This window comes from Hyperoodon ampullatus (assembly GCF_949752795.1).
Source record: "Hyperoodon ampullatus genome assembly, chromosome: 4".
In the NCBI taxonomy this organism is placed as follows: domain Eukaryota; kingdom Metazoa; phylum Chordata; class Mammalia; order Artiodactyla; family Ziphiidae; genus Hyperoodon; species Hyperoodon ampullatus.
Window position 1 is genome coordinate 102,761,092 of NC_136917.1, and position 1,153,433 is coordinate 103,914,524.

The 1,153,433-nt window shown below is 37.5% G+C and overlaps 6 protein-coding genes and 1 pseudogene across 9 annotated transcripts; 5 read left to right on the plus strand and 2 right to left on the minus strand.

Moving 5' to 3' along the window:
- Window positions 1-43,749: 43,749 nt before the first annotated feature.
- ARRDC3 (arrestin domain containing 3) lies at window positions 43,750-54,971 on the plus strand (the record flags this gene model as incomplete). The annotated part of the gene is made up of 8 exons (XM_079702420.1): window positions 43,750-44,029; window positions 47,963-48,044; window positions 49,981-50,128; window positions 51,173-51,275; window positions 51,628-51,884; window positions 52,211-52,373; window positions 52,644-52,798; window positions 54,915-54,971. The coding sequence occupies 8 exons, from the start codon at window positions 43,750-43,752 to the stop codon at window positions 54,969-54,971; spliced, it is 1,245 nt and encodes a 414-aa protein (XP_079558546.1).
- A 171,149-nt stretch (window positions 54,972-226,120) lies between these two features.
- Window positions 226,121-752,345, minus strand: ADGRV1 (adhesion G protein-coupled receptor V1; the record flags this gene model as incomplete). Its single annotated transcript, XM_079702360.1, has 90 exons — window positions 226,121-226,239; window positions 235,915-236,092; window positions 238,262-238,453; window positions 286,969-287,090; window positions 313,659-313,816; window positions 388,249-388,427; window positions 399,195-399,311; window positions 513,798-513,898; window positions 521,249-521,409; window positions 522,939-523,078; window positions 523,842-524,091; window positions 529,675-529,859; window positions 549,947-550,354; window positions 554,314-554,556; window positions 559,634-559,805; window positions 560,661-560,778; window positions 564,587-565,647; window positions 566,880-567,015; window positions 567,709-567,883; window positions 570,358-570,501; window positions 573,469-573,942; window positions 582,544-582,693; window positions 584,118-584,357; window positions 586,403-586,622; window positions 587,144-587,345; window positions 588,944-589,092; window positions 591,255-591,487; window positions 591,760-591,945; window positions 592,118-592,256; window positions 599,927-600,050; window positions 601,907-602,024; window positions 605,039-605,203; window positions 608,336-608,515; window positions 610,625-610,807; window positions 611,177-611,353; window positions 612,830-613,032; window positions 614,737-614,992; window positions 617,459-617,605; window positions 622,331-622,535; window positions 622,868-623,090; window positions 628,800-628,922; window positions 629,669-629,933; window positions 633,003-633,110; window positions 633,441-633,587; window positions 633,678-633,835; window positions 636,501-636,625; window positions 637,432-637,607; window positions 639,490-639,752; window positions 640,777-640,918; window positions 641,566-641,704; window positions 641,809-641,887; window positions 644,998-645,091; window positions 648,387-648,550; window positions 649,195-649,374; window positions 650,015-650,114; window positions 651,189-651,319; window positions 659,455-659,664; window positions 661,936-662,747; window positions 663,571-663,752; window positions 664,992-665,236; window positions 665,944-666,159; window positions 667,601-667,816; window positions 671,368-671,977; window positions 675,667-675,806; window positions 677,218-677,298; window positions 679,938-680,067; window positions 687,373-687,575; window positions 688,564-688,744; window positions 692,307-692,483; window positions 705,105-705,478; window positions 707,703-708,446; window positions 708,965-709,182; window positions 709,839-709,965; window positions 720,345-720,611; window positions 721,642-721,765; window positions 723,073-723,236; window positions 723,955-724,135; window positions 724,896-725,081; window positions 726,374-726,500; window positions 728,273-728,305; window positions 731,200-731,423; window positions 733,822-733,998; window positions 740,213-740,542; window positions 740,911-741,181; window positions 741,553-742,118; window positions 744,474-744,587; window positions 745,985-746,089; window positions 748,620-748,715; window positions 749,794-749,943; window positions 752,163-752,345. The coding sequence occupies 90 exons, from the start codon at window positions 752,343-752,345 to the stop codon at window positions 226,121-226,123; spliced, it is 18,891 nt and encodes a 6,296-aa protein (XP_079558486.1).
- A 53,882-nt stretch (window positions 752,346-806,227) lies between these two features.
- POLR3G (RNA polymerase III subunit G) lies at window positions 806,228-864,908 on the minus strand (the record flags this gene model as incomplete). Of its 3 annotated transcripts, none has more annotated exons than XM_079702771.1 (7): window positions 806,228-806,308; window positions 837,518-837,664; window positions 841,737-841,819; window positions 847,439-847,489; window positions 849,657-849,713; window positions 862,198-862,327; window positions 864,792-864,908. In XM_079702771.1, 7 exons carry the CDS (start codon window positions 864,906-864,908, stop codon window positions 806,300-806,302), a joined length of 594 nt encoding a protein of 197 aa, XP_079558897.1. In that variant the 3' UTR covers window positions 806,228-806,299. The 3 variants fall into 3 exon arrangements, with proteins under 3 accessions (XP_079558897.1, XP_079558896.1, XP_079558895.1); XM_079702770.1 differs by lacking the exon at window positions 806,228-806,308 and adding an exon at window positions 833,669-833,790 and having other exon boundaries at window positions 841,737-841,816; XM_079702769.1 differs by lacking the exon at window positions 806,228-806,308 and adding an exon at window positions 833,669-833,790.
- LYSMD3 (LysM domain containing 3) lies at window positions 817,622-826,995 on the plus strand (the record flags this gene model as incomplete). The annotated part of the gene is made up of 3 exons (XM_079703149.1): window positions 817,622-817,693; window positions 821,615-821,880; window positions 826,330-826,995. The coding sequence occupies exons 2-3, from the start codon at window positions 821,626-821,628 to the stop codon at window positions 826,993-826,995; spliced, it is 921 nt and encodes a 306-aa protein (XP_079559275.1). The 5' UTR covers window positions 817,622-817,693; window positions 821,615-821,625.
- Window positions 864,909-873,500: 8,592 nt separating the features above from the next.
- Window positions 873,501-883,522, plus strand: MBLAC2 (metallo-beta-lactamase domain containing 2; the record flags this gene model as incomplete). Its single annotated transcript, XM_079703871.1, has 2 exons — window positions 873,501-873,954; window positions 883,137-883,522. 2 exons carry the CDS (start codon window positions 873,501-873,503, stop codon window positions 883,520-883,522), a joined length of 840 nt encoding a protein of 279 aa, XP_079559997.1.
- An 8,697-nt stretch (window positions 883,523-892,219) lies between these two features.
- LOC307051278 (phosphatidylinositide phosphatase SAC2-like) lies at window positions 892,220-894,188 on the plus strand (annotated as a pseudogene). The gene is made up of 2 exons: window positions 892,220-892,277; window positions 892,664-894,188. The product of its transcript is annotated as a phosphatidylinositide phosphatase SAC2-like (transcript).
- A 40,206-nt stretch (window positions 894,189-934,394) lies between these two features.
- CETN3 (centrin 3) lies at window positions 934,395-950,627 on the plus strand. The gene is made up of 5 exons (XM_079702492.1): window positions 934,395-934,504; window positions 936,326-936,461; window positions 938,056-938,170; window positions 944,526-944,717; window positions 950,283-950,627. The coding sequence occupies exons 1-5, from the start codon at window positions 934,488-934,490 to the stop codon at window positions 950,324-950,326; spliced, it is 504 nt and encodes a 167-aa protein (XP_079558618.1). The 5' UTR covers window positions 934,395-934,487; the 3' UTR covers window positions 950,327-950,627.
- Window positions 950,628-1,153,433: the final 202,806 nt, after the last annotated feature.

Genomic DNA, 1,153,433 nt, shown 5'->3' on the forward strand with positions numbered 1-1,153,433 from the left:
GCTTCTCTTGTTGCAGAGCACGGGTTCTAGGTGTGTGGGCTTCAGTAGTTGTGGTATGCAGGCTCAGTAGTTGTGGCTCGTGGGCTCTAGAGCACAGGCTCAGTAGTTGTGGCGCACGGGCTTAGCTGCTCCGCGTCATGTAGGATCTTCCCCAACCAGGGCTTGAACCCTGTTCTTAACCACTGTGCCACCAGGAAAGTCCCAGAGTTTTTTCATTAAATCTCTTAAACATGTGTTCTATTCCTTGAAACAGTTTAGGAGCATCAAATATTATGTTCATTAAGCAAATGAAAAAAAAAAAACAGGCAATGTAACTTAAGTGGTAAAATTAAAGTTTTATTCAAGCAATAGACACCTACAGAATCTTTTTTTTTTTTTTTTTTTTTTTTGCGGTATGCGGGCCTCACGGAGCACAGGCTCCAGACGTGCAGGCTCAGCGGCCATGGCTCACGGACCCAGCAGCTCCGCGGCATGTGGGATCTTCCTGGACCGGGGCACGAACCTGTGTCCCCTGCATCGGCAGGCGGACTCTCAACCACTGCGCCACCAGGGAAGCCCACCTACAGAATCTTAAAGGATAAATGGCAGGGGTTTAGGTCTGACACTATTTAATTAATTTTAACTAACCACTAGTGAAAAAAATATGAGGAGTATACAAAGAACAAAATATGGACATTTTCATAGAGTTATGAAATATTTCTTTTTAAACATTCTGAACCTATAGCTAATTATCATATGGAAAAAAATTATCTTGGCCACCTCTTATACTGAGTTTGCTTCCATCTATTATTGATGCAAAATAAAATTTGGGCTGAAGTTTTCTGAAGAGGAAGCAGAAAAGTTTTATTAGTATAAAAGGAGAAAATATAAATTTTACAAAAGAGAAAAGGAAGATTTTGTAATATGAAAGATTAATTCAATACTTCAAGAATCACTCTGCTGGAACAGGCATTATGTTCAAAAATATGAGAAAATTAGCAAACTGCATCTTTCAGGATAAATTTGGCTGATAAATGTCATACAGAATAAAACTATCAACTAATAAAACCTGCATTTCCTTTAGTAGTAAGAAAAAAAAAATGGCCCAAATGTTTGGTTAGAAATTTTTCATCATGCCTGACTAGCTTACATATCAAAGTGACACCCTAAATAATATATATACATGAATAATTCACATTTGTCTTAGTTTGGGTTCCCCCCAGAAGCACACTCTACAACAAGGATTCTAGTACGACTAGTTGACCTGGAAGGAAAACACAGGGAACAGTGTAGTGGAGTAGAAGTCAGTGAAGGGTGTTTTATTGAGGCAGTTAACACTGTGGGCAACCAAAGAGGACTCTGACAGTCAGTATTCAACATGCCCAGTCGAAGGACAAGGGAGCCTGGGTATCTATCCATTAATAGTCACTGATGCAAAGCTACTCCCCAAAGGTGTTGATTTGTGGCTGTTTCCAACCTGCTGAGAACCCAGGCAAGGGGGCTCAGGCCCAGAGAAAGCCCTCAGACGGTGACAAGGACTTTGTACTACAGGGGTGGGTGGGACCTGATGGGATTTGGACAGTCTCTGCTATATTTCAGACCAGGGGTAGGCAAAGGTTTTCTGTAAATGTCCAAAGAGTAAACATTCTAGGCTTTGTGGGCCATTACAATCCCTGTTGCAGCTGCCCAACTGGGCAGTTGTAGCACAAAAGTAGCCACAGACAATACATAGACAAATGAGCATGGCTGAGTCTCAATAAAACTTTAGGGACACTGAAATGTGAATTTCATGTAATTTTCATGTGTTAAAAAATGTCATTCTTCTTTCAATTTTTTTCAACCACTTAAAAATGCAAAAACTGGGCTTCCCTGGTGGTGCAGTGGTTGACAGTCCACCTGCCAATGCAGGGGACACGGGTTTGTGCCCTGGTCCGGGAAGATCCCACATGCCGCGGAGCGGCTAGGCCCGTGAGCCATGGCTGCTGAACCTGCGCATCCGGAGCCTGTGCTCTGCAACGGGAGAGGCCACAACAGAGGCCACAAAAAATGCAAAAACTATTCTTAGTGTGCAACCATACGAAAACAGGAGGTAGGTTGTATTTGGCCCAGTGGCCACAGTTTGCCAACCCGTTTCAGACTATGAAGTTATGTAACAAACATTTATAAAATCCCATGGGAGATAACATTCAATTTGCAAGAATTTCATGTGATAGTATTTAATAACCAATCTAACACAAAAACTGCCCTAGTGTTTTGAAAAACAGTCTATTTCCATTTTAGTCTACTGATCTATGCTGGAGTTACTAATGAGTTATTAAATGTAGTGAACATGTACATGAAAATCCAATGTGATACAAATTGATCTCAGATTTGTCATTTACCTGTTCTTTTGTCAGAGTAATCTCCTGTCTGATGACTACCAAAAAGATACATGAATTAGTAAATCACAGACAGTTTTTCATCAGTCATAAGTGCATTGTGCTAATCTGCATATTTAAATCAGCTATGAAGTCTATGTAATGCAATCTAAATAAGCAAGTATGGAATGTCATTTTTATAGAAGGGACTTAGGTGAACTGGTTGGAAGGTGGGGCTAGTCTTGGCCTATGTTTGCAAGATAACCATGTTATTTTTCTTTACACTGTACATTTATGTGGGATTGATAAATAGGGAAGAAAGGCTGTAGATTACAGAAGGGTGTAAAGTCTTCTCCTCAAAGTGCCTCTTTATGCCAACACTACAGCAGGCAAAAGCATCAGAGAACCTAAGCTCAATCTTCCACAGAGAGGCATGTCACTTTGGGGAACCCATCTGACCTCTCTGATCATCATTCATTTTGAAAAAAAGACATTAAACACCAACTGAAACTATGCAAAAAGCACCTTGCTAGATGCTGGAGATGGTCAGACACTGTCTTTTAAAACTCCAAACTTTAATGGACAGATCACAACAATTCAACATGATAAGTGCTCAATTAAATGTGTGCACAATGCAGTACAGGATATCAGAAGGGAAATTCAGTAAGGAGCTTCACACAGATAATATGTGAGCTAATTCTTAAAGGGTAAGCATGGCATGGCACACTATGGGAAGACGTTTAGAATTTATCCTGCAGACGATAAAGAGATAAAAGGTCTCTGAGATGGAGTGTGACATGTGCTAAAGCACAGGCAGCAAAGGTGAAATAAGCAATCAGACTGAGAGACATATCTGAGCTAAAGTGGGCTGGACTTCCTTGATCAGATGTGGGATGAAGTAGAGCAGTAGTCCAGAGGACTCACATTGCTAGCTTGGTGGATTGGGTGAATTGTGTGGACTCTGATCTTGGTATACAGAAAGAACAAAGTTTGGGGAGAAAATAACAGTTTGGCTTTGAAAAAAGTATGTTTAAGTTACCTGTATTGTATTCAGAAGACTCACAGTAATAGCAGCCTAAAATTAAAAGAAATGTCTGGGATAATGGGTTAGGTTTAGGAGACTCTAATCCATGGAGAGCTGTGGGAGAAAATAGAAGAGGCTGAAGACAAAATCCTGGTAGACACAAAAGTGTTCCTATTCATAAAATGGATATCATTATGGGTCTTAGAGAAGCATTCTGAATGCACAGACAGGATTCAAGAAGTTCTACCAAAAATTATTTATTTGTTGACTAAGCGAATATTCATCAAATACCTACTAGGTACCAAGTCCAGTGCTAGCTCACAGGTTTGCAGCAAAGAACCAGATTTAATGTATCAAAGAGTTTACAGTCTATTGTGGAGACACATTTAACAAGTAAACAAAGTAAAATAATTCTACACCATTCCAGGTACTAGGAAGAAAATGAGTAGAGTGCTATGATAGCATAACCAAGGATCTAGTTAGAAATTTTTTTTTTTAATTATGGTTTGTCAGGACCAAATTTCTCTGAGGAGGTTTCATTTAAGCTGAGACCTGAGAGAAAAGATGAAGGAAGCATTCCAGGACGATGATAGCAAGTGCAAAAACCTTTTGTAAGGAAGAGCTTGGGACTTCCCTGGTGGTGCAGTGGTTAAGAATCCGCCCACCAATTCAGCGGACATGGGTTCGATCCCTGGTCTGGGAGGATCCACACACTGCGGAGCAACTAAGCCTGTGCGCCACAATGACTGAGCCCGCATGCCACAACTACTGAAGCCCGTGCGCCTAGAGCCCGTGCTCTGCAACAAGAGAAGCCGCCGCAATGAGAAGCCCGTGCACCACAACGAAGAGTAGCCCCTGCTCGACGCAACTAGAGAAAGCCCATGCACAGCAACAAAGACCTAACAGCCAAAAAATAAAAAAATAAAATAAAATATTTTTAAATGTAATAAAAAAAAAAAATGAAAGAGCTTGATTTGTTCTCAAAACTTCCAGAATGCCCACATGACTAGCAGATAAGAAGCAGGAGAGAAATGAAGGTAGAGATGGGGGTAGTGGACAGGCCTTATAAAGTCTTGTAAAACATGAGATTAAGATTTGAGAGTTTTTAAAAAAGAAAAGAGTTAAGGATGACTCCCAGTTTTCTGATTTTATTAACTATATCGATAGTTGTATAATCTGCAGAGGAAATGGAGACCCAGGAAAAGACAAATTGGGGGCTAAAATCTAAAATTTGATTTTACATATTAGGTGAAAGTATGTACAGATGGCAGAGTAAGGCATGTCAAAAAGGCATTTGGGTATATGAAGAAATACTTTGGGAGTATTTATCTTACATGTGATATTGTAAGGTATGAGAAGAAATAAGATTATCTGACAAGAGTGATATACCATTCAGTAAATGTTTGCTAAATGAATAGGTAAACAGCCCATTAAAAAATATGTCTATAAGTCAGACAGATATAGATTTACATCTTGACTGTGCCACTTGCGAGCTGTGTGACCTTGGGTAAATTACTTAACCACACTAAGTACAATTTTCTCATTTGTAAAAATGGAAATAATAATAAATAGCTCACTTGGTTGGTTTTAGGACTAATGAAATTATGGGTATAATGTGCTTAACAGTGCATGTCATATAGCAAATTCCAATAAGTGTTAACCTTCCACCACCCCAAGTCCACAACACCCCAATGCCATGGGTGAAACTTCTTACTGTATCTTTTTTAATTTTTTTTTTTACTGAAGCCTTTTACATGCCAAGTAGAGGATTATCTCCTCTCCCTTCCTGCCTTCCCTTTTTTTCCTTTCTCTTTCTCTCTTTCTATTGATATATATATATCAATATATAATATTGATATCAATATATAAAATAATAATAATATTATATATATTTCTCCCATTCTTTTTCTCTTTCTGTTGAAATAGAAATTGAATGCCTACTTTACACTTAATGCTGCTACTTCCTTTAGATACTGGAGACAGTTGTGAACAAAAGTGTAATAGGGAAGAACACAAACAACCCTGTGCCTTTCATTATCCTAAAAATAGAATTAAATCAAATACCTACCTAATCTAATTAACAATGACAAAAATCACTCCCTACAAAAGAAAAAAGACAAAAAAAAATCTGTCAATTCAGCTTTTCTGGCACAGCTTAATAAATGAGCAATTGCAATCATTCTATTAAAATAAAGTTGCTTTCTCCCAAAATATTAGCATTTATGTCCTTAACCTTTTAGACTTACTTCTTGAGCAATAAAACTGAGGCAACACTGCCTAACCTGAGGGGTAAGGCTGGGAAGTAAATGAGACCATCTCCTGAAAGCATCTAGCACAAGGCTGAATACAATGCAGACAATTAACAGTTATTTGCAGCCCCTGCCCCTTCTCTTTCTTGTATTTTAAAAATAATTTCTGAAATAAAACACACACACAAACACACACACACACACACACACCCCATCCCTAGCTCAAGCTTTTACAGAAATGTCATAAAATAAATTTAAATCTTATCGAACATAGACAAATCTGAATTCTTTTTGGAAAAGAGTCTTATTTATATTAAGAAAAAGGTGGCAGTTTTCTCTGTGTAAGGTTCTCAAAAATAAATCAAGTACAAATATTAAAAAACTCACTCATGATTGAAACTCTGTCATATAAATATAGGTAGCTTATATTACATAGAAATGTGTCTTTTTTTATGTGCATAAGTTCTTGAAATTTATATTTGAAAGACTTTTACTTATTTACTTAATGGTACTTACTAGAAAGTATAATCACAGTAGTTCTTGAAAAGTCACAAAAGGAAATCCAAAAAGTTGGTATTTGACCAGAAGATGGCGCCAAGCTCCCAAAAATCTTTGTAGCAGGCAAACAAAACAGCATTCAAAAGTTAATTTAGGTCTAGAAGGTGAGCCATTTGCTTACTGACTTTTGTGGTTACATACACCACCACCTTGAAGAGTCATGGGAAATTATTTCCTAAGGGTCAAATCTCCTTTATGCGATCTTACCAGATTCTCGCTTTGCTGTTAATATTTTAATCTACAGATGAATCTTCTTCCTCATATGTATCTTAGTTTTCAACTTGACACTTTCAATGTTCCATTGTATATTTTAAAATCCGTTCTACATGTTTCTGGATGATACTATAAGATTTTGAGACTTTGGTATTGATCTCATTAACATGATTCAGGTTTCAATATTCTCTTCTTTATTTTTAAATACAAGAAATAGAATATATTGAAACTGTAGATATTTAACATTATAAATGAATTTTAAAATTATCAGTAAAGAAAACTAGAAATTTTATCTTTTTTTTTTAACTAAAGTTTCTATCGGTATTGATAGCTTAAGTTGTGCTGCTATTATCTACAACCTCCAAAATCTCAGTGGATTAAGAAACAAAGGTTTATTTCTTGCTCACACGACAAGTCCACTGCAGGCTGTTTGGGGCTCTCTTTCGCATCAAACTCGTTCTAGGACCCAAGCTAGGGATCAACTGCCAATTGGAATATTCCTACAGTTGCTCAAAAGCTTCCATCTAGAAGTAACACTCTACTTTCATTCACATCTCATTGGCCAAAACCAGTCACATGGATACAACTAACACCAGGAGACCTATAAAGCAGAAAGCTGGAAATACATGGTGAAGAGACACTATATGCAAATCATAACTATTATATCACTCTACCATATATAACAGATTTAGGACTACTATAATATAAAACATCTTATATGAATTTTTATGGCCTTATCAAATCTTCCTAGTGTTAAAGAAACGCAAAAGGTCTTTCTTTCACAGGCATTAAAACTGGTTGGATAGAAAAGACATATTTGAAAAACAAAATTCTTATGATAACCAATACCCATGCCAATAAATAAAGTGATAAAATAAAACTGTCACAAAGTGATAAAGAAAACTAGCTGAAGGAGAGGAGATTTGATCTGAGCATTACAGGAAGTGTAGAATTTGTATTGAAGTATCAGGAGGACATCTGAGACAATGGGAATGACCATGAGAAAGGACAGAGAAGTGGGAATAAACAACTGCTGAGTATGAATTATGTAAAACGACTAAGATCATTGTTTCCCTGACTTGCAAAAAAAAAAAAAATTTAACAGAATAAGTATGTTGTGTGTGTGTGTGTGAGTGAGAATGAGAGAGAGAGAGTGTGTGTGTGTATCTGTGTTGTGTTTTTATGGTGGGGAGAAGTAGAGGAGCAGGGAGGTGGGAAGAAGGCAACCATCAAAGTTGCCAACTTGTACTTTTCCCAAGGAAGATGTTTTTTAAAATTCTGCCATCAACTACCAGCATTTTATGAAGAATGAACATTTTATCACAAAAAGCAGGACAAATAATCTCAGATTTTTTAATTTGAGTATACTACTCTAACCACATTTTCCGTATTTTTATCATTTTACTATGGGCCAGTGAAAACTTTGTCACAAGCCAGCTTTTGTGAGTAACTGACCTGAATACAGAGAGTCCAAATTGAGATGAATGAGAAAGTGAGCACATCTTCAAAACAAAGCTGAGTAATTTCACCTGGTTGGCAACCAGTAACTACTGTACATCTTTCAGTAGAGGGCCAACTAGAATTGGGGTGTGGAGGTAGAAGGGGGAGCCTAGAAGAAAGAACATCCAGAATGACCTGCAGTAACTCAGAAAGATACGGGGGACTGGATTAGGATGCAGACAGAGGAAAAGGAGAGGAATGGTGGAAAGAAACCAAAAAAAGACCTTAAAAATAAATCTCTACTGTTGGGCTTCACTGGTGGCGCAGTGGTTAAGAACCCGCCTGCTAATGCAGGGGACACAGGTTTGAGGCCTGGTCCGGGAAGATCCATGCTGCAGAGCAACTAAGCCCGGGTGCCACAACTACGGAGCCTGTGCTCTAGAGCCCGTGAGCCACAAATACTGAGCCCACGTGCCACAACTACTGAAGCCCACGCACCTAGAGCCTGTGCTCTGCAACAAGAGAAGCCAGTGCAATAAGAAACCCACGTACCGCACGAAGAGTAGCCTCCGCTCCATGCAACTAGAGAAAGCCCGTGTGCAGCAACAAAGACCCAACACAGCCAAAAATAAATTAATAAATTCATTTGTTTAAATAAATAAATAAATAAATAAATAAATAAATAAAATACACCTCTACTGTATAGCACAGGGAACTTTACTCAATGCTCTGAGGTGATCTAAATGGGAAGGAAATCCAAAAAAGAGGGGATATATGTATATGTATAGCTGATTCACTTTGCTGTACAGTAGAAACTAACACAACATTGTAAAGCAACTATACTCCAATAAAAAATATTTTTTAAATTTAAAATAAATAAATAAACCTATTCTCCCCCCGCCCCACTACCTCCCACCTCCCTATCCAGGAAGGTTTTCTTCTAATGGTTTGTAAAATAAACAGAGTTCTTAAATGTCTGACACATCAAAATGTTCCATAGATCTTGAAAAAAATGCTATATAAACAAAGCTATAACTAGGCAATGAGAAAGTATTTCAACATCCTCCACTGTTCTGGGTCTATCACTTAAACCTTCATCTAGTAGACTTGGCCCCAGGGGAATGCAGCAAACTAATCATGTTTACATAATGCTAATCTCACTTGTGTTTTTACTTTCATTGTGACCCATTCAACCACAAAGTCTATGAAAACAATACTACTTAAGCATTAAATGTTTAGTTATTTATACGTGTGTAACTCTGGAGAAAGAAGGCATTACTTAGATTAGACTACAAGTATTTATCTGGAGTTATTGAAACCATGAGTATATTTTTTATCTTCAAGTAGTTTTAACCTAACTCTAAATCACAGTGTTTTCCTTTGAGGTAAAATAATGCTTTATTTTTCTAAAAAAGTAAAAGCTTTGTTGCATTAACTTTTAAAATCATATTTCTTTATACAGGGCATTCTTCTCCACTGCAAATAAATTGACAGATGCCTTAATTTTTAAAAGATGAATAAAAATCCAACATCCAATCAAGTTCATTATAATGTTATGCATCATTTTGGAAAATGCCTGCTGCCATACGTTTTTTAAAAAATACCAAGAGTGTATCTTCCCTCATTTTAAACGTAAAAATTGTCAGGCCTATCAAAAGATACAGACAGTAACAGCAGAAATAGCTAAGCACCCCCACCCCGAGTTTAAAACATGAAACAGAAAATTAAATTTCCTGTGTACCTCCACACACACCCTAATCCCATCCCAGAGATAAACTCTATCTTAATTTGATATTTATCATTATGATCCTGCATGTTGCTATATCTTTACTACTTATATAAGCACCTACGAACAATGTACAATATTATTTGGCATATTTTTAAACTTTATACACATAGTAGTCTATTGTACAGATGCTTCCCCATTTTGCTTTTCCATCCAATATAATGTTGGGATTTAGCTACAAATTGACACATATGACACTATAGGTCATTCAGATTTTCTACCACATATTATTTACTTACCCACTCTTCTATTGTTGGAATTAGATATTTTTCCATATTTTATGAACAATGCTGTAATCAGCCTTCTTGCCCCAGTCTTCTCGTACACATATGCAAGACTTTGTCTGAATTCCACATTTCAAGGTACATGGCTGACCTGACATAGCCTCTCATTAGCAGTGTGAATTCTTTCTGCTTCTCCTCTTCACCAAAACTTTTTTTAAATGAAATTTTCTAATTTTATGCCAGTTTGATGAGAGTGAAATAGTGTTGCAATGAGGTTTGAATTTCCTTTTTCATGATTACAAGTGAGGTTAAGCATCTTTTCTTGTATTAATGGCCATTCAGTTTTTCTCTTCTGTGAAATGCCTCTTCATATCTTCACCTATTTCTCTATCAAGTTGCTGATGTCTTTATTATTGATTTTGTAGGATTCTTTGTACATTTGGAATATCATTCCTCTGAAAGTCAGTAATAAGCACTGCAAATATCTTTCCATCTGTGGCTCATTTTTTTCCTTTTTAATGCTTTTTTAATGCACATAAAGTAATATGAGGAGGAATACCTACCAGGCAGCTTCATCTCTTTGTTTTATGGTTTGTACTTTTTATATCTTGTGTCTTGTTTAAAATAATAATCACTATTCTGAGGGCATAAAGATACTTCTTTATATTTTATTCTAAAATTTTTTAAGTTTTTCATTCACATTGAAGACTTTAATGGACCAAAAATATATTTTTGAGTATGATGTTAGATAAAAATCTAATTTTTTTCCATATGGGCCAAGAATTGTTGTGGCATCATTTATGAAACAGTGCATCCTTTTCTCCTTGATTTTTATAATATCTCTGTCATTTATCAATTTTCTATATGAGTGAGGATCTGATTCTGAGCTTGTATTCTTTCCCGGCATTAGGGAATTTTCAAAGAACAAAGCCTTATCAAACTTTTATCACTAATTATCTGAATTTTTTTTCTATAGGTGAAGTGTAAATTACAAGAACATTTACAACTACATCTTCAAAAAGACTGAGAAATGAACTTAATAAAATAGGTGTATACTTTATCACTTAGCAGCATAAATTTTAACACAAAACTCTGATACCCTGAGAAATACGTCACATTCTTATGATCATTTCAAGTCAGAACAATCAATTCCAAGTTTTCCCTTTTTCCCTTCCACCTGGGGTGGCAGTGAGATGAACCAATGCCCACAAAGGTAGAATTTGCTGAGAAAGAGAAAGAGAGAGAAGCCGTGGTTGGGGGGAGAAGTGCAGGTGTACGCACATAGATACACACACACACACACACACCATGGTTCATTGCTTATTTTGTTTCTTTTCTCTTCTAGTTCATCGGCTGTTTGCTTAGACTCTTTCCCATTCATCTTCCTTAAATTTGATATCCCATTTGAGACCCAACTTGTGATGAAAAAGCAAGGTGCCTCTGGAGCCAGACTGCTTTTGTTGAGTCCTGCCGGTCACTTTCTAGCTGTAAGACCTTGGTCCTATTACTTAACCTCTCTGTGCCCCAGTTTCCTCACTGGTGAAATGTAGATTAAAATGATACCTACCTCACAGGTTGTTGTGAAGAATAAGTGAATTAGCATAATTAATATTTCTAAGGCATTTAAGAAGTACAAGTGCCAATAGATGCTATTCCACTGTCTTTTGGCTTCCAGTGTGGTAAGAGAGAACTCTGTTATCAGTCTGAGATTTTCCTCCTTGTAGAACCTGCTCTTTCTGCCTGAAGTCATGTACCATTTTCTATTAATGATTGGAGTTCAGAGATTTTATCATGATATACTAAGTGTTTTCCCTCATGGCTCCAGCCTAGAACCTGGTGAGATATTGTAATCTGCAAACTCATTTCTTTCATTTTATGGAAACTGACTTTGTTTAATTACTGTCTAACTTCCTTTTTCCTCTTCTGGAACTACCATTATTCACTTGTTAGACCTTTTGGACACATTTTCTAGGTATCTAATTGCTTTTCTCAGATTCCCAGCTCTTTGTTTACTCTGCACTTGGAGAAATGTCTTGGTGCTGATTTTCAGACAATTTCAGATTTCAACAATGAGCACCCTCTCCCCAAGTTCCTCTAATAAATTATTTATTTGGTTGGTTTGGTTGTTTTGTTTTGTTTTTGGCTTCAGAAAGCCTCTTTTGTGCTGCAAGTTTATTTCCTTGGGTGCTCTTCTGATTTTTGAATTCAGGATTTCCTTTTTCTCCATCCAAAAGCTCTATTTCACTGAATATTCTGCCTGATTTTCCCTCTGGCTTCTGAGCCCCAACTCCTTCTTGACTTTAGAAACCAAGGAGACTGGGTTTACTCATGCTAAGCCTGGACTGACCCTGTCCCCCAGGGTCCGAAGTCTCCCCTGAAACCACTGCTTTCTGGCTCTCCTCTGCCCACTCAGCCACTGGCCTCACACCCTACCTGCACTCAGCTTTCTCAGTTCCATCCAGGAGAAGCACATAGAGTGGAATTGGGAGTGAAAATGAAGCAAAAAATTTTCCATATACTACCTTCCCCGCAACTTCTTATGCAATCTATAAAAACTAAGAGGAAAAAGGCTGGAAGAAAATACACTCACAGAAGTAGGTGTACCAGATAGAAATTTTATGGGTGGGGGCATGTTTGTTATTTCTACAATTTCCAAATATTCTAAAATGAATACACGTGATTTTAATAAACAAGAAAGTTACATGTTGTTATTCATTTTAAAGCCAACTGTTGGCTGCTCGTATGCCATTTTAAAAGTCTATGCTTATTATTGGCTGAAATGTGTCACAGGCTTTCTAGATGATAAATAAGTTACTATTATGATTTAGTTTCAGTTAATTAGAATACACTTCTAATCCAAATTACTGAATTAAAGATGAGGATTAAAATGAGATCCAACAAATATTTCACCATAATATACCATAAATTGTTATAGATCATGATTGACTACAGATAATTTTGTATAGATTTCAGTATTCAATCATACCTATTGGAATTCCTAAGGATCATTCTGTTAGCAGTAGCTCACTTTTGTAATTTACCAATGAAAATTTTCTATTTCAATAGGTGAAACAATATTTTGGAAAAATGTCTGCCCTGAGTGAATATTTACCTCTATATATTCTTAACTTTGAACTTTTTCTTTGCAATTAAAAAGTACACATGCATGATTTAAAATTTCAAACAGTACAAAAAGGTACATAGTGAAAATGAGGCTTATGGACCACTCATTCTGCCCCTCGCCAAGTACTAACAGTTTCTTGAATATCACTCCAAAAAATGTACATATCTCACCAGGTTCTAGGCTGGAGCGATGAGGGGAAACACTTAGTATATCATGATAAAATCTCTGAATTCCAATCATTAGTAGAAAATGGTACATGACTTCAGGCAGAAAGAGCAGGTTCTACAAGGAGGAAAATCTCAGACTGATAACAGAGTTCTCTCTTACCACACTGGAAGCCAAAGTATACAAGTGTACATGTGCTTGAATATCCTTTTTAAAAATGCAAGCATACAGTAATACTGTCCTGAACCTTGCTTTTTTCCAAGCGGCAACATATCTTGGAGAGCATTCCCTTTTTTCAATGGCTGTGTAGTGTTTCATTTCTATGAAATCATTCAGTGGGTTTCCCTGATCACCCACAAGGGTAATTATTATCTCCACTTTACTGATAAGGAACTGGGGTTCAAGGTTTCACAGACAGGAGAGTCAGAATTCAGAAAAGATTCAAAATATTGCAATATCCTATCTTAATTTTCAGTTTTATGCTTAAGAAATGTACTTAATTTAATCATTATGCTTCTGTGTTGAAAAGATACTGCCAAGTGATTCTTTTCATTTCACCAACTGCTACTATTCCTGGCGTGATTTTGTTTTCCTAAGCAGAATTCCTTTCCACTTCCACATGCCTCTCTTGCGGGGCTGTAACTGGTGCACTGTACTCTGGCCTGTAGAGGGCACAGCTGTTGAAGACCCTAGCAATACTTCCATCTCTCAGGCCATTTCCTCACACAGTCTTGGTTTCCTTTTCCCCAGCACCGGAGGCTCCTCCAGCTCTTTCCCTTTAACAGGATGAGTATACTGACAAACTCTTCTCATAGGGTGGTGGGTGCTAGACTAAGCTATTTGACTATAAGTTAAAGTAAATTTGGGTGGCCAGCATTTCTAGGTCTCGTGCTTATTTTCATTGTGTTCTGCAGTTACCATGAGGAAAGAGCTGCAGAGTTAGCTCCAGAAAGGGGCTTGGCGGTGGCTTCAGGGCCTGTGTAGCCCCAGGCAAAAGGAAAGCTCCTTATTCACCTTCCCAAGGTAGACATCACTATTCAATCCCTGCACTCTATGCTGCTGAGACCTGATTAGGATTCACAGTCTCTCAATACAGCATTCTAGGCAGGCACTCCCAAGTGATTGCCGATGACCAGGAAGATTACACTCTCCCAGGTTTCACCTAAAGCACAGATGAGGCAAATTTCATTCTTCCACAGTGACATGTCTTTCTCATTATACACAAAGTGATTCAAATATTTTGCTCTTATTACCTCTCCTGGTGTTGTTTTTTTTAACTTGATTTTTGATGGGTATAATATTATTATTTTATTCAGTCCCCAATTATGAACAATTTGTTTTTTTTAATTACCTGACGCTTTCAAGTGTAATATTAACCACCACTACAGTTTAATTACTGAGTTCTCATATCTAATCCAAATAAATCTATTTAAGTAACTGATCTGTGATCAGGGCTTTGCTGAGTTGATTGGTTGAATTTATCTGTGATCTCATTGGTGCAATACAGTTCAGAGATGCACATTTACAAGAGTATCAGATGGGGTAGCTGCACTTGCTGTGAAATAATATTATGTATTTTTATATCTTACAAGGATGTATGCTTTTAGTTTATTGCAAGTATATAACGAACCATCTAATATACCCTGGATTCTGGACACTAGAGGATAATGTTTCAGCCTAAAAAGGTGAATAAAAATTTGTTCACATTCTACTGTAACTGAAATGGAAACAGATCTACATGACAGGAGAATGTTAATTAAGTTTTAGCAAGAGGCCCATAGTCTAGAGAATCCTGGCTCCTTTAAGGCCCTAGTTTACCTTCTAGTGGAGCTGCCTCTGCAAGGCACTTCCCTAAAAGAACAGGAAAGGGTATGACCCTTGTCAACAGTTGAAAGAACTGGGCTTTGGAATTAATCACTGCTCAGTGTCTTACCAGCTGTATGATACTGAGCAAGTTATTAATCTTTAAAAGTCTCAGTTTCCTCATCTGTAAGAAGGAAGTAATATCTTCTAACTTGCAAGGATGATGTCCTAAAGATTAGAAATAGGTTTAAAAAGTTTTTAAGACAAAGTTTTTTTGGTTTCTTATGAAGTTGCTGTTTCTGATGTTTTTGTTAGAATTAAAGCTGAGCAGGCAGTGGTGCACAGGCCTGGGTCTGGGAAATGACTCCAGGGTTAATTAGCAAGAGGTCCACAGACTACTGAGTAGTTTTCCTCCTATGTGGTTTGGATCTCTGACCCAGGCTCTGAAACCCAGAAATTGGCTTATTCTTTCCAGGTAGACGTGATTCACCAGATGCTGATCCTTGGGGATGTATGCACAAAACATTTCTTTCCATTCTGTCACTGGGTACCCATTGAGGCTTCCCTGCTGCTCTGGCACCTGCAACTGTAAATGCTGTCACTATGCTTTATTCTCTCTGTAGATTTTTTACTACTTGAAATTGCATTCTAAGCTGATAGGTTAACTTGTTCATTATTTGACTCCACCATTAAAAATATAAATTCTATGAGGGAAGGCAATTTGTCTCTCTTTGTTACCATTTGATCCTTAGTGTCTAGAAGAGTGGCTGGAATATACAGTGATTTCAACAGATAATTTGTTAAATGAATAAATGATTTAAATAATTGTACTTACTCTGTGCAGCTGAACATAAAACTCAGCTCTGATTCAAGAACTACTAAATAATTCACTCATACAAAAATACTATTGGGCAACGCTGATTTTACTGAACATTCTGTATGGGAAATGAAGATAGGGTTTATATTGGTACTCTTCATTAAAAATTGCTCAACCTCACTCACAACAAAAAGAATATAAATTAAAACTGCACCAAGGGGCTTCCCTGGTGGCGCAGTGGTTGAGGGTCCGCCTGCCGATGCAGGGGATATGGGTTCGTGCCCCGGTCCGGGAAGATCCTACGTGCCGTGGAGCGGCTGGGCCCGTGAGCCATGGCCGCTGAGCCTGTGCGTCCGGAGCCTGTGCTCCGCAGCGGGAGAGGCCGCGGCAGTGAGAGGCCCGTGTACCAAAAAAAAAAAAAAAAAAAACTGCACCAAGGGACTTCCCTGGTGGCACAGTGGTTAAGAATCCGCCTGCCAATGCAGGGGACATGGGTTCGAGCCCTGATCCAGGAAGATCCCACATGCCACGGAGCAACTAAGCTCGTGCGCCACAACTACTAAGCCTGCATTCTAGAGCCTGCAAGTCAAAACTACTGAGCCCATGCGCCACAACTACTAAAGCCCGCACACCTAGAGCCCATGCTCCGCAACAAGAGAAGCCACCACAATGAGAAGCCTGCACCCTGCAACGAAGCGTAGCCCCCGCTCGCCACAACTAGAGAAAGCCCACATGCAGCAATGAAGACCCAACGCAGCCAAAAATATATAAATAAATAAATTTATAGCACAAAAAAACAAAAACTACACCAAGAAGCTTGAGGAGCCAATGAGGAATGAAGAGAACTTCCTCGGGAGACAGGGGGAGGGAATATGGAAGGGGAAACAAAAAGCCCGCGTGGAGTGTGGGAAGTCTTTATGTGAGAGAGAGGCAGTGATGTGAGATATGTTACACACAAGGGAATGATCAAGTAAATAAATATGTAAGGATACCGTGAGCTAGCTTTCTCACTGTCAGAGAAGGGAATTAAAAATGTGGAAAGGGAGAAAACTAAAATCAATCATGTGGTATCAGATAAGAAGTGAAGGTATGGTATAGACTCATAATTTTTAATATAGAAGTAAATAAACAAATACAGATGTAAATATGTGTCTGTTTATTAAGAGGGCCTGGGAACAGAGACACCCCAATAGGAAGGAGCACACCTAACTCCAGATCTTGACTTCCAAACACCATTCTCACTAAAAGCTTCCCTGAAGAAATTAATAATTCCAAGTCCAGGTCAGAAAAAGTACAAGATGACCCTGGGACATCTCTGTGAATCAGAAAATAAGGAAATGCTCACAGAATGATGGAAATAAGTCAAAAGGACAGAGGAGCCAGCTTGAAGGAGCTCCCACTGACCAAATCTAGGATAATTTGACCAACAAAATAAATAATGATAATCATTGAACATAATAGAAACTAATAAGTCCATAGTGATATAACTAAAAGAAACAAATTAATAAATCAAAATTTTAATACTGAAAGAGATAGTTACACAATTTCAAAGTACCCTACCACAAAACATTACCTATTACAAAAGGAAAAGGCTAAATTTACAGTGGAGAATCCTGGCAGCCATGACTTCAATCAGATGGCCAGAATGAACATCATCATTAATGCAGGAATTCAAAATTATGCACCATCTGGGCTTCCCTGGTGGTGCAGTGGTTGAGAATCTGCCTGCTACTGCAGGGGACATGGGTTCGAGCCCTGGTCTGGGAAGATCCCACATGCCACGGAGCAACTAGGCCCGTGAGCCACAACTACTGAGCCTGCACGTCTGGAGCCTGTGCTCAGCAACAAGAGAGGCCGTGATAGTGAGAGGCCCGCGCACCACGATGAAGAGTGGCCCCCGCTTGCCACAACTAGAGAAAGCCCTCACACAGAAATGAAGACCCAACACAGCCAAAAATAAATAAACTAATTAAGTAATTAAAAAAAATTATGCACCATCTGATAGGTTACAATGAGAACACAGCGTCACTTCTGTGATATCCCTGCCAAAGATGTATAATCTGAATTGAGTCAAAAGGAAACGTCAGGCAAACCCAAATTAAGAGAAATTTTACAAAATATCTACTCTCTAATCTTGAGTATCACGGTAAAGAAAACAGAAGGAACCATTTCAGATTGAAAGAGGTTAAAGAGTCCGAGCATCTAAGCATAACACATGATTCTCACTGGATATTTTTGCCATAAAGAACATATTACGGATAATGAGCAAAACATAAATGGAGTCTGAGGGTTAGATGGTAGTAATGTATCAAAGCTAATGCCCTGAGATTGATGGCTTTATTTTGGTTACAAAAAGAATGTATTTGTTTGTAAAATATATACCCTAAAGTTTTCCAGAGTGCAGGGATATCATGTTGGCAACTTACTCTTAAAGAGAGGAAAAAAAGTTTTTTGTACTTGCAACTTTTCTATAAGTTTGATATAGCTTGAAATTTTTGAAAAATTGAACTTGAGAATTGAACCTAGACACCAAGATGCCAGATTTGTGGAAATGTAAAAGTCTGACAATACATTGTGCTGGCGAAGCTTTGGGAAAACAGGAACTTTCATTTATTTCTGTTGGGAGTATAAATTGGTACAACTCCTTAAGAGGGAAATGTAGCAATGTCAATCAAAATTCCAACTGCATATATCATATATGTTGTCCAACAATACCAACACTGGGAATTTATTCTGTGGGTATGCATGTGCTAATGCAAAATAAGCTCTATATAAGTGTACTCAATATTGTAAATTCAAACCATTGGAAATAACCCAATGTCCACAAATAGGTTCAATTAATTATGATATATCAATAAAATGGAATACAGTGAGACAATAAAAAGAACTAGAAAGCTCTCTATGTGGTGATAGGAAAGATGTCCAAAATATACTGTATAATGAAAAAAAATTAAGGTACAGAACAATGTATGTAATAAGCTAAATTCGGTGTTTAAAAAAAGCACAGGGCTTCCCTGGTGGCGCAGTGGTTGAGAGTCTGCCTGCCGATGCAGGGGACACGGGTTCGTGCCCCAGTCCGGGAAGATCCCACATGCCATGGAGCGGCTGGGCCCGTGAGCCATGGCCGCTGGGCCTGCGCGTCTGGAGCCTGTGCTCCACAACGGGAGGGGCCACAACAGTGAGAGGCCCGCGTACTGCAAAAAAAAAAAAGCACAGAAGAAAAATAAAAATCAATATTCATATTTGCTTTCATGTGTGTAAAGAAATTTGAAAGCTTACATAAAAAAAACAATAACAGTGGTTAGCTAGTGGAGAGAGGGGTAAGCACTGAGGGACCAGGATATTAAGGAAACTTTATGGTCCGTGTTTCTATACTTTTGTTGAAACATGTGTTTCTATCTTCTATTCAAAAAGTTAATTTTAAAAATCCCTCATTAAACATTTTTGTTTTTCAAAGTCTTTCTTTTAACCTAGTGGCTACTTCCTTTTACTCCTTCTCTAAAGGGTCTGGTAAGCTGGCTCTTCACTCCTCCCAGTATTCCTCAGAAACTCATATTCCATTCTCCTCAAATATACCCCAAAACTCAGCCTTCTCCTAAATTCTACCTCCAAACCTACTTACCAACTCTTTAGGGAAGTGACCAAAACAAAGGGCCCTATGTGGAAGGCAATGATGCTCCCTTAATGGTAGGGGGAGGAAGGCGGGTTCTGACAACTACTCCCAAGTAGTTTATCAAAGCATTTTTTTTTTCTAAATACATACATTCTTTGCCCAAGAGAAACTCCAGCGAATGGGATTTCCTCCACTTCATGAAGTACTCATTTACCCACTATTGGTGACCCTCTGTCTACACACACAGCATGATTCGCCCCTGCTCTTCATTTTGGTGGGTCCTGATATGCATGGGCCACCATCCCTCTTATCTAACATGACCTAAGTTTCATCTACATCTAAGTAGGCCAAAGGCTCTGCCCAAATTGGGAGAAACATTTAAGAACTAGTCAAAACTTAGGATTTGGGGCTCAAACTCAAGATGAGAAGGATAAACAAATCCTCTCCAAACGGAATCTAGCTCTGATATATTTTCCTGCTTTCTAATTAAAGCCAAATGTTTCAATATATCCCAAACTACCTCTGATGAAATTCACTGCAAATTTTGCCTTTTAAAAGCAGATGAACTTATATGTACATTGTTAATAGATTTATTTCAATGCATGCTAGTTTTCAGTGTGTTTGTCACGGGGTGCCATGGATCTCTACCACAGATGGCCCAAGCTCTAGTCTTTGATGGACTGACACATTTGCTCCCCGGACCACACACGTACCAAAGAATTGTGGGAGCCACAAGTGGTCAGAATACCCTCTCACACAACATTTTACCATGATTTTTCTCCCTGCCAATGATACAGGGGATCCAGTGAAAAAGACTTCATGATATCAGGGGTCAGTTAACACCAACACTGGAAAAAGTAAAGTCCTCTGACTTGATCACATTTCAAAATAATCTCGAGCATTTCAGCAGGGCATTAAGAATCTACTGTAGGTGTTATCCCATTTGATTTCCACAAGCCGAGGTGGCTATAATTATCGCTATTCTCTGAGTCAAGAAATAAAGACTCAGAGATGATCACTGAATTTCCCCAGATCACACATCTAGGAAGGAACAAGGCTGTGAGGTGCATGAACTAGACTTACCTTCAGTGATCTCAGAGTAAAGCTCTGATTATCAAGTGTAATAACTCTATCAGTAATGGGTATTTCTAAATTCAAATGAGTTTAAAATTTTATGAGACTAATGCCTCAAGAAGAGAGTCTGCAGAGGCTGGGAATTCCACAAAATAGGAGCTAAAAAGGTTAATTTATTCTGACAGAAGGATGATTAATATAAGGTAAGATTACCTATCTCTAATTAACCTAGTCATTATTGAATCCTTAACAAGAACGATATGGATAACAGAAATGTCACTCAGAAAGAATTCAGCTGAGACAGTCTGAAGACAGTACCACTCTGGGAATGATAACCATTATATTTGTTGGCCACTGGGAACACTAAAAATCATCTTCATATTTAAGCCAGAACCTAAAATACTTCTTTATTCAAACCTCTCTTAAGGGGACTACGAGGTGTAAGATTAACAAGTACATTTTAACATCTACTTAAATAAAAAAGTGTCTTTCAAAGGTCTAAGCGAAGATCTTTTTTTTTTTTAACTGACACCAATTCTACTTATTATATTCAAAGCCCTTCTAATAAAAATAGTTAAACATTGTTACTGATCTATATTCTTAACTGACCAATGATTAATAATAGGCCTAACATCTCTCCCTCACTGACCCCTCTTATACCTGCCATATTCCAATAGGAAGTCAGACAAAACAACTATAATATTATTCATTAATAATATTTCTGATGACTGTGGAAAATCAATGGCACTTTAAACATGCCTAACTAAAAATCTTAGGCACTGAAAAGGTCTGCTTCTCCATATCCTATGGGCTAGACTTTGTGTTTTTTTTTCTTTTCATTGTAAACTGCAGTATCAAATAAGAATAAAGGTTATCATTTACTTTAGTTTTATAATAATAGAATGTTGAATGGGACTTTTTCTGTTGTCTTGAAATTAGTTATTCTGGCTGAAAAATGATGACAAAAAGGCACAAGGATTTCATGCGTTTAAAGGTCTCTCCAGACTCCCTCTTGTGAGAACGCCGGAATCACAACTAACTGCTGAACAATCATTGGCAGGAAGACACTGGAACTCACCAGAAAGGATACCCCACATCCAAAGACAAAGGAGAAGCCACAATGAGATGGTAGGAGGGGCACAATCACAATAAAATCAAATCCCAAAGCCTCTGGGTGGGTGACTCACAAACTGGAGAACAATTATACCACAGAAGTCCACCCACTGGAGTGAAGGTTCTGAGCCCCATGTCAGGCTTCCCAACCTGGGGGTCCGGCAACAGGAGGAGGAATTCCCAAAGAATCAGACTTTGAAGGCTTAGTGGGATTTGACTGCAGGACTTCGACAGGACTGGGGGAAACAGAGACTCCACTCTTGGAGGGCACATACAAAGTAGCATGCACATCAGGACCCAAGGGGAAGGAGCAGTGACCCCACAGATTGAACCAGACCTACCTGCTAGTGTTGGAGGGTCTCCTGCAGAGGCAGTGGTTGGCTGTGGCTCACCTTAGGGACAAGGACACTGGCAGCAGAAGTACTGGGAAATACTCCTTGGTGTGATCCTCCCAGAGTCCACGATTAGCCCCACCAAAGAGCCTGTAGGCTCCAGTAATGGGTCACCTCAGGCCAAACAACCAACAGGGAGGGAACTCAGCTCCACCCATCAGCAGACAAGTGGATTAAAGCTTTACTGAGCTCTGCCCACCAGAGCAACACCCAGCTCTACCCCCACCAGTACCTCCCATCAGGAAGCTTGCACAAGTCTCTCAGATAGCCTTATCCACCAGAGGGTAGACAGCAGAAGCAAGAAGAACTACAATTCTGCAGCCTGTAGAACAAAAACCACATTCACAGATAGATAGACAAAATGAAAAGGCAGAGGACTATGTACCAGATGAAGGAACAAGATAAAACCCCAGAAAAACAACCAAATGAAGTGGAGATAGGCAACCTTCAGAAAAAGAATTCAGAATAATGATAGTGAAGATGATCCAGGACCTCGGAAAAAGAATGGAGGCAAAGACTGAGAAGATGCAAGAAATGTTTAACAAAGACCTAGAAGAATTAAAGAACAAACAAACAGAGATGAACAGTACAATAACTGAAATGAAAAATACACTAGAAGGAATCAATAGCAGAATAACTGAGGCAGAAGAACGGATAAGTGACCTGATGACAGAATGGTGGAATTCACTGCCACAGAAGAGAATAAAGAAAAAAGAATGAAAGGAAAAGAAGACAGCCTAACAGACCTCCGGATCAACATTAAATGCACCAACATTCGCATTATAGGGGTCCCAGAAGGAGAAGAGAGAGAGAAAGGACCCAAGAAAATATTTGAAGAGATTATAGTCGAAAAATTCCCTAACGTGGGAAAGGAAATAGCCAGCCAAGTCCAAGAAGCACAGAGAGTCCCAGGCAGGATAAATCCAAGGAGAAACACACCAAGGCACATAGTAATCAAATTGACAAAAATTAAAGACAAAGAAAAATTATTAAAAACAACAAGGGAAAAACGACAAATAACATACAAGGGAACGCCCATAAGGTTAACAGCTGATTTCTCAACAGAAACTCTACAAGCCAGAGGTGAGTGGCACAATACATGTAAAGTGATGAAAGGAAGAACCTACAACCAAGATTACTCTACCCAGCAAGGATCTCATTCAGATTCGATGGAGAAATCAAAAGTTTTACAGACAAGCAAAAGCTAAGATAATTCAGCACCACCAAACCGGCTCTACAACAAATGCTAAAGGAACATCTCTAAGTGGGAAACACAAGACAAAAAAAGGACCTACAAAAACAAACCCAAAACAATTCAGAAAATGGTAATAGGAACATACATATCTATAATTACCTTAAATGTGAATGGATTAAATGCTCCAAGCAAAAGACACAGGCTTGCTGAATGGACACAAAAACAAGACCCATATATATGCTGTCTACAAGAGACCCACTTCAGACCTAGGGACACATACAGACTGAAAGTGAGGGGATGGAAAAAGATATTCCATGCAAATGGAATCAAAAGTAGCAATACTCATATCAGATAAAATAGACATTAAAATAAAGAATGTTACAGGAGACAAGGAAGAACACTACAGAATGATCAAGAGATCAATCCAAGAAGAAGATATAACAATTATAAATATATATGCACCAAACACAGGAGCACCTCAATACATAAGGCAAATGCTAACAGCTATAAAAGAGGAAATCAACAGTAACACAATAATAGTGGGGGACTTTAACACCTCACTTACACCAATGGACAGATTATCCAGACAGAAAATTAATAAGGGATAACAGCTTTAAATGACACAATAGACCAGACAGATTTAACTGATATTTATAGGACATCTCATCCAAAAACAGCAGATTACACTTTCTTCTCAAGTGCACATGGAACATTCTCCAGGATAGATCACATCTTGGGTCACAAATCAAGCCTTGGTAAATTTAAGAAAATCGGAGCTTCCCTGGTGGCGCAGAGGTTGAGAGTCCGCCTGCCGATGCAGGGGACACGGGTTCATGCCCCGGTCCAGGAAGATCACACATGCCGCGGAGCGGCTGGGCCCATGAGCCATGGCCGCTGAGCCTGCGCATCTGGAGCCTGTTCTCCACAACGGGAGAGGCCACAACAGTGAGAGGCCCGCGTACCACACACACACACACAAAAAAAAATTAATAAAATTGAAATCATATCAAGCATCTTTTCTGATCACAATGCTATGAGATTAGAAATAAATTACAGGGGAAAAAAAAGAAAAAACACAAACACATGGAGCCTAAATAATACGTTACTAAATAACCAAGAGATCACTGAAGAATTCAAAGAGAAAATCAAAACATACTTAGAGACAAATGACAACAAAAACACGACGATCCAAAACCTATGAGATGCAGCAGAAGCAGTTCTAAGAGGGAAGTTTATAGCAATACAATCCTACTTCACGAACCAAGAAAAATCTCAAATAAACAATCTAAACTTACACCTAAAGGAACTAGAGAAAGAAGAACAAACAAAACCCAAAGTTAGTAGACAGAAAGAAATCATAAAGATCAGTGCAGAAATAAAGGAAATAGAAACAAAGAAAACAATAGCAAAAATCAATAAAACTAAAAGCTGGTTCTTTGAGAAGATAAAATTGATAAACCTTTAGCCAGACTCATCAAGAAAAAGAGGGAGAGGACTCAAATCAATAAAATTAGAAATGAAAAAGGAGAAGTTACAACAGACAATGCAGAAATACAAAGCATCATAAGAGACTACTACAAGCAACTCTATGTCAATAAAATGGACAACCTGGAAGAAATGCACCAATTCTTAGAAAAGTATAACCTTCCAAGACTGAACCAGGAAGAAATAGAAAGTATGAACAGACCAACCAGAAGTAATGAACTTGAAACTGTGATTAAAAACCTTCCAACAAACAAAAGTCCAGGACCAGACGGTTTCACAGGTGAATTCTATCAAACACTTAGAGAAGAGCTAACACCCATCCTTCTCAAACTCTTCCAAAAAATTGCAGAGGAAGAAACACTCCCAAACTCATTCTATGAGGCCACCATCACCCTGATACCAAAACCAGACAAAGATACTACAAAAAAAGAAAATTACAGATGAATATCACTGATGAATATAGGTGCAAAAATCCTCAACAATATACTAACAAACAGAATCCAACAACACATTAAAAGGATCATATACCGTGATCAAGTGGGATTTATCCCAGGGATGCAAGGATTCATCAGTATACACAAATAAATCAATGTGATACACCATATTAACAAATTGAAGAATAAAACCCATATGATCATCTCAATAGATGCAGAAAAAGCTTTTGACAAAATTCAACACCCATTTATGATAAAAACTCCAGAAAGTGGGCATAGAGGGAACCTACCTCAACATAATAAAGGCCATATACGGCAAACCCACAGCAAACATCATTCTCAATGGTGAAAAATGGAAAGCATTTCCTCTAAGATCAGGAACAAGACAAGGAAGTCCACTTTTGCCACTATAATTCAACATAGTTTTGGAAGTCCTAGCCATGACAATCAGAGAAGAAAAAAAAGGAAAAGAATACAAATTGGATAAGAAGAAGTAAAACTGTCACTTTTTGCAGGTGACATGATACACTACATAGAAAATCCTAAAGATGCCACCAGAAAACTACTAGAGCTGATCAATGAATCTGGTAAATTTTCAGGATGCAAAACTAATGCACAGATATATCTTGCATTCCTATACACTAACAATGAAAGATCAGAAAGCGAAATTAAGGAAACAATCCCATTCACCACTGCAACAAAAAGAATAAAATACCTAGGAATAAACCTACCTAAGAAGGTAAAAGACCTGTACTCAGAAAACTATAAGATACAGATGAAAGAAGTCAAAAATGACACAAACAGATGGAGAGATATACCATGTTCTTGGATTGGAAGACTCAAGATTGTGAAAATGACTATACTACCCAAAGCAATCTACAGATTCAATGCAATCCCTATCAAATTACCAATGGCATTTTTTACAGAACTAGAACAAAACATCTTAAAATTTGTATGGAGACACAAAATACCCCACATAGCCAAAGTAATCTTGAGGGGAAAAAAAAAAAAAAAGACTTCAGACTATACCAGAAAGCTACAGTAATCAAGACAGTATGGTGCTGGCACAAAAACAGACATATAGATCAATGGAACAGGATAGAAAGCCGAGACAAACCCATGCAGCTATGGATGACTAATCTATGACAAAGGAGGCAAAGATATACAATGGAGAAAAGACAGTCTCTTCAATAAGTGGTGCTGGGAAAACTGGACAGTTACATGTAAAAGAGTGAAATTAGAACACTCCCTAAGACCATGCAGAAAAATAAACTCAAAATGGATAAAGACCTAAATGTAAGACCAGACGCTATAAAACTCTTAGAGGAAAACACAGGAAGAACACTCTTTAACATAAATCACAGCAAGATCTTTTTTGACCCATCTCCCAAAGTAATGGAAATAAAAACAAAAATAAACAAATGGGACCTAAAGAAACTTAAAAGCTTTTGCACAGCAAAGCAAACTATAAACAAGATGAAAAGACAACCCTCAGAATGGGAGAAAATATTTGAAAACGAATCAATGGGCAAAGGATTAATCTCCAAAATATATAAACAGCTCGTGCGGCTCGATATTCAAAAAACAAACAACCCAATCCAAAAATGGGCAGAAGACCTAAATAGACACCTCTCCAAAGAAGACCTACAGATGGCCAAGAGGCACATGAAAAGCTCCTCAACATCACTAATTGTTAGAGAAATGCAAATCAAAACTACAATGAGGTAATCACCTCACACCAGTTAGAATAGATATCATCAGAAAATCTACAAACAACAATTGCTGGAGAGGATGTGGAGAAAAGGGAACCCTCTTGCACTGTTGGTGGGAATGTAAATTGATACAGCCACTATGGAGAACAGTATGGAGGGTCCTTCAAAATCTAAAAATATAATTACATGACCCAGCAATCCCACTATATACCCAGAGAAACCCATAATTCAAAAAAACACATGCACCGCAATGTTCACTGCAGCACTATTTACAATAGATATGTCATGGAAGCAACATAAATGCCCATCGACAGATGAATGGATAAAGAAGATGTGGTACATATATACAATGGAATATTACTCAGCCATAAAAAGGAACAAAATTGGGTCATTTGTGGAGATGTGGATTGACCTAGAGACTGTGATACAGAGTGAAGTAAGTCAGAAAGCGACAAACACATACTGTTTATTAACACATATATGTGGAATCTGGAAAAATGGTATAGATGAACCGGTTTGCAAGGCAGAAATAGAGACACAGATGTAGAGAACAAATGTATGGACACCGAGTGGGGAAAGCAGGGGGGAGTGGGGCGGTGGGATGAATTGGGATTGACATATATCATATAATTGACACTAATATATATAAAATAGATAACTAATAAGAATGTGCTGTAGAAATAAATAAATAAATAAAATTCGAAAGTAAAAAAAAAAAGGCTTCTCCAACCACTGGGGCCAAAAGCCTCCTGAAGGACTTACTCAGAACCACCTCTGCTCCTCCCAACCAACATCTCAGTCCTAGGTCAGCAGAAAAGTATTTCCCATCAACCCTCCAGAAGCCAAGGGAGCGTGGAGTTTCAATGGAAGACAAAAAGTGGGTACTTACAAAGAGGGAAGGTTGACAGCCTGCTACCTGGCTGAAGACTTGCAGAGTCAGGTACCTAGAGACCAACCTGATGCCTGCCTTCAAAGTGCAGTGAGCCCCGTGAGAGAGTCTGGGGGAGAATTTGACTTGTGTCCTTTGGAATTTGGGAACATATGTGAACACCAAGAATTGTGCCTGCTTCTTTTCTGGAGATTTTGAAGGAAGAGGATTTACTGTCTGAGCCCAGGAAAGTGGAACAAAAAGGGACCATGTTATAGGGAACTTAAGAAGAAGGTGAGAAAACCTCCAACCCATTCCAGGTCTCCTCGTCTTTCAGAGGGTGCAGATGAGAACTACCATGTTTGACACCATCTGAAGGAATATAAAGAAGAGAGGAGAAATGGTTGGGATGTGGACCAAAGGCAAGACTACAGGAAGACATGGGTGCTCCCTCTGCAGGTGTCCTCAGTAATGTGGTGACCCAAGGTGAAGCTAAACAACTCTAAAAATTGCACAAAGTTATGAGGAGACCACCACATCCTCAGAGAATACCAGCAGCAACAGAATCATGTAGTCTTGTGGGGAGGGGTACTCCTCATCTCCAGTAAGCAACCCCTGCCATCTCTCATATTCCTCCTCCCCAACAAAGGAGTTAGATGCTAGTAGAGGGAATTGAGAGGATTACATTTGAATTAGATTTGAGATTGGATTTTTACACTGGAGTGAAATTAGTCTGGTTTTGCTTTGTTTTTTTAATAACTGAAAGTGATGAGAAAGTTATGGAATGTACCCAAGAAATTGTCTTGGAAGATTCTATATAGCACTATTGGGAATTGTGATTGGAGAAAAATAAAAACATTACTGTGTTAATATGCACAACGTAGAGTCTACTCAATAAACTGCACGAAAATGTTGACTTTTGAAAGCAAGCTGGGAGGGGTTGTTTTAGGGGGGGAAGGAGGTTACGCATTGTCTCAAAAATAATGAACAATAAAAAGAACAAAGATAACAAAAACCAAGTCAATTCTTAAATGTAGGGTTTATGGAAGGAGATTTTAAAAGAATAAAAAATCATATAAATTTTATTATATAAGTTGAAGACACATACTTACTTATGTTTTTTCCAAAAGGAGACATTTTTAGTAAAGCCAACTTTGGATTTGTATTGACTTTAAAGTTTTCAATGCACTGCTTTGTACTTTAACTTATGAGCAAGAGACCAAACTCTCATTATGCACTTTCCTATCCACAGTGCACCTGACAGACCTGAACCACAGAAAATGTTCAAGCCATGACTTTCAAATCGATCTACCACCTTCTACCCAGTTCTCCCCTTTGCTGTCATATCTTGGGTCATTGTTACACAGTCACAAAAGATTTGGGGAAAAGGAGATAGCTTTAATTATTTTTACTATGTACATTTATTATTTTTGTGATTAAGAAAAATAAAAGTAAAAAAACAAGGATTAGTATTTTATTCATCATCTTCCTTCTGTATCAAATCATGCTTTATCTTGTGTAAATTCAATACCACACATGCAATCTACTAGTGCTGAACATCTTTTGTTTTTGCCGGCATAGCATCCATTCTCCTCCTTCTCTTAACAGCACCTTTGTTTTCTTTTGAGGAACTACCCCTATCCCATTTCAGGCAGTCTTGGTAGAACCCTCAACCACCTAGCTGACCCAAGCAAAGCCATGAAACTTTAACCTTTCCCTCAGTATTTGAATCCTGAGCAGTAACATAAGAATAAATGATGGTAGAGCAGATTCATCCCCACAGTGATCATCTGAAGAGGCTTCCTAAAACCTCCAACACCAAAGCTGCATGCTTCCTGTATTTTTGAGGCATGATTGTTCAGCCTGATTTTAAATTCTGTGAGTTACTCAATATACATATAATAAATCCTTTCCCTTCCCACCTCTAAACACATACCTTTAAGTGAGACAGAGTTGGTTTCTTACTGTTTGGGACCAAATCACACAAGGACCTTGGGATAGGCATGACCCATCTACTGTCCCTATTCCAGAACCCTCCTTTCTTTCCTTGCTTTTCTAACAGTTTAAAGAACTATTCATTTCAGGATAAAGAAGATGTGGTATATATATACAATGGACTATTACTCAGCCATAAAAAAGAATGAAATAATGACATTTGCAGCAACATGGATGGGCCTAGAGATTATCATACCAAGTGAAGTAAGTCAAACAGAGAAAGACAAATATCATATGATATCACTTCTATGTGGAATCTAAAACGATGATACAAATGAACTTATTTACAAAACAGAAATAGACTCCCAGACACAGAAAACACACTTATGGTTACCAAAGGGAAAAGAGGGGGAGGGATAAATTAAAAGAGTTTTGGATTAAAATATACACACTACTGTATATAAAATAGATAACCAACAAGGACATACTTGTTGCACAGGGAACTATACTCAGTATCTTGTAATAACATATAATGGAAAAGAATCTAAATATACAAAATAATATATATATAATTGAATCACTTTGCTGTACACCTGAAACTAACACAGCATTGTAAATCAACTACACTTCAGTAAATTTTTCTTTACAAAAGAACTATTCAACATTCAATATTCATTTCCTTCATGTCAACCTCTCTCTAGCCAATATCCTTAACTTACTTGCACCATGTCTTTCTATTTAACTGTTTGCCTGATAAAAACTGCCTTCTCCACTCCTAGTGCTGGGACTGCTGGAGAAAATACTGCAACCATTCGGGTTAGTGTCTTCACTCATTTTCAGTTTCTATTTTCAGTTAGATTTTCCATGCCACGCAGAAATCTTCCTGTGTTTTTGCTCATTTCACTTCTCATTTTCCACAGTGATTTTAGAACCTTCTCCACTCTCCTCAAATCTCCAACTAAATCACTCCTTCTCAACAACGTCCATACAGAGAAAGTAAAAGCCATAGGATGGAAATTTACTCCTCTTCCAGGCGGGAAACTCTCAAACAAACCTGTATTAAACCCATTCTTCCCTCCTGGTCTCTGCTGGAGTGGGAACATGGTCTTTTCTCATATTTAAAACTAATCCTTAGGATTATGCTCTTAGATCCCATTCTCTTCTACCTTCTGAGAGAAGCAGCTTTATCAATTATCTCTGTCTCTTCTATTGATATATCTTTAACCTTACCCTCCAGATGGGCATCTTATAAAAAAACAATTCTTTCCTGAATGAGTCACCTTTTAGCTACTGCCCTTTCTCTTCTCATTCACAACTAAATTAAAGTAGTTGTATATCTGCCCTGCTTGTGGAAGGAAGGGCCCAGGAGGAAGAAACAATGGCAGCATGTGAGTCAGAGCCCACCTGGTACAGGGTGAAGACGGCATCACAGAAAGGTCAGTCCAGTGTGGAGAGGCCCAGTCTGAGTAGGGTGAGGATACATCCATGTAGAGGGGCAGTTCGATGTGGATAACAGAGCCCACACAGGAGAAGAGTACATCTATATGGGAGAAGGGATAGCAGTGGAAAGGAGAGATTGATTACAGACAGGGAGATTGGCTAAACAAGTAAATCTAATAAGGCCAAAGGGAGCCAGGTTTCTCAGCATCAAAAAAGGGGGTAACATATATGTAAAGGAAGAAAATTAGAAGAAACTCTGAGGTACTAGATTAGAACTGATGGTATCAGTGTACATTCATGGCCAGATAGATAGATATAACGCAAAGGTGTGTACATACATTCATATATACATGCATATATGTCCTAGCTCTCTTCACTGAGATAGCCTTCAAGCACAACACTCCAAAAGCAAAGAGCATAGATAGTGCCCAGATCCTGTCTTCTAAATATTATTCGCTGCTAAAAAGACTCAGGTCTAAAATGGCTGATTCCAGGGCTAGGGTAGGGAAAGTACAAGATAAATTTGTTAATATCTTGTACCAGAAAGGAAGAAAGTAGTAAAAAAGTGATGGAAACATGTCAAGAGACACACAAGCTACCTGGAAGGGGTTTCCTCTAGCTAAATTGGGCACAATTTGAACATCAAGATAAATAATGATAGTAATGAATTAAGGCTCAATAGTACTATAAATAAATAAATGAGTATATTGAAAGTTTGATTAGGAATGATATACTTGCAGTCTCAAAGAATTTCCCTGCAAAATACTTACTAGTTACCAAAATAAAAAAAAAACTTCATTGTTGAGAATCTTGACAGTCACATCCTTAATCAAGTGACCATTAGTAATGGGACAAATCAAAATTGTATGTCATCTAAAGGGATTCAATGAGAAGAAAACATCATCACTTTCGAGGTATTCCTGTCAAAATCTAATAATTTAGCTTTCTTCAGCTGAGCCAGAGAATACAGTGACTATTTCCTCAACTCTCTCAAGAATGCTTCATAACTAATACTGTTTTAGGTGTACTGAGAGAAGTTAATTTTTTCATACAATAGATGATTTAGAATGTTAGGGTTTAATTCCCTTCCAGAACCCAGGCTGGAAAAGGCCCAGAGGTATAGTCCATAAAACAACCGATCTGTAATCTTCAAAATGTCAAGGTCATTAAAAACCAGGAAAGATTGTTTTGCTGCTCCCAACTGAAGGAGACTAAGGAGGCATGATAACTATATGCAGCAGGTGATTCTGAACTGTATCCTTTTGCTCTAAAGGATAGTATTAAGACAACAAACTTGATTGGGATTTGTGGAGTAGATGGTAGTCATTATAATGTCAATGACCTGATTTCCACGGTTGTGTTATGTTTATGTAGGCAAATGTCCTTATTTATAGGAAATACACAGTAAAGTATTCAGGGCTAGTGGAGCAGCACACTGGCAAATTACTTCCAAATGGTTCAGGAAAAAAAGTCTTTGTACTTTTTTATGCCTGGAAGTTTTCTATTTTTAATTGTTTACATTAAAACAAATTTAACAATTAAAACAATTTTTAATTGTTTCAGAAGTGTAAAAATCAAAAATTTTTTAAATGAACAAATATGAAACTGAACAAATACAAATTCACTATCATCTTCACTCCTTCTCATGTTCCTCATCTCAGTGAATTCCTGGTTTGCCCGAACAGGTTTTGTTCATTTCTGTTGTACCAACACAGACATTATTGGCCTCCTTTTCACTCTCAAGTGTCCCAACCAGGACAATCAATAACATAAATGTTCTCACTGTAAGGTTCTGAAAATCTGGCCTCTGTTTACTTCTCTAGATTGATCATTAAGCACTCCTCCAATTTCCCTCTCCTCGCTAGTGAATCTCAACTCTTTTGGGAAAGCTCTACCTGAACACTGGATCAGGCTTCACTATACTTGCTAGATGCTCCCTAACGCTATAATAATCCTACTAGTAACTCTGTCTATTGCATACATATCTCTATTGTAACTATTTGTTTATATTCCCTCTTAAACTGCATTTCTGTACAGATAACTCTGCCACTCAGGGTGTGACCTTGAACAAGTTACTCAACCTTTCTAAGCCTCAATTTCCTCATCTGTAAAACAAGGATAACTGTATTGTTGTTAAGATCAAATGATATAAAGCGCGTGAAGAGCTTAGCCCACCACCTTCATCATTTTATGTTTTAAGAATTATGTAAATAGTCAAAAGTATTTTTTCTCTCTAGAGCTCCTTAGCTGTCTTCTTTTCATACCTAATCTTTTTATGTACCCTATTTATCAAGCAAGTGGAGTTAAAGATTGTTTCTTCTAAACACAAATATCACAAGTCTCTATGATAGAGTTCTTTTTTTTTAAATAAATAAATTTATTTATTTATTTATTTTTAATTTTGGCTGCGTTGGGTCTTCGTTGCTGCGTGCAGGCTAGAGTTCTTTTTAATTTTATTTACTTTTTTAAAGAAAACACATGTTCTTACAGAAAGTTATCTTCTGGGAAATGAGATAACACCACAAACTATTAGCTCTGCTCAGGCAATGGGATATTTCTATTCTCCGTGTTCTAGTGAGTAAACACATGTAAGTCCCCACAGCAAATTCTACATATATATAGTATAGCAAATATAGTGTGTGTGTGTGTGTGTGTGTGTGTGTGTATATATATATATATATATATATATATATATATATATATATATATAAGAAAATACACTTTTAACATATTACAAAACAATGAGTGCCAAATGTATAAATTTGTGGAAAACAATGTTTTCAATCATTTAAAGAGTTGTTTATTAATAACTAAACATTGTTTTGGGAAAGTAAGCCCTCTTGTAAAAAAGAATAACAATTCAACAGTAACAATTAATGAGTCCTGCATTGACAGACTGGACATTGAATATAATATATTTAAAGCTCTTTGGAGTTTCATAATTGTGAAGAAAAATATGTGGGTATTTTGAAGCTCTCTACCTTATATTGTGTTTCGTCTTCCAGAAGTGAAAATTCAGAATTACATGATTGTATATTTCTACTCACTGACTACACTTTCTCTAAATTTAACTATGATTGTTTTGTCTTTGTTAATTATATAATTTAATCATAGATCCCCTTTGTTTAGTAAAGCATATAAGATAATACACTAACCACATCCCTAAAGCTTTTCTTTTCATTATTAAAGGAAAAGTAATCCATATTTTCAGAGTTAAATTTATACAAAAAAATTTAATCCACAGTACTAACCATTGCTCATGCTTTGTGATATCTTGCAAGTATCTAGAATGTTACATCTCAAGTCATAAATGCATAAAAATCTGCTTCTCCACAGCAAATATTGCATTATTTTCCACCTAATTATTTCATTATTTTTAAAAATAAAAACATACTTAAAAATATAGGTGACCCTTGAGCAACATGGGTTTGAACTGCATGGATATGTGGATTTTTTTCCCACTAAATACATACTACAGTACTAGGCTATCCAAGGTTGCCTAGGGTTGGTTGAATCAGAGGCTGCAGGACATTGGGTTCAGAGGAACCTGGGAAACGGAGGGCTGACTATAAAGTTATACATGGATTATATGCACAGGGGACGGGGGAGGTTGGTGCCTATAACCCTCAAGTTGTTCAATAGTCAACAATATATGTAATCATTTTAAAATAATATATATTTTTAATGACCAGGGTTTCACATACCAGACTGTTGAATTTACCAAACCTATGAATGAAGAAATGTTTGTCTTCAGAAATGTTTTTAGTGATTTTAATTTCTAAGAGAGACATCACCTATACATAATCTAAATATATGTAGCAAATAAAATATTACATAATTGAAATCTTTGAAACAAACCTATTACCTACTTGCAAATCTGTTCAGAATACTTTATTAAATGTCAGCTGTGAAACACTGTTAAAATACAGATAAACAATATTACAAGTTTCATTTAACTTCCCAAATTCTTAGTCTTGTATTTTGCTCTCTGCTGTGGCACACAACTGGATTTTTCCTAAGCAATCAAAAGCAGGCTGGAAGACTCTTTGTTCATCAGTTGTAAACAATGTACCAAATGTAATATAAGTAGAAAATGCCCAAAGAGGATATATGAATTTTAATATGATTATTACTTTATAACCATAAAACTTTAGCAAATAGTAATCCTTATTTGCTTTAACTAGTATTGGATAATACATCACGATGGTGACCTTGTGGCAATCGGCATACTTTTATAAAATGATGGTTTGAAACTTAAATCTTATTTTTAATTCTTCAGTCTCATGTGATCCTCTGGGAATACTTCCCATAAGATTCTACAATCTTACAGGGGCTTCCCTGGTGGCGCAGTGGTTGAGAGTCCGCCTGCCAATGCAGGGGACATGGGTTTGAGCCCTGGTCTGGGAAGATCCCACATGCCGTGGAGCAAATAAGCCCGTGAGCCACAACTACTAAGCCTGAGTGCCATGACTGTTGAGGCCTGCGCACTTAGAGCCTGTGCTCCACAACGGGAGAAGCCACGGCAATTAGAGGCCCGCGTACCTCAACGAGGAGTGGCCCCCGCTCACCACAACTGGAGAAAAGCCCGTGCGCAGCGGCGAAGACCCAACAGAGCCAAAAATAAATAAATATAATAAATAAATTTAAATAAATAAGTAAAAATCAAGCTGTAAATTTAAGATTTGTGCACTTTAATATGTGTATGTTAAAAAAAAGATTCTACAATCTTACAATGGAAAATTGCTTAAAGATAACACTCCATTATCAATATATCACATATCAATAAATACTTATTGAGCGAGTATTATTTGCCAGGCACTATGCTAATGCTGGAGATATAAAAATGATTAACACTTGAGCACTAGATAAGACATGGAGACTGCCCTTAAGAGGCTTGGAGTATTATGCAAGAGGCAATTAATGTACAAACTATATAAAAGATTATTAAGGAACAGGGTCTTAAAAGGTGCTGTGTACAAAGAAGAGAAATATAGGGCTTCCCTGGTGGCGCAGTGGTTGAGAGTCCGCCTGCCGATGCAGGGGACACGGGTTCGTGCTCCCGTCCGGGAAGATCCCACATGCCGCGGAGCGGCTGGGCCCGTGAGCCATGGCCGCTGAGCCTGCGCGTCTGGAGCCTATGCTCCACAACGGGAGAGGCCACAACAGTGAGAGGCCCGCGTACCACCGAAAAAAAAAAAAAAAAAAAAAAGAAGAGAAATATATAATCCAAACTAGGGGAGGAAAGGATGGTTACAGGAGCCCTCTTGGAGGAGTTATTAACAAATAAGCCTACTGACTTGCTTGCAGTATGGCCTAATGATTTAAGAGCACAGGTTCAAATCCTAGCACCATCTTTTACCAACTGTATATGTTTGGACAACTTACTTCATCATCCCAAGCTTGTTTCCTTGTTTACAAAATGGATATAATAGTATTCACCTCATTGGGCTGTTAAGAGGACCAAATAAGATAAGAGTAGAAGCACCAAATAAGAGTAGAAAGCACAATGGCTGCTGTAAGATATGCTAGTATTCTGGTTGTTATAATGATGATCTCTTTCTCTCACACATACACACCCCACTCAGTGTACAACCTGGTAGTTTCTGGACTTCTCGGCCAATGTATGCATATGCCACACAGCTATAAAAGAAAAAACTGCTCCATCCTCACCCCCATCTTCTGTTATCATCCAGGCTTCCCAGTCCCCTGAAAAGTCTGCTTGACTTGCTGTCATTACCAGACATGCCTGCGCCATGCCCATTCGTTGAACGTGAGTCTGACCACCGAGGCATCTCTGGACTACCTGTCCACCACAACTCTCCTCTCATCCTTCACTGTCCCCCATATCCACCAGGAGACAGATCTCTTGGCTTTCAGCCCCACACTAGTCTCTGATGGGTCTTTCTTACCAGTGTTTTGGTGATTTTTATGCATTTCACTTAATCAGCTTTGCCCTCTAACTATTGGCCACCACTGTCTCCAAGCCAATGGCCAACATTTCATTCATTTGGAGTTACCATCATTGCAGAGACAGAAAAAAAATATATATATATATGATTAGAACAAAATCATCAAGCTTTGTGAGGTTGAGAAAAGCTAGTGCTAGAAAAAGAATAACATTTGGGTCTTTTGTTCTTTCCTACTTTATCCTCTTCAGGATCATGACTATTTTACAATCCAGTCTTTCCCTGCAATAATCTCCCACCGGCCAGTTTTCTATCAAGTGACCCTTTCTGAAAGGTTTTCTCCTTCCTATTCATTTGCAGAAAGACCTACGGGAGGGGCAGGGCTCAACTCAATTTCTTCTTACACATTCACCTTTCTGAGGGCTTTTACCAAGTTTCACTAAAACAGATTCAAATGATAGCAATAAATAATAATAATAATAAGTGACAAATTAAAGTTAAAAGATGTTTCCCTATTCAAGTGGCTCACTGGTAGAACTAAGTGTTCCTTATTTCTAAGAGTGCAAAAGATATGATTTGGACATTATAAGTATTGGGTAAAAGGGCATCCACTCTAGCTTCCAAATTTTGTTTTTAACACATACCTTACAAAATTGTTTTGGCTTTATCTAAGCACTACTCCCACTTTCTAAAAACCAAGACACATTGTATTATTTTAATTTGTAAATTATTCATGATTTAATTCTGTTCCTCACTTTGGATACTTTGCTTTATACATCTTCACAACAGCATTTGTACCTCTGTGCCAACAAAATCCTTCATATATGTTTCAAAGTCCAAAATATTAAAGCATTAAATTTCTTTCAATCAGATTCTCTGCAGCAAAATAATTTGAAATTCTTACATGACCACAAAAATGTTATAGCAAGTTGAGGCAGAAAATTTTAGTTGCCTCATGTTTCCACTGAAATGTATTAAGAAGTTTATACAAGAACTACAAAGATGTTTGTGTTACAAAAACGACAAATATAAAGCTAATTGCTGATGATCCACATATGAATTTACTATGTCATAGACGGAAACTGTGATTTTAAGGTTTAGCTAGCACCTAACCTGTTCCCTAATCCTGAAACAAAAGGTCATTTGAAATTTGTAAAATTCTGGAGACAGTGAGTCCTCAGCAAACTTCTAAACTTAAATTGCCCCTCCTCCTTAGAGCGTTTCACACGAAACACTTCCTTCATCATAGCTACTTCTTCAATGTGGTAGCAAGTAAAATTCCCCAACAACAGAAACGAAAGTAACATGAAAACTGAGCTGATTACAGATGGGTGAGGAGCAAGAATTCTCTCTTACAATTTTTAAATTACGATATTAATAATAATTAACCACAGTAAATAAAACTAACCTTAGATGGCAGACCTTTGTAAAATGCTTCCATTAAACAGTATAGAGAAGGTAGTGGCAGTGAATAACAAGTTTTGGGTTTTTTAAATCATTCATAATGATTCTCAACATCAAAAGAAAAAATGTAGATGACTGGAAGGGCAAAATTCTCCAAGTAAGATATTGAACATGAAATTCCAGTTAGCCAAATATGAGTTTGATGTAAAAAACTGAGAACTCGTTCCTTTCAATTATACTTTGCCACTAAAACTCAATATCCATCAGAAAATATTAGTTATTATAATTAGAATTCTTTTACCCTCATTACATAATGCTGTGCCTGGTCAAAAATCATAAAATAGTTCAGAAAAGAAATTCAGCATTTCTGATCCTTCTTGTAGGCCTGATGCCACTTTGAGCCTGGATGAAAAAAGTTTTTCAACTCATCTAACTTAGCAGGCCCTAAGTGTTACAAATTAATTAAAGAGACTATACCCTTGGAGCCACTAATCAAATCTGTTGTCCAAATAGCCTACTGGACTCAACAACAAGAAAACAAACAACCCGATTAGAAAATGGGCAGAGGGTCTGAATAGACATTTTTCCGAAGAAGACATACAGATGGCCAACAGGCAGATAATTTCCTAATTATCAGGAAACACAAACAAAAACCACAATGAGATCTCACCTCATGCCTGTCAGCGTGGCTACTATCAAAGAGACAAGAAATGACAAATGTTGGAGAGAATGCAGAGAAAAAGGAACCCTCATACACTGTTGGTGGAACTGTAAATTGGTGCAGCCACAGTGGAAACCAGTAGGGAGATTCCTCAAAAAATTAAGAACCACCATATGACCCAGCTATTCCACGTCTGTGTATTTACTCGAAGCACACAGAACCACTAATTTGAAAAGATACATGCACCCTCATATTCACTGCAGAATTGTTTATAATCGCCAAAATATGGATACAACTTAAGTGTCCATAGATGGATGAATGGATAAAGGTGCGTTATATATACAAAACAGATTATTACTCGGTCATAAAAAGAGAAGGAAATCCTGCTATCTGCAACGACATGAATGGACCTGGACAGCATTATGCTAAGTGAAATAAGTCAAATGGAGAAAGACAAATACCTTATGATTTCACTCATATGTGGAATCTAAAAAGACAAAACAAGTGAACAAACAAAATAAAACAAAAATAAACTCATAGATACAGAGATCAGCTTAGTGGTTACCAGAGGGAAAGGGGGTTTGGAGGGTGGGTGAAAACGGGGAAGGGGATGGTGGTGAATGGTAATTAGACTTGTGGTAGTGATCACTTTATCGTGTGTACAGGTGTCAAATTATAATGCTGTACACCTAAAACTTATGTAATTTTTTTAAAGTTTAAAAAGTGTACTTGATAAGAAGCACTGTCATTGCTTAACTGGTAATGCTTTTCTTTCTTAGTTGTACATCTAGATGGAAATGTATTGCTTAACTGGTAATGCTTTTCTTTCTTAGTTGTACATCTAGATGGAAATGTACCAAAATGTTAACAGTGGCATCCCCAGGTGAATAGTAGAATTACGAATATTTTATATTAAATCAAAAATAAGAAGATTAAATGGCATTCACATAAAACATACCACACTATTTAACGATGGAAAACAGAAACCATATTTGGTACTGAATTTTATCACAAAATCCACAAGACATTAAAACACTTATTAAGTACAAAGAATGTAACAAACATATATATAATTAATATAAAAAACAAATCTTACTCATTTTTCTAATATTATGTATAGCAAATCTTACCTCTAATCTCCACATCAAAGTCAAATTTGCTGCATCTTGAAGATGTTAAAGAGTTAAGCCAGAGTTGCAAAATCTTGAAAGGCAGAGTCAAGACTTAAAAAACAAACAAACAAAACCTCCCTTAGTTCTACAGCACTCAAGCCTGTCGGGTGTTAGTTAAAATAAGGAGTAAGCATGGATTTCTTATTTTTCCTTAAGAAATAGGTTCCGATTGCTGATATGGTTTTTCTTACAACCACACAGTGAAACTTTCAGTTGAGATGGATTGTTGGGTTTTTTTTAATGATACTGAGCATTTTGATATAATGTGAAAAACTCCAGACTTGGCAGTAATTTTGACATGCTGCCTCAGTATTATATACCATGATAGCAATTATCATTTGTCTGTTTTTGACAGAGTTCTTGAGATTGAGTTTAAACCTTTATACAGTAAGGTGGAACAGCCACGGAGCTTAAAATCCAAGAAACAAATACCGTAAGAAGAGCTTCCCATGTAAGTTCTGAAGCAGCTATAAAAAGGGGAGGGGAACTGGTTGCTCTGCCTAGTCAGAGTTTTATTCAGTTGTGCCAGAAGGAGGGAGACAACACAGCCGTGGGATACTGTTCTGGGCACGGAAAGCAGCCTGAACTGCATGTTGGCAAGGGGGAGACAGGCTAACAAAGGGCACAGAAGATGTGCTTGACAGTAGAGAGGGTTAGCATATGAGTAGGAGGAGATGGCATATGAGACGTAGGCTGGGGTGTGGTAGGAAAGAGCCTTGGTGGTAAAGATGAACAGCTTCAATTTCACGCAAAATACAATAAAGGCCCAGTAAAGCAAGTCCAGAAGCCGCAAATAATGGCTACAGTACAGCATTTCAAGCTGTCTACAGGGTAGATATTTAGATAAGGAGTCTTGAAAAGGGGAGGTTATAAAAGTCATGAGAGAAAACATTCAAAACTTAGTCCAAGTGTTTTCATAGAAATGAAAACACAAGCAGGGATTTAGAGGTGCCAGAGTTGGTTGTTTGTTTCTGATGTTTTCATAGTTTGAATAAATAGGAGGAGGAAAACAAAATGAAGCAAGTAAACTCAAGTTTAGGTGTTTAAGAAATAGTCACATGACTCAATCCAAAGAGAAGAAAGGTGATAATGAGGGTAAGTGAGGAGGATCTTAAGTAAAAATGATAGGGGATAAGAATTTCTTGGCAACTTGTCAGTTACTAAAGTGTTTAGGAAGACATTGTAAAAAGAAAGTAAAGAGAAGTAGAAAAATAAATAATGATAATGATTTATAATATCCTAAAGGGTTCAAACAGAAGGAATAATGTAATAGAGTGACAGGGTTGAATCATTTAATGTGCTTAAACAATTTTCCAAACTATGAGTAAATCTCTTAATAGTTCTTTTTGGTTAAATGGAATTCTAGTTTGATTTAAACAGCTGATTCTTATTTTTTCACAAATAAGATATATTCCGACTGGAGAGATTTTACTAAAAATTGTGAAGAATTCAGCAATTGTTCACTAGCCCTTAATAATTTAAAACAACTTTGGTAATAAAGGCATCATTGTGAACCGCGCTTTTAAATCCACGCCCAAAGTTATTTGAATGGTTAGTATATTTGACCTTAACGCTAACACTTTAACAAATTTACCACTAGGTGGCGAAAAAACCCAAATAGTATCTGTTAACAAAGCTAGTACAAGATCCCAAGGATTTGAACAACTAAAATAGCCACCAGGTGTCATCCAAGAGAGGGGAAAAAAAAAAAAAAGACTATTCTCCCCACTCAAATACAAAAATTCATAGTTTTAAGCACAACCATCTAAGCTCTATCAGAGGTAAATGCCCTGTCCATTAACTGTCTAAATAGTTTGCATATTTATACTCTATATAATTTATACAATGCTCTTGACTCCAAGATACTGCCTTTCAACTAAAACCCAACTAAGTAAAATTTAATTTCATTAAAAAAACAAAAAAACCCCAGCAAGACCAATGAATGAGCTCAATGTATTGTGACTCAGTTTCAACCTATCCAAATACACTGCACAAAAGAATTTAAAACGGCTTAGACACAGACAGCCAAGAATCTTCCAAAGTGTATTTCGTTATGTATATATACTTCCAGATTCATATTCTTTTTCCCTATATTTCTCTCCTATAAGCAATTTCACTGATTGCAAAAAAATCTAGATAAGTATGCTGTTATGCCTTGAATCCCAGTGTGATTTTACGAAAGCACTGCAATTTGTTACCAAAACGTTCACAGTAGAGACAAATGTACCTGTCCTTAAGATGTATAATGAGAATTATGTTGAACAGTCCAAAGCTGAAAATTAAAATTAAAGTTTTACAGAATTAAGCCCTATTTATATAACAAACCATGCTTTTTAAAAAAACATCTTCTGCACTTCACTAACTTCTAACAAAGATTTTTCAACGCTGTTGTAAACATTATGTCAGCTAAAACATTATGTCATGCTGCCTTTTATAAGGTGATACTTTTTTAGGCCGAATCCTATTCTTAATCCTCTGGACACAGGAGTTGTAATCATGTCATACCCTGCAAATCTAGCGGTAGGTGGTGTCTCAAAAAAGGACGTTTTCTTCCTTCTAGGAAGTGGTCAAACCTTGTTTTTCCCTCTTGTCATCAGGCAAAAACTTGATTGTTTTTCGTTGCTATCGAATTGAGAGATGGAAGAGAAAGTAGCTCAGGAGAAAGCAAAATATACTGATTAAACTATACTTGCTTCTCTTCCCTACTCCTTATAGTATTCTCTTTTAAGGTCTCGACTTGACCTCGACTGGGCTCATTTCCACCCTGCCTACAAAGCACTGGTTTTAAAAAGAAAAAAATCCAAGCCAAGAATGCTCTTGTCTATGAACGTTATCTCTTCTCTGGTTTTTATTACATTTTCTTTTGAAATTCGTTAGATTATGTTCAACAACCAGCCCTTGCCCAACCGGTTTCTACCCTTCCCCCATCTCTCTACACACATCACTTTTTCCTCCTCCCATCAGGGCAGTGGGCAAAACACTGCAGTGCCGGGAACGCACGCTTCGGGCCGGTCACTCAGCAGTTTATCCTCACTTGGCTTTGCAAACAGCTCCCCACCCAACCTTGTCCCCCAGTTCCCTCCCTCGGCCATTATCTTTCTACCAGACTGTGCTCAGTAAGGGACTCCAGCTAGCACGTCGAGGGTTTACGGTAGCCTGCCTACCAATAGGAGCCTACAATGAAGAGAAGTCAGGTTCAGCCTCCCGGCAGCCCCAGTGTCTTCTTCCCCTGGCTGTACACCTACTGTACCCGCGAGCGAGCCGGGCGCGGGAGGGTGCGCGCAGGGAGGGCGGACAGCAGCCGCGGCGTGCGCATGCGCACTGGGGTTGTTTTTCACAAAGCTGCTCTTAAAGTGAGCTGGCAGCTTCCAGCCGCCCGTCTTTGTAAGGAGACCACTGAGACTAGCAGGATCGCGGAGCAGCAGTCTCTGTGCTGCCCTGACTTTTTAAGAAATCTCAATGAACTATTTGTAAGGAATCACTGATCCTGCCTGCAAGCTCTTTGCACGGCAAAGACATCGATCAGTGTTAAGTGAAGATCCCATTTTATATGTGATCTTGACTTTTTTGTCTTACATTATATTTTTTATAGATTTTGTTATAAACATGGTGCTGGGAAAGGTAAAGAGTTTGACAATAAGCTTTGACTGTCTTAATGACAGCAATGTCCCTGTGTATTCTAGTGGGGATACAGTCTCAGGAAGGGTGAATTTAGAAGTTACTGGGGAAATCAGAGTAAAATCTCTTAAAATTCATGCAAGAGGACATGCGAAAGTACGCTGGACCGAATCGAGAAACGCCGGCTCCAATACTGCCTATACACAGAATTACACTGAAGAAGTAGAATATTTCAACCATAAAGACATCTTAATTGGACACGAAAGAGGTAAGTTTTTTACATTATTCAGAAATTATTATACCTGTTTTCTTTGGCAAAGTACCTTTTCAATTTTTCTGAATTAATGTAATCCTACTCCTACCATAACGTATAGCTGTTTGATAAAGGTTGGAAAGGTGGAAGATTTGAATTCTCCTTGACATTCATCGTGTGTTAAGCCGTAATGCATGCAGGCATCTGCAAAGTGACTGCAAACTGCACTTATTCCACTACCTCTATACCCGGCTTGGTCTGTGCCATACACACTTGCAATCCATTTCCACCTTACGTATAAATTCTGCTTATATGCGATTCAGTAATTTTACTAATATGTTTTCAAATGAATTGCTAAAAGCTGCAGTCCAATATTAGGTTTTTCCCTTGTACTCTGCAACCTTAGATCTTAAAAACTAAGCTTCAGTGAAGAAATGGAGTAACATTTTTAAGTGGGTTAATAGGTGTATTTCATTTTTAATATTGACACGCAAAAGACTTAAGAGAATTGATCGTTGTTCTTTGATAATGGGTTTCTGTGGTTTATTTTGACATATGGTATCAACACCCCACGTGTTTTTTCCCTATTCTTTCCAGTTCCTTTAGAAATTTACATCAAGCATTCTCTATTTTAAAGGACAGCACCTATCATTATGATATGTTTAAAGTCAGTTTTAGAAGCCATTTAGGGTGAGAAATTTTCTTTTCCAAGCATCATGCCTAACTTTGGAACGTGCATTCAATGAAACCCGTGCCAGTCAAATGGATTTGAAAAGTATTAGGCTCATTGGATTTGATTTTTGGTTAGAAACTGGAGATAAAGGGTTGTCAAAGGGAGAAGGGGTCCTGAGATTTCAAATCTATTGTTTAAATGGTTACATTGTGGAAATATAGCAGACTCTAAGCTTGTTTTTCTAAGTTTCCACCCTTTGTTAGAAGCGGTTCAATCCTGTTTCGGACCAGTTCTGGGGGGTGGTGAGGAGGGGCGCTTGTTCTGCTCTCAGCAGATTGGTTACACGCGTCAGGTGGTGGCGATGACTTAATTCCTAGCCCAAGAAGAATATAGTGTTAAAACTGGTTATGTAATTTTGTCCTTCTCCTTTTTAATGCAGTATTTAACTCGAATGTTGATGATTTTTCAGAGTAGAGCACATTTTTACCTCCATTTTTAATTAAAAAAATACACATCCACGAGGAAGTGCTAATTGAACTAAGGCAAGTGTAGAAACGTAGGGTACTTTGAGTTACATCATGAATGCATTATGTTTAAAATATTAAGATGAAATAAATCTTTAGTTGGATTTTCAGTTACACATAGGTAATTTGCATCCTGAAATAATTTTTAGTTAACCTCTCCAAGCAGTGACAGTGATAAGAATGCAACTGCCTAATGACAGTCCTGGTATTTGTTGAACAGGACACACAAGAGTTTGTATTTGATCCTTCCTGGACTGGCAGCTTTTTATAAGATGAGTGAGAAGAAACAAAGGTTTTTAAGGAGTTGAGGTTTGCAGTGGGGTAAAAGTAGAATAACGACTTATGGGGACAATTTCATTAATTGCGCCACGATTTCATAGTAAAGAACACTATGTGCCCCGCACCCCCACGAGACACCCCTCAACCCCTGCAAGCTTGAACGAGCTTCGCTTGGAATAGTTTCAATGACTTCAAACTGGGACCTCTCAAACTAGCCTGGTAACTGAGACCCCGCCCCGGGCGGCCGGCGATAGGCGGAGCCGGGTTTGTTAGCCTGTTGCTAAGGCGATGCCAGGCTCTGATTGGATTGGGCGCGAGAGGGTGGGGAGAGTGGGCTCGCCGGCTGGGGTGAGGCTTGGAACCGGCGTGCGCCGGTAAAGGTCCCTCCTGAGCTACGGCCCCCGCCCCTACACGCATCCCTGCCCGGGCTTCTGGAGGCGCGCGGGGCTCATGTCACATACCGTTCTGTTGCCCGTCACCTGGGCCCGCTTGCAGCCCCGAAAGGAACTACAGGTTTCAACAGAGTGGAGAGGAGAAGCTTCCGCCGGCCTTACAGGTGCCGGATGGCCCTGGGCGCAACTTTTTAGCTGACAATCCCATTCACGGCAAATTGGGTGGGCAGGGTTAGCAGGACCACATTTTCGGGTGGAAGTTGTCAGGCAGCTTCTGTGAACGCTTGTCTTCCTCTTAGCTGAAACAGCGTGTTTCCCTTTCTATGCAGTCACAGACTGGCTACCTTGATGTGACCCGAGTGGGGAGAGAGCGCCAAGACTGCCCGGGACGGGGAAGGAAAAGTGACACTAACATTGAAAGCGGGGTGGGGTGGGGGCTTCGGCGAGTATTCCTTGCCCCCTTGTCATTGTTTCTTTGGGGCTTTTGCACCCCGCGCCCCCTTCCCCGCCGCCGTCGCCGCAACTGTAAAGGTGTCAGGGTGGCCCGAGCCAGATCGAACCGGTCACCGGCCGGGGCGTGTAAAGCGGAAGCGCCGCAGCGTGCTCGCCCCGCCCCACGTCAGCAGGCTAGGCTGCGCGGCCGCGAGCGCGAGCGCCGTGCGACATATGCCGTATGTATAGCGGGGCGCGCGGGCGGCGGCGGCGGCGCGCGGGCGGGCCGGCTGGGATCTGCTCGCGCCGGTTTAGGCCGGTCCTCTCCTGCTCCGGTCTAGTTCTTGATTGACAGCCCGGCACTTGTTTACCACGGCGCGGCCGCCGCCGCTCGCCTCGATGAGACTGCTGAGCTGGCACAAAAAAGGGAGTGAGACGGGAAGAAAGGGAGAGGGAGACAAACTTTGGGCGCCGTCGTGGGGAGCGATTTTAAATGGCCCCCAGCTCATCAGCGGGATTTCGGTGCTGAAATCCCGTAGAGAGGATTTGCACGGGGGGAGAAGAAAATATTACTGAGATAGAAGGGAGTCTTGGTGATTTTTTTTGAATAAAAGTTTCCACATATAGGCGCTTTTTTCCTTTTCTCCTGTGGTGGAAGGGAAGCATCACGGTTTTTGTGTGAATTCATTACTTTGGTGAGGGAAAGTTAAATGATAATACCCGTTTCTCTTAGTCTCCTGGTTAATGATAAAGGTTTCTACACCGAGAAAACTGCGCTAGTAGACGTTTATGTAATTAAATTACCCGGTCAGAACGCTTTAGAAAATCATTTTAAGAATCCAGAACACCCTCCCACATTTCGTTATATTTGTTTTGGAGACGTTTTGGAGATAACCTATTTGAGCAAAAGAAATTGGTTGTAAAATAAAGTCATCCCGTTTTTTCTAGCAATGGGAAACAAACCTAGTCTTCATTTTTCAAGGATGTGTGACAGTTGTTTCCATTAAGCAGGCACCTTTTAAATCTAAGGTATAGTTTATATATACGAATTTTTAGCTGTTGCTAGGACAGACTGAGGTTGTCATAATTTTAGATTCAATAAGAATTTTTATTTTTAGCTATGAAACTGACATTAAAATCACTGTTCCTTTTTTTTTTAACTCCAACATCTATTTGACAGAGTTTTCTAATGGTTTTAGAGCTTTAACATTCACATCTTCTGCATCAAAACTGACATATTTTAAAAGGCTTACATGAACAGTTTTCATTTTATATATAGTCTTAATAGGATAAATTTAAATAAGTGGATGAAGAGAAAGGTAACATCTTAGTATGAGATTTGAAATCTGAATCTTTTGTTGAGCCTGTATTGTCACACAGATGCTTTACAGTTTAGGTTGTTTTCCATTGAAAAACCAGCTATGGGGTATAAGTATTAATTATCCCCATTCTACAGATGAAGCAACTGAAGACAGGACTTTTATTTTACCCAGAGGAAGTGATGAAGTTGGAATTAGAACTCAGATCTCTCACACTCTAAAGTTTGTGGCCTTAATTACTATGTGAGCATCTTTAAAGTTCTGCCACCAGGAAGAGAGTGTAAAGCTTTATTTAAAAGTTTTTTGTTTTCTTTTTCTGTTTGTTTTAGATGATGATAATTCCGAAGAAGGCTTCAACACTATTCATTCAGGAAGGCATGAATATGCATTCAGCTTCGAGCTTCCACAGACGTAAGTATTTTGTAACAGGCATTTTTCATAAACATCCATTCTTTTAAAATGAAACATTCTAAATTTAAATATTTTTAGTTTAAAAAAAAAAACCCTTTTCATTACTGAAACTTGCTACAGGAAAACATATACTCAGAAAAGAAGCTATTTTTTTAATCTAGAGTGGCAATATTATAGAAAGCAAAGCTCAATTCTTAGTATTCTGTCTCAAGTTTTATATGGTTTTTAAAACTTGAATAGTATTTCACTTAAAGTGAGTGAATTGGAAGGTGCCAGTGAAATAGTAAGCCCTTATACTTAGTTTATCATCAGCACTAGCAGAAAAGGTAGAACATAACAAGTCTCTCATTTAGTAGTTTATAAAAATTCAGTGATCATTTTTTCTACTGATGCTACCCAACAGCAGTAAGCTAAGAAAGTCAAAATAATTAAGAATATTCTCACTTTAGAAGTGATGTGTTTTTTCTGATATGAATTCATTAGCTTCTGTGCAAAGAGCTGTTGAGAAGGTCTCTCGAGATATTATGACCTGGACTTAAAAGGAAACATCCATCAGAGATACCTTAATATAAGGCTTGGAATCTAGTATGAAAGGAAGAAGGAAAGTAGTATATTCTTAATGTAATAATAAATCATTTGAGGAAATTATGCAAAGAGTAATTTTTGAAAAAAATGCCTTAACAGATATTAAAACATGCAAAGTGGCACTTGTACTGTTTGCTCTGAAAGGTAAACTTGCATTACATAAGAACTTCAAGTGCCAAAGGTACATAATTCTGTATTTTTTTAAGTTCTAGTACTTGTTATATATGGATAGAGTTCATAAAGGGTATTTTTCAGAGTATCCTGTGTATCATATTGCTTAAGAACATGATTTTTAATATAATGCCCTAATTACTTTCTGAGAGAAATATTTTAAGTCTGAATACAATAGGACTAATACATTTGGGCCTGAATATTTTCAAAGGATGGAAGTAATTTAATGTATTTTTTTTTAATTCTATCTATAAACCAAAGTCATTTAAAGTAAACTCTAGAAGACTAGCATAGATCCTGCGTTTTATTTCTCTGCTATACAAGTTAATGCAGAAGTCTAAAATACAAAACAAAAAGTAAAATACCACTACACCTCGTAAAAAGCTAGCACTCTACCTTGTAAATAAATGAACCTTGTGCATTTTTCTAATGAAATTATGAAAAAGAGACTAAATTCACTAAAATATAATCTTTCACAAGTAATAAAATCTGGGAGAGTTGAAAAAGAATTCTGATTCTCTTGATACAGGTCAACAGAAGAGATTCTTTTTCTTTTTAAGTCTATAGTAAGAAAGCATGGCCAAAAAGTGTTAGAACATAAGTAAACTGGGAAACGTAAAAGCATTTTTTTAGAGCTTCAGTGGATTTAATGAAATGTGAAAAACTTTTGAAACTATAACGACTATTCCAGGCCTTTTCTAAATCTTAATTAGTTACTATAATAAGAGATAATAATAATTCTTAGTTAATGCAAAATGGAGTGCCATAGGGAGTCATTTGGTCTGAGTGTTTAACCAGTGTCCAGAATATCTCAATAGAAATAGTTAAACCATTCTTAACTTTATTTTTAAACTAAAGTCTTGACCTTTTCAAGAATTGTTCATTTCCAGACTTTCGTAATTTTGCCACCAGCATTAAAAGTAGCCTCTTCTTAGTTTAAAGAGATTGTATTCTTCTGGCTTTTTTAACCAAATTTCTGTAATATTTAACAACTATGTGTTATTATTTGGAAACAGAAGGTTTTTTCCCCAGTGACTTATCCCTTTGGAAATATAAATTATGCCTTTGATAACTCATTGATGTATAAACTTACAATATATTAACACTTCTGTGCTGAGCTACTGTATAAATATTAAAAAGAGGTGTAAGATTAATATATTGACCTTTATATTCTGCACAGACCACTTGCTACCTCATTCGAAGGCCGACATGGCAGTGTGCGCTATTGGGTGAAAGCCGAATTGCACAGGCCTTGGCTTCTACCAGTAAAATTAAAGAAGGAATTTACAGTCTTTGAGCATATAGATATCAACACTCCTTCATTACTGGTAAGAATTAACTGAATTCTTCATCTTTTGTTTTTGGCATATAAATATTAAAGAATAATCACCTAAACTACATATACATTCTTTATAATTTTTAAATAGTAACTTCATTTTTGAATTACATAAATACCATTTTCAAAAAAATAGTTAAGAGCACACAAATTAATGCAGAATATGCTCACATTTTCTGATACTATAATAACTTTAAGTAAAATTTTAAAGTAAGACCAGTATTTGGTATGAAATATCTTCCTCAGAAGGTAACAGCAATAACAAAAGAATAGATCTGTTCCCTAAATAATTTTAGTGGAAAAGGAACAGTAGTATCAATTGTTATTATAACAATATCACTTAACTTGAAAATATCATAATCTAAAATTTGTATTATTTATTGCATTATTCCAATATAGGGATAGTTGTCAAATGATGGGGAGATTATTATTTTCATGAAAAAACTTAAATTCTGTTTTAAAGGAAATCTTTTTTAATTGTATTTTTTCACAAGATTCAAATTTGATTTCAAAAACTTTACTCGGTTTAAACAAATAATAACATCTTTAAGCAAGTAGAACTAACCTTAAAAATGAGTTTTCTTTTTTTACGTATGGAGTTTTACAATCTCAGAGAAAGATGTTATCATTTGGGATTATAACCAAGTTGCTTTCCAAACTGCCTCTTTTTTTTTTTTTTAAAGGCAGTTTAAATGGAATGTGGAAAGGGTTTTTTTTTTTTTCTGTTTGTTTTTTTTGGTTGTTTTTTAATTACTGTGTATGTAAATAGCCTGGGCTAAAACTATGTTTATGAAATATGATGTTAAACCCTGTACCCTTTTTTCTTTAATTGAATGGAAACTTGTATAAAGACAAAAATACTAATATAAATCAGAAGCCATTGGTTAGTGGAAAAGTATATTTGGATACTGAAGAAGAAAAAAAAAACACTACTTTTAATGTTAAATTCTTCAAGAATTTAAGATTGTATTTTAAAACATTCTATTACTGTCTCAATTCATACATTGATCTTTTTCTATAAATTTATTTCTTACAGTCACCCCAAGCAGGCACAAAAGAAAAGACTCTCTGTTGCTGGTTCTGTACCTCAGGCCCAATATCCTTAAGTGCCAAAATTGAAAGGAAGGGCTATACGCCAGGTATGTATGAGGTGGATTCCCACAAAAAATTATCTTTCTTCACTTAGCTCTTGTGTATAAATTTACATTATTTCTACTAAATGCAGACATGATACAGTATTCTTTGGTAAAATATCACAAATTGTGCTTATCCACTTTCCTTTTATAAATTGGAATGTAGTCTTTTTTAAATTGCTACTGTAAATGTGTAGTTTATTTTTGTAACTATAAGTTACTTTCCACTCTTAGGATAGCTTTTTATCCATGTAGTTCATTGAACTTTCAGACTTTAGCCTGAGAGTCTACATTTGTTTTGGGGTTGGTTGGTTGGTTGGTTGGTTTTTAACAGTAGATATATTTTTCTTTCCTGTAGGTGAATCAATTCAGATATTTGCTGAGATTGAGAACTGCTCCTCCCGAATGGTGGTGCCAAAGGCAGCCATTTACCAAACACAGGCCTTCTATGCCAAAGGGAAAATGAAGGAAGTCAAACAGCTCGTGGCTAACTTGCGTGGGGAATCCTTATCATCTGGAAAGACAGAGACGTGGAATGGCAAGTTGCTGAAAATTCCACCAGTTTCTCCCTCTATCCTCGACTGTAGTATAATCCGTGTGGAATATTCACTAATGGTATGTATAGATTTAAGGGGTTGGGGTGGGTTTTTTTAGGTTTTAAAGTCGTAAGAGTATCATTTTGTCTTATCCAGGATTTGATTTTTTTTATTCCATGTGTGATATACATAATTATATGTAATTCTTTATATAGTTTGGAATATAATTACTAATTTTACCTGAGGTAAATGTACACAATGGAGAAACTTTTCAAGTATATCATATGTATATAAGTTTAAAAATGAAGTAAATGAGAGCCTCAAATAACATTAGATTGGGTTATTCATTTTTTTAAAGGAAATGCTACTTGGCTTCTAAACCTAACATCTCCTTTCATTGTTTAGGTATACGTGGATATTCCTGGAGCTATGGATTTATTTCTTAATTTGCCACTTGTCATTGGTACCATTCCTCTACATCCATTTGGTAGCAGAACCTCAAGTGTAAGCAGTCAGTGTAGCATGAATATGAACTGGCTTGGTTTATCCCTACCTGAAAGACCTGAAGGTAATAATTTGATAATGCATATCTAAGCTTAATCTGTTACTTTCAAGAACATAATTTTGCTTCTGATATTTTATGATTAAAGTTTGTGTATACTTGAAGAGAGTAGATGTGCCCCTAATGTTAGGTTTAAAACGTATATCCCCCTAGTTTTGATCACAAGACAAATTATTATTATGTTACCTTGACATTCCTTTTTAATACCTTCTATTCTGTGTATTTTGACATGCATAAGAACGTGCTGTTCGAATTGCGTGTATCTTTTTCCTTCAGCACCACCCAGCTATGCAGAAGTGGTAACAGAGGAACAAAGGCGGAATAATCTTGCACCAGTGAGTGCTTGTGATGACTTTGAGAGAGCGCTTCAGGGACCACTGTTTGCATATATTCAGGAGTTTCGTTTCTTGCCTCCACCTCTTTATTCAGAGGTAAGCACCAAACCCTCAAGTACAAAATGGGCTGTGACTCTCTTAGTAAACAGTATTGCAGACTTTTTAAAAACAGTTAGGTTTTGATTACCATGATAAGAGAAAAATAGTTTTGAACAACAGATTAAAAGTTAGATCATAAGGTTGTCACTATTTACTAAGTTTGACCCAAAGGTAGGACTGGTCTCTTATATTATTGGGGAAATAAAGATAATATCTAACCTCATACTTCCAAAATGCCAGTTAAAGGAATAATTCATCTTTCAAAGCATCTATAGAACTGGCACTTTACAGTCATTGATTAAATAGCTAGAAGTTATCTTATTCATCATCCTTTTCCAATTTAATTTACATATTTTAACATTCTCAGTCATAAGGGAAAATAACATATGTAATAACATCTTAAACAGCATTCCTGTACTCTTAGATTATTTTTATTCATCTCAAGTAACTAAGCACTTACATGAATAAAACATGGCCCTTGGGAGAAGCGTACAGACTGGTGAGAAAAACAAACTTAGAAGCAAAATATGACCTAACAATGTAATAGTAATGCACAGTTCATTTGAGGAGCAGCTTGCAGGGTCTTGAGAATCAGGAAGGGCTTCCCTAAGAAGGTGATTGTTAGACTGATTCTTGAAGAGTAAGTATTCTCAAAATGTAGAATGTTCCAGGCAGGAAGAAAAATATGTGCAAAGGAAAGGAGGTAGGGAGCAATCCAGCAATGTCGGGATGCTTCAGAATATATATATACATAATAACACATTGTAGGGACTTTAGAGTTGGCCTTAATACCAATTTAATACCAAATGATTTTGTAAATCACTAGCATCAGCTTTTTCTTTTTGGTTGCTGTAGTTTAGACAGCTATTTTACAGTGAAATATTACTCCCAAGAAAGACATAAAAGGATTGTTTCACTCTTCAACGAATTGCTTTTATTTTTTTATTTTTTTTTCCCCTTAATACCATGACTAGAAGAGTCAGTTTTCCTTTGGATGTGATTAATATGAAATCCACTTTATTCATTGATTATAGGATGTTCAGAATCTGTTCTGTTCTCTGCAGATTCTTGATTGGACATAATTTTTCTATCCCACTAATTTCAATTCATAAAATTATTAGATGCTAAAAATGTCCTCCCACTTTTTAGAAACATTGTCACTACATTTTTATTCTGACATTTCTGTCTTGCTTATTAAGTCCCTCATTTGTGATTTGATCTGACAGGCATTTTAAAAGAATGGCAATCTAAGTATCCACTTTTAAGCAATTTGCCATAAAATCTACCTCCTCTTTTAAAATGAACTAAAGATAATTAAGAGAATTCAAAACTTTTAAAATCCTAAATTGGTTCAGGGTGTGATTTAATTATTTAACATCTAGCCACATAGAGGGAGGAAAGTATTGTAAATGGGTCTTGTCCAAAAGATCTTTCAGTAAAAGAAATGTATTAAACCCAACAATTTGCCTTCCTGTGCCCATTCTCTTTGTACCTGAGAAGCAACTGAAATATGTTCACTTTTATTAAGTGTATGTGCATATGAAAGTCACTACAGAAAGAGGCAAGGTGGGAAGCCTCTAGAGCATTTTGGGTTCACCATTCCTATTTCCTGATATACACTGTATTCCTAGGCCCTCCCTAGGGCTTTACACCCATGAGTTATTACCTCACGTAAGCACCAAGAACTTTGTTTACACAACTACATTCTTCCCAAAGCTCGGGAAAAGATGAGTTGACTTTTTTGTAACAGGAAGAAATGGATACTTTACAGAAGAAAATCACTGCTGTGAAAATGTTGGCCAATTGTGTATTTGAGTCTTAAGTATGACTAAGTGCTGAGTAAAACTCCATTCTCTGATAGAACATTACCTTTAGCTTTTGTCAAATAAAACTATTCCGGCATACCTTTCTAAATTTAATTGTTAATCTAGTAATTGAATAGCAAGTACTTTATAGATGATACTAATACCCTTTTTTCCCCATACAAACTCTGTATGTTCTTTCTGATTACATTTCTCAACCAGTACTCAAAATATTAGCCTATTTGCTGCATTCTTACTAAACCTTATCAATTAACTTTGGTTTTGGGTTTTTTTTTCTCTTTTCTTTCTAGATTGATCCAAATCCTGATCAGTCAGCAGATGATAGACCATCCTGCCCGTCTCGTTGAAGGAATACTTGATTAAATCAAGTTGATGTGGGTTCCGAACTGTATCTCTTCCCTTCCCGGCTGAGGACAGAGAAGTATCTTGGAGACACGTTTTCAGAGGAAGTGGAATTGCTTTTGCCCAGAAAAATGGCGAATACATGAAACAACCAGTGATCATGCTTTAGAAGCCTACAGCAACATTCTGGGACTGCTCCAACATGCTTGAAGATCTAAGCTTTTTCCTTTAAAACTGGCACATACTAAGAGCAGTCTTCTTAGCCTATGGTCATACGTGTCAAGGCACCACGTTGTAAAGAGGGATGATTTCCTTCTTTTGATTTGAAAATTTGCACATGCTCAATGCTTACATTGTGCGGTTCCATGTCACTACAGCTTTTTTTTTTCCATTTATGCCAGACTCTTGATACTCTTTTAAAACTTGTTTGCAGTGAGCACAACAAGGAACAAAAGAAAGCTTTGAAAAAAACTTTAACATGAAAAAAACGCACTGACATTTTTTTTTTTTATTTAATATAGCCTGGACTTTACCTGCGTATGCACATGCTCAGAATTGTCCTACTAGGCTGACCATGTATCACCTCTTCAGCTTGGATCCTATTGTGGATTTATTTACAAACATCAAATGCCTTCAAGCCAATCCTTCTTGCTGTATGTTTTGCAGCCTACTGTAGTAGATACGCAACAGATATGTGGGAAAAGAGATAAGAAGAGGAAGCTAATAAGAGACTGTCAAGATTGTATACCTTCTTGGTTTCTTTTAAGAATTTGTTGCCTTTCTACTATTACAGCAAAGCAGCATTTTGTTACTGACTGCCTAAAATCACTTAATCTCAGGTGAACGCATCACTTGCCAAACTGTTGGAATGCTATTTGTGTTTTGTTGCACTGTTGAGTTTTTTTGTTTGTTTGTTTGGTTGGCTTTTTGGAGAGGGAAATTTGGAAAAGGGACATACACAAAAGTGATAACCCACCCGCATTGCCTTTTTATCATTACATATGAGAAGAAACTAGCAGAGCTAAGAATGGAGTAAAGAGAGGCAGTATGGCAGGCACCAGCAAAGAGTTAAGGGCTGTTGCTCTTAAAAATTATTGTTACTTTTTATTATTATTTTAAAAGTATGGAAGTTTTCCAGTCACTGGAAAGGAGGAGAAAGTGCATTTATTTTTATACAGAGTTACTTAATTATCTCCAAAACACATATGTTGGAAATCGTTTTTGCTGGTGCAGAGTATTTTCATGAGCAGGAATATATATGTTCAGATTATGATAGAGAGCTCAATTTAAACATTTCCTATCCTGCTCAAGCTTGACAGAGCTTGAAAACCCAAGTTTATTCTAAAAGTGTATAACTTCAAAGTTACAAATACTAGAATATGTGCTGGAATAATAACTTTTATATTTTTGTGGTTCTTTTAATGAAAGTATTTTCTTCCATTACCTAAAGATTTTGCTAAGCATGAGAAATCATTCACTTTGAGTATATATAGTTATGAAGAACGATCACATCAGTAAATTATAGCTTATATTAAAGATAATTTACAGTTGGCTCATAAATATACCAGCATTCATGAAGACACTTATAACTGCATTTTCCAAGGTACCAAGTTTTACTGATTGTCTTATTTTAGAAGGAATTCAGCTCTGATGTACCTTAATGAAAATCAGCATCTCTGGTGTTGCAACATATGCGTGAAATGGGTCTTACATCTATCCTGCCATTTAATCCCACAGTTAATAAAGTGGCTGAAAATAATAGTAACTCTGGCTTGGTGCTTGACCTGGTTAAATACTGTCTTAAAGCTTCATACAAAACAAATAGGCTTTTCCATAAGTGGCCTTTAAGAAAACATGGAAGACAATTCATGTTTGAAAAATGCTGACAGGGTGAAGAAAGCCCATGTAAAAATGAATCGCGTTTTAAGTGATTCGGTTAAAGGGTGTGGGCTCCCATAGCAAACTAATACTAGATAATAAGGAAATGGGGGTGAAATATTTTTTTATTGTTGTTAAATCATTTTGTGAATGTCCCCCTCAAAAGAAGCTAATGGAATATTTGGCATAAAGGGCATTTGGTGGTTTTATTTTTGTTGGGGTGGGGGGTGGGGGGATTGTCAGAAAATCCCTTTTCTCTTCTTACGTCTAACTGACTAGGGAACAATTATTGATATGCATAGCATTGGAATACTTATCACCATATACTCTTAAATAACACATGAGGAAAGAATGACCAATATTCTGATAATTGGCACTGGGTTACAAAATGTGATAAAATTTCAAATATATAAAACTTTATCAAAGTTTTATTTTCCCCATTAAAGTATTCCTTTACTTTCCTACTTAGAGGCATTACTCCTTTCTAAATATTGGTCAATTCTTGATATAAGATGTGAGGTTCACAGGTGTATTCCAGTATTCAAGATAGATTCCTGATTTTTCAATTAGGAAAAGTAAAATCTAAAATGTTAGCAAAACGAAGTGCAATATTAAATGTTTGCTTTATAGATTATATTCTGTGGCTGTTTGTAATTTCTCTCTTTTTTTCTTTTTTATTTGGTGCTGAATATGTCCTTGTAGGCTGTTTTAAGAAAACAATATGTGGGAAATGATTTAATTTTTCCTATTGCTCTTCCTTGTGGAAAATAAAAGTGTTTTCGGTTTTTTTCCTTTTTGTAAACTTGTTTGGAGATTTATTTGAATCTTGATCATATCAGTAACTCATCATACATGCAAACACAATTAAGACTACAATTAGGGAGTTCCCTGGTAGTCTAGTGGTAAGGATTCAGTGCTTTCACTGCCATGGCCTGGGTTCAATTCCTGGTCAGGGAACTGAGATCCCGCAAGCCACACAGCATGACCAAAAATTTTTAAAAAATAAAATGAAGACTACAATTAAACTCTTAAGCCATTCTGGGTAAGAATTGTTTCTAGCTCTCTGCTAAAGAAAATTACTGAAGGCTTAAAGGAATTTTTAGTACAAATTATCGTTTTACTTAATGATTCACTAAGCTATGGATTTTTAAAATAAAATTTAAAAGTTAGAAAAAAAGATATATAAATTTCCATCTTACACATGAACCAAACTTAACCAGGTATATTTTCAGGTACTAATTCCTTTTCTCTGTGATGTGTCCAAGTTTCTAGTATTTTAAGAGCCCATAAATTTAAAAGTTGTATTAATCTAATCGTAAAACAATTTTTCTAAATTTTAAAACGTCCTTTTTCTCAAAGAATGTCTGAATTTTATAGTGATTTGTAACAAGAAGTACGTTTGGAATCACATTTAGAAGTTATCTTCTTTCAGTGTTTATACATTCACGGATGAACTATCAAGTTGTATATGTGCCTTAGTATATGATTCTCCACTCTTTTCAAATGTATACACACATGGAAAAAAGTGTGTTACAAAGAGACATTTAGAGACAGACATATTGTATTTTATAGAAATACTATACTATCATCCTTGTTAACAGCAATCTACATAATATCTTAATACGATAAGAAAATAAAAATGACTAGAAAAAGAGGAATCATAGCATGAGAAGGGGAGACCTAGGTTCTGGGTTCTATGGCTTTAGATGTAGCCTTGAACAAGATATGTGAATTTTGATTTCTTCATTAGACAGTTCAGTACATGTCTCAAATTATATAAAAGACAGTTATCTGGGTCTAATTTTTGCCTTACATCACCTATACTCATCAAACTCCCTTTGTCATTAATTATAATTTATTGAATGGCCAACATTGGTATATTTATCAGGACTTTTGATTGTAACAGAGGGAGAAACTCGGACTAGCTTAAGTAAAATATTAAATAGTAATTCCAGGGATGAACTATATTAAGCACATTTGGATCCAGAAATCCAAATAATCGTCTGGGGACACACTCATCTCTCATCTCCATTCACTTACCCTTTTTCATATTAGCATTATTTTTTCCTATCAGCCTATTCTTTCATGTTAGACGGGTCAGAAAAGACGACCTCAGCGTTTATAGCTCACAGAAGAAATACTATCTCAAGTCCCCAAATCACTTGTTAGGGAATGGCCAATACCTGGGTCATGTTTCATGCTACCTAGAATGGATCCCAATAGAAAGAGTTGTGTTTCCAGAAGAAGGGAGAAAAGAGATCACTATATTCTTACTATTCAAGTGCTGTCCAAACCAGCAGCAATGGCATCACCTGAGAGCTCATTAGAAGAGGAAAATATCAAGATCTATCACAGAATATTGACCCAAAATACCTGTTTACATGATTCCCAGGTGATTTGTACAATAAGTACAGCAAAGTTTGAGAAACTGCAGCACACCAAACAAACGTATGAGACGAAAACAATAGGCAACTTTGTTTTCATGAATCCCAAGGTGTAACAGAGCTGAGGATTTGGGCCACTTAATACGTGAAAAATAACCAAGCCATTTTAAATCCCAAGGCATATTTACGGCTTGATATTTTTGAGATAGAACTTTGTAACTACTGAGATGGTGGCAATTTTTTTCTTTATTTTTTAAAATTTATTTATTTTTGGCTGCATTGGGTCTTCGTTGCTGTGCGCGGGCTTTCTCTAGTTGCAGCGAGCGGGGGGCTACTCTTCGTTGTGGTGTGCGGGCTTCTCATCGCGGGGGATTCTCTTTGTTGCGGAGCACGGGCTCTAAGCACACAGGCTTCAACAGTTGTGGCTGCAGGCTTCAGTAGTTGTGGCACACAGGCTCAGTAGTTGTGGCTCGCGGGCTCTAGTCCGCAGGCTCAGTAGTTGTGGCTCACGGGCTTAGTTGCTCCGCGACATGTGGTATCTTCCTGGACCAGGGATCGAACCCATGTCCCCTGCATTGGCAGGCGTATTCTCAACCGCTGCACCACTAGGGAAGTCCCTGGTGGCAATTATTATACCTTTGGAACTCCCATGTCAACAATCGGCATTTCTCAAAACTTCCATGACTGAATAACGAAATTTGCCTTTTCATTTCTTGATATCAAATCAAGACAGAGGGGAAATACATTTTTTAATTCATGAGAAAAGAATTATTGATATAAGAAAATTTATTTTGACTTTTTTTTTTTTTGACTTTTGAGGAACGTAAGTCTGCAATATTCTGAAGAAAAAAATTTTAGGGAAATAACCCAGAGATGTGGTAAACACATGAATATGGAAAGGTCACCTCAAATCCAAGACAACTAGTAGTTTAAAAATCCAAAAGCACATGCCCAACTGGAAATGGAACCAGTATCACTGTCTTTGACTGCTGAACAGCACAAAGGTAAACATAAAAGGAGAGGAATTTTTTTTTCAAATTAGCTTCACAAATACCAACTTAGACAAATAATGTCAAGGTAATATATAGAGCCAAAAAGCAATAAAGATGCTTTAGAATAGTTTATAGCATTTATATGTTAAAAGTGTATAGTCTAGGGACTTCCCTGGTGGTCCAGTGGGTAAGACTCCGTGCTCCCAATGCAGGGTGCTGGTGTTCAATCCCTGGTCGGGGAACTAGATCCCACGTGCATGCCACAGCTAAGAGTCCACATGCCGCGACTAAGGGTCCACATGCCACAACTAAGAAATCCGCATGCCGTCACTAAGAAGTCCACATACTGCAACAAAGATACTGCATGCCACAACTAACACCCGACACAGCCAAAATGAATATTAATAAATATTTATTAATAAATAAAAAAATATAAATAAATTTATATTTTTAATGTTTTAAAAAATCATCCCTTTTGGGCCTCCCTGGTGGCGCAGTGGTTGAGAGTCCGCCTGCCAATGCAGGGGATACGGGTTCGTGCCCCGGTCCGGGAGGATCCCATATGCCGCGGGGCGGCTGGGCCCGTGGGCCGTGGCCGCTGAGCCTGCGCATCCGGAGCCTGCGCGTCCGGAGCCTGTGCTCCGCAACGGGAGAGGCCACAGCAGTGAGAGGCCCGCGTACCGGAAAAAAAAAAAAAAAAAAAAAAAAAAAATCATCCCTTTTAAAAAAAGTATATAGTCTAATGTGATTTAAGAAAACAAATATGTATGACACCTATATTAAGAACTTCTGATACATCATAGCTAATTCTAACTGGAAATGGATTTTTGCTAGTTCTAAATTCAAGACTTACATACGCTTTCAACATTAATTTCCAATCTAAACAAAATAATTATTACCTCTGGCACTGGTAAGTCTCTGGGAACATTAATAAAGTTAAAACAATGAGTTAGAACATCACTTTGTATAATTTAGAGGTCTGTTTACCAGGTACACAGAACAGTCTTAACAGTGAACAGAAGGTTGCGAAAAATTAAAATATACTGCCCTAATTTTTAACCTTATAAGATGATGTTACTTTTGCCAACTTCTAGGTCTAACAGTGATGCTACAACTAGTGAAAGTCAAAGTATTACACTGTTATTACTTTAGATGATAAGAATTTTCATCTAAAGCAAAAGCTATCTGATTCTTACTGAGTATAGGAATTTGGATTTATTAGGTCAATTTTGTCATATGAATTAGTAGCTTAAACAATGATAGAAATGCAAAAAAATGTTAGAATAAGCAGTCCGTTTCTGCCTTTTTTTTTTTTTTAAAGAAAATCAGTATTTCCATCTTCTAGTACAAGGCCCACTTTGATAATCTAGACATCTTGACAGGTCTGAATCCCAAAAAGTAGTACTCAAGATGTTTAGAATATTAGGAAAATAATCGGAAACTCAAATACAGCACATGGATCTTGCAAACAAAACAGTATGCCGGCAGCCTATAAAAACATACCCAGAACCTACAACAAAATCACACAGGCATTCTTCTCCAAATTGTCAATTCCAAAATTACAAAAGCAGCGTTGGTGGTATAGTGGTGAGCATAGCTGCCTTCCAAAATTACAAAAGCAGAGGAGAAAATGTTCCTTCCCCTTCACTATTCCTCCTCCCATTTGGAAAGCCAATTCTACAAAACCCTTGTGAGGAAATAGCCATAGGAGTACATGCTGTGAAGGGAAGCAGTAGACAAATGCCTCAGGCTGGTGAGCTTTTATGAGTGCCTTGAGCAGACTGATCTGAAAAAGCCAAATAAATTGCCTCGTTACATTGCCCTGTGTATTCGTTTCCTGCAGCTGCTTTAACAAAGTACCACAAACCAGGAGACTTAACCGAAATTTATTCGCTCACAGTTCTGGAGGCTAGAAGTACAAAATCACAGCAGGGCCAAATTCCATCTGAAGCCTGGAGAGGAAAATCTTTCCTTGCCTGGTAGCGGGTGGCAGTCTTTGGCCTTCCTTGGCTTGTAGATGCAGCACTGGAATCTCTGCCACTGTAATCTAATGGCCATCTTCTCTCTGTGTATCTCCGTCTCGTCATATGGCATTCTCTCTGACTCTCCCTTCTCATTAGGACACAGTCATATTGGATTAAGGACCCACCCTACTCCAGTATGACCTTATTATACTAACTATTACACCTACAAGAACGCTTTTTCAAATAAGATCACATTATGAGATGCTGGGGATCAGAGCTTCAACATATCTTTTTGGGAGATGCAATTCAACTCATACCATCTTCCTTCCATTGAAAAATGAAACCATAATAACAATGCAGTATTTATAAGGAAAAGCTACCACTTTTTTTTTTTTTTTTTCCTCCTGATTAGATACTGTGGTAGGCAAGCACTCATCTGGGAGATAAAAACCTAAGTTCTGGTCCACAGACACAAAGTAGCTGAATGAACTTGAACAAGTCATTTGAGTTTTCTGGGGCCCCCATTTCCTGTTTCCTCATTTAAGAAACAGAAGTCTTTTGGGGCCCTTCCAACAATACCTTTCTACTTGGGTTACCTGATATAATGGAGTGAAAATACCTAGCCTTGCTTTCAGGCTCTGCTGTTCAAGATTTTATAATTATTACAAAATTTATAATTTCCATATATTTAAACCAATACTGTAGCTTAAAACTTATACAATTGAATTTTACTCTCAAAAATAATTTGTAGGGCTTCCCTGGTGGCGCAGTGGTTGAGAGTCCCCCTGCCAATGCAGGGGACATGGGTTCGTGCCCCGGTCCAGGAAGATCTCACTTGCCACGGAGTGGCTGGGCCCATGAGCCATGGCCACTGAGCCTGCGTGTCCGGAGCCTGTGCTCCGAAACAGGAGAGGCCACAACAGTGAGAGGCTCACATACCGCAAAAATAATAATAATAATTTGTAGTAGTATGTAGGCCACTACTTTATTTCAAACAATAAAACTCACCATTTTCTTTTAAAGCTAGCCAGGATATCATCGAATAGCCACTGTGTTTTAGAAAGCACACTGTGTCAGGAATTGAGAATCCTAGATCCTAGTCCTCTAGCTAGCTGACCACAGTGCACACATCAGTAAACTCTCTGGACTTCAGTTTCTTCATTCTCCAACAGTAAAAGTGAAACTTTTCCATGACTTCTGCAATTTCTTCTAGACATACCTCTTCCTTATTCAGTGGGTACGAAGCGCGGGTGAGACCCTGCTTTCAGAGTACCACATAATCAAACTGTGTGATTTGGGATGGGTTCGATTATTAAGTCATAAGTTTCTTTCTTACTTAAGGTAACTAGAATCTTCCCAATTCCAGCACAACGATGTGTATTTTTATCTAGCATTGAGCAATTTTAATACGTATTCCTAATGCTAAGATAGGGATATATTTTTTTAAATTTTGGGATATGACTATTAAATAAGAAATATATTTGGTTTTATAAGATTTCTGACAGCAAACATTAATTCATAGAAAGAGCTGTTGAGTCTTCGTTGGTATAAGAGTCAGAAGAGAGTAAATCTTCCCAAGAAGATTTGGCTAGTGCTCAGGAGCAGCTTCAAGGCCACCTGCCTGCTTATTTATGGTGAAGACACTGGTGACCCTGGCTTCCCTAAAAGGAGGGAGGAAGATGATAAGTCGAAACATTCCTTCTAAGGGAAATTGAATATTTCTCTGTTCACCTTAATGTAGATTACTTCAAAGATAATCTCCAATTTAGTGTTAACACGAGGTTCTTTCAAGAGGAAAAAGTTAACCTGGGACATTTCCATTTAGGACAATGTTACTATGGTACAAAGTAGAAAAACCTGGAAAAATGCAGTATAAAGTTTGAGCTACAATCCCCCCTTATTACACAGCGAAATTTCCTTCCAAAATACCCTTGGCTCGGTGTTAATGGAATACAGCATAATAGAGTTTTGTTACCTTAGGGCATTATCTACACCATTCTATGTCTCTTTGACAGTTAGCTTTCTTGATTCAATAAAGGAGAAGAAAATTGCTCCAATTCAAGGAAAATCTATTAACTCGTTTCATTCTCTAAGGTACTATTCTTCTGTATGCCGAAGCACTAGCTTACAAAAGAACATCATAGAAATCGAAAATCTCTGACCAGGTAGAACCCGGAGTACATATTCCTAAATTAGGGGAATGATTGTATGTCTGTCTGCCTTAATCTTCTTTTTCCTAAGCCTGTGTAGAATGATTTGTGAAGTGTAGAAACGGCACATGTGTATTTTTCTTTGGCCTGTCTTGTAAATACCATCCTACAAACCTCCTACAATGTGTCAGGTACTGTTCAAGGTCTCTTTATGTATATTTTCTTAATCATCCTTCCAGCCACTTTCAAAGATAATTATTACATGTAGTATTTTTTAATTGGGGAAACAATTTTAAAGAAAGTTTGAGCACCTGTCTCAATCCACACACCTGTCACATTAAAGACCACTGATTCACATCCAGGACTATCTGGATTTAAAGCCCTGGCATTTTGCTATAACACTACGTATATTATTAATTAACCCCTTATCTGAACCAAGGCTTTGTCTTCAGAAAGTTCCCAGTTAGCATTTATCCTCACCAGGAGCCCTGAAGAACTAGACACTAGAAGGGTGAATGTTGCATGTAGGAAGGCAGAAGTGGTTGGAGGATCTAAAAGCTGGGTGCAGGTGTAGGCAGCCCTGAGCTCCTAGGGGAGGAATAGGAAGCTTAAGGGCAGACTACTACACACTGTCTTCATGGAGGGAACCAGAGCCTGACTGTCGGCAGCAGCTACTAGTACAGGAGAAAGGTCAGTGAGAGCGGAACTGCCAGGGGGAGAGGCCACAGTAGGCCCAGGGGACAGGACCTGATTCCAAGGGGAAAACTAGGTCACGGTGCAGTGCCGCACTGTCCCAGGCTCCCTGCCCGCTGGGAGTGCCTCAGTGAACGTACCTGGACTAGTCTGACAGTCAGATGACTCCTTTGAAAACCGAGCTAATTAATCCCTTCATGTGATGGCAGAACTCATCATTTCTTCAGCTAATTTCGAAAATGAATTTCATTTCATTCAGCTAATCATTTCTTCAGTGCAGGAGTAATAAATAATAAATAGTGCTCAGAACACTCAGTTCAATGGAGGTGGGAAAGCTGCTTGACTTCAAAACATCCCTGATGCCCACTAGGCATTTTGGATTTTAAACCTCTAACATTCACCCATTCAATCATCAAGCCAACCAATAAATATTCATTTTCACTAAGTGCTGTGTAGGTCCTGAGAAAAATCAGAACTAAGTCCATTAAATTTTCTATAGTTTTAAACCACTACACCATTTGCTATTGCTAGATCTTTCAGGGTAATGATGATGGCTAATAGCTCTTTGCTTTCCATACATCTCTCTACATATTTTCTCAAAGAAACCTTTCATTTCCCTAGCTTCAATTACCAACTCTATGATAATGATTCAAATAACCATTATCTGTGGTCTCTATTATTTCTCATCTCTTTGCTCTTAATCTCAAAGACATTACAGATATTTTACTTAGTAAATTCTTCAGTTCCTAAAAACTGATATTTCTCACTGATGTGTATAAAACTGATGACTAATAAGAACCTGCTGTATAAAAAAATAAATAAAATGAAAAAATTAAAAAGAAAACAAACAAAAAACCCCTGATATTTCTAAAATGAAGTCATCTTTCCCCAGGTAGCTAACCACCACCACTCCCCTACCGTCCCTTTTTCTGGAATTTCTGATCTCTCTTAAAAGAACTACTCTCCTCACTCATTTACTCCATGCTTCAGTTACTGAGGTTTTCTGCAGGCCAGTAAGTTATGAAGTTTTCTCGCTCTTCTCGGTAAGACCAAGAAGGTCTTCATGGTAAGACGTCGGAAAGGTCACTGTCCCTGTCCCTCCACTCACATTGCTACCCTCCTGGTCTAGGTTTTCATCCTGTCACACATTTCTTTCTTCCTTCTACCCATTTTAAAATCCCAGCTTAAGCTTCAACTCCTTCATAAAGTTTTCTGGACTGTTCCAAACACTCATTGATCTCTGCTGCTCTGGAGTTCCCTCAGCATTTATTCTAGTTTGTGATTTACTGCTCTTACCTCCCCAATGAATATTTCACCCCACCCCACTCCCAACTTTCTCAATGCCTGTTCCAGCCTGGTCCAGGACAGATGCTCAAAAAATACAAGGCAATGGTTAATGTCTGGGCACTGCTATGGACTGAATGTGCCCCGCCCTCTCCAATTCATATGTTGAAGCCCTAACACCCAATGTCATTATCTGAAGATAGGGTCTTCAGAAGGGAATTAAGGATAGATGAAGTCCTAAGGGTCAGGCTCTGTTCTGATGGGTCTCTGGCCTTATAAGGATGAGAGATCTCTTCCTGTGTCTCTCCCTTTCTCTCTCTCCTTCTCTCTCTCTCTCTCTCTCTTTCCCTCTTGCCCCCTTTCTCTCTCTCCCTGTATGATGTGAGGACACAGCAAAAAGGCAGTCTTCTGCAAACCCAGAAGAAAGCTCTCACCAAAACCCAGCCATGCTGGCACCCTGATCTTAGACTTCCCAACATCCAGAACTGTGAGAAAATAAATTTCTGTTGTTTAAGTCACCCAGTCTATCTTATTTTGCTACCCAACACCTTTTAGCCACAAGGTACGAATAAACTAATAAAGAGTAAGCCTTGGTTAGCTTAGTCTTGTTACACTGACCACAGTGAATCCTTCAAGGATGAGTAAATGATCCAATACCAACCAGAGGGATATAAGAAGAATTTTGTGAGAATTTTTGGGAAAATTCCTTGCTCTCAAAAAAGAATTGTCAGAACAGCTATTCTTTCTTCACATTAAGTTGTTGTGTGTGGAATTACTTTGACTGTTCATTTACTGTGTGGGAAGGTAGGCTAAAAATGAAGCAGACCCAGAGAGAGGGGCAGAGCTGAGAGAGAGAAGAGAAGTAGAGCTGGAGCCTTGCTCAGATGACACCTGAATCCTGACCTCCCCCTGTACTTTTTGGTTCTGTGAGCTAATAAATTTCCTTCATTGTCAGTGTGAGCCTGGCCTTCAAATACTTGCAACCAGAAATATCTTTCTTATAGAAAGGAGAGCTAAACCCATTACAATTAGGAAATTATTATTCACAGGAGAAAATTCAGACCTTACTTTGTATCTCAATCTGACCCAATTCATCCCCCAAATGCTTTGTAAGGACATTTGTCCTAACCCTCCAATACTGTATCTCTGTGAGTGCTGGCCCATCCCAGAGCCTGAGGCACTTTACTGAGTCCACTTACACTAGATAGAAATTACATAAATTTGTCCTCTCAGAACAAACTAAAGTCTCTGATAAAATAAAGAGAACAACAGAATGAACAATTGAAGAAGCAAAGCAGGGGCATATATTAGAAGAACCGAAACTCCATGGAGAAGAATTGAGAAATATTGTAAAACCACTGAGAAAAGCCTGGGTCCCGCTTTCTTAGCAGCAGAATGGGAGTCAGCAGTGTAGACTGGAAGCCAATTGCAAACACAAGAGGTCCAGAGCCATATATTTTTGTCATGGTTGCAATAATACACTCTAACTAAACTCTGTTGCTGATTCATGGGTCAGAAGCCTAATTTTTAAAAAATAATTTTTTTAAATAGTAATAATAATTTAAAAAAATGAAGTCCAAAGAGGATCTAACGACTGCAGGTTAAGATCTACGAAGGAAAGTTTAAAACCGGAATAATGTAGCTCAGAAATCACAAAAATCAAATGCCACCAGTGACTAGGCAGGTATTGCACCTGAGTGAATTGTGAGCAGCGGGGAGAGCAGAGGGCTGAGGATTAGTGCTCTGTTCAAAGTGCACAGGGGGGCTTCCCTGGTGGCGCAGTGGTTGAGAGTCCGCCTGCTGAGGTAGGGGACACGGGTTCGTGCCCCGGTCCAGGAAGGGCCCACATGTGGCGGAGCGGGTGGGCCCATGAGCCATGGCCGCTGAGCCTGCGCATCCGGAGCCTGTGCTCTGCAACGGGAGAGGCCACAACAGTGAGAGGCCTGCGTAACATGAAAAAAAAAAAAAAAAAGTGCACAGGGGCTACTTAGCTCTAGAACTTTGTTGCCCTATATAAATGTTACCCTTGTGTTGTTGGATTTTCCATTTTTTTCAAGAGAAGCTAAAAATGTGTGTATATGGAGTGCGTGCGTGTGTGTCTGTAAAAGTAACTTATCAGAAAAAGAAAATCAGTGTTCATTCCAAAGAAAGGAAAGAGAAGGGAAAAAAGAAAGTCAGTGAGCCATTTTTTTAAGTTAGCCTTTAGAGAGGTCATCTTCAAGGAGCCTGAGGGGAGATCATCTGAGCATCATTTTCAAACTATTCTCACATCTCCTCTCCCCCACACCTGAGAGTAGCCCTCTAGGTGTCATTAGGCAGAAAATGGCCAGCCCCAGAACAGGGCTTCTTGACCTCCAAAGTGCAAATGAGAGCCACCTGGGGATCCTGTTAAAATGTAGATTCTGACTTGAGCCTGATCTAGAGCGGAGACTGAGAGTCACATTTCTAGGGAGTTCCCAGATGTTGCAAAGCTGCTGGTTCACACTTTGAGTAGCAAGATTTTAGAGTAGGTTTTTCCAACTTTTTTGACCACAGTCTAAAATAAGAAATAAATTTTACTTGGCAACCTAGAACATATACAAAATAGACATATAATTGAAACAGAGACAAAAGTTATTTTATGGAGTGTACTTTTATATTTTTATCCGATTCCACTGTTTTATTCTACCCTATTGTATTTTTTTAATATTGATCATTACTCATTAAAGAGTTTTTTTGACCCACTAATAAGTGATGACACAAAGCTTGAAAAACACTTCCAATAAATTTGTATTCAAACCCCTTATATTACATTTTTTTTAATGTATCTTTCCATCTCTTCAAAGAACAAAACAAGAAGACCAAAAAAACCCATAAATGTTGCTGGAGGAATGTAGATGAGCAGAGATGATAGTAATAGCTAACAGGGGTTGAGCATTTCTATTTTTTAGGATTATGGTTAAGCACATGTGCTGTTGGACAAGACTGCAGGATTCTAATCCCAGCAAAGCCACTTAAAAGCTGTGAAACTTGGGCAAGTTACTTAACTTCTCTGTTTCCACATCTGTAAAACAGAGATAACAGTAATACAAATGCCTCATGGGGCTCTTGTGAGGATTGCTGTATACATAAATCTGAATATGTGTAGGACAACGTATTGCACACAGCACGTGTCATAGAAGTGTTTGTCATTGTCATTATCATTACTAAGTACTTCATAGGAGTCGTGTCACTTAGCTTTCTAATAATCCCATGGGATAGTACAGCAGAACTGTTAGGTGGTCCAGTTTACACCTGTTCCCATCTACTTCTTTGTTGACAGAATTCTAATCTACTCAGGGCATCCATTCCTTACAAGTGATTCAGGAGTGAGTTCTGGTTGGTAAGGTGATCACAATAAACCCTCCTCCCTTGCCAGTGATGGGTTAAAGAAGAGCATATGATTCATCTCTGACCAGTGAACCAAGAGGCATCTGGGAAGTGTTTCCTCTCCCTTAAAGTAAAACGGAAGAAAGAAACATCGTATCTTGTTGCACTGTGTGTCGTTATGTCTAGATGTGATGCCAGAAACTGCAGCATTCATTTGGCAACCACGAGGGAAGCCAAAGAGAACAAAGTGAAAGGCATGCACGTGGACGCAGGTAGGTATGGTTACCATCTCCACTGTGAAAGGGGAAGGTGTGGGATCAAGCAAGTAAAGGAAATTTCCAAAAGTCACACTAAGGAAGCCACCTATTCTTCATCCACTATGCTACCATAGCCTCATCTTTAAAAAATACATAATAATTTTCTTTAAACACCCTGAAGTTATGAATTGATACATTTGGAAAACATTTCCAGAATCAGTTGTCCATCTCAAGACCATAAAAGTGGGTTAAGATGATCATTTGTTGGGGGTAGGTAGGTTGTGATCCTGTTAATACGCACAGCATGTACATATTTACTTTGTGCCACACTCTGCCACTTGGTACATGTTTATTACTTTGCAATTATTCATTCTCTTCTTATTACATGTTTATGGATTAGTTTTTCTCTAACTGGGCTGTCGATTTCATAATTATTCTGATAAACAACCTTAATCCAAGGTGTTATTGACTAATAATAGATTAACATATCCCTGTTTTCAGACTGTTTATGTTCTTAACATGCATCTTCCCTAAAAGAATTTAAATACTCTGGAATTTCAGAGACTCTATCAGGGAATATAAGAGATACTTAGCGGGCAAGGTGACCACTTTGATCCCTAAATATAGCACCCCTCAAGGAGCTGCCTTGGACTCTGAGTGTGACATTTCTCTTCCAAAACCTAGCAGGCATAATATTCTTCATGGCAAACTCTTTTATTATTTCAGTGAACACAGGAATACCTAAATAAAAAAGCATTACAGAGACAGGATGTTTAAAATTTACTAAGTCATTTTAGAGACTCACAACTTCATTTAGGTTTTTAAATCAATTTTTTGATTTTAAGAAACACACTGTTGGGCTCCCGTGGTGGCGCAGTGGTTGAGAATCTGCCTGCCAATTCAGGGGACGCGGGTTCGTGCCCCGGTCCGGGAAGATCCCACATGCCACGGAGCAACTAAGCCCGTGTGCCACAACTACTGAGCCTGCGCTCTAGAGCCCGCGAGCCACAACTACTGAGCCCATGTGCCACAACTACTGAAGCCCGCGAGCTCTAGGGCCTGTGCTCCACAACAAGAGAAGCCACCACAATGAGGAGCCCGCGCACCGCAGCGAAGAGTAGCCCCCGTTCGCCACAACTAGATAAAGCCCGTGCAACAATGAAGACCCAATGCAGCCAGAAACAATAAATAAATAAAATAATAAAATAAATAAATTTATTTTTAAAAAATTAGGGGCTTCCCTGGTGGTGCAGTGGTTGAGAGTCCGCCTGCCGATGCAGGGAACGAGGGTTCGTGCCCCGGTCCGGGAAGATCCCACATGCCGCAGAGTGGCTAGACCCGTGAGCCATGGCCATTGAGCCTGCACGTCCGGAGCCTGTGCTCCGCAACAGGAGAGGCCACAACAGTGAGAGGCCCGCGTACCGCAAAAAAAAATTTTTTTAAAAAAGGAAACACACTTTTATTTCACATTTTAGAGTCTTTGAAATTGGATAGTATCTTGCAATTTTTGTTGGCCAAGCAGGAACTGTGATGCAGTTGCCATTGACTGTGCACAGACTTTTAGTTATTTCTGATAGCAAGACTGGAAAAGTTCTAAACTCATGACATTTTAGGCCCACTTGAGTTGTGCTTATTGTCTAAAAACTTTCTGTTGATGTCTTCTGGTAAGATGAAAAAAGCTACAGCATAAAAACTTGTAAACAGGTGTCAGAAGCTTGGGGGAAAAATGTATAATGACAACAGTAAAGCAGTCTTTTTGAAAATGCTACATCAACATCCACAGGCATTGATAAATCTGATTCAAAAGTTAATCTGAAGGGACTGCCCTGGTGGCGCAGTGGCTAAGAATCTGCCTGCCAATGCTGGGACAAAGGTTTGAGCCCTGGTCCGGGAAGATCCAACATGCCACGGAGCAAATAAGCCCATGCACTGCAACTTCTGAGCCTGCGCTCTAGAGCCCGTAAGCCACAAATACTGAGCCCGCTTGCTACAACTACTGAAGCTCATGTGCCTAGAGCCCATGATCCACAATAAGAGAAGCCACCGCAATAAGAAGCCCGCGCACCGCAATAAAGAGTAGCCCCCGCTCGCCACAACTAGAGAAAGCCCATGCACAGCAACAAAGACCCAATGCAGCCAAAAATAAACAAATTTTTTTAAAAAAATGAATCTGAAAGGCTGACTCCAAAAAATTTTAGGAATACCTTAATTATCTGGCTTCTATTTTCCTTTTTCTGTTTACAAGAGTAAAATATGACAAAAATCTATATCTAAGTCTGAAAGAACTCTTTAAACTACAAAAATAATAATTCTAAGTGATAAAAAGATTTGTCAGTTTAATTGGCATCATTTTTTTCCCTTTCTTAATGATACCTAAAATTATGATGCATCTTCACATCAATGACATCTTGAAGTCTTTGAATGTGATATTATTCATAGAAGAACAAACAGAATCAGAAAAGCTAAATGATTTACACACACATACATACATGCACACAGTTTCCACAGGACTAGAAGACGGGTCTTTCCTCTGCACTGCAATATTTTGCCTCTCCTTTGGTGCGACTCTGAGCATGAACCAGATTCCTTAAGGTTTCCTCTAATCCAAGGATTCAGTTTGGAGACAGTATTTGCCACGTGTGGAATGTTATGTGTATTTTTTCTCTAAGACCCAGTGCCGGTGAAATGTAAAATGACATAGCAAGGATCATGCTTTCTTTTAACGTACATCACTGTGAAGGAAGAACTTGATTGTCCAGATTGTAGGCAGGGACTGCAGTCATGTGAGACACAGACTATATGTTAAGGGGAAAGCCACATTGTACACACATGCTCTGCTGCTATCACATGTATGTTACCCCAGCAAGAGCATGTCAGCCCCTGGAGAAAATGACAAGCTTTTGCTAGGCTAACATGCAAAACACATAGCGCAAAATGTTTTGAGGATCTCTAGACTATGTTTCAGAGTTTAGCTTCAGGGATCAAGGATGTGAAGGAGTGATCAAAATCTTTCCAAATTTTAAAATCTGAAAGTGCCTAAAGGGAATTCTAGTTTGGTCCCACAGTGTTTGTAAGCTCAGATTCTTATAAGCCCCTGCTGGACCACAAGTAAACATTTCTTTGAAAGAAAAATACACCCTGGGAGAGAAGCTGGAAACCATATAGGAGCTCCTGGACCGCGTGATGGTGCCTAAGTGCTTGGGGTTTAAGAAAGAGGTCTATCAAGGATTATACTTTGTAATCTACATTCAGAATGCAGTGCTTTAAATTGAAAACAATAAATCTTTCTAAACTCCAGTTATCTGCCAGTAATGATTTGGAAACTGAAGCACAGATCATTCCGTTGAGCAGATCTGTGGAAGGGAAAGGACAAAATCCAAGAGAATTTTTCCTGCCGTGAGGCCTGTGAGAGCTGTCTGCCAAGTGGACAGTTTTTTGGCTGTGCTACTTCGGGAGAGGGTGAGGTAGGAGGCAGGGAGAAAGGAAAACCTTATGTACCATAAAAATCCTAACAGGTCCACTCTGAGTCAGACCAAAGATATTAAAATCCTTACACTGATCGAATGTTACCATTGTTAAAGCAAGTTATGAACTATTTAAAAAACTATTTTGGGGCTAGATGTTTTCTCTCAATGCAATCTCAACAGCTAGTCAAATGTAGAGATTTCAGATAGTAAGTAATCTATTCAACACAATTTTTTGCCAGTCCTCAATTAGAAAGTGTTAGGTGGAATCTCCAGTGCCCTTCAGCCTGAATTATTTTTAGTGTGAATCTAAAACATCCAGGCCCTGTGTTCAAGAAGGGGAAATAATCATCAGCAGCAAAAATTCTTCTAAGTTACTGTCTGTATCTGTGTTTACAAAGTGCCCGCTTCCTCTTAAGGAAATGTTACATAAATAATCAGGAGCATGTCTCAGTCATTCTTGGACATTATGTCGGAGGTGAAAGAAGAAAACCCTGAGCACCAAATTCTTATAAAACTTAGGCAAAAAAAGTTTTTTGGTAATTTTTCTCCTACAGTAATAGAAGGCATATAGAAAATTTAGTTTGAAAAACCAAACATAAAATATGATAATAGGGCTTCCCTGATGGCGCAGTGGTTGAGAGTCCACCTGCCGACGCAGGGGACACAGGTTCGTGCCCCGGTCTGGGAATATCCCACATGCCGCGGAGTGGCTAGGCCCGTGAGCCATGGTCGCTGAGCCTGCGCGTCCGGAGCCTGTGCTCCGCAACGGGAGAGGCCACAACAGTGAGAGGCCCGCGTACCGCAAAAAAAAAACTGGGGGGAGAGGAGGAGCTGCTACTGGCATCTAGTAGGCAGAGGTCAGAGAAGCTGCTAAACATCCTACAATCCACAGCACAGCCCCTTTACAGAATTAGCCCACCCCAAATGTAGAGAGTAGTGAAGTTGACTAACCTTGACATGACACATCTTTGTTTCTCTTTATTTGAACTATGTGATGTGCCACAGGGCCCATGGGACAGAATTTAGTGCACAAGGAGCGAAAACAATTTAACACACACCGTTTCCGCCATGTGCACTGCCTGTACCTTAGACCATTCCAGCATACCTTCTTGCATGGACTACTCCCGTAGCCTTCCCACTGGCCTCCCTGTTTCTACTTCTGCTCCTCCCTATTCCAGTCTTCCCCAGAGCAGCCAGAATGGCTTAAATGATGGGGGGTTCCCTTGCTGTAGACCCTACTGAGGTCAATGTCCTATGAGACTCTGTGGGAGCTCCCTCCTGCCCCCTCTCTCCTCAACACACACGGACCTGCTAGTTGCTCCCATAACCTTGATCCCTTGCACCTCAGAGCCTTCCAGTTTTGCACACACCCCTCTTTATTCCTTCTTACCTTTCAGATCTAATCTCAAGTCAAGGAAGCCTTCCTTAATCCATCTTCACTAGATAAAGTCAATCTGCTATAAACTCTCATAGCCCCCTGTACATTTTCCTTAATACTCTACATAACTGCATTATACACTCGTGTAGACCAGCTCTGCTAGTTGACCGTAATTCTGTGAGTGCAGAGTCACTTTGCCCATGGTTTCCTCTTCAAGGTCCAGCATGGTACCTGATATAGTAGCTCAGTTATACAACTGAATGAACGAATCCCAGGTTTTGTCTTCTAAGAGTTAATGTAACTGATGGTGATTGGAATAAATGTCTTTATCAGCATACTACTATGCATCTGCTTGCAGTTATAGTTTAGATGGGAAGAAAGTGTTAAACTGCTTTGTATGATGAAATAAGAATTAGAAGATTTGGAGGTGGGGGAGGTGACTTGAGAGAGGAGAGACCTGTGGGCACAAAAGTATGTTCAGGAGACATTGAAATTCTCTATGACAGGGACTAACTGCCAGATTTTTGGAGAGTTCTAGTAATGATTTTGAAGTTGTTTCCTATACTGTACAGCTCTGTAACATTTAATTATTAACATGAATTCCAGTAAAAACTTTGCTTTCTCAACCTTGTATTAGTGGTGCCCTGTGAAATGGGAGTATAATCCAGGCTGTGTCCAATGTTGGGAACAGGATGTAAAAAAGACATCAGAGAGGGGAGTAGCCTGAGATCTCAGTAGATTACAGAAAATTGGAGTAGAGTGATGAGAAAGGTACGCCCCTCGAGGACTACTGAAGATATTGAGATAGATGCTGGGTTTTCCCCATATTTATATAAAGGGCTTGAGTCAATCTTACTTTAATATTAGAGGTCTCGTTGCTCCCAAGCAGGTGACACCTGGGCACTGGCATCTGTGCTACATAACAATGTGGAATGAATAAAGGAAGGGTGAAGCTAGATGATATCTAAGGTCTCTTTTTCAAACATTTCCCCCCTTTATTCTTTCTAACATTAAAGGCTGAGGCATGAATCTGAGAATAATTGCTTTTGATTTTAACATTTGAATGTGTATACATTTTCTCTGGCATGTCCAAGTATTATTTCTTTTGTTCCTTGAATTCTCATCTCACAAATTGGCAGATGGAAATCATACTTACCCTTTATTCTGAAGTTCCCAGAAAGGTTTACAACTTCCTAACTAAAAGTCACCAAGTGACTCATTATGGAAAGAAATGGGAAAAACCAACTCTAATGAAGTGTGGGAATAAGAGATGCAACTTCTTCACAGCTAGTATTCAAATTGTTCTGTCTTTAAGTGCTTTCATATATCAATTCATTGAATTGCATCAATTCTGTGAGGTAGGTATTGTCATTATCCCCATTTCACAGAAAAAATATTTGAGGCACAGAAATGTTAAGTAACTTGCTCCAGGTCACATAGCTAGTAAGTGGTGAGCCAAGATTAGAACCTAGGCAGTCAGCCTCCAGAGGTTACACACTTAACCAATGTAGGCTTTTGAATACGGTACATTGCTAGGTAAAACACAGGATGACATCTCAGTTAATGCCACCTCTGTCCTTCTTTTGCTTAATCCAGAGAAACATCCTTGAATTCTGTCTTTCTCTTATATCCCACTTCAATTTGTCAGAAAACTTCAAAATATACCCAGATTCCAACTGCTTCTCACCATCTTCACTACCACCATCCTGGTCTAAATCACTGCCTTCTCCCCACTGGATTACTGCTCTAACCTCCCAAATATTTTCTCGGCTTGCCCTCTAACAGGCTGTTTTCAACACGGTAGTCAAGAGTGATCCTTTAAAACCAAAAGTCAGATCAAGTCACTTCTCGGCTCATAACCATTCGGTGGCCTCCTATTCCATTCAGAGTGAAAGCCAAGCTTGTTACAATGGCCTACAAGGCCACATACGCTCTGCTCCTCCTCCCTGGAGGGACCTCATCCCCTCCCACGTACACAGCCACCCAGCCACACCAGACTACTTGTTCCCCCTGTCCTCGAATATCCCACACAGGCTCTCTGTCTTAGGGCTTTAGCACTGGCCAGTCCCTCTACCCTAAATTCTGCATGGTCATTTTTCTCACTTCCTACAAGTCTTTATTCAAATGATAGGCCTACACTGAAAACCCTAATTAAAATTATAAACTACTACTGTCCCTGGACCTGCTGAACCCCAACTCTCTCTTTCACTCTCTGTTTTCCCATGGCTCTTACCACTTTCTAATATAATATCTAATTTACTACTTACTTATTGTTTGTGTTTGCTACTAGAATTTAAGCTTGTCAACATTAATGTATCTTAAATGCCATACAGATTTGTTGAATGAATGAAGGAAACAGTAAGTGGTCATAGTCAGTGACCCTAAAGAATGAGTACAGCTGGTTTTTAAAGTCAATAATTTGTCTATGGAAGTATGTGAAATATATTACTATTGAGTGCATCAGTTTTTGGCATGCAGACATAAGTGTTTGGAATTTTAGGACCTAAATTTTTTCCCCATGAACCAGCAACATTAAAATATAAATTTAGAAGCAATGAATGTTACAGCTTTAATCATGAAATTCCACATTCCAGCAAAAAATCCAAATACCCTCTTCCCATTCACCTTATGGGCCCCCAAAAGGAATGGGAACAGTTATAAAAAAAACTATACATAAGCACTGTTTTTCAGAAAACTTCATCCTCTCAGTCTGTTCAGCATATCCTTGTAAGTTTTCCTCTCCCAGAGAATCACTCCATTTGTGCGTTATATCCTCGAAATAATGCATAGGAACATATTCAGGTGAGTGGTGAGGGCTCTATCAGCAGGCGTCACAGCTCCTCCGAGCTGGATGCCCATCCCATCAGCACCCAGTGTGGTCCAGGACAATCTCATCAGGGTTCCTGGTGCTCCAACTACTCCTACTAATTTAGAATCCCAAGAGGTGGGGCTGGGCATTTGTGTTTTAGTCTGATCTAGTGTGATACTTAAATCCCACTGATGTTTAAGAACCACTGTCTTGGCCTAGACTTTTCCTGACCTTTCTCCCAGGTACAAATTTGCCCTTCTCTCTTCTCACTTCCTTGTGCCCAATTCTCTGTCAAGACTAATCTTCTGAGAGATGTTGAGGCAATAATTATGGATAATGTTTTAGTATGTTAGTTCTCAAGATTTCCTTTCCATAATTGCATTCAATACTTTGATGCAAACTAGTAACCAATGCCACGACTGTGTATACTCGCAGGCTCAGAAGGGGAGAGAATTTATGACAACATCTCTCTTATTCAAGGCATTTCTTTCTCTCTAATGTTCTGCCCTGGTGCGGGTAGGACTGAGGGGAAGGATGCTTCTCTCTGTAAGAAATAATCTTTCTTCTTTCCAAAATGTCTTTTCATTTAAGTCATATATTTGGAAATAAAAACTATTTTCTTGTACACCATGTTTATGCTTTATTTTTCCAGCTACCAGGTTGACAAGATAAAACCAGGGGAACCCCAGTTAGAGTGAAATAAATTAAATTTGGCCTTGATCCTTAATATTTGCTGGGTTATATCAAATATTGATATAGGTAGGTACTTCTGGTATTTATAAGAATAAATTTATTCTGAGAGTTCCAGTAGTCTTGTTTGTGTAGAAGTCCACTAAATAGCAGGTGCTTTTTAAAGCCAGACTCCAATAGAAATATAGTTGATTCTCATTATTCTTGGTAGTTACGTTCTATAAAGTCACCAAAAACACTGAATTAGTGAACATTGAAACACTGCTCTTAGGGAAACACTGCTCTTAGGGGAGACACAGGGTTAGGTTCCTACAAGACTTTGGTCACAATATTTTTGTCAATTGATCAATACATAACTATGTTTACATGTTTTCCTGCTTATATACAACTTAATAATAATGTCATGGTCATCAGCACTATAATTCATGCCTGATTGAAGCTTATCTAACACAAGTATTTTGTCTGTAAGATACATCACAGCCTTCTTGCTCTTAGGAATAGCACTACTGCACAATGCTTGGTGGCCAGCATAAACACTGATACCGTCAACAAAAAGCACAAAAATGGGAAAAACATGGCTAAAGAGATCACAAAAAGGACATTTGTTTATACTGTGAGAGCTGAAACAAGAAGACATAAGGTCACCTTGTTTGACTTCAGCTGGGAACATGAATTTCAGGTAACAATTTTTTCACTGCTCTCTCCATGCACATATCTGCAAATAACCATAGATACCACAAGTATTGATTTTAGGGTTACAAATAAATTGTAGCACGTAGGCAAATTCGTAAATATAGAATCCAAGAATAATAAGGATTGAGCATATTTTCAAAATAAAACACTAATAATGACAATATAGTTACCACTTATTGAGGGCTTGCATTGTACCAAGCACAGTCATTAAATCACTTAATTCTTAACCCAAGTATATAGCTGAAGAATTTGGGCTTTAGCAAGATTATTAATTTTCTCAAGATCATAGCACTCTAAATATCAAAGCGGGATTCAAGAACTCAAAATTTATTTCAGACAACTTAAATATTCTTTCAAAACATACAAGGGGTTTATTTGATTTTTTTCTTTTTTTTTTACATTTAAAACCTTAATTCAAACATCATTAGTTTGAAGTTAATAGACTTTAATAGACATTAGTTTATATCAATGGGAAAAACAAAGCACAAAGACATTAAATTACTAACCAGTCTCACAAATTCAATTTTTAAGAACAGGAGTTTCAACATCCAATGGCACAGCCCAGGCATAATGACAATCATACTCTGTGGATACAAACAGGATAGCAGTTCTACTAAAATAAGTGGCATGCCATTTAAAACTACATTTGCCAAACTATTCCTATTCCTAACATCTTATTAAATGAGACTGGGTAATGGTTTTCCTTCAGAGGATATCTGAAGGATCATTGTAATCACAGCAGAACATAAGCTTCACAAGGTAGCACTTTTACTATATAAAAATACTGGATAAGAGAGTATTGGTTTTTGTTCGTTTGTTTTATACAGCAGGTTTTTATTAGTCATCAATTTTATACATATGAGTATACACATGTCAATCCCAATTGCCCAATTCATCACACCACCACCACCACCACCCTGAAGCTATCCACCCTTGGTGTCCATACGTTTGTTCTCTACATCTGTGTCTCAATTTCTGTCCTGCAACCCGGTTCATCTCTACCATTTTTCTATATTCCACATATATGCATTAATATATGATATTTGTTTTTCTCTTTCTGACTTACTTCACTCTGTATGACAGTCTCTAGATCCATCCATGTCTCAATAAATGACCAAGTTTCGTTTTTATGGCTAAGTAATATTCCATTGTATATATGTACCACATCTTCTTTATCCATTCATCTGTCAATGGGCATTTAGGTTGTTTCCATGACCTGGATATTGTAAATAGTGCTGCAGTGACCATTGGGGTGCATGTGTCCTTTTGCATTATGGTTTTCTCTGGGTATATGCCCAGTAGTAGGATTGCTGGATCATAATGTAATTCTATTTTTAGTTTTTTAAGGAACCTCCATACTGTTCTCCGTAGTGGCTATATCAATTTACATTCCCACCAACAGTGCAAGAGGGTTCCCTTTTCTCCACACCCTCTCCGGTATTTGTTGTTTTTAGATTTTCTGATGATGCCCATTCTAACTGGTGTGAGGTGATACCTCATTGTAGTTTTGATTTGCATTTCTCTAATAATTACTGATGTTGAGCAGCTTCTCATGTGCTTCTTGGCCATCTGTATGTCTTCTTTGGAGAAATGTCTGTTTAGGTCTTCTGCGCATTTTTGGATTGGGTTGTTTGTTTTTTTAATATTGAGCTGCATGAGCTGTTTATATATTTTGGAGATTAATCCTTCGTCCGTTGATTCGTTCGCAAATATTTTCTCCCATTCTGAGGGTTGTCTTTTCATCTTATTTATGGTTTCCTTTGTTGTGCAAAAGCTTTGAAGTTTCATTAGTCCCATTTGTTTATTTTTGTTTTAATTTCCATTACTCTTGGAGGTGGATTAAAAAAGATCTTGCTGTGATTTATGTCAAAGAGTGTTCTTCCTATGTTTTCCTCTAAGAGTTTTATAGTGTCCAGTCTTACATTTAGGTCTCTAATCCATTTTGAGTTTATTTTTGTGTATGGTGTTAGGGAGTGTTCTAATTTCATTCTTTTACATGTAGCTGTCCAGTTTTCACAGCACCACTTATTGAAGAGACTGGCTTTTCTCTGTTGTGTACCCTTGCCTCCTTTGTCATAGATTAGTTGACCACAGGTGCATGGGTTTATCTCTGGGCTTTCCATCCTGTTCCACTGATCTATGTTTCTGTTTTTGTGCCAGTACCATATTGTCTTGATTACTGTAGCTTTGTAGTATAGTCTGAAGTCAGGGAGTCTGATTCCTCCAGCTCCATTTTTTTCCCTCAAAACTGCTTTGGCTATTCAGGGTCTTTTGTGTCTCCATACAAATTTTAAGATTTTTCGTTCTAGTTCCATAAAAAATGCCACTGGTAATTTGATAGGGATTGCATTGAATCTGTAGATTCCTTTGGGTAGTATAGTCATTTTCACAATATTGATTCTTCCAATCCAAGAACATGGTATATCTCTCCATCTGTTGGTATCATCTTTAATTTCTTTCATCAGTGTCTTATAGTTTTCTGCATACATGTCTTTTGTCTCCCTAGGTAGGTTTATTCCTAGGTATTTTATTCTTTTTGTTGCAGTGGTAAATGGGAGTGTTTCCATAATTTCTCTTTCAGATTCTTCATCGTTAGTGTATAGGAATGCAAGAAATTTCTGTGTATTAATTTTGTATCCTGCAACTTTACCAAATTCATTGATTAGCTCTAGTAGTTTTCTGGTGGCATCTTTAGGATTCTCTATGTATAGTATCATGCCATCTGCAAACAGTGACAGTTTTACTTCTTCTTTTCCAATTTGTATTATTTTTATTTCTTTTTCTTCTCTGATTGCCATGGCTAGGACTTCCAAAACTCTGTTGAATAATAGTGGTGAGAGTGGACCTCCTTGTCTTGTTCCTGATCTTAGAGGAAATGCTTTCAGTTTTTCACCATTGAGAATGATGTTTGCTGTGGGTTTGTCGTATATGGCCTTTATTATGTTGAGGTAGGTTCCCTCCATGCCCACTTTCTGAAGAGTTTTTATCATAAGTGGGTGTTGAATTTTGTCAAAAGCTTTTTCTGCATCTATTGAGATGATCATATGGTTTTTCTTCTTCAATTTGTTAATGTGGTGTATCATATTGATTGATTTGCGTATATTGAAGAATCCTTGCATCCCTGAGATAAATCCCACTTGATCACGGTGCATGATCCTTTTAATGTGTTGTTGGGTTATGTTTGCTAGTACACTGTTGAGGATTTTTGCATCTATATTCATCAGTGATATTGGTCTGTAATTTTCTTTTTTTGTAGTATCTTTGTCTGGTTTTGGTATCAGGGTGATGGTGGCCTCATAGAATGAGTTTGGGAGTGTTCCTTCCTCTGCAATTTTTTGGAAGAGTTTGAGAAGGATGGGTGATAGATGTTCTCTAAATGTTTGATACAATTCACCTGTGAAGCCATCTGGTCCTGGATTTTTGTTTGTTGGAAGAGTTTTAATCACAGTTTTAATTTCATCAATTGTGATTGGTCTGTTCATATTTTCTATTTCTTCTGGGTTCAGTCTTGGAAGGTTATACCTAAGAATTTGTCTATTTCTTCCAGGTTGTCCATTTTATTGGCATAGAGTTGCTTGTAGTAGTCTCTTAGGATGCTTTGTATTTCTGTGGTGTCTGTTGTAACTTCTCCTTTTTCATTTCTAATTTTATTGATTTGAGTCCTCTCCCTCTTTTTCTTGATGAGTCTGGCTAATGGTTTATCAATTTTGTTTATCTTCTCAAAGAACCAGCTTTTAGTTTTATTGATCTTTGCTATTGTTTCCTTTGTTTCTATTTCATTTATTTCTGCACTGATCTTTATGATTTCTTTCCTTCTGCTAACTTTGGATTTTGTTTGTTCTTCTTTCTCTAGTTCCTTTAGGTGTAAGGTTAGATTATTTATTTGAGATGTTTGTTGTTTCTTGAGGTAGGCTTGTATAGCTATAGACTTCACTCTTAGAACTGCTTTAGCTGCATCCCATAGGTTTCAGATCGTCGTGTTTTTGTTGTCATTTGTCTCTAGGTATTTTGTTTCCTCTTTGATTTCTTCAGTGATATCTTGGTTATCTAGTAACGTATTGTTCAGCCTACATGTGTTTGTGTTTTTTATGGTTTTTTTCCCTGTAATTCACTTCTAATCTCATAGCATTGTGGTCAGAAAAGATGCTTGATATGATTTCAATTTTCTTAAATTTACCGAGGCTTGATTTGTGACCCAAGATGTGATCTATCCTGAAGAATGTTCCGTGCGCATTTGAGAAGAAAGTGTAATCTTCTGTTTTTGGATGAAATGTCCTATAAATATCAATTAAATCTATCTGGTCTATTGTGTCATTTAAAGTTTCTGTTTCCTTATTTATTTTCATTTTGGATGATCTGTCCATTGGTGTAAGTGAGGTGTAAAGTCCCCCACTATTATTGTGTTACTGTCGATTTCCTCTTTTAGAGCTGTTAGCAGTTGCCTTATGTATTGAGGTGCTCCTATGTTGGGTGCATATATATCTATAATTGTTATATCTTCTTTTTGGATTGATCCCTTGATCACTAGGTAGTGTCTTTCCTTGTCTCTTGTAACATTCTTTATTTTAAAGTCTATTTTATCTGATATGAGTATTGCAACTCCAGCTTTCTTTTGATTTCCATTTGCATGGAATATCTTTTTCCATCCCCTCACCTTCAGTCTGTATGTGTCCCTAGGTCTGAAGTGGGTCTCTTGTAGACAGCATATATATGGGTCTTATTTTTGTACCCATTCAGTGAGCCTGTGTCTTTTGGTTGGAGCATTTAATCCATTCACATTTAAGGTAATTATCAATATGTATGTTCCTATGACCATTTTCTGAATTTTGGGGGGTTTGTATTTGTAGGTCCTTTTCTTCTTTTGTGTTTCCCACTTAGAGAAGTTCCTTTAGCATTTGTTGTAGAGGTGATTTGGTGGCGCTGAATTCTCTTAGCTTTTGCTTGTCTGTAAAGCTTTTGATTTGTCCATCGAATCTGAATGAGATCCTTGCAGGGTAGAGTAATCTTGGTTGTAGGTTCTTCACTTTCATCACTTTAAGTATATCATGCCACTCCCTTCTGACTTGTAGAGTTTCTGTTGAGAAATCAGCTGTTAACCTTATGGGAGTTCCCTTGTATATTATTTGTCATTTTTCCCTTGCTGCTTTCAATAATTTTTCTTTGTCTTTAATTTTTGCCAATTTGATTACTATGTGTCTCCGCATGTTTCTCCTTGGTTTTATCCTGTATGGGACTCTCTGCACTTCCTGGACCTGGGTGGCTATTTCCTTTCCCAAGTTAGGGAATTTTTCAACTATAATCTCTTCAAATATTTTCTCGGGTCCTTTCTCTCTCTCTTCTCCTTCTGGGACCCCTATAATGCAAATGTTGTTGCATTTAATGTTGTCCCAGAGGTCTCTTAGGCTGTCTTCATTTCTTTTCATTGTTTGTTCTTTATTCTGTTGCGCAGCAGTGAATTCCACCATTCTGTCTTCCAGGTCACTTATCTGTTCTTCTGCCTCAGTTATTCTGCTATTGATTCCTTCTAGTGTAATTTTCATTTCAGTTATTGTATTGTTCTTCTCTGTTTGTTAGTTCTTTAATTCTTCTAGGTCTTTGTTAAACATTTCTTGCATCTTCTCGATCTTTGCCTCCATTCTTTTTCCTAGGTCCTGGATCATCCTCACTATCATTATTCTGAATTCTTTTTCTGGAATGTTGCCTATCTCCACTTCATTTATTTGGTTTTTTGGGGGTTTTATCTTGTTCCTTCATCTGGTACATAGTCCTCTGCCTTTTCATCTTGTCTATCTTTCTGTGAATGTGGTTTTTGTTTCACAGGCTGCAGGATTGTAGTTCTTCTTGCTTCTGCTGTCTGCCCTCTGGTGGATTAGGCTATCTAAAAGGCTTGTGCAAGTTTCCTGATGGGTAGGACTGGTGGTGGGTAGAGCTGGCTGTTGCTCTGGTGGGCAGAGCTCAGTAAAATTTTAATCCGCTAGACTCCAGATTATTGTTAATGAAATCTTTCATTAACTGTTTCAGAACTAATAGACATGAGGAATCTCCATGTCACTCCCACAGCACTTTGCACTGATCTCAATTTTACCACATACTACATGGAATCATAATTATATGCTCACATATCTGACTGTCTTATTACAATATGAGCTCCTCAATGGCTAGGACCCAATTTTCCTCACTTTTGCGTTTTCTAGAACAGTGCTTAACTCATAGTAATGCTCAGTGAAAGTCACTGAGTGAGTTCCAGAATGGAAGGATGGATGAATGGATTAATGACTGACCATGAGGTTTGCATATCACCATATTTGAGGTCTTGAAGAGTGAGACTGGGTAGAATGTTTTTTGTTTTCATTTTGTTCACACATTTAACACGTTTCTTGAGCACTGCTATGTGCTGGCCACTGTACTAGGCATAGGTGTAACTCAGTACAAAAGATTTAAAAGGTTCCTGTCTTAATAAAACTTAATATTTTAATATTTTTCGTGGAAGGGAGGAGACTAAATGACTTCATTTACATAAACATGCAAATTACTTCAAATAGGAAATAATGTAATGGAGATAGAAAAATTAAAAACAAAAACAAAAAAATGGGATCTTGTGGGTGGAGTGACTGCACTGGATGTGAGGGGACTCCCTGAGTGGGTGACATTTGAATCAAGACCAGAATGATAATGGGGAATTGTACAAATCAGAGAGCCCTTGGCCTCAGCCCAGAAGCAACACATCTTCCTTCTGCTCATATTTCACTGGGCTAGCACTGTTCACATGGCCTCAACTGACTACAAGTGAGCTGGGAAGTAGAGTCTCCTATGAGCCCAAGAAGGAGGGGAATATAGATCATGGTGAACCAGCAGTATCTACCCAGTGGCTCAAAGAAAAGGGAATGGCTAAATGATAACTTGCCTGTTTGCAAATGTAATCAGTGTTTAGTACTTAGTGTGGCTTAAAAAAAACAGAAGGACAATTGTTCCAGGCAAAGGGAGCAGCAAGTTGTTGGCATAGTAAAGGAACAGGGAAGAGGCCAGGGAATGGCAGGGACATGGTGAATAAGAAGCAACATGATAGGACATGAGGAGTTAGAGGATGTAGCACAGGAAGGCCATGCAAGGGGTATGGATTTTTACTTTAAGTGCAATGGGACGCCTTCGGTTTTAAGAAGAGTCAAGTAATCTGACTTAAATTTGTAAAATATCTCTTTGGCTATTGGATGCTGAATAGATTAAGGTTGGGGGTTGGGGGAGAGTATAAAGGTGGGAAGAGAGTCAGGAGGCTCTGCACTAGTCCAGGTGACAGAGGATGGTAACTAGGCCTGTGGGAAAGGAACAAAGGAGATGAAAGGTAGATCTTTATGTAGAATAGAAAGGACTTTGTGGTAGATTGGACGTGAGGAAGTGGAAAATAGAGAAATCCTTCCCCAGTAAATAGTGCTGGATACTCGTTTTTCTTCCCATCCTTAATTTCATCCATAAACGTGAAGATGCCAGGATATATGCTGTACTATGTTCTTCACTGCACAATTTTGTGAACTGTATGAAATAACGCAGATGAGACCAATTTTTTTAAGGACTTATTATTATTATTATTGAAAGATGAGACCAATTTTTAACTTGAAAACAAAATAGACTTACTAGTCCTGGTCAAGCCAATAGTCATCTTTTAAAAAATAGAGACTATTTTTGAGTTTGGATTTTAGAATATATCTTATAATTCAAGGTGCACAACCGCAGAATGTGAACTTGTATTGAACGTTTTCTAGAAGTTAGTTTATGACTGCCTGATGTGGTCCAAGTATTAGTACAACAGTTGAATTTTATAAACCTCTGCATTTGTTGTCAATGCCAATCACACGCTACAAATGCAGATTCTTAACTCACAATAATCATTGGTGGCTTTGAAATTACACTGCAACAGCAACGTGCCTAACCTTTTTATAGAAATGCTAACTCCAGCATTCTATCCTTTTACTTTCTCTACAGAAACACAGAAGTTATTTTTATAACATTTTAAAATACATTCACATCTTAATGAATGGAGATTTAGGGAAAAATGAAATTTAAGCATTAGCTCTTCAGATATATTGAGGTTTACATTTGTGTTATGTTCCAGACAAGGTTGAGGTACAACAAAATGGGTTGTTTGCTGTGTAAGCCACCAATATACGAGACTAGATTGCAGTAGAGATATGGAACTACCTGTTAATTTTGTTGTGTAACATGACCAGATGTGTTTAAAATACAACAGAAGCTGAGTCACATCTTCCATGAGGCTGAGCACCAGTGAGAAGCAGCTGCATGCTGTAGTCAGAAGACAAGGCTCACAATAAGAGGCTGCTTGCAATATTTTAGATCTTTTTCCATATTTTAAAAAGGGATTCTCAGTGCCAGTTCTATCTACATACATTTTCCTGAAGCACATTATACACAACTTTCTTAGGTGCGGAAACGGTCCCAGGAAGCTTGAGCGGGCCCCAATCTGATCCAGAGACCTGTGAACCTGTCTTGCCCTTTGCTTGTGACAGGCTGGTTCTGGGAGTGAGCAGGACTCATTCGGCTGGAGTGACAATCAACTCCCGGGGTTGCCTAGCCTGTTCGGAGGAGACTACACTGCTTTCAATAACACTGCCCATGGGAGAAAAGAAATTTTTTTTTTTTTTTTTTTTTCGGTACGCGGGCCTCTCACTGTTGTGGCCTCTCACTGTTGTGGCCTCTCCCGTTGCGGAGCACAGGCTCCGGACGCACAGGCTCAGCAGCCATGGCTCACGGGCCCAGCCGCTCCGTGGCATGTGGGATCTTCCCAGACCGGGGCACGAACCCGCATCCCCTGCATCGGCAGGCGGACTCTCAACCACTGCGCCACAGGGAAGCCCAGAATTTTTTTTTTTAATTTAAAATAGTGAGGATGTAAGGGGATTTACCAAGATGAAAGATACAGTGGAGGGAGAAATGGAGCGCCAACATCGATGAGGAGAGGAACATTAGGGAAAGGGGACATTCCAGGTTTTGAGGGGTTTGTTTTGTTTTGTTTTGGTTTGGTTTTTTTGAGAAATGATTTTGTAACTTTTGGCATCGGGGGGGCGGATTTTATATCTTCCTCTTTTTTAGATTTGGAATGTGTCTTTCCATGAGGTAAGGAGGAGTTACTGTAAATACATATGTCTATTTCTCCTCTTTCTGCTAAGAAAATTGCCGTTAAACACGCTGCTGCTACTCCCTTATTTTGCACCAAGTAAATGTTTAAATATTTAAAATAAACATGTTTCAGCTGACTGCTGGGTGAGATTCATTACAGCCAGAAGGAACTCAGTGGAACTGTTCAAGGAGATCTGGTTAATATCACCATGATTTATGCCTGTGGTGGAAATTGCACTAATATTTACACGAAGAGCATGGTTTGGGGGCAATGGTAAGGCCCGACTGAAGTGGGAATTTGCACAGTCAATGCCTACTAATGAAAATAGTTACAGTTCAGTGCTCTTTCCAAAAGCATAATTAGGCCCTTCAAATGACATGTTATTTTCACATTTTTACTCTTAAGCTGCAAACTTTTTCTTGCCATCCTCTGCCTGCATTTAGATTATTCCTTTGCAAAAACAATTAAGCAAAATAATACTAGGCTACAGGATAACTTCTAAAAAATGTATTTTGGCTTTTTTTTTTTTTTTCCTCTCCCGTTGCGGAGCACAGGCTCCAGACGCGCAGGCTCAGAGGCCATGGCTCACGGGCCCAGTCGCTCTGCGGCATGTGGGATCTTCCCGGACCGGGGCACGAACCCGTGTCCCCTGCATCGGCAGGCAGACTGTCAACCACTGCTCCACCAGGGAAGCCCGGCTTTCAATTTATTTATTTTGGCTACATCAGGTCTTTGTTGTGGTGCGCGGGCTCTCCATCGCATGCAGGCTTCTCTCTAGTTGTGGCGCAAGGGGTTAGTTGCCCCGCGGCATGTGGGATCTTAGTTCCCCAACCAGGGATGAAACCCACATCCCCTGCATTGGAAGGCGGATTCTTAACCACTGGACCACCAGGGAAGTCCCAATTTTGGCTATTCTTTGATAAGCTTTACCAATGGAAAAAAGTCATGATTTTCTTGATTAGTTATATATATTTTTAAATGATCTATGAGTTATCTTTATCGTGTCTGAGTAGCATTGTAAAACTGCATTTCTTGGCAGTGTGAACACTTAAATGAGTTCCACGTGGGTGGAGAAGAAATTTCAGACCAAAAATTACACTGAAAATACAGTTCTGCTAAAGTCCTGTGGGTTTCCTCATTTAAGTGATGAGTGAGCCAGTGGGAAATCTCTGACACTGAGTTTGCCAGGTTTTCACTTTTTCTTTATTCTTTCTTTCCAAGTTCAACGGTTTTCTAATTTGTTTCAAAAGCAGAACACCCTGGAAGTCAAGGTGCTCTTCGTGTCACGTGATGAAATACAGATATATTTATTCTGATTTAGCACAAAAAGACTGAACTATGTATCTCTCTCTAGAGACAGATCTCTATAGAGATATATAAAAAGTTATGCATTTATTTTACTTGTTTTTCAAGATTATTCAATGTTGGTGTTGTAAATAGCATTCTCTTGATCTTATATTTATAAATATAACAAGGCTACTTCTTGGTTTCCAATTAGGGCTGCTTCCATCTTTTCCTGTTAGTTCTTGTTTGTTACTTGTTCACTCACTTCTGTACCCAGCAAATAAGATGGAATAGCTGATGTTTTAAGAAAAATTTATGAGAGAAAAATCTAAAATTTCTAAGATTCTATCTATTTTGAGATTTTTCTGAGTTGGGAAAATTCCATTTTTTGATTTTAGCACTGAAGACATTAGTCCAGCAATAATAGATTTTAGCATAGCTTGAGAACTGTTCCTCAATTTTAAATTGAGACTGCATTACATCTAATTGCTGCTCAGAAGGTAGAGACAAGGTATTAATATAGGCCAAGGTTAACTAGAAGGCATCTATGGGCAGCTTCCTTTTTTTTTGTTTAATCTTTATTGAGTGCTTAACTATGTACCAGGCACTGATTTAAACCCTTTATGTGTATGAATATTAGAAGCATACAATATCATCCCTTCATTTATTAATACACATATACTAAGTGCCTGGCACTATTTTTTGCCCTGGGGGTAGAACATGAACAAAACAAAGTCCCTGCTCTGCTACAGTTTATAATTCTCATCAGGGGTACAACTCTGTGTTTAAATCTCTGCTTCACCTCTTACAAGCTCTGTGACCTTGAGCAGATTACATAATCTCTCTGTGCCTAAACTGCTTTATCTGTAAAGTGCAGAGGATAACAGTTCCTACCTTAGAAGGCTGATATGAAGTGATATGGTATGATATTAATGAGTCAGTAGTTATAAAACTGGGTATGGAAAATAGAGAAAGACTAGAAACAGATATGGGGGGGTGGTTTATGTTATACAGGTGGTTGGTTGAGAAAAGCCTCACTGTGACGAGGACGTTTGAACAGATACCTGACAGAAGTGAGAGTCCAGATCACGTGGCCATCTAGTGGAGGAAGGGTCTGGGTGGAGGGAACAGCAAAGGACAGAGGAGGAGGTGTGCGCTATATGTTCGGAGAACAGAAAGGAAGCCAACACAACCAAGAAAGGGAGTATGGTGGGAGATGAGGACAGAAGAAAGCAAGGACCGTGATCAGGAAGAGACTTGTAGGCTATGATGAGTTCTTTTTTTTTTTTTTTTTTTTTGCAGTACGCGCAGGCCCAGCCTCTCCGTGGCATGTGGGATCCTCCCGGACCGGGGCACGAACCCGTGTCCCCTGCATCGGCAAGCGGACTCCCAACCACTGCGCCACCAGGGAAGCCCTGAGAATTTTCTATTTTAATTAGAACTTTATTCTGAATAAAGCGAAAGGCCTCAGAAGAGATCCCCAGTAAGCTGCCTCCCCCTTCCCCACCCCGGTTTTAAATAATTGGTGAAATAAAGCAAGGGATTTTTATCTGATTCTCTTTTTTTCCCCCTCTCTAATGTATCACAAGCAGCAGAACAGTATCTGGCATAGAGTAGGATCTCAACAAATATTTGATGAATGAATGAAAGAAGAAATTCTGTTTTAAAGTAAAGATGGAAACCAACACGTCAGCTTTATTACTGATAGAGGTGCAGCTGCTTTGGGTTAGTTAGCCAAGTGGACTTACTAATATTGAATCCCAGTATTAGGCAGAAAGAACCAATGATCAGTGCATCAACTGAAAGGGGCAGGAGTGAAACCATGCCACTCAGATTGGGACTTGAACCCATGGGTCAGGATTCGAACCCAGCCAAAACCCAGATTGGGACTTGAACCCACAGTCTTTTAACTGAGATCACACACCTGATCTCAGGACTCAATGAAGCTCAGGTTCTTGATGTCTCCTCACAGAAAGAATTCAGTGAGAGACAAAGTGATAGGTAAGAAGTGGATTTATTTAGAGAGAAACACACTCCACAGACAGAGTGTGGGCCATCTCAGAAGGTGAGAGCGACACCAGGGTACGGGGCTGTCAGTTTTTATAGCAGTGGGTAATTTCATAGGCTAATGAGTGGGAGTAGTATTCCAGCTATTTTGGGAAAGGGGTGGGGATTTCCAGAAATCGGGCCACCACCCACTTTTTGACCTTTATGGTTGGCCTTGGAACTGTCATGGTGCCTGTGGGTATGTCATTTAGCTTGCTGATGTGTTACAATGAGTGTATACTGAGGCTTAAGGGCTAGTGGAAGTGGACTTGTCCTCCTTCTTGGACCTATTAGGTTCTAATCAGTTTATGTTGTATCCTCGGGCTGTCTTTCTTTTAAAGAATGTGCCCTGCCCCCTTCCCTCCTGTTTCAGAAGCAGCCTGAGGAAGAGTTATGTGATGGCAGAGCAGAGGAGAGAGTCCAAAGGGATGAAGTACCATGCCTGGTTTATCAGCCCGGACTTAGATAAGTCAGTCCGTCTTCCCAGGAGTAGAGTGTCTAGAGACAGAAGCCAGGAATGTGCTTAGTAATACTTCCTCCTTATGGAAACCAGGAGAGGGGAAAAAGTAGATCCTCTAATGACTGAGATAGACACACATTCGAGGATCTGGAACAGGGAAGGACATTTTCTGATTTACATTTTTGAGGATTCCTTCTATTTGCCCCTCCAGATCCACTCTTCACTCTCCTCCTCTGGCTGCGTGGTCCAGGGTGAATGGGATTGGACTGTAAGGGGGGCATCAAAGAGCTCAGGCTGGGTGAGGTCTGAGTACTCCCCTTTCTGGATTCTGGTAACCACTTCCTGTGCTCTGAGATACCACATCATTCCTTTCTGATTTCCCTCAAACCTGTCCTTACCTTTGTAAATTGTTCCTTTATTAAACCTTTCAAATTAGTTTGTGTGTGTCATCTGTTTCCTACTAAGACCCTGATATCATCGAGATATAGTTGCCCTGGCTGTTTTGTAGGGAAAAGATTACTTGGCTGGGGGTGAGGGGTGCTGGAGGAGGCTATAAAAACAGATCAGTTAGAAGTCGATGGCGACAATCCAGGTGAGAGAGGATGGTGCTGGGCACCACAGTAGTAACAATAGATGTAGTGGGAAATGGTCAGAGTCCGGAATTCATTGAATGTAAACAGAACCAACAGGACTTACTGATGCATTAATTATGGGCACTAAGAAAAAAGTGTCAGAAAAGACTCCTCATTTTAAAAATCTGTGGAACAAAATGGTGCTATTTAGAGGCCTGACAGAAAGGAATTGACTGTGGTTTTTTTCAGAGGTGGGAAGATATCCTCCAAGAATTTTCAAGATTGCTTTAGCAAGTGTTTTCCTATTGGTAGTGTTCATCTCAAAAGTGGAATTCCTAGAATCTGTCCTAGGGCCTTCTGCAGTTTCTCCAATCATCTCTAGACTGTTGCAGATATTTCCACCCAAGGGAATGAATTTTAACCCATTTTAATTAAAAAAGCAAACCTGCACACATGTCACACAGCCTTTTTAGGAAAAAGGAGGAAAAGGAATATTTTAAGCCAAATTACCAAGGGATGTTGCAATTGCAAAACCTAAATTTCTGAGCACTGAATCTTCTCACTTAGAAACACTGGCCATACAGTCTTCTGACTACTACTGCCTACATATGCTGAGCAAATATGCATAGTATATTCAGTAATACCTCAATAATATACAGCTGCGTGCATGTCTATGACGAAGCAAAAATTGAAAAGATAAGAACCAAATTGCTAAGATTATGGGTAATTTTTAATTTTCTGCTTATACTTGTCCACATTCAAAGATTTCTGAGTTAATCAGGTATTAGTTTTAGAAACAGTTTCTATTTTGATATCGCACTCTTAGACTGGGCTTACTCGGCCATCTATCTAAAATAGTGATCCCTCCCTCCTGCCCTACTTTCACACGAATGCCTACGCGGAACACTTTACTCTTCTTCACAGCATATATCACAGCCTGAACTTATATTATTTGCTTATTGTTCAATCCCATCAATAAAATTTAAGCTCTCTGAGACAAGTCCTTGCCTGACTTGTTTATTCTTCCGGTGCCTAGAACCGAAGCTGGCCATGAGGAAGAGGCTCAATAAATTCTATTAATTCACATACAGACACACACACACACACACACACACACACACTTTTATTCCAAAGGTATTTGACGGCAGAGATTGTCATGGTGATTTTTAAAAATCTACACCATGTGTAGAAATAGAAATTGACTCAAATTTTCTAAGGAGAAATTTTACCATATATTAAAAAATAAACTTAAGAAAAATCATGACTTTTGATTCAGAAACTCCACTTGTTGGGCTTAATAGAAGATTCACATATTTATTTACAAAAGTGTCTTTGCAGCATCTCTGTAATAGCATGGAAAATAAGGAGGCTTGCATAGCACAGGGAGATCAGCTCGGTGCTTTGTGACCACCTAAAGGGGTGGGATAGGGAGGGTGGGAGGGAGACTCAAGAGGGAGGAGATATGGGGATATATGTATATGTATAGTTGATTCACTTTGTTATAAAGCAGAAGCTAACACACATTGTAAAGCAATTATACTCCAATAAAGATGTTAAAAAATAATGATAATAAAATAAAATAAAATACCGTATATTTGATTAAAAAAAAATAAGGAGACTTGGTTAGATATCTTATGAAGAAACCATAAAATATTAAATCATTATAGCAATTAAATTGCTGTAGAAAGAGGTATATTATATATTATTAAATTTTAAAAGTAGGTAACAAAGTAGCATGTTCAGCCTAATTCCTTATACATGGAAAAACTTTGGGAACTCCAGAATATTAATTGTGGTTATTTCTGGGTTGTGAGAGTATAGACATTTCAGAGTTTCTTTTGTGTGCTTATCTATACATTTTTAAATGTCTACAATAAACTATTGAAACAAAGTGTTGCTTCATTTTATTTCATTTTTCAATAGTGTTAAAAATTATTATAAGCAATCCAGAACGGATTTCCTAAGGACTCGTAACTACAGCATATCTTAAAGTGGAAAAATGAAATTTTCAAGTGAGTTAGAATCACAAAAATGTCTGAATATTTTCTCTCTCTATTTCTGTTATCCAATATTTATCTCAAGTGGAACACATTTCTCTCTGGTCTCCAAAAGGGATTTGTAGAATTACCACCATCTGCCAACAGAAATTATTATTGCAAACAATAATTAGGCTGACATTGAAAACCCTGGGGGGTAAACACAAAACCCACAATTCACCATTATCCTTGAGTGGAATCTGCGGAGGTTAGTGGAGACATCCTCTGTCAAATTCAAATCAAATAAATGGTAGTAAGCACCCTGCCTATGCTGGACCCACAGAACTAAGCCCTAAGAAACACAGAACATGTGTTGCAAAGTGCTTGCTGACCAGTGACTATCCTGGTGCAGCCGAGAGCCTTCTCATCAGGAAGGCTGTTTTGAGTATGTGGGAAGGATGGTGCTAGAGATGAAGAGTGGAGTTGTGGATGGTGTGTGTTACTTCCTTAATCTGAGCCAGGGGTTGCCAAAAATGTGATTTGAAAGTTGACTCAGTCCTGCAGGTATTTCAAACACTTAGAGTGCTTAAAAATAAAGGTTTGAAATCTTATTTAGTTCTTTTCAGGCATAGCAATTTGCGGCTAGTCCAATTCTAAAGTTTAATTTATGCGCTCCTATAGGTATAGTTTCTTTCTTTCTTTTTTTTTTTTTAGGTATAGTTTTTGATCCTTGTATCTGAGCTATTCTTGGATCCCTACTTGGAAAGTGACTAGCATCTGTCAAACAAAAAATCCAGAGAACACTGCTCTCTCTGACCAATATGAATAATGCTAACTTCCACAATTCTCAGGAAATAACTACTAGGTAGGATTTCCTCCCAGGCCTCTTTCTTAAAGCTTTGTCTTGCTCCTGTTTATCTGCCAGCGACAAAAACAAAGAAACAAAAAGTAGCAAGCCCGTGTTAAAGGAAAACAACAAACCAAACACACGGTGAGGGTCTATGGTGCTGGGAAGCAGGGGCAGATGAGTTTCTGCAGGGTTTCAATTGCCAGGAGATGGGATTTTGTCTTTACCCTGAAGATAATCAGAGGTCCTTGATAAGGAGATAGAAGAAAAAAAATTTCAGAAATGGAATCCGTTGATAAGAGTTCATTTGAAATAGGGATACACTTGGTGCATGAGATCAGGCCTGTCAAACACTTTCTGTCAGTCTCCAGATTAGTAATGGGTGACTTGGCATCCAGGCGGATGGGTTGGTGAGAAAGGAGCTATATCAGAGACCGCCACAGACACCCGGGGCAGCGTGATTTGTCAATTACAGGAGGAGGAAGCCTGAGAGTGTCCCATCGCGCTGCTGAGTCATCCTACTCTAGTAGCTATTTAAACAGAAGCCTCCAGCAGACATCCAATCAACACTCCACTCAGACAATGCCCAGACCTCCAGAAACTGTGTCCACCCTGGATTGCCCACGACAGAGGACAATTTCCAAAAACAGTTTCCAACCTCTCTTCCCAGTATTGTCACGCTACGGGGTTCTGACTTCTGGCTCCTTTCCTCAAAATGAGCCTATCCAGCCGATCCTCCAATGGGACCTTGGCCCCAGAGGCCACCAATTCCTGTTTCAAGTTTTCTCACAGTCTTTCTAATATTTCTGTCAAGTCAGCAGACATTGGCTGAGCACTTGTTATGGGCTGGGCACTGACCTACAGGTAAGGGTTGGTCAAAGGATAAACGAACGAGACACATTCCTTGCCTTTAGAGGCTAAAGTGCAAGAGACAGGTAACCAGGCAACAACAATTTATGCAGTGATGGCTCCAAGATAGGTAAGTACAAGATGATATTTTGGGGAAAGAGGAAGGTACCACGACTCTTCTCTAAAAGCTATCACCCTCTGTGTGTGGCTCTCTGGGAGGACTGAAGGGATGTGGGAGACATCAAAGCGATGTGGGAGGATGGACATTTTAGAAGGGCTTTTCAAATTTGAGTGTATTTGCATTTCCACCTGTCTGCCAGCCATCACCGTGTTTGACCTGGGCCCTCACGGCTGCTCTGTCTGGCTGCGAGTACTGTTGATGATTCTTTTCCCTGCCCATCCTCTAGGTGCTCCCTTTTGTGTGTCAGATGAGGACTCTCTTCACATTTGGCTCTCATCTATCAGCCACGACTGTCCAGACCAGAAGCGCTGGCTTTGGCTTTCAAGCCTGATTCCTGGCTGGGCTTCTCCACCACTCCATTAAGGGTACCATTTGATATCACATGGGCTGCAGGTGCAGTTGATGAAAGTGCTAAAGTTGCTGGATATGACTGACGCCTTTGGGAAGGACGAGACTGCGTGCCCACGCAGTTGTTGTGTCCAAATACTGTCCTTACCTCCCAACGGAAAGGTACTGTAAATAAAAGGAAAGGGCACTACCTTATTTTAAACACCAAATATGAACTAGGAGCTGTCCTAGGCACTATGTAAAAGGTTTATTTAGTTCTCACAGCAATAGTGTCTGTATATCAGAATCCCATTTTATAGATTGAGGAAACTGTGGCTCAGAGAGGTCAAGAGGCTTATCCAAGGTCACACAGTTTTACAGTTTTTTGTTGAGCTTCAATCTGAACACAGGACTATGTGACTTTGACTCCTGTATTCTTTAAACTACTGGAAGAGTTCACAGAAAGAGCTGTGGAATATTAATATGGCAATAAAATTTCTGATTCCAGTCTGATTATCAGTCTTCTCAGAGTGATATAAATACAGGATGTATAGCACAAGTTTCTGAATCTTTGCTCTGAAACATGAAACCAATTGGAATAAATTGGAGTAGAAGGAAGCAAAGAACATAGAGTAAAATCTACTTCATCAGATGAAAATATGGATAAATATGTTTATGTTCGCAGAACTCTTAATACCGAAGAATGAAAGACCCACTGGGGAAAAGATGAGGGGAAAATATGTCTGTTTTTATGACTTGTTGATATCTATGGGGTTTTTCCTTAAGCCTCAAAACAATTTACAACATTGCCAACAGCATTCAGTACATTCAGAACAGGATCATTTCACCCACAGCTGAACTAGGGCCATGCTTGGGACAGCACTGAGAACAGCCTTCCAGCAGACATGCCAGGGAGTAATCCAGGGTCAGTGAGTGAAGTGGAGAGCAGGGCCATTTAAAGCAACACGGTTTATGTAAGTGTGATCTAATTGCTTCCACTGGAAATGGGTCATATTTGAGTCAAGAGAACCAGGAGCCTTAATGACCCCAGTGAAATCAGATTATGGCTTTTCTTTCCATCTCCTCAGAGAATATGGGCCTCTGATGAAATAATAATGCTTCGATTCATTATAATCTGTGAGGTTTCCCACTCCCTTCCTGCTTCCTTGTAGTTGACTTTTTTTTGTTGTTGTTTTTGGTTTTTTCTTTTCAGTTAAACACATTAAACTAAACGGGATATATCATATGACAGACTGTGATAAATTGACTACTGGGAATAGGGAAAAAATATGGGATAAAGAAATAGGTCTTTCTTGCCTCTCACAGCTGTGATTCAGTTCTGACTCAAAAGGAAGTGTGCCACCTACTGAATCACGGAAACCACTTCCTGTAGCTGTTTGGTTTATTCTGGAGGGGCATCAGGCCAAGTACTGCCCTGCCCTGACCCTGACTGGCTCTTCAGAGCCAAGGCGTTTACAGCTCGAGGTGGTTTGGCCTCAGACTCTGAGAACACTACATATTAAATTACAAGTGTTTCATTTCCTAGCAAGGAGTCTTCAGCAACATAAAAACGAACATGTGTTATTTGCAAACCAAGTGTGTCATTACTCAATCTGCATATCCTTACCATTTCATAGGGTATGTATTCTGGATGACCACTCTCAAGATCTGAATGTAGACTAGTTCTGTTTTTCCTGAGGGCAACTTGAACAGTCTGTAGGGTGTCTTTACCCAGATGAAGTGGCAAGATTACCTTTTTATCAGTGAAGCAACACTAGACTTGTATTCATTCAATGTATTTTTGAGCATGTGCTCATTGCCATGTATTGTCCTGGGTAGCTGTAGAGGATACAGTGGCAAACAGTCCAGCTCCTGACCTCATGGTGCTGATATTCTATGCTCTATGGAATTTATACTCTCCCCTCTAGAGGCAGGGGCTGTGCTTTGTATACCATTAAAAGGAACATCAACTAAAGGAAAACTGTTGTTTCCTCTCTACCCCCAGAACATTTCTGACAGCAAGATGTGTGGGTTTTTCCACACCAAGAAATTCTCCAATTCTTGGCAAATACTGAGTATCCTACTTTTTTTTTTTTTTTTTTTTTTTTTTGCGGTACGCGGGCCTCTTACTGTTGTGGCCTCTCCCGTTGCGGAGCACAGGCTCCGGACGTGCAGGCTCAGCGGCCATGGCTCACGGGCCCAGCCACTCCACGGCATGTGGCATCCTCCCGGACTGGGGCACGAACCCGTGTCCCCTGCATCAGCAGGCGGACTCTCAACCACTGCTCCACCAGGGAAGCCCATGAGTATCCTACTATTTAACTCAATTCTGACCTAAATGCCTGGAGTTAGCACAGACCCTTCAGGTGAAGGGCTCAGTCCCATAAGGCTAGCCTCAACTTCAAACAGCAAGTCCCATTTATCACCTGTACTTATGACTAAGTGGCTCTATCAAGCATTCCCACGATCCCCTCCTCAGGTTTGATAAGTTGCCAGAATGGCTCACAGAACTCAGAAAAAAACACTTATGTTCACCAGTTTATTATAAAGGATACAACTCGGGAGCAGCCAGATGGGAGAGTTACATGGGGCAAGGTTAGAGCGGGGTGGAGGGGTGAGCAGTGGAGCTTCCATGTCCTCTCTGGACACATCACCGTTAGTACCCTGACTTGTTCACCAACCTAGTACTTCTCCAAACGCCTAGTTTAGGATATTTATGGAGACTCCATTATGTAGGCATGATTGATTAAATCCATCTCCAGCCCTCTCCCTGCCCTGGAGGTCAGGGGGTGGGGCTGAAAGTTCCAACCCTCTAATCACATGCTTGGATCCACTGGCAGCCAGCCCCCATTTTCCAAGAGTTACCTTATTATCATAAAATTAAGTATGGTTGAAAGGAGCTTACCATGAATAGCAAAAGATGTTCCTATCACCACTATCACTCAGGAAATTCCAAGAGTTTTAGGAGCTCTGTGCCAGAAACCAGGGATGAAGACCAAAATACATATTTCTTGTTATATCACAATCATGCAGTCTCAGCATCTAGCACTGGGCCTTACATGAAGGAGCCCCTTCAATACTTGTTTGTGGAATAAATATATGAAAGAAGAAAGAAAGAAGAAAAGAAATAAGGAAGGAAGAGAGGGAGGAGGGGAAAAAATCATCTCACTATTATTTTTTGCTGTATTTAGAAGTAAAGATGAAAGCATCCAGTTAATTTTTTTTTTCTTCTGTAATGAGAATTTCAAATAGACTACAGGTTTCTGCTCTTAGGTGGATCTGGAGATTCTATAGTGCCTCAGGACACTCACAGCCTCTTAACCAGGGACATTCTGGAATCGAGGAGGCCCATTCTGAAATGAGGTCAACACTTAAAGTCCTGAGAATCCCCTGTGAGAGTAAAAGGCGCTTTGTTCTTCTCCTCAGAATGGGTCAGAATCCCTAATGGTAGAAAATCTATCATTTCTCTGGTGGTCCATGCCCAACAGATGTGTCAAAGAATGGCTGCAAATCTGTGTAACATTAAGAAATAATTTACCCGCCTCATAAAAGAGTTGTGAGAATTCAATGAAACAATGTTTAGAATGGTGCCTGGCACACAGTAGGCTCCTTGTACATAGAAGCCATCACAAGTGCAACTCCTCTTATTATCATTATGATCACTATTTCTACTACTATTACTTAGGTTGGCCGTATAAAGCCAGCAACTTTTCTAGGGTATGACCAGTGGCCTTATGTTTAATGATAGAATTCTATGGTTCAGTGTGTCTCATCCTTTCTTTCTTTTTTTTTTTTGGCTTCACCGCACCAGGGATCGAACCCGTGCCCACTGCCGTGAAATCACGGAGTCCTAATCACTGGGTGGCCAGGGAATTACCTGTCTCATCCTTTCTAAATCCATATTCTTCTTTAAACAATCATAAAAACTCAAAATTGACCTCCAGTTGAAAATCCCAGTCAAGAAGATATTGTCTGGGTTACTTACAATGTTCAATTTATGAGAGCAATATTTTTTCTCAAACATAAAATTATAATATTGAATTTTTCTAAATTACATGTAACTCAAATATAGTAGTGTTAAAAGATAAACAGAGGCATATTAAAAAGATTTAAAGAATTTATTTGAGTGAAGATTGAACTAGATGGGGCAGTGCCAAACCAGAAGTGGTTAGGAGCTCTCCACCAGCAGGAGCCAGGGGAAAGAGTTTTATAGAAAAGAGGTGGAAGAAAGCAAGAAAATTATTGGCTATAGATTAAGTGGTTGCTTTATTTGGAAAAGCCTGGTTGGCTGTTTGTGATTGGGTGTCCTTAGGTTTTGATTTCTTAACCTTGAGGCATTTACAGGCTTATGTTTTGGTTTGTTTACTAGGCTGCTAAGGCATTAGAACCACCTCAGACTAATGACCTCCTGATTTAATTAAGGTAGTTTGTTTTGCCCCTGCCCTAAGGTCTATTCTCTGCACATTTGACCTAAAAGAAGAGGAAGGGGGAAAAAAAAGAAGCAAAAGAAAAAGAAGAGGAGGAGAAGTACGAAAAGATACAAAGGGGGAAAAAAAAACATCCCCAGCAAAAATACTGAAGAGAAAGGGAGGTTTTATTGGAGTTTTCTTAAGTACTGCTGAGGCATTTGTATTGTACCTCACACCACAAAGATAATGAATACTTTGTTGAAACCTTGAACAGCTTTTCTCAGAATTTCTCTTTCTATTGAAATCCCTTGAGGACATGGGGAGGGAGAAGGGTAAGCTGGAATGAAGTGAGAGAGTGGCATGGACATATATACACTACCAAATGTAAAACAGAAAGCTAGCGGGAAGCAGCCACATAGCACAGGGAGATCAGCTCAGTGCTTTGTGACCACCTGGAGGGGTGCGATATGGAGGGTGGGAGAGAGATGCAAGAGGGAGGGGATATGGGGATATATGTATATGTATAGCTGATTCACTTTGTTATACAGCAGAAACTAACACACCATTGTAAAGCAATTATACTACAATAAAGATGTTAAAAAAAGAAATCCCCACATCTCCCTTCATATAGGTTCTTCCTTACCTGGATGACAATTTTCTTCCCGTTTCCTCCAAATTATCCCAGTTTGCCCCTCTGTTTTCACAAAGATCAGTTTAACCTCCTCTCAGCCTCCCTGTCATGTCATTTGGCTCACAAAGGACAGGAAGTTAGATCCCAAGTGAAGTTTTCCCAAAATCGAGACATTATAGTAGACAATCAGAGCAAGCAAATAAATTAGTTCACAAAAGAGTCTCAGAAGCCCAACAATAATTTAAACCCTAATTCCCACGTACAGTTTTGCTACTGGTTTTGTTCTGTTCACAGGTGTATCCCAAGTGCCTATAAGAACACCTGGCATAAATACGTATTGAATAAATAAATTAGTTTGAGAGTTAACATTTGAAGTAAAACAAAATATCATTAGTTCATCTTTTTTATTTTTTTTCTCTTAAACAATGTGTGTGAGACAAGTTGTCACACATGCATCCATAGGAAAGCATACGATCTTCTGTCATTAATTTTTTATTATGTCACTTTAGGTCAAATGTTACAGAAAATTATACTGAACTCTTGACCAATCTATCTATTGTTTCCATTGGAATATTGGCCCAGCTAAGAAATAACATCAAGGAAAAATTATTTTTTGGCAGAAAAATGTCCTCTCTAAACTCCTGTGTATTTTGTTTTGGTTTTTCCTTAGTGACTGGAGGTCAGTTTCAATCCACTAAAGCAGAGATTCCAAATTTTCAATCTGGTTTTCTTGAGTACAGACCGAGGGCCAAGAATGAGGCAATGATACAACATCACTACCAAGGCAGACACAGACACAGAGTCCAGGGCATGTTCTGGTGACTTGCAAGCTTCTCCCCTCTGAAATTTACTCTCAAAATCATACACTTTCATTTCAAATGGATCTATTCTCTCTCTCTCTAGCCCATTCTTATGAAATTTTTTGTCTAATACCCTGGTCAGGGTATTCCAGACCCTAAAAGATATCATAATGGAATCATCTATTGACTAAAGATAGTGTGTCCTCTATGTATCCTTTCTTGCTTCCTTTCAAAACTTGGATGTTAACATGCTTGGGAGTGAATCAATGAATATAAATGTAATTATTGAAGAAACAATTTTGTTTTAGCCCAATAAAAAAGGAACTAAAATTTTTTAGCAGCCCCAAAAGAATCACATGTTATTAAACATGAGATGTAGAGGAGGGGCAGGGCCCTAAAGGAAAGAGCGGCATGCCCGACAGCCAAAGGAACAGACGTCCACTATAAGTAATATGAGTGCCGGGTTTGGATGAGAACCATCTCTGCTATGAGACTGGGGACAATTCACTTAATATGAGCCTCAGTTTCTTCAAGTATATCAAGTATTGATATACTTGATTCATTTCATAACTCTCCTTACTAAAGTTAACTGTGTCTGTTGTTTCATGAGTCATCAATTCTCAGAATAATCTTTTCTTGTTACAGCCACATTCTCTATCATTGACAGAGATATTCACCTGGTTATTTTGGCTTCTCAAATCCTGCTGGTGAGAACACCTCCAAGGGAGCTTTTGGTCAGGAGTTGACCATGGCATTTAAGGTCACTTGTGCTCTTGGCAGAGAAAGAGGATTTGAAAGGAAACCAGGGTCAAACCACCAATAATATACACTTTTTAAAATTTGGACCTAGTAACTTCCCTGATAATGATATTTAGCTCATATTTGTTATATCCTTATTAAGGCCAAGCTTTTTTTTTTTTTTTAATGCATCACCTCATTTAATTCTTATAGTAATCCTTTGAGATAGGGTATCAGGGTGTTTGACTATAAGTGACAGGAAAAAAAAAAAAACAACCTCCAACTGACTTAAACAGTAAGGGCATTTGTTGGCTCACATAGTCTAAAGAGAGGGCAGCTTTGGGAATGGTTTATGGATCCAGTGGCTTCACATTGTCCCCAGCTCCCCAGGTTCTATCTCTGTCCTGACATCCAGTGTTGGATTCCTCCTAGCACCAATTCCCCTCAATGGCCATCAACAGGAAACCTGGGGACTTCCCTGGTGGTCCAGTGATTAAGACTCTATGCTTCTAATGCAGGGGGCACTGGTTCGATCCCTGGTCAGGGAACTAAGATCCCACATGCTGGGAGGTGTGGAAAACAAACAAAACAAAACAAAACAGGAAATCTGCTTCCTTATTTATATCTAGCAAACATGAGGTAGTGCCCGCACAAATAATGAAAAAATTGCTTCCTCCTCCTCACAATCTGCCTAACTTTAGTCAGCTGCTTAACTCTGAAACAGTAGCTATTGTGGATGGAAGTCAGGGGAAGGAGGAATATTATTGTATAATTAACTCATCTTCTTGAATCCAATTATCCTGATTGATTTGGATGATTTAGAATTTATTCCTGGAGGTGGGGAGATTCTCTGAACCACATTGCCTAGTACACAATGGAAGAGGAATAGAGCAAAATTGGGGAAGCCAACTACAATGTGCATTACAAGTAAATACTGTTAATTCCCAATTTACAGATGAGAAAATTGAGGCATAGAGGAGGAAGGTTAAGTAATTTGCCCAAGATCATAATTGAATCTTAAAAGTCTATCTCCATTCTAACAATTAAATTATCTGCCGTGTGCATTTCTTGAAAGCTTATGATGTACAGGAAGAATTAAGGGAAAGACCACAGCACTAGGCATCAAGAGATGAGATTACAATCTTGCCCTCCTCCCCCCACCCCATTACTAGCTGTATAACTTCTTTGAAAATGAGGATTATAAAACCTACTTACTGAAGTAGTAGCAAATATTCAAATAGAAACAATGCAGAAGAGTGGCATTACTTGGGAACTTGTTTGAAATGCAAATTCTCTGCCCTACCCCAGACCCACTTAATCAGAAGATCTGGGGGTAGAGTCCAGCAAAAAAAAATTAACAAGCTCTGCAGGTGATTCTGATGGTTGCTAAAATTTGAGAACTGCTGGTCTAACACATTGCCTGGTGCCTAAGCTTTTGTTTCTCGTTATTGTTCTAAAGACAATGAGTATATTGACTTCTATCTGCAAGAGTTCACAATCAAGGGAAAGACAGAGTTCTTTATTAAGTTCTTTAATCAGGACCATACTGTTTGACAAATGCTCTAATACAGGTTTAATTTGCTTTGAAAGCTCTTAAGGGGTTGAATTTATTTCTAACAAGATGAATCTCAGAAGGCTTTATAGAATAGATAAGAAATGGAAAAGGGGAAAATAGCTGTGAACTAAAAGCAGCAGAGTTAAACTTCTAGTAGTTACAGCAAAGTTCTATCTAGACAGTTAATTTAAAATACAGTTGACCCCTGAACAATGCAAGAGTGAGGGGTGCTGACCCTCTGTGCAAAGATCCAGGTATAACTTACATCTGGCCCTCTAGAAACTTAACCCCGCATCCCCAGATTCAACCAACTCAGGACTGTGTAATACTGTAGTGTTTATTATTGAAAAAATCCACGCATAAGTGATCCCTCACAGTTCAAATCTGTGTTGTTCAAGGGTCAACTGTATAACGATGCAAACTATCAATCATAGTAGGGGAATAACAACCCATCAGAAGTCAGAAGATGAGGATTTTAGTCCTGATGTTACACTTAGCAGCTGGTCCTTAATGTGCTATTTCATAAAGAAGGAAAGAGGTTGGATCCTTGGTTCTTACCCAGGAGAAAATAAGGTGGGGACAGGGCATGTGTAGACTTAAAGATTCCACAGGGGAGTGTGGACACAGCCTGGTTAAGAAGCACTAGACTCAATGGTCTCTAATCTGTGGCTGTGTATTAAAGAATTATTGAATATAAAGTTAATACGTTAAGGTAGAAGCATGTAAATACCATTAAAAATCTGTAAGCCAGACTCTGCTTTTTGTTGTTGTTGTTCCTGTTGTTTGCTTAACATCTCTGAAAGTGCTTTAGTACCTGAACACCCAATTAATCAAAGGGAAACATCTGTATTAGGTACCAACTAAAATGTCACCTTCCCTGCGTGGATCGCAAAGTCCTTGGCAATCACTTCCATACCAGACTAGTGAGTATTGTTGTTCTCATTTTCCAGATGGATAAACAGAGGATAAAGGCCTTGTTATGTGTCACACATTTCAGTCACCAAATGAAACACAATGGATATCAGTCTTCTCATCCCTTCAACAATAAAGAACTGTTAAGCTCTTGCAGTCAACAAGAACTTCTGGAAAGATTATACTGGCTGAAAAGGCATATATATGGATGACATCCACAAATAGGAGGAAAATCAAGCTAAAGCTGAGTGTCTAATCTCACTGACTCAGCAGAAGAGACAGAAGAAATGTAAAGTTTTAGCAAAGAAAGGTCTGAAAGAAAATAAATATAGCTGATTATTAAGTGCTATTTTTACACAGTAAAACAAGGGCAAAATTACTCTTTAAGTAGTCATTCTTATCTCTTGATTAATTGAGTCATTCATTTATTCATTCAACAAATACTTATTGATTGCCTTTTACATGCCAAGTACTAATCTCTGTATTGGAAATGTAACAATGATCAAAAGCAGATGATAATAATAATAATAACAGCTAATGAGCAAGTACTAATAATATATCAATAAATAATAATAATAGTTTGCCGAATAAAATGTCAAAACTCAGTATGAACTAACATTCTTTTGGGAGCTGCATCCATTGACTATAAGACAGCTAATCTACTTTGAAATTCTCCAGGTTTAGGGCCCTCTATCAGAAGCAGCTGTTGTTGGGCCTGCCTCTTGTTGGTGATGCATCTACCAATGAGAACGGACTTATGCTCACTGTCCTTGGAGAGGCAACTGGAACTGAATGTTGTGACTTTTTTTATTGTGATTTTTTAAAATTACTAGAACCAGCTCTTCTAACTTTACTTCTTTGTTTCCTACTTACTCAAATACTGGAAGAGATATATAAAATAAAAGCCATCTTAACATTGTTTTAGCACAAAACAACAGTGTCCTTTCAACTGTGATTGAGATGGAATAAAACACGTTCATATTTGAGATTAACTTTTTAAAAAATTAATTAATTAATTAATTAGTTTTCTGCTGCACTGGGTCTTCATTGCTGCGCACGGGCTTTCTCTAGTTGCAGCGAGAGGGGCTACTCTTCATTGCGGTGAGCGGGCTTCTCATTGCAGTGGCTTCTCTTGTTGCGGAGCATGGGCTCTAGGCCCATGGGCTTCAGTAGTTGTGGCTCGCAGGCTCTAGAGCTCAGGCTCAGTAGTTGCCGTGCACGGGCTTTGTTGCCTGCGGCATGTGGGATCTTCCCGGACCAAGGCTCGAACCTGTGTCCCCTGCATTGGCAGGCAGATTCCTAACCACTGCGCCACCAGGGAAGTCCTTTGAGATTAACTTTCAATGGTAAATTCATTCTATATATGGTTTTAAAGAGTAAATGCTTTGGGGGCTTTAAAAATCTCTTCATCTTTTTAAATGTCAGTTTACTCACACTGATGATGCTTTCAGATGTTAGGAAATCTTTTGATACAGAAAGTGGGGATAGAATGATGCAATATTTCTAAGTGTCATGTAATTTCACAATTTGTTTTTCCATCTGTTTGGACTTCCAAAAAGGAAGATTCTCATACGTCAACAAGCTCGTGAATTGAAGCTTAAAATACTATAAACAAAGCCCCAGAGTTTTAAATATATGAATATATATAATCATGTTCTTTGATGGGATGCTGGCTGGCATTAATGTTCAATCTCCTGAGAAACATTAATTTTTCTCTGACAAATTTACTAGCTTGCTTCATCTGAACACATGAACCATAAACAATGCCTAACAAAAAAACTTTCTGTCTTCTCCAAGGTCAAAGTTGGAACAAGTAGAGGGAATTCAGTTTTCCTTACTTGACATTCTTCATCATTCTTATAGTCATTATTCTCATAAAGAATGCAAACCTCTTATAGTTAGTACAAAGATACAGCAAATTTCCAGAGCTAAAATATAAACTGATGAAATTGGAAATATGTAAAAAATGGTTATTAACTTCTTCCATTCCCATATTTAAAGTTTGAACTCTCTGTTCTCATCGTTGTGACAAAGCCAATGTAACTGTAAACAAGCAAACACATTTTTGTTTTCTCATATTTTACTACACCAAGCACCTATGAGAATTTTTGCTGGTACTTAAGCTGTTAACCTACTCATGCTTTCCAAGTTTCTATGTGTTTTTCCAACCTCTGTTGAGCATTTCTTGTACAGTAGAGATGGCTCAGTGATAACAGGTAAGTGAGGAGGAAAGAAAAAAAATTAAAGTTTCGAAATGGCATTAAGAATAGCAGCAATAGGGCTTCCCTGGTGGCGCAGTAGTTGAGAGTCCGCCTGCTGATGCAGGGGACACGGGTTCGTGCCCCAATCCGGGAAGATCCTACATGCCTCAGAGCAGCTGGGCCTGTGAGCCATGGCCGCTGAGCCTGTGCGTCCAGAGCCTGTGCTCCACAACGGGAGAGACCACAACAATGAGAGACCCGCGTACCGCAAAAGAAAAAAAAAAAAAAAAAAAAAGAATAGCAGCAATAAAACATAATTGCCTGGAAATCAGAGCCTTGGAGGCAGGTTGGTCAAATAAAATGCATCATATTTGTTTTGGAGTCAGGAGGGGGTTGGAATTTGTCTCTATTGAGCATTTATTTGGTAAACTTTAGTCAAAGTTTCGTGACTCGATTTTCAAAATAAAGCAAAAAGAACATGAAGATATGAATTAATTTTTAAAAGTAAAGCTGCCAATTAAAGTGGCACGAATAGATTATATGTAAATAAAATGCAAATTAAGTGTATTATTGCCAGAACCAGAAACAAGGCTTTGAGAAATCTTCATTATTATAATTGCAGAATCCTTCACTGCATATTCTTTCAATATTCTTAGATTTTTCTCATCTTTACTATACCACATTGTATTAATGGGTACCATAACCATGTTTATTTAGTTTATTTGAGGCACAGTCAACTTTTCCGAAGAGATTAAGAATTATCCTCCCATACAGCTGTGGCCTGATCACAGCATTTTAAGTCCCATGCATTTAACACTTCCATGTAAAAAAACAAAAACAAAAACACCACTACACTAGAATTGCAATGATGACATGATGAATCACATCAGTAGCAACTTATATGAAGTTTTAAACTTGTTAGAGCAGATATGGTAGTAAAAATAAAATTCCACCTCCCCTAAAACTCTTCTAGTCCCTAAGGCCATCATTTTAAAATAAATGCCGTATGAATTTCTTCCACATCTTGCTAGTGTAAGAGTATTAATACATTTTACAAAGTGCATAACTCATTAGCAGGTAGTAACTCAAGCAAAGGAAGCAATCTGGCTGGATCAGTGATTTGTCAGCAAGACCTGAATCAAAGGAGGTTGGTCTCTAGTGTATCCTCTTGGTCCAGAAAGTGGGAGGCGGTGGTCCAATGAGCCAGGAATTGCCTGGCAGCATCAACATCCTGGCTGTTGCTCAGGGTAGGTTGCATGTTTTGGCTCTCGTTCCAGAACTGGAAAGTTCAAGTGTGAAAACCAGGACTGAAGCTTCTTCTCTGCTGGAGCCAGGACACCCCCAGTTCAGCCAGAAGTTAGTTTGAGGGTGGAGTGGCCCAACATTCCAGGAGTGGCACATGTCAGCAGGAGGTGTGCCAGGGCTGTGTCCCAACTGCAGAGCTGGGCATGCCACACATCCTTCACTTCATTAATACACTGAATTTCTGGGTGACTGGGCAGAGATGCTGTTGAGACAGAGTCAAGATGTGACTTATGTGCTGAGTCTATTATCTCAGCCTTGGGAGGCATGTTTTGGAGAAGAGTCAGGCTGTAGCCTGTAGATTTCAGCCCACCTGTCTACATCATGTACCTGAAAGTTTCTCCTGGACCCTTTTGTTTCATCATTCTTAAGAGTAAAGCGTTCATGTTTCTCCCTTGCTCCTTTTGTATAACCAAATGCTTCTACAACAGCAGTTCCCAGAGCTGACTCTGCATTTGAAGGAAGGAAACATCTTCTAACCTCCCCTTCTGGCATGACCTCTTCCCTTATAATGCTGGCACTGATGTTCTCTTTCGTAAAATATACATATTAAACAATTACTAGGGGACTTCCCTGGTGGTGCAGTGGTTAAGAATCTGCCTGCCATTGCAGGGACACAGGTTTGATCCCTGGTCTGGGAAGATCCCACATGCCATGGAGCAACTAAGCCCGTGAGCCACAACTACTGAGCCTGCGCTCTAGAGCCTACAAGCCACAACTACTGAGCCCACGTGCCACAACTACTGAAGCCTGCATGCCTAGAGCCCATGCTCCATAACAAGAGAAGCCACCGCAATGAGAAGCCCGTGCACCGCAACAAAGAGTAGTCCCCTCTCGCCGCAACTAGAGAAAGCCCGCACGCAACAACAAAGACCTAATGCAGCCAATAATAATAATAATAATAATTAATTAATTAATTTTTAAAAAGACAATTATTGAATTGCATTAACGGGTATAGTGGTGTTCATTGCATTATAAAAAAAGATTACTAGACTGTACTTACGGGGAAAAAAATCAGAATAGCCCAGAGTATATAAATTGAAGGTAGAAGTCCACCTTTCTGCCCTTCTGTACCCCCAGTGTCTTGGTGTTTTCCTAGACTTTTCTCTAAATACGTGCAAATATATACATATGTGTGTGTGTATATGTATATATATATATATATGTAGGTGATTCTATGAGTTTGTGATTTTGGGGGCTTATTTTTACAAAAATGGGCTCTCAATGTTCACTTTATTTGCTAAAATGTGTGTGGACAGCAGGTGGAAGAGACTCAGGTGCAATTTGTCTTCCTCCCCTCCCTCTCAGGCTTGCCCCGTGAGCTGGTTCTGGGTGACCTCATGACAGAGGAGAGCTCTCTGGTGTAGCATCCAGGATCTGGCCGTGCAGCAGAGGTATGGCCAATGGCACAAAGAACATCTGGTTTTCAAATACAAGTCATGCAGCCAAGAGTCAGGTACTTGTGTTTCAGGGCCCAACACAGGCCAGCATCAGGCCAACTTTAACCAGCCAGGAGGGAACATGCGAATGAATCCGTGATATGTGATTCAGCTGAAAATGTCAATGATTTGAATGCAGTGAAATTGGAATGAAACTTCCCAGTGGCTAAAATTTTATGGCTCACTTTTGCATGGCTCTTAGCACAAAAGGCAATTACAATGTATGTGCAAAATGGTAGCCTGATTAGTTGTTCTCACACACACACACACACACACACACACACACACACACAATATAGTGCTTTTCACACATCTTAACTGCTTTCCTGCTAAGGAAAGTGAAACTGCAGATCATAAAAGTGTGGCATCCTTCATTTAATTAACAGGTAACATAGCCTGAATACTGTTGAAAATGACTAAAAGACACAAGATTATGGGGAAAGTTGAGGTTAAGACACTGATGCCATAGAAGACAATTATAAAGTATTACTGGGCTTCCCTGGTGGCGCAGTGGTTGAGAGTCCACCTGCTGATGCAGGGGACGCGGGTTCGTGCCCCGGTCCGGGAAGATCCCACGTGCCGCGGAGCGGCTGGGCCCGTGAGCCATGGCCGCTGAGCCTGCGTGTCCAGAGCCTGTGCTCCGCAATGGGAGAGGCCACAACAGTGAGAGGCCCACGTACCGCAAAAATAAATAAATAAATAAATAAATAAAGTGTTACTGTTCACACTCACAATATACATATCTCTGTACAGAAATTTTATGAGTTACTATTTAGAGATAATATTTAAGGTTTTTATTTTTTGCATTTCTCTTGTTTGCCCACATCGACCTGTAAGTTAGGGGAAAATATTGCCTCAGAAAGCAGGAAGATAAAGAATAGAGTAAAAAAGTAAATTAAAGTACTCAGTAGCTTTTATGAATTTTCAGATAGATAGAATTATCTTGAAAGCCAACATTTACAAAAGAATAAAGGGTGTTTTAAGTTCCATAAGGCTTAGAGCCTGAAGGAGCCAGAGCCCCACGGAGTTTCTATGTAAGACATAAAGTGAGTAAAATGGCTAGCGTCCTTACCATTAAGATAGGAGATACATGTTCCTCCAGCTTGAAGGGGTGAGAAATTCAAAGGGAGACCTGGTTAGTGCCTAGGTCCCTGAGAGGGGGCAGTAGAAGCCACATAAAGACTTAGGAAGACTGGAGGTGGAGAATGTGGGAAATCTTGCCTCTATTTGTAGAGTATGCCCAGAGGAGACTCCAGACATTTCAGAGAACTGTCACATCCAGCAAGGCAACAGAGCACAGTGGATGAGGGGGGGTCTGGGTGGTCAGAACTGAGGGGAGTCTCACCCTACATGGGGCAGGAAAGGACCCACCAGATCCCCCAGTTCTCAAGAGCACTGGGGTGGCTGAGAATATCCAGGGGACCCAAAGGAGCCTGGGGTGGGATGAGGAGGATACAGAATGCTGGACATGACATCTGCAGTATATGGACTGTAAGCATCAGCAGCAGAGGCCAGTGGGGCCAAGCAGATTGGGCTCTACATCAACCAAGGCCAGCAGGAACAGAGAATGATGGAAGACCAAGGGCCCCATTCCCGTCAGATGTCAGGATGATGTATATGCTTTACTCTCCTCTCTTCAATATCTCATCCCCAGAAAAGGGGATAGGAAAGATAGAGAAAGAGTAATCTTGAGTTCAGTGAGAATTACTCAATAGAAAATGAGTTTTGAATTAGCAAAATGCAGTTTTCCACTGGCAGTGGAAGTAGGGCTAGGCTAAGATTAATGATAGAGAAATAAAACTACATGCTGTTACCATGGCTGTTAAGCTTCAGCTCCTACCCTCCCTCTTCCTCCAGGGAAAAATGTAGGCTGTGAAGAAGCATTATCCTTGTCTTACAAGAAACCACCAGAAATGAAAAACAAGAGTCCACCAGAACTGGTTGAACCAAGTAGGTCCAAGGTGGCAGAAGACCTGACCTCCAGTTGACCTTGACCTCATAATAGACTCACTGTAATATATTAGCATGCCAGACAACACACCCACCAGTGCCATGACAGTTAATTGCCATGGCAACAGCCAGAAGAGCCCTACAAGGACTGATAAGTCATGAATATTTCTCTCTCTTTACTCAGTTTCCTCCCTATTACCTGGACCCTCCTATGTATATGGTGTCTCAGCCCAAGTGGGGTTGAGAAGTTGATTTGCAAACTAAGTTCTCCTTCTCCATTCTCTGGCCATTGAATAAAGCTTGTATTGTTTCAGTCTCAGCAACGGTTTCCTTAGGGGCTGTGTGAATCTGAACAGAGAAAGAACCTTCCCAGGTGAGGCAGGGGGCTTCTGTCGGGCTAGGGCCCATGGGTGGCGTCTATATGACCAATTCAGTAACAATGCTATACCTGAGTCTGTGTTTGGAATTTCATGCCCAGTGAAATATATATGTCCAGTCATAATATCATAGACCCTAGTGGCAAACAAATAGCTGGATAACACTGGGCAAATTTTTTGACCCAAGATTCTGCTTCTGTAAAACTAGGAATAATAATGTCTTCTAGGCTTATTGTGAGGATTAAATGAGATATAGACGTTATCCTAAGATCTGGCATATGGTAAGCCCAGAGTAAATGTTATTTATCGTGATCGTGACAATAATTATCATTGTACATTTGCTCATTTTGACTGAGTATGAACTTTTGATTGGTAGGATTTAATTACCTGTTGTACACATAGCATTGCACATCCAGCTACCAAGATTGTAAATGCTTAGAGGTGAAGGGACGTTCATGCATGTGTCTTTAGTGACAGTATTTAATGTGCACGCCCTTTTACATGTTTGTTTAATTCCGTGAGTTTGCTCTGAAGGAGGGATATGTGCCTCTAGATTTGGGGAAATTTGAGGTAAAATTCCTTGTGAGCCAAGATAAAAAATCTAAATTTTAAACAAGGAAAGTCTGTTTCCAGCTCCACCCCCTCCCCATCCACCCCCCATCACTTAGGTGGAAGTACGGTGGGTGGCCCAAAGGTTCACATTTGGTTTCCTCTTTGCCAAACTCATCAGAGGCACAGTGCCCTTGAATTTCACCCCAGCACACACTTAAGAGCACTGCTTTGTTCTTGGCATCCTGAAGGCTCCTTTAGGAGATTCAGTCATGTTGTGGTTTTATTAATGTATTGCTCTTATACAGTAACCAGGTATTTACTATACTTCAACATTTTAGATGTGGCAGCAATATCCATGCCTCCGGGCTTCCTTCCGATTTTAGAAACTTCATGGGACAAAGCATTCAAGTTGCCTCACCAGACCTCTGGCCTAAACACCCTACACCTCTTATTCAAGAGTGGGTGGGCAATCCTAGTTCCACCCCCTAAGGCTATCAAAGTACAAAGCCTGCAGGAATTGCCATGTCCTCAGGTAATAAAACAACAGCCTGCAGGGGCCAGTAGTCTGTATTTGGCTTTGCTTGATCTCTGGGTGGCCTCAAAGCTTCCAATCTCTTGACTTAGTTAATTTATCTACAAAGGGAGGATAATGATATCATGCCAGTTTGCCTCAAAAGGGCATTATGTAAAACTAAAGATTGCACTGGCGAAGGACAAAGCACTATGCAAATGCTGTGATTATCATTAACCAGCACTGGTTAATGGTGAATCCATTTGTTTACTGTTTACTACAGCCATTCCCTATATTAATGTGAAGTGTGGATAATAGCATTTTCAATGTGGGTCTCTAGATTTTATTCAAGATAGACATAGAATTCATTTGGGCCTCTGAGTCTTTCTCCTAGATTCTGAAACAAAACAAAACCAACCTTTTCCATTAGAAAGGAGGTTCTGTCCCACAAAGTTTGAAGTTTAGAGGCAAAGGCTTGGCCATATGAAAGCGGACAGATGCAAGTGGCCAGATGTCAGCTGAATTAGGGCCTGCCCTCATGCACAGATCTTTCATTTCATCTGATTATATTGTTGAAAAGAAAATATGTATATAGATTAACATTTGGGAAGTGCTTTAATAAGCAGAATTGTGCTTTCTGACAATTATTAATAAGAATAAACGTTCTTTGCCATATACATATGTTATTCAAGCTACCCAGAAGTTCGTCTTTAGAACTCATCTGGAAATGTTGGTGAATCATTCTCCAGTCATACTTATAAATACACGTTATGTACACTTGTAGAAAAAACACACACAAGGTTGTAAATGATCATTTTTAACTCTAAGGGCAACTCTCTGACGTTTGAAGCTATGGGAGAGTCTGTTTTTTCACTATTACTTAAGTTTCCTCAGGGTCTGTCAAATTGCTGAGGAGACTCAAAACAAGCCCTGGTCTACTGGGATGAATGCCAGCTTTATGCTCTGGTCTGGCTGTGGAAAATCCCAGGGTAGCTCTAGGAATAACTTGGTTGGGACATGATTAGATCATCACCATCATCATCCTTCTAGTGTTGACCCCTCCCTTCAAAATTGTTTCTTTCTCACAGAGGGCTCTCCAGAAGGTCTTTGTCACCTTAATGCTGCCCTCATTGACTTCAGACCTGAGAAACCAGAAGGCCTGAGATGCTGAGTGGGGCCCTGCTTGGCTTCACAGAGCACCCAGCAAGGTCATTTCAGGGGACTTATTCAAAGGACAGAACATGATCAAGGATAGACCTGTTAGGCCCTAGAATTCCTCTCTTACTTTGTTTCCTAAAGTAGATTACAAATTCCTGCAGGTGTGGGGGGGTCCATGCTATTCTTTTATGTATTTCATGGGCTACACCCTGAGAGATTCTCCTTCCCTGAGGAAAAGTGGGTTCTGGGGTGATCCACATCATAGTTTGAACTCAGGGCAGGGAACCACGTTTATTCTTCCTTGGAGATAGAGATGACATAAACTAGGTCATTCCTTGTCGATGTGATTAAGAGGGAATATAATTTATACTCTACTCTTCTCAACAAACTGCCCACAGAGGCTGTCTCCTATACTATAGTGATGACTGCCACCCCTCACACTCCAGGGTGTTCCCACAATTACTTACTGGAATCTATCAGTTACTTGCCTTTTCATTGACTTTGACTTAGAACTGGTGAAGCATAGAGGTATTTTGTAAACTAGAAGATAAACTCATTTATTTACTCAACAAACACAATCGACTATGTTCATTGTTGAATTATATTCAATACCAGTATACTCATTGAAATAGGTTAAAACAACCCCCGTTCTGAATACTCATTGATAAAATTGATACCTGAAGCATGTTATAAAGGAAAGAGAGCTGGTGTTGGAATCCAGGCCTACCTCTACCAGTTCTTAGATGTGAAGTTCTGAGTAAAATATCTAACTTTTCTCAGTCTATAAAAATGAAGAGTGTAGAAATGAGGCAGCATAGCATTATGATGAAGCTCTCAGCCTTTGCAATTGGACAGGCCAGGATTCCAATTCAATTATATTCTGCTGCTTATTACCTGAGTACTCTTAGGCAACTTACTTAAACTTCCTATTTCTTAGTTTCCTAGTCTGTGAAAATGAGAATAGTACTGTCTCACCTCACAAAGTTGCTTTTACAAGAATTAAGTAAAAGCATGTCTAAAGTGCTTACTTCAGTATCTGGCTCATAACAATAGACAGTAAACTATGGTTTTAAAAAAAGAAATCCTGAAAGAACTTTTGGGGTCACAAGGTGTAAACTCTTTCTTGTTTAAAATGAGAAATGGAGGCCCAGAAGTAAAGGATCCCACTTAAGGGGACTGAGCCCACATGTTTGTGATGTATATTCCCAAACATTCTATGAGTTCTATGATCTGGACAGAGTATTATCTCTTTGTGACCTAATCTATTTACCAAATATATGGACTATTAGACTGGGTGATCACCAAATTTCCATCCATGTAAAAATGCCAGTGACTGCATTGCTTTTGAGCCCCTCCTATGTTCAAAACACGCTGCTGATACTGTGGGTGCTATAATGGGTGTATGAGAATCTGTCTCTGGTCTTAAGAGGGTTTAAAGTTCAGTTGGAGAGACATTTATATCGACATTTATGAGACATGTAAACCTTTGGTATAGCCACATGACAAGGCCAAAGTTCAAGTGTCAAGCGGATTGGACATGGACAGTGAGATCCATTTGACTTGGGTGTTAGTGATGGCTTCATAGAGAAAATAGGACTTTACCTGTGCATGAATATTGAGCTGGATTTGAATACACAAATTCAAAGAGGAGAGGAGAGGAGAGGGGAAGGTATTATGTGCCTTGCCACTTTATGTGCGTGGACAAAAGTACAGAGGTAGAGACAAACACCATTAAGTGTGGGGCATTCACTTAAGCATTCACTCGGTCATTCCTTATGTGGGACTTAGTTCTCTAGTGGCAGTGGGAGTTTTCACAAGTGTGTATGTGTGTATATGTATGAGCACACATTTCAGAACTCTCAACTTTAAATATTGGCAGGGAAACAACACCAAGAACTTGGTGACTCGCCAAGTGCTCAGTACCCAGAGAAGCAGAGGTCATCTTTGATTCCTCATGCTCCTGGCTCTCACTCTAATCTATCAGCTCATTTTGGCTCTCCTCCCTCCAGCATATATCTCAGATTCCTCCACTTCTCTCTATTTCCACTGCCCCAATATCAGCCTTCACTATCCATTGTTGTACCAATGCTAAAGGAACCCCCATTCCATTCCTGATCCCTGCGATGCATTTTCCACGGGGCAGTCTTCTGACAAGGTAAATCACGTCACGGAGCCCTCTGTTAAAACCTTTCAACGGCTGCCAATTTTACTGAGCATATAATCCAGAATGTTTACTATGGCCTTCAAGGCTCTGCAGAATCTGGCCTCTCAAACCTAAAGTCATGTTACTCATCCCCTCACTTGCTGTTCTTTGAACAAAGTGCTTTCAGACTCAAGGTCTTTGTCTTTGTGATCCCTGTGCTCTCTGCCTGAGCTGTTATTCCCCCTGCTTTATGCAACCCTTCTTACCCTTCAAGCTTCAGCTTAAATGTCACCTCCTCTGAGAGTTGTTCTTTGATCTAACTATATAAATAATTTCCTTCTGGGATTCTAGATGGCAGCCTATGAATTTTCCTTTTTAGCACTTATCAATTTTTTGAGAATTTTTGATACTTACTGAATTTGTTAGTTTCTTAACTTTTAAAATGTTTGTTCTCCCTACCAGAACATAACCTCAATGATTAGGTCTTGTCTGTCTTGTTCATTTTTCAGTCTCCAGGATCTATACTGAAGATTGCAGAGAATACTCAATGGATTAGCAAAAGGAAATAAATGGAAAACTATTATAGAGAGTAACTATCATAAAATGCAGTTGCTTTCGTGACCATGTTCACCTCTTGATTCAGTAAATGCGAGACTACAATCACGTACAAAACAGTTGCTTTATTTGGGAGGGAGGTAATTATAAAAGAAATATTTATTTTATTATTTCAAGAGCATGACTATTACGTCTTATGGGTGGGGGGCTCAGAGCTGCTTGAAGATTGGTCGCTAACCTCCATTAATAGCTAAGCTCATTACGTATACTTGGAAAGAACTAAATTTCTGTCTCTGCAAAATAATGAATAATTGCATGTCAAGGGAGTTGATCTATAATTTAAAGGGCAAATGTTATATTCTCTTTGCCTAGTGACTGCCATTCTACTCTGCCAACTTGTTCTCTCTGAGGACAGAAGAAAAGTGCTCTTGCTTGGCTATTTTGCATCACCTTTCTGGTCAACTGATGACTGTAGGCATTCTCTTTCAGCTCTCCTTTCATAATCAAAGGACATCAAACACTCACCCAGCTGTTTTACAAATCTTACCCAAATATCTTGCCTAAGGTCAGTTTGTGATGTATATTCCCAAAGCCTTTATTAGTTCTGTGATCTGGACAAAATACTACTTCTGTGTGACCTAATCTATAGTTTAACCAAGTTCAATAACAATGACAGCAGGATGCAAGCATTCATTTACTGAAGGAATTTGTTTGTTTTTAATGTGCCTAGCATTGTGCTAAACCTTTTACGGGCATCATCTCTTTTAATCCTGTCTAACAAGCCCATGAAATAGTGATTTTAATCTCCATTTCACAGAGAAGGAAAAGGGTTTAGTGAAGCCAAGTAAGTAGCCCAAGTTCACACTGTTATAACGTGAACTTGGGTTTCAAACTGAAGTTTGTATGACTCCATAAGTGCCAAGATAGTATCAATATTGATAAGGTAGTAAGAAAGAATCAGAACCATGCACAGTTTTTTAAATAAATGATGCACAGAGGATCCCCTACCTACAATGGTTCAAATTATGATTTTTTGACTTTACAATGGTGAGAAAGTGATACACATTCAGTAGAAATGGTACTTGGAATTTTTATCTTTTCCCGAGCTCATGAGCTATGAGGTGTAGACTCCCCATGACAATGGCAGAGGCAGTGAGCAGTAACCCCCAGTGAGCCACACGATCACGAGGGTGAACAACCAATACACTTACGACGATTCTGTTCTTTGCCTTCAGTATTCAATACATTACGTGAGATATTCACCACTTTATTATAAAATAGATTTTGCCCAACTGTAGGCTAATGTAAGTGTTCTGAGCATGTTTAAGGTAGGCTGGGCTGAACTATGATGTTCAGTAGATTAGGTATAGTAAATGCATTTTTGATTTATGTTATTTTCAACTTACAATGGGTTTTTTGGGATGTAAGTACATTGTAAGTTGAGGAAGATCTGTATATGCTTAGTTAAAATTTTAGATATTTTATACGAGAATAACATGCTTTTTTAAAAGCCTTGCACACAAGTATATCTCTGGTTATGAACAGTTCAAGTATATTAGGTTCTACTTCTGGTTGAAACTACTCATTTTGCTTTTCTGGGCTATCATATCTTCATGTTTCCTTATTTCTTTTTCAGTTTGGTGGCTTTTCCCTCCTTTTAAAAAATTGGATAGTCATGGTTCTCTGGAACCTTGGTGAGTCAGTTCAACCTCTAATTACTTCAGTCTCCTTCCCTGCAGGAAAGGCTGTCAAAATACAAAAACACTCCAATGTTTTGCATCATCTCGCACGCACACAGGGATAAAGAGGGATATAATTCTCCCAAAGAAGCAAAACAACTGGCAACAGCTGGTACAACAACTTCTAAAGATCCAATCTGACTCTGTCTTGAAAATCAGCCTCAAACTGCCCTTAAATAATAATTACCCCATCTGCATCAGGACTATCTCATTGACTAGCCACTCAATGACATAATACCTGCTATGAACTTTCAGCACAAATGCAATCATTGCCATATTTTGTAAGACCAACAAAGTATCATCTGTACCTCAGGACAGTGGGATATTATAGGATACACAAAGACATGGCTCCCCATTTTTTGGTAACCTCACATCAAATCGCTACCAAACACGTCTCCAGTCTTCAAAATAATTTAGTTATTAGAAAGGTGATTGGACAAACCAGCAGATTTTTTTTCACTAACAAAAAGCAAATCAGAACAGAGTTAGTCTTTTTCTCCAGTTACCCAGCATTCAAAGCTCTAACTGTAGTCACATTGTAATAATTTTAGACCCCAAAGCAGTGTGACCATTTGATGCATAATTTTCAACACATGTTTTATTAATCCATTCTTCCTGAGCTTCATTTAAAATACTGGAAACTATAAAAAGATCAGTGTGTTACTCCCCTGCCAGGAAAAAATAAAAAAAAAATAAAAAAAATCTAACAAACACGAAAAAAGCCAGAGCAACTGGAATCTCGGTCTTGAGGAAACACATGGGATTGAAGCATCCGCCGGAGCTCTGTCACCGACTGTCATCTGTGACTCTTCAGTGCTGAAGTCTAGATGTCACCAGGCTGGGACGAGAAGGCGTGCGTGCAGGCCAGTGAGTGTGTGACCGCGGGGGTCCGGGATGGGGATCTGGGGGCAAACGGCTCGGGGAGGGTTTTCCAGGAAGCCCGGAGCTCGGCTGCGCGAGCGGCTGCGCGTCGGGCTGGGGCGCCTTGGCCGGCACGTAGCTCCCGGCGTGACTCAGCGCTGACTCACCGCACCCGTTGCCGGTGGATTTCCCGGTCCGCGCGCTCAGCCGCTTCTCGAAGACGCCTGCTCCCCCGTCCTTTCCTGCACGCGGACCAGTCCTGGCGCTTTCAACAGTGCGGGACAGATTTTTATAGCTTTTGAATCCCGATCAAGCAAGGAATTAACTGGCTTTGTTGTCTTTGACTTTAAGAGCTCCATAGTCCACTGATCAAATTCTTTCAAAGGCTTGTTGGAACAAATCCGTAACATTGTCCTTCCACAGTGACTTAGAGATGACCTCCACTCAGATTTTTGCTACAGGCGCACCGAGCTCGCGTCTTATTTTGTCCCATATTTGGGGAGGTTATCTTTTCAATATGTCTGATAACTAGCCTTGGCTCAAACCCACAACTGTGGTGACGCAAATCAGGTTGGAACTTGGCATTATGTGTGGGCTTTGAGTGGCTTACTGTAAAAACCAGGGAACACTTCATAAAGACGTCCTTATCTGCCATCTCGCTTGCTGATTAGATGTCATGCTCATTTTCAGTCTGTCACTGCCCTTTGCAAGGTCCTGGGATAGATTTAGATTGTTAATAGCCAGATTCTTGAGCAGTCATGTTCATTTCTTCCTCTGCAGGGTTCAGCACAGAGGGCAATACCAAGGCAGTATTTCTCCAGCTGTAGCCCACCGGCCACCTGTATGGAGAGTGCCAGCGGTACGTAGCCAAAAGGCAGGTTCTTAGACCCCACTTCAAACTGCCGACTCAGAATGTCCTGGGCTGGGGCCTGGAAATCAGCCCATGTGGAATTCCAATGTACACTTAGGTTTGTAAACTACTAGGCAGAGGACGAGGGTATGAGATATTATTCTGTGAAGACTAGGAGAAATCTTTATAATCAAGAACACTCTGTTCTAAAATTGATATTGAAGTTCTGATGCCAGGTAATCATATTTCTAAAATTAGTTTTATATATAATACTGTGTTTAACTGTGTATTAATATAGGCAGATTTTTTTCTTTTTAATTAGAAATTCAGGTATAGAATAAAATGAAGTACCTATTGAGTAAATTTTCTTATTTCGGACCAGTATTTCCCAAACCTGACTTTGCAAGAGAATTACCCACAGAGCCTTAAAACATTCTAATCCCTGGGCCAGACTCTAGGCCTAAAGAACCACTATCTGAAGGTGAAGTCCAAGAACAGGCAGTTTGAAAAGCTCTGAAAGTTAGTCTCTGTTCCTTTGCAAAAGGCGACTATTCCCAAATACAATAGAAATGTCATTAACTGCAGGATGGTTGGCCTGTGTTGTTCCATGGTGTTCACTCATCTCTCAGTCTGCACTGTTTGATTTTTTTTAAATTATTATTTATTTATTTGGTTGCACTGGGTCTTAGTTGCGGCAGGCGGGCTCCTTAGTTGCGGCAGGCAGGCTCCTTAGTTGTGGCACGTGGGCTCCTCGGTTGTGGCAGGTGGGCTCCTCAGTTGTGGCAGGCAGCCTCCTTAGTTGTGGCATGCGAACTCTTAGTTGCAGCATGCATGTGGGATCTAGTTCCCTGACCAGGGATCAAACCTAGGCCCCCTGCATAGGGAGTGTGGAGTCTTATCTCCTGTGCCACCAGGGAAGTCCCCTGCACTGTTTGCTTTTGAAATCACCATTTAAAAAATAAAGTTAAAAGTGATCACATAAAATATCAACTTACTTTTTTTTTATTAATTTAATTTATTTTTGGCTGTGTTGGGTCTCCGTTTCTGTGCGAGGGCTTTCTCTAGTTGCGGCAAGCGGGAGCCACTCTTCATCGCGGTGCGTGGGCCTCTCACTATCGCGGCCTCTTGTTGTGGACCACAGGCTCCAGACGCGCAGGCTCAGTAGTTGTGGTGCATGGGCTTAGTTGCTCTGCAGCATGTGGGATCTTCCCAGACCAGGGCTCGAACCCGTGTCCCCTACATTGGCAGGCAGATTCTCAACCACTGCGCCACCAGGGAAGCCCCTCAACTTACTTTTATATTGGTAAATTCACTTCTTCAGAAAGCAAGTTTGAAATATTTGTATTCTAAATCTTTGGAGGGGAGGGGGTGGGGAGAATGGTGGATGATTGGAGAATAATCTGGGAGTTGATTTTGAAATTTTTCTTATTCTTTTTCTTTGGATATTCTATTTACTCATTTTCTTTTTGTCTCACTGGATAGGTTTTTCACTTCATCATTGTTGCATTGTGTCAAAAAGCTTAGATCTGACACACACCTGACAGAGGAATCTCCATGCTGACTTTCTTATATAGCCTTGCTTCTCCAAGTGAGGTTTCTGGACCAGCAGCATGTACATTACCTGGGAACTTATAAGAAATGCAGACTCTCAGGTCCCACCTAGAACTACTGACTTAGAATCAACACTTTAGTAAGATTCCCAAGCAATTTGTATGTATATTAAAATTTGGGAGGTGCTGTCTTACAGTAATGGTAAGAGTTATAATCTGGGGCTGGTGGAAGAAAAGAGGAGAGACAGAAGTGGGTTATATTTGTTTCCTAGGGCTGCTGTAACAAAGTACCATAAACTAAGTGGTTTATAACAATAGATATTTATTCTTCCACAGTTCTGGAGGCCAAAAGTCAAAATCAAGGTATCATCAGGGCCATGCTTTCCCTGAGACTGAGTAGAATCCTTCTTAGCTTCTAGTGATAGTCATGGTGGATCCTTGGTATTCCTTGGCTTATAGCTGCATCATTCCTATCTTTGCCCCTGTCATAACATGGCATTCTTCCTGTGTGTCTCTCTCTGTCTTTACATTTCTTCTTATAAGGATATCAGTCATATTGGATGATGGCCCACCCTAATGAACTCATGCTAAATTGATTACATCTCCAAAGACTCTATTTCCAAATAAGGTCATACACAGGTATCAGGGGTTAGGGCTTCACCATGTCTCTTTGGGGGACACAATTCAACCCACGACAGGAAGATGTGGAAATTCCATTTTCAATAAGTAGAAATGCATTATGTGAAAAATAACATTAAAAATAATTATTGTTTTAAAATAACCTGATCACATTTTATAAAATAATTATAAACTATTCTCTCCCATTGGCTGTTATTTCACACTTTTATCTCGTATTCTCTCAGCTGGATAATGAACTCTTTCCAAAACCAACTTTCTTTGCCACCCTTTCTACATGATGCTGAGTTCATAGTAAGAACTTAGTAGTTATTAATTATGATAATCAAGCTATGAAATACTATTGGACAAATATACAAAATCTCGTATGTTTTAATCTATTATTGGTACAGGGTAAGAGAAAATTCTACCACAAAGATTAGTTTGACCATAAAAATTAAGCCCTAAAATAAAGGAAAAAAATACTTACAGCTAAAACTATAACCTCATTGATGGACAAACTGAAAATACCTTAGGACCAGGGCAAGAAATTGAAGGGAATCCTTATAACCGCAGGAAAGGGTAAGAATAGGACCAGAGAGGCAGCTCCAAGAGAGTAACGTCTTTTTAAGAGCCCTTGACAGTTTGTAGTGGGCACCTGATTTTTTTGCTCATCATGCATTTTCCCTCTTTCCTTTGAGAAAGCTCTCGTCATCCACTCCAACATTTTTGTGCCGGACTGTCAACCACAGGGTTTCCCTTCCCCCTTCCTCCCAAGGCCAAAACACATGACTGTTTACTTTCTGTCCTGCACATCTGAATCTGGGTGAGTCTCAAAAATGTAGAAGTGGTTGAAGCTGAGTCATTTCAGTGGTAGTGCTCAAAGACACCAACCAGGTCTTTTTGTTAGTTTGTTCGTTTCAGCACGGAGAATACCAGAGTAACCCTAGTTACAGTCTTCCCAAGTCCCAATTGTTTAACTCTTCCTTTTACTCTGAGAGCTACTCAGTATCTTTCCAAATATTAATTTATTTTAAAATGTAAAATTTCGGGCTTCCCTGGTGGTGCAGTGGTTGAGAGTCTGCCTGCTGATGCACGGGACACGGGTTCGTGCCCCAGTCTGGGAAGATCCCACATGCCGCGGAGTGGCTGGGCCCGTGAGCCATGGCCGCTGAGCCTGCGCGTCCGGAGCCTGTGCTCCGCCACGGGAGAGGCCACAACAGTGAGAGGCCCGCGTACCGCAAAAAAAATTTAAAAATAAATTAAATAAATAAAAAAATAAAAATGTTTATTTTTAACTTACTCTTTTTAGTTCATTATTTTATTATAATTTATTACTATTTTTTAATGGGGCCAAGAGTTAGCTCCAGTTGGTTTCTATTGCTTACAACCAAAGGAACATAACTACCATGAATATATTGATGGGGAGAACACATATTGCCTACAGCCGCCATACTAAGACAACCTGAAATAGTCATCTGCATTCATGATGAACAAAATATGTACTCTTGAAATGTAATGAAGCTCTTTTCAGCTTATTTCAGTTGATTTTTTCAGCTATCATTATTGTCCTGTGTTTCAAGCTGAATCATTCTTCCTTTCTGGACCATCCAAATTGCCAATGGGTGCAAAAGGGAGAATCACTCTTGTTATGCTACTTGTGGACACCAATAATCTTCTTTATGTTGCCTCCAGCTCCTCACTGTGGTTTTCATGATATTTGCAGTATTAAGGAGATTAAAGAAGAGTATTCCAAAGTTTCTAATTAGAGCTCTTTACTGGGGGCTAACTGGCAAAATAGAAACAGAGTCCCTGTTATGCCAGATTAAATGTGATCTTTTCTTTGCAAGCTCCATATTGGCCAACACTAAATAAATGTGTGTCTTTTGAGTTCTACAGATGAAATTTAATTTCATCAAGGTACATCAGCTTCTCAGAATCCTTAAGTCTTTAGTCTTACTAATCTCTTTCCCATCACATGCTTGTATCAATAGTTGCATGGTGGATATGGTTTCATTTGGCTGGAGTAGGGAGTTTATAGGGAGAATAAGCCACCAAGGTAGCTGTTTTGAAATTATAGTGAATCATGAATATCATGGAGAGGTACGTAAACATAATTATTTAATGGTTTTTGATAAGATAGTGACATTTATTAAGTACATATTATATGCCTGGAACTACATTATCCATCGATTTCCTGCTTATGATAGGTGGATTTAGCTCTCTTACACCACCTATGACTTTATGTAAAATATTTAAGACTCAAAAAAATTTTTTTATCAATGACAGACAATATGAATATTTACTTTGTTAGAAGAGGGTATATGCTCCCCATTCTTTCTCTTTACCTTTCTCTTCTTTCTGTTAAATTCTGTCATCTGTATATTTCCTTGTATCTTATTGAAATTGATAACATTTATATACTTGTTCTGAGGTTTGTCTATAGATTTGACACAACTAAAAAAAATTCTTAAACAGCATTTGCATTATATTAAGACTATATGACTAGTCACAGCAGAGAAAATAGTGTAGTATGATTACATATCCTTTTCTACAGTCTCTTGTTTTTCCTAAAGTTTCTTATTGTCTTGCCCTTTTATTTTTTTCTTCCATTATCTCCCATAATTTTTTTTAAAAATTGTCAAACATACTACCTGGTCTGTGGAAACCTCTTTTTCTAGGACATGTCCAGCCTCCGGTCCCCCTTCAGCCTCTGAACTGATTGCTCTCTAGGCCTGGTGCACAGCTATCCCTCTGAGGCTCCTGTGCATTGCAGCACTAGGTTACAGCCACTGTTTGCTGGATCTCATATCTTTGTTCCTTAACTTACTCCCTTCACTCTCAAATATCTTTTAAAGAGAGAATGCTTGGGAGATACATGTACTAATTCTTGCATATTTGAAAATGTTTCTATTCTGCCTTTATATCTAATTGATATTTAAGCTGGCTATAGAATTCTTGGTTGAAGATAACTTTTCTTCAAAAAGCTTAAGAGCACTACTTTATTTTCTTTTAATAATATTGCAGATGAGAAATCATATGAAAGCCAGAATCTCAATCCTTTTTTTCTCTTCTCCAACCTTTGAATCTCTTTTTATCTTTAACTTTCTGTAAGTTCATGGTGTTTGTAGGCATTTTCTCATTTATTCTATTTATCATTTAGTAAAAACTTTTAGTCTGAGGACTCATGGCTCCCTTCAGTTCTTTAAATACTTCCTGTTTCTATTTTCTCTGATGTTTCTTTATGGAACTGTTATTATTTAGATCTTGAATCTGGAGGAACTCTCTATTTTTGTTATAACTTTCTTCTATCTTATGTTTTCTTGATTTTTTTCTATTTTGATGCATTTACTTAAGTTTATCTTTTAATCCTTCCAATTATGTTTTCACTTTGGCAAATATACTTTTAGTTTCTGAGAACTTTTACTTAATGTCTGATTGTTCTTTTATTATAACATCCTATCTGCTCGAATTTCTCTGATAAACTTATTAGAGTTTTCTTTTTTTTTTTTAAGAATTCTTTGTTCCCTGAATTATTTATGTTTCCTTATGCTGGGTTTTCTATTGATGCATTTCTTTCATTTTGCAGGTTTTCTTCAAATGTCTAGGAATTGTTGATTGTGTTTTTGTATTATGAAAAGCACCAGAAATACATCAATTTAGGATACATAAGCCCCTAGGTCCTCAAATTCCAAAATGATCTTATTTTAGGGCATCGAGAATCCAGTTTGCTACTAGCTGTCATAGTTCTCCCAGGCAATGTTTGTTTTCAATGCCCCTAGATGAAAATCTTCAGTTTTTGCTTTTTGTTTTGGATTAGCACAAATGCCTGATGGTTACATGTTTTGAGCTAGATGGCTGGAAGTAGGGAAATGGGGAACATTGTTCATTCACTGTGGTTCACTGTTCTCCACAGGACTTTCACTTCATCTCGATGTTTTTGTCCCACTTTTCACTGTTATCCTTTCTTACATCTCTCAGTCTCTGAGAAGAGAGACTGTTTGGGTGGTACGAATAGGCAGCCTTCTGCATTTTCCTAGAAACTCTCAAAAAGTACAGATTCCTGGGCTCTACCTAGGGATCCTGATTCAGCACATCTGGGATGGGCCTAGATATCTGTATTTTTTTAATACCTTCCCTGGCTCATGCATACATTCAATTTCGGGCACTACCAAGAAGTTACTAGTTTCCTGAGGAAGAGGTAACTATATAAGATAAAGCAGATGTAGGACGCTCATGACTGGGCAAATGACTGGGTACAGAAAGAACAAAGAAGAAGGAATCAAAACTGTCTCCTAGGTTTTAAGCCTGAGTTGACTCCCAGAGCGATAGTTCCATTAGCATAAAAACAAAAGTGATCAGGAGGGGTAGGTTTTACTTTCTTCCTGATTTTTACTTCCAGATATTGTACTAGGTGCCACTCCCACAAAATATTACTGAAGTGCTCTTTTTATAGAAAGATTACTAATAAGAATGATGTTAGATACAATAGAATGATGAATAAATAGATGTGTAAATACATTTTCAGGCTGGAGAACTAGTACTTATATGCACAAACAAAACAATCTATTCACTTTAAACAACTTACAAAGGTAATTAAAAAGCATATATAGAGCATTCTAAAACTAAATGTGAGTAATCTACTGGTGGAAAGTTCCTGCTTTCCTTTCAATCAAGTGTCTTAATTTTGCAAATGTAAAAGAGCAAAATTCAAATATACAATAACTCTTATACTTACTACATTTGAACACAAATGCAAAGAAAAAAAATCAACCAAAACCCACAACAGTATCTACAGCTATTTATGTCTTATATCCTTACAAAAAAAATATCGCTATTCACACATTTCAATTTCTATTAATAGAACAGCCTGATGACTCATTTTGTACACTGACAGTCTAATGAGGATGTTTAGATATGTAATACCTATGATGACCATTAATAGCTGCTTCGCATTAAAACACATTTTTTGGGGAAATAGTTCTAGGAAAATACTGATGTTTTTTCTTTTTAAAAATTCAGGTATAATTTACATGCAGTAATTTTTAGCCTTTTTAGTGCACTGTTCTGTGAGATTTGACGAATGCATACAGACACACAGCCACCATCACAGTCAAAATACAGAACAATTTCATTATTCCTCAAAGTCTCCTCAAACTCATTGAAAGTCAAGTCCTACCTTCCCCCAGCCTTCAGCAATGAGTGATCTGTTTTCTCTACATATAGTTCAGGATTGGTGCCAGTGGAAAAAAGTAATCTGAAATACAGATCTCAGGCCTGACATGATGAAAATCTAACGCCACAGCTATTGTCTCTCACAACTGTCACTCATCATGTTTTAATTTCACAGTTTTGATTTAATCTTTTCTAAATACGGCACTAGATAAGTACAGAACAAGATAACAAGAATTCCCAGCAAAGGAGCCAGGTTGGTATTAGCACTATCCCCCTTTCACCACCTCCTCAACCTTTTGGGTTTTATTCTTTGTGACGTTGCATCTCCAGGACACTGCTTTGTATGTTCACAAGGACCAGAGCTTCTATACTAGCTCAGAAGCTTAACAGGAATCACAGCTTTGATTTCAGGGTGACTTCTTCACTTTTCTTATCATGCCAACCAGGATGCTTTTACCAGCCATCTTAAGTTGTAATGAACAGTGAAATTGTATTTGAAAAAAAGAATACAAATTTTCAATGATGTACCCTCAGATCCCCCCCCCCTTTTCTAAGATATATAGTTAAAAATACTGTTTTCAGCCATGGATTATATTCTTTTTCTTCTCATGAAGCCTCCTTTAAAAAATAAACCCTATATTGAGTTAGAGTTTACATACAATAAAATGCACCCATACTGCGTGTACCATCTTGACAAATGTATGTACTTGAGTAAACCATCACTACAAGATAAGAGCATCTCCCCCCTCAAAGCCTTCCTAATACACTTTTCAGTCAATCCTACCTCCACTCCCAATCTCAGGCAATTGATCTGCATTCTAACATGATAGAGTAGTTTTACTTTTTCCAGAATTTCCTACCAACGGCATGTATTCTTTTGGGTCTGGCTTATTTACTTAGCATAAATCTATGGAGATTCGTCAGCGTTGTTGCACGTATCTGTAACTTGTTCTTTCTTTTCCCCTCTGAGAAGTATTCCATTTTATGGATATAACATTTGTTTATCCATTTGCTTGTTGGGGGACATTTGGGTTGTATCCATTTGGGGGCTGTTATGAGTAGAGCCACTATGGACCTTTGTGTGTAATTCTCTGTGTAATATTCCTTTTTCCTGGGCAAAGTTCTAAGAGCAAATGGCTGAGTTGTATGATTAGTACCCATTTAAGCTTTTAAGAAACTACAACCTGTTTTCTAGAGTGATTGCATCATTTCACATTCCCACAAGTAATATATGAGAATTCAAGTAGCTTCGTATCCTCAACGCCACTTGGCTTTGTCAACTTTTTAAAATTTTAGCCATTCTAGTGGGTTTATAGAGCTGTCTCATTGTGATTTTAATTTGCAGTTTTCTGAAGACCAAGGACATCAAACAATTTTTTCATGTGCTTATTGGCCCCTTGGATAGCTTCTTTAATAAAATGTCTGTTCAAATCTTTTGCCAATATTGTTTTGGATTGTTATTTTCTTACTGAGTTGTAAAAGTTCTTCATATATTTGGAAAACCAGTCCTTTATCAAATATATGTATTACAGATATTTTTCCTACCTTTTGGCTTGTCATTTCATTTTTTTAATGGTGTCTTTCAAGGAGCAAAAGTTTTTAATTTTGAGAAAGTCCAATTTATCAATTTCATTCTTTTATGACTTGTATGCTTTATACCCTAAGAAAGCATTGCCTATCCCAAGTTTGCCATGAACATTTATGCTTTACTCAAGAAGCTTTATGATTTTAGCTCTTATATTTAAGTCTCTGATCAATATCCAGTTATATTTTTGTTTATGGTTAAAGTAAGTGTTGAGGTTCATTTCAAGTAGTATTTGATTAAAAGATAAACTTTGTTTAAAATCAATTAACAATATTGTTTGAGCCAATTTTTAAAAATTTACTGTTGATTATATTGAAATATATGTGTATGGAATGGAATCATGGAATCATGTATACTGATTCCAGTAACAGACTGCCTGAACTACTCTAGCTTTATAGTAAATGTTGAGATCAGTCAATAGAAGTCTTGAAATTTTATACTTCTTTAACAAAAGTGTTTTCTAGGTTGTTTGCAACCTCATGTAAACTTAAAAATTGACTTTAAATTTCTACAAAAAGCCTGCTGAGCTATTGATTAAGATTGCATTAATTAATTTGAGGAGAATTTCCATCTTAACAATACTGAGTCTACTAACCTATGAATCCAGTATATCTTTCTATTTATTTAAGCCTTTTAAAACTTCTTTCATTAGCATCTTGAAATTTTTAATGTACAGGTATTACACATATTTTGTTAATTTTATCCCTAAGTATTTCGTGTTTTTCTGTGCTGCTGTGAATATAATTTTTCTTTAATTTCACTTCCAGAGGATCATAACTAGCATGTAGAAATGCAATTGCTTTTTTATATTGACCTTGTATTCTGTAACTTTGCTAAATTCACTTGTCACAGTAGTTTATTTGTGGATTCCTTTTAATTTTCTATTTCTATAATCATGTTATTTGTGAGTAAGTACAGCGTTACTTCTTCCTTCCCAATCTTGTCTTTTACTTCTTTTCCTTGCCTTATTGCAAAGGCTAGGCCCTCTAGTCAAGGTTGAATATATGTGGTGAAAGCAGACATCCTTGCATTTTTCCTAGTCTTTGTGGGGAAATACTCAGTATTTCAATATGAAGTATGATGTTACCTGTAGGTTTTTTATAGTTGCCCTTCATTAGACTGAGGATACTCCTTTCTTTTCTATTTGCTGAGAGTTTTACTATAAGTGGATATTGAATTTTGTCAAATGCCTTTTCGGCATCTACTGAAGTTATCACATGGTCCTCGGCCTTATGGAACTTACATTCTAATGGAGAAAATCAGATTATAAACTAATAAATAAATATATAATATATTCATTGAGAATAAGTGCTATGGAGAGATGTTAAAAAGGCCTAGATGATACATTTTTATTTGCAGAAGATGGTCAAAAAATGCTTTCTAGACATTTGAGTGAAGACCTGGAGGAAGTGAAGGAGAATACCATGAAAATATCTCGGGGAACAGCATTCAGATGGCAAAGAAAACAGCATGTACAAAAGAGCTTGGTGTGTTTGAGGAATATCAGGGAGGCCAAGGGGGCTGCAGTGGAGTGAGAGAGGAGAATAGGAAATGAGGTCAGAAAGGTAGGAAGCACAGCTCATGAAGGGCTTTTAGGTGAATGAACTTTGGAATGAATGAAATAGGAAGTCATTTTAGGATTTTGAACATTAAAAAGATACAATGTGTCTTGTATTTTAGAAGGATCACTCTGATATGGGAAATAAACTATAGGAGGCAAGGGTTGATGTAGGTAGACCAGTTAGGAAGTTATTACAATTGCCCAGATGAAAGATTGGACCAGTATGGTAACAGTGAAGCTGAAGAGAAGTAGTGGGGTTCTGTACATATTCTGAAGGCAGAGCTGACAATATACCCAATGGATTGAAAGTATTCTGTAAAGAGGAGCCAAACTCAGATCAATTTAATTCCAAACCTATACTTTCTCTAAGTATAGGAAAAAATCTGTTTAAAGAAGAAAAAGGGAGAAAAAACCACACAGTTTGTATGCTTAAAAACTGTAAGAAACTAAGTTGAAACTGATGGTCACTGGCGAATCCAAACCATTTTAATCACCCCAAATATTTTCAATCTAAATGGCTCATGGTGTCTGCCTAAAGTAAATTCAATGTTATGAAAAAATGTAATATACAGGTTGTATGTCGATTTGTGAATGCTTTAGAGTTCTGAGCATATAAAAATACTTAAAGTTTGGAAAATAACTAATAATAGAGTAAAATGAGAATCATAGCAATCCTACAAAATATGAGATGAACAACTATTAGTCCTACTATTCTATAGGTTATAAATTTAAAATCGAGATAAATATATGGCCAAATCTAATGAGTAAGAGACTAGGATCAGAGTCTACTGATTCGAATTCTAGCCCAGTTATACTCTTTGATCAATTGCTGACTCCTGCTCAGGGATGCCTATCTTTTCTGCCAATTTTAATGAAGGATATCAAATATCAATGTCTTTAATACCCATGACATATGTCCTGAAACCTCAATAGATGACTATGAGAAGATTCTACATGATGTTAGCTCATTTAGTAGGATACACAAAATGACAGCTCAGTGAAGTACAAAGAACTTGGACAAACCAATTTCTAGGAAAACTATGATCTGTATCAGTAACCCTAAGTATTTTAAAACATCTAATGCTACTATAATTGTGTAGATTTATTTTGCAATGGCAAAATATGTCCAAATATGTGTGTGTTGCAGGTAGTCGAGTGAGGGGGATGTTTAGAAATCCACACAGAAAGAACATTTGCAAACACATTTAAACAAAGCAGGGTTGAGAACTGTAATTTTTACTTCTTTGATGCTGAGCATGCATTTCCCCTAAAATAAAAAATAAAAATGGAAAAAGAGAGGGCTGTAGAATTTATCTGTACCAAGGCAATTGGGATGTGTGGATTCTTTTATTCCACTGTAAATATTTTGCATATGTTTAGAGCAAGCACCAGTAATTAGGCCATAATGGTAACTTGTCACTCTTAAACACAAGAGCTGTGTATATTTGGAAAGATTAAGGATAACTAGGTTAAGTAATTCTCGGAGCCTTGTTTATCAAAGCGAAGATGGCTAGCAAGACTCTTATTATTTACTTGATATGATATAAACATATTTTATTAAATAGTAAAGACTACATAGTTTAAAATTTTATAAAGAAAGCTTTTTACCTAATTTTGGGGAATATTAAAGGAGAACATTTCTTTCCAAGGCTGAATTTTTTTTTTTCTTGGCCACGCCACACAGCATGCGGGATCTTAGTTCCCCAAGCAGGGACTGAAACCGCACGTCCTGCAGTGGGAGCGCAGTCTTAACCAATGGACCGCCAGGGAAGTTCCTAAGGCTGAAATTTTAACCTTCTTTATATTACCTAATAATGTGCCACATACAATTTGATACTTGATCATTTTTTTCTGTAATCAATCATGACTCATTACATCAATACACACACATATATTTTAGTATTAAAGTGGATTTTCTTGGTTATCCCTTGAAACTATTCAGGAGGTAGTATTTCTATTTTACAGACAGTGGTATAATTATTTAAATGCGGTACAACAAGCTAAAAATCACACAAACAGTAGAATAAGTACCAGAACATGATTCACTAATTTTAGATTTACAGATCAGTGAGCCCCAAATATCTCTGTTTCTGGGCTGTTCTTTTGGCAAAGATGTTTGCTGAATCTGCTGATGGAGAGATTACAAATGCACATTTTATACTGGTGTATATTGAGAGTGGAATAAATTGTTAGTGGGAAGGATCTCCTTTTCCAAATAAAATGCAGGCTTCTAAGGACAAGCAAAATTGGGATTCATGTAATTCTGGAATATCAGAATAGTCAGAATAAATAAAATAATAAATAAAATAATAAGCAAAGTTTCTTAGTGACTTTTCTAACCTTTGCGCTGATTTAACACCAAATTCATTTTGCTAAACAACTTTGGAAAACTTACTAACCAGTAGAAATGTGAATTATAGCTCTTCCTCAATGAAGTAACAAATTAACATTGCCCAGGTAGTAAATTTCAATAAAATCCATTTAAAATTGAAAACATAAGCTCTTTTGGAAACTGCTTATTCAGCCAACAAGGGCATTGAACATCTATTTTATGTCCATCAGTGGTTTAGAGTGATGAAGAAATATGAGAGATAAAATGAAATTGTTTTTGCCCTCAAAGGATTTATAATCTAGTTAGTTCTTAGTGACGATTTTGCTTCAGATTGGTAGATAAAAGCTTTAGGTGCTTCTTGATACCCTTCTTTAGAGAACCAAATTTTGTCAGAATCACAGGACTCCTTCGGACAATACCATGGAATAAATAAACAATATTGAAAACATTTGCTTCAAACAAGGTTCTTATTTTATCCAGTGAGTAAAGATTCCACATACCTGTTTGAAATATCTCAGTGTGGAAGAAGCCTTGACCAGCCAGGTGGCTTATGTGAACGTCTTCACCCTTAGAAAGAAAAAAACATTGAGTAATATTGGTTCTGCTACCTGGTGCTGGCCAGGAACACATGAGACAATGTGCAATTGTACACCAAGGACTCCAATGTCATTAACAAAGAGATTCCCAAAACATCAAAGAGGCAAGCTTTTAAGTTTTAGGAAAACAGCTTAAAAATAAAATTTGACTAACTATACAATCTTATTGGACATTCTGCCCAATCATCTCTCCTAATCCCTACGGAGTCCAAAATGCTTCCTATTGTTCTTTAGAAGGAAAAAAAATAATCATTTTTTGGTGCCAAACTTTTGGTAAAAATTACCTAGAGACTGGTAAAGGTTTAATCTGTTAGATTTCTTATATGTAATCCTGACTCATGATCATTATGCTGGATATCAATTGCACTTCAGTAATCATTTATTGTCCAAGTTCGAGGTACAATTCACTGTGCTAGACATGGAAAGAAACACAAACATTAACCTATATTTGATGTCCAGATGCTTATCATCTAGCAGAGATAATCCCATAAATTCTATAAAGTTGAATTTATACTAAGATGTACCTGAAAACTGCACTTTTGAATACGTTATTGTCAAACTAAATAGACTAATATTACTTTTATCATTAAAAATTGAATGAGGACTGAAGGGAAAACAGTTTTTAGAGCTTGCTCATTGTTTATATGCCATAAAAAGTTTATATATATGTATAAGTATATATATATATATATATATATACACACACACACAGATATTTTGGTGAACAGATTTGAAAATATTCTCTTATGTTAGTGAAACAATCTCCTATTGAATTCAAAATATGGAGGAAATTATGTATAGAATAAATCAGTTTTAGGGATTCCCTGGTGGCGCAGTGGTTGAGAATCTGCCTGCCAATGCAGGGGACACGGGTTCGAGCCCTGGTCTGGGAAGATCCCACATGCTGCGGAGCAACTGGGCCCATGAGTCACAATTACTGAGCCTGCGCGTCTGGAGCCTGTGCTCCGCAACAAGAGAGGCCGCGATACTGAGAGGTCCGTGCATCGCGATGAAGAGTGGCCACCGCTTGCCACAACTAGAGAAAGCCCTCGCACAGAAACGAAGACCCAACAAGCCATAAAATAAATAAATAAATTAATTTAAAAAAAGAATAAATCAGTTTTAGGACCTAGAAAATGAGAGGGGAACTTTTTCTGAGTCAATTTAAGAAATTCATAAACTGCTATAAAAGCTAATAATACTCAATAAAATTTTGGCGGCCAAATAGGAGTTTCCATGATTCGCCTAAATCTGTTCAATCTAAACCATTTAAACGATATCTATCTTCAGATATTTTATATAAACCTAATATCTATAGTTTTAGAGTGCTTGCTATAAGAGCTAAAATGATGAAAAATTGAGATTAGACTTGTAGATAATGGACCAAATATATGTACTTGTGTTTACTTCCTTTCTATAATATCATCAAAATGATAGTGATTTTAAAAGAACAAACCCATAAAGACAAAGAGGATGGAAGAGGAGTCAATACAAGAAAATTCTAGAAACTGAGAAGCAGACTCAGAAGTGGTAACTGCCTATTAAAACTTTAGAAAGCAACTGTGGGGAAACTCAAGAAGCAAATTAATTTACAATTCAGATTTTCTGAGGGCTCAAAATTATTGGCACTAGGTGATTTTGAACTGTGTTAAATGTGAGGCTATAAACAGGAGAATGAATTGAATGTCAGTGGAATGCAGTTGGATACTTTCCCCCCACAGAGCTCTCTCCCTATCTGTAAAATGGACCACTTGAGCACTCCTAGTTAGTACAGAAGATCATAGGTTTATTCTAAAGAGGAGTTTTGAAAAGAAGGACACTAGGCAAAATCGAAGTTACTGGTACCTTGCTAAAAAGTAGAATTAAGTGAACTTTAACATATGGAATTCTAAGAACAACCGTCTTGTCTTCTCACACTTGGTTCCTAGAATGCTCGCTTCCACCCACTACTTCCTAGGCCTAGGAATGGAAAAGTCACCTCTGGTGAATCTGATCAGCCCTAGGATCCTGACATCAGGGTTCCTTCAATGACATGAGCCACCCAAATCACCCACCAAAAGCAAAGCCCCCCTCAACATACTGCACCCAGAGGTGCTCAGAGCTTGCTATCAGCTTTCTGGTCCCCCCACTCTTAGAAAACCAGAGGTCACTCAATATTTGAGGGGAGCCTCTGTGTGAAAGACAAAGATGGAAACAATCAGATAAAAGCAGCATTGAAGAGATGAACATAGGCAAGGGAAGAAAACGAAAATACTGTCTTTCGTATCCCAGATCGACAAGAGGTAGTACGGTAGCCATAAATTAGAACAGGGTGACTGACTATCTATCATCTATCTATCTATCTATCTATCTATCTTTCTATCTATCTATCATCTATCATCTCTCTCATCTCTAAGGAGAACAAATAAAGAGCTCCTAAAAATACAAATTATGAGAGTAGAAATTTAAAACAAAAATAATAAGAGGGTTGAAATATAAGGAGATAAGTTGAGGACATCTCTCTGAAAGTGGAGGAAAAGACAATGAGAGGATAAGAAGAAAAGATTTTGAAATCAGAGGACTACAGACCATCCAGGAGGTCCAACATCTGAGTAACAGAAGTTTAAGAAACAGAAGTAAGAGAAAATGGCTAGAAGAAAATAATCAAATAAGTAAATCAAGAACATTTTGCAGAAATGAAAGATTTGAATTCCCCCATTAAAAGGTATTACCAAGTACGCACAACAAAGATTACTAAATCTTCCAGTGATTTTTTTTGGGGGGGATGGGGGGTAATTTTTTGCCATATTCCAGTATAATGTGCTTATATTGCTGCTTCTTGATTCTGCAGCTTTAGGTATTATCTATTGACTCCCTAACATGATAGATGTAGATTTCGTGTTGTTTCACCGTTACCCACTCCATCTGTCTCTCTCTTCTCATCCTCAAATCCACCTAATATAATTATATTGCAATTTTGGTTAAATCAATATTCAATATTTACATTATTATGACTATGTACAAGCTATTCACAGCTGATCCCTGTAGCACTTTATAATTTCTTTTCTTCTTTCCTGCATAATTTTTTGTTTTCCTTAGAGTCGGTCTTTGTCTTGTTTCTTCATTTGTGAAATTGGGAAGTTTGTGGTTTGACCTACTTCAGATACAGAGATTCAGACATTGTCATTAAGAAACGATGTCACTCCTTTGATCTGCTCTGTTTTCTTCTGAGTTACCTTCGTTCTCAGGCAGGCAATCCCAGCAAACATACTCTAAGTAGCTCCAGACTTATATACTAATGGTTTAGAAACCTCAGCAGATAAAGGGAGGTTTTTTCTCAGTAGCTCCAGTGAGGGAAGCAATCTCTTGCCCAAGAGGATGTGCTATTCTTTTTGTTTTCTTGAGTCACCACTTTAGCCAGCAGTGATGTCAGTTTTATCTGAGCCTCATGGATTGAGAATGAGCAGAGTCTGGGCAGACAAAAAAAAGATAATAGGCTCGGAAAAATTTTAATGCATTTTGTATTTGCATCTATAACTATAGTATAACTCAAACTCAAAAAAGTCTTAGGATTGCACAGGCCAGAAAGGACAAGAGTTCATTTAATATTTTCCTCTGATGTAATCAGGATCATAACCAAACTACTCCATATTTACCACCAAAATTCACTAATGTTAAGCTCTATAATTGATGCCTTCAGGTTAGGGAAGTACTATATAAGTTTTCGAGTTTAAACAGCATTATAATTTTAGTTTATTCAGGAATATTGTACTAATAGTCAAAGGGCAGAAATTACTACATAATTTAAAATGAAGACAATATGAATTTATGACAAATTTTAGTACTACCAACATGTTTATATGCAGTTTACTTGATCTTTTAAATGTTGTATTTAATATTATTTTTGATGAGTATTGTGACCTACTCAACCTGTTATGAGGCAACCGTTGGCTATAGGAAATTTAGTATTTAGGCTACCCTACTGCTCTGTAAGACTTCAGCCAAACAATTCCTGTTTGGTAGAAATAATTATAATTTTGGTTTCCAAGGAGGTAAGGCCATCTTCATTTATTCCCTCTTTTTTGGTAACATTTTTTTAGCAAACCAAAAGTCCTTAGCTGTCCTTCAACTACCTTGCACTGTAAGAAGTAAAGAGTATTGACTGGGGGAAAAAAAAAAATTTCATGCTAAAAAAATTATTCCAAAAGTAATGAACAGCGCCCTAGTTCAGAGACCCTTTTAGTACTGATGTATACCAATCTTTAGGGTTGTCATATTTATATTTGTCTTAGTATTATTTTATTGTCTGTCTCTCTGCAATACGACTATGTTTACATCTAACCTTACAAGTCAAAATGCTCATTATGCATTTATTTAACAACGTTAGAGAACTATGACGACCACTTTCACTTTATGACAATACAACTCTGTCATTTGCAAATAGTGATAATAACAATAGCTAACATTAATCCTCACAAAACCCCTACAAGTCAGACACTGTTATTATTCCCAGTATACTGATGAGGATACTGAAAAAGAGGATAGAAACTTACTAAGAAATTTACGACTAAGTGGTTAGAGCCCAGCTAATCTACACAAGGTAAAAACTGTACAAACATAATGACAGCATTGCATGGGTCATGACAGCCTGCCTATTTCTAGTGTAGAATACGGGAAGAAGAAAGACTCCAACATGCATTTTGAATGGCATATGCAAAAAGCCAAGAGTCTATAAGTTGATAGAAGAGGTCATGTTGTGGTTTGTAAGTGGAATAGACTACTCATTGAGTCCAACTGCTTAGGATTACACCTATAAAAATGGTAAAGATAAGGTAGTAAGGACCAGAGCCCACCATGAAGAAGAGTCTTTTTATAATTCGGGACAGAGAGAACATTCTTTTGGTGTGCTGTCACTCATTCTCTCACTCTTTCTCCACACCATCTCCCCTCCAAAACTTTATTCTTTGAAAACAAAATTTTTAATATTTTATCATAATATCTATTAAGTATACAAAAAGTACAGAGAATACCATAACACATATACACATACCCATCATTCAACTTCATCAAGTTCTAACATTTTGCCTAACATTTTGTTTTAACATTAACATTACTTGTTAATTTTTAAAAATTATTCTTTTAAACTATGTGCTAGATTAGACAGTTTAAATAGTATATTTAAACTGACTTAAAGGGTAATAAAATGACTACTCATGTACTCTCCAGCAAGTCTAAAAGATAAAACATTACTCCTATCTTAGAAACCCCTGTGTTTCCCTCTCCAATGCTGATAGTTTGACAGAGTATAGAATTCTAGGTTGGAAAGAATTTTACCTCAGGATTTTGAAGGCACTGTTCCATTGCCTTCTGGCTTCCAGTGTTGCTCTTCAGACACCTGATGCCATTCTGATTCTTTATCCTTTGTATGTAACCTGCTTTTTGCCCTCTGTGGAAGCTCTTTGTCTGCAGTGTTTTGAAATTTCACAACAATGTCTCAGTGTGGGTTTATTTTTATCATGTGCTGAGCACTCTGTGAACCCTTTCACTCTGGAAATTCATGAACTTCTGCTCCATGAAATGTTATTAGATTACTTTTTTGATGATTACCTATGTTCCCTGCTCTTAATTTAAATTTTGGATGTGATGGGCTGGTGTCCTAACTTTTTAAACATTTTCTCTCATTTTTTTTTTTTAATCTCTTTGCCTTTTTGCTGTACTTTCTGGGACATTTTCTTAATTCTATCTTTAAGCCCTTCTAATTTCTTTCTATCATGTTTATAATTTCCAATGGCTCCTATGAGATAATAGAAAAATATATGTATTGGTCTCTGCCCCTGGTTCCTGGCACAGAGCTCCTAAAACCCTTGTAATTTCCTATGTGATAAGAGCACTAGGAGCATCTCTTGAGGTGACTCTAGGAAAGACAAAGCCATGATTAGAAGCTTTAGAGTTTTCAGCCCTGTCCCCCACTTCCCTAGAGAGGGCAAAGAGGCTGAAAATAGAGTTAATAATTGATCACGCCTACGTAAAGAAGCCTCCATAAAAATCCCAGTAGTAAGGGGTTCAGAGAACTTCTAGGTTGGTGAACACATCCACACCAGGAGGGTAATGTACCCCAAATTCCATGGGAACAGAAAAGCTCCTGCTCTCGGACGCTCCCAGACCTCACCCTGTGTATCTCTTCATATGGCTGTTCATCTGTATCCTTTATCATATCCTTTCATAAACTGGTAAACATAAGTTAGTGTTCCTCTGAGTTCAGTGAGCTGCTCTAGTGAAATGATCAAGCCTGAAGAGGGGGTCATGGTAACCTTCAATTTGTAGACAAACTGGACGGAAGTTGTGGGTAACCTGGGAACCTACTACTTGTGATTGGCATCTGAAGTGGGGTGGGAGCAGTCTTGTGGGACTGAACCTTTAACATGTGGCATCTGACACTATCTCCAGGTAGAATTAATTTAAAAAGTAGGACACCCAGTTGAAGTCATAGAGAATTGCTTGATGTGGGGAAAAACCTCCATGCATTTGGTGACCAGAATGTCAGGAGTAAAGTGTTCTATGTGAGTAGTAACGGAGAGACATAGAAGGGAAAAATGGGGTGATTTTTCTTATACAGTGCCTTTTCCTCATCTGTTCTTTCACTAAAGTCTCAGATGCTTTTATGGCTACACTATCTTATTTATTTCTCTGAATATATAAATAACTTGAAAAATATTTTTCTCCTCTTTGTGTGGTCTCTATTTTCTTGGAAATGCTTTTTTCTGTTTCTTTGTTTTGGTGGCTCTTTCTCAAATTCTTCAGTATCTTATAGTGATCTTTGTCCTGTCACTATTTAAGAATGGGGCATTAAAAATGTGTTCAGAGTTCCATATTCATGTCTTGGACTTATTGACTGTGAGCTTATTTTAAGATGTTTTGGCTAAACAATTTTATTGGGGAATCTCTGACATCTTGCCTATCAGTGTTTTTATGAGAGCTGGAAGATTCCCCAGAAGAGATTCTTCCTTTCTCCTCCCTTGCCTGTAAAACCTGACTGCTAATGTTTCAGAGTCAGGAGGATGGTGGGGAATGGTGGTATCTCAATAGCCAGTTTGTAAACATTTCATTTAATCCCTCTGTTTTCAGGGTGGTAGCCAGTTCTGTCCTCAGCTGTGCCCTGAGCCCTCCAGTCCAGAAACACTCTGTTCTATCCTCTCCAGGGGATAAACCTCCAGTGTTCTGCTGGGGTAGGAAAACAACAACCCCCTGGCTACATAGAGCTGCAAGGCTCTGGGTAGCGAGGTCCTCCTTTTTTAGGCCTAACTTTACTCCCACTTCCAAAATGATCAGATACTAGCAATGCTGAGATATTAGTGAGTTTGGGGTATATAATGGGTTGCTCTTCTTACTTTCTCTACTGTCATTTTAGAGTAGGAAGCTTCTTGAGTTCTGCTAAATTCATCTAGTTTTCTGAGTCCTATTTAGACTCCCCCCCCCCTTTTTTTTTGTTCTTGGTGTTCTGCAATTTAAATACAAGTTTCGGTGTGGATTTCATTTGTCTTGCTTGGGGTTCCTTATGTTCCTGAATGTGAAGATTTGTATCTTTTCTCAATCCAACAATATTCTCATTTACATCTTTAAAAGTTATCTTCTACTAACAGTTTTTTTTTTTTTTTTTTTTTTTTTTTTTTTTTTTTTTGCGGTATGCGGGCCTCTCACTGTTGTGGCCTCTCCCGTTGCGGAGCACAGGCTCCAGACGCGCAGGCTCAGTGGCCATGGCTCACGGGCCTAGCCTCTCCGCGGCATGTGGGATTTTCCCGGACCGGGGCACGAACCCATGTCCCCTGCATCGGCAGGCGGACTCTCAACCACTGCGCCACCAGGGAAGCCCCTACTAACAGTTTTAATGTACACAAAGCTGTGCACAATTCTGGGCAATTTCTTTAAAGTAACAAGCTAGCCCACTAATTCACCCTTCGGCTGTGTCTATAAACTGCTTTAAACTGAATGTGGAGTTTCTATTTTAATTATTATATAATTTCTAGAATCTATTTAGTTCTTCTAAAAATAATTAATTTAAATACATTAAACATGCTTATTATCTTATATTCTATAGCCTATAATATCAGCATCTTCAGCCTTTGCAGTTTTGATTCTGCTGTGGTGATGCCATTTTGTTTTCTTCTTCTTGTTTCTCCTGTTCAGAGTGGCCTCTTGTGTTATATGTTTTGAGATTTTTCATTTTGTACTCCTGTTCCTTGGAAATGTATCTGTAAGAACTCTTTGAGACCTGTATTTGAAACCCCTACATTTTCTTCTATCAGTGCTACCTGGGAACATTGTCAGCCTAGGACCACTTTGATGTAAATTTTTAGGTTGGGCATTTTGAGTGACACTGAGTATAAAGTTTGACCTAAACTCAGGTTGAGGGCTAGCTTGAGGTTAAATATTGTCAAGAAAGAATTCCCACCCTCATCCAGAGTTAAGATCAAGAGAGTCAAGTTTCTTTCTTTCTTTTTTTTCCTTGTGGAGTGTTTTAATAATGACTTTTTACTTAGGTAATAGTAATGAGTGCTAATTATAGAAATTTGGACAGCCTAGAAAAACTAGAATAAAAAATTTACCCATAGACTTACCACATAAAGATAACATTGCTATCTTTCATTTGTCCCATTAATATTTATTTTTGTAATAAGTGTGCTTTAAAATTTTTTAAATTTAATTTAATTTATTTTATTTATTTATTTATTTATTTATTTTACACAGTAGGTTAAGAGAGGCAAGTTTCTTTATTATTTTCTTTCTTCTTAGTTGTCTTATTGAGGGGAACAAATTTTAATTGTCATTGGAGGAGTGTCTCATAAAAGAATTTCTATATTGAATGGATCCTATCTCTTGTACTAAACCATTAAATCTGAAGTTCTAGACTCTTTAGAATTAGTACATCACAGTCTGCCATGCACTGCCCCGCCCCACCCAAGAGCTGAGGAAATTAACAAACTTCCTGGTCTGTATCACAGCCCTGTTCCATGGTTCATATTACTGTGAATCAGATCACATGAATTATAAGGGAAGAAAGATGATCTCTAACCTTAACCAGCTTTATCTCAAAAAGAGATAAAAAACACATCTAAATGCATACACAAATATACAAAGAACATATTTAAATTTAAGTATACGAGTATTATTAAGCATAAAGGAGGGAAAGACGGAGGTGACTGGTGGGGGAAGGAAATGTATGACGTGAGCTGAACATGCAGAGGCAACTGTGACAGTGTACCCAGCCTGGCTGTCTTCATTTACCCCTCAGCTGCATGCTGACAAAATATTCACTCCCTCTGTTTGGCAGTTGGAACATTTTTAGCAGTCTTGGAGTCCAGACATGCACACGTTTAGATCCTCAATTCTGTTCCTGATTGACAGTCCCTAAAATGAAAATCTCTGGAAATTTGGTCATTTATGAGTCTAAAGTCTTATCAGAAAGAATTAAAAAGCAAAGCATATTGGTCCTTTTTTCCAGCCGATGTTATTCAACTGCATTCTTCTACCACACACTCTTGAGATTTTTATGGTGCTAAGCATGGACTTTTCCATTAACTCTAATGTTAATCTCTTTCTCAATGACCTCAAATGGTGGGGAAGAGCATCACAATCTTTGGAGGCATAGTGGTGGAGTTAGCTACTTGTAGGGAAACAATTTTATCTATAGAGGAGTTGGATTATTAGAGGGAATAAAGGGCATTTATTTTTTGTTTTTCTTCCTTTTGCCTGACACAAGTTAGCAGAGTAGCCCAAGTTTGTAGGTGTGGATCTCTCGACCACTGTATTTTACATGCCCGGCAAAACCTCCCAATCTCTCTTCCCATTCTCCTTCCCCAGTACACTTTTCCACCTCCCATTCCAATTCTAGTGTGTGCATATTCCTTAATAAGCTGAGTCTGTAATTTCCATGAAAATACAAAAGGCCAAGTGTAACTAAGAGACATATGGCAAACAACGTAAGAAGAATTCTACTCAACATCACACAAGAAAAAATATAATGTAAGAAGGGGGAACCCTCAAAACATCAACATTTAAGAAGGTAAAAAGAGAAAAGCATTAAAAGGAGATTTCATAATATACCCATAAAATCTGGGGGAAGGCTCTAGTAATAGGTTCTAAAATAAATGCTGTTTCCAACAAGTGTTATAAAATACTTTGAATTTGTAGTTAAAAACAATCTGCACTTCAGTTCTAACTCATCACACATCACGAGTGTGTACGTGTGTAAATGGGAGTAAAAATTCTAGAATCACTGGAGCAAACATTTCTAAAGTGAAAAGTATTAGTATTAAGCTCAGTCTCCTTTGAGGTAAGACCAATAAGAGTTTTAAGCTAGTGATTTTGACAGGAAATTTTAGCTAGTTTGTGAGAAAAACACTTAAATTTTGGAGGGGTGATAGGCCAATAAAATTAAATGAAAAAAATTTTCCATTTTCAGATAATTTTGTAGGACATATATAGATGGAAATTATCAAATGAATTAATGTCTGTCTAAAAATGTAATGGAAAACAAAGATACTGTGTTTTGGTCTACTTCCAATTCATAGTTCAAGTAATTAGTAGTTGACATAAAAATATCTCCTATATTTCTAATAAGTGTGATACTGACTAACACATATTTTCTGAACAGTTTCTTCACTTCCAGCTCAGCACAAGCAACATTCTGCATGTATGTGTTGCTTGTGTTTGCATGTTACTATCAGTGATACTTGTGCAAAGGCCGCTGTCAACTATCTACTCTCTCCCAGGCATGTAGAAAGACTGCAAATGGAAGGTCATGCATATCTGTGCAGTGACAAAAAATTGTGTGTTTGTGTGATTCCATGTGTAATTTATAAGCATGAGGTAGAACTTAATGTATTGTGTAATATTTCGAAAGTTTAAAGTGTTGCTATTTCTAAATTCAGTTTGCTGGAATTGTCAAAATACTTGTTATTGGAGACTGTATAAAATTTCAAAATAGCTCATTTTGAGTTATCTTCAAGAAAAACACACTTTTCTCCTTCAACAATGAAAGTAACCCAACATTATAATTAAATATTGCTATGTTTATAATACTTTTTATGTTAATCATGAGCTGGCCAGCTGATGGTGAACTGGCTAGTATTTCTGTGTGAGGATGCCAAGAACAATATTTCATAAGGCCTTTACCTCTCAATGAAAAATAATAGCTCTTTTTTTTTATCAAGAATGTATTTGGGGGTATTTGAAGATCAGGAATTTGTAATTCAAATAAATCTTTAGTTCTTTCTTTTGGGATGTAAAATTATCATTAATAATCATTATTATTGATACTAAAAAAGACTGTACCTTGGGCAGTTGTCTGGTTTATAAACTAGATTCCAGATCCGAATATCTTATGCCCAGCCTTCTCAACTACAACCCCCAAAGCTGCCTGAAACAGTTAAACAAAAATTTTCACAGGTCAAATTCTGTGTACCTTCCAGTGCGATATAAAGACGTTATGTTATGTCCATGTTATGTCCATGGTGTGTTAGAGCTGGTGCAAACTGACTCTTGAGAACCAATGTGGGTGTTTTCTAACCCCACATTCAGTGACATCATACTTATAGTTCGAAATCAGCCCTGGCAAGAGGAGTTATATCACAGAAATGGGAAAACACTATAAATCCGGTCTTCTTACCCTGGAGTATCAGCTGTTAAACACTGACCTGCATATCACTATTTAGGGGGGAAAAAAGAAAAGAAAACATGGATGTGGTTTTAGTTGTAGGAAGGCAATGGAATTTGGAACTGGAGTTTAGAATGACCAGTCAGATTCAGAATTGGAGTATATTCAAAATGTCATGTACTTGAAGAATATTTTCAGCATCATGAGATCAATTAGTTTTGGAAAATTTGGAAGCAGCTACTCAGAATTTTAAGTTATGGGAAGTTCTGAGGAATCTAGTATATTTGTAAAAGGGATGTGCAATGTAATTAAATGAGTATCTTATCAAGCACCTTGGTTCTGGTCTGCTGCAAGTTATCCTGATTTGAAACAAGAATAGTCTTCCCTAGAACCTCAGCCAAACCTGATGTGGAGGACCAGAAGTCCTTCAAATGTAGGGTGTAGGTTGGTGTACACTGGAAAGTAAATGCATACTCATTGGCAGGGGCCAGGTAATTATTATTCTTCACTTTGTAGAGCCAACAGAAGTCAGCTTTCACTTCAGAGCAATGAAAACAGACAAAGTTCTACGATGTTATAATTTGACCCCGGTTGAGTTTCACAGTGGAAATTCACAAAGAAAAACTCATTGTTATCATAGCTCAATTTCAATATGTAATTTGATTGATTATATATAAAATACAGAACCAGTTATTTTGAATATAATATGAACCCATAGGACATCCTAGCTATCAAAAATATTTGTAAGTCGGGGCTTCCCTGGTGGCACAGTGGTTGAGAGTCTGCCTGCCAATGCGGGGGACATGGGTTCGTGCCCCGGTCCGGGAAGATCCCACATGACACGGAGCGGCTGGGCCCGTGAGCCATGGCCACTGAGCCTGCGCATCCGGAGCCTGTGCTCCGCAATGGAAGAGGCCACAACAGTGAGAGGCCCGCATACTGAAAAAAAAAAAAAAAATTATAAGTAATAAACATTATATTCAAGTATGTAAAGCCACCGTGATTTCCAGATAATTAGGTCTATTCTTGTAATTATTGTTCTATTATTAATCAACATGCTGTATCTCTTTTCCTGGATTATTTTTTCCCCATGCACTTATCACACTACATAGTTTTCTGACTATTCTTATACTATGTATTTCCATTCACTAGAATGTGCAGGCTTATGCAGGCAAGGGCCTTTTCTGTTTGCTCATTACTTTATTGCCACTGCTATGTTCTTTTACCAACTGGCACATGATAGATAATGAATATTTGCTGAATAAGTAGATGAAATAACACAAAGATTGATGAAGAAATTTCAATGATTGAAAATTTTCAGGATTCTACTCTATCTGAGATTCCACAGCAACCATTAAAATCAGAAATAGAGAAGATACACAAAGAAACCCAGTATAAAAATGTTGCTCACTTGCACCTAGCTTACTAAACACTGAAAGTATGTTTCAGATGTCACATCTCACCTTAGTACAAATAACTAAGAAAATATCTTGCAAGCATTTTAGTTGATAAAAAAAGATAATTTTCCAGAGAGCCAGATGAAGTTACCATTAACTAACCTGATTTTTTTTTTTTTTTTTTTTTTTTGGCTGCACTGGGTCTTTGTTGCTGCATGTCGGGTTTTCTCTAGCTGCGGCGAACAGGGGCTACTCTTCGTTGCAGTGCATGGGCTTCTCATTGCGGTGGCTTCTCTTGTTGCAGAACACGGGCTCTAGGCCTGCGGGCTTCAGTAGTTGTGGCACACGGGCTCAGTAGTTGCAGCTTGTGGACTCTAGGACCAGGGATAGAACCCGTGTCCCCTGCATTGGCAGGCGGATTTTTAACCACTGGACCACCAGGGAAGTCCTAATTAACCTGACTTTAAAGAACAAACTCAGTAATCCCTAAAAGTCCCAGAGATCAGACACTTTTCAACAATGAAATGAAATAAGATGATTTTCCTTCCTTATGTTGGAGATCCATATTCTCATTGAGAGTTTTTTAAAAAAATATTTAAAGGTGGTCTTAGGGAAATTTATTCCCATGTAGATATGCTGTCATTTTCAACAACTTTCCCTATTTACTTATTCTTACCATTATTATATTATAAAGGAAATGTGAAAAATCATTTTAGATCCACTGTAGAAACAGATTAAAATTGATAACTAACTAGCAGACATGGGTTGGAGAGTGGGAAGATAGCCAACCCAGATGAATTCAGATTATCCAGATTTACAAGATATGTAAATCCATTAGAAAATAGCCTATTTTTTTCACTTGGCTTTGATTACATAAAGCTAGTAGAAAAAAAAAGCCATACTTCTATCTCTTTCTTATATGATACTTAAAAAATTGAGTTACCTGTGTGTTTGTAGGGCTTAAATTGCTGAACGGTTAACAAAAAGTCTCCATCTGATAGTCTGTGAGTTCCTTGGAGGGCAATGGCTTTGTCATCCTTAACACCTAGCATGGATCTGAGACCATAATCAGTTCTCAATAAATATTTATGGAATGAACATTGCATAACTGATTTAATAATGAAGTATCTTTGCAACTAGGCCTATAACTTTGAATTCAGAGCTGGACCCGGTACTTTGGTCCCTACAACCCATTTTCTTCATGCATCTCACTTTATGCTTTGCTTGCCCTATGAGAGAAATGTAGAATCTGGAGCCAAAAAGGAAACAGAAATGTACAAAATAGCATTTTTAATACAGGAGTCCATGTGACCTTTAAGAAGAGTCCAAGCCCTATTGGCTGAAAAGTTTTCTGTGGGCAAAGCATTTTCCCGAGGTCAGGAGAGTTCAAAGAACATAGCAAACTTTGAGGAACATGCCAATGAATTTTGTAAAAGTTGTTTTTTGGTGTGTGTGAAGACACAGGGCTTGGCTGGTCATTCTGATCTCCAGATGGTCACAGGATGCAGCCAGTAATGACCATGGAACATCCTGAAACATTATTAGTTTAATCAAGCAACATAGTCTCATTTGTTTGCTTGTAAGAGAGAATTTGTCAGAAATCTTGACTCTGTTCTTTATCATTCCTACCACCATGCCAGGCTAAGTGACCATTGTTTTTCAGCTGGATTACTGTAATGACTTACTAACTGGTTGCCTCTTTAATAATCTTGCTTCCCTGAAATCTGTTCACACTTTAGTCTTAGAGATCATTTTAAAACCTAATTTGGATCTTGTCACTAGACAAGAGATGTTGAAAGGTTTTGCCTCCCACTGCAGTTAAGATAGAGTGCAAAAATTTTGCCATAACCTATAAGACCCTCTTGATTAGGACCCTACCTTCTTCAATTGTTTCTCCAGCCACTGTCCCTTTGACTCCAGGCACTTGGAGCTCCTGTGATTCTTCCTTATCTTAAGGCTTTCCCCTGTGCGCTTCCCTCTCCCTGGAATATGCTTCTCATTCACAATTTAGTGCTGCATGTACTATTCTAGACATCTCTTTAAGGGTCAGGAGGCAGTGGTTAGTTTTACTGGGCCAGGCTGGTAAGGCTTCATGACAGAGTGATTCTCAAACTTGAAGATGAATAAGCTTTCCTAGTCAGACATGTGGGACAAAAGTGTAATTTCAGCAAAGGGAACAGAATAGATAAAATACAGATGGCAAGAAACCTTTTGACATAGAAATATCACTGACATTTGTTAAAATAAGAAAAATAGACTGAGGATTAAGTTTTGAGAGATAGAATGATCTCTGCTTTGGACATGCTAAGTTTGATTTATCTGAGACTGCAGGATAGAGATTGATAGAGACTAGGCAACTGGGTATGTGGGGAAGATTATGGGATGGATACATAAAAGGCAGGGAAGGATGTAGAGATCTAGGAGTTATCAGCACATACAATTTCCTAGTAAAATTTGTAGAGTAATAAAAAAGAAATGCCAACATTTAAATAGCAGGCACCAGTAAAGAAGATAAAGAAGTGGTCAGAGAAATTGTCTCTGGAGACAAGGGAGATGAGGGTTTCAAGAAGGAAGTGGTCCACTTCCTACTGCAGAAACATAAAAGATAATTTAATTAAGGTGAGGACTAAAAGGACCCAGGGATTTGGAAATAGTAAAGTCTTTGATGAGTTTTACCAGGAAAATATGAGAAACTAAGCCACACGGAAAGTAGCTGGAGATTGAGGAGGAATTGGGATATACAGAAGTGGAGCCAAAACAGAAACAGACTCAGACGTAGAAAACAATTTATGGTTACAAGAGAGGAAAGGGGTGGATGGAGGGATAAATTAGGAGTTTGGGGTTAACAGATATACACTACTATATATAAAATAAATAAACAACAAAGATCTACTGTATAGCACTGGGAGCTACTATATTCCATATCTTGTAAAAACCTATAGTGGAAAAAAATCTGAAAAAGAATATATCTATATCTATCTATATCTATCTATCTATATCTATATCTATCTATATCTATCTATCTATATCTATATCTATATATATCTGAGTCAATTTGCTATACACCTGAAACTAACACAGTATTATAAATCAACTATACTTCAATTAAAAAAAAAAAGAAATGTAGACAGAGATTGAAGACCATTCTTTTGTGGAGCTGGGCTGTGAAGGGTAGAGGAACAGGGCAGCCAGCTGTGAAGTGGGTGCAAAGTTGAGGAAGAGTGTTTTAATTATATTTTTTATAGTAGTGAGACTAAATCTGTTTTACAGGGGAAAGAAGTGTGATACTAAAATACAGTTTTTGAGGAAATAATTTATGAAACAAAATATTGCAAGAGAGAGTAGGGGATCTACTTTTGAATCAAGAAGAATTACCTTTTAGTGCAGGAACAAACTCTTGAGATGGGAAAAAAGGTGAAATGAGTCATGGGCTCCTTACACATCTGTTTGCTGCAATTCTCCTCAGTGGGGTAGGAGATATGGTCACTGCTAAGAGGCCAGAGGATGTGAAAGTAGCAACTTGATCTCAGTAACTTTAAGGATATATCTCATGGTGCTAAACCATAATGGTTTTATATATTCATGGTTATGAGGACTTGACCCACACATAAAAGAAAATATTCAAGGCTGTGACATTGCTGCAGATATGTCTCTCTTGGACCAGAAATAGGGATGCAAGGCCAGAGGAGGAGGTTCCAAGATTAAGGATGTGAAAGTAGCTGGTACAGAAGGTGAGATCCCCTCTGAATGTGAACATCAGACTGTCATAGAGACTGATTCTTTTTTGGAGTAGGCCTTGACACCACCTTCTTTTTGCCATTAGAGTGCATTTAGGAATCACTACAGTTTGAGGCATTGTCTGATAATGCTTGACTTTACTCAAATTTGAACTTTTAAATGTTTTTAAACAACTGTTTAATTTTGAGAGGAATGAGAAGTTTGGGGGGAGGGGTGATGTACGGAATTTTATATCATCAAAATAAATAGCTAGGCAGTTCCTATTGTTCTCAGTAGAAATAACAATCAAAACACTTAAATATATATATATATATATATATATTTCTCCAATGTTTTTAGCATATGTTTGATAGGTATGTTTGGTTTAAATCAATAGATTATAGCCGTGGATGATTCTTTACTTCATGTATTTGTGAATATAATTATCTCCTACTTTTTAGTGGTACTAAAATTTTCTTCAGTGAAATATGATTTTCTATTCTCAGTTTTTGTTCTTTTTTTTTTTTTTTTTTTTTGCAGTATGCGGGCCTCTCACTGTTGTGGCCTCTCCCGTTGCGGAGCACAGGCTCCGGACGCGCAGGCTCAGCGTCCATGGCTCACGGGCCTAGCCACTCCGCGGCATGTGGGATCTTCCCGGACCGGGGCACGAACCCATATCCGCTGCATCGGCAGGCGGACTCTCAACCACTGCGCCACCAGGGAAGCCCAGTTTTTGTTCTTTTGACTTTTTGTTTTCTTGCTTCTAACTTTTTGCCTTGCCTGTGTTATCCTGCTGAGTTAATAACCTCTGGACACCAAGTAAGCACTGGATAAATACCTGCTGATTCACTGACCCAAGTCCTGTGAGGATGCTTCAGTCATAGGGTCAAAGCAGGAAAATGATGTTGCCAATTTAAACCTGTCTTCCTGGTTGCTTCAAGCCACCCATTCTTGGCTAAGCAGGGTGTGTGAGCAAACTATCTTGCAGCATTGCTCATAGTGGCAGTGCTACTGCTGTTAGGAGCGTAGGAAGGAGAATTTACTAAAGTACAGAAATCTCTAGCTGGGGTTTTTTGGTTTTTTTTTGTCTCCAGCTGCTAATCTTAATTACACTCTCAACCTAAAAGTATCACAGATACATGCTATTTGGGTTTTTTCCTTTTTTTTTTTTTTTTTAACTATAGCTTCATTATCAAAAACAAAAATTCTTGGGATGAGATGAGTGGGTTAAAGCTATAACCACAGGTTAAGAAATTGTTCAAGGCAACTATATTTGAACACCTATTTTTCTTTTTTTAAATTTGTTTTATTGAAGTATAGTTGATTTACAATGTGTTAATTTCTGCTGTACAGCAAAGTGATTCAGTTATATACACACACACACATATATATATACATATATATATTCTTTCCCATTATGGTTTATTACAGGATATTGAATATAGTTCCCCATGCTCTACAGTAGGACCTTGTTGTTTATCCATTCTATATATAATAGTTTGCATCTGCTAACCTCAAACTCCCAATTCACCCCTCCTCTACCTCCCCTCCCCTTTAGCAACCACAGGTCTGTTCTCTATGTCTGTCTGTTTCGTAGGTAAGTTCATTCATTTAACACCTATTTTTAATAGTCCCTTAAAAATAATTTTTTAGGTGTTTCTCTCATAAATAGTACACTAAGGGCTTTTCCTTTCTATGGATTTCTGATGAAGTCATGCTATACATTACTCTACAGTGTTACATTTTTAGCACAATGCTTGACTTAAAATGTTATTGATTTTTCCTAGAAAGTTTTCATTACTCTGTTTAACATGTAATTTTTAAAACTTTGCCTGTTGTTTCATGTGCAAAAGTTTTTTTTTTTGAACTATGCATGGCTTTTTAAAACCAATATCTGGAAGGCTAGAATTTTCAATAGGAATATGTACATTCCTATAATACAGTAGTATACAAGACAGGCTAGATTCTTGCCCTGATGGAGTTTATCTTCCAGTGGGGAAGATACTTTAGGAAAACAAGTAAAATGATAAATAAACAATTTTAGGTGGGGATTAACATTACAAAGAAGAATAGAACAGAGTTAGAGGATAAAGTAATGGAGCATGAGTGAAAATGGGAGTTGCTGTTTTAGATGAGGTGGTCAGAGATCTTTGTGAAGAGAAGATTTTACACGGAGACCAAGTGAGGAACTGAGACATTAGAGGGCCTGAGGAAGTTGACTCAAGCAGCGGGGAAGCAAGTGCACAGCCCGTGAGATGGGACTGAACTGGGCATGGTGCGTTTAAAGAACGTCGAGAGGGCCAGTGTGCCTGGTGCTAAGTGAATGCAGGAGAAGCTGGTCACAGACAAGTTAGGATAATGTTGGCCTCCTTTAGTAACACTGAGAATTCTGCATTTTGTTCTTCATGTAAAAGTGGGGAGTCGTATTAGTGAGCTGGGGCTGCCATAACAACATACTACAAACTGGATGGCTTAAACAACACAGATTTAGTTTCTGACAGATCTGGAAGCTGGAAGTTTGAGTTCAGGGTGCCAGCATGGTAGCTTTCTGGTGAGGACTCTCTTCCTGGCTTGCAGACAGCCACCTTCTCACTGTGTCCTCACATGGCCTTTCCTCCAGATGTGCTTGCATGGGGGAGGGAGATCAAGCAAGCAAGTGAGAGTCGGCATGTGAGTGAGCTCTGGTATCTCTTTTTTATTTTTCCAGCTTTATTGAGATATAATTGACGTATAACATTTTGTGGGTTTAAGGTATACAACATGATGATTTGATGCACTTATATATTGCAAAATGATACCACAATTGGGTTAGTTAACACCTCCATCACATCACATAATTACCATTTCTTTGTGGTGAGAACATTTAAGATCTCTCTTAGCAATTTTCAAGTGTATAATACAGTATTGTTAATTAGAGTCATTGTGTTATACATTAGATTCCTAGAATTTATTCATTTTCTAATGGGAAGTTAGTAACATTTGACTAACATCACCCCATTTTCCCCACCCCCCCAGCCCCTGGCAACCACCATTCTACTCTCTGTTTAGGTGAGTTTGGTTTTTTCAGATTCCAGATATAAGTGCGATCATCTAGTATTTGTCTTTCTTTGTCTGGCTTATTTCACTTAGCATAATGCCTTCAAGTTCCATCCATGTTGTTGAACATGGCAGGACTTCCTTCTTTATCATGGCTGAATAATATTTCATTGTGCGTGTGTGTGTGTGTGTGTGTATATATATATATATATATATATAATCTTCTTTGTCCATCTGTTGATGAACATATAAGTCGTTTCCAGACCTTGGCTATTGTGAATAATGTTGCAATGAACATAGGGGTGCAGATGTCTCTTCGAGATCATATTTTCATTTCTTTTGGATAAATAGCCAGAAGTGGAATTGCTGGATCATTGCTGATAGTTCTATTCTCAATTTTCTGAGGAACCTCCATACTGTTTTCTGTAGTGTCTGTACAAATTTACATTCCCACCAACAGTGCACAAGTGTTCCCTTTTCTTTACATCCTCACCAATACTTGTGATTTCTTGTCTTTTTGATAATAGCCATTCTAATAGATGTGAGGTGATATCTCATTGGGGTTTTGATTTGCATTTCTCCGATGATTTGTGACATTCAGCACCTCTTCATGTACCTATTGGCCATTTGTGTACCTTCTTTGGAAAAATATCTATTCAGATCTTTTGCCCATTTTTTAATTGGATTGTTTGTTTTTTTGTTACTACATTATATGAGTTCCATATATATTTTGGATACTAACCCCTTATCAAATAGATAATTTGCAAATATTTTCTCCCATTCTGTAGGTTGCTTTTTCATTCTGTTGATTATTTCTTTTGCTGTACAGAGCTTTTGGTCTGATGTAGATCCATTTGTTTATTTTTGCTTTTGTTGCCTGTGATTTTGGTGGCATATCCAAAAAATCATTGCCAAGATGAATGTAAAGGAGCTTTCTTTTCCCATTTTCTTCTTCAGGTTTTACAATTTCAGGACTTACATATAAGTCTTTAATCCATTTTGAGTTAATATTTGTGAGTGGAGTAAAATGGAGTCCAATTTTATTCTTTTGCATTTGATTATCCAGTTTTCCCAACACCATTTGTTGAAAAGACTATCTTTTGCCCAGTAAGTATTCTTGGCACTCTTGTCAAATGTTAGTTGACGGTACATGCATGGGTTTATTTCTGTGCTCTTGATTCTATTCTGTTGATCTCTGTGTCTATTTTTATGCCAGTACCACACTGTTTTGATTTCTATAGCATTGCTATAGTTTGGGATCAGGAAGTGTGATGCCTCCAGCTTTGTTCTTTCTTAGGATGGCTTTGGCTATTTGGGATCTTTTGTGGTTCTATATAGGTTTTAGGATTTTTTTCCTATTTCTGTGAAAAATGTCATTGGAATTTTGACAGGGATTGCATTGAATTGGATTGCATTCAGGGTGAAAGAAGTAAGAAAATGGACTAGTGCTTACGGTATTACTGGCTTTACCATGTATTCCCATTATCCAGTAGCAGCTGACCTTACAGAATTTTGGAACAGCACATGAAATACTCAGTTCTTATGTTAGCTTGGAAGTTGGGGTGCTAGTATATATGGTATACTATATACCATAGTATACGTATGGTATGTGCTCTGAACCAGTAAACATTTATGGCACTGATGCTTCCACAGCCAGAATACATGAATCAGGTAAGCAAGGGGCAAAAGTGGAAGTGACACCTCCCACAAATTCACCTAATGGCTCATTCACAAAAGTTTTGCATCCTATTCCAGTCCCCTTAGGCTCTATGGGTTTAGGGGTCTTAGTAGGCTAGGGGAGGCTGCTGCCATGAATCAAGTAAAGACTGGTTTAGTTGAATTGGAAGCTGAGATTGCCACTTTTCTATTTCTGATTCCGAAAGCACAGGATGAGTAGTCAAAAAGAGGATTATGGTATGACAGGAATGATTGATCCTAGCTATAATGGGGAAACAGTGCTGCTATTACACAATGGGATCAAAAAGGTGTTAATGGAAACCCAGTGATCTTCTGAGGTGCCTTTTAATACTGCCATTTCCAGTGTTAAAAGTTAAAGGGGAGGGGGAAGGGTAAGCTGGGACAAAGTGAGAGAGTGGCATGGACATAGAGACACTACCAAATGTAAAATAGATAGCTAGTGGGAAGCAGCCACATAGCACAGAGAGATCAGCTCAGGGCTTTGTGTCCACCTAGAGGGGTGGGAGAGGGAGGGTGGGAGGGAAACACAAGAGGGAGGGGATATGGGGATATATGTATACATATGGCTGATTCACTTTGTTATAAAGCAGAAACTAACACACCATTGTACAGCAATTATACTCCAATAAAGGTGTAAAAAAAAAAAAAGTTAAAGGAAATCCACAACAACCCAATAGGGGAAAGACGGTCAAGGGGCCCCTTTTCTCAGGGATTAAGGTATAGGTAAACTCTTGGGTAAGGGCAAAAGAAACATGAAATTGAGGATAGAGGAGGCAAGTCAACAACATAAATACAGCACCAACGATGAGTTGCAGAAATAAGGATTGCATCTACGCATATATTCTTTCAGGTGTGTATTTATATATTTTATCAGGTTTCCCTACATTTTCCCTCCATTTCTCCTGAGATTTATGTAGTGTATTTTACTGGTGGTTAGCTTAAATATTAGTAGATAATTTATAGAATATTGAGACAAGACCATGGCACAACTCCAGGAGAATTGGACATCTTCCAGAAAGCCTGGATTTCAATTTGGATAAGACTTTAGCTCATTCCCTTTATATGGGGAAAAGTAGTTACTTTAGGCTAAGTGCAAGAGAAGGTGTAAACTGATGTTGGGCTGCAAAAGGTTTGACTGATAGAGGACATCTGTGATTCATTTGGCTATATAGCAACCAAGCCCCTTTCTATATTTGGGGAATTCTCCATTTAGGAGTATTAGAGTGGGGCAAAGAGTCTATTGCTATAGAAGCTGAGAATGTTAGATACTTAGCAATTTCCCTTAAAGAAAGAACACTCTTGTGAGACTTAAATTCATAGCTGGACTTTGACCAAGTAGTTAGTAATGCAAGAAACCAAGAACAGGAGGCTTTTTTCTGTGTGTTTGTGACCGTGGCAATGACAGCAATAATTTCCTTACGAAAAACAAGACTGAGACTTAGTTTGGAGATTTTCCTTTGGATTCTTAGCCTGAAATTGGGCTCTCTAGCCCTCCCAGTGTGTCTGTAAACTAGTCAATGTCTTTTTAATAAATTCTTTTTCTACTTAACTCTAGCTGGAATTGTTAGAAATCAAGAGTCCCAACTAATATAGCATCTGTTGAGGTACTTTCCAACATTTTGTCAACCTTATGAATCACTTTTTAAAAATACCTTCAAAACAATCTCTTTTTAAAAAAATCTGTTTTAAAAAGTCAGTCACAGACCTCATATTTTAAAGTATTTTAATATTACGCAAAATGCATTTATTAAGTCTGTGCAACTTTAGCTCAGATGAAATTACACCATTCATCAGTCTAAAAATCCTAAAAATAAGATATATGCCTTCATCACTACTTTTAGATTGAGGATCACCAGGTTGAGATAATGTACACACTATGCAATAAAACCTCGTTAGTTCAAATTAAAAAGGAGGAAGGACTTTCCATGTCAATGTAAAAATACCAATTTTTAAAGTAATGAACTTTTATAATTTCCAAGTATTTACAATAAGTAACAACATCTAAATACCAACAAAGCATTACTAGAGATGATAGAAATCTACTAGAAATTACTAGAAATCTGCCAAGCTAGATTTATAGAATACATAACCATACAATCAAGTTTTGTTGAGCGGGACCTGTATTTTTCAGGATTCTTTCTGTTTCAAATAATAGAAACTCAATTCAACTAGCTTAAATTCAAAAAGGGAACGTGTTTGGCATACAGAACTGAAAAATCCAGTTAGTCTGGCTTCAGGCAGCACTGGATGTAGGGGCTAAAAATCACTAGGACTCAGTCTACTCTCCCCATTGTTGGGCTATACTTTCCTCTGTATTGGTTTTATTCCTGGGCAAGCCCTCCCCTACTGCTCGCAAGTTGGCTGCCAGAAGTTCTGGGCCTACATTTTTTTCTTTCAGCAATCTTGTAAAAAAAAATTTTTTCCCCCAATAGTTTCTTAAAAAGTCCTAGGTCTGACACAGATTTACCCAGCATGATCCATGTGCCATTTTTGGCCAAGAATATGGAGGACACTGAATGCCTATATTGGGATCACATTCCCATTGCTAGAACCCTAGGATGACTTCAGCTCTATCAAACCTCAAACCTCGTAGAAGTGGAGAAGTTGTTCAACAAATAATATTGGGATGCTACTACCAGAAGAAGAAGGAATGGGATGCTGGCCAGGCAGAAATAACAGCCATTTCACTAGAGGACCTTGGATTCTAAGAGCCACCTGGAGCATCAGGCTCCTCTCTAACACCACTGACTGTTACTCAGCTTCCACTTGTACACTCCTTGTGTTGATACATTTTTTTTCTCATTTGGCAATCCATTCTGTTGCCAATAAGTGATAAAGTTCTTCCTTATAATGAATTAAAATGTGCTTCCTTGGATTTTAAAACCATCAATCTGTCTACGCTCTGCTCTCTGGAGTATAGCATTTGCCCCTTCCTACCTTAAAATGATGTTCTTGGGCTTCCCTGGTGGCGCAGTGGTTGAGAATCCACCTGCTAATGCAGGGGACACGGGTTTGAACCCTGGTCTGGGAAGATCCCACATGCCGTGGAGCAACTAGGCCCGTGAGCCACAACTACTGAGCCTGCGCGTCTGGAGCCTGTACTCCGCAACGAGAGACCGCGATAGTGAGAGGCCCGCGCACTGCGATGAAGAGTGGCCACCACTCGCCGCAACTAGAGAAAGCCCTCGCACAGAAACGAAGACGTAACACAGCAAAAATAAATAAATTAATTAATAAACTCCTACCCCCAACATCTTAAAAAAAAAAAAATGTTCTTTAAAGTGTAAGAGGTCAGATATGATGCAAATCATGCTTCCCACCCAGTATTGTTTCCTCAGCCATTTCTCAAATGACACATTTTCTACGACCTTCATTGTCTTGGACACTTTTCCTCAAGACATTTTCTTATTTCTCTATGTTCCTTTTACTAGGGTATAAAAAATATGCTTCTATAAAAGAATACTTTGGGAAAGGATAAATGAAACAAGAAAACAAGATTACACCATGAAATACAGACTATCATTTTGTTAACTGGGGCCCATCTTTCTACAAGCAGTCCAGTTGGGTTAGGATACCAATCCTTGGATTTAGACATAAAGTGGATGCAATAGGCCACTTTATATTTTGTCTTGACTAGAGTGACCATAGTCTGCATTGCCTAGGACAGCCCCAATTATGCCTTCTGGGCTAGTGTAATTATGATTGGTGCCCTTTTCACTTTCAGAATCTCATGCTGGTCACCCTAGTCTTGAACCACTATCTATTACTGGTGTGACAGGTTATTCCACAGGCACAGGTGCACTAGGCTGTGAGCTACTTGAGGGACTATGTTATATTTGACCTTGTATTCCTAGAGCTTAGCTCAGTTCCAGGATATAGTAGATATTTAAATACATGCTTATTGAATAAGGGGGTGGATAAATCTAATCATATTGCTTTTAGCTTAATCACAAAACTTTGCACTTGTCCTTAAAAATACACATATAACTAGCAGATGCATGTTTTAAAACAAGTGATATGTTTTGATATGTTTAAGTGCTTAAAAATAGTTTACTACATATTTTTCAAAATAGTCTAAATATTTCATAGATAATGCCATAGACAGTGAACAATGGCCAAATAAATGAAATTTAATTAGTAAAAACTTAACTAGTAAAGTATCCATGTGCCCAGGACAGAGTTTCACAGATAGTAAATATTAAATAAATATTGCTGGAATCAAGACTAACTTCAAAAATATTTAACTATCACATGTATAGATTATGATGGTGAAGACTGAAAAAGTGAATTCAATAGATTTGGTCTTAGATATCTATGAGCTTAGTTTAAAACAGTGCAGAAGTACAGAACTGGCAAAACATTGGTTAAAATAAAATGCTTAGAGAAAGTAGCAATGTAGACTGTCAGACCTGTCACTCAAAGAATGATAGAGACCACCTAGTTTAATCTACTCTCTTTGCAAAGGAGAAAACTTGATCACAAAGAATAGACTTCTTGTTCAAGGCCACATGGTTAGTTTCTAGCAGAAACAGATAAAGAACGCAGGTTTTAAGCTGGAAAAGTACAGGGTTTGTACTTTCATTTAATGGGATCTTCTGTGTTAATGGAGTTAAACAGGAAAATATTTTAGAAATCTCTATTATTTTGTTTTTAAAGAAGGAATATTGATCAGCTGATTGATATTTCAATGATCTTACTTTCATGTATAGCTAGAGGAGCATTCTAAATATAAAGGGACCACACTCCAATCGTGAGGTTTCCCTATAGTACTTGTAGAGGGAATGCAGATTGAGTGAGTTATATGTAGGGTGACCAGATAATTTATCACCCAAATGGAAACATTTTTGAGAATGAGAGAGGGTGCTATCAATAATTATGCTTGAACAATAGGCATAAACCAGGACTGCCCTGGGTAAACCAGGATGTATTGTCACCATAGACAAATGTGTACTTGTTTCATAGTTAATTGCTTTTTATTAGGGAGCTGTGGACAAGAATTCTGAAAATGGAAGTTGGGAGTAGGGGCTTTGTTGTATTTGCTATATTAAGAATATACCTTAGGGCTTCCCTGGTGGCACAGTGGTTAAGAATCCGCCTGCCAATGCAGAGGACACGGGTTTGAGCCCTGGTCCGGGAAGATCCCACATGTCGCAGAGCAACTAAGCCCGTGCACCACAACTACTGAGCTTGCGCTCTAGAGCCCACGAGCCACAACTACTGAGCCCGTGTGCCACAACTACTGAAGCCCGTGTGCTGCAACTACTGAAGCCCGTGCACCTAGAGCCCGTGCTCTGCAACAAGAGAAGCCACAGCAATGAGAAGCCCGCGCACCACAACAAAGAGCAGCCCCCACTCACTGCAACTAGAGAAAGCCCACGCACAGCAACAAAGACCCAGTGCAGCCAAAAGTAAATAATAAATTAATTAATTTTTTAAAAAAAGAATATACCTTAAATAATAAATGAGTTTCTGGATTTGGATTTAGTCCAAGCAAATTACACATCTAGAGTTACATATCCAGAAATTATACATTTGCTATATCATTTGGGAGCATCAAAGTTAGTAAATAACATGAATCAGCTCTCAAATAGGTTGGGAAAATTACAAGTTCTTTTGAGACACCTCAACCCCTCTCCAATATCATTACTAATCACGAAAGTGATGCAAATGTTTTCATTTTGTTCTTAACTTGGGTCACATTCCATTGTGGGATAATGTAAGAGTTTTAACCAAGCATAGAATAGTAATGAGAAATTTGGCAGATCCAGTTCTAAAACCTTGCCTTTGGTCACACAACTAGCACTTAGAATCTAAAAACATGGAACCTTTTGATTTGCAAGGTTAATTGTACACCTGTTTACTTTTGGCATATTTTCTAAGAGGTTAAACTGTAAAAGCAAAGAGTAAGTTATGGTCCACTTGTCCAAGAAAAAAAATAAGCCTATGAGTCTTGTAGTATTTTTCCTAGCTCATTGAATTATACAAGCTTGGCCCTCATATCTCTCCTCTACAAGCAGCTGAGGGCTCTTGACTTTTGCTTGTAGCTGGTGGTTTCCAGCTTGGCTACACATTAGAATTGCCTGGAGGGCTTCTTAGAAATCCTGAGGCACAGGCCACACCTCAGGTCAATGAAATGATCAGCTCTGGTAGCAGAACCCAGGCACCAGTATTTTTAACACTACAGATAATTCCAGTGTGCAGGCAAAGTTGAGAAACACTACTGCAGACCCAGCTCCATCCTTAGCTCTGGAATCATTTAAGGGGTGATTTGAGGAGTGCTAGCACAGTGCTCTGAGGAGTCTGGAGAAGACAAACTCAAGTTACAAAGCTAGTATGACTTACTAGTTCCAGTTACTGATTTCCTAGATTTGCAAGTGGAAGTAAGAAAAAGAGTGATAATTTGCTTTAGACTGTAGTAGGCTTTATTTTTAAACCTGGGATCAGAGACTTAAATTAGCTGTAAGGCTTTGGACATGTTACTTATTCTCACTGAGCCTCAGCTTCCCCATCTGTAAAATGGACCAATAACACCTGTTGCTGATCTGCTACAATTGCTTGTCTTGTTAATGAAACCAAACCTCTTCTCCTGTTTAACCTAGCTTTGGAAGCTTCTATTCCTAAAATATCTAGAGTCCTGTCTTGATCATCTGATATTCTAGGATTTAGCCTCTGCCTTCTTTGTATGGATGCTTTCTCAATGACTATCTCTCCTTGACACCAGCTTGATGTTCGGATTTTGCTACCTGCTGACAGATTATCCTGATCTTATTTTTCCATGCACATATACATTTGTGTGCTGCCCCTTCTAGATTTCTTGTTTCTGGGCTCGTGCCACTCGACCACTGGCACATTCCAGAGCTACTTTCTGGATATCACTGATACCTGTTGTCTCTAAGTACACATATTTGGCAACAAGTTCCACCACCCAACTAGACTTCTTCTTAGTACCTCTGATTGGGCGATCACCACAAATACTGCCTCAATCTTAGGGAATGTATTGGATTTATTCATTAATCAGTATTTGTGGAGCATTTACCAAATCAATTCACTTTGGCTCTGCACTCACAATTTACAGAATCGTGGGGGAAGATGGACACAGAAGGTGTAATAAGTACAGGGACAGGGACAGTTGTAGGCATTGATCATCCCTATATCCTCTTTTCTCATCATAGCTTAACACTTTCACATTTGTTTATGTCACAAAATAGGATTTTTGTGGGGGGAGAATGGCAAGGAAAATGGTTATTGGCTATATTAAGTTATGTTGGATTCTCATGTTTTGCTCTACACGATTGGGATGATTTAGATTAAATTTTTTTTTTTTTTTTTTTGTCCACACCATGCAGCATGCAGAACTTCCATGACCAGGGATCGAACCTGCGCCCCCTGCAGTGCGAGCACACCGTCTTAATCACTGGTCCACCAGGGGGAAGTCCAAGGATTAATTTTGTTTTGATAAATTTTCAAAGTTCATTTCCTACTCCTTGACATAGTGCAAGCACACACTCAATTCTATTCTGGGATCATCTTCGTGAATGTAAAGCAAACTCCATACTTTTCCTTAGAAATAATTTAGTATGCCGTGTGGATGAGGTATCCTTTGGCTCTCTAAAAACCAATCTGGCTTTATTTGTCAGTTTCTATAAAGACCTTACAGGTATGTATGCAAACAGGTCTAAAAGAGAAAAGGAATTTGATGGCCTTTCCAGCAATAGACATTATGGAGCAATCAGCGAGAATGTTATCTAAGCTGCCCTTTGACTATTTTCCCTTGACTGTGCTTATCAGTCCTGACTCCCCTCTGTGCCTTCTTAATTATCTTTATGTTTTCTGTGGCTGCCAGCAACTTTATATCACATACCAGAGGAATGAAAATGACTGATTTTACCAGAGGCAATTGAGAAGTCATATATGGCTCACAGGAGTGATGGTGATGATGATGATGATGACTGTTATTATCTTAGCATTTTACAGAATTCAGAAGTGATTGGCTGCCTCCTGACCACTCTACTCATGACCATTTAACCTTGAAGTTGTCCAGTTTGCTTTGTGGTGATCAGGGCTGGCTTAGCAAAAATTACAAAGGAGAAAAAGGTTAGGTTTAGTAAATCTGTCTCCACTACTATATATCTAGTCTCCTTGTGTTGGTTTCCTAGGGTGCCCTCTGCTGGGCTCCAACCAGGAGTTCTAATTCTGGGCAACAACCCATGAAACCCATGGCTCAACACTCATTAAAAACTTACCATTTTATGTCGTATGTCATCGGAATCTTAGTATTTGTTTTCCAAGCTGACAATTAATCCAGGTAAATTAACCCATGTCAATGACTAATGTATTTTATTGTATAAATGGGAAAAAAAACAACACCCCTCCCAGATCACTTAAGTATATGTTTCCACAGTGACCTCATGGAGATAACACTTCTACTTAGAGTCTAATTTATTGGTGATTAATGGTGGGACTAGAGGCCAGGCATATGAAGAAGGCTGTGTTCTGAGAAATCAAATTAAACTGTGCGGGCAGCTGTGCACTCCAGCTATCTATATGGCCAACCCTCACAGAGGTAATTTTTAATCTGCTAAGCAGGAAAAGATTGAACAACTTTGTTTACTTTTAGTTTTTATGAAGAATATTTTGAGCTCTTTTAGAGGGTATTGTCTAAATACTAATAATAGGTAAGTATGTGGCATTGTTTGGTGGACTAGTTTGTCCATAAAGATGTGTATAGGGTGTACATTCACTGGCATGACCTCTGTTGCCCTATGTACTTTCTTGTCTACTGAAATCAGTTGGGCAATCCCTGTCTGCAAGCACATTTCCCAAGAACCGGTTAGAGCCAGTCTTCATAAGAGGAACCTATTATGAAACCAGCTCCAGAGGATATTTACTTCGTTGAAGATCTACTGAAAGATACACTTGCTTGAAAATGAAATTGCTTTCTTTTGGCTTCCACCCAGCCCCTTGAAAACCAGAGAACCTTGGGGCTCAATTAGAATTAGATAGAGAGGGGAGACGACAGCCGGACTTGATGTGCTTTTTAAAACTTTCTCATTGTTTAAGCTGGTATTTTCATAACTGTTGAATGCATGTGTTTCATGAAGATCAGCTAAATCCATAACACATTATCAAATTAATAATGTGCCTGAGATTGGGAACCTGGAAAACATAGCTCAAATTTTTTGAAGGCTTACCTTTTTTTAAAAAGTTTAATGTGAAAGTTGTAACTTTCTCTTTAACCTATCTGTGTTTAAGACAAAAATAACATGTAGGTTGCTTTCAGATAAGTTACTAAATCTTCAGTTAAATAAATGTTCCAGTAAGAAACATCACTATTAACTTGTGGCTCCTATGATCTAAAATTGTGTATCCCCAGGGTTATATGTATTCAAATTTGAGAAACACAAACTTAGAAGAATAGTGAGGGAGAGGATCTAGTCAGGGAAGAATGGGTATTAATGATTAATCTGTTGGTAAGGAGGATTAGCCGGAGTTCTGCTGTGGATGACATTCACAGGGGAACAGTGGCTTTTGATGATAAGATCTAGTACATAGTTGTACGGAGACAGGGATGTTAAGAGTATCTAGATAGCACTGGAGTTGAAGAGACAATAAAGTCAAAATACAGAGTCATAAAGATGGATGGGGAAGAGGCAGAAATGTGATTAAACCAGTGCACATTTCCTAGATTCCTTATAGACCTACGGCAATTGTATGAAGTAAATGGCATGGCAAATAAAGGAGAAAATCCTGCATGTTAACTTTTGCATGATAGCATCTGAAATATTAAAGTACATATCTTTTTAATCTTCAAAGTGCTATATAGTTTTTGTCACTAGTGTTTTATATTTATTATCTGGAATATATTTGTTCCAGAAGTTAATTTGTCTATAGGTTATTTGAAACTCAGAGCATGTTTTCCAATAGAAAAAATCTTATTAACAGTGAGTTTTTCATGCCAGTCCCCAAAGTATTCAGCACATAGGATATCTGGAATAGATAAGGGGTAAGGGCCTGAGTATCTGTATTTTTTTTTTTTTTTTTTCTAAACACACTTTGATGCAAGTGATCTGAACAATACTGTGAGAAACACTATTATAAAAGGTTGAAGACCCTTGTGATAAGAGCAGGAGACTGAGGACACTGGCTGAGAGCTCAAGACAGGGTTACCAGGGGGTGCAGAAATATATTAAGTCGACTGCCTTCCCTACTACGATATCCAACAAGAGTAGTTACTTTGGCAATTAGGCAAAAACTGATGGAACCATGGGTGGACACATGACCTAAGGTAAGTCAACCAGATACTTTAACTTAAGAGTTTGCAAGTGGGGACAGATACACCAGTTAACCCCTGCTCATCTGAAATGAAGAGATTTCCAGGGGCTACAAGGGAGCCAGGCATTTAAAAGGAATGGACCAGCAGGGGGCCAGCATCCATGGAAAAAGAATGAGAGACACGGAGAGAGAGAAGAGATGAGGAACCACTCGTTGTGGGTGGGGAAGGAGAGGGAGAAAAAGTAGACAAGGGAGAGAGAAAGAGCAAAAACAAACAAACAAATAAAAAAAATAGAGGGAGAGAGTTTTCCTTGAAACCTGTCAATTTGTTGCTATAGATACCAGTCCCTCCTGTGGTCTGGGTTTTCTATGAAATATCTTTTGTGTCCTTCCAATTAATTCCTCTTTTTCACTTAAGCTAATTTAAATGTGCTCCTGATGACAGGACAACAAGGTTTTGGGAGAAGAGAAGACAAAATTGTATCTTATTCTCTCTGCTGCCTCCTCCATCTCACTTTTCTTTCTCCCTTTCCTCTTTCTCCAGCTCCTTGATCCTTTTGATGCTCTTCCTTGTCTACTATTAACATTCTTCTGTTCTCCCTTTCAAAGAGCAAGAGGACCTTCTTTCCTTTTCCCACCTCTGTTCTTCTCCAAGTATTGACTCTTTCTGCCCTAAATAGAAATAAATGGCCAGGATGGAGAGGAAAAGAGCAGAGGGACATTCCTAGGACCACTTGGGCACAAATGAGAAAGTGACTGCTTATACTAAAATAGAATACGTGGAGTATATTTATCTAAAATAGTCCATTTGTTAAGTACACTGAATTTAAGAAGCAGCTTCAGGCTGGCTTGACAGTCTTTATATGTAGCAACTGAAAATGCTTATTACTATCTTTGAAATTTAACCTTTTGTAATGTTTGACTTGATGAAACACTCCTCTGGCTCAATCAGCTTCAGTGGCACTAACCGGTCTTTAAAAATTAGATGCTCTTCATTGAACTGAGAGAAAAAGAATTGCAGATGAGGAATAAAGGTCTATATTTGTTATTAACTTGAAATATAATAGGTCATCTATAAGATTTATGACTTTACATCATGAAAATCCTCACTATGCTGTGAGGGAGGGGTGAGCTAAAAATGCTCCAGTCACAAGTCCCCTCGGTCTCAATTTTCTCATTTTATTTATTTATTTATTTATTTATTTATTTATTTTTTTTTGCGTTATGTGGGCCTCTCACTGTTGTGGCCTCTCCCGTTGCGGAGCACAGGCTCCGGACGCACAGGCCCAGCAGCCATGGCTCACGGGCCCAGCCGCTCCGCGGCATGTGGGATCTTCCCAGACCGGGGCACGAACCCGTGTCCCCTGCATCGGCAGGCGGACTCTCAACCACTGCGCCACCAGGGAAGCCCTCAATTTTCTCATTTTATAAAGTGTGAAACCCTTTCTTCAAACAAAGCCACAAATAGGTACTTTGTGGATATGATGAAGATAGACTGCCCCGGGTCCAGTCGGGGTGGGGTTGGGCTGACAAGGCCAGGACCCTCTTCCCCTGGCTCCCTTCCCAATGCCCCACTACTCTACCCATGCCCCACCCCCCATCTACCTCCAGTCCTTGGGACTCCCATGGACTCTGATGGTTCCGCTGTGCACACCTGGAAATTCCCCAGACCAGAAAATCTCCACAATTGCTTCAAGCTCATTAATTCTACAATTCTATGAGGTCTTTAATGAAAACCCTACAGAAGAAGAGAAAATATGTCTTTTGTTCCACTTAGTGTTTGTCAAGGCTCTCTGATGACTGTGATATTTATGATTTAAAGGACCAGATGATGTGGGAAATCAGATTTTTATTGAAGCTGTTATTTTAATTGCTAGATATCACTTAGTATATGTGTCTGTTGAAAAGGAAGATTCCTCATATATTTTCATTTAGATGGAACTTCAGGGGAATAAAAAGTACTCATAAAGAACAGTTGACATTGACTTTCCAGTCAAAGCAAAGTACTCTACCTTGGCTTCCAAATATGTCTTTTCTAAGAGCTCAGTATCAGTTGTTGGGAAGGTAGTTTTTTTTTTTTTTTTGGTCATAGAATTATTTTATTTATAGTTTTAAGATCCATAAGCATTAAAATAATACAAATTTTCTCTGATAATTCAAAATTATAAAATTTGAATAAGGGTTAAACTCACATTTTCTTGTACTGACTAGCCCTTTCCTTCTTAAATGCTTGAATTAATCCAAGCTACTGATCCATCATCAGAAATGATTCATTGTACTACATAAAAAAAAAGAGTGCTTTATATCAGGTCTTCAGTATGTTTTATGCCTCTCTGACCAATTTGAAATTTGTATCAAACTTACAATGGGCATTTAGAGGTTTAATTAGTTCTGTTTCAAAGGAAGAAAGCAATCTGGGAAGGTTAATTCTTAGTATTGTTGTTGCAAGTGGGTCTTGTGCACTTGGTGTCAGGGTTGCCTTCCATCTCATCATCCCTCTTCAGCTAGTAAGGTCCTTTGGAATCACAGTTTGCTCTTTAACAGAAAAGAGTCTAATCCAGATGGGGAGATTCTTTTTAAGTGTTATGTCGAGGTAAGGATAAATTGGGAGGCTAACACATCTGAACTTCACAAATATTACTGTTATCAGTTGAACTATGTCCTTCAAAAATTCATAGGATGAAGTCCTAAGCCCCAGTATCTCAGAGTGTGAACTTATTTGGAGATAGGGTCATTGGTTGCAGATGTAATTAGTTAAGATGAGGTTATATTGGAGTAGGCTGGGTCCTGATCCAATATGACTGGTGTCCCTATTAAAAGGGGAAATCTGGACAAAGGCACGCAGGGAGAATGGCATGCTAAGATGAAGGCAGAGATCAGGGTGATATAGCAGAGGCCAAAGAATGCCAGCAAATCACCAGAGCTAGAGAAGAGGCATGGAACAGATTCTCCCTCACAGCCCTCAGAAGGAAGTGTTACCAAGGCTGTAGCCCCAGAATCATACTCCTGCCCCTCCCTCGAATAGAAACCAATCACTCTTATCTAAGTTTCAGAAGGAGGCTGCAAAGAGAAAAAAACAAGGACTGGGGGCTTCCCTGGTGGCGCAGTGGTTGAGAGTATGCCTGCCGATGCAGGGGAAACAGGTTCATGCCCCGGTCCGGGAAGATCCCACATGCCGCGGAGCGGCTGGGCTCATGAGCCATGGCCGCTGAGACTGCGCGTCCGGAGCCTGTGCTCTGCAACGGGAGAGGCCACAACAGTGAGAGGCCCGCATACCGCAAAAACAAAACAAAACAAAACAAAAACAAGGACCAGTTAGAACCAGCTAGGCCCAAGATGGAGGAAGATTTGACTTCCAGTAGACCTTGAGCCTCATTGTATGTTCATTGTAATACATTAGCATGCTGAATGACACACCCACCAGCACCATGACAATTGACTGTTGCCATGACAACAATCAGAAAAGCCCATACAAGGACTGAAAAGGAGAGTTGCCATCAGTTCCAGGTCCAAACCACACCCCTGTTCTCACGAATATTCCTCCCACTCTTTCCAATTCTCTCTCTTTTACCTGGTCCCTCCTATGTATTTGGTGTCTCTACCTGAATTGGGTTGGGAAGTTGATTTGCAGCGAACAAGGTTCCACTTCTTCATTCTTTAGCCATTGAATAAAGCTCATGTTGTTCTAGTCTCAGCATCAGTTTTGTTACTGGCTGTGTGAATCCGACTGGTAAAAGAACCTACTTGGCCTATAAAGGGGGTCTTGGCCCAGGCTAGGACCCCCGCATGGGTCCGGTTGACCAATTTGGTAACAGAACCAATACTGCCAACATCTTAATCTCACACTTCTAACCTCCAGAACTGTGAAACAATTTTTTGTTTGCTTTTTTTAAGCCACTCACTTTGTTATGGCAGTGCCAGCAAATGAATACAACTACCATCACTGTTAATTTTCTAGAGGGGATTTCTTTTTTTTTCTTTTTTTTTAAATTTTATTTATTTGTTTATTTATTTTTGGCTGTGTTGGGTCTTGGTTGCTGCACGCGGGCTTTCTCTAGCTGCAGTGAGCGGGGGCCACTCTTCGTTGCGGTGCACGGGCTTCTCTCATTGTGGAGCATGGGCTCTAGGCGTGCGGGCTTCAGTAGTTGTGGCACGTGGGCTCAGTAGTTGTGGCTCACGGGCTCTAGAGCACAGGCTCAGTAGTTGTGGCACACGAGCTTCGTTGCTCCACAGCATGTGGGATCTTCCCAGGCCAGGGATCGAACCCCTGTCCCCTGCATTGGCAGGTGGTTTCTCAACCACTGCACCACCAGGGAAGCCCCAGAGGGGATTTCTTAAATGTCATTTGAGTAACATTTTCATGACTTTTGCTATAGTAGTACACATCACTGGTATTGTTTATTTTACATTTTCCTTAAAAAACATGTTTTGTTTTGGTTTTCTTTTTTAGGTAATTGGATAGAAGACTTTTAAGTGGACTTGTGGTCTAAGTGTTCTTAAAAAACCATTAGAGGTACTGAGTTAAAATATAATAAATATCCTTTAAAATGCATAATTGACTTCTTAGGGAAATAAGAGAAATTTCCAGGATTCAAAAAGAACTTGTGAATCCATTCACTGTTTTCTATTTCCCCTGCATGCCTCATTTAAGCTACCACCATCTTTCACTCTGGACCACTGTAAAAGGTCCTATCTCCCCCAATGACTCTTGCTTCCTCCAAACCATTCTCCTAGTTGCAGCCAGAATGAGGTAAATTTTTAAAATTTAATTTTCAAAATACAAACACAATGAATTAACTTCCTTGTTTAAATCCTTTCTATGATCTGCCACAGCTATTAGGATAGACAAAAATCTTCTCATGTCCCCTGCCAACCCCTTTAGCATAGCCAGATTCTAGTTATACTGGTTATCTCTGCGTCGTCTCCGAGCAAAGAGGTTCCTCTGCTTGAAACATACCCCACTTTGCTCTCTCCTGCCCCACCTTTCTTAATTCCAGCTCATCCTTCAGAGCTCTGCTCAATGGCACTTCATTTAAAGCCTTTCTCTGATCCTCTCAAACCAAGAGCGTCTCCGTGATTATATTCTATCAATTTTCTGTACTTCTTCCTAGCATGTCACAATTCCAATTAAACAAATAATTAAGGATTTCATTGTTTCATATATGTCTCTCCTTCTAAAATTTAAGCTCCATGAAGGGAGGGACTGTTTCTATCTTGTTCTGTATAATAGTAACCTGTACCAAGCATGGTATCTTCCATAGGTGATTAAAAGTATGTTGAGTGAATGACCTATATGTACCCAAGTGTAGAATTGATATTAATTTCTCCCCACCTCACTCCTTATATTCCACCCACTAAACATTTTAAGAGTAACATTAGCTTGTTACAGGTTTTCTTTTAGCCTTTCTTATAATGCCTACATAAAGAAGTTTTACTCCACACACCCTGACAAAATTTCATCACTCTTCTGCAATTTGAAAGAAATATCCAGGGCGATATACTTCACATACTCCTAATTGTGGCCAGGGACCTATTACTTTAAGCTCTTATTACGAGTGAATATCAGTTGAAATATAGAAGTAAATTTAATTATTTAGGTTTTTCTCTGGCTAGTGGTTGTGGTTGATATAACTGATTTTACCTTTACCTGAAGCAAGTGTGGTTGTAACTGAAATATTAATTTTTGCATTATAAGCAGATTGTGTGTGTGTGTGTGTGTGTGTGTGTGACCAGCTTCCCAATCTAGCAAAGCCTAATTTACTAAGGATTTCCTTTGCCTATAGTCCTCTTATTTTATCAATTCAGATATAAGATTTGAGATCTTTAAAACTGGAGATAATGGAAAAAAGAATCCTATAGAAACTGAAGCTGAATGCCTGTAAAATTAGCTCTGGAATTAAATGAGCCATTCTTGTGGTTAACAATTACAATTAATGAAAAAGACATTCTTCAGCATTTAAATAACCCATTTTCTCAATGTTATGGTTTTTTCTTTGTGAAAGTGAGAATCAAGTAACCTCTGTCTTGTGAGGTTGTTTACAATTCAGCATTCTTGGGACTTTAAAAAAAAAATTTATTTGGTTGCACCGGGTCTTAGTTGAGGCTCATGGGCTGCTTAGTTGTGGCATGTGAACTCTTGGTTGCGGCATGCATGTGGGATCTAGTTCCCTGACCCGGGATTGAACCCGGGCCCCCTGCACTGGGAGTGCAGAGTCTTAACCACTGGACCACCAGGTAAGTCCTCTTGGACACTCTTTCATGCTAAATTATTTACCCACAAATTAGCATCAGCAGCCAGATAAGTGCAGAATTGTTTTTAATACATATGATCTTAAGTGTATAAGATAGTCAACAAAGGGCTAGGCCCTGAATTTAAAGCTTTATATCCATCATCTCATCTTACTCTCACACAAACTGTTTGCAAGGCAGTGGGTCATTTTATTATACCCTCATTATCCTCATTTCCTGAAGCTTGGAGAGATTAAGTAACTTTCCCAATGTCACACATTTAGTATATGTTAGGGTCAGGAAGTAAACTCAGTTTATTTGATTCCAAAGCCCCATCTTTAACCACTACGCTTTAGTGCTTTTACATGAAAAGCTCTATATTGCCTAGTATTCAGATACATAGGACTTATAACCATGACACTTTTAGATGAATTCAATTTTATACTTATTAGGATTACATTGTTTATGTCAGAACTGGGAGAAGAACTCAGGTGTCCTGATTTCCATACCAATTATTTTTCCCATTAGATTACGCTTCTTCCAATTATAGAGCTTATTCATATACATTTTAGTTGATACATAAACTAGAGCAATATTACTGGGCTCTATGCTTAAAGAGGTTATATATACCAAAAATAATTCCTGAGTTAAAGTTTGATGTCTTTGTCTTATATATTTAATTGTCATTCACATGGTTAACAGGAGGCTGATTTTTAAAAGTGCTCCTGTCTAAAACCCTGACCGTGATCTTGAAAAAAGTCATCTTCTGGGACTAAGATCTCAACCTCAGAACTTTAGACCAACTAAAGTATCAGCACTCTCTTCATTTTTTCCTCCTCTCTCTCATGCCAGAGACAAAACTGCTAGTGAGAAGAAAATCACACAGAAATTCTACCCTAGTTCATTATGCCTTTTTTGCTCTTATTGCACACGGTAGAAGCAAGCAGAAAAAAGAATCATTATATAGCACCAACAGAGTGAATTCCTATTCCAGATTTTATTTATTTATTTATTTTTTGCGGTACGCGGGCCTCTCGCTGTTGCGGCCTCTCCCGTTGCGGAGCACAGGCTCCGGACGCGCAGGCTCAGCCGCCATGGCTCACGGGCCCAGCCACTCCGCGGCATGTGGGATCTTCCCGGGCCGGGGCACGAACCCTTGTCCCCTGCATCGGCAGGCGGACTCTCAACCACTGTGCCACCAGGGAAGCCCCAGATTTTATTTTTTAATCTGAAAACTTACTTCTTTTTCTACAATTAAAAAAAAGATAAGTATGTCCCTACCTGGCATTTCCAAATATCCACAGATCAGATGTTACTTGAGATTTATATATCATGACCTTCTTTCAGCAAATCTTATATAACCTGCACATTTTAAAAATTACCAAAGGTATTATCTTTGGTTAGAAATCCTAGTTATATCCCCCAAACTCTTCAACAACCAAGAAACAAAGCTTGGTGGTGGAATGATTAAGTATAATATTTGAAGTACTTTTATTAGACTTTGATAACTTTTAGGAACACAATGAATTTTTTTCTCGGGCTATTTTATTCCATGAATAACAATCCAGAACTTTTCATTGTTCCACAGATACCTATTTTCCAATTGCTGAGTAATCTCTTCTTGTTCTTGTCTGAATCTTTCCAGATTCTCCACGGACTTCTATTTATGGATTATTGTACTTGTTTGCTCAGGGCTGAGAACTGGAAGCTCTATTACCTTCCAATCACTCACCCATTCAACTTCTACTGTCAGGCCTATGACAAGCACTGGTGATAGAGATAAAAAGCAGTGTCTAACTCCAGCAGAGACTGGATGACTGTTACTCAAGTCATTTGCTCTTCTTCCTGGGTGCACAGCTAGACCACTTTTCCCAGCCCCTCTAATTAGGTGTGGTTGTGCGCCCAAGCCCAGTGGCTTGTGGGCACTAGTCAAGTGTGACGCTAGCAGGCCTGATCCGTAGCACTTCCTTCCCCTTTCTCAAAGTAAATATATATTGAAACTGGATGAGCCACAAGATAGAACTTAAGACCCTGACTCCTGCTTGGAGAAGAGCCACCTGACAATTAGCAACATCTGTTTTGGACTTCTCATGGGCAAGAAATAAATGTCTATTGCATTAAACTTCTTAGATATAAGAGTTTATCTCCTACAATACCTAGCCGTGCCCTAATTAATACACTGCACCCAAAACCAAACAGGATGATAGATTTTAAAAATCCCACTATATAGTACAGTGCTCTGCTAGTGGTAAAACATGCTCTGATCCAAGAACAGAGGCTGGCCTGGGGAGTCAGGGGTAGAGGAGGTAACATCTGAACTGAATTTTGAAGGCTAAGTAAATGTCAGGCAAGCTACGTATAGAAAGAGTGTTCAAGACAGACTTGTATGTACAAAGTCCCCCAGGCAAGAAAGAGTAATGTCAAAGGACTAAAAGACATTTGGGATGGGTTAAATGCTGACTTACTTTAAGGAGAATGGTGAGACAGGAGCCTAGAAGGGTAAAGTGGAGCTGGTTAATGAAGGAGGAATAGACATCTGACAGGCAAAGAACAGGTGGGAAGACAACATTCTGGGCAGAAAAAACAGAAAGTACAAAGCCCAGAGTTATTAAAGAGCATAGTGATCTCTAGAGATTTAAACACAAATTAGCAGAGATGGAGTGAGGTAGGAGTGAGAAATAAGGCCGGTAAGAAATTGAGACGGGAGTGGAAGATAAGACCATCTAAGGAGTTTTCAGCAGGGAAGTAATGGAACTTATGTTTACCTTACAAATATTCCTCTGGCAGGGAGTCACGTGGAAAACATTGGTGTTCAGGATGTCTTTCAATATGGCGGGGTTTTTTTTTCCTATCAAAAATGTTATTGAGATGAGCTTTCCCATTGAATTTTACCTTATCATTTGATAAGAAATAGTAGTTTCAGTGCTCATGGACCACCATCGGGATCATCATGCACTGGATTAGGAAAGATTGGAAGTGAGGGGACAATTTAGGAGGCTACCAGGATTGTTCAGAACACTGGTGGTGAGAGTCTGAGCTCAGGTGGGTCAAAGGAAAGAGAGAAGAGGAGAAGAACTTGAAATACAGATTAAACCACTTAAGGAGGGACCTTAGGTGGAAGCAAGTATCAAAGATGACTTAAGTTCTCGATTTTGAATGAACAGGGAGATGGCAATGTTATTCACTGAAGAAGGGCCCAAGACATAGGAAAAGAAAAATTGGGGGGGACAGAACATTTGATTTTTGGAAAACTGATCCTGAGGTGACCAAGGCACATCCAAGGGGAAATGTTGAGCTTTTATTTGGAAAGAAATACAGGCTCAGGCTCGCAAAGATCAGGGAAGGGGGGGGGGATAAATTGCAGAGGGTCATCAGTATATAGAAGTCCCCGTGGAAGCCTGCATGAAAGCAAGAGAGATTGTCCAGGTGAGCAGAAAGAAAGGAGGGCCAAATATGGAGGCTTAGGAGCCACTTACATTTCAGCACCCAACTAAATAAAAGGAGAGACTAAAGGAGAAGGAGGAAAGCAGCTGTGAAGCAAGCCTTCAAGTTCAGAGCAAGGCTGTCATGGCAAGCCATCAAGCACTTGAAATGCCACAACAGGAAGGACCAGAGGCTTCCATGCTAATACAAAGCCCTTGGAGACCTTTTAGGGAAAAATTTAATAGAATGGAGGAAAACCAGATTATGGTGACTGAGAGGGAAGTATAGATGTGGAAGCATCAGATGTCACTATTCTTTCTAGAAATTTTGCAAAATGGCTGGAGATTGAAAGAAATCTATGATAAAGATGAAAAAGCCTGGGGATAAGGGGCAAACTCTTAAATGAGCCATGAGGTACATGTGAGGTCTCTTTCCATTACTCAGAATCATTTTGGCAGCTTCCAGTACTTAGGCTCTGAAATGAAACCATTTCTCGTGAAGGTTCTACAGAGAAATTCCCTTCTGTACTAACCATTCTGTGCTCTTCAGAGCCAGTGGGACCTCTGGCATAAAACTGAAAGAGGGGAGACGTCACCATAGACAGAGCTGTGAACTCAACATATGCATTAAATGTTGATTTATTGGATATACCTGACTCATCTGAAAAGAAGCATAATATCAAAAGTTTGCAGTTAAATTAGCTTAGTGAGGCAATATTAATGTTGAAAGGATTGTTTTAGAGGCTATAGCACAGTGTTTTTTTGTTGTTGCTGTTTTGTTGTTTTGGTTTTCTTTAATTCTCTAAAATCCCAAAAGACGTGTATCTAAAGTACAAACCAAGTACATTTTATTTGCTTTTTTATCTTGTGAATTAATGGCGGAGAATAGAAGCCATTTCTCATGGGAAAAACAATCCTTTTTTAGACTATCTGTGGATCCATGTTGCTTCATTCCTACTTTTCAACTGTTTCTCTAAGAATTTTTTTATTATAATTCATAATTTAAAGAAAGTAAAATATTTTGTATTTCAATGCCACTAATTTTGTGTCATTTCAGTCAAGTCAATTAAAAAAACCCTTTTCTCTTTTGTTTCTACTTCTCTAACGCTTATAATAAGTTACTGCTACTTACCTGCTGTGCTAGACAGTTAATAAGATAATTTTATTCTAGTTTTGAATGCTACATAGAACAGAGGTGACAAATCTAGAGTCAGAGAAGTCAAGTTTGAGTCCCAGCTCTACCTTACACTAAATGTGCATAGCTTCCCTATCTGTACCATAGGAAGAATAAATACATGTCCTTTTTGGATGATTGTGAGACATGTGTGAAAAAGGTCAATACAAATATAGACTTCTAAGAAACTAGTGGGATAATATCCTTATTAAACAGGAAATAACATCATTTCTACAGATAATATCTATTTCATTAGGTAAACAGCAAAAATCACCCAGCAAAGAGAAGTGAGCTTTAAGAAAATGTCCTTTGAAGTTTGCCACAGGGATTGCTGCTATCTGGGCAAATGTAAGGAAAGTAAGATTTGGACAAATAGTCTCTATCCTTCAGTGAAATATTGACGCCGTTGAGAATTTAAAGCCCAAAGATAGAAAATGGACACCCTGATCCAAAATTAAGTGTCTTTGTGGTTTGGCATTTTATATCTTTATGTGGATATATTTTACATAAACAAAAATTTAACTTTCAGTTTGCCTTTATTTCTTCTTCTTTTCATATAAATTTAACACTTGACTCGATTACACCAGCTGCCCTAGAGCTCATTTAGACTTTGATCTTTAAACAGTGTACATGCTTCCTCTCACCTATTTTTTATCTACTTATTATCTGTTTCTTCTTTTGCTGCCTGGAATATTGTGTTTTCATTTTCTCAGAAGGCAAGGCAACATCTGTGCTGTAAGCAATCCGATATATATTATAGAGTCTTAATGAACACTTTTTGATTGGTTTTATTTGCTCTGTTAGAAATGTTCACATTTGACTCAGTTAAATAATGATCCTGATTATTATAATAAAAATTCAGAATAGTACATAGGGCATCTCTCCAGGTTTATATGTTTAGGGGCAATCTTTTCTTGAACTAAAATGAGCTCATACTCACACACACTCTCAATATTGGGCTTTCCTGAACTTGTTTTGTTTTTTGTTTTATTTGGGACTGTACCTTAGACAATACCTGAAGATTCCTCAGATAAGTCCAACCCACATTGGCCTTCCCATACTTTGAATTTTTTCCTAAGAACCATTGTTATCTGTTTTATCTGTTAATTGTTTTATCCTTGCCTCTCACACAATCTCACTGAATATAGCTTTTCCTTTTTTCTTTTTTTTGGGTGTTTCCCACAACTTTCAGCTCACTGCTTAGTACATACAGTCAGCAATACATAGTGTGCTTAACCATAAGCATTTAACTGTTTTCCTGCCCACTAGTGCAAGCCTTAAGATTACTACTACTTGATCAGAATGGTCAAACTACAAGGTACGGAGCCCAGATACTAATTCAATGAGGCAGCCAGAAGACTATTTCAGTCAGGATTACCAATGCTGGCAGGTTTAACATAGACTCCTAAAATCTCAGTGGTTTAATACAACAAAGATATTTCTCCCTCACTTTCTGGTCTGATACAGATCTGGTGGCTTCCACCATTGTAGTTTCACAATTGTACCAGTGCCTCCAAAGGGGAAGGCAGGGAAGAGCTGGAGCCAGGCCTGGAAGTGACTGTGTTCCTCTGCCATTATCCTATGTGTAGAGCTAGCCACATGGCCCAGATCTACTGTCAGGGAGCCTGGGAAATGTGGAAAGCACATGGATATTTGTTTAGTACTATAGTCTCTACGCCAAACTGTGATTTTCTTTTTTTTTTTTTTTTAACTGAAACTGAGAAAAACCTTGGCAACTTTGCCACTGCAGCTCCTTAAAGACTGAGGAGCATTAGGAAAGGTCACATTCTGTGACCTGGAAAACAGAATGGTGGAATTCACTGCTGCGCAACAGAATAAAGAGCAAACAGTGAAAAGAAATGAAGACAGCCAAAGAGACCTCTGGGACAAAATTCAACACAACAACATTCGCATTATAGGGGTCCCAGAAGGACAAGAGAGAGAGAAAGGACCCAAGAAAATATTTGAAGAGATTACAGTCGAAAACTTCCCTAACATGGGAAAGGAAATAGCCACCCAAGTCCAGGAAGCACAGGGAGTCCCATACAGGATAAACCCGAGGAGAAATATGCCGAGACACATGGTAATCAAATTGGCAAAAATTAAAGACAAAGAAAAATTATTGAAAGCAGCAAGGGAAAAATGACAACATACAAGGGAACTCCCATAAGGTTAACAGCTGATTTCTCAACAGAAACTCTACAAGCCAGAAGGGAGTGGCATGACATATTTAAAGTGATGAAAGGGAAGAACTTACAACCAAGATTACTCTACCCTGCAAGGATCTCATTCACATTCGACGGAGAAATCAAAAGCTTTACAGACAAGCAAAAGCTAAAAGAATTCAGCACCACCACATCAGCTCTACAACAAATGCTAAAGATACTTCTCTAAGTGGGAAACACAAGAGAAGAAAAGGACCTACAAAAACAAACCCAAAACAATTAAGAAAATGGTAATAGGAACATACATATCAATAATTACCTTAAACGTGAATATACTAAATGCTCCAACCCAATGACACAGGCTCACTGAGTGGGTAAAAAAATAAGACCAATATATATGCTGTCTACAAGAGACCCACTTCAGACCCAGGGACACATACAGACAGAAGGTGAGGGGATGGAAAAAGATATTCCATGCAAATGGAAATCAAAAGAAAGCTGGAGTAGTAATATTATATCAGATAAAATAGACTTTAAAATAAAGAATGAGGGCTTCCCTGGTGGCGCAGTGGTTGGGAGTCCGCCTGCCGATGCAGGGGACATGGGTTCGTGCCCCGGTCCGGGAGGATCCCGCATGCCGTGGAGCGGCTGGGCCCGTGGGCCGTGGCCGCTGGGCCTGCACGTCTGGAGCCTGTGCTCCGCGGCGGGAGAGGCCACAACAGTGAGAGGCCCGCGTACCGCAAAACTAAATAAATAAATAAATAAATAATGTTACAAGACACAAGGAAGGACACTACATAATGATCAAGGGATCAATCCAAGAAGAAGATATAACAATTATAAATATATATGCACCCAACATAGGAGCACCTCAATACATAAGGCAATTGCTAACAGCTCTAAAAGAGTAAATTGACAGTCACACAATAATAGTGAGGGGCTTTAACACCTCACTTACACCAATGGACAGATCATCCAAATAGAAAATTAATAAGGAAACACAATCTTTAAATGACACAATAGACTAGATAGATTTGATATTTATAGGACATTCCATCCAAAAAGAGCAGATTACACTTTCTTCTCAAGTGCACACAGAACATTCTCCAGGGTAGATCACATCTTGGGTGACAAATCAAGCCTCAGTAAATTTAGGAAAATTGAAATCATATCAAGCATCTTTTCTGACCACAATGCTATGAGATTAGAAATGAATTATAGGGGAAAAAAACATAAAAAACACAAACACATGGAGGCTAAACAATACGTTACTAAATAACCAAGAGATCACTGAAGAAATCAAAGAGGAAATCAAAAAATACCTAGAGACAGGGCTTCCCTGGTGGTGCGGTGGTTAAGAATCTGCCTGCCAATGCAGGGGACAGAGGTTCGAGCCCTGGTCCAGTAAGATGCCACATGTCGCGGAGCAACTAAGCCCGTGCACCATGACTACTGAGCCTGCGCTCTAGAGCCCATGAGCCACAGCTACTGAAGCCCGCACGCCTAGGGGCCGTGTTCCGCAACAAGAGAAGCCACTGCAGTAAGAAGCCCGTGAACCACAACCAGACAAAGCTGACATACAGCAACGAAGACCCAACGCAGCCCCCCAAAAAATAATTAATTAATTTAAAAAAATATCTAGAGACAAATGAAAATGAAAACACGACAATCCAAAACCTATGGGATGCAGCAAAAGCAGTGCTAAGAGGGAAGTTTATAGCAATACAATCCTACCTCAAGAAACAACAAACATCTCAAATAAACAACCTAACCTTACACCTAAAGGAACTAGAGGAAGAAGAACAAACAAAACCTAAAGTTAGCAGAAGGAAAGAAATCATAAAAATCAGAGCAGAAATAAATGAAATAGAAACAAAGAAGACAATGGCAAAGATCAATAAAACGAAAAGCTGGTTATTTGAGAAGATAAACAAAATTGATAAACCATTAGCCAGACTCATCAAGAAAAAGAGGGAGGGGATTCAAATCAATAAAATTAGAAATGAAAAAGAAGTTACAACAGACACCACAGAAATACAAAGCATCCTAAGAGACTACTACAAGCAACTCTATGCCAATAAAATGGACAACCTGGAAGAAATGGACAAATTCTTAGAAAGGTAAAACTTTCCAAGACTGAACCAGGGAGAAATAGAAAATATGAACAGACAAATCACAAGTAATGGAATTGAAGCTGTGATTAAAATTCTTCCAACAAACAAAAGTCCAGGACCAGATGGCTTCATAGGTGAATTCTAACAAACATTTAGAGAAGAGCTAACACCCATCCTTCTCAAACTGTTCCAAAAAATTGCAGAGGAAGGAACACTACCAAACTCATTCTATGAGGCCACCATCATCCTGATACCAAAACCAGACAAGGATACTATAAAAAAAGAAAAATACAGACCAATATCACTGATGAATATAGATACAAAAAACCTCAACAAAATACTAGCAAACAGAATCCAACAACACATTAAAAGGATCATACTCCATGATCAAGTGGGATTTATCCCAGGGATGCAAGGATTCTTCAATATATGCAAATCAATCAATGTGATACACCATATTAACAAACTGAAGAAGAAAAACCATATGATCATCTCAATAGATGCAGAAAAAGCTTTTGACAAAATACAACACCCATTTTTGACAAAAACTCTCTAGAAAGTGGGCACGGAGGGAACCTACCTCAACATAATAAAGGCCATATACGACAAACCCACAGCAAACATCATTCTCAATGGTGAAAAACTGAAAGCATTTCCTCTAAGATCAGGAACAAGACAAGGATGTCCACTCTCAGCACTATTATGCAACATAGTTTTGGAAGGCCTAGCCACGGCAATCAGAGAAGAAAAAGAAATAAAAGGAATACAAATTGGAAAAGAAGAAGTAAAACTGTCACTGTTTGCAGATGACATGATAGAGAATCCTAAAGATGCCACCAGACAGCTACTAGAGCTAATCAATGAATTTGGTAAAGTTGCAGGATACAAAATTAATGCACAGAAATTTCTTGCATTTCTATACACTAATGATGAAAAATCTGAAAGAGAAATTAAGGAAACACTCCCATTTACCATTGCAACAAAAAGAATAAAATACCTAGGAATAAACCTACCTAGGGAGATAAAAGACATGTATGCAGAAAACTATAAGACACTGATGAAAGAAATTAAAGATGATACCAACAGATGGAGAGATATACCATGTTCTTTGATTGGAAGAATCAATATTGTGAAAAATGACTATACTACCTAAAGCAATCTACAGATTCAATGCAATCACTATCAAATTGCCAATGGTATTTTTTACAGAACTACAACCAAAAATCTTAAAATTTGTATGGAGACATAAAAGACCCCATATAGCCAAGCAGTCTTGAGGGAAAAAAATGAAACTGGAGGAATCAGACTCCTTGACTTCAGACTATACTACAAAGCTACAGTAATCAAGACAATATTGTACTGGCACAAAAACAGAAACATAGATCAATGGAACAGCATAGAACGCCCAGAGATAAACCCACGCACCTATCGTCAACTAACCTATGACAAAGGAGGCAAGGGACTTCCCTGGTGGCACAGTGGGGGCTTCCCTGGTGGCGCACTGGTTGAGAGTCCACCTGCCGATACAGGGGACGCGGGTTCATGCCCCAGTCCAGGGGGATCCCCCATGCCGTGGAGCGGCTGGGCCCGTGAGCCATGGCCGCTGAGTCTGTGCATCCAGAGCCTGTGCTCCACAAAGGGAGAGGCCACAGCAGTGAGAGGTCCGCGTACTGCAAAAAAAAAAAAAAAAAAAGGAGGCAAGGATACACAATGGAGAAAAGACAGTCTCTTCAATAAGTGGTGCTGGACCCAAAACACACCACCAGACGTGGACCTGCCCACCAGAAAGACAAGATCGAGCCTCAACCACCAGAACACAGGCATTAGTCCCCCCCACCAGGAAGCCTACACAACCTACTGAAACAACCTTAGCCACTGGGGACAGACACCAAAAACAACGGGAACTACGAATCTGCAGCCTGCAAAAAGGAGACCCCAAACACAGTAACATAAGCAAAATGAGAAGACAGAAAAACACACAGCAGGTGAAGGAGCAAGATAAAAACCTACCAGACCTAACAAATGAAGAGGTAATAGGCAGTCTACCTGAAAAAGAATTCAGAATAATGATAGTAAAGCTGATCCAAGATTCTATTTCCCAGATCCATAATCTTGGAAATAAAATAGACAAAATGCAAGAAACAGTTAACAAGGACCTAGAAGAACTAAAGATGAATCAAGCATCGATTAAAAACACAATAAATGAAATGAAAAATACTCTAGATGGGATCAATAGCAAAATAACTGAGGCAGAAGAACGGATAAGTGAGGTGGAAGATAAAATAGTGGAAATAACTGATGCAGAGCAAAATAAAGAAAAAAGAATGAAAAGAACAGAGGACAGTCTCAGAGACCTCTGGGACAACATTAAACGCACCAACATTCGAATTATAGGGGTTCCAGAAGAAGAGGAGAAAAAGAAAGGGACTGAGAAAATATTTGAAGAAATTATAGTTGAAAACTTCCCTAATATGGGAAAGGAAATAGTTAATCAAGCCCAGGAGGCACAGAGAGTCCCATACAGCATAAATCCAAGGAGAAATACGCCAAGACACATATTAATCAAACTGTCAAAAATTAAACACAAAGAAATCATATTAAAAGCAGCAAGGGGGCCTCCCTGGTGGCGCAGTGGTTGAGAGTCCGCCTGCCGATGCAGGGAATACGGGTTCGTGCCCCGGTCTGGGAGGATCCCATATGCCGCGGAGCGGCTGGGCCCGTGAGCCATGGCCGCTGGGCCTGCGCGTCCGGAGCCTGTGCTCCGCAACGGGAGAGACCACAACAGTGAGAGGCCCGCGTACGGCAAAAAAAAAAAAAAAAAAAAAAAAAAAGCAGCAAGGGAAAAACAACAAATAACACACAAAGGAATCCCCATCAGGTTAACAGCTGATCTCTCAGCAGAAACTCTACAAGACAGAAGGGAGTGGCTGGACATAATTAAAGTGATGAAGGAGAGAAACCTGCAACCAAGATTACTCTACCCAGCAAGGATCTCACTCAGATTTGATGGAGAAATTAAAACCTTTACAGACAAGCAAAAGCTGAGAGAGTTCAGCACCACCACACCAGCTTTACAACAAATGCTAAAGGAACTTCTCTAGGCAAGAAACACAACAGAAGGAATATACCTACAATAACGAACCCAAAGCAATTAAGGAAATGGGAATAGGAACATACATATCAATAATTACCTTAAATGTAAATGGACTAAATGCTCCCACCAAAAGACACAGAGTGGCTGAATGGATACAAAAACAAGACCCATATATATGCTGTCTACAAGAGACCCACTTCAGACCTAGAGACACATACAGATTGAAAGTAAGGGGATGGAAAAAGATATTCCATGCAAATGGAAATCAAAAGAAAGCTGGAGTAGCAATTCTTATATCAGACAAAATAGACTTTAAAATAAAAACTATTAGAAGAGACAAAGAAGGACACTACATAATGATAAAGGGATCGATCCAAGAAGAAGATATAACAATTGTAAATATTTATGCACCCAACATAGGAGCACCTCAATACATAAGGCAAATACTAACAGCCATAAAAGGGGAAATCGACAGTAACACAATCATAGTAGGGGACTTTAACACCCCACTTTCACCAGTGGACAGATCATCCAAAATGAAAATAAATAAGGAAACACAAGCTTTAAATGATACATTAAACAAGATGGACTTAGTTGATATTTATAGGACATTCCATCCAAAAACAACAGAATACACATTTTTCTCAAGTGCTCATGGAACATTCTCCAGGATAGATCATATCTTGGGTCACAAATCAAGCCTTGGTAAATTTAAGAAAATTGAAATTGTATCAAGTATCTTTTCCGACCACAATGCTATGAGACTAGACATCAATTACAGGAAAAGATCTGTAAAAAATACAAACACATGGAGGCTAAACAATACACTACTCAATAACGAAGTGATCACTGAAGAAATCAAAGAGGAAATTAAAAAATACCTAGAAACAAATGACAATGGAGACACGACAACCCAAAACCTATGGGACGCAGCAAAAGCAGTTCTAAGGGGGAAGTTTATAGCAATACAATCCCACCTTAAGAAACAGGAAACATTTCGAGTAAACAACCTGACCCTGCACCTAAAGCAATTAGAGAAAGAAGAACAAAAAACCCCCAAAGTTAGTAGAAGGAAAGAAATCATAAAGATCAGATCAGAAATAAATGAAAAAGAAATGAAGGAAACGATAGCAAAGATCAACCAAACTAAAAGCTGGTTCTTTGAGAAGATAAACAAAATTGACAAACCATTAGCCAGACTCATCAAGAAAAGAAGGGAGAAGACTCAAATCAATAGAATTAGAAATGAAAAAGGAGAAGTAACAACTGACACTGAGAAATACAAAAGATCATGAGAGATTACTATAAGCAACTCTATGCCAATAAAATGGACAACCTGGAAGAAATGGACAAATACTTAGAAATGCACAAGCTGCCAAGACTGACTCAGGAAGAAATAGAAAATATGAATAGACCAATCACAAGCACTGAAATTGAAACTGTGATTAAAAATCTTCCATCAAACAAAAGCCCAGGACCAGATGGCTTCACAGGCAAATTCTATCAAACATTTAGAGAAGAGCTAACACCCATCCTTCTCAAACTCTTCCAAACAATATCAGAGGAAGGAACACTCCCAAACTCATTCTACGAGGCCACCATCACCTTGATACCAAAACCAGGCAAGGATGTCACAAAGAAAGAAAACTACAGGCCAATATCACTGATGAACATACATGCAAAAATCCTCAACAAAATACCAGCAAACAGAATCCAACAGCACATTAAAAGGATCATACACCATGATCAAGTGGGGTTTATTCCAGGAATGCAAGGATTCTTCAATATACGCAAATCAATCAATGTGATACACCATATTAACAAGTTGAAGGAGAAAAACCATATGATCATCTCAATAGATGCAGAGAAAGCTTTCGACAAAATTCAACACCCATTTATGATAAAAACCCTGCAGAAAGTAGGCATAGAGGGAACTTTCCTCAACATAATAAAGGCCATATATGACAAACCCACAGCCAACATTGTCCTCAATGGTGAAAAACTGAAACCATTTCCACTAAGATCAGGAACAAGATAAGGCTGCCCACTCTCACCACTCTTATTCAACATAGTTTTGGAAGTTTTAGCCACAGCAATCAGAGAAGAAAAGGAAATAAAAGGAATCCAAATCGGAAAAGAAGAAGTAAAGCTGTCACTGTTTGCAGATGACATGATACTATACATAGAGAATCCTAAAGATGCTACCGAAAAACTACTAGAGCTAATCAATGAATTTGGTAAAGTAGCAGGATACAAAATTTATGTACAGAAATCTCTGGCATTCCTGTACACTAATGATGAAAAATCTGAAAATGAAATCAAGAAAACACTCCCATTTACCATTGCAACAAAAAGAATAAAATATCTAGGAATAAACCTACCTAAGGAGACAAAAGACCTGTATGCAGAAAATTATAAGACACTGATGAAAGAAATTAAAGATGATACAAATAGATGGAGAGATATACCATGCTCCTGGATTGGAAGAATCAATATTGTGAAAATGACTCTACTACCCAAAGCAATCTACACATTCAATGCAATCCCTATCAAACTACCACTGGCATTTTTCACAGAACTAGAACAAAAAATTTCAAAATTTGTTTGGAGAAACAAAAGACCCCGAATAGCCAAAGCAATCTTGAGAACGAAAAATGGAGCTGGAGGAATCAGGCTCCCTGACTTCAGACTATACTACAAAGCTACAGTAATTAAGACAGTGTGGTACTGGCATAAAAACAGAAAGATAGATCAGTGGATCAGGATAGAAAGCCCAGAGATAAACCCACGCACATATGGCCAACTTATATTTGATAAAGGAGGCAGGAATGTACAGTGGAGAAAGGACAGCCTCTTCAATAAGTGGTGCTGGGAAAACTGGACAGGGACATGTAAAAGTTTGAGATTAGATCATTCCCTAACACCATACACAAAAATAAGCTCAAAATGGATTAAAGACCTAAATGTAAGGCCAGAAACTATCAAACTCTTAGAGGAAAACATAGGTAGAACACTCTATGACATAAATCACAGCAAGATCCTTTTGGACCCACCTCCTAGAGAAATGGAACTAAAAACAAAGATAAACAAATGGGACCTAATGAAACTTCAAAGCTTTTGCACAGCAAAGGAAACCATAAACAAGACTAAAAGACAACCCTCAGAATGGGAGAAAATATTTGCAAATGAAGCAACTGACAAAGGATTAATCTCCAAAATTTATAAACAGCTCATGCAGCTCAATAGCAAAAAAACAAACAACCCAATCCAAAAATGGGCAGAAGACTTAAATAGGCATTTCTCCAAAGAAGATATACAGACTGCCAACAAACACATGAAAGAATGCTCAACATCATTAATCATTAGAGAAATGCAAATCAAAACTACAATGAGATATCATCTCACACCAGTCAGAATGGCCATCATCAAGAAATCTAGAAACAATAAATGCTGGAGAGGGTGTGGAGAAAAGGGAACACTCTTGCACTGCTGGTGGGAATATGAATTGGTACAGCCACTATGGAGAACAGTATGGAGGTTCCTTAAAAAACTAAAAATAGAACTACCATATGACCCAGCAATCCCACTACTAGGCATATACCCTGAGAAAACCATAATTCAAAAAGAGACATGTACCAAAATGTTCATTGCAGCTCTATTCACAATAGCCCGGAGCTGGAAACAACCTAAGTGTCCATCATCGGATGAATGGATAAAGAAGATGTGGCACATATATACAATGGAATATTACTCAGCCATAAAAAGAAACGAAACTGAGCTATTTGTGATGAGGTGGATAGACCTAGAGTCTGTCATACAGAGTGAAGTAAGTCAGAAAGAGAAAGACAAATACCGTATGCTAACACATATATATGGAATTAAAAAAAAAATGTCATGAAGAACCTAGGGGTAAAACGGGAATAAAGACACAGACCTACTTGAGAATGGACTTGAGGATATGGGGAGGGGGAAGGGTAAGCTGTGACAAAGCGAAAGATAGGCATGGACATATATACACTACCAAACGTAAGGTAGATAGATAGTGGGAAGCAGCCGCAGAGCACAGGGAGATCAGCTCGGTGCTTTGTGACCGCCTGGAGGGGTGGGATGGGGAGGCTGGGAGGGAGGGAGATGCATGAGGGAAGGGATGTGGGAGCAGATGTATATGTATGACTGATTCACTTTGTTATAAAGCAGAAACAAACAAACAAAAAAAAATAAGTGGTGCTGGGAAAACTGGACAGCTACATGTAAAAGAATGAAATTAGAACACTCCCTAACACCATACACAAAAATAAACGCAAAGTGGATTAGAGACCTAAATGTAAGACCGGACACTATAAAACTCTTAGAGGAAAACATAGGAAGAACACTCTTTGACATAGATCACAGCAAGATCTTTTTTGATACATCTCCTAGAGTAATGGAAATAAAAACAAAAATAAACAAATGGGACCTAATGAAACTTCAAAGCTTTTGCACAGCAAAGGAAACCACAAACAAGAGGAAAAGACAACCCTCAGAATGGGAGAAAATATTTGCAAATGAATCAACGGACAAAGGATTAATCTCCAAAATATATAAACAGCTCATGCAGCTCAATATTAAAAAAACAAACAACCCAATCAAAAAATGGGCAGAGGGCTTCCCTGGTGGTGCAGTGGTTGAGAGTCCGCCTGACGACGCAGGGGACACAGGTTCATGCCCCGGTCCGGGAAGATCCCACATGCTGCGGAGTGGCTGGGCCCGTGAGCCATGGCCGTTGAGCCTACGTGGCTGGAGCCTGTGCTCCGCAACGGGAGAGGCCACAACAGTGAGAGGCCTGCGGACCGCAAAAAAAAAAAAAAAAAAAAAAAAAGGCAGAAGACCTAAAGAGACATTTCTCTAAAGAAGACCTACAGATGGCCAAGAAGCACATGAACTGCTGCTCAACATCACTAATTATTAGAAAAATGCAAATCAAAACTACAATGAGGGGCCTCCCTGGTGGCGCAGTGGTTGAGAGTCCGCCTGCCGATGCAGGGAATACGGGTTCGTGCCCCGGTCTGGGAGGATCCCATATGCCGCGGAGCGGCTGGGCCCGTGAGCCATGGCTGCTGAGCCTGTGCATCCAGAGCCTGTGCTCCGCAACGGGAGAGGCCACAACAGTGAGAGGCCCGCGTACCACAAAAAAAAAAAAAAAAAAAAACTACAATGAGGTATCACCTCACACTAGTTAGAATGGACATCATCAGAAAATCTACAAACAACAAATACTGGAGAGAGTGTAGAGAGAAGGGAACCCTCTTGTACTGTTGATGGGAATGTAAATTGATACAGTCACTATGGAGAACAGTATGGAAGTTCCTTAAAAAACTAAAAATAGAATTACCATATGACCCAGCAATCCCACTACTGGGCATATATCCAGAGAAAACCATAATTCAAAAAGACACATGCACCCCATTGTTCATTGCAGCACTATTTACAATAGTCAGGTCATGGAAGCAACCTAAATGCCCATCAACAGAGGAATGGATAAAGAAGATGTGGTATATATATACATTGGAATATTACTCAGCCATAAAAAGGGATGAACTTGAGTCATTTGTAGAGACGTGGATAGATCTAGAGACTGTCATACAGAGTGAAATATGTCAGAAAGAGAAAAACAAATATCATATATTAACGCATATATGTGGAACCTAGAAAAATGGTACAGATGAACCGGTTTGCAGGGCAGAAATTGAGACAGATGTAGAGAACAAACGTATGTACACCAAGGGGGGAAAGTGGCGGGGGGCGATGAATTGGGAGATTGGGATTGACATATATACAGTAATATGTATAAAATGGATAACTAATAAGAACCTGCTGTATAAAAAAACAAATAAAATTCAAAAAAAAAGGAAAGGTCACTTTCCATCTCCATAGGTTTCCTGAGCAAAAGCTATGGGAGATTGCTTCCATGTCTTGGCTATTGTAAGTAGTGCTGCAATGAACATTGGGGTGCATGTGTCTTTTTGAATTATGGTTTTCTCCAGATATATGCCCAGGAGTGGGATCGCTGGATCATATGTTAGCTCTATTTTTAAGGAACCTCCATACTGTTCTGCATAGTGGCTGTACCAATTTACATTCCCATCAACAGTGTAGGCAACCTAAATGTCCATCAACAAATGAATGTTTAAAGAAGATGTGGCATATATATACACACAATAGAATATTACTCAACCGTGAAAAAGAATGAAATAATGCCACTTGTAGCAACATGGATGGACTTAGAGATTATCATGCTAAGTGAAGTAAGCCAGACAAAGACAAATATCATATGATACTGCTTATATGTGGAATCTAAAAAAAAACATTAAAAAAAAGATAAAAATGAACTTATTTACAAAACAGAAATAGACCCACAGACATAGAAAACAAACTTATGGTTACCAAAGGGGAAAGGGAGGGGAGAGATAAATTAGAAGTTTGGGATTGACATTTACATACTACTATGTATAAAATAACCAACAAGGAACTGTATAGCACAGAGAACTATACTCAGTATTTTGTAATAACCTGTAAGGGAAAAGAATCTGAAAAAGAATATATGTATCTATATACATCTATATATAGATATATGTGAAGCATTGTTGCTATACACCTGAAACTAACACAACATTGTAAATCAACTATACTTCAATTAAAAAAAACACTCAAATTAAAAAAAAAAAGCTGCAGGAGATAACAGAGACACAGTGGGGTGGGGATACATTCATGGGTGATGACTATGTAGATCGCATCTAGGGCTCTGTGTTTTAGGGCTCCTTCAGGCTTTTCAGAGATTGCACTAGGAGAGCAAAGGCCAGGGTAGAATCCTAGGTTTGGGGCTACTTGTCGGCTTCTCAGCTATCCCAGATCTATGATCAGTTAGCCCATGAATCTAGGCTGCAGGTTTGAAAATCTCTCATTCTTGAGGTCAAAGGGTCGCTTTGATGCAGCCCTGGGAAACTGATTAGAAATCAGTTGTCATTCACTTAATATTGCAAGGGTAGGATGCTTTTCTTTGTTAATCTGAACTGAGAAATAAGACTGGACAGATTCAAACATCTGACAAAAAATGAGATTTTTTTTTTTTTTGCATGCCTCTGTGCTCCTCAGAAGGAAAAATAGATACTGAAGGAACTGTGAAACTGGTATCCTAGAAATAGTCTAGAATTAGTAATATTAGGAATAGTGTAGAATAGTAATATAGTAATAGATATATAATAGTAATATATCTGTGCATCACTACAGCCTCATTACAGCCTGTTCCCCAAAGTATGGCCACAAAATTGGACAGGATAAGTCAGCCTATCTGCAATTTTGCTTCGTTGGGAAATTTAAATAATTTAAAGTTAACTAATTTTTCAGTTGGATTTAAACCCACTGTTACATAGTCCAGCACAGGGACAGGCAGCTGGCACAGGGCTGTGCAATCGCTCTCCAGGCAGAAATAATCATCACAATATTACCTCTCACTCATAGCAGGTGTCTCCAAGGAGCTCCAGCACCAGAATTCTGTTTAGGAGGTAGAAATACAGCCCTTTAATGTGCTCAGTGCATTGAGAAACAACTGAAACATAACCATGATGATGGTAATCGTTTTATGACATGGCTATTACATTATCTCCATTGTTGTAATGGGGTATCATTGGCTACCATTCATTGGTAGATTCATGTGGTTCACAGTGATCTAATAAATTGCAGCAGATGATGTTTTGAGTCTCCTCGGAGAATTGACTAATCCTACAACCTGTGGAACTGCTCTCTTTACATTATGTCTTGGTCTTTCTCAGAGACCGAAAATGAATATGACAGGGAAACTGACAGAAGGAAAACTAGCTGCCAGAGTGTAGAAGCTGTTCTTTTTTTTTTTTTTTCTTCTGTGGTACGCGGGCCTCTCACTGCTGTGGCCTCTCCCATTGCGAAGCACAGGCTCTGGATGCACAGGCTCATGGCTCACGGGCCCAGCCGCTCCGCGGCATGTGGGATCCTCCCGGACAGGGGCACGAACCCATGTCCCCTGCATCGGCAGGCAGACTCTCAACCACTGCGCCACCAGGGAAGCCCTGTTGTTAACTTTTTAAGTGCTGGCAAGAGACAACATTCAGTTTAGATTTTTGTTTTGTTTTGTTCTGTTTCAGGTGGAGAGAGAAGATGTGAGTGAAGATACTGGATTTAGAAGCAGGCATTGATAGAAATTCGATCAAGTAACAAAAGAACTAGATACGACTATTAGAAGCCGTCTTTTTTCCTTCATAGCTCCCTTCCAAGACAAATAATATACGAACGATAAGAAAACAAACAAAAACCAGATCTAATTTAAAATGACCACATATGAACCTCTCTGGAGAAGTTTACACAACTTCCCTTGGATGTTTTTGCTCTCAGTCCCACTGGTGGCAGTGTGCAATTCCCAGGGCAGTGGTTCTCAAAGTATTGGTGCCAGAAGAATCCACTTCACCTGGGAACTTGATAGAAATGCACCATTTTGGGCGTCTTCCTAGACCTGCTGAATCTGAAGCTCTGGGGCCCAGGTCCAGCCCTCCAGGTGATTGCAGGCATGCTAAAATTTGAGGACCTCTGTTCCAGGGAACAACTGAATTCACACCAGCTATAACTTAAACTGGTCTCAAACACAGGTTGAACTTTTTGGAAAGCAGCAACTTGCTAACGCAAACTGCTTTTGGAAAAAAGTTGAATTTGTGAAAGACGATTCTTATTCTAAGCATAGACAGGTTAAGATCAACTTTTTATGGTCACCAAAGCACTTTTCCAATAAGAGCTCAAAAAGTTGTATAAACATTGCCAAACCTTGTTAACCTTCAGAGTCACCTCGTGGGTTGGTCATCTTTTGTTGAAGATTATGTACTCGATGGACATGAATCTGTCAGAAGGAAGAGAACAAGCTGCTCTCACTTTGCAGTTGAATTTTAACTCCAGTCAATCAACTAGGTAAATTAATATCTATTTGGAAAGGATTAAAATACCTCCAAACAAGGAGGAGTTCACCAGTCAAGATTTAGTTAGCAGAAAGAAACCTGTTCCCACAACTAGTGCTTTAGAAGCCAAAAGATAAGAGAACCTGCATACAAAGACACAGGCAGTGTCCAAGATATGTTCGTCCAGTGAACCATAAAATATGGCCTAGCATGAATTTCTGAACAAAGTGAAGACAGAAAGTTGCTGCCCAGTCCTTTGGGACAGCAGTATTTCCTAAAGGAGACCAAGCACAACATCGATATAGGCTCTAAGTAGAAATATCTTCAGGTTACACTCTGTGTATGAAGGGTTGCTAAACAACAACAAAGGGATAAGAGGCAAATGATTTTCCATTTAGAAAGATTTAAGAAACCAAGGTTAAATTTTGAGTAATGTTTAAAAAAAAAAAAATACAACCTACAGGGTTTAGTGGAAAAGCAGGAAAAGTAAATTCCAAGTGGTGAGAATTTCTTTCTTCCTGTAATTTACATACCATGCATTCATTCATCAGTCTGTCATTTGTTCATTCCTTCCCTTGTCCTCTTCACACTTTGAGCTCTCCTTGCCTAAGGGATTGAAAATCATCATTGGTGGTAAGTATTCTGACTTATTATTGATAACCAAAGAAACATAAAAGGTTTGGTTATTTACAAGTTTGTGGGATATTGAACAAGTTATTTAAGTTCTCAAGAGCCTGTTATTTCTGCAACAAAATTATCATACTTCTTTTGTATGGTTCTTGTTAGACATCCCATAAGTCCTACCAACAGGATTTCCTCATAATGAAGTAAAATATTGTAGGGAAGTCCAGCAAACGTTCATTTGAGTATTTAGTTTTGCTTTGCGAACAATATCAACATATCAAATATCTTTGTTTATTCTAGATATCCTTTGAATTCAAAACATCCAAAGAGGAGTTATTCCCCCACCCAGCAAAACCTCTACTCTTCAGTAAGACCCTAAATGGTTTAGTAACTAAAATTTGATGTGGGAAATACATTTATCATTTCTGTCTTTTTCTCTCTCTCGAAAAAAAAAGCAGCCTGTAAAACAGTATGAAAATGGTGCAGTCATTTTGGAAAATAGTTTGGAGATATCTCAAAATTTTAAACATAGACTTATTATATGACCAAGCATTTCTGCCCCTAGGTATATATCCAAGGGAATTGAAGACATATTCACAAAAAACTGGTACACGTATTCACAACAGCATTATTCCCAATAGCCAAAAGGTAGAAACAATCCAAATGTGTAATAACTACTGAATGGGTAAGTAAAAAGTGGTATATCCATACAACGGAATTTTATTCAGCCAAAAAAGGAATGAAGTGCTGATACATGCTACTCATGGATAAACCTTGAAAACATTATGCTGAGTGAAAAAGTCAGTCACAAAAGTCCACATATTGTATGATTCCATTTATATGAAATGTCCAGAATAAGCAAAGAGACACAAAGTAGATTAGTGGCTTCCAAGGTCTGGGGGAGTGACTGCTAATAGGTACAAGAGTTTCTTTTTGGAGTGATGAAAATGTTTTAAAATTGATTACGATCATAGCTGAACAACTCTGTGAATATACTAAAAACCACTAAATTGTACATTTTAAAGGGTAAATGTTATGTTATGAATTTTATGCTAAGTTAAATTATATCTTTTAAAAAAGGCTAAGAAATAAAACATTGTATATGATATGACTCAAAATTTGAAAAAAAAAAAGTATATGCATGGAATAAAGATTGAAAGGAAATTTACCAGCAAAACAAACAAAAAATCTCTACTCTTTTATCAATGTTTACCAGTTTATCAGTGTCGATTAATTACTATTAATCAAGCTAATCATATCTAGTGCCCTCTTTACAACCTGACAAATCCATGGAACATCACAATCCTACTATTTCTCCCTTTGTAACATTTTCCTTACTGCCAACCCCTTCAATTTGCCTCATCCTCTTGTGTCTGGACTATTGCAATAGTCAGTTACATCATTTTCCTGCTTTCAGTATCTTTTTCTAGTCAATCTAGTCTTGATAGTATAGTGGATGATCAAACAACCTTCAGCACTACTTGCAGAGGTTTGACTCACCTCCACCTTTTTATAGTTACATGAACTTGGACAAGTTATTTCAATACAAATAGATGCTATTTTTTCACCTGGAAAATGGATATTATAAAAGTATCTACTTTATATATATTGCTTTGAAAATTCAGTGATATAATCAATATAAGATACTTATTGTGCTCAGTTCAGAGCAAGCACTATGTAAATGTTATTTTATTCACTGCCCTATCTTTCTAAAGCATATTTTATCATGTCATTGCTTGCTCAAAAAAATCCAGAATAGGGCTTCCCTGGTGGTGCAGTGGTTGGGAGTCCGCCTGCCGATGCAGGGGACACAGGTTCGTGCCCCGGTCCGGGAAGATCCCACATGCCGTGGAGCGGCTGGGCCCGTGAGCCATGGCCATTGAGCATGCGCGTCCGGGGCCTGTGCTCCACAACGGGAGAGACCACAACAGTGAGAGGCCCGCGTATCGCACACACACACACACACAAATCCAGAATAGCTTCCCAATACCAACAAGTTAGATTCTAGAATGTTCATAAATAACTGATAATTTTATTGGAAAACAGGTATTCCAGAAATCCCTTAGAGTAGTGCCCTTACCTTAAGCAACTATGTCAACTAATGCAAAAACGGAAACTAATATTTGGATGCTAATACAGGGGAGAAAAATAGGTAAATTAAAAACACCTCATAATGCAACCTGGAGGACCCATGTGCTAGGAATCCTCTCCATTTCTTGCAGGTACCATGTCATTTTTGCCCCTAACTAGCTATTGCTTAAACCTCTGAATTTACCAGTTCTAAGCCCCCCTGCTTTCACACCCTCTGTCACAACCCTGTGATTGTTTTTTTGTACTCTACCTAGTTCCAAAGAATTTGAGAAAGCTTACAAAAATGTGTACAGCAGGAGAAAAAATACATAGCACACTGTTAAATAAAATTAAATTGGAAATGTAGCCAAATGAGCTCTCTTAAAATCTAGGATGTTCAAACTGATTTTCCCTGTGTGTTTGTCTGACCTAGGCCCAATAGAATGTATGTATCTGTCTACCAATTTACCTGCGTATCTGTCTCTATATTTCTACATCTACATCTATATATAAACTAGGCAGGCAAGTGACCCATGGGGCGGGGGCTGGAGAATTAGTTTATAACATTTGATGACCAGTAAATTGCTGATATACTCAGGTACTCAAAGTTCCTCCCAAAGGTGAGTCCATTGCTCTACTAAATATTGAAGCATTTTAGGGAAAAACTGACACTTCACTTCCAAAATAAACTTTGAATTTGTTCAAAATAAAACTAAAAGTCTTTGAATAAATGTTGAAATCAGGGGAAGGACTGCAGGTATTTTAAAATAATCTTCTGAAGGGTTCACAGAAACTTATGTATGTTGGAAACCTACAGCTCAGTTTCACAAAAGTAAATTATACGATGAACAGATTAGCTGAGACTTAGAATGTAGGATTATTTTTCAAGAAATTAGAACAAATCCACTTCTCAGTATAAAAAAGAAAGTGAAGATCCTTGCCACACTCTACTGTAATAAAAATATTATGAGAAACAGAGAAAAACTGTTTTAAATATTCACTGATGGGTGGGTTGACCACATGTCCTGTTTTGCCTGGGACAGTCCAGGTTTATATCTGTTGTCCTGGTATGATTGTTATTAGTGGTCCCTCTTGATCTTAAGTGTCTTGCCTTAAATGATAAATTTTATAATCACTCTATAAGAGTAAATATGTTTTATATATATTACTTTTATTATTATACATTTTATATGTTGACTGATTAAAATGCTTATTTGCCCTATTAGCAGAGCTCTAACTGAAACTACCTGCTTGGGTTGGAAACAAATCAGTTTACCTTTCTAAATGGGTGTCGCTTCTAGGAGCTGTGAGGGCTTCCCACGTTTGTATTATATATAATGATAAAAATTCTGTGTGCATCTGGAAATTCCAGAGCCTGGTAGGAATTACCATTTGGTTCTTTCCATTGATAAAGCACCTCTAAAAGACCTCTGGGAAGGGCTGGGACTGCTGGCAGGAGTGCAGGGCTGCTGAGAACAGGTAGCTAAACAAAAGTCCCCTTGAGGTAGGGATTAAGGGGAGTGTATTAATCTCATGCCAGTGCCCTTCACAGATCCTGGAGACATCAATATATTGAAAGGTCACAAGCTGACTGTGAAGATTAATTAAACCCTTAGGTTCATTCTCTAAATCCAGTTTCTCAATTTTCCATAAAAATAAGTCTTTCCAAGTCTTCATAACTTTAAGATCTCTCCTGTTTATGAGCTATGTACAAAATCAGCGGAGGGGCTTCCCTCGTGACGCAATGGTTAAGAATCCACCTGCCAGTGCAGGGTACACGGATTTGAGCCCTGGTCCGGGAAGATCCCACATGCTGTGGAGCTACTAAGCCCACATGCCACAACTACTGAGCCTGTGCACCACAACTACTGAAGCCCACAAGCCTAGAGCCCGTGCTCCGCAACGAGAAGCCACCACAGTGAGAAGCCCGTGCACCGCAACAAAGAGCAGTCTCCACTCGCCACAACTAGAGAAAACCCATGTGCAGCGACGAAGACCCAACGCAGCCAAAAATGAAATAAATAAATTTATATTAAAAAAAATCAGTGGAGACTTCTGGGAGGCTGTAGGGAGAGGTCTTACACACAGCCAGTGTATTGAATATTTCAGTGGAATACTGCTGACTTGCATATATGCAGGAATTACCCATAGCTCTTTACACAGATGTCTCCAGAGATAGTTCTCGTTTGTGCCACTAAGTCCTTTCTGTGTTTCATGAAACTGCATCAAAAAACTATTAAAATGGATAATAAAGACAGGATTTTTTTAAAAAATCAAAGTCTCAAGCTATTTTAGGGGAATAACATCCTCACCTTAATCTCAAACTTCACATACACTTTCATGAACAACATATGTAAGTGGGGCTTCCCTGGTGGTGCAGTGGTTGAGAATCCGCCTGCTGATGCAGGGGACGCGGGTTCGTGCCCCAGTCCGGGAGGGTCCCACATGCCGCAGAGCGGCTGGGCCCGTGAGCCATGGCCGCTGAGCCTGTGCGTGCGGAGCCTGTGCTCCACAACGGGAGAGGTTACAACAGTGAGAGGCCCGCGTACCGCAAAAAAAAAAAAAAAAAAAAAAAAAAGGAAAGGATAAATGTATTAATAAATGCATAAGTAATCAATATATTTGATTAAATAACACACATGTAAATTAAACACTTTTCTAGAAAGTTGAAACAAGAGCAGGTATGTTGAGCTGTGATCTTGGTTTACTCCTTTTGGTGTTCTGAGCACCCAGTTTACAATGGACGTGAGGGGTTGCCCCATACCACCACCAGTTCCCTGGGGATATGAGCTTGGTGTCCTACAAATCAATTCAATTTTGACACTTTATCTACCAGGAGAGAGTATCAGACTCCAGAGGTTAAGGGTTCAGTCCCACAAGACTGTTTCCACACCCCAACCCCTGGACTCCATTTCAGATGCCATAGCAAAGCCAGGTTGTCACCTGTAGTTCAGACCAACCGGCTACAGACTGGAGGTTCCAATGACCCCCTCCTTCTTGGGTAAAATTAATCTGCTGGAGTGGCTCATAGAACTCAGAGAAATATTTTACTTACTGGATCACAGGTTTGCTGTAGAAGGATATAACTCAGGAACAGCCAGATGGAGAGACTCATAGGGCAAAGTATGGGAAAGGGAGCAGAGCTTCCATACTCTTTCCAGGAGCACAATTCTCCCTGAATCTCCCTGCGCTCGCCAACCCAGAAGCTCTTCCAATCGTCTCCTTTTGGGTTTTTAAAGGAGGCTTAATTACAAGGCAAGGCTAAGTTATTGGCAATTAGTGATTGATTCAACCTGCGGGCCCTCTTCCTTCCCTGTTCTCATCCTTAGGATAAGGGGGTAGTTGTCACCTCATCAACATAACATCGCTCTCATCACTAAAGGAACTCTGTGCCAGAAATGGGATGAAGACAAAATACATATTTCTTATTATAAATCACAATATCACTGTCTTCTACCTCACTTCGGTGAACTGTACAATGCAATCAATCAAAAAAATAAAAATTGAGTACTGGCTCAAAGGTAAACTCTGAAGATCTCATTAGAAAATCAATGGCAGCTTTAAAAACATGTCCACAAATTCTTTGATAGTCCTTCCTTTATGAGGTGGAGCCTAATTTCCCTCCCCTTGAGGATGGATTTAATAACTTGCTTCTAACCAACAAGAATAAAGCAGAAGTTGTGGTGTGTGACTTTGGAGACTTTAGTCATAAAAAGGCCCGGTGGTGCTCTGCCTCTCTCCCTCTCATGAGTGCACATCACTGGCTCTAGGAAGAACAGCTGAAATTCGTCAGGACACTCAGGCAGCCCTGCGAAGCCCATGTCTTGATGAACAGAGGCTTCTGCCAACAGTAATCTGAGCGAGCCATTTTGGAAGTGGATCCTCTAGTTCTGGTCAACCCATCAGATGACTTCCACGAGGTTGCAGCTCTGGCTGACAGCTTGGCTGCAACCTCTTGAGATCTCTTGAGCCGGAAGCTCCTAGCTAAGCTGCTCCCAGATTCCTGAGAGTCAGAAATTCGGTGAGATAATAAATATGCGTTGTTTCAAGATGGTAAGTTTTTGTGTAATTTGTTATGCTTCAATACATAACTAATACAGTAATGCATGACCCCTGGCCTCCATAAGTTTGCAATGCAGTTGGAGAAGTAGGTTACAGCACAAAAAACATAACAAAATATGAAAGCCTTTAAATGTTCTGTCATATGAAGAGGACTGCTGTACAGTAGAACCAGAAGATGATATACACATCACAGTCTTTGTGCATTGAGTGCCCTAAAGCTAAACAATTCAGAGCCTGTGTGGCAACACCAAATAGTGGATCAGATAGAGACAGAGACAGAAGACAGAGACAGATAGATGGATAGGTAGATGGATGAGCCATTCCTTGGGAATCTTCCTCGTGGTTTTGAGTTGTCTGAAGAGGCCAGTGATGCAACTAGTACATTAACCTGGCTCTTTAAGCAGCTCATTGAGATTGTGTGTAATATGCTAATAAAGCTGACAGCTAATCAGCCAGATTAATAAATAATTTTAGTTAAGGTGGTTGATTCATCATTGTGCAAGCTTACTTTTCCAGGCTTTAATGCTAACATTGTTCTTGCCCTTGTTTATTACTGTATATTGTGTTTTTCTTGAACTGTACAAGCAGTGCACCTTTAACCCCCATTTGTATGAAATGACCCAGCTGCTACCAAAGTTGATTGAATCAGAGGTTGAAACCCTGATTCAAACTGCAACAACCTGAGATTCATTTGCAGGAATTAAGAATTGGGACTTGATTGAGGTACTTTTTTTTTTTTTTTTTAGTTTCTTTATTATTTATTTTTGGCTGTGTTGGGTCTTCGTTTCTGTGCAAGGGCTTTCTCTAGTTGCGGCAAGCGGGGGCCACTCTTCATCGCAATGCGCGGGCCTCTCACCGTCGCGGCCTCTCTTGTTGTGGAGCACAGGCTCCAGACGCACAGGCTCAGTAGTTGTGGCTCACGGGCCTAGCTGCTCTGCGGCATGTGGGATCCTCCCAGACCAGGGCTCGAACCCGTGTCCCCTGCATTGGCAGGTGGATTCTTAACCACTGCGCCACCAGGGAAGCCCGAGGTACTTTCTTAAACGGAGGATAGGTTGGTATATTTTGTCAGCCACATTTTCTCTCATAGCTACCCAGGAAGCACAGAAATCTAGTCTGAAGGGAGAGAGACAGAGAGGTAGAGAAAAGAGTTCCATACCATGACCAGTAATTTTATAATAACTTGTCAGTTTCCTCTTATCACAGAAGCTGGTTATAGGTGGATCTTTCTGCAACCAAAAGAATCTATCACACTATTCATGATTTTACAGTTTAGGCTTATTAACAATAAAAATGACTCGAACTTTGTCTCTGGCATATTATAATAAAGTCCCAAGAGCAAAGCATCTATTCTCTTGCACTTTAAATGATTTTCTTTTTCCTAAATTGAATAACTTCCCAGAGAAATGGCACAAATGAAAGAATTTATAAACATCTGCCTAGCTCATGTTATTGGTTATTTGTGTAAAAATTTGTCTTATTACTCACACAAGACTGTTTTTTTACCCTTTGGAAAAGAATAATCTATGATTTCCTGTACGTAAAAGAGCCAGGGAAAATCTTTTATTCTGATCTAAGTTGTTTCTTCACTTTTAATTATAATACCTACTATTGCCCCAATCAGCCAAGAAAAATCTGATCTGGTGTAAAGCTTTAGAATAATTTTGATTAAAAAAAAGTTTTAGTAGCAACAAGTCAATCTAAATCAGAAGTACTGTTATACTCCCTTAAGTTATTCAAGACATAAAGACAAAGAAGTTAATAAGATAAACCTAAACAAAGTTTGAAAAACTATAAAATGCCTTATAAAGAAAAGTCAAATTTGACTTATTATAAAGTCAAATAGGAACATTTTAATTTTATTGTATATGATTAATTTAATGGATATAAGCAAAGACTAGGAAGTCCCTCAGTACCTCCCTCTATTTATTTTTCCAGCAGTGTTTGTATGATTTTGAATTCCAGAAGAGCTGTGAGGTCTTTTCATCATGTTTTTTTCTTTTGTTTCCGGGGAAGAAAAATATCTGGTTTAGTAGTGACGTCTGGTGTAAGAGATTGTATTTCAGAATATTTCAACTCATCTTTGGGTCATTGACCTCAGGTCTGAAAATTGCAAGATGTTTCCTCATGTAGCTTGTTCTTTGGAGCACTTCTCTTTCATAACTCTAGTTTCTACCCCCAGGCATTCTATTCTGACACTGAGGATTTACCTTTTCATCTCAGGGAATTTTGAAGGATTGTAGACCTGAATCAGAGTATCAAGTAATATTGTGTTAATCTTTTATGAAAAACTCTAAGTTCTTATTTCAGCTTCTCTCTTCTCTAGAATCTTCATCATAGCCATTTTTATTGTTTCTTATTCTTAGTATTAATAGTTTCCTATGGTGGCTGGTGATGATTCTATTGGCTTATTTCTCCATCATTTTTTGTTCTTTACAAACACTGAAAGGATAAACACAAACTGAGGCAAGGATATTAGCTTTGGAAGTGTTTGAATCTTACCTGGAAATTGAAGTACAGTGGTGAGGGTTGGCCTGAAGTAATTTACTGGGATTGTGGGAAGAATAGCTCTGGGTGAGTTAAAATGATAGTGCCAGAGAGGTAAGACAGAGAAGGCAACAGGGTGGCTAGGATGGTAAGAGGAGGGTGTGCATAAAACATGCCCCAGATAAGGGTTGGTCACCTGAGATGGTGTGATTATGGAGAGAATTGAGTGGTATAGGCTCTTGGTGTTTACCTAGATACATTCCTTCATAGTGCACAGTTCAACATATTTCCTGGCCCCTCTTGTACTCAGTCACGTGACTGAGCTCTGGCCAATGAACTTGTAGTTCTGATCACAACGTATCCCATGAAGATTTCCACTCTCTCTTTCCCAGGCCACTCTGCTAAAAATGAAGGATTCTGAGGGTCTGAAAGATGATGCTACCACAAGATAGAAGGAGCTGGGTTTCCTAAGTCATTGTTTGGAGGGGAGGAATATTGAATTGTGGAAAACAAGAAATAAACTTAAGCCACTGAAAGTTGCTATTTGTTTCTTACAATAGCTAACATTAATTATCCTGATTAACATAATATCTCTTTGGTTATATTGTCTTTGATATTGTCACAGTAAGAGAATAAAAGAAAGAATAAAGAAGCCAAAAAATATTACTCAGAGAGAGAATATTCAAGGGGAGGGGGGTGGGTTGAAGAGCAGGAGAAAACAGATGGCATTGGGCATGGAGGGCTTCCATAGATAGAAAACACTTTGTGGATGTACTGATCTAATTTTAGAACTGAGCAGGACACCTCTCAATGGACCTCAATTTGTATAAAAGTAGACTGACTTATTTTTGACAACTATAATTAAAAGAATATCTATTTCATACAACTGTAAATGAAGCACAATCTATTAAGTTTATTTAAAAATATAAAATAGGAAAAAAATCAAAGAACTATAAAGTTCTTAAATATAAAAAAAGATTTTTTTAAAACAATGCTGAGTTATGCTACATGTATTTCAAAATAGGAGAGGCTGGGAGCTCTGAGCTTGCTGAGTAGAGGGTGATGTGAGGATGGGAACCATATGAGGAGAAGGTTTGGATTGCATGCAATTAGATATGAAGCATGCTGGGCCTGGGAGTCCAGAGAAAGTGGCAGGAGAGGACCCGTTTTTCCCTTTGCTTTTTAGTACTTAAATACAGTGACTTAAAAGTCAGTTTCTGTGCAACAAAAGAAATATTTAGTGATCAGATTTGGAACAGTTATTTGAAATTTCCAAACATCTGAAGGGTAAAAAATTAGAGCTAACAGTTTCTTTGAAATATAGCACAGTTTTGTTTTTTTTTTCCTGAAACATGTAAGAAATCCAAACATCTGAACTAATACCCCAAATGTTCACTCTTCGGTGAATAACCACCAAATATATGTCATTATCTTTAAAGTATGCTAACATTGTGGCACCCACTGATTGGGATAAAAGCACTCCTTTGTTCCGTCTATAAACTGCCAGTGACAAACCTTTCCTGTGGGTTAGGGCTTCCCTTTTCTTTTCCCCCTTGCTTTCCACACACAAATTCAAGATTTCCTTAGGCTGAGAGGGAAGTCTAAGAGCTTATGAGTAGAGCTCCCCAAGGCTCTAGCGCCCATGGCTCCAGTGGTCCCGAGGCTCATGGTGGTCACTGTGAGTCAATCATTGTGGTCTCCTAATATCATCTACGAAGCAGATTATAAAAGCAGGTAATTTCCTCCAGGAACAGGGTGTTCAAGGTCCTCACCTCAGACTCTAAAAATCTCACCAGCCAGGGGTAGGGGTGGGTGGCGGAGAGAGAAATAGGTAGAGCACAGAAGATTTTTAAGGCAGTGAAAATACTGTGTATGAGTTAATAATGATGGATTACATCATTAAACCCAGAGAATTACAACATCAAGAGTGAACTGTAAGGTAAACTTTGGATATTGGATGGTTATGATGTGTCAGCGTAGGTTCCTCAGTCCTAACAAAGTACCATTCTGGGGGTGGTGTTGATAATAGGGGAGACTATGCAATTATCAGGGCAGGAGGTATATGGGAAATCTCTGTCCCTTCCTCTCAATTTTATTGTAAACCTAAAACTGCTTTTAAAAATTGTCTTTGGGCTTCCCTGGTGGCACAGTGGTTGAGAGTCCGCCTGCCGATGCAGGAGACACGGGTTCGTGCCCCGGTCTGGGAAGATCCCACATGCCACAGAGCGGCTGGGCCCATGAGCCATGGACGCTGAGCCTGTGCGTCTGGAGCCTGTGCTCCACAACGGGAGAAGCCACAACAGTGAGAGGCCCACTTACCACCAAAAAAAAAAAAAAAATTGTCTTTAAAAAATCTCACTAGTTATAATTGTTTCACTAGAAATTGAGCCAAAAAAAAAAAAAGAGGTGTCTTAAATACCACCTGTGCTAACTTCAGGGCTAAAATAATTTCGAAAAAGCTATATACTTTCTCTGATTTCAAAGATAATACGCGTTCTTTGTAGAAAACTTGAAAAATACACAAAAACCAAAGAAAAAGTGGAAAATCTCTGAACACTATTAACTTGTTATATACGTATATGTGTGCATGTGTGTGTCTGTGAAGATGTGTGTAAATATATACTTACATTGTAAATGTAATATATAAATGTATATGTTATATATTTATATACAAATATGGAAATATATTTATATATTTGCATATATGTAAATATGTAGAATTTTACTGTATATAACTTTGTTAGCTATAAACTTTAGTTTGTATTATAAAAGTTGTCTTATTCATTCATATTTTTTAAAATAAATAAATAAATTTATTTATTTATTTTGGCTGTGTTGGGTCTTTGTCGCTGCGTGGTGGGCTTTCTCTAGTTGCGGTGAGTGGGGGCTACTCTTCATTGCGGTGCACGGGCTTCTCATTGCAGTGGCTTTTCTTGTGGCAGAGCAAGGGCTCTAGGCGCATGGGCTTCAGTAGTTGTGGCACATGGGCTCCACAGTTGTGGCTCATGGGCTCTAGAACGCAGGGTCAGCAGTTGTGGCGCACGGGCCTAGTTGCTCTGCGGCATGAGGGATCTTCCCGGACTAGGGATCGAACCCGTGTCCCCTGCATTGGCAGGCAGATTCTTAACCACTGTGCCACCAGGGAAGTCCTATTCATTCATATTTTTAAGACACTCTAAAAATATTCTCTCTCAAGTGACTTCACAAGAGCTTTCTTCCTACATTTATTTCACTGTCCATAAAATTTGTACCGTAGAAGGGCACGTATCGTGTGTAAATTTCTAATCTTACCCCTGTTACATTTTTCTTTAAAACAAATGATGGTCTCTTCTTTGAAATGAAGCTTTAGAGTTATAAGAGAAAACTGAACTAGAGCTCATCAATGTCATCAAAAGGAAGCTTATAAAATCTTTTATTATGTGTACTTCTTCGCATGCCATGAACAAACGTACTGCCAAGGTGGTCATTGTAGATGCCATATTTTAAAAAGCCTACCTATTTGGGAATGAATTTAATAGTTTGCACCATTGTCTATGATTCTTTTACAGTCCCTGAAGGGTCAATTATTGCCTGAGGGGAATCAGGGTTCTCCCTGTTTTTCCCATAATAAAAATGATAAACGATAAACCATTTTAATGGTTTCCTATTTTACTGGAAACCTTGGCACTGTCAAAATCTATTTATAAATAATGCTCAGAGAAGTCACTTGTAAGTATGTGATGACATGCTGAGCTTAATTTTTACTTTGCCTTGAAGCAGGCAGAGTGTGAGCAATTCCCCACTCTGCTTCACATTACACAGTTTAGTCCTAAAACAGTAATCAACTACTGTGTATTCCAAAAGCCATACAGGGCCTTGGTTTCTACACATTGTACCATATGACAACTGGAATCAAGTTGATGAAATGCATGAAATTTATTATATATCCGATTGGCATTTTTCCACTCTGAAGGTCTAAGTCTTCAGCAACTATGCTTTGGAGAAGGTGTGGATGCAAAGAGAAGTACAAATCACTGAAGTTAAAAGGCTTGTCATCTTTAGAGAGTTTCTAGCTTGTGGTCTCAGTGTTATTTATTGCGATCTAAGTCCTGCAAAGAATGGCTGTTCTCCAAGGACAGCAAAACAAATAGCTTAAATGCTGGAAAGTGAAGGAATCTTTTAATTCCAAATGGACAACCCTGTGTTCTAGAGATAACATTTGAGCAAAATACAAAACCCACTGAACTTTGCTATAAACTTCTATTGATTGGATGAGATAGGACTATATAATCTCAAGTACGGTACCATGAAACCAAGAAAAGTAAGCAGTTGTATGTGTTTTAATAGAAAATATAAGCTACTCTCTTGTAGAAATGAAGCAGCAGGCTAAATCCAACAGAATTTTAGAAAATTTTGGGCATTTTCAAAGAGAGCTTTTAATAAGCTTTATTATTATTAATAAGCTTTCTTATTCTTTAATAAGAATAATTCTGTTTCTAAGCTCACCTTTAAGTAAAATAGGCAGACATTAATCTAGAGTTGTACCATTTTCCAACACAAATCTTTTGTGTTCCAAATTTGTCAAATATTTTATAGTGTTTTTGTCTTTCACTCCTTGACTTAAATAATTGTATTGCAAAATAAATCCAATTTACCTTGTCTTTAGAAGACGCGGAGATCACCTTCCTCCCCACAGATACACCAGAAATACATCTACACATGGAACAACTCCTACAGAACACCTACTGAACGCTGGCAGAAGACCTCAAACCTCCCAAAAGGCAAGAAATTCCCCCACGTACCTGGGTAGGGCAAAAGAAAAAAGAATAAACAGAGACAAAAGGATAGGGACGGGACCTGCACCAGTGGGAGGGAGCCGTGAAGGAGGAAAGGTTTCCACACACTAGGAAGCCCCTTCGCGGGCGGAGACTGCGGGTGGCGGAGCGGGGAAGCTTCGGAGTGGCGGATGAGAGCACAGCAACAGGGGTGCGGAGGGCAAAGCGGAGAGATTCCCACACAGAGGATCAGTGCTGACCAGCACTCATCAGCCCGAGAGGCTTGTCTGCTCACCTGCCGGGGCGGACGGGGGCTGGGAGCTGAGGCTCAGGCTTTGGTCGGAGCGCAGGGAGAGGACTGGGGTTGGCGACGTGAACACAGCCTGAAGGGGCTAGTGCGCCACAGCTAGCCGGGAGGGAGTCCGGGAAAAGGTCTGGAGCTGCCGAAGAGGCAAGAGACATTTTCTCCCCTCTTTGTTTCCTGGTGCGCGAGGAGAGGGGATTAAGAGAGCTGCTTAAAGGAGCTTCAGAGACGGGCGGGAGCCGCGGCTAAAAGCGCGGACGCCAGAGACGGGAATGAGACTAAGGCTGCTGCTGCCGCCACGAAGAAGCCTGTATGCGAGCGCAGGTCACTGTCCACACCCCACTTCCGGAGAGCCTGTGGAGCCCGCCACTGCCGGGTTCTCGCGATCCAGGGATGGCTTCCCCGGGAGAGCGCACGGCGCGCCTCAGGCTGGTGCCACGTCACGCCGGCGCAACGTCAAGCTGGCCTCTCTGCCGCACGCTCGCCCCGCCTCCGTGCCCCTCCCTCCCCCGCGGCCTGAGTGAGCCAGGGCCCCCGAATCAGCGGCTCCTTTAACCCCGTCCTGTCTGAGCGAAGAACAGACGTCCTCCGGCGACCTACACGCAGAGGCGGGGCAAAATCCAAAGCTGAGCCCCGGGAGCTGTGCGAACAAAGAAGAGAAAGGGAAATCTCTCCCAGCAGCCTCAGGAGCAGCGGATTAAAGCTCCACAATCAACTTGATGTACCCTCCATCTGTGGAATACATGAATAGACAACGAATCATCCCAAATTGAGGACGTGGACTTTAAGAGCAAGATTTATGATTTTTTCGCTTTTTCTCTTTCTGTGTGTATGTGTATGCTTCTGTGTGAGATTTTCTCTGTATAGCTTTGCTTCCACCATTTGTCCCAGGGTTCTATCCGTCCGTTTTTGTGGTTGGTTTTTCTTAATAATTATTTTTTATTTTAATAACTTTATTATATTTTATCATACTTTATTTTATTTTACTTTATCTTTTCTTTCTTTTTTTCCTTCCTTCCCTCCTTCCTCCCTCCCTCCTTTCTTTCTTTCTACTTCTACTAATTCTTTCTTTCTACTTTTTCTCCTTTTTATTCTGAGCCGTGTGGATGAAAGGCTCTTGGTGCTGCAGCCAGGAGTCAGTGCTGTGCCTCTGAGGTGGGAGAGCCAACTTCAGGACATTGGTCCACAAGAGACCTCCCAGCTCCACATAATATCAAACGGCGAAAATCTTCCAGAGATCTCCATCTCAACACCAGCACCCAGCTTCAGTCAACGACCAGCAAGCTACAGTGCTGGACACCCTATGCCAAACAACTAGCAAGACAGGAACACAACCCCACCCATTAGCAGAGAGGCTGCCTAAAATCATAATAAGTCCACAGACACCCCAAAACACACCACCAGACGTGGACCTGCCCACCAGAAAGACAAGATCCAGCCTCATCCACCAGAACACAGGCACTAGGCCCCTCCACCAGGAAGCCTACACAACCCACTGAACCAACCTTAGCCACTGGGGACAGACACCAAAAACAACGGGAACTACGAACCTGCAGCCTGCAAAAAGGAGACCCCAAACACAGTAACATAAGCAAAATGAGAAGACAGAAAAACACACAGCAGGTGAAGGAGCAAGATAAAAACCCACCAGACCTAACAAATGAAGAGGAAATAGGCAGTGTACCTGAAAAAGAATTCAGAATAATGATAGTAAAGATGATCCAAAATCTTGGAAATAGAATACACAAAATGCAAGAAACATTTAGCAAGGACCTAGAAGAACTAAAGATGGAACAAGCAATGATGAACAACACAATAAATGAAATTAAAAATACTCTAGATGGGATCAATAGCAGAATAACTGAGGCAGAAGAACGGATAAGTGGGGTGGAAGGTAAAATAGTGGAAATAACTACTGCAGAGCAGAATAATGAAAAGAACTGAGGAGAGTCTCAGAGACCTCTGGGACAACATTAAACGCACCAACATTCGAATTATAGGGGTTCCAGAAGAAGAAGAGAAAAAGAAAGGGACTGAGAAAATATTTGAAGAGATTATAGTTGAAAACTTTCCTAATGTGGGAAAGGAAATAGTTAATCAAGTCCAGGAGGCACAGAGAGTCCCATACAGAATAAATCCAAGGAGAAATACGCCAAGACACATACTAATCAAACTGTAAAAAATTAAATACAAAGAAAACATATTAAAAACAGCAAGGGAAAAACAACAAATAACACACAAGGGAATCCCCATAAGGTTAACAGCTGATCTTTCAGCAGAAACTCTGCAAGCCAGAAGGGACTGGCAGGAAATAATTAAAGTGATGAAGGAGAACAACGTGCAACCAAGATTACTCTACCCAGCAAGGATCTCATTCAGATTTGATGGAGAAATTAAAACGTTTACAGACAAGCAAAAGCTGAGAGAGTTCAGCACCACCACACCAGCTTTACAACAAATGCTAAAGGAACTTCTCTAGGCAAGAAACACAAGAGAAGGAAAAGACCTACAATAACGAACCCAAAACAATTAAGAAAATGGGAATAGGAACATACATATCGATAACTACCTTAAATGTAAATGGACTAAATGCTCCCACCAAAAGACACAGATTGGCTGAAGGGATACAAAAACAAGACCCATATATATGCTGTCTACAAGAGACCCACTTCAGACCTAGGGACACATACAGACTGAAAGTAAGGGGATGGAAGAAGATATTCCATGCAAATGGAAACCAAAAGAAAGCTGGAGTAGCAATCCTCATATCAGACAAAATAGACTTTAAAATAAAGACTATTAGAAGAGACAAAGAAGGACACTACATAATGATCAAGGGATCGATCCAAGAAGAAGATATAACAATTGTAAATATTTATGCACCCAACATAGGAGCACCTCAATACATAAGGCAAATACTAACAGCCATATAAGGGGAAATCGACAGTAACACATTCATAGTAGGGGACTTTAACACCCCACTTTCACCAATGGACAGATCATCCAAAATGAAAATAAATAAGGAAACACAAGCTTTAAATGATACATTAAAGAAGATGGACTTAATTGATATTTATAGGACATTCCATCCAAAAACAACAGAATACACATTTTTCTCAAGTGCTCATGGGAGATTCTCCAGGATAGATCATATCTTGGGTAACAAATCAAGCCTTGGTAAATTTAAGAAAATTGAAATTGTATCAAGTATCTTTTCCGACCACAATGCTATGAGACTAGATATCAATTACAGGAAAAGATCTGTAAAAAATACAAACACATGGAGGCTAAACAATACACTACTTAATAATGAAGTGATCACTGAAGAAATCAAAGAGGAAATAAAAAAATACCTAGAAACAAATGACAATGGAGACATGAAGACACAAAGCCTATGGAATGCAGCAAAAGCAGTTCTAAGAGGGAAGTTTATAGCAATACAATCCCACCTTAAGAAACAGGAAACATCTTAAATAAACAACCTGACCTTGCACCTAATGCAATTACAGAAAGAAGAAAAAAAAAACCCAAAGTTAGCAGAAGGAAAGAAATCATAAAAATCAGATCAGAAATAAATGAAAAAGAAATGAAGGAAATGATAGCAAAGATCAATAAAACTAAAAGCTGGTTCTTTGAGAAGATAAACAAAATTGATAACCCATTAGCTAGACTCATCAAGAAAAAAAGGGAGAACACTCAAATCAATAGAATTAGAAATGAAAAAGAAGAAGTAACAACTGACACTGCAGAAATACAAAAGATCATGAGAGATTACTACAAGCAACTCTATGCCAATAAAATGGACAACCTGGAAGAAATGGACAAATTCTTAGAAATGCACAAGCTGCAAAGACTGAATCAGGAAGAAATAGAAAATATGAACTGACCCATCACAAGCACTAAAATTGAAACTGTGATTAAAAATCTTCCAACAAACAAAAGCCCAGGACCAGATGGCTTCACAGGTGAATTCTATCAAACATTTAGAGAAGAGCTAACACCCATCCTTCTCAAACTCTTCCAAAATATAGCAGAGGGAGGAACACTCCCAAACTCATTCTACGAGGCCACCATCACCTTGATACCAAAACCAGACAAGGATGTCACAAAGAAAGAAAACTACAGGCCAATATCACTGATGAACATAGATGCAAAAATCCACAACAAAATACTAGCAAACAGAATCCAACAGCACATTAAAAGGATCATACACCATGATCAAGTGGGGTTTATTCCAGGAATGCAAGGATTCTTCAATATACGCAAATCAATCAATGTGATACACCATATTAACAAATTGAAGGAGAAAAACCATATGATAATCTCAATAGATGCAGAGAAAGCTTTCGACAAAATTCAACACCCATTTATGATAAAAACCCTGCAGAAAGTAGGCATAGAGGGAACTTTCCTCAACATAATAAAGGCCATATATGACAAACCCATAGCCAACATGATACTATACATAGAGAATCCTAAAGATGCTACCGAAAAACTACTAGAGCTACTCAATGAATTTGGTAAAGTAGCAGGATACAAAATTTATGTACAGAAATCTCTGGCATTCCTGTACACTAATGATGAAAAATCTGAAAATGAAATCAAGAAAACACACCCATTTACCATTGCAACAAAAAGAATAAAATATCTAGGAATAAACCTACCTAAGGAGACAAAAGACCTGTATGCAGAAAATTATAAGACACTGATGAAAGAAATTAAAGATGATACAAATAGATGGAGAGATATACCATGCTCCTGGATTGGAAGAATCAATATTGTGAAAATGACTCTACTACCCAAAGCAATCTACAGATTCAATGCAATCCCTATCAAACTACCACTGGCATTTTTCACAGAACTAGAACAAAAAATTTCACAATTTGTATGGAAACACAAAAGACCCCAAATAGCCAAAGCAATCTTGAGAACGAAAAGCGGAGCTGGAGGAATCAGGCTCCCTGACTTCAGACTATACTACAAAGCTACAGTAATCAAGACAGTGTGGTACTGGCACCAAAACAGAAAGATAGATCAATGGAACAGGATTGAAAGCCCAGAGATAAACCCACGCACATATGGTCAACTTATCTTTGATAAAGGAGGCAGGAATGTACAGTGGAGAAAGGACAGCCTCTTCAATAAGTGGTGCTGGGAAAACTGGACAGGGACATGTAAAAGTATGAGATTAGATCATTCCCTAACACCATACACAAAAATAAGCTCAAAATGGATTAAAGACCTAAATGTAAGGCCAGAAACTATCAAACTCTTAGAGGAAAACATAGGTAGAACACTCTATGACATAAATCACAGCAAGATCCTTTTGGACCCACCTTCTAGAGAAATGGAACTAAAAACAAAGATAAACAAATGGGACCTAATGAAACTTCAAAGCTTTTGCACAGCAAAGGAAACCATAAAGAAGACCAAAAGACAACCCTCAGAATGGGAGAAAATATTTGCAAATGAAGCAACTGACAAAAGATTAATCTCCAAAATTTATAAACAGCTCATGCAGCTCAATAGCAAAAAAACAAACAACCCAATCCAAAAATGGGCAGAAGACTTAAATAAGCATTTCTCCAAAGAAGATATACAGACTGCCAACAAACACATGAAAGAATGCTCAACATCATTAATCATTAGAGAAATGCAAATCAAAACTACAATGAGATATCATCTCACACCAGTCAGAACGGCCATCATCAAGAAATCTAGAAACAATAAATGCTGGAGAGGGTGTGGAGAAAAGGGAACACTCTTGCACTGCTGGTGGGAATGTGAATTGGTACAGCCACTATGGAGAACAGTATGGATGTTCCTTAAAAAACTACAAATAGAACTACCATATGATCCAGCAATCTCACTACTAGGCATATACCCTGAGAAAACCATAATTCAAAAAGAGACATGTACCAAAATGTTCATTGCAGCTCTATTCACAATAGCCCAGAGCTGGAAACAACCTAAGTGTCCATCATCGGATGAATGGATAAAGAAGATGTGGCACATATATACAATGGAATATTACTCAGCCATAAAAAGAAACGAAACTGAGCTATTTGTGATGAGGTGGATAGACCTAGAGTCTGTCATACAGAGTGAAGTAAGTCAGAAAGAGAAAGACAAATACCGTATGCTAACACATATACATGGAATTAAAAAAAAAAATGTCATAAAGAACCTAGGGGTAAAACGGGAATAAAGACACAGACCTACTTGAGAATGGACCTGAGGATATGGGGAGGGGGAAGGGTAAGCTGTGACAAAGAGAAAGAGAGGCATGGACATATATACACTACCAAACGTAAGGTAGATAGATAGTGGGAAGCAGCCGCAGAGCACAGGGAGATCAGCTCGGTGCTTTGTGACCTCCTGGAGGGGAGGGATGTGGAGGGTGGGAGGGAGGGATGTGGGAACAGATGTATATGTATGACTGATTCACTTTGTTATAAAGCAGAAACTAATAAAAAATAAATAAATAAATAAATTGGGGGAAAAAAAAGGAAAACACTCCCATTTACCACTGCAACAAAAAGAATAAAATATCTAGGAATAAACCTACCTAAGGAGACAAAAGACCTGTATGCAGAAAATTATAAGACACTGATGAAAGAAATTAAAGATGATACAAATAGATGGAGAGATATGCCATGTTCTTGGATTGGAAGAATCAACATTGTGAAAATGACTCTACTACCCAAAGCAATCTAGTTTCAATGCAATCCCTATCAAACTACCACTGGCATTTTTCACAGAACTAGAACAAAATATTTCACAATTTGTATGGAAACACAAAAGACCCCAAATAGCCAAAGCAATCTTGAGAACAAACAACGGAGCTGGAAGAATCAGGCTCCCTGACTTTGGACTATACTACAAAGGTACAGTAATCAAGACAGCATGGTGCTGGCACAAAAAAAGAAAGATAGATCAATGGAACAGGATAGAAAGCCCAGAGATAAACCCACGCACATATGGTAACCTTATCTTTGATAAAGGAGGCAGGAATGTACAGTGGAGAAAGGACAGCCTCTTCAATAAGTGGTGCTGGGAAAACTGGACAGGAACATGTAAAAGTATGAGATTAGATCACTCCCTAACACCATACACAAAAATAAGCTCAAAATGGATTAAAGACCTAAATGTAAGGCCAGAAAGTATCCAACTCTTAGAGGAAAACACAGGCAGAACATTCTATGACATAAATCACAGCAAGATCCTTTTTGACCCACCTCCTAGAGAAATGGAAATAAAAACAAAAATAAGCACATGGGACCTAATGAAACTTCAAAGCTTTTGCACAGCAAAGGAAACCATAAAGAAGACCAAAAGACAACCCTCAGAATGGGAGAAAATATTTGCAAATGAAGCAACTGACAAAGGATTAATCTCCAAAATTTATACGCAGCTCATGCAGCTCAATAACAAAAAAACAAACAACCCAATCCAAAAATGGGCAGAAGACTTAAATAAGCATTTCTCCAAAGAAGATATACAGACTGCCAACAAACACATGAAAGAATGCTCAACATCATTAATCATTAGAGAAATGCAAATCAAAACTACAATGAGATATCATCTCACACCAGTCAGAATGCCCATCATCAAAAAATCTAGAAACAATAAATGCTGGAGAGGGTGTGGAGAAAAGGGAACATTCTTGCACTGCTGGTGGGAATATGAATTGGTACAGCCACTATGGAGAACACTATGGAGGTTCCTTAAAAAACTAAAAATAGAACTACCATATGACCCAGCAATCCCACTACTGGGCATATACCCTGAGAAAACCATAATTCAAAAAGAGTCATGTACCAAAATGTTCACTGCAGCTCTATTCACAATAGCTCAGAGATGGAAACAACCTAAGTGTCCATCATCGGATGAATGGATAAAGAAGATGTGGCACATATATACAATGGAATATTATTCAGCCATAAAAAGAAACGAAATTGAGCTATTTCTAATGAGGTGGATAGACCTAGAGTCTGTCATACAGAGTGAAGTAAGTCAGAAAGAGAAAGACAAATACCGTATGCTAACACATATATATGGAATTTAAGAAAAAAAATGTCATGAAGAACCTAGGGGTAAAACAGGAATAAAGACACAGACCTACTTGAGAATGGACTTGAGGATATGGGGAGGGGGAAGGGTAAGCTGTGACAAAGAGAAAGAGAGGCATGGATATATATACACTACCAAACGTAAGGTAGATAGCTAGTGGGAAGCAGCCGCATAGCACAGGGAGATCAGATTGGTGCATGCCTGGAGGGGTGGCATGGCGGGGGGGAGGGAGGGAGACGCAAGAGGGAAGGGATATGGGAATGATGTATATGTATAACTGATTCACTTTGTTGTAAAGCAGAAACTAACACACACACAAAAGACGATGTTGGGGGTAGGAGTTTATTAGTTAATATATTTATTTTTGCTGTGTTGGGTCTTCATTTCTGTGCGAGGGCTTTCTCTAGTTGTGGCAAGCGGGGGCCACTCTTCATCGCGGTGCGCTGGCCTCTCACTATCGCGGCCTGTCTTGTTGCGGAGCACAGGCTCCAGAGGCGCAGGCTCAGTAGTTGTGGCTCACGGGCCTAGTTACTCCACGGCATGTGGGATCCTCCCAGAACAGGGCTTGAACCTGTGTCCCCTGCATTAGCAGGCAGATTCTCAACCACTGCACCACCAGGGAAGCCCTACTTTGTCTTTAAAGCATTTTCAATTCCTACTTTATTTCTAATAACTGCGTCTACTTGTGACCCTTCAAAAAATAAATTTCTCCACCTGATGGGATTCATTCCTTTTATTGTTTGCTCTATTATTAAAATCCAGTATATGTTCTATACATTTTTCTTTAGTTGTAGGGTATACAATCGGTCATATTTATTTGTATAAGTTCCTTTCAAGTCCAGGAAAGTAATTTCCTTATAGGGTTTCCTAGCTATTAACAAGCAGAGTCTACTAGTCTGAATGTCATAAGGAAACTGATCACTGTTTAAATAGAATAAATCATTCTTAAAATTACTATGAATAATTGTTTGGACTTGCTAATTTGTTAACCCCTAACAACTACTTCAGAGCACCTAAAGGGAGGAGGAGGAAGAAAGGAGGGGAGGAGAGGGGAGGGGAAGGGAGGAGATTATCACAAAACCGCCTGAGCTGAGGAGAGCAAAGAGGTTCATCCTATCTCGCCTCTTGTCTCTATCTTGTATCAAAATAATTCACCCCCATACAGAAAAATCTTGCCTGTCTTTGTCAAAAACACACATTGCATTGAGAACACTTACAGTTAAGTGTCTTTCTGCCTCATCTATGCTGAAAACATATTTAGTTTGTTGGTGAAAATCCTAGAAGGTAGAAAATACCAACTGCTTTTCACTTCCCTAAAGGCAGTAATGGAGTGGGGGTATTTATTAAATGAGCTTCTCAAAATCCAGTGTGGATTACATAACCCATATTTCAACAGTGGGGAGGATATAGGTGGGAACTGTGAAAGGAAAAATATTACCTGGTATTTCCAGCTACAAAGTGGAAGTGATGTGAGGTGAGAAGAACATGCTGACCGTTTTGGTCCTTTACTTGTTCTGACCACGATCAGCACACAAAAGTGGGCCTTTCTGGCTCTCATATATCCCCAAGCACCTGAGGCACAAATGCAGGTGCCTTCATCGGGGCAGCTGAGGTTGGGAGGGGAGAGATTCTCATTCTGGGCTGCAGATCTCCAACCTCAATCTGTTCTCTGGGGACAGAAGACCTTCCTTGCTGTGAAGAAGTTAGTGTGACTGAATACTGTAACAGTGTCTCTAATGCAGTGGCTAATCCAATCTAAGGGTCAACATCTCTGTGTTAAGGAGTAACTACAACATTTTAGAGCTGCTATCAGCCTTAAGCAAACCCTGACGATAAGATAAAAACACAAAGAGAAACATTTTCTATTGCTCCGCTCTCCCTGTCTGGCTGTCTAGCCTCTAATGCATGCTTTTGTACTTGAGCCTACAGCTCAACTCCAGCAGCTGAATCATGATAAGGTGGTGACTTAGGCTCTCAGAAGAACTGGCTGAACATCACACATCTCCATTTTTTGTTTTTTCTCTTTTCCTTTTGATGAACAAGCAGGTGCACTTCATCTTAATATAAGCTAAACTTTTATCAGAATCCTTATTTTTTTTGCTTTTAAAAATTGAAGTCTAGTTGATTTCCAATGCTGTGCCAATCTCTGCTGTACAGCAAAGTGACTCAGTTATACACGTAGAGACTTTCTTTTTTCATATTCTTTTCCATTGACTATAGTTCCCTTGCTATACATTAGGACCTTGTTGTTTATCCATCAGAATCCTTATTTATAATCAAACTTTCTCACATGGAGTGAAAAATGTGATATACTTTATTTAAATACATGATTTTATTCATTTATTTATTTTAATGTTTGGGGTTTTTAAAATAAATTTATTTATTTTTGCCTGTGTTGGGTCTTTGTTGCGGTGTGTGGGCTTCTCATTGTGGTGGCTTCTCTTGTTGCAGAGCACGGGCTCTAGGTGCGCAGGCTTCAGTAGTTGTGGCGCACAGGCTTAGTTGCTCCATGGCATGTGGGATCTTCCCAGACCAGGGCTCAAACCCATGTCCGCTGCATTGGCAGGCGGATTCTTAACCACTGCGCCACCAGGTAAGTCCAAAATACATGATTTTAATATAAATTTTAAGAAATTGTTTCTCGTATAAAATAAGTGTGCCAGTATGAGGAAAAGGGGAAACGGTAAATAGGAAGACAAAGGGTAAAGATCCAGAACCTTCTTTACTATGTGAGCAGTATTACAAGCTAAGACAAAAAGGGAGATTTTGTAGAATTAAACAAATGTTTTTTCTCTCTTTCAAAATATTTTATACAGTTCTAATTTACAGAGTTTTAAAATACTTCGACCAAAGATAAATTCAAATAAAATCTGTTCCATCTTTCTGTTCATCCTTCCAATCTGGCAATTCTGTTATATAGTCTACAGCATCTACACAGGCAAATTGTGATCTTTGAGCAATTTATCAACTATTTTTGGCTGACTTTAAAATGTTCATTTAAAAAATTAGTTGCTTTCTTCAAACATATTTTTGTCCTTTGCCAGAAAGAAAGTCTACTTTCCACAGATCAGTCTTTATCTTGGATAATGACAAGAAACAATGACTTTTGACTCATAATCTTTTGGGTTGTCTTGAGAAATCACCAAGTGGTTGAATATGGGAAGGTCTTGACTCTTATCCATAATTAGTTCCTAACAGCATGGGGTAAAGGCATGCTCAGTTATGAAGATGATAGTGTGTTCTTCTGAACCTTGGACACTAACAATTAATCTGGTAGACATTGACTTCTTAGCTTCAGAGTACAATTAGTCTTATTCCCTTGGCTCACTAAGATTAGAAATTATATGTTATCTAGGTTTGAGTGTTACAGTGCAGACCGTTATTTCAAATATATTTAGTACGGGCATAATGAATCAACCATGAAATGACACATATATATTTCTTTGACTTCCTACTGTGGAACCAATTAAGTATGAGAAAGATTGTAGATTATAACCCTTTGGTTACAAAATATTCATGCATATGTAATTTCCCACACAAAGCCCTTATGACTAACAGGTCATGGAATAACAATGAGATATGAAGAGTAAACATCACCTCTTGTTGTCTATTTACTTTTGGTTTGGCCTCCTCTTTGCCTAGTAAGCCTTAAAAAAACTATCCTAGTTTGAAACTTGTTATATAGACTACTGCCAAAATGAAAATGACAAGTTTTTCATAGTCTTCAGTGGTTTTCAAGACTCCTTGGATGACTAGGAAGCAGAATGAATTACATATATATAATTCAACAAATTATAGCTTTGGAAATGAAAGCTGTTGGTAACGCGAAGATGATATGGCATCTGATTTGTGCAATAACTGCCATTCATTTGGATTCTTAAAGGCAAAACATCTGTAACTAAAACTATAAAAGATCAAGAAAAATTATTCTCTAATTAGCTATCCAAATAGGATAATTATTTTTCAGTTGAACAAGTATTTATTGGTCAGCAATTTTGTTCCAGGCATTGTGCTAGGTGTTCAGGATACCAAAACAAGTAAGACGTAGTTCCTGCTCTTTAGGAGCTTACAGGCAAATGTGGGGTTCTCTTTTGGGGTTCTGCAGATGTCATTAGGGGTTCTGTGAGGTTAACTAGGAGTTCCAGAAGAGACTGGAAAACATTTAAAAAATTGTTTGAACTTCCTTCTCCATGCAATGCTAGCACTTGCAGTGAAGAATAGTGATCAAGCAGTCCTGCTAACAATTTTAAAAATTGTTTATTTTATTGTGGTAAGAACACTGAACATGAGGTCTACCCTTCTTAAAACTTTAAATGTACAATACAGTGTTGTTGCCTATAGGTACAATATTGAAGAACAGATCTCTAGAGCTTATTCATCTTGCCTAACTGAAGCTTTACGTCTGTTGACTAGTAACTCCCCATGTCTCCCTGCCCTCAGCCCCAGGCAACAACCATTCCACACTTTGATTCTGTGAATTTGACTATTTTAGATACCTTATAAGTGGAATCATGCAGTATTTGTTTTTCTGTCACTGTCTTGTTTCACCCATCAAGAAAGTGAAAAGGCAACCAGTGGAATGGGAGAAAATATTTACAAACCACATATCTGATAAGAAATTAATCTTTAAAATATAAGGAACTTCTACAACTCAATAGCAAAAAAACTAATAACCTAATTTAAAAATGGGCTAAGGATGTAAAAAGATGTTTCTCCAAAGAAGATATACAAATGGCCAACAGGTATGTGCAAAAATGCTCAATGTCACTAGTCACAAGGAAAATGCAAATCAAGACCACAATGAAAAATTACCTCACACCTGTCAGGATGGCTAATACCAAAAAAACAAAAAAACAAGTATTGGTGAGGATATGGAGTGCACTGTTAATGGGAATGCAAAATAACATAGCTGCTGTGGAAAACAGTATGGAGGTTCCTCAAAAAAATGAAAAATGATCCAACAATCTCACATCTGGGTATTTATGAAAAAGGACTGAAATCAGTATCTTGAAGACACTGCACTCCCATCTTCACTGCAGCATTATCCACAATAGCCAAGACATGGAAACAACCCAAATGTCCAACAGATGAACAGATAAAGAACATGCGGTGTACACATTCAATGAAACACCATTCAGCCTTAAAAGAAGAAGGAAATTCTGCAATGATTTTGATGAATGTACAGACTAAGGATATGTACTGTGTGGAGCAGGATGACGGAGTGTCACACACTTCATGAATCAGCTTTTCAAAATATCTTTTTATCGTGTACTGTAAACTGTAATGGAAATTATTATCTTGATTTTCCTTGCTTTTCTTGCTTTGAATTCCCAGAATTCTTTTATTCTTTTTTCAATCTTTTTTTTTTTTTTTGCGGTACGCGGGCCCCTCATCGCTGCGGAGCACAGGCTCCGCGGCCATGGCACACGGGCCCCCCTGCTCCATGGCATGTGGAATCTTCCTAGACCGGGGCACGAACCCGTGTCGCCTGCATTGGCAGGCGGACTCCCAACCGCTGCGCCACCAGGGAAGCCCTCAATCTCTCTTTCTTTTCCTCCTTTCCCTCCCTCCCTTCCTTCTTTTCTTTCTCTCTGTTTCTCTCTCTCACAAGCATACACCCTTACCTTTGAAATAAATATAGTCAAATAAGTGATGTTGAAATGATTTGCATTTCCTCTTCCCTTCATTCTTGTTATAAAACAAATGGCATTAATACATTCTTAAATTTTTTTTAAATATCAAATTTGTGATTTTGCTCAGACTTCTAAAGGCTAATCACAGGGAAGAACATAGTTTACCCTGCTTAAGTTGGAATCCTTTTATCTGTTAGAAAACAGTGAGTACTTATCTTTTCTCACAGGACTAACATACCATTTCATGCCCTGCAAATGCTAACAATTTCCTTGAGCTGAGTCTTTCCAGGGACTTCAGTGCTAACCTTGGAGCTCACAGCACTGTCTAAGCTATTGGGCCCCATTGCTGACTCCCTGTCAGGGGCAGGCTGGGAACTGAACTGAAGCATCCCATAGTGCTCCCAAGGACCATGGCAACGATGTTTGATAACTGCATCCCATTGTCATAGATGATGGGAAACAAAGTTATTTTCCATTTGCTTCTTCTCCTGAAACCATGTAAGTTACTTAAGTAAAAGATGTTTATTAACCATAATTGTTAAACTCTTTTATCTCCAGTGTAGTAATTTTTAATTAAGAGGGTTGCCAAACTTGTCAGGGTGATTTGAATGGTTACAGACCACAACAGAAGTAAAGTTTCTTCCCCCTCAGGGTTATCATTTCTTAAAAATACTGTGCACATATTCATTGTATGTGCTAGCTAGTATGTGTTATAGTTTAATAAAGCATCTGGGGCTTTCTAAATTTTTGCAAAGGTCAGTTTGGTTTTCTATTATGATGTTGAAATTATTTTTATGAGTAAAAAGTTTAGGTAGGTGAGATGTATTGAATAACAACATCAATGTACCAACTAAATCTTACCAATAAGAATATCACTCACCTTTATTTCACTAGTTAGTCAATTAGACTAAAAGAGATTCAAGATAATGGAAGAGTTCCAAGCCTCAGTCACTTGGTCCATTCTTTAAATATGTTACTTATAGGCAATGTGGTCCTGTGACTTACATCCTGCTAGAGCAGTACTGGGGAACTGGGTCCATGCCATTAACAATTAAAAACCACATGAAACAGAATTTCCCATGTTGCTTTCTCTGTTCTTATCAAGGTCAGGCTGTCTAGAGGAGATCCACTCTGCCACCCAGATGCTTTGAAAACTCAACATTACCTACCGATCTGATTGAGACCTACCCTCAAACAGATCTACCCAGAGTACTTAAGGCTAAACTCAAGGCGGATCATAAGTGCTGGTAAACACAAGGCTAAGTTGTTTGGGAGCTATATTCCTGAATGGCATTGTCTTTTTCCAGCCATACCCCCATTGCGTATTTAAACTTCTCTGGTCAGATTTAGGAACCATGGAAAGTATTAATTAAACCCTAAAACACCTCAAGAGGTTGAAAGCCAACACAAAGATACAGTTCCAGAGTGAAATTCGTTCTGTGTTTTGCTTACTAAGATTTTCATTTGCCTAGGCTCCCATCTTGGTTGGAATTCTGTGGGCTCTACTGCTGCTCCATACCTCGACTGCATACCTGGTCTGCACTTGCATCCAAATTAGGAAAATCCTTCTTTTTTGCCTTAACATTCTAAAAAAAAAAAAAAAAAGTTGAGAAAAAAACTAAAGCAACAAGAAAAACAAATTTTAAATAGTTACAAAAATGCAGAAGCAGAGACATTTCCCAAAGAAATGTTAGGTGTCTACTGACAAAGGGAAGGAAATGTCAAAGAGATGGGATGAATACACAGTTTCTGTCTGAGGGTGATAAAAATGTTTTGGAAATAGAGGTAATGATTATACAACATTGTGAGTATAATTAATATCACTGAATTTGAAAACTACATTTAAAGATGGCCAAAATGGCAAATTTGGTGTTACACATATTTTACAATAATTAAAAAAAAACCCAATATGAGAACCTACTGTATAGCACAGGGAACTCTACTTAATGCTCTGTGGTGACCTAAATGGGAAGGAAATTTTTAAAAAGAGGGGATATATGTATACATATAACTCATTCACTTTGCTGTCCAGCAGAAACTAACACAACATTGTAAAGCAACTATACTCCAATGAAAATTAATTGTAAAAACCCCCAATAATGAAATATAATCAAATACTACTGAACTGCACATTTTAAATGGGTGAGTTGTATTGAATGAGAATTCTATCTTAATAAAGCTATTTTTAAAATGTCATGGAGAGGGGCTTCCCTGGTGGCGCAGTGGTTGAGAGTCCGCTTGCCGATGCAGGGGACACGGGTTCGTGCCCCGGTCCAGGAAGATCCCACATGCCGCAGAGCAGCTGGGCCCGTGAGCCATGGCCGCTGAGCCTGCGCTCCGCAATGGGAGAGGCCACAACAGTGAGAGGCCCGTGTACTGCAAAAAAAAAAAAAAAAAAAAAAAAAGTCATGGAGAAAGGGAGCATAAAACCTCCTGAAAAAGAAAGATCACAAAGTGTTATAGTTCTAGTCTTCGAGTTTTCATTTTTAAGACTTTGATTTGATCTGCTTCCTCCTACCTGGTACTATCCTTCCCTGGCTGATGTCCAATCTCACTCTACGTTGAGAGGAAACCGGATGGCAAAATATTGCTGCTGTTGGAATATGAAGCTTATTTGTTTTAGCACTGCGGCTTCTAGAAATCTTGCTCTTTCCTTCTAATGTTTAAAGAATCATGCTGATCAGCGGCAGGAGTTTCTTTTGATTCTTTATCAAGATGGCGTTTTGGATAACAACAGAAATTCAGTAAGCTGAAGTAAGAAAGGTGTCTGTGATTGGTCATGTTTTTGGCCAGATTTTCCCAAATTCTGACGACAAGTAGAAATGAAAACAGCTATTGACAATTGTCTTTGTTAGAGAATTCATTATGGTGTAGTTATAATCCATTTAGGAACTTTAAAAATGCTGATAATAACTTTACCTTAAATGATAAATAGGAATCGAGTTATCTGCAAAAAAAATGTTATAGTAATTATGACTCATGGATTCCACACCATGAAATTTCACATTTCTGTAATCATCATCTAAGCCTCAAATTCATTAAAACCTATCAACAATTTTAAAATACTTATTACCAATTTCAAAATTTTCATGTTAAATTTTTATTTTATAACCAATTCCATCAATTGCTTCTTATTTTGGAAGAGACTACAGTACAATGCTGTAGGTTGAGAGAGACACTAACTTATTTGTCATGTAACGTAAATTCAATCTTATTAGCACCATTTCTAAACTTCCTAAAAAGGATTGTAACTCTGCCAATGATGCTGCCTTTGTTTTTAGGCTGTTTGATTTTGTTGTGCAGCTTTTGTTTCCTACCTAAAAAGTCACTGATCAAAACTCAATATAGGAGGAGATGGAAATAGGGGAGGACCAACAGGGAGAAGAAAGGAGAGTCATTTTATAATTCAACAAGATCAGTAATGCCACCTCAGGTTTTATAAAAAATAAAGTCATGCTTCACAGTGATGATAGAACACTTGGGTGTTTTAATTATGGTTTTAAGTGAAATGATTAACAGAACAAAATTTTCCCTTAGGCAGATTTTTTTCCAATTTTTAAAGTTTTTCTTGAAATGACTACTGATTTTCCCCCAAATACTTAAGAACTCAAAAATAAAAGGTCAAAAAGGTTTTCTTAGAACAAACTTGTTCTGTTCTTAATGATTCCTCTGGAACCATAGTCAATGAAATCATCTTGAACATAATAGGGTTTGTTTTAGGACAGACTTGCTGATTTCTCATTCCAAGACAAAGACTGAAAAATCCAAACCAAGAAATATTTCTCCCAAACAAACTCTGCACTGTTTGGATGATCCTCTTAGCTGTACTAAAATGCTTGATGGAGTTATTTTTAACTGGGAACAGAACATTCATTCTGGAAAATGTTCAGATCCCTAATTTTATAATGAGCAGAAATACATACTTTTGATGAAAGACTATGCAAACTACAGTACTCCGTCGACAATCAGGTGCAAAATCAACAGACAATACATTTTACGTTTTTTAGGAATGAAGGTGAAGTTTTAAATCTGGATCACCTGTATCAATGCGGGAAGAAATGGGGTGCTGGACATCATCTAGATAGAGTTTGTTTCTTTGCTCAGGCACAATATTTCCTCATAAATAATGAGCCTGGGTCATGCCAAATGGATTCTATGGTTTTTATTGATTGTTATTACTTTTATTAAACAATGTTAGCCATGTAGCATCATTAAAAAACAACTAATAGTCTTGGAATATGTACATTCTATTAACTGATATGTCAATCCTATTAACTGATACAGATCAATCCAGTCTTTCATTATAGCAGTTAATTTTCAGGTTGCACAAAGATAAGTAATTTATATTCCAAACACAACAATCACCTCTGGGTTAGTCATCCAGTACAATTCACAGAGTCCTATTATACGGCTGCATGTACTTAGAAAGTTTTAGCACAGAGCCAACACAAACAGGGAAGTACCCTCATTCTAATGGTTACTGAGGTGCTAGAGGTGGGTGTCGGCGATGGGGATCCTTCTGAGTTCTACGATCTGGGAGTCAGTCAAGGTGCCTCCCTCCTGGCTGCCTTGACCAGATTCACTATCACTGACACTGAGACCAGCACCTGCAATAGAAAAAGAATAAACACAAAACTCCCAACAATTAGTCCAGCAAATTAATGGTCAAGTTACAGTAAGTCAACACACGTTTATTTCTATTAATTAGTAAAAAGTGAGCTATACATTTAGAATAAATATTATTAATACCTAGCAATTATAAAACTGTATTTTAAATTCCTTTTGGTAGTTTTTATAAGTACAAATTAATTACTAAAGACACGAATTTGGCTTCTCAATCTTTTTTTCTGTTTCTACATGGTTGACAGGTATAACTTACTCCAAAGAACAGCATTTCTTAATTGGGGGCTTACTAAAATAAAAAAGATCAGGCAGGTTATTAGAATTTTTCAGCAGGGGGTAGGATTTGCTCTTAGAAAACGTATAACCTCCAACCCTACATGTACCAAACCTAGTAGGTCCTTCAGCTGAGACTCAGTGTGGCAGGGATCCGAGAAGAAAACTGTGCATTGACAACACCTGGTATCATATCAGTGCCCAGAAGACACTGGCTCTCAAATGACTCAGATCTGCTCCCAAGATAAAAATAATTATGTAACACAGTGCCACAAAAGATCCACACAAGAATCCCACAAAGCTAGCTGTTAACTGGAGATAGTGCCTGGAATCTCTGTTTTGAGGACGCTCCACTGTTTACTACTTTTTTCACAACTCAGAATAATTCAGAAAACTTGACACTATGTTAGACTAACACCTTGTTGTTTTCTTCTGTAATGTGCAGAGGAACACATAAACACACACACTCTCTCTCTCACGCACACACACACACACACACACACACACACACACACACACACAGACTAGGGATGTGGTCACAGGGTGTGCTGTTGGCTTAATTACCAGAGATTACAGTTCCCAGCCCCACCCCCTCTGCTGGGCACAAGACTGCAAACAAGAACGGAAGTGAAAAACCAGTTGCCTGGGCAGCTGAGACTTCCCTATCTGTCTGAGATGTAGGAAAGGCAATTCTGCAGTTAGTAGCTATGGGAAGATAGTGGATTAGCTTCTTCTTAACCTATTCGGAGATGGAAGCAGGAGCCCACTAATGACCTCTTTCAAGCCAAACCCTCCCTCTTTTGGGTCTCTGTCCTTCCCACCCTCTCTCTGTTAAAGGCTGCTGTTGAAACCCCACTTCCTGGCTTTGTTTCTCTGACACTGCACTGGTCCATCTCATCCACTCATCCACCGACCTGTTGACTCTTTCTTTCCTTTTTTCAATAAATTTATTTATCTATTTTTGGTTGTGTTGGGTCTTCGTTGCTGCGCACAGGCTTCCTCTAGTTGCGGCGAGCGCGGGCTACTCTTCCTTGCGGTGCCTGGGCTTTGCATTGCAGTGGCTTCTCTTGTTGTGGAGCACAGGCTCTAGGCACGTGGGCTTCAGTAGTTGTGGCACGTGGGCCCAGTAGTTGTGGCTCCCGGGCTCAGTAGTTGTGGCTCACAGGCTCTAGAGCGCAGGCTCAGTAGTTGTGGCACACGGGTTTAGCTGCTCCGTGGCATGTGGGATCTTCGCAGACCAGGGCTCGAACCCGTGTCCCCTACATGGGCAGGTGGATTCTTTTTTTTTTTTTTTTTTTTTTTTTTTTTTTTTTTTTTTTTTTTTTGTGGTATGTGGGCCTCTCACTGTTGTGGCCTTTCCCGTTGCGGAGCACAGGCTCCGGACGCGCAGGCTCAGCGGCCATAGCTCACGGGCCCAGCCGCTCCGCGGCACGTGGGATCCTCCCAGACCGGGGCACGAACCCGCGTCCCCTGCATCGGCAGGCGGACTCTCAACCTCTGCGCCACCAGGGAAGCCCGGCAGGTGGATTCTTAACCACTGCGCCACAAGGGAAGTCCCCTGTTGACCCTTTCCAAAGCTATTCTGCTTTCTTTTGCGTCTCCTCCTGCTGTCTGACCTCTGGAGGGCTTGTCTTCAGCCCAGCTTCAAGGCACGATCCACCTGATTCTTGCCTGCTCTCTAGCCTAATGTCTCACTAGAGCTGCTGCTCACTCTCTTTCCCCACCGTGTTATCATTCAAGCATTTCTGCCTAGGATGCTCTTTCCCTGCCCCCTCAACGCTTTAGCTTGGCTGCTTCCACTCTTCCTATAAATATCAACTCAGGTAGTATCCCCTCTGCTACCCATGGAAACATGATGATTCTCTTTTAAAATTTCAGATTCTCCCATTGGATTATGTCTCTTAGCTAATAGGACAGTGCCCAGCACACTGTGAGTGTTCAGTAAATGTTTGCTCAATGTATTAATAAATTATGCTCTTCATCTTAGTTCTTGAAAATTCCTCTTCCATTTTTACTGCCTGTTCTGTTCCTCTGATCCATTCTGCATTTCACTGCCTTCTCAAGAACAAACATTAATTCCTATTGTCAACTGCGTCAGCCTGGAACCCTCTGCCTTGCCTTTCAAGATACTCCTAACTCGGCTGGACCTCACCAGATAGACATATTCCAACTTTTGCCCATTGGAGAGCTTTCTCAAAGTGATTTCTCTTGACTGGTCCTGCAGTGCCATGTAAATCCAGCCTGAGCGTCTTCCTACCTATCCGTCAAGGCCCACGTCCACATCCTTTCACAAATACTTCTTTCACTATTCCTTCAAGCAGGGAGCTGGAGGATGCAATATTTGAAAAGAAAAGTCCTAGTTTATACCTGAAAAAATTATTAATCACATCCATTTTACTCTCTTGAATTGTCCTGCTATGGATGATAAACTGTAGGGTAACTCTCTATATAATGTACATGTAAGTCATGAAGCAAAACGTGACAAACACCCGTGAACTCTTTCCTCAAGTTAAGAACTAGCATATTACCAATGACAATGTATATTCAAAAATTTAGTTAGTTGCCATGATTTAAAAATGAATACATTTAACATAAAAAATCAGATTTGGGGTTTCGCTTTAAAAAGCAGAAGACAAGGCAACACTGGGCCTGTATTTCTGGATTATATAAAACAACAACAACCAAAACATGGACCAGGTACTACCTTCTGGTATGCCGTTGTTTTTATCAGCCCTCTTGAATCAGTTATGGTGTTTGGCCCTACATGTGAGTAACTTCTGAGTTTGCCACACTGCCTTTGAAGGACAAAGGGCCCATGTTTCTCTGCCAGGGAAGCAGAGGAACTGTCTGACTTAGAAGAACCTCCAAGTGGATCAGTGACACATTGCCATTTTATAAAGAGAAGGTGACTGAGGCCCTGAGGCCTATGGCAGCTTGATCTCGGTGAGTAACAGAGTTGCCCAACATGGGGTCAACTACAGAGAAACAGAGAGGACCCCAGCATTAGCACCATGGAAGAGTGGGGCTTAATGAACAAACGAGCACCAACTCCCTCTGATTTCAAGGTTGGCCTGCTCTAAATGCCACTAGGAATGCATAAGCATCTGCCCAGCATGGGGACAAAGCACACTAGAAGTTCTGAACTAAGAGCCTGCTGAGCAGACTGTGAGGGACGAAGCACACTGGGCTGGAAGGTTCAACATGGGGTGCAGCTTTACAAGCGACTGGGTGTCACCAGCTTGTTCAGTAGCCCAGAGCCCTGGAAAATGTCAGCAAGCTCTGGATACAGCCTCCCCTGAGTCACCACATCTGTATGATCCACCTCATCCTCCTTTTCAATTTCCTCCCAGTTGACATAAATGCACAATACCCAAATCCTAACCCCTTGCTGAGACTCAGAAAGGACACATTCTACATACAAGTATAACACGGCAGAACTGGGAACACAGCCCAGGTTTCTTGTCTCTTTGTAATTCATTCAATGGTCTAGGAAGGTATTTGGCAGTAAGTATCCTGATTTTCTGAAAGGTATTTTCATGCTTAAATTTTAAGCCAAAAATTCACGAAAAATCCAGCAACCGTGATAACAGTTAACTCTCCCCCTTGGTAGACTGAACGGGCAATGTCAAAGGAACTACAAGTAATAATTCACATTCATCTAGAGTCTCTCCTTTCCTCAACATTTCAAACATGCTTTAGTTAGGAAAGCATGATTTTTAGTCCTGTTTTACAGACATAGGGACTGAATGGGGATCAGAGGTGTTCACTGAGTTGCCCACGTCACACAGCAGGGAAGTCACAGAATGAAGATATCCAACTGGACTTTTCTTTTTTAATTAAAAAAATTTTTTTTTTCTTTATTTGTTTGGCTGCGTCGGGTCCTAGTTGAGGCATGTGGGGTCTTCGCTGAGGCATGCGGGATCTTTTGTTGTGGTGCGGGCTCTTCCTTATGGTGCGCAGGCTCCTCTGTAGTTGTGGCGTGCGGGTTTTCTCTCTGTAGTTGTGCGTGGGCTCCAGGGCGCGTGGGTTCTGTAGTCTGTGGCATGTGGGCTCTAGCTGAGGCGCGAGCTCAGTAGCTGTGGCACGTGGGCTTAATTGCCCCGCGGCATGTGGGATCTTAGTTCCCTGACCAGGGATCGAACCCGTGTCCCCTGCATTGGAAGGCAGATTCTTTACCACTGGACCACCAGGGAAGTCCCCCAACTGGACTTCTGACCCAGACGTAGGGTGTTGTCTTTTACATCCTACAGCCTCTTAAGGGGGCAGCTCTATTTGTGTGACTTCTTTGTCTCACAGGTTTCACATGTTCATATTTGTCTATAGAATAAATTTCAAACTCCTTGGCACACATTCAAGCACGAACCTCCCTCACTCAATAGTTATGGTGCAGTGAACACCCAGGTGTTACAGAACACATTTTGAATATTTAAAACTGTTTTTAAACATAACAACAAATCGAACCCAACAAATAATTTATACTACATACTGAATTTAAATTCTGCCAGACACTGTGGTAGATTCTTCACACAGACAATCTCCAAACTTCATGAAAATTTACAATAAGAACACTTATTTGATGGGCTTCCCTGGTGGCACAGTGGTTAGGAATCCACCTACCAATGCAGGGGACACGGGTTTGAGCCCTGGTCCGGGAAGATCCCACATGCTGCAGAGCAACTAAGCCCATGCACCACAACTACTGAGCCCGCGTGCCACAACTACTGAAGCCCGTGCTCCTCGAGCCTGTGCTCCGCAACAAGAGAAGCAACTGCAATGAGAAGCCCACATGCTGCAAGGAACAGTAGCCCCCGCTTGCCGCAACTAGAGAAAGCCCGCGTGTAGCAACAAAGACCCAATGCAGCCAAAAATAAATAAATTAAATAAATAAAAATTTAAAAAAAACATTTATTTGATCAAATGAGGAAACTGAAAGGTTGAGTTCCTTACTGAAAGTCACAGAGATAGTAGACTGCAGAGCTAGGATTCTAACACAGAGCTCTCTGAACCCTCTCTGAGTCCATTCTTATTTTCTATGGCCTTTTAAAATGCGGCAGTGATACAAAGGTCATACTCCTTCAATCTTCTTCTGAGGAAAAAAAAAATCAAAATCTTTCCAAATTTGGGCTTCCCTGGTGGCACAGTGGTTAGGAATCCGCCTGCCAATGCAGGGGACACAGGTTTGAGCGCTGGTCCAGGAGGATCCCACATGCCACAGAGCAACTAAGCCCGTGCACCACAGCTACTGAGCCTGCGCTCTAGAGCCCACGAGCTACAACTACTGAGCCCACGTGCCACAACAAGAGAAGCCACTGCAGTGAGAAGCCTGCATACTGCAATGAAGAGTAGTCCCCGCTCGCCACAATACAGAAAGCCCGTGCACAGCAACGAAGACCCAACACAGCCAAAAATTAAAAAAACAAAACAAACAAACAAAACATTTCCAGTAGGGAAACGTTTACCATGACATTAGTGTCATTGGTCTGAGGTAAAATCAGGAAGTTAAGGGACTAAGGATGATGGAGAATCAGATTAGTCCCTCTGGGAGAAGCCCCCGTGGAAAAACACCCTGCTTCTAAGCCCGACAGGCTCCCAGTTTGACATTTTCTAGAATCTTGTCAGCTTTGGATCAACATAAAAATGCCAGTACTCAAAACACTTCTTGTTAGGGATGTAAATAGAGTACATGTCCCTCCAACCTGGACTCACACTCTATGTAGGCTGAATCTGTTCTAGTTAGCTCTCTACCTTCTCCTCTTCCCTAAATGGAGGCTGTCCCAGGGTGACTGTTCTCATTCTCCCAAAGTCCTGGTTGGGGACACTGATGATACATTGGAAAGTTCTATTAAAATAACTAATAATAACCATGGCATCACTAGTCTAGAACTGAGTGTCTCATTTGCCTGTGGAGAGGCTGATGCATTTCAAGAACAACTAATTGAAAGATATGACGTCCTCTTTTTAGAGTGAAATGTGAATTTCTCATAGAAAGATAATTTATTTTAAAAATGAAAAAGGTCAGTAGTGTTTTCCTTTGTGTCCTTTTTTTTTTTTTTTTTTGCTTTAAGGAATTCAATATGGCTAAAATTCAAATGGAAAAACAAGTCCATGACTGGCTTTGGGACAAGGGCTTCTATTTTATACCAATTAAATGAATTTCAAACATAAAATATATTACATTAGGATAAAATTCTGTGTCGGGAGTAGAATGGTAATACAAGTTCAAAGAGAAAAGAGAATAGTGTAAAATCCCCAAATGTAAAAGAAAAGCTTTCTTGTACATATTTAAAATAAAACGAATAGCAGTGGGTATCAAATTGCTCTGGTACTTAGGCCCTTAAACCCTAAAATTTATAATACAATAGAAATGACATTGTTTGATTCTATTTAAACTTATGAAAACCTTTGGATGTTTATTTAGATATATGCAAAGGGTAACATAACTTTTCAAAGTTGTTTAGGGGTTCAAATGAAAAAGACTTGGAAGTCCCACTGTTCCTAGTAGTTGACTTGGAGTGGCCCGCAGTTAAGGTGGACCTGAGATAGGTCAAGGTTTGCAAACTCAAACATCACAGGTGCCAAGGAGGCTCCCATAAATCACTGACAAAGGTCTGGTGGGCACTGGACAAACTGAAGAGTTCATGTCCTGTCTAAAGGGGCAGCCATTACTCAGCTCCAATCAAGCAGTGTTGTGTTAGATTTTAAGCACTCTATTGGTAGATTTTTGTTTTAAAGAAATTCTGGATTTTTACAGGCTATCTCTAAATTTTAAAAGTTTGCCACAAAAAATTGTTAAAGTGCAATGAAGGTCAAATAAAACTCCCTGTTGGTCCACATCTGGCCAATGTATCAATTGTGAATTCCACTGTGGATGGAGTGGCAGGTGAACTGCTCCTTTGATTTGACCATATTGTATGATGGAAAGCATCTAGGGGGTGGTACTTGATTATTATCGTACCTTTTCTAAAAATAGAGGGGGCCAGTGTTAGAGACTGCTATTGTGGTCTTTTAAAGTATTTACTTCCTAAAGAGTTTAGTGAACTCTAAGGAATGCTAAACTCAGTCTATAAGTAAGTCAGTCATTCCATACATTCCGGAATGGAATGCATTTAGTACTTGTTATATATATACAGGACCCAGATCTAATTTAATTACGTTGCAAGAATTCATTTTATGCTTCCAGTGCTGTAACATCAACTGACTGCATTGCAGTGCTGGGGACATAATCTACCCTGGGAACTATTTGTAATCTGAAAGCCCCCTTTCAGTCCTAGCTCGAATGAGCATTTTATACAGTTGTTCCTTCCTCCTTCATGAAACTCTTCTCTCGTTTTCATGCTGACCATGCTACAGTGTCCTCTGTGGGACCCTCTTCTATTTACGCTTAAACATAGGTATTATCTTAGATGTTCTTGTTCCTTTTCCCTTCTCGTGTTTTCCCTTCTTCCCTCTCCCTCCCTCACTTCTTTTCTTCTCATCTCTTAGCTTCCACTCTTCCAGACTAAACTTATTCATCCCCATAGCTTCAAATGTAATCTCTGCAATGATGCCTTTCAGACCATTACTTCCAACCCCGATCCCTCGCCAAAGATCCCAGTTTGACTAATTAAGAGCCACCAAGCAGAATGATCAAATTATCCAAGTCTGAACTCATCAGTTTCCCCTTGAAAACAAATAAACAAGCAAATGCTCTATGTATGATCCCTCAGTCACCTAGGTGAGAGGCATGAGCCTTTGCTGACTGTCCTCTCAGTGTTTCCTCAGCATTCTTCTTGTCGTTTTTCTTTCCACTCACCAGATTTGAGGCCTAAACCTTATTCCCTGGGACCATGGTAAACACCTCTCAGTCTTTCTGATTTTGCTTCTAAATTTATTCTTCAGACTTCCCTAAGAGTTATTTTGCCTCAAAACCAGTGGGAACATGTTGTGCCTCTCCTCAAAAACCTCGATGGCTCACTGAGTTCTATAAAAATCCCATCCCTTAGCATGGCATCTGAAGAGCATTTTAATATTATGCAGGGTATCAGGAAGTCTTCTGCCCCCCCAAATGAATCTATCACTAAATGTATTCTGGAAGCCCCAAGTTAAATTAAGTGAAGTGGGTTTCTTTACTCTAGGACTTTTTAGAGCGGCTAAAATGCTCAAGTGAATTGTGAATCTCTGCAGTTTCCCAAATATACTTGGTCAGGGGATCCTTTCACCAAGGATGTCTAGGAATATCCCGAGGAGGGTGCTTGCTGAAACCCAGTTGAGGAACTACAGTAACTTATTAACAATGTAGGTAAACTACTTTCTGGGCTTTTCTCCTGCTGCCTGGCTTTACTCACCCTCCATCCCAGCCACACTGCATGCTTCTTCTCCACAAGCAGGTCATGCACCTGCAGCCCTGGGCTTTGGCTAATTCTATTCCCTCAGTCTGCAATGCTTTTCTTCCACTCTTTACTTACTTAAGCTCTATATATCTTCAAGAATCAACTGAGCAGGTTTTAAAAAAAATTTCCTTGAATTCTCAATAATTAATAAATCTTTCCACTAGCTATTTTGCTCTTCTTTATGTCATGTTTATCTAATGTCTATTCCTCCAAGGAAACTCTAAGTTTCATTTTTCTTTCACTCATTCATGAAATGAGTTCATTCATTCATTCTCCAACAACATCTACAAAAGGTTTACCAACTGCCAAGCACTGATCTGACATGGGAATATACATATAGTAGCATGCACTTTTAAATAACTATTTCAATAGGTTCATCTGTGCACAGACACAACTTCTTGCATGTTTGTACATCTAGAAATGAAAAAGTTCACTGAACTTTTTCTAACAGTGACAGTTCAACATTTTTCTGAGGGAAAAAAGAAAAGAAAAAAGTTGCATATTTGATTTGAAAACAACTCTCCATCGGGGTCACAGGTTGAGTGGAGTTGAACAAATAGGAAGAGCCAATGAAATACCATATATATGATGGCACTTTGAAAACTGTAGAACTATATGAGGCCCATTATGTTGCCTTTGAAAGTTTCTGCTCCAAAGATACTCCATAAGAAATTCTCTTTGGTATGTCAGAGGCAAAACTCTCTCAGGGAGATCACTACCAGACTCTTATGACTCAGCAGTATCTTGGTGTTCTAGCAAGATTCCAGTGCAGAGAGATTTACATCTGGTTAGAGTATGCCTTTTTCTTAAAAGCAAATTGTCAATTATTTTTAGGTTGTCTCATATTTGGTGCCAAGAACAAAATATCCTAGAATTCGGCTGGGATTAGGAATGGGTCATGAGAATTGGGATGTGGTACGGGTGACTGATTGTACTTTTGCAACTTCATGGGAAGAAGATATAAATTGTAGCATAGCAAGAGTGCCTACTTCCAATGGGGTCTGTGGGTTCACATACCAGTTTTTAATGCAAATATCAAGTCATCAAACTCCTGCGACTCCTCATCGGCTATTAGTGACCCCTGGCCATATCCTCCAGAGGAAGGGAACGTGGCGCCATTCTGTGAGCTTGGCTTTAAGTCAGGGCTGGCCTGGCTGGCTTGTCGGAAGGATGCTCTCTCCCAGTCAGGTGGCACCTTTTTGGGTTGGCATTGGGAGAAAAGGAAACCATAATATGAGTACATACATACTTATCCTGAAATCTATATGAGCTATTTATCTCTGCATCTCATTACAAAGACTATGTGAAAGGGCTGTTGAACTGTTTAGAATTGACCTTTAATTTTACCTTTGTTCCTTAGAAAAGTATGTCTCTCCATGAGACAGTCTAATCTGGCGATGCTAAACAATTTCTCTACGAGGATTACTTGTAGATTTCTAAGCTGTCATGCGTGGAAGAAGAGAATTATTTTTTAACGCAATCAATACGTTAAATTTTTTCATAGAATATGTGCAAAGAAAGCTGTTAAAAATATAAGAACTGGAGAACCCTCATAAATCTTTAAGATACAACATATAATTTTAAGTATAGTAGCTATCTATGAGGATATACTGAATTGAAAATAAAAGCTCTTTGATAGAATGCTAAAGTCCTCCTTTTTAAAAATTAAATGATTAAAAAGGTAGTTCTATCTTGAAATGAGTTAATGTATTTGCTTCCCTTGTGGTTACTGGTAAATACCCCTTAATCCTTCCTTTCCTAATGCCTTCCCTTCTCTGTGTGGCTTTCTGGAATGTCTCTGCCAGTCCCTCATTGACAGCTGGATCAAGGCCAATTCTAAGCCTCTGAGGAATGCAGAGCACACTTTAGGGTATGCCACTGCGCTCCACCCCCAGTGAACATTCAAGTAGTGGCTCAGGCCAGGAACTGAACTGTCACAGCTGCTGCCTCCCAATATAAGGTTCTGTGAGACACTGCGGGGATGCCTCGCACTGAGAAAAGTGATTTGAGCGCTGGAGAAATAAATTTGAGAGAACGTGAAACCTTAAAAGATTTCACGAAGAAGCGGAACATCTGGACTAGCACTGTTCAACACAGTGATGGTTCAATACAGTTCAGTATAGCACTGTGATGCCACAAATGTTTTAGATATTTGTGCTCCATTATGGTAGCTACCAGATACACGTGGCTATGGAACACCAGAACGTGGCCAGGGTGACTGATGAAGTGAATTTTTATCGTTACTTAATTGTGGCTAGTTTAAATTTAAACAGACACACATGGCTAATGGCTAATGTATAGTCTCGATCTAGACAAATGCTAAACTGGGTAGCCAAGTAAAGAGACAAAAACCATTTTTTTTAAAGATTTACTCCCACACTGCTGATCTTAACAATATCCGTTTCTATTGTTATCACCTGGGATGTGAAAATAATTCAGTTTTAAGAGCTTATGGGATATAGAAATGGTACTAGATTGCTGAACACATTAGGGTACTAAACACATATCAAGATTTTTAAATATGGTACTTTATTTGTGATCACTTACCTTAATTTTCACCTGACATGAATAAAACTACTTTCTAAATTAACATGGAAGACAAAAAAATATCACTGAGCAGGTAGATTATCTATTTACCTACTTAACTATCTATAAACTGTTTTCTTTTCAGACATATGCACTTTGATTTCCTGCCATTTTTCAGGATCCAAACACAAATACTGTTCCCCTTGGCTCTTTAATACAGAGACACTAACATGGGCTGTGTAAGGAACGGTAGGCAAGCCCATCTCAGGCACTGCAGAAATTGTCAGGGATCTGTTTACCACCTCTTCCTGGACAAATGTCTTCAGGTATGTTTCAAAATACAAGCAGTGGTACCAATGCTATGGGTGGCACTACTGAGAGGTTGGTGGCAATGTGATTTAGACACAAGAACCCAAAATGACATGGAGGGAGAACACTGGGAGGTTTATTTGTTTGTTGGGGTTGAAGTAGTGGATTGGCATGAGTAAAGGAAGAGAGCTGTGATAATATTTCCAGGAAGAAACAGTATTTGAAAAACCATTTCTGAAGCAGATTCAGTCACTGCTGTAACCAATTAGGAAGCTTTTGAAGAAAGAGCTCTGATTTCCCAGTATAAACTGCTGGTTAATAGAGCTCACAAAGCAAGGAGGACAAAGAATTAGATAACAGACATGATACCATGGTAAGCACAGCAAATACCAGAGATCAGAGAATGTCAGTAGGAAAAGGATTTAAAAGTTACATGGCACCATTTAACTTGTACTCCATAACATGGAAAGGTTGTATATCAAAAAGTGAGAAAGAGAGACAGAGAAGGAGAAAGGGCAAGGGCAGGCACCTCCTCCATAGCACTGATCAGATTCTGGGTAGACTTGCTGATCTCCCCTCCAGCAGGAGGCATTCCACTCCCGGGTGTGAAGAAGGCTGTGCTGGGTCCTGGGTGCCCATTCATTTCCACTGTGTAACTGGCCTTCATAGGGCAACACGTCTGGTTGTGCAGAATGAAATAAACCACAAAAACGTACAGTCCCTGCAAAAGAAGAGAACACTAGCATATTAAAGGAAGTCCTGCTATCCTAGCTAAAGAATAAACATGATTGTAAGTATAGCTGATTTTCTACAAGTGTTCTCCAAATGCTACCCAAAGCTGGGAATGACAGAACATGTTCGAAGTCTACCAACAGGCCACTGTAAATTTCTGAATGTCACAAAAGTTCTTCAGTGTCATTTGAGAAAACTGCTCTCTCACTTAGAAGTCTTTTTTTTTTTTCTTGGTTAGAATATCAGTAACTCTGAATCTAGCTCTACAAATACATGAAAACAGAATTGCAGAAGTATATCTGATTAGCTGTGTACATTTTGTTTTAGAGGGCAAACCTCTTGCCTTCTGAAAAATTACTGTCTTTTCCCACCTATCTCACTTAATCTCATTTTTTTTTTCTTAGCAAAATGGGGAGTAATGCTCCAGCCACCTTGGAGACTCAAGGAAGGACAGCACTAATTAAGCCTTCTAATTCTGTTTAAATATCTCACCTACTTATCTCAGTTGGAAATAAAATCGCTGGGTAGGGACTCAGTATGGACTGCTTAATATTTAGCATGCCTTGTTTCTCAGTAAACGTTACATGAGAATGACAAAGCTATCTTGTGCATTCTTAAACATCTGCAGGCCCTTTAAATTCTTTTGCAACCTAGTCAAACTCTTGACAATTGCTCTGTTTCCCGTCACAGAGAGCAACTCACATTTTACAATTGTGTTCCAGACACTGCCTACACTGGCTTTCCTTCATGATTTCTACAAGGGATCTACTGTATACTTCTAATGGTGCTTCTACAAAGCTTGGTAATTTTGACCTTTACACTCAGCCAATAAAATATGTTAAATTGTGACTTTTGTGTCTGTTAATCCTGGTGTTTAAGTTTTGGAAGCAAATAAGAATCTCCTTAATTACTAAACTTCTTAAATTAATCCACAAAAATGAAAGCAAGACACTCAGCTTGTTATAGAAAAAAAGGAGTTAATGTCAAGATCTTCATAAAACACAAATAAGTATGGTCATTTTTTTTTAAGTTTGCATTCTCCCATAGCTCCTAATATTTCTGGCAGTGTAGAAGCAGTAAAGCAAACAATATGGTGGGCTTAAAACTTGTATCTGCTGGTATAAATAGTAAAAAGTCTATTAGAAAATCCTTAAGGCACAAGAATTACAACTAACTTTTAATGTAAAATGAAATTAGAGGACAGTCTGCAAGGTAGGAATGCTAGCATTTGATCTCTGTTGCCATTTCTGGAATATTGTTATAAATTAGGCCTTTCTCCTCTTTTTACTGGAATGACCCCTTCCTGAGTTGGCATCCAGTCTATGTAATTAACAAATATGTTTTAAAATCAGTGGTTTACCTGCTAAAAATATTTTAAAATGTAATTACTCTAACCGTGATATAAAATTAGTAACAGAAACGTTCATTTCCTTTTGAATTGGGCTCGTTTTGGTTTTTTGGAAACAACATTAATATTCTAAATTACGTAGGGTAAGTGAATTAGTTTCACATGCAAATGATGTCATGTACATTAGCAGAAACAAATCTTCCTGAAAACATACACATCCAAAATTTTTCTTGTACAAGTAATTTTTCACATGGGTATGACCTAATTATATTGGCCACAGACAAAACAGGAAAAAAATTAAACTATCAGCCTTAAAAACTGTGAGAACGTCACCGATTTATTTCAGGATTTCTCTTAGCGTTACTAAGTAATAGGGTAAAAGCTGGATCAGGAAAAAAAAAAAAAAAAAAAAGAAGTCCTAAAAATCCATCTCCAAGGATCCATTTGTTAAAACAGCACTTCTCTCTTGTTTGTTTTTATATCTAGTCTTTTGTGTTTCAGTTAAGGAACTGTCTGCTGAAAATAACTTGCATGTGAAAACTGCATGTTTTTTTTTCCTTAAAAGCATATTTACATATACAGTAAATATTCTGAATCTTTTAGATGTGTGCCAGGAAACATAAACACTGTTAAAATGGAAAGAAAAGAATGCTTAAATGCAGATTGTATGACATTTGCCTGTGCCCAGCCCAGGCTGGGCGAATATAGAAAAAGGACCTTCATTATCCAAAGTACTCAGCTGTGGAGGTTTCTGACCTCAGAGTAAAAACAAGTCCCTATTCCAAACGCTGTATGTTAAATCTCAGGCTCTCCTTTGTATGATGTTCCGTAAAAGAATTTTAAGAGAGAATTTAGAATCTCAATTATTCAATCCAATCTGCAGACCACCCCTATGTGCACTGCCAGATAATGAGATGCAAGGATAGAACACTGGCTGCTACTCCCAAGTTGCTCACAAAGACAACAATATCCTAAAAAATAATAGGTTAACTCTTCCAGAAGCAGGACATATATAATTCATCTCTTTCCTTTTCCTTATTTAGTGAAAGCTTACAGAGAAGGAAATTCTTTCTGTGCATTGTTGTTTTGATTATTTTGTTGGGTCTCCTACTACAATGATGAAAAATGCTTTCAAAAGTCTTTAGTTAGATTGTATCTGGATTGGCCAACCTTGGATTCCTTTTGATTCAGGAATTTAAACTTATTAGCAAACGTTCAGTGAGACACAAACGAGACCAAAATGATCTAAAGGAGTTAATAAATACTCTAAACATCTGAAGGAGCAAATAAGTACAGAAGATTTTGGCTGCTTATCTCAAAAATTTATGTTGGTTCCATATGAGGTGGGAAAGAATCAACATTGCCATTTGCCAAATTTACCCAAGAAGTGATGGCAGAGAAGTGGGTAAAATGGGAAGCTGATTAAGCTGCCTATCTCTGAAGGAAGTGAAGTCTCAGGGCTTCATACTGATTTGGAGATCTCATCTGAGTATCCCCTCTGAGGACTAAGATACAGCTCTTAACTAAGAACAGTTAAGCTTCGCAGGACTTGTAAAAAGATCTCAGAGGAGGGTAAAACCAGGTATCAAACTGTAACTAAAGGCACAGTCTTAGGCAGCAGTCTCTTTTGTCTCTGCCTCTCCCATCCCATAATTTCTTCAGGTTACAGAAAAGTGGTTAAACTATCAATGCATTAAATGAACCCATTTAACAGCTGCCCAGGCTCATTCCTTTAATTTTATCTGTCTCTAAATAAAGTGAAATATTAGTTCATTATTTTGTCTGCATTCTGAATGCTGGCCTGCATGCACAGCCAGTTGGAGCTAGTGTGACAGAACAGTGAGCACAGACACACCCACACAGCAAGAGCTCGCAGCAATCCTGACCTGATGTGTTCAGCAACCTGACATATTGACTCCACATGGCCTCTATTTCTAATATTTACTTTAGATTCTGGCAAAGAGTTATTATATGTGATAAAAATATGCTGGTGATAGTGTCTCACTAGCCATTAAAACACAAAGAATTGAATCAGTCTAGATATTAAAATATAAATGTGATAGTGGTATTAGCACTTAAATATTTGAGGAATAAGAAGCTAGAGACCTACAAGCAATGAGGGATTGGTCTTACAGACACTGTATATCTCACGGATGCCTTGACAGTTGATGAACAACTGTGCTGTCAGTAGCTGGAACTGATTATGGATAAGGCATATCATGACTCAGAAAATTTGAAAATAAAGGAAGAGATTTTGCTAATATAAAATTCCAATGAATTAAGATTTAAAAAAAAACAGAGAGATTAAAGGAATTAAAGAAGCTACTCCGTATGAAAAATACTCAAGAATTGGTAATTGCTCTCCTTGAAACAGGGAATCCAATGAATGTAACTGAAGACGAATAAAAATATATAATACTAACACAAGAAAAGTTTCCTGGAGAAAAAACAAAACAAAACAAAAACTTAATCTGAAGATTGAAGGTATAATACCACGTACTCTGGAAATTTTGATACAGATTCTTTAATACCACATCATAGCCTTATTAGGTTTTAAACTTTAAGAGATTCCAGTGGGGAAAAAACCAATCTCTTAATAAGTGGTAAATTTTATGCTGCCTTCAGACTTCTTTACATCAACTTTTAGTGTTAAAAGACAATGGAGGGACTTCCCTGGTGGTCCAGTGGTTGGGACTTTGCCTTCCAATGCAGGGGGTGCTGGTTCGGTCCCTGGTCGGGGAGCTAAGATCCCATGTGCCTTGGGGCCAAAAAATCAAAACATAAAAAACAGAAGCTATATTGTAACAAACTCAATAAAGTCTTAAAAAAAAATGGTCCATATCAAAAAAAAAATCTTAAAAAAAAAAGACAATGGAGCAATATCTACTTAGTTCTGCAGGAGAAAGTGGTCCAAGAATATTATACCCAGCCAATATAGCATTTGAAATTATCAAACATAAAAATAATGTTGGGAATGCAGCATTAATAAATTTTCTTGGGGAAAAAAACTTATAACCCAAACTACATGATAATAAAATATAACTAACAAAGAGATGAATTGTCCATACCAAGGAAAAAACAGAATTCAGTAATGACGATGGTAAAAGGATCATGTAAATGGACCTGCATCTGTGCATTTAGATACAGGACCAATCTTAAAAAAATTATCAGAATTACAGTTATAGATTCAAATGTAAATGTTAAGTCTAGACAATGTAAAAAGTATAATATTAACCAAAAAAATACTTAAGATTGGGATGAGTGAAAATGGGAGGAGCTCTGAGTATTGATGATTTTATCATCTTTTATAGTATGTAGTCAATTGACACTATAAAATTGAAATACCTAGCTTATAAAAAACAGTGATTCCAATCCTTTACTATATTTATAATTTCTTTTCTTAAGAGAGACCTTTATTTTTCTTGTGATGATTAGTATATCTTTTGTGGTATAGAAGCATTTTTTGATATTCAACAATTATTTCTCTTCCATTTTAGTTTTTCTTGTGACAAATTCAAATAAATTGAAATTAAAATTTTTATTGGGTGGACCCAAAGGTTCATTTGTTTTTTTCCATAAGATGGCTCTTAGCACTTAGTTGTCTTTAACTTCATTCGAGACAGTTTTGTTAGACTGTATGTGACAGCTGTCATATCAGCATGCATTTAAAAAAAGACAACAATATTGGTGAATTTTTGTGTAGCCACTTAAATATTGAAGATGGAAGAAAAAAATGCAACATTTTTGGCATATTATGCTTTATTATTTCAAGAAAGGTAAAAAAAGATATGCAAAAGGATTCGTGCAATGTATGGAGAAGGTGCTAAAAGTGTCAAAAGTGGTTTGCAAAGTTCGTGCTGGAGATTTCTTGCTGGACGATGCTCCATGTTTGGGTAGACCAGTTGAAGTTGATAGCGATCAAATCGAAACAATAATTGAGAACAATCAATGTTATATCACACGGGAGATAGCCGACATAATCAAAATATCCAAATCAAGCACTGAAAACTATTTGCACCAGCTTGGTTATGTGAATCTCTTTGATGTTTGGATTCCACACAAGTTAAACGAAAAAAACCTTCTTGACCATATTTCCACATGCGATTCTGTACTGAAACGTAATGAAAACATTTCATTTTTAAAACAAATTGTGATGGGCGATGAAAAGTGGATACTGTACAGCAATGTGGAATGGAAGAGACTGTAGGGCAAGCGAAGGGAACCACCACCAACCACACCAAAGGCTGTTCTTCATCCAAAGAAGGTGATGTTATGTATATGGTGGGATTGGAAGGGAGTCCTCTATTACGAGCTCCTTCCGGAAAACCAAATGATTAATTCCAAAAAGTACCACTCCCAATTAGACCAACTGAAAGCGGCACCTGACGAAAAGCATCCAGAATTAGTTAACAGAAAATGCACAATCTTCCAACAGGATAACGCAAGACCGCATGTTTCTTTGATGACCAGGCAAAAACTGTTACAGCTTGGCTGGGAAGTTCTGATTCATCTGCGTATTCACCAGACATTGCACCTTCGGATTTCCATTTATTTCGGTCTTTACAAAATTCTCTTAATGGAAAAAATTTCCAATCCCTGGAAGACTGTAAAAGGCACCTGGAATAGTTCTTTGCTCAAAAAGATAAAAAGTTTTGGGAGGATGGAATTATGAAGTTGCCTGAAAAATGGCAGACAGTAGTGGAACAAAAGAGTACATACATTGTTCAATAAAGTTCTTGGTGAAAATGAAAAATGTCTTTTATTTTTACTTAAAAAACTGAAGGCACTTTTTGGCCCACCCAAAGTATTATAGCAACTATAATATGGTCACATTATTTAAATTTTATTTATAATTAGGCATACAATCATATTTAGTATGTCTAGAAAGATGCCTGAAATGATGTTCACTTAATGTTGTTATTTTTACTTTAAAATAGTCAATAGTCTTTGAGACAAAATGACATACATATGTATAAAGTAGGAATGATTTGTTAAATGATCCTTTATATTTAATGACCTACTCTTTCTGGTGTTCTCCACTAATTTCCATATAATTGGACTTCTCTTATATCATTTCCCTTTCCCTTCAACCTGCATAAGTTCTCTTTAGGATTTCTTAAAGCTCAGATTTTTTGAAAATAATTCTTTCAGCTTTTGCCTGAAAATGTCTTTACTGCACCTTCCTGTTAGAGGGATATTTTCACCGGATATAGATTTCTAGGTTAACAGGTTTTGTTTTCTCATTTGTTACAGGACTTTAAAGATGTCATTCCATTGTCTTCTGGTTTCCAGAGTTTCTGATGAGAATGGTATTAATTTTTATCATTATTTTCTTGAATACAATGTTCCCTTCACATCCCCAAGCTGCCCTCATGATTTTCTACTCAGATTTTCAAGAGTTTGACTATGATATTCCTAGGCATATTTTTCTTTGCTTGGGATTCTCTAAGCTGTTTGGATCTGTGGTTTCTACTAACAAATTTGGAAAATTCCTGGCCATCATTATAGTCACCTAATAGTTATGAGGATTACTTATGGATGAAGTTTGAAGTGACTTTAAAAGTTTTTAATCTTTATATATATATATTTTTCGGTACGCGGGCCTCTCACCGTTGTGGCCTCTCCCGTTGCGGAGCACAGGCTCTGGATGCGCAGGCTCAGCCGCCATGGCTCACGGACCCAGCTGCACTGCGGCATGTGGGATCTTCCCGGACCAGGGCACGAACCTGTGTCCCCTGCATCAGCAGGCGGACTCTCAACCACTGCACCACCAGGGAAGCTCAATCTTTATATTTTTATTATTTGTTTCAATTCTTTATAATAAATATTTATCATCTTTCCAAAAATAATAATGATTTTTAAAAAGTCTAAGCAAATTTGTCAGTATATTAGTAATAAAGGGAACATGGACACAGGGACCGTTTATTAATGCTGTTTTTCTTTTCTATGTTTTTAAAACTTTGAAGCACAAAGATATTAAAAATAATAGGAATATTGTTTTTGGAGACCCAGGGAAAATGTGCAATTTCAAAATCTCCAGGTATATGTTAATTCTGTTATGAAAAATAGTTAAGAAATAGGCAGTGTAATCCTACAAATGGCCTAATCAAAACCACCTATCTTTTGGATAGCCTAAGAAAGAGCACAAAACAATGTAGGATAAAGGACTTAGAGGAATGAAATCTTCATTAAAATTAGGCTTTTTTTTTTTCCAACTCAAAAATTACAAATTTGGGATTACAAAAAGAATATCTTTCATTAAATTGTAACCTCCTAGAAAGCAAGAGATTATGTCCAGTTAGCTCATAGTTGTATTTTTTAGTTTATAGCATGGTCCCTGGCGCACAGGAGGAGCTTAAGAAATATTTGTTAAATAAGAAATTCTGGTGTTTAAGTTTCATCAATGGGAGAGAGTACGATGGAGTGGGGACAGGCAAGTGTTCGTTTTAGTCCTCTAATTTTCTCACTATAGTTAGGTAATTTGGTATTTGCTCAATAAAATTTTGTTTTGGCTCAGTCTTTGTGGTGTTTTTTGTTTTGGTTTTTGTTTTTGTTTTTGCGGTACGCGGGCCTCTCACTGTTGCGGCCCCTCCCTTTGCGGAGCACAGGCTCCGGACGCGCAGGCTCAGCGGCCATGGCTCACGGGCCCAGCCGCTCCGCGGCATGTGGGATCTTCCTGGACCGGGGCAGGAACCCGTGTCCCCTGCATCGGCAGGTGGACTTGCAACCACTGTGCCACCAGGGAAGCCCAGTCTTTGTGTTTTATACATTACACGTGCCAAGACTCTCTTATGGGAGAGTGAAGCATCCACTCTTGGCTGGGTCTCTGCTCTTCTGGGTCAGTGCCCCTCTGGTGGTAGGCTTGTTTGGTGCTGAATCCCCAGGTGACTTCCTGGCTGTCTCTGCCTTCTCTGCTGGGACTGCGTTTGCATACTGCTGCTGCTTTTTCTTGTGACTACTTCTCCTTACAGGGCTTCACAGCTTCTGCTTTTGTTCTCCCCTTGGTAGACACCCCTGTGAAGTCTCTGTGATTTCTTGTTTTTGGCTTCACATAGCTCTTGGGCTGCTGACCTACTGCTGTTTTGCATCACCAGTGACTCAGCAGCAAAGACAATGGATGTTATGCCCATGACAGAATTGAAAAGACAAATGCAGTATATGCATTTGTACATTTTTTTCAGGTGTGAGAAAAGTAGGAATTTCATTTTTCATTGCTTCATATTTTTTGAACTGCTCTTATTTTTCACAGTTTAAGTTGCTTTTGTTAATGTTCTTATTTACAGTAAGAATCTTCAATCTAACATGTGCATTAAATATACAGAGAAAGGAAACAAGTGAGTCATCTTGATGGCCATTGGTTATCAGTGCAATTGTAATATTTAGAACTTTTTGGGAACAATTATCACCCAACTGCTCTTAAAAATATTTGGATGGGATCGGTAATTACCTAGTGTTCACCATGGGTTATGTCAAGTTCGTCTAAAATTTCTTATTAACTTAAGGGACACGAGTTATTCAGAACAAGGAGAGTCAACAGAAGTTCAGTTAACTTAGTCTGCTGGCTTCAGACATGTCTGTGACTGAAATATCTGGGTAGCAGGGCTTCACTTTCAAGGTTGGGGCTTCAAAAGACGTCTATTCTAAATATTGTAAGTCCTAGGAGCAACAGTTCTATGTGTTTTTTTTTATCATAAATATCCGGAGCATAGACAAGATATTTTTTCTTTTATACAACTAAAGTTTCTCTCTGCAATTTAAGAACATATTTCTCTGTGTGTCACTTATGGACAGGAGAAACATTTGCTCAGTCTTTTTTGAGATTAATACTCATGAATCAAAAGACAATTATTAGGTTATGCCTCAGCAATTTCATCTCCAGAAGGTATGGTCCCTTTTCCTTCCAGCTTTTCTTCTTGAAACTTGCTCTACAGGACTTCATCACAGAGACTCTCAATGTTCTTTACGCTTCTGTTAAGTTTCAAAGCATGGAGTGCTAATCAGTCATGATACTACTTATCAGGAGACAGACTATTTTTCACAAGATAGAAGGAACTGAAAATTAAGTTTTTTGTTTTTTTTAAGTTACAACAACACAAACCCCTGATTCCACCAACACCCTGCTTTGAGAGTTGCTAGATAAGAAAATTTTCAGAAGTACAAATTGAGTTGGTGGTAGGATTGAGGGGCAGAGAAGGCTGGAAGTGGTCATGACAGTACTGGGATGGAACTAAATAATGCAGAAGAGGTTTGGAATATGAGGATAATTTTTTTAAAGGTTTTAATAAAAAGTGGAGAAGAGATTCAAGTTGGATTAAGCTTTGAATGTGAAAAATGTTTTTAACTGAAATTACAAAAATGCCAAATTGTACCATGACTATTTATTTAAATATTGTTATATTTATAAGTACTTAAAAAAATAATTTGAACCATTTTTGGTTTACTCTGAGAAATCTCTGCCACAGGCACTGGAAATACCTAGAGTCTGCAGAATAATATTATTATTAATAATAACAATGACAATAATAAAATAAAGTAAGTTGTTTCCTTGTCCTCTGGGGTGGTTTTCCTATGCAGAAGATATTATTCAGAAGTTTACTATTAGTTTTGTCTAACAGCAAAAAGTCTGCAGCGTGTCCAACAAACTATGGTGAGGGGTCAAATCGGCCCACTGCCAATTTGTACACTTATAGCAAATCACCAAGATGTACACTTTAAATATCTTACAATTTCATTTGTCAATTATACCTCAATAAAGCTGAAAAAAAACCCCATAATAATAAAAAGGACAAACTACTGATACACATAACAACATGAATGAATCTCAAAATCAGTATGCTGGGTAAAAAAAAGCCAGACATAAAGGAGTACCCACTGTATGATTCTATTTATACAAAGTTCTAGAAACTACAAATTAATATACAGTGACAGAAAGCAAATCAGTAGTTGCCTGGCTATGGAAGCAAAGGGAGGGATGTTCTGCAAGGGGGCCTGGGGAATCTTTTGGGGGTGATGGAAATGTCCTGTATCTTGACTGTGGTTTCATGAGTGTGTAACCACCTGTTTTTTTTTTTTTAAAGCTGAAGAACAAACTAGAGTTTTGAATTTGTTGTTTTAATAAAGTGAACACTAATCTTTTAAACCAAGGGTCAGCAAACTTTTTTCTTGAAGGGAGTCACATAGTAATATTTTAGACTTAGCAGGGCATATGGTCTCTGTCGAAACTACACTGAAATTTGAATTTCATACAATTTTCACATGTCACAAAATATCATTCTCCTTTCTATTTTTTCCAGCATTTATAAATGAAAAAACCATTCTTAACCCTATAAGAACTTTTTAACATAGTTTTGGTCAGCATCCTTTAAATTGCCTTTTCTAAAGGCCTTAAAAATTTAGCATTCAGATACCTGTTAACAACTCTATGGATTAATCTTAATTGTTTGTGCAGTGATAGGAGATCAAAGAATAATGTTGATGATGACGAAAAGGGAAAATTAAATGACCCAGTGCCAATAAAAATAAGAGAGGAGAAGGGATCATTTTGCTGTGGAAACTAAATTACATACCATCCATGCTGAAGTGAAAATAAGATTATTGTAAGTACAAGACAGGAGATCAGGAGAAAAGGCAAGGTTAGAGACATAAGTGTGCAAATAGCTGTGCAGTGGTAAAAGCTGAAGCCATATGGTATATGATTTTTTTAAGGAAGACACTATGTAGAGGAAAACGCTGAGTGCTCAGGATTTGGCACAGCTGGAGAACACGAACAGGAAGAGGAACAAGTGAAATAAACAAGGAACGACCGACTGGTCAGGCAGGTCAGATGACAGAACAGCCGCAGCTCACTATATCAGGGACCCCAAGAGAAGACTGTTCCAGGAGAGAGAGGTGGTCCACATCAGCACAAACAGACATTAAGAAGAAGTGAAAGGAGGCATTCCTTCACTGCAGATGTAACTGATATCTTTGGGAAAAACACAACCAGATCATTCCCTAACCCAAGGGTAGCTTTTCCTTGATAGCACTATATATTATATACTGCAGTCTATCGTCACCCCCAACCAGAGAGCAATGAGAAGAGACTGAAATACATAATACACAGAGTTGTCAAGAAAAAGGTACCCTTAGGTTATGGAATGATCTGACACACGACATGAGATCAGCCAGTTTGATAACTACATGCTGACACTGGATGGGGGGGTTTTCCTCCTTCCACCTCATCTACTTCATTCATTATTATTCTTAGAGCAAAAGACTATATAGCACAGAGTTTAATTCCTTTAAACTACAAACTTCACTTCAGGCATTCCATCTGAAGATACTCAATGAAAATTGAATATTTCACATTTTCTACAACGGGTGTGCCTGCCTGCCAATATTAAGTCAACTCTGATAACAAAGGTCCCTTTGGGAGATGCCAAATTTTTGTACTTTTGACTTATTCCTGTCCCACAGGTTGCTGAAGGCGGACAGTCAGCCAATGACACGTAACTACTGGGCTTCTACATCTTTTGTATTCCTTTTGAAAGGAAAAAAAAATCTAGTAAGCTTTTAAGAAATTATTCATTTCATTATAACATGGTTAATCAAATATCAAAGGTGATCTAACTGGCCTTGTTTTAGAAACATTCTTGGATGAGTCAAATCCAAAATAAGGATACAGTCTATATAGACTTTTATAGAAATGTGGAACTCAACATCCTATGATTTGCTGTACTGAAACTCACAGGTTATAAATCATGCACTGAAGAGAAAGAGATTTCTTATTATAACTGGCAAAACTGGCAAATTCTGAGACATCTCACCAGCAGATAGAAACTCTGAGTTACCACACTTCTGGGAATCTTTTCATTTATAGATTTGAGATAATATAGCACGTAAACGGAAATCAATAATAATTCTAGATATTAAGAACCAGATTACACATTATCAAAATATTATTTGGGGCTTCCCTGGTGGCGCAGTGGTTGGGAGTCCGCCTGCCGATGCAGGGGACACGGGTTCGTGCCCCGGTCTGGGAGGATCCCACGTGCCGCGGAGCGGCTGGGCGCGTGGGCCATGGCCTCTGAGCCTGCGCGTCCGGAGCCTGTGCTCCTCAACGGGAGAGGCCACAGCAGTGAGAGGCCCGCGTACCGCAAAAAAAAAAAAAAAAAAAATATATATATATATATATATTATTTGTTATTATTTTCAAATACTCTTTTCTGATGATTAACGAGCTGCTTAATAGGGATAAATCAGTTAGTATCTTTTTATTGCAATTTTCTAGTCAGTGAAACAAGGACACTAAGATATCTCTAGGAATGCTCTATGGAATAATTAATTTACTAACAAAACTCTAAAAATGTATGGATATTTTAATTTTAAAGAGCAAAATTTAAAGCAGCCCAAGTTCAATTGTTAACATTTATTGCAGAAGGGGGAAGAAGAAAGAAAAGAAAATACAGAGAAGCCAACGCCCTTGCACCCCAAATTTATACCAGATCTTAACACTCAGAAATAACCACTCTATCTTGTCTACGAACTTTCTTAAAACTACAATTTCTAGAGAGGGTTTATTTTCCCCAACCTGTTAATTATGTAAGGACATGTTTTTATATGTAAGCATTTTTTTGGGGAAAAAGAGCTGAAGGTTGGATTTACAATTGGGCGATAGCTGAAGAAACCTCAGATCTTGGTTTGCCTGGGATAGTCCCGGTTTGCTTGGGATTCCTGGTTTAGCCTGCTGTCTCAGCATTTATATTAACATCACCCCCTTTCACTCAAGTGTCAATGACAATGAATTATATGGCAATTTAGTAGGGCTAGATAGGGCTCAAGAAGGATCCTGCATTGTGGAAGAACTCCTATTTGAAACAACAGAGCTATTGAGTATACCCTAATAAAAATCCAGATTCTAACCAGCCCTCTTTATGTAAGGATGGTCTGCAATTTAAATTCTCTCCTAACAATCTTCAATTCATTCATTAATACATAATAGCTGAGTGTTCACCAAGAAGTGCACTTAGGTTCCACACAGGCAGTGGACAGACAGGCTCAGTGCTTTCTTGAGTATTTCATGCCCAGTCTCATGGTTCAATGCTTGGAGCTCCACCAGGAGTTCCTCTGCTTCCTAAATCTCAGATCGCTGCCTGAGGGGGAAATAGGTGAAGTGGAAGATGGGTCCAGTGACTGGCCTTACCTAAATTTGGGGATACTCTTCCAAATATTTTATCTTTCTTACTCAAAATAATGTTGTATACTATTCTTTGAAAAGTTTTTGTGGGTCTAGTATAGGAAAATTCTGTGATTCATAAAATAATATAAAAGATGTGGTATCTGTTTCAAAGAATTTACACTAGAGTTAAAAAATATGAGGCATATAAATTAATTAAGTCCTGTGGCCTAAAATGACTCCTATGATGCAGGTCCACACTCCCAAACTTCTTTCACAACAGAATTTTTCAACTTTGTGATAGTCGGTAAGTTTCATATGTGGGCATGTATTATCTCTTGTGATGAAAGTCAAAGGGAAAAAAAGATTTAGTTTCATGTATTGATTCCATAGCCAATATTTCAGAACACAATTTATATATATGTTATACTGGTAGTAAAAGATAAATTTTTAGTTAGTGCCTCTTTTAATGACCATGACCTTAAGTCAATCAATTAACTTTTCTTTTTTTTTTTTAAAAAAGAACACTTTAAACAGAGCATTTCTCTTCCTTAGACCAAAACAAGTATACCAATCAGCAAAGTGGGTATTATATTGTTTTATATTTGGAGTCCAAGAACACTATGTATTATCTTCTACTCTTTTAGGAAGTGGAGTGTTTAATTCTTACGATTGATAATTTAACAAAAACTCAAAATAAGGACTTTATTCTAGCCCTAAACTTAATTTTCTTGACTGGTTATAATCATTCTCTTGTGGAGAATGGGATTTAAAGTCATATATCTTAGAATTTAATGTGTAATAGGTAGTATTAGTAAATAAGTATAATTATATACTAATTAGTATAATTAGTATACATTGCTTTGCTATTTGCTAAATACTGTTATATTGAGTTATATTTTATTGAACCTCAGTTTCTTCATCTATAAAATGGGAATCAATAACTTTTACTTCAATTGATTATTATAAGGCTCAGATAAAAGAAATGCAAGGTATATTTGTAAGCTGTAAATCTGCTTTATAAACATAAGGTGATATTGTTTTTATGCTAAAAGGATTTGCACAGTTAGTCTCATCCTTAACCTGGTTGGTTTCTTTCTTTGTATAGCACATTTCTACCAGTTGAGGTGGCCCGCCACAAGGTTGTGTTCCGAGAAATAACGTAACACTATAAAGCCAAGCAGGCTCTTGGTGGTTGAATATTTTACATGGCTAAGAACCACTTCTTTCCCAGAACTGGTAGAGAATACAAACCATGGTGCTGTTCTGCCTTAGTGTGATTACAAATACAAGTCTTGACCATCTTTCTTAAGGCATGGGCATCAGTTTCTTCACTGATATGGTTTACTCATTATTGAGTCATTTCACAAAAATGTGAAGGTAGTGGGGAGGTGTTAATGCTCCAGTGGTTCCCAGTACCTTCAGAGTATACAATTTGTAACTTGGCTAATAAAGCCTTCTGTGGTTTGGTCCTGTCTGTCACCATTCCCTGCCTCAGACTCCACACTCCGGGCAAAATGAACCACCAGGAACTTTCAATTCCTCCAAATGTGCTGCACTTTTTCTCCGCTTTGCCCTGTGGACTTGCTGTTCTCTCTGCTCCCTCCTCCTCCCCTAGCCTGGCGAAGGCTTTAAGTAAGTATCAGCTTCCTCCAGGACACTGAGATGCTTCTTTGGCCACCCCACCACTCCATTCTGGGTTAGGTAACCCAACACTCTGTCCCACACCCTGGGCATCACTGCCATAAGCACAGCACAGCACAGCACCCTGTGAAGACCAAGTTCTTCATAAATCTTTGTTGAGTGGGTGAGTGAATATATGAAGTCCCCCGCCAAATCTGTATTATCTGGGTCCTTGAAAAATAAGGGCAAGAAAAACCAGGATCCCACTACAAACAGCATTGATGCCTTAAGGGCTTACTCTTAACTAAGAAATGAGTATAGTTGTACCATCTATGCCATTTCTTTACTACACCTTCCCAGAAATTCTAGAAGATAAATTGGGGTGCTCTCTTTGGCAGCTGCTCCCATGACTCAGATCCCAAGTAAGTAGAGGTATGAGGGTATGTAATCACAAATTTTTATAGGCTATTAAGTTGGAACAAAAACCACCTATAGTGGGAGGGGATGAAAGGCATGTTATGGGAAAGGCAATAAAAGCTGAACCGTGTGTGTGTGTGTGTGTGTGTGTGTGTGTGTGTGTGTGTTTAAAGCCCTTGGGAGTATATGTGAAAGCATGATACATTTTACTATTTTATTGGTTTAAAAATACTTTTAATTTAAGTATATGAAGCAATAGCTATATCTAAAATGAAACTTTGCTAAAATTAAGGAACTAAACACCAAATTTTGTACTTTATGTACTTCTGCAAATCTTTCAATGCAGAAAGTGGTTTGTACCTTGACTTTAAATTTTACCACCCTTACAAGAGAATGCATATTTTACAACATTATCCTAACCTAGGTTGTAATTTTTAGAACAAATGAAAATGTAGGGAATTCCCTTGCAATCCAGTGGTTAGGACTCAGAGATTTCACTGCTGTGAAACCAGGGTTCAATCCCTGGTTGGGGAACTAAGATCCCGCAAGCCGTGTGGCGTGGCCAAAAGAAAAAAAATCTTATAAACAAATGAAAATGTGGGACTTACAAGGCAAAGAAATGAAATCCCATATTCTCTGAAAAAATAATCTAAAAATTATAAGAAAGCATTCTAAGTTTGTATAAGGAAATGTTTGTACAGTCAATAAAAACAATCTAAAAATATTTATTTACATGTTATTGGTGAAAAATAGTGAATCTATGTATTCTACCACATGGCAAAAGGATGACTGAGGTCCTTTATATTATTTGTCAATAATAACAAAATCTGGACACAGAGAAGCATCAGGCCATTCCTTGATAATACGTTACATGGGGTAAAACAGATTGCTTTAGGCTTGCCTATTTTTCTTTCCCTCGGGAATTTTGGACACGTATCTCTGCAGGTTACATATTGTTTCCTCGTTCCTATATATTTTATGCATAGATTTGAAGTTAACAGGCTTGAGATATTGGTAGTTGGGTCTTTTCCATTTTATTCAATCTTTAATATAGAAAGCTGAAGTCAGTGGCATCCTGAACATTTACCTTTTGTTTTTTAAAAAAATTGTAGCTACATTTTAAAGAAAGGAGCAAGCACCCTCTTGGTGCTATAAACAGAGTTACTGCCTGTGATATTGTGTTTTATAATAAGAAATATATGTTTGGTCTTCACCCTCATTTCTGGCACAGAGTTCTTAAAACCCTTGGACACTCTTGCAGCGAGAAGAGTGATAAAGGTGTCTTTGGTTAGGTTAACGAAGTGACTTTTGGAAAGCACCTAAGATGGGGGCTGGATGCCAATGGTGCCATTTCAGTCCCACCCCCTGACCTCCAAGGAAGGGAGAGGAGTTGGTGGTTGAATCAGTTGCTAACGCCCAGTGATTTAAACAATCATGCCTATGTCATGAAGTCTCCATAAAACCCCCAAAGGACCTGGTTGGGAGAGTTTCTGGGTTGGCAAACACACTGAGATTCAGGGAGAATGGTGCACCTGGAGAAGGAACGGAAGCTACTGACCCTTTCCCTATACCGTGCCCTTGTATCTCTTCCATCTGGCTGTCGCCGAGTTACATCCTTTTATAATAAACCCATAATCTAGTAAGTAAATGTTTCTTTGAGTTTTGCTCTAGCAAATTAATTGAACCTGAGGAGGGGGCCTTGGGAATCTGGTTTATAGGCAGTCAGAAGTTCAGGTAAAAACCTGGGCTTGCAACTACATCTGAAGTTGGGGGGAGGTGCCGAGATGGGCAGTCTTATAATATTGAATCCTTAACCTGTGGAATCTCATGCTATCTCCAGGTAGATAGTGTCAGAATTGAGTTGAATGGTAGGACATCCAACTGGTGTTCTGAGAATTGCTAGTTGGTGGTGTGGGGAAAACACTCTCCCAAACACATTGGAATCTGGCCTCAGAACACCTATTACTGCCTAATTGATAGCAAGTATGTATCTTTAATTAGCTGTGTGGTGGAGCTGACCTCTGTACAAGACCCTGATAAAAGAAGTGCTGTATTAAAAACATACTTGTTGGGGGCTTCCCTGGTGGCGCAGTGGTTGGGAGTCCGCCTGTCGATGTGGGGGACGCGGGTTCGTACCCCGGTCCGGGAGGATCCCACGGGCCACGGAGCGTCTGGGCCCGTGAGCCATGGCCGCTGGGCCTGCGCATCCGGAGCCTGTGCTCCGCAACGGGAGAGGCCACAACAGTGAGAGGCCCGCGTACCGCAAAAAACAAACAAACAAACAAACAAACAAACAAAACATACTTGTTTACTGTAGTAGCAAATCAGACAAGGTTAGTGGGGATTCTCAGAAGTATAAGATACAAGAATCAGCACAAAAACGAGGAAACGTAATTTCTATCTTATTGCATTCTGTGTGTGCCACGCAGTGTATTAGGGGCTTTGCGAACATTGTCATTCAAACCTTTTAACAATGTTATGAAGCCTTCCTTCAGAGGGATTCAGTAACTTCCTCAAGTACACAGTTCTCCTTAGCAGGCTTGGAAACCGAGGTGTGAAGTGGCTGGAAGCACAGGAGTTTGTGCTTCCCTTATATTGGAGCAGTGAAGTAATTTGAGGTGATGGCAAAGTCCCGGTGGCACTAGGTTGCATGAGTGGGGCTGCAGAGCACCAAGAGCTGTGTAGGGTGGATCATCTACACATACTGAGGTCCCCAGGAGGGCCTGGGACACCTGGGATGACACTTTCTCTCACCTCCTCCCCACTCCCAATCCAATTCATCATCAAGTCCAGTCAATTTTACCTCCAAAACATCTTTGAACCTTGGACTTCTTTCCAAATTTACTGCTCATATGCTGGTCAAAGTAACCACAATCTCACACCTTCCTCATGGCAAGAATCTCTGTATCAACCTGCCCCTACTCGCTTCCCCTCCTCTCCTACAATAATTAATTCTCCATAATAGAAAATGTCACTTAACTCCTTATAACCCTTTAAGGCTTACCACTATTTTTAAGACAAAGGCCCCAAACCTACCATGCTTTATAAGCCTCTGCATGACCTGGATTCTATCCACTTTTCCAAGCTCATCGTCACCACCCAGCCTGCATTCGTCACGTCCAGCTACACTAGTCTGATTTCAAGTGCCCCACCTCAGGGCCTTTGCATAGTCCTTTTTTCAATCATTCCATGAATGTGTATTACACAGGTAGAATGGCCAGGCACAGCTCTAAGTGCTGCTTCCTCACACTGCTGTTCCCTCTGGAAAACTCTTCTAAAACACATAATCCCTCCTGGGCCTGGCACCACTTTACTCAAACCTCTGACCTCACTTCCTTAGGAATCCCCCAGATAAGATGACTTTCTTCTGTTTTCTCGTTCTTTCTGTTTACACTTTCTTTAATAGCACCCTGCACTGTTCTCTTGTAGAACTTATCACGATTTTTAACAATGTCTGTGTGATTATCTTATCAAAATATGCCTCCTACAGGAGAAGCAGCCTCTGTGGTTTTATGCATTCTTTTTAAGACCATTTCTGTTTGCCCTCAGAACCAGATGTAGTGGCCAACTTAATAAATACCTTTGAATGAATAAATGGATGAGGGAAGCTGCCTGTTGAACTCTTTTCAGTTACAACCTAAAATATGATTTGGAAATGTGTTACTGATGAAGGTAATAAAACTCAAATTTATCAGAAACTCCAGAGGACCTTATAATTAAAGACACGTTAATCGAAAGTGTAGACAGTTAAAATAAGTTTAACAGTTTGTTCTATAAAGACAAAACTTTTAGGAAATCAATGACAGGTGATCACTTAGGTAGCCAGTGAGAGGCGAGAATCTGTCAGAGATTCTCCATCACTAACCAGTGACCCAGACCCTTTATTTCTTGATGTCCTCTTCCATTTTTAAATTTAGAAATTTACCAGTCCCCCCAACCCAAAGTGGAGACAAGGTGCTTTAGCAGATGACTTTAGCTTAATGGAAATATTATTTTTGAGTTTTTTTCCTGCTTAATTTTATAGTCACTAAAGAATTTCAACCATGTCTTGGTCCAACTTCTGACTACTCATTTCACTCTAAAATCAAGGAGACAGCAGGGGCTGTGAAAAGTACATAGATCTCTAACCAGGATTCTCATCTCAGCTCTGTCAATAAATAGTGCTGAAAACCTAGGGTCCCAGTTTCTTATATGCAAAACCAAGGTGTGCTGTAGACCGGATTTTATATGAATCTTTCTAGAATTAAAAGTTTGATTTTTTTTCTATCGTTGTAGAACATAACATAGTTGCAGATATTCTGTCTTCTCTTAGGGCTTATCACAAAGAAGGTTTAAATCTATGAAATTTACTTTCTGTAGACAACTGGTCTATTTCCCAGCCATACACAAATCTCACTGTAAATTAATACATCATGAATACTTGAGTAGTGAATCAGCTTTCTGGAGCCTTGTTAAGTGTGAGTTTTTGAGCCTGCAAAGTTAAGGATCAAACTCTGATCTATGGTGCCCTGAAAGATAAAGGCAGCTTCTACAATATATTGATACTTGAGAAAAAACAAGTAATTCCTCATCCTACATATCATAAAAATACTAGTGAATCTAATCACAGCAAGTGATGATAGAATTCATAGGAAGGGAAGAAGTCTACCTTCTTTCCAGAGTGCTTTCTCATTTAGCCTGGCTCATGGCCTGCATGACTGAGAGTGGTAATAGGGGAAGATTAAGAACTAGATCTTTTTTTTTTTTTTTAAGAAGATGTTGGGGGTAGGAGTTTATTAATTAATTTATGTATTTTTGCTGTGTTGCGTCTTCGTTTCTGGGCGAGGGCTTTCTCTAGTTGTGGCAAGCGGGGGCCACTCTTCATCGCGGTGCGCGGGCCTCTCACTATGGCGGCCTCTTATGTTGTGGAGCACAGGCTGCAGATGCGCAGGCTCAGTAGTTGTGGCTCACGGGCCTAGTTGCTCCGCGGCATGTGGGATCCTCCCAGACCAGGGCTCGAACCCGTGTCCCCTGCATTAGCAGGCAGACTCTCAACCACTGCGCCACCAGGGAAGCCCAGAACTAGATCTTTAACAGTGATTTTTGTCCTTCTTGTTACGTAGATCCACATTTTATGTGTCAGAGAAGAAAGAGCATCTTTAGTAAATGTCAACCATATTTGTTTATAACGAAAGGAAATGAATTTCAGAGTTAGTTCTAACCCATAAATAAAATAGCAAAACATTCTACATATATCTGTCTAAATAATTTTGATCTTAAAACACCGACGGTAGTCCACATCAATTTCTTAGTCCAGAGAAAATTAAACACTTTAAACTCAGGCTTTTCCTATTTCAGGCTGATTACTGTTTTTCTTCATCTATACTATAACTTTTGGTTTTCATTACAGAAGTCTTGCTTTATTTTTTTAACATTAAAGAATCCTTGCCTCATTGTTTTTATAATAATCCTCTAGGAACTTAAACAGAAGTTTTATTTCCCAGTAAATCCTCTCAGATTTGCCTAGGACTGACCAATGTTGATGATTTGAGTACTAAGTACTGGGAATACAGGATAGACCATTCTGGAATCAGTGTGGTCCTTATCAGTTCACTGCAAGAACAGCAGAATGGGCCTTCCTGTCTTCACTAGTTTTTCCCCAGTGTGTGTGTGTGTGTGTGTGTGTGTCTGGATGGGGGGTTGGGGGGTGGTAGAGAGCCATTTAAATTTAGGACACACCAGTATAAGTCAACATGTTGGAAAGGTACAGTAAACCTTTCATTATTCTTAGAATTCATTCAAGTATTCATTCATTCATGGATCCATTCATTCATTTAATATTTACTGGGCATAGGCATTGTTAGAGTTTGGAACCAAGAGATAAAACACATAACACTTGTCTTCAAGTGGCCAGCAGGTGAGTGAGAGAAAAACACAAGTAATGATATTATAGCATATGAATCAGGAAAAATAATCATATTGTAGGAACTCAGAGGAAATACAACAAAAAGTGGTTGGGGGCAAGCAGAGAAGACCCCTTGTAAGACTTGACTCCTAAGTGAGTTTTTTAAAAAAACAATTAGGAAGCCAGGCAGCAGGCAGGAGGAAGGAGCAAAGGGCAGTAGAAGAAGGTACCCAAGAGGACCAGACAACATGTTCATGCTCAAGCAAGCAGTGGAGAAGAGCAGTGAAGCTTCAGATATCAGACTGAACCAAATCTTCATGTAGCATATTACTTTCAGTGTACAACTAAAGGGGAATCACAGATGGTTACTAAATGGGCATTATTGTTCCAGTGAGTACACTGCAAACCCCAAATGAATCCTGTTGATTGTTCAACATTACAGTACCAAGAAGTTTGATTAGATTTTAAACTATATTGTGGAGTGTTGCTTTGAGGGGGGCCTGAGGAATTCTGAAGACTTGTAAAGCTACTACTCTTCCAGTGAGTGCAAGAATCAGAGTGACTTTAGGAAAGGCTTAACAAAGTTGTTTATCTGGTGAATCAACAGCAAGACAATCTGCTGATTTTGAAAACAACCCAAATTTGTATTATGAAAATAGAAAAAACTTGAAATGGTTCAGGCCAAGTGCTGGTGTCACCTATGAAGTTAGCTACCTAATTTCTTACCCAGGATTCAATCTGTCAGAAAGTCTTGCTTTGGCTTTGTCTACTGTGTGACTACATGGACTATTTATCCAGCTGAGGAGAGATTTTTCTGAGACGTAAACTGTTTAGTGGTCCCTTTTGTAATAAATCAAATCTCTAATAAGATTATTATTAGTTAACAAGCAAAGTCTCAATGCTTTATAGGATGCCTGCAGAGTAAGTTCAAGGGATAATAACAGCCCTGACTGGGGATGGGCTTCCCTACTGTGATGGCTGGCTCACCTCTGGCCTGAGGCAGTTTATAAAAACCGTCAAACCATAATAGCTACAGCAGAGTGCAAAAGTGTACTCTGTCCAGGTTATTGGGAAGTCCAATGAGATGACCCCATGTATAATCTGGTTACTGTAATTCTGGAAATAAGTGACAATAATCCACAAGATGGACACATGACTCTTCTGTAAGGTTGCATGCCTGCCTTCAGATGTTGGAAAATCAAAAACTTGGTTTTACGAAAAAAAGAAAAAAAAAAACTTGGTAATATGGGTATATTGCTTATTGCCTCTGTGAGAGAGACAACTGTTCAAACATCAGGCATTTCTCCTGTTGCTTCCACACACCTTCCCTGCAGAAGTGGCCCATAAACGACAGAGCCAAGTCACATAACAAATCCTGTTTCCAGTTGAATGCTGCAAACACAGAGTAAGTCACATCTTGGAATTCTTCCACCGTGAAAACGTACAATAAGCAAAGCAACTTTTCAAAGCATAGCAAAATCAACATTTGCTCCATGACTTAATGAATTTGGCACGTGGAAAATATGCACTTCCAGTAAACTTAGTGAGTTAGCTGAGGCACCGACTTCACCTTCCTGGTTGGTTAAGTTCACCTGACTGCCCTGGGAGGCTACTCTTACTCCTAACCCCACCACTAAGTCTATGATTTGAGGCAAAGCATGTAACCTTTAGCAATTAAAATAGCTCTTAACTGGAACAATGCTGCTGGCTATCACACAGCTCTTAGGGCCAATGTTTGATAATTAAATATGTTAGTTTAATATAAATATTTTGGTGGTACATGTTGGAAAACTATGAAGCATGTAAATAATTTGAAAAGGTCAGCTTGGGATGAGGTGCTAAAACTTGTGAGTCATTTCAAGAGACTTCCCTGAATTGAGGAGATTGGTGGGAGGGAAGTGGAGACACTGGAAGTTTCAAATAAGAGATTTAGTTCGACAAGAATTTACTGAGGACCTTCTGCCAGCCCTCTAATTAGGCATTCTGGGCAGTACAAAAGAAGTGGGAGAGTGGGTCTTCAGGGAACTGGTTGGGGAACACCTCCAGGTGGTGTAGGATGTACCAAGTGAGTGAAAATACAGAATACGATGTGGGGTGATCAGAAGATTACGGTAAACTAGGGAGGAACAGAAGATTTCAGGGAAGTGGACATTTAAAGCTGGATCCTTAAGAAAGGTAAGATTTGGGAAAAAAATTTAAAGGGGAACACAATTACACATGAACATAACAGCGTGGTCGAAGGCAAGGAGATGGGAATGAAATAAAACCCCTCTGTATCATAAATGACCATAATTGCTGTATTTGCTCATTCCAGCCAGTATGCCCTAGCAATAGTGCTTTTCATGCTTCGGTGACCTGGTTACCATGAAAAGTTCTAGCACAAAATGTATTTACTCAAAATAAATCTGGAGAATTATTTAAGGCCGTGCAACTCTTCTCTTCCTCTCTTCTTTTTTCCTTTTTTTTTTTTCCCCCAATAGTAAAACTACCTTTACTGAGTGTTTACTTATGTGCCAAGTGCTGGGCTAAGCACTTTATGTGTATTATTTCATTTACTGGGACTTAGGGATGGCACTGTACCTGGAATTCAAACTTGGGTCTGATTCCAAATCTCTAACTCTTTGTTGTAATTTATCAAGGCTAGTGTTGCCTGGATTCTCTCTGGACCTTAGGGATTTTCAATGCATTCAGGTTTTTCACCCTACTAATGCTGTGCTGTGATGCTCCAGATTACAGCTCTCACTGTATCTTCTAACTACACTCCTGATCCATGCAGAGAAGCAAAGGAAAGCCTACTTTTGGGGCAAATGGTATTACATAACATGACTCACCCAGAGTGAAAGATATGTACTTTTTTTTTTTTTTTTTTTTTTTTTTTGCGGTACGCGGGCCTCTCACTGTTGTGGCCTCTCCCATTGCGGAGCACAGGCTCCGGACGCACAGGCTCAGCGGCCGTGGCTCACGGGCCCAGCTGCTCTGCGGCATGCGGGATCCTCCCGGACCGGGGCACGAACCCGTGTTCCCTGCATCGGCAGGCGGACTCTCAACCACTGCGCCACCAGGGAAGCCCAAAGATATGTACTTTTAAAGACCAGTGTTTACGTATCACGTCAGCAGCCCATAGTTTAAAATGCCTGGGAAGCAACACACTCAGGGAGCGGCAACGGTCGCTCTTCTCTCCCCGCATAGATTCAGGGAAAGCAGGTCTTGAGAGCTGACAATACCTCAACAGGAAGTAGAGAGAAAAGCAGTGCGTGACTCCCCTTCTTCTACTCTGTTGGTTTTATCTTGTTCACTCTGAGGTCTGCACTGCCCACAGCAAAACTGCTGAAACCCTGTCTCTGAGGGACCACCTCAGTTCCAGAGACTTTTCAACTTCACACTTGAAGTGAAACTTAATTTTAATATTAAATAATTAAAATATTTCTTTTGATGTTCATTATAAAAACTCATACAAATTCAAATATAAGAGAGTATTATGGAAAACTTTAGAGTCATATAGTTTTATGTAATTTCCCTGAACTAAACCAGTCAATCTAAAATTTTTCTTCCTGTTTTTCGGGAATGCCGAAGCCTGTTATGAAGAGATATTTTTGAGGAAAACTCCATTTTACAGAAAGTTTGCTTTTGTCCCACCTGTTACCTTTTCTGTCCTTCATTAAGTTAACTTCAGGTGTCTGTACTAGAGAGAGAAAGTTTTCTCCACAACTGTGGTAAAGTCACCACTGGCACTCTTCAATCTCCAGATCTAGTATTTTAGTCCTACTCTGGCTCACATTGCACCTATCTTGATAAGTGATGTGAAGCAAATAAGTTTTCACTTCCTTTTGATGCAGCAATACTAGACTGGCCTAAGGTGAAATTGAAACTTTACATAATGAACCTAACATTAACCCTACTTACTTGGGAGAGAAAAACAAGGCAAACATTTTTAAAAATTTTGTGGTGCCTTTGGATGGATAAACTCAAAATATACCAGAATTAATGCAATGGGAAATTTTAGGATAAAGGCCCCAAAAAAACAGATCAAAAGAGCTAGTCTAAGAGGCAGTCACTTTGTGATACTAATAATGTAATGGAACTCACTAATGGCTACTCAGAAATAATACAAACAGGGACTTCCCTGGTGGCGCAGTGGTTAAGAATCTGCCTGCCAACACAGGGGGCATGGGTTCGAGCCCTGGTCTGGGAAGATCCCACATGCCGCGGAGCAGCTAAGCCTGTGTGCCGCAACTACTGAGCCTGCGCTCTAGAACCCGCGAGCCACAACTACTGAAGCCCGCATGCCTAGAGTCCGTGCTCCGCGACAAGAGAAGCCACCGCAATGAGAAGCCTGCGCACCGCAACGAAGAGTAGCCCCCACTCGCTGCAACTAGAAAAAGCCCACGCACAGCAACGAAGACCCAACTCAGCCCCAAAATAAATAAATAAATAAATAAATAAATTAGAAATAATACAAAAACTTCTAGTCAGGAAAAAATTTAAAAAATAAATAGACAAGGAAGTAAAAGCAACTGAAGCTAGATTATGAGATTTTCCCTTGTTTCCTTTTAGATGTGGTCATCACTTGCCTTCTCAATGAGCATCCCCGACCACTAATTTAAAACTGCAGCCCACTTGCCTGACCCTCACTCTCCTGAACTTGGCATTTATCACCTTCTAACATGCTACCTAATTTCCTTATTAAGTTTATTTGTATTATGTATCCACACACACCCCACTCCCCACCCCCAAGTGCAAGTTTTTCAAGGGCAGGCATTTTTGTCTGTTTTGTTAACTGATTTATCCTAAGTACATATAACAGTTCTTGAAACAGAGTAAATTAATTAATTAATCAATCAATTAATTAAAATTAACCATCTTCTAGTGCTAACTACAGAAAATTCATAGTCCAGGAACAGAGAAGCAATTATTACAAGTCAATTCAGCAAATGAGATTTGTAAAACAGGAGGTAACATTGAGGATAACAGAAAAAACAAAAAAGATGAACATTTATTGAATGCTTACTAGGTACTACCACTCTGAAATGCTTTACATATATTGCCTCATGTAATCCTCACAGCAGCACTGTGAGATCGGTACCATTTATCATGCTTACTCTACAGATGAGGAGACCAAGGCACAGGGATGTTAAGTAACTCGTCTTAAATCACAGAACTAGCAAATGGTGAGCTGGGATTTGAACCCAGGAAGTGTGGTGGAGAGCTTGTGCCTGCTATCTGCACACGCTGGAAGGTGGAAAACTGAGGCACATGGGTTTTAGGAGGTTCACTTTCTCTCTGGGAATAGGAGAAATGGGAGGAGGTCTCGGCGGGGGGTCCCTTTCTAAGATGCCAATATTCTGGCAAGAGGCACACCTGAGACTGGCACCTTGAGACTGTCATGGGGGGTTAAGTAACACTGAACCACACTCAACAAAAAAGCACAATTAGGAGGTAGGGGGTAGACGGGGCAGGAGAAGGAAAACGACATGGGAAGCTGAGGGGGGAGCTACTAAAGATAAACTTTTGCATACTCTATCTTGAAAATATTACTAGTATGTGTTCTGTCACTGATAGCAATGATAGTTTCCTGACCTGTATTTTGCCAGACTACTTTCAGCCATTGTTACAGGATCAGAAGAGGCAATTCAATAGAAATTTATGGCTTCTCACTGTTAAATAATGCTATTTTATTATTTTCACTTTTTTTTCCCCAAAAAAGAGGTTATGAGGTGGCAGTGCACCATGACCAGATCAAACAGTGCTAATAAATAAAAATGGTTATTTGGAAATAACCTAGAACAAATAGTGTTTTCTCTTTTTCTAGCCCTGCGTGTGTGTGTGTGTGTGTGTGTGTGTGTGTGTGCTCGGTTGTTCACCATCATCAATTATAAACAGGAGACGACCTCTCTGCTTGAAAAGCAAGTCCCTGGTTAGCATTTGGTAACTGCCTATGCAATATATTCAGTGAAAGACTTTATTTCTGTAACTATATTCTGTTCAAGAACAACAAAGGGTAGAAAAGCATAAGGGAAAAATTATGACAAAACCCACCCACATCACATGATAATATATATTCCACATATATGTACACACAGAGTAATCATAAACAACTTTTCCTGTCAAACTAGTTTTCTCCCTGCTTTTTCAGTGAAAGGCCCAGAAAGAAGAGGAAAGTAATACAAAGTCATTAACTTTATTGCAATCTAGTTCCTCTTGTTTCAGAGCCAGGAAAACATTTTTAGATTTAATTTTACTGGTAAATAAAACACTTCTGAAGTTCAATAACAAGTGAAGGTCCAAGTTTCATTTTTTCCCCTCTCTTTAAGTCATACTGACCTTTATAGAAGCACAAGAACAACATCTGACATTTTGTGGAAAATAAAGAAACATAATTTAGCAATTTTTAGCCAATAGCCACATGCTACGGCTTTAGAGTTGCTCAACTCTTTCCAGACACAAACGTCTCACAAACATGCTTCATATTCTTTTTAAAATCACAAGTAAACAAACAAAATTTTAATTAGATAAGCTTGCTTCGCATATTTGACTGATGTCAGCCTCGCCTCTCTGGGAAAAAAAAAATCAATTAAAAAGAAACAAAGGAACAAATACAAGATACGGATGACACTGTCTCAAATGCTGAGCTGCATTTTTGAAGTGCAGCTGGATAAAGCCAAAACTGCAGGTCCTGACTCACTTAATTAGACTCTGGCCCAACTCTCACACACCATAAAGAAGCGTAAAGAAGAAATACACCCATGCGCCCAGGGGCTGACATTTCTTTTGCCTTGTCCCACGACCCATCTGCTCACATGCCCCAGTCCTCCACGTGGAACAAAAATCGTCTGTTGTCTCCATCCCAGCCACTAGACCACTGGCACTGCTTCTATTTTTGGTGAAAATTTCCAATAGCCTGGTGGATGGAGGGGCACATTCAAGGAACATGTAAGGAAGCAGCACAGACCATGGTTACTGAGCTCCTGTACTTTTGATTTTCATGGCCTGTTTTTAGCTCCAGTTGAGGAATAGGAATGAGTACCATTCCCTGACACTCCCCATTCCATTGCTCCTTTATCTCCTCCATCTCCGGCAGCATCTCATTCCCGTCTGCTTGGACATACTGCAGGTTGCCAAGCACAGCTGAGGAGGTCCTGGCCTGACTTGCCGGGCGTGTGCTTTTCCCCATCTATCAAAGATAACTGGATTTGCGCCTGCTCTCGGGCTACAGATCTGAGCAAGGTTGAACCCCGTGTCTCGTAATCATCCAGAACATCCAGAAGGGCCAGCCTCTTCCTCTTCCCCTTCCCCTCTTGGATCAGCCATGGACTGGAGGTCACTTGAGGGGATGGATCATCCTGTGGCCACCCTGGGAGTTGGGGTTCGTTCCAGACTATGTTCAGAAAAGGGGTCCAAGAATTCTTAAAACAACTCTGATTTTTAAAAAAATGTTCGGTATAAAAAAAAATGTGTAAATGACAGCAAAGCCGGGAAAGAGTTTCTTGTCCCTGATCCACATGGACTATGAAGGAAGAAGCCCTTCAGTGAGTGCCTCCTAGGTAAAGCCAGAGGCCCCACCCTGGCAGCTGAGCATCACCTGCTAACACGCTGTGATTGGCCTGTACACTATTTCAAGGTTGCCTTTAAATAGTTGCCAACATTAACAAATTAGGAGCTTGCACATCAAAATCTGCTTTCTGGCTTCTCTAGAAAAATCATAACGATTGGGCTGACACCAGCTCTGCTTCCTGTCTAGTAAACGCTTAGCTGGAGCCAAGTAGCTGCTGCCCCTTTAGACAATGCACGCTGCCTCTTGACCGCAGGCCCGGCCTGTCTGCTCTCAGGCCTTGGAGCGTGGGAGTGTGTGCAGCTGCTCGTGAAAGCAGCCGAAGTTCCTAAGAGAGAACCTGGTGGAAGCACTAGGCTGTTGTCAGCAGATATTTGGCAATTTGCCTGGTACTTTCTCTAACCTCTTCCTTCCCCTTTCTACCTGCCTCTGAGCTGCTCTGAAGCTGCATGCGGGCACTTACTAGTAAGAACCATCTTCCTTTGCCAAAGGGTCAGAAGTTCAAAGGCCCAAATGCCACCCTTCTCTGATGGCCTTGTGTCTGTGAATCGAATTGCTTTGGCAGGAAAAGACTTATTAGTAAGGAAGATAGATAACTCATATAACTGAGCCAACTATTTGTCAATAAAAAGACGTAACGTCATGCTAAGGGAGAGAGTGCTAAGGGCTAAAGGAGAAATGTGTGTGTGTGTGTGTGTGTGTGTGTGTGTGTGTGTGTGTGATTTTATTTTATTTCTTAATGTGGGCCCCAAATTGGAATGCAAAGTTGATAAATTTAAGGCCTGATGTCTGAAGTCAAGATAAGGGCACTCAAATATTTTCTTTGCTTCAACCTGAAACTATGGAGATTACATTTAGACTCCGTATTCAGGACAGCTGCCAGTTCTCTCCTTAGAAAACAGCAGAGGCTAGCTTCTGGTGAAACGCAGCGTGAAACCTGCTGCAGGACTAGGTGATAAGTTGGTAACACAGAAGCAAAAGACAATTGGGGTGATTTTCAAAGTGCTTCAGGGCCTGCAGCTGTAAGACGCCCGTTGACTGCACAGCAGTGAGGCAGCTACATTTCTTTCTTTCACACAGCTCTGAAAACATAAGCAATCAACTCTGGGATGACTTGGGGAATCCAGTTGCCTGCCTATGATTCCTCACAGCACCAGCCATTATTAACTGCTACTAGGAATGTGCATTGGCTTTCTGAAATCGCACAAATCTGGATGTTTTATTCTGTCTTTTCACCCTTTCTGAACTGGGAAATTCAGCATGTCTCCTAAAACAAACAAACAAACAATGCCTTGCAGAACACTATTAGGTGGATTTCTTGGCTTTGTGTTTTCAGTGCAGAGATGGGTCCCTGTGTGCGGAAGCCTTGCTGTCTCAGACGATAACATACATAGTCATCTTGAGGATTACTGACGGAACCCCGAATGTGTGAGAATGATCAAGACAGATTAAAAAACAAGGAGAACAGATGCAATCAAAAACAGATGTTGAAAGGGAAAGAAAAATGATAACGAAGTCCAGCTGATGGAATAGAGATTGAGATAGGAAGAGAAAAAAGGGAACGGCCAGTGGTTTTAGATGGATATAAACAGTGCGAAGTTCAGGTGCCATTCTCTGTGCCTTAAGGTTGGGATGAGGTTCTTTCACAGCAGTGCCCCTTGGTGCAGTGTCCAAAACTGTTAAGTGCTTTCTGGATTCAATTCAGCAGGTTCTCAGCACTATTGGAAGGGCTGGGATTGTGAGATGCATGGAAGATTTATAAATCATGGCCCCTGATCTCAAGATTACACTCTGGATCACAATTTTATTTTATGAATTTATGTTTTATTTATTTATAACACATTTCTTTCATGCTGCTCGGAGCTCATGCTGAGGCAGTGACAGTGGGAGGAGCAAGGGCATCCGTGGTTATGATTCTGTGTTCCAGCAAAATAAACACCCTGGTGGCTGTCTTTGAACTTGTCTTCATAGATGGAATGCAAAAGAACTGAATTAAATATTTACAGTGGTCAAGGTATTTACAAAAGAATGATTTTTTAAAGAAGTTTTAAAAGAAGTTCTTGAAACTGTTCTAATAGATCTCATAACAATGTGGCGAAAAGACTTTGCTCATGCCACCTCCCCACTCCCACTCCAGGGCCTTTTCAATGCTATTTCTTTTTATTCTCCTATATAAGCGTCATTCCAGTTAGATGAAGATGACCATGTGCTTTCCCATCTTGTGCCTTTGACTGATCCATTTCTTCTATTTGAAGACCCTGAAGAGACTTTCTTCTCCTCCAAACTCATCCAAATTTGGAATCCTTTGCAGCCCAGCTCTAGGACCACATCTTTCATGAAGTCATCTCTGCCTTTTCTAGACCTTTCAGCGAACTTCTCTAATTATTATTATTGTTGCTAAGAATAATTACGAATAAGACTATATCGCAACCATCACAGTAAGAGTAACTAATATTTCTGAGCAGTCTTTCAACTCCACAAACTTGACCATGGTTCACATATATTATGTTTGTCATATTATTCAATCTTCAGGTAGGTACTATTATCATCCCCATTTTTCAGACAGAGAGAAACTGAGGCTTAGAGAAGTGAAGTACATTTCCCAGTGATACCTAGTAAGTGATAGAGTATTCTTGTCAGTATCATCAATTTAGCATTTAACTATAAATATTTGTGTCTCTTGAGTTGCTATTTGTTACTGTCATTAAACTATTTTATTTATGTTTTTAAATAAAGTTATTTATTTATTTAATTTTTGGCCACGTTGGGTCTTCGTTGCTATGCGTGGGCTTTCTCTAGTTGCGGTGAGCAGGGGCTACTCTTCGTTGTGGTGTGCGGGCTTCTCATTGCGGTGGCTTCTCTTCTTGTGGAGCATGGGCTCTAGACACGCGGGCTTCAGTAGTTGTGGCATACAGGCTTAGTTGCTCCGCGGCATGTGGGATCTTCCCAGACCAGGGCTCGAATCCATGTTCCCTGCATTGGCAGACAGATTCTTAACCACTGCGCCACCAGGGAAGCCCCATTAAACTATTTTAAATGCACTGTTTGGGCAAGGGGTTTTAGTATGAAACAAAACTGGGGTTTCAAATACAAAAGGTACTCTTGTGTTAATCCTGTGATTGCTTTTCAGGGTTCTGGGAGACTTATGAGATATCTGAGATTGAGCAAAGAGAAGCGTGGAGAGCACCTATGAGTGAAGAAAGGGGCAGTGACAGCACAGAAGAACACTGGGATGTCATCTGGGACCAGTGGTGGTTTGCTGGAAATCCGGGTTCAGTTCCCAGACCAACCCCTCATTGGTCAGTTACCCTAGAGCTCATCTTACTCTCTGAGGTCTCGGTTTTCCAATTGAAACAAAAGAAGAACAGAGGGCTTCCCTGGTGGCGCAGTGGTTGAGAGTCCGCCTGCCGATGCAGGGGACATGGGTTTGTGCCCCGGTCTGGGAGGATCCCACATGCTGCGGAGCGGCTGGGCCCGTGAGCCATGGCTGCTGAGCCTGCGCGTCCGGAGCCTGTGCTCCGCGACGGGAGAGGCCACGGCAGTGAGAGGCCCGCGTACCGCCAAAAAAAAAAAAAAAAACAGAAAATGTGTACTTGCACAAGTTATAAAAAGAACGAATGGCAAAAGCAATGTCTCCAAAACTTTTCTGATTCCTCACACAGAGCATTAGTCATTTTTATAAAGTTTTGGAAAAGAATCATTAAGTTCCAGAGCTAGGCAAGATATTATTTGATTCTATTTGTTTCACAGATGAAGAAATTCTGGCCTCATGACTTGGTCAGTGTCACACAATTAGCTAGGGACATATCTGTGCTTCCTAATTCTTAGTTCAAAGCTTTCTTCATGGGTCATCACAACCCATAAGTACAACCTATTGTATATGCAAGTCTATACATGTCTTTTTGTACTTGGGCGATATAGTAATACATTTGTAATTGATTTCTTTTTATGATGGTGTTCTTCAAGGACTATTTTGGCCCCAAATGAAAATAAAGAGGAAAAGTAGAAATTTTAGAAAGAAAACTTAAGTGACTTAGCAAGTCAACCTCTCCAGCCTTGGCTTCTTCATCCATAAGGTAAAGTAGCTGATGCAAGATAACTAAATCAGGGGACTTCCCTGGTGGCACAGTGGTTAAGAATCCGCCTGCCAATGAAGGGGGCACAGGTTCGAGCCCTGGTCCGGGAATATCCCACATGCCACAGAGCAACTAAGCCCGTGTGCCACAACTGCTGAGCCTGTGCTCTAGGGCCTGCGAGCCACAACTACTGAGCCCACGTGCCAAAACTACTGAATCCCGCGTGCCTAGAGCCTGTGCTCTGCAACAAGAGAAGTCACTGCAATGAGAAGCCCGCACGCCGCAACGAAGAGTAGCCCCTGCTCACCGCAACTAGAGAAAGCCCGCACACAGCAATGAAGATCCAACGCAGCCTAAAATAAATAAATTAATAAAAATAAATTTAAAAAAAAGATAACTAAGTCAGTGAGAATCTGATAGAATGATAAAACTACTTTTGGTGCCCAAGAATTACCCAAGTTGTCATAGTGAAAGGAGCAAAAAATGCAATATATGTGATAGGAGATAATAATCCAGAGGAGTAGAAAACAAAGAAGGTTAGGCAGGGGCAGGTGACTGTTTTAAGTAGAAGAAGGGAATTATAAACAGTATGGATACCAATAGAGAAAAGTGCAGAATCTCTCAAAATTATGGTTGTATACAATGAGAGGGAGAGGTCTACAGAAGAAGAGTAATGTGTAAAAGAAAGAACAAGCTGGAATGAATCCTACAGGTGTGTGGGGTAATAGTGGCAACCAGACAGGATTCTCAGAAAATTCACAGTGACAGGCAGAGGGGGAGCACAGCTATAATTATAGCACGACAGAACAAGTCTCCTTCCCTCAGGTCAGTAAAGGGAGGCAGGAGAAAGGAACAGAGTAGTGAGCATCAAGGCCAGGGGTGTATAGGATTTTGTTAATTCACACCAATTAATGAACCCATTTGGTGATCCAAACAAAGCCAGATTTCAAACAGATTTTATATATGGTTTCAATTCACTTTTGCATTAAAAATGTGCATTCCATGCTTGAGAGAGAAGAGCACATGATGAAATTAAGTATCAAGGACTAGCGAAATGTGGTTTTGTTTTGGTAGAGATGACCTTTCTGTTTCAACGACTCTACTTTTCCGAATAAAATGTTTGATTTATATGGTTTAGAGGCATAGAAAAACACTGTGGACTCTGTCCAAAGACGAAAGTACTAAATTATAGTGTACTAAGAGAAATCTACCAGTTACAAAACACTGTGGATTTTATCATTTATACGTAAGTAACATACTAGAGCATGGATGAAGAGGACGAAAAAAGAATTTTACAAGCACATCTTAATAAAACCTACAAAAATTGGGGTGATAAACACAGCAAGTCCACAAAATTTGCAGCAATGATTTGAAGGCAGCCATTCTTCAAGATAACTCTTGCACTGGCAGTACACATCTATATTATACTAGGTTAATGTTTTTCAGGTAATTTAATTTTGAAGTGGAGCTCATGAGTGAAGAACAGAGCAGAGGTTCTCGTATAGAACCTGTATTCAACTAGTGTAGTCAACAGGAACTTGTCACTCTCTGTTTACCTGTAGTATATTATTTCATTGTACTGAAGACTGTACACACATAAAGTCACACTAGCACTGATGAGAGACATCCAAACACTTTAAAAAGTATTCGAGGGTTTTCTGATTAAAAAAAAATCATGGATAAATTTATTCAATTTTAATTTGCCTATCACTCTTCATTGAAAAAAGAAAAAATTCCTTTGAAAAACTTCCTTTTAGCAAATGATCAGGTCATTAATACAGCTCTAGTAATCAGGTTATACAGTTCTAGTAATCTTTTTTCCTGCACTCTTTCACTTAAGATTCTCCAACTCTTGCTAGTGCTGGGGATGGAGGTGGGCACTCAGTGATGAAACAAGAAATCTTCAGTGCAAAGTGCTGCTACCACATCAGCAGACAAGAGACTGCCTAAACCCTCAAAAAGGAGAGAAAGCAGAGAAGCAAAAGGGAGACAATGGCTTCTCAAGCATCAATTCCCTGACTTCATTTTAAGAGACCCAAGCACATCTGGGACAATTGCTCCTTGGATTGAATACAGCCAATGAATCCAAAGTTTCCATTCCTTTTTTTGCAATTCCATCATTTCAGATGGCTTGTCTAGCCCTAGTTAGTGCTAAGTTTACTATGTCTTTGTCTTCACTGTAAATATCAAGTAAGTGGAGAAAAATAAAGCCAGAGACTTATGTTTTCCTAGAAGAATGTTAACTGTACTGTGCTTTTGCTGCCATGTTTAAACTTAGTTGATATTCATTGAAAAGTAATGTGTTAGGGATTTCAGAAAACAGTGGAGTTCATGGATAAGAGTGTTACCAGAGGTTTGGGAAAGCCACTCCATCTGGCCTGTTTAGCTCAAGGCATATGGTTTTTGGATCTCCTTTAACGATCATCCTCCTAGATGCTTGGAGCCTGGGCCATGTAATCCAACGCTTGATTTCTTCTAGCCCTGTCTGAGTCTCTAATTGTGTCCCATATGTAAGTTTTTTCCTACCCAGTAAGGTCTATATGATATTTAAAAAGACAGACTAGGCAATTGGTCCAGGTGGAAGGCAGTTCAGTTGCAGCAGCAGTTAGGAGCTTGGGCTTTAGAGAGTGGCAGAGACAATGAGAGATGGGAAGAGAAAGCAAGGGATCTGTAAGGGAGCCATAAACATACCACCAACTTCACATGTTTTTTTTAGAACTTTTCCTGCCTCTGAAGGTAGGGATCTTTTTTTTTTTTTTAATGTCTGTTTCAGCTTTCTCAGTGTTTACAAGTGTCCTAAGCAAGCCACAGGAACCTGACTTGCTAACTTGACCTGATGCTCAAGGTCACTTCTATTAAGACTGCCTAAATTACAGAACTAGGGAAATGAAGGATGGCAGATAACTTGTGGGTAGCATATTCACTGTGGAACCTCCATCTAATCTGGAGTCTGCTGTATGATACTGCTGCCCCACAGATCCCTCAATGAAGATCTTCAACTAAGCCAAAAAGAGACTGTTCTTTGGGAGAATGTGACTTTATAGTGAACATCAATGTTAAAATAGACAAACATTTGTTGAAATGCATTAATTTTTATAAGTGAAAGATAACAAAACAATAATTCATATGTTAACTATGCTTATTGATTCATTTTAATTCATCTTGTCTCTTTATGCATTTTAATTTGGCAAAATTTTTAATTCAACAAGCATTTATTGAATAGCTACTATAAGCGCAGCCTTCTGCTAAGGTACTGTGGAATAAGGAAATAATAGGAGCTTCTACAGTCTTGCAGCATTGCAGAGCCTAGTGGGGGAACTGATCATAGTTTATAGAATGCCAGCTCATAAGTAACTGGGTGTGTGACCTAGCCTAAATTACTTAACTTCTCTAAGACTCTGTTTCTCTGTATTTAAAATGGCAAATATAATAGTCTCTACCTTGCAGGGTTGTTGTAAGGATTAAATGAAATAAATACAATTCCACATAATAAGCACTTAATAAATATTAGTTACTATTGTTGTGATTTTTATTATAAATATATATTGAGCAGAGAGGCATGGAGATGTGTGGTCTAACATGTACATATAAAAACACATTCTAGATTAATGTTTTTGAATGGATGAATATAAAATTTCCAGTGTTATGATACTGGCTCAAACAATAAGGTAAAATACATGTAATCTACCATATTACCACTTTATAGTGAGAGTTTCCAAGGCTGACAGAGAGTCTGAAGTGTTTATAGTTATACTCATAACTAACATTTTGGAACAAAGGACACCCTATAACTAACAGATGTCATATTTACATCACATTTATATAGTATCTATACACTGGGGTCTTGTAGCTAAATAAGATCATTGAGATGATAGCTTAGTGAATGTGGCCTGTGACATCAGCAGGGTTCTGAAAAGACCGAATAATCAGCAATTAGAGAAACACTGCTAACTGATTTCAGTGGTATGCTCTGAAGATCTGAAGCTCAGAGGTTTCATTTGTGTGGAAATAATCTTAAATGCATATACAATTATGGTGTCTCATGAGGGAAAGAAGAAAGGCAGTTAATGTTACTATACACCTATTATATGCTAGAAGTTTAAAAATATTTTTTGCTTGATGTCCACAGATGCCTTACAAAGTAAATCGTAGTATTCCCATTCTGGAAAAATTAAATAATTTGCCTAAGATCACAAAGCTGAAAATCTGTAGGATAGTATTTGTATTACAAAATACTTTTACCTCATTATTTCATGGTATTTCTCAAGCTAACGAGAATGTTATTTAAATATTTGCAGAGGAAAACAGTAATATGGAACTGATTTATTCTGAAGGATGAAGATAGAACGTCCTGGATCCATCTATCTAAAATGATTTTTTTTTAAATTTCAGTTTATATTTGAATTCATGCCATTAAAACTTTTTTCAGTAGGATTTTAGTTGGCATTTTTTAAAATCCATATTCTGAGAAGGCCGACCTGTTTCCTAGAGCAGTAACCTTTCAAAATATGCGCCTTTAGCTGCTCCTCTGTATTGACTGTCTGTTTGTCTTATTGGTGTATTTTAGTTTTGTGAAATAGGTATGAGGTTATTCTATAGCCAGAAAATACTTTCTGAATCTCAGTCTTCAATTGATGGATTATAAATTCTAAGACCTTACTCATTTTTTATTTTTCAAAATACTATATATATATATACACATAATATATATATATTATATATATATTATATATATGTTTTGGTGATTTAGAAGACATAAAGTACACCTCATCAGTTGACCTTAAGAAGTTGCATGTATAGGCTTCCTCATCAGTGTTCCCAGGAGCACCAGCCCAGTGCATATGTTTTAAGAGGTATCCACTGGATATCTGATGAATTGCAGTGACTCTAAATATCTTCATTTATTAATGTGCATTCTGTTTATATTAAACATTTATTAGATATTTGTTGAAATAAATTTGAGACTTTTGTTTCTGGCTCTGATAGAGTTTATATCAGATTAACTCTAATTGATTACAATTCTACAAGCTGGAGAATATACTTTCAGACACACATACACAATAACAAAACAACAAATACAGTAACAAAACAGCAGAGGGAAGGCATACAAACAGCTAGTATCTGAGGGACCAAGATCCTAGAGAGAAGCAAAACCCATTGAGTGGGGAGCCCTATATTCACTGCTTTTTTTTTTTTTTTTCTTCTTCAGGGAGTTTTCCAATTCAAAGTGAGATGCTCAGAGGCTGAACAGAAAGTTGTAGCTGGGACTTGCAACAATCTGACTAGGTTGGGGAGACAAAAAATAGAGTTCAAATCTACTAAAGCAACCAGGACTTGAGGGGCCAAGGCTCCAAAGAGAAAGGGAACGGTAAAGGCATTTGCCACTTCTGAAGCTGCATGGGGCTGAAAGGCTAAGAAACTAAGCAGAAAGCAGCTGCTCAGAGGCTCAAAAGCTAAGCGGAGAATTCAGCCAGTTCACAGTACCAGGGAATGAAACAATGGAGTCCAGAGACTGCGAAGAAGAGGAGTTCCAGGAAACACGATAGGCTTTCAGCTGAGTCACCTGGGTCCCCTGAACAAACTTTTAGTTTGCCTCAAGAGAGGGGGCAAACCATAACTAGAGTAACCATCGCAATGCCTGAAACCCAGTTTCTGCTGGACCAAAGAGGTGATCAGCCCGTATTCTCTTTTGGCTTCCAAAAGAAAATTAAATCCTCTTCAGAGAAAGAAATTTGAACTTCTCTTTATATGGGAGTTGCACACTGACTGCCACCTATGAGAATTTACCTGCCAAAGCTTTTGTTTGGCCCACACAATGTTTGCTTTTCTCATCTGCATGCTTTGGGGAGGAGGCTCTACTGTCTGGTTCTTCTACAGTCCCGACCAATCCCTGCAGTCTCACAATAAACCTATTTTGCCCCCATAAGTTACTTACCTGAAACTGAAGGCATGTGCTACACATTTAAAAGCAGATGAGTGATGACAACAACTTATGTTGTAAGCCAAGCACTGTGAGTGTAATCTCAAGGGACTGCATGAGGGGAATACCTAAGAGGGGATGAGACCATTCAGGGGGAGAACCAGTGGCCGAAGAGAGGATTTAAAGACTGAGCTCCGACAGACACAGAGAACAGGCTTGTGGCTGTCAAGGGGGAAGGGGACTGGGGGAGGGATGGAGTGGGAGTTTGGGGTTAGCGGATGCAAACTAGTATATATTGAATGGATAAACAACAAGGTCCTATGGTGTAGCACAGGGGACTATATTCAATATCCTATGATAAACCACAATGGAAAAGAATATTTTTAAAAAAAGAATGTATGTATGTATAACCGAATCACTTTGCTATACAGCAGAAATTAACACAATACTGTAAATCAACTATGCTTCAGTAAAAAAAAAGACTGAGCTTACAAACTTCCTCTCTTTGGCCTCTCATTTGCCTTCATGTAGCTTCTGACAAACATTTCTTCTGTCCATTTATTCATTTATAGAACTTTGTATTTGTAAAACATTATGTAGTTTACCAATTATATTTTATACATATATTTTTATATAATACTTAGGACAAAACTGAGAGCAAGAATTAGCATCTCTCTCTGGAAAGTAGATAACTAAAGCTCAGAGATGTCAAGTCATTTGGTAGAATAGAGGTTGCATGACACTTAATTGTATGCTTCTTCTACTATACCTAACAGCTCAATATTAAAGAATGCTATCATAAAATATACATATAAATGTATTTACAAAAAAATGTATTCTCCCCATCCCAATGTCTGAGTAATACATGAGATAAAAACAAAATTTTAGACCCTGGAAAAATTATAAATTAACACCAAGGCAAAGAATCTGAATGACTGAGTAAAAACTGGCTCAAACGTTAACTGTTTTATTCTCCCAAAACTGTTTTAACAAGGGGAGGTATGTGTCTCGCTTACTCTAATTCTTGTAGGTTTGATAATTCAGAATCAGAGCGTGCTAAATCCTTTCACGGGTAAAGTAAAGGCTCACAAAGCCCAAGAAGCCGTGTTACACGGTTAAAATGCAAAAAATGCAGTCATAGAGGGCACAGGAAAAAACTTTGAAATGGAAAAACCACCGAATAAGAAACTAACATAGGATTAGGGCAGGAGAAATGGGGTACCTGTTTTGCAAGGATGCAGCCAGGTGTCAAAAGATAGTCTATTCAATCCCATCATTTCTAAACCTGTATTTGTAGAAGACATTCACTGGCAGATCAGATCCTGACATTTGTATTTAGAGAACCCAGCACAAACAAAAGTAAAAATCCTGCAGTCTGTCTTAAGAACCCTGCTCACCAGTCAACAGGTTAATGAGAAGGTAATGCGATCATTCATCGTCAAATGGAGTAAGAAGTTTATTACGTGAAAACTCAAAGATATTTCACCAGCCCAGATGCTACTGAACACTGAACAGAGTTGCATGACCTAATCAAGACAATTTAAATACATCTACTTGTCTTAGCTTCTGTATATTTATTTGTAAAGTTACAGAAATGTTCTGGGACGTTCTGAAGAGCTAGCTTCTGTGTATTTATTTGTAAAGTTACAGAAATGTTCTGGGACATTCTGAAGAGCACAGGAGTTATTCATTAGTTTCTGAATTTCACTCTACAAAACAAGTGTAGTAATTTTTTTCCACTGAACTTGACATGGTTCTGGGACAAATCAATGATAGAATCCCAACCTCCTCTGGCTTCTACATGTTTATTCCAGGGTTTTCTGGGAGCATTGCTTTTCCACTCTTCATGAATAGTTCATGTGCTAGTCTCCAATGGAAACAAAGCGACATTTCTTATTACTGCTGGCTGTTGGAAAGCAATGGCAAAGGGAGTGCCTTGAAACAATTAGTCCTCTGTAACTGATTATTTAACAATGTGTATTTCCCAAGAGCTGTTTATCCTCAAAAGGAAGCAGCCAAGACTAAATAGGTACTGTATCTATGTAGACACCTGCACTGAAGCCCTCTGGATGCTAAACGGGGATTCTCACAGAAGAAAATTAATGGAGGATTCTTTTCTTTTCTATTCCATTTGCAATGAACCCTGTACCTTTTCGTGAGCAAGGAAACATATTCCATTTCTCATGATACCTCAAGGACTATTTTTATTGGGAAAATCTCTTCATGAAAGATGGATTTTGTTTTAAAGCTGAAATTCAACATAGAACAACAAGAGATACATGGAAAAGCAAGGAAGGAAGAGAGGAAAGAAGGTAGAAAGAGAGGGAAGGAAGGAAGAAGGGAGAGAAAGAAAGAAGGAGGATAAAGAAAAGAAACACTATTTTTTAGTAGAAGAAAAATGTTTTATGTGTTCAAGGCACTCTAGTGGCCACTAAAAAACAATAATTTTTTAAAATGTAGGAGAAACTGTTCCCACCTTTAAGTCACTTATTTCCCTAGCGATTTAGCTGTTAAAGATGCGGGGCTAGGAATGAAAATGATTTTAACTAGCTGACCTTAAATTTGAATACAGGCTATATATTTTTAGCTACAAATTCCATGTTGTAACTCCCTTCTCTGAAATAGGGAATGATTCAAAAACTGCCAGGGAACATCTCGAGACCAGATGCTCACATAAACGAACAAGTACAAGTCAGTTACAGGGAGACAGTCAAATAAGATTCTGAAGAACGTGGTCTCATAACTCACATACTGAGAAATGTCATATCCCCATACTATGTAAAGTTCCGCTCCCTTGCCAACTTATGCATTCCAAGAAGAATGCATTTCAGCTTTTGGAAAGGTTCTTCTCTGTATATGAATCTTCTCCAGAACTTATTTTTCAGCATCTCCAAGAAGTTCATGCCTTTTTTTTTTTTTTTTTTGCGGTAAGCGGGGCTCTCGCTGTTGTGGCCTCTCCCGTTGTGGAGCACAGGCTCCGGACGCGCAGGCTCAGCGGCCATGGCTCACCCCAGCTGCTCCGCGGCATGTGGGATCTTCCCGGACCGGGGCACGAACCCGTGTCCCCTGAATCGGCAGGCGGACTCCCAACCACTGCGCCACCAGGGAAGCCCCAGCTCATGCCTCTTTACTGCCGGCTACCCTCATTATCTTACCTGGGATTCCCTACATGTATGAAGATTGTCAGTCAGTGAAATTTTGACGTAGTCAATGTGAGAGCCCTAGAGAAACCTGAAATAAATGCTGTATGTAAGTCTGAAGCTGAGTGGTTAGGTTAAAAATAGAAATGTATTTTAGAACATAGTTAAGCTAGGAGCGATGCACAAAACGTTTAGAGTGTGGCATAGGCACTGACCCATCAGACTGCAGGTCTAGTGCTGGAGCAGGGTCCTGGCGCTCCCTGTCTAGCCAAGCATTAGCCTTTTAGCTGCTAGAGGTCTGTGGTGCTTCTAGCTTAAATAGGTAGAAGTCTGGGACACTTGCAGCGGGTTTAGACAGTAGCTATTTCAATATTATGATGACTGATAGGGTTCTACTAGTGACTACCAGCTGAGTATCAAACTTAGTGATTATTTTCTGTAATTGTTACACAAATGTGGATATACCTTGGACTAAACATTTTAAGAAAGTTGTCATCTGTAAGTTTTAGCATAAATATACTTAGAAATGACAAACTCAACTTTTTTTTAAAAAATTGAGGTTATTGAATTAATGGATGAGAAAATTAAGAAAAATAATGTAGTCCCTTATGACTTTCCTGTGGACAATATAGAGACATTTGGTTATATAATGGATCTCAAGGATATTCATAATAAACCTATGTCACATTGATTAAGTTTCCTAGTAGTTTGACAATAACTGTCCTTGGCCTTGTCCAAACATATCAATGAACAAGAAAATTTAGAAAATATATATAATGGACATCTGTTACTTTGGTCTGCCTAGCACTGTTACCATTCTATTGGTAAGAGATTATTTTCTTCTGGTGGGAATTCCATTCCATGTGGTTTTTGTGAGATCAACTCATCTTTCCACTGTTAGCGTCTGCTCATGACCCAGGCCTGGCTAGAGTACCTGCCACCCTGTGACTGGTTTCTGGATAGTCAGTGATTCATTCAAAGTGAGGGTAATTTAAGTCCTTCACAGGATTTTCCCTGCTGGGGCTGGAAAGCTGGTAGGAATTAAGACTGGTGGTAGCTACCATGCTCAGCACACTCAGAAAGCCCATTTAGCAAAAAACAAGATAGAGCCCCGAGGCCTTTGGGATTTGGGATTGCTAAGCAAGTATGTACAGAGCTACTTTTTTCTTTTTGGAAATTTTAGAGTCCCTCTTTTGATACAAAAGAAAGTGCAATGGAAATCAGGATTTGTTCACCTCACATCCACATATCAAGTGCATCATGGGGAAGTAAAAAAAAAGCAGATACCATAAACATGCTGACATGCTAGCAAGCAACTCCTAGAATTAAAAAACCCAGGAAATAGACTCAGAGGACATTTCCCCCTTTATTCTTGTTCTGCTTACTCTTGATACTCAACAGTTTAAATTTTTTTAAACAATCAAGAAGATGTAAATAACATGCCTAAATCAATAAAAATTTGAATTAAAGTTCAGTTCTTGGGGAAAAAATGTCTTAGAGTTCAAGGAAGAAGCAATAAAAATAACAGTAGACATATTTAGAATAATAAGTTTTTTTACATCACATTTGCATCCATCATGCTTTAGAAAGTATTTCATATACATTTTCTTAAAATGCTCAAACATATTAAAAGTTTGGTAGCTCAACCCTGAATCTTCAGAAAGTGATCAAGAAATTTCTGATAATATTTCAAATGATCAAGATTTTCTTTTTTAAATTGTACCCAATAATAAATATCAAATATCAGAATATTATAAAAATATAACTTTCATCTGTCTGTTTCAGAGCACCTATGGCATAATAATAATCTGGATTAAAAAGTGAGGCAGTAATCACCTCTGAGCAAAATACAAAAGCCAAGCATAAGATATATAGTACACTTTTCCGGTCACAGGTGTTGACAAAAGCCAATAAGAAAATACAAAAATCAGGGACTCCCCTGGTGGTCCAGTGGGTAAGACTCCGTGTTCCCAATGCAGGGGGCCTGGGTTCAATCCCTGGTTGGGGAACTAGACCCTGCATGCATGCAGCAACTATGAGTCTTCATGCCACAACTAAGAGACCTCATGCCACAACTAAAAGATCCCGCATGCTGCAACTAAAGATCCTGCATGCCACAACTAAGACCCAAAGCAGCCTAAATAAATAAATAAATTAATTTTAAAATAGCACGGAATCATGGAAATGCCCAAGTTGAAGACGTGAAGTAGTTTATAAATTAAATGAACTTTAATAAACCCTAGAGAAACCATATTTTCCAAGTGTTTCTTAACAGGCATTCCTTTTAGGACTGACTCACTGAGCACTGGTGCTAGGAACGTGCCAGTGCACCAGATACCAGGCAACAGTGATACAAACAGTCATTGCTTCAATGGTGCCTCATAGATGGAACTAAGCTCATTAAACATGAGTTTGAAATATTTTTAGTTTTTACTTATACTTAGCTTGTTTTCAGTTCCTCAAAGGAAGAGATCATAACAATTCCTTTTATATCTTCCTGTGAAATATAGTTTAATCCTCAACAATCCTCCTTTACTACCAAACCTCTAACCTCCATAAGAGCTCAATAAACCTTTCTCTTGTGTGTGGTCTGATAGGTTACAATGGCTACCATTTCAATCGTAAGGCTTAATTTATTTAATTACTGCTGAATTACAATTACAGATTTCAGGTGTCCAACCCGAATCCCACCAATTTCTCTCTAAGCAGTCATTTCTTTACCATCTTCCAACCCACCGTAATTTATTATTTACTTTCTGCCTAGAAACTGCTCCTTACCTTTTACTATTTTTACCACAAGCTTTTAATCCATTCCTCTCAACAAATGTCCTTGCTTTTTGCCTTTCAGAGATAAGAGACAGCATTACATACAAATCCCAACTTTCCAGACTTTCAGCTCCAGAACAGTTTTTCGTGTACTCCTATCCTTCCTTCTTTCCTGAGCCTCAGTGAAAGAAACATGTCTAACTCCTCCTTCAGACAGGCCATCTGTCTCTTCTGTTTTCCCGCCCTGTCCATGATCTTGCCAAGGCAATGAGCCTTTCCTCCAGTTGTCAGTTTCTTCTTCTCTGTTGGTTCTTTTCACAGGGAAAGAAAACCAAACCCCCAAATTTCCTTTGAACCAACCAACCTTCCTTCCTAAGCTATTGCTTTCTCCATTAAACTTCTTGAATAAAACAAAGAAAAAAAACTGCTCTTTAAGTGTGAGTTACTGTACAATTGTTTTATGTTCATTATGCCATTTAACTAAGTCACACTGTAATCCTAAATGGTATTTATTCCCGTTTCACAGATGAAGAAAGTAGAACTGGGTAAACATCTGTGACTCAGCTGAAGTCAACCAGATAGTAGGCTGGTGGTTACGATCACACTTACTTTAACCAGTGGTTCTCAAGCTGTGGTCTCTAGAGCAGCTGCATCAGCGTCTCCTGGAACTTGTTAGAAATGCAAATTCTCAGGTCCCACCCTGATCTACTGTATCAGAAGCCCTGGGTGTGGGACCTACTATCTGTGTTTCAGCAAGCCCTTCACGAGATTCTGATGACACTACAGTTCGGGGACCAGTGCACTAGACCACAATGCCCTTCTGTTCTCATTCTATTTAACTTCTCTGCTACACTTGACAGAGGTAGGTGTTTTCTTTTGAAGCCTTCTTTTCTACCAGAAACTCCAAACTACTATATCTTCTCTTTCACTAACAATCTCTTTCACTAGCCTTCTTGCTAAAACATTGGTTAGCTTTACCAATGTCTCCTGAATCTCACCAACTCACCAACTTTGCTGCATGTTCCCTAGGACCCTCTCTTGATGTAATCTCCATGTTGACCAAAGGAGTCAGTGCCCAGTCATTCACTGCAGCCAGCATCTCTAGGTGATGTTGCCCTCTTGCCCCCTACATTCCTACATTTAATTGGCTAACCAAATTTCATCAATATTTATCTCTAGAATATTCTCAAACCTGTCACCTATCTCTATTCCCAGGTGCACTCCCAAACATTATAGGCTGGAATATGATAACAGCCTTCCTGCCCGGAGCTGCTCTTCTTTTCAATACCTTCCTAAACATTTCCAGTTATCCTTCTAAAAAGCAGGTATAAGCATGTCATTCCCATTCAAAATATAAAAATTAAAAAAAAAAACCTAACAAAATTTAAAAAACTAATCAGAATAAAACAAACAAAATACCCAACTTTTATGGCTTCCCTTTACCTAAAAGCTGACGTTTAACATCCCATTCTGAGCATGGTAACATGGCGATTAAGCCAACCTAGGCTTCTGTCTCCTCTCCCACCACTAACTGCAAAACCTTTCTTCCTCCCCCTAACCTTTGGTAAATGTAGGCAAGATTAATCACGTTTCCTTTTTGCAGCCTAGGCTAACACTGTATTCTCTGCCTGAAGTACCCATCTCTAACTATCTACTCATCACTTATTTAATAAACATTAAATATGACACAAACTCAGGGGCAGGTAAAATAAACAAATAGAATATATCGAGTATAATGAGGTAACGTGCCCCATCTAAAGAGGGCAGCATCTATTCAAGACTTGAAAATTGCTGCCATGCAAATACTGCCATTAGAGAAAAGCCAGACATTCAGGTTTTCATGTGAAATTTCTCAATTTAAAAATTGAGCAAATATTTATTTATTTATTTTTCACATCTTTATTGGAATATAAATGCTTTACAATAGTGTGTTAGTTTCTGCTGTATAACAAAGTGAATCAGCTATACATATACATATATCCCCGTATCTCCTCTCCCTTGAGCATCCCTCCCACCCTCCCTATCCCACCCCTCTAGGTGGTCACAAAGCACCGAGCTGATCTCCCTGTGCTATGCAGCAGCTTCTTACTAGCCATCCATTTTACATTTGGTAGTGTATATATGTCAGTGCTACTCTCTCACTTCCCCCCATCCCCGGTGCCCTCATGTCTGTTCTCTACACGTCTGTGTCTTTATTCCTGCCCTGCCACTAGGTTCATCAGTACCGCTTTTTAAAATTCCATATATATGCATTAGCATACGGTATTTGTTTTTCTCTTTCTGACTTACTTCACTCTGTATATTAAAAAAATCTAAAACCCTGTTCTGTGTACCATTGTGTGTCCACCAAATAAAACACATCTATAGGCTGTCAATGTGGACTTTGGTGTTAGTTCCGCTAGGCCTAGGTATTCAAAGGTGACCAAGACAGGGCCTCTGACCTGAGTGGCTCACCTTTGGTGTTCAGCTCAAACACTAGCACAGGCAGGAGTAAACAAGTCCTCTACTCTGCTCTCATAACACTGTGTTTACATGGCACCTGCCAGAGTATACCCTTACAGCTAATTGTTTGCTTACTCCCTGAATCATCAGATCCTAGAGAAGCAGCGCTGTCATCTTCATCCTAGTAATGGTAGCACTGGCACACTGTGCTAGTAGCTGGTACTCAATTATAACTCTATTGGGAGATGTCTATATATCAACTTGTATCAACTTGATTCCAAATGTTTAAGCCACTTTGTATTTTTCCCTCCCTAAATCGATATTATGTTTTGATTAGGCACCATGCTGTTAGATATGATCTCACTAATGAATCTGTCTCCTAAAAAGCAAACCTAAATATGTTTTGAGTCATGTTTCAGTTTTATGTTATAATCCTACTATTTTTCCTACAGAGGTTTCTTGTAAGATGGTGGTCCAAACAAGGGCTGTTTACAGATATCCTTGGCAAATTCAATAAATTGTTTTAGTCTAGGACATATCTTTTCACTTTGAAAAATAAGAAAAAATGTGTTCATTTGTTCAATTTGCTAATTTCAGGGTACAACTTTTTTTCCATTTAACAAAAGCACTAAAATAGTCAGCTTTAACTTTTGTTACAGTTATATAATTCCTGGTTATGCTATCCAAACATTCTCACAAAGCTAATTTAAGCTAGGCATTGCCAGACTTGGAGGATGTCAATCATTTTTCAGTGAACCAAAACACCAAGCACCAGACTCCAGAGGGAATTGCTTGACCATCATTGTTATTTTACTCTCAGTTGATCTAATTTCTAGACACAGACCCACTCCAAATATGTGCATATGCCCTAGATGGCTGCCATCTGTGAAGTATATAAACATCAATCCTATTGAAAAAGAAACATGTTTTTGTAGTTACTTAGGTGTTGTCAAAATGAAGGAGGGTAAATATTTTATGTCTTCCCTATTTGTATAACCAGCAGTTAGAGGTCCAGCCATATTTCAGGTGTTAAAAAATTTTAACATAATCTTTGCCATTTTATTCTAAAACTGTGCGTGATGTTTTTGTGCATACGGATTCACCTACATGTGGACACTTCATTTCGTTACGTTGAAACTCCCTGCCTTGTGTTCATGTGTGCTATAACCAAACTGTAAGTCTTACCTGCAGACTGTTGAAAATGACAAAGAGGACCAGCATCCACAAGTGTCTGTAAGCCATGTGCAGGCCTCCCCAAAGCCACGTCATTGAAATCAGGGCAAAGAGATATAAAACCAGTGGAATTTCTAGACACCATAAAATAAAAAGAAAAGAAAAAGAATTTTTGAACTTCAGAATACTGCATAATCATACATATACACAAAATTATTTTTAGCTATTTTCTGGAGATACTCTCTATGTCCAAGCACTCATTTTGAAAGAACAACCTTGGAAATAACAGTCTTACGACAGAGAAGAGAAGGCAACAGTAACGTTGTTGAGTCCACCTTCCTTCTGTTTTGCTGGTAGGCAGGGGACTGAAGAAGGATGAGAACTGTTCCTCTCCTAGACTACCACCTGCTGGACTGTTCAGGAAGTGCCACCAACAACTGGGCAGATGCAATCACATTTCAATCCCAGGGAAGACCGGGTATATAAATCTCCTTAAAAGAGCTCTGTACCAGAAAATGGTAGGCAGCAGTGTGCTCTCAAAATTACTGTAGTCCAGTCTGACATTTTAAAACTTAAGTGATATAACTTGTTTGTATGTAATGGAAAAATACATATTTTTCTCTTTTTCTGACTGAGTGGACACCAAACGTCACAGCTGTGGTTAACAGCAAAGATGAAGTGAAGGATTCACTACTGACAACACTAAGCTTATTCTACCCATCATTTTATTGTGCAATTTGTTTTAATAGTTTCCAGAACAGATTTCTTCAGGGCCAAAGGACTTCATTACCCTTTCTACTTATTTTTGATATTTGGGATTTAGAATAATAATCTTAAAGAAGGGTTATTAATATTTAAATGGAAAGCTATAGAATATTTGGAAACTGAATCAGATCTTAGCAGCTGCACATAAACACATTTTCAAGCCACCGAAAGACATCAGGAAGGACCACACATCACTGACAACTCTCATGACAGACCTCAAAGTCCATATATACTCAACATCATCAATTAATGCCTAAAATCTACATACATTGCGGAAATCTGAACAGTTATTTACAATTTTAGCAAATTAAAATTTTTATTTTATTTTGAAACAATCTCAAACTTACAGAAGGGTTGCAAGTACAGTATGACAAGAAAGTTTTGTTTTTCCCTGAACCATTTGAAAGTTGCCAACCTGATCCCCCATCACCCTCTGAACATTGTAATGTATATTTTCTACAAAGACATTCTCCTACATTAACACAATACAACCATCAAATGAGAAAATTAACACTGATATGTTACAACTATCCTCAGATCCCACTCAAGATCTGTCAATTATTCCAGTAATTTCCTTTGTAGCAGAAGAATCCAGTTGACATTTCTGTAGTCTTCTTTCATCTGAAATGGCTTCTTTAACAGTATGGAGGTTCCTTAAAAAACTAAAAATAGAACTACCATACGACCCAGCAATCCCACTACTGGGCATATACCCTGAGAAAACCACAATTCAGAAAGAGTTATGTACCACAATGTTCATTGAAGCTCTATTTACAATAGCCAGGACTTGGAAGCAACCTAAGTGTCCATCGACAGATGAATGGATAAAGAAGATGTGGCACATATATACAATGGAATATTACTCAGCCATAAAAAGAAATGAAATTGAGTTATTTGTAGTGAGGTGGATGGACCTAGAGTCTGTCATACAGAGTGAAGTAAGTCAGAAAGAGAGAAAAACAAATACCGTATGCTAACACATATATATGGAATGTAAAAAAAAAAAAAAAAAAGGTCATGAAGAACCTAGGGGCAACTAGGGGCAAGACAGGAATAAAGATTCAGACCTACTAGAGAATGTCCTCAAGGACACAGGGAGTGGGAAGGGTAAGCTGGGACAAAGTGAGAGAGTGGTAGTGTATATATGGACATATATACACTACCAAATGTAAAATAGATAGGTAGTGGGAAGCAGTCCCATAGCACAGGGAGATCAGCTCGGTGCTTTGTGACTGAAGGGCAGGATAGGGAGGGAGGGAGGGAGACACAAGAGGGAAGAGATATGGGGATATATGTACATGTATAACTGATTCACTTTGTTATAAAGCAGAAACTAACACACCATTGTAAAGCAATTATACTCCAATAAAAATGTTTAAAAAATAAAATGGCTCCTTTGAGTGTTGTTGGCTTTTGTGACTCTGGCATTTTTGAAGATTACCACCCAGTTTGTCTTGTAGAGTGCCCTTAAATTTGAGTTTGATATTTTCCTATGATTTAGATTATAAGCTTTGCCAGAAATCACAGAAGTGATCCTGGGTTCTTTTCATAACATTCTATTGGTTAGCACAAGATTTCAATTTGTCCCATTATCTAGGATGCTCATTTTGGTCATTTGATTAAGGTAGTGGCTGTATGAATTCTCCACCATAAAGTTAGTCTTTTTCCCTTTGTAATTAGTATGTATCTTGCATGGCATTACTTTGAAACTAGGTAAATGTCCTTTCACTTAGCAAATATCTGATTTATTCATTTATTTATTTTTATAATATGGACTCAATATATTCTCAATGTAATGGGTTATCATCTATTACTACCATTTATTTTGATGCTCAAATTGTCCTAAGTCTGATTAGTGGGAACCCCTTCAAGATGGTTTCTGTGACTTGTTATGTCCTCATCATTCTGTTTTGTCCCAACAAGATGTTTCGAGCTCATCTTGTACTTTCCCTGCCCCAGTCCTGGTTTCCTTTAGGGTAGAATGGCGTTCAGAAACCAAGATCTGGGGCTGGGTATGGTCATTGCTATTGGGGTGCTGCTGCTCCTACGTCCTCTCTGTAGACAGAGCTGGGGAATACCTGTCTGCAAACATCTGCACACACACTCATTTCCATCTAGATTTCTATAGCTATCTCTGTACAATGAAAATCATTAGTGTATACCAATATTTCCAATTACAATCCAATGCCACAAGGTTAATTGTAATTGTCTCTTTTTCTGTATTTGTAACTTCTTTCTCTGTTGGCAAGAAATGTATTTCTCATTATTCTTAAAATATTTACCTATTTGATCAACTCTATTTGATTGTAACCAATCTCCCATTGCTGTTGTCCCTGCCTTGCACAGATGGCCTCCCAAATACACTCAGGTTCTTAGGAGCCTCGTGAGTACACTCCACCCTTCACACGGATGTCCCCTCACAATGATTGGCTTGTGACACTCCATGCTTGACACCTTCCACTGGATGCATACCTGGCTCTGTCAAACTAATGGCTTTAAGATGGAATTGTTCTGGAAGGGAAAAGAAAGAAAGGAAGAGGGAACCTGAACATTTTTTTTTTTTTGAGAAGAAAAAAGGCGTTCGAAGGACACCATACTGATATCTTGTCAGATATCCCCTTTTTAGAAAAATGTCAATTGTCTAAGTTATTACAACTGCACAGAGAAAATAAGAATAATATAAGACACAGTTTATGCAGATGAATAGTTCCTGTGTCATCGATGCCTTACCACAGGACAGGAGCGAATATATTAAGATTTATTTAATTTTTTTTTAAAAACATCATTTTTGTTTAATGAAATCATACAATTTGATAAAGGGCCAGAAGGCTCTTTTTTACTTCTGACAAGATACCTTAATATTTAGGAAATTGCCTAAGCTATGCTCATGAAAGTTTTCAGAGATTAGGTATTAGTCTGGCAATCACATTTTGTGCTCTCACCGTGCAAGTACAAAATTCTATTTATGGCTCTGTGTACAGTATAAAAGGACATGCATATTTTGCATGAACAGCTAGGAACCAAATTTTCAAAATTTGGCCTGCATGTTCCTGTGAGTGCCTAGAGCCAGACAAGTGCTGTGTGCTGACAAAGCTCCATGAGGAAGCCAAAAGAGCATACCGGGGCTGACTAGGAACACCCAGGGCTCATGTTTTTCTGTAACTCTGCAGAAAAGTGTGGTAGTTTGGCAACCCAGATCAGAAACTGCAAGGAAAGAAAGCCAGTCATAAATAACTCAGTATACTGCACAACAGACCCCAGGTTGGTTTTCCAGCAGTGCAACAATAGCTAAGACATGATTTCAGATGGAAGAAACATATCCAGAGGTACATCCAGATTTTGTGGGACTGAACTTTTATAAAACTTGGAAAGGCTTCTTTAAAAAATAAAAATTTCAAAAGCATAATTAGGTAGAAGATCTTGGAAGAGGCCCATGCAAGTAACAGGCCCTAAAACGTATGCCTCATCAGCTTTATGGTTAACCTAAAGGAGGTACCTTTCACCTCTGGGGCCTAGAGTAACAATGACCAAAGGGAGAAGGGGTGTGAGAGTGGGTGATGTTGATGAAAGTGGGGAGGAGCATGTTGTTGTTTAAAAGCTACTATGAATTCCACTTGGCAAATTGAAAATTAATGTTCTTTTAATGAAAATCATTTAGTTACATATTTCCTAAGCTGATACTTCACATTTGGTGAAATACTAGTAACTTTTCTGTTGGCTATATAAGTCACTGCTTACTGAAGCAGGCATTTATAATAGGTAATGTTAGAAATATATGTTTAGGAGTGAATTAGTTAATAGAAAACAGAATCATTTTGATGTTCCCGATAAAAGGGAACCCTAAAAACACAGTATTGGACCCATGGAATAAGGGTATCTATATAAAGACTGTGCTATCCAGAATATACAAGGAACCCCTCGAAGTCAACAAAAAACAAACAACCCAATTCAAAACTGGGCAATGGACTTGAACAGACATTTCTCTCCTAAGAAGATATACAAATGGCCATAGAGCATAGGCAAAGATGACCAACATCACTAGTCACTAGGGAAATGCAAATCAAACCCACAATGAGATACTATCTGTACCCACTAGGATAGCTATTGTCAAAAAATGAGAAAGTTACAAATGTTGGCAAAGATGTGGAGAAACTGGAACCCTTGTGCCTTGCTGGTAAGAATGTAAAATGGTGCGGCTCCTGTGGAAAACGGTTTGGTGGTACCTCAAAAAGTTAAACATAGAATTACCACATAATCTAGAAATTTCACTTCTAGGTGTATGCTCAAAATAATTAAAACCAGGGACTCAGAGACTTGTACATCAATGTTCGTGGCAGCATCATTCACAGTATCCCAAAGGTGGAAACAACCCAAATGTCCCTCAGCAGATGAAAGGAAAAACAAAATACAATGTACACATACAATGGAATATTGCTCAGCCTTAAAAGGAATGAAATTCTGTCATATGTTACAACGTGGATAAACCTTGAAAACATTATGTTAAGTAAAATAAGCCAGACACAAAAGGACAAATATTGTATTATTCCACTTATACGAGGTGCCTAGAATGGCAAATTCAGAGGCAGAAAGTAGAATAGAGGTTACTAGGAGCTGGGAGGGGGAAAAGAGGGAGTTATTGCTTAATGGGTACAGAGTTTATGTTTGGGATGATGAAAAAGTTCTGAAAATAGATGGTGGCGATGGTTGCACAACACTGTGAATGCATTTATTGCCACTGAATTGTACACTTAAAAATAGTTAAAATGGTAAATTTTATGTTATGTATATTTTACTACATGCTAAAAAAGACAGGCTTGTGTCAAGATGAAGTTCCACAATGAGGGAGAAAACAATCAATCCTCAAAGTACTTAAAATACTTACAACAGCAAGAGTCACTCATGTGATAAACAAAGTAATCTGAAAAGGTTTTAGTGAAAGAAATTACTTGTGGAAAGTATCAAAAAAAAAAAAAAAACCCCGACAAGTGGATTTGTTATTTAGTACTACTATCATTAGTAAAGTCTACTTATGGGAGTTAGTAGATTCCATTGAGAATACATAAAATCTCTTTACTTGTTAGGGGAAAATATGATTTCAGTGCATTGCCATTTTTAAAGGAAGTATGGTTCTATATTATGTCTTTTCTTTGTAATTGCAGTCTTGGCTTTATTGCTATGCACCAGTGACAACAATAATGGCTTTATTATGGAAATCACACCTCATTTACATGAAGCTGAAATTTATTCTGTGTTTACAATCTTCTAAAGTACTTGTTTTAATTTTACCTCACTGACCTTCTGATTCTAACAATTTGGATGTGCTACTAAAACAAACTCATCAATGTAAAACAAGGAACACAACTGTGAAATAATGTGGATCTAAGATATTTATGGGTCTATTTCCAACAATAAGCATGCATTATTTTTAAATTAGAAAAAAAAGGTAATTAAAAAAAGGCATCAAAAGGTCTTATTTCTAAAATATGGGCCTTTATTCTGAAATGAGCAGATACTTGAAGGTCAAGAAGTTTCATTGATCTGATCCATTTCCTGGTGAGAAAATATTAAATGTGTTCTTCAGCTTTCTTAACAAGGGTTAATACACAATGTATAGTCACCCACCAGTATTCTCAGCAAATAAACCTAATGTTGTAGAAGAGAACAAGGTACATATTTCACAGAACTGCCAAATCAGCATTAGGATACTGTGGCTGGAACAGATAACAACAAACTTATGGACTGGATTTGTAAATTGTTCAAAGAAACACTCCATACTTCATCTGGGTAGTTGGCATTCCTAACCTTTGGTCACTAGTCCTATACTTGGTTCTAGTTTTAGAGTTTCCTTCTTGCCTCAGTACTTCAACACATTCCCAAAAGAGCTCTTGACAACCATCTGGACAACAGGGAACCCACTCTGAGTCCTGTGGCTCTGGTGTCCAGACACAGTTGCAAACGTTTGTTGCAGCAGGCTGGACTCTGTGTATGTCACCTGGATGATGTGCCAGGCTCTTCACTTTATTTAGCCATCCTTATCAAACTCATAATCTCTAGTGTCACCTTCTTTCAATGAGCATTTTAGGCCAACAATATCCAAATATGCATCTCCATCTCTCCTGAGTTCTAGACCTCCAGGTCTGGAGATCCTCAAAGCATCTCAAATTCAGTTCATTCAAAGCTAAATTTGCTATCCTTCCTCTCAAACTCTCTCTTCCTTCTGAGTACAGGTACCACCATCCAAATGGATTTACCCCATGACTCATTTTTCCTCATACACTGTACCAAATGGGGGGAGGGAGAGAGAACCACGCACAGAAAGCAGTCAGCACAGAGCCTGGCACAAAGCACGTGCTCAAAAAGCCTTACCTCCTATCATCTTCACCCTCATCCCATCGTCCTCACCCTCATCACCATCATGACTTTAGTCAAGTTAGAGAAACAGCATATGGCTATAGATAGCCCTCTCTTGCATCTTTAAAAGGCCAAAAAATCATGTTATGTTTAACTTTTTTGTACCTGGATTTTCCAAACTTATTTGGTGTTAGAACCCTTCTGTTTATCGTGATGTAATATGATGATCACACAGAGAGGAAGGTTGCTTTCAATGTGCAGACTCTAAGTTCCATCACATCCAAACTGTCACTGAAAACTTCCTGACCAACCTATTTAACATGGACCTCTCCGTATCCTCTATTCCCCTCTGTCTCTCTATTCTATTCTATTCTATTCTATTCTATTCCATTCTACTCTACTCCTATTCTATTCTATTCTATTCTATTCTATTCTACTTTATTCTCTCCAATCCCCTCCCATCCCCTCCCATCCCGTTTCATCCCACTCCACTTTAAAATGCTGGCAATGAGACTCACCAATGTATTGTGACCCACAATGTGTAAACCTCTGCTCTAAAAGGTAATTTAAGTAGCTAGTAGGATATCTCAGACACAAGGTAGATAGAGTAAATGTAACTATCATGGGAGGCCTACAGCCACCATGTCCTGACATGGATTTACCCTGACCCTTCCTGCTATACGAAGGAGGCAAGCCTAATTTGGAGGAATCTGTACAGGTGACACATTAGATCTGCAGGCAGAGCAGAGAGCCAATACTGGCCTAGAGTATATTTTCCAGGGGTAAAGAGGAGGAATGTGAGCAAATTCTCAGAGGAGTCTCAAGACTGCTGGGACCCTAAATAGCAGTACTTTGTCAATGGCTGACTTGAGGCTCTCCTGGATGCTAAAGACAGTTGAGTGTCAGGCCTACTTTGAGGGTGATTTATTGGGATTGAAACAAAATGGCAAAAGCCTAGAATTATGGTCTCGCCTTGCAAAAACTATGTATAATTTTCAATTTGCAGGCTATAATTTTGAATCCAAGGAGAATAATCAACTTAGATGAGACCTACCCACACGGACCTTGCATGCACTGTTATTAGAGTAATACCATTTGAACCGTGTACTTCAAAGTTGCCAGAGAATATCCTACTGACGGGGATCAGATAGGTCTGTGATTCTTAAGGAGAAGGTTAAATGATCAGTTTTCTTCTTGTGAGGAAAAATGTCTTGAAACTATGGGAAGGAGAATTACCATTTGGCTTCATAGCCAACATAGTAATTTTCTACACACTTCAGAAATGTTTCATAAAATCACATTATGACAAACGTTTTTAGAAGATCAGAGTTCTAAAACAACCATGAAGTCAGCCAACCAACAATCGAAGACTGGCTTAACTTAGCTTCCTAACTACATTCCCCAGTTAATTAGCCATTAAGGAGTTCAGAACAGTCATCTCCAGGCATGCTCAGGCACCTAACAGCAATTCCCAACACACTCTGCTTTGGTAACACAATGAAGACACACAATGCATCTTTCAACCTGCTATATCTATATTTTAAGTCTTACTAGATGGTCTCATAATTTGGGAAATCAGGTTGCTATGTATTTGGCCATGACTAGCCAGTTATGTTTAAAGATAGTTTGATAGTACATCACAGAGCAGTCATTACCATTTAATAGGCTCAAATTCAACACTGAAGTCTTGAATCAATTCTGACACAATGTCTCAGAAAAATTAACACTAAAAATAACTCTATATGTTCAAGAAGATATTTTTACAGTATGTTAAATATGTCAGTTCCCAGAACTGTTTCCTGGTAGAGACCCTCAATCTGGATAAATGCCAGCTGACCTCAATGCGTATTTCCTTTCTTTAATTTGGTTCTCTAGGCCTCACATTACAAAACTGTTAACACCAATTTAAAATTTTATTTTATTTTAATTTCCTTTGCCATGTCACTATTCTAAAAAGTCTAATTGAATGAAATCTTTTGGTTCCTCTCTGTCAATGTGATTAATTGCATCTCTTCTCCCAAAAGATATTCTGGTATCAGATTATCAGGGCATTGTCTTGTCTTAAAAATAATGTTATGTATTTCTCAAAAGCTTTGGGGATATTACTTACCCTCTGTTGTTAAATAACTACATCTGCAAATACAGAAAACTAGTACCAAACCCACACAGAGAGCTGTTTTCGGGAATATACAAGAACAGACCATAAAGTGGTATAATACCTGTGTTATATAAAAGCTTATCGTTAACCATTAAATAATGGCACAGTAACAGTTGTGCCAGGAAGGTCTATGCATATGGGAATGAACTAATGTTTTATTGCTCATTCTTACTAACAACCTTGGATCAAGCCCTTACAGAGAAAAGAAAGAGAAACCATTGTGTTAAGAAAGAAAGGTAATCCCCAGATTGAATGGCATGTGTATGATCTAGGGAGAAGGAGGCTGTCCAAAAAAACATCTACATTGACAATACTTCTATATTAGTGATCAAAGTAATTTTATCAAAGTGATTTGGACCCAATGATAAACCTGAAAATTTTCTTTCTGTATTTGTCAATGTCATGGGTAGACCTTAAAATATGTAAGATTTTAATTCCAACTTTTTCTCCTCTTTCATGTGGAATTAAAATTGTTAATGGTTACACTGTTTCACAAGTGTCAGATGTTAGTAGCAAATATAAGGTATATATTAGAGCTTATTTTTGCCTCAGGCTCAAAACTATGTTTCCACTCCTTCCTTCCTCCCCCCTCCTTCCCTCCCCATAATCAAATTAGCCCATGTTTCCACTCCTTCCTTCCTTCCTCCCTCCCTTCTTCCCTCCTTCCTTCCTCCTTTCCTTCCCCTCTTCCTCCCTCCCTCCCTTCCTTGCTTCCCAAGCCCCCAACATAGAGCTACTTTTACTATTCAATTCCATCTTTAATAGGTTAGACAGATCCTGCTATATTTTTCATTTGTTTGTTTCTGTCCTGTTTTTTTTTTAAACCAGGTGAAGTTTATTCTGTTACAAAGTTTGTGAGCCACATTTGTAAAAAACAATTTTTTTTTCATGGTGGCAAAGCAGCTTTACTATAACCATAGATTAAGTGTTTATTTGCAAAGACTCTGGCATTAGAGGGAAAATGATGGAGAGAGGGAAATCACCACACTTCTTGGAAACCTTAAAATTAAATGAGTATAAGTATCAACTATTGTTCATTTCAATTACTTGTTAATTTACAACCACATGGATTTATACTGTCTTTATAAAACTGTACAATAGAGCTTCAAATTGCTCTTCAATACTTTTAATGTTTCCTACGACCCAATTTCTACTTCTTCCTTGAAGTTGATGTATCCTAATTATAAATCACATCATTTGCTTTCCTGAAGGTTATTTATACTAAGTTTTCTAATTTCCTTCTGTTAAATTCAATTAAAAGAAAAAGATCTGTTTTGAATATGAGCAGTCAGTCAAATAAACTTTTTTAAAAAGCATGCACTGGGACTTCACTGGTGGCCCAGTGGTTAAGAATCTGCCTGCCAATGCAGGGGACACGGGTCCCAGCCCTGGTCTCGGAAGATCCCACATGCCGCAGAGGAACTAAGCCCATGTGCCACAACTACTGAAGTCCGTGCGCCTAGGGCCCCTGCTCTGCAACAAAGAGAAGCCACCTCAATGAGAAGCCCGCATACCGCAGCGAAGAGTAGCCCCCGCTCGCTGCAACTAGAAAGCCTGCGTGCAGCAACAAGGACCCAACGTGGACAAAAATAAATAAATAAATATAAATAAATAAATAAATGAAAAATAAAAAGCATGCGCTGAGGTTGACTGAGTGGGATTTATTCATCAAAAGGCAGAATACTAGAGTGGTTATGAGCATGGACTCTGGAGCCAGATTACTTGAGGGCCATTTACTAGCTGTGTGACCTTGGTGAGTTACTTGACTGCTCTGATGCACAATTTCCTCATCTGTATAATGAGAATAACACTAGTACCTCCTAAATACAGAATACTGAATTCAGTTAGGATTTAATGGTTAAAATGCAGAATACTTAGAACAGTTTTATATAAACTTTGGCTATTGCTTATTATTCAAGAAATATATATTTATTGAAGATTCAAAAATGTATTTGATAAAATGTGACAGGTAAAAGGATGAATTACATATGAGTCTTCTTTTAAATATTATATATATATAAAATATATATATCCACTATAATAAAAGGTAGAAGATCAATATTAGAAAAGAGGGATAAAGTAATACAAAAATTCAGGGAAAGCAGCAGTTACTTACCATTGATGGTATCAGAGAGGCCACTGGCATTTCAACTGGGACTTAAAGACGAGCCATATTTGAACATGTGGACTTTGAAGTCAAGGTAGTGGAAAGAGGGGCAAAAAGGCAAATGCATAAATTAGTGTAAAATATCCCTTTTGATTGGCGTGAAAGGTCCATGAAGGTAAATAGTGAGAAGAATATTTGCAGCATGAGGTCATGAAGGGCTCTTGAGGACCAGGTTGAGCAGTACAGAATTATTTTACAGGAAATGGAGAGACATTTAAAATTTCTGAGAAGATGTGTGGCCCAATCAAAACAGGAATTTCCTTAATCTCACAGGAAAGTAAACAGATTGGTGGAGAGAGTGCTGGTGGCAGGGATTCCAGTTAGGTAACTGTTGCAGTGCTCAACGTGAGACATACTGAAGGCCTGGAGCAGTGGCGGAGGAGGGACTCCCACAGTGGAAAGAAGGGGATGGACACAAAAATATTACAGAGAATCTAAAGGTGAAGTACCCCCAAATCAGAAAACAGTGAGAAACTTTAAAAATTATACAGATATTGGGACTTCATCTCTGGAGGTTCCAATTCACTGAGCCTCTAGAGAGACTCATCAAACAATCATTTGTGAAAGTGTGATTTTGATGATCAGTTTTGACAACTACTGACCTAAAAGTCTAGGAGTGTGGAGTAAAAGAAATTACATGGCATCAAAATTAGGAAAATGAGAAAAGGATTAAGAGGAAGAAGAGAAGGAAGAGGGAGAAAGAGTAACACAGAGATCAGAGCAATTGGGGCAGGCAAGTTATTGACAAGTTTTGTACTTCCTGAGGACAAGATATTGTTCCCAGGGAGAGGACAGAAAAGAAGACGGGAAAGACAAGTTGAGCTCAAGTTGACAGATTTGAAAATTACTACTGTGATGTGAAAAAGGCAAAGGCAATCCCTGGAAAACACATACACTCCAGAGTTATGAGTCACGAAAAGAATGAGTCATGGCCTGGGATTTAACAGGAAAATAAACAAGAAGACAGCATCATGAAAACCAAGGGAGGTAGACTATTCAAGGAAGGGAAGTTATCGATTTACGCAGACGAGTTTAGGGATAAGGACATGAGAAAAGTGGTCAGTAGATTTGGTGTCCAAGGTTATAGGTGATGAATGGAAGAGAATAAGCAAGGTACTCTCAAGGCTTAGCAGTGCACATAAGGTGATGAGTATAGATAGCTCATAATGACTACTCTACAAGGTTTGTTGGTGAAGGAGACAGGCAAGGAGGTAACTTGATAAAGCAACAGCATTATGAGTAAGTTCTTTCAGGCACTGAAAAGTGATGTATGTTTTTAGATGGAGAGGAAAGGCCCAGAATAGAGAGATGTTTAAGATGTAAGGCAATTGTGGAAAATTTAATGAAACAAGTTCCAAAAAAGGAAAAAGAGATGAAGGGCACAATTGGGAGGGTTGGCTTTGGTGAGAATGAGTTATTTACTCCCTTCCTAAAATGGAAGGAAAAATGGCAAAGAAGGGAGAAAAGAGAATTGATCAGATAATATAGGAAAATTGAGTGAGAGAACATCAGGTTGTTTTCACATCTTATATAGAGAGTGAGAATAGAAGGTATTAAGCATAAGATTTAACGGGCAATCTGTTTCCAAGATTACCAAAGAATCAATTAAAAGTAATCCAAAGGATTACTGAGAAGCAGAGATGGCTCAGTTAAGATTACTTAGACTAAATTTGTATCTATTACAGAGTAGCATTAATTGGCTGGTAAAAAGAAGAGAAGGACGTGACATAGACTGGAATGGTGATTGGCAAAATTGCTTAAGGAGAGAGCCAAGTTGGTGAGGAAATCAAGGGAGCTAGTGAAAATATCCTTGGATGTTCAATCACAAGGTCAAAGAGAGGGAGGTCGCAGTGAAGATAAAGACCAGTAGGAGTGAGGAACTGGGAGAGGAGGGCAGGGAGAGATATGAAGAGGGAAATGGTGACCCAGGAAGGGAGGATATCATGAGAAATGGTAATCACGGTAATATGAATAGGAAAAGGGTGGTGTAAGCAAAATGCAAAAATTTTAAAATAGGAAAAGTTATTAAGCAGGGACATAATGACCTTGAAGTAAGTGCAAGATGGAACAAAAATATTTTGATATACTGTTAGTTGGAAGGAGTAGCCTCTTACAACTGGTTGTAAGGAAAGTGATTGGTTTACAAGGCCACCATTTTGGTTATGATAAGGCAACTGAGTCATTTTATAAAAGGATCAGATCAAGTTTGTTACTGCTTTCTGGCCCAACGAAATTCAAACTTCACCTTATATGGATGTCCTTTTCTTCCAAAAGGAAACAACTTATTATAAAAATGTCCTTTTTCACTATTCAACTTTCTGAGTTTTATAATGCATAAACTATTAAGTATACCACTGTGATCACAGACGTGCCAACTATACATTTTTAAAGAAATTTATGATGCAATTGCTAATTCCCCAGATTACTTGTCCCCACTGCCTATTTCCCCAGACCTATCAACACTATTTTCCTTTATTTCTGGATCTTCTCTTTAATTCTGTACCAGTTGGTTTATTAAAGTGTGATCAAACAAACTATTATTTTGTGGCTATGTATTCTTTAAAGAATTGTATAGGCACTGAATAATTGAAAGTATCTCAAAATAATAAGAATGGTAATAAATAATACATGAAAAAAGTTGCAAATCACAAATGGAATTTATACCTTAGAACTTGGGATTTGCCTGATTACAGAGAACCATGGAATATCACAAGATCACAATGTTGACACCAACTGAGGTGGCTCACAGACCAGGTTGAGTGGGAATATAGTGTTTTCAATGCCATAAATATTCCAAGATAAAACAGGCTTGAAAAACTCATTTTTCTACTTTTCAGTAGAGTTTTATATACATTCTTTGGCAATGGTCTAAATACAAATTTGAGAGAGACATGTTAAAAAAACCCAGAAATTGTATTTTCATTAGCTAAGAGTTGAATGAAAGACTTCAGTCACCGGTTAAAAAACTGAATGTGCTCTTAGATCAAAGCAATAAATATGAATAACTGTTTCATGTAATTTTCAAAAGAGTAGAAAGTAATGTCTCACTGTAATTTTTCCAAGATAACTAAAAAAAGGATTTAAGGGGGAAAAAGTCCTTTGAAAGAGTGGAGTATGCCAGGAAAGTTAAAATGTAAACTTTTAATTAACTTGGGAAAAACTGCCAAGGAAATATTTGGAAACTCGGCCTATGCATAAAAATTATAAACAATGGGGAAAGTTTCACTGACCCTCTGGGTCAAGCTGAGGCATGGCAATGGTATTGGCATGGCAATGGTAAGCCTATGTCAATAAGAGAGGAAGGGCAAAGAGTCTGCAGTGAATCCAAGCAGCAATGCCACTGTGATGCTCTTAGACACTGGCTTTAAATGTATATCATACTGACCACATCTTCCACTGACATTCTACTGAAGCCTATTCATGATGGGTATCAAGAAATTAATTTCAATTCCATTCCTTCTCCTCCCCAAGCACCATAAATGATGAACTCAGCACGTGAGAGTGAATTCAGTTATGTTGTTTAAGTCCAGACTTATCAGACATCATGTCACTTTTAGGCAACAGCACTAGTTCAGTATGGCTGTGCATATGGAGAGTTTATGCAGGGAAGTATTGGAATTTTCCTTTTATCCTACAGTTTAAGGATTGCTATTGTTTTTTGTTTGTTTGTTTTTCTGCCACGCCTCACAGCATGTGGGATCCTCATTCCCAGACCGACCAGAGATTGAACATGTGTCCCTTGCACTGGAAGCACAGAGTTCTAACCACTGGATGGCCAGAGAAGTCCCTAAGGATTGGTACTGGATGAATTAATGATGTGACCAATTTCACCTTTTAGATGTTCAATGTGGAATGGGGACAGACAAGAATCAAGGAATATCAGTTTAAGAGAGCTGTGAGATGATGGAGGATATAACCCAGGTGCTATGAACTGAACTGAGGCCCCCCCCCAAATTCATATGTTGAAGCCCCACCCCTCAATGTGATGGTATTTGGAAATAGGGACCTAAGGAGTTAAGTAAGTCATGAGGGTAGAGCCCTCATGATGGGATTAGTGTCCTTGTAAGGAGAGACATGAGACATTTCTCTTTCTCCCTTTCTCTCTCTCCCTCATTCTCTCTCTCTCCCTCTCTCCCCCATGTAAGAACATAGCAAGAAGATGATCGTCTGCAAGCTAGGAAGAGGGCTCTCATCGGGAACCGAATTGGCCAGCACCCAGATTATGGGACTTCTCAGCCTCCAGAACTGTGAGGTATAAATTTTAATTGTTTAAACCACCCAGTCTACGGCATTTTGTTATGGCAGCTCGAGCTGATTAATACATCAGGCATAATCATGAAGAAAGGAAGAGAGAGGCATACTTGAGAGACATTTAGTAAGTATACAGGACAAAGTCTGAGTATATTCTGCACCAATTACATATTGAAAGAGTTGTTATGCTAACAAAAATACCAATGCCTACTGAGTGCTTACTATGTTTCAGAGAATGTGCTAAAGACTTTATATGAATTGACATTTAATCCTTTAATCCTTCAAACAGTGCTATAAAGTTATATATTATTATTATAACTGTACTACATATGAGAATAGTGAGGAAAACTAGGCATGTTTCAGTACCATAAAGAGAGGGGGCAGTCTTTCTTGGAAATAAGAAGATGAAGAAATAATTTGCTAGCCTGGATCACTTCACATTCTTTCTCGGGAATAAAATTTAACAATTCCTTTTATGGAATTAGAGATCTCTAGGTTTAATTTAATGTTTACATGTTATTTTTCTCAATGACAGTTTCGATAACAAAATGGTAAACTGTGAAGCATTGCTGTTGGCCAGAGTCACCTGTGGTTCTAATCCCAACTGCACAATTTAACGGCTTTGCAAATCTGGACTTTCCTAAGCCTCTCTTTTCCTTCATTTTCTTGTCTCACTATAGGAATAGAAATACCTGTTTCACAAGATTCTTGTAAAAATTGAGATAATATATACGAAATGCTTAGCCCAGTGTCTGGCATACGGTGATTGGTAGTGGTGATGAGGATAATGATGATCACCACCAGGGCCCACATCCTTTCACAGCTGCCACTTACATGCCTTTTACTCTCTCTCCCAAACCTACCACATCCATGCTCTATGCCCGCTGCCCACCTAGAAAACAAATGTAAGTTGAATTTAACAGTTTAGTACTGAAATAGCCTGAATAGAGAACTATCCTTGTCTCATCAGTTTTAACAGACTAGGTAAAAGGCAGTCACTGAGGTATAGACATTCAGGAAACTTGAGTTTTAGAAAGACCCAGCTCTGCCACAAATTACTAGTCCCTTTTCTTCATTGGTTACATGCGTAAATCAGGAGTTCAAACAGAAATTCAAGCTTTCTCTCAACTCTCTGATTTTATTTTTTACTTTTTATCTTGACGTTTTAAGCCTTAGGAAACTAATTCCTGATGCTATTGTTCTAGGAGTTTTTAATGAGCAATATCAAATCCCCAAATTTTTCAAAAACAATAATAAAAAAACCCAACACACATTGAATGACTACACATCATCTTTCAGGCTCAAAGATTTCTGATTTGAATCTTTGAAGACTGAGGTCATAGATATAATTCTAAGCAGAGGATGAGCATCCATAATGTTTTTTTTAAATATTCTGGATTTTCCCCAGCACTATTGACAAAATGTGGGAAGACTAAACTGTGCTCACAAAGATTTTTTTAAGCTCAAGTGGAAGAGATTGTTCATTGTGTAGTGAGGAGCTCTGGGGTTTTCCTTAGGTCCCTAGGCATTGTTTTTTATTTTCTTTTCAGCAATGGAACTGGGAGTAGACTGCAAACAAGCAGCTTACTGCCAAGGACATGTGAAACCTGTTATATTGGTCATTCTGGGTCTGATTCAAGTACATACTGTTGCTAGGTAAGATTACTTTTACTTTGCTTTAGTGGAAGCCTCAATTTTGGTTTAGGGAAAAAAAAATCATATTGTGTTTTTCCATTTATATTTATAAACCATGTAAAATTTAAAACGATAATGACACACTTAGAATTCTGTAATATGTATTTGAAATGACAAGCAATAAAAACTAAAATAAAACAGCACAATAAAATAAGAATGAAAATAAAATTTAAAATGACAATAACATACTTAGAATTTTGATGTGAGAATAATAAGGATCCTAGAACCAGAGTGTTTCAGCTATTGATTGCTACATAATAAACCACCACAAAACTTGGTGGCTTAAAATAATTTACAATCTGGGCTGGGCAGTTTTCTGCTCTGTGTGGTGTCTACTCGGGCTGGAACTTACAGGAAGGTTTTTTACTCCCATGTCTGGAATCAGACGCCTGAAACAACTGGAGGCTGGTCAAATATGCCTATTCACATGGCCACTCCATATGACTAGCTTGGAGTTTCTAACATCATGGTGGTCTCAGAGTAACTGGACTTCTTACACTGTGACTGGTTTCCAAGAGAAAGGAAGCTGAAACTGCTAGTCTTCTTAAAGGTTAGACGCATTATGGGGCAGTATCACTTCCATCAGATTACCTTGGTCTAAGCAAGTCCAAAGAGTTAAAGGGAGGGGAAATAGACTCCACTGCTGTATGTGAGGAGAAGCACACATGTAAAGGGAGGGAAATAATTGATGGTGGCCATCTTTGGAGAACACAATACAGAGTGTACTGCATTTACTAGGAGCTATTTCCTATTTCTTCTTTTTCCTTTGGCTTATATTGAGTTTCTCTGAACTCTTTTTGAAATTTCTAAGATGTCAGGAGAAAAAAAGTTACTCAACCTTAGGATGAAAGGGATGATACTTCATAATATTCATTAGAGCAAGTTTCCAATGATTTTCATAATAGCAATAGAATCTTGATTTACGTTAGTATTGTTCTGTAAATATGAAGACATGGAGACTCAGAAGAAATGGAAGCATTCATCCTCAAATATATTACCAAGCAGAGAAGTGGCCATTATTGTACCAGTAGATTCCAAATACCTCAGATTCATGTTATACATGGCTGGCTGGATCAAGCCACCTCTACATTTTAATATATCATATTGAAACATATGCATGGGATTTTTATAAGAAAGGGATTTGTAATCTGCTTCCTCTTTTTATTCAAATTAATTTTCCTTCCCTGATCCATGAATCATTCCTCACATAAGAACTGGCTGATGAATCAGAAAAGAGTCAGTAAATTCTAATGAGCCTAAAAGGAGAGACAAGCTTATCATTGCCAGAGATCAAAACCAAACCCTAAAATTACAGGCTTTGTTTAAAATGCTGTTTGAGACACTGAAATTTAGTTCAGGGAACATACCTTTATCCTGACTCATTCTCACTGCACACTCACTTCACTGAAGGAGGAGGAGGCCAGTGAATTTCACTAGGAGCCACCGACCTTCGAAAATGTGGTTCACAGCAGTGGAGCAGCAAAAAGGGCACAGAAGGAAGCAAAGCTGACATCACTGTCCCAGCCATGCTCAGAAAGGGAGGGACTGACAGTGGCTGTCTTTGGAGACTACAGCACAGAGTGTATTTGATTTACTAGCAGCTCTTCCTCTGTTCCCCCTTTCCTTTGGATTTCAGTGGAAATTTGAGATCTGAAATTAAGGGATGTCAGGAGTGAAGAAGTCACTCAAAATATAGAGTATAAAGGGGTTGATACAGAGCAGACATAACCAACACACAAGTGTTGATGTAAAATTGCTCCTGTTGTCAGGCACATCTAATCTGCACCAGAGTGAATAGTTTGGAGAACAGTTCTATAGAAATATGGAAGATTCCAGCCCAAACAAAATGACTGATATAAGCTCTTCAGTTATTCAAACAGGGCTGATGCTGGTGTTAACTAATCACATCTGTTTACCAAACCTAAAACTCTAAGGTAAATAAATAATCATAATCATTCTAGCTACTAAAAGCAAAAAACAGCTTGGCTATAAGGAAACTATAAATTGACCTTTCCTTCTCATAATGCATCTTACTCATTGTTAAAGGTAATTTAGAAATAAATAAAAAACTCTTGACAAGGTTTGACCAAAAATACTCAAAATTTAACATAATTTGGAAAACTAGGAAACTGTGCTTCTGTAATAAAAGGGAATTTACCTTCAACTCTTGATTTATTATTTGAGAATATATTTCTCATGCTACTATCTAATACAGTTAAGCCTTGAACAACGCAAAGGTTAGGGGTGCCAAACCCCCTCACAATCAAAAATCCACATATAACTTTACAGTTATATATATAATAATATATATATTTTCTGCATCTGAGGATTCAACCAACGGTGGATGGTATAGTACTGTAGTACGTATCTATTGAAAAAATCTGCATATAAGTGCATAGTTCAAATCAGTGCTGTTCAAGGGTCAACTGTAATATCTGAAAATACTCATCCAATTAAAAAAATGCAGGGGACTTCCCTGGTGGCACAGTGGTTATGAATCTGCCTGACAATGCAGGGGACATGGGTTCGATCCCTGGTCTGGGAAGATCCCACATGCCGCGGAGCAACTAAGCCCATCTGCCATAACTACTGAGACTGTGCTCTAGAGCCCGAGAACCACAACTAATGAGCCCGCATGCCACAACTACTGAAGCCCACGTGCCTAGATCCTGTGCTCCACAACAAAAGAAACCACCACAATGAGAAGGCTGTGCACCGCAACGAAGAGTAGCCCCTGCTCACCGCAACTAGAGAAAGCCTGCGTGCAACAACGAAGACCCAACACAGCCAAAAATAAATAAATTAATTAATTTAAAAAAATTAAAATTTAAAAAATGCAAGGCAAAATAAAACTAAACTATAAACCATCTCAGCTGCCTTAGGAAAAAGGGCTATTTTGCATGCTTGGAATTGTAGAGAACTAAGCCAGATCTGCTTGAGACTACAGTCTTCCCTCTGTATCCATTGGGGATTAGTTCCAGGACCCTGCAGGATACCAAAATCCAAGGATGCTCAAAGTCCCTTATATAAAATGGCATACTGTTTGCATATAACCTATGCACATCCCCTGGAATACTTAAAATAATACCTAATACAATGTAAATAGTTGTAAACACAATGTAAATGCTATGTAAATAGTTGCTGGTGTGTGGCAAATTCAAGATCTGCTTTTTGGAACTTTCTGGAATTTTTTTTTCCCAAATATTTTCCGACCCATGGCTGGTTGAATTTGCAAATGCAGAACCTGGTGATACAGAGGGCCGACTGTAACTGGAACTGCCCTCCTTCTCAGATATAACGTAAACATGGAGTATAAAAAGTACAGGAATCTCAGAGGAAAGAAGAGAAGAGGCTTGGTACCAGTCTGTGTTGCATTTGAAGCTTTGGCTTTTAGAGAAAGTAGTGGCAACTGCTTGCACTGTGGACTCAAACTCCTGAGTGGGGTTTGTGCCAATTATTCTAACAATAAAGAATATTAGAAGCAAAGAAAGGGTACTTACTATCCAGTTTTCAAAAATACAGATGTGGGAACTTTACTAATATAGTAGACTTTTCAGCATTCCCCTACCCCTCTCCCCCAATTTTTAAACAAGGTAGATATTTATGGGTAGTTATGTTAATTTCTTTAATTCTAGAAAATTCTCAACATTACCTCTTCAAATATTGATTACTCTCCATTCCCTCTATTCTTTTCTCCTGGCAATGTATTCTCATACTTCTTAGCTCTGTTTTCATATTTTCTCTTTTTTTGTATCTTTCACATGAATTCCTTAATCCTAGCTTCGGATTCTAATTAATTAATTCTCTCTTCTCTGTGTCTCATCTATATTTTATCTCAAATATCAAGATATTTAAAATTTTCAACTAGTGTCATTTTTCATTGCCAAGATTATTGAAATCTTTTCATTTTCATATTGGTCTGTTTTAATTTTATTTGCTTATATCTATTTTTTTTTTTTATGTTTAAGTGCTTTGAATGGATACATCTTCCATTTCGTCAGGGGTCAATGGTCAACCATTTTCTGTACATGGCCAGATATTAAATGTTAGGTTTTTCAGGACACATGGTTTTTGTTGCAACTACATATACTCAACTCTGTATTGTGAAAGCAGCCATAGAATATATGTAAACAAATGGGTGTGGCTGGGTGTCAAGAAAAACCTTTGCTTACAAAAACAGGTCACTGCAGCTACTTTGGAAAACAGTTTGGCAGTTCCTTAAAATGTTAAACAGCGAGCTACTGTATGACCCAGAAATTCCAATTCTAGGCATATACCCGAGAGAAATGAAAACACATGTTAATACAAAAACTTATATATAAATGACCATAGGAATGTTCTTCATAATAGCCAAAAGGTGCAAACAACCCAAATGTCCATCAACTGATGAATAGGAAAGCAAAATGTAGTATGTTCACACAATGCAATATTATTTGGCAATAAAAAGAACTATGTACTGATAAATTATATAAAATATGAACTCTGAAACCACTATGTTAAGTGAAAGAAGCCAGACTTAATAAAAGACCACTTATTCTATAATCCCATTATATGAAATGTCCAGAATAGACAAATCTATAGAGACAGAAAGTTGACTAGTAGTTACCTAGGCTTCAGGGAAGTGGAGAATGGGGAGTGACTGCTAACAGGTATGGGGTTTCTTTTTTGGGATGATGCAAATATTATAAAATTAGATTATGGTGATAGTTACACAACTATATAAGACCAATGAACTGTACAATTTAAACAGATGAACTTTATGGCATGTAAACTATATCTCAATGAAGCTGTTAAAAAAATAAATAGATAAAATGAGGAAACAGGTAAGTGGCTGGCAGGGCCATAGTTTGATGATTCCTACTTTATATTTTTGAGGAGCCTAAATAACTTGACAAAGTTATTTATAGTTTATTCTATTTTTATATCTTTTTCTAAGTTAAATTCATCTCTTTGCTGATTTTAAGGGCTATCTTTGTTAGTTTTCCTCCAATATTTGGGACTTTTATATTGCAGCTAATCTTGAGTAGAAAGCATTTGCTTCCTTGCTTGTTTTCTCTCTCCCTCTCTCTCTTTCTCTCTGGCTACCTTTTTCTATCTAATGGTTTTGTGGTGGCCTCCACTTAACCCTTCTGTCCAAAAAGGACTAGTTTGGTGTCATGGGTCTTCTGTCCCCATAATGACATATACATATGAATATGGCAGATAAACTCTGTGAACTCTAGAGATTTTGGCCCAGGAACTTGGTGAGATGCTTCCTCTGCTTTCTCTTTGGGCTCCCGGATCCCTAAGCCAAAGCCCAAGCTACTATGGCAGCTCTTTTTCAGGTTCCTTTCCTACAGGAGCTACTGCTCCAGTCTACCGGCCTTGGGTGAGACCTTTAATTCCCAACTTACCACCACAGCAGTTGAGATACTCCTGCATTCACAGGCTTGTGGACCCAGAAAACATCAGGTCCTTGACAGTAGCCCAGGTTATACTTTGTGTTTCTGCTCTTTCTGATCCACAATTCATCTTCTTTTTAATTTTCTCTTGTTATATCTTGTCATTAACTGCTATGTATATGGAGCAGGGAAATGGGCAAAACATGAATTTACAGTCCTTCTTGACTGGATATTTTTCAGGTCAATGCAATGGAATTTTAGCAGATAGATTCAAAGAGAGTATCAAATGCTCCTTGGTAGAGTAGATTGACATTTTCTTTCTTGAAAATTTGAATTTGAGGTAAGTGGAACATGTTCAAACAGAAGAGAGTTAAAGGAGGTTTCAAATAAAATGTAAGATATCAGCTTAGAGGTCAAAGCTGAACACATAGTTTTGGGAATCACAGAAGTCAAGGAAAAAATGATAGTCTTAATAATAACTTTTAAAGGGATACCTACAAACAGATCAATGAGATAAATTCTATAATTTCTACTTCTGATGATAAGACAGATTCCTTTTCTTCTTAAAGCTATATTTAGCTTGGGGATCCATTCCTATAATCATAAGATTTTATGGTGCATTGATTATTAATTTATTCATTTTGTCAACAAATATTATTTATGCTCCTGCTATCTACTGAGCACTCTACCAGGCTCTGGTGATATAGAGATGAATAATAAATGGTCCTTACCCTCAAGGAATTCATAATTTATTAAGGAAATCAGCCACACACACCAAAACAAGTCACCATTTCATTCTGAAATAAGTGCTAAGTGCTGTAATGACCGTAGGAACAAAGTGCTTTAAAAGCATAGAAGAAGGAATGAGTAATGCTTATTTGGTGTGGCTCTGTAAAGAGGGAATTCCAAAGGCATCACAGAAGAGGTAGCATGTTGGGAGTTTCCAAGATTTCTATAGAAGAGTGAGCAGTATCTTGCTGGAAGGGCTTCCTAGAGATTAACTTGTATTTGTTCAGCACACCACTTTTATTAGGACAGCTTTGGGGAGATAATGAAGGTTATGGAAGGGTAATAAGCACCTTCCACCTCTCTTTCATCCACATTTTCTCACATTATTTACGAAACACATGAGTTTTATCAACTGATGATGAGGAGTTCATAGAGGGCGCCTTACATGAGCAAAGATGACAGTATCAGGTAATTTTAAGGATGAGTAAGAGTAGGGGCTTCCCAGGTGGCACAGTGGTTGAGAACCCACCTGACAGTGCAGGAGACATGGGTTCGAGCCCTGGTCTGGGAAGATCCCACATGCCGTGGAGCAACTAAGCCCATGCGCCACAACTACTGAGCCTGCGCTCTAGAGCCCACAAGCCACAACTACTGAGCCCGCGTGCTGCAACTACTGAAGCCCGCGTGCCTAGAGCCCATGCTCCGCAACAAGAGAAGCCCGTGCACTGCAACGAAGAGTAGCATCCGCTTGTCGCAACTAGAGAAAGCCTGTACACAGTAACGAAGACCCAACACAGCCATCAATCAATCAATCAATCAATCAATAAATAAAATTTATTTTAAAAAAAAGAACAAGTAAGAGGAGTAAATTGATGGCATGGTCAAAATGCAGGCTGAATGGTAACTAACTTGGGGATGAAAAGATGGCCCAGGGGTGGACTTATAGAGACTCTTGTGTTATAAAAAGACTGGACTTTCTGGGCTTCCCTGGGGGTGCAGTGGTTGGGAGTCCGCCTGCCTATGCAGGGGACACGGGTTCGTGCCCCGGTCCAGGAGGATCCTGCATGCCGCGGAGCGGCTAGGCCCGTGAGCCATGGCCGCTGAGCCTGTGCTCCGCAGCGGGAGAGGCCACAACAGTGAGAGGCCCGCGTACTGCAAAAAAAAAAAAAAAAAAGAAAAAAAAGACTGGACTTTCTTCTGGGCAATGAGAGAGACTTTGAATGACTGTAAAGCTAGAGAGTGAGGGGAGCCACTTTGTTGAAGTATAGACATCTGAGAAAATGATACTGGAGAAGAACTAGAACTAGTGACCTATCAGGAAAACACTGTAAGAGTCCAAGTGAGATAATGACTATTAGATTGAGTGGGAATAGGGGAATCAGAACTGCCATAATTTTTTTTTATTTGAAAAGCTACAATAAAAGCAATGCTTCTCTTAATATTTCATTGCAAGAGAGGTTTCGCTAGTTGAGAAAGAAGTGTGCTAGGGCTTTTAGCATTATGTTCAATGCTTGAGGGCTGTTTTTCAGATAATCAGAGCATTGTTTATCTACTGTATTCATGATGGATCATATCCAAAAAGGCACAGGGGTGATTCAGGCATGAAAGGACTAACTTGTTAGGTTAGGCCCTTATGATGTTATCATTATTGAAAACATGCAAACATTGGCACTTTTACATAATATACAGAACAAAATAAATATGGTTATTTGGGGAAAGAAACAAACTTTTCCTTCAAAAGAGAATATGCATTTTAATAAAATGAATCTCAAGTTGAATAAAAGCATAGCTTCTAGATAAATTCTATATCCCGTGAAAAAAGTGGATTTCTACATTGAATATTGCTTTTTTAACTGAAGAATCTAAGATTAATCATAACCTTAAATAATATTTCTGCCCACATAATAACTGCATGCTAAATGAGAGAGAAGAGGGAAGAGTTGGCTAGATACAACTATCTACAAACTACCCCACAGACTAATATAAAAGAGTCCCTTCTTTTTACACAACAAGGAAAATCTTTTTGCATCTTCCCTGACACAGTTTAGGAACTAGAGGCTTTTCTTATATTAGAATGAATCCTTTTATTAGCCTATAAATGACAATATCTATAGAGTCTCTAATAATGTATTAGACATTATTATATTATGTATTCTAGGGACTTCATATATGGTATCTTGCTTAAACTCTGAAAAGCACTTAAAAAGTGAAGAACTTCTCCATTCATTTGGCTTTAGATTTGTAAAAGCTTAGAAAAGACTAGTCTTACTCTTGGCCCAAGCCGGATTCCCCCACCCCCAGCTCATTAGATTCTCCCTAATATCACTCAAACCATTTTAGAGTGAGTTTTCTGTATGTAGGTGTTTGGTTATTGTTCCTTAAAACAATTCCTAAGAGATGCTAATCTAAACAGAAAAAGAAACACATCATAAAAACCTGTGTTAAGTATGATTCAAAGGGAAAAAATGAGCTGTAGTGAGAGCCAATTTGAGCTGGAAAGACTGTACTCTTAAGTAACCAGACATGTGTAGCCACTTATGAAGCTGTCTGGTCACATATGTTTTTAAACATTTGTCAGCACAGTCAGAACTCCACATGCAAAATACAGCACTCCCAAGCATTATGGAGGTTTGTGAAGAAGTCTCAGAATCTGAACGAAATGAACAGATTTCACAGGTTGAACACAGGTTGTTACTGCTTGAGTTGAAGAACACTTGGGGAAGCAGCTCCCAAAGGCTGTGAGTCATTTACTTGAATATTAATATCTTAGGGACAAAACTGGCATCGGAATAAAACCTGCAGAGCCCTGAAGAAAGAGAGATGTCAGGAAGTCTCAAGGAGCGGGAGAAATTGGAGAACTATAATTTAACTTATGGCTTCAGAGCTGAAAGCTGAGTCGAACCTCACTCCTTTTTTTTTTTTTTTTTTTTTTTTTGCGGTACGCAAGCCTCTCACTGTTGTGGCCTCTCCCGTTGCGGAGCCGCGCAGGCTCAGTGGCCATGGTTCACGGGCCCAACTGCTCCGCGGCATGTGGGATCTTCCCAGACCGGGGCACGAACCCGTGTCCCCTGCATCGACAGGCGGACTCTCAACCACTGCGCCACCAGGGAAGCCCTCACTCCTTTTCTTGATAAAGAATATTCAGTGACCTTTTCCCTCCATTAAAAGTCCCCATCTTAAAATACAAATACAGTTTCTTTCAAACCTGCAGCATTTGTTCTTCCTCTGAAGACATCATCATATGCTTTCCACTGTGGCTTCACCTGGTAGGCATGGATGAACACCACAAATACTACCACGAGGCACATTAACGGAACAAGAGCTGCACTGAACAGAGCTGCATAGATGTTTGGGATGAAACACCTGGAAGAGACAAGAGAAGAGATAACTCAGCTTCAACACAAACATTTCTAAATGCACCATGCATTACATCACTGCTTTGTACTAGCTCTTTGTATCTAAATGTTGGCAAAAGCAACTTTCTGGCTTGCCAAATTGGAGCTCTGTTTGAGTAGAGGCTACATGACTAAATCTAACCCACTGCTTCACAAAGTAGGTTCCATGGAACATGCATATCCTGAGGTGCTCAGAAAACTTCAAAAAAGGTTACGGCCAAACAAATTTCAGAAACGCCTACTTGCTTTTCCAGCTCTGTCTTCTTCGTCTAATGAGACCACGGTTTCACTAGGGACCACATGAGGGAAGGTATTGTTTTCTTTTATCTTTTTTAACTTTTTTATTGAAGTATAGTTGTTGTACAATATTATGTAAGTTACAGGTGTACGATACAGTGATTCACAATTTTTAAAGATTATACTCCATTTATAGTTGTTATAAAATATTGGCTATATTCCCTGTGTTGTACAATATTCTCTTGTAGCTTACGTTATACCGAAGAGTATAACCTCTTAGTTCCTACCTCTTTTATACCTAATAGTTCTACCCCTATATTTCCTTTCCCTTTTCCCTCTCCCCACTGGTAACCACTAGTTTGAAGAAGGTATTGTTTAAAGGCTAATTTGAGGGTTCCCAGGGCTCAACTCTGTAATTTCCACAATTTTGTTCTCTGCTTGAATGACAGTTTTGTCATTCCTAAGCTGTACATTTCCCTAGAGCCATTCATTCTCTTGAAAATGATGACAATTTTCCATTTAGAAGCTATACTGCATAACTGTATCTATTATTACTGGAGTTTATTTAGATCAATGAGGTTTAATGTAAACTTAATATTATTTATATATTTCGGTAATACTGAAATTCCACGGAAAATGGTCTTAGAGATGTAATTGGAAGATTTTACTCACGGGTTATAAAAATCATCTTGTTCATATAAAATCTTTCACAAAAAAATCTCAAAATGGAGGACTGTTAAATAGGTTCTCAGTATCTAAAATTGTGCTTCTGAGGTATTCTTATAGAGGACATACCTCCTACAACTTAAAATGGCAATAATACTTTATAAGAAATCTTAATAGTAGAGAATGTCTCTTGTGAAATATTTTCCCCAACTTCTCCATTTTTTTTTTTTTTTTTTTGCAGTACGCGGGCCTCTTACGGCTGTGGCCTCTCCTGCCGTGGAGCACAGGCTCCGGATGCGCAGGCTCAGCGGCCATGGCTCACGGGCCCAGCCACTCCGTGGCACGTGGGATCTTCCCGGACCGGGGCACGAACCCGTGTCCCCCGCATCGGCAGGCGGACTCTCAACCACTGCGCCACCAGGGAAGCCCCTCCATTTTTTAATACATAATATCTGCAAACCTAGACTGCAGTATAGCCAAAAATAATGGATGCTGATAACTCAAGGAAAAAAATATAACTTATTAAGAAGAAAACCTCAAAGTCCAAACTATAGGTAATCAGGGGAAACACCCATTCTTGCAACTTGGGAAATCAGTCCCTTTGATTTTATGTTTAAAAAGAGATACGTTATTAAAGACTTTACTCAGATATTATTTCTAATTAATATGATCTGCTAAATGTATTCCTCAAATAAACAAGACACATTTCAAGAGATATTTCAACACACATTCTGCATCTGCAAAGAGATGTCAGGATGATGAATTTTCTGGCTTTTAGAATTTAATTTGGACAGCATAAAGCCTGAATCCTTCCCTGTACACTCATTTGTATGCCATAAGACCCCCATCTTCCAGGTAAAAGGCATGTGATTAAATAAAACAGGCAAACGTTAATGGCTTTGATCTTGAATATATTTCTGCACTAAAAATAGGGGTCATGTTGGCTACTTGTTTTTATGTACATTGGCTTTAAATGATTTCTTACTGTTTTCACCTGAATTATGGATTCACTGCCACAGGCTGGCTTAAAGCAGCTTAGATAAACACAGACACTGACAAAGGAAGTCACATGGGCTTCAGTGTTTTATTTTTTATCTTGAAAAATGTCATCACAAGTCCATGTCAGGCTGTAAAATGGGGAAAATTACCGAATCTACTGTGAGCTGTTTTAGGATAATAAACATTTTGTACACAGTGTTATGGCGTATAGGTTTGGCTCTCCACCATCTACACTTGCCGGTGGCTGGCCATGTTTGGTTCTCACCTCTCTATCTGAAGTGCTTTCCTGAAAACTTTCCTTTATTTTAGAGGAAAACATTTGCAAGGAGGACTTCAATGAATGCTGTGCAATCCTGGTCAAAAAATCAATTGGGCAAAGTGGACCTCTGGGAGGTTAGAAATAACCAGTCACGTGTGCAGTGGCTTTGGGAAGAGGGGGAGAATTCCCAAAGTGTCACAGCTCTTCACAATCTCATTTGCAATTCTCCCTGTTTGTACAGTGACTTGGCCATGTTGGGCCATTCTTCCAGAGAAAGGGGCAGGAAAATTATCGAATCCTGAAGCAACCCTTTTCCCCTCTGTTTCTTCAGAGCCCTACAAATCATGGCCTCTCATTAGCATCGGGCTGGTGAGAGTGCCCTAAGTTTGTCCTCCACCTGGTCAGCATGGGGCCAGATCATGAATGAGGAGGGCTTGGGCCCCCAGCGCGCCTGCCCTGTTTGCAGCCCCTCCTGCCTTCCTCTCCTGCTCAGGTACTACAGTCCGGCAGGGGCTTCCCTCGCCCACTCCTGTCCAGCTGTGACTCCATCCCAGTCTCCCTCCAACAAACTCTCTGCCTTGTGTACTATCTCTCTTAGGGATTAGGGGGTCAGACAACTCTCCTGCAACAAACACTAACAATTGCAAATGAGACAGGGCTGAAAGGGTAACCCACAAGCGCAGGCCGCAGTCAGGGTCCCTACTCATGTGACTTGGGCCACGGAATGCTGGTGGAGCTGGCTATGTCATTCTACATTCTATCTTATATACTAACACTTCCTTGTTTTAAATACTCATTGAACTTTTCCTTTAAAGCTAATACGTATTCTAAGTTTCTGATCAATCTTTTCTGAATGGAATTTCTACTGATGTAGAATAAAACTTGCGACATACATTTAAAAGTTCCCAAGATAAATGAACTATACCCTACCCTTAAAGAAAAAAAAAAGCCTCACTAACCAGAATTTTCTTTAGTCCAACTGACTAAGATGTACAGTACATCCAGGTAGTCTGAAGATTAGATCACATGAAAGTGATGTGGGGAGTTAGGAAACTGAATATCATGTTCAAAACAGTTTCTGAAGTAAGGCTGGGAACAAATTCTTGGAAAAACAATGTAATGTAAGAAACAAGCAGACTGAATACTATGCATACACAGGGCTGTGGAAGCAGCTGATTAACCTGCTGGCAACTATTGCTTCAAGGACAGCTGTGGCAGTTACCAGAAAATGAGACAAAGGCCATGTGGATTTGCTTTCTTAAAAAGGGCGAGGAAAGTTGTTCCTTGTAATTACTAGCTCAACCAGCTTCAAAGCATTCTGGTGACCCTTCTCTCTTTTGGTGTTAAATATTCTTTTGGGTTCTTGTAATCACATGACTAACTTTTGCTGTTCCCTTTTAAAGTTTCATGGGTAAATTTTCTTTCTTATTATAACCCTCAGACACTCCTACTTTATTTCAAAATCTTGCCAGGACTTCATCTTTTTCTCTATTTTAAGCCAGATGAAATGAGTAGATGTTGTTTCACTATCTTCAGTTTTTCCTCTTCAAGTCTACCCTGGAGCATTCACAATGCCTTATGTCACTTTCTCATTTATTTTATTTTTTTAAAAAAATATTTATTTATTTATTTATTTATTTTGGCTGCATTGAGTCTTCATTGCTGTGCCTATGCTTTCTCTAGTTGTGGCAAGCAGGGGCTACTCTTTGCTGCGGTGTGAGGGCTTCTCATGGCGGTGGCTTCTCTTGTAGCGGAGCATGGGCTCTAGGCATGCAGGCTTCAGTAGTTGTGGTGCACAGGCTCAGTAGTTGTGGCTTGCGGGCTCTAGAGTGCAGGCTCAGTAGCTGTGGTGCATGGTCTTAGTTGCCCCATGGCATGTGGGATCTTCCTGGACCAGGGCTCAAACCCGTGTCCCTTGCATTGGCAGGCAGATTCTTAACCACTGTGCCACCAGGGAAGCCCCTCACTTTCTCATTTAGTAAGATTATTATTACCCCCTCACCCCACCCCGCCCAGGTAGCTCTTTATATTTATTGAAGTGTTTCTACTTGTATTACCCAACTTGATTAAAAAAAATTATGTGGGTGGTATAAGGTATTTCAATTTTTTTTATTCTTGTATGAAATCAGCATAAGGAGGGGCTCAGAAGCAAAGAGTCCAGGAGAGACAAAAGCTTCACTTACAACTGCTAAAAATATTGGAAGAGATGCTGGGAACTCCCTGTACGTGAAACTGTAATTTGAGTCCATTTAAATTATATTTTAGAGAACAAGTTGACCCTGGCGCACTGGAGGACATGAAGCAATCCAGGCAGCTGACATGTGCATTACATCTGGGTTACATAGGTAATGAAAAAGGAACTAGAATAATAGATGTTTGTTTCTAAGGTCTTTATAAGTACTTCTCCTCAACAAGACAATGATAATAGTTATGACTCATAGGCTCATGTGCCAACCTCCCCCAGGACGGGAGATTTCTTTAATGATGGAACCTATGTCACAGTTACATTTGCCGCTCCAACCAGCTTTTTCTTTTCCACATGGAAACTCATGGTGATGCCCTACTTTATATGGGAAAAAAAGAGATGGTCTGTCAGTTTTATTCCAGAAATTTTAAAATGTATGATGAATCAAGAATTGTCCACTTATTGCAAACTGAGTTCTACTTTGTGTAGAAAGTACAATACATCAATGTACTGGCCCTATTAGTTGAAGAATACAGATGTTATTCATTATGTGGATGCTTATAAATAATATCTAAGCCAATACTTAAGAGTTCAATATTCCTTTCCTTGCCCACTCAATTTACTTTCTTTCCAAAGATGATGTTATTATCTAACACACACTTTTAGTTCACCTGTGAATTTATGTATGTTTGTATGTATGTATGCATGTATTTCTGTGTATATGTGTGCATTTCCTGTCACATCCAAAATAACTGGAGAGGTTTAGAGAGAGCCCTTTAAGCACATTCATTTTTTTCTCAGGAATAAATTTATGAAGACATTGGAGTGAAGAGAAAATAACTGCTTAACGAGCTGCAAGTTAGGAAAATAAACTCTTCTAGAAGTCCTTCTGTTGTACTGCATACAACTGAATTCTAAAATTCATTTTCCTTTAAACTCTAAACAAGAACAATATTAAGACTAAATTGCAGAGAAGCCCTACAAAGTGAAATTTCATATTAGGATAATGTATGGACTTAGAGAAGGAGAGGAAGAGCAAAGTATTTTCTTAAACTGAATTAGCTAGTAATGAAAACAATCTTAAATATTACTACTACTGTTTCTACTTCTTCTACCACTACTAACAGTATTAGCAGTGATCATTTACTATGTGCCAGGCATGAAACTCAATCCTTACATGTATAATCACACATAAATATCACAACAGTCCCCTTAGCCTCATTGTACGTATGGAAAAATGACACAAAGTATATGAGGTCAAATGCTATAGCATAAATAGGCTCATTCTGCTACCCCTACAATTCTAAAATTATTTCACAATTCTAGCAAAGACATATTAGAGTTAGTAGGACAGTGTTTCCTTGAGGACTTGGACTGTAATTTTTAAAATATTTCTCCTAGTCCTTTGCATAATCAGACCCTTAAGAAATGTTTATTTATTTCACTGATTTTTAGCAGTCTTTGAAACCACTCACTTCTTAAAAAAGTAGGCATAGAAAATCCTGTATTTCCTGTGTGCTTAGTTTAATCAAAACCCAAGCAACATTTGTATCAGGTATGGTGCTGGACACTGAAGGGCAGATGAAGATGCCTAAGGCACAGTCCTTCCCATCAAGGAGATCATAGTTACAATAAGTCAATCTAATCTTCTATTCAAAGCATTGTTAATTCATCAGCATCATCAACACTACCTGGGAGTTTGCTATAAATGCAGAATCTCACACTCCATGACAGAGCTCCTGATACTACATTTTAACAAGATCCCCTCGTGTTTCATGTGCACATTGAAAAGTTGGAGAAGCACTCTTCTAGCGCACTCCTGAGGCATAAAGTAGCTTAAAGTAATTAACAAAATTAGCTAATCTTTACATCTATTTGGCAGTGAAGCCAAGTATCACCCCAAAAGGAGAATCAGGCCCAGAGATTTTGCAGCACATGGTGGTCACAGCAGCCTGAAGAACCAGAGAGAGAAAAGCAGCAGGAAGCAAAAGGGATAGAGAAGCAGAGATCCATCATATTTAGAAGCCTGGCAATTAGCTTCTGTCACATTTAGAAGCCTGGGATTAGCAACCTGAACATTCTGGTTACAGAAAAGGAGAGAGAGAGAGAGCGAATAAAGTGAGAGAGGACACAAGCGATCTGCAGACCGGTGGAACAAAACAAGAAGGGGAGTGCTGGGCTGTGACAGGTGTGGATGGGAGGTAAATAATCCGCTGCATCTAAACAACCCTTGAAGGAATAAGGGTTCTGTTAGTTGTGGGCACAATAGACATGTTCCATAACTGCTGACACTGCTCAAGGGTTCTGGAAGAGCCTGTGTTCCATATACCTCTGTCCTCACACCCCACCCACAGATCACCCAAATACAGGTGACTAGCTCTGAGATGGATACCTGACCCAAAGACAGCCATTCTTCTGGCTTGCCCCTGATTTATAACTTGGTGACTCTGCTCTAAACGTTGAGCTGAGCCAATCAGTTTTTTGCTCTTGAGAATTTCACATGGATAATTGCCAATTAGTGGTGGGCACTAGAACCATTCGAAGTTCAGGGCAAACAGCCATTTTGGAGTAAACACACAATGAATATAGAGTATAAATGGATAGAAAAATGGCAGGGGGAGGCGAGGGTTGGGAGGGGCACTGAGATGTTCACCACGACAAGAAGTGAGACTCTGTGGTCCCTGAGAGATGAAGAGTGTGGTCTGGTCTTCAGCATTTTAATTCCAGGTCCTCTGAGGTCCAACTACACCTCATTTCCTGCCGATATCACTGCCATGCCTACCAGTTTTAGAGCTCAAATCTACTCCATGGTTAGCATTGCTATCTACTTCTATGCATTGACAAGTGATTAAAGAATCAGTCTCACCTTTTAGTATTTAAAATGTATCGACATGCTTATATTACTTGAAAAGATTGAGCTAAGAAAAATGTGGACATATCCAAGCAATATTGTTTCATCTACTTCAAAAGGAGCAGATATTCTGATTCACTGAATATTAAACTGCCTAAAATTTTGAAGTAGTCAGATATACTACATACACTAAAATGCAGCCTTGTACTGTACATAATTAGCTCATTAAAAACTTAAAGTATTAACAGCATAGAAAGAATTGATAAAAAAGAGTCTTAAAACTCATGGTACCCCCCAATGACCTTTTCTTTTTGTTCTTTTTCCAAGAAACTCAAGTCTGAGCAGTCTGTCCCCTTAACAACTTGATAATACTGTTGAAATCGGTCCAGTGGACAGTGCTTGTCGACTGCGCTCCAGGTAGGTTCCAGTGAATCAAGCCCCTTCAGAATTTAATCAGAATAAGGTCTGACTCGTTACTTTTTGCATGTACTAATGCTCTATGTCCTCATAAAACAAAACTGATAGGTACTGGAAAATGTCATTGCCCTAGAGCATTCAAAGGTGTCCTCCTTAACCTCTTGCTTACCAAGCCTCTGAATGGATGGCTAAAAAGTTTTTTTCTGACTAATCCTATCCCATTCTTGTATCTGAAAAGGTGATAGAGGTGACCATGGGAATACAAGATTAAAGTCCAAGAAATATTTATCTTTTTGCACCCCCTATCTTCATTCACAATTGCAATTACGGACAACGATACTCAGAAAATACTCATTAACTGTAGTATCATAGACCAGCTCTAATAACCACCCAGTATGAACATATTAAGGGTGTGTAGATACCTTAAAACACATCTTTGATGTGCTAACCCATTACTCTGAAGACCAACATCCTTAAATATTTGTTCAGTAAAAAATTCAGCACATCAGATTGAACTGGACAGTGAGGAAAGCAGATTCAGGTGAGATAATCCCTCATCCCACAGGCAGGATGAAGTACCCATACTTTCTGATCTTAGATTGACGTTGGAGATACAATTTTTTATTGTTTGTGCTTTGAATCTGTGATTTCAATAAACTCAAAACATTTAGGGATAGTTTAGAAGAAGTTAGGGGCTATGTTTCATGAGAGCATAAATATCCTCTTCTTTTCCTGATTAAGACTCTATAGACTTTGGAGTACTTCTCCCTCCACAGTCTTAGAACACACTTGTAGTGTTTCATTTAGAGCCCATGGAAATTATGAGAAAGGTAGAAGTGCATGTCTATGCTTACAAAAGTGTCACTGTGGCCACTGTATTAATGATATAGGTGTTTCAAGTGGCAAAAAATCCTGAGAGCAATGGTACTCATTTTTCAAAAGGGCAGAATCACTTGGTAGAAGGATAATCTAACTTTTAATCGACTATATACTACTGAACAGTAGCCACATTACACTGTCCGGAAGATTAGGCCCACATATTTCTCTGGCTTTATGTGAAAGTTGCAGATACTCCAAGAAAAAGTGCCTAGAGCATTCCCTGTAGGAGTGAATGCTCAGTCATACCCACATCTTGTATCATTTATACTCACATTAACATTTATAACACATTGCAATAAGTAATGTTCCTAAATATTGACTTAAAATCACTAAGAAATTGTTAATTGAAGTTAGTCATACCCTGTTTAAAATACACTATACACTTCCTTGTGCTTTCTGTAAAATTTTAATCCTGGAAACAACAGTGTTAACTTTTAACTATTGAGAGAACAGGATAATGTTAAGTAGATGAGGTGATAATGTCAATTATTTCAAGGTCATTATGTCAAGTTGTAGAAAACATAGTTATGTCTCAACTCCAATACTCACTCTGTTGCTGAGTTCAATTCAATCTGATGTGCTGAATTTTTTATTGAACAAATATTTAAGGATGTTGGTCTTCTGAGTAATGGGTTAGCACATCAAAGATGTGTTTTAAGATATCTAAACACCCTTAATATGTTCATACTGGGTGGTTGTTACAGCTGGTCTATGATACTACAATTAATGGATATTTATTGAGTATTTTTATACCTCCTGCACTGTCACAGTTACAGCTGGAAACTTAGCAAATGTAAAAGGCATAACTTCTTCCCTGAAGGGTCTTGGAGCAAGAGAAGTACAATGTAAAAATGAGAGAACATTATAAAATCCCATAATACACTGCCAACATGTGAGGGATATCTAACAAATGTTTAAATGGTTAAGAAATACAGGCCAAAATATCTGGGGGAAAGGAGATAGAATTTATGGATTAATTTCAGAAAAGGAAAGTAAAACGGAAGCAAATGGAGGCCAAAATGCTGTCCACTCTAAGGGGAATCCCCAGCTTTGATGGGAAATGACACATTTCACTTTCCTTGAAGTTTTGAAATCTTAAGGATTAGATCATACAGATGTAGAAGCAACGTTTGAAAGTCCGAAGTTGGAAAGTCTTACACTAGATACCAGATACATAGATATAAAATGATTTCCTTTATGATTTATGTAGAGAATTTTCTCAAAAGAAAATGATGTTGCTATTGACAATTTATGTGCAGGAAGAAGGACAGAGGAGGAAAAAGTCTCTTACTGGATCAGGATAATACTGCCTACAAAAAAAAGAGTGTACCGTTAAGAATGAAGACTCTGGAAGCAGACTGTCTGGAGTCAATCCTAGGTATACCTTTTACTGACTCTGTGATCTGGGCCAGTATTGAGCTTCTCTATACCTCAGTTTCCTAAAAAATAAAATGGAGTGAACAACAGCATCTGCCTCATAAGAGCGGAGTGAGAACTGAATGTAAAGCTCTTGGATGGGAGCCTGGAACACTGTAGGTGCTCAATAAAGATATTTATGATGATTATATATATATATATATCATCTATTACTAAGCCCCAAATCCTCTTATGTCTATACAAGACTTAACCTGTATTTGAATAAAAATAATTTGTACTGTTCTTTTTTTAGTACAGAGGGAAGTGTGAACATCTAGCACCTTTTTTATCTGTTAGAGAAAAGTGCTGAATAGTGCGAGTTTAACGATAGAAAAGTCTTTAAACTGGGGTAGTCAGGGAAGACTTCATGGAAGAGGTGGGATTTGATAATCAGCTTTTTCCCTCTGGAATTCCTTGCCAATCAGCAGATACTTAGTGTGATTTAGTCATGCAAATAAGATGATCTGCCTTTGTCCACAGAGGCTCTGCAAGAGGGGAAAGAGGAAAACTTTCCCCTTGCAGCTTTTCCACATGACTCATCTGTGTTTCTGCAAAACCAGTTGTTAAAACTTGGTTTCAACTTGAAAAGTCAAGAATTATGGGTCGGTCATTCAAAAAGAGGTAGGTAACCCTCAAGGAAGTCCAACATAACATTATTGCACTGCCACAGGCTGACAAACAGGCCTGGTCCAGAAATGTCAGCAGCAGGAGACAGAGCTGGGTTCAGGGGCTTCTCTAGGCATTTGAACAGATGGTTTCTTACCTGCTGTCCTCTAAGGAGAAGGCAAACAGTTCTGGAGGGAAAAGGCCAATTAGCTGATGGTTTTCTAGAAGAGGGAGAGTTTCAAGCCACTGGGAAGCCCACAGTCTGGATGGGGTGACTGCTGAAGGACTCCCAATGTTGACTATAGGAAAGCAAGGCATTGTGAATGTCCCATCAACCTGACCCGTCCACCAGAAAGATAACTGTACCTCCTCCTTTCACGAAGGCATTTTTTCTTCATAGAATCTTAAAACTAGAAGAAATAATAAAGGTCATTCCACCCTCCCTCTAGCTGTATGGGTGAAGAACCCAAGAACCAAGGACTTCTGAGGCCTGCCCAGAACCTGACTATCTAAACTCCTAAGTCGGTGTTCCAAATGAGGGTCCAAAGCATAAGTCAGACTCAAGAAAAATAACCCCAATGTTTTCAGGGGCCATATTCTGCAAATAATCTAAAAATTCCTTTTTTAGGAAGTGTCCCCAGTGTTTTATTTTACCTTGCATATGAATTCCCAGGGGCTAGGGGACTACTAAATAAATCATAGAATGAAACAATAAACATGCATATTTCTGAATATAATACTCAATAGTAGTGACCCAAGCAGCTTAGACCTTACTTATCCCTCTCATGGAAGTTTTTAATGACACCACATATTAAGTTTTTGCAACATATAAATATTCATACAAAAGAATAAATATCATTTAGAGATATAGCAAAGATAGGAAAAAAGGCCAGTGAATCCAAAGATATGAAGAAAGGGCAGTGAATGGCACTCTGTCATTCATAAGCTCCTCTCCCACTGAGGAACTTCCCACCCTCCAAAAAACATTGGCTTCAGTTGAATTAATACTTTATCCTAAGGAATTTATTTTTGACAACAGGATGTTCCTGTTATTTTCAAGTCCTGTAATTTCAACAACAGGATTTCAGGGCAGTGAAATGAAATGGGAACAGCAGAGTAATATTAACTTCTGAGCATAATCATGAATGTATGAGAAAAACCCAAATAGCCCAAAACCTGTCTTAAAAAAATTAAGGCTATCTCCTTCATGAATTTTCTGAATTTCTTTTAATTAGAAAATATCATGATCTAACATGCAGTAAAGATTTTTTTTTTGGCTAAAATTCTTAACTTTTTCATTGTAGCCAGACTTCTTAAATGTAGATCTGGGCCAGCTAAAGTCTTGAAAAACTTCCCTTTATGATGGTATACTAGTGTATTCTCTTCTTTATTTCTTATTCTCTCTTTCTTCAAATGAAAGTTCCATGTGCCACAAAATGGAAATAATTTTTAAAACATGCTGAAAATGCAAGAGTGTGATATACATGCTGTCTGGGAGGGTATCATGTACTTTTATGATAAAATCTTACCAAATGTCAAGACTGTTCTTGACCAAATGTCACGGCCTATTACTCAGGTGTGTGGCGAGAGGAGTCAGGAGATATTATCTCCTCTAAATCAAACACTTGCTTGAAGATTCTGCTGCCTGTTATCACTAAAAACAGAGACTAATCTAACCGGCTTTGATTATGGGTGAAAATGCATCAAAACCCACTACTGTCTGGGACATTCTAAATGGAAGACAGGAAGAATATGATAATTTCACAAAACAGGGAGTGAGAAAGTGAAGTGCTTACAGATGTGGACTCTGAATCAGATGGGCCTGGCTTTGAACCTCGGCTGCTACTTAATAGCTGTGTGACTATGGGCAAGTGAAGTTACCTCTCTGAGCTTCAGTATCCTTGTTTATAAAATATGAATAAAATCTATTTTTTTCATAAATGTGTTATAAGAATTAAATTAGATTAACTTGCTTAAAGTGCTTAGCACAATGCCTAGCATGTGGTAAAGACTCAATAAAGGACAGCCGTTACCATTCACTTTAGCACGTGAATTGGTTAAATTACTTTGCTGAAACACTGTAATGTGAACTTGTGAATAGAAATTATATGTGGCCTTTAACTGTATTCAGATTGTTTCATGTATTTGGTTAATATCACTGACTTTTTTTGTCATAGCAAGCTTATCCACAAAGTCATCATCACCTATAGCCCAAGGTCCAACACCATTTCTCAGAAGAGCAAGCATTTCCTTTAACACCCATAGCAGTGACTTGAATCAAAAAATTAAAAATAGTACTACCATATAACCCAGCAAGAATTCCACTTCTGGGTATTTATCCCAAGAAAATGAAAACAGTAATTCAAAAAGATATATGCAACCCAAAGTTCATTGAAGCATTATTTACAATAGCTAAGATATGGAAGCAACCTAAGTATCCATCGACAGATGAATGGATAAAGAAGATGTGGTGTATATACACACACACACATACACATACAATGGAATATTACTCAACTATAAAGAAGAAATCTTGCCATTTATGACAACATGAATGGACCCAGAGGGTATTATGTTAAGAAATAAGTCAGACAGAGAAAGACAAATACCATATGATTTCACTTATATAGGGAATCTAAAAAACAAAACAAATGAACAAACATAATAAAACAGAAACAGACTCATAGAGACAAAGAACAGCTGGTAGTTGCCAGGCACAGGGAGTGGCTGGGTGAAGTAGGGGAAGGGGATTAAATGGGGCAAACTTTGGTTATAAAATATCAATAAATAAGTCACAAGGATGCAATGTACAGCATAGGAAATATAGGCAATAGTATTGTAATAACTTTGTATGGTAGCAGATGGTTATTAGATTTATTGTGATCATTTTGTAATGTATAAAAATATTGAGTTACTACGCAGTATTCCTGAAACTAATATATAGTGTAAGTTAATTATAAAAAAATTAAACAAAAAAATGTTAAGGGGGCTTCCCTGGTGGCGCAGTGGTTGAGAATCCGCCTGCTGATGCAGGGGACACGGGTTCATGCCCCGGCCCGGGAAGATCCCACATGCCGTGGAGCGGCTGGGCCCGTGAGCCATGGCCGCTGAGCCTGCGCGTCCGGAGCCTGTGCTCCGCAATGCGAGAGGCCACAACAGTGAGAGGCCCGCGTACCACACACACCAAAAAAAAAAAAAAAAAAAAAAGTTAAGGCTCTGGGTCAATATTTAGTCATTTGAAAGCTAAGACAGACATGCAATCTTTAAAAAATATATGTTTAAATCTTCAATTGGTACTGCTGAGGTAACCCAAAATTGTTTGCACTAAATCCTAGGTTTAAAACCACAGAAAGGTCAGGTGTGATGAAGTCTTCATGTTGGGATGTAGATTGCCTAACTGCTTAGGGATGTGTTTCCCTATGGTTGCTGTTTTGAAGGGTAAAGGAACACATGCCATCACAGTGGTCTCCTTTGTTATGACTAAGCTGTTATTTTCACAGCTATGTTACTGTCCTTGGAAGACATTTTCTTTGGCAGCTGAGGCAGCTTTGTAAATAAGCTGCCTATCATGTTATTTCAATACCTGGGTAATAGTAAATAGCATTCTCAGGGTGTTTTTTTCCCCTACTTTCCTCCTCAGCAAAGAGGTACTGGACCCTCTTTATGCTTCTTTATTATTCCTATAAAATACGAAAGTTTAACTAATGTCCCTAAAAGTGTTTTAAGTAGTTTATAAAGACATATAATCTACATAATATAAAATAAAAATGAGAGAAACGAGGCAAATAAAAAATAAACTAAGACTGCATCAGGAGTGGGGTATCAAAGTACTATTTGCTAAAAATGAGCTATACATTCATTCCAGTGTGCTTTTTCCAGCAGATGTTTCAGAGGCATGCACACATGCGTGCGCGTGCATGCACACACACACACACACACAGTAGTTCAAGAGAAGTACAACTCTTTCCAATATGAGAGCAACATGGTTACTGTGTCATACAATGGTCAATGTTCTTGCTACATGTTACAATGTTCATGTTACATGACTACTATTCATTCATTCAACATACACCTACTAAGCAAAAACTATGTGCATTCTATTTGCCATGCTATTCATCAGTGATGAATAATACATGCCTCTTGACCTGGAGAAGATCAGAGTCTATCGTGGAGGAAGGCTCGTGCCAAATTTTATTGCAACGTGTTAAATATGATAGCACAGCCACCTGGAGGGTGGCGGGAGCTCAAAGGAAGGCGTGAGCTATTGTGTGCAAGGGGAGTTGAATGGTGAAATCATATTTGCCAAGAAAGAAAAGAGACGAGAATTGAGAAGAACATTTGTTACTTAAGTCACCTGATAGGAAAATGATTTGGACAGTCTTGGGAGAGCCATACTCCCTTTCCCGGACAATGGCAAAGAAAAGGCAATGCTCAAAAACTTCTCAGCTTTGTTTCCTGTTGCTTCAGGAATCATCTGTGCTCTTAAAAAGGAAGCATGGTCTGAGATTTTCAGGAAGATAACATAATTATGATTAATCTTTGTTCCTCTGGGGCTATAAAACTTTCAAGGCCAAGGATTTGTGTATAGACCCTGATTTGGGCATATGCAGTGACCAAAATTAATAACTATATAGAATTAAAACAGAGGCTTGATTGGTCCAAAGATACAAGAACTGTGTATTTTACTAATTTTAGAAAAAAGGCCCAGAGTAAAAGAGAGACATGTCATTTCACAACCCCTCCAATACAGTTTGTGTGAAGGATAATTATGGAAGAAAGTTCAAGAGAACTGCCATATAAGAATTTCAAAAGAAGCCCAGACAATCCAGAAATCACAGCAGCCTCAGGAAGGAAGCAGTTACTGAACCAATGCTCTCTTCTTAGGACCTTTCAACCCAATGGACATGACAAGATGTGATCCATAAGATCAAAGCTGAGTGGAGGGGGCTTGGGAAGTGGAGTAGGGGTATAATTCACCACCCCTTGAAAAATTCCACTTGTGTTAGCTGAAAACTAATCCAAACTTAACAACTGAAGAATGTACTAATATTGGATAAAAAGTAGCAAACTGAAGAACATGGAAGAAGCAATATTTCTGGAGGGAGAAGAGGCCTTTGATACTGCTTTCCCCCCCTCCATATCTTTTCAAGGTAAATTTGTCCTTGATTGCTAAATAAAAATTTTTCCTAAACTATAACTGGAATCTGACATAGACATCTTTAACAAGTCACAAGATATTTAAAATGCTAGGTCTAAAAGCTAGACTCTCCTGATAGCCTAAAAGAAGTGTCACCATCAGCATGTAAAGCATCTATCTTGTAAAGAAATATGGCAGAGCTTCTCCTGTATGTCAATGCTTTTAACAAAAACAGAGTATAAAATACTACAGTCCATCTAATAAATGCAATTACTATGCAATTTTGAAAAGTTAGATTCTAAGATGCATCTTTTTGAGGAGAAAGGATCAAGAAAATAAAGAGGCTATCAGCCTATCACACATGCAAATATCAGATGTCTTATGCTTTGTAACTCTTTTTTTTTTTTTTGCGGTACACGGGCCTCTCACTGTTGTGGCCTCTCCCGTTGCGGAGCACAGGCTCCGGACGCGCAGGCTCGGCAGCCATGGCTCACAGGCCCAGCCGCTCCGCGGCATGTGGGATCTTCCCAGACCGGGGCACTCCCCTGCATTGGCAGGTGGACTCTTAACCACTGCCCCACCAGGGAAGCCCTAACTCCCTTTCTTTAATCCTTGTAAAATCTCACTGCAGAGGTCCTGGTGTTAATATTTGCATTTGCTTAGAGTTCTAAGTGGAGCACTATCTCTAGCCTTCTTTGATATTAATTAAAAAAAAAAGAAAAGCAAAGCCAACAAGTTGGTTCAGTAGTTTAAGTGTCATCTTTATCAAATGAACAGTGCCAAGACACCAGTCAAATAAAGATCATGAGTAGTTCTGTCTATGGTTTGGTAAAATGTTTAGGATATTATTTCATCTTTTATAAGAAAGAAGCTTGTATAAGCCAAACATAAAGCAAATTGCTAATGAAAATCATAATGAGCTTCTCATCATTATAAAAAATTCATTCACTATAAAAATGAGGATGCTGAATATAATTTTCAGAAGTCAAATTTATTTAAAACACGCATTTAATCAGTATCAATATTTAAGGGTTGACGTTCATACACTTAAAAGTCAGGTTTGGCATTTCTGGGTGTGATATGAGTCCTTTCAGGGTTTTTGGATTCCATCTCCTCCTGTATTAGGTACTTTTGCACACAACCTTTAGTTTAATCCTCATGACAAATCCATAAGACTAGCAGTGTTTTCTCCATTCTTTTCATTTAGTGAGTACTTACTGAGCACCTATTAAATTCCAGAGACTGTTCAAGGCTCCAGGACTAGAGCAGTGAATAACCACAACAAAAAGTCCTTGCCCTTCTGGAGCTTACTTTCTAGTGGATACTGCTTTTTCTTAATTCTTTGTAATCAACCTTGTCCTGAGCTAAGTTATTAGAAAGAAATTAAAAAGTAAAAACTTCCTCTTAGACCACAACTGGAATCTGACATGGATACCTGAGAGAAAGAAAATATGAAAAAAACTCATTCAAATAAATAAATAGATACTACATCTGATGGTGATAATGCCATGATGGAAAATAAAATAGGATAAGGTCACTAGGAAGTTCTGGGAATTACTAATACTACATGAAAGAGTCAGAGAGATATATCTCAACTGAGATATGAGATTTTTCTATAAACAAATCAGTGAACTGAATGTCTCTTTCAAACAACAGGAAAAGATAGTAATATTCCAGTATTATTACCAACATGTTGTTGTCCTGAACAAATTAATGCTAAGTCTTGAAATGGCAGAATATCACCCAATGAACACCTTACTCTACTGGAAAAAAATCCTATCAATCACTTTATTTCTAAAACATAAAGATCCTCATTGTCACCATATGTACCCAAATGGGTATGGTTAATTATTTTTCTAATTCTTTATCAGGAGGATCTGGAGGAGGACATCTGGAATTCTCCCTGACAGGCCAGCACGTGACCCATGTCAGTAAAATAGTTGCACTGACTATCTGATAAGTCTACAGATTTATATGAGGCATTTCAAGATCTCATACACTGTATTGTTTTTCTCACTTACAGTCAGTTTATATCTTTTGCCTAAAGCATTCTCCCTTCAAAAATAATCAAAAGACACAGGTGATTCGAACCTTAAATTTGCCTGAGGGTGACATTTTTTCTATCTTATTAGAATCCAATTCATTTGATTATAGTCATCCCTTAAGTCTCAGTATTTGCCTAAGCACAAGCTATCCAGTAAATACTTTGAATAATAGTATTTGTTACAAGTCTGCATTAATACATAGGGCAACAAGTGTCCATGTGGCCATTTGATGTACTATGCATGTATTTACCTAGTTATTTAATTTAGTTCATTTTGGAGTAACTGTGATTATTTTGTGCTTTAGAGAATTCTGATAGAAAGATCCATATATCTATAGAAATGTACTCTAATGTAAATATCCTTTTAACACAAAATCTTCATTTATTGTGTCATCAAATATTTGTTGAGCACCTACTATACATATATATATATATATATACACCAGACACCATTCTAGACTCAAGGGATATATAACATTATACAAAAATCCTTACTGAAATTACATTCTTTTTGAAGAAACAAAGAGTTAGAAAGATGAGATAAATATAATATATAATATTGGGTGGTGATCAAAGCTATAATAAAATAAAGTAGCGAATAGAGATAGAGTGAAAAAGATGGTCAGGAAAGGCTTCCCTGAGGCTTGATAGTTGAAGTGAAAGAGCATGCCATAGGAGGCTTCCCTGGTGGTGCAGTGGTTAAAAATCTGCCTATCAATGCAGGGGACATGGGTTCGACCCCTGCTCTGGGAAGATCCCACATGCTGTGGAGCAAGGAAGCCCATGCACCACTACTACTGAGCCTGCGCTCTAGAGCCCGTGAGACACAACTACTGAAGCCCGCGCTCCTAGAGCCCATGCACTGCAATAAGAGAAGCCACCACAATGAGAAGCCCACGCACGGCAACGAAGAGTAGCCCCCGCTCGCTGCAACTAGAGAAAGCCCACGTGCGGCAACGAAAACCCAATGCAGCCAAAAATAAATAATACATTAAAAAAATGTTAAAAAAAAAAGAGCATGCCATGGGAGTATCTGAACGAAGAACATTCCAGACAGAAGGAAAATCAAGTGCAAAGGTTTTGAGACAGGAATAGCTGTAAAAATATGTAACGCCTAAGTGTTATTTACTAAATGCTAGGCACTCTTCTCAGTAGTAGAAGGGTAGAATGAGTGGAATAACATTTAATCCTTAAGAGGTAGTACTAGTATTATCATCTCCATTCTACAAATGGGGGAATCAAGAAGGCACAGAGAGGTTAAATAACTTGTTCCAGGTTAACTCTAAGAGGAGGCAGAATCAGAGTCTGAACCCAAGCAGTTGGTCTACCTCCAGAGTCCCTTCTCTAACCACTGCACCACATTCCTTCTCTCAACAAGGGGGCTCTGGGGGTTGGGCACTGAGTGAAGTCTCCTTAAAAAGTTGTAGCAAGAACTTCCAGAGCTTCAAAGAGTATTGCTATCAAGATGTAAGATACTGGCTTTAATTAAAAAATTAAGATTTATCAGCTTGAACCAACATAATACTTAATATAACTATATCTGGAATAGAAATTCCTCTAAAAGAATAATGAACACAGATGGAATTCTGTCCAGGTTAGGGACAACTCTACTGTATTAGAGTCAAAAACACTCCATAGACTTACTTCTTTGATTACATCTGAAATAATGAAGCAGAGATGAAACTTCGGTGCTTCCTCTCAAAAGAGTTACATCTGCTTTTCCCAGATGGTGAACAGGAAATTGCAGATAAACATTGGACTGTGGATAAAGCAACCATAGAAAGCTCAGCCTGTTGCTGAGCACACATTAATAAAAATGCTTGGGGGTTACTATTGGCTCAAACTATAGCTTGTTTGTTCTCTTGGGAAGGAAAAAAAAAAAGCCAGAAATCAAGTTTTAAGGATCTCAATAAAGAGTTGGAACGAAACAGTGAATGCTTTCAGCACTAGGAATCCCATGTAAAAAAAAAAAAATCAGGCTGCCTTCTAGGGTGCCTCCCATTTATGGATGTACAAGCAAAAGTTTATTAAAGCCCCGACATACATAACTTTAGAAATGCATAAAGGAAACAGGAAAGAGATTGTTTGCTAATGTGTAGGGTATTATTTTTTAAAGTCTGCTGTATTTTCTAATGCTGACATTTTATTCAGATTAAATTATCCTGATTTAATAGATAGCTTTTTGCAGTATGATTGGCTAAAAACCAAAATGCATCATGCTGAAAAAGCGTTACATTTGCTTTAATGTCCAAGGTGGTAGACGTGTCTTGTTAAGTCCAAATGGACAGCTCTGGCCCAGCTGTGAATGAAATAAAACAGTTTTCTTTGTGGCTGTAAGAAAGGTGTTATTTTTTAATATACCAACTGTACTGTGATGCTTAATATAACCCATTATCACTTACGGTGGCTCCCAACAGCATGATTATTGGATACTTTATTATTCAAAATAAAAGCGATTGTCTGTAGCAAAGCACAATCTTTTCATAATGCATTAACTACTCAACTGATTTCAGAAAAGTTTAGGTAGAGCTTGGGGAGATCTTTGAACTGAATGAGCATGTCTTCCTGGGCCAGTGGTGTAGATTAATCAGATTGAAGGTAAATCGGTAAAACTGACTAAGAACCTCAAGTTTAAATGCAGTTAAATAACTTCCTCATTTCTTTATCCTTAAAACTACCTTCTAATGGAGACCTAATTTTAAATACACAATTCTCAGGACTTCCTTGGTGGTCCAGTGGTTAAGACTCTGTACTTCTACTGCAAGAGGCGTGGGTTCAATCCCTGGCCCGGGAACTAAGATCCCACATGCTGCTTGGTGTGCGCCCCCCACCCCCAGAAAAAAAAAGAACCACAATTCTCAAATCTAAGATGTTCCTTATGTATAAAGAGAAAGGAAAACATATTAAGCCTGTATTTATTTGCACGTGTGGAATTTGTTTTCAGAGCATCGCGAAAAAGAAAATTACAAATCAATCTCATGATGGTATTAAGGTAGGGATTATATTAACCAATTGGAATGAATCTTTCAATTAAGAAAGAGCCTGTGAAAACTTTCCTCTGACTTCAGGAAATTTTCGTATTTTAAGCAGGTTCTAGTCCAGGTTCTGCCGTAAAGAGGTTATTTCACATTGGGCAATCATTTAACATAGTTAGGCCTCAATCTCATCACTTAAATAATGAGATGATTATAGGAGAGGTTAGGTAGAAGATGGGCCTTCAGTTTCTTTCCGTAACCCAAATTCTATCACTCAATTCCATTTTAACCTGAATTCAATATTAAATCTATTTATAAAGGTGCTATGAACATGTGCTTTTTATTTAGTATAATTTATGATATTAATAAGTGCCATCTTTCATAATTATTGTTAAAATGAACTCTTAGTTGATGACAATAATAGAGGGAGACTATGGACCAGAGGATCCAAAATTGCAAATAATTAGAAATTATATCGTTTCACATTGTCATTAATCTTTTACTTGGATTAACAGCATATCCTGCTTCTATTCACTGAAAACACAGTAGCTAGAAAATTGGCAGTCTAGGCATCTGTTGTGCATGATGACAACACCAGCATAAATATAATATTTATTTGGCAGATGCACAAAACAGATTCCATACACAGATAATTAAGAATTGAGTGTATTATACAAATTAGCATCAACACACATTTACTCAGCAAATATTTTAGGGTCTGTTATGCTCCAGCCCCTGAGATGCAAATTTGCAAAACACATGATTCCTGCCCTCATGAAGCCTATATTCATCTAACTCTTCACTCTGACTCTGAACAGCACAGGGTCCTCACCAGTCAAACATATAAGAAGGAATGCTATTTTAAAAGATTTCAGAAAGGCTTCTGATTCATTCCAATGCTTTATTAACTCTTAGCTTTCTCTATCTCAAATCCAAATGTTTCATGCTTCTTTTTTTTTTTTTCGGTACGCGGGCCTCTCACTGTTGTGGTCTCTCCCGTTGCGGAGCACAGGCTCCGGATGCGCAGGCTCAGCGGCCATGGCTCACGGGCCCAGCCGCGGAGCACGAACCCGTATCCCCTGCATCAGCAGGCGGACCCTCAACCACTGCGCCACCAGGGAGGCCCTTTTTTTTTTTTTTTTTTTTAAAGAAGATGTTGGGGGTAGGAGTTAATTAATTAATTAATTAATTATTGCTGTGTTGGGTCTTCGTTTCTGCGCAAGGGCTTTCTCTAGTTGTGGCAAGCGGGGGCCACTCTTCATCGCGGTGCGCGGGCCTCTCACTATCACGGCCTCTCCTGCTGTGGAGCACAGGCTCCGGATGCGCAGGCTCAGCAGTTGTGGCTCACGGGCTCAGCCGCTCCGCGGCATGTGGGATCCTCCCAGACCAGGGCTTGAACCCGTGTCCCATGCATTAGCAGGCAGACTCTAAACCACTGCGCCACTAGGGAAGCCCCATGCTTCTTCTCAAACTTCTTGTATTTTTTTTTTTATCTTGAGTACAGATGCATTTTTTTCTGAATTAAAACTATATATATATAAAAGTATTCAACTTCTCTTTTACTGCTGCAATACTTTTACATATTTTATCTATCTCAAAAGGCTTTGTTTTGCATAGACAAAGCACTACATTCATATTATTGATTTTTAAATTTCATTTTCTACCCACCACACATCTTTGTAAAACTCTTCTGAATCTTTTCCAATTTGTTTTCAGTCAATTTTTTTAGTTGAAGAGTACCAGTTTAGATACAAGCATCTCAGTTAAGGGTAGTAAAATAGTAAAACTAAATAATCATTCCCATATTCTATACACAGTTTGTCTTTTTTTAAAAATAAATTTATTTATTTATTTTTGGCTGCGTTGGGTCTTCGTTGCTGCGCGCAGGCTTTCTCTTGTTGCGGAGCACAGGCTCTAGGTGTCTGGGCTTCAGTAGTTGTGGGTTGTGGGCTCTGGAGCACAGACTCAGTAGTTGTGGCACTTGGGCTTAGTTGCTCCGCGACATGTGGGATTGATCCTGGACCATGGATCGAACCCATGTCCCCTGCATTGGCAGGTGGATTCTTAACCACTGCACCATCAGGGAAGTCCTATACATAGTTTTTATTCATCCTTGTACTTTCTTGACTTTAAAACTTTGGCACCTACTGATTCACAAGCAACACAATATAGTCTTTTCATCTTTTTATTTATATTATCGCATAATTACCTCCTCTTCATCTTACATTTATATACTTGGTTTTAACCTTTCAGGTGTGTAACTCTGCTTTTGCCCTTATTGAAATCATTCAGTGATGCTTCAGCACGTTTTCCTATTTTCCTACCTGAAATGACATCTATTGTTCGTTAGTTTGCATGCCCATCCATCACCTCTTCCCCATGTTCTGGGATCACATCCCCCATTCTGTGGAGAGGAGATTACATATAACACTGGTTAAGCTGATCAAGGCAAACAGGTGACTTCAGTTGGACAGTAAGTGCTTCATCCTTTGGCCACACTGATTGGTTCAGAGATGGGTATATGACTCAAATGGTCTTCCCTGTTTTCATGGTGGGTAAACAATACAGTTTTCCATTGGGAAACCAGAAGGACCACATAGGCTAGGAGCTGCCAGTGGCCTCTCTTCCTGCCTCATGGAGAAAGCCTGCCAATAATGAAAGTAACAAAGGAATCTAGAGGTGAGTCATGGAGTGAAACAGAACCCTGATGACTTCTTCTGTATTCATAGCTGCTGAATCCTACTCTGCTCTGAAGGATTTTACATACATGTGCTATATGTTTTCTTATGCTACTTTGAGTTGGATTTTTGTCAATTACGTTTTAAATACTCCAAGAATATGCTTCTAGGAGTTCCTAAATGCTAAGAAATAATTTACACATTGTGAACATCAGGCTCAATACATATTTGATATAGTTGCATATCTACTATATATTCAGTATGTCTGAGCAGTAAGACAATATGAGAAAAGGACATAAGCCTCAGAATTAACATGCTGGGAATTTAGGGAGTATTAATGATGGCATTATACCCTAATTTTTTTTTTTTTTCTTTTTTTACAGCACACGGGCCTCTCACCGCTGTGGCCTCTCCCATTGCGGAGCACAGGCCCCGGACGCGCAGGCTCAGCGGCCATGGCTCACGGGCCCAGCCGCTCCGCGGCATGTGGGATCCTCCCGGACCGGGGCACGAACCCGTGTCCCCTGCATCGGCAGGCGGACTCCCAACCACTGCGCCACCAGGGAAGCCCCTTAATTTTAATTGTAGGAGTTTGGAAGGGATCATACTGGTGGGAAAATTTGAGGCATTATTTTTTACTAACTGATAGCATAAGGGTCTTATTTCTTCAATGAACTTAAGCAAAAAAGCAATATGTTTTGAGGTTAAGAGGTATATGCAACATGTCAATTCCCTACAGCTCATCTTTCACCTGCACCAAAGTTAGTTCTTAGAGCCCTGGAGAGAATCAGGTTCCTTATGTGTATATCTAAACTGCTTGCTGTCACTGAAATAGAAATGAATTTATGAGATAAATCCTCAAGAGGCTAGTTAATTCTTTCTAGGCACTCTGCCTGTGCAGTTGCCCATGCCAGAAATCTGAGAATCATCCATGACTTTATTTTTCTCTCTCTAAATCAAATCAATCACCCAGGCCTGACAACTATACTGTACTTTATGAATATTTCTTGAATCCATTCATTTCTTTTCATCTACATTGCCACTGTCTATAGACCAGATCACTATCACCTCCTGCCTGGCTTATGGAAATAAACTTTCAACTCCACTGTCTGCATTCACTATTCCCCTACAACCTGTTTCTTATACAACAATGGTTGTGAGAGGGAAGCTTTTAAAAATGCAAACATAATAATGGCATTCTCTCTCTTAACCCTTCAGTGTCTTTGCATTGTCATCTGGATCAAGTCTAAAATCCAATATAGCCCCTGTTTATTTTATTCTGATCTAATAATCCTGGCCTTCTTGTAGTTCCTCAAATAACCTAGGCTTCCTTCATCCAACAGGAGTAGGATCTTCCTTCTACCTAGAACACTGTACGCTCTACTCTTAACCTGATGATTCCTACTACTCTGTTAGGCCTTGTTTTCAACTGTTACTTCCTCAGTGACACCTTCTTTGACATCATGAACTAGATCAAGTCCCCCCAATATATAATTTCATAATTTAATTTTAATTTTCCCTGGTGGAATTTATCCCAATTGCAATTAATCATTTTAAGGCCTATCTGTTTAAAACCTGTAAGCTTCCTGAAGGCAAACACTATGTGTATCTTGTTCCTTTCATATTCCTCCTATTATAATGAAGAGATCATTGTTTATCTATCCATATAACTAACTTTATTCCCCCTCCCCCAAAGAACATATGACAATACCTTTCTACCCTGACTTGATGGGATAAATATTGGGGGATAAATATTGGGAGACAGTTCTCCATGGGTCTCTCTCTTTCTGGATGGCTTGCAAACAGAGGCACTGACAGCTTTTGTTCTGGACTATCTTTTGAAGAATGTATGGACAGCTTTGGAAGGTAGAGATAGTGCTTCCTTGTGGAGCAGAGGTGGATTTAGTTACTGTCTGGTGTAATAAATATTTGTCCTTCCTGTGCAAAGATCAGATAGGTTTGCTTGCAGCCCATTATAAAAGACTGGGGTTTCCTAAACTTGAGGGTCTTCAGCTGGGATGCAAATCCACTCTGTGCATAGCACCCACCTAGGTTGCCCTGCATTGCCCCTGTGCATCTTGGTGCAGGGAGCAGTGAGCAGGGCAAGGGGAATTGCTATAAGGAGCTGAACTGCTGGCTGTGTCAGGAGTATTAAAGTTGCTTTGTCTCTGACCCAGAATTCTCATATCTGCCAGTATCCATGAGCTGTGGCAGGCTAGGAAGGAAGGTAAACATTTAGATCCTGAGTTTCTGACAACAGGAGATCATCTATTTTTTGTAATCCTTAACATTAAAAACAATGCTAAAACTTCTTTTGGCATCTGATTTCCTACTAGAAACTCTTATTTATTTATTTTTTATATCTTTTTTGGAGTATAATTGCTTTACAATGTTGTGTTAGCTTCTGCTGTACAACAAAGTGAATCAGCTATACGTATACATATATCCCCACTACTAGAAACTCTTAAGCCATGAATTTTTTTTTATTGAAGTATAGTAGATTTACAATATCATGTTGGTTTTAGGTGTACAGCATAGTGATTCACTATTTTTTCAGATTATACTCCATTATAGGTTATTACAAGATAATGGGTATAATTCCCTGTGCTATACACTATACCCTATCCTTTTTGCTTTTCTATTTTATGTATAGTAGTTTGTTAAGCCCATACCCCTAATTTGTCCCTCCCCCCTTCCCTCTGTAACCACAAGTTTGTTTTCTATACCCGTGAGTCTGTTTCTGTTTTGCATATAGATTCATCTGTATTATTTTTTAGATTCCACATATAAGTGATATCATGTAGTATTTATCTTTCTCTGACTTATTTCATTGAGCATAATATTTTCTAGGTCCATCCATGTTGCTGCAAACGGCAGTATTTCATTCTTCTTTATGCCTGAGTAACATTCCATTGTAAATGTGTATCACATCTTCTAAATCCAATCGTCAGTTGATAGTCACTTGGGCTGCTTCCATGTCTTGGCTATTGTAAACAGGGCTGCTGTGAACATTGGGGTGCATGTATCTTTTCGAATTAGTGCTTTTGTTTTTTCCAGATATATACCCAGCAGTGGAAATGCTGGATCATATGGTAGTTCTATTTTTAGTTTTTTAAGGTGCTGCCATACTGTTTTCCATAGTGGCTGCACCAATTTACATTTTCACCAACAGTGTATAAGCGTTCCCTTTTCTCCACATCCTCTCCAACGTTTGCTATTTGTAGACTTTTTGATGACAGCCATTCTGACAGGTGTGATACCTCACTGTGGTTTTGACTTGCATTTCTCTAATAATTAGCAATATTGAACATCTTTTCATGCCATTCTGACGGGTGTGAGGTGACACCTCACTGTGGTTTTTGATTTGCATTTCTCTAATAATTAGCAATATTGAACATCTTTTCATGTGCTTGTTAGCCATCTGTATGTCTTCTTTGGAGAAATGTCTATTTAGATCTTCTGCCCATTTTTTGATTGGATTGTCTCTTTTATTGTTGTTGAGTTGTATGAGCTGTTTGTGTATTTTGGATATTAAGCCCTTGTCAGTTGCAAATATTTTCTTCCATTTCATAGGTTGTCTTTTCATTTTGTCGACTGTTTCCTTTGCTGTACAAAAGCTTTTAAGTTTAATTAGATTCCATTTGTTTATTTTTGCTTTTATTTCTTTTGCCTTAGGAGACTGATCTAAGAAAATATTTAAGCCATGAATACTTAAGCTGAGGTACCAGGATGGGCTTCATGGGAATAAAGAATCCAATATATAAGCACTATTGTTTTAACAGAGTTCTTGAAAAGAGTAAACTGCTTTTTATTATATTTTCCAAAAGGCCAGAAAAAACGTTAAGAACAATTTAAGGGTGTATGCCTTATCTCCTTATGAATATTTTATATTTATTTATGATATACTAGAATAGGTTGAAAACCAGCAATTTTTTCATTAAGTATGTTTTAAATGTCAGATATCTGTGATACTTAATCTAAAAATCCCAATTGGTCAAACTTCTTTATATCATATTTTTGTTCTTAAGTACTTGAAACAATGTGTGTGGTGTGAATATGTGAATCTTAGCTTATATGGTGCCTGGCATTGTTCTAAGAGCTTTACGTGTATTAACTCATTTATTACGTACAGCATCCATATAAGGTAGGTACTATTATTATTGTTATTATTATTATTGGATGTTACAGATGAGAAAACTGAAGAGCAAAGAGGTTAAATCACTTGTCCAAAGTCACACAGCTAGCAACTGATGGAAGACTTGAAACTAGACAGGGAGATATATGAATTTATATATGACCTTCACACATAAGCTATATTAGCTTTTCAATTTGATTAAAAATTCAAGATCTTTTGGATTCCTTTTGCTGTTACATATTGGCCTATGTGTGCTACTTGATTTGATTTAACTAAGTTGGGCTAGTTAATAATATAACTACGAAATAATAGCTAACCAATCACATTCTTGAAAATTACATTCTTATAATTTTTATTATTTGACAAAATCAAAGTTGGCTGAAGCATTTCAGAAAATTGAGATTAAGCAAAAATGATTCTAAAACATATGTTGAGGAAGAAAAAAATCTGATTTCAAAATGTGATAAACAGAATTCTTCTTATGGATCTAATTTAGTTAGCAACACTTCTTAATAGGCCATTGGGAGGTAAATGCATGGGCCTCAAGAGAAAGAAAAGGTGGGACCAAGGGAAGATTGATTTGCTCTTCAAAGAAGGTGAGAAAAAATTTGTTCCTTTCCAGGGGCAGCCAAGCGGGAGGTAGTGAAAGCTTAGGACATAAAAGAGGGTGGAGGATAGAGAAGATATGAAAGCTGGATGATAGAAGAAGGACCGGGCTGGAAGATAGAGCCACAGAGAAAGTCTCTATGTCACAGAAGACAGGAGAATAATTAAAAATAGGGATGTCAAGCAAGATGTCCATTATACTGTTTTGTCTCCTCTTTACCCTGACTTATGCTTGTAGAATTTGGCAGGGCACAAAAAAGTAAAAGAAGTCTATGTTTTCTGTCTTTATTGATAAGAGAAAGAAGAAAGTTCATGAAAGAAGCTAGATGCAGAGTGGAGAGGGGGAATACAAGGAAGGCAGGAATCCAAGCACAAGTGTTCATGGAGATACAGGTGAGGACACTGCACTCCTCACCTCTCCTGTGATGGAGAATCAGGTCAAGTTCTCAAAACCATTAAATGGAAGGGTGACCCCTGGAGGATGGAGTACTTGATAAGTAAAAGTTCTAAAAGGATCCTTTTTCTAAAACAAAACAGATTAATTGATGTTAATAATGTCACCCTTCTTGAATCTCTCTTCAGATGTTCAGTAAACCTTGCTTCAGTGCAGTAATCTATGAATTTTTGTGTTAATTCTTCTATGAGTTTCATGGTGGTCAGATTTTAACCTGCTTAAAGTTTGCATCCAGGGCTTCCCTGGTGGCGCAGTGGTTGAGAGTCCGCCTGCCGATGCAGGGGACACGGGTTCATGCCCTGGTCCGGGAAGATCCCACATGCTGTGGGGCAGCTGATCCCACATGCTGTGGGGCAGCTGGGCCCGTGGGCCATGGCCACTGGGCCTGCGCGTCTGGAGCCTGTGCTCCGCAACGGGAGAGGCCACGGCAGTGAGAGGCCCATGTACCGCAAAAAAAAAAAAAAGTTTGCATCCAGGTCTTATTGGATTGAAATGTTATGTGTTTGTATTTAGACTGGCCTTGACTAGTTTTTACAAGTCTCAGAAAAATGTGTGGGTAACCTCCTAGCCTACCCTGGCCTCGGTCTTCCAGCTGCAGTTTGGAAGATTTAGAGAAAGCAATCACTGTTCCCATGTTCTTAGAAGCACTCAACCAAACGTTAAAAGTTTAAAAACTTTTAAATTTTGGTATTCATATATAAAAACAAGTTATCACAAACCAGCAGCTGGTTGAGAATTTCTATATACTGAATTTTATTTCCCTTATATAAAGGAATTAAAATATTTGGTGACCCAAAAGAAGAAAAAAAAACTTTAAATGAACAATGTATTAGAAATATGAAACAATATCACTAATATTCTGAATATCAATTTAAAGTAAAAATGTGGAGGTGGACTTTAAATCAATATGGTTGACTATACTGAATTCTCCTCTACTCCAAATAAATTACTTTAAAAATAAACAAGAAAAAATAAGTAAATAACAAGAATACTAAAAATGTAAACATATAGCCTAACTGAACATATAACACAACAAATCCTTACATGCCAAAATTAAAGCCACACATTGGTCAATGGGGGCTGCAAGTCCTGTGACACAGAGCAATCAGAACCAGGGAGGTCTGGGTTTAATGCCTGTGCGGAGGTGGCAGGGCTTTGCCTGCAAGCTGTAGAACTGAGTTACATGCAGAAATCTAGGACCCGTGAATGGCTGCCAAGATCATGAAAGGGGAACCAGAAAAAATCTTTGCACACTGCCCTGAAGAAGTGGAAAACAGTTACCAGCCAGAAATTTGAACTCCAACCCCTACCCTATGTATTTAGATGTGGCATCCAAATTCACATACTCATATAATCAGGAATATCAAGCTGAGAAATTAAGATAAAATTGGTTTGGAACACGTTAATTGTATAGGACCCATTAAAGTGCACAGAAAATTCCTGTAGAAAACAACCCTTGTCTAGCTAAACTTAAAGTAAAAAAAATCATACACCACACAAGGAAATAAAGGTCCTTGTATCATTCAAGAAAATGTTAAAGACACTATTAACTTTAAAAATTTTGCTAAGTATATATATTCAAAAACTACACAAACCTGTAATTGCTTAATTAAACCAATGAAAGAACAGCAAAAAGAAAAGCTAACAGAAAGCTCAGATTCACAAAAAATACAAAATGAGTTAGTAGAAATAACTCAAGGTTTACCAACAATCACAGTAAATGTAAATGTATTAAACCCACTAGCTAATAAAGCTTAGATTTGATTTAAGCAAATCCAGATACATGCCACATAAGATTTACCTAAAAATCATACCCATAAAGTTTAAAGTAAAAGGTCAGGAAATGCCACAGTAAAATAGAAAACTGGGATAGTAATACTAATACAAAACCAAATAGAGGAGAAAGCTTATAAGCATTGATAGAGATAAAAAGATATATTATTTAATGATAAAAAGAACAATTCCTCCCTGGAAGATATAACAATTTGAAACCTATATGCACCTAACAAGATAGTCTTGAAATACATAATGCAAACACTGATATAAGGTAAAATCAACAAATCTACAATCTAATTGGGAAATTTCATTCTTTTCAGAAACTGATAGATCAAGTTGACAAAACAAAAAAGTTAGAAAAACAATGAAAGAATAAACTATATAATTAGGGATTTGGCTAAATACAATGTTTAATTATAATTAGTAGAACAAAATAGTTAAGAAAGGGTGGTTAATTATTCAACTAAAGAAAGTAGAAGGAAGACAGTAATAAAGATATCAGCCAACACTGCTAAAATAGAAATGAATAAACAAAAACAGCAGAGAGAGATGATTTCAAGTTCACCTCTGCAGTCCCACTGCTACCACCTTGGGCTAAGTGGTCATTATCTCTTGTCTCTATTATTGCAATAGCCTCTTAACTTCACCCTGCTTCCTTTACATTTGAAATCAGATCCTGTCATTCCCACCAGAGCAGTCTCAGTGTAGACCCAGAGTGATTACACTTACCTATTTCCCTAACTTCTCCTTTCCTCTTTCTCTCAGTCACTCTACTTGGGCCACACTGGTCTCTTTTCAATCTCCAGTCATACCAAGAATGCTCCTGCCTTAGGGCCTTTGCACTGGCTGTTCCCTCTACCAGGAATTTCTTCCTAGATACACACATGGCTAACTTCCCCACCCCCTTTAAATCTGTTCAATTCTTATCTTCTCAGTGACACCTCCCCTATCCACCTTCTTTAAAATTGCAACCCACATGCCCCCTCATATCCTATAGCACTTCTGATCCTGCTTACCCTGCTCCACTTTTTTCCATAGCTTTTCTTAAGATATCTCATATAATTAATTATATTTTACATTTGTTTTTCATCTCTGCCTCATAAACTCCACAGGAGCAGGGATGTAGGATCTGTTTATTTTTCACTGCTCTCTTTTTATCCCCATCCTAATCACTTAGAACAGAGTCTGGCATACAGTAGTTATTCAGTGGAGTTTACTAGTCACCTTAATGAAGCGTAATTGTTTAAAAAGCTACTTCTTTGAAAAGACATGAAAAGACATGAACAATCATTGGCATTTCTGGTCATTAAAAAGAAAGAAAGCCAAAAAACATGTTAAAAATGAAAAGGGGGATATAACTTTAGGTATTAGAAAATAATATCAAGTACTTTATGCCAAAAAATTTGAATACTTAGGTGAAATAAACTGTTTTCTAGAAAAAAAGTTCTAAAGTGACTCAATAAAAATAGAAAACATGAACAGACTAAAAATTATTAAAGAAATTAGAGTCAAAACTCACCCCATATTTTCAGGTCATTAAGGTTTTACAGGTGAGTGTTAAATAAACTTTTATGAAATTGATAACTCCATCTTATACAAATAATATTACAAAATAGAAAGTTCTCCACCTCATTTTTTGATGTTACCATAACTTGGGTATCAAAGGGCCAGAAATATATGAGAAGGATCATAATAAACCAATCTTGCTTATGAAGATGCATGCAAAAAATCTAAATTAAATATTAGTAATTTGAATCCAAGAGTGGACCAAAACAAAGTAGGGTTTATCCAAGGATTTCAAAGATAGCTTAACATAAGGATATCTATAAATATAATCTTATCATGCACAGATTATAAGAGAAATATCATGCAGCAATTAAAAGAGTATGATCTTGGTACAGGGATAAGCAAAAGGAACAGAAGAAAGAGTCTACCCACATGCGAAGGGGAATTTTAGTATAAGACAACTAATGGGGCAAGAATAAATTACTCAATAAATGGTATTGAGACAATTGGTGGCTATTTTTAAAAAAATAAATCCCTACTTGACACCACTCACAAAAATACATTCCAGATAAGTAAAATATCTAAATGTAAAAAGTAAGACTTCAAATATCTTAGAAGACAATATAAAATATTATTAATGGTATCAGGTTAGATTTTTTTCTTAAGCAAAGTACATGTTAAAGGAAAATATTGTTTAATATGACTACATCAACTTGAATATTCACTAGATACACAGAATTAAAAAGACAAGGGACAGACTGGAAGCAGATATTTAAGACAAATTATTATCATGAAAAAAAGTTATTCAAACTCCTAAAAATCAATTAGAAAGGATAAACTATCTATTGGAAAAATGGGCAATTATTTGAAAGGACCAGTTACCAAGCGTCGTCAGAGCTATGGGGATATGCTCATATATGTCTGGTGGGGTATAAATGGCTGCAACCATCTTCAAGAGCAATTTGTCAATTTCCACTAATGTTTGAGATGTGCCTCCATTCATGTCTAGTTTTAAGTCTCTGAGAAATTTTTGTTTATTTTCTGCATATGCACATTTTGCATATGCAAATGTGTTCACTGACCCATTATTTATAACAACAAAAAATTAGGGAAAATCTACATGTCTATCTATTTATAGTTAACAAACTGAAGAAATAAATCATATTCTATTTATACCTTCGCATATAGGAGAATGGTTTAAATAGGTGAACTAAAGGTATATGTACCATGTTGGAATAACCTCTAAAACATTACATTGATTAAACAACCAAATGGCAGAAGGATAGGTACATTTAAATAAATCAATATTCTATGTAGTTCATGAAGAGTATAAAAACATGGGTAGGGCTTCCCTGGTCGCGCAGTGGTTAAGAATCCGCCTGTCAACGCAGGGGACACGGGTTCGAGTCCTGGTCTGGGAAGATCCCACATGCCGCAGAGCAACTTAAGTCCGTGCGCCACAACTACTGAGCCTGCGCTCTAGAACCTGCGTGCCACAACTACTGAAGCCCGTGCACCTAGAGCCCGTGCTCCACAACAAGAGAAGCCACCGCAATGAGAAGCCTGTGCACCGCCACAAAGAGTAGCCCCTGCTCACTGCAACTAGAGAAAGCCCGCGTGCAGCAATGAGGACCCAACACAGCCAAAAATAAAAAAGCAAAACAAAACAAAACATGGGTGGAGGACTTCCCTGGTGGCGCAGTGGTTAAGAATCCGCCTGCCAATGGAGGGCACAAGGGTTTCAGCCCCGGTCCAGGAAGATCCCACATTCCACGGAGCAACTAAGCCCATGCGCTGCAACTACTGAAGCCTGCGTGCCTAGACCCGTGCTCCGCAACAAGAGAAGCCACCGCAATGAGAAGCCCGCACACCGCAACGAAGAGTAGCCCCTGCTCGCTGCAACTAGAGGAAGCCTGCACGCAGCAACAAAGACCCAACGCAGGCAAAAAATAAATAAATTTATTAAAAAAACAAGCTGTGACAAAGCGAAAGAGAGGCATGGACATATATACACTACCAAACGTAAGGTAGATAGATAGTGGGAAGCAGCCGCAGAGCACAGGGAGATCAGCTCGGTGCTTTGTGACCGCCTGGAGGGGTGGGATGGGGAGGGTGGGAGGGAGGGAGATGCATGAGGGAAGGGATGTGGGAACAGATGTATATGTATGACTGATTCACTTTGTTATAAAGCAGAAACTAATTAAAAAAACCCCACAAAAACAAACACTGGTAGAAAAGATATACAGTAACCTTCATAATATAGAGGATAGAAAGGGAAGTTGAACTGTATCTACGTAGTATGCCTTTAAAAAAGAAAACTAAGAAAAAAAGTCTAATGTTTTCACTTGTTGGACTTTGGTTCAGTCATGTTCAATGAGTCTGGTAAGTCTGGGACAGGCTGTATTTAAAGAGTCTTGTCCTGGATGGTAGAGATGTCTTAACACTGGGGCAGGGCAAGGCATCACCAGATGATTAGGATGTTTCTGTGTGTTATATTCCAGCCATGTTTAAATGGGCCTTATTGCTGGGAGAATCAGCTTAGGAGCAGGATGTGAGTTGGGTCAGACAAACAAAGCGCAAAATAAAAGGATACCAAAACCAACCTTAAGAATATCAAAGACAGCTTAAATTCTTTTGAAAATACAGCCACAAGTAAATAAGCAAGCAGTCAAGATGGAATGGTGAAGCAGACCTCGGTAAATGTAATTTTCTGGCACAAACCCGGCCTGTAACCCAGGCCAGCCATGGCTCTGTTTGAAACTCTAGGTTCTATGGGGTCAGGCCCTCTATCTAGGTTTATGTAGATAACTGGGTATGAGGGTGAAGAGGAATTTTGGTAGGAATGGATTTTGGTAGGAATCCTTCCCTACACCATGATCCAGACAGCCTCAGAACAGATTCAAGAGCAGGGATGTATAACTCTTCTTTACTCATAAATCTGTCTTTCTACTCTTTTTACAAGAAACAAAAACAGAGAAAAGCTGAAATTCAGCCATTCATTGGTTTAAAGAATTCAAAACAAAACAAACCACTGGACCTGAATAGCAAGTGGTCTCTAGTGTCTTCTAGTACACAAAGCCCGTTATTTAAGAAATCCCGATTTAGAAAACAAATTCCATTAACAACAAAAGAAAGTCTACTGGCCTGGTAAAGCGTAGAAACCAGCAGCCTCTTAAAAAAAGTTCATTGTAAGATTCAGTATTTACACCACCAAAAATATTGTCAATAAATTAGACTTACTATCGTACAACGCAGGAAAAGAGCAATGTTCCTTGTTTATCTTTGGCTGCTGTTTACTTTTCGCTCTGCTGTGGGAAAGAGAACTCGAACAATGCTAAGCTTTTCCTTAATGAGATCCCGATTAGACAGTCTGGATGAAGGTATAAAGCACAGTACACCAAAGCAGTAGAGCAAAATTAAAATCTTTGTCACCCCCTCCCCTGCAAGCACAACCGTCAAGTCACTCCAGTTTATCCTCGGCACAGAGCTGAGCCTTCTCATTTCAATGATCTCCCTCTTGTCACTGACTGCCTGTCCCAACTAACCCAATAACCTTCTGATGCCCTTTCTCATGCTGTTCCTATATCTTTCCATATTCTGGGGTGGCCTTGCCTTGTTCCCAAACAAGGAAACACACCCACTGTATCTCAACTTCTCAGCATTACACCAAAGTAGGCATTGTAAAGAATGTGAGAGATTTAACCTATATGTTTTTAACCTAGGTTCTATGATGAGGTTTAGGAGCCCAAGAACACCACTGAATTTATGCCTGCACGTTTCTCAAGAGAGAGAGTTCTGAGCTTTCATTAGATTATCAGAGAGGTTAGCAACCATTACTTAGTTCCTTAATTATTTTATGGATTGGAAAATGAATAACTGAGAGATTGTTCCTTTCCTCCAGTCAGGCAGCTTGTTAATGGCAGGGAGGACTGATTTCTAGTCCTGTGGACTTTTGGTCCTATCCTCATCACACTATAAGAGCTGAGGTTAACTTGTCTTCATGAAAACATTCATTCTTACTGATAGACGAGGTATTTGACTAAGGCTTTCAGTGTTCCCATCTCCCACCTGCCAGGTCTCTTTGGCATGCCTCTAAAATCCAGTCGCAGCACAGATGGCTGTGTCACCTATGAGTTCAGGAATGTTCATGTTCAAAGTGCTATTAAACCTCCCTAAGAGCTTCAACATTGTATACATTCCTTCTATTAACTGAAATCCAAGTAGGCACCAATCCAAAGTCATCCCTAGTTAATAGCATATACTTATTTTCCTACTACTTCTCAATATCGAGCTCAGAGATTTAATCTTGACATTTTCCATTTTTCAAGACTTGTGTTCCAACATAGGGAAAGGGAATTGCACCAAGATAGAAAAATATATATTATGTAATAATTAAATTGCAGGCTTTTAAAATAGTAGTTTGGTCAATGTTTCCAAAGCAACACAGTGGTCAAATACTCTTTGACTGCTTTATTTTTAATTATTTTAATTTTAATTTAATTAAGTTTAAATTAATGCACAAAAATCTCTTGCATTCCTATACACTAACAACAAAAGATCAGAAAGAGAAATTAAGGAAACAGTCCCATTTACCACTGCGACAAAAAGAATAAAATATCTAGGAATAAACCTACCTAAGGAGACAAAAGACCTGTACTCAGAAAACTATAAAACACTGATGAAAGAAATCAAAGATGACATAAATAGGTGGAGAAATATACCATGTTCTTGGATTGGAAGAATCAATATTGTGAAAATGACTATACTACCCAAAGCAATCTACAGGTTCGATGCAGTCCCTATCAAACTACCAATGGCTTTCTTCACAGAATTAGAACAAAAAAGTTTACAATTTGTATGGAAACACAAAAGACCCTGAATAGCCAAAGCAATCTTGAGAAAGAAAAATGGAGCTGGAGGAATCAGGCTCCCTGACTTCAAACTATACTACAAAGCTACAGTAATCAAGACAGTATGGTACTGGCACAAAAACAGAAATATAGATCAATGGTACAGGATGGAAAGCCCAGAGATAAACCCACACACATATGGTCACCTAATTTATGACAAAGGAGGCAAGAACATAAAATGGAGAAAAGACAGCCTCTTCAATAAGTGGTGGTGGGAAAACTGGACAGCTAGCTACATGTAAAAGAATGAAATTAGAACACTCTCTAACACCATACACAAAAATAAACTCAAAATGGATTCAAGACCTAAATGCAAGACCGGACACTATAAAACTCTTAGAGGAAAACAAAGGAAAAACACTCTTTGACATAAACCACAGCAAGATCTTTTTTGACCCACCTCCTAGAGTAATGAAAATAAAAACAAGAATAAACAAATGGGACCTAGTTAAACTTAAAAGCTTTTGCACAGCAAAGGAAACCATAAACAAGATGAAAAGACAACCCTTAGAATGGGAGAAAATATTTGCAAACTAAGCAACAGACAAAGGATTAATCTCCAAAATACACAAACAGCTCAGGGAACTCAATATCAAAAAAAACAGAGTCCAATTAAAAAAATGGGTGGAAAACCTAAATAGACATTTCACCAAAGAAGACATACAGATGGCCAAGAGGCACATGAAAAGATGCTCAACATCACTAATTATTAGAGAAATGCAAATCAAAACTACAATGAGGTACGACCTTACACTGGTCAGAATGGCAATCATCAAAAAATCTACTAACAATAAATGCTGGAGAGGGTGTGGAGAAAAGGGAACCCTCTTGCACTGTTGGTGGGAATGTAAACTGATACAGCCACTGTGGAGAACAATATGAAGGTTCCTTAAAAAACTAAATACAGAACTACCATATGACCCAGCAATCCCACTACTGGGCATATACCCAGATAAAACCGTAATTCAAAAGGACACATGTACCCCAATGTTTACTGCAGCACTATTTACAATAGCCAGGACATGGAAACAACCTAAATGTCCAATGACATTTGGACATTTAAATGGATAAAGAAGATGTGGTACATATATACAGTGGAATATTACTCAGCCATAGAAAGGAACAAAATTGGGTCATTTGTAGAGATGTGAATGGACCTAGAGTCTGTCATACAGAGTGAAGTAAGCCAGAAAGAGAAAAACAAATGTTGTATATTAACGCATATATGTGGAATCTAGAAAAATGGTACAGATGAACCTATTTGCAGGGCAGGAATACAGACGTGGACATGGGGACACAGAGGCGGAAGGGGAGGGTGGGACGAATTGGGAGATCAGGATAGACATACATACACTACCATGTGTAAAACAGATAGCTAGTGGGAACATGCTATAAAGCACAGAAGCTCAGCTAGGTGCTCTGTGATGACCTAGATGGGTGGGATGGGGGTGGTGGGTGGGAGGGACGTCCAAGAGGGAGGGGATAGAGGTACACATATAGCTGATTCCCTTCATTGTAAAGTAGAAACTAACACAACATTATAAAGCAATTATACTCCCATAAAAGAAAGTAAAAGGCATTGTTTTATGCCCTGCTCCAATGAGATACTTTACACTTCATTTGTTGGCATCATACTGATTCTGCTTTAAAGCATTTGCAAATATTTAATCTTGTCTGTAAGTCACAGAAGTTTCCTAAAAGTTAGCAGAACGATAGGCTAGGGGTTTAAAGCACTGACCTGGGAGCAGGTTCACATCCCAGCTAAGCTACTTGTTAGCTGGGTGACTTGTACAAGTTTTACTTCATTACTTTGTGCCTCAGTATCTCACTTCTAAAATGGATATGATAATAATAGTATGTACTTCATAGCAGCACTTTGTAGTAAGCATTCAATAGGTATTTATTATTATTATTATTGTTAGATGGCATTTTTTGGGTTATCATCTCATCAATATAATGTGCCCAATTCTTCAAATTTGTCACCTCTGCCTTATTGAGAATTGAGGTGCTTTCATGTGTTGAAGCTCAACTGCTGAGCTTTTCTATGTACTATGCCTTATTTTTTACCAGTATATCCAGAGTTCCTGGGCCAACCACAGTGGAATAAGAGCACTAAAACAGTGTTCTTTCCATTCTCTGTTTGGGCTATCAGTGGAGGTGCTGGCGTAAATGCAGCGGCCGTTCATGGAAACAAAAATTAAGAGTTTGTGTGGTGTCTTTTCACTGCTGCAGAGTGGTGATGGCTGTGGTTTATAGGCTGAATGTTGTGGCAGAAGGGAAGGGAAGAGTACACCACTGGCTCTGTCTTTTGCTTGTGGCAGTCCATTGAGACATCGGCAGAAATGAACCTTATTTATCTTAGAGCTTGCCTTTCCTCAAGGTCTCTCACAACCTAAAAGATCTTACATTTTCTAAAGTAATTATATCCATTGTTCCAACTGTGCCCACAAAGGTCAATCATTTTATCCTAAATCAATCCCAAGTTCTTTTAAAGGTATGTGTGCATCCATTTTGATAATTGGTATTAAAATGCTTAATCATCAGGCTTAGGTAAGACATGGCCTCAAAATCTTCCTTCTGCCCTTGGGCAACTTTATTGTTTTACAATAACGCTAGCTCCTGATTTTGTCCCTGACGAATTGTGGGATTTTTATGTAAGTTAGCTAAATTCTGCATGGGGGAGGAGGTGGGGGACTGTGAATGGGAGAAAGAGTAAATGGAAAAACAGAACAGAGAACCAAGGGGATGCTAGAGAGAAGGGAGGGAGAATTATGCAGAATAGCGATATGTTACTCAGTGTGTAGTAGGTCTCCTACTTGCATGGATCGGGAATGTTCTCGAGGTTGCTGGGGTTGGTCAGAGAACGTTGTTATAGGCATTCAACTTTCCTAGTCTAATGAGAGCTCAAAAAGCTGCAGTTTATAACTCAGAAGTAGCAATGGAAACCTTAAAGCCTTTTATCTTGGCACAATTCCCAGGGAAGTCGATGTGGAGACCCACTGGCTACCAACACCATTCTGTGCAATTTGACGCTTTTCATTTGGTAGAATTTTGTTGCCAAGGTTATTGCATCAAGTTACTGAAATCTCAGTGGATGTAAACTGTCTCATCTGTCATTTAGCCTGGCATGAAATTTAAAGGGCATGCTTTCTCCTTCAATGAAAGATTTAACCTCTTTAGCCCATTATGCAATAAGCAGCATTCTAAACCCTACAGAAATGCTCATGCTTTAGTTTGTGTCTATGAGAACTGATTTTTTTTTTAACCAAAAAGTAAAAGTTTTAGTGGAAACTAGTTGCCCTCATTATGAAATATGCACATATTCAGAGGCATATTCTAGGGATTAGGAATTTAATTTTACATCTTTTAATCATTTTGTATAGTTGTTCAGTTTGTTAATATGTGTGTGTAACTGAGCACTGCTCTTAGTTAAATCCCAGGAGAGAAACAAATCGCTACTGATTTATAGAGGATGTAAACAAAGATTTAATGTTTTCAAACCCTAAATGTTGGCAGAGTAAAAAGAGCACTTAATAGAGCATTACCTTTGGGTTTATTAATCTACAAAAATAATTCAGGCAATAGAGAGAGTGCTTCCCTTTCTAAAACAGGATATTACTAACATGAATTTCCTTTCTTCATCTAGAGTGAAAGTGCTCAAACCTTCAATTTCATTGCCATTCTTCTCTGTCTCAAAATCATCACACAGTAAATAAGGCTAGTAATACCATGGAGGAAATGGCTAAGATCACCAAGAGAACAAACAGCCGAGACAAAGCGATGCTACGTGGTTGGGCATCCAGAGATGAGGAACTCAACTCTGGCTGCACATTTAAATCAGCAGGGGAGTTTTTAGAACCTACTCACATCTGGGCACTAGGCCTTAGGTGCAGAAACTGGCTTAGTACTAGTTTCAAAAAGTGATTCTAATGTATAGTCAAGGTTGAAAACCACTGGTCTATAGGATGAAAACCATGAAGGGATAAACTTTAATGTGTGAAGTTCTAGTATGGGTAGTTACTAGTTGCTATATATTAATTATTGCATTTACGTTCTAAAAATAAACAAAAATAATATTTTAAAAGCATTTAAGTAACACTCTGTGGTTTTCATCGCATCTCTGTCAGTATAAACACTTGCATTTTCAAAAAAGGAAATGTAGCTCTAACAGCCTTGCTCAGGGCTCCAGGGGGAAGCTTTGCTAGGACTCTGGGTTTCCTGTCCCCTAAGCTACCCCTGCATCTTGGGGGTGGCCTAGGATCCTTTTGAGATTATGAGATAGAAAACATAGGTGTGGATATGATTTATTTTTGAACTTGATACCAGAAAGCATTTCCAAATATCTTTCACCCACTATTCTTGGGCAACTAAACCTGCAACAGTTCAGGAAAATTAACAATTCTCTAACTCAAAAACCAAACAAAAGAAAGGGAGAGGAAACATGCACCTTTTAATTTGAATATATAGCAACAATTGTTATTTCTGGTGTCAGGTCCTTGTTTTCCATTCCATTCCCACTGCATCTCTAAGTAAGGTCTTTATCACCTCACCTTTACCACTTCTTTAGACTATCACACTTTTTCCCTGGGCTCTGATATCCCACCCTTAATTCAGCCTGTGAACATCTGCAGATTAATCTTAATGCTCTGAGTATGTAGTGCTTGTACTAAAGTCATAGTTTAACTACATGTTACAGTGTTTTAGTCATAAGACTGTTTTTAACATTTAAACACTGGCCTTATTAACTGTAAAACTGTAACATGTAAGTTTGCTTATAAGTAATGGTTTCTGTATAAGCATCGATCCCCTTTTAAAACCATTAGATCTTAAATTCACCTGCAGGATCTTCAATAGGGAAAAAGAAATCACTTCTAATTTAACTCTCTCAGAAAGGAAGTAGGACCTGAGACAACAGGGAGCTTAAAAATGACAGGAATAATCATAGGATCTCAAATTTCCTTTCAAAGGTCCCAGGATTCCACACCTAAATTTAGGTATTGTTAGCTCTTTTGTCTTCTTTAAATGTAACATCTTAAAACAGCAATACAGAAAGCTGTAGGCTAAAAGTGTAACTTGTAAACCTACTGGAACAAATTTAGTCCTCACATTAAGGGAAACTAACTTGCTGTATTCATCTCCCCCAAACTGTATCTCTACCAGTAATCAAGCTTATCTGTGACCCAATTCTAGCTGCTCATAAATGGGGGTGGGGTTCCGCAAACCCCACAGTTGGAGACACTTGAAGGATTTATGAGCCTATAAATGAATGTTAGCCATTTCAAGAAAACGGAGGCCAAGCTAAACTCTTAGCTGTCTTTATTTAGCCTCGATTACAGGCATTACACAAATAAGAACCCAAATGTATTAAGGACTCAGAAAATTGCTTAGAGGCTTTCCTTTCCATAAATCTTAAAGTACAGGGGGTACTCTATGTTGAGCATCTGAATCAAATCTTTCAGTCAGATTTTTTTTCCTGCTACCTATTTTCATGGCAGGGAAAAAAAAAAAGAAATTCTTAGAAGTCATAGTAAATTTTTATAGCTCAACTATTCAACTCTCTCTGATGGTAATCTTAGTGGTTCTTCACGCCTTTGTTCCATGGACATTCTATAAGCAGTTGGATGTATCTAAGCTTAAGTCTAGCTTTAGCAGAAATATGTTTACTTGGCTATAAATTCTACTCATAAAGATCTGTTATCACAGAACTGAGACTGCATTGATACACACATGGATGGTTGAATCGGACACATAAGGCTACAAGACAGACAATGATTATGCTATTTTAACTAGTTCAAAGTGGAATTGTTTTGAAGGTGGTGATTACTCTATGACCGTTCCACCATTTTTTTTTTTAATTTCAAAGTGTTTTGCATTACGTGCTATACAACTGCTTGCACAATTTTACAATCTGTCACTGTATTCCCATCCTCAATTGCCATCGTGCTGACTGAAGAGGACACTAATAACCATGCTGTCCTATTCTCACGGGTAGGCAATCATTTAAAAAATGATCTTCACTGGCTCCCTCCCTGGATGTACGATACCCTGGCTCATATGAAGCATCTAAATCTGAATTCCAAGTGTTGCAGTTGTTCCAGGTGCAGATACTATTATGCTCTCTACCTAGACACTACCCTTCCTTTAAAATAAAATTCAGAACTGCTGCAGTATTTTCTGAAAAACCAGGGCAAGGGTCACCATGGGCCTGTGCCACACAGATGTAATGATTTGGTGGTACAACCACACTATATCTACCTGCTGCCAGCCTTTGTCAAGAACCAGTGTGATTTACACTTACCTTGGTTTTGCACTTCCTTGGTAGAGATTCACATAAAAGCTGATGAGATGGCACAGGATTATTTCATACAGGAAATGTGAAAGATAAGCAGTCTCTAACCTGGTTCTCTGTGTGGGCTTAATTAGGTCTCTGATTCTTTCATGGGCACAGAAATTATCAGTCTCAGCTTTGATTTCTCCACCTAATATAAATAAAGCTGAGTTTATTAAACCATTTGATCTACTTCCAGCCACTCAAATTGGATTTTATGTACTTAACTGTGTAAATACAACGTTGTGAGGAAATCGAGAGAAAAATAATACCACCAAGGGAAAAACAGTAGCCCTTGGTTAGAAATCAAGTCATATCTTACTTACTGATGAATGAAACTGACAACCTTATGCCATTCTGCATTATAGCCCCCAAAAATCAGTTGTGACAGTGGTAATTGACATTCTTGAAACAAGCTAAAAATGAGGTTAGATAAAATAAAATATTTTCTTTTTGCAATTCTAAGTCCCAACAATAAAGTAACTGACAGAAAATAATTGCCCTTAGGGATCCAAATAATTGATTTGTGTCTCCTTCTGATATGGAAATATATGCTCTAAATTTACATTAAAATTTGAAAATATATAAAAAGGACTTAAAAGAGAAAAAGCATGCTTTTTCTTTTTGCATACTAGCAAACGGGATAAGTTTGAAAGAATTCAAAGTTAAACATTACATATTTCAAAATACGTGACATTCAATGAAAATATTTTATTTGAATTGTGATACAAGCAGCGCAAGAACTTATACGCAGTCAGTACCTCTTAAATAATATTTCAGAAATTTAGACGGCAAGGCAATGGCACTCAGTAGGTTTAATGTCCTTTAAGATGTCTCCTACTGGTTCATTCTCTTCCCAGTGTCTTCCCAGTGTCTCAATTTCTCTCAAGCCCTTATGCTTGCCAACTAAAATTCCTCAGCCTTGCAGCCTTCCTTAAGGACATGAACAATGGCAGAGGGTCTTCCACACATGCTTTGCTTTGTCTCACGGTCTACAAATGCCAGAATGGATTCCAGGCAGCAGCATGATGGAAAGAATACACATTCAGTCCAGAGTCAAAGTCCTGACACTGTCATTTCCTACTTACATGACTTGGCACAATTTATGAAAGGTCCTCAAGCTCCAGTCTACCCAAAAACTTAGGATAACGATACCTCATCTGTTATGAGACTCAAGTGGGATAATGTACATGAAAATAGTTTCTAAAATGGAAAATCACATACAAATGGAAGCTGTCTGGAAAGTTCTTTTTTCTGTGATCCACTGATTAGGTAATGCAGGCCAGTGCCTATGTCAGCACTAAGAAAGTCACATAGTTTAGAGGGCTGAGAATGGAACTGGACACACGTTGGATTCCTAGTCTCACTCCTTAGGATCAAGACCAGCTTCCAAAAGCGTACCCATGGCAGCCCAATAAGAATGACTACTGGGACCTGTCCAGAAATAACATAAACCAGCAAATATTACAAGATAGTAGCATCATATGCAATCTATGGGGAAGAAACCACAGTCATTGTGCCATAACTATAAGCCATGAAGAAATTACATTTTAAAACATTATCGTATTTTCTTTAAATTTTTCTTAAACATGACCTTTTTTGATCACCAAGGCCTAGCTAAGCCCAACTTATTTGATGAGAATTTTAAAGTTCCAGCTGCTCAAATGATAATTATACAATGAGGAAGTATTGGAGACCTGGGAGTGGGAGAGATGCAGAGAGTAGGAAATAGCTAGACAAATGAATAAGGAAATTCTCTGAGAAAGAAGAACTGGACCTCTCTCCATATATATTTAAATAGTTATGCAAATCTAAAGAGTTAAAATGTGAAGAACTAAAAATATTCATTAAAAAAATGTGCTTGGATGATGGTATTTTCACCAACAACCATTTTATTTGGATGACATCTACCACAAAGAATCCTGGGTGTTTTATAATTAAAAATAAGTAACAAAGCAGTTTCCTAATCATCAGACTCCTATGAAAAAAGTGAAGATCTAATGGCATCATTTCCAATTTTTCCCCAGAGAATGAGAAAAAAAACTAAGTGAATTAATGACACATCAATGGTCAAGCTACCACATCTATTACCATTAGACAAGTGTACCAAAGAGCAACCTCAAATTGGTTTCATTTTACACTAAAGTGTAACATGCTTGCTTATTCAACAGTTTAAGGGAAGAAGAGATTATTAAAAGTACTATATCTAAGAATGGTCATCTATACTAGCTCAAAGTAGACCGCAATCTCATCAGAAGAGTGGGGATCAAAAAGCCCACTGCTATTTCCCTTATATTTCCTAACCCTAGGATTAATTTCCTGTAGATTTTTACATATTATTACTTATGATGTACCTATGTAATACACACAGTTGCTAGTTGCCTGCCCAGCATTTATTCCTTCTTCTTCTGGTCACAGCACTTCAGAATTTCCTTTGAGATCCATGTGATTTGGTCATGGCTTACCTCACTCTTCCTTGCTCTAAGAATGGGCCTATGACCTGGCCAATAGATGTCACCTGCTCCCCTGTTCACAGGGGTAAGCTCAGAGCTGGACACTGACTCTATGAAGCCAATGAGACTCATATATTTAGGACTTTTGTTAGAACTTTTTTAAAAAAATTAATTTATTTTATTTATTTATTTTTGGCTGGGTTGGGTCTTCATTGTTGTGTGCGGGCTTTCTCTACATGTGGCGAGCAGGGGCTACTCTGTTGCGATGAGCAGGCTTCTCATTGCTGTGGCTTCTACTTGTTGCGGAGCACAGGCTCTAGGCACGCGGGCTTCACTTAGTTGTGGCATGCAGGCTCAGTAGTTGTGGCTCGCGGGCTCTAGAGCACAGGCTCAGTAGCTGTGGTGCATGCACTTAGTTGCTCCGCGGCATGTGAGATCTTCCCGGACCAGGGCTTGAACCCATGTCCCCTGCATTGGCAGGCAGATTCTTAACTACTGTGCCACCAGGGAAGCCCTAGAACTCTTGAAAAGAAAAATCTCTTGTTTCTTCTGGTAGGATGAGAGTCTGAAGCCACCAGCTATCATGTTGCCACCATAAGGGAAGCATCTCGCAGTGATAAATGACTGAAAGACTGATCGCTATGACATGAGCTCCACCCCTGGATGGTGAAAGTCACAGTGCTATGACATCTTGAACCCCTGGATTCAGCAATGCCTGAAGCCATTCATTCACAGCACATCAATTAACATACATAATCTTTAAGGCTTATGCCCTGCCAGTTTGCACTGGGTTTCTGCCTTTTGTATTAGCATGAATTCTGAGTAATATAATCTTGCTTCATAAAATGTGGGGATTTTTATTGAATCGGTATCAATGTACTTTAGAACACTGTTTTGGAAAGGAATATCAATGGGACTACTGCATAAAAGGATTTCAGACTCACTTCTTAATTTATTTGCATGAATATACAGTACATTATTTCTATTAGCTGATTTAAAGCAAACATGAGATGCAAGACTTACAGTGTCTGTTACTTTTTAGAAGGGCAAAAGTTGCCTTTCACACCTAAGAACCCAAAACAAACACTATTTGAGGTCAAGATGTTGAGTAACATAAATCTCAACTTTTCTATCAACACCTCTCTGAAGAGACTCTGCCAAAACCTCTGTCCTACAAGCTAGTAAATCTCCCATATCAAGTTTACTTACGGCATCTCCCATGCAATCTACATCCAGGTCCTGGGACAGCAGACAGAACTGCTCGAGAAACGCAGCTGGCTGCCAGAGCTGCCTGGAGCTTCAATTAACTCCAAGTAGTTAAGGGCAGGGAGAGCTGGCAGAGTATGAAATTGCATTCCAGAAAGCCCACCTGGGACTTCCTGCAGGACACCAGCTCTTAAAACAGACACGGTCAGAAGGGGCAGGAGATGGCTCAGAGGCTTGAAGAGAAGGTTTTCCTTTCCCTTTCAGGACCAGATTCTTTATTGGGTCTCTGGATGTTGCTTTCTTTTTCTAAATAAATATGGGAAACCCAGCATGTACTTGGTAAAATCTGGGTGGGGCTGATTATGAACAGTTTCAATATGATAAATTTGTTTTACATTGTCTTTCAGTGTATGACATATATTCTCTACTTTTGAACACGTAATTATTATAATTTTATTTCTATTAACCAGTTAGTTACATTGACTGACAGGAAAAGATTCTTTTGCTTCTAGGTCCCTAGCTTTCAAACTTCAATTTGCATTAGAATCCTTCAAGGACTTGTTCAAAGTAGACTTGTTCAAGGACTTGTTCAAAGTAGACTCCCAGGGCCTACCCCAGATCTGAGGAATCTGAATCACTGTAGGCAGAGCCTAGAAATCTGAATTTTCAGGTGATGCAAATCACCTGAGAACCACACACTGAGAAACATTATCCTGGGGGGAAATTCACATCCAAGGGCACACAGTCATTTGTACTTTGCATTCATTCCTACTTTGTAAATGCAACAGCAATTTACATCGCTGGTGCCATATCTTCAACTTGATGCTTTTAGCATAAAATCTTATTTATCAAGAGCTACAGAGTTAATAATTTGAGTAGAATATTGCTCTGACTACTTATTTTGTCTGCTATCACCCCCAGTATTCATGCCATGGGAGGATAAAGTGTTCCTGACGGGCTGAAGTGGCAGCGCAATATAAACAAACAGCTTCAGTTCTCCTTCAGGTGACAAAGCAAGACATTTCATAGACTCCCATGGATCCACTGATACATTTTAATTTGAAAGGTTAACATTTTGAGGGGCGCTTATTTTTTCCTCTAATTTTTAACACAGAATTATAGGAAAGTGCCTGGTGTTTTACACTTTACATTAGAACACGTTCTGCCAATTGTGGTCTAAATGCAGTTTACATGGTTTGGTAGCTGATCAATTGCCACTGCAAGAGAGAACATCTCTCAACGAGAAAAAATATGTATGTAAAATTGAAAATTTAGCAAGAGCATATAGAACAAGGCTCTTCATGAGTTACATATATACATTTTGAAAGCCACACCTGAAGTAAGGCATGTTTGAAATATGTATTAATTCCTATAGGCTGCTAGGTACCACTGAATGCAATGGGACAATAGTTTCATAAATGGTTCTTCCATTGGAACTCCTCAAATTATAGCCTAAACATCCCTAGGTTTTACAATCATGTGACAGTCTTGAGTGACGTCAGAGTCTTCTTCTCTGCTCTCTTTTCTCTTTATCCTTCCCTTTTCATCCCTATACCCTCTCTCTCTTTACTATCACTGGGAATAATGTCAGAGACTACTTTCAATACCATACCTCCAATATCTATTAGAGTGCATGGCACATAAAAATGATTAATAAATACTCCTTGAATGAATGAACAAGTGAATGAATAAATGAATTAAATGGCTTTTTCCCCCTTTGGTCACATTATCTTTTATTCCATCTTAACTTTACTCAGTCTTTGTACTCAAGGTGAAGTGGGTGAGAGTAATCTCTCATTCTTAACCATTTGCCACAGGACACCTAAAATCCATCAACCTTGCCCTTGGCAAGCTTATGGGATTGATGTCTGCGTTCTCAATGGATGATCCCGAAGGATAGAGAGGTTTTTATGGAATACCAGCCAGCATTTCCCCTCCCTCCAAAGTCCCAAGGGTTTCTTTTCTTTAATTAGTAGTCAGCTTAAGGAAATTCGGATAGAAAAAGAGGCCAAGAAAGAGACCAGCGTCCTAAGTCTGGATCCGTGGAGGTGGGTATTTGTCTCTGCATTTGTGTGTGAAACTTGCAGGGGCTGGGAGCTGAGGCAGTGACTGGACTCCATGAGAGAAAGAACCCTCCAGGTTCTGGTAATTTCTGAAGAACTCCCCACCACACAGTGCCTGGGTCCAAACAGATAATCCGTAAATCTTTGCTGAATGAATAGAAGGCAAAGTATGGCCCAAATCAGTCAATTAAAGGTTGATTAAAAATTACAATCAGATGTATATTTGAGCATCTCAACTTTAAGCATATTTTAATCATCTGTGAATATACTTTATCACTAATCCTTTGTCAGACAGGGAGCAATTATTTCTTGTTTGCCGTGGAAAACATCCCCATCAGCACACTACTTGACACACAGTAGATGAGTAAGTTAATAAGGAGAGAAAAAGCTACAGAAATTATACAAGAAAATATGTGGTAAGTGCCATAAGAGTGTTTAAATAAATAGAAAGCTATTCACAGGAGTGACTGCCTATAATGAAAATGAAGCAACTCTTCTAGAAAGTCATGGAATTTAAACCCAAAGTATATATAAGATTTTAACAGACAAGTAAGAAAGGAAAACTGAAGGAGATTTATTAAAACAAATGGTATAAGCAAATGGGTGGAGAAAGGAAAGAGTAAGTTGTATGAAGGGGAATAAAAAAATATCCCAACTAGACTGGAATAAATGGAATGTCTAACAGTTACAGACCAAGCTGAAAAGGTGTCCAAGGATACTGAAAGTCAGGCAAAGGGAAATCAAATTTTATTTAGGCATTAGTAGGAAACCAGTCACTAGAAGAATGGCAACAGGGGAAGGTAGACCAACCCAGCCCCAATGTAAAGAGAGACTGAAGGCGACCAGCAAGCTATTGAGGTTGATTTTATTTCAATATTTCAGGTCATGGATTTAAGTGGTAGTAGTGGGAATGGAAAGAAAGGTCGAATGTGAGATGTGCTGCGAAGGAAGATCAAAAAGAAGGGGAGATTGTATTTGACGTGAAGAATGGAGGAGGGGAATGGAGTCAAGGTAAGTTCAGATACCTGGGAGAATTCTCAGAATTGAAGGAGATCATGGCTCATTTCCCAGGCAGGAAAGTGTTTTAGTTTAAATGGATAGATCAGCTAATTGCTACTATTTTCAATGGAATGCCATCTGAAGCTAATAAAGTAGCTCTATTACATGGAAAACCATGTCTTTTTAGCACCACTTTTTTTTTCTTACGTTACTAAATCTGCACAGTAAAAGCCTTTGTGAAAGGAAAGCATAAACCGTATTATTAACAGATAAATTGACAATGATACAGGGATAGTAAGAGGAAGAATAGAGAAATTTAAAGTTCATCACTTTCTAGTTTTACAGATGAGTAATGCTGTATATGTACACAACATGCTAATATACTAATACATATAAAGGGTCCATGAAAGTAAATATTTTGAATTTAATAGTGTTCTAAATGAATGAGGAAAAATGTGGAGTGAAATCTCCTAGGATACAGTGTTTTTTGCCACTTAGTAAGGCGATATGACTAAATGAGGAAACTGGAAGAAAGGGAAATGGATACAGAACTATGTAAAGAAGCTGAATCCGAGAAATCAGAAAAGAACTAGAAATGACACAATCGTAATTATAAAAATGTTCAAATTAAAATTTTCTTCCTCTGGAAACAAAAGGAATAGTAACAAAACCTTGTGAAGCCTCCAATATGAATGTAAGAGAGAGTTATTTGCCAAGTTTTCCGTTCTATGAAGCTTTAAGGTGCCATACATTTTTGGCCTTAAACATTATTATTATGAAAGTAATAGAGCAAGTTTGTGATAAACACAATCAGAAGACTCCAAGGCAGAAAGTAAAGGCCTCCTGACCCCTTTCCCCATCTCCTTCCCTAGAGAAAACAACTGTTAGTGGTTTCCTGTACACTGTTACAGATTTGTTCTATGCATACTAACATTTGTAATATAAATTGAATTCAATAAAATATGTTGCTATCTCTTTCCAGGAAATCATTCATTTATCAAATAGTAATTCTGTACTATGCTGAGAATCTAAAGTCAAAAAGTGTCTGGATTTTATTTTCAGGGAATTTACTATCAGGAAAGAGAGAGAAGTTAATTATTATAATACAGAACTTAGTAGTATGAGAATCATTACTTTGTCTAATGCATATTGAATATTTCAAAAATTTCAGAAAATTTTTAGAAATTAAAATTAACATATTTGAGTGAAAGGTGATTTCTAGGATGCAAATCTAGATTTTCAGAAAGTTTCTAATGCAAATATTACAAGAGTTAGCCAGGCATTTTCAGATAAGTCAGGCAAAGTTTCTGTATATTACAGAGTGACTGTCACTTAAGGTGTTCATTCTCCAGTGGTTTTAATTACTGAAAATATCTTTGACCTAAAAATTGTCATTTTATTTTTGCCCCACCAAAAATCCACTGAACAACTGTGAACACTGATTTCTCTATTTCCAAATATTTTAGGGCTCAGAGGAAAACAAAACTTCACTTACTATTCATAACTATGCCTGTACAAGGGCAAACAAGAGTCAGTGAAAAGTGCCTCAGAGATCATCTGATCTCTGAGAACAAGACTGGTGTTTTAACTCAGGCTTTGTGTTCAGTCAAGCATTTCCCCTTCTTTTAGAAGATAGACAGAGTATGCTCATATTTAGGTGGTTCTTTGATCCACCCTAGGAACTGCGTATGTAACTACCGTTTCTCAGAAACTCTGAATGAGATCATTATTCATTACTTAGAAAGCCCATGTGTCATGCTGCATTTAGCTTTTATACATTCCCATTCATTTTGTTCCCCTACTAACATCTACTTCCTACCCCATCCAGCTTTCAGTAACTCACATTAAAAGACTATTTTGTTTGTGACCTACCATAGACAAATTTTTGTGAATGAGATGCTAAGATGATGGCAGTATTACTAGGGTGACCCTGATCCAGTCAATGTCCCTTTGTTTCTGTAACACCTTAATGGAACTCAGAAATAAAAGCAACTTTCGGTGTTTTAGAGACACATGAAATGCATACTTATAATTCACATAACTACCCTTAAATTATTGAAACATATTTAAATATATGGCCTTAATTTTCTGATGCTTTTAGTCTCTCCTCCTCCTTGACTCCAAATACCTGAAGGGCTATGACAGAGTGTTTTCAAATCCACCCAGTTTAGTGACATAGGCATTATAGCACAACTTAATAAACACATATTATATAACTTTAGTTCATGACATGACTGATTTGCCACTCTTTTTCCATTAAAAAATGGAAAAAAACTTAAATGGAATTCTTTTTATTAAAATCATACTCAAAAGTTACAGCTTTAACAAAAGAAAATTTGTAATTATTATTTTTCATTATTTGTCTCTAATTATCTGTCACAGACAGACATTTATTATATGACAAAGCAAACATCAGAGGTATGAACATTTGGAATAAAAAAAAGCATTCTGAAATCTCCCAGGAGTATATTATTTCATGTCAAGGGAAATCAGCAGTAAGTTATTCTTGGGACTTGCCAGGACTGTATGGTTCTCCTCGTCTTGTTTCACTTCTGTCCAACAGAACCAGGAGGTACAACCTGAGGACATGTGGCCTGATTACAATGCTGGGCTAGTAAAACCTTATCAGAGGAAATACTGACAGCTCTGGATACCACATCTATTCTCTCCATCATTTCCTTGATGAAAGAACATTTTGCAGAGATCCTAAGAGTAGAAGGTCATAGTTGCTTCCTTTCACCTCATATCTACATGAGGGGGAAAGTCACACTTGGAGGAACTTTAGGAAATAGTCAATAGTCTTTTCCTTAGTCTGTGATTTGCCCCTATGGACTACACATTATGAAGACTTTTATGAATTGAAGAGATAGCAAGTCACATACAAATGCAACAGATTATGAGGCTAACATCAGTTATCAACTTGGGGGAGGTATTAGCATCCCTACTCCACTACCAACATGATTTTTTAATAGAATCCTCTGAAAATGATTGTTATGATTTATCAACATTTGCTTCTAAGGAACTACAAACAGTGTTGTGCTAAGGTTGGCTTGTACAAGCTCATGAGAAGTGATTGTTAAATTTTCAAGAATTCTGTGAACCAGTTGTTAAACAGACCCATTATTAAAAATGAAATTATACAGACTTACAGTTAATTATACTAAAAGCAAAGGTAATAAATACTCAAAACTCACCATTTTCTATTTATTTTACTTCATTTTATTATTACCCATGCATCTATTATATTTGTGTGGTGGAAATGCCATATAATGGTGTGCTATTATGCATCCCTTTCCACCTCTGTTTTAAGGATGGCACACTGATAGCTTGAACCCAGCCATAGTGGGAGCATTTACAACATGGAAACTAACTAATGCTACAATCAGTCGTGCCCTGCTCCCATGAGCCACTTGTTAAACATTTACCAGCACAATACTGGCAGGGTGGGTCCCAGGATTACAAAGAAGAATAAGACCCTGCCTTCATAGAAATTATGACCTAACTGGGAGACAGGTAAATACTTAACTATAAGATTGTCTTGTAAGTGACAAAATAAGGGTTAAAGGTGTTACAGGAAAAGAAAGATATGTAATTAATTTTGCTTGAGGTGTTCTTAGAAGGTCTCATAAACAACTTTGACTAGAGGTGTTCTTAGAAGGTCTCATAAACAACTTTGACTAGACCTTAAACGTTGAATAAAAATTCACTAGCAGAGAAGAAGGGAAATGCTCTTCCAAAAAAGAACAAAGGGTAAAGCATGAAATGCCTTGGCATGTTTTGGAAAGGGCTAATAATTGAATATATTGAGGGCAGTGTTTCTGAGACTTCCCCACTCAGAACCATTAACGGCAAAGAATGAATGGGTTATTCGGGTGATCTGAAGCTGCAGCTTGAAAAGGCTCACTACTAAGAGACATTTCTTTAATTTCATCTATTTTGCCTTTAAAATTCATCAAAATTTTCCATCATCCTTATGTATTGATATTTTCACTTGGGATAGGGTTTGCTTCATCTTTTTTTCCACCTTGACCTCTCCACTAGGAGGGAAAAGGTCTTTCAACACATCAAGTATTTAAAGGCATGAGGGAAAATCAATATTATGAAGGGAAATATTAGTATTTCTTGTATATGCTATGCTCTGAGGGTATAAGTACCCATTAATAATCTCCCAGGATGGAGAGAAAAATGGGCAAAGATGCAGTAGCAAGATGGAGCAGGGCCAATGAGATAGAAAAGGAAGTAGAGAGATCAAAGAGGGAAAGCTTCTTGGAATGATTCTAAGCACTGAAAGCTACACTGTAGAGATATGTTTTCGAACTGTCCCCTAGACTCCAAATATGTATATGATCAGGTATCAGCAGACTTTCTTTCTTATAATGAACCAGCGTTGGATGTACCAGGAAGCTAATGAAGCTTAAGCTTAAACTTCAGGACTACTCACTTGCATAAACCCTTTTCAAGGGCCTGGGAATGGCCCTAGCAGTATGTTCACCTGGTTATGTGTTTTTGTAAAATTTATGAAACTAAGATATTTTAATTGCAATCAGTTAAGACTGCTGTCTTTTCAATCCCAACTCTCCTTCTGTCACATTACCTCTTGTATTAGGTGATACTGGAATGACTGATAATTTGGGATGTGGCTAAGGGGAAGTTCAGATGGGAATAAATTTCGCTGGAATGTGTGGGATATATTCATGTGGCATAGAGTCACTTCCATTTATGAAGTTACTGTTAGACATCATCCACGGTACCACCTCGCTGGGCATCAGTGGTGAGGACATGCAGGGTCAGAGGTTATATAAATATGAAAATGTGCAAATGAGTGCAGCCTTAGAAGAGCATGGTGGAGGAACAAGGTTTAGAATGTATATACTCAGAAGTTGGCCTGCAGAAAATGCTTCCAATTATGATTACACCCCTTTTCTCTTCTGTCAGAAATATATCTAATGAGTAAAATGATAAATATTCTATATACTTTTTTGTTTTTACTAAGATTTTATTTTTTTAAAATGGTTTTAGGTTCACAGCAAAATTGAGGGGAAGGTACTGAGAGTCCCCATTTATCTCCTACCCTTACACACTCATAGCTTCATTATCAGCATTCCCCATAGTTGTGGTACATGGGTTATAACTGATGAACCTACATTGATGCGTCATAATCACCCAAAGTCGATAGTTTACATTACAGCTCACTCTTGGTGTTGTACATTCTATGGGTTTGGACAAGTGTATAATGATGTTTCCATCATTATAATATAATACAGAATAACCCCTGGCAATCATTGATCTTTTCAGTCTCTCCACAGTTTGCCTGGAATCTGGATCAGCCCCTGTAAGGCCCTGTGCCTGTATTCCCACTCAAATGTCAGAGAGCATATTATGTCTAGTATAAAAATAATATTTTAATTTATGTACCAACTAAACTATTTTATTTTTACCCTAGATATTTAAATAAAATTAAATTTCAGGAAGGTAAGCCATGTCTATTCTGAGGCTCTGTCTACGACTCTGGGGCATTCTACAAGTACTCTTAGTTTGAAAAGTATTGAATCAGGGCTTAGCATACACAAGTGGATATGAACGGCTGAAAAAAACACAGGCGTTAATGGTGCTGCTTGCTGTTTATAGGAGTTTGAATTTTTTTTTCCAGAGAGTGGCTGAAGGGTTTTAAGCAGAACTTGTTTTAGAATAACTCTGGTGATAGTACAAGGAAAGAATTAAAATGAGGAGTAAATAATAAAATAACTGACTTTGAAGCTATTGCAATAGACTTTGTTCAAGACTATGAGGACCCGAATTAGACCTGTGAAAGAGAACAGGACAGGAGGGAACAGGTTTCAAGTGTTATCAAAAGGATCAACAGCTCTGTGACTAACAGGATGTGGAAAGTAGGTGAGAGGAAGCTGCCAAAGATGACTCAATTTTCTTGCTTGAGCACCTAGAGGAATAATACGGCTGATAATAAGTTGGAGAATGCAGCATAAGCAGATTTTCACAACGTAAGTAATAATGGCAAACAAATTAGAATTGCTGCCTTAGAAAGTTTTGTACACTTTTAGAATAGATTTGTTAAAATACTGTCAAATTTCTTTTATGAGTATCTTGTGCTGTCTTCTCCCCTTAGGAGAAGTCAATTTGGGGGTTATCAGTTATATCCTAGGTGATATTTTAGCAACAAATAGAATCTTAAAGCAAATCAAGTTAACCAAAAATATTTATTGAGTATTTATTGAGCATTTACTCTAAAACCAGCACAGATAAGCTATAAAGTTTTAAATGAATTCTGAAAAAGCATACACAGAACGCTCTTTTAGTGGAGGATTAAATGTAGTATGTTACACTTAAAAGCAATTAAAAAATACAAATCAGTATTTCAGGTTTATAAAAGAGAATCATATTATAAACCATTGAGGGTAGAAGAACTTTAATGGTCATTTAATTAGCTTTCAATCAAAGCTTGACTCTCCCGGTCTCCCTTTTTGTTATGTCAGTCCTTCACACATTTGAAGAAAGCTGTATTGTGTCCCCTAAGACTTTTCCTTTATAACAAGGCCCCGCTTCTATTCATAAACCCCTACATAATGTCATTTGACATCCTCCTAACCATCACGGCCATTCTCCTCCTGACAGCCTATTGTTTTTTGCATGTCTCTCTACCTTCAGAATTCAAAACAAATTATTAAATCAATACCCATTAGATACATTTATTTAAGCAAGCATAAGATAACTCAACCATATCCAGTCCATATTTTACCATCTTATCCTTAAAAAAAAATCATAGGAAAATATGTCACAGATTACAATATTTATAGGATTCTCCTGATATATTGATATACCCTTTATAAAGGAAATTGGTCTAAGAGTATATGTTATCTTTTAGTTTATCACCACTTTTTTTTTTCTAAGTGCTCCTAAGGAATCAATTTAAGAAGATATTTTGGGAAATTTTTTCAGGACCAGGAAGATTGAGAATCCAATTTATGAAATTGGGGACAATATTTGCTTATTCTCCATTTGTTCCCTAACTGTCCTGCATTCCTCAGTGTCAGTTCAGCAAATTCTCTCATATTTGAATATTATCATTAATGCAGGAAGAGAAATGTGAAGTTATTTAGAACACTTAGGTGCTCTCATAAACAGTTCACCTCTTTGAGATTTCAAGTCTTTTACCAGCAGCCTTTTCTTTTTCTTCCCTCTAGAGGCTCTTTCTACTTGACAGAGAAAGGTAAAGCAAAATCTACCTTAATCATGTTTTCTTTTTCTAATATTAAATGCCTTCCTATAGTAGACATTTTCCTGTTTAGTGTATCTTTAATCTGAACAATAACTTTAAATGGCCCCTCCTTCCCTTCAGTTGTCATTTTATCATTTTTTTTAGCAAGCCTCACGTCATTTGAAGTTTAAGCTTCCCTCTTTCTTATATTAGCCATTCTTTTTCTATTAATGATATATTCCTACTTTCTTTCACTATGCCTGTCCTTGTTTCATTTGAGCCCACCAGAAAGAATACATACACCCTATTGATTCTGATGACTATCTTTCCTTTTTTTATCTTTAAAATTATTTCAACCATTTCATTTGAATTTAATTTTTAAACTTTCTCCTCTAGTACTGTTTCCTTTTAGAGTCTCTGGTCATGAAATATTAATATTATCTAATTTTTATCTGAGTGTTTTAAAATTGAACTTCCTAAATTTTAGTGTGAACACATATCTAATTATGTTCAAGCTTTTCCTCTGTTTATCAAGGGCTCCATTTGGCAAAGGTTGATAGCTGCTGGATCTTATTGTTTCTATTTCTCGAATTGAACAGAATTATGTCAAGTTTGCCTCACTGCTTCCTCTACCTTCTGAGAAACTGTCAGATATTCAAATAAAATATCATCAGTTACTCTGTTTTAAGCAGAATAGGATTTCCAGTGTGCATGTGAGAGAGCAGCTATGGACCTACGGATAATCAAACCCACTGGGTTTAATCCTGGCTGTGCTACCCATAATTTTTCTGACTTTCCACCTTTTTGCACCTTAATTTCTCATGAAGAAACAAGTTACCTAAAAATTCCCATGGCATTCATTTAGCTAATAACAACCAGGATCTCTATCGCTAGAAAGCTAGGCAGCTCACAGAAATTTCCTTGTGAGGTAGCCAGAGTTCTTTTCCTCCTGCCAGCAGTCTACTCATCCAATTGATACAAATGACATTCAGCCACTGTTTCCAAGCCTGCATTTCACCAAATCCATAGGAGCAGTAGGAGTAAAGGGGACTGTGTTGGGCATCGTACTCTGAGAGGTATGGTTCCTAGGAAAGATGTATTTCACAGGTACAGAGACAGGAAAAACCCTGGCAGCAATGTCTGCTGGGGGCTAACATTTTTCATGTATTTTATCGGTTTAAGGTGTCAGACAACTAGGCTATATAGGCAGATGAAAATGCCACTTCTATCCTATAGACCTGCAGCAGAGGTATGCTATACATTATTGTTAATTGGGCTATTATTATGTACATAGATATTAAATCAACCTTGATATTTAAAAAGAAGATTCTAACTAAGAACAAAGCGAGCAGAGCCAACCATCACAGCTTCATGTATTGGACAACAGAAGGCTCCATGGAAATCTCATTCTAGGATGAGTAAATAATTTTTGAAAAATCAACATGGGATACATGAGAAGAAACAGTGAAACCCCCAAAATAAAATAATAAAAAAAGATACTGGTTTTGAAAATTATTAAGGTGCCAGAAAAAAATTTTTTCTAACTGCTTAGAACTTAAATAGAATATAAGAAGGCAAAGCCTAAGGAAAAGAAGCAAAATAAGGCCCAGACAAATGTTGTCTGAAGGAACTGTCAAAGAAGCAAAAGAAATGGGAAAAAAATGTGTAACAACTGAAATCTGCATTGGAAGCAGGGATAAGCAGAATAACAATGCAGAAACTCAGCTGACTAACAGAGCAGACAAACGTGAGAAGCTGTGGCAGGATGCATGGGGAAAAGTCAAAGAGTTGAAAAAATTAAGTGTGATTATTATGATCATAGAAGACAAGGTATAGTGATAAGTACTCATAATACTTTGTTATCTATGATTCTAGAACAACAGGAAAATAGCAAAGAAAATGTATATGATTGAAAAACTCAATGAAGCAGAACACGCTATGTCTGTGGAGTTAAGAGCCCAAGTACCAGACACATTTAAAGGAAAAAATAGCTATATCTCTATACATTCAGCCCAAATTTTTACATTATAGAAATAAAATGTTAAAGATCTACAAGCATCCAAGAAGGTAAAGAATAAATTTACCTGATTGGAAAAACAGTATCAGGCTAATCTCTGTAACATGAAATGCCAGACAATAATAATATATTATTTCCTGAGTTCTGATGTGAAAAATAATATCCAGCAAAAATAACAAATTATTTAAGAGCGTAGGAAATAAAAAATACAGTATGCAACTGAATTAGCAAAAAGTAGAAAATGTTTGAGAGAAAAAAACACAAAGGGAAAAGAAATTAGGGAGAATATAATGCATATACGGGAGATACAAAGATCCAATAAATTAATTGGTATTCAGGAACTAAAGAACCTCCCTAAATGGAAGGGAATAGAAAGGCATTAAAGATGTAATTGAAGAAAAATTTTCTGAAATTAAGGAAGAAATAAATCTTCATGCTGAAAGAACACAAAACTTTTGTAAGCATACAAATAATAAGCCAAGAAAAATGCAGGAAAAGATGGATAGGTTTTACTACAATTTAAAAACGTGGATCACAAATTGTGACAAATATTTCATCAAATACTACAAAGGATAATGTCTTTAATAGGGACAAAGCTCTCGCAAATCTATAAAAAAATAGAAAAACAACATGAACAATTTTTTTTTTTTTTTTTGCTGTACGTGGGCCTCTCACTGCTGTGGCCTCTCCCGTTGCGGAGCACAGGCTCCGGATGCACAGGCTCAGCGGCCATGGCTCACGGGCCCAGCCGCTCCGTGGCATGTGGGATCTTCCCAGACCGGGGCACGAACCCGTGTCCCCTTCATCGGCAGGTGGACTCTCAACCGCTGCGCCACCAGGGAAGCCCGTAACATGCACAATTTATAAGAGAAGTACAAATGGCCGAATAAATATATGAGTGTATTCAAACTTCCTGGTCTCATTAAAGAAATAGCAATAGAAACAATAATAAATCACTGCATGTGATGGTTAATTTTATTTGTCAACCTGACTGGACCATGGGATGCTTAGATATTTGGTCAAACATTATTCTGCCTGTGTTTGTGAGGGTGTTTTTGGATGAGATTAACATTTAAATTGGTAGATAAACTGAATAAAGTAGATTGCTCTCCCTAATGGGAATTTTTCCTACTTCATGGTCTTTGAACTGGGACATTGGCTTTTATCCTGCCTTCAGACTCCAACTGAAACACTGCCTCTTCTGAGGCACCAAGCCTGCCAGCCTCTGGACTGGAATTACACGATTGGTTCTCGCAGGTCTCCAGCTTGCTGACTTTCCCTGCAGATTTTGGTAATTGCCAGCCTCTGTAATCACATGAACCAACTTCTTACAATAAATTTGTGTCTGTCTATCTATCTATCTATCTATCTATCTACCTACCTACCTACCTACCTACATCCTATTGGTTCCATTTCTCTGGACAACCCTAACACACTGCATTTACCTATCAAAACCATAAAGCTCACAATCAAGACTAGCACTGCTGTTGGGAGACCGGTACTCTCCAGAAACATCATTAAGACTAAATTTTTAACCTTTCTGGATGACAGTTTGGCAATATTTCTAAAAATTTCATATTTTTAATCCAGTAATTTCATTTCAAGAAATCTGTGAGGTAGAAATGTGACACAGCACACACACTGCAGACCTTTTAAATATTAAAAATGAGGAAAGGGAAGAACTTAAATGTCCAATGCTGGGGAATGGTAAACACACTATGATAAAGTCCATCTTGAGACAGATATGACATTGATGCCATTAAAAGACAGTGATGCCATTAAAAAATGTGGAGGTATACCCAATGGCATGGGAAATTCTAATGATATAACATTAAATGAAATAAGGAGGAGATAAAACTGTGTGACCTCAATTTTACATAATAAAAACAAAAATCTATAAATCTAGATATAAACAGAAACATATAAACAGTTAGAAGTACTAATATTTGAATGATGGGAATATATCTGACTTCTATTTTTTAAATTATATTTTCTAAGTTTTCCATAATTTCTAAAACAATGTAATTTTATAATTAAAAAAATATTATTTTAAGAAAAAAAAAAGCAAGCAGATTCCTTGCTCCTGAAAAGCCACAAAGTAGAAAATATAACCCCCAAATCAACTGTCAGAAAATCTTTTTGAGCCAGGAATGGTTTTCTTAAGTCACTAAATATCCTGTTGGACAAACTGTTTATATTTGTGGGCACTTCCTTTTTCATTAGAGACTTCAACAAAACTTCCCCTATAAATAACTGATTTATTTCCTGAACTAATACACGATTGACCATTTGTGGTTGTAAGAGCTTTCTTAGATTTCCAAATGAGAGTTTTTAATATATTGCAAAATACCTTGTAATGAAGAGCACCTGAAAATGAAAGCTGATCAATTTTTTCATTTCATCTGTAAAATTTTTAAAGAAAATAAGCAAGATGAAATGCAATTCACTGGCATCTCTCATTACAACTCCACCTCCTGCAGTTTTACAATTATCTCTTTCCTAATGCTTTATTCAGCTTGATATTTCAAATGCCTAAGTTCTTAGCACTCTGCATTAAAACATAATCATTATTCTTCCTGATTCTGCCTCTAGTTAATAAATTAGGATGAACACAGACTGAGATTCTTGTGGCAACACGTTTTCACCATTTTGACCCTGAGTAAATCACTTTAAATGTTCTCAATGTGTTAACTGTACCATTATTGTACTTGGAAAATTTAATTAGCACACAAAACATTTAAACTAATTCTCTGAAATAGTCTGATATCACACAAAAGCTTATCTCATACATTAAAATGTAAATTTTCCTTATAAATGGATAGGAGAAAGATGTGTTAACAGAGAAATAAAAATTCAAGGGAGACAAAAGCTAATAGCCCTAATATAGTGCACCTCACCTCCAAAAAAAGTGAAAAAGAAAACAAGGAAACACTACTCTTCAAATTATTGGAAAACATGAACAATCAGAAAAATTAATGGAGGAAGATGAACAAGCAAGTCATAAAATAGATAAAAATGGTAAATAAGTGTATGCAATGATATATAAATGAGACGTGTACTTAGGATGATGTCTGACACATAATAAATGATGTTATTAAAACATATATATAAAAACATATCTGTATATACATATAAAACATATGTATATATGTATATATATAAACATATATGTCTATGTGTGTATGTGTCTATCTATCTATATATCTGTCTACCTACCTACCTACCTACCTACCTCATGTTGGCAAACACTGAAAAAAAACTTACAATGCCCAGAGTTGTCAAGAACGTGGAGCAACAGGCTCTGTCATATTTTGTGATTTGAGTGTAAATAGGTGTGTCCATTTTAGAAAATGCTTTGGTAATATCTTTTAAAGTAAAAAATTATATATGTCTTCTTTGAATGAGCCATTCCACTGCTCAAAATTCATCCTATGGCAAACAATAACACAAGTACACAAAGATACCTATAAAGGGATTCATTACAATGTTATAAAGAAAAACTGGAAATAGCCCAAAAGTCTACCAATAGAAGTCTGGTGATATAAATATAATAGAACATTACAGTACAAAATGTGATTGATATATATGGATATAGAAAACTGTCCCATAAATAAAAAGTAGATTGCAAAACAGAACATATCCTGTTTTCATCGTGAGTGCGTATTTATGTAGGTATGAGCATGTGCATACATATATATTAGAATATATATAGAGAAAAGGTAGAAAAATACATACCAAATACCTTTAATATGAAGTTATAGGTGAAGTTACATATTATTATAATATTGTTATAAGTATTGAGACTTGGAAAAAGCTATTACTGATACTACTGAAGTAATGACAAATAAAAATACTGTCCGAAAATAATATTAGAATAAATCTAGTTGTTTCTGGATATGGAAGGATACAGTTCCTCATCTTTCAACATAAATGAAGCTTATGTTCTATTATTTTTTACAACTTGCGGCCTCCAAAAAGGAATACCTGGAACTAAATGGATACTTAATCTTTCACTTCAGATTGTATTTACATTTAGATAAACTATAAAAATACCAGCTATGGACTGAATGTTTGTGTTCCTCCTCTCCCCAAATTCATATGTTGAAAATCTAACCCCCAATGTTATATATTTGGAGATGGCACCTTTGGGAAATAATTACTGTTAGATTAGGAAATAGGGTGGGGCCTTGTGATGGGATTAATGCTCTGAGATAAGAGGAAACACAGGATCTCTCTCTGCATGTACCAAGGAAGGCCATGTGAGGACAAGACCAGCTAGAGGGCCCTCACCAAGCATCTGACCTTGCTGTCACTCTGATCTGGATTTCCAGCCTCCAGAACTGTGAGAAATAAATGTTTGTTGTTTAAGTCACCCAGTAGTCAATGGTATTCTGTTATATCAACCTGAACCAAATGAGACAGTATCATAGAAGATTGCAAACTTTAGAGGCATTTTGTTCTCATTTATGACAAACACAAAAGAAAGCAAAATAAACCAAACTCCTGACTTTGGTTGATAAAAGCTTCTGAGTTTCAGAAATATTAGAGAGTGTATTATTTGTAATCCTAATGTCAAAGATGCAAAAGAAAGTGATAGAAATAATTTAAATAATAGTTTCAGAATAACTGGAGGTAGTAAAAGGATAAGCTGCCCTTCAGGAATTCAATAACGTTTAGCCAGGCTTGTCTGATAGATTACATGTAATTATTACTTCACGTGTGACACACATTCACAGACCTATCACAAGGCTGTCATGAACTGACCCCACCCCCATCCCCATGCCAGGTACTGCACATGCATTTTCTCTACATGCATCATCTCACTCAATCCACATCACAATCCTATGACACACAGGTTTTATTATACCTATTGCACAGATGGGGAACAGCAAACTCTCAGAGAGTAACCGGCTCAGGGTCACAGAGCTAGAAAATAGCAGAGCCAGCAGTTGACGTCTTGTCTATCTACCTCCAAAGCCTCTGCTCTTTCCACTGTGTTCCGATCAAGAAAAATTTTACAGCCACTTCCCTACACAGAGTGAGTACAGTGAACTGGCTAAAGTACACTTTTTTTAGGTCCCTACATTTCAGTACCTGAGTGTGCCAAATATTAAGCACATTTACTTAAGAGTTGGATGCCTGTGTACTAGAAATAAGAGTCAGAGTTGCATCTGGCCATGTGTGCTTATTTATAAGTGTCAACCAGCTAGAGTGACTAAATGAATATTCTTTTTACTGATAATGCTATTTGGTGATGCTATCTCCTTTACATAGAAGGATATTACAGGTGGATTTTAAGTGAGTGTTAAAAAATGTGTAATTTTTACTCAAATATAGGACATGGTAGAATTGGGTTTTTGGTTATCCTATATAGTATTCAATGAATGCTTATGGAAAGAAGGAGTAAGGGAGGTAATCTATCTATGAATTTGTCCAGTAGTTATGACAGGTAAAATGACTCAGGTCATTTAACTTAGAATATTAAATTGATCACAGATAATTCTCATCTTTTGTCTTCTAATGGCAACTTCTCTTACTTGACTAAGAAAACTTATTTTGCTTGTGTATCTTAAGTAATACACCACATCATGGGGACACAGGTACAGAATACAAAAACCCTTGTAATTATTATTCAAATTAAACTGAATAATGGCAAAGGTATGCTAGACACATTTTAAGGCTATTATATGCCTTCTCTTCATTATCCATAGCTACAAGCAATTAATAAAGAACTCCGTCATGCTGTCTGACATTAGCCAAACTAGGTCACTATGGTGACATCATTTGTGGAGAACAGAATTTTATGTTTGTGGGTATATCATAAAGAAGTGATGAGGATTTGCAGTCCTCCATGCAGATGAATTTGAAAACCTACACACAATGGATAAAATCCTAGTTTAATACCGACTATCAAAATTGTTCCCATTTGATTTAGAAAGCTTAAACAGACCAGTTTCTACAGAGAACTAGAAAAAGTTATTGAGGGACAACTCCACAAAAAGAAACAGGTCCAGATGATTTCACAGGGGAATTCTACCAAACCTTTTGAGACCACACTGTCTCATGCACTGTTAAAAGGAAGAAAAACTTCCTAAGTCCTTTTATAAAGCAAGTAAAACACTGTTACCTAAACCAAATAAAGGCAGTCCAAAGGGGAAAAAAAACTATAAACCAACATCATTCATGAACAGTGATACAATAATACTAAGTGAAATATAAATAAAGAGAATCCAACTCCATATTAAGAAATAATACAATGACCAAGAAGGATTTCTTCTAGCAATGGTAGGTATGCTCTATCTAATAATATCATACATCACATTAATATACTGAGGTACATTAATAAAATCATATGCTTGTCTCCAAAGATGGAGAAAACTGGTGAAATTTGAAGGTTTGCCATTTAGTTAATAGTGTTTTATCATAGTTAATTTCCTGGTTTTGATCACTGTACTATGGTTATATAAGTATGTATATATATGTCCTTGAGTGAAGGATATATGTGAACTCTGACAATTTTCTCAACTTTTCTGTGTTTAAAATTCTTTCCAAAATAAAATGTAAGAGAAGAAGATGGATATAGATGGATAGATAGAACAAATTTAGAGGAGAGCTACTAAGATAGTGAAAAGATGCAAAAGCATGCTATATGTGGAAATATTTGAACAAATAAGAAATGTTTAGCCTGGAAACAAAATAACAGTGACAAACTGAAGGATTATTAAATTGAAATGTTTAGGGGTTTTTTGATGTGAATCCAGCAATTAGATTTTGAGCCAGAATCTAAAAGATTTCTACTCTATGTGGAAAGTCCTGGGAGGAAATACATAGAGGAGTTCAAATATAAAATGAATGAACATTTGTCAGGGATTGCTGTAAAGATTACCCAAGGATTGTATGGAGACTGGATCCAATGCTTTATAAAGTTCTCTTTTCACCTAGATTCCACCTTGCATGTGAAGAAGAGGATCCAGGGACTTAAGAGGAGTCATGAGGGGTGTAAGTCAAAGCACCAGTTGGAATTTTTCTCGGAGAGATACAGCAGTAGTCAGAAAAGCTGAGGCTGGTGCTAGGAGAGCTAAAGCTAACATAAGCTAAGAGAATGAGGTAAGGGTAGTAGAATGAGTTGTATAATCAGTAGCTATAAAAGGTCATATAAACTGAGTATGTTTAGAGTAAGAAGTTCAAGAAGCTAACAAGTCTCAGAACAGGGGTTTGAATCATGATATGCCTTTGAGGACATGCCTGGAAGTTTTCCAACCCCTTGATTCTATGATTCTAAGACTTTGTGGAGAAGCATACTCTCAATATTTTTTTATTTGGAGTTCTGAATAAATGGAAAATGCGAGTCGAAAGCTGCTATTTCTATTCATGTATTTGTGTGTGTGTGTGTGTGTGCGTACACACCCATGTGCAATAATACACCACCCACCTGAGAAAATCCTTGAAGAGATCCTGACATCTCTCTTCCATAGATATACTGCAATTTTCTCTAATCCTCAGATGACAGGTAAATAGGCTCCCTGTATTTATAAACATTTTTCATGATTCTCTTTTTAAGTAATTCAATGAAAATAAAGACTCTCATATGATATCATACTTCCCATACAGAGCTATATCTCCTACTTAGTTCTAATTTAGAATACACAGATTTGCCCTCTATGCTAACAACATTTCTCCTAATATAGCTAGCAAAATTAGATTGTTTTCAGACGATTGAGTTATTTATAAAACAAGTAATTCAGTTCAGGAGGAGGACAATCAGAATAGGTTATAATTAAGATTTGTTAAGAATATCTAAAATAAAACATGATGCCAAAATATTAAGAAACTAAAATACTGAAAAACTAAAAAACTGTAATCAATTTTTAAATTAAGTTATGCATTTTTTCATCATGAGCAAACAAATTCTTAGCTTAAATATAAGAGAATTCACTTAGGCCTTAGCACATAATAGTTATTCAGTAAGCAATTTGCTGATTTTTTCTTTAAGGTTGAATTCATATGACCCAGCAAGAAAGAGAAAAAAGCAAGTGTTTTGGAAGTACAAAATAACCTATCATCTTTGTTATGTCATTTTTACTGTTACTGACATTTATTAATGTGTCAGGGTCTTACAGCTCAGAGGTAGGAATATGGAGATAAGTAAGTTTTCACTCTCCTCCCCTCTGTATGACATGACTCTGCCACTCATTCTCAATCACTCTATCCTTCCACAGTCACATAATTGTGGCCCCAGATTAACAGCATATTATCTATTTAGGGACAATGTCTCAGGGCCATATTCCCTTGGCTTCTACCCTGGCTCTTGACCCTTCTGTATTCTCTTTCCTCTGCATTTGGCATGATAAAACTAGGGATTTTTCTTCAGATTGTTCCTTTTCCTAGAGCAGCTGAGAAGCCAACCCAAGAAAAATCAGTAGCTACTTCCAAAGACACTAAATATACACCACGCAATACAGACTACCTCTAGGTACTCTCAACAGAGTTACTTCTGGTAACCAATGGAAATCAATTAAGGACAGACTTCATTTACTTCAGCTTTACTTTAGTTAAACACTGTTCAATTATAAGATAAAAAAGAAAGCTAGAAGAATAGTACAATTTTCAAAAAGTGATGAAAATGTCTTTAAAATTTTTTAAAGGTATAGGAAACCTTCTTTTGTTAACTTTGAGTATAGTATAGTGTTTCATAGTTTCATAGCATTAACCGGCTCAGTGACAAAGAAGCGGTAACAAGTCTATATTGGGTGTTCTACTTCATAGACAAAAGTAAATTTAAAATTTTATAGGCTCTTTAAAACCTTTCTCTAAATCATGTTGTGTGATTTAAATCTAGATCCAAAAATCCATTACTCTTGGTAAATGAGAATTTTATCTATTATATATGTATAAGAAGACTTTTTTCTTATAAGATATGACATGCCTCATGCAGTATTTAAAATGTTGAGACATTAGTATCATTTGGTGACTTCCAGGTATTTTAGATACATTTTGCTAGCCATATTACTGTGTAAAATTTTATTAGGTATATATTATAGAGAAAGCATGAAAGTTTTCTCTAAACCCACATTTGTTTAACTTGCCTTGGTTGTTAAGGCTTTTCTTTTTTCCAGTTCAGATATTTCCATCAAGGGGTAAATTAAGCCCCACATTCTTCATAAATTTATTATTTTTACCATATATTCTATAATTAATCACTGACCTCCAGGATGAATTTCAATTTACATAGCTAACTTACTCAAGTATTCATAATATAGTATGACTGGTACAATCATAGGATTTATGACGGGTTCTGAGTCTACCAAAGTTATATATAAGAGGTAGTGTTTTAATCTGAAAATAGACACTTTAAAGAGTTGATAATTAAGTTGATGTTTAGAGGAAAAATAGGTATTTTTTTAGCAGACATAAAGAAAGAAAAGTATTTGAGACATAGAAGATATAGCTAAAGGTATATGCATAGGAGACCATGGGAAATATCAAGTGATTCAGTTACAAAGGATAACTGGAAAGGATGGGTGGGAAGGATGCTAAAAGAAGCTGGTTCAATAGTTTAGAGTCAAACCGTGGACAACCTAACAATCCATGACCTTGACGGTAATGAAAAGCACCTCCTGGGTTTTAAGCATCAGAGCGATATGGTTATTTCCATTTTTCAAAATTTAGTGAATGGACTGTAAAAGGAAGAAATTAGAGATAAGAACACAAGTTAAGAGGCAACCCAACAGACAAGACAAAGATGACACAAATGAACTGAAGAGATGGTGATGAAATAAGAGATGAAAATGAGAAAGTAGTAGGAAGACATTTAGGAGTTAGACTAGGAAACAATTTGTGATTAATAGGATGTGAAATGTAAGGGGAAAATAGAAAAACTCTCAAGTTCACAGCATGGGTACCTAGGTAGATGGTGGACTTTTCCTAGGGAATGTAGGTCAAAGCACACATTTAAGAGATTAATTTTAAACCTGTTAAATATAAGATAGCTGCATGTCATTCTGGTAAAGATGTTTACTGGACTTCTGAATAAATAATAGAAGTCCCTAAACAAACTCAACTTACAGAGATCTTCTCTGAAAAACACATTATAATAAAACTGTCAAAAATCAAAGACAAAGAAAGAATCTTAAAAGCAGTAAGAGAAAAAAACTTGTAACTTACAAGGAAACCTTCATAATGCCATCAGTGGATTTCTCAGCAGAGACCTTAGAGGTACCCCAGAAGAGAGTGGGATGATATATTCAAAGTGCTGAAAGAAAAACCTACCAACCAACAATACCCTACTTGGCAAAGCTGTCCTTAAGAAATTAAGGAGAAATAAAGACTGAAGGAATTCACTACCATTAGCCCCACCTTACAAGAAAAGCTGAAAGGAGTTCCTCAAGCTGAAATGAAAGGATACTAGTCACATGAAAACATATGAAAAGATACAATACATGTAAAGATAAGCATGTAGTCAAATTCAGAATATTCTGATACAGTAGTTAGGTAGTGTGTTCGCCAGTTAACTGTACTAAAAATGTTGAAGGACAGAAGTATTAAAAATAACTATAGCTACATTAATTTGTTAATAAATACACAATATAAAAAGAGGTAAATTGTGACCCAAAAAAGAAAAGGGGAGGAGTAAAAGAGCAGTTTTTGTACGCAAATGAAGTTAAGTTGACCAATAAAATAGACTGTTATATCAATAAGATATTTTATGTAAGCCTCATGGTAACCACAAAGCAAAAAACTTACAGTAGACACACAAAAGATAAAGAGAAGGGAATCAAAGCATATCACTATGAAAAATCACCGATTCAAAAAGGAAAATAGCAAGAGAGGAAAAAGGAAGAAAGGAACAATAAAATAGGCAAAAAAACAATTAATAAGATGTATTAGTAAGTCCTTATCAATAATTACTCTAAATGTAAATATATTAAATTCTTCAATAAAAAGGCACAGAATGGCTGGATAGATTTTTTTTAAAAAGGTCCAATATACGCTGCCTATAAGAGATTCACTTCAGCTTTATGGACACACATGGGCTCAAAGTGAAGGGATGAGAAAAGATATTCCATCAAGTGGAACTGAAAGTGAGCAGGGGTAGCTATACTTATATCGTACAAATAGACTTTAACTCAAATGGTGTAGCAAGAGATGAAGAAGGCCATTATATAATGATAAAGGGTCAACTTATCAAGAGGATATAATAATCACAAATATATATGTACCCAACACCAGAGAACCCAAATATACTACGCAAATACTAACCAATCTGAAGGGAGAAGTAGACGAGAATACAATAATAGTAGGGGACTTCAACATCCCACTTTTAACAATGGATATATCACCCAGTCAAACAGTCAATAAGAAAATGTTGGACTTGAGCTATTCTTTAGATCAAATGGACCTAAAAGACATATAGAACATGCCACCCAACAGCAACAGAATATACATTCCTCTCAAGTGCACACAGAACATTCTCTAGGATAGATCATATATTAGGCCACAAAAAAGTTTTAACAAATCTTAAAAGACTGAAATCATATCAAGTATCTTTTCCGACCACAATAGTATGAAACTAGAAATCAATTACAGGAAGAAAATTGGAAAATTCACAAATATGTAGAAATTAAACACTACACTCCTAAACAACCAACGGGTCAAAGAAGGAATCAAAAGGGAAATTTAAAAAATCTTGAAACAAACAAGAATGGAACACGATATACCAAAACTTATGGGATGCAGCAAAAGCAGTTCTGCAAAGAAGTTTGTAGTGATAAAAGCCTACATGATGAAAAAGGAAAGATCTCAAACAACCTAACTGTAAACCTCAAGGAACTAGGAAAAGAAAAAACTAAGCCCAAAGTTAGCAAAAGGAAGGAAATAATAAAGATTACATACTTTTGGTGGGGACGTAAATTGTTACAACCACTACAGAAAACAGTATGGAGGTTCCTCAAAAAGTTAAAAATAGTACCAGCATATGATCCAGCAATCCCACCTCTCGGTATATATATATAAAGGAAATGAAATCAGGATCTTGAAGAGATATTTGCACCCCCATGTTCACAGCAGCATTATTCACAATAGCCAAGATATAGAAACAACCTAAGTATCTGTCTATGAATGAATGCATAAAGATGTGAGATATATATTGTAATATATACAATACACTACAATATTATTCAGCCACAAGAAAGAAGGAAAGCCTGCCATGTGCAACAACATGGATAGACCTTGTGGGCATTATGCTAAGTGAAGTACTTTAGACAGAGAAAGACAGATATTGTATAATCTCACTTACATGAGGAATCTTAAAAAAGCTGCACTCATAGAAACAGAGATTAGAATGGTGGTTGCCATGACCTGAGGATGGGGAAAGTGGGGAGATATTGGTCAAAAAGCACAAATTTCTAGCATAAGACAAATAAGTTCTGGGGATCCAACGTACAGCATGGTGACTATAATTAACAATAATATATTACATACTTGCAAGTTGCTAAGAGAAGAAATCTTAAATGTTCTTAACCACACACACACACACACACACACACACACACACGCACAAAAGGTAATTATGTAAGGTGATGGAGGTGTTAACTAACCTTATTGTGGTAATTAGTTCACAATAGATGTGGGTATCAAAGCATCACATTGTACACCTTAAACTTACAAAATTATATATGTGAGTTATATCTCAATAAAGCTGGGGAAATTTTTTAAAATAAACAAAGTAAATACATAGTACCTGGCACATAGTAAGCAAAGCAAATAAAATAAATAAGATAAATAGAATAAAAGAAAAGTCAGATAAAATCCAAAAGTAAATCAAGAAGATGAGTCTAGAAATTGATGAAATTGAAATGAAATTTAAAATAAATGCACAACAGAGAATATCAAGAAGTCAAAAGCTGAATTTGGGAAAAAACAGTAATATTCATAAACACCCCAGCAAGACTGATGAGGAGAGGAAAAAATAGTGAAAGAAGACACTAATTGTCAATATCAAGAACGAAAAAAGATTCATTACTACAGATCTTACAAACACTAAAAAATTTGAATAGTTAGATGGAATGGAAACATTCCTAGAAAAAAAGACAATTTATCAAACTGACACAGAAAGAACTGCATATGGAAAATATGAATAGTTCTATATGTTTACAAGAAAATGAATCTGTAATTAAAAGTCTTCCTACAAAGAAAACCTGAGGCCTAGTTGGCTTCAGGTGTGACTTCTTCCAAAATAATAAAGAAGAAATAACACTAAACTTGCAAACTTTTTCAGCTAATAGGAAAAGAGCAATCACTTACCGGTTTTACGAAATTATCATAATTTTGGTTCCAAAAGTTGACTAAAACATTGTATGTATAACAACTTGAGCATATTAATACATTAAAGATCTACTTAGAGAAAATTCCTCACTAAAAATAAAGTTTTATTACTGCAAACAACCACTGCACAACAGATGTCCAGTTATTTTACAACCACAAATCCTACCATCTCCAGAGAAAAGGCATGTTTTTGAATGATGATATAAGTATACAATATTTTACAAAAATAACATAGTAATTTATTCTTAAATTGAGATTAAAGTAATATCAAACATACGGAATTTCTTAAAAAGTGGAATAAGTTCACATGAATATTCTATGTGAATGAAGAAGAAAAGTAACCTATACTACTTACAAAGGTTAGTCACTTTTGGTTGAATAAGGCTATAATTATAAGATTGGGTAAAGGTTAATATATTTTACATTGCATTTATTATAGTTGAGCTGGTAATAAAGAACTTTCTGCAAAAGCCTCAGAAGGCAAATATTTTAAGAGTCAGTTGATTTGGACATTCTTGTATAACAGTTTATTTCTCTCTTAAAAATCCTTTTAGAAGCATCAAGAGAGAGTTTCTTCTAGTTAACATCACTTTCATCACTTTCATCGGGTGATTCACACCCATCTATCCAGACTGGGTGTGTATACATGTGATGCTAAAACTGCTGCCAAATAACTCCAATCTTGACAGGGAGCTCATGAAAGAGATGGTTACTGGCCACCAGGACTTGTCTCATGGTTACTTTGTACTTGACAAAGAAAGATGCAGAACTTTCTGAAATTAATCCTGGCAGCCCAAGATTTAAATTAATGCCAGGAGTAGTAATATGTCATAATATAACTGTGAAAAGACACAACCATTCCCTTCTAGAAGATCAGGCTTTTAGAATTTTATATCAACAAAATATAATACTATATTTCAATACTATTGTTGTAATGCTATAAATTAATCAGCACGAGGGAATCTTACTGAATTGCAATAAAAAGACTAAATTATATATATGGTATCTCAATGGGTGTGTGTGTATTACATAGCTCATCTCCTTTGGTTTAATGTGGTATGGGATATTAGTCTGCGATTGCCCACGTGTGAAGTATATCTGCATACATCAATAACAAGTGTTGATTAATATATAATGGATGATCATAATTGATCAGAGGCAATAATAATATGAAAATGACTTCTGCTTATATAGTACTTTTGCTTCAAAGGATTCTTTACATCTATTAACTAATTTTTATCTTCACAATAACCTGTGAGATAATTAGGTAACACTGTCTTCATAAGATTGTGACTAGGCTATTCTTTCTTATTTAGAAATGTTACTTTTTCCTCTAAATCCTCATTACACCAAGGGAGTTGATTAAGCTTTATTACCCAAAGTTTTTTTTTTTTTAATGTGGAGTCAATAGAAGGGGCTGAGTGGTCCTCAAAGTTGTAAGATACCAGATTCAGGATTAAGGCATGCATATATATGTGTGTATAAAGATCCGTTAGATTTCAAGACTACAGTGTACTTTAATAAGAATCTACCAGAAGGACCCAGCTGACCTTGCCTCCTTCCCATGTACTTTTGAAGACACTCTCCATTCACTCTGATAGTCTTTTGGTATTTAGGGATTTTATGAATGATGGTGCCTGCCGTGCTCCCAATCCACCGCCCCCCAAATATCAGACTCCTTAGATAACATGCCACACTCCAAATTTGTCACTGATTCTATTCTTCACCAAAATTTTCATAGTTCCCTGATTTCACTAGGTATTTCTGTTTGTCCCAATCTAACAAACTAAATTATGGTAAAGTATAAATTGCTGTGAACTGTTTGATATACCAATTCACCTGAGAAAACTGCACCTATCAAAGGAACTGGAGAGGCAATAGTTTCTTATTTATAGAGATAATTAGAGGAAGTAGAGATTTAGAAGGTGTGGCAGGAAGGCAAAGGTCTTCATGGTGCTCCTTCAGTCAGACCCCTTAGTCAACTGCTCCCACCTTCTACCAGTAAAGCTGCCTGGATACAGAAAGGCTGAGGAGGCAGTGTGCTCTGCCTGGATGTACTTACAGGTCACCGTGGATGAGTCCATAGATCTGCGGCATGCTCTGATGATAGATTCCTCTCAAAATAACTATGAGGAGAACCACCACAAAAGCTGGAAGTCCCCAACTCAGAAGAAAAAACAGCAGATACCGCCTTTCTGTGTGTTCATCATTCATCACCAGCACGTACCAGAAATTCACAGACTAAGGAAAGAAGCAGAGCATAAGATGAACAGGCTCTGGTCTAGTGGTACGGGAAACACACTCACCTGGCTTAGGCATAAAGAGGGACAACAGATCAACAAAGGGCCAGGCTCTACTCAATAACTATAGTTTTGATTTGATTTTTAAAGTCAGTTCACACATTCATTTTTTTCATATACCCGAGAAATTCAGGGTATCTCAAAAGTCTGAAAACATTAGTAAATAGTTAGTTTATTTACTGTACTTTATATTTTGCTTAATTTGTTTTGATTATGACGATTTGACTCAGTCATAATCGTCTGTGATTGTTCTGTCAATGTCTGAAGAAACACACAGATACTCAAACTTACTTTCCATATGAACAGCTTCATGATGATAATGAAGTAAATAGTCCTGTGTTCCAGACTTTTAAACAATGTTTACTTATTGAGGGCTTATCATGTGGTAGAGTCAGACACTTGTTCCAGGGAATGGGGATAGAGTTGTGACAACAGCCCTAGTCTCAGTCCCAAGTGGGAGACAGACAAGTAAACAGAAAATGTTTGCACAGAGAAAAATGTACTGTGATGGGGTAGGTTTTGCGGCCATTCTCCTTTCTCAATTTACACTCTCTCTTTTTCATTCATTCACTTAATAAATGCTTATTGAGTGCTTACTACATTTCAAAGGCCCGTCCAGGCACTGGGGCTATAACAGTAACAGAGGTGGTAGAGGTATTTACCTTCTTGAATCTTACTTTCCAAACAAATGGGAAGAAATCATTAAGGAAAACATTTAAATTTATATCATACTTTATATGTTATTTCTTATCTTCTTAAGATAAAAATATAAAAGGGACACGTGTATATAAAGAGTGAGGGGGATGAAGGGATACATTAGATAAATAGAAGAAGGAATCCGAGGCCTGGAAATGTTACTACTGGCCCCAAATCACACCTAGCATGTATATAAGCCAAATCTAGAACTTACATATTCTGCCTTCTAGTGTTCTTTTCCCATGAGATCACTTATGTTTAATTATCTTTTATTACAGAAACAACATTGAAAGTCATATCATACATATTTCATACATGATGCTTATCCACTAGATAAATCCCTTCTCAATTTCATATTGTGGAGTGTGAGTACAGATTAATCATATATGTATATTTTTATACACTAGTGACAACAATCCCAGAGCAAGTGACAACAATCCCAGAGCAAGTGACAACAATCTCAGTTTCTTCATGTGTACAACAAAGCTATTATAAAGATTACGTAAGACACTACATATAAAGTGCTAAGTACATAGTCAGCACTAAAAAATGTGACCACCTCACTTAAATCTCCTATTAGGATGTCGGACAGTGTGAAAAACAAAAGATAAATAAAGACCAAAAGTAAGCAGTGATACAATGGAAACTCTTCTATGTGAGAAACAACATGCCTAATGTTCCTGGGAAGGCTTTCAGATAGTTTACTGAGGCTTCCAGGTAAGATTCTATCTGAACCAAATTAGCCTTGAAGGATTAGTATTGATTGGCCTAAACCAGGAAAGGATAAAAATGTTTGGTTACTTGAAGATTTTTGTCTCTGAATTTCTCCTGTCAGCACTCCATATCTTTATGTACATCTGCATCTATCTGTAATTAGGAAGGATGTTTTGAGTTGCTGCTTATGTAAATTTGTTCTAACTTCTTTTTAAAAATTATTAGGTCCAAGAGGCTTTTTTCCTCCTTTCTATTATTAGTGTAGGGACATGACTCAAATAGGTGGGACTGTATCAAGTGTCTGATGCTGGAGTGGTCAATACTGCCTGTTTAGAGAATGAAAATTCATGCAAAGTAAGGATGATTAACCCATTTCCAAAATAAAAGTATGGATTATTTATTTTAAATCGATGTTGTGTGTATCCTTATAACATGGTAATTCAGTGGTGCAGGCGGTGGAAGAATCAGGACGGAGCGCACAGATTGGTAAATGACTTTTAAGTTGATTCATCATGATAAAGATTGGGGCATTTCCAAAATGTCCACTTTTACACAGATGAACATTAGTTCCATCAGTTAGAATCATTGAACGTTTCAGCAACTGTCTGACCTTTACCACAGCCTCAGATAAGACTGAGACAAATGTAATTGCTTGTTAGACTTACACACACAATGCTTCTGCTCTAAAGAGCTCAAGGTACAGGGTCACTGATTCTTGAATGCTCAGTTAAGCAAATCAAGCTCCAAATGTCATAAGCCTTTGTTAATTAAAAAAAAAAATCTCTTTCCTTCTCAAAAGAATCCAATCATTGAGGTATACTCTAGGGACAGTATTTACCACTATATGACTTTTTTTTTTTTTTTTTTTTTTGCTAAAGAATGGAAACACTATGTAATGAAACAACATCTAATTATTCTGGAAATACCATATGGCCTAAACCTAAGATTTGTGTTGACTAACTCACTTCAAGTTTTACTTGAATTTTAAAATGTTTTAATATAGTATGTGTGGTAGGTATATTTTGGGATGTACGCCTAGGCCATCAGCGCTCTTCTCTGAACCCTGTCTCCCTCCTCACCTTCCCCCACCCCCTGCCAACATATGCAGGGTAGGCTCATGACCCTGTTCCTCTGCCCACAGCTGTGGATTTGGCGTCAAAGCCTGAGCCAGGCTGGACCAATCATTTCTCATTGAGTTCCCTGAAATTTTGTGATAGCTAAGCTGGTCAACTGAGAAAAGAAAACATATGAACTTTAGTGGTGGGAGTAGCCAAAAGCACAGTGAAGAGAGAAAGTGTGTTTGCAGAGAAGAAGAAGGGACAAAGCTTTCCATTCCTGCTCACAGCTCCTTGAGGTCCAACTGTACTTACAGAACTTGGGTTCAATGAGTTAGCCTATATGCTTATTATTCCTTTTATGATTTGAACATTTGCTTAGATTAACTTAGTTTTTCTTCATTGTTCTAAAAACATTGAGGCATATATTGCTCCTCTGAAGCACTTGGGTTAAAAGCTCCAGTACTGCCATTCTCCACAATAAGGTGGGAGTGGAACATTTGAGATATATTCCTTTCCCTGTAATCGTGGTTCCTCCTTTGTAATCGAAGGTTAGAGTATCAAGAGACCATTATCTTTGCATAACATTTTTATGTTGCCAGATATATAGCATATGTGCCTCAGTATCTGTGTTTATCCAATGTTAGAACTAAAAGAATTATGAAAATTCAGTGTAAGTTAAAGGTGTCACTCTCACCAACTTGCTTCATACTGACTGAGCACAGCTTACCACACTTACATATTTCTTGCTAAAGACGAAATGTGAATCGAAATTTCAGTACCTAGGTCTCCAGTTACATTTCTATCTCTAGGCTTTAAACACTTTGTTAGAACCATCTTATGGACCATCTCAAGACATTTTATTTAGAGATAAGGAAGCTGAGGCAGCAAGAGAAAAACATAGCTTTTTCATATTTGGGTTTGTTATAGAACAAAGCATCTTGTGAAGACTAAGGTTAAGATTTATTTCCATAGAAAGTCACACAAATGCTGACAATATTATTGTTTCCATGAGAGCTTATTTTTTTGTCCTCATTTTCCCGCACTCATTGTATGTGCCAGTGGAGATGTATTTTCCTGGTTCAAGTATGGAGATAACCCATTCTCTTTCCCTCTCCACTTTTTGCCAGCACTAAATGAGAACTTATAAAGGCCTTAATCAGAATAGGAATGGCTGAAACATATCTGTGAGCTACGGTAGATTAATTTTTGTATACCTTGTAGTACCTAGTAAAATGCTCTGCATACAATCTTTATTGAGAAATATCAAATAAATGAAGATGTACACAATTTCAATATTTAACAGTTTTCATTGAATTTAATAACAATTTCATAATTTGGTTTAGTTATTGAGTTTATTCATTTATATACTACCTTCTCAGAAAGAATTGTAGAATTGATTTGATTGAACTCCTAATGAAGGGGGTCAATGTTAAACTGGTAGAAACTTACAAATGTTAAATACAACAGTTTAAGAGAAGAAGAATGGAATCAGTACTTACTAATTGGTTAATAAATGTAGACCCCACATTAAGCTGTATCTCATTTAATAAAGACAACTGCTCTCCTAAGTTTTTTTTTTTTTTTTGTAAGATGTTTGGGGGTAGGAGTTTATTGATTAATTCATTTATTTTTGCTGTGTTGGGTCTTTGTTTCTGTGCGAGGGCTTTCTCTAGTTGCGGCGAGGGGGGGCCACTCTTCATCGCGGTGCGCGGGCCTCTCACTATCGCGGACTCTCTTGTTGCGGAGCACAGGCTCCAGACGCGCAGGCTCAGTAGTTGTGGCTCACGGGCCCAGCCGCTCCGCGGCATGTGGGTTCCTCCCAGACCAGGGCTCGAACCCGTGTCCCCTGCATTAGCAGGCAGATTCTCAACCACTGCGCCACCAGGGAAGCCCTCTCCTAAGTTTTATTATTATTATTATCATTAATACAGGAGGAAACTGAGGACAGGAGAAGCGTATTTCTCAGAATTGGGAATTGAGGCTGTTAGAATTTAAACTGATTCTGATTAAGATGCAAACCAACCAAATGAATTACCCAGATACAATTTAGTTCAAATATAGATAGGAATAAACTAAAAGGTGGTGTGTCTATAAGCATATTTACTTACATTCGTATACGGACATGTCTATTTATTTTTACAGTAACATTTTCAGTGATTCCTGCTACTATCTTCCAAGTGCACAGGAAAATTGAAGCTATACTGCGTTAAATGTTTGATGGTAATAAATCATAAATGCTTTCCTATGCTCCATAAACACAGATTCATTAGTTTGCTCATATAATATATGCTAATATAATACATATTATATTTATAAAATATAAAGGAGAAATGCCTTTTCTTTTTTTAAGTTAAAATAGGCTGCCTGAATCCCATACCTTTTCATGATATGTGGAATAAGATTGGAATCTAGCCTGCTGTTTAATATTTGGTTATTAATTGTGTCACCAGAAACCTTGCACTGATATATAGCATCAAGTTCAGTCAGAGATCACGGATGCTATTAATTCTGTCATTACCATACGTTCTTAGTCATTCATTTCAGAGGAGAGTCTAAGAAATGTTACCATGTGTCCTTGTTCCAGTTATCCTCCCTTTTAACAATTTTTACAAGGTTTTGGGAGGATTGGAGAATTCAGTATTTCCTGGATATATCTTTTTTTTTTTTTTTTGCGGTACGCGGGCCTCTCACTGCTGTGGCCTCTCCCATTGCGGAGCACAGGCTCCAAACGCGCAGGCTCAGCGGCCATGGCTCACGGGCCCAGCCGCTCCGTGGCATGTGGGATATTCCCAGACCGGGGCACGACCCCGTGTCCCCTGCATCGGCAGGCGGACTCTCAACCACTGCACCACCAGGGAAGCCCTGGATATATCATTTTTATCTTGATAATTACCAGTCTGTTGTCCTTAATACCTTTGATGTCCCCTCAAATTAAATCAATGGCAAAGGAAAAACACAGCTAATATTAGCATTTCCCTGCCTGTTGTTATGCTCTGGCACTAAGTAGTCTTTCTATCAAGAAATAAATATACATACATTTGCTTCTTCATAGCCAGATTTTAAGGAGAGATTAAAGCACAAGATATGAATGCTCAAGTACAACTGTGAAATGATTTCTAACTTTATTCTACCATTTAAGAAATATGTTCTTCAAGTAAGCTTTAGTTTCAAAATAAAACATTATAGTTTTGAGTAAGCTGTGTCCCTCGGCATGAAATGAACAGACTGCAAGGACAATCCAGGCTTGGATATTGATCATAACTGAAGCAGATTATTATATAATTTAACTTGGTGACAGGAAACGATCATAAAACTGGGCCAAATGAATATACAGGCAAAATTAAGTTTCTATTTACCTATATTATATACTAATATCTCAAATAATTTACTTGTGATTTATTTCCTGCATGAATTCACACATGGTCTGGCAATCCATCTGGTAGCATGTTTCACGTAGATGTTAAGAGCAAAGACATTAGTTCTAGGGATTTATTCTACGGATATTCTGTAAGTAAACAAATATTCAGAGTGTAAGGATGTTCCAAGAAACATTGTTTATAATAGCAAAAATAACTGGAAATAACCAGCATTTCATTAATAGGAATCAGAAAAAAATTATAGAATAACCATATTATAGAAGAGAAAAAAAAGTATATCAGTATGGGGTAAATTTATATGTATATTATATATATATAGTATATATATATATATACACTATATGTAAACATACATACACTATATACACACAAACACACACATGTGCTTCTTTATATATTTATAAATATTTATATGTTTGTGGAATATATCTGGAGGCATACACAGGAAACCATTAACTGTTTAACTTTGGGAGTAGGGTTGAGGGTAGAGCAGAGGGTGGAGAGCATATGAAAGAGGGAGAAATAGATGTACTTTTCATTTAATATTTCTCTATAGTGTTTGATTATGTTTTGTACAATTAGTATACGTTATTTCTAAAATGAAAGCCAATCAAAACAGAAAAAAGAAACAAAAATTAGAAAAATAACTAAGAAAATAGAGCAAAAGTACTATGAGAGCTTAAATTCTCACTGTCAATTTTTCTTAGAGTAGACACAACCCTGCTGTTTCAGTAATTTCAGAGTGATCTTACATGAAGAGCAAACAGAAGGATAACTCAATTTCCATGGGCAAAAAGGAATTTGTGAGTTGTATACTTCTAAAAAAATAAGCAAAATAATTTGTTACTCTATTCCCATCATGCACAGTGTGACTTCCCTGTCAAAGAAAGGGGAAGCCTAAAGAAACACTCAAGAAAGGGGAAGTCTAAAGAAACAGTCAAGGCCACTAGCTCTGGAGCCTGCTATGAGCCACACGTGCTCTTCAGTAAAGAGGTTAGAGGTTATCAGCTTGCTAAGGCTTTTCAGCTCATGTCTGCCTCACAATGTCAGCTCTCTCGTTCCCCTGTATCAAGCTAATTCTCTTTTGCAAAAAAAAAAAAAAAAAAAAGATGTAAATTATACTGGAAAAACAGAGTATTTCAACATGTTTCAAAATCTAAGAATTATTAGTCTACATATTTGCTTAGCCGATAATATGGGTAAATTCGTGTGGCGTGTGCAGTCTGTACCAGGAATCATTCCAAGTTCTTTCCATGTATTCATTCATTTTGTCTTTTTACAGTCCTCAAAGAGAGGCGCTGTTATTACAAATCTAATCATTCAATAAGAAAATCTAGGCTCAGAGAAGTTATGTAACATGTTTACCAACAAAATTGCTCTTTACCCACTCTAAAATAGAATCCCTTGTTACTACAATGTATTAAAAGTATGAAGTAAAAGTAAAATAACTTTTCAAGATAAATTCATTTAAATGTATTTTTTCTAAGATTGAAGATATAATGCAGATCAAAATAAATAATTCTTGCATGCTTAGCTCAATGATTAAAAGTTAGTGATTAACTTTTCATCATAAGCTATGCACACATACATATATCAATTTTTCTCCTACATTGCTAGAAATACGAAGTAGAACTACTGAAATGTTAATATTCTTTCAATTTTTTCAACTGTTTGACTAACAAGATTGGATTAACAGTAGTCTTATCTTTTACATAATGTTTTAAAAACGAATTCTCGTTAAAAAAAAAGATTTTAGCAGACAGTATTTTATAAACAGGAAAATACAGGTTAGTAAAGGTGACAACCTCTGACCACAAAGTAACTCATTAGAAGTAACCTACCTAGAATCAGAAGTTATTGAATTTTTCCCTTGTGGTCATACCACAAACCATGAAAGTGTGTGGTGTACCATCTGAAACACATTAAACTTTACTGGTACTTTAAATAGTTTTCCTAAACCATTAGCCATGCAGAAATCTAATTAGTTTACTAAATGTGCATCATCCACGATTATATTTACTCAAAACTGGAAGAAGACATACAGAATACAGCAATCTCTATTAAGTTGGATGAAATTTTATATGCCATCCCCTAAAGCAGGAAATCTGTCTACAACATATTTGAAAGTTGGTCATTTCCCCTATTTGAATATATTTCAGTGATTGGACGCTCTCTACTTTTAGACATAGCTTTTTCAACTTTGAAATCCTCACTGACTGTAAAAGTTCTTAACGTGATTCAAAATTTGCTTCCCTAATTTTTGACCCATTTGTTCTGGTTCTTCCAAATGGAGCTATATAGTCCATTCTTTCTTTCCTGTAGCAGCCCTCCGAGTATCTGTAGACAGCCATCACATCTCACTAAGTTCTTTCCAGGTTAGTTGTCTCCAGCTGCCTCCAAGTTTCTTATAGGACTGTCTTCCAACTTCTTATTGGCTGGTTAATATTCCCGCTGAAAGTGGTTACAGGGTGCCAGGGTTGTCTGACTATTGTAGATTATAATTTAAACATGGCTCCCCCAGCTGCCTCCATACTGTTATTAATGTAACCCAGGTCTGTGTTGTTTTTGTAGTTACTGTAGTTGCTATGGTTTAAGCAATCTGGTCACACATTCGATTGCTCCTGAGTTTGGGTTAAATTAAAATTTCAAGTTGTTTACATTAACCCCCATCAGATTATGTCTCTTTCACTCTCATTTTCAAGCTGTCACAGTACAGGTTTTCTATATTCGTTCTACCTGTACTCTTAACACAGGCAGCTTGCTGTTTTAGCTTGTTTCAGCTCTGTATCATTGCATACCTGATAAGACAGCTTCCTGTGTTTTCATCCAGGTCATTCATCAAAAACTGAATAGGTCAGGGACATGGACAAAGACCTTCAGCAAACCGCTATGGACCTCAGTTCAGGAAGATAAATGACAACATACACAGGGCGCACATAAAAAGTTCAACTTAGATAAACTACTAAAGAAAGTCAGAGAATCTTGCAAATGCTATTGTAATTTCAGCAAGTATTTATTTTATGTTGTATGGTTTAGATTTATTTTTTAATTGTTTGGTGGGGGACTGGAGAACACCATAAACTTTCCATAATTAGAGCTGCTCAAAGAGCTATAAAACAATAATTCTATGAGGTAGGAATTATTATCTCCATATGCAGATTTAGAAACAAAGTTTGGAGAGAGTCAATAACTTGATTAAGGTTACAAAGATAATAACAGAGCCAGAATTCAAACCCAGATGCAGCCCTCCAATTGTTCCAAGTAGTTCTATTAACTAAACAGTTCAGTTTTCTTCTCCTTCAGAGCCAACTATAATATGATACTTGGGAAAAGATCCCTTCCTTGACTCTGTATGGTATTCTCTACTAATAGTATCACCTCACCTTCCTCCAATATTGCCAGATGATAGAAATCCCACATCTTTCTTATTCAACATTAGAAAAAAGAACACGCAAGGGCCTGAATGCATCTGTTTACATAGTATACTTCACCTGCATACTCAGAAACACATATGAAACTATTTCTATCACATGAAAGATTGAACAATACCACCATGTAGAAATCACTTTCAAAGGCAGCATCTTAGTTGAGCTATTGAATTAGTGACATTAATAGTGCTTAAGTGGATCCAACTCTCACATTAGCCTCTTTATCAAGCAAATCAGCATTAGACAACAGAGAGAATTTGGGACTTTAGTCAGAAAAGGAGAGTTCAAATCTCTCCCCAACCCTTACTAGTTCCTCAGGAGAGTATGCTAGGCCTCTTTGGGTTTCACTCTGTACTCTCTCCCAAAGTGATCTCTTCCAAAGCAATGGCTCCATTTTCCAACTCTAAGTCAGTAATTGTCTAATGTATTTCTCTAGCATGGACCTCTGTTCTGGGATTTAGCTCTGCATATTCCACTTCTCCCTGAGTCTCCACTGGAGATCTCACAAGAACTTCACACTCAGCACGTCCTTAAAAAAAACTCATCAGGGCTTCCCTGGTGGCGCAGTGGTTGAGAGTCCGCCTGCCGATGCAGGGGACACAGGTTCGAGCCCTGGTCTGGGAAGATCCCACATGCCGCGGAGCAGTTAGGCCCGTGAGCCATCGTCGCTGAGTCTGCGCGTCCGGAGCCTGTGCTCCGCAACAGGAGAGGCCACAACAGTGGGAGGCCCGCGTACCGCAAAAAAAAAAAAACAAAAAAAAAAACAACTCATCATCTTCTCCCAGTCTCCGGGGATCATTATTTTAGTTCAAGGCACCACTATCTACCCATTCATTCATGCCAGAAACTTGGGTAACATCCTTGGTTCCACCTTCTGCATTCTTTATAACCAATCTCTACATCCTATAGTTCTAGTTTAAAAAAACAATTCTTAGAAGCTGTTCACTTCCCTTTGTCTCTTCTGCTCCCTCTTTGGTTCACAGCACCACGTTCTTTCCCCTGAATACAGCTAAAGCTACTTAATTGGCTCCCATGTCCACTCTTCGCTGAACTCAATTCACTACAAACAGGGAGTTCCTTCTAAAATCCAAATCTCATCACATCACTCTCTTGCTTAAAAATAATTCTATGACTTCTCATAGAAAAAAAAGTTAAAATTTCTTACTGTGTCATATAGGGCCTGCATCACAAGTCTCATCTGCTACCACTCCCTTATTTCCAACTCTACTAGATTTCTTTTCATTTCCTCAAATTCACTACACTTTCTAATGTTGTACAGCTTATAAGGTTTTTCTTGCATTGATCTCCTGGGAATGCAGTGATGGATATATGGAATTACTTCCATTTCAGTATAAAGAATATCAGATATAAAGGCCACTCCATCCAGACACATTGGAAAGCTGAAGGGGGCAGAGGGAGGAAATGAGGTACCAACCTGGATGAGCATCCAGCTAAACTGGCAAAGATATAGGTAATGTATGACAGCAGCCACGGCTGAACAGCTCTCCTCCGTGAGTTGGGGACTTGCATATGCAGATGCCAGAAATACAATCTGTAAGAAACAAATACTTTTATTTTAAAATCATGTTAAAGTCAATCAAGAATATTAAGAAAATAAACCATTTTCTTATCTGAATCGATGATTCAATGACTCAAAGGGAAAAGAATTTGATTTGTTGCCCAAAATGAGATGACTAAGTCACTCTATAAATGGCAATACATGGATTTTTATGTTTATAAGAAACAATGAATTATATGAAATTATGCTACACACTGCATCGGACTGTCAAGAGGAAATTCTCAAAGTAAACCCTGTTCTTACAGATGGACAAAAATCATATGAAATACATTTATTTTATTTAAGTACAAAAGAGAAAATAGAGTGGAAATACCATTCCTTGTGTAAGTCAAAGCTAGTAGGAGAGAAAAGAAAGAGAAGAAAAAAGCTCTGAGTCTACCATCATCTGCATCCTCTGGTCAGGAAGTACACATATAACAAAATAGACTTAAAATAAATGTAAAATTTCAAACCCTACAGTTACCCTAATTCTTGGATTTTTATTTCGACTACCCTTAAGTCTTTCTTCAAAAGTAACCTTCACAATGGGACCTTTCTTGACCACACTATTTAAAATTACACCCTCTTTTCTTCTCTCCTTCCCACATATGTGATCTCCCTACTCTATCTTTCTGTTTTTTTTAAACAGTACTTGTCACTTTCTAACATGCTCTGTCATTTGTTTATTTCTTATGTTTCTTGGTCACTGTTAGTGTCACCCACTAGAATGTAATCCCTATGAAGGCAGGATCACTGAATGTTTTACTCACTGGTGTACCCCACACTCACACAGCCCAGTGTCTGGAACACAGTAGGTACTTGCAAAGTCTCTATTGGAGGTACTCAATAAATACTTGTTGAATAAATGGATAAATAAATGCAGTGAAACATTCCTATAATTTCTATCATTTTCTCTACTATATGACTACTATGTCAAATTTTATAATGGAAAGTATAGATGGCAAGGGAAAATCTGGAGCAATAATAGTGTACTGTAACCTCTCAAGGAATAAATTCCTTTCCTCTTTCAGACAGAGACCAAGTCTTTTTAACTTAATATTTTAATAAGCTACCACTATGCCTGGAATATGTCTGAAATGTTCAATAAATAATTGTTGAAAGAAAGAATGATTGATTCCAAAACAACAGAGGGGTGCTGTAAGGAGAAAACTAGCTGACTTATGTCTCAAAATCTCTCAACTTCTAAAAAGGAAATGCAAATGTCATTCATGTTTCTTGGATTTTAAAAAATGAATAATTTGCTCAAAATCAAATCAGAATATTGTTTTTATTTTCAAATGAAATATGCCCCTCCCCAAACTTTTTATTTCAAAGGTGTGTACGTTAAATCTTCTTGAAAATTTCTGCCCAGGAGTGTTCCCAGGATGGCATCATTGTGGAGAATGCCAGGATCTGGGATAAGAACATGCATGCTCCCAGCATCTCTATTCATGGGGAAAAACTTACCTTAACCAGTCTCCTTAGTCAATTACAGAAGAACCAAAATGTTAATTAATAAATTCACAATAATACATACCTCATGCCATGCTGACTTCCCTCTTGGGAATTATTTATTGAGTACTTCCTGTACCAAGTATAGAAGAAAAAGAAACCTTTCCCCCTTTTTTTTTTCTTTTTCAAGCTATGGACTCTAAACAAGTCAGTTTACCCTTCTGGGACTAATTCCCTCATTAGTAGGAGGAGGAAATTGGAAAAAATAAACTCTAAAGTCTCTTTCTACTCCAAAATTCCAGGATTATTTTTTAAATGAGAAGTATTCCTGACTCAACTTTTTGTTTATTTTAACTCTAGTTTTGGAGTATTTGTAACACACAATTAAAAAAAAAAAGCAGACACTAGAAATGTACGTCTCGTTATATCCTAACAATCTGGTACAAATTAGCTCCCTGGAAAAAATAAAGCCAACAAATTTGCCTTTCCAGAATGTATCACAAATAGCTTTTGAATTATTAGAGCTTATTTTAAAAACATGCTTAGATTTCCCTAGATTTTAGCTTCAAACTTCTGAATTGTAATATATTATAGGTCATACACTTAAACTTCCTAAATTCCACAAATCTTCATTGAACACCTTCACCAAAACACTAACAATGAACACTAAACAACCAAAAACTATGCCTTAAAAGACCTTAGAAACACAGAACTGTGAGATTCAGCCAAATAAAAAATCCAGAAAACAAAAAGAATAATTTTAACATTTTATGCTTTTTCTTTTCACAAAGTGGCGTCTTTTCATAAAGTCTTTATAAGTGTACTTATAATAAATTTGAGCCTCTCTAATTCAGATTCTATAATATGGATTGTGCTGAATTTATTTCCTAGTTTTGTACGAATCAACCTGAATGGTTTGCTAGGTAAAACAACAGTGTAATCCAAACTGTAATTGAATGTGTTTAGTTTTAACTATGAAACTACTTATAAATGGTATGCTAATTTAAATAACTTATTCTTTTCAATATTTTTTCTTTGAAGCAAATTAGTACAAGTTATTGTTTAAAACTATATTTATTTTCAGAATACAGTTTTAACATCCAAAATTCCATTCTTAAGATATGGCTTCTTCATATTTTATTACGTTTTAATCTCTTTTTCTAAATCATAAGACCAGTTACATACCTACTTTTGTAAACTATGAACATTCTTCCAGAATGTTCTCTGAACTATGAGAAATGCTTCTCTCTGTATGGGAGAAGGTTGGTAAGCAAGACAAGGCTGAGCTCTCAATACACATTACTACAACAGGGATGAGCTAAGTATACTTGGAGAACCAGAGATTATGTGTCATGGGGCCTATCTAAAATTAAATTGAATTAAAATATAAATTAAATGGTTAAAGTAAAATAAAATAAGATCTCCTAGCATATTTAGTTCACATATTCTTAAGGTACATAACCGAGGAAGAGAGGAAGTTTTACCATTGCTTTTTTACTCAAACACACAGAGATGATCAGGAAAAAGGTTATTTTCAGTCAGTTCTCTGGATACACTAAGTTGAACACCATAACAGAAAACAAGGAATTTTTCAATGGTTCTCAGTCATTCATATGTTGATTCATTCAGTAAGCAAGTGTTGGCATACCTACTAACTACAGAGCATTATGCCACCTATGCAAGATGAAGAATGTGATGGCGGAAAACTGTGTACCATGTACCAGCAAGGTGCTACATGTTTTCTCATTTTTTTTGTTGTTGTCCATGTGTGTGTGTGCAGACGCGCCACATATTAATGATGTGAAGTCATTATTGTTTTATCCCAATTTAATTAATGATGAAAGAAGATCTGATAGGGGAAATAACTTGTTTAAGGGTCACTGAACAAGTTTTAAAGTGGGATTCAAATCCTGGTGTTCTGATTTGAGAGGCCAGCGTTCTTTCTAGAACATCACACTGCTGCCCACCAAGCTACATCCAGCGTGAGTCCTGTCTCAAAGTGCCGAAATTCTAGTTCATTGTTTCTCAATCTTTTTTAACCTATGGGCCACCACAGGTTCACAATGGCTATAGAACATAATGCCCGTGGCAAATATAATGCTACTCTTAATTCTATATTGATATAACATATGTACATCTTAACTAAAAAAAAATATATATATTTCCAGAAGAGAGTATCTGATATATTTTGTTAAGAACTTATAAAATTCTTTCTTCTTCTGGTTCCTTAGAGCTCTACTATAATAACCAAGGGAGGAAATACCTAATTTTTTTTCATTTAAAATATATAGGGGATGGAGTCAAGACGGCAGTGTGGGAAGATGCAGAGTTAGCGTCTCCCCACAACTAGGGTGCGAGCTGGCCACTGGTGGGGTACCCTGACACCCAAGGAGATGGGAGGAACCCCAAAGTGAACCAACAGGATGTGGGGGGACTGAGGTGGGGAGAAGAAGTGGAGGCTAGACAGGATCAGCATCCCTGAGGCCAGGGAGATCAGGAGAGGCAGGCACATGGAGTCATCCAGGAGAAGAGGGAGAGGAGTGGAGGGCAATCGCCCCGCCCACTTGGGCCCAGGGAGCCTGCTGAATTTCCAGGCTGGTACACCCCCTCCAAAGTCCTGTGCAGGCCATGTGGGTCTTGGGGGCATAAGAGGGAGACTGGAGAGATCAGGAGAGGCAGGCAGGAAGGGCCCTGCTGGAGGCACGGGAGAGGAGTGGAGGGCGTTTCCCCCATCCACTTGGGCCCAGGGAGCCTGCTGAGCTCCCAGGCCAGTCCCCTGCCCTCCAAGACCGCCCACTGCACCCGGCCGCATTGGTCCTGGGAGCACAGGAAGGAGGCCAAGGGGAGAACAGGAGAGGCAGGCGGAAAGGGCCCCCTAGACTGGAGGGTCAGGAATGGAGAGGAGGGCATTTGTCCCACCCACTTGAGCCCAGGAAGCCTGCTGGGCTCCCAGGTGAAGTCCCCTGCCCTCTGAGACCAGGGGTGAGGGGCAAGCCTGGGCCCCTTCTGTTCCATTGAGCCTAAGCCCCACCGCTCACAGCCCCCAGGGCCTCTTCCAGCCCTGTGGGTCCGAAGCATAGGCCCTGCCCAGGCCCAAACCTCGCCCTTGCTTAGGCGCCCCCCTCCACAGCCAGGGCCCCCCCCATCTTTTTTTCTTTTCCCTCCTCCTCTTTTTTACTATTGTGATACTGTTATACCTTCCGGTTGTTGATTCATCTATAGTTTTATTTTTATATTCTTTCTAACATACCTGTTAGTTTCCTAGTCTAATATATTTTTTTAACTTTGTTATTGTTTTTTTTTTTTGCCACCCCACGTGGCTTGCGGGATCTTGGTTCACGAGCCAGGGGTCAGGTGGGGTGGTAGCTCCAAGTCTGAACCACTAGACTAACAGAAAACCTCAGACCCCAGGAAATATTCATCGGAGGGAGGTCTCATGGAGGTCCCGGTCTCAGCCCAAAGACCCAGCTCTACCCAACAGCCTACAAACTCCAGTGTTGGAGGCCTCAGGGCAAACAACCAGTAGGACAGGAACACAATCACACTCATTAAAAAAAAAAAAAAAAAAAAAGACACGACAAAAAATTATGTTACAGATGAAGGAGCAAGTTAAAAACCTACAAGAACAAATAACTGAAGACGAAATAGGCAATCTACCTGAAAAAGAATTCAGAGTAATGGCAGTAAAGATGATCCAAAATCTCGGAAATAGATGGAGGCACGAATTGAGAAAATACAAGAAATGTTTAACAATGATCTAGAAGAACTAAAGAACAAACAAACAGAGATGAACAACACAATAACTGAAATGAAAAATACACTAGAAGGAATCAATAACAGAATAACTCAGGCAGAAGAACGAATAAGTGAGCTGGAAGACAAAATACTGGAAATAACTGCTGAGGAGCAGAATAAAGAAAAAAGAATGAAAAGAATTGAAGACAATCTCAGAGACCCCTGGGACAACACGAAATGCACCAACATTCAAATAACAGGGGTCCCAGAAGAAGAAGAGAAAAAGAAGGGGTCTGAGAAAATATCTGAAGAGATTAGAGTCAAAAATGTCCCTAACATGGGAAAGGAAATAGTCACCCAAGTCCAAGAAGCACAGAGAGTCCCATACAGGATAAACCCTAGGAAAAACACAACAAGACACATACTAATCAAACCAACAAAAATTAAATTCAAAGAAAAAATATTAAAAGCAGCAAGGGAAAAACAAAAAATAATATACCAAGGAATCCCCATAAGGTTATCAGCTGATTTTTCAGCAAAAACTCTGCAGGCCAGAAGCAAGAGGCAGGATATACTTAAAGTGATGAAAGAGAAAAACCTACAACCAAGATTACTCTACCCAGCAGGGATCTCATTCAGATTCAATGGAGAAATCTAAAGCTTTTCAGACAAGCAAAAGCTAAGAGAATTCAGCACCACCAAACAAGCTTTACAACAAATGCTAAAGAAAATTCTCTAGGCGGGAAACACAAGAGAAGAAAAAGACCCACAAAAACAAACCCCAAACAATTAAGAAAATGGTAATAGGAACATACATATTGACAATATCCTTGAATGTAAATGGATTAAATGCCCCAACCAAAAGACACAGACTGGCTGAATGGATACAAAAACAAGACCCATATATATGCTGTCTACAAGAGACCCACTTCAGACCTAGGGACATATACAGACTGAAAGTGAGGGGATGGAAAATGATATTCCATGCAAAAGGAAACAAAAAAAGCTGGAGTAGCAATACTCATATCAGATAAAATAGACTTTAAAATAAAGAATGTTACAAGAGACAAGGAAGGACACTACATAATGATCAAGGGATCAAACCAAGAAGAAGATATAACAATTATAAATGTTTAGACACCCAACATAGGAGCACCTCAATACATAAGGCAAATAAATGCTAACAACCACAAAAGGAGAAATCGACAGTAACACAGTAATAGTAGGGGACTTTAACACCCCACTTACACCAAGGATAGATCATCCAAACAGAAAATAAATAAGGAAACACAAGCTTTGACAAAATAGACCAGATAGACTTAATTGATATTTACAGGACATTCTACCCGAAAGTGGCAGAATACACTTTCTTCTCAAGTGCACATGGAACATTCTCCAGGATAGATCACATCTTGGGTCACAAATCAAGCCTTGGAAACTTTAAGAAAACTGAAATCGTATCAAGTATCTTTTTTGACCACAACACTATGAGGTTGGAAATCAACTGCAGAAAAATAACTGTAAAAACCACAAGTACATGGAGGCTAAACAGTGCACTACTAAATAACCGAGATCACTGAAGAAATCAAAGAAGAAATAAAAAAATACATAGAAACAAATGACAACAAAAACAGGACGACCCAAAACCTATGGGATGCAGCAAAAGCAGTTCTGAGGGAAGTTTACAGCAATTCAATCTCACAAGAAACAAGAAAAATCTCAAATAAACAATGCAACCTACACTTAAAACAAGTAGAGAAAGAAGAACAAAGAAAGCCCAAAGTCAGGAGAAGGAAAGAAATCAGAAAGATCAGAGCAGAAATAAATGAAATGGAAACAAAGAAAACAATAGCAAAGATCAATAAAACTAAAAGCTGGTTCTTTGAGAACATAAACAAAATTGATAAAGCTTTAGCCAGACTCATCAAGAAAAAGAGGGAGAGGGCTCAAATCAATAAAATTAGAAATTAAAATGGAGAAATCACAACTGACACCACAGAAATACAAAGGATTATAAGAGACTACTACAAACAACTCTATACCAATCAAATGGACAACCATGAAGAAATGGACAAATTCTTGGAAAGGTACAATTTCCCAAGATTGAACCAGGAAGACTTAGAAAATATTAACAGACCTATCACAAGTAATGAAATTGAAATCTTATTTAAAAATCTGCCAACAAACAAAGGTCCAGAACCAGATGGCTTTACAGGAGAATTCTATCAAACATTTACAGAAGAGCTAACATCGATCCTTCTCAAACTCTTCCAAACAACTGAAGAGGGAGAAACACTCCCAAATTCATTCTAGGAAGCCACCATCACCCTGATACCAAAACCAGAAAACGATGTCACAAAAAAAGAAAATTATAGACCAATATCACTGATGAACATAGATGTAAAAATCCTGAAAAAAACACTTGCAAACAGAATCCAACAACACATTAAAAGGATCAAACACCATGATCAAGTGGGATTTATACCAGGGATGCAAGGATTCTTCAATATACGCAAATCAATCAATGTGATACACCACATTAACAAATTAAGGGAAAAGAAACATACAATCATCTCAACAGAGGCAGGAAAAGCTTTTGACAAAATTCAACACCGTTTATGACAAAAAATCTCCAGAAAATGAGCAGAGAGGGAACCTACCTCAACATAATAAAGACCATATATGACAAATGCAGAGCAAGCATCATACTCAATGGTGAAAAACTGAAAGCATTTCCACTAAGATCAGGAACAAGACAAGGCTGTCCACTCTCACCACTCCTATTCAACATAGTTTTGGAAGTCCTAGCCACGGCAATCAGAGAAGAAAAAGAAATAAAAGGGATACAAATTGGAAAAGAAGAAGTAAAACTGTCACTGCTTGCTGATGACATGATACTATACATAGAAAATCCTAAAGATGACACCAGAAAACTATGAGAACTAATCAATGAATTTGGTAAGATTGCAGGATACAAAATTAATGCACAGAAATCTCTGGCATTCCGATACACCAACAACAAAAGCTCAGAAAGAGAAATTAAGGAAACAATCCCATTTACCATTGCAACAAGAAGAATAAAATACCTAGGAGTAAACCTGCCTAAGGAGGTGAAAGACTTGTACTCAGAAAACTATAAAACACTGATGAAAGAAATTAAGATGACATAAACAGATGGAGAAATATACCATGTTCTTGGATGGGAAGAATTAATATTGTAAAAATGATGATACTACCCAAAGCAATATACAGATTCAATGCAATCCCTGTCAAACTACCAATGGTATTCTCCACAGAATTAGAAGAAAAAATTTTAAAATTCATATCGAAACACAAAAGACCCCGAATAGCCAACAAAATCTTGAGAAAGAAAAATGGAGTTGGAGGAATCAGGCTCCCTGATGTCAAACTATACCACAAAGCTACAGTAATCAAAACAGTATGGTCTGGCACAAAAACAGAAATACAGATCAATGGTACAGGGCAGAATGCCCAGAGATAAATCCACGCACATGGTCACCTAATTTACAACAAAGGAGGCAAGGACATACAATGGAGAAAAGACAGCCTGTTCAATAAGTGGTGGTGGGAAAACTGGGCAGCTACATGTAAAAGAATGAAATTAGAACACTACCTAACACCATACACAAAAATAAATTCCAAATGGATTAAAGACCTAAGTGTAAGACCAGACACTGTAAAACTCTTAGAGGAAAACAAAGGAAAAACACTCTTTGACATAAACCACAGCAAGATCTTTTTTGACCCACCTCCTAGAGAAACAGAAATAAAAACAAAATTAAACAAATGGAACTTAATTAAACTTAAAAGCTTTTGCACAGCAAAGGAAACCATAAACAAGACAAAAAGACAAGCCTCAGAATGGGAGAAAATATTTGCAAATGAAACAACAGACAAAGGATTAATCCCCAAAATATACAAAAAGCTCATGGAGCTCAATATCAAAAAGACAAACAATCCAATTAAAAAATGGGCAGAAGACCTAAATAGACATTTCACCAAGGAAGACATACAGATGGCCAAGAGGCACATGAAAAGATGCTCAACATCACTAATTATTAGAGAAATGCAAATCAAAACTACAATGAGGTATCACCTCACGCTGGTCAGAATGGCCATTATCAAAAAAGCTAGAAACAATAAATTCTGGAAAGGGTGTGGTGAAAAGGGAACCCTCCTGCACTGCTGGTGGGAATGTCAACTGATACAGCCACAATGGAAAACAGTATGTAGGTTCCTTAAAAAACTAAAAATAGAACTACCGTATGATCCAGCAATCCCATTACTGGGCATATATCTTGAGAAAACCATAATTCAAAAAGAGACATGTAGCACAATATTCACTGCAGCACTATTTACAATAGCCAGAACATGGAACCAACCTAAATGTCCATCGGCAGATGAATGGATAAAGAAGACATGGCACATATACACAATGGAACATTACTCAGCCATAAAAAGAAACGAAATTGAGTTATTTGTAGTGAGGTGGATGGACCTAGAGTCTGTCATACAGAGTGAAGTAAGTCAGAAAGAGAAACACAAATACTGTATGCTAACGCATACATATGGAATAAAAAAAATTGTACTGATGAACCTAGTTGCAGGGCAGGAATAAAGATGCAGACATAGAGAATGGACCTGAGAACACGGGATGGGAGGGGGAAGCTGGGGTGAAGTGAGAGTAGCATCAACACATCTACACTACCGAACATAAAATAGTTAGCTAGTGGGAAGCAGTGGCAGAGCACAGGGAGATCAGCTCCGTGCTCTGGGATGACCTAGAGGGGTGGGATAGGGAGGATGGGAGGGAGCCTCAAGAGGGAGGGGATATGGGGACATATGTATGCATATGGCTGATTCACTTTGGTGTACAACAGAAGCTAACACAGTATTGTGAAGCAGTTATGCTCCAATAAAGATCTATTAAAAAATTTTTAGAAACAAGAGACAACATTATATACTATTTACTGCTGGACAAAACTGTAATAAAGATATAAAAACATTAAAAAATATATAGCACGTGTCTCTTCCTTCTTGGGTTAAATAATAACAAATAATAAAAACTGGTTTTCCTATAAACCTCAATTCTCAGTACTCCTTAATATACACTCCCCACCCCTCCCCCACACTTTACTATGGACATTCTCACTCCTCTATGAAATGCCCTTCTCTCTACTCTCCATCTTACCCAAAACCTACTCAGTTTTTACAGGAGCAGTTCAAATTCCACCTGCTTACTCTGATCATGACAGACTCCTAGACTTTCCTATTTTTTAGAGTGTTAACAGCACATGTTGTCGAGTATTTATAATGGCCAAATGTTGTCCTTTCTAATAGGAGAGCACGTATGGGTGAAGCCAGACACACACACGATGCAATAAAATGTAACAGGTGTTGTAATACAATATGGGGTAAAATATCAGGGGAATGCAAAGTCAAGACTGAGTAGTTCTGCTTGTGGAAGTCAAAGAAATATTCAAAGAAACAGAATTGCAGTGGCTTTGTCTACAAGTCCCATCTGACCCACCTTCTCTTCCTAAGCTCACCTTCCACAGGACCCTGCATACTCCAAACCTGCTACTCTAACTGCATTGACTGCCATTCCCTAAAACACGTTCCATTATCTCTCAATGCTCTGCCTTTGTTCTTTGTCTTCCGTGCTGCTAGAATTGTTTCTTATCTTTCTCTGTTGAAAGTCCATTTTTCAAGGTGTGGTTAAAATGTCAACTCTGTCATGAATATATGGCTATTGCTTTCAACCTTAAATAACCCTTCCTTCCTCTGAATTTTTAAAACAGGATTTTATTAACATAAGGATTGATTTTCCTATCCAGTTCTCCCAATTCTTATATAAAAATCAGCCTTAATCTCTTGGAAAACTGTCAACTCCTTAAAGGCAACAATTCAATCGTATTCTCTAGTATTATTATTTTGAACTACATTTTTTTTAAGAAGGAAAACATAGCAAGTATTCAGTATCCCGTACAGACCCTATCATGATTTTGAGCATAGTTAAGTGTTATTTTAAACAGCTTTATTGAAGTATGATTGACAGACAATACATAATGGCACATATCTGAAGTGTATGATTTTGACACATAGATACTCCCGTGAAACCATCCTCACAAGCAAGATAATTAACGTATACATCATCCCCAAAGCTTCATCATGACCTTTGCAGCACGCCCCCACACCACCACCACTCCTCACTTCCCCGGACAACCTGCTTTCTGTCACTACACATTAGCTTCATTTACTAGAATTGCATGCAAATGGAATCACAGGTACTTTTTTCTCTAGTTTATTTCATTTAGCATAATTATTTTGAAATTCATCCAAAATAATGTATCAATGGTTCATTCTCTTTTTATTGTTGAATAGTGTTCTAATTACATATCCTTTCACCTGTTGATGTGTATTTGGGTTGCTTCCAGTTTTGGGCTTTTACAAAGAAAGCTGCTATGAATGTACAAGCCTTTGTATGGACAGATGCTTTCATTTATCTTGAGTAAATACCTAGGAGAGGAATGGCTGGATCATATGGTAAGTGTGTATTTAATATTTTAAGAAACTGATTATTTTCCCAAAGTGGTTGTAATATTTTACATTCCCATGAGAAATGTATGTATCCAGTTATTCCACATTCTCACTAAAACTTGTAATGGTTAGCTTTTAAATTTTTAGCCTTTCTAATAGGTACACAGAAGTTCCTCAGTGTGGTTTTAATTTGCATTTTCCTAATCAGCAATGATGTTGACCATTTTTTCATGTGTTTATTCGCAATCCATATCTCTTCTTTGAAGGAATTCCCACTTAACTCTTTTGCCCACTTTTAAAGTTGGTTTGTTTTTCTGTGATTGAGTTTTATGAGTTCTTTCTATATTCATGATAAAAGTCTTTCATCAGATACTTGTTTGAAAATATTTTCTCCAAGTCTGTGACTTGTGTTCTCATTCTCTAAACACTGTCTTTTGAAAAACAACTTTTTAACATGGATGAAACCCAATTACGAATTGTCTCATACATTTTTGACCTTTTATAGATTATACTTTTGGTATCATATCTAAGGAAATTTTGCCTAATTCAAATTCACAAAGGTTTTCTCATATGTTTCCTAGAAGTTTTACAGTTTTCGGTTTTAAAATTAGGTCTTTGATTAATTTTGAGGTATTCTGAATACAACGCAAAGTATGGTCCAAAGCTTTTTGTTCTGCAGGTGGATAACCACTTTTTTCAGTGTAATTTTTTTGAAACACTACCCTTTCTCTACTGAATTATCTTTGCATATTTTCCTATATACATGGGGATCTATTTCTAAACTCTCTAATCTTTTCCGTTCATCAGTTTATGTTTACACAATACTATGTCATCTTGATTACTGTAGCTCTAATTCTTGAAAACAGGTAGTGCTAGACTCTAGTTTCTTCTTCTTTTTCAAAGTTGTTTTGGTTATTACAAGTCATTTGCATTCCATATGAATTTTAGAACCAGGTATTCAATTGCTACAAAAAAGTTCTGCTGGGGTTCTGATTGGGACTGTGTTGAATCTCAACCTGGGGAGAATTGACATGTTAAAAATATTGACTCTTGAGCCTCATGAACATTTTATCCTTCCATTTATTTAGGTCTTTTCTAATTTCTCTCAGGAGTGTTCCGTAATTTTCCATGCACACGTCCTTCATATATTTTAAAAAATATTCATCCCTAAGTATTTTATATTTTGCTGTTATTATAAATGGTATTTCATTAAGCTTTAATTTCTGATTGTTCATTGCTAGTATATTGACTATACATATTAATTAATTTTGTATATTGATTTTATATATTGTATTGATTCTAAGTATTGATTGCATATTGATTTTGTATATATATTCTGCAAACTTATAGAACACACTTAACTAGTTTGAATAGTTCTTCTGTAGAAAACATTATATTTTCTACATGAAGGATCTCTGAATAAAGGAAATTTTACTTATTTTTTAAAATCAATATGGCTTTAAGTTCTTTTTCTTCCCTTACTATACTCACTGGATATAGACAGATGAATAGATAGATAGACAGGTAGATAGATACAAATACAGATATAGTGTATATATACACACAAAGGTGGTGAAAATAAACATTCTTGTTTTACTTCTCATCTTAAGGCTAAACATTTGGTTTTTCACCATTAAGTATTTTTATGAGCTGAACTGTGTCCTCCCAAAATGCATATGTCGAAGTACCAAAGTCCAGTATCTCAGAATGTAATTATATTCAAATATGATGTCATTAAAGAGGTAATTAAGTTAAAATGAGGTCTTGAGGGTGGGACCTAACCTAATATGGTGTCCTTATAAGAAGTGAAAATTTTGGATACAGCAATCCAGACATACAGAGGAAAAATTCATATGAAGACAAAGGAGAAAGATGAACATCTAAAAAGCAAGAGGAGTCAAAATGAAATCAACCTTGCCAATACCTTGATCTCAGATTTCAGACTCCAGAACTATGAGAGAATAAATTTCTGCTATTTAAACCATCTGGTCTGTGATAATGGAAGCCCCAATAAATTAAAACAAGTATGAGGTTAGCTATGTTTTTTTTTTCTGTAGATGCCCTTATCAGGTTGAGAAAGTTTCCCCCTCTATTCCTCCTTTGTTGGGAGTTTTTATCAGAAATGGATATTGAATTTTGACAAAGCTATTTCTCTATTGAGATATTGAAAAGTATTACTCTATTTTTGTTCATTAATGATAAATTACATTGATTGAGACTTGAATATTAGACCAACCTTGCATTTCTGGGATAGTTATCACTTTACTGTGATGTATTATCCTTTTGACTTGCTAAAATTGTATTAAGAATGTCTGCATCAATATTCATGAGGAACATTGGTTGATAGTTTTCTTTTCTTGTAATATCTGTTTCATTTTGGTATCAGGATAACATTGGCTTCAGAGAGTAAGTTGGGAATCATTTCCTCCTTTTAAATTTTCTTAAAGAATTTGTGTAGAATTGGTATTTTTTTCTTCCTTAAATGTTTGAGAAAATTTACCAGTAAAACCAACTTTGGACTATAATTTTCTTAGTGGGAAGATTTTAAAATATAAATTCAACTTCTTTAATAGACATAGAGATATTCAGGTAATCTATTACTTCTTGAATGAATTTTGGTAATTTGTGTCTTTTAAAAAATTTGTCCATTTCACCACGATTGGCAAATCTATCGATGTAAAGTCATGTATGATATTTCCTTATTATCTTTTTAAGATCTTTCCTGAAATGATGTCTTTTCTCTCTTTCCTCATATTGGTAATTTGGATCTACTTTCTTTTTTCCCCCGATCATTCTGGCTAAAGGTTGATACTTTTATTGATCTTCTTAAAGAACTGGACCTTGGTTTCACTGATTTTCTGTATTGTTTTCCTTCTTTCTATTTCAGTAATTTCTGTTCTCCTCTTTATCATTTATTTATTATTTATTTTGAGTTTAAAAATTGTTTTTCTTTTTATGTAATCATATATTTTTTAATATAGGCATTTAGTTCTTTAAATTTCCTCTTAATACTGCTTTAACAGAATCCTTCAAATTTTGTTATATTGTGTTTTCATTTTCATTCAGTTCAAAATACTCTGAAATTTTCATACTGATTTCTTTTTTGACCTATGAATTATTTTAAAGTAAGCTATTTAGTTTCCAAATATTTGAGGATGTTCCATCAATCTTTCTGTTGTTGATTTCTAATTTAATTCCATTGTGGTCACAGGACATGTTCTGTATGACTTTAATCATTTTAAATTTACTAGCCTATATTCCACGTGCACTTGATAAAAATGTATATTCTACTGTTGCTGGGCGAAGTGTTCTATAAATCTCAATTAGGTCAAGTTGGATGATAACATTTTAAAGATATTCTATATTCTTACTGATTTTCTGGGTCTTTTTCTTTCAGTTATTAAAGAGAGGTCTTTAAATTACCAACTGTAATTGTGAATTTGTCATTTTTTCCTTGTAATTCTATCAGTTTTACATGGTATATTTGGAAGCTCTGTTATTAAGTATGTGAATATTTAGAATTACTATATCCTCTCAATAAACTGACCCTTTTATTATTATGGAATAAACTTCTTTCTCTCTTATATTATTCTTTGCTCTGAAATCTACTTTGATGTTAATATAGTCAATCCAATTTTTTTCCATCTTTTTACTTTTAACCTAAATATATGTGTCTTTACATTTGAAGTATGCTTCTTGCAGGCAGCATATAGCTGTGCCCTGCTTTTTATTCATTTTGAAAAATCTCCATTTAAACAGCATATTTAAGACGACTTGCATTTAATGTGATTTTGTGGGCTAAAGTTTAAATCTATCATCTTGTTATTTGATTTTTAGTTGTCACATCTGTGAAAATTATCTGGTGATAATTTTAGCTTTAGTATATGTGAAAGCATCTTTACTTTGAAAGATATTTTGGTTAACAGGTTTTTTCTCCTTCAGTACTTAAGCATGGTTTCTACTATCTCCTCACTTACATGATTTCTGACAAGAAATCTGCTGTATGGAATTATTTGTTTTTTATAATTTTTGTTGCTTTTAATATTTTCTCTTTATCACCGGTTTTAAGCAATTTGATCATGATGTGCCTTGGTATAGTTTCTTTATGTTTCTTCTGTTTGTGATTCATTGCAGTTCTTTCAACTTCTTGAATCTGTAGGTTTAACACTTTCAACAAATTTGAAAATTTGTAAATCATTATTTTTTCAAATGCTTTTCCCCAAGTCCTCTGCATATCTCCAGAGTTCTTTTTTATAGTTTTTTCTTCTCCAGTACTCTGTCCTGCAAACTCTAGCTGCCTTGGTTTCCCAAGACTCTCATCTTGTCTCCTTAACTCTGTGGGTCTGGGAGGAGTGGCCAAGATGATGGAGTAGGAAGACCCTGAGCTCACCTCCTCCCATAGGCACACCAAAATTACAACAATCTACACAGTTACTATTGATGAGAAAGGCTAGAAGACTAGCAGAAAAGATCTTCTACAACTAAAGACAGGAAGAATGAACAACATCGAGATGGGAAGGAGGGGTGGAGCTGCATACTCTCGGGTGGGCAACACACATGGAAGAGAATAATTACAATTGCAGAGGTTCTCCCCAAGGAGCAAGGGGTCTAAGCCCCACACAGGGCTCCTCAGCCCAGGGGGTCCTGCACTGGGAAGAAAGACCTCAGAATGTTTGGTTCTGAAGGCCAGCAGTGCTTAATTTTAAGAGTCCCAGAGGGCCGTAGTAAATAGAGACTTCACTACTAAAGGGTGCACACAGAATCTCACATGCTCTGAGAGACAGGGTAGAAGGAATAATTTGAAAGGATCCTGAGTCAGACACACCTGCTGATCTTGAAGAGCCTCCCAGAGAAGCAGGAGCAACTGAAATTCACCCTGGAGACATAGACAGTTGTGGCAGCTCCTTCTGGGAGTTTGTTCTACCATGTGAACACTGGTTCTGGCAAGCATCATTTTGCAAACGTCACTCCAGCTTATTAGCACAGGGACCCAGCCCCGCCAAACCAGAAACTGGCTCTGTCCACCAGAGGGCCCAGGAACCAGCCCTGCACACCAGTGGCTGATACAAACTCTGGGACCCTTCGGGCTCTGAAGCCAGAGAGCCTGGAATTCAGCTTCACCAACCAGTGAGCTGACACTAGCCCTGAGACCCCCTGGGCCACAGCCCAACCTACCAGCAACACAAAAGTAGCTCCAAGACCCCAAGGCCCTCCAGCCAGAGAACCTAGGACATGGCCCACATACCAGCAGGCCAACATCAGCTCTGGGATATCTTGGGCTCCTCAGCTAGCTGAGCTGATATGTGGCCCCACCCACAAGGAGGCAGACACCAGCTCTGGGACCTCCAGGGCTCTGTAGCCAGAGACTCTGGTACCTGGCTTTGCCCTCCAGCCAGATGGCACTAGCCCCAGGACCCCATGGGGCTCTGCAGTCTCCTCATGACCCGGCCCCACCCACCAGTGGCTGGAAGCCTCCTCACAAGGCAGGGCCTGGCAATGAAATGGACAGGGCCAGCCACACTGACCAGGCTACCCACAGTACGCAGCCCTCCATAAAAGAAGAACCCACACAGCCCAAAGAGGGGGTACCATTAATGCATACATCTCTGGTGACCAGAGGTGAATGTGTTTCTAGGACACATAGGACATCTCCTACAAAAGGCCACTTCTCTGAGATCAGGAAATGAAACAAACCTACCAAATACACAGAAATAAAAACAGCAAGTCACACAATATAGGGTGACATAGAAACATGTTCCAAATGAAGAAACAAGATAAAACTCCAGAAGAAAAACTAAGTATAATGGAGATAAGCAATCCACCCGATAATGAGTTAAAGACAATCATCATAAGGATGCTTAAAGAACTAGCAAGAAGATTGGAGGAACAGAGTGAAAAGTTATCAGTTTTTTTTAAAAGTTAGAAAACATAAATAAAATAGAACCAAACAGAGATGAAGAATTCAATAATAGGTATAAAAAATACACTAGAAGGAATCAAAAAGTTAGATGATACAGAGGAATGGGTCAGTGAGTTGGAAGACAGAGTAGTGGAAATCACTGAAGCTGAACAGAAAAAAAGAATTAAAATATAAGGACAGTTTGGGACATCAAGTGTACTAACATTAGGATTATAGGGGTCCCAGAAGGAGGAGAGAGAGAAAGAGGCAGAGAATATATTTGAGGACATAACAGTTGAAAACTTCCCTAACCTAGGAAGGACATCCACGTCCCGGAAGCACAAAGAGACTCAAACAGGATCAAGACAAAGAGCAACCCACCAAGACACCCTGTAATTAAAATGGTAAAAATTAAAGATAAAGAGAGGATTTTAGAAGCAGCAAGGGAAAAGCAACAAGTTACAAACAGGTGAACTCCCATAATGCTATAAGCTGACTCCTCAGCAGAAACTCTGAAGGCCAAAAGTGAGTGCCATGATACATTTAAAAAGGTGAAAGGGAAAAGTCTACAACCAAGAATACTGTACCTGGCAAGGCTTTCATTCAGATTTGATGGAAAGATAAGAAGTTTTACAGACAAGCAAAAGCTAAAAGAATTCAGTACCACCAAACCAGCTTTACAAGAAATGTTAAAGAAACTTCTCTATGAGGAAAAGACAAGGCCACAACTAGAAACATGGAAATAACAAAAGAGAAAGTTTCTTCATTAAAGGCATATATATAGTACAGGTAGTAAATCAACCATGTATAAAGCTAGTAGGAAGGATAAAGACAAAACTGTAAACTCACGTGTATCCATAGTAAGTAGTTAATAAATACAAAAAACAAAAAGATGATAAATAATATGTCAAAAACAGTAAAAATGGGCAGGGGGAGTAAAAATGTAGGGTTTTTAAAATGCATTTGAACTTAAGAGATCAGCAACTTAATCAAATATACATAGTATACTATATACTCACTTTTATCTAATCATAACACTAAAGTAGTCATCAAATCACAAGGGAAGAGATCAAAAGAAGAAGACAGGAACAAAAAAGAACCCCAAACAATTAATAAAATGGCAGTAAGTACCTATCAATAATTAATTTAAGTGTAAATGGACTAAATGTTCCACTCAAAAAACACAGAGTGGGTGAATAGATATGAAAATAAGACCCATCTATATGTTGTCTACAAGAGACTCACTTCAGCTCTAAAGACACCACAGACTGAAAGTGAGGAGATACAAAAAGGTATTAATGCAAATGGAAATGCAAATAAAGCCAAGGTAGCAATACTTATATCAGACAAAATAGACTTTAAAACAAAGACTGTAACAAGAGAAAAAGAAGGACATTACATAATGATCAAGGGATCAATCCAAGAAGATATAACTATTGTAAATATACATGTACCCAACATAGGATCACCTAAATACATAAAGCAAATATTAACAGACATAAAGGGAGAAATTGACAGTAACACAATAATAGTAGGGGTCTTTAACACCCCACTTACATCAACGGAAAGACCATCCAGTCAGAAAATCAATAAGGAAACACTAGCCTTAAATAACACATTAGACCAAATGAACTTAGTAGATATATACATAGAACGTTCCATCAAAAAGCAGCAGAATACACATTCTTTTCAAGTGCACATGCAACATTCTCCAGGACAGATCACATGCTAGACCACAAAGCAACAGTAAGTGAATTTAAGAATACTGAAATTATATCAAGCATCTTTTCCAACCACAATGCTTTGAGACTAGAAATCAACTACAAGAAAAAAAACCCTGCAAAACCCACAAACACATGGAGGCTACACAGTACGCTACTAAACAACCAAGTATCACTAAAGAAATAAAAAATTACCAGAGATAAATGAAAAAAAACCACAACAATCCAAAATCTAAGGATGCAGCAAAAGCAGTTCTAAGAGGGAAGTTTATGGTGATACAAGCCTATCTTAGGAAACAAGAAAAAAATCTCAAATAAACAACCTTAAACCTAAAGGAACTAGAAAAAGAAGAACAAACAAAACCCAAAGTTAGTAGAAGGAAAGAAATCATAAACATCAATGCAGAAATAAATAAAATAGAGACTACAAAAACAAAAGAAAAGATCAATGAAACTAAGAGCTCATTCTTTGAAAAGATAAACAAAATTAATAAACCTATAGCCTGACTCACCAAGAAAAACAGAGGGCCCAAATCAATAAAATCAGAAAAAAGAAGTTACAACTAACAGCACAGAAATACAAAGGAAAGCAAGAGATTACTATAAACAACTATACACTAATAAAATAGCCTACAAGAAATGGACAAATTCCTAGAAATGTTCAATCTCTCAAGAGTGAACTAGGAAGAAAATGAAAATATGAACATACCACTTACCAATAACGAAACTGAATTAGTGATAAAAATACTCCCAACAAGCAAAAGTTCAGGCACAGATGGCTTCATAGGTGAATTCTAGCAAACATTTAGAGAAGAGTTAATACCTATCTTTCTAAAACTATCCCAAAAAACTTCAGAGGAAGGAATGCTTCTGAACTTACTGGAATGCATTACTCTGATACCAAAACCAGACAAAGATATCACAAAAAAAAAGAGAGAAAATTACAGGTCAGTATCATTGATGAATATAGATGCAAATATCCTCAACAAAATACAATATATTAAAAGGATTACACAACACAATCAAGTGGGATTTATCCCAAGGATACAAGGATGAATCAATATTTGCAAATAAATCAATGTGATACACCATATTAACAAACTGAAGAACATAAAACATATGATCATCTCAAAAGATGCAGGAAAAGCTTTTGATAAAATTCAACATCTATGTATGATAAAAATCTCTCAACAAATTGGTATAGAGGGAACACACCTCAACATAATAAAGGCTATATATGACAAGCCCACAGCTAACATCATACTCAAGGGTGAAAAGCTGAAAGCATTTCCTCCAAGATCAGGAACAAGACGAGTATGCCCACTCTTACCACTTTTATTCAACACAGTATTGGATGTCCTAGACACACAGTCATACAAGAAAAAGAAATGAAAGGAATCCAAATTGGAAAGGAAGATGTAAAATTGTCACTGTTTACAGATGACATGATGCTATACATAGAAAATCCTAAAGATGCCACCAAAAAATAGAATTCAACAATGAACTCAGTAAAGTTGCAGGACACAAAATACAGAAATCTATTGCATTTCTATACATTAACAACTACCTATCAGAAAGAGAAATTAAGAAAACAGTCCCTTTTACAATTGCATCAAAAAGAATAAAATACCTAGGAACAAGTGTAAATAAGGAGGTAAAAGACCTGAAATTGAAAATGACACAAACAGATGGAAAGATATACCATGTTCATGGATTGGAAGAATTATTATTGTTAAAATGACCATACTATTCAAGGCAATCTACAGATTCAAATGCAATCCCTATCAAAATACCCATAGCATTTTTCACAAAACTAGAACAAATAATTCTAAAATTTGTATGGCAACATAAAAGACCCGAACAGCCAAAACAATCTTGACAAACAAGAACAAAGTTAGAGGCATCACATTCCTTGATTTCAAACTACACTACAAAGCTACAATCATCAAAACAGCACAGTACTAGCACAAAAACAGACACAAAAATGGATGGCTCAGAATAGAGAGCCCAGAAATGAACCCACACTTACATGGACAATGAATCTATGACAGAGGAGGCAAGAATGTACATGGGGAAAATACAGCCTCTTCAATAAATGGCGTTGGGAAAACTTGACAGCTATGTACAAAAGAATCAAACTAGACTACTCTCTCATACTATGCACAAAAATAAATTCAAAATGGATTAAAGACATAAATATAAGACCTGAAACCATAAAACTTCTAGAGAAAAACATAGGCAAGCTCTTTTTTTAAAATTTTTTAAATTTTTTGCAGTATGCGGTCCTCTCACTGCTGTGGCCTCTCCCGTTGCGGAGCACAGGCTCCGGACACGCAAGCCCAGCAGCCATGGCTCACGGGCCCAGCCACTCCGCGGCATGTGGGATCCTCCCGGACCGGGGCATGAACCCGTGTCCCCTGCATCGGCAGGCAGACTCTCAACCACTGCACCACCAGGGAAGCCCCTAGGCAAGCTCTTTGACACTGGTCTCAGTCATATATTTTTGGATGTGTCTCCTCATTTGTAAGGGAAACAAAAGCAAAAATAAACAAATGGGACTACATCAAACTAAAAAGCTTTTGCATAGTGAAGGAAACTATGAACAAAATGAAAAGGCCACCTACTAAATGGGAGAAAATATTTGCAAATGATACATCCAATAAGATGTTAATAACCAAAATATACAAAGAACTCATACAAGTCAACATCAAAAAAAACAAACAACCTGACTGAAAAATAGGTAAAGGATTTGAAAAGACATTTTTCCAAAGAAGAAATATAGATGGCCAACAGGCACACGAAAAGATGTTAAACATCATTAATCATCAGGGACATGCAAATCAAAACCACAATGAGGTATCACCTCACACCTGTCAGAATGGCTATCAGAAAGACCACAAATAACAAATGTTGGCAAGTATGTGGAGAAAAAGGAACCCCTGGGCACTGTTAGTGGGAATGCAAGTATGGAAGCTCCTCAAAAAATTAAAAATAGAATCACCAAATGACCCAGCAATTCCACTCCTGGGTATTTATCCAAAGAAAACAAAAACACTAATTTGAAAAGATATATGCAGCCCTCTGTTCACTGCAGCATTATTTACAATAGCTAAGATATGGAAGCAATCTCAGTGCCCATCAATAGATGGATGGATAAAGATGTGATATATATTGGAATATTACTCAGCCATAAGAAAGAATGAAATCTTGCCATTTGCAACAACATGACCAGACCTAGAGGATGTTAGGCTGAGTGAAATAACTCAGAGGAAGACAAATATTGTATTATTTCACTTGTGTGTGGAATGTAAAAAACAAAACAAATGAACAAACATAAAACAGAAACAGAACTATAGATACAGAGAACAAACAGGAGGTTGCCAGAGGGGAGGGGAGTAGGTGGAGGAAAGAAGTAGGTTATGGAGATTAAGAGGTTGCAAAATAAATAAGTTACATGTATGAAATATACAGTGTGGGGAATATAGTCAATAAAAATATAATATATTTTATGGTGACATCAGAACTAGATTTATCATGGTGATCATTTTTGAAATGCATAGAAATACTGAATCACTGTGTTTTGTAACAGGAATTAACATAGGGTTGTAGGTCAATTATATTTCAAAAACAAGCAAACTTATAGAAAAAGAGATCAGATTTGTATTTATCAGAAGCAGGTGGTGGGCAGATGAGGAACTGGATGAAGGCAGTCAAAAGGTACCAACTTCCAATTATAGGAAAAGTACTAGGGATGCAATGTACAACATGGTAAATATAATTAACAGTGCTTTATGTTATGTGTGAAAATTGTTAAGAGAGTAAATCTGAAGAGTGCATATCACAAAAAAAGGCAAGGGTTTACCTCATATATTACATTATACTATATCATATATCATATATCTTATATTTATCTCTTATATTGACTGAGGTGCTGGAAATATCCTTTGTGAATCTAGCTGCAGATTACACAAATGTGTGTGTATATGTACATATATACATATATGTGTGTGTGTGTATATATATATATATAAATTCATCAAACTATATGCTAAAAAAGTTCTGTGAGTCTGCTGGACTCCACCTGGGTTCCTCCTCCTTCTGCCATAGGCTGGAAACTCTCATAAGGCAGTATTTCAGGACAATTGTTAAGCTCACTTTCTTTCCCACACCTCAGTAATCACTATACTTCATTGCCTGATCTCCAGTCTCTTGAAAACTGTTACTTCATTTTTTTAACTTAAAATATTTTTTTATTTTTTATTTGTTTCAGATTTGAGGGTAAATCTGATCCCTGTCATTTCATTTTAGCTTGAAGCAGAATCCAGTAGGTATTCAAGGTATTGGATCTTGTTATTAGTACACTTTTTTTTTAATTAAAAATTTTCTGTTGTTATGGTGCTCTGTCTTAAGCTCAACTAAAAAGCACTGAAATCTAAATTATCAATATAATCTCTTTTGTGAATTTTTATAGCTCACTTTTTCTAACCTACTCAGCTTCTCTTGACCACAAAAAGTTTTACACTCTCTTCTTTCAAAGTTAGCTGGTAAGTAAGCTATTTTACACATTAGTTTCAATGACAAAAACAAGATATTTTAAGTTCAAAAAAAATCACAAAATGCTGAGCTCTGAATTATCTCGGTTACTTGTAAATCATTTATGTCTGCAAAATACCTTTTCATAGAGAATTGTGTATAACTTTAATCTGATGCTAGAGACAAAGAGATCTCTGCATGCTGCTGTTGCACTGGCCACAGTGGCAATGCCAAGTGTGTCATCACAAAATGTAATAACACTTCCACGACACTAATGCATTCTGTGGTAACAGACTCCCTTTTGTTTAACTTTTTATCAGCATTACCTGTGCAATTTTAAAAATTATTTGAAAAAACATTTAAAATTGTCTGAAGAACTTTAACACAGTATTAAACATAAAATATCAACAGAACTTAGTGATACTCCTTAATTCCTTATGCAATAGTATAGAAGTCAGAAGTGGAAAAGTAACTCTGAGGAAAGGTTATCAATTTTTTTTTCCCTGCTTGACTGTGCCCAAAAGAGATTGCCAGGATGATGTTCCTAAGAACACAGCACTTGGAATAATGCCATACTTAATTTCTTATATCTGTTCTTCATTACCTTGTGATCACACAGTATGTTTGCAACTATTTTTTTTTCTGGGCTAGCATATTTTTCACTTGTATTTCTACCCTATCCCTTAAGAGAGTGTTTAAATGTCAGGGATGTTCTGTCAATACCAAATCTTAATTTTCACTATTATTAAAACCATCTGACTTAACATTCTAATTATTTTCACCGATTTCACACAGCTATTATTTTCGTACATTGGCTAGAAGACTTTAAACATTCTTGAATAGCTTTCTTATGGTCTTCATGTCAAGGAATACAAAATCTATTATGTTCACTTTCATGACTTTCTCCCTTCCTTTCTTCCTTCCTCCCAACCTCCTCCCTCCCTCCCTCCCTCCCTCTCTTCCTTCCATCTCAAACAAATCTCAACTCCCTGTACTTTATACTTACTTTGACTATTATATAAAATGTATGGAATCAAAGACCCTTGAATGATAAACTAAATATGGCTGTGAATGCCTAGGTGTGTCAGGAAGGTGTTTTATGCAAGTTTCTGGCAACTACTGAATGTCACAAACTGGTCTCAACAGGTTTTTATAATTATTACTTTTTTTATAGCTGTCGTAGTGAAAATACAATAAAAAAATCAATCAACATATTTATAGTTTTCACGTGGCACATTCTGTACATGTTCTGTCTTCAGTGTATCCTTGTCCCTAACTGCTGTAAATAACACAGATCTCCTACTCATGTTGCATGGTACTGTCAGAACACAAGTAAATCAGTAGCTCTTAGTCAGAAGCAGATGGAGATTGGGAGTGTTCACTCAAACTGTAGACACAGTGAGATTATCTGTTTAGGTATATGACTTAAAAAAAGTTGGTCTATAAAATGTTGTTAATTATCATTAAAAAATAAAAACCTGGGCCTCCCTGGTGGCGCAGTGGTTGAGAGTCCGCCTGCCGATGCAGGGGATACGGGTTCGTGCCCCGGTCTGGGAGGATCCCATGTGCCGCGGAGCGGCTGGGCCCGTGAGCCATGGCTGCTGAGCCTGCGCGTCCGGAGCCTGTGCTCCGCAACGGGAGGGGCCACAACAGTGGGAGGCCCGCGTACCACAAAAAAAAAAAAATAAATAAATAAAAATAAAAACCTTATGGCTTGTCTATAAACATCTTAATTTTGGTCCTAGCTCATCTTTGGTAAAGTAGATTGCTTGGGACATATGCCACCAAGAGAAAAAGACATTTTAAAAGGCCATCTTGTAAAAGACACCAGAATTTCCAAAAAATCTAACACTCTCTTAGTCCCCATTTCAGATTTTTTGAGTTATTTTATTGTGTTTTTATTTCTATGTTTTTCTTTAAAGAGTAATCTCTCTGAGAAACATATCTTTAGGAGTCATTTATTAACACCAAGACTAGTCTTTTTTATCTGGCACATAGCCAAAGAAGTAATAACTTATTTTTAACGGTAATAATAACAATAATACTAATTTCCATTTAATGAATGGCTATTATGTGCCAGGTACTATGCTAAATGTCCTACAAGGTATTATTTCATCCTATTCCTAAATAATCCATGCAATTTAGAGATCATTGCTTCCATTTTATAGAGGAGAACACTGAGGCTTTATAAAAGTTTTTTAAAACTTTTTAGGATTTTACATAGTTTGTGGGTATCCAATATATTCTGTTATCATTAAAAATCAATGTCAGCTTAACACTTAGTTACCCCAATATTTGTTTAAATATATGAAGTACTTTTTGTTTACTATTGATAATTATTTGATCAATCCACTGGCATAGTTAAAATTAAATGAGCATGGCAGAAATTTAATTCACAATTAGAAAAACTAAACACATTTTTAAAGACCTTTAAAGAAAGAAGCTTTTATCTTTCATCTAGATTTTTAAGGAATAAAAAAACGAAATATGGGTTCGCCAAAAAGTTCGTTCGGGTAACATCTTACAGAAAAACCCAAACGAACTTTTTGGCCAACCAAATACATTTTCTACAACCATTACCATACTCTTTCTTTCTTTTTTTAATTGGGGTATAGTTGTTTTACAACGTTGTGTTAGTTTCTACTGTACATCAAACTGAAGTTCTTATGTTACTCTTTGCACCATTTCCCCTTTTAGAATTATGCAAGAAAATTATAACAATTATTACAAAGGAAAGGCATACATTATTTTCATGGTTAATTAGTTTCAATTCATACTTTTACTTCAAATCAAATCAAATAGCTAAACTTCTATATACAACTTTTTAAACTTTTCACTTGAATTGCTATTCTTCAAATGCAGGGCAAGTTGCATTGACCTTATCCATAATTTCACAGAGGTCATTAGATTCATTAGTAGCAAAACAGATGCATCTGCAGGGTCTAGAGCAACAACAGCATATCTGGAAAGTGACATGACTGAATCAATTCTGGTGAGGGATATGTATTATTTAGAAGAAGACAGCTCAAATAAATGAAGCCTGCTCTATGTGTAGAACATGTGGCCCTCTGGAAGAAACAGGATACCTGTGATACAGAGTGAGGGCTCCTGAGGTATTATAGCAGTTTGTAATCGCATTAGTCAGCCCACAAGAACTAAAGCATCTAATCACCTGCTCATAAGGAAACTGAGAAGTTGAGTATTATATGAACAAGCCATGTTCTTTTATCAGACAATATAAATCTATGATGAAAACAAAAACTAAGATTACACACTTTAGTCAAATCAGAAGAATAAGTGTGTATACCTAGATTTCTCCACTGTACCATTAATCCAACAAGGTTGTGCTCTGGACACTGCAAGCAACAAAGCTCATTGCCTGATGGGATGAAGGAAAGGGCCAGAATTGTAGAATTTAGGCCAGCCTATTTTACTATTTCCAGTTCATAAAAATCTTTGGAAAAAAGTGAAGCCACAAATGCAAATTTCATCTGTGTTGTCATGAGAATCTCCTAAAGACATTTAATATTTGAAATTAAAGGGCAAGTTAAAATTAATTTCAAAAAATTGAAGTTAAAGAGAGTCTCAAATTGGAAAGTTGATGAACAGCTAGCAACTAAAGACTCCAGTTATTTCCAACTAACATGTTAGTTAATAAAATCATATTTTAAAGAAATAGAGGATACTATGGTATAAATGAAGTCACATTTCCTACGAGTTTCTCAGATTTTTCTCAGTTTGAATTGTGTTTTAATTTTGCATAACTGTTCTTAAAGTAGAAACATCAGGATGTTTATAAATTGTCGAGAGTCTTCATTATTTGAGTAGGTCAGTTAATACAAAACCAAAACCAAAACCTGCACTAAAAATAAACTAGTTCCTCCAAGAAGACCCAGTATTCCTGGGTCTAGAAGTGAGTATATAAACCCCAGAACTGTCTGAAACTATTGAGTATTATGGGGACATTGGGCAATGGTTTTTTTTTAATTTTTTTAAAATTTAATTTTATTTTTGGCTGCGTTGGGTCTTCATTGCTGTGCGCGGGCTTTCTCTAGTTGCGGTGAGTGGGGCTACTCTCCGTTGCGGTGCGTGGGCTTCTCATTGTTGTGGCTTCTCTTGTTGTGGAACACGGGCTCTAGGTGTACAGGCTTCAGTAGTTGTGGTGCACGGGCTTAGCTGCTCCGTGGTATGTGGGATCTTCCCAGCCAGGGATCAAACCCATGTCCCCTGCATTGGCAGGCATACCCTTAACCACTGCACCACCAGGGAAGGCCCTGGGCAATGTTTTGACTCAAATGGGGAGGAAAGTAATCAACACTTACTGGGTTTCTCAGGTGTGGTGGGCTTTCTGTAGATAGGTTATTTCATTTTAATCTTCATAACAGTCCTATTAGGTTATTACCCCAGTGTGATAGCTAAGGAAACAGAAACTCAAAGGCTTTACAGCTAACCAATGACAGAATTTGGATTGGGCATATCTGACCACTAACTCAATGCTCTTTTTGCTATTCTCTGCTGCTTTTATGCTGTTTCATGATAACTGCTAAAATTCAGGCAAGGACTGCCATTAGTTCTTTGAATGTGGAGACAGAATTGAGATTTGCCGCATGGCTTTAAAGAATATTTCTGTTAATACCAGTGTTCTCATATACTTGGTCAAAGCTAGTGACTCTCACAAGTGCTTCAAACTGTTCTTTTCAATGAATAAATTTTATTAAACTTTTAAATTTATATTAATACTAAAATTTATATTCTTGAACTGATAAACTAGGTGACATAATTATCAACATAAAATCCAAGTGCTTCTCTTTTAAAATTTTTAAAACTGAAGAATTCCTTCTATAGACCATTCAGCAGCATAAAGGAAATAACACAGAAGAAGGCTATGTATAAGAAAACAGGGCAAGTCAACATAAACAGGTCAAGATCTACATAAAAATTTACTCCTGTATCTAAATGGTAGGCATTTGAGGGGATATTTTGGTATTATCCTCTTATTATTATCCAAACAGAGAATTCGTGTCCCAAAGAAGAAAATCTTATTCTCCTGAGAGGGTTAAAAAAATACTATTTGAAATAAGACAAGGACTTAGGGAAGATGAATTGTACTTGATCATATTATACATGTTGGGTATCTATAGATCAGCCTTATAGCAGCTTCAGGTATCCAGGATGATTCAAACTTCAAAGTTGCTCACCTTCCCACATATCCCAATCTTTCCCATGGTCCCACTCTGAGGCACAAATGAGATTTAACACAATGACCACCCTTGAACAGAAAGTTGTAAGAAAAATAAAAAGGACTCAGAGAGAATAAATGGTAGCTCATGATTGATCACAAGGAAAAGAGCATGCCAACTGCCAAATGATGTCCATAAACAGTCAGCTGTGTGGAACTAAAGTGAGGATTCTCTGGAGAAGCGGCAGAAACCAAAAGAAAACCAGAGAGAAAACACTGAGGTGGAGGGGTGGCAGCAGGACAGAGGTTAGAAGTGGAGCACTATCTTGGCAGCAAAGTCAGCACTAAAATTAGAGAGGGAGAATTTTTAAAGATTCAATGTAGACTATGGGCAACTATCACTTCTTTGTATAATGGGAGTTTTGGATGTCCATAAAAATTTTTCATTAATTTTAAGCCTGCATAGAAATTTCAACCCTTCATCTTTAGAGAAAATTTCTACTTCAATAATGACAAATAATTGAGCTTTATCTATATTGCCATTGATTGGCATGAGAGTATTACAGCAAATAATCCATTGTGTGGAAAAATTAATATAGCTTTATATACAGCATAATATATATCCTTAAAAACAGCTCAAACTCCATGTAATTGGATTTAATAAATTCTCAGCTCAGATTTAAGCACTTTGAGGGCAGGGCTCATGTCTTGTTTATTGAGGTATCCCTAATACTTAGTACATTGGCTAAGATCTAGTGAGAATTTATAAATATTTGTTGAATATTTATTATTTAAAGCAATAATTTAGAGAGTGTCATACAGAGTGAAGTCAGAAAGAGAAAAGCAAATATATAATAACACATATATGTGGAATCTAGAAAAATGGTACAGATGATCTTATTTGCAAAGCAGAAATAGAGACATAGATGTAGAGAACAAACTTATGGATACCAAGGGGGAAAGGGGAGGGAGAAATTGGGAGACTGGGATTGACACATATACATTATTGATACTATGTATAAAATAGACAACTGATGGGAACATACTGTATAGCACAGGGAACTCTACCTAATGCACTGTGGTGACCTAAATGGGAGGGAAGTCCGAAAGGGAGGGGATATCTGTATGTGTATGGCTGATTCATTTTGTTGTGCAGTGGAGGCTAACACAACATTGTAAAGCAACCTACCCTAATAAAAAATTAATTAAAAAAATAAAATTATTTATTATTTAATTTAAAAATATTTGTTGAATTTATTTCATGTAGGATATCAACTCATTTGGAAATGTTGACAAATCTGTGATTTAGAAATTAAATTTGAATTGGAGACCTATTCATTTGATTGCTTGCACCATTTAAAGTTATTTGGTTTTTTTTCCTAAATATTAACTGTGTCAATTTACTCACAGTCCTTGTTTCCAATAAAACAGAAATTGCATTAACTTAAGTAAAATGCTAATTTTTACGAGTAAGCAGTGACTAAAATAAAACAGAATTTAGTAGGCTTATGAGATAAGTAATGATAAATGGTACTAAATTTAAAACTTAAGATTCCAAGGAAATGTTTAAAACCATACAGTCTATTTTCAAGGATCCACAGTAATTGATGAAATTTTATTCATTCTTTCCTCAATAAAGTAGGAGGAACAGGCATCTTAAAAATTTTGTGTCACTTTAAAAAGAATCCATAATTCTGCCTTGTTTCTGACTCGCTGAAAAACTAGCAGTCTCATTACCTCTCTACAACCCAATCCAACTAGTTCTTACCTAGCAGGCAGAGAATAACTAGCATTGAGGTGGGCTCTATGGAAGAGATTAAAGATCAGAAGAAACGTTTCTTAGTTGGGAACAGTGGATCATCTAGAAGCTAAGATGAGCCAATCTATATCAAGGCTGGGTCACATACCAGATGCCCTCCCTCCTACTATTTTTATGTCTTAATCACAAACTTTATAAAGGGTTTATTCTTTGTTCTGCAAAGTAGGAATAAGGATATAAAAGAAGACTGAGGCTTATTTCTGTTGATGGCAGTAAAATGAAATAGTCAGCATTAATGTTTTATTCAATTAGCCTCTCATCTATAGAAAGAGATACAGATAAGAGAACATTATTTATAAAGTGATTATTTATGATTATGGAATTAATGCAAGATATATACTCAGGCATAACCTCTCCCTACAAGGGTCCACACTAAAATTTTGAACCTCTCCATCAAAAGTACTCCTACTACTCCAGTGTTCTGTGTCCTAGTCAATGGCTCCACCATTCAACCAGTTACTCAAGACCTTGACTCCTTTTATTTTTCATCCTGTGTAATTAATTCTCAAATTCTATCAGCTATACTTTTCAAGTACCTCTGGAATATGTCAATCCTTCCCCCTCCTTCTATTATTATCTTTCATCTGGACTACTTCCTCTCCACGGTGAACAGGGTGCTGTAATTACCTTAATGTACAGGAATATATACACTCTATACCTCTCTCTCTCTCTTTCTCTCCATATATATATTCAATTTGATCCAGGAGATAAAAACAGTTTAAAATGAAGCATGAAACTTTTAAATCTACTCATTACTATATTTTTGATTGAGATAACTACCATAATTATGAACTGATTGCCAGCTCTCCTATATTCAGAAACATTTGATTGTTAAGACACTGATAGGAATTATGGACCAGCCATTTGTACAAAGTCCATGTTTAACAATGCATTATTCTGGAAATGGTTAATCAAGCATGAGTGAAGTCATCCTTCCTTTGTCAAAGAAACTCCACATCAGAGCACCGTGTACTTGAGTCACTTCCAAACAGTCAATGAAACACAATCCATTTTAAAATTAAGAGGGTTGGGCTGGATGCAAGCGAACATACCTTACCACACTGCTCTAAAATACCATGATTTTTATCCTTCATTTTCTGACTTATATAAAAGCATCTCAAAATACTTGGGTCAGACTCTAAACCAAATCTAACCATCATGTGCACGGGCATCTTATTATGCAAAGAACCCCTAGAGTTTCCCTGTAACAGGGAAAGGCATGTCCCATCTCTTTTCTACACCTGTGCTCATAACCAAATCCCTCTTCTGGTAACCTATTCTGGGACTCTGCTCTCCCATTTATTACCTCTACCATCTAAGCCCAATTCATTTTTAAATTCATTAAAATAAATTCATGTACACGGTTAAGAGAAATTCAGGTACATGGTTTTAAGAGAAAAACTGTTTTAGAAGGTTCATAACAGACCAGCTGCTCTCTAAGGCCTGCTGTGCAGCTATCATCCTGAGATTTCCCTTGCATTCTGGATTCCATATTTCCCTCTGTTTCCCTCCTTCTTTTAGTGAAGCACATCTCTAGTAGCTATGTGAGAATACACAGAGATCATTTTTTGAGGTCTTGTATGACTGAAAATGTTTTACTTTTTCTGTCAATTGAATACTAATTTAGCTGGGAAAGTAGCAGCGATACAGAAACAATTTATTGTCAGAATTCTAAAGTTACTAATTTTTTGTCCTCCAGCACTGCTGTTAAGAAGTCTGACATCATTCCGATCCCCGATGTGCGACACTGGGCGTGGGGTCCTCTGGAAACTTTTACACCTTTTTTTTTTTAAATTACAGTGTTCTAAAATGTCATGATGATTATGTGCCTTGTTTGGTTTTGTTTGCTAAGCATTTGAAGGGCTTTTATGAATCACAGTCTTCAATTCTGGGAATTTTTTATTATATTATTTCTTTGATAATTTCCTCCCCTCTATTTTCTCTTTTCATACTTTCTAGATCTACTATTATCCAGATATTGGACCTTCTGGCCTGATTCCTTCTTTCTTTCTTCTTTAAAAAATATATTCTCTTTATTTACTACCTCCTCGTTCCCCATCCAGCTCATGAGGATTACCGTAAGAAAAATGTTCATTTCAAATTTTTAAAATTAAAGTCTACCTTACATACAGTAGATCTCAGGAATCTTTAATTGCAATTAGATAAAATTTTACATCTATATATACCCACAAAACCGCCACCAAGATCAAGATATAGAACACTTCTAACATCTTATAAGATTCACTTGTGACCCTTCCCTGTCAATACCCTGAAGCTTTAAGGAAATCACCATATTCACCCGTATTACCATCAGTTAGTTTTGCCTGTTCTTGAACTATAGTATGTACTATTTCATGCCTAGTTTATTTCTCTTAACGAATGTCTGTGAGATTCATCCATGTTGTTGTATGTAATACTATTTCACTCCATTTTTAATTGTTGTGTAGTATGCCACTGAGTGAATATACCAAAATATATCCATTCTACTTCCTATGGACATTTGGGTTATTTACAATTTGGGAATACTATGAATAAAGCTACAATGAATAACTTACAAACTTGTCTTCTATGGCATATTTATCTTGGGTATATATTTAAAAGTAAAATTGATGGGTTGTAGGATAGGCACGTGATTTATATGTTTAGCAGAAATCCACACTGGCAATACCTGGAACTGTATGTTTGTTTTTTCTTAATTTTAGTCATTCTGGTTGATGAACAGTTGTATATCGTTCTGGTTCACATTCATTTTCAACCTTCTTTAATCTAGGTTCCATAGTCACCAAGTAGCCACCAAAACTACTTTTCAGTCCTCATCCTACTTGATCTGTTTGATATTTCATGTTATTGGCATGCCTTCCTTTGCACTTGCTTGCTCCTAAATCTCTTCCTTATGTAACATAAAGATTTCATTCTTCTGAATCAGAGTCCTGGATTCAAATTTTAATATTACCATCAGCTAACAGTGATGTCAGGTAAGTTATTCAACTTTCTGAACTTCAGTATCTACATCTTTAAAATTATATTTATCTTGTGGGGTCGTTGTGAAGAATAAGTTATAACACATTTAGCATATCTCAAACTTTTCTATTCATGTACCTCTTTTGGAGAAGAATATGCTTGTCTGACTCTTCTTGGGAAGTCTGGGGCTGTATCCTTGACAAAGACTTCTTTTGTGTGTGTGTCATACTTAATCCTAAATACTATGTGAATTTACATGTTGCTTAATATCATCATGCTTATTTAACTTTAACTACATATTAATTTTATTATGCTGTAAAATAACATTGATAACTGATGATGTAGGAAGATAGGATAGACATATGGGTTCTCATTCACCCTGCAACACTGTCCTCCTTATCTGGGGGATAAATATACCTGTGACAAGAATAGACTACCATGACCTTCTCTATGCTGTTTCAGAACCTGCATTCTCTTCCTCCTACCTCTATTAAATATTGGTATTTTAGGCCTCCTTAGAATACTAAAGAAAAAGAAAGAAAGAAGAAAAATCTGTCTTTTGAATAGGAAGAAATTCAGTTCGTTGGCCAGGTAAGGCCTAGTACCATTTTGCTTAGGAATTTTGGAATTGCATTTTTAAAAATAAAAGGGGAGCTTGTGCTAGTTTGAATAGTGTCACCCCAAAATTCAGATCTACCTGGAGCCTCAGAAATTGACTTTATTTGGAAGCAGGGTCTTAGTTTAGATGAGGTCATACTGGCTTAGAGTGGGCCCTAAATCCAATGACTGGTATCCTGATAAGAAGGCCATATAGGGACTTCCCTGGTGGTTCACTGGGTAAGACTCCATGCTCCCAAAGCAGGGGGTCCAGGTTCGATCCCTGGTCGGGGAACTAGATCCCATATGCATGCTGCAACTAAGAGTCCGCATGCTACAACTAAGAGTCTGCATGCCACAACAAAGAAGTCCACGTGCCACAACTAAAACCTGGCGTAGCCTAAATAAATAATAAAATAATAAATAAATATTAAAAAAAGAAAGATGAAGACAAATAGACACACACAGGGAAGAAGCCCATGTGATGATACAGGCAGAAACTGGAGTAGTGCAGCTACAAGCCAAGGAATGCCAAGGATCGCTGGAAATCACCAAAAACTATGAAGAGGCAAGGAAGGATTCTTCCCTAGAGCCTTTAGAGGGGGAACGGTCCTGCTGACACTGTGATTTCAGATTTCTAGCCTCCAGAACTGTGAGAGAATTAATTTCTGTTGTTTTAAACTGCCCAAGTTGTGGTACTTCGCTACAGCAGCCCTAGGAAACGAGTACAGGCTCCACTTTAGATGGGAAGATCATGGGAGGCCTCTTTGAAGAAGTGACATTTCAGCTGTCCTCTTAGAGACAAGAGAGTGGCAGTCAGGTACAGGTAAGAGAGGTTTTGCAGGCCAAGGAAACACAGCATGTGCCATGGCCCCAGGATGGAGAAGAGTCTGTCAGGTTCAGTAAGCTGAATGATTTGTCCAAGGTCATAAAGCCAGGAAGAGAAGAACTGAGACTTGGTTCCAAGACTTCTAATTCAAAGACCAGGGCTTAAAGCTTTCCTACTACATCCCAGATCTCAGAACATCCACAGAACAACCAACCAACCAGCCAACTCACCCACCCATTAACCCCTCGCTGTTCAATTTTATTCGCAATTAAAAGTGAAGTATGGCTAGAGGCAGGCAGAGCAGATATTGCTGACAAAGGACATTTTTATGAGGGACAGAAAAAGGCTAGTATTAAAGAGGTACTCTATAATTTTCCCTCCAGGCCAAGGCACCCTCAAGAAACACACGTGAAAACTAGCTTAATCAGTCTCCAAGTCTTGGTGATTATTTGTAGGTCCTCGTTGGAGAAGGGGCAGAAAAGGCTTCCTGGAGACTAGCTCTCTCCTATTCAAAACCACCTAGAGGCAACCATTGTGAAACCTTCCTGAAATATTCATCACTTTCTCTGGCCTGACGAAAAAGCTGCAAGGCTCACCTTTTCCTACACAAATTGTAGGTGTAGTGTCATAGGCTGAAATCAGCTTCCAGGTAGGTTTTGTTTGATCTGCTTAGTGTTTTAAAAATCTGGATATTTCACACAACAGTTCAGATACTCAATTTTTCTTAAAAAGTCAGAAGTCGTTGCCACAGGGAATGATTGGTCTGAGTTGGAAAACGGCTTCCACTTAGAAAGGGCATGCAGTTACGGGTTACCACAGTCCCTAGAGACTTACTTAAATAGCTTTTCTGGTCTCTTGCAGGCATTTGGGTTTGTGAGCCTTGCTCCGTAAAGATAAACTTTACAATCTTCAACCTGACCCCACTTTATCTGTACACTTAAACTTCTCACTAGTCTCAAACTCAGAACCTACTATTAACTCTGAGAAATTCCTCAACTCTTCTGTAAATATTTCATATTCATTTCTCCTCCTCATCTCTCTTTTAGTCAAATCTACCCTCCGCCAGGGAACAACATAAGTTATGGCATCTTCTCCAAATATACCTGGCCCACTATTTTTCTAGAACTAACTCCTTATTGTGTCTGCTTCTTAGAGTTTTCTTAACTGAATGCTGACTGGCATTGCTAGTTAATTGTCAAGTACATGTATTTAAGCTAAAGATTATATAGGGTCATCATGAATGTCTTTGCTATCATCTTAGCACTTAACACTTAAAATACTCGTGGTTAGTTCCATAAACTGCTTGACGAGTGAATGGTGTTAGTGACTTGGCTAGTTAATAATTCTAATTATTCACTCTTTGGATTAGATTAGCTAGGCTTCTGGCTTCACCCTCTTACTTCTAGACAATTCCTTACTTGATGGGTATCTAACAAAGAGTGGGGAGAATAAAAAGAAGGGTCTGGTTTTCTCGTGAATGCTCTAACATAAGGCTTTATGAGGAGAAAGGTTGAAATCAATGGCTAAAATAAGATAATTAGATTACCTAGGATTTTTGTGATCACAATTACCATGGAAAAATAAAAATCAATTTCATCATCGTATTTTAGCTTCCAAAATCGTTATAACACTATGAGCTCATCCTGGATGGCTTCTACAAAATGCAATGTCAAATTAGCTATGGGTTTTATTTCATATGCACCTGAATTTAGACCACCCTTGATCTGCATGAGAGTCTGCTCTGAAGTCACATCTTTAAATTCCTAAGATATGTGCGTGGCTGAGAATAGGGGTTAGACCGTTCTCCCAGTTCCGTCTCTTGTATTTTCAGTTAGGGGACCATGCTGGCAGTGACTCCTAGAGTGGAAACCGTCTAGCAGGTTTTAAATGGTTTTGGATTGTTGCCTAGTAGTAGTAAGACCAAAATTAATGAGACAGAACTGATTTGAGAATGATGAGTTTGAAATATACCAGAAGCCCCATAGCCACACTCTTGCCCACTCAATTTAACTCACTCCTAAAGGTCATTCTCATTTTTAAAAATAGCTATGTGTATCACACATTTTTACAAGACTGATCATTTACCATCAACCAATTTCATTTCCTTAAAATCTTTTGTGACTATCCTCACAGAGGGTTATAAGTGATTTCCTGTCTGTTGATTGATGGCAAATGGGCGTCTCTGATGCACAGTCTACAACATTGCAATTAGACATCGTCTGAAGTGAAGTTTCATTTGCTTTGCATGGTGACGTCTTGCTTTTACAACATTTAAAAGAAGTGCTTTTACTTGGCACAGCCTGCTTAGGAATTCTCTAGAAGCAGGTTCTATTAATATTTTGCTTTTTTTTTTTCCTCAGGAAATGTTCAAACTAAGGATTCCCCTTTATCAGTATTCATATTCTGCTCTAAACAGGACGGGGAGAAAAGGGCAAATCCTCGGGGGGAAAATGTAGACAGCTCTGCTCTAGCGCAAACAGCTATTTCTGTGTTTCTTTCACGGAAGAATAAGAAGTTTGTGAGCACATGATGCCCGTAAACACACATTTAAATGAGAGCTTCTAAATGGCCTTCACAGCGAACCTTGAAACGAGCCCAGGCTGAATGAATGTAATTCCCCTTCTGCGCCTTCCTCCTCTCTGTGGGTCCCACCTCGGCTCTCCCTGTCATTACCAACTAGTGCCGGTTCAAACTGGCTGGCTCCAGTCTCTGCATCATCCTTCCTCTCCTTCTCTGGGCTTTTGTTTGAGTTAGAACAGAGCATGGCTTTTTGCTTCCATGTAGCCTGTGCAATTAACCGCCAAACTGAAACACCTCACTGAATAACCTATTAATGTCTTAATTATCTGAAAAGATAATATTAATCTAAAGCAAATATAACTGCATCTTTACTGTTTATTATCAGACATATTTGTATTTCCTCTATTCTCCTGATTCTGTATAAGTCATTCAGTATAATTGTTCTGTTTGCTTGCTTATAAAGTCCTACAGAAATATTTACATAAAGAATTTGTAAAGAATCCAAGGAAAGTTCATTCAAATATCCTAACTTTTTCTGTTTTTCCACTGGACAGACAGAAAGAGTAAACAGAACAGTCCTGAGTCATCCAACAAAGGGAAAATGGAAAAATGTCACTGATACAGTGGCATTATTTTAAGCAATGCACTGGTTTTAGAATCAATTATTTGAAGCACAGAATATGTGCCCAATCTGTAACAATACCTGTGGGAAGGAAACTCTGGCAAAGCAATTTCTGTTTTTGGAATAAGAATATGTCTCTCTCTTTTTTTTAACATCTTTATCGGAGTATAATCGCTTTACAATGGTGTGTTAGTTGCTGCTGTATAACAAAGTGAATCAGCTATACGTATACATATATCTCCATATACCCTCCCGCTTGCACCTCCCTCCCAGCCCCCCATCCCACCCCTCTAGGTGGTCCCAAAGTACCGAGCTGATCTCCCTGTGCTATGTGGCTGCTTCCCACTAGCTATCTATTTTACATTTGGTAGTGTATATATGTCCACACCACTCTCTCACTTCGTCCCAGCTTCCCCTTCCCCCTCCCTGTGTGTTATTATCAAAATTCAAAGGAAATAAAAGCAAGTTAAAGCATAGAAACAGTCTGTTCTGAGAGCAGAAATAAATGAAATAGAAACAAAGAAAACAACAGCAAAGATCAATAAAACTAAAAGCTGGTTCTTTGAGAACATAAACAAAATTGATAAACCATTAGCCAGACTCATCAAGAAAAAGAGGGAGAGGACTCAAATCAATAAAATTGGAAATGAAAAAGGAGAAGTTACAACAGACACCACAGAAATACACAAAGCTTCCTAAGAGACTACTACAAGCAACTCTATGACAATAAAATGGACAACTGGGAAGAAATGGACAAATTCTTAGAAAGGTGTAACCTTCCAAGACTGAACCAGGAAGAAACGGAAAATATGAACAGACCAATCACAAGTAATAAAATTGAAACTGTGATTAAAAATCTTCCAACAAACAAAAGTCCAGGACCAGATGGCTTCACAGGTGAATTCTATCAAACATTTAGAGAAGAGGTAACACCCATCCTTCTCAAACTCTTCCAAATAATTGCAGAGGAATGAACACACCCAAACTCATTCTATGAGGACATCATCACCCTGAAACCAAAACCAGACAAAGACACTACAAAAAAAGAAAATTACAGAACAATATCACTGATGAATATAGATGCAAAAATCCTCAACAAAATACTAGCAAACAGAATCCAACAACACATTAACAGGATCATACACCATGATCAAGTGGGATTTATCCCAGGGATTCAAGGACTCTTCAATATACGCAAATCAATCAATGTGATACACCATATTAACAAACTGAAGAAGAAAAACCATATGATCATCTCAATAGATGCAGAAAAAACTTTTGACAAAATTCAACACCATTTATGATAAAAAACTCTCCAGAAAGTGGGCATAGAGGGAACCTACCTCAACATAATAAAGGCCATATATGACAAACCCACAGCAAACATCATTCTCAATGGTGAAAAACTGAAAGCATTTCTTCTAAGATCAGGAAAGAGACAAGGATGTCCACCACTATTATGCAACATAGCTTTGGAAGTCCTAGCCACGGCAATCAGGGAAGAAAAAGAAATAAAAGGAATACAAATTGGAAAAGAAGAAGTAAAACTGTCACTGTTTGCAGATGACATGATACTATACATAGAGAATCCTAAAAATGTCACCAGAAAACTACTAGAGCTAATCAATGAATCTGGTAAAGTTGCAGGATACAACATTAATGCACAGAAATCTCTGGCATTCCTATACACTAATGATGAAAAATCTGAAAGAGAAATTACGGAAACACTCCCATTTACCACTGCAACAAAAAGAATAAAATATCTGGGAATAAACCTACCTCGGGAGACAAAAGACCTGTATGCAGAAAACTATAAGACACTGATGAAAGAAATTAAAGATGATACCCACAGATGGAGAGATATACCATGTTCTTGGATGAGAAGAATCAATATTGTGAAAATGACTATACTACCCAAAGCAATCTACAGATTCAGTGCAATCCCTATCAAATTACCAATGGCATTTTTTATGGAACTAGAACAAATCATCATAAAATTTGTATGGAGACACAAAAGACCCCGAATAGCCAAAGCAGTCTTGAGGGAAAAAAACGGAGCAGGAGGAATCAGACTCCCTGACTTCAGACTATACTACAAAGCCACAGTAATCAAGACAATATGGTACTGGCACAAAAACAGAAACATCGATCAATGGAACAAGATAGAAAGCCCAGAGATAAACCCACACACCTATGGTCAACTAATCTATGACAAAGGAGGCAAAGATATACAATGGAGAAAAGACAGTCTCTTCAATAAGTGGTGCTGGGAAAACTGGACAGCTACATGTAAAAGAATGAAATTAGAACACTCCCTAACACCATACACAAAAATAAACTCAAAATGGATTAGAGACCGAAATGTAAGACCAGATACTATAAAACTCTTAGAGGAAAACATAGGAAGAACACTCTTTGACATAAATCACAGCAAGATCTTTTTTGATACACCTCCTAGAGTAATGGAAATAAAAACAAAAATAAATAAATGGGACCTAATGAAACTTCAAAGCTTTTGCACAGCAAAGGAAACTACAAACAAGAGGAAAAGCCAACCCTCAGAATGGGAGAAAATATTTGCAAATGAATCAACGGACAAAGGATCAATCTCCAAAATATATAAACAGCTCATGCAGCTCAATATTAAAGAAACAAACAACCCAATCCAAAAATGGGCAGAAGACCTAAATAGATATTTCTCCAAAGAAGACATACAGATGGCCAAGAAGCACATGAAAAGCTGCTCAACATCACTATTAGAGAAATGCAAATCAAAACTACAATGGGGTATCACCTCACACCAGTTAGAATGGGCACCATCAGAAAATCTACGAACAATAAATGCTGGAGAGGGTGTGGAGAAAAGGGAACCCTCTTGCACTGTTGGTGGGAATGTAAATTGATACAGCCACTATGGAGAACAGTACGGAGGTTTCTTAAAAAACTAAAAATAGAATTACCATATGACCCAGCAATCCCACTACTGGGCATATACCCAGAGAAAACCATAATTCAAAAAGACACATGCACCCCAATGTTCATTGCAGCAATATTTACAATACCCAGGTCATGGAAGCAGCCTAAATGCCCATCAACAGACAAACGGATAAAGAAGTTGTGGTACATATATACAATGGAATATTACTCAGCCATAAAAAGGAATGAAACTGAGTCATTTGTGGAGACGTGGATGGATCTAGGACTGTCATACAGAGTGAAGTAAGTCAGAAAGAGAAAAACAAATATCGTACATTAACGCATGTATGTGGAACCTAGAGAAATGGTACAGATGAACCGGTTTGCAGGGCAGAAGTTGAGACACAGATGCAGAGAACAAACGTATGGACACCAAGGGGAGAAAACCGTGGTGGGGTGGGGATGGTGGTGTGCTGAATAGGGCGATTGGGATTGACATGTATACACTGATGTGTATAAAATTGATGACTAATAAGAACCTGCAGTATAAAAAAACAAACAAAAACAACAAATACTAAACTTTCTTTGGGTTATTTGTATGGAAATATGTTAATATAAATGTTTCAGACATTACATGAAATTTCTAAAAATCTTATGTTCTGGTATAATGTTATAAGTCATAATTCTAGTTATTACTTTAAAATGTATATCTCAGAAATAACTAAATTTCCTTGTCAATTGCATTATTATGACTTTCATCAAATCTTTAACCGTGGTCATTTTTAAATCTTTTGTCATTTACAGACAGTTCTGGGTGTACTCTGATGCTTTCACAAAAATGTTCCTATAAAACGGTTTCATCTTCAAGGAATTCATGGAAAAGACTCTGACAAGTACAGGTTTCTGGTAACTGACTATACTGCTGAACTGAATGAATAAGCATTTTCAGAACTCTAATGGAAAAGTGATGAATTCATAAAAGTGCTAACAAAAGATCAAGATAAAAAAATTAATTACATGGGACTGAGTAAACTGATGAGGATGATTATAATTTTTGTGACTTTCTGTTTGAATAAAAAAAAAAGAAATAGTCTGTTCTGATAAAATAAAAATTTGTATTATTTATAACACCAAATATCTGCCGCCCCATATTAACTGCAGTTCCCCTTCTAGTGCTGAGGATTCATACGCCAGCCTGTTGTGAGTGGAGTTCTGGCCTCAGGCTCCTGTATCTCTGGGCCTGTTGCGGCCGTGCATGGGCACTATGGGAAGATGAGGAGGCACAGAGGAACAGTAAGGGCACTGTGACAGGGTCGGTGACTCTTTCAGTCAAGGTTCCAGAGCCCCTCAGATGCTAACATACACCTGACAGATCTAATGGGATCTACCACACTAAACCAGGTGAGGGAATTGAACTTGGCCTAACAGCAGGCGTCACACGCTGGAAAGTGAACTTTTGCCTGCATGTGTGTTTTGCTTGGCCAGTACAGTGTTTTTAATAATCTGAATGTGAATGCCCCTAGGCAGCACCTGTACTCCTCGGGTCCCCACTGTCACCATTCCCCATTGCCTTATATTTGTCTTCATTCACGTGACTGGCCCCTGAAGGCCTTAAAGTTTGTGACCTCACTTCAGAAACTGAGTCCTATGACCCAGCATCTCCACTGACCACATTCTAAAGCCGGCCTCCAAGCTCCTGACACATATTTTCCTCTCTATTTTAGGAATTTCATCTCAGAAGCAAATTCACTGTGACAATAGATACAACAATTATATATAATTGTGACAATATATACATAATCCTACACTGTCTGTCCCCAGTGTACACGTTTACAATTCATCAGAGCTTTGTACTAAAACTTAGCCAGTTCACCTGTGTATCGTCCCTTTGCCAGCAATGGACAAACTTGGAATAAGAAGTAACATCATCGAAATCATGGATGACTCATAAATTCAGAGTAAATGCCAACTAAACTTGGCTTTTGGAATTACCTTGCATTCTTAGAGAAAACTAAAAAATGATACAAATAATGTATTTTCCCTTTGTGAAATTGTTTGAATGCTGAGTGTGCTTCTGTATGTCACAAAATAAGAGCGGCTCATATTTTGGATAAGACAGGATCAGATTTATATCCACGTCCTTAAAGGACAGTCAGCGGAGGGTGGTAGATTTTTAGCCTATTTACATTCCTTTTCTGAAATAACTGCAGTTCTTCTGCTGTTCTGCTAGTCTGCAATAAATGCGAGGAGCTATTTACAGGAACAGGTCTTAAGAGAACAAAGTCAACAATGGTGTTTTGAAGGCCTAAGGAAAATCAGAATATCAAGTTGCATGCTTGGGAAATATGTTATTTCTGAACTCCATGAAGAGGTGAAGTGAGGTGAGGTGAGGTAAGAATGACAGGATCTCCTGCCTGTATGGGGAAATTCTAAAATGACATCAGTGCTGAAGGATAAGATAAATGTGTCCAGTCACTCTTAAGCTCTCCAAGAAAATATTATTGTCTTTTTTTTTCATGAGGCTATACAGAAATGGTCTAATTTACAGGGCTTTTGTAAGTATCATATGAAGTTAGGATGAGAAAGTACTTAAAAATCTAGAAATCACTATTCAAAATATTAGGTATTATGATTATTAAACAAAAAAAAAAAACAGAAAGGAAAAGCTATTCTTCTAACTGTAGAGCACAGTATCTAAATTTCCACTGAAAAGTTGTTTATCAATTCCAAATATTATTCCCACGTGAACAAGAAAATTTTTCTAAATTATTATTTTTTTCCACATGTACTTTCATATTACTTTATATCCTTGTCCTTTAAAGCATTTCATTCACAGTAACATTAATCCACAATATCTCTACAAGGCAGGAAGAAATTCAAATTGTAGGGAAAGTAAACAGTGAGCCTAAACAGGAATCCACATTTCCTGACCTTCAGTTTAGTGTTCCATCTGTTAGGCCCTGGTATTTGAATAATGAACTCAAATTAACCTAATTGTTATTGTTCAAAAATTCATTAATCACAGCAGCAAATGAACAAAATGAGTAAGTCAATGAAAACTAATACCCTAAAATTGCTTTTAAGTGTCATTCCTCACACAGCTAACTAATTAATGAGAGAAACTCTAATCCACATCTTGTACCTCATTAAAAATGGGACCCTTCTTTGATTACTATGTTTTAAAACATAATACCAAGACTTAAACTGACAATACATTTTTCTTTCATCTTTTTAGTTTAACTTTGTTTTTCAAGCTAGAAGATTTCAATGTGGTTTTCTAAAAGTGGCACATTTAATTTTTAGACAAACAAAATATATTATCTATCTTTTCCTGGATTACCTTTATTTTAAGTCCATAACTTCCATAACTATAGCATTAGAATAACTGATAGCCTTCTACCACTGTAGATTTACAATAGAAAATATATGGAAAGACACAAGCATGTACAGATTTGGGTAGCTATTTCTTTTGTCAGTGTTCTAGGCACTGACAAGAAGAATCAATTGAGTTCCTCTAGATATAGCACCTGCGTAGAAAGATAATAAAAGTAAACCTAGAAGCACCGACTGCACTTCTCTTACCAATATAGTACATAATAACCAATCCCAGAATTATAACTTTCCTCAGTGTTTAGTGATTAATAAAAATGCTGCTTGATCAAAGCTATTATTAACAATAAGCTAGAATGTAAGCTCCAAGAAGTTAGAGACTTTATATGATTTGTCTGCTGTCATATGCCCATATTTTATGCATAGAACAGTACCTGGCATATAATAGGCACTCAATAAAATATTTGTTGAGTGAAAAATATTAGGGAATTAAGCAGAGGTTCTGGCTGAGGAAACAGAGTAATATTATCCAGAGTAGATCACAAAAAGTTTTAATAGAAGTGTTCAGTAGGGAAGCCTTTAGTAAAATAATATCTCTTTTGACAGTGAAACATTGCCAGTCTTGCTGTTATACTTTCCCTCCAAAAAGCATATACTCTTCAATACTTATGGTAGTGTATTAAATTTGGCAACAAATTACAAGTCAAAACCAAGCAGTTCTAAAATTAAGTCAATCTAAATAAGAAACACTTCAAGGCAATCAAAGTGAATTTTTCGAAGCAATGAGTTCTACAACTAGAATGAAAGCCAGTAAATAAAAAAGTTACTTTTGCCTTAACTGACATTAAAAATTACTGAATGACAACTCAAAATTATTTCTTTATTTCTTCCTCTTGCTCCAACAAGCTGTTCGGGACTTCCAATTCAAGATGCACAACAGCGTCACAGAGGAAAGTCCACTTTAAATACAGACCAACAATGGAATTTTTTTTTAAAAAGGGTGGGAAGAGTAAAAATTACAGCCAAGGTCAAACATAATCGAATATTTTAGTGAACTGGAAATGGAACAAAAATCAAGGGACTGGAAAGGTGCTGAAGTAGTGATCTTATTGGGCTATGGGTCTGGAAGTATGCTGAGACATCAGAAATTTCAGCTCCTGTGGGATAAAGAGAAACTAAAATGTTTCACAGGAGATGGGGGACTGCACGTGGCATGTGTTGATGCCTCTCTAGCTCAACTTCCTGAAAACAGACTGAAACAGTTTCTGTCAACTGTCGCCTGTGTTAGTGTTCTATGAAGCTGTAAGACTGGGTAAGCGAAAACACCAATACAGCCTCCTGACCAGAAACTGAGCCAAGTCATCATTTGGCTCCTAGATTAGACTGACCATATCCCCCATATTACTTTGTTATTGTAAGTCTGAGTTCCAGAATGGGGGCTCTAAGTGTTGGGTGGAAGCCACTGCAGTACTATTAGATGTGAAGAGATGATAAAGAAAACAAAAAACCTGCTACTCAAAATGAGACTGCCAACCAATATTTCAAAACACATGAATAAATCTAATGAAAAGAAAGACAATCAATAAAATCAACTATTTGAATATAAATGTGCTCCAGATGAAATTAATTTCATGAAACAATCTGACAAAGATCTTAAGAGAGTAGGTTAACAATGGCCAGAATTAGTGCAGACAAAATTATCAATAAAAATAACGAGTCCACAAAATATACACAGAAATGAAATATGAATAGGTAAATGTGAAAAAAATATAAACCTTGACATTTAAAAATACAGTTATTGAAATTAAAAGATGCAATAAATGGGATAATTTTAGCCTGGGATCAAAGAGTGAATTAATGAAAGGGCAGTAAATACTGAAAAACTCACCCAAAATGCAGCACAGAAAGACAAGGTTAAAAATTATGAAAGAATAGATAAGATACTGGAAGGTATCCTAATATATCCTCCAGAAAAAGAGAATTGAACACGAAATATGTGATAAGGCAATTGCTGAGAATTTTTCAGAATTAAGGAAAAACATGTCATTAGTTGATATGCACTTCAAGTATAAGTAGAATAAATAAGGATAAATATAGACCTAAACATATTGTAATAAAACAGCAGAACTTTAAAAACTACCAGAGGGAGTAAAATACAAATTATCTACATTAGAATGACAGATAGGCAGCAACAGATGTCAAGAAACAATGAAGCGATATTTGCAAGGTGCCAAGGAAATATAACTCTTAACCTAAAATTTCATACTGACCCAAACTGTTATTCAGGAATTGAGGGAAAAATAAATATAATTTAGACATAAAAAGACTGAAATACTTGGCACCAACATACTTACCAAAAGACTTATTAAAGTATATTCTTCTGGAACAAGAAAATTAAACCAGGTATAATATACAAGAAACAAAGATAAACACAGCAAGTGTTTTAGCCAAAGCAAATATGGGCCAAAATTTTTATCTATGTACTAAACAAATGATAATAATTCTTGTTGAAAAAATCCATAAACAAAACATTGATGACTTGTTTCAATTAGAAAGAGGACAAAAATAAAAAATATAGATACTGTTAAAATTTTCACAATTAAATATACATGTTAAAATTTATGAGGAAACATTAATACAATCCACAATTTCTAAATTATCAGAAAAAAATAAGAGGCTGAAGAAGGCATTATCAGTTCATCAGAAGATAGGGAAAGAGAAAAATTAAGAAGAAAAAAAAGATGATAAACATAAAACATAAAATAATGCAGAAGTCATCCAATGTACCAGTAATCACAATAAATGTACACAGACTAAACTCATTTATTAAGAGACAGAATACTTGAATTTATTTTAAAAAATCAAGCTGGGCTTCCCTGGTGGCACAGTGGTTGAGAGTCCACCTGCCGATGCAGGGGACACGGGTTCGTGCCCCGGTCCAGGAGGATCCCACATGCCACGGAGCGGCTGGGCCTGTGAGCCATGGCCGCTGAGCCTGCGCGTCCAGAGCCTGTGCTCCGCAACGGGAGAGGCCACAACAGTGAGAGGCCCTTGTATAGCAAAAAAAAAAAAAAAAAAAAAAAAAAAAAAAAAAAAAAAATCAAGCTATTAATTGTTTACAAGAATCTTATCTAAAACAAAAACACACAAAAGGCTGAAAATAAAATATGAAATACACTAAAAACAGGAACAAGACACTACCTTAGCAATAAGAAAATTGGACAAAATATAATTTAAAAGAAAAAAGCATTAAAAGGATAAAAGGATATTTGTAATAGAAAAAACTATCAAAATACATGAAAAATATCAATGTAATCTTAAAACATATTTGGCAAAACCTGACAGAATTCAAAGGAGATAGTGAGAAATACCCAATCAAAATAAAAGATTTAAAACACTTTTATCAGATACTGATAGATCAAGCAGATAAAAAAATAGTAAGGATAGAAAAGGTGTGAACAAACAAGAAGTTTGACAAGTTAACAGAAAATATTCATAAAAACTACTATGTACAAGATTCCCACTAAAATCTCAAAAAAAATTTTTCAAAATGATGTCATTTACACTATGCTTTTGACCCAGTATTACTAAATTAGGGCTCAGCAGGAAAATAAAAATAAAACATTTAAAACCTTTTTTAAATGTGCTCTCAAACTAATTAAAGAAGTTAAAATGAAAATCACAAAATATTTAGAACTAAATGAAGGTACCAAAATTTATTGTAAAGCTGCTACAGTGACACTGAAAGCTACATTTATAGCCTTAATTGCACATATTTACAAAACAAAACTAAAAAGAGATAATTTAATTCAAAAGCTAACTAAAGATTTAAATGTAAATAAATTAGGTAGAAAAATAAATAATAAAAAAACTTACTGGAAAAAAAGCAGAGACAGTAACCAAAACCATAACTTTGTTCTTTGAAAATATAAATAAAATAGATAAACCTAGAGAAAGGTTTATCAAGAAAAGAGGCAAAAATAAACAATACTCGGTATGAAAAGGGGAAGATGTTTATAGGTAAATTGATAGCACTTTAAAAATAATAAAGAGATACAAAAATTCATATAGTAACAAATTTGAAAGGTATAGATGTAAATACAGATTTAGATACAGATAGAATGTAAGTGTCTGTGCATGTGAGAGAGAAAGAAAACTACAATTTAAGCTGGAAATAAACAGATAATAAAATAATTAATAATCCAGTAACAATTAACCAGATTTGATCCACAATCCGTAATATCCTGGCCCAGAAGAAATCAAAAGGGTTGTTTGGAAGAACACTGTCTTCTGGCCACTGTCTTTCTCTACAACTTACAGCGATGATTCAGAAAGTTTAGGGTACAAAAGAATCACCTTGGAAATTTATTACAAATGCAAACTATCAATCTTCATCATCATGGGAGATTCTAAATCAAAAATTCTGGAACACCTGCATTTTAAACAACCATTCCTAGTCACCCTGATAGAGTCGGCCCTCCAGCCACCTTGCGAGAAACACTGCTTTAAGACATAAGACATTTGGACATCTATCTATAAAAGCTCAATATATCTTCCTAACTGTGGTGAACACATACCATAGGTGTGTGTATAGGGGTAAAGGTATAAATTCTGTGGTGCCTACAGAATTAGTAACTAAAAACAATAACAAAAGAACTATTAGAAAATCACATGCCCATGTTTTCCTGTTGAACATACAGACTATGAATTTCCAAAAGTTTCAAGAGCATAATCAATCTCTCCCCTCTATATAAGAGAACAAAACTTGCCCAGATAAGTTACAGCTACTCCCCTCAGTCCACTGCTAGCAGTTAGGGCCCAGGGATTACAGAAATTGGGAGTGAGTGTTACAAGGAGATGCAAAGTCCCAGTACTACTCACCCTTGAAGGGTGGTGCTTATAACTGCTCACTCTGAGGGAGAAGTGAAGACCTTAGTCTCCAACTCCAGAGCAGCTGAATGGCAGACATCTTGGGGATGCCAGCCAGCGTGTTATTGCCAATGGATCACCGCAGAGGACCAGACTGATGTCCCTGCCTTCCTTCCCCCGATGGCTTACAATTATAAGAGTCCCCAAGAACCTAAGTACAGCCACAGGAAAAAAGCCAAGGGAGATCAGAATTGCCAGATTAAGTTTCCACCTCCGCCCCAAGCAGGATGGGGCTCAATTCAGCTATGATCAAATAGAGTCATATTCCTTACATATCTGTGTGGGTGAACTGAGATTCACACCCTCGACATTCCAGGCAGAAGGACCCTAAATAAAACAGAAGGATTGGAGAGCCGGGCATTTACAGGAAATAGCAATCAGTTTGGCATTGCTTCAACAGTGGGTAAAGGAAACTGAATACCGAAGACTTTCAAACGTTGGATTCAAAAGTTCTGATTTTATGCTAAGTTACAGGGAACCATCACAGGTTTGGGAATTGGGAGCGTGCAGGCAAAGAAACACATTCTCAGAACTGCATTGAGAAACACAATTAATGGTAAAATGTATTTGATGGAGAAAACAGGAGACTGAGAGAACACTAAGTTGACTGACTCTTGCAATAATCAAAGATATGATTTTGATTGGGTGAAATATATATACAATATATATGTGTGTGTGCATGTGTGCATGCATATAAAACTCAAGAGATGGCCTTCTAAATGAATCAGTCCCACAACGTCTCGGCCAAATTAACCCAGTATGTTCTGTCATTTAATCCTCAAAGCAAGTTGATACATAGGTCTCGTTATCTCCCAGTAACAGGAGGAAACAGCCTCGACAAAGTTACGGAACTTCCTCACATTCACGAAGAACCATTATCTCTTGCCTAGACCATTGCAAAACGATTTCAACTAGTTTTCCTACTTTCATCCCAGCCCCATGTGGCCTAGACTCACCTCAGAAGTTAGACTCACCCTCTGAAAAGTTAGGTCAGATCAGCCCATTCTTCTGCACAAATCCCACCCGTGACATCCCGTCTCATTTGGAAGAAAATTCTACTAGGCCCTCTCACACCTCTCTGACTTCCTCTGCTACCACTCTCCTCCACACTCCAGGCCCAGGCTCTCTGACTCTTCCTAGAATAAACCACAGGACTGCTTGCTTTTCCTTTTATCCAGAATGTTATATGCATGACTTTCTTTCTCATTTCCTTCAGATCTCTTCTCAAGTAATACCTTTTCAGTGAGACCCTTCTGGCCTCTCTGTATAAAGTAGCTTAGCTTCTGCTACTCTCAACCTTTTACAAGTGCTTTACCCTTTTTTGTTGCAACCTGGAATGTACCCTTGTCACCACCACTACCAAATACAAACACAGGTAAAGGGATTTTGTCCTTATGATTGCTGCTCTAAACCAAGTCAGGAACAGGACCTGACACAGTCCACGCTCAATAAATGAATGAATACCTGGAGCCAGGCCTCTAACTCTGATATAACAAATTTGAAAAATCATGCTTTTTAAGTAAACCAACCAATTTCAATTTGAAATGCATTTTAAATGTTCAGTTACAATCTTTGATAATAGAAATCTGAAACTATCTAAAAATTCAATAACTGCATTAATTACTATCTCTAAAACGCAGAGTGTGATTTTTTTTTCGGACATCACTAATAACTCTAGTTTAATCTTATATGCATCCTTATCACAAGGGGCCTGCCTATATCAGTCTGTGACCAGCAGTAATAAGACTGACCTTCACAAGCCACTAAGAAAATGTTCTCTATGGTCTGGTCATTCTCAACCGTATTTATATATACTACACACCAATCTTACAGTCTCTGATGGTTTTTTGAACCTGAAAGCTCTTCCTAACGCAAATCAATGTTTAATTTTTGTAACATTGCATGCTATTGTGGCTTAATATCCTCAACTCTTCACAACTGAGATAAACTTAGAGATCTATATGTTTTTACCTAAGAGAAAAAAATACTGGGGAGAGAATCACTATTTTAAAGGTATTAATAGAACTTTTAGTGAACATGTGATAACAAATAGATTGTGTTTTTCTAACAAATTAAATATCTCTGTCCAAAAAATAGCACCTAGGAAAACAGGCACCAACCAAAACATTTGGCAGTTTTTGTTATTGCTGCTTTAACAACAATAAAAAGACCTGTCTCCACTAGCAAACAGAGACTGCACGCAAACATCTTTAGTTTAGAAACAGAAACAGAAAAGGTGAATAAATACCCACAAGGTTTACTGGGGAAAAGTCTTCCGGGTGCTTTGAAAAGTAGAGTTTGGAAAGAGCGCCTCCTAGCGGGTAGACTTGTTCAATGTAGAAGTGACAAGATGGAAAAGTACCTTTCACGTGAAAATAAATGGGATATTTGGGAAATCATACCAATAAAGAAAAAAAACCTCACAGCCTTGCAAACTCATTTCCTAGCAAGTCACCACTTCCTTGAATTCTCTCACCTGTGAAAATGATTACATACAGATTTATCTACGAGGAAAATAAGCTAAACTGTCCAGCAATGCTTGAGAAATCCTTTCTAGCAAGTGGAAAATTTATAACAATTTGTGTGGTGAAGGAAAATAAAACCAAGTGAGTAAAGTGAAAACCTAAAGCTAGAGTTCTTTATGGTTCTTGCTGTTCTAACTTGGTACCTCTGCTCCTATGGACCACTTATTTTATGACCACTAAATATTCAATTAAGTGTTAAGATTTCAGGTGCTCAAATTTAGATCAGCAGTAATTTGCCAGTGATTTTTCTCAATCAATATATAGCAAAGGTTTTCAAGCATATGCCTGTCTAGGAATAGTTATTTCATGTCTGCCCACCAGCTAGGAAACATACCTAATTATGAATTAATCAAAGAAGGAGTGGACAAATTATTAAAATATTTCTCTTAAGAAACTGTTGTCAATTGCATGTTGTTGAATGGTCTCTACTTTCCATATTTCAATTTAATCATTATATAAAATTTTGCTCAAAAGCACTGATAATACCAAAAAGTTATTTATTCTTAGCATTTGTGATTTTAAAAGACTTACTAATTTCTAAGTAGAACAGTATTACTCTTAGGAAATTAAACATTTTTGCCTAATGAAATTCATCAATTTAGGCAGCAATATAAGAACTGAACTAAAAAAAAAAGACACTTGTTTTATAGAAGCTCCACTAAGTTAGCTAGCTATATTCTTGGACAAATGACGAACTTTTTGGATAATTGATTCCTTTCATATCACCCCTCCACTGTAAATCTGCACTGTCTCCCCATCGATGGTAAAATACAAGCTTCTTGGATACACGAACCTTCACGACTAGCTCTCGCTTACCAGTCTAGTTTCATCTCCCACTTTGGCCTAATTTTACTTTACACTCACTCCAGTCATCTTAAACTGAACTTTGATCTTCTTCCTCCATCAACACAAGACAAATTCTGTCAGAGCTGCCTGCTTTTACCAAGGTTACTCTCTCTACTTGGACACACTGCAGCCAGTAGCTCCTCTTCCCCTCCTCCTCTGCTTCACCTATCAAAAGTCTACTAAGCTAATCTTTCAGTGATCAGCTGGGATGTCATCTATCCCAAGTCACCTTGGGATCAATGAAGTAGCCGTCTCTCTGAGCTCTCATGGCACCTGTTCATAAGTCATATTCTAGCACTGATACCCTGTAGTAAACCAATTTGTTTAGGGTTCTCCTTCTCAAAGTCAGGTTTTGTTTATCCCTAGCCCCCCTCAACATGCACTGCCCATAGTGGGTTCTCTGCAAGTGTTCATTGAGTTGAATAATCTATATTATATAGGGTCTCACATCATGAGAGAAACTTCTTCAAAACCCAGGAAAATTATTGTTATTAAACTTGAAACCACAATATATCCTCTTTTCCATTAAATGGAGTCATTTATAAAACTGCAAGACCGGACTTCCCTGGTGGCGCAGTGGTTAAGAATCCACCTGCCAATGTAGGGGACACGGGTTGGAGCCATGGTCCAGGAAGATCCCACGTGCCACGGAGCAACGAAGCCCGTGCGGCCACGACTACTGAGCCTGCACTCTAGAGCCCGCGAGCCACAACTACTGAGCCACATGCCACAACTACTGAAGCCCGTGTGCTAGAGCCCGTGCTCCGCAACAAGAGAAGCCCTCGCAATGGGAAGCCCATGCACCCCAACAAAGAGTAGACCCCAGTCGCCGCAACTTGAGAAAGCCCGCGCAGCAACAAAGACCCAACGCAGACAAAAATAAATAAATAAAAAATTTTAAAAAAGAGTGCAAGACCAAGCTGATGAGGACAATAAAAATTATCACATGAGCAAAGGAGAATTATATTACCCACTCAGAAATGTGAACTCACGTAAATCTAAAAATAATTCTCTAACATTTAAAAATTAAAAATTTGGCTAACACCAACATTTGACCACTTTTTATTTGGTAAGAAACTTAAACACACATGCACAAAACAATATTATTGCATTTAGACAAATTCATACATTAAATACTGAGTTATAAAAATCTGCATACAAAACTTCCAGACAATGAAAAGGCATTACCACTTGGTTATTATGAATTGTGTAGAAGATTGTGTATGAATGTTCCTGGAAAAATAAGCCCATAATGAAAACAATTTTTTAAGTTGGCATTCTCCTTCATTATATTTGTTTTTTCTTCAGTTTGCCAAAAGGACCTATCAAATTTTGTTAGACCAACACTGAAAGTAAATATTGGCATCAAGTGTTTCTAATGAGAAAGTTGCACCTCACGTCCTATAGCTCAGGAAGCTGTCGAATCAAGAATCACACCACTATCTGTCCTTAAACCAGTACTGTTATGAAACATGTTTTTTTTTTCCAAAGAATTTTAGGCAAATCATATTAAAGAAAACAGAAACAAACAACAAAAGAAATCTTAACAGGTCATTCCATTCAATGGAAAACCAAAACCCATGGCTGAATTTAATGCATACTGAAATATAGACTGGCCACCTTAAATTCCTCTATTTTAAAGCAGAACATGGATGAACAAATAAGCTAAAATATAAACATAAATACAAAGCTTCCTTGATTGCAGCCCACAGTCATCACCCTACTTTCCTTAACAAAATGTTTCTGTACAGAAAATGTACAGAAAAAAATACTCATATGTCTATATATTAGCCAACAACTTAAATATACTCAGAGCAGTATAATCCACATTGGACCAATTCATGACCAAAACCTATTTAGAGAAGATTTGCCTAATCATAAATAGCAACATAAAAGAAACAATACTAACAGTACCTTTCAACTTCCAAGTTGTATGTGTGTATACACACATATATATATATATACACACATATATATATTCTAGTATATATTTAAATTTTAGATTATGCTTCCCTTACTCTTTAAAAAAAGCAATTCCTTTTAAATTGAATTCAAGGGAAATCTGTAACTTGTGATGGAATTTTATAGTACATATTAAATTAGAGGTGATTATCTTTTATATATATTAAATCTTACCCTAACATTTGTGTATGAAAATATCCTTTTAGCTAATGGATCCCTTATAAGCATAGCAAACATTATGAGCATAAACTGCAATTTATTCTATCCAATTTATGTGACACATACATGTAATGCTCACAAGTTTAAAAGGACATGGTCTGGGTGGAGCAAAATATGCTTCTATTTCTCATGGAGATAAACAACTTGGTTGGTTTAGTGTTGAAAACACCCAAAGTCCAAGCATGATTTCTTATGACAGCATATTTCCAGAGAAGACAAGATGAAATACAAACCTGGTCACTCAGTATAAATGTACTGACAGCCACTATGTAACAGATGCTCTGTAGAAGTTTTTGAGAACTCCAAATTGAACAAGATACAGTTCCTGTCAATGCATCAAGAACCAAATATATATATACTATTTCTAAAGCCTGAGCACCAGCAGTATCAGATCACGTGGGTGCTAGTTACAAATGCAGATACTGTCAGTTATAGGGCCCTGGGAACAAAACCAATGGAAGAGGAGGGTCCAACCAAAGGAGATGAGTAGGGGGAGTGAATGAGCAAATAGAAAATAGTGTCACAGAAGTTTAAAAAAGCAAAAGAGAGGACAAACCTCATAAAACAATGTCAAGTGCAAAATACAAAAATAGGTGCTAAATAACACACACACACTTTGATATCATTTACATAAAGGTTAAAACATAAAAATGTGACATATGACATACTGAGGTAGGAGTACACACATACTCAGTAAAAGTATAAAAAATGTATGAGAATGGTAAATACCAAATTTTGGATAATGGTTACACTTCTGTCTGGGCAGGGAGGAAATTACCTTCAGGGAAAAACACACAGGGACTTTGAACTCTGTTGATAATATTTTATTTATCAAACTGGGAGGGGGCACATGAATGCTCACATTTTTAATAGTTTATATGCTTTATAATAAAATTTTGAAACTAATTAAAATGGTGAAAAAAAAAGTTTCACAAAGTAGGATGTAAACAGTTTCAAAGATGAGAAATGGAAAAACAATTGAGTTTGGCAGACAGCAGTTTGTTAATGACATAAGAAGAATTTTAGTAAGTACAGAAGAACTTGAGTTAGATTTTTTTTTTTTTTTTTTTTTTTTTTTGCGGTACGTGGGCCTCTCACTGTTGTGGCCTCTCCCGCAGCGGAGCACAGGCTCCGGACGCGCAGGCCCAGCAGCCATGGCTCACGGGCCTGGCCGCTCCACGGCATGTGGGATCCTCCCAGACCGGGGCACGAACCCATGTCCCCTACATTGGCAGGCGGACTCTCAACCACTGCGCCACCAGGGAAGCCCTAGATTTTTTTTTAGTTAATGGAGTAGAATTCCATGTTTAAATTTTAAACATTAGCTACACTGTTTCTGTTGAGCTTTTCAGTTTATAGGAATTATATAATTATTTTATGAGAAAAAAATAAATAAATGAATTTTGTTTCTTCAGTAGAGAAAAAAATACTAACAAGATTATAACTTCAATTCTAACAAAACATAAATTTCTTGATTAGCTTAGCTCATTATAGGAGTAAACAATAAAGTGTTAATCATTCTCCATTAGCATATTAAAAATAAATCCCATCTCTGATAAAATTATATAAATTCTAGGGGGCAGCAGAATTTAGAATAATGGAAAGTAAAACCTGACTCTGAAGGGAAAAAATATCTTTTTTATTCAAGTTTTGTTTTTTTTTGTTTTTGTTTTTTTTGTGGTACACGGGCCTCTCACCGCTGTAGTCTCTCCGGTTGCGGAGCACAGGCTCCGGACGTGCAGGCTCAGCGGCCATGGCTCACGGGCCCAGCCGCTCCGCAGGCATGTGGGATCTTCCCGGACAGGGGCACGGACCCGCATCCCCCGCATCGGCGGGCGGACTCTGAACCACTGCACCACCAGGGAAGCCCTTCAAGTTGTTTTATACAAAGAACTTTCAAGAATACTGCAAAATAATCCTCTTTCAAAACATTTTTCCTATTTATTCTAGCAGTGATGATCTCAAGCTATTGTCTGTATTTCCTCTAATGGAACTAAGCTCAAAGCTTAAACTAAATCTCACCTGAATCACAGATAAGTACATTAAGTAATTGTAGTATATTTTATCAAGGTAAAAGATTACTTTCAAGGAAGAACTTTAATTTTTCAAACTCCAGTTGTTTTTCTTCTATTTAAAATTACAATCACGGAGCCGGAGGAAGATGGCGGAAGAGTAAGACGCGGAGATCACCTTCCTCCCCACAGATACATCAGAAATTCATCTACACGTGGAATAACTCCAACAGAACACCTACTGAACGCTGACAGAAGACCTCAGACACCCCCAAAGGCAAGAAACTCCCCACATACCTGGGTAGGTCAAAAGAAAAAAAAGAATAAACAGAGACAATAGGATATGGACGGGACCTGCACCAGTGGGAGGGAGCCGTGAAGGAGGGAAGGTTTCTACACACTACAAGCCCCTTCGCGGGCGGAGACTGCAGGGGGCGGAGGGGGAAAGCTTCGGAGTAGCGGAGGAGAGCACAGCAACAGGGGTGCGGAGGGCAAAGCGGAGAGATTTTGGCACAGAGGATCGGTGCCCTCAGGCACACACCAGCCCGAGAGGCTTGTCTGCTCGGCCGCCGGGACGGGCGGGGCTGGGAGCTGAGGCTCGGGTATCGGCTTTCAGTCGGAGCGCAGGGAGAGGACTGGGGCTGGCGGCAGGAAGAGAGCCTGTAGGGGTTAGTGCTAGCCCGGAGGGAGTCCGGGGAAAGGGTCTGGAGCTACCGGAGAGGCAAGAGACTTTTTTCCCTTTTGTTGCCTGGTGCGCGAGGAGAGGGCATTCCCCTCCCTCCCCTCTGCCTGAGTGAGCCAGAGCCCCCGAATCAGCGGCTCCTTTAAACCCGTCCTGTCTGAGCGAAGAACGGACGCCCTCCGGCGACCTACGCGCAGAGGCGGGGCCAGGTCCAAGGCTGAGACCCGGGAGTTGCGAGAGCAGAGACAGGGAAATCTCTCTGTGCAGCCTCGGAGGCAGCGGATTAAAGCTCCACGGTCCATTTGATGTGCCCTGCATCTGTGGAGTGCATGAATGGACAGCGAATCATCCCAAATTGAGGAAGTGGACCTTGAGGACAAGATTTAAGACTTTCCCCCCTTTTTCCTCTTTTTACAACGAATTATCCCAAATTAAGGAGGTGGACTTAGCAAGATTTCAGACTTCTCGCCCTTTTCCTCTTTTTACAACGAATTATCCCAAATCGAGGAGGTGGACTTGGAGAGCAAGATTTTTTATTTTTCCCCCTGCTCTCTTTTTGTGAATGTGTATGTGTAATCTTCTGTGTAAGATTCTCTCTGTATAGCTTTGCTTCTACCATATGTCCCAGGGTTCTATCGGTCCGTGTTTTTTTTCAATAATTACTTTTTAATTTTAATAACGCTACTATATTTCATACTTTATTCTATTTTACTTTACCTGCTCTTTCTTTTTCTCCTACCTTCCCTTCCTCCCTCCCTCCCTCCGCTCCTCCTTTCCTTCTTTCTTTTTCTTTCCTCCCTCCCTCCCTCCCACCCTTCTTCTTTCCACTTTCTTTTTCTTTCCTTCCTCCCTCCCTCCCTCCTATCTTTCTCTCTTTCTTTCCTTCCTCCCTCCCTCCCTTCTTCCATTCACTCTTCCTTTTGCTTTCATTCCTCCCTCCCTCCCTCCTTTCTTTCCTTCTCTCTTTCCATCCTTCCTCCCTCCCTCTCTTCTTCCATTCACTCTTCCTTTTGCTTTCATTCCTCCCTCCCTCCCTCCTTTCTTTCCTTCTTTCTTTCCATCCTTCCTCCCTCCCTCCCTCCTTTCTTTCTTTCTTCCTTCCTTCCTTTCCTCCCTTCTTCCTTTCTTTCCCTCTCTCTTTCTTTCTTCTACTAATTCTTTCTTTCTACTTTTTCTCACTGTTATTCTGAGCCGGTTGGATGAAAGGCTCTTGGTGCTGCAGCCAGGAGTCAGTGCTGTGCCTCTGAAGTGGGAGAGCCAACTTCAGGACACGGGTCCACAAGAGACCTCCCAGCTCCACATAATATCAAGCAGCGAAAATCTCCCAGGGATCTCCATCTCAACACCAGCACCCAGCTTCAGTCAACGACCAGCAAGCTACAGTGCTGGTCACCCTATGCCAAGCAACTAGCAAGGCAGGAACACAACCCCACCCATTAGCAGAGAGGCTACCTAAAAACATAATAAGGCCACAGGCACCCCAAAACACACCACCAGACGTGGACCTGCCCACCAGAAAGACAAGATCAAGCCTCAACCACCAGAACACAGGCATTAGTCCCCCCCACCAGGAAGCCTACACAACCTACTGAAACAACCTTAGCCACGGGGGACAGATACCAAAAACAACGGGAACTACGAATCTGCAGCCTGCAAAAAGGAGACCCCAAACACAGTAACATAAGCAAAATGAGAAAGCAGAAAAACACACAGCAGGTGAAGGAGCAAGATAAAAACCTACCAGACCTAACAAATGAAGAGGTAATAGGCAGTCTACCTGAAAAAGAATTCAGAATAATGATAGTAAAGCTGATCCAAGATTCTATTTCCCAGATCCAAAATCTTGGAAATAGAATAGACAATATGCAAGAAACAGTTAACAAGGACCTAGAAGAACTAAAGATGAATCAAGCATCGATTAAAAACACAATAAATGAAATGAAAAATACTCTAGATGGGATCAATAGCAGAATAACTGAGGCAGAAGAACGGATAAGTGAGGTGGAAGATAAAATAGTGGAAATAACTGATGCAGAGCAAAATAAAGAAAAAAGAATGAAAAGAATAGAGGACAGTCTCAGAGACCTCTGGGACAATATTAAACGCACCAACATTCAAATTATAGGGGTTCCAGAAGAAGAAGAGAAAAAGAAAGGGACTGAGAAAATATTTGAAGAGATTATAGTTGAAAACTTCCCTAATATGGGAAAGGAAATAGTTAATCAAGTCCAGGAGGCACAGAGAGTCCCATACAGAATAAATCGAAGGAGAAATACGCCAAGACACATATTAATCAAACTGTCAAAAATTAAACACAAAGAAATCATATTAAAAGCAGCAAGGGAAAAACAACAAATAACACACAAGGGAATCCCCATCAGGTTAACAGCTGATCTCTCAGCAGAAACTCTACAAGCCAGAAGGGAGTGGCAGGACGTAATTAAAGTGATGAAGGAGAGAAACCTGCAACCAAGATTACTCTACCCAGCAAGGATCTCATTCAGATTTGATGGAGAAATTAAAACGTTTACAGACAAGCAAAAGCTGAGAGAGTTCAGCACCACCAAACCAGCTTTACAACGAATGCTAAAGGAACTTCTCTAGGCAAGAAACACAACAGAAGGAATATACCTACAATAACGAACCCAAAACAATTAAGAAAATGGGAATAGAAACATACATATCGATAATTATCTTAAATGTAAATGGACTAAATGCTCCCACCAAAAGACACAGAGTGGCTGAATGGATACAAAAACAAGACCCATATATATGCTGTCTACAAGAGACCCACTTCAGACCTAGAGACACATACAGATTGAAAGTAAGGGGATGGAAAAAGATATTCCATGTAAATGGAAATCAAAAGAAAGCTGGAGTAGCAATTCTCATATCAGACAAAATAGACTTTAAAATAAAGACTATTAGAAGAGACAAAGAAGGACACTACATAACGATAAAGGGATCGATCCAAGAAGAAGATATAACAATTGTAAATATTTATGCACCCAACATAGGAGCACCTCAATACATAAGGCAAATACTAACAGCCATAAAAGGAGAAATTGACAGTAACACAATCATAGTAGAGGACTTTAACACCCCACTTTCACCAATGGACAGATCATCCAAAATGAAAATAAATAAGGAAACACAAGCTTTAAATGATACATTAAACAAGATGGACTTAGTTGATATTTATAGGACATTCCATCCAAAAACAACAGAATACACATTTTTCTCAAGTGCTCATGGAACATTCTCCAGGATAGATCATATCTTAGGTCACAAATCAAGCCTTGGTAAATTTAAGAAAATTGAAATTGTATCAAGTATCTTTTCCGACCACAATGCTATGAGACTAGACATCAATTACAGGAAAAGATCTGTAAAAAATAAAAACACATGGAGGCTAAACAATACACTACTCAATAACGAAGTGATTACTGAAGAAATCAAAGAGGAAATTAAAAAATACCTAGAAACAAATGACAATGGAGACACGACGACCCAAAACCTATGGGACGCAGCAAAAGCAGTTCTAAGGGGGAAGTTTATAGCAATACAATCCCACCTTAAGAAACAGGAAACATTTCGAGTAAACAACCTGACCCTGCACCTAAAGCAATTAGAGAAAGAAGAACAAAAAACCCCCAAAGTTAGCAGAAGGAAAGAAATCATAAAGATCAGATCAGAAATAAATGAAAAAGAAATGAAGGAAATGATAGCAAAGATCAACCAAACTAAAAGCTGGTTCTTTGAGAAGATAAACAAAATTGACAAACCATTAGCCAGACTCATCAAGAAAAGAAGGGAGAAGACTCAAATCAATAGAATTAGAAATGAAAAAGGAGAAGTAACAACTGACACTGCAGAAATACAAAAGATCATGAGAGATTACTATAAGCAACTCTATGCCAATAAAATGGACAACCTGGAAGAAATGGACAAATTCTTAGAAATGCACAACCTACCAAGACTGACTCAGGAAGAAATAGAAAATATGAATAGACCAATCACAAGCACTGAAATTGAAACTGTGATTAAAAATCTTCCATCAAACAAAAGCCCAGGACCAGATGGCTTCACAGGTGAATTCTATCAAACATTTAGAGAAGAGCTAACACCCATCCTTCTCAAACTCTTCCAAACAATATCAGAGGAAGGAACACTCCCAAACTCATTCTACGAGGCCACCATCACCTTGATACCAAAACCAGGCAAGGATGTCACAAAGAAAGAAAACTACAGGCCAATATCACTGATGAACATTGATGCAAAAATCCTCAACAAAATACTAGCAAACAGAATCCAACAGCACATTAAAAGGATCATACACCATGATCAAGTGGGGTTTATTCCAGGAATGCAAGGATTCTTCAATATACGCAAATCAATCAATGTGATACACCATATTAACAAGTTGAAGGAGAAAAACCATATGATCATCTCAATAGATGCAGAGAAAGCTTTCGACAAAATTCAACACCCATTTATGATAAAAACCCTGCAGAAAGTAGGCAAAGAGGGAACTTTCCTCAACATAATAAAGGCCATATATGACAAACCCACAGCCAACATTGTCCTCAATGGTGAAAAACTGAAACCATTTCCACTAAGATCAGGAACAAGACAAGGCTGCCCACTCTCACCACTCTTATTCAACATAGTTTTGGAAGTTTTAGCCACAGCAATCAGAGAAGAAAAGGAAATAAAAGGAATCCAAATTGGAAAAGAAGAAGTAAAGCTGTCACTGTTTGCAGATGACATGATACTATACATAGAGAATCCTAAAGATGCTACCAAAAAACTACTAGAGCTAATCAATGAATTTGGTAAAGTAGCAGGATACAAAATTAATGCACAGAAATCTCTGGCATTCCTGTACACTAATGATGAAAAATCTGAAAATGAAATCAAGAAAACACTCCCATTTACCATTGCAACAAAAAGAATAAAATATCTAGGAATAAACCTACCTAAGGAGACAAAAGACCTGTATGCAGAAAATTATAAGACACTGATGAAAGAAATTAAAGATGATACAAATAGATGGAGAGATATGCCATGCTCCTGGATTGGAAGAATCAATATTGTGAAAATGACTCTACTACCCAAAGCAATCTACAGATTCAATGCAATCCCTATCAAACTACCACTGGCATTTTTCACAGAACTAGAACAAAAAATTTCAAAATTTGTTTGGAAAAACAAAAGACCCCGAATAGCCAAAGCAATCCTGAGAACGAAAAATGGAGCTGGAGGAATCAGGCTCCCTGACTTCAGACTATACTACAAAGCTACAGTAATTAAGACAGTGTGGTACTGGCATAAAAACAGAAAGATAGATCAGTGGATCAGGATAGAAAGCCCAGAGATAAACCCACGCACATATGGCCAACTTATCTTTGATAAAGGAGGCAGGAATGTACAGTGGAGAAAGGACAGCCTCTTCAATAAGTGGTGCTGGGTAAACTGGACAGGGACATGTAAAAGTATGAGATTAGATCATTCCCTAACACCATACACAAAAATAAGCTCAAAATGGATTAAAGACCTAAATGTAAGGCCAGAAACTATCAAACTCTTAGAGGAAAACATAGGTAGAACACTCTATGACATAAATCACAGCAAGATTCTTTTGGACCCACCTCCTAGAGAAATGGAACTAAAAACAAAGATAAACAAATGGGACCTAATGAAACTTCAAAGCTTTTGCACAGCAAAGGAAACCATAAACAAGACCAAAAGACAACCCTCAGAATGGGAGAAAATATTTGCAAATGAAGCAACTGACAAAGGATTAATCTCCAAAATTTATGAACAGCTCATGCAGCTCAATAGCAAAAAAACAAACAACCCAATCCAAAAATGGGCAGAAGACTTAAATAGGCATTTCTCCAAAGAAGATATACAGACTGCCAACAAACACATGAAAGAATGCTCAACATCATTAATCATTAGAGAAATGCAAATCAAAACTACAATGAGATATCATCTCACACCAGTCAGAATGGCCATCATCAAGAAATCTAGAAACAATAAATGCTGGAGAGGGTGTGGAGAAAAGGGAACACTCTTGCACTGCTGGTGGGAATATGAATTGGTACAGCCACTATGGAGAACAGTATGGAGGTTCCTTAAAAAACTAAAAATAGAACTACCATATGACCCAGCAATCCCACTACTAGGCATATACCCTGAGAAAACCATAATTCAAAAAGAGACATGTACCAAAATGTTCATTGCAGCTCTATTCACAATAGCCCGGAGCTGGAAACAACCTAAGTGTCCATCATCAGATGAATGGATAAAGAAGATGTGGCACATATATACAATGGAATATTACTCAGCCATAAAAAGAAACGAAACTGAGCTATTTGTAATGAGGTGGATAGACCTAGAGTCTGTCATACAGAGTGAAGTAAGTCAGAAAGAGTAAGACAAATACCGTATGCTAACACATATATATGGAATTTTAAAAAAAAATGTCATGAAGAACCTAGGGGTAAAACGGGAATAAAGACACAGACCTACTTGAGAATGGACTTGAGGATATGGGGAGGGGGAAGGGTAAGCTGTGACAAAGCGAAAGAGAGGCATGGACATATATACACTACCAAACGTAAAGTAGATAGATAGTGGGAAGCAGCCGCAGAGCACAGGGAGATCAGCTCGGTGCTTTGTGACCGCCTGGAGGGGTGGGATGGGGAGGGTGGGAGGGAGGGAGATGCATGAGGGAAGGGATGTGGGAACAGATGTATATGTGTGACTGATTCACTTTGTTATAAAGCAGAAACTAATAAAAAAAAATTACAATCACTATAAGATTCTTATAAAATAAAAGAAAGTGAACTTCTAATTTGAATCTGAAGTACAAGAATTTTATGTATACGAACTACATTTCCCAACATTACTTTCTCTTATTGACTTCTTTTTGAAATTTCTAATTCCATCTAAATACCATCCCTACAATCATTAAAATAAATTGCTGTTATGACTGGACAAGATTTTCTATTTCACTACTATTTGTGAATATAGAGACACTGTTGAGACGTATATAAGAGATGAGATAGGAACAAGGGTGTAGGCTTGGGCAAAAAGGAAATGATTGGACCAGATGAGTTCCTTGGTCCTTTATGATTCTGTCACTCTAAATATAGGTGAGAGGAAGGATGCTATTAGTAGCTGGAAAATATTAAAAACTAGAAAAAGAGGTTTTGGTTTGATATTTGGGGTAGCGGGTAGTTGACAATGCTTTATTAGTCAGAAAACCGAGGGATGATCTTTAGTAGGCAAATTAAAACAACAAAAAAAAACTTTTAGAGAAACTTAGCCCAAACTCCACGTTTGATTAATGAGCTTTCTGCCAGCTTTAAAAGATAAACATGAAATGTTATGGTCCTTGAAGGCTACTTCCTCAAAGCCCTATGCTGCTACAAAGCGCCCAAGCAAAGGTTTATGCATTATAATCGACCCAGAAATAAAAAGTTCTTATGCTTGTAAAAGTCATTGTGTAATAATGTCTGGAATCAATCAAATAAAATGCTGAAGGGGATGGAAGAGGTGCTGCAGTGACTACCTGACAAAGTCAGTCTTTAAGATTCAAGAGGAGAAGGCTGAGAGGAGATAGAATCGACTATACAGTCACAAATATGGAAAGAATAAGCACAAATAGAAACTGGGAACTAGAAGGCATCAGTAAAGCCTAAAGGATTCACTTTAAAATAAATACTACTTTTTTTTTTTTGGCCACACTGCGTGGCATGTGGGGATCTTAGTTCCCCGACCGGGGATGGAACCCGGTCCCCTGCAGTGGAAGTATGGAATCTTAACCAGTGGACCACCAGGTAAGTACCCAATACTACTTTTTTTTTTAAAGAGCAAAGATAGTAAACTTTTAGAGAAGCTTGTGTTATGGCACAAAAAAGTGGTTATAGAAAAAAACAGATCTATAGCAATTAATGGAGTACAGCAACAAGGAACAGTGACCATGTTGGGAAATGTGCCTTGTTTCCTAAGGCTGACAAAATGGGTTGGGATTAGTACTTTTAGACACAATATATATCCCTAAATCCCTATCAGAGAAAGGCACACTAGGATGGTCCAGTGTAGGACCTGGGGGCAGACTGATGAAGTCTCTGGGTGATGAGCACCGAATTCCTAAACTAAGGAAAGGCATAGTTAAAGGATTATTTGAGAAGATCCTGGTGGCTGGTATATGTATATGTTCCACTAACTAAGACGTAAAGAGAGGGAAGCCTTGGCTGTAGTGATATTAGAAGTGGAAACGTAAAAGAACAGTTTAAATAATCATTGTTGAGTGAAAAATACCGGGGATAAAGAGCCTACATGTACCAGAAACTGTATAAAAAATTTATATACAGATATCTCATTTAACACTTGTTATATACATTTTAAGGAACAAAAAACCAGGGCACAGAGACATTAAGTAACTTAGCTGTCCAAAGTTACAAAAACAGTAAATAGTGGGGCTGGATTTCAAAATCGGAAATAGCTACATTCAAAATCTAGTCTTTCCACACTAATCTTTGTACCTACCTCTTCTACTGAACTTGGTGACTCATAGACATGGGAGATGCAAGAGATAAAATCACTGAAAATAGCCTCAAGATTTAAACTTAGTGATGTAAATGTTAATAAAAGAGAACTACCGTCTGGGAAATAGAAGTTTAGATCATTTCTCTCTGGATCTGGGCCTTCATTTACTCTAGTAGATGTGGCTTGTCATAAAACCACTGCAGGATTCCTGAAAGTCAAGGAATGCTTCTGGAGGATGATTAGAGCCAGAGCTGGTCCAAAACTCTGGGACTACTTCCTATAGGAATTAGCACCTTCTATAGCCACCAGACTGGAATGATCTAGCACCCAAATCACAGCATCTGTGAGAGCCAAACAGTCTCAGAAAGTCCACTTAGATGTTTGATTGCAGGGATTAGAAGGATAGACTCTAGGATCTGAAAGGCCTCAGTCAAATTCCAGCTTCTGCTCTTACTGGTTGTATAACCTTGAACTGGGTGTTTATTCTCTCCATGCTCAGTTTCCTCATCTAAAAAAGGAAACCGTGAAATACATCTCCCTAACAGCTATGATAAAGATGAAATAAAATAAGGCAGGGAAAGTACTCGGTATAGTACTGTACAAATGCTCCTTTAACAAAAATGATGATGATGATGATGATGATGATAAAAATGATAGAGGATGAGGAGGGAGAAGAGAAGGAGTCCAATTCAAAGGTTCAGAGATATTGTCTTTACGTCTGCTTTTCTATGTATTTGTTAGCCAATAACCTTCTTTCTACTTGGAAGCATGCTTTCTATAGTCAAGGGGTAATAAACAACATAAAGATGAGACGCTCTAGGTGGTTTTTCTTTTAAGGAAAGAAGTTTGTTCTCTCAATGAAAGAGATTACTGGGTTTGAAACTTACTTCTTCAGCAGTGTGTCAGATTTAGAGCTTAATATAAACCTTAAGAATGTGAAGCCGATTTCACTTGTTCATTTTGTTTTGATTTACCACAATCGTGTTTGCTTATTTTGAGTATTCCAACTGCTAACACATGGCTAGCATAAGTCACGGTAGTTAATTTTCATCCATTCTTGGCTGCTGTAGGTAATTTGCATTTAAAAATTTTTTGGTTGGTAATGATTTAGAAAGTCACTTTTAAATTAGAATAACATACCTGTATCTATCTTTACAGACACATATTACATACATCCCCCTACTTGTAGGGAATTGCCTACAATTAGAATAACATACCTGTATCTATCTTTACAGACACATATTACGTACATCCCCCTACTTGTAGGGAATTGCCTACAATTAGAATAACATACCTGTACCTATCTTTACAGACACATATTACGTACATCCCCCTACTTGTAGGGAATTGCCCATGGCTCTATTTGTAAATGTAGCTATTTGCAGCATTTCCCCCCTCTTCTCATTTTTGGAGTCCCCAAAATAATGAAGATTTAACATGTGTTTAGTAAATGATAATTCCCAATTCCAGGAAATTTGTGGTGAAACAAACACTCACTGCTGATAGTATTGTGATTGCTACATCCCTTATGAAAGCAATGTGGCAACCATGAACAGCAAGGTTTGTTCATTCTCTTTGATTTGGTCTGGAAATAATCCAACAGAAATCAAATGATACTGCACCATTGTTTTCTACTGACTTACACATGAAGCACTTGACGTTATAAGAACGATTTTAAGAAATTATGATATATACATATATAGACATTTTAATGAAACATTTGAAGACTATGAAGAAGCATTGAAAATATTTGCTATAACATTAAGTAAAATAGCATATATATAAATAAAATATAAAATAATATGTACACTGTAGTGAAAACTATATAAAACATTGGTTCTTTACCGGGGTGCACATGAGACCACCTGCAGAGATTCCTAAATATTGAAATGCCAAGGCTCTATCACAAAAGGATCCTAATCAATTGATCTATTGATGGTGGAACTGTTGAAAATTTACATTTCTTTTAGATTTTATTTAGTGTAATGATGTTATCAATTTCAAAATACCTTCATACTTTTAAATGTTATTAAATCACATAGTTGATTTAAATGTTATTAAATCACCTTAATTGTTGCCACTTCAAATTAAATAAAAATTGTTATATTAAATCTATGTTTTTTAAAATTGCCATTGCCTTATTAAATATAATCCTTACTTTCAATTAACTCACTGGAGTGGGATTCTAGAAGCAATCCCATAAAAATATTACGAAGTGGCTACACTGAATACTTAGTGGGGAAGCCAAAAGCATCCCACATCCCAATATCCCCTCCACATCTCTCCAAGCTCTGGTGTTAGTCCACATTCAGAGAAAACCTCCTGGCAACACTGCAAGGAGGTCAAGATTCCTGGCCCACACCCATCTAAACAACAACCTGTCAACTCCAAATATTGGAGCATCAGAAACATTCAAGGGCTTGAAAGTATGAACAAATGATGCTGTTAAGTAGGGCCAGAAGCCTTATTATTAGAGTCTGAATGTTTACACGTATAAATTATGAAATGCTGAACTGTTAATTACATGTATATTTACGAGTAAAATCAACCAATCTACTCTTAGATTTTGGTAATTATTCTGCCTAAGGATGAAGCATGCCCACGTAGTAAAGCCTGTGATTACGAGGCTGGGCTCCTCCTCCCCAGAGCATCCCAGTGGGAGGGGGAGGGTCCACAGGCCAGCCAACAGCCCCTGGTGGGCAGCGCATTGATTAATAGTGGCTAATTTTAGAATTCGATGTGTATTTTTTACTTTGTTCCCACCCCTTTTCTACCAATCTCACAGCATTCATTTTTGCAGAGTGCTTTTGCATTCCTAAAAGAGTTTAGCCTTCAGACACAACGAAAAAAACAAACAAACAAGGTCATGGACTTTATCATGCTCAGTTCATGTGGCTCTTCCCCAGATTTCTGATCAAAGGTCACAGAGATTAATAAGTAATATTAAGTCAGAGAATTAAACAACCACTGAATTCTTAAGCCAAACTCCACAAGTCACTCAACACAAATTTAAAAATAATATTTTAACATCAATGTCCGTTTAAACCAGAATATTATTTAAAATTATTTATTTGTTGTTTAAAAATGATAATACCCTATAACAAATAATTTTTTACAAGTTATCCTACACTACATTTGAATACATTACATTTTCTAAGATTACTGTCTTGATAATTAGTCTTTTCTAGATAATAATTCCCACCAATTAATAACAATGAATATTAAAAAAAAGTTTATGTTTAAATTTCTCAAAGTTAAAAGAAAAACAAAGAAAGCAAAAGAAAAAATTATAAACATCACAACTTATCTGGAAGCAACCTAAGTATCCACCATCAGATGAATGGATAAAGAAGATGTGGTATATGTATACAACAGAATATTACTCAGCCATAAAAAGAATAAAATATCACCATTTGCAGCAACATGGTTGGACCTAGAGATTACCATATTAAGTGAAGTTAAGTCAGACAGAGAAAGACAAACAGATGATATCACTTATATGTGGAATCTAAAAAATAATACAAATGAACTTATGTACAAAACAGAAATAGACTCACAGACATAGAAAACAAATTTATGGTTACCAAAGAGGGGGGAGATAAATTAGGAGTATGGGATTAACAGATACACACCATTATATATAAAATAAACAATAAGAATTTACTATATAGCACAAGGACCTGTATTCAATATCGTGTAATAACCTATAATGGAAAAGAATCCAAAAAAGAATATATATATATATATATATACACACACACACATACACATATAATATGCTTTTTAAAAAAATTCCCAAGGTTTTATTTAGTTATTTTGCATTGCCACTGCAAAATGACAGCCTTTGAAGAATTTTTATGCATAATATACACTGAATGTTTTTACAGGAATAAATCACAAAACAGTAGTGGCCTATTGGGTCCAACTCATTATTGTATAGTTAGGAGAAATATCAGATCGTTTTGCATTCTTCAGGATATCAGCAACGGACATTGCCTCTACTTATTAATTATGGTTGGTGTCAGTTTTGTTAGCTAGGGCAGAGAAGTGAGGAGAGAGACAAGGACTCCAGGAGCCAGCACAGGATGGTGAGTGTGGCACACAGAAATATATACAAACATATATATATAAAATATATAACTGAAAAAGAATCACAACAGCCAGTTTTGAAGAGAGCATGCAGGCAGAGACTATAAACTCTCCTTGTCCATCAATATTTCAACAGTTACTTAGAGAATTTGTCTTTTAAGAGATCTTGAAGGTAATTAAAATATCATGATAATATGACTACTGTTAAATTAGAAAAGGTTTCTTGGAAAACAGTCTGTTTTTGTTTTTATTGTTGTTAATAAATAAACATATCTGGCAGATTTAAAGCTCTGTGTAAAGATTGTTAACCACTTGACCTATAAACTTAATGAAAAGAATCTAGCAGCTTCTGGTAAATGAAAACCAATGAGAAATGGGGGAAATATCTTTTATTAAAGGTTAATTATTAGATAAAATAATCATATTTACAAAATTTTTTCTTATATAATTTTTAGTAATACACTTGTATAATTATGCTTCACTATGTATAATATCCAAATTCTTTAGTCTGGAATTAAGGACCAAAGAGTTTATCGCCACTTAATAGTTGTGTGACCTTAAACAAGCTGAATAAACTCTCTGAGCCTCAGGTTTATCATTCTTTAAATAGGGACAATAAAAGGAGCTCATTGAAAGATCTGTTGTGATTGAATGATACGGTTTCCAGGAAAGCTTTAGCACAGTGGCTGGCACAGAGTCAAGCCTCCCTCAATAAGGTTATGTTATTATTCAGCTAAGCCTGGATCCACTACCTTAGTCCCACCCACTACTGCACATACCTAACAAAGGATTAGATTTTCACTGTCAGGGTAACTGTGCTAAGAGGGTCTTATCAAAACTTTAAAATCTGTGCCATGTGACAAAACAGTATAGCATGATAATTCACCTGCAAAGATTTATGATGCTGAAGCAGGACAAAAGTATCACACATCTATGAACAACTAATTCTAAATATTTTCAAATAAAATGAACACGACAGTGACTTTGGGTTGGCTTGGTTTTCCCTGTGGACACTCACATAGAACTCATTTTAGAATGAGGTTCTACAGAAAGGAAGCTGACCCTTTGTGATATATTTAGAAAACTACTCTGCAACGGGAAGAGATGCATGAATTGTGACAATGGGGCTTACAAGGCACACAGTTGAAAAACTCTGAATGAAGGATACCTAAGTTTCCATATCAAATTTACATTTCTTGCAATTGAGAAAAAAAACTTGACATTTCTTAAAGTTGTATTATAATCAATACTCTTCTAAAGTTATTTTACAATTCTATATCAGTCATTAAATCCAAAACTATTTTTATTTTCTTATTTTTTTAATTAATTAATTTATTTATTTATTTTGGGTTGTGTTGGGTCTTCATTGCTGTGCGTGGGCTTTCTCTAGTTGCGGCGAGCGGGGGCTACTCTTCATTGCGGTGCGTGGGCTTCTCATTTCAGTGGCTTCTCTTGTTGCAGAGCACGGGCTCTGGGAGCATGGGCTTCAGTAGTTGTGGTGCATGGGCTCAGTAGTTGTGGCTCGTGGGCTCAAGAGCACAGCCTCAGTAGTTGTGGCGCACGGGCTTAGTTGTTCTCTGGCATGTGGGATCTTCCCGGGCCAGGGCTCAAACCTCTGTCCCCTGCATTGGCAGGCAGATACTTAACCACTGGGCCACCAGGGAAGTCCCCCCAAAACTAATTTTTAAATGTTACCACTTTCAGAAGTAAAACTTCTATTAGACCTAATTAGATAACTTCTACCAAACCATAAAAATAAGAAATTTCATTAAGAAAATGGCAAACACTGATATAACAGGATAATTGCAGTAAAAAGTCTACAAATTTAGGCTTATGCTTTAGGTTAGGAGTGAAATCCACGAAAGTGCTAATTCTCTGATGGCTAGTGTAAGTGCTGCTACCGTGTGAGATAGCACTTCATTCCAAAGGTGGACCCAGACCAATGCAGAGCACTGCTTCCACCATGCCCTCAGTATTAACTCATTGAGAAGGCACTTGACCTTCATTTCTGCAGTCTATAATGCACACAGTTTGCCTGGGGTGCAAATTGCCCGGCAAAACCACCAACTCCTAGTTAAGTGCAGCACATCAATTTTACAATGAGCCTTTTAATGATCAGAAATCTATGTGTATTTTATTAACACAGAATAAGGTTAAGAGAGGTGATGGGACGCAGAGGTCTGGGCATGAGCTCTGGAGCCTAGCTGCATCCTAAGCCATTTAATGGATGTTTGATCTCAGGAAAAGTTAAATACTTTGTGCCTCAATATCTTCATCTGTAAAATGGCAGTAAGTACCTAGGATAATTGTGAGGATTAGATAAGTTGATATATATATATATATATATATATATGTATGTATGTATGTATAAAAGGACTAGAACAGTGCCTAATTAATAAAGCATTAATACGTGTTTCTAATAACACAATTGTGAATATTCCAGTTCTCTTCTTCATAGGAATGGTCATCCTTTGATTTTAGGATTTGCTTCTGAACAATTTTTCCTATTCAATTCAATCTAGAAAATAGTTTTTCAAGACCTACTATGTTTATCTAGTCTTACTTTTCATACAGTATGAAAAGGAGTGTTACAGAGAATGAAAATATGTTTCACGTTGAAACTTCAAAGTCCCCAATTTCTACTATACAGCAGTAAGCATGGACAATATAGGTTGAATAACTGGACTTAAATAGCTTTGAGCAAAAGTTGATGCCAGCAGACGGTCAAGAGAAATGTTTGGTACTGTCATTTAAAATCATAAAGGCCACTGGGGCCACAAGTCTACTCAGGTCCTCCCATTCAGCTGCTTCTCTTCTTCCTTTCCCCTCCCCCTTCCTTCATTACAAGGAGACCTGGTATCAGCCTTCTGCTTTTCATCACTGGTCTTTTTGAGAAGTTAATTATCTCCTTAAACACCCCTGTTAAACAAGGTTCTCTCCTCTCCACAATCATAATGACAATAATGACACCTTTTATTTATAGGTGTACTTACCATGTATTAGGCACCTTGTGAGAGTGTTTATAGGCTTTCTTTTTTTTTTTAATTTTTATTTTATACTCCTAACAACTCCCTGAGATTGGCCCCACTGAGTCAACTGCCCATAGCAAGCATTTCAGAATTGGCAGAGCCAAGATGTGAACCCAGGTAGTTGCACTGCAGACTCAATGTTCTAATCATTATGGGGCTGCTCCCACAGGAGACTTTGCAATTGTTCTCCTATGTATAGTGTGTCCTCAACCTGAGCTATAGGAACACTTTTTGTGGGACCTGAGACAGTTCCCATTTTAATTAACTTCCTGAGAGGACACGGGGCAAAAAGTCCATGATACCGTTTCTGATTCAAAAATTGTGTATTCTTTTGGAGATGCAGAAAGCTAAGAAGGCAGAAGGCAGAAGCCAAAATAAATACATAAATAAAGGCAGGAAATATTATATATTTAATATTTCTTATTTGAAATTCAGCTGTAATCCACTAATATAACAAATGAGAGGTTTCAAGGTCAACTTCTGTGTGATTCATTTTATGTTTTATATTAATAAAAATTACCAAAAGCTAAAATAAACTTTATTCTCCTTCTAGATAAGCCAGTATGTAAAATAATATTGTAGACCAATTTTTTAGTTTCTATGGGAATACTGAGAGAACAGATCCAAATCACACCTTTTAATAGATTTTGAATAAACAAAGGTAACTGATCAGAGATTCAGCACATGAGGTCTGGATGAGAATGTCTGGATCAAGAGACAAACTGATCCTTCCTAATGTTTACAGAATACAAAAGAGTTCAAAAGGTAAATGCCAAGTTGTCTGTCTGAAAGAGTCACATGTTGTCAATACATGAAAGAACTGACCTAAGTTAATAGAATTCTCATTATGCTGCCTACCCCCTTTTCCTGAAGAACTTCACTTAAAAATAGAGCCACACTGATTTTACAGCCATCATTACTTTCCTTGGTAAAACCATTATCAAATATGTTTAAGATGCTATAGTTCTCTATTAAGACTCCTTCACCAGGTTTCTTTGTAGAACAGACAGAAAACACATGAACTGGAACTCTATTTTTCTATATTAAATAAGATTTGGCCACTACTTAGTTAACATAAGGACCATCAGACTAGGTTAACATTATCCTTCTTTCTCTTGTGAGTTGCAAAGTTCAAATATCTGACCAAAATTTTAGTAGGAAATAGATAGAAATGCTGACAAAAGAACTTGCCATCACCACTGTCAAAAAATTAATTCCCATAAAAAATCAGATTTTTAGTCAGTAATCAGTTTATTGCTATTAAAGATTAAAGTAAAATTGTGAAATTATATACATATGTGTCTTTAAAAAGATTCCTTCCAAGAACCTGAAGATTGAAGCTACTACTCATGATCACATGTCAAAGCTGATCGATCTATCTATTATCATCATCATCTATCTATCCATCCACATATATCCTCTTCCTCAAAAATTAATTAGTTCACATTAAGCCTATACTGAGTATTCTGGAAAATGATACACAATTTAATTTTCCAAGAGAACTGAATTCTTTTGGGTTATGATTTCAAATGAGAACCTAACGATTCAATAAATGGTATATTCTCTTTTCAATCTCTTCAGAATAAACTTCAGGAAAGTCTAAATTCATCTTGTCACTCCCAGACTGAAAGCACCCCTCCCTGGGAGAACCTGTGGGTCTCCAAACATTTTCAATCAGCTGAGCACAAAATAACCCCAATCACTAAAAAAAGGGTTGGTCATATACTCAAAACATGAATATTATTTACGTATAAAATACACACATCTATTCTCAGAATTAAATACATACATTACTAAACATGGGGAAAAGTGAACATTTTAAAGGTTGAGCATAAAAATGAAGTAAACACTATTTTTATATGATAATACCACACTCACAGTGCTTACTATCTCAAAACAGAATATACACTTAGGATGAGGTTCTTCTTCAAAGATACTGGTGTGTATCTACTTTTGTAATAGTCTACTTGGTAATTATCTATTTTCGTTGGTGGGGTTTCTGTGACACCTGACTAAAATACCATTGATTTTTTGCTCTAAGTGTAGTTAAGGAAGGGTCTGTATTAGGAGTATAAGTATCAGCTTCAACATGTGACTGCATCATGAGTAGTAGCTTCAGTCTGCAGTAGTAGCTTCAATCTTTAGTAGTCAGTGCTTCTTAAATGTCTCTTCAGTCTTCAGACAAGAATCTTTTTAAGGCTCTTGATCACTTTGTGAGTGTTATTTTGGTTAAAGCTAGAAACACAATCTGTATATCTAGGCACATATAAACTGCAATACCCCCAAAAAGCTGTAAGTGAATAAACACATAAGGTCCCCACTGTCAACCCTTCTAGGTTGTTGAGTTTAGACTGCTCCCTCCAGAAAACTGTTACCACACTTGATACATGATTATCTAGTATACAGAGTAACTTGGGCCATTCTATAATTTAAATATTTGTATTTTTGATTTATTTTTAAACATTTTAATTTTGTATTTATTTTGTACTTTATAGTCATTAAAAATTTTAAAGATAAAAATGCATTGAACTAATCACTATAATAATATCTTTCCACACCCCAATGGATCATCCTGCATATTTTTCAGGTGCCAACACCCCACTTTGAAGACCACTGACATAGAAATGTAAAATTCAACCTGTCTTGAAAGTTCCTTCATAGCCCAAATTTAACCTTTTTTCTTTCAGTATTTCCACAAATATTCTTCAGTATTCCCACAAATGAATCTTTCATGGCAAGCAAGCTGGTTGTTACAATAGAAAAAGAAACTGCACAGAAAACTGAGATTACAACAGTCTCTGGTTGGAAATGTAGTCTATGCAGTAGGTCAGCAACTAGATAGACAGTAAGCTAACTATACTAACAAGCCAAGGGTCTGAGTGAGAACAGCAAGTCAGAAACCTCAGCCAGTCAGAAATTAGACCACACAGGTCAGAGGAGCTCAGATACCAAATGCAGAAAAGAAATCAAGCAGGCAGATGAGAACCCCAAGTCACAATGGCAAAGCTTCAGGAATGGTCAAAAGGTCAAGGAGTCAGGAATCAGGAGATCCACTTTAACTTGCACAGGGGCTTGTGAAAGGACAAGGAAACAGATGCAAGACCCAAGCAACAAAGCAATTTGATACTGAAGCAATTTTGTTATGGCCAGGAAGTTTCTTACACGTTTCCTACTGGATCCTTTCCCAGAACCTGGCTAGTGCGACCCTGTGCAGATGTGAGTGTCTGGAGGAAAAGATGGAATAAGGAGGAGGGATCAAGGGAATATTCTCCATAGCCTGTACCTCTGCTATGATGCTCCCATCCTCCTGGAGTATTCGCCTCTCCTATTCATCCTTAAAATCACATACAAATCTTACCTGCTCTCTTAGGCCTTCTTTAACTATCTCAACATACCACTCTATGAATTCCTACAGCAATTATTTTATCCTCTGAGCATTCTGATACTACTGTGTGAAGCCTTGCACTTTTTTCTTGTTCCATGTGTCAACATTCCCAAAGAGATTGCAAACAAGTGGTGAGCTATGAATTCACGGTACACTTTGACTTTTAGTAGTCAGTGCTTCTTAAATGTCTCTGAGTTCTTTGAATACTGTGATATCACTCTTTACTCAGATAAATGCAGAGAGGGGCATGCACACACTCTTTAGTATATAATTCTATGAGATCAGGTAATTTACCTAATTTACCTGAGGTAATTATAATAAAATTCTACCACTGAATTCAAAGTAAAAGTTATTTAGCAAATTAAAAAAAAAGGCTTCTGTACCAAAATACAATAAATACAGATTTCTTCACTTCTGTGAAATATGAAAAATTAGAATAGGAAATATCAGACACTAGTCATTAAATCATTGATTACTATCCATTCAGGGAAAGATTACCATAACATTCACTTATTAATTTATTGACAAATTCCATAAACCTCCACAATATCCCTGCTATTGAATACTTTGAAGACATTGGGATAGATGCTAGGTGAAAAGAGGGGTACAGAGATGAATAAAGCATCATCTCAGCCTTAGAAAAACCTAGACAATATGAAATATTTCAAGTCCAGCTAATCAAGCCCGGAAAGGCTGTCCAGCCATTTGATATTGGGCATGAAGAATGAGTAGTAACTCACTAGATAAAGAAAGGGGAGAAGCTGCACGTGGCAGCACAATCTACAGGGGCAAAGATATGAGACCACCAGAGTATGTGTGTGGGGCATGAGGGCTATGTGAGAAAGAGAAGGGATGGAATGTGAGACTGAAGCATAGCTTGGTGTTGAAGCATACACTGTGTTAAGGAGTTTAGGTTTCCTCTTGGAGGCCCTGATGAGCCATGGCTAATTTTAAGTAGTAAATCAGTAGATTTCATCTGAGTTGGTAAACAAAAATTAAAATTTATTGATTTAAGTGATTAATTGCAAACTGTTACTAAGATAATATGAGAATCAGAAGTGATACATAACGTTCAGGCTTATTCTTTTGTTTCCAAGTTAGCTATTTTTTTCAAAAGCCAGCTGATTTCCAAACTATGAAAATAATTCAAAACATACACACATTTAGGGTGAAAAAGAAATGTCTACAGTGACACCATTTAATGTATTAATAATGACATGCCTAATAATTTGTTAATTAATTTAATTTAGACTATTTTCTAGTTGTATTTTCTAGATGTATCTTAACTTCGACAAAAATAAGTCCTACCTGGACTATCATCTGGGAATCATGAACCACAGCAGAAGTCACTTGCTGAGAGGTCTGGTGGGCTACATGAGCATCTTCACATACGGAGATATGGATGAAGCAATTTATATACATATAAATATATATAATTGATTTACCCATTTATATATATGGAGTATTACAAACTACTATTTTATTATTTGAGTTATTCGTGTCCCAATGGATCATTAGTCTACCAATTCTGCCCTTTTTATATTAAAAAGTGGAAACCAAAAAGACCCAAAAAACAAACAAAAAAAAAACCCCTGATCTGCTTGCCTCTCAGTTTAGGGTACATTCTAATTTCTTTGTAAAGCATATGTGACAATAATCCATAGTCCATAGTATATTCCAAACAAAATATCACTATTCCAAAATAACAGTGAAAGTTACTCAAGTAAAAGAAAATACTGCTATTATTTAAACTTATGTAAAAAGTTTAAGAAAAAAAGTTTAAAAGAAATTAAAATTAGTTTAAAAGAAAGCTAACATAATTGTCCCATTTCAAAGAGATAAACATTACTCAATATTTTTAAAAAATAAACTTTGGTGTGTATTATAAAATAAACTTTATGTTTATAAAATAAACATAAGGAATTTATCTCCACCTGAAATCATGCATGATATTATAATTTCATGGAAATATTTTGCGGTAATGACTTTCAAATGAATACAGGAAGAATGTTATTAAAAAGAACAAAGATTAGGAAATATACTCTCGCGCATAACCCTGCAGTGGGGAAGGGAACAGTCTCTTATGATCTAATAGGATTTTTCCATTCTTAACTTGGTTAATCTTAGACACAAAGCAAATAAATCATTCTTGGTTTCTAAAAGTCCATGGTGAGTCTCAAAGGAAATTAATTCCCTTTGCTAACCATGGTTCATAAAAACATATTATTAAAGTGAACTCAATAAAAAAATCTAGATTTATTACTAAAATGAGGTGTCATCCTTTTCTTAATAAAACAAGAGATTTTTCCATCCCTTTCCAAACAGTTTCTAACACAAAAGTGGCTTTCCAGTATTGGGAAATATAGGGTGAATGTGTAGATTAGCAAAGGCTGGCATAATGGAGAGTATGGTAAACTCAGTGTGGTGAAGAAATCAGCCCTTGAAACCTGAAAGCACAGAGCTGCCTTCTGAAAAACCCACGTGTATCATCACTTTAATATGTTGGGAGGGAAAGAACCTGACTACTGGCAAAGGTGTGATTAAAATTCTTACCAAACACTGTCACTACCGTGGAATCAAAATATTATCATCACTTAAAACACATTTATTTAAAACCAAATTACACAAGTATAAGGCAGGAAGTGCCCTCTACGTATTAAAAACCAAAGACAGACACTTACACAAATGCACATATACTGAAACACGGAATTAAACCTGCAGAGCAAGTATATGAACGGAAAATGAGGCATTAGTATTTTCTCCATTACAGGTAGTGTGCACTGCAGCAAGGAGGCAACATATGTAACTGGGTCGAGGACAGAAAAGCTACGGAAATTCTTCCTCCCAACTGAATAAACTATGTGGAAATAGTCTGGTCTCTGGTCAATCAGAAGAGCTTGATGAAAGAGCAAGGATTTCAAAATCTGTTAGAAAGTTCACAGAACAGGTACAATCAGTAAGCTTCCAGAGGTGGGTGGTGACAGAAGTGATGACAAGCAACTGAGTAATGGAGTATGGCTCAAAGTTGATTTCTCATAGGAAGGAGGAGCTTGGATAACTGGTGTGATGAAGAAAAGGAATCAATTAGATTAAATGACTCAAACCAGGGGTTTTCCTGGACTCCTCGTTTCCCCTTACCCACAACATCTACCTCATCCAGTCAATTTACTATTTACCAATAGTAAATCCTATTGGTTTTACCTTCAAAGTATAGTGCAAACCCGAAACCTCTTCTCCCTACTATGGATCCCCTAGCTCAAGCCATCACTATCCTTCACCCGGACTCTTGCAAAGGCCTAACTGTTCTCTTTGTTTTCACTGTTCCCCACCATCCACTATTCACCACAGTCTATACCCCACCCGGCAGCCAAAACTTTAGAGTGACTTTGCATCACACTGTTTATCATAAGCGACTGGACTTTACATTATCTGGACCCTAGTTCTCCCTTTAAATTCACCCTCTTCCATTCTCTGCCCTGCTTTCACCAGCCAAGGCATGCTGGACTTCCTGCTGGTACTCAATTAAAAATCCCAGTTAACTGCTGTTTCATGCAACACTAAAACCTGACCATGTACAGAACTGTTTAATCATGTGTCCTCTCCTAGCTAGGAGAATTTGCTATTGAATTGAATTGTACAAATTTACATCTGGAAATAACAGCAGTGGTGACTTACCTGATTACAGAACAAATAAAGCGGTACAATACAGGCATTTTCAAATTTATCTTTAAGATAAGAACAATAAGCAGAAAGACACACAGAAATGGCCTATGGGTGAATATGTTCCTTTGAAGCATGAGATATGTTCACCAACACTGCATGCATGGGAGCAAACAGGAGAGAAATAGTAAAAAAAGAGAGACAGGAAGAGAGGTGTACCATAGGTGCCAAAATGTGCCGTACATACCATGTGGAGCTGGGATAAGAGGAGGAGATAGGGCTCTAGTCTTAATCCCTAAGATCCCAGAGTCAGCAGGCAGTGACTGTCACATACACTTTTCCACCATGCCTAGGGGTTGTGGCCGAGTAAGAAAGTATCCCAGCATCTTTGCATCCTTTTCTAACATGCTTAGTACAGAATGCACTTTTCCATAGAAACCATGCTATGAGATGGCGAGGCTTCCCAAACAGACCACAGAATCCTATTAAATCCATTATACTGCTGGGACAGTGCATATTTTTAATAAGGAAGACACTGACCTCAACTGAACACCAATTAAATACTAAAGTGTTGAGCTCTACACTTTAACTCATTGAAAAATTGATTTTATAACCTTAATATATATGTATTTATACATCACAGCCATATTATGGTTTTAAATTATCTGTTTGGGGGCAAGCAAAGGAGTCTAAATACGAATTTTAAAAAATTAGTTGCATCCTGAACACCTACGTATAAGTAAGGTAAATTGCTAAAATGCACAGCAACTATTCAATACAAATCAGAGATTGATAACTGTATATGTAGTCTGAACAAAAGTCAAATGGGTTCACATTCATTCCCAAGGGGAGGGCTTGCAAAGGTTTGCAAAGGTTTGAAGGCAATGGAGGTAGGGCTGAGGGTATCATACCACACAAGAAAGGCAGCTGACTCTCCCAGTTTTGGTCCAGATGAATACTGGATTGTATTCATTTCTTCCATTGGCCCAAAGCTGGCCAGAATCTTTGAAAAACACACCTAAACAAGTGAAGTCAGGACTAAGATGAATCCAACTGCCTTGAAATATTCCACATTTATGAGTACTCACCAATTAACCTGTTAAAAGGACTCAGGGCTATGCTGTTCACCATGAAACCAAGTGACAACCACATTTCCTACTTGCGCCTAGTGGCCAGAGAGAATCCTGACTGGGAACCATTCGAGTTGCTGATTTGGAGAATGTCTAATGCCCTAGTTACAAAGTGAATGGACTTTGCAAACCTGAGATTACTGAATCTCCTGAGGAAAAAGGTAGTAAGATCTTTAAGAACTGTGGGGGACCTTGTTGAGGGAGAAATTAAGCCCTGTACAGCATAATAAAATTCTACAGGATAAAAAATGGTGCTGGAGGGCTTCCCTGGTGGCGCAGTGGTTGAGAGTCCGCCTGCCGATGCAGGGGACACGGGTTCGTGCCCCGGTCTGGGAAGATCCCACGTGCCGCGGAGCGGCTGGGCCCGTGAGCCATGGCCACTGAGCCTGTGCTCCGGAGCCTGTGCTCCACAAGGGGAGAGGCCACAACAGTGAGAGGCCCGCCTACCGCAAAAAAAAAAAAAAAAAAATGGTGCTGGACAAAAGGGGAAAAAAAAAAAAACCTTGAATGTAAATTTCTCAGAACTTAACAGTAACTTATTCTGGGTGGTGGCAATACAAAAGACATTTTATTCTTTGTAATTTTTTTGTACATTTTAATTCTTCAAAAAACAAAGTGCTGCCCGGTGGAAATCTATGCCTTTAACTCTTTGGCTCCAATGCTTCTTTTCCTTTTAAGACAAGGATCACGAACTCAAATGCCTATAAGGCTCAGCAGCTAATATAAGGGAGTGAGGCCTGCAAGATGGGAATTGTGTCAAACCAGTGAGCATAGTCCCATGTCAAGAGGCAGCTGTTCCTCAGTGCCAGGACACAGCTGCTGCAGAGAAATGCAGGTAGTAGTGTTGCCAGATTAAAAATTTTGTTGACACTGGAAATCTGGATTTTTGTTGAAATTTCCTGGTTTTTAAAACTTGGCAAATGATTTAAATTATAAAAAACAAGACACATAACCCTCTTAGGGGCCAAAAAACTTAAGTGATTTTCGAGGGTGATTTTGCCCATAAAGTACGAGATACATATTTGTTTACTTGTTTTGTATACAAATCCATATTCACATCAAAGTCTGAGAAGCACAGCTCTAAATCAAAGGAAAGAATAACAGTAGTCTATATGCAGACTAAAAGAACTATTAAATCCCTATCTAAATGGAGACATCCCTATCTAATAGTAGACATTTCTAAAGTATTACTTTCTGCTAGTAAAATTGATTTCATTATGCTTATCATTAAGTTTCTATCACATGTTAACAGACTGAACAAGATTAGTGGAGTGATCTAAAATGAGGGCCAGGTGGTAAAATTTACTAAAATAGTGAATGAAAGAAGTACGTATGTTTCTTATATTGTGCATGCAACATGAAATTTGGGGTGAGAAAAAGTGCAAGGACAAGGTAAGTCAAAGAAAGGAAACCAGAGGGATCAATCAGGCCAAATCCACAGTAGGAACTCCCTCTCCTAAAGAACCAGTGGCAAGGGGTGTCACCCCTGGTGGACAGAAGACAAATTGGCGAGGTCCATTAGATGGTGGGGGAACGTTAGCTGCCCAAAATTCTATCAGACTGAGATGCAAGAAGCTCACACTTGATTCCAGACTGTTCAGGTGAGGTGGAATAGATGGGGAAACAGTGGGGGAGGAGTGGGAAGAATGAAGAGTGAGACTCTAGAAGATGTAGTAGACAGGCATACCAGGCCTGGGGAAACCTGAAAGTCCATTCAAAGACAGAAGAAAAACCAAAGGTATATGGAGTGTAAAGATTTGTGGCAGGGTACAAAGAAAGAGGGTGAAATGAGGCAGAGAGAGGAAGGTCCAAATTCATATACTAGATGGGTGCTGAGGTCAAGGACAGCGAGGAAGCACAGTGGCCTGAAGTTGGACCCTGGGAAACAGGAAGAGGCAGACTAATAACAGGTTTCCGATTCAGCCAAGTTTTTCCAACATTGTTGCTTTTGGCCAGGTAAGGGATGTTTACCTATGAAGGGTCAAGATGAATAGAGAACACAACCACAGAGAGGTATGTGGGGTGATCTGTTCCCCAAGTAGACTGGAGGCCAGAAATACTGTCCCACAGGTCTGGACAGAGCGGAGACCCAGGACAGAGCAGTGCATCTTCCTTCACCGTGGGTGAACGAGGCCAGTGAGATATTTCTGCTAAAACCCAAGAGCCAGCTAGTTCAACTGTTTCATTGACTTTGCAAACAGGATATGATCAGGAAACTATTTAAAGAAAGAGTTAAAAAAAAAGTTTTGCAGAAGCTAGTAATTTTTTTTTGATATCATGTGATCCTTGGACTTTATGTTTGCATAAGAGAGAAAGGCAGCAGCAGAGTCCATTCTAATCTTTAACCGTAACTGACTTCCAAGAATCAGTAACACCAACCCCAGTTCCTTTGATTAAGTTACTCTCAACCAGTTACCAGCATTTAAATTTATTCAAGCATGCTTGAAAGTGAGACACATTGAAAACGCTAACCTACATTTTTATTCAGAAGGAAAGTACTTCAGTATAACAAACCCTAATGACGACATTTTGCTATGAAAGTGAGAATACACTAATGACTCAAGACTGACTAAGCAAAACAAACCTTGGAACTTGTGTGTTTATGAGGCTTTAAAAAAACTAATTTCTATGACCAGTTTGAAATGCAGAGCTAAATTAAAATGTATCAACCATTTAAGGCAATGAAATGACCACTGAAGGCCCAAAAAACGTGACTGAATTGCTGGGTCCCTAATTCTTGGCCCAAGCATACTGATTAAAGTCATAAGAGACCCTTGTGTTCTGGTTGTGAACAGAAAGTGTTATCCATTATTTTGTCTTTGTCTGCAAAGGAGCTTCAGCACCTAGGCACTTCACCATCTACGCCCTATGTTGGTTCGCTCACCAAGATCACACCATAATGAAAGCTACATGTAGACCTGGCAGTTCCCTCTTCTGAATTTAATTATGCTTTGTGCTGGTGCAGTAAAAAGGAGTTCATGACAAGGTTATTTTTTAATAGTTTTCTTCCTTGAGAAATCATAGTGCTTATGTTTTCATTCACATGGGATATATATTTTATAATATTAGTTTCACTTCTAATACATGTATATTGAAACCATAAGAATACAACATAGCAGTCAGGGACCAAACACACTGAATAGGTATCAACTGCCGGATATATTAGCTGCAACAATACAAATTGTTTTCTACTGAGTTCTTAATAAACCCCGATGCTTATATAAATGAGTAACAAATAATTTCACTGTAACATCCGATTTGTTTTCAAATTTAATCACCTCAGGCTAAACTCACAAGCTCAAGAAACAAAGAGATAAATTTCTTTCCATAGACTTTGAAGTATCTCAGAAAGAAACTGCAGATCTACTGCATTTAAACTAATTTATGATAGTTTTAAAAAAGTATATGGTCCAACAATTTATATTTTCAACTGCAGTAAAGTCTGCTTAGCTTGACCATTTGATAGTCAGCTGTGTCAGAGGCTGGGGTTCAAGGAGTTATTTGTCACTCCACAGGCACTCCTGAGCCTAGACAGATCAGAGCACATCTCATTCTAATGAGTCACAGATCTATAGATGAAACAACTTTCTGCACAAAATTAATAGAAAAATGCATGTTCAATTAAAGCAAAGTGTGGATACTACCTTCTTCTTTTTGATATGTCCCTCCTGACTGCTTGCTTACAAGTGTCTGGGATGATCTTGGCTATACGCTCACTCCATGTTATAGTACATCTCCCAAGCTGGAGATATCGGCAAAATAAAAATTATTTCAACCCTAAATAGCCAAAATAATGACATTATTATCAGCTAGCCCTCTAACCTAAAATTTGCTGAAAAAGAGGCAGATAACCTATGCATTTACTGAACTGAGAAAAAAGAAAAGAAATGTTAAGCTTTAAAGATATGTCCTATCAAGGCCCCGCCCACCTCCTGACCACATTTTCTAAGACTTCCCATCTTGTTCACTAAGCAAGTGCTACACTGCCATTTCTACTGCTCAAGTATGCCAACCTTGTTCTAGTTTCTAGGCCTTTCTTTGCATTTGCTGTTTTCTCTGCCAAGAATGTTCTTGCCCCAGTCTCTGCACTTCCTCTCAGTTCATGTGTCACCTCTACAGTGATGATGTCTTCTTTGACCCCACCTCCCTCCAACTGATTTTCACCCTAATACTTACCAGTATGTAAAGTGTATTTATTTACCTCTTCACGTCTGTCTCAAATGTTATGATACTTACAGACAAAAAGTAGAGACCTTGCCCTTTTTTGTTCACCACAGTGAACAAACTAAGAACCACTCAGTTCTTAAGAATAAACCCCGATGCTTATATAATGAGTAACAAATAATTCACTGTAATATCAGATTTGTTTTTAAATTTAATCACTTCAGGCTAAACTCACAAGTTCAGGAAACAAAGAGATAAATTTCTTTCCAATGACTGAAATATCTCAGAAAGAAACTGCAGATCTACTGCATTTAAACTAATTTATGATAGTTTTTAAAAAGTAAATTATATTATTAGAAACTAATATTATAAAATATATATCCCATGTGAATGAAAAATTAACCACTATGAACCTTACCTGGACCTTATTAGAAACTCGATAAGTAATGAGTGATTAAAATTGATCTAATAAAAGCATTTTAAGGACCAAATTTTGGAAATAAGACACTGTTCCTTAATACTGACATTTAATCAAAATCTACCTTGAAGAAATTCAAGGTAGAGAATGAATCAGGTTCCACATTCATTCTTGGAAATGATACTCAGTGCCCTATGCTCTGCCGTGTGCTGGGCTTGGTGCATCTATGCCAACACTCAGGGAACCTGCTGGAGTCTGAGAAACCAGCCTGCCTTGCAGAGTCTGTGACCGCTGCGCTCCAAACAAAGTCATAAAATGTCAGTGAAATAAAGAATTGTCCTGGGAATAGAATAGTCAAGACGTATTAGTCTACTCAGTTTTGTCAGTTAGTCAACAAATTCAGTCTCCCTCCTACCCTTACCACCCAACAAGTGAGTCTTCAAGTTACTAAGCAAAATGGGCTTCCCTGGTGGCACAGTGGTTGAGAGTCCGCCTGCCGATGCAGGGGACACGGGTTCGTGCCCCGGTCCAGAAGGATCCCACGTGCCGCGGAGTGGCTGGGCCCATGAGCCATGGCCGCTGAGCCTGCAGGTCCAGAGCCTGTGCTCCGCAGCGGGAGAGGCCACAACAGTGAGAGGCCCACGTACCGCAAAAAAAAAAAAAAAGTTACCAAGCAAAGGCAAGCTATTTTACCTACTCATTTTAGATGCCGCTTTGCTTTAGGGTGCAGTTAAATTACATCAAGTTGTGCAGGTATTCCTGATGTTTATAAAGTGGTCAATAGGAGCGGAGGATGAGGAAATGGAACAGGGGTATGAAAAGAATGGTGAAATTGAATACAGACCTAGAAGTTTGAAGGAGGTCTGAGAATGATGAAAACCTTTGCCAAAACTTAAGCCTTAGAACTCGCTGCTTCTTTCTTGGGAACAGCATGAGCTATAGGGTGGGGCAAAATGATTTTACTGCCAGATTTTTTGATGCTGTGCTCCATTTAGTTTCATTGTTTGCATTTGGGGGCCTATTTTGAGTCACATACTCTATTACTGTTAATATGTGAGAACATCTATTAATATTTTGAGTCTTTATTAGAGTTTAACTATAAGCTATAATTTAACTGTAGATGATCTTTTAAAAGTATGCTGAATTTCTAAGTGGGGCTTATTTTTACACTCAAATCCTCCTCTTTATTTCTCCCCATACCAGTTCTCAAAGCAACGTTAAGAAGGAATTTTAAATGTATCTACACCTAAAATATAGGAAATACATTGAAAAGTGTGAACAACACAATAACAGAGCTCAAAATGAACAACTTTTTGCTACAGTAGTGTTTGGGAAAAATAAATATTGAATTAGCTAATCTTTCTAATTTAATATTAATCCTTCTGAGTAAAACTACAAATAATAGAATCAGATTCTTTCATAACATGCTGCAGGTTTAACCAACACAAAGGGACAAAATATGCCAGATTTAACAAAAAGTTCTTGAAATAGAGAGGATATTTAAAGGAAATGCAACATTGTTATTTTCAATGGCTATCAGTAAACTGTTAAATAAATATGTGCTTTTAAAAATTATTATTCAAGACATTGTAAGACTGTTATGCAATCAGCCAATAAATATTAGGCAAATGGACCCTGCTAAAGTGGATTTTGTGTGCTGAATACACAAGAGCCTTGAAACATGCTAAATAGACAAGCTATGAGAGCAAGTGGGTTTATGTGATTTGTTTCCTTACATCGGCAATAACATTTAACCTATTTTAATGATGTTATCTAAAACAGAATTCATTCTAAAACAAAGAAGAATAGTACTTTTATAAGATATCCAAGTATAATAACTGATAGTTAATTTTGGTAATTTATATTCAATAAAACATTTAAAATAGAATATTCTATAGGATATTTTATTATTTAATCACACCATAATCATCCTGTATTGTCAAGAAGCTGAAGATTTTCCTTTTTCTGATCCTATTACTTTCCAAATATATTTTCCATATTTTTCAATAAAGTGAATGTTATCATTTTAATTTTACTGTTTATACTTTTATAATTAAGATTTTACTGTAAGTAACTGGTTATCTTGTAGTAACATGTACATACTAAATGTTCTTAATCAGTGATATTTAGAATATTGCTATCACTTAATTATTGGTTATCTACGGGAAGGTGATTTCGTATAAAGGCTATTTTAAGACAGTATCTTTCAGTTTGTGTTACATGACAGTGCATGACTACCTCTGTACACACACCTACTGCTAACTACTCTTGAGATACTAAGAAAACCAATGCCTTCCACCCAAAAGTGAGAAAAGTACAAAAGTATGTCCAGTCAAAAAGAGGGTCTGAATCTCAAACACATCATGACCTGGCTTGACAATAAAACCTAACTGATTTCTCTTTTAAAAATTATAAAATATTGAAAATGACAAATAATGTAAACTATAACCAGCTACTCATCACCCAGATATAACTTAAAAATTTTCCAAATTTTCTTGAAATTTTTGTTGTTTAAAATGTTCAGATACATTTAAGTCTTATTCTTTCATTCCATTCCTGCTCCTTCCTCCTAGAGGTAAAAAGTGAGCTTCCTTACATTTTAATTTCATCTGCTTGTATCCAGCATTATACATGTTGTTTTGAACAAAGAACGAACAAAGAATATTAATTGGCAACTCCCAGAAAGGCCAATGAGAAAAGATTTTCAACTTCACTCTTCATCAAGAAATGTAAATTAAAATAACAGAGAAATACCCTGTCACCTATCAGACTGAAAGTGTTGGTGAAGATGAGGAAAAACAGGAACTTACATACTGAAAGCAGAAGTGTAAGTTGGTACAATGTCTTTAGAGAACAACTTAATAATTTTCAAGCAAAACTGAAAATATTACTATGCTATGGCCCAGAAATTACCCTTCTAGGCATTTACTCATGAGAAAGTGTCACCTTAGACCTCAGAAGGCATGTAAAACAACCACGTTAATAAATGTTATAGCTAAGACTTGTACAGAGTCTTTTATGGGCCAGGCACTATTCTAAGTCCTTCCTATGTTTTCACTCTATTACCCTCATAACATGCCTTCCTCAGAGGAAATATACCACATTTTACCGATGAGTACACTGAGGCACAGAGGTTTATGACTTGCCAAAGTCGCATAACTAGTAGTGGTGGGACCACAAACCCAAGCAATCTAGTTCTGGAGTCTGTTAATCACTATGTATGGGTCACTGAAGTACCACATGGAAGAGTGAAAGGGTTGAAATCATACAAGAGCCCATCAGAGAGGAAGGAACAAACAACTGGCAGTACATTCACATGGGGCAGAAGAGACCAGCCAGTAAGATGCAAAAGCCAGACTGCACACAGCAGCTTGCATACATTCCAACAGCCTGGCATGGAGGGAAAAGGCAAGGTGAAAAATGATTTGTACTGCATGACACCATGTTTATGATTTATTACCAATAGCTAAAGAAGCTAAAGCACTCTTAGGCTATACATATTAATAAAAATACAGAATCAAGGGGGCTTCCCTGGTGGCACAGTGGTTGAGAGTCCGCCTGCCGATGCAGGGGACATGGGTTTGTGCCCCGGTCCGGGAGGATCCCACGTGCCGTGGAGCGGCTGGGCCCGTGAGCCATGGCCGCTGGGCCTGCGCATCCGGAGCCTGTGCTCTGCAACGGGAGAGGCCACAACGGGAGAGGCCCGCATACCACAAAAAAAAAAAAAAAAAAAAAACAGAATCAAGAGCAAATAAAGGGCTCCTTTTCTTGCCCTTGGGTTAAGGACTGATAACACCTCAAAATAATGTGTAGTTCCGGGAACCGCAAGATTGACTAACTAGATTGGGTTCTGGAGTGAGCAGCTGGCATGGTGAAGGATTTTGTAGCTGTTTGGAGCAGGCATGTGAAGTCTTTCAAGTAATTAAAGAAATCTGCTTATGTGCAAGAAAGGAAAATGTTCTCTGTCATCTCTCCATAGGCTTCTCATCAAATGTGTGGGCACATAATTATCATAAGGCTTATATTCTTGATTTATGACAATTATCTTCATACAAAACTCAAAAAGTATAACAACTTCACTAAGCTTTAACACACAGTAGACATGGTTTTCACAAATACATGGAAATGTTTTTACATACCAAATTGCATACAAAAAATGTTCATAGAAAACCATATAATAAAAAAGAAATCTGGTTACTTTTACATGACCAAAATAGATGAAGAAATGATGAAAAAATAAAATGTAATAGTTTTCATATTGTATAGTCTCAGAAGATAGGCCTACCAAGGAATTTCCCTCCTACTGAAATAGACTCTTAACAAAAAAGTATTTGCTTTAAGAATATATACTTAAGGGAGATTCTAGCTCTGAAAACAATGATCTGTACAAGGTCATAGCATTGAGCTCTTCTTCCTCACTCCCCAAATGAGACTTCTCTGCATAATGAACAAGGAAGGCCTGTCAAGAGATCACAATGTTGATGTCAGTTCATCTAGACCATCAGCCTCCACAGAGTAGTTCCATACTCTCTATGGAACAGCAGTAGTATTAAAAAAAAAAAAAGGTTTCTACAGAGAAAAGACCAATCTAATAAAGACAAACCTTTGAAAGATCAAGAAGTTAAAGTAAGCAGTGACACACATGGCTAAAATGTTAGTTTTCATGGAAACTTAATGGACAAATAAGTGGGGCTATATTTAATGTTAATTATTCTTAATCTTAGCTGTTGAAAAAATGTTTTAGGTTTAGGTGTGGCAACTTCTTTTGAAAAACTTGTTGGCACTCCAGTGTAGACCTTGCTATGATTTCTTTCCAACATTGGACACACCTTGTTCAAAAGACAAATGACTCATAAGAGGCCATAACCCAAGATGTGATATTCAGCATTCAACTAACTAATGACACCCCAGATGTAGCCACAACTTCTATTGTGAGAAAAAGAGTAGATGGGATTAGAAACTATGGTTTCTCTGTTTCACCTGAATCAGTTGTAAAAGAACAGTAAAAATACAGCTTAAGAGTGTCAGATAAGGTAATAAGGAGAAAGGCCACAGTGGGGGGCGGTTGTGAAAGTGTGCCAACATCAATAAATGTTACTCAATATTTGTACCACTTAACAAAAATAAGCCAAGCGTAGAAGGTGAAAATGGCTAGATAAGAAAGAAGAAAACTAATGTAAGAGTTGACTAAGCTAATCTGTACTACTATGATTAAAAACACCAAGTAACTGACACATGATATCCAATATCAAATACTTTATTATCTACGAAAAAAGGCCAAGTAGAGTCATTTCTTCCTCCAAAGTCCATAAGCATATTTGTGCATGTTTTAATATATCATTCCAATTGTTCTCAAGTTTTTTGTGTATATAATTTGAACAGCTACAAGAAGTTGCTAATATATACAGGTATACCTCAGAGATATTGCGAGTTCAGTTCCAGACTACTGCAATAAAGTAGATAAATAAAGACATGACTTTTTTTTGGTTTTCCAGCACATATCAAAGTTATCTTTACACTACACTATAGTCTATTAAGTGTGCAATAACATTATGTCTAAAACAACTGAACCTTCAGTAAGTCATAAAACTGAACCTTCAGTAAGTCATAATCTTTTTGCAAGAGGAACATCAAAGATGACTGGTCACAGATCACAATAACAAACATAATCATGAAAATGTTTGAAATATTGCAAGAATTACCAAAATGTGACACAGAGACATGAAGTGAGCAAATGCTATTTGAAAAAAACTGCCAATAGCCTTGCTCAATGCAGGGTTGCCACAACCTTCAATTTTTAAAAAAATGAAGTATCTGCAAAGAAAAATAAAGTGAAGCACAGTAAAATGAGATATGTCTAAAAAGATACTGCACTGTTCTTTTTTTACAAATTGAAGGTTTGTGGCAAACCTGCATTGTCAGATGGTGGTTAGCATTTTTAGCAATAAAGTATTTCTGATTAATCTATGTACATTGGTTGTTTAGACATAATGCTATTACATACTTCACAGACCACAGTGTAGTGTAAACATAGCTTTTATATGCACTGAGAAACCAAAAAATTTGTGTGACTCGCTTTATTGTGATATTCACTTTTATTTGGGTGTTCTGGAACCAAACCTGCAATATCTCTGAGGTATGCCTATATGTGGAGATCAGTTTTCTCCTAAAGTTCATTATTCCTTCTATAGGAAAAAAAAATGATTTTAATGCTATCCAGTTCCACTAGTCAAAATAAAAGTGATGCAACAGATCTCATGTATACTGAACTTGGATAGTGTAATAATCCCTCATGTATATATAATTTTTAACAGAACCCCAGGGACAAGATAATATTCAAAATGGTAAAATTTCAGGCACAAAAATCAAGAGTAAAAGAATACTTTTTAGTTATTTTTGCTTTTATAACCTCCCTGAAGTTGGAGTATGCAGGCAGATGGCCATTTTCTACCTGTATTTAAGGTCAAGCCTGTATTTGTTCTTTTTCCACATAAATGAAAAAAATGAGTTACTGTGTCTGGAATGTTATATGTGAAAAAAAAGTAGCACAAGAATCTTACTGTGAATTATACAAATAAAGGAAGTAAGTGTTGGCTAGTTAATGTTGTTAAATATTTACACCTAAACTACATAAAAGCATGATAGATGACAGATAACAACAGAGTTGAATTATTACAACTCCACATTAGGTTTTAGTCTGTAGGTATCCACTTTCAATATGAAATCAATAATTTTTTAAAATCTCACCCAAATTCTATTCCCCAGCTAATATCTCTTGGGCCTACATTAAATACAAACAAATAAAACCTAAACCTTAATTAATTAATTTAATAAATATGCACTGAATGTTTATTATTAGCCAGGCACTGTTCCAGGTACCGAATGTACAGTAGTGATGAACACAGCCATAGTTCTTGTCCTCATGGAGTATACAGTCTCATGAGAGAAAGAGCAATGAATAAATAACCACAACTTGCTTAGTATTATAGAGGGAAGGAAAAATGAACTGAGAGAATATCGTGTGCTGAGGATGAGGGAGAATTAAACAGAGTGAAGCAGAGTGATGAGAAAGGCCTCCTTAAAAAGGTAACATTCAACCTGATCCCTGAAGTGAGTGAAGGAATCTGCAATGTGAAGAGCCAGGGATCAAGAAAAAGAGCATTTCAGGAAGAGGCCACCGTACCCACAGAGGTTCCAAGACAGGGGACCTTCAGGGAACCAAGAAAAGGCCAGTGTGGCTGGAGCCCAGTGAGCAAGGGGCAGAGTGATGGAGGTGGCGGCTGACTGATGAGGCAGACTGAGCTGGCTGTGTACTATCTTACCAGCCACAGTAAGATGTCTGAGTTGAATCTGAAGAGCAGCAGGGAGTCATTAAAGAGTTTCAGTAGAGGATATACATGACATTTTTAAAAGATGACACTGGCTCCTCAAGAGACAACAAATTGGAAGGGAGCTAGAGGTGAAGTAGGCAGACGAATTAGAAGCCAATTTCAGTAGTCACATAAGTTTGGGTGGTGGGTTGCACAAAAGGTACTGGATAGATCTGTAAAAAAGTAGATAAAGTCATGGCATAATTTGGAGACAGAATCAATGGAACTTGCTGACAGATCAGATGCTGTGGGTGATGCAGAAGAAGGAATGAATAATGCTCTTGAGAAACTCAAGAGACCCCAGGTGCCTGAGATCCGGCCCTCCCCACCAGAGAACCCAGGACCCAGTCCCACTGGCCAGTGGGCCAACATTAGCCCTGGGAACTCCTGGGCCCTGCAGCCTGCTGAGCAGGGACCTGGCCTGCCCACCAGCAGGCCAATAGCAGCACAGGACCCCCAGCCCCACAGCTATCCTGTGACCCAGCCATGCCCACCAGCAGGCTGGAACTAGGACTGGGACTCCCCAGGCCAAGCAGCTAACTGTGCCAGGTCCCAGCCCCACCCTGCAGGAGCTGGCAGTCTCCCCACCAGGTAGGGCCTGGCTATCAACTGGACTGGGGACCAGTCACACCTACCAGCATGCCCAAAGTAGTCAGCCCCACCACAGCAGAAGGGCCCATGCAGCTCACAAAGAGGGCACCCCTAGAGCACATAGCTCTGGTGACCAGAGCAGAGTGTGCTTCTGGACCCCACAGAACATCTCCTACATAAAGCCACTTCTCCAAGATCAGGAAATGTAACTACCTACCTAATACATAGAAATAAGAACAGGGAATTAGGCAAAATGAGCTGACAGAGGAATGTGTTCCAAACAAAGAAACAAGATAAAGCCATAGAAAAAGAACTAAGTGAAGTGGTGATAAGGAATCTACCTGATAAAGAGTTCAGGGTAATGATCATGAAGATGCTCAAATAACTTGGGAGAAGAATGGATGAACCACAGTGAGAAGTTTAACAAAGAGTTAGAAAATATGAAGAAGAACCAAATAGAGATTAAGAATACAACTGAAATGAAAAATGAACTAGAAGAAATAGTAGATTAGATGGTACAGAGGATCAAATTAGCCAACTGGGAGACAGAGTAGTAGAAATCAGTCAAGCTGAACTGATAAAAATTAAAATAAATTTTAAAAAATGAGGACCATTTAAGCAGCCTCTGAGACAACATCAAGCATACTCATATCCTTATTATATGTCAAAATAACAGTCATAATTTCCGGCAACACTAGTTATGGGTGCTCTGGTCTTAACTATTTTTTATTTTCTCTCCTTAACTTGATTAAGCCAGAAATAATGAGCAAATGTGAACCCTTCCTGGAATGCATCGTTTAATTTCTTTTTAAAAATTGCACAGGTGGAATCCAGCAGTTTCTTGGCAATGGACTGAGGTAGGATCCAAGAAATACAAAATATTCCATCAATTATCAACTAGGGATGAAATGTACAACAAAATTCTTCACATTGGTATTCACCCTCAGAGTCCGATTTGGCTAAAAAGCAGCTCCAAACATCATCCAGCTATGAAGAAAAAAAAAGGATGCATCACCAAGCAGATAGAGTTTAAGTTTCCCCAAAGAGTGATAGTAGGGGATGTCAGAACTCTAAGTGGCCAAGTAGAGCCATGGGGTTTATAGAGCAGTCATTGATCAGAAAAGGTCCTTGCTAAACTCTGTCTACTGCTCAGTGCAAGCTCACTTACAAGGGTAAGAGACTACAAAGCAATGGGAAATTTGAGATTACTACCATATCGTAACACAGCAACAACAGTCTCCAGAAAACTGACATATTGGGAAGGTGGCTGCCGCTGCTGAGAGCTAAGAAACTGTTGGTGTGAAGTCAGTAACTCCATATGCTGAAAGAAGCTGAGCTGAGAGGCAGCTCCGGGACCTTCTGACCATGTCAGTTCTCTGACCAACACCTTCCAATGTCTGGAAAATCGAGCTTTCAAGGTCTCCCATAAGCTAATCTGGATCTGCCTTTCCAAGCTTTTCCCTCAACACCCTCATTCAAAGACCCAAGGTGTCATTGATGCTGCTTTCTTTACTCAAAATGCTTTCTTCCCACTGAAAGTCACCTTCTAACTCTGACTATTCCAATTTCATCTATCTGGCTAAAGCCTTCAGTAGTTTCCAAGAAAAGGGAAAAGTACTGCTCTATATGACACACATTCATGTAACTTGTGACATATATGTGCATATACACGTTTTTGGGTAGTTTAGTGGATAAAAGAGAATCAGACACACATGGGTTAAAATCTTAGTCCTGCTTCATAGTTGTGGTATCTTGGGCAAATTTAATTGTATTTTGTGAGCCTTAAACTAAGTCTTGGCTATAAAGTGAAGATGATAATGCCTACTGAGAGTACTATTTTGAGAACAGAATGAAGTAGTCATACTTAAAAGTTTCTGGATTATACCAGGAGCTCAAAAAGAATATTATTAACAGGGGCTTCCCTGGTGGCGCAGTGGTTGAGAGTCCGCCTGCCGATGCAGGGGACACAGGTTTGTGCCCCGGTCCGGGAAGATCCCACATGCCGCGGAGCGGCTGGGCCCATGAGCCATGGCCACTGAGCCTGCACGTCCGGAGCCTGTGCTCCACAACGGGAGAGGCCACAACAGTGAGAGGCCCGCGTACCGCAAAAAAAAAAAAAAAAAAAAAAAAAGAATATTATTAACAATGCCATTACCTCTCTAAAAGTTATATAAATAAAATGGAAAAAATCCTAAACACAGACTCTTAAAAGAATTTATTTTAACTGAATTAAAATTTAAAATTAAATATGTCACTTATCATTTAGGAAGATGAAGGGAAAAAAGCAAACAAATCAAAGCAGCACAATGAAAAATAAAATTGAAACTTCAAGAAACAAGGCTAAACCTTGAAAGGAATTGGGGAAAAGGCCACACTTCCTTTGATGAGGGGAATCAGATCTTCCACAATCAAAAGATCCATGTATCACATATTTTAAAAGTTCAAAAAAAATTTTTTTAGCCTAAACTAACAAAGTATGTTAATTGTTTTACTCCCACAATGTCATACCTTATTTATTTATCTGAATGAAAACTGTTCTTTTCTTTTCAAATCTCCTTTCAAATTTATATCTCATCTTGTTCAGTGATAGTTGTCTTGTTTTCAAAATGTGCACATGTATCGCCCTTCAGATGCATATGTGAAGTGGGCTTACTTGTGAGTGTAAGGCCCATCTTTCCTGTTGCTCTCAAAATGATTTCTGGAAAGATAGTGGGGGCAGGAATCTTGGGTTCCACTCCTGCGTTGTGAACTATGGAAGTGAATTTGGAGTCCTCACCCTGCCTTTGCTGGTGGGTGCTCCCTTCCCTTCCTCCTGCTTGCAGACTGGGAGCACAGCAGCAAAAGCCTCCTTTCAAACAAGTCAGAATCTGTGACCTTATTTCTACAACACCTTCCCCAAGCCATTCTCCCCTTGAAAGCTGAAGTAGGCTTATTCCAGGGAAAGAATTACTCACATGCAACTGGTCAATGGTTTCTTTTCCCATTTGTTCCAGCCTGTCCACCGAAAGAGGTGTAACAAACAAACGTGGTTAGAGTCCTTACCCTCAAGTAAATTATCATCTCTAAGTAAGAAAAAGTATAAATGTGCAGCAACAAAGAATGTGTGACAGCTACACCACATTCATGTAGCTGATTTCATGCTCTCCTTATTTTCTCTTACTCCAGATCTGTATAAGTGGGTCCAGTACTTCTTAGATTACAATCTTCTTGAGGACACGACTGTGACTACTTTGGTGTTTGTTAGTCAGTTTGATTATTTGTTTAATCTCATGCAGAATTTATAAATGACTATAAAGATAAGAGGTGTTTATTAAAAGTATGTCTTTGACTTTTTGTAGTTACCCCCGAAGAAGTAGTAAGAAGGTGCCCTTCAGAATGAGATCCTAATTATCGTTTAGGACTGGATGCTAAGTACATCTTTTAGATTTATACAAAGCAGTATTCCAAGGGTGCTCTAAATCACTTCCTTCTAAATTTCATGTTACACCGAAGTGGTAAACAATCTTTTCTTCAAGTTGTTTCCTCTCTCATGGCCACCACTGACGCAGACATCAGCTGGAAGAGAGGCCGCCCAGGATTAGGCAGAATGCGTTATATGTAACTTGTCAGCTACTTGTAAACCCCGAAGAGAGTAAGTCAAATGTCAGGGACTGATTGTGAAGCTGAATTGCTTCCTCTTTTCTAGTTTCTCACAAAACTATTTGAATTCAGCTTCCCCTCTCCCTAACAGCAGCCACTTCTGACGGAAGTCTATTCTCTCAGACTAGCTGCCACTTAGGAAAAAATTGCTTATTTTGTTGTTCTCAAGCCTGTGGATAACTTTACACATGCTGAATTTTAAACAACAACACAAATACTTTCCTGTGGTATTTTCACTGCATTTCTCTATGCTCTGAATTCTATCTTTACCTCAAGAATATGAATTCAATAGTAAATTCACAAAGGGTAGTATCACAGAAAATATACACAGGATATATTTCCTACTGTTATACAGTTGGAGTTATCACAATTTCACTGTAGCTTTTTTCTGGAATTTTGTCCCTAGGACTTACTTAAAGGGCATATAAAATGTAGTGTTGTATTAATATTTTTAAATAAGTTTATTGCAATATATGACTATATTGATTTAGGCCTTTATGGGTCTTTAACATATGATTGCAGATTATATTTGAAATAACATTGAAAAATACTTTATAGCTGATCAAGTTTTTCCTATTTCTTCACCAAAGCTAACAACAAAGAGTTTATTAGAATTGTTCTGAGGAATTATTCTTTAAAATATGAAATAGCTTTTTATCTCCATGCATTATGAATGCTTCTATTTCTAAAACATATTACCTCATGCATTAATAAACAACCAAAAAAAAAACCATCTGAACTTCTACTGACACTTTACAGAATAGAGACTTCTGATTTTTTTATGAGCTGTGGTATAGAATTGGATATGTCAGCCTTTTCAGGTTAGACCAGTTAACACACTTCTAAGAAAAATGCACATGAGACACAAAAATATATCTGTGGCCTCCAAATTTTTATCCTAGAAAAACCTATAAGAAATTCTCATTTCCTGTTTCTTCCCCAAATATCAGTTCTGCTCAGGTCTGGAGACTACTCTCCATCTCTTCCAGGTCTGCAGCAGAAGTAATTCTCCTTCAGTCACCATCAACCCTTAACCAGCGGAAACATCCCAAAAGCCTTGCGAAACAAACAGAATATAATCCAATGTAGAGCAATCCTGCCAGACACCGCCCATTCCTCTGTCTTTTACTAAAGTCTGTATTTTAATTATATGTAGAGTCTACCTGGTAAAGACTTCTCATATTTCAAGACAGCTTTAGCACTCTCACCGCTATAAAGATTTTCCTGACGCCACCCCTCATCCTGGATAGAATTAAAAACTCCCCTATTTTTGGTTCCCACTGTATGCTGTACAGACGGCCTATCATACTCTATTGCATTCATTTATTTACATGTTTATCCCCTTTGCAGTAGACTATAAATGCACCAGGGTCTAGACTATGTTTTATTTGTCTTTATGTCTGCAGTTCTTACCAAACAGCTTGATATATTATATATGACAATAATATTTGCAGAATGGGAACAATGAATGGTGGTTGCATATACAAGGAGATAAATTTAAATTGGGTTTCCACACAAACTTCAGAAAAGGTCTTTTTGTTACCTACAGAATAAATATATTTTTCTGCTGCTCTGATTTAGACTCAAACACAAGGTAGTAGACAGACCTCCCTGTCCTCATTTGACTTGTCTACATTCACACAAGAGCCTTCAATAATTACCCTGACAAACATTTTCAAAGAGCAATCCCTAATCCTTAGAGTTGAAAGTTGCTCAAGTAAGGACTGTTTGTACAATATAAGACCATTTTTTTTTTTTTTTTTTTTTTTTTTGCGGTATGCGGGCCTCTCACTGCTGCGGCCTCTCCCATTGCGGAGCACAGGCTCCGGACGCGCAGGCCCAGCGGCCATGGCTCACGGGCCCAGCCGCTCCGCGGCATGTGGGATCCTCCCGGACCGGGGCACGAACCCGCATCCCCTGCATCGGCAGGCGGACTCCCAACCACTGCGCCACCAGGGAAGCCCAAGACCATTTTTTATGGAGTCTCACAAGCACCTAGTGAGTTAACAACAGTAATGACCATGACCTGAGCTAACTCCAGCACTTCAGCTACTCTGTCTTCCTGGGGTTAAATCTCTTAAACTCCTCTGGCCTTTGTACCTCTGTGGAGTGAATAAACTGTGTAAGCAATACCTACACGCCTCTATTTATATAATTTAACATGCTTATATTGCCCTTCTAAAACAAATATTTATTGAACACTTTTCTAGACAGATTCAAAGAGGCAAAGAAACTTAACCAATACTTTTACTTTTTTAATTAAAGATTTCCAAGGTACAAAACTGCACTCCTTAAAGGCAAAATCTCTAATTTTTTACAATATTTTTTGGGGGGAAGGAATGGGGTTTTGTGACTGTTATGTCTCATTAACTCACTTGTAATACCAGGCATTGTAATGAATGCTTTACTCATAAGTTCAAAGGCTTTGGGGATGTTGTATTAGATATATACAATAAGCTCAGAAACTAACATTGGTTTCATCATGACTCTAAACAAGGCAGGACTGTTCATTATGTGTAGACATATTACAGTATGTTGGGGTATTTCATCCCAGCCCTAATTCCAACACACTACCAATACGACAACCTTGTTACTTATATCCTTACTTATATCCTTATTTTTAACGGCCCATTTTAATTACTTTGGCACTACAGACATTTACTAGTTAACTATTTATCAGAAGTAGCTATTATAATTAGCTGTTATCTATCTTGAGTGTCTACACTCAATCTTAACACAAAATGTTATTTCTATGGGATATAGAAATTTTACTGTGGGATATTGAAAAACGTTTTTCTGTGTACTCCAGTGGTGGGTCTCTCATCTCTAATGTTGCTTCTCAATAAGAAGTTAATGAAGCTACTTTATGAGCCAATTCTCTATCCTGACACTATGTCCCCAAGCTCCAGAAAACCTTCATATTTGCTATCCAACTCCCTTGCACAAGCATCCACCCAAACTCAGGAAGCTGGTTTCAAGAAGTCTCCCTCTCCCCTCGAGTTTCCTCTCCCCTCTCCCTGCCCCATTCTGAGCCATCATGTCTGCTTCTATGGAATTCTGAAGGAAGGCGACCCAGGTAACAGAGGCTGTGGAAGGAGGGAGGATTTTCTTGAAGTTCCCCACCAGACATCGAAATGTGTTTTACATGAAGAAAAATTACTAATAGAACCCACAATAGCCAGATTAAGAGTTAAAGGGCTTTAGTGGCTGGCTTGGGATCTTAACTTCTCTTTATAACTACTTTTGGGGGAAAAACTAATTGTGAATTGAACACATTTAAATTATAAACCAAAATTTATAATACAATTTATTTATAAGTTGTAGATCACTACAACATTACAATTCTTTAAGAATATGAATAATCTTTTCTTAAAATTCTGACTTTTTTTAAGGAATTGAGAATACAGGAAGTTTATTTTCATGAGAAAATGGTGATAGGTTAGTTTTAAATTAAAGACGTTCATTAGAAGCAAGCCTGCAATTTCCTTTCACCTCACTGTTTGTTCTGTTATTCTAACTAGCTTTTATTGGAAATCTAGTACGTGCCAAAAAGTTTTTATGAGTGCTAGAAACACAGCAATGAGCAAGACAGGGGAGTCCTGATCTAATGGAGTTTACATTCTAGGAGAAGGGGAGTAGGGAGCAAGGAAGGGGAATGAATACAACAAATGAACAAGAGGATTCAGATACCGATATATGATATAAAGCAAACATAATGAGGATGCAATATTGTGGGGCGGGAGAGCTACTCAGGGAGGCTGTTCTGAGGTGATACAATGGGAGCTGAGTGTGAATGAAGGATGGATGAATGAATACATGAATGAGCAAAGCACTAGTATAGAACTTTCCAGGCTTAGAGACTAACTGGAACCCAGGGCCCAAGAAAAGAAGGAGGTGGCATGTTTAAGGCCCTGAAAAGAGTCCACTGTCACTGGTGCTGGGTGAACGGGTGGAGATGGGAGGAGGTGAGATCAATGTAGGCAGGGGTGATCCTCATGGTCTGTTGGATGCAGGTCAGAAGTTTCTCTTTTAGTGCAGTAGGAAGTCACTGAAGGATTTTAGGTGGGAGAGTGACTTGAGCTGATTTAGTCTTGCAAAGGACTACTGTGGCTGCTGAGAAGAGAACAGATTATAAAGAAAGGGGCCAGAGCAAAACCATGGGTAATAATTTGGACACTACTATAAAAGAGAGATGGCTTAGATGAGTATGATAAAGGTAAAGATTGACAGAAAAGGATAAAATTGAGATATCCTCTGGAAGAAGAGAGATAAAATGCATTTAATTTCTAAATATGGTTAATCTTATACATATTTTTCAAAGGGGATATCCATACTAAAATAGTTTTAAAACATGGAAAAATTGAGAATATCAATTCAGAAGCTGACTTTCATTTAACTTTGATTTCTGTATTCCCGAAGGATCAAGGGCATAAATAGGGTTGGGGTACAGCTTAGAGGTGAGGTCTGGGGTTGCTGTGGAATTTCTCTGTTTCCAGGCCCATAAAATCATTTGCACATGCCATCTTCTACACATGAAACCTGGCCAGGAAATGCACTTGGTTGTTGATATGTGACATGTAACTTTTTCAACTTGGCAATAACATTCACGCTTACAACCAAAACATAGTGCCTGAAACCAAGTTCCTCCTCATCTCTGGCAGAACACAAAGTACACGTTCCTGGGAGATGGGATCCAAATGGGGCTCTGCCAGAAAGGTGGTTCTGGACTCACACAACTAACAAGCCGATAGAAAACGCTACTTTACTTGTACAACTGCTGTTATTTTGGCCCTCTTATACACCTTTTGGCATAGTATATAATGTAAAAAAAGAATAGTCTCTTTGCTCAGGAACTTAAAGCTCAGTTAGGCAGATAGGCAATTAAGTGTAAGACACTGTAGGTAAAGCAAGCAGCTAAAACTCAGGCACAGCTTCCTGGGACTTACAGATGTATATGGAAACGTAAAAACCAATTTTATGAGGGCCAGTCACTGAAAAGAGCCACAAAAGGAAGCAAGATGTTGAGGAGCTAAGAAGATTAACGAGAGGCCTACTAACATGATTACTCTAGTAGCAAATGTTAACTATACTTCAATAAAGTTACAAAAATAAAACTGATTGTGGAAATGGGTACACAACTCGGTGAATATACTAAAAGCCACTGAATTGTACACTTTCAATGGGTGCAGTGTATGGCTTGTGAATTCTATCTCAACAAGGCTTTTTTTTTCTAAACTGTCTGCAGGAGACCATGCTGTTATGCTCCATGGAAGTGGAGGGGAAAGGCACCATTGAGGGGTTCTGAGGTGTCTTTCTCAGACAGAGATGGGGCATTGGGCCTGGGGCAAGTAATGTAACCTTTTGGGGTCTCAGATTTTTCATGTGCAATGCAGAGGCAATCATAATAATACTGACGGTCTCACAGGGTGTTGTAAGGATTACATGGAATTATGCAGATCAAGAGCTTACGGTAGTCCTCAGCGGTACTGTTTCGTTAAATAGTGTCCCTTTGTTAAAAATATGCCTATTCCCAATAGAAATAAAACCAAAAATAAGTAAATGGGACGTAATCAAACTTACAAGCTTCTGTACAGCAAAGGAAACCATAAACAAAATGAAAAGACAACATAAGGACTGGGAGAAAATATTTGCAAATGATGCGACCAACAAGGGCTTAATTTCCAAAATATACAAATGGCTTATATAACTCAATATCAAAAAACAAAACAAAAAAACCCAATCGAAAAATGGGCAGAAGATCTAAATAAACATTTCTCCAAAGAAGACATATAGATGGCCAATAGGCACATGAAAAGATGCTCATCATCACTATTATTAGAGAAATGCAATTCAAAACTACAAAGAGGTACCACCTCACAACAGTCAGAATGGCCATTATTAAAAAAGTCTAAAAATAATAAATGCTGGAGACAGTATGGAGAAAAGGGAACCCTCTTACACTGTTGGTGGGAATGTAAACTGGTGCAGCCATTATGGAAAACAGCATGGAGGTTCCTCGAAAAAAACCTAAAAACAGAGTTGCCATATGATCCAGCAATCCCACTTCTGGGCATATGTCCAGACAAAACTATAATTGGAAAAGATATATGCACCCCTATGTTCATAGCAGCACTATGTACAACAGACAAAACATGGAAACAACCTAAATGTCCACTGAAAGATGAATGGATAAAGAAGATATGGTGTGTGTGTGTGTGTGTGTGTATCTAGATAGATAGATACACACACACACACACACACACACACACACTGGAATATTACTCAGCCATAGAAAAGAATGAAATAATGCCACCTTCAGCAACATGGATGAACTCAGAGATTACCATACTATGCAAAGTAAGTCAGAAGGAGAAAGACAAATACCATATATCACCTATATGTGGAATCTAAAATATGGCACACATGAACACATCTACGAAAGAGAAACAGCCTCACAGACACAGAGAAAAGACATGTGGTTGCCGGGGGGCAGGGGGAGGGAAGGATTGGGGGTTTGGGATTAGCAGATGCAAACTACTATATATAGCATGGATAAACAAGAAGGTCCTACTGTATAGCACACGTAACTATATTCAATATCCTGTGATAAATATTACTCAGCCATAAAAAGAAACGAAATTGAGTTATTGGTAGTGAAGTGGATGGACCTAGAGACTGTCATACAGAGTGAAGTAAGTCAGAAAGAGAAAAATAAATACCGTAAGCTAACACATATATATGGAATCTAAAAAAAAAAAAAAGGTTCTGAAGAACGTAGGGGCAGGACAGGAATAAAGATGCAGACATAGAGAATGGACTTGAGGACACAGGGAGGGGGAAGGGTAAGCTGGGACGAAGTGAGAGAGAGTGGCATGGACTTATATACACTACCAAATGTAAAATAGATGGCTAGTGGGAAGCAGCCACATAGCACAGGGAGATCAGCTCGATGTTTTGTGACCACCTGGAGGGGTGGGATAGAGACACAAGAGGGAGGAGATATGGGGATATATGTATATGTATAGCTGATTCACTTTGTTATAAAGCAGAAACTAACACACCATTGTAAAGCAATTATACTCCAATAAAGATGTTAAAATAAAAATATCCTGTGATAAACCATAATGGAAAAGAATATGAAAAAGAATATATGTATAACTGAGTCACTCTGCTGTACAGCAGAAATTAACACAACATTGTAAATCAACTATACTTCTATAAAAATTTTTTTAAATGCCTATTGCAAATTTCAAATGTACACACATCCACATTCCCAAGGTCAAACCATATACACACAGACACACATGCAGTTTTTTTCCAAATATCTATCTACATCTCTACTGTTCTTAAGGTTCTAACAATGCAACACAAGCAATAAAGACACAACACTTAGAAGATACTTAAGATTAGGAGGAAAAAATCCCATTTGAAAAATATAAACAAAGCAAAAATTAATATAGTGTCTAAAGATAATGCAGACCAACATAAAAACCCTTCTGGGAGAGTACAGTGAGAGGTGTGATAATAGGCATGATAGAGCCGATTATTTAAAAACGGTGGGGCTGAAGAAACTTTCACTGCCCTTACTGTTGATTTAAGAAAACCTCCAGAAGAGAAAAGCAGGCTCAGTTCTCCAGAGGGCATTAGGAAGCATTGGACTCAGAGCAGAACCCAACGGGCCTCTGCAGTGTTGTGTGGCAGCAGGAATCATCCTTACCCTCCGCCTTTGCCCCTCGTTTGTTCCCCAGGCCCGGTGTTTCTAGATTTTTGAATATGACCTATTATCCTCTTAACAACTCTGCAAGGCAGGCATTCTTATTATTCTTTTTTTTTTTTTTTTTTTGCGGTACGCGGGCCTCTCACTGCTGTGGCCTCTCCCGTTGCGGAGCACAGGCTCCAGACGCACAGGCCCAGCGGCCATAGCTCATGGGCCCAGCCGCTCCGCGGCATGTGGGATCTTCCCGGACCAGGGCACAAACCCGTGTCCCCTGCATCGGCAGGCGGACCCCCAACCACTGCGCCACCAGGGAAGCCCAGGCATTCTTATTATTTTTCCAATGATTTTCCGACTGCAGCTCAGAGATATTCCCCCATTTGGTCCTCTAATTCCAAAAATGGGACTCTTCCTCCTACATTCCATATTTGTTACTTTAAGTTCTTTAGAGCTATCATTAAACTTTCATAAAAACATTTTTTCTCAGATGCTGGTTTTCCTTACTTAGGGAGATCAAAAGAAGACTTTTAAAAGTCAAGGATAGTTTATATTTTTGAGGCTGTAACAGAAGATCCCAAACTGGTATTTTCTGGTAAAGTCTGGATTTGCTTCACAATTTTTCCTAGTAACAAAAGCCATGTTGCAAACATGATAATGTCACTGTAGCCTCATTCAGAATATTACTCACTCTTTCTGTTGCTTTGCTACTTCAGCACTCGGGAAAGTTTGAATTTCCCAGTAGTGTGACCATGATACTATTTTTGTATCTTCAGCGTCCACTTATTTTCAATTTAGTGAATCTATGGTTGAGCTGAATTTTGAAAGCTTGCTGGAAAAAAGGAGCTGGATTTTATTATTAAAAGATTTAAGAATAAAAAGTTTTGCTATATAAAGAAAATACGTTCTTAAGAAGAAAGCAAACATAAAATATATTATTTCTTCAAGTTTTCCTCCATTTAAATACCAATATCATTTTAATCCCTCAAAGCACATACGTGTGAATAGCATAATATTAATATTTTTGGTTGTAGAATAGATTACAAAATTATTTCATAAGCACTAGCTACAGATTTACTTCATGACTGATTGCAAGTTTACGTGAAATTCAATAATAATAATACCAAAAATGTAAGGTCATCAAAGAAAATTTGGATTCAAGAAATGGGGGGGAAATATGAGCTCAAACTAGAGCTTTAATCGTCTCCTAGGTATAACATGATTAGGTTAGGCACAGGAGCAGGGAGTTACTTGTCTTAGGCATAAAAAATGTCAAAGTAATCAAAAAGTATAAATAAAAACATGGATGACAGAAATTTACTAATTCCTATTACCCTTTCATCAAACTGCTAAAGAAAGTTCTATTTCAAGAAAAGAAAAATACCAATGTGGGAGGGGGAGTGGGATGGGAGAGGAGGAGACCTACCCCTTCGGTGGGTGGTAGCTGGTAGCCCCAGGGTCCAGCTTCCCCTCAGCGAGCTTTTTATATCAGAGGCGCCAGAGCTGTTCCCGCTTCTTGTGCCCCAACAGGTCCCTTCTTTCACCGCCAAGCTTCTCTCAGGTGTGGTCTGAAACAGCCCTTCCATGTCCTCCCGATCGACTGAACTCCCTAACATTTTGTGTCTTATTTTCATCATCTCTCACCAAGGTTTCCAGCGACTTTGTTCTTGCCAAACTGGAGGACTAATCTCCCACTCATGCTAAATCCTTCCATTTGAAACATTTTTTCCTTCCTTGGCCTCAGAAACTTTAACTATGCTTTATTTAGCTGCTTCTAATGATCCTTCTCATTCCACACGGCACAGTGTCTTAAAACACACAGATTTTGGAAGTAGATGGACTTGAGTTCAGACCCTTCCAGCTGCCACATTCTAGCTCTGAAGGTTAGGGCAGGTAACTGAACTTCTTTTAGTCCCATTCTTTCCATTTGTAAAACAGGGATGATAAAAGTACCCACCTTGGGCTTCCCTGGTGGCGCAGTGGTTGAGAGTCCGCCTGCTGATGCAGGGGACACGGGTTCGTGCCCTGGTCCAGGAAGATCCCACATGCCGCAGAGTGGCGCAAAAAAAAAAAAAAAAGTACCCACCTCATCTGGTTGTTACAAGGAGTGAATAAAGCAATACATGTAAATGTTTTATGGCACAGTTCAATGCCATAAAGGCAAGCCCTTGTGACATTAGTTACATGTATTCTATAATCAGGTTCTCTCCTCAACCTGTCCCAAAGAACTATTTTATAGTGTCAACACTTGTTTATGTAGCTAACATTGAAATCAGTAGCTTAAATGTGCTATGGGAACTCTAAATTCCTAATGCCCAAAATTGCATGTATCCTTCTCCATCTATTAAAACTTCTGGCCTTTTCTATTTAAGTCAAATGACTTAAATAGAAAAGTCTATCTCTTTGGTGACAGAGTAAATCTCATTAATTCACGATTTATGAGGCAGTATACATAGTGGTTAAAGGGTGCTTACGTTCAATTTCCAGTTCTGTAACATATCGCTACGTGACCTAGGACAAATAACTTAAAACCCTTTGTGCCTCGGTTTCCTCAGTTGTAAAATAGGAAGAGTACTAGTGCCAACCTCATATAATGCTTAGTAGGTATTACATTAATGTTTATTAATACGTTTATTAAATAAAATAAAATTTACAGTGTGACCTTTGTATTGATTTAAATAGAAAACTAAAACAGTAATACTTTCATAGCACAAAACAGGGTATTTTTTATTAGTTCTTCTTCTTTCCTTTGAATTCTCATTGCCACTACCACTGTCCACGCTCGTGACCCAACATAACCAAATGATGGTAAAAGCTGCCCACTCTGCCTCACTAAACCCATCTCCTGAATTCCAGGCATTTTTCTACTTTAATCCATTTTTTATTTAAACCCTAATTGCCAGATCAATCCTTTGGAACAATCCTTTCACATTGTGCCCTTTCGGACTACTCCATTGGTGACTCCCACCAATTTTCAGACAATATACAGGACCTCACCTTCAATGGGCTTATCTAGTTCCCTATGCCCAGGGGCAGGTCTTACCTAAGTGGAACTCCCAGGGTCACTAAACCCTTCAGGTCTTTATTCTTGTTCTTTTCCTCTGCCTAGAATGTGCCACATCCTATTTCTTCAAATCTTAACCATCTTTCAACAACCAAGTCTGATTCCACTTGCTCTGTGGAGCCTTTTCAAGCTGAGGCCCTCACCCACAGCTTAAGCAATACTACCTAGTATCCTAGAGAAGAGGAGACTTTCTTCTACAAACAACTTCGTTCTTACCATAAGGTTCCTTTTCAGACTGTTATCTACATGCTGCACGTGTACATATCTTGCTTGGTATTTCCCGTTGCACAGTCTCAATACTGTGCATATGGTAGATGAGGTGGAAGCAGGTGAGTTCATAGATGAATGGTGATCCTGATGGGGAATAAGTAGGGTTTGTTCAATTTTTTTTTGCTTTAATTTCACCACTGGATGATTGAATGGGCATTCATAGTCATGAATGTGATACTATTTTGGCCACATTAATGACATTACCTAAACTAGAATCAAATAGTTTAATAAGTTCAACTCAAATGTATATTCATATCTGTGTGCAGAATACTCTTTATTCATGTTCACCAAATTAATGTCTATGTGAAGGAAAGGTACAGTTAAATACCTAACAATTTTTTGTATAAAAAATAAAAGCCTTACATACTCAATACTATTGAAGTGGAGGCGCTTACAAGCTCTTTATAGGAAAGAAATGGTGGTGGAGGTGCTGGTTACACCTGCTTTCTAGTGGTTTACATCCACGTACAATACTGAGAAGTTCTGCAAGTGTGAAATGCTATTGGAGAGACCAAAATAAAAGTCTGGTCTGCACGCTCAGTCCTACATTAGTTCCCATGTCTGAGGATCTTTTCTTAGTAACCCAGGAGGAAAAAAAGAAAGCCAGAAGGAAACAGTAGCCGAAGTTTACCCTTCAGGATGGAAAGATAAATGTTTGTAAGTGGTTTCAAGGCAATGACACTTTAAATGAAGTAAAAATTTAATTAATGGAATTTCTTCCACAAATAATTTTTATAGTAAAGAAAATAGGTTAGTACTATGGGTTTAGTAATAATAATAATAGTAATAATAAAAACAATAACAGCAACAGCAGCAGTAGCAGCAACAACAACCAGAAATGTATCTGGGTCCTAACAGAGCTAACCTAATCTCTCAACTAGTGGGATCCAGAAACCCGCCCAGACTTAATGATTTAGTAGCTGAATTTTAACAAGATGCCTACATCCAACTTTAGGAAACACTTTCCTAATCCATTTACATCTACACTAACAAATGATCATAAATGTTTCACTGAATAATGATCCTTTGTGCTTCCCAATCCTCAAAGCAAGGTCCAATTTTTATTCTTGTACTCAAACTCTTAAATTCCTTTTTCTTAAATAACAAAAGCAGAAATAACAAAGGATACCCTGCTTAACAAGCAATTAACTAAAACTTCCAACTAATGAAAAATCTGTTCTGAGTAATGAACATTTTACAATTTCTGTCTGACTCTGCTTCAATCCACAAATATATGCCTATAAGATACATGTTTTCAGACCCTACACACACAATGACTTTCCTGAGCTGACAGACTCAACACAACAGTGCAAGCTGCCAGGAGAGAAACCACACCCTGGAGTAGCCATAAGGAATCAGTACTGAAGAGGTCACAGTTGGCTTCTGGCTTCCTTCACATACAGCCAATGATTTTGCGTCTCAAAAACGCTAGATACTCAAAGCTAAAATAACATAAATTGCAGATTAAAGCAGAATCTATTGGCAGGAGTATCTACTCAGGATCCTACCCGGGAAACAAAATGACATTGCAAGATGACATCCCAAAGCATTACAGAATAAGGAAACTGGACAAGTCACTCACAGTCCAACTTTTTGCTAAATTCCAGAGAACAGTCCTCTGAATTTTAAGGCGATTTCCTTGTCCCTTCTTACGGAGAAGGCCTACGGAAGCTAAAACTCCCATACATCCAGTGGCTACCCAAAATTCATATTTAAGTATTTCAAATTCTCAGCTATTCGGTGTCATCTGAATTCAGAGAGTATTTTTACATACATTTTTTCTAGACTAATTTGCTCTTCAGTTTCAGAAAAATGTGCTTAAGCCATGCAAACAAAAAACAGAGAAAAAAACAAATAAACAAACGTTTCCCTCTGGTTAAGTTTATTAATCAGAGTAAATACAGTTCTATCTTATCATCTTTCTATGAGGAAACTTGTTCTTTTTTTAGATTTGGAGAATTGCTTTTCCTGACAGAACCCCCAGAACTGAGAACCCTGAACTGCAAACTTGTCCTTTGTCCTAGTTGTTTACCAGCCTTATCAGGGCACACATGGGCTGGCAATGTGATTCTAAGATAAAAATTCCTAAGATATAATTAGATGTTTTCCCAAGAAATATCACCAATGCCATGAAAATTTGTTTGCTCTCTTCTCCTTCATATTTAAAGATAATGATCTCACAATTTCTTGCAATTTGATCATTTTCTTTTAGATAAGTGAGAAACATTAACTTGGCACTGAAGAAAAATACATACTTTTAAAATAAACAATACTGAAAACACAGATCTTAGCTTAAAACTTCTGTGACATTTAAATAAACATACTTTTCTCCAACAGCACACTTCTTAAAGCTTATAACAACATAAATATAATGAAAATAATGTTATACCCTGAATTTAACTATAAATGATAAATGACAGAAAGATATAGTCCAAGCTAGTGATGCACAAGCTTTCTTACAGTGCCTTTCAGACTCATTAGTTCAATTCTGAACAAAGGGGATAAAAAGAGAAAGGTAGAAAATCACAAATGCATGTTTGCTAAGTTGCAGAAGAATACTCTCTAGCCCAGTGCAAGAAGTGCTGTGAAAACATCTCAAGTTCTCTACTGAACTCCATCTTTGCTAGAGACTAAAAACTGGTTTTGCAAAAAAAAAAAAAAAAAAATCTTCTACTGCCACCTGCTGGTAATTTATAGTCAGTGGTTCTCAAAGATGCTTGAATGACATAAATTCTAGATTAAAGCAGAATCTTTTGCCTTTTAAAGGAAGAACATTAGATATAATATATGTTTTGAGAAATACAGACTATCACATTTTCCTGATGCTGACTGCTTCGCTCACTGACACACTGCCCTGAAAGGAAGTCAGAGGCCATTACATTTTCATTCTTCCCCTTTCCACAAAAGCCATTCGACATACTCCTAGGCCAGCAATAAAGATTTAAAACCAAATGGTCTTGGCAGACCTGTCTGCAGAGTATTCACAACTCAAACACTTGAGGTCAGCTAGAGAAATTTTACTCTTTTAGCCAAAGACCCATAGGCCAAACTGTATTTTTTAAGACTTCTCTACAGGAAACTTAAACTATAAGAATGTGAACATATAGTTGATGGAGGATCCCAAATGAGAGGTCCAAGACTGGAAGTGGAATCCCCCACTGGCAAGATTCTGTAACTAGAGATATAAACGTGATTTTAAAATTCATAAATGAAAGGGTAGGCCCAAGTTCCTGCAGTCAGCTTCATTCCTTTTTTTGGAGAGTCTAAAAATTTTTTAAAGGCTTTGCTAAAAAGGTTTTAAAGGAGAAAATTATTCTCTTTAATTTAGAGAGTATTTTAAAAAATCAAAGTAGATAGGTAAAACATTTTGAGGAAACAGTACTTTCTATCCACAACCTATCAACAATTCTTCCTGCCAAAAATAAACTACGGAAGTTCTTTTTTAGTTACGTCACGTGACAAGTCATACATTGTAGGATTTTTCATGCCACATTGCTTTATCTATTCTAAAAATATACTGAATAACATGGATTTGACTATTTCCTCCAAAATTAATGTTAAGTATAATGTGAATCTGAAGGCAGTGTCCCAAGATATAAATCCTGTCTTTTTTTTACATCCCTAGACATGAGCAAATTTGTCTGCTAGGACACTGAAGAGCTGTCTGTAATTCTATGGTTCTATAATTAAGACTTGTACAAATTCTGCTGCCAAAAAATCACCAGAGTGGGTGGTGAATACAGCCAAGTAAACTCTAATTATGGAAGGTGGGTTTTCTAAGATCTTAAATACAAGAAGCAAAGGCAAGATCAGACAACTAAGATAGCTACCAAGGCAATATAAATAGTCTTGTCAAACTCAATGTAAGCCCCCCTTTGGTAACAGCTGCTACCTCTCATAGTTCATAGGTACTTTAAAAGCACAATCTGGGATCTTCTACTTAGAATTCAGCACTTCATTGTTCCCTAAAAAATAGAGTCATGAAATTTACTCATGTCATTTTTCACTCCTGGGACCAAAAAAGGCAAGAGAAGTCCAATGTCCCAGATAATCTTCCATGTTATATTTCAGCTCCTCCTCTAGTATTGTTTTTAAAGGTTCTGTTTGGAGTTCAATAGAATTCTAAATAGCATTCTAAAATGCGTGCAATTCCTAAGTGTAAGGACAGCACAATAAATTTACGTAAACTGAACACATGCATACACCAGCACGCAATAAGGCACCAGCATTTTCTGCACTTCAGATGTGCACCCACCTACCCAGAAAAGAGGAAATTTTATAAAACAATATTACAAAGTTTTCTCAATAATAACATTATATAGTGTATTCTTCCAGTTGAAACTGTAATTACAGTCTTCAAGTAGAAGTGATTAATGCTTTTTCCTGTTTGCTTATATAGATGTCTATGCCCATCTTACTCCTAATCAACAAACTGCATGAATTTCTCATTTGAGCCCACCCCAAATATCACCTCCTCTGTGAAGACTTCCCTTACCTTTGCAGAAATATTAAGTCCTCAACTATATTCACAAATAGTCTGTGTTCACACTAATTACACTGCATTAGAGTTATCTGTATGTACATCTACTGTTCCAGACTGTGAATACCTTATGGACAGAAAAGGCATTTAATTTCATCTTTCTGATCTGCCTTCTGGCCTTTAAACTGTATGCTTTAAAATGCATGCTAATGAATGACTCAATGTTTTTCACACTATTTCTTCTGCCATAGAAACGGTTTTTCAAAAAAGAATGTTCTACCAAACCGTATTCTATAATATTAAATGAAGCAAAATATATTATCCAGATGTCTTAAAGTATATATTATTTTGGGCTTCCCCGGTGGCGCAGTGGTTAAGAATCCGCCTGCCTATGAAGGGGACACAGGTTCAAGCCCTGGTCCAGGAAGATCCCACATGCCGCGGAGCAACTAAGCCCGTGCACTACAACTACTGAGCCTGTGCTCTAGAGCCCGCAAGCCATAACTACTGAGCCCCCATGCCACAACTACTGAAGCCCGCACACCTAGAGCCCGTGCTCCGCAACAAGAGAAGCCACCTCAACGAGAAGCCCGCACAGGGCAACGAAGAGTAGTCCCCGCTCATTGCAACTAGAGAAAGCCTGCGTGCAGCAACAAAGACCCAATGCAGCCAAATAATAAATAAATAAATAGTATATATCATTTTAATGCCCTCCATATAAAGGATCTGTAACAGAGCATATTTTATTCAGATTAAATTAAAATGTGCTCATTTTAACATATATACACATTAGTAATACATAAATTGACAATATGATGCTTCATGATAAGCAGCAGTTATTTTCTTGTAAGCAGTGACACTAAGGTATTTCTCTGTAGAAGTTTCACAAAATACACTTTTTAGACCTGATACTCTTACTGCTCTCCTTCCCCATCCTCCTCCACTATAATTTAAACAAGCTTATTTCAACTAAATTGAGATGAAACTTTACTTATACATTCAGCTCAAGGATCACAGAAGAAGAAACATGAACATCACATGAAAGTGGGAAATCCCAGCGCTCTCCTACCTGTGTACCTAAGCTGGCTGCCATCATGTGAGTCAGAAGTTTAGCTGCAAACATGGAATACCTGGCACAGAAGATATGGGAAAGAACAGCCAGGCAGAGACCTGTAGAAACAAAAAAGCCCATGTGTGGTTTTACAATCCATGAATAAACAGAAGCATGGTAAAATCTTTGGAAAAGGTAAGCACATAAGGCCGCATAGCACAACATCTCAGGGAACATTCATGTTCCAATTTTAATCCAGTCCACTTGACAAGACATATAAAATCCTCACACTTATTAAGCCCAAAGGGTAACTTTAAATTTCAAATATCTACTTGTTTACTTCCCTACTAAAAAGAAAGCTCAAATTAAGCAGATTAATAATTTAGACAAGTTTTACTGTTTAAGAAAAGAATCAAATTCCAATCTAATTTTCCATGATCAGGTGGCTTGCTAAATAGAGATATTTAGGGAGGTGAATAGGATTTTTCAGGCATAAAATTGTGAATGGTGCTACCAAAACTCAGGTTTGGTAATTACCTTTTTTTGTCTACTAGAAATAATTATGTAATTACAACAGTGGTGATTATGAATTTTTAAAGCAACCTTATGCTCCTGGGTGCCAAAACCAGGAACAAAATGTGTTCTTTCTCACTGAGATGACTTTTTAACCTAAACATCTACATTTCCAAGTAGTGTGAAGAACATTATTCTTATTTTCTTTAAATCTACTTGAATTCACCTACCTATACTACTTCAAGGGGAAGATCAGAATCTCAGGACTAACCCATAAATCTTTTATCTTGCAATTTGTATAAATTTCTTTTAATGTTAGGTTTTAAATGTAGAACGTATATATATTTTAAAAATACTTCCTGCCTTTTAAAATTTAAATGTGCTGCACAAAGTAACCTATTTGCTTTATCACTTAAGCCTTTTACTCCACTCTCATCCTCAGTAGGGTTATTTTGTCTAAGAAGTGTTGAAACATAACAACTGGCTTGTGTATGCTGCTTTGCCCTGTACTCTGCATGCATTAGCTCATTCATCAACGCCTCCGTGGCAAACAGGAGATGCTGCATTTGTCTAACATTTTGTTTCTTCATTATCTTTTCTGAAGCCATGGAACAAACTTCTCAAGTACGTACACCACATGTTGGCATGAGTGGACTGGGCATCTGCAAAATGCGCACATGGGGTCTGTGACTAATTGTCAGCACAGAAATGCCTCTCAGAAATCCTTCTGGGAAAAGCTTTCAGCATGTTTAGGTTTGCATTAGGTAGACAAAGTTCCACACAGGAAGTGAGGCTTTGCATTAGCCGAGGCTTTCAGCCTAGAAATTTGGCCAAGAAATCAGGAGTAATCCACTTTTAGGAAGGCTGCCATGAGGTGTTCTGGGACAGGTGAGCAGGTCCTGGGGCTGCCTGCCCAATCCTCCCACACAGGTACACAGGATAGCCAGAAACTGCATTTTTACTTAGGTAGCTTATAAACTATTTAAGCTGTTGCTCCAAACTCACAAATGTACACTTTGAACTTCCTGTGATGGTCAGAGTCACCTTAAACGGAAGGTTCAGGTTGAGTGTGAGAGTGTGTGTATGAGTGTGTGGGGGGGGCGGTCTGTGTGTGTTACCACACTGACTTAAAAGCAGGGCCTTGGAAGTCTCATTTCATTGCTGGCCACATGATCACAAATATGTGCTTTACTGTGAGTTTACTGTGGTGGATGGTAACAATGTGAGGCAAGGGGATTGGGGCTGGGCAAAGGAGAAATACTCCTGAGTCAGCTGTTTCTTTCTAGTTCACAAGAAGAACTTATTCACAGCCTTTTCCCCTAACTTGGTAATTCTCCACTATACTCCCATTTCATGATATAAATTTAGTACAGTTAAACTTGACCAGATCAGTAATATTTAATTAAGTCTATTAAGCTTCAATTAAAATGCTAGCATGACACCTGGTGGCAGTCCAGGATTCAAAGCCAGTGGCAGAAAAATGAGCTAGGTTCTATTAGCCTGTAAGTGTAATGTACGATGGTTATCTAGATGCATTTTTTATTTAGGAGAAAAGAATGCGACTAAAAAAATCTCAAGTGGCCTAGCCTCAACTGGCCTTGGGAGAGATACTGAATACCTTAGATTTAAAGAAATAAATACTTCAATTACCAAGTTCCTAAACACTATATGCTAAGTATTTATCTTTTATTTTCTTATCTGATATTGAAGAGCCGTATTCAGCATCCATACTTTAAATTTTTTTTAATTTAATTTTTTTTACATCTTTATTGTAGTATAATTGCTTTACAATGGTGTGTTAGTTTCTGCTTCCATAATTTAAATTTACAAGTCAGATTTTTAAAAATTGTAACTTTTTTTGGTTTTAAATTCCCTTAATATGTAAATCACAGGGTACAAAAAGGTATAATTATAAATAGAAATTTTTTAAAATAAAGTAACAATTCCAGGTATTACCTAAAGGTATACTCTAAACAGGTTTGTAAAAACTGATTCCTTGGCAATTATGTAGAAAAACAAGAGGCTGATCGAATAATTTTCATTTGCTTTTTACCCTAGCACTATGTAGGTTACAGAATCCGTTGGAAAAAAGCAATTAATCAGTTTACTAACATAAATAACTTTTCTATATGATTAGACAGTAAGATGGAAGATAAGTTACCCTTAACAAAATGATAACATTGATAATCTTTCATTTAGATAAGAAAAACTCTAAAGAACCGCTGGATTCTTTTGCTATTACCAAAGTGGACCAAAGATCTTATCTATCTATACAATATTCGAATGTTTGTATGCATATATACATATGTACTGTTTGTATATGAATACAGATATCCAGTAAATAATTCTACTGTTTGGCATCACTTACAAATAGGACACACTGTCCAAATCACTGAAGTTTATCCCTCCACAAGCCAAAAGTTAATACTTTTTCCCATTAAAATCTCTTTAAAATATTTATAAATTTTGTATTGCTTTACTTATGTATCTCTGTCTTCTCTACAGATCAATCTAAAAACCAAATGATCACTATTTTATTAAATCAGTTATTCGCTTGTTAGCTTAGGGTTTTTTCTCTTCTCCCACCTAATGTTAGCTGTAACTGTCACCTTTTTTACTTTTTGTTGCTCATCTCTATTGATTCCCATATTCCTGCAACTCTCCCTTCAGCATGATGCCTCTTGATTACAGCTACTAATAAGCTAAGGACAGGAAAACAAAATTGTCAATCCTGAAAAGTTTTCTAGGGTGAACAAAAGTCAATAGGAAAACACCTTAGAGTACACAAGTTCTGTGTATTAGAGGGAAGGGTTTACTCCAGAGGGAAGAGATTGCCAGACCAGCCTCTGGGTAACCTATGAAGTTCAATACAGTAGCCACTAGCCACATGTGGCTATTTAAATTTTAATTAATTAAAATTAAATAGAATTAAACACTCAGGCTCCAATTGTACCAGCCATATTTCAAGGGCTCAATAACCAGATGTAGCCAGTAGCCACCACACTGAAGAGGGCAGAACATTTCCATCATCCAGAAAGATCTACTGGAGAGTGCTGTGTTAAACTGTCCCAGGACTGTTTATGAAAGGTCACAGAACACAATTCTGGTCAAAGAGATGTGCGGGAAAATGCTCTGGGTGGTTTTCAGGAAAGTTTTCATTGCTCTTAAAACCGGATCCAAATAAGTGCTTTTCCCTTGGCAAGCCTAGGCAGAGTTGTGGGATGCTTAGAGCTGCTGCAGCCAGCTCAAGACCACGTGGGGGCAAGGCGGAGAAAATAAAATAAAACCTTTGAGGAGAGCAAAAGAGACAAATGTAAAGAGGCTGGGCCCCTGATGATGCCATTGGGGTGCTGAACTAATCAACCCTGAAACTAAATTCTGCTTATTTAAGATATTTGACTTGTTTTCTGTCACTTGCAATCACGGCCATCCTAAACAATACATGTTATTATTGATACATAGCTAGAGAAATCCAACATTTTTATGCCATGTCAGAATTAGACTAAGCTCTCTGACTTCTTTATCACCTGCAGTAACCCCTTAAAACTGCTTTTTTTTTTTTAAGTTCTGATATTTTTTCCATTCTTCTTGTAAACAACTCCCCATTTGATAGAATGAAACTGTTTTGATAATTATAATGGCTATCTTAGGACAACGATTAGTGAATATGAACTTAATATCTTTAGAAGGATCTGACACAGAAATTTAGTAAATATCTCTTATATTTAAAAATTATTAAAATGAAAGGGTGGCATCTGATAGAGTTTTTTTTTTCTAGAAAATCAATTAGAATATCAGCTTGTAAAATATAAAAGCACAACTAGAATATTCTTTTTTTTTAGAATAGTCTTGCAGTTTAATAAACCTGAACAAAAGAATAAGCATGCTTCAAAGGATTTTGGATTGTGCTGATTTACTTATCCTGTAAGTCTTAGTATTTAGCAATTTATAGACAATTATCTCCTGTTACTTACTGTAAACAATGACATTGTGTTGGCATTTATATACTTAGTAATCTATAGAGTAAATAAAACTATTCATCATTTAAAAGGGAAAGCTTTAGTTTGACTAATGTGTTAAAGGATTTCTCCACCATAAGAGAACAATAAAGAACAAATGTGAGGTCTCAGCTTAAAAGCACTTCAAAACAGGAGACTCACCCACCTACAAGTACATCAAACATGACCTAGTTCATGTATTGATGTTAAAAACGAAGTGGATTACAGAACGTTACAGGGTCTCATTAAGTTCATAAGGCCATACAGATTGTATTCCAGAGTCAAAATTAGGATGATTTTAACCCAATGTCTACCTCTGATAGACCAACATCAACAGAGTTATGGGAAGCAGAGCAGGTTCTTTGATATTATTCTCCGAATAGTAATAGTATCTCAAACCATGCTTAGGTTCCTCAATAACTATAAAATTATGGCATTATCATCTAAAGTTATTGTAAGTTGTCTTTCTTCCAAATCACCTTTGACGCGAGTCCCATAACGTTACACTGCTGTGCACAGTTATTTACTCGTCCTCTCTATCTTTTTTTATCTTCAAGGGATAACTTTAATTTCTTGGAATTTGATAAACTGGTTTACAATTTTAAAAGTCACAGGTATATAGCCTAGTTTTTCACCTTTCTAAATGGAGGATTATTAACTTCTTGGCCTACATGCCCATTTCATACACTTGGATCATTTTAGTTGTTCTGCTCTAGTAAAGTAACCAAAACTGTAAACTAGAATTGGAACAGATACACTGTGATCTATCCTGATTTTTTTTAGAAAGGGTTTAATTCCTGTCTAATTGTATGTTACCACATTTCATGAAAAGAGTTTGTCAGATTGCTTCCAAATTCAGAGGGATATTTGGTGTGGTCTGACCTAAATTAGAGAATGTGTACGTAAGATATATAAAAGTCTCTTGCCTCGTTCCTGGGGGCCCTCAGAGGGATAGAATGTCATCCTCCCCAGAAGCTGAAACTGAGCACAAAGATAGGACTTTATGTCTCCTGATCCACAGAACGTGCAATCCATGTTACAATATGTCATGGACAGAGGGGAAAAAACCCAATAATTTCAAATATGCGTCCAAGTCGAAAGTAATAAATGTAGATATTAATATTTGGGTGTTGGTTATCAAATACATGAGTAAATCTATGCAGCCTTTTCAAGAGTTAGTTGCAAAAATGCATATTTATTAACAATTCTCTCAGGAAATATCTTACAGTCCTGCTAGTCTTCTAAAAAAATCAAGGTAACATTCTCTCTTTAGTTTTTAAAACTCTTTGCTTTGATGTTTAGTATTTAGAACAAGCAAAGGATTTTTGTGGGTTATATTAGCACTTAGATTTATGTCTCTAGGGAAATACATGAAATGGTATCTAAATCGTTTTTTTGTTTTTGTTTTTGTTTTTGCGGTACGCGGGCCTCTCACTGCTGTGGTCTCTCCCGTTGCGGAGCACAGGCTCCAGATGCACAGCCTCAGCAGCCATGGCTCACAGGCCCAGCCACTCCACGGCATGTGGGATCTTCCCGGACAGGGGCACGAACCCGTGTCCCCTGCATCGGCAGGCGGACTCTCAACCACTGTGCCACCAGGGAAGCCCTAAATAGATTTTATTTCAGCATTTTACCTTTTGGCTCTATTTCATCAGTCTATGAAATTTCTGTAAATAGATTGCATCAAAGTAAAATAGGATGTCTCCATCTGATTTTGGAACTCTGTATACCTAGAAGAATCTATTAAGCAAGAAACATCATTCTTATGGAAGATGCTATTAAGAATAAGAAATTATTAACTTTTGCTACTGAATCTAAGGTTTAGAATTAAGATACATTAAGGAAAATGTATAACTTTATAAAATGAAATTATAGTGAAAATATTTTAACTAGGACACAGAATATTAAATTATAGTGGAAAGATTTTAGCAACCAGGACAAAGAAGAATAATTAATTACATGCTTCTACCTCCACAAAATTTTCCTAATTGATAAAGATTACTAGGGGACTGTTTGCACACCAAGTAAAAGACATAAATTCAATGATAATCACATTTACACACAAAATATCATGAAAGCAGAATGTCTGAGTTAGTATATCTACCACCCTGTTAACACAATTTAAAATCATATATTGTGGGTATGGAAATGGAGGTATTAGGCCCAGGTCTCACAACTAGCCAATGGCAGGACCAGGATTTGAACCCAGGCCATTTGGCTTCAGAGTTACCCTATACCCAGTCCTCTATGTAGCATATTGTTCACAGAAGCTGCTGTACGTCTGTAAAAGATGACTCAGGGCACAGAATGGATGAGGGTGGGGACAGAAATATAGTGTAAGAAATTCTCAGACTCCCAACCACAAAATCAAAACAGCAAATGAGAATAATTCTATAGTTATTCAAAGCTAAGTTATAGGTAAATAGTTTGACAGACATTAACACAACTCAAGTTCCTATTCCTGCCAGAAATGGGACCTAGATGTAGAAGGTGAAAGACAATTTCTTTTTTAACACAGTGGTTAAGCCATATTTAGAGCTTCTAGACTGCAGAATACAAATCAACCCAAGGGATAGGTTTATTTTCTAATGAAAATACAAAATGCTTTGTTTATATTATCTCACACAATCCTGATATTCCACTGCAGAACCTGCCTTCTAAATCACAGCACTATCAACTATACCCTTTCTTACTATCCAGCTTCTATCCCACACTGTACTTTATATTACAGATGAGTTGGAACTATGTCTTGTTCTTTCCTTTCCCTCAGTACAAAGTTGGTCCTCCATAAACAACTGCTGTATGAATTAATGAACAAGACCATGGGAAAGTTTATTTTCTCCTAGTGTTGATGAATTACAGTACGCCCACATCTTGCATATATAAAAAGACTGCTGGAAAACAGGTTTTATCCTCATCGATATTTTAAATTGTTGACTCAAAAATACTATAACTTACCTGAGATACATATAAATCCAGAAGAGAAAAAAGCTTCATTGTATGAAGACAAGTTGTCAGTCTGGGCATAGACTGCATACACGGACATGTATGAACAGGCACATTCCACGTAGTCTGAAGTGTCCTCAACCACTTTGCAAAACTGACTGTCAGACAACCAGCTAGGGCAAAAACACAATCGTCACTACTCCTCTTTCATCAATACTTTAGGCGTTGAGATGGCTTTTAAGGAAAAAAATAACTTACTGAACCTAAGTGTTCTTTACTCAAGATGTAAGCAGACCACATTTTCAAGAAGAAACATTGGGGGGAACATCTTGTCCAAGACATGACACAAAGATCCCACAGATACTTTAAGAAGCAGCCTAAATACGAACTAAACCTGCAGAAGCATTCCCAATACCGAAGAAGCTGGTCCTCTCAAAAGAGCAGTATCAGTCCCTACCCAATCTAAAGCAAACACACTCAAGGTGTTCAACAGAAAGTACTCTTCCCTAGCATTCAAGAATACCAAAAGGTCAATATAGCCATCAAATGTGCAGTGTTCACTCTTCCTCATTTTTCACAACTCCTTTATTTTGAACCACATAAATTACTTACACGCTTTTCTAAGTTTCCTAGATCATCTTTTTTGGATTTTGAGCCAGTTGTATTATGTAAATGTTTCCCAGGGTTCTTTCAGGTGTTTCCTTCTAAAAGGTTTGCTTTTTACCACAATAACTGTCATGATTATAGCAAATATAGTGCCACATTCCATGCCTTTGGAGCATCTCTCAGTGACTACCGATTGAGCCTCTTCCCTTCCAGTGCCTCTTGATCCCTTTACTTTTCTAAGGACATAAAACTTCTTAATCCCAACTGCAGATTCAAGCTTGAAACGTTCAGTATTAATTATATATTGAGGATTGCAGAGTGTATTAGGTTTAAGATGTGTCCTCGGACATTAGGAATTTCAATGGAAAATTATTTTTTCACAACGAGACTAAGGAGAGTTTTGGTGTTTGAAGGACCATTGGTCACCCAACTAAGCTGTTGAACCCTCTTTAGAATTTTAGTTGGTGTGGCTGTAAGTCAGTAACAAACAGAACCTAGTGACAGATTTGAACCCTAAACCTTCTAAGCCAGCAATGCCTGACCCTGCAGCCCTGGTTGAGCTCCCAGAGAGAGAACTGCTCAGAAACATGTCTCAGGCCAAGGAGAGTTAAAGAAAGAATCACGCTCTTCTTCCCATTCTTGTGCATGGCTTTAATCCCAAAATGCACTCCAAGTCATATGTGGACTAGAATTATAAATCCCTACTAATCCCTCTAAACATAGGGCAGCAGATCCAGAACCACAAGCCCAGATGGAAGGGGTCAAAAGAAATTCCTTCCCTGCTCAATAAATTAACCAATAACCACAGGGAGGTTATCTGAATTGAGTAGAACTCACACTAAGTCCCATGAAAGTAGTCATAATAAAGGAGTACATAATGTGTTAAACACGTATTTAAATTGTTTGGTTCCGTTTGCCACCTGCACAAGGCTAGACAATTTCCTATGCTGCTTTGTCTCATTTAGTGTAGAGATTCTTCTCCAGTCTAAAATCTCACCTGAGACCTCTATGTTCAGTACAAAAAAAAAAACTGGGCTTAATGATACTGGAATGGGGAAGGAACAAATTCTGATTTTAAAGAATTATTAACAAGTACCTTGCAGCGGCCTGATTCCAAAGGAGACACAGAGGTGTCTGGGGAACAATTCTAGGCTCAGCAGCATAAATCCTGTACAGAATCTCATTGTTGTTGGTCAGAGGTTGTGAACTCTGGCCTTTCACACTCAAAGATAATACCTATAATGCCAAAAAGAATAGAAAATGTAATGATTTTTTCAAATTAATGTCATGACTGAATCTCCCATTCTGAACTTCGCTTCATTTTTCTAGTCATTTTAGTTACTTGCTTACTGTCACTATTATTCATAGCTTATGAATGCAGGCTGTCTGGCTGGTTTTCCACTGCAAACATTCTACCTCTACTCCAGCTACTGAGCAGTCTACAGCTGACAGACTTTATTGTCAGACTTCATCACAAGCGGGATATACAATACAATATAGCATTAAAGAAAGCTATGTTTTTTTTTCACTTTCTCCACTTATATATATTTTTTTACTTAATAAAACATGAAGGAAATATTTCCAACTATTTTTGAGACTAAACATTCTACAACTAGCTCATAAAGATAGGACATGTTTCGTAATTAGCTCACCATGTCTAGCATTTACCACAAATCTGATCAAGTGAATGTATCCTGAGGAATATGTTTGCTAAGGAAAAATCAGATTCTAACTGCATAATTCTTTTTTTTTTTTTTTTTTTTTTTTTTTTTTTTGTGGTATGCGGGCCTCTCACTGTTGTGGCCTCTCCCGTTGCGGAGCACAGGCTCCGGATGCGCAGGCTCAGCAGCCATGGCTCACGGGCCCAGCCGCTCCGCGGCATATGGGATCCTCCCAGACCGGGGCACGAACCCGTATCCCCTGCATCGGCAGGCGGACTCTCAACCACTGCGCCACCAGGGAGGCCCCTAACTGCATAATTCTTTAAATGATAGATTACCTTATTTTTCAGGGCATGAAGATTAGTTCCAGTCATAAACCACTGCTGGCTGCTATACTCTGTAAACTGGACTAATTCACATATACTTTTCCCGGCCATTATTTCTGCATCCGGAACATCCAATAACCTCTCTGGAATTCGAATATAATCACCTTCTTTTCCTTCAAACTTGTGCCCATTGATTTGCTGAGGGTACCAGTGAAGAGCCAGTATGGACAAATACGGGCAACTGTCAAGGATGGTTTTGCTTCTATGACAGAAAAGCAAAGGTTCTGCTAAAATGGCATGCATTTGCATATGTATATCTTCTCGTATTTGTTAAAACTCATCACATTGGAGCTCCTTCTTTATGTATAACCATGACACTACCTACCCAGGAGCAGTAAAGAGAATGTGCTTTCAGTTCTTTTATGGTGAATTGTTAGGATTTTCTGCACAGAACTTTCTGCATCCTCTTGCCTGAACCCCCTTATAACCTAAAACATGGGCTTTTGCAAGCTGTTTCACAGATATCAGATCTGTGGTTATAAAATGTACTTTCTGTATTAGTCACATCAGCATTGGTGGAATAGGTTGAGGAAAGAATGTACCACTAAACTGAAACTCTGCTTTATATTCAAGAATATCATAAAATGCTTATATACCAGGATTTATGCTTATATACCTAGAGCCATGTTTTCATCAAGTTTACCTCACCCCTTTCTAAGCCATCAGAGCATTTCCAATTTAACCATATATATGATAAAAGAAACAGCTCTGAGCAGGGATCTTTATCCATTTAACAAGTGTTTTCAACATTCCCTAGGCACAAGATCCTGTGCTCAGTGGAATTGCTTCCAAACCTCAGTGTGTGCTCAAATCACCTTGAAGCTTGTTTTAAAATACAGATTTCTAGATCACATCCCATTCTTACTAAATCAGAAACCTTGCCTGGGGGAGGCTAGAGGTTCTACGAATCTGTATTTTTTTTTTTTTTTTTTTTTTTTTTTTGCGGTATGCGGGCCTCTCACTGCTGTGGCCTCTCCCATCGCGGAGCACAGGCTCCGGACGCACAGGCCCAGCCGCCACGGCTCACGGGCCCAGCCGCTCCACGGCATGCGGGATCCCCCCGGACCGGGGCACGAACCCATGTCCCCTGCATCGGCAGGCGGACTCTCAACCTCTGCGCCACCAGGGAAGCCCGAATCTGTATTTTTTAACCAGTCCTCCAAAAAATCTGATAAATTTTTTCTGTGGATCTATCATGTTTGCAAACAATGAAGAGACACAAAGGTGAATCATACCTGAAACCTGCCTCAAAAAGAATGGAGAATATATTAGGATAAAAATCATGCATTAAGTTTTAAAAGTTACATGGGCCACAAGAGATGCTGAGTATGTATAAATGTATCATGGATACAAATACCTCGTCAAGGCCCCTAACCTGGGAAATGGAGTTGAGAATTTTAAACTGAAGATTTAAAAAAGAAAAGAAAGGGTAAAGGCTAACTTTTTCCTCTAGCTATATACTCTCTTTTAAAAAAATCTTTAACTACCACATTTGAATTGGTACCTTTAAACATCTATCTTTAGTCCAGCCATTCATCCAGGCTCTAGCCCCTGTGTCCAAGACTCCTATTAAAACAGTTCAATCCATATAGGCCATCTGCACCTCCACAACAGCTTATAAAAAGCTCATCTCTTCATCTTCCTATCTAGCTTCCTACATCTTCACTGGTGACTCAGAGCTAAAAAGCTGCCACTGTCGACCTCCCCACCCCTGACCAGGTACAATGTGACTGAGACCAGTGAACCTACCCCCTACGCACCCACCCTGGAATCTTCTGATATTTAGCCCATCAGCGCTATCAGGGACCCCATTACGTTGGCATTCTGAGACGAACACAACATGTACAGTGACTCTACCCAACCTTGACACAAGTGTGTCAAATCCCTGGCCCCTTTAGAGGGCCTGACGACAACTACACTCTCACTGACACTTTAACCTCCTATATCCATGCCCTTCCAATGCACTCACTTTGATCAATCCCCAAATCTGCTTTACACCTAGGCTTAAATGAGGGGGAAAAACCCACATTAACATGTAGATTGGCACCACTACAAATCCACAATGACCGACTTCAGTCAGACCCTCAATGCCACTTGACATTGTTTTTACTTGGCTTCCAAATGATTGTTCTAGGTACCATCATTCTCCTCAATATCCCTGCTCTATTCCCAAATCCTTCACTCTCAGTAGATGCCCCTGAATACTGCTTAAGACAATGTATAAATAATGCATATTAGAATGGTCAACATGTTTAGAGTTCCCTGAGTTAAAAAAAACTCATCTTTAACATAGTCCTCAACACGATGGCTCTAAAATCCTAAATCAGATTCCTACACACACATACACACACCCTACCTAATGTATTCTATATTCAATATTTAAAGGTTGATGATCTCCCCAACTGATGATTTCCCCAAATGTGCCATGCTCGCTCCTCTTGCCTGACTGCCATTATACATGCGAAACAGCAAGCCTGCAGGGACGATGCACATGGCCAAAAACATATTGATTCCTTTATTCATTCTATTCACTCATCATACCATAACCACTGAGAATCTACCATGTACCAGACGCTGTTCTAGGCCCTGAGAATACATTAGGCAACAAGACAGAAAAAGCCACTCCTTTTGTGCATCTTATACCCTTTTGAGTTCTCACCAGGCCTTTGAGAGCACAGATGGAATCAACATTCACAGCAGGGTAGATGATTCACGTCTACCACTATCTCAACATCCTGGTGATCTTGCATAAATATGGAAAAGCAAAGAGAAAGGACTGAAACTATGCAAAGCTATGAACTATTTGACTTCACTGAACAACACTTTTTTTTTTTTTTAAGAAGATGTTGGGGGTAGGAGTTTATTAATTTATTTATTTATTTTTGCTGTGTTGGGTCTTCGTTTCTGTGCGAGGGCTTTCTCTAGTTGTGGCAAGCGGGGGCCACTCTTCATCATGGTGCGCGGGCCTCTCACTATCGCGGCCTCTCTTGTTGTGGAGCACAGGCTCCAGATGCGCAGGCTCAGTAGTTGTGGCTCACGGGCCTAGTTGCTCCGTGGCATGTGGGATCCTCCCAGACCAGGGCTCGAACCCGTGTCCCCTGCATTAGCAGGCAGATTCCCAACCACTGCGCCACCAGGGAAGCCCCTGAACAACACTTTTAATCAGACATGTCCCATTAAATAACAATAATTGTTTTTTAAATAACATAGTACTTTGTGAAAATTGGAGGGAAATATCAACTTCCAACCATGTTCTATTATGAGCTATTTTTATGTTAAGTCAAACAGAATTAAAACACGATTTAGGTCTTTGTACTACAATGATCCAATTTACCTTACGAATGTAATTTATCAATAAAACACCAGAACTGGAGAATATTAACACATAGTTACAAAATTAACTATATAGTGAATAACACAAACCACATTTTATTTTTTCCCTTTCCTCTTGCTTGCTCTCTGCCCTGAAACTCCAGCCAGAAACAGAATTTCTGAAGTTCAGCAATATGTTCTAAAACAACAGATTCTGAAGTTCAACAACATTCAGAGAACTGCCTCCAAATGGATGAAATTGAACCAAAACTCCAGGGAGAAGCACAATTAACAGTATATTAAAGTATGTCTAAAAGTTGATATGGATCAACAGAACAGAATACAGAGCCCAGAAATAAACCTACACACCTATGGTTAATTAATCTTAAACAAAGGAGGCAAGAATATACAATGGAAAAAAGACAGTCTCTTCAGTAAGTGGTGTTGGGAAAGTTGGACACACACTTCATGTAAATCAGTGAAGTTAGAACACACCTTCACACCATACACAAAAACTCAAAATGGCTTAAAGATTTAAACATAAGACATGACACCATAAAACTCCTAGAAGAAAAGCATAAGAAAAACATTCTCTGACATAATTCGTACCAATGTTTTCTTAGGTCAGTCTCCCAAGGCAATAGAAACAAAAGCAAAAATAAGTAAATGGGACCTAATCAAACTTAAAAGCTCCTGTGCAACAAAGGAAACCATAAACAAAACGAAAAGATAACCTACAGACTGGAAGAAAATATTTGCAAATAATGCAGCTGACAACGGCTTAATCTCCAAAATATACAAATAGCTCATACAACTCAACAACAAAAAAACAAAAACCCAATCAAAAAATGGGCAGAAGATCTAAATAGACATTTTTTCCAAAAGAGACATACAGATGGCCAACAGGCACGTGAAAAGATGCTCAACATGGCTAATTATTAAAGAAATGCAAATCAAAACTACAATGAGGTACTACCTCACACCAGTCAGAAGAGCCATCCTAAAAAACCTACAAATAACAAATGCTGGAGAGGGTGTGGAGAAAAGGGAACCCTCCTACACTATTGGTGGGAATGTAAGTTGGTGCAGCCACTATGGAAAACAAAATGGAGCTTCCTCAAAAAGCTAAAAATAGAGTTGCCATATGATCCAGCAATCCCACTCCTGGGCATATATCCAGACAAAACTATAATTCAAAAAGATACATGCACCCTTATGATCATAGCAGCACTATTCACAATAGCCAAGAGATGGAAACAACCTGAATGTCCTTCAACAGAGGAATGGATAAAGAAGATGTGGTACATATATACCATGGAATACTACGTAGAAACAAAAAGAATGAAATAATGCCACTTGCAGCAACATGGATGGACCTAGAAATTATCATACTAAGTGAAGTAAGTCAGAAAGAAAAATAACATACGATATCATTTATATGTGGAATCTAAAATATGACACAAATGAACCTATCTACAAAACAGAAACAGATTCACAGACACAGAGAACAGACAAATGGTTGCCAAGGGTAGGGGGAGGGATTGGTTGGGGGTTTGGGGTTAGCACATGCAAACTATTATATATAGAATGGATAAACAACAAAGTCCTACTGTATAGAGCAGAGAACTATATTCAATATCCTGTGATAAACCATAATGGAAAAGAATATAAAAAAGAATGTATAGATATTATAACTGAATCACTTTGCTATACAGCAGAAGCTAACACAACATTGTAAATCAACTATACGTCAATTTAAAAAAACTTTTTTTAAAAAGGAGTGAAATTCTGACACATGCTACAACATGGATGAACCTTGAAGACATGCTAAGCAAAGTACACCAGACACAAAGGACAAATATTGTATGATTCCACTTATGAGGTGCCTAGAATAGGCAAATTCATAGAGACTGAAAAGTAGAATAGAGGTTACCAGGGCTGGGGGAAGGGAGGAAAGAGGAGTTACTGCTTAATGGGTAAAGATTTTCAATTTGAGAAGATGACAGTTCTGGAGATGCAAGTGGTGATGGTGGCAACAGTGTGAATATACTAAATGCCACTGATCTATACACCTAAAAACAGTTTACATGGTAAATTTCATCCTATGTGTATTTTACCACAATAAAAAATGTGGCCTAAAATATGTCTAAAAGTTGGAATCATCTTGCTTTTTTTTCCATTCAGAAATGTATCTTCTACTCATTATATAAATAGGAATAGGCAATAACACATTTTTATTTTTAAAAGAACCTTCAAAACAAGAGGAATATATTACTGACAGTATAAGTTAATTTCTCTTGATGTAGTTTCTATATTTTCTTCAAATAATTAACTTAATTTGCCCATTAGGTACAAGGTATTGATTGTATAATCCTGAGTTACATTAGTTAAATGTCAATTTGCACTGCATATTACTTTGTAAACTGTGAAGGAATACATATAAGGTATTGCTATTGTATTAAATGATACTTACTTTTCACCAAGAGAGCCACAAGTAACATCAGTCAGTAGAGAAAAGGCAAAATTCTCTGTCACTTCAGTAAAGTGACTGAATCCCCTAGTGTCCTTGCGTTTTGGGTTAACAAGAGCACAAAGAATGTCATAGAAAAGATTTCGGCTTTCAATGCTTAATGCTTGCTTCTTTCCTTCAACAGTTATCTGGAAAAAATCCAAGTATGAAAATATATGTTCAAAAATAAACTGCTTAAATGATATATATGGTATAACTTGTTCTTTATTACCAGTTACTAACATTAACAAAAATAAAGATGAACCTATAAAGAATTTAAGAGAAGTTAGCATCAAAATCATATTTCAAATACATCTATACTTTAAAAAGCATAAATAATCATTTTATAAAGAAAAGGCATAATCACCAAAATATTTTCTCTTTAATATCTAGTTAAAGCCCCAAACAGTTGCATTGGTCACTTAATTTTAACTACAATAATTAACATCATGAGTCAAATTAATCTCACTTTTATACCTACCCCAAGATTCTGTTTTCTTTTGACCAACAACTAAGGAAATAGACACAAGGATATATGTCTATAATAGAAGAAAATTTATTCTTATCTGTTTTTTATTGGACAGAAGCCACCACGTATCACTAAATTTCTCAAACATCAAATGAGAAAATCCTTTTCCAACCAAGAGTAGTCAAGAGCTCCTGATACTCTTGCCTTTATTGGTAAGTATGAGCCTTCCTACCTGAAAGGACTGGGTTATTTGTTGTTTGAGGGACAAGAAGAGTAAGAGGAAAATAGCCTTCATGATTTAATTTTTACCCCTCACATGAATGATGGGGGACACATTTTTACTGTCAGAGTAAGCATGGGTGTGAAGCCACTGACTTGTTATTCCACTACACTCTTAGATACCTGAGGAGTCCCTATTAATTCTTCAAAATCCAAATTAGTCATCACTTTTTCTGTGATTTCTACCCTATGCCCCAGCTGCTGGCATACATGACTACACTCTGTAACTTGCACATACTTTTACTAATGAACTTATGACAATGTTGAAATGATTTTTTCTGTTACTGCTGTTAGTTGAGCTCACTGAGAAAGTGGCTCAATGTTCTCTATATTTTTTAAATAACTTTGTAATCTATAGAGTGCCGAGATGATGGCTGAACTCAAGATTTAAGTTTATAAGAGTAGCCATCTTAAAGACAATTAGGAATAATGGAGAATAATACACAGGAAAAAGATAAAAGGTACAAAATGAAATTTAACAAGGTAAAAACTACAATGGGGAGACAGGGAACAGCCCATTGGTTACTAAAACGATCAAACTGAATATGTTAAATGAAAAATAAGCTCAAGGAACACTCCCAGAACTCAGAGAAAACATTACAGACAAGTGGGACAAACCTGTAAGATACAATAAGCATATAAAATATTAGGTAAAAGAAAAAAGCAACATAGTTCCTTGATAAGCTAAAGAAATACGTCTAAAATGCAGAGTTTGCTTTATTCCACAGAAAATTAGGAAAAGAAAAAACACCAGATGTATTTGGGTGATTTTTAAATATAATTTCAAGAGTTTTTAAAAAATCTTACCAGAAATCAGACAGGAAAAATATTACTAACAGAGAAATAAAAATTCATTCTGACATCACACTTTTTTTGCAAATGAAATGACAGAAGCCAACAGAGCAACATAAGCAGTTTCAGGATGTTAAGGCTGTGATCAAAGAATTCTAGAGCCACTCAAACTTTCATACATATTCAAGGGTAACAGAAAGTTTCTTTCAGCAAAGCACACAAAAAATAAAACAAGGGGGGAGACCTTCAAGATGGCAGAGGAGTAAGACGTGGAGATCACCTTTCTCCCCACAAATACATCAAAAATACATCTACATGTGGAACAACTCCTACAAAAAACCTACTGAACGCTTCCAGAAGACCTCAGACTTCCCAAAAGATGCTCTCAGCTGACCTACACACAGAGGCGGGGCCAAATCCAAAGCTGAACCCCAGGAGCAGTGCGAACAAAGAAGAGAAAGGGAAATCTCTCCCAGCAGCCTCAGGAGCAGCGGATTAAATCTCCACAATCAACCTGATGTACCCTGCATCTGTGGAATACCTGAATAGACAACGAATCATCCCAAATTGAGGCAGTGGACTTTGGGAGCAACTGCAGACTTGGGGTTTGCATTCTGCATCTAATTTGTTTCTGGTTTTATGTTTAACTTAGATTAGTATTTAGAGCTTATTATCATTGATAGATTTGTTTATTGATTGGTTGCTCTATTCCTTTTTCTCTTTTATATATATATTTTTTTTCCTTTTTCTCTTTTTGTGAGTGTGTATGTGTATACTTTTTGTGTCATTTTGTCTACATAGCTTTACTTTTGCCATTTGTCCTAGGGTTCTGTCTGTCCGTTTTTTTGTTTGTTTGTTTGTTTAATATAGTATTCAGTGCTTCTCATCATTGGTGGATTGGGTTTTTTGTTCGGTTGCTATCTTCTTTCTTTCTTTTTTCTTTTCTTTTATTACTTTTCAATTATTTGATTTTTAATAATTTTCTTCTTTTATTGTAATAACTTTATTTCTTTTTATTTTATTTTTCTCTTTCTTTCTTTCTTTCTTTCTTTTTTTCTCCCTTTTCTTCTGAGCCATGTGGCTGACAGGGTCTTGGTGCTCTGGCTGGGTGTCAGGCCCGTGGCTCTGACATGGGAGAGCCAAGTTCAGGACATTGGTCCACCAGAGACCTCCCAGCTCCACGTATTATCAAGTGGAAAAAGCTCTCTCAGAGATCTCCATGTCAACGCTAAGACCCAGCTCCACTCAACAACCAGCATACTACAGTGCTGGACACCCTATGCCCAACAACTAGCAAGACAGGGGCACAATCCCACCCATTAGCAGAGAGGGTACCTAATATCATAATAAGGTCACAGATACCCCAAAACACACCACAGGACATGGTCCTGCCCACCAGAAAGACATGATCCAACCTCATCCACCAGAACACAGGCACCAGTCCCCTCCACCAGGAAGCCTACACAACTCACAGAACCAACCTCACCCACTGGGGGCAGGCACCAAAAACAATGGGAACTACAAAACTGCAGGCTGTGAAAAGGAGACCCCAAACACAGTAAGTTAAGCATAATGAGAAGAGAGAGAAATACACAGCAGATGAAGGAGCAAGGTAAAAACCCACTCCACCAAACAAATGAAGAGGAAATAGGCAGTCTACCTGAAAAAGAATTCAGACTAATGATAGTAAAGATGATCCAAAATCTTGGAAACAGAATAGACAAAATGCAAGAAACAGTTAACAAGGACCTACAAGAACGAAAGAGCAAACAAACAGAGATTAACAACACAATAAATGAAATTTAAAATTCTCTACAAGGAGTCAATAGCAAAATAACTGAGGCAGAAGAATGGATAACTGACCTGGAAGATAAAATAGTGGAAATAACTACGGCAAAGCAGAAAAAAGAAAAAAGAATGAAAATAATTGAGGACAGTCTTAGAGACCTCTGGGACAACATTAAACGCAACAACATTTGAATTACAGGGGTACCAGAAGAAGAGAAAAAGAAAGGGACTGAGAAAATATTTGAAGAGATTATAGTTGAAAACTTCCCTAATATGGGAAAGGAAATAGTCAGTCAAGTCCAGAAAGCACAGAAAGTCCCATACAGGATAAATCCAAGGAGAAACACACCAAGACATGTATTAATCAAACCATCAAAAATTACATACAAAGAAAAAATATTAAAAGCAAAAAGGGAAAAACAACAAATAACACACAAGGGAATCCCCATAAGGTTAACAGCTGATCTTACAGCAGACACTCTGCAAGCCAGAAGGGAGTGGCAAGACATATTTAAAGTGATGAAAGGGAAAAACATAAAACCAAGATTACTCTACCCAGCAAGGATCTCATTCAGATTCGACAGAGAAATTAAAACCTTTACAGACAAACAAAACCTAAGAGAATTCAGCACCACCAAACCATCATTACAACAAATGCTAAAGGAACTTCTCTAGGCATGAAACACAAGAAAAGGAAAAGACCTACAATAACAAACCCAAAACAATTAAGAAAATGGTAATAGGAACATACATATCAATAATTACCTGAAATGTAAATGGATTAAATGCTCCCACCAAGGCACAGACCAGCTGAATGGGTACAAAAACAAGACCTGTATATATGCTGTCTACAAGAGACCCACTTCAGACCTAGACACATACAAAAGTGAGGGGATGGAAAAACATTCCATGCAAATGAAAATCAACAGAAAGCTGGAGTAGCAATTCTCATATCAGAAATAATAGACTTTAAAATAGAGACTATTACAAGAGACAAAGAAGGACACTACATAATGATCAGGGATCGATCAAAGAAGAAGATAAAACAATTGTAAATGTTTATGAACCCAACATAGGCGAAACTAAATACATTAGGCAAATGCTAACAGCCGTAAAAGAGAAAATCGACAGTAACACAATCATAGTAGGGGACTTTAACACCCCATTTTCACCAATGGACAGATCATACAAAATGAATATAAATAAGGAAACACAAGCTTTAAGTAACACATTAAACAAGATAGAATTAATTGGTATTAATAGGACATTCCATGCAAAAACAACAGAACACACTTTCTTCTCAAGTGCTCATGGAACATTCTGCAGGATAGATCATATCATGGGTCACAAAATAGGCTTGGTATATTAGAGAAAACAGAAATCGTATCAAGTATCATTTCCAGTCACAATGCTATGAGACTAGATATCAATTATAGGAAAAAATCTGTAAAAAATACAAACACGGGCTTCCCTGGTGGCGCAGTGGTTGAGAGTCTGCCTGCCGATGCAGGGGATACGGGTTCTTGCCCCGGTCTGGGAAGATCCCACATGCCACGGAGCAGCTGGGCCCGTGAGCCATGGCCACTGAGCCTGTGAGTCCGAAGCCTGTGCTCCACAACGGGAGAGGTCACAACAGTGAGAGGCCTGCGTACCGCAAAAAAAATTAAAAAAAGAAAAAAAAAGAAAAATACAAACACATGGAGGCTAAAAAATACACTACTTAATAACCAAGAGATCACTGAAGAAAATATAAAATACCTAGAAACAAATGACAATGAAAACACGACGACCCAAAACCTATGGGATGCAGCAAGAGCAGATCTAAGAGGGAAGTTTATAGCAATACAATGCTACCACAAGAAACAGAAACATCTCAAATAAGCAACCTAACCTTACACCTAAAGCAATTAGAGAAAGAAGAACAAAAAAACCCTAAGTTAGCAGGAGGAAAGAAATCATAAAGATCAGATCAGAAATAAATGAAAAAGAAATGAAGGAGGTCCTCACGGTGAGCCACAGCCACCTCCAGCCTCCGCAGGAACCCTCCAACACTAGCAGGAAAGAGATCTTCACATAAACAGATTCTTACTGGCTGGTATGAAGAGTCATTGCATGAACCGCAATGTGTTAGGTTATCCATCCACCCTTCTTTCAGGCAATAACGTGTCAAATTCTCAGTCCACGAAGATAGAACCTAATTAGTCTAGTTATCACTTATCAAAATGTCATTCCCTTCTCCTGTGACTGGTTCAGGGGCAGTCATATGTCCCAGTTCTAGCCAAAGAGCGGTAATAAAGGTCTGAAAGGGGATATCTGGGAAAGATTTTCTTATTCCGAAGGAGACATCTGAAGAGGATATTTCTGCACCTCTGGAGCTGTAGAAACTCATCTTGTGACCATCAAGTAAGCCAGCTTGCAGCCTCACCCACCAGAGAGCAGACAACAGAAGCAAGAAGAACTAAAATCCTGCAGCCTGTGGAACAAAAACCATATTCGGAAAAAGATAAACAAGATGAAAATGCAGAGGACTTTGTACCAGATGAAGGAACAAGATAAAACGCCAGAAAAACAACTAAATGAAGTAGAGACAGGAAAACTTCCAAGAAAAAGAATTCAGAATAATGATAGTGAAGATGATCCAGGACCTAGTAAAAAGTAATGGAGGCAAAGATCAAGAAGATGCAAGAAATATTTAACAAAGACCTAGAAGAATTAAGAAACAAACACTTAGAAGAATGAAGGACAAACAAACCAAGATGAACAATACAATAACTGAAATGAGAAATACACTACAAGGAATCAATAGCAGAATAAGTGAGGCAGAAGAACGGATAAGTGACCTGGAAGACAGAATGGTGGAATTCACAGCCGTAGAACAGAATAAAGAAAAAAGAATGAAAAGAAATGAAGACACCCTAAGAGACCTCTGGGACAACGTTAAATGCAACAACATTCACATTATAGGGGTCCCAGAAGGAGAAGAGACAGAGAAAGGACCCAAGAAACTATTTGAAGAGATTATAGTTGAAAACTTACCTAACATGGGAAAGGAAATAGCCACCCAAGTCCAGGAAGCACAGAGAGTCCCAGGCAGGATAAACCAAAGGAGAAAGGCACCGAGACACACAGTGATGAAACTGACAAAAATTAAAAACAAAGAAAAATTATTGAAAGCAACAAGGGAAAAACAACAAATAACACACAAGGGAACTCCCATAAGGTTAACAGCTGATTCCTCAGCAGAAACTCTACAAGCCACGAGGGAATGGCATGATATATTTAAAGTGATGAAACGGAAGAAACTACAACCAAGATTACTCTACTCAGCAAGGATCTCATTCAGATTTGATGGAGAAATCAAAAGCTTTACAGACAAACAAAAGCTAAGAGAATTCAGCACCACCACACCAGCTCTAGAACAAATGCTAATGGAACTTCTCTAAGAGGGAAACATAAGAGAAGAAAAGGACCTACAAAAACAAACCAATAACAATTAGGAAAACGGTAATAGGACATACATATCGATAATTACCTTAAAAGCGAATGGATTAAATGCTCCAACCAAAAGACACAGGCTCGCTGAATGGATACAAAAACAAGACTCATCTATATGCTGTCTATAAGAAACCCACTTCAGACCTAGGGACACATACAGACTGAAAGTGAGGGGATGGAAAAAGATATTCTGTGCAAAAGGAAATCAAAAGAAAGCTGGAGTAGCAATACTCATATCAGATAAAACAGACTTTAAAATAAAGAATGTTACACGAGACAAGGAAGGACACTACATAATGATCAAGTGATCAATCCAAGAAGAAGATATAACAATTATAAATGTATATGCACCCAACATAGGAGCACCTCCATACATAAGGCAACTGCTAACAGCTCTAAAAGAGGAAATCGACAGTAACACAATAATAGTGGGGGACTTTAACACCTTACTTACACCAATGGACAGGTCATCCAAACAAAAAATTAATAAAGAAACAAAAGCTTTAAATGACACAATAGACCACATAGATTTAATTGATATTTATAGGACATTCCATCCAAAAATAGCAGATTACACTTTCTTCTCAAGTGCACATGGAACATTCTCCAGGATAGATCACATCTTGGGTCACAAATCAAGCGTCAGTAAATTTAAGAAAATTGAAATCATATCCAGCATCTTTTCTGACCACAACGCTATGAGATTAGAAATCAATTACAGGGAAAAAAACATGAGAAACACAAACACATGGAGGCTAAACAATACATTACTAAACAGCCAAGAGATCACTGAAGAAATCAAAGAGGAAATCAAAAAATACCTAGAAAAAAATGACAAGGAAAACATGACGATCCAAAACCTGTGGGATGCAGCAAAAGGAGCTCTAAGAGGGAAGTTTATAGCAATACAAGCCTACCTCAAGAAACAAGAAAATTTCAACTACACAATCTAACCTTACACCTAAAGGAATTAGAGAAAGAAGAACAAACGAAACCCAAAGATTAGTAGAAGGAAAGAAATCATAAGATCAGAGAAGAAACAAATGAAATAGAAACAGAAAACAATAGCAAAGATCAATAAAACTAAAAGCTGGTCCTTTGAGAAGATAAACAAAATTGATAAACCATTAGCCAGACTCATCAAGAAAAAGAGGGAGAGGACTCATATCAGTAAAATTAGAAATGAAAAGGAGAACTTACAACAGACACACCAGAAATACAAAGCATCCTAAGAGACTACTACAAGTAACTCTGTGCCAATAAAATGGACAACCTGGAAGAAACTCCTTTCTAAGAAATTCTTAGAAAGGTGTAACCTTCCAAGACAGAACCAGGAAGAAATAGAAAACATGAACGGACCAATCACAAGTAATGAAATTGAAACTGTGATTAAAAATCTTCCAATAAACAAAAGTCCAGGACCAGATGACTTCAAAGATGAATTCTATCAAATGTTTAGAGAAGAGCTAACACCCATCCTTCTCAAACTCTTCCAAAAAATTGCAAAGGAAGGAACACTCCCAAACTCATTCTATGAGGCCACCATCACCCTGATACCAAAACCAGACAAAGATACCACAAAAAAAGAAAATTACAATATCACTGATGAATATAGATGCAAAAATCCTCAACGAAATACTAGCAAACAGAATCCAACAACACATTAAAAGGATCATACACCATGATCAAGTAGGATTTATCCCAGGGATGCAAGGATTCTTCAATACACACAAATCAATCAATGTGATATACCATATTAACAAATAGAAGAATAAAAACCATATGACCATCTCAATAGATGCAGAAAAAGCTTTCGACAAAATTCAACACCCATTTATGATAAAAACTATCCAGAAAGTAGGCATAGAGGGAACTTTCCTCAACAAAATTTAAGGCCATAAATGACAAACCCACAGCCAACATCGGTCTCAATGGTGAAAAACTGAAACCATTTCCTCTAAGATCAGAAACAAGACACTCTTGTCCACTCTCACCACTATTATTCAACACAGTTTTGGAATTTTTAGCCACAGCAATCAGAGAAGAAAAGGAATCCAAATCAGAAAAGAAGTAAAACTGTCACTGTTTGCAGACAACATGATACTATACATAGAGTCCTAAAGATGCTACCAGAAAACTACTACAGCTAATCAATGAATTTGGTAAAGTTGCAGGATACAAAATTAATGCACAGAAATCTCTTGCATTCCTATATACTAATGATGAAGAATCTGAAAGAGAAATTAAGGAAACACTCCCATTTACCATTGCAACAAAAAGAATAAAATACCTAGGAATAAACCTACCAAGGGAGACAAAACACCTGTATGCAGAAAACTATAAGACAGTGATGAAAGAAATTAAAGATGATACAAATAGATGGAGAGATATACCATGTTCTTGGATTGGAAGAAGCAACATTGTGAAAATGAATATACTACCAAAGCAATCTACAGATTCAATGCAATCCCTATCAAACTACCAATGGCATTTTGCACAGAAGTAGAACAAAAAATTTCACAGTTTGTATGGAAATACAAAAGACCCTGAACAGCCAAAGCAATCTTGAGGAAGAAAAACAGAGCTGGAAGCATCAGGTTCCCGGACTTCAGACTATATTACAAAGCTACAGTAATCAAGACAGTATGGTACTGGCACAAAGACAGACATATGGATCAATGGTACAGTATAGAAAGCCCAGAGATAAACCCACATACATATGGTCACCCTATTTTTGATAAATGAGGCAAGAATATAAAATGGAGAAAAGACAGCCTCTTCAATAAGTGGTGCTGGGAAAACTGGATAGGGACATGTAAAAGAATAAAATTAGAATACTCCCTAGCACCATACACAAAAATAAATTCAAAATGGATTAAAGACCTAAATGTAAGGCCAGACACTATCAAACTCTTAGAGGAAACCATAGGCAGAACACTGCACGACATAAATCACAGCAAGATCCTTTTTGACCCACCTCCTAGAGAAATGGAAATAAAAACAAAAATAAACAAATGGGACCCAATAAAACTTAAAAGCTTTTGCACAGCAAAGGAAACCATAAACAAGATGAAAAGACAACCCTCAGAATGGGAGAAAATAATTGCAACTTAAGCAACTGACAAAGGATTAATCTCCAAAATTTACAAGCATCTCATGCAGCTCAATATCAAAAAAAACAAACAAACAAATCTAAAAATGGGCAGAAGACCCAAACAGACATTTCTCCAAGGCAGATATACAGATTGCCAACAAACATATGAAAGGATGCTCAACATCACTAATCATTAGAGAAATGCAAATCAAAACTACAGTGAGGTATCTCCTCACACCAGTCAGAATGGTCATCATCAAAAAATCTACAAACAATAAATGCTGAGGAGCCGGAGGAAGATGGCGGAAGAGTAAGACGCGGAGATCACCTTCCTCCCCACAGATACATCAGAAATTCATCTACACGTGGAACACCTCCAACAGAACACCTACTGAACGCTGACAGAAGACCTCAGACCCCCCAAAAGGCAAGAAACTCCCCACATACCTGGGTAGGTCAAAAGAAAAAAAGAATAAACAGAGACAATAGGATATGGACGGGACCTGCACCAGTGGGAGGGAGCCGTGAAGGAGGGAAGGTTTCTACACACTACAAGCCCCTTCGAGGGCGGAGACTGCAGGTGGCGGAGGGGGAAAGCTTCGGAGTAGCGGAGGAGAGCACAGCAACAGGGGTGCGGAGGGCAAAGCAGAGAGATTTTGGCACAGAGGATCGGTGCCCTCAGGCACACACCAGCCCGAGAGACTTGTCTGCTCGGCCGCCAGGGCGGGCGGGGCTGGGAGCTGAGGCTCGGGTATCGGCTTTCAGTCGGAGCGCAGGGAGAGGACTGGGGCTGGCGGCAGGAAGAGACCCTGAAGGGGTTAGTGCTAGCCCGGAGGGAGTCCGGGGAAAGGGTCTGGAGCTACCGGAGAGGCAAGAGACTTTTTTCCCTTTTGTTGCCTGGTGCGCGAGGAGAGGGCATTCCCCTCCCTCCCCTCTGCCTGAGTGAGCCAGAGCCCCCGAATCAGCGGCTCCTTTAAACCCGTCCTGTCTGAGCGAAGAACGGACGCCCTCCGGCGACCTACGCGCAGAGGCGGGGCCAGGTCCAAGGCTGAGACCCGGGAGCTGTGAGAGCAGAGACAGGGAAATCTCTCTGTGCAGCCTCCGAGGCAGCGGATTAAAGCTCCACGGTCCATTTGATGTGCCCTGCGTCTGTGGAGTGCATGAATGGACAGCGAATCATCCCAAATTGAGGAAGTGGACCTTGAGGACAAGATTTAAGACTTTCCCCCCCTTTTTTTTTCCTCTCTTTACAACGAATTATCTCAAATTAAGGAGGTGGACTTAGCAAGATTTCAGACTTTTCGCCCTTTTCCTCTTTTTACAACGAATTATCCCAAATCGAGGAGGTGGACTTGGAGAGCAAGATTTTTTATTTTTCCCCCTGCTCTCTTTTTGTGAATGTGTATGTGTAATCTTCTGTGTAAGATTCTCTCTGTATAGCTTTGCTTCCACCATATGTCCCAGGGTTCTATCGGTCCGTGTTTTTTTTCAATAATTACTTTTTAATTTTAATAACGCTACTATATTTCATACTTTATTCTATTTTACTTTACCTGCTCTTTCTTTTTTTCCTCCCTTCCCTTCCTCCCTCCCTCCCTCCGCTCCTCCTTTCCTTCTTTCTTTTTCTTTCCTCCATCCCTCCCTCCCTCCCACCCTTCTTCTTTCCACTTTCTTTTTCTTTCCTTCCTCCCTCCCTCCCTCCCTCCTGTCTTTCTTTCTTTCTTTCCTTCCTCCCTCCCTCCCTCTCTTCTTCCATTCACTCTTCCTTTTGCTTTCATTCCTCCCTCCCTCCCTCCTTTCTTTCCTTCTTTCTTTCCATCCTTCCTCCCTCCCCCCTTTCTTTCTTTCTTCCTTCCTTCCTTCCCTTCTTCCTTTCTTTCAATCTCTCTTTCTTTCTTCTACTAATTATTTCTCTCTACTTTTTCTCACTGTTATTCTGAGCCGGGTGGATGAAAGGCTCTTGGTGCTGCAGCCAGGAGTTAGTGCTGTGCCTCTGAAGTGGGAGAGCCAACTTCAGGACACGGGTCCACAAGAGACCTCCCAGCTCCACATAATATCAAGCAGCGAAAATCTCCCAGGGATCTCCATCTCAACACCAGCACCCAGCTTCAGTCAACGACCAGCAAGCTACAGTGCTGGTCACCCTATGCCAAGCAACTAGCAAGGCAGGAACACAACCCCACCCATTAGCAGAGAGGCTACCTAAAAACATAATAAGGCCACAGACACCCCAAAACACACCACCAGACGTGGACCTGTCCACCAGAAAGACAAGATCGAGCTTCAACCACCAGAACACAGGCATTAGTCCCCCCCACCAGGAAGCCTACACAACCTACTGAAACAACCTTAGCCACGGGGGACAGACACCAAAAACAACGGGAACTACGAATCTGCAGCCTGCAAAAAGGAGACCCCAAACACAGTAACATAAGCAAAATGAGAAAGCAGAAAAACACACAGCAGGTGAAGGAGCAAGATAAAAACCTACCAGACCTAACAAATGAAGAGGTAATAGGCAGTCTACCTGAAAAAGAATTCAGAATAATGATAGTAAAGCTGATCCAAGATTCTATTTCCCAGATCCAAAATCTTGGAAATAGAATAGACAATATGCAAGAAACAGTTAACAAGGACCTAGAAGAACTAAAGATGAATCAAGCATCGATTAAAAACACAATAAATGAAATGAAAAATACTCTAGATGGGATCAATAGAAGAATAACTGAGGCAGAAGAACGGATAAGTGAGGTGGAAGATAAAATAGTGGAAATAACTGATGCAGAGCAAAATAAAGAAAAAAGAATGAAAAGAACAGAGGACAGTCTCAGAGACCTCTGGGACAACATTAAACGCACCAACATTCGAATTATAGGGGTTCCAGAAGAAGAAGAGAAAAAGAAAGGGACTGAGAAAATATTTGAAGAGATTATAGTTGAAAACTTCCCCAATATGGGAAAGGAAATAGTTAATCAAGTCCAGGAGGCACAGAGAGTCCCATACAGAATAAATCCAAGAAGAAATACGCCAAGACACATATTAATCAAACTGTCAAAAATTAAACACAAAGAAATCATATTAAAAGCAGCAAGGGAAAAACAACAAATAACACACAAGGGAATCCCCATCAGGTTAACAGCTGATCTCTCAGCAGAAACTCTACAAGCCAGAAGGGAGTGGCAGGACATAATTAAAGTGATGAAGGAGAGAAACCTGCAACCAAGATTACTCTACCCAGCAAGGATCTCACTCAGATTTGATGGAGAAATTAAAACGTTTACAGACAAGCAAAAGCTGAGAGAGTTCAGCACCACCAAACCAGCTTTACAACAAATGCTAAAGGAACTTCTCTAGGCAAGAAACACAACAGAAGGACTATACCTACAACAACGAACCCAAAGCCATTAAGGAAATGGGAATAGGAACATACATATCAATAATTACCTTAAATGTAAATGGACTAAATGCTCCCACCAAAAGACACAGAGTGGCTGAATGGATACAAAAACAAGACCCATATATATGCTGTCTACAAGAGACCCACTTCAGACCTAGAGACACATACAGATTGAAAGTAAGGGGATGGAAAAAGATATTCCATGCAAATGGAAATCAAAAGAAAGCTGGAGTAGCAATTCTTATATCAGACAAAATAGACTTTAAAATAAAGACTATTAGAAGAGACAAAGAAGGACACTACATAACGATAAAGGGATCGATCCAAGAAGAAGATATAACAATTGTAAATATTTATGCACCCAACATAGGAGCACCTCAATACATAAGGCAAATACTAACAGCCATAAAAGGGGAAATCGACAGTAACACAATCATAGTAGGGGACTTTAACACCCCACTTTCACCAATGGACAGATCATCCAAAATGAAAATAAATAAGGAAACACAAGCTTTAAATGATACATTAAACAAGATGGACTTAATTGATATTTATAGGACATTCCACCCCAAAACAACAGAATACACATTTTTCTCAAGTGCTCATGGAACATTCTCCAGGATAGATCATATCTTGGGTCACAAATCAAGCCTTGGTAAATTTAAGAAAATTGAAATTGTATCAAGTATCTTTTCCGACCACAACGCTATGAGACTAGACATCAATTACAGGAAAAGATCTGTAAAAAATACAAACACATGGAGGCTAAACAATACACTACTCAATAACGAAGTGATCACTGAAGAAATCAAAGAGGAAATTAAGAAATACCTAGAAACAAATGACAATGGAGACACGACGACCCAAAACCTATGGGACGCAGCAAAAGCAGTTCTAAGGGGGAAGTTTATAGCAATACAATCCCACCTTAAGAAACAGGAAACATTTCGAGTAAACAACCTGACCCTGCACCTAAAGCAATTAGAGAAAGAAGAACAAAAAACCCCCAAAGTTAGCAGAAGGAAAGAAATCATAAAGATCAGATCAGAAATAAATGAAAAAGAAATGAAGGAAACGATAGCAAAGATCAACCAAACTAAAAGCTGGTTCTTTGAGAAGATAAACAAAATTGACAAACCATTAGCCAGACTCATCAAGAAAAGAAGGGAGAAGACTCAAATCAGTAGAATTAGAAATGAAAAAGGAGAAGTAACAACTGACACTGCAGAAATACAAAAGATCATGAGAGATTACTATAAGCAACTCTATGCCAATAAAATGGACAACCTGGAAGAAATGGACAAATTCTTAGAAATGCACAACCTACCAAGACTGACTCAGGAAGAAATAGAAAATATGAATAGACCAATCACAAGCACTGAAATTGAAACTGTGATTAAAAATCTTCCATCAAACAAAAGCCCAGGACCAGATGGCTTCACAGGCGAATTCTATCAAACATTTAGAGAAGAGCTAACACCCATCCTTCTCAAACTCTTCCAAACAATATCAGAGGAAGGAACACTCCCAAACTCATTCTACGAGGCCACCATCACCTTGATACCAAAACCAGGCAAGGATGTCACAAAGAAAGAAAACTACAGGCCAATATCACTGATGAACATAGATGCAAAAATCCTCAACAAAATACTAGCAAACAGAATCCAACAGCACATTAAAAGGATCATACACCATGATCAAGTGGGGTTTATTCCAGGAATGCAAGGATTCTTCAATATACGCAAATCAATCAATGTGATACACCATATTAACAAGTTGAAGGAGAAAAACCATATGATCATCTCAATAGATGCAGAGAAAGCTTTCGACAAAATTCAACACCCATTTATGATAAAAACCCTGCAGAAAGTAGGCAAAGAGGGAACTTTCCTCAACATAATAAAGGCCATATATGACAAACCCACAGCCAACATTGTCCTCAATGGTGAAAAACTGAAACCATTTCCACTAAGATCAGGAACAAGACAAGGCTGCCCACTCTCACCACTCTTATTCAACCTAGTTTTGGAAGTTTTAGCCACAGCAATCAGAGAAGAAAAGGAAATAAAAGGAATCCAAATTGGAAAAGAAGAAGTAAAGCTGTCACTGTTTGCAGATGACATGATACTATACATAGAGAATCCTAAAGATGCTACCGAAAAACTACTAGAGCTAATCAATGAATTTGGTAAAGTAGCAGGATACAAAATTAATGCACAGAAATCTCTGGCATTCCTTTACACTAATGATGAAAAATCTGAAAATGAAATCAAGAAAACACTCCCATTTACCATTGCAACAAAAAGAATAAAATATCTAGGAATAAACCTACGGAGACAAAAGACCTGTATGCAGAAAATTATAAGACACTGATGAAAGAAATTAAAGATGATATAAATAGATGGAGAGATATACCATGCTCCTGGATTGGAAGAATCAATATTGTGAAAATGACTCTACTACCCAAAGCAATCTACAGATTCAATGCAATCCCTATCAAACTACCACTGGCATTTTTCACAGAACTAGAACAAAAAATTTCAAAATTTGTTTGGAAAAACAAAAGACCCCGAATAGCCAAAGCAATCTTGAGAACGAAAAACGGAGCTGGAGGAATCAGGCTGCCTGACTTCGGACTATACTACAAAGCTACAGTAATTAAGACAGTGTGGTACTGGCATAAAAACAGAAAGATAGATCAGTGGATCAGGATAGAAAGCCCAGAGATAAACCCACGCACATATGGCCAACTTATCTTTGATAAAGGAGGCAGGAATGTACAGTGGAGAAAGGACAGCCTCTTCAATAAGTGGTGCTGGGTAAACTGGACAGGGACATGTAAAAGTATGAGATTAGATCATTCCCTAACACCATACACAAAAATAAGCTCAAAATGGATTAAAGACCTAAATGTAAGGCCAGAAACTATCAAACTCCTAGAGGAAAACATAGGTAGAACACTCTATGACATAAATCACAGCAAGATCCTTTTGGACCCACCTCCTAGAGAAATGGAAATAAAAACAAAGATAAACAAATGGGACCTAATGAAACTTCAAAGCTTTTGCACAGCAAAGGAAACCATAAACAAGACCAAAAGACAACCCTCAGAATGGGAGAAAATATTTGCAAATGAAGCAACTGACAAAGGATTAATCTCCAAAATTTATAAACAGCTCATGCAGCTCAATAGCAAAAAAACAAACAACCCAATCCAAAAATGGGCAGAAGACTTAAATAGGCATTTCTCCAAAGAAGATATACAGACTGCCAACAAACACATGAAAGAATGCTCAACATCATTAATCATTAGAGAAATGCAAATCAAAACTACAATGAGATATCATCTCACACCAGTCAGAATGGCCATCATCAAGAAATCTAGAAACAATAAATGTTGGAAAGGGTGTGGAGAAAAGGGAACACTCTTGCACTGCTGGTGGGGATGTGAATTGGTACAGCCACTATGGAGAACAGTATGGAGGTTCCTTAAAAAACTACAAATAGAACTACCATATGACCCAGCAATCCCACTACTAGGCATATACCCTGAGAAAACCATAATTCAAAAAGAGACATGTACCAAAATGTTCATTGCAGCTCTATTCACAATAGCCCGGAGCTGGAAACAACCTAAGTGTCCATCATCGGATGAATGGATAAAGAAGATGTGGCACATATATACAATGGAATATTATTCAGCCATAAAAAGAAACGAAACTGAGCTATTTGTAATGAGGTGGATAGACCTAGAGTCTGTCATACAGAGTGAAGTAAGTCAGAAAGAGAAAGACAAATACCGTATGCTAACACATATATATGGAATTAAAAAAAAAAAATGTCATGAAGAACCTAGGGGTAAAACGGGAATAAAGACACAGACCTACTTGAGAATGGACTTGAGGATATGGGGAAGGGGAAGGGTAAGCTGTGACAAAGGGAAAGAGAGGCATGGACATATATACACTACCAAACGTAAGGTAGATAGATAGTGGGAAGCAGCCGCAGAGCACAGGGAGATCAGCTCGGTGCTTTGTGACCGCCTGGAGGGGTGGGATGGGGAGGGTGGGAGGGAGGGAGATGCATGAGGGAAGGGATGTGGGAACAGATGTATATGTATGACTGATTCACTTTGTTATAAAGCAGAAACTAATTAAAAAAAATAAAATAAATAAATGCTGAAGAGGGTGTGGAGAAAAGGGAACCCTCTTACACTGTTGGTGGGGATGTAAAGTGATACAGCCACTATGGAGAACAGTATGGAGGTTCCTTAAAAAACTAAAAATAGAATTACCATATGACCCAGCAATCCCACTACTGGGCATATACCCTGAGAAAACCATAATTCAAAGAGTCTTGTACCACAATGTTCATTGCAGCTCTATTTACAATAGCCAGGACATGAAGCAACCTAAGTGTCCATTAACAGTTGAATGGATAAAGAAGATGTGGCACATATATATAATGGAATATTACTCAGCCATAAAAAGAAACAGAATTGAGTTATTTGTGGTAAGGTGGATGGACCTAGAGACTCTCATACAGAGTGAAGTAAGTCAGAAAGAGAAAAATAAATATCGTATGTTTACACATATATATGGAATCTAAAAAAAAGAAAAATGGTTCTGAAGAACCTAGGGGTAGGACAGGAATAAAGACGTGGATGTAGAGAATGGACTTGAGGACACGGGGAGGGGGAAGGGTAAGCTGGGGCGAAGTGAGAGAGTAGCATGCACTTATATATACTACCAAATGTAAAACCAACAGTCAGTGGGAAGTAGCCGCATAGCACACGGAGATCAGCTCGCTGCTTTGTGACCACCTAGAGGGGTGGGATAGGGAGGGTGGGAGGGAGACGCAAGAGGGAGGAGATATGGGGATATATGTATATGTATAGCTGATTCACTTTGTTATAAAGCAGAAACTAACACACCGTTGTAAAGCAATTATACTCCAATAAAGATGTTTAAAAAATAATCAATCAATCAATCAATAAAACAAAGAGGCTATTCATGTAACCCTTGGTTTGCAAGGGTACTGTTCTCAGCACGTTATACTAACTTCTCTAATTCTCACAACATTCCGGTGAGGAAGATGCTAGTGTTATTTTGCTTTGTTTCCAGTTAAGGAAACTGAGGCAGAAAGAGGATACCTAGCTTTTCCAGGGAGACAGAGATGATGAACAGCCAATCCCAGGAGGCACCTGTGACCGCCACCCTTCCCTGACTCAAAACATCCCCCCATTTGCTCGTCCTAAAATAACAACACAGACTGACTCAGTCTGCAGACAATTCAGTCAAAATTATTGCAAGCATGAAACACAAAACCAGGTAGGAAAATATAGAGCCAAGTCTAAATCATCATTCGTATGATTATAAAATAAATCAAATGTAAAAAATTATTATTGAAATATAAGATATATAATATTAAAAAGTATATGATAAAAAGAAATATGCTGGATCTAAATAGCCATTTTACATAAACAGCAATGAAAAAAACTCCCCAAATTATCAAAACTGTCTTTCAAAGAAGTGGAAAACCTGAATCAACCATGGGGAAAACTTTAAAAATCGTCGAGAGAAAAAAAAAGGGGGGGACGTTTATGGGAAAGGAGGGTCTATCAAAGTTTCACAGATGAAATTATTCCTGTGGTTTTTCAAGTGTCCTAGAACACAAAATTAGAGGCAATGCCTCCTGACTTGTGTTTTACCAAGCTTCAATGACCTGGAAACCAAAACCCAATGAAATTAAAAATTTGCATATCAAATCCAGCAGTCTTAAAAGACAAATACTATTATTAAAACAAATGACAGCGTTTTAAATAATTTTCATTGCACCATACCTAGGAAAATCAAGGGATAGACTATTATGTCATAACAAAAATTTGCCCAAAACCACAGTTGAGTTTTATCCAGAACATCTTTATAGTGAGTCATTTAAGGCTGTTGCTCTTTTTAGCATAGTAGCTGTTTCTACTGAACATAAATAAGTAGTCACTTCTACTACTAACAATAACTAAGATTTGTTGAGCTCTTCCTATAAAGAAATATATAGCATAAAGCAGATTCTGTTTCAAAGAAGTTAGAATCTGAGGGATAATAAAACTTACAAATATGAAACAATTTCACATAAAATACAAGACCTTATAGAATGACATTGTATCAGTATTTGGAAGTTCTATTCTGTATTCCTGAATTCGAGGATATCTTAGAGCACATATGAAGTACATATGGGACATAAGAATGGTTGCCAGATAAAACATAGGTGACTCTATTTGAATTTCAGATAAGCAACCAATAATTGATTGATATAAGTATGTCGCAAATACTGCCTGTAAATAAAAATATTTATTTTTATTTGTGATATACCTATAATAAAAAATATATTCATTATTTATTTGAAATTCAAAGTTAATTGGGCATCTTGTATTTTATTGTTAAAATTTCAACCCTACCATGTGATTATCTACATTTTCAATGCCGGTTTCATTATTGTCTTATTCTAATTATTATATGTCTAAATCATGAAAAAGTTTTACATTTTATGGATATGCCAGGCCCCTCTTAATAGCTATTTTTCCCAATTTTTGTTATAAGTAACGCTGAAATAAACATTCTTGTTACACATATATTTGCATTAATATTCCCCACACCTATTAGCGCTCTTTTTTTCTTACTCCCCCCCCAGTTTTATTGAGATATAATTGATATATAACCATTAGGTGTCTTTTGATTTTGCTTGTGGTATATACAAAGAGAAATTTTGTTTACACTTTATGTGGTCAAGTTTATCAATCATTTCCTTTATGACTCTGGGGTTTTGTTTTATGGTTAGAAAGAACTTCCCCACATAAAGTAAATTTCTATGAAAAAAAATGTATGAAGCAGTGTTGCAACTGCTAACATTTGCGAGGGCTTCTTACCTTGTCTATTAAATACATCACAGCGCTGAGCTGTTCATCTGTGTTCTCCGTTGCCACTTTCACACTGATGCTGTGGAGCACCCTGTTGAGAATGTCACCATCCAGGGGCTGCTGCAGCTGATCCGCAAGCCCCCAAAAGGCCTGAGAAGCCGCGTCAGAGACAAGAGTGATGTTAGCAGTCCCATACACTTTATCAATTCTGGCACCACCTTTCGGGTCAAAAAGCACAATCTGGAAGCGTTTAGGAAATGGATTTAAAGACCCTGTCTCTGGTGTTAGGATGACATCCAATACGGTGTTTCTCTGGCCAGGTTCAAAGATCAACATGCCTTCAGTTCTCACAAAGTCTTTCCCAGAAATAGCTGGAGATATGAGAGTACGACCAATTGTCTCAGCACTCCTTAACTCCTAGAAATTAAACAACACCACTTAAGTGAAACTATAAACCTCTGATCTTGTCCTAAACAAATTTTATTTCTCCTAAACAATCTGATGGGACACAACAATGTTACTGTTAAAACAGGAGGTTTTATACTTTTTCTAATTTCCTAAAACAAATTAGAGAGATAAATACACATCATACAGTGATGAGATCAGGAAAGACGGATGCCTTAAAATAGATCAAGAAAGAGAATTAGAAAAGAAATGTCACTACTGCCTCACAGAATTTCTCCAATTGTGAGCTTACTAACAATTTGAAGATATTCAGAGGCGTATATGCCCAGGGGTCAGATCATGTACGTCCATTATACAAAGTATGGCAGGAAGACACTGGAGGATTCCAGCAGGAGAGAGACACACTTTATTTCACATTTTCATGAGTATTCTGGCTCTTGTGGATAGTTAGTTAGGCTGTAGCAGGGGATGAGGATGGAAGCAGGAAGAAGAGATAGAACGTTTTTACATTAGTTCCTGAAAAAAAAAAAACAAAAAACACAGATGGTAGTTTAGGTTGTATAAGTAGAAAGAGTAAGAAGTACTCAGACTGGGAATACATTTTGAATGTAGAGTCAGCAGGACTTTCTGATTAATTCAGTGCTGGATGGAGAGGAGAGGAGAAGGAGGAGAACTCCTGGCTGTGTGCCTGAATGAAAGGCAGTAAACTGGGGGGGAACAGCGCTAAGGGAGAAATCAAGAGTTATGCATTATATATATTAAGCCTGAGATGCCTTTTAGACAATTCAAACGAAGATGTCAGGTAAGAGCAATCAGATATATGAGTCTGGATCCAGGGCAGTGAGGAGGGTAGTGATAAAAATTCAGGAGTTCTCATTTTATAGATGATACTTAAAGAAAACAGGTATGGATGGTCTAGCCTAGAGAGTAAGTCTAGGTGGACCCCAATATTTATTGGTCAGGAAGACCAACACAGGCAACAGGACGGAGCTGCCAGAGAGAAAAGGGTTAAGAGTAGGAAAGTGTGGTGCTCCAGAGGCCCAAAGGGGAAGAGCACACATCCAGAAGGAGGAAGTGACCAAGTGTTAAAAAAAGTGAAAAATCAATGAAGAAAAAGGGTTTTCAAGAGCCTCTGCAGCATAATGGTAGGGAAAAAAAAGCCTTGCTGAAGGAAACAACACAAAAGTCTATTGGCTTCAGAATGGAGAAATTAAACTATCCACTGGAACACCATATAACAGGAAAAATGAAAGAACTATACACATTAGCACACGTATTTCTCAAAAACACTGTTGAGCAAAAAAAACGCACCATAAGACAATACAACTGGAAGAATCTCATCTGCATAATTTCCAAAACGGGTAAACCTAAACAGCATATGGTATGTGGTAAAACTATAAATAAAAACAAGGTAATAATTCATCATGTAATATAGGGCAGAGGTTATCTGAGAGACGGGGAGAGGTTATTCTGCAAGGAAAAAGCAGGATGGCATCAGAGAAGAGTTCATGGCAGCTAGTTTTAAGATCCTGATTAAGTTGGATTTCTTAAGGTAGGTGGTGATGATTTTATTACTATAAACTGCACATATACATTCTGTCCACTATTTTCTGGTAGAATTTATTTCACAATTCAGACATTTAAAGGAAATGGAACAATCAAAATGTTCTTGTGTTTATAAAATACATACAACAAACACAAAAAAGAAGCACTATGCAATTTAAAAGCAACAACGAAAATCAATACAGAAATAGCCTTTGATAGAATAAGCAATGTGAGAATAAGAAGGAGAGGCATATTCTTTTTTGAACTTGTGGGCTTTGGTCTAGTACACATATATACAAATGAAATATCTGGAATTGGTTTTCAAATTTGGCTTAGCTATAGGCCTATTTAATTTAAAGATAACTGGAATGAGTGATATTTTCATTATCTCAAATCCTTATATCCCTTAACTTTAGATCACAAATATGTAGATATAAGGGAACTTATAGTATTTAGGTACCAGGAATGCTGACCTACCGAAGGGTAGGTATGCTACAGCTTTTGTTTTAACTACATTATTAAAATCTGTTTAAAGTAAAAGCAAAGTTAATATCACTGTAACAGAATAGCAACTTGGTCCATAATTATTTTCTCATCCTTGTCAGCTACTGGAAACTAGAATTATATGACTTTCTCTTCTAACAATATGCCTAGCATTGAGAGAGAAAATGCAGGGGCAATGAAGCAACAGGAAAATAAAATCATACCAGACAGGTAAAACTTTTATTTCTAATTTTTAAAATTAAACTTTTTATTTTGAGATAATTATAGATTCACATGCAGTTATAAGAAATAATAAAGAGTGGTCTCCTGTGCCCCTTACCCAACAACCCTCATTGGTAACATCTTGCATTATTATAATATATCACAACCAGGATATGGACATTGATACAGTCAAGATACATTTTCATCACCACAGAGATCCTCTATGTTGATTTTTATAGTGTTATAAAAATGCTATGAGTTACATGCTAGTGACAGCATGTATTTTGCAAGGAATCATTTGTGGATAATCTAGAAAGAATATAAATAAATATGATAAGAGATATTGGCATTCACACTCTTATTTTGGCATTTTCAACTCCCCTTTCAACTGAGCGTGTGAACCAAAGTATGCCTCAAATCTTTTTGTCCCTTCTTCCAGTCTTCCACTCTACAAAGTACTGAGCATATGATGATATATATTTCATGGGAGAAGAAGGAAGCACATATTTTTTTTCTCATTTCTCTTACCATATTAAATGCTTAAAAGAAAAAATGCCAAAATATCCATGAATCAAAGTACTTCTTTTCATGTTTGTACTATTTCAACGTTATTTAGGATGGAGTTTATTTCTAGAGTCTCATATGATATAAAGTGTTGTCTTCTCACCTGCCAAGCTGTAGACTTTGTCATAAAGACAACTTTTCTGCCTGGCAAGCTTCCAGGACAGCTCACTACCCACAGCTCCAGTCTTAACCTCCGATCCCTGACTCACATGATTGCTACAGCAAACTGGCTGCACAAATGTTGTATTTTATACACAGAATGTTCTATGTGTTTGAGCCACTCAACAACCAAAGACATACTAAACAGCACTTTGTATAAAAAACAGAAAACAACTTTGATACCTTGAGGCCTAAAGTGTCATCAGCTTTGAAATCTTGAAACCGGGGAAATGGTAGCACTGTCCGGAATGGTAGTTTCCAAATTGTGAGGTTTTGGGAGTTATATGAGTCAAGGGGAAATAAGAGAGGGCTAAGGTGGGCAAGCTCCAACCTCTACAATCATGCTTGAAGAAAAGTAGATGCACACTTTTGCTTTAATATGTTAGAGTTTTGTTCCTAAAACAAAGTTTAAAACATAATGCTCAAAAGGTATAGCATGTTGTGTGGACCAGCCCCAGGCTCTAGTTGCTTAGCGTTTCGTAGCATTACTCTTCTGAATCCCTGGATACCCACCTGCTCCCTCTCTTTCCCTTAATGTCACCTAATATGATGGATGTGAAAAGTGGCTGTGAGACCTCATGAACTCATGGATTTAAAGAAACATAAAGATCAGTTAGTGTTTGAAGTCCTGAAGAAGATTTTCAACTAGTTCAGGTAAAAATCAGAACAAAGACCCATACTTTTTGTTTCTGGTCTTATACAGTTTCATTCTGAAGAAATTTCAACTCTCTACAAATTTTATAGAACAGATTTATGTAAGACACTTTGCACTATATAATCTTTTCCAAAAGATAAAAAAAGACAAAAGACCATCACATCTTAAAACATGATCTAAGTGAAAAAAACTGAACTGTTTCAAGGATAAAGCTTAATGTAATAAACATAATGTGAATTATGATGGTAATTCAGAAAATAATATATCAATTCTCTGTTTCATTATACATGCTACAGTTAAAGAAGAAAACCTTACTGTGTGATAATACATACTGCATGCTTACCTGGGTGCTAAAGTTAACAGACATCATTAATCCTGTCCCAGAGTCTCTGGCCACCTGCAGACTGATTATAGTGGCCTTCTTATGAGCCACCGGCAGCCGAGAACCCACAGAGAAATACACGAGACTTGGAGGTTTATCACTCTGTAATAATTTAATCTGTGCAAATCTGGCACTATTGTTTATAGCTGCTCCAGCAGTTACTTCATACAGTTCCACAAAAAAATGTATTCCAACTTGAGGTATCTGACAATGAGATAAAAGGAAAAAAAAAAGGATGATTACTAATAGATTTCTATTTTAAGATAATTCTGATATTAAGAAATAGTATTATTCATATACATTATTACAGAAATAAGTATACATCTAGAGATACATTCTGTATAATTACAGAATTAAATTCTTATGTTAGATTACCATGAGATTTATTATCTTTGGTCTTTCTTTAATACCTTTACTCTCTCTGGGTGACCTTCTTACTAGAAAATCAATGTCAGGAAGCAATCTATGCATACTTCAATAAACAAAAGGATACATAAGATATATTCGTACAATGAAATGTTATCTAGTAGTTAAAAAAAATGAACTGTTTCAATATTTTTCAACATGGGTGGGTCCAAAAACATGATAATGAGTAACAAATCAAGTTGCATAATGATATGTATGGCATGCTACAATAAATGTAAAACTTTAAATTACATAAAGCTTACTACATTTTGTTAATGGATACATATTTATTTAAAGAGTAAAAAGGAAAATAAGACACCATGATGGTAGTTATCTCAGGTGAAGGGGTAGCAATGGGGGTAGGCAGGGTGTGGAATTGAAAAAACATGGGATAGGAGTGAAAGGGAGATTCAACTTTGTAAGGTTTTATTTTTAAAGGGTTTTACATAAATATGACCAAATATTGATGAGTTAATTTAGTGATTTTATGTATTTTTCAAAATTTCCCTAAATTCTGTATCAAGAAATCTAAATTTAGTCTGTTGGTTACAGTTTGCTCATGTTTTACCTTGGTTCTCCCTCAACAATCTCAAATAATTTTTCAAAGCCTGAATTCAATTCTATAACATACTGTCAATCACCTGTTTTTACTTGCTTGCTCTTACACAATAATCTAAAAATCTTAGCAGCATTTTTAGCTTCCTAGCATAACTCCAAGAGCTAAGCTGAAGCATTTTCAACTGCGTGTATCATTGTCTAATTTGTTATAATGCATCATTTTTATTTATCAGCAAGGACCTTATTCATTTGTTTTGTGATCATTTTAATGAGAATCATTATGTCATGAAGCAATACAACAAATTCTTTAGTATTATTCAAAAGGAGTTGCTTCTTAGTAGCACAATAAGTGAACTTAATCTCTTTTTATTGTCTGAAGAAACATATTTAGTTTTCCTGTGGTAATATATTATGCTTTACTTTTGCAGATCAACTCTCAGTAAATATTGAAATGAAGGTAAATGCACTCTTCCCGCTTTTGAGAAACTAAACTTGGCAAATACAATAAACTGAAGCACTAGAAAAGTATGGGTAACTATATTCAATAACTATTATTCCCTAATGGCCAATGAGCTTGAATTCACAATAGTTTCATTTAACTAAGGATTTCAATATTATATTCCAACATACTCCTGTCTTTGTTTTTCAGCATAATATTTCTTCTCATTGTGATGATGATTAAAACACTACTTATAACTACTTTGAGTCAAAAGAATATGTTATAATCTAAGTAAGGAACCATGCAAATTGAACAGTGTGCAGATGGGTGCCAACATATAATTAGAAGAGACAAAAGGAATCTTCCAGTCTTACAACAAAATACTCTATTCAAACAATATGCCTGAAGTATATTGGGAAAGCAAAACTCACAGATCGTTATCTGAACCTCTCTGGACCTAAATATGACTGGAGACCTCACAAGAACTCAAGTTCCTTTCCTAGTTAGGGCAGCAGCATTCCAGGATGATCTTTTGCCCGACTAGTATAAAATAATTTTTCTTGGGCCCAGACCTACTCAGAAGCAAATGAAGTAATAATGAAATAATGTCTTACTTAAATACTTTTTAAAAATATTTGCAACAAATACTTAGACAATCTGTTTGGTTTAAACAGATTTTGTGGGCTAAGAAATGCATCCTAAGTTAATTAACTATGACCTTTATACATTTTGCTAATACAGAATCGTAAGACAGAACCACAGAACAGTAAGATACCCAGCAGAGAAAGGGTAAATGGACTGGAATTCAAAAGATGAGTTCTAATCTTTGCCAAGTAATTGACCTGGGGAAAGTTACTTAAATTCTTTATAACTTGAAAATGAAAATTTTGAATAACTATAGGGACATAATTAGGGATAGGATAGAGTAGAAAAACTTTCAGCTGAGCGTCTTTAGGAGAAACCACCATCAATCAGTGGTGTAACTCTACAGATGAAAGCGTGCATTGTGTTTGCTGTGTTGTTTTGTTGTCACTCCCCTGCCACCAGGATTGATGCGGCTACTACTCAAGTCACTGAATCACCTTGGGCTCTGTTCCCATCCATTCTGAATAATAGTAACCCTCCCTTGTGAAGGGCCAACTCCTTGCCAAGAACCGTGTGAAAAAACCTCTTAGTCATTATCTCATTTAATCTAACAGCCCTATTATTGACTCAACCAAGTCTGGGAAGCTCAGGAAGTCTAAGCAATTTGTCTAATGTTACCCATTCATTGCGGCGCGCGGGCTTCTCATTGCGGTGGCTTCTCTTGTTGCGGAGCATGGGCTCTAGGCGCACTGGCTTCAGTAGTTGTGGCTCATGGGCTCAGTAGTTGTGGTGCACGGGCTCTAGAGCTCAGGCTCAGTAGTTGTGGCACACGGGCTTAGTTGCTCCGCAGCATGTGGGATCTTCCCAGACCAGGGCTTGAACCCGTATCCCCTGCACTGGCAGGCGGATTCTCAACCACTGCGCCACCAGGGAAGCCCCTTAAAAACTTTTAAAAAGAAAATTCTTGGAATTTCCCAAGTTTAAAAAAACTCAGTGGGAACTCAATATTTTAATAAACATATTTTCTAGCTCCGTCACTACCAAGATGGCTCACAGCAGCATCTTGGTCAACCATGACCTCTCATGCCTATCTCCAGAACATACATTCAGATCTCTGAAACTCTTTTTGATGAAAGAAATCAAGTTCTTAGACAACAGTCGATTGGATGTCTTAGAGCAGGAAAAATCAAGATGGCTCTAGAACACAGGTTATTGCTATAAAGCAAATAAGCATCCAGAGATTTTTAAAGCATATGAAAAGACAAAAGACTAGCTTAATAGATCTTTCAGTGTCCATGACATGACTATTTGAGTAGCAAAAAGAAAAGCATTTAGTAACCAATTAAAATTAGTTGAATTTGAATCTATAATGGTACTTAAAGGAGAAAAGTTATTGTAATGTATTAAAAAATGGTTAAAATGAAAAATGTGAGTATAATAGTGTATACCTAATATTTTATTAAGTTTAATGTGTAGGAGAATGTTAACATATCAAGACAGTTATATCTTTTATTAAGTATATATTCATTTATTAAGGAATGATAAACATTCTTCTCTTTGTATGTTAGTAGAGTTAATAAAAAATGTTAATAAAACAATTATTCCTAGAAAAAGTAAGAATTGCACCAAAAATAGGAATAAATTATTAGGACCTGTGAAACACATACAAATGAAGATGAAAACAAGTAAGAAGTTAGAGTACCATTGGTCACACAGAAGTTGAAAGATGATGCAAATGTATGCTTGTTTGAATACGACAGAACAGATGAACTGCAGAGATGCACTAAGATCACAGATTTGTTATCTCATTTCTTATGAGGTAAAGGCTCTAGGTTGCCTTTTTAAATATTAACAAGATATTAACAAGGCAGGTCTATCTTTCCAATACCACTAATAGACCAGCTCCATGTTCAGCAGTGACAGGGCAATGGTTAAGTTAAAGCTGGCACTGCAAAATTTAAAGAACAAATCATTCTGAGGAAAACACATGGTGTTGAAAAAATTAACTTGTAAAGCATGAACTTAAAAAAAACATGTTGATCTCACAAGTCAAGTCATAAAATGGACCCCAATCAGATGACCAGCAATTCTCATTTGAAACAGCTTGAGACAAGCACCAGGACCTGTGATCCTAACAAAGAACAAAGAGCTCTTGATAACCAAGAGCATGTAACCTTAAGTGATCTGAGGCAATTATTCTTTCTCTTCTGGAACCAATAAAATTACTACAGTTCTGGGAAGGTATGAAAATATGTATCACTGTAATCTTAGAGAAGATCAATATAACTGTTTCAGTAATTCTCAGAAAGTGAAAAAACAGGTAGAGAGAAAATGAATAAAGAGTTAAATCTACAGGGTTGTTATTTAGAATGAGTTTAATATAGCTATACATTTGGAAATAATTTTATTTGTGCAATGCTTTTTCCGCTGTTTAAAGTGTTTGGCATATACAAAGAAATCATGATACTTTTGAACATTCATAATATTATGGCTAGTTTTTGTATAAATACTTGAGTTCAATAAATTAAGTAGTAGACAAAGAACAAATACTACTGAGTGCTCCTTAGGCATTAAAGTATCATGAAATAGTCATTTTAAAAAGCCACACATGATTACTAAGTGACTAAAGCTCTGTTAGGTCATCAGTGACCGATACCGTTTGAATAACGAAGGTTCCTTTAGAAAGAGGGGGGAACATCTGGCTCCTGGGTGCCATGTGCAACATGACCCAATAGAAATTTATCCAAAGGCTCATCAAGCATGGCCTCGGTGCTTCTTCAGTGGGTCAGAAATGAACTCTCTAAAGAATGAGAGAACTTTCATTCTGGATGAAATCTATGGATATAACATGATGTGACCAAATCTATCAATACGATAAAAGCAAATAACTAAACACTCAGAGTAATCAGAGATATTAATCTGGCTGAAAATGACTCAAGGGATCATTCACACAGTGAGCGGGTGGGCCAGGAAGAATCGTGGAAATGACAAGAAACAGAACAGAGAAAACTGATGAGCTTTTTTTTTAGCACTGAGATACAAGCTTTTTTTTTATTACTGACTTATAACATTGTGTAAGTCTTAAGTGCGCAAGTGATGAGATTATTTACAAAAATTCATAATGTAATAAATTCTAAGTGTGACATCTATTGCTCATCTAAGAGATTTGGTTAGGCAAGACACAAAGAATCTCCACATAAGCAATGTGTAAGTTTCAACAAAGTGACTTTAGAATGATTAATTGTAAAGAAATATAATCAGAATTTGCCAATACTGTGTCTCATAGTGTCTTACCTTCCCTGGTTTGGGCTCAATGGTGATAAAGCACTTTGTTTGACCCGCTGTACAGACTGTGGTCCCTGACACAGACAGAAATTCATCTATCAGGTTCACACCATCTTTCTGGAGCACAGCAGCTGTTTTGTTAAACGTGACTCGCCAAAAGACCTTGACATCTTCAAAGGCTCTAGGAACAAAGCAAAACCTATGCAAATGCAGTCACAGAGTACATTATTCCTGTAGCTAATGCAGAATGTGTTATCACTGTGCCTGAGTGTACCTCTCCATCCAAAGCAGAGCACTTACTCTCTCAATGATAATGTCAAAAGTAACCAATTCTCCCCACTACAGTTAAGAAATTAAGGCCAGAGTTTACATGGCATTTCTTTAACCACACTTTATTCAGTACTAATTAAGTATTTATTGAACTATGATTCCTGATGCTATGTACCAGAAATATGAAAGTAAAAATTATAGGGAACCTTTGCCTTCAAGTAAGTGTTCCTCATTTGTCTTTTAACAAGAATCCTTCTAAAGGAAAAACACTACTGCCAAAATGGTTGTTACCATAAAAATAAAGGGCAAGAGATGACTTACATTTTCAGAGAATATTTAGACCCAAAATGGAAAAGGTAATACAAATACATGTACATGTGTGCATACCAAGTGCATGTACATGATGAACACTCATGTATACTATACTGTACTAAGTTGCAAGCAAAACGTTGGTAATCCAAGTCTCCCTAACAGTAAATGGTTGTGTATTCGGAGGGATCAGAGAATAGTAAATACTATGAAGTGATGACTTACATAATCTAACATCTGTATGGTACTTTATAAAGTACAAAATGTTAAGGCAGCCCCAAGTTATGTTCATAAACCAAGTGTGTTAAATCACAGATTAGGAACTAGAGCATCTGTACACTGACATGCCAAATTCCACCCTACCTTCTTCTACCAACATTTCATCCTGCCTCTACCATTTTGTGAATTCAAATTAGATACACAGGATGTTACATCTTCAACATATATAGAAACATACCTGTTTGGCTGCCTTGTGACAACAAGATGCAGTCTGCTCATCTCAGCTCCTTCACTCAACTCCAGTACACTCTGGGACTCCTGACTGAATCCTATGATGCCATTGTGAAGATCACTCCCTGAAAAGAAAAATAGAAGATTATAATATACTTAAGATTTTTAAAAGGTCTCCAATGCTTCACTAATCTTTCCAGCTCAGATGGTATAAAACTGAGACATTCAAAAGTGAACGGGGTGGGCGGGAGCTACAACATTTAATGATCTTTACTAAAAACAGACTAGAATCAAAATGATCAAATCAAGGTAGCTGACACTTTGAGAACAGAAGATGAAAAGGAAGAAAACATCAAATCCTGCTCCCCATACTGACAACATGCTCATCTCTCTCTGATGAGGCTCTACTTTTGATTTCATAGTCCTTGATACTACTGTTTAAAATCAGTGCATCCTGACAGAATATAAGTTCTTCTGAGAAGCAACTGTTTTATTTACTGCTGTATCCCTGGTACCAAGAAGAGTGTTTAATAAATATTTAGTGAATACATGAACTCCATCTGACTGTTTACTTCTCTATAAGAGAGCTGACCCGAAAGACCATTTATGTTTCACATTTGGTTATTTTCCCCAGAGAAAAACAGAACTATTAAGGAACTCTTGAGAACCTCTGAGAAAAAGAAACTCCTCTGAGCAACTCTTGAGGTTCCAGGCACCATCATTCTACAAAATTGTGTTTAAACTGGAACAAACCTAGGGCCCACACTACACTGAAATAGTCACTCCAAATCCTTGCCAAAATGTAAACTAGCTTCTCAGACGAGAGAAATACCAATAAACAGTTCCTGCTGCTTTCTATTTCTCAATGACTCAGTTTTGCAAAGTGATCCTAAAAGCAATGATCCAAAGCAATCAGCCTCAAAAACCATTTGTACCCCTCACCCTGAAACCTGACTCCTGATTCCAAGCAGACAGAACTTCTGTAAGGAAACAGAAAACCACTGAACTGTCCCGAAAGGGGAAAGTTGGTGGTTACCAGCCCATATTTTGCAGGTCTGAAGTGTGAGCAAATGTGGAGCCCATGGCTTAGGGACATGGAGGTGATGGACCACTTTTGTCCTGGTGCCTCATGTGTGTTTTGTCTCAGCCAGATGCCCATCCTCATCCTCACCAATTAATCACTACAATCGCTTCTTAGCCCTGCATCAGAACCAGACATCAACTATTTTTTCTTCAGCAGCAACTGTTTTCTTGTCACTTTTAATGGGAATTTGGCCTCTCAGTTAATAATAGATTATAAGCTTCCCACAAGCAGAACCTTCATTTTCTTTTTCAATGCAATAGCAACTAGCATGGTTCTAATGAGTATAATACTTCCCTTGTCACATCTACAATAATAAAGTCGATGTCAAATTTCTAGTAAGATGAATCAAAACTTCTAATGTGTCAATGATCAAAAATAAAACAAAATAAACTATTTTCCCGATTTATCTTGAAAGTTTGTTCTAAAATCTAAATGTGAGACGATTATGAAGATTAAAGATAAGAGGAATAAAAATAAGAGGAATCAGGAAAATTAATGATATAGTTAAAACAGAAATACTATGTTAAAATAAAAAGCCAGGGCTTCCCTGGTAGCGCAGTGGTTGAGAGTCCGCCTGCCGATGCAGGGGACATGGGTTCGTGCCCCGGTCCGGAAGGATCCCACATGCTGCGGAGTGGCTGGGCCCGTGAGCCATGGCCGCTGGGCCTGCGCGTCCAGAGCCTGTGCTCCACAACGGGAGAGGCCACAGCAGTGAGAGGCCCACGTACCGCAAAAAAAAAAAAAAAAAAGCCAGGTGAGGAGGGACTTCCCTGGTGGCACAGTGGTTGAGAGTCCGCCTGCCTATGCAAGGGAGACAGGCTCGATCCCTGGCCTGAGAAGATCCCACATGCCGTGGAGCAACTAAGCCAGTGTGCCACAACTACTGAGCCCACACACCGCAACTACTGAAGCCCACATGCCTAGAGCCCGTGCTCTGCAACAAGAGAAGCCACCTCAATGAGAAGCCAATGCACCACAATGAAGAGGAGCCCCTGCTCACCACAACTAGAGAAAACCCACAGCAACGAAGACCCAACGCAGCCAAAAAAATAAAATAATATAAAATAAAATAATTTTTTTAAAAAACCAGGTGAGGAGAAAATGATAGGAACATTCATAGACAGAGTAAGGGAACTTAGGGTACATGACATGCAAAAGTGCTGGTGAATTACATAATGTGACACTAAGAGAAGCCAATCATTTGCCAAGTATGTACGATGCCATATGTTAGGTAGGGAAGTTCTCATTAGAGAACTTCATTGAGGCTCAACTGAGTGACTGGTAAGTTAGGCTCAGAGCTGATAAATGGGAAGTTGCCTGATGAGTTAGGCTCAGAGCTGATGCATGGGTAGGCACTGGTACGCCATATTGATATAGTATCAGCACGCCATATTGGTATGCGTTGGTATGCCAAACTGACTGAGGAGCACTTCCATTCCAGTTGGAATACAGCTGCTGTCTTGAGCTCCCAGAGAACCCTCTGTCACCACCCTAACCAGTATGAGATCTCCCTGTGATCCAGTAACTAATGGGGTAATGTTTGGGACAGCAAAAAGCCTCCAGCAACCATTGTGATTGGTCTGTGCCTCTGTCAAACTAATTGCTAAATACTTGATTGTCAGCTCTGGTCTTATTCAAATAAATGTAATAAAATATCTATTTCATGGAATGGGGGAGGAGGTTGTTGAGTGCCAAAATAATTTTAATAGACATATATAGATGGCATTAAGCTAATGTGAATCAAAATCAGTAACTTGGAGAATAGAATTTGACTTTACAATATTCAATAAACTGAAGGAATAAGAAAAAATGACAGTTCTAATTGGTGTAAATTTGCAGGGTAGCATAAATGAGATGATGCTGGGTATAAAAGTTACACGATTATAAAATTATGACTGAATTATAACTGAATGGCTAAAATAAATAAAATTTTAGGAAGCACCAAATCCTAAAAGGGGATCATAAACATGTTTATTCTAAATATTTCCTTTTATAAAAAACAAAGCATAAATACTAAATGATTTATTAAGTCCTCAATTAATGGTTGAGCTGGGTCAAAATATAGGCTTCATAACTTTTAATTTTCTTTTTACTATGTTTTACCATAGTGTTATCTGAAACTCTAAAACACTGTGTAAAACTCATAATTGTTTGTATGAAAGAGTGGAGTAGGTAAGAATCATGAGACAGCCTTGTCAATACTCTAATTACAGTAAGGCACTGACAAGCTGAGCTAAGCCACTTAAAGAAATATAGTATGATTTCAGAGGAAAACTGCAAATCATCACCAAAAAATTTTATAACATGCATGAGGAACTCTATATATGCACACACCTTCCCAATAGTACAAAACTTACATAAACTGCACTGGTTCAAAAGCAGAACAAAAGGAAATAGTTTTAATATATTTCCCAACAAGATATAAAGAATTTTCTGACAATGAAATCTTAGACTCTGGGATAGATTAATGAAAGTGGTTGGGAAATTCAGAACGAGGTTTCAAAACAGGACAGGCAATCATGTTTGGGTGATTAAGTATATTTCAGAAGAAGTACATGAACTTAAGTATTTTTAAGGTTTTCCCTTTATTGTGAAAGTACAGATTTATAAATTGTTTAATTGTTTAGCTGGCTCTGAGCTAAGTGACATTTATAGTCCATTAAACTCCAGCCTGGCACCTCAGAACAACATCATGAGTTTATGTTATGGGTTCATGCCATAAGAAAACAAAATTTTAATGATTCACTATGGGTGAGTCAAGTAATTCACCTTCTTAAAGATAGAATGATCTTATTACAAATTCTGTATCACAAAAGTACATTTTTAACTCCATCACTCCAAATATATACCTGTAATAATGATCATGGCAAAAGCTGCAAACCCACTGTCATCCTTTCCCTTCACAATCTGTGCTCCACCTTGTGGGTCTGTGAGAAACACGTAGAAGAATTCTTGTCCCTCAGGCTCATCATCATCCAAAATTTGAACGAATACTTTACGTTCTCTTTCTCCATCTACAAATGTAAGGATAAGAGTTTGCTCTTCAAAATCTTCTTCTTCGGTTGCCCATGTTAGGCTGGAAGTCCCATGGATGTCAGGAAAGGGCAATGCATTTGGTTCCTTCTGAGCAGATCTTTCACCAAAAGTCTTAACTGTTACACTGACATCACCAGTAGACCCACCAGTTCTTCGGACAAGAACTTCTGCAGCGTTAAACGTGCCATTCTTCATTTCTTCTTCGACATAAACAACAGATGGCCCAAGACTAAACGTTCCATGAATGGAAACATCTGCAGTTACAGTGGGCCCAGCAGACGTACCAGGAAGGGTGACAAGGTTCTCAGGGATGGGAGACACCACTCCGGTTGGCTGTGGAATGGCAGTTATCTTGGTTGGGTCAGGGTGTGTGGTAGAGGAGTCAGTTTTTAGAGGAAGAGCTGTGTCCGTTGCTACAGCCACAGTTGTCTTGGGGAAAGAAACATCCATTCCTGCCAGGTCATCATTATCCAATATTGTGATCACTGCCACACTGAAATCTAGATTCAGGCGAGGTCTCCGATTAGCATCAAATTTTTGTAATCCTTTAATTTCTACTGAAGTTAGATTAATGTAAAAAATTTCTTCTATCTCAGGAAGCTCATCATCAATAATAGTTATTTCAAAATCAACCTCAGCATGGAATTTTTGGAAAAGCAGCCCCCCATTCTGAACAGGCTCAAAGTCTTCCAGGGGCTTTGCCCTTCCTGCAGTTGTCTGATAGGAAACTTCAATAAGATCCCCGTGGAACCCAAACAGTCTTTGTACATGTAATCTGACCACCTGTGTATCCTCTGACACTATGATATTTCTTGAACTAGGGGAAAATTGAAAGACTCCCATTGGTTCAATTTCAGCAACGGTGAAACCTGATCTGGAAAAAAAAAATTAAACCATGAGAGAACTGATGAAAAATAGGAATACCACTGTAGAGATTCATCTTTCACACACTTAAGATACTGCTCATGAGGACATCTTAAAAATGACATGCCCTTTCAAATTCCATAAAACCCTATTTACTTATTGTTGAATATACCAGAGCACAAGAAAGGTAAGAACAGGAGCTGCAGTCACAGGTGATAGGACCTAACAAGGTCCATATATATATATATACATATATATATATATATATATATATATATATATATATATGTATGTATGTATATATATATGGAGAGAGGAGGAGGGCAATGCCTGGCCTAGGGTAAGCACTATAAAACTGTTAGCCTGAATCACTGTGCTGTACAGTAGAAATTAACACAACATTGTAAATCAACTATACTTCAATAAAATTTAAAAATAAGACATAAAAAAACCTCTTGGCTATTATTGTTATTGTTAAAGGTATGTGAATTTGTTAACCTAAAATACGTTGTGTCCAAACACTTTTTGAATGGCATATGTATAATCAAAAGCCATATTGGATTCCACCAACCAATATCTCCCATACATAAATATGTATATAAACACACTTGAACACACACTGGTTTTGCCCACACTTTTTCCCCAGTTTCCAAATAAGTAAACTAAAGTACAGAAAGATCAAGTAACTTTCCCAAAGTCACACAGAAAGTAAGTGACACAGCCAGGATTAAACCCAGGAGTCTGGCTCTAAGATCGGTCCTCTGCTGTTCTGATCAAGTCCATCCCACATATGAGAAAAGTCAATTGCTTTTGACCAGGACATATTTATTTGCAAATATACTGATATAAATTAAACTCAAAAGAACTACTAGTTCAAGTCACATTATTATCCTACTATGATTTCTTATTCTTACTCTTTATCTCTTGGAGAAATCAGGTATTTTTGGCTACCTTTCTGAAGACAGCTTCCTTTAAAAATAGGTGGCTTTGCCATCATGGTTCTTTTCGGAGATGTCACCTCAGGCCAAAGTTCTTGAGTGAGAGGTCATGATAAACGCTCTTCAAGCAAGCAGTGGGTGGTGGCATCTTTGGCAATGCAGACCATATATTGCTCTACACTAAAACTGTTTTCACCTCTGCTTCAAGGAGAGAGATCCTTGTGTCTTTTTTTGTTTGTTTCAACTGGTAAATTCCAGCTTACTCCTCAGAGACTTTCTTGACTGAAAATCAAGTTGGTCTTACCGAAGCTGAGCCCCACCAGGGGCACTGCTCTGCACTCCTGAGAGGTGAATGACAAAGGCCTCTGGCCGACCAGGGCTAGGAAAACTCCACAGCAAGACTCTTTTACTTTCTTCTCCATGGGAAAATGAAAGACTCCCTGACAGGGAACATGAAACGGTAAGTTGGGTTTCATTTCTGAGTTCTTAAATTGGGATTCAACTCTTAAAAATATAGTGAAATCTTTCCTTTCCCAAAATTCTATGACAGTCTACAAAAGGTAAAACATTAAAAAAGTCAGTGGGGGAAGGAGTGTAAATAGAGGAAGCTCCGTAGACCACACACACCTTGCCTTTAATCATGGCTACTTTACAAGGTAGAGGTCAAACCATCTAACTTTTGCATCTCACTGATCCTCACAGAGCTTATGGTATAACTAAAAATAAAGTAGATGAAATAACAGCTGCTCAACTGTCAGAAATATTCAGATGAACATGTAAATGGATATAAAGGTGTGTCTTTTTTGATTATCGTATGGGCCACATTAGGTTTTTAGAACTACTTTTAACAAAACTCCTCAGGTATAAACAGAGTAGTCTGCTTAGTGACCATTATTTCCAGGTGAGGTATGAAGTTTTCCATTTGAACGAATAAAGTTCCTCTCATTCTCACCAAGCAGCCTGTGAAATTCTGATCACTTAAATCTGAGAGGACTGTATTAGAAGGCAAATAGCTCACTGTCCAGAGAAGGCAAATAGCTCACTGCCCAGAGTAAAGAGGATCCAGGAAAATTAGAGGCCAATTACACATTTCCATGTTCTACAGGGAAAATCCTAGAAAAGCCACAACTCACCCACTTCGGGGGTCATATTGCCAACAACAACGAATTCGGGGATTTTTAACACAGGAACATATCCAGCCGCCCAGGAAACCCTGAGAGAGCCATACGTGCCTCTCCTAGAAATCACAACTTGGCTTGTTCCGGCGGTGATGTCCATGAGTGGAAAAGCAGTAGACTCAAATCCAACCTGAGGAAAAACATGCTTAGAACATTTTATTTCTCTCTAAAGGATCTTGTTTTCTGAAGAGTGGGTTAAAAGTCAACTTTCTCTTTGTTTACACAGTATATTTCCCTGTTCTAAAATATATTCAATTAAACAGTAGTATTTAAGAAATGACATGTGAAATTTGAAAATTTATTCTATTTTATAATGCTGATTATAGTTTATAGCTTTATTTTTCTATCAAAATGTAAACTCCTGAATTAACAATATCTAAAAATATAATTTTAATTATGGTTAAATGAAAGGAAAGATTAAAAATGGCATTTTAATATATTTGTTCATGGGTCTTTATAGAACCTAATTTGTCTAGAACTGAAATCTGACTTCTTTCTAAGGTATAATAATAAATTCTTTATTTATAAAGTGAGTACCATGAATTAGATTTTCTATTAAGTTTCTTTTCAGCTCTTTGATTCAATACAATATCTTTTTTTTGAGGATCAGAAACCCTCAAAGATTTCTTTTAAATAACAATCTTTTTCATCCACACCAAGTAAGATCTGATTTTCAGGGCAACCTTCCCAGGGTACCCTGGGATTTATAGATAAAATAAGTTCTGGTCAAAGAATAAGAATAAAACCAGATTCCTGGCTTCACATTTTTATTTAGACAACTCAGTTTACCTCTCTGGTCCCAATATCTATAAATTTGGAATACCATAGGATCAACAGTTCTATATTAAGACTCATTCTCCCCATTTTAAATTGGAATGGAGAGTAGCAGAAAGTGTGAGAGGGTGCCACAGGACAGCTTCTGAAGCCACAGAAAAGAAAAAACAACAACAACTTCAATTTGACACCAGCCTAGATCCCTTATTACAGTGAGGCTACCGGTTAGCAATTGCCAAAATCTTTGGCATATCTGAGCTCATGCTTGCCAAATGGCTAGAGGCTGTTTGAAAGTGTCCTAGGCACATCACACACACACACACACACACACACACACACACACACACACACACACACACCCCACATACAAATACTGGTAAGGAGTACAGAGGATACACCAAGGACAGGAATACTCCATGACTGGCTCTGATCTGGCCCTTTGACGTGACATAATGTTGTGACAACATGCATGGACAAGGAGAAGAAAATAGTTTACTACACCAAACAAAGGACTCAGGTTGAAAGGAATCTTTGTTATAACAACCTGTGAACAAAAAGAAGGTAACAAAATGTCAAAGCATTAAATTCTATACCCTCTTTCCTTCTTGAGCAGAGGAGGTGCAGAAACAAGACAATTCCTCTCAGTTAATTTTAATGCTGGTGGATTCCACTTTAGGGAGCACAGCAAATTCATTCCGTGGGGAGAAGCAGCCCAGGTGGGAGTAACTGAAGAGCATCCCCTTAATGGCCAGAGACCCTGTTACACAAGCTGGTGGCCAGATCTGCCCACACTCCTGCCCCTCCTGCACAGATTCCACATCCTGGTCAAGGAACTGAAGGAACTCCCACCTGAAGGAGTAGGATGCATGCTTATCCCTTATTATGGTTTATAAAATACACACATTACCGTAGCCAGAGACAGGAGCCCTGTCTTGTTCCTATATCGACAGAATTGGCCTACACAGGAAGCAAAGCCCTCAAGGTATTCTTTGCTCTCATGTGAATTTATAAAGTGATTAGGGAACAATCCTCCCTAAAATGAACTCAGGTAGAAGATTCAAATACTTAGGTGCACCACTAGCATTAACCTACATCAGAACAAACTTGCCACAGTAAAAAGAGCCCCACAAGTTAAATATTTACAATCTTAGTAAATGAGAAAGTCTGAAATATGAACTGACGTTTCATTCTAATTTTAATTATTTAGCATAAAATACCTCAATGTTAAATATTCATCTTCAAGAAAAAACCTGAAGTTTTGACTCTAGGTGACTGTTATTTTAAAAATTCTAGGACTTCCCTGGTGGTGCAGTGGTTAAGAATTCGCCTGCCAAGGCAGGGGACACGGGTTCGAGCCCTGGTCCGGGAAGATCCCACATGCCGCGGAGCAACTAAGCCCGTGTGCCACAACTACTGAGTCTGCGCTCTAGAGCTCGTAAGCCACAACTACTGAAGCCCGAGTGCCTAGAGCCCGCGCACCGCAACGAAGAGCAGCCCCCACTCGCCACAACTAGAGAAAGCCCACGCGCAGCAATGAAGACCCAATGCAGCCAAAACCTAATTAATTAATTAATTTTAAAATTCTGTACCTTACATTCTAAAAGACAGAAACTTTCTAAAACTCCAGAAAGGAGATATATTTTTCTATCTAATGTCGAAAATTGACAAATCATTTTCATACAGTGTATCCGCACTGTCTACTTTGATATTCATAGAATTACTTAGATTTAAGAAAATAGTGAATCTTAAGAAATTCTAAGAATCTTAGTCCTTCCTGTAAGAGCTGCCCTCTAGTGGTTCCGGGGTAGTACCACACCCAGGGCCAATTACCTGAGAATTGGCAGCTTTCTCAGGGACTGGAAGGATGGCAGATTTTGCTTCCTGGAGAATTCTTGGCATGCCATAGAAACTTCCACCAACAAGCATCACAGTCACCAGTTGCAAGGTGAAATTAGAGCCCAGGGGTAGGAAGACCTATATACAAACGGTATCAATGACTTTTTTAATAGCAAAAAATAATTTTCAAAAAAAATACTGACAATTGAAATGAGTCATTAGCACTTTCCTCCTTTTGTATGGGTTTCATCAGTATATGCCCTTTCCCCCATGTTACAAAACAAAGCACCAGCAGGAAGACTTTGACGCTAACACTGAGAGCCATACAATATTAAAAAAACACAAATCTGCAAATACTCTCTGTGTGCCCAAATGACCTGAAGAATGATGAGAATCTCAGAAGTAGTATTAGTGATAGAATCATGTGCCACAGGAATGGAAAGAGCTCACTGGTGAACAGTGTCAGCTCCTAAAACCAGCAAAACTCACTTTCTCCCTTTTCATTGGGTAGAAACTAAGAGCTCTAATGACAGTTACTTAAAACAGATAATGATTTAGGTGTACTGATTATTTGAATACTTTGGACAAATAAAGACTACTAACACCATGTATTAGACTACCAATTTTCAAAGTTTTAGAATCCAACAAAATAGAGAAATTCTGAATTTAAAACCTGGTATTACTTTAAAAGATTTTTTTAACACTTATTGATATAATACATTTTTCCATAGAAACCTTGTTATTGATAATGGATAGGCCCCTGTAACCTGGAATATTACTAACAACTCTGTACATCTTTATTGAATGTACAAATAACCATTTCTGTGAAGTCTGTTCTTTTAAATGTAATGTACTTAAACACATATCACACCCTCTAAATGTGTAAAATATGTACTATAGTGGTTTCAAATGTGCAACATGAGGGGAACAGATGTTTTATTCATTCAATCAATCGTCATTTTTTCAAAATCACATTCACTGAATGTGAAGCATAGATCAAGTGCTGAGGAAACAGAAATAAATCATGGTGTCCTGACTTCAATCATGTGCCTCCCTCCTCTCCTTGAAGGGTGTGCCCCTTCCCCATGCAGTTCACTGGCTGGACAGCTAAGGATTTTTTTGTCCCTATTTCCTAAAGAATGAACGGCCAGATGTCAGCTCAAAGCTCCCAGGCATTTGTGCCTTCCTACCCAACTTTTCTGTTCATGGGCCCGTGCAGCACACAGACTTGTGGAGTGTGACAGGTCCCCAAGGTGCAGTAATTAAACATTAAAGTTGAACAGGAATAAAGGTGGATTTGGAGAAACGCTGGTTTGCCTACAGAAGAAAAGCAGGTAGACTAATTTTAAAAGGACCTTGAAGGTTTTTAGGAGTTGAGGGTGTTATGTTTTGCCCTTCCATGTCCCTGATCCAGGACTGCATCACCAATACTATTCTACGTATTTCCCATCATTCTTGATGGCTCTGGGCACAAATGGAGTTTACAGCCCCATAATATCCTGTGTGCATCTTGAACACTGCTTATCTGCTTGCTTTTATAATTGGCTGTTCAAGGGCCTTCTCCTGCACTAGACAGGGAGCAACCTGACAACAGAGATTATGTCTTTGTGATCATTGTAGCTGCTGTGCTTCTCACAATGACTGACACATAGCAAGTGCTCAATAAATATCTGAATAAATGACAGCCATGAATATAATCTTATCTTGCATTCTAACTTAAATTCTTTTAAACGTAGACTTGTTTCTTTATCGTGCCAATGATTCTTATCATCAGTGAGTACTTCATCTGAGAAGTCTGTTGTTACCCAGGTGAGGTAATTGTTCACACCCTGGTCCTCATGTTAAACCAACATCAAGAGTCTTCCAGTTTTCAGAGCCTAATGGAAACTCATTCTGTCCCAAGACCCACTTGAAGGTCCTTCTCTGTGGCAGACCTGTCCGAAGTCTTAATTTTTATCAGGGTAGTAGATCAGGTAGATCTATATGTAACTTGTAACTAACATCCCAAACTTTAAAGAGCAATGCATTACACCCAGGGTGTGAGGTGAGAAAGGGACCGCTGGAAAAATCCTTCCCTCAGTTTATGCGCATGTCACACATTGCCCTAAATAGCCACCTTGGAAGACCAACTCACATAATAATCTATGTGTAGTCTACACCACACATAGTGGAATGTAAGAGACAGAAGGAACCCATGTAAATTTAAATACACTAATGAAAGATGTTAAAGTAAGCAAATAAGAGGAAGCTTTCATATATTGTAAGCTAGTAAACTTTTGTTACTCTTTATTGAAAATAGACAGAAATCATAAAAATAATAGAGCTTCAAAACAGATATTAAGAAATCCACAGATAATTCAAACAGGTATTAAGAAAGCTAAGTATCTTTATCAACTATATCATTAAGTTTTCAAAGTAAAATGAAAAGAGGACTACCATCCTTCAAAATGTCCCAGGTACCACCACAGGAGATAATCTAAAAGTGTCCTCTGGTACAGACTTTCTCAACCATAAGATAATTAATCCTCACAGCTATAATACATCTCATGTATGAAATAAATTAACTTCTCTGCCATGCATATGGAATGATACTAGTTATCTTCTTGGGAGGATGAAAACAGTTGCTCAAATCACTTTCTGTGGATCAGACTGAGAAAGACTGCTAGGTATCTATTTGACCCACAGAAAATCCATGTATTCCTAGCACCCTCACCTGATATGTCGGCAGAACAGTCTGCTGTCCTAGGAAGTATACAAATATCTTCCCTTCAACAAGCATCCAGTGTGTGTGTGTGTGTGTGTGTGTGTGTGTGTGTGTGTGTGTAGCACTTGGAACAATTTCTGGAACTCTGAAGTACTAAATAAGTGCCTGCTACTATCTAGACAAAAATACTTTATCTCCAAATAAGAATATACTTATTTACTTATAATCTGCAAATACTCCAGTATATGTATTATCCAATAACTAGTATGCATTTTCTAAGGCATTTTTCATGGCTCCATTTAAATATCAGAATAAGACTTTAAACTGATCATGAGATTAACTAGGGCTTTCTTGAAGGAGTTTTATTGCAATGATCAGGAAATTAAAGAAATGCTACAAACCTGACTCTTGACTGACACTGTGTCCACCTTATATCTGGTGCCATCTTCGACCACCAGCTGCTTCTCTGCATTTTCAGTAACAACAGACTGCTTTTTAGGATCAGATGATATTCGATATCCAACAGTCACATCTCCAAATGTTCCAGCAAGCCGGGTTACATTAATTTGGATGAATCTACTAAGGTTCTGTCCAATAAGTATGGACTGGTGATCTGAATACAGGGCAAATACCCCATGTGGGTCATCATTTGCAGAAACAGAGAACTGTGTGATGCATTTTTCTGGATCAAGTTCTGCTCCTCCCTTTACAGAAACAAGCTGAATCACATAAACTTCCTCTATCTCAGGTACATCATCTGGTAGCAAGTTAACATCAAAGCTGGCCTCACTTTCTCCATCAGCAATGGTGAAAAATCCTTTTGTAGACAGAAAGTCTCCAGTAATATCAAACTCACTGCTTAATTCCCAGTAAACCTAAAATAAAAGGAAAAAAAGACCCAACAAAGTTATACAATTCAGTATATTGAATCAAAAATCCTTTAAATTAGTTTTCCTCTACTATATACAAAAACAATTAAGTGTGCATCATTATATTCCAAGTGAAACTTTCCAAGTAGTTAGGTAATTTAGAAAGGATCTTAACTCTTTCAGGCTGTTGTATGCAGTTTGCAAGACAGGATTATAAAATTTCATTTCACCTGCTTCTAAAATAACATAATTTGAAAAGATAAACAAGTTAACTTTAAAATACCAAGTAACACAAATACATTCAATAGTGAACCACAGATAATATTTGAAGGTAAAAAGTAGATAATCTGACATTCACCTTGAAATTTGTTTTTGTTTGTTTTTAATAAAAAGAGAATATAGAGGAGGAGCTTCTAGATGGCGGAAGAGTAAGACATGGAGATCACCTTCCTCCCCACAAATACATCAGAAATACATCTACATGTAGAACAACTCCTACAGAACACCTACTGGACGCTGGCAGAAGACCTCAGACCTCCCAAAAGGCAAGAAACTTCCCATGTACCTGGGCAGGGCAAAAGAAAAAAGAATAAACAGAGACAAGAGAATAGGGACGGGACCTGCACCTCTGGGAGGGAGCCGTGAAGGAGGAAAGGTTTCCACACACTAGGAAGCCCTTTTGCGGGGCGGGGGGGGGGGGGACACTGCGGGGGGCGGAGGGGGGAAGCTTTGGAGCCGCGGAGGAGAGCACAGCAACAGGGGTGCGGAGGGCAAAGCGGAGAGATTCCGACAGAGGATCGGTCTCCCCGAGAGGCTTGTCTGCTCACCGGCCAGGGCAGGTGGGGGCTGGGAGCTGAGGCTCGGGCTTCAGAGATCAGATCCCAGGGAGAGGACTGGGGTTGGCTGCATGAACACAGCCTGAAGGAGTTAATGCACCACAGCTAGTCGGGAGGGAGTACGGGAAAAAGCCTGGACCTGCCTAAGAGGCAAGAGACTTTTCCTTGCTTCTTTGTTTCCTGGTACACGAGGAAAGGGGATTAAGGGTGCTACCTAAACGAGCTCCAGGGACAGGTGCGAGTCACGGCTATCAGCGCAGACCCCAGACAGGGGCATGAGACGCTAAGGCTTCTGCTGCAGCCACCAAGAAGCCTGTGTGCGAGCACAGGTCACTCTCCACACCGCCCCTCCTGGGAGCCTGTACAGCCCACCACTGCCAGGGTCCCGTGATCCAGGGACAACTTCCCCGGGAGAACACACGGCACGCCTCAGTCTGGTGCAACGTCACGCCGGCCTCTGCCGCCACAGGCTCGCCCCGTATCCGTAGCCCTCCCTCTCCCCGGCCTGAGTGAGCCAGAGCCCCTGAATCAGCTGCTCCTTTAACCCCGTCCTGTCTGGGCAAAGAAGAGATGCCCTCAGGCGACCTACACACAGAGGCAGGGCCAAATCCAAAGCTGAACCCCAGGAGCTGTGCGAACAAAGATGAGAAAGGGAAATCTCTCCCAGCAGCCTCAGGAGCAGTGGATTAAATCTCCACAGTCAACTTGATGTACCCTGCCTCTGCGGAATACCTGAATAGACAACGAATCTTCCCAAATTGAGGAGGTGGACTTTGGGAGCAACAATATATATATATTTTTCCTTTTTCTCTTTTTGTGAGTGTGTATGTGTAGGCTTCTGTGTGTGATTTTTGTCTGTATAGCTTTGCTTTTACCATTTGTCCTAGAGTTCTGTCTGTCCGTTTTTGTTTTTTTTTTTAGTACAGTTGTTAGCGTTTGTTATCATTGGTGGATTTTTCTTTTGGTTTGATTGCTCTTTCTTTCTTCCTTTTTTTTAAATTACCTGATAAACATTTTTTTATTTTTAATAATTATTTTTTATTTTAATAACTTTATTTTATTCTTTTCTTTCTTTCTTTCTTTCTTTCTCCCTTTTATTCTGAGCCGTGTGGATGACAGGGTCTTGGTGCTCTGGCCAGGTGTCAGGGCGGTACGTCTGAGGTGGGAGAGCCAAGTTCACGACACTGGTCCACCAGAAACCTCCCAGCACCACGTAATATCAAATGGCGAACATCTCCCAGACATCTTCATCTCAACGACAAGATCCAGCTCCACTAAACAACCAGCAAACTGAAGTGCTGGACCCCTATGCCATACAACTAGCAAGACAAGAACACAAACCCACCCATTAGCAGAGAGGCTGCCTAAAATCATAATAAGGTCACAGACACCCCAAAACACACCACCAGATGCAGACCTGCCCACCAGAAAGACAAGATACAGCCTCATCCACCAGAAAACAGGCACTAGTCCCCTCCACCAAGAAGCCTACACAACCCACTGAACCAACCTTAGCCACTGGGGCAGACACCAAAAACAACAGGAACTACGAACCTGCAGCCTGTGAAAAGGAGACCACAAACACAGTAAATTAAGCAAAATGAGAAGACAGAGAAACACAGCAGATGAGGGAGCAAGGAAAAAACCTATGAGACCTAACAAATGAAGAGGAAATAAGCGGTCTACCAGAAAAAGAATTCAGAATAATGACAGTAAAGATGATCCAAAATCTTGGAAACAGAATGGAGAAAATACAAGAAATGTTTAACAAGGGCCTAGAAGAACTAAAGAGCAAACAAACAATGATGAACAACACACTAAATGAAATCAAAAATTCTCTAGAAGGAATCAGTAGCAGAATAACTGAGGCAGAAGAATGGATACGTGACCTGGAAGATAAAGTACTGGAAATAACTACCGTAGAGAGGAATAAAGAAAGAAGAATGAAAAGAACTGAGGATAGCCTCAGAGACCTCTGGGACAACATTAAATGCACCAACATCCTAATTATACGGGTCCCAGAAGAGAAAAAGAAAGGGACTGAGAAAATATTTCAAGAGACTACAGTTGAAAACTTCCCTAATATGGGAAAGGAAATAGTTAATCAAGTCCAGGAAACACAGAGAGTCCCATACAGGATAAATCCAAGGAGAAACACGCCAAGACACGTATTAATCAAACTATCAAAAATTAAATACAAAGAAAACATATTAAAAGCAGCAAGGGAAAAGCAACAATTCACACACAAGGGAATCCCCATAAGGTTAACAGCGGATCTTTCAGCAGAAACTCTGAAAGCCAGAAGGGAGTGGCAGGACATATTTAAAGTGATGAAAGGGAAAAACCTACAACCAAGATTACTCTACCCAGCAAGGATCTCACTCAGATTCGACGAAGAAATTAAAACCTTTACAGAGAAGGAAAACCTAAGAGAATTCAGCACCACCAAACCATCATTACAACAAATGCTAAAGGAACTTCTCTAGGCAGGAAACACAGGAGAAGGAAAAGACCCACAAAAACAAACCCAAAACAATTAAGAAAATGGTAATAGGAACATACGTATTGATAATCACCTTGAATGTAAATGGATTAAATGCTCCAACAAAAAGACACAGATTGGCTGAATGAATACAAAAACAAGACCCTTATATATGCTGTCTACAAGAGACCCATTTCAGACCTAGGGACACATACAGACTGCAAGTGAGGGGATGGAAAAAGAAACTCCATGCAAATGGAAACCAAAAGAAAGCTGTAGTAGTAATTCTCATATCAGACAAAACAGACTTTAAAACAAAAACTATTACAAGAGAAAAAGAAGGACACTACATAATGATCAAGGGATCAATCCAAGAAGAAGATATAACAATTGTAAATATTTAGGCACCCAACATAGGAGCACCTCAATACATAAGGCAAATGCTAACAGCCATAAAAGGGGAAATTGACAGTAATACAATCATAGTAGGGGACTTTAATGCCTCACTTTCACCAATTGACAAATCATCCAAAATGAAAATAAATAAGGAAACACAAGCTTTAAATGATACATTAAACAAGATGGACTTAATTGATATTTATAGGACATTCCATCCAAAAACAACAGAATACACTTTCTTCTCAAGTGCTCATGGAACATTCTCCAGGATAGATCATATCTTGGGTCACAAATCAAGCCTTGCTAAATTTAAGAAAATTGAAATCATATCAAGTATCTTTTCCTACCACAACGCTATGAGACTACATATCAGTTACAGGAAAATAATCTGTTAAAAATACAAATACGTGGAGGCTAAACAATACATTACTAATTAACCAAGAGATCACTGAAGAAATCAAAGAGGAAATCAAAAAATACCTAGAAACAAATGACAATGAAAACACAACGACCCAAAACCTACGGGATGCAGCATAAGCAGTTCTAAGAGGGAAGTTTATAGCAATACAATCCTATCTTAAGAAACAAGAAAGATCTCAAATAAACAACCTAACCTTACACCTAAAGCAATTAGAGAAAGAACAAAAAAACCCCTAAGTTAGCAAAAGGAAAGAAATCATGAAGATCACATCAGAAATAAATGAAAAAGAAATGAAGGAAACAACAGCAAAGATCAATAAAACTAAAAGCCGGTTCTTTGAGAAGATAAACAAAATTGATAAACCATTACCCAGACTCATTAAGAAAAAAAGGGAGAAGACTCAAACCAATAGAATTAGAAATGAAAAAGAGAAGTAACAACTGACACTGCAGAAATACAAAGGATCATGAGAGATTACTACAAGCAACTATATGCCAATAAAATGGCCAACCTGGAAGAAATGGACAAAGTTTTAGAAAAGCACAACCTTCCGGGACTGAACCACGAAAAACAGAAATATAAACAGACCAATTACAAGCACTGAAACTGAAACTGCGATTAAAAAATCTTCCAACAAACAAAAGAACAGGACCAGATGGCTTCACAGGTGAATTCTACCAAACATTTAGAGAAGAGCTAACACCTATCCTTCTCAAACTCTTCCAAAATATAGCAGAGGGAGGAACACTCCCAAACTCATTCTACGAGGCCACCATCACCCTGATACGAAAACCAGACAAAGACATCACCAAGAAAGAATACTACAGGCCAATATCACTGATGAACATAGATGCAAAAATCCTCAACAAAATACTAGCAAACAGAATCCAACAGCACATTGAAAGGATCATACACAATGATGAAGTGGGGTTTATCCCAGGAATGCAAGGATTCTTCAATATATGCAAACCAATCAATGTGATACACCATATTAAAAAACTGAAGGAGAAAAACCATATGATCATCTCAATAGATGCAGAAAAAGCTTTCGACAAAATTCAACACCCATTTATGATAAAAACCCACCAGAAAGTAGGCAGAGAGGGAACTTACCTCAACATAATAAAGGCCATATATGACAAACCCACAGCCAACATCATCCTCAATGGTGAAAAACTGAAACCATTTCCACTCTGATCAGGAACAAAACAAGGTTGCCCACTCTCACCACAATTATTCAACAGTGTTTTGGAAGTTTTCACGATGGCAATCAGAGAAGAAAAAGAAATAAAAGGAATCCAGGGCTTCCCTGGTGGCGCAGTGGTTGGGAGTCCGCCTGCCGATGCGGGGGACGCGGGTTCGTGCCCCGGTCTGGGAGGATCCCGCATGCCGTGGAGCGGCTGGGCCGGTGAGCCATGGCCGCTGGGCCTGTGCATCCGGAGCTTGTGATCCGCAACGGGAGAGGCTGCGACCCTGAGAGGCCCGCGTACAGCAAAAAAAAAAAAAAGAATCCAAATTGGAAAAGAAAAATTAAAGCTCTCACTGTTTGCAGATGACATGATACTATACATAGAGAATCCTAAATATGCTACCAGAAAACAACTAAAGCTAATCAATGGATTTGGTAAAGTAGCAGGATACAAAATTAATGAACAGAAATCTCTTGCATTCCTATACACTAATGATGAAAAATCTGAAAGTGAAATTAAGGAAACACTCCCATTTACCATTGTAACAAAAAGAATAAAATTCCTAGGAATAAACCTACCTAAGGAGACAAAAGACCTGTATGCAGAAAACTATAAAACACTGATGAAGGAAATTAAAGATGATACAAATAGATGGAGAGATATACCGTGTTCTTGGATTGGAAGAATCAACATTGTTAAAATGACTCTACTACCCAAAGCAAACTACAGATTCAATGCAATCCCTATCAAACTACCAATGGCATTTTTCACAGAAGTAGAACAAAAAATTTCACAATTTGTATGGAAACACAAAAGACCCCGAATAGCCAAAGCAATCTTGAGAACAAACAACGGAGCTTGAGGAATCAGGCTCCCTGACTTCAGACTATATTACAAAGCTACAGTAATCAAGACAGTATGGTACTGGCACAAAAACAGAAACACAGATTAATGGAACAGGATAGAAAGCCCAGAGATAAACCCATGCACATATGGTCACCTTATCTTTAATAAAGGAAACAAGAATATACAATGGAGAAAAGACAGCCTCTCCAATAAGTGGTGCTGGGAAAACTGGACAGCTACATGTAAAAGAATGAAATTAGAACACTCCCTAGCACCATACACAAAAATAAACTGAAAATGGATTAAAGAGTTAAATGTAAGGCCATACACTATAAAACTCTTAAAGGAAAACATAGGCAGAACACTGCATGACATAAATCACAGGAAGATCCTTTCTGACCCACCTCCTAGAGAAATGGAAATAAAAACAAAATAAACAAATGGGACCTAAAGAAATTTAAAAGCTTTTGCACAGCAAAGGAAACCATAAACAAGACAAAAAGACAACCCTCAGAATGGGAGAAAATATTTGCAAATGAAGCAACTGACAAAGGATTAATCTCCAAAATTTACAAGTAGCTCATGCAGCTCAATATCAAAAAAACAAACAACCCAATTCAAAAACGGGCAGAAGACCTAAACAGACATTTCTCCAAAGAAGATATACAGATTGATAACAAACACATGAAAGGATGCTCAACATCATTAATCATTAGAGAAATGTAAATTAAAACTACAATGAGATATCATCTCACACCAATCAGAACGGCCATCATCAAAAAATGTACAAACAATAAATGCTGGAGAGGGCGTGGAGAAAAGGGAACCCTCCTGCACTGTTGGTGGGAATGTAAATTGATACAGAGGACTTTGGAGAACAGTACGGAGGTTCCTTAAAAAACTAAAAATAGAACTACCATACGACCCAGCAATCCCACTACTGGGCATATACCCTGAGAAAACCATAATTCAAAAAGAGTCATGTACCACAATGTTCACTGTAGCTCTATTTACAATAGCCAGGACATGGAAGCAACCTAAGTGTCCATCAACAGATGAACGGATAAAGAAGATGTGGCACATATAGACAATGGAATATTACTCATCCATAAAAGGAAATGAAATTGAGTTATTTGTAGTGAGGTGGATGGACCCAGAGTCTGTCATACAGAGTGAAGTAAGTCAGAAAGAGAAAAATAAATACCGTATGCTAACACATATATATGGAATCTTAAAAAAAAAATGGCTCTGAAGAACCTAGGGGCAGGACAGGAATAAAGATGCAGACCTACAAGAGATTGGACTTGAGGACACGGGGAGGGGGAAGTGTAAGCTGGGACAAAGTGATAGAGTGGCATGGACATATATACACTACGTAATGTAAAACAGATAGCTAGTGGGAAGCAGCCGCATAGCACAGGGAGATCAGCTCGGTGCTTTTTCACCACCCAGAGGGATCGGGTAGGGAGGCTGGGAGGGAGGGAGACACAAGAGGGAAGAGGTATCGCGATATATGTATATGTATAACTGATTCACTTTGTTATGAAGCAGAATCTACACCATTGTAAAGCAATTATACTCCAATAAAGATTTTTTTAAAAAAACAAAAAAACTTGAGAGAAAATTGAATGTTTAAAAAAAAAAAGAGGATATCTAAGATTTCAGAAATTAAGAATTTCCCCTCTCCCAAAATCTGTAAAAACTTATCTTCTAAGAATTTTTTTACCTCCAAACCATAAAGTTTCAACTGAGGAAGTAACAATTAATCACCAATACAGGAAAAGAGGTAAGTTTATAGAGGGAGTTCACAAAATATGTTTTGCTAGCAAACAGATAACCTTGAATCTGTTCAATGAATATGCTGATGATTTACAAGAGCATCTCGATTATATTGAAAATAAAGAATATATGCCTATTGATCTATGTTAAGAGAGTAACAGTCTACAGCAGTGATTCCAAGCCATGTTTTCTTGAAATGTTTCAAGGATTCCACAAACATTTAACTCAGTTCAAACAATGTTCTAAAGTTCTTAAAATAATAAACACATTTAAAGAGGTATATCCAAAAAAAGAATAAATTAAGACTATATTAAGCAATTTATAAAAATCATGGATAGGCCTGTTCAGTAGGAAAAGCTTCACATTATAGCAAACAAAAAATTACAAAATAGTTCAGTCATTTTCTTCATCATTAAATGTGAGAAAGATCTTTTTAACTTAATTGTAACTGAATTTAGAAAGATAGCCAGAGGTTGGTGCTGGCTAGAGAGTCCAAAGGTACTCCAATGAGCCTTCTCAGCGTGTGTGAAAACTTATGTCACTTCAGTATATCTAAAACTTTAATTCTCCAGAACACACAGTTTCTCTGTTCCTCTCAACTGCAGTTGTTAGGCAAATTACTACTCTACTTAAAAATCAAAGGAAAAATGATACCATAATCTCTCCCAAAGTGCCCTTGACTCTTTTGACAAAGAAAGTAATGATCAGGGGCCCTTCCAGAGCTAATGGCTCCAAATAGGTCTCCTCAGATAAAGACTCGGAAGCAAATTGAACCACTCCATTTGGATCACCAAACTTTTGTATCTAGAAAGAGAAACAGAGAGCAGAGTGAAAATGTATATAACAGCTATGGATGAAATTACGGTATCCAATATATCAATACACTGATGTATTGTGTATGTACAAGATAAGCTGAGGAAATGAAAGAAACACAATCATGATACTTGGATATAATCCACCTAGCTACCTGATTTTTAAAACCCTTCTTTATTACACTGATTGTTACCCAAAACAGGTAGGTTCTTATCCCCCAAGGATAATGGGAATAAGTGTTCAGAAAACTACAATTTGTAGAATCACCAAAGGATAATACTTCAATGACTGAATTTAGCTTTATTCGCCTCTCATTTGCTTCATTTAACCAGTTAAGTTTAGCTAACCTCTTTCTACTCGTTATGATATAATACAATATGGAGAGAAGCAAAGGCCCTGTGATGGTTAATTTAATGTGTCATCCTGGCTAGGCTACAGTGTCCAATTGTTTGGTCAAACACTAGTCTAGATGTTGCTGTAAAGGTATTTTGCAGATATGATTAATATCTACAACCAGCTGACTTGAGGTCAAGAAAATTATTTTCAATAATGTGAATGGACCTCATCCAATCAGTTGAAAGCCTTAAAGAGCAAACACTGAGGCTTCCCGGAGAAGAAGGAATTGTGCCTCAGGACTGCAATTTAGGAATCCTGTTTTGAGTTTCCAGCCTGCTGGTCTGCTCCACAAAATTCAAACTCAAGACTGCAACTTCGGTTCTTTCCTGCCTGCCAGCCTGCTTTATGGATTTTGGACTTGTCAGACCCTACAATCCCATGAGCCAATTCCTTAAAAAAAAAAAACCTCTCTCCTTCTCCATATATATTTCCTAATAGTTCTGGTTCTCTGGAGACATCTGACTGATACAGACCCCAGACAAGAGTGTTTTCCAAACTTAAAAAAAAGGTGCATCTTTCAGCCTTTTTTTCAGTAACCTTGGTCCCCAGTACTTTCTGCCCAAATGGACTGGGTGATTCATGCAAAATATGCTGAACTCGGATCTGATCCACACCATCATTGCCCTAATTGAACAAATACCATTCTTCCTTCCAACAATCTGACTTGTGACTATCTGTGAACTTTTGTGTACTTTAATGGCAAAGATATCCAATGCGTATGATATGACAAATGTCTCCTCTCTAAAAGTGCCAAGTATCCCCAAAATGTCAGATTTTCTCAGAAAGTATAAAATAAGTATCTCTCATTATCTTAAAGCCTTTAAAAATTATCAATAATGAGGCTATGGAATAAACTAATATAACAACCAGAACATCTGACCCACAGGAATTACTATGACTTCATTTGGTCTTATAACTTTCAATTCATCATAAGCCCACAGAGTTTCAACAAATGTAAATGCATTTTCCAATAAATCGTTAAATCCAAAATTTTGTGGGCAAAACAAAGTCGGACTTACTGTTAATGTAACATCTTTAGCTCTGGAGTCTAATTTAGCTTCTCCTTTCACAAGTTTAAGTTTAATAATGAAAGTCTTTTCAAGTTCAACGTCATCATGAGGATAGACTACCAGAATGATGCTTCTCACTCCACCTTCCCCATCTCCAAAGGAGAAGGACCCGCTCACCGGGTCTGCGATATCTCTGTTCTGTGATGGTAAGGCTTCCTGAGAATTGGGTCCGACTATCTCCCAGTTTACCTGCAGGGTGTTTGTTTTTTTAATAGAAACGATCAGCTTTAAACAAAGAATTACTTAGCAGGATATGTAGTATTAAAAATATATATAATACATGTGAAAATTATTCTAGAATATCTCCAGCAAATTCCTATGCTATCAACTCATGTTGCTTAAAACAATATTTGCAAATATAAGCTATGTATCTATAGAATATCTGTCTTCATGAATAGCAATGTCTAACAAGTAAAGAAAGATCTGAATACCCAGTCATTTGTTATCACCACAGGATAACAAAAACATAAAGGTACATATTCTAAATATACATATTAGAGTAATATGAACTTTAAAAATATGAGTACAAACTGTCTTGCTAGTGCACAGCTTCTGTCCATCAAAACCTATTTGAATCAGACTATAAAATCATGTGAAAGGTCTGCTGGGCGTGCAGCAATAAATATACTTAAATTCCTAGTGTAAGAGGAACAGAAATTTTCATAAATTGTTACAAGAAACAAAAATTTTATATTGCAACAAATGCATTTTTTAAAGTTTCTATAATTTAAAATTGTATACTTTTCATATGCATAAAGAAAGAAAACTGGGTACTTCTCTTTGCTTGTTTCATCTTTCATCAGCATTGGACACAGCTGACCGCTTCTTTCTCTTGAAACACTGTGTCCTGTCTTCCTTGGCTTACATGTTACTCACATAACACATACCTTCCTAGTTTTCCTTCTTTACTTCTCAATCTTTTTGGCTGGCTCTCCCTCCTCAGATCCCTAAATGTTGGGAGCCTGTGCTTGGGTCTATACCCCTTACATCCCTGTCTACACTCCTTAGGCCACAGTTTCAAATGCCTCCAGGTGTGTCAACATCTTTTGAATCTGTCTGCAGTCCTGACCTCCCCACAACCCACACTCGAACTTCCCCGTCTACCTGCCCCTCCACTGGGGTGTCTAGTAGCTATCTCAAATCAACAAGGCCAAAACAGAACTCCTGCTTTTCCCCCAAGCTTCGGCATCTCAGTAAACAGCACTACAATTTAACCAGTTGCTCAACTAAAATTCTAGCAGTTATCCTTGATTACTCTCTTCCCCTCCACAAGCCCAGTGAATTTTTCCTTCAGAACATACTCGATGTCCATTCCCATCTGGCCAGCTGCATCTCCACCCGTCTGAGCCATCGTCAGCTCTGCCCTGGGCTATAGAGGGCAAGAGCCTTCTAACTGCTCTCCCTGCTTCTACTCCAGCTTCTTGACAACCCATTTTCCTCACAGCAGTTATAAGTAAGCTGACAACCCAGTGACACTGACATCATTCCCCTGCTTAAAACTCTCTAATGGCATCCTATTTGCACTTAGACTCATCTTTAACCTGGCTTAGAAAGTTCTCTGTGACCAAACACCTACTGGCCCCTCTGATCTATCTTGTGCTGTTATCCCTTCATTTCCAAGCCCAGCCACCACATGGACCTCTGCATACCGCAAACATGCCAACTTTGTAGATCTGCACTAGCTAATCCCTCTGCCCAAATGCTCATCCCTCTAACAATTACTTGAGCACCTCTTTCTTATCATCTTTCAGCTTTAATATCACACCCTTACCATCCAATCAATAGTGGCCAGCAGGTCACTTATGATTGTGTCTCCTGATTTTACATTCCTGCCAAAAACTTAGTGTTATCAGATCATTTTCTTTTCATTTTTTTGTTTATTGTTTGAAAACTTTATGAGAACAGAGATGAAGTCTGTCTTGTTCACCAGTGCGTTCTCAGGGCCTATAACAGGGTCTGGTACATGGAAAGCCCTCTACAAATACTTGTTGAGTTTTACCAGAATCCTTCATTTAATTTTTAACTTTCTCTCAAGAGTGTCCTGAAGACAGTTATATGCATTATGCATTTTTATGTACTTCAAAGGATTTCAGAAGCTGCTTTATACCTACTAGGTAATTAATAAGTATTACTGACTGTGAATAAATAAATGACTATATTTAAGGAATAAGAAAATCCAACACCATATCTATCAATCCAAATTATTTTTTAAATCATGGGGAGAATAACTCTACCTGAATCTCTCCCAAGAGTCCTCCAGTCCGCTCCAGCATCAAGGGTAAAATCATTGTAGAATTGGGATTAGGAACAGAAATTTTGCTTTGATTGAGAAATCTTACTACACCAAAGGGAGAGTCACTCTTGGCAATCGTGATTCTGCACACTAGGTGGCGCCCAAGGACCGCTCCACCAGTAGCTCCAACGAGCAGGATTTCAATGGGCTCCTCAAATTCACTGCATAGCAAGGAGGAGCAATTCTGTGAGTCTAAACATATTAAAATGCTTCTAAAATCCAAATAACTAGTCATTTTCCAAATTGGTCATACATATTCAAGGCACAGTAGTCACACACCAAGTGGTAAGAAGAGGGTGCTTAGCTAAAAGCACAAATGATCACTTCAATATTACATAAACTGGGATAGTTATTAGACTTCCTTCCCCTCTTTTTAATTGCTTAATGCATTAAGGAAGTGATCTGCAGGATGTTTCCACATTCTGATTAGACTTTTCAAATCTAGAAGAATAAAAATTATTATTTCTTCTTCTGTTTGAGAAAAAGTGATGCACAATCACAATGGACTCCCAATCCCTTTTTCCCTATCTCAGCACCTCCTAAAGTGTCTCACTCATTTTTCAATGGGTACAAGTATAATCTAAAATTCTATTATCAGTGCAAAACATAGGTAAGGACTGGAGCACAATACTCATGCTTTACACATGCCCATGTTATTTCCAATATCACTAAATAGTTTTACCTTTCATTGTCATCAATGATGGAAACATTTATAAAACTTAAGCTCTGCCCATGCTGAAAGGTGACTGAACTACCATGCAGTACATAATCAACACCACCAGGAACTGCAGAAGAGCTCTGAGAGATGACATCAGCTGTCACATGGCCGTAAGTGCCATGAAGCCTCATCACTGGAATCATGATCATCCCTACGTCCTCCTCCACTGTAACAGGAATTTGAAGTTAATTGGTATGCCAGACAAAGCAAGTGACTTTTATAAGATTCAGTCAAATCAAACATGACAATTAAATATAACAGTACAACACAAGCACTCAATTTTTCCGCAGTTCATTTATCGCTTTAAAAACAATTAGTGAAAATGTCATGACATTTTTTTTAGGAGAACTACAGTATGTCACAAGTTGAAAATTATAGTGAGCAGTGTAAGTTAGAATTTAAATAATTGATTTAATCATTAGCATAGCCATTCTTTCTCTGTGTGCCACATATAAATAAATAACCCTTGCTTTTTTGACAATGCTAGATGAGCACAAAAAACACTTAAAACATGTGTACTCAAAGGAAACCATTCTGGATTGTTTCTGCATATTTAACTGAAACATCAGTAATATAAAAAAATAAGGTGTATGTTATTTATATCATGAGTGTTTGAAAAATCCATATATAAAGACGATTCTGTTACATTTTCAGTTCCTATGAAATCTACTTGTAAATCTGAAAATGTTTCCTCAGTGCTTGATTTCAACTTAAAAATTCTATTCATATTTTATTTCTTCTTCAGCTATGCTAACACATGTATATTAAAATATCATTTAATAGCGTTCACACTAGCCAGGGCTAAATAGTACTGAACTTACATTGTAATTATAAATGCATTGTCCCAAATATCCCCAAAGATAGTGAATCAAACAGAAATCAGTGAAAAAAAGATCCAAGTCCCATTTTTCTGTTGGTGTAAAAATGCAGCCTTTTTTTACTCGCTGTAGACTGAAGTTCACAAAATGGTGATGTTTTCCATGACTTTACCCATGAAGTCAATACAAATCAACTCCTAAAGTGATTTCTGATGAACTTTAAAAATGGCTAGATAACGAAAGAATTTGACGGAGGCAATGAAGCCAAGAAATTAATTGCAACAAGAAGACACCATGTTTATTTTGAAAGGTATATTCATATTCTGCTTTTGAATAAAATCAGAAAAAGCAGCCACCTCCTTCTATCAGGAAGAAATATAACCATATATTCTGCATTCTGCTCCTACAAGAGGGGAGAATTGGCAAGATAAGGCAAGCTGCTATTAGAAACTGTTTCAAGAAAGCATGACTAGGAGTCCAGATACTACCTGCACCTGCGGTCCAGTAAAATATTTCAAAGGTGATTATTCATCAGGAAGTGAATATTCACTGATTTCTAATCACAAAGGAAATTAAGCATTACATAAATTAGAAATATATTCATAAGTGTTCGAAATATAAACATTTCAACAATCTTAAAGTTAAACATAATTTCTCTAAATGCCTTATTCCCAACCATTCCACTTTGCCATACAAAAGTGAGATTCAAGACTGCCCAAAGGTAACTCAAAATATATTTTAAAAATAAATATGTAAATATATATAAAGGTATATATAAATACATACAAAGGTGTATATATGTGTACACACACACGCACGCACACACACATGCACACACCCCAAACCAGGAAAATTTGCATACGGCAATTCAAACTGACAATGTCGTGCTGAGGTACTCTAATTCAGAAATTGGTGGTAAATTTATAAGTAACGTTACTGAACCTACCTTCAAAGGCAGTATACCTTGGGTCAAATTCAATGATTCCCTCTGCGTTATCATTTTTCATTATGATGATTCGGACAATGGAGATGTCTCCTATTTCAGGAGGTTGATCCAGCTGAAGTCCATTTTCTTGGATGGTAAAATCATACCCTCTTTCAGAGTCATAAAAAATAAATAAAATAAACTGAGTATAATTGTTTAGCATGAATTGAAGAAGGGTCCTATTAGCTCCTATAATTTAGTCCTATTAAGCTTTTTCATCCTTTTAAAGATCCCAACACGAAAATACTTTTCTTTTCTGAAATGATGTTTGAAATATATTTCTGTGCTGTTCCCAATTATCACTGCCTGCATAAAACCAAAACTAATATAAAGTTATTAAACTTAGGCAATAGGAAGATAATAAAACTATTAGGAAATTGGGAAGAAGTTGGAAAATGAACCTCTGGGGCTAGGAATGTACTGCTGAACACATACTACAGTAATGGGTCACGGAAGGGAATGTACATTAAATTGTAGTACACTCAAAGATGGAAACCAGCTGGGCTAGAGATCTACAGTGTTAGGTTGAGAGGATTACTTTATTTTTTATGGAAGAGAGAGTTACTTTAAGGATATAATGAGTGTCATGCCACTAAAGAAATTTTAAGCTAAACCATCAAGATTCAAGAAAATATTCCAGTTTCTGTGAATATCAATTAAATCAATGCCTCTATTCTGTCATATAGATGGTAGTTTACTTGTCTAGCAATATATTTCTGCTGAGAAAGTCTCTTTTAAAGATTGCTATTACTCCCATCAAAGAAAAGTTTTGACTTCCTGGGTTTTACATCGCTTTAATTCCTGAAGCCACCAAAAAAGATGGCACTAAACCATTTTAGTCCTTCCTTCAATTCCCAAATTCTATTTACCCAGTATTTTTAACCTACCTAGTTTGGAAAGGTTGAACGCTCATTAATTAGATTATATACAAGACAAAATTAGAAAACTGGGGGTTAAAATATTAAATGATAAGAGAAACCGTTATTAGTAGTCTGAGATGGATCATAGTTTAGCTGCTTACCGTAACTGAATATCAAGGCAGTAAACTTTCTAGTAACTAGGCAAATTGGGTTTATACTACTCTCCTTTTCAGATCAAAGGAAGCCTAGAAATTTATCTGGAAGAAAAAGTTGTTTCCTCAGAATTAAGCTTAAGTAGGAATTGCCTTTTTTAAAGAGCAGCAGCGAAGACAAATGCCTCAATCCCCACTTAGTCAAAAACACAGATATAATCTCACACATAATGAGCTACATTTACCAAACTTCACTCACTTAATTAAAACAGTCAGTGACCATCTCAAGTTTTAATACACTTAATAGAAGTACAAATTCATTCCCATCGTCAGACACAGAATCATAACTGGGAAATTTAAGAGTTGAAGTGTTAGTGAGTCCACAATAATTTTTCCCGGGGGAATGATATACACTCTGCCTAAGTCATTCAGTATAATATTTTAGTTAAAAAAAGCTTTAAAGCATTGCATTCATATCACAAATGCAAAAGCATTTTCATTGCATGCACAAGTAAACTTCCTTTAGGACCTATCTAAGTGCAAACATTATTCCAGTTGAAGGTTGTTATGTAAGCCATAGGTGCAGAGGTGCTTCTTGAGCCACTTAACCTGTAGGTATTCCATCTATTTCATCATGCAACACGTGTTTCCCACCCTTGTTAATCAAGTCACTGCACTAAATCAGAGAATGAGAGGGCCTCAATATGGTTAACTCTTGATTTTCAGTGAAAACACGGTGCATTAACTACCAACCATCTTTTACTCAAATTTTCTCCCCTGCTTCAAAAATGCCATTGGGCAAACATCTACCTCATTCATCACAAAGAAGACAATATTGTACAGTCTTCAGAGACATCAAGGAAAAAAATCTCTCAGTCCAGCCTGTTCCCTGGTGTAGAGACAGAGATGAAGGAACCAAAATCTGCCCCACCAGCTGACCTTTGACCTAGAGAACAGCTCCTCTCTTTCCTCACCAAATTACTACAAGCCTACACCATGTTCGATTCCCCTGCTGCCCAGAGTGACCTCACACAACAGAAACACATACTTTCAACTTTCAGGGAAAAATTTTATTTTAGAACATTGTATAATTAACAGTCTTTGCCACCACTGTCCTGGTCTAGTGTCACATAAATGTGAGACAAAGCAGGGAAAGACTGTTTTACAGTCAGTTCAGTATTAATCCCTGCACAACCTAGCTTTCACTCATCCTTTCTCTCTGTTTTGTTTCCTTTTCCCTATTTTTCTCTTTTACTTTACCTTCCCAGGAGTTCCACCTTTGTAATCACTAGGGAAAATTCCTCAGGGCCTTCAGGAAGGCTGTCATCAAGGATTTCAATGTGCACACTTTTCACCGTCTCCCTCGCTTCAAAGAGGAGCTGCCCTGGTGGAGGGATGAAATCCACGCCGGCCTCGGCTGTCCCACTCACAGCCTCAAACCAGAGCCTCACGGGGCCAAAAGAGCCACCCGAACGGATGACTGTGAGGTTAACCTATGCAAGAAGCAGTTTTTTATTTTGGATGAGTACTCTACCAGACAAGACTTAATTTTGAGTGTCTCTAATTCTATTTACCAGGATTATGTCGAAGTTACATGTAAATTTATCAAAGTATATAAATTCTACGTTAAAATGATATCAGGAACACGTTAATGAGTTTGTGAACACTTTACTTTGGAATATGAACAAAGAAACACATTTTAAAGATCACTCACAATATAAAAAATAAAAATGATATTTAAGATTTTAAGCATTTCACGCTCCACCTTTTGCACTTCCTCTGACACCCGAAGTTGTTCTTGTGAAAAGGCGAATCGTCCATAGGGAAAGTCACTAGCCACCACTGTGATGTTGGCAGTGCTGCTGGATTCACGCCATACTCCCCCGTCGCTGACTCCAGTGAGCTGAAACTCATAGAAACACTTTTCCTCAGGAATGTCATCATTCAAAGCCTAGAGAAGGACAGAAAGAGCCATGAGCAGCAGAAGCTGAACATTTAAAAAAATATATCTATCATATAAGCAAAACAACGAACTCTGTGATACTGACCACCTCCCACCACCCCATCCCCCAACCACACACACACACAGCAAAGGGCATAACAGCAATCAGTAATACTGATACCTGTAACACTACAATTGCTGCAGACTGTCCATCTCGCATTGTTAGTTTTCCTGAAGTTTCAGCAAATTCCCCCATGGAAGGAGGGAATATCCTCCAGTACACTGTGACCTCCCCAGAAATCGCTGGGCCACGAACGAGGCTACAACAACACACAAATGTATATTTCATTTTTATTGAAAGAGCTTTTCCTAAATATTTGCTCTATCCTTCAACAATAAACAATTTTCAATTATTTCAAGAATATTATGAATTTCAATAACCCTATCTATCAACTATAAAGCAAAAAAAGTCTTTTAACTCCAAGACAATACTGAGCTTGTGTAAATCTGCTTGACAAGAATACTAGGAAAAGCTGAACACTAAAAGTAGAAGGCTTAAAGGAATAAAAAAAAAAGTACGTATGGACTTTTCACTTACTACACAAGATACAAAGTACAAATAAAGAACAGTAAACACTTCACACATGCAATGTTAATGAAAAAACTACCAAAAAGATAAAGTTTTGACACAAATTCAACTACTTTATTGATAACTGCTATCTCACTCCTCATGAGAAAATTTATGATAAACAAAATTGCCTATGATCATACTACCCTAGTTAAATAATAGGTCCTAATTTTAGAACAATCAGAATAATAAAATCTTTGATCCAGATGATTTTTTAAGGGAAGATTCTGTAGCTAAGGCACACAAGCTTACAGAGATGAAGTAACTCCTATTTTACATGGTTAGTGACAGAACAGAGCTGAAAGCACAGAATTCTTGATGTTACTCAGTGTGCTCTCCTTGGCATGGGGCTGTGCAAATAATCTAAAAAACAGTCAGAAACCCTCTCATGGCCTACCCAGCTCTTTGGTGGGGATAATGGTGGACTCTGGGAGGGCTCACACCAAGGAGTACTACCCAGAACTATGGCTGCAACTGTCCTTGTCCCCACGGGGAGCCACAGCCACCCCTCCGCCTCTGCAGGAGACCCTCCAACACTAGCAGGTCCAAAGCAGAAGGCAGAAGGTACACACTCCCATTCCGCAAAGAAAGAGGTGCAGGGACCCTAAAGTAGCAATTTTTAAAAAGCTGTGTGGCTGACAGGGTCTTGGTGCTCTGGCCGGGTGTCAGGCCTGAGTCTCTGAGGTGGGAGAGCCAAGTTCAGGACACTGGTCCACCAGAGACCTCCTGACCTCACGTAATATCAAATGGTGAAAGCTCTCCCAGAGATCTCCATCCATCTCAATGCTAAAACCCAGCTCCACTTATCGACCAGCAAGCTACAGTGCTGGACACCCTATGCCATACAAGTAGCAAGACAGGAACACAACCCCACCCATTAGCAGAAAGGCTGCCTAAACTCATAAGGTCACAGACACCCCAAAACAAACCATCAGATGCGGTCCTGCCCACCAGAAAGACAAGATCCAGCCTCATCCACCAGAACACAGGCACTAGTCCCCTCCACCAGGAAGCCTACACAACCCACTGAACCAACCTTAGCCACTGGGGGCAGACACCAAAAACAATGGTAACTACGAACCTGCAGCCTGCGAAAAGGAGAACCCAAACACAGTAAGTTAAGCAAAATAAGAAGAGAGAGAAACACACAGCAGGTGAAGGAGCAAGATAAAAACCCACCAGACCTAATAAGTGAAGAGGAAATAGGCAGTCTGCCTGAAAAAGAATTCAGAATAATGATAGTAAAGATGATCCAAAATCTTGGAAAGAGAATAGACAAAATACAAGAAACGTTTAACAAGGACCTAGAAGAACTAAAGAGCAAACAAACAATGATGAACAACACAACAAATGAAATCAAAAATTCTCTAGAAGGAATCAATAGCAGAATAACTGAGGCAGAAGAACGGATAAGTGACCTGGAAGATAAAATAGTGGAAATAACTACTGCAGGGCAGAATAAGTAAAAAAGAATGAAAAGAATTGAAGACAGTCTCAGAGACCTCTGGGACAACTTTAAACACACCGACATTCGAATTATAGGGGTCCCAGAAGAAGAAGAGAAAAAGAAAGGGACTGAGAAAATATTTGAAGAGATAATAGTTGAAAATTTCCCTAATATGGAAAAGGAAATAGTTAATCAAAAAATACACTAGAAGGAATCAATAGCAGAATAACTGAGGCAGAGGAACATTCTACATAGTGGAAATAACTACCGCAGAGCAGAATAAAGAAAAAGATTGAAAAGAATTGAGAACAGTCTCAGAGACCTCTGGGAGAACATTAAAATACACCAACATCCTAATTATAGGGGTACCAGAAGAAGAAGAGAAAAAATAAGGGACTGAGAAATATTTGAAGAGATTATAGTTGAAAACTTCCCTAATATGGGGAAGGAAATAGTGAATCAAGTCCAGTAGGCGCAGAGACTCCCATACAGGATAAATCCAAGGAGAAACATGCCAAGACACATATTAATCAAACTATCAAAAATTAAATACAGGGCTTCCCTGGTGGCGCAGTGGTTGCGAGTCCGCCTGCCGATGCAGGGGACATGGGTTCGTGCCCCGGTCCGGGAGGATCCCACGTGCCTCGGAGCAGCTGGGCCCGTGAGCCATGGCCGCTGGGCCTGTGCGTCCGGAGCCTGTGCTCCGCAGAGGGAGAGGCCACAACAGTGAGAGGCCCGCATACCGCAAAAAACAAAAAACAAAAACAAAAAAAACAAACAAAAAAAATTAAATACAAAGAGAAAATATTAAAAGCAGCAAGGGAAAAGCAACAATTCATACACAAGGGAGTCCCCAAAAGGTTAACAGCAGATCTTTCAGCAGAAACTCTGCAAGCCAGAACGGAGTGGCAGGACATATTTAAAGTGATGAAAGGGAAAAACCTACAACCAACATTACTCTACCCAGCAAGAATCTCATTCAGATTCGACGGAGAAATTAAAATCTTTACAGATAAGCAAAAGCTAAGACAATTCAGCACCACCAAACCAGTTCTATAAAAAATGCAGGGCTTCCCTGGTGGCGCAGTGGTTAAGAATCCGCCTGCCAATGCAGGGGACACGGGTTCGAGCCCTGGCCCGGGAAGATCCCACATGCCGTGGAGCAACTAAGCCCGTGCACCACAACTGCTGAGCCTGAGCTCTAGAGCCCGCGAGCCACAACTACTGAGCCCACGTGCCACAACTACTGAAGCCCGTGTGCCTAGAGCCCGTGCTCCGCAACAAGAGAAGCCACCGCAATGAGAAGCCCGCACACCGCAACAAAGAGTAGCCCTTGCTCACTACAACTAGAGAAAGCCCGCGCGCAGCAACGAAGACCCAACACAGCCAAAAATAAATAAATAAAATAAATTCATATAAAAAAAAAATGCAAAGGAACTTCTCTAGGCAGGAAACACAAGAGAAGGAAACGACTTACAATAACAAACCCAAAACAATTAAGAAAATGGTAATTGGAACATACATATTGATAACTACCTTAAAGGTCAAAGGATTAAATGCTCCAACCAAAAGACATAGACTGGATGAATGGATACAAAAACAAGACCCATACATATGCTGTCTAAAAGACACCCACTTCAGACCTAGGAAAACATACAGACTGAAAGTGAGGGGATGGAAAAAGATATTCCATGCAAATGGAAATCAAAAGAAAGCTGGAGTAGCCAATTCTCATATCAGACAAAACAGACTTTAAAACAAAGACTATTACAAGACATGAAGAAGGACACTACATAATGATCAAGGGATCAAACCAAGAAGAAGATATAACAATTGTAAATATTCACGCACCCAACATAGGAGCACCTCAATACATAAGGCAAATACTAACAGCAATAAAAGGGGGAATCGACAGTAACACAATCATAGTAGGGGACTTTAACACTCCACTCTCACCAATGGACAGATCATCCAAAATGAAAGTAAATAAGGAAACACAAGCTTTTAATGATACATTAAACAAGATGGACTTAATTGATATTTATAGGGCATTCCATCCAAAAACAGCAGATTACACTTTCTTCTCAAGTGCACATGGAACATTCTCCAGGAGAGATCACATCTTGGGTCACAAATCAAGCCACAGTAAATTTAAGAAAATTGAAATCATATCAAGCATCTTTTCTGACCACAATGCTATGAGATTAGAAATCAATTACAGGGAAAAAAACATGAGAAACACAAAAACATGGAGGCTAAACAATATGTTACTAAATAGCCAAGATATACTGAAGAAATCAAAGAGGAAATCAAAAAATACCTACAAAGAAATGACAATGAAAACATGACAATCCAAAACCTGTGGGATGCAGCAAAAGCAGTTCTCAGAGGGAAGTTTATAGCATTACAAGCCTACAACAAGAAACAAAAAAATTTCAAATAAACAATCTATACACCTAACGGAATTAGAGAAAGAAGAACAAACGAAGCCCAAAGTTAGTAGAAGGAAAGAAATCATACAGATCAGAGCAGAAATAAATGAAATAGAAACAAAGAAAACAATAGCAAAGATCAATAAAACTAAAACCTGGTTCTTTGAGAAGATAAGCAAAATTGATAAACCATTAGCCAGATTCATCAAGAAAACGAGGGAGAGGAATCAAATCAATAAAATTAGAAATGAAAAAGGAGAAGTTACAACAGACACTGCAGAAATACAAAGCATCCTAAGAGACTACTACAAGCAACTCTATGCCAATAAAATGGACAACCGGGAAGAAATGGACAAATTCTTAGAAAGGTATAACCTTCCAAGACTGAACCAGGAAGAAATAGAAAATATGAACAGACCAATCACAAGTAATGAAATTGAAACTGTGATTAAAAAGCTTCCAACAAACAAAAGTCCAGGACCAGATAGCTTCACAGGTGAATTCTATCAAACATTTAGAGAAGAGCTAACACCCATCCTTCTCAAACTCTTCCAAAAAATTGCGGAGGAAGGAACACTCCCAAACTCATTCTATGAGGCCACCATCACTCTGATACCAAAACCAGACAAACATACTACAAAAAAAGAAAATTACAGACCAATATCACTGATGAATATAGATGCAAAAATCCTCAACGAAATATTATCAAACAGAATCCAACAACACATTAAAAGGATCATACACAATGATCAAGTGGGATTTATCCCAGGGATGCAAGGATTCTTCAATACATGCAAATCAATCAATGTGAAAAACCATATTAACAAACTGAAGAATAAAAACCATGTGACCATCACAATAGATGCAGAAAAAGCTTTTGACAAAATTCAACACCCACTTACGATAAAAAGTCTCCAGAAAGTGGGCATAGAGGGAACTTACCACAACATAAAAAAGGCCATATATGACAAACCCACAGCAAGCATCACATTCTCAATGGTGAAAAACTGAAAGCATTTCCTCTAAGATCAGGAACAAGACAAGGATGTCCACTCTCACCACTATTATTGAACATAGTTTTGGAAGTCCTAGCCATGGCAATCAGAGAAGAAAAAGAAATAAAAGGAATACAAATTGGAAAAGAAGTACAACTGTCACTGTTTACAGACAACATGATAGTATATATAGAGAATCCTAAAGATGCCGCCAGAAAACTACTGGAGCTAATCAATGAATTTGGTAAAGTTGCAGGATACAAAATTAATGCACAGAAATCTCTTGCATTCCTATACACTAATGATGAAAAATCTGAAAGAGAAATTAAGGAAACACTCCCATTTACCACTGCATCAAAAAGAATAAAATACTTAGGAATAAACCTACCAAGGGAGACAAAAGACATGTATGCATAAAACTATAAAACACTGATGAAAGAAATTAAAGATGATATAAACAGATGGAGAGATATACCATGTTCTTGGATTGGAAGAAGCAACAACTGCAAAAATGACTATACTACCCAAAGCAATCTACAGATTCAATGCAATCCCTATCAAATTACCAATGGCATTTTTTACAGAAGTAGAACAGAAAATCTTAGAATTTGTATGGAGACACAACAGACCCCGAATGGCCAAAGCACTCTTGTGAAAGAAAAAGGAGCTGGAGGAAACAGGCTCTGGACTTCACACTATACTACAAAGCTACAGTAATCAAGACAGTATGGTAGTGCCACAAAAACAGAAATATAGATCAATGGAACAGGATAGAAAGCCCAGAGATAAACCCATGCACATATGGTCACCTTATTTTTGATAAAGGAGGCAACAATATACAATGGAAAAAAGATAGCCTCTTCAATAAGTGGTGCTGGGAAAACTGCACAGCTACATGTAAAGAATGAAATAAGAACACTCTCTAACACCATACACAAAAATAAACTCAAAATGGGTTAAAGAGTTAAATGTAAGGCCAGATACTATAAAACTCTTAGAGGAAAACATAGGCAGAACACTGCATGACATAAATCACAGCAAGATCCTTTCTGATGCACCTCTAGAGAAATGGAAATAAAAACAAAATAAACAAATGGGACCTAATGAAACTTAAAAGCTTTTGCACAGCAAAGGAAACCATAAACAAGACAAAAAGATAACCCTCAGAATGGGAGAAAGTATTTGCAAATGAAGCAACAGACAAAGGATTAACCTCTAAAATACACAAGTAGCTCATGCAGCTCTATATCAAAAAAACAAACAACCAAGTCCAAAAATGGGCAGAAGACCTAAATAGACATTTCTCCCAAGAAGATATACAGATTGCCAACAAACACATGAAAGGATGCTCAACATCACTAATCATTAGAGAAATGCAAATCAAAACTACGACAAGGTATCAACTCACACCAGTCAGAATGGCCAACATCAAAAAATCTACAAACAATAAATGCTGGAGAGGGTGTGGAGAAAAGGGAACCCTCTTGCACTGTTGGTGGGAATGTAAATTGATACAGCCACTATGGAGAACAGTATGGAGGTTCCTCGAAAAACTAAAAATAGAACTACCATACAACCCAGCAATCCCACTACTGAGCATATACCCTGAGAAAACCATACTTCAAAAAAAGTCATGCACCATAATGTTTATTGCAGCTCTATTTACTATAGCCAGGACATGAAAGCAACCTAAGTGTCCATCAACAGATGTATGGATAAAGAAGATGTGGCACATACATATATATACAATGGAATATATATACAATGGAATATTACTCAGCCATAAAAAGAAACGAAATTGAGTTATTTGTAGTGAGGTGGATGGACCTAGAGACTGTCATACAGAGTGAAGTAAGTCAGAAAGAGAAAAACAAATACCATATGCTAACACATAAATATATGGAATCAAAAAAAAATGGTTCTGAAGAACCTAGGGGTAGGACAGGAATAAAGATGTAGACATAGAGAATGGACTTGAGGACACGGGGATTAGGAAGGGTAAGCGAGGACGACGTGTGAGAGTGGCATGGACATATATACACTATCAGATGTAAAATAGATAGCTAGTAGGAAGCAGCCACATAGCACAAGGAGATCAGCTCGGTGCTTTGTGTCCACCTAGAGGGGTGGGATAGGGAGGGTGGGAGGGAGATACAGGAGGGAGGAGATATGGGGATATATGCATATGTATAGCTGATTCACTTTGTTATACAGCAGAAACTAACATACCATTGTAAAGCAATTATACTCCAATAAAAGTGTTAAAAAAAAAAACTTCTCATGATCTAATGTCAAGATAACTCAAAACATACCTTCAGTTTTTATCAAAAATATGTTCTACTCTCCACAGCATTTTACAAATATATAAAAAGACAATGCCTTAAGAATATGTCCGTATTCAGAACAATGTATTTAATTAATAATGTTAATTATTTAAATAAAACTTCAAAACCCTCACCTAGGCAAACAAAAATTAGAAAACCCTTACCTGATGATAGCAGTACCATTATATTTTGCTGAGGGTTCCCCAATGAGGACGTGCCTAGATGATGGAGCTATCCCAACTTCTCCTGACACTCCCTTATCTCCACGAATGATTATTGATGCGCTACCTGAGTTGAAGATGATACACCACTTATGTAGAAAACACATGGATTCACTTAGTACATGCCTGGCAATGTTCTAAGGGCTTTACATATACTAATCTTGTGAGTTGGTCCTCATAACAATCATATAAGTTAGGTACTAATATTATCCTCATTTTACCAGCACAGACATTTAAGCACATAGAGGCATTGAAGACACTAAGGCAAATGACTTGCCCAAGATCACGCTTTAATGAAAGGGATAAAGTGGGCAGTACTTCCACTATCACTCCCATGATAAGTAAGTACTCTTCTACCATGTGCATTAATCCACTTCTACAGTAACCATTTTGTAGCTCACTGAAATTGGCTATGTAGCTGTATGTATTAGCTATGTAGCAAAAGCTAGAATTCTTGGGGGCCCGTTTTTATTTTTAATTTTCTGACTCTACCATTTGCTTCTAAGTGTTCCTACTAAAATAGAAATAAAAACCATATCAAGTAATTTGAGTATTCATATCATAATTTAGCAGTAACTTAAATAAAATTGTTTCCAGAAGCACACATTAGAGTTTAATGAAACAAAGGATTGGATTACTATACTATCACTTTCTTTGGCAATGGATTAATGGGATCAAGAGTGGTTTGTCAAGTGCAAGTATGTGACAGTTAGAAATATATTATGAATTTTTTATATTAACAAATGATTTACCTTGATCCACTGGTATATTCTTGTTCTTGCGTCTAATTAGTCTATATAATATCAACACTGACATTTAACACGATGTAGACAACTGAGCTGACTTAAGACTTATGGAAGAATATAATGCAAAGATATGATTCCCTCAAATGCTTGCTGGAAGTACTCTAGATATAAATGCAAAAGGAATAACTACCCTAGGTGATTTCATAGGTGACAGTACACAATACTCTCTACAATTCTGCGAATCTCCTTAGCCACGGAATTCTGCTTCTTTGACCATGAACCCTTGCATAGGATGAAGTTCTTGATGGCAAAAAAGGACATGCAACAGTAACTAAGCTTTCATATCAAAGTTGCTGGGCCATTTTTTATGGTTATTACTATTTGTACTATAATGAAACCGTTTTAGCTCCAGTAATCCTTTCTCTCCAGACCGAAGAAACAAATTTTCACATGGACCATAGGCAAGTGAGAATTATGATGCCTGTTTCTGAAATGTCAAAATCTAAGTAATTACTTTCTGATCAAAATAGGCAATAGATAGGCTTAAAGAGACATAATAAGATGCTAAGTTTTAAAATAACATTTTATTACAAAAGTAACATGTGATCATTGTAAGTAGGTATAGAAAATATAGGTAATCAAAAACCACTATCAACATTTCAAATAAATAATTCCAAACATGTTTATGACATGCACGTGACAAAAAGGGGATTACACTGAACATGTTGTTACAAAGCCTATTTTATTAATGTAACAATTATCCATGTAATGAAGTGTTCTTAATTTTAATGAAAGTAAGGCTTTTTCTGCCACGTTTTTTGAATAGTTGCATAGTATTCTGTTACATTTAACCAGTCTCCTACTGTAGGATCACTTAAGAAGCTTTCATATTTTACTTTATAAACACTGCTAAAACAAACATATTTATCTTTTTAAAAATCACACAGCTGAGTAGTATGAAGTCTTTGGCATATGACCTTACCAACATTGGGTATGGTAATTTTAGCTTTAAAAAGTCTTTAGCTGTTATACAAGTAGGAAATAACATCTTTAAGATTTAGAAAATGTTTTAGGAATTATAAAAACAAATACTACCTATCTTTGTAACTATTGATTATCTGGTTACATTTTTCTAAAAATCTACTTTTTAATTTCCAAAAATGTCGATTTCTCTTACCTTTTATTGGAGATATTTCTACCTCATCAACTGGTACCAGCTGAATGGTGAAACTCCTGTCCTCCTCCAACATGGCGTCTTGAAGTGTGTGCAACACAATGGTCTTCTGGGACTCAGTCTACATCAAATGAGGAGGAATAACACATTTTCCAGATTGACCAAAGTTAAGTTTCGAATGTTCCCATTAGCAGAATAACATTTATGTTCATAAGCATTTTTTAATGTGTGTCCTTTCTGTGCCCTAGAATTATGAGTTTCTGCTAGAGAGAATTACTATGTAAAAATTAGCTCTGAGCATAAATCCGATTAAGGTCCGTAATAGGAAAAAGGGGGGAAATGTTAACACAACTTTTAAATTTCCTGAAAATTTTCAACCATTGAAAGTTCGATCACTTAAAATTAAATGGTCACAGCATGATGTAAATAGATGAACGTCATAGGTTTAATACTTTATAAAGGTTATCTTTCTACTACCCATTTTTACTCCTTGCCCTCTACCCACGCCTGCTTCCTTCCCATTCCTTCCATAGGTGTTGATCTCAAGCATTTTCACTATCATGCCTTCCCTCTCTTGGCTTAAACTTAGCTCAGTAATTTCTTGGAACATGTGCTAAGTTTTCAGTGTAGGCTGGAAGAGAAAGAATAAGGAAAAGCAAATAGATAGACGACAACCAGCTTAATACTTTGAGACATAACCGTGACAGAAATCACTTTTATCTTTACCGCCTCCTCCGTATGCTGATAAAAAAAACTCAAATTTGTCCTATGCATCACTGATTAGTTTTCTATAGTTTGAATTCTGCAGTTTATTGCTTCTTATGTACATCTTAGTTCCGCAATTGCATCTCTTGAGATTTTTATTGTTAAAAGCGTTATTCTAATCTCTTCACTCAAGCTGTCCTCTCTTCCTAAGAGTCTTTTTTTTATATTTTACAGTAACTGTACTTCTTAAAAATTTTGTAAGAGCTGCTAGGAAAATGTATACTTCCTGCCTCAGACCTTATTAAATGCACTCATGGAAAATCTATAATTCCTGGGATGCAATTAATCACTCCCATCCCTTTTACTCTCTGCACATTGTCAATTAGCGGCTCTGAACTATGTGCTTAGCTACAAAGCCATTTGTTAGAATGGAGACATAGGTATGTCAGTAGCTGAGTATACAAGAACAATAAAGCTATTATGCAGAGGTACATGGAACGCACCAGGTTGGTAAGCAAAGAACAAGATGGATAGGGTCAGGTCCAGGGTGACCCATAAACTCACCCCTCCTGATGCAGTACTCTGAACAAGGATGGCCTTATTCCCTGGGGTAAAAGATCAGACTATTTGCCATTTTGGTATGGATATCCTGCTCAACACCAGAAAATCTTTCTAATCATCTGGGAAGTAGATCTAGTAACTGGGAAATGACTGCTCATTATTACTATGGAAAATCTTTAAAGAAATTTCAAAGTAATTTCTAAATTCTTCTCATGACAAATGAGAAGTTTATAGAGGTTTAGGGCATGCAACCAAGGTGTTTCTTGAGCCATCGCATATCAGAACCTAAGAAATGAGTGGATGAAATATCTGTGCCATCTGGCTTGAGATCTTTAATTCCATTAGAGTAACCAACACCTCAAAGATGGTGGCAGAATGTCTAAGTGGCAAATGGACTGCGAGAGGGCATCACCGATTAATTTATTCATCACCTATTAGAAAACTGAATGAAAAAAAAGTATTTGCTTTTGTGTTGTTTGGTGTTGAAAGCTCTGATAAAAGGTCAATAGACTCAAAAAAAATAGATTGACCATGTTTCATTGGGATCATCTTATCTTTACATGTTTGGTCAAATTTCTTTTAGAAAACCACCTTGGGGACCTTCTACTCTCCTATTTAATTTTTTAAATTCTATTTCGTTTATGGAAATTCATCTGCTTAGACTTTCTATATCTACTATTTACCTATTAGAGTCAATTTCATATAGATGTTTATATTCATTTGTCTAGATATGTACAAAGTAATCTCTTAAAATTTTATACTTTCTCCTTTAATGGTTCTTTCTTGCTTGTTCTTATTTTGTGAGGTTATTTTTTGTTGCTTTTTAAAAAACTTATTCATCAGTTCTTCTGGTTTTTAACTAATTTCCTTTTGCCTTTGTTTTTACTAATTTAGGAAAGATTTATGCAAACATGAAAGCAAAAACCATAAAAGATTGATAAATCTGGACTCTCCAGTTTCTTCTCTTTGGTCTATTTGTCTATCCCAGAGCCAGTATCATACTGTCACATTTACCTGTGCTACATATTATCTTAAGTTTAGTTAGGGAGGGGCACCCTCCATTCTTCTTTGTGAGTTTCTGAGACTATTCTTGGTCTTTTGCATTTCCATATGGATTTAAGAATCAGCCTGTCAATTCCCTTCCACCTCTCCATCCCTCCTTCCAGGAAAAAAGAGTTCAGAGTTTGATAGATAAATGTTCCTTGGTTCTAGTTACACTGCATTCACAGTGAAACTCTGTGCTCAGATTAACTGGGAGGAAGGTATCGCCAGGATTCCCTCCGAGAGGCTCTGTGTTCCACATTTCAGAGCCTGAAGTTCTGTGGGTAAGACGCTGCCACTGGATCCTTTTAAGCAGGGGGTGGCATAACGAGATCTTCCTTATAGAAAAGTAGCCTTACTCAGTGGCATGGATACTGGACAGAATAGGGAAAAGACTTGGAGTAGGAATATCAGTTAAAAGACCATCCAAGGAAAGAAGATGGAGGTACGGATTGTCACAGCCATGACAGAGTAGGAGGAACAGAAAGGGTATTTAAAAGGGAAAACTGACTAAACTCAGCTGTCAAATATATGCAAGAGTTACAGAATGGGTAGCGATGGGGATGACACCCAGATGTCCGGCTCGGTTGACTGGTTTTGCCCTCAATCAGGGGAGGGTATGTCAAGAAAAGAGCAGTTTTAAGGGTGGGATGTAGGTAGCGTCTGAATTAAATTTCAGACATCTTGGGGTGGTGTGTGTGTGTGTGTGTGTGTGTGTGTGTGTGTGTCTGTGATTTTTCTCCACGGTGCATATGATTTCAAAAAATTCAGAAAATCAAACAAAGACAAATTAGAGAAAAACTACAGGAGTCCTGATGACGATTATACCTCATCAAAATGAAGTGTCCCATTCAAAGGACTGAGGTCATCTTTAGCCATCTCATCTATGGTCCACTGAAGTCGGATGGCTCCTTTTCCTCCTGGGGACCGGACAACTGTCAATGTCACATACGAATCAGGGTCATCAGACAAAAGGGATTCATCAACCATTACCTGAAAAAAAGAAAATCCAGTAAGGTTAAAAAAAAAAAAAAAAAAAAGAGCAAAAAGCAGCAGGAAGAACAAACAGAATCTCATTTCTCTTCTCAATGACGGCAATTTTTGAATTTAGAACTCTAATCACAGCATGTTACAATCATGTGGTAGAAAAAAAAATGTTTCACCAAATCCCATTCCCTTTTTGCCCTAGACACTCAGCTACTTGGCATTTCCTAGCCCCTTCTGCAATTAGGTGGAGCTTGTGACTGAATTCTGGCCAAAAGAATACAGGCAGAAGTGAAGTATGCCAATCATAGTCTGGCCATCAACTTCCCACACAATCTTCCACACTCCCTCTTTCTCCATTTGCTGGATGACTAGAGGAGGACAGTCACAGATGGAGAGACTCTGGTGCCTGAGATGCCAGTTGGAGAAGAGGTACCCATAAGACCCCAACTAGGAACAGTGATGTAGGACTTTTGCATAAAGAAGAAATAAACTCTTATTATATTAAGGAACTGAGATTTGGGGGTTCTTTTATGGCAGTCAGGCTCCCCACATAATACAGACCTAATACGAATTACACATATTGACTCTGTGAAGCAAAGTCCAAACTGAGCCTATACTATGCACCTGTTATGTAAATACAAACATATAACACAATGCTTTCCATTTTCAAGAAAGACACTTAACGAGTGTATAATTCAATCTTGTTGGGGTCTTTTTTCATGAGATTTTTGCATTGGTGCCACGAGTACGGATTTGGAGCCAACTGATATTTGTTGAGCTTCTAATATGTGTCAGTTCTTGCACATACTTTATCTTATTTAAGCCTCACAAAAACTCTAAGAAAGCTGAGGAGCACAGATATACATGTATTTGGAGAAAAGGAGCCTGCGATTTAGTTCAGATGTTTTGACTCCACACGCAGTGCTGTTCAAAGCACTCCTCAGACACCAGAAATATCAAGTAAGAAAAAAGCAAAGTGAGAAAGAAAAAAAATCCATTATAAACAAACTGCGTATATAAGTCCTTTTCGTTTCCATAGATAATAATATTCTAGTTTCAGTTTCACAAGCATATTTCCAGGAGTCCCTGCGATTCCCAGTGCTTTGGTATACTCAGCACATTTCCCTGTGAGAAGCTTATTAATTTTGACAGATTAATACCAATAATCCTTTCTCAGTGTTCTTCAGTTCTGAATATAATCTGTCTCACCAAATAATGCTAACAGAATGTTCACTATGCGCACAATATTGTGTATTTTAGATACAGGTTAAAAGATAAACTCCAAGTTATCAAGAGCTATTGGTTATAAGAAAGATAGGATACAAGGAAAGTAGCCACAAAGGGCTGAGCCACAAGCTACTACTAATATTATCAACAATTAAAACAGCAATTGACACCTATTGAGGGTAAAGCCCAATTATATGTGCTTTACATGTATCAATTCACTCCTCACAACAAGGGTTTGGGTACCTTAAATCTTACTTTTAGACTATAAGACAAGTTGGAAATCGGAGGCTATTATAATAAGACAGTAGTTCCCAGATCAAGGATGCACTAAAGTTATTGCAGTAAGGTTTATGACAGCAGTTAAGATAAAATGAATAAACAGAAATTATTTACGAACAGTAGTATAACTCCTTCATCCTCTCAAAAGGTGAGAAAAACCTGTAAATATACCATCCAATGGCTAAGTCCAAAAGTGTGACAAAGCTAAAAGCAAAAACATTATTATAACATTTCATCAGTTGGAGGTTGGACTACTTAAACCCTGAACCTTTTATCTAACCTCAGAAGGTAACAGAGAATACATTTTTAGTACATTTAATACATTTTATAAAAATAAATTACATACTCATATATATTAAAATATTTCTCTGCATATATGCAAAGAAGGCCTGGATGGAAATATGACAAAATACTAATGATATCTATCTTAGAGCAATAATATTATGGGTACTTTTACTCTTTTCTTTACACATCTTGTATTTTCCAGACTTTTTAGGTTGCCTAGAAAACATTCACAGCTACTCTTTTGTGAATCTACCACTCTTTACAAACACTTATTTCTGCTCATTCCTTTCTCAAAGAAGAAAAAGAGTCTCAAATAGGCTACAGCAGTAGAAGGGTTCTGTTCCTTTTATAGTTTCCATTTTCTTATGAAGTTGAAATTTCAATGATCAAATAATTAGGCAATTATTAGGGTTTATCTAAATTTTGGAGCATCTAGGAAGCCCAGCCCTGATAGGCAAGTTGCAGGTCTAGCCTTGCATCCACTGAACAGTAAAGACAATTGGCATTAGACAATTTGCTATTATTTAAAATGATCTATGGTGAATTACTGATTACCTATAAGTGATTAAATAAAGGGAATGGTGACAAAAGAGCCAGAAAAGTTGCTGTGTCTATCGAAATTATCTAAATATTTGTATGATTATTTCATCTTGAAATTTCCTTTGAAAGGTAAATCATAATGATGATAATATAATCATTATGTCATAATAATTATGATATAGTTTAATAGTACCTCATTGTCTAGTTAAGGTAGAGAGAGAATTTTGTACTAGCCAAAGCTTTTTTTTCTCTCTCAGGGGTTGAACGAATAATAATTAGGCTCACTCTTGCAGGTCTTAGAAGTAGGCAGCCAATGAGAAATAAGAGGGGAGAGAGAGGGAAGAAATACAGAGAAACACAGGAGCTGGGGTGACTGTGGTGTTTTGTTCAGTATAAATCAAGATAGAGGGCCTGAAAGGTGGGGAATATAAATCCCTCCTCAGCTAAATCCATTCCTGGGGTGTAAAACCAGAGCATGACAGAATCCTGCCTTGTAACCAGGATGGCAGTCTGGTAGCAGAGCCGGTACAGAACAGAATGTATAGACAAAAAGTACCTCGTAGTCTATTACACCCCTTTGTAACTGCCTGATGTTAAGAGCTCTCACTACTATCAAACTGTGTGCACAGGTTAGCAGATTGGCCCCTAATTCAATAGCCAACTCAAAAGAGCCTTGAGAAAAGAACTGTAAGTAAAGAGTAATGCAGAGTTTTATTTTTAAATAAAGAAAAAGACCTTTCTACTACAAATTACATGAAAAAATTAGCTTAGGGGAAGGCACCCCACTTCCTGATATATTTCACTTACAGTCTTTTCTTCAAATCCAAACACTCCAAATGGAGAATCATTCTGTGGAATAACAACAGTTACCACAGCATCTTCTCCAAGTCTGCCACCTCCAGCCACCCTGATTAAGGAAATATTGAATATCTCCATGAGTTCAAATTCAGCATCATCAATTATAGTGATTTCTATCACTGCGATAACCTATAAAAGAAAAGAAGGAAAGAAGGAAAAGAGGGAGGGAGAGAAGGAAAAAGGGAGGGAGAGAGGCAGAGAGGGTAAAATGTAATAGCAATTTTTGATCGCATATATTTTAACTTTTTAGTTGAAACTTAGAAACATAGTACCAAAGAAAAAAGCAGGAATTTTTGCCTGTGGTGTTCATAATACTATTTTAAAGTCAGGGAATTCCCTGGCGGTCCAGTGGTTAGGACTCTGCACTCTCACTGCTGAGGGCCTGGGTTCAATCCTTGGTTAGGGAACCAAGATGCAGTGCAGCCAAAAATTTTCTATAAAAATTTAAAAATTAAAAAAATAGTCATATTTATAGTATTTCAAAGTCAAAACTTTTCAGTCTATTGTTTCCAAGATAAAGAAAATTATATATGTAATAAAATATAGGATAATTTATAGGTTCAAAAAAATAATGAAGGCTTATTCTTGATGAAAAATATTTAAAATGTCATGCAGGCTCTAATAACCATTGCACAAACATAAATTTTAGTATACTTAGCATTAATACGACCTGATATAAAATGGTACCATATAAATTATTACCGTCTTCTGTAACTAGAATAAATCCCTTCGGTTTCAAATTACTGTTCTTGTAATGTAGGGAAAAAGACAGGCAGGAAGAAAACCCAAATTTCATGTTTTTAGAACTTTGTGATCAGGAGTTCATTCATCTGTCTGGATCTAAGTTACAAGTTTTTATAACTTATAAATGAGTAAAACTTTGGTCCAGCTTGTGATTTCACTATTAGTCATAAAAATATCCCAGCTGTATGTCCATATTTAAAATATTTTCTGTAACCCAAAGGGAAATGACACAGACATTTATCAAAAAATGTTTTCCTACCTAAATCCACCTTTAATATAGTAACAGAGAAAAGTGAGAAATCTGGACATCACATTCAGAGAAAGAGGAACCTGAACAAAATCAAATGCTAAAATATAAGCTTGTCAAAATGTCTGCACCTCAAATCAGTACTGTAGAACACAGAATACCTTCCCTACAGGATGTTAAATTTAAGAATGATGATGGTCCTAAGGGTGCTGCTAAGTGATGGGACTTTAACTTCATGAAAAGAATAAAGTCCTGATAATATAAAGTTGGAAGGTTACTTCAATGAAAAATCAATTTATTTGTTTCTACTTTTAACATGAAAATCTGCATTTCCCCTCCTTTTAGTAGGAAATGTTTTAAAGTCTTAAATTTGTTAAAATCTCATGATTTCAAATATTAACAATAGACCTTTATGTGTAGGAAAACCTAGATCTGTATGCTTATCTTTTAGCAGTATTTACTATCCCCCTAATGGCAACTAGTAAATTGATGCACGCTGTGCAAATCTGTGCAGGCAAAATCAGACTGAATCTAAATATATACTGCTATTTGAAGCTACTAACATTTTCATGGTTGTTCAACATGCTTTTTCCACTTACTAATTTAAAAATTTATCAAAACACCTTATTCTTACATATTGAAAAATGCCCAGTTCACAAGCTTACAATTCTTAAGGAATATTTTGTAATTTTTAAGATTGGTTGGCCCAAATCTAGAATACTGCTTTTCAATTTTTTCCAGTTTTAACTATTTTGTTCCTTTTCTATCATTTTAGTGTTTTTTAATTGTAAAAAAATCTTTGGGTAATAATAAATGTACATAATAATAAATGTCTTTAGTAATAAATGCATACACTTCTACTGCAAATCCTAAAAAAAATTTATATTTATAATCCTTAAGAAACAACTAGAATATAAGAACCTAAAGTTCATAGGAATAGTCTAGTTCATCAGGCAGTATTTTATACATTCTTAGGTACTTCCAAGCCAGTTATTATCATTTTATAACTTCTATTTAAAATAGAGTAAGGTGGGGAATTTCAGAGAGGGTAAGATTCTTGCCTATTTATATTCTCTTCCCATGTCCATTAAAAAATTATACATTAACTAACGATATCTCTGTTGGCTTGACATGGAAATTTTGAATTTAATACATTCAGCAATCACTACTGCACATTCATTTGGTGGATGCCTATAAAATGTTTCAAGTACAACCAAAACATGTTAATATGTCTATAACTAGCATACTTGTGTATCTGCAAATTCAAGAATCCCGTGAGATGGCTTAAAGTCTTCCAGGCCAGCACTGTCCAGTGTTGCTTTCCAATAAACAGTTACTGCCCCGAAGCTTCCAGCCAGCCGGACTACAGGAACTTGAAGAATGTTCAGGGGTGGAGGTACCTCATAGGCAGTAATAACTCCACCAACATCCTTTAAATAAAGAATATAAGTTAAAATGCAAGACAAAAGTAACTCATATAAGTCATCACTTTCTAAACTTATTATTTCTACTATTAGTTCTTATACTTCACTCTTCAAAGTAGAAATCAATAGTTGACTATAAGTATGCATATTCGGTCTTCAGAACTCTTACATTTAAATGTAATGTAAATAAACGTGCTTAATCCTTTGTTCTAGCTCAAAGAGAACTAAGAATTAGTCTATAAGAAAAACTTTAAGATGGGTATTTATTAATACCTACAAGAAAAGTCAATTATTTTTCAGAAAATATATGATACTGGCCAAATCAGCAGGTACAAGCTTTTGTTATTACTATAAATACGTGAAAGTTCCTCTCACTCTGGTAACATGAAAGTTAAAAATTCCTCTGGGATCATCATTTTCTTCAATCATTATCTCAACTATTTCCATCCCAGGCCTCCGCACACTTGGCTGTCCTGCAGAGAAGTCAGAGTTCACCAGGTACACCTCAGTGATGTTGACAATAAACCCTTCCTCCAGCTCGGGGGCATCATCCTGGGGGTAAGGAACAGGGGGAGGGGAGAGAGATGGTGTTTTATTTTTTTAAATATATTTGATTTGCATTGGAAATACAATATTTTTCAGTAAAGAATGACTGTCCAGGGCTTCCCTGGTGGCGCAGTGGTTGAGAGTCCGCCTGCCGATGCAGGGGACACGGGTTCGTGCCCCAGTTCGGGAAGATCCCACATGCCACAGAGTGGCTGGGCCCGTGAGCCATGGCTGCTGAGCCTGCAAGTCTGGAGCCTGTGCTCCGCAACGGGAGAGGCCACAACAGTGAGAGGCCCGCATACCACCAAAAAAAAAAAAAAAAAGGAATGACTGTCCACAGGCATGGGCAGCTCTACCACACATATAAAAAAAGATTCCTTTTTATATGTTAGTACATCCCCACTGACAACTTCAGAATCTTAGGGGATATTCAAGCTTATTGGTGACGTTTCAATGGAAGCCACATACTCATGAGCAAGTAACATAATTTTTTAGAAGTATCTATCCTACAATTTTGACCACATCCTACTGAATATGTTTTACATATATAATATCCCCTCAATTTACGAGAAACTGGTAAATGCTACATACATCTTAAAAAGTGAAAGCTCTGGACTTGTAAATCTAATTATAATCCTATATTTTAATTAACTTTTTAAAAATTGTTGCCTTATTTTTCAATAGGTAATAAAAAATTTCAAAAGATAGAAAGAATACCTAGAGAAAAGGAAAGGAAACCTCCGCTCTGTCCCATCCCTTACATCTTTCCAGAATGTCCTCTCCAGAAGCCACTATTACCTAATGCCACTAATAACACTATTAATAACACTAATGTTATTATACAATATTATATGCATTTAATAGGATATGATAATAATTAATATTATATGTAGGACTACAATACATAAATACAATATTTAATTATATATTAGTGATAATACTATTAACAAATTTCAGTTTCTTGGGCATCACTACAGACGTATATACACATTCTCTTTAGACGAAGGAGAGAAATAGAGCGAGAGCACTAAAACCAGATCTAAACCCCATCTGAAGACTAATTTTAATTCAAGTGATTTTATCATGGAATGAAAACACTGTCTTGTAAAACCAATAATAAAAATAACCAGATTGACGTGGGTATTTTATTCATTCAATCATTAGCTGAAACCAACTAACAAAGCAACAGAATAGAAGATCCAACCAGACACATAATCAATCCAGATTCAATGCTTCAAAGTTCATTCAAACAATATTCCTGTTCACAAATATAAACAATTAATACACTTGTTATTTTATCTTTCAGTTATTAAATAGTCATTCATTATTAAATATTAGGGTGGGTGGGAGCATTAGAGTACTTGTATCTTTATATTTAAAAAGCACTCTTTTTAAAGATTTTACCTTTAAGAGCATCACATTTTTATCTTCAAGAGTATTTTCCTTTATTTTATATCACATTCATTGCAGCCTTAGACTCACCGGCAAAATGGCAACTTTGACATAAGTTTCTTTTATGTTTTCTTTCATTATTATCATTGTTTCTTGTAGCACATAATCTTCATTCTCAGTGGCTTGATTACTGACGTGCAGTAAGAAATTGGGTTTAGCTACCAACTGAATGGCTATGTTTCCAAGTAGCCCTTTATTTCGAACAATTTGTAACTGAAGAGTGGTGATGTTCTCTGTGAGACAGACATGCCTTAAGTTAAGTAAGCTTTTCTATTTGCTGTTGATGCTATTCCAAGCACTTAGGATAGACTGTTCTGCACTACCCCTTTCAGACAGGCAAAAAAGAGAGGTAAAACAAAGACAATGTATACTCCCAGGGAGTATTTAGTGTTTTATCCACCTTGTCTCCAAAGTTGTGCCGAGAATCACCACACGCTGTTAGCATTACATCCCAGTTCTAAACCTTCACTTCTGGTACTCTAATTCACTCTCCTATGTTGCACATGTCATGCACTTTAACAGAAACTGCTGAAAATCTTAGGAAAGTGCATACCTGCTGGTTGAGCAGAGGGGCTAATTACAAATGCTAGGAAGATTCTTAATGAAAACTGAAAAATTAAGCACATAGAGTCATCACTTAATAACTAATCATTAGAAGAAGAGCAATTTCGTTCTTACAGTAAAGGTGGCTATCACAAAGCTCAAGGTATTTCCCAGCACGTATTTTTTATTTCATTTCTTACATTTTTAGTTTTCATTTCTTACAAATTTAGTTTGCTATATAAATGAAAAAACTGCTTGTCAATTTCCCTACCAGTCTGTGAATTTCTAATGACCAAATACCATGTCTTTGTTTCCAGAACACATAGCACAATTTCTGGTACTTACTAGGTGCTTCAAAAATGATTGTTGAATGGATAAATGAACCGATCATTTTATTTTAAGATTGCTCTTTCTATTCCGATATATACAGACATATAAAGACCTAGATGCATAATTACAACTTCATTTTTTTCCATCAACTATTTAAATAAAAGGTCCTTGAAAGATGTCCATGTTCCTATCTGAAAATTTTAGAGCCTTCACATATTCTTAATAGATATATATTATATATAACCTTTTATTCAAATAAGTCAAATGACCTTTATCTATAAAAATCCATTTATTCTACAGTTGATAAGAATAGTCATTTAGACAAAAATGTCAACACTAAGCTCAAAGGAAACAGGAAAAGAGGCACTGATCACTTACGCTTCACAGAAAAAATATTATTCTAATTACTGCTTTGGGTTTAATAATTAACACCTCGAGTACCACATGCATTTCTCTGTGCTGCTCATTGTTTTCTATAACTATTGAAAATCTATAGCAGAGAAATCTGAGTGAGGAAAGAGAACAGATATAACAAAAATGAAAAAGAGAAAGTAAAATAGAAACCAAACACTTCTATTATAATGATTTACTAAAATATTATTACTTCTATTATGACAGTAATTTCTCAAAAAGTAAAAGTAGGGCTTCCCTGGTGGCGCAGTGGTTGAGAGTCCGCCTGCCGATGCAGGGGACGCGGGTTCGTGCCCCAGTCTGGGAAGATCCCACATGCCGTGGAGCAGCTAGGCCCGTGAGCCATGGCTGCTGAGCCTGCGCGTCCGGAGCCTGTGCTCCGCAACGGGAGAGGCCACAACAGTGAGAGGCCCGCGTACCGCAAAAAAAAAAAAAAAAAAAGTAAAAGTATTTCATATAGCCATATCACTGTGTAATGACATGATCAGAAAATTTAATAAAAACAAACAAAAAGTAAAAAAGGATTGAGTATGACCTGTCAAACTGAAAAATATCATGTAAAAAGAAACTTTTTTTTACATTCCTAGTAAATATTAGAATTAAGTCATCCAATAAAACTTACTAGAACCTGAAAAATATTTAACAAGATTTACCTTTAGGCTCTGCTACTCTGATGAAGAGAGACTCAGCATGCCAGCCCACCAAGCCATAGGGCGAGTCATTGGGCAGAGTGGTTATCACAGACTTGTTTCTTTTCTGATCAATAGTAGCACCTTTTGATGGGTCCTCAACCCCTTCTGTGATAATACGGATGAGTGTTACAGTCACAGTCTCTGACAACTCTGGTAGGTCATCAGCAAGAACAGTCAGAGTAATTGTAGACAGGGCCTGGCCTTCAGAAAATGAAATCTAAAATTTTAAAGAAAGAAGATTTTATTTATATTCTACTTATCACTGTGCAGTAAGAATATCAAAAGGTTAGATTATCTTTTAATATCGACCATATCTTAAATAATGAGATATTTAAGCAACATAATATGATCCTACAAATCAATCAAATGCCTTTCACATGAGAAGTAGAAGATTGTTAGGAAAAAGAAAAAGTAAACCACTACTAAAACTTAGCTAATAAAACATGTAGCCAAACTGTCCTATCCTGAAACCTACCTTCTTAATAAAATATTGAGTACATACTCTTTCTGGAAATTTAAGTCCTGGATACCATATATAAAAATCTAAAAACATAAAAGAAGGTGGCATATAGTTTAAACATTTTTCTCTACAAAACTTTTGCTAGGAGTGCTACTTCCCTCACCTAAACTCTGAATAGATGTATTATTTAACAATGAATCAATCAAAATAGAAATATAGAGAGAAAGATAGGCAGAGATACAAATCAGAGTCTCTCTCTCCTCCTGGGTCTCCATTGTCTGAAGAGTCAAACCTAAATTTGCTAAAAGCATCTGAAGTCCTTTATGATAGGGCTTCTGTCTGCTTCTTGAATGTCATTTCCCTTTTTTCCCCATTTCAGACTTCATTCTCCAGTAATAGGGATACATACTATTTACAACAATTCAAACTAGCATTACAGGCCTATTTTGCTGACACTCATCTCTCTACCTAGAGAAGGCACTTCAGGATATAAACTCAAGAGCTTTATTAATAAAATCAGGAGTCAGAAAACTACTGCCCTTTGGTCAAACCCATTTTTTATAAATTAAGCTTTATTGGAAAACAGAAAAGGTCATTTGATAACATACTGTCTATTGCTGCCCTTGTGCTACAAGAGCAAAGCTGATAGCTGGGAAAGAGAACATATAGCCCTCAATGTCTAAAATATTTACTATCTGGCCCTTTACAGAACTTACTGACCTTTGGATAAGATAATTCTCTTCCAAAATACAGTCCAGGGCTTCCCTGGTGGCACAGTGGTTAAGAATCTGCCTGCCAGGGCTTCCCTGGTGGTGCAGTGGTTGAGAGTCTGCCTGACGATGCAAGTTACACGGGTTCGTGCCCCAGTCCGGGAAGATCCCACATGCCGCAGAGCGGCTGGGCCCGTGAGCCATGGCCGCTGAGCCTGTGCGTCCGGAGCCTGTGCTCCACAACGGAAGAGGCCACAACAGTGAGAGGCCCGTGAACCACCCCCCCACCAAAAAAAAAAAAAAAGAATCTGCCTGCCAATGCAGGGGACACGGGTTCGAGCCCTGGTCTGGGAAGATCCCACATGCCACGGAGCAACTAAGCCCATGTGCCGTAACTACTGAGCCTGTGCTCTAGAGCCCGTGAGCCACAACTACTGAGCCTGTGCACCACAACTACTGAAGCCCACGCACCTAAAGCCCATGCTCCGCAACAAGAGGAGCCACCACAATGAGAAGCCCGCGCACCGCAACGAAGAGTAGCCCCTGCTCGCCACAACTAGAGAAAGCCCGTGCACAGCAACAAAGACCCAACACAGCCAAAAATAAATAAAATAAAATACATAAATTTTTAAAAAATACAGTCCATACCTAAGATACTATTGTGTATTTAAATTAGAAATAATTTTAATCATGCTTATATAAGAAATATTAATTGGGGAAGCATATTATAATTCAGAACACACAGAACCTGAGAGATACAACTTACAGTTTTGGTAGCTTGAATAAAGTAAATATTCACTGCAATAAAATTTGCCATAATATTCTTCACCCCAGGTTATGCCTCAACCAAAAGGTGACCAGAGGTCAAGGACAGCTAAAACAGGATGCAACATTATACCCCCTCACCCCAACTGGAAACAACTCCAAAGGACAAGCTCAGCTCCAAAACTCCCTCATAAACTCAACCTCAGGGATAACTGTCTGTGGATCAGCTTCTCCCTCTGCACATGACTGCCTTCCTCACTTCCTTATACGTGCTCTTCCCAATGAACTTTTGGCCCACAACTCTCAATCTCAGAGTCTATTTATAGGAAACTCAACCTACATCACTCAGCAGCTCTGGTCTACTTTTCCATACTTCCAGTTATTTCACTGGACTTGTTTCCTATTTACTGCTTCTATTCTACCCAAATCTCGAAACCACATTTCCAGCCCCAGCTGGATTAGTTTTATCTTTCTGACAGTGTAATACATCCATAATTTGGCCAACCAGTGTATTGAATCTCAAAAGGGATGATCTTTTTACAGATAATTTTGGTATTATAGGGAAAAAAGAAGAATCACAACAATAAAACTAACCTTAACTTGTATCCCTCTCTATGGTGATTAGGAGGAATCCAATGCTGACATGGTCAAACTCAAACACTTCACCCACAAGACAGGGTTTGGTCCCATGCATCAATAGTAACCATAATTTAAAAGTGACTCTCCTATAATTTTGTAAATTACATACCACTCCTGAGGTAGGAAATATATCACTAATACTTCTGTCAGCTTCCCACACTACAGTTATACGACCATATGTTCCTTTTAAGCGTTCAACGTTCAAGGTTACTAGGCTATCTTGCTCCATTTCCTCCACCTGTTTATATAATGAATTCTGAAAAATACACAGGAAGTCATAAGGGGTTATTTGAAATCATCTAAGCAGACTTTTAGGTCATGCTATTATGCATTTGCAAACTTCACAGTACTAAGCAACATGACATATTATGTAAAAAACAATATTTAAAAAACAGTAATATAGGATGACCATGATTTTACTTTAAAACATGCATGTCTGAATAAGTAAAAGACTAAGTTAAAGTAGATGAAAAGGTTAATTTTTATAGGATTTTTTCCAGGTTCTATATTTTTCAAATTTTCTTCAATAAACATTATTTTTATACTCAGAAAGCATACATATTTTTAAAAAGAGTATACATAGCATGTAAATAGCTTATACAACAGAAGTGTCATAGAGAGAGTCAGGAGAACAGAGAAATCTTCTTCCTCCCCTATGTTAAGCTCTGGTAATCCCTCTAGGTCTTTGTTTCCTGTTTGTAAAATAAGTGTTTGGTCTATGTGGTCCCCAAGGACCCATCCAAATGTAATGACATCATGAGTAGCAGTGAGCTCTTTCTGATCATTTACAAAAGTCTCTTATCCTTAAATTCATATCCTCTGAAACGTTTCTATAGGCTGTGATGTTTCCATGGATGATGTTTCATTCTTAGCTCATGGTCTTTACAACTGTTTTTCCTGCCAGAACGATCCTTTTCCCTCATGTTAGAATCCCTTACTCTCTTCTTCTTCTCACCTATACTTCTGAGCCTCTTTCCTTTGTTCCAAACTGATTTCTGCCTCTGTGTGACTATAAGTCTTTGCTCAAGGCCTGCGACTTCTCTTGCCAGCCATTTAATGGACGCTTCCTCAAAATCAATACTCCAAAAAATCTCTTCTTACAATAACCTTTGTTTCTCCATAGGCAATACAGCAAGAACACAGAGTATAAAGATTTTTTTAAATCTTTCCAGTAAGATTGTTCTCGTCTTTTTACTTACTTTTACTTAATCTAAAAAAAAGACTCCCCCATTAATTTCTTAAATGAAATTAAGAGATTTCATTTAAGCTTATGTAAGCTTCCAGTTAGAATGCTAACTTGAGTAGATATCCAATCCTATAGCATTTTACACAGCATTTTAACACATTGTTACAGATGTTACATAGTAGTAAAATCTTGCTCAAGGCAATCACACATTCCTACAGAAAATGCTTTGATTTTAAAATATGCATATAATTTGTTCACAAAAGACAATGCCTTTAAAAAAAGAAAGAAAGAAAATGCTTTTTAAAAAGAGAAGTCTCTCTCAGGCTTCATGCCATCTGTTAACAAGGATTAGTAAAATGAGGATTAATACAGCCAGAAAATATTCAAGAAATTCTCAACATCTACTAAGTCTCATCTTGGAACCAGGCTGTCCAGACACGAGAGGCCTGTACTGAGGAATTTTCCTGAACGGATTGAAGAAACCTAGGATACATCTATTGGCAAGGATCAGACCACGGTGACTTCGTGTCTCTAGAACAATTGTGAAACAGGCTTCATAAAGCACGATCTATGCTTAAATAGTTGAGGAACAGAATGTACTCCCCATCTGCAGCACAGCTTCCGGTGAGAAGATGAAGCTGAGCTGCAGAGCATTTGGGTTCTGCCCCAGGAGCCCCAGCTCTGCCCTCCATAGTTGTATGAGATCCTGAGAAGGCCCCGTGAGTCTTCTGTTTCCTCCCCTGCATAATGACAGGCTCACAGGAAGCACCTACAGAGTGCCAGGCACTTGCCTGGTTCGGGGAAAGCTGCAAGGAAAGCAGTATGCCAGCTCTCATACTCTTTAATTCTAGTAAAAAGAAACTGGCAATAGATAAATCAGGCCATTGTAAGTGCCATAAGGAAGATTAAGGTGTAATAAAGAATGATGGTGGGAGTCACAATTTTCAGCAAGAAAAGGCCCTTCTGTAAGATGGCATTTCAGCAGAGAGAAAACAAAGTGAGGAAACAAGTCATGTGAATACCTGGTGGGGAAAGGAGTTGTCTTCTTTCTTTCTAACCCTACCCGCGCAGCTCACATCTTAGAGCTACTCTGTCCTACACAGCAGCTCCTGGCCACATGTGGCTACTGAGCACTTGAAATGTGACTAGTCTTTACGTGTAAAAATGCATACTGGATTTGAAGACAAAATATGGGAAAAAAAGGATGTGAAATATTTCATAAGTAATTTTACGTTGATTACATGTTGAAACAGTAATATTTCAAATACATTGGGTTAAATGAAATATAACATGAAAACTGACTTCACCTGTTTCTTTTTACTTTTTTAATGGGGCTTCTAGAAAATTCCGAATTACCCAGGGGCTCATACTATATTTCTATTGGGCAGAGGTGCCTCAGAGGAAGCTGACCTGCCTTTGGCTCCAGAGATGGGACAGAGCGGGTAACAGGGTGACCCTACGATCCTTGCAAGGAATTGACTCAGGGTATTAGTAAGTCCAATCTTATCCCCCCAAACTGCTCCTCTTACAGTGGTTGTGACGTGGTGAAAGGCACATTCCTGCTCCCCATAGCTCTATCATTTGCTGCTGAATTACTGCAATAGCCTCCTAGTCTGTATCTGTCCTTGCCCACTTACAATCTAGTCTCAATTCTATGAAGAGAATGTCCTTTAAAAGTGCAAGTTGGATCAAATTTCTCTTTTACCCCAATCCTCCAAAAGCTCCCAGTTTCCCTCAGAGGCCAAATTCATGAAAACACTAAGGGGCTCATGCAGGCAAGAGTTAAGGTAGCAGGCCTGACCGCTATCCTTCAAAAGGCCTACAGGGTTCCTTCTTGGATGATGTCTGGGAACCTGGATATCGGGAGGGTTCTCACCATCCACAGAACTGATAACCAGCTTCTTGTGCCTGAACTGTTTGTACACACAATGTGGTTGATACTGAACACTCCTTTTCCTGCTGGGACTCTGGAATTTTGTTCTATGCCAGGTTCCAGGGTGCCTGTGTGATCAGCCCCCAGTTAAAACCTTGAGCACTGAGTCTCTAATAAAGCTTCCCTGGTCAGCAACACTCACAAGCGTTATCACAACTCAACTTGACGCTGGGGGAATTTAAGTGTGTCCTGTGTGACTCCACTGGGAGAGAAGGCACCTGGTTTCCTCTGGAGTTCACCCATGAGCCTTTTCCCTTGGCTGATTTTGCTTTGTAACCTTTCACTCCAATAAATCAGACACATGAGAAAGACTAAATGCTGATCCTGTGAGTCCTCCTAGCAAGTCGTCACAACTGTGGGTGCTGGTGGGGACCCCGACATGGGGCCCTGGCCCTTCATCTCCCCTAGTAACTGGCTTCAGCCACAGTGGCCTTCTCGCTGCACCAGAGGAGCAAGGCTTCACGTCCAGGCCTCTGCCCTTGCTGATGGGTGCCCTTGCCTTGAATGTTCTCCCCCGAGATATGCACAAAACTCCCTCCCTCATCTCCTCCAGGTCTTTGCCCTATGTCACTTGCTCAGTGCAGCCCTCCCTGATTTTTTTGATTTCCCAGCACACAACCTCCACCTCCTCCCTCACTCACCATCCGCCTTCCCTGTCTAATGTTTCTCCATGGCACTTATTAACATCAGCTATGGTACAGATGTTTCTTTTGTCTTCGCTTATTGTCTGTCTCCCCTTGTCCTCTCTAGAATTTAAGGACCAGGAGGATGGAGATTTTTACTGTTTTATTTTCTAACATATCTCTAGTATCTGAAACAGCATCTGGTACTTGGAAGATGTTTATTAAATACCTGCTACATGAATGAATAAATGACTGAGTAAGTGGGCTTGTTACCCAGTTCTGGCCAATGAAACATAAGAAGAGGCTTTTGGGAAACTTCTTCCTTACACAGAGAGCCACATAAAGCATCTCTCTCTGTGCAATGGACATGAACAAGAAAGCAGTAGCCCTAATGATAGCATCAGCTTTCAATCAACAAAACGAAAGGTTAGCTTTTTGCTGGCAAAATAGATGAAAAGAATCTGAGCCATAGTGACACAGCAGAGTATCCAGTCAACCCCAAACCCACCTTCTCTGTGGACACGCCCTAGGTGTTTTAAGTCAGTTTCACTTCAGTTTTCCTTATCTGCAGAATATTTCAGAGAAAAACACAAGATACCTGCAGCTGTAACTCTAACTAAGAAATCGTGATACATTTTGCAAATAGGACTAAATGATGCAATATGAAGGTTGTCCTTTTGCTCATTGGTAAAGGAATATGAAGTCTGGGTATGGAAGTCAAACTGGAATAACTGGATAGCTCTCTTTCCTCAGGAGAAAGCATCTCCATGTGTACGATGCACATACAGTTACAAACATCTTTCTCTCTCTTTCTCTTAATACACAGAAGTAACAAAGGCATAAAAGGACAGTAATATATTTGTAGGTGATGTGCGTGACAAGACACAGTGTATAGTGTGTATTTGGAATCTGCTTTACCACTACCCTCTGGAAACAAGGGTAAGAGCAGAGCCAAACTCCTGGACCAAGGCCAACTGGTAACATTTCAAATTCAATCTTAGGAAAGGAATCAGTACCAAAAACAAGTTTAAGACAAGTTGACTCAACGGTCCATTGTGCAAGTCTGTAAATTTCAATCATCAGTAGAATTCACCTTATAATGCAGAGTTGGGGATGAAGCAGGGAAAGGAAAAGAAGAGAGGCTTAAGACACTCAAAGTATGACTCACTGAGTGCTGACAGTAGCTAATAAATAAATACAATGAATAAATCATTTGACGTCAAAGTGTGGAATCTTTACCTGAGCAAATCCAACAACTCCATAGGCATCATCATTAGACAGAATAGTTATTTTTACATAACCATTAATACCAATCTCTGCTCCTCCTTTGGGATTTTTAAGCTGAACTCTGAAGTATTCTTCTTCCTCTGGAACTGTATCATCAAGGATATTTACCGCTATTATAGCTTCTTTATCTCCAGGCTCAAATATCAATTCACCTGAACTAGCATAAGAAGTATATATAAAATAAGTCAACTACAACAAATTAAAGATATATAAATGGTAGATTAATCATAAAATTCTCATAATACTGATTACTATTAAAAGTTTGCAGAAATCACATTTCATAAGTAAAATTTTAATCCAAAATATTCATATACCACTAATTAACTTGGTAGAATAGATATTAGAAATATGGATAATAACCAAACTTCTGGCTTATTAATAGTTCTTATATTTTGTATATTCTTCCATCACTAGATAAAGACTCAGAAGTTAGGTACCATATAAAATTATGGTGAGACAAAGACATTCAGCATAAAATGTTGAACCTACCTAGGAATGAAGTCAGACTGGCTCGAGACATAGGCCAGTTCATATGTGTGTGAGTGGATGGCTCCCGCAAGAGCAATTAAATGCTTGCTTGAATTAAGGGACTTTACTGTAACAGAGGCTGCATCATGAGCAGATGGTGCTTCCAGAATAAAAGAGAATTGATTCAGCTCTGAATTCCAGCAGTAAAGAGCAGACACAGCTTGGCCAACAAGAAGTATGTGGACTAGAGGAAGGAAAGAAAAGGCATCGAGAATGAAAAGTGAATGTCACCTCACCAGCTCCCCACAGCAAAACCCTCCCACCTCTCAAAGTTCCTTTTTTTTTTTTTTTTTTGTGGTATGTGGGCCTCTCACTGTTGTGGCCTCTCCCATTGCGGAGCACAGGCTCCAGACACGCAGGCTCAACGGCCATGGCTCACGGGCCCAACCACTCCGCGGCATGTGGGATCTTCCCAGACCGGGGCACGAACCCGTGTCCCCTGCATCGGCAGGCGGACTCTCAACCACTGCGCCACCAGGGAAGCCCTCAAAGTTCCATTTTGATTGCTGCAGTAACTAACTATGATTCAATTTCTGAAATAACTAGATATAAATAATAATTTTTAAATACTGTGGAAGGTACAAGTCAGCCTGACAGTGTACCCACAATCCACTTAATAAAAAAAAAAAAAAATCACTGGATGATAAAACCCAAATGAATTTTGAACTCTTTTGTATTCATCTTAATATTTATTTATTGGATAGCATGGTAGGATATTTTTAAAGTAAAAAAGACTCATAATCCCACCACTAAATGTTTCATTTTTATATTTTCCTTTCCAGTCACCATTCATATGAATTCATAATCGACACAGTCTAAATACAAAACATCTTAATTAAAAAGCTTATGCTATATTTATAGTATACATTTTATACATATATATAGCTTTAAATTTTTCTATACAGCATTCAGATTTATAATTTTAATATACAGATACTAATCTACAGAGTTTATCTTTAAAATATAATTATTCTCCTACATTGGATGTTTATTGTTGTATTCTATTTAACTTGTGAATATTAATTAGAGACAGCATTCATCATTTTATTTATTTCCACCTGATAAATTCTTAAAGGTGTCCAAAGGATATTAACAAATTTATGATCTTAGAGTATATTCTGCCAATGCTTTCTGAAATGTTAGTAGGAAAGCATGCTCTTAATAGTTCAAAGCAATGGCATATATTTATATCTGCAGAAATTAGGAGGGGAAGGGGGCTTACTACTCTGTGTATTACCATTAAGCAATCTTCAGACTTAAAACTGGGAAGAAAAGTAGGAAATCATGGAGAAACGTACAAATTCCAGTACTTGGAAAAACACATTGGAATCTGAAGGTATCAAATAAGTTTTACTGGGCATTAAAATAACATGTAGAACCAGAAACCATGAGTCTCTTTTAAAATTTTAGCCAATAGTTTGAAATGGAAAATCCCATATCCTTACTCTTAAATATCAAAAACTATTGATAATGTTTATTTATGGTAAGTAATTTAAGTACTCTTTCAGTTTAGTAAATATTACATAATAAAGATCAAAAAAGATTGTTATTAATAAACTTTCATTTTAAAACTGATCAAACATTTTTCATAAAGTTTTATAAAGTTATATACATTCAGTAAAGAGCAAATTCCTCAGATGAATCACATCTCTCAAGTTTAAGTGATTCTATAGTCTAACCAAAATCATAAACTAAAGTGTTCTGAACATCACTGATTATTTATCTTAACCCTTAGAGATATACCCTATTCAATTCCTCGCAATCTGATTAGAATGACAAGGCAGCAAATAGATAATCAGACATTCAGAGCAGGTCATGTAGGGGCTCAAATCTACATATATGTATGCAGAGAGTACTTTCTCAGAAAACAGACATTCATATTTGTTCAAGATAATATTAGACAGAGAATTTATAAAGGGTGGGGGAAACTCCCTAAATCTCTATCTACTCTGGGGAACAGGATTTTTAACTAGTACTGATTACAGAATTCTCTTCCATACAGCAAAACTATTTAAAAAAAAAAAAAAAGAAAAGAAAAAATATCCCAAAGGAAGGAAACTGGATAATATTATTTAAAAAGTGAGTGTAGACAAAGAAAAGTTCCATGACTAAATGCAAGAGCAAGCATTCCTAACATTTAGAGATCTGGGAATATAAAAGGAACCAGTAAGAGACAGAGCAGCCAGAGAGGGCTGCATGAGAAACAGTGTCCTCAGGAGAGTGCTGAGCTCCAGAGCACTGAGATGAAGGGAAGATTCTGACAAACGTTTGAGATACAATACACAGGGCATTACGGAAGGGGAGTTGGGGGAGGTGCGAGTTGAGCATCTGGTCTGGAAATTAGTGCTCATATGGTCTAGAGCATGCATAGACCACATGGGGAAGAGAGTCTCTTTATCCCCAGGGGGCCTGGTCTTCTTAGGATGATTAAACAGGGATGAAGACAGTGATGAATTAATACAAATAATCTCCAAAGGCCATGATTTCCAAAGGTAATGGTTTTGATGAAACTGAGTGCTCAGGGACTAGGGAGGGAGGAGTGGATTTTTCCAGCAGCATACAGAGCTTTGAGGATTAAATGAGATAAAGTAAAGGACTAGAATAGGACCTTGGACATAATAAACATTCTGCATGTGTTAGCTATAGATTTCCATCTTTCCTGACTCCTTTATCATATATTCTCTTTAAAAAGTGGAATTCAGCAAAACTTGGTTCAAGGCCCCCTTCTCTCATACATACTTCACAGTCTCTTTCTAGACAATTTCACCTCTGTGTGTAATAAAATGACCCTCTGAACGTATAAAATGTGTAGCTGCGGTCTAGGTTTCTCTTCTAAGCTCCAACCAGTAACACTTATTGGTATCTAAATATCAAGACTCAAAGGCATTTCAAATTATCCCAACAAAACTCATTATCTCTGCCCCCAAAAGCCTGGTTTCCTCCCCGTGATCACCATAATAGTTAAGGGACTACCACTCATCCATTAGTTGCAGAAATTAGGGCTCATCCTTGATATTCACTCTTACCTACCCCCATATGCAATTTATCATCAACTCCCAGGATTTTACTTGAGAGACAGCTTCTGAATTAATCTACTTCTCTGATTTTGCACCTGTTATCACCTACCACTTTCCAAGCTCCAGCATTCAAGATCTTCAGTCTGAATTGTGATAAGAGCCTCCAGCTTGTCTACAGACATTTTCTCTTACCAGCCTCTAAGCTTTTCTCCCATTGGCAGTCAACGTTCCATTTTTAAAACACACACACACACACATATTTGAACACTCACTCACTCTCACACACAGTATCTGTCTCTGTGTCTGTCTCCCTCTCTCTTTCTCTCTCTGAACCCTTCTTTTTCGTCTCCTCATTATGTTCTCATAAAAGGCACCCTAATACTTACAGGATAAAGACAATAGCCCTTTAAGTCCCTATCTAGCCTATCTGATTACATCTTCAGTTATACCCTGGACCACTCTCCCCTCACTGCCACACTGGCCTCTTCCTGGTCCTCTGCCACACTCTGACCTCTTTACCCTTGCTGCTCCTTTTGCCTAGAGGCTGCCTCATGCTCACATCTCTGCCTCATTAACTCCTACTCATCCTATAGTTCACAATTAAATGTTTCTTCCTTAAGAAAGCTTTCTGGGCATCCCTCAGACCAGGTCATTCATCTCCTCTCCATTTCGTGTTATGCAAGTACTTTATTCTTTCATAGCAGTTATCTGTTTGTACCTAAAAACTTACTTGTGTGATTATATATAATGGCCTTCTTCCCTATTAGATGTTAAACTTCTTCAGGGCAAGGACTATACCTGATTTTGCTTACCCTTGTTTCCTTGGGGTCTACCACTGTGCTGGACACATAACTGGCACTAAGAAAGATCTATTAAATAATGAAGGAGAAAAGGGAGAAGGGGAAGCTAGGTTTATATGTCTTCGCAGTCTCTGTCATATTCATTATTCCTCTGCCATTTAAAGAATTCAGTCACTACCCAATAATCTCTGTCAAGCCATTAACCAGAATAAATATGTAAGCCTCACAGTCATGGCTCTAATCTAATACATTTAATAAAATATTTGACACATTCAAAATAAAGTCCTTGAATGTTATTTAATGCATAATTTCAGCTTTCAGGGGATCTATAATAAGCCATTCTAAATAATTACCTATAATCTTTTCATACTTCTATATCCTCAAGTCACAGAAACAAAAGAAATAAAGGGAACAAGCCTTTGGCAGAATTTTTCACAAATTCTTTTAGAAAGAGTGCCTATTCTATTTTTTTAAGCCTTTAAAGAGAATTCTATAACTTCAATTAATGGCCCATTCAGGCAGCACTCTTCATCCTTAAAAACATTCATTAAGCAACTATTTTGAATCATAATAAGTGACTCGAGTAGATGTAGTTAGTCCACTTGAAAACTTGAGGTATAAGGAAAGCAAAAATGATAAAGGCTCAAAATTAAAGGACAAGTAAACAAAAACTAAACAAATACATGATGAAGGATACATAATTTATTCAGTAAATCAATTGTTGAGTGAATGATAAGAAAGTCACAGAGTTGGAAATCACAGGGTAACATCACAGATTTATATGGCCTGTCAGAGGCTGACGATGTAAAGGGAAGTTATTTAAGAAGAGGATGAGCAGAGCAGAGACAGATACAGGACTGTCAGCAGAGTAAACCTAGGGTGTAGGCTGGAAAATGATGTAAGAGTCCAGAGCGAGGGGAGCACGTGGCATGGACATCTGGGAGGACACAGGGCTAAGGAGGGGGGACTAGAACACATGGAAGCAAAGTACAATGAGATAAACAATCTACTATGAAAAATGAGGTAAATAACCTCTGAGTCCTGGTCAGCAGTTGAGATGACTGAAGGTGACAGTGCCTAAAGTTTATAACACCTGACAGAGAAAGCAGCAGTGTGGCACCTAAGAGAAAAACCCAAGAATAGATTCCTGTATTTGTGAGAAATCCTCTACTCTTCTCAACAGAATTTCCTCTGTAGATTTTTAACTTTTGTGAATTGAACTACCCCCATGCATTAATATGTCCTCTTGCTAATGTCCTCCTGATTTCAGTCCCTCACCTCTAACCACACACAAAGCCTTCTCCATTACTCTTGCCCGGACAGCTGCACACTGCACCCAGCATGTTCTACAAACTGAAGCTAGGTGGAGTTGAAAAACATGCCTTGGATCATCACCTGCCTTTGAAATGCCTTCAAGGATTTCTCTACCTCAGTAATGCTCAGAGTGAGTCCAAGGACCCTTAAGAGTCCTTGAGACCCTCCAAGAGGTTCTGTGAGGTCAAAACTATTTCCCTAATAATACTAAGATGCTGTTTGTCTACTTCACTCTCATTCTCTCATGAGTGCACAGTGGGATCTTCCAGAGGCCAGATGACTGATATTATTGAAAAAGGCTGAATTACAGATGCAAACATGAGAATCTAACTATTAAACCAGACATTAAAGAGATCTGCAAAAACAAAAAAGCAATGAAAACCCTTCTTACAAAAGGTTTTGTTTTTAAAATTACAACGTATGGGGGCTTCCCTGGTGGCACAGTGGTTAGGAATGCCTGCCAATGCAGGGAACACGGGGTCGAGCCCTAATCCGGGAAGATCCCACATGCCGTGGAACTACTAAGCCCGTGCGCCACAACTACTGAGCCTGCGCTCTAGAGCCCACAAGCCACAACTACTGAAGCCCGCACGCCTGGAGCCCGTGCCCCACAACAAGAGAAGCCACCGCAATGAGAAGCCTGCGCATCGCAACAAAGAGAAGCCCCCACTCACCGCAACTAGAGAAAGCCCGTGCACAGCAACAAAGACCCAACGCAACCAAAAATAAATAAATAAAATTAAAAAAAAAAAATCCCCTTACCTATTCCTGAGGCTGGTGTGAAGGAGTGGATCTTATTAACAGTAGCAAAATCCAGGGATTGAAAATATCTGAAAGAAGACTGTCCTCCCTCCCAGATGAAAATTTCAACTGAATTCTGATCTCCTACAATAACAGAATAAAAGGCAAATCTGAAGGCAAAAGTTACAGAAAAAAATGACAAAATTACACAATAAAACTATAATAAAAATATTAAACTTAATTAAAGAAACAAATTTAGGACATTTCTCAGAATTCATTCAATTAAACAAAAATACAATTTAGTAGGAAACACTTTAAAAGTCTTCTTGCATTTACCACATGAAGTATATATTGATACATGGTTTAGCCATTAATCATGATCTGATATCAAAAAAAGGAATAGTAACAAATGTTTTATGTTTCAGGAATGTTGCAATTTTACCTATGAAAGTCCTACTAAGCAGAAAAAAAGCATATTTCTTTTCAGAGAACATTTTTAAATGGCCTTATCGGGAGTTGTTTGGCACTATTTATTACCACTGCAAATTATCCATGGCATCCCAATTATAGCCATATAAAAAGTTACCTGTTTGTACCTGGGGTGTAAAATCTTCATAATTCTTTCTACTTTACCCACCCATCCCCAATTTTATTTTAATATCTTTAAAGTAGTGGTTTAGAACACCCACAGGTTATGGACAGAACACTTAAAATGTTTTTCTTTTTTCCCAAAATCCATCTGTTAGCTGAAAATCAATACTTAGATCCATCAAGAAACATACTATGGATTAGCTAAAAAATTATTACAAGAGCATTTTCATATGAACATAAAATGATGGAAGATCATTTCAATAACAACTATGTATGCACTGCAAACACTTTAGTCTTACCTGGAAAGACAGTTTTGGCAAAAATTAAGTAAATATCATCGCCTGAAGTCAAGGCTTCAACTTGTGTTGTTCCACTGATGGGAACTTCTTGAAAGTTAATAAACTCATTTCCAGACCACCTGAGTAAAAGGGAGTTTGACCTGGCATTAGCTTGGGAAATGGCTAAGAACATAGCACCTCCTCTGGTGAATGAGGCCATGCTCAGCACACCTCGGACCGGGAGTGTCTGATGCAACACAAAGCTTCCTCCGTTCCATCTGAAGACCTGCAGGGAGTGTTCAGACACAAAACACTCATGACTAGGAATTCAGCACTTGTGAGAATTTAGCCAATATCACATGTTTACTCTCCTAGACCCCTTAATTTAGTTAGGAAGATACTTTCATAAATGAGAAAATATCAAAACTGATCCTCTCTCATTGCTCTCTCCCTCTTTTTATCTGTGTGTGTATGTGTGTGTGCCTGAGTACACACACACAGAATGAAAGAGAAGTTATTTGAAAATAAATCAATTTCAAATATACATCTGGGCAGGGGTGGGTGACAGCAAGAGAAGGGGAAGCCAAAAATAGGAGAAAATTTATTTAAATATGAAAAATTCAGAGCGAGATAAGAAACTTTCTAATGCAGTATTATCATTACCCACTGCTCAAGCAATAGAATATAAAGAAAAACACCTAAATTTTTTAGTCCTGAAGGTGGCACTGCATACAAGGTTTCAGGTGAGTGTTCATGTATTTTAAACTGAAAGAAAACCCTGAATCTACATGATTTCTTATGCCATCCAGTCAGTTTCACAAAGGATTATATTTATTCAGTAAAAACTGGGAATCTTATATAAGCCAAACATTATGTAAGAAGTTAGGAACAGAATCACTTCTTCCTTTATGGATCTTATTAACTACTAGGGAAAGGCAAACAATAAATACACCAATCATTAAATAAATGTATGACTACTAAACTGAGACAAGTACTCAACAATTAGGAAGGTATGATAGAGAATTATGAATGTCCTAGGAAATAAAATTAGAAAGAATGACATGATAAAGTTTCTAAGGCAGAAAAAGTTTGTCATAACCTGAATGAAGACTGGTGCAGCTGGAATGCAGTTGACAGCAGTGGGGGAATGAAGATAATACTGGAGAGGTACCTTTTGTTAAGGTGCCCATATAATTTAACACAGGGATGCTTTAGAGAGTGAAAGAGACAATCTTAATCATTGTAGGACAACAGGCACAACCCAGCACTGCGCTGGGCAAATAAGAACATATGGTTATCCTATTTACAGTCCATATTAAATAATTTAGAAGTTATTCCAAACATAATTGGAAATCATTGAATAATTTCAAAATGAGGAGCAACATGAATTAATATTTTTAAAAGACTACTCCAGCTACTTGAAACATGGATCTGAGGAGATCAGAGAAGTTTGGAGACCAGCTAGGAGACCATTCTACTAGCACGGTGAGAAGTGATGGGGACCTGGATTAGGGAAGAAGAAGCAGGGATGGAAAGAAACATCTGTACTCAAAATAGTATCAGGAGATATACTCAAAAACACTTAATAATAAGTTAGATGGGAATGAATAATCAGCAGAAATCAAGAAAGATATCGACTTCCCTAGTGGCGCAGTGGTTAAGAATCCGCCTGCCAATACAGGGGACACGGGTTCGATCCCTAGTCTGGGAAGATCCCACATGCCGCGGAGCAACTAAGCCCATGCGCCGCAACTACTGAGCCTGTGCCCTAGAGCCCGTGAGCCACGACTACTGAGTGCGCACGCTGCAACTACTGAAGCCTGCACGCCCATAGCCCATGCTCCACGACAAGAGAAACCACTGCAATGAGAAGCCCGTGCACCGCAACGAAGAGTAACCCCGGCTCACCTCAACTAGAGAAAGCCCACACGCAGCAACAAAGACCCAACGCAGCCAAAGATAAATAAATAAATATTTTTTAAAAAAGATACAACCCAGGACTCTATCTTGAGCAACTGCATTTATGAGGTTACTATTTCCCGAGATGAAAGCAAACACTTGAAACAAGTTTCACAGAGAAAATCTACAGTTTAGTTTGAGATATGTTAAATCTTAGATACCTAGAATATATTTAAGTGTACATGCCAACAGGCAGTTAGACACGAAATCTAGAATACACAGGAAAGGCTACTGATAAATTTGGAAGACAGCCTATAGTTGATATTTAAAGCGGTAGGACTGATAAAAGTACTCAGAGTGAGTGAAGAGAAAGAAAAAAGAAATGTGAACCAAAACTGAACCTGAAAAACATCAAGATATCTAAGTTCAGAAAAGGGAGAAGGAAGTGGCATTGGAGACTGAGAAGGAGACACAGAAAGAAAGAATGAAAATCTGTGTGGTAGTTCAAAAATCAAGAGAAGAGACGGTTTAAATTTGAGGATGAGGTGACTGTCAAGTGCAGACGGGAAGCAATGCAAAATAATGACAGAAAAAAACACCCACTGTATTTGCAACCCAGCTGTCACTGGTGACCATGAAGAAGTTTGCAAAGCAAGTAGATAATTCTTTCAAGGTATCAATATAGAGGGGGGAAAAGAAATGAAGCAGGAAGAAAAGGGGGATAAGATCAGAAGAGAAATCACTTTTTAAGCTTGGAAATCCTGAATTTATGCTGACTATAATAATCCTACAGAGAGAGACAGATGCTAGTTATGCTGGCACTAGAGGGAATAACTGGCCCTTATGAATGCAAGAGGGGACCCTATGTAAGGCGCCTGTCTTTTATAGAAGAAACACTTCTGCCATTGTAACAGGAGGCAGGAATAAGACTGGTTTTCAAGACAGTTTCTGAATTTGGTGTTGGGAAGATGAGTAATCTCCTTTCTGGTAGCTTTCATTTCAACAAAGTCATGAGCTGAAAGTGAAGAGATGAGAAGCAGGTATGGGAATCTGAGGAGTGACGAAAATTATCAAATAAATATTATTAAGACACTGTGATATAGTTTACTAGAGAAATACGGGATTTCTGGAGTGACGTGTGTCCATCTGGCAATGTTAATCATGAATTTTTAGTGATACCATCTACCAGTTGTGTGATTTTTCTCCATGTTTTCCAATGCAATTAAATTCTAATTAAATGTTCATGCTTATTATTATACTTGCTCTGGTTCTTGAAGACAATATAATATTCAAAACTCTATCATTTAAAAATTAACTATGACTAATCAATATCTATATTCTTTTTACTACTTTACCATAATCAAATTATGGTTTTCTTTTATACTAAACCTACAGACTACATCTTTGATGTGTTTCAATTATGGTATTAAAAAAATTCACTTTAAAAGAATCAAACCTGAGTTAATTCAGAATCATCACTTTGACTTGCAACAATTACATAATCTTGACTGTCTGAAGTAAAATATCTTACTTGAGAACTTTCTGAAATAGTGATTGTTTGTACCTGCAAGGAAGACAGAACAGTGAGAATAAAAATTTAAAGGAAAATTTAACTAAGAAAAGCTCTGAATTACAGTAATAGTCTGAGTAAATATTTGAAGTTCAAAACTTGAAAAATCATTCTGATCCCTAGGTATGCATATCCAGATGTCATTTCAAGAAAGACCAAAATATCCCTGGATTAAGACACCTTGCTAAAATGTGTATCAATTTGCCAAAAACCCCTTATCACATTAACATAGAACATACACTATCTTCTATTTAGCTCAATCTCATGAATCTGATTTTTCTTTTAAATAAAGCAATCTACAAAAAAAGTGAAGTGTTTTTTTACCAGGAATAATTTGAATCCAGATGTGAATGTATACACACTGTTAACAGAAGGCTTTTCTTCATTTCTTTCTTCATGAGTAATCACAAAGTAGGGGGAAAGACCCATATTAAAGGCCTCACAAGTTGTAGGATTTTCTATATGTAAATCCTAGGAAACAAGGAATAACAGTAATTCACAGAGCATCCAAAATCTATATGTACATTATAGTTTGTGTACCATAAAATAAGTGATGTTTACCTCAAGTGGAACAAAAATCCCTTGCCATCGGTAAACAGTAGAAGACAATTTTCTTAACATTATACCATATACTGAATCTTCCAAAGTAAAGAAACACCAGCCAGAAGCCGATGCATCCAAAAAACTTTGAAATATAGAAAACTTAACATCCATTCCCCCTGAAAAACATAAATCGTGATTTGCTTGGGTAAAATCCTCTCCAAACTTTATCTATTCTGTTTATTGTTTAAATAGTCAAACTAGTGAGTTTGTTACTAGAAGTGAAAATGCTTCCATGGTAAGTGTATGTGTATGAGAAAGACAGAGAAGAGACAAACTAGAGAACTTCAAAATAGATAGTAACTAAAAACAGCAATACCCAAAGACAAGAAAAATTGTTAATACTGTTCTCTAAACCCACAAAGACTTTTCCAGGGTATATTTATAAATAAATACTGAATTTATACTTTAAAAGGAAATATGTTCAGTATGATTTTTATCAGCTTTCATAAAGATGATGAAAATATAACAGAGAAATTTAGAAATAATAAACACCTTTTATGGAAACATGCTAAATGATAGGTTTTTAAAACTTACACTATTAATTTGAAACTAACCCGATCCAATGATTTCCAACTTTACATGTTGTACATTTTAAGAATGCCAAAACAGATTCACCTACTACAAGTAGCTATCAAGTTTTATCAGCCTGCTATAACAGGTACATGTCCTAAAATTCTGTGCTACAATTAAACAAAGACAGAAACAAAATATTCCTGCCTAATGAAGAATACCTTTAAAACACCTTGTGTGTTCTATTATCATGACAGTTTCCCATAGAAAGTTAGTTCTTTTTAAACTTTAGTTAATGGTGTGAACACGATGCACCAAGAACAAATGTCAAAGTTGAAACCTAGGCTCCTTGTAAATTATTGATCATTTTTAGATGACCAGTTGATGAAGTCATAATGTCAGTGCCTTTTATGTACTATCCATTGGTGATATCCTTTCCTAGAAATCCAATATTTTAGATTCCTGCCTTGCCACCTTTTAAAGGCACACTACAGCTTTTGCCTTAAGAGTCTGAATGTTTTGCACTGAAGTCGATCACATGGTCAAATCCTCCCCTACCGTAATTCCGGAAGATGGTGAATGAAGAATAAACAATGCCTGCTGACATTTCAGAACCTCCAACACATACTCCCACAAGCACTTCCACAAAACACATGCAGAGCCCAAACTATAATGAGATAACTCTGAATTAGAAACCATAATCTTTCTTTTTTGGATCCCATCTCTTCCTGGCTTCCAGGCCATTGCCCCACTACTAATTATCCCTTCTTTTCTAAATACTCAGTCCTTCTCTACTTACCAGGCCTTTTCCATCAGCATTTACACATGCTTAGGTGTCTTCAAACTAAACAAATAAACAAAAACCCTGACTCCTACACTCCATCACTACTCTTACTAGATCCTACCCTTCTCAGCCAAACTTCTTGAACTAGTTGTACATATTTGAGGCCTGCATTCTCTCACTTCCACTCAAAATGTTATTCAGTCCACATCCCTCTATACAAATAGCTCTTGTGATTTTATGTCTTCTATATTGCTAATGACAATGAGTTTTTTTTCAATTCTCATCTTAGTGGACTTCTCACCAGCAATTGACAAGATTTACCACTCCTTTCTTCTTAAAATGCTCTTTCACTGCTGCCTGCAATCCTGCATTCCCCTGGGTTTCTCACCAGGTCTCTGAAGTCCCCTTCTCCTCTCCCTAGTCATTCAATTTGACTCAGTCTGAGTCCTCTTCTCTATCTTCGTCCTCGCTTTCCAGGTTTTTCCATCAACTTCCATGACTTTAAAAACAGCTAAAGGTTCCCAAATTTGTCTCTCCAGCAGAGATCTTCTTTTGAGTCTAGAGAAATGTCTTCTAAAAAGTTAACTCAAATTCAAATATTTTACTCCCCTCACCAAAGTAACACCTTGTTTCCATTAGGCACTCCCTTTCTTACTGAACGGCATGAATCTCCATCCAGCTGCACAAACTAGAAACCTAAGAGTCATCTCAGGTACCTTTTTCACATCCAGTCCATCACCCAGTCCAAGCTACCATCATCTGTTGCCTCTTTGTTTGTCTCCCTTCATCCTCTAATTTCTCCTGTGCCAATCCATTCTTTACCTGGCACCAAGAATGATACCTTCAGAGTGCAAATGTGATCAGACCACCCCACATCTATACATGGGAACCCTCCCTCATGCCTAGACCACTCAGAGACTTTCCATAACCCTAAGATAAAGACTAATGTATGTGATATATTCTTCCAAGTTCTTGAATGATCTAGTCTTATCTAGCTCTCCAAACTCAGCACTCCCCCTTATTTCTAAACCCAGTGCCCACTCTTCAGATCTTCACTTATACGCTCTAGACTTCTGCCTTGATAGCTTCCCGCTTTCTCTTCTATGTTCCTCCAACTCAAGTCTTTGCATAATCCCTACTCATCATTAAGTCTTAGTTCAAACAATGATTCCCCTCGGAAGCATTCCCTTATGTTCTCACAACACTTAGTACTTCACCTTTAAAACATTTATTATAGCTCAAACTACACATTGATTTTTACTTATTTATTTCTGTCTCCCCCTAAATTCTAAGTTCCGTGAGTTCAGTACCATGCCTGTCACAGGATAGGCACTCAATAAGTATCTGTGAATGCAGTAAAAGAATTAGATATCTGTTCTCCATTTTCAACAGATCTGTAAGATACCATTCATGGGGGAAAATGTAAATCTTATACATACAATCTTTCTTGGTTATAGAATTTTGTTTTTATAAGAAACTAAACGTACTCATGCCAAAGGCTGTTTCAGAAACTGTCTCCCATTCCACACTCACAGCTAAATCAATGCCATTAGTACGTGACACATTTAAATATACAGTCCTGTTGGCTTCTTCAGTGTCTATAGAGGTGGCTCTAAAAGAAACAAACAGTTGCAGAAAACAGAAAAAGCATGTAATTTCTACAGGTTAAATATCTGTATCACATTGCTAGTATATATTTAATACACTTAAATTTATGCAAGTCAAGGTGACATCCATCCACAAATTTTATACAGGAGGAAGGCTAGACTCTAGAGCTCAAAAATATTCATTTATGAAGACATTTAAAAAGCACTATTATCTGATACTATGATAGTAAGAAAATACTGAGGGTCAGTAACTTCAGTAACTTCACACTACATATTCTAAAATAAATAAAGCTTTGTCATTCTTAAGTTTCTTCTCACATAAACTAAAAACATTTTACAAAGAAAAAATGAATCGGGAAATTCTTGACATATTAATAAAACTAGATCTATTAGAATATTTCTAAGATATAAAAAAAACAAATATTTGTCAGTTTCCAGAGGGAATTTTTAAACTACAATCATGTTAATATATGTTTGAAGAGTCATTTATTTGGTTTGAGCAGCTAAATATAAGTTAAACTATTTCTTGCTTTTTATTATTACTGAAAACACAAAATAGTGCTTTTACCTGAAAGTGTGGATTCTGAGAAAATAAGAATTCTAATGACACCATTGTACAGCACATGATTAGGTTTTTGATGCTCCCTGTTATGAGAGGGCATATGGCCTCTCTCGATCTATCTGCTAGAGCTCATTTTAAAAGTCCCCATTATGAGAGTCAGAGATCAATTTTCTTCTGCATTTTCTTTACATCTAAAGTTATTTTCTACTTAGCTTCAGAAGTGACAATTTCCTTACAAATAAATTATACCTATTTGCAACTGCAGAGATACTGAATAGCCCCAAAGGGGCCTGGTTTTGCAAAACTGTTATCAGGGTTTGAACACGGGCCCCTAGTCTAGCACCTCCAGTCGGATTAAACAAGGTACAGACAAAATGCTCATCCATCTCTGGTTCCGTGTCCAATATGGCTGATATGTGTAGGGCCTGAAAACACAATCAAAAGATAAAGTTACTAGAATTCAGCAACACACATACAGAGTAATTTGCTAAACTTTTATGACAACAAAATAGTATTTTTGGAAAACAGTACCTCTTTTTTATTTTAATACTGATCCTCATAAAGTAATAGCTACAACTGTTTCAAGTTACAACTTTCAAGTTTATCAACACTGTGACACAGTCTAACTGAAATGTCTAAAAATAAAATTTATGGCATTTGAAAACATCACTGAGATTAAAAAATTAAATTTAGATCTTCATTTTTGCTACTTCTTTATCCTGCCCTGGCTATGTAACTGCATTAAGTCTCTTCCTAGCCTAGAATTCACTCTTAAAAAGCAGTTATAGCCACAGCAGGCACAAATCAGAAACAACCCACATGTTTATCAACAGAAGAATGGATAAACAAACAGTGGTCTATTCAATGAAATGCTACTGAGCAATAAAAAAAGAACCAACTACTCATGTGTGCAACCAAAAATGATGTTGACCAAAAGAAGTCAGACACAAAAAGAATACATACTGTATGGTTCTATTTATAAGAAGTTCAAGAATTAGCAAATGAGTCTTCAGTGACAGGAACCAGAAAGCACTTTCCTCTCGGGAGGGTAAGGGACAAGAAGGAAACTTCTGTGTGATGGTTTGTTTAATGTTTAATATACTAATCCAAGTGGTTGTTACACTGGTGTATACATATCTTTAAAGTCACTGAGCCATACGCTTAAGATTTTTATATTTTACTGTTTATACCTCAGAATAAAAACATGTGGAGAAAAAGATAATTATGTGGGTGAGAGAAAAATCGATTTAATCCAATTTGCTCTAAAATTTAATTTGCCTAATGAACCGAAAGGTCTTTAAACACAGTTTGAAAAAGAGTCTTTTAAGAAAAAAAACACAATAGAAATATAATAAATTTAAAATATACAAAAAATTAAATGAAATAAAATTTAAAACTTTTTAAAAAGGCATGTGAATGTAAAAAAATAGCAAATTCATAAAATACTTCAAATTTGAATTCTTTTTATCTATATCAAGATGTAAGTGTCCTTGAATAAATCAATTAAAGGTTCTAAATTTCCAGAAACATGAAAAAATTAGACATGCAAATGAATATGAATTCAAAAATGTATTGAAGTTTATACAAACTGATCATAAATAAAATTAATAATTAGGTGGACTTTTTAGATGAAACAGTTTAAAGTATATTATTTTAGAATTATACTTTATATAGCTGGCTTAAAAAATATCTTAAGCTAATACAATTAGTTATTTTAACCTTAAACTGTGTCTTAAAAATAAAATTTAGTAGCAGGAACAGAAAATTACTAATATACAGAAATAGAAGTTTCAGAAGGTAAACTTCTGCAACTATAGTTCACATTTATGATTAATCCCAAATCCAGCATTTTTCCCCCAATAAGCTATTCCTGTTTACATAGGATACCTGCTTCTCAAATAAGCAGTCTGAAGGAAGCAGTTGTATTTTGTTTAATGAAAATGTGGCAAAAGAATGACTGGCTATGGCTTAATGACTGCAATGAATGGCTTCCAGTTTCTTTTAGTTTATGATTTATAGACAATATAAAGTGAAATATGCCATTTAAATATACTTAACATTTAAAGCAGCAATATGCATATTTTCTTTATTATTATTTATTATTACTCTATTAATGGAACAAATTTCTCTGGTTGCACTCTATATAAACAATACAGCACTAGAGCACTTTCACGTGGTAATCTAATCACGTCTTTACCTATCACCTAAGCTGGATTTTTTTTCTTTCTAGGATCTAGGGTGTTCCTCCAAGAGAAAATTATTTTGTAACTATTAATCATTCATTCTCAGTAAAGGTTCATCCTGTACCTTGAAACGAACACCTTCTTCTAAAACAATATAACCTTGGGAAGGAGTCAGATCTTTCGACTCCATTGAAGAATTCACTTCTGTCACAATGAACTGAACTGTCACAGTTCCAAACAGTCCCTGTGCAGGTTCCCGAACAATGTACAACACTGCCACACTCTCCTGGATGTACAGAGCTGTCGGTTCTCGTAGGAAAAAGTGCTCACTGTTGTTAAATGCTAGAACTCCAGGGCCATCATCATTAGCAAGGACAGTAATTAAGGCTGTCAAATAAAAATATTAAAACAATAAATGAAAATAGAATGGGTTGTAAGTAGTGAGAAGCATGTGCATGTTTCATTGTAAGCCAGGCCAACTCTTTTCTAGATCATCTTAAAAACAAGAGAAATTTTAAAAGGCATCTAATGAAATTCCACATTCATTCATGATATAAATAAAAACACTCAGTAATCTTGAAATAAAAGACAGCTTCCTCAACCTGATGAAGTGATATGTCTCAGAAGCCAATAGAAAGTATTAAACTTAATGTTGAAACATCAGAAGGGTTGCCACTAAAAACAGAACAAGACAATGACGCCTGTCATCACTGCTCCTATTCAGCATCGTCCTGGAGCTAATAGGCCGGTAACCGGTATAAAAGCAATGGAAAGGAAGAGCCAGCACTGTCACTATTTTCTAGATATCATGATTGTCTTCTTAGAAAAGGCAAGAGAAAAAAATTATTAGGACTATTATAAGAGTTTAAAATATAAGGTGAGTAACCTTCAGAAATCAAAAGCTTCTATTTTCTACCACCACTACTAATAATGTTAATAATAATAGCCGAAACAACAACTAATACTACTGAGAACTTACAAATTGCTTAACCTATATTACTAACTCATTTAATTCTCACAATAACCCTATGGGGTTGATTATATTATCATTCTCATTTTAAGAACTGATGATTGAAGCACAGACAGGCAATCTGTGGAAATTCAGAAGTTAGGATGTGGCAGTACTGGTACTCAAAGCTAGGAAGTCTGCTTTGGAGCATGCATTCAAAAAGATTATTGTAATACCTCTATATATCAGGTATAACCATTTAAAAATATAATAAAAACGGACCTCATTCATAATAGCAACAATACCTAGGAATCAAAGTAAAAAAGTAAGACCTACATGAAAAAAATTGTAAAATGCTAATGTGTGACTGCGGCAGATAGTGTCAGTGCATCACCCATAGCTTGTGGCTCACTCAGGAGCGAAGGGGTGAAAAGGAGTTGTGTATAAGAAATCATCAATTACCTATTATATTTTCCCCCAGCTCCAGTCCAGGAGAAGGATTTGTTAAAATCAGCTGAAATGCTTCATCTCCTTCTGGAATGTCATCATCAAGAATCATGATGTCAACATGTTTATACCTTTCTCCATTAGCAAAATGAAGAATCTGGTCAAAAAAGTAAAAGTAGCAGTATTATATTTAAATACACTCTGAGTTTTTTTTAAATGTTTGGAAATAAATACAATATACTTTTGAATGTGAACTAACCTATTTACAGGATTTTTCCCTTACTTTTTCATGATCTTTTTTTATTTAAATTGACAATATTAAGTTTAAAAAGTAGAAGTTGTGGAGGAAGAAAGGAAACATTTGACTAAGCAGTAAAAGGCACGAAGAGACAAGATAAAAAACATTTTCAAACACTAAAGGTGTTTCGGTAAAGTAAAACAAAGAAACAGAAGAGTTAACATTTTCAGGAAGCATAAGAAACACTCTGGAAAGGTCATCTAATGAGATAAATTGTTTAACACAATAATGTGTGTTCTCCAGTATCAAATATTGCAATAAGATAGTAAATTAATAAGAAGTGGGTATCAAATATTACAATAAAATAATGAATGAAGTAAAATACGGAAGAATCTTTAAAACAGTACTGAAAGTTTAATTTATACAATTTACCAAAATAGTGAAGAGAGCTATTCCACCATGTGGAAATCTTCTGCCCTAATTTACTATGGAATATACAGTAGTTTATTATTTCAAGATTAACTTATTTACAGGGCCTAAATCACTATAATTCTCAGTGAGTTCACCATTGGGGTAAAGACGTAATCCAGCCCCAGCTGTGCTTCCAAATTCTGGGCATACACAAACAAGGAAACGTGGCCAAGAGTCCCTTTGCTCCTCTGGACTACCAATGTTAAACTTCTTTGGGTTTCATTTACTTCAAATCTATAATAAAGAGAATACATTCATTTTTCCTTATAAGCTTTTATTCAGCAGATAGTAGAGAATCTGAAACTCAGAAAAGGGCTCTTACGCAGCCTTCGGTTTACCTGCTCTGTTGCCACTCAATCATGCCTCGAGCACCATCATTGGCATCAATAATAATTTGTGCAGTCAAGCCCTCTGAATCTGAAAAAGCACAGAAACATACCTTTAAATAAATGTAAGTAGTTAAAAAGAGAATTAATTAGTTAAAAATAGAATTTAAAGACCTTTGGTATTATATAATTCCTAATATAGAGGTATTGCCAACATTACTCAAAAGATGTTTAAGAAAATAAGACATAAATACTTATAACATATGAAAGAAGAAACTTTTGCTAACAAGAACCACTGACTTACAGAAATCTAATCAACTGAGAACAGTATAAAATAAGCAACTGAAGTTACGGTTAATTTCTATTATTTTAATCCATTTCAAGAGGAAAGGAAAATGGGGATAGTTGCAAGGAGTAGAAAGAGGAGGAGAAAAATGGGAAGAGAAAGGCAGGACGTGCTGCAGAGAAAAATACAGGTGTGAAAAAGAGACAGAGAGATACAGGGATACAAACAGAAGTTGAGAAGGTAGGACAGATGGGGGAATGTTAGGTGGAATAAAGACTAAGCTTAAAGTAAATTTCTCTTATCCCTTTTTATTCTGTATTCTGTCCACCAAGCTCAGTATGTTACCAATATCCATTATTCAGTCTTGAAATACTATCTAACCCTGTTACTGTTTTGTTCTGTTCTTTAATATGCTCATCCTTTATCTTTTAAATTTCAGAAGGTCCACCTTACTCTCGGATACATATGACAGCTGTCTGGGTGAAGAATGGGTAAGGAAAGTGGAATTCTCTCTGAGTGAAGGGATCAACAATGTTGAAGAAAGAATATAAAATCAGGATTTGTGCCCATCAAGCTAGAAGCTACAGAGCACAAGCCCAGCCCCACCAGTTCCTAGCTGTTTGACTTCGGCATAGCACTTAGCTCAGCTCCCCCATCTATAAAATGGGCACACATAAGGAATAATGGTATTAATATACAAAACACTTGAAACAGGAGCATTAGAAAGCAGTTATCAAAAGTTAAACTATTCAAATTACCTCTGAGTATAAGGAAATATGATGTACTCTGTCAGTTTTCCTAGTGTGAACAATAATTAACTTGTAATAATTGCTTGATGTAAACAGCCTAGTTGTTGGAATCATATATTTCTTTTGCATAAAAATGGAAACTTTCCAAGTAATAATATAATGTTAAAAACTGATTATTCCCTTTTGCTATTTTCAAAGTTGTCATACTGAGCCTCAGAAGTGAATGAGGAACTCCCATTCCTCAGGCCCCTGCTCTGGGCCATGCTTCTCCCCCTTTAACTCAGACTAATTTTCCCTCTGCCCAGAGCACCTTCTAACCCAGAGGTCCCCAACCCCCAGGCCACAGACTAGTAGCAGTCCGTGGCCTGTTAGGAACCAGGCCACATAGCAGGAGGTGAGCGGCAGGCAGGTAAGCGAGTGAAGCTTCATCTGTATTTACAGCCGCTCCCCATCGCTCGCATTACCGCCTGAGCTCCGCCTCCTGTCAGATCAGCAGCGGCATTAGATTCTCATAGGAGCGCAAGCCCTACTATAAACTGCGCATGCGAGGGATATAGGTTGCGCGCTCCTTGTGAGAATCTAATGCCTGATGATCCGAGGTGGAGCTGAGGCGGTGATGCTAGCACTGGGGAGTGGCTGCAAATACAGATTATCATTAGCAGAGAGGTCTCACTGCACAGAGACCATAATAAATCCATTGCTTGCAGACTCTTATCAAAACCCTATCAGTTAAAGAAGATGTGGCACATATATACAATGGAATATTACTCAGCCTTAAAAAGAAACAAAATTGAGTTATTTGTAGTGAGGTGGATGGACCTAGAGACTGTCATACAGAGTGAAGTAAGTCAGAAAGAGAAAAACAAATACCACATCCTAACATATATATGGAATCTAAAAAAAAAAAAAAGTGGTTCTGAAGAACCTTGGGGCAGGACAGGAATAAAGACACAGACATAGAGAATGGACCTGAGGAAACGGGGAGGGGGAAGGGTAAGCTGGGACGAAGTGAGAGAGTGGCATGGACTTACATATACTACCAAATGTAAAATAGATAGCTAGTGGGAAGCAGCTGCATAGCACAGGGAGATCAGCTCGGTGCTTTGTGACCACCTAGAGGGATGGGATAGGGAGGGTGGGAGGGAGACGCAAGAGGGAGGAGATATGGGGATATATGTATATGTATAGCTGATTCACTTTGTTATAAAGCAGAAACTAACACACTATTGTAAAGCAATTATACTCCAATAAAGATGTAAAAAAAAAAAAATACCCTATCAGTGAGTGGCAAGTGAAACAAGCTCAGGGCTCCCACTGATTCTGCATTATGGTGAGTTGTGTAATTATTTCATTATATATTACAATGTAATAATAATAGAAATAAAGTGCACAATAAACGTAATATGCTTGAGTCATCCCAAAACCATCCCCACCCCCGCCCTGGTCCTTGGAAAAATTATCTTCCACAAAACCGGTCCCTGTTGCCAAAAAGGTTGGGGACCACTGTTCTAAACAAGGGATGGGGAGCAGGCTATTTCAGGGCAACTCACCACCAACCCCCACTAGGCCGTCACACCTAAAACTTGTAGACAAAATTTCCAATATCAAATGTCCAAATCGTAAGCAAGAGTTTGTGTTTTAATAATAGGAATATATCTTTTTAAAGTAATCTACATAAAGTTGTACTAAGGTTCAAGTTTTACCTTTCAGTCTGTAATGAATTAACTGAGTCTTTTCTAAAGCATGAAAAGAAAGAGATAAAAGGTCAAAAAAGAAGCAGAGAACACAGCAAACAAACACCCTACTCAATCTAAGAGAAAATAAAAACATCTGAGAGTTTGGAGATCTAATGAAAATAGCAAATTAAATTTTAAAAGGAAAATGCCTTCATAAGAACTAATTCTATTTCGAACATTACAAATTTGGTTGTAAAATAAGTGTAATGTTTAAAAAGCATCACACAATTTTTAAATGTCTTTATGCTGTCCAATGTACAAAGCTACAATATATGATGGTCTTTAAATTTAAATAAATCTAAAAGCTCACATATTTACACATATAGCTGGGATTAGCAAACTTCACAATGATCACTTCTGATTAAAAAATGAAGAAACTTTACTTCATTTGCAGTGAGTAAACAGAAACAAACAAAAAAGCCCATCATACCTAGTCTAGGAGGAAATGAAGTTAAAGGAGCCATGATAAGTTCCACATAAGTTAAATTCACAAGGAAATATTCTTCTAGTTCTGGTACATCGTCCTGCAAAAATTACACCCATTAAATTATCTATAATTATGCTCTCAAATTAATTACCTTGCAAGCTGTTTTTAAAAATTATCTTTTAACTATAAATATATATACTTAAATAGTATACAGGAAACATAAAATGCAAACATACAGTAGAAAAGATTTAAATCAGAAAAAATAAACATGTCTTGGCAATGATTTTCTTGGATTTAACACTAAAAGCAAAAGCAATAAAAGCAAAAATAAACAAGTGGGACTATATCAAACTGAAAAGCTTCTGCACAGCAAAAGAAAACATCAACAAAAGAAAAAGCGACCTATGGAATGGGAGAAAATACTTGCAAATCATACATATCTAAAATATATCTAAAAAAGTCATACAACTCAATAGCAAAACAATAAATAATCTGATTTAAAATGAAGAGGGACAGAATAGAAATTTTTCCAAGGAGGAAATACAAACAGCCGACCTGTACATTAAAAGGTGCTCAACATCACTAATCCTCATAGAAATGCAAGTCAAAACCACAATGAGACATCGCCTTACATTTATTAGAATGGCTATTATCAAAAAGACAAGAGGTAAGTGTTGGTGAGAATGTGGAAAAAGAAGAACCCTTCACACTGTTGGTGGGAATGTAAATTGGTGCAGCCACTGTGCAAAACAATATGAAGGTTCCTCAGAAACTTAAAAATAGAACTACCAGCAATCCCACACCTGGGTATTTATCCAAAGGAAATGAAAACAGAATAGTGAAGCGGTATCTGCACTCCCATGTTCACTGCAGCATTATTCACGGCAGCAAAGTTATGGAAACAACCCAAGTGTCCGTCAACAGATGAATGGATAAGATGTGGTATATATATAAAATGGAATATTATTCAGCCACAAGAAAGAAGGAAATCCTTGCATTTTTGACAACACGGATGGACCCTGAGGGCATCATGCTAAGGGAAATAAGCCAGACAGAGGAAGACATACTGCATGGTGTGGAATCTAAAAAAAAAGTCATACGCATAAAAACAGAGCGTAGAAAACTGGTTGCCAGTGGCTGTGCTGGGGTTGCAGGGGGAATAGGGAGGGACTGGTAAAAGAGTACAAACTCAGCTATAAGATGAGTAAGGTCTGAGGACCTAAGGTAAAACATGGTGACTATAGTTGACAACACTGTACTGTATAATTGAAATTTGCTGGGACAATAGAACTTAAATGTTCTCACACACAAAAAAAGATAAATACATGAGGTGATGGATGTGTTAATTAACTAGATGTGGGGAATTCTTTCACAATGTAAACATATATCAAATCAACAGAATATACACTTCAAATATCTTATAATTTTATATATTTTTTAGATTCTACATTAAGTTCACCATACAGTACTGGTTAAATATACTTCAGTAAAGCTGAAATTTTTAAAGAAACATAAAATTATTAAACTTACACCTTGTTGTATAGGTTATTAGGTTGAACCACATGAAACTGCTAATATTATATCATTTTTTACCTGGACTAATATAATATGTAAACCAATTATATAAATATACACACTTAGTGTACCTTAAATATAAAGCTAAATATTTTAAATTACCTTAATATCCAATGATTAGAATGAGGAATAGAATAATACTATGGGAAAAATATAGGCTTTGCAGTCAAAGAGACCTAGTACCAAATTTCTGTAATTTTAGGTGAGTTACTTAAATTTTAAGGCCTCAATTCTGGCATCTTTATAATAAGGGAAGTAACTGCTACTTTGGGGATTGTAATAATGATTAAAAATAATGTGTATGGAGTACCTGGCCTAGAGAGAGTCCCTACAAAGTGACAGATATTTGTGATGGTTAATTTTAATACAATATTACTATTAATCACTAATAAGGCAGTTGCTCAAAACATGAGGACGAGCAAAACCCACATCAGTAGTAACCAGACAGCCAACAATATTGTGACATAGAAACCCAATGTATATATATGAATATATAATATCAGTACATACACCTCTCTCTTCATTGTATTTAATGGAGATGTGCTGGCATGTGAAAAAATAAGAAAATGAAGGTCACAGTTTCTATCTTCTGTAATACAGGGACCAATGTGAGTTACAGAATCAGCGATGTAAAAGGGACTGTCCCCCACCTACCCGCACTGTTCCCCACCTCCATGCAACAACTCTCCCCATCATGCCCCAGGCTGGCTTATTTCTGTAAATACAGGCTTGCAGTCTCTTAATCTTGTGCTACTCTGAGAACAGAAACGACTGCAAAAACCTGGGGAGAAAAAACAAAACTTTGAAACCTTGTGTTCATAAAACAAGACTGTAAACCAGACCTCTGAAGGTGGCTATATATTTTCTGCTTTAAAAACCAATGTATCTAAGGAATAATCCATTTATTTGTATTCAATTACATTAATAGATTATATATTTGGAAGAAGACTTACCTTAAAGTTTTATAAAATCTTGTGTTGTATGTCACGTACTGAAATAACATTACCCTTCATCTTACGGCTTTAGAGTTCTCATACTACCATATTAGGTCACAGTGCCACAGTAATCAACAAAATAAGAATTACTGATTTCAGGTGGTAGATGGTTTACAGTACTTATAATTTTGTAAAAGTAAAAGGCCTCTGAGAAAAATTAAAACTTTAAAAAATAGAACCCCAAAATACATAATAACTGAAAATTATTTTTCTGAGGCAATATTCATTCCCTCTCTTTCTCCCTTCCCCTACCCCTCCACCCCACACACTGTGTCCTACCCTCTCCATATGTACTATTTTCATAAACTTCTTGGAAATGAATTTAGGTAGTTGAAACACTAAGTCCCAAAACAACACAAGATTTCCCAACATGAAAAGTCATTTAAAACACAATTTCAGTCAGAAATGACTACTTTAAGTTTGACCATAATCACATTTTATACCATCAGCCTCTAGTGAGTTTCTCACTATCTCTATTTTAACCAGTCCTAACAACTAAGTCGCTGACCTACATGGCTTTGCTAGTTCAATGAATCTTTTGGAGTAATCAAAATGCTCCTTTAGAATCTCTTAGGCCAATGACATCTTAAACGGGACTGCCCTAAGGAAATTTTCTTTATCACAAGTTGTTTCTGTGATAAAATACACAACAACAGACCAGCCTATCTAGACAAGAACAGAATCCCGTGTGATTTAAAAAAAAGAAAAAAAAAGTCAATAAAAGAAATAAGCTGATTTAAAGACACCAGAACATTTAATCAACTTCTACTTTTTATCTGGTTATTCGTGTTTAATACAGTAATAGCAAAATAAGCGTTTTACCTCAAGTATAGTAATGTTGATGGCTGCTGCTGTTGCCCCTTCTTCTAAAATCAGAAAGCCAATTACTGGGACAAAGTCAACATTTGGCTCAGCTAGGTTTCCTTCTGTTTGGTTCTTTAGACTCAACATTCCAGGAACTGTGGTATATGTGACATTAATGGCGCCTAATTGAATTGGATGGGAAGGGATTTTAAAATTATTTAAAATTAAAAAATAGTATCTCATTATGAACTTGTTGACTTTCCTAAAAGCATGTCAGTAGCTGTATTATTGGCCCCAATTCCTCACGCCTTCCTCTGTTCTTGGCCTTTACCATGTAATGGCTCAGTGATGTTGCACTGTGGTCAAGGCATCCCTGCCTACCTCTAGACTTTTGAGTTTGACTGTGTGACTTATTTTGGCTACTAATACAAGGTAAAAGTGATGGTGCGCTAGTTCTGAGCCTAGACTTTATGGGGTCTGGCGTGTTTTTGCTTGCCTTCTTATGCCTCTACTGGTTCCAGGAGAAGAATGAGAGACACATGGAATACAGCGACCCTAGGCAAGCCCAGATTCAGTTAGTGGACCCACAGCTGGCCCATTACCATATGCTGCTGAGAGTTTATGATTGTTTGTTGCACAGCATTCTGTGATGCTAGATAAGTTCCTTTAATCTTTCAGAAATAAAGAAGTTATAAAGTCCTGTCCTGAATTAAGAAATATTGTTTTCCTGTACCTGATTTATTCTAGCAATGGCTTTCATCCACCCTAGTAGAATATTTAAAAAGCACCTGCCTGGAAACTCCATTCATTCTAGAGTAACACAAACCTAGAGATCCAAATTCTCTGTTGATGAAAAGCTGAATTGTCATGTTAGCCTCCTGTAGCAAAACAAATCTTGACGAAAGAGCAAAATTTAACACTCCATGTGGTTCATCACTGGCTTCTATGGTCAGAACAGCTGCATATCCTTGAGCGTCAAGCAGAGCAGTTCCTGCTGGTGGAACTCCTAAGAAAGTCAGGGACCACAAGAAATCTAACAGTGACTTGACCTTAACTTCTAAATACTTAAAATATAACCCCACTTTTTGAAACATATTAAAGTAACCGGAAAGTGGAAAGTGGTTACTCCTCTAACAGAAATCTTCAGGGTGACAAACAGAAGTTACCTTTTAGTTTTTTTTTTCTTCTTAGAGAGCAAATTTTTTTTTTTTTTTTGGCTCGACCTATTATTGTCATTATGTGCTATACTGGTCATATGAATTACAGAAATTGATTGGAAACTGAGGAAAATACCCAGATAACTTGCTCAAATTAGTAAATCTAATTTATCCATAAAACGGATCCAGAATCCAAATTGGTCAGCTTAGTATAAAATTAATTTCATTAAATTCTACCTTTGGAAATATATTTTACTCCATAGGAAATAATTAGCAAAATTTTTAGAGGTTTTAACTTGAATCCATAAAGATAAGTATTTTCATTCTGAGCTGATTCTTTTGGATCTAAATGTTATGGGGCAGATGATATTTAAATAACATTTTTAAAATTGCTATGCATCTAACTGTTAAATATAGAGACAGCAACTATTATTTTTTTCTGAAAAGAATAATACACCAGAAAAATAATTTAATTAAATTCTGCATTACCTTGTGTCCTGACATCATACAGAATGACCTGGTACACTTCTTTCTCCTCAGGAATATTGTCATCCAACAGATGCACAGATATTGTTTTATTCAATGACCCCTATGTCAAACAGAAAGAAATTCATCCCTCTACTGTCACTGAGCACAAACTATCTCCTGCTTTTACTGGCCTTATAAATTGTGCATCCAACTATATTTTCACTTAAACAAAGTGTTCTGTGGCTTAAAAAATAAATTAAATAAAAAACCACTGACTCATAAGAAAACAGGCTTAAAGTAGATAGGGAACAACTGTGGAAGATTCTGAGTGCTGAGCTCATGAATATAGATCTTATCTAGTGAGCAATGTAGCCCTATTGAAAATTCCAGACAAAGCAATAAGTTGGAGAGATTTCTATGGCAGTGGTTAATGGGAAAAACTGGAGTATGGAAAAGAAGACCAGTGTTGTAGGGAAACCAGTTATTAGAAGTAAAATGTAGTCCTCAAGGAAGAAGGTTATAGGGATTAGGCTTAATATTGAGGGAGTGGAAATGAAGAGAAAAAGAATTAAACAATTTACCAAACAAGAATTCATATCAAGTGAGCGTGGAGAAGAGAAGACAAAGAGAAACAATAAAGTAGTGCTAACTTTCTACCCAAGAACTGCTTTCTTATAGTTATTTTCCACCAATCATCTTCTTTCAAACTGTCAGCAAGAGCTTTTAAATGTAACCTCAAAAATACCTTGTGAACAGAAGATAAAAAGACATTTGTTTCTCAGGCTATATTTGCTGTTTCATAGCAGTGAAACATTTAAGTTCCAAGTGCACTGAAAGACGGTAAGAGGTAAGAGGGGTAAGAGAAGAGGGACAAGCAGTACTCATCATCTTCAGAATGACACAGTTGACACCAACAGTGGGAGGGCAAGAAAGCAACAAGAGGGCTTGCCTCAAATACAAAGTCAACTTTTTCTGTTTCCTTAAAGGAGATCTACCTAGTACATATGGAAAAACAAACCCCCTCCTTAATTCTTAGAAATTCTTTGAGTAATGTTCTTCCTTTAGGTTTCTAAGGAAGCAGCTCCCTCGTGGATCTCTATTAACCTTTGTATTATGTAATCAGAGTTTTCCCATTTTCCTCACAAAACACAGTTACCTCCGGATATTGCAGTAAAACTTTTCTTGGTGGTATTACCTCAGGAAAGAAGAGTTGTCCAGTAAAGTTAGCAAAATTGAGTTCTAGGTTTTGCCCAATAATTTTCCAGTTAACAGTAACATTTCCTCGACCAGGGGGTGTTCTCATCACATGGAATTGTAAAATTTCTCCTGCAGGTGAAATGTACAGATTGATGAATGCTTAATGTAAAATGAGCTTAACATTTGAAGTCAACAAAACCCAAATCCCAAACATGCAACTACTACGGTACCTTTTCTAAGAATATGACAAAGCTGTTCTATTTGCAATTTTCTAGAAGCTTTATACATGCTTATTGTTTATTAACACATTGCTTATCCCACTTCTAAATACTTCCATTTAGTAGAACTTCAGGAAGTTTAACATGTAAAAGTTACAAAAGCACATGCTAAAATGGAAAACACAAACTTTTATACACTCCAAAACATGCACCAGAACATAAATGTTCTGTAAATTAAAGAAAATAATTAAGTCCTCATGGTCAAAACTAGTAATAACACAAGTAAATTCTTCCTTCACTTCCCAAAAGGACAAAAATTCCTTACACTGGTATGCAATGTGATTTTACACAATGCATGCATAAAAATGCTTGCAAATACCTGAAAATCACATTTCTTGAAATTATAACTTACATATACCATCAATGATTTTGTTTTATAGAAAGAAATACAAAGGAAAGGTGTCAAATCTGTGTATCAACCTCTGTAACTTCACCAAAGTTACAGCTATCCTTCCTGGATAAATGAGGCATTTTAGATACTTTCCATTCCTGGCTTTTATCCTCATGTAATATTTTGTAAAATTGAAGAAAATCATAAAAGTCATTTCTTCTAAATTGCTGGAAGTGAAAAGTAAGCTCCTAGGGAGTACTGGTGATGGCCATGTGTCTTGCTGAAAATATGCTGAATTCAAAAGTTTTATGATGATGAACAGAAGTTAAGGTACATTAATGAACTATATTACTAAAAACTAATAATTGTTAAAAGATAAATGAATTCATGTTTAAAAGGCTTTAAAGAACACATCCTTATAGCATAGACATATAGTTGAAATCCATGCATGCTCATTAAAAATATCACTTTTACTTAGTTATCCAAATAAATACACACTTCTGACACTTTTAAATGAGGAGAGTAGCAATAACACAGTAAAATATAAACACCCTTTCCAAATATGTTTTAACTACCACAGTTTTTTAAATTTTTTAAATAATAAAATTAAATAATTATTTCTAATAGAAAGGTTTCTTAATATATCATAAATTCATTAATTTAGAGATTATCTTATTTCAATACTAAAAAACAAAATAAATTTTTCATACTAAATTTAAGCATACATAACTTTAATACATTTATTACATAAATTATTTTGGGACAGCAGAAAATATAAGAAAGCAAAACAGAAAGACTTCTAAATAAAATTTCCTAAAACAGTTCAATGTTTAATGTATACATTTTAAAATATTTCAATACAAAAAAAATTTTTTTAATTGTTATCACAATAGCAGACTCTGACTTGGATGTTTTTATTGAAACATAAAGGAAATGTTATTAGAAATCAGAGTGTCCAAAGGTTAGGATATAACTGAAAGAATGGGTATAATCAGCCATAATTGCCATGCCATTTAAAATTTTTATACTTATATAACTCATATGAATAAAACACAGGCAATACAATGAAACCCTGGAGTCTCTCTATTGTATACCAGGCAGAATTTCTCAAGGGTTTATTACTGAATGGCAGAGAGAGAGAGAACCTTGGAGTTATTAAGCTCTTTCATCTACAGTGTTGTCTGGTGACCCAAATAAAAAGGTATACAGAGTCATGGTTTTCAATTTTTTTTTAATCACAAAACCTAGTAATATTTCAAAATGAAAATTATAGAAGTTTGAACAAGTGTTAAAAATGCAGTGGAAATACAAGTGGCAAAAAAAATGTAGGTCAATGAAAATCCATATTGAAGGGGAACCTGTAAATATCATAGTAAAAAAAATTATGGTTGTAAGATGGTACATAGAGATTTAGGAATAAATACACCATTAAAGGCAAAACTAAAAATGAAATGCTAAGGAGAGAAAAAAGTAAAATCCTCCTACAAACTTATTACATGTAAAAATGCTCAGTCTAGGGCTTCCCTGGTGGCGCAGTGGTTGAGAGTCTGCCCGCCAATGCAGGGGACAAGGGTTTGAGCCCTGGTCTGGGAGGATCCCACATGCCACGGAGCAACTGGGCCCGTGAGCCACAACTACTGAGCCTGCGCGTCTGGAGCCTGTGCTCTGCAACAAGAGAGGCTGTGATAGTGAGAGGCTCGCGCACCGCGATGAAGAGTGGCCCCCAGGCTTCCCTGGTGGCACAGTGGTTGAGAGTCCGCCTGCCGATGCAGGGGACACAGGTTCGTGCCCCGGTCCAGGAAGATCCCACATGCCGCGGAGCAGCTGGGCCCGTGAGCCATGCCCGCTGAGCCTGCACATCCGGAGCCTGTTCTCTACAACGGGAGAGGCCACAACAGTGAGAGGCCCACGTACCGCAAAAAAAAAAAGAGTGGCCCTCGCTTGCCACAACTAGAGAAAGCCCTCACACAGAAACGAAGACCCAACACAGCCATAAATAAATTAATTAATTAATTTAAAAATGCTCAGTCTAATACCACTTGATATCACCTTTGAAAATTTAATGTTACCATGCAAGAATTTAACTTGCAAGAAAATACTACAAGAAACACAATTTGAAGCACAACACACACACAAAGGTAAACCAAGTATTCCTTAAACACATAATTTCATGAGCCTATTAAAAATCACATCAAAAGCATAGTGTGAAGATTTTCCTAAGAATCAAAATAGAGGTATTAACTGCCTCTTTAAGGCAGACTGCCAAGAATCAGGTCCATTTAAAATGCCTACGAGGGACTTCCCTGGTGGTGCAGTGGTTAAGAATCCGCCTGCCAATGCAGGGGACAAGGGTTCGACCCCTAGTCCGGGAAGATCCCACATGCCACGGAGCAACTAAGCCTGTGTGCCACAACTACTGAGCCTGCGCTCTAGAGCCCGCGAGCCACAACTACTGAAGCCCACGTGCCACAACTACTGAAGCCCATGCACCTAGAGCCCGTGCTCTGCAACAAGAGAAGCCACCACAGTGAGAAACCCACACACCATAACAAAGAGTAGTCCCCGCTCACCACAACTAGAGAAAACCCATGCTCAGCAACAAAGACCCAACACAGCCAAAGATAAATAAAAAAAATAAATTTATTTATTTATTTAAAAAAAAATCCTTCTAGGAAGGATTACCAGAAAGCTACCTTCTACCTAGAGGAGAAGTCAAAGAACATAGGAAAAGGAAAAAAATAGAAACAAGTGCTCAGTCTTCTAAATACAAGGGAAGGACAGAAGATAGGTCCTAAAGAAGGAAGGTAAAATTTTCAGACAGCCAATATTTTACCACACTGCCTTCTAGTTTTTGCCAGAATGAAGATCTAGAGAGGGCCCTCCCCAACTAAAGAGTCTGACTAATTCCTGGAAGATCATCTTGATATGAAATCTAGAGTCCACCAAAAATTGGTGATACATTTTAACTCTAAGCAGAAGATCTAAGACCAAAAAAAAAAAAAGGATTTCCCTGGCAGTCCAGTGGTTAAGACTTCACACTTCCACTGCAGGGGGCATGGGTTCGATCCATGGTCTGAGAACTAAGATCCTACCTGCCACGTGGCACAGCCATAAAAGACCAAAAAACAAGGAAGATCTATCATATGGGTTCTAGACCTAGCCTAACACAAATAAGAAATATGAATATAAAATTCATTTTAATAACCCAGAGTATTTCGTGTATTTCTTCCTAAAACAAATCAGGATTGTTTTTACAAAGATAAACATCAACTACAATGTGTATAAAAATAATGGAAAACTAAAATACAGGAAATATATTTTAATAGATTCATGTATACGTGGTATACAGGAACCATCCAAACTGTGCTCTATAATTAATAGAAAATGACTTAAAACAATTACAGGGATACGAAATAATATGAAACACAAACTGTCAATAAGAAAAAAAGTTGAGTGTTTCTAATATAGCAGTTCGATATATATTTTTAAAGAATCACATCTCTTGTTCAAATCTTTACCTAGAAAAAATACATGCTGTCTCTGAGAAAAGGAGAAATTTTAAATCCACTGAACATGACATAATGATTATGATGCTGCAGAGATGTGTGAAGTGAAACATTTAACACAGATTTATAAAGAGCACATTTATACATACTTTGCAACCACAGTAAAAATCTATTGTCCTATATTTCTAAAGTCTGCCCATTACATTTGAAAGCAAGTAATATTTACCACTGGGCATCTGTCCAATTGCTTTAGGACAAAAATGCAGAAATAGGATTCTACAGAATTCAATACACTTTTAAACACTAAGGCAATTCCTCCCCATGAAATGAAAATGTATTCTAGAGCCAGAAATTCAGCATTGTCCACATTTTAAACCTAATCACATAAATGAAACTCCAACACTAAGTCAAAAGCAATGTTAACATTGTCAAAAGCCTACATGGCATGATTTTTTTACCCCACTTCTTTAGCAGTTACCTTTGAAGAATCACCATGAAGTTTTCATTTTTAGAAACATCTGCTTGATATACATTTCTCTATGCAATTTTGCAGTAATACAAAGAATACATGCACAAAATACTGAATTCTTGAGGTTAGACATAATGTTTTTGAAAAAAGAAAATTAATTTAGACTATAGGAAAAGATTTAGGAGGAAAGGGAAAGAAAAATAAATTTAAAAAAATAGAAATTCCTACCAATTTTTATTTAGAAAATGTAAAAATTCTAGGGAGTACTGATTAATGAAAGCAATTCATTGTTCTATTTCCTGTACCAAACTCATGCTCATAGATTGATATGATGAAGCAGATAGGATATGCTTTTGATATGATAAAGCAATAACACATTTGGACCACGTGTTTTAATGACTAATCATTTTTTCTCTTTGCATCCTCTGCAGATATTTAGCTGTTGGAGACGAAAGAGACCACAATCTGGTTTTCAGGTGTTAAGTTCGTTCAGGTGAAAGAGAACACAGGTGCCAAGACCCTGCAGTTTCCCCAAGATGACTTGGTGCTCAGCACAAGAGTCTGGGTTTCTTCAGAGCCTCCAACCCACCACCACTGTCACCACCCAGACTCCCATAGGATGCGTGTAATGACGCTAGCTCCTTTACGGTTAAAATGCCCTTCAAGTGATCCTGGACATCCAAATACTTTTGTATTCTTAAAAAAAAAAAAAAAAAATCCCATCATATTGCTGAAAATCACATACCTAGTCCAGCTCTGTGTTCTCCCTTAAATCTAATCCCTTCTGGTCCCTGAACTTATTTATACCCACCCCCATGCCACTAACACTTTTATTCTCTTCTTCTACATTGCCTTCTTCTCTATATTTCTTCAACAAAACAAAGCAAGTCCAAAATACTCTACGCTTTAATCTGGTTTCTCCAATTTTTCTCCTTTCCTTGCTCACAGAGCCAACAAACAGAATATCCCCTAAGGCAGTGCTTCTCACCCCTAATGCAGTGAAGGACAGGGTTTTGTTTTGTTTTGTTTTGTTTTAATAATTTTTTTTTAGTTTTCTTTTATCTGAAAATATCTTTATTTCACTTTCATTCTTGACAAATGTTTTCAGTAGTATAGAATTCTGGGTTGGCTTTATTCTGCTTTGAGCACTTTTTTTTTTTTTTTTTTTGTGGCTGCGCTGGGTCTTTGTTGCTGCACACGGGCTTTCTCTAGTTGCAGTGAGCGGGGACTACTCTGTTGCAGTGCGCGTCATTGCGGTGGCTTCTCTTGTTGCGGAGCACGGGCTCTAGGCACATGGGCTTCTGTAGTTGTAGCAGGTGAGCTCAGTAGTTGCAGTGTACGGGCTCTAGAGCACATGGGCTTAGCTGCCCCGCAGCATGTGGATCTTCCCAGACCAGGGTTCGAACCTGTGTCCCCTGCATTGGCAGGTGGATTCTTAACCACTGGACCACCAGGGAAGTCCCAGACAAGGGGTTTTTGTCTGTTTTTTTGTTTTGTTTTGTTTTGTTTTCCTTGATCTATCATAAACTGACATTTTTGTAAAACACAATAAAACAAATGACTAGATAAGTTAAATGGCAAAAAGAACACACATACAAAATGTAAGCCCATAGATATCACTTTTGGATATCACAGCAAAATGAAATCGTTATAAAAGTCTCTAGAAAAGATTCTTTCAATTTTCAAACTTATCTTGTCACAAACCAAAAGCAAACACTTTGTGTGCAGACGTCAGCTTGAGGACCATACTCTGAGGAGCACTGCCCCCAAGGCTTCTACAGTCCTGTCTTTTGTTATCCTTAGTTATTTGCTTTCCATGCCAAGTTTTCCTTTAAAATTCCTCTGCAGTTACTACTGTTCCCTCTAGCCCATTTGGGAATCTAATCTCACTTGTTGCCCATGTTAGTACGAGACACGCTGGTTACTTTCTTCTGATAACTAATGAAAACACATTCTTATTTTGGTCTCTTCCCACCTCTCTGGCAGAGCCTTCTTTCCCCTTTGCCTTTTGCCTGTCCCAGCACCTTACCCTGGTGTCCCACATAGCTCCATCCTTGACAACTTGCTTTTCTCCCTCTATCCACTAAGATCTTAATTTTAGATCTTTAATTTTCCTGATTTCAATGATTATCTCTAAAAATCCAATTTCCACCCCTAGCTTAAGATAGAGTCAGATTCTCTCACCAAATTTCCTCCTCTCACATAGACACTGTTACTCAAATTCATTATTCTTCCAACTCAAATCTTGAAATATTTACCCGACGTTCCTGCATTGTCGGGTTCTGCAGTAGATGTAAGTTCAAGCAAAACAAGTTTCTTCTCACAAGGTGCCCTATAGCATAAGCTCTGGATTCAGACAACACTAGGTTTAAGCCCCACCATGAATAACTATGTGCTGGGTAATCCCTCTAACATTCAGTTTCCTTGTGTGAAAAACTGGTGTATATCGTCATACCCACTTCATAGCCCTGTTAAAATTAAGTGAAATGATGGATATAAAATGTCTGGCATGCAGAAAACACTCAATAAGTGTTATTGTTGTTGTCATTATTATTGAGATCAACTTCTCTTCCAGTGACTTTTTACTGTATTATACTATAAATAATTTTTCGAGAGTTGATGATCTGTCTTTAGATTGACTTATAGCAATTTGTTAGTCACTTTTACTCACTATTGCTATGACAACATGAGATTCTAAACCGTTAATAAAAGGAAAGAGTATTGGGAAATGGCTCAGATATTTGCATTAAGTTAAATAAACTTGCAACTTGGGAGTACAGTAAGGTAAAAGGTGATGCACACTAAAATGCATTCAGTTTCCAGCACAGCCACTAACTAGCTATATGATTCTGTCCAGTCACTTAATCTCTCTGTCTCAGTTTTCTCATCCATAAAGTCGAGGTCCAAATGCATGATTTATATCCTTTTCATTTCTTAACTCTTTTAGGTACAATTATTTTTTAATTTTAAACACAAATTATAGTGAAACAGACTATAAATACCAGTTTTATCTCAAACAGACTTATTCAAAGACAAAAACACTGCTATAATGGTTTAAACAAAAAGTAGCCTATAAATGTAAACCCTATAAATGATGTAAAATATTAAGATTCAAGGAAATTACTGTTTTTTTATGGGAAAAGAGGATATTGTAGAACTTTTTTCTGGTTTGGCACTTTGTTCATAAAATATACAAACATATAAAATCCAGGCTAAAATATTCACTGATCAGAAACTGCTATTTTCTTTTGAACAGAGAGCCAATATTTCACCATTTAACATCAACAGCTACCACTGAGCACATAAACACTATGTGCCCAGAACTATGCTAAGCACTTTACATTTATCCACTTAATCCTCACACAGAAACCTATGAAGGAAGTAGTATTTCCCTTCATTTAACAGATGAGAAAGCTGAGCATCCTAGGTTTGACCAATTTCATTAAAACCACACTAGTGGGGAGTGGCAAGCTAGAACACAATACCAATCTGCGAGGCTCCTAAATCTGGTTAAACAGTTCACTATACAGCCCTCTCCCAAATAAGCTCCATGTACATTAACAAACCCAGCTGTACAAAATAATGAAAGAATTTTTAAAATGGGAAACTTTAAAAAACTAGACAAAAAATGACATCCATGGAAAAGAGAATGAATGTGCTCAACAAAAAAAGGAACCCACCTTCATGACCTATGACAGATCTGGAAGCGGTCTGAAAGCCAACAACTCCTGCCACATTGTCATTGGCCAAAATGTTCACTCTGACGGTGTCGGAACTGGGCAAAATTCTACTTCCGCCTTCGGTGTACACCAAGCTAACTATGATGCTTTCATCATCCTCTGGCTCAGAATCATCCAAAATGGTTAAAATGGCTATCTTTTTGGTTTCACCTATAAAGAATTAATGGAATAAAACCTAAGTAAGAAAATCATCAATAGAGAATTCACAAAGGTCCAAGATAACTTCTTTCAAAGACAAAAGTTAAGTAAAAACACGAGTGAATTATAACAGTTCAATACCATGAGTAATATTAGTGCCACTATAAGCAAATGTTGTATGTAAGCCTGTATACCCTTTCACCTATAAAAGACTGTAAAAATTTCATTAATATGGGCAGATTGTGGAAAAGGACATTTTGAATTATGGAAGTTAAAGGGTAGAATTATTTCAAGGAATCATGGTTTTACTTCCTGGTCTTTAGCCTAGAACCATGACCTAGCTAGGGGAAGAGGTTCTGAAGCATCTACTGTTTAGAAACAGATCCCTCTAGAAAGTGGGGTCTCATTCTCATTTTGGCATTACCATGAATGATTTTCATGTAATCAAGCCAAAACTTCTCTGAAAGACCAGGAACCCTTAGGGAATAGTGGTCAAAATGGGAAACAGAAAAGGATGGTAAATTCTGAGCAAGAGAACCCACATAAATGGGATAAGTCTTCGGGGAGCCAGATGAGATGACAACATCAAATACTAGTCTCCAGGATTTGGGCAATAAGGGAAGGAGACAGAAAAGGAATTCAAAGGGACACATAACAGCAACAAGGGCCAAGCAATCTACTTTGCAATTTGGTCTAGGACCCCACTAGTAGATAGGGCATCACTGAAAACCCCCAAACCCAACACTGCTTCTGCTGTTCACCTACAGTGTTCCCCATCTAATTCTTTGCCACTTTTTGGAAAGAGGTTGAAAGGGTGAGAAAAGGCAGGAGAAAGGAGAAAGTGGATGTGAATGCATGTTCTCTCTCACACACGACCCTGGTATATTTTATCAATTCAGTGTCAAGGTTGCCTCAAGAGAGTATATATTATCTGAGAATCTAGGTTAACTATAAAATATAGTCCATTTTGTGTGATTCTAAAGTTACAATTCAAGGTAATACTAATTTGTATAATGCCACTACTTTAATATGATAGCTTCTTTATTGTTACCAAAGCCATTAAAAAAATCTAACTTTAAAATTTTCATCTCCATTCCCTCCTCAAATTTCATTATTTCCTTTGAAATAGGGAGAAATGTTACCAGTTACTAACCTGTGCACACACACAAACCCATGCATCAAGCATATCATTATTCCATTGTTCCCAAAACCATTTACTAGGAAACAATCATTTTTGAGAAGTTTTATACTATTTTAAAAATTTACTCTAAAATATAATGCTTATTAGATGTTTCAAAAAGTATATAATCTATATGTATCATGACCCCGGACTACTGTTTCCAAAAACGTATATGCATTAAAATTAAATGATAAAAGATGCAATGAATTGCTCTAAGATATGGAATTGTGAATAACATTTACTTCCTTCATTTTGTTGTATAACCTGAAGTTTTCATGAATAAATATTACTTTTCAATCAGAAAAACACTATGTTAAAAAACTATATGGAATTTATAATTGGCTAAATCAGGATTTAAATAATGATCTCAGTAAAGATATCGTTTTTCTACCCAAAGAAAACTATTTTAAATATATGAACTTTTGAAATTTTCAAATATAAATGATTCAACCAACCCTGGAAAAGAATCAGTGAATCTGACACTAATTCTAATTATTGTCCAAGTTCTCTGTAATTTCATTGTTCATGAAAATTTAAAATAGTGGTCCCATCCAAGTCTAAGAACAGTATTATAAGTTGATCTACCACTAGTCTTAATTTAATATGAATCAAGTCACTAAAGTTTATGCTATTTATACTTACAAATTATTTTCTTTGGAGGTTTATCCTTATTTGTCTAGTGCATATGAAAAAGCTTCCCAGTTAGTACCCATTTTCCTAGCTACCAATACTTCTTATCCACGCTTGGTTGTAGCTACATGGCTCATTCTTGTAAATTCCCTTACAAAATTAAAAGTTGCTTTAGAGCTGCCTCTACACTTCCTGAAAGGTTCTGCTACCACACATAAAAGGGATACAATTCTCACATTCCCTGAAAATCTTTTCAATAAACTAAAAAGATACACATGTAGGGGCCTATGTCATGGGCCTACATATGTCATGTCAACCATTAACAAGCCAACTACTATTATTTCAAAACCATCATTCACTTTTACATATTAGCAAGAATGTATACAGTAAAAATTCATATGAACCTTGTCATAAAAACTGACTATAACGACTTTACCAGGGGGAACTGAAGTCCATTTAGAACCATAACTCACCTTCAGCAAAAGTCAGAATGTCTCCAGCACCTATAAAATCTAAACCTTCAGTAGCTGTTCCACCAACAACACGCCATTGGACTGTCACCTGACCTAAGCTGCCCCCTGTCCTGTGGATCATCATCTCCACTGTGGTTTGGGGCCGCTCCTGAACTTCAACATATAAGCCATCTTCTGAGGTATTGGGACTAATACCGTAGATCACAAACACTCCAAAGGCATCACCATTTAATGCTATGACAACTGTAGAAGTATTTGGCTGTCCTATGGTTGGTTGGTTTTTAAAACTGGCTGTGATGTTCATAAGATGAACTTCAAGGAGAGAAATTAGGAAACTCTCATCCATCTCTGGGAAATCATCGGGAAGAATAGAAACTGTGAGATTTGCAAATTCATCACCTTCCAGCATTATGGCCCATTGCCTTGTCACAGGCTCGTAGTCACTACCAGCCACAGCCTGACCGCTAAAAAGAGACGCTACCCTGGTCATGTTTTTCTTGTAGGTCCAGAAGTCTGAGTTGTTAATGGTTGGGCTGATCCACGATGTCATCCAAAAACATTGGGGGCCTTCAGAGGCACCGAGAAAGGAAAACGCTGAGCACGCGTGTTCTTTGAGGCACAAAGTGGCACAGGTATACTGGGGTTCCCCCATTGCAGAGACATTCACCCAAGTTCTCCAAAGTGGGTCAGGCACCCCTTGAATTGGCGATTCATAGTAGGACAGTAAGTCTTGACTCTCCTCAACTGCAAGAGCCACTACATCAATATCGGAAGTACTGTAGAACAACAACAGCCGACCAAAGTGCCCTCCGCTAAAATGTGGAGTGACAGTTAAAAGACAGGTTAAGCACTCAAAGCAATCTGTGGATTACATAATAGAGAAGAGAATGCTGATTGTGATTTTCATTTTTTTTTAAGTGGATAAAGTACTAGCGCAAACACAACCATGTTTCTTAATAACATTTGTCTTTCGCATTGTGTTTTCTCATGTAAGGAAATCTGGCTCGTTTTCAATCAAATGCTACTTATTTTTAACCAAGCTATGAAAATATCTTGTACGATATGCAAATCATATCCATTTCAAAATTTTCAAAGACTTAGAAAATGAATCTTCATTACTAGCTTTCACTGAAACAAAGTAACAATGATACCAACATGAGTACATTTTAAGGAAATGTAACTACTTGCCACAATGTCGCAAGCAAGACCAGCTATTTTCTATTTCTGAAGGAGCTCAGTGAACTGGATGCTGTCTCACAAGAGAAATCCAGACAAAACAGAACCTGAAAGTCAACCACTTCATATGGCATCTGAATGTTCTTTAATTTAGAAGCCAGTTGTATTCAAGTTCTAATTCAAACACATCACCAATTAAAGCAATAAGTGTCTGGGGCTACAAAGCCCAATGCTGTATAATCCATTTCACTAATAAAAGGTATGATAGCTACAATGAGCTCTTTATATTAATAGGCATAATTCAATTAACAAATTATAACAACCTATAAAATAATTTACATTCTGTAAAAACTACCAAACTTTATTTGACTGTGTAAGAGATCCTTTCCCACCACCCCACAAGTTCCATCACCGCCCCCCCCTCCACCCACCGGATACAAGCAGCCACATCTCATATACCTTCTCCTGACAGTTATGTTAGCACAGGAACTTCTCTCCAGAGGCTCTTGAACACGATAAACCGACTGAACAAAGGCTACTGTACCATAAGGATTATCATTGGCAGGAATAATAATATTTGCCACTCGATCTAACCCAAGAGTACCACCACCAGAGGCATCAGTTAGTTGCACTTGGATAACCTAAAAATACAGTGAAAACTTCCTTAACAGAATCCGGTTCTGAAATTAGAATAAAAATGATGCAGGAAAAAAAATCAAAACTATCCATACAAGTACAAGAACAAAATGGAGTAAAATATAAATGGACTCAAAGAAACTCCTCCGTTACATTTACAATCCCAACACGTAACAGAACAATCCATCACCAACTTTTAACAATAGAGCATGATGGCACAGAAGAAATACAGGCTGTTTAAGTTCCTTAATATTCTGTTATACAATCTTGTGAATCAATTTTAAGATGCCTGTTTATGTTTACCACTTCAATAATATACTTTTAATCCCTATATCTTTTTTTACTTAGGGAGGATACTGCATATGTGTTTTATGAATAGTTCATTTATTATGCTTTATTTTCCACATTCTCATAAATGAAAATTCTCTGATAAAACGTAAAACTAAAAACATATCATAAATTTAGAGAAATTTATGATAGGTTTTTAGGTTTTCATACCTAAATTCAGAGAAAAGGAAAGAGAAATGTTGTATATGTATTAACTAATATCTAATATTTAAGAAGTGTTTAATGACACAATTAGCACCCAAAAATAAATTTTATGGATTTCCCTTCTACAAAAATTTGACACTATTAAAGAATAAATGCTATTAAATGTAATTTTATGAGCTCCAGCTTTTAAAACTTGAATTTAATAAAATAAAATTATCTTCAGCCAATATATGTTAGTGATGAATCAATTTCCCCACTGAGACTCTATCTTTATTTGCCACCTTGCTTCTTCATGATGAAAAATAAACATCAGGCAGATAAATCTAGCATGGTATTTGTCACATAGTAAATCCTAAAGAATAAACGAATGAGTGGAAAATCAAAATCTACACTTAATTAAGACTGACTGGCTCACACTCAAGTCAAAAGGAAGTCTGAATACAAACAAATTAAGAGTTTATATGAAACAATACAGCAAAACTTATGACAGACTATACATGTTTAATCATTTAACCAAAACGTAGAAAAATATTACATAACTGTACCAAAAAAATCTTATACTAGTAAATTCTAGAACATTCTTGTTTTTTGTTATCTCTAAGGATCACTTTCACACTACCATATTTTGAACATTCTTGCAGAAATAATTTATCAGACACCTCTATAAATGTCACAGTAACAGCCATCTGTTCTAGTCACTATAAGACAAGATATGTTTTACAGTGTCATTCTAGAGTAGCCGTTCCTCTCACCTCTTCAATCTCCGGAACGTCGTCAGCCAGGACCTCTAACAACAAGGTTTGAATGGTTTCCCCAGGGGCAAAGGTCACATTACCTGAGACAACTCGCAGGTCGCCAGTAGCAAGCTGTCCATTAATGGTGGCAACCCACTGAACAGTAACATTGCCGAGTGTCCCAGAATTTCGAATTATTGGCAGGTTTACCTTCACTGAGTTAAACTCAGGTTCCTCTACAATAAGTTTAGTAATCTGAAAACCTAAAGGGCAAAGGAGAGATAATTTCAAATACAAAGTGAAACTAAGTCAACGTAGAGCAAACCAATTGCCATCCTACAGTTGATTCTTTTTTTCCCCTAAGCAATCTAAGAAGCTAAACCCTATAAAATAAGAGAAACATGCTGTGATACAAATTGGTCAGGCCTGCCAAATTTTCCAAATTATTTTCATTATGATAGAAGCAGAAAGCATAAACTCAGATGTCCACAGAGGTCAGGAATATACCAGTCATAAGTGAAGTAGGTCTAGTGAGTTCGGGGGCTAACTGCATGGGACAAGCCTGGCAGTTGCGATTTTTCTCCTAAGACTGATGCTATGAAGGAAAGGGGCTTGATGTCACCATATTTTTCTACTATAAAGATAGGCCAGAAATTCAGATTTTTGTACAAATTTCTGTGAATTAAATTAGTTTTTTAAAGAATTGTCTAAACTTCACAAAACACATCTAGGAACCAGATCTGACCTAAAAGCCTTAAAGTGTATGATTTCCAGATTTATTCTGAGAGGTTGATTTCTAACCACTGCTAGGTTTACTAACCACTGCTAGTGAGCACACATAGGTGTCCTATATATCAGTCATAGCAGATTAAAAGGAAACAAGATCAAATCAATTCTGAGTCTCTAAAAATAAAGGAAGGTATGAATCTATACAGACAAGTAAAAGAGAGACACAAACTAGTCTCATTACCAAATAATCCATAGGGGTCATCAGAGGCCTCAATAATAATGATCGCCTCTGTTAATGCCCCTAGTTTGGCTCCTCCTGTTGTTTCATTCAGCAGTTGCACAAGAAAAGATTCTTCCAGCTCAGGGTAGATGTCATTAATGATATATATTGGCACGGCTTTACTTGTTTCCCCTTCTAGCAAGACCACATCCGATGAAGCTATACTATAATCTTCACCTATGAAGACAAAAAAGAAAAATGCTAAGACTTATTCCAGTATATGATAATAAACATCCCATACTCTAGGGAAATACTATGACATATCACATTCCATGGACATACTTTGAAAGACTTTTTCGAGGATAGTGACTACCTTTATTCTAAACAAGATTTACCTCTCTTGCAAGAAAAAAATGAGTTTGATACAACAAAATAATGAAAAAGACATCTGGGTTGTTCAAGTTCATTTCTTCATTTTTAGAACAATGTATACATAATGTGTTCTATTTGCCATATACACATATAGATGATACAGATATAGACAGAGACATATAGATATGGATATGGATATGCACATGAACATAGAGAGTCATTCATTACCACAAGATGGCCCCTTATCTACAACAGTAAATAAAAATGTGTATCATACCTTAAAACAAAGAACAAAACTAGAATTCTGATCTCACTGGGGAGATAAATTACAGTGCTGCACAGAGACGGGCATGTCAGCGTCATCAATCTTATGGTTGGAAACTATGAAATTTTCTACAAAGTTGGATTAAAAGCTGCTACTGCATACCACTCAGGGTGGCTTTGTCTCTGGTCAAAAAGTGAATGAGGAAAAGAGAGAGGCTTCCTATGGAATTTGGGTGCTAATTTTCTAGAACAGTGATCAACCCTCACCATCTGTCAATGTGTAAAGCCCCCTACAGACAGGCACTCCTCTGAGCTACCCCTCCTCACCCCACCCCTTACACACATGTCATTTAAGGACTAGGTGAGCCTGGTTCATTGTCTTTTCAAGCAAGTATCACATCCAGATGATTTCAAAAAATCAATCATGTTATCCCATCCATTCACACTCATGTCCTTTGAGTGCACACTAGAAAGGTTCTGACTGAATAGCTCTTAGGCAAATCTCTCTCTAGATGCTATAACTGCACTATCAAAGAAGGCTGTCTCCTAATATTTGCATTTGACAATGAAATCCTTTTGCTTATACATAAAATAGTTAATGCTAATCATTGACTCTACCATGTTCTTCATAAATAAATAAACAAGCAAGATAAATGAGTTGAGAGACAAGACTGTTGCCAAGCACTGCAATCATATGGCTGCACATTTTATCCTGTATTCTTCAGTATTATTTACACATGAATCCCTTCCAAAAACCTTAAAAGTACACACAGAGAAAGCCTAACAACGCTTTCCTTGGTTTACTTCATTTGGGTCATCAAAGCTTTTAAATTCATATACAATTTGCCAACAGTTTTCACAAATTCTACAAAATCAATGTGATAAATATATAATAAAAACTCTAGGTCTGTGCCTTAAAAACATTCAAGGGTATTATTGCTTTCTAGTTGATTTTTTTAACTGCATCTTTAAGGGGCTTTGTTAATCAAGGATACAATTTCCCTCTAAAACACTTCACTGCTCCTTAGATGTCTTTTCTCACCGGCTATTGCAGTTATTGGCACAGCTTTAAACTTCACAGAAACATCTGCAAATGCTCCTCCTGTTCTAGTCACATTGATAATGGGTCCAACATGATCTTCTGCAACTCGAACGATTGGTGCTGAGAGCTGAAGAATTCCAAACGCATCATCATTGGCAATGATAATTAGATGAGCAATAGTTTCTACCTTAGGCCCAAGGCGTGGAGAGTTTGGAACTGAAAGACAGAAGAAAAGCTAATATATCAAAATTCTAAGAACTGGCCAAAAGTCATCAAGAAGTCTCAGCCAATATATAGAATGGATAAACAACAAGGTCTTACTGTATAACACAGGGAACTGTATTCAATATCCTGTGATAAACCATAATGGAAAAGAAGATGAAAAAGAATGTATATATATGTATAACTGAGTCACTTTGCTGTACAATTAACACAACATTGTAAATCACCTATACTTCAATAAAAAATTTTTTAAAAAAAAGCCTCGGCAAGATCCATCAGCCAAATGGGAGAATCATTGTGTTTTCTACCATTTTTAGCAAAAACATATTTATCGTTTACTATGTACCAGCACTAATCTAGATGTTGGGGATACAAAAATAAACTAAACGGAAAGTCCCTACTCTCCTATAACTTCTAGGGAGATTTTTATTATAGCAAAGGAATAGTTACCCTACAAGAATTATTTTAATAACTATTGGAAACTTGTAAAAAAGGCAAAAAAAATGATTAGAGTATATTTAATCATCACTTTGCAAAATATAACAGAAAATGATGAAACCTACAGAATTATCCTCTTTTAATTAGTTACCAGTATGCCATAAACTTTTTTAAAGGCACTACAGTTACAAAATTGAGTAGGTAAGTAATCTAGTTACTTGCCCTCAAAGAGGAGCTGAAAATCATCACACTCTAATTCAATTACTGCCTCTCTCCCTGCTTCACTGTCCTTCCTCACAAACCTGTTCCCCCTGCCCCATCTCAGTTAATAGTCATGCATCTACCTCATCCAGAAAGCGGAGTCATGCTACCCCAATGCTGCTATAACAGAGTGTGCTCACTTAGGCTTTTAAGGCTATACTTTAAGACTATGCTTTTAAGCCTACTTTTAAGACTCTCTTCTTACTTGCCACTGATCTTAGAGAGAGCAAAACTTATTTTGAAGGCATGTAGGACCCTCCACAAACTCCCTTACTTTCTAGATTCAATTCCAACTAGCACCCTTGTCAAAACAAGTAATGACACAATTTAATTTCAATGATACAGGCCCAGACTGCACTAAATTATATAGTTTAAAACACAAAACTATAAATCAATATAACAATTAAGTTTAACTACATTGGAAAAAAATGGCAGTAACACAGAGTTGTAGAAGCAGATGACATTTTCTGAGTATGCCCTATTCAAAAGGCATTGTTCTAAGCACTTTTCTTGCATCTAGGAATTTAATTCCCATACCATCTTTATGTGGTGGGTAACACTGTCCACATTTTACAGATGAGGAATCAAGGGCACAAAGATGTTGAGGAAGTAAGCTAAGGCATTAGACTAGTACCTACTGGACACAATTAAGAGGCATCATGTAAGGGTTTGTCTAATCTCTTGCTCCCTATATGCAATTCCTCATCAAACTGTCAATTATCCACGACTGTTCATCCTGCCCTGCACCTGTTCATCACCAGTCTTCTCACACGGCTGTCCTGAAGGTTGATGGTTACACTCAGAGCAGAGTACAGAGACCCTATCAGGTCCTACACTGATTTTGCTATTAAAATTGAGACAATGTCACATAGATTTGCCCTTGTTCTTTTTTTTCATTTTTAATGACATTTACTGTTTTCTTTCTAATGCACTTAATTGTCCTTTAATTATTTCACATCACAGCTTATGCCTATTCTGAATCACCCCAAGTATGCTGCATGGTTCCAGGAACATATCAAGCATAAATACATGTTGACTGTTTCTCCCATTCCACAGCACATTAATATTTTGCACATACCACTTTATTAATAATCGTTCACATTTATTGAATGCTTACCACATGCCAGAAACTGTATTCATTTTCACATATATTATGACATTTAAGTCCTATAATAATTCTGTATTATAGATTAGGAACCTGGAGCTTTAAAAGTTTATGGGCGGGCTTCCCTGGTGGCGCAGTGGTTGAGAGTCTGCCTGCCGATGCAGGGGACACGGGTTCGTGCCCCGGTCTGGGAAGATCCCACATGCTGCGGAGCGGCTGGGCCCGTGAGCCATGGCCACTGAGCCTGCGCGTCTGGAGCCTGTGCTCCGCAACAGGAGAGGCCACAACAGTGAGAGGCCCACATACCGCAAAAAAAAAAAAAAAAGTTTATGGCAACAATTTATTACTATACACGTGAACCTAAGTTATCTGCACCAGCAACCATCGCTCCTAGTCACTGCTATACGTGATCCTCCCTCCCGGTTTTATTTCCAGCTCACTCAATAAAACTGTGAGTTTCTTGAAAACAGGGCTGTATTTTATAATTTTTACTTAATAAGACTAAGTATTGGGTTTTATTTCAATGTATTTGCTATTATAACTGATGCTAAATCTTGCTAAGAAAAAAAGAGATGGGTTATTGTGTGAGAATTTTAACCTTGACTGTAACCTGAAAATTTAATGCTAGCAGTTGTCCTAGAAAGTAAATTTCCTTCTATAACCCTGGACTATGATTACACTGTGGGCAAGAATGGTGCTCACTATACAGTTTATCAGTAAGGTGAAGAAATTTACTTGTAAGAAACCTTAATCTATATGGCAGAACATAGTCAACATGCAGATCTTAAATTTTACTCTTTGGACTATTTAATTCCAATTTCCTTAAGAAGGTTTTATTATATTGTTAGATACATAATATTTATTTACTATATTATATATATTTACCAATATTATCCTAAAACTGATATTAAATTAATATCACCATTCTTCCTTTCCTTGTTGTCTTGTTCCAGGAAATCTAGATTCTTCTCTTTATTTAAAACCCCCTTTCTAAAGTTATACATCTTCGCAGAGAGATGTGACTAATGAACAAATTATAGTACAATAACTACCTTTAGCTCCCCAAGCTCAGGCCCTGCTCTCAACTAGTAGCCCCCCTCTCTCTACAAAGCTACTGAGCCACAACCCCAGGGGTAGAGGCTGCTATGTTCCAACAGAAGCCGCTGCACCAGATCCTCTGCCCAACACGGGTCACTCTGCATTCCTCATTCTTATCCCCAACCACTGCCTTCTTCTTAGCTTTCACGGTGACCCACAAAATTTCCAGGATTTCTTACTACTACATAGCCCTGTCCCCCCACTTCCCTCATGCAGTTGCCAGATCCTCACTCAGGCTCCTCACTAATACAAAGAGACTGTTGGTTAAGGAATCTTCCAGAGTGGATCAAGGCCAAAGAGACTCAGGATCTTGCTACCAGGACTGTCCTTGGAATCCCCACATTGATTCCAGAATGTTCTGGAAGCTACAATATCAAGTACAATAGTACTAGAGATCAGTTACACTGGATTACACAGACGCTTCTAAAAATTTAGTCTGGGAATATAACAGGCTTTTAAAACATGATTTCATGTTTTCAAGTGTCCCACTTCCATTTGCCTTATCGATAAACTTTTGTAAGAAGATGCTTTCAAAGTTAGAACTTATTATTTTTATAGAATTTTCTACTATACCAAATTCTTAATTTATTGTTTCAGGATTCTTACCTCTAATAATAATAACAACACACTAATGGTTACTTACTTGGGCGATTCTGTACTTTCTCTATTAAAGTAGAGTTGAGCAGTTCAATAAACAAAGACTCCGACCTTTCTGGTTCATCATCATCCAAAATTGAAATAGTTATTGTTGCCTCACTCTGATTGGCTCTGAAAAGAGCGAATCCAGAAGCTGGAATATAGTCTTTTCCTTGAGTTGCTCTGGCTAAATTAGGTGGAAAATAAGGCAGTTTTTCCATATCATCCAGTGTTGCATATGTGACTTTGACTCTTCCCAGGAGGCCTTTTAACCTTATTATTGACAAAGTGATGTTCTGGGTGGCTTCCTCCACTTCAATAGGTCTATTTTTCTCAGAAAAGATGAAGACCCCATAAGGATCATCACTAGCCAAAACTATTAATGTGGCATTAGTATGAACTCCCAAAGAGCCACTGGAGACACTGAGGATAGACACGGAGAATGCCTTATCCAATTCTGGATCTTCATCAGGCAATATTTCCACTGTGATGTTGGCGCTCTTCTGTCCAATCTCAAATGTGACGTTGCCAGAGGTGAAGGCCAGATCGCCATCAGGATCAGAGTCTATGCTCCAAAGCAAAGTCACTCGAGACAGAGTCCCATGACTTCTCATAATCTTTAAAATATTTAATATTAAAATGTATTAAAAGAGGAATTAAAACCATTGACTTAGAGGTCTGTAAATACAGAATGATAACGGGATATTAACTTTTTATTTTATTTTATATAAGCTGTTCTCAAGAACATAAAATTCTTGAAGGCAATGTACTACCCATATTTGAAGACCCTCAGGGAGTCCCACTTAAAAAGTGATTGTTGCATGAAATGACAGACTGACTGAACATTTTTAGCTTCTAACTAAACTATAGCTGTATCACTTCTGCAACTATAACATATATTAGTAATAAAGCAAATGTAATTAACAGTGTATTATATTTAAGTATATTCATGAAAATGTTTATATTTCCTGCAAAGAAGGTATATACTTCACTGTAAGGAAAAGATGACTGATAATTTTTCTGAAAAGTTAGCCATAAAACTCATTTTTAAAAACAAATTATATTTAATTGTATGTTCAATACAATATAAAAAACAAAACTTCGGGCTTCCCTGGTGGCGCAGTGATTGAGAGTCCACCTGCCGATGCAGGGGACGCGGGTTCGTGCCCCGGTCTGGGAAGATTCCACATGCCGCGGAGCGGCTGGACCCGTGAGCCATGGCTGCTGAGATTGTGCGTCCGGAGCCTGTGCTCCACAACGGGAGAGGCCACAACAGTGAGAGGCCCACGTACCGCAAAAAAAAAAAAAAAAAAAAAAAAAAAAGTTCACCAAAAAAGTACATAATCCAAGGTTATATAAAACACATTTAAGAAGCAAGAAATATTTTGTCAACAGTATGTTAAAAAGAATGAAAAGCCTAAAGAAATCACTTCACGTTAAGTCCCAACTAAAAGCAATTTTTATTTATACTTAAAATATGAATGCTGGCTCAAAATAAAGTTAGAGCCAGGAATTTATAAAACTTGATGCTTTCCCTTGATCCTTTTTTTTTCTTTCTTTAGTGTTGGGTTGGCCAAAGAGTTCATTTGTTATTTTTCCGTAAGATGGCTCTAGTAGTGCTTAGTTGTCTTTAACTTCATTAGAAACAATTTTGTTAGACTGTATTGTAAAGGCTATCATATCAACGTGCATTAAAAAAAAAAAAACTTAACAAAATTGGTGAATTTTTGTGTAGCCATTTTAATATTGAAGATGGAAGAAAAAAGCAACATTTTTGGCATATAGCTGTATTATCTCAAGATAGGTAAAAATGCAACTGAAATGCAAAAAAAGATTTGTGCAGTGTATGGAGAAGGTGCTGTGACTGACTGAACATGTCAAAAGTGGTTTGTGAAGTTTCATATTGGAGATTTCTCACTGGACGATGCTCCCCGGTTGGGAAGACCAGTTAAAAACGACAGAGATCAAATAAAGACATTACTTGAGAAATCAACGTTATACCACACAGGAGATAGCCAACATAATCAAAATGTCCAAATCGAGCACTGAAAATCATCTGCAGCAGCCTGGTTATGTTAATCGCTTTGATGTTTGGGTTCCACATAAGTTAAGGGAAAAAAAACCTCTTGAGTGCATTTTCGCACGTGATTCTCTACTGAAACGTAATGAAAATGTTCTGCTTTTAAAACAAATTGTGATGGACGATGAAAAGTGGATACTGTACGATAATGTGGAATGGAAGAGATCGTGGGGCAAGTGAAATGAACCATCACCAACCACACCAAAGGCCAGTATTCATCCAAAGAAGGTGATGTGTATATGGTGGGATTGGAAGGGAGTCCTCTATTATGAGCTCCTTCCGGAAAACCAAACAATTAATTCCAACAAGTGCCGCTCCCAACTAGACCAACTGAAAGCAGCATTCGACGAAAAGCGTCCAGAATTAGTCAACAGAGAACACAAAATCTTCCATTAGGATAACGCAAGACCGCATGTTTCTTTGATGAACAGGCAAAAACTGTTACAGCTTGGCTGGGAAGTTCTGATTCATCCGCCATATTCACAAGACACTGCACCTTCGGATTTCCATTTATTTCAGTCTTTACAAAATTCTCTTAATGGAAAAAATTTCAATTCCCTGGAAGATTGTAAAAGATACCTGGAATAGTTCTTTGCTAAAAAAACTAAAAAGTTTTGGGAAGACGGAATTATGACGTTGCCTGAAAAATGGCGGAAGGTAGTGGAACAGAAGGGTGAATACGTTGTTCAATAAAGTTCTTGGTGAAAATGAAAAATGTGTCTTTTATTTTTACTCTAAAACCGAAGGAACTTTTTGGCCAATCCAATAATTAGTTATCGGGATTTCCCTGGTGGCACAGTAGTTACGAATCTGCCTGCCAATGCAGGGGACATGGGTTCAATCCTTGGTCCGGGAAGATCCCATGTGCCATGGAGCAACTAAGCCCATGAGCCACAACTACTGCGCCTGCATGCCACAACTACTGAAGCCCATGTGCTCTAGGGCCCGCATGCTGCAGCTACTGAGCCCGCTTGCCTAGAGTCCATGCTCTGCAACAAGAGAAGCCACTGCAATGAGAAGCCCGCGCACCACAACTAAAAGTAACCCCCAATCGACCCCACATGCTGCAGAGCAACTAAGCTCATGAGCCACAACTACTGAGCCTGAGCACCACAACTACTGAAGCCCACGCACCCTAGAGCCTGCACACCGCAACTACTGAGCCCATGCACCACAACTACTGAAGCCCACGCACTCTAGGGCCCACATGCTGCAACTACTGAGCCCGCATGCCTAGAGCTCGTGCTCTGCAACAAGAGAAGCCACCGCAATGAGAAGCCTGTGCACAGCAACGAAGACCCAAAGCAACCAAAAAAATAATAATAAAATAAATTAGTTATCCCTTCTGAAGTTGTTTAATTTACTCCACAACAGTTAACTGAAGATCTGCCATGAGAATACAGAAAGGATATATTTTGAGTGATCCTTCGTATCACTTGTATAAAATCTGAGAAAGCTGAGCAAGTTTCTAGCTCCTCTAATTTATTTAACCATAGAATCCTACTTAATTCCTACTGGATGAATGCAGAGTAGACACACACAGACATACAGACATACACATACACACACACATACACACACACATAGAGTTGTTATTATTGCTGTTCACAAATGTTTTGGATTTTCTTTCCTTCTGGAAGAGATACAAGCCAGGATTGCACTTCTCTACGTGGTTACATTAGCGTTGTCATGTGACTTGCACTTGCTTTGACCAAAGAAATTAAGTGGAAATGCTGTGAATCACTTCCAGAAAGAAGCTGAAGAGCCAGTGTGCAGTTCCTCACATTCACACTTCCCCACTCCGTGGAGAGAGAAGCACCTGTTGAGATGCAGCCTCTACAATCCTCAGTCCTAAGTCACTGATGACAGCCCACTTCAGATGGACGTAAACCATGAGTGAAAAATAAATCTTTGTTGTAGTAAGCCAATGAGCTTTGGAGATGTTTGTTACTACAGCCTATATGAATCAAAATAAAAATCTATGTAGGACACATCCACTGTATTCCTTAAAGACTCAGGAATATTCAGTCATAAGATGAATTTGTATGCAAAGTGAAAGACAAAGACAAATGCCAAATCGCTGTTTAATTATCAGTTTGAATTGTCTGTGCCTCCAGGCTCATTCCCCTCCACTTAAATAGAAAAAAATCAATATAAAGTACACCTTAATAAAACAATAAAACAGTGTTAAAAGCAATGTCTAGGACTGGAGGAAAACGTACTCACCTTTAATATAACAGTGCTGTACCCATCTTCTGGTTCAGTTCCACTGACAAAGAGTGACTCAGGGCTAAATTCAAATACACCATGAGCATGGTCTGAGGCTGCAATTGTCACTAGAATTTCGGAAGCCGCTCCTAGACTGGCTGCATGGATAAGTTCCAACAAACAGAAGAAAATGTTAATCAGTAATTTACAAACCAAAGGGAAAAGCAAGGAACAACTTTTTGAAAAGAGATGTACCATTCACTGAGCATGTTCTAATTTGCTTTAGAAAGAAAGGCACACACAAATGGCTGCCACACATATTCATGCTTTTATGACCTTCCTCTGTCTGGGCACTAACGTGATATACAAGTGCTGCATAAGCACTTGAAGATGAATAAGGAAAACTTGTTTTTCTTTTTCTTTTCTATGAAAGAGAACATTCTTCCACATGAAGCATATGAGGAAATTCTCCCATGACCTTTGCTAACCTCAGAAGAACGTGAACCAAAATGATTCTTACCCTTATGAAATACTAGTTTCCCTACGATTTTCATCAATCTGACTGCACAGATTCTTGGTTTCCAAATGTGCATTAAAATTAAGGCCTATTTTCATCATATTATTATATTATAGATCTACCTCCCCTGGTCTCATCCAGTCCTATAACTAAAAAGATGCCAAGATCTAAAGAAGTATTTAATGTTTTCCTAAGAAGTATGTTCAACTTTTATGTTGTATTAATGGATTTGAACTTTCGAAAATAAACAATCCCAAAATTAGGAGAGTAATTAAATACAGAAGTTACATGAGGCATTGATGGAAGTCAGGAATGACAGGGGTGGGAACATGAGTTCTGAAACTAAAATATAAAACCTGACATGGTGAAAAAGGAATGTTTTGAGGATTCCTCAACAGGAATCCTTTTGAGGGTTAGTAAGAGTACTCCCTAAAGAAAACAAGTATTTCTATGTATTCTCCCTTAATATGAAAAATATTTGAGGTAAAAAGCTGAATCATGTTTGTATACGAATATAATTCAAAAGGCATCCTCTTTTCAATATTCCCGCCCATTAACTGGCAACTTATTCTCCCCATTTGTTTTCTTCTTAATTTCTCTTTCCCATTTGTTCTGATTAAAAGTTACATATAAAGACCCATTTGTTTTCGTAAAGAAAATCAGTGTGATACATTTTACGTGAAAGTATAAATGTTCTATTTATCTCTTTTTCAGGTACTCAAAGCGATGTAAAATCTTTTTCAATAATCACTTTGTAAATGATACCAAGCAAAAGTTGTTATAATTAGAATCAGGAAACTGCATTAGGTTCACACAGAGAGGAGGAGAGTCTGGGCTTTGGAGGCAGACAGGACCTGATTGTGACTTGATCACTTTCTAGCTGGCTGACAATAACATGGAACAAATAATACTTCATAAAGTTGTGCTGGTTAATGAGATGAAATACATAAAGGACCTGCATGTAGTAGGTATCAATAAATGGTTAATTTTCTTGTCTCTAAAAAGAAAAGTTAAAATGTAGAATAGTAAAGGGCCTTGGAACAGCTGCTTACCACGTTTGTGAATAGCTGGAAGGAAGAATTCCATGTCCCCATCACCACTACCACTGCCATCAACCCTAAAGAGTTCAGTCACTTCACAAGGAGAAACACAGAGACACAACCCACGCAACACACGTTGACACAATGAGAAAATTGAGAGCTCTTAAAACATATCCAGCAAAGAGGAAAATACAGTAATATTAGACATGCATTCTTCAAAAAACAAAAAAAAACAATATATTAGGTGGTAATAGTATAACATTAGTCAAGCTACCAATATATAAAACTTTCATTCATAGCTTCAGGAAATATTCCATGTAGGCTGTAATTGGCATGTCCCATTTCTGCCAATTTAACTAGTTTTATTTTTAAATTTTCACTTTACAACAGTGTAAATTGTTTTTAACATTTTAAATATGTTTTAAACATCTGCGTGCACGTATCAGCTTACACTTAGCTCTATATACCTTTGACAGTCACTTTACCACTTACAACCACCAATTCAAAATTAGGGAAAGGCATCTAACATTTCCCTTCAACCATACACTTAAATTCCCACCATATGTACCATTCTCAGGCTTGATCACCCTTTTGCCACTGACATTTCTCAAAGAACCCTGGAAAAGCAGCCTAAAAACCTTGGCTTCAGCCCTGGCTGTGAGACACAGCAGTTGTAAAACCTTTAGCAAGTCACTAAACCTCTTGGTACCTCACTTTTCTCACCTATGAAACGTGCCTGCTGCCTTTTGCAGAACTACTGTAAAGATCAAATAAATAATATTGTAGAAAATGAAATACCCTGGCAATATATAAAGACTATAATAAAGAGAAAATGATTCTAACTTTACTTCCACTACATCTCACAAGCCAACCATTATTTTGCCAAATATTTGAAAACAAAGAAGACAGGAAGGGCAGCGATGGCAGCAGTGGAAAAGGAGTAAGAGTAGCAAGACCACATCCACACCTATGTGCTTCTACCAGTATCCTTGATTGACAGGCCAGTCTAAGATCTGCCCTGCTCTTCTGTGTTTCCCCTCCAAAGGACTGGGATATATATGAGAATTTATGGCACTCAAAACCTGAGATGATCTTAGAGACATAAGAGGCAAAATGGATTTCAGGGACTATCCAGTGCATGGCTTGGCTTCCATATTAACCAGAAGTTGTGAGGAAGAAGGGTGAAATTTAACAGCAATGTACCCTGGCTAGCATAAAACATCTACTCAGGTGGCTATCATATGTAGAATTAGTATTATAGGCAAAACAGTGAGGAATAAGGGTTTCTCCTTTGATCCTCAAAAGAATTTAGCTCTACAAGCTATTTCACCTCTTAGGCAGTCCCAGCTACGACTGGAGGAATGGAGGCCAGCGTCTAGATTCCTCTACCTCCAATCCGCACTCAAAGGGGGCGGGGGAGGATCAGCTTCTCTGCCAGTATTGCCCACTTAAGGTGCAAGACTGGTTTTCAAATGAGTACTCATGCCCAATTAATACATAACGATGCATATTCTAGAGATATAGAAGTTTCTAGATAAAATCACAAGTATCACTATGATCACAAATATCATTTCTGAAGAATATTTGATGCTCCTTATTAATCAATATTAGGTAATACTCACTAACAGTTTCTCTATTACACAAGTATTTTTAGCTATAAGTAATACAAAGAACAATTCTTCAAATACTTTATAGTGACCTCTGATTAATGAAGTCGTTTCATGAAAATAATGATTTGGAAATGAAAGGACTTGTCTCTAGAAGACAAGCAAAGCTGGTATTGTTACATGACACCAGCCCAGCAGGCTGTCCAGCATACTTTCACTGTTTTATGTCGTCAGCCAAGCTGTGGCGCTGTTTAATCATTTCCCTGGCTTGTCCTCCTTTGCTGCCACCTGGGCTTTGGGAAAACAAGGAAGGGAAACATGGGAAAATTTTGTCATACTTCCCCAAAGTCTCACTGCATACTAAAAGACAACCTTAGTATTTCTGTCTTACCCAATTTCTCCCTTTGGATGGCTTATTCAGTACTATGACTTTCTTCATCAAAACATAAAAATAATAATAAGCTAATAATACCAGCTTTTGTAATGGAAGAGACTGACCTGATGAATACCATACCAACTCCCAAATTCTTACATTTATAAAGGTAATATGGTACACATCTCATGTGTACTGTAACACCCCCAGTAGCACCTGATAATCAAACACAGTGATACTTCTGCAAAGAAACGTATATAGTTAATCTAAGTGGGATAAATAAAGATTATAAGTAGCCTCTCTTCAATACAGATGAGTTTTGCCACAAAGTGGATTTTTGACTCCAAAAATCTGAGATAATCAGAGTTTTCGGCATTACAGAATTGAGAGTAAGGTATTATTAACCTGCTTTATTGATAATCACCTCATAATGGATTATCTAAAGAGATTAACTTTGACCTGTTCTACAGCTGGAGGTAGCTCTAAAGGAGCTACTGTGAAAATTGAAATAAGGAAGAAGTTAGAGAGGTGATTTTAGAGGCACCTACTCTGAATGATAGCTATAATTTGGTGATTCAGCATAATTAAATTATTTCATTGTAAAAGCACATCTACTTTAGGAAAAGACCAATGGGTAATGAAAGGGTGAAAACCAGCACAATAGGTTAATTCAAAAGAACCTATTTCCTTAATAGAATCTACTACCACCATGGTGAGTGTACAAGTAAATATTTGACATTTTTGAGTCTTACCTCCTCCCTCCAAGTTTAACAACTCAACTTTAAAGGATTTTTCCAATTCAGGAATAGAATTATCAGTGATGTTAACAGAAATGTACTTAAATCTTTCTCCTGGTTGAAATTCTAAGGTACCAGCAACACTCTGAAATATAAATAAAAGATTTATCCATTAGATTATAATTATTCTGTATGTGAATGTGTAAAATAAGAATGTTTACTATATCCCAAATTGTTATAAATACTGAAACAGATAAAGTAAAATATAAAATTGAAAACATTTAAGTGGATATGAATAGTGTTCAATATGAATTCTAAACAAATATCCTCAAACTAAATAAAGCAGATGGATTTTTATCTCTCTTATTTTCCTATTCATCAAAAAAAAATTGTTAAGGCAAATGAGAAATCTGAATAGGTGACATCCACAAATTCCTAAAGAATTAAGTCAATGAGATGCATGGAATTCTTTTGATTAAGTATATTGAGAACCATTCGGTTTATGTCATTGAGTAATTTAAATATTCACTGCATAATAATAATCGTATTTTCATTCTAAAAATTTCCCCTATAGCAATAATAAGTATCAATCCACTGGGCATTAATCTTTCCTTGATTATATCACAATTGCAATTCGCGATACAAATCTCCCATCAGAAAAGTTCATAGCTACTAGAAAAGTAGTTTTTTAAAGTCTTAAGGCCCTTTTTCTCCCACTATCTAATATAAGCATTTTCCCCTCAAGTCATGAGAATAAATAAAGATGTTTAAATTTTTTCTACGGTTAGCTTTTGTGGACAACTATATTTCATCCTGCGGAGCAATTAATGATCCTAAAGCTAAACTGAGGAGCCCAAGTACCAATGCATTTAATCACTCACTTACTAATTTTTTTCAATATTTTCAAACACATAGTATGTGCGTTGTACCATTTTAGATGCTTGGGATTCAAAAACAGCCAAATCATATCTGTATCTCCATGAAAACAGTCCCTAAGGAGTATTAAGCACAGGATAGAAAACAACTGCTATAAAAGACACACAGCAGCTCAAGAAAAAAAAGTAATTAACCCTGCCTACAGTGCAGTCATCAGAGGAGTAATTCTACAAATCTTAACAGCAGAAATAACATTTGACTGTCTTAGGAAACCATATTATTTGACATTAGCAATATCTTACACAATTGGCCACTCCCTCTCTCTCTGGTATTCCGTGATACCACATTTCCTATTTTTCCTACCTTTTTAGCTCATCTTTGTGTTCTTTGAATTTTAACATTCTCCTAGGACCTGGAAAAACTATTTTTCATCAGATTCCCTCTAGACCCTATCTCTAGACAAGGCTACCATATTCTAGGCTTTTAATGTCATGTATATGTTCCCAACTTCCAAATTTCTACAGGCAAAACTTATTTCATTGCACTTCGCCTTATTTCACCTTGCAGATATTGTATTTTTTACAAATTAAAGGTTTTAGCGACCCTGCGTAGAGCAAGTTTATTGGTACCATGTTTTCCAATAGCATTCCCTCACTTCTTGTCTCTGTGTCACATTTTGGTAATTCTCACAATATTTCAAACTTTTTCCTAATTGTTATATTTGTTAACAGTGATCTGTGATCAGTGATCTTTGATGTTACTATTGTAATTGTTTTGGGGCACAGGGAACTACACCCATATAAGACAGCTAATTTAATAATTGTGTGTGCTCTCTGACTGCTCCACTGACTAGCCATTCCCCCATCTCTCTCCCTCTTCTGGGGCCTCCTATTCCCTTAGATACAACAATATTGAAATTAGGCTGATCAGTAACCCTACAATGACCTCTAGGTGTTCAAGTGGAAGGGAGAGTCACATGTCTCTCACTTTAAATCAGAAGCTAGAAATAACTATTAAGCTTAGTAAGAAAGGCATGTCAAAAGCCAAGACAGGCCAAAACCTACACCTCTTGAGCCAAACAGTTAGCTAAGTTTTAAATGCAATGGAAAAGTTCTTGAAGGAAATTAAAAGTGCTACTCCAGTGAACTCATGAATGATAAGAAAACAAAACAGCCTTACTGATGATATGGAGAGTTTTAGTAGTTATATAGAAAATCAAACCAGCCACAACATTCCCTTAGGCCAAAGCCTAATCCACAGCAAGGCCCTAACTCTCTTCAGTTCCATAAATGCTGAGAGAGGTAAGGAAGCTGCAGAAGAAAAGTTTGAAGCTAGCAGAGGTTAGTTCATAAGGTTGATGGGAAGATGCCATCTCTATAACACATAAGTACAAGATGAAACACCAAGTGCTGACATAGAAGCTTCAGCAAGTTATCCAGGAGATCTAGCTAAGATAATGAATGAAGGCAGCTGCACTAAACAAGAGATTTTCAATGTAGTTAAAACAGTGTTATATTGGAAGAAAACGCCATCTAGGACTTTCATAACTAGACAGGAGAATTCAATGGCAGGATTCAAAGCCTCAAAAGACAGGCTAACTTTCTTATCAGGGGCTAATAATGCAGCTGGTGACTGTAAGTTGAAGCCAATGCTCATTTACCATTCCAAAAATCCTAGGGCCCTTAAGAATTATGCTAAATCTACTATACCTGTGCTCTGTAAGTGGAACAACAAAGCCTAGATGACAGCACTTCTGTTAACAACATGGTTTACTAAATATTTAAGCCTACTGTGGAGACCTACTTCTCAGAAAAAAATACTCCTTTCAGAATATTACTGCTCATTGACAATGCACCTGGTCACAAGAGCTCTAATAGAGATGTACAATGAGATTCATGTTGTTTTCATACCTGCTAACACAACATCCATTCTGCAACCCATGGCCTGAAAATTCTCAGAAACATCTCCAAGGGTATTAGCTTTCTGACAGTCATGAAGGATACATACATAGATTTTTTTGTTTCTTTCATTTTGTTTTAGTTATTAAAAAAATGATAATCCAACTGGAGATTGGGGATGGCCATATATGACAAACCCACAGCTAACAACATACTCAATGGTAAAAAGCTGAAAGCATTTCTTCTAAGATCAGGAACAAGACAAGGATACCCACTCTCGCCACTTTAATTCAACATAGTATTGGAAGTCCTAGACACAGCAGTCAGACAAGAAAAAAAATAAAAGGAATCCAAATTGGAAAGAAAGAAGTAAAACTGTCACTGTTTGCAGACAACATGATACTATACATAGAAAATCCTAAAGAGACCACCAGGAAACTACTAGAGCTCATCAATGAATCTGGTAAAGTTGCAGGATACAAAATTAATATACAGAAACCTGTTGCATTTCTATACATTAACAACAAAGTATCAGAGAAATTAAGGAAACAGTCACATTTACAATAGCGTCAAAAAGAATAAAATACCTAGGACTAAACCTACCTAAGGAAGTAAAAGACTTGTACTCCAAAAATGTACGATGATGATGAAAGAAACTGAAGACGACACAAACAGATGGAAAGATATACTGTGTTCTTAAATTGGAAGAATCAGTATTGCTGAAATGACCATACTACCCAAGGCAATCTACAGATTCAATGCAATCCCTATCAAAATATTAATGTCATTTTTTAAAGCTTTTTTTGATGTGGACCATTTTTTTAGAGTCTTTATTGAATTTGTTACAATATTGCTTCTGTTTTAAGTTTTGGTTTTTTGGCCACGAGGCATGTGGGATCTTAGCTCCCCAACCAGGGATCAACCTGCACCCCCTGCATTGGAAGGTGAAGTTTTAACCACTGGACTGCCAGGGAAGTCCCTTAATGTCATTTTTCACAGAACTAGAACAAATAATTTTAAAATTTGTATGAAACACAAAAGACTGAATAGCCAAAACAATCTTGAGGACAGAGCTGGAGGAATCAAACTCCCTGACTTCATAGTAGACTACAAAGCTACAGTAATCAAAACAGTATGGTACTGGCACAAAAACAGACACATAGACTAATGGAAGCAAAAGTAAACAAATGGGACCTAATTAAACTTCAAAGCTTTTGCACAGCAAAGGAAACCATCAACAGAATGTAAAGACAACCTACTGAATGGGAGAAAATATTGGCAAATGATATGACCAACAAGGGATTAATATCCAACATATATAAACAGTTCATACAACTCAACATGAAAAAAAAAACCCAAATAAAAAATGGGCAGAAGAACTGAATAGACATTTCTCCAAAGAGGAAATGTAGATGGACAACAGGCACATGAAAAGATGCTCAACATAGCTAATCATCAGGGAAATACAAATCAAAACCACAATGAGATATCATCTCACACCTGTCAGAATGGCTATCATCAAAAAGAGCACAAATAACAAATGTTGGCAAGGATGTGGAGAAAAGGGAAGCCTCATACACTGTTGGTGAGAATGTAAATTGGTGCAGCCACAGTGGAAAACAGTATGGAGGTTTCTCTAAAACCAAAAATATAACTACCATATGACACAGCAATTCCATTCTTGAGTATATATATCCAAAAAAAACCGAAACACTAATTTGAAAAGACACATGCACCCCAACGTTCATAGCAGCATTATTTATAATTGCCAAGATATGAAAGCAACCTAAGTGTCCATCAACAGATGGATGGATAAAGAAGTTATGGTATATATATATATATATATATATACACACACACACACACACACACACACACACACACACACACACACACACACAAATGGAATATTACTCAGCCATTAAAAGGATGAAATTTTGCCATCTGTAGCAACACAGATGGACTTAGAGGGCATTATGCTAAGTGAAATAAGTCAGACAGAGAAGGACAAACACTGTATGATATTATCTATGTGTAGAATCTAAACAACACAATAAACTAGTGAATATAAGAAAAAGGGGGCTTCCCTGGTGTCGCAGTGGTTGAGAGTCTGCCTGCCGATGCAGGGGACATGGGTTCGTGCCCCGGTCCGGGAAGATCCCACATGCCGCGGAGTGGCTGGGTCTGTGAGCCGTGGCCACTGAGCCTGCGCGTCCAGAGCCTGTGCTCCACAACAAGAGAGGCCACAGCAGTGAGAGGCCCGCGTACCGTAAATAAATAAATAAATATAGATAGATAGATAGATAGATAGATAAATAAAAAAGAAAAGAAAAAGGAAGCAGACTCACAGATATAGAGAACAAAGTATGGTTACCAGTGGGGTAGTGAGGCAATGTAGTGTTGAGGGAGTGGGAGGTACTATGGGGTGTAAGATAGGCTCAAGGATGTACTGTACAACATGTAGAATATAGCCAATATTTTATAATAACTGTAAATGAAACATAACCTTTAAAAATCGTATAAAATTTTTTTAAAAAATTTTTAATGAATAAAGGACCTGAATAGACATTTCTCAAAAGATGACGTACAAATGGGCTACAGCTATATGAAAAGGTGCAAATCATCACTAATCATCATGGAAATGCAAATCAAAAGCACAATGAGATATCACCTCACACCTGTTAGAAGGAATACTGTTAAAAAGACAAGAGATGACAAGTATTGGAAAGGATGTGGAGAAAAGGAAATGCCTGTACACTGTTGGTAGGAATGCAAATTCATATAGCAATTATAGAAAATGGCACAGAGGGTCCACAAAAACTTAAAAACAGAACCGTCATATGATCTAGTAATTCCATTCCTGGATATATATCCAAAGGAAATGAATTCACTATGTTGAAGAGATATCCGCATTCCCATGTTCACTGAAGCATTATTCACAGTAGCCAAGATATGAAAACAAACTAAATGTCTTTCAGCAGATGAATGAAGAAAATTAGATAGTAGATAGATAGAACAGAATATTATTCAGCCTTAAAAAATAGAAAAAGGAAATCCTGTCATATGCAACAACAGGGACAAACCTGAAGAACACCATGCTAAGTAAAACAAGCCAGACACAGAAAGACAAATACTTCATGATCCAATAATACGTGGAACCTAAAACAGTCAAACTCATAGAAGCAGAAACTAGACTAGAAGGGTGCTTGCCAGGAACTGGAAGAAGGGGAAAATAAGAAGTTATCAACGGATGCAAAGTTTCAGTTATGCAAGGTAAGTTCTGGAGCAATACTATATTGTACACTTGAAATCTGCTAAGAGAGTAGATTTTAAGCATCTTGAAAGAAAGAGAGAAAGGAAGGAAGGAAAGAAAGAAGGAAGGGAGGGAAAGAAAATTATATCTATGTGAGGTGATGGATATGTTAATTAGCTTATTGTGGTAATCATTTCACAATATATATGTGTATCAAAATATTAAGTTGTACATCTTAAATATATATAATTTTTATTCGTCAATTATACCTCAATAAAGCTAAAAAAAACTTTAAAAAGACCATCAATATAAGGACTAAAGTATTTCTTTAACAGAACACAGAGAAGACAATACTAAGCCGAGATGAGATGCCCTATGGAGTATACTACATACCAAACTAAAGACAAAATAAATGTCAGGGCAAGAGAAATATAACTTGCCCAATAAAAGCGTTTGAGAAAGAAGAAATCATCTTCTTGCAGTTAGCAAAGAAAACTCTGCTAACTGCAATACAGCCAAAATTAATTGAATTCAATTAGCCAAGTTTTCTGGGGTTTGGGAGAAAAAGTATGTACAAATTACTGAAGACTACACCCTTGTACAGGTCTTATTAGGAATAAGAGGAAAATCAAGAAAACTAATATTAAATTTAAGGAAAAAGATTCTTTGGGAAAACAAATGTTGAAGGATATAAAATACTTCCTGAGAAGTATAGCTGAGAAGAAATTATGAGCATTCACTTAATATGAGTATTGGTGATAATACAACTAGGCAACAGTTATTGAGGGTTACTATATATGTTCCATGTACTATACGTGACACTTAAAATGCCATCAATCCTCAGAGTGGCCCAGCCCAGCAAATATTATCTCTCCCTTACAAATAAGGAAACTGAGGTCAGGAAAGACTGAGTCTCCCAAGGCCACACATTTAGAAGGTCAATTTAAACCCAGTTCTGCCCAGTTTCAAATTCCAGGTTTTTTGTTTTGTTTTGTTTTTTTTGCCAGTACCACACTGGTTCTCATTTGGAGAAAAAAAAATTAAAATTGAAATGACATAGACATATAATATTTTTACAATTTTGGAGTTGTTCAGTGGACACAGACAAGAGGATTTAAAATGTGTAAGAAACATAATTTTAAATATATATGATTAAAACCTATAACTTAAAATAAATAATACAAATGAAGCCTATGACAAATATAAGGTACAAGAGAAATCAATATGACAGCTATTTAAGTGTCAGGCTTTAGTGGACTGAAATACTTTAATTCACAGAAATTTAAAGGCTAAAAAGCCATCATTGCTTCTTTTCCTTGTTTAGTAAGTTCCAGGTACAGTGCCAAGTCCCTTCCAAACCCCCAAGAGGACTGGGTCTGTTTTATGAGCATAAATACTGCTTCAAAAGGATTAAGTGATTTACCTGGTAGTCCTCAGGACTGAATGCTGTCAGTGATACTGTTCTATATTCCGCCATAACCCTCCCCAGAAGCCCTTGAGCACGGACGACCAGCAACCTAACTTCTCCATCTTCCTCCTGCACGGTGATGTGTGGAACACTGCTTGCGGGCAGGGTCATTGTGTCCTCAGGCTGGGGAGGCAGCCCAGTGGAGAACTGTAGCAAGCCTGGCAGATACAAAGAGAAGCAGGGCATTCTTGCCCCAATTATCTGTGGAAGAATCTCTTATTCACTTGAAACAATCTTACACAATTATTTTGATCACCAGGATAAAATTCAGAGGGCTCTCATTTAGAAAAGACTTGAGTGAAGATTTGACTAACATGCTTTTGACAGAATATGTTAGTAAGTTTTCAGGATGTTAAAAATTAAAATGCTAATTTTCCTTGTCTCTACCCAAAGAAAGCTTTTTTTAATGGAAGTATCAATAAAAAGAATAGTGATGGAGTTTTAAAATATTATTATCAAACATTTACTCATATTTGACTCTCCAGAATTCATCCTTAAATTTATAGCAGAACAAAATTAATGGCACCCTAAAGGATTTGCAACACGCTTTTTTGAAAATTTAAGTATGAAAATCAGAGTTGAAGAACTTCCCAGGTTTCCTTCACATATCTTTTATTGGATGGTCTTGCTTTATTCCTACAAAAGAACTATTACTTTTCAATGCAGAAAACAGTCTCAACTTATTATGACAGACATCTATGATAGTTTCCCAATTAAGAAAATTATCACTTTTCAGCCTAAGACAAAAAGAAACTAATATAAACAGACAGTGATAATGCTACTTCTTGAAGTTAAATAAAATATAAATTACAAAGTATTCCAATTAGGTGTTAACATATCACAGCAGGACAATTTTCAAAATTAAAAAAAATTTGATTACCATGAATAAAAATACTTTTTTCATTTAAAATAATCCTGCATTTAAAAATACTTTTCAAAATATATTATTAAACTTTAGAAATCGATCCCTATATTTTTTTCACAAGCACTGTCCCTCAAAATGGCAGCTTAGAAGTTCCAAGAGCTTGGAAGTTAGAGCATCCGAAGGAGTTCTACTTCAATCATTTGCAGAAGTCCCTTAAACCCTTAGCGAGATCAAGTACACCCAGAGAAGAGAGGATTATTCTTGCAAAAGGGCTTGGTTACCATATGGATGATCACTAGCTTTGATGGTGATATCTGTTGTTTCCTTTTCAGGGTCTATGCTTGCACCACTGGTGGGAGTTGAACCTAGTTTCCCATCTCCAGGAACCGCAGAAACCAATGTCACACGGAAATACTCATCAAGCTCCGGAATATCATCATCAAGGACATAAATATTCAGGACCTATAAATATAAAAATCCAAAGGCATTAAGCAATGAGGCATGTAGAAATTATTTGCCACTTATCAGAAGAAAATAAAGCAGCCAAACAAAGTTACTTTTTAACATGACAGATTTCTACACAAACTTAGACATAAAAATAGAGAGCGAGAGAGAAAGAGAGAGATAGATCTGAGAAAGTAATTCTTTAATCAATAATGGGTGCTGAGGAGTAATACTTTCTGTATAAAAATATCCTAGTCATGTATTAATATCATACCATATATTATACATTGATATATCAATATAGTATCATATATTCTTTGTACCAAAGACGGTGGTATTACCAACCTCATGTATAGAGTTCCTGGTTAAGGAACTGCACGTTATCTGATAGAATGTGGTAAGGCAATAGGAAAGGACAATGTATCCATGTCTAGTTCTGGCCTAAGGAAAGCCTGACATACCTAGCAGCTGCATGCTAGAAAACAGATCCACAATAAATGCTAGAAAACAGATCCAAAATGAGCCCTGTAAGTGTGGCATACACAAACTGCTCAAAAAACATTAGGAAAGGAAGTAGCAATAACTCAGCCATGCTCTACAATATATAAGTCAAAATTTGCAGTGAAAAAAACCATTCCACCTTCTTTTATTAACTGAACAAGCATGTTTTGACATCTACAATGTGCCAGGGCTAGAAATGGCCCCAGTTGCTAAGAGACTCACTGTCTTCTGTAGGAGAGAGATCTGTGGAAAAACATTTAAAATGCAATGCAAAAATGTCATAATAGACTTATGTACAAAGTAAACTGAGAACAAAACAATCAGCTCTATCTGGTAAAGGTTTTACAACAGACAAGTCTGAAGCAAGTTTTAATGAATTAGTTGTAGTTATGAGTAATAATGAGGAAGGATATTCCAAGTAAAAGAAACAACAGCATGAAAGAATAAGACACCTGGGTAACTACAGTTAGACCACTAAGGCTGGAGTGGGAGAGAAGTCTGGACAGATAAACAAGAGTCAAGATCATAGGGACCGTTCATGCTATCATTAAAAAAATGAACTTCATTCCATAGAGAGTAAAGGAAAATGGAAGAATCATAAGCAGGGGACTGACAAAATGAGAATTCCATTTTAGAATCAATACCATGGCAGAATGTAAACAGAGTGGACAGAGCAAGAAAGGATGCAAGGTGCTGAGTTAGGAGGTGACTGACCAGAATTAATGAGGTACTGAACTAATTCAGTGACAATGGAGATGAGGAAAAATGGATGGATTTTAATTTGTTCTGGAAATAGAAGACCAAGGCCTTAAAGACTCAGCATTGGGAGTGAGGGACAGGAAGGAATGATGTATGATTTCCTGGTTTCTTCCAGAAAGGAGGGTGACAACAGTCTGAAAACAAACTGTAACTCCAAATGCAATCTCCAAAACACTACTCATTAGGCCTAAAAGCATTTGAAGAACTTTTTTTTTAATGTAGTTTTTAATGTAGGCCCAAGACAGAATCTGAATTTGGTTTTAATGTTCATTTTAATCAAAATTTTAATTAATAAAGTAATACATGGCATGGCCAATGTGCTCAAAGTATAAAAATGACACTTCTACCCAAATCTTGTCATTATTTTTGAACTAAAAGGGAACAATAGCAGTCTGAAGATATCTTGCCCCTAGAAAGTAAGCTGACAAATGTTGCTATGAAAAGCAATACCAAAATATCAAGATATACATTAAAAATGAAGCAATTAATATTTTTAAAGTATTGAAGCATACCAAAGTACTCGCTCAATTCAATTAGTGAAATGAAGAGTTTGAAACTGAAGACCCTATCAAGGTATAAATGTATCTCACATGGTGACTCAGTACACAAAACAGTATTTACCTTTACTATATGTTATACACTCTGCTATTTTCTATTCTCTTTTGAAAATCTTCCTCATAACTCACTAAATTGATTTCATAACTAACGGGCCATTTAAAAACACTTGAAAAACACACTTCCAGTATACATTCCTGTCCTGTAGCAAAACACACACACACACACACACACACACTCTTCCCAGACTGTCTTGCCGCTAGGTTTCTAGATGTGATTTAAGTGTATTTAATTAAATGTACTCCCCAGACATCTGGAAGGCAATAGCAAAGTGGAGGTCACCTGACTGCTGTCTGTGCTGTAAAGCATAGTCACGGAGCATCAGCAGGCACCTCAGTATCCAGTCTCTGGCTTAGTAAGACTGAGAAGCTAGTGTAGATCCAGCAGGCACAGCGCTATAAACCAACCCCCGTATTCAATGTTATTGTTGCTTTAAAGGTCAATTAGTTTTAAAGAAATTTTAAAATGACAGAAGATAATATTTTAAATAAATCTTGACAGGAGCATTTATGACTATTTTCCTGACCAAACTTTTATTAACTCTTAGCTCTTCCAAAATATATATGAATACTCTTTATAAAACAGTGGTTCCCAGTTATATTTTTATTTCATAGAGGGTAAATTTTCCAGGGGAAAATTTTGAGGATCAACTGTTTTCCAAGTGGGAACATTAAAAAGTTATCACATATCATCACTGTTACTTGATAAAAGAAATAGCAATTTAAATCCAAAAAAGAAGTGAAAAAGACAGGATCAGAATAAATTATAGTCCTTTAAATGGAATAATTTCAGCCTTATGAAAACTTACTCATTGTCCTAATTTTCCTCATTTTACCAAAGACCAGTAAAACATTTATCATGCCTCCTATTTACAGACTGCTATTGGGAACTTCTGTTATAAGTTATTTGTTTCCTTCTTACCCCAAATTATAGAGATTTGATCACTCTTCTTTAGCTTGAACTCTTTAAATCTTAAGGATATTTTAAATTTTTCCTAATTTTATCTTTTTCATCCAATCAACGCCTAAGTCCCTTAGAAATGTCTTCAAAGATATTTTCAAGTCTTAAGTTATTTTACTATTTATCCCTGATGACCTATAAACTATTTACATTTCTAAAGAAAAATTATACTGGTATGAATATTCCAACATATCAGACATTTTATATTAGAATGTAACAAAAATTTATATAGGAGAAGGTCCCATCTCAATTTCACTTACAGTAAGTGTCACTTATTTCTGGAGCATCTATTCAGAAATCAGACAACAATTCATGGAAAGCTTCTGATAAAACTGGTGATCGCTTGTACTTTCAAAACAAAGAAAAATTACCTATTTTTTCCAAATTTAAAAATAAAATATTACAGTTTTAGGAATTCCTCTTGGCTGACCAGAAGAGTACCATTAAGAATTCTGCAGTTTCTCATTTTATCAGTAATAACCAAAAACCCACAATGATAAATCTTCAAGCTATACCACTTTTATTATACTGAGATTAAAGAACAGATATAACCAACATTATTTAACAACCTTAATTTTTCACTGCAGAAATAAATACAAAAATATTTTATGCCATGATATATAACTAATTGTCTAAATATTCTAAATTGCTTAAAAAGCAGGAAGCTGCAAATAAATTACAGAACAAACAGATCAGGAAAAGCTTTCCAGGAGGCTTTCAAAGAAACAGAGAAGGTAGAGTTTACCTCTGATCTCTGCCAAGGAAGGAATGTGATAGTTCCACTGGCATTAGCAAAATCATCAACAAGGTAATTAACACCATCAGATTCGATCTGTGAGATGGTGTAAAAAACATGCACATAGTCCAGAGCTCCTCTGGTTCGCTCCACCACACATGAAATGGTGGATCCCTCCTCTGCAATCTGAAATTGAACATAAGTTCTTCATAAGTATACACCAATTCAAATCAGTGATAAAATTACAAGGCTTTCCTGAAATCCTTTTACCATAAACTTAATTCTATAACTTTCTACCTCTCTAAGGTGGCTTCTACATTCCTCCGGATATATTTTTGACTGCTAAAAAGTATTTACAATCATTGGTTTTTCCACTCATTCCTTTAAAGGGATAAATAAAAGCAGAAACAAAAATAATTCATTAACTACACATGTAATTCATTCATTGAAACCTCTTGTGTATCAGCCACTATGCTAGATGCTATGGTTTCAAACGATTTTTTTTAAAAAAGCACAATCCTTTATCTGGGTAAGTCTAAAGAGGAAAACAAACTCATGATTTTATGATGAGTTCAGCACAAAAAGTTGGGTGTAAACAGTGGAACATGACATCAGGGAGAACTTTCTAGGCACAGACACAAGAAGTAATCGAGTGGATTTGGTGAAATCATTTTGCAGGTGGTATAAACTATCCAGTGGGGACAGCCTGGAGAAACTCCTGGTGGGGAGACAATAGTCAGGTAAAGGAGGGCACTGATATCATGCTTAATATCTTTTTGCTATTTCTGACATATATACATATACATATGTATACATACATGTGTGTGCATTTTTCGTGTGAAAAGTATTTTTATTTACATAATTTAAGATAATGTTTAGAAATTACATGGAGCGGGAAATTGGAATATCTTTTAGAATAGGTCTTCCTATTCTTAAATTCTCCATCTCTCATTTCTATTTTTATAGTATCTAACATAAAATTCATAGAAAAAAGAACTAAAACTGAATAAATAGAAATACAAATCTTAATATATATAAGGTCATTCTCTACTTTTCACATCAATCATAAGCACCTCTGATCAGCATTAAATAGAGCTATTTTGGTGCCAACATCAGAGCTAGAAAGAACAGATTTGAAACTTGTCTGCAAACAGGCAACAGTCAAAACAGTTATCAATGAGCATGGAAGCACCAGGAGTTGTTCCAGTAAATCCTTTGAGTTTCACTGAGCATCAGCATTCCTACTCCAAAATGCAGCAGAAACCCTACTGCCTCAGAGTACACAAGATCAAGGACCCCTGGGGCAATATAACTCCTTTGTCTGCTCGTCTGCGAGCCTAGGAAGCCCAAAATGACCCTATGGTTGTTCAAAAGAACCTTCAGTCTGTCTCCTGATGGAAATGTTCCATCTCCAGGTCCAACCAGAACTTCTAATCCAGTGGAACTTAAAACATGGGAACAGGAAACACAAATTCTGACAGTGGGTCACTGGGGGTGACAGAGTTAAGAGTCTCACTTCTACCTCTTGCTTCCTGAGCCCATGTGATCTAATTACCGGGGGCACGGAATTAGATATCAGCCATTGGGCACACATGCTGGATCCTGGAGCACAAAACCCCAACACTTCAAGATGTTGTCCCTGAGCTGGCACCTTGCCTGAGCCTTTAACAGGCAATCCCATTGCTGCACTAGGCCAGCTGCTTCAGGTGATGTCGTATAATACACACACACACACACACACACACACACACACACAATGGAATATTACTCAGCCACAAAGAAGAATGAAATATTGCCGTTTGCAGCAATATGGATGGACCTAGAGATTATCATACTAAGTGAAGGCAGACAGAGAAAAACAAATATTTGCTATCACTTATATGTGGAATTTAAAAAATAATACAAATAAGCTTACTTACAAAACAGAAACAGACTCACAGACATAGAAAACAAACTTATGGTTACCAAAGGGGAAAGGGGGGAAGGATAAATTAGGACTTTGGGATTAACAGATACACACCACTACATGTAAAATAATCAAGGATTTACTGTATAGCACAGAAAACTATATTCAATATCTTGTAATAACCTGTAATGAAAAAGAATCTGAAAAAGAATACACATATATATGTGCATGCGTGTGTATAACTGAATCACTTTGCTGTACACGTGAAACTAACACAATATTTTAAATCAACTATAGTTCAATTTAAAAACTGGTATTTCTAAACAGCTCATGTAACTCAACAACAAAAAAAAACCAATCAAAAAATGGGCAGAAAACCTTTACAGACATTTCTCCAAAGAAGGCATACAAATGGCCAGTAGGCAGATGAAAAGATGCTCAACATCGCTAATTATTAGAGAAATGAAAATCAAAACTACAATGAGGTACCACCTTACACCAGTCAGAATGGCCATCATTAAAAAGTCTACAAATAACAAGTACTGGAGAGGGTGTTGAGAAAAGGGAACCCTCCTACACTATTAGTGGGAATTAGGTTGGTGCAGCCACTATGGAAAACAGTATGGAGGTTCCTCAGAAAACTAAAAATAGAATTACCAAACGATCCAGCAATCCCACTCCTGGGCATATACCCAGAGAAAACTCTAATTCAAAAAGATACATGCATGGAGGGCTGGGATAGGGAGGGTGGGAGGGAGGGAGATGCAAGAGGGAAGGGATATGGGAACAGATGTATATGTATAACTGATTCACTTTGTTATAAAGCAGAAACTAACACACCACTGTGAAGCAATTATACTCAATAAAGTTGTAAAAAAAAAAAAAGATACATGCAGCCCTATGTTCATAGCAGCACTATTCACAATAGCCAAGATATGGAAACAACCTAAGTGTCCATTGAGAGATGAATGGATAAGGAAGATGTGGTACATATATACAATAGAATACTACTCAGTCATAAAAAGAACAAAATAATGCCATCTGCAGCAACATGCATGCAACTAGGGATTATCATATTAAGTAAGTCAGAAAGAGAAAGACAAATACCATATGATATCACTTATATGTGGGATCTAAAATACAGCACAAATGAACCTATCTGCAAAACACAGACTCACAGACAGAGATCAGACTTGTGGTTGCCAAGGGGAAGAGGGGGAGGGAGAGGGATGGACTGGGAGTTTGGGGTTAGTAGATGCAAACTATTACATTTAGAATGGATAAACAACAAGGTCCTACAGTATAGCACAGGGAACTATATCCAATCTCCTGGGGTAAACCATAATAGAAAATAATATTAAAAAAGAATGTATATATGTGTATAACTGAGTAACTTTGCTGTAGAGCAGAGATTGGCATAACATTGTAAAAATGTTATGGTATTTAACATATGGCCTGGTATTTCAAGGCCATATACAAATGGTATATTTTAAGGCCATTACATAAATTATATTTAAAGACTGGATAAGACAATGAGGGAAGCAAGTATAGATAGAAAAGGACCAAGTACAATCAGTTCTTCTGTAACACTGGTTTTGAAATGAAACTGTTCCAATGCAACTGATACATCAGGGAGCACTTTGAACATATTTCACATTTGTTTACGTATAAATTCATCCACAAGAAACATGGTGAACAAAGAAAACTGTACCACCTGAAACAAGCCACATGGGAATACACACACACACACACACACACACACACACACACACACCAAACATCTACCAGTTACCTCAGTTCAACGCATGTGTCACCAGCCACATTTATCTGCAGTGAATGTGGCAACTTTCCCTCTGATTTCGAATAAACCTCCTTCCATCACTTCACAGTAGCACGCAAGCTATATTCCTCTGATGCTCACTTCTACAAGCAAACTTAAGGTTTTTTCAAGATATATGCCATATTTATTATCATACTTAAGAATTAAACACTTATTGTGTAAACCTATTTTTTATTAGGTCCCTTCCTTTCTTTTTATATATCACTGAGCAAATTTTTGGATAGCGTTCGCCTAACCCATCTTTCCCATAAGTTCTTGTGTTTTTCACTATGCGATTTGGTACAGTGTGGTGATTTTTAGGAACCCATCTATCATGTTACGGCAGAATTAACTGTTCTGAAGGTGGAGTCCTCGAACCCTAAGAGGCTGGAGAGAAGAGGAAGCAGCAAAGACACAGGTGCTCAACACAGCACCTAATTTAATTTCCACTTAGACATTTACATCAGCATTTTCATCATAGCTGAATGGTATACAAACACGTGTGGTGGAAAGAGCATGGCTTTAAGGTCAAATAGTCCTGTTTGCCTGTTTCACTCCACCACTTACCAAAAGTCCTCCGTCTAAGTGATCTCTTCTTAAAACGAAGATCACAATGTCTCATGGATTTTGGTTGAGGTTAAACAAGTGCTTTACATGGTACCTAGTAAAACAGTAAGTGCTAAACAAATCTTATATTTCTTCCCCTTAAAATACAGACACACAAACACAGTAACAAAAAATGCCACATAAAAACATTCCCTTATTTTATCAAGAAACTTATATGCTTGCATATTTAAAAAAAGCAAATTCCCATGTATTTAGATTCCTATCACAGTGGGGACATATTTGCTCCATTTTCCCACCCCAAATTTTAATCAGAATGACTATTTTGAATGAGATAAATTAATAAGTCATTAATCCCAACATATGAGTATTCAGCCTTTCCCTTTCGGCAAGAGACATAGATTAATTAGATCCAAAGATACACTAAGGAATATGATGTTTTCTTATAGCTTTTTACCAAGTCAATGACATTATCATGCAGCATACAGGACTAAGCATTTTGCTTGCAGGAATCACATGGGGAAAAGTTATCTAACCACACTTTCATTCAGTAAAGCCTTCATTAAAATCTATCACCTACTAACTATTTTCAGTTTGAAAAAGAAGAGAAAAAAAGACTGTCCATATTCAATACAAATATGTGCAGATGTGTGCTATATATCAAAATTGCATAGAAATTTTAATAAATTAATAATTTACATAATAAAGTAAACTCTGTAAAGTTTTAACAAGGGAAGAAGCTTTAAGAGCCAAGAATCCATTAAAAAAAATGACATGGATGCTTGGTAAAAATCCACCTTTCATACTTATGAATTTACAGAGAAATGACATAATGCATGACATTTGCTTTAAAAACTATTTCAGCCAAAAAATAAGAAACAAGACTGGCAAAAGGCTAATAAATATTGAAACTAGGTGATGGGTCACTGGGGTGACTATTCTACTTTTTCTATTATTCTGTACGTATGATATTTTCCATTTTAAAACATTTTTAAAATTCAGCTTTTTGCCTCCCATCCCATCCCCCACTAGAGATTCTGACTCAGAAATGGGGTCTTGATTCAGGAATGGTATCCAGCAAAATGCGTTAGATATTTCCAACCAAGGCCATCCACACACAGCACTTTGGGAAATAGCAGACCAGAGGATGGAATTGCAATACAAGAAGACGATTAAGACATGGAGAATAGATAATTAAAAGATCTTTTCTACTATTAAAATGTTCACCTAATTGAATTTATTTATTTACTTATTTATCTATCTTTGGCTGCACTGGGTCTTCGTTGCTGCGTGCAGGCTTTCTTTAGTTGAGGTGAGCCCGGGCTACTCTTTGTTGCAGTGCGTGGGCTTCTCACTGCGGTGGCTACAACCAAGATTACTCTACCCAGCAAGAATCTCATTCAGATTCGATGGAGAAATCAAAAGCTTTACAGACAAGCAAAAGCTAAGAGAATTCAGCACCACCAAACCAGCTCTACAACAAATGTTAAAGGAACTTCTCTAAGTACGAAACACAAGAGAAAAAAAGGACCTACAAAAACAAACCCAAAACAATTAAGAAAAGTCATAGGAACATACACATCGATAATTACCTTACACGTGAATGGATTAAATGCTCCCACCAAAAAACACAGGCTCACTGCTTGGATACAAAAACAAGACCCATATATATGCGGTCTACAAGACACCCACTTCAGACCTAGGGACACAGACAGACTGAAAGTGCGGGGATGGAAAAAGATATTCCAAGCAAATGGAATCAGAAGAAAGCGGGAATAGCAATACTCATATTAGATAAAATAGATTTTAAATAAAGAATGTTACAAGAGATAAGAAAGGACACTACATAATGATCAAGGGATCAATCCAAGAAGAAGATATAACAATTATAAACATATATGCACCCAACACAGGAGCACCTCAATACATAAAGCAAATGCTAACAGCTCTAAAAGAAATCAATAGTAATACAATAATAGTGGGGGACTTTAACACCTCACTTACACCAATGGACAGATCATCCAAAATGAAGATTAATAAGGAAACACAAGCTTTAAATGACACAACAGACCAGATAGATTTAATTGGTATTCATAGGACATTCCATCCAAAACCAGCAGATTACACTTTCTTCTCAAGTGTGCACGGAACATTCTCCAGGATAGATCACATCTTGGGTCACAAATCAAGCCTCAGTAAATTTAAGAAAATTGAAATCATATCAAGCATCTTTTCTGACCACAACGCTATGAGATTAGAAATGAATTACAGGGAAAAAAACGTAAAAAACACAAACACATGGAGGCTAAACAATATGTTACTAAATAACCAAGCGATCACTGAAGAAATCAAAGAGGAAATCAAAAAACATCTAGAGACAAATGACAATGAAAACACGACAATCCAAAACCTATAGGATGCAGCAAAAGCAGTTCTAAGAGGGAAGTTTATAGCTATACAAGCCTACCTCAAGAAACAAGAAAAATCTCAAATAAATAATCTAACCTTATACCTAAAGGAACTAGAGAAAGAAGAACAAACAAAACCCAAAGTTAGAAATCATAAAGAGCAGAGCAGAAATAAATGAAATAGAAACAAAGAAAACAATAGCAAAGATCAATAAAACTAAAAGCTGGTTCTTTGAGAAGATGAACAAAATTGATAAACCATTAGCCAGACTCATAAAGAAAAAGAGGAAGATGACTCAAATCAATAAAATTAGAAATAAAAAAGGAGAAGTTACAAAAGACACCACAGGAATACAAAGCATCCTAAGAGACCACTACAAGCAACTCTATGCCAATAAAATGGACAACCTGGAAGAAATGGACAAATTCTTAGAAAGGTATAACCTTCCAAGACTGAACCAGGAAGAAATAGAAAATATGAACAGACCAGTCACAAGTAATAAAATTGAAACTGTGATTAAAAAGCTTCCAACAAACAAAAGTCCAGGACCAGATAGCTTCACAGGCGAATTCTATCAAACATTGCAATTCCAAATAGGCCAATATATATGAAGGAGCACAACATCAAGTAATAATCATCAGAACCATCATCACTCAGTTTTTCACAAGAAACAGTAGCAGCCACTACTGTTTTCTCTTTTGAGTCAGGAACTTGACACATCTTCAGATCATCAGAAAAGTAATTATAAAGGTTAACAATGAGAAGAGTTTTTTAAGTACATTTTCCTAGAAAAAATAATACACTATTCTAAGACATGAATTTGGCTTTCTCTATTGAGATAGAAGATTAAAGCTAAACAATTACACATCCAATTAATTATTTATTTTGTTTCATGCTTGGCTGATGATCTGTAATATCAGATTATACCAATATCACTTATATCTAAAGGAATCTATTCACATAACATAGGGCAGGCGTGTAAAAACAAACACAGTCCAAGTTAAGTAATATTCTCGTTTTTACAAAGATCCTCTTAAAATATCTCTAAATTTATTCTTAAGCCATGAGTTTATAAATATAAAACATAATCTAAATATTAGTTGTAAAAGTAAAATAAGACTAGCAAATTCTATGAATCATTAAGAAAAGCAACTTTATAATTATGTGGTATACAAGACTGCAGGACATAAAAAAAAACAGTGCGAAAATAAGGTGGAGAGAAAATAACACTGTTAAGTACAATGAATAACAAAACACAGGAAGGCAACATGATAATGTGACTACTAGGCAATACGTCCAACAAAAATCAGCCATCTGTTCAATATGGAGCCCACTAGGAAGACAAAGAATTATTTGGCATACCCCACCAGGGCTCTAAACTACATTTGTTCATTCTTTCAATTAAATTTATTAAGCACCTGCTATTTGCCAGGACACGGTGTACCTGGTTAGGAGGAAACAAATCACAAAATAATCTCATCTCTTTCAATATGCCAACAAGTAGACTATGTCATATTCTACATATTTTCATTATTTGTTTAAGATCTGATTATACTTTCATTTTAACTTTTTTTTTCTTTTTTTTGCGGTACGCGGGCCTCTCACTGTTCTGGCCTCTCCTGCTGTGGAGCACAGGCTCCGGACGCACAGACTCAGCGGCCATGGCTCACGGGCCCAGCCGCTCCACGGCATGTGGGATCTTCCCAGACTAGGGCACGAACCAGTGTCCCCTGCATCGGCAGGCGGACTCTCAACCACTGCACCACCAGGGAAGCCCCATTTTAACTTTAATATTACTTTATGTCATACGAATCTATGAAAAATGTAAAAGCATAACATAATTCAGAGAGAAGTCTTTAAACGATCCCTATCGGCTTCAGCATTTTTGGACGAATAAGAAAAAAGTTAACTTTTCAATGTCACTGAAACATCACAATGCAGAAGAATCTATGGATGTGACAGTGGTTTTTATTTCTGAAATTGAAGCAAATAACCATAAAATTTAAACTCAAGATAATTCCAGGCATAAACCACCAGTTCTCAAATATTTTAGTTTCAGGACTCCTGAGCTCTCATAAAAATGACTGAGAACCCCAAGGAATTCCTTGCTTATGTTGGTGAAATCTGCTGATATTTACCATTTTATGAATGAAAATTGAAAAAAAATTAAATATTGATATACTAACTCATTTTAAATAGCAATAATAAACTCATGTTAACATAAGCAACATATTTTATGAAAACTAACTATATTCTCTAAAACAAAAAATTAATGATGGGGGCATTGCTTTTACATTTTTGCAATTCTCTTCAAAGTCTAGCTTAATAGAAGACAGCTAGATTCTCATATCTCCATTTGTAATCAATTTGTCTGTTGCTATTTGTTATTTTGGTTGAAGTATATGAAGACTATCTAGCCTTACATAGATAGATAACTGGAAAAGGAAGAGGATTACAATAGTCTTTTCAGACAGCTGTGGGTATTCTTCTTCAATATTATACCAAAATTTGACAAGTGGTAGTTTAGTTGCAATGTGGAATCATACTCTAATACATTAAAATCCATTGGTGTACCTTGCACTTTAAATCAATCTTTACCCATGCATGATTTTGTAATGATACACGTGGATTATTTGGAGAATACTGGTTCACTGAGTTATACAGGTCTTCCAAATGTTGATGTATTTCATTATACAAAATAAGTAAATCACACTTGCTAATATCACTATCAATTTATCTGAAAAGTCTTTAAGTATTGGGAAGCCATCAGGCTCACTTTGGCAGGTAAAATGTCCCAACAACCCTAATTTTTGTTTGAAAGCTCAAATTTTTATCACTGGTAACAAATACTATCAGTTGTTTTCCACGTAGTCACTGACTCACTTCATTCATTTCCATGAAAATGCCTGCCAGATACCCAAGTCTGAATAACCAAACTTTGTTGGTCATTTTTCAAGTAAAAATTCTGTTCCACGAAAAGAGCAGCCAGTTCAGCTCACAACTCAGTATCTGCACAAACGCTTTTCTTCACAACTATCATGTTCTGTTAATGTAGCAGAAGTGCTTTATTTGTGCTTCTCATTTCACAATATGGAATGTTAAAAAGGTGGGTATTCAAGGGTAGAAATTTTATCAAATTAATGTTTTGTACTGTTTCATCAAATATACTCAAGTGAAATATTCACCTTTTAAACTACAGGTGTGTGGTGATCAATAAAACAATGACAACTGGTACAGTTTGGTGCCACTGCCTTGATTCATACAAAGGCACTAGCAGCTAGCAGTTTCAGCAACTGTTGCTTTTGCAGTGCAAATGTCAATAAAATGAAAAAGACATCATAGCATTTTATAAAATTAGGTTTGACTTTTGTAGAACTCCTCAAAGATCTCAGGAACCCCTAGGGGTCCTTGCACTACACTTTGAGAATGACTTCAGTAAGCAATCAATAAATATTGATGATGGTGATCACGACAAAACTATTTCATATTACTCCCATCTTCAGATCACACCAAGATGAAAGTAAGAGTTTTATACTTCAATTCTTAAGACTTTCAGGAATGAAAATTCTATAATCTTCCTGACAATCAAATTCCAATATCTGATCTTTTAGACACAACACTTTCCCTATATTAACCATCTAAACTTTACTCTTTCCAGTATAGATGTATTCTATTTCTCTCTTCTGCAATCAATGGTTGACTGGTCCTGTTCAAATTCTGAAATATCTGGGAACAAAGGTGCATACCTAGGTGGAACTAAACCAACACCAACACAATCTATCAAGGGAAATTGTGAGATAAGCCAGCACTGAAGACTTACTATAATGGTCCAGAAAGTCAGAGAAACGCTCAAAAACTACTCATTTTAGGCAGGTTTTAAAAACTTATGTATTGTTTTGTTTTGTTTTTCAGTTTGGTTGTTTATGCAGTTTAGCTGAATCTAGATGTGTTTGTTATTTGAACTATGAGCCTTTTCATGTCTTGATATTAAAATGCATTCACAGGGGGCTTCCCTGGTGGCACAGTGGTTGAGAGTCCGCCTGCCGATGCAGGGGACACGGGTTCGTGCCCCGGTTCGGAAAGATCCCACATGCCGCGGAGCAGCTGGGCCTGTGAGCCATGGCCGCTGAGCCTGCGTGTCCGGAGCCTGTGCTCCGCAACGGGAGAGGCCACAACAGTGAGAGGCCCACGTACTGCAAAAAAAATAATAAAATAAAATAAAATACATTCACAAGTTCAACAAAGACTTATTGAGTACCTACTATGTGCCATGCTAGGCCCTAGAGATACAATATGAACAATAATAAAACCTTGTCACACTCAGAGCTTTTTCACCTTTGTGGTAGAAAGGGATAGCCGGTATATAAGCAGACTTATTAATAACATACGGAATTGAAGCGTGTGATCAATGCTACAAAAAAAAAGTAAAACTAGGTTAAGGGATGGAGAGTGACCAGTTAGGAGAAGTGGGAGGATTACTTTAAATTAAAAAGTCTTTACTGAGTAGATGTCTTTGGAGCTGAGACTTGAATGACTAATTCTGAGGATGTGGAATAAGAGCGTTCCAGATTGAAAGGCTAGGAAGTGCTGATGCCCTGAGATTGGAAATGAAACAAGGCAAGTCTGACTGAAACATACTGACCAAACAGGAGAATTACACAAGAAGTCAGAGCCATAGGCAGGTGCCAGGTCATGAAGCGATATGAAGGGAAGCTGATTTTAGATGGCACAGAATGGTTCTCACAACCTGATGGAAGTCACTTCCTCTTTTTAAAAATAGAGACGATGATATCAAACATACATGGGGGAAAGACAACAGGTTAGAATTCACAAGACATAAGTTCAAATTCCAGTTCTTCCCACTGTTATCTTAGAAACAAAAGAAGGCAGGGGGAGAAAATTAGTATTTATTAAATACTGGTAATTGCCACACTCTGAATCAGGTTTTGGTCCTATCTCATTTAATTCAACTAGGGTAAGTTATTTTCTCAGGTCTCTAAGCTGCCGTTTCTAACCCTATGAAGTGGAGAAGGTAATAATTAATATTTGTTGCAGCTACATTATGAATTGTCAGAAAGGTGCATAAAAAACTAACATGTAAAGTTCTTTGACAACTAAGTATCTAAAAGTATTATCATTATAGATAAACATATTTCTCTTTTAAGTCATAGATTTATATGACATTTGTCCTCCCTGTTTAGGATATTCTATTTCTGGTATAGAAAAAGAACATTTATTGAAGATCTCTTATGACTGTCACCAAACCAAAGAATAAGAGGGGCAATAAAACATTCCAGAGAGCCAGGTACCCCAATTTGAACTATTGATACAATGAGCCCTATGACCTAGATATTTTTTCAAGCTCTACCCATTCATGTTTTTCTTAATTGCTTCAATTTACATATGCACCCCTCTAAACCTACAAGAATCAACTTGCAAAAGGAAAGCCTCTCTTGTTCGTTGGCATCCTTTCATGGACACTGAGCTGTTGCTTCACACAGAACACCTGTGAAGCGGTTTCATAAGATCTCACATTACTGAACAGGAAACCAAGATGATTATGAATCCTTGAAAGCTTGGAAAGGACTGATAAGGGTAGTAAAGCTGCCTAATGAATTAAGCTGGCCAAGATGGGTGATAAGAAAGGCATTTACATCCAACATGGACGAACACCGTAACTACTTAAGAACGTTTCATATGTGGGGAAAAAAACCCTCAAAAAATCGTATTTTAATAAAGTCTCAATTGCAATTATTCATAGAAGCTTTCAATATATATTATTTCATTTACTTACACAGTAGCCAAAACGAAAATTACATGTGGAGTACAATTATGCATTCTGTGAAATGCATTAACTTTAAAGATAATTGCTAAAGTTTCATTTGCTAACTTATTATTACTTCTCTCAGCTTATTAAGCTTCTGATTCAAACTGTGAACTTACAAGAGAAAAGACCTTATAATTTACGTTTGCACCGCTGGCTAGAGCATACTTCTGGGCCTAGCGTCAATACTCAGGCAATCTTACCAAATGAAAGAAAGCCCACTCCCAAACAAATCCACGTACAATGAACTTTTTAACTCTGAAATTCACCAAACTCACTACTTACCTCTGGTATACAGGCTCCTGTGAAACCAAACAAGCCATTGGCATTGTCACTTTTTTGTATTACCAATCTTGCTGTAGAATTCTCTTCAGAAATGCGAGCTCCTCCACATACGGAGACTAGTTTAAGAATGAATAATTCTTCTCCTTCCTCTTCATTGTCATCTCTTGCAGAAACAATGAATGATTTGTTAGTTTCTCCCTGTCTGAATTCCACATATCCAGAAACAGGGTGTAAATCACTCTTTGCTGGCATGGCATGAAGTTCGTAAATTTCTTCAAGGGTCAATTTCCGCTCATAGGACCTCACATCCTGCATCAGACCTGTAAATCTGTCATTGCCATTCACTCCTGCCCCAATTCTCAGTGTTCCTGGACCTGAAATTAGAAATGGGTTTAAATGCTACAATAACCACAACTATCCTGTCCTAAAGTACAAGTGTGATTCAGAAAGTGAAGCGATTTTATTAAAAAGTCTTATTAGGTAAGTAAAGCTTTCACATAACTAGAACACAATTAAATAAAGCCTAGCTATTATAATGAAAAATGAATCATTAAAGTAATCGCTGGGATTTAAGATATTTTGTACCAAAGGATATGTTGTACATGCGTATGTACGTGTATATACATATGTATATGTATATATTTGGATAGACATTTCTTCTGGGAAATCTAAAAATTTCCTTGCACATCTAAGAATGGAATGATTCAATTCAGTCACAATTTTAAAACTTTAGTATTACTATCCTTTGAGAACTTCTATTCTTGATCTGTTAGAAATTCACCTTGAGTTAAATGAAGTTGTGAGAATTCAGCAAAAGGAGTTTTTGTGGACCAAAACTAACTTTTAATCCAAACAACTAATGCAATAAATGTAGAAAAAGAAATATTCCTTCCCAGGAACAACATTATATGAGTTTTAAGGACTTTTTCATGATAGTAACAATATGCAGCTCAACTCTTTACTATGCATCAATAATAACCCTTTTTAGGAATTCACCAATTCTTATTACTTTACTTATTCCCTCTCCAATAACTCAACTAAGATATTTATGTAAGATGAGAGTTTGGCAGTGATTTGGGATTGCCTCCATGCCTTCTCCAGAGGTTCTGGACTGACTATATAGTAATGAGAGTGAAATATCTACAATAGACAAAAATACACATGAACTTCACACACAATACTGAACAAACCCCAGACACTCAAGCGTACGCACTGCTCAATTCTATGTACATAAATTTTAAAAAGATTTAAAACTAATCTTATGCTCTTAGAAATGGCAATAGTAGTTGGGCACGGGGATGAGTCAATGACTAGAGAAGAGCCAAAGAGGGCTTCTGGAACACTGTTTCTTGATCTGGGGGCTGGTTACATGGAGTGCTGAAACTGATGAATTTAAAAATTTTTTTAATTCATCTACCTGTACACCTATATACACTTTTGTATATTTTATAATATACATAAAATATCCTGTATTTCATTAATAACCTAAAAATATATATATACCTTTTCAATTTTATTTCTAAGTTACAAATTATATAGACAATATAAGTTCCTTGCAGTAAGCTACATAAAGAAACACCAGCTCTTACTTTCCCCAATCTTTCCCATTCTACCACCATGTCATCATGGTGGTTAACATCATGTCAAAAAAATTGATGTTAACATCAATGTTAACAGACATATGTATATATTCACACAATCAAAAGATTAATAATTGAATGCCACAGATTGTTGTAAGCACAGTTCTTCAGGCTGAAATCAGTAGTGTGTGTATGTTGTTCTTTTTCCCATCTTTTTTCCTACTAGGAAAGAAAAAATACAACCAGATATCTAATGCAGGAGGTTCAGAAGGAAAATATTCTGTTAAGATATTTTCAAGGGTATATAAGCTCTGCTCTACTTTCCTACTAAATAAAAAAACAGAATCAAACTATAGGATAGAGGGGCTGGGAGAGAACTGGTGATTGTAACAGAAATAACTGATATTTGTACATAAACATGCAAACAAGTGTGTTTCTCAAGGAAACAGCACATAATTCAGCTTAAAGACAAGGATTCTCTCTTTAAAGCACACCATAGAATTCATCTATTTAACTCCTGATACTACAAACCCCTGTAATTGCTGGATTGTTCAATATGATTTTCTTTTGATTCCTCTTTAACCTTATCTCCACCACCCTTTACCTCCAGAACACTGAGCTGACAGCAGTTCTCCAGATACAATACTCTGCTTCACACTTCTACACCTTTGTTCCCTTTTCTACCTGGAATATCACACCCATCCCTCCTACTATCACAAGAGGAATTTTTTTCTTTCTTCCTTATTAATTTTTTCTTTCTTCCTACAATGTGTTGAAGTGATCTGTTTGCACACCTCTCTCCCAGAGCCTATTTCAGGTACTTTAAGGGCAGAGACTGCCTCCTTCATTTCTGCAACACTCAGCACAGAACTTATGGTCTTGGTAGACGTGTAGTTTTATTTAAAAAAATAAACCAATAATACACAAGCAGACTTTTAAATACCTACTAGCCTTTTTAAGAAGTCAAAATTTTTAAAAACTCAAAATTCAGGGTCCTAATTGTAAAGATAACACTCACCATCAGTAATGGCTTCTCCTTTTAGACTCTTGATTCCTCTGGGCATTGCATTTCCATCAAGGTAGAATTCAATTATACCATCATTGAGGATAATTAGAAGATGCAGCCAAACATTTTCTTCTAAGTATTTCATGACTCTTGTCTTGGCAATATAAGTAGCACTGGAACCCAGAGTTTTGTAATGAAGGGAAAGTGTCACATGGGATTCATCTGTCTGAATTTTTACCCCATAGTAGATGTTTCCGTTACCATCATCCTTTGCTATAACAAATCCATTCGTATTGGCATTGGGCATTACCCAAGCTGAAAATGTAAAGTTGGCAATTGAGTTGTTCCTCGAGGGATGGTATTTTGGATCAACAGTTCCAAATGCACCCTCTAGTCCACTGAAGTACAAAGCATCTGTTCCACTATGGTGACGCCTCATGTGCGGCTGTGAATGCACAGTGCTGGGAAAAATTCCAGCCAGCAAAAAATCTATCATTGGAGGCAAACCAGCAGTGAACTCACTAGACAGTATTTCCCAGCCTACTCGTACATCACAGAAGACACCCTGCTGCCTCAGAATGGTAAAGTTGGTGATATAAGACATATCATCTTCTGAGAGGACATCTTCTGCCACTTCTCTCTCTAGGCACTCTGGATCCAAGATAAAAACTCCAAAGGGATCATCATTGAATGGAATCATTACTGTCACCTGGAGGTTGGTTCCTGCTAGTTGGCCCCCAGGACCTGGGGACCCACCTGTAATAAGATAATTTATAAGGAATGAAAAACCAGAATTGGGAGTACTTTTTAGTACAAGATGAAGACAAAAAGAATTTGTTTAGCAAACTTCTCATTAAGTAATTTACTTGTTAATCAATGAACAATAGTGTCACCATATGGCTTTCACCACATTTTCAAGGGTATTCTGGTTCAGTATAATTTCATTAACAACCAGTCGAGCCTGAAAAGAGGATACTAACTAGAAAGGTTTAATTCCCATGCTTAAAACCAAAAGTGATGGGAAAATTGATTATTTAAATTATAGTATGAAGACCAACTTTAAGCTACCATGAATCTGTACTTCCTAACTACCATTAATGTTTTGTTTGAGATACTCTATTTGGTGTGGAAAAAAATCTATTTACAAGTTTGAGGATGGATATGTGTCCATCCATAAAACTTCATTTAACTGTATTTTCTATACAGCTCTAATTATTCCAGCATAAAATAGTAAATTTTGGTGGTAAAATAAAAGAGATGAGAAAACACAGTACCTGAAATGTTTACAAGCTTTAAAATATAAAACTCATTGAATTCAGGAATTTTGTCTGGAAAAGCATGGAGAATTATTGGTTTGGCTCCTTCTCCATCTATAAAGTTAACAGTGCCTGAAGTTTCATAGAACTCTTGTCCAGGTTGCAAAACAGAATCATTCTGATATAGCTGCCAAGCCACAGAAACATTGCCAAAGTGTCCTCGGTGCCTCCAAATCCTGTATAACAAATTAAAGAAAATGATTTTTTATGAAAAATGTATAAGTAGTGAGTAACTCTACTGAGAACTTTCTGTATTATCTCAGAAATACACTTTGTCTATTTATCATCTTTAATATAAACCAGCCAGCCAGTTCTTACTGAGCAACCATGAAGAATCTCATCGAAAAGGAAGAATGAAGTAGAACTTTAAATAATAAAAAGAAGCAGTCTTAAAAATCATAATCTTCGAAGTCCAAACTGAAAGATAAATAAATTCTAAGATAAATCCAATCAAAAAATATTTAGATGAGAATTGGCAAAAGTTCTTCAAAAGCAAAGCCTAGGGTGAGGGTAGTCACATATCATTTGAAAGAAGAATTCCAGAAGACCTTGAATAATTGAAGTCTCTCAGTCTTGACGAGGAACAGAAGTGGGGTAAAGGAGGGTGGGGAGAGTATTTTCTGCTTTCCATCTAAAGTGTCGGGGGTTTTTTTAACAAGTGGAAACAGCATGAACAAAGTTTACGATTCATTCAGACTACCAACTTTGAAATTATTCCATTCTTAACCATTTTTTTAATTTTGAAAGATTAACAATGTTTCAAATTTTTGCATACGTAAAGATTTTATTTTATTTTAACCAATTTTGAATTTGCTTGTCCAAGTATGCTTACCAAAATGAATTAGTCTTTCCTTCTTCTACTGCTTTGTCTATGGGCTCCAAGGAAAAAATACCATTTGGGTCATCATTAGCTTCAATTATCACTGTAGCTATTCCAAATTGATATACTACTGTATCACCTAAATTAAAAATGGAAAAGTCAAAATAACAAAAAAGTACTTGACTTATTGTTAAATTTGTATTTTTAAACTAAGAAACAATTTAAAATAAGGTTCAAATTCCAGGAAGAATTTCCTCATTGAAGGTCATAAATAAATGAAAGAGATGCCTAAATAAGTTTAATGTGACCTGTCTCTGAAGAAATGTTTAATTACAGAAGAACTACTTTACTGAAAAACATACATGATATTTTTCTTTGCAATAGGAATATCACCTCAATAGTTTAATTAGAAATTAAAAACATAGCTTTATCAAATTTCAACATTTTGAGGTAGATTCTTTCATTTCATAAAAATTAATGAAAGTATTACCTCATAAGATATATTAATTAGAATCACTGGCTTAAATATTGGATTGGCCAAAAAGTTCCTTCGGGTTTTTCCATAACATCTTATGGAAAAGCCTGAACGAACCTTTTGGGCAACCCAATTATTTCCATTTAGATCTCCACCTTTAGGCAGCAGAGCCTGATCTGATCATACATAGAACAAAGCAATCTTTATGGTGTTGAACTTGATTCCTTTCTACTCCAATTGTTTCCACAGCATGTTAGCACCATTACAGCCAATAAATTAGGTCTCTTCTAATCACTCCCCTGAGGTCCATAGCTTTTCCTCTTACTGGAGCTGTTCCCTCTGTGAGCAAAAGTCTTCCCAACCTTTATTCACTTCTTTTCACTCATCAGGACCAGCTCAAGCAACAACTCTTCCGGGAATTCTTCCTTGAATTCCCAAGTTAAGTGCATCCTCCACTGTGTTCCTACAGCACTTCACACTTTGTCAATCTGGCATAGTGATTATCACCTTATATTAATACACACACACACTGACACGTACACACACTCAGGCACACACACACACAATATTACTGTTAAGTTCTTGTACAAATGCTTCTTAATCAATTTCATCCTCTAGCAGGGTAGATGCTCAGTCATTGGTATTTATCAAAGTTTGCTGAACTGACACAAATAAAACTTTGAAAATTAGACGAGGACAACACCTAAAACTAAAATTAGAGAAACAGAAATACGTGGCAAACCAGCACATTAAAAATAATTTATATAAATATACAATTGTACTCAACCTTACTTGATAATATTAGCAAATGGAAAGAGGAAAAAAACATAAAAACAGACAGTAAATCACTGTATAGAAAATCCTGACATTATGCAGGAATAAAATAACTTAAAATATATCATAAAATCTAACAAAAACAAATAAAACAAGAACGCCTAATTTTGGCAGGGTTCTGCTATAATGTACATTTGTTATGCAACATGTCATAGGTGGTATTGAAAATAATGGAGAGGAAGGGGAATAGGAAGAAAGACACAAATAGAGAGACAAAGGAATAGGGAGAATGATAAACACAGCACAAACAAAAATTAAGTGATCTCTTTCTTTTCCTCTTCTTCTTTCTTAATATTTCAGTCTAAGAGGTAGAGCACAACGTAGGCATGCATGCTGTGAGTTAGGGATACAACACCACAGTGACCCAACACAAGGTTAGAGCTCATGCAGGGTAAGGAAGACATCTCCAACAGAGAAAAGCTTGGGGTTTGATGTTGGAGTCTGAATGGAGTGGGAGGGCATCCACATGAGGGTACGGGGTTGGCCTAGAGCAGGAAGCTAGAACACTACTGCAGTAAGAAAAGCAGACTCATTGTGGGAAGAAGGTAAACGAAGCAATGGGAAAGTGGTTACACACAAGGTGAATTAATCAAATAAGTAAATATATTGATATTAAAGATAATGGGAGCTGGATTTCTCATTACCAGGGGAGGAAGAGATAAATATGAAAACTAGAATGAAACTTGTGATACTGGATAGAAATGGAGACCCTAGGTGAACTAACGGTCTTCAATGTATACAGCTGGGTACAGAACTACAGATGTTAATGTGTGTGTGTATATACATAAATTCATTCATACATACATATATTCCCTATCTCTTTAAGAGGGCCTAGGAGGACCATAAACTCAATAATAATTAGCGTACCTAGTGCCGAGGTCCTGTTTTCTACTTAACATTCTTGGGCTTTCCCTGGTGGCGCAGTGGTTAAAAATCCACCTACCAATGCAGGGGACACGGGTTCAAGCCCTGGTCTGGGAAGATCCCACATGCCGCGGAGCAACTAAGCCCGTGCACCACAACTACTGAGCCTGCGCACTAGAGCCTGCGAGCCACAACTACTGAGCCTGTGCACCACAACTACTGAGCCTTTCCTCTAGAGCCCGTGAGCCACAACTACTGAGGCCTGCATGCCTAGAGACCATGCACCGCAACAAGAGAAGCCACCACAATGAGAAGCCCATACACCGCAACAAAGAGTAGCCCCTACTCACTGCAACTAGAGAAAGTCTCCATGCAGCAACAAAGACCCAACGCAGCCAAAAAATAATAATAATAATAAAATAAATAAATAACATTCCTCACTAAGAGGAGTCAGGGCTTCTTGAAAAAATGACTGATTTCAGGGTTTTGACAGGAAAAGTAGGAGTCTGGACTAGCTTGCTGTTCCAGGAAGTAAGAAAATGCTCACAGTATAATAGGGACAGGTCACAAAGACAAAAAAGTCATCTTGAACAGGCTACCACTGCCCAAATCTGGGACAATTTGACCATCAAAGTAAATAACGATAGCGAAATAGGGCGAGTAGTTAGTTGTTAGTGTCAGTTGCTTGGCGGTGGTGGCCGCAGTCACCATGAAGGGTACTGGACGGCAGGTGAAGGTGGTCACCGTGGCAGTGTGTGAGCCCCTCAGATGATGAGGTCATCTGCAATAAAATTCCTGAGACACCTTCAAGATGGTGAAGCAGTATCACGTTGAGATGACCTTCCTCCCCACAAATACATCAGAAATACATCTACATATGGAACAACTCCTACAGAACACCTACTGAACACTGGCAGAAGACCTCAGACTTCACAAAAGATAAATTTTTTTTTTCCTTTTTCTCTTTTTGTAAGTGTGTATGTGTATGCTTTTTTGTGTGATTTTGTCTGTGCAGCTTTGCTTTTACCATTTGACCTAGGGTTCCATCTCTCCTTTTTTTCTTTAGTATAGTTCTTAGCGCTTGTTATCATTGGTGGATTTGTTTTTAGGTTTGGTGGCTCTCTTCTTTCTTTCTTTTTTCTTTTTTTAATTACTTTTTAATTTTTTTATTTTTAATAATTTTTTTATTTTTTATTTTTTATTTTAATAACTTTATTTCTTTTTATTTATTTTTTCTTTCTTTTTTTTCTCCTTTTTTTTCTGAGCCATGTGGCTGACAGGGTCTTGGTGCTCCAGCTGGGTGTCAGACCTGGGCCTCTGAGGTGGGAGAGCTGAATTGAGGATACTGGTCCACCAGAGACCTCCCGGCTCCATGTAATATCAAGCAGCGAAAGCTCTCCCAGAGAGCTCCATCTCAACACTAAGACCCAGCTCCACTCCACAAAGAGCAAGTTACAGTGCTGGACACCCTATGCCAAACAACTAGCAAGACAGGAACACAACCCCACCCATTAGCAGAGAGGCTGCCTAAAATCATAATAAGGTCACAAACACCCCAAAACACACCACCGGACGCAGTTCTGCCCACCAGAAAGACGAGATCCAGACTCATCTACCAGAATACAGGCACCAGTCCCCTCCACCAAGAAGCCTACACAACCTACAGGACCAACCTTAGCCATTGGGGGCAGACACCAAAAACAATGGGAACTACAAACCTGCAGTATGGGAAAAGGAGACCCCAAACACAGTAAGTTAAGCAAAATGAGAAGACAGAGAAACAGCAGATGAAGGAGCAAGATAAAAACCCACCAGACCAAACAAATGAAGAGGAAACAGGCAGTCTACCTGAAAAAGAATTCAGAGTAATGATACTAAAGATGATCCAAAATCTTGGAAATAGAATGGAGAAAGAACAAGAAATGTTTAACAAGGACCTAGAAGAACTAAAGAGCAAACAATGATGAACAACATAACAAATGAAATCAAAAATTCTCTAGAAGGAATCAATAGCAGAATAACTGAGGCAGAAGAACAGATAAGTGACCTGGAAGATAAAATAGTGGAAATAACTACCACAGAGCAGAATAAAGAAAAAAGAATAAAAAGAATTGAGGACACTCTCAGAGACGTCTGGGACAACATTAAATGCACCAACATTCTAATTATAGGGGTCTCAGAAGAAGAAGAGAAAAAGAAAGGGACTGAGAAAATATTTGAAGAGATTATAGTTGAAAAGTTCCCTAATATGGGAAAGGAAATAGTCAAACAACTCCAGGAGGCGCAGAGAGTCCCATACGGATAAATCCAAGGAGAAACATGCTAAGACACATACTAATCAAACTATCAAAAATCAAATACAAAGAAAAAATATTAAGAGCACCAAGGGAAAAACAACAAATAACATACAAGGGAATCCCCATAAGGTGAACAGATGATCTTTCAGCAGAAACTCTGCAAGCCAGAAGGGAGTGGCAGGACATATTTAAAGTGATGAAAGGGAAAAACCTATAACCAAGATTACTCTTCCCAGCAAGGATCTCATTCAGATTCAACGGAGAAATTAAAACTTTTACAGACAAACAAGCAAAAGCTAAGAGAATTCAGCACCACCAAACCAGCTTTACAACAAATGCTAAAGGAACTTCTCTAGGCAGGAAACACAAGAGAAGGAAAAGACCTACAATAACAAACCAAAAATAATTAAGAAAATGGAAATAGGAACATATATATCGATAATGACCTTAAATGTAAATGGATTAAATGCTCCAACCAAAAGACACAGACTGGCTGAATGGATACAAAAACAAGACCCATATATATGCTGTCTACAAGAGACCGACTTCAGACCTAGGGACACATACAGACTGAAAGTGAGGGGATGGAAAAAGGTATTCCATGCAAACGGAAATCAAAAGAAAGTTAAGTAGCAATTCTCATATCAGACAAAATAGACTTAAAGATTATTACAAAAAGAGACAAGGAAAGACACTTCGTAATGATCAAGGGATCAATCCAAGAAGAAGATTTAACAGTTGTAAATATTTATGAACCCAACACAGGAGTACCTCAATACATAAGGCAAATGCTAACAGCTATAAAAGGGGAAATTGACAGTAACACAATCATAGTAGGGGACTTTAACACCTCACCTTCACCAATGGACAGATCATCCAAATTGAAAATACATAAGGAAACACAAGATTTAAATGATACTTTAAATGAGATGGACTTAATTGATATTTACAGAACATTCCATCCAAAAAACAACAGAATACACTTTCTTCTCAAGTGCTCATGGAACACTCTCCAGGATAGATCATATCTGGGGTCACAAACCAAGCCTTGCTAAATTTAAGAAAATTGAAATCATATCAAGTATCTTTTCCAACCACAATGCTATGAGACTAGGTATCAATTATAGGAAAAAATCTGTAAAAAATACAAACACATGGAGGCTAAACAATACAGTATTAAAAAACCAAGAGATTGGGCTTCCCTGGTGGCGCAGTGGTTGAGAGTCTGCCTGCCAATGCAGGGGACGCGGGTTCGTGCCCCGGTCCGGGAAGATCCCACATGCCGCGGAGAGGCTGGGCCCGTGAGCCGTGGCTGCTGAGCCCGCGCGTCCAGAACCTGTGTTCCGTGGCGGGAGAGGCCACAGAGGTGAGAGGCCCGCGTACCGCAAAAAAGAAAAAAAAAAAAAAAAAACCAAGAGATTACTGAAGAAATAAAAACAATACCTAGAAACAAATGACAATGAAAACACGATGACCCAAAACCTATGGGATGCAGCAAAAGCAGTTGTAAGAGGGAAGTTTATACCAATACAATCCTACCTCAAGAAACAAGAAACACCTGAAATAAACAACCTAACCTTACACTTAAAGCAATTAGAGAAAGAAGAACAAAAAAAACCCCTAAAGTTAGCAAAAGGAAAGAAATCATAAAGATCAGAGCAGAAATAAATGAAAAAGAAATGAAGGAAATGATAGCAAAGATCATTAAAACGAAAAACTGATTCTTTGAGAAGATAAACAAAATTAATAGACCATTACCCAGACTCATCAAGAAAAAAAGGGAGAAGACTCAAATCAATAGAATTAGAAATTAAAAAGGAGAAGTAACAACTGACACTGCAGAAATACAAAGAATCATGAGACAGTACTACAAGCAACTCTATGCCAATAAAATGGACAACCTGGAAGAAATGGACAAATTCTTAAAAAAGCACAATCTTCCGAAACTGAACCAGGAAGAAATAGAAAATATAAAGAGACCAATCACAAGCACTGAAATTGAAACTGTGATTAAAAATCTTCCAGCAAAGAAAAGCTTAGGACTTGATGGTTTCACAGGCATATTCTATCAAACATTTAGAGAAGAGCTAACACCTAAACTTCTCAAACTCTTACAAAATATAGCAGAGGGAGGAACACTCCCAAACTCATTCTATGAGGCCGCCATCACCCTGATACCAAAATCAGACAAAGATATCACAAAGAAAGAAAACTACAGGTCAATATCACTGATGAACACAGATGCAAAAATCCTCAAAAAAATACTAGCAAACAGAATCCAACAGCACATTAAAAGGATCATACACCAGGATCAAGTGGGGTTTACCCAAGGAATGCAAGGATTCTTCAATATACGCAAATTAATCAATGTGATACATCATACTAACCAACTGAAGGAGAAAAACCATATGATCATCTCAATAGTTGCAGAAAAAGCTTTTGACAAAATTCAACACCCATTTATGATAAATACCCTCCAGAAAGCAGGCACAAAGGGAACTTACCTCAACATAATAAAGGCCATATATGACAAACCCACAGCCAACATCGTTCTCAATGGTGAAAAACTGAAACCATTTCCTCTAAGATCAGGAACAAGACAAGGATGTCCACTCTCACCACTATTATTCAACATAGTTTTGGAAGTTTTAGCCACAGTAATCAAAGAAGAAAAAGAAATAAAAGGAATCCAAATCGGAAAAGAAGAAGTAAAACTGTCACTGTTTGCAGATGACATGATAATATACAGAGAGAATCCTAAAGATGCTACCAGAAAACTACTAGAGCTAATCAATGAATTTGGTAGAGTAGCAGGATACAAAATTAGTGCACAGAAATCTCTTGCATTCCTATACACTAATGATGATGAAAAATCTGAAAGAGGAATTAAGGAAACACTCCCATTTACTACTGCAACAAAAAGAATAAAATACCTAGCAATAAACCTACCTAAGGAGACAAAAGACCTGTATGCAGAAAACTATAAGACACTGATAAAAGAAATTAATAATGATACCATCAGATCGAGAGATATACCATATTCTTGAAGAATCAACATTGTGAAAATGACTATACTACGCAAAGCAATCTACAGATTCAATGCAATCCCTATCAAACTACCAATGGCATTTTGCACAGAACTAGAACAAAAAATTTCACAATTTGTATGGAAACACAAAAGACCCCGAATAGCCAAAGCAATCTTGAGAAAGAAAAACAGAGCTGGAGGAATCAGGCTCCCTGACTTCAGACTACACTACAAAGCTACAGTAATCAAGACAGTATGGTACTGGCACAAAAACAGAAAAATAGATCAGTGGAATAGGATAGAAAGCCCAGAGATAAACCCCCACACCTATGGTCACCTTATTTTTGATAAAGGAGGCAAGAATATACAATGGAGAAAAGACAGCCTCTTCAATAAGTGGTGCTGGGAAAAATGGACAGCTACATGTAAAAGAATGAAATTAGAACACTCCCTAACATCATACACAAAAATAAACTCAAAATGGATTAAAGATCTAAGTGTAAAGCCAGACACTATACAACTCTTAGAGGAAAACATAGGCAGAACACTCTATGATATAAATCACAGCAAGATCCTTTCTAACCCACCTCCTAGAGAAATGGAAATAAAACAAAAATAAACAAATGGGACCTAATGCAACTTAAAAGCTTTTTCACAGCAAAGGAAAACATAAATAAGACGAAAAGACAACCTTCAGAATGGGAGAAAATATTTGCAAATGAAGCAACTGACAAAGGATTAATCTCCAAAACATACAAGCAGCTCATGCAGTTCAATATCAAAAAAACAAACAACCCCATCCAAAAATGGGTAGCAGACCTAAACAGACATTTCTCCAAAGAAGATATACAGATTGCCAAGAAACATGACAGGATGCTCAACACCACTAATCATTACAGAAATTCAAATCAAAACTACAATGACATATCACCTCATACCAGTCAGAATGGCCATCATCAAAAAATCTACAACAATAAATGCTGGAGAGGGGGTGAAGAAAAGAGAACCCTCTTGCACTGTTGGTGGGAATGTAAATTTATACAGCCACTATGGAGAACAATATGGTGGTTCCTTAAAAATCTAAAAATATAACTACCATACGACCCAGCAATCCCACTACTGGGCACATACCCTGAGAAAACCATACTTCAAAAAGAGTCATGTACCACAACGTTCATTGCACCTCTGTTTACAATAGCCAGGACACGGAAGCAACCTAAGTGTCCGCTGACAGATGTATGGATAAAGAAGATGTGGCACATATAGACAATGGAATATTACCCAGCCATAAAAAGAAACGAAATTGAGTTATCTGTAGTGACGTGGATGGACCTAGAGTCTGTTATACAGGGTGAAGTTAGGTCAGAAAGAGAAAAACAAATACCGTATGCTAACACATATATATGGAATCTAAAAAAAAAAAAAAGAACCTAGGGGCAGGACAGGAATGAAGACCCAGATGTAGAGAATGGACTTGAGGACATGGGGAGGGGGAAGGGTAAGCTGGGACAACGTGAGAGAGTGGCATGGACATATATACACTACCAAATGTGAAACAGATAGCTAATGGGAAGCAGCCACATAGCACAGGGAGATCAGCTCGGTGCTTTGTGACCACCTAGATGGGTGGGATAGAGAGGGTGGGAGGGAGACTCAAGAGGGAGGAGATATGGGGATACATGTATACGTATAGCTGATTCCCTTTGTTATAAAGCGGAAACTAACACACTGTAAAGCAATTATACTCCAAAGATGTTTAAAAAAATGATAGCGAAATATAACCCACTGCATTAAACAGAAATCCTGAGTCCATACTGATAAATATATCAATGAAAAAATTGGAGGTTTGATGAGTAACAGGATATTTACATAAACTATCTCCCCCACAAAATATTTATTAATTACAAAGGAACAAAAAGTACAGTAGAGAAGCCTGGCAGTCACCACCTAAACTGTGGTCAAAGTAAACATGGCAGTAAAGGGACAAAACAAAATCATGTGCCAACAGAAGGGATATAATGGGAACACAGAATTACATCTATGAAATTCCTGCCAAGGATGCAAAGCCTGAATCTAATCATGAGGAACATCAAACAAACCAAAATGAAGGACATTCAACAAAATAACTGCCCTGTAATCTTCTATATTATAAAGGTCATGCAAGTCAAGGAAAGACTCTATTCCGGACTGAAGAGATTAAGAGACACAGCAATTAAATGCAATGCATGATTTAGGAAAGGATCATTTTTGCTAGAAAGGACATTGTTGGGAAAACTGGAGAAATCTGAATGGGGTCTGAGGCAATAATTGTATTAATGTTAACCTGATTTCAATGGTTATATTGTGGTTATGTAGGAAAATGTCCCAGGATATAGGAAAAAACACAATCGCGTATTCAGGGGTGATGGAGTATCATGTCTTCTTAATCTAAAAGATTAAGGAAAAAAATAACTCTATTAACTCTTAAAAGAATAAAATAAATACCAAAAGAAGCTATATTCCCTCTAATTTACTAAAGATGGGGTCAAAACATTCTCAGGACCCATATAATGGGGACAAAACATCCTGCTTCATTTATACCATGGAGAAGAAGGAATTTCCCCTCCTGAAAATTGTCATGCATTGTGGCTGTAGAGCCAACTGGGCTCAAGTCACCCCCAGAATGCAGCTTCCCAACCACTATGCCCAGCACCCTGCTAGGAGGGAAGAGACTACAGATGCCCTAAGCCCTTGGATGAGTAGAAAAGACTTAGGGTAGCTTTAGCTAAAAGATTTCTATTCCTCATATAATAATAACATAATTTTCTATGTGTGCTGTATTGTGAAAAAAGATTAAGAATAATGACGTAGAGTATACCAGGTACACAAAGTCTCAACACATATATTTCTCAGCCCTTCCCTCAAGAAAGCAATGAAATAAACAATTTTGCTCTTGAACAATCCCAGGTGACAGTTAAATACTTAATGTCATCTCATAAAAGCACTGAAAAACAGATACGCCATAAATGTAATTTATTTACCTGTTGAATTAAAGAGGATTATATAAAAGGACTCATCTGTTTCTGGGATATCATCTTCATTAACGAATACAGATATGTTTTGCTCTCTACTTCCAACCGCAAAAACAAGCATTTCTCCTTTTTCAATGGGAACAAAGTCCCCCTCTCTGGCGGTAGCCTTTCCATCCATGGTAGCATATTGGACGGTACAGGCAACATCAACAGATCCATTTCTGAGAACTATAAAGTCAGCAGTCTCACCTTCCCGAACCCTCACTACACGAGGTTCTGAAATATTCATAAAGAAAAGAAGAAACGTGTGAGCTTTTCTGATTCCATCTACATATTTTCAGATCACGTATGTTTCTCCCGGCCCCCCACAAGAAATGACCTCCACTGTGTCTTTACTTAAAGACTCAGCTCTGATCCCAACGCCTACATGAGGTCTCCTCTGATTACTTCTAGTCAATGGCCTCCCTCTTGCCTTGACTCCTATGGAATCCATTTTCTTCAACACCCAATTTGTCAGTAAATTACATAGTGTCTGGAATCCTCTGCCTACTGTTTCATACACTTTATTTTCAAATTTAGACCATAAGTTCCTTGAGAATAGGCCCAGATATCTTAGGTTTTATTTTTGCCACTTCTTCTACAGGGTTAGTAGAAGACTGAACACAGGACTAACTCATTAAGTACATGTTAACTGAAGGTTAAAATATAAATCAATAATACTCAAGAGGTTTAAGAGTCCTACAGTTATAAATTGAACATCTTGCAAAAATGATTTAAGAAAGAATTAGATACCAATAGATTTGATACCAAATAAAACTAAAAGATGTCTCAGGTGGAAAAGACAGTTCTAAAGAAAGCATTAAAGTGGCAAAAATGGGGAAACCTTAATTTATATGTTAACTTATATGTCCATTAAATAATAGTAATTATAGTAAGTAACCATTCATTAAGTATAATATGCAGACCCTGAACTGGCTACACTGTGTACTGGAAGAGGTTATGTGGAAGAGTGTTCATTTTTGCACAATGGAAAGAAAATACCTTGGAATTTAAAAGTGGGAGGAGAACAAAGCTAATAAAATAGTAGTTATTTTATTTTCTTTTTCCTTCAGAAGATCCTTAAAAGTATTTGTTAAAATGTCAAAGAGTTTGAATAATGATCATCCAAACAAATTATGAAATCCTATTTAAACAAGCAACAATTGTGCTTTATTGAAAATGTTCACTTAAAACAATTATTGAAAAAAAGTATTTTTATACTGTTCAAGAAAGATGTGATCTCACTCAAATAAGAAAGCAATACCACCTGCAAAATAAATGGGGTCATCATTTCTTCTAATCCTCAGAGTTGCAGTAGTTTTATTTCCTATTTTAGCTCCTCCAGTGGCATTAAGTAGGATAATGGTAAATTCCTCCATTTCCTCTGGAATCTTTTGGAAAATGTTACACATGCTTTTAGTCAAGTGATTTGTATAAATAATTCCACTACATATTCCTAAATTGTTTTTATCTTTTTAAAAAAAGAGCTTTATTAATAACAGTACTAATGTTCGTTTCTACTTCTGAGGCAGAACCACTCTAAATTATTCAAGTAGGCCTCAGAACCCCTCAAAATTTTAATGTACATTCATCCAAACAGTCACTTTATTTTGACTCACTATAAAATTTAATGGAAATAGAGATATTTTGCCTTACATAAGTTAAAAACAGAAATACTACATAGCTTAAGTTATTTCTATAAGAAAATAGGATATATATTGTTTTTAAGGAAAAACAATGGAACAGAAAAATAACTTTTTGACACACTTAGAACAGAATTCATAATCGTAACAAAAGCTCAGCTAGCTCTCAAACGCCCCTTACAAACCTTACTTAAGTTTCACCGAAGTACATCACAAAGACCTCATTCCCCTGTCCTAACAAGATGAGACTCCCCACATCTCTGAGCCTATATAGCTCCCCAGATGGACACTGTTTCTCTTTCTCATCCATGTAAGCTGGTCTTCTCCAGAGCCTAAAATGGAACAGTGTTGGAACTTTGTCTCTTGAGGCACAAGTGTGAAGGAAAGGAGACAGGTTTCCATATCTATTCGAAGCACAGTGTCCCTCAGAAAGGTCCACCCCATTGTTACTAACTTCTTTCTCTGCATTACCCTGAATCCACCATCCATCTGGTCCAATGTCCTGATTCTGAGAGTGCACCATAGGATACTTGGTAGATGGTGCCCTCATCCTCAAAGGGCCTAAGTACAAACCAAGTGCTTAACCTCTCTCACAAGTATGAATCCCTGATATTTGACACCTACACAGTGTCACCAGTGACTATGAGTTCTAAGAGTTAAAAATGCCTTCAGGGAAACCAAAAATAATATTTCTATTTTGGCTTATAGTCAGACATTATCACACATGAGTTCTTTAGAGGGGTCCCCAATCCCCGGGCCACGGCCGCCTGTTAGGAACTGGGCCACACAGCAGGAGGTGAGCGGCAGGTGAGCAAGAGAAGCTTCATCGGCCGCTCCCCATCGCTCACATTACCGTCTGAACCATCCCCTGCCCCCTGCCCAACCCCACCCCCATCAGTGGAAAAACTGTCTTCCACAAAACGGGTCCCTGGTGCCAAAAAGGTTGGGGACTGCTGCTTTATCACATATTCTCATGACAAAGTAAATTACCAGATGTTTAATTATTTTAAAAAATAATTATTAAACAAAAAAAGAGTTATTTGTGTAATATTTACCTCATCTGGAAGGGAGTAAATGGTGATATTTTTTGAAAATTCCTGATCTCCAAAGAAAATAGTCCCTTGGACAGGAAATACATCTTGCGTAAAGTCTGGACTAACCACCCATGATACATTAACATCACCAAAGTTGCCTCGATTTCTTATTACACCATAAACAGCTGTGAAATACAAATGGGTATAACATATATGAGCATATATTAAACAATTTGAAAATGATGAGTGAAGAAATTGTTCAAATAAAAGTAAAAATAAGCCCTCTTTTTAATAAAAACCAATTATTTCCTTAGCCCAGCCTCAAGGTATATATATAAATTAACCTAGTCTTCCCTCTGTAGGTATACAATTGATAAAATAAATGGACTTGATCTTTTCTATCACAGTTTGCGATTTTAAAAGTCATTCAGCAAAAGGAGCAGAATGGTGACTAATTAGGTACACCTATCACAAAGTCCTATAAGGATATTTGTTAAGGGCAGCAAGAGGAAGCTGCATACTCAAAAGTGATTTTCTTACCCAGACAGACACAGCTCTAAAAATAACCTATCAATACATCTCATTTCGTGCCACTGCAATAGTTCCCTAGCAGTAACTCTTAAAGTTTTTCCTATTTGACTCAACTCACTCTTTTGAGTGTTTGAGTTCTACCACATATGGTTAATTGAAATCAAAATATAACTGAAGTCATCATCACAATACTATGTAAGAAATAAAAATAGCAATCTTAAATATGATTTTTTAAAACACCAATTTCTGTACTACATGTAATTTCTCAGCAGTTGGACAACTAAAAATAACTATTTACTAAAGAAATAAACTAAAAATATGACTAATTTCTTCAGTAAACAGTAATAGAATATAAAAAGTAGAATAAATTACCACTATAGGTATCGTCTCCTTTACTTTCATTTATTGTAACAATTAGATCATCAGAAACAAATTCTATAATCCCATGAGGATCATCATTTTTTAGAATCGTTATGTTGACAACTGTAGCACTTCCCAACTTGCTTTTCCGTTCACCATGGCTGCTGAGGACCACCCAATAATGTTCATCCAACTAAAATGAACATGTCAAATTAGGAAAAATATAAAGTTGAAATTTTCAGAGGAAATAAAAATATATATATTCAAGAATCAGCTTTTCACAAACATGTCACTCACTGAATAAACAAAGCTGATTTTTTTTTTAATTTTTAACACCCTTCCATCAATTAGGAGAGACATCAGATATAAGTATACATTATTCAAAAAGGGAAAAGATAAACCATGATACTATATTAAAATTGTAAGAAGATTTAACCTTATCACTGATGATCTAGTCATTTAAACTAATAAGAGTAAATAAAATAAAATTAATGTAAAAGCTACATATGCAATGGTATGCAAACATAATGGAACAATATCTGATTCCCTTAATATACAACTAAAATTTATTTCCTTTAAAAGAGTAATTTTACAGAAAAATTTCTTCAGTTCAAAACTGTATCACTGAAAGTTCAGTTAATACAGACTACATAAAATAAGGTTTAACATATATAAACCTAAAAGGAGATGAAAACTGATTACACACTGAACGTTTCAGATTGTTTGGTATTGCTTTAATGTAGGACAAACGTGGACAATTCAAATTGGAATAAGTCTTACTTTGTTTTTTAAGCTTCTTTTTTTTTATTTTCCAAACATAAGCACTTCTCAATCCTTTCTTGCCTGCTTCCTTTCCTGTATCTCCTTGCCAATGTTCAAAATATTTATATTCATAATATACAAGATACTATCAACTTTCCACAAAAGCACACGGAAAAAATAAAATTCCATACCTCTGGTATCCCATCCAATCTTGTTAGCAAGGTGATTACGATCTCCCTTTCCCCAGGTTTAAATTCCAGTACCCCTGTGTTCCCATAGAATTCATTGCTATCTCTTGGCTCTATTCGGTAGTGTAGAAACTGCTTAACAAGAGCTCCCCTGGAACGGATGATGTGGAGCTCTACAGATTCTCCTTCCTTAAAAAAATCCACAAAATTCAAAAAGATACATGCACCCCAATGTTCATAGCATTATTTATAATTCCCAAGATATGAAAGCAACCTAAGTGTTCAACAACAGGTGAATGGATAAAGATGTGGTATACACACACACACACACACACACACACACACACACACACACACACACACACACACACACACACACACACACACACACACACAGAGGAATACTACTCAGACATTAAAAAGAACGAACTTTTGGGCTTCCCTAGTGGCACAGTGGTTAAGAATCTGCCTGCCAATGCAGGGGACACGGGTTCAAGCCCTGGTCTGGGAAGATCCCACATGCCGCAGAGCAACTAGGCCCGTGAGCCACAATTACTGAGCCTGCGCATCTGGAGCCTGTGCTCCACAACAAGAGAGGCCGCGATAGTGAGAGGCCCGCGCACCGTGATGAAGAGTGGCCCCCACTTGCCACAACTAGAGAAAGCCCTCGCACAGAAGCGAAGACCCAACACAGCCATAAATAAATAAATAAAATAAAATAAAAAAAGAATGATCCATGCTTTAAAAAAAAAAGAACGTAATTTTGCCATTTGAAGCAACATGGATGACTTGGAGGGCATTATGCTGAATGAAGTAAGTCAGACAGAGAAAGACAAACACTGTATGTTACCACTTATATGTGGAATCTAAAAAGTACAACAAACTAGTGAATATAACAAAAAACTAGCAGATTCAGATACAGGAACAAACTAATGGTTACCAGTGGGTGGGGGGGCAATAGAGAGGTGGGGGAGAGGAGGTATAAACTATTGGGTGTAAGACAGGCTCAAGGATATATAGTATAGCATGGGGAATACAGCCTATATTTTGTACTAACTGTAAATGGAAAGTAACCTTTCAAAACTGTATTTAAAAAAAACAAAAGAATCACACACCCTGAATTTTGGACTGAATAGGTTTTGCATCACAACTTTAAGCAGTTTGTCTAAGGCTCAGCTAGAAATGCCAATGTGTCTCTTTTTCACGTTTGTAAAATGTGAAATAGAGCACAGACCTCTTTAACTCATTGTGAAGGTTAAGGGCTGTGACTACAAAGTGCTTAGAACAGGGAATAGAATATAGAAGGCCCTCATTATATGTTATCTATATGATTATAACAATAATAGTGATGATGACTGTGTTCTTGCCCGTAAAGTACCATATATAGGACAGGAAAAAAAGTCCACAAAAGTTTAAATCTTTCGAGATTGTTCTTTTGAAGCTGTGAGTACAGAATAGATTGAACTTTCTTTCGTACTTACTTGTATAATATAGGGTCCTCTGGAAGCAGGAGAAAATTCAAAAATTCCCCCAGGATCATCATTTTCCAAAATAATTAGGTCACGGCTTGTATATCCAGATTTCAGCACTTGGTTTTCCACGTTGACCCTGGAGAAGTCAGAGGGGAAAAAGTCTTACAGGCTTTGTAAGTCTTATAGACTACCTATAGTCTTACTTCTGAATTTTGAAGTCTTATTTAAAATATTTAAAACACTTCAGATAATGAATATGAAGGTTATTAGGAGGTAAAATTTAAGTTGAATTTAAGTGTGTTAAAATCACTTCAGATCAAAACAGTTTTACTGATAACATTTATGGGAGAACTTCTATTTCTGAATTCATTGGTTCTTTCATATTTGACTGAAACCAAACACTGCATATGTACCTTAAAAATACATTAATCAAAGGTTTAAATATATTTTATAAAGTAGTATCAAATTCACAAGTTTGTTTCCAGTTTTAGAAAAAGTTAATTTGTAACATGTAGTTTAAAAATAATTTAAATAAAATTGTTTTAACTTTACATACACTTGAATTTCTTTAAAAAAAAAAACTCATTACATAAGATTATACTAACTGAATACAAGTTAGTTAACTGCTTGGACTAAAAGCAAGACACACTGACCAAAAATAAAATTGTGATGAGATTTTAGAAATATTTTGTGACCTTTAATATGATTCTATTCACCTTGATTTTAACCTCACGCATTTTCTTTTGTAATAAAACAAAAGAAAATGCGTGACATACATGAAAAAAATGGAATAGAATAGATCTGAGATACGTGACATGCTATAGCAATTCCTATACAAATCTCAGAAGAACATATTAAACCAAGATGTTTTTTATTTCTGATTTTTATGTTCAGCCTATAATTAGAATGATCAAAGGGACTAGGACTGTAACGCTCTGACGGTTTAAAAGCCAGCATACTCTTTGAGAATTCTCAATCCTGCAAGCTGTTCTAAACCTTTCCAAATGTCACTTTCTATTGAATCAAAAAGTACCGTTGATCAGACCTCAAAATTACAATGCAGTCACAATTAATATATAAAAAGGACAGCACACTTCCTGTGTAATAGAGAATCTGAATTAACATCCTTCCCCAGCTTTTGGAAATCTGACAGCCAATACCTAGCATACTAGTGGCCACAGAAGATATAATCCAAATAATAAGATAGTTATCCTTTTTAGATTATTAACGCAGTCATATGATTTTCATAGCAAATTTGCCCATATTTCATTTACATTGATATTTTAATTAAAATCTCCTATGTCCATATAAGCTAAGAGACAAAAAAACACGATCAGAATGTGAAATATAAAAATCCATTCTGAGCATTAAACAAATGAATTTATTTTTAATGTGCTACCCTTTTGGAAAAAGGCAAATTTTTGAAAAGTTCTTTATATGACAACTGAGAGAATGTAGGCAAGAAATTGCTTAGATGCACTCAAAAACCAATGGAAGAGATGAGTGCCCTGCTTCTGAATTCTTTGTTAAACCACAAGATTCATAAAAGATGTTAAGTAAGAATCTCACAAGCAAAGGACACTAATTGTTCTCTTGGTTATATGTACACTATAAGGAAAGTTAAAATTTTTAAGTTCTTCAAAACATGTAATTACATAAATTCTCAAAAATTTTTATCAGATACCTTAAATGCATTCATAATTTAAAACTCTTAATACAAAAAAAAAAAACACTTCATATAAGCTTATCATTAGAAGATAAAAGGACACACAAAGCATGCACAGGCAGGTGGACAAGCAAACTTTCTCAAGACTGGTGGTCATGCAGAACAGCAGCCTTGTCCAAAACATTGACTTGCAAAGCAAAATGTTGAATCACCAAAAACAAGACATTCTTTAGCACACTTACCCAAAATACACGACAAACCTTTCGGTTTCTACCCTGTCAACACAGAAAGAAGGGGGGGCGCGGGGGGGAAAGACAGAGACACTATTTGCCAAAATCTCACCAATACTGTTAGAAATGTGAATGGCAGGGTAAAAATAAAGCTAAAGAAAGCTCTCTTTTTTCCCTCCCTCCCGCACAAGCTAGTCATATTCATTTTAAGGGAACTCTGCACACTGGGTTCTTTGCTATTCACAAATGCTAGCAAAAGGTTTGGCAGTTCCCACTTAGGGAAGATGACCCCATGACCAGCCAGCACGTCAAGACCCATTGAAGACATTCCTTTCCAGGCCTGCTCCAAGGCAGACCCATTGAAGACATTCCTTTTCAGGCCTGCTCCAAGGCGCTGGAGCCTGCCAAGCACTGTGCATGCTCACAAAACCACAGCAGCTGAGCAAATTTCATTCAGCCCAACTTTTAATTACTTAGTAGCTTTAATTAGGTTTCAAAAAAATAAAATCCCACATCCTCAGATATAAAGCCAGTTATTCTTTGAAAATATAAAAACTCTATCAGCAGAGAAATACATATCTTTCATCATTTGCATAGGAATATACTCAAGAAGCCAAAAGATATCACTGTATCTTTTAATTATGACAAATATTACTTAAATATAACTTCATATCAGGAAATCTAAACACTCTGCCAAATTCCCAATGTGCTGTATTTTTAAACAGCCTTGAGAAACATGTCAGAATGTAGAGTCGTAGTGCTTCATTTTTCAAGTCAAATAACACTATAAATAAGGAGTTGTATACTATATATATTACAATTTTTTCTGAAATAAATTGGCATAATAATATTGCTTCTGATTTGGTGAGAACTAAACAACAAAATATTTTTAATTAGTATGGTATTAAAAGCATCATAAATCATTCAGTACCAGGGCAACTTTTATCCCTATTTAATTGAAATATAGAGAATTTTCATTTGAATTTGACATTAAAAGAAAATCGTAAATGGTATCACAATAAAGTGTTAATTATTTTTTGTTGCAATATTTTATTGTAACTTACTGTAATCACAGTAGCATTCACTCATTCTTTCATTTTAGTTTTGTTAAAAATTTGCAAAATTGAGATTTTGACAAAATACGAGATTGTCACATTTATTTAATTAAATGTCTTAGAACACTGAATTGTAATTTGTTCATGCACAACTGAGATAATACAAGTATGCACTAGTTACTAATTGCATTAAAACATTTTAGTATAAATTTGAACTAATTTCTTCTGCTTGAAAAGAGAGGAACCATTAATTTCTGAAATTCTCTGCCCCATGGTTTATACTTTCTTGTGTACTGCCTTAACCCAAAGGAAAGAGAGAGAGAAAAAATACTTTAAAATTATATTTAGTTAATTTCAAAGATTTACATGATAAGGTTGAAAATGACTATTTTGAAAGAATATGAAGAATAGTCACTTATGAACTTGCAGAGGTATAATTTAAATCATTCTTTAGACATTTAGTTCAGAGCAGAAACTCACAGCTTAGCTAACAAAGTTTCTATAGGTTGCTACCTCTTTGGTTAATAATTGCTGTTCATTTTTCTTTAGTTTGTTTTTAAGACTGTCCACTGATTTAATAAGTACTCAAATCTAACTTAAGGGAAAAAAGCACACAAGTGAAAAACTAATAATTTTCAGTTTACATTTCATTACATTTCACCAATTTTTTCATCATATGAAATATATTTCCTTAAGATTTAATGGAAAATATATATTAAAACCATAAGTCATTTAGACTGTGCATGTGTGTTTGTGTTTGTGTGTGTGTGTGTGTTGTATTTGGTTTTTGCTTTTTTTTGTTGTTTGCCTATTTTGTTTTGTCTTAATTTTTATGTTAAGAAAAAGGAATAAAACAATGTGGTACTGAAAGCACACAAAATGAACAGCAGACATGCAACAGATTTGTTCCCTATATTCTGAATTTTTCTTCCACATAAAAATAAAAACAACTACTCATAAGGTTTATAAAATGTTTACACAATACATCAACATAGAAAAACCTACAAGAGACTGAGAGTAAAATTTGGAGAGGACCAGGGGTTACATAAAATAATTATTACTACTTCAGTCCTGATTAAAACAGTATAAAATAACACGTATTGATTCATCTATGAATTTTATTGTTTCTAAAATAAAAATTTTGCAAAGCCCTCAAGTCACATGTTAACCTTCTTTAATATGTATCAACTTTAATATAGAGACCTGTAGTAGATAAACTTGGTTTCAATTTTTTAAATTAACATCAGTTAAGCACAGTAGTTTTTTATTTTGAGAATTTTCTGAATCGCTGAAAACAAATTTCTCTTTGAGAGATTGTGATATTTTCTTGATATAAATTACTTACTGAGAACTGTTAACTAAATCCTTATTATTACTTAAAAATACCCCTTAAATTTTATTATTTTTTATTCTCTGGAAAATTAGTATTATTTAATGTTAAATTCCATGTAAAAAAGAGAATTTCATTATATGAAGATTAACACTTTCTTTTTACTCACTCAAAAAAGCTCTAATCCTCTTCCCTGATGAACATGAAGCCAGCAGAGATGTTTGCCTAACCTAACATTTTGGATTTGCTGCTGCCTATTTTTTGAACATAGCAACATATTAGCTATGCTTAAGATGTATCTAATACCTTCCATAAATTCTCTATGTAATGTTTCTTCATGATAAATAGCAGGGTAAGAGTTCACTATGTTATAACAGTCTAACCAGAAGCCATCAACAAACAGCAGAAAAGTCAGAAGAAGGTCAGCATGACGTTATCTAGTTAGTTTTTTCTTTTTACTTTATGTGGAGGAAAGAATTAAAACAAGAAACAAAATTATTTCAGAGAATGTGAACATATAAATGTCACTAAACATTACCTAAATGGGTTATTACCTGTCTAGAGAAAGTGTTACCGTCTCATTCATTTCTGGTATGTCATCAGCTTTGACAGTAATGTTGATTGTTGTGTCACTTTGCCCAGATAAAAACACAACAGAGCCGTTAAAGGGTCCTATATCATCCAGGGTCACTGCTTTTGAATTAAAGCCAGAGGGCTTCAAGCTCCAATAGACAGTAGCCTCGCCATCAGTTCCATCCCGATGTAAGAGAATGCATACCTTATAAAAAGAAAACAGAACAAGTTCTTCTGAAATACATGCTCACAAATTACATAAGCTTTTCAGTTAGTGCATACACTTGTTATATGAATATGTTTATGTATTGTGCATAGAGAAGTGAACAATTAAAATGATATTAAAAGCACAATTGAACAAGCTTCTCTTTAAGTATGATGATAATTTCAGATCTGACTATTTTATATTAGTTTTTGCTAATCAAATTTCTCTACTAAATTTCCCCCACCCAAAAACACGCCTAACCTGGGATTTGTCTTTAAAAAAAGACTTCATTTTAAAAGCCAAAGAACCATGAAAACCACAGAACAATGGCTAAAGAATAAATTTACATCAGAGGTTCTCTGAAAAAAAGAATTAATTTAATATCACAATACAAACTGAAAAATAAGCTTTTGTGACTAAATCTGGGAAGTACACAGTGATGTCAAATGCATCCTAACGTGATAGGGGGCAAAATAAGAAAATAATAATACAAATAAGAAATGTTTCTAACCAACACAACAAATGCAGCAGAAACAAAATCAGATGCTCAAATCATGGCTCTGGGTTACCCTGGGCAAGTTACTTAACCTCTCTGACCTCAATTTCCACATGTGAAATGAAGCTAGTGGTTCCCTATTTTGCAAGTTCCTGGTGAAGATTAAAGTGTCTCTCCATAGCATGAGCTAAATAAATGGAAACTATTATAATAATTCTGAACCAAATTGTATTTGGTAGTTTTATTTAAGTGCAGCACATTTTAAATACGTATAAGAAAAGGATCACTGAAGATCATAATGAAGTTTTTTTTCAAACAAAGAATGTAAACAAATATTTAATAGTATATAATGCTATTCTTTTTAAGTGCCTAAAAAAGGTATCCTCTGCTCTTTGCCCTTGAACATAGGCCATCTTGAAAAACATGGAAGATATTTTCCTCACTAACCATTCTTCTAATTTGGCTAGCAACGGTCAAGTCTGTAGACTAGCAAGCAAAGTAAGATTCTTAGAAAAGACAAAACAAAGTAAGAAAGGACTGGGCCCTTAAATCACCCCAAGAGGGTAGGCGTGGCCAGGCTGTAGATGGGGACAAAGAGAACAAAGGGAAATTCTCACTCTTTCTGCTGTTTCCCAGGATGGGAAGAATGCAGGTTTCACAGAGCCCAAAATTTTCCCTAGAAGCTAATTTTCCTCTAGGGAAAAATACGAAATGGTAAATGTACAGCTTTGTAAGATAAATGAATAAAAACCCATTCTTTCAGAAAAAACTGAACACTTTTTAGTTTTTAGAAGAAAAATATTAAAATATTATGAAAAATATAAAAAGCCAAAACCATCTTGAAACAGAGCTTCTCTGCCAATTCATAGAATCAAATATACAAAGGAAGTTGTGATCACCATATTTTGACATGAGGCTTTGATAACAAAAACAACTCTCCACATTCCTGATCTCAACTGCAACCCAGTTTAAACCAAATCTAAGTGTAAGAGACTTGGAGAGGGTTTTAGGGACAGACTGTGGCTCAGGGAATGGTAAGGTCAAAAACCAGAGGGGTCCCTATATAGATGGCAGGAAAATTCAACCACGGTGGGGGGAGGCACGGAGAGGTGCTGTATATGTGAGCATGTTTGCGTGTGTCTGTGTGTGTGTATCCAGAAATTTACATATATATGTAAATAAAATGTTATATATATATATATATATATATATATATAATTCCGAAGATTTGGCATCCACTACTTTACCACCATCACCTCCACCACCAAGTATAGGACGTCACCTGAATCCTGCCCAAGGCAAGCATGAGGAGTGCTCAGAAATAGAAAAGGTCAAGGATTCCTGTGGTACATATGACTTGGCCAATAAAAAAAAATTGTGTTTGGCTATTACTCTACCAAATGTCATACCACTAGCTGAACGCAGCCTCATCAAAATACCCTACTTTTGGGGCTTCCCTGGTGGCTCAGTGGTTGAGGGTCCGCCTGCCGATGCAGGGGACACGGGTTCGTGCCCTGGTCCAGGAAGATTCCCACATGCCGTGGAGCGGCTAGGCCCGTGAGCCATGGCCGCAGAGCCTGCGCGTCCGGAGCCTGTGCTCCGCAACAGGAGAGGCCACAACAGTGAGAGCCCCGCCTACTGCAAAAAAAAAAAAAAAAATCCTACTTTTGCTGTGAGCAATTAATTCTAATTTTATTCTATCGAATATGGCAAAAGATGATGAAAAATCACACATTCACCAGTTACTTATGTCAAATTACATACTGAAGGCTTGCTGTAAATGGTGAAGCTTTTCAAGATCTGTTAACTCAATAAACTAACCCGACCTCCCCCTCAAAAAAATAGTGTCTTTACATTATCTCAAACTCATTAGGCCCCATAAATAAGAAAAAGCCTACTTACCACTTCAGCAGCAAAATCTTCTGGTTCATGCAAAATGATTGGAAGATTGCTAATAAAGCCAATTTCTCCATTTGCAATGTCTGGAGTAACCACTAAAGAAATATTTCGGATTTTTCCAAATCTAGGACTTATGGGTGGGATTGGGGGAACTATATTCACCAACTCCAGATTTTCCAACTATAATAAACAAAAAAAAACCATTAAAATGGAAAGAAAAGACATTTTTAAGAAAAATGTTAAAGTCTTAATTGCATGGACAAAAAAATAAGCATGGGTAAGGCCACCAATAACTTGGCAACTTCCTTCTTCATTCACCATCTGATTCAACCTCCCACACTGGATTCTTGAGCTCTTTCTGATCCTCAATTATTATTATTCCCCAGGGTTCTTCCTAAGACCTTTATCTTATAATTTCATACCCTCTCCATAATAATCTCTGGATCCCTCCTTCAAATTCCAAATCTTTATAACCAACTGCCACTGAATATGACATAAATATCACAGAGACACCTTACAGATAGAATGTGCCAAAGAGAAATCACTATCTGTGCTCCATGTCCTCTTACCACTATTTTCACCAATACCACCATCCACTTTTCCTCCTTGTTGCCTATACCCAACTACCTTGATGTAAAGCCAAATACTGGCGAGTTGCCCACATTTCCCTCCTCTCTTCCACTGACCCACACCTCCAATCAAATCACCCACTCCCCTTCTCTGCCAGAGAAAATTCACTATCAGAAGACCATTCAGAACTCCAAATGTGACTTAATATGTCTTTATGTTTAAAGAAATGTGACACATGTATAACATATAATGTCCCCGTGATTAATGAACATGACCTTCAGAGTAACTTTCACAGTTTCTCCTCATGTAGAATGGCCTCCTTCCATCATCTCACAAGTCAAAATGTACTCGCTCTTAAAGACTAGTTAAATATCCCTCTCTCCCATGAAGATTTCCTTGGATTCTCCAGCCCTCTTTCTTCTACCTCTTCCTGAACTTCTACTGCTACACTCACTAAACTTGGAAATTAACATTAAACTTCACATTTTGCTTGCTTGTCAGCATTTTGTGTGTTCCAGACTTTTACTTCCCAACAGGACTACAGACCTCTTGTGTGTCTGTGTCCTTCTCAGTATTTTCCTGCAACATGACATTAAGTACAGCAGCTACACAATAGACTTGTTGATTTATCCCTACAAGACAAAATGAGCTCTATAAGAATCCTGATATATCAAAACTTTCAACATCTTAATATTCTAACTTTTCAAAATCCAACTTATCAATCCTCACAGTGTTCACGTGAGTGTAGGCATAGACAATCATTACAGGACTGCAAAAAGCATAGAGATTTTAAGTTAAAAAGCAACTGTGAACTTAACGGGGCATTATGGATTGCCCACCCTTCAGAGCCCTCTGTTAGGCTTTGTAATGTGGAAACAGTGACACTAAGTAACCACCTGTAGAGACTGGTGATTTAAGTTGATATTCCACAGGCAGACAAGGACTGTACTGATCCTGCACATATGCTCACATTTTGTGATGAACAATATACATTTTAAGGGTGAAAGTAAATGCCTTTTTAAATGTAACACACTTTGCTTTGAAAATAATATACAGGAGAAGAATATCAAAAATTCCATGATTGGTAAATATTCACTTGGGTAAAAGAAAAGAAATCAGACTAACCAATTTTGCTAAATACTGGTATGTGGACTAAGTCAAGTAAAATATAACATGCGGTTCTTTAGGATACTGCATTTACTTTATAAAATATATGAAACATAAAGATACATAGTTAAAACCACATAACTGTCATTCCTTCTAGAGAAAAAGAATATACATACCCATATATATGTATTTATCTTTAAAAATAGCACAAGAAATTAAAAATAAAAATATATATTTGAATGGCATATAAATATAAAGTGTGCATTGGATGGAGGTAAAGACTTTTTAAAATACACTGGTCTTGTGTGAGTTAGCACGTGTTTGTGAATGAATACTCTCATTCCCACACATTCACAAAGAGTTAAACTGATAATACTGTTGAATATATCAAGGAAAATAATGACTTATTTTTACTTCAAAACTTTTCAAAAAGAAAGGAAGAAAATTCATATTCTACTTACATTTATCAAAACAGTTACAGAATTAATTCTAAGTATAGTATTTTTAGAAAATATAGAGAAAGAAGATATAGAAGGCTACGGAATGAACTGATCAAAAGAAAAATGCTAATTTTCCATGGCTTATTTCCTAGTCTCTAAGCCTTTTTGTCTGGGTTCCTTAAGCATCTGCTAAATCAAACTACTCCATTCATAAAGAGTCGTTCTTTGCTTCCAGACAGTTTGCAACTGAGACAGCACATTAGTAACCCCATGCCTGCCAAAAACAGTATCTCAGACTAACGTATTTTAGCTGAGAGGGTTACTGAAGAATGAGGAGCTCATGTCTCAGATTCTCCTTTCTTCAGCCTCATTCAGCTTTCCATGCGGAGTCTGATGCCTCCTATTCTTGAGTTGCTCATCCATTACGTACTATACAAACTACACAACCTTCTAATTCCAACTAGCCTTCCAGAACCTACAGCTGTTTTGAACTTTAAGGAATTGTGTCAGTGACTAATAATGACCTTTTGTCCTAAAGTGTTAAATTGACTGTCTGCACTGTAAGACCTTTGTTTTTCAACTGAATACAGAGATAGATAAAAAATTGAGTCTGGAATTAGCAGTGCAAACAGATTTCTAACCCGGGATCACCAAAATTCAGATATTACATGCTTCTTCAAGCTTTTCCTTTCTTTTCAAGTGTTGACTAAAATAAATTCTGTCATATTCATATAGAATGCTGAAATAAAAAAGCTAGAATAATATCTGACCGATTGAAGGTTCTTAATAAAGTTTTGTTTACAAAAGGATTCTCTGCAGCTACTTGGATAGAGATACTGGATATTTTCAAGAGACTGAAAGTTTAATATAAAAGGTTACTAATATTGGCATAGATATAGGGGGTCTCTATCCACAGTAAAAACTGGTTTTGAGGCAGAGTAAAAAAAGATAGCAGAAATGGAAAACAGAAAAGTTCTCTACAACTCAAAATCAACCCTTCTGCATCATCAGTTCTCAAACTCATGTCATGTCACTGCAACTACTACAGGAATTCCAGGATGCCCAGGCCTCCATGAAGCAAAAGCAACTGTGTGAAACCTTTGCTTCATTTCACTTGTTTTAATAATTTGTTTCTCATATGAGTTTTGACCTATGCAGGATAGGAGACAGACAGCGGGAGAACTAAATACTGAGGTTCTAGGGACAAAAAACCTTAAACATATATGCTATGAATTGAATGTTTGTATCCCCAAACCCAGAATTCACATGTTGAAACCCTAATGCCCAATTTGATGGTATTTGGAGATGGGACCTTTGAGAGGTGATCAGGTCATGAGGGTAGATCTCTCATGATAGATCAGTGCCCTTATAAGGAGAGACACCAAAGAGCTTGCATCCTCTCTCTCTCTCCACCATGTGAGGACAAAAAGCAAAAAGACATCAGTCTGAAAACCAGGAAGAGGGCTCTCCCCAAAACCCCACCATGCCGGCATTCTGATCTCAGACTTCCCAGACTCCAGAACTGTGAGAAGTAAATGTCTGTTGTTTAAGCCACCCAGTCTGTGGTAGTCTTTACAGCAGCCCGAACTGACCAAGACAATGTCTACTAATAAGAATACTCTGAATACAGAGGACACCAACCTCAGAGAAGGCAAAGGAGAGCACTGATGCCAAAAATAAAATTTAAAAAAACACACAAAAACCCACAATAAATTCTGACACTCCTCTCAACAAGTTATTTAAATCTCCCAGAGGCACCTGAGAATTCCTAAGTTTGGGAAATGCTACCCTAATTGCAAACTGGTGAAATTAGTATGTATTTCCATATATTAAAAGGACCAACGTTAAAAAGTAAGTTATGACATGTTTTTTAGAAGGTCAAACTTAAAACTTTTTAAAATTTTCTAAATATCTCTCTAAATGTGCTCTGGTGGCAGCATTCTAATTGCCTTAACTTCTTGCTCAATGGGGTCAGGGCCATGGGCTTGACCACTTGCTCAATTCCACTTCACAGACCCAGATCCCCCACCATCTGGCCAGTCATCTCATAAGAGCATTCCACAAGCTGCAGGGGGGAACGGAAACAACTGTGAATGACACCATGTTCTGTTCACCCATCACCCCAAGAAGAGAATTCAAGGGTCCTCCAAAAAAGTGGGTTATCCTCATAGATAGAAGGATGCATCGTATCATAATTTCCCCATTTTGAGGAGACACAATAGAATAATAATAATAGTTATAATAATAAAGGTGAAAAGCAGATCTCCCACTACAAAGCTTTTGGAATGTTGACAAAAGGTCTCCCTATATGTAGACATATTGCAAAAAGGCATCCCTACATACCGACAAATCATATATCCCCATAACAGGCCACTCACTAGACACCTCCACTAGGAGTCTGCAATTAATGCACAAACCATACAAGCGTGAGCAGTGACTTAGCCCAAAAAAAAGACAAAAGTCTTCAAAATAAAAGGGCCCACCCCACCAAGTGCTAAGCAAGGTACGACACAGCCCTGAGAAATTCAGAATGCCAAGATTTAAAAAAAAAGCTTTCAGAGATAAAGAGCAAGTTAACCTAAAGGTAAATGATTTCTTTCCCCTCAAATTTCTTATCAGCAACTCTGGAAGCTAAAAGGCAATACCTTTTAAGTTCTGAAGAAGTTATTTTAATCTAGAAATTCTACGAAGCCAGTTATCAACGTATGAAATTTCATTTTCAGTTGCTCAAAGACTCAAAAAGTTTACCTTGCACATACTTTTTCTGCACATGTATTTGAGGATAGATATATTTCAACAAAACTAAAACACAACCCAAGAAGTAAAAGGCAAGAAATCAAGAAAATTGAGGAGTTCAGTAAAAAACAGTCCCAAGTAGCAGGTGTGAAGCAAGTGAAGAAAGCAGTTGGTACAGCTAAACTCAGCATTCAACACATCTAAGACAACTGGAAGACCTAACTTGGTAAGAATGGCATATAAAAAGGAGCAGGGCTTCCCTGGTGGTGCAGTGGTTAAGAATCCGCCTGCCAATGCAGGGGACACCGGTTTGAGCCCTGGTCTGGGAAGATCCCACATGCCACAGAGCAACTAAGCCCGTGTGCCACAACTACCGAGCCTGTGCTCTAGAGCCCACGAGCCACAACTACTGAGCCCGTGTGCCACAACTACTACTGAAGCCTGTATGCCTAGAGCGCGTGCTCCACAACAAGAGAAGCTACCGCAATGAGAAGCCCGCACACCACAAGGAAGAGTAGCCCCCGCTCGCCACAACTAGAGAAAGCCCACGTGCAGCAACAAAGACCCAGTGAAGCCAAAAATAAATAAATTAATTAAAAGGGGCAATTAGAAACTCCAGAGAAAGCAATAATAAAGTATAAAACAAAGTCTAGGCAAAAATATGAAACAAATTTAAATGCAGCATTATTCAAAGAAATTAATGGAATATGAGATTTCATTTGATATATATTTCAGTTAGCAAAATGTATGGTGACATAAATCATACATTCTTTCTTTACTGATCTATTCATACTATCTGATTCTGCATTAAATTTATTTACATAACCAAAATTTGATAAGCACCCTTTATTGTTCTCTAATTTTCAAAATCAACCAATACCAACCATATGGAAAATATAACCATAGTATCATAAATAAGTACAGATGTTTCAAACTTTGGCAATAAAAATATGCTCTGGTTAATAAAAGTTAAGAAATAAAAGAGATAAGATGGAGAAATATAGGGCCCTTATTTCTTCTTATTAAGTAGAGAGAAGTCCATAGATTCTATCTACAGTTAATAGATTTTTTAGTATACTATTTAAAGTTATCTACACAATTTCTCTCATATTGCTTTTTTTATTTCTGGAATGCTTTCCCTGCAGCATCCATCATGAAAAACATATTTATTCTACAAACTATATTCCTATGTCACATTTTCCTAAATCAACTCAAAAGAATGGCTCACTCTCTCCTGGCCCTCCCCCACTCAGAGTTCATGAATTTCTCCATTACATCATCCATTATATTCTGACCTACATTTCATGTCTGATCTACTTTTATTATCACGATTAAAACAGACTTTAGTATAATCCTTGTTTTATTCATCCTTATATGCGTTAAGGGCAGACAGGCTCTCTTTGGACTCCCTACATAACTTCTAGTAAGCAACAGAATCCAAAATATAAATGAGGGCAAAATAATGACTACTTAACTCTCTCACTCCGATAAGCACACTTGTAGTTTAACCAAAGTTGAGATTATTTTAATCATTCAAGTACCTGTACTAGGAAGTGGGCCCCATTTTGAAGGAATGCATCATTTCTTAGTGGTAATTTTATAATGACTTGGGTTTTTTGTTCTGGAAAAATGAGGCTGCTTCTCCTGGATATATTTAAGATGCCATCTTTTGCTCGCAAAGGGTCCACATCTCCAGCAGGAATATAAAGTGCAGAATAAAACATATTCACATCTCCTTTAGTTCCTCCTTGTCTTTTAAAACTCAAGGATAAATATCGTTCACCTGGGCTACTTTCAATCTTCTGGTTTTCCATAGGAAAAAATGTTATTAGGCCATAAACATCATCACTATCCTGAATGTAGAACAAAAGCTGCAGATAAAGGAATAAAATATTAAAGTGCAGAATTCTCACATCTGAGATTGCCAAATGGTTTATTTTCTAGGCTATTTTGAATTTTAATATTTATTTATGTATCACATCTAAAATGATTACTCTCATAGGTAATAGAGTAAAAGATGAATCAAAAACACATTTGAAAACTTTGTGGAATTTTTTTAAGAGCAAACTTTTTATTTACAGAGGGACAACCTTCAGCAAGGGAAGTAACCACCATTTCTAAAACCAGTACTCTTCCTGTCACATCAAACTAAACATAAATGTGCTTTGTATGGTCAAATTCTTCAGTTGTTCTATGACACAGAAATATTCCCACAAGTAAAGCATAATAAGAGATCTACCTCTGCTGGTTCGCTCACTTCTGCACCTCCTCGTATTGTATGAGGGAGAATCTTAAGTAGGTAAGCTTCTGCCTCTTCTGGAAGATCATCATCAACCACAGTAAGAGGAACTGATGCCAGCATCTGCCCTTGTGCAAAATGGAGAATTCCAGAACTTGGTCTGATATCTGCTGTTACCGGTGAGGGATCACTGCTATTCCGTGTCAATACCCAGTTCACAGAAATATTCCCATGAGTGCCACCATTTCTAACCACTGTAATTTCTTCAAATCTAGAATTTTTAAAAAAATATATGGTCATATAATACACTCTATTTCCCTTGAAATGAGCATTTTCAATGTCAAGTTGGCCACCAGACACTGGTAAAAGCAGAATCCAAATCATAAAGAATGACTGTTTTTAATATGAAGGAGTTGATATGTAGATGTGCCCTAGGAAACTACCATAATGTGAATTAACTTGCATATTTAAATATGTGATTTAAATATCATTCCCAAAATAGAAAAAAAACAGTGAAACCATGGTCAAGGAAATGACACATACACTTAACAGTTCAGCACTGTGTCCAACACCACAAATATTAAGTCTTGGAATAATATATTAAAATAATTGTAGCAATACAACATTTAAAATAAATCTTACCTTGATGTTGTATCTTCATCAATTATAACTGTCTTTTCAAACAAGATACTGCTGAATGAGAGGACACCATAAGGTTTGTCGTTTGGCTTAATGGTGACTTGTACAACAGAAGGGACTAATAGCACAGCATCTCCCTGTAAGGTATCTTTTAGTAACATAACATGAAATGATTCAGCAATCTCTGGTATGGCATCATCAACTATTTGAAATTTCAGGTGTGATTCATAAATAAAAGGTGGAAAAACAATAGTTGTGTTTGGCTGAAGATCAATGAAGTCTAAATTTTGCTGGGCATGTGCTGTTGAATTCCCAGTTATAACAACATAACTGATCGAAATTTCATATTCATCAGATCCAATCATATTTCCCTTGTCATCTTTTCCACGAACCACTGGAATTGTGAGTATGTGGTCTTCCTCAGGTACCAAATAAACACTCTGAATGAATCTCACAGGACTGTCATTTTTCTTAATGATGATCTCAACTGAGCTCCTGGAGGTGTTGATCTCAGCTCCTCCTTCTACACTTTTCAGCTGAATCAAAAATATTTCATCATTTTCTGGTACCTGTCAGAGAAATAAAAACAGTGGTAAAACATCAATAACCAAAACACCTGCAAAAAAACCAAAGTGTGAAAAGTCCCTCTGTTTCAATGCAATTACATAGAAATAAAAAAATCTTTACCTGAAGGGAGTAGATAAAGAGGCTTGTTCAGTGTCTATTTACTAAAATATTTTCCAAAGGTAAACAACATATTTTAGATAAAGCAATGATAAGAACAAGTAAGGAAGTGTCAGTATAATGGCTTTCAACCTTGATCAATCTTTAGATAACTAAAGATCTGACAGTAAAAACTAGTTTCATCAGGTGGGTAGGGTCAGAAGCAGCATTCAAGGTCTGATAATATATAAGAATCTGGAAAACTACATTAACATCACATACAAATTGTTAGTTTTCAATCATGCCAAATTATTCTTGCTTCTCTCTAAACAGTTTCTATCTCAAGATTTAAAAATATGATACCAATCACATGATTTTCAAAATACATATCATGTCTCTCTAGAGAACAAGCTACAAGAGTCACTATTAGGCAAAATGATGACACTGTTAAAATGAAACTTTTTAAAAATAAATAAATAAATAAATTTATTCATTCATTTATGGCTGTGTTGGGTCCTCGTTGCTGTGCGCGGGCTTTCTCTAGTTGCGGCGAGCGGGGGCTACTCTTCATTGCGGTGCAGAAGCTTCTCATTGCAGTGGCTTCTCTTGTTGCAGTTCACGGGCTCCAGGCGCGCACGGGCTTCAGTAGTTGTGGCTCACAGGCTCTAGAACGCAGGCTCAGTAGTTGTGGCTCGCAGGCTCTAGAGCGCAGGCTCAGTAGTTGTGGCTCGCAGGCTCTAGAGCACAGGCTCAGTAGTTGTGGCGCATGGGCATAGCTGCTCTGCGGCATGTGGGATCTTCCTGGACCAGGGCTCGAATCCGTGACGCCTGGATTGGCAGGCGGGTTCTTAACCATTACGTCACTAGGGAAGTCCTGAAACTTTTTTTTTTTTAACTACACAGAAATCCTAAGGATTATCTCTACTGTGCTATTTGAGTTTTTACTTCACTATAAATGAATGAAAGTGAAAAAATATATATTTTTACCTCCATCAATAGAAATATAAAAAGTAAAGCTATTTATCTCAAAAAAGAAAATGTAATGATTTGATTGATGATCTTTTTCCCCCTAACTTTACTGAGGAATAATTGACAAATATAACTAATATATTTAAGGGGTACAACATGATGATTTGATATACATATACATTGTGATTACAAAGATCAAGATATTAACACATCCATCACCTTACATAGTTAACTCTGTGTGTGTGTGTGTGCACGCGTGTGTGTGCACACGTGTGTGTAGAGAATACCTAAATCCTACTCTCAGTAACTTTTAAGTATACAATACCATACTATTAACTATAGTCACCATGCTGTATAGTAGATCCTCAGAAGATGATCTTTTAAATTTATAATTAAAATGTATAATTAATCATTGCCCCCAAATTATAACCTGTTAAATGTTCCAGGATCTATAGACAAAAGGTTTTTGTTAGCTTTCACAACCAGATGAATTAGAGTTATCAATGCTATCTAATATTTCATTTTTTCAAGAGAAATACTCTTTTCTAATAATGTCTTCTAATTCATTTTTCTTCTCTTGGGATTTGTTGTGATTTGGTTTCATGATTTTTTTTGTGGGAAGGTAGGGGGATAATTATAAATTCCCAGTTATTCCCTTTGTTTCTGATAATACTACTAAGTAATACTACTAAGATTATTTTATTAAGTCATGTTTTCTTTTGGTTAGCTCATGGGGGACATCCTTGTACATATTGTTCAAATTCATTCTTTCCTTACCAGTTAAACTAGCTGTATCATGTATCTCAATCCTTGGTAGCTTCAATGTGAAATTAAAAATAATAAAAGCCTTCCTATGAATGTAAACATTTAAAATATCCAAAAAAATGAATATCATATGCAACCAAATTTTCTTTGCTTTTATAGTAAAATATTTATGCTGGGTAAGTAGTACTGTACCTGCTCAAAACTGAAATCACTAGCAAAGTCAATCATCAAGGTTTACAAATGCTTAAATGTTTGTATTAAGTATGGCTGTCAGTTACATGCAAGTTCATCACCTTTTAGATATACAACTTCATGTGAATTAAATAAGATAAATATTAGCAAGATATATTCAAAAGAGATATTTATAGCTAAGGCATAATTGGCCACAATACACTAACTTCACATAGGACTATGTTCTTGAATAATTTCAAATCCTGAACATAATTTAATACTTGACATAATATTCTCTAACATGTCTGTAACACAGAGAGAGGCCTTGTCCCTTTTAAGCACTTAACACATCCTACCTCATCATCGAGAACTGTCAAGTTATAAACTACTGTTCCTCTGCCAGGAGGAACAGTGATGTTCCCTTTAACTGGACTTAAATCTTCTTCAGGTGGGTTTGGGCCACCCTCTACCTGCAAGGAAACACAGTGCCATCAATAAATATGAAATATTTCAGAAGAATAAGAAAGCATTATTGTGATATCAGCTGACATATTTAGTTAAAAATGTTTTGCAAGAGGAATAATACTTTAAAAAAATTTTTAATAAACAAATATATCCTGATACTTCCACCAAAAAGAAAAAAAAAAGAAGAATGATACTAACCTATATTAAGTCTGCCCTTCTAACTAACAGTCAAGCCCTGTAATATAATTACAGATCTTGACTATAATTACATTAAACTACATGGTTTCTAAGAGCTTTCTCTTTTTTTCTCAACCATACTATTAAACCTGACAAAAAAACTTATAAGCACTTGTTCTTGAGCAGAATGTATTCACAGTTAGTGTATTCTCTTAAGTAACGGAATCAAATACCAGTTCCACCACTGGCGGTGTAACCTTGGGCAAGGTATTTAATAACTCTGTCCAGCTTTTGCCTCATCTTTAACATGAGCGTAATAATGTCCACTTTCCAGGCTAGATATGAATATTTAATAAAATCATATGCCTTTTGAAAAGTATTTATTAAGTATTCTGTGTCTAACCCTCTTTTAGGTACTAAGGATATAGCAGTAAACAAGGCAAACTTTCTACCCACCAGGACCTTACATATAATGAAAAGGAATAAATGGAAGATAAATAAATGTGTGTCCGATGATGGTAAGTACTATGGAGAAAAAATTTTACAGGGCATGAGGGAGACTGAGTGCTGGGAAAAGTTGCAGTTTACATGCAGCGATAATCAGTGTAAAGCACTTAGAACAGTATATGGCAATATTAAGTGCTCCACAAATGTTAGCTGTAATTATTTCAACATAACAGAAGGCTCAAGAGCTAATAAAATAACTTCAGACATCCACAGAGAGTTGAAAACACTATAACCTGATGATGGCTTTTCTACAGCCAATTTTCTTCCAAATTTTGGAGTACAACTGCTGTTAACACCATCCATTAAGTGTATTTTTTTAAATGGGGAATGTGTATGGGGGAAGACTACATATTAAATAATTTTATATAAGCCTAAGGAACCCATAAGCATTTTAAAACTTTATATCCTTGAAAAGATTTATCATAAACGTTCTATGAATTTTATAGAATTAACATTATTATTATTCAATTTGTGGCTTATTATTATCCTGTAATCTAAAATGATATGTTGTGTTTCACGTAAGCACAGTATATCCAAGCAGCAAGGAAAACAGTTTTATATTAAACATGAAATTTATCAGATGTTCAAAGTATTTACTTTTATTTTATTTTCATTAAGAGTCATGTTTATTATACAAAGGACCTTGATTTTAAAATTACAGCCATCTGGTATGAACTCTGAAGCGTTACCATTTAAAATGATTTCAGAGTAAACTTACCTCAAAAGTCACACTGACCATCCCATAGGTTCCTTTTTCTCTGATGAGAGTAAGAGGCACAGTTTCATTTCTGCCCGGGGGCTCACTCACTGTGATTGAGAAAGGCTATTGGGAAGAGCAAAGACCATGAGGTGCTGATCAATCAGAGACAGGAGCTCGTGCAAACTGTTACCTTAGAAATCCTAATTTTCCACAGACAAATCAATCCACATTGTGCTCTAAAAATGTGGAGTTTCCTAGCATTCGCTAACTGTAGCTAATAACGCTTAAAAGCGTTAATAGCATAAAGGGAACATAAAACTAGTCAGGCAAAAGATGTAGGTTCTTGTCCTGCTTCCAGCAACAAGTAGCTGTTCCGCTGAGGAATCTTAAAGGTTATCTCATTGAAAGATGATGAACTCAAATGCTCCCAGGGGCCCAGGAGGTCACAGAAATGAGTTGTGCCTCCAAACCAGGGCAGCTCATTGGGACTACGGTTCAGCCTTGCTCCCAACCACTGCTCCCTCCTCATTGGTCAGCTAGCCACTGAAAACAGACATCTGCTAATGACTTTTTCAGGACATGATCACTGAGGGGAAGAAAAAGCCAGGACTTCAAATGTTGCAAAGTGTTGGCATGGCAGGGTAGAAGAGATGAGTGGGCAGGTACACGCTAGCTAAGGCAGCAGGTGACACTAAGTCTCAGTATCCCCATCCATCAACAGGAATAGGAATGCCTGTCTCAAACAGTTGCGATGAGGTGTCAATAATTCACGTCTAAGTGCTTATCTGAGTACATGTCACATAGTGAGGACCCAGCAAATGTTGGCTATAATTGTTATCAACATCATCGTTACCTTCATCATCGATGTAATCATCATCCACTCTGGAAACCAAAGCCAGCCTATGTAGTAACAACTGTGAGCTCAACAGTTACTTAGTTTAATTTTAATCACACAGGGCAGGTGCCCAGTCGGAGGCTTCCTGGCAGCTCTGAGACCACAACAGTCACGGACTTAGGACAAATGCTAGAGACTAGGACTCACTCCCAGAGGCTAAGATATTTAATGTCAAAAGAAAGAAGGAAAGAAACCTTTAAACAAGTCAGTATGAGGTGGGGGATGAAAGTTGGGAGTGAGTGTAGAGGAAAAGCAGTAGGGAGAAAAATTAAGCAATTAAGGGAGCCTGGTTCAAACTTAACTAAAAATTCCATATCATTCAAATAGAAGCGATTGATTAATTAATTAATTTAATTAATTTTTGTAAATGTTGATATAATGGAAGTTACAAAACGTCTACTACCTTGGCATTATTCACATATCCATTTTAATAAAGATACTGCAACTATAAAGATCGTATTTATCTATAGCTCACCTTGTTTCAAAGATAATTCAAGGTGCTAAGAAAATGACATACAATACACCAACTGAAGTAGCAACCTAAATTGGAAAATAAATAAAAAGCTGGGGAGTGTCACATTACCTTTTAGTAATGATAATTAGTAACATGATTCAAAAGGACTCCACACCAGGAAGTTTATTGTAAACTAAAACTAACTTGCAATATCCAATTTTACTTGAGATAAATTTTGTTTTATTTCAGAGCTGAAAACAATCTCTCTCAAAGGTGGGGGGGACCTGTGTTGTGTGTTTTTTTTCTAAAGAACAAAACCCTCTGAACATAGGACTGGCCAGGGACACAGGAATTTGGTGATAAAGGAGAAAAAAATGAACTGTTGAGCAAAACTGAGGAAGATGACATGGAGTTTTAACCTTCAAGAAATAGTAATTAATAGGAAAATCTCAGGGTAGGGAATAAATATAGAATAACTATATTTAAGAGCTATAACATCTGCTATTCAATTGTTAGTTTACTATAGGTTTTTTGAGTGTTCTTTCAATACATTTTTCTTGTCTGGAATCACCCCAAACTTTCAGAGGAGGCTAACAGACAATGCTTTTTTTGTTTGTTTCGGTTCGCGGGCCTCTCACTGTTGTGGCCTCTCCCGCTGCAGAGCACAGGCTCCAGACGTGCAGGCTCAGCAGCCATGGCTCACGGGCCCAGCCGCTCCGCGGCATGTGGGATCCTCCCGGACCGGGGCACGAACCCGTGTCCCCTGCATCGGCAGGTGGACTCTCAACCACTGCGCCACCAGGGAAGCCCGACAATGCTTTTTGAAGTGCCAACTGGGGGTGAAATGATCAGCAGAAAGAGATTAGGGCAAGAGATGACCACGATCATAGGGGGCCCCTCATTTCACAGAAATCTTAGGTAAAGCAAAAGGACAGTCTACAGAATGTGGAATACAGATGGAGTTAGACCAAATTTTATTTATACATCAAAAGACAGGATGATTCTAGGTAGCACAGAGAGTAATCAAAAAATTTAACGGGTTTCCCTGGTGGCGCAGTGGTTGGGAGTCCACCTGCCAATGCAGGGGACACGGGTTCATGCCCCAGTCGGGGAAGATCCCACATGCCGCAGAGCGGCTGGGCCCGTGAGCCATGGCCGCTGAGCCTGAGTGTCCGGAGCCTGTGCTCTGCAACGGGATAGGCCACAACAGTGAGAGGCCCGCGTACCGCAAAAAAAAAAGAAAAAAAAAAATTTAATAGACGGTTATCTAAGCAACCACAAGGTTAATCAAATTATAACCATACCATATTAAATGAAATAATTCCAAATGCATTGTCATTTGACAATATTGTCACAGTAACAGTCCTTGGCCATCCAAGCTTCACATCTGCTGAAGGTTTCTAAAATAAAAGCCCAAAAGTAAATTAAGAAATTAAACATAAGAGGAAAAAAGAGATTATTTTTAAAGGATTTTGGTCGTTACGTAAGTATTCAGAATATGAATAAAAATACAAGTATATTTTTAATGTACAGATTAAGAAAATATATTAAAACTAAGTCAACGTGGTTAAGTTCTAAACAAGAATTCTTCAAGAGTTTTGAAAACCATTAATCACTATTAAAATATAAATTGTTATAACTATAAATAATCACTGGCTCGTAATATATTCTAATTTCATTACTAATATAACAGAGAATTAAGTAACAGTATGAAATTCTATTCATATGTGATTTTTTCTTACACTATAGAAGGTGCTGAAACTTAAGAAATATTCTATAAATCACAGAACCAAATTAAAGCTAAAATATTAAAGCAATTTTTCTAATATGGGAAGAGTTTGCTACATTTCTATTAATATTCAATAGCAGCATAAAGAAATACGAAAAAAGAGCGTCTTACAAAAGTAAAACATGACTGCTTCAAGTGCCATTTTCACAAAAATTTTAATCACACCAACCCAGTCATTCTTAAAAAATTCTCAATTCACTTCAGAAAAATTAAGTAGAGCAGTGTTAGCTGTCACTGCCTCAGCCATAAAGGACAATTAAACCTTAGGCTAGTCAAGCATTTTTCCCAGGAGCACTCCAAATTTATTCTAATGCACAGGGACCTCCCACTGCCAAGCCTGCTTTTTGTACCCTTCTCCTTTGAACTCAGAAGTCACGGTCATTCTTTGTGCATCTGGTAGCAGAAGAGGGATAAAAGAGAAAAGGGCCAAAGGGAAGACAAGGTTTTCCTGAGCATCTGTCATGGCAATTCCTAAATAAGCTGAATTAATCCAAAAACTAGCTGTAGAATCTTCTAAACAAGATTGTCTGAGGAATAACCAGACCGTGGAATTGCCAAAGAGATTGTCAGTTCTGGCTTCTATGAAAACCACCACCAGGCACTTAAATTGGCTCATCTCTAGAGAAAATGATTTTTAAGCGTTGTAAGATTTTTATGAGTTTAAGCTTATCAGGGAAAAAAGGACTTACCTGTAAAGTTAGGTGAAAAATAAAAGTTTCATCCGGCTCCGGTAAATCATCATCACATACTGCTATGTACACTGTCCTATTTGTTTCTCCAACGGGTATAAAAGCTGCAGCATATGTGTCAAAAAAGTCACTGGTGTCATCTCCATACAGCTATCAAATGCAAAACATAGACAGTTCTTACACAACACAGTGTTTGGACAAGCAAAATTGATGCTAATGAGAGCAATCAACAGGTAAAAAAACATGAATCATCAAATGACACTGATGTTTATAAACAGGATGTGGAAAAACAAAACAAATATCTAACAACTAATAAAAAATCACCTTAAAAAAAAGCATTATAAGAAGAAATGATTCTATATAAAAACATTTGTTTACGCTCTAGAAGGTAAAGGAATCATTACATAGAAAAGTAATAATTATATAGAAAAGTAATGATGTGAAATTTTTTTCTGTGCCTCTTGATTGATCTGAAGTGGATTACAGCAAACCTAACAGGGAAGACAAATTGTAGTTAAAACTCTCCCAAAGAAGAGGTGTAAGTAGCCAAAATATATCAGGAAAATCAATTATTTCCCTATCAGTTTTAAAGAAACTACTCTTTCCAAAACTTTAAACCTGAAGTTTTATTTATATTCTCCCATAACACCAATAAGGACCCAATTCTTTTAGCATACCAATTTATTAGTCATTATAAATTTTTCCTCATAACTTTTTAAGACCTCATTCTGTAACATCAGCATTGCTAAGATTCTCAAGGGAGCAATAATTATGAAATTATAATGGAGCAAGTTCTTGTGCAAATCCAAATGAGATTTCTTCTGCCAAAGAATCCAAAATGAATAACTTAGCTACTAGAAAAAAACACAATTTAGTATAAACTAAAAATGAAGGATGTCTATAGGGATATTGTAGTCAATTTCTAGTTCTCATTTACAAAATAAAGTTAGTTTTAAATACTTGAAAAATCCAAGTAAGTTGTTAAGGGTGTTGGAAAACTTGTTCTCATACCTTAATATAAAAAGTGACACAAAAAAAGTGGCACAATCTTTTTAGAAAGCATTAAATATCAAGAGACACTGATACAAATACAGAGAAAAACCACAGTAATCCAACCCAAAAAATTATTTAACAATCCAAAATATATAAAAATTGATATGTACATAAACAGTTTCATCAAAGCAATATTTACAACAGCAAAAATTGGAAGCAACCTCTATGAAAAACTGCTGAGAAATGACTGGGAAATGATGACCCCACCATCAAGAAAAGTTGTGAATACGATAGAGCAACCTGAAAAAATTATTACGATACGATCAAAATTACATGTAAAAAGTTATCAAATATAATATATACTCAAACTAAAAATAAATTCAATAAATATATATACATGTCATAAATTAAAAGCAATGCACAAAATTATAATACTGGGTTTCTTTCATAGATAGTTTTTCTTCTTTGTCTCTTTTTACAGTGTTTCCCAATGTGACGATTTAACCTATTGTTTAAAAACTTATTTTGGGGGGCTTTTCTGGTGGCGCAGTGCTTGAGAGTCCACCTGCCGATGCAGAGGACGCGGGTTCGTGCCCCAGTCCAGGAAGATCCCACATGCCGTGGAGCGGCTGGGCCCGTGAGCCATGGCCGCTGAGCCTGCGCGTCCAGAGCCTGTGCTCCGCAATGGGCGAGGCCACAACAGTGAGAGACCCGCGTACGGCAAAAAAAAAAACAACTTATTTTTTAAAATAAAAATTCCAAGTAGTTTGGGCCTCAAATATATCAATGTCCTTAGTGGTCATATGACATGATCTTCTGGTTAAACACAAATACATGTACATATAATCTATCTACTAACTAAACTGTGTGCAAGATAGAGCAATAGTTTAACAAATTCCATCTAACTTCTACTTAATATACTTAATTTCTCCCAAAAAAGGAGCTCTCTGACATAAGGGTTTTTTTTAATTGCCATTTCTCTACATTTAAATATTTCATATATTTTCTCTAAGCCACCTGATACTAAGTAATAAATCCAAGCAGAGATAACGAGAATACAAGTTATCCAAAATAAAATGTTCTTTTACTTAGAAATTCTTCTTCATATCTTGGGGTTTTGTTTTAAAATAAACATATGAACATTTTAAAATAATCAGCCTATGTCTTTAAAATACTATCTTCACTGTCAAATGCACATGCTACCTTACAGCACTCTATATAAACCTCTAACAGATATAAAAGGAATAAACCATTTACCTGCAAATTGTTTATCATAATGGAACTACTCAATCTCAAAGAGTTAAAAAATTCTTATCACTGAAACTAAAACACTTCCTATCTACTTCTGTAAAAACAGAACTACTGTCATTTCTTACCGATACAATTGCAGTGACATTTGCTGGGTCTCCTATCCTTTCAATGACAAGACGAATAACTGTTGTACTTGTTTCATTAACTACAAATTCTGTTTGTCCGGCAAACCTTATTTCTGTTTCTCCAAACACAAAAGGGATGAATAAAGCTGAAAGAAGATTTACTAATAAAGATGCAGAGGGCATCCCTATAGGGGAAAAAAAAAAAAAAAAGATTTCGTTCAAAAAATATATCCAATATATTTTCATTACGTTGCATTACCTACAGATAAGAGTAAAGAGTTAGTAAGCAACTAAGACATAAAAATCCATCAAATATTAAGCCATCCAATGCAAATGTGTGATCACAGAAATAAGTCAAAAATCACAACCCTCTTCGGTACTGTTTACTATCCATAAGTACTTTTTGTTCTTTAACTTACATATTAACATAATAGTTATAACTTGCCTTAAACTTATTTATTAAATTTAGTTTATTAAAAAAATTTGTCCCTCCAGGGCTTCCCTGGTGGCGCAGTGGTTAAGAATCCACCTGCCAGTGCAGGGGAGCTGGGTTCAAGCCTTGGTCCGGGAAGATTCCACATGCCGCGGAGCAACTAAGCCCGTGTGCCACAACTACTGAGCCTGCGCTCTAGAGCCCATGCTCTGCAACAAGAGAAGCCACGACAATGAAAAGCCCGCGCACCGCAACAAAGTGTGGCTCCCGCTCGCCGCAACTAGAGAAAGCCTGCGTGCAGCAACACAGACCCAACACAGCCAAAAATAAAAACAAATTAATTAATTAATTTTAAAAAGAATAATCTTAAAAAAGTCCCTCCAATTTATTCTAAGTAAAACCTAAGCAACAACATGAAAGTTAAATTAAAGCCCATCTTCCCCCAAATCAAACCGTAAAATACAAGCCAAAACTAAAAATTACCAAATGGATTGATAATCTTAATGGGACATTATTTATTTGATGATTATACAAATATGAGCAGTCTCTTGGAACTGTTACATAAAGCAGTTGAAGCTAAAAGTTTATATCTTGTTTGTATCTACTTTTCCCATAGTTCTGTCTTGAGAATGCTTTTTAAATTTTTTTAGTTATTGCAAGGAAATGCTAACCCTTTCAAAGAACACGTAAATTTCCAGGACTTAAATTTCTCCCATTTTACTAGCTAAAATACTAATATCACTTCTTAGAAAATGTCCATGTTGCTTTAAAACTAAGGAAATTTGTCGAAGTGTTTCTTTCTTTTCCATAACTCTTACAGTTTTCTTAGTACAATGTGTGTGTTTATGAGTCATCAATATTGTTCCTACTTTTAACACTGTGTAATTCAAGTTTTCAAAAGCATAACAGTGCAGTGGCCTCTTGAAAGAGCTGCTATTTTGTAATGTAGATGTACCTCTAAAAATGTGAAAAATTTGGGCTTCCCTGGTGGCGCAGTGGTTCAGAGTCCGCCTGCCGATGCAGGGGTCACGGGTTCGTGCCCCGGTCCGGGAAGATCCCATATGCCGCAGAGCGGCTAGGCCCGTGAGCCATGGCCGCTGAGCCTGCGCGTCCGGAGCCTGTGCTCCGCAACGGGAGAGGCCACAACAGTGAGAGGCCCGCGTACCGCCAAAAAAAAAAAAAAAAAAAAAAAAAGTGAAAAATTTATCTCACGGATCATTAAGATTCCAAAGGATTATGTGATCAGTCACACGAACATAACAAGTTCATGTGTTTTAAAGAAGAGTTGCATTATGTACTCTACGAGCCAAAATGCTTCCTATTAATCTTCACCTTGGTCAAGAAGTAATAAAATTTTCATGTATCTGGTATTTCCACACGGCGAAACATGGCTTTCTATTTAGGAACTACCACATAAACGAGCTCTTGATATATTTTAGGGTTAAAATGCAATTTTCTCAGTTGAGTATATTCAAACAGTGCAGTCTGGGATTGCCTAATGATGTCTCACATGTTTATGGCTGCATAGACAGGGATGCAGAGTTCAGACAGAGTCCAGGAAACAGACGTAGACCAACAGGGACAGAGATTCTGGAGCACTGAGGCATTTTTTACACCTGTGCCTTCTCTCTTAGAAAGGCTGCCATGGGGCTAAGGGACTTGAGAGAAATAAAATAGTTCTCCCTCACCAACTGCAAACTCTTCCTCGACTTCTAAGCCAAGAGTGTGTACTGAGAGAGAAGGAAAGAAAAAAGATGAAAGAGAAGGAAAACAGGAAAGCATAGGTAAGGCGGGAAACTGGGAGCTCTGGGCTAAACCAGAGACAACTGAAGATCTTTTGTGGAATTCTAAAGCCAGGATGATTTTACATCTCACTTATGACAAATAGTGGGAAAGAAAGAAACTAGGGACAAGAAAGAGAATACAGAATGGAGGGGTGAGGAGGTAGCAACCCAGGCCTTGGATGTGTAAGAAAAGACAACTTTGGTCTGTTGCAATTTTGAAAGAAAAATCTCAATTCCTTGAACATGAGATATAATAGAACCATGAGTTGAGAGAAATAAGATGACACCTGAAGCTCTAAGTAAGAAAAAATGAGAGTGAGTTATAGCATGAGAAGGGCAAATCATGTATGACTGGGAACATAAGTTCTCAAAATCTGTCATGCATAACAATCAACTCCAACATTTGTTAAAATGCTGATTTGCAAACCCAGAAATTCTGATCCAGTGAGTTTAGGGTGGGGCCCAGGAATCTGCATTTAACAGACAGCCCTATCGATTCTAATACAACTGATCCTTGGGACACCCTTTGAAATACATTATCCAAGAGTGTGAGAAATTATGAGGGATGTGTCTTGGAGGAGACATGAAATAGATCACATTTGTAGCTTTAAGTTAATTACTGAATTTTTCAATGCAATATGCTTGAACTTACTGCAGACGTCCTCATTTATTTTTCTACATATTACTATATAGCATTTTAGATTCCATATATCCTGAAGAAAAAATGTCATGACCTATAGAACAAAATCGTAACAGCAAATGCTTATATAGTGTTGTTCTATGTACTTTATACACAATAACACATTAATCTTCACAACATCTCTGTGAAGAAGGTGCTGATATCATTAACCCTGTTCTATAGCTCAGGGAACTAAGGCACAGACAGATTAGTTAACACAGGCAGTGTTACTTAGCTAAGTAAGTGGCTATGCAGGATTTGAACCCAGAAGTCTACCTCCAGACGCTCTACCCATAACCACACTAGACTGCCTCTTACACGTTATTACTACAAATCACACATCTCTGTCTTTAATAACGTGGTAGCTAATTTATGCTACATGTTTCCAAGCATTCCATTATTTTAAATTCATGCACAATAACCAAAACTACCATAAAACTGCATACTTAATGCATCTCCTAAAAGTCTGCACCTTATTATTCTGCTAAACATGAAATTTATTTAGCTAAAACTACGGTTCTCTTGACCACTTTAAATATTTAACATCTTTTAATGTCAGGACCAATGAGCTCAAATGGTGCATTCCTGCAGTCTCCCAGGCAATTAGATCTTGTGGTTAAGTCAGTAAACTCATTTTAAATTGACTCTCATCAGTGAGTTTTGAGATTATGCAAAATGAACAAACAAGCATCACTGGAAATGCCTCAAATTCTGTGACATCATTGATAATTGAATCTCCTCTGCTTTCATCTTTTCAACTTGTAAGAAAAGCTGTTGAGGCAAAGTTGGCATTCAATAGAAGTTAGAAGATGAAGAAAAAGCTTTGAAAGTGAAGTTCCCATTAGAAGACAGGCATAATTACACAAATGCTGAATAGTTTCTTTTTTAGGGTAACTAGGTACATTTTCCTCTATCATACTAAAAATCTAGTCTTTGGAATTCCCTTTATTAAACTCAGAAAACTAGGCATTAGTAACAGACACAAGACATAAATCTTACATCTATTTCAGGTCACTTTTCTCTTATTAGATTTAATGAATGCTTTACATGACCCACAAGACCACCTATTTTAAACATCTCTATGAAATGAATTTCAAACCACATATGTTTAAAGATCATTATGTGCTTAATTCATATTCTGTCACAACTGTGAAAGAATAATTTTAGCTTCACTGAATCATTGCTCTGCTCTGCAATGGCATGATATTCCAATATTCAAACCCTCTCATTTCCAGCTACCATCCATGTTACCCTCACACCTCCCACTCCTGCTCAGCATGATTCAAAAAAAAAAAATGAAAATTGTTCCTGCCAGTAGATCTCTTATCTCTTAATCAATCTCTTATTGTGTTAAAACAATATGAGATTTAGGTTACTTTCTTACTTATTTCCTGGATTATACTATGAAGTTTGCATAGAGTCCTGATAGCATGCAGACACAAAGTCTCAGGTTCTTGCATATTCAGCCTAACCAACTAGTCACCTAATTCTACAAAAAATACTTCAAAACTAAAATCAGGAATATATTAGAACAGCTCTAACCATGCAAACTGGTTGCTTTCAGAAGAGCAGCTTACAGTTTGGTATAACATATCTGTATACTGAGTGCCTACTATACGTTGTATAACACCTGTGCTAATCACTGAGGACACAAAGACCCACAAGGGATGGTCCTTGGTTCCAAGATATTCACAGGGATGGGCAAAGGATTTAGATCAGGCCATCAAAGCCAACAAGACACAATTCTGATGAAATAATGCCATTTGCAGCAACATGAATGAACCTGGAGATTATCACACAAGTGAAGTAAGTCAGACAGAGAAAGACAAATATCATATGATATCGCTTATATGTGTAATCTAAAAAAACACAATGATACAAATGAACTTATTTACAAAACAGACTCACAGACTTAGAAAACAAACTTATGGTTACCAAAGGGGAAAGGCCGGGGGAGGCGGGATAAATTAGGAGTTTGGGATTAACATATACACACTACTATATATAACATAGATAACCAACGAGGACCTACTTTATAGCACAGGGAACTGTGCTCAATATTCTGTAATAAACTAAATAGGAAAAGAACTTGAAAAAGAATAGATATATGTATATGTATAAACTCAATCACTTTGCTGTACACCTGAAACTAACACACACCTTGTAAATCAACTATAGTCCAATATAAAATTTAAAAAAATTTTTAAAGACAATTCTGAGACTTTTGCTTAAGCATAAAGATGCAGATTCCCTCTACTGCTAGACTCAGGATCATGTTGATTGGGGCCAGTATTCTCTGAAGTCTGAAAATGAAGCCAACACAGCCAAAGACAGATCTAAGAGGTGGAGAAGAGCCACGTCTTGATAATCAAGCTCAGGTTCCTGAATCCAGTTTTACCCTTGCCTTTTCAGTTGCTGAGGCAATAAATTACATTTTCTGCTATAGCCAGCTTGGTTTGGATATTCAGTCACTTCCAGCATCAGTATTTATCCATTAAATTCAAACCTGTGACACTGTGAACTCATGTTAGGATACACCAAGTGGAAGATCCCTCCTCCTCCCCTCTCACACTCAACAGCCATGGTCTTTTCTAAACATTTGTGAAAGGACACCACACCAGCTAACTTTCCTGTTCTCATGCAATTATTACCACCATCTACAATATTATCCCCTCCACCTTGAAATACACAATTACTAGTGAGGAAATTTAGGACACGTAGACAAACCAAAAATGCTTTCACAATAGAACAAAGCAGGACAGGAGTATACCACACTGACTCAGCATTCTGAAAAAGTTAATGCCCTTCTGATTGTCCTAAGGAACCCTAATATCATGCTTCTTCAAATTAGCCAGGCATTAATTCCTTTCTCTTGCTTTTCTCCCTTGATGCCTAGCTCTTCTTCCCTTCTGAAAATCTACTGGTATTTGCTAATTTCATTCCTCACTTGTATTACTTAGTACAGAAACATACTAAATTTCATTTATAAAAAAATACCTGCCCCCACAATATGTTATAATAATCACTGAATTCTAAATTCTGTTTATCTAAGATATTACCTTCCTCCCACCTTGTCTCTTATTAATAGGTACCTCAGGAAAGGTAGCAAGTATACTATATTTTGAATAAATGGGAATAGTCTTCTACTTTAAGTTTCAATAAGTCTGTAGAAACAAAATAGAATAAAATATGTAAATGAGAATCAGGACCCAATAGATGACAATGTAAAGAAAAACAGGAGAATTCAACTGATTTTGCTGATTTTGAAGTGATCAACTTTCATACATAACCTTTCATCAATGTGAAAGTTAACTTGGTCTTTTTAAGTTTCACAATAAAAAAATGTACAACCTCTGTGAATGACAGGACAAGGTGAAAAGACAAACATTACTAGTGATGAATTGAAGAGATACATTGACCTTTCAGCTTCAGCTGTTGCCCTGTCAATGCCATAGCAAGCATCTTCCCACGGTGTGACCACCAGGTAATTCATACTGAAAATATGATCCTAATGGAGCAAGGTTTTCAAGTTTAGAATTACTTGAATTCTATTACATTTACTAAAGAGCATTCTAAAACTATAGAATTACTCCTGTGGAACAAGAGAAGTTTCATCATTCATATCATCAATTATTCAGCCTCTAAGAATTCTTAATCTGTGTTACTGGTATTTGGCGAGTACTACAAAAAATTGGCCGTTTCCTTCTTCCGTACCAAAATAGAATTTAAATGTGCAACTTTCAAAAGCAAAATAATCTAATGTTACAAATTAAGGAAATGCTAAATAATTTTAAATGATAAAGGGAGGGACTTCCCTGGTGGCACAGTGGTTAAGAATCTGCCTGCCAATGCAGGGGAAACGGATTCAAGCCCTGGTCCGGGAAGACCCACATGCCGCGGAGCAACTAAGCCCGTGCGCCACAACTACTGAGCCCGCGCTCTAGAGCCCGTGAGCCACAACTACTGAGCCTGCATGCCACAACTAGCCTGCACGCCTAGAGCCCGTACTCCGCCAGAAGAGAAGCCACCACAATGAGAAGCCCGCGCACCGCAATGAAGAGTAGCCCCTGCTGGCCGCAACTAGAGAAAGCCCACGCACAGCAAAGGAGACCCAATGCAGCCAAATAAATAAATAAATCTTAAAAAAAAATGATAAAGGGAATAGTCTCATAGTTATTCAGCCTATAAATGATGTTTCTTACCTTTATTTTTTATTTTTTACTTACTTTACAATTTTAAGGAATATATTTTATTCATCTTTAACATATGTAGAGGTGGTACAATATTAAAAAGGAACAAAAATTAAACAATAAAAAGTCAGTCTCCCTCACACCAGTCCCCACCAGCCAAATGCTTCTTCTACCCATAGTCCATTACAGTTATCAATGTCGTCTGTCTCTCATGAGAGAATCTATTATACACGTATTAAAATGTATGTCTAGGGACTTCCCTGGCAGTCCAGTGGTTAAGGCCTCACCTTCCAATGCAGGGGATGCAGGTTCAATCCCTGGTTGGGAAGCTAAGATCCCATATGCCTCCTCGTGGCCAAAAAACCAAAAACATAAAAACAGAAGATATATTGTAACAAATTTAATAAAAACTTTTTTAAAAAAATGGTCCACGTCAAAAAAAAAAAAAAAAGTACGTCTATAGGAGAAAATGCCTGCAATGAATTCTGTTTTCTTCTACATACAGACTACAGGAATCAACACATTTTTTCAAGACAGTGGTTAATACAGAGGTAAATACTAGGCTTCGATGTAGACATTCATGATGGGAACATATTTATTGTCTCAACTACATCCCCGTCAATATTGTAGATCTCATCAATAAAATGATGGTTTCTGCTGACTTTTACTATACCTATCAATTCACCCTCTAGGGAACGGTAGACACAAATCTGGAAACCTGCACTTTCCTAGATCACACATTATAAAACCTACATTAATTAAGACCTACATTAAGCATGATCTCTACACCTGAAACACAAGAGTCATCTTGAGATCCCCTTGAACATCATCCTGGGATTCCCTTTGATTCTTCCCTGTGTTTGATCTCCTATTTGCTGATTCCATGTTTTCCTCTTTTTTGGTTTACTTGGTTTATTCCCTTGTTTTGATGAAGAACATCCTCCAGTAACTTCCCAAGAAAGGGTGTGTTGAGATAAATGTTTTAGGTCTTGCATATTAGAAATTACTGTAATATTAATCTTCCACTTAATACTTTCACTGGGTATAGAATTTTAGGTAAAAACAGTTTTCTTCCATTATTTTGAAAGCCTTATTCCATTGTTTTCAATGGAACAGTGTTGCTGTTAAAAAATCCAAAATCATTCTGATTCTGAAGTATTACATGTGCTTGCATATTTGTGTCATCCCCTCTCTGGAATGTTCTTCTCTTTGTCCAAAAGTGTTACAAAATTGCAGAGGATTTTTCTTGGAATGGGTTTATTTTTGTCCATTTGGCTAAGCACTCAGTTCCTTTCAATCTGACACACATCCTTCAGACCTGGAAATTTTTCTTATATTATTTCACAATGATTTATCCTCCTTCCATTTTCACTGTTCTTTCATCCTAAAACTCCTATTATTTGATATTAGTATTCTCTGACTAACCCTCTGATTTTCTAATCTTTAATTCTCTCTAATTTCCAATCCTTTGATTTCTGCCCTTTCAGAGAATTTAATTCATCATTAAATTTCAATTCTTCTACTAATTTTTTTTAATTTATGCCACTGTGTTTTCAATTTCTAAGAATTTAGTGGTATCCTGTTCTTCTTCCTTTAACCCATAAAACGTTCTTTTACCTTTCAGAAAATACTTATTTTTTAAAATTTTCTATTCTCTTTAGTCTCTGTTACCTCCAAGTTGCTTTGGTATTTACTCTGGAACCTATCTTCTATGTAAAATTTCTTCATTTTCCACGAGATCATGTACTCTCATTTTCATAAGTCACCAAATAAGCATATCACAAAAACCATTCAAGCTGCTCATATCTGGATCACAAATGCCCATCAAGGAAAAAGGATGAACAGTGTAGAGATGCTTCAGTTCTAGAGCACATATGCAGAGCTCTCAAAGATTATGGATTTCAATTGTGCTCTCTCAACGCCACTTTGGCAAAACGCAAAATGAAAGATTCACTATACTAAATCCTTTGAGACAAACTCAGAAGCAATAAATTAAGTCAAGATATGTTCACGCAGCCGCCAAATCTGAGTGTGTGAAAGGCAGCTCTGTCAAGGAGAAGACACACTTGCCTTTTTGCTCCTTTGAAATACAAGGATCCTGTGTCTAAAGGAAGGTTTCTTGAACTACCATTAGATGGCACCCCTCCATCTTCCAAAACAATCTATAAACCATTTCTCAAATTATGAAAAGAGGTTATAAGAATTTAAAGATGGATTTTTGCCACCCATAACTCTCTACAAATACGATTTTTAATTCTTCATAGAGTTCAAAGACAAAAGTCACAAGAGTAATTTCCTTGAAATTAAGATCTCACTATGAGAGCTCTAATAGTTCTAGTCTTTCCTCTGAGATTCAGTATTAACCTAAAGAAAAAAGGTGGGGAAAGGTTCTCTCAGTCAGTTTGTGTGAGTTTCTTTCTATTCTGTACCTAGTTATTGAATATCATCTGTTTTTACTGAGCAGGTAGGTGCTTGTATTTTCTAAATGAATTATTTGCACTCATGGCAGGTAAGGGAGAGAGCTTCATGATATAAACCAAGAGGTTTCAACCCAAAGAAGCCTAGAGATGTGTGTTTTTTAGTCTAAACTGTGTTTACAAAATAACACTGAAAGAATTTTTGCCAAGATCAAATGTGAAGATTTTACATTTTAAAAAATGGATTTCTAGACTATTTTGGAAAATTACAGACCTGGCAAATCTGAGTCCACAGTTTTACATGACATCAATTGGCTGGATCTGTCCAGCAGCTGTTATTTAGACAGACAATTTGCTCTCCAGTACACTGCCAATATCTCCTCAGACTAGGGTCAAAGAGGAAAGTAAAATATTTCTTCTATGTATGCCAATCAAAGGTAGAAAAACAAGCACAAGTGTGTGCCCACACATACGTATGGATACACACACTCACACACTTTGCAGACTGCCTCCCTGCAGTTTCAGGAATTTGATTTTATAAGACAACGGGAAAGCATTCCTGTTATACCTGAAGATTCTGCTATAGATGCTATGAAGCCTGTAGCTGGACACTGCCAAGGCCTCTGGGGGTATTGAGCCCCTAGATGCCTCTAAAGCAGGAGGTAAGTACTGGCTCTGGAGTCAGACATGGGCTCTACTCTAGTCTCAACCATCTTCCCAGCTGGGTGACTTTGGACAAATCAATTCACTTCTCTGGGCCTCAAGTTCCCTCAACTGTTAAAGGGAGGAAAAAAGAACAGCTACACCACCGGGGTAGTTGTAAGGTTCAGGGGAAGGAATTCATCCCAGCATGCCACCAAGTGCCAGATTCCAGGCTCTAGGCCTTCAACGTCCATATGGTCAAGACACCAAAGGAAATAGATTGGGTATCCTAGACTGCCCGTGTAAAGACCATCCTCCCACCCGCTCCCCCTCACAGCAGCAACAATAGAATGAAAGGAGGATGTTTGTGGTAAATGCAAACGTTGAGAACCTAGGAAAGTTCAAAAAGCACAATGAAAACCCATCATGGGTTCTAACTTCAAGGTCAGAAGGGGAATGAACTGCAACATGGTATTTGAAGAACAAAATAGTGGGGTTCCTGATGTTCCTGGATGACCTGCAAAACTTGAACCACAGTATCAACTACCTCTACAACACTGTACCTGGCATGGGAAGCATAGGTAGAAGGGAGGTCTGGGAACGTGGGAAATGCCCACCCTCCTGGTCCAACCTATCAACCCAGAAAGAGAGTACTTTTCAGAGTTAGAAGAATTGGTTTGTATTCTACCTGTAGTAAAGTGAGGTTCCTCCTGAGGGAAAAAAAAAAAGAAGGGTAGAAAAACAGAAGACAGACCAAGAGGCCCTGAAGGTGTCTTGAGGTCAAAACCCCTGCCACAACTGCTTTGTGCCAGAGCCCAGAGATATATTCAGGCTTAAACACTACACATCTTTAACCACCTGGCTTCTGCTGGGTCATCACCATGACTTTGTATCATGATTTTGTAGATAAATATTTATCATTTTCATAATGAAATAGAAAAACAAAACACATAATTTAACTAATTAAAGTCAATACTTTATTCTGATTTTCTTTAATTTTTACCGAATGTCTTTTTTCTGTTCCAGGATCTCATCCAGGGTACCATGTTACATTTAGTGGTCATGTTTTCTTAGGCTCCTCTTGGCTGTGACAGTTCCTCAGACTTTTCTTATTTTTGATGACCTTGGCAATTTTGAAAAGTACTGGCCAAGTATTTTGTAGAATGTTCTTCAACTGAAATTCATCTGATGACTTTCTCATGATTAGACTGGGGTTATGGGGAAGACTTCAGACATAGTGACACTCTCATCACATCGTGTCCAAGGTACATCCTATCAAAATGACATCACTGTTGCTGCTGCCCTTGATCGCCTGACTGAGGTACTATTTGTCAGATTCTCCACTGCAAAGTTACTAGCCCCTGCCTCTGCCCCTTTCCATACTATACTCTTTGAAAGGATGTCACTATGTGCAGCCAACTACCCTTTTATTTTTTTAAGCTTTTATTGCTTTCCTTTAAATCAAACAAGTTCAACTTCCTTTCATCCATCCATCCACTTATTAAAAACTATATCAAGCATCAAAACATTTTCTAGATATAGTATTATAAATCTGTAATAACTTGTCTATGGAATCTAATTGAAAGATGCAGATACTTTCATATGTATCCTTGGAAGATATGTATCTTCCAGGGATACATATGGAAGTCTAATAGAATAAAATATAGGGTCATTATGAAGATATGTAGCCAAATGGTTGGTTAATTAGCAATTTCAGATTTTGCTCCTCGATTTCTTTGAAGTTATATGTGCATAAGCTCACTACTGCTTCTGTTAAAAAAACTCTTGAGCCACTTCAGGCAGTCACTTAACCTTGTGAGTCTACTTCCTCATCTGTAAAATGAAGTAATAAGTCTACTGACTTTATCTGGCTAATGTGACCTTGGATTTATTTACCAAGTCCACAAATTTTCTGTTTTTGAATTCACCTATTTTTTCTTTAATCTTTATCAATTTCTCTATCCTGACTGGTTTATTATAGTATTTTTTTAAGATTCATAAATTAAAAATTATTTTAGTTTTCATTACTCCTTAGCCTCTACAGCTATGGTTTTGCTCTGAGAGTAGCTGTGGCTGCATCTCATAGGTTTTGATAAGCCAAGTTTTTGCTGTTATGATATTCTAAACATTTTATTACTGCAGATATTAGTTCCTCGGTAAAACAAGGATTATTTAGAAGAGCTGGGTTTTCTCTTGTTTCCAAGCAGAAGGGAGGTTTTTTAAAATTTATTACCATTTTTACTTTTGTTTTAATAAAAAGTAGGCTTTTATTTAATTTTGTTCATAACATTCTGTTTTCTGTTAATCCTTTTCACTTACTAAGTTTGAAACAAAACTGAATAGTGTGAGCTAAACAATATATGGGGGAAAAAAAGAAAAAAGGGGGGAAAAAAGCCTTTAGTTCTTTGGTCTCACCAAAATTTTGTTAAGGTAAAGTAAACAGCTTCTTTAAAGTAACTACACTGCCTAAATATGTAATGTTCAGATGAATTAGGTAAAATGATAGAAAATCACCTATGGTCCAGATGAGTAATTCCTCTTTCCCACTTGTAAGGTATTACATGGCATGCAATCTGTTACAACTGCCAGGAGTCCTCTTCTAATTTAAACAAATTTAGATACCCAACCCCTTCAATTAACAATTTTCAAATTTTCCATAGGGCCTCAAGAACTGTTCAAAATTTTAATGTTAAAACAAAATTAATTTGAAACCAAAATGTCTGAACACCTTCTACTCTTCCTTCAACTTCCATAGTCCTCAGCAACTTTGAAACTTGTAAAACTTAAGACTGGATTACAAACATTTCCATCCCCAAAAGTTTGAAGCCAATGACCTTTCAATAAATTTATTTCTCCATCTGTCTCACACACACTGTACTTGTGAGAAATAGATTTAATGTCACCTCAGTATGCTACCATGTTTTGTCGATATACTTGTATCTCTAAGGGAAATCACTGAGATTAAGCTTCCTACACTGTCCAATTACACAGACTGGTTTACAAATAAAAAGCATCATGATAAAGCCAAAAGTCCATTTTGATAAATCTCTACAACACTTTGTAGATTACAAAAGTATCCCTATCAAGCGGGTCAAAACTTCCAAATGCTACAATACTCTTCACTGAACTCATTATATACTGTTAAGCACCCTCCGGAAGTGCCACTAACTCCAGAGTAAACTCATTTCAGGCTGGATTTTGACTAATGTTCTGATACATGTTATTAACGTTATAACACCTATCAAAGCATCATTTCAAAATTCTATGTCAAAGTTTGAAATTTTTCCAGTTCAGGGAAACCCTAGGAGTTTATCATTAATAGATCGTTGAGATGGGTCTGAGCTGTATAAAACATTTTGAAAGATCTTCTCATTTTTCATTATAAATAACATATTTGTTAGGTTTGATTTAAACTCATCTTTACAGAAAAGTAAATGCCTAATAACTATATTGACTCTTTCTTGCTTTCATAAACATGCTTGGTAACTATATCTGTGCTTTTCTCAAAGCATTCTTTCTAACTCATCTAATTTTTTTCTTTTCTTACCTTAACTTTCCACTCTTTTGGGTCTTTCATGGCCATGATCCACTGCCTACACGTATTCCAAAATTAAATATTTCTCTTCTTTCTTCCTCTTAAAGGATATAGTGTTTGTTGTCTGAAATGTAGCCCAAACTCTATTTCAGCACTATGCTGGGCGTTGGGAGGATGACAGAGTTAGATTTGATTAAAATTTTCTTACAGCTATGATATAATGAAAATTATTAATTCCTTGGAATCCTTAGTATGTAATAAGTATGAACTAGTCCAAAACAACCATGGTGCAAATATGTCACCATGCCATTATTTCTCCAAATTAAATTAAATCCTACTCAAGGCTCCATGCACCATGCTAAAAGGAAATCCAGTTTTACCTCTTGGAGGCCCTTTACTTGCATGCTCCAAGAATTCGAGTGGATTATGCATTCCTAAAAAAGGTCTGGTGTCTCGCAGACTCGAGTGCTCCAGCTGCCACTGAGCCTCAGAACCCTGTACCCTGTCAGAACCTGGTCCTCCTCCATCTGCCTGCACCTGCGGCCTCAGGCTGTGGCCCTCGTGCCACAGTGCTCCCAGCTCCCAGCACAGGTCAGCACCACCTTTCAGAGGAGGGCCACTGCACGGACTGTACCACTTCTTCAGCCCACAGAGTCCCTAACCAGCTCCCTCCAGCAACAGAGTTTACTGTCAAGTCCTCTCAAGAGCTTAGTCTTTTCGTTCATGCAAGCAAGTTTGAAAGAGCTCAAAGGAAACCCATGTGCTGCACGTGGACCCTATTGCTGTACCGTGGCTGTGTCTAACATTCATTCATCACTCAACAACATTCAAAAATTACTTATTGAGTCTCTACTATGTGCCAGGCATTGTCTAAGGCCTGAGCACACAGCAGTTAACGTGACCAAAATCAGGACATTAAAATAGAATTTCATCTTGAGTTTCTTCCTAGGTAAAGGAAAGGTAAATCTTCTTTAGATCAGTTTTTGCCTCCCAACTAGGCACTCCACATGGATGTGTAAACAGTTACTGGAAAATGGATTGTACATCTTAGTAAATTCAAAATTAAACTAAGGTTTATTCTTCTTTGCTTTTGTTACTGCATCAGAATGCCTATTAATACTAACTGTCCACATTTAAAATTTTATATTTCAAACAATTTAGGGATTTTATTTCCCTTCCCTCAAAATTCCCTCTCTTCCTCCATCACCAATGACTGTCTCCCAAAATGGAACACCCATACTGCTAAGAATAATCCACCACCTATGCTTCTGACCCTATTCATTCATGCTTCCTTAAGACTTTACCCCTATTAGTCTCTCTACCTCTTCTCTACCTTTTCTCTTCTCCCTCTTCCTTCTCTCCAGCCCTCCCTGTGCCCCAGACGCAGTCAAACAATACCCAGTCCTCAACCTTGCTTCCTCTTCAAGCTTCTACCTCATCTCTATCCTTCCCTTCAATATCACATTTAAACTTTCCTTCTTAGCAATCTCAACTTTTCCTAACCCCTATAAAAGACTCCCAAGTCCAACTCTTAAATTCTCATGTAAGCTCCAACCAATATTCCCCAATATACTATGCAATGCTATGCCCACATTTTGATCAGACTAAAGAAACCTGTTGTGAATTATGTTTAGGAAAAAAAGTTGTATACATACTATACATACCTTCCTAAATATTCAAAATACTTAAAGCAAACAACAAGCACCAAGATGACCTAAACACAGCAGACTTAACTTTATTTAACCCATCATCTCCCAAGCCTATAATGACCACAGAACAATTCACCCCTACTGGTATCTATGTACATCCTGAAGAACTAGACTCATATTTTCAACTACCTAGACACTTCCATCTAGCTACTCTTAGCACACTAACTTAGAGTAACTACTCAATAACTGTGCATTACTGTTATTAATTCACCCATATAATACTAACAAAACTATAGCTTCTATAAGGATGTATCAAAAAGTAGTAATTCCACCAGGTTGAAATTATTTTTAGCAACTAAGACAGGAATTCACTTTAAATGTCTCTGATTAGTTGACTTCTTAAATCATTTACAGTTCCCTAATGGCTAGTTAAGTAATGAGCCATCAGCAGTTATCTTTCCTTTAGCAGATCTCTAGTTACTTTTGCCCTTTATATTGGTTTGCTTAACCTCTCTGCAATTTAGAGTAAACAATTTAAACTATTTTGTCATTAATACAGTAACACCAGTTGATAATTCTTGTGCAAAGACCTATTTTTTAAGAAGTACTGCATCAGAGCACTATGAAGTCCTTAAACATTTTTTATAAAAATATTTATAGGCATGAGAAAACGTTCAAGGTTAAAAAGTAGGATGAATACAATATTACACTATGAGAGCATTTTTATTTTTAAATGTCCGTGTTCACAAATAGTAGTTAGATGAATATATAACATGGCTGGTATGAGTCTACTATCATAGAAAGTTGGAACTGAAATGCATTATTCCACTTTAAAATTGGATGAGGGCACTTGCAACAGGTTACAGATAGCTGCCAATTCTTTGCCACTTCTCCTTTGACGGTGGAATCTAATTCCTCTTTTCTTGAATCTTGCCAATAAAATGTAGCATAAATGTGACATTCTGGATCTTCCGAGGTTAGGTCACAAAAAGTTTTGACGCTTCTGCCCAGTCCTCTTGGAATGCTTGCCCCAGCAGAAGTCAACCACAATTTAGGACATGTGCCTCCCTTGAGACTGCCATGGTTTGAGGAAGCCCAAGCTAGGCACATGGAAAGGCTGCAAGGATAGAGAGATACCTAGACAGCTTCTAGTTGTCCACACATGCCATGTCCAGACATGACCTCACAAGTCAGACCAGATATGTGAGTAATTAAGTGTCACATGACTCATCCTCAGCCACTATCTGGCTTTAATTCTGTGATGAATCCCAAGCAAGATGACCCCTCAGCCCTTCAAACCCCAGAGCTGTGAGAGATAATCATAAATTAATTTCAGCCACTAAATTTTGGGATGGTTCACGTATGCAGCAATAGACAACTTGAATATCTCTGTTCATGATCCTGCCATTTTAATATATGTTAATTCCCCAAATCAAATATAATGTGTCGCTTTAGTTCTTATTACATAATTATTTAAAAGAATGAAGAACATCATATTATGAAATATTACAGTCTATTTTAACTGAATTTTATGCTACAGTATGTAAACCTAAAACATAATACTTTATGTAAAAAGTAAATACTAAACATACACACACATTTATGTATACAAGTGAGTATCCACATAGAAAAGTACTGAAAGGACAGTGGTCAACTTCAGGTAAAAAAAATTTGAAGTGATTTTGCTGTTTCTTTGTGCTTTTCTACATTTTCCATAGTTACCGCATTTGAATATGTTTTACTTTGGACATTTCTGATCCTGTTTTTTATTTTTGGGGGCTTTTTTTAAAATAAATTTATTTACTTATTTATTTGCTTATTTATTTATTTTTGGCTGCGTTGGGTCTTCGTTGCTGCGTGGGCTTTCTCTAGTTGCGGCAATCGGGGGCTACTATTCACTGTGGTGTGCAGGATTCTCAATGCGGTGGCTTCTCTTGTTGCAAAGCACGGGATCTTGGCACACGGGCTTTGGTAGCTACGGCACAAAAGCTCAGTAGTTGTGGCTCATGGGCTCTAGAGTGCAGGTCAGTGGTTGTGGAACTCAGGCTTAGTCGCTCCACGGCATGTGGGATCTTCCTGGACCAGGGCTCGAACCCGTGTCCCGTGCATTGGCAGGCAGATTCTTAACCACTGCACCACCAGGGAAGTCCCTGATCCTGTTTTTGAAAAGCAAAATATAGATCTCTGAAACTAAACCCGAAAACTAAGATCATTTAATAACCCCATCCTAACACTTGAATTGTGGATATAAATCCCCAGGGCTTGATTATAATCCAAGAATTACAACCTTAGAATTCTGTGAATGTATTCTCAACCCATTATCAAAATACGGAACTTCTAGATATGTTTAGTACCCAAGTGTGTTTATAAAACAAAAAAGGCAGAAACATCATTTAATGAAAATAAGAATACAAACAAATCTTTCATCATCTTGTACCTTTCCTGTTTTCTTCCTTATGCTCCATTCTCCATTTTCTTCTTTCAGCTGCAATACATGACTTGAGAAGAGAACACAGTTCCCCACACACACGTGTATTTCACATCCATGAAATCCTTTATACCTGAAACTTACCTTTGAAGAAAATTCACAAGTGAAAGGAAGCCTTTAATAGAATTCACTGTGTGTATCAACTACAACATCTTTCATCTCTTGACTTTGCCTTAGGAGATCTGGTGTCACGAATTGAAATACAGGGAGTCTTTTTCTCATAATGCGATGACTCCCTCAGACTTGCTCCTTTTTTTATTTTGCCTTTGATCGATGTGTCCAGGGTACAGAATACTCTGAAGTTATACTACCCACTTGGCCCTCACTTTCTAGCATGGTAATTGTCCCTTCCATCATAAAGTTTATCAGATTAATTGGCTTTTTTAAAAAGATGTATCACTTTTCTGTCTGAATTTTTTTTTTACAACTCATGAAAGACAATACTTTTTTTGTTAATTCTTATTCTTTCAAGTTTAAATTTTAACTTCATCCTAGTTTAAATCCCGAGTCCTATTTACACTTACAAAATCCACTGAGAAGGTTGAGGTTGTGAGAAGGTAGTTAGATGAAGAGTGAAGGGTTTACAAAAATTGGCTTACTTGAATTTCTCTTCTAACTTGGACTTGCTTTCCCATTATCAGAGCACAACCCCTCCCACTCTAAATACCTCCCATTTCCCTAAGTTCAGCAACCTCCTATAACTCTTTAAATACGCTCTTGTGGTTTAGGATATACTAGAAAGCTAGCAATACAAAATGTGACTGAAAGAGCAGGTGGTCACTTCCTTCTTCTTGAGTCACTTTCTCATGCGGCTTCCTGACACCACATACGTCCGGTTTTCCTTCTCACTCACTAGGTACCCTTCAGCCTCCTTTGCTGGATCCCTATTGTTTTCCTGATGTCTGGGTGACAGAATATTCCAGTTCCCAGGCCCAGACCTCTTCTCCGTCTACACTCACTCTCACTGTGATCTCATTCACCTCACTGCTTTAAACATAAGTCTTCCAAATTTACATCTCCAGCCAAACTTCGCCCTAAATTTGGGGCGAAGATGTCAATCAGACTATTTGACACCTCAAGGTGTAGGTAATCTTTTAATCTAATTTTAATTTTCAAAATATATAACTCATTTTTATGAATACAAGCTCAAACCTATAGTATAACAAGGTATATTCAAAGAATTCTCACCTCCGTCCACCTATTCCTTTCCTCCCCCTTCAGGAAACCATTTTTACTAGCCCTGGAATTATGTTGCTAATGTTTCTTTGGCAAACATAACTATATAGAGACAAACAAACTGAAACAAAATAAGGTAACTGTATATCAAGTGGTGACATAATCACACAGACAAAATAATTATCTCTAGTGTGTTTAGAACATAGTATTTCGACTGTCTGCCCTAAGTAGAATAAATTCTAAGGACAAATACACCTGCAAAGAAAGCTTATACTTCATTCAGTATTCTTATTGTCAGTGGTAACATCAGTATTATTTTCTTTAAATTAAATTTTTATATTGTAGAATATACATTTCAGGACCATATTTTATACATTGTAGAATATATTTTGAAACTATATATGTTGTAGAATAGAACAAATAATAAGTAACTACATAAGAAAAGAAAGAAACAACAATAAAACCAAAGAAATTATGCCAAGTCTATATAAGGTGAAACTTAAGTTGGAAATAGCAGTATCACTTCATGAGTTTTCTTGGTAAAAATAGATATTTCCTGACTATTGAGCATTAAAAAGGCTTAGAAGTAATGACAAACCCAAAACAATAAGCATCACTAGTGCCCAGATTTTTGTCTCTAAACACCATCCCCCCCGCCAAAAGGAACCAGGGCTCTTTAGAGGAATAACTGATGTCTGGGGAGGGAAATACGCAAAATGAACCTGAATATCTCATACCAGCAAGGAAGCTACTGAAGATTAATGAGGTCATGCCAATGGGACACAAGAGGAACATGAAAGGATTCCCACTGATCAAAGATTAAAATTTTGTGCCTCTAAAAGGGTAATGACTACAATTGTTTGAAACACATTGAATATATAAATCCTTATGTTCAAAAGGATACTAAAATCAATCTATCCGTCTGTCTGTCTCATTGGTCACCAATGAAAGCAACTAGGGCATCAACTCCTTACTCTGAAATTAACATTTAAAGAAGAATAATTAAATATTTATCCTGTCTATCCTGGGTAAGTTCCTTTTCAGAGTAACCAAATAGCCTAGTTAAGGAAAAAGTTTTTCCTTAAAGAATTCCAGGTAATGTGGCAAGAATGAGAGTTAGAAAAGCACCTGTTTGCAACTCCTAAAAAAATAACTAAAGAAATGATCATTCATGGATGAAACAATTAGATAAAAATCAAAAAATAAATTAAAGACTCGAATATAAGACCTGAAACCATAAAACTAAAAGAAAACATAGGGGATAAGCTCCCTGACATCGGTTTTGGCAATGATTTTTTCGATTTGACATTAAAAGCAAATCCAACAAAAGCAAAAATAAGCAAGTAGGACCATATTAAACTAAAAAGCTTCTGCTTAGCAAAGGAAACCATCAAAAAAAATGAAAAGGCAACCTGCGGAATGGAAGAAAATATTTGCAAATCATGTATCTGATAAGGAGTTAATATCCAAAATATATAAAGAACTCATAAGACTCAATACCAAAAAAAAAAAAATCTGATTAAAAAAATGGGCAAAGGAACCAAATAGACATTTCCCAAAGAAGACATAAAAATGACCAACAGGTACATGAAACGATGCTCAACGTCATTAATCATCAGGGAAATGAAAACCAAAACCACAATGAAATATCACATACTGTTAGAATGGCTATAATCAAAAAAGACAAGGCATGTGTTGAGAAGGATGTGCACTGTTGGAGGGAATGTAAATTGGTGCAGCCACTGTAGAAAACATTAAAAAGTTTCCTCAAAAAGATTAATAGAACCACCATATGATCCAGCAATTCTGCCTCTGGGTATATATCTGAAGGAAAAAAATTAACTATATCATAGAGATATCTGCACCCCCATGTTCACTGCAGCATTATTTACAATAGCCAAAACATGGAAATAACCTAAGTGTCCATCAATGAATGAATGGATAAATGTATGTATATGTATATATAGTGGAATATTATTCAGCCATAAAAAAGAAGGAAATCCTTCCATTTTGACAACATGGATGGACCATGAGGACTTTACCCTAAGTGAAATAAGTCATACCTAGAGAGATAAATACTGCACAGTCTTACTTACATGTGGAATCTTAAAAAAACAAACTCAGAAACAAAACACATCAGTGGTTGCCAGAGCGGGGTAGGAGTGGAAATGGGTGAAGGTGTTCAAAAAGTATAAACTCCCAGTTATAAAATAAGTCCTGGGGATGTAATACACAGCATGGTGACTACAGTTGACAATATATTCAAAACTTACTAAGAGAGTAGATCTTAAAAGTTCTCATCATAAGAAAAAATATTTGTAATTATGTGAGCTGATGGATGTTATCTCAACTACTGTGGTGATCATTTCACAATATATACATATATCAAATCAGTTTGCTGTACACCTTAAACTAATACAATGTTATATGTCAATTATAAAAACTGCTGGGGGTGGGGGGGTGGTTAATGGGAAACTTGTGAATGGAGGGATTGGGCTTTTACCACCCAAACCCACTGCTGACTCCTAGTGTCGCTAAAGAGAGAGAACCAGACATGACCATATAAATATCATATAAAGTTCAGAGCACCACTTAAGTTGCCCAAAGTACAGAACCTGAATCCAATGGAGGCTTGAAAGCTAACTCCAAGTTTACCAGGAAAGAAAAAAAAACAGGGAATAAAGAAACATTAAGTATTCCAAAAAGAAAGAAACAATCAAATCCAGAACATGGACATTCTAGGGGACAAATTACAAAGTTTCTTCAACACATCAAAGGTATGGGGGAAAGGGGAGATTCAAGGGGACTTCAAGAGGCTGTCAGATAGAAAATCTAAGAATTATTTACACACTAAATAGAAGAATCAAACTCTAAAAAGACATTTTGAGACAATCAAGGAAATCTGAATATGAACTCATTACTGAATGAGACTATGGAATTATTGTTAACGTCGTTAGGTAAGATAATAGCATTGTGGTTATGTTAAGAAGATAACCACGTTTTACAGCTTCCTTCTGTGATATGTTGAGATCCATGAAACAAGTATGGCAAAATCTTAAAAACTGCCAATTCTGGACGGTGGGTGTAAAGGGGTCCAGTTTACTATTCTCTTTATGTATGTGTATGTTTGAAAGCTTTCATAATAATACATATTTACTGGCAAACCCACATAACAATTCAAAGCTCTAATTAATTTAACACTAACTCTTCTTTTACCCCAACTAGGGCCTGCCTGCAAGCGGTCCTCTTAGGCAAGATCTCTTTAAAATGACCTCAGGCTAACATCCCTACTGTAAGTGTCATGGCTAGCCCTTAAGGCTTACTTCCCTTTGCCCTGTTGTGGGAGGTGATGCATTCAGGCCACACACGTCCCTCCATCGTGCTAAGCCCTCTCAGAAATTATTCAGGAACTTTTTTGCCATGGTCCTCATCCACAAATCAAACTCTCCAAAGGGAGCTGAAGTTCTCCTCACCACATTTAAGATAAGGCACAGATACACCCAGGAAAGGGGACAGTCACAGCACTTCCACGGTTCTTAAAATATAAATTCTCCTCAGAAAATCTTCTCTCAGACTTCACTCTTTTGAATTTTTTATATACTTTATACGAGGAAATTTTTTAATTATGCAATAAGTTTGTTATCTTCTTTGAAATTTTGAGTCTCAATACTTTCTCACAACTTGCTTTGACATTTAATATGCATATTTTTTGGTGCCTCAGTTGAAAAATTCCAGTCTAAAAAAATGCATGAATATACTGCCATCAGGAGATCAAAGTGGCTTTTTCCCCTTTTAAATAACCCACAAAACATACCCTCTGCCAAACTGCCATCACTTCAACAAAGTACTCCATGATAGCTACTTTTCTTATTATTTTTTTAGTAACAACAGCAGTGTGGTAGTTTTCAAATATGGCCCCACAACTTTTTGACACTTCTCCATTGAGAAATGGGCTTATATGTCCCCTCTTCTTAAACCTAAACTCTGTGGCCACTTGCCCACAGAATTCAGTGGCAGTGAATACTGTACTAGCTTCCAGGCTCAAACCTTAAAACACTGACAGCTTCCACTTCCTGTCCCTTAAATACTGCTTGCTCAAGGAACTTATCACCATGCTATGAGGAAGTACAAGTATCCTCATACTGCAGTCCACGTGGAGAGGAACCGACAGCCAGCATCAACTCGCCAGCCACTGGGAGTGAGACACCTTGGGAGAGGACCCTCCAGCTCCAGGTAAGCTGCCCCAGAAAACACTGTGTGGAGCAGGACAAGCTGTGCCTACCAAGCCCTACCCAAGTTGCAGATTCATGAGCAAAATAAGTGTTTATTTTAATCCATTAAGTTTTAGAGTGGTTGGTTGTAACTGAAGCATACATAACCGAGGGCTCCTCTGCAAGTAAGAGTACAAAATTAAATACAAAATGGTTAGGGGTTGTTATCTCTCTTTGCATTCTCTGGTTTTCAACCTTTTTATGTCCTTACGTTTAATGTGTGACTCTTGTAAACAACATATAATTGATTTCTATATTTTTTGGTCATTTCTGATAATCTCTGTGTTCTTATGGAAGAGTTCAATTTATATTCATTTATTACAATTAGTCTTCTATTTAGATTTTTTTCTGTCATATTATTTCGTGGTTTTTTTGCCCTGCTCTTACACAGTTTTATTTTTTCTTCTCTTTCTTCCCTTCGCTGTGCTTGCACATGTGTTTGTTCTTTGAGAGATTTCATTTTTATCCTATAAACTTTTAAAGGTTTAAAGTTAATATCTTCGGACCAGAGGGCAGACAGCAGAAGCAAGCAGAACTACAAACCTGCAGCCTGTGGAACAAAAACCACATTCACAGAAAGACAGACAAGATGAAAAGGCAGAGGGCTATGTACCATATGAAGGAACAAGATAAAACCCCAGAAAAACAACTAAATGAAGTGGATACAGGCAACGTTCCAGAACAAGAATTCAGAATAATGATAGTGAAAATGACCCAGGACCTCGGAAAAAGAATGAAGCCAAAGATCAAGAAGATGCAAGAAATGTTTAACAAACACCTAGAAGAATTAAAGAACAAACAGAGGTGAACAATACAATAACTGAAATGAAAACTACACTAGAAGGAATCAATAGCAGAATAACTGAGGCAGAAGAACGGATAAGTGACCTGGAAGACAGAATGGTGGAATTCACTGCTGCAGGACAAAAAAAAAAAAAAAAAACTGAAAAGAAATCAAGACAGCCTAAGAGACCTCTGGGACAACATTAAATGCAACAACATTCGCATTATAGGGGTCCCAGAAGGAGAAGAGAGAGAGAAAGGACCCATGAAAATATTTGAAGAGATTATAGTCGAAAACTTCCCTAACATGGGAAAGGAAATAGCCACCCAAGTCCAGGAAGCACAGAGAGTCCCATACAGGATAAACCCAAGGAAAAACATGCCGAGACACACAGTAATCAAATTGGCAAAAATTAAAGACAAAGAAAAATTATTGAAAGCAGCAATAGAAAAATGACAAATAACGTACAAGAGAAGTCCCATAAGGTTAACAGCTGATTTCTCAGCAGAAACTCTACAAGCCAGAAGGGAGAGGCATGATATACTTAAAGTGATGAAAGGGAAGAACCTACAACCAAGATTACTCTAACTGGCAAAGAACTCATTCAGATTCAATGGAGAAATCAAAAGCTTTACAGGCAAGCAAAAGCTAAGAGAATTCAGCACCACCAAACCAGCTCTACAACAAATGCTAAAGGAACTTCTCTAAGTGGGAAACACAAGAGAAGAAAATGACCTACAAAAACAAACCAAAAACAATTAAGAAAATGGTCATAGGAACATACATATCGATAACTACCTTAAACGTGAATGGATTAAATGCTCCAACCAAAACACACAGACTTGCTGAATGGATACAAAAACAAGACCCATCTGTATGCTGTCTACAAGAGACCCACTTCAGACTTAGGGACACATTCAGACTGAACGTGAGGAGATGGAAAAAGATATCCCATGCAAATGGAAATCAGAAGAAAGCTGAAGTAGCAATGCTCATATCAGATAAAATAGACTTTAAAATAAAGAATGTTACAAGAGACAAGAAAGGACACTACATAATGATCAACGGATCAAACCAAGAAGAAGATATAACAATTATAAATATATATGCACCCAATATAGGAGCACCTCAATACATAAGGCAACTGCTAACAGCTGTAAAAGAGGAAATCAACAGTAACACAATAATAGTGGGGAACTTTAACACCTCACTTACACCAATGGACAGATCATCCAAAATGAAAATAAATAAGGAAACAGAAGCTCTAAATGACACAATACACCAGATAGATTTAACTGATATTTATAGGACATTCCATCCAAAACCAGCAGATTACACTTTCTTCTCAAGTGCACACGGAACATTCTCCAGGATAGATCACATCTTGGGTCACAAATAAAACCTCAGTAAATTTAAGAAAATTGAAATCATATCAAGCATCTTTTCTGACCACAACGCTATGAGATTAGAAATGAATTACAGGGAAAAAAAGATAAAAAACACAAACACATGGAGGCTAAACAATACACTACTAAATAACCAAGAGATCACTGAAGAAATCAAAGAAGAAATCAAAACATACCTAGAAACAAATGACAATGAAAACACGACAATCCAAAAGCTATAGGATGCAGCAAAAGCAGTTCTAAGAGGGAAGTTTATAGCTATACGAGCCTACCTCAAGAAATAAGAAAAAACTCAAATAAATAATCTAACCTTACACCTAAAGGAACTAGAGAAAGAAGAACAAACAAAACCCAAAGTTAGCAGAAGGAAAGAAATCAATAAGATCAGAGCAGAAATAAATGAAATAGAAACAAAGAAAACAATAGCAAAGATCAATAAAACTAAAAGCTGGTTCTTTGAGAAGATAAACAAAATTGATAAGCCATTAGCCAGACTCATCAAGAAAACGAGAGAGAGGACTCAAATCAATAAAATTAGAAATGAAAAAGGAGAAGTTACAATAGACACCGCAGAAATACAAGGCATTCTAAGAGACTACTACAAGCAACTCTATGCCAATAAAATGGACAACCTGGAAGAAATGGACAAATTCTTAGAAAGGTATAACCTTCCAAGACTGAACCAGGAAGAAACAGAAAATATGAACAGACCAATCACAAGTAATGAAATTGAAACTGTGATTAAAAAGCTTCCAACAAACAAAAGTCCAGGACCAGATAGCTTCACAGGTGAATTCTATCAAACATTTAGAGAAGAGCTAACACCCATCCTTCTCAAACTCTTCCAAAAAACTGTGGAGGAAGGAACACTCCCAAACTCATTCTATGAAGCCACCATCACCCTGATACCAAAACCAGACAAAGATACTTCAAAAAAAGACAATTACAGACCAATATCACTGATGAATACAGATGCAAAAATCCTCAAAAAAATACTAGCAAACAGAATCTAACAACACATTAAAAGGATCATACACCATGATCAAGTGGGATTTATCCCAGGAATGCAAGGATTCTTCAATATACGCAAATCAATCAATGTTATACACCATATTAACAAATTGAAGAATAAAAACCATATGATCATCTCAACAGATGCAGAAAAAGCTTCTGACAAAATTCAACACCCAATTATGATAAAAACTCTCCAGAAAGTGGGCATAGAAGGAACCTACCTCAACATAATAAAGGCCATATACCACAAACCCACAGCAAACATCATTCTCAATGGTGGAAAACTGAAAGCATTTCCTCTAAAATCAGGAACAAGACAAGGATGTCCACTCTCACCACTATTATTCAACACAGTTTGGAAGTCCTAGCCTCAGCAATCAGAGAAGAAAAAGAAATAAAAGGAATACAAATTGGAAAAGAAGAAGTAAAACTGTCACTCTTTGCAGATGACATGATACTGTACATAGAGAACCCTAAAGATGCCACCAGAAAACTACTAGAGCTAATCAATGAATTTGGTAAAGTTGCAGGATACAAAATTAACGCACAGAAATCTCTTGCATTCCTATGCACTAATGATGAAAAGTCTGAAAGAGAAATTAAGGAAACACTCCCATTTACCATTGCAACAAAGAGAATAAAATACCTAGGAATAAACCTACCTAGGGAGACAAAAGACCTGTATGCAGAAAACTATAAGACACTGATGAGGACTTCCCTGGTGGCGTAGTGTTTAGGCATCTGCCTGCCAATGCAGGGGAGACAGGTTCAAGCCCTGGTCCAGGAAGATTCCACATGCCGTGGAGCAACTAAGCCCACGCGCCACAACTACTGAGCCTGAGCTCTAGAGCCCACAAGCCACAACTACTGAAGCCCATGCACCACAACTACTGAATCCCGCCCGCCTACAGCCTGTGCTCCACAACAAGAGAAGCCACCGCAATGAGAAGCCCGTGCACCGCAACGAAGAGTAGCCCCCACTCGCTGCAACTAGAGAAACCCGCGCGCAGCAACGAAAACCCAACAGAGCCAAAAATAAATAAATAAAATAAATTAATTTTTTAAAAAAAGAAAAGACACTGATGAAAGAAATTAAAGATGATATCAGCAGATGCAGAGATATACCATGTTCTTGGATTGGAAGAATCAATACTGTGAAAATGACTATACTACCCAAAGCAATCTACAGATTCAATGCAATCCCTATCAAATTACCAATGGCATTTTTTATAGTACTAGAGCAAAAAATCTTAAAATTTGTATGGAGACACAAAAGACCCCGAATAGCCAAAGCAGTCTTGAGGGGAAAAAAACAGAGTGGGAGGAATCAGACTCCCTGATTTCAGGCTATACTACAAAGCTACAGTAATCAAGACAATATGGTACTGGCACAAAAACAGAAACATAGATAAATGGAACAAGATAGAAAGCCCAGAGATAAACCCACACACCTATGGTCAACTAATCTATGAAAAAGGAGCCAAGTATATACAATGGAGAAAAGACAGTCTCTTCAATAAGTGGTGCTGGGAAAACTGGACAGCTACATGTAAAAGAATGAAATTAGAACACTCCCTAACACCATACACAAAAATAAACTCAAAATGGATTCGAGACCTAAATGTAAGACCGGACACTATAAAACTCTTAGAGGAAAACATAGGAAGAACACTCTTTGACATAAATCACAGCAAGATCTTTTTTGATCCACCTCCTAGAGTAATGGAAATAAAAAGAAAAATAAACAAACGGGACCTAATGAAACTTAAAAGCTTTTGCACAGCAAAGGAAACCATAAACAAGACGAAAAGACAACCCTCAGAATGGGAGAAAATGTTTGCAAACGAATCAATGGACAAAGGATTAATCTCCAAAATATATAAACAGCTCATGCAGCTCAATATTAAAAGAATAAACAACCCAATCCAAAAATGGGCAGAAGACCTAAATAGACATTTCTCCAAAAAAGACATACAGATGGCCAAGAAGCACATGAAAAGCTGCTCAATATCACTGTTAAAGAAATGCAAATCAAAACTACAGTGAGGTATCACCTCACACCAGTTAGAATGGGCACTATCAGAAAATCTACAACCAACAAATGTTGGAGAGGGTGTGGAGAAAAGGGAACCCTCTTGCACTGTTTGTGGGAATGTAAACTGGTACAGCCAATATGGAGAACAGTATACAGGTTCCTTAAAAAACTAAAAATAGAATTACCATATGATCCAGCAATCCCACTACTGGGCATATACCCAGAGAAAACCACAATTCAAAAAGACACATGCACCCCAATGTTCATTGCAGCACTATTTACAATAGCCAGGTCATGGAAGCAACCTAAATGCCCATCGACAGACGAATGGATAAAGAATATGTGGTACATATATACAATGGAATATTACTCAGCCATAAAAAGGAACGAAATTGGGTCATTTGTTGAGATGTGGATGGATCTAGAGACTGTCATACAGAGTGAAGTAAGTCAGAAAGAGAAAAACAAATATCGTATATTAACGCATATATGTGGAACCTAGAAAAATGGTAGAGATGAACCAGTTTGCAGGGCAGAAATTGAGACACAGGTGTAGAGAACAAATGTATGGACACCAAGGGGGGTAAGCCACTGGGGGGTGGAGGTGGGGTGTGATGAACTGGGTGAATCGGATTGACATGTATACACGGATGTGTATAAAATTGATGACTAATAAGAATCTGCTGCATTAAAAAAATAGAAAAAACCTATTCATTAAAAAAAATAATAAAAAAATAAGGCTTTTTCAAAAACAGCTCTCATTTCATACACACACAAAATTGTAACTATGTGAGGTGAAGGATGATAACTAGGCTTACTGTGGTGATAATTTCACACCATATGCAAACATCAAATTATTATGTTGCACTCCTGAACTAATACAATGTTGTATGTCAATTTTACCTCAATTTAAAAATCATTACGTACATCTAAAACTAATACAATGTTATATGTCAATTATATATGTTTATTAAAAATTAAATTTTAAAATGAAAAATAAATAAATAAAGTTAATATCTTCAGGACTTCCCCAATGGCACAGTGGTTAAGAATCCAACTGCCAATGCAGGGGACATGGGTTCGATCCCTGGTCTGGGAAGATCCCACACGCCGTGGAGCAATTAAGTCCATGCACCACAACTACTGAGCCTGTGCTCTAGAGCCCGCAAGCCACAACTACTAAGCCCGTGCGCCACAACTACTGAAGCCTGTGCACCTAGAGCCCGTGCTCCACAACAAGAGAAGCCACCACAGTGAGAAGCCTGCGCACTGCAACGAATAACAGCCCCCGCTCGCTGCAACTAGAGAAAGCCCGTGTGCGGCAACGAAGACCCAATGCAGCCAAAAATTAATTAATTTTTTAAAATAATAATAAAGTTAATATCTTCACCTTACTGTTGAACAATAAAAGGATCTTAGAATAGTTAAACCCAACCATCTGTCACACAAACCCCACTATCATACTAATTTTGTTCACAACGTAAGCTATATCTTGTTTTACTTAACTCTCAATATTTAACATTAGAATATAGAATTTAATCATTCTTATTTTCTTCATTTATCCAAATGTTTACTCTATACTTTAGTCAACATTCCTTATACTTTAGACCCTTCTGGGATCATTCCCTTCTTTCTGAAGTTCATGAGATAATAGGCAAATACTACTGAAATATTACTGGTGTCTGTTACTAACAGACAAAACAGACTTCGAGGCAAAAAGCATTACTACAGATAAAGACAGTCATTATACAGTAACAAAAATATCAATTTACCAGGAGATACTACAATCTAAAACACAGCTTCAAAATATATAAAGCAAAAATTGCTAGAACCCCAAAAAGAAGTGTGGGATTTCAATTCATATCCTCTATCTCTCTCTCCCTCCACCTCTCCCTCCCCGCTCCCTGCCCCCATTCTGTAGTTGCTATATCAAATACACAAAAATTAGGAAGGATTTGGAGGATTTGAACTACACAGTTAAGCTTGACGTGATGATCCAATGGGCATATAGAATATATCCCCAACAATCAGAGAACACAATGTTCTTTTGAACACACAGGAAAGGTTTATGAAAACTGACAGTAAGTTCCAAAAACTGGTTATCATATTGAGCTTGTATGCTGAATACAATAAAATTCATTGATAAATTAATAATACCAAAAACCAAAAATAAAGCAGCATTACTTGTAAATTTTTTTTAAAAAACAAGTTCTAGAAAATCTCATGGGTCAAAGCAGCAATCGTTATAGAAACAGGACCCTGAACGACGTAAAACCTAATTTGAGGGTTTGTGGAAGACTTTCTCAAGGAAGTGCTTATATTAAAAAATAGAAGGGCTTCCCTGGTGGCGCAGTGGTTGAGAGTCCGCCTGCTGATGCAGGGGACATGGGTTCGTGCCCCGGTCCGGGAAGATCCCACATTCCGCAGAGCGGCTGGGCCCGTGAGCCATGGCCACTCAGCCTGCGCGTCCAGAGCCTGTGCTCCGCAATGGGAGAGGCCACAACAGTGAGAGGCCCGTGTACCGCAAAAAAAAAAAAAAAAAAAGAAAAGCTAAAGATTAATGTTCTAAGGATCTAAAATAAGCCTACAAAGTAAAAAAGAAAAAAAACATTAGGGGCTGAAGCTTGAGCTCTAGTATCTTCGAGGTAAATTAAAATCCTCTTCAGGGATCTAGAGAAGGCAAAAGGAGCTAAGGAAGAAAATATCCTTAGGCACCTTAATCATCAATAATTTGGACTTCATGTGTGACAATATTAGCTAATAGCAGCTAACTTTACTAAGCTAGGTAATGATGTTGTTCTAATTGCTTCACATGTGTTAACTCATTTGATCCTCATAGCAACCATTTGAAATATAAGATGGGTACTATTATCACACTCATTTTCAGACGTGGAACCTGAGATACAGAGAGATTAAATATATTTGTCAAGACTGTACCCTGGAAATGCAAAGCCAGGTTACAAACTCAGGCTCTCAAGGTCCAGGTCCCATGGTCTTAAGTAAATATTAGATTACTATTCTCTACTAACAAAAGAATCTTGCTAACAGTCATACAGGGAAGATAATTTTTCAAGTCACCACTCCATACAGCCTATCATATAAAAAAGCCATGAAGTGAAAAGTGAACATCTTTATTCTCTTCTCTCTATAATCAAACTCAGCCTCTTACTGGCAGCCACAACCTACTCACTCTCGTAGTCTAATGAACAGAACAGCCCTATCTATACCCAATGCTTAATGATGTAATAAGAATGGTCATATTATGTACAATTTCACACCCAGAGTGACTGGCCATTTGCAAGGTAATTAGTTGTCAGTATAGATTTTATTTGTAGCTGACATGATACTTTAATAAGAGCAGAAGCAATGAAAGAAGGCAAGTAAGCAGCCCTAATTCTTTCCATGGCTACATTCATCTCCTGTGCTGAAAAAAGTGAGCCTGGGGGCGGAGGGGAAAGGTGTTGGCTGCCTAGAAGAGTAGCATTAGGATTTCTAAACACGCAGTGCTATGAAATCACTGGAATTTTGTATCATTAAAAATCACTATAAAATCGAAATAAATTTTGAGGTCCATAGATACAATAAAATATGAAAGTAGACACTACCAGCTCAGTGTGTTTTCCAAGTCCATGGTAGAGTGCTTCAGTGAACAATGAATGCATGAATGACCAACCGCCAATATATCTTTCATGAATATTAGTAATAAAATTCCCTGCAAGCTAAAAGAGCTTTTGGAAATTCTATTAATCATATTATTCCAAGGTCTCAAGTAGTAGGTACAGCACTGACTTATAAAAGCTAAGGCATTTTAGTCACCTAAAAATAAGAACAATTTCCAAAATTTGCTGACTTTCTCTAAGAAAGGTATTTACATACTATGTAAAACTGCTACACAATAATCAAATTGCTTTACACTGGTATGCAAAGATTATCTCCAATTATTTATAATTTTGGTAACAAATGTTCAAAAGAAGTGAAGTCCTGGCTGAGGTTCTCATTATATTTTTACTATAGTGAGGTTTTCAGTGTAATGCTACCCAACGAAACAGATTTGTTTATATTAGGAGATTTAAGATAGGAAGTCAATTCATTTTAAAATTAATAGAAAAATGTTTTTGTGAGACACCAAAAATAACAAAATATTACAATATGATCATTACTGTGATTATTAATGAGTGGACAACTTTTGGACATTAAGTTGAAGATCTGGGTTTGTTGTTTTTAATTAATTTTGTTGACCTTTATGAATCTTCCTTTCATCTATAAAGTAAAAACAGTTAACTTAAAATGAAGTGGTTATTAAGATGACATGAATTAATTTATGTGAACATATGTTCCAAATCATAAGGCACTAAGCAAATATATTTTTTAGGTTTTTTTCAAAAGAGCTTAAAATATTTTGCCTCAACCAAAATTAGACAAACTTGTTCAAATGTCAATTTATTTTATAAAGTACATCAGACCCTTTCAGGAAACTACTTAAGGTTTCAGATAAACAAATACATGAATGCACACACATACACACACACACCAGAATTAGTGATATCTGGCAAACTATACATTAGTGAATTGGACATGTCTTTTACTTAAAGCCCAATTCTCAATCAAGCGATTTAATGAATTACCCTCATTAACAAAATAACATTTTAAAGCTTCTATAATTTGTCTTAGTAGCAAAAATAAATTTATCTCATTTTGTCAATTCAACCATATCATTTAGATGAGTGCCTACCAAAAGGAAAGAAGTCATCAGAAAACTGAATTCAGTTGCATCAGATAATATACAATCATATTTCCGATTTTAGCATATCCTAGATAGGTCAAGCATTATGCCAGCCATCACCATACTTCCCTTCTTAAGTAAACCTACAGCCAGTGGTGAGGGAGAAGTTGTTGGCTGCAAACTGTTCCTTTTTCTTGTTTTATCACAGTTTGGTTGTATTAAATGTCTTATAATTGGCAGAGATCTATGCAAGCAGAGTTCTAAGTGATAAACCTTCAGGCCATACTTGATGCATTTGCCTCGTAATGCAACCCTAAGCTTAACAGAATGTATAGAAGGGATAAAGTTCTTCTAAATGCATCCTGGCTGTTTTATTCACCTCTCTATTGACCCAGCAATTCCACTCCTAACCAAGAGAACTGAAAGCATATGTTCACTCAAAACTTGTATACAAATGTCCATAATATTTAGTCAAAACGTAGAAACAACCTAAATGTCTATCAATTGATGAATGGATAAACAAAAAGTAGTATATTCATACGATGGAATATTATTCAGCCATAAAAAAGAACAAAGTAGTGATACATCCTACAACATGATGAACCCTGAAAATATCACAGTAACTGACAGAAGGCAGACACAAAAGGCCATGTACTGGATGATTCCATTAACATGACATGTCCAGAACAGGCACATCTATAGGGACAGAAAGTAGACGGGTTGCTGAGGACTTGGAGGTGGGGAGAGAATGGGGAGTGAACGCTAACGGGAACAGGATTTATTTTTGAGGTGATGAAAATGCTCTGGAATGACAGTGGTGACAGTTGCACAACTTTGTAAATACATTAAATACCACTGAATTACCTACTTTGAAAGGTGATTTTTTTGTTTTGTTTTAAGTGAATTATATCTCAATTAAAAAAAAAAATCCATCCCAACCTGTACATTCATTCAGTCATCTTTTTCTCTTCTGTCAACAGTTCCAGTCAAGTTGATATAATGTGTATCTGGGACAAGACAGCCGGAACATTCTTATCTCTGCACCTTTGATCTGAGATGCTCCCCAGGCCCTTCTTCCTACCTCTCCCCACTCCCTCTCCTTTACCGCTCTGCAAAGTCCAGATCAAGTCCCACTTTTTCCAGAACACTTTCCATCCTTAGTTGACTAGTCTGCCAGAGGACAGGTAAGCCTTCTTTGTTTCATTCCTACTCATCAACACTGCTGAATTTAGTTGAATAATATACAAATGACTCTAATTGTAGCTGCAGATAGGGCTTTCACTTTATATCACAGATTGGAAATATAGAAAATCAGGCAATTTTTTCATATATGTTCTCAATTATAATGATCACTTGCAAGGCTTGTTTCTAATACATGCCTTCTTTCAGTTAAGCATTATTTGAAAAAAATGAGAAATGTATTATTTTTCCAAATAATTACATAAGCACAACTTTGCAAAAACAGGACTGCATTAAAAGATGAGCTAAATTGAATTATTGCCACATGACACGGATTAAAGGATATCGTTTCAGTTATCCTAACAAAAGGATTATCATAACATACAGTGGTTCCTTCAGAGGGATATGAGTATATACATGAAATATATCAACAGTACTATAATTATCAGAATTCATGACTAAAGAAGCTAACAAAATCTTATTTCCAATTAGCACACAAATACAAACCGTTGAATTATTTCCACAATATGCCTCAGAGCACTTGTTCATTTGTTATAACCCATAAGAAAAAAATTATTTTCTCTTTTACACATATTCCCCACAGAATTCTTTCTTGCAGAAAGGAGCAAAGTCAACATAAATAATTAAGAATTGCTTCTTCTTTGTTAATTTTGAGTCATCTTAATTAATTCCAATATATATACCCTCTGTTTATTGCACATACTACATGCAGAAATAAACTATTAAGAGTATCACACAATGCCTTTCTGAAGTTGCATTTGATTTGAAGCTATTCAGTATCTTTCAACCTGTGCCACATTTCAATAATGACTATTTAATAATTACAATCATCCCCTTATTAGCTTGGCATTTCATTTTCCTTGCCCCATAGCACCCTACAGTTGAAGGCAAGGAACACTCTCTGTTGATTAGTTATTTAAGACCAGCAACAATAACTATACTGGAGAGAAGGCTACTTGGAGAGGATTACATAAGAGCTGGAGCTCAACAGCCTCAGACAGAGAGCAGCAAATTATAAACCCAAGTACTTCGTTGCATGTAACCAAATTGGCTAGTTGAAATGCTAATTGCCTTTCAGCAAAACTAAAGACAGACAGGGGACCTTGTGCTTCAGAGAATGAAGTGCATTTTTATTCCACTTCTGTACTATTGTCTTGCTGAGAATCACTGGAAATCTATTCATAAAAGTAGCTCTTTCCCTAACCTTTAAATTGTGGGAATTTTATTTAGCCTGTACCACCACCTCCAACCTGATGTGCCAAGATGCGAACAGATGGTTGGATTTAAGCTATGTTAAGCCCCTAATAAAGTAAAGCATGAAAGAATTCTACTCCCAAATACATAGTACAAATCAAGAAAACATGCCTAGGGAAAAAGAATTTTGAATAACAAATACATGTATTAAATTTAAATAGTCAAATAATATAATCTTTAAAATGAATATTTTCAACGTAATTACATTCAAATGCATATGGAGAGCTGACATTGCCTCTCTCAAAGAGACCTCCCCCGCCCCCGGCCTTCCTTTTTAACTAATAATTTTGTATTAGTTCAAAACTCATTTATGGACATCTATTCCAACAGTCAGTCTGAGCCCTTTATATGAAAGAAGGTCCATTCTGGGTTTTCAGAATTCTGAATAAATGAATGAGAAATGTCCTTTCAGCATCTTGCCCTCATTCTGAGGTACAGGCAGACTTACGCCTGACTGCACCAGAAAGGGCCCCCATTACCACCTGCCCAACAGCTGGGGGAGGGACTTGGTGTGGTACATTTTAAAGTGTATAGTGTGTCACAGTGCGATCAGAAAACACAGCCTTTGCATTACCACAGCCTCCTGTGTCCCAGCTCCACCCTCCTCCTCCTCTGCCACACCTCTATCAGGACAACAGAGCTCGGCTTCCTGTGTGGCCTGAGATCCTGGCACATCGGGGAACCCTCCGAACTTGCAAAGATGCCTCCTGTCCCCCCAGTCCTGCCTTCTGAAGGGGAAAAAAACAGGCCTGCATAAGTGGCAAAATCAACTTTCTGTACTACTTCATTCTGCATGAGAGGGAAAGAGTCTGGTTTATTAGTAGTATGTTTATCTTCATTTCTCAACAGATATCTTTGTTTATATAATGTTTGGGCTGCCTGAGAGTGAGAGAATACTAAGACTAAATAGAGCTTTAAACCGTAAACGGTTAAATAAATAATTCAGTTCTCACCCTGATTCGGCAGGATTTAAGGGAAGAAAGACATCTCTCTGGCTGGATGTTCACCAAAATCTTTGGACAGTGGAGTTCCTGATAATTTTTCTTTTTTTCTGTACTATTTGAATTTCCTACATGACTTTGTATTATCTTTACAATTGGAAAAAAAAAAGTTATTTGCAAATCAGCGAGAGAGAAATGTACACTCAACTGTGTGTAATACTTAGCTGTGTGATTATTTTTCTCACAACATCAGGGAAATGCCCAACCACATCTCTCCATGGTAACATACTATATTTTATAGTCAAATTAAACAATCATGATCTAAGCAGCTTAATATGCTTTATAAGCAAGTGTAAACTGTCTAGTTGCCCTCTACATGAAGTCAAAGTGGTGATGGCGTAGTGCTTCCACTGTGCAGATTTTGCACCCAGTACATAAAATAATCCCTTGTCACAGGTAAATGGTTAACAAAGCCACTTGTTCAATATATTAACCACTTTGTTAAACCCTAGAGATACTGGAGAAATACAGAATACAGTCACTGTCCTCAAAGATTTTATATCCTAATGGAAGCAACTTTGAAATTTTCAATAACAGGAAGACAGCAATATAAAAAAGGGCATGGGGCAGCATTTGGTTGAGTGGCAGTAAATTCAATATTTAATGACCAAGTTAATGGTAACATGCTTCTCACTTATTAGTTTCTAGGAATGTACAGATGACTGAAGTCATAAATGGGAAAACAGAATATATATCTTTAAGTGAATCTCTTAACTTTTCTAAGTTTAGTTTCCCCAAATATAAAATAAAGGGATTGGTCTAGTTTGGCTCCAAGTCTCCTCCCAGTACTTGAGGAGTTCAATGCTATATTCACCGCCTATGAATTTCTGAACAATGAAGGATCACACACCTAATCTAAGTCAAAATGTATTTCTTTTGTGGACCCTCCCAAAGCATAGATCTTTCTGCCTCAGTTTCTTCATCTGCAAATCAAGGAAATAGTATTTGACAACTAAATATAAAGTTACTCTATTTAAAGGGCCTAGTAGAATTCCTGGTATATAGCGGACCTTCAAAAAATGTGGCATACTATTATCATTCGTTGTGGGAATATGTACAAAAGGATTTACTCACAGCTGATTCTTCTATGAACACTTTTTCTTTGAGTGTAGCATAGGCAAGGGCACCTCCAAGTAGAAAGATAATCTGAAATACTTTTGTGTAACACTAGCCTCTGACTTCCCATATTATTTCTAATCGTTACTTTTTATTACCACAAAAGCATTTGTGTTCCAAATATACCTCATGTTATCATGTTGGGACAATGAATATAATTAGCACTCAATATTTGATAAGTACATATACAATATAAACTATAATCGTTGTTACTAAAATATAATAAACTTTGACTGATACATCATTTCTATATGTGATGATATCAAGATTCAGTGTTGTTTCATAATTTACTTTCACTCCATTATGAATTTACATTTTAGTCTAAGATTATTTCTTAGCTGGTGTTTATGGGTGGTTTCAGCTTTTAATCTTCACATTCATTATAGTGTAGATGCTCAAAGCACTTAGGAAAAATCCTTGATCCAGCTCTTATTAACTTTGGACAAGGAGCTTAAACTTTCCATGCCTCAGTGCCATTATCTGTAAATTGGGATAATACTATTTAATTTATGGTCTTGTCGTGAGTGTTACATAAAATATCATATATAAAGGCCTTCTCAGAATTCATTACATAGCAAGCATTCAATACTGGGTGACTGCTATTGTCATTCATCACGGAGACAGGCTTCGGTCATACTTATTTTTAGCGTATACAGTTTGGTTACTCCTTTTTAAAAAGTTATAATCTTGAGACATAGTAAGTCTTTCCAAGCACCTAGTCCAATCCCTTTACTTTATAAATGAAGAAACTAAGGCACAGAAGGATGAGTGAATGTCCAGTCACTGTAAATTAATGGCAAAGCCATGTTATACCTAAACGCATATATTTAAAACATTTTATTGCAACACAGTTCAAGATGTACTTGGCACGTCCCAGCATCCTAGGAAATTACCCCAAAATAAATAAATTGCTGGTGTTCATTTGTATCATGACTAGAACATAAAACATCTTTTTTTCTTTTTTCTTTTGTGTGGTTCCATCTGGTTCTTTTGATAAATGACACACAGCGGAGGAAAAAGAACTCTAGTAAAGTAAGGTAATAACTTCTGCAAGAATTTGTATATAATGCTGAATGCATCAGTTACGGTACAGTTTTTGAGCTTTATCCTAATTGTCAGTAATTATGCACCTTCAAGATTCGATATTAGTAATCTCTAAAACACTGTGCATCTAACATACAAACACATTACACAAGTTTTTAAAGGTTTTGGGTTTTGTGAAATTTTTGTTTTACTTTAAAACAATAGTTACACAGAATAAAAAAACACTGCACCTTAAAATCAGCTGCACCCCTGATGAAAACTGCCATAATTTCTTAGTTTTAGTTTTAAGAAAAAAATCAATTTTAAAATAGTTTAAAACATTAAAAATGTGTAAGTTTTTAATATGTATTATTCTACAGCTCCAGGCTAATTCCTAATTCCCTGAAATCAATTCCCTGAAAGTTCTTCGACGTACCGGTTATTCTGGAACATAAGACTCCTTAAATTTATCTCAACCTTCCCGGTGTTAATTATTACCTAAGGCGCGCCTTTCTTGAACGGTTATTTTTCAGGCAGACTTTTTAAAATTAAAGCTAGGATTCGAGTTTCCAAACAGGCAGAAAGAGAATAAAAGAAACTTTTCCCTCTGCTCACTCACTTCTCACCTTCTTTGAGGTGAGGCAGCTGTGGAAAGGGCGGGTGACAGGAACGCCACGCTCAATGCACCGCCGCGGCCGTAGACAGGGCGGACGCGGGCGGCGCGTCAGAGTTAGCCGCAGCCCGCGGCACGCTCGCCGCCCACCTCCAGCAACAGGTGCTGGCGAACGACCCCGTGCCGCCGAAGGTGCGGCGGCGCTCCCGTGGGCCACCGGGATGTGCGCAGCACCACTCCGCAGCCACAGCCTACCTGGCCCCGGGGACACCGACATCCGCACGCGCCCCGAGGTCCCCGCCGGTCCTCCCTTCGCACAGCCTCGCTCCGCCTCTCGGTCGCGTCCCCACGCTTCGCCGGGGCTGCCGAGTCTTTCTCCCGCGGTCGGCTCAGGAAGGTGGCTCTATCCTCCTCCTCTCATCCTTCCCCCTGCCTCCTCCCCCTCCATCCTCCGTCTGCTCCAATAGGACTCGCGGCTCCCCGGGCTGCGCTCACCTGACCAGCGGAGTGGGGGTGGCCGCCCAAGGCAGCGCGCCCTCGTTTGCGCAGCGGGCGGCTAGGTCGGCGCTCCGGCGGCGGGAACACCCTGTCTTGGCCGTCCCTAATGGACTCTTCCAGCAGCTAGGCCCCCGAGCTGACCTGCCTGCGCGCAGGAACACGAAAGTCTTGCAGCTGCAGCGCATCTTCGACCTCGAGAGCGGACTTTGCTATCTGGTAGTCAGCTTTGACGAAACTTGCTAGTTTGACCCCTTGGGCACAAAAACCCCACACGCACCTAGACAGCGGGGTACTCCGCCCTACGTACACCACTGTAAGCAATTGCTGGTGTCCTTTCCGGGGAGAAAACCCATTTACTGAGTCTTGTTCCGTTCCTAAAAGGACATTTGTTTTAACGTTGAAGCACGCCCCGAGAGGTTCACCTCTTGAGAATTTGCGCGTGAGTTGGTGAAATATTAGAAATGAGGAATCTACTCTCACATACACTTATAAGCGCAGACTGAGATCAACATCTGAGTAAGTTATCTGTCTCCTCGTTTATAAAATACGAGTATTAATTTTTACCTAAGAAGGCTGTTGGAAGGATTAGATGAATCAGATCGTGTGAGGTGCAACTCTTTACACCTGGCACGTGGTAAATCCTCAACAAATGTTGGCAGTTATTTCCAAAGGCTTAAAAGTAAAGCCCCCAAGGTCAGACCATCTCATCAGCAACGTGCAAATCACCATCTGCATCAGAGATTTTTAAAGCACATGCAGCATTCTTAGAACTATAGACGTTTGAAACCAGGAGGGAGATTGAAATTAGCAATTAGCAGTCCAGCACCACCTCACCGCTAATTTTATGGTCGAAAAAATTAAAATAAATGCTGATTGAGTGGCTTAAAGGCATAATTAGGACTAGGTCCTAGGTTTCCTATTTCCAAGGTTCCCTTGCTAAGGAAGGGTGTAGGAACAGGAATAATCAGAATGTTACTTTGAGTTCCAAACTGCTATCCAGGAGTATTCATTTAGCATTATTATGAGCTGTTACTAAGTGCATCATCTCAAAGCTGCAACAGTCAACAAATGGCATCAAAGCCAAAAGTTACTCAGGCAAAAGGGTTCTGATGCAGAAATGGTGTGGGACTGCAAATGATGCACTTCAAACTTAAGAGAAGGTTGTGAGAAGAGCGACCTAAATGATCTAGGGGATTGAACAGTTTCCCTGTGAGGCTCAGCTGCAAAGGTGGATCTGGGTCTAGAAGCTGTAAATCCATGAGGCCTTATTAACAGATCCACTTACTTACATTAGTTATTGTTAATATGTGTTTACTCTGCTAATACACCCCATGAATTTACAGCTTCTAAATTATTTAAAACCTCTTAAAGCTTCCAGATTATTTGAAATGTCTTACTAAAATACATATTCAGCCCACAGGTTTTGTTTGTTTTTGTTTGTTTTTAATTTATTTTTAGCTGCATTGGGTCTTCCTTGCTGCACACGGGCTTTCTCTAGTTGCAGTGAGCGGGGGCTACTCTTCGTGGCGGTGCCCAGGCTTCTCATTGTGGTGGCTTCTCTTGTTGCAGAGCATGGGCTCTAGGCACTCGGGCTTCAGTAGTTTGGCACGCGGGCTCACTAGTTGTGGCTCGTGGGCTCTAGAGGGCAGGCTCAGTAGTTGTGGCGCACGGGCTTAGTTGCTCCACGGCATGTGGAATCTTCCCGGACCAGGGCTCGAAACCGGTGTCCCCTGCATTGGCAGGCGGATTCTTAACCACTGGGCCACCAGGGAAGTCCACCCACAGTTTTATTGTATTATTAGGATGCTTAAAGGCTTTATTTGCAGTTAAATGTTACTTTACTGAGACCTCAACAAAGTCTGTGTTTACCAAGGAGCTATTCTGTCTCAATCATTGTTTCACCAAGTTCTGTGATTAAAGCCATTCTGCACAATTGGACTTAGCATGCATTTTCACTCTGTGTGTGACAGCATCCTAGGCCCTGTGTGGGTCAAAATGAAAACTTAACATCCACTGTTTTTCTCAAAGCTACCTCAGGGAATTAAGTAATTCATTAACAATTATTATTGAGTGTTTAGGAAGCAGAAAACACTGGAAGGCACTGTGGGAAAAACTATGATCTCTAAATCACACCCTGAGTTCACTGAGGTTGCACTCTCTCTCTGGGTAAGAGTTTAATGAACCACAAAGCAGAATATGCCAAGCAAAAAAATGAGCATCCCAGAGAGTAGTAGCAATGCTTTGAGAGGAAGAGATTATATAGAATGCTGAAAGCTTCTCCCAAGAGCTGAAAAATAAAACCACAGTAAACAGTATAGCTGATATTTTTAGCTAAATCGTGTAGATGTTACCAACTGCTGAAAGTATTCAATGCATGTCCGTCCATTGCACTTAAATCCAAACTCCTCACCTGGACTGCAAGAACCACATGATTCTGTCTTTTCTTTTCCAGCTTCAACTTGTCCCATTCTCCCTCTTTTCACCGTATTCCCATCACACTGAACTTCTTTCTTTGGCTCAAACACAGCAAAATCATTCCTGCCTCAGAACCTTTGCACAAGCTTTCCTCTCTGCCTGGCACACTGTTGTCAGAGATCTTCATATGGCTGGCTCCTTCCATCATATCTTTCATTTGAGGGGTAGCTCAACTGTCCTTTCCTTGGAGGTGTCTGACCTGATTACTTCTGTGGGCACTCTTACCTACTACTTTGTTTTATTTTCTTCATATTATTTATCCCTAATAAAGGTCTTATTTGTTTATTTAGGTGTTTTTGTCTGCCCATAGGAATGAAAGCTCCAAGAGGGTAGGTTCTATGTCTCTCTCATTGGCTGCTCTATAGCTAGTAGCTAGAATAGGCTCTGGGATATAGCAGAAAGTTAATATGTATGGAAGAAAGGGAGGGAGAGAGGAAAGGCCTATATAATAAGATTGTGTGAAGAACCTGGAGGCTATCATATCAAAAGGATTCCCAGAGCTTATTTTCTTGTACTTCACAATCCAGCCTTAGAAAACATGACTTGATCCCATGTTAAAGTACAAATATGCTGGAATCAGAGATATTTTAAACTTCTTCCATCATTTACAGCTTAGACACCTGGTTCTTCAAGTCATGCTTTGATAAGGAAAACAGAAAGGAGGGGGATTACTGGGCATCTGGAAGTGGGAGGTGGAGGGGCCACTGAGAGAAGAGTGTTGAAAGGAAAGCTGAAAGATCTGAAGGCAAGTTGGCCCAATTCCCAATTCTGCCTAAATGCAGCACGGATGGAGTGTAAGTCTTTTTCACTATTGTAATCTTCATGAAATCAAATCAATCACTAAATTTCACACATTAAAGAATAATTAGTTTTCTTAAACCCTGTAAGGAAAGTATTGATGTCATACAGTTTTTCTTCCTTCTCCAATTTAGTCTTGCATACTAATAAGCCTTGTAAATCTTCTCCAAAGATCTCTTCAGTTCCTTGAAAAAGGTGTTTCTCATACTTGACATTCTGAGTTTAGATATCTAAGTTTAGATATGCATAAGGGAATTTCATCAAAGGAACAACACCAAGCTTAGGCAGTAGCTACTTGCTCTTCCTTCCAAAAAAAATAGAAGTAGGATGTTACTGCAGGAGTACCCAAATCTGTCTGCCAGAGGCTTCTTCTGTTTGGGCCCAGACAGGAAAAAATTAAGGTTTGTCAGGAGCTTGCTACACTCCTGGACTCCTCTTTCTCTAGGTTCAGACCTGCCTAGGCAACTAGCCAATCAAATTTCCTCCCTTGCACCCCCAATATGTCATAAAGTTCTCAATAAATTTTAGTGTTTATCATCTTAGCACTTCATAATGGAAAAACAAACAGAGCTTAAATCCAAGCTCTCAAAGGGCCTGGCGCACTGTAGTAGCTCATTAAACATTTGTTGAATGAGTGATGTGACTGGACAAATACGTCAGAAGGAGGCCCCACTGTCGGACCCAGAATTTCATTTCGTGAGCCAAAGGAAACCATTCTCTGCCACAAAGGGACCAGAGAATCCATTTAATAACTGAGAATACTTTAAGCTTGAGGTGCTTCTCCCAGTTTAGAAAAAGAAAAATATTCTTGGACTTTTTGGACATAAAAATCTGAGCAAGTCCCTGAACTATAGCTATCCCTCGGTGTTACCGCTTCCTTGAACACTCTACTCCAAATTCATTTAACTAATCTCTTGATTACTGATAATTAAAGGCCATCTGCCTCTGAGCTGCCAGACCTTGCTTTTCCTCTTCTTCGGATAGCACCATAATCCTGCTAGCTACAATTTGTCTTCTAAGTGAGTACCTACTTAACCAGAAGCATCACTAGACCTTCAGAGTATGAACAAAATGGACAAAATGCGGCCTCTGCCCTCCTATAGTCCACATTGAATAGGAGAAGAAGACATAAATCATGATAATCAAAAGTACCATGTGACCATCAAAGAGATTACAAAGATGGTTCAGAGAAGGGAGAGACGAGATTACAGGACTGCATCAAGATGACTTTCCTCTTGGCTCTGACAGATCTGTCATATCCACCCGGCTCTGGTTCCCAGGGCTTGCGTTGTCCTGTCTGACAGAACAGCCAGCTGCTCCCAATGACCTCTGGACCTGAGTTAACCATGCTGTGACTGAGTCACACTCAACAGGAAACTTATAGAAAAACAATTTTAAACCTGTATGCCAGGGATCAGAAAACTTTTTCTACAAAGGGCCAGACAGTAAATATTTTAGACTTGCAGGCCATGCGGTCTCTGTTGCAACTATTCAACTCTGCCATTGTAGTGTGAAAGCACCCAAAGACAATATGTAAACAGATGAGCATGGCTGCGTTCCAATAAAACTTATTTACAAAAGCAGGCAGTGGCCAGAAATGGCCAAAGAGCCATAGTTTGCTGATCCCTGCTCTATGCAGAAGCAAAAGTTATTTTAGTTAGCAGGTTTTCTTTTATACTGGTATATTAAATTGATTAATTCACTCAACAAACATTTATTGAGTGCCAAGGATCTATGATGTTTCAGAAATGTAAAGATGAATAAGGATATGGTCTCAGTCCTTAAGAATATTTCTGTAGCAGAATTTGCTGTCCTGTTCCACAAGGTCCCTCTATATATTCCATTTTTTATGTATTCTAGCCCTGAGTCTTTGCAAGAAGTCTGGACTATTCCCTGTCCTACATCCACATTTTCATAATCTGCTGTTTCTTTTTTCTCTGCCTAGTTTCTAATCAATGTTTTAATCTGACCTTCACAACAACTATATGTGAAGATTCTGGCTAAGTTCTTGCTTGTTCTGATCCAAACTTCTGACCCTTAACAAACTTGCCTTGAGTTCTACATTCTCACTCTTTAAAAAAAAAAAAAGAAAAGAAAAGAAACTTTAAAAAAGCAGCTAACAACTATTATCAACTTATGCATCAACTGGGGCTTCTTGTCCATCTGCTGTGTACATTGTACAGTATTAAAAATCAATGTGGGCCTCCCTGGTGGCGCAGTGGTTGAGAGTCCGCCTGCCGATGCAGGGGATACGGGTTCGTGCCCCGGTCCGGGAGGATCCCATATGCTGCGGAGCTGCTGGGCCCGTGAGCCATGGCTGCTGAGCCCGCGCGTCCGGAGCCTTGCTCTGCAGCGGGAGAGGCCACAACAGTGAGAGGCCCGCATACGACAAAAAAAAAAAAAAAAAAAAAAATCAATGTACTGAATGGGCCATTTTCTGCTCCCATAGAACTGTTGATTTGGCCTAAGCCAGGAACAAAGAGACAAGTACCTGACTTCTAAAGAAAGCGGCCAACCACTGAGACCAGACTGTGCCTCCAGGGCTTTTTCAGAGGTGTAAAGATAAATATAGGACAATTACCTACCTCCACCCTCACCTCAGGGGGAAGAATATCATCCCTGAGTAGTTAGCCTATGGGGCAGGTTCTTGCTTTTATCTCTCTTTCAGAACTGTGGTAGAGACTGGAGATCATAGTAGAGAGGCAGGATTGGCTACTCATTCCAGCGTTGTCTGCTCAGGCCAATAAATTTGTTGATCTGCCCTGACCCTACCACTAAGAGGAAAGAGAACTGGGAAAGAAAGAAGGCAGGACAGAGAGAAAGAGGGTAAGGGAGCAGCCTCACTGTCACCTTTGTACAAAAGTGTGTAGATCTCTCATTGATTGTGATACCATGGAAAGTGCACTTTGGTAAAATCTTGTCAATACCTGACCCAAGAGAACAGCCCATGAAGTGGGAAGATCTCAGGAACAAAAGACTGTGTACTTCTGGGAAGTAGCTGAAGGAGGCGATTAAGAAAAAACTGACTTCAAGGAAACATGCAATGGGAAGGGCTCACAGAACCCACCAGAACATACCCATGTGCCTTTGAGAACATCAGCATGCCAGGCACACAGAGGATAGCTAGTCTGTATTATCCAGAGAAGCGGCCACAGCCTTAAAGGAGGACACTATGCCGATAAGCAGTCAAAGAGATGTTTGTCCTTCTCCTATTCTCCCTCTCAGTTCTCAGCATCAGAAGAGTTAGATCTTGAAAAGGAACAGATAGAAAAGACAGGTATTCTAGAACCAGAATCACCATACACACACACACTACATACTTCAACACCTAATCATGTCTCCTTTCTATTTCAGGCCCCTGGAGCCATTGGTCTAGCCTGTAGCGAGGAGGAAAAAGCTTTGAATCCGATTTGAGTTTGGCATATATTGAAATTACAGAATCTCCCCAAGAGATTTGCTATCCAATGAGAAAGAATAATTTGACATAGGACACAGAGGGAAGAGACTATAGACAACAATATTAAATCATATTTATGTTTGGAGTTCATGTTTGAACCCCACTGAATTAAAACTCCTCAGTAAACCAGCTATACCAACATTTCCGAAAGCATGTACTGTGGATTTCAGTTTCCCAAGTTTGCAAATGGCAAAAGGCTCTGTAATCAAACCATAAATGTGGGAAACATTCTTAAAAACGATTAAGCACTTTAAAATGTTAAAGCATCTGAATACTATAGTAAATAAACCAGTTTAAATGTGCTTAGCTCACTGTTTTATATATTTATTTGATCATAGAAACTTTCTTTTTCTATGTGATTCTTATTAATATTCTTCAAAATACACTTTTGAAAATTTTGTTCGAAAAAAATATCAAAGCCTGGCTAATAAGTCTAAACTCAAAGTCATATGAATGCCAACTGGGCAATTAATGGAAAGAAACCTGTTTCTTTTGGGTTTGGGTTCCTTGCCTGTCTGCGTTATTCCCTCCAGGGCTGCAGGAGCTGTGCAACTCTTGGCAGTATCATTTACATGGAAATCTATGTGAGGGATGCCCCCTGGAGTTGTTCACACCAATGAGGACCACATGAGAAAACATGTACTTTATGAGGGGGTTGAAAAGCCAAAAAAGGTCTTGGAAAATTGAGAGGAGTAAGTCCTTCTGGGGAGTATAAGGCTTAAATCAGAAAATAAAGTTGGAAGCCTGGAATAAGTGGAAGGTTATCAATACCATAGCTCCCGAGAGGCATTTTTCATGCCTTTCCTACCCTATGCAAGACTTTCATGATCAAACTTCTGCAGACTGTAAAAAATTAATAAACAAAAACCTCAGTTAAAATGGGGTTGGGGGGCTTCCCTGGTGGCGCAGTGGTTAAGAATCTGCCTGCCAATGCAGGGGACACAGGTTCGAGCCCTGGTCCGGGGAGATCTCACATGCCGCGGAGCAACTAAGCCCGTGCACCACAACTACTGAAGCCCGCACACCTAGAGCCTGTGCTCTGTAACAAGAGAAGCCACCGCAATGAGAAGCCAGTGCACCGCAATGAAGAGTAGCCCCCGCCCCGCTCGCCACAACTAGAGAAAGCCCGCACACAGCAATGAAGACCCAATGCAGCCAAAAATAAACAAATTTGTTTTTAAAAAATTAAAAATAAAGGCATTGAAGAACAAAAGTAAAAGCATTTCTCATAGCTAGGTCCAGATGATGCCAAGAGGTAATGTAACATAACTAGGTCGAGCAAACATAAATTTATTAGTCTTTCACACTTTTACTTTCCTTATCTGCAAAATGGAGGTTTTTTATAATACCTACTGTACAGACTTGTGTGTGGATTGAAAGAGATAGTGAAGTCTGGTACATAGTGAGATTTCAATAACTGACAGAAAAGCAATGAAATAAAGACAATGATTTCCTACTCTAGCTCTATTTTAGATGTAGTTGACAAAGTTTCTCTTGTGAGTTAACCAATCCAATATTGAAAGCACTATGGTAATTATACATAAATAATTTTACAAATTTATAATTATATATTTAAAAGCATTTCCCCATAAAAATTTTTAAATAATTTCTTTTCATTGCTATGATGTGATGGCATCTGTCTTTAATATATCTGTGTATATTTTATACCAATAAAGAAAAGAATATATATGTAATTGCTAAATAGCTCCATCAAATGAACATTAAGATCAAGTAATAGCCGAGCATACATATCACTTTCTAACAAATAGTCTCATCTCCTTATAAATCTAAATATACACAGTAGTAGTATTTGGCCATATATACTGTATTTTATTTTTATTATGGCCATATGCAATATCTATTACATTATTTAGCAAAGAATGAATTAAGTACAATTTTGTGTGCTGTAGAAAATATTTTAAAACTTTATCTTGCCAAGTTAAAAATGTTTTTTCCTCAAGAAATCTGTTTACAAAACATTTACAGAAAATGCTGAGACTTTTTTTACATTAATAATAATTTCTATTTCTTAACAAGAAGCATGTCTCAGAACAGTTTTTCTCATATTTTAAAAGGAATTTCCCCATAAATTAGATACAAATGTGTATGGAATTTTTAATCCTTTAAGAACAGCTAATTAAATCTTTTTTCCTAGTTGCCTCTGGTTTAGGCACGCTGTGTGTGGTACTTCCCGTGGTTTGTCATTTTGCTTTAATGGCCGGGGAAGAAACCAGCAAAGCTCAGTAACCACACTGCATATCAAAATGTCGCCATGGCAGCATTTGTCCACTTGTCAGAGTTGTTCTGTGTGACTCAACCATTCATTTTGTTGAATCAATATTGAAGCTTTTGAGATTTATTACTTGAGGTTTGGGAGCCAGCGAGGCAAACAAATCCTTCGTTCCTAATATCAGGTTCTATTTGGGTCAAGATTATGATTTCTGTCGACACTTTATTTATGAGGATAGACTATAAGGTTTCCACTCTTTGCATAATTATCTTGTAATAAGCTTGCATTTACATGCCTGATAATACAGTGAAAAAGAATTTAAAGTTTCTAAAAACATTCTGTGGACTGTGGTAAGCTTGTCAAATGCTGAATTCAAATATCTAATTTCCTGGGCAATATGGGGGAGGAGGGCAGGGAGGAGAGATTTTCTTTTGATAGAAAATCTTTAAATCTTTAATATACGATTCCTTAAATTCCATTTTTATATATCCCATCTAGAGGCATAATTAATAAGAACCAGGACAAGCATGTTAACTACTAAATCTTTCTGTTTATTAATGTCCACTTTCCCCTTCAATAAATATAAAATTGTAAAACTGATCTTTTCTATTTTCAAATACTGAGATTTCTTCAAAGACTTTTTTATGAAGTCTTTTTATAAAGTCTTTATTTCTTCAAAGACTTCTTGTGGATAGGGTCACAAAATGAGTCTGATTTCTCAATCTAAATACTCCCTGTGTGTATTTTCAGTTATCACTGGGCTAAATTCAGTGTAGAGCTCATCAATACTGTCCAACAATGAAATGAGAAATTTTCGTAAGTATGGATCTGCCTGGTGAGACCCTGTAATGTCTTTGAAGCTTCATTGACATATAGGGCAGGCTAATGTGAGAGAGGGCAAGGTTCTCTTCAGTATTCCTCCTTTACATCTCTTCCCAGAGCCAAGGAGTCTCCCACTTAACATCTTCTGACCTAGGCCAGCCCTATGAGAATCCACACAGGACGCTGTGATGCAATTATCTTCAGTGGGGCGAGTCTACACCAGATAAAATGATGAAGTCATCGGTGTTGGGCCATAAGATCTGCTATCCCAGGACCCCCAAGTTCTACCAAGAACTTCTTCAAACTGAGGTAATGTTTATTTTACCAATGGCTGCAAGGAAACAAAGCCACTGCAAACAAAGCTCCCGCTGTCTATTCCCCACATGGGTGGGAAAATCAAGCCCAGTGGGAAGAGAGGTTTGACTGATGTTATGTTTGGAGATCATGCAGGGCCTTGCAAAGTATATGTATGTGTGGGTGCTTGTCTACTTAAAACAGACATCGTTGCCAGCAGCCTTAGACTTAAGTTTGGAGTGCTTTACCTTCCAAATATCCAGTCAGCTTTCTTAACTTAAACAATTTCATACAGCCACAGGAATTTCAACTCATACTGAAATGCATATGAATACTCTTTGCAGTTTCTGGCTAAGGTAATGAAAAAGTTTTTGAGGTGGATCATGATGATATCTAACATCGTGAATGTAATTAATGCCACTGAACTGATGCTTAAAAATGATTAAAACGGCAAACTTTATGCTATATTTATTTTACTATTACTTTTCAACATTAATAACGTTATATATCAAAAACCATTGAATTATACATTTGAAATGGATGAATTGTATGGTACATGAATTATATCTCAAGAAAACGGTTTAAAGAAAGGAAAGAAAAAAGAGTATTCTGCAGAAAGCTTCATTGCTTTGTCTGTAGCTTGTATTGTAAGTCAGGTCATATCAGAAAAGTTACACTGGAATTGTCTCACTTTTCAGAAAATCTAAATTCTTTTGAGTTTTTCTCTTTGTAGGGTTCTGAAAAAGAAAAAAGGTTTTTAAGATTGTGCTTGAAAGAGTACTATGCAGACAAATACAGCCTTAGCATTGCATTAGAGTAATCCCACATGGAACACTCCCAAACAAAATGGAGTTCTCTAACACTCCTTAGTTTTTCTTTTTTTCTCTTTTTCCTTTTCTTTTTTCTTCTAAAAGCAAAGAAGTGAATTGTGAATATTTCCTACAAGAAATGCTGAGCTGGTTAATTTTTGATAATTATAAAATCACGGGTGGTCACCAGTTCAAAGAAAATCTTTCCCAAATAAAACCAATTATGAGCAGAGATTTTAACTGTGTCCCTTAATCCACTGCCAAAATGCGGTGTCAATAGAACAGAATGTGAAAGCTGCAGCTTTGATATGAAAGGTACTGAAAGTATTCATCTTTTGGTAGTTGTTCTGCCACCATATGGAATGGAATAAAAGAAGAAAGAATTATGCAGCATCAACTTGAATTATGCAACTGGAGAAAAGGAAAAGCAAATCATAACCAGATGTGTCTAAGCATACATTTTTATTATAAAAATTTCCTTTGATATCACCGGGCACCCAACACACTCTGCTGGCAGTGTGAAGTAATTGAAAATAATATAAAAGAAAAAATTTAGACTAACATATATTATCATTTATTTACAGCAGAGAAATACTATCAGAAATGCCTTTAAAACATCAATATTAGGCTGAACCACATGAAACTGATATTTTCTTACATTAAAATGGTCAAACAATGGAAAAATTGTTGAATAGTAGAAATTTTATATAATTTAATGTAATACACAATTTTCCTCCTAATTTAAAATGGCAGCCCATTCGGTTCTTTATCATCATCATTCAATAAAATAAAAGACATTTATTTAATTTTATGCAGTTTATTTAATTTTAAATTATTTAACATTTTCAGCCCCTTTCCCTAAACACATGAATGAATTAATGTTCTTTTTTCCCCCTTTTTTTTTTTTTTTAATTTATTTATTTTTTTGTCTGCATTGGGTCTTTGTTGCTGCACGCGGGTTTTTCTCTAGTTGTGGAGAGTGAGGGCTACTCTTCGTTATGGTATGCGGGCTTCTCAGTGTGGTGGCTTCTCTTGTTGCGGAGCATGGGCTCTAGGCATGCAGACTTCAGTAGTTGTGGCATGTGGGCTCAGTAGTTGTGGCTCGTGGGCTCTAGAGCACAGGCTCAGTAGTTACGGCGCACGGGCTTAGTTGCCCCATGGCATGTGGGATCTTCCTGGACCAGGGCTCTAACCCATGTCCCCTGCATTGGCAGGCAGATTCTTAACCACTGCGCCACCAGGGAAGCCCTTTCCCCCTTGTTTAATAAATATTTTATAAGTTGGATATACTTACAGTTACTTACTTAAAATTTTTCACTTGTCCTTCTGTTAGGGCTACTCTCAGACAGTCGTGAGGCACTTCAGTGGAGGCCCTTCTCTATTTGAGATGATGGTAAGAGGAGAAAACTCTTTTCCAGATCGACTCTGCTCCTATAACCCTTCTACAAAATGGGGACATAAACAATGTGCCAGGCTTCCTCCCTTTGCTAATTTGAGGGGCCCAGAAGCAGGTAGTATGGGTGCGTTGAGGGATTGGAGAAGCTGAGAGGGAGGTGTAGGGCTGCTGGAGTAGGACTGAGTGGAATTTAACCCAAATGGAACTAGAGGGCAAAAGCAGATCCTACTATGGATGACCATCCTACCTCCAATCAGAAACACCACATCTCTAGGGTCTCGAGAGAAAGCCTAGCGCTGGAAAACAGAAGGTAAAGCCAACGATGAGAAGCTGGCTCATCTTAGGAACAGTGTGAAAGGAGAGAAGAATAGGAAGTAAGAAGAGGGGCAGAATGGGACTGAGTTGAAAGAAACAAAGAACTTTGCCACTGAGTGCTGCCTGCACAACCTAGTTTAAAGATGTAGTACTGGGAGTTGGACAAGCACTGTCCATATTCCAGGCTCAACGGCCAGAGCAGAATAGGTATCCCAACACATGCTTGGCCCATGCTCAGACAACTGTGGTTGGCTCCCATTGTAGGGGCAGGATTTGGGTGGTACTACTGAAAAATATTATGTTGTCAGTGATAATCTCCTCCATTCAACAACTGGAAAAGTTCTGTTTGCAGTTCACACTGTTTGCAGCTCACAAAACTGTGCTTAGCACACATCTCTGGACATTTCCTAGAAGGAGAATAACCGTTAAACAACTCTTCCTAAATTAAAGTCAAAGATCAGAGGCAGTCTGGCAGTGATGGAGGATGAAGCTGTTTTCCAGGGTTACCTGAGGAAAAATACTGGAAAGGGGTTCCACACCAAAGTAGCCAGTTGATTAAATTAACTCAGTTTTGTTCTCTCTCACCAGTGACTCATTAAAGCTACGCTGCATTCTTCTCTGTCCCAGGATGAAATCTTGGGTGGATCCCATGTTTCACATTCACTTTTCAATTACTAACAAATGATCTCATGCTCAGATAGTATAAGCAAAGCTAAACCTCCCTCCCATTTACGCTTTGAGAGTCACTCTGTTCTTGCTTGAGTCTGATGCAGGTGATAAAGCCTACAATGGAGAAGGAGGGCATGGTCATTCTTTTTCTCGATTCCTCCCAACTCTTTTTTTTTTTGCGGTACGCGGGCCTCTCACTGTTGTGGCCTCTCCCGTTGGGGAGCACAGGCTCCAGACGCACAGGCCCAGCGGCCACGGCTCACAGGCCCAGCTGCTCCGCGGCATGTGGGATCTTCCTGGACCGGGGCACGAACCCGCATCCCCTGCATCGGCAGGCGGACTCTCAACCACTGTGCCACCAGGGAAGCCCCTTCCAACTCTTAAACTTATCCATTTTACTGTGCTCTTTTATGGGTCCTTCAGGGTTGGAAAGAAGGTAAAGAGATATATAGAGGTAAAGAAATGTTCTTTCCTAAATGAGTTCTTCGAAGAGTCTCATCTATGGGGATCTCCGACACGGGAGGGCTATGTTTCCCTGAGCAGGCCACTTATAATTAACCTTTCAGCCCCTGCCTTCTCACAGTCTGTCACAGATCCTCTTGGTAGGGGTCGCTTCATTCTTCCAGATATATCTCTTGAGTGTGGTATCTTTAAACGATTTAGACTCTCTCTCATGTCCACAACTGACCCTCAGAACACCACACCTTTCCCTTGCCATCACTCTGACTCAGAGCAGCGTCAAACTCACCTTTTGACTTTTTTAGGATGAGTCAGGTACCAGTCTATCTGTCCCTCAAATTCCATGTCAAGCTCTGTAAGCGATTCTCTGACTCTCTACCACTCTTGCCTGGGATTGGCAGAAGTGGAATGCACAGCACAATGACAGCTCTCTCCAAAGGAGTTCTCAGGACAAGCCTCAAGATCAATCTCTTGGATTCCACTTATATACCCTGTAGGTAAAAGATAAAAATCACAAAACCAGTTATCAGTCTCTTTACAATGTTAGTTAGTGGTTAATTTTGCAGATTCTAGAACAACTGAGCTCAGAACTCTGCTCTATACTATTTACTAGCTAGCTGACCTTAGACAAGACACAATCTCTCAGCATCCTTACAAAGTACTGGAACTCATAAGAAATAAAAGAAATACCTACAACATAAATTGTTTTAAAATTAAGTGTGTTAAGTACTTAGAAAAGTACTCGCAACCACTGCACCACCAGGGAAGCCTTATTTTTAGTTTTTAAAGGAACCTCCATACTGTTCCCCATAGTGGCTGAACCAATTTACATTCCCACCAACAGTGTAGGAGGGTTCCCTTTTTTTTTTTTTTTGCACGGGCCTCTCACCATCGTGGCCTCTCCCGCCGCGGAGCACAGGCTCCAGACGCGCAGGCTCAGCAGCCGTGGCCCACGGGCCCAGCTGCTCCACGGCATGTGGGATCCTCCCGAACTGGGGCACGAACCCGTGTCCCCCGCACCGGCAGGCGGACTCCCAACCACTGCGCCACCAGGGAAGCCCCGGAGGGTTCCCTTTTCTCCACACTCTCTCCAGCATTTATTATTTGTAGACTTTTTTTTTTTTTTTGCGGTACGCGGGCCTCTCACTGTTGTGGCCTCTCCCGTTGTGGAGCACAGGCTCTGGACGCGCAGGCTCAGCGGCCATGGCTCACGGGCCCAGCCGCTCCGCGGCATGTGGGATCTTCCCGGACTGGGGCACAAATCCGTGTCCCCCACATCGGCAGGCGGACTCTCAACCACTGCACTACCAGGGAAGCCCTATTTGTAGACTTTTTAATGTGGCCATTCTGATTGGTATGAGGTGATACCTCATTGCAGTTTTGATTTACATTTTTCTAATAATTAGTGAAGTTGAGCATCTTTTCATGTGCTTGTTGGCCATCTGTATGTCTTCTTTGGAGAAATGTCTATTTAGGTCTTCTGCACATTTTTTATTGTTTTCTTTTTTTTTTATACTAAGCTGTATGAGCTGTTTGTATATTTTGGAAATTAATCCCATGTCAGTAGTATCATTTACAAATATTTTTCCCCCAGTCCATAGGTTGTCTTTTCATTTTGTTTATGGTTTCCTTTGCTGTGTAAAAGCTTTTAAGTTTAATTAGGTCCCATTTGTTTATTTTTGTTTTTATTTCCATTAGTCTAGGAGACAGATCCAAAAAAATTTTGGATTTATGTCAAAGAGTGTTCTGCCTACGTTTTCCTCTAGGAGTTTTATAGTAGACAGTCTTACATTTAAGTCTTTAATCCATTTTGAGTTTATTTTTGTGTATGGTGTTAGAGAATGTTCTAATTTCATTTTTCTACATACAGCTGTCCAGTCTTCCCAGCTCCACTTATTGAAGAGACTGTCATCTCTCCATTGTATATTCTTGCCTCCTTTGTCATAGATAGTAACTGACCATAAGTGTGTGGGTTTTTTTCTGGGCTCTCTATCCTTTTCCATTGATCTATGTGCCAGTACCATACGGTTTTGATGACTGTAGCTTTGCAGTATAGTCTGAAGTTAGGGAGCGTGATTCCTGAAGCTCTGTTCTTCTTTCTCAAGATTGTCTTGGCTATTCAAAGTCTTTTGTGTTTCCTTGCAAAATTTTAAAGTATAATATTTGTTCTAGTTCAGTGAAAAACGTCATTGGTATTTTGATAGGGATTGCATTGAATCTGTAGATTTCCTTGGGTAGTATGGTCATTTTTACAATACTAATTCTTCCAATTCAAGAACACAGTATATCTTTCCATCTTTTTGTGTTTTCTTCAATTTCTTTCATCGGTGTCTTATAGTTTTCTGAGTACACATCTTTTATCTCCTGAGGTAAGTTTATTCCTTTTGCACAGCAAAGGAAACCATCAACAAAACAAATAAACAACTTACTGAATGAGAGAAAATATTTGCAAATGATATGACTGATAAGGGATTAATATCCAACATATGTAAACAGCTCATATAAGTCAACATCAAAAAAAATATTTTTATATGGGCAGAAGATCTGAATAAACATTTTTCTAAAGAGGAAATGCAGAAGGCCAACAGACAGATGAAAAGATGCTCACCATCACTAATCATCAGGGAAATGCAAATCAAAACCACAATGAGATATCACCTCACACTTGTCAGAATGGCTATCTTCAAAATGAACACATATAACAAATGTTGGAGAAGATCTGGAGAAAAGGCAACTCTCATATACTTTTGCTGGGAATGTAAATTGGTACAGCCAATTAGAAACAGTATGGAGATTTCTCAAAAAACTAAAAATAGAATTACCACATGACCCAGAAATTCCACTCCTGGTTATATATAAAAAACAAAAACAAAAACACTAATTCAAAAAGATACACACACCTCAAAGTTCATAGCAGCATTATTTGCAATTGCCAAGATATGGAAGTGATCTTCTGTCCAGCAACAGAAGAATGACTAAAGAAGATTGGTAATACATACAATGGAATACCACTCAGCCATAAAAAAGAATGAAATTTTGCCATTTGTAACAACATGGATAGACTTGGAGGGTATTATGCTACATAAAATAAGTTAGATAGAAATAGACAAGTACCATATAATGTCACTTATATGTGGAATCCAAAAAATACAACAAACTAATAAATATAACAAAAAAGAAACCAACTCACAGACACAGAAAAAAACTGATGGTTACCAGTAGGGAGAGGGAAGGAGAGAGGGGCAATATAGAGCTAGGGGATTAAGAGGCAGAAACTATTATGCATAAAATAAGCTACAAGGATATACTATACAACACAGGGACTATAAACAATATTTTATAATAACTATAAATGGACTATAACCTTTAAAAACTATGAATGATTATATTGTACACTGGTAACTTATATAATATTGTATATCAGCTCTAACTCAATTAAAAAAAGTTTTTAAAAAGTTAAAATAATTTTTAAAAGTCAATAAAAGAGAAAAAAGAAGAAATCAATTGACTATAGATGTATAGGTTTATTTCTGAACTCAATTTTATTCCATTGAATATATTATATATGTCTATCCTTATGCCAGTACAACACTGTATTGATTAGTTTAGCTTTGTGGTAAGTTTTGAAATTGGGAAACGTGAGTCCTCCAACTTTGCTTTTTTGTTAAGAGTGTTTTGACTGTTTGAAATCCCTTGCCATTCGTTATGAATTTTTGTATTAGCTTTTCCATTTCTAAGTCCATTGGGATTTTCATAGAGATTGCATTGAAATTGTAGATCACTTTTGGGGAGTATTTCTATCTTAACAATCATAAGTCTTCCAACCCATGAATACAGGATGTCTTTCCATTTATTGATGTTGTTTTAATTTTCTCGGCATTGTTTTGTAGTTTTTTGTGCACAAGTCTTGCACCTTCTTGGTTAAATATATTCCTAAGTGTTTATTCTTTTCAGTGCTATAATAAATGAAGTTATTTTCTTTCAGATTTTTCATTGCAGTGTATAGAAATACTAGTGATTTTTATGCATTGATCTTGCATCCCACAACTTTGCTAAAGGTATTTATTAGCACTAATGACAGGTGGATTCTTCTGTTTGCTCTGCATTCAGTCTGTTGTTATATATTGTTCTGGTGGAAGTATATGAAGAAAATCCAGCTTCTAATATATATTTAGTTAAGATAGGAAAAAAGAATTTTAGCAAGTTTTTCAGATAATTATAGATATTTGTCTTTGATAACTATATCAAGTCTCAGTAAGTGATAGTTTCTTAAAGGTTAGCTGCAATGTGGCATGTGAAATTATATCAATAAGCATTGTTTATTTATTCATGTTAAAATCCCTTGGTCTTATACTTTATTATTTTTTAAAAATATTTATTTATTTATTTGGCTGTACCGGGTCTTAGCTGCAGCACGCAGGATCTAGTTTCCTGATCAGGGATGGAACCCGGGCCCCCTGCCTTGGGAGCGCAGAGTCTCAGACACCAGGGAAGTCCCCCTTAGCCTTATACTTTAAATGCATCTTTTATCTGTGCATGATTTTGTAACACTGTACATTTGGAAAATATTAGGTATACTGAGTTATGAACTTTTTTAAGTGTTGATACTTTTCATAATATGATATTTGAAAAACCATGTTATTATAATATCACCACCAATTTCATCACAAAATTCTTCCAGTTTTGGGAAGCTGCCAAACTTATAGAGGCAATAAAAGTTTTCTAAAATCTAATTTTTGGGCTTCCCTGGTGGCGCAGTGGTTGAGAGTCCGCCTGCCGACGCAGGGGACATGGGTTCGTGCCCCGGTCCGGGAAGATCCCACATGCCGCTGAGCGGCTGGGCCCGTAAGCCATGGCCGCTGAGCCTGCGCGTCCGGAGCCTGTGCTCCGCAGTGGGAGAGGCCACAACAGTGAGAGGCCCGCGTACTACAAAAAAATAATAATAATAATAATAATAATAAATAAAATCTAATTTTTGTTTGAGATAAAGCTTGAATTTTATCAATGGTAGCAAATGCTGTCTTGTTTTCCTTGAAGTAACTGGCTTACTCTGTCCATTTTCAAGAAAATGTCCACCAAATATCCAAGTTTTATTGACCATAGTTTTTCTATCAGTCATTCTTTCTATTTGTGTCTGGTGATAAAAATGGCTTGTTCAGCTTCCAACTCAATTCAAGGGCTTTTCTTCCAAACAACAACTGTACTTTGATATGTAGTAGAAGACCTTTATGCAGCTTTAACAGTTCATCAGAAAGAATAATAATAAGTAGTCAAGGGTTGAAATTTAATAATTAAGGAACATTCTCAAGTAAAGTTTTTTTTTTTTAAAAAAAAATGAGTATGGAGAATTCCCTAGCAGTCCCGTGGTTAGGACTTGGCCCTTTCACTGCAGCAGGCCCAGGTTCGATCCCTGGTTGGGGAACTAAGATCCTGCAAGCTGCGCGGCACGGCCAAATAAATGAATAAATAAATAAAATTAAAAATAAAAAATGAGTATGTAGCAGTGAGCAATATAATGACTACTAATATAGTTTGATGCCACGGCCTTGATTCATTCACACAAGTACAAATGATACCACAGTGAGCAACGCAAATAACTTCTTAGAATTATTGCAAAAATAGTTTTGACCTTGAGGACTCTATGAAGGAGTCTTGGGGATTGGCAAGCCCACACTTAGACAAGTTTGGCAGACCACACTTTGACAAAAGCTGGTATAGCTATTGAAATGTCAGTTTTGCATAAGACTGCCTTAATTCACAAATGTTGAAAGAAGTGGATGTTACCATTCTTATCATAATCTCCTTGTTGAAGTTTTCCAGTCTACTAGCAATGCCTTTAGGTGCTCTCATTACACACACCCAACCAGCAACAGTAGTCCCCACTTTCAATTATTATGAAATTGGAATTTTAATGGGGAAAGGACAGATATTTAGAGAAAGGTGAATATGGCTCATGGAAGGTAGGACAAGGCAGGAAGAAAAAAGATTTATTATAAACCCTTTCGTGAATTCACATCACATTCACCACCAAACTCTATCCCATCCAGTTGCTAAAACCAAATAAAGCAGAAAAGCTGGCATATCTATTTTACCAGACTATATTATGTAATGGTTTTAATGGCTTTTGTCTTATGAGCAACCATAATATTTTTATACAAAGAATCATTCTTTCTCAAGTTAATCCCTTCTTTTGCATCAGCATTAATTATAAAATCTATATAAACTGTCTTTCACAAAGCCAAGAGTAATACACAAGGAATTTTCTTTTGAGGACTGCTGTAGTGAAGCAATAAGATTTAGAAATCTTTATAAACAAATTATTCATTTATATTATGTTATGCTATAGATAACCAAATCTATAGTGTAACCTTAAAGGCAAGGTAATAAAAGGGAAGTAAATCAAGTTTCTATTAATACAAATTGATTCTCCTATAAAATAACAGATTAGATTTAGAATATTAGAAAGGAAAATAAGTCCTTTTCAAAATAACAGATCAAAAAAAAAAATGAGTTTCAGTGTGTTTCTTCTTAACAGACTGATCACTGGTCAACATATACCATTGCCAAACATACTATTCTGTAGAAAGGAAGGAAGGTTCCACTACTCTCGTTATATGCCCCAGCGGGTAAATCCAAGTGTGAAACCCTCTTTGAAGTCAGCAGGCATTCTTTGCTTCAAATAATTCTGAAAGGATTTAGAAGCCCGATAGGATTAAAGCTTGTAAAAAAGAGGAAAAAAATCAGCTCAACCTTAACTGTAAATAAAAGAAAACATGGTGAGAAGGGAGAAGGGAAATTTAGATGCAACAATTGCTACAGTGGTAAATCTGGCTTATTTAGTATTAACAGGGAAAAGAGACTCACTAATGAAGGTATACAAGAAGGAACCTGTGAAAAATATCTTAAAAACCAAAATGGAGCAACCTCACGAATTTGGGTGCTTTGAAAAAATATTTTTAAACCAAGTGTTTTTAATCCAAATCAATCTGATATATTATGTTCTCTCTGATTCACGCCAACCTCTTTCCTGCTCTAGTTACTGCAATAGCCTCCTAACTGACCTACCTGCTTCTATCCTGGCTCTCCTAAATGATCCATTTAAAAGGTAGATAATGTCCTCCTCTGCTCCAAACTCTCCCATGGTTTCCCATCTTTCTGGGAGTTAAAGCCCAAGTCCTGGGAATGGCCTACAAAGTCCTATCCGATTTGTCTCCCTCTAACCTCATGTCCTGTTGCTCTCTGACCTTGTGCAATCCACTCCAGCCACGCTGGCCTTCTTGCTGTCCCTCCAATACACTGCACAATTCCTTAGACCTGGCACTTGGCTGTTCCTTCTGCCTGGCAAGCTCTCCTCCCATGTGCCAACATGGCTCACAAACTGACTCTCTTCAGGCTTGTGTCTATCACTTTTTCTTTTTCTTTTTTTCCCCCCCGGTACGCGGGCCCCTCACTGTTGTGGCCTCTCCCGTTGCGGAGCACAGGCTCCGGACGCGCAGGCTCAGCGGCCATGGCTCACGGGCCCAGCCGCTCCGCGGCATGTGGGATCTTCCCGGACCGGGGCACGAACCCGGGTCCCCTGCATCGGCAGGCGGACTCTCAACCACTGCGCCACCAGGGAAGCCCGTCTATCACTTTTTCAATCAGGCCTTTCCTTACCTACCCAATTGCAAAAGCAACTCCCCCTATACAAAACACTTCAAAAAAAGAATGTCTATATGTATATAACTGAGTCACTGTGCTGTACAGCAGAGATTGGCATAACATTGTAAATCAACTATACTTCAATAAAAACAACAAACTACGGCAACCTCCTTCCCTACTTAATTTTCCTCCATTAAATTATCACTATCTAATGTACTAATGTTTCATTTATTTATTTTATCTCTCTTCCACCACAAGAAACTCAGCTCCATGAAAACAAGGATTTGGGACTGATTGTTCACTACAGATCCCCAGTGCTTAAAACAGAGCCTGAAACCCAGTAGGTGCTAAGTTAATATTTGTCAAATGAATAGATGTAATTTCTGTCTATATTTTGTCAGATGAGCACTACCTTCTCATTAGGTATATGCACCTTGCTCTTCTATGATTATTTATATGGGCATGGAAGCTTTGCTTTGAATTTCTATCTTGTCTTTTCAAATACTGTTGGTTAAGCTAAGGACTGTCACGGGAATGGTCTCTTAACTATCTGGAAAGACCTAGACTAGAAAAAGAAAACACTTTGTGTCTTCATTTTGGAGATCTTTCCATGGATGTCTTCATTGTCTGCGAAGACCCAACGCAGCCAAAAATAAATAAATTTATTAAAAAAAAAACTATAGTCTACTTAATTATAAACATATATAACTATTGCTTTCTATGTGTAACAACTACCTAGCTAAAGAATTTAAGAATAGTATTTTGAGTCTAGTTTTCATCTAGTTACGTCTGTATAGATAGAGACTTTTGAAGTCATTCAAGTCACAGTTAATATCCCTGACATTTATTTGCATTTATAAGCATTTATATTTGCATATATAAATGCATTTATAAGCAACTCTGAATTCCTGAAGTATGCTTGACTCTTCTTTTATCCACATTATGGCAGAGCTGTGATTATGATAATCGCTATGCTTTAAAATCACAGGGTGAACAGCAACTAGGGAGCTCATCTGGTTTATCTCTAGCAGAACATAATCTGAATCATGCAGTCTGGTTTGTTTGTTTGAGAAAAGACACAATAATTTTTTCTATATAGAGATAGTTTGAAGATAAGAGATGAGGGGCTTTTTAGGTTTCATCTCATAATCCAGTTTTAAATTCATTTAAGTATTTCCTTGGTGTACTACAGTCTTTTGCTTCTAGAAAGTAGAATGAGAAGGAACGGCTGATAAAAGGATACAAGAAGGAGCAAAGAGTTAAGAAGCAAGGATGAAAGAAATCTGGCAGAGGGAAATAAAGAAGAAATATAAAAAGAATTAAATGTTCCATTACTCTTTCATTTTTTTGATTTCCAAGAACCAGATTTGATCTGGTTTTTTACAAACACTCACTACTTGAACACAAGTTACAAAGAGACTCAGGAATGATTAAGGGGTGCATGGTTGATTATTGGTTAACTGTGGATAAAACAAGTCCAGTTATTCGTCAATAATATGTGTTCAGTCTTAATATTTTTAAATAATAATAAAAGCACATGGTAATAAAAATTCAGTCTATGTAGAGAGGTCTAAAAAGAAAAGGCAAAGTTTCCTGCCACATCTAGTCCTTTCAACCACTGTTAAAAATTCCTTTAGTAATTTTCTAGAAAGAAAAATTAAATGCATTTTCCTATATAGATATATGAATGTGGGGGGGGGCGATGAGGGCTGTGCATTTAAAATTTTATTACAAAAGAATAACATACCTCCTATGTGGCAGCTCACTTTTTTCTCTTTAAAATACATTTTGGAGACCTTTCCATGTACCTAGTCATGGAAGCTCCATGAATAAGGAAACTTTGTCTTTTTAAGCATTGTACCCCCGGTGCCTAGAACAAAGGTCTCAGAAATAGTTTTTCTCCAGAAAAAATGTGTTAGGTAAATGAATGAATAAATCAGAAAATAAGAAAAACAACTTCATTGTTTTGAGCAAAGGCATAATATTGCATTATTTAAATGTACCAGAAGTTTCCAGTCTGTTATTGATGAACATTTAGAATATTTTCAGATTTTTGGCTGTTGCTGTAGTAAACATTCCTGAACCTATCTGTTAAATCTTACACATGTTTATCTGTAAGTGAATCCAAGGTAATTATTTTGCAATGTACTAGTTCAGTCAATTGCATTTTTAACTTTCACATTTCCAAGTAACACTCCTAACTGGTTGCATCACTTTACACTCTTATTAAAATACAATTTTTATTCTGGGGCAAACCACAAAACCTAAATGTTTAATGTCAGAAATACACATTCATAGAAACTACATATTCTTTCATCTACAGCCTTTTAATAAAAACTGTGTCAGATGAGATCTAAAAAACTGAAAATCCTTGTGGCCTTGCTCAGCACTAGGGGCATCCTTTTTCTCAAGGACAAAGTACTTGTTCCTTCTGGCCAGCTTTTTGGAACTTGGCCAAAATTCATGGCTAACTGCTTCCTTTGTATATTCTAATAATAAGATATAATTCCATTACTGTCTTTTTGTAAAAAGCTCAATAACTGCACCTTTGTCAAATATAAATAATGGTTCAAGAGCATGCACATGTCATTGAGAAAGTATTTATACAAAGGAAACAGGTAGCAGTCCTGTAGAAGTGCTTGAAATTCTATCTCTTGGGCTTTCACATGGATTCCACTGCCTATTGACATTAAAATAAGAAAAGTAACCTATATGCAGAAAGAAGGTTGTATTCACATTAACATTCATGAAGGCTGAGCAGCTTGAGCAATATATCCTTTGTTTACCGATGAGAAAATGTCTCAGTGATAAATGGTTACAGACAGGGGTGTCACAAGGGCAACAGCATACAGAACAGCTCCGACAAACTTAAAAAACATTTCTTTTTAAAAGTCTTCTCCTCCAGTTCTTTTTGCAGATTGTGGAACGCAGTGCCTATCCCCTCAAATAAAAGAAAAATATTGCAATGCAGAATTCCTAACCTTTACTGAGGCACCTCCCAGAAAACAAAAAACACACTCTTTGAGAATAATTTAAAACAAAGCTTCAAAGGTTTCATGATGCATAAATATTCAGACATTCTGAAAAGAAGTGCCCTGCATCCTGCACCCTGCCTGTCTGGGTCTAAAATGTATATTGTTATAAGACAGCACGGTCGTCAAAGTGCAGAGTCTAACGTCAACACTGGGAGGCTTTAGGCACATCGTTAAAACGCTTTACACTCATTTACATAAATTCAAACACATTATCATACTCATTCAGTAAATTTCTGAGAAGAATCATATATGAGGTCATGAATTTGTCATTTTACAAACTAATATATTATTGACTCCAAAACTGATAGACTTTCAGTTAATTTTCAAAACAAAATAAATTAAGTTATAACTTGTAGACAGCCTTGTCTCATTGAGAATAGGAAGCCTGGAACCAGGGCTCGAGGGCAATTACTTCCCGGGGTCTAACTCTAGGTGGCTCACTTTCCTCACCTAAAAGCACAAAGGCTGAAACAACTGTCTCCCGCCGCCCAAGGGTTTTTTCTCCAGCATTTTGTCTTTTCTGCAGGAGTCTAGAGGATTCAGCAGGAAGAGTTAGAAGCACAGAACAATCTAAAACATGGATGTCGATAGCTTTGGCGAGTCCTTCACCATCACACAGAAAACTCCAGATGCAGAGCAAGAGGAAATACACAACAGCCGCCGACAAATCCCCAGCACCTCCCCGCTCAGTGTTTTCTTGCCAGCCTTTGCCAGCGCTGTGCTAACGAAGGACAAAAGCGCAGCCGGAAGGTCGCCCCGGGCCGCCGGGTTAGCCCCGGGCCTTGGCCCTGGATCTATTACGTACTGGGGATGAAGGGGCGGGGCCTAAGGGGAGGAGTCAAGGGCGGGGCTGGAACTGGACCCTACTCCTAGGCTGCGGCGGAATCTCTGCGCCTGCGCGCCCGCGTAGGCCTGTGGTTGGGGAGCCCCAGGTTCTAGGCTCGCCCTCGCGCCCCGGCCTCCGCCTCCTCCAGGTCCCTTCCCACCTCCGCCCACTTGACGCGATGACGCACGGCAGGTTTGCGGACGTGGCGGCGGCGCACGGCACGAAAGGACGAGACGTTGGCGGCGGCGGTGACGGTCGACTGGGGCAGCCAAAAACGGAGCCTCGGCCATGAACTGGACCGGGACGGCCTCCCCGGCGGCGGCGGCAGACTTGGTAGCCGTCTCCTCGTTGAGTCCCGCCTGCTAACGGGACAGGTAAAGATGGCGGTGAGAGGTCGGGGGTGGCCGGGTCCCGGCCGGCGGGGTTGGGCCCCAGCTGCACCCTCGCTGGAGGCGGCGCGGACCCCGCGGCCGCAGATGTGGCGAGGCACCTGGTTGGGGCTTGGACCCCAGCCCGCGTGGAAGAGACTCCGAGGCAGGGGAGACCTTCGAGAGCAGCTCCACCAAAGCCCCTTGTTACACTGTCGGGGAATCTGAGGCTCAGAGGAAGGACTCCTACTTGCTCCAATCCCGGAGCAGCGCATTTCCCACCTAGACACACTACATTTCTCCTACAACTTCGTGTCTCTGTTGAATATTCGTTGACAGCATCTCGTCCACATCGTCCAAGTGTGATGGTGTAAGATAGACATCTGAGATTTAATTCTCGCAGGGGGTAACAGGGAAAGAAAAAACAAGACGTGTGGAAAGGAGGAGGAGGGAAGTTAAGTTTTTAGAAACTGAATTGGCCCTGGCAGGTACAGTCCCTGTGATACTGTCCCAGTGCTGAACTGGATTGTGACCTGTGGCCCTTTTATTGCTCTCTGCTTAAGGAATGTCAAAGCGAAACACCCAGCAGCATTTATGCAGCACGAAAGCGTTTGGGGAATCATTTTCAGTCACAAAGTGAGCTGATGAGTGCTTCAACACGGTATCCACTGTGTTAGTCTTGTCATCTATGTAGCATGCAGGCTTGTTTCAGTTTTCTGAAGGGGGTATTTGTGCTTTTTTTTTTTTTTTCCTGCCTTAAGAGAATTATGACAGGTGAAGAGAATTGAACCAGATGACTTGAATACTGGGTACTTTCTAATTTCTATCTACTTGGCTCAGATAATTGTATGCCTGGGCCAGAGTCTACCTTTTCGCGTCAATTAGGGACACAACCAATTTTTGATTATTCAGAAACAGACTACACAGTTTGTGGTATTCTACTGGCCGCGTTTCATTCCAAGCGGAGTGAAGAGATCGTGAAACAGATGACGTTCTAGTCTTTAAATATTATTTAGCAATATATCATGGAAAGACGTTGATATAAGTATCTAAAATGGCTTTGGGGCATTGCTCAGTGAATTTCAGCTGTACTAAGCCAGTTTGGGGTTCTAAGACCAAATTATCGGGAAAAACGTCTAAAGGGCAGCATAACTGAGTCAGTATAGCCATGGGTAAATTGCTGTATATTAAGTGGTTCATAACTTTTTAAACTTTTTGAGAATATGAAAACAATAAATATTATCCCCAGAAAAATGTAAATATGTATAAAATTTTGCCTAGGAATCCACAGGATTCACAGACATTCCCTACCTTAAAGACAGGAAAGACTGTAAAATAAGTGGAAATTATTATCTGTTTTAGATGAAGGTGAGATACTCTTTCAACTTGAGAACAGAATAAAAATAAAGCATCCTTATTATGGTATTAAAACAAGTCTAATCTTTAAGCTTGTTGGAGTTGTCACTTGTTAGAATTCCTTGAAGGAATAGGTGTGACTTTAAAACTGCTTTTAAGATGTAAAATGTGGTAGCTTTCTTTAGTTTGGTGGCTGTTGAGTTAGGAATTCCAGTTCATGGTAATAAATAATGTAGCTCTTGGGGGAACAGGTGAAATTATCAACTTAATATATAGCTATTAGTTATTTATGTTATCTGAATAGAAACCTTTGAGTTTTTGAAGCATTACAGTGTTGCCATAGAGCAGAGTCAAACTGGTTTTCAAGGGTTCTATTCAATGATATGAAATAGTTCCCCAAATTTTAAAGTATGTCCCGACATTGAGAGTGTGTAATCTATTGTCATGTATATTACAAATTCAGACTTTTGGAGTTGGTCTTTTTCGATTTTTTTCTTTTTCACCTGGTACTTGTCCATAGTATTCACAACTGCCTTTGATACATCATTTAGTCTTGGCTTCTATGGCACAACATTTTCTTGGTTTCCTCCTCCTCTGAACACTTCTTTTCGTCTTTGCAGTCTGATTTTCCTTCGTCTAGGTACTAAATGTAGCAGTTCTTCAAGGGTCAGTCTTGGACCCTCTTATTCTGCGCGCGCGCCCTCTCTTCCTCCCTCCCTCTCTCTGTCTGTCTCTCTGTAATCTCATCTACACAGCTTCAGTTTCCACCTATGTGCAGATGAGTTATGAAATTATATCACCCAGACCTTTCTGAATTTGACTAGATAGCCCACTTGACTACTTGACATTCTTTTTGGTTGTCTTAACGGAATTTACAAAGTCACCAAGCCCCCTGCCCCCACCAAGCTCTTTTTCCAGTGTTCCAGATCTTAGAGAATGGCACCACCGTTTACTCAGGGATGCAGATCAGAAGTCTTGGTGTGATCCTTAACTAATTTCTTCTCTTCATATCTGAGCCACATCATTAAGCCTTAAGTATTTTATCTCCCCAAATTCCTCTTACGACCTCTCTACTCTCCATCTTTCACAATAATTGAGAATAATCTACTATCCTTTCTTATGTGAACAATTAATATGAAGCTAAAACTGTGAATGTGGTAATAGTTTTTTATGTTCTTGTATTTTGTTTTTAACATTGACAAACTTTATGGGGGCAGGGATCTGATTTCCACCTGGGATCCTACCCTCTTAATATAGATAAGAAGGGATTTAGAAACCTTTGTACAGTATCTGTTCTGGGCCCCCAGGGCAGGAAGGGGGTGATCGCTGGGTGGGCGGACTGGAAGGGTGGAGGCAGGGCCCTTACCACCTGCATGCCCACATCCACCCTGAACATGAGGGTGGGGTGAGATGCTCTGGGAGGGATGAGGGAGTCCCCAGGCTAGGGGCAGGCTGGCAGCAGGGGCTGTGGCAGGTAGCCACAGCTTCAGCAGCACTTGGCGCCACGGTTGCAGGGCAGCTTGTTGCTGGCATCATCAGTGGTGCACTTGTAGTCATAGGTGAGCTCCTCACCATGCAGGGTGCAGTGCAGGGTAGGTGAAGACGATGATGGGCTTCTGGCCCTCCACGTGGGTGACTTGAGAGAAGCAGTTGGGCTCACAGGAGTGGTTGATGACACGGGCAGCATTGCCATGCATCGTGGCATCCCCACATCAAAGTCATCCATTCGGAACATGTAGCACCCAGTGCCCTTCCCATCGGAGAACTTCTCCCGCTTATTCTTTTTTAATGAGGATAGATTAACTTGATGAAGGTGAGTTGAGAGTGAGTACACTTAGGTCAGCTCTCATCTCAGTCTTAAGATGTCTTTTCTGAAGTAGAAATGAATGTAGAACTTATAATCTGTTCACAATCTTTATAGACCATAAATTGAGTTTCATGAGGACTTTGGTAAGTTAAAGTTTGGTGAAAAGCTACCAGGGAAGAAAAATCCCTGGTTGAGAGCAAAATACTGACCTGTATAGAAGGCACATACTATACTAAATAAAAATACTGAAATCAGCGTGATCCAGGGAAGTAGGTGGGGAGTTCAAAAGACAGTTCAATCCCATGGAACTTAAAATGTAGAACAACTCAGAAAGTTTGGGGTTCATAAAAGTGTTGTGTGTGTACATATAAACATATACTTTGATTCTATCAGATCTGTAAATTGTATATATGATCACACGTTTTTAAGACATAATACAAAATTATTTCTGTAATTTTCTTCACATACTCAGAATGGGGAAACTTAATTTTTTGACCTAAAAATATATAGCAATTTGCCCTTGTTAAAATGTAATCATCACCATGTTTTGTGATATATGGTCTATAAGAATGGATTACTTCTTCCTCCCATCCCATTGTCTCCATTGCCAAATACATTCATTGTACTTCAACAACTATAAAACTGGAACCTAAAACCATTCTTTAAAAAACAAAAGATAAAGTGTCCTGAATATAAGATTCATGTAAATTAGTCAAATGGATCAGCTACATTCCAAAGTTTTCTCTGCCTTCTTTCCCTACCAGATTTTGACATTATGGCAGGGAGGCATCAGAATCGTAGTTTTCCTCTTCCAGGAGTTCATTCAAGTGGTCAAGTACATGCATTTGGAAATTGTACAGACAATGATATGTTGGAGGAGGATGCTGAAGTGTATGAGCTTCGATCCAGAGGAAAAGAAAAAATCCGAAGAAGTACATCAAAAGATAGACTTGATGACATTATAGTATTAACAAAAGATATACAGGAAGGAGACACTTTAAATGCAATAGCCCTTCAATACTCTTGTACGGTAAGTTTTAATTTGATTTTGCATAATGCAGCCCCAAGTAAATTATTTGTTCATAGCACAAAATTGAAATACTGTGCCCTTTTATCTTGTATTCCCCCCCCCCCACTTTTTTGTCTTTTCACAGAAATCAGTATCATGTTGGTGGATGTTAACTTTTTAAATTTTTAAGTGAATACTTGAATTTCTGTTTATTTCTAAATCATAGTTTTATTTTCAGATTGAAAAACACTCAAATGTGTTTATTTTTCTCCTTATTCAAGTTGTAAGGGAATGTAGAAATATATAAGGAAAGGTTTTTTCCTGCTCCAATTTCCTGAGATAACACACGTTGGTGTATTTCTTTCCATACCTTTTTTTGGGGGGAGATATATATGTGTATAGTGATTTTTGTGTTTTAAAAATTGGTTTATATTATACCTATTACTCTGCAAGTTGCCTTTGACTTTTTCATTTCTTAGTATACCATATCCCTCATAGCCTTATAGATCTAACTCATTATTTTATGTAGCTATATAATGTTGCATAGTATGGATGTACCATAATTATTAAGTTGTTCTCTTACTCATTGATAGGATTTTCTCCATGTTTTGCATTGTGCAGTGAATATCATCACAACTGGTACCTTATTTCTGTGAAATAGATTCTCAAAAGTGGGATTTATAGATGAAAGGTATATTTTTTATTTTACTAGGTATTAAACTCTGTTTAAATCCATTTAATGTCTGTGTCATGTCCATCTTGTATCCATAGCATGGAATCTATTTTCATGTAAACACATTGATATGGAAACTGTTGATATCTTTCGTTTGCAAACTTTTTATTCTCATGCTCCCAAAAGAATTTTGAAATGTATATACTGTGTACCTCCTTGCACCTTTTAAAGTGAACATCTTAAATACATCCTGACTTAAAGTAGTTATAAAGGATTTAATTTCCAGAATGTTGTCAATATTGATATTTAAAAACAAGACTATTAGAATACTCTTTAAATATATGCATGGAATCCTAAATACCACTAGAATTTGCTACCTAAAATTATTCATTTAAAAAATATATATATGAGCTTTTTTAGTAGCATGAAATTTTATATTTTAAATTTTTTTATATATTTAAAAATTTTTTCTCCTTGATTAATATTTTCATCCCCCCAAAAATCTTTCATAGTATAAAATATTTTTACCTTGAAAACCTTTTATTGATTACCTGTCATAGTTCTCTGCAATAGAAACACATATATATTGATAAATTTATATATATATGTTTAAATTAATTTTAAAGTCTCTGATGACCATGAGGTTCTATGTATTATTTTTCCTGAATAATTATTGCAATTATTCACGATTGATCAAAAAAACATTATAAATTTTAATTTAAATGTTTAATTAATATTTTATGGAAATGAATTTCTTGATGAGGTAAGAGAAGCTGGGTTTGGGTTTTTTTTTTTGCGACTTGTTCATGTATGGCAACATTATTTATTGTTAAATCAGAAAATATCTGATTTCATTCTTTAATGCAAATAAAATTGTTAATATGTGTTCTGTAGAGAAATAAGACCACTGAGAAATAAATTATAGAATGTGCTTTAGAAGGATGATAATGGAAAGTAATCAAGACTTTAAAATTAGGGGCAAGACTGAAAATATCAAGGTGAAGATCCAAGAGAAGAGTGTGGTCCAGCAGCTTTATTAGAGAAAGACATTAGTTTTCTTTTAATGAGCCTAGAAAATTTTCTTAGAAAAAGAGAAATTTGAAGTGCCATCTGAATGATTAAAAATAGGTCATATTTCCAATGGAGTGAGAAGGAGAAAGTATTTCAGGCATGACAGTGATGTGGAGATTTCAAGGAGGAAATAAGGCGGACAACGGAGGAAGTTTAATAGCTGTTTCAGAAATGAGTGACACAGACTAGGATGAAGTGCTTTAAGATAACTGAGGGAAAGTTTGATATATAGTAAGAGAACATCATTGTAAGATTTTAACAAGAGTGCTGCAGATGGGGTGGGGCGGGCAGGAACCTGCTGGTGAATTAGAGAGAATCCAAGAAAGACGTTAACTGGAAGATGATCCAATGAATATGGTTAGGGCTTAGGCTAAAATATTTATAGTAAAGAAGAGAAGAAGCCAATAGAAAGTATATTGGGGAAATCACAGGGTGTATCCGCTGTTTCCTTAATTAAAATGAAGAGTGATGAAAGGCGGTTAGCTGAACGTTAGGGAAAAGATGGCATTGGCCACAATAATGGGAAAATTGATATAGCAGAGATAGGGAGTTAAGCAGTGCTCCCTTTTGACAGAGCTCAACTAGCAAAAAAAAGATTAACCTTACTAAAGGGTTTATCATTTAAAAATATGGTAATTAGTGCTATATTCCACTTATAAATATTAGCCTTAGGAATTATTAAAAATATGCCTGTTATAAAACAGTGATAAGAGGAACAAAAAACTCAAGGTTACATTTGGAATCCTAAATGTAACCAAGGAAGTCAGCATAACAGAGAAAATATTATAGGGATATTTAGAGAGATAACCTAGGTAGAAGCTAAACCTTGGAAACCTGGTTCAGAAAGATTATTGAGTAGTTATTAGTCAGAATATACAATACCAGGCAAAAGAGCATTTAAAGAGAATAGGATCAGGCTTTGGGGTTTGTCAGTGAATCTTCATTGCCTTAAAAGAGTCTCAAGGTAGTAAAGTGACAAAGCACCCTTTAACATTACAGACTCATCTCCAAGTTACTGTTCAGTCCTCTCTCCCTTTTCCTCCCACACATACACTTCAAAGGAATTGATTTTTCCAATAAGAACTCTCATTCTTCATCAGTAATATGCAGTTAATCCAGGTCACTACTACCTCTTAAAAACCCTGACAACCAGGTTTCTGACTTTCCCACTATTAAAATTTAATAACAGCTAACATTTACATAACATACTGTGTGTCACTACTGTAGGTGTTCTTTGGACATTTTAATACATTAATCTTCACAGTAACCCTATGTGGTAGGTAGTATTATTACTGTCATTTTACATATGTGAAACTGATTTGCAGACAGGTTAAACAACTTGCCCCAAATCATACAGCTAGAAAGTGTCAGGACCATGCTTCAAACCCAGATAGTCTGTGCTTTTAACCACCATCATATAGTGCTTTCCTGGGCACTGTTTCTTAATCTCCTTTGTGGATTTCTCTTAACTCGGCATACCCCTCAAATGTTGGCATTCCTAAAGGATCTTTCCTATGTTACCCTTTTCTCCTAGACTTTTTCTAGTGAATCTACTCTTGTGACTTCAATTACCATTTTTGCTGGTAATCCACAAATCTATATCTCTAGCTGAGATCATCCTTCTGAATTTCAGGCATACATTTATAACTGCCTTTGGACATCTTCCACTTGGCACATTTCAAGCACCTCAAAGTCAACATGTGTGAAATCTGTGTTCATTCTCTTTTATCCCTCTACAGTGTTCCATAATCTCAGTGAGTGACATCATTATCCATCGAGTTGGCCAAGCCAGAAATCTACGTTTTATCCTAGACTCACTTTACCTCTCTGATATCAGTCAGGTGATAAATGATCAGTGCTTGGTTTACAGCATTGATGGAAATGATGGATTAATAACTTAAAGGCAGTTGGAGAGCCTGGCATAGTAATTGGTAACCTGAGAAACACTCTCCTGCTCCCCTTACAATGGCAGGTGGAGAGAACATGTAGACAGGTTGAGGACTATATAAAATATACAAGGAAAGCTTATAAAAATGGCTGATCTGGGGGATAGCTGAATAATGCATTTACACTAAGAGGTTTGGGGAAAAATGGCTTCAGGGGACAAGTGAAGGAGACAAATTATCATATTTTATCAATTCTAAGGTGTATTTTTTTACACATCTTAACATCTTTGAAGTTAGAATGGTGGCGTCTTCAATATTTGGTGGGTTTTATTTTTTACCTTAATGATACATAAAATAATGGCACATCTTAGAGTGGATTGCATCTTGGTTTTGATAAAATATGGTACTTTTAGTTGGGTAAGTTGACATTTGCTTATACTCTAATCGCCACATTAGAAGAAAGAACATAAGTATCTGTAATCCTTCCTTCACAAATTGTTTACAGGCGGCAGAAGTATGATATTTGTGTATGATATAGAAAGAGAAATACCAAAAGATCCTAGAATCTACTTAAATAGCTAGGATTAGTGTTAATATTGATAATATGTGGGTGATTATAGAATGTAATTGGTGATTTCTTAAGACTGGTAGATCAAGAATGGTATAGAACTGTTATCCACAAATAATATAAAATCCTCTCTGGATGTGATAACTTACTACTTCCAATAATTAAACTCAATTTTCTTCCCTCCAAAAGTAACTGGGATGAATGAATATTACTACTTCTATTTTGATTTAGAATTTAGTTGAATTTTGCTTTTTTTTTTTTTTCCTTTACAGGTAGCAGATATCAAGAGGGTTAACAATCTCATCAGTGATCAAGACTTTTTTGCCCTTAGGTCTATCAAAATTCCAGTAAAAAAGTTTAGTTCATTGACTGAAACACTTTATCCTCCAAAAGGAAGACAGACTTCACGTCCTTCATCTGTTCAATACCTTTCAGAACAACAGGAAGTTTTGTCAGCTAATGATTTTCCTTCTTCCAGTGAGTCAGCTGGTAGCTTTTTAAAAGAAGTAGACCGAGACATAGAACAAATAGTAAAATGTACAGACACCAAAAGAGAGAACCTTAATGAGGTGGTGTCTGCCTTGACAGCACAACAAGTACGTTTTGAACCTGATAACAAAAACATTCAACGTAAGGATCCTTATTATGGAGCTGACTGGGGAATAGGGTGGTGGACAGCTGTAGTGATAATGTTGATAGTAGGTATAATAACACCAGTATTTTATTTGCTGTATTATGAAATTTTAGCTAAAGTGGATGTTAGTCACCATTCAACAGTGGATTCTTCACATTTGCATTCAGGAGTCACACCCCCATCACAGCAGAGAGAAACGGAAAATGAAATTGCTCCAACGAAAGGAATACCCTTTGTCCCACAAGATGACCATAAGCTTTATAGTCAATATTCCCAGTTACCTGCTGCTCAACACAAAACGTAGCAGTTAGTTCAGTTACAGTGTTAGTGATCACATGTGTATCTGGAATTTGGTGGGTGAATCAGTTATATTAAATAACCACTTCAAAGGCAGAATTTAGGGAGATTGAAGATGCTTTGTTTTTCACCTTTTTTTGTTTGTTTTTTGGAACCATTTACAAATGGATTGAGTATAAAATCCCTACAGTTGCTAGTTGTTGATACTGAAAGCAGTAAATCTGTATATCTGTTCTATCAATGCTTAAAGCAGACGTGAATTTAAATATGTGTCTCGGAAGTTCCTGGAAAATGCATTTTTTCTTATTCAAGACTGGTTATGTTCAAATTTTATTTTTTAGGCAATTGTTTTTGGTTTGAGGTTATTAATAGTTAATTCATTAAGCAGAATAATGATAGCATCAGATGTCTACAACTGAAGAAAATTTATTACTAACCATCAAAATATTTAGTTGCAGAAAAGTCTGATTCTATAATTATTTGATAGGACTTAAAATTTCATTTCGAAACTTAAAAAAACCCCCACATTTAGTACATACGCTATGAAAACATAAGTAGAACAGAAAGGGGAAAGACATGTATAATGTCTGTAATAGAAGCTGAGATATATTACTATTTTTAAGCCCCCAAATTAATGTGTTACTGTTGGGAAGTTGCCATTTGGTCACTAGAACACTGGATTATGTCAGGACCTAAAAGTTATCTTTGTCTCTGAAAGAATGCTGCCTCTGCTTCTGTTTTTAAGTGATTATATTTGCCTCTGATATTTGAAAGCACTTTTGTTGTTCTTTGATGAAAAGTGTTATACATGTACAGATTAGTATTAATTAGGAAATATTTCCTTACATACTGTGATAAGTTGTTGCTGTTACATGTAATAACATGCCTTAATTACATTTAATGCCTTATAATACTTTATGTAAACTAGTATAATTTTTAGAATTAAAATTAAGCATTATTTCAGATGGTCCGATAGGATTCATAACATAGACTGTATAAATTTGTCTCCACCTTCACTGTCAGGCACAAGTTAATGGGATCATAACATTTTCATTGTCTCTCTCTGAGGTCTGTTGCAGAAAAGCAAGGGTAAAGAGACCTTTTGCATTAGCAAAAACAGACAAATTGCTTTGTATGTTGATCACTTAACCTCTGTTTTTCAGAGAGAAAATGTTCAACTTAGCTCTTTTTTCCCTGAACTAGAGCATCAAATCGGGGAAGAGAGGCCAAAGGTGTATATGGATTGGTCAAAAGAGTGCCACTTTTAAGATCTGTTGTGGGTCAGAGTCTGGCTAAATAAGCATTTGCATATTGATTCCATCATTTAGTTTTTAAAAGTATGTGTTTTTAAAATGCTATCAAAATGATTCATTTGGTGGAGTCTGGCTTGCCTGTTTGTGTATAATAAAGTATGTACCTTGAGATATATTATACCACCTCATTTTCTGGGCATTATTTCCTAACTTTTAATGTTTCAGATTTTTGACCAGTCATTTTATACTTCAAACTTCAGTCTTGATACAAAGTGGGGTGAATAAATATATATGCTTAATGAGGTTTAATGTACTTTTAGGAGCAGTGTATCATAGAAAGGACAAAGATGTCAAACATTAAAGCCCTTGCATATATTAGAGGGCCTTAGACAATTACCAAAAAGTGTTAATATGGAAGTTTGTAGCAAATTGATTTTTGAGTTAACTCTATTAGTTTAAGATTTAAAAAATTGTTTTAATGTGCTTTGGGCATCGTGAGAAAAGTATGATCTTTCTAATTTATGCTCAGTGTTAACTTAGTTTACATTGTATTTATTAAGCCTGCTGAAAATCAAGTTTCAAGAAAGAAAATACAGATTATTTTAGGGTAGAATGGGCTAGATGTCCTTTGAAGAACTTTGTTTACATCAAATTGATGAAATTACGGAGTCAGGGATTCCTTTTTGCTAGCGGTACTTTGAAATTGTGATAGAGAAGTCTGATTTATAAAATAAGTAACTTTTTAAAAAGTAATGAGGTATACCATGTACTTGATTAAAAACCTTTTCTGTCTTGCAGAGTGTCCTATTCCTTGAAGGCAGTATAACATATCCTTATGACACAGGCAGTTTCCTTTGTCCATATATTTGAATTACATTGGGTTGGCCAAAACGTTTGTTCGGGTTTTTCCAAAACATTTTACAGAAAAACCAGAGGGAACTTTTTGGCCAACCCAATATATTTTTTTACTTAATTGAATATAATTTGAATTATATATAATTCTATATATATGTATAACATATATAGAATTTTGTGTTATATATATAGAATTCTAGATTCTAATCCTTAAGTGTCATTTGTAAAGGAAAAATTTCCTAAGCATTTAATAGATTTAGAATAATTTTAGCTTTTAAAAAGTACTAATACATCAAAATTTGTAACAAATGCAGATTACTTTGTAAAACTTAATAAAACAAGTTATTTGATATTGTGGCTTTTGTGTTGAAACCCTTATTTGAATTTACTTTGAGGCTTTACATTAGAAGATATATACACACACACACATACGTGCAGATGTAAAAGTAACGGAACTGTGAATCATTGCATTTGGTTCACTTAAAAAGTTGGAGTTGCAAGTGACGAAAAACCTATTTTTAAAAAGGGCAGATTCTTCCTTAAAGTCTGGGTACAAATGGTTGAGATTGTTTCAAACTAATGGATGCCATTTAAATTAAGTATTTTTTGCCATCGTATTCCTAGAAAATTATAGGATTCATGTCCCCAAAAGATATATTAAGATCAGTTATAGAGTCTGGTGGCCACGTTAAGAATTAGAAGACAGTAATGTTAAATTAATTTCTCCAAAGACTTTTTGTTTTTTAAAGCTTATCTTTTTCTGGACACTACTTACTTGTTCAGTGGCCTGAAGAGTTCTTTAAATGAACCACTATTTAGTTATTAGTTATTTTTAAAGTATCTACTACTAAAATTACCTACTTGGGAATATGAAGGATACAGTTAGAGTTTTAGAAATATCGTGAAACAGATCCAGTCAAAGTGTTACAGAGTAAAAGTGTAGTTTTTAGGAGTCTGTATTTAAATGGTACATTATGATGGGAATCATTCTTATTTTGAATTACAAAGTTGCTCAGGAAATCAGTATTTTTCTTCCAAGTATGTGCATATTGCACTGTTAGACCACAGAAATCTGATGCTTTCATTCTTTTTATGTATGCAAATTATGTCTTTTTTATAATGTATTTTATACAGATGCAGCATGGAATTGTAGAATGTTATGTTAGCATGTACATCTGTAAAACTGGTTTTTAAAACTTCTTGCCCCTCATTTTTCATATTTTAAAAGATCTGCAAAATGTAATAAAGTTTCTATTTTATTATTCAATCGAAAATGGAATCTGGTTAATTTAATTGAATAAAGCAAACCTTTTCTCCTTCTCTGTTAGAGATACTATGTAAGATAGACTGAATTGCCAAAGATTTACCAATTCAGATTCCCCCTTGTTATACTGAAACAAAATACACTGGATTATTTATAGTACATAAGTGAAAGGAAATGAAAACAAATTTCAGATGAATGTTACTTGGTGGAGGGATCTCTGATCTCACGGAAGAAGGCCTCATGAGACCTGGTCCACACCTTCTTGGCAAGTTACAGATTGGTCGTGTAACAATATGCTTTATTTATATGTAAATTTTATTATCACGAAACAACCTTTCCATCTCAAAATATTAATTTTTTAAAATACCAGTAGCAAAAAGAATTGGGACAGTTATTTGGAGTTTTTATTTATTTAATGGAGAATTTGTGGTGTAATCCTTGTATTCTCCATTTTTAAAAGTATCTTGATCTTAAAATTGTATTTACAGTTTTTCTTATAAGAAGTTTTTACTAACTTAAGAGCCTTTAACCATATTAAGGAAAGCCATTGATACTGTACATCTGAAGGTAGTGGAGAAGGAAAGGTTAACAAGGTCATCTGAGTTTCTTAGCATTCTCTCAATATCCAAATCTCTTAGTTTGTTATCACAACTTTAATCACCTGGAGTTTTGTTGTTGATGGTGGTTTGTTCAAGAACATTTGATACTGGCATCCCTGCTCAATAAATACACAGTTATTTTTTTTTATTTTTTATTTTTTCGGTACGCGGGCCTCTCACTGTTGTGGCCTCTCCCGTTGTGGAGCACAGGCTCCGGACGCGCAGGCTCAGCAGCCATGGCTCACGGGCCCAGCCGCTCTGCGGCATGTGGGATCTTCCCGGACCGGGGCACGAACCCGTGTCCCCTGCATCGGCAGGCGGGTTCTCAACCACTGCGCCACCAGGGAAGCCCAATACACAGTTATTTTACTACGTAAAATAAGTATTAACAAATTAGTTTTCTCTATCAAATATATTTCAGCAGGGTCAAAGAAAACAATATAAAACAAAAGGACACTTGTAAGAATTTAATGTGTAAACAAATACAGAAAAATAAGCATTAGAGCAAGAAAAGTTTTGCATCTTATATAGAAATTTTAAAGATACTTCACCAAGTATGAGGTTAATTTCTGTATTAAAGCTTGCCTTCTTATAGAATAATTTAGCATTCTCTGAGATTTTAAGCCAGAAAAACAAGATTCATGCTGGTAAAGCAACCTGCAAATACATTCTGCCTGTTCTCACAATTAGTCTAAACATAAAAAGATCTTCCAAAGGAGGAAGACAATGCACTTAACGGAGATGGCTGGGGCCTTCCCGGGAAATCTTGCCCATAGGAGATGCTTTACCATCTGCAGGACTAAAATGGTAGCAACAAATTGAAAGCCAGGAAAAGATTCCTGCATCTTTGGTGTATTTGCCCAATTTAAGTGTTATCTTCAGATGTATAATAAAGCAAGTAAACAGAACCATAAAGATAAGCTTTCTATAAATTAAATGGTATTTGGCTATAGTACTAAGGAGGTGAAAGATTAAGAAACTTCTGTTAATTATCAATCCTAAATGACTACTTGCCCATTACAACTGAAAACTGAGGATTCTACTCTAAGAAGTACGGTAGATTGCTAATACTTCAGAGTGTTTTATTCATGTTTTCCATTTAGAATCTTTAAAATTATTGATAAGCTCCTTTAAATAAGAAAGCACATAGGATCAGCACAATACTGAACTAATAATGGCCCTCACACACATACTGAATTATCTGATAAATATAATTGAAAGTGGTCTTTTTCCTGAGAAAGCCATGTTACAAAATGGCACAATACACATTTTCTCCAATTTTTCCCACCAGGAAATAAGATGGGAAAATCAGATTATATTTTATGAGGAAAACATGTTTGTATCTCAAAACTGTTTTCAATCACTTTACCATCTACAATTTTTTAAAGGGTGAGAACTAAATTTAAATTAAGAATGATCATTTCTACAAGGTGAGAGAATGAATACATATGGTAAACTTTGGTTCGAATTTGAACAATTTTTATAGAAAATTGTTTACAAGTGAAGAAACTAAGGCACAGAAAACAAGCTCAATTTCAAGGTTGAGTTTAATAGTAAAGGTAGAAATAGAATCTAGGGCTCTTGATTCTCAGGTTAGAGGGTAATGGGTGGTATCTTCCCAAGAGGGAAAAATTTATTTCTTTTGGTGGGTAATGTTCATAAATCATTTTTAAGATATATAATATGAGTTTCCTTGAAAATCTTTGGCATATGTGAGTCACTGGAGGCTGAAGTTTATAGATATCCTCTCCCCCACCACAAAAAGGCAGGGGAGCTAGTTTTTAAATGAATCAAAAAAGGTTAATCTAAATTTCAAAGTGACCTGAGTTTCATTCTGCATTGTTATATAAATCAATTGGAGAGCTCAGTCCTGGGCAACATAACAGAGGCCACTACACCTCACAGATTACACATACATGCATCCTGCAATGAGATTTATATGAGTAGAACTTAGTCTACATTTTTATAAAGTACAAAATTAAATCTCCGTCTAATTTTTCATAAGCCAATGACTCAGAGATATCAAACTTGTTACAGTGGGATGATTAATTCATATATTGTATGGTATGAAGTTAGCCTCTAATTCAGGTATTTTTAATATTCATCCCAGGCCTTTGTATTGGTTGAGATGTAAGCTGTGAAATTTACTTAGCTCAGATTGGCATTTTTCCCTGTGCATGTGTTTCCAATCACGAAATTTTTAATCTCATAAAATATGCACTTGTAAGAGCTCAGGTAAGTTTATGTAGTCATAATATAGTAGCACAGAACATACCATGTAAAAGTAAAAAAGAAAATTATTTTCAAGTTTCTTTGTATTTAAAGTGCTCCATGTGCAGTATTAAACCAACTTTCAGATTATAGAAATCGGTTATGATGATTAGTAGTTTTAGAAAAGATCAGCAGTTAAACAAGAAAAACTTGTTTAAGTATGAATACATAGATTAAAAGATGCAAAAACTCTTTAGGTACATTCTAATCCAAATAATACCAAAAAAAAAAAAATCCACTTGAATACATTAGGGAGATGACAGAGGTGTTGAGAAGGAATGTCAGAGACTAATTGGTAAAGTCACTAATATGTAAACTCAAAGTGGTTCTGAATATTTTGGTAACAAGTATCTTTCCAACAAAACAGGAACAAAAATAAAATACTCATTCCTTATCAGAAATAAAATAGAAAACAAGTCTGTTCAAATGTTCAGAAGCTGTATCATAAAAATATTTTTTGAGAAATTTCATAGCTAATAGGTTGCTTCATCCATGTTGTCATCACTGTCTGCACCAAAATCATCTCCATCTTCAAAGTAGGAATTAATGTAGTCATTTTCCTAAGTGAAATGATATATTCCTCAGTAAACATTAAAAGTATGAGTAGTAACATTAAAGAATGTAATGTAGGCTGTCCCTTTAATATAAGTTTATAAATATCAAAGTTAGGTAATTAGGAAATATGCCAGGCTTAAAAGAAGTCTCTGTTATTTCAATGCTTAAAACATACATTAACTTTCACATATGTAACTGTGCTTTCTTCCTCAAGACCACCATCTCCTACTATTCTCAGGCACCAACTAGCTAAGAGAACGTAAACGGATGCCCATTACACCTTAATAGGATTATACATCTCATTCATTATACCTTAGTGGGATGATACATGGTTTAGTTAGTTAAACCACTAAACACTTACTCCAAACAAATGTACAAACACTCAAGAAACGAAGCCAATTTATACTAACATTCATTCGACTACACCAGAACTGAGGTTTCCAGTTACAATGCATAGCTGGGCATAAGCAGAGAGATTTTTGCTTCCTACCAAAAAACAAACAAACAAACGAAAAGACCTGAAGATACTAAATCAAATGCAGAAGATGCCATATTATATTACATCTAGGGCCCCTCAGTTTATTTTTTTTAATTTTTATTTATTTTATTTATTTTTGGCTGTGTTGGGTCTTTGTTGCTGAGCACGGGCTTTCTCTAGTTGCGGTGAACGGGGGCTACTCTTCATTGCGGTGCGCGGGCTTCTCATTGCAGTGGCTTCTCTTGTTGAGAAGCACAGGCTCTAGGTGCGTAGGCTTCAGTAGTTGTGGCACGCGGGCTCAGCAGTTGTGGCTCACGGGCTCTAGAGCGCAGGCTCAGTAGTTGTGGCCACACGGGCTTAGTTGCTCCACAGCATGTGGGATCTTCCCGGAGCAGGGCTCGAACCTGTGTCCCCTGCCTTGGCAGGCGGATTCTGAACCACTGTGCCACCAGGGAAGCCCCTCAGTTTCTTTTAAATTAAGAGAGATTAAGCCCCTGGGAACATTCCAATTCTTATGGCTGAGTAAGACTACTATCTGTGTAAATGACTCAAGATATTTCTGCTTTCTATCAAAAATTCAAAAATCCATTTTGGATATAGATTAAAAGAAAAGAGCGTTATTAACCAACTGCAGTGTATGGACTGCAGCTGGATTCCAACTGGAATAAGCAAAAATTTTTTTTCCAATCAAAACTATTTGAACACTGGTTTAATATTTGATGGTATTAAAGAGTTACATTTTATTGTGCTAGGTATGATAATGATATTGTGATGTTGTTAAAGAGCCCTTATTTTTCAGTACATACTGAAATATTTATGGATGAAATGATATAATGCCTGGGATTTGCTTTAAAGTAATCCAAGGCAGCTGCAGGCTTGAAGTGGGGGGGAAAGGAGCAGACTGGGTGGATGAAAGAGTGGCCAAAAGGCTGGCTATGAATTGATCATTGTTAAAGCTAGGTGATGAGTCTGTAGGTGTTTATATTACTAGTAACTAGTTTTTGTAAATGATTGAAATTTGCCATAAAAAAATTAATTTCCAGGATACATAGTTTTGAGGGCATTAGCCCGCTGTGGCCTCCTTTGTCTAGCAAAGCAATAAAGCTATGCTCTTCTACTTCACCCCCTCCCCCCGCAAATTAATCTCCACATCTCTACTATCTACAGCAGAAATTATGATAGAGTAAGAAATAGGGACTGTTCTCAAAAGAAAGTCTCCTGGATATCACCTTTTTTAGTATCTGCATGGGGGGATTTTATATATAGATTTATATAAATAATATAAGAAAGGTAACCTGTATTATTCAGATATGTATTTCATTACTTTGTCCTCCCTAAACACTTCAATTTTCCGTATCCAGCTAAGATCCTAGGAGGCTGGCCTGGTTTCTCTGGTGCCAAGAAATCCAACAGTCTGGAAACCTGGCTGAATCCAGAGGCCATGTACCAGGGACGAGTGGAATGGTTGAGAGTTCAAGTGAGTCCACCTTGTAAGTGAGATCTTGGCAAGGACACTTGTGTGAAAATATAAGCTAGCCCATTTGTACATACAAGTGGAAATGAGTAAGGAAGAGATACTGTATTTCAAATTGAGCATATGCCACTTGTGTTTAGACATGAGCACCTCCAAGTATGTTCAACGATGCGCATTAGGTAATTTTGTGAGATTAGTAATCTTAATACAAAGATTGGTACAAAGTGAGAACTTGTTGAAATTGATGGCTTAAATGGTTCTTGGCTTCATTTGGGCCCCTGCTTTTTTCTTTAATTGTAACACTCAAAAGAGTGCAGAAAGAAAAAAGTCTATATTTTCTCAATTTTATATGTAGGTGTTACATAGATAATTTGCTCCACTTTACTCTTCAAAACAAAATGCTCTTTAAATCCTCAATATATATCAGGTGAGTTAATTAGCAGTAATTTTTCATTAATTAGTTAATTGATAGAAAGAGTAACTTTAAATCTGGAAAGGCTTTGAGCTTGCTTATACCCAGACTCACCCAGCCTCACACTCAGAATATACAGCCTTTCTTTATTAAAGTAGAACGTTGGTTTTTTTTTTTAAATGAAATATAGTTATATAAACCCACTGGTGGTGTTCTGGACTCTGTTAAGACCCAATACAGAATTCTGAAATTACTAGAATCCTAATGTTTGCTGTTCTTGTTAGGAGAGATCTAAATTTCAACACAGCTCAACTCAAGTAGACTTTATAAACAGAACATTTCAAAAGCCAAAGAATATTCAGGAAAATTCTGAAAAAGAAGGGTAACATGCTCTAAAAATATTAACAAATAATCAGAAGCTTCTATTAATTGGAACATCTTAGTGATAGTTCAGAAATAGATCAATGGAACAGAGTCCAGAAATACATCTAAGTAGGTGAAGGAATCTAATAGCTGATAAAAGAAAATTTCAAATCCATGCAGAAAGAAAATTATTTAGTACATGAGGTAGGCAACTGGCTAACCACTTGGAAACAGATAAAAATGTTTCTGTACCCCCTCACTGCACACCAATATAAATTTTATAAGAATCCAAAATTTAATGTAAAGTACTTGTAGCATATAATAAAGATTTCTTAGGTGGAGCAATTCAGATGAAAAAAAAGATTCAGAGTGTGGTGTGAGAAGCTGAAATGAAGACAATGGTCACTTGCAATGCAGAAGAAACTCTCAGCCTAGGGTTAATGCATGAGACGTTTACATAGTCCCAAAGAGGCCGTGAACAACAAACTTACCCTGCTTGACTGACTCCAGCTTATTTTGAAATGCACCATGTTTCTGAAAGTTGGAAATCCCAAATCTAAAACACTGAGTTCTGACTGAGATACTTGAGGTTGGATTATGAATGTTCTCTGGTAGTGTCCACTTGCACTTTGGGATTTAAAACCTGATGGTATTGCAGAGTTCCCCCCTCAAACTTATGTGACTAAACCCTTATTACCTTATTGCTGACTTAAAATTCTATGTATATAGATCTTAAACTAATCTGATCAATTTCCTTAGCTTGTGGACTTCCACTTTCAAATTTGCCTATCAAGTTACTTTTACCTCTTACATTCCATTTGGTATCACTATAATTTCAATGCTATAATAATTCTCCTGGTACCAAGAACTTGATGCCAGTGATAATAATATACCCATGGTTCCCATCAACTTGGTTTTTGTTTGTTGGTTTACTTTAATTATATACCATATTAGATCATCCTTAAGCTTAGTTAACTTTGTTACTCTCCCAGAACAGACCATTACCTCTTCTTGCTCTTCTTCGTCATATTCCTCTTGTTCTGCAGCATTGTCATCCTCATCATCATCACCTTCTTTACTTTTCTCTTTGCTTCCTTCTTTCTCTTCATTTTCCTCATCTGATTTTTCACCATCACCTCTCTTTTCCAATTCCTGGTATAAATGAGCTTCATTAATTTAAATGAAACCACTAGACTCTGACTTGCCTGCTCAACCTCAAGAGAACAGCTACCTATCACCCTAATTCTAACCCTCCCTTACCAACGCCTCCAGGCCACCACCTAGGACACCGTGAGTTAACTCAAGAAAGATGGGACTAAATGGCCTGTCATTACACTGGTATTTTCTCTGAGTTTGCTACTTCATAACTGGGTCTTGAGTCATGCTGTGATATCAGCTCTGCTGCCCAATGCTTTATTTTTATGATTCCTATCCTACCTCCTTCTAAAATATTGAGTTGATTCTGTTTATGGAGAAGCACTTTCAGAATGTTATTTTGTTTTCCTTCAAACATGAAAGGAGAAAAGAGAATGTAATGGTAACATTTCAAAATGTTTATGTTTTAGTTTCTAAGTGAAACTGTTTAAAATAATATCAAGTCATCCTATTTGCAGATTATCCATGTTCTTATCTCTATTCTCCCTCATTATTTACTTCCCATTTCCAAGGATTTTTGTTTCTTAATGTATCTGGCAGGTACATTAAGAAAATAGAGATTAAAACTCAAATCTCAGTAAATATTAGCAATTATTAGCAACTCTAAGAATGGAGGCAAAGAAGAGATGCAGAGTTAGAGAAACTTTGATTACCTGATGACTCCACTTATCCACCTTGTTAAAACCACTGCCACCTTCTCATAAGACAGAGATTTAACTTTAAGATTACATCTTTATATTTCTATTATGACTACCAATAATTTTTTCCATTTGATAAAAAGTGACCTGTTTTTATTACTGTTACTATCCATTTGCTAAATTGTTCTATGCTTAATTTGCACAAGTGACAGAATTTCACCAGTTTTCTAGGAGGTGGGGGACAGCAATAATTTCATATATTAATACTCATAATTAATGTATAAGATCACTTTAACTAAAACACTATTATTCTTAATCAGTAATCAGAACACTAATTCATAAATCTGTAAATACTCTACCCTATTATAAGATATTTGCTCTGTAGATTACATACAGAGAGAAAACATATTTTGTATTTGGTGTGACTACAACTTAACTATTCCATTTGGTTCTTAAATATTTTTTTTAATCCCTTTAACTACATTTAAGAAAACCAAAGGCAATGAAAGACTACATCAGATAGTCTCAATTTTTAATCAAAATTCAAACTCTACCCTTCCTGTCACCTTACCCCACTTAGGTAGAACAAATAAGACCAAGGTAATAGACATAAGATGATTTATCTTCATACTGACCCATGTTACCTTATATGAGTTGTTACTACAATATAATGTGTGCAATTTTTACCAATTGGCAATCTCTTTGGAAAACTGCATGTAAACAAAATAGTATTTACAGATTTTTTAAGTGTTTATAAAAACACATACATATAATGATGACATATTAATGTTAATTAAGATATGAAATTTTCTTTTCTATTTTAATCAAACCCTAGTAAAAAGGCCTACAACCCACAAGATTGTTAGTTAAAAGGGAACTGTAGTGCTATACTTATTTAACTCTGTGCAAGGTATACGCTATATCTGAAGAACCATGCTATTAGCTATTAGCTATTATTTAATAATTAGCAATAGAATTATTTAAACCAGTTATGTAAAAATACTTTCAAATATAGAGTTCATTCAGTGCTATGTAGGGACTAGGAGGTCTTGATTTCCACTACTGCCACCTCAATTATCTTTAAATAAATAACTTCAACTTTATTTCTACTACATAGACCTAAATCAAACCAATAAAATACCTAAATCAGTTAACAAATATCAGATTTATGAAATTTAGAAAAAAGATCTCATACACACTGTCTCATCAGTTTATTCCTTTCGTGTTAAGGTATTAGTTTTAATTCATCTACTTAGTAGTCTCCATTTTCTCTTCTGTGAGATATAACTATTTACCCCTACTACTTTATGGATTTATTTAAAGAACAATGTGAATAACACAATGTGAAAACACTTTGAAAACAGTTGAATTATGAACAGTTAACAGTTCTTCTAGCTTAAATACTACAGACCACTCAGAGCCACCTCTATGTCATACAGAAATAAGCTCAAATATTAGTTTACTGCTGTCTGATTATTCACACAATAACCATGAGATTTGACTGGATGTCATTCCCTCTCCATTACAGAAGTTTTATTAAAGAACACTTGCAACTACTTTTGCTGAAGAAATGAACAATAATGGAGTCATCTGGAGGCTAACTTTGCTCTATTAAATAAAGCTGCTAACTCATTGGGATTTCTAGATTTAAAACTCCAGTTTTTTTTTGTTTTTTTGTTTTTTTTTTTTTGCGGTATGCGGGCCTCTCACTGCTGTGGATGGGCCCAGAGCGGCATATGGGATCCTCCCAGACCGGGGCACGAACCCACGTCCCCTGCATCGGCAGGCAGACTCCCAACCACTGCGCCACCAGGGAAGCCCCAAAACTCCAGTTTTAACAAAGTGTGTAATGAAAAAAGGTGTTTAAATGTAGAGAATAAGGAAATACAACTTTTTCTTATAAGAAACCACATCCAGAGGTCCAGATCTATCTTCCTTATAGCACATATCATCTTAGCAACTTCTTTCCAGGAAGTTTTAGGAACAGTTAGAATCTGTGTTCAATCAATACAAGATGGCTAGTTCTGCAACCCCATCCATCATTCCGCCACAGTAAAACCTGACAGTTATTGCTATTCCTTCAACAATCCTCCTGGCTTGATTTTCAGACATGTTATCTTCAGCTCAAGTACTGGTCAAAAGTAAAATTTAAAAAGTTGAGTTTCTGTTACCAGGTAGCTATGCCAACTTGGCCAGGCAAGTAAAAGTTTTAAAGCCTTGACGTCCTCATCGGTAAGTGAGGAATAATAATACCCATCTCTCTTTGTTCTTATGAAGACTTAAGCACACAATGGATGTAAATAGCTCATCAAAGAGCCTGCTATATAAAAAGTTCTCAAAAAGTGCTAGCTGCTTTCATCATCATCATTATCATTACCATCACCATCACCATCAATGCAAGGTAATTCACGCATTGATAGTGGGAATAAAGGGAATAAACTGGTATAACCTCACTGGAGAATGATCTGCCAATATTTATCCATATTTTCCATATTGTACAGTACACATAACAGCTGACCTAACAAGTCTACTTCTAGAAATCTATCCTAAACATGTGAAATCACATACTTAACATGGATTCACTGCAGCATTGTTTATAATGGTGAAACACTAGATGAAACATAATGTCCATCAATAGATTACTGATTAAATAAATTATGGTTCATTCTTATAGTGTAGCCAAAAAAAAGAAGAAAAAGAAAAGAATGAGGGAACTCTTTCACAGACTGACATGGAAACATTGACAAGATATTTTAAGTGATAGGGTGAAGAGGCAAAACAGTGCAATATGCTACTTTTTTGTCATTAAAAAGAAAAAAATTCTGTATTTTCTATGCATAAAATGTTTCTGGAAGGATATATAAGAAACTGGTAACACTGGCCGTCTAAAATAGAGGAATTGAGTGGATAGCTAGGGACAGGGATGGGAGGGCATATTTTTAGTTTATTAATCTTTTTAATTTTACATCTTTTTTTTGAAATATTAAAAAATAAAGATATAAAAATAAGTGCTATAAGATAGGATTTTCCCTCAATAAAGTCTTCTACACTTAAACATAAAGCAGAAGAAAAGCATTAAAAATACACACATAGCAATAAGAGAAAAAAAATGAGAGGTTTTTAAAGATATACATTCATGTTTCTTTCCCATGCATAATCCAAATGCAAGGGGAAAAGAGGAATAGAGTGGGAAAGGAGTCAGGTGACAAAAGGTGAGGCAAGCTGACAGGTGAGTCATAGAGAGGACAGAACGGAGCCCCCATATCTCCCAGCCAACAATGTTCAAACCTTGCTAGTTACCCTGTATGCTGGGCTTGGCTCTGCCAAGTGTACACGTTATTAAAAAGAGAGAGAAGGTGGAAAGGTGGAAGAAGACAAAAAGAGGTATGACATTTTTTCAGTTTGTTCTTATAATAAGAAGAAAACCTTACCTCAATTTTTTTCAATACATCTGCAGTATTAGTGAGTGAAGTGCCTTTGCCTGTATCTTTTGCCTTTTTGGATTTGGGGCCTGCTGAAGTAAAACCACTGTTAACACATTTTTCTATAACAGCAATTGTATATTAAATGTCTTCGCCTTTTAATATGCCATCTAGCATGCTGGTATGCCATACCAGGCACACATAATTTGCAGGATGAATTAATTTTCCTAAAGAATGACAAAATAAATCAGCACACATCACCAATTTTCCATGGTGAGGAGTAAAAGATAATCACTTAATAGGATATTTTCTAAGACTGCAACCAGATATCTTTACTGAAAATTTGAACTGGCATTTAATGTCCTCAGGGCCCAAACTGCGACAATGTTCCCTCAGGTAGAAGCACTAGAGGGCCAGTGAAAGGCTCCCACAAATGTATCATCTGCACTGGCTTCCTGTTCACTGATCAGGAATTTTAAATAGGGCAATCCTACCAGGTTTTGGAAAATAAAAAACAAACTTCCAGTTATAAAATATATAATCACGAGGATGCAATGTACAGTGCAGGGAATAGGTCAATAATATTGTAATAACTTTACGTGGTGATCGGTGGTAACTAGACTCATAGTGGTGATCATTTCATGATGTATAAAAGTTATCACATCACTATGTTGTACACCTGAAATTAATATAATATGTAAGTCAACTATACTTCAATTAAAAAACATACAAGTGTAGAATAAATATGTATTTGCCAGTGGTTAAAGAGATGAGAAAGAGGTTATATTCAGGGCAGCATAGCATTATCTTTGTAATGAAGATTAAAATAGTTAAATGGAACAAACACACCCATCATATGAATCTGAAAACTCAAAGCAATATAAATAAAATGTTTTAATAGCTTTGGGATACAAAATTTTTTAAGCTATATCAAAAATATTGCATTTTGAGGCTAATGTGAAACTGCAGGGTATAAAAAATTGTTTCACATATAGATCCTGCTAGTCAGTTAACAAAACATGATATGTTACAAAATTGTCCCATGGTGATCAAAAAGTATTACCATTCTTTCCCCAAATCAAACTAAATACCTAGAAATTACTTGGTAACAGAGGAAAATATGGCTCAGAAAGATGTAATTTTGTTAAAGATTAACATTTAACCTATAGAAGAAGAAATTTTTAGATTGTGGTGCATGACCCATAACTGATGGAATTTACAATTTATTTTGTGATACCAAATTGCCCCTTGGGGAGTCACTGAGTTCAGAACTCCCAAACATACATATTAGTGAGGTTTTGCTCAAACAAAAGTTATAAAAAAAATAGTTAGATTTAATGATGGGTAACTATCTCTGTTCCCCTTGAGAGCAAAGACTGTTTAAACTGAATTGTAGCACATAAAATATCATATATGAACAAGCTCTCAATATATATTATAATATTGATACCAGAAAACTAGCTAAGAATGTAACTTACATCAAGAAGTCTTTTTCTCTAAGGAGCTTTTATCAAATTATTTAAATTTCATACACATAAATCTGTTAAATGGATATTATAGAACATGGTCAGGTAAATAAACTTATAAAAATTATTAATCTCTTAGCCAAGAAAGTCAGTTGCATATTCAAGTCTACTCAGCAATTTGGCTATGTATTATTTATAATTGAGGAAGAAGTGTCAAATTATGAAAAGTTGTTAAAAGACTGTTTCAACCCCAAAACATTTACATGAATTTTTTTTCATCTTTGGCCAAATACATGCATATATTTGAATTTTTTTCTTCAAGAAACAAACTTTTTCAGTCTTTGGCTGTTTTGGTATTGTCTACTTTCATGTAAATCAGGGGAGGCCATTTTAACAAAAGAGAGAGCATAAGCTTACCAGGAACATAACACAAAAATTATATAATATGCAATAAAAATATTAAGAAGAATGGAAAAAGAAAGTTTTGTTGTTTTCGTTTTCAACAAACGAAAATCCTGATGCACTGGAAGCTTTTACAAATCATCAATGTATATATGTGATTCTAGGGATGAGCAGTTGATGTGATGTATTTGAACATTAATTCCTCCAAATCAGCTATATTCTTTTCAGCTCTTTAAAATCTGCTAAAAATTTGTGATCCACTAGGACATGACCAGTATCATTCAAGCAAATGTTATTTTATTGTGAAAATAATATATTTGTCTAAGAAAAGCCAAGGGTATAAAGGACAGCAGGTAAACTATCAGATCTCAATATATAATAATTCTGTTCTCAATCAAGCTAAATATTCTTATATGTTGTAGCTTCGAAATAAAACAAAATAAAAATACTTCCATTTAAAATATATATGCCAAAATTCACCAAATTGTATGTTTCGAATATATGCATTTTATTATATGTCAACTATACCTCAATAAAGATGTTAAAAAGGAGAGGGGGATCTCTTTCAAAAGGCAGAAGTCGAGGGAATACTTCCTAACTCATTCTATGAGGTCAGAATTACCCTAATACCAAAATCAGACACATATTATGAGAAAGAAAACTAAAGATCACTATCTCTCGTGAATAAAGATACAAAACTCCTCAACAAAATATTCTTAAATCCAATCCAACAATGTATAGAAGGAATTATACACCACAGTCAAGGGGGATTTATCCCAGGGATATAAGGCTGGTCCAAAATCAATTAATGTAATCCATCACATTAACAAGCTAAAGAAGAAAAATCACATGATCATATCCATAGATGCAGAAAAAGCATATGACAAAATCAAACAGCCATTCATGATAAAAACTCTTAGTAAGTTAGGAACAGAGGGGAAATTCTTCAACTTGATACAGAATATCTACAAAAACACCTTATAGTTACATCATACTTAGTGGTGAAAAACTTGATATCATGAATAATAAAAATCTGACACTCTGCCACTAAGATCAGGAACAAGGCAAAAAAGTTCCCTCTCATCACTGCTTTTCAACATTTCACTGGAAGTCCTAGCTAATACAATAAGATAAGAAAAGGATACAAAAGGTATGTAGATTGGGAAGGAAAAAATAAAACTTCCTTTGTTCACAGACAACATGTAGAAAATCTGAATGAACTGGCTAAAAAACTCCTGGAACTAATAAGCAATTATAGCAGGGTTATAGGATACAGGTTAATATACAAAATTCAATAGATTTCTTATATATGAACAACTGACAAGTGGAATTTGAAATTAAAAACATATTACTATTTACATTAGTACCCACCAAAATGAAATACTTAGGTAAAAATCTACCAAAATGATCTATATGAGGAAAACTACAAAACTCTGATTAGTGAAATCAGAGAGCTAAATATATGGAGAGATATTCCATATTCATGGATAGGAAGAGCTAATATCTTCAAGGTGTCATTTCTTCCCAACTTCATCTATAAATTCAATGCAATCTCAATCAAAATCCTAGTAAATTATTTTGCAGAAATCGACAAACTGACTCTACTGTATGTATGGAGAGGCAAAAGACCCAGAATAGCCAACACAACACCGAAGAAAAATAACAAAGTTAGAGGACTGGCACTACCTGACTTTAAAACATACTATAAAGCTATTGTAATCAAGACAGTGGCATAGGTGAAAGAATAAATACATAGGCCAACGAAACCAAATAGAGAGCCCAGAAAGAGACCCACATAAATACAGAAAAAGGCAACTGGACTTCCACGTGCAAAAAAATGAATTTACACAGACTTTACACCCTTCACAAAAATTAACTCAAAATGGATCACAGACTTAAATGTAAAACACAAAACTATAAAACTCCTAAAAGATAACATAGGAGAAAATTTAGATGACCTTGAGCTTGGTGATGACTTCTGAGAGGCAAAACCAAAGGCATGATCCATGAGAAAAAGAACTGATAAGCTGGACTACATTAAAATTAAAAACTGCTGTATGAAAGACACTGTCAAGTAATAAGAAGACAAGCTACAGACTGGGAGAAAATGTTTTCCAAAGACATATTTGAAAAAGGATTGTGTGAAATAGAAAATAATATATATTGGTCTCAGCTCCTGGTTCCTGCCACAGAACTCCTAAAACCCTTATAACTTCCTAAGTGACAATAGTGTGCTTTTTTGTTGTTGTTCTAATATGTGTCTAAATCCCTTGGAATTTACTGGGTGATAGGAGTGCCTTTTGTTCTAAGGAGGTGACACTTGGTGGGCTGCTGGGCAGCTTCAGGATGGGGTGGGTTATCATAAACATCAAGCCATGATTAGAAGCCTGGAACTTTCAGCCTCATCTCTCATCCCTTGGAAAAGAGGAGAGGGGCTGGAGATTGAGTTAATGATTGATCATGCCCATGTGATGAAGCCTCCATAAAAATCCCCAAAGTATGTCGTCCCAAGAGTTTCTGGCTTGGTGAACATATCCATGTACTAGAAGGTGGCACATCCCAATTCCACAGAGACAGAAGTTCCTGCACTGGCAACCTTCCAGACTTTATCTTATGTATCTTTTCACCTGACTGTTCATCTGTATCCTTTATCATAACCTTTATTACATAATAAACTGGTAAACGTAAGTAAATGTTTCCCTAAGTTCTGTGAGCTGTTCTAGCAAATCAAATCCAAGGTTGGGGGTGGAGGGCATGGGAACCTCTGATTTGTAGCCAATTCAGACAGAAGTCATGGGTAACCTGGAGACACACTATACTTGTGATTGACATCTGTAGTGGGGAGTAGTCTCCTGGGACGGAGCCCTTAATCTGTGGGGTCTGTGCTAACTCCAGTTAGTGTCAGAATGGAATTAAATTGTAGGAGACACAGCTGGTGTTGCAGAGCATGGCTTGATGTGCAGGAAAAAACTCCATACATCTGGTGTCAGAATTGCTGTGAATGTGGTAGTGGTGTGACAGGAAAGGACAAACACCCAGCAAGAGTGTTTTTCCTACAGACTATCATCCAAAATATACAAAGAACTCCTAAAACTCAACAATAAAAACACATTAAAAAACCCAATTTCTCAATGTCTCTCCCACAACCTCATCTTAGCAAGCTTGTACTCGTCCTTCAATCTGGAGTTCAATTGTACCTCCTCAAAGAACCCTTCCCTGGCCTCCCAGTGAAGACAGTGTGTTACATTTAATGTCTTTACTCCAAATGACTGTGAGCTCTGTGAGGGAGAGGATTACTCCTACTTTGCTCACTGTTTTATCCCTCTTAGCACAGTGTCTGGCAATAGTAGATGCTCAACAACTTTGTATTTGGTGGAATTATGAGAGAATAACACAACAGAAGCTTTCACTGTGATATTTTATGTACACCATAAAGTTCTATTCGACAGTTCCCAAACGTTACCAGTTCCAAATGTTTTAGTTAAAAACTTAAAATATAGCCAGTATAATCATTTTAAAACTTTCAAATATGCAAATGAGAATATCTACATAATTGAAAAGTCTTTCCTAGCACATCAAAATTCCATAAAGGAAAAACAATTAAACAAACAAAAGCAAAGAAAACAAAACAAAAAATCAACAGCAAAAGGCTCCAACAAAGTAATCATAATGTCAAAAATATTTTAAGAAAAAGCATTCAGAACATTGAGTGTAACATTAGATTGACAGTTCCATATTAAATGGAAGTTAAGCAATAACCTTTTCCCACCTGGATTATTATTATTATATTAGTTAATGTACCTTTTCCCACCTGGATTATTATTATTATATTAGTTAATGTACCTTTTTTGCATTTTTTTCTTGGCATCAACTCTCTAGGGAGTCTTCTCCAATCTGTGTGTACAAAAGGAGAAATATAAAAATGGCAGTTTCCTCTAGGAATTACTGGCACTAGCTATAACTATTTAAAGACCATGATAGTTGCTCATGCAAAGGAAATAAAGTTTCTTAATATCTGACTATACATATTTAGCTGGGATCAAATTATAACAGTGATATATTTTCTCCTATGAAGAAAAAAAGTTTATTAAAATAGCTTTGAAACAGTGTTATAAAATTTCTACAACATTCTTTTAACAGCTATATAGTATTTATATAATTAATTTCAAATACAGAAATTTTCATAACAAAAAATGTAGAAAAATATTTATGGGCATGAAAAGTTATTCATGATATACTGGTAAATTAAAAAAGCTTCTAAAACAATACATATAGAATTCCATTTAAAAAATAAACCTACCATATAAATATTTTTATATATATTTGTGCAGAGAAAGCTCTAGGTTGGAGACAAAATATTACAGTAATTCCTTGCGAGCGTTAGGATTACAGCTGTTTTTCTTAAGTGTTATTTATTTAACTACTCTGTATTTTGTAAGTTTTCTGTAGTTGATATGTATTTTTTTAAATTTTATTTATTTAACTTATTTATTTTTGGCTGCATTGGGTCTTCATTACTGCGCGCCGGCTTTCTCTAGTTGCGGTGAGCGGGGGCTACTCTTTGTTGCAGTGTGTAGGTTTCTCATTGTGGTGGCTTCTCTTGTTGCGGAGCATGGGCTCTAGGCTTGTGGGCTCAGTAGTTGTGGATTGTGGGCTCTAGAGCGCAGGCTCAGTAGTTGTGGCACACGGGCTTAGCTGCTCCATGGCATGTGGGATCCTTCCAGACCAGGGCTCGAACCCGTGTCCCCTGCATTGGCAGGCGGATTCTTAACCACTGCGCCACCAGGGAAGCCCTGTAGTTGATATGTATTTCTTATGTAATAAAATTTTTTTTCAAAAGTTAAAATATGTGATCACAATCCTAATACATGCAAAACTAAATAAACAATTCTATTATAGGAAAACTTTAAAATTAAAAATACAAATAGCTATGGAAAAGTAAATTCCCTCCAATTAATAATTTTGCCTGCATTAATTAAACAATTCCTTTAATTTGTCATTTCCTTTTCATTTTTAAGCTTAATCAGAAAAATGAAGCAACATAAAAATAGATAAAAATGTTGCCTGCTAATAAAAGAAAAACTCAGTGTCTTCTGCAGAAAACATTTATATCTCAAGCTATTTTAGCCGAACTAATAAATTTTGCTTTAAATATGTTTCTTTTTATAAACAATCCACAGGTGATCATGAGAAAGTATTTAAAGAGAATCATTTAGAGATGAATGTTTATGAAGTAGAAGAAATGAGAGACCTAAGACAGTGTTTTCAGAGGGACACAACCTTATCAATAATCGACACTGAAAAGAAAGAGCACTGTAAGTCAGGAAAACAATAATGCTGTAAATGCAACTTATGCATTTACATACAGGCAGTTTCTATAACACACCAAGGACAGAGATGTCAAAGGAAAGTGGGTTAAAATGAGGAGACCTGGGTTTTAGTAGTATGGTCCATGTCGTCCTGACAGGTCTCTTCATTTCTATGGCAACTGTTAATTTTCTATAAAATGAATGAACTGGATGAGTTCTCTGCAGCCCCCTTTCACCTTGTCTCTATCCAAGGCAATTTTGTGAATGTTGAAAAAAAAAACTCAGGTATGGTTCTGTTGAAAAGGCATCTTAACAATCAAAAAGAGTCTATGCCTGCTGGAAAGAAAGGAAGATACACAAACTTGGCTTAAAATATTCATAAAAATAGACTTGCTTTCTCCTCAGAAGCTATAAAATCACACAGGTGCACAGAAGTGAGGAATACTGGGATTAGAGACTAAAACTGTGATTGTGGCAAAAGGAAATGGAAAACCCAATGGTTCTGGTGAGCCCCAGTTTATAAAAAAAAAACAAAGTATCCTAAAATTTCCAAAAAAACACTTCAACCCTTCCGTGTTACAATATAAAAATCTTTTCATCTTAGTTTTCAAAAGATCTATGTTGCTAATTAATTATAGGAAAAGAGCCAGACTCTACTTTCCTATGGTGAAAATACAAAATTTGTCCTAAAAAATATGGGGTAGGGAGATAGCCTTTAAAGATTATTTTAACATTTTCAGTTTTACAATTACCTGGTATCCACTCTTCTTTGTACACCTTCATATATCTTTTACTATATCTTTCAATATCTAGAAAAAAGATAGAAAAACAAATTTTAAAATAATTGAAAACACCAGGTAACATCTTTTATTTCACATACAGGGAGTTTCTTACATTTCTCCACAATGTGTTCCTGGACACATACTGAACAGTTCAATGAGTATTACATGTTTAGGGAAGTGGCAAGAAGCACCTGGGTATGAATGGCTGGGGGTGAGCAGAGACCTAAACCCTAATTATGGTTCTTAGAATCAGACAATCTGACTCATCTCTAAGAATATTCACAAAAGCCCAAATACAAGTCAGGAAGCCACTTACACATAAGGGCAGGGGGTCTACTTGGCATCTTCTATTTTCTTCTTGTGACACTGGCCTTCAGCTCCCAATCTCTAAACCTTGTATAACTGGAAGGTATTCAAGTACCTAAGTGAGGATGGAGGGCTGTTTGCTTACCTCCAGTAAGGTAAGCGAATGCTTAATACACACATTTACTTAGGCTTCTCAGTGAGCTACTTTTCACAATCCATTGGGGAAGACAATGGGGAAAAGGGTAGGAGTAGGCAAGGTTGGACTTGATGGGGCATGAATGAGCAAGCTGCGAGCCTTCCATGTCACTGCTGAGAACTCTGCAGGGACCTTATGAGCTCACCAAAAACGGGACTGTGGCTGTGGCTCTTGCTCTGCTTTGCCTACTTTGACACAAGAAATTCCCTCGATGAGGGCCCAAACCCTTTCCCAACAGCACAAGTTAGCTGACACCATTATACAATAGCTTGAAACCATGGTTCATCATAAAAACTGGTTTAGGAGGATAGTCATGAAAAGCAGAAGGTAATATAAAAGATGAAAATATAAAAATCAAGACCCAAGCAGACACATTTTTCTTCCATGTTAAAAAAAATGCTTCCACAGACTCATGGATACAGGGAACAAACTAGTGGTTACGAGTGGGGAGAGGGAGGTGGGTAGGGGCAATACAGGGGTAGGGGATTAAGAGGTACAAACTATTAGGCATAAAATAAGCTACAAGGATATATTGTACAACACAGGGAATATAGTAAATATTTTATAATAACTATAAATGAAGTGTAACCTTTAAAAATTGTGAATCACTATATTGTACACCTGTAACATATAATATTGTACACCAAATAATACTAAGACCATGGTGTTAGACAAAGATAACTAAAATAAAGAGTAGATCAGAAACTAAGAGACAAGGCTTTTCTAGATATTTAACTGTTTGACTTCAATCTTGCTCTCAAGTTTTTCATCTGTAAAGAGAAGGCAAATGAGAGATTCCCAGCATCTGCATTTTAAATTTTTCTCCAAAACAGATTCTATATTTTGAAAAAATTTAACCCTCAATTTACCAAGAAAAAATTATTACCATTTATTAATAATAACAGTTACTACCAATGAACCATTTTTATATTTTTAAGTTACTTTCAAATAATTTACAGAAGAATAAGAGATGTTGAAAACCAACTACTGGAATTCAATTTAAAAAAGCAAAGGATATAAATAGACATTTCTCCAAAGAAGATATACATGGACAAAAAGCACATGCTAAGATGTTCAACATCATTAGTCATTAGGGAAATTCCAACCAAAACTACAATGAGCTACCACTTTATACCCAGTTAGATGGCTAGAACTAAAAAGACAGTAATAAGTGTTAACAAGGATGTGGAGAAATTGGAACCCTTATACGTTGTTGGTAATGTAAAATGGTGCAACCACTTCAGAAAACATTTTGGCAATTCCTCAAAATGTAAAATAAAGAGTTACCATATGACCCTAGATATGTACACAATAAAAGTGACATATGTCCACCCAACAACATGTATATGAATGTTCATAGCAGCATTATTCATGGTAGCCCCAATGTGGAACTGACCCAAATGTCCATCAACTGATGAATGAACAAAATGTGGTATATACATATAACGGAATATAATTCAACCATAAAAAGGAATGAAACACTGATACATGGTTTACTATGTATGAACCCTGAAAACATTATGCTAAGTGAAAGTAATCAGCCACAAAAGAACACATATTATGATTCCATTTATATGAAATGTCTAGAACAGACAAATCACTAGAGACAAAGCAGATTACTGGTTGCCATGGGCTGAGGGGGGGAGGGGACAATGGGGAGTGATACTAATGGGTATGGGGGTATCTCTTCAGGATGATGAACAAATTCTAAAAATTAGATAGCACTGTTGGTAGCACAATTCTGTGAGTACACTCAAGCCACTGAAATTTTTTTTTTTTTTTTTTTGCGATACGCGGGCCTCTCACTGTTGTGGCCTCTTCCGTTGCGGGGCACAGGCTCCGGACGCGCAGGCTCAGCGGCCATGGCTCACAGGCCTAGCCGCTCCGCGGCATGTGGGATCTTCCCAGACCGGGGCATGAACCCGTGTCCCCTGCATCAGCAGGCGGACTCTCAACCACTGCACCACCAGGGAAGCCCCGCACTGAAATATTTTAAAAAGTAAATTTTAGATCTGTGAATTTTATCTCAGTAAAGCTGTTATTTAAAAAGAAAGAAAATTAATTACTGGGAACTTTAATAACAAAGTATAGTAAACTCATTATATTCCACTATTTTCCTGGTTTTGAAGGTATATTCACCCAAAATGGGCTACATCCTTTGAATGCAGCTAACTGTGCATCAACTGTGCATCATGAATTTGTCATGTACAAGCCTTAAATATAAGCATTTCATATATCCTGATTCCAGATTTCAAATACATCTTTAATAAATTCTAACTGATTATTTCTGTTTTTTCTCACACCTGCACCACCCAAGTGATTCTAGATGACAAATACATTTCTGTTAATAGGTTTTAGCTTATCATTACTTCCAATTCTTCTTGTATTAGCACCATCAAAATGTAACACTTTAAAAAACTGTTATGGTTCACACTTTTGTTGAAGAGAGGATGGCCCAGCCATCTTCTTTGATCTATAATTGTAAAACATTTTCATAATTAAATTTATAATTACCAATTAATGTGATCAGTCCAATAAATTGTTTCATTTCTACATAATCTATTTCCTTTCAATCATCTTTGTCTTTGCCTTTGCCTTCAGCAGTTGTCTTGTTACAAACTATATGAAATAAAATTTGGTATATAAATACCATCAAAAAAGAAAAAAAAAATGGTCACATCATTTTACCAAACAGAATTTTCAAGGTTCCTATCACAAAATATTATGTGAAAGATTAACTGTATGAAAATACCATATGTCCTTTTCATTCTTAGAGATATACTGTTTACTCATTGATTCATGAGTTCATAGTAGAGAACAGTTAATGAAAAGTGATGAAATAATATCTATGATGATGAAACAGTAAAATATTTCAAGATGCAAGAAAAATAAGATCATTAAGGTTCCAAACTGTATTTTAGATTTATGAAAGGGTCCAATTGGCCAGTATGGTAATGCTAAGATAATATGAATTTTTTTTCTTTTCTAAAGCAAATTCTCTTTGTTCTTTGGAAGATGTCTATGAAAAAATAAGTAATGAATATCAATCACTACATAAAATAGTAAGAACTGCTCAAAAAGAAACTAAAAAATTAAAATGGACCCTGACAGTATATTGAGAGTTGATAAACCAAACAAACTCCATTTGTTCAATAACAGACCTTGTGGTCACAATGCAGGTAAATGTATGATTTCCATTAAGCTTCTGAAATGGCTTACAGAATCATCACCACTGTCACTCCTGTTTCTAGCTCAGAGTTGTGTTGTGTACTTCTATTCAGTCTGGCCAATTCTTTTCCATTCATGGTGTGTATACGCACACTATGTGTGTGTGTGTGTGTATGTGTGTGTGTGTGTGTGTATATATACACATAATGTATATATACAGTATATATAAAACTGTATTCACACATATATATTATATTTTTTAAAAAGCCTTTATTTGCTTTTTAGTTATTAATTAATTACTTTATTTTAACATCTTAATTGAAGTATAATTGCTTTACAACGGTGTGTTAGTTTCTGCTTTATAACAAAGTGAATCAGCTATACATAAACATATATCCCCATATCTCCTCCCTCTTGCATCTCCCTCCCACCCTCCCATCACATCCCTCTAGGTGGTCACAAAGCACCGAGCTGATCTCCCTGTGCTATGGGGCTGCTTCCCACTAGCTATCTATTTTACATTTGGTAGTATATGTAAGTCCATGCCACTCTCTCACTTTGTCCCAGCTTACCCTTCCCCCTTCCATGTCCTCAAGTCCATTCTCTATGTCTGCATCTTTATTCCTGTACTGCCCCTATGTTCTTCAGAACCTTTTTTTTTTTTTTTTTTTTTAGATTCCATATATATGTGTTAGCATACGGTATTTGTTTTTCTCTTCATGACTTACTTCACTCTGTATGACAGACTCTAGGTCCATCCACCTCACTACAAATAACTCAATTTCATTTCTTTTTATGGCTGAGTAATATTCCATTGTATATATGTGCCACATCTTCTTTATCCATTCATCTGTCGATGGACACTTAGGTTGCTTCCATGTCCTGGCTATTGTAAATAGAGTTGCAATGAACGCTGCGGTACATGATTCTTTTTGAATTATAGTTTTCTCAGGGTATATGCCCAGTAGTGGGATTGCTGGGTCATAGAGTAGTTCTACTTTTAGTTTTTTAAGTAACCTCCATACTGTTCTCAATAGTGGCTGTATCAATTTACATTCCCACGAACAGTGCAAGAGGGTTCCCTTTTCTCCGCACCCTCTCCAGCATTTATTGTTTGTAGATTTTTTGATGATGGCCATTCTGACTGTTGAGAGGTAATACCTCATTGTAGTTTTGATTTGCATTTCTCTAATGATTAGTGATGTTGAGCATTCTTTCATGTGTTTGTTGTCAATCTGTATATCTTCTTTGGAGAAATGTCTATTTAGGTCTTCTGCCCATTTTTGATTGGGTTGTTTTTTTTTGATATTGAGCTGCATGAGCTGCTTGTAAATTTTGGAGATTAATCCTTTGTCAGTTACTTCATTTGAAAATATTTTCTCCCATTCTGAGGGTTGTCTTTTGGTCTTGTTTATGGTTTCCTTTGCTGTGCAAAAGCTTTGAAGTTTCATTAGGCCCCATTTGTTTATTTTTGTTTTTATTTCCATTTCTCTAGGAGGTGGGTCAGAAAGGATCTTGCTGTGATTTATGTCATACAGTTTTCTGCCTATGTTTTCCTCTAAGAGTTTTACAGTGTCTGGCCTTACATTTAGGTCTTTAATCCATTTTGAGTTTATTTTTGTGTATGGTATCAGGGAGTGTTCTAATTTCATTCTTTTACATGTAGCTGTCCAGTTTTCCCAGCACCACTTATTGAAGAGGCTGTCTTTTCTCCATTGTATATTCTTGCCTCCTTTATCAAAAATAAGGTGACTATAGTTGTGTAGGTTAATCTCTGGGCTTTCTATCTTGTTCCACTAATCTATATTTCTGTTTTTGTGCCAGTACCATACTGTCTTGATTTCTGTAGCTTTGTAGTATAGTGTGAAGTCTGGGAGCCTGATTCCTCCAGCTCCATTTTTCTTTCTCAAGATCGCTTTGGCTATTTGGGGGTCTCCTGTGTTTCCATACAAATTGTAAAATTTTTTGTTCCAGTTCCGTGAAAAATGCCATTGGAAGTTTGATAGGGATTGCATTTAATCTGTAGATTGCTTTGGGTAGTATAGTCATTTTCACAATGTTGATTCTTCAATCCAAGAACATGGTATATCTCTCATCTGTTTGTATCATCTTTAATTTCTTTCATCATTGTCTTATAGTTTTCTGCATACAGGTCTTTTGTCTCCTTAGGTAGGTTTATTGCTAGGTATTTTATTCTTTTTGTTACAGTGGTAAATGGGAGTGTTTCCTTAATTCCTCTTTCAGATATTTCATCATTAGTATATACAAATTCAAGAGATTTCTGTGCATTAAATTGTATCCTGCTACTTTACCAAATTCATTGATTACCTCTAGTAGTTTTCTGGTAGCATCTTTAGGATTCACTATGTATAGTATCATGTCATCTGCAACAGTGGCTGCTTTACTTCTTCTTTTCCAATTTGGATTCCTTTTCTTTCTTTTCCTTCTCTGATTGCTGTGGCTAAAACTTCCAAAACTATGTTGAATAACAGTGGTGAGAGTGGACAGACCTTGTCTTGTTCCTGATCTTAGAGGAAATGGTTTCAGTTTTTCACCATTGAGAATGATTTTGGCTGTGGGTTTGTCATATATTGCCTTTATTATGTTGAGGTAAGTTCCCTCTATGACTACTTTCTGCAGGGTTTTTATCATAAATGGGTGTTGAATTTTGTTGAAAGCTTTTTCTGCATCTATTGAGATGACCATATGGTTTTTCTCCTTCAATTGGTTAGTATGGTGTATCACATTGATTGATTTGCGTATATTGAAGAATCCTTGCATTCCTGGGATAAACCCCACTTGATCATGGTGTATGATCCTTTCAATGTGCTGTTGGATTCTGTTTGCTAGTATTTTGTTGAGGAGTTTTGCATCTATGTTCATCAGTGATACTGGCCTGTAGTTTTCTTTCTTTGTGACATCTTTGTCTGGTTTTGGTATCAGGGTGATGGTGGCCTCATAGAATGAGTTTGGGAGTGTTCCTTCCACTGCTATATTTTGGAAGAGTTTGAGAAGGATAGGTGTTAGCTCTTCTCTAAATGTTTGATAGAATTCGCCTGTGAAGCCATCTGGTCCTAGGCTTTTGTTTGTTGGAAGATTTTTAATCACAGTCTCAATTTCAGTGCTTGTGATTGCTGTTTATATATTCTGTTTCTTCCTGGTTCAGTCTCAGAAGGTTCTGCTTTTCTAAGAATTTGTCCATTTCTTCCAGGTTGGCCATTTTATTGGCATATAGTTGCTTGTAGTAATCTCATGATTCTTTGTATTTCTGCAGTGTCAGTTGTTACTCCTCCTTTTTCATTTCTAACTGTATTGATTTGAGTCTTTTTTTTCTTGATGAGTCTGGCCAATGGTTTATCAATTTTGTTTATCTTTTCAAAGAACCAGCTTTTAGTTTTATTGATCTTTGCTATTGTTTTCGTCATTTCTTTTTCATTTATTTCTGATCTGATCTTTATGACTTCTTTCCTTCTGCTAACTTTGGGATTTTTTGTTCTTCTTTCTCTAACGGCTTTAGGTGTAAGGTTAGGTTGTTTATTTGGGATTTTTCTTGTTTCTTGAGGTAGGATTGTATTGCTATAAACTTCCCTCTTAGAACTGCTTTTGCTGCATCCCATAGGTTTTGGGTCATCGTGTTTTCATTGTCATTTGTTTCTAGGTATTTTTTTATTTCCTCTTTGATTTCTTCAGTGATCTCTTGGTTATTAAGTACTGTATTGTTTAGCCTCCATGTGTTTATATTTTTTACAGATATTTTCCTGTAGTTGATATCTAGTCTCACAGCGTTGTGGTCGGAAAAGATACTTGTTACGATTTCAATTTTCTTAAATTTACCAAGGCTTGATTTGTGACCCAAGATATGATCTATCCTGGAGAATGTTCCATGAGCACTTGAGAAGAAAGTGTATTCTGTTGTTTTTGGATGGAATGTCCTATAAATATCAATTAAGTCCATCTTGTTTAATGTGTCATTTAAAGCTGTGTTTCCTTATTTATTTTCATCTTGGATGATCTGTCCATTGGTGCAAGTGGGTTGTTAAAGTCCTCTACTATGATTGTGTTACTGTCGATTTCCCCTTTTATGGCTGTTAGTATTTGCCTTTGTCTTGAGGTGCTCCTATGTTGGGTGCGTAAATAGTTACAGTTGTTATATCTTCTTCTTGGGTTGATCTCTGGATCATTACGTAGTGTCCTTCTTTGTCTCTTGTAATAGTCTTTATTCTGAAGTCTATTTTGTCTGATATGAGAATTGCTACTCCAGCTTTCTTTTGATTTCCATTTGCATGGAATATCTTTTTCCAACTCCTCAATTTCAGTCTGTATGCGTCCCTAGGTCTGAAGTGGGTCTCTTGTAGACAGCATGTGTATGGGTCTTGTTTTTGTATCCATTCAGTCAGTCTATGTCTTTTGGTTGGAGCATTTAATCCATTTACATTTAAGGTAGTTATTGATATGTATGTTCCTGTTACCATTTTCTAAATTGTTTTGGGTTTGTTATTGTAGGTCTTCTCCTTCGCTTTTTTTTCCTGCCTAGAGAAGTTCCTTTAGCATTTGTTATAAAGCTGGTGTGGTGGTGCTGAATTCTTTTCGCTTTTGCTTATCTGTAAAGCTTTTAATTTCTCCATTGAATCTGAATGAGATCCTTGTTGGGTAGAGTAATCTTGGTTGTAGGTTTTTCCCTTTCATCACTTTAAATGTGTCCCGCCACTCCCTTCTGGCTTGCAGAGTTTCTGCTGAAAGATCAGCTGTTAACCTTATGGGGGTTCCCTTGTATATTATCTGTTCCTTTTCCCTTGCTGCTTTTAACATTTTTTCTTTGTATTTAATTTTTGATAGTTTGATTAATATGTGTCTTGGCTTGTTTCTCCTTGGATTTATCCTGTATGGGTGTCTCTGTGCTTCCTGGACTTAATTGACTATTTCCTTTCCCATATTAGGGAAGTTTTCAACTGTAATCTCTTCAAATATTTTCTCAGTCCCTTTATTTTTCTCTTCTTCTTCTGGGATCCTTATAATTTGAATGTTAGTGCGTTTAATGTTGTCCCAGCGGTCTCTGAGACTGTCCTCAATTCTTTTCATTCTTTTTTCTTTATTCTGCTCTGTGGTAGTTATTTCCACTGTTCTATCTTCAGGTGACTTATCTGTTCTTCTGCCTCAGTTATTCTGCTATTGATTCCTTCTAGAGAATTTTTAATTTCATTTATTGTGCTGTTCATCATTGTTTGTTTGCTCTTTAGTTCTTCTAGGTACTTGTTAAACGTTTCTTGTATTTTTTCCATTCTTTTTCCAAGATTTTGAATCATCTTTACTATCATTACTCTGAGTTCTTTTTCAGGTAGACTGCCTATTTCCTCTTCATTTGTTTGGTCTGGTGGGTTTTTACCTTGCTCCTTCATCTGCTGTGTGTTTTTCTGTCTTCTCATTTTGTTTAACTTACTGTGTTTAGGATCTCCTTTTCACAGGCTGCTGGTTTGTAGCTCCCATTGTTTTTGGTGTCTGCCCCCAGTGGCGAAGGTTGGTTCAGTGGGTTGTGTAGGCTTCCTGGTGGAGGGGACTGGTGCCTGTGTTCTTGTGGATGAGGCTGGATCTTGTCTTTCTGGTGGGCAGTACCCCGTCCGGTGGTGTGTTTGGGGTGTCTGTGACCTTATTATGATTTTAGGCAGCCTCTCTGCTAATGGGTAGGGTTGTGTTCCTGTCTTGCTAGTTGTTTGGCATAGGGTGTCCAGCACTGTAACTTGCTGGTCGTTGAGTGAAGCTGGGTGTTGGTGTTGAGATGGAGATCTCTGGGAGAGCTTTCACTGTTTGATATTACCTGGAGCCGGGAGGTCTCTGGTGGACCAATGTCCTGAACTTGGCTCTCCCACCTCAGAGGCACAGGCCTGACACCGAGCCAGAGCACCAAGACCCTGTCAGCCACAGGGCTCTTAACAGCGGTCTCAGCCACTGAATCTCAGCTTACTGACATGCTCTGTGCCTTTGTAGGAGCCGCGACCCCCACCTGGCTGCATGCTCTTCTGGCTCTGCACCAACTCTCCTTCCTCCAGGTGCCTCTAGGTGGCGCCCTGGGCCTTGTGTGCCTTTTGCATGCAGTAAACAGAGGCTCAGAGTGCAGGTCAGCTGAGGTCATGCCCCGACCCAAAAAGCCTTTACTTTTTTTTTCTTTTTTTAAAAAAATTTATTTTATTTATTTATTTATTTTTGGCTGCATTGGGTCTTCATTGCTGCGCACAGGCTTTCTTTGGTTGCGGCGAGCGGGGGCTACTCTTCACGTGGTGTGCGGGCTTCTCACTGCAGTAGCTTCTCTTGTTGTGGAGCACAGGCTCTAGGCGCACAGGCTTTAGTAGTTGTGGCACATGGGCTCAGCAGTTGTGGCTCATAGGCTCTAGAGCGCAGGCTCAATAGTTGTGGCACAGGGGCTTAGCCGCTCCGCAGCATGTGGGATCTTCCCAGACCAGGGCTTAAACCTGTGTCCCCTGCATTGGCAGGTGGATTCTTAACCACTGCGCCACCAGGGAAGCTCAAGCCTTTACTTTCAACCATAGTTTTTTTTAATAACACATTATATCAGGAAAGAGAGGTAAACATGAGTATATTCAAAGAGAATATACTTGTATCAATTTGGAAAATTCTATGCAAGAGGTTTCTTCTGGAACAGTAGCAAAAGATTCCTTATATATTTAAATACTTTATTATGCAGTTATCAAAGGTAAAGAGCCTCTTGATCCGGGTATAAGCCAGCTACTCTCCGAAACCAGGAACAAAATTATGTTCCTGGTTTAAAAGACTCAAATAAATGTCTCCATGGTATGACATACTTTTAAATTAGACATGTACTTTAATAACAACCACATTTAGTTAAGTAAGTACATCCCATCATCTAGAGAAGAGACTAATTTTATTTATTTATTTATTTTTTGCGGTACACGGGCCTCTCACTGTTGTGGCCTCTCCCGTTGTGGAGCACAGGCTCCGGACGCGCAGGCTCAGCGGCCATGGCTCACGGGCCCAGCTGCTCCGCGGCATGTGGGATCCTCCCGGACCGGGACCCGAACCTGTGTCCCCTGCATCGGCAGGCGGACTCTCAACCACTGCGCCACCAGGGAAGCCCCAAGAGACTAATTTTAAAAAGCTTAAAGTATATCTTACACTATTCACTAAGAATGAATATTTATTAGTTCATTTAATCTTACTTATTTAAATCTTTAAAATGAGATTTAATTTCATTTTTAAACTCAAATAGAGAAAAGCATGCAACATAATCATGAAAGTAAAAAATTCAGTATTTTTGAGGTAAAAATATCAAACCATTTATTACATAACTTCAAGAAGCTATGTTTTGAAAAATTAAAGAAACTTGTCTAAAATGCTTCTTACAATTATAAGCACATGTAATAGTACTATATAAGCATTCCTTTTTGATTCTTATCCAATCTAAATCTTTTAGAATGAGGGAAAAGGCTATGCATTTTTTTTTTTTTTTTTTGCGGTACGTGGGCCTCTCACTGCCGTGGCCTCTCCGGCTGCGGAGCACAGGCTCCGGACGCGCAGGCTCAGCGGCCACGGCCCACGGGCCCAGCCGCTCCGCAGCACGCAGGATCCTCCCGGACCGGGGCACGAACCTGCGTCCCCTGCATCGGCAGGCAGACTCCCAACCACTGCGCCACCAGGGAAGCCCAAGGCTATGCATTTTTAATACTAATGGAATGAAATGATACTATATGAATTTCTCATGTTTTAATGATGTTGTTTTGAGAACTCAAGGATGATATCGATCTCTCTAATTTCAACATTCAGGGGCAGAAACTGAAAATCAATATAGTTCTATGTGCTAAATAACTACTTAGGAATGTGTTCTCTTCCTCTAAAACCAGTTTGCACTTCCAGTCTGAGATTGTCAAGCCTTCTCCAACTGTAATTTCCCCTCTCTGTCCTTGGCATAACCAGTGAATACATATTTTATATTTTATATCTGATATATAAATCGTAAGGCAAAATACAGTCAAGGCTTTCAAAAATTTTAACCAAAATATTAAATAATCAGAGACCTGATTAAAGATTTATGTATAAGGATAGTACTCACAGTTTTATACATACGAGAAAAAAAACTAGAAACAATCTTAAATCTTACAGCATGGAACTAGTTACAATTAATACTGTTATATCCACACAAGGGAATACCACATAGTCATCAAAAATCATATTTTCTAAGAATGCTAAGAATATGTGGATAAAATAGATAACTAATAAGAACCTACTGTATAGCACAGGGAACTTTACTCAATACTCTGTAATGACCTATATGGGAATAGAATCTAAAAAAGAGTGGATATATGTATATGTATAACTGATTCACTTTCCTGTACACCTGAAACTAACACAACATTGTAAATTAACTATACTCCAATAAAAATTAACTAGAAAAGAATATGTGACAATGATAATAATATGCTATTGAGTGAAAAAGGAAAATACAAAGTAATATGACTCCAGTTTTATAAAAGGAATACACACACAGAAGAAAAATCTGGAATATACAATAAAATATTAATAGTAGTTCTCTAGACATAAGGAATACAGGTGATTTTTACTTTCTTAATACTTCTGTTTTTCATAAATTTCACTGAACATATAAAACTTCTATTTTGAAAGATAATTAAAAAAATAAAATATCAAAAAGTTTAAGATATATTTTCTGTTAAATCAACATAAATATGCTTTTTCAAGGCAGCTGATTGAAATTTCTGACTGCATCAAATCAATCAGTATTAAAGGTCATATATCTTATGCTGAAACACTGTTTCATCTGTAGACAGTGAACTGCATAAAGAGTCCAATACGCACCTTGTTTTTCTTCAGGTGTTTCTACAAAATAAGGCATTCTTTTCACTGTTTCTCTCAACTCCTGTTTCAGGGCCAGCACATAATCTTCACTCTCTCCTGTTTTCAGTGGCACTGGTTTATAATCTGTATCCTGTTTAAATTAAGAGGCAATTTTAAAAAATAAATTAAATATTTTAATATCCTTTTTGTCTATATTCTGAAAAATGTCAGTTTTATTGAAAAACTACATTTTACAGGTATTAAGTTTTACCATCAACTTAAAGGATTTTGAGCTTTTATAATCTATTAAACCTTTCACCCATCTCCTATTTTGCTCTTTTTTTTTTTTTTTTGCAGTACGTGGGCCTCTCACTGCTGTGGCCTCTCCCGTTGCGGAGCACAGGCTCCGGACGCGCAGGCCCAGCGGCCACGGCTCACAGGCGCAGCCGCTCCACAGCACGCAGGATCCTCCCGGACCGGGGCACGAACCCGCGTCCCCTGCATCGGCAGGCGGACTCTCAATCACTGCACCACCAGGGAAGCCCAATTTTGCTCTTCTTTTAGAAGTAGAAAAGATACTTAGTTTTCCTACCTGCCCTAATTTTTCTACTGATCACACCAATAATCATTTTGCTATACAGTCTGTTGACTGTGATTCTATATTTTAACAATCAAGGCACCCAAATAAAAGCAGCCTCTTTAGTCTCCTATTAACCTCAGTCAGTGGTGGTGGTACTGGTGGGAGCAGCAGCATTAAAAAAAAAGTAGTAGCAGCTACCATTTAACAACTGGTTACTACATACTACAACCTGGATGTACTCAATATTCAAAATCCATGAACTCATCTAAAGTATCAATATCTCCCCTTTTACAGTGAGGAAACTGAGAAATGAACAATCTATATGCCTATATAGCACAAAAGTGGCAAAGCAGAAATTTGAATCTATATCTTCAATTTTTAAAAATTACATGCACACCCACATATGTATATATATTTAGAATATATATATTCATTAAAATGTGGGTACTCAGGGTACATATAAAAGATATTTCTGGTTTCACAGGCTAAGTATAGGGTACATTTAAAAAATTTCACTCTGAATTTATTCATTCTACAACTATTTATTAAGTGCCTATTATAAGTCACAAGGACAACAGGCGATGAACTAGTCAAACTTCCTACCTACATGGAATTTACATCCTAGAGGAGAAAATAAGTAAACAAATGAGGTAATATAAAATTTCAGATAGTGATAAGTGAAATAGGAAGGCTGAAGCCAGGAAGAGGAAAGAGTGGCTAACGGAGTACGTGGAGATTGGAAGTGGCTGGTCTAGACAGGGTAAGCACGCATGATCTCTCGGGGAAGTCACCTTTGAGCAGAGATCTGGATAAAATTACGAAGCCATCCATGCAAAGAAATGGGGAAATCAATGGCTCGAGCCAGGGAAACAAGCAGAGGAAAATGCCTAAGGGAACAAGGAGATCAGCATGCTAAGGAATGAGGACAGTGGTAGGAAAAGGGTCAGAGAGACATCAGTAAGGCCAGATCAGACAGAGCCTCTTAGCCAGTAATAAGGAATTTCATTTTTATTCCGTGCAGAAAAAAACAGTATGTACTAATATTCCCAAGCTTTAGAAGTAACCTCACATATGAAGAAGAGCTTGTTTTAAAAGAAATCAATGTAAAGTGACATTATGTCTATACCTGAGATATTTACCTTTGTTTTTAGGCTATAATGAATATCAGAAAGGCAAAATACCAAGAACAAAAAGTAGACACTCCCCATGTGAGACATCTAGATCCCCAATACATTTATCCAGGGTCCTCTACTTACATAAATCTTTCAACAAAGGATGTTTCCTTTTAAAAGAGGGAAAAGATTCCTGGAGGGAGTATCTGGTTATTTATGATTTTTTCATATTTTATACTACAGCACATGTGCATCTGGAAATGTAAGCTTACATTTAAACTTAATATAAAGCAAAAACATTAGATTAAAAATTACACCAATTAAGTCTGCAGCATACTCATTAAATGTAAAAGCAACACTAAATGTAGAAATGCTTATATAGTACAAATGCTTATATTCTGAGAAAGAGCAACAAAATTAAAATTGACTTTAATACGGAAATAAGCAAAAAAAAAGTTCAGTGGGTAAAAGAGCAAGTGGTATACTAGGGAACAAAATTAAATTCTATAGATACAAGATGAGAAGAAAATCATTAGGTGAAGGTCTGGCACAATGGGAAGTGAGGACCACTGTAAAACCTGACTTTACTTTTAAAAATATTATTTTAATATTGGAATATATCAATAACAGCATTGTAAGATGCAAGGATTGAAAAAAAACTTCTTGGTTCAAAAAATACTGAATACATTCAGGAAAAGGTGTATATAGTTTTCTGTATTTTAAGAAAGCAGTTTGAAAATTAGAAAAGTTTCAGAAAAGAACAGTGGAAATATTTAAATTAAAGGTAAGTGACACAATCTCTTTTACTTTCTTATAGTTAGGATATCGTAATGATATCATATATTCAAGTCTTATACAGAATTTAAATTTTCTCTGAAACATGAAAAAACACCCTGTGAGCATTTTGCTGTTAATGTACTTACAGGAAATAGTGGGGGTGGCTTCAATACTACATCAGGTAACTTTTCACCTCTGCTAAATCCAACTGCCTCAATATTAAAGGTGTAAGCAGCACGTCCTCTTCCTTTATTCCCAGCCATCAGAACTGTCACATCAGAAAAGTGGGCAAATTAAGACACTGTTAATGATTAAGATTCACTGGATCAAATGAAAAATGAAACCATTTTAAAACAAAATACACTCCACTCCTTAAATAGCATGGCCCATTTAAAACACTTCTGGAAAGCAAAACCTGTAAAGAAATAAATATGTGATAAACTGACTCCTGAACCCGTCACATCTAGTCATGTTTGGCAAGTAAAGTGATGATGGGCTCAACTACCTCACCCAGATCCTGGGTGGAGGGCTGATCCTGGGGCTCCTTTGTGATGCTGCCCCAAGCGCTGTGCAGCCAGGTGATGCAATTCTCTCCACCTCTCTGTGGTTTGGCAACAAGATCTCCGATAGATATTACAAAATGTGGCCAAGGAAAGGTTGTGCTGATGAAGAGGGGACACCTCGTTTTTTTAATCAACTTGAAGACTATCAGCAGTCATGTATACTTTAAATTTTTAAATAATTCTTTTATCCTAAAATTTGAGTGTTAGAATCCTTGAGATCCTCCAATGTCCTCTTTTAGAAATGGGAATGGGCTCAGTAAAACTTTGAAGAGGTCTGTCCAAGCAAAAAAAATTTTTTAACTTCAGAGAAAAACATCTCAAATTGTTAAGTTAAAGGTAAGATAAATCTGTACTCTTTAACTTTAGAGATAATAACAATGTCATTCTTAAGTCCTGTACTGAATTTCTGAATCATCTGAAATGTGATTACACTATACAGTTGATGCTTGAACAACATGGGGTTAGTGGTACCGACCCCCCACGCAGTCAAAAATCCATGTATAATTTTATAGTCAGCCCTCCGAATCCGTGGTTCTGCATTCTCAAATTCAACCAACCTCAGACTGTGTAGTGTTAGTATTTATTGAAAAAAAATCCATATATAAGTGGACCCACGTAATTCAAACTTGTGTCGTTCAGAGTCAACTGTAATGCGAAAACAGGATTCCTACACTAGGGCTCTTTCACTACAACTCTGCATTGGACTGTAGTGAAGATTATAATGCACATTCTTTAAATCTTCCCCCAATGATGCTACTGAGTATCATTCAACTCTGTAAGCCCAAGAAAGCAATAATATGCCCTCCATACCACTGTAACAGTTCCCTCCCTTTTTTCCGTAACCATTTATGTGTTGAAAAGAACAAGGTCATTGTCCTTTGCAATGCTTCTCCAACTTTAAGGCATGTGCAAATTACCTAGGAATCTTGTTAAAAGGCAGAATCTGAACCAGCTGGCCCAGGGTGAGGCCTGAGAATCTGCATTTCTAACAAGCTCTCTGAAGCTATCAGTGCTACTGGTTTGCAGACCACACTTTGAGAGTAGGATGGCTGTACAATTTCCCATATTCTGGATTTGCATGATTGATTACACAAGATGTGGTTTAACACATTGCTCTCCTCCCTGCATTTTCTATAAACAGATGGAATAGAGGCTTACTCAAATTTGGGTTTGATATTTTACGAGAATACTTAAAAGAGATGCTCTGTTTTTCCTACTGCATCACAGGACGCACATGGAGTCTTTCTCGGTGATGTTCTCTGGTCATTGGGTTTAGGTGCTGTCAGTCTGTTTCATCCAGTATAAAGTTCCTACCAGTTTTCACTTAATGATTTTAAAATTGCAGCCATTGATGATCATAGCCTAGATTCACGGTTCCATTATGGATTGTAATGTGGTGATACACAAATTTCATCATTCTTTCTTTACTAACTAGAATCCCATCAGTAATCAATTCCCCTCATCTACTATTTAGTTACTATGCAACACAATTCATACAGAAAAGATACTTACTTTAATTACCAACTCATTCCATTTGTCCACGCTATGAGAGGGAAAATATCCAAATGGCCTTGCTTCAATTGCGGAGTCACTAAAACATGCTGAGCCTATAGAAAGCAGGTCTCCCAAGTACAAAAATTGCTGAGCAGAAGAGCTCACACCCTCACTCTAAGGAAAACCCACCCTACAAAAGAGAGTATATCAGCTGCCGTTGCTTGATGGAATATCCCTTGAGAAATATCAACTCTGCTGACTCTAAACTTTCATATTTATCAAGAAACCTTCGGGTGTATAAACTGATTACCATTAGTGAATGTACTGCCCTTGGCAGAAAAATCAATCCTAACTATTGAGACACTCTTAATAGTTACATGGCATTCTGGCCTACAAATCCATTTCTTTTTAGTTTGGTTATCATGAGTCAGTTCTCCTGTACCTGGGGAAGATGCTAAATTCATTTTCTTCTCTTGCAGAGCTGAAAGGTAATCCCTGGACTCGGGTAACCATCTCATGGAAAAAGTGGCTCACAAGTGTGGCCTAAGCTTCACTGTTTGAAATCCTTAAAGTTGATTTAACCATTACTGTGGTCCTTTCTCATCCTGCTAAACTTCTTGAATGAAGAGTCTTTTTAACCAGCTTTTCCCATTTTCTCATTATCCAAACCATCCTCTACTTCATGTGGGCCAATTTCATCCAACTAATATTGAGCATTCCAGGCACTGTGGTAGGACTCAGAGAGCACTGAACAAAACCAACTCCCTGCCTTTAGGGCTTATATTTCAGTGGACGAAAGAACACAAACAAGCATAAGTATGTAGCATAATATTATGTGCTCCTGTAGTGTTGAATTATGTCCCCCCACCCCCAAATGTGTTGAAGTCCTAACCCCCTGGGTACCTGTGAATGTCACCTTTCTTATTTGGAAATAAACTCTTTAAAGATGTAATCGAATTAAGATGAGGTCATATGAGGTAAGGGTGAGCCCCCTCATAATGACTGGTGTCTTCATAAGGGGGAAATCTGGACAGAGAGAGACACACACAGGGGAAACATCATGTGAAGATGCAAGCACAGAGCTGAGTGCTGTAGCAGCAACCCAGGAACACCAAGGAGCGCCAGGAACCACAGAAGCTGGAAGAGAGTTACTGAACAGATTCTCCCTCAGAGCCTCCTGAAGGGACAAACTCTGCTAATACCTTGATTTCAGACTTCTGGCCTCTAAAACTGTGAGAGAATAAATTTCTGTTGTTTTAAGCCACCCAATATGTGGTAATATGTTATGGCAGCCCTAGGAAATCAGTGCAGCTCTGAAGAAAAATAAATCATGGTAAAGGGGTAAAGAATAACAGAGGGGTATGGTACTGACTTTTTCACACAAGGGAAGTCTTTCTGTGGAGGATAAATCGGAGCAGGGTGCTGGAGAGGGGCTGTGAGCTTCAAGATGAAGGAATGAGGTGAAGATGGCTATGCACAGAAGGAAGAACAGGGGCAAAGGAGGAAGCCACAAGCTGGGAGCGTCTGAGGAACATGAAGCTCACGCAGCTGGTGAGGAACAAGGAGAGTCTGGTTAAGACCAGATCTTGTGGAGCCCTGAGTGAGCTATGGTAAAGGGTTTGGCTTTTATCTTACTTGTGATGGGAACTATACTCAGGCAGATGCTGAAATGCAAAGGTCCCTAATGGTCCTCAATGGCAAAATCCACAGGCATTTTTCCCTTGTTCATGCTCTTGGACTTCCAAAGCATACCACTCATTATTGCCTCCATCCTTATGAAACTGTCTCTTCTCTAGGTTTTAATAAAATCCCAGGGACTTCCCTGCTGGTGTAGTGGTTAAGAATCTGCCTGCCAATGCAAGGGACACAGGTTCGAGCCCTGGTCTGGGAAGATCCCACATGCCATGGAGCAACTAAGCCCGTGAGCCACAATTACTGAGCCTGCGCTCCAGAGCCTGCGAGCCACAACTACTGAGCCTGCGTGCCACAACTACTGAAGCCCATGCGCCTAGAGCCCGTGCTCCGCAACAAGAGAAGCCACTGCAATGAGAAGCCTGCACACTGCAACGAAGAGTAGCCCCCGCTCACCGCAACTAGAGAAAGCCCACGCAGCAACGAAGACCCAACACAGCCAAAACTAAATATAATTAATTAATTAAAAAAAAAAAACCAACTCCCTATTACAAGTACTGGGGGCCCTTTTAAGATGGCTGCACTGATCCTCCTGACTCACTTGCCTATAATCACGTCTTGACTAGCATTCTCTCCACTGGAACCCACTTCCTCCTTGCCTGGCTGCATCCCTTTTTACCTTAAGATCCAATTTAAGTCCCTCAACATCCACAACTGTCATTTCACCCCACCTTGCTCTTGGAAAGATCCTCTTGCTAAAATAAATGGATTTTTAAAAATTGAGGTGATACATACAATGCAGCAGCATTCTTCAATTCTGGAAGAAATATAGACAATGCCTCTTTTGGGAAATGGACCTGTTCCAAAGAGAAGGAGTTTCACTTCCATTTTTTTTGTTTATTTCTTCAACTATATTAACAGTAGAGATTTTATATCCCCCACTGTTTAGCAGAATACTCTCTATACAACAGCTCTGTAATCAATGTTAGGCTTTCCTTATTTATTTACTTACTTACTATGATTTGATGGGCAAATTTACCCACAGAAATACAATTCAGTCAGCCTACTATTAAGGATTTTTTTTTTTAACTTCTAGAACAAGTTTGCGATCTGGTTGTATACTGGAATCATCAGGAGAGTTAAAAAAAAAAAGAAAAAGAAAAAGAAAAAAAAAAAACCCTCAAGCATCACCCCAGAACAATAAAATCAGAATCTCTGGAGGTAGGATTTAGGCACTAGGGCTTTTTAAAGCATTCCAGGAGATTCCAATATGTAACCTACATTTAGAACCACTGCTCCAGATTGAACTTCCCATTATATAGAAGAGGAAAGCAAGGCTCTAAGAGGTCAGCTGAGTGCCTAAAGACAGAGTTAATTCCTAACAAAGACAAGACTGGGTTAAAGCTTCATGATACCTTTCCATTGTCCTTGCATTTATATTATGCTGCCTGCAGCACACTTCTGGGTTAGTTGAAGATCTTTTAAATCCCAGTAATGTCTTTAATCTTTACAATGAAGTGAAATAGTAATGGCAAAATAGATTGGTTTTAGAAATGTAAAATCAGGGTTTCCCTGGTGGCGCAGTGGTTGAGAGTCTGCCTGCCGATGCAGGGGACACGGGTTCGTGCCCCGGTCCAGGAGGAGCCCACTATGCCGCGGAGTGGCTGGGCCCGTGAGCCATGGTCGCTGAGCCTGTGCGTCCGGAGCCTGTGCTCCACAACGGGAGAGGCCACAACAGTGAGAGGCCTGTGTACCGCACAAAAAAAAAAAAAAAGAAATGTAAAATCAGATGCACCACCCTTCCATTTTGGGATGCCTCCTGAAAATTCCTATTCAGAATTGTTCTGAGATAGTTTGATGAGTGTAATTCAAGTATCCAAGAGCCGAAATGCAAAAGCCTATTCTAATTAACAGTGGAAACAACTTTGTGGCAGAGATTTAGCTCATCTCTGAAATTCCTCCTAGCTCTAACATTTTATGAGTTATAATTGTGGCTTAACTGTATTGTCCTCCACATCTCACACAGTCTCTTGCACATATTACCTTGGTCAGTAAACATACAAACAGATATAAGCAGGCATGGAAGCTAGGAGAGGCACTGAAAGCCAGGTCACAGTTTCTTTCCTGATGAATAGCACCTAAATTGCACTAATTAGAAACTAACAGTTATGCTGACCTTGTCTCCACCTCCCTTGATCTCCTTATCTAATAGTAGAAGACTATCAGCTCTGTGTCCCTTCTTACATGTTTGTCTTTCTTCACTTTTGCTTTAGTTCAGGCCTTTACCATCTCTTGCCTGGACCTCTAATACAGAACAAATAAACTTCTCATGGCCAGACTCCCCCTTTCAATCCACTCTCCAGTCATCTCTCTAGAACACAAAACTTGATGTATCACTCTCCTTGACTAACAGAGCTTTGGAGACTAACTTTCCGCCTCTTGCACCCTGCACCTCTCCTTCCCCCACCACCCCCCAGCTCTAACTGCTCCCAACTCTGCTACACCAGCTGCTGCATGTCACTGGTCCTTCTGCCTGGAAGGCCACACCCACGTAAGCAAGCCCCCATCATCATTTAAGATACTATGCAAATGCCACTTCTGACCATTTCCTCCATCCTAAGTGGAGGTAGGCCTATCTCTTTTCTGTTTCCCAAGTACTACACTGCTTTTATTACCCTTTTAAAAATCATGTTGTAATTGTCAGTTCTTGTCTGTCTCCCCAGTAATTTCTTCAATTATCCATCCTTCTAGTATTTGTTAAGCAACCTCTGTGTCAGACCACCTTCTACATAATGAGAATATAATAGCGAACAAAACAAAATTCCTGGTTTCGTAGTGCTCATAGTCTACTATGCGAAATGGAAAAAAGTGTACTTTATAGAGTGCCAGGTAGTGATTAGTGCAAGAAAAAAAAAAGGTAGGAAACATGGGTGCTATTATGGAAAGAATGGTTGAATAAGTCCTCCTATATTTTGTAATATTTGAGCACAAACCTGACAAAGAGAAGGAAAAAGCCAGGCTGAGAACTAGGGAAGGATATATAGGGGAAAGTGTAATACAAGCAGAAGGATCTGTAAGTGTGAAGGCCTCTTTATTTGAAGACTTATTCACCTTTTCCTGCCCCATTACCAACCAGAGCCTGGCAAAAGTCCAATAAAAATTGGGAGAATTATTGCTGAGCTCATGGCCTAGTAAGGATATTACTCTAATTCACCTCCCTTTGCCTAGAGGAAAAATAAAACTGCAGAGAGTTCTGTACTTCCCTGCTGAGAAGATCCTAACAAACAGTGGTCTTTTAAGGCCAGCTCAAATGCCACTCAACAATCCCTTCCATGCATATTCTCATAGCACCTAGTTTTTACTTCCTCTGGGGTACATATCTCATTTGCTTTACATTGCAAACATTTGTGTACAGTTATTATCCTCCTTCAAATTCTTGAGAACCCAGATCATGACTTTTTTTTTTTTTAAATACAATTCTGTTTTTTACACATCTTTTCGCTTGGGACTTGCACATAACAATAACCCTGAACAGAGTGTCTGTTAAATTCTAACTAGGTTAGGCAAATATTCAGAAAGGCTACATCCTCATCGAAGACTTAAGGATTGTAGGGGAGGAGAATACACCTCTCCCTCTAAGAAGGCTTATTAGCAGCTGCCACAATAAGTGTTTTCCTAATTATCTTTTATAATGCTGTCTCATGGGTCTCTTTATAATTTTTCCTGGCTGAGCAAGGAGGTTAGTCAAGTTCTCAAGGGAATTTCTGAAGCCTAAATGGATGTTTCCACAGTGGGGAGATGCGGGATGGGGACAGGAACCTGGTGTTAATAGTGGGGGTGATTTCTGTGGCTGTTGGGGCCACGCCCAGGCATTATCCACTTTTCCCGTCCTCTCAAGGTGCGGCTGCCTCCACCTTTCCTTAGTTGAGCCTTTCTCCCAACTTTCTTTGCTCTCTTCCAAGAGCGGACAAACAATGCAAAACAAAGGAGGGTAGGGGAACGAATATATAATTTAATTTTTTAGAAGAGAGGAAAAATCTTATCAACAACACCTCTCCCCCATGATACAGGGTAAAGTGCTAACAGTTAAGAAAATATACTGAATAGTCTGTCCTTAGCTGCAAGTCTGCGGCAATGACTCGTGTTTGAACCAATCATACCACTGGAATTGGAAATTTGCCATCAGTAAGAGTATAAATTCCACTCACTGCAAACAGTCCTAGGAAGTGGAGACTAGGTAAAAATTGGAAACGACAATTTTAAACGATTGTGAAGGGATTAGGAGAAGGGGACGTAAAGCTATCTCCCAATGCCCCTCAATCCAGAGGCGCTTTAATGAATCTCCACTCCTGACTTCCCCCACCTTCTCCACGTGCCCCTTTAACTCCCCACTTACCCTCTCCAACTCCTCCCAAGCCCTCAGTTGCCTCCTCTGTTACCTGCTCACTAAGTCTCGAGGCTTGGAAAACTGTGCAACCGAAGTGCCGGCCGGCAAGGAAGGGGTGCGGACAGAACGTTCCGACGCTCCAGTACTGGTTCCACCTCTGGAGAAGCGCGCTCCGCCCTCCACGCGGCCTCACAGCCGCGTTCAAACCCAACCAATTAGCCCCACCCACTTCCTAGCTAGGCCCCGCCCTCCTGGCAAAGAGCTTTTTAGCCCTTGGCGGGCGCCGTAGTCGTCCAACCCCTTTGGCCTGACTCTTTCTGCGCCAGCTGGAAGTGCGCATGATAGCGCGCGGTGGGTGGGCTGCCCTGCTCCCTCCCACGCTTAGCTCTCGGCCTCTGCCGTCAGACCCCCAGAGGTGGGAAGAGTTATCACTTTCTGGATTTCTCGTCTACTGCATTGGCCCCTGCGTTAACGCTCCCTTGTGCTACGGCCAGTGAGGCTGCGATTGTTCCAGCGCCCCGGTGCGAGGAGAGCAGCTCCTGCTCTCTGCGGACCTGGCAGGAGGGTGCGGGCGGACGCTCCAGGCAGAGTCTCCGCGCGTCTTTCCTCCTCCTGGTTCTCCCCCCAACCCCATCCGCATCCCCCGCCCCCTCCTTGCTCTGCGCTTTCTCTCGGGTTGCGGGCAGACCGCTCCATACAGCTGCAGCGCCCGAGTCTGGACAGCCTGTGGGAGGCACACACGCCCACACCCACTCCGCCTGGCCGCATCCTTGCCCAGCATGTCTGCGCTTGAGTGGTACGCCCACAAGTCCCTGGGCGACGGCGTCTTCTGGATTCAAGAACGCTTCTATGAGTCTGGCAACCGCGCCAACATCTGGCTGGTGCGCGGCTCCGAGCAGGACGTGGTGATCGACACAGGCCTGGGGCTGCGCAGCCTCCCGGAGTACCTGTACTCCTCCGGCCTGTTGCAGGACCACAGGGCCAAAGAGGATGCGGCGTGCCGGCCACTTCTTGCTGTGGCCACCCACGTGCACTTCGACCACTCCGGCGGCCTCTACCAGTTCGACCGGGTGGCGGTGCACCACGCCGAGGCCGAGGCGCTGGCTCGCGGGGACAACTTTGAGACCGTGACCTGGCTCTCCGACAGTGAGGTGGTGCGGGCGCCGAGCCCGGGCTGGAGGGCCAGGCAGTTCCGAGTGCAAGCGGTGCAGCCCACCCTCATCCTGCAGGATGGTAATGGTCCCTCACGGGCGCGCGTTCTCTCATTAAGGGAAGGGACTGGGGAGAAACTGTCCGAGGGATGCTTGTTGCAGACCTGCTTGGCTGTAAGGTGTCACATCGCAGAAACACTACTCCTGTTTCTCCCTTCCCTGAGTCAAAAGCCCACTCGACCATAGAGTCTTTGGAAGGCCATTGCAGCCTTCCCTACCAGAGACAAGCTCCGGCACCTTGTAGTAATGCTGAGTACTCGACTGTAAGCCGGCCCCACCCCCTAGTCAGTTTCCTGTGTAACGTACGGTTTGTAGTAACGCTATAGAGACTTATGACTAGGATTCCCATTCTTTTCCCGAACACAAGTCTGACATTTCCAGGCACTTTTCTAGCGAAAAGACTCTTAAGGAATGATGCCTCATGGAGAGTGCTTGTCATGTTCTATGCTTTTGAGAACTGCTGACTTCATCCGCTGGGTATGAACAATTCCCACCTGTAAGCTTAGAAAGCCGTTAGAGAGCAGTGGTTCTAATCTGCTCATGCATCTTTATCTTTCAGATAGGTTTCTGTTCTTGATGTTGCCTCACAAGAGAAAAAGCTTGATTGTGAACATAAAAAGTAGAATGTGTCTGAGTCTTATGTTATGACAGCTCTCTGTTCTGGTTGAAAGCAAGGCCTGAGAAAGATTAATAAGGAGGCTATTTCCCGTAATGGAGAAGTATGTGGACTAATGCTTAGATAACCTTGGGCCTCTTTGACTTTGTGAAAAGCAGGATGGGGTTCAGAAAGAAACTAATGGAATAAAATAGTGTAGGGTTCCAGCCCTTCCAACCTCACACAGTCACTTAAATAATTGAGCCAGTTGGTCACAGCAGTGATATTTGTATATTAATTTCTTTTTTCTTTTTAGAATGCTTCTGTTGATTTTATCCTCACAACACATTTGAAGTGAGGCTACTGACCCCCAATTAAATGGCTTGTCTAGAGTCCACAGAGCAAGATACAGATAAAAGCTAGGATTGCAACCCAGGCACAATAGATCAAAGCATGTAGATCATACATAAATCCTACCCCATAAATATATTATGGTAATTCTGAGTAGGAGGTGAAACCCTCTTTCCTTTCTATCTTGAAACTCTTTTAGTTGCCAAATTCATTTATTAAACCGTTCCCCTAAGAGGCAGAAAAATCCAGTTGCTGCAGTACAATAAGTCTCACTTTTATGACCGACCAATATGACAAATAATGAAGTACTTTACAAAAATGAGTTTCTTACAGATGAGATATTGATCACTTGAGGCATAAGAAATAGAAAGCAAGATTCTATACTTCACACCCCACTTAAACAGTCTTTTCATTAAAATTTTAAATCTAAAGATTAAAAAAAACAATGGTTTAGATGGGAGTCTTACATTACCTGACAATTTGAGATGAAAGAAAACTAAATTTACTTTAAAGGTACTTTTAATTGCTGTATTTCTTGATGGAATTGATACTTTTAGAGGTAGGATTTCCATGCAGTTGATGGGTATTCAGACTAAATTAACACCCAGCCCCCCCAAAAAAAGTTTACATTAGTATTTAAAATATATTTAAATTATCTAAATGAATAAATGACTTTTGATTTATTTACTTTTGCTTCTGTGCCAGAAATAGGAAATCAATGATGAAAGAATGATAGGAATTATTGTTTTATAGATGAAGAATCCACACAGGCTTGAATATCATACCTGAAGTCACATAGTTAGGGAAAGAGCTCGGACTGGAAACCAGGTTTCCTAAATCCCAGTTGATGCTGGAATTACAGGATTTTGGAGTTGCAAGGGACCTGCAAGCTACCTTTGTGGTGCTTTAAGCCTTTGAAAGTGTGAAATGAAAGGTTAATATTTACTAAACACTTTGAAGGTGGTAATACTGTGTTAAATTAAAAATTGTTTTTCATTGGGAGCTGGATGTCTCACCCTCTCAAGTAGTATCTAATATCCTCTTTTCTCAGGAATATTAATTTCCTGTCTCTTCTGAATGGTGTGGCCTGCTAACTTGATATTATCATAATCCAGGTGCCTGGAAGGAGATAGAAAATATTTATATTAAAAACTCATACACAGTTACATACACATGAACCGTACATACCTAACAGCATGAAGTCTTCATTGTTTTGGTTAGAAAATAAGGAGGCTGAATTCATTAGCTTATTACATTTCATTTAGTGTATTGATGACCACCTGTCTTGGAGAAGCATAAATCTGTGCAGTGTATCACTAACCCAAAAGCTTACTTGTGTATGAGGGACAAGGAAGACAAGGAGAGCTCATTATCCAGTGCATCATCTTTGATGGAAAAACAACTCGCCCTACTAATAGTGAAATCATATCTTCCTATAAGAAGATAGCAATAAACCCTAAATTGATACAGCACATTCTTCTTGAATGGGCACACATCATTCTGCCTGTTTTTCACAATAGGCAGGCATTTTAGCCCCTATTGTATATGTTTAAACAATTTTCCTAGAGTCATCAAGATATTAGAACAGTTGTTGCAGGTAAACTTAAAAATCATTTGGGGAGGTTAAAAACAAAAAATAGATTCCAGAAAGGTAGCAGATTGAACGAACACATCTAATTTGACTCCCTCTCAAAATCCCACTAAGATTACAGCAAATGCACCATGGTTTGTCTATTTGTTTTATGTGTAAATCCACATTGACTGAGGTTCTGTTTTGGATGCTGGAGAGTAAATGTGATGACTGAGTTAGCAGTTTTATCCTATGCCAGCAATAGAAAATTGAGAGCCAATCCAGTTTTCACTGCAGGAGATTTAAAAGGCTCAGGAATTAGCAGTAGCTGGTACCTTAGTGGGGGCAAAGGGAAGAAAACTAAAATAAGTAGAATTTGTTGAAAGCCATTTAAGAAGCTGTTAAAACTCTGAACTCTTCTCCCTAAGTGAATGCTCCTCTCCCCAGAGTTAGTTTGTTCTCTGGGGAGAATAAAGTAAAGGGGTTTCTTTTTTTTTTTTTTTGGCTGTGCCATGCAGCATATGAGATCTTAGTTCCCCCACCAGGGATTGAACCCATCCTGCAGTGGAAGCAAGGAGTCTTAACCACTGGACCACCAGGGAAGGCGCAGGCAGAGGGGTTTCTTGATTGAGGGATGCCAAGTACTAATGAGCTCAGGAGTTCAGATGGAAAATAGGAGGGATAAGTGTATGTGTATGTATATATACAAATAAAGAATAGATAGATAGGAAATATATATGTTCTTTTTTTTTTTAATATATATGTTCTTTACTAGTTTCCCAGAAGAATGAGAGTCAGGCCTTTACTGCTCCCCCACCCAAGTAGGAAACTAGAAGAATTTTATCTGGAAAATCTGCCCAGCCCTAGAGGAAAGACTAAGATGCTGATTCCTAAGTAATCCTTGGCTTGAACTTTCTACAGTGAAGCCTAGATCACCAGGCCCCATGCATGTGCTTCAAACAACTTTTTCATTATCCCCCACTCTTAAACAGACAACCAAGCATTATAAAAAATCTGAGAAAATCCTCTCACGTGAAATCAAATACTAAAACAGCATAAAGCAACTTGAGAGGAGAGGGCAATCATTAATATCATCAGGGGATAACAGAATCTATTGCATTCAAGATATCTGAGAGACAACAGGATGCCTTAAAAATAAGCAGCAGACAGAACAATATTCACACTCATAAAAGAACTCTTGGAATTTAAAATGTCAGAAATTATTTAGTAGAATATCTGGAAGATAAAGTTGAAAAACATACAAAAGGAACAAATAGGCAAAATGAAAAGTAGGAGAGAACCAGTAAAGGACCAGTGTGAAAAATCTGACATTGGAATAGTAGGAGCACAGATAGAGAAAATAGAAAGTAGAGGAAAAGAAACATAGTAGAGAAAATTCAAGAAAATATCCCATGATTAAGGGATGTAAATTTCCAGATTGAAAGAGCCCACGGAGTTCCCTGCACAATGGATGAAAACACATCCAACCCAAGGCACATTATTATAAAATTTCAGAACACTGGGATCAAAGAAGAGTCTATGGGCTTCCAAATTTAAAGAAAAAAAAGGTCATCTAGATCATAATGGCTTTGGAGCTAGAAAAGAAGAGCTGTGCTTTATCTGACTAAAACTGATTTCCAACTTAAAATTCTAACATCCATTCCACTATCAATCAAGTTCTCAAAAAATCCCGCATGCTATTACTTAGGAAGATACTAAGATATACCTTTATCCTGTTTACTCCCTTCAAAATAAGGGAGTAAACCAAGAGGAAGATATGGAGTAAAGGAAACAGGAGATCTAATGCAAGAGAAAGGTGAAAGGAAGTATCAGGATGATGGCAAAGGATGACACTGACAATGATAGAACCTCAGGCACAGAGTGTTCCAGATCTAAGCAGTTGAATCATTACTCTTTTGAGGGGTGAAAGGATGAGAAATGTATATATGTGTGCTGATGGTAGGTGGACAGAGAAGAGTAAAAAGAGCTACTAAAAATCCTTATATTTCATAGTGGCAGTCAATGGACAACATCTAAAATTTAAAAACCAAGAAATGGTAATACGTGAATGAAATCAGTAGAGTATATCTAATTGGGAAAACAAGAAATGAAGTATAAATATTATTTAAATAACTATATCTACTAGAGGCAACTACCAGAAGAAGTTGCTAAAATTGTTAAAAGTTGTTGCCTCTTGGGAGCAGAATTGGAGATAGAGCCAGGATGGGGCAAAGAATATTTTAAGCCCTTCTGAAGTATTTTATTTGAAATATGTACATCTAGTTTGTTGATTAAAAATGAAATAAAAATTAAAAATTGGGGATGCCAAGATGGGAAAGGGTATTTGAGAAGCCAAGAGAAGTCTAGTATGGTTGGAATCTGGTGACAACTGGGTTAGCGTGAGGGCTTGGAAGGATAGTGTGTGTATATATATATTTTTATATATATTTATATATGATATACGTATGATACATTTCATAGGCAGTTTTGGTTCTTATAAGAGAGGTCTTGATGAAATTATATGTGAGCATTATAAGCATAAGGGAGGCATTTATAAAGCCATAGGGTAATGGCAGATCTAGTAATATTCAGTCACTATGGCCTTACCAATTGCTTATAGTTGGTATCCATTTTGATAGGTGGGTGCTTATGTCTTATTGGTTGCTAAGTATTTTGAGTATCACCTTGCCTTGAATAATCAAAAACCCGTAAGACTCTACCCCTCCATCGGTAATTCTCTAGAGCTCCTTTTTTAGCATCGAACTTCCCTCATTCCTTTCCTTTCTGTACATTTATTAAACAATCTGTCTCCAACAGCTCTATTATTAAATCAACTTAGCTATAATTTCCTTTACCTTACTTGCCAATCATACAGGAAATGGCAGTGGTTTGTGATCCCCAGGAGCACTTTAAATCTGGAACAATTATCCTGTGAAGGAATCTGGCCCCTTATGAGTAGAATGTGGGGAACTTTGGGAGCACCTGATTCCATTTTAATGTAATTTTGGGATTCAAGGCAAGACCAGAACAATCCCTACTCCCATCCCGGGCCCCACTGATCTGTTTTGTGTCACTATAGTTTTGTTTTTCTGAAAATTTTCTACAAATGTAATCATATAATATATTTTGTGTCTTCTTTCATTTGGCCTACTGTTTTGGAGATTCATCCATGTTGTTTTATCTATTAATAATTCCTTTCTATTGCTGAGAAATAACTCATTTATGGATATAACACATTTTATATATTCACCTGTTGAAGGAAATTTGAACTTTCTAGTTTGAAATTGTTATGAATAATGCAGCATGAAAATTTGCATAGAAGCCTTTGTGTGGATGCATGCTTTCATTTCCTTGGTAGATAGCTAGAAATGGAATTCCTGGGTTGTATGGTAAATGTATGTTAAATGTTTAAGAAGGTGCCAAACTGTTTTCCAAAGTGCTATAGCATTTTACATTCCCAAGTGCAGTGTATAAGAGATCCAATTTCTCCACATCTCTGTCAATGCTTGATTCTGTCAGTCCTTTTGATTTTAGCCATTCTAGTGAGTATGTAGTGGTATTTCATTGAGGTTTAATTTGCATTTCCCTAATGACTAATGACATTGAGCATCTTTTCAGGTACTTATTTCCTATTCAAATATCTTCTTTGTTTAAGGGTCTATCAAAATCTTTTCTCTTTTTTAAAAATTGAAAAATTGTTTTCTTATTGAGTTGTAAGTGTTCTTTATATATTCTGAATTCAAGTCCTTTATCAGATATACATTTTGCAAGTATTTTCTCCCAGTTTGTGGCCTGCCTTTTCATTTTCTTAATGGTATCTTTTTAAGCAAGGAAGTTTATAACTTGGACGAAGTCCAATTAGTCATTTTTCCTTATGTTTTATGCTTTTTGTGTCATATCTAAGAGCTCTGTGACTAGCCCAAGATCACAAAGATTTTCTTCTGTTTTTTTTTTTTTTTTTTTTTTTTTTTGCTGGAAGCTCTCACATTTAGGATTATGATCCATTTTGAGTTAATTTTTGTTAATATTGTGAAGTAAGGGTTGAGAGGTGCCTATTGTTTATTTGCATATATATATATCTCCAAAGTATTCCACTCTAATTTGTTGAGGAGACTATCCTTTTACCCAGTGAATTATCTTAGTTGATACTTTTGTCAAAAATCCACTCACCATATATGTGAGTGTTTTCTTCTGGACTCTAGTCTCTTTCAATGATTATGTCTATCATTTAGCCAGCACCACACTCTCCTGATTATTGCAACTTTGTTATAACTCTTGAAATTAGACTAAGTCCTCCAACTTTATACCTCTATTTCAAAATTGTTTTGGCTATTCTAGGTCATTTGCATTTCCGTATAAATTTCAGAGCCAGATTTTCAATTTCTGTAAAAAAGCATGTCAAGGTTTTGATTGAGATTCTTGAATCTATAGATCTACACTGACCATTAAAGTAGTCACTAGCCACATGTAGCTATCTAATACAAATTTAAATTAATTAAGATTGATTAAAATTAAAAATTTAGTTCCTTGTTGCACTAGCTTTATTTCAAGTATCATTAGCCACACGTAGCTGGTGGCTACCATATTGGACAGTGTTGATACAGAACATTTCCATTATCTCAGAAAATACTATTAGACAGTGCAGTTATAGGAAAAACTGGATTTAATTACCATCCTAACAGCTTTGAGTCTTCCAATCAATGCATATGGCATGTTTCTCCTTTTGCTTAGATCCTCTTTAATTTCTCTTGAAAGTGTTTCTTTAGTTTTCAGTGTACAAATATAACAAAACACCGTTTTCATGTGCAATTGAAAAGAATGTGTACTTCACTGTTTTGGTGTAAACTATTTTATATATGTCAGTTAGGTCAATCTGGTTGATAGTGTTGTTCAGGTCTTCTGTATCCTTACTGATTTTCAATCTACTTGTATTATGAATTATTCAGAGAGGACTATTCAAATCTCTAAGCACAGTTGTTGAACTGTTTATTCTTATTTTAATTATGTCAGTTTTTATTTGAAGAATTTTTAGTCTCTATTTTAGGTACATATGCATTTAGAATTTTTTTCATGTATTGACCTAATGTATAGCCTCATAAAATGTACCTGTTTCCTCTAGTAATATTCTTATATAAAAATCCATTTTGTCTGACAGTATTGCCACTCTAGTTCTCTTATTGTTAATATATATATTTTTAATTAATTAATTTAATTTATTTATTTTTGGCTGCGTTGGGTCTTCATTGCTGCACGCAGGTTTTCTCTAGTTGTGGCTAGCAGGGGCTACTCTTAGTTGTGGGGCACTTCTTCATTGTGGTGTCTTCTCTTGTTGCAGAGCACGGGCCCTAGATGCATGGGCTTCAGTAGTTGTGGCGTGTGGGCTTAGTAGTTCTGGTGCATGGGCTTAGTTGCTCCATGGCATGTGGGATCTTCCCGGACCAGGGCTCGAACCCATGTCCCCTGCATTAAGTCAAGGTGGATTCTTAACCACTGCACCACCAGAGAAGCCCTTATTGTTAATATTTATATGGTATAATTTTTCAAACTATTTTTGTCTTTGATTTTATAGTTCCTCTCTTGTAGACTGCATACATATCTCACTTTTTAATCTAGACTGACAATCTCTGCCTTTGATTAGAGTGTTTATCCCTTTCATATTTAATATAATTATTGATATGGTTGTATTTAGGTCTGCCATTTTGTTGTTTTCTGTCTCATTTCTTGTTTATGTCTTTGTTTTTCCTTTATTTTCTTCTTTTATGTTTAACAATTCCTGATTATTACACCATTTTAATTTCACTATTAATTTTAGCTATATTTCTTTGATTTTTTTTCTGTATATGTGTATGTTTGCACTAGAGATAACAATATGAATATTTTAACTTATTATGATTTACCTAAGTTAGTACTGATTTAAATCCAGTAAAACAGCAATTTGTATTCATAGCTCAGTTTCCTCCCCACTGTCAAATAACTGGAAAGAGTGTGAGATTTTACCATACTTGCAGGTTAGTAAGTTAGCCTGCCACAGTTTCATGGATTCTGACAGAAGACATGAGGTTCCTGGGTCAGAGACTAAGAACAGTTTATTACAGCAATACCAGTAGACAGAGCATCATCATTTGTACCGATTCCTCAGGTCTTAAATTCCATAGAGTGACAAAACAAAGGGCAAAAATATAATACTGTTCACTAGAGCACCATTCATGAATTGTGTCACCAGATTCTAGTACAATGGATATTCTGAAAAATAAGGTTTTTGGTCAAATAAATTTGAGAAACTATACAGCCACGTCTCCCTTGTGTATATCCACAATGTACATTAGCATATTAAATGTACATTAGCATATCTTGCAGAAAAGAAAGCTGCTTAATTTTCTTTGAAGGAAGAGTTTTCAAAATTATTTGACCACAGAATCTTCTTTTCTTCTTTTCTTTTATATATTATAACAACCAGCAGAAATTGTGTTTCACTGTTTATTTTGGCAAACACTGGTCTAGCAAACAACAGAAGTGAAATATAGGCAACTTATTTTAAATCATCAATAAGAAGTAGGTATTTTTAAAATAAAAGTAAAATAAGTTCATCCTTCCCAACATCTTTGAAACTGTTGTGTTCTTCTATTCTTTAAGTGATTGAAGTCAAATATATAACATGTTTATCTGTAAATTCTGTTTCCATTTTTAGGGGATGTGATCAACCTTGGTGACAGACAGCTCACTGTTATGCACATGCCTGGTCATTCTAGGGGCAGTATTTGCTTACATGACAAAGACCGAAAGATTCTCTTCAGTGGAGACGTCGTGTATGATGGATCACTGATTGACTGGCTCCCATACAGCAGGATAAGTGACTATGTTGGAACCTGTGAACGTCTGATAGAATTAGTGGACAGAGGTCTGGTAGAGAAGGTGCTTCCTGGGCACTTCAATACCTTTGGTGCTGAAAGGCTTTTTCGATTGGCTTCTAACTATATTTCAAAAGCTGGGATATGTCACAAAGTTTCTACTTTTGCCATGCGATCTCTTGCAAGTTTAGCCCTACGTGTAACAAATTCTAGGACCTCGCCCTAGTATTTAATTCTATAAATTAATACAATTAATTCTGTGTTGTTTAAAATAGTGAGCATTTTAAGAAGTGCTTTTTTACTACTATTATGTATTAGAGAAAAAAAGGTTGAGAATGAATAAGCCAAAAACGGAACTTCTTAAATTTTTTTCTTTTTTCCAAATAAGAAACCACTTAAATAAGATTATAATTTGCCAAAGCTTGTAATTTGCCATCATTCTGTAATATTTGTTCTAGAAACGATATAGAGGTATATGGGGAAGCAAGGAGGCATTTTGCAGTAACAGAAAGAACTATCCTTGCGTCTCATTTCTCTCATTTTATTTCCTAGATGACCTAGAAAAAAGAGCATAAAGAGTTTTATGTTTATACTCCGAACTTGATATTTTTAATATATTATTTGAAGATAAAGGTTTTGGGGTTTAAAGTACATTAGAACTCAAAACTTAAACTAACATTTAGAATGACAGCTAAAACAATCAATTGTTATGGTACAGAATTTTTATTCTTCATTTTATTTATTCTTAATGTAATTATAGTGTACATTATGTGTTATGTAATTTTACGTACAAAAAGTACAATGAATTTTGTTTTATTGCAAAGCTTTAAATATAAATTGCAGAGTGCTTCAGTAAAAAGAAACTACTATATATTGTTGTTTGTTATTATGTAAGTGTAATACTTTCAATTGTAAAAGTGAAATTCAAATGTCTGTAATCTAACTATAAATTGTCAGATTTCTCAAAAGGACACTGTCAGGCAAATTTGAAAATATACACATTAAGAGTAGTTTTTAAATTATATCCTATTTTAATAATAACAGCTATAATAAACAAAATTTTTCTTTTTAAATAGCAGCTTTAGTATATGAGTCATATTTTATAGTAGCAAACAACATCCTAATATAAACCATTCTTTTACTTAACATAACATACATATTTGCCACAGAAGGCTTTTCAAATTAATTGCAAAATGTGCATTAGATATTGACTTAGAGTGAATTGCCTTTTTTTATCCTGATTCACAACACCTATTCCTGTTCAGTATTCTTTGTCTTGAATGAAAAGAAGTCTACATTTATAAAGATATAGAAAAGATTATCCCACTATTTAGTAAAATGTTTTAGTTTGGTACTCTTAATAAGTTATTGAAAAGCCTTTCGGAATATTTCATGAGAGTTTTTTAAACAGTTTTTTCACTGCCTTTTTATTATTGACATAGCCAAAACCAAACTCATATAGCTATGGAAATCAGATTTTTTAATATTAGGAAGGTCCAGCAATTTTGATTTCTGAAAAAATATGAAACTTTTCCTACCCTACACCCCACTCAGGTTCTTTAGTCTTTTATTCATTCAACACACACACACACACCCCACATGCATACACACAGTCACATACATACATGCATACATTTTGCTAAACACTGTGGAAGCTTAAAAAGTCAGAGACTATATCCTAGCTGGAAGTAGAAGACAAACAAAACTTGAATAATAGTATATGCAGGTTGAAGTTAATACAAATTACACATGAGTGTCAGGGACATAAATGGAGGCGTGTGAAGTTTGGTTAGGGAAAGGTTCCTGGAGGAGGAGTTTTTGAGTCAGATTTGGAAGGATGATTTGTTGGGTGGTGAGGGTAGAAAACAAGAATGGGGTTGTTTCTGCATCCTCAGTGCTAAGAATAGGGATGGAAGTATTGCTGTCTAGAGTAGGCTATTCCTTGTGTCAATTCAATTTTCCAGTGTCTTAGATCTTCTAAACACCAAGCATTTAGCATGAGAAAGATGAGTCTGTGATTGTGTATATAAGAATCATCCTTAAGACAGACAAGCTGCACTGCCACATGCCACAAAATGAACCCTTACTTAAAATCGGCAAGGAAGCCATGGTTGTTGAAATGAAGAATAACTTGGGAATTTCTCTATGACAGTCATTCAAGGCAGTAGGTCTGTTTTAATTGATAGTGTAACATCAAGAACATAGATCTGGTTCAGGGCAACTACAAACTATATCACTTAATGAGCCTTAAATATAGCCATTATTTTTATATCAATAGCACAAGAGAAAACCAAAAGTCCTTAACCATTGACCATTTTATCATATTTTAGGACTTTTAAAAAAAATCAGGTTATAGTAGGCACTAAGTTTTATTGAAAAATGTTTAAACCTGATGAAGGCTTTCCTTATTTCTTAAAAGTGCGATTTTTTCAAAGCACATTGATTTTATTTTTAAATTTCCCAGTTTTTTCCCTGGTTTTTCAAATTGTACCAAAACATAAGACTGTGATATTTTGCTATGGCTTCAATGTGGGTAAATTAGGGAAAGGATGCATCATTCATTTAGTGCCCATGCTATGCATTTTAAAATAGGCATTATTTAATTTAATCCTGGCCCCAGTGCCAAGAAGTAATTGACCAGCCTAACACAACTTTGGATAAAGCTGGTAACTGAACACAGGTCTGTCTGCCTCCCAAACTGAGCTCTTTCTCTTATACCTGCACAATAACATAAAACTGGCAAAGTGTATTTTTACTTTTCAAGATGCCACATGTGCCAAGAATAAATCAAGTGATGTTAAAGCATAATAGCATATTTTAAAGAAGCTTTAAAAATACATATTTTCACCCTGACAGTGACCCTTGTTGTAATTTATGGTTTGGGGAAATAATATTATGTAAGTATAATTCAAAGTTGTCAAAACCTAAGACATTTAGAAATAATTTTTATTATTCATTTTGTTAATAACTTAATTTTTGGAAATTCAGTTTCCTTATTTGGCGTTTCCTTTTAACTGAGAAGTCTAAAACAAACAAAACCTTGTGTGTTATCCTGATATAGTTGAATAAATGATTATGTGTCGTTGTTCTTATATGGATAGTAATATGAATGTGACATGCACACATTGTCCTCTTATAATTTTCAGATAAGTGTAAGTAAACATTTATGTGATAACTATTAAAGTGGACATTTTATTTCAATCTATAGTTGGTATTTTTTATAATGTTAGCAAATTTCCATTTAATGTCTTGCAAGGTTATTTTCTATGGGAAGTGCAGTTTTGAAAAGCTTGTAAGAAATAAGCTGTAAATCCCTAGGCAAGGATAGAGAACCCAGAAACTGAATAATACCTGTATAAGCCTTAAGTAATGAATAAATATAGCATTTCAAATAAATGGATAAAAGAGGGACTATTTAATATATATTTCAATTGTTGATGTGGGAAAAAAGGCCCCTGCCATCATAGAAAATAAATTCCAAATGGATTAAACATCTAAATGTAAAAAGCAGAATCACATGTGTATTGAAAGAAAATTTTAATCATATTTAAGACATTAGGATAGGGAAGATCTTTTCTATATAGAAACAAAAAACAAAACTATATCAAAATTTAAAATGTCTTAGAACTCAGATGTCATAATGAAAGTTAAAGAGGGAGAGAAATTTAAAAATATTCCTAACTTGTGTAACAGAAAAAATTTTTAAAACAAATACAAAGAATGCCTACAAATCAACAAGAAAAAGGTAAACTAATGTATGGGAGGAAAGACCTTTCCTTTACCCTCTTAGATTCTGAGGCTGGGCCTGAGAATTAAACTTACAAAAGAGATTAACAGGAGCAAAGCATACAAATTTTTTTGACGTTAATATTTTTACATGTACACAGAGGTTAATATATATGAAATATAAACCGAAAGGAATGGATAGCCTTGAGTGCATGTATACCATTTTAGCAAAGAATGACAAACTGGAGAATGATGAGACAGGAAAAAGGGGCTTGAGCTAGGGTTGGTAAACTGTGTAAACTAATGAAACACAACTTTTTTTTTTTTTTTTTTTTTTTTTTGGCTGTGTCAGGTCTTTGCTGCTCGCGGGCTTTCTCTAGTTGCGGCGAGCGGGGGCTACTCTTCGTTGCAGTGCTAGGGCTTCTCCTTGCGGTGGCTTCTCATTGCAGAGCACAGGCTCTAGGTGTGTGGGCTTCAGTAGTTGTGGCACGTGGGCTCAGTAGTTGTGGTTCACGGGCTGTAGAGCGCAGGCTCAGTAGCTGTGGCGCACAGGCTTAGTTGCCCCACAGCATGTGGGATTTTCCTGGACCAGGGATCAAACCCGTGTCCCCTGCATTGGCAGGCAGATTCTTATCCACTGCACCACCAGGGAAGTCCCAGGGTTATTTTAATGGATTTTTTTTTTTTATACAGGTTAATCTTGATGTTGGATCCCCATCTCCAGTGATAAGAATGTTCTCCTTGTCCTGGTACAGGGAGGGCATCTTTCTCAAGGGAAATTTTATGCCCTGCTTTGGGTAGTAAGGGGGAAGTCAGAGAGCCTTTCCTGTATTTGCTTTTTCTCAGTTGCCTTCAGCTTAATCAGCATGCCACAGTGATATATTTTGGGATGGCATGTTCTGATACCCTTCACTACCTATTAGAAAAATGGGTAAATTATATAAACAGGTTATTCATAGAAGAGGAAACACAAAAGGCCAATAAACATAAAACTATCCTGAACCTCACTAGTAATCAGGGAAATGCAAATTTAAGCAATGAGATAGTTTAACCAGATTGAGAAATGTGGAGGATATGGAGTGTTGGCAAGGGTAAGGTAAGTGGATATTTTCATGCTGTGCTGCTAGGAGTGTAAAGTCCTCCAGCTATTCTGGGGGGCAATTTTGGAGTGTGATATGGCACATTCTGATTTTGGGTTAAGAATGGCAGGTATAGCACACCTTAACTTCTGCCCCTTTCCGAAACTCAGTAAAATGACAAGAAAGGCTTTTTTTTTTTTTTTCAAGTGGCATAAACTAACAAGAATAGCAAGAATGTAAAGGACCCAACAGCATCAACATTTTGGACATTGGACAGCTGACAGAGAAACAAAAACTAATTTGGCAAACACAAGAAAGCTGAAAACAGACATGCGGAAAGCAAAGAAGCAATCCTTTACAACACAACTCCCCCTAAAAAGGCTTAGAAATTGATAGTAGCAGGTACCTCTAGGACTTGGAGTGAAAGTCTTTTTGCTTCAAAGTTTGTTTGCAATTTAAATCAAATCCCCCCTAATTGTATACTACTAAGCAATTTCCTCTCCCCCCACCTCAAGGAAGATCGGAGGCTAGTTTAGATTTACCATGAAATTAAGTAATCTTTAGGTTCAGAGCCTAGCACTGGCATGGGTCCCTTCCAAGGCCCTGGGAGGGGCCCAAGAAATGTGTTCAAATGGTCATTTTTTGGTTGGTTTTAATTTTTTAAACTAAGTTATTTTTTTATTCTCTGTCTCAAAGCCCCTAAATTTCATGAGTTTCAGACCCTGCAAAACTGGGATCTGCTCCTGACTAGAGGATTATTATGTGAGGAGGATAAAATAGGATCTCTACTCAAAAGAAACTAGACATTGTTAAGCCAGGGTCCTATACTAAAAAGAGAGGGATTTAGCAAAGCTTTATGTACAGTGAAGTTTGTATACTAAAAGTTCACATTCCCAGACTCCTCTAACCTAGCTTAAAGAATGCTGGCAACCAAGATTTACCCTCTAGGCAGTAGATTTTAAGAGCCATTTCTTAAAAATTTGACTCCCCAAAGAAAAGACCTAGTGATACTGAATCTAGAGTCCCCAAAGAAAGGTTCCTGTGAGATTACCCTACAATGCAGTGCACAATTGCTGAGCCTCCTTTCCTTAGCACCTTCACACATGGAATTGTAAAGTCTTCTACTCTTAAGTTTAAATATATACACCAAGAGCCAGCATCTTATGGAAAACTAAAAGAATAAATGGAAATAAATGAAAAAAAACCCCACTTAAAGTAGTAAGAGAATTTAACAAAGTAGCAGGATATAAAATTAACATAAAAAATATACAGTCTTCACCAAAGAAGATATACAGATGGCAAATAAGCATATGAAAAGATGCTCCATATCATATGTCATCAGGGAAGTGCAAATAAAAGTGAGATATCACTACAGACCTACTGGGATGGCCAAAATCCAGGACACTGACAACACCAAATGGTGGTGAGAATGTGGAGCAACAGGAACTCATTCATTGCTGGTAAGAATGCAAAATGATACAGCCACTTTGGAAGAATATTGGCACATTCTTACAAGACATATTCTTACCAAATGATCTGATTGTGCTCCTTGGTATTTACCCAAATGAAGTAAAGATTTATTCTGCACATGGATGTTTATAGCAGCTTTATCCATAATTGCCAAATCGTAGAATCAAACAAGATGTCCTTCAGTAGATGAATGGATAAACTGTAGTACATCTAGACAATAGCATATTATTCAGTGCTAAAAGAGAAATCAGCTATCTGGAAGTGGCCAAGATGTCAGAGTAGGTAGATCCTGAGCTCACCTCCTCCCATAGGCACACCAAAATTACAACTAGATTATCTACAGAGCAACTATTGATGAGAAGGACCAGCAGACTAGCAGAAAAAATCTTCTACAACTAAAAATGTAAAGAAGGAACCACAGTGAGACAGGTAGGAGGGGCAGAGATGTGGTATAATTAATACCTGTACCCACCAGTGGGCGAGTCACAAATAGGAGAATAATTACAACTGCAGTTTTTCTCCAAAGAGTGAGGGATCTGCATTGGGCTTCTAAGCCCAGGGCTCCTGCACCAGGAAGACAAGCCCTTAGAATGTTCGGCTTTGAAGGCCAGCAGGGTTTACTTTTGGGAGACCCTTTTGGGAAATAGAGACTCCAGTCTTAAAGGGCACACACACAAAATCTCACATGCTTTGGGACCCAAGGCAGAAGCAGTAATTTGAAAGAAGCCTGGGTCCAGACCTCCCTGCTGATCTTGGAGAGCCTCCTGGAGAGAAAGGAGGCAATGGGAGATCACATTGGGACAGACACTGACTGCAGCCATTTGGGGGAGTCATTCTACCATGAGGACATGTGTTGGCAAGATGAACTTAATAGATGTATATAGAATATTCCACCCAAAAGCAGCAACACCTACTGCTGCTTTTCAAGTGCACATGGAACATGCTCCAGGACAGATCACATGCCAGGCCACAAAACAAATCACAGTAAGTATAAGAAAATGGAAATATCAAGCACCTTTTCCAACCACAATGCTGTGAGACTAGAAATCAACTGTAAGAAAAAAAAAACTGCAAAAAATACAAACATGTGGAGGCTAAATAATATGCTGCTAAACTACTAATGGATCACTGATGAAATCAAAGAGGAAATCAAATAATACCTGGAGGGACTTCTTTGGTGGTGCTGTGGTTAAGAATCTGCCTGCCATTGCAGGGGACACAGGTTTGAGCCCTGGTCCAGGAAGATCCCACATGCTATGGAGCAACTAAGCCCATGCACCACAACTGTTGAGCCTGTGCTCTAGAGCCCACGAGCCACAACTATGGCGCCTGTGTGCCACAACTACTGAAGCCTATGTGCCTAGAGCCTGTGCTCCACAACCAGAGAAGCCACCACAATGAGAAGCACGCACACTGCAACAAAGAGTAGCCCCTGCTCGCCGCAACTAGAGAAAGCCTGTGTGCAGCCACGAAGACCGAACGCAGCCAAAAATTTAAAAAAAAATCAAAAAAAAAAATTTAAATACCTGGAGACAAATGAAAAAGCAGTTCTAAAAGGGAAGTTTATAGCCATGCAAACCTACATTAGGAAACAGGAAAAATCTCAAGTAAACAACCTAACCTTATATCTAAAGGAACTAAAAGAAGGAGAATAAACGAAACCCAAAGTTATTAGATAGAAAGAAATCATAAAGAACAGAGCACAAATAAATGAAATAGAGACTAAAAAAACAATAGAAAAGGTGAAAGAAACAAAGATCTAGTTCTTGAAGAGATGAACAAAATTGACAAATCTTTAGTCAGACTCATCCAGAAGAAAAGAGAGAGGGCCCAAATCAATAAAATCAGAAATGAAAAAGGAGAAGTTACAACTGACACTACAGAAACATAATGGATCATAAGAGATTACTACAAACAACTACACAGCAATAAAATGAAAAACCTAGAAGAAATGTACAATCTCCCAATATTGCACCAGGAAGAAACAGAAAATACAAACAGACCAGTAATGAAATTGAATCAGTAACAAAAAAAAAAACCTCCCAACAAACAAATGCCAGAACCAGATGGCTTCACAGGTGAATTCTACCAAACATTTAGAGAAAAGTTAACACCTATCCTTCTCAAACTATTCCAAAAACTTGCAGAAGAAGGTGCCCTTCTGCACTCAATCCATGAGGTCAGCATCACCCTGATGCCAAAATCAGAGAATGTCAGACAGAGAAAGGCAAATTTCACTCATATGTGGAGTCTTAAAAAACAAAATAGGCAGTCGCTGCAGGTGTTAGCTCTGGTGCAGGCAGCTCTGACTGAGCTTCCACTCGTGGACGGACCGACGGACTGAGGAGGTGCCGCGCTCCCACCGGCCTCCTCCAACCGCCCAGCGGCAGGCGACACTGCCCCGGGCAACGCTGCCGAGCCCAAGCCCGAAGGCGGCCGCCTGGCGACGACTTCTCAAGATTTTTCTCCTTTTTGTAGGACTTCTGGTTAAAGTTCCCGTGGGGTTGTATTTTTCCTGAAAATTACTGCTTTTCCAAAGCCTCCTGTTAATGTCCCCTGAGGACAGTGGCTTTTGCGCGACCATTGTCGCAGTGGTGGGCCTGCCTGTGGTGCTGGCGGGGTTCGTGTTCATCGTGTGGAAGGAGGGCATGTCTGAATGGCGGGAAGAGAAAAACGAGCAGCGCAGCCCTTGCTTCCAAGCTGCAGGCGTGGGGGGCCGGGAAGCCCTGAAAGGGGTTTTCTTGTCCGGGTTTAAAAAGAAAAAGTGTGGGTTTTTGTTTTTTTGCGTTTTTTGTTTTTGTTTTTCTGTTTAAGAGGGGAGGGAAATTAAGTATTTACTGCAGCTTACACTTTGGTAAAAATGTGGGCGTGGGGAGGGCTGACATTTTTCTCCACTGCCTGTTAAGTTGCCAAGTGCTCTTCATTCTGGACATAATGCTTTTGACTGAGATCATGTCTGACTAATGTAAATATTAGTGTCAGAATAGAAGCTAAGATAAAGTAACACTAATTAGTAGGTTTAAAATTTATTTCATATTAAAATACGTGTCATGATGTAATTTTTCTGGCTTGGCTCAAGCGACAGTTTTAAGAGTGCACCCTCATTGATGCTGCTCACAGAGACGTGGATGTGCTGTTACTGCTTTCCAACTCTGCCTACTATGTGGCCTATTATGATGATGAAGTTGACAAGGTAAACCAGTATCAACGACTAAGTCTAGAAGACCTGGAAAAAATTGAAATAGGTCCTGAACCTATTCTTTTTGGTAAGGCAGAGTTCTGCTGCGTGCGACTGCACTACAGATATAAAGAAGCAAGCGGCTATTTCCACACCCTGAGAGCTGTCATGCTCAATGCAGAAGAGGATGGAAAAGATACCCTTCAGTGCATTGCAGAGATGCTGAAGATCACCAAGGAAGCCATGGGATTAGATGTACCTATAATAGAGAAAAAGCTTGAGAGGAAGAGCAGTAAACCTCATGAAGACATCATTGGCATCAGATCTCAAAACCAAGGCTCTTTGGCCCAGGGGAAAATTTTTTAATGAGCAAATTTTCATCTCTAAATCAAAAAGTGAAACAGACCAAATCCAATGTAAATATTGGCATTCTACGAAAGCTAGGAAACTTTACAAAACCTGAAATGAAAGTTAACTTTCTAAAACCAAACTTAAAAGTAAATCTTTGGAAATCAGATAGTAGTCTTGAAACCATGGAAAACACTAGTGTGATGGATAATGAAGCCCAGGCAGAGTCAGACGGGGAAATGTGTTCAGATAATGACTCATACCACTCTGATGAATTCCTTACAAATTCCAAGTCTGATGAAGACAGGCAGCTAGCAAACTCTTTAGAGAATGTAGGGCCAGTAGACTATGTTCTTCCTAGTTGTGGTATTATTGCTTCAATACCTTGATTAGGCAGTCCATCCCAGTCTATTAGCAGCACTGATATTAGCATTCATGTTCCTTCAGAGGTTACTCCTGCTCATGAAAGTGGGCTTGGAAAAGGCTATGCGTCTTCTTTGAAGAAAAGTCCTTCTGCTGACAACATACACACATTGACTGGCTTTGCCTAGCCTGTGGATATTTATTGCCACAGATTTGTTCAAGATGCATAAAACAAAATGACCCAGCTGTCAGAAACCAGGTCTATTTCTCAGCAGGCTAGTGGGGAAGGAAATCAAATGACCAATCGAGTTTCTAACGAAGAAACTCACTTTGAATCAATGGAACAGATACCTTCTCGACCATCTCAATTAGATGTGTCTTTTTCTGCAGCAGGCCCACATCTTTTTTCAGTTGAACCAGTTCATTCAATTGTATCTCAAAAGACCCCCGGCTCTGAATCTGGCACACTTGAACTTGAGAGAAGGCTTCATAGAACTCCTTCTCCTTCAGAGAGCTGTAGCAGCAGAGCAGTCTCTCCCTTTGCAAAGATTCGAAGTTGCATGGTCCAGGTTGCTAATATTACCCAAGCTGGATTAACCCAGGGGATAAACTTTGCAGTGGCAAAGGTTCAGAAGAACCCTGCAGAACCTGAAGTAGTTAATGAAGTCCAGCTGAATGAATTTAAAAATATGTTTACTCAGTGCCAGACACGAATAATTCAGATTTAGTGTTTAGCCACACAGAATCCTGTGGCTTTTATTTAATCCAAAAAAAAGGAGGTATCATATAACCTGTACTGTCTTTGAATCTAGGGATCCCAAATTCTAATTATGTTTACTTGGAAAGGCTTTAAAAAGAGACTGAACCTGAGCAGATTTCCAAATTTGAGAGCTAGGACAATGGAAGCGCATCACCCTAGAATGTGTAGACCTAAGTAGCTTATACACTACAGAGCAGTTTGTCTCTCTAAAAGTAATTCAAGAATACATTGCTTTGGGACGTAATAACCTGAACCTTTTCTGGAGTGGGGTGGGTGAGTAGAATGTATGAAGTAGACACAAAGGGTGGACATAGATCCATTTAGGTGATTAGCATTTTTCATAATTTGTTTTTTTCTGTTTGTCAGTTCATTTCTGTGTGTTTCCTCTACAAGGTAAATACTTAGTTTTTAGTGACTTCAAAGTGTTACTAGTATGGAGAAGCATTTTAACATAAAAACTATCAGTTTAGTTTTGGATGGCTTAATCATTCCCTATAAAGAGTTAATTGAGGGCTAATGGTGCTACAGTCAAGAAATGAATGTCCATTTGATCCTGATTTTCCCTACATTCTACCTAAACAAATTTAAAATACTGCTACATTGTACACCCCAAAGTCTAGGAGCATTAAGACTTGCCAGTCATAAAACCTGAGATGTGAGATGTGAATACCAGCACCTATTAATTTTGCTCTATTTTCAGAAATGTTAAGAATGTATACATATTGGATTCTGGTAATGCTTGAAAGAAGTCTTTCAAGTTGTAATGTTTTGCAGGGGGCAGTCCATAACATCCTCTGTAGATGAGCACAACTATTGAAAATTTAGTCTGAAGCACAATTGCGCTAAAATTTTAGGTTTTATGACTGTAACCTTGGCCACATGGAACCAGGGCCTTGTCTGTAAGCCTATACAGTAAGAAAGTTGCACACCTTCTTCCAAATAAGTATTGGTTTGTCTGATATCTTAAGAGACTTACTCTGTTGAAGTGATTCTCAGCTAAACATTATGTCTGTTGTAACTTTGATATTTCTACTTTTGTTATTTATTAGTGGTATCTTTTTTTGAAGTGTCAGATGTTGTGACTATTTAAAATAAAATATCATTATAAATTAAGTGAAAAAAAATGAAAAAAGAAAACAGAAACTGTGTTATAGTTACAGAGAATAAACAGGAGGTTCGGGGTCGGGGGAGGAAAGGGGGGAAAGAAATAGGTGAGGAAGATTAATAGGTATAAACTTCCAGATGCAAAACAAATGAGTCAAGGGTATGAAATGTACACTGTGGGGGATATAGTCAGCAACTTTGTAATATCTTTGTGGTGACATATTGTAACTATACTTATCATGGTAATCATTTTGAAATGTATAGAAATATCGAATTACTCTGTTGTGTAACAGGAACTAACATAGTGTTGTTGGTCAATTATACATCAAAAACAAGCAAACTAACTAACTCATAGAAAAAGAGATCAGATTTGTGGTTACCAGAGTCAGGGAGTGGGAGAGGGGGAATTAGATGAAGACAGTCAGAAGGTACAGACTCCCAGTTATAAGATAAATTATTACTAGGGATATAATGTACAATGTGATAAATATAATTAACACTGCTGTATGTCATATATCAAAGTTGTTAAGAAAGTAAGTGCTAAGGGTTCTCACCACAAGAAAAATTTTTTTATATTTCTTTAATTCTGTATCTATATGATATGATGGATTTCACTAAACTTATTGTGATAATCATTTCATGATGTATGTAAGTCAAATCATTATGCTGTATACCTTATACAGTGCTACATATCAATGATATCTCAATAAAACTGGAAGAAAAAAAAGAAATGAGCTATCAAGCCATGAAAAGATATGGAGAAAACTCAAATGGATATTACTTAGTGAAAGAAGCCATTCTGAAAAGGCTACATACTGTATGGTTCTAGTTGTATGACATTCTGGAAAAGGCAAAACTATGGATAAAGTAAAAAGATCAGTGGTTGCCAGGGGTTGGGGTCTGGGGCAGGTATGGATAGGTGGAGCAGAAAGGAATTTTAGGGTTGTAAAAATGCTCTCTGTAATACTATCATGATGGATACAAGTCCATTTGTCTTGTATGATGGATACAAGTCTATTTGGCTTCCCTTGGAGCTTGAAGATTAGCAAAAGCGTGCTAGGTTAACATCAGTATTTCCAGTGTGAGAGAGTTAGAGTTACAAACTTGGCATTCTTGTACTATCCCTCCCCCCAGTGAGTATGAGTTTAATCTTATATGATCATGGCTCTAGGCTATGGTAAAAACAAGACAACAGGCCCAAAATGGAGTTGCTTATTCTAAGCCCCATGTCACCAAACCAAGACAATTTAATTACAGTTTCAGCAGTACCAGAAATGGAATCTTGAATCAGTCAATCAGGAATTGCCTGATCACCACTAGTTAGGTAATCTGCCTGATAGATCCCTGTAATCCCCTAAAAAAAAGCAACTTTGCAATAACCACCTGCTTTTTTGCCTAGTATAACTTCCTTGTTCCTGCTCCCTTAAGGCTATAAAAGTCTTTCATTGTGTATAGCCCCTGGAGCTCCTTTCTATCTGCTAGATTGGATGAGGCCTAATTCAAATTGATTTTTGCTCAAATAAACTCTGAACATTTTTAATATGCCTCAGTTTATCTTTTAACAACACCTATGATAAGAATGATTCTCTGGACCTTCAAGTTAGAAAGCAGGTCCTATTGACCTTGGATAACCCTGGCTCACCTCACCATTTCTACCTTTCTTTACAATTTCTTGACTGATTACTCCATAATAGTTGATAATGATTAAGAATCTGTATTAAAAAGAAAAGATTAAATTATACTGAATAAAATTCTTAGGAAAATACTAAGTCTGTAACACAGTTGAGAATTATTTGTATCCCAAATGGTTAAAGTAGGTTTTAAAGTTTAAAGGAAGAAACATACAGCTATCCAGAAAATTGCCACCCAAAATGCTTTATTTCCCAAGGTGTCCAAGTAGTTGAACTTTTATCACATCAGTTAGTGGCCTTCCCAGCACTGCATGGAAGTCCATTGACTATTGTTAAATAAAATTCTGCTGTTCTTCACCCTGGAGCATGCTATGCTGCATAAGCCTTCTTTAAAGTTGTGTGAATCAGCTCAAAACATACTGATTTCTGTAGCTGTTTTGCAGATGGCTGCTTATCTTTCTCAGGTAATCACAGGACTCACCAAAAGTAAATTGCAAGTCTACTATTAACTCTAAAGTTTAAGTCAGACCATCCCAGACCTGCCCTACAATTTAAAAAAGAAAAAGAAAAAAAAAATCCAGAGGTATTTGGGTGATAGGAAAATAGATATTTTAATATCTTTATATAAAAGTGAGAGAAATAACAATTCTCAGCCTGACTGTACATATAAATCATGTAGGAGTGTTAAAAATATGAATGCCTGGGATGCACACAAACCAATTAAAAAAGTATAACTGATGGGCTGTAATTTTAAAAGCCTGGATATCTGAGTGCTTAAAATTTCCAGAGGAGGGCTTCCCTGGTGGCGCAGTGGTTGAGAGTCCGCCTGCCGATGCAGGGGACACGGGTTCGTGCCCCGGTCTGGGAAGATCCCACATGCCGTGGAGCGGCTAGGCCCGTGAGCCATGGCTGCTGGGCCTGCGCGTCCAGAGCCTGTGCTCCGCAACGGGAGAGGCCACAGCAGTGAGAAGCCCACGTAATGCAAAAAAACAAAACAAAACAAAAATTTCCAGAGGTGATTCTGATGCTCAGAGAATGGGTTAAGAACCACTGCTAGAAATATTATTATACTGAAATTTTGAATGACAGTTTAGGTAACTTTAAGCAATAGATCTGTTGACTCATATTTTCTTTCCACCATTTCCAAGATATCCAGGGTCTTTTGGATTGAAGTAATCAACATATTTTTAAATTTAAAAAAATCCAGTTGTGACAAATGACGATTTGGTCATCTCCTTTTCTTGTCTTAGACTAGGCAAAATGCCCAAAACATTTCTCCAAGCTGGCTTCCTTTATATTTGGGACTGACAGTGACAGTCACCTTGGCTGGTTAGAGGATGAAGAGCAGCCTGTGCTTGAATGAGGAAAAAGTAGCTGGTGAATGCAGATTAGAACCAGCTGCATTTCTAGTGATATAATCTGTCAAGAATTTTTTTTTTTAAACTTATCTGCCACCAGTCTTTTTGTTTCACTGTCAAGTTGTTTTATAACTTTAAGTTTTGGTGTCATCCATTAAAGATTAAATAGTTCAAAACCTGGAATTCCACTTAAGAGGCTTTTCTGACAAGCAAGGAAGTTGAATTTCTTTGTCCTGTATTGCAAATTGTGAATACAGAAAAGCGGTATTAATCTAGATTCCATCAAGTCAATATATGTGCTTATTCAGGTATGTGTTTGGCTACGTAATAATTCTATTTGTGTATCTTAGCATAGGTATTATCTGTTGGGAACTAAGACTTTATGTGAGAGTTAAAACTTGTGATTCACCATTTGTATTCCAGGACCATTAGCTCAAGATTTATCATGGTTTTGTTTTCTCCAGCAGACAAAGTACAATCTCAAGACTGATCTAAGGTTTTGGATCACCAAAACAAAAAGCCTGTTCAGAGGACCAGCTACTTAATTTGTGGGACTCAGTGCAAAATGAAAATGTGGGGCCCCTTGTTCAGAAATTATGAAGAGTTTCAAGATGGCAATGGCAGAGCATTAAGCTGAGTGTAGAACCCTTCTAAACGCAGACCCTTCTACGCGCGTGTGTGTTTTGCATGTGAATGTATATATACACAAACAAAACTTTTATATAAAAATTAGATTTTTAAGGAAAAATCTCAAATATATATGCTTTTATATATACATATATGTGTGTGTATACACACACTCATAACTATTTCTCTTCCTTAAAAATTTCATCTCCTCTTAAAACTTGAACTGTTACTTCTGGGAAGATGACTACAATATTTGTGTCTCTATCGTATTCATTCAACAAATATTTACATTTTTGCCAGAATTCTGTTCTACGCATTTAGAATGGATATAATGATTCAGGTCCAAAACCCATCTTGGACCATAGAGGAAACTTAGGAATGAAAAAACATGGTTGAGCAACAAGATGAAGGGATCCTGGGTTACTGACATAGTGGGGCCATCGTGCCAACTCTGGACTGCCTATCTCAGACCTTTATGTGTTAATGTTATGTAGGCCACTGATAGTTTGAATTTTTCTGTTATTTTAACTGAATCTAAACCTAACTAGTAAAATAGACATCACAAATTTAATATGTCCAAAAATGGACTTTGGATTTTTTTCTCTCAAACCTCAATAATGGCATCTTATACCCTTCCAGTTGCACAGGCTAAAATTCTTTTGGAAAGGGGTCCTTAACTTTGGGTTCATGAAGGCTCAAGGGGTGATGGAGTCTATAAACTTGGAAAACTTTACACCTATAATACCATGAACCTATAACTGAAATTTAATATTTCCTTTATTTATGATCATAGGCAATAAACCACAGTAGTGTTAGTAGTATCTGTGACATTGTCACCAATAAAAATCACAGATATTTTTATATCATATACAGTTGTTGCAGAAATTTCAAAATATCTTTCATACTTATCATTGCTTTGAATTATAGGAGCAATTATGAAGAAGCATATATATCACATATTTTCTAATGTTTTGATAACAATATTTCAATATAATATTCAATATTTCAATATTTCAATTGGCTTCCTTTGTAATCTTATGCATTTCATTTCATACACTTAAAACATTGTTCTAAGAGGGTGGTTCATAAGCTTCACCAAGGGCTAAAAGGGTCCATGCCATAGGAAGGGTAAAAGTCCTTTTCTTCTGGTCATCCTTGACCTCTCAGTTTATCTCATACCCATGTAGCAGAAGCTGCTAGTTACCACCAATAGGTATTTTTCCTATTTCCTTAGTATCAGAACCTCAGGGTTTTTTGGCAGGGAGCAATAATATTCTCACTTGAGAGACTTCATTTCCCAGACACTCCTTGTAGTTAAGCATAGCCTTGTGACTAAGCTCTAGCTAAGGAATTATAAGTCAAAATGTTAATATTTTGTAGGACTTCGGGAAAGGTTGTTTAAAAGGTCCGACTTAGCTGGATAGAAGACACAGAGAGTCACCACACCTTTTTGGATGGCCTACTTCTGGGATTATTTTACATTAAAAAAAAAAAACCAGTCTAGGTAGAGTTCTGTTCCTAATTGCTGAATATAGGTTCTAAATTCCTAACTGATACACTCCACTTATAACAAATCCTATTGGTTCTGCCTTCAAAATCTAATTCAAATTCAGAGTTTGAGTACTTCTCACTATCTCCACCACTGTTACCCTTGTCCCATCAAATCTCACCTGAGTTATTGCAACAACAAATTCTAACTGGTCTCCCTTCTCCTGCCTGGCTCCCCATGGTGTTTTCTCAACAAGTGTCCGGAGCGACATTATAAAATTCATAAGGTGGATCACATCACTCCTCTGCCCCAAACCTTTAACAGTTTTTTTTTTCTCATTTCAAATGAAAGTTAAGTCCTAATGATGGCTTATGTAGTTTTATAAGTTGCTACCAATCTACCCCCTTACTTCTCTGATCTCTTCCCATTCTACCCCAGCTCACATAATTCCTGTCCCATCTGCCCCCTTGTTGTTCTTTGAATATGACAAACATGCTCAAGGTAGGTGCTCAGTAATATATTTATCTAATGAATAACTGAGGGGAAAAAAAAAGAAGGCTATTTCAGACCAATTTTTGCTCTAGGCTAGAATTATTCAATGTAGGTAGACCTGATTATTCCAAATGATTGGATTCTTATGTGTAATATTGATAAAATAACTATTTATGGTGCCAATAGTGTAGAATATAACAATAAAAGTTGTCACTGATCATGAAAGGAATAGTTGTATCATCACTCTGACTTAGACAGTCTTGCCACAAAACCAACTCTCTTGATTTCCCCATTTCTCTCACAGGTACTCAGATTCAAACACTCAGTTATCCTGATTCTTCCCTATCAAAAATGCCATCATCTTTTTTTTTTTTTTTTTTTTTTACAGGTGTGAGGTTATACCTCATTGTAGTTTTTTTTTTATTAGTTTCTGCTTTATAACAAAGTGAATCAGTCATACATATACATCTGTTCCCACATCCCTTCCCTCATGCATCTCCCTCCCTCCCACCCTCCCCATCCCACCCCTCCAGGCGGTCACAAAGCACCGAGCTGATCTCCCTGTGCTCTGCGGCTGCTTCCCACTATCTATCTACCTTACGTTTGGTAGTGTATATATGTCCATGCCTCTCTTTCGCTTTGTCACAGCTTACCCTTCCCCCTCCCCATATCCTCAAGTCCATTCTCAAGTAGGTCTGTGTCTTTATTCCCGTTTTACCCCTAGGTTCTCATCATCTTCATGATGTCTCTCAAGCTGGCCTTTTACTTTTCATCCCTTCTGCTTCCCTCTATTTCAAGGTTCTATCGTCTAACACATGGATTACTGCAGGAACCTCTTACTGTGTTTCCCATCATTTCTCTCTCTCTTATCCTGAGTACTACAATTAGAATAATTTCCCTAAAAGACTGGTTTTAATAGATCCTCTCCAGCTCAGTATCATTTAATATTTATATATTTATTTACTGATGGTAAAAACTAATGTACAATGAAGCTTGTTACTAGAGGTAAAGAAGCTGAGGAGTCTATTTGTTCTTATTGCTATACTGTAAGTTCATAGCAAAATAATAATAATGAAATTTAATTATCCATAACATAACTGTCCACATAGTTGGTATAATTAGATATAATTACAAAGCTACTTGCCAGTAAAAGACTTGAAAAAAGATGTTTTAAAAAACTATGATTTATGCATCTTCTATAATTCATTTCAATTCTTGCTTATTTAACATTTACAAGGTACCTAGTACTGAACTATATGTTGTACTATGGGAATAGACAAATGAATACACAAATAGAGAATATTGGGAGTGTGTTCTATATTATCAAGCAATGTAGAAATTCTGGTAAGGTACTGGGAAAAATGAGACAGTGGGAAAGGGGAAAAAAAGTAATTGAACCATTGCTCAATGAATCAAGGAGAAATACATTTGTTTTTAGGTGATTTGTTTCCATTGAACTATTTAGGTTATTTCAAGCTTTTAGAAATATCTGGCCATTAAATAGACAATAAGATGAACTAAATTTTAAATATTTAAATGGTATTTCTTATGGCAAAAACTGCAAAAATTACAACTTTTAAATGTAAGCCTAGCAGTCATCATGATATTTTTAATAGAAATGTATTGTGTTGAGAGAATTACAGAGGAAATGCCAAGGAAAACTCAATTTGACCCTGAGGTTCTATTTCATGTCTCTTCAGCAACACTTTAATTTAACCTCAGAATCAAAATGATAAAAAAAAAAATGATAAAAAGTACTTGAGAATCAACTGTAAGAATCACCATGGAGACCACACCGTGTTCTCAGGTCACATTAATGAGGTCTCTCCATTCTGCCAAAGACAAGTTCCCTGCATCTGGCAGTGCTGCATCTAGTAGACAGAAAATTGTGTGGTTGCAAGTATAACAAATACACACTCAAATCAGCATCAGTAAAGGGGGGATTTATCAAAGGGATGAAACTGGCCATTTGAAAAACATTTGAAGAATAAAATACAGTTGGGTCACCTGGAAAATGGAAAAAGACTGTTATAGACCCAACAACTTCCTTTCACCTCCCTCAGAGTGTTATGGACCCTCAGAGTGCTATGGACTCTGTTTGTCTCTGTTTACTTGTGGCATCTCTGCTCCCCCATAAATTATCTTGTTCTTAGCTTTGATTTGTTGTTCTTTCTCATGTTTTGCCCTGACCTTTCAGTTCAAGTATTTAGCATCTTCTGACTCATTGGCTCAGTATCTGTATTCAAAAGTCCGAGAAAAAGAATCCGATTTGTTCAGTTTAGGTCAGGTGTCTCCAGGTGGAGCAAGAGGGTGTGGAGGCCTTAGTATATGGCCTTACAGGGGCTGTGACCAGTTAAAATACACATCATCTACAGTTTTGTGAAACGCTTAAGGGGTAAAGAGGCCGATGGCGATAGTATATTTCCAGCTCCAGGTAATGAATTAATTACCATTAATTCATTCATACTTTTCTTCCCCACTGAGTTTAAGAAGTTAAGACAATACACACACACACACACACACACACACACACACACACACACTCTAAATTATCGAACAGCTGACAAAAAATTAAGGTTGTTATTCTGATCATTCTGTTTGACTTTTTATTTGAATGAAAACTCAATGAGGAAATATTTATTGATTCCCTTCAGTGAGCTCAGCACTGGACAACTTGGGGTGGGAGAGGTGAGGAGGACAATAAGTGATAAAAGTGGTCTTTGATGTCCTAGGTTTTTCTAAGTTATGAAAAGTCTAAACCTTTAAAGGACCCTCCATTTCTGGTAATTACCAATGGTCTCATAGGTGTGTAGTCTACCCAAACTTATTGCTGACCTGCTCATCCGTGACGCTCAATTCTTGCCACTACTTCTGCAATCATACTCTCACTTCTCAGAACTTGCCCCTTCAACAGCCTTCACATGAGAGAAGGATTCTAGAAAATTCCCTTAGGCAAATTATGGGGGAGGAAGGGAAGACACATGATGTTTATTTATTTATTTATTTACTTTGGTTAAGTGGCCAGCATTCTTTTTTTTAAAAAAAAATCAGGAGAATTCAAATAACAATATGGTTTTCTTGTTTCTCTTGAAAAATCTGAAAATCTGGCCTTTGGGGATCTGTATTTTCATACAGCTGGACCCACACAGTAGTCTCCCTCTTTAGATGGGGCATGAGTTTCCCAATTTGTCATAGTTCCCCTACTGTGTCCTGTATTATATCCAGCCTGCTTGACTCATTTTACTTAAATGCCTTGCCCTTGTAGGCATTCGTGTTTGCAAATCTTGATCTTTCTTAGTTCCTGAAATTTACTGTATTCTTTTATTTTTTTCCAAATCTAACTTCTGGAGAAATTGTGACACATCTCCAGGTTTGAGAATATTTTGTGGTGCCACATTACACTCAAAATTGTGAGCCAAGTCAGAGACAAGTAATTTCTATTCTCTTTTAATTTAGGGACAATTCTTTGCTTACCTCCTCTGACATCTACTTCCAGAGCAAAGGAAATCCATTGTCTGCTTAATTTATTACAAAACTTAATGACAGTATGCCTGATTTAATCATTGGTCCTGGTCACCATCTGTGCAGGGAATCTAGTGCAAAAAGTGCCTCCTTGTGGTTTGTCCTAAGATTGCAGCACATGGAATAAGGCTCTTTCTGCAACCATATTGCTCATCCCAGCAACATAATTATTTTAAAAAGTAGTAATGTTAGGAAAAACTGTCCACTACTTGGAAATAGGCAAAAGAGTTAATTGAGCTTAGCAGACCTTCTGGGGATTATCTGATTATATAACGTTGTGCATCTTTGATTGACTTTCTACTGAGGAGGCTATTTTACATCTCAATATCATAGAAATTAACTTGTACAAAACTAATAATAAAGCAAATAATGCTTGTGCATATCAATGAAAATTAATTAATTTTGTGTCATAGATATAAAATTTATTTCTGCCTTATAGGAAAGATTACCACAAACATTAAATTTTATTGCCTTATTGGTAATTAACCAGTTTTGCATCTATTAGCAAGTTCTTTCCAGCATTCCTGATTGTGTGTGTATGCATGTATGTTTTTGAAATTTTCTTTTAAACTGATTCTCCCATTATTATTAAGTTGAATAAAATCTTTCATGTGTGTTCATTTTATATATACATAAAAGTAAAAAATATATTTTTTTCTTTTTGAACATAATACTTTAGCAATTAAATACCTGATATTTTGATTATTGTATTTCAATAGCTCCAACTGAAAAAGAAACTCAGACAGGTTACTAAATATGTAAACCTAAATTATACAAAAATTAGTTGTAGTGATAATTTTAGGTACAGAATATTTTAGGTATAGTGACTATAGTTTTGGCATTCAGTATGTAAACTTTTCTGTGGTAAAGGAATCTCCTCCACAAAGGAGTATTTTTTAATCCATAAAGGGGAAAGAGAAATTGGCTGTATTTCTTAATCCATAAAGGGGAAAGAAAAATTTTAGAAATAGTGAAATCAGATGAGAAAGCAAAAAAATTAGTGGTAAGAAATGAAGAAAGATTCAAGAACACTGTTTCAGCTGTCTTTCTGTACAGAGTATCCTTATAGGCCTAAAATCTTGGAAGTTTGTGTGCTCCAAAGTGAAGCCAAACTTCAAAGTGAGTTTTCACCTCAGTGACCCAGGGACACCTCTGGTTATTAAGGAAGGACGTTAATTTACTACCCAAATACAATAGAGTCCTCTTTAACTGGACTGGAGTTTTCTCCTCTGTGTATTTCTTTCCTTAGAATTGAGGAATAGCAATTTGGTAGCTGAGGTCAGAGCTTTAAAAAAAATATGATAACTGAGTGTTTTCTTCAAGAGCCGTTTGTCTAGTGGATTCATAAAGAAACAAAGATATTGCCATCTAGTGGTTTAATTGAAAAAATTCAGTAAAACAATTTTTCTCATGAAGGTTCACATTAATAGTTCCTTTATGTGGCCCTAAGTTAAAACAACAACAAGAAAAAACTTGCTTTTAGAAAGCAACTATTAACATACTTTAAAAAATTACTGTTTCAGATTTTGTCACTCTTTTTTTCATGTTATATTCCCTAATTATTAAGCTCTGTAGAATATGAATTAAAACAGGCAAAGATGTTTTCATAATTTGAAGAAAATATTAATAAAAGAAAATGTTCCACTGAATAAATTGTCAGATGTTACACAAACCACAAACCAAATGTTAAACCAAATCATAAAATCAAATTAATGATAAAATTAATAGTTCAAATCAAATTTTAAAAAGGAACTATATAAAGTAAATAGGTATACATTAAATACAATTATAATAGCATGTTCTCTAAAGCATGGTCTAAAGCTAGGCTCTTATAACAGGAGCCTTTGCTTTTATTAAATAGCTCCATTACAGCAAATTGGCTACAAAAGAATATTCCATTAAATAAATATTATTTTATCATTCATTTTGATTATAAGAAATGTATTTCGGGCTTCCCTGGTGGCACAATGGTTGAGAGTCCGCCTGCCGATGCAGGGGACACGGGTTCGTGGGAAGGATGAATTCTTAACCACTGTGACACCAGGGAAGTCCCAAGAACTATTTCATTTCTAATAGCAGCATGAGAGACAATAGCTCCTGCAGATATTCTGACTCCATCTGGCTGTGATAGGGATTTTTCCAGGTACCTCTTGGATTTTCAGATCATCATATACCCAGGTTTCTTCAAAGGGGAATTTTTAAATAAAAATTTCTGAGTACTCTGATTCCACTTTTAAAGCAAACTTTATACTCTGGGAACCATAATGTTTACATTGAACTTAGCAGAGCCTTCTCATCCTTGGTCAGGAAAGTATCATGTTGGAATCCATCCAGCCTGGGACAAACAAGAGAAAAGATATCTTTTCATGGCATCTTCTAAGGTATGTAAAAATCTAAAGGAGAGACACAGAAACCAGACAGAGGGACAGATAGGCTCCATTTATGATCCCTGTGTGAAATGATGAAACCTTCTATTCCAAAAATGGTTCAGGGGCACAGATTGCCATATAACCCTTGAGTAGTGTTTAGAAGTAAGGAGAAGTTTATTATATAGAGTGAATAAACAACAAGGTCCTATTGTATAGCACAGGGAACTATATTCAATATCCTATGATAAACCATAATGGAAAAGAATATAAAAATAAATGTATATATATGTATAACTGAATCACTTTGCTGTACAGCAGAAATTAACATTGTAAATCAACTATACTTCAAGGAAAAAATATATATAAAAGGAAGATGACTGACAGTAGATGGAAAAAACAAACAAACAAACAAACAAAAAGAAGGAGAAGGAAGTAGTATTACTGTGTATACTCCTTCTCATCCTGCAGGCTCCCAACCAACCCACACACAATTGTTGTCAGGGTTCAGGTAACTACAGATCCTGTTGTGGTTCTAATGGAAAAAAGCACAGACTCAAGGTTTGGAGAAAGATTTGATTCTGGCATCTAGGAAGAAGGCTACATGCAGGAAGGAAGCCATGTGAGCACACACAAGCCAAAGCTGGATGACCACATTCCTAATCCTTGACTACATTTCCAATTTTGCTGTCATGGAGCTATTTAATAAAAGCAAAGGATCCTGGTAGATTAAGTATGTAATCTACATTTATATCTACTAAAAGCAAAAGAAAAAAATTAGACAATGTATTTTCTTTAGGTACGTTAAGTTACCAGGCACGTCAAGCAAGGTAAAATATTATAGAACTGCTAAACTTCAAGTGCTATTTGTAAAGTGTGTTGACAGTCTCTGCTGAAACAGGTCACACTATTTGTCTAGACGAAATAAAACATGTGTCTGGCAGTCTGTAGAAATGTCAGCCTTTTCTCTGTCTATATAATATGTAGATCTATTTATTATAGGGGATAGTTCCTTCTTCAAGATCTTATTAAAAATATAGAGCCTTGCCCCTCCTTTCTCAAATACTACTGAGGTAGAATCTATGAGATTGGGGCCATATCTACTTTTTGCGGAGCACAGGCTCCGGACGCGCAGGCTCAGCGGCCATGGCTCACGGGCCCAGCCGCTCCGCGGCATGTGGGATCTTCCTGGATCGGGGCACGAAACCGCGACCCCTGCATCGGCAGGCGGACTCTCAACCACTGCGCCACCAGGGAAGTCCTGTCATATCTATTTTTAACAAGCTCTCCAGGTCTTTATGATACATCTTAGTTTGAGAACTATTCTTCTAGACACCATTAACAAAACCAATAAGACTAAATACTTTTCATGGAAAAGGTTTAAAGGCAATCAAGTGTGAAAAAGTGGAACAACAGGTCAAATTTAATAGCCACTTAGCTGGAGGACTGGCAGATCACCAGTGAGATTCCCACTTTATAATACCATTGGTACAGGGAATAATTTTTTAATGAGTCATATTACCATAGATGGTAACCTGATAAAATCTCCGTGAAAGAATGGAAATTCTCAAAATGTAAACAGTAGTATTTATTAAACCAGGAGTTGCTTATTGAGTACCAACTACATGCCAGGTGCTATAAATAGGCACTAGAATTACAGAGAAAAATGTTTTCCCTTAAGAAGCACTTAGTATAATAAATTGATTCCTAGACTTCAGTAGGAATAAAAATCACCCTGGGTACTTGTTAAGAATACAGATGCTCAGTATCTGATTATCCGAAGCACATTGGTCTAATTAGTAAGTAAGAAAGTAAACAGACATTTATAATACACGTGGTAAGTTTTAAGAGATATACAAAAATGTTATTGGATCACTGATCAAGACCAAGAGGGAAGGGTAAATGTCAGGGATAGGTTTTTATAAAAAGATCCCAACTTGAATTCCTGAATAAAAACTAGTAGTTTTCTAGATGAAGAAAGGTGGTGAAGAGCATGAAAAATGGCACTGAATTATGAGAAAGTGTGGCATATATGAGGAACCAAGGAAAGTTTCTTACATCTGGAATTTAGGAGTTAAGAGTGAGGCACAGGGGAAATGTGATTGGAGAAGCAAGCAGGACTAGATCATGAAGAGTCTTGTATCCTAAGCTGAAAAGTTTTATTTTCACCCACAAATAAGTGGTGAATCATTGAAGTAGTGAAGTAGAAGGTAACTCCCTCTGAATTGGGTTTTAGAAAAAGCATTCTCATAGTCCTGAATGAAGGGGCTGAGTGGGGTAGTGGTGGGGCAAGAAAGGGAGACTGGCAGGAAGGCCAGTTAGAAGGTTACCTGATAATTCAAGCAAGAAACGTGAAATGCCTGCTTTAAGGAGTGTTGCTGGGACAGAGAAGAGAGAGCGGAACATGTTAAAGTGATTAGATTGATGGGATGAAAGGAAGGTAGAGTGAAGGATGACTTCTAGGTTTTGTTTTGAGTCCATTCATCTCATCTCCTTGGTAAGAGTGCTTCTTCTTTTTAATTGGGAAGACTTTCCCTTTGGAATCTTAGTATTTTGTACTTTAAGTAACTAATGTCATTTGCTAGGGCTGGTTATGTTCCAAATGCTACCATGACAAACACATTATCTCCCTATAGAAGATGCTGTCAATGCCCTGCCCATATCCTCTCAGCCCCCTCCAGAGGTCCTGTAGCCTTCATTGACAGTTCCTGGAAAAGCCCAAAGCTTCTTACGTCAAGCCCTGAACCTTTCTCTGTGAGGGCTTTCTCTGACCTTGGAGTGTGCCTGACCTGTGCTCAGGGTAAGCCAGAAGTGTATAACAGTTAATACCCCAGGGGTAACCCTCAACCAGTGGGGAATAGAGGTCGTGGATAACTATCCTTCCAAGTTTCCTAGCCCGTTAGTGGAGGATTCCCCAGTAGGATTCCCTTCCTTGTCTCACTTTATCACACCCTCACCATGTTTCCTGGGATCACCTCCCAAATAAACTACTCGAACCCAAATCCTTGTCTAAGAGATTGCTCTGGAGGAAACCCAAACCAAGGTATTCAATTCTCAACGAACTCAATGAGAGTGGTAGAAATTATTCTTATCACTGTTTTATATATGTGCAATCTAATGCTTGGAGAAGTTAAATAAATTGTTCTTATCACTTAGCTGGTAAACGCTACAGCCTGGATTCAAATCCAAAGCCGTGATCTTAATACTATGCTCTACTGCCAGTCTCAAATTCCAAGATGTAAACCAGGCATCACTAACTTGGAGTGAAAGCCAGAGGCAGCCCAGTCTCTTTTGAGCAATATTGAGACTGATTACTATTTTCAGATTCTGATCCTTATTATTATAAAGGCTGAGCCTGAGACTTGGCTGCCAGCATATGTTTCCTCTTTTCATGTCCACTTTAGACGGTTGAAAATTCATTATGTAGTTTCTTCCTCTTACTGAGAATGGTAGTCATGTACAATTTAGAAGCTGAGCCGATCCCTTTTGAATGAGGTAAATATAATAATGTAATGGCAGAAAGCGGTATGATACATCAACCATTCTTAACCCTTCGTTCTTCTTTCAGATTCCCCTAGCACTTTCATGGTTTAATTCCTGGTTAAAAATTTGAAGTGGAAGCGAGTGATGAAAGGAAAAGGCAGCTGCTACTTGAGGTCATTAAAAATAATATATCCAGAACTCAGCTCATATTTTCCTCTCCTTGCCTATAATGAAAATAACTCACATTGAAGGGAAGTATGGGGGAAGAATATCAGAAATCGGAAGATCTAATTTCAGTTCCTTCACCAATTAGCTGTGTGACATTAAGCAAATCACCTAGCTTTTCAAAATCTTGGTTGTTATCTGTGGAAAGAAGGGCTTCAAGTATAGATTACCCGTAAGTTCCTTTCTAGTATTAACATTTCTGTGATTCCATCCAATCCTGATGGAATACTAGAGTTACTGGAATGAAGGAGTCTCAACTTTAAATATACTAGTCTGCCATCCTAGTCTCTCCATATGTTTTGTACTTTCCTAAATTCATGCATTTTTCCTTTGATTTTCCTTCCATCTGAAAGGCTTTTGATTCTCTTATAAAATTTCAACCCAACTTTAAAATTCTTTGCCTTAATGACTGTAGAAATTATTGTGCCCTCCTCTGAATCATCAAGTATTTATTATTATACCATTCATTTATATGGCACTTAACATTTATAGCACAAGAAAACTCTGCAAGAGACATTACAATAGGCATAGAGTACAGGATTAATGGCTAGACGAGTGGTTTGGACTGTAGTTCTCAACATGTGGTGGACAAATCACATTGTTTCTATGACTATATTCCTTTCTCACTGATCAGACCCACACTAGTGTGTCATAACACCCCAAGCTGAGTATAATTAGTATATAAATGAACTCATATAATTATACAGGCCATAATGCACAAAGTGAAGCAGTTCATTTGCAATAAAATGAGTGAAGGGGATTCCGGCATAAAAGAGCTCAAGTCCCACAGAAAGAGGACAGCAGTACCTTGGCTGTGAGCGGGGGCAGCAGCATCTCTAATGCTAAATCTTCGATTCTTTAAGACAAGCTAGAAATTGCAAACTTTTGTTCTTGTTCCTGGCTTGTAAATATTCGTAGCAAAATCAAACATTTTAAACATACCTTCTGTAGGTCTTATTAAGCTAGTAGGTGGTCTCTGGTCATCTCTTCCTTAGTGCATTCCTTCCTCACTCTGGCTTTTCCAGTGAGATTACTCACCCAGAAGTTTCCAGTTACCAGCTTTGTGACCCAAAAAAATAACTTAACATGTCCTAGCATTAATTTTGTGTGTGTGTGTATGGCACTGACCTCACAGGATGTATGAGCAGTAAATGAGAAAACACCTGTAAGACATAGCACACAGAAATAAGCATTCCATGAATGTTTGTTCCTACTATGCTTGAATCATGGGGCAGTCTGGCTTCCTCCATCAACACGGTACAGCCATCTCTGTCAGTGCACAATCTCCTCCCTTCACCTGCCAAGTTTTAACTCTTTTGAATAAGGTCCTTCTCAAGTTGTGTGTAAGTTTTTTGATGGTAAAGACTATCCTTGTTCTTCCCCCACACTTAAATAATCTTTTTATTCTGGAAAATTTCAGTTATACACAAATGTAGAAAAATAGTACTATAATCAACCCCTGAGTTGGTTATCCTCACAATTTTCAACATGTGGCCAATTTTGTTTCATCCACACCCTCATCAAATCCCTACTCTCCTACCCTACACACATGCTTTTGAAGCACACACACATTATTTTGAAGCCAACTGTAGACATCACATCATCTCATTTGTAAATACTTCAAAATTTATACAGTTTCCTAAGGAATGTATGAAAAACAGTAGTCTTGTGGGAAGATTCTTAGTGATGATGGGGGGGGAAGGGCAAGCAAGAAGGGATAGTCTCATAATAGAAACAGGTTAAAGGAAGAAATTCTCCAATTATCAGGTAAACCTATGTATATAAGTAGTTTTCTTTCTACCTTACAGTTCTCTTACTTAGGAGAAAATTTCAAAATAGTTTGCATAAATCTTGATCAACAATAGAAATGCTATGACTATTTTAAATTAATCCAGTCTGGCTTCCAACAACAACCTTTCACTAAATGTGCTCTTGCTGAAGTTACCAATATTGCCAAGTCCAACTGAGCTGACCACTTCCTCCTATTTGGTTTTGAGCACAACATTTTCTCCCGGTTTTCTTTCTTTCTTATATTGACCATTCCATTTCACATGCCCAGGATTTCATCTTGAACTTTATTTTTTTAACACACGCTACTTTTTCTAGTTGATTTTATCTAGTTATATAGCTTTACCATTTAAATACTGATGACTCAAATTTATACTTAGCTTTCACTTTTTTCTGAAGCATCATACACCCACACACGTGTTTATACAAAGGTTCATACATATTAGAATAAATTTTAATGATATAAAGAATATGTTGCACAAAGCTGTAAATATTAGTAAAAATAGAAAATATTCTTTATTATAAATTTCATATAGCATATCAATTATTGCAGAATTCTCTCATTGATTTTTGTCAAAACCTTGTATCTGTATTCAAACTGTGGTTGCAACTGATAAAACAAATGTAGTTCCAATATGAATGTTAATTAATTCTTTTCATTATGTCGATAAGTAGGACAACACTAGCCAGCTCTAGTACTCCACTAATATTAGAATTCTCTCTGTTCCTGGATTATGCCAAGCTTCTTCCTACTTCAGTACTTTTGCATTTACCCTTCTTCTGCTCTTTTTCAGCTCTTCACTAGACTGGCTTCTGATCCTAGTTCAAGTGTTGTAGAGAGGCTTTCCCCGACCACCCTATCCACGCAGATTTACATACTTTATCTACTCTCTATCTTATTGTTCTCCTTTATTTTCTTCATAGATATTTAGCAATGATCAGTTCTAAAAAAGCCAGGCATGTATTTATGTAGGTTTTTATTTATCTGAATGGATGAGTCAGGCTTTGAATGAAACAATTCAAGCAGTGCAAAAATATATCCAGGAGATTTCCACTTCCCAGAAGATGGAATAGCTGTACTTTTCCAATTACAAGTTAAAATACTGGGCATAACATATAAAACAAACATATGAAGATTCTGATAGGTAAAGAGAAAGCAGAGTAACTAAGGACTTCAGGATCTAAAGAACAAACAACATGGTGAGCTGCCTGGATTTTTTTTTTTTTTTTATGCACATCATCCCAGAACGAAGCCGGCAACATGAAAATGACAATGGGCGCTGACAAAGGCCCAGCAAGAGCCTGCTCCCTTGAACCAAATGACCAGAAAAGGGCAGCCTAGCAAGACAGAAGACTGTTAGAAAATAACCAATTTACCACAGAAGAAGCTATGGCCCCATCCCCACCCATGCCAGCAAAGGCCAAGTGGGGAGCTGAGACTTTATCCAATTATATCTTTATCCTCCTATAGGCTGTCCTCTCTATAGATGAAATTTGTTCAGACACCCAATCCTATAGCTCCCCCTGCTTCCTTGGACCCTCTCAAATTACTCAACCAGAGACAAGTCCTTTCTTACACTCTTTTTTCTGAGACACCTCACAGTTCCCTGATGGAGTTTGCAGCAAAAATAAATAAATAAATAAACTCACTTGTTCAACTACAGTTATTTCTCTTAGTATTTGGCTGAAGAGCATTGACATTGTGCAGTGGGTTTAATCTCTCTTTATTATTATTGTTATTATTATTTTAACTCAAATAATAGTATGTTATATACACTGGTTTGTACTTTCTTTTATTTCACTTAAGGATATATTTCAAACATATTTCATATTAGTATGTACAGATCTGCCTTATTCTTTTTTTTTTTTTTTTTTTTTGCTTTATAACAAATTTAATCAGTTATACATATACATATGTTCCCATATCCCCTCCCTTTTGCGTCTCCCTCCCACCCTCCCTATCCCACCCCTCCAGGCGGTCACAAAGCACCGAGCTGATCTCCCTGTGCTATGCGGCTGCCTCCCACTAGCTATCTACCTTACGTTTGGTAGTGTATATATGTCCATGCCGCTCTTTCACTTTGTCAGAGCTTACCCTTCCCCCTCCCCATATCCTCAAGTCCATTCTCTAGTAGGTCTGTGTCTTTATTCCTGTCTTACCCCTATGTTCTTCATGACATTTTTTTTTCTTAAATTCCATATATATGTGTCAGCATACAGTATTTGTCTTTCTCTTTCTGACTTACTTCACTCTGTATGACAGACTCTAGGTCCATCCACCTCATTACAAATAGCTCAATTTCATTTCTTTTTATGGCTGAGTAATATTCCATTGTATATATGTGCCACATCTTCTTTACCCATTCATCCGATGATGGACACTTAGGTTGTTTCCATCTCTGGGCTATTGTAAATAGGGCTGCTATGAACATTTTGGTACATGTCTCTTTTTGAATTATGGTTTTCTCAGGGTATATGCCCAGTAGTGGGATTGCTGGGTCATATGGTAGTTCTATTTGTAGTTTTTTAAGGAACCTCCATACCGTTCTCCATAGTGGCTGTACCAATTCACATTCCCACCAGCAGTGCAAGAGTGTTCCCTTTTTTCCACACCCTCTCCAGCATTTATTGTTTCTAGATTTTTTCATGATGGCCATTCTGACTGGTGTGAGATGATATCTCATTGTAGTTTTGATTTGCATTTCTCTAATGAGTAAAGATGTTGAGCATCCTTTCATGTGTTTGTTGGCAGTCTGTATATCTTCTGTGGAGAAATGTCTATTTAGGTCTTGTGCCCATTTTTGGATTGGGCTGTTTGTTTTTTTGTTATTGAGCTGCATGAGCTGCTTATAAATTTTGGAGATTAATCCTTTGTCAGTTGCTTCATTGGCAAATATTTTCTCCCATTCTGAGGGTTGTCTTTTGGTCTTGTTTATGGTTTCCTTTGCTGTGCAAAAGCTTTTAAGTTTCATTAGGTCCCATGTGTTTATTTTTGTCTTTATTTCCATTTCTCTAGGAGGTGGGTCCAAAAGGATCTTGCTGTGATTTATGTCATAGAGTGTTCTGCCTATGTTTTCCTCTAAGAGTTTGATAGTTTCTGGCCTTACATTTAGGTCTTTAATCCATTTTGAGCTTATTTTTGTGTATGGTGTTAGGGAGTGATCTAATCTCATACTTTTACATGTCCCTGTCCAGTTTTCCCAGCACCACTTATTGAAGAGACTGTCCTTTCTACACTGTACATTCCTGCCTCCTTTATCAAAGATAAGGTGACCATATGTCCGTGGGTTTATCTTTGGGCTTTCTGTCCTGTTCCATTGATCTATCTTTCTGTTTTTGTGCCAGTACCATACTGTCTTGATTACTGTAGCTTTGTAGTATAGTCTGAAGTCAGGGAGCCTGATTCCTCCAGCTCCATTTTTCGTTCTCAAGATTGCTTTGGCTATTCGGGGTCTTTTGTGTTTCCATACAAATTGTGAAATTTTTTGCTCTAGTTCTGTGAAAAATGCCAGTGGTAGTTTGATAGGGATTGCATTGAATCTGTAGATTGCTTTGGGTAGTAGAGTCATTTTCACAATGTTGATTCTTCCAATCCAAGAACATGGTACATCTCTCCATCTATCTGTGTCATCTTTAATTTCTTTCATCAGTGTCTTATAATTTTCTGCATACAGGTCTTTTGTCTCCTTAGGTAGGTTTATTCCTAGATATTTTATTCTTTTTGTTGCAATGGTAAATGGGAGTGTTTCCTTGATTTCACTTTCAGATTTTTCATCATTAGTATATAGGAATGCCAGAGATTTCTGTGCATTAATTTTGTATCCTGCAACTTTACCAAATTCATTGATTAGCTCTAGTAGTTTTCTGGTAGCATCTTTAGGATTCTCTATGTATAGTATCATGTCATCTGCAAACAGTGACAGCTTTACTTCTTCTTTTCCGATTTGGATTCCTTTTATTTCCTTTTCTTCTCTGATTGCTGCGGCTAAAACTTCCAAAACTATGTTGAATAAGAGTGGTGAGAGTGGGCAACCTTGTCTTGTTCCTGATCTTAGTGGAAATGGTTTCAGTTTTTCACCATTGAGGACGATGCTGGCCATGGGTTTGTCATATATGGCCTTTATTATGTTGAGGAAAGTTCCCTCTATGCCTACTTTCTGCAGGGTTTTTATCATACATGGGTGTTGAATTTTGTCGAAAGCTTTCTCTGCATCTATTGAGATGATCATATGGTTTTTCTCCTTCAATTTGTTAATATGGTGTATCACGTTGATTGATTTGCGTATATTGAAGAATCCTTGCATTCCTGGAATAAACCCCACTTGATCATGGTGTATGATCCTTTTAATGTGCTGTTGGATTCTGTTTGCTAGTATTTTGTTGAGGATTTTTGCATCTATGTTCATCAGTGATATTGGCCTGTAGTTTTCTTTCTTTGTGACATCCTTGTCTGGTTTTGGTATCAAGGTGATGGTGGCCTCGTAGAATGAGTTTGGGAGTGTTCCTCCCTCTGCTATATTTTGGAAGAGTTTGAGAAGGATAGGTGTTAGCTCTTCTCTAAATGCTTGATAGAATTTGCCTGTGAAGCCATCTGGTCCTGGGCTTTTGTTTGTTGGAAGATTTTTAATCACAGTTTCAATTTCAGTGCTTGTGATTGGTCTATTCATATTTTCTATTTCTTCCTGAGTCAGTCTTGGTAGGTTGTGCATTTCTAAGAATTTGTCCATTTCTTCCAGGTTGTCCATTTTATTGGCATAGAGTTGCTTATAGTAATCTCTCATGATCTTTTGTATTTCTGCAGTGTCAGTTGTTACTTCTCCTTTTTCATTTCTAATTCTATTGATTTGAGTCTTCTCCCTTTTTTTCTTGATGAGTCTGGCTAATGGTTTATCAATTTTGTTTATCTTCTCAAAGAACCAGCTTTTAGTTTTATTGATCTTTGCTATCGTTTCCTTCATTTCTTTTTCATTTATTTCTGATCTGATTTTTATGATTTCTTTCCTTCTGCTAACTTTGGGATGTTTTTGTTCTTCTTTCTCTAATTGCTTTAGGTGCAAGGTTAGGTTGTTTATTCGAGATGTTTCCTGTTTCTTAAGGTGGGATTGTATTGCTATAAACTTCCCTCTTAGAACTGCTTTTGCTGCATCCCATAGGTTTTGGGTCGTCGTGTCTCCATTGTCATTTGTTTCTAGGTATTTTTTAATTTCCTCTTTGATTTCTTCAGTGATCACTGCGTTATTAAGTAGTGTATTGTTTAGCCTCCATGTGTTTGTATTTTTTACAGCTCTTTTCCTGTAATTGATATCTAGTCTCATAGCATTGTGGTCGGAAAAGATACTTGATACAATTTCAATTTTCTTAAATTTACCAAGGCTTGATTTGTGACCTAAGATATGATCTATCCTGGAGAATGTTCCATGAGCACTTGAGAAAAATGTGTATTCTGTTGTTTTTGGATGGAATGTCCTATAAATATCAATTAAGTCCATCTTGTTTAATGTATCATTTAAAGCTTGTGTTTCCTTATTTATTTTCATTTTGGATGATCTGTCCATTGGTGAAAGTGGGGTGTTAAAGTCCCCTACTATGATTGTGTTACTGTCGATTTCTCCTTTTATGGCTGTTAGTATTTGCCTTATGTATTGAGGTGCTCCTATGTTTGGTGCATAAATATTTACAATTGTTATATCTTCTTCTTGGATCGACCCCTTGATCATTATGTAGTGTCCTTCTTTGTCTCTTCTAGTAGTCTTTATTTTAAAGTCTATTTTGTCTGATATGAGAATTGCTACTCCAGCTTTCTTTTGGTTTCCATTTGCATGGAATATCTTTTTCCATCCCCTTACTTTCAGTCTGTATGTGTCTCTAGGTCTGAAGTGGGTCTCTTGTAGACAGCATATATATGGGTCTTGTTTTTGTATCCATTCAGCCAATCTGTGTCTTTTGGTGGGAGCATTTAGTCCATTTACATTTAAGGTAATTATCGATATGTATGTTCCTATTCCCATTTTCTTAATTGTTTTGGGTTCGTTATTGTAGGTCTTTTCCTTCTGTTGTGTTTCTTGCCTAGAGAAGTTCCTTTAGCATTTGTTGTAAAGCTGGTTTGGTGGTGCTGAACTCTCTCAGCTTTTGCTTGTCTGTAAACGTTTTAATTTCGCCATCAAATCTGAATGAGATCCTTGCTGGGTAGAGTAGTCTTGGTTGCAGGTTTTTCTCCTTCATCACTTTAATTATGTCCTGCCACTCCCTTCTGGCTTGTAGAGTTTCTGCTGAGAGATCAGCTGTTATCCTGATGGGGATTCCCTTGTGTGTTACTTGTTGTTTTTCCCTTGCTGCTTTTAATATGATTTCTTTGTGTTTAATTTTTGACAGTTTGATTAATATGTGTCTTGGTGTATTTCTCCTTGGATTTATTCTGTATGGGACTCTCTGTGCCTCCTGGACTTGATTAACTATTTCCTTTCCCATATTAGGGAAGTTTTCAACTATAATCTCTTCAAATATTTTCTCAGTCCCTTTCTTTTTCTCTTCTTCTTCTGGAACCCCTATAATTCGAATGTTGGTGCGTTTAATGTTGTCCCAGAGGTCTCTGAGACTGTCCTCTGTTCTTTTCATTCTTTTTTCTTTATTTTGCTCTGCAGCAGTTATTGCCACTATTTTATCTTCCACCTCACTTATCCGTTCTTCTGCCTCAGTTATTCTGCTATTGATCCCGTCTAGAGTATTTTTTATTTCATTTATTGTGTTTTTAATCAATGCTTGGTTCATCTTTAGTTCTTCTAGGTCCTTGTTAACTGTTTCTTGCATTTTGTCTATTCTATTTCCAAGATTTTGGATCTGGGAAATAGAATCTTGGATCATTTTTACCATCATTATTCTGAATTCTTTTTCAGGTAGACTGCCTAGTACCTCTTCATTTGTTAGGTCTGGTGGGTTTTTATCTTGCTCCTTCTCCTGCTGTGTGTTTTTCTGTCTTCTCATTTTGCTTATGTTACTGTGTTTGGGGTCTCCTTTTTGCAGGCTGCAGGTTCATGGTTCCCGTTGTTTTTGGTGTCTGTCCCCAGTGGCTAAGGTTGGTTTAGTGGGTTGTGTAGGCTTCCTGGTGGAGGGTACTAGTGCCTGTGTTCTGGTGGATGAGGCTGGATCTTGTCTTTCTGGTGGGCAGGTCCACGTCTGGTGGTGTGTTTTGGGGTGTCTGCGGACTTTTTATGATTTTAGGCCACCTCTCTGCTAATGGGTGGCGTTGTGTTCCTGTCTTGCTAGTTGTTTGGCATAGGGTGTCCAGCACTGTAGCTTGCTGGTCGTTGAGTGAAGCTGGGTGCTGGTGTTGAGATGGAGATCTCTGGAAGATTTTCGCCGTTTGATATTATGTGGAGCTGGGAGGTCTCTTGTGGACCAGTGTCCTGAGGTTGGCTGTCCCACCTCAGAGGCACAGCACTGACTCCTGGCTCCTCAATTTGGGATGATTTGTTGTCTATTCATGTATTCCACAGATGCAGGGTACATCAAGTTGATTATGGAGCTTTAATCCGCTGCTTCTGAGGCTGCTGGGAGAGGTTTCCCTTTCTCTTCTTTGTTCTCACAGCTCCTGGGTCTCAGCTTTGGATTTGGCCCCGCCTCTGCGTGTAGGTCGCCGGAGGGCGTCTGTTCTTCGCTCAGACAGGACAGGGTTAAAGGAGCAGCCTCTTCGGGGACTCTGGCTCACTCAGGCCGGGTGGGAGGGAGGGGCACGGAGTGCGGGGCGAGCCTGCAGCGGCAGAGGTTGGCGTGACGTTGCACCAGCCCGAGGCGCGCCGTGCGTTCTCCCAGGGAAGCCGCCCCTGGATCCCGGGACCCCGGCAGTGGCGGGCTGCACAGGCTCCCGGAAGGGCGGTGTGGACAGTGACCTGCGCTCGCACACAGGCTTCTTGGCGGCGGCAGCAGCAGCCCCAGCGTCCCACGCCCGTCACTGGGCTCCGCGCTTTCAGTCGTGACTCGCGCCCGTCTGTGGAGCCCCTTTAAGCAGCGCTCTTAATCCCCTCTCCTCGCGCACCAGGAAACCAAGAGGGAAGAAAAAGTCTCTTGCCTCTTCGGCAGCTCCAGAGTTTTCCCGGACTCCCTCCCGGCTAGCTGTGGCACATTAGCCCCCTTCAGGCTGAGTTCTCGCCGCCAGCCCCAGTCCTCTCCCTGCGCTCTGACCGAAGCCCGAGCCTCAGCTTCCAGCGCCGCCCGCCCCGGCGGGCGAGCAGACAAGCCTCTCGGGCTGGTGAGTGCCGCTCGGCACCGATCCTCTGTGCGGGAATCTCTCCGCTTTGCCCTACCCAGGTATGTGGGGAGTTTCTTGCCTTTTGGGAGGTCTGGGGTCTTCTGCCAGCGTTCAGTAGGTGTTCTGTAGGAGTTGTTCCACGTGTAGCTGTATTTCTGGTGTATCCGTGGGGAGGAAGGTGATCTCCGCGTCTTACTCTTCCGCCATCTTACCCGGAAGTCGACCAGGTCAGCTTTCTTATTCCAGGGCACTTTCCTGAAACATCAGACTCTGCTCTGAGTCTCTGCCTTATTCTTTTTAACAGGTGCATAATAATTCCATGCTATGGATGTAAATTAATATATTTAACTGCCTTCTGTTCATGGACATTTAGTGTTTTTCCAATCTTTTTCTAAATGGCAATGAATAGTTTTGCACATACTTTATGCACAAGTACATCTACAGGATAATTTCAGGGAAGTATAAATATTAGTTCAAATGGTATGTGCATTTAAAATTTTGATACATATGAACTCCAAGGCTCTCCAAAGAGGTTGCCCCAAATTACCTAATTATCAACAATGCATAAGGAAGGCTTTTCCTGCTATTGTCCATAGTAAGTTTATAATTCCAGGCTTAGATATTTGCAAATCTAGTAGGTGAAGATTTATATCTCAGTGTAATTTATTTGAGCTCTTAACTTATTTTTAGAAAAGCTGAGCAAGTCACATGTTTAAAAGATATTTATATGTCTTTTTATGTGACCTGTCTTCCATATATTTTAGGTTCTAACATAAAGGCATATTAAATGTTATATATAACAATATATAATATACTATATAACATGTAAGTTTTGATCTCATTTTATATGGTATTTTACATTCTATTGAATTTGACTTGAGGGTTTATTTGGAAATATAAATATATTTCCCACCCTATCGTATGCAAGCTACTATTGTGTTTCTTTTATCTACATTCAGAAAGTTTTTCTTTACTTTGATATTCAGATATTGAGTTGTTCAAGCCCTAAACATAATTATTTCAGTGTTTTGTTTCTCTTTTAGTTACCAGTTACCACATTTTACTCTTCAGTCAAAACACTTTTTTCTTTTAATCATTTTTTTTGTATAATAGCCCAATCCTCCCTCTCTCTCTCCCACCTCCCCTTCTTTTCCCTCTCTCTTTTTCTTTCTCTTCATATCTTAGCTGTTGCGACAGTAACCACTTTATATAACTGGATGCCCCAAGTTTGGGAGGAAAGAGAAGACTTTTTTAGGAACATTATGATTTATTAAACTAAAAGAACCATTATTTCCCTCCTGCTTTTGATATTGTCTGCCTATAGTATGTAGGTGATAGCTAAAAATAACTCTATTAATCTTCTTCTCTATATTGTATTTAGTAGCATGTTTAGTGACTCATTACTAATGAGAATTCATCCAAAAAATGCAAAATCCTTTGTTTCTAACTGTTGTGATAAGAACACAATTTGGGTTCAAAGACAGCCTGTGAATCTACAATCATGAGTACCTAAATACAACTTACCTGGTTTTAAGAAATGTAAAGCCAGACAAAGAAGCCATGACATTCTTTTGCTTTAGCCAAGGCTCCCCAAAGCTGGTTACCAGACCACTGCTGGTGACTAAATATTCTGATCTGAAGAGATCTAAAATTAACAAATCATTTTCAATTTTATGCAGTGCTTCATAGGGAAGCTTTCAATCCATCAAAATAACTCAAAAGGCTAGATGGTTTACTTCTTAAGTGGAAAGCAGCTTCTTAAGGATGTATATGTTCCACTTCACTTTTATTATATTTTTCAGCACATTTTGATCTTAAGTTTTTTGTTCTTTCTAGTTAAGAGTATTAGAGTCTATGTGTATTCACTGCTAGAAGCAGGAAGTGAGGCTAATCCTAGACCTAAGTGTGACTAGCTATATTGCCCTGAGCTCTGGGCACAAGAGGTCCCTACTCAGGGCACCACACTTTGGAACCCACTCTGGCTCCTCCTAAGCTGTACTTCATACGAGGTGAGGAGTCTCAGGGGCCTAAGATATACCCGTCTGAAGAGTAGCAGAATACGCTACCTTAAAATGTGCCTCTGACAAAAAAAAGGATTTTGAGCCAAAGGCAATTAAGAAGCAGCAAATGCAGAAAAGCTCTCTCTACCTACGTCCTTCAAAGGATACAAATCCCCCCCCCCTTTTTTTTTTTTTTTTTGGCTGTACGCGGGCCTCCCACCGCTGCGGCCTCTCCCGCTGCGGAGCACAGGCTCCGGACGCGCAGGCTCAGCGGCCATGGCCCACGGGCCCAGCCGCTCCGCGGCATGCGGAATCCTCCCGGACTGGGGCACGAACCCACGTCCCCTGCATCGGCAGGCGGACTCCCAACCACTGCGCCACCAGGGAAGCCCACAAATCCCCCTTTATTAGAGACAGATCCTTATTAGCCCAGAGGGGTAAACATGTTAATAAACTTCTGTTTGTTTTTCTCTTGTTAATCTGTCTTTTATTACAGGGATCTCAGGCAAGGACTCAAAAGGGTAGAGGGAAAATTACTTTCCTCCCCTACACACCCAAAGCCCACATACCCACTTCACGACCAAGTTCCAGATACTTGGGACCCCAGAATTCCCTGTGCAAATGGCTCTGAGCCTGCCTCTAGGGTTTTTGCACAAGGACCTTGCCATTGGAGTGTATAACCCTAAGCTCATGGGTGGCCAAGTGGCCGCTATTTGCCAAGGGTGAGAATGAAGCTTGGGCTTCCAGGCTGGCGTACCCACACATGTACACTACAGGCCCCTCACAGTGTGGGGTGGAGTTGGAAGGAGGAAGGAAAGGCTGAGTTGGTCTGGATCTTCCCACATTACCAGGATTCAGTATGAAACACTAAGGAATGAGAATTCTAACTTTGAACCTGGACTTCAGGTCATTATGAAGCTATACTTGTCAAAGTAGGAGGATAGAACATATTTTATTTAACAGCTTGCCAGCTTGATTTATAACTTTAAAATATTTGTATATAAGGTATTTGGAGTCTCATTTGCACCAGCCCTCACAAATGTTAAGGAAGTGCTGGGGACTAGGTTCCTTGTCCTCCACTTAGTCTTTTATCCTGGCTTCAGATTATTCAATTTGTTTTTCAAACTACTCATGGAGAATGATTTTCTGCAACTCTGGTCCTTTTTTTTTTTAAGGGGAAACTAACATTTATTGATTGTCTTAATGGATACTTTAGATTCATTGATTTATTTAATCTTCATAACAACTCTGTGAAGTAAATGTAATCTCCATCACAGGGATGAGGAAACTTAAAAAGTAAATAACTAGTCCTTCACAGCTAATGAAATAGCTAACTGGCTTCATCAAACCCTCCAGTCATCTTTTCATCCCACCTCCTGACTTTTAGTAGATGTCCTGACTTCCTATTTTACTAAGAAGTTTGAGAACAGGTACAGTAAAAGTCCTCAAACTATCTTCCACCTCACAGTCTCTGAGTATCTTCACCCTACCTCTCTTTTTTCACTCAATCTTCTTTCCCTTTATTTAGATAATCCTCCACTTTTGACTCCAAGGCATCTAGTGTTATCAACTTTCTCTTCTCCTACCTCACTTCTGTCTTTGACCTGTACCTCTCAATTGGCTTCTCCCCTGATAAAGCATTCCCTATTCTAAAGGAATTTTTAAAACTTTCTTTGACTTGTTGATATTTTTATTAATTCCTTAATCTCCTCCTCTTCATAGCCGAATTTCTTCAAAGTGAAGTTAATCACTGCTTCATCATTCTTTAACCCTTTACAATCTATATTCCCTAATTCTACAAAACTTTCATCCAAAGACCCTGTGAAAAACTAATATTTTTTAATGGATAATATACCTAATAAAATGCATAAAGTACAGTAATCTTAACTGTGCAGTTAGAAGATTTTTACATATGCATACACTCTTATAACCACCATGTAGATCAAGATATAGAATATTTCCACCACTCCATAAAGTTCCTTTGTGCTTCTTTTCAGTACATGCCATCGGCTACTACCTACCCAAAGGTAATACTGTTGTGATTTAGACAAACATTGATTAGTTCTGCCTGTTGTTGAACTTTATACAAATGGAATCATGTGCTACAAATTCATTTGCAGGTACTCTTTTGTATATGACTTATTTCACTTAAAACAATATCCATGAATATCCATCTTTTTGTTGACTCTATGAATTGTCCTTTATTATTTTTCTTTTATCACTGGTAGTATTCCATTTTATGACTATACCTCACTTTGTTTGTCCTTTAACCTGTTAATGGAAATTGGGGTTATTTCCAGTTTGGAGTTATTATGAATAAAGCTGCAATAAGCATTCTTGTAAAAATCTTTCTAGGGAGACATACTACTTCACTTGGGTATATACCTAGGAATGAAATTGCTGTGTCATAAGGTAAGTGAGCTTGACATTACTAGAGACAGACAATTTTACAAAGTGGCTGCTTTATTTTACACTCATAGCAGCAGTGTTTAAGAGGTGGCCCACATCCTTGCCAGCATGTGATATTGATAGTCTTTCAAAAAACTTTCATTTTTTAAAATGTTAGTCATTTTGGTGCATGTGTGATAATATTCATTGTGGTTTTAACTTGTATATTCCTAAGAGCTAATACTGTTGAGCACCTCTTTATATGTTTATTGGCCACTTAGATATCCACTTTTGCAAAGTGCCGATTCAAATATTTTATCCAATGCTCTTATTTGGTTTTTGTAGTTTTATAATTGATTTGTAATGCTTTGTCAGATATATGTACTGTAAATGTCTTCTCCCAGTCTGTGGCTTGTCTCTTCACTTTTTTAATGGTATCTTTGATGAGAAAAATGTAAAATTTTGATGATATCTAATTTTTCAATTTTTAATTTTATGATTAATGGTTTTTAAGTCCTGTTTAAGGAATCTTATCTGCCCTAAAGTCATGGAGATATTCTCCTATATTTCTTTTAGAAGCTTTATAATGTTTTCTTTCATGTATAAGTCTATGATCCATCTCAAATCAATTTTTGTAAGAATCAGGTTCATTTCTCTTTTGTGTGACATCTGGTTGCTGCAGCACCATTCATTGCAAGATCTTTTTCTCACTGAATGATATTAGTGCCTTTGTAGTGAATCAACTGACTGTATGAGTAGGCCTACTCCACTGATACATTTGCCATTGATTAGGGCTAAAACTGAGTAAAATGTTAACTTGTAGATTTTTGCAAATGATTTTTGTCTGGTAGAGAATGTAACACCAAAGGCTACAGTTTATTTTGACTTGTAAAAACATTAACCTGCAGGACATTGTAACCTGGCAAATTTATTTCAGCACAACTTTTGTGACTACCTACGTACACTCAGTTTCTCTAATTTTTCTATAAACCAGCTTTATCATCTTGCTGGTTTCCTGATTAAAGAGTTAAATAGATTTTGGAAACATATTCATATTCATTCTACATTTGTACAATAGTCATAGCTTTAAATTTTGAAAATTATTCTTTGACAACAGTGAGGAGTTAAATGTTATTCCAATGAGTTATGTGAACGAGGTGACTAGCGATGCCATTATCCAATGTAGAAAATACATAAGAAGACTTTTAGGAGAAAAGATTTTTGTTTTGGTATATTATTTTCCATTAAGATGGACATGCATAACATGCAAATGGAAAGACTAAGAGTAGAAGGCTAGAGGAAAAAATTTGAGAAATTTTGGAGTTGTTAGCATGTTATGTGATTATTGGAATTTAGGACATGAGAGGGCCTAGAGATAGCATGGAAGTACTAAGGATATAATTCTGTAAAAAATAAATATTTAGGGAGTAGGTGAAGAAAAGCCATCAAAGGAAACAAGGAAGGAGTAGTAAAAAGCAGCCATGAGAGCAATTGTACGGAGTGAGTGGTCAATGTGCAGATGTGACCCAGGGGACAACTAGCATGGGAATTGAAAAGAAGCAATTGAACTTAGCAATTAAGAAGTTTTTGGTGACCTAGTAAAAGCTCTTCCAGTAGAGAGGTAAGGATGTAAGCCAGATTTGCTGTGGGTTCAGAGAAAATGAGATATGAGGAAATGGATGCTGTATATAGATTGTTTCAGGAAGTTTGGCTCTAAAACCTAAATCAGATCATAATAATTCACTGCTTAAAACATGCTGATGGGTTTCCATTACACTTGAAATAAAATTCATCTCCTTATCATAATCTGTTAGGTTCTATGTGATTAGGACTGTTTATCAATCTGCCTTTCTGTACCACTCTGCCACTTTCATTGTGCTTCAGACTTATTGAATTCTTTTTTTCCCTTGAACATGCCAATCTTGATCCTATCTTAGGGCCTTTGTGCTATTGCCTCTTTTTGATATACTCTCCCTCCAGACATTTGCAAGGTTTGTGCAACAGTAATGAGGGCATCCAGGTCAGATCTCCCTTTAAAAGAACCTGCTGTGAGGATCATTAGTTACTACCTTTGAGCTGCTCTACCTTCAGATCCACTCACATTGAGACCACACTTATCCTGAGATGCACCTTGCCAATGAGTGAGTACTGCAGGGATATCAGAACTAGTGTTAGGCTATTTCTGCCTAACACAGGACTCCTTGAAAAGGCAATTCTTGCTTTGGGGCTCCTCATTGGCCTAAGATTTTCTCACAACTACATTTCACTCTGAAGCTCTTCCTACCTAATTTTCCTTCCTTCCTGCTCTCCTTTCCCATGTGTCACAACTGGATTGTTGTTTGAAGACTCTCTTGCCTTCTTCTTGCCACACCTTATTCTCACAGATGTTTCCTAATCTCTGTCACACCCAATTCTATCTTTTCTTCTGGACTTTACAGGACCTGAGGTAACAAAGCTGGCAATCATTTTATATCTCAGTATGAATGTCAGTTTCTCAGAGACCTTCCCAAATTTGTAGTACTCAACCTCTGAGTATTCAACTCACCTCTTATCTCACTTTCCTGTCTTATCTTCGTCATAGAATTTATCTTTGCACTAAAAAAATTTTTAACTGCTTTAGGTATGGTATTTTAAAGTAAACTACAAATATTTTGAACATTTCACCTCTAAACACTTTAGTTTGTATCTCTAAACAAGAGAACATTTTCATAGATTGACAAAATATTATTAGAATGCCTGACAAAATAATTTTCTTGTATCACCTGTCATCCTGTCCATCTATCACCCTGTCCATATTCAAATTTTCTCAATTGTCTACATAATGCCTTTTATAGCTGCTTTGTCCAAACCAGTATCTAATTCAGGACAAGGCATTCTATCTGGTTGTACTCTCTTCTAAGACCCTTTTGATCTATGTCAGCCCCTTTTTTTCCATGCGCTGACTTGTTGAAGAGAATAGCCATTTGTCCTGTAGAATGTTTTACTTTCTGGACTCGTCTGATTGTTTCCTCATGGTGTCTTTTTTTTTTTTTTTTTAAAGAAAAAAGAGGTTTCCTTATCTCCTATATTTCCTATAAAATGGAACATTAAACATTATAATTTAATAAAATTGAAGTTAAACATTCTTGGCTAAAAGATGTAAGAGGTTGGGTTGGGTACTTCATATTAATTACATTACCAGATATTTGATATCTGGTAATACTCCAAGTTGCTGATGCTAACTTAAACCATTAGATTAGACTGGTGACACCCTGTGGTAAAATTACATTTTCCCCCTTAGGACCAGAAAGTCATCTATGTGGCGTTGCTTCGGAAATATATGAAGATACAGTTCTCCAACACAAATCAATTTTTTTTAATGCAGTTATTTTATCTTGAATTCGATGGTTTTGTCTGCTTGTTTAGTTTGCTTAATGGAGTTTTTGCTGTACAGAAATGTTTCATTATCATATAGTAGAATCTGTCCATCTTTGTGTGTTGTATTAGTCTTTTAGGGCTGCCATGACAAAATATTGGGGTGGCCAAAAAGTTCGTTCAGGTTTTTCCATAAGATATAGCGAAAAAACTTGAATGAAGTTTTTGGCCAACCCTGTACAACAGACTGGGTGGCTTAAACAACAGGAATTTATTTTCTCACAGTTCTGGAGGCTGGATGTTTAAGATCCAGGTGCCAGCAGGGTTGGTTTCTCTGGAGGCCTCTCTCCTGGCTTGCAAATGGCTGCCTCCTTGCTGTGTCTTCACATGATCTTTTCTCTGTGTGCACATATCCCTGGTTTCTCAACCTCTTCTCATAAGGACATCAGTCCTGTTGGATTAGGGCTCCACCCTTGTGACCTCATTTAACCTTAATTACCTCTTTAAGAACCTACCACGGGGGCTTCCCTGGTGGCGCAGTGGTTGAGAATCTTCCTGCTAATGCAGGGGACATGGGTTCAAGCCCTGGTCTGGGAGGATCCCACATGCCACGGAGCAACTAGGCCCGTGAGCCACAACTACTGAGCCTGCGCGTCTGGAGCCTGTGCTCCGCAACAAGAGAGGCCCACTCACCGCGAAGAAGAGTGGCCCCCGCTTGCCACGACTAGAGAAAGCCCTCGCACAGAAATGAAGACCCAACACAGCAAAAATAAATTAATTAATTAATAAACTCCTACCCCCAACATCTTAAAAAAAAAAAAAAAAGCAAACCACAGCTTTAAAAAAACAAAAACAAAAAAAAACCTACCAAGAAATGTAGTTACATTGGGGGTTAGAGCTTCAATATACGCATTTTGGGGAGACACAGTTCAACCTATAACACACTTATATAGCATCTGACTTTTGTGGTGCATTTAGGCAGGACTTCACCACTCTTAATATTATAAAAGCAATTCCTCACACTCTCTTGTAGTACTTTTTTATACTTCATTTCTTATTATTAAATCATTCATCCATTTGAAATTTATCCTGGTGTTAAGTTTGTGGTATGAATCCATCTTTATCTTTTTTCCACAAGGCTACCCAGTTCCAATACAACTTATCTAACTATTAGGGAAAAGCAATGGACTAGATGTGATTTTGCCATAGACAAGATTGGATGTTTTAATACCAGAAAGGAAATCATAATTATAGAAATGGGACTTATTCTTATAATCAACCATGAAAAGAAAGCTATAAGATATGTCTTAGACAGGAAGCAACCGGAAGGAGAGATTGGGTAAAGTATAATTGAAAGCAGTAATTGGAGAACAAGAAAATAAACTTCCTTCTTGTTTGGAACATGTCAAGGTCAGATTGTATAGTAAACAGTTTTCAGTTATATTATAAAAAATAACATCTCCTTGTCCTTCATGTATTTTTCCTACTTCATTATTTGCCTTTCAATTTTTTAATCTTTGTATTTTGGGGGTTTTATTGGTTTTATTATCATACTTATCTTTTACACATATATTTTTTCTATCTATTGCTTGCAATCCATTCAATTTTTCTTCTTGAAAACATTCTAGGTGTCCATCTATTTATTTTAGACTAATTGCCTTCTAAGCCTTTTGTATCTCACCTTTTCTCTTTTCATTGAATTATGAAACATACTAGTTTTCTCTTGCTGCCATAAAAGATTACTACAAATTCAATGGCTTAAAACAACACCCGCTCACTATGTCTCAGTTTTATAGGTCAGAAGTCTAGGTACAGTGTGGTTCAACTCAGTCTTAGGGTCTCACAAGGCCGAAATCAAGGTGTCAGAAGTGATGTGCTCTCTTCTGGAGGCTCTGAGGATGAATCTGCTTCCAAGCTTAATCAGGTTGCTGCCAGGATTCAGTTCCATGCTTTTGTAGGACTGAGGTCCCTGTTTCCTTGCTGGCTGTTGGCTGGAGGTTGTCTCAACTTCTAGAAGCTGCCCACTTTCCTTGACTCATAACATCATTTTTTCTTTTTAAAGCCAACAGTGGTGGATTGAGTCCTTCTCGTTATGCACATCTCTCTGACCTCTTCTGCCTCAACATGGAGAAAGTTCCCTGCTTTTTAGGGCTCATGTGATTAGACTGAGCCTACTGGAGAAGCTCCTGATCTTAAGGTTGGTAACCTTAATTACACCTGCAAAGTTCCTTTTGCAATGTAATATAACATATTCACAAATTTCAGGAATTAGGGCATGGACATTTTTGGTGAGCCATTCTACCTCCCACACTAGGTTATAATTCTTGTCTTTTATGTCTATCTTATTTTTTTATTTCACTCATTTTTATGGAGTATACCTCTCAGACAGCATAAATGATGACTGAATTTTCTGAAATCTTTATTATGTTCTCACGTTTGATTTTTGTCTTGACAGGGAATAGAATCCTAAATTCAAATAATCTCCCCTTACAATTTTGATGGTATTGTCATCTATCTAATGTTTCTGATAAGAAATCTAATGCTAATTCAATTATTATTCTTTTATAGGAGATCAGATTCTTGTCTCTGAAAGCTTTTAGGCCTTTTTCTTTTCTTTTTGATGTTATAAAATGTCTTGTTGATGTGGCTAGGTGTGGTTTCTTTACCATTTATTTTGTTCAGCACTAGGAATATCTATCAATGTGGAGACTTGTGCTACTCTTCAGTACCTTGAAATTTTTCTTCAAGTATTTAGTACTTTGATAGTTTTCTGCCTCTTCTCCAGTTATTGCTCTCTCTTTCTGGAATTCCTGTTAATCATATGATGGACCTATTGAATTAATCCTCCACGTTTTTTCAATTTTTCCATGTTTTTGTCTGAATGCTATATGTTCTGAAATATTTCCTCAATTAAACCATCTCACCATTGTATTAAAATTTTAATTTCTGCAATCATATTTATTTTCAAGTCTTTTCTTACTGTCAGAATGTTCCTTTTTCAAAGTATCCCATTCTCCAATACAGTATTTTTTTGACCACCTCTTAGAAAGCTTAATATTATTAATTTATTATGAATTTCTTTTGGTTCCTAAGCTCAGTCTTCCTAGATAGCTGTTTGTTTTCCATAGTTTTATCTTTCATGCCATTGATTTTCTTCCTATCGCTGACGGTTTTTGATTTTTCATTCATTTTTTTAAGAGTGGGGTTCTAGACAGAGGTGAAGAGAAAGAATAATGAAGAGAGGAATCTGGAGAAACTGAAGTGCAGTGGTTTCCTAAAGAGCTTTTAAATTTACATTTTGTATTTAGCCCTCTTCTCATTTCCACCCTCTACTGTATAACTCTAATCCTAGGGTCTCTCTGGGACTCTGCCAGTCAGATCAACTCTCTCTGAACCTTTAGTCATCTCCTGCAAATTCTGAGATGCCACTTTGATGATCTGTGTCATTTGTTAACAGGCTTCCATGTCTCTTTAGATCTTTCAAATATTTTTCGAAATATCTTGTCTGCTGATGGTTTTTCTCCAGGTCACTTCAGTATTAGAAATTAATTTCTCTACTATTGTTTCATTAAGGTTTCAGGAGGAAGACTAAACAGATACTAATGCTACTATCTTCTTAAATCAGGAGTTTTATCTACTTTTGGCTCTGGCTCTGGACTTACCATTCTGATTACCATATTCTATTTTCCCAAATTATTTGCCCACAAAACCCATTCTCCACGAAATGACCATAAACATCTCACAAAATTCTAGTGTTTCAGAGACCAGGTGTGAAAAACACTAACATTTTACTAGGTACATTACTCGTCATGTTAAAAAAAAAGTATCTTTTATACTTGGTTTATTAATATGTATTTTGTTAGGAATGGGTATTGAGTATTTTCCAGTGTTTTTTTGGACATTTGAGATGATCACCTTAACCTAGAATTATTATTAATTAGTTATGATTAATTAATACAGACTTACATTTTGAACTATCTTCGCATTTTTAAAATAAACACTACTTGGTTATAGTGAAATGTTCCTTAAGACAATGCCAAATTCATTTTGTCACTATCTAGGACTTTTGCACATATGTTCACTAATGAATATCTAATATGAGGTCAACACATACAATGGTGAGCAACATGCACACACTCCCATCATGGAGCATGCATTCAGTACTTTAAATGCTTTTTAAGACGCTAAGGGTTGTGCTAGTTTCAAAAATTAAGCTAAGAAGCTCGCCATGATGCTTTGGATTTAAAGCACAAGAATTGGCTCTTTAAGAATTTTTAAAACTCACCCATACATCTGAGTAGGCTGGATGCCTTTTTATTTTGTGATACAGAACTTTGGCATCATTTTAAAGTTCTGTCTATAGCTATTAACCTAAATCAGTTTTCTACCTTTTTTGAGTCCTTATCTTTGTTTTCCTTGAAAAGTGACTATTTCATTTTGGTATTAATATTTATTGGCAGAATGAAGTTGTATAAAGTAGTTTAATAATTTTTAAACCTCCCTTTTAAACTACCAACTTTATTAGTGACAATATTCCCTTTCCTGTTACACTTCTCTAACTCTGTCAATTTTATTGGTATTGCCAAAAACCAGTTTATTATTAGATTATGAGAATATCTTACCAATTTACTATTTTAACAATTTTCTTTTTAAAACCTGTTTTCTAATTCTTTTGTTGTTGTTTTATCTTTAGGAATTTCTTCTTCCTAATTTCAATTAATTTTGTTCTTCATTTCTAAAATATTCAAATAAATGTTTGGTTTATTTTCATTCGTATTTAATAATAATTTTCTTCTATAGCTTGGTCTCTATCTTACAATTTTAATACATAGTTTTTTCATTGTCATTATGTTCAAGTATGTAAGTGCAATTTTACTGTCCTTTTAGACTCAAAGGTGATTTATAAAGACAATTTGAAGTTTTCTACTTTTGTTTTTTCGGGGGGCTATCCTGTAAATATTAATTTTTATTTAGCTTTATTCCATCATACCATCTTTACTTAACAAAATTTAGCTCATCCTTCTAGGCCTAACATATATGTCATCTCCTTCAAGAAGTCTTTCTTCTACCCTGCTGTGTTCTCTCCCTTCTCTAAACCTGTACATGTATCCCTTTATATTTATACCACAGGGTTTATATATCTTCCTCCTTCCCCGGCTCGACACCTACCCTCAGGTAATTTCATCCCTTTATGAGATTTTCAGTTTAGCTCAGTACTTTGTGAGTTTTCACAGCAAGATTCCATTCAGTGCAACAAATATTTATTGAACATCTAGGAATAGCGTTAAATGAAAGGTATAATCCTGGCCTTCAAGATTAGTAGGGGAGATGAACAGGTAAAGATATTAAATACCCAAGTGAGCTTCAAGAGACTTGGTTAGGTAAGTGAAGGTAACATCATGTGTATAAGCAGCTTACAGACCTTGAAAATAAGGACAAAAACGTTCAAAGGAGGAAGAGGGGAGCAAATGGCCCTTTAGGTACAGCTCCACCGTAAACTGCCTAATAATTCAACCCAGTGCTTATCAAAGTATAATCCATAGCACCTGCCTCAGAATCACTTGGCGTTTGTAAGGAAAAAAAAAAAAAACGCAGATTCACACCTACTAGAATCAAAATGAGGGATATTTAAATCTGCGTTTTAAACAAACTCCCCATATACTTAAACCATCCAAAAATGTAGAACACAAGGCAGTCAAATTTCGCAGACCTCTTTCGTAAGCCTCTCCTTCCTTCTAGCCAGAGGACAGCCTGCGGCGTCTTTCTCCCCTTCCCTTCCCGCCCCGTCTCCCGACACTGGCCCACAAGCCGCAGGCCCTCTCCCCTGAGGCCTTGCTCAGCCACCTTCCGACCGAAGAGCCAAACAGACACTCAGACCCTCGCTTCGCAAAGGATTACGGAGGAAAAGCAATAGGCCAGTCTAAAGGGCCGGAGGCGTAGCGGGGGAGGCCGGCAGGGAGATCTCTTTGATTGACGCGAAATACGCCCAATGAGAGCAGAGGACTAGTGACGCTTTCGCCTAAATGGGCAGGACATTAGCGATTTCAACCAATCCAGCTCAGACGTGTTTACCTTGTGGGAGGTGCTTGAGGCCGCGGAGGTCGTTGGTGTCTGTTGAACGGCTTGTGGAAGTCGTGCTGCATTGGGTAGGGGTTAAAATCGTTCTCGAGAGGAACGTCTCTGTCCGAAGAGAACATGAGTTTAGCTCTGAGGTCGGTAATGAGCAGGCGGCAATGCTCTCCACACCCCGCCGCGGGCCCCAGGGCGGCTGTGTGTGGAAGGGAGGCAGCTTGGGGCCGAGGCGAGAAAGGGAATGCAGTTTGGGACGAGAGGAGAGATCTTTGGCCAACCTTCCCGGGCCCGGACCCCTCACCCTGGAGGCTCTGGTGAGCTCCGCACACTTCTGCTGAGGTGGTCATTTTTGTCAGGCCGTTGGGCTTTGGACCGCCAAAAAGGTGGGCTGTCTTAGTCTCGAGGAGGCAGTGAAATATCGCGAGGTTTCTATGCGCGGTGTTTGCGGGAAACCAGGCCTTGGAGCATCCCTTGTTTCAGTTCCTTGTCAGCGGCTTCCAGCTCGCTGACCTCCTGCTAACCTACTTACCCATAAATTCTGGAAATAACACAAAACCCACTCCTCGCTCTTCTCCTGCGGCCAGGCTTTACGGTATAATCGGAGACACATTTTAGTGATTATAGTTGGTAATCTCTTAGTTTCCTAAATGGTCTTCAGCTTCTTTACCTTTCCTTCGGTTACAACCTCTAACGCACTGTTTGTTGCCTCCGCCCCAACCCCAGCTAGAAGTTTTACCTTAAAAATGTCTGTAGTTACGTCACACTAAAAAGGTACCGAGTTCTAATAAGGGATAATCGTGGTATCCTTGGATGGGGTCAGCTGTTGGTGGGTTGCGAACTTGCCCCTTCAGAATCTTGGGAAGAGAATGACCCCCGGGAGTTGCAAGTTTGTGTGAAGTCAGGTCTCTTGTGAAAGAACTTCCTCAGCTTTATCATACCTCTTTTGGTCATTTTTAGTCGTCTCTTGCCTTTTTCGGGGTAGATTTCAGAGAACAAAACAACTTCAAATGCAAATAAACTCCACTGGGTTTTACATTTTTTAAATTTATAGAATTCTTTCGTTTCAAAACTTGTTCTTATACAAGTTTTGTAGCCCCATTTTAAAACTTGGAACACTTAGATCGGCACCTCTTAAGGAAGACATTTCTGGCTTTTACAGTAAATTACTTTCTTAAAGTTTTTTCAGAGTTTATGAGAAATTAAGTCTAGATGTATATGTTAAGTGAGATTTACAAGACTATTGCCTCTTCACATTATTATATAGAATTAGCACAAATATTATGCACTTTTTTTGGTGTTTAGTATTCATGGTATGCTTAGGTTCATTATTTTGGCTGATTTGTTAATATTAATGGGAGAAATTACAAAGAAGTGCCAAACTGTTAAAAATGTGTAATCTAAAAACATTTTTAACCCACAGTGCCAAAATAGTAAGTTAATTGATGAATTAGATGTTTTTTACAATGATTTTGATAATTATAAGCACTATAAAAGCAAACCTAATCTATAGTGATCATCAGTTGTGAATTGAATTCTTTTTTTTTTTTTTAACAGTCTATATTGTAGAAAGATGGGAATATGGTTGCTTTGTTTTTTGTTGGGGTTTCTGACATAAAACTAGTGTTTCTTATTCACAGTTCTTGTTTCTTCCACAGTAATATTAGTGGGAATAAATACAAAGCTAGGAAGAGGGAAAGCTAGGTCCTCATTTCTTTTAATAACCTGTAACACTTTTCAGTTTAGGAAGTACACATTTATAGCAACCTAGACTATAAAATGAGCAGGGCTTTGACTCACATAGGGAAATTTTCTTTATATTTTTACAAAACACTTCCTTTTTCGAAATTTAGAAAATGATTCATTGGCTAATTTTTATTGCATTTTTGGAATTTTATTATTTAGAAGCCTAGGAGAATAGGATTAAAGTGGACTAAATAGACTTTTTTCTTATCATTTCATAGAAATGAGCTTGTAGTAGACAAAACAAAGAGGAAAAAAAGAAGAGAACTCTCTGAAGAACAGAAACAAGAAATTAAAGATGCTTTTGAACTTTTTGACACAGACAAAGATGAAGCAATAGATTATCATGAATTAAAGGTAATATACATAAAATATATCTTTTTCTGTTAAAATGATTTGCATTTTTGACAGTTGATTTAAAATATATTTTTAAATGTTTTAATTAAACTGGTTTTGGAAATATGAAACCATTTTAAACATTTACCGTTAAGTGCTATAATAAAATTGAATAGTACTCAAAACATATCTTTTTAGAAACTCCTTTTCACATGGTAAAATGAATAGTATTTTAACTGTAAAAATATATTCCTATGGAGGGGCTTATTTTCTACTCACATACTTAAAAAATTTGAAACTATAGGTTTTAAACAGTTCTAACTATATTCCTCTTCCCACTATGTTTTGTTTTGTTTTGTTTGGTGATCCATTGATTTTTCAGATTGAGGGAGTGTTATTTGTTTTTTAATTTGAGCATGTTATTAACAGTCTCAACCTATTTTCTCTGGTGCAAAGAACATAAGTGATGTCTGATGTTGACACAATGCTAATGGGGAAAAAATGTCAATTTTAGGTTTTAGAATTATTTATAAAGAACCAAGGGGAAATTGGTGTTTAAGGTAGTTTGGGTCTTAAACTCAGCACAATGCGGAAGATAATATTTTTGTATCTCTTTAGCTCACTTTTCCACTGTTTTAGTTACCCAGCTTCAATCCATTCTTCCTTTATAATGTCTCTTCCATTTGTTGCTATTCTTATTATCTTGGTTTGGGATCTTATTTTATATCTGGAACTTCCTAAATGGTTTCTCCATTTCCTATACACTATCATTAGATTCGTCTTTCTAAAATTCTTTCATCATACTATTCATTGCTCATAAACCCTTAGTGGCTCCTCATTGTACACTGGGTAAAGTTCAGATTTTTTTCATTTGTATTGAATGCCCCCCACACTTTTACTACCACCTACTTTTCTCATTTGCTAGCTGCTTTCTTCCGCCTGATCTTTTCCCATTCAGGTAAGGTAAACTGCTTTGTTCATTGCCTTCAAGACTATTCTTTATTTCTGTGTGTGTTTTAATACTAGTCATTCTTTTCTAAATGCCCTTCTACTCTACTTCATCCACATATGATTCGAGGAACAACTCGAATCTCTCCAAATAAGGCTTCTTTAACCAGTAACATCTCTCCTTCCTTGTTACTAGTAACTAGATCTCTTCTTTCTCTAAGGTCACGTTCTTAGACCACTTACTTGATAACTAATCATGTCGAGTCTGATGAAAATTCTTATTTTAATTTTTAAAATCTCTTCTATTGTATAACTTTTTAATATTTATGCTGTGCCTTTTTTTGGATTTGTTTGTTAATCCTTTGAGAAAAAATAACTTATTAAAATTATCTGTGCACTAAAGTCAGTACATTGTAGAATGTATTTTATAAATACTCACTGATTAGTTTGTCATTAAACAAGGGATATATAAATGAAAAAAATTGCCATTTAATTTCAGTAATGAAGAAGAACTATCACTGTTATTTTAGAGACATAAAACATGCAAAAGAGTGTGTTTTATTGATGTGTTGTCTTTTTTTAAAGTAGTAAAAACTTATTTAAGAATTGGAATTCACTTCTTTTGTAAAAAATGTTTATAATTTGCTTTTCCCTTTTAATCCAAAAGGTGGCAATGAGAGCCTTGGGGTTTGATGTAAAAAAAGCTGATGTACTGAAGATTCTTAAAGATTATGACAGAGAAGCCACAGGGAAAATCACCTTTGAAGATTTTAATGAAGTTGGTGTGTATTTTACAATATTGTAAAGAGTATTTTACAATAGTCTTTGTAATCAGCAGTTTGTTAGGAAGTTATCTGGTTACTATCAATATTTTTAAAAGTCTCTGGGTTATGGAATTTTGCTGTTGAACATTGCTGTGTAATGTGGATCTTATTTTCGGGTTTTTTTGGTACTCTTTTTTTTTGCTGATTTTCAAAGAAAAAATAAGATTTATAGCTTCACTGTAAATGGGATTTATCTTTTTGTCTTTTGTTCTGAAGATTTTAACCAAGGAACTGTTCTGTAGCTTCTCCCGGGAAGATGTCTTTCCATGTAATATGTACCTATATTATGTGATATGTGATAAAACTAAAAGAGTGACCAAAAAATTATTTCTCACAGTAAAAGATAAAATTTGGTATATTTTTGTTTGGAAAATATTTCCCAGGACCATCCTAGTATGTGATATTTGTTGGCAAAGTGGAAGGAGAGGAAATTGGTAGCAGTTGGTATCTTTAGCTGTAGATGAAGTGCATGCCTTCAGGTTGACAAAGCTTATGAGGGGCTACCTACTCTGGATGACCTTGATCTCAATGAATAAAGTCATCTCTTTAAAGTTGCTGGTGGGGAGAAGATTGTAGTAAGGGAGGCAGTTGGCAGACTGGGAGCAGGAGAAAACATTTTAGAACAACCCACTGGGTTATAGTATCAGCATATTATTTGGTTATTTTTAGATATTTTAAAAATCTAGGAAAATTCAGTTACACACAGACATACACACAAACCCTTTATTTTAAATATTCAACAAGAAGTAATATGAGAAACGAAAAGAAATGGCAGTTAGTACGTGTGGAAAAATAGATTCTATCATTTGTAATTTCTTTTAAATCTGAAAATTCAAACCAAAAGGAAGGAAAAAAGAAATTAAAGAACAAATAAATCTAAAAGACAAAAAAAAGCACTGCACAGAAGATCCCCAATTTATGAACTAATAGATGACTATTTAGAGAGGCAGCTTGTCCCTTTGGAGAGCATATTCTTTTTTTTTTTTTTTTTTCTCTAGTTCGTAGAATTATTTACTTGAGGTAGAGAGCCATCTTTATTTTCCCAGCATTGAAGCTTTCTGGGGTTTATGATCTTAGTTCAAGTTTCAACTTAGATTGTTTATTGAAACAAGGATCAGGATACAGTAGAAATGATACTACTAGGAAAGAGCTATAATTCAGGTACATTTGGTACAGTGTAGTGTTTTAGCATGGACATTTTGGAACCAGGTTGCCTGGGTTTAGATCTTAGTTTTGCCACTTACTAGCTTGTAAGTTGGTCATTTTACTTCTCTGTGCCTCATTTTCAGCTATAAAATGGGGATAGTTGTATTATCTCATAGGGTTCTTAGCAGGAATAACTAAGCTGAAACTATGTAAAGCATTTAGAAAAGGGCCTAGTATGTAGTAAGTTCTATTAAGGGTTTGTTGTTATTATTACTTCAAAAATTAGTCTTTGTTTCAATGGCTGGAAAATATGTATATCACTGGAACATAAAAAGTATTCTGCTCCATGTATTTATATTTTTCTCATTACCTTTTTCCTGTAGTTTTAGGTTATTTTAAGCACTATTTACCTCTAGTAATTTTACAAAACATTTCATCTTAGGTGAATACAGTTTTAAAATTTTGATTTTATTAGCAGTTGAAGCCAGAGTCCCATGTAATCTCTACCTTTCCTGACCCTGCATCTCTTCTATGTTATTAACAGAACAGAAATACTGGGTTCCTTCTAGAATAAATGGTCATGAGTAAACTTCAGCCTGACTTTCAAAGATCAACCATTTGGCAGGCTTAGTACATACTTTAACTATCCTAAGGTTACCTATTGAGAATATCAACTGTCAAATAAAATTTTATTACTGTTTGGGAATCAAATAATCAAAAACTATTACTTTCCCCATTTTTTGATCATTTTTAAATAGTAACTGGCCACAGATGAATATATGTTTTATAATTTGGGACAAGTAACTCTAAATCAGAATATTTGAATCTTACTTTTATCTACTATCTATTACTGTTTAAGGATATTTTTCCACAGATATTTACAGGTATTTCTAGATAAAGTTTGGCACTTCATATTCTTTCCAATGCTAGAAAAAAGTATTAAAATATACTTAATGTAAGTTTAGAATTTAGACAGCCTGAGGCTAGTGAGTTACAGGTGTTTTAGGAATTGCTGCTTTAAAGTAAGACCAAGATAAGTCAGCTATTTTTACTCATCTATTTTTGGCATGTACTATTTATTATTTCATTGCCTATTTAGAATAGAATATTATATTTTTTTTGTTTTGCTTAGCAAACATTTGCTGAATTTTTTGGCATTCAGTACTGTGCTGGGGTGAGGGAGGGGAATTAATCAAAAGTTACTAAGAGGTTCTTCTTTTCAAGGAGCTTACAATTTAAATGCGGGTGATAACAAGCTATGATGCTCTGTGGTAACTTATAATTTTGTATAGGGCAGTAGTGGCATACTGCAGCCCTTGGGCCAAATTCAGCTGTTGGCTGTATGCTGCCACATCCATTCTTTTTTTTTTTAATTTAATTTATTTATTTATTTATTTTTGGCTGCGTTGGGTCTTCGTTGCTGCGTGCGGGTTTTCTCTAGGTGTGGCAAGCAGGAGCTACTCTTTGCGGTGGCTTCCCTTGTTGCAGAACACGGGCTCTAGGCACGCAGGCTTCAGTAGTTGTGGTGCATGAGCTTAGTTGCTCCGTGGCATGTGGGATCTTTCCTGGACCAGGGCTCGAACCTGTGTCCTCTGCATTGGCAGGTGGGTTCTTAACCACTGCCCCACCAGGGAAGTCCCTGCCACATCCATTGTTTTATGCTGCTTTTGTGGTACCATGACAGAGTGAGTGGTTGAGACAGAGACCTTATGCTCCCTCGCCCCCCCCCCCAAAAAAAGCCTAAAATATTTACTGTCTGGTCTTTGGCAGGAAAGTTTGTCAATTCCTGATCTAGAGCAATTGAAGACTTTGCAGAGGGGATTTTTAATTTAGGCTTTGGGAACAGGAATAGGATTTCATCACAAGGGGAAAATTGTGGGAGGGGTATAGAAAGGCATTCTAAGCAGAGAAAACAGCAACAACAAGGAGTAATAGCAGACATATAGCATGTTCAGAAAACTTCAGTTAGCCTCCTGCTCTAGAGGATAGGGAAATAACTGGAAAGGTAGGACTGGGCCAGCTAGGTAAAGTCTTGCATAACACAGGGTTTGGATTTTAGTCAGCAGAGGATCTATGTCAGTTTTTAAAGAAGAGGAGATAATATGTTTTAGAGAGGTAACTGTCCAGATTATTAAAGATTTGTTGGAGGGAAGAGATTGCAGGCAGAAGATACAGTTGGCCCTCTCTATCCCTGGGTTCTGCTTCTGTGGATTGAAAATATTAGGAAAAAAAAAATTCCAGAAAGTTCCAAGGAGCTAAACTTGAATTTGCTGAGTGCCTGGCAATTATTTACATGGCATTTACATCATATTTACAACTATTTACATAGCATTTACATTATATTAGGTATTATAAGTAATCTAGAGATGATTTAAAGTATATAGGAGGATATACATAGATTATATGCAAATGCTTTCTGTCCCAGATTTTGGTGTCTGAGGGGAGTCCTGGAACCAATCCCCCATGGATACCATGGAAACTGAGGGATAACTGTAATAGACTTTTTATGCTGAGGGTGGTGAGAATAAAAAGAAAAGCGGGGGCCTCCCTGGTGGCGCAGTGGTTGAGAGTCCGCCTGCCGATGCAGGGGATACGGGTTCGTGCCCCGGTCTGGGAGGATCCCATATACCGCGGAGCGGCTGGGCCCGTGAGCCATGGCTGCTGAGCCTGTGCATCCGGAGCCTGTGCTCCGCAACGGGAGAGGCCACAACAGTGAGAGGCCCGCGTACCACAAAAAAAAAAAAAAAAAAAAAAAAAAAAAAAGAAAAGCGGTACATTCAAGAGTAAAAAAGGTGGTAACCTCAGTACTCCAGGATATAAGTAACTGGATTTAAAGTTTTAATGTGATGTTTTTGAATTTGCTTTATTAAGTGATTGTTATAATGTATAAGGCCTATTTTGAGTAAGTACATTTCTGAGAGTATAATGAAATCATTTGAAAATTGAGTTACATGGACAGAAATTTGTAAAATAGATTGAACCCATCTTTACTGGTTGTATGTCAGTCGATTTATTTTCATTGAAAAATAAATGTATTTCTTATAATTCTACTTTGTAGAAAAAGAATAGAAGATGAAGGCATGGAGGATAGTCACCATAAAGTTACAATGTTTTAGCTGTCCAGAATGATGGGTATTTATAGTTCCAAAGAAAAGGTGCATTCTAAGACAAAGTATTGATAAAAGATTATATAGACACATAAATCTGAAGTAACTTACACAATTAAAGCACCAGTGGGATAGGAATTTATACATCTTGGAGCCCCATCTGTTCCCCAGATCACCCTGTTGCTTCTTTAAATACATTAATATTTTCAGCAAGCTGCTTTTTTGGTTCACCTGTCATGTAAATTATTTAATTGGTGAAGAAAATTTCTTAACACTTTTTTTTTCCTTGTCCTGCTTTTTTGTTGGGACTAAATTCAAAATAAGTTGAGTATGAGCCATAGAGTTAAGTGTGGTATTTTATTTTGGTGTTATGGCTGTATATATGCCAACTCCTTTTTAACTGAATATTTATGAGCTTTGATGATTTGCATACTTATAGTAATATACTTCAATTAGTTACTTGGAAGACTTTTTGTATAAAATTAATGGATAAAAGAAAACTATTGAATATATGTGTAGATGATTTAACATTAGCTTGAATAGGTGCTTATTCTAAAGCTTATTCAACCAAATATGATGAAAACAGCAGCAAAACAACTATTTGTGGGGGCTTGGATTGTATTTTTCTTTTGGGTACATTAAATATTCCAGTATTTTCCATCTATAAGCATTTGCAAATTTTTAGTGATTCTGTAAACCTCAACGGGACTGAGTTATTATTATTATTATTATTTATTTATTTATTTATTTTTGCCGTACGTGGGCCTCACACTGTTGTGGCCTCTGCTGTTGCGGAGTACAGGCTCCGGACGCGCAGGCTCAGCGGCCATGGCTCACTGGCCTAGCCGCTCCGTGGCATGTGGGATCTTCCCAGACCGGGGCACGAACCGGTGTCCCCTGCATCGGCAGGCGGACTCTCAACCATTGCGCCACCAGGGAAGCCCAGGACTGAGTTATTTTTAATGGGACAGTGAAGGTCAGAAATACGTCTTGTTGTAGTGGTAGACTAGCATGTAGAATTACTTCAGAGATATTTCCTTTGATATTTTCAGAATTTTATCTAGTAACTTAAAAAATTTTATACCACAGATTTAAAAATTTCTGTTATTATGGCTATTGATTAAAGACTGTGGTTATATTGAAAATATTAAGTTGACTCTATTATATATTATTACATTTAGTATTTTAAAATAATTACTACTATTGAGGCCTGAAATTACTCACATTTAATTTTAATTTAGCTGTTTGATAGGTATTATCTTTTTTTTTTTTTTTTCTGGTACGCGGGCCTCTCACTGCTGTGGCCTCTCCCGTTGCGGAGCACAGGCTCCGGACGCGCAGGCTCAGCGGCCATGGCTCACGGGCCCAGCCACTCCGCGGCATGTGGGATCTTCGCGGACCGGGGCACGAACCGGTGTCCCCGGCATCGGCAGGCGGACTCTCAACCACTGCGCCACCAAGGAAGCCCCAGAGGTTCTTTTAAATCATGACGATATGAGTGGAATTTTCATCTACTGTCTGAGATTGTGTCTGTATCAGTGGTGGCAGTTAATTTTATAAATTTGTCGGGGGTTTTTTGTTTCTTTTCAAGTTGTATTAAATTTGAAGAACAATCAGTATTACTAAGTTTAGCCAGCAAACAACTTTTATCTAGTTGGTTTTAATTGTTTTGTTGGTATATCATCTCTACAACTAGGTTACAAACTCCTAGACTTGTGTGCTTGATGTCAGTGGAGCCTAGTACAATTCTTGATAATAGTAAAACTTAAATAAATATGGTATAAATGTAGTTTTCAAAATTTTGCTTCTGTGTGATATAGTTATGCTTATTCTTATAATAGGATAAATTGTTGATAATGTAAAGGTTAAATTTTAAAATATGGATTTGGTTTTTCTAATTTTCTGTTTATCTCTTTGGGCTTTTGGACTTTGGCATTTTTATTGTCAAACTAAATGTTGACAGATTCATAGCTTTAATTCTCATCTAATAATTAGTTGATTTCACAAATGAATGCCTTTGAGACTATAAAGGTTTACTTTTCATATTTTTTTAACTATAGTGACAGACTGGATATTGGAAAGAGATCCACATGAAGAAATATTGAAGGCATTTAAACTATTTGATGATGATGATTCAGGTAAAATAAGCCTGAGGAATTTGCGACGTGTTGCCAGAGAATTGGGTGAAAACATGAGTGATGAAGAACTTCGGGCTATGATAGAAGAATTTGATAAAGATGGTGATGGAGAAAGTAAGTTTTGAGTAAAACATATATTCCAAATATGCCTACTGTACACATATAGTAATTTTTTCTAAAACCAAATGATTTTCAAGACCCTTTGCAAACTATCTATTTAGTGTAAATGTTTTTCATCCTATAGTGGGATTTTTGCATAAATATTTCACATACTCAGTTTAGAATGAAGCAGACCTTTAAAACCAACTGTACAGATTATAGTATGAGCTTCCACACTTCAAGAAACTGCTTTACTTTTCTTTGAGGTGAAATATCTCCAAAATTTCAGCCACTCAGTAAAATTTCAGCCTTTAATGTCTTCTTCCTCAACCTACATGCATGTCAAAGTTCTGTTGAGTCTACCCTCCAAATATTTTTAATCTGTTTTATTTCTTTGTTTACTGCTACTGTCCTAATTCAGGCCTAATTTCTTTGTAGGAATGTTATCATAGCTTTGTTCATTATTTCCTTGAATGCCTGCTGGGTACAGTGTTCTGTGTGCTGACTGGTGCTACCCAATGAAAGAGGCTGATGTTGTCCCTGCTCTCACTGACTTTACAGTCTCTTGTAGCCTCCTAATTGCCCTCTATGCCTATAAGCCTCTTTTCTCTTCCTAATTTGTTCTAGCAGCATTCTTTTCCTAAAATGCAGGTTTGGTGATGTCATTTTCCTGTTCAAACACTTATGATGATTCTTCAGTGCCTATGGAGTAAAGTCCAAAGTCTTCTATGATCTGTCATACCATAATTATCTAGTTTTATTTCCCACTGTATTCTTGTACTTTCTACTTTAACCCTCACCTCCCATATAGTATACACACTTTGACAAAATATACTCTGTCCTATCTTTTTATGCTGTGCCTTTCATCACGCTATTCTTTAATCCTAGAATGCTCTAATTGCCAATTTCTGTCTGCTAAAATGTTAGTCATTCTCTCAGGTTCATTTTAAACTCCATCTTTTTCTCAAAAGCCTCCCTCATTGGTTTCTGTTTATAAATTATGAGATTTCCATTAAGGGCCCATAACATTTAGAGAAATAAACTATTTTGACCTTTTGTACACTGCCTTCTGTTAGTTATATACATGTGTGTCTCTCCAGTTATATTGTGAGCCATTGAAGAGTAGTTTGGAATCATATAGTGTGAAAGGCCTGAGGCTTTAAAATCATACAGACCTGGATTTGAATTGAATCTCTGCCAGTTACTTAGTAGCTCTGTAATTTTGTGCAAGTTTTTAACATTGTCTGAGTCTCAGTTTTCCTATTTATAAAAATCAGAATGGTAATACCTTTCCTGATGGTTGTGAGTATTAAATGAAGATAATTGAAGGTGCCTAGCATTAAATGTAAACTTGTTTTCCTTTTTCTTCTTCATCTTTATATTCTCCTGCATTTTCTTGAACATGAGTACTCTGACGTTTGTTGACTTAAGCAGCGAGCAGGAGTGTGCATTACAGTAGATATATGTTGCTATAGTACCAACTATTCATTTTTACATTGAAAAAATATATATATATATATCTAAAACCTTGGAAATACTGGCATGCTTCAATAAGGAGATAAGACACTAGCAAATAGTTATCAGCTCAGATTGTCCATTAGAATTGTGCATTATTGTGCTTTCTAATTATATTTATGTGACTATTATTTGAGCATTATACAACTTTTCTATTTTTAGTACTAGCTCTTTGAAGGGTATCAATATAGTTAGTTATATTTTAAAACAGAGATGATTAAAACTTGAGAAAACTTGAAGGACTTCTTAAGCTGTAATTCTAATATTTGGATTTATAATCCGCTGTCTTCATAGTTAAAAAATGTTTGTGTCTTCCCTAGCTGTTGATTATTACCGTAAATTAGCTTTAAATGAGTTCTTTTATGTAAAGGTACTCTCTTCAGTGGTAGAGAGAATCTTGGTATGTCTTTTTCATACTCCAGCTACTTATGTGTCAAACGACCAGAGTTATAAACAGCTTCTTTTTCCTGTACTAGGCTCATGCAAGTTAGGTTTTAGTTATTAGCTTCATTTGACATTAGAATAAAATACCAGTTAGTAGCCTGTTCTTAAATTCAAACTTCATGTGAAACTTTTCTTAGAAAACGTGTCCATTTCTTGCATCCCTTGCTAGACTGCTCTACCTGCTGCTTTTGAATTTGAGTTCACACCTGTGCTCCATTGCTGGGAGATTTATTTTAGTGCATCGTTAAAACATTTCTTCGGTCCTCACTGCTTGCATTATTCCCCTTTAAGTCACTGTACAACTGTTGCTTGGGCATCCTACTGTCATTTATTCACATGACTAACAGGCAAATAACACTTTTTTTTTCTTTTTTCCAAGTGATTGATTACAAATAAAATAACAGGCAAATAACACTTTTTTTCTTTTTTCCAAGTGATTGATTACAAATAAAATACACCTGACACATAATCTTTTATTGTTAAGACTTGTCTTTTTTGGGGGGGATAGGAGGGTGGTCTTATCATATTAAAATAGTCTAATCCAGTAGTTTCCAATCTGAGATGTGGGTATCTAGGGGTGGAGGCCTTCTGAGGTATTGTGCAGGGTCTGGGAGTTCATGTATGCATCAAATATTGTCTGTAGACCATATGAATAATAGTATTGCACATGCATACATATACTGCTTTGTCAGTTATATTTAAATGCTATTGTGATTGATTGCAGAGTTTATATAGCTATTTGACATTATCTACTTCTCAAATGAGATATACTAAGGATAGCTGTTATTGTGGCAAGTCCAGAAAATTATTATTGAAAGGCATTTTCATATTCAGAAACAATGCAAACTCCAACCCTAATCTATTTAGTGTGGCTTTGGGTTACTGCCTTAATTTATATTGGGTCTCTGTAGCTATCTGAAAATCTGCCCATTTTTGAAAAAGTGGGAAGTTAGATTTTATAATAATTTATTAATCTGATCACTTAATCTGGTTTTTTTGTTTTTGGACTGTAGGCAGAGTTTTTCTTAGATATAACTAACCTGCTTTCTTTGTATATGTTAAACTGGTAAAGATCATAATACTTTGCTACCTTTTTTGGACTTCAGTAATTGTTCTGATGAATTTTTCACACTTCAGTATTTGAGAGCAATGAAAATTTTTTTTATTGTATATATAGAATAATAAACATCGTGAATGAGGAATTAAAGGAAAAGTAGACATAATACAAAATATAAATACAGCTGTGGTAATGATATAGAAAGAATCCCTCCCAAGATATATAAAATACAGTAAATCATTTTGGAAAAGTGGAAGCAACATTTAAAAAACCAAAGTGGACCATCTTCTAAATAATTATGATGAATGTTAACATTTGTTTAGTACTTTATATATGTTAGATTCTGTGCTTAGCATGTTACATTGTGGATTATGTCGCTTAATTTACATAATAGCTTTTGTGAAGTGAATACAATGTTATACCCATTTATGCATAGGATACATGCATATATATAGATGAGGAAACTAAAGCTCTGAGAGTTTAATAACCTGTCCAAGGTTATTACAGAGCCAGACTTAAACTCATACCTCCATAATGACAAAGAATATGCTTTTAACCATAACACTGTATTGCCTCTTGTGCTATAAAGTAAAATATTCATTAGGTTTCTATGTTTATGGAGTTTTTAAAATTGCATACTATTATAGGAAATAGTGTGTTAGTAAAATATTCAACTGACACTTCAGATATTAAAATTTGTTTTTTCCCCTCAAAGCCAGATGGTCTCTGGCTTTAAGAAATTAAGGTACTTAATTTCTCTAAAATTTTTTATTTTAATGACATGTAATAAGATTTACCCTATGAAATGATTGATTTATGAAAATTTTGTTTAAAAAGGCAGTGTAGAAAAAAATGAAGTGTCATGTATGTTTGAGTCAATATATATTTTATCAAATGCCTATTTTAAGGTAGGTATTGTGTTCCTTACATCAAGGAACTTGATAGAGAAGGTTATAAAACCAAATGTATAGGGCTTCCCTGGTGGCGCAGTGGTTGAGAGTCCGCCTGCCGATGCAGGGGATGCGGGTTCGTGCCCCGGTTTGGGAAGATCCCACATGCCGCGGAGCGGCTAGGCCCGTGAGCCATGGCCGCTGAGCCTGCGCGTCCGGAGCCTGTGCTCCTCAATGGGAGAGGCCACAACAGTGAGAGGCCAGCATACTGCAAAAAAAAAAAAAAAAAAAAACCAAATGTATAAAGGCATCACAGATTCTCCTAATTGTCTGAAAGTCTCACTGACGATAAAGGAGCTAGTTTAAATTCCTTAGCCACTTTCTTCCCTTCAGCTTTTAGGTTCACTTTTTTGGACTTAAGTATTTTGTTTTTAGGTATGAAGTTATGGAATAGTTTAAAATACTTTTGAAATGCTACAGTGCTTTAAAGTGTTTACATATAAATAATATAAATATTGAGTTGCTTTGTTTTAGAACTATATGAAGCTTAATTTGGAATTTGAGTATTGAGATTTTACAAATTGAGGGAAAAAAGTTTTAGATCTTTAAGTAACAAAACATAAGTACTTTTCAGATTTTGAATATTTTAATCATGGCTCTATTATGCTGTTAAAATAATGTGTAGTCAGATCATTCCAAGGCTGCTTTCCTTATGTTGCTTTTCTTAAAAATATACCCTTGTTTCCTGTTTTGGTCTAGATGCCTCACTCTAGATTTTTCTAAATCAGGGGTTCTTAAATGAAGGTACATATTGATGAAATTGTTTAAAATTTTTATATATTTTGATATATTTTTTTAACTAGGGAGAGAGGGGTCATAGCTTTCATAAGATACTGAAATGTATTTGTTTAACTGCAAAGGTTAAAAGATCAGTACTGCAATTTATAAAATCACTGAAAGTATTTTCAGTTTTGTATTACAGGTTTTGTATTCTGTTCTACTGTGTCTATCATAGTGTCTTGTAGATGTTTCATATTGAATGCATGAATTCATGGTTCTTTATCGGCTCCTGGATGGCTCATTCCTCTTAACTCCTTATAGCTTATTTTTTGCAGTATTTTTTTCTTTAACTATGTTTCAATTAGTTTTTCTTTAAAATAGGCTTTTAAATATATAAAAGTTCCAAAAAACAATGACTTGACTTTTTTTCTAATTCTAATATATTTTTATCCTTCAGAATTCTAACTTACATGTGTGATATATTTAAGCTTATTTATTAAGAAAGGGTTTGCTAAATGAACTAGTACAATAACGATTATCAAGAGAGTTTATCTAAGAAATTTAAAATTTTAAGTTTTTAAAGCTATTAAGTGTGTATAAATATTATGATTATGATGGATTTTTTGTAACTTATATACTATTATGTCTTTTTCTTAGCTAATACTATAGAATATTAATTTATATTGTTTATTATATTTTAGGTATTTTTGTATTCATGAAGTTCAATTTAATTAACGTATTCAACTTCCTAGCAAAGAAGTAAAAGCAAAAAGCTATGTCTTGGTTTATTAAGAATTTTGTATAATATAAAATTTAAAGATACTTGGTAAAATAGTAATAGTGTTCTCTGAAAAAAATTTGTATTTCTGACTTACATTTTCTTTCTTACCACAGTAAATCAAGAGGAATTCATTGCAATTATGACTGGTGACATTTAAAGAATTACAAGGATAAACACTAAGAATGTTGCAGTTATCATCTTATATTCTATTTTTGTGCCTGAAGCCGTGTTTAAAAAAAAAAACAACTTAGTTCTTTTTTCCAAAAGGACCAAAAATAAGCATCTTATGTATTCATATTTTACTACTGTTAGGTTTCTTTATATGAACAGTATTGTTAGTACTCTAATAGTTTAGCTTTGTATTTATAATATAGCTTTTATATATAAAGTTTAAAAAATTGAATCATGTGGTACACATTTTTTGAAGGTTTTTTATTTAGCATTAGTAGTCACTTCTGTTTTGGTGCACATGTTTTTCAGACTTTCCTTAATAAAATGTTTATTTTTTAGTATTTTAAAATTTGGTAAATTTTCTGTTTATTTTGATTCCAAATGTCTGCTAACCCTCGAGAGTATCTTTCTTAAATCTTTTCTCTGTACACGGTTGGTTTCAGAAACGAAAATTGAAATATAAATTGCAATAGAAGAGCACATTTTTCCATTACAAGTTTGACATTTGATGTTTCAGTACAAAATGATGACTCAGTATAGGCATAATTCCTTTTTCATGAGTCATGTCTTTCAGTTTGGAGGGAAAAATATTGCGCATATAGACTCATTTATCCTCATGTATTCAATATTATGTTCTGTAACACTTTTGGTGTCTTAAGTTATGACAGTTAAATCTGGATATTTCTTTCTTAAACTAATTGAATATAGTTTGAATCATCTAACTTCTTGACAAAGTGAAAGATTTAAATTTTGGAATTTTGATCTGTTAAGATAATTATCACTCAATTAAACGTCACAGTGATGAAAATAGGAAACTGTAAGCCACAGAAATCATTTAAGGCTCTGTTTTAACTGTATAAAGGAATGTTCTGTGATTCACCAGGAAACAGTGGAGACAGATTTTCCAGATATTGGTGGGTTCTTCTTCCTTGTAGAAGTGTATGTTAGGGGGAAACACGTGGTTAGGGGAGATAGGTCATAGTAATAATTTGAGGCACTTTAAATGTTGTGAGCCTCCTAGAATATTACAGAAACAGTTATCAACTAGAAATTTAACAAAAAAATCAGTAGAGAATAATGTAACAGTGGTGATATTTCAAATAGTTATCTAGAAAGCAAGTTAATTGTTCACCATATTAAAATTCAGTTTTGAATATGAAATCAGTGTTCACAGTAATACCAATATCCAGGGCAACAAATAGACTGTGAAATTTTAAAAATTGTATCACGTTTACTGATGAATTTGCCTTCCATATCTCAATCACAAAATATGTTGATTTCCAGGAAATTGAAGAATAAAGAAAATGAAGAATAAAACACAAACATGTATCTAGGCTTGCTAGTCTTCTACCACTTTATTGGAATAAATAACCTAAGGTACTTTTTGTCACTCACAGAGATAACTTCTTTATTCTTAATATAAATGGGTACTCCTTGGGATGCCAGCATTTTGTTTCTTCTTACTGTGGGTTGAGGGAGGAATGCTCACTTCAGTTCTTTATGTTTGTGAAAGCTTTCTCCTACAGAAGGGTATGAATTATTTTCAAGTTTTTTCCAGTGTTAATAACTGTAGAGTCAGAGGCTTATAAAATTGGCTAGTAGAGGCAGCAATAAGAAGAAAGGAGTGAATTTGCTTTAAACAAGAAGGAAGTGAAGGTGGGTATTAGTCATTTACCATTATAGTTACATTTATTATACAATGGCATTTCATGATGTAAGAAAATAACTTTCTTGCTAAACTTACCTACTGCATCTGCTGTTCTGGTGTCTGGTAAGCTTTGATAGTTTGGGATTTGTCAGCTAAGATCTTGTCTTATATATAAACCATCAAAACCTACTTTAAGTTGTGTGCCTCTTAACAGCTCCTAGATTAGGGTCTGGAGGTAGGTAGTTGGGGTGGGGAGGAAATCAAAAACATACTTGTTATGCAGTTAATATGTGGTGTGGGTACTGCACTAGGCTTATTTAATCGTTTATTGCAGGAAATTCATACAGCACCTCTAATGGAAGACTTTCAAATTTAGTTGATGCGCCAGTGTTAATGGTCTTGCATTAGCAAATACCATGATGAGTTAGACGATCCAACTGAGTTGCTAATTTCCTCAACTCCCTAAACCATTCTGTCTGATGCTAATCTCTAGGTGTAAATTCTCTTGGGAATTGCTGGTGATGTGTTCTACACTAAAGATAATCTCTAATGTTCTGAAGACCAATGTGAAGAAGGCAAAAGAGTTTCAAAAAATCACTTAAAATATGAAGTTAAACAAATTACATAAGTAATATGTAAAGGCAATACATAAAGTAAAAGTGAAAATTCTTTTTTTTTAAACTGCCAGCTCCACTCCCATTCCTCTGAATAGTATCAGTTTCAGTTAGACCTCAGACATCAAGAGGAGCACAACTGGATATTTTCACAGAGTGTAATATAGGGAATAGGTTAAATCGGTGCTGGAGAACCAAAAAAAAAAAAATCAGGAAAGGAACACTGAGATAGCTGAGGGTAAAAGTTATAGTTACTGGAAGCTAGAAGCTGGGAGGAGTGGTCCTATGGAGCAGAGACTCAGAGATGGTTGAGGAAGGGGGCACTGGTAGGTGGTGCTAATGTTGATGGGGAATGATGAGGCTGGTTTGGGGAATTCGAGAAAAAGCTGGAGGATGGAACCAAGTGTTGCTCCTGGAACGAAGAACTGTTGCCCTGGGGATGCTGACAGGAACTCCAGGCAAACTGGAAACAGCAAAAGAGTCTTTTCCCCTCCTGCCTTCCTGTTTTATTCTTCTAGTCCTCTTTTTAGTGGAGCTTAAAAAAATTCAGCTGGCAAGGGGGAAATGTAGTTTACACAGTCCCAACCCTACTGTTACACATTTGAATACAGAATAGTGGTTTGGAACTGTGGGGAAAAAAAGTTTAATGACCAACACAATTGACCATATATTTTATGATCTAAACCGGGTTACTTGAGAGTGAAGGAGCTTAGGGGAGACTATTATTTATCTTGGCACAAGAGGTGTAATTCAGAACTAGCCTGGGCAGTCTAGGACATAACTGTCACCTGATCTCTAGGAATAGTAACCATTGTTATTTTAGAGATTCTTTCAACCTGTTTCCTTTGTATTTACATGAAATTATAGAAGTAGTTTTTTCCACATGAATATTCTGTCCATTCTGCAGCTAAGTTTTATAAAGGAAATGTCTTTAAAAATTTAGTAACTTGGGCTTCCCTGGTGGCGCAGTGGTTGAGAGTCTGCCTGCCGATGCAGGGGACACGGGTTCGTGCCCCAGTCCGGGAAGATCCCACATGCCGCGGAGCGGCTGGGCCTGTGAGCCATGGCCGCTGAGCCTGCGCGTCCGGAGCCTGTGCTCCGCAATGAGAGAGGCCACAACAGTGAGAGGCCCACGTACCGCAAAAAAAAAAAAAAAAAAAGAGTAACTTAAGTGTTGCTGTGTTCCAGGCACACATAGGTATTTACATACATTATATATTTTAATCTCAGTAACCTGAGATAGATACTGTTGGGTTGTCTTACACACAAGAAAACCAAAGCTTAGGCTTAAGTAACTTGTTCAAGGTAATAGGAATTGGAATTGGAATTTGATCCTAAGTCTTCTGACTCCATGGCTCACTCGTAGCCACTAGATTGTATTATCTCCTTACAATGACTTTCATAAACTATCTCAAGGTGTAAAGGATCAGACTTTTAAAACTACAAAACTAAGAGATAGAATCTGGAATTCAGAGGCTCAGCAGCAAAAGCATTAAGCATTTATGCATAATCTAGCATGGCATTTGTTGTAATATGTATTATTCCATGTGAGTTAACATTTGGTGCCAGTCCTCTGGAAGCTAATAAGCTTAGATAGACTGTTTTTAAAATCATGGAGTCAACACATTGAAAAAGTAGATGTTTGGGAAAAAAATAATACAATATTAAACAAATGCTTATTGATAAAGTGCATATTATTGAATAGTCATAAAATATTTTCATTTTGAGAAAACATTTTTTCCACTTACACTTTGTGGAGAAGATTTTATTTTAGGGGCTGTTTGAATGAAGAAAGAACTCTTTAAATTCTTGGTAGGAAATGGAAGGAACCTTGGGCTTAGGAGTATGTTTGGTAAAAGGATGTGTGGGAAGATCTTTGAGGCATCTAGCTGGAGAGGAGGAAGGTTTATGGACCTGATAGTCTAAAGCAAATCTCTTGTCGGTCTCTGTGGTCAGAGAAGAGGGTCAGTAAAGGTTATTTTAATGGTAGAATGATGACTTGTTTAGGATTTGGGTTGCAAAGAGAAATTCTTGGGATGAAATGTGGCAGTCATCTGGATGGCAGCTTAGTTGGGTCTTGGAGATCTTGATTAAACAGCCTAGGCTTACCCATTCAATTGAAATAGGTAATTTGCCTACATATCCTGATTCTGCGTTAAGTCATATGTCATTCTACAGTTACAGCATTCATTGAAAACTTCATCTAAGATTCTACAAAAGATTGCCAAATACAATCTAAAACTAGTGAAATCAAGTCTCTGTTTTTTCTGAGATAATATATTTATGTTAGAGTTACCTTTGTGAGTTGTACTGTAAATATTGAGTGTAATTATAATAGTATTATCTAATTGTCTACAAAAATCCAAATTGTCTTTTTCTTTAGAACTTGGGAAAGCTGTATGTCTTGCGCTGTTCTGAGAATACGTAAAATATTTTTTCATTATATGGTAATTTTGGGAAGATTACTGACATTTTATAGAATCAAAGATCAGCAGGGTTACTTCCATTTTATACTTAATTAAAAATATTTTTAAATGGGTTTTCTTTATTCCGTAATAAAAGAAATCAGGGATACTTAATAGACTTCTGGAGTCCAATATTTCTAATTTTAATGTGATTATAACATTTGTCCAACATACCACTGTGTTCTCTGAAAAGAGCAATTATTTTCTCCGTGTGGCATCATCATAGACTGTCTATCCCCAAGGTCTTCCAAAAGGTCTGTGTAAGCCTGACAGCTAGGAAACGTGTACTGTTGTAGAACATAAATTCTGGTGACTCATTGATACAAGCCTACTCCTAATGGATGTCTCTTTAGAGTAAATAGCATTCAGCATACATCGGCTAAATGCTAAATGGTTAAAATATTTCCAAATCATATTTCCTATCATGGATGACCTCCTTAAATTTAGCAGCAGATTAATGATTTGTGTTTGGCTTACTGAGGAGCAGTCTTTCCTTAGAAAACATGCATTTTGCTTGTGTTGAAAATTCAGGCATTTAAAGTCCTTGCCAAGCTGGTAAACTTAACCATACTTTAAGCAAAATCTACATTTTTCTTTTTCATTTTCTATTAAGATAATCATATTCAATTAAATGTGAAATAGCTGGCCAAAACTAAACTTTCCAGGAGACTTTTTCTATACCAATCCTGCTGAGAGAGAATTATTGCAAACCGAAGTCCTAAGAGATGATGTGATGCTTTTCAGCATTGGCAATAAAAACAAAATAACTCCCTCATAGAAAAAAAAGCAGCAAGATATAGATTCTAAGGATTTTCTTTACGAAAGAAAAGTATGTTCAGGGCTTCCCTGGTGGCACAGTGGTTGAGAGTCCGCCTGCCGATGCAGGGGACACGGGTTCGTGCCCCGGTCTGGGAAGATCCCACATGCCGCGGAGCGGCTGGGCCCGTGAGCCATGGCCGCTGGGCCTGTGCGTCCGGAGCCTGTGCTCCGCAACGGGAGAGGCCACAACAGTGAGAGGCCCACATAACGCAAAAAAAAAAAAAAAAAAAAAGTATGTTCAAATCTAATTGGCTATTTTCACTGCTATAGCAAAGATTAAAAGAAAAAAATAGCTAGGAAAGATTTTTTTTTTTTTTTTTTTTTTTGTGGTATGCGGGCCTCTCACTGTTGTGGCCTCTCCCGTTGCGGAGCACAGGCTCCGGATGCGCAGGCTCAGCAGCCATGGCTCACGGGCCCAGCCGCTCCGCGGCACATGGGATCCTCCCAGACCGGGGCACGAACCCGTATCCCCTGCATCGGCAGGCGGACTCTCAACCACTGCGCCACCAGGGAGGCCCTAGGAAAGATTTTTTAAAACTAGAAAATGTAATATCTGTTGTAACTTACTTGGTTTTGGGAAAAATTAGATTACACTTGTGAAAATGTTTTGTGAATTGCAAATTTTATTAAAATACGAATTTTCATATAATTAGGCGTGTACTTTGGTTGGAATTATTGATCTATGGGCCCAGGTGACGTACAGTTCTGATCCTGGAAATTCTGGGATCTCCAAGGCCCCTAAGGGACTCTCAGGTGTACCCAGACCCAGGTTGCTAGGAGATTGCTTAGAGGAAAACTTTAAACCCACATTAGTTTCTTGTTTGGAATGTTCATAAGCATATGAGCAAGCACAGTGTTCAGTCCATTTGAAGGAAGTATATTCTTAGGGAACCTGGGGTATCTCAAAGTAGAGAATTATATAAATCATATACTGTTTACATTTGGTCAAAACAATAATAATGTTAACTATTTCCATTTGGTTGAAATAAGCTTAAAATCATAACAGTTTATATTTCTACTTAAGTTATTATGATCAAAAGTTATTAAAAAAATTATTGTAAAAAGCTAATCTTAATTCCTCGCAGCTATTAGGGTCTTCATTTCTAAAGGGTATTCATTTCTTCATTTCTAATTCATGTGAAAAAGAGAAAAGGCAAATTTTTTTCCTTAAAGAGTTCTTTGTTTCTATTTTATTGATAATTTATATCTCATCTTTTTCCAAAGAAAAATTTATAGCAAACGTCTCCAGCACAAATACAGTAAGATTATTTAATGAGCAGTAATAGATTACAAACCAGATGGAAGGAAGAAGAGACAAATCAGAGTCACCTTCAGTTATTCAGTGTTAATTTGAAAGAGCTTTTAAATTAAATGGCTAGCAGAGACCTGGGGCAAGGCTTATCTCCCCATCACAAATAGCTGCTTTTTACCCCTTTTAGTCTCTCCTTCATCCTTTTGTCTCCCTGGGATTGGAGAAGTGCTGAGTTAACTGAGAAGCATCTCTGGTTGAAGTGGAGGTGAGAACCTACAGCAGCCCCTTATTCTCCAGTACATCCCCCCAACTCCTAGACTGTAGGGGAGGGAAAATACTGGGTTCCTGCTATACCTTAGTGTTGTTAATCTACAGAGTAGTTAACCTGTTCCTACATAATCAAGGTATTTGTTCCAGGAATCCAGACCAAGGTAAAAGGTGAGGGCTAAGAGGTAAAAAAAATACAAGCTTGATTTAGACTCTGACTTAACTGTGTTGATGTAGAAGTTTCCGAAGTGCAAAGTAATTCGCAGACTCATTGTTTGCCCAGTGACATATCCCATATACTACTTTCTAAAGAAAGTCTAGAAACATGAAATTAAAAGAAATTAGGATTGCTGTAATGTATGGCCCAGTATCTTAAAACATGGCTCAGGATTCTGATAAATTGGGCATTGAGGAATGCCCAATTCAATAGCTGCTAACCATATCAATAGCTGCTCAGGGGTTCCTAAGCCTCAAGGAAGCCAGAGATTTAGGAGTGGTGTGGGAGAAGCTGGAAGGAGTTGTCGGAAAAGGATGGGGGGCCGAGAGACACTGATGGCAAGGACTGCTCAGTAGTTATTGGCTTGTGCATTTACAATCTGATCTTGGATGTTCTGGGATCTCCAGGACCTCTAGGATGTGGAAAACAATGTCATCCAAATTTCTGTTTTTGTCCTGAGACTGACTTTGCTTGACCTCAGTTTTCAAAAGAGCGCGGAATGAAATCTTAGTTCCATACTGTTCTAAGGTGACTGGGTGGGAATCCACTGATGGGATTGAATGGGAACACCTGGTTCTGGTTTCATTTCAAAAACTTGTTTGATTCATGCACAGAAGAAGTTGGCACACTTATTTCTCCCATTTTGTATCACTTAGGGTATCAACCCATGTAACCTAAAAGTGAGAAGTGTAATAACTTGGTACTTCAATTTGGTAATATTCTTTTGAGTTTTCAGTGAACAGTGATTGCACTTTGTCTCTAGGGAGCCATTTGCCTTGTATACATTAATAGATGTAGACCAATAAGAGGAGTCATTAGCTAGATTCTTGTAATCTATGTGTCTGATTTTTTAAAGCTTCATCTTGTTACATATTCAACTTTGTTAATCTCTATTAACTAAATCTTATGTTTTGAGGATGTTCTTTTTAGGGGGAGGGATTTTGATTCTTGTAATTATGAATGTGTTAAGAACAAATTTACATGTGGTGCAATTGACAGTTAATTCACAGGCCTTCTAACTTATTTTAATCAACCAGTTCTTCTCTTAAACCTTTCTCTATGCATTTCTTCAAGGAAGAATGTAAATGTACTTAATCTGTTCACATTAGAATAGTACTCAGAAAGAGAAAAATAGGACAAAATATACTTTCAACCTCCACCAGGGGGACCTATTACTGCAACTAAAAAATTGAATCTGAGGAAGAACATGCATTTCACAGACAGTTACATGACATTAGTTTTTTTTTTTTTTTTTTGAGGTATACACACATTTGAAAAAATGCTTTTATATTCCATATGAATATTTCTCAATTTTATTTTTACATTATATGTAAAAGTTAAAATATAAAAATAGGGAAATAAGATGAGGTTTTCTTGATTTAACAAACTTTTTTTAGTAAATAATTATAAAATGAAAATATAAATTCAGTCTTTATTTGAGAATAATTTGTATTTAAAATTATATATAGGATGACCTACATAAAACAGAAGATTCTGTTTCACAAAACACGTTTCTAAATTTTGCCAATTCAGTATATTTTATTCCCTACTCTACTGGCTTTTGTCTGTGATGTAAAGGCTTATAGTTTTTATGGAACATTTTTATTTATACTATAATATTTATAATCATAAAATGGGTAAGTTATGTAATCACAAAATTGGTAAATCTTTTTGCCTCATTTCTAGTGAAGACATTCTCTTTTGTGCCTTCAGATTATACATGCTTTCTTAGCATCAGATACTATTCTATTTGTTTATACTAATATTTCTTAATATTCCTTAATTTTTTTAATGCTTCAAGTAATTCTGTTTCTATATTCTAGGTGTTTTTTACCTGACTTATGTTACTACCTCCTTCCTGAGTTTACTGATTAGAAGTAATTTACATTAATGGTTCTCAGTGGTGAACAGTTTACAAATTCTGTGGGGCAGATATTACTATCTCCATTTTTCAGATCAGGAAACTGAGGCTGAGAATGATTACATCACCTGACTAATGTAATATACTGTGCCTTCTGATTCTAAGCCCAGTATTTTCTCCACAATACCACAGTTGATTTTAAGGTATTCCAGATATGGACTAACCATCTTTCCAAGCATATTTCTCAGCCAAGACTAGTGAACTCATAATTTGAGTTACTGTACCTTCTGACTAGATATATTTTTCTGTATGAGAAATGCCTTGCTCTTAAGCATATTTCTCAACCAAGACTAGTGAACTCATAATTTGAGTTAGTGTACCTTCTGACTAGATATGTTTTTCTGTATGAGAAATGCCTTGCTCTAGATAAAGTATTTGGATAATTTCCATTGTCCCTAGAAAATACCAGCACATGGTGTTTTAGTTGTAGCAAGAGATATTTTTTGTTCATACCATAATAATATGTTTGACTCAACAGTGTTTTAAGGATGCCTTTGAATTTCTGTTTACAGACACACACACACACACACACACACCATTTTTCTCCCCAAAGAAAAGTTTTAACTCTACATTATGAAGAATTGAATGCAACTCAAGCAAAATGAGATAAAAATGTGTTTCAAATATATGAAAACTTTTACTCATACTAAAAGAAATGCCAAGTTATAGTACTGTGAGATACCGTTTTCACCTATTCAGTTTTTTTTTTTTTTTTTTTTGCAGTTCGTGGGCCTCTCACTGTTGTGGCCTCTCCTGTTGCGGAGCACAGGCTCCGGACGCGCAGGCTCAGCGGCCATGGCTCACGGGCCCAGCCGCTCCGCGGCATGTGGGATCCTCCTGGACCGGGGCACGAACCCATGTCCTCTGCATCGGCAAGCGGACTCTCAACCACTGCACCACCAGGGAAGCCCCAGTTATTTTTGTAATATACTCTGTTAAACACTAGAAGGTGTGTGTGTTGGGGAATGATAAATAAATAAATAAACTAGACATTCTTCCACTGCTGGGATTAAAAATTGGTACAACCACCAATGGATAACATCTATCAGCCCTATAAATGATAGACACTACTTGGTCCAGCAACATGTTTCTTGGAACTTAGCCTGTGGATATACTTGTGCACATGCAAAATTATTTATGTTTAAGGTTATTCATAGGTTTATTATAGCAAAAATTGGAAATAAATGTCCCTTGATAGGAGGTTGGATAAATAGCATACTACACAGCTGTTAAAGAGAATGAGAAAGCTCTACACTGATATGCAAAGAGCTTTAAGCAATATTAAATGAAAAATGCAAGATGCAGAACAGTCTTAAGCTACCTTTTGTCTAAAAAGGAAAGAATAAGAATACATATTCATATTTCCTTTTATATTCATAAACTCTTGAAGGATACACAAAGGATTAATACAAGTGATTACCTGCTTGGGATCAGAGGCAAAAGAGGCAACTGGGTAGCTGAGAGATGGGTAAAAAAGACATTTTCTTTAGAACCAGGAGAATATTCTACCTATTTTAAAAGTGTGTATGTGAGAAAGAGGAAAGAAAAAGAGAATATGTAAGTCAGAGATTAAGTAGACACATATACTTTTGCTTCCTAAAATGACAATAAAGAGATATTTTTGAAAAGGTGTACGCCAACAAGGACAGAGAGATTGGAAGAGGAAGAAACAGCGAATTTCTGGAAGCTGGAAAGCAGATGAATGAATGGTACTGACTCAGCAGACCCAGAAAGCCAAATTCTTCGCTGACAGTGGGAAAAGCTGAGAAGCTTTCACATTGCAGAATATCCAAAAGGTTCAGGAATTGGCTTCTCCAGTTACCTCTGGAAATGCGATTGAAGGTGGGGCTAAAAATAGGAAGAATGGTTGGAAGCCTCTTTAAGCAGTTAAGTTCCCAGTTTCACAGCCAGGCAAATTCCCTTCCCCAATCTTCTGGTTTAGTTTCTGGACTGGGTTAAAAAAAGAAAAAATCCCACAAAACTCTGGATTAAGATGTACCAGGGGGCTTCCCTGATGGTGCAGTGGTTAAGAGTCCGCCTGCCGATGCAGGGGACACGGGTTCGTGCCCCGGTCCGGGAAGATCCCACATGCCGCGGAGCGGCTAGGCCCGTGAGCCATGGCCGCTGAGCCTGCGCGTCCGGAGCCTGTGCTCCGCAACGGGAGAGGCCACAACAGTGAGAGGCCCGCGTATCGCAAAAAAAAAAAAAAAGTACCAGGAAGAGGTAGGGGAGGAGTAAGTAACTCACTGAAAACAAAGTGATTAATTGAGCATTTGCATACTGAATATCAAGACCCATTCTCTCATTTCTCTTTTCCCACTTGGTGCACAGAGTGTTCACAGTCCAGTCTAGGCTGAAGATGCTTCTTTATGAAATGTGACCAGTCAAGAGAAAAGACATCTGGGGAATCCAATGGAATGACCGGCCCAAACACAGTACAGTAAAGCTCACAGTTGACAAGTGCTAACATGAACTTAGAGCTTTCAGAAAACGTTTTAGTACCTCACTCTTAAATATGAAAAACCAAAGATCACTAATTAACTGAAGCAAGTTTTTAACCTGAAAGATAAAGACTGTAGTAGATGCTGTGTTGCACTGTTGAGATTGGCTCTTCAAGGACTGAAGCTTTCCTCCAGCTGCTGGTAATGTTGACTACTGAGGGCTCACTTTCAGCTGAGTGACTGAGAAGTGTCACTTTGCCTAGGGTTACATCCTCTCCTCAGAGCAGCCCACATCTGGTTGAGAGGTAAGATGTTGAGTTGCGGTCACAAAGACATGGCTCCCTTGCCTCAACTGGGGACAAAAATGGGGAACAACTCTAAAGGGCCATTCTGGCTTCAGAATTCCCTGTGGGATTGGCTGTTGCAACTGCATCAGAGGTCAGCTTCTCGGTCAGCCCAATTCTGCCTTCCTCACTCACTTAAAGGTACTGTTCCTGAAGGCACTCCCCGATTAACCACCTGCCCCTAAATCTCGGCCTCAGGAAACCCTATCACAGAAGCTAAAACAAACAGAAAAAAAATAGAAAAAGATTAATAACCTCAAATAAATACGAGAAGATATTACATCCATGATACAAAAGCAAGACACTGTAAGAAGAAAAATTGAAAGAATAAAAAAGAGCTTCCAAAAATTAAAAAAAAAATGTGATGGTAGAAATGTAGAAAACTCAATAGATAAGTTTAAAGGTAAAGTTTAGGCAATCTCAGAAAGTACAGCGAAAAGTGTTCTGAAAGTGAGTCTAAATATCTGGCATCTGAATAAATAAAGCTTCAGAAAGAGACAATAGAGGAAATGGGTGTCATGGGGTAGAATAAGGGGAAAGCAATCATCAGTAAAATAATAACATTTCTAAGAACTTAAGGATATGAGCTTCCAGGTTGAGTGCTTGGCCCAGTTGTGAATATAGGGCACCTCACAGCAAAATTTCAGAATACTAGGGAGCAAAAACAAGATTCTGTAACTTTCCAGAGAGAATAGATAGGTCACATACAGAGTATTAAGTATTAGAATGGTTTCTTAGCACACTGGACGCTTAAAGACTATATAACAATAGGTTCAAAATGGTGAAGAAAAATGACTTCTAAGCTAATATTCCACAGCCAAGCAAACTGTTAAGTGTGAGATAGAATAGACATTTGAAGACCTGAAAGTTCTCAAAAAATTTACCTCCCCATTTGTCTTCTTTGGAAGCTCCTGGAAGATATACTCCCGTAAAATGAGGACATAGTATAAGAAACTATAAGATGTATTGTCCATGAAAGAAGAAGCAAAGCAAAATCTCTATGATGTGGATTAAGCAAATACCAAGATGTTGATTGTCCCCTAGGCTTTAGAGAATGACGAATCCAGATTTGAGTAAGTCCAAAAGCTCTGGCAGGAATTATTCAAGATGAAATCACTAGAACACCTACCGTGAATAAAAAATTGAGAAGAGATTTAATAAGTTTCAGAGTGTTTGGGGTTAAGTTGGTGATAACTACACATAAAACTAAGTAAATGTAAAAACAAGATTGCTATTAACTCCAGGGAAATGAAAACTTATGCAAGAAAGAGAAAGAAATAATGTCTTTACTGCCTAACTGTAAAAAACATACATAATCATAAAAGGTAAATGTTGAATATTGATCTAACCAAAATTAATGAAATAATAATATTGAGAAGATGAGGGAAGAATGGGTGTGTGTGTGCACATGCACATGTGTATGTGCATGTGTTCATGTGTCTGTATTTGCTGTGTTAGAGAACTAAATGCTCATCTTCTATAGAGAGAAGTAGCAATATAAGATTGGAGCATACTTTAGTATTAAGAACATGAATTTTGGGTTCAGACTGCCTAGGTTTGAAAGATAGCTCTGCTGCTCTCCAGCAATGTGACCTTAGGCATGTTACTTAACTTCTCTGAATATCAGTACTCATCTATAAAAGGGAGATATGATGATACACATCACACACGATTATTGTGAGGATAATATGTAAGTGAGCTTAGATCACCACTGAACTGCTATGTAGTAACTGCAATATAAATATTTTCAATTTACATTATTTGTTATGGACTGAACTGTGCCCTCCCCCACCACCGAATTCATATGTTGAAGCCCTAATTTCTAGTACCTTAGAATGTGACTGTATTTGGATCTAGGGCCTCTAAAGAGGTAATTAAGTTAACATGAAGCCTTTAGGGTAGGCCTCAATCTAATCTGACTGGTGTCCTTATAAGAAAAGGTGAGGGCATACACAGAGAGACACCAGGGATGCATTGGCACAGAGAAAATGATATGTGAGGAGAAGTGTGTCCTTCTCACAGATGGCACACAGAGAAGGCAAGCTAAGGAGAGATGCCTCAGGAGAAACCAAACCTGCTGACACTTTGATCTTAGACTTGTAGCCTCCAGAACTGTGAGAAAATATATTTCTGTTATTTAAGGCACAATCTATGGTATTTTGTTATGGCAGCCCTAGCAAACTAATACATTATCAAATTCCAGAAGATTTACCTTAAAGAGCTAAGAGTGGTTGTCTCTGGGAAGCAGGATATGATAGTACAGAAGAGAGATGGCTTTTTTTTTCCCTAATGAAAACTTTGTGGAACTCGTTGATTCTGTTAACTATGTATATTTATAACTAAAAAAAAGCACAAACAAAAAAAAAAGGAAGGCAGCATCTGATAAATCAGAGTTATCTCTTGTCTTTTTTAATCTGAGTCATTAAGAACTCTTTGGAGTTCTCTTTCAAGCACTGTAGACATCTGGGTCTCTATCAAAGATGCCACTAAATAGGGGCTAATAGCACTTTGGGCACTCTTTTTTAATGCAGGCTAGATTAAATCTAGCCTCAGTAATGTCCAGGTAGCCAACTAGGACTCATTACTCCTGGGTAGGAACCTGAATTCACCAATAACTCTTTTTTTTTTTGGCTGCATTGGGTCTGCGTTGCTGCACGTGGGCTTTCTCTAGTTGCGGTGAGCAGGGTTCTCATTACGGTGGCTTCTCTTGTTGCAGAGCACGGCTCTAGGCGCACGGGCTTCAGCAGTTGCAGCACGCGGGCTCAGTAGTTGCGGCATGCAGACCCTAGAGCACACAGGCTTCAGTAGTTGTGGTACGTGGGCTCGGTAGTTGCAGTTCGCTGGCTCTAGGGTGCACAGGCTTCACTAGTTGTGGCACAGATTCAGTAGTTGTGACTTGCGGGCTCCAGAGTGCAGGCTCAGTAGTTGTGGCACATGGGCTTAGTTGCTCTGTGGCATGGGGGATCTTCTTGGACCAGGGATTGAACCCGTGTCCCCTGCATTGGCAGGCGGTTCTTAACCACTGTGCCACCAGGGAAGTCCACCAATAACTCTTTTATAGCTGAGCCCTCTCAGAGTGAATTGTGAAATGATACTACATATCTCTCACCTCACTTGACAACAGCGTATTTGTTATGGGTATAATTTTTTTACACTATATTTCCATATAGTTTTCCTTGTCTGGTCTCTGATTTCTCTCTGTGTGGCCGTTCTGACATTTTTACCCCAGAGAAGATATAATCAGTTAGTATGCTTTTGGCCACAAATAATAGCCAACTAGGAGTGTTTAACCATAAGGAAATATTCTCTCACATAAAAAGAAATCTGGAGATGACTGGTTCTAGGGAGGGTGTCTAGCTCAATGGCTCAATGACATTATTATTTTTGTTGTTATTCTGTGTGCCATTCTTAGCATGGTGGCTACTCTTGTCATAGGTGCAAAATAACTGACTGCAACAGTTCAGGCCTTATGTCCTCATAAATATCCAAAGGCAGCATGGGAGATGAAGACATTCACATTTGAGCATTTTGCCAGAAGCCCCAGGATGTCTCTTCTCACATCTCAACGATCATAATTGCATCACATGTCATTCCTAAACAAGTCACCAGAGTAATGGAATTACCAAGGTTGGCTTACTCCAAATAATGCTCTCTGAAGTTGAGAAGGGGCTCAGGCTCCCCTGAACACAACTCTGACTCATACCTGAGTAAAGCCAGTATTGTTAACAAAGAATAAGGGAAGAGAAAGGCAAATGCCGTGGAATAGAAAAGAAGAAATATACATTTTAGCAATAGTTCTGGTGAGATAGGAAGGGAAAGTGGAAAATTCACTGAGAGGAGGAGAGAGAGAAAGGCAGTGAAAGGTCAGTCATGAATGTCTTGACTCCACACCTTGGGGTTTAAACTTGGGAAGGGGCCTTGCAGGCAGAGGTTAAGGGTGATGGAAACACACAGGTTCCTAGTGAAGGGACCCTTAGTCTTGGCTTCTTAAGACATGGTTTAGGACATTGCAAGTCTTTTAGAGAAGTCCTGAAATTGGAATAAAGCCACATCAAACATGCCACTGTGTAAGAGATTAGATCGCTGAAGAATGGAGCTAATGAGAGGTGTCTGAGAGGGTATGTGAGTGCCATATAATTTGAAGTTCCTGTAGAAGGTGGATTTTTATGCCTGAAGACTGGTTGAGGCCAATGACTGGGCTGCAACCAAAAGAACTGACAAAACTGCATGGATCACAGGAGAGCTTCCCTACATCACAGCCTGAGGATATGAAAGCTTCACACTCCCTCTACTGTTTCTGGAAGGGAAAGGGGAAGGAAGGGAAAAACAGATCTGACAGAGATTTTGAACTTTGCATTGACTGAATATTCACATTTCAAAACGCAAATAGACTGAATTACATTTAATTGGGAATTTTTTTTCTACTGGAATAGGGCTTCAGAATAAGAAGAGATAAGTTATAGAGAAAAATTACCATTTTTCTTCACCTCAAAGTATATAAGTTTTGGCCATGCAATATTTTACATATTTCAGGATTATCTTCTTTTTTTCTTTTTTTAATCTTTTGGGGCAATATTATAAAAAGTGGAAAAGGAAAGAAGAAATGTAAAGATGGAGATACGTAGGGCTCTCTTGAGAAATTGCTACATGGTTTTGCAGAACATCAATTAGGATTATGTAAAAACAATGCAAAATTATTTAGCTAACCACTTTCTCCAAAAAGTTAATATGGTTAATAAAATATTTTTAGTATTTTTAGTAAACCTAATATATCATTTAACTGGGTTTTAAATACATGCATTAAATTTTTTTTTAATGTGAGGATAACCATGATTCAGTACAGAAACAAGCAACCAGGTTACTTATATTTATTTTGTTTGCATTATGTTTTCTCTTTACTAGCTTATGTTTAACCAGGTGGAAAACAACAGAAATTTTCCATTTTTTAAAACAAATATAACCTGGTCAGGAGTTGCATTTACATTCTAATTACATTATAATAAATCATGAATGTTTACAGTCACATTTAGCACTCAGTGAAAACTCAACACATGTATAATAATAATAGGAAAATTTGTTGGCCAAAATGTTGTAATAGCTACTAAAAATATGTGAATAAATTTTAATATCCAGACCAGAAACCACAGACATACAATGTGTATCTGAGGCACATGCATCATTTGAACAGGCGCCAGAGTTATGTAGCTAAAGATTAAAGTGTGGTTTAGAGATATATTCCACTCCGTATGCACATGCATTGCCTCCATTAGCATTAATAGAATTTACATGCACACAGAGGAGAGAACTGAAATTTGTTGAAAGGCAAAGAAGGAATCATTTTTAACTTTGTAATTCCAGGAGCATGGGACTGTATTATTAAAAGCTCTGTGAAAGGTCTTAATTTAGGAATTGAGATATAGAAGCTCATATCAAACTACTACATGTGTACTTCGTTTGTATTATTAGAGAAAAGTGAGCCAGGCAAGCTAAAGAATTTGTCAAAGGCTGATTGAGCTGAGATCATAGTACTGTTTAGAAATGGAAAACAATATATGCATTTTGGATGTGGATTAATTTGAAGAATATGAACAATTTTTTAAACATTTTTTCATCTGAGGCAAAATGTAATTGGTGTTATTGTGTCCATTAGTGGGTGTACACACACACACACACCAGTAATTTATAGTATTTATATTCATTCAACTATAAGCATCTATCGCCTACCCAGGCTTTAGGAAAATATAAATATTTTCCTATGGAGTGTATTTCTTTTTCTTGCTGCAAAATTGTCAAATAAATTGTTGAATCCTAAGGTCTCAGGGAAATTTGGGGGAGGACTTAGAGGGAAAAGTAAATTTGTATCCTCTCATTTACTACTTCCCAGGAAATGGCTCTCATTAAATGTACCTATTCCTTTAGTGAGTATCAGGAAGAAAGAAATTAGCTAAACAACGAATCAGATCAAGATGGCAACAAGTGATAGACTTAACTTTCTGTGGGAAAAATAATATTTGAAAGTACAGTTTATTTTGGAAAGTCTCTTTGCAATATATTCATTCATTCATTTAGCACATTCTTAGTGAAGGTCTACTATGTGCCAGTCACTTTTCTGGCTCTGCTGACCCAGGGGCAAATAAGACATAGTTCCTGACCTTATGGATTTTACAGGTGAGCAATATGCATTAAGAACTTTAAAAAGGTCCTCACTTTTTTATTTAGTTATTATATTTTTATTAACCTTATCTGATACTTAGAGATTTGTACAAAGATTGATGCACACAAATTCCTACTGCATCATTATTTATAATGCATAAAACTATAATCTCCTTAAACGCCCAACAATATAATGCCATGTATCAAATGCTTAGATACTTTTGAATATGTATTGAAGTTCTCTATAATAAGAAACAGATATCTCTAGGTAGTGAAAAAGATTACGTTTAATTGTCTTGATTCTTTCCTACCCTTTCTGAAATTTCTGAGCATACATTGCTTTTTAAATTTAAAATAATTTGAAGAGGTAAAACTGATAGACTTTGGGGGTAGAAGATATTTGTGAAAAGCAAGGCCTCACTATTTCTTTTGCTTACACAAATCATCTTCCTCTTATTTCTGAAAAGTTGCTAGTGCCTGTGCCAGAATCCTTTAGCGAATTCTTCTATATCATAAGAAGCTAGTTCAGAAGTGTTTGAGGTGCTGTGTATGAATTGAAATGTTTGGGTCAGACTTGAACTTTAAGTGAGAAGAGGCTATGGAGGTGAGGAGGAGTGTTTTCTACTTCTTACACAGAAATGTGAACTGTCAAGTGCTCCAATGAAAAACATGTCATAATGTATTCACAAGTATTACATTCTACTTTTAGGAGTTAGTTTGAAAGGAGTGAACTTCCCACCACCTCTGAAGTTAGGTGGGCTATATTATATGTTTTGGATGATAAAACTGGAGCAGAAATGATACGTGTCAACCAGTGGTAGGAATATTAAGAGCCCATGTGCAGTCTGGCGTTCCCTTGCTGTGACGATCCTGAAGCTATATGTTAAGATGGAATTTCCATAGCCTGGGTTTCTTAGTGACAAGACTGAAATCTCCTATGATCCACCTTTAATATTTAGCATGGAAAGAATTAAACTGGTTGTATTAAGTTGCTATGTTTTGGAGGTGTTTTATTATCACATCATAATCCAGTTTTGTTGGATAGATAAAAAAGTAAACAAAAGTATAATTTTTTGATATCTTAACAACACAGATTTCCATCCACAGATTATTCACTGAATAGTTGGTTTTTCAAATGAATAGTTTTTTTTTTCTTTTTAACCCAGATGGCTATCATACACTAGTAAGTCAGGAAGAGTTGAAATCTCAGAAACCGAATAGCTTATATTTTCATCCACCCCTTGTAGGGCAAGGAGTGTTTGTAAGTTTTACCTTTAGCTTTCTCTGCAGGTCATGACAGTCACAGGTAGTTCACAAGATGGTGGAAGTTTTTCCAGCAAGGCTGTGAAATTTTTTTAAAATGTGGTTCTTGACACAGAGCTCCTAAGACCATTGTAATTTCCTGAGTGAAAAGAATGCCTGACACTGAGCTCCTTGAGACTTCCTTGAAATTCCTGGGTGATAGGAATGTGTTTTGTTCTAATGAGGTGACTCTAAGTGGGCTTCTGGATGGGGGTCAATCACCAGAAAGACCAAGCCAAGATTAAAAGCTTGAAACTTTCAGCCCTAATCTCCATTCTCCAGAGAAAAGACAGAGTTAATATTCCATTGTGCCTACATGATGGAGATTCCAATAAAATCCCCATAGTACAGGGTTTAGGGAGTTTCTCGGTTGGCAAACACATCCATGTACCTAGAAGGTGGTACTTCTCAACTCCATGGTGACTGAATTTCCTGTGTTAAGATCCTCCAAGATCTTGCTCTATGTATCTCTTCATCTGACTGTTCATCTGTATCTTTTATCATATCCTTTATAATAAACTGGTAGATGTAAGTAAATGTTTCCCTAAGTTCTGTGAGCTGTTTCAGCAAATGATTGAATCCAAGGAGGGGGGTCATGGGAACCTCCAGTTTATACTAAGTTGGACAGCAGTTGTGGGTAACCAAAGGTCCTACTACTTATAATTGACATCTAAAGCTGGGGACAGTGTTGTAGGACTGAGTCCTTAACCTGTGGGGACTTAACTAACTCTGGTTAGTGTCATAATTGAATTGAATTGTAGGACACCCAGCTGGTGTCACAAAAAATTGCTTGGTGTGAGAAAAAGCCCCACACATCTTGTATCAGAAGTGTGAGTGTGGTGGTAGTGTGAAAGCAGAGGAGAAACACACAGAAGTAAGTTTTTCCTTACAAGGGCCCATTACCTAGAATCAAATCTGCTGATAGAAGAACAGAGAGCAGTCTTTGAGTTCTGTGGCTCAACTACAGAAGCCATTTATAAAAATAGGGCTGCTGCTTTAGATGTGGGTAAAGGATCTTTGAAAGCTTGACCTTGGAGAATGGAGAATGCTTAGTGTTTTTATTTATTTGTTTCCTTATTTTTTTATTTATGTTAAAGTAGAAGTTTCTAAGTATGGTTCTATGACTCGCAACTTACCTACTACTTTATAACCATTCTATTATGTGTATTTCATGTAGGTTGTGACAAACTGAAGGAACTTTTCTTTGTTAAATCTGTAAAGCATCCATTATAAAGACATGCCATGCTTTTACAAATAAAAAATTATGAAGCACCTTTCTAAGGTCATACACTTTCCTTGGTGTGTATGTTTTATTGGTTTTCTTGCAAATTCATTTTTCTTTTCTATTTAATAGTCATCCCACAGGTCCCCCAATTTATATGGACTCAGTTTTTAACAACAGCAGAGACATACTAGAATTTCTTATTCCTAAATACAATTTCCTGGAAAGAGAATCTGATTGGACAAGCTTTAGTTGAGTATCCAAATCTGGCCCAATTAATTCTGGTCTGTGGCACCAGGACACCTGGGTATCAGGACCCATCTCTGAATGGGGTGGAATATTTGTTCTCAGAGAATGAGGTTGACAACCTAGAATGTGTATGCTGCAGATAACAGTTGGAAAACAGTATAGTTGGTAATCATTGTTTTAGAGTATTATCAGTACAATTATATAGACTATTAGTATATTCTCAAAGGATTTGACTATCACAGTCAGTTTATAAAATTGTTTCCTTGAGCTGTTAAAAATATTTCTATATGGTTTTTATTTAAATTAATAACACAAGGGGAAATATTGATGTGATTTTGGACATGTAATTTTAAAAACGAAGTTGTACTTTATAATAAAAGAATTACTTTGTATATAATAATAATATCAATGAATATATAATAATATTAATGGAGTTGGGAATGGGTATGGAGTTAAGTTTATAGAAAGTATATGAAATAATGATTTAAATATCACGAGAAGACATATCTTATAAAGCAAACAATTTACTTAAAATTTTAAATTAAAAATTCAAAGTAAAGTTGTATAAGAATGCAAGAGATTTCTGTGCATTAATTTTGTATCCTGCAAATTTATCAAATTCATTGATTAGCTCTAGTAGTTTTCTGGTGGCATCTTTAGGATTTTCTATGTATAGTATCGTCATCTGCAAACAGTGACAACTTTACTTCTTCTTTTTCAATTTGTATTTTTTATTTCTTTTTCCTCTCTGATTGCCATGGCTAGGACTTCTAAAACTATGTTGCATAATAGTGGCAAGAGTGGACATCCTTGTCTTATTCCTGATCTCAGAGGAAATGCTTTCAGTTTTTCACCATAGAGAATGATGTTTGCTGTGGGTCTGTCATATTTGGCCTTTATTATGTTGAGGTAGGTTCCCTGTATGCCCACTTTCTAATAACAAAAGATCAGAAAGAGAAATTAAGGAAACAATCCCATTTACCATTGCAACAAAAAGAATAAAATACCTAGGAATAAGCCTACCTAAGGAGGCAAAAGACCTGTACTCAGAAAACTATAAAACACTGATGAAAGAAATCAAACATGACATAAACAGATGGAGAGATATACCATATTCTTGGATTGGAAGAATCAATATTGTGAAAATGACTATACTACCCAAAGCAATCTACAGATACAATGCAATCCCTATCAAATTACCAATGGCATTTTTTACGGCACTAGAACAAAAAATTAGAACAAAAAAAGTTACAATTTGTATGGAAACAAAAAAGACCCCGAATAGCCAAAGCAATCTTGAGAAAGAAAAACGGAGCTGGAGGAATCAGGCTCCTGGACTTCAGACTATACTACAAAGCTACAGAAATCGAGACAGTCTGGTACTGGAACAAAAACAGAAATACAGATCAGTAGTACAGGATAGAAAGCCCAGAGATAAACCCATGCACCTATGATCACCTAATCTATGACAAAGGAGGCAAGAATATACGGTGAAGAAAAGACAGTCTCTTCAATAAGTGGTTTTGGGAAAGCTGGACAGCTACATGTAAAAGAATGAAATTAGAATGAAATTAAAAAACTCCCTAACACCATACACAAAAATAAACTCAAAATGGATTAGAGACCTAAATGTAAGACTAGACACTATAAAACTCTTAGAGGAAAATATAGGAAAAACACTCCTTGATATAAATCACAGCAAGATCTTTCTTGACCCACCTCCTAGAGTAATGAGAATAAAAACAAACAAATGGGACCTAATGAAACTTAAAAGCTTTTGCACAGTAAAGGAAATCATAAGACAAAAAGACAACATTCAGAATGGGAGAAAATATTTGCAAATAAAGCAACTGACAAAGGATTAATCTCCAAAATTTACAAGCAGCTCATGCAGCTCAATATCAAAAAACCAAAAATGTAATTTAAAAAATGGGCAGAAGACCTAAATAGACATTTCTCCAAAGAAGACATAGAGACGGCCAAGAGGCACATGAAAAGATGCCCAACATCACTAACTATTATAGAAATGCAAGTCAAAACTACAATGAGGGGCTTCCCTGGTGGTGCAGTGGTTGAGAGTCTGCCTGCCAATGCAGGGGACACAGGTTCATGCCCCAGTCCAGGAAGATCCCACATGCCGCGGAGTGGTTAGGCCCATGAGCCATGGCCGCTGAGCCTGTGCATCCAGAGCCTGTGCTCCGCAACGGCAGAGGCCACAACAGTGAGAGGCCTGCATACCGCAAAAAAACAAAAAAAAAACAAACAAAAAAACTACAATGAGGTTTCACCTCACACTGGTCAGATTGGCCATCATCAAAAAATCTACAAACAACAAATGCTGGAGAGGGTGGGGAGTAAAGGGAACCCTCTTGCACTGTTGGCAGGAATGTACGTTGATACAGCTACTATGGAGAACAGTATGGAGGTTCCTTAAAAAACTAAAAATAGAACTACTCTATGACTCAGCAATCCCACTACTGGGCATGTACCCTGAGAAAACCACAATTCAAAAAGACACATGTGCCCCAATGTTCATTGCAGCACTATTTACAATAGCCAAGACATGGAAGCAAGCTAAAATAAATGTCCATCGACAGATGAATGGATAAAGAAGATGTGGTACATATATACAGTGGAATATTACTCATCATAAAAAGGAACAAAATTGGGTCATTTGTAGAGATGTGGATGGACCTAGAGTCTGTCATACAGAGTGAAGTAAGTCAGAAAGAGAAAAACAAATATCGTATGTTAACACGTATATGTGGAATCTATAAAAATGGTACAGATGAACCTACTTGCAGGGCAGGAATAGAGACGCAGATGTAGAGAACGGGCGTGTGGACAAGCAGGGGAAGGGGAGGATGGGATGAACTGGGAGATTAGGATTGGCATATATACTCACATGTGTAAAATAGATAGCAGTGGGAGCCTGCTGTATAGCACAGGGAGCTCAGCTCCATGCTCTGTGATGACCTAGATGTGTGGGATGGGGGTGGGTGGGAGGGAGTTCCAAGAGGGAGGGGATATATGTATACATATAGCTGATTCACTTCCTTGTACAGCAGAAACTAACACAATATTGTAAAGCAATTATACTCCAATTAAAAAAAAAAGAAACAAAGTAAAGGAATTGTTAAAGGTTTACAATAGACTGTTGTTTACTAAAGTGTTAGCTTTACAAGCTGCTCCTTTAAAAGGTTCCATATTTTCACATTAGTGTATGTCAAAGGCTCTGATATGTTCACTAGGAAAAAAGGCTCTTCTATCTTGTAACCCACAATTGTTTGAATACAGATTTTTATAATTTAATTAATTAAAAATGCTACAGAATTAGTGTTATAAGCTCAGCAAGTTGGCTGATTTTGAGGGCTTCATATCACTACCTGTTAATTTTCCTACACTCCTGTAGTCAGTAGGACTTATCATGTTCTAATAATACATGTTTTAGAAAGGAATGATAAGAACAAATGTCAGGCAAATGTTAGCATTTGTCAGGTTCCTCAAGCTCTTTTGGGTTCAAACACCAAATAAGGTCCCTAATAAGGACCAGGGGACATATTGTACATTACTGATAATTGATGGACTTCATTTTGTGTTCTACAACTCCACAAGCCACCAAAGTGAGTGTCTGTGTGAAGTCAGGCTTAGTCATTTTAATCTCTACTTTTATATACTAGGAGCATCTCATTTCCATGGATATCATAGCAAACATGATATTGGCTGAAGTCAGTTTAAAAGAGTTCAAGTTCAAGTGATGATAAATGGAAAAGAAAAAAAGATAAGACTTCATTTTAATCTTCACTAAACAATGGTTGTGTATTTAGTTATTCATGTATTTATCCAAGTAATAATTATTTAACATTGACTATGTTCCAGGCATAATGTGGAGATAGGCAGATTCTCTGCCCTTTCCGAGCTGATGTTTTGTCATGAGAATGAAGCATGTCCACAATCTGATGCTGAAATATACTATATTCCAAGAATAAATACAGGTTTCCCTGGAGGTGGAGAGCGAGGGCTGGTATTAAGGAGGTTTGAGGTTTGTTAACTGTTAGCCAAATTATTGAGGGCTTAGCATAGTGGTTCTCAAACTTTAGTGTACATTAGAATCACCTAGGGGCCTGGTTAAAACACAAATTGCTGCCCCGCAACTCCAGAGTTCCTGATTCAGTAAATCTTGGGCAGAGAGTGAGAATGTGCATTTCTAACAAGTACCTAGGAGATGCTGATCCTGCTGGTCTTGAGACCACATTTTGGGAATCACTGACACAGGGAGTGTATTGGTTAACTATTGCTAGTATAACAAATTATTCCAAACTTAGATAACTTAAAACAAACGTTTATTATCTTACACAGTTTCTGTGGGCACAGGTCTGGGAGTACTTTAGCTGGTTCTGGCTTGAGGTCTCTCATAGGGTTGCAGTCAAGATGTCAGCCAGGGCTGCAGTCATCTGAAGGCTAGACTGGGGCTGGAGGATCCACTTCTTATGTGACCCACTCACTTGACTGTTGACAGGAGGCCTCAATTCCTCACTGGCTGTTGGCAGGAGGACTCAGTTCCTTGTTATCTGCATCTCTTCATAGGGCTGCTTGAGTGTCGTTATGTCATGGCAGCAGGCTTCCCTCCAAGCAAGTGATCCAAGATAGAGGGCAATGAGGAAGCTACAGACTTTTGTGACCTAGTCATATACCATCAGTTTGCCACATGTTATTCATTAAAAGTGAGTCACTGAGTCCAGTCCACACTTAAGGGAAAGGGAATTAGGATCCACTTTTGAAGGGAGGAGTGTCAAAAAAATTCATGGGCATATTTTAAAATCAATGTACAGATTATACTCTATAATTAGTATTTAACTAAGTAGTTATTTACTAATATTAGCAATTAATTAATTAGTTAGTGATTAACTCTTCAAAGATGATAATATGATAAAGGAATAAAGAAGAAATGCAGAATAGCCAGAATTCAATAGCTAGAATTCATTATTACTATACTTTCACTTTTAGTGATTTTGAAAAGAATCATAATATAACATTGTTGCTAGTAATTTGAATATTACTCATATTTTAAATATTCCTATTTTATAAAAATGTATTTTGCTTAAATGTAGATACTAGGATGTCTCTTTATTCTATGTATGTATGTATGTATGTATATATGTGTATATGTCTGTATGTACCTATTTAGCTGTGAACATAAGTTTGATCTAGTAATGGTTTGAATCCCAGTACATCATTTAGTAGCTTTGTGACCTTGAGTAAGATATTTAACCTCTCTAAACTCAGCTTTCTCATCTGTAAAATGGATTTGATAATAATACCTTCTTTATAGAATTGGTCTGAAGGTTAAATGATATAATAAATATTGAAGAGCTTAGTACTTTAATATTATCTCCTTTTTATGAATATATATGTATACATTAAAAATAGAACAATTCAGAAGGGATTAAAATGAAAAGTATAAGTTTAGAGAGTAGTGGACTTCAGTGAATGTTTGGAGAGAGAGAAAAAGTTTATATCTTAGCCAAACAGATAATTTTAAATTGTATTGAACATTGCTGTGCTTAAAGAAAATGAAAAATTTTAGCTATTTCTCATAGCTTGTACTCTAACCTCCTGCCATACTGCTTACCTTTAACTTCTCCATTCTTTCTCCACTCTCAAGGAAGATCTTTCCCAAATTTCTTACATTTTTCATCCAGAACAATTTAATCTTCCCTTTGTTCTTCTGTTTTCTTCTGATCTATATTTTCCCATCCAAGTGGCTCATCAGGACATTTTCCTAAACAAAGACTGTTCTTTCTCTCTTTAAGAAGAATATTGGTACCAGCTGTTTAACATATCACTTAAATTCTGCTACTTATAGACTAATTCCTAATATATCCATTAGCAACCCATGGCTATTGACCATGCACTTTGTGTTGTAACCATGAATATACTGAGCCTATGATCTACTGAAATAAGACGGTGTGAAATAGTAGGTCGGGTGTACACCATTTGTGTGACACTGGCATATTCTTATTAATTCCTGAGGTATGATGTATCATGAACATTGTTTTTAATAATCCCAAATATCACTTTGTATTCCATGTCACATAAGTCTAATAAAAATTTCAAAACCTCAATTTACTAGAAGGCAACTAACCTCAGTTTGAAGTTTTAAAATATAGTTTCCTTAGAGAACAAAGGTAAAAGCCAGGGTTATTGACTCTTAGATTCTTGTCCAGGATTCTGTGCCTTCAACCTCTAATTTCAGAGGTTTGGAAAAAATGATTAGTGGTCAGGATGATGGCTGAGGTACTGTCAAGTCTTGCCATCAAAAAAGGTTTTATTATGTTTTGTATCCTTTACTTAATGCTTCTTAGTTTCATCTTAAGATCTGAATGAGAATCTCTCCAGACTTACATACCAAATAATACTCTCTTGAGGTGGGACCTAGGAATCTGCATTGTAGCAAGTCCTCCAGTGCTGCTTCTGTACAATAAAATTCGCTCTGCTTAGTAAAATAGAGTTGGAAATATTTCCAATGGCAGCCTTGAACCTACAAAAAGGATTTTCTCATTTATGGTTAATTAACCAAGGATTATATTAAAATGAACAATCTCCTAATTGTTCTGGCTAATTGAAACTTTACTATAATACAGTTTGTTGATGATTTTAAGAATTCTATTTGTACCTTGCAGTCAGTGGATGAGGCAACAAATATTTAATGACTGGTTTTGATGAGCTAGGTATTAGAAGAGTGAAGATGTGTAAAGTGAGAAATAATGTAGAACCCAGGTCTTACTTCTAGTCCAGTGCTATTTGAGTTGCTTTTAATTTCTAAGGTTGTTTTTGCCTCTCATGCTCTGTTTTTAGTTTTAATATAATTAAAACTTCATTTGACTCTTTTGATTTTATATTTTTCAGGTTTTATTAGAGATGTTTCTTTTTGTGATATAGTACAGAGATTATTTGCTTTGAAATCAAATTGAATTGTGAATTCTATTTCTGCCGATTACTAGCTGAATGACTGTGAGCAAATTTAATAAGTTCTCTGAGCCTCAGTTTCCTCATCTATTAAATGAGGATAATAATTCCTACATTCCTACAAGGTTATTGTAAGGATGAAACAAATAGATGCTTACATTCCTATTTCCTTTACTTTTAAAAAAAATATTTATTTGTTGGATTGGTTCAAGATGGCAGAGTAGAAGGATGTGCTCTCACTCCCTCTTGCGAGAACTCCAGAATCACAACTAACTGCTGAGCAATCATTGACAGGAAGACACTGGAACTCATCAAAAAAGATACCCCACAACCAAAGACAAAGGAGAAGCCACAATGAGATGGTAGGAGGGGCTCAATCACAATAAAATCAAACCCCATAACTGCTGAGTGGGTGACTCACAAACTGGAGAACACTTATACCACAGAAGTCCACCCACTGGAGTGAAGGATCTGAGCCCCATGTCAGGCTTCCCAACCTGGGGTTCTGGCAATGGGAGAAGGAATTCCTAGAGAATCAGACTTTGAAGGCTAGTGGGATTTGATTGTAGGACTTCGACAGGACTGGGGGAAACAGAGACTCCACTCTTGGAGGGCACACACAAAGTAGTGTGTGCATCGGGACCCAGGGGAAGGAGCAGTGACCCCAGGGGAGACTGAACCAGACCTATCTGCTAGTGTTGGAGGGTCTCCTGCAGAGTCAGGGGGTGGCTGTGTCTCACCATGAGGACAAGGACACTGGCAGCAGAAGTTCTGAGAAGTACACCTTGGCGTGAGCCCTCCCAGAGTCCACCATTAGCCCTACCAAAGAGCCTGGATAAGCTCCAGTGTTCGGTTGCCTCAGACCAAACAACCAAGAGGGAGGGAACCCAGCCTCACCCATCAGCAGGCAAGCGGATTAAAGTTTTACTGAGCTCTACCCACCAAAGCAACAGCCAAATTTACCCACCACCAGTCCCTCCCATCAGGAAACTTGCACAAGCCTCTTAGATAGCCTCATCCACCAGAGGACAAACAGCAGAAGCAAGAAGAACAACAATCCTGCAGCCTGTGGAACAAAAACCACATTCACAGAAAGATAGACAAGATGAAAGGGCAGAGGCCTATGTACTAGACGAAGGAACAATATAAAAACCCAGAAAAACAACTAAATGAAGTGGAGATAGGCAAGCTTCCAGAAAAAGAATTCAGAATAATGATAGTGAAGATGATCCAGAACCTCAGAAAAAGAATGGAGGAAAAGATCGAGAAGATGCAAGAAATGTTTAACAAAGATCTAGAAGAATTAAAGAACAAACAAACAGAGATGAACAATACAATAACTGAAATGAAAACTACACTAGAAGGAATCAATAGCAGAATAACTGAGGCAGAAGAAAGGATAAGTGACCTGGAAGACAGAATGGTGGTATTCATGCTGTGGAACAGAATAAAGAAAAAAGAATGAAAAGAAATGAAGACAGCCTGAGAGGCCTCTGGGACAACATTAAATGCAACAACATTCATATTACAGGGGTCCCAGAAGGAGAAGAGAGAGAGAAAGGGCCAGAGAAAATATTTGAAGAGATTATAATCGAAAATTTCCCTAACATGGGAAAGGAAATAGCCACCCAAGTCCAGGAAGTGCAGAGAGTCCCAGACAGGATAAACTCAAGGAGAAACACACCAAGACACATAGTAATCAAATTGGCAAAAATTGAAGACAAAGAAAAATTATTGAAAGCAGCAAGGGAAAAATGGCAAATAACATACAAGGGAAGTCCCATAAGGTTAACAGCTGATTTCTCAGCAGAAACTCTACAAGCCAGAAGGGAGTGGCATGATATACTTAGAGTGATGAAAGGGAATAACCTACAACCAAGACTACTCTACCCGGCAGGGATCTCATTCAGATTCCATGGAGAAATCAAAAGCTTTACAGACAAGCAAAAGCTAAGAGAATTCAGCACCACCAAACCGCTCTACAACAAATGCTAAATGAACTTTTCTAAGTGGGAAACACAAGAGAAGAAAAGGACCTACAAAAACAAACCCAAAACAATTAACAAAATGGTCATAGGAACATACATATCGCTAATTACCTTAAATGTGAATGGATTAAATGCTCCAACCAAAAGACACAGGCTTGCTGAATGGATACAAAAACAAGACCCATCTGTATGCTATCTACAAGAGACCCACTTCAGACCTAGGGACACATACAGACTGAAATTGAGGGGATGGAAAAAGATATTCCATGCAAATGGAAATCAGAAGAAAGCTGGAGTACCAATACTCATATCAGATAAAATAGACTTTAAAATAAAGAATGTTACAAGAGATGAGGAAGGACATTACATAATGATCAAGGGATCAATCCAAGAAGAAGATATAATGATTATAAATATATATGCACCCAACATAGGAGCACCTCAATACATAAGGCAACTGCTAACAGCTCTAAAAGAGGAAGTTGGCAGTAACACAATAATAGTGGGGGACTTTAACACCTCACTTACACCAATGGACAAATCATCCAAACAGAAAATTTATAAGGAAATATAAGCTTTAAATGACACAATAGACCAGATAGATTTAATTGATATTTATCAGACATTCCATCCAAAAACAGCTGATTACACTTTCTTCTCAAATGTGCACAGAACATTCTCCAGGATAGAACACATCTTGGGACGCAAATCAAGCCTCAGTAAATCTAAGAAAATTGAAATCATATCAAGCATCTTTTCTGACCACAACACTTTGAGATTCGAAATGAATTACAGGGGATAAAATGTAAAAAACACAAACACGTGGAGGCTAAGCAATACATTACCAAATAACGAAGAGATCACTGAAGAAATCAAAGAGGAAATCAAAAAAGACCTAGAGACAAATGACAATGACAACATGATGATCCAGAACCTATGGGATGCAACAAAAGCAGTTCTAAGAGGGAAGTTTATAGCAATACAATCCTACCTCAAGAAACAAGAAAAGTCTCAAATAAACAATCTAACCTTACACCTAAAGGCACTAGAGAAAGAAGAACAAACAAAACCCAAAGTTAGCAGAAGGAAAGAAATCATAAAGATCAGAGCAGAAATAAATGAAATAGAAACAATGAAAACAATAGCAAAGATCAATAAAACTAAAAGCTGGTTCTTTGAGAAGATAAACAAAATTGATAAACCATTAGCCAGACTCATCAAGAAAAAGAGGGAGAGGACTCAAATCAATAAAATTAGAAAAGAAAAAGGAGAAGTTACAACAGACACCACAGAAATACAAAGCATCCTAAGAGACTACTACAAGCAACTCTATGCTAATAAAATGGACAACCTGGAAGAAATGGACAAATTCTTCGAAAGGTATAACCTTCCAAGATTGAACCAGGAAGAAATAGAAAATATGAACAGACCAATCACAAGAATGAAATTGAAACTGTGATTAAAAATCTTCCAACAGGGCTTCCCTGGTGGCACAGTGGTTGAGAGTCCGCCTGCCGATGCAGGGGACACGGGTTCGTGCCCCAGTCTGGGGAAATCCCACATGCCGTGGAGCGACTGGGCCCGTGAGCCATGGCCGCTGAGCCTGCGCGTCTGGAGCCTGTGCTCCGCAACGGGAGAGGCCACAAGAGTGAGAGGCCCGCATACCGCAAAAAAAAAAAAAAAAAAAAAAAAAAAAATCTTCCAACAAACAAAAGTCCAGGACCAGATGGCTTCATAGGTGAATTCTATCAAACATTTAGAAAAGAGTTAACACCCATCCTTCTCAAACTCTTCCAAAAAATTCAGAGGAAGAAACACTCCCAAACTCATTCTATGAGGCCACCATCACCCTGATACCAAACCAGACAAAGATACTACAAAAAAAGAAAATTACAGGCCAATATCACTGATGAATATAGATGCAAAAATCCTCAACAAAATACTAGCAAACAGAATCCAACAACACAGTAAAAGGATCATACACCATGATCAACTGGGGTTTATCCCAGGAATGCAAGGATTCTTCAATATATGCAAATCAATCAATGTGGTAAACCATATTCATCAAATGAAGGAGAAAAACCATATGATCATCTCAATAGATGGAGGAAAAGCTTTCGACAAAATAATACTATACATAGAGAATCCTAAAGATGCCACCAGAAAACTACTAGAGCTAACCAATGAATTTGGTAATGTTGCAGGATACAAAATTAATGCACAGAAATCTCTTGCATTCCTATACACTAATGATGAAAAATCTGAAATTTAAAGAAACACTCCCATTTACCATTGCAACAAAAAGAATAAAATATCTAGGAATAAACCTACATAGGGAGACAAAAGACCTGTATGCAGAAAACTATAAGACATGGATGAAAGAAATTAAAGATGATACCAACAGATGTAGAGATATACCATGTTCTTGGATTGGAGGAATCAATACTGTGAAAATGACTATACTACCCAAAGCAATCTACAGATTCAATGCAATCCCTATCAAATTACCAATGGCATTTTTTACGGCACTAGAGCAAAAAATCTTAAAATTTGTATGGTGACACAAAAGACCCCAAATAGGCAAAGCAGTACTGAGGGGAAAAAATGGAGCAGGAGTAATCAGACTCCCTGACTTCAAACTATACTAGAAAGCTGCAGTAATCAAGAAAATATGGTACTGGCACATAAACAGAAATATGTATCAATGGAGCAGGATAGAAAGCCCAGAGATAAACCCACAGACCTATGGTCAACTAATCTATGACAAAGGAGGCAAGGATATACAATGGAGAAAAGGCAGTCTCTTCAATAAGTGGTGCTGGGAAAACTGGACAGCTACATGTAAAAGAATGAAATTAGAACACTTCCTAACACCATACACAAAAATAAACTCAAAATGGATTAGAGACCTAAATGTAAGACCAAGCACTATAAAACTCTTAGAGGAAAACATAGGAAGAACACTCTTTGACATAAATCACAGCAAGATCTTTTTTGATCCACCTTCTAGAGTAATGGAAATAAAAACAAAAATAAACAAATGAGACCTAATGAAACTTAAAAGCTTTTGCAAAGCAAAGGAAACTATAAACAAGATGAAAAGACAACCCTCAGAATGAGAGAAAATACTTGCAAATGAATCAATGAACAAAGGATCAATCTCCAAAATATATAAACAGCTCATGCAGCTCAATATTAAAAAAACAAACAACCCAATCAAAAAATGGGCAGAAGACCTAAATAGACATTTCTCCAAAGAGGACATACAGATGGCCAAGAAGCACATGAAAAGCTGCTCAACATCACTAATTATTAGAGAAATGCAAATCAAAACTACAATGAGGTATCACCTCGCACCAGTTAGAATGGGCATCATCAGAAAATCTACAAACAACAAATGCTGGAGAGGGTGTGGAGAAAAGGGAACCCTCTTGCACTGTTGGTGGGAATGTAAATTGATACAGCCACTATAGAGAACAGTATGGAGGTTCCTTAAAATAGAATTACCATATAACCCAGCAATCCTACTACTGGGCATATACCCAGAGAAAACCATAATTCAAGAAGACACATGCACCCCAATGTTCATTGCAGCACTATTTACAATAACCAGGTCATGGAAGCAACCTAAATGCCCATCGACAGATGAATGGATAAAGAAGATGTTGTACATGTATACAATGGAATATTACCCAGCCAAAAAAAGGAACAAAATTGGGTCATTTGTAGAGACGTGGATGAATCTAGAGACTGTCATACAGAGTGAAGTAAGTCAGAAAGAGAAAAACAAATATTGTATATTAACGCATATATGTGGAACCTAGAAAAATGTTACAGATGAACCGGTTTGCAAGGCAGAACTTGAGACACAGATGTAGAGAACAAATGTATGGACACCAAGGGGGGAAAGCAGTGGCAGGTGGGGGTGGTGGTGTGATGAATTGGGAGATTGGGATTGACATGTATACACTGATGTGTATAAAATGGATGACTAATAAGAACCTGCTGTATAAAAAAATAAATAAAATTAAGTTTAAAAAAAAGAATGGAATGTACTGGGAAAAACCCCCATTAAAAAAAAAAAAGATTTATTTATTTATTTATTTATTTATTTATTTATTTATTGGCTGCATTGGGTCTTCGTTGCTGTGTGGGCTTTCTGTAGTTGCGGCGAATGGCGGCTACTCTTCTTTGCAGTGCATGGGCTTCTCATTGCGGTGGCTTCTCTTGTTGTGGAGCACGGGCTCTAGGCACGTGGGCTTCAGTAGTTGCAATCACGGGCTCAGTAGTTTTGGCTCGTGAGGTGTAGAGTGCAGGCTCAATAGTTGTGGTGCATGGGCTTAATTGCTCCGCAGCATGTGGGATCTTCCTGGACCAGGGCTCGAACCCGTGTCCCCTGCATTGGCAGGCAGGTTCTTAACTACTGTGCCACCAGGGTAGTCCCTCCTTTACTTTTTTTCTAAAATAACTTTTGGCCATTTAAAAAATTGCTTAGATTAATTTAACTTGACTAAAGGTATTTATCATTTTCAAATTCTCATTTGTATTTACATTTTTCTAATAGTTTGAAGATGATTAAATGTATTTTTTTCTGATTAATTGGTTGGCCTTTCTATTCATAGTATGTAACATTGATCTATCTTCCTTTGTAAAGAAAGTGTGTATCAAAATTGCAAGGTAATAAGCACTCTCTTACTCAAACTCCCTCTCCTTCTTTAAGCAAATGCTGTGATACATGCTGAAGGGGGTGTAAAGAAGAGAATTGTAAGATGTAATCTGTGCCCTCAGGTATCTTTGATTCACCAGTGGGCAGACATCCGAAACAAGTGGAAAAGTAAATAAAAATAGAAGATTTAAATAACATTCAAAACAATGTTAGGAGAGCTGACCCAGGTAGTACCTGAGTAATTGTCCGAACACTCACCATTAGCATAAATATGTGCTAATGCAACTCTCTGAAGAATGGTCAACTTTCATTTGAAATAAAAGCATCCATTTGAAGTTGATATTGGCAACCAGAATTATATTTTTCCCTTTTCTATTTCCGGGGAATCCCAGGGAGGGCAAAGAAATACTGTCTATAGTTATTTACCAACCGCTATTATAGGGCCATGAGACATAAAAGTGGATCTTTATTCTTACTGTTGGAAATTATTCTTGAGAATACCATTGAAGTATGCAGTATTTATTCTTTATTTGTAATGACCATAATAGGTAAAGAGAAAATGGATTAAAATGATCAAGCAAGTGGAATGTTTTCTTTTTCCCACTTATAGTATTAGAGCACATGATATAAAATAATTGCTTATGCTTTCATTCTAAATACCCTTCAAAAAGTGGCTGGGAAATTTGGATACCTAGACAAAATAAAAATTAAACAAGAGTTAAATTAATTAATTAATTTTAGGTACCTATTTTGAATATTGCCCCTATAGTTTTTCTCTACACTCCCTTGCCACCAGTGGGGTTTAAAAAAAAAACAAAAAAACTTCATATATTTTCCACCTTCTTTATTTCATTTAGATTTTGTGAGATTTGTATATTTGTGTGTGCGTAGGGACTATATAGCAACATTACCTATTTGAACACTTCCATACTTTCTGGTTCCACGAGATGTTCTAGGCTCATATTGAACTTTCTCTGCTCCAGCAGAGAAAGTCATTTCTCCAAGGAGTCCTGGTTCATTGTATTGCTACCTTTAGAAATCAAGATCTGGGGGCTAAGTGTGTTCATTACTACTGAGATGTCATTGCTTCTAGACCCTTTCAGTGGACAGAGCAAGGAAACATTCTCTCTCTCTCTTTCTCTGTATAGATAAAAATCACAATTTCATACTGATATCTCTAATTCCAATCCTACACTACAGGATTCATTCTAGCCTTCCCTCTTTCATTATTTGTAAATCCTTTCTCCAACAGTGAAATAGATATCTGGATTTTATTATCCATAATATATTTATTTGCTCAGTTCTAGAATGTATTTAGTTTCAGAATAATTTATTAGTGTATAATACTTATGTACAGTTTTTATTGTCTTTAGACTTAAAATATATATTAAAAAATTTTTTTCCAAAGTTACTTAGGTTAGTTCTTTTCTTCTTTGTCCTCTTAAATAGGGTTATGTTATTCCTTTCTAACACAGTTAGGCTCATTTGTTGCTATTTATATTCCATTTTGGGTTTTCTCCAAGTCCTGGTTGATTTTAATCATTTATTTATATTCTTTTGTATGTGAAACAATGTCATTTTTCTAAAAACCAGAATTATACAAGAAGATGTACTTAGAGATACTTCCCCTTATCCATTCTATCCTGTTCTTATTCTTCCTTCCTTCCATTCTGTTCCCACCCCTTGTAGGTAGTCAATTTTATTAGTTTTTGATTTATCCTTTATATGTATATCTTCTTTTATTTCCCTTTTCTTTTTCTAACACAAATGGCAGAATACCATAGATACTCATTTGCATTTTGCTGTTTTCTCTTAACCAAGTATCCTGGAAATCACTCCATATCAGCTCATAGAGATATTCCTTATTCTTTTTTTTAGCTGCATAATTCTCCATTTGTGGATGTAGCATGATTTATTAATCATTATTCTATTTATGGGCATTTAGGTTGTTTCTAGTATTTTTCAATTGTAAACAATGTTGCAATGAACAACTTGGTGTATATGTCTTTTTCTATTGTAAGTGAATCTTCAGGCTAAATTCCAGAAGTGGAATTGTTGGGCTAAAATGTACATGCGTATGTAGTTTTGTTAGTTGCTGTCAAATTCCCCTCCAAAAGGGTGTACCCTAAGGTATGAAAGTGCCTGCCTTCCCACAGCCTCACCAACAGAGTTCATTCCCATGTTTTAAAAGTTTTATTAATCTGGTTTGTGTAAAGTTTAATTTTAATTCTCTTAAATTTTACTGCTGAGTTGGAACTAACACTTTGAGAATTCCTTTTTATTTTTTAGGGTCTATCAGATGATTTTTTTTTTTGAGATCCTGTCAAGTTTTATCATTTTTTTGGTCACAGTCATAAGATTTTATCTATCCACTCACTCACTACCTATTCAAAAAATATCTTGAGCGACCTCTATTTCCCAGACAATGTGGTAAGACATGGTACTTGCCCTCAAGTTGCTTACTGACAGGGAGGACGGGGTAAGCAAGTAAAGGGACCATTACAATACAATGTAACAAGAACCTCATTATTGGGGATGGAGTTGGCTGATGCAAATAAGTACAAAGTATTAACGGAGCACTAAAGGGGAGCATTTCCCTTATATTTTCTTTTTTTTTTTTTTTTTTTTTTTTTGTGGTATGCGGGCCTCTCACTGTTGTGGCCTCTCCCGTTGCGGAGCACAGGCTCCGGACGCGCAGGCTCAGCAGCCATGGCTCACGGGCCCAGCCGCTCCGCGGCATATGGGATCCTCCCAGACCGGGGCACGAACCCGTATCCCCTGCATCGGCAGGCGGACTCTCAACCACTGCGCCACCAGGGAGGCCCTCCCTTATATTTTCAAGAGGCTTCCTGGAGAAAGATCCAGCTGAGTGGATCTTTAACATGAGTAGAATTAACCAGTGGAAAGAGAAGTAAAGGAGTGTTGGTGAGTTTTCCAGAAAGCCACAGCTCTGCACAGAAGAGAACTTTCAGTGAGGGAAGAGAGAGCCAAATGTGTCCTGGAATTGCAAGTAGTTTAATGTGATTGGCATATAGAATTCATGTATGAACTCGTAAATGTAGAGAAGTGAGAGGAGCAGAGGGAAATACAGTTCAATAGGCATGTTGAGAAGTTTAGTCTTCATCCAGAGGACAAAGGAGACTTACTAAAAAGTTTTAAGCAGAGTAGAGATATGATCAGGATTTTTATTGTGGAAATGATGATGAGGTGTTTCCAAAGAACTTGAGGTTTGTCCTCAAAGTGTTGAACTATGCTGTATACATAGAGATATGTTAAGTCACGTAAAGGAAAGGAATGGTCCCAAGAACTAACTGTGAGCTTATAGAAGTAGTAGCTTCTTTTTTTTTTTTTTGCAGTACACGGGCCTCTCACTGTTGTGGCCTCTCCCGTTGCGGAGCACAGGCTCCGGACGCACAGGCTCAGTGCCCATGGCTCACGGGCCCAGCTGCTCCGCGGCATGTGGGATCCTCCCGGACTGGGGCATGAACCCGTGTCCGCTGCATCGGCAGGTGGACTCTCAACCACTGCGCCACCAGGGAAGCCCCGAAACCCTTTAAAAAAAAAAAAAAAACTTTCCCCTCCCTCTGTCTACCAGTCCTAAACTATCAGATGATAAATTTGCCTAATTGTAATCAAGCCGTCCAGTATATCCATCTTAAACTAGATCCCCCATGTCTTATATGTATCGTGTCTTTGCCTTTCCTCTTCTGAAACACCATCATGATTCTTGTCAAGAGAATTGGCCTCTCGTACTGTGGTAAGCAATAAATTCAGGTTTGCTTTATTAAGAGGTTATTTTGGTGGTGTTTTCAGGGAGTAAAGTACATACAAGATTTATTTCTTATTCCATCTACAAATGCTTTTTGTATAACTGGTGACTCATAGTTTAGACCCATAAGGCCTAAATTAACAGTTCAAGAATATCCGTTACCTTTCTAGTTTTTTCTCTTTCTTTTGATATATGACATTTATAGTCAGAGAGGCCTCAGGGAATATCACTTGTGGTTCAGTCATAATTATTATTTTTCAAATTAGTGAATCTGGAAATGTATTAGGGATTCAGGAATAAATAAGTGAACTATGAGTTCTATCCAATCAGCCTAAATCAACCAAGGAAGACTTTTGAGAAAAGCTATATAGATTTTATGTAAATTTGGTATTTATGAGCACCAAACTTTTAGCACTGACATCTGCCTGAGAAGAAACTTCATTTACAGCAGTGGCAGAAATGAAGTTCACTGCGAACTAGTTTTGGATACCATATGCTTTAACATGCTGAAGAGGAGGGGGAAAAGAGGCATTTTAAAAACAGATTTTTCTTGCTCTCACTGTGGATGATGTTACGTGACAACATTGTGACATCATAACTTACGTTATTTTATTTGCTGTTGCACCAATATAGCATCAAGGCATGTAACAGCACCTTGGATGTATATAGTGCTTTCCTTCCATGGAACTTAAGGCACTTCACAGACATTTTCTTTCTAAACCTCACAACATCTCTCTAAGGTATTGCCAAACTGGAGACAAATTTCACAGTTTAATCATGTGGAACACATTGGTAAATATAGATGTGCCTTTTAGAAAGTTGCTTCAAAGTGTATTTTGCAGCTCACGCGACGTTTCTCAGGGTGTAAACCAGTGGTGTAACGCAAAGCTTTTGGCCCTCTCCGATGCGAGCTGGGAGGGGAGATGTGCTTGGCAGTGCACAGTGGCACAGGAGGAAAGGAGGGTCTTGGGGAAAGGCAGGCTGACTATGTTGTTACACGTCCTCCCCTTTTCTCCATGTCTCCACACAGGGGTGCCTCCTTTTCCTCCATCTAGTTCTTTTCTTTTCAGCATCAAAAAAGAAAACAGAATTATAAAATTTAACTGTGATTAAGAGTCTGGTTAGATTTTCAGGGCAGAGCACAAAAGTCCATTTAACTCACAAGGCCTGTTGATTATAATCCTGGTAATCTAACCAGTACTTAAACTTTTAATGGAAAATGAGTTCTTCTTATGACATGAGAATGTGACAACATTGCAGACGAGCTGTGCTGTTTCTTGCTCTGATCTCTTCAAAGCCACTGTGAAAGAGAATGGGCTGTGTCTCAGAATGCTTCTGCCTCCTAAACCCCACCTTTTTCCTTCCTAGAGCCCCACACCTCCCAATTCCCTAGAAAAGCTCCCTCGATATGCAGCAGAGACTGGATGTGAGTTCTAGCTGTATCCTGGAATAGCTGTGTGAACCCTGGGTTGTTATCCTCCCTGAGCCTTTCCCCCCATTTGTAATTTATACATACTACCTAAGTCACAGGTTTGTTGTGAAGACTGAATAAGACAATGTGTATGGAAGAGCTGCAGAGCTGTCCAGCAGATAAGATTAAGGCCAATCAGAAACATCTGACTGTCCAGTTTTCTGAGGGTGTCCAGTTTTCTACTCTTTTGGCTATCATCCAAACCAGAACATTTTCTGAGAGTGAAAGAGGGAGCTCCAGGACAATGACAGACAGAAACTGGGACTGTCCCAAGCAAACCAGGATGTCTGATCAGTCCATACGTAGGGAACTTTCAGATGGGAAGTGCCTATGCCTAATTGTACATATTATTGTGGAAACACGTGCCTGAATTTTATGAATAAGAATATCATTCATTGCCCACATACAAGATGAACCTGTACCACTTATATTTTATTTTCGCAACTCCTTGTATAGCTTATATTTCCCAATGTTTGCTACCTGGACAACAGGTGTTACCTGAGACCATTTCATTTGTTATATAGCAAACATTAAATTTTTTAAACTAGCATGTCAAATCTATATTCTCGGAAGTAAAGTTTTTAATTTTAAAATAAATTTATTTAGACCAAACTTAGAATTGATTTAAAGGAAACAAATAAATCATTATAAATGGGTTACAGAATGACTGATATGTGTGAAGCTCTGCTTGATAGGATACAGCCAGGAGAATGAAAGAATAAACTAGTCAGTATTTGAATAAACAGTATTATAATATATCACCTTTCATTCCAGGAAAAGTGCTTTGCAAGAGTTGGAGAAAAGACAAATACCCAATTGTGGCTCAGGTGAGGGGAATAGAAATGGAGTATTTGCACCTGAAGATAAGCCTTGGTTACATTTCCTGGTAAGTCCTGGGCCTCACCAGTAATTTTGTATGTTAATAATGGAAGCTATGTATGAAGAATTGATAAAACTTGGCAAAATTTAATACATACACTGGTTTAAACTTTGTGGGAACATTTTATTCATGTTTATTCTTTGAGATACATGATTTAGGATGGAGACTTAGTTGATCTCATCTTGAGAATTTCAGGAATGAATACTCTTCAAACTTTTTGAGTAGTTCATTTAATTCTCTGGTAATCAAAAAGGTCTTTCTGATATCTAGTCTCAATCCTTTCTATTTTAATTGCAGTCTCCAAAGAAACAGAAAAATTAGGAAGGTGTTACCATTCTGTCTCTCAGTATGTTACCAAGATCTGACAGCACTGGACTTCCTAATGCTCACCTTACTTTGTTTGCACTCAGTTTTGTTTTTGTTTGTGACTTCCGACAATAGAAAGCATGAATGCTTGTTATTGCTTTTGTTTGTTTGCTTCAAATGGAGACAATTTAGATAATATATCAAGACATTTTGGTATGAATGATAAGGGGTCAGCCATTAGTAATTATACTCTTTCCTAAAACACATCAAAATATTTGCGAGATGGTCATTCAAAGATATCTGTGTACACTCAAGCTCAGGATCTGTAAAGTTTTACAAGTATTTATGTATGGTTTTATGTGTATATTCAGAGTTTTTTTTCTTTGTGGAACTTTGAAAAATGAAGAGAATTAAGTTGTTTCTAAAAAGCCAAAGCAGCCTGCCATCTCTTTTTCTTTTCTGGGCTATGGTCCAATTTGCACAGCAGTTGCAAAGAAAAAGCAAACGCATCGCTAGATTCAGCGAGAAATATTGTAACAGTATGTAATCTCTGTCAAGATAAAATTGCTTTGTGATTTACATTACAATAAATCCTGACCTTTAAGTGCTGCAGACTAAGCTAATCTGTGAAGTACTTTATTCCAACACTGAATCAGCGAGTGAGGCTCAACCAAATTGACTGCATTAGTCCCACTGTGGTGTGGGTAAAGAATCTATATATATCGAAGCAGATTACAGAGTATTGTTCTATGTGTACTATAATAAGTAGAATAATTGAAATATTCAATCTGTTTCATCATTGTGAAATAATAGAATTATTTTAATCTCCCTTCTCTTTGCCTATTATGGGAATTACAAGTAGCTTCATTTAAATATCATTAGGGCCTCATTTAGATAGATGAGAACAAGGAAATTCAGAATTAAGGGTAAAATACCACATGGCATTTCAACCTTAATTCACTTCCTATGGCTATTTATTTTCTTTTTCTTTCTCTCTCTCTGTCCCTTTTTTTTTTTTTGATAAAAGAGTTGAGATGTTATGTTGAATTTCTCAGTACTACCATTGAATTTTTGACTTTTTTATCTCCCCAAGTTAAATATTAGGCTCATCAATCACTGGAGAATGGAATTTTCTTAGAGATAGTATGAATTTAAAAAATAACTAGAATTTACCAAATTTTGGAGATTTCAAACTATTATTTACTCATATATTTTTCTTTTCTCCCCTCTCTTGGCTTTCCTCTGGATTTTGATTACACATATATTACACAACTTTACATTGTCCCAGAGGTCAGTGATACTTTCTTTCCCCAATCTTTTCTCTCTATGCTTCATTTCGGGCAGTTTCTGTTGAATGTCTTCAAATCCAGTTTTTTTCCCCCCCTGTAGTGCCTAATCTGCTGTTAATTATATCAGCATATATTTTTTTAAAATTTCAGGTCCTAAAATTTTCATCTCTAGAAGTTCCATAAAACAAAAAATCTTCCATTTCTCACCTCATCACCTCATGTTTGCCAATTCTATAATCTCTGTCATGTACTCCTCTTTTTCCTGTGTGTTGAATATTGATTGGATAATGGATATTGTGCTTTTGTTTTTTTGTGTGAATTTTGTTTTTTTAACATCTTTATCGGAGTATAATTGCTTTACAATGTTGTGTTAGTTTCTGCTGTATAACAAAGTGAATCAGCTATACGTATACATATATCCCCAAATCTCCTCCCTCTTGTGTCTCCCTCCCACCCTCCCTATCCCACCCCTCTAGGTGGTCACAAAGCACCGAGCTGATCTCCCTGTGCTATGAGGCTGCTTCCCACTAGCTACCTACTTTACATTTGGTTGTGTATATATGTCCATGCCACTCTCTCACTTTGCACTTTCACAATGGGGGTGAGGCTGAGTTTTAAGCTTTGTTAGGCAGATCCAGAACAGCCTTTAGTCTAGGGCTAATTTGGCCCTGTGGCTAAGGCAGTACCCTCTGAAGATTCTTCCTCAAGCTTAGTGTATTACATGTCTTCCCACTCTGCCTGGTGGGAGCATGGGACTATTTCCATCCCTGTAGGAGATGTGAAAATTGATCCGCTTACTGCTTTCTGCTGCTTCTTGGTTTGGTCAGAGGTACTATCTTCTCTTGCATGTACAAATTAGTGCTTAGCCAAAGATCTGTGGGACACCCTCCACAGAACTCTGGAAATCTCTCTGTAGCTCCCGCCTCTCTGGTACTTTGCCCCAGAAAGTCTACCTGTCTTGGCCTTTCTGAATTTCACCTTCTGTCTCTTCAACTCAACAAGACCACCAGGTTCGCTTTGGGCTCCCTCCCCTTCCCTGAGGACTGTTAACTGTCTTCATGCAGAATGCTGGAGGGCTGCAGAGCTCAGCATCTCCTTCTCCTCGGGAACCATACTCCTATGCCACCTATTATTCAATGTCTGAAAACAACTCTCTCCTATATTTTGGTCAAGTTTTCTAACTGTTTAAGGTGGAAAGCTCCCTGTTACTCTATCACAGTCAGAAGCAGATGTTGCAAATAACTAAAGTTTAAAAGGTAGTTTAAGACTTGAATTTAACTATTTGTTCAGCAATTCTTGCTAGGATCCATTTCTGGAGACATTAAAGTGAGAAGGTTATTAAAACAAATCCTGGATTTGTTATAATAAACTGTAACAATTGTCAATGCTCATTGTCTACCCACAAAGCAATGTAATGATTGCAAAGCACGGAAGACACTATAATCACCTCAGCAACTTAAAATCAGATTTTTAAAAACTTCTTTCAGAGTTATATACAAGTGTTTTTTGAAGTACTGGAGGCCTCCTCCATTGTTTCTTATGGCAGCTGTTGCTCTGCTCTATTTTAAAGTTACATTTAGTTCAGGGGAACAGTTTTCATTTTATTAAGGCAAACTTTTTTGGGGTTTTGTGTATTTTTTATTTTAGATTTTTATAATAAATTTACAGGGTGCCTTGAGGGCAGCCCAATTTGCATTGTAGGGGGCCACCTAAGAAACACCTGGGACAGACCATGCTCTTCTGCCTTGGAGCACTATTGCCTAGAACCAGAATTGTTCATGAGATACCCCACATTATAAATAGAGACATCCTCAGGGCACCATATCAATGTTTACTGGAGGGTCTTCTCATGCATTCTGAGGGAAAATAGCAGATTTGATATCCCCAAAGTAAGAATAAGTATTCCTGATGCTAAAAGGATACTTCAGCCCTTAGCTAAAACATTAGTATATTTAAAGGTCAATTTCATAGTTTGAAACAATTTTAAAATCAAAATATAGTGATTTTCTAGAATATTTGTTTTAGTATCAAAAAAAAGAGTACAAAACTAATAGTCTGAAGGAAAGATTATATAAAAATATTTATAGATTGTTATAGATAAGGTTGCACACACATACATGAGTAGTCTTTCAAACTGCTATTTATTTAACTACAAATTTTTTAAAACTGCCAACTAATGTGACTGTTATAACCTGATAACTTTCCAATATTCAAATTTTCTGTGACCCAATCTGCAGTCTAGAGCATAAGAATAGCTCACCGATCTTTTGTGATATCAATTAAATCAACATTTACCTCTAAAACAGCAATTTTATTTTTATTAGGAAGAAGCCTTGAGTCTTAGCCTGAAACATTTTCCAATGATTTGGGGTTTTTGCCATCCTCAGGTCAGTCAGACACCTCTCCATCTCCTTATACAAAAATGCCAACTCCACACAGGTCATGTAGATGCTGATGTTTTGTTCCTATCTGCTTGATTTGGGGATTCAACAGGATACCTTATCACCTACTTTGTTTTAGGTGTTGGTCTGTGGGTTTTGGTTTTGCTGTTATAACTGTTTTCTGTTTTTATGACAGAATTTGGGAGCTTCAAAACTACCCCACTGCCACCACTGTCTTCCCAGAGTTTCTCCTTACCTTGAATTCTTAAAGCTTTTGTTTCTTCATCTGTTAGAATACAGAGAACGAAATGATCTCCTAATATCCTTTCCAATTCTGAGACCTGTGACTGTATAAGGTAACCCAAAATTGTGAAAGAAGGAATACAAGAGGTACAGCCTCACTCTCATATTTTCAGACTGCATGTCTAAGATTAGGTGTGTGCTATGATTATGTTTTGTCCTCTTAGCCAGTACTCATCCTTATATCCATCCAACTATCCATCCATCCTAATAATAAACACTGAGCCTCTGCTCTGGACTACTTTGTTTCTCCAGGTACTTATCAGGTTTGCTGTGCTATTTGAAGCTGTAAATAGCCACACTATAAATGCAATTTATCAGATATATGATCACCTAAGCAGATCTGATTGTTACATGGAGGTGAAATGTGAATGTTAAACAATTTTTTTTGTTTTTGTTTTTTGGGGTGGTGTGGGGTGGATAATGATAAATTATTCCAGCTTTTAAAAAAAATAAATTTATTTATTTATTCATTATTTTGGGTCTTTGTTGCTGCACGCGGGCTTTCTCTAGTCGTGGCGATCGGGGGCTACTCTTCATTGCAGTGTGCGGTGGCTTCTCTTGTTGCGGAGCACAGGCTCTAGGCACACAGGCTTCAGTAGTTGTGGCACGTGGGCTCAGCAGTTGTGGCTCATGAGCTCTAGAGCGCAGGCTCAGTAGTTGTGGTGCACAGGCTTAGTTGTTGCATGGCACGTGGGATTTTCCCAGACCAGGGTTCGAACCCATGTGCCCTGAATTGGCAGGCAGATTCTTAACCACTGCGCCACAAGGGAAGCCCAAGCAATACTTCAAGACTCATGAGAAATAGCTGGCCCCTGTTTTATTTTTCTCCTCTTCTAATTCCCTCTCTCCAGAGGCAACTACTTTCTTTTTTTTTTTTTCCAACCCAGCTCCATTTTTCCTCTCCATGGGTCCAGTAGATAGTCTATCTTTTTTTTCTCTTTGAATTTTATTTTATTTATTTTTTTATACAGCAGGTTCTTATTAGTCATCCTTTTTATACACATCAGTTTATACGTGTCAATCCCAATTGCCCAATTCATCACACCGCCCCCCTCACCCCCCCCACGGCTTTCCCCCCTTGGTGTCCAAACATCTGTTCTCTACATCTGTGTCTCAACTTCTGCCCTGCAAACCAGTTCATCTGTAGCATTTTTCTAGGTTCCACATACATGCATTAATATACGGTATTTGTTTGTCTCTTTCTGACTTACTTCACTCTGTATGACAGTCTCTAGATCCATCCACCTCTCAACAAATGACCCAATTTCGTTCCTTTTTATGGCTGAGTAATATTCCATTGTATGTATGTACCACAACTTCTTTATCTGTTCGTCTGTCGATGGGCATTTAGGTTGCTTCCATGACCTGGCTATTGTAAATAGTGCTGCAATGAACATTGGGGTGCATGTGTCTTCTTGAATTATGGTTTTCTCTGGGTATATGCCCAGTAGTGGGATTGCTGGATCATATGGTAATTCTATTTTTAGTTTTTTAAGGAACCTCCGTACTGTTCTCCATAGTGGCTGTATCAATTTACATTCCCACCAACAGTGCAAGAGGGTTCCATTTTCTCCACACCCTCTCTAGCATTTGTTGTTTGTAGATTTTCTGATGATGCCCATTCTAACTGGTATGAGGTGATACCTCACTGTAGTTTTGATTTGCATTTCTGTAATAATTAGTGATGTTGAGCAGCTTTTCATTGCTTCTTGGCCATCTGTATGTCTTCTTTGGAGAAATGTCTATTTAGGTCTTCTGCCCATTTTTTGATTGGGTTGTTTGTTTTTTTAATATTAAGCTGCATGAGCTGTTTATATATTTTGGAGATTGATCCTTTGTCCGCTGATTCATTTGCAAATATTTTCTCCCATTCTGAGGGTTGTCTTTTCGTCTTGGTTATGGTTTCCTTTGCTGTGCAAAAGCTTTGAAGTTTCATTAGGTCCCATTTGTTTACTTTTGTTTTTATTTCCATTACTCTACAAGATGGATCAAAAAAGATCTTGCTGTGATTTATGTCAAAGAGTGTTCTTCCTATGTTTTCCTCTAAAAGTTTTATAGTGTCCTGTCTTAAATTTAGGTATTGAATTCATTTTGAGTTTATTTTTGTGTATGGTGTTAGGAAGTGTTCTAATTTCATTCTTTTACATGTAGCTGTCCAGTTTTCCCAGCACCACTTATTGAAGAAACTGTCTTTTCTCCATTGTATATCCTTGCCTCCTTTGTCATAGAGTAGTTGACAATAGGTGGGTGGGTTTATCTCTGGGCTGTCTATCTTGTTCCATTGATCTATGTTTCTGTTTTTGTGCCAGAACCATATTGTCTTGATTACTGTAGCTTTGTAGTATAGCCTGAAGTCAGGGAGTCTGATTCCTCCCGCTCCGTTTTTTTCCCTCAAGACTGCTTTGGCTATTCGGGGTCTTTTGTGTCTCCATACAAATTTTAAGATTTTTTGCTCTAGTACTGTAAAAAACGCCATTGGTAATTTGATAGGGATTGCATTGAATCTGTAGATTGCTTTGGGTAGTATAGTCATTTTCACAGTATTGATTCCTCCAATCCAAGAACATGGTATATCTCTACATCTGTTGGTATCATCTTTAATTTCCTTCATCAGTGTCTTATAGTTTTCTGCATACAGGTCTTTTGTCTCCCTATGTAGTTTATTCCTAGGTATTTTATTCTTTTTGTTGCAATGGTAAATGGGAGTGTTTCCTTAATTTCTCTTTCAGATTTTTCATCATTAGCATATAGGAATGCAAGAGATTTCTGTGCATTAATTTTGTATCCTGCAACTTTACCAGATTCATTGATTAGCTCTAGTATTCTGGTGGCATTTTTAGGATTCTCTATGTATAGTATCATGTCATCTGCAAACAGTGACAATTTTACTTCTTCTTTTCCAATTTGTATTCCTTTTATTTCTTTTTCTTCTCTGATTGCCATGGCTAGGACTTGCAAAACTATGTTGAATAATAGTGGTTAGAGTGGACATACTTGTCTTGTTCCTGATCTTAGAGGAAATGCTTTCAGCTTTTCACCATTGAGAATGATGTTTGCTGTGGGTTTGTTGTATATGGCCATTATTATGTTAAGGTAGGTTCCCTCTATGCCCACATTTTGGAGACTTTTTATCATAAATGGGTGTTGAATTCCATCAAAAGATTTTTCTGCCTCTATTGAGATGATCATATGGTTTTTATTCTTCAATTTGTTCATATGGTGTATCACACTGATCGATTTTCATATATTGAAGAATCCTTGCATCCCTGAGATAAATCGCACTTGACCATGGTGTATGATCCTTTTAATGTGTTGTTGGATTCTGTTTGTTAGTATTTTGTTGAAGATTTTTGCATCTATATTCATCAGTGATATTGGCCTGTAATTTTCTTTTTTTGTAGTATCTTTGTCTGGTTTTGGTATCAGGGTGATGGTGGCCTCATAGAATGAGTTTGGGAGTGTTTCTTCCCCTGCAGTTTTTTGGAAGAGTTTGAGAAGGATGGGTGTTAGCTCTTCTCTAAATGTTCGATAGAATTCACCTGTGAAGGCATCTGGTCCTGGACTTTTGTTTGTTGGAAGATTTTTAATCATAGTTTCAATTTCATTCTTGTGATTGGTCTGTTCATATTTTCTATGTCTTCCTGTTTCAGCCTTGGAATGTTATCCCTTTCTAAGAATTTGTCCATTTCTTCCAGGTTGTCCATTTTATTGGCATAGAGTTGCTTATAGTAGTCTCTTAGTATGCTTTGTATTTCTGTGGTGTGTGTTGTAACTTCTCCTCTTTCATTTCTAATTGTATTGGTTTGAGTCCTCTCCCTCTTTTTCTTGATGAGTCTGCTAATGGTTTATCAATTTTGTTTATCTTCCCAACAGCAAGCTTTTAGTTTTATTGATCTTTGCTATTGTTTTCTTTCTTTCTATTTCATTTATTTCCACTCTGATCTTTATGACTTCTTTCCTTCTGCTAACTTTGGGTTTTGTTTGTTCTTCTTTCTCTAGTTCCTTTAGGTGTAAGGTTTGATTGTTTACTTGAGATTTTACTTGTTTTTTGAGGTAGGCTTATATAGCTATAAACTTCCCTCTTAGAACTGCTTTTGCTGCATCCCATAGGTTTTGGATCATTGTGTTTTCATTGTCATTTGTCTCTAGGTATTTTTTGATTTCCTCTTTGATTTCTTCAGTGATCTGTTGTTATTTAGTAACGTATTGTCTAGCCTCCATGTGTTTGTGTTTTTTACGTTTTTTTCCCTGTAATTCATTTCGAATCTCATAGCGTTGTGGTCAGAAAAGATGCTTGATATGATTTCAGTTTTCTTAAATTTACTGAGGCTTGATTTGTGAACCAAGATGTGATCTATCCTGGAGAATGTTCTGTGCACACTTGAGAAGAAAGTGTAATCTGCTGGTTTTGGATGGAATGTTCTATAAATATCAATTAAATCTATCTGGTGTATTGTGTCCTTTAAAGCTTCTGTTTCCTTATTTATTTTCATTTTGGATCATCTGTCCATTAGTGTAAGTGAGGTGTTAAAGTCCCCCACTATTATTGTGTTACTGTCAATTTCCTCTTTTATAGCTATTAGCAGTTGCCTTATGTATTTAGGTGCTCCTATGTTGGGTGCATATATACTTATAATTGTTATATCTTCATTTTGGACTGATCCCTTGATCATTATGTAGTGTTCTTCCTTTTCTCTTGTAACATTCTTTATTTTAAAGTCTATTTTATCTGATATGAATATTGCTATTCCAGCTTTCTTTTGATTTCCATTTGCATGGAATATCTTTTTCCATCCCCTCAATTTCAGTCTGTATGTGTCCCTAGGTCTGAAGTGGATCACTTGTAGACAGCATATATATGGGTCTTGTTTTTGTATCCATTCAGCAACTCTGTGTCTTTTGGTTGGAGCATTTAATCCATTCACGTGTAAGGTAATTATCGATATGTATTTTCCTATGACCATTTTCTGAATTGTTTTGGGTTTGTTTTTGTAGGTCCTTTTTTTCTCTTGTGTTTCCCACTTAGAGAAGTTCCTTTAGCATTTGTTGTAGAGCTGGTTTGGTGGTGCTGAATTCTCTTAGCTTTTGCTTGTCTGTAAAGCTCTTGATTTCTCCATCGAATCTGAATGAGATCCTTGCTGGGTAGAGTAATCTTGGTTGTAGGTTCTTCCCTTTCATCACTCTAAGTATATCATTCCACTCCCTTCTGGCTTCTAGAGTTTCTGCTGAGAAATCAGCTTTTAACCTTATGGGACTTCCCTTGTATGTTATTTGTCATTTTTCCCTTGCTGCTTTCAATCATTTTTGTTTGTCTTTAATTTTTGCCAATTTGATTACTATGTGTCTTGGCGTGTTTCTCCTTGGGTTTATCCTGTATGGGACTCGCTGCGCTTCCCTGACTTGGGTGGTTATTTCCTTTCCCATGTTAGGGAAGTTTTCGACTATAATCTTCAAATATTTTCTCTGATCCTTCCTCTCTCTCTTCTGCTCTGGGACCCCTATAATGTGAGTGTTGTTGTGTTTAATGTTGTCCCAGAGGTCTCTTATGCTGTCTTCATTTCTTTTCATTCTTTTATCTTTATTCTGTTCTGCAGCAGTGGATTCCACCATTCTGTCTTCCAGGTCACTTATCCGTTCTTCTGCCTCAGTTATTCTGCTATTGATTCCTTCTAGTGTATTTTTCATTTCAGTTATTGTATTGTTCATCTCTGTTTGTTTGTCCTTTATTTCTTCTAGGTCTTTGTTAAACATTTCTTGCATCTTCTCGGTCTTTGCCTCCATTCTTTTTCCGAGGTCCTGGATCATCTTCACTCTCAGTATTCTGAATTCTTTTTCTGGAAGGTTACCTATCTCCACTTCATTTAGTTGTTTTTCTGGGGTTTTATCTTGTTCCTTCATCTGGTACATAGCCCTCTGCCTTTTCCTCTTGTCTGTCTTTCTGTGAATGTCACAACTACTTTATTTTTAACTATTTATTCTTATATTTGCTTCCATATATATAAATAGCTTTTATTGCTATTTTTTGATTTGTCAGTTTTAAATATTATTTATCAACTTCCTGCTCTAGAAGATTGCAGTTTAGCTCTCTTATATCCCCATTCCTTCAAGATAGACATGTCTCCCCTTCCTCATTCTTTCAGTAAAATTATATAATCATTTTTAATTTAAGTAAATGTTTGTTTACATTGTTATCATCATGTAAATATTATATACAGAAAGTGAACCATATATTTTACTCTATTTCACTTCCTTTCAGGTGTATGTTATATTTTCTTTGAAATTTAAAAAAATTCTTTTTTTGTTTCTTACTTTTCTATGTAATTATCATTAATTCATCCTCAATTCTCTGACAGAACTGAAATCCTAACACTTTGGGTAACCGTCATGTTCATTATGTGTGAGAGGTATCTGTTCTAGAGACCTGTGTTCTCCTGCCCTGATCTGCACTGGTTGTTCTTCAGGCCTGCCACATAGCTGTCATCCTGAGAGTTCCACTCATATGTCTGTTACACCTTTTTACTGTGTCCCATTTGACTCTAATGCTGTTTCTGATTTTTCCTTTCTTTTAGTCTCCTTATGTTTCAGTTTTGGATTTTTTTTCTAATGAAGTATTTTCCAATTCATTAATCCTTTATTTTGCTTGTCTAATCTTTTTACACCCATGTATTGATTTCTTAAACTGTTATTTTCTTTTTCAGTTTTAGAATTTTCATTGGATTCTTTTTAATATAGACTGCAGTTTTGATGAATTTTTTCATCTTGCCATTTATTTTCTTGAATATATTTTTATAGTTATTTTGAAGTTCTTATTGATAACTCTAATACCTGCAATGTGTTTCTGTTTTCATTTTTTCTCTTTTTTTTTAGTCATTCTTGTCTTCCTGGCATGCATAATTTTTGACTTAGTGCTACACATTTTAACTTAAAAATTATAGAGGTTCTGGTTTTATCTTTTTCCAGAGAGAATTCTTTTTCCCCTTCTAGCAGGCAATTAGAGGGATGGATCAACCATGATATATTTGTGGCTAGTTATTTCCAGTCTGTTCTTGCTCTTACAGTATTTCTGTTTGCAATTCTCAGCTAAAAGTCTGGCAGTGTCTACCAAGACCTCTTATCCTTGGCAGGCTTTGAACTCCAATTTTTGTCTTTTTGACACTGTGGTCAATTGAAGACTCTACTTCATTTTTAGCTTCTAACTTCAGATTTCTGCTTGGTTTCTTGGCTTCTACTCTTGCACATCTTAAGAATCTGCAAATGCCTTGAGGAGAGAAAGTTCCAAGGAATGTCAAGTTTACTTCTTCCTGTGGTCCCCTTTTCTTTAGGATATCGGATCCTCAAATTTTGGAAGCCTGGGTATCCCTGAACTTAAATTTGGGTCTCCCTAAACCATGGAAACTGACACAAACTCTAGGCCAACCCTTTTTGTTCAACTTCAGTGCCCCACAATGCAAATCAACACATACTCTGAGGGGAAAAAGCATCAGTGTATGTAACACTCACCTCATTGAGTTCCCCTTTCTCTGTGATTTTGGCTCTTCAAGTCCAGGTTGCCTTAGTTGTTACCAGTGCTTTAAAAAAATCTATTTTAATCCAGCTTTTAGTTTGGAACTTATGACTTTTAGAATTTGAAGTTTTTTCTTATATTAGTTCTATAACAATATATGTCCTTCCGTTTTTCTTTTTTTTGTATTTCCCCCCAGAAAACCCCGATATTTTGATATTGAACTTCCTGGGTGGATCCCTCAGTTTTTTACTTCTTTCCCTCTTATTTTCATTTCTATGTACTTTCCCTTGGACCAGTTAATTCAGAGAGGAATCTTCTATCTTATGTCTTGGGTTATGGGGTGAGAATAGCTGCTGGTGTTCTGTGAACCAAGCAGGGGTTGAGGAGGAAGGTTGTTCTAAATGTAACCTTGCACTCAGTGCCCCTGTTTTCAACTTGGTACTTTGCTCATGCCTTCACTTGTAACTTCTGTCCCTAGTTCCAGAACTTCCCTCATTCATTCTCCCTAGATAGTAAACTTCAGTCTTCAGCACAGATGGAGGAGAGAGATTTGTCTATAGTTTTGTTTTCAGTCCTACTCCACATGTAGCTTCAGAAATACTTGGTGCTGTGAGTTCTTGAGACTTCCCAGGCTCTGTGGCACAAGTAGATTGTAGACAGGTTTCAGCTTTCTCTGATATGTTAAGACACCTACTTTTCACCCATTTGCTTTCCAACTATTAAAATTATCTTGTCAAATCTTGTCAAATTCTTCTCTCTTATTTTGTTGTCCTTGTGGATTCATACTTAAAAGTTTTTTCTTGTCTTGTATTGTTCTTTTTTAATCTAGGGCTTTGGGGAAGGACCAGAGAACAGGTGTGTTTAATCCACCATACTTAACAGGAAGTTTTAGGTGCTTTATATACATCATAACATATTTCCACAGCAGGTATTAATATATATAAAGAAAATACTGAAGGAACATAGTAAATGACAAAGTTAGAATTAAAACTTAGTCTGTCACTGAAGCCCTTATTTTAGAATGAGTTTTTCTTTTTTTACTTTGAAATTCAGGTTTTACTCACAAGAATGAAGAAATCCAATCCTTTTCGAAATCAAGTGATTCATGAAATAATAAATAAATATGTTCACCTTCTCTATTTAGCAGTAAGTTCTTATATTCTTATCACACTATAATGCAGGGGTCCCCAACCCCCAGGCCACGGACCAGTACCAGTCCGTGGCCTGTTAGGAACCTGGCTGCACAGCAGGAGGTGAGTGGCGGGCAAGTCAGTGAAGCTTCATCTGTATTTACAGCCACTCCCCATCACTCACATTACTGCCTGAGCTCCACCTCCTGTCAGATCAGTGACGGCATTAGATTCTCATAGGAGTGCGAACCCTACTGTGAACTGCGCATGCAAGGGATCTATGTTACACACTTCTTATGAGAATCTAATGCCTGATGATCTGAGGTGGAGCTGAGGCAGTGATGCTAGCACTGGGGAGCAGCTGCAAATACAGATTATCATTAGCAGAGAGGTTTGACAGCACAGAGACCATAATAAATCAATTGCTTGCAGACTCATATCAAAACCCTATCAGTGAGTGGCAAGTGAAAGAAGCTCAGGGCTCCCACTGATTCTGCATTATGGTGAGTTGTATAATTATTTCATTATATATTACAATGTAATAGTAATAGAAATAAAGTGCACAATAAGTGTAATGTGCTTGAACCATTCTGAAACCATCCCCCCCTCTGCTGGTCCATGGAAAAATTGTCTTCCACAAAACCAGTCCCTGGTGCCAAAAAGGTTGGGAACTTTTGCTATAATGAATTATAAATTTTCAAAATCTAATGCAATTTTACTAATATTTTCTCATTGCAGTTTTTATTTTTTATATAAGAACTAGTTGTATATTCCATTCCAAATGGTGGATTAGCCTAGCATACTAGACATAGTTTGCTGTTTTGCAAATATGGGTCCAGTTATATTCCCAAGAAAGCAATTCAAAAAGAAGCTTACCAATGTGATCTTATTTTTAAATATAGCATGTTTTCATCAGAGTTCAAAGCAGTCTTTAACTGCTTGTCTTTTCTTTGTTCTAGATACAAATTTTTCTTCAATTACATATACTCTAGTTGATTATGCAATTGTATGTTTCTTGTAATTGCCTCTACATTTATATTAGTATAATCTTCCTCTGTGTTACCACAGAAAAATTTGAGAAATAGCCAAAAAAAAAAATCTTACCTTTAAAATACTCCACAATAAATAGAGAAAGAACCACAACTTTAGGTTTTCTAGTTATTGAATTTTAGCTCTCCTATTTTTAGTAACATCTCTCCAAAGCCTTGTATGAAAGGGCTATAAAATGTGAAGTATCATTACCACAACTTATAGCAACAAACTACCTCAACATAGGTATAATCAAAAAGAAAATTTTTATAAGCACATTCATATTCAAAGATCTTGTGATATAAGCCAACCCCTGTGGGGGTATTATTTTCAAACGTAACAGGTTGACATTATATAATTACACACTGCTGGATATTGAAATATCAAAAAAGGAAAAAGTGCTTATAATAGTACAGCACACTATTATGCATATTCACATTTATCCACACATCTTTAGAGAATTATTTCTAGTTACATATTACAGACTTTAGCAAAGATTTAGTGATTTATTTAATATCAATATTAGGTTTTGACATTAATGTCTTAGCAAGCATAGGGAGGCGTGGTCCTAAGACTCACTTCCACTCAACAAAGGGGCTCCAAGTTGAACCTCTTCTCCATTGTTCTGCAGTTTGTTAGATAGACATTTCATATATGTCTGTGTATGTAAATATTCAAAATCCCATGCAATTACATTTATAATTTCTACTCCCAATCTATTTAGCTTTTCCCTTTATTGTTGTTTATAATTTTGATGATGATATTTTTACTTTCTGAGGTAAGTTCTTTTTTTTTAAATGTCCCACTTTGCCATCCACTTCTCCTTTATGCATCTTCCATAGATATGATTGGGATTTGCAGCATTTCTGATTTCTTTCTATTTTCCACTCTTCTCAATGCTACCTTCCTCACAGTTCATCTCTGGATGGTAACCAACTTTTACCTTTCTCCTTTCAAATGTCAGGTTTCTAAGCTTTCCATTCTCTTTGCTTAACATGAGGTTTTTAGTATGTGTGGTGCATTGTGAGATGTTGTTTCACAATATTTAGGGCCCAAATGCCATCATTCTTGGAACCTTACATTGTCTCTCTCTCAAGTTGGTCAGCTTGATAATCTTACATCTCTTCTTCCTACTAGGTTATGTAGCTAAAATCTATTGGCTGCTTTTGAATTTCTCTCCCTTCTAGACTTCTAAAATGAGATGAATATAATTATAGGGTGCATCATTTCATATTTAATACTCTTAGCAATTTTTTTTCTAAAGAGACTTACCTATGGCAAAGTGGGAGTGAGGTAAAGAGGAGAGATAGAGAACTAGAGCATGAGACAGAGACACAAATATAATATATCTTGGGAGGAGCATTAAGGTGGCATATAAGGACAGTCACTATTTAAGAGTAAATATTAGTAAAGCAACAAACTGTAGTATATGTACTAGTCTAGGCAATAGTAGTATAGGGAACTACTCCCTCCCTTGTTGACAAAAATCATCCAGTCAACCAACCAACCATGCAATAACAGAATAAGCTGTCCCAATTAACATGCTTGGATATAAGTAGGTAGATACTCAATAAAGGTGAACCAAGACTCTTCATGATGGTTATAAGAGGCTCAAAGAATTTACTAAGCTAACTTTGTTGCCAACTCTGTCATCTCTCCTTAGATCTCTTGCTCTTTCTTTCTATTGGCACACACCAAGGATGCAGTTGCTAGAACGCAAGATGAAAGTCTTTAACTACAGTTCTTCAACCTCCTACCCCTAACCCATAAAAGAGCTGAGTGATAACCACAATGGGTTTTCGATAAACATTTATAGATAGGAATTGTAACTTGCAAAAGAAATTGAGTTAACCTAGTTTGTTTGTTTTGTTGCTTGCTTTTAATAAATTATATTTGGAGAACTCTTATTAAGGGCAACTTTGCTGGCTTTTAAAAGCTTCTATGGGTGTCCTCTTGAGATATGCAGCTAAAATCATTATCTTTCAACAGAAATAAACTTGGAAAATCCTGTTATCACCAGCAAACTAGAAATAAGTGAAAATAGGAATCAAATAAAAAACAAATGCAGGAGATTGGTTGAAGATTGTGGAATAGAAGGATGTGCTCTCACTCCCTCCTGCAAGAGCACTGGAATCACAACTAACTGCTGAACAATCATCAATAGGAAGACACTGGAACTCACCCAAAAGGATACCCCTCATCCAAAGACAGAAGAGAAGCCACAGTGAGGTGGTAGGAGGGGCTCAATCACAATGAAATCAAATCCCATAACTGCTGGGTGGGTGACTTACAAACTGGAGAACACTTATACCACAGAAGTCCACCCACTGGAGTGAAGGTTCTGAGCCCCACGTCATGCTTTCTGGGGATCCAGCAATGGGAGGAGCAATTCCCAGAGAATCAGACTTTGAAAGCTAGCAGGATTTGATTGCAGGACTTTGACAGGACTGTGGGAAACAGAGACTTCACGCTTGGAGGGCACACACAAAGTAGTATGCACATCGGGACCCAGAGGGAAAGAGCAGTGACTCCATAGGAGACTGAACCAGACCTACCTGCTAGCATTGGAGGATCTCCTGCAGAGGCAGGGGACAGCTCTGACTCACCGGGGGACGGGGGACAAAGACACTGGCAGCAGAAGTTCTGGGAAGTACTCCTGAGCATGAGGGTCCCAGAGTCTGCCATTAGCCCCACCAAAGAGCCTGTAGGCTCCAGTGCTGGGTCGCCTCAGGCCAAACAACCAACAGGGAGGGAACTCAGCTCCACCCATCAGCAGACAAGCAGATTAAAGTCTTAATAAGTTCTGCCCACCAGAGCAACACCCAGCTCTACCCACCATCAGTCGCTCCTGCCAGGAAGCTTGCACAAGCCTCTTAGATAGCCTCATCCACCAGAGGGCAGACAGCAGAAGCAAGAAAAAATACAATCCTGCAGCCTGTGGAATGAAAAACACAATCACAGAAAGATAGACCAAATGAAAAGGCAGAGAACTATGTTCCAAATGAATGAACAAGATAAAAACCCAGAAAAACAACTAAATGAAGTGGAGATAGGCAAGCTTCCAGAAAAAAGAATTCAAAATAATGAGAGTGAAGATGATCCAGGACCTCGGAAAAAGAATGGAGGCAAAGACTGAGAAGATGCAAGAAATGTTTAACAAAGACCTCGAAGAATTAAAGGACAAACAAACAGAGATGAACAATACAATAACTGAAATGAAAAATACACTAGAAGGAATCAATAGCAGAATAACTGAAGCAAAAGAATGGATAAGTGACCTGGAAGACAGAATGGTGGAATCCACTGCTGCAGAACAGAATAAAGAAAAAGGAATGAAAAGAAATGAAGACAGCCTAAGAGACCTCTGGGACAACATTAAATGCACCAACATTCACATTATAGGGGTCCCAGAAGGAGAAGAGAGAGAGAAAGGACCAGAGAAAATATTTGAAGAGATTATAGCTGAAAACTTCCCTAATATAGGAAACAAAATAGCCACCCAAGTCCAGAAAGTGCACAGAATCCCAGACAGGATAAACCCAAGGAGAAACATGATGAGACACATAGTAATCAAACTGACAGAAATTAAAGACAAAGAAAAATTATTAAAAGTAGCAAAGGAAAAACAACAAATAACATACAAGGGAAGTCCCATAAGGTTAACAGCTGATTTCTCAGCAGAAACTCTACAAGCCAGAAGGGAGTGGCACAGTATATTTAAAGTGATGAAAGGGAAGAACCTACAACCAAGATTACTCTACCCAGCAAGGATCTCATTCAGATTCGATGGAGAAATCAAGAGCTTTACAGACAAGCAAAAGCTAAGAGAATTCAGCACCATCAACAGATGCTAAAGGAACTTCTCTAAGTGGGAAACACAAGAGAAAAAAAGGACCTACAAAAACAAACCCAAAACAATTAAGAAAATGATCATAGGAACATACATATTCATAATTACCTTAAATGTGAATGGATTAAATGCTCCAACCAAAAGATACAGGCTTGCTGAATGGTTACAAAAACAAGATCCATATATATGCTGCCTACAAGAGACGCACTTCAGACCTAAGGACACATACAGACTGAAAGTGAGGGGATGGAAAAAGATATTGCATGCAAATGCAAATCAAAAGAAAGCTGGAGTAGCAGTACTCATATCAGATAAAGAATCTTACAAGAGACAAGGAAGGACACTACATAATGATCAAGGAATCATCCAAGAAGAAGATATAACAATTATAAATATATATGCACCCAACATAGGAGCACCTCAATGCATAAGGATAACAACTATAAAAGAGGAAATCAATGGTAACACAATAATAAAGGGGGACTTTAACACCTCACTTACACGAATGGACAGACCATCCTGACAGACAATTAATAAGGAAACACAGCTTTAAATGACACAATAGACCAGATAGATTTAATTGATATTTATAGGACATTCCTTCCGAAAGCAGCAGATTACACTTTCTCCTCAAGTGCACATGGAACAGTCTCCAGGATAGATCACATCTTGGGTCACAAATCAAGCCTCAGTAAATTTAAGAAAATTGAAATTGTATCAAGCATCTTTTCCAACCACAACACTATGAGATTAGAAATAAATTACATGGAAAAAGACATTAAAAACCCAAACACATGGAGGCTAAACAATACTTTACTAAATAACCAAGAGATCACTAAAGAAATCAAACCATACTTAGAGATAAATGACAATAAAAACACGACGATCCAAAACCTATGGGATGCAGAAAAAGCAGTTCTAAGAGGGAAGTTTATAGCAATACAATCCTACCTCAAGAAACAAGAAACATCTCAAATAAACAACCTAACCTTACACCTAAAGGAACTAGAGAAAGAAGAACAAACAAAACCCAAAGTTAGTATAAGGAAATAAATCATAAAGATCAGAGCAGAAATAAATGAAATAGAAACAAAGAAAACAATAGTAAAGATCAATAAAACTAAAAGCTGGTTCTTCGAGAAGATAAACAAAACTGATAAAACCTTAGTATACTCATCAAGAAAAAGAGGGAGATTCTACTGTAAAAGCTCTTCACCAACATCACCTACTTCTCTCCCATAACTCGGTTAGATTTCAGCTCAAATGTCACTTCCTCCAGGAGATCCTCCCTGTCTCCTGTCTTCCTCTCTTCACCAGCCTGATGGGGCCATGGTAGGCCTATCCCAGGATCCCCAAGGACCTTGTAGGTTATGTTAAGGCATTTCCTCTTCTTTCTAGAAGAGAATAGGGAGCCACCAAATAGTTGCCAGCCAGGAAAGATAAGATCAAATATGCTGGTAGGTCTGGGGCTCAGAGAATTTTGAACAGAAGCAAGCAGCTTACTTGGGACACAGATGACCCCTGCCCAACAAACAGTGGCCTCATCCTACCTCCCCAGGGTACCTCCAGTAATTCCCTATGGTACTGTTTTCCAGAATGGGGCATGAATATCACTGGGGGCACTAGGAATAATTTTAGTGGCATATAACCAAATAATTTTCAAAGATTAACATATTTATTTCAATGGGATTCAAAAATAAAACTTGCATTCTAAAAAAAATAGAAAAAGAGCGAGAGGACTCAAATCAATAATATTAGAAATGAGAAATTACAATAGACACCACAGAAATACAAAGCATCATAAGAAACTACTACAAGCAACTCTATGCCAATAAAATGGACAACCTGGAAGAAATGGACAAATTCTTAGAAAGGTATAACCTTCCAAAACTGAACCAGGAAGAAATAGAAAATATGAACAGACCAATCACAAGTAATGAAATTGAAACTGTGATTAAAAATCTTCCAACAAACAAAAGTCCAGGACCAGATGGCTTCACAGGTGAATTCTATCAAACATTTAGAGAAGAGCTAACACCCATCCTTCTCAGACTCTTCCAAAAAATTGCAGAGGAACACACCCAAACTCAATCTATGAGGCCACCATCACCCTGATACCAAAACCAGACAAAGACACTACAAAAAAAGAAAATTACAGGCCAATATCACTGATGAATATAGATGAAAAAATCCTCAACAAAATACTAGCAAACAGAATCCAACAACACATTAGAAGGATCATACACCATGATCAAGTGGGGTTTATCCCAGGGATGCAAGGATTCTTCAATATACGCAAATCAATCAATGTGATACACCATATGAACAAATAGAAGAATAAAAACCATATGATAATCTCAATAGATGCAGAAAAGGCTCTTGACAAAATTCAACACCCACTCAGGATAAAAACTCCAGAAAGTGGGCATAGAAGGAACCTACCTCAACATAATAAAGGCCATATACAACAAACCCACAGCAAACATCATTCTCAATGGTGAAAAACTGAAAGCATTTCCTCTAAGATCAGGAACAAGGCAAAGATGTCCACTCTCTCCACTATTATTCAACATAGTTTTGGAAGTCCTAGCCATGGCGATCAGAGAAGAAAAAGAAATAAAAGCAATACAAATTGGAAAAGAGAAGTTAAACTGTCACTGTTTGCAGATGACATCATACTACACATAAATAATCCTAACGATGCCACCAGAAAATTACTAGAGCTAATCAATGAGTTTGGTAAGGTTGCAGGATACAAAATTAATGCACAGAAATCTCTTGCATTCGTATACTCCAACAACGAACGATCAGAAAGAGAAATAAAGGAAACAATCCTATTCACCATTGCAGCGAAAAGAATAAAATACCTAGGAATAAACCTACCTAAGGAGGTAAAAGACTTGTACTGAGAAAACTTTAAGACACTGATGAAAGAAATCAAAAATGACACAAACAGATGGAGAGATATACCATGTTCTTGGATCGGAAGAATCAATATTGTGAAAATGACTATATTACCCACAGCAATCTACAGATTGAATGCAATCCCTACCAAATTACCAATGGCATTTTTTACAGAACTAGAACAAAAAATCTGAAAATTTTAAATCTTAAAATCTTAAATTTAAATCTTAAATTTTAAATCTTTAAATCCAATCTTAAAATGGAAACACAAAAGACCCTGAATAGCCAAAGCAATCATGAGGGAAAAAAATGGAGCTGGAGGAATCAGACTCCCTGACTTCAGACTATACTACAAAGCTACAGTAATCAAGAAAATATAGTACTGGCACAAAAACAGAAATATAGATCAATGGAATAGGATAGAAAGCCCAGAGATAAACCCACACATCTATGGTCAACTACTCTATAACAAAGGAGGCAAAGTTATACAATGGAGAAAAGACAGTTTCTTCAATAAGTGGTGCTGGGAAAACTGGACAGCTACACGTAAAAGAATGACATTAGAACACTTCCTAATACCATACACAAAAATAAACTCAAAATGGATTAAAGACCTAAATGTAAGGCCAGACACTATAAAATCTTAGACGAAAACATGGGAAGAACACTCTTTAACATAAATCACAGCAAGATCTTTTTTGATCCATCTTGTAGAGTAATGGAAATGAAAACCAAAATAAACAAATGGGACCTAATGAAACAAAAACTTTTGCACAGCAAAGGAAACTATAAACAAGATGAAAAGACAACCCTCAGAATGGGAGAAAATATTTGCAAATGAATCAATGGACAAAGAATTAATCTCAAAAAGTGAAATAGCTCATGAAGCTCAATATTAAAAAAATAAACAACCCAATCAAAAAATGGGCAGAAGACCTAAATAGACATTTCTCCAAAGAAGACATATAGATGGCCAAGAGGCACATGAAAAGCTGCTCAACATCACTAATTATTAGAGAAATTCAAATCAAAACTACAGTGAGGTATCACCTCATACCAGTTAGAATGGGTATCATCAGAAAATCTACAAACAACAAATGCTGGAGAGGGTGTGGAGGAAAGAGAACCCTATTGCACTGTTGGTAGGAATGTAAATTGATGCAGCCACTGTGGAGAGCAGTATGGAGGTTCCTTAAGAAACTAAAAATAGAATTACCATATGACTCAGCAATCCCACTACTGGGCATATACCCAGAGAAAACCACAATTCAAAAAGACACATGCACCCCAATGTTCATTGCAGCACTATTTACAATAGCCAGGTCATGGAAGCAACCTAAATGCCCATCGACAGATGAATGGATAAAGAAGATGGAATGGAATATTACTCAGCCAAAAAAAGGACGAAATTGGGTCATTTGTAGAGATGTGGATGGACCTAGAGACTGTCATACAGAGTGAAGTAAGTCAGAAAGAGAAAAACAAATATTGTATATTAACGCATATATGTGGAATCTAGAAAAATTGTACAGATGAACTGATGTACAAGGCAGAAATAGAGACTCAGATATAGAGAACAAAGCTATGGACAGCAAGGGGGGAAAGCGGGGGTGGTGGTGGGGGTGGTGGGATGAATTGGGAGATTGGTATTGACATGTATACACTAATAACCTGCTGTATAAAAAAAATAAAATAGAATAAAAACAAATGCAAGTATTCTAGATATATAGTGTGACTATTCTGCTTTATCTCCCATAAAATCTGCTCTTCACACACTTTATGACCTATTTGGGGTGTTGGTTTTCATGAATAAAAATGTTACTTTAAAAAAACAAATTTCTTTGCTCTAATTAAGGAAAATGAAAGCCTTCTGTTACAATTTATATTGTTAAAATTTTGACATTTTCTAATGGCATAAAACAAGTTCTATTTTTAACAAAGTCCTATATTAGAAAAGTGCTTGAGATTTCCCCCTTCTAGTGAAGTTTGAGTTTTTGTAATTATTTGATACCCAAAATTGTGGTGTAATAACATAACTTTGGTTGTCTCTGGTTCCATTTTAAATAGTAATTGACCTCTAGAATTATATGCACCCAGAACAACATGACTAGTGATTAAAATTTTATTTATTTGTTTACTTACTTAAAGGTGGAGATGGTGAATTTTAAAAATAATATTTATCTATTTATTTATTTTGGCTGTGCTGGGTCTTACTTGTGACATGCGGGCTCTTAGTTATGGCATGCATGCAGGATCTACTTCCCTGACCAGGGATCGAACCCGGGCCCCCTGCATTGGGAGTGTAGAGTCTTACCCACTGGACCACCAGGGAAATCCCAATTAAATTTTTAAAAAGTTAATAATTATTAAAACTTCATACATAATAGAAATCATCATTTCTGGGCAACAGAATCTTTAGGGTAAAACAGTCAATTAGGATTTACCTACATCAAAAATACTTGAAAGGACCCTTTAATCTGGACCTTTATGATCACTACAAAATTTTGAGAATGACTGAAGTATATAACTGTACTTAAGAACAATAAATGATAAAGGACATAGAATTCTAATCTCCATGTTCAATTATTTCTCATTAAGGAACTGATGATTACTCTAGGCAATCTAGCTAAGGGTACTGTCTCTGCTATAAACCCCAATTTTTTTTCTTCCCTAGTTTACATAGTTTAAAAATATAGGTATATATTATCTCTTATAGCATAAGATATATTTTCTTCTTGCATCAGGGCCTTTAATACATTTTTTGAAATATGCAATTACAAATGCTCAGAATTCACCTCAAAGAAGGTCTTATTTTGGAAATTTTGCTTTTTCCAAAATAGTTCCTATTCAATTTTCTAAAAGGAATGGCTATTTTATGCTGCAATTCTAGGTCTTGTTCTATTCAAAGCATTCTGGGCCTATGTTCATTCTGTTAATGGTTATTGAACACCTATGATGAACAGGCATTGGGTTAGATACTATGGATGCAATAGTGAATTGGACATCATCCCAGCCCCAGGGGAACTTACATGCTAGGGGTGAGTACAAACAAACAAAAAGGAATTGCCATATAGTAGAGAGCTGGGATTGGGGTAAAAAGAGAATGCTATGGAAACAAATAAGAAGAGCATCTAGTCTGGTGTTCATGGGTCAAAAAGGGCTTCCCAGGAGAAGAGGCTATGATATTGAACCCTGAAGACTGAGTAAGACTCAGCCAGATCAGGTGGAGGGGAAGAGTGGAAAGACTCCTTCAGGAAGATGAGATAGCATGCAGGCTTTTAAACTAAGTTTTCTCTTCATAAATAATTTTTGTACACTGTGGTGATGAGAATGTTGTTTTTAACAACTCCTAGCAGGGAAGGGTCACTACTTGTTTTGTGTTAGTGCTAAAACTGATACCTTTGTATGGAGATGCATGAAGCATTTTTACTGTTCCCTCACCTCTCCAGCCCAGTAACAGCAGCTAGCTGGACTAATCACTTGCATACAATACAATGAATGCAAACGTACATGTATGAGCTTGCTTGTACCTACCTAACAGGTCTACTCATTAATAAGCTGCACAAAATAAAAGAACACTTGGAAGGAATATGTCTGCTAACAGTTACAACGTGTTTGGCTGCAAGTAGCAACAACAGCAAAAATCCAACCTAAATTGGTTAAACAATTATGACAGTTATTTTATATAACTGGTTAAGTCAGAAGTAAGGCAGGCTTCTTGTTATCAAATGGCTGGTGTGAAGTCATTGAGGATCCAGGTTTTTTTCTACCTCTGTGCTCTAGCATACACAGCATCAGCTTCATCCTATTCCTGTTTCTCTCCCTTGTGGTTACTGTCAGGGTTATATGATTTCTTGTTCACATCCAACAGGAGAGAGTGAGATCCCCGACCTCAAGTTTGGAATCATATGGAATCAAGTTGTTCCCCTCAGTCTAATCTGTGTACCTTAGGACACATCCTACCTTAGACCAAAAGCAGTTTCGAGAGTTACACAATTTTCTATTTACTCAGTGTAGAGGTACGCTTAGAGAGGGTGAGGAGTCAGGAGCTCCTCTCCTGAGTCATGGATACCTAAAGAAAACCATCCTTCTGTTAGGAAGGATGAAGGGAGACTGGATGTGGGATAGACGAACAACAGTGTGTCCAAGCAAGCTGTTTGCTACTTCTTCATAGTTGCTTAATTTAAATTCAGTCTCCTGACCAGAGAAAAATATACTTCTATATGTTTGGGAAAAGGGCATGATTCTAATGGACCCTAACTCTTTGAACTATGTGTGGATTGGTAATTAGGCAGAGATGAAGTAAATGTTGAGTTGTGGAGACCACTATTTTATCTTTCCTTTCCTTTGCTTCCTGAATTGTACTTTTAAATTTCTACATTGGTTTTTGTGGTCCACATTTACTATAGAGTAGAAAGAAATTGCAGACATTTATTTTTCTGTAAATGTATTTTTAGATGTTTTGTGGGCTGTGTATCAATTACTGTATAACGTAGAGTTAGGAAGGAATGTGCAAAATATATTTAGCAACCTTTTATAATATTTTAAGAGCATTTGATTCTGACACATGCTATATAATTTATAGAGATGCAGGTTACATCATTATAAGGTTACATATTGGGAAATCTACAAAAAAATCTTTAACAAAAATACCTTCTTGAAACACAGACTGAGGAATGTTCCCTCAAAGGAAAAATATGTGGTGATTGCTCAGGTTTTTCTTTTTCCCCCTTCTTTATTTTTTATTTATTTATTTTTGTACTTCCTATGCAAATATAGTTTTGTGGCTTCTCATCATGACAAGTAGATGACTGAAACACAAGGAGTTTTTGTCTATTGAATGATTGACCCTTATTTTTTTATTCAGGAGTATTCTTTCACTTTGGCTACACAGGGTGGAGTGATATGCTTGCTAGAGGTTGGGCGAAGATAAACATAGTCTCCTATGGAAGTGGCAGAGTAAAATTGCATAAGAAAATGCCAAAGGGTTTTTTTGTTTGTTTTCTTTTTTTGTTTTGTTTTGTTTTGGCTGTGTTGAGTCTTTGTTGCTGTGCGTGGGCTTTCTCTAGTTGCAGCGAGTGGGGGCTACTCATCCTTGTGGTGCGCGGACTTCTCGTTGCAGTGGCTTCTCTTGTTGTGGAGTATGGGCTCTAAGAGTGTGGGCTTCAGTAGTTGCAGCACGCAGGCTCAGTATTGCAGCACACGGGCCCTAGAGCGCATGGGCTTCAATAGTTGTGGCGCCCAGGCTCTAGAGTGCAGGCTCAGTAGTTGTGGCGCACAGGCTTAGTTGCTCTGCAGCATGTGGGATTTTCCTGGACCAGGGATCGAACCCGTGTTCCCTGCACTGGCAGGCAGATTCTTTTTTTTTTTTTTTTTTGCTTTATAACAAATTTAATCAGTTATACATATACATATGTCCCCATGTCTCTTCCCTCTTGCATCTCCCTCCCTCCCACCCTCCCTATCCCACCCCTCTAGGTGGTCACAAAACACCGAGCTGATCTCCCCGTGCTATGCGGCTGCTTCCCACTAGCTATCTACCTTACGTTTGGTAGTGTATATATGTCCATGCCTCTCTTTTGCTTTGTCACAACTTACCCTTCCCCCTCCCCATATCCTCAAGTCCATTCTCTAGTAGGTCTGTGTCTTTATTCTTGTCTTACCCCTATGTTCTTCATGACATTTTTTTTTCTTAAATTCCATATATATGTGTCAGCATACAGTATTTGTCTTTCTCTTTCTGACTTACTTCACTCTGTATGACAGACTCTAGGTCCATCCACCTCATTACAAATAGCTCAATTTCATTTCTTTTTATGGCTGAGTAATATTCCATTGTATATATGTGCCACATCTTCTTTATCCATTCATCCGATGATGGACACTTAGGTTGTTTCCATCTCCAGGCTATTGTAAATAGGGCTGCTATAAACATTTTGGTACATGTCTCTTTTTGAATTATGGTTTTCTCAAGGTATATGCCCAGTAGTGGGATTGCTGGGTCATGTGGTAGTTCTATTTGTAGTTTTTTAAGGAACCTCCATACCGTTCTCCATAGTGGCTGTACCAATTCACATTCCCACCAGCAGTGCAAGAGTGTTCCCTTTTTTCCACACCCTCTCCAGCATTTATTGTTTCTAGATTTTTTCATGATGGCCATTCTGACTGGTGTGAGATGATATCTCATTGTAGTTTTGATTTGCATTTCTCTAATGAGTAAAGATGTTGAGCATCCTTTCATGTGTTTGTTGGCAGTCTGTATATCTTCTGTGGAGAAATGTCTATTTAGGTCTTCTGCCCATTTTTGGATTGGGTTGTTTGTTTTTTTGTTATTGAGCTGCATGAGCTGCTTATAAATTTTGGAGATTAATCCTTTGTCAGTTGCTTCATTTGCAAATATTTTCTCCCATTCTGAGGGTTGTCTTTTGGTCTTGTTTATGGTTTCCTTTGCTGTGCAAAAGCTTTTAAGTTTCATTAGGTCCCATGTGTTTATTTTTGTCTTTATTTCCATTTCTCTAGGAGGTGGGTCAAAAAGGATCGTGCTGTGATTTATGTCATAGAGTGTTCTGACAGGCAGATTCTTAACCACTGCGCCACTGGGGAAGTCCCACAAAAGGGTTTTTTTGCAAGTTTGTTCAGGGTACACTTTGATGGACAGAAGGGAGAATAAAATTAATAGGTTGAAACTAAAAAAATAATGATTTCTATCTAATAGTTGAATAGTGATATATTTTTCAGAGTGTTTTTGTACACGTTATCTCACATAATGGAGTAATCCTGGGATAAGAGAAGGTTGGTAATGTTATAAGCATCTGGCAGATTAGGTAATCAATATATATGAAGGTTAAATGAATTTGTCAACAATCTCAGATTTAAGAATAAGGTTCATGAACTTAAACTTTTTGTTTCTTTTCTCTGTGTGTGTGTGTGTGTGTGTACATTTTCTAGTAAATATTTTACTCCTCCCTCTTTTTTTTTCAAGAAAGAAAACAAAACAAAATACAAGGAAAACAAAAGAAAAAAAAGAGTTGAACAAAAAAACTCCTGCTGTTTTTTTAAAAAATTGCTTCTAATATTCTCCAATTATCACTGTTTAAAATTAATTAATTAATTAATTAACTTTTGGCTGTGTTGGGTCTTCGTTGCTGTGCATGGGCTTTCTCTAGTTGTAGGGAGTGGGGACTACTCTGTTGCGGTGCATAGGCTTCTCATTGCAGTGGCTTTTCTTGTTGCGGAGCACAGGCTCTAGCGTGCGGGCTTCAGTAGTTGTGGTGCATGGACTCTAGAGTGCAGGCTCAGTAGTTGTGGTGCATGGGCTTAGTTGTTCAGTGACGTGTGGAATCTTCCCAGACCAGGGCTCGAACCTGTGTCCCTTGCATTGGCAGGTGGACTCTTAGCCACTGCGCCACCAGGTAAGTCCCATCCCTGCTATGTTAAATATACATAATAATTTTTAAAGGCTAAATTTTTGCTAGATTATGAGCTCTTACAAGGTATCAATTGTCAATTTCTAGAAATTGAATGACTTCAAATACTTATAAAAATATCCTTTAAAATACAATATTTTCATTTCTACTCTTCATTTTTCTATCAGGCAGGGGTCCCACATATCCAGTTTAATCTCTTTAAAGTGTTTTTCTTATGCTTATGCTCTTATCCTCTTACTTCCCACTCTCCCAAACCTAAACTCACCCCTCTTATGAGGGTGTTTGTGGCTGAAATTACTTGTGAAGCCTCCACTCAAGACCTGGAGACCATTAATGGGCCCTCTCGTACTATTTAGAGGCATCTATTTAGGAAAATACATTCGGGGAAGGATTATTGCTAGAAGTCTTTGAAATCATATATGTCACATGGTGGTTTACCCATTCCTAGTAATGCTCCCAGATACAGTCTTAAGAATTTGATGGTTGACATATAGTTGCCTCTCAATAAACAGCTATAGATAACTATTGAGTTTGCTTCTGGGGTGACTGGGTTGCATGATTCCGTGCTTTCTGAATACAAAATAAGTCTTTGAGTAAGGTATGCTTTTTGACAGCTGCTGATAACATGTGAAAGACAATTTAATTCGTCTTCAACTAAAGCAGCACAAAATAAAAAAAAGCAAACAGGCTACATCACTACTCCTGCTTATTTGATGAATATCAATAAATAGGGATGAAACACCTGGAGGAGCACACGAATGACTAGTTAGCAAATTTGCCAAGTATGCAGACAATGGGTGTACTGCATGATTACGTTTGTTGAAAATAAAAAAGAAAGATACATAAATAGGGCTAGTGAGGATGAAGATTCAGTGACAGCATCGCATAATGCTCATAAAGTATCTTTCATCTTGGGTAGTTGAAAACATTTTAAAAGTGTCCTCATGACACCCTTCTGGAGCTAGTAGATGGTAAAGAAATATCATCTCCATTTAAATTCAAACGGATGCTGAAATGGGAGTTGAAAAGTGAAGTGAACTGCTCAATGTCTCGGTCTCAGAAATGGAGGCTGTGTCTTTCTGTGGCAAGTGTATTGTGTCATTTGCCCCCAAGCAATCTTTTTCTAGCTCTGTATAAATTATCTACCTGGCAAAAAGAAGACTGAAGCTGGGAGCAAAAATATACTTCTGTGGGTGTAATTGTATTCGTGGCCAAATAGAATTTGGACTTCTTCCATTAGCAGGAATGTCTGGTGGTAGTACTAACTTTAAAACCCTGAGTTGTCAACAAACAGAAGGAGCCTAGCTGAACAGGATTAGAGAGGAAGAAATGGAGAGATGGGATAAATACGCAGGCACATCTGAGGATTGAACCTCAAACTTCCTTGAGGAAGATGAATTTATGGGAGAGATCCTTTCCTTAGGGCTGGGCTCATTTCTTTCTCCTCCCTTCTCCAACTACTTTTCTTGTCCCCTTTTGCTTCTTGGTCTCCCTGAAGTACCAGAAGTCAGAAGTGGGAACAACCAGCTTCCAGGGCAGGTTTCTTCCTGGTAAGGAGCAGCAGTACTGACGATATTCCTTCCTCCTGCTGAGGACACTGAACATTTCCCTGAAGCACCACACTGGGTCATACTTTCATCTCATTTTTTACTTCTCTCACACCTTGCTCACACCAGCTCCAACCACACTGGTCCTTGGTTTTTGCTCAAATAAGCCAGGCACGTTCCAGCCTCAGTCTTTGCACTTTCTGTTTCTTCTATCTGGAATATTCTTTTTTCTCAAATAATATTTTCATGGTATGTCTTTTCTGGACGCTCAGTCTAGATTTAGAGTGATAAGTATCCTGTTTAGCCTGGGACTGAAGATTTCTAAGACGTGGGACTTTCGTTTTAAAACTTTATTTTTAGTTTTTTGAGGAACCTTCATACTGTTCTTCATAGTGGCTGCACCAATTTACATTCCCATGTGGTGCCATTTCTACTCTCATCTCATGTGATGAGTCAATCTTTCCTAGTTGAAGAAATTCCCAAGGGAGGAAGTTTATGACAACTGAGTTACTTTTGGAGGATTTGCCTTTAGGCAGGTAAGGGGAGTTCAGAGAAAGCCTGTCCCTGAATTTTCTGTTTTTTAAAGTACCTACAGCTCAAAATAATCAATACACCAGACCAGCATAGTTTGGGGTGGGGTGTCCTGTCCTGAACTCCTACGATCATATTTTGGGGTGGTGTATTCTGCTACCTTTCAAGTGCTACCACATTAGTATATTTTGTTGTCTTTTCTGACTGGAATCTATAAAGTTCTGGTCAAAGGTAATTTGACTCTCAAAACAAATGCATTATTTCCTAAACAATGGTACATTTCTTGAGAAATTTAAACTTTGTTGTTCATAATTTAAAATCAGAGTTATTTAGTTTTTAAAATAAATTTTTGTAAAAATAGACTATTAATAGGATGTAGTATACTTAAATATCATGTTGGTGGATCATTTGTGTGGGTTTAGGTCAACTGATTTTAATCTATTGGAATGTACTTGTAATGGAAGTTCAGCTAGTTTTAACCCACGTAAGCTTCTCATTTGCCCCGGTGAAAACTTAGGCATATGTTTGATTAACATACATGACAGTCCTTCTCTTAATACCCAGTTATTGTTGACTGGATGGATGACTTCAAAAGGCAAATATACAGAAAACTAAATGAATTTGTAACCTCTCTACTGAACAAGAAATCAGAAGTCATGAGCTGCCATATACTTAGTATGGCATTCTTGGGTATCTGACTACTGATCTTAGACCTAACGTGGAAAGCCTGGCTAAGTTGTCTCATTGCTCTATTATTTGAAAGCATTTGGATTGTCTCTCACATGTACATGTTGGTAAAGTGCTATGGGGAGAACATCGAATCTGTGTGCAGAAACCCTGGGTCTTCATCCCCTTTTCACTTAACTTTTCATGTGGCCTTGCATGATCACTTACTGTCTTGGAACTTGAACCTCATAATCTGTGAAATGAGGATGATAGAGTTCTACCTACCTTACCAGGTTGGTGTAAGCTCAAAATAAGAGTGGAGATGCTTTGAAAATTATTAGGTGCTGTGTAACAATGTAAGGTGAGGTAAAATGAGAGGTGAGATGTTCTCCTGGGTGCATGTGTTGCAGGTGATTGAGCAGCCACTGCTGGATGGTTCTGAGCTTGGCTCTTGGTTCATACTTATCTTCCACCTCATGGGTGAAGGTTCTCCCTCTCACCAATGATATCCAGATAGTACCAGGAATGGAGCCTGCATTTTCCCCTTAGATCTAGAGAGTCACTTAAGTGAATCTCATCACTTCATTAATGAAGTCTCATGACTTCATTGGGGAGCTACTCTAGTGGTTTCTTACAAGGTTTAATCAAGTTACTGTTATAGAAGGAGGTCACCCACTGGAAGCAGGGTTTCTTTCCTTTAAAATAGGCATTAGTCCTCCATTTTCAAACTAGATTCTATCTTGGTAAATTGGTGAATAGCCACAAAGAAGCCAAATAATATAGTGGTTAAAATGTACTCTGGAGCTAAGGTGTTTATGATCAAATCCCACCCACCTCTGCCATTTCTGAGATATTTGGCATTGAATAAATGACTTTTTCCATATGTGTCTTGGTCTCCTCTACCTCATAATATGTATGAGAATTAAGAGTTAATAACATAAAATGCTTAGAAGAGCTCCTGGTGTGTAGGGAGTGCTGTGTAATTGTTATTATGTTATTATAATTATGTTAATCTAACTGACCCCTCACTTAAATGAGGTGACTTACGTCTCACTCCCGGCCTGGTTTCTATTATTCTTTTTGTAAGGATCCACCAAGAGCACACTGATTATGCTTCATTTCACTTCCATGAGCTTTAAGACACAATGCAAATTAAGTATTATCTCTAGGGATTGGTACCCTCCTGCCAGTCTCTCCTCTCCCATCAGAAAAATCCACTATGGACTTCAGGTATATTTTTGGATTATTTAGGAGTGATAACATGCAGTACAGGCCAATCACGTTCTTACCAATTATTGTGCCATCTAAGGGAAATTGCTCTGCTTAAAGCAGCACCCTGTTGAGGGTAAAGCCATATGTATTTTCTTACCCATATCTTGCTATGATGGCATCATCTATTCCGTCTTTATGTCACTGTGGTTGACTCAAGGAAGGACAATAAACTCAGTGCAGCTGGTCTTTAAGCTGTCTAGTGAATGACCTGGTCATTTTGCAAGGTGATTTTGCAAGTAAGTTCTGTCAAAGTGTGGATGTTTATTTAGGCCAACTTAGATGTTCTATTTGAGTACATCTTACTGAAGATATATGGAGAAAGCAATGGTTATTTTATTAGCAGCAGTAGGGCTGAGTGAGCTGAAGAGATGAGTAAGCAGTCTTTACTTAAAGACTAAGCTATGAGCAAGCAGAAATCATTCATAAGCAGAAGGCAAAAGACATAATACAGCACAGAGCGAGATAGTTGGCTTGATAGTGGCTAGAGCAGAAGTACAGGAGCTGGTAACAGAGGGAGATCGACAAAGTCCTTCTGTTGAGGGGGTGATAGGCTAATTAGCTCCCATACCTGCTTTGAGTCCTTCAATTTTTTTTTCTTAACATCTTTATTGGAGTATAATTGTTTTACAATGGTGTGTTAGTTTCTGCTTTATAACAAAGTGAATCAGCTATACATATACATATATCCCCATATCTCCTCCCTCTTACATCTCCCTCCCTCCCACCCTCCCTAATCCCACGCCTCTAAGTGGTCACAAAGCACTGAGCTGATCTCCTTGTGCTATGTGGCTGCTTCCCACTAGCTATCTATTTTACATTTGGTAGTATATATAAGTCCATGCCACTCTCTCACTTCATCCCAGCTTACCCTTCTCCCTTCCCGTGTCCTCAAGTCCATTCTCTACGTCTGCGTCTTTATTCCTGTCCTGCTGTTAGGTTTCTCAGAACCTTTTTTTTTTTTTTTAGATTCCATATATATGTGTTAGCATATGGTATTTGTTTTTCTCTTTCTGACTTACTTCACTCTGTATGACAGACTCTAGGTCCATCCACCTCACTACAAATAACTCAATTTCGTTTCTTTTTATGGCTGAGTAATATTCCATTGTATATATGTGCCACATGTTCTTTATCCATTCATCTGTGGATGGACACTTAGGTTGCTTCCATGTCCTGGCTATTGTAAATAGAGCTGCAATGAACATTGTGGTACATGAAGTCCTTCAATTTTTGACCTGTTCCAAATTCCAGAGGTCCACCTCATGGTTGTTTCTGGGTTTTCTCGAGATTATGTCAGTGTGCATGCTCACAAAATATCCTTATTATTTGAGGTAATTTGAATGAGGGTCTGTTCTTTTTCAGCCAAAGAACTTAAGGATCATTTCAGATGCTATTGTGTTTCCTTTACTTATAGAAGGAAAAGTAATGAAATTTAAGATCCTGACGGCAGGAAATATATGGCATTTATCATTTTAAGTCCAAATTTAAATCAATTATATAATTATACTAACTTTACTCAAGAAATGTTTTTGAATAAATAAGTGAAAATGACCATTGTTAATTTTTCCCTTTTTATTTATTGAGGGATATTTCTCATACAGTAAAATACACATATTTTAAGTGTTCAGTTTGATGAGTTTGATATTTGGGTTCACGTGTATAAGCACCACCACAATCAAGATAAAAAACATTTCCATAATCTCCAAAAGTTTCCTATGTCCCTTTTCAGTCACTCTCCCAACCCTTAAGAGGGGATCACTTTCTGATATCTGTCACCACATATCACCTATTCTTGGACTTCAGATAAAAGAAATCATACAACAGATATTCTTATGTATTCTGTTTCATTTGTTCAATGTAATGTTTTTGAGATTTATCCATGCTGTGTGTTTCAGAAATCATTCTTTTTTATTGCTATATTAGTATTCCATTGTATGAATACAGCATAATTTATTTATTTTTTCTCCTGTTGATGGATATTGGATTGTTTCCAATTTGGGGGCTGTGAGTATTCCTGTATAAGTCTTTTTGTGGACATATGTTTTACTTTCTCTTGAGTAAGTAGCTGGAGTGAAATCACTGGATGACAGTGTAGATGTATGTTTACCTTCACAAGCAACTATCAACCCATTTCTCAAGATGGTTATACGATCTATACCTCTATGGGCAGAGAATGAGCATTCCAGTTGTTCTACATCTTTGCTACATTTTGCATTGTCATTTTTTAAAAATTGAGGTAAAACTGGTATGTAACATTATATGTTTCAGGTGTATAACATTATATTTGATATCTGTATACGCTACAAAGTGATCACCACCAAAGGTCTAGTTAACATCCATCACCATACAAATGACCCCTTCACCCATTTCGTCCACCCCCAACCCCTTTCCCCTCTGATAGCCACCAGTCTGTTCTCTGTACCTATGGGTTTGTTTTCATTTCTTTTGTTTGTTTGTTTTGTCTTTTTTTAGATTCCACATATGAGTGAAATCATATGTTATTTGTCTTTCTCTAACTCATTTTACTTAATACCCTCAAGGTGTACCTATTTTGTCCCAAATGGCAAGATTTCTTTTTTTTCCTTAAAAATTCATAGTGTTGTGCACTTAAAAAAAACTTTTTTAGTGACCCTTTGCATACCTTCTTCTGTGAAGTGTTTAAATCTTTTGCACATTTTTTATTAGGTTATTTTTCTTTTTATTGTTAATGTACAAGAGTTTTTATATACCCCAAGTCCTTTTCAGATATATGTACTGTAACTATTTTTTTCCTAGTCATTGGTTTGCTTCTTCATTTTCTTAATGAGTTTTTTGAAAACCATTTGAGCAGAAATTTAAAATTTTAAGATTGTGAATGTTTCTCAAAAACTTTTTTGGACAGCTTATTATATGAATCAGAGTAATCATTTTTAAGCAGCTCTGAGTAAAATATTTCAGGGAAATCAGCTTTCCTGAAAATATCTTTTTTTAAAAAAAATTTGGAAAGTCAAATTTTAGTTTGGAATTAAGAACACAAATTGTCTATGCGATGTCTATATTCTCTAATAATTGTGACACTAACTCATCAGTGGTGTTTGGTACATTCTGGTGGTTGTTAAAAGAGTTCTTTTTTTTTAAGTCATGGGACCATATTCAAGGAAGCAATATTGTATGCCATACATAGAACACAAATGAAAGATGTCATTTTAGCAAACAGAGCAGGTACGGTTTTTAATTGAAGAGGATTTATTTTTTAATATTAGTTTGGTTTTAAAATGAAATAAAATTACAGTAAGTCCCCTACATACGAACCTTCAAGTTGCAAACTTTCAAAGATGTGAATGTGCATTTGCATGTTAGTTCACGTGTCTGGCGTACATTATCACGTGCGTGCATCCTCCACAAGTGGTTGTGCTTTTGCGTACTTTATTGTACAGTACTGTACAGAGTACAGTAGTACAGTATCTTTATTTCAAGCCCAGGATGTCGGAAGCAGGTTTAAAAGCAGCGGCGACGTAGCTGGTACTGTATAGCCGATTGTGTTAGTTGGGTACCTAGGCTAACTTTGTTGGACGTATGAACGTGCTCTTGGAATGGAACTCGTTCCTATGTAGGGGACTTACTGTAATCACATTTTCTATGTAAAATATGGAGCACATCAAATCATTGCCATCTTGAAGTAAATCATTTACTTTCTCACTTAAATAACTATCTTCCAGATTTGAATTTTTACCCATTGGTTTCTAAAGTACCAGAGTGATATTTGTTCTTAATATATATGTGCAAAGCAAAATTTCCCTGATCTATTCATTGGCTCATATGCAGTCACATTAACATTACTGCTCAAATTATAGCGGCTTTGGGCATATGTCCTAAGAAACTGAAGAAAGTAGAGTCCTATAATTAGGACACCTTAAAAATCAGCTTTTCTGAAGATGCCTAATTTTTTTGAAAAAGATTGACAGATATAGATCACATGCCAGTCAAGAGCATGGCATTTGGAGCAGAATGGGTTTGAATTTCAGCTCTACTCTTCACCGGCTGTGTAACCTTTGGCAAATTACTCATACTTTCTGTGCCTCAGTTTTCTTACCTGTAAAATAGGGAAAAGAGCAGTAACCATCTCACAGTGTTGTGAGAGAGAAATGTAAAGCACTGAGAACAGTGTCTGGCACATAGGAGGCACTCTGTGTTAGCTGTTATTATTATTATTCTCCCCCACAGGAAGTTGTGAGGGTTCTTGAGTGTGCCTGCTAGCTTCATAAATAACACATCATGTGTTATTTTGGCTGTTTCGACACTGCAGATATACCCTGATTTTTAGCTTCCCTCTGTTCAGCATGCTTTCTCAAGTCTCAGATGGCTGACCATCCTTCGACTGGAAAAGCTCTTCTACACCTTCTGTTTGATGCTATACGTGAACACAGATGCTTCTGAGTGTTCCACAATCTTCCAGAGACCTGGCTATTAGTTTTATCAAAATTTACTAAAGCTTCCTGGATAACACAATGTAAGAACAACAGAGATAATAACTTGAAGTTTGTACTAGAGGAATCCTGGGTTCCAGTAAAAACAACAAAAAGCCACAACAAAACATACAACTCCCCACACCCTACTCCACCAACTCTAAATAAAATATAAGTTGAGGAAAGAACATATGAAAATAGCTTGGGATGCCAAAGGGTGCTGCAGGATGGCAGGTGCTGTGGGGAAGAACTTGGAGTAAGAATACACCCACAAAATCAGCAAATATTCACCCTCCAAAAGAGGGAAGGTCCTATCTGAGTGAGGACTGCAGAGGGCAGGACTGAGAACAAGTAGGACAAGGCATTAGGTCTTGGGGAAGCAGTGAGAATGATTGTGGAAAGATGCAGTGGAAGATAGTAAAGAAAATACCTGTCACAGTAACAACAGAAGGCAGATTCCTTGATCTGAGAAACTGGGAAAGCACCCTTACCTCTCTTCTCGCATCCAACAGGTTCTCTTGATAATAGGTAGGCCAAGAAAAAGAAACTCATTCAATTATGAATAAAAAAAGTAAAAGTGCTACATCCACATACATAAGGAATTACAAGTGAGCTTGGCAATGGAAGAAAACTCACTAGAAAACAGCACCACAATCAGAAGAAAATTGCAAATGATGTTCTTAGAAAGGAAAATGTGTGTATGTGTATATATATAATATATATATATATTATATATATATATCATACAGCTATTTAAAAATCATGAAATAGAAATAAAGGAACTCAGAGAAAAGATGGCCAGACAATAGGAATGAAATGACAATGGGAATGAAATGAAAATGGGAATTGATAGCATTCAGGAAAGAAATTGAAGTTTCAGATAAAAAGTGTAGAACAAGTAAGAACTTGAAGATGCACTTTTTCCCATCAGGAAGCAGTGGCAGAAGGACTAGCAGTAAGCAATACATAGATATAAATATAGCACCAAGAATTTTAAAAAACGTACAAAAGGATAGGGGTGAAATAATAGTATATAAATGTTATATGCCTTAACAATGCAAGAAATGAGCACCTCAGAAAAAATTGGGAGAAGGAGGAGGTCAGATGGTAGAAAGTAATGTAAGTTCAATAGTGCTTCCTTAGTAATAACCAGAAGTAAAGTAATATCACTTTAAGGTGACAAATCAAGTGGTAGAAGTATAAACATATATAAGTTTCCCAAAATAAGTACTCTGAAAAATAATTATTGACTAAAATTGGATGATGGAGGAAAAGGAAGGTGGGTTTAGAAAAAAAAGAAAAATTGGTCAAAGTGGTATCCCTTAAAAATATCATAATAGTTAGGTGTTTCCTATGCTATTTAAGCTGTTCCAGTTTAATAAAGAAAACATAAGAATATGTCCAAATTCATTTATGAAGGGAGTATAATACTGTTACCAAAACAGCTAAGGTTTCACAAGACAAAAAAACCCTACAAATCAGTATCACTTCTAAATATTGATGCAATTACTATATTAAATAAAATATAAGCAAACAGTATTCATCAGTATAGTAAAAAATAATACTTCATAGCCAAGTGGGGTTTATCCCATAAAAGTAAGGGTGGTTTGATATTAGTAATGTTAGGGGATTTAGGGGAAAAAATCGTATGATTATGTCTATAGATGCTGAAAAGGCATTTGACAAAATTCAGTCTCCATTTCTGATTTAATAAAAAACAATAAAATGATGATTGGTAGATTAACTATATCTATATATCTATCTAAATGGAGAAATACATATACACACATATGTGCATATTTGTGTGTCATCATCCCCCAAACAACATCTTACCTAATAAAGGAAGCATCAGAGACATTCTCAGTGAAGTCAGGAATAAGACAGTGACACGTGTTTTTGGCACTACTATTTAAAATAGTATTGGCAGTGTTAGCTAGCACAATTAAATAAGAGAAAAAATTAAAATGATAAGAATAGGAAAGGAAAAATCAATCTATGAATGGATAACTGGGAAATTCCCAGAAAATCTGTTAAAAAGTCATTACAAACAAAGCTCAGAAGGGTAACAGGATATGAAATTAAAATATACAAAAAATAGCTTTAATAGACACAAAAATTAGTTAGAAAATACAGTCGAAAACAAGACACCATTTACAATATCAAGATAAAGATAAAATAGGTACCTAGAGAAAAGTTAACAAGAAATATGCAAATCTTATAAGTTGTTCTATATATTTAAAGCAAACCCAAGTTGTTCTCAAGTTTTTAGAGAAAAATAAACAAGAAAGAAGCATCCAAAAAACCCCAGCACTTCTTATTTCAGGAAAAAAAAAAACTGTTGGCATTTTTTCTTGGACTTATATTAAATCTATAAGCTAATTTAGGGAGAGTCTTACAAATCTTAGAAATTGAGAAGAAAAAGACCAGAACTCAATAGAAAAGTGAGCAAAGGGCATAAACATACACAACACAGAAAAAAGTACGTGTGATCCCTAGACACACTAGGAGATAGTCAACCAAACTCATAACAAGTGAAGTTAGGTTAAAATGACACCAAGGTGTATTTCTCATCTCTCAGATTATTATCACCCAAAAGTTTGGTAATATACTCTTGTTGGTAAGTTTGTGGAAATAGGCACTTTCTTACATTTCTGGGGGAAGAGGGTGTAAAATGTACAACTCCTCTGGAAGGAATTTTGCAATATTTAACAAAATAACAGGTTGACTTTTCCATTTTTACCCAGCAATAAGAATCTTATGTATAAATCTGTATGAAATTTTAGAATCTTCCTGTAGCCACTGCATCACAGTATCAGCACATTCAGCGATGAGATATTTTACCAAAAAAAGGAGTCCAAGGATCCTTGTGCATTATATGGCACAAAAGTCATTAAATATTGTAAATCCTGCACATTTAATTGCAACATGTTAGTTTTCTGAGCCCACATGCAGATATTACCATCATACACTTTTCACTTACATGAAATACAGTCTCGTCACTGCTAGGCAACCTGCAAAGTCGTATCTATTATCCATGTGAATCTGAACGTGGTAGCAACAATTGTTGTTGCAACATATTTCTCTCTGTCAGGGCCTGGAGCATGTGCTAGCGTTTAGATTTCATCTTGAGCTGCTGATGGAGAAGAAGTCGGAAGCCAAGAATGCCAGATGAAACTTTTCTTCTCTATTTCTTTGTCCCAGAGGCAGAGGATGTTTTGAACTAGTGATGATTTGTAATATCTTAAATGGAGTGATCTTTGTACTTAAGCGCAGAACCAAATTTAGATAAATTTAACAGACAAAAAATGAGAAATAGATGGGTAACTCGACAATCTTGTACATAATTCATGCACAAGTACAACCTAGCTCCTGAGTGTAAGTGAAGCTGTCAGTGCCCTGCCTGTATTCCCTTGGCACTTGCCATTCCCATGTGCTTTCTAGTCTGGCTTTTGGTCTGCTTCCACGAGTGAACTTCAGCTTATTCTAGGAGCACCATCTAGTATGACTTGATGCTCCAAGGTCCTATACTCTGAACTATAAGGCCCAACGTGAGCTGAGAAATTTTTACCATCCCAGTCTCACACGTGCAGTCTCAGTCTTGTCCCTGGATCTTCTCACTTCCACTTCTTTTTAGAAAACCCTCAGTCTTAGAACATTCCTGGTGTGTCTTTGCTCCAGTCACATCAGAACATAATAGCCCAACATCAGATTATTTTCAAAATCTGGGTTTATTTATTTATTTATTTATTTATTTATTTATTTTGCGGTATGCGGGCCTCTCACTGTTGTGGCCTCTCCCGTTGTGGAGCACAGGCTCCGGACGTGCAGGCTCAGTGGCCATGGCTCATGGGCCCAGCCGCTCCGCGGCATGTGGGATCTTCCTGGACCGGGGCACGAACCCGTGTCCCCTGCATCGGCAGGCGGACTCTCAACCACTGCGCCACCAGGGAAGCCCAAAATCTGGGTTTTTTAACCTTAAATTAGACCATGAGAGGGTTACCTACAATCCATTGTAGAAGGCTTTTCAAACCTGACTGTGTTTCAGAAGCATACATGGAGCTTTCTAAAATATACATGTGCAGACTCCATCCCCAGAGATTCTGACTCGAATTCACTTTTCTATCCTTGAAATAGTATAATATCAGATATCTTTTCAGTAGCTCTAAGTCTTAGTTCTTGCTATTCTGTGAGCAATAATTAGATTTATCACACATCCTCACCCACAAGGAAAGCAACAGTTTGGAAGTATGCTTCAATGAAAACAGATATGAAAAAGGAATTTTTCTTTAAAGGAAAGAGTCTGCGGAAGTTGAACTCAGCCTTTTCCATGATCTCAATGAAAAATTTAGCTCTTAGGAGTCACAGCTTCCCAAACATCGCTGTTTTATATCTATATAACAAAGGGACTCATTGTGGTATTTTTCTAAGGACAAAGGAAAAAGTGGTATATGATTCCACATCTTGGAGGACATAAAGTTGCTCACAGTATTGAAAAGGTAGTTTTTCCGGCTTCAAGGTTCCGAAGAGCTTAGAGCCAGTGTGGCTCAATGTACCCATGCATCTCTCCTCTTCCTAGCCATCCCTGGACCAACACAATATCATGCTAAGAAGATGTTGGGGGAGAGTTAATTCAACAAGAATCACCCTTCTCCGTTACACAATTAACATCCTACACACTTTATCCAAAGTGGCACAAAACATAAATAGGAATAAAATTTTTTAATGCTTATAATTTTTAATAAGGGGAAGGAGGAGCAAATAATATTGCCTTTCAAATTTGTAGTTGGCAGAACAGTGCAAGTTAAAAAAAATCAAGTGATTTTCTTAATGTCAAGGGAAAAGATCCAAGAAAAGAATGCACATTAATGAGAAATCTTGTAGAATAAACTAGTTTTCAAAAATTAAGAATATTCTTTAAAACTTTTAGATTGCCCTATAACCTGACATTTTAATGACCAGAATTGCTTTGTGAAACCAAGTTCATCTTCACCTACACAATGTGTAGGATTTTAGATCAGTTAATCTCTACATAGTCTACTTGTATTATAATTAATGTTTTCTTATAAGGTTACATCAACTCAATTAGTTTTTTCTAGAAATCTATTCATCTCAAGTTTATTTTGTTCCCTTGGGGAAAAAATGTTTTGCATTAGACTCATCTGTTATAAAAGGAATATTTTTAAAATAATTGAAGAAATAATTTATATCATTCTTACAACTTTAATTAGGCCTTCCAAAATGTTGCATGTAGACAGACCACGGACTCTCAACTGGTTTATGTTTCTGTATTAGTCCACAGACAGGATTTTGAGGGGTTTATCTTTCCCTACTAAAAATTAAAAATCTTTTAGAATAAGTTAATCAAGTCTATCCAAGAACTTGTGTGAAAGATTTGGGTGGTATGTCTCAAGTCATTAGTGTACCTCTTTCCCACTCCTTCTGTGCTCCTCTCTTTGGTGAATTTGCTTTCCCACCACAAGTCACTTAAGGAAAGCATTTATACCCTAACAAAGAGAGCTTCAAGATCAATTTGTTAGTAGACATAATTCTCACTCCTCCCTCCCTGTCTCTCCTTCTCTCTACCTATTTTTTATTCATTAGTTCATTAACTTGCTCATCCTAGATACTATCATAACCAAGGAGGAGTATCTTGTTCCTAGCCTCTTCCTCTATTTGCCAAGAAGGTAACAAATGTTGACAGAAGAGAAGCCACTTAAAACAAACACTCATGCAACTTTGGGTACTATTAATAAGATAATGGTTTAAAAGAAGACTGTTTTCTCCAGACTATTTTATGTTATTACTACATTGGAGATAAAACTGGATAGAACTCACCTATCCAGATTCAACTGGAACTGAGTAATCATACCATATTTCTACTTTTTTCCCTTGACCTCTCTTAGTAATTTCACTAGTGTTTTAAAAATGTCACACTCCATAACGGTCGAATTCCAAATTCTAAGGTCATCTGTGGTGGACAAGAAAAATTTTTTGATGAGAAAATAAACTTGTACATGGTATATAGAAATGTGAAATGTAATCTCTGGATGGCAGCATGTATTCACCAGCAAAAAGTCCTTCTTAAGTAATGCCATTTCCTTTTTTTTTTTTTTTTGGATTGTGAAATTGATGCATCAGCAATATTCCTTGGTACAGAGTGGCTTGGTCATTTGACAGCCCCTCTTCATGTACTTTTTGAACAGGTTATAAAATGTAGAATTGGTGATAATGTAATTAACTGGAATTGCATATGACTGTGAACTAAATGCAAAAAAAATGGTTAATTAATGCACTGATGTCAATTTTTAAGACTTTCTTTAGTGAAGTTTCATAATGCGCTAGTCTTCTTATTAAACATTCTTTTTAATGCCTTGGAAACAGTATCCAAGCTTATAAAAATTACAACTAATATGAACTTTGAGGTATAGTGAATATACTAGATAACAGAATCAATACTCATTGGAAAGATGAAATCAGATAAAATTTTGCCAATATTTAATATAAAGTCCTAAGATTATTGAAATAATATAAAGGAAATCAGAAAGTATAATATTACAAAGACCTTAGCATTATGGTTAATCCTAAATGCAATATGAGACCAAAAAAAGTGGTATGACTGTTAAGGCATACAATTACAGGCTGCATTCACTGAAGCTTGACATTGTTCACATCAAGAGACTTCCTGGGGCACTGTCTGCTGGTTAGACTAAACTTGTATTACACTCAGTTCTAGGTGTCACACTCCAAGAGGGACACTGACATATGTATCAAAGAGAATCGGGGAAGGTAGACGGTAGAGAGTCTGGAAAGTATGTTATAAGAAAACACTGGAATGGCTTCAGGATATTTGGTTTGGAACCTAAAAGAACCTCAGTACATGGCAGCAGTGTTTGAATATTTGAAAGGCTGCCATGTAGGGGAAAGAGACTTTTTTTCGTCTGATTTGGAATAATTGCTATAAGGTATGGGGGCTAGTTGTTGGAATAAGGAAAGCTTTTCAATAAGAATTAGAACTATTCAACAAGGAACTGCTCGCTGTTGATTCCTCATCTCTGATAGTGCTTACCCAATTATCCAGTGTGAATGATCATCTGTCAAGAGGTGTTGTGGAAGAAGTCCCCTCTGTTACTAAAAGCCTCTTAGAGCCTTCCAGTCCTTAAGAGTTTTCACTTCTACTTTTGGATACTTAGTGACTTAGGCAAACTATCAAGATGAGTGACTGCACTTTTGCTTTTGCATTTGGATTGATTTGATTGGTTGATTGATTGATTGATTTGAGGTCACAGTATAGCATACCCAAATTGTTAAACAGGGCCTTTTATAAATTTTTTAAGTTGTAACTACTGATAACTACTTGGGTATAAATTTTAATGATGTTAGACAAATGAAACAATGTCATCTATGATATCCTGTGGTCTGGATTGTAGGAAAGATAACTGATTTAAAACAAACCTAAAAACCATGTATAGAAATAAAATAACTTATAATGATAATTTGTTGAGACATGTTTTCCCCTTGTTTTTCACCATAGTTTTTCATACATCTGATACTTCGCCGACACTGAGTTGAAATGCCACTCAGATTATTAACTCATGTTTGTGCTTCTATGAGTTATTTGGAGAGGCTCCAATCTTCTCAAGTGTATTTTGCCTGATATAAAAAAGTGACTTCATTTTCCAGTGAAAGATTTTTGTGTGAATTACAATGTGAAATTATTTATCACTATCAGAGAATATTATGCCTACATTATATTGATTTATATTTATAATTAATATCTCTAAATTAAATAGCAAATATAATAATGTTAGCTGGTTTATCATTTATGTTCATTGCACTTTTTTAGTGTAATATTGGCTTATTTCTCATTTAATCAACATTAAAAAGCAGTGGTCATTTTCTTTAAACTTTTTTTTTTAATAAGAAAAGAGGGTAAAATGAAGGCAACAATAGTACTTAAATTTTTTGTTTTGTTTTGTTTTGTGTTATTATTGAGGGAGAAGGACCCATATTGCCTTGGCAGAGAACCTAATACAGCATTTATTTCCCCTACTACCATAAGTGCTTATTTTCAAAACAATTGAGAAATAACAGAAAATAAAGATACAACAAAAGTTTTTTGGAATTAAGTTAAAACTTTTAACAGAGGCCTTTAGGCATTCATTTTTTGACTAGATTGTATCCTCAACAATTTATTTTTACCAGGGGCAATGGGCAGAGTTGCCCTTATCCACACTTTTATTTTCTATGGTAATAGGGCCTTTGGGTGATGCCAGCTATATATTCCATAAATATAACTGTTATTGATGTAAGTGGAGTGGAGAATATAAAGCAGCATTCATTGTTGAAGATCTTATAATGTTTGTCACTCACCTAGACTTCTTGTTTACAGTCTCTGTGGACAAAATTGAGGTTTTAGCATTAGTCTGACTGTATATTTTTCTTTCTCTAAATTGTAGTCATTCCCTTGTGCATTCAGTTCTACCCCTGAGGTTACATCTTTCATTTTACATTAGCAACTCACAATTTCAAATATTTATATATTCTGGTTAACAGCTATCTAGGGAAAAATAGTCTGTTGTATACTTACATCCTTCTTACCTGCTCCAACTTTTTATTAATTTTTTATTTTTTAAGGCAATCAGGGCAGGAAGCATGGCCTTCTTTTGTAATATTTGGAAGAATGTATTTTTAAAAATCGTCCTAAAAAGAAATTTGGCCTGTTTAATTAATTTTAAATTTTAATAAAAGTTTAAAAGGAACTTAATTTTAAATGTTTTTAATGGTCATGTGATTCAAAATAAGAAACTATGAAAACCTACACAGTGTAAAGCAGTCTTTCAATTCTTTTCTCACACATGACCAGTTCCCACTTTCCCCAGGCAGCCACTGTGAAAATTTTAAATGTGCCCTTACAGAGTTTTGTTTATGCATATACTTGCTACTAATATAGATATTTATCTTTCATTTATTCTAAAACTGACATTATATTATACATACTATTCTGTTTTTTTTTTTTTTTTTTTTTTTTTTTTTTTTTTTGCGGTACGCAGGCCTCTCACTGCTGTGGCCTCTCCCATTGTGGAGCACAGGCTCCGGACGCGCAGGCTCAGCGGCCATGGCTCACGGGCCCAGCCGCTCCGCGGCATGTGGGATCTTCCCGGACCGGGGCACGAACCCATGTCCCCTGCATCGGCAGGCGGACTCTCAACCACTGCGCCACCAGGGAAGCCCTATTCTGTATTTTTTAAACTCAGATCTTTCCATAACAATGTAAAGCACTTTTTTTTCATTCTTTTTTTATAGCTACATAGTATTCCATTGTGTTGATGTGCTATAAATGACTCAACTGGTCCCCTATTGATGGGTGCTTACATTGTTTCCCATCTTTCACTATTACAGTGCACAATGACTCACTTTAATTTCACACCCGCTTCACACTTGAGCAATGATATTTGTAGGATAAATTCCAAATAGGATTTAAAATTTTTTGATTTTCTTTTTAAGAAACAGGTTATTATTATTTCGTAAAGATTCTACAAGATTGACACTAGCCCTTCCCCTCTTTTGCAACTTGGACATGTGGAATTAAAAAGTTTTCTGTCCATTTTTATAAGTGCCCAGCCTAATCTTGCACACTTTTCTTCTATATCTGCTCTAGAGACTAGGCCTCCCAAAGCAGAACCACTGGCTGGGTTCAACTGAGCTTTTATATTCTGAAACTATCTTTCTTGTTCACAGAAGTACTACTTTTACAAACTAACTCTCTGATGCTACATGTCTTCTTGAATTACCATTTCATTGTTTAAGAACAGGTCTCTTCTAAGCATGAGAGGAAGAGTTCTTTATTCTTTTACTAAATTGGTCAGCCAAAGAACAGCTTTTGGTGAATAAAAGATATTCTCATTTTAGCAAATGAAGGGGAAGTTCTATTCCCTCCAGTCCAATGCAAAATGTTTTTATTCCTTAAAAATGTTCTAAGTGCTCAAAGTGCTGGAAACTGTTCAGAACATACCACAGAACCCAGTTCCTCCCTACATTCAAAATGTTTACATTCTAAAAATGACAAGAGAGGGAAGGTTGGGAAGGTAGCTAGATCCGGAACAGATGGGCACATATGCCCTCTCTCCTTACCAAATGCAGTCCTATGGATGGCTCAACAGTTAATGTAGATTTCTCTTTACTAAGTTTTATAAGTAACTCTGCTGTGCACAGCCAAATGACTTGAAATGTGAAGATGTAATGCCTCTTTGCTGTGCCCTGCTGTTCAAATGTTCTCAGCTTTGACAATTTATCTTGCTGGAAAATGTCTTCAGAATGTCAGTCACTTCAGTTTCCATGCTTGCCATTGCATGTTGCACACCTGCTGGTATCTTTAGTTGTGATCTATTGTTATTTTTCTGCGGGGGTGGGGAAGGTACAATATTGCATTTGCAGACTTGGAGTTCAGTTTGTGTGCAGTTTGGAAATGATTCCTGTGAGCCCAGCTATTCTTTTTAACATCATGATCATCTACAGACAAATGTTTACTGAGAGCCTGGTGAAATTTTAGTGCTACATTAGCCACTTAGGGAGACAATCATAGCTGAATAAAAAGACAAGTTCTTTGTCCCAAAAGGATTAGGTCCCATTTGAGGATACACATAGATATATAGGCACACAGATTCACAAATGAATACTCACAAACAGTATCATCTGGGCAAACATAGGTGCAGGTATTCCAGTTAATTAAAAATGTTTTAATAGTGGATGCATCTGATAAGGAGTGGGAAATGGGGTGGGGGGGATCATAAAGAGGAATAATAACTTTGTGCCCTGTTTTCTTCTCTATTGTTTGTTTATTTTTTCAATGAGCAGGCAATACCTTGTTTAATTAAAAATAACAGTTCCAATTAGGATAATTCTGGCTGCAAGTAATAGAAAACCCATCTTAAAATTAGTTGAAATAATAAAACATTTATTACTTGACCTAATAAAATCACACAGTAGTTTGGTGTCAGAGCTGGTTAATCCAGTGGCTCAATGATGTCATCAGTGACTGAATTTCTTTCCCTTTTTCTGCTCTGCCATAAGAAGAGGTGCCCCATCAGGGTCATTGTAATGTTCAGAATCTGGAAACAGGAAGAGGGTGCACCCTTCTATGTCAGATTTTTCCCATGTCTCTAAAATCTTTCAATTTTGGAAAATTTCAAGCATACACCCTTCTCCCAGCTTTGATGATTATCAACATTTTGCAGATCTGCTTCATTTATTCCTTTCCTCCACTTTTAAACCTTGGCTATATTACAACAAATATCACATATTTAACCCATAAATTGTTCAGCATGCATTTAGTAAATATGGACTTTTAATGAGATCATATACTTTTATCACATGTAAAAGTAACAGTAATTCCTTAAAAACATTTACATACTAATCTATGTTCAATTTTCCCCAACTATCTAAAGAAAAAAAAAGAATCCAGATAAGGTCCACACACTGCATTTGGTTGTTATATTTTTCTAAATCTATTTTTATCTATAATTGTCTCTCTCCATTTATTTTGTTGAAGAAACTGGATCATTTATCCTGTAGACTATCCACATACTGGATTTGGCTGATTGCTTCCTTGTGTTGCATTAAACTTGATCCTCTTCCTCATATTTAAGATATTTAAATATAAGACGAACAGATTCAGATTCACTTTTGCTTTATTTTGCAGGAATATTTCATAAGTGATACTCTGTACTTCCTAAAATTTCAAATCAGAAGACAGGTAATATCTGTTTGTTCTACTGTTAGTGATATTATGATTCATCAGTGGATTCAGAAGTTGTCAGTAAGATCCACTCTTTATAAAGTTCCACGTCAGCTTTTGCATAGTATTTTGGCATGCATTGATACTTGTTGCTTAGATTCATTATTCTCTTAAAGGTTGCATTTATTAGTTGGAATTCTTGAATAAAGAAGATTTTTTCCTCATAAACGATTTAGTTACTCAAAATACAGGAAAGAGAGAATAAATGCTTGATACTTCCTTTCCGTTTTTAAAATTTTCTCCTGGCCTTTTTTAAGAGTGATAAAACGTGTGCATCCATCCATCTTCAGAGGTTTCCCTTTACTTTTTATTGACCACTTTGGTAGCACATGTCTATTCCTGAAGTGATCATTTGCAAGGGAAATAGAATTACCACAATAGAATTGAATCAGACAAGCTTACCTTCTTGGGGTTGAATAGAAGCCCAGTTCTTTGAGGAGAAGATGCTGTTTTATATTTGAAAAAACCGAGTGCTGTTAGTAATGAAAAGGCAGAGAACTTGCTAGTGGGTAGGCAACTACAATGCCTGGTGAAACATAACTTTCTATATGTATGTCATTGTCACTCCTTATTTTTCGATCACTAACAAACTAACTGAATTTACTAAAATAAACCTTATCCTTTACCTGTATACTCTGAGTACTCTTTAGTTTCCTTGAATCTTTATTTTTACGTCTTAACAAAATCCACTACTGGATTAATGGCTGATCTACTTTCTTCCCTCTCTTTCAATGGCTTGCCATTGCTTTATGATCCCATGGCCTGACTCCTTCCCTGGGACCAATCTGAGTACCACTGAGCTCTTGCTGTCCAAGCCACCTTGTTAGTATTTGAAACATTTATGTGAAGTTTAGGCATAGAAGAATACTATAAAGATAATTTTTAGCATAGATGAGTGAAATTTCCAGAGTATAGGATTTTATCCCAAGTTACCTAACTTGAATGGTGGTTTCACTACTAAATTGATGCTCTCCTAATTACTGTGATCTTCTTTTCTAAACAACATGAAAGTGGTGTCTTTTTTTAAAAAAATATTTATTTATTTATTTATTTATTTATTTTTGGCTGCACTGGGTCTTCACTGCTGTGCGCAGGCGCGGGATTTCTCTAGTTGTGGCAAGCGGGGTCTACTCTATCGCAGAGCACAGGTTCTAGGCGTGTGGGCTTCAGTAGTTGTGGCTCGCAGGCTTTAGAGGGCTGGCTCAGTAGCTGTGGCACACGGGCTTAGTTGCTCCGCGGGCATGTGGGATCTTCCTGGACCAGGGCTCGAACCCGCGTCACCTGCATTGCCAGGCGGAATTTTAACCACTGTGCCACCAGGGAAGCCCCGGGGATGATGTCTTGAATACCTAGGGTCAGCTTTTTCATTGGTTTGCTGACATATTTGGAGTCATAAGAGATCAGACTAAGAGACTGATTATGGGGGCAATATGTGGGTGGGAAAAAATTAGGTCAGTCCAAAAGGAGTGTTCTCTGTTGGTTTTCTGAGAGATGAGGCAAAGAAATATAGTCTGGGGGAAAGCAAAGACCATATTCCAGAGAGACAGGTATAAATACAAGCTTAAAGGGTGAGGGGTGACTGTAATGGTAGAATTAATAACAGTCCTATGTCAGGAGAGTTGGGAGAATAATATCCAGCTAATTTTTATTGAGCATTATGATGTCCCAAGCCATGTTCTAAGCAGTCTACATATATTAACTTATAAGAACTTTATTACCACTTTTTTTTCAGATAAGTTTTAGGACAAATACTGTAGATTCCAACTATATGACTTTCTGAAAAAGGCAAAACTGTGGAGATAGTAAAAAAAAAAAATCAGTGGTTGCTAGGGGCTATGGGGAGGGAGGGATGAATAGGTGGAGCACAGAGGAGTTTTAGGGCAGTGAAACTACTCTGTATGATACTATAATGGTGGATACATGTCATACATCTGTCAAAACCCATAGAATGTACAACACCAAGGGTGAACCGTAATTTAAACTATACACTTTGGGTGATAATGGGGGAGGCTATGCATATGTAGGGACAGGGGGTATATGGAAAATCTCTTTACCTTCCACTCAATTTTGCCATGAACTTAAAACTTCCCTAAAAAATAAAGTCTATTATTTTTTTTAAATGGAGTTTTATCATTCTTTGGGAGCTTCCTAAGGATTCTGAACATTAATTCCTGCTCTTGAGAGCTCATGGTTGGCCATCTTCTTTTTTTCCCAAGACCTGATTGTTCAGATTTTTTAAAATTCTATGAATTATCTTTTATCTTTCATTAAGTTACTTTTCATGCTTAAGTTAGACTGAGTGCTTGCAACCAGAGAACTCTAACTGCATACCCACACACAGTGATCCATGTTTTATGGCTCATTTTTTGAAAAAGTATTTGACTTACAAGCTGTAGTCACATCTTGGCCAAATGCAAGGAAGTTTTAAGGTTATTCAAAACCAGTTGAAATTTCAACACACTTTGAACATGACTTTTCAATGTTACCAAAGTGAAGTTACCTTCACTTTTTACAAACTCAGAACAGTAAGAGCATTAAAAGATATTTGTAATATTTGTAGGTAGACATACTGTTACATACTGTATATTTTTGTGTCTATAAATACTACCTATAAAATGACAATTTCATGTGGTTCAACTTATTACACACACGAAAGAGAATCAATACTTTTCCTCTTGTTTTCATTTTTAAAATTTCTGCATTCTCAGGAGCAATATGTGTAGGCAACAGGATGGATGAAGGGGAACTCATGAAAATATAGGAAAAGAAGAAAGGGTGAAAGTAGGATTTGGGTTGGAAGAGGTCAAGAAAGCTTGAAGAAATAGCCAAAAGAATGGGAAGGGTGAAGTGTGAAATGGAGAGGAAGGACATGTGCAAAGTTCAGGGTCTGGCATGCTCACCTGGCTTATCTCTGCACTACCAACATGCTGTTTAGTCTCTGCTATAGGGCTCTCCTCTTATAGGGTCCAGTTCTTAAAATTTGCCTAGAGATATGCTAATTTCTAAGAGGAAACATGTTTTCAAGTAGGAACAAATGATACTTTTTTTCTTCTAAGTAATTATCAGTAAAAATTTCAAAGCCTGTTACGGATAACATGGTTACATTTACTCCGTTTACTGAGAGTCAAACATAGGCTAAGAACTCACTTAATCCTCCCAACAGCCCAGTGTGCTAGGTTTTATCAGTCTGATTTTACAGATATGAAGTCTGTAATTTAAAGAGTTTAAATAACTTTCTCAAATCTTTCTGCTGGTTAGTATCTGAGTAGAACTGGAACCCTGGTCTGTATTTTCATGCCTACCTCTCTCACCAGTAGCTGCCTCAACAGCTTTTCTCTCTATCTTCTCTTTAAATCGAGGGGGATGCTCAAGAAGCAATGCTAGAATTTTTCAGAGTAAGGCAAAGAGACTATGCATTTTCTTACGTTGTTTGTTCCTGTTATGTTTGCTTATGGATTTTCTTCATGATTCTAATCTTCACTGTTTTCAACTAATGACCTAATTAAACATTTAAAACTTTACTATTTGTACCCCAGTGTTCTTGTTTTCTATGTATTTTGATAACTGTTTCATTTTTTACTTTAAAGTGGTAAATAAATGTATTCTGCATTTCTCAACTTTTTTAGAACCACAGGAAGCCCTTTTGGTAACAGCACATCCTAGAGCAAACTGTCAGGTATTTATTTAGCGCAAATAACAATGGGCTTATTCCTATAGTTAAGTATTGTGGGGAGGCAGACATTACGGAAGACTTGTTTCCTGCCCTCAGGAAGCTTGTAAGCTAGCTAGCTAGGATTATAAAATTAACCAAGGGGAAACAATAGTAAGCAGTATAGAACAATATTTGCTGAAGTATGAGGTGGAGATTAAAAAAACTGTAAGAATTTATAGAAGTGAGAGGTTGTTGGGGTTTGGAGTTGCCATGAGGCAAGTGGGGTTTCAGTTGAGTCTTTATTGAAGAGCATCCCTTGGATACATGGAGAGGAGCCACAACACTCCAGATCAGGGGAGCGTAAGTAAAGGCTAGGAAGCAGAAATGCATAATACCAGGGAATAAGACTGACGTGATAGATAGAAAACTTTCTGTTTCCAGGCTTGTTGGTCCAATGTTCAATGTGTGCCAACAATTGTCTTTCTATGCCGTATACATTTTGGTATCCGTCAGACATAGTTCTCTTGCTTTTCAATGTGATTTTTATTATTTCTAACTTGTCTTATTATTGTATAGGCTACATACTTTGGACTTTATTATCTACTTCATGGTCATGAAATAATAAATAATATTTTTGGTTCATAAATCATTTCATGTGTATATCCCAGCATGCAGCACATTACCAGGCATTTGATTGGTGCCCAGTTAATGGTATTAGTAGGATGGTTGATTGCATGTGGTATGAGCTTAATCAGGTTTAAAAAAATTCTTCTAAAGTCACCTCTTTTGTATTACCAGAGTGGTGTAAGAAGGGACAGACTCAGGTAGATATCACCATCCCAGTGATTTGTAAGAGTGGGTTGAAATGTTTTTTCTCCAGTGTATGTGGAAAAGAGGGAAGGTGAGGGCAAGAAAACATTCTGCCACTTTAGAGAAAACACCTTAAGCCTCCAAGTGTGAGAAGTTTTCTAAGTGATAGGAGGGTGCATGGCTTTGCTTCCAGTTTGCTAACACTGCCCTGTTGTGACAAGATCCTAGATACCGTAGCAGGCCTGTGAATGGCCTCACTTGCAAGCGCCTCAGAGATGTGCTTCTCCTTGTAACCAAGCCATGAAATCAAATTTTGTTTGCAAACTGACTGGCTTATACGTCTCTTTGAAAGTAAGCATGTCGCAGGTATTTATTTCCAGCACAACAGCTTCATCGGCCATAACTAATAAATTCTTTACACAGAGACCAACTTTACTAAGCACTGGCATGGGTAGGAAGTGCTCCTGGAGTGAAGACATTTCAAAGACATTTTAATACAGTGGCACCATGCAGAGGGCATTAATCTGTCTTGTGATTTCCTCTTATTGTAACAATGGAAAAGGCTTCTAATGTGTGAACCTCGTTAAATCAATCATCTTGGGAATTTAGATGCACAGTGTGATAAAAGCAACAACTTTCTTTACCTTACGGCAATTTTCCATATGTTTTGGAAGTTGGGATTTAGGGAAAATAAGCTCTTTGATGGATTTATGATTTAGCTTCAAATGTTTTATTTAAATTATTCACTCTATTAGCCAAAAGAAATAGAAAGTCCTAAAAAGCTAATAAAGGGTGTTTCATTTTTAGATAATATTTATTGTTTACACAGCTGCTTTGGACCTTCCTTTTATATCTTTTAAGCTGTAACTACACTGACAAAATATAATAGGAAATGTATTAATTTGGAGCAAGGAGCTGTTTATACTGTTCTTTATTTACAGTTCTCTGCTGTTTTTGTTTAAGAATTTAACCAGTATTATCTGACAGAGCAGTTTTATGAGAAGAACAAAAAGCGTGAGGAAAATGCTTAAGACAAAATGTCCTAAGAGATACAGATTTTGTCTAGACTTAACTTCTTCCTGTTTGTATATAGATAAGTACACTGAAAAGGAACACTAACTTCCAGAATATTTTAAAGTTGGGCCTAAATGCACATGGGTTATGCCTACACAACTACAACATTAGTACTGGCAGGTGGGAGTGACGAATTTGTAGGAGGCACTGTTTTAATGCTAGAATAAGATTGGCCAGAAGAAATGCACAATTAAAGCATTTGCTTTAAATCTCTGCTGCTATATTAGGGAAAGAAATTGATTCAAAATGTTAACTTTGATTTGCTTTTATTAAATGCCATCCATTGTTTACCTGGCTGCTGGAGTATATCTGGGCATTTCACAGCAAGATGGATAATATGGGCAAGTCCAAGGGTTCACAGGAGAACAATGGCATGATTGTTTGTAGACCTGTAGTTAAACCATGTTAGAATTAATTTGGTCAAACTTTATTCATATTGCTAGATCTCTCTTGAGCTCTCTGCCTGAACTATAGATATTCGTTCCAGGAATACCTAGACTGGATCTATAGGCCAAGTGGGGAACTCACGCTCTGGACTCAAGAATTCGAAAAATCAATATTATATTGAACCAGTTTTCTCACTGCTTTTTCATAGTCCCTGGTTTGGTATTTTTGGCAGTTATATTAACTCTTTCAGAGACATTGATGCTGTATCTTTAGGAGACAAGTGTTTTCTAATTATATCATATTCCATTATCTAGCTCTTTTCCAGTTTGAATTGCATTTATTATGTGGTACTTAGGTTTTAAAAATAGATAAAAAGCATTTACTGAAACAAAACTGTTTAAAATTAATCCATGCTTAGTATTAGGAAATTTTAAATATCATGCAATTATATTTCAAAATTTATATAATCTATGTATATATACATATATATATACTATAAACATTTTTCAGAGCAGATATTACATTCTGTAGTCTCAGAGGAGTGGAGAGCCATTTAAAACATAATAATTGTATTACTTCCCATCCCGAAGGGTCACTGACTCTATAATCTTTGAACATTTGTTAAACACTGATTTTCCTCAGAAAAACAGAGTTTAATTAAGCACGATAACCTTGAAAGAGAAGTACAACATTGTAAGTATTTCTACATGGCTAAAAGCTTACATGACATCTAGGTAAACTTACACTATCTATTACTTGACAACTTAGATCTCCATGGCTCAGAGGAAAGTGACAACTGTGGGAATGAAGTAAGCCATCAGGATGAGTGGTTATCTAGGGTCTAACTGAGCAGTGGTCATTTTCCAAATATACTTATCTTGTAAAAGTGGTGGTATCTTATGTGTTTTCGAATAAGAATACTGTTTCTTTTTCCTTCTCCTCCTCTTTGCCCCTTTCTATCCTCCACCATCTCCTCCATCTTCATACTTGTCTGTCTTCCACAAGGTTTGGTCTTAGTAAGTTACCCCCAGTAGGCTATTGTGTGGTCTTTGCTTGCCATCAACTGTTTCACAATATTTCCCTCTGTGATGATCTATGTACTAGGTACTAAATGAAGTGGCTTAGGATGCAGCCTGTGTTTTTTGCTATAGATCTCTGGGGGAGCTGGAGTGGGCAGGTCTCTGATATCTGTTTACTTGGCCTTTGCATACTTTTTGAGATTTGAAAATGTGAACTGATGCTTACCTGGTCACGTCCAGGGAACTCTGTAATAGAAGCTTCAGTTCTATTAGAAAAGCTTTGAGAGAAGATGAGATAAATGAGAAGAATATGTCCCTGAACACTGATGCTTGGATAATAATGGGGCTGGAGAAGGGAAAGGCAGCAGGTAGCCTGTGGCCTCAGTGGCTACAGGACTGGCTTCTTTTTTGGGCAGTGCAAAGAGCAACCACAAAGCAAGACCTTCACTGAGTGGAAGGAAAAATACTTTCACAGTCAAATCACAGATAAGGAGGAGTGTGAGCAATTTAGGAGCTAGCCAGAAGTGGAGAGAAGAAGGTCAGTGCTTTGGTGGAAGGCTTGGAGACAAATACCACTTTATAATATTGACTATTATGTTATATTATACTATATATTATGTAATTTTTGTTATTATACTACATAATAATAAGAAAATACTATACATTATATACTATTCATTATTATAAAATTAAGTATTTTGTCGAAATGCATTATGATAAAATGCTATAAATATAATAGTGGCATTATTATTATACTGTTAAGCCTTTCTCCTGAAAGGCTTCCCTATAGAGTATAGAATATACTTGGTCCATGCATTGCATGTAGTTCTGATTTAAAATAGGATAAGAACAAATTGTGTAAGAGTGTGTGTCAATCTATAACAATGAAATTCTAAACTTGTTTTAAAAGAGGAGCATGATTTGTTCATGTGGTCTCATCTCCTCTCTCCCCATCTTCTGTGAGAGCAGAGGCCTTGGCACTTGATTCTCAGCTGGTCAGTTCCCCATTCTACCCTTGTCATCATACTGTGTTGCTGTCACTCATAGCTTAGCTCCATCTAAGGAGAGATGTGCTTTCACTCCCATCCTGCTCTATTTGCCGGGCCATCCTGGTATATGCATTCTGCTTGCTGCTGCTTGTTTACTCTGATGCTTTTCCTAGTGACTGATGCTGGCTTTCACATCTTCCTTGATGAGTATTTAAAACATTTTCCAGGATCCTCATGAGCTCAATTTGGTATCAGTAACCCTTTTTCTCCATTGTGACTTTGATATTTATACCCTTTCCTTTATTAAGTTTTTCCATCTACTTCAAATAAAACCAATTTAACCAGCAGATCTTCGGATAGGAGGCTTAGGTTTGGAGACCACCTTGTTTCTGCCATATTTGCAAGGATTCTACCAGTGGCCTCAAGTATTAAGGCTACAGAAAGACATTGCAAACTCAAGGCATTTCCAAACTCAGCTCTTGAGAAACTGGTACTTGCCCCCTGGGATGTTAAGAAGCCAATGGCTTAATATTGTTGAATGACTTTGGAGTGACTGATAGAGTAGAACATCTACTGCAAATGAGGGGTGGAGTGTTGGCCAGCCCTCTGGAGACTTGTAGAAGCTGGGAAGAATACAGAAGGAAATATGATAAAAATTAAACCAGGAACTGGAAAAAAGATTATCAAACAGTGTTGAGGCCTAAATAAGTTTGAAAAATGTTCAGAATTTACCCCTATCTGGAAGGAGTCAGGAAGAAGGAGCATCTGGTTTGGTAGTAATTTTGGGGTAGGTGATGGGAACAGGTTAGTTCAGTGGCTGCTCTTGTATTTTTGTGTGTGAGAATCAAAGGTGATTAAGACCTGTCCTCAAAGAGTAGTGCTGAAGCCCTTCCCTGGTGGTCCAGTGGATAAGACTCTGTGGTCCCAATGCAGGAGGCCAGGGTTTGAACCCTGGTCAGTGAACTAGATCCCACATGCCACAACTAAAAGATCCCACATGTCACAATGAAGATCCTGCACGTAGCAACGAAGATCCCTTGTGCTGCATCTAAGACCCAACACAGCTAAATAAGTACACAAATATTAACAAAAAAAAAAGAGTAGTGTTGTATTTTGCACTGAATGATCATCATCAAAAAGCAAGTCTAAGTACAAATAACTACAGTTCAAAACACAGCTCAAATCCAAGTGGCCAGGCAAGAGAAGGAATCGATGTAAGGAATCAAGGTTATTAACAAACACAGATTATCATGAAGAAGGCAGGGGGAGGGGATGTAAAAAGATGGGAAAAGAATGACTCCAGTGCTGACAAGTGGACAGCTGCTGTTGTTTATTCATTGATGGCAATCTTGTAAGTTAAAAACAATTAGGGAAAAAGACGTGTGGTAAGAGTGTGTAGAAGCCAGTCCACATGGCTATCTGACTTCTTTTAGAAATGGTCTACAGTCTCAGAAGATGCAGAAGAGAACAGTCAGGAATTTCAGGCAGAAATTGGAATTGTCCTGGCAGATAATTGGAAGGGTTTGAGGTGGAGAGATTAAAGAGATTAGTGGATTAGAAAGACCATGTTTGTTAAAATGAGGTTCTGACTTTCTAGGAGAGACTAATTGCTAGGAAATAATTCTCACAAGGGGGGTAAATGATGTAGACTGCATGGTATAAATTCTTAAATAAGTTCTAATAAGATAGTACCTTCCTCTCATTTGGAATCTACCCTCCAAAAATCACATTCAAAGTAATTTGACCCTCCTCTCTGTTTTATTTCAACTTTTCATTTCTTCCTTTATACTGTAAAGGAAGTTTGTAGCATTAACTTTTCATTTATGTTTATAATGTAATGTAGCTCTGTGAGAGGTTTAAAGGTATGGTACATGTGAGAAACATACCCTCTACATTATTCATGTGACAATCATGAATTAGAAGAAATCTTACATTCTTGATACACAGAGAGCTGTATGAATACAGCAAAGATGATTGGTCAGTCCAACTTGATCCCTGCTTGGTAACATCTCTGGGGCAGAACATGAGTGAGAACCTGGAGCCCTAAATTTACCAGCATTTTTGTATAAACATGAATCATAGTAAGTCATGTTTTATGGTTTCATTCATGTTCAATTCAACCACAGGATACAGACAGGGATTACTTTAAATATAAATAAAGAAAATATATGGAAAATTTCTCATCTGTGTGCTCATTGTAACTAGCTCATCTATACAATTCAGAAACATGATTTTCGGCTGAACTAGCTAGAAGTTGACTTGTATCATCTGAGTAATTTCCTGATCCCTTTTCCACTTATTTCTCGTCATCTAAACCACCAGTCTACACAAGTAGCAAAATTATATTTGGATTAGAAAGCATGATATACTTTGTCACAAACTTTTACAGTGAAATTTGGGGGTATGACATTGTCTTTTTACTATTGTCGAAACAAGTGTGAGCCATAGATAAATGAACAAACTGCATGTCTTAAATGCTGTTTTATGAGCAAGTCTTAAAATTTACTGTCTGCAGGCTATATCTGAAGAACAAATATTGCTTGTGAAAATAATCATTGATCTTTAGAGGTCATATTCAGTCTCTACACGTAGTTTATAGAGGACTATCCCTTAAGTTAGAAAGTGGTAAAGATGTCGAAAATTTAAGGTGGTCTTAAATGGCAAAGGACAAATTTGGACTAGTGTCTATTTGTGACTATTAAAAAACTCTTGAATTTTATCCATCACCTACACAGCACACAGTGCCACTCAGCTAAGAATGACTCCTCCTGTGTAACCAGCTAAATTACTTTGGCTACCAGGCCTATATTTTCTGCTTGATACTTGGTAGTTCTTTCCCAGGTGCCTGTTCTTTGTGTTTTCTACAGACTTTTCATCCTCAGTGGCCACCTGGCTTATATTCCCTTTGTTTGATTCTAGCTCCCATATCCCTCCATTCTGAATAGTTTTGCAGAGATCAGCCTATTCTATTTCTTGCTGAATGCCTCCCTTTCTCTGAGTTACATTTTGTTGTTTTTGTACTCTCATTTAATCTTTTTTCTCGCCTCTTTTCTAATTAACTCCATCTTGCCTCCTTCATTATGCTTGTAATGAGGTCACAGAGGTGTTCAGAAATTTCTGCTTTTCCCATCTGCTCCAGGGTTCCAATTAGTTTTCTTTGGAATTCTGAAGTTTTTCTTTTGCTTAGTAGAAGCTTCCAATAAGGCTAAGTCTAGGATGGCCTCTTTTCTTTCATCAGTTCACATGAAAACTTTCAAGATTATTCAGGCTCTCACTAGTGTAAAAGGCATCATTTTCTCTAACATAGAAATGGAATTAGAGACAACAACAGTTGAGCTACACAGAAAATTTAAATATCTTTTGAAAGAGTGTGAAGTCTGTTCTTCCAGATTGCAAGTAGATGCAGGTGAGAAATTTCAGAAAGACACTTTTATCCACACTTGGACGTGAAGGGTATGTAGCTAACACAACAAAATGAATTTTAAAGGAAATTTGCAAATAATATATTTTAGGGGAAAAGTTTCTTAACTTTAGTATCTTGCTCGTGGAGCATTATTTTCATATAGAATTTTTCAGTAGACTACTGTTTAGCCTTTGCTGTGGACTGAATTCTCTACTCCACTCCCACCAAATTCATATGTTGAAGTCCTAACCCCCAAATTCATATGTTGTATTTGGAGGTAGGACCTATAAGGACGTAATAAAGGCTATATGAGATCATAAGGGTGGGCCCCTAATCTGATAGGATTGATGTACTTATAAAGAGGGAGAGAAACCAGACCTTTCTCTCTCTTTGCATGTGCTCTGAGGAAAGGCCATGTGAGGATAAAGTAAAAAGGTGGCCATTTGCAAGCCAGGAAGAGAGCTTTTATCAGAAACTGAACCCAGCCAGAACCTTAGTCCTGAACTTTTCAGCTTCCAGAACTGTGAGAAAATAAATTTCTGTTGTTTAAGCTACCCAGACTATATGGTATTTTGTTATGACACCTAAGCAGACTAATGCAGTCATTAAAAGCAATTCTTTCAAAGAGAGAAGCACTCATGTAGTTTGTAAAGCACTACACAAAACTAAATACACTAAGATTTTAATTCAAAGAGAATAGGAGAAATTGGAATCCTCATACGTTGCTGGTGGTAATAATAAAATGGTATAACCACTTTGAAGACAGTCCAGCAGTTGCTCAAAGTGTTAAACGTTGAGTTACCATTAACTCAGCAGTTCTACTCCTCTGTATATACCCAAGATAAATGGAAACATATGTCTACACAAAACTTGTACATGAATGTGTATAGCAGCATTATTTGTAATAGTCCAAAAATGGAAACAACTCAAATATCCATCAATTGATGAATGGATAGATAAAATACAGTATATCTTTTCAATGAAATATTATTCAGCTATAAAAAAGGAATGAAGTACTGACACATCTACAACATGGATAAGCTTTGAAAATGTTATACTGAGAAGCGAGTCACAAAAAATTCATAGTGTATGATTCCATTTATACGAAATGCCCAGAATAGGCATTTCATAAATCCATAAAGACAGAAAGTAGATTAGTGGTTGCCTGGGGCTGAGGGCTGGGCCACTGGAGAAAATAGGGAGTGGTTGCTAATTAAATGATGGTGGTGGGAGGAGGGGAGAGTAGAAGTTGGGGGAGGATGAAAATGTTATAAAGTTAGATTGTGGTGATGGTTGCACTACCCTGTGAACATACTGAAAAACATGAATTGTACCTTTGAAATGGGTGAATTGTATGATGTATGAATTATATCTCAATAAAGCTGTTAGAAAAGTGTACATACCCATACATAAACACATAGAGAGAAGTATACTGTAAGGAAATACATCAAAATATTAATAAAGGGTTTATGTATGTTTTCAGCTGATTTTCTAGTTGCTTCTTCATGTTTTTAAATTTTTTTTCAACTTTTCTGTATTGAATATACTTTTTAATGACCAGAAAATTAATAAATATTATTAACAAAGTAAATTTTCTCAACTCTCATGCCCAATTGGTAAAGAATCTAAACAGAGTTTGGGCTTGGGGTAGTAAATTAAAGAAGTAACAAGGTGTGTTTACATAGGCTTCTTGTCTCCAAATTCCCTGTCTTTGGTGATGAGTGTCCTTCTACCTCCAGATGTAGGAGGTGCTCTTTTCACATGATAGAATTATTTCCTGCTTTCAGGGAGACAGAAAGGAGAGCCAGAGTGTCCCTCTTACGTTGGCTGTTCACTGAGAAACTTTAATTCAAAATAATTAATATGCCATTGAGGAATATTTCGGGATTACCTACAGTAGGCATTAGACATGGTAATACCAAATAATGTTAATGCCAACCCAACAATGTTAAGAGGCAGTAATCAAGCAAAAGCATTTATCTGGGATCAAAGAATTGCAATTTGTGTTACACAGATCTGGGTAGCAACCCAAATAGTGTCTCCCTGGGGAGACAAGTCATGGGCTTTAAAAACCAAAAAAGCCAAAAAAGAAAAAAATAAAAAATAAAGGAAATGTCTGCATGAATTGCTTATAAAGAATTTTCATTGGTGTTGGCAACAGAAAGTTAGTCTTGGCTAAACATGATTGGTTGCTAGGGCTATCACTAAGCTAAAGTCTGTTACTGGAGCAAGTTGCAGGTGTTCTTGCAGAGTTCTTGGAATATTTGCAGTTTGGCCCAGTTCTAAAGTTCATGTTTCACCTAGTGAGGACAGGCATAAGGTCCACTTCCTTAATGGCTCTGGGCTCCATTTAAAAATCTTTTGACATAAGTGACTCCATTGTATTTAATTTTTCCCATTAAAAATAATAGAAAACACAAGCTGCTTTATTTTGTGCCAGACCTTGTACTATGTGCTCTACCAGAGTTATCTCATTTAATTTCTTTAATCCTCACAACAGATTTTTGTGAGTTAGAACTCCATCACTGATTCAGATACATACGACTTTGACTTCCAGAGTGCTCCAGCTCACCTTCTGAGCAGTTTGGGTCATCATCATATTGCTTTTCCATCAGTTCCAACAGCATGCCTTGTTCCTCCTGACTCGGCCTTTTGTGTATGCTATTCTCACTGTCCAGAATGTTCTGCTATCCATTCCCTTCTACTCCCAACTCAAAAACAGTTTCCTAGTTAACATTTACTTTTAGATCTCAGTTTCAATGACCCCTTCTTAGGCCTTTCTTGACCCCCAAATCCAGGTGAGATCCAATTATTTCATGATGTTATAACACTATGTACCTTTCTTTCCAACAATAATCTCAGTTATACATTTATGTGCATTTGTGCGTTTATTTGGCTCATTGTGATTTCCTACACTAGATTATAAATTTATGGCCATAGGAACTATGGCTAGGTTTCAGTTTTATGCATTATTTATCTTTGATCATTATTATCTTCCCAGCACTTAGCGCATTGTATGGTGTACAGTAGTCATTCGTTTAATATTGTTTGGATAGATTGTGAACTTGGGGACTTTCACTTTCCCTGTTTACTTTTGAGAGTCCATCAGTTTACAGTGCTTCTTTCACTACATCTATGTCATCCCTTCCCAGTACTTAAGAGTGACCATGGACACTCCAACAATTTATGGCACTCAGGGTTTTTCCTGAACAATAACAGTCATCATGCTACTGTGACTTCCAGCTTCCATCAGCCTCCAGGATTCACTCCTCTCCCTGTTACTAGCATTGCTCCAATGAGAATAAAGTCTTTTAATTTTGTAGATTCATGATCAAACACAGAGATGTGTGCCTTTGAGTTGACCACTATTCGAGTCAAAACCTGGAATAGTTATTTTTGAGACAAAAGGATGAGAAATGATCAAAGGTTGGGAATTTTTAGTGCAAATAAGGGTTGGTTCATGCATTTTAAAGGCATGATATTCATAATATCAGAGTGCAAGATGAAACTGCTAATGTAGAGATTACAGTTCAAGAAGGTAGTAAAACTTTCGGCTTCAAAGGCAGGAGAGACCAGCAACTTGAACACTTCTCTCTGTCTTCTTGAGGGAAATTTAAAAAGGAGACATCTCTGAATTGGGTTTTCAGAAAGTTAAGAAGTTACAAAATTGAATCCACTTTAGGATTTTCATTATGTAAAAATATTCCATGTATATAAAAGGGAAATGACAAGATGAAATTGTTTTTTTGAGGTAACAAGATTATAGGTGAATGTTTTCCTTTATTTAATTTTGATTTACTTTCATATTGTCATATGCAATATATAACATATTTTTTAAGGAACTCCAAATCTTCTGTAGTTCCAAGTTATAATTACTGTGTATTTCCTATGTGCCGAGTTCCCTGTTACATCATTTTCATTTTTCCCAATGACAACCCTGAGAGGAAGATGCTGAAGAGGTTACAAAAAGAAGATAGAAATTTGCTCCAAGTCTTCTACCCTGTGAGAGGTAGAGCTTGGATTTGAGCCTTGCTGGATCCAACTCCTAGCTTAGTTTTGATTCATTGTCCTACTCTACCTCCTTTTCGAGTCACTTGACACAGTCTCCTCAAAGACTTTACAAATTCCCTGACACTGGTAAAAGTATTTCTTCCTCTGCTGCTTTGTTACAATTAACTAATTATTTCAATAAATATTTGTTAAACATTTGCTATATGCCCGTGATTTTTCTGGTTTCTGGATGAACAAAGGTGAACACAATGGACAAAGTCCTTACTCTTAGGCTAGTATAGTAGAAGAAAGATAATAAACTCTCAAAATAGCAAATAAGAAATCTATGAGATCACATTGATATGTAGAGAATGAATGTTGGTTATCTAATAGTGACTAGTTATTGGACCCCAGAAGCTGTTTATTAAATAAAATTAATGTGAAGCCCACTGTGAGGAGGAAGCATTGAAGCTGAGACCCAAAAACAAGAATGCTTCCAGCTGAGGAACAAGTTTTTCCTAAGGCCCTGTGGCAGAAACCAGCATAGTATGTTCAAGAAGTGAAAAGAGAACAGTGTTGCAAGAGCATGAAAGATGGAGAGAGAGGTGTTTGGAGAAGTAGGATGTAGCCAGATCACATAGGGATTTGTAAACCAGAGTAAGGAAAATGGATTTTAGTTTAATGGACATAGGAAGTCGTTGGAGGATTTCAACTCAAAAAAGTATTATTCTGGCTGCCGTGTGGAAAATGGATGGTAGGGGAGCAAGTGTAGAAGCAGAAAGATGAGTCAGAAGGCTGTTAAGATATTTCCACACACTGACACTGAGAGATGATTGTGGTTTTGATGGAAACAGTGGTTCTCAGATTGAAATGTTCAACAGAATCACCTGGAGGGCCTGTTAAACCACAGGTTGAGGCCCTTTCTCTTCTCCCTTCCCTCAGGTATCTGATTCAATACATCTGGGATGGGGCCTGAGCACAGTCCAGCAAGTTCCCAGGTGAGGCTGATGCTGACTCTCCAGTGGACAAAGGTGTCAACAATACAGATAAAAGGGGAAAGATTCAGAATGTATTTTAAAATTGGAGTGACAGAACTTGTTGATGGGTTGATTTTAGGAAGCAGAAAAAGAGAAGAATCAACACCTAGAATTTTGCAGAAGTAGGGGAGGGCTTTTCACTGAGATGAGAAGGAGCAGTTTTTAGTGGGATAGGAGTAAGGGAAGAATCAAGATTCAATTATATTAAAGGAAAATTATGAGGGCATTATATTTTATATCTTTATACTGGATTGTATTAAATATATGATGATTATGGTGATTCAAATCCTTTCACTGAGCTGAAGTGGGGGGAGTGGTTGGTGCAGGGGAAATAGCTAGCTTGGGCAGGTCCCAACTAAGTGTTGGGGGCCAGAATAGGGCTGGAGCTAAAGAAGGCGCAGTGTGGATATTGGGAACCAGAGATATGGTTCAAGCCAGGAGGAGAAATGACTGAACCAAAACCACGTCAGAAATAACCATGGAAGATTCTACATTACAGGATTGGCTGGTGTTTCTGTCTAGGGCATGTGAGTTGCAAAGTGCTTTGATGAACCAGGCCAATTTATAAGATGAGTGGAAAGACAGGAGCCTGTTTATTAATCAATACATGTGATAATGGTAACAACTAACATTTATTGAGTGCATAGTGTTTGATAGGCATTGCTGAGTACTGTATATAGATTACCTAATTTAACTCTTTCAATACCCTATACCAGAAAAACTCGTTTCCTCTACTCTCATAACACTTCTGACACCAAATGCGTGGGGCTTTCCTACCAAGTCTCCATTTCTTGGTGGATGCCAACTGGGTGTCCTACAATTAATCCAGTTCTGACACTAACTGACAAGAGTTAGTGCAGACCACACAGGTTAAGAGCTCAGTTCCAAAAGAGTGCCCCCCACCTCAGACACCAATCGAAAGTCCCAGGTTGTCACCTGTAATTCGGACTGACCTACTATAAATCAGGGGTTTCTGAAGCCCTCTCTTCAGGTTTGATCATTTGCAAGAATGGCTCACAGAACTCAGGAAAGCGCTTTACTTACAATTACTGGTTTATTATAAAAGATCCATGTATGGTCAGGCCACTCAAGATGGCTGTTCTCTTGCTCTGTACATCCCCTGCCTGACTAGTGCCTGCATCACCTACTCCCTACTCACCTGATTGAACTTCCCACTTACTTGTCCCAGGCCTCAGCTAGTGATTGTCCTAATCTTTAGATTAGAACATCTCCACCATGATAGCTTATCCAAAGGGTGGTGAGGGACATGCCCCTCTGCTGGTTTCCCTGGTAACTGATGAGCCAATCCGACATCAAATCTCCCTATAACTGGTAACCTCCCCCTCCCCCTGGGAGTGAAGACTGCCACCATGTCCACCCTGCCATCTGCTGCACACCATGGTGTGTTGCTCCAGGACCTTGCTTCAGACATGTAGATCCCCCATCCATTAAATCACTGATGGCTCTGTTGCTGACTCCAGGCTCTTTCTTTGGTCCTGAAGTTGGGCAAGGACAGGGCTTGCAGGCCTGCGGGGTACAGTCCAATAATACAATTCAGGAACAGCCAAATGGAAGAGATGCATAAAACAAGATATGTGGGAAGGAGTGGGGTGTTTCCATGCCTTCTCTGGATGCATCACGCTCCCAACAACTTGTGTTCACCAACACCTCCAAGACCCCTTTGGTTAGTAGAGCTTTTATGGAAGCTTCATTAGGTAGGCACAACTGATTAAATCATATAGTTAAATCATTAAATCATATAGCCCAATAGTGGTTAACTCAACTTCCATCCTCTTTCCTCCACCCTGAGGTTCGGGGGTGGCCTAAAAGTTCCAAGTCTCTGATCACATTGTTGGTTCCCCTGGAAACAAGCTCTCCCATCCCTAGGGACTAGTCTAGGTTTTTCCCCTCATTAACATAAACTCAGGTGTGGTTGAAAGGGGCTTGTTATTAGCAGTAAAAGACATTACTTTCACCTTTATCACTCTTGAGCTACTTCAGGAGCCAGGGACAAAAACCAAACATTATAACAAAAGATATTCCTTTTACCTTTATCACTTAGGAAATTACAAGGGTTTTAAGAGCTCTGGCCAGGAGCCAGGGAAGAAAAGCAAAATATGTATCACTTGTTATATATCACAATATCACACCCTATGAGATAGGTATTATCTCAATTTTATAGATGGGGAAACTTACCTGAAGTCACATAGCTAGAATGTGATAGAGCTGGGATTCATACTTGGGTGCTGTTGAATTTCAACATATTTTAGGTTTTAATCTGTACAAGTTTAAAACAAACATTTTAATTGGGGGAATTAAATAGCTTTTTGCTGCCTAGTCTATAAAATGTTTAATATCAGCTTTAGTTGGGGACATACTCCCCCTATCCTCCTTATGGCATTACTTCTTTTTTTTTTTTTTTTTTTTTTTTTTTTTTTTTTTATTTTTTGCTTTATCACAAATTTAATCAGTTATATGTATACATATGTTCCCATATCCCCTCCCTTTTGCGTCTCCCTCCCACCCTCCCTATCCCACCCCTCCAGGCGGTCACAAAGCACCGAGCTGATCTCCCTGTGCTATGCGGCTGCTTCCCACTAGCTATCTACCTTACGTTTGGTAGTGTATATATGTCCATGCCGCTCTTTCACTTTGTCACAGCTTACCCTTCCCCCTCCCCATATCCTCAAGTCCATTCTCTAGTAGGTCTGTGTCTTTATTCCTGTCTTACCCCTATGTTCTTCATGACCTTTTTTTTTCTTAAATTCCATATATATGTGTCAGCATACAGTATTTGTCTTTCTCTTTCTGACTTACTTCACTCTGTATGACAGACTCTAGGTCCATCCACCTCATTACAAATAGTTCAATTTCATTTCTTTTTATGGCTGAGTAATATTCCATTGTATGTATGTGCCACATCTTCTTTACCCATTCATCCAATGATGGACACTTAGGTTGTTTCCATCTCCGGGCTATTGTAAATAGGGCTGCTATGAACATTTTGGTACATGTCTCTTTTTGAATTATGGTTTTCTCAGGGTATATGCCCAGTAGTGGGATTGCAGGGTCATATGGTAGTTCTATTTGTAGTTTTTTAAGGAACCTCCATACCGTTCTCCATAGTGGCTGTACCAATTCACATTCCCACCAGCAGTGCAAGAGTGTTCCCTTTTTTCCACACCCTCTCCAGCATTTATTGTTTCTAGATTTTTTGATGATGGCCATTCTGACTGGTGTGAGATGATATCTCATTGTAGTTTTGATTTGCATTTCTCTAATTAGTAAAGATGTTGAGCATCCTTTCATGTGTTTGTTGGCAGTCTGTATATCTTCTGTGGAGAAATGTCTATTTAGGTCTTCTGCCCATTTTTGGATTGGGTTGTTTGTTTTTTTGTTATTGAGCTGCATGAGCTGCTTATAAATTTTGGAGATTAATCCTTTGTCAGTTGCTTCATTTGCAAATATTTTCTCCCATTCTGAGGGTTGTCTTTTGGTCTTGTTTATGGTTTCCTTTGCTGTGCAAAAGCTTTTAAGTTTCATTAGGTCCCATGTGTTTATTTTTGTCTTTATTTCCATTTCTCTAGGAGGTGGGTCAAAAAGGATCTTGCTGTGATTTATGTCATAGAGTGTTCTGCCTATGTTGTCCTCTAAGAGTTTGATAGTGTCTGGCCTTACATTTAGGTCTTTAATCCATTTTGAGCTTATTTTTGTGTATGGTGTTAGGGAGTGATCGAATCTCATACTTTTACATGTCCCTGTCCAGTTTTCCCAACACCACTTATTGAAGAGACTGTCCTTTCTCCACTGTACATTCCTGCCTCCTTTATCAAAGATAAGGTGACCATATGTCCGTGGGTTTATCTCTGGGCTTTCTATCCTGTTCCATTGATCTATCTTTCTGTTTCTGTGCCAGTACCATACTGTCTTGATTACTGCAGCTTTGTAGTATAGTCTGAAGTCAGGGAGCCTGATTCCTCCAGCTCCATTTTTCGTTCTCAAGATTGCTTTGGCTATTCGGGGTCTTTTGTGTTTCCATACAAATTGTGAAATTTTTTGTTCTAGTTCTGTGAAAAATGCCAGTGGTATTTTGATAGGGATTGCATTGAATCTGTAGATTGCTTTGGGTAGTAGAGTCATTTTCACAATGTTGATTCTTCCAATCCAAGAACATGGTACATCTCTCCATCTATTTGTATCATCTTTAATTTCTTTCATCAGTGTCTTATAATTTTCTGCATACAGGTCTTTTGTCTCCTTAGGTAGGTTTATTCCTAGATATTTTATTCTTTTTGTTGCAATGGTAAATGGGAGTGTTTCCTTGATTTCACTTTCAGATTTTTCATCATTAGTATATAGGAATGCCAGAGATTTCTGTGCATTAATTTTGTATCCTGCAACTTTACCAAATTCATTGATTAGCTCTAGTAGTTTTCTGGTAGCATCTTTAGGATTCTCTATGTATAGTATCATGTCATCTGCAAACAGTGACAGCTTTACTTCTTCTTTTCCAATTTGGATTCCTTTTATTTGCTTTTCTTCTCTGATTGCTGTGGCTAAAACTTCCAAAACTATGTTGAATAAGAGTGGTGAGAGTGGGCAACCTTGTCTTGTTCCTGATCTTAGTGGAAATGGTTTCAGTTTTTCACCATTGAGGACGATGCTGGCTGTGGGTTTGTCATATATGGCCTTTATTATGTTGAGGAAAGTTCCCTCTATGCCTACTTTCTGCAGGGTTTTTATCATGAATGGGTGTTGAATTTTGTCGAAAGCTTTCTCTGCATCTATTGAGATGATCATATGGTTTTTCTCCTTCAATTTGTTAATATGGTGTATCACGTTGATTGATTTGCGTATATTGAAGAATCCTTGCATTCCTGGGATAAACCCCACTTGATCATGGTGTATGATCCTTTTAATGTGCTGTTGGATTCTGTTTGCTAGTATTTTGTTGAGGATTTTTGCATCTATGTTCATCAGTGATATTGGCCTGTAGTTTTCTTTCTTTGTGACATCCTTGTCTGGTTTTGGTATCAAGGTGATGGTGGCCTCGTAGAATGAGTTTGGGAGTGTTCCTCCCTCTGCTATATTTTGGAAGAGTTTGAGAAGGATAGGCGTTAGCTCTTCTCTAAATGCTTGATAGAATTCGCCTGTGAAGCCATCTGGTCCTGGGCTTTTGTTTGTTGGAAGATTTTTTATCACAGTTTCAATTTCAGTGCTTGTGATTGGTCTGTTCATATGTTCTATTTCTTCCTGATTCAGTCTTGGCAGGTTGTGCATTTCTAAGAATTTGTCCATTTCTTCCAGGTTGTCCATTTTATTGGCATAGAGTTGCTTATAGTAATCTCTCACGATCTTTTGTATTTCTGCAGTGTCAGTTGTTACTTCTCCTTTTTCATTTCTAATTCTATTGATTTGAGTCTTCTCCCTTTTTTTCTTGATGAGTCTGGCTAATGGTTTATCAATTTTGTTTATCTTCTCAAAGAACCAGCTTTTAGTTTTATTGATCTTTTCTATTGTTTCCTTCATTTCTTTTTCATTTATTTCTGATCTGATTTTTATGATTTCTTTCCTTCTGCTAACTTTGGGATGTTTTTGTTCTTCTTTCTCTAATTGCTTTAGGTGCAAGGTTAGGTTGTTTAGTCGAGATATTTCCTGTTTCTTAAGGTGGGATTGTATTGCTATAAACTTCCCTCTTAGAACTGCTTTTGCTGCATCCCATAGGTTTTGGGTCGTCGTGTCTCCATTGTCATTTGTTTCTAGGTATTTTTTTATTTCCTCTTTGATTTCTTCAGTGATCACTTCGTTATTAAGTAATGTATTGTTTAGCCTCCATGTGTTTGTATTTTTTATAGCTCTTTTCCTGTAATTGATATCTAGTCTCATAGCATTGTGGTCGGAAAAGATACTTGATACAATTTCAATTTTCTTAAATTTACCAAGGCTTGATTTGTGACCCAAGATATGATCTATCCTGGAGAATGTTCCATGAGCACTTGAGAAAAATGTGTATTCTGTTGTTTTTGGATGGAATGTCCTATAAATATCAATTAAGTCCATCTTGTTTAATGTATCATTTAAAGCTTGTGTTTCCTTATTTATTTTCATTTTGGATGATCTGTCCATTGGTGAAAGTGGGGTGTTAAAGTCCCCTACTATGATTGTGTTACTGTCGATTTCTCCTTTTATGGCTGTTAGTGTTTGCCTTATGTATTGAGGTGCTCCTATGTTGGGTGCATAAATATTTACAATTGTTATATCTTCTTCTTGGATCGATCCCTTGATCATTATGTAGTGTCCTTCTTTGTCTCTTCTAGTAGTCTTTATTTTAAAGTCTATTTTGTCTGATATGAGAATTGCTACTCCAGCTTTCTTTTGGTTTCCATTTGCATGGAATATCTTTTTCCATCCCCTTACTTTCAGTCTGTATGTGTCTCTAGGTCTGAAGTGGGTCTCTTGTAGACAGCATATATATGGGTCTTGTTTTTGTATCCATTCAGCCAATCTGTGTCTTTTGGTGGGAGCGTTTAGTCCATTTACATTTAAGGTAATTATCGATATGTATGTTCCTATTCCCATTTTCTTAATTGTTTTGGGTTCGTTATTGTAGGTCTTTTCCTTCTGTTGTGTTTCTTGCCTAGAGAAGTTCCTTTAGCATTTGTTGTAAAGCTGGTTTGGTGGTGCTGAACTCTCTCAGCTTTTGCTTGTCTGTAAAGGTTTTAATTTCTCCATCAAATCTGAATGAGATCCTTGCTGGGTAGAGTAATCTTGGTTGCAGGTTTCTCTCCTTCATCACTTTAATTATGTCCTGCCACTCCCTTCTGGCTTGTAGAGTTTCTGCTGAGAGATCAGCTGTTATCCTGATGGGGATTCCCTTGTGTGTTATTTGTTGTTTTTGCCTTGCTGCTTTTAATATGATTTCTTTGTGTTTAATTTTTGACAGTTTGATTAATATGTGTCTTGGCGTATTTCTCCTTGGATTTATTCTGTATGGGACTCTCTGTGCTTCTTGGACTTGATTAACTATTTCCTTTCCCATATTAGGGAAGTTTTCAACTATAATCTCTTCAAATATTTTCTCAGTCCCTTTCTTTTTCTCTTCTTCTTCTGGAACCCCTATAATTCGAATGTTGGTGCGTTTAATGTTGTCCCAGAGGTCTCTGATATTGTCCTCTGTTCTTTTCATTCTTTTCTCTTTATTTTGCTCTGCATTAGTTATTTCCACTATTTTATCTTCCACCTCACTTATCCGTTCTTCTGCCTCAGTTATTCTGCTATTGATCCCATCTAGAGTATTTTTCATTTCATTTATTGTGTTTTTAATCGATGCTTGATTCATCTTTAGTTCTACTAGGTCCTTGTTAACTGTTTCTTGCATTTTGTCTATTCTATTTCCAAGATTTTGGATCATCTTTACTATCATTATTCTGAATTCTTTTTCAGATAGACTGCCTATTACCTCTTCATTTGTTAGGTCTGGTGGGTTTTTATCTTGCTCCTTCTCCTGCTGTGTGTTTTTCTGTCTTCTCATTTTGCTTATGTTACTGTGTTTGGGGTCTCCTTTTTGCCGGCTGCAGGTTCGTAGTTCCTGTTGTTTTTGGTGTCTGTCCCCAGTGGCTAAGGTTGGTTTAGTGGGTTGTGTAGGTTTCCTGGTCGAGGGGACTAGTGCCTGTGTTCTGGTGGATGAGGCTGGATCTTGTCTTTCTGGTGGGCAGGTCCACGTCTGGTGGTGTGTTTTGGGGTGTCTGCAGACTTTTTATGATTTTAGGCCACCTCTCTGCTAATGGGTGGCGTTGTGTTCCTGTCTTGCTAGTTGTTTGGCATAGGGTGTCCAGCACTGTAGCTTGCTGGTCGTTGAGTGAAGCTGGGTGCTGGTGTTGAGATGGAGATCTCTGGAAGATTTTCGCCGTTTGATATTATGTGGAGCTGGGAGGTCTCTTGTGGACCAGTGTCCTGAAGTTGGCTCTCCCACCTCAGAGGCACAGTACTGACTCCTGGCTCCTCAATTTGGGATGATTTGTTGTCTATTCATGTATTCCACAGATGCAGGGTACATCAAGTTGATTGTGGAGCTTTAATCCGCTGCTTCTGAGGCTGCTGGGAGAGGTTTCCCTTTCTCTTCTTTGTTCTCACAGCTCCCGGGTCTCAGCTTTGGATTTGGCCCCGCCTCTGCGTGTAGGTCGCCGGAGGGCGTCTGTTCTTCGCTCAGACAGGAAAGGGTTAAAGGAGCAGCCTCTTCGGGAACTCTGGCTCACTCAGGCCGGGCGGGAGGGAGGGGCACGGAGTGCGGGGCGAGCCTGCAGCGGCAGAGGTCGGCGTGACGTTGCACCAGCCCGAGGCGCGCCGTGCGTTCTCCCAGGGAAGCCGCCCCTGGATCCCGGGACCCCGGCAGTGGCGGGCTGCTCAGGCTCCCGGAAGGGCGGTGTGGACAGTGACCTGCGCTCGCACACGGGCTTCTTGGCGGCGGCAGCAGCAGCCCCAGCGTCCCACGCCCGTCACTGGGCTCCGCGCTTTCAGTCGCGACTCGCGCCCGTCTGTGGAGCCCCTTTAAGCAGCGCTCTTAATCCCCTCTCCTCGCGCAGCAGGAAACCAAGAGGGAAGAACAAGTCTCTTGCCTCTTCGGCAGCTCCAGAGTTCTCCCGGACTCCCTCCCGGCCAGCTGTGGCACACTAGCCCCCTTCAGGCTGAGTTCTCGCCGCCAGCCCCAGTCCTCTCCCTGCGCTCTGACCGAAGCCCGAGCCTCAGCTTCCAGCGCCGCCCGCCCCGGCGGGCGAGCAGACAAGCCTCTCGGGCTGGTGAGTGCCGCTCGGCACCGATCCTCTGTGCGGGAATCTCTCCGCTTTGCCCTACCCAGGTATGTGGGGAGTTTCTTGCCTTTTGGGAGGTCTGGGGTCTTCTGCCAGCGTTCAGTAGGTGTTCTGTAGGAGTTGTTCCACGTGTAGCTGTATTTCTGGTGTATCCGTGAGGAGGAAGGTGATCTCCGCGTCTTACTCTTCCGCCATCTTACCCGGAAGTCCCCCATGGCATTACTTCTATTGAAAAATCTAGACCCAATTATATCATTGATAGCTCCTCTTCCAGGAATGTAATTCATTATATGCTTGCGGACTCTTTGCACGGTCTTTGCCTGAAAACAGTATCTTCAATATAGAATTAGCTACAGTTGATATCACTATGTTTTTTTAAGTGTTAATACATTAATTATATGCATGAAAGTGTTAAATTTCCTTGAGAACACATTTCTTTTTTTCTTCTTTTTGCTTCCCAGAGAAGAGAAAATCCTCACATTTTGAGATGCCAGGCCGTGTATCTACTTCCCCTCCCTTTCTCTTGCCTGATATCTTTCATCTTGTCTCCTGTTTCTCATACCGTCACCTTCCAGAATGATGTTTCCTGAGGACACAGGAAGAGAACAAAAGATAGTCAAAACACACGACCCCTTAAAGATAGGTGTACCTTTATCTTCTGCGCTTGCTCCCATGCCACCCTCTGCTTATGACGTCACTCTCCTGAACTTTGGCTGCTGGTACAGTCCCTGATTGTCTCCTACGCAGACAAATAAGGGAATTCGACAGGTTTGCTTGGGGGACCAGAGAAATAAGAAAGATATTTTCTTAACACATTAAATTCCATGGGATTTTTTTTTTCTGCCCAGAGAAGCTTTCCAGGGTTGTTCACTTGCTATTTTCCCCAAGTCTCTGAATGAGTTATTCATTTGAAAACTTGAGAAACTGAGCAAGGATGGGAATACTGAGGAACTCATGAACTGAATATAGGCTCTTTGAGGGCAGGGAGATAGCTTTCATTAAAAAAGTAGATTATTTTGCAGTACTATATTATGCTAGATAGTCATTTAGTAAATCTTATTCAATTATTTAAACTTCATAGAAACCACTTTGCAGACTGTGCAGCAAAGACCACAGATAATACAGTATGCTTTATCACCTGCTTTCTGGCCTTTATTTCCACAGAAAGGACTTTCAAATATTCCTTGTGCTTACAATTCTAAAAAATACTTTAGGGCTTCCCTGGTGGCGCAGTGGTTGAGAGTCCGCCTGCCGATGCAGGGGACACGGGTTCGTGCCCCGGTCTGGGAAGATCCCACATGCCGCAGAGCGGCTAGGCCCGTGAGCCATGGCTGCTGGGCCTGCGTGTCCAGAGCCTGTGCTCCGCAACGGGAGAGGCCACAGCAGTGAGAAGCCCACGTAATGCAAAAAAAAAAAGAAAAAAAAAAAAAAAAAAAAAAAAAAAAACTTTAAAAAACCAGACTTTATTGTATGAATTTTGTACTTTGAAACAGTGTTATGAAAATGTAAAGCAAAACATATTTTGTTTGGGTGTTGATTTGAATTAAATGAAAAAGCAAGAAAATCCCGAGTTAGACAAGTAAATAGAAGTATGATGTAATTGGGGGCTAAGAGGTGCTCAGCAGTTCTTGTTTCTAAATATTCCTCTAATAGTACAGATAGGCTCCCAATATGTCTCCGTTAGCTGTGAGGAGTCACTAATTTAAACGTAATCTCCTGGGAGTAGCATGAAGTTGTCATTAATAATTGATGTTGGAAATATTTGATATCTAATTAAGAGTAGGAGTTAACGAGAATGGAGTCCAGGGTAGTTGGAGCAGGAATGGAGATAAGCATGTTCACAGTGCTAGCTTTTCATGGAGATGGACTGAAAAGAGTGATGAAAATACAAAAGAAAATCTGCCCCAATTAGGTATACCGAATCTTCCATTCTGAGGGAGATTCCCTTCCTTAAAATCCCTGCCAACAGGGAGGTGGTGTGCATTTTAACTACGCTACATGACCCAGCCTTTCTTCTCTGACCAAAACAATTTATCTTGGTTGGGGGGAAGGAGACGGGATGGTGAATCTGACACAAGGGCAGCTATTCAATAGGGGAGTCAATGACCTATGGCATGGCCTAATACAAGATGAGATGGCCCAATTAGATTCTCACTTTTAGTTATTTGAACTAAATTAGTGGACAGAATTAGGAGCTGGGGCTCAAGGTATGCTATGGAGTGAATTTGGCACCATGGTGGGCCATAAGGAAAGTGAAGATTTTAGGGAACTTACATTTTGAATAAGCAAAGGAAGGCAGTAATTAAGACCACCTAGCCCAGGGAAGGTTGATGCAGAGAGTAACTGATTCTTCAAGACTGTGCATAACCTCACAATAAACTTCCCTTCTCTTAAGATGTTCTATGTGAGCCTCTGTTGTAGTCAAAGGAGCCCAACTAAAGTGTTGCCTGATTTATTCTTGTTTAGGATAATCTTGACAGCAAATACTGAGGTATGTGACCATTATTCCACTAAATTCCTAGAAGTAAGAAATTTCTAGATGTGATAAGCAGACATTTAAGGGAATGCATTAAATTTTATATGCTTACTAGCAGTCTAATTTGAAAACCTCTCAGCCCATTTCAGACTTCTCAGCCCGCTTACTTCTCTGATCTACTCTTGTATGAAGATAAGTTCTAAGACTATGAATAAATTAAAAGAAAAAGGAAGGATGACAACTTTTTTACCTAGAGGAATGTTAGTAAGCTTTGAAAGACAACCATGAAATTATCTGTAGCACTTGGTCCCATCAAATAAGTGTAAGTGAAATTTCTTCCAGATTTAGCTCAATACTACTATTCAGTAACACCAGGGTCTACCCAAACTGAGTATATTAAGACATTTTCTTTTCGGATTAACCTACTTTTGAAAGTATATCCTACAGAAAAGTCTGCTGTTGGCATCATTCCTAACATTTTGGTTTTCACAAACGATTAGCTCTACCATAGGATATGAAGAATAAATAAGAGCAAAAGATCATAAAATGAGACCATATTATCCAAACATGCTATGTATGCCTTGGCAAACAGAACGCATATATTAAGACAAATCATATCTAACTTGCCAGAGAACTGGTTCAAAGCTGGCACAAAAAAGACTTCTGTTGGACAGCTCAGGAAGGGAAGCTTAACAGTGGTCCCCTTGAAGTAGGGAGACCATATAATTTATCATCCAGACTGGGACACTTCTGAAAGTGGTAGGGACACTACTAATAATTACACTAGGTCAATAGATGTGAACTAGAAGTTTTCCAGGAAACTGAATATATGGTTGCCCTATAAGGAAGACAATTCACCACTTCCTCTGCAAAATATCTTTTATTTAATGGCCAAAGAGCTAAAAAGCGGAAGGTCCTTAACTTGGAAAGAAGAATGTTCTAAAATCCAGATCTCTTGAAAATGCATACTGTTAAAATGACTAATAAAAGTCAACATACCAAGGGTTTTATCTTTAGGACCACAACTGCCACATTTTAAGAGAGTTAGCTTAGGCACTGAGGTGTTGTTGTGGGAACTTTATCCAACGTGAAAACAGTGCACCTCCAGTATTGCTGTGAGGAGTCTTGGTTGCCAGGGTCTCTAACTCAGTTGCACCAGGCACACCAAACCTGAAGGCTTTCTGGGCCAGGTCACATGCACTGAAATTATTATTATTTAAATTGAGGTAAAATTCATAAAATATAAAATTCATCATTTTAACCACTCACAATTTAGTGGCTTTTATTACACAGTGTGTGCAATGATTACCATTATCTAGTTGCAGAACATTTTCATTACCCCAAAAGGAAGCCTCATACCCATTAAGGAGTCAGTCCTCATTCCCCACTCTCCTCGGTGCCTGGCAACCACTAAACTACTTTCTGTCTCTATGCATTTGCCTTTCTGTTTTTGTTTCATATAAATGAAATCATATAATATATGGCATTCTGTGTCTGACTTCTTTCACTTAGCATAATGTTTTCAAGGTTCAACCATGTAGCATGTATGGATACTTCACATATCAATTACTTTTCACGGGTGAGTAATATTTCATTGTATGGGTATATGATATTTATCCATTCATCTGTTGATGGAAATCTGGGTTGTTTCCACCTTTTGGTTATTTTGAATAGTGCTGCTGTGAATATTCATACACAAGTTTTTGTTTGAACAGCTGTTTTCAGTTTTTTTGAGTATATATCTAGGAGGAGAATTGCTGGATTACATGTTAATTCTATGTTAAACTTTTTGATGAACTGTGGAATTAGTTTTATAGGCAGGACAGCTGTAACAGTATTCTCAAAGTGGTCACTCAGGAGAGAGAGTTGGGGGTGGCCATCTAAGTATGGGAACATTTCCTCCAAAGATTGAGGCCCAAAGATGTACATCACTTTCTAACACTTAGTGGGAGTACATTAGTCTGGTTATTTCTAAGGTAGGGAGACTCAAGAAGGAAGCCATAACACCCAACCCCTTACTCTACCAATGGATTTATTTATTCAATAAAACTAAGTAGGAAATTTGGCAGTTTTTGGTTAAGAATTTTCTCTGTGTACTACATTTCTCTTGGTGCTACTGAGTCCCTCTTATTTCTGAGGTTTATTTTGAGTTTAGCAATCTTCAAATTTTACAAAAGGAAAAATCACTATGTTTTTTATTTTTTATTTGTCAAACACCAATATCCTTCAGGGGCTGATCTTTCAATATCTTAAGAACAGTTTATTTCTTGTTTTGATAAGAAACTGCTGATATAAAAATAAACTATCTTAAAATAGAGAATATAAGCACACTGCCATTTTTTCTCTCCTTAGAAGTATTATTTTATCTTTTTTTTTTTTTTTTTTGTGGTACGTGGGCCTCTCATTGTTGTGGCCTCTCCCGTTGCGGAGCACAGGCTCCGGACGCGCAGGCTCAGCGGCCATGGCTCACGGGCCCAGCCGCTCCGCGGCATGTGGGATCTTCCCGGACCGGGGCACGAACCCGCGTTCTCTGCATCGGCAGGCGGACTCTCAACCACTGCACCACCAGGGAAGCCCTATTTTATCTTTATAAAATCATTTTTATTGTTTTCTTCCCATGAAATGTTTTGTTTACTAGAAATAAAACTTTTCTTTGCACAGGAACAGAGGAACCACATGTCTTTGAAAAGCTAACAGATAGGAGTCTGTGATTCTATTTTACCAATATTATTTCAGAATTTAAACAGAGGGTTGACTAGCTTCCAAAATTAAATTGGAAATTCTGTGAGTTACTTTTGTTCCTTTTGGATGGAGGGTCCAAGAAACAAGTTTTATTCTGGATTTTCTTGTTTTTCATCTAATGAACTGGGATGGAATACCTAGAGGAACTACCCATGCAATCACTACCTATTATGATTAGATGGTATTTATAAATTGTTTTCTAGCTTCACAAAAGTTCTAACTCTCTGCCTTTCTGAATGTTCACTCAGCAGATTTATTATAGGTGAATCCTTTTGACCTCTTATGTGATAATTTCTTTGCTTTTAAAGTAGGCTTTTGGGGGAGGTGAATATATAAGAAATATTTATAATCATGATTATACATGTGTCAATTGATTATATTTTAATACTCCTTTATTCCAAGATATCAAATGAAAATATTCTTCATGCTGCTTTTTAGTAAGAGAATTTTGAATATTTTTGTCTTTCCACTATTGTGGCATTTATTTTGCAAAACGAATTAACTTCCCATTTATACTCCCAAGCAACACACCTTTATTGATTAAGTAAGACAATTACGATTTTTAAAATTAAATTTCAAATGTTTCCTGTGTTATAAAACTGTCACAATCTATAAATAATAATAAAAAATTCAAGATCATGAATGATCAGAGGCAATGATAACGAGAAGAATGAACTAATGAGCAAGACTAACACAGGTAATGTTTCATGTAGACCGAAAATGTGTATCATACCCTGGACACCTTGCAAAGATGTTGGAGGTCGGCACTCTGGTCAGATAATTAATTTTTATCATTTCAGAGATCCAGGTTGGCCATGTTGTGTGTGTGTGTATTTATATATAACTAAAAAAAATTCTACAGGATCAACAATGGAATGCAGATTGTAATTTGTTCAAGTTTTTTTCTTTTCCTAGTTTTGTTCAAACACTATCATTGTAAACCTTGAGGTCTGAACATAATATTTTGGTATTCAATGTTGGGTAGAAGATGGTTAGCAAAGAAAAATCACCCTGAAGTTCCAGACTCTTTTGACTGAGAAAGAAAGAAAAATAACCAGGAAGAGAGAACAGCAGCAAAGGGGCAGCATCTGTTTCATTTTTTTAGGAACTGAATCTCATGGACCCATTCATTAAAATTCCAAGGTACCTATGCTTGATTTCTGTTAAGCTGCATTTTAACCCTGTTGGATTTGGAGTAGAGAAATAGAGAGAGGGAGAGCAAGAGAGAGGGAGAGCAAGAGGGAGGGACTAAGGGGGAATGTCCCTGATATAAGTGTTTCATATCAACTACATTGGATAATAACTACTATGGGGATTGTAAACTCTCAGGCACAGTAATATATTTTTGAACATCTGAGATACTTACCACACACTGAAAACACCACGAAATAAAAATAATCTCTTCACACTTCCCAACTGGCTGTTTATCAACTTTTTCCTTTCCCACATTTATGCATGAAGTGTCCCTTCACAGCCAGAAACCCTGTGGTGTTTTTGGCTCTGTTTTGGACAGTAACTTGCTTATTTTCAGAGTTAATGGCAGAAAGCAAAGAAAAATGTAGTCCATTAGTGTGTTACATTATGTAAAGAAAACAAGATTGCTAAATACTGCCATCCAGTATACTTTCCAAGCATTTATTTAAACATTTAAATTTCAAATCAAGCATCAAATCGAACAGCTCCCCAATAATAGAGTTGAAAAAGAGTTGTCTCTGTATGTCTTAGAGCGATTGACCCACTTATTTAAACTTTCTGTAAACCCATCCTCTATCAAGCAGCCTCCAAGGGGAAACACACGCATATGTATACTTAAATAACCACAGCAAATATTGAATATTAACTTTCCTGTTTTTCTTTCCTTTTCCCCACTAAGGGAATAACAGTGTAGGGTTTAATTCTTTCCATGGCTATGTTTATGAGTGTGTGTTGTGAATTTAACAAGCATGACAATAAAAGATGAGCAAAGTCAGTTGCTGGACCAAAAGGGTATGTGATCCAGAAACTTTGAGGTTCATCAGGTACAAATTTTTATAATGGATACTGAGGGTGAATAACATTGCTCGTTTATAGATGAGCCTGAAGCCAAATATATGCTGTCTGTCGGAGGGCTGCAAAGAACATGATAGGGCTACAAAAGCAGATTTTTCTTCCTTAGGTAGGGGATGCTCCTGCTTATATGCTATTTCAGAAGCAAAATTCAATGCTAGCTCATAGGCCAATGGTTCTAAGGAAATGTTTTATTTTGCCCAGAACAATTAATCAAATTATGCAATCCAAGAATTAAAAGTTATTTTCTCTGTGTTCATGTAAAACCAAGCAAATAATATATCCAGATTCTCTCTCTCTCTCTCTCTCTCTCTCTCTCTCTCTATATATATATATATATATATATATATATATATATATATAAAAGCAGTTAGGCACTTATTCTATATATCTTTATAAATGCATAGAAAAGAGGGACTTCCCTGGTGGTCCAGTGGTTAAGACTCTGTGCTCCCAATGCAGGGGGCATGGGTTTGATACCTGGTCAGGGAACTAAGATCCTGCATGCTGCACGGTGCGGCCTTAAACAAAAATAAATACATAAATAAATAAATAAAGAAATGCACAGGAAAGAGTTTAGTAGAAGACACTTGTAACTGGTCACAGTGCTTACCTCTTAGAAGCTGATTTGGATTAGGGTGATGATCAAGTGGAACTTTAGAGTTCTTGTAATGTTTGTAGTTTAATGCAAATGCATAAATGTGTCACTTAAGAAACTAAAAAGTAAAATAATTTGAGAAGTTATCTTTTCTACGTGCTTGCCCTTAAACAGAATATCTAAGCTATTTAAGATAGCATGTTATTTTTTATGTAAAAATTTTTATTGATGAAGAGCTTCATTTCTAGTCATTCCAGTGTTTTGTCTTGTCTTTTTTTTTTTTTTTTTTTTTTGCGGTACGTGGGCCTCTCACTGTTGTGGCCTCTCCCGTTGCGGAGCACAGGCTCCGGACGCGCAGGCTCAGCGGCCATGGCTCACGGGCCCAGCCGCTCCGTGGCATGTGGGATCTTCCCGGACCAGGGCACGAACTCGTGTCCCCTGCATCGGCAGGCGGACTCTCAACCACTGCGCCACCAGGGAAGCCCTGTCTTGTCTTTTTAAACATCTTTATTGGAGTATAATTGCTTTACAATCGTGTGTTAGTTTCTGCTTTATAACAAAGTGAATCAGTTATACATATACATATGTTCCCACATCTCTTCCCTCTTGCGTCTCCCTCCCTCCCACCCTCCCTATCCCACCCCTCTAGGTGGTCACAAAGCACTGAGCTGATCATTCCAGTGTTTTTTAAACTCTAGGGTTGAAACTTTTTCCTTTATCTCTAAGCTAAATCAAGAGAACATAAATATACCGAAGTATTTCTTTTAGTTCTGTTTTCTTTGTAAGGTAAATATAAGTGAAGAATGCTCAGCGGGCTTCCCTGGTAGCGCAGTGGTTGGGAGTCCGCCTGCCGATGCAGGGGACACAGGTTTGTGCCCCGGGAGGATCCCACATGCCGCGGAGTGGCTGGGCCCGTGGGCCATGGCCGCTGGGCCTGTGCGTCCGGAGCCTGTGCTCCGTGACGGATGAGGCCACAGCGGTGAGAGGCCCGCGTAACGAAAAAAAAAAAAAAAAAAAAAGAATGCTCAGCAACATATTATGAAACAATAGAGCAGTGCTGAAAATTTCTAAGAATTAATGGCAGCATTTAGGACAATTTGACAAGAAAGATCCCTAAAAACATGGGTTTATTTATGGAATAAAGTACAAGAGCAAGAGTAAGAACAATACTAGATTTTATGTATAAGGCATTTAGTTGTAAATATCATAATCCAAAAGACTAGGTGTGCAGGTGAAAAATGCAGAATAGATCAAGAGCTGTGCAGTGGGGTTTTCACTTTCACCTGCACATGTAGCAGTTACTTTCAGTAATGATAGTTTTAGAATAGAAGGGACAGCAACACAACACAATATTATATAACTGGGATAAACCATTTCCCAGGGTCTTCATGCAAGGACAGTCACATAGTTTTTCCCCTGCTAGGTTAAATTTGGACTGGCTAAAGCCTCCACATGCCTGATTGGCCTGAACCAACCAGTTTACCTGCTTACCTCCTTAACTTACTGTCAGGCTCCCTGACTACCACGGCCCTTTGTCCAGTATGACACAAAAAGATCTTTCTATTATATTAACTAACTGTTTAACAAGATGAACATCTTGAATTTCTAGTAATTGAGAATTCCAGGGATTGTGTCCCATAAAATAAATAATCACTAAGAAGAATGAGATCATGTATTGTTTAAGTTGCATAACCAAGTTTATGAAGAGTTGATTTACATTGAAAAGGGTTTATGTATAAAAGAAGCCTGACTTAATAGCATGAGCATCACTAGTTGTGATATTAATGTGGCCACATCATAGTATGAATGGACCATCACCTCCTATTTTTGAAAAACATACAATTAAAAATATGTTGGAATACCAAAGGCCATATTTTCAGTTTACACAATCTAACAATTTAACACTCACATGTCCATATCATCTTAGAAACTCTCATGTAACCTCACAATAATTGAACATATTAAGGAGCAACATCTTTTTATTTTTTTAAATACATTTATTTATTTATTTTTGGCTGTGTTGGGTCTTTGTTGCTGCGCACAGGCTTTCTCTAGTTGAGCCAAACAGGGGCTACTCTTCGTTGAGGTGCGCAGGCTTCTCATTACGGTGGCTTCTCTTGTTGTGGAGCACGGGCTCTAGGCGCACGGGCTTCAGTAGTTGTAGTGTTTGGGCTCAGTAGTTGTGGCTTGCGGGCTCTAGAGCACAGGCTCAGTAGTTGTGGCACATGGCTTAGTTGCTCCGTGGAATGTGGGATCTTCCCGGACCAGGGCTCGAACCTGTGTCACCTGCATTGGCAGGCAGGTTCTTAACCACTGCGCCACCAGGGAAGTCCTGCAGCATCTTTATATATATTTTGTAAATGATTTCTTCCAAAATATACTAATACAGTGTTACTTAGAGTATATTAGCATCAACTTAAACTTGATAATATTGCTACCCCTCTGGCTTTAGCTCTGCTTAGCTGGCTTGAATTTCCCTGGATAGCAATTAAGGCTCACAGTTCAGAAAGTCTAATAAGCTTGCCACCATTCCTAATAGCTATATTGCTTGGACCACTGTTTTTACCTATGGGTAGTAATCCTTTTGTAAAGCTTAAAGATTATTCTAGTCTTCCTTTTATGTAGCCTTTAGATCATCTTAGCTTGAATCTGTATGCATAATGCTCTATTCATGTCACACTATCCCGTGACCCAAATCTCTCTTGGAAAAGCCGCTAAAACTAAGAAATAGGGGGAAATGGCAATTATTAGTTGGCCATGACACATATTTTCCTTTTCAGACCTTTGAATCATGCTTTTATAGCAGATCTATGATAAAGCAGGGCAGTGAGGCCTGCACAGCTGTGGTTTAACCTCAAGTGCTTTTGTCAAATTTTGTTTTTTTATGAAATGTATTTCACTTTTGGCATTTAGAAGATTGCAGCTTTGAAGAATTCGCGTGGACCTTCTGCAAGCATTTTATTTTGCTAATGAACTAAAATTGATCTCTGTAATTGAAAGATAATGATACTATTTGACTATAATGACTAAACACCAAGTGAATTTTTACACAGTCCTGGTTATAAAATGACTGCTTTATCTTAATTGTGAAATCAGATTGTATAGCTCCTTGAAATTGTTTAATTATTAAAGAAAAAAATCAGATGAAAAGAGCAGTCAGAAGGATGCTGGACTGGATGTCTGCAGACTTGAGTTTTATGCTGGACTTTTTGCAAAAGCTTGGACAGATCACTTAATTTTCTTGGGACTCAGTTTTTCACCTATAGAACCTGGTAGAAAAAGGTTATTTAAGGTCTCTTCCAGCTCTTCTATCTCTAGAATCTGAATCCCATCAAATTGATTTTTCATAGTAAAAAATACGAACAAAGCTTAACTGTGAAATATTTGACAAGCATTATCAGGATTGAACATGTTTTAGATGTTCAGTGTTCTGTTGGAGAAAAGAACAGTTAAGAACGACTCCTACCCCTACTCCACCCCCTCATAACATGTATTTCTTTAAATTTGAAACACTGTGCAACTGCCAGTTGCTCTAAACTGGTTTTATACTTCTTGTGGTAAGGATGGAGAGAGAATGATTCAACCTATAATTTCATGGGGCATGTTGTGCTTTATAAACTCAGTAACGAACAGTGGGTTGGGTCGGAGATCTGGATCAGCTTAGGTGATTTATAGTCCAGACTATACTTTACTAGATTTATGCTAGATAAACAGGGTCATTAGAATTTTTTTTTTTCCTTTTGGGGGTAGGAAAAAGAGAGACAGGAAAGCAAAACTTCCTGCAATACCAAAGCACCTGCTTTATTAAATCTTCCCCAGGGAGGTTCATTATTAAGCTCTGAAATATAAGCTTTTACTATAAATGGCAGATAGGGACCCGAACTCTCTTCATTTTTAATATGCATATTTTACTGATTTCTTATGAAAATCAAATTTGCCAGTTGGCTCACACACAAAAATATACTTCTTTGTAGAATTTTATGGGTGGATACAGATTATTAAATTGTATGGAGAATGTTTACATATTCATTTAAAAGATTCCTCTATGAGACAAAACATATTCATTTTTATTGCCTTTGCATTTCTAGAGTCTGTGTAAGATAACTGTCTTAAAAATATCAGAGAGAAGATTTTAGAAATAGGTAAAACAGACTTGCTTAATACACCAGAAAATCTCTAGTTTTATTTTTACTGAGGGATTAAAAATAGTATATGCACATATATTTTGAAATGAAAAGGTATAAATAAAAATGCAGTTGTAGAGCAGATAACCTGAATTAATAGAGTACTATTTTTCTGCCTTAGTATTCACATGAGGCTAGCTTTTAGCCATTTACATTAATAAACTTTTTGCCAAATAACCTCTGAGTTACAATACTTGGTCTGAATACATTTTTTTAAAAAAGACAATTTTTTTTCCATAGGAGTACATATCTTATTGCCTTGTAAAGAGGAATCATATTCTCATAGTCTTTTGTTCTGAACAAAGAAATTCCATGTTTGCCACTCATGATTTTTTTATTACTATTTATTATTAATGATAGAAACACTAATTCAGTTTAATTCAGACAGAAGAAAATAACATTTTTGCTACAATTCAGAGATTTCAAATCATTCAAGGATTGTGGTAGACAGAAGGTCTATTTTATCTAAACCTGAAGAAGAAGTGAGAAAGGAACCACCTAGAGTGGGAAAGATTTTGGGATTCAGAGTCTATTAAAGGAAGGCCGAGGTTAAATTATGGTGTTGGTTCAGGCACGGAGTAAGCCCAGAGACACCCTGGATGCACCAGTAATTATGGCAAACCTATGTTAATTTTTCTGGCATTGGTTGGCTTATCTGAAAAATGGGGACAGTGGTAGAAAGTGAATATACGGCAAAAAGAGTGAAATCTGCTTATAAACCATTTATATTTGAAAATTATTCTAAAATGGAAAAGTTATTTTCTGTAGACGTTTAAGTAATATATTAAAGCAGATTTTAATGTAATAACTTACTAAAGAGCCCCAGAAATAGGGGTGTTATTTTTTGGGGAAGGATTATCAATGTTCAGAACAGTGCTATCTTATCTATGGTATGAACTGGAATCAAACCTATTCCATGAAATCAATTTTTCAGCAAAACTGATAAAAGGTAATTTAATTAAAAATCTTATGAAAAAAGAGGTAGTTAAACCCCAATAAAAATGGGAGAGAGAGCACAAACATATCAAGGTTTATATATATAATTAAAATCTTTTTACACCATCAGTCACTTTCACTTTCCAAACTGAAACTATTTTAAAAACTGTTTTATTTTTGGTGGTATTCTGGTGATTACCTTCATCACAGTCATTCTCCAAACCAGGAAAAAAGGCAATGATATCACAACTGTGAGACCATGGTGCTGAACAGGTTTGTTGACTTGTGTACAGGAGGCTAAGGAACCAGCAAATGCCTGAGTGAAATTGCTCTTGAATATGCTCCTGTTCCTCTGAGCTGTTGCTTCAAGCACGGCAATTTCAAGTTCCCTTATGCAGGGGTTCTTTCTTTCTGGTTCTTGTGAGATAAATTTGCTAATACTTTATAGGCAATGATGAGTTGCACTTTGATTCATTAGGTCTATAGATGCTATTCTGTTTTAGAGACTGAAAAGAAGGTAAACGTCTGTGTTGGTCTAAATATTGCTAGCTAGTGGGGGAAGGCAGCAGAGGATAAGGTCATCCTCCCTGTGTTTGGCTTCTGGCTAGATTCTGTTATGATTTAAGAAAACTGCAGCTCAGAGATTATTTTGCACTCACAAAATAGACACGTGATAATGGTAAGAGGTAATGAAAAAGGGCAACTTGGAAATGATAGAAGTAGAGCTGCCTTTGGTATGACTTGATAATGCAGTAGGAATTTCTTAGGATATAAGTGACATCGAGATTTCTGAGGATGGAGAGAGAGAGAACATTTTAGGGCGTTGTTTGTCTCTTTTACACTGGATATGGTTTAATATTGCTTTTTACCTTAAGATTTAGGTGGGTTGGGTTGGGATAGTGATTCACCTCAGTGGCCACAATTTTTTTTTTTTGTAGTGTTTAGTGCCCCTACAGTCCTTAATCTTGCTTTATTTTTTTTTTTTCTTGTACCCTTCCAGACTTTTCACACTGTAGGTATTACCCTAGCCCTCTATTAGAGAGATTATAGTGAAGTAATGTGGTATTAACTTGAGTTTGCTTTGCTCATTATGATGAGAAAAGTTATTAGGAATAAGATAACAGCTGTTTACAAAAACTGGTTTAGAGCCCAGTAGTTCTCAAAGTGTGATCCCTAGACCAGCAAGAGCAGTATCACCTGGAACTTGCTAGAAATAAGAATTCCCCCCTTCCTGCTCCAACCCCCCCATATGGAATCAGAAACTCTGGGTGTGGGCCCAACAATCTGTTGTAACAAGCCCTCCAAGCAATTCTGTTGTGTGATAAAGTTGGGAAGGAATGTCTAGAGATCAGGGTTCCTTTTTTTCAGTTCTACCACTTTCTAGCCATTAGATCTTAGTTAATTTGATGGACTTTTCTGAGTCTCTGGTTCTTGTGTTTGTAAAATGATCATCAACATCAGCCTTTCCAGCCCTAACATATTGTGAGTCTTGTATTCTAATTACTTGGTGAAAAAGAATGTGGTAGGGAAAAGCACTGCCTGTACATACATTTATCTCTGCAGGTACAGAGATACATCTGATATTGCTCAGTTACATGCTCCTTCCACATGTTTAATGTACAGTTATCCTTCTCAATTCTCATTACCTCTGTATCTTTCTTGTAGCAGTGACTATAAAATAAAATGAGCCTACTAAGTCTCGTAAGACCAATTCAGGTGCAAGTAGGTAGAATAGATGAAAATGATCTTACTTTTAATTGTTGAAGATGACACAAAACATCAATGATATTATAAAATGTAATTTTAAAGTACACAGCTTTTAGTGGAATGGCTTTCCCCAAATTCATCATAAACTGAGCACTCAGAAAGTACATAATTAAGTTTAGAAGCAATAATAGTGTGACATAACCCTCTTTTTACATTACATAATTTATTCAAAGTTTAGAAAGTGATAAACATAGTTTTACATAAGGATCTGCTAAAGCACACCTCTGGTAGCCAGGTGGAGACTAGTTAGTTCAAATGGCCAAAGGATAAACTTTTACTTGTGGGTTTTCTATTCTCCGAAAAGCAACTTTTAAATGGTAACCTCCTTTTCAGTTTATTCAAAGGTATGTTTTCATGGTTTGGAAAGCTATGTTTTCTACTGCAAAATACTAAATGTATGTCTTTATAGGTATTAGTTACAAACGTGAGTAGTTATATAAACTGAGATCTGGGTCTCCTCTAAGAGACTATGAACCCTGGATAGTAAGAAGTCCAGGGGTTGACATTTTGTATGTTTGGGTTTTTTCAGTACTGCAGACAAAGTTAACCCCTTTTATCCCATTGTTATACTAATCTGAATCATTATTTATATACATATATGGCGTGCCTATTTTTAAAAGGCACACCAGTGATAAATCTGCTTTGACTAATTTGAAATAATTTGGCAGAAGATTCCTTATATTAAAAGAAAAATTAGTCCACCAGATACATTTGGCACAGTTATAATCTGACTTTTCTTGTCTGTGTATGTTCATAATCTCATTCAACAAAGTTGAATACAATATACACTCGGTTGCTTTGTTTAAAAGACTCTGTCTATATATATGCATGCTTTTTTCTTTATACAATTGAATGCTAATAATTGTAAGCTTGTTTATGGCATCATGAAAGCATATGGATATGACAGTTTTTAATTATTATCTTGTATTTTGCTTACTTTCTTGTATATAAATCAGGCAATTATTTTTAAAAAAGATACTTTTAAATGAGGTCTTGGAGTAGCTTCATATAAAATTATACAAGACCAACTTCAACTGAGGGTGGCTTTTCTGCATCTTGTAGAAGGTGATAATATACTTTCATTTACAATAAATGATACCAAATTACTTTCTTTTGGCTTTCGGTGGACACCGAAATTTTTTGATCAGAACCTGTTAAAAATATAGAAAGAAGACAATAAATGGTCGGGCTTTCTTTTAGAGTGGCAGTTTCATTTGTCCAGAAGGGGGAGCTCTCAGTCCACATGCAGCAGAGCAAAGCAGACAGTCTAGTATCTTATCTGCTGCTTGGAAATTGTCTGACAGGAAAATATCAACATAAACCATGCGATTTGCCGCTGGAGCACGCTGGACCTCATCTGCTTAAAAAGATGCACGGATATAGTCATCACGGTTCATAATTTAATAAACTGCTAAAAAAACCACACATTTTCATTTTAGCAACTTTGGTCTCACAACTAAATTCACATTGCTACAAAGACATTTGAATTTTGCACTAATATGTCATGAGCACTGCACCCATTGCAAATTAATGAGTCTCTGAATAGCACTGTGCATTTGTCATTTGAATTTATGCTAATGCAATGAGGTCTCCTGGTGATGCTGATAGTCCATAGCAGCTGCTCGAACCACAGAATGTACCGGCACTTCCCTTCTACTTCATATTGCTACCTCTTTTCTTAGCTTTTCTGGCCTGTCACTTAGGCAGCAATCGTGTAGCTGGTTATTGATAGGGCTGCTAATTATCTTTGACTTTACACTATTGGCCTGACCCCCAACACTGAGCAGAAGTAATGGATCAGTGTTGAGAGAATTATGTACATCACACAGTGACAGCCTCAGACCAGAAGGTCAGAATGAGTTCATTGAGAACCAATGGTATTTACAAAGAATGTTGGCATGGAAACTGGTAATATTTTTCAGTGATACTGTGTAATTAATATCAACAGATCAATGTAAGAAAGTGTAATTTTTATAATCATAATGAATAGCATTTGTATGTGTGTGCAAAAAGAGAGGATGGTCCTTTCAGTTTTTCCCTTTTCTATCCAATCTATGCTATTGCAATCCTTAGAAAATGGTTATGGCAATGCTGCTGGGTTATCAGGGTGTCTGAATCTTTATCATGGTTGTACAAATTGCCAGTGGGTCAAAGAGATGTGGTGACACAATTGGATCTAGTGGAGGGATTGTTGACATAGGGACATACATGTGGGAGGGAGGCACACAAGTAACTATTTTCACCAGACCAAGTCAGTGAAAAAAGGTTTGCAGTGTCTGTTATTTTCTTTCCCCAAGTCTTAATTATGAAATTAAAGATTGTTTTAGAATAGTGTTTCTATTTGACTGGCTTCTAGAATGAAGAATGAAAGTATGTAGAGTTTATTCTAATAGATTCAGGAAATTAGATATGGTGTTTAGAAATGTCATGAAAAAATTAAGCAGAAAATTAAAACTAAAACCAAAAGTATATGTTAGGTTATGGACCTTTTGAAAATTGTTACTGAATTTAAGAAATGCTCTTTTTTTCCTGAGGCCAAAGAAAAACATGCAAACTTTTTCTTTCAAACAAACACACACAAAAAAACACCCCATTTCTTAAAAGGGACAAATAAATACACACCCTGGTAAAATGTAGCACTGTTAGCATTCATTTTTTAGATTGTTAAAGAAGCTAAGTAAGAGTCAATTCTTGAATTATCTCCAGGGGCAAAAAGCATTCCAAGGCAGATATGTGTAATTATTTGTTAAGCGATATGAGGAAGTACTGAGTATAGAAGTAAAAGTGACCTATTAATCTCAAATAGTACCCAAGAGCAAGAAAGATCTTTTCTTACAAAACTCATAAAAGGAAGAGGATTTTTTATCCTAACTCCACAGCCTAGTAAGTTGCTCAGATCACCAGCCCCAGGAGATGAAAACACTTCTGTTTTTTTCTACCTGTTGGCACCAACCTAAAGGTTAAAGGACCACTGGAGAGAAAGGAACTTGTCTTAGAAGGCAGCACGTAGGACCTTTACTACAGTGCCTCCGTTTTCTATCAAGGCGGGGAGATGGTTTCACTCTTCTTGGAAAAACTTTGAAATGTAAACTGTTTCGATTGATGGCTCCTTCTGGCCCTGGCAACTCTTTTTGGTAGCTGGTGCTCTTTCTGTAATACTTGTTAAAAATGTCTCCGTAGCAAAGATGTTGTTTTTTATGTGATTTTTTTTTTTTTTAAGTCAGCGCATGTGTGAGTACAGACAGGCTCTCATCTTGCTCGGCAGAGACTGGCAGGTGAACACCTACTCCTGTTGCCCTTATTCATTTGCAATACTTTATAAGATTAGTCTCTTTGAAAGCTGTTTTCAGTCTAAACTGTCAATCCTCTTCGAATGTGGTCCCTCTCACTGGGAATGACTTCTTAGAACTCATGAGAATGCTGTGGCCTGAAAGTCCCTTTCTTAGCCCAGAGATACTTCCATGAGTGTCTGATAACCTGCCCCTAAACCTTCTACAGCAAGGAGGCCTGGGGGCAGCTTTAAAAAACTGGACACACTTTTAAGGTATCATATGTTTTAGAGCAGTCTTTCAACTGCAAATACAGCTTCCAACAGCATTCATATAATTGTATTCGTTTTTATCTTGTGTTGGAAATTCCATTTTTGGTCAATCACCTATGAAATGACTGTGTGTGTGACTTTTTTACGTTCTTGTAACAGTCTTAAACTACATCCATGTGAAATTGATCAATCTGCTTAAACAGATTGATTTAGAGAGTGAAATTGGCCAAACTGCACAAACCAGTGTGAAAAATACCCATTTTAGTCTAAATGTTGACTACTTATTTTGATCTGATGGACTTATAATGGTTAAATTATTTCTTTATCCTGTGCTATATAGAGTCAGGTTCATGAGTTACATATTATTATTCATTGGGGTTATTTTTCTTTGTCTGATCGTAGTAGATGCATTATACTAGTCTTCTCTGTTTTGCTGCTGTTGCTTTTCTGAAAGATTGTACTCCCTTGAATGCACCATGAAGAAGAAAGCCCTGTGACCTCTTTCCCAGTGGAGCCGACCTCTCCCCCAGTGTTTTGCATTCTGAATTCTCCCACTTGCCAGACACTCTACTCACCAACAGCACATTCTGAGGCAGTGGGTCTGCAAATCAATAGAGATTTGACTTACAAGTGTCAAGGCAGGTGCTGACTAAGTGTATAGTCTTAAGGACAAGACGCCATACTGGTTGTAGTCCTCTTCAGTCAAGAGGCTGCTCTGGTGCTCAGAGATGCTTCTTTCCCTCCATTCTCTTATTATGCACATACACACACATACACATTCCCTCATACACACACACACACACACATATGCATATAAAATATATATACACATAACCTCACATATGCACACATACACAAAGACTGGAATTATCATATTCTGTTGTTTTTAATTTTTAAAATTATAGGTAAACAAGAAACACTTCTGTAAAGTTATAAAAATTTTCTCAAACACATTTTAAAATTATTTACTAAAATACAGATAAATTTAATCCCTCATAACTCAATATGAAACGTTTAACTTCTTATGGCACTAAAAATTTAAGTAACGATAGATTCTGTTTCATCTCTGCATTCAAGTACATATGTACTTGGTGCACTGTGGTTCCTGAGTGGCATGTACAAGCCCTACTTCAAGGTCCCTGCCTTCAAGAAGCTTATAATATAGTATGAAAACAAATATAAACAATATAAATATATATAAAAGGTATAAACAATATAAAATTATTTTTTGTATTAAAGTGAAAGTGCTAGGTTGTATTTACTTTTTAGAACAATCTTGATTTCTTACATTTAATTTTCATATTTGGTTTTCAGAATACGTGGGAAAAATGCAAATCAGAAATGAAATGACATAATGGTTTGCCAGGTCAGTGCTTAACTTGCTTTTCTTTCCCCCATTCCCTCCTTTTTCTTCTCCTTCATCCTATTAGGGACCTCAGGGCTAAGCTGAGACCCTATCCCCATTCCCATGGCCAATATTTGAGCTAATTAGAAACCAAACATAGTATGAGACCTCTCTACAGACCCAAGTGGAAGTCCTGGGATCATTGGTCTTCTTCAGCAAGGATTCAGTTTTCAGTAAATTCCTGCCCTTACAAGCTTTCTTTCTTTTTTTACAATGGCTGAAATTTACTGAAGAGAATTATGGCAAGTCACTCTCAGGGAGGCCTTAATATTTGCATTTGTTAAGTGAAGATAAATTTGTAAAAATTGTAAACAATTAGATGATACCTAAGAAACATAAAGAAAAAAATTCTCTTCTCTATACTTCCAAATGTTAGTGTCACAGAGTTCCAATTTTGATTACTTCAGGATCCTGGAGACTAATGCATAGTAAAACAAACAAAACAAAACAAAACACAAAACCTAAAAGTATTTAAATTAAAATATGTTTTGAGTTTGACTAAAATGTAGTAGAAAGAGGAAAATCAATTCAACCTGGTAATTTTATGTTAAGTATACCAGGTTGTACAGCACATCTCTAGAAATTATTCATCCCACGTAAGTGAAACTACCTACCAGTTGAACAACGCCTCCCCATTTCCCCTCCCCACAGCCCCTAGCCAGCACCATTCTACTCTCTGCTTTTATGATTCAGCCTTAAAAAAGTAAATCCTGCCATATGTGACAGCATGGATGAACCTGGAGGACATTAGGCTAAGTGAAATAAACCAGTCACAGAAGGACAAATACTGCACGATTCCACTTACATGCGGTATGTGAAAGAGTCAAACTCATAGAAGCAGAGAGTGAGAAATGTTTTAGGGAGTAGATGAGAGTGGAAGTGGAAAGGGAAGTTGTGTGTAAATCACTTCTCTTAGGTGCCTCAATGAATCTCTGGTATCATCTTCTAAGTTCTTTAACTTGGTTTGCTTTTAGTGAATCACTCACCTTTCTGCTTCTTTCTGCTATAGACACTGGGAGGTAAAAAGAAAAATACTCCTGAACTCCAAAAGTGCAGAACGAGTATGCACCATCCCAATTGTTTATACTATATAGGGGGAGGGGCAAAGATATTTTAAAACTTACAAGTGCACTGATAAGAGAGAAATTATTGAAGAGAGGAAATTTGAGACTGTCATCGAGCATTCACTTAAGGTCACTTGAGAGAGTTCTTTAAATCATAAACGAGAAGAGAAATTAAAATGCCAAGAATATTATTTGAACAATATCTGCATAATGTAAAGATAGGGTATTTGTGGGGCCTCATCCAATTCATGTGGGGACATTAGAGTAAATTTTGACACTTGTTTTTAAAACCAGAGAACAGGGTGTTACATGTGAACTAAGGCCCTGTAAGGGGATGGAGCTGATCCTGGAAATATGATCCATGGCCCTTAATATTTGGTTAGGTGACTAGAAAACTTCAAATTCACAAGCCTGTCAGGCCCATGTCACATCCTTTGGCCTCTTTGTGTTCCCTTAGGGCCCAATTTAAGGGTATGGTCTCTGCAGGGCAGGACAGGCATGTAGAAAGTGCTTGCCAAGTGATTTATTTCGCTAAAATATGATAATCAGCTTAGTAGGACTTGGTAGCTTAAAAAATCATAAACACTATTAAAAAGATGTCTACATTCTGCATCTTTCAAAAAAAAAAAGAGCCTTCAGAAATCTGATCTGGCACTATGAAAATAGACTCCACAGAATATTCTTCCCCTTCCTCCTCCCACACCCCAATTTAAATCAACTAATTAAGAAAGACTGTAACTAGAAGGGAATGATTAACTCATTAACTTAATCATTGTCATACTTGTGAATATGGACTTGTACCAGAGTTAAGAGGTTAATTAATTCAAATATATTGTCAGAACTGTCTATGGTTTTCAAAGAGGAGGATCTTATATTCTGTAGTTTATGTGCTTAGAAGTTAGAACTCAACTGTGATAAAGTTTGACATCAAAATAAGTTACTGAAATTGTGCAGAAAATGGTGGGTAGGAAAAAAATTTCTTATCGTTGTTGCCAACACAAATGCTACCTTCAAAGCAACGGCCACCCATACTACCATCATCTTCACGTAAATTTTTCTTTCTCATCTGGGTAGCTGGGAATTAACTTGATTGGGTATAGGCTGTCCACACATAGGGATGTTTGAGATCCCCAGATTTCTGTCTTTGGTCATCTTCTCTTCTTACTATGAATGTTTTGTAGCACTTTTATGTCTAATATAAAAGTGAAAATTTTCTAAAATTATGTATACAGTCTAGCTCTCTCTAAGCCCATTACCCACCTTGTTATTCATCAAGTATAGCAGGCACTGAGCTAGATGCAGTGGATCCACCTGTCCTGGCAGTGCTTACAACCTGGGGAGATGCATTCAATAAATGATACAAATAAATATCTAATTATGAACTGTGATTAGTATTCAGTAAAGTGCAGAAGATGATGAGAGATTACCACCTCTCATGATGGAAACTGATTTAGATTTTGAAGTTCCTCTAAGGAAGAAGCAATTGTGTCACAACCTGAAGAGTGAGCAGGAATGACCTAATGAAAGATGGGGAGGATGAGAATTCTAGGCAAAGGTAACAGGGCATCCAAATGTCCTGAGGTAGGAAAGAGCTTGGCACTCTGACGAAACTGAAAGAAGGCACATGTGCCTGGAGGATAGTGAGAAAGAGTGGGTGACGTAAGATGAGACTAGAGAGGAAGACAAGAGAAGACCATGCAGAGACTTTGCTGACCATGGGATTTAGGATTTTATTTTAAGAGAAATAGAAAATGATTGACAAGTTTAAGAAGCATTGACATGATTAGAGTTTTGTTTAAAGAATATGACTATGGTAATATTTGTGGAAAATGTACTGGAGGAGGGAACATAGCGGAAACATGAGAACAGTGGTCTAACTGAGGGAGGATGGTGCCTCAGAAAAGAAGGTGGAGATGGAGAGAAGGACATGGACTCAAGACAGAATTGATTGATAGGTTATGGATATTGACTAGATATTGAATGGATAGGTAGAATTGATAGATCAGATGCCTGCTGAACAATGTGTAGTTGGGAAGGGTTTGGGAGAATGCCTCATTTGTCAGAGATTTCCCACCCTATACTCAAAATTGCATGCTAATTCCATCCTTTGGGAAGAAGTACTATGCAGGATAGCCATGTGACACAACTCCAGGGAGACCATCATGATGTTTTCATGTGCTTGGTATCCCCTAAAGCTGTACAGTGCAATGGCCCTGGGGATGTGGAATATTGAATGTGCTCTGTTGCCTGTAAAGATTATAAAATAAGATGTTATTTGTGTTGAGGGCTCCGATGTATGATTATGCTCTCCTTAGAGGCTGGCTGAGGGCTGGAAAGTACAACCTGGCATGGAATTGTGTCAGTCCTTAGGGAGGGGACACCTTTTGCTAATTGGCCTACTCCAAGTAGGGGGACATTTAATGATTCATTGTCCAAAGTGTTGCTCTTGTATGCCTGAAAGAGTGATCTTCTTTTAATTATGTATTCCGTTAGTCAGATATTATATGTGTACCATAAATTCACCTCTTCAAACCATGCAAGATGATAATTCACTTCTTCAGATAAATTGAATGTACTTTTAAAAAGTTGGTTACTCAAGACGCGGAGATCACCTTCCTCCTCACGGATACACCAGAAATACAGCTACACGTGGAACAACTCCTACAGAACACCTACTGAACGCTGGCAGAAGACCCCAGACCTCCCAAAAGGCAAGAAACTCCCCACATACCTGGGTAGGGCAAAGCGGAGAGATTCCCGCACAGAGGATCGGTGCCGAGCGGCACTCACCAGCCCGAGAGGCTTGTCTGCTCGCCCGCCGGGGCGGGCGGCGCTGGAAGCTGAGGCTCGGGCTTCGGTCAGAGCGCAGGGAGAGGACTGGGGCTGGCGGCGAGAACTCAGCCTGAAGGGGGCTAATGTGCCACAGCTAGCCGGGAGGGAGTCCGGGAAAACTCTGGAGCTGCCGAAGAGGCAAGAGACTTGTTCTTCCCTCTTGGTTTCCTGCTGCGCGAGGAGAGGGGATTAAGAGCGCTGCTTAAAGGGGCTCCACAGACGGGCGCGAGTCGCGACTGAAAGCGCGGAGCCCAGTGACGGGCGTGGGACGCTGGGGCTGCTGCTGCCGCCGCCAAGAAGCCCGTGTGCGAGCGCAGGTCACTGTCCACACCGCCCTTCCGGGAGCCTGTGCAGCCCGCCACTGCCGGGGTCCCGGGATCCAGGGGCGGCTTCCCTGGGAGAACGCACGGCGCGCCTCGGGCTGGTGCAACGTCACGCCGACCTCTGCCGCTGCAGGCTCGCCCCGCACTCCGTGCCCCTCCCTCCCGCCCGGCCTGAGTGAGCCAGAGTTCCCGAAGAGGCTGCTCCTTTAACCCTTTCCTGTCTGAGCGAAGAACAGACGCCCTCCGGCGACCTACACGCAGAGGCGGGGCCAAATCCAAAGCTGAGACCCGGGAGCTGTGAGAACAAAGAAGAGAAAGGGAAACCTCTCCCAGCAGCCTCAGAAGCAGCGGATTAAAGCTCCACAATCAACTTGATGTACCCTGCATCTGTGGAATACATGAATAGACAACAAATCATCCCAAATTGAGGAGCCAGGAGTCAGTACTGTGCCTCTGAGGTGGGAGAGCCAACTTCAGGACACTGGTCCACAAGAGACCTCCCAGCTCCACATAATATCAAACGGCGAAAATCTTCCAGAGATCTCCATCTCAACACCAGCACCCAGCTTCACTCAACGACCAGCAAGCTACAGTGCTGGACACCCTATGCCAAACAACTAGCAAGACAGGAACACAATGCCACCCATTAGCAGAGAGGTGGCCTAAAATCATAAAAAGTCTGCAGACACCCCAAAACACACCACCAGACGTGGACCTGCCCACCAGAAAGACAAGATCCAGCCTCATCCACCAGAACACAGGCACTAGTCCCCTCGACCAGGAAGCCTACACAACCCACTAAACCAACCTTAGCCACTGGGGACAGACACCAAAAACAACAGGAACTACGAACCTGCAGCCGGCAAAAAGGAGACCCCAAACACAGTAACATAAGCAAAATGAGAAGACAGAAAAACACACAGCAGGAGAAGGAGCAAGATAAAAACCCACCAGACCTAACAAATGAAGAGGTAATAGGCAGTCTATCTGAAAAAGAATTCAGAATAATGATAGTAAAGATGATCCAAAATCTTGGAAATAGAATAGACAAAATGCAAGAAACAGTTAACAAGGACCTAGTAGAACTAAAGATGAATCAAGCATCGATTAAAAACACAATAAATGAAATGAAAAATACTCTAGATGGGATCAATAGCAGAATAACTGAGGCAGAAGAACGGATAAGTGAGGTGGAAGATAAAATAGTGGAAATAACTAATGCAGAGCAAAATAAAGAGAAAAGAATGAAAAGAACAGAGGACAATATCAGAGACCTCTGGGACAACATTAAACGCACCAACATTCGAATTATAGGGGTTCCAGAAGAAGAAGAGAAAAAGAAAGGGACTGAGAAAATATTTGAAGAGATTATAGTTGAAAACTTCCCTAATATGGGAAAGGAAATAGTTAATCAAGTCCAAGAAGCACAGAGAGTCCCATACAGAATAAATCCAAGGAGAAATACACCAAGACACATATTAATCAAACTGTCAAAAATTAAACACAAAGAAATCATATTAAAAGCAGCAAGGCAAAAACAACAAATAACACACAAGGGAATCCCCATCAGGATAACAGCTGATCTCTCAGCAGAAACTCTGCAAGCCAGAAGGGAGTGGCAGGACATAATTAAAGTGATGAAGGAGAAAAACCTGCAACCAAGATTACTCTACCCAGCAAGGATCTCATTCAGATTTGATGGAGAAATTAAAACGTTTACAGACAAGCAAAAGCTGAGAGAGTTCAGCACCACCAAACCAGCTTTACAACAAATGCTAAAGGAACTTCTCTAGGCAAGAAACACAACAGAAGGAAAAGACCTACAATAACGAACCCAAAACAATTAAGAAAATGGGAATAGGAACATACATATCGATAATTACCTTAAATGTAAATGGACTAAACGCTCCCACCAAAAGACACAGATTGGCTGAATGGATACAAAAACAAGACCCATATATATGCTGTCTACAAGAGACCCACTTCAGACCTAGAGACACATACAGACTGAAAGTAAGGGGATGGAAAAAGATATTCCATGCAAATGGAAACCAAAAGAAAGCTGGAGTAGCAATTCTCATATCAGACAAAATAGACTTTAAAATAAAGACTACTAGAAGAGACAAAGAAGGACACTACATAATGATCAAGGGATCGATCCAAGAAGAAGATATAACAATTGTAAATATTTATGCACCCAACATAGGAGCACCTCAATACATAAGGCAAACACTAACAGCCATAAAAGGAGAAATCGACAGTAACACAATCATAGTAGGGGACTTTAACACCCCACTTTCACCAATGGACAGATCATCCAAAATGAAAATAAATAAGGAAACACAAGCTTTAAATGATACATTAAACAAGATGGACTTAATTGATATTTATAGGACATTCCATCCAAAAACAACAGAATACACATTTTTCTCAAGTGCTCATGGAACATTCTCCAGGATAGATCATATCTTGGGTCACAAATCAAGCCTTGGTAAATTTAAGAAAATTGAAATTGTATCAAGTATCTTTTCCGACCACAATGCTATGAGACTAGATATCAATTACAGGAAAAGAGCTATAAAAAATACAAACACATGGAGGCTAAACAATACATTACTTAATAACGAAGTGATCACTGAAGAAATCAAAGAGGAAATAAAAAAATACCTAGAAACAAATGACAATGGAGACACGACGACCCAAAACCTATGGGATGCAGCAAAAGCAGTTCTAAGAGGGAAGTTTATAGCAATACAATCCCACCTTAAGAAACAGGAAATATCTCGACTAAACAACCTAACCTTGCACCTAAAGCAATTAGAGAAAGAAGAACAAAAACATCCCAAAGTTAGCAGAAGGAAAGAAATCATAAAAATCAGATCAGAAATAAATGAAAAAGAAATGAAGGAAACAATAGCAAAGATCAATAAAACTAAAAGCTGGTTCTTTGAGAAGATAAACAAAATTGATAAACCATTAGCCAGACTCATCAAGAAAAAAAGGGAGAAGACTCAAATCAATAGAATTAGAAATGAAAAAGGAGAAGTAACAACTGACACTGCAGAAATACAAAAGATCGTGAGAGATTACTATAAGCAACTCTATGCCAATAAAATGGACAACCTGGAAGAAATGGACAAATTCTTAGAAATGCACAACCTGCCAAGACTGAATCAGGAAGAAATAGAACATATGAACAGACCAATCACAAGCACTGAAATTGAAACTGTGATAAAAAATCTTCCAACAAACAAAAGCCCAGGACCAGATGGCTTCACAGGCGAATTCTATCAAGCATTTAGAGAAGAGCTAACGCCTATCCTTCTCAAACTCTTCCAAAATATAGCAGAGGGAGGAACACTCCCAAACTCATTCTACGAGGCCACCATCACCTTGATACCAAAACCAGACAAGGATGTCACAAAGAAAGAAAACTACAGGCCAATATCACTGATGAACATAGATGCAAAAATCCTCAACAAAATACTAGCAAACAGAATCCAACAGCACATTAAAAGGATCATACACCATGATCAAGTGGGGTTTATCCCAGGAATGCAAGGATTCTTCAATATACGCAAATCAATCAACGTGATACACCATATTAACAAATTGAAGGAGAAAAACCATATGATCATCTCAATAGATGCAGAGAAAGCTTTCGACAAAATTCAACACCCATTCATGATAAAAACCCTGCAGAAAGTAGGCATAGAGGGAACTTTCCTCAACATAATAAAGGCCATATATGACAAACCCACAGCCAGCATCGTCCTCAATGGTGAAAAACTGAAACCATTTCCACTAAGATCAGGAACAAGACAAGGTTGCCCACTCTCACCACTCTTATTCAACATAGTTTTGGAAGTTTTAGCCACAGCAATCAGAGAAGAAAAGCAAATAAAAGGAATCCAAATTGGAAAAGAAGAAGTAAAGCTGTCACTGTTTGCAGATGACATGATACTATACATAGAGAATCCTAAAGATGCTACCAGAAAACTACTAGAGCTAATCAATGAATTTGGTAAAGTTGCAGGATACAAAATTAATGCACAGAAATCTCTGGCATTCCTATATACTAATGATGAAAAATCTGAAAGTGAAATCAAGGAAACACTCCCATTTACCATTGCAACAAAAAGAATAAAATATCTAGGAATAAACCTACCTAAGGAGACAAAAGACCTGTATGCAGAAAATTATAAGACACTGATGAAAGAAATTAAAGATGATACAAATAGATGGAGAGATGTACCATGTTCTTGGATTGGAAGAATCAACATTGTGAAAATGACTCTACTACCCAAAGCAATCTACAGATTCAATGCAATCCCTATCAAAATACCACTGGCATTTTTCACAGAACTAGAACAAAAAATTTCACAATTTGTATGGAAACACAAAAGACCCCGAATAGCCAAAGCAATCTTGAGAACGAAAAATGGAGCTGGAGGAATCAGGCTCCCTGACTTCAGACTATACTACAAAGCTGCAGTAATCAAGACAGTATGGTACTGGCACAGAAACAGAAAGATAGATCAATGGAACAGGATAGAAAGCCCAGAGATAAACCCATGGACATATGGTCACCTTATCTTTGATAAAGGAGGCAGGAATGTACAGTGGAGAAAGGACAGTCTCTTCAATAAGTGGTGTTGGGAAAACTGGACAGGGACATGTAAAAGTATGAGATTCGATCACTCCCTAACACCATACACAAAAATAAGCTCAAAATGGATTAAAGACCTAAATGTAAGGCCAGACACTATCAAACTCTTAGAGGACAACATAGGCAGAACACTCTATGACATAAATCACAGCAAGATCCTTTTTGACCCACCTCCTAGAGAAATGGAAATAAAGACAAAAATAAACACATGGGACCTAATGAAACTTAAAAGCTTTTGCACAGCAAAGGAAACCATAAACAAGACCAAAAGACAACCCTCAGAATGGGAGAAAATATTTGCAAATGAAGCAACTGACAAAGGATTAATCTCCAAAATTTATAAGCAGCTCATGCAGCTCAATAACAAAAAAACAAACAACCCAATCCAAAAATGGGCAGAAGACCTAAATAGACATTTCTCCACAGAAGATATACAGACTGCCAACAAACACATGAAAGGATGCTCAACATCTTTACTAATTAGAGAAATGCAAATCAAAACTACAATGAGATATCATCTCACACCAGTCAGAATGGCCATCATCAAAAAATCTAGAAACAATAAATGCTGGAGAGGGTGTGGAAAAAAGGGAACACTCTTGCACTGCTGGTGGGAATGTGAATTGGTACAGCCACTATGGAGAACGGTATGGAGGTTCCTTAAAAAACTACAAATAGAACTACCATATGACCCTGCAATCCCACTACTGGGCATATACCCCGAGAAAACCATAATTCAAAAAGAGACATGTACCAAAATGTTCATAGCAGCCCTATTTACAATAGCCCGGAGATGGAAACAACCTAAGTGTCCATCATCGGTTGAATGGGTAAAGAAGATGTGGCACATACATACAATGGAATATTACTCAGCCATAAAAAGAAATGAAATTGAACTATTTGTAATGAGGTGGATGGACCTAGAGTCTGTCATACAGAGTGAAGTAAGTCAGAAAGAGAAAGACAAATACTGTATGCTGACACATATATATGGAATTTAAGAAAAAAAAAGGTCATGAAGAACATAGGGGTAAGACAGGAATAAAGACACAGACCTACTAGAGAATGGACTTGAGGATATGGGGAGGGGGAAGGGTAAGCTGTGACAAAGTGAAAGAGCGGCATGGACATATATACACTACCAAACGTAAGGTAGATAGCTAGTGGGAAGCAGCCGCATAGCACAGGGAGATCAGCTCGGTGCTTTGTGACCACCTGGAGGGGTGGGATAGGGAGGGTGGGAGGGAGACGCAAAAGGGAGGGGATATGGGAACATATGTATACATATAACTGATTAAATTAAAAAAAAAAAAAAAAAAAAGTTGGTTACTCTGCTATACAATTTACTGCTTTAGCAAAGTAGCTGCTCAAAGTGATAAGTATCTTTTTTCTATGGCGGGCCAATAATCATTAGCCAAAACAAGAAAAGAAATTCCCAAACCCCCAAACCAAAGCAGATTAATCTATTTTCTAATGAAAATAGATTCACAAGTCATACAAAAATACAATTTTATATCATGACTAGTTAAGGAATGAGACACTGAGGGGAAAGAGAAAGAGGAAGAGTGTGAGAACATAATCTTTTATTCATTGTGCTTTGAATCCTTATATTTCTTTGTTCCACTGCCTAAGCCCCGAATTTCCTTTCCAAAGACTTGGAAAATAATCTTTCTCCTCCTAACAGTTACTGAAAGCCATGAGTGTTATCTGGCCCCCAATAACTCTTTCTTGGCCACTCTATTATTGTTACAACCCATGCCTATGCTTCTCCCTCAGCCCATCTTTATCTGAAGGTCAAGATTCTCCCAGTGTCCATGGTGGGAATATGGGATCCAGCACCTCCTTAAACTCTCTCTCTCCTGGTGATTTAAGTCCTGTTGTTTTTACAATGCTCATGTTTCCTTCTCACACCCAATCTTAAATGCTGAAACCAACTACTTGGGACTCATCTGCCTCTTTTCTGAGAATCTCAGAATGGAGTGCTGTATGTGATGTAGGGACCTCAATCATACAATTAGAATTCTATTTTGGACATTTGCACAACTGGATGAGCTTATCAGTCAAGAACGGGATGTTGGGTAGGAAATTAATAAGGAAGCTTGCCAGGGGCTTAATGAAATGAAGTTCATGACTGGTTTCAGTTTATTGTCTGGTTCTCCCTCGCCAGTCTAATTAAAGCACAGATTTGAGAGCTAGAGGAGAGAATTGAATTCTGATTAATTTTCATGCTGGTAAGACCTTAAACTCATTTCTTACCTTCTCTGGGCTTTAAAGTCTGTAGTAATTTGGCATGTGCAGAGCAACTGCCTAAATGCTGAGTCATTTTTGCAAGAGAACAAAGCTTCTAGAAAGCTCCGTGGATGGTTTTTCACTTCATGTAACCTGGAGTGAACTTCAGATTGGAAGGCTTACCATGCCTCAGTTGGGACAAAAGCCCAATGAATGACAAGGGCCAGCACAATGTATGCTTACAGACTGTTGCTGACTCCTCACCCAGGCTGCTGGTGTTGAAGCAAATTCTATTTGGAAATAGGCCAGATTCTTGTGTTTCCTGGGGGGCCCTAGAATTTTATAGTGTATGTTTATATTTGTATAATCAGCAAATTTTCTAATTAAGTGAGAATTAGAATGTTTTACTAAATATGTTTAAAATTATTGCCTTTAAACACCAAACTGGGCTGTAAAGTATAGCTTCCAAAATTGTGTGTAATAATAATAATATATTGTATAGTGTTCACTCTGTGTAAACACTGTTTTAATTGCTTAACTTATATAAGTTCATTTTATGCTCACAACTCTATGAGATTAATTTTCTCTTATTAACCTCAGTTAACATATCAGGATATTAAGGCAAAAAGAGGTTAAGTGTTTTGCCTAAATTACACAAAAACTCAAGGTTATACAAAAGCTCCCACTTTTTTTTTTTTTTTTCTGGGAGATTCTGGCATAAAAAAATTCATCAAAACTCTACCTGGGCTGCTATTTATGGCTATTTTTGTAGGAGGAGGCAAAACAATCAGGAGATGGATACCTGCTCTAGAGACTCATTGAGTTGAGACTTAGTGACCAGGAGAGGAGATTGGAAGACTCAGATGGCTATGTAGAGGGCAGTATAGATAGTGTAGGAGCATCATAATATTCAAGATATAAGGAATATATCTCTTGGAATTTTATGGGGATAATTGATAGATAAAGCAGTGATTAAAGATGGAAAATAAAATAAGGAAAAGCAAGAAAGGTTAATTCAGGGAACTTAAGTGGACAGGGTACAGTCCTAATGCTGATCCATGCTTGAGTTGTTCAAAGAAGACAATTTTGATGTTCCATAGAAGAATCAATTGAAACCCTGACTGAATAAGATTGGGCTGCACCAGTGACCAGAGGGAACCTATACAATTGATTCCGTCCTTGGTTTGGGGGGAAAATAGGGCCAAACAGTTGAGGAATTTACCCAAGCTATGAGATACACGTATGACAGTCAATAACTGTATGCGTTAAGATTGGCTGCAAACATTACACATTTTAACTCATATCTCAATCCAAACGAACTAAGAATAGGGAAGTGATCCATTGGATGCAAAGGTATTATCTTCTTTTAAAATACCAACATTTTAGGGGCTTCCCTGGTGGCGCAGTGGTTGAGAGTCCGCCTGCCGATGCAGGGGACATGGGTTCATGCCCCGGTCCGGGAAGATCCCACCTGCCGCGGAGCAGCTGGGCCCGAGAGCCATGGCCGCGGAGCCTGTGCTCCACAACGGGAGAGGCCACAGCAGTGAGAGGCCCGCATACCGCAAAAAAAAAAAACCAAAAAAACAAAACAAAACAAAAAAATAAAATACCAACATTTTAAAACGCTTACAAGAATTTGACAGGCTCCAATGGATATGTTTTTCCTTCAGAGCTCAGTCATCTCCAAGCCAAAGTTCTCTTTTTACAATATATATTTGATAATGTCACCTCTACTTTCCTGAAATAAACTCCACAGATAATATAAAATCAATAATACCACAACTTTTATATAAAGTAAAAATGAATAAAAAGATTAATGTTAAAATAGTATGTATTCCCATACATAAATTTTCTGGCAAAGTGACACTAGAAGATATCATAAGGTAGTCAGATGTGTGCCCCTGAAGAATCCCTGTGGATTTGATGGCATAAATGCAAACTGACACAGTTGTGTTATACCAGCAGCCCAAATACCATGAGTGGTGTTGCTGTCAGTGATGTGATTTTCCAGAATGATGGACAACTATAGGTATACTTTCAAACAAAATAAAATACAATCTTCTCTCACTTTTCATAGTAGTTACATTCCTCAAATATCATGGATATCAAAACAGCATAAAGCACACTTTGTGTTTATACGTGAAAGAAACTTAAGTTGTAGGCTCAGGTTTTCCCCCTGATTGAATGTCTGGCATGATATTCCAAAGTCAAATGAGTTGCTGAATAATTTCTTGTGGTGCAAGGTATGTAGCATCCCTGGGACCTATTCACTAAATGCTAATAGCACCCTCCATCATTGTGGCAACAAAATAATTAAATGCCAGATCCAATCATGGGTACTCATAGTTTTTAGTCAGCAAAAGCATAGAAAATCAGGCTCTGATGTCAGTAGTGTGTTAGGATGATCAGAAGACCATTTTTAGCTCATCAGCACCTTGGCTAGGCCATGTGAAAGCAAAACAACAAAATACCCCAAAACTGAATGGCTTAAAACAACAATGATATATCCGTTTTCACAATTTGGTCAGTTGATTGGGTGGTTAATTCCTGTGAACGCCAGTTGAGCCTCTCCAGTCATGGTGACAGTCCAAAATAAACCCCATACATTTTCAAATGTCTACCTGACAAACTTCTACTCACTCTCCAGATCTTAGTTTAGATACGTTGTCAAGGAGACGTTTCCTGATTCCACATACTAGATTGAATTACCCTTGTAGTACTCCCATAGTATTCATTTCCTGACACTCACATTTTTTAATTGCTTGGATATTTTCACGGTCACACTGAGTTCTGTGAGGGCAGGTCCTATGTTTTATTCATCATTGTATCCTTGTTACCTTGTCCCAGATAGTTTCTTAAAAATTGTTTTTGGGCTTCCCTGGTGGCGCAGTGGTTGAGAGTCCGTCTGCCGATGCGGGGGACGCGGGTTCGTGCCCCGGTCCGGGAGGATCCCACATGCCGTGGAGCGGCTGGGCCCGTGAGCCATGGTCGCTGAGCCTGCACGTCTGGAGCCTGTGCTCCGCAACGGGAGAGGCCACAACAGTGAGAGGCCCGCGTACTGCCAAAAAAAAAAAAAAAAAAAAAAAATTGTTTTTTTATTACATTGCACTGAGTTGATTTGAAATTTAATTTGTAGATCAATTGCCCAAAAAAGTGTGACCTAATAGTTTTAGAAAATATTGGTGGGTTATTTAAAATGTCATTGTTTCAACTTAAAAAATTTACCTTTGGAGATTAAATGAAATAGAATTTTTGATCAATAGAAAAATATCTATACAACATAATGTACATTCACTCTTCAATGAAGTATTGCATCATTACATTCTTCACTTTTCTGCTAATGGGAGATTAGAATCTTCTTTGCATATGCAACATTACCCATCTGGATTTCTAACCACTTTCTGTCCTTTATTTCTTGGGTACATACTTTGAATCTTGAACTTGGTTTGAGTCTTTAGCTATTTGTACTAAAACCCTGGATATCTTTTCCTTCTAGGGATTTATCTTCAGTTTTGAATCACCCATCTGTCTCATTACAGCACGCTCATCCATTAATGGTTGATCCTTGTCCCGACTCTCATCTTGTCCCTCATAGTCTAAACCTGATCTGCACAGATGTGAGTCTCAGTCTTCACCCATGTATCTAACCCTATATTTTGTCCTGAACCCTGTGAGAACCTGTGGCACTCACAGAATTACTTGAAGGAAAGAATCTAGAACATGACTTCATATTTCCACTTTCGCAGTGTGGGCTCTCCAGGGAAATGAAAATGGTTTATTCATATTAATAATCCTTTAAAATACCTTCTTATCACCAATTTCTGAGCCCTTTCATGGTTCTCGAATGACAACTTTGGTAAAAGTCTGACTCTAGTTAACATAAATTCCATTTCTTCTCAGTTTCCTAGGATTCAAATCACAGCGATTTTATTGTAATATTATGTTAGCTTAACCAGCACAATGTACTTGAATTAAGACTGGAGGTCTCCCTCTGAAAAACAGGGGCTGGGTTAGATTGTTTCTAGAGCCCTTCACAAATGCAATACTGAAATTCCTCTCACATTGCTTCCTTGTATGAACTCCTGAATTGCTGGTTTCTCTCTGCCTCTACTTGGTGAATATCAATTCTTAGATAAGAAGTTGAAACCTGGGAGAGTAAGGTGGGACTTGAGTAGGTAATTTTTTATTTGCATGCATGCTTTACACACATGCTTAATCAGCCTTGCAGTTTGAATAAGTAGAAGAAGCAATGCTATGTATTTGAGCTATTCTGAGACATTGAAAACATTGTGTCTCTTTCAAAATTGGCCACATCTTTTTTGATTTTCTTCCCACTCTGAACATAAAACAGGTGCACGAGCAAGAGTTGGCACAAAGTGAAAAAGTTTTTGCACTGAAGACTGATCATTTCTTGTAGTTCACTTTTCTTAGTCATCAGTGTTGATTCAGAGATATTAAGTATGGTAATAACTTGAAGCCAAATTAGTCAAGATTTGGCCAGCACTAACCAGGGTTTGCTTTAACTGTGGGAGGAACTTGCAAAAGGCAATATTGATTATGTCTGGGATATGCCAATTATAATTTGACATTCTGATTTCTGCTTTCTGTTTAACTTAGGAGCAGATTCTGCTTTGCTCCTTTTGTGAAAGACAACTGGATGAGTGAAGATTACTACTTGCAATAACACTAGAAATTTATCAGAAATTAGAGGCAGAGCAAAAACAATATCTACTTTTTGTTCATTCTGACTCAAAATGGGTGGAAGTGAGGAATATTACCGAAAAACATTTTCTAGGTAAAAAGAGAAAGATTAAAAGAGTACAAATGCCAGGAGTGATGCTTGAGATGAAAATTAAAACAAAATATAATTTAGTACTTGGTAGATTCTAAAAGCGATATATAGAGTGGTGAGAAAAATGAAGAAATTATGTCGCCATGAAAAAATAGTTGGGAACTGAAAGGATGCAGTATAAGTACATAGAAAATGGATATTTTAGAGCAAAAGTTGCCACTTTGGGATCAATACAATCTATAACCCATGACAGAGATAGTATTCTGTCTGAGGTAATTGTCCTTTAATATGCACAACAGGATGTTACAATGGGACTCATCCTCTCAGTTTTGGCTGAGGCATAAAGACATTGGGGGCTATATTCAAGAATGAATTATAAGAGTGACCCCCTATCTGAGAACTAGAAAGATGACTCTGAAACCCATGTTGAGGAACCAAGAAAGTGGAAACAGAATAGGATTTTGTGGGGAGAGTTTTTGGAGAGAACTCTGAGTGCTATGAATATCACCCCTCCTCCCTGACATGGGAGTGATTGGAGTCTTGTTGAGAGAGGTTCAGCTCAGAGGAATAGATGTGTGTGTTCCTAACAATCGGGAACAGAGTAGACTGACATCCGATTCATACCTGAGTAAGTTAAAGCAATCTTTCAAGGAAAAGGACGATATTTGCAAAGTTTCTGTATGTGCCTCTTTTAGGGGGACAAAAGTACATGAATTGTAGCCATGTGGAAAATTCAGTAGGAATATTAGCCTGAAGTCATTTAAACATGGGAACTGGCAAAAGAAGATGGTGTATCAGGGTGAGGGGACCCTAGAGTAAGAGGTTAAGTGCTATATCACTGAGGTCAGAGACCACAGAATGATTAGGATCAGCCAGCCATAGCATAGTCAAAGGAATTGCATTTGCAGGTACCCAGCATGAAAGTCTCCAAAGAATCTGCAAAAGCACCCATGAAAGTATGAGTCTGCCAGGCCTAAAGAACATTCCATGGTACTTTTTCCTGACTTACAGTCAAGGAAGAACTTTCCTATCTCTTTTACCTCTCCTTCCTCCCACCACACATTTGATCCTGGAAGGTCAAGAAACAGGAGCTATTGAGTAAGGGAGAAAAAAAAAGTGAGGGAAAAAGAGAAGAAATAGACCACATCTCACTCCTGAAGGCAGGTGGCCATCTGCTGCCAGGACTAGCTGGAGAGCAGTGGGGAAGAGTCTTACTTGTGAATGACGTTTGAGGGGTTAATTAATATGTTGGATTAAATATTGTAATTTCTGAATGAATGGCTAAAGTGACCATAGGAACTTCTATTACCAAAAACAGCCTAGGCAGCCCTGGGGCTGCCTAACTTTCAATCCAATGAGAAGGGTAAAACTTGCCCCTGTGATCACGTGTTAAAGGACAGAAGAACACAGAAATCACAGAGATAACTTTTGATTATGTGCCACGAGTACTTTTTCAAATGACTGGTTCTGGAGGAAAAAGCACTGGTCCTTTCTCTAAGGAGATACGCCTTTGAGCTACAGATCATGAGCTTTAGATGCTGCTCTGTTTTTAAATCTCTGATGTGCCATTACTTAGCTAAAACCTTCAACAATTTACTTAACTTCTCTGAATCTCATCTGTAAAATAAATCAAATAATACTTAACCTTGAAGGTTGTGAAGATCCAGAGTTATGCTCAAGAAATATTGTTTTTTTCCTACCTTTTACTCCTTTTTCTAGATAAAATCTGAATCTATTATTTTATAAAATATACCTCGTGAAAGATGTGTGGTAAATGGTATGGGGGTATGCAAAAAAATCTTCTCACAGTTCTTGGCTACTGTTCGTGGATATATAATTCTCTCTAGAAAACAGATTGTAAATTCCTTGAAGGCAAGGAGCAGTCATTATGATGAATGTCATAAAATATGATAGTCAATGGGGACTACCTGAGTTACAGAGGAGAGATCACTGACATGGGTTATTAGACAGTTGTGAGGTGGTCAAGTTCAGCTGTAAGGATAAAATCAGACTTAAACTGGATAGGATAGGATTATGCATAGCATTTAAGTATGGGGAATAGTGTTTCCAGATAGAAAAAAAATAGCTAGTGCAAAAGTGGAAATGGGCAAAGCATAACCAGGAAGTAATGAACTTATATTTGTGATGGAACAGAGAACTTGCATAGTTTTGGGAATCCTTTTGTAGAAGGAAAGAAGCCAGTTGGTGGAAGATCCTTATGAACTAAATACTTTTGTTGGCATGTATACTATAGTCAAGGTGAAGACTCTGAAGGTTTTGGGTGAGGAAGAAGGCATTGCTTTGGAAAAATTAATCAAGTTTGGGTTATAGGATGGATGAGCTGGGAAAAAGAATAGAAACTGTGAGACTATTTACAGATGATTATAATAGCTAAATCATGAGAATCCTGAACTTGGAAGGTGATAAATACTTGTGAGAATGGAGAGAAAGGGATGAAATATAATGAGAGAAGAATTGACAATTTAGAAAATATTTGCATTTTTAAAAATTTAATTAATTAATTAATTTATGTTTGGCTGTGTTGGCTCTTTGTTTCTGTGCGAGGGCTTTCTCTAGTTGCGGCAAGTGGGGGCCACTCCTCATCGCGGTGCACGGGCCTCTCACTATCGCGGCCTCCCTTGTTGTGGAGCACAGGCTCCAGATGCGCAGGCTCAGTAATTGTGGCTCACGGGGCTAGTTGCTCCGTGGCATGTGGGATTTTCCCAGACCAGGGCTCGAACCCGTGTCCCCTGCATTGGCAGGCAGATTTTCAACCACTGCGCCACCAGGGAAGGCCCAATATTTGCATTTTTAAACATTATACATGGAAAAGTGTCTAGACCAACGCTATCTGAATTTTTTCTGTGATGTTGGAATGTTCTCTGCATTGTCCAAAATGGTAGCCATTAGCCACATGTAGCTATTGATAACTTGAAGTATGGCTAGTGAGACAGGAATTGAAAATTTTATTTTATGTTAATTATTTAAATTAAATTTAAATCATCCCATGTGGCTAATGACTACTGTATTAGTGCAGCATCTCTTCCAGAAGAAATAGCAACATTTACATTTGAGTCAACAATTGATGGTTTGAGAATTGCATTGGCACTGTTGCTTCCTAGCTAGCGATTTGAGTTTGGCACTATTGCTGTCTTTGGCAATTACTGCAACAGTTTGAATATTTTATTACATTTTTCTCTGACCACTTTGTGGAAATAGAAAAATGAAAATGTTATTACTAGTCTTAATAAATGTGGGTCTCATAAATTAGGTTTAATTAAGGCATAGATAGAAATCATTAAGTGTCCTGAGAGTGGTAAAACTTCTTTCTCAACTTAACCTGTGAAGTCAATTGAGGAGAAAATAAAGATAAAGACTGCATATAAAAATGATAGAAATATATTATAAAACATAATTCAGGATTTAGATAATTTTCTTATTATTGTTAAAACAAATTTGTTATTATCATTGTTATTATTCAGCAGCAATTCTTGTAGATGCAATGACAGGCAACATTATCATTTACTTTTCTCACATTACATTTCTGATTATAATTTCTACAAAGTATTTTATAAGAATGCAGGCATTTCTTCTATATATTGCTTCTCACAATATTGAAAGTTATTACTATCTTTATTTTATTAATGAAGCAAAGTGACTAATTTTTCTACAGTTACACATCTAGTAAATGACAGAGTTAGATTTTGAACAGATCCAGCTGATTCCTAAATTTCCATTTTTGAAAATAAATAAACATGGAACACACAAAAAACATCCTCCAACTATCATGTGTAATAGTCCATATTTTAACATTTTAAAAAACATTTATTTAAATATTTATTTATTATTTATTTTTGGCTGCACCGGGTCTTAGTTGCAGCATTTGGGATCTTCAATGCGGCATGTGGGATCTTTAGTTGCAACATGTGGGATCTTTAGTTGTGGCATGTATGTGGGATCTAGTTCCCCGACCAGGCATTGAACTGGGACCCCCTGCATTGGGAGTGTGGAGTCTTACTCACTGGACAACCAGGGAAGTCCCCCGTATTTCAACATTTTTAACTTTGGCTGTTTAGATCAGGTTTATTCTCTCACCATTAAAGCTAGACCTAATCACATATTTGAATTGTTAGAGATTTTATGATTAACTACAAAACACAATGCATTATTATATTAGTAAATAATAATTGTGTTTATTAATGAAGTAAAATTAATTTCTTTAGACAATCCATATATTTTCTCATAAAATGTATTAGGAAGGTGTCATCTAGAAGAAATTCTACACTTGACCGTATCACCATTCCTGATTTTTTTCTGAGGCTAAAATGTTCCTATTCTTCAAGTTAGTGAAAGGAAGTAAAATAATGTTTTTTTTTGTTTTGTTTTTTGGTCCTAATCCCAGTTGTTGACAAAGTACCACAAAACTAGTTCTAAATTTTTCCTAAACAATCAGCAGCAGTCTTGCCCTGGTACCTACATTTCTGAAAACCCGACAATCACTAAACTCCACACTGAAAGTCAGCCACTGCCTATTTACTCACTCCATTTCTAAAATTCAGCCAATCCCTGAACTCCATGGTTCCTCCAAACCCAATGCAAAATCAGGTTTTTGCTTTGTTCAGGAGACTATGTTTTGCCCTCTCTTAGCCTGGGCAATAAATTCATCACTGTTTCATATATAGTTGAGCAGTAGTCTCTTCCCTCAATATCTCTTTACTATTATACTAGGTGAATGATGCCCTCCTACTATGACTAGTTGTGTTTGGTAGGGGACAAAAGAGGTTGTCTAAAAACTGAGCAAAAACATCTTTTTCTTCTTACCTCCCAGTTTTTGTAACTCTCCTGGGGAGACTCAGAAAGATACATTGAAAGATGAATGAATGACTAATTACAACTAAACCTCATAAACTAATAAATATTAAATGTTCTTCTTCCTCTGTCTTCTCCATCTCTTGGGGTTCCTCCATTACCTCCATTACTGTAAGAATGGGCTGAACTTACAGAAGATCCAAGTGATTGGGAGTTCTTTCCTGACTTCAAAAATAATTTATTAAAAGCATGATTTCTTTCATTATATAAAATACATAATATTTATATAAACAAACATTTGGTTGTTGATGAACACTAAATTTCATTGTTATATGATTGATCTCTATTGTAATTTATGTTACAGAATATCCTTCTGCCATTTGTAATTCCTAATGAGAGATTCTGGAATGTCATGCCAGCACTTACCACTGTGAGAATAGCACTGCCTCTACTTGATGGAGAGTACCTCATTTATTAACAGTGGTCTGTAAATGAATACATGGGCTTTGTGGTTGTTCCCTCAGGGCTACAAAATTCTTGGAACTGCAGAGCTAGGACTAGAAATCTGACAACATTTGGGCACAAACCATGCCCAAATTAAAACCACGGAGTTAAAATTTATCTTAATAGTAAATGAATGAGATTGCTAATGTGATTCCTATGAGGGTCTAGAAATGGGGCAAGTGGCATAAAATAAAGGGTATAAATCTTGACTGGAGAGTTTTTCCAGGTCAGGTCTCCTGTAAAATGCAATCTCAACATATTTTGGCATTTGTGAGGAGATAATGATTACTTCTATGGGATCAAGGTTTTAATACATATACAGCAGGGAATAAGTAAAATAAACTAGACACTAATAGGCAGTTCAGTACTGAAGTCTACATGTATTGTTTCACCAGAGCCAACTGTTACATTTCCAGGAATTTTGCTAGCTGGTTGACATCACGTTTGTAGCTTGAACTCTGCCATGATGAGAGTATTTACAAGTTGGAAATTGACAAATACTACAAATTAAGGTTCCTTCTCACCACCCCCCCCCATTGTGCTTATCTGTTTAATTATAGTTATCTTTGTCTGAAGATAGATTTTGACACCAGCTTATCTCAATGAGCCACATGGGCCCCATACTGAAAATGGCAATATTCTTATTTCTTTGTGGAAAAGGGATAACAGTGGATAATGTATTTTCTGACTAAGTTGAAGTCAAGTTATTTATAAATTCTAAAATGAGGTTTAAAGGATAAGTCCTGATCCAGTTAGCTTTTCTTTTTCTTTTCTTATTGTGATCACATAAACTGTAGGCTTGTTGGCATCAGAAGTGAAGGTCTGTTTTCCATTGTGGCCTCACCATTTTACATTCCCACTGACAGTGTACAAGGGCTCCAATTTCTCCAATCTCTCCACCTCTTTGACACTTATCTTTTTTTTTTTTAATAATAGTCAACCTACTGTGTGGTGATATTTCACGGTGGTTTTGATTTGCATTTCCCTCATAATTAGTGATGTTTCATATGCCTGTTGGCCATTTGTATGTCTTCTTTTGAAAATGTCTATTCAGGTCTTTTGCCCATTTTTAATTAGATTATTTTTATTATTGAAGCTGAATCTGGCCTCTGTACTCTGACACTGAATTAAATCTCAAAGACAGAGTTTTGGGTGAAGTAGAAAAGAATAGCTTTATTGCTTTGCCAGGCGAAGGGAGCCACAGCGAGCTAATGCCTTCAAAACTGTGTGTCCCAACCTGGAGGGGGTAGTGAGAAGTTTTATAGCAATGGTTCAAAGAGAGCGTGATCAGCTCGTGGACATTCTTCTGACTGGTTGGTTGTGAGGTAAGTGGGAGTCAGTGTCATCAACCTCTGGTTCCAACTGGTCTGGGGTCTGCGTGTTTGTGGGCAGCATACTGTTCATTTCTCCCACCTGGTGTGGGTTTCAGTATCTGCAAAACAGCTCAAAGATATTGTTATGTATATCCCTTGATGGGGAACCAGGACCTTGCCCCTAAACAAAAGGTTGCACTATTTTTTCTCTTGACTGTTCCTCCCTTGTCTCTGCATTCCCTCCCTTCCCTAATTAGCAACTGTTTGAACCTGCTCCTTGGAACTCCCGGAAGGTCATGGAGGCTGAATGAAGCCTGTTTCCTGTAATGAAGAACCTAGGGGTAAAACAGGAATAAAGACACAGACCTACTTGAGAATGGACTTGAGGATATGGGGAGGGGGAAGGGTAAGCTGTGACAAAGTGAAAGAGAGGCATGGACATATATACACTACCAAACGTAAGGTAGATAGATAGTGGGAAGCAGCCGCAGAGCACAGGGAGATCAGCTCGGTGCTTTGTGACCTCCTGGAAGGGTGGGATGGGGAGGGTGGGAGGGAGGGAGATGCATGAGGGAAGGGATATGGGAACAGATGTATATGTATGACTGATTCACTTTGTTATAAAGCAGAAACTAAAAAAAAAAAAAAAAAGAAATAGGGGACACAGAAAGGTTTTTGTGCCCAGAAGCCCCACAGGGTCCTGTTCAGTATCATTATTATTATTATTTTTTCTATTGAGTAATAGTTTGGCTATTTACCCTTTATCAGATATATGGTTTGGAAATATTTTCTTCCATTCCATAGATTGCCTTTTCTCCTCTGTTGATTGTTTCTTTTGCTGTGCAGAAGCTTTTTAGTTTGATGTAGTCCACCAAAATTAAAAATAGAAATAACATATTGTAAGCAGATAGGGTAGGTAATTCCCCAAGAAAGAGAACCAGGCATGGCTTTTCTGACATAAGAGAAGACATTTTTGGCCTAAGAAATTTTGTGATCTAAGCTTGGCCACAGTGCTTGCCCTTGAACAGGTATCAGTAATTAATGATCTTAAGGGAAGTAAGGGAATGAAGGAACAAAGGAAAAGCAGTCAAGAAACAATAGTTCAGTGGTAAAACAGAGTCCTAGTTCCTCCTCAAGGAATATACTTAACAATCTGATACATATCTTTGAGTTCTGCAGGAACTAAGGCACCCCATCCAGGTGGAGGATGGAATGATGATGTTGACCTTTTCTGACTCTTGTGACTTCAGTCAACTAAAGCTTGGATTCAATCAACCTTTGCCCCAATTTTATGCAGAATTCTCCTCTGCTCAAGCCCCTACATGAATATGCACATACCCTTAGCTTAAAGCTTCCCCAGTTTTGCTGTTCTGAGGGACACTGTTTTGGGAAAGATCCCGGGTATTCTCCTTAATTGCTGCAAGTAATATATTCTTCCTTCTCCTGATCTTTGTCTTTGTTGTGTCTTTCAGCTTGACACCCAACAAGAGTCAAACCCAGTTTGTGGGTAACAATATGGTTCAGCAATCCCACTTCTGGGTATATACCCGAAATAATTGAGATCAGGATCTCAAAGTGATATCTGTACTTCGATATTCATTGCAGCATTCTTCACAATAGCCAAAATAAACAATCCAAATGTTCATCAACAGATTAATGGATAAGGAAATTATAGTATATACATACAATAAAGTATTATTCAGCCGTAAAAAATAAGGAAATTCTACCACGTGGAGGGACCTGGAAGACATTATGCTAAGTGAAATCAGTCAGTCACAGAAAGACAAATACTACATGATTCTGTTTTTCATTATATGAAAAATCTAAACTAGTCAAACTCAATAGAAGCAGAGAATAGAATGGTGGTTGCCAGGGGAGGGGGAAATGGGGAATTCCTGTTCAGTGGGTATAAAGTTACAGTTCTGCAAGATGAATATGTTCTAAAGATCTGCTGTTCAACATAGTGCCTATAGTTTAAAAATATGATATTGTATACTCAAGAATTTAACAGGATAGGTCTCATGTTAAATGTTCTCACCACAAAAAACCAAACAACCCTCTCCACCATCCCCCCCGCCCCCCCCGCCCCCCCCACCCCAGGCAAAAATCCCAAAGGGACGCAAGGAAACTTTTGGAAGTGATGGATACTTTTATTACCTTGATTGTGGTGATGGTATCATAGGTGTATACATATATCCAAACTCATCCAGTTGTATACATCAAATATATGCAGGGTTTTTTTTGTACACCAACTATACCTCAATAAATCTTTGAAAAAGAAAAAAGAAAAAGTCTAATGAATACACCTTGTTTATCTCATTCTTTTCCCTCCCATCCTAGCATATTGGTGACTGTTACAAAAATGAGAAATTCTGGATATTTGAGCAAATAAAGGATTCCATTACCTCAAATAATTGTAAATCTTAACAAATTTTCAGTAGAGATGACTGTTTCTTTTTGTAGGCTAATCTTTTAGGAAGTGCTTCTAGGGTTGTACCAGCATCATCATAATAAATTAGCAGTTAATTATTGTCTCCTCTGTGTCCTCTGTGATCTCTAGCAATTTTGAAGCCAGAATCAGTCCAGTTGGAATAGCAATGAATGAGGGAAAAGAGTTTCTTAGTACTCTGTGAAAGGGGGTTTATGAGATTGTGGTGGGGCTGGAAGGGATTGGCAACACTTTGGAAGATTCACCTCTATAGAAACATGGTTGGTTGCTGATCATTGTTAAAGTTAAATGGCAATTTGTATGAACACGTATTTTTAAGGCTTTTAATTTTTCTTTTCCTTTGCTGTTTATTGCTGTATTCTGAGAAATTATTTGGAGTTAGATCTCATTTCCCATTTTAGATTTTATTGTTAATGTAGTACATTGATTCCCGTATCTGGCTGCGCATTAGAATCACCTATGGAGCTTAAAAAAAAATTCTGGATACCTGGCCCCTATCCCAGAACAATTAAATTTGAGAGCAATTGAGAACCACTGCTCTGGAATGTAAACTTTTAATAGGGTCAAGATAGCCTAATTTATTTTTGTTCCATCATTTGAGTTAATTTCTAAATTGTTTTTTCAGCGATTACATTTTCTTATGGTTCTCTTAACTTTCTTTTTTCGTGTATATGAAATATGTTTGATCAGATGACACCTACTGGATAAGCTGCTGTTTTGTCCAGGACATCAGTTTTACAAGCTTGTAAATCTGATAAGCAGTTGTAATGCTTTGTTTTCTTTGATTTAAAAAAAAACCTATTGAGATATCAGCACATCTGGAGGAAAACATGCTTTTAATATTTAGATTGTTATTCACTTTGAATAAAAGCTATCAAATTGACATGTATCTTTAAAAAATAGAAATGAATCCTTATGGGTAAGGATTTGATGTGATGTTAGGAAGAAAGCCAAACTAGGCAGAGAGCCTTAAGGAGTTTCCCTCATTGCCACTTTATCACAGGAAAGGACCTTTGAGGATATTGAAATTTGACTCTTGTCTGTTGATCTCATAAGAGAAACAGCTCCTATTAAACATGGTTGCTTTGTTTTTTGCTTTTCTTCTGCTGGCTTATGCAGCAGTTTGTTGATTTAAAAAAAAATCCTCAAGGCATGAGGTAAAATGAATGCCATGTTCTGGTGACTGGTATATACCAAACTAGAGGCAAATTCACATGAGAAAAGTGCTCGACAAAAATATTTCATCTAAGATATTTTCCAGCTGAGTTGCCTTCGCATTCTGTTCCCACCACATTCTCTGAATCGCACGGTGGAAAAGCTGAGACTTTTAACTTATGCTCTGCAAAGTACTGGGAACTTGGGCACAGAAAACCAGGTCATTTTTTTTATTGCTGTCTTTCAGGGAGGGTTTAATTCTTTTTTATATTGTTTATGTAAGGGAAGAACAAATTTAGGTAGAATTTACTGAACTTCAGAACTATCAACTACTCCAGTTTTAAGTTCCCATGCTGTATAACAGTGTACCTTGTTATCATTGATGAATTAATACAGATGAAATGATAATAGCCTTTGTAGTCCTAATTTACGTTTATATGTGTTGGAAGTATAACAATATAGAAAGCCTAATATTGTACTTAATAAAATGTTTATTAATAGCATATGTGCCAATCAACAGAGACCAATGTATTTTATTGAGAGCACGTTGCCTAAATTTTGGCTGTTATCAATATTGATTATTTATTTCTTGCCAAGAATATGTTCAGATGTCTACAGTAAACATAAAGTTTCTTTCTTAAGAGCTTACTGTCAAAATTATATGTTACTCAGCAGGACTATCCAGGCATGAAATGAGCATATTACTAGAATCTTCTATGTTTATATTCTGCCTTCCTTTCTAATTTAGGTCACGAACCATTTGGCAAGGACCATGCTTAATCCTATCTGCACTTATAGAATGGTATGTGAAGGAGATCCCTGCAAATTTATTGAAGAATTCCATTAGGGGAGACAAACCAACTTTACCAAAGAGATTGTGCAGTTTTGAAAAAAGGCTGACCTAGAAGAGTAGTTGGTCATTCATGAAATATTTATTGTCACCAGTTTTATAAAAGCCACCATCCTCTCTCTCTCTCTCGCTCTGTCTCCATATATGTATGTATGTGTGTGTGGGTATATATGTATATATATATATATATATATATAATTTTATTTTTTCCCTTACTCCTGGTTCTACTATTAACTAGTTGTGCGACAGCAGGAAGATCATGTAGCCTTTCTGGGACTTAATTTCCACATCTGTAAAATAAGAGTATGATCCACTTTATCTCCAAGAACATTTCCAGCCCTTAAATAAACATTATTAAAAGAGGGCTTCACTGAAAACATAGTCATTCTTTAGCAAGAGATTATCATTGAAAAGTTGATAAAAATTGAGTGCGTTAGTAAGAGCTAAGGAAGGCTGGCACGTGAATCAGAAGATGTGAGGAATCAGGATAAAATTCCTACCTTGGTACTCTTCTTTTCCCCTTGTGGAATGGTTTTCCCCCACATTTACCCCTGGCTCTCTCCTTATCATCCCCCAGGTCTCTGCCAACAAGTCATCTCTTCTGAGAAGCCTTTCACGATTAACCTATTCACAAAAGTCTCCTTACCCACATCTCTCTATCCCATACCCTGCTTATTTTTTCTCATAACTTTTATTACTACCTACCATTACAATATATTTTGGTTTATATAGTTAATTACCTGCCTCTCTCTTTAGGATATACATTCTATTATGAGAGAAATTTTATTTATGTGGTTCACTGTGGTTTCACCAGCATTTAGAACAGTGTCTGGCACATTGAAGGCATTATTAATATTTATTGACAAAAAAAGTAAATTTCCTTACAATAACTCCAATTTTTGAACAATAGCCTTTCCTTTTTTTTCTACAATATCTGTTAATTTTCAGAAGTAGTATATTAGCTAACTAGCTTACTAATTTGTACTAGCCTTTGTAGATAAAATTTCAGTTTTATTTTCTCCCTCCCTCCCTTCATACCTTGGTTCCTTTGTTCCTTCCTTCCTTTTCTCTTTTACTTTCTTTTGAAATGTGGGACGGAATTTGGAGTTAAGTAGTAAAAAATGTGGAGCCTTTACTTTCCTTTTTCCTAAATATCAAACTAGAAACTTTATGATATTGAACTTTCTCATGAGTTTCATGTTACTTCCAAGCTTTATCAAAACAGAGATAAGAAATAATTGTTGCAGATTGTTTTCCATTTTATTTTTAGGATAACCTGAATGTACATGAATACTAAATATATATATTTATATTTATTGTTAATATTAAAATTAGCTTTTTGAACTTTGTAAATTATTTTTGTCTCCTCAGGTCAGAACAACAGATTGTACTTTTATTTTTGATTAATTCAAAATAAAGCGTTCATACAGTGAAAAGCTGAACTGTATCTAAATTTGGTTCCCATCATGATTCATTAGAATACTTAGACAGTTACATTGTCACTGGCTACAAAGTCGATGGGAGCAGTTGCACAGGATGAGATAACTCTATAAGGAGAATCTCCTTGGGATTCTGTAGGTGAAAAATGGTTTCTTTTGTTATTTTGGGAAAAAATGGAGTTAAATTGCTTACATCAAACTTCTCCTCTCTCTAAACAAAGACTGTAAAACTCCAAATAAAATAAAAGAAGTTGATTGTTTGCTTATATGAATCTAAATAATAAATGTACAGCAAAAGCTTAAATTATTTTAATGAAATAAGGAAAAAAAAAGCAACCATAGTTATTTTATAATGGCTTGTGTTTCCAACGTAACTGACACTGATTTAAGGCTTATGTTTTGTATTACATCCAATCATATTTATGAGTTCTTGTTTTTTATCAATTATCACTAGTATAGCAAATGTACTTTCAACTACATAAATATACTTTTAGACATAAATTTGGGTGTTTGCATTTTGACTTCATGAGTTAATGTAACTGTGAAAAAAATACCTTAAACAAATTGGAATATCAGTTTTCATCTTTGGATACAGTCTAATTCTAACCTCTGATACACTACATATGTATTGCTGGTCTCTGCTCAAAAAAGAAGCTAGTGGGAAGCAGCTGCATAGCACAGGGAGATCAGCTGAGTGCTTTGTGACCGCCTGGAGGGGTGGGATAGGGAGGATGGGAGGGAGGGAGACATAAGAGGGAAGAGATATGGGAACATATGTATATGTATAACTGATTCACTTTGTTATAAAGCAGAAACTAACACACCATTGTAAAGCAATTATACTCCAATAAAGATTAAAAAAAAAAAAAAAGAAGCCAGAGACAAAGACACTTTGTGTAATTTGGTGCTACTTGCTGCTTGACCACTATTGTTTTACTGTGGCTCCTGGCAACGGGAGGCATTGATGGACTATGTTCATGTGACAACTGTCTGCTATTAACATGAGAGAAAATGAAGGACTCCAGTTTCAAATAATATGGGCTCCTTAATCTTCACAAGCACAGAAAAGTCAATCAAAATATAATACTTGTTCACCATCAGTATTAAGCTCGTATTTCTGTCCTTTCTGAAGCTGAGCAAATTGGATATAAATCTAGGTAGTTAAGTTTATACAACCAAAACAATTGTGTTTGTGCTGGGAAGTGATTGCACTTGTAGCTCTGCTCATTTTAAAACTGACTCATGGATGAATTACGAATGGGACATTGGCCTAGAATTTACAAAAGAAAAATTTTGTACCAGTGACTCCTGGTCTCAGCAAAGGCAGATTTTACCTGTTTTTGGACTATTGGTAAGTACAGTAGGACAAGACTATTAAACTGTTCATTTTACTAGTTAACAAAATTGAGAATTTGTACTTGGTGTGACTGAGACCAGCATAGCTAGATTTTGCCAGGTATAAGCTGAACTTAGGTCACCATGTGGCATGGCTATAGATTCCTCTGTACCCATCTGGTCTAGATTCATAAATAAACCTTCTCAAGACATCTTGGTAGCCACTGCCACATGAACCCTCTTGAGTTCCAAAACATCCTATTTTTCAAAAGTAAAGTACACAGTAGTTATCTGATACAAATCTAAATTATGCAAATCCATGCTTGGGGTTCTATAGAAATATATTTGATTTATTGAAGAGTTTCAACTATGTGGATTATTACATTTAAAAATCTGCCTTCAAGGGTACTGTTAAGAATATTTCTGTCTAGGTTGTGGAGCCCATAGACACATCCTAGGCAAACTGTATAATTTTCTGGGCTCATTCAATCTAGTTCAGTTAAAATCTTAAATTCATTGACTGATTTGAATTGTATCACCATGTCTGCTTCCAGAGCAGGGTTGACCAGAAGTGAGGAAGGGAGTGAGGTCTCTTCTTTCATTCTTCTCACTCTGGCATGTTGAAAGGGAGGGTCTCACACTGTGTGTTTTGAATTTCTTGTCTTCCTCCTTATGCTGGGTGTAGCTCCCCTGGCATTGTGAGAAGGAGCGGGGAGGGATGAGGGGGAAGGAGAACGTTCGTTAATTGGTTTTCATTTAGTTATCACTGCTTTTTTGGCTTGAATTTTAGTGATCCTGGCATGGCAGGTGTCTGAAAGCTGGCTCTTTTGAGGGCATGTGTCCAACTTCTTCAAAAAGCTCTGGGAGAGGGGAGGTGCCTTACTCTTCCCTGCTCTATGGGCTCACGTTTGAATGGTAGTCTCCCTCTTGGGTGGAATTCAGGTTACATAGCCCAGGCCTAGCTACTCCTTGTAGTGTTCACTTGAATGGTGGAAAACTGGTGTGAACCTGCCAGCTGTTCCTACCTTGCTCTCCATCTCCCTAGTTCTCCTTTTCTCTCCTGAAATAGACACTGAAGCAGACGAGCAAGTCTGCTGCCTCAGAAACCCTCACAGTGAGGAGTGATATTCTAGTATCCTCCAAGTAGCCTCCTCTGAACTTCACGAGTGATTCTCTTGGATTCCTCCTCTTTTATCCGGTAGGGGGAAGGCAACCCGTTCCCTTACCCATGAGGAGGCAAGAGAATCTATTTTCACCATGAAATCTGAATTTCCCATAAGGCTAATGATCCCAGTGACTCTTTCTTCCTCCTTTTTCCCTGGCCATGGCTAATATAGATGGCAGAGACAGTAGTAGGACAGCAGTAGCTAATTGGGTAGAATTCTCTCAGCTGACTCTTACTAAGCCTTGGGGAAGGTGTCTCTCTCTAATCATTGGTAAATCTCTTTAAAATTTGGAAGTATTAAGCTTGTCCCTTTCCTTACCCTTAAGCCCTAGTTGCTCATTTCAGGATTATAGAAAAACCCAACATCTGTTAAAAATATCAATAATTTCTCACTTTATGTTCAAAATCTGAAGCAACTATTCTTCCTGCATTAAAAAAAAATTGTGCTAACAATTCCACATTTCAAACCTGGTAGGTCAAGTAGATCAAGCGAGGAACCTGTATTTTTCTTATTCCCTCCTGGAGATGACATTTAAAATGTAAACAGTAATATTCCTATCCTTTGTAATATATGAATTATGTGACTGTTGAATTAGGTAAGGTTTTCATTCATCTTGTACATAAAATGTGACCAGTGTATATCTTTCAAGCATCATAAAAATTAGGGTACAATAGAAACAAGTTCCCTGCAATGTTTTATATAAGTAGATTCCAATGAAATGAGCATTTCAAATAGAGTAATTCCCAATCTGTATGGCCCTAATGATTCTCTGGCTCTAGGTTCAAAATTAATACTGTTATTGGTATTAATGGCCATTATTTTCCACATACTTATTCAAATATTAATTTAAAAGAGAATTTATTATTGCTTATATTTAGTCTTTGTCCATGTCATTTTAGGGCTCTGAACAAAAACAGAGAAGTAATCTGACAAAGAAAATTCAATGCACTTGAGTGGGATTTATGAGGACAAAATTACGTGGGGATTATTTCTTACCCACGAGTAAAATATGTAAAGAAGGTGGCAAAATATTGGTGTGTAAGGAGGCTAGGAAACTGGTTTAAGAAGGAGAAAGGTAAATTGCATTGGCCAGTGATAGACGGAAGAGGGTAGGAGATAGAACACACAAGATGGTCAAGACCTGTATTGTAGGTGTGGGGGACAGGTGAGAAGGGAACAGAAGTCATGTAAATTATGAGTGCTGTCAGGGAATATATAGAGGGGTAGTCGTGTTGCTGAGAGGTAGAGAACATGAGAATGTCTTCACTGGTGAGAGAGGTTCCATTGGGTACTGTGAAAAATCTAATGCATCATTATATATATGCATGATATATCATATACATACATGCATACATATAGGTGCACATATACATATATGAGTATATTTCTGTATTTTATATTCATGATTGTATTATGTTTATATTAAAAGAATGGAATACAAATGAGTACTGTTTAAAACACAAAGATTATAGGTTATATTCAAGAGAATATACTCTATCAGTGTGGGAATGTGGCTCCTTGTCTTACACTCTGTTGAGAGAGAGGGGACTTGGAGCCTCACTTGTTGCCTGTTAACCAGGTCCTTTCCCATTCCTGTCTCCCAAGCAGTTCTTGTTCCTCCATCCTAGCTCTCTGTGATGCTAAAATGGAGTTGATTTGGTGGTCAGTAGAGTGTCACCAGCCACCTCACTGTAATTCTTCCTCCGTTATGAAAGGCCATTCTGGTTACAAATTCAATTTCTTTTCACCTCACGCCTATTCTGAACTTCACAGATTCCTAGAGACCTTTGTTCCTTTACACCTTCCTAAGAGTGAAAAACGATCATCTCTGACCTTAGTACAATTTGAGCTCCTGAGACTAGCTTAGAGGCTTGATCTCTGGAGGGTGGTGGTGGGGGTGTGGTTGTGTAGGACTGGGGTTTCATTTGCTTAGTACCTGGCTGTAGAGCCAACCTAAAGAAAGGTGCGCAGGAGGCCAGTCAGTGTCTCGGGGACTGTGCCTACTGGGCCTGATCTGGTTTGGCATCAGTGTTTCAAAGTGCTCACAGTAATCTTTGCCACTGAGTGAGGTCTGACTAGATTAAAGCAGGAGTCTGGTCAGTATGTACCCAAGAAAGGAGATATACTGTGGTCAGAGTCCTAATCTAATAGGACTGAAATGGCCTCAGGAAACCAAGGATGACCCTAGCCGTGAGAAAGGAAGGGGATATGGTCAGTGCTGAGGGGCTGTAGTTCAAAACACACATGAGTGTTTGGGACCTCTCCTAGGAGCCTTTCACACTGATTTAGGTCAGAAGGACTAGTCTTTCTAGTCTCAACCTCCTGGCTGAGGAAGTGATGCCCAAAACACTGCCAAAGTTTGCTGGAACAGTCAACCTGTAGAGGTGGAAGGTCATCAGTACATTGCTGGGCAGTCTAGGGATGGCAGGAACCTACTTTGCCCTTTGTTTTTGTTCACATTTGGCTCAGAGACCTATATTTATTTATTTATTTATTTATTTATTTATTTATTTATTGTTGCATTGGGTTTTAGTTGCTGTGTGCTGGCTTTCCCTAGTTGCGGTGAGCAGGGGCTACTCTTCGTTGCAGAGGGCAGGCTTCTCATTGCAGTGGCTTCTCTTGTTGCAGAGCATGGGCTCTAGGCGTGTGGGCTTCAGTAGTTGCAGCACTCAGGCTCAGTAGTTGCAGCACGTAGGCCCTAGAGCACGTGGGCTTCAGTAGCTGTGGCTCGTGGTCTCTATAATGCAGGCTTAGTAGCTGTGGCGCATAGGCTTAGTTGCTCCTCGGAATGTGGAATCTTCCTGGACCAGGGCTCGAACCCGTGTCCCCTGTGTTGGCAAGCGGGTTCTTAACCACTGTGCCACCAGGGAAGCCCCAGAGAATTCTTTAGAGGGCATGGTCTAGTGTGTGTGTGTTTTCTCATTCTTTACATCTAACTGAAAAGCAAAACTTTTAAGGTTTGTATGTGGGTTTTCTAACAACATATACAACATTTCCAAGAAGGAGGTTGGGATATGTGGGTAATCTATGGCACAGAATCTAGCAAAGATAAAAGGTTTAACTTCTTTAAGATTGGAACATAATGTCTTTAAATGAAAAGTGGGAGTAGATTCAGAAGCATCCTCCGGTGGTTCTTTTTTCTTAGGATGGTTTTTCTTGCCTGAGAAATTAAAAAAAATTTCCAGAGGTTTGGATCTGTATTTTATTTATAGTCGATAGCTACACTTTTACTCTGAAATGCTCTGCCTCAGAGCTTGGAAGGAGGATTTGCAATAAAAAATGTACAGAAGTGAAAGCTATAAAGAAAACTCATGACAAAGGCACAAGCATTTGCATTTCATGTTTGTAAATGACTCACAAAGTAATGAAACCCTTTATGGTGTTTCCCCACATGAAACCAATCAAAAGCTTCTAATCAGGTTTGTCCTTAACTGCATCCTCCAAAAATTTTATAAGGAATTTTTTGTTTTCCCTAAAAGAGAGATGGAAGTATCTATTTGGATGCATTGTAATGGTAGGGAAAAATTAGTTAATTGTCTTTATTTTGCATAAAATTGGAGGTTGCTGTAAGGACAAGTGCAGGCGAGTGGCATGCCAGGACTGCTGGCAAAGAAACTCATATGCTTGGGTTCAGTGTTTGGCCTCAGGCCAAAGGCTGCAACTAACAGGAAAGTGTCAGCATCTCAATATAATTGCATGTCCCAGAACCTATTATTGCACTAATAAAAATGCTTTTCAATAAATCTGAGAAAGGAAGAGGAAAAAAAAAAACCATGAAGAAAAGAATTGTCTGAAATATTATATTTAATAAAATTCTCATTAATGGAAAGAGTAGCTTTCTGCTAAATAAATGTGCTTTAATTTTATTTTCTGATTAATTTGATCTTGTGGAAAATTCAAGTTATACTTTTTTTCAGTGTACTTTCTTAAGAGTAAAAGGCAAGTAGGCATCACTGTATGTGAATGTTTTCTCAAGGATAGGGAAAAGGTAGGAGGACCAGGGCACAGGAAGCTAAGAGTTTAGCTAGTAATTAGGTCAGTGATGTACTGAGTGACCTTGGGCAAATGATTTAACCTCTCAATCCCGCTATGTAAAATGTTAATGTTTCATGCTTACAAAAATCTTTGAAACAATAAGAATGTCGAAGGTATTTGACATGTGTACTATTATTTATAATGAGTAAGATAGAAAGCACGTGTGCCCACTAACAATGATCTTAATCACACACAGCAGTTTATCTGAGATACTTTTCCTCTTTTGGCAAATTTCACATAAATAATGAATATTCAAAACACCTTTATGAAAAAAGCCACCTGGGTATCCTTATAGGAATGAGCCCTAATAATGCTAGTATATGAATGTAATTTATAAAGAGTTTTCTTTTGTGCTTCCTATATGACAAAGAAATACAAATAAGAAGAATAACGTTAACTAAATTTTGTTGCTCACTTACTATGGGCAATGTTCATAATCACAAAGGGAAGGAAAAGGAAAGGATATTCTTGGATATTAAGCTTCAATCATGAACCAGATGTTTATATACATTATCTTTTAGTGTTTAGGAAAATTTCTGGCACATAGTAGGTACTCAATAAATATTTGTGGGTGAACAAATGCATCTTTTTTAATTTTTAAAATAACCTTACAAAACAAACCTTATCTCCCATTTACAGAAGAGAGAAAGGTTAAAAAATTATATATTTGGTTAAGAACACACAATTAGCAAATGCCAGAGCCAGAATTTTAACACTGGTTTGTCTGACTCCAAAACGAATGTTCTCTATATCAGGACTTTGGAAGCATTTTGATTAGCTGAGTTTACCATTACAAAGTTTTTCAATTATTGGGATGACTTTACTGAGTGAGGAAGAAGTTGACAGGATGAAAGTGTTATTGAACCAGGTTCGTTTTCCCGACATGCAGCAAGCCAAACGCTAAGACATAGAGGTTTGCAGCAGAGAAAGGGTTTCTTCACAAGGCAGCGAAGCAAGGAGCGGAGATAACAGATCTCAAATCTGCCTCCCCAAAGGCTCAGGATGTTTATGGGATAAAGCTGAGGTGTGCGGAACCAGTAGAAAGGTAATTGGAGATAAGAAAAAGGTGAGACAATCATTCTGCGCAGGTGCAACTGAGCTGTATACGCTTGGCCCCAGCAAGTTCTGGGCGTGGAATTCCCGGCCCTCTGACGTCAAAAGGTCACGGGGTGGACGCCGGCGCATGCCCAGTTGGAAGGTCGGCGGTCTTAACCAGTCTTAGCTGGCTGGAGCTAGAGCTGGATGCTGCTGACTCCAAGTCTCTGAAAAACAACTCGAGGAAACACCTTACTGTTTAGGCTACGTGGCGCTTGGAGGACATGTAAGTTTTTGTAAAAACAATTCGCGCGAGCTTGACCAGTGAAGGCAAGTTGCAGGTGTATGGCTCTAACTGGTGATTACCCTTGGTTTCAAGATCCCCTGCGCACTTTGGACTCAGAGAATCTGGGTAACATCTTACATGCAAGAGCTAGTTCCGAGTGAAAATGTGAGAGAAAGGGAGGTGTTGGATTCCCCTCCCTGGTGGAGGAGCTCATCAGCTGGTATGGCCTACGTGGGGCCTTATGGGCTATAACCAGGCAGGAGAGCCCTTCTTACAGGGATAGATACGAGGAGCTGGTGAGTGCAAAATGTGAGTTCTGAAAGAAGGAAGGCTCAGTTTCTCTTCTGAGCTGGGAAGCTAGGCAGATAAAACAAAAGAACAGCAGGTGAGAGGAAGGTGGTTTGGGAAGATACTGGAAGGAAACTGCGGCTCATGCCTGAGCTTCTCTGTCCCAGGGACTTTGGTAAACGGCCGGGGGTGGGGGGTGGGGGGTGGGGGGGGCGGGGAAAGAACACGTTTTGCCAGTTGTGAGTAGATTGCGGCCTTTGCTTTGTGTGCTAGTTATCACTTACTGCCTCTCTGTTTCCAGTCCACCGTCCTTGCCCTGCTTTGTACTACTGGCGTGGGAACCTGTAGACATTTTTCTTAGCCAGCTGGCACAATGTGAAGCTTTGTTGGTACGATGGGTTCTTTCCCAGTGAGTTTTACTAGTGCCCCCAGAGGTAGCTTCCTGGCCAGTTTAGCCAGAAGCAGCATGCGTCTTGGAGGGTCTTAGCAGAACCCCTGGGCACAGCTTCACAGAGAGTCTTCCTGGCGTTTCAGAGGATGGCTTCCTCTTTGGCCCCCAAAAGGGCTGGCCAGGGCTTCCCTGGTGGCGCAGTGGTTGGGAGTCCGCCTGCCGATGCGGGGAGCGCAAGTTCGTGCCCCGGTCCGGGGGGATCCCGCGTGCCGCGGAGCGGCTGTGCCCGTGAGCCGTGGCCGCTGGGCCTGCGCGTCCGGAACCTGTGCACCGCAATGGGAGAGGCCACAGCAGTGGGAGGCCCGCGTGCCGCCAAAAAAAAAAAAAAAAAAAAAAAAAAAGGGCTGGCCAACGGGAAACTGCCTTTTGACACTCCAGCTGACTCCTCAGCCATCCAAGGGCCACAGCCACACCCTCGCTAATGAGGTTTGACTCTCAGCCTTGAGGAGAGCCCTCTTACAAATTTATTCCTGCTTTGAGTACTTTTGTCTTAGCCCTAGAAGCAGCGGCTGCTTCCTTTATCTGATGTACTCATGTTCTTTACCATTCTCTTACCTCTTTGTAGTTAATCCTCTGTTAAAATCTAAAAGTTCTTTATGTTACATTTTCTCTCTTAAAATTTCTGGCGTGGTTTCTGTTTCCCTACTGGACCATGATTAATACACCAGCTTACCCACCGAAGCAGAGCCTGAGGCAGAGGCCTTTGTGAGTGTTGTTTGTTTGGGGATGTAATCTTAGGGAGCCAAAGACAAGGACAGAGGAATGAAACAGGAAGAAGGAAAAAGCAGTACAAAGATGTGTTATCAAGTTGGTCATGCCAGCAGGCAGTGAATTTTCTTTCTTTTTTTCATAACCTTTATTTTTTTATTTTTAAAAAGTTTTTATTGGAGTAGATTTACAATGTTGTGTTAGTTTCTGTTGTACAGCAAAGTGAATCAGTTATACATATACATATATCCACTCTTTTTTAGATTCTTTTCCCATATAGGTCATTACAGAGTACTGAGAAGAGTTTGCTGTGCTATACAGTAGGTCCTTATTAGTTATCTATTTTATATGTAGTAGTAGTGTGTATATGTCAATCCCAATCTCCCAATTTATGCCCCCCCCCGGCTTTCCCCGCTGGTAACCATAAGTTTGTTTTCTATATCTGTGACTCTACTTCTGTTTTGTAAATAAGTTCATTTGTACCATTCTGGTTTTAGATTCCACATATAAGCGATATCATATGATGTTTGTCTTTCTCTGACTTATTTCACTCAGTATGACAATCTCTAGTTCCATCCATATTGATGCAAATGGCATTATTTTGTTTTTTTTATGATTAATATTCCATTGTATTTATGTACCACATCTTCTTTATCCATTCCTCTGCTGATGGACATTTAGGTTGCTTCCATGTCTTGGCTATTGTAAATAGTGCTGCAGTGAACATTGGGGTGCGTGTGTCATTTTGAATTATGGTTTTCTCTGGATATATGCCCAGGAGTGGGATTGCTGGGTCGTATGGTATCTCTGTTTTTAGTTGTTTAAGGAACCTCCATACTGTTCTCTATAGAGGCTGTACCAATTTACATTCCCACCAACAGTGTAGGAGGGCTCCCTTTTCTCCACACCCTCTCCAGCACTTATTGTTTGTAGATTTTTTGATGATGACTTTCCTGACTGGTTTGAGGTGATACCTCGTTGTAGTTTTGATTTGCATTTCTCTAATAATTAGTGATGTTGAGCATCTTTTCATGTGTTTTTTGCCCATCTGTATGTCTTCTTTGGAGAAATGTCTATTTAGATCTTCTGCCTATTGTTTGATTGGATTGTTTTTTGAAATTGAGCTACATGAGCTGTTTGTATATTTTGGAGATTAACCCCATGTCGGTCACTTTGTTTGCAAACATTTTCAAACGAAGGGTTGTCTTTTCTTTTTGTTTATGATTTCCTTTGCTGTGCAAAAGCTTTTATTTAGGTCCCATTTGTTTATTTTTGTTTTTATTTTCACTAGGAGACGGATCAAAAAAGATCTTGCTGCAATTTATGTCAGAGAGTGTTCTGCCAGTGTTTTCCTCTAAGAGTCTTATAGTATCCAGTCATAGATTTAAGTCTTTAATCCTTTTTTTTTTTTTTTTTTTTTTTTTTGCGGTACGCGAGCCCCTCACTGCCGCGGCCCGTCCCGCCGCGGAGCACAGGCTCCGGACGTGCAGGCCCAGCGGCCACGGCCCACGGGCCCAGCGGCTCTGCGGCACGCAGGATCCCCCCGGACCGGGGCATGAACCCGCGCCCCCCGCACCGGCAGGCGGACCCCCAACCACTGTGCCACCAGGGAAGCCCCTTTTAATCCATTTTGAGTTTATTTTTGCGTGTGGTATTAGGGAGTGTTCTTTTTTTTTTGTTTAAATAAATTTATTTATTTTCTGGCTGCATTGGGTCTTTGCACACGGGTTTTCTCTAGTTGCGGTGAGTGGGGGCTACTCTGCATTGCAGTGTGTGGGCTTCTCATTGTGGTGTCTTCTCTTTGTTGCAGAGCATGGGGTCTAGGCACGCAGGCTCAGTAGTTGTGGCTTGCGGGCTCTAGAGCACAGGCTCAGTAGTTGGTGGCGCACGGGCTTAGTTGCTCTGTGGCATGTGGGATTTTCCCGGACCAGGGCTTGAACCCATGTCCCCTGAATTGGCAGGTGGATTCTTAACCACTGTGCCACCAGGGAAGTCCCAGGAGTGTTCCAATTTTATTCTTTTACATATAGCTGTCCAGTTTTCCCAGCACCACTTATTGAACAGACTGTCTTTTCTCCATTGTATATTCTTGCCTCTTTTGTCATAGATTAGGTGACCATAGGTGTGTGGGTGTATCTCTGGACTTTCCTGTTTCATTGATCTATATTTCTGTTTTTGTTCCAGTACCATACTCTTTTGATTATTGTAGCTTTTTAGTATAGTAGGCAATGGGTTTTCAATCCCATGGGCTCTTCTAAGTAACCTATGAAATCTATCTCAGAGCAGATAGGAGGAAGATTGGAGTAATCATTTATCCACTGGCTTTCCTCTCCCATTGTTTAGAGTGAAAGCCTATCAGATTTCATCAGCGCCAATGTGGTTGAAGCCTGCATAGAACTGATTGCTGCTGCAGTGGTTGGAATAAGAGGTGAAGGCAGCAGAATGTGTAATTTGGTGCATAAGACATGTTTGGTATAATTACCAAAATAAGAAACGGATATTTAAAAATCTTTTCTTGAATGTCTTATAAAAATTTAGCTAAAATTTCAAGGTGAGAAAATTAAGTTAGTAATTCAAAAATATGTGAGCTGCAGCTTGGTTCCTCCATTTAAAGTGTCTAGATCTAATAGGGGTGAGGGTGAGTGGGAGATCGGCCCTGTATAAAATAAACACTGAGCAGGGCAGTGTGCAAGTGAGGTTAAATAATGGCATGTTCATATGAGAATTTACTAGGAAACATTGCATTTTACTGGAGCTAGAGGCCCCCTAGTCCAAGAAATGGCATTATCTCTGCCAAAGCCAAGAGGTTATAGCAAGGAAGGGGAGATGCTGTCAGAAATTCAAAAACTATCAAGGGGTAGGTCAAGTTGCTAACAATTTAGGGAGCAAATTAAAGCAAAGGCTGGAAACTGAACGTCCCATAATTTTATTATTCCTTGGGCTGCGGATGTGATTAGAGAGAGAAACTGTGACTGCAGGTGAATTCTGAAACTGAATGGGGGAAGTTACGGAGGAATAGTGATACCCTGTATTAGGTTGCCCTTGCCAGTAGACATCTCTTGGTGTCCTCCCATCCACTTTCTACCTTCTATCTGAACTCACTGGAAGAGAGGAGAGGAGAAGTTAGTGTCTTCCTTATTCTTTTAGGCCACTTCCTGACCTCATGCATATAACCTTCTCCCATCCTCATCATCTGAGGCCCATGGTATTTTTTTCTACGACTGGTCTTATTTCCATTTTCTAATCTGTAAGCAGAAATTACAAGGCTTGACAGTTATTTTGAAAATATTTATACTTTTTGACTTAGAAATCTTCAAAAATATTTTTGAATTTTTTTAGAGAAATATTTTTAAAAGATTTGGCATTTTTGAATTCTAGTAAGCTAGAAGTTTATGTGAATCATGGCAAAAAGATACAGTTTTCTGCAAAATGGTTTATTTTTCCAAATAATGTGAAGATTAAGAGTGGAAGGAAATTGGAAATTATGGGAGATGACAATAAGAACCAACATTGTTTGAGAAGTCAATTTTTGTGTAAGTGCCTTCATTTGATCTGCTTTTAAATACTACCAGAAGGGCATTATCTTAGATTTGTAGCTGAAAAAACTGAGTATGGAGGGGCATGATTAACATACTCTTAAGTCATATAGATCAGCCCTTCCTGGTCTCTTATGTCCATAATCATTTCTTCCCTCTCTGAAACCCTGTTGCATGCTTTATACGTAGGGTGCTTTTGGTCCTTCTGATATTCAAGACCTATACTATCAAAATGTTTTTAAGCTTAGCTCACCAGTTAAGTTAAAGACAAGGAATATGTATTTAATATCACTAGTGCCTAGTGATGCTAAAAGGATGATGAGCTCTGAGTGGTATAAGGAGAAGAGGATATGTTTGGTGGATTAATGCCAGTTCTGCCACTTTGAGCTGGTGACTATAGGAAAGTCACTTAAACTTTGTGTTTCAGCTTTATTATTTTGTAAAGTGGGCACAGTACAACCCATCTGCCAGGGGTTTTAGGATGATTAAATTAGATGCTATAACTCAGAAGTTCCCAAAGTGTGTTCTTTGGAATACCTACCCCAAAAGGTGCTCCTCTGCCAGTAAACTTCTTGCTTAAATTACTTCGTGAAATGTAATTTACTGCATAAGACTTTTAATGAGTCACTGTGCAAATTAGTACATTTAGGAATCTGGAAAATTCAGCAAGAAAGAAGGCTATTTACCTTTTTTTAACCAAGTGTTTCTCATACATGTCTGACCAACCATTCTTTTACTTATATTGAGTAGGTAGAAGATGCACTAGGACTAACACTTTGTGCAGTATTACGGTATTCGGATTTTAAGATTTGATCATTAGATTGAAAAGATTGCATGGCCACTAGGATTGGATGGAAATTTAATCCAAAAATATTAAGTGAAAAATGCAAAGTACAGAAGATGCTCCATTAGTGTTTTTAAAAAAAAGAATATATATTCCTATATTGTATTGAAATTTCAGGAAGGATGCAATAAACCATTAGTAATATGTAGTTTCTTCTGTGATGGTGTCTGTCGTGGAAGGGAGTCATATATATATGTGTATATATATATATATTATATATACCCTTTTGTACCGTTTCAGTTGTTTACTATAAGCAGATATTACTTGGCTGAAAAAATAGTTAAATGTAATTAAGAGGACAAAGTAAGAAGAAAGCTTAATTTTTGATGATTTTTAATAGATTAAAACTTTAAGAAAGCTTTCATAGTATTATGTCATTTGTTAATCATTATTTTTGTACAAAGGTATTTTAAGATCAGCAGGCCAGTCTCTGTTTGTTATGTGAGCTTGCCAGTTTGGTAATGTAAGTGTATAACATTTCTTTTACCTTGTTATGTGCAAGGTTCAACAAAAATGATAATCTCTCGACTTGGAATATTACCACATCCACATCTCCGATACTACAGAAACCAATACTAGAGATCCTTAGTAATAGTGACCTGTAGAATTATGTTTACGGTTGATTCTTTAATCCAGAATATAATGCTATTTTTGCAAATTGCAAAAAAAATGTGAAAATTTTAGTAGTTGTATGAGATTTCATATTTCCTGGCTTAAGAAGTTGAAACTACATTTAGGCTAATAGACTCATTCAGAAAGGTCACACTGTGGCATCTTACAGTTTCAAATCCAAATGGTACAAAGTGTTATAAAGTACATCCTATACATCAATTTCTTACAAGGCAGAAGAGGTGGATTAGAATATGCAGTGATCGATAATATAAACAGGAAAGAAAGAAAACGCTTCTGTTCCTCTTCACAACATAAGGAAGGTAATTTGCAGTGTATTTCCAGTACATGAGGTGCTTAAAGCACATTTGGCAACACTTAGCAGTAAGTGGCAAATGATTTTTATGTCTCTTGGTACCTACACACCGTCATCCATCCGGTGTTGGGGCATTAGAACAGTTCTGTTGGCTGTATCTGCTCAGTGGTCTTGCCATTCTTTTGATTTTTGAATTTTGCCTGAAATCATCTGGTCTAGTTTTTAAAAGTTGTTCCTAGGGATAAAATGGAAGCTACTAGTTTCACTCCTAGTAGGGGAAATAAAATAGAAATAGCCTCTTGTTTTACCAGTATCCATCCATCCTTCCCCTCCCCAACTCCCTGGTTCATTCTTCATTACTAATTTCCTAATGGGCCCCACCATCCAATCTCTAGCTAGAAAATTCACCATTTCTTAGTGGAGTGGAATTTCCTGTTTGATAGCTATCTAAAAATAAAGTCAGAGGAAAAGAGAAAGTTAAGGGTCAAAAGGAATGCTCTTGCGGATATTTTTTTGTTCTTTAGTAGTGACATTATCATTTAAACCAATAAAGGAGGAAACAGAATAGCAGTTTCTTCAGGTACTTTTTAGTCTTGTTTCTTTCCCAATACCCACAGTTTGAGAACTAGTAGGCAACAAAGAATGTTTTACCAACCCCAAACCACCACTACTAAAGAACAGTGTGCTGAAAGCATAAGTGAGGATTCCAGTGATCAGTTAGATGAAGTTTGTAGTATTGGGAGCAATCTAATCTTTATTCCCCACAGTTGTGAACATTTGTTGAACAATCATACATCTCTACCAACATTAGGATGAATCTTGGTTGATATTTAAACATTTTAGAAAATTATAAAGCAGAAATATGATAAAGATAACCTTTATTAATTTGTTTTACCATGTGTTAGGCACTATCTGAAGTACTTTACATGTAGTAACTCATTTAGCCATCTTGTCAACTCTGAGGTAGGTTCTGTGGATATTAGTTCTAACTTGCGAAAATGAGACATAGAAAGGTTAAATAACTTGTCTACAGTCTCACAGCTAGTAAGTGATAAGGATTGGGTCCCAGGCTGACTAGTTCTAGAACTAGTGCTTTTAACCATTAATAATGCAACACAATCTCTTGATGAATGTAAAGAATTATAGGTGTAAAAAATATGATTTTATTTAATATTTACATATTTCACTTGTAGTTTTATGTACTGTGTCACAGAATCTTAGGGAAGGGAGAATTGAGGAGAGTGATAGTGAGAACTAATATTAATTGAATACCTGCTAAGTGCCAGGCCATTTACATGCATGAGGAAGTTAAGAGAACCTCTGTTTGGTTGCTTTGGTTGCCTTAGGGGGTCAGCAAACTTTTGAGGTAAAAGGCTAAATAGTATATATTTTACGTTTTGTGGGCCATGTATGTCTCTCGTTTCCTCCCTCTCCTCCACTCCTTTTTCCCCTTTCCTTCTCCCCTCCTCTTCCTCTTCTCCCCCCCTTCTTTCTCTCCTCCCCCCTCCCCTTCCTTTTTCTTTTTTCCTACACCTTTTAAAAATGTAAAAATTATTCTTAGTTTGGAGCACTACAAACCAGATTTGGCTCTTAGGTCATGGTTTTTCCATCCAGACTCAAGAGTTAAGCTGAGCTTTCTTGCTTATGTGTTGAAAATGTAGGATATGTTTCAGAAGGCAGTTCATCAGAGTTCTGGTTCCACTCTGCTGAGACTCACTGAGACCCTCTTTGTATTGGATTTGTCTTCATCATTGCAAGATGGCTGTGCAGAACAACTAGGCTTTTATGTTTCCTTATTCATATTTGAGGGATGGTATGATGTGAAAGAGAGGGCCTCTGCTGATAAACACAAAGCCCAAATACTGAGCATCACTCTGATTGGACAATCATTGCATTGTCCACATACTAAACCGATTCCTCAGACCAAGGATTTATGGCACTGGTTGGCTTAGGCATGAATTGCATGAATTCTCAAGGATTGTACAGCAAGAGAGGTGGGGTTATCTGTGGCTCCAACTCATTAGTCAGGAGTGGGTCCTGAGATTTTGCGTTTTTAATGATTTCCCGGGTGATGTTGACAGTTTCTGGTCAGTGGACCACACTTTGATTAACAAGATTTATCTAAACCTAAACAGAGTAACTATTTAGTAATGAGTGATTGATCGAATAAATTTGGGGGAGATAATCACAATGTCTAAAATTTTTTTAGAATTATATTTTCTGTAATTGTTAAATAATGCATGGACGATGTGTGGGCTAGAATCAGAATATGAGTAATAGCTATTGCCAAGATTTTACAGTAAGAGAAGATGTTTTTCATGATAGAGAAAAATTTAGAGCTCCCAAGCCAGTTCTGGAGGGAGGCATGGAAAGGTAGAGATAGATGTGGGAGAGGAAGCCAGGAAGAGAGAAAAAAATATGAACCACCCTGTGTGATCACATTTTTACTTATAAATGCTTGTGAAAACTGAAATAAGTCTACTGATTTTTTTTTTTTTTTTTTTTTTTGCGGTATGTGGGCCTCTCACTGTTGTGGCCTCTCACTGTTGTGGCCTCTCCCGTTGCGGAGCACAGGCTCTGGACACACAGGCTCAGCGGCCATGGCTCACGGGCCCAGCCACTCCGCAGCATGTGGGATCTTCCCGGACCGGGGCATGAACCCGTGTCCCCTGCATCGGCAGGCAAACTCTCAACCACTGCGCCACCAGGGAAGCCCTACTGATTTTTATGTGGAGTGAGGCAGAGGTAAAATTTGGGGAAGCCAGAGCCTAAAAGACAAAGGGTGCCAATGTGTATAATTGCCTTGGGGATTATTGGAAGTCTTAGAGGTGTCACTTCAAAAGACTGTGGAGTTGTTACAGCCCAGGGAAAGCCACCCAATTTTTAACATCCCAGTTATATGCGGTATTTTATTAATCACTGCAGCAACTTTGCCAGTTGAGTGTTATCCTTGGTTTTAAAATGAGGAAACTGAAGCTCTTAGATGTTAAAGAACCTGCCCAGGGTATCATAGAGAGCAGATTAGGAGTTTGTGTCCCAAGTGGTCTAACTATAAAACCCAAAGCTCATTTGATCTGGGTCATTTTCCTTCCAAATTGAGCAAAAACCCCTCAAAAACCTTTTATAAAATGAAATAGGACGTGGGTCCTGCTGTGGTTTAAGAATGTCTAAATGGAAGGATTTGGGGGTAACAACCTGTTTGCAGGTATGTTGAGGCTGGGGGGCGTGTCTTTTTTGTTAGGTTATACATTTATTTGAGATGGCTCTTTGGGAGTCAGATAAATCCCCTCCAACCCACTCTTTCATGATGTCCCCGTGTGGGACCTCAGTACATAACAGAGACAAAATTGAGCTTCTCTCTTGCTGTCTCTGAAGCATCTCTAAGGAACCTTAGAGTGAAAACCACTGAAATACATACCTTCTCTCATGATTTTGTAAGTGAAAAAACTGAAATCCAGAGATTTAAAGTGAACTGTCCAGGGTAACATAGCAAATAAGCAGTGGAGTGACTCCAAAGATTATTAAACCCCAGTGCTTAGATAGAGATTGATTTCTTCCATTTGTGTTTAAAGTACAAATAAAAATTAAGACAGTTGCCTCCAGAGTTGAAGTATTTTGAGGTTTGTGGAAAGTAGACTATTTTAGATCTAGAATTTGCTTACTCTATAAAAGCAGGATCAGATGAGGCATAATGGATTGTACTTTCAGAGTTTTCCTTATATTAATAGTTCCATTTTTGTTTTATAATGTTTTTTGCTTGTTACTATAATTTATAATATAAATTATTTATATTATTTGTTATATTATTATAATTCTGAATATTTGGGTAATGTTTTATCAGAACAATGTTACTTTTCTTTTAAATATTTGATCCTATACAACTAACCACATTTTTAGTTATAAATGCTACCAGATACAAGAGCTTTTTTTTTTTTTTGCCTGGAGAATGTGTATCTGAATTTAGATTAAAATCAATGACAGTTTAAAGGAAATTCACTTTACATAAGAATGTTTTTTTAAGCATTACTTAAATGATACATGCTTCTATGTTATTTTGATTTTATAACTGTCAATTATATTAGTTAATTGCCAGTAGGGCCTTGTTCTAAAAGTATCTTTTAAAAAATATTGAAGAATAAATTCATCTGAATTCAGTATTGACTCTGCCATCTATTAGGCTTTTAGCCAAAATGTGACTTAATAGGGTGAATACAGTAACTGGAGCAATATAATAGCTTCACCCTTGGAAATCCTTTGGAGTGAAATGGTAAACACAAGGGCAAAGGGGAATGTCTTGACAACAGTGCCTTTCATTGGTGCAGACGGTCAACTAAAGGACAACACACAGTGTTACAGGCTAGATCTATAATTCTAATGGCTCAACTATTTGGCAGGAAGCATCATATACATAAAAACTCATGAGACTAAAAAATATTCATGTTCCCCCAAATCTTATTCCCCTAGATAGAGGAAAAAAAAGACAAAAATAGAGACAAAAAACAGATTATAAGAAGAGGGAGGGAGAGAGAGTGACGGAGAAAGAAGAATGGAGAAGAGGGGAGGCAAGGAGGCTGGAGGCTGTTGTAGTTGGTTTGTGCTCTGTAAGGTTGTTCAAAATTATCTGTCTTTGTCACAGTTTAATTTGTATCCTTGAGTTCTGTTGCTCCTCACTTCTTCCCCACTCATCGCCAGAATAAGCAGAGTACTAATTCTACTGGCATGAACTGAAAAATCAGATAAGCTCTCCTCTAATACTTCCTCCGGAAAACATTATTTTTTCATTATTGAATTAGGCATTCTTATTTTTCATAAATAGGAAAATGCTACATATTCATTCTTTTTTTTTAGGTATATTAGCAGCTATAATAAATGAGAGGACCATCTTGCCAGTAATAGAGTATTTACTGATAGAGCACAAGCACTTTCTGTTTGAAGGTTTCAGGTCCCAAATATTCATTTATATAACTACCTAGTAAGGAAAATAAAAATAGTAAATCTTCCAGATATGTGATGGATAGACAATTTAAGGATTATTTGTATTTTTTGATTTCTTGATTTACAGTTTCAAGCCTTATGTTGTGTAGAATCAAATATGATGCATATGATATGAATCAAATATCAGTTCACACAAAGTGAAATAAGGAACTATCACTTTAAAAGACTTTTCCCCTAGATCCAAGGCTGGATGTATTCACATCCCTACAGTTCCCAGTGCACATGGCCTTTTTTCCTCATTTCATTCTGTGCTGAAGGGAATCAGAATATGCTACCTCAAAACGTGGCGCTTTGGTGTAAGGATCATTTTGAACTGAAGGCAATTAAGAGCAGACACAGGAGGAATTATCTGCCCTCCCCATTTCTACCTAAAGGCGGAGCATAAATTTCCTTTGTGAAGGTATGCCCCCCTCCTCTCTCCTGTAACAGGAGCAGGAGAACAATGCTTCTCACTGGAGGCAGAGAGTGGGCACTGAGATGAATCTCTATAAACAAGCTTTACTGATATAACCCTTATCTTCCATTAGTTTCCTCTCATATTTAGCTTCCCACAATTTACCACCCTTACAAGCCCAAATCCCTTTTCCTTTGTTTTATCACTTTTCCACAATTTATTGCCCTTTGTTAAGATGGTATATAAGCCTCCAATTCTAACTACTCCTTTGAGTTCACTTGTATCTATGCTCATTATATGTGTACATAAACTGTTTTTCTCCTGTTAATCTGTCTTTTGTTAGTTTAGTTTGCTGGGCCTGACCAAATCTAGGAGGGTAGAAAAAAAGTTTTATTTTCCTCTCCTACAATGCCTATCTGGGATACTTTCTATTGCACCAGAAAGTTTGTTGTTTATTTGTACTGAATAACTCTATATAATTAGCCTGCCTGATGTAAACCTCAAGTTATGATAACTTGGTCACTAATCTAATAATTTTTAATTAAAAACTAAAATTAAAGCTTAGTGCTATATTTGGTTAATTGAAAGACTATATATAGGGAAACAATATTTTTTTGCTCTGTTAAGGTCTTCTCATGCTGCCTCTCCCCCCGCCCAACTAGGAACTTGCTACCTTGATTATCCTTTTCAATAAGATAAATGAGAGCATTTACTGAAAAGACAGTGAGTCAGTGAATCTAATGAGAAGAATGATGGGTGGATTACTAGTTTGGAGATCTGGGTTCTGTTTGCTTCTTTCTGTTGGATCTAGGAAACTAGACAGTGTGTGGATCTGGAGGTCAGGGAAAGGATTTGTATCCAAGAATAAGGTGGAGGTGATAGGGACTGAAGTTCCATGGGGAGAAGCAGTCTACAACCAGGGCATCTCTTCAGGAAAATGAGATAGGTAGAGGACAGGGGAGTAGATTGAGAAGTCAGGAGCTCTGAGAGTGTAGAATGGTGGAGTGGATGAGTGGGAGGCAGTTTTGAGAAAGATGGAGAGAAAAATCAGGCCTGTGGCTTGGACCAGTGTGCTGAATTATAATGGGTTATAGGCAGGGATGGCACATGCTAGTCCTGGTCTTATGTCCTGTGTGATTTTGGCCATATTTCCCTTTTCATAAGCATTTATTGTTTCAATTCAGTTTTCATCTCTGTAAAAACCAGATTACCAAGGCTCTTTACAATTTCATTCAGTGATCGAAGTTGATTTTTTTGATTAAAAAATAGGACTCTATTTTTCTTTCTAAATTCAAGTTGAGTCATTAAGATACACTACAAAAATAGAGGAAACTGAGCAGACAAATCTATCAGGCAAACACCAGGTTTAATATCACTTAAAGGAAGACTCATGTCTTTTTTGATTGCTTAGGGCATTATTTCCCAAAGTGTGTCCAGAGTAACACTTGTATGTAGTAAAAAGTACTCACTGAGAATATATAGAGTTCTTTAATTCATGACTTCTCAGAACCATTATCATGCTAAGTAATGTTATGTTCTGTATTGAAACGATTTATTTCTTGAGGTCATTTCCATCTTGAAGTTTAACAGAGCTATTAGGATCATGTTAACCCAGTATAGGATCAAGAGAGGATAAGAAGTTACTTTTCAAATAATTTTTGTTCCTCCTTTCCACAGGTAGTTATTTCCAGGAGAAAGCATCAGGAGGATAATTCCAAGTATTCAGTGGTAAATTACCTTGGCGTCTGTTGAAGTAATAGATCATTATGTGGGGGAGAGATTATTCCATTCTCTTCTGCATCCGTAGAGCTTTAAAGGCTGTTGCAGCAAGAGACCTCTTGGGAATTCTGACTCCTAGGGTTCCCAGGGTCCCACCTCCTTGGACCAACTCACCTTTCAGCCACTGGAGATACCGGAAATTACCTTACGTCAGCACCTTACCTCACTTTCAGATTTTCTTTTCTACTCTGCTTCAGAAAGGGTCTTTGATTTTCATCCTGATGGGTGAAATGCTTTTCTAACCCAGTAAAAGGCTGACACTAAGCAGGAATGAAGAAGGAATCACTTTCTCTCCAAACTCACACTGCTGGTTGACTGACAGTCCTCTGCTTAGGCATTTCCTTCAGAGAGGCCAAACCACTGTGAATTCCAAATATAAATTTTGCTCTGTGAAGTAACACTGTTAACAAGAAGCTCTTGAAAGGTTTGGTTTTTCTTCTTTGACCCTGAGAACAACAGGGTAACACCTACTGACTAAATACAGTTGGACACTTTCGTATTTAAAATTGATAGAATAAATTTTGTTTTATGCCTAATTTAGTAAAGGTCTAAATACTGTTTACTGGTAAAAATTTAATCTACAAATTATAAATATGTGTTTATTGACATGTCCAAGAAAACATAAGCACACACTACTTTCAAAAAATCACATTTATTAGTAGGGAAAAAAGGGACTCCTCCACTTTCCCTTATGTCTTTAAAAAGTAAAGAATACATTAAAACCCTCTAACAGCTTTTCTTTTATTGGTAGCTGAAAGAAATCTCAAGGAGAGGTGGATACTTTAAAAATAAAAGGAGCAACATGAAAAGGTGCTCATCTTTCTGAAACCTCTATTGTTCAGTAATGCCTAATGTTAGACATTAAAGGTTTGCGTGTTCATCATCATATTTTATTGAAGTTGGTAATAATTTACTTATTATCTGCAATGGGTTTCTGAAAAATATTTCTCTTTCCATTAAGGATTTCATTTTCAGCATTTGCTTGTCAGTTAAATCCTCATCATTAATGTAACTTCTCATCATAGGCAAAATTGAATATTCATGCCTAGCTCAAATCACTGTTATTTTGGCCTCTTACTTTTTTTTTTCCTCCTGAAAGTGTAGATTGTTAACCCATCACTTTACAGCTAAGACTGTTAAATTTCCTGAGATTGCTTTGCTTTGTCAGTGTAACTTGAAGTTTACATTTGGTCATTTTTCCATGGACAATAATTTCTGCTTTTAAACTTGACCAGGTCCAGGCATGTCATTTATCCTTTTGCTCTTGGCTAGCTACTTTATTAACTCTTTGGTAGTGTTCCAGGTCCTGAAGCCATGCTAATTCAATCCTTCATACAGTGTCTTGCCTGCTTGTGCACATGGCAAATAAAACCCTTTAATGACAGTTATCCTCTCAAATGTCTGACATTCACCCAAGGAATTAATTTCCTTGTCTGAAAGACACTTGAAGAGTATTTTTAGAGGGTCAGCCTTAGACTAGATGATCTCTCAAGCCCCTTCCAATCCAGAATTCTATTTTTCTGTTGATTTATCTCACTTTAGGTGAATCAACATTTATGAGGCTCGCCTTCAAATATATTTTTTGAGGTCAAGGATCACATTTTCCTTAATCTGTATTAGGCAAGATAGAGTTTTTCCTCCCCTCACCACTCCCACCCCCACCTCACCATTGCTTCCTTGCACATACCCATCTGCCTTCTGCGGTCAGGTTCACATTGAGCTAGGATAATAGTAAGAGGCCTTCGCTTACATATCAGAAGGGAAAAGGAGAGACAAAAACTTTTTTGCATAATAACTCATAGGAATCATGATATTCTGCGAACTGATGACTCTTGGCATTTTAAAAGACATCTGATTGTCTTGTAGCTGCTGGATTCTAAATCATAATAATTGAAAGAAACTTTCCTTCATCTCCTTCAGAAGGGAAGAAAACCCAACCTTCAGGGACAAATAACCGAAAATTTCTTAAACTGGATGAAACATTGGCAACTAGTCCAAAATTGAGCATGCGAGGATATGAAGGTTGGCTGAGAGGTAGGGTAGATGTTGGTGAGAAGCAGTGGTTTTTAAGGAACTACAGGACCTGTCATGGAGGAGAGGGAAGAGGTTCTGGGGAAATAAGAAGACAGAGAAGATGGCAAGCCTGCTGTACCTGTTGAGGAAGGGGTGTGGCTGGAATGAGCTGAATATGATGTAGAAGCTGTATGGGTTACAGTATATGACTTGAGCCTGAATATGCTTAGGGAATTTATGCTTTTTATTGCTTGTTAACAACAAGATATTATTTTGATAACGGATTGTACAGTTTTAGCTTTCTATGTGGGCAAAATATAAGGGTTATATTGTTAATATGCAATTAATATTCATTTAGAAGGTGTTTATGCTAAAAGCTATATGGTGTCAATGATGAATGCCAGGCTTCAGAATGGAAGCTCCTAGAAAGTAAACACCCTACAGAATATGCTGTTTATAAGATTCAGTTAATCCAGTTCTCCTCTTGTATTACTCCCAGATTGCACACATATTGTTTCAGGGCATACTTAGCCATGTAACGGTTGCCTAACTCTCAGAATTATTTGGAGAAGTCACAGGGCAAAAGAGAGCCTAATTAATATTCAGCTTCAACAATAATTTGGGCTTGTTTTCACAGGTTGCCTGGTAGAGGAAAATACCAGCCCTGGGTTATCACTAGAATTAATGGTGGCTTCTGCTGCTGCTGGACAGACTCACTATAAACTGTTTAGCATACAAATTAATATGGATAATATTTTTGATATAGTAGAACTTGACTCATTCATTTCACTAATCTGCAGATCCAGTAATTCTCAAACCAACCTCACCCTTCTCTCTATACTCTCAGCAAAGTTTATTAATAACAGAGAGCTGTCATGAAAATCTCATATTACAGAGAATTCATTACTTATTCAAAAAAGTGCTAGACTACATTTATTTATTGGTCTATTACTAAATAATCTAATAAAAATTAAAAGGGAAGTCTATTTATCAGGTAAAAAGAGCAGTACACTCTTTTGTTATTTGAAATCACAGCAGTTCATCCTGTCCGTATTCATAGAAAGTACTTATGCTGGTTAATTTGTTTTGGACTTTAATAAGATTCTTCATTAATATGATAGGAAAACTTTAGAAGAACATGTAACTAGTAGAAGAATTCTGTTACTAGGAACATTCAGCAAAAGTAGAAAGAATGATAAGCGTGTTATGAACAAAAATAAGATTACTGTGTGTCTAATTTTTCTGTCCCCACCCTCCATAATAATCCAATACAATTTCTTACCACATTTACAGTTCATAGAACAGACTGAAAGAGTCTATAAATGGCAAACTGTAATAAATTTTCCATACAAATGATGGGTTAACTATCTGGGGAAAAAAAAGCAACAGGCCAGAATAACAGTGATTTGAGCTAGGCATGAATATTCAATTCTGCCTGTGATGAGAAGTTACATTAGTGATGTGAGGATTTTACTGACAAGAAAATGCTGAAAATGAAATCCTAATGGAAAGAGAAGTTTTTTCAGAAACCCATTGCATATAATAAGTAAATTATCACAATTTCAATAACACATGATTATGGCATGCCAGCTAATTTGTTATATGCTACTTGAGCTTTGACTGAACAATAGTGTTTCATTATTGACTGTAACTCAATTCAGTAATTCACAATTTGAGTGCCTACTATGTGTATCCTGTGTATGGATATCTTAGTTAAGATTGAGAAGAAATCCAGTTCCATTCTAAGAGCCTTCCATTTTGTTTTAATCAGTTGATGGAAGTGCTAAATAAATGCAGTAATACCACATTCATTCATACTTACAGAGCATCTGCTGAATTTGCCCTTATTGTAATTGTAATAAGATGTTAAATGGGAAAATTTGACTCAAGTATCAAGATATGGTAATATAAGACAGGGAGAGGTACCACGTGATGCATATTTTCAATGAAAATGATTGAGACCTGACTTTAGGACTCGTGAACCCTTTGCTTATTTTCAACATGTAAAAAGGTGGAGGTTGAGAATTTGATGTGATTTGGTGAGTAGGGTTCCTTTGGAAAAAGCTGAGTTGTGATTCCTTTCCTCTCCCCCACTGCCATCCTAGACTGGTGGGGGAGTGTTTTGTAAGTGTGTCCTAAAGTTGAAGGGACACAGTAGATGAGGTTTACAATGAAAACACGATAACCCAAAACCTATGGGAGGCAGCAAAAGCAGTTCTAAGAGGAAAGTTTATAGCAATTCATTCTCACCTCAAGAAACAAGAAAAATTTCAAAGAAACAATGTAACCCTACACTTAAAACAACTAGAGAAAGAAGAACAAAGAAAACCCAAAGGCAGTAGAAGGAAAGAAATCATAAAGATCAGAGAAGAAATAAATGAAATAGAAATGAAGAAAACAGTAGCAAAGATCAATAAAACTAAAAGCTTGTTCTTTGAGAAGATAAACAAAATTGATAAACACTCAGCCAGACTCATCAAGAAAATAAGGGAGAGGATGCAAATCAATAAAATCAATAAAATTAGAAATGAAAAATGAGAAATCACAATGGTCACTGCACAAATACAAAGGATTATAAGAGACTACTACAACTATATGCCAATAAAATGGACAAACATGAAGAATGGACAAATTCTTGGAAAGGTACAATTTTCCAAGCCTGAACCAGGAAGACTTAGAATATATAAACAGACATATCACGAGTAATGGAATTGAAACTGTAATTAAAAATCTTCCAACAAACAATTCTATCAAACATTTAGAGAAGAGCTAACACCGATCCTTCTCAAACTCTTCCAAAAAATTGCAGGAGAAGCACTCCCAAATTCATTCTATGAAGCCACCATCACCCTGATACCAAAACCAGAAAGAGATGTCACAAAAAAATTAAATTATAGACCAATATCACTGATGAACATAGATGCGAAAATACTGAACAAAATACTAGCAAACAGAATCCAACAGCACATTAAAAGGATCATACACCATGATCAAGTGGGATTTATCCCAAGGATGCAAGGATTCTTCAATATATGCAAATCAGTCAATGTGGTATACCACATTAACAAATTAAGGAATAAAAACCATATGATCAGCTCAGTAGATGCAGAAAAAGCTTTTGACAAAATTCAACATTGATTTATGATAAAAACTCTCCAGAAAATGGGGTTAGAGAGAACCTACCTCAGCAAAATAAAGGCCATATATGACAGATCCACAGCAAGCATCATACTCAATGGTGAAAAACTGAAAGCATTTCCACTGAGATCAGGAACAAAACAAGGATGTCTACTCTGACCACTCTTATTCAACAGAAATTTGGGAGTCCTAGCCACAGCAATCAGAAAAGAAAAAGAAATAAATGGAATACAAATTGGAAAAGAAGTAAAACTGTCACTGTTTGCTGCTAACATGATACTATACATAGAAAATCCTAAAGACGCCACCAGAAAACTACTAGAACTAATCAGTGAATTTGGTGATGTTGCAGGATACAAAATTAAAGCACAGAAATCTCTGGCATTCCTATACACCAACAACGAAAAATCAGAAAGAGAAACACTCCCATTTACCATTTCAACAAAAAGCATAAAATACCTAGGAATAAACCTGCCTAAAGAGGTGAAAGACTTGTACTCAGAAAGCTATAAGACACTGATGAAAGAAATCAAAGATGACATAAACAGATGGAGAAATATACCATGTTCTTGGATTGGAAGAATCAATATTGTGAAAATGACTATACTACCCAAAGCAGTCTACAGATTCAGTGCAATCCCTATCAAACTACCAATGGCATTCTTCACATAATTAGAAAAAAAAATTTTACAGTTCATATGGAAACACAAAAGACCCCGAATAGCCAAAGCAATCTTGAGAAAGAAAAACGGAGTTGGGGAGGAATCAGGCTCCCCGACTTCAAACTATACCACAAAGCTACAGTAATCAAGACAATATGGTAGTGGCACAAAAACAGAAATATAGATCAATGGAACAGGATAGAAAGCCCAGAGATAAACCCACTCACATACAGTCACCTAATTTATGAAAAAGGAGGCAAGAACATACAATGGAGAAAAGACAGCTTCTTCAATAAGTGGTGCTGGGAAAACTGGAAGCTACATGTAAAAGAGTGGAATTAGAATACTGCCTAACACCATACACAAAAATAAACTCCAAATGGATTAAAAACTTAAATGTAAGACCAGACACTATAAAACTCTTAGAGGAAAACATAGGAAAAACACTCTTTGCCATAAACCACAGCAAGATCTTTTTTGATCCACCTCCTAGAGTAACAGAAATAAAAACAAAAATAAACAAATGGAACTTAATTAAACTTAAAAGCTTTTTGCACAGCAAAGGAAAACATAAACAAGACAAATGACAAGCCTTAGAATGGGAGAAAATATTTGCAAATGAAACAACAAAGGATTAATCTCCAAAATATGCAAACAGCTCATGGAGCTCAATATCAATAAAACAAACAATCCAGTAAAAAAATGAGTGGAAGACCTAAGTAGACATTTCACCAAAGAAGACATACAGGTGGCCAAGAGGCACATGAAACAAGGATCAACATCACTAATTATTAGAGAAATGCAAATCAAAACTACAATGAGGTATCACCTCACGCCAGTCAGAATGGCCATTATCAAAAAATCTAGAAACCATAAATGATTGAAAGGGTGTGGTGAAAAGGGAGCCCTCCTGCACTGTTGGTGGGACTGTAAATTGATACAACCGCTATAGAAAACAGTATGGAGGTTCCTTAAAAAACTAAAAATAGAACTACCATATTAGCCAGCAATCCCACTACTGGGCATATACCCTGAGAAAACCATAATTCAAAAAGAGACATGTACCGCAATGTTCATTGCAGCACTATTTACAATAGTGAGGACGTGGAACCAACCTAAATGTCCATCGACAGGTTAATGGATAAAGAAGATGTGGCACATATATACAGTGGAATGTTACTTGGCCACAAAAACCCGAAACTGAGTTATTTGTAGTGAGGTGGATGGACCTAGAGTTGGTCATACAGAGTGAAATCAGAAAGAGAAAAACAAATACTGGATGCTAACGCATATATATGGAATCTTAAAAAAATAAGTGGTACTGATGAACCTAGTTGCAGGGCAGGAATAAAGAGGTAGACATAGAGAATGGACTTGAGGACATGGGGTGGGAGATCAAAGCTTGGGCGAAGTGAGAGTAGCATCAACATATATACACTACTGAATGTAAAATAGTTGGCTGGTGGGAAGCAGCAGCATAACACAGGGAGAACAGCTCGGAGCTTTGCCATGACCTAGAGGGGTGGGATAGGGAGGCTCAAGAGGGAGGGGATATGGGGATGTGTGTATGCATATGGCTTATTTGCTTTGTTGTGCAACAGAAACTAACACAGTATTGTGAAGCAGTTACACTCCAATAAAGATGTATTAAAAAAAAAGCAATAGTAAAAAGAATTCAAACAATTCAATTAGAAAATGGGTAAGACATGAACAGGCATTTCACTGGAGAGGATAAATGGATTACAAATAAATACATGGAAATATATTGATCATAACTAGGCATTAGAGAAATGCAAATCTAAGACCATGATGAGATATCACCACACACCTATTAGAACACTGAAAACATAATGATAACACCAAAAGCTGTCTAGGGTGAAGAGAAACTGGATCTCTTATATATTCCTGCTGGGATTGTAAAATGGTACAGCCATTTTGAAAAATAGTTTGGCAGTTTGTTAAAAAAAAAAAAAAAAAAGACATACATTTACTGTATGACCCAGCAGTCCCACAGAAATGAAAACTTATGTGCACACAAAAATGTGTATATGACCGTTCATATCTTTATTTATCATACTAAGAAACTGGAAACAACCAGAATGGCTCTCAGTAGGTGAATGATTAAAGAAACTGGTACATCCATATTGTGGACTACTGCTCAGCAATAAAAAGCAATAAACTATATATGCAACTACTTCAGTGGATCTCAAGGACATTATGCCTAGTGAAAAAAGCCAATCTCAAAGGTTTTAAATATATTCTTGAATTTACAAAATTATGGAAATAAAAAGAAAATTAGTGGTTGTCAAGGGTCAGGGGTGCTGGTTGAAGGGCATTGGTGTGACAAGGGGTAACGTAAGGGAGATCTTGGTGGTAATAGAATAGTTTGATAGTGTGATTGCAGTGGTGGTTACACAAATCTACAAGTGATAAAGTAATGTAGGACTCTACACACAGACTGTATCAATATCAGTGTCCTGGTTTTGATACCATACTATAGTTATATAAGATGTAACCATTGGGGGGAACTAGGTGAAGGGTACATGGGGCCTCTCTGCAACCTTCTGTGAATACATAATTATTTCAAAATAAGAAGTTAAAAAAAAAAGAAAAATGTATTTGTGACTTAAGGTGATTGTAGTTTCTATTACCTGAAAATAAGCAGAAAAGTCATAAGATTTATAGATTTTTACCAAGTGGGGAAGACTTGCAAGGTTCACTGAGCAAACTTAAAGGGCCAATCAAGAGACAAGATCAAGTTATTTATATGATTGCATTCCATGATGTTTGCTTGCTCAATGTACTCCCAATTACTTACAATAATAATCTCTTTTTCTTAAAATGCTTTATTCCCTTGTTTTTGATGACATGACACTCTCATCATTTTACCCATGTTTCTTCTTTCACAATCTGCTCTCTTTTTTGTATTCTCTTTTTCATTTGATGGAGACATTGGCCAGCTAGTCACCCAAGTCATAAACCTGTGACTTATTACTCTTTGTTTCTTTCCCATCTTCAACACTCCAATTCCCCTTCTGCCCCATATAATCACTCACCAAGACCTGTTGACTCCACTTTTTAACATTTTTTCTTACTGCCACTTCCCTGTTTTTGCCTTCATTTTCCCTCACCTGAATGACTGTGACATCTGCAACATCCACTTACATATCTTCAGGCCTGTTCTTCCTAACACCATCCTCCAACAACCAGCCAGAGTGAGCTACTTAAAATGCATTCAGCCCTGTCATCTCTAACCTGAAGGCTTTCAGTGGTTACCCATTGCTTACAGGAAAATTTGCAACCCCTTGACTTGCCAACCAAGGTTCCTGATTGTCTGGTCTCTCCCAGCCTTTCTAGGCTAATTCTTCTCCACAGCCTGTCTCATGTTTGTTACACAGATTCCTGCTCTGTGTATGCATTGTTCGTGCTCTGTCCTGTGGCTTGAATGCTGTCTTTGCTTGGAGTACCTGTACACGCATACACACACCTCTTATAATTTTAAAGACTCAGTTCAAGACTCAAGGCTTCCAGGAAATCTTCTCTGACCCTCTTAGGCTAGGTCAGGTTCCCATCTCTGTGCTTCCCAAATTGCTCTATCACTTAGCTGTGCCTATTGGTATAGGTATAATCTTACTTTATAAGTAGAGAACTGGATTAAGTTATCTCAGGGTCTTTCAAGGTTTGTTTTTTTATGAACTTATAAGGTACCCTGTGTCATCTGGCATCTCTCATTCATCATTCATTAAAATTTAATAAACACTAATTGCTTCTGTGCAGGAAATATGTTAGGGATGGAAGATGCAAAAGGAAGTGAGGCGTGGCTGCTGCCCTTACTTACCTCAAAGTATACAATATGCATTTTATGTTTGTGGACAGATGGGGAAACCAGGGTAAGATTCTCCTGAGTAAATTAGCAACCTGATGGCACTGTGTTAGCCTCCAGATGAGCCCTGGAGAAGTGCGGTGTTGTGCAGTCATGCTGGGGAGGACTCATGCTGGTGCAGAGGTTTCCTGTGGTCAGCACATCCACACCACTTGCCTCTTTCAGAACGTTTGGAGCCACAGACTCTTAGGGTCAGTTTGTGCCAGTTAATTCATCCTGAGTATTTCAGTAGTAAGATCAGTTTTAAGGGGAGGCATTTGGAAATCTGATCTTTCTCAACAGCACTATCCACAGCATAATAAAAGACCTTTCTGGAGAGTAAGAGGATTTATGGCAGTCGTCAGTTGGTAAAGTCAGAACTTAAAATTTTTCTTTCATCAGAGACTCAGACTGCTTGCTTTCAACCATCATTTCCCCCTTCTCCCATCTTGATTCTAAATATTACTCTGTTTTTATTGTTATTTTGGTTGTAAAGGATTAGGAAATGTTATAGTAAAATGTTGTAGGAACTATAGAAGACTGAAAGTGCTTGGTATAATGCCTGGTCCTTTGTAGTATTAAACAGTCAGTGTACAGAAACAAAAAAGGGTGTCTTGGCAATTTTGTTAGATATCAAAAGAACCCTTACAAGACAAATTAGAGAAGCAATGGCTGCCTCTCTTTTTATAATATGACAGAGAGCTAATTCAGCTTCTTTAACAGAAACTCAAATAAACCCAGCCTTTTCAAAAAGCCTTTATACTCAATGTAAAGGAAAATGTGTCTTCAAATCCTAAGAGTTCAGCTTCCACTGCTTTCAATGGGAGCTGTACATTCAGAGCCAAGGGCTAATTTTGGTCTATGTGTTTCCCCAATAAGTTCTCTTGGGTGATCATTTTAGCTTCAGCAAAGTGTTTCCTCTAGCTATAAGAGCCAGTGTTTAAAAGTTTAAAGCAATGCGAATAGGCCAAAATCTAAATCAATATTCTGTAGAACAAATAAAGAGGAAAGAGATTTAGGTGGCAGGCACGTGGTATGTGCTCCGATTCCCTGGTAGGCAGATCAAGGAGTTTTCAACAAGAACTTAAAAATAAAAGACCTAAAAAACAGATGTTAACAAAACTGTTCTTTCCCCTTCAGTGAGAAACGACTGGTTAGGTTTCCAGATCAAGACACGGGGGTCACAAAGGGAAATGTCATTGTGTGGTGTCAAGTGAGAACCAACAGGCAAAAAGGGAGTCAGATCAATAGGCAGCAGCTTCCTCAACATCAGTTATTTTAACAGCATTTGTACTGACTTTGTTTAGCTTTTAGGTATATTACTTTGGTTCATATACGAGTTTATATGGAAATTACATGGTATGAGGGCTGTGTTTCTCCTCTTCTCCCCCTACCCTTCCTCCTTCAACTCCCCTAGCTTGCCTGTCGATCTCTAGGGCTATGAAGATGACTCATTACCTTTTGCCCTTTGAGGACCTTGAGTGATTCTGGCTTCAAGCTGATCACTGGAAGGAAATACTACATTGAAAGAGCATCTGAAAGCAAGTTCATCACAGGCCTAGTTTAACATTTGACTTCACTGTAACAGCAATTTGAGATGTGATAGGAGAAAACAAACCATGGGAATGTATAGGACCTTTAATATTCTTTAAAAGAGGGTTTAGTATAATTGCTGAGATGCTAAATGCATTTTATTATGAGGAAAATTAACCTTTTAAGAATACATGAGAATAACTGCAGCAATAATAAAAATAAATGGAATTTGTAGAGTGGTTTATATTTGAAGAGTATATTTTTACATCTTTTGTCCCCTGAGCCTCTAAAGCAGTTTGTAAAAGGATTCCCCAGTTTTTTCCCAACATATGTTCCTAATAGGTAAGTACAAAAGTCCAAAGAAATAAGTTTTTTTATGTGAAAAAGAAATATTCAGTGAGGAAAACTAGGGAGGTCTGAATTACAAAGTAAGCACTCTTAAAATACACAGTGATTGATATATATATATATATATATATATATATATATAAATACACACACACACACACACACACACACACACAACCACAATAAAAAACAAAGAAAAATGCAGTGATTTAACCTTAAGTTACAGAAAATATGCCAGGGCAGTATCTCAGGAGGTGGATCCTCCTTGAATTAAGTATTACTGAATCATTGAAAAGGTATTATAGGTACCCCACCTTCCAATTCCACTGCCCTTTCTATTTTCTTATCCTGTGGAAACTGTGAGAGTTTCCTGAATTTTCTGGCTCTATTTTGAGATAATAATACTTTACTCAATGAGAAAATGTATGTGAAAGTGCTTGAAAATGTGAGTTATTTTTCATTCTAGATGGTATTTCAGAGTTTATTTTTCTAGTAATTTTTGTAGCTTTTTACTTTCTTCCCTTTTTTCACCTCTCGATTAGTATATTGTATTTGGAGTTATATAGGATATACAAAAGTGTAAAGTTCCATCCCTCTTCTGGAGGAGTTTGTTGCCATATTTGGAAGAAGGAATACACACACATGGAAAGTTAAATTATAAGATAGTATATGTCTGGAACAGAGAAAACTTAGGAAGGAAATCAGAGGAATTCTTCATGTGGGGCTGGAATAAAAATTGAGGTCTATAGAGGTTTCTAGAAGATTTTGAAAGAGGGAATGGAGAAAGCACTGGTGCAGGGGTGGGTGAGGGGACAGAAGTGATAGTAACAGAGAAGGGGGAGGCAAACACCAAGACTTGAGGCATGGAGGCAGTACTAATGAACGTGTGCATGAGCAAAGGGCTGATTAACCTGCTGGTCAGCTTGACAGGAGAGGAAGGTTTGTGTTAAAGGGCTGGTGAGAACCGTGGTTGAAAAGAAGGTTGGGGCCCATGTCTGGAAAACAGAACATTAAGCTATGGAGTGTGAAAATTCTTTGGCAAGATGAGCAACTAAGGTTTCTGAGAAGGGACATGACTCAGTGAAAGAAGTATTTTACACAAATAAATCTGCCAGGAATGTTCAGAAAGGGAGTAAGACTAGTATTAGAGGGAGCAGTTAGGAGGTGGCCCCAGGAAGCCAGGCATCAGGTGATAAAGGTCTAGACTTACTCCAGCTATGTACGAAACTCACATGTTTTGGGAGCACAAACTTTTCTAGTGTTCTCTAAGAGTCCATCAATCTCAGTAGATTCAAACCAAGTAGGACACTTAAAAATTTTCTGTAGGGATTGTGGATGTATCTACATCATTAACTAAAGAAATAAAACTGTTATGGAGTCCATCTTAACTGAAAGGTAGAACTGCACTGACTAGGAATAGCAGACACTCAATTTATATAACCCTTGAAGACTGAAAGCAAAAATTACTACCTTATCTAGGAGGGAATGGATTGTTATTTCAGTGTTTTAGAGACTGACCAGACTTGCCGCAGTTCAGATACTCTTTACTTTCCCTCAGGCCTTGGCTTTCCAAGGATTAGTACAGAGTTCATATCGTCCACCTCCTAAACTCCTTCAGTGGCTCACTCATTGATGAGCAAAGACCAATTGTTGCCTTTTTTGAGAAGGCAGAGGGGCAGCCAGTCAGTGTCCAGGCCTACAACTTGGTTAACTGGCAGCACATGGCTTCTTGCTTACTTTCCTGGGGCTGTTTTTTCAAGGAATTATTACAGAGCGGAGGGGTTTAAACAGGAGCTATGGTTTTTCTAAATATTGGCAAAGTCAAATTATACTGAACTTTGGGATTAGTAGCAATCTGACTGGATTTTCCTTTTGGTTCTTATTATACTCTCTGCAGCTCTATTTTTTGTGATCCTTGCTGTTCCTGAATGTCTCTTTAAGTTAAGATGTTGTTTAGGAGTTGGTAGAGCTGGCAGACTCTGACATTACATGCTGTATTATTCATTGTTTGGTGACTAGACTTCATATCTGTGGTAAAAATAAACGTGATGCCTCTCAGCTTGCTTCAATCCATTCAGTACTCTTGTGAATGGTTTCCTGTAACTGTGCGACTCCCTTTAAACAAAGTATGGAGGAGGAGGAGGAGGAGGAGGAGGAAGAGGGGGAAGAGGGGGAAGGGAAGGGTCAGTCTCAACCATGAGCTACGTGACATAATTTTTAGAAGCAGGCTGAATGGCAAATTCAGTTTACAGAGAAGTGTAACAGTTGCCTTGGTGGCACTCTAAACATCAAGTTATTTTTCTTCCACAGCTGTAGTTTTCCTTTCCATTCTTTTGTTTGGAAGCAGTTGTTTTCATACGTAGACATCTCAGGTAAAAATTAGGTTGTGATTTTTCTCATTAAGATGGAGGAACCGATTTCTGGTCATGATGGTTTCAACTTTACTTCATAAATGTACCAGTAGGTGTTGCTATGCTAGCACTAATCTAGACTCCATAAAAACTAACTGGTCACTTTGCGGTGAGTGGGTCTCCAAATAATTCTAATTTGTATGTTCCTTCTCAAAGATCAAAACACTGCTACCAAATACTGAAGCCCTGATGGGTTTATTTTGACTGCAAAGATTTTAAATGAAGATCTCCTATTCTGCTGTGTCAATTCACAAAACTGGAAAATAATTTCGTTGACTTCCCAGTAGTTACGGTATTTTGGTCTTTGGAGGAACAAGCAATAACCGATTTGTATTATAACCGGAAAAATAATTTTTCTCCTTCACTCTTCCAAATTTCTGTACTTCATTCATAATACATATTATCATCACCCCAGGGTCCCAAACCCACATTAAAAAAAAGAAAAAGAAAAAGAAAAAACCAGATTCTTTCTGGTATAAGCTTCCAGGCATAGACAGCCTTTGAAACATGCCCTTGTTTGTCAGGCAGACAAGTGAATTTACAAAAGACCCACAGTTTAAGTCCTCACAGTATACCTCAGCATCTCAAGTATGTTTACATTGAAAAGTGTTTTCATATTCCTATGTGTAGGAAGAAACAAATGATTTCCTTGTGTTAACCTTTGTAACCCTGCAGCCCGTACTAATTATTAGGCAGAAACAACAGACGCTACTACTTCTGTTTTTGACTAAAAGTTCATAAGCAAAAACTAAAAACTTAGAAAAATATTTTCAATTTTTATATTCAAAGATGAAGTTCTTAAAATTAAAAAAAATTCTGATAATTGATTCTTAGGCAATCAGCCAACCATTTCAATGTGTGATTTGATGGGAAAAAATACAGTTTGTGTACATTATGCTGTTTTTGCATCTGAAGTTTCTTCAGTTGTACCTAGTAAGTGAAATTGAAGTGAAAAATATGAACCTGTCAAAGCTGCTTTTTTTCCTTTTTTTTTTAACATCTCTATTGGAGTATAATTGCTTTACAATGTTGTGTTAGTTTCTGCTGTATAACAAAAGTGAATCAGCTATATGTATACATATATCTCCATATCCCCTCCCTCTTGAGCCTCTCTCCCACCCTCCATATCCCACCCTTCTAGGTGGTCACAAAGCACCGAGCTTAAATTGCTAAACACAGCAGAAACCTATACAGTTCAGATGAAAACTCGTGCTTTGATCTGAAAACACTGTTTACAGAATGTGAATGCACTGATACATAGTGAAAGTAAAGATGAAGGAAGTAAGAATAAAGCTTTAGAAGGAGATGAGAGAGAAGGCTGGGGGAAATGTGAAGAATGAATGGAAAATGAAACATTTTTGTTTTCATAATTGCAACTATTCAATAATATGAAACAATAACAGTTTATTGAACCTTTCACAGGTAGGGCTGAATCACATGAGCCGAAGAGAACATAGATTTTTCTATAAATTGCTCAGTGCTCATTTAAAAATGATCTTTAATAAAATAGTGAAGTACTTCTGTTGTAGAAATCTCTTAGCACTTTCTAAACAGCAAAACAATAAAGCACCTTGAAGAGTAGGGTTCAGAGCAAAGTAAATAAAACTAAACATTTTTTTGTATTATTTTATAATGAATTTTCATTGATTTTCATAGTTATATGATTTGTGGCCTGTGATCTCTCCCCCTGCCTCCTTCCCTCTCTCCTTTTCTTTCATGTTCCCATTTCTCCATCTTTCTCAATGGTGTCATTTGGGGGCAACTTCAGTATATGTTAGTTAACTGAACGAGATTACACAAGGTGAAGGAAAACGCTCAGTTTTTCTCCCTGTTGAGTTTCATTATTGAAATGCTCTGAAGTCATGGGTAGTGAGTGTGAAAAGGAAGAGACATAGATTGTGTGGTAATCAACTTGATGTTTGTAGTAACTGGAGATGTAGCATTCTAATCATTCTCTGTACCATCCCATGGAAGCTGGGTTTAATTCAGCTAAATGGCCCATGATACAGACTCCCCTTCAATTTGATTTCCTCCCTCTGGTGAATTCTTAATCAGAATTTCCTACTATTTAGTAACTAAATTAAAATCTGTAAATTATAGGCAACTGCATATAATGTGATGATATATCTATAAGCATTGAAATTACTTAGAGCAGTTTATGTAATGAGCCTTCTAACATAATAATGCAGTTAAACTTTGGGATAGGGAAATAATCTGGTTAGATATAGCAATATAGCATAAAGGATCACTTTATTTCTGAAGAAAAGATTTAAAAGGTGGATGCTTTTTCTCAAGAAAATTCTGATTTAAAAGGAGTTAGGTATGAAATTTTCACTTAAATAATAATTGTATTTATGAACTGATTGCTTAATATGTGCCAGATGTTTAGCTAAACATTTTATATACCTTACTTCATTTAATCTGCACAATAAATTAATGAGGTAGGTACTGCTATTACTTTCTACATATCAGAAAAGTGAGGCTCAGAAAGGCTAATAATTTGCCCTATGTCACACAACTAGATGGTGCTAGGGCTAGGATTCAAATCAAGGTATGCCTGACTCTAGAGTTTGGACTCTTCACACTATGTTATGGAAATATAATCAGAATATATATATATACATCTAGTTTTTATTATTTTCATTTATTTTGTATGAAGTGTTTGTCTTAAAATGTGATCAAACCAAAGAGATAATTGAGAGTGGCATATTTATTAGGTTGGATTTCCTGCCCTGCTGGCCTTTGTAGTGGAAAGTCAAGCACTGATACGTGAAACTGTAAAATAGTAAGTCAGTAAAACATGGGACTATAGAAGACTAGAGCAGAGAGAAATAGGCGGAAAGCTTCCTGAAGGAAGCGAGACTTTTAACTGAATCCTGTACAGATACTGAGGTGTCTGGAAATCACCAAAATAGATAGGTAGAAGATTGTGAAAATATTTTAAAAGATGAATGAGTCACTGTCAGGAAGAAGTGAGGCAAATACACTAGCTCAGCATTTCTTAACCATGGTTGCACATTAGAATCATCTAGATGCTTTTTAAAAATACAGATGCCTAGGCCCCACCCTTGATCAATTAAAAAAATCTGTGGTGGAGAGACTTGGGCAATGGTATTTCTTTTTTTTTTTTTTTTTTTTTTTTTTTTTTTTGCGGTATGCGGGCCTCTCACTGTTGTGGCCTCTCCCGCTGCGGAGCACAGGCTCCGGACGCACAGGCTCAGCGGCCATGGCTCACGGGCCCAGCTGCTCCGTGGCATGTGGGATCTTCCCGGACCGGGGCATGAACCCATGTCCCCTGCATCGGTAGGCAGACTCTCAACCACTGCGCCACCAGAGAAGCCCAGCAATGGTATTTCTTAAAAGCTCTCTAGGGAATTCTAATGTACAGCCGGTGCTGAGAATCACCGATAAAGCTGTATTGATGTACTTGTGTTGGGGGTCAAGCAGGAAATAAAGTGGAATAGGCACTATGCAGCTACAAAAGATGGAAAGATTCTGATGTTAGACTTGATGGTGTAGACACATGGGTATAACTGGATACTCCTGAACAAGAGAGGTCAATTCAATTCAGCTAATAAGAACTGAAAGCTAATGTGTAAGGTACTATAGAGGGACATGACAAGGTGAACAAAATCTCATCTCTGCTCTTTAAAGTTTCATAAATATAGTAGGAGGTATACTGATAGTTGTATTAAAGAATGCACATGTTAAGGACTATAATAGAAATTGAGAAATACTCTGACATAGGAATATTCTGCTTCTGGTTGTAAATATCTGAAGATTTCAAAAAGGAGATAACTCTCATTTGAATTTTGACCCAAAAGTAAAATGGGATTTTTGAGAGACACGAAGAGAAGAGCATTCTTGGTATAGAAAGTAATGGAGTTCAGAGGCTCAGAGCTTATGTGAATGAAGTCAGGATGGACAGGGGAAAGGAGCTGGGTGTGAAGGGGAAAGAACTCAAAGAGAAAGAAAGGCTGTGAGTCCAGTGTGCTGAAATGTCCACCTGAAGGCCAAAGTGTGGCCCCTGACACTTTATGTAATGAATTCCACCTTTGTCCTCAGAGAGTCTGCATGTACTGCTCATGAAGTGCAGCTCAAGATTGTCTGGGGGAGACAATAGTAAGAGAAGGAGGGGCTGGCTATTACACGATGTTGAAAGTGCTGAATTAGATTATGTTTAACTTGCTACCCATTCTTATGACTGTTTGCATTACTCTCTTCCTCCCCCTTTCTAGATGCTGATATCCTACCAGTTTTTGAATTCCACCTTTTCTGTTAAGCTTTTCTGTAAGACTTTTTAAGGAGCTTTCTTTTCATTCTAATAGCACTCTGTTTAAATGTGTTTCAGCATTTATTAAGTTTTTATTAGTGTGTATGTGTATTTTTCTATTAGATTGTGAATTTCTTGAAGGCAGAACCATTTCACTGAGTTAATACAGTGTGGACACAAGTGTATGAAAGGGTAAGTAGATTGGCTTGTCTGGATTATAGAGAATATAAAAAATTTTTTTAAACTATAGTATTTTAAAATAATTTATTGGGTACTTATAAACTAAATTCCTTACTCAAATTAATCCTTTCCATAAACCTGATGGGTAGATATTATCTCCATTTTTTATTTTTTTATTTTATTTTATTTTATTTTATTTTTTTTTTTGCTGTACGCGGGCCTCTCACTGTTGTGGCCTCTCCTGTTGCGGAGCACAGGCTCCGGACGCGCAGGCTCAGCAGCCATGGCTCACGGGCCCAGCCGCTCCGCAGCACGTGGGATCCTCCCGGACCAGGGCACGAACTCGTGTCCCCTGCATCGGCAGGCGGACTCTCAACCACTGCGCCACCAGGGAAGCCCTATCTCCATTTTTTAGATGAGGAAACCAAGAGTGGCTAAGTAATTTGCTGATGGTCATGTAATGAGTTGCCAGGCTCCAAAGTCTGGACTGGAAGCAGTATACCATGCAGCAGTGATTCTTAGTCTTTAGCAAGCATCAGAAGCACCGGGAGGTCTCACCCTGATTCAGTA

Bases quoted from the DNA above. Each gene is read 5' to 3' on its own strand.
- CETN3 (XM_079702492.1), top strand. The intron at 936,462-938,055 runs GTAATATACATA...TTAATCCAAAAG, and splicing joins TAGATTATCATGAATTAAAG to GTGGCAATGAGAGCCTTGGG. The intron at 938,171-944,525 runs GTGTGTATTTTA...TTTTAACTATAG, and splicing joins TGAAGATTTTAATGAAGTTG to TGACAGACTGGATATTGGAA.